We start from the raw sequence: 1,153,433 nt of genomic DNA, 5'->3' as shown, positions 1-1,153,433 counted from the left end.
GAAAATTGTGCAGGAGAGAGTGTAAGCTATAATATAAACTATAATCCACAGTTAGTGGCAACGCTTTAATATGTGTTCATCAATTACAACAAACATACACACCAATGAAGGGTGTTGTTAATGTGGGAAAGTGTGAGAGAGGGTGGGGCTGGGACATATGGGAATCCCCTGTATTTTTATGTAATATTTATGTAATCTAATGTATTATTAAAAAAATAAAAATAAAAGCAATGTACTAAAAAAAAAAAGAAAAAGAATTAATACGTGACTCAGCAACTCTACTCCTAGGTATACATCCAAAAGAATTGAAAACAGGACTCACACAGATAATGCACACCAATGTTCATAGCAACTTTATTCACAGTTGCCAAAAGGTGGAAGTAAACCAAGTATCCATTAAGCGATGAATGCATAAACACAATGACGTATATTAGAATGGAATTTTATTCATACACAAAAAGGAACCTTGAAGAATCACGTTGAGTGAAATAAACCAGCCACAAAGTGACAAATATTGTATGATTTCACTTATATGAAAGATTTGGAATGAACAAATTCATAGAGACAGAAAGTAGATTAAAATACTCCAGGAATGTTGAAGCAGATGTGGCTCAGGTGATGGAGCTTCCCCCTATCATATGGGAGGACCTGGGTTCAATCTCTGGGGCCTCCTGGTGAAAAAGAAGAAGAGAAAGTGTGCCAGCATGGCAAGCCAGTGCCTGTGTGAGTGCCTGCATGGTGAGCCAGTGCCCCACACAGTGAGTCACACAGCAAGATAATGATATAGCAAAAGAGAGACAAGGGGAGAGTCAAGGTGAAGTGCAGCAGAAACCAGGATGTGAGGTAGTACAATTGACAGGGAACCTCTCTCCCCATCAGAGGTCTCCAGGATCAAATCCCAGTGAATTCTAGAGGAGAGAAAATGAGAACAGAAGACAACACACAACAAAAAACAGCAGGATGAGAGGAGGGGAAGCAGGGGAAATAAATAAATAAATCTTAAAAAAAAAAAAAAATCCAGGGGAGAGAGGAGAAGAGGGAGAGGAGTTGTTGCTTAATGGGTACAGAGTTTCTGTTGGGGTGATAAAAAAGTTTTGGTGATGTAGCATAATATTGCATATATAATTCATGTCACTACATTGTACGCAAGAAAGTGGTTAAAAAGGGTGTTTTAGTTTCCTTGGTTGCTCAAGAAAATACCATGCAATGGGTTGGCTTGAACAATGGGAATTTATTGTCTCATGGTTTTGAGGCTTGGAGAAGTCCAAATCAAGGCATTATCAAGGCGATGCTTTCTTCCCAAAGACTGTCAGTCTGGGGTTGACTGCTGGTGTAAACACATGGTGTGGACTCTTCTGACCTCTCTCTTCTCTTCCAGATTTTGTTCTGCTCTCTCTGTGACTTTCTCTCTCTTTGTTTGAATTTCATTCTGCTTTTAAACGCCTCCAGTAACAGGATTAAGACCTTCCTGATGGAGTTGGGTCACACCTTAACTGAAGTAATCTCATCAAAGGTCCTACTTACAACGGGCTCACATTTAGAGGAATGGGTTAAGTTTAAGAACATGTTTTTCTGGGGTACATAGCTCCAAACTACCACAAAGGGAAATTTAAGATTCCATGTTATCTTGTGTGTGTGTGTGTGTATTTATAGACATTCATTGTATATATGTCACCACAATAATATTTTTTATTGGAGCATTCTACAGAAGTATATGGGCGGTTTCCCCAAGCATAGTGGTGCACACAGGAGGATTTCTCACTCATAGGCTTTTCTAGAGTAATGATTCCCATAGCACTACTGATTTAGAGTGCTGCAGCGCCATCGGGTATCGATACGCAGGGGAGACCAGCCAACCCAGGACTCAGTTTAGGCAATGGAAAAGTTAGTTATCAGTTAGATAGATGTTCAGATGCAGGTTACTGAAAACCCAACTTAAAGTGACTTAAACACGTTTTCCCCCAAAAATGAAATGTCCAGACATAGGTGCTTCTTTGCATTGGTTCAGTAGGTCAGAGATGCCATCTGGGCACCCAGGCTCTTTCTCTTTCCACTCTGCCATTCTTAGTATATTGGCTTCATTGCTGCAGATCCAGCTGTGCACCAGGATCCAGGAGACAAAAAGAGGGAGGAGGCAGGCAAGCCACATATATCCCTCGCTATCAAGAGCTAGACGGTTTCCTAGACTCCACTGCTCAGCAGATGTCTGCTTAGAACTCATCAGCTAGAACTAGATAGCAAGGCCATCTTGTCTAGAGGGAGGCAGAGTGAGTGGGGAACAGAATTGGTGTATTTGACTTAGATCCAATCCTGTCAGAATAAATCCTCCTTTGTACCTCCTCTCCATTAAAAAAAAAATTGTAATACCTCTATTGTGAAAAGCAATGAAGAGCTAATACAACCCATCATACCTAGAATTTCAAAATAATGCCCTAAAAGTAATATAAGAAATGAAACATAAAAGGAATTTATAATAAAATGCCATGTATATTAACATGCAATGGCTTAGGTATGACTCTAATAGAAGAATAATGTCGTATTCAGACGTTGTACCTAGTTAGAAGGGATAGTTTGAGATGTAAAAAATTATGAAGACCAAAAGCTATTCCATACAAGAAGTATAGGAAAATGAAAGTGCAGATATTGAAGTGTGCATTGGACTAAAAAACAGTGTTAAAGTAATAAAAAACCAGACTTGCTTGCCTATGACAAGAGAAAGAGGGAAAAGACCTTAATTGTCAAGACAAATTACAAACTTTTTAAGGTGAGAAAATGAAAGTGCATGCTATTCTCTCAAGTTAGCTGGGCATTATTGTAAGTACATTGCCAAAAGTAATTCTCTGCCTTATGGTATGGGATGGGATAGTGAGAAAGTACCACAGAAAACACATCTCCAAACTTGACGACTCAACACATGTCAGGATAGATGCTGAGCTTAGCCCTGAGTACTTAAAAAGACCTCAGAGGTCTTGTGCTTCAATAAGTAATACATTGCATGCTGACGTGCATTGAGGCATTATTCACAATCACCAACAGTGGAAGCAACCCAAGGGTCTGCCAACAGCTGAATGGATCAACAAAATGTTGTATATCTGCACAATGAATATTATTCAATGTAAGAAGGAATGGAAGGTCTGATACATGAGACAACATTGGTAGATACAGAAAGACAAATATTGTATAATGTCATTTATATGAAATAATTAGACTATGCAAATTCATAGTCAGAAGTAGATTAGAGGTCACCAAATGTAGGTGTAGGATGGGGAATGGGGCGTTAAAGCTTAATTGGTACAGTTTCCATTTGGGTTGATGGAAAAGTTGTGATAATGATGAAGGTTGCACTACACTATGAATATAATTACCACCACTCAGTTGTGTACTTGAAAGAGGTTAAAATGGGGAACTTGGTCAGAATAAAAATAGTAAAAAATCAAACTGTAACACAAAAAGTGAAATCTAATGTAAACTATAGACTGTAATTAAGAGTATAATTATAATAATATTGGTTCATCAACAGTAACAAGGATATCACACTAACGCAAAATGTTAATAATAAAGAAAACTGTGGGGGGAGGGGTAGTATACGGAGCTTTGTCCTTTCTGCATGATTTTTCTGTACACCCACAATTGCTGTAATAAAAATAAAACAAAATAAAATAAAAAACAATGGAATAGAAGATGTGCTGGGAAAAAAAAATAAAAGAGGCTACAAAGAAAATGTGTGGTACACCTCTGGCAAGAGTATCAGAGTGTTTGTGAATATGGGAATCCCTTATATTTTTATGTAACATTTTATGTAATCTAAGTATCTTTTAATAATAAATTAAAAATATATTTTAAAAAAGAATAAGGTTTAAAAACAAGAGGCAACCCCAAAATAAATACTATCATTGTACTCACAACCTAGATTTCTTATGATCTTGAAAAAAAAAGTACATGTATGTATATATGGAATGACAATAACATACATTTTTAAAAGCAATTTTTAATCATAAATCTAACTGAGATCCCTCATTTAATATTTAATTCTGTCTTTTAAACAGAGACTCAAATCTTCTTAGTTACATAGTGGCATGTGACAGATACAAAGGCCAACTGATACTGGGTGTGACACTGTCAACTCAAATACAAGGAGTAACGCCTTGCAATGATGCAATTTTCTGCAAAGTGAAAAACGCCTGGTAAATTTTGAAACAAAATTTAGCACAATCTGTCCTCATTTTAAACAGTGGTTGCATTCCTGGAAAATTTCAGTGTTTGTTATAGCTGTGAAAGAAATACTTTTGTGTTTACATGTAATATGGAGTTAGGTTATTAGGCACAGATGATTTAAACAGGTGTTACCTCCTTGAATTTCAGGTGGGCATTATAAGGATGCATTATAAGGAGTCTTTGGGCTACATAAATCTCCCACATGTTGCAGGACATCCAGTAACCCCACCTCCACTCCCTGGTAGCCCTCATTTTGTGACATTTAAAAACACTTGCAAATTACCACTCTGAGTGACGGTGTAGTTTTTGATGAGGGAAGAGTGTGCTTACCAGAGAGCTCTTTCCTGTGGGTGTTTCATACTGGTGGAAGGGGCATCCTGTCCCTGGTTCATTAAACAGACACACTGAAGGGCTGGCTTTTGCAAAACAGCCAGAACCATCAGGGAAACGCAAATCAGAACTGCAGTGATGTATCCCTTCAAAACCATTAGTCTGACTATGATCAAGAAGTTATACTAGGGGAAGTGGATTTGGCTCAGATGATAGAGTGTCCACCTACCACATAGAAGGTCTAGGGCACAAGGAGTGCTATGCCACGCAGGGGTGTCCACCACATGGGAAGCCCCATGCGCAAGGAGTGTGCCCCACAAGGAGAGCTGTCCCATGCAAAAAAGTACAACCTGCCCAGGAGTGGCGCCGCAAAAACGGAGAGCTGATGCAGCAAGATGATGCAACAAAAATAGACACAGATTTCTGGTGCCACTGACAAGAATGCAAGTGGACCCAAGAACACACAGCAAATGGACACAGAGAACAGACAACAGTGGGGTGGGGGAAGGGGAGAGAAAAAATAAAAAATAAATCTTAAGGGAAATGGACTTGGCCCAATGGATAGGGCTTCCGCCTACCACATGGGAGGTCCCTGGTTCAAACCCCAGGCCTCCTTGACCCGTGTGGAGCTGGCCCATGCGCAGTGCTGATGCGCGCAAGGAGTGCTGTGTCATGCAGGGGTGTCCCCAGCGTAGGGGAGCCCCACGTGCAAGGAGTGCGCCCCGTAAGGAGAGCTGTCCAACGTGAAAGAACGTGCAGCCTGCCCAGGAATGCCGCCGCACACATGGAGAGCTGACACAACAAGATGACACAACGAAAAGAAACACAGATTCCCAGCCGCTGATAAGGATAAAAGTGGTCACAGAAAGAACACACAGCGAATGGACAGAGAGAGCAGACAACTGTGTGGATGGGGAAGGCGAGAGAAATAAAATAAATAAATAAGTAAATAAATAAAATTTTTTAAAAAATCTTAAATATATATATATACATATACGCACTAGGAGCAAATGTGGCTTAAGTGGTTGGGCGCCTGCTTCCCACATTGGGAGGTCCCAGGTTCAATCCCCGGTGCTTCCTAGAAAAGGAAAACACAAAAATCAGCAAGCAAAACAAACAATAAAACTAACTCAGGGGAGCCAATGTGGCTCAGTGGTTGAGTACAGGGTCTGGGGTTTAAAAAAAAGACCAAAAGTTGTCAAGTCATGGTGAAGAAGTGCACAAATCAGAACCCTCATACCCTGCTGGCAGGCATGTCTATTGGTGCAGCTACTCGGGAAAACAGTCTGGGAGCTCCTCAAAAGATTAAACTATGAGTTCCTATATGACCCGGCAATTCTACACCTAGATATGTACCCAACAGAAATGAAAACATATGTCCACATAGAAACTTGTACAAAATATTCATAGCGGCATTATTCATAATCACCAAAATGTGGAAACAACCCAATTATCCCTCAACTGATGAATGCATAAATAAAATGTGATATATCCGTGCAATGGAATCTTATTCACAAATAAAATGGAATACTGGTGTATTATTCTAAGTGAAAGGAGCCAGTCACAGAGGACCACACATTGTATGATTCCATTTAAATGAAATGTCCAGAATAAGCAAGTCTGTAGAGACAGAAAGCAGATTAGCGGTTGCCTAGGACTTGGGGCTGGGGTAGTGGGGGGAGGTTGGGAGGTGAGATGGCTAAGGGTCTCGGGGTATCTTCTTGGGGCAATAAAATGTTCTAAATTGGATTGTTGTGAAGGATGCACAATTCTGTGTATATACCAGAAGTCATTGAATTGTACACTTCAAAGGGGTGAATTGTAGGGAAAGTGAATTTCATCTCCATAAAGCTATGAAAAATGAAGCAGGCAGCAGAGGTGGCTGCTGTCAAAATGGGCGAGTTCATGAAGCTCAGGAAGGTGGCGGTGGTTCCTGCTGGAGGCAAAGCCGTCCTCATGGAGAGTGATGGGGATGGCATCTCAGAGCACCCCTACAACCATGATCTGGTGGCTGGAACCACAGCTGTTCCTGCAGAGTGAAGCTGCCACGGGCAAGAAGAAAATTGCCAAGAGGTCAAAGATCAAGTCTTTTGTGCACATTTATAGCTACAGTCACCTTGTGCCCACAAGGTCCTCTGTGGATATCCCCACAGATAAAACTGTCATCGAAGAGGAGGTCTTCAGAGACTTTGCTCTTAGATGCGAGGCCTGGCACAAGGCCAAGGTCAAGTTTGAGGAGAGGTGCAAGGTGGGCAAAGGCAAGTGGTTCTTCCAGAAGCTGCAGTTTTAGATATTTCATTAAAAATACAAAACCATTTTAAAAATTAATAAATCAGGCAGCCACTCCTTTCTGGGCATGTGCTTGCTTTTAGCACACTGCTTTTGAGCTCATCTTTCTGGCTCACTGATTCCTGGCTTTCTGCTTCTGCTTTTGACACTTGATTCTGTTGTTCTGTTTGGAATCTCCTTCTTGTTTTGTTGCACTCAGCTTTTCATTTGGCTCTCCGCTCCGCCTGCTCTCCTAATGTGGGTAAGTCTGCCAGCCTTGGGTGAGAAACCCCTCTTCCTTCCCCAGTACCTGGGAGCCCTGCCAACAAGTTTACCCATGAACTTGCACAACAGAAGAGAAGTTCAGCAGAGCTGGACTCCCAACGCTCTTCTTTTCCATAGTGACTTTTCCTTGGACAACCATAGGAGCTAGGTTAATTTATCATCACAGCTACCACCTTCTGTGAGTCCAGCACTTTCACAAAGAGGTTTTCCCACTCACTACTATACTTGCTTTTCACAGTACTCCTGTGAAAGTAGACATAGTAGGTGTTACCATCTCTATTTTACAGATGGGGACACTGAGCTTGAAGAGGTTAACTGATTTGCTTCAAGTCACACACGGGATCACTCAAATCATATCTTCCAGTTCTATTATTCTTTCCGTTGATTCAGGATTCCCCAACATGAAACTCTACTTCGGGATGAATCCTTCACTCTAAATAAATTTGTTTCTTTAATCTCTGTTCTTCCCCTGTGTGTATTGAGTGGCTACTCTAAGTCAGACACTACTAGATGCTGGGGGTGTATATGAGAAAAAGACAAGGTCCTCGTACTGCAAACTACGAGGGAAGGCAGGCGTGGTGTTATGGATTGAATTGGGTCTCCCCAAACGCTGTGTTGAAGTCCTAATCCCCAGCACCTCAAAATGTGACCTTATTTGGAAATAGGATTGTTACAGATGGAATTAGGCAAGTTAAAATGAGGTCCCAGTGGAGCAGGGGAGGGGCCTTTAGTCCAATATGACCGGCGTCCTTGTAAGAGGACCCTCAGTCACTGACAGAGAGACAGAGATGGACGGAAGGGCGAATGCCCTGTGCCCACTGAGGCAGAGTGCCGTGGGCTGCTGGCAAGCGACTGCCTGAAGGAGAGAGGCATGGAGCAGATGTCAGCCTCCAGAACTCCAAAAACAGAATTTTCTGTTTTTAAGTCCCCCAGTTAGTGGTACTTTGTTGCAGTAGCCCTAGGAAACTAGACACGTGCCTACCTCCTAACCTTTGTTCAAAGAGCTTCTCCACTGCCGCCCCAGACCTCACCCACCCAACTCCCTCAACCACCCACACCATCTGGCACAACTTCTGTCTCTGCTTCTCTAGGTCCATTCCTGTCTAAGCTTGAGGGCTCACCCCCAGAAAGGCCTTCCTGATGATGTACATCCTCCAGGGATCTTTCTCTGCTTTCACTTGATATAATAGATAGATAGATAGATAGATAGATAGATAGATAGATAGATAGATAGATAGATAGATTTCATATAGAGGTAACTGTGAGCTGCATGCTCCACCCCACACGCACTTCAAAAAAGAGAAACAAAATTCTCCTCTGAGCCTGAAAGGGCTCAGTGCAGAGATAAGCAAAGTCACTTCAAAGAGACAGAGTGGCTCGCAAGTGGCCCAACTGCTGGCAACTTGATCGAATGTACCAAATTTTCTAAAGGAAGAAAGCATCACATGGTGAACCATGGAAATTAGAAAAATGACAGGCCCTGAACCAATGTTGCTGATGCCCACTCAGCACCACCCGGGGAAGGGAGCACCCAGCCAGTGTGCAGGATGGCGATGGTTATTGCAGCGATGGTCCAGTGGGCCACCAAAAGGCTGTTGGGACCAAGCCCTCCCTGCATAGGATGCCCACTCCTTGCTCTGGACGTGAAGCTGACCAAACCATTACCACCTGTATTGGCTTCCCTCATCTTGGGATGCTCAAGTTGGCATGCAGGTCTGATTCATGCAACATTTCTGTTTCTCATTGGAAATTAATAAATGTGCATGTGCTTTTTGTCCGTCAGCCTCCTGCAACCAGGAGACAGTCTTCAGTCAAGTCCGGGAGCCTCATAAGCTGAGCGTCGGACCCAGTGAGCCTGAGGGCGGGATCCTGGACCTCAGTGAGTTACGGAGAACAATGGTACCTTACAGGGCTGAGTGCATAATGCCCACTTCCTTCGAACCCCTGAACTTAAAAAAATTTATGGCTGGATCCTTGCTGGCGAGGGGATTGAGCACCTCTGTATTTTAGTTGATGAGGTTGTTCTTGCTCCAGTAAGAATAAATTATCTGGACTATGACATTTGACAAGTGAACCCCAGGAAAAAATGATCATTTGAATAAACATGTATTTAAAAATATATTTAATCACATTCATATTTGGTGAGAGATGTCTTTACTCAGTATTTACTGTTGTTTTCAAACGCTGACCTTCTTGAACCCATTTTAAAGTTCTCCTTTTGGAACTTCAACAACAGATCATCTGCAGAGCTGGGCTGCCCACAGAAGTCCCTGCTTCCCTGCATGAGGCTCAGCTGTGCAGCGGCAGGGGAAGTTGTTGTTGTTGTTGTTTATAGGTTTGTGTAGGCGTGTGTAGTGATTTGCCTAAATTTTACTATTTAAATGACCTTTTGTTAGTTGTGGCAGTTAATTTAAACCTCATTTACTGGAAGAAGGACCTATTTTAGTTCATAGAAACTGGCATAAGTCATCTGAACAATATATTGGCCTTCTGAGTATAGAGTGCTATGCAGGCCCAGAAAGTTATGGGTTAATGATAAATAACGAGTTGCTTACATTAAGGTTTCTCCCAGTTTAAGGAGGAAGAATCAGATTTGGTAACACAATAATGCAAAGATGTCTAGCGTTTAGACACAGACAAAATTGAAAAGAACAGTGAAGATTAAAGGAAATTTTAGAACTTTCTATAATATACACTATGTTCTAGGAGGAAAAAATAGTATCAATTTGAGGTAAATTAGCCTAATTCAGTTATTTAGAATGTATTCACTGGTAGACTCTTCCTTCCATTTGTTGACTAATTGAATATAAGTCCCATTATAGGGCATTGGATTCATTTTTCATTTGAATGAAAGGAGCTCAATTTCCTAGCAGAATTGGCCTGCTGAGAATTCCTAACACACTGCTCAAAGTGCTCTAAATTTGAAATTGAAACCCCAAGGGATGCTAAGTCTCATGTGATGAACACACACACACACACACACACACACACACAATGAGTTAAATTTTAAAATATTTACATTATGAAATAAACTAGTTGTTAAGCCCTTGAAATGAGCATATTGTGAATTCCTGCTCCCCTGATCAGAAAAGGCTAATTTCGGAGCTTCTTTTCCCTCTAGCAAGTGGCACAGGCCTATGAAGGATGTGCTAGAGAAGCAAGCCATCTAAGAGACCATTAGTAAATTTCAAACAATTGAAGATTTTTGGCAAAAAAAAAAAAAAAAATTAAAGGAAATTAAACAAAAATTAAAGGTAATTAAACAAAACAAAATTAAACAAAAGGAAATTAAAAAGTATATTTGAACATATACAATCTGAGTATAAACATTGGTTAACTGAATTTTAGCCTGAAACGAAATCCTTATGGAATTAAACTATCATTTGCCACTGTATGCCATTTAATTTCCTCTTTTCATGTAAGGTTTATGTTATGACAAAAGGAAAAAAAAATGGTCCTCCCAATTCTTCTATGAGAGCTAAATGTATATCTTGCTTCTTAACATCTGTCATAAAGATGTCTCAGTTGGATACACAGGTATCTAAGGCTCTTGTCCGTCAGGAGGAGACAGACACTTAAAGAGAAGTCACCCCACTCCAGTGCAGGTGTTGGGGACACCAGGAAAGCACAGCTCACACAGGCCCTGATGGAAGGACGTTTTACTCAGATAGAGAGGAGACAGAGCAAGGTCGGCTTAGCGGGCGTCGATTCCACGGGGTCTCGATCTGTGGTCGAGGAGGCAGATTTCCACGGGCAGCACTGGCCTCTTTTGTTGTGTGCTGTAGTGGAGGAACTTTGCTCAGACCCTACCAGGGACAGGTAGACCAGCCGGGTGTGAGCTAGATGTCATCAGACGTGCCCGCCAGAATCTGATTGTCTCCAGTGAATATTACACATGCTCAGGGGAAGGCATGTGCTGGCAGTCCCCTCAGCTACTAGGGGTTTGTGTTTTGTCCTGTCAGGGTGACACACCTGGCCCTGAGCACAGGACTTATTTTGGGGTCCCAGGGAAAGGCAGCAGGCCCCACTAGGATGGCCCCCCCCAATGGCTCTCTCTCCCACATAAAGTCCTCTGAGTTCCCCTCCAATCAAACAGATCAAAGAGTCTCCACGCCACAGCTGCTGGGACCTTGTTTCTTCCCACAGTGCTGCTCTTTCCCTTGCTTCTGGGTGAGTCATCCAAATCGGGACACTTGAGGTCCAGAATCTCTGGGTATCGTGTACAGCAGCTCGTCAGAGTTGCAGAATTCGAGTTGGCAGCACACTACATCAGTTTCACCCCTGGCCTTGGCCTGGCCTTAGAACCTGGGACTCGGACGGTGGCTTCTGGTTCAAATCCAAAGGGCTGCTCTGAAACCTCCCGACAAACGATGCCGTTTGTCGCATACCTGCTGCGGCTTGAAGCCTGGGCCTTAAGTGTTTCTCCAGACTAAACCTTCACCGCCATCAGTTCTTTGTTTTTCTCAGTCTAGTTTCTCTGAAATGTTTTCCCTCCTGGTCTCCTTATTCTCAGTGTTCGACAATAAGATGGAATTCATACTATCTGTGAAGATGGGAAGAAGAGAGAACACTCTGCTTTGGGCTCAGAAGCACAGACAGGTGTACCTTCCTTCCTTCTTCTTCCCCAGAAGAGGGAGAGGAGAAGAGGGGGTTCAGTAGGTGGTGTTGGGGATTGAATTGTGTACCTCACAAAAGACATGTTCAGGGAAGCGACATGGCTCAACTGAAAGAGCGTCCATCTGCCATATGGAGGGTCCAGGGCTCAATCCCCAGGGCCTCCTGACCCGTGTGGTGAGCTGGCCTCACAATGCTGCCGTGCACAAGGAGCGCCGTGCCACGCAGGGATGCCCCTGCTTAGGGGTGCCCCACGCGCAAGGAGTGTGCCCTGCAAGGAGATCCACCCCATGTGAAAAAAGCGCAGCCCGACCAGGAGTGGCGCTGCACACACGGAAAGCTGACACAGCAAGATAATGCAAGAAAAAAGAGAGGTAGTTTCCCAGTGCTGCCGGATAATGCAAGTGGATGCAGAAGAACACATACCGTGAAGACAACGGCAGGGGTGGGGGTGGGGGAAGGAGAGAGAAATAAATAAAATAAATCTTTAAATTAAAAAACAAGACATGTTCAAATCTTAATCTGTGTTCCCGTGGGTACGAATCCTCTTGTAAACAGGACCTCATTATTAGTTAAGGTGTGGACTCGTTTGTGAATAAGGTCTTCCAGGCCCCTGTTTAGACGAGGCCAAGTTTAGTCAGGGTGGGCCTTAATCCATATTACAAGAGGCCTCGTAAAGGGAGGGAGTTCAGACACAGTCAGAAGTCAGAAGAAGCCAAACGTCAGGAGGTCAGACAGGAGAAGGAGATCCCATGGGAGGCGCCATCACCAGGACGCTGCCAGCCCCAGGGACAAGCACGGCTTTGCTGACAAATTGAGTTTTCACTTTTAGCCTTCAAAATTATGAGACAATAAATACGTATTGTTTAAGCCGACCCACTGTGTGGTATCTGTGATAGCAGCGCTGGCAAACTAAGGAGGGTGGGCACAAACTTTATTCGGAAAGGTGAAGGTCTTACAAAAGCCGGCGAGGCTTTTTGGTGGAGTCTTTGGAGACTTCTTGTCAAAGGACCATGGGGGGTTATGATTGGCTGGGGTTTCCAGGTGGTGTCTCTGAAGATATCTGACTGGTAGCTCAGATGGGAAGAAGGGGGCTTCTTGGAGAAGCCGGAGAGCCTGCTGGGTTCCTTCCCAAGGGGTCCGCCCCCTCCCCGAGGCTGGAGGAGGAGCAGGGACTCTGGGGAAACGCCTGGCCCGGGTTCTCCTATGGGTTTCAGGATCCTGAGCCTTCACACGTAGTGCTGGAGAGCAAGAAATCCGAAGCAGGAATGGCTTCCACTGCCTGAGGATCTGTTGGGCTCTCATTTCTGGCCCTAAATCCCCCTGGCTTTCTCAACCCTCAGTGGTGTGACCCTCCAAACGAAGTCCTATCAGTCACTCTCTGGCATTGCTCCAGACTGCGGTCACTACCCAAACGTCTGTGCCCTGCCTGCAGATGTTGACTAAATCTGCTGGTCCCCCATCCAGGCCTGCCACCCGTACTGGGAGTCCAGAAGAATCCTAAAACAACCATTTCTGTCTCCTGTACAGCGGCCAGAAGAAATGTGAGCCCCGCTGTGATGTTTGTAAAGCAAGCCCCAGCTGTCTGTAAGCTCTCTCAGATCTCCTGAGGGGAGTTTATTCTGGAGTTTTTGCTTCCATTCATCGGGAGCAGTATAGATCACAGAGGCTGTTGGGGGAGCTACCTCGGCAGGCCCCGGGGTCTCTAGGACTGGCCGTGGAAGGCAGTGGGGGAGAGCCCACCCATGATTCCAGTTGTCCTCACAGAGCCTCAGCCTTTGGCACCCCCGCCCCCTCAGGAGGAAACTCTTCTGATTTTCCGAAACACTTGGCTCAACATAGCTGGGGCCCTTCCGTACCCCGAAGCTGACGGGGCACTCACAGGATTCCTTTAGGGGCACTGAGTCATGACAACTCCTCAACCGGTTTCACCTCCCTGAGCGGGCAAATTAGTTTTACATTAGGTTTAATAGTATTTATGCTTCAGCTACTTGAGATGTATGTGGAACCGCTGAAGCACCAGAGATATAATAGATACCACACTCCAAAGTGTAAGCTTCCCAAGGATTTAGCAGAAAAGTACAGACTCTTGGGCTCTTCACTGGCATCAAGGGCACATAAATGATTGATGAGCGTAGAGACGGGTGAAGAGGATATTTGGAGAGTGCTGTTGGTGCACTGTGCGGCTGACCTCCAAGGGCAAGGGCTCCTCTTCTCAAATGCAAGGCAAGGGGCTTCAAGAGGACCCCTGAGAGATGGTGCTCACAGAGGTCTGGGGTTGCCTTTGGCCTGAGGAGTAAACCTAAAATTTGAGGGCCGGAGAGCCCTCACTTTTGATGATGAGCAAAGAAGAGGGGTGCTAGGTTGGGATCAGATCGTACTCACCGACTTTTTCAGGCTAAGAGCTCAGGTTTGCTGGACACCAAATATAGGTCGCAGCATGGAGAGTGCTGGTAAGGGTGGCCAGAGGCCCTACTTTAGAGAATCACCAAGCTGAGCGGAGCTGGAGGTCTCGCTGAATGCCTGGGGGCTGGAATCCTAGTTCAGGTACCAGTGGAGTAAACATGAATTCACCTGGGACAAGATAGCTGCAATTTGGAGAATCTAAGATTGGGGTGGGGAGGGTCTCCAAAGTATGTACAAAATACCCCAAGAGGATGCATCAAATTTAAATACCTGACAGACCCAGATTCAAAATGCTTGAAACCAGCAGATAACAGAACCAGTCAATCTAGAACTTTCCTGTCAATCTCTGACCTGGGAGAGACCCAAAACCACAGCAGGCAAGATGAGGGAGGCAGGAATCGGAAAGGCAGGGGCATGAGAGCAGAGAAGCCCAGCTGCTTTCCCAACCTTAGGCTTCCTTTCTGCAGCTGGCTCTAGGGTGGCTACACTTAAGAGGATCAGTTCAACCTTAAATCAGAGTTGGAATTTTGAATTTTATCCTCCCTTAGACATATTAAATACTGAATTTGATACTGGGTTTGTAACCTAAAGAAGCAGACAGAGGGAAGCTTGGCTCTAGCCATTGAGCTCCTGCCTACCACATCAGAGGTCCTGGGTTCAGTTCCTGGTGCCTCCTAAAAAAGACAAGCAATATAGTGAGCTGATGTGATGGGCCGCATGGTGAGCTGACACAACAAGATGATGCACAAGTGACACACGGAGGAAAACATAATGAAAGGCACAACAAAGCGGGAACAGAGGTAGCTCAAGTGATTAGGCACCCTCCCATTCACATGGGAGGCCTTGGATTCGGTTCCAAGTGCCTACCCTCCCCCCCAAACAAAGGAAGACAAGCACACAGTGAACAGACAGCATGTGCAATGAGGAGGTGGGGAGAAATAAATAAATAAAATAAATCTTTTTTAATAAAAAAAGAGGAGACAGAGAAGTCATGGGACCTGCTTGAGTTTTTATACAAGGATGGGGGAAGAAGTGCCACTAAATACATTTCTTTAAAATGTGGACAGTGGTAGGTGAAGCAGATGTCACATTTCTTCAATGTACCAATGATACATGTTTATGGCTTGCTTCATTTAGTCAGCAAGCATTTATTGAGTTTATGCCCAGCACTAGGTATACAGAGATGAAATCATCAGGTCCCCTGTCAGAGAAGTGGACATTGTCTCTACAAGGAGATTTAGAAGTTCTTGAGGACAGAGGCTTGAGTTGTTATAACTATACCTGCTAACATGGCTTCACGCAATACTGAATCGAATGCCATATCTCCAGCGTCTCACTCTCCCCAGGGTTCTAGTCCAAGGCTCTCGAAGTCAGGACCTTTCCAGGAAGCATCTGCTTAACCATCACTTCCTAATGCTGGGGTTCATGATATGAGGGCCTCACTAATTGCCAGTCCTACAATTGCTGAGTGGGAGGACCCTGCCAACATAATTCTGCCCGGGTGCAAAGCAGGGACGCCCATCACCACCCACAGAGGTTACTCAAGTGAGCTCCATGGCTGCAAGCCAGTATGTCTTCATCTGGACACAGAGCGCCTCCCTTACTGTCCAGAATGAGGCCAGAATTAAGAGAAAAAAGTCCATGGAGAGCTTCATTGTGTAATAGAGAGGCATGGAGAACTAAATGTGGGTAGGAAGACTGGCCCGAGGAAGGGCATGACACAGGCCAATGTGTCTTTGGCGCAGTGGCCCCTCTTGACAGGTTGAAGATATTTAGTAGGTGTCTCTCAAACAGATCTCTGAGCTGAAAAAGCGTGGCTTCTACAGACAGTTGGAGACAGATGATCCTGAGGAATGAGCTTTGAAATCTGAGCTTTGGTGCCCACAGTTTTTACTGGCTTTTCACAATGCAGGGACACTTGCTGGAACCCAAGCCCACTTGGTTGAACTGGATCTCCAGCCCCTTCCTCTTCCCCTTCTTGGAGGTCAGGCTTATATAATGTGGCTCAGAGTCCCAACCCTCTACTCGCACGGTTGGGCTTTCTGATGTGGCCAGATGATGTCCCCACCCTAAGACAACCCCAGTGGCCAACCCCACCCTCATTTATCTTCTAAACATAAACTCTCATGAATAACAAAGACACTCCTATAGAAATTCAAAGGATTTAGAAGTTACCACCCGGAGGAACTGGGACAAAGGCCAGGCCTCTTTTTGGAGGCCAAATTCCTTACTATATAATCTTCTTGGTCAAACTTATTCCTAAAGGTTTTATTATTTTAGATGCTATTACAATGGAATTGTTTTCTTAATTTCCTTTTTGCATTATTCATTTCTGTAGTATAGAAACATAACTGATTTTTGTGGATTGTTCTTATATCTTGCAACTTTGGTGAATTCATTTATTAGCACTAGCAGATTTCTTGTGGATTCCTTAGGAACATATATATATATGATCAGGTCATCTGCAAATAGAGATAGTTTTACTTCTTGCTTTCCATTGGGAAGCCTTTTCTTATTTTTGCTTAATTGCTCTATCTACAACTTCCACTATGATGTGGACTAGCAATGGTGAAAGCAGACATCCTTATCTTGTTCCTAATGTTAGGAGGAGAGTTTTCAATCCTTTACCATTGAGTATGATTTTAGTCCTTTATCATGTTAAGGAAGTCCCCTTCTATTTTAGTTTTCTGGGAAGTTTTGTCATGAAAAGGTATTGTATTTTGTTTAATGCCTTTTCTGGATCAATTTAAATGATCCTGTGGTTTTTTCCTTTGTTCTATTAATGTACTGTAATACATTGAGTTCCTTATGTTGAACAACTCTTGCTTTCCTGGAATAAATCCCACTTGGTCATGGCCTATAAAACTTTTATTGTTTTTTTTAAATTTTTCTGAGTAACAGTACTTTGTATGGGAATGACAAAATCTGTTTATTCGTCTATTGTTTATCTATACAAAAATATTTTTAATATCATCCTTTTTGTCTTTCATTCCCATAAGGTCTGTTACTTTTCTTTGCCAGCTTTCAAATTGTTCTTTATGTTCTCCCAGTATCTACTTAATATCCTTTATTTCTTTAGTCACATTTTCTTTAAGTTTTTTTAATTGATTTAGGAGAGTTGTGTGATTAACTCTGATTAATTGTCTTAAATCCTGCATCCCTTCAGGATATTTGGTTTGTTTTTTTGGCTGGGTAATCTCTTCCTGTATACTAGTATGACTTGTCATTTTTTGCTACTGTCTAGGTATCTGAACATGTTCGTGAATTTACTCTGATGGCAAATTTCTCTCTTTGCCTATTGTTTTTTTTTTTTCTTCCACAGCTCTTCTTTGATATTTGGTTGAACTTATTCTAAGTCTTTAAAATTGCCTAGCTTAAGTTTTCCAAATTGGGCCAGGAACTCACTAGTGGGGTGCAGATTATCTCCCAGGAGTTGGATACAGAGAGCAGTTTTGTCCATGCAATTTCCAGACTGACCAGCAGATGGTGGTAGTCAGAGCACCTTTCCACAGGGGTGTTTCGTTTTGCTTTCCAGTGTTCCAGTGTGGAATCTTAAGATCAGAGATTCAAAGTGGGCTCTACTGGTCCAATTCACAGAAGAAAAGCACCCTGACCTCCCTTCCCTTTTCCTTTGAAACAGCTGACAGGAAAGAAAATGTCTGTTCCCTTCTCAGTTAGCTGCAGTGAGCCAGGGATTTTACCCAGCTTAATATCTTGGGGTGGGGGAGGGGAGCTCTTCCCAGCCAACAAGGGGGCTTGGTAACTCACTCTTGTCTTTTCGGCTTCTTTGTCTCTTTGTCCCTCACCCTCCTGGGAGTTGTGTAGCATTGTCCTGGTTTGTTGACCCCCAAAGCAGGTCCCTCAGACAGCTTTTGGCTTTCCCCATTGTTTTTATGAGAGCATTAAACTCTGCTAGTCTGTTGCCATTTTTCCACAATCCTCTCATTTGTTTTGCTTGTTGCTTGTTTTTGTTTATTCAGGAAGCACTGGGAAGTGAACCTGGGACCTCCCATGTGGGAGGCAGGCCCTCAACCACTTGGGCCACATTCACTCCCAAGGTCATGCTGTTTTTAAACACTCATCATTACAGTGCTGCTGTCACTACTTCATCATTTCAGGTTCCTTATGGTTCCCTGATTCCTCCTCAATATCCCTACATTGAAGTGGCTTGCCTATTAATGAAATAATATTGTGTTTTATTAATTTCATACATGAATTACATACCTACTCACATTTTCACAAAATGGAAGCTTTACAAACCTGTATTACTAGGAATCTGCTTAAAGTTCAGGGATATTTAATCAGAATTCATTTTTGCAAAGGGGACAATGATTATAGATGGGGTGGAAGGAATTGCTAAAGGCAGGAAATGATTAGGAAAACATTTCCTCAGTTTGAAATCGTAATTTTATGCTGGTGGGGATGGCGGGTCCTGTTAGTTCTTGGCACTGCTTTGGCTAGAGACTTGAGTATGGTTACCCTTCACCCTGCTCAAGAAGTAAAGTAAACAGCCAAGGGGTCAAGAATGGCCAAGAAATGGGACACTGGTATTCAGCTAGGCTGCCCTTAGTGAGCAGCCAGGATGAGCTCCTGGAGAGTCTGGGGTGGGGGGCAGGAAAATCAAAGGACTGAAAACTGAGGAAGCAGCAAGCTGGGAGAAAACTGAAGGATTTACCAAGAATTACTAAGGGAGAAAAGTGTGAACTATGCAAACAGTTGGAACTTGACAAATAAGGTTCAAGTGCTGCTAAATCGCTCTGATAATGATGATGTGCAGCCAGCCAGGAGTTGGCAAATAGTTACAGATTAACATTACAGAGGGGAAAGGAGTTTATGACAATTTTGTGTGAATAGATACAGAGCTGAGAAAAGTAATTTTAAGAAAATGTAAGAGTAATATCAGGGGAGGAAAAAAAGAGCTTTCTAAACTTCTTTGGTTCTGGTCTAGCTTTCTAAGAGCTGCAGTGGTTATGTTGCCGAATTTTCTCTAGGTTCTTGGCTATGTTACAAAAAAGAATTTAAGAAAATGCCAGTTTAGTTATGCCAGAAGTTTATTAAGAAAATGAGACAAGAGAAAGAAATAACAGATTATGGGTCCCTAATATACTTGAGGGTTGGTCCAGGCAGAGAGAGAAAAAAGGCAAAAAAGGGAGAAAAGGGCTGATGTACAGAGAAGAGAAATGGGAGAATATAACAGATTATGGGTCCCAGGTATATTTAGAGGTTGGTCCAGGCAGAGAGCAAAAGGACTGAAAAGGTAAAAGGGCTGATTTACAGATGACAAATCCCCATTACAGATTATAAATCCCCAGGTGCACTTGTTTACTCATCCAAGCAGAGAGAGAAAGGGCAAAAACAGGGTGAAAAATGGGACGTCTTAACTTCTGCACTTCCTTTTGAACCGTTAATTACCCTGCCCCTTGTTAATGTTCACGGGAGGAATCCCAGCTACTTGCGGTTTTGATTGGTTATCCCACCTGTCACTTCCCCTGGGGATCCAATGGCAAAGCCCCTTGAGAACATCCAAGTCTTTTCCTTGATTCTGTGTGAAATACTGTTCCAAATGGGGAATTCTCGTGAGGTTCTTCCAGCAGCCATCTTGTGGGGTCTTTCCCTCAGGAAAGTCACATGTTTCATGGCCGTGGTTGTCTGCTAGGTCCCAGATTTATCTTTTCATTCCCTAACTAGCTGGCCTCAGTTATGACTCAAGAATTCAATAATCCAAGAGATATTGCCTTTCTTCGTGTCGCTGGTGAGAGAGTGACTTATTACAATTGCCCAGGAAAGCTCCTGGTGTTTTTGCAAAGCTCTCGTGGCGCTCTAGGGTTTTGGCCTGTCAGGGAACCACCCCTCTTCTAAAATATGCAATCTCTGTGACTGCCAGTCATGTCTCCATCTTTACCCCAAGAGATGTATGTGTAAACCCCAACTTCTTGATCAATTAGACTCCTAGCCTAAAGGCTCGACTATAGTATGTCACTTTAATCCTCCCAACAACAGCATAAGATCGGTATATTTTACAGATGAGCAAATCAATAAAGAAAGGTTTGAATGACTTGCCCACGGTCACACAGCTAGTGAGAGGCAAACCCAGGGTTTGAACCTGGCAAGTCTGGTTCTTGCTGGTGTTAGAAAGAAAGCTGCAGGAAGTGGATTTGGTTCAACTGACAGAGCATCCGTCTATCATATAGGGGGTCCAGGGTTCAAATCCAGGGCATCCTGACCCATGTGGTGAGCTGGCCCAGGCACAGTGCTGATGCACACAAAGAGTGCCTTGACACGCAGGAGTGTTCCCTGCATAGGGGTGCCCCATGCACAAGGAGTGTGCTCTGCAAGGAGAGCTACCCTGTGCAAAAAAAGAGCACAGCCTGCTCAGGAGTGGTGCTGCACACACAGAGAGCTGACGCAGTAAGATGACACAACAAAAAGAGACACAGATTCCCGGTGCCGCTGACAAGAATGCAAGTGGACACAGAAGAACACGCAGTGAATGGACATAGACAGCAGACAAATGGGCGGGGGGAGGGTGGCGGGAAGGGAGAGAGATAAATAAAAAACATAAATTTAAAAAAATAAAGCTGCACCTGTAAGAAAACAAAAGCTCACCTGATTGTGAAGGAGAAAAGAATTTTATTAAGGATCTTGCAAGAACGGGTGCTTGACTTGGATTAAATGGCCAGCGTCTCAAACAACAAGAAAGGGTGATATTTATAACCTAAACCTAACACGCGGTCCCTCACTTGTTCCCCATTGATTGGGTGCTTCAGGGGTTACAGCCTATCCGAGAGAGCTAACTAACTTACAGGGTTCCCTCTCTGATTCCCCGGCGCTCCCAACACTCCGGCGGGCGGGTGGGCTCAGCACCACTTTCACCCCTGGTAGCTTTTCAAATTGGGCGCTGCTTTCACTACTGGCTCCGCCCCCAGCACTCACCATTTGCTCTCTCTCATTTCGGGGTCACTTTTCAAATTCTTTGCACCCCAAGTCACTAGGACCCCTACCCTCCCTCCTCCTGGAACAGCAGAGCGAGCTCTGGCTTCCCCTTTGTGAAAATTAAACTTAACCCTTTCCCACACTGGCTGCAAGGAAGATAAGAAAAGAGGTTGTAGAGCTTTCCCAGCCTCTAAAGTAGAAGCAGGCAAGGCAGGAGGGGGTTGGGGGAAGTTGAAATGAGTCACCCACGGTGCCTGCCAAATCTGTCTGGTCAGTTTTCTCTTCTTCTGTTATTAATTGGTCTATTCCTGCCAGTCATGGTTTTGTTTATGATTCAAACAGTTTGCCAATGTCATTTTCATTGCTTCATGCAACCTACATCTTTTGCAAGATTTGCAGTTTCACTCTGCAGATTGATTCATTGTAGTCTTCATAGCCAAAGATGTCTTCTGAAAATGGCAGATACATTTCCATTATCTGACAGCTGATGAGAGTGATTGCATGTCTTTATGGATAGTTGGTATAGATAAAAGTGTGCCTGAGGAGGCAGGTTTGAGTGGGAGATGATTTTTATAAAAGGGCAGCTGAGGAAGATTTTTAAAATAATATAAGGTTATTTGCTTTCCTTCATAACCCAGGCCCTTGGATAATGAGTATTAGCAAAATAAGAACTCCCTGGGAAGCGGATGTGGCTCAAGTGATAAGATCTCTGTCTACCATTTGGGAGGATCTGGGACCTCCTGGTGATAAAGAAGAGAAAGTAGGAAAAGCGGACTTGGCCCAGTGGTTAGGGTGTCTGCCTACCACATGGGAGGTCTGCAGTTCAAACCCCGGGCCTCCTTGACCCATGTGGAGCTGGCCCATGCACAGTGCTGATGCGCGCAAGGAGTGCCCTGCCACACAGGGGTGTCCCTTGCGTAGGGGAGCCCCACATGCAAGGAATGTGCCCTGTAAGGAGAGCCGCCCAGCGCGAAAGAAAGAGCAGCCTGCCCAAGAATGGCGCTGCACACACAGAGAGCTGACACAGCAAGATGACGCAACAAAGAAAAAACACAGATTCCCAGGGCCGCTGATAAGGATAGAAGTGGTCACAGATGAACACACAGCAAATGGACACAGAGAGGAGACAACTGGCTGGGGCGGGGGGTGGATGAGAAGGGGAGAGAAATAAATCAAAAAATAAATTTAAAAAAAAGAAGAGAAAGAGTGCCTGTGCAGTGAGCCAGAGCCCGTGTGGTGAGCCGAGTGCCTGCGCGGTGAACCAAGTGCCTATGTGGATGTCCAGGTGGTGAGCCAGTGCCCGGTGGTGAGCCGAATGCTCATGTGGGTACCCATGTGTTGAGCCAGTGCTTGCGTGGCAAGTCAGTGCCCGTGCAATGAGCCGAATGCCTACACAAGTGCCTGTGTGTGTGTGAGCCAAGGGAGCGCATGGGTGCCCATGTGGTGAGCCAGTGCCCGCACAGCAAGCCAAGCCCCTGAGCAGTGAGCTAGTGCCTGTGGAAGTAAGTCACACAGCAAAATGATGACACAACAAAAGAGAGACGAAGGAGAGCATCAAGGTGAGGTGAAGCAGAGACCAGGAGCTGAGGTGGGACAATTGACAGGGAACCTCTCTCCACATCAGAGGTCCCCAGGATCAAATCCCTCTGAATCCTAGAGGAGAAAGATGAGAAGACAGAGAAATAGATACAGAAGATCACACAGTGAATGGACACAGACAGCAAAACAGCAGGGGAGGGGAGGGGGAGAGGGAAGGGAGGGGAGAGGGAAGGGGGGAAAATCTTAAAAAAAAACAAACTTAGGAAGCGGACTTGGCCCAGTGGTTAGGGCGTCCATCTACCACATGGGAGGTCCGCGGTTCAAACCCCGGGCCTCCTTGACCCGTGTGGAGCTGGCCCATGCGCAGTGCTGATGCGCGCAAGGAGTGCCCTGCCATGCAGGGGTGTCCCCCGCATAGGGGAGCCCCACTCGCAAGGAGTGCGCCCCCTAAGGAGAGCCGCCCAGTGTGAAAAGAAAGTGCAGCCTGCCCAGGAATGGTGCCGCACACATGGAGAGCTGACACAACAAGATGACACAACAAAAAGAAACACAGATTCCTGGTGCCGCTGATAGGATAGAAGGGGTCACAGAAGAACACACAGGGAATGGACACAGAGAGCAGACAACTGGGCGGGGAGGGGATAAATAAATAAATATGTTTAAAAAAAAGAACTCCCTGAATACAGTGCGGTGGAACCTTCGCCCACTGCTGAGGCTTTGCCTGGGCCCGCAGCAGCCCACAAACCCTAATGGCTCTTGTGGGCTCACTTCTGACACACCTGGACAGCCCTGTCTCTACTGAGGTCGAACGAGGGGGTTTGTTGAGCTGCTGGTGCTGCTCTCTTTAGGTGGAAGAAGATCTCCTCCACCACCATTTCAGAACTTTTCTTTTAAAGGCATCTTGGATGGTGGCCCCTCTCCCTCAGTCACCTGCTACTCCCTGAAGAGGCTGGGACAATTCTTGGGTTTGGTTTTGAAAGAAATTTGGGTGGGACCAGACGGCATCTTCCTTCCTGTTAAAAGATCATTAAAATTAAAATTAGGACTCTTCTATAGGTGTGGAAATGGATACTTGTTAAAGATTTTATTCTACTCATTAACCAATGTGGGAACCAGGCAGGCATTACAATAGACAAACAGACATATAATGGCTCAGGAATATTGAAATGAATATGCAAATGAAGGCAAAACTCAGGTTTTCATAGAGAGTAGGGAAATCAATTTGACCTTTATCAGCCAGGACAATTTGCCTATCTATAAGGATCATTTCGCATTGCTGTCAATTACTTACAACCTGAAGAGCTGTAGAATAGCTCACAGACAAGAAAAGTCCGGAATCTGAAAACCTGGAGGACTGGCCTCTGGTCCATGCTTAGTTTTCCATAGAAAGAACAAATTTCCTTCTACAACTCATAATTTCTCCTTCCTTAGGGACACCATTCACCTTGGGATAGCTTTCCTACTAGGCCCCTGGGGCTACCTTTAGCTCCCCAGATGTTTTTCCCTATTTCTCTCCGAGTCCTTTGGTCCTCCTGGAAACGGGCTCCCGGGCGCGGCCACGCCCGCAGAGTTCCCTGATCCACGGCCATGTAAGTCCACCCCGCCTGGCGTCTGAGCGCCCGGGTCTTGGCTGAGGCCCTCCTGTCCTCCAGAACCTAACTTTAAAGTAGTTTTTGTTGTTGAGTTGATTAAAAAAAAGAGCCCAGGCTGTTTTGAAGCAAAAATGAAACCTGAAACTGTAACCGAGAGTTAAGAATTGACAAATGATTCTAATATTGCAACATCGCTTTTTTAAACTTTTCTAGTCTATTAAGAATAGCCCAAAGTTAACACCTGAAATGACTGAAACTCCCTAGGCTGACCTTACCCTTGTTCATGGTTATTTCAAGCTAGGCACACCCTGGTGTATTCTTACCTCTGTGATGGAAACCACTCCACCCTCCACCCCCCACTGTCTGAATCCCTAAAAAAGCCTGCCCCCCTCTTGTTAGGGGAAGGCAGGTTTGAGACACCCCCATATCCTGTACTTCCGCCAGCGTTAACAAACCTGCTTTCTCTTGTGGACATCCGGGTGAGGACTGCAGTTTATCTGCTCTGGGCAAGAACCCAGAGGGACCCCTGTGGGGCTTCCTTTACCAGGGTGGGGTGAGCTGTGCTGCGCCCTGGGACTCTTGCTAAGGCAATAGATGCTTTGCTTGAGGCATCTTCAAAAGGTTCACGGCACACAGAGGCAAGGGTAACCAAATAGGTTTGGGGAGAATTGAGGGGAAATTCCCAGGGGCAGTGGTATTCTATGTGGCTACAGTGGGGAAAATCGGTGTTTGCTTTTGTAATTGGATTTTGTCTAGGTTCTTGACTATGCTGCAGAAATGAATTTCAAGAGCACGTTGGGTGAGTTAGGCCAGAAATTTATTCAGGTAGGGAGGGAAGAGAAATGAGAGAAAATAACAGACCATGAGTCCCAGGTCGAGAGGAAGAGGCTGGAAAGTGATGGAGCAGGCTGATTTACAGTCTAGAGTTTCCCATTATAGATTATGAATGCCCAGGTTTTACTTGCATGGCCATCACGGCAGGGGAAAAACAGCGGGAGCAGGGCTCAGAGGGCAGGAACAGGCACACGGACGAGCACCAGGGCAGGCACCAGGACAGGGTGAAGGAAAGAGAGTGCAAGAGAGCATGCTTGCTCTTTAAACCGTTCATTATTCCACCCCTTTACTAATAATGGCAGGGAAGGAATCCCAGCTGTTCGCTGTTTTGATTAATTGTCCCACCCATCAATCCCTCAGGAGGGCCCAATAATAAGGCCCCTGGAGAATATCCGGGGCTTCTCCTGGCTTCCGGAGGAAATCTTGTTCTGAATTGGATTTCTAGTGAGAGTCTGCCAGGAGCCTCTTGGAGTTGTCGATGTCCATGTGGACTTCTTGCCAGGTTCCAGCTCAGTCTGTTGATTCCCTACCTTACCAGCCAGCTTCACTTCCACAGGCAAGGAAATGGTACTTAGTCTTGTATTACTGGGTTTGGGGAAGGCGGGGCCTGTGGACTGGTAGGGGAAGCCACAGGAAAGGCAGGATGGGTCCAAGTTGTAAAGCATCTTCTTTGCCAGGCTAAGGAGTTTGGTCTTAACTCCAAAGGCAACAGGGGACAACCCAGAGGCTTTTATTCCCACCCTATTTTATTTTATTTTATACTTTTTAATTTTTTAAAAAAGGTACTTAAATTACATAAATGTTACATAAAAAATATGGGGGATTCCTTTATGCTCCGCTCCCAACCTGTCCCACATTTTCCACATTAACAACGTTCTTCAATAGTGTGTTACATTTATTATAACTGATGAACACATTTTGGAACATTGCCACCAAGCATGGATTATAGTTCACACTGTAGTTTACACTCTCCTCCACACAATTTTGTAAGTTATGACAAGATATGTAATGGCCCTTATCTGTCATTGCAATATCATTCTGGACAATTCCAATCATATTACACCTGTTTTTCCCTCTCCCTCCGCTCAGAACCTCCAGTGGCCACTGTCTCCACATCAGTGATAACAGTTCTTCCACTGCTAGAATCACAATAAATCTATAGTAGAATAACAGTAGGTCTACTCTAATCCATTGTTCATTCCCCAGTCCTGAGGATTCTGGGATGGTGATACACACTCTGCCTCCAATTGAGAGGGGGCTTAGATCCCATGGGGCAGATGGATGGGACTATCTTGCTTGCATTTGAAGACTCTCTCTGTTCCTTGGAATGGTAGTTGTCCATCATTTATCTCCTTGTTAATTGTCCTGGGTGAGTCCAGTGATCTGGAGAGCAGGTGTTGGAATGCTGTTGAGATTCGGAGCCCAACTGGCACGCGAAAAGTCCAAAGATTTAAGTCCCTTGGAAATACATCTATCAACTCTAGTACTAAGTAAAGATTCAAATAGAAGGGGCAGAAGAGCCATGTGTAGGGAAACCAGAACTGAGTCTAACTCTGTCACAGTGGGTAGCATAAATTCCAAAGTAGGGCCCACTGACAAGGTGCCCAGTTCTTGAGCTGTGTGCTCTGCCTAAAACCTAGAGGCTTTTAAATTAGGTGAATGATGGGATCAGGACTGGGTTTTAATCAGATAAGTGGAGGTGGTGGGAGTGAACCATGGTAGGGAAACTCTGAATCTGTTTCAGGAGGCAGCAGGGGTGGTGTGGTGAAATGGAGAGATGGCAGATGTCGGCTTGTGGAATTGTCTTTTTAAAAATTTTTTTTAAATTTTTATTATTTTTTATTTTTTGGAATTGTCTTGAGTAAATTGAAATGGCCACTAGAGAATTTTCTGCCACCACAAAGACACACTTTTCACTCTTCTCTTCACAATAGCTCCAGACTTGCTTCCTTCTATTCATAAGTTGTCTCCCTGAGGCTTCTCCCCAGGAGCTCCTAAGCAAGAACATTCAGCCACCATCCTCTGCCCAAGGCTATCTGTGCCTGAAATATTTACAAGGGGTTGTGTAAAGACTCTATACAGTTTTCAGGAACTGGGGGTCTCACAGGAAGAATATGCCCAAAAGATAAGGAAATTGATTTTACTCAGGCTGTTGCAATAGGGAGAATGCCCCTGGTACAAATACACAGAGAAGATAGGCAAAGTGGTTTCACACTGGACTTTTCTAGGGAGGAGCAGACAAGAGGATGAGTTTACAGTACGATTACAATCAAGGTCAGTCAGCTCAACAAGAAATATTTACCTTGGTGTCAGCTAGTTTGGGGAGGAACAAACAGTTCATTCAGTCAACCATTTATGAGACAAAGAAAGGAAATTTGGAGAGTTTGTCCGGCCTCGTCATACGTAAACAAGGAGGCTTGACAGGGAGTCTTATCTAAGGCAAATGGGAAGGGTGGTTCTTGACCCACAGTCATTTCCAATAACCCAAACCAGGAAGGGGATTTCAGAAAACAAGGTTGGGAGGACTAGTAATCCCCCTTTGCCTGGAACACAGGATTCAGGTAAAGTTCAACATTGTCAGGGATTATGGATTTCTGGATAAACTGAAGGCCTGACTCCAGTGTGCAGAAAGGACAAGGCATGTCCAGGAAGAAGTTGGAGTGCACCTATTCCCACCCCCAATATTGCAACTCAGCTTCACAGGAGTTAAGAAATCAAATGCTGTCTCTCCCGGGCAGGCCCTTTCAATGAATGGATAGTGGTAGGAAACACCTTGGAAAGCATGTGCCCCATTGAAAGGGGCAAGTGGGAAAGGGGTCCCCAAGTGGAAGGAGCTTCTATTTTATTAGAGAAGATGAAAACGTGGTTAAATAAAATCTCCTAATTTAAAAAATTGAAGCAAAAACAATTTTTAGGAAAACACACCAGGAAAATGACAGGCCACCAGTTTGTAGCATCAGATCTGGAGGTCTCCCAGTTACACACTCCCTTGAGCTCACTTAACTGCTTGCAACAACACCTTAAGGAGGGTATAGCAGCAATTATGAACTGTAAAGGGGTTGAACGAACTCCTGGCCACAGAACTGAGCAGTTGCCGAGCCTGGGTTGGAGGCCAGCTCTTATCTATTCTCACCGGGCACCACGGGGCCCTCCGTAAGAGTCTGGTTCCACGTCTCCTCTTCTATTAACAGAAAGTGGGAGGGGTTAGGGGGTGTGGTATGGGCTGGTTGTCATATTCTCTTTCAATTCCAAGATTCTGGGCAGCTTCTGTAGTTCTATTTGCAAATCCACGAAGGAATTTAGTAGGTTTATAAGTTGCATCCCAGTTCATTCACTTTAGAAAATGAGATTTTTATACTCACTCCAGCTGTACAGCTTGTTTTTCAGAAGCTGCTGGATCTGAAATGATGCAGGATCTGAAATGACAGAACCTTCAGAGAAATGAAGGTGAGGGAAGGACCAGAGAAGGAGTAAAAGTTCTATTGGGTCAAATGGCCAAGGAGCAACACAAAAATTAATTATAAATAACTCTTTGAGTTAACTTTTCTTTTTTGATCAAGATATGATCAAGATAAAAAGTCAAACTAAAGACGGTTAAGGAAAGAATAAAATGTGATTTTCAGAAGGGTCCCTTCAGCCATTATCAGGTAACTGATAGCTTCCCAGTTAATTCTCTTGCTTGCCAGGGGTAATTGAAGATCCTAAGAAAGCCTCAAAGAAAGATGGTCTTTTAAAAAGTGCATTTCCTCAACTGGGAGCTCCTGGCATTCTCTAGGCCTCCATAGAAACTTTTAGAGTTATTTGGTGTGACAAGATAATGATGCTAACTCAAATGGTTTCCATTTTACCTTTTGCCTTATCTAAGAGAATTTTACTTTTCTATAGTTTATGAGTAAAAGACTAGACGTCTGAGTATCTGGGAAAACAGCCAAGAAATGTCACCTCTGAAGAACAAAAACGATTGGAATAAAAAGGATGACATTAACTGACTTCTGAGGAAATCACACATTTAAGTGATGACTGGTAAGGGGGACGCAACCTTTCAAAGTGAATTGTAGATTGAAACCTGGGAAAGAAGTTACATGGTCAAATAATTTCTGCAAATACTGGATTAAATCAAGTTTAAACACATTTCTTTATTGCAGGACTTCTCAGAACCTTAAATATACTAATTACTTCTAAAAGAAGCTACAGTGGGTGGCATTTTCCAAATGTGTTTGACCATGGAATCATTTTACGTAGAGAAACATATTTAGGCAAACGCCATTCTAGACTGTTTTCTTAATTTTGGTGAGGGATTCAGATTATCCATTTGTTTTTACTTATAAAGTTAAACTGAAGCCTCTGGAATTGTAGCATGTATCATTATGTTCTGTAATTACAGTCTGAGAAGGAACATTGAAAAGGAGAGTTTCGGATGGCAGAAAGAATTTGTCCCAAGAGTCATGTGGGGGCCAGGGAAGGGCTGCAGGCGGCGCTAGGACTCTCCCCAGGCACACACATGCCGAACTGTGCGGGACACTGCATTAGCATCGTCTCATCTGTTCCTTACAGCATCTCTTTGAAGTAAAGGTATTATTACTGCCTCTAGTTCACAGATGAGGTAACTGAATTCTAAAGAAGGTACTCGGCATGATCATAGAAAGAGGAAATAATTGGAAGCTTCCTATGCTCTTTTTTTTTTTTAGGAGGTGGCGGGGATTGATGCCAGGACCTCGTATTTGTGAAGCAGAAGACACTCAAACACCGAGCTACACCCGCTCCCCCATGCTCTTAACTGCAATGCCACATACAGTTCCTGTGATCTTACTGGGTTTCTACGACACTTTGAGACAGGTCTGATTAGCCCCAATGGAGAGGTAAGGAAAATGAAGCCAAGAGTTGCCAGTGATACAAGGTTAATAAGTAGAAACTAAATAAAAAACTAGTCTCTCTGACTTAAAAACCACTAGCATGTGTACGATGTGAACAGAATTTTAAAAAATAAAACTTTTATCTTAAAACAGTTTTAAATTTACAGAAAAATTATGATATAGTACGGAAAGTTCTTATGTACCCGACATCCAGTTTTCTCCTATAGTTAACATCTTACATTTGTGTGGTAATTTTGTTATAATTAATGAGCTGATATTGGTACATTTTTATTAACTAAACTCCACATTTTCTTCAGGTTTCCTTAGTTTCTCCTTACCATTCTTTTTCCCTTCCAGGATCTGTTGGAAGATACTACATTACATTTGTCTCCATAAGGTGTAGACTGTGACTTTCCTTGTTTTTGATGACCTTGATCGTTTTGAGGCATTCTGGTCCTGTATTCTGTAGAATGTCCCATAATTGAAATTTGCCTGATGTTTTTTCTCAAGACTAGACTGTGGTTATGGGTTTTGGGAAGGAACATTACAAGATTAAAGTGCCATTTTCATTCTGTCAAGAGTATATTGTATCCACATGATCTCTAACTATTGGTGTTGGACTTGATCATCTGGCTGAGGTGGTGTTTATCAGGTTTCTCCACTGTAAATAGATTTTTTTGGGTCAAATTTTCATCTGCCCTTTCCCCCGTTGTATTATTTCATTCCTATATTTCTTTACGGCAGCAGTCTCAGGACCTGTGCTTTTACTGTAACTCCATGTCATGGTCCCCTGTGTTATCACCATGTGGCGACTGCTTGTTGTTCTACTGTTTGGGCGTTGTGGGTTTGTTCTTGCTTCTGCCCTTCGTGGGTGAGGATATGGGTGTGCATGTGTGTGTCTGCGTGTGTGCGTGCACTCGCATGCGGAAGTTTGTTGGAAAGTTCTTTAATGCTGTCAAAGGACTCTGCTGACCAAAAGCGTTGCAACAGAGAGGGCTGCTGTGCTGTGTTTGGGCACCAAAAGTGGGCAGCAGGGAACCCGACTGAGGCATTAAGGTGAGGCTGGGGGCTTAGATAAAACTTTCTGGGCCTCAATTTTCTTAATCGTAAACTGAAGAAGTGGAGGAATTGAGTCTGAATTCAACTGTCCTTTCCCACTCTGACACCAGGGATCAGGGCCCCGCGGGTAAGAGAATAAGGCAGCGCCTTTGTTGCACCAACCCTCTTTCAACAGTTGGTTGCAAGCTGAAGCATTAAAAGAATCCTGGTTCCTACTCCCTGGGGGCGTTTCTTTGGACAGAGTCTGATTTATTTAAGACATAAACATTTCTTGTGGGAACAAATCCTGCTCGTTCCTTCGCCCACACTTGCTTCCTCTGAGAAGCCCTGTCCTGTTTCTTCTTGTCTCTGCTGCGAAGTTTCCCGCCACCTCCTTGCGCCTTTGGATCCAACTGCAGCAAGACAGACTTTAAGCTGCTTATTGTTTATACTCCGGGAGAGTTTTTGCAAATCCAGGTGGGAGCTCACCCAGACCCATAATCCTTTTTTTGGACCAAACTGTCTTATTGTCTGCATTTACTTTAGGGCAAAAGTCAGAGTCCGAAAATTTTCCTTCTTGCTTTGTGAACTTGGGAAAATTGCAGTTCATTTTTCTGTATCCTTAAGACTGCTTTGTGAAATGTGTGCTTGCTTATACCTTTTGATTTTTAAATTTATCTATTTAAATTCCATAGCTAACATAATCACATTGAAAATTTACTCTAGCTTGTTGCAATATTTCCTTTTCCTTTTCTTTGACAAAGTATCCTTTACTACCTTCTATGTGACAATTAACTTTTGCAAGTTAGCGACTGCTCTCTTATAATACCTGCTAATTATCCTAGCTATTGTCTTTGGGTAGAAATGAAAAAATCTAGGTGTATGTTATCATGTCCCAATTTGTCTTGCACTTTCTGGAAACTGAAAATTGAGGCTATTCTTCTGTAATTTTTCCTTGTTTTTCTGTAGCCCTGGTTAAAGAAAACAACTTTCATTTTGTGTGTTGCCAATTCCTCTGGGTTTACTTACATCAGCTTTGGCTGGGTTTATGTTTAAAACATTTTCACAGGGGTAAATAATTTATTTGAAAGCTAGTGGAGAAACGCACTTAAAAAATTAAACCAATGAGTAGATCTGAGAGAAGAATATTACTGGGAACCAAGATATATGGCTTAAAGAGGAGGGAGCCATTCCCACTTCAAAAGCTAAAGTAAATGTCATTTATGTGTTACCTTCATACATATTATTTCATGGATCTTCTTTGTGTGTCCAGATGTACGTCTGGATAAGTAAATATGCCTTTAGAATATTGGCTTAAAGAAATTCTTCCAAGCTTTGATACTATCAGGTTACTTATGATTATATTATATTACAGTCGTGAACATAGTCACTAACTCATTAAATAATTAAATGCTATTCATGCTCAAATTCCCTGGGATTTTGAGAAATTGATCTTGAATTTTTCCTACTTTCATTTTAATCTAGACCCTTCTTACTTTACCACAATGTTTCAGTTTGTCAAAGGGCTGCCAATGCAAAGTACCAGAAATGGGTTGGCTTTTATAAAGGGGATTTATGTGGGGTAAAAGTTTACAGTTCCAAGCCAAATCAAGGCACCATCAGAAATGCTTTCTCACCAAAGCCAGCTGCACGTGGGGAAGATGGCCTCTGATCTCTACTGAGGTCTCTACCTTTCCCTCCAGAATCTACAGTCTCTCAGAGCCCAGCTCTCAGAGATCAACGGTCAGCTGTCAGTTATAGGACTTGTCTTCTTGAGCCTCCTAGATCAGTTTGGCTGCTCTACTGTCTTCCCAAGGTCAGCTTCAAGCTATCAGGCTCTTGACTCCTCTTGAGCTTCTCAGCTTCTTGGGGGCTTCATGCTTAAGCCATCCTCTAGCCCTCTCTCACATGGAAGATCAAATATGGCAGAGCTTCCTTTTTCCTGTGACTGTGTGTCTCTCTCTGTGTCTCTTTTTTTTATCAGGCCCAGCAAAAGGGTGGAGACTCAAGCTGGCTCATGCCTCAGCAACATAATCCAATCAAAAGCCCCAAATCGATCTTACCGAGTAATCTAATCAAAGGACCCTCAACCGAATTTTTAAATAAAAGATACATAGATCATGCAAAATGTTACATTAAAAAATATAAGAGGTTCCCATATACGCTACTCCCCACACTCCCCACTCTTCCCACATCAACAACTTCTTTCATTAGTGTGGTGCATTCATTGCATTTGATGAATACCTTTTGGAGCACTGCTATACAGCATGGATTATAGTTGATGTTATTGTTTATACTTTCCCCCAGTCCATTCAGTGGGTTATGACAGGATATATAATGTCCTGCATCTGTCCCTGCAATGTCATTCAGGACAACTCCAAGTCCCCAAAATGCCCCCATATCACACCTCTTTTTCCTTCTCCCTGCCTTCAGCAACTCCCATGGCCATTGTCTCCACATTAATGATATAATTTCTTCCATTTCTAGAGTTACTATAGTAGAATACCAGTAAGTCCACTCTAATCCATATGTTATACCTCCATCCTGAGGACCCTGGGATGGTGATGCCCACTCCACCTCTAAATCAAGAGGCGGCTTAGATCCCACATGGCTGATAGATGGAATTCTCCTGCTTGCAGGTATAGACTCGCTTGGTTCCTTGGTGTGGTGGTTGACCATCCTCAACTCCCTGTTAGCTGACCTGGGTAAGTCCAATGACTGGAGAGTAGGTGTTGCAACTCTGCTGAGGCTCAGGGCCCAGCTGGCTCATGGATAGTCCAGAGATTCAAGTCTCCTGAGCATACACCAACCATATGTTCAATAAAAGTGACAGAAGACAGTAGAGAAGTCACATCTGAGTCCAACTCCATCACACTTAGGAGCACAAATTCCAAAGCAGGGCTCACTGGCATGGCACTGAACTCCAGAGCCATCTGCCATGACCGTAGGACCTGGATGCCTCCATAGCCCTCAGGAGCACCACTACCTGGGGTTGTATCTACTTTGGCTGTCTCTGAGATCCTGCTGAGACATGTGTAAGCGCAATCCCTCTGATGACCTCCCATCTCATTTTGAAGTCTCTTAGCCATATAAACTCATTTGTCTTTACCATTTCCTCTTTTTATTCAAGGGTTTTTTCTAGTTGTATCACCAGCTGGTGCTTGGTAGTAATCCCTCGGCACCAGGGAGGCTCATCCGTGGGGAGCCCTGTCCCATGCTGGGGGGAAGGTAATGCATTTATATACTGAGTTTGGCTTAGAGAGTCCTCAACTGAATTTAGTGCCATCAAACAGTATCACACCCACAGGAATAGATTAGTTTAAAAACATAATATTTCTCTTTTTGGGATTCATAAAATAATTTCAAACTGCCACATATGATAGCATCTAGAGTTAATACTACTTATACTCAAAAAAAGTTTTTTATTTTCTAGCAAAGGCCTATCTTCAAAGTTTTCTGAAAAATGTTGTTGTTAATTTGCTAGATGAAAAACTGAGGCTCTGAATGAATGGTTTGTCCCAGAGTGCTCAGGAAAAGAACTAGAGATAAAAACCAGGTAGCTTGTTTGGACTTTTAGTGTGCAGCTAACATCAGCTGGGCATCCAGCGGGCTTCCAGTGGGCCCTATTGGAACTGGGAGATTAGAGCTCGGGCCCAGCTCTTCGCGCTAGGAAATTTATAATTTAGTATGCTCTGCCTCTCATTTTAATGTCATGACTTTTGCGTATACTACTTATTTGGAAAGACTTCCAAAGGCCAAAAACTATTGGAAGATAACTGAGTTTGTTCTCTTTTATAAATTGGAAATCTGTGAAGCATAAAAGCTGTAGTCAAAATTGTGCTTAGTGCAAGGCTTTGGCTAGCACTGGCAAAAATGTGGGTTGGGAGAGTTGATCTGTAGTTGTCTTCTCCACAAGACACGGAGAGTGTTTTAGTTTGTTAATGGCTGCCAATGGAGCATACCAGAAATGGGTTGGCTTTTACAACGGGGATGTATTGATTTAGAAGCTTACAGTTCTGAGGCTGAGAAAAATGTCCAAATCCGGACATCAGGTGCAACTCTCCCTGTAGTCAACTACCAGATATCTTGGAGTCCTGTCATATGGCAGAGGACAATGGCAGCTGGGCTGTTCCCTGCCTGCTCCTCTGGGCTGCGTGGCCCTCAGCTTCTGGCTGCTCCTTCTGTGGCTTTCTCCCTCAGCTTCCCGGCCTCTCTTCGTGCCCCTGTGCTCTGCTGATTCTAGCCTCTAGCCTCTGGGACCCAACCCTCTTTCTCAGCCTCTGGGAATTTCTCTCTATCTCTGTGCTTTTTTTCTGTGTCTGCAGCTTAGTATTTCTCCATTTATGAAGGACTCCAGTAAGAAGAGAGTTAAAACCCACCCTGGGTCAAGCAATCAAATCAAAGGCCCTTAACTGGAGTAATTCAGTCAAAGTCCCACCTACAATACACACGGGAATGGGAATTGAAGAACAGAATTTTCTGGGGTCCACAAAAGACTCAAACCACCACAGAGTGGTTTCCAACATGCCCCTCTTTTCCTCCTTTTCAACTACGGCCAAACTTGTCCTTATATCCTCAGACTCTAAGGTATCAAGGATTGGTAGATATCTGCTTAATTCCTCACCCCTTCTGAGGCTGCAGATGCCAAACCTGTCAGAACTCCTTGGGTAGCCTTTAGAAAATGCTGATTCCTGATGCCATTCTGGACATTCTGAGTTTGATCTCCCGGGAGTGGTGTCTGGGAATTAGTCATTTGAAAAGCATCTTGGGTGATTCTGATGTACAACCTGGTTTGATCAAGAGATATTGTATTTGGATGCCAAAGAGTTAAAGCTGTGAAGCCTTTTATCAGCTGATCTGGAAGAGATAAAGAAGGGGGATATGTGTAAGACATGAAACAAGAAAAAATCTCAATTGTATTTATGTATGTATGATCGCAAATTAAACAGTATAATAATAATAATAATATTCACATGTAAAAATGTCAAAGATACAGATCAATTCACAACGTAAAGTAATTCCCCCAGCCCACCATAATCAAATTGCCTTTAGGAACTTGGGTTTTCTTTCCAGGCAGAGGTTTTCATTCCTAACAGCAATCTATGGAGAAATGAAAAAAAAAAAAAAAAAAAATACAGATGTCTGGCCACTTCCCCAGACTGAATCACAATACCTAGGGATGGAATCTGAGCAGCTATATTTTAAAAGACGACAGTTAACATTTTTTGTAATCTATTTATCTTAAAAAAAAAATAGACAATTTTAAAAAAAGGCTATAGTTGATTCTGATACACAGCTAGATCTGAGATCCTTTGGTTAGTGTGCTCCTTTGATTTAGTTCTCATTCATGAGATTATTAAATATTTGGGTTTTACTGGGAGTTTCTATCTTTCTGCTAAGATCTTTCAAAATTCTGGGCTCTCATCTTGGTCTTTAGGGGAAACCACAAAGTCTAGGCAAGAAACTACTTGCCCTACAGTTGTTTATATACAATACTGGATCTTTTTGGCCCTAGCAGATGCATTTTGCAGGAAATACTTGTGAAAATGTGGTTGTGAAATCATGGTAGTAGTAGTGACAGTGACATAATCCAAAGGAAAAAAAAAAATGAATAAACCCCTTTGTACATCCCAATAAATCAAACTGCTTTCAATTTCCTGAATTTTTTTCTGCCTGTGAAAGCATGTATGAATAAACAATGGAAAAACTGATGTGATTCTCCAATGTATCTTTGTATCTCTCTGAGCTCAGATCAAAATAATGAAAGAGCTGGTGTTTACAGATGCTTAAGCAATTACCCTCAGATAATTTGGTTTGAAACTTTCTAAAGAAATTGTAGTACTTTTTGAAACAATCTCTACCAGAAGCTAAATATGACCATGTTTTACTCTCAACCAATCTACTTAAAATCCCCCGAATAATATATTTTAAAATTCTTTCAACATGTCACACTTTCCAAAAGTTTCTTTCAAATCTACCTTCTCTTTAATCAGAAGCTCATGGGCTTTGAAACAATGATGACATGTTGGAAGCTTTGTCTTGTAGCGTGCAGCTCTGAGTTTGGATTATTTTAGACATTTATTTTCAAATCTTAGTATTTCTTCAATTCATCTGCCTGGAAGTCCTAGCGGATGAGAGTGGCAATAAATATTTTAAAACTTGGGATTTAAATTTTCTTGATTGTTTTGAAAGACTTAGGATCCCTCATAACTCGAGTTTGTGCAGATTATTTGTGTCTTATTATCCTTAAACGTGAGGCTAAGGAACGTTATAAAACCCTGAGGGCCTTTAAATAATGTGAGGCTTCTGTGATTCCCTCGGGTTCTTTTCGTTGCCACCAATATTTCCTTGTTTACCATTTATTTCATGTTTTCCTTCATGGAAAGCTTCCTGTCCTGCCTCTCCACTCCCACTTTTTTATTGTTTAAGCAGCAGCATTGGGGAATAAGAGAAGCAGAGTTGTTTGGGGTCTTTTGGAACAGGGAGACAGGAACAAAAATCTAAAACCTAATTTAAAATGAGCTTCTTTGTCTTCTGTATCCATGACGGGGAGCTTCGGAAGCTTGAGTGGAATACAGAAGACTAGACACTTTATAATAGGAATACTCTCTGATTCACATGGGACTTCACTGACATAAAACTGTGCCCGTCACAAAATCAAACTGCACAGAAATATGTTTAAACAGATGTGGTTCAACCAGTGGGGCTCCTTTCTACCAGATAGGAGGTCCAGGGTTCGATGCCCAGGGCCTCCTGGTGAGGGCGAGCTGGCCCATGTGGCGAGCTGGTCCACGTGGAGCGCTGGCCCACACGAGAATGCCACCCAGCACAAGAAAAGCCACCCCGTGCAGGAGTGCCGGCCGATGCAGAGCACTGACACAGGAAGATGACACCACAAGAGACACAGAGGAAAGAAAATAGGAAGACATAGCAGAACAGGGAGTCGAGGTGGTGCAAGACAGTAACCACCTCTCTCCCACTCTGGAAGGTCCCAGCATCAGTTCCGGGAGCTGCCTAATGAGAATACAAGCAAACACAGAAGAACACACAGTGAATGGACAGAGAGCAGACAATAGGGGAAATGGGGTGGGGGTGGGGGAGAAATAAAATAAATCTTAAAAAAAAAAAAAAGTAAAGAATCTACAAAAAAAAAGAATTGATAAGAGTGGAGCAGATGTAGCTTAGTGGTTGAGTGCCTGCCTCACACGTATGAGTCCTGGATTCAATTCCTAGTGCCTCGTAAAAAAAAAAAGAAAAAACAATTAGTTCATCATTTTGGGAGTGGATGTGGCTCAAGTGGTTGAGTGCCTGCTTCCCACATGGGAGGTCCTAGGTTCAGTTCCCAGTGCCTCCTTAAAACAAAAAACAGGGAAACGGACTTTGTCCAGTGGTTAGGGCATCCGTCTACCACATGGGAGATCCGCGGTTCAAGCCCCGGGCCTCCTTGACCTGTGTGGAGCTGGTCCATGCGCAGCGCTGATGCGCGCAAGGAGTGCCCTGCCACGCAGGGGTGTCCCCCGCGTAGGGGAGCCCCATGCGCAAGGAGTGCGCCCATAAGGAGAACCGCCCAGCGCGAAGGAGGGAGCAGCCTGCCGAGGAATGGCGCCGCCCACACTTCCCGTGCCGCTGACGAGAACAGAAGCAGATAGAGAAACAAGACGCAGCAAAAAGACACAGAAAACAGACAACCGGGGGACGGGAGGGGAATTAAATAAATAATAATAAATCTTAAAAAAAAACAAAAAAAACAATGAGCAGGGAAGCAGATGTGGCTCAAGTGATTGGGCTTCGACTTACCGTATGGGAAGACTCAGGTTCGATCCCTGGGGCCTCTAAAGGTGTGCCTGTGCAGTGAGCCAGTATCCATATGGCGAGCCAGTGCCTGCGCGGCGAGCCAGTGCCTGTGCAAGTGAGTCACGCAGCAAGATGACGACACAACAAGAGACGAAGGGGAGAGGTGCAGCAGAGACCAGGAACTGAGGTGGCACAATTGACAGGGAACCTCTCTCCACATCAGAGGTCCCTAGGATCGAATCCCAGTGAATCCTAGAGGAGAAAGAAAAAAAAATAAGAGGAGAAGACAAAAAGAGAAAGACACAGAAGATCACACAGTGAATGGACACAGACAGCAAAAACAGCAGGGTGGGGAGGGGGAAAATGAGCAAACAAATGAAAAAACTTGGGGAGCAGATGTGGCTCAGTGGTTGAGCACTGGCTTCCCACATACAAGGTCCTGGGTTCAGTCCCTGGCTCCAGTATCTCAAACAAAACAAAACAAAAGGTAAGAATATTCTGGGCTCTGACTCTTAAAAACAGTGAGATTAATTGAAAACTGTTTTATTAATTCACTGGGAATATTTTCTTGGCTGCTTGTCCAATAAAAAGTGTGATTTTTATTGTGAAATTGCCTTTGGCATACAGTATAAATATCTTTAATTATCAGAGACTTGAATGTTTTGCTTTTTATGAGTGTGTGTCCTATACGGCAGACCTGTCTAGTGCTACCTTTCAGGCTAGAAATAGGAAAATGCTATTGCCATGTATCTGCCTGCATTTATTTCACTTCAGATTTATGACTAGTTGTTTTGTTTCTTTCTTTTTTTTTTAGATACAGGGGCCAGGGATTGAACCTGGGAACTTGTAAGTGGGAAGCTGGCGCTCACCACTAAGCCACACTGGCTCCCCTGAGATGTTGTTTTCCTTTGTTTGCTTGTTGTTTGATTTTTTTGTTTTTAGGAGGCACCAGGAACTGAACCCGGGACCTTCCATGTGGGAAGCAGGTGCTCAACTGCTTGAACCACCACTGCTCCTCATTAGTTGCTTTCTTTAGGAAAAAAAATATTTTATGAAGTTATCTGTCAGTCTCTTTGGTTAAAAACAAAAAATCTAGTATGATGTAGCTTGGTGTATACACTTGTCAAAAATTTGTTTTAACTACATCTTTGTGACTGATTTTTTAAAAAATGTAACAAAGAAATGAATCATATTAGGTAAGACTGAAGAATATTTTTGTAAATCATCCATACTATAAGCATTTTTGAACACCGATTATGTAACAGGCACTGCCCCAGGTACTAGGGAACAGAGATTAGTGGCACAGCCCTGTCCTCAAGGAGCCTGAGGCGTTCCTGGGGAAGCAGTGGGGTAGGGTGGCTGGAATCACTGGTGATGCTGTGAGGTAACATAGATCCTCAGGGGCATGTCAGGTGTCTGAAGGAGAAAGCCTAAGTGCTCCCTCCCACCGCATTGTCTTACATTAGTTTGCCTCAAAGCTAGAAATCCTTTTATTATGTGACTGAGTCCCGGGTCCCTAAGTCCACCCGGATGCTTTGCTAGATGGACTCATAGGACTCAAAAAAGCTGTTATATTCATGGTTACAGTGTATTATGGCAAAAGACTGTAGATTAAAATCAGCTGAGGGAGAAGGTGCAGGGGGTGAAGTCCAGGGGAAACCAGGCACAAGCTCCCGGTTCTCTCCTCCCAGTGGAGTCGGGCGAGGATGTGCTTAATTCTCCCAGTAGTGGGGTGTGACAACATGCGCAAAGTGTTGCCAACCAGGGAAGCTCGCCCGTGACTTGGGGGCCAGCGGCTTAGGCATGCAGCACCCATGACTGACAGGTACTCAGGCTCCAGCCTTCCCCGCTCCCCCCAGCAGAAATAGATACTTACCATCATCACATCGTTAGCATGAACTTACCTGGTCAAACTGGTATAGTATGGCCCAAGACGGGAGGTGTAGAAAAACACTGCTATTAGGCAGAATATTCCAAGGACCCAGAGCTTATCTCTCAGGAGCCAGCAGGGCCAGTCCTGACAAAATGGTGACTCTACCAACCGTCCCTGCTAGGTGCGCTACAGATGTGTCTCATTCCCGTCTATTCTTGGAGTGAGGGTGGTCATAGAGGATCAGTGGAAATTGTAAGAGCCCCCAGAAAACTTCTAAATTCGAAGGTCCGTAGATTCCCCTAAGTGTGCCCTTGAGCCTCAGCAGCTAGGATGGGGGAACCCCTGTTGCCCGTGGCTACTTTGACTTTCATCTGTATTAAAATAGCCAAGGAGCCGGCTGGTTCAGGGTACAATTCCTTTCCCTATATTGAATTAGGACCCACCCTAATCCAGTTTGGCTTCATTGTAACTAATAACATCTTCAAAGATCCTATTTACAAATGAATTCACATTCACAACACTAGGGGTTAGGGCTTGAACATGTCTTTTGTAGGGGCGTGATTCAATCCATAACATGTACCTGAGTAATGGTTTTATAGAGAAGTGAAACAGGCAACTGAAACATTTGTTGTCTAAAATAGGAGAAGATAATAGCAGGCAAGGCTGGTTTGCACACTTTCATGAGTGTGGGCTCAAGTGAGGGGGCAGGGGACCGGATGTAGCTCAGTGGTTGAGTGTCTGCCTCCCACGTTCGAGGTCCCGGGTTCAATCCCCAGTACCTCCTTAAAAAAATAATTTAAAAATGCAAACAATCATGCATAATATGCAGAATTCCCACACATCACCCCTCCACCAACACCTTACCTTGTTGTGGAACATTTGTTACAGATTATGAAAGAATAAAACCAATGACCTGACTATTAGCACTATGTTCCATAACATACACTTGGTATATTTTTTCCATATACCTCTTAAGTACAGTATCTTTTCTTTAGACCTTTTTCAGGTTTTGCACATTTGCATCTACCACTCAGTATACAAAGCACAATCCAGAATAAGTGTTTATCCATGTTGGGATCCAGTTATAGCCTTCTGGGGCTACCAACAGTGGCCCATTATCATCTGCTTGCCAGCTAGCACAGGGCTTTCCCCCTGGGAATCTGAGGTCTCTTTCTTGGCAGTAGGTAGGACAGTTCATGTTGACATTTTGTGCCTCAGAGGGTACAAGAATAATATGTCAACCCATCTCTGCATTGCGGCAGCTCCCCTATGTCCACTCATTTCATGAACCCAGGTACCTTGCTGGTACTAATCACCTTCTAACCTTGGAAGGGTATTCTTCTGATGGGCATAAACATGTCCTACTAATGCATCCCTTAACTTCCCATTGTGTTTTCTATGCATAGGGTTTGGTAACATATGGGTATTCCTTTAATATTGCAATTTCCATTACCCATCTGCCTGACCATATGTCCAGGCCATTGGTCACTGTCCATGAGTTGGTGGATATACCAATTTCAGGGTTCTTATTGTTGTTCAACTCTTCAATTACTGCAAGGAAAACGCAAGCAATTCAGCCCATTTAGCTGGTTTTTCTTACTTTCTTTGATTAGAGATTTTCTATCAGTTGATCATAGGACAGCAGCCTGGCAAACCAGATGTTATCAGTTCACTTTGGAACTTCCATCCATAAACCAAGTAGCTTTTTGTTGGTCAATTGAGAGCCGGTTATAGGGTATCACCCATATGGCAACAGGATCCAGCAGCTACTCAGGTGATTCCAAAGTTGGCACAAGAGGAAATAAGTTACCTGTACATGAATACAATGAGTATCTCCTTGCATTCCTCAGGTAACAGATCCCTTTATATGTTTATATTTCCATTTTATTATGGCGTTCTTCTGAGCACTGACTTCCTTCCTAGAATGTTTCTACATTACCCAAGACATTAAGGGTATTTCAGATTTCAAGATTATTTCATGTCCCACCTAGTAGCAAATCAATAATTGTCTCTCAAACAATGTGTACTATCCTGCTGTGTCTGGAAGTTTTCTGATTCAAACCCTAAAGGTCATCACTTTTTAGTTGCCTGTGGAATATCACGGATAGCTCCTCCTCAGTTTATTTCTAAGAATTTCCCCATATGGGTGGGCCCTTGGATCTTTTCTGGGTTTATTCACCACCCTCTCTTAGTTATATGTGTCCCTGCATTTAAGACAGTCCTAGTTTGTTCTTCGATTTCCAATATTAACATAATATCATCAATGCAGTGTACTGTCATGCTCAGGACCTGCATCAAGTCCACATTCCTTTTAACCAAATTATGACAGTAAGTTGGTCAATTCAAATTACCCTGTGGCAATAAAATAAACGTAAACTGGGGTCTTTCCCTTACGAAGGTAAACTATGGTTTGTTCTTTCCTGAGATCCTGATGGAGAAAAAAAGTATTTGCAAGATCAATCACTGAGTACCAGTTGCACTGGTGAAACTATGTCAGGATCTGCTGATGCTACAGGGAGCACTATTTAATTCAAGTTTTGATGATCTTATGTTCATCTTCATGACCCAGCCGCCTTTTTCACAGGTTACATAGGACTACTGTACAGAAAATTTGTTGGTATCCGCACTCCAACTTTAAGTGATTGTCTTTTTTTGACCACTAGATAGCAAATGCTGTTTCAAGTTAATCACCTGTGTGGACTTGGACAATTCTGTAGGCTTCCATTTAGTAAGGCCAGTTAATACTGGCCTAAAGATGAACTTACATGCCCTCCATTTTACAATAGAAGCTGAGGTCTAGTTGAGGAACCCTGGCCCCTTGTCCAGATTAATTTGCCAGACTATCATCACTGATGATTCAAGGTCAGGTTTTTCATTGTCATCTTTGCCTTTAGTTTTTTAAATTCCTCCAAATGAGGGTAAATAGATCATATTTATTTAGGTCCCTACAATGTTGGGGCAGCAGCAGGAGCTCCCATCCGTTTACCCTATCTCCAATAGCACTGCATTAAGAGCTTTGATTCTACACCATCAATGTCTGCCTTATTAATTCCATTTCTTAATAATCATTTAAAGATTTCCATCCTGCTGGGACAAGTCTTTTGACTATCCCATTCATCGTTCCCCATTCTTTGCAAATCAGTCTAATTTTCTTAACATCTATATGACCCATATGGGAAAGCTGAAACAACAACTCTGATACAGTTTCTTGGACGATGGCTTGATTTTGTAGCAGTGAGTTTGCATGGGATGCCCAAGCTTCCAAAAGTGTCCCCTTAAACTATAGCATTTACCATGACCATGAAAGGAACACATACATTAAACTGATGAATATCTTGAATCATCATAAAGCTAGTCCAGCGTGGCTTGCGTATGCAACAGAGTAAACACCTCATCTGGAAAGTTCCAATTAGGATTTAATGGAAGGTGTATTAGTCAGGGTTATCTAGGGAAACAGAATCAACAGGGCTATCTGTTGATAGTAAGAGATTTATCAGAGTGTCTCACGCACAAGTCTGTGGGGATGTACAAGTCCAGGTTCCACAGGCAGGCTACAACCAGAAGCTCCGATGAAAGTTCAGTGAAGGTTCTTGACAAGTTCTGGGAGATGTTGGCTGTCCAAAGATGAGCTGGGAAGTTCTCTCTCAGTGCTGGTATCACTTCCCCTTTTAAGGCATTCAACGATTGGGTTAAGCGTCACTAATTGCTGATGGCAATCTCCCTAACTGAAATAATTACAACCAGCTATGATTTACCACTACAGTAAAGTCAATGGTGACTAACGTCCATAAATGCCCTTGTATTACAGTTAGCCCAGTGCTTGCTTGACCAAACAACTGGGCACAATTACCTGACCGAGATGATACAATAGTCTAACCATCACAGAAGGGAAGGAAAATTTCCCTTCTCTAAGTGAATGAACTTCACAGTGGCTGTTATCCAGTCCCCCAGAGTAGGCTCCTTTGGGAATAACCAGAATAATACTGCTATGAACATCGGTGTGCAAATATCTGAGTCCCTGCTTTCAATTCTTTTGGGTATATACCTAGAAGTGAGATTGCTGGATCATTTGGAAATTCTACACTCAACTTTGTAAGGAACTGCCAAACTGTTTTCCACAGCAGATGCACCATTTTACATTCCCACCAAGAATGTGTGAGGATTCTTATTTCTCCATATCCTTGTCAATACTTGTTATTTTCCATTTTTAAAAATAGTAACCCTTCTGGTGGGTGTGAAATGTTATCTCACTGTGGTTTTTATTTACATTTACCTAATGGCTAATGGTGTTGTGCATCTTTTCATGTGCTTATTGGCCATTTGTATACTGCTTTGGAGAAAAATCTACTCAAGTTCTTTGCCCATTTTTTATTAGTTATTTGTCATTTTTTTGTTGAGTTGTAGGAGTTCTTTATATACTCTGGATGTTTTTTTTTTTTAAGATTTATTTATTTATTTATTTATTTCTCTCCTCTCCCCACCCCCCCACCCCGGTTGTCTGTTCTCTGTGTCTATTTGCTGCGTCTTGTTTCTTTGTCCGCTTCTGTTGTTGTCAGCGGCAAGGGAATCTGTGTCTCTTTTTGTTGCGTCATCTTGTTGTGTCAGCTCTCCATGTGTGCAACGCCATTCTTAGGCAGGCTGCACTTTCTTTCACACTGGGCAGCTCTCCTTACGGGGCGCACTCCTTGAGCATGGGGCTCCCCTACGCGGGGGACACCCCTGCGTGGTAGGGCACTCCTTGTGCGCATCAGCACTGCACATGGGCCAGCTCCACATGGGTCAAGGAGGCCTGGGGTTTGGACCATGGACCTCCCATGTGGCAGACGGACGCTCTAACCACTGGGCCAAGTCCAGTTCCCTATACTCTGGATATTAAGCCTTTATGAGATATATAGTTTCCAAATGTTTTCTTCCATTCTGTCTGTTGTCTTTTTACTTTCCTTCTAATGTCTTTTGAGGCACAAAAGTTTTTAATTTTGATGAAGTCCTATTTGTCTTTTTCTTTTGTTGCTCATGCTTTTGGTGTAAATGCATACTGGTCTTACATGCCTCTACCCAGAAGCCACACGTCTTTCCTGTTTATGATATATTGGACAGAACAAGTTACATGATACCTTTTTAAAAAAATATTTTTAAAATTTATTTTTAAAAGATACTTAGATTACATAAAATATTACATAAAAAAATATAAGGGTTTCCCATATGCCCCACTCCCCACACCTCCCACTTTTCCCATATTAACAACTTCTTTTATTAGTGTGGTACATTCACTGCAATTGATGAATACATTTTGGATGGATTATAGTTTACACTGTCATTTACACTCGCTCCCACTCCATTCTGTAGGTTATGGTATCTGTCATTGTAATGTTATTAAGGACAATTCCAAGTCTCGGCGATATTACACCTGACTTCAGCACCTCCAGTGGCCAATGTCTCCACATCAATGATATAATTCCTTCATCTGCTAGAGTCACAATATGTCTATAGTAGAATACCAGTAAGTCCACCCTAGTCCATATTTTCTTCCCCAATCCTGGGGATTTGGGGATGGTGATGGCCACTCCACCTCTAATTGAGAGGAGACTTAGATCCCATGGGGCAGATGGATGAGACTATCTTGCTTGCAGTTGAAGACTCTCTCTGTTCCTTGGGATGGTAGTTGTCCATCATCATCTCCTTGTTAGTTGTCCTGGAGGGAGTCCAATGAACTGGTACATGATATCTCTTGACTTTAAAGGGAAATATATATGGGGAAATAGAGGAGAACAGAGAGTGGGCCAAGACTATTAATGCCTGCTTCACCCATTTTCACCAGAAGAGACACTAGAGTGGTACAGACTCAGCTAGGTAAGGGTGACCAAGCATCCTGGGTTGCCTGGCATGGAGGGGATCCTCCAGGAGGTGGGACTCTTAGTGCTAAAACTGGGAGAGTTCCAGGAAAATGAAGATGGTTGGTCTTCCTAGCAGGGTTCTGCTGGAGGTTGCATGTCTTGGGGGTGAAAGACGGAGGGTTCACTCAGCCCCCCAAAACGCCTGTAGGAAAACCTGCCCCAAACACTTCTGGGACTTTTGATTCAAGTTGAGGTTGCTACAGAGATCACCCAGAGTTCTCAGGTGGCCCCGACTCTGAGAGGAAACTACAGTACTTGTCTCCCCTGGCAAGACTTAAGACACTTCTGTTCATTCAAAAGCCATCCCAGCTTTGGCCTTTACCACCTGCGTGAGGCTTTGCTCAGTGAGAGCCTGTCATTTGCTCCGGGGACAGTCACCTCAAAATAGAGGAGGAGACATTGCTGAATTGGTGGTCCTTGGGTTATCACATAAACCAGCCTCACGAAAGGACAAAGTGGTTCTTCCAAATGATTTAATAACAATGCCTACCAGTTATTACACATTGTTACAGATACATGTTATTTTATTTCAAGTTTACCTAATCCCTATGTGACAAATGAGGAAAACCAGACTGGAGAGGTGACTTCTCAAGTTCACAGAGCAGGAAGTAGCAGAGCATTCCAGTCTAGGACTGCTTCTTAAGTCTTGAACCCAAACATTTTGCTGTACTGATTCTACATTATGAAATGAGTATATCTCACCCAGGTGGGGTACTTTAGTTTGCTAAATGCTGACATTACAAAAATACCAGAAATGGGTTGGCTTTTATAATTAGAATTTATTAGGGTAAGAGCTTACAGTTCCAAGGCTGTGAATATGTTTAAATCTAGGCATCATCAGAAATGCTGTCTCACCAAGCTGGAGTTGTGACTGATCAGGCACATGGCTTGTCTCTCGTTGGGCCTCGTCTCTTCAGCTTTGGGTCGCTCAGCTGATTCTAGCCTCCAGCCTTTCTTTCAGCCTTTTGGCCTTTTTCTTTCCTTCTGCGGCTGTAGGTAATCCTGGAGTTCTCTCTCACATGGCGAAGTAAAAATGGCAGTTTCTCTGCATGTTTCTCCCTAAAAGTGCCCCAAGCAAGAGGGCTAAAGACACTCTTGGTCATGTCTCACTGAAGTATCAAAGGCCCCAACTGAATTCAATCCAACCAAAGTATCCTACAATCTAATCGAAGGCCCTCAGCTGACATAATCTAATCAAAAGTGATCTAGTCAAAAGGTCCTACCACATACAATAGGTTTACAGGCACAGGAATGGGTTAGTTTAAGAATATGATTCTCTTGGGTCCACAAAATACTCAGGACATGGGGTTTACCTGAAGCTGATGAAGCTTGAGCTTCAAGCGCTCCTCACTTGCACAAGCCCTTAATGTGCTCCATGGTCATAAGCTTTTGTGAAATTTGCTCAAGATATTTTTGTATTCCTTTTCTGCCAGAGGGCTTCCCAAATTATGTACAGTTCAGGCCCCACAACACCTGGAAGAACTCCAGGTCACATCAAAGTATACCCTCTATGATGCCTGCTCCTGGTCAAATTTCCTTGTGCTTTAGATGGCAAAGGGCATGGCTTTTCTCAGGAAAGCCTTCCCTGACCCCTGTGTTTAGCTATATTTCCCCAGTGTACATTTTCATAAACATGATGTACTTCTTATTCACAATATCAGATTGCAATATTAAAATGGACTTGTGTGGTTAGATGATTAAAGTCTATCTTCCCTAAGAGACTATCCATTCAGCAAAGACAGGGCCGTGCCTACCTTCACTTGCCACTGTGTCCCCAGGGTCTATAGGGGACTTGGCACAATCAGAGCTCAATAAATATTTGTTGCATAAAATAATGTAATATTGTACATACAGCGTTCATAAAATCTCGGTTTAGCTTTTTATTTAAAAAATTTGTCGTACCCTTAGAAATAATTGGAGACATCCTAAAGTTTTGCAAAAGTAGGTTGGATGTCATTGCTCTAGAGTAATTCTTTCTTTTCTTTTTTTCTTTCTTCTTCTTTCTTTTTTCCTAATAAGCCTCTCAGTTTGCTCTAGCAGGTGCTACCAATTCTACACAGGGAAATTAAACCTCAGTTGTCTGAGAATCTGAAAATATCTCATTTTAATATCCCATTTAGCCCCTGGAATTCCTTGAAATACAGATAGGAAGAAGTTCATCAATTATACAATGCCCAGCAAAACAACCTTGTTGTATACTACTAATATAATTCCAGTTTTATATTCATCACAACATTCATTTCATTATACTTCCAATCTACTACTTCAATTATATGATCCTTTTTCAATATGAACAATAGTCAACATTACTGGTACTTGCTGTTGTAGGTACTTAGCTAGTTACTTTACATTGCATTAGCTAAATCCTAACAATATCACTGTGTTACTATTATCCTTATTTTGCAAAGGAAAAACTGTGGTTCAGAGAAGGGTAAGTAATTTGCCCAAGTTTACCTACACATTGGAAAGTTCAAGGAAAAAAAGACCCCAGGTTGTCCTAATATCTACTCCTCTTGAGTTTTTTTTAAACATTTATTTCTCCACACCCCGTTGTTTGCACTTGTGTGTGCTGTATCTTTAGGAGGCACTGGGAACTGAACTTAGGCCCTCTGATGTGGGAGGGAGGTGCCTAATTACTTGAGCCACCTCTGTTCCCTGCTTTGTTGTAGCTCATGTTTTTTCTTCTTGTGTCTCTTGTTGCATCATCTTGTTGCATCAGCTTGCTATCTTGCTTTTTTTTTCCTTTAGGAGGCACCTGGAACCTCTGCTTTCTGCTTTGTTGTGTCTTTCATTATGTTTTTCTTCTGTGTCTCTTGTTGTGTCACCTTGTTGTATTAGCTTGCTGCGCCTGCTCATCATGCCATCTTCCTGTCTTCTTTAGGAGGCACCAGGAAATGAATCACATCCCTCCCACACAGTAGACGGGAGCTAGTCACCTGAGCCACATCCACTCCACCCACCCCCCACCCCCTCGCCCCGTATCTTTATTAGTAAAATCTACAACTTTTAGCTCAGCACGTGACTAGCCGGTATGAAGTCTACCTTCTCCAGGCTCCCTTGGATCTAGCCATGTGGCTAAGTTCCAGACTATGGGATGGCAGCAGATTCATGCTCTAAAAAGGAAAAGCCATGTTTTTCTTTTTCTTTCTCTTCTTCCTACTGACTGGAAAGTAGACTTAGTATAGAAAGGGAAAGAATTTTCTTCGCTGGGATCTGAAACCAGGTTGGTCAGAGGCTAGAGCTTTTTCTATTGACTTTCAAAGGCAATAATGTTCACTTGAGAATTTAGCGAATCTCAGAGATAACCTGCTCTTGGGAAGCAAACGGGCTTTGGCAATGGACCCAGCTGAGGTTGAATATCAGCTCCAATATTTACAGAGTGGCCAGGACCATTTTCCTTACTGTGAAATGGGAATGATGGTAGAATTTACCTCATAGGACAGAAGCGAGGATGAAACACTTAGCAGGTACCCATCACAGTGTAAAATGCAGTAAAATTTACTATTATTATTAGGTTGGTGCAAAGGGAATTGCAGTCTCGGACTGTGAATTTTAAATCATTATAACTAGGCTCAAACACATCTTTATTACATAAAATAGGAGCCATTTCAATCAACACATTTTGCCAATGAGAAATAAGTTCGTTTATTCCTGTAGCATAAAAATCCATGCTTCGGGATTCGATGGACTCTTGGAAAGCATTTTCTGCATCCTACAGGTTGTGGAAGTGTTTTCCCTGCAAAAAGATGTTGATAAGCTTGAAGAAGTGGTAGTCGGTTTGTGAGAGGTCAGGTGAATATGGCAGATGAGGCAAAACTTCGTAGCCCAATTTGTTCAGCTTTTGAAACGCTGGTGATGTGAGGACAGGTGTTGTCGTGGAGAAGAATTGGGCCCTTTCTGTTGATCAATGCCGGCTGCAGGCGCTGCAGTTTTTGGTGCATCTCATCGATTTGCTGAGCATACATCTCAGATGTAATGGTTTTGCCGGGATTCAGAAAGCTGTAGTGGATCAGACCGGCAGCAGACCACCAGACAGTGACCATGACCTTTAGTTGGTGCCAAGTTTGGCTTTGGGAAGTGCTTGGAGTTTGTTCTTGGTCCAACCACTGAGCTGGTCATTGCTGGTTGTCACATAAAATCCACTTTTTGTTTCATGTCACAATCTGAACTAGAAATGGTTTGTTGTTGTTGCGTAGAATAACAGAGGATGACACCTCAAAATGTCACTTTTTTTGATTTTCAGTCAGTTCCTGAGGCACTACTCATTGAGCCTTTTCACCTTTCCAATTTATTGCTTCAAATGCCGAATGACTGTAGAATGGTTGACATTGAGTACTTTGGCAACTCCTCGTGTAGTTTAAGAGGATCAGCTTTGATGATTGCTCTCGTTGGTTGTTGTCAACTTCTGGTGGCTGGCAACTACGCTCCTCCTCTTCAAGGCTCTCATCTCCTTTGCAAAACTTCTTGAACCACCACTGCACTGTACATTCGTTAGCAGTTCCTGGGCCAAATGCATTTTTTAAAAAAAGATTTATTTATTTCTCTCCCTTCTCCCCTGTTGTCTGCTCTCTGTGCCCATTCACTGTGTGTTCTTCTGCCTCTGCTTAAATTGTCAGGTGGCACTGGGAAACCATGTCTCCTTTTTGTTGCATCATCTTGCTGAGTCAGCTCTCCGTGTGTGCGGTGCCAGTCCTGGGTGGGCTGCAGTTTTTTCATGTGCAGGATGCACTCCTTGCACGTGGGGCACCCCTACACGGGGGTACCCCTGTATGGCATGGCACTCCTTGTAGGTGGCAGCACTGCACATGGGCTAGCTTACCACATGGATCAGGAGGCCCTGGGTATCGAACCCTGAACCCTCCATATGGTAGGCAGATGCTCTATCAGTTGAGCCCCAGATGCTTCCCCAAATACGTTTGATGTTGAAAGTTGTCTTTGCTGCTTTACTACCCATTTTGAACTCAAATAAGAAAATCACTCAAATTTGCTTTTTGTCTAACATCATTTCCACAGTCTAAAATAGAAAATAAACAGCAAGTAATAAACATTAGCAAAATAACATAAAGCGAGAAATGAACATTAAAATGATATATAACATAACCACATTTAAGAACTTATGCCAATAACAAACAGCAAACTTCAACAATGCAAAACCACAATTACCTTTGCACCAACCTAATATAATCATTCATCAAATGTCATATGCTAACAATAATACCAAAGGGGATTTGAGATGGTATATTTAAAGTGCTTTGTCTTCACATATAGTACACCCTCAATAAATGGCAGTTATTATGGATATACACACATTCAAAATACAAAAGAAACTTCCCTCCAAAAAAAGTGGATGAATGAGAATAAAGATATTTCAGCTTAGAGGGGTTGGTGGTAAAATTTGTCATTGTATATTTGCAGAGAAGAGACTTCATAACAGTGAAAAAATGTCATAATCCTTTATCTACTGCTTCAGCTGAATACTTATTACCTCATACAGGCTTTTGCCAAAGACATTTGACCTGAGACCTCGATCAATTTAAAACCCTGTTGAAAAACCTTTCACTTTATGTAACATCAATAACAAAGAACCAGAGTCAGTGGAATTCATAATAGATAATAGAAGAACCCAGGGCGTGACCTACTGTTGAAAAGGAGAGAAAAAGCAAACTATTGTGTCTTTCTAGAGAAAACAGAAGAGACTCATTTTTTGAGAACCCCACCCCCCCAAACAACAACAACAATAAAAAACCATTGATTTTGAGAACACAAGGTTTGAATTTAGTCTTGTTAGTGTCCTGGTCCTTTAGCTGCCTTTTTATCTCCTAGTTTTAGATGTAAGACCTTGTGAAAACTTACAAAATATGATGACAAATAATAATTGAAATGATAGCTAGTTCAATGCTTCAAAATGGTTCAAAAGAAACATTTATGATTTTCTCAGTTGCCTTCTGCAGAAGACTCCAAACAATGAAATAATTGTAATCAGTTCCTTCCATCTGGGTTTCCACGGCATTCCTTTATTGCTTATTAATATGAACATCACAACTGACATGAATTATTAACTTCTGGTAATAGTCTTACTAGACCATAGGAGAGAAAGGAGGTTGCTGATTCTATGGCCAACACCTTGGTGGGTGATTCAATTCAAGTAGACAGGTATTTGTGTCTTACTAGAGTAAAAATAATAATTCATTGGCATAACATGTTATAACTTTCAATTTACTTTCACATACATTAACTCATTTTACTGTGGTTATAGGATGAGGAGTATAGCAGTTTGATATTATTTATGAATTCCAAAAAAATAGATTTTGGATTATGTTTGTAAACTGGTCTGTTCCTCTGGGCATAGTAGATTATACTGGATTCAGAGGTTTCACTTTTACTTGATTAAATAATGATTAAAGCTTTGATTGGGCCATGTCAGTAGGACCGGAGTCACTGCCCCCTTGGTGCACAGGGCTCATGGAGAAAACGGCACTGCAGAAGAGGGAGGTTGGAGTTTTGGAGCTGGAGCCCCGCGAAGTAAATACACAGAGAAGCAGATACATGAGGAAAGAGAGAAGGCTCCATTAGACATGGTAGAGGCCCCTGGAAGAGAGATGAGCCATTCATGTTTGCCTGATAGTTCACAGCTGGTCTTGTGTAAAGAACTGAGCAGCTGAGCCCAGAGAGAATTGAGCCCAGGGGAGAGAGACAAAGCCTAGAGAGTCTCAGTTTACAGCTGGCCTTGTGAAGAGAGTAGAGCAGCTGAGCCCAGAGAGAAACGAGCCCTGGGACAGAGATGAGACTTATCCCAGTCTACAGCTGATATTAGAAGAAGCTGGGACCACGGAGCCTTAAGAAGAAAAGGAAGGCTGAACGTCAGCAGTCATCTTGCTCCAAAATGTGGCAACAGACTTGGGGAGGGAAGTAACTTAGACTTTATGGCCTGGTAACATTAAGCTTCTACCCCAAATAAATACCCTTTATAAAAGCCAACAGATTTCGGGTATTTTGCATCAGCACCCCTTTGGCTGACTAATACAAGGAGCGTGAAGACTTGGCATCTCAGCCCCTTTGGGTAGTAGGTCACTCCGAGTGTCTCTTTTCAAGTCTGTAAAACGGAAATACTACTACTTTATCTATCACACAGCATTGTCCTGTGGCTCAAATGAGAACATGGAGAACATGTGAGTGGGAATGCTTGGTAAAATGTAAAACTCTGTGTAAACAGAAAGCATCATATTAAAATAATACTAAGATGAGGAGAGAGAGGATGTGAGGTATTCCTGGAATTGCTAGAGGTGACAGGGCAGCTAGATTGCAGAGCTGTATTCCCTATCCTTCCAAAAAGAAATGTGTATGGCATGGACATCTATCGTTCGTTTTTGGCCACCCAGCTTTTGAACCCCTTGCTCTACTGTGAGGCTCCTTGCCCTTGGGAGCCACACCCTCCTCTCATGGCTTCCGCTGACAGCTACTGCCTCTCCGAAGGTGAATCAAAATTGTGTTGAAAGATGCTTTATTGTTCTGTAACAGCCCTCGAGTTAACTGGAGACACAGTGATAGATCAAAAAGCTAGACTTGGAAGTCACTCTATGAAGCAGTTGTATCATGATCAGAGTGAGGGGGCACGGGTGCAGGTGGCAGGACTGGTAAGTTCCTGGATACATTGACTTCCCTGGCGTCCCTTCCTCACATCCTCCCCACTTCTTCAAGTAACAAGGGAATTGGTCAAAGCCAAGATGGATGAACAGCAGAAACAGAGGAGCAATCCTGCCACACTGCTCCCCAGCTCTGCCAAAAAAATTGGTACAATTTGTTGACAACAGACCAGCTAACGATACCTCTCGATGCATGATTTGGCTTCAATGCTGTAAATCTGCCAGACCTGGCAGTTTGCTGGGCGACATGCCTGGCTGTGTGAACGCTCACCTGGTAAATGCTGGTCGATCCCGTTTCACTGTGGAGCCTGGAGTTCCAGAGGACTGCAGGTTTTTCAGGCAGAGAAGCAGATGCGCAGTAAGCCTAAAATGCCAAGAAGAGTACCAAAACAGAAAACTTGGATGCCCTCAAGAGAAAATGAATGCTACAAGCGCCAAGGCAGCTCAGAGCCCATGAGAATACATCCAGTGGCCTTTAGAAAGAAAACCAAGACTGATGTGAACACAGATTCCCTCTGCCTAATGTTAGCACCGGAGACTGCAGTGTTGGTGTCTTGGCTACACCCGTCATTCCTAGATGGGGATACAGAAGACGAGAGACTATAAAACCAGGGTCGTTTTAACTGTACTACATAGAGAACCCAAGCCAGTGAATAAATCAACATTGTTGACTCATTCTTCCCGCCTCGTACAAAACATGGATATTTTTAAATATGAGAAGCACAGAGACTTCTGAGGGGTGCCCAGGCTGGGACAGAGATAGACTGATGAAACCAGACCTACCTCTTAGAGCTTATCGTCTCATTTCACTGGAGCAGCAGGCAGAGTGGCGGGCAGGGCTGATAACTGGGTAAACTGTTTTCTCTCCCTCTTTTGCGGAGCAAGTATGGTTGAACTTTCATGAGTTAAAAGTACAAATGATGTCACCAGCTATAGGGCACTGATTCCTGTTTGTATTAGTTATCTATTGCTGCATATCAAATCACCCCAAATTTCAGCAGCTTAAAATCCAAACATGTAACATTTAGTAGTTTCTGGGGTCAGGAATCTGAACAGCTTGGGTTCAAGGTCTCTCATGAGGTTGCGGTCAAGGTGACCGGACCACCGGGGCTGCCATCACCCTGAGGGTGACTAGGGAGAAGGATCTATTCCCCAGGCCACTCACATGGTCGTTACCAGGCTTTAGTTCCTCCCGGGTTGATGGATGGTGAGCTGCAGGTCTTCACAGGGAGAGAGCGAGCTAAGATGGAAGCTTCGGTCTTTTCGAAAAAACCCTGACCTTGGTAGTTACAGCCCATCCCTGCTGCTGCCTTCTATCCATTAGTAGGGAGTCGTAGGACCAGTGTTTATGCAATGGGAGGGGATTACACAAGGCGTGAATACCAAGAGATGGGGATCGCCGGGGGCCATCTTAGAGGCCACCAGTGGCGTATGTGACTTGGTATTTTCTCCCCCAACTTTTCCCGCTCTTTCCCCTCCCCACATTGCAGCAGCATTCCTGAGTAGTTCAAGAGGCAAGCCTGGGAAACTGGTTGTGAACTGGTGACTGATCAGTCAACCTAGTAACACTGCAGTCTTAGGAGTCCTGCTGCCCCTCACGTGCATTCCCCGTGTGCACGTGGACGGGCATTATAAAAGTCCCCTCTCGCTTTGCAGCCAGCACGGATGACCGAGCTGGGAAAATGCTCTCTCTCCTCCTGCCACCGAGGATGAGGACCCCAGAGAAGCCCCCCCCCGAATAAATGCTCATTACTCACCAAGCTGGACTTGTCTGAGCCTTTCTTTGATCTGATGCCTCCACCTCCGTTGGGCAGGAAGCTGTAGTTTTTAAACAGCTCCTTGCCACACTCGGGATACCACCTACCACACTACTGCACAAAAATGAGGGTTAGTATTTCTACTGTCTGTTGTTACAGTATGGGTTGGGTGATTCAGGTATTCATTCAATCACCCATTCATATTCATGGAGGGAGCAAATGTTCCTTGAGTATCTTCTGCCAAGCCCTGGACAAGGCACAGGAACACAAAGGGTACAGGTCCCACCCTCAGGAGACATGCTCCAGGGGGAGAGGCTTCTGGGAAACCAACAGTCCCAATGCTGAGCGACAAGGACAGTCGCAGACATGAGCAGGAAGGCCACCCAGGTGGCACCTTAGGAGAAGCTGCTGCTGCTTTTTTTTTAAGTAGAATTTTTTTTTTTAATTTATTTTTATTTATTTCTCTCCCCTTCCCTCCCCCCTCCCCGGTTGTCTGCTCTCTGTGTCCATTCGCTGTGTGTTTTTCTGTGTCTGCTTGTATTCTTGTCAGCAGCACTGGGAATCTGTGTCTCTTTTTGTTGCATCATCTTGCTGCTGTCACCTCTCCATTGTGGGAAACAAAGATATGTTGTTTCCATGGAAGCAAGTTATTTCCTTGACCACCGAGACATGCTGTCTCCATAGCTGTACGTGCAGGTCATGAATCAAGCAAGGAGATGTGTACATTCAGGTGGAACGAAGACTAGGTAGAACGAAGTGACCTGGGCAACAAAATTTATGGGTGTGCTTTCTTGACAATATAACATTGAAATTCTGTACTTTGAATGATAATTGTAGATTTTGATCCATTGTGTATCATTGTGTACACAGGTTGAGGTAATGGGAATAGCTAACTAGGATAGTTGCTTGTTCTCACGAATGCTTGGGGTATATAAAGAAGCCCCTGAGATCAATAAACTTGTCTGATGAGCTTGAGGATTCAACGCTCTCAGATCCCCTGATCCCAATCTCTCTTTTTCTTTCATTCCTGATACCCTTTGGGTCCATGACTCTGACACTCCATGTATGCAGCGCCACTCCTGGGTGGGCTGCGCTTTTTTCACATGGGGCAGCTCTCCTTGTGGGCGCACTCCTTGTGTGTGGGGCTCCCCTATGCAGGGGACACCCCTGCATGGTACAGCAGTCCTTGGATGCAGCAGCACTGCACGTGGGCCAGCTTACCACATGGGCCAGGAGGCCCTGGGTACTGAACCCTGAGCCTCCTATATGGTAGGCGGATGATCTATCAGTTGAGCCATGTCTGCTTTCCAGGAGAAGCTTCTTGAAGGAGGCAATGCTTAAGGTTCAGGTGGGAAAGTAGAGAAGAGGTTCCAGGCAGACAGGATAGCATGTGCAAAGGCCCAGAGGCCCGAGGGGGTGTGCTGTGCCCTGCAAACAGTTCTTGCCATTCCTTGGTGCCCAGGGGGAGGGTTGTATTTAGTGTGGCAGATGAAGTTGCAGACTAAACAAGCAGCAGATGATAAGGTGCCTCATATCCATTCTAAGAAGTTTGGACTTTGGTTAATGATGATGGGGAGAAAGAAGTTATTTGACCAAGGAAAGGATCAGATTTCTATCTCAGAAAGATCCTTCAGTGAGAATTTGGAGAAAAGAGAACAATTAGGGGGTGACAGCAATGATCCAAGTAAGATGTGACGAGGCCCCGAGCAAATATTTACCAGGCACTTCCTAAAGGCCAGGCAATCGCTAGGCACTGTGTACTGTAGTGTATAATGCAGAAATGGTCCCTGCCCTCCCCTGGAGAGTACCGTCTATTCTGGGCGGGGAGCCAGGCAGGAGGAAGAATCCCCAGGACTTGGTGACAGGGTTTTTTTCTTTTTTATTGTGTTCAGGAAGGGAGGTGTCTGGCCTGACTTTCAGATTTCTAATTCAGGGGGTGGTGGAGTGGGTGTGGGAGTGGGGGTGGAAATGACTTCAGCCTCGTGCGGGTTGAGTCTGAGCATCCTGAGGGTCATCCAGGTGTAGGCTGCAGTGTATGGAGGGATGTGGCGCTCGGGAAGGAGGTCTAGCCAGGAATGGGCAGTGGATAGGTGGACAGTACAGGCCCAGACCTGGGAGGACCAGCTGGGGAGAAAGTGTGGAGTGGGAAGGCAGGCATGGGCTCCTGGAGAAGAAGGGCAATTTCAGGAAGGAGAGAAGGGTCAAGTGAGGCAGTGGCCCACGGAATAGGGGCCATCAGACCCAGCAGCTGGCAGTTAACTTGTGACCTTACCAAGATTGGGTGGTGGGTGAGGAACCAGGTTATGAATGGCTGAGAAGCAAATGGGGGTGGGTGGGAATGAAGACAGAGGCAGTAGGTCCCAAAACACAATTGGCCAACAGGTGCCGCGCTGGTCCACCTGGGGAGCTGGTCAGAAATAAGGATTCCAGAGCCCGAGGACCAGCAGAGCAGGGGCTGAGTCCTTGGTTCTGCCTCTTACTAGCTGTAATAACAAGTACATGGTTCCTTTAACTTCATTACATATTAACTGTAGGTCGTACCGCCTGTACCGTAGGGTTCATGAAAAGATTAGATCGAAAGAAGCATCTGCCTAGCAGGTAGTAAGCCCTCTATAAATGTTCAATTTAATTTTTATCAATGTTTCTTATTATTCAGATGCATGGTCAAGGTTAAGAAAAGAGAGCATTTCAATAAGCTTGACTCCAAATGGAAGGAAACAGAGTGCCTGGGAATCTTTACCTATTTTCAGATGGGAGACCCGAGCATATTTTCTATGCTGCCAGGGACGAGAGAGAGGTGGGAGCCCGGGCCGGTGGGGACCCAATGAGAAGGGCCTTGAGGAGGCGGGCACCTGCTGGCACTGGTTTCTGTACCGTCTCAGGTTCTCAGTCAGGGCCCTGCTGTCACCATGCTGGCTCCAGCAGCTCAGGGCCCCACCCTCCTCTCCCCCTCTGCCATCTGCCGTGGGCAGAGAAACGAAACCACCAAGCTAAATACAAACAGGCACGGCCCAGCTGGAGCGGAGCACTGCCGAGGCCGTACAGCAAGGCTGGGTAGTTCTTTGCTCGCATTTTACCATTCTACCATTCTACAGGCGGAAGGAGTGTGTGACTGACAGATGCTGTGGGTTTCTTTCCCCCCTCCTAATCTCCACACTAAAATTAAGATTAGAATGATTATTCCTCCACCCTCCCAACTTTGGCCAAGAAGCTGACTTTAAGAAACGTTACATGGCTTGCTCAAGCTCCCTTAGTGATTAGAGGGCAGAGCTGGGGTGAGCGCTCCAGGACTGGTGGCAGTCGACGTTTGTGCAAGTAAGCAACGTGCCAGCCTGGCGTCCTCCAAACCGACGTGCACACAAAGCCGGGGACCCTGTGTGAGTTATAAGTCTAACAACCCCAGTTAGCTCATACGTGAAGAGGGTGTAAAGATACTTCCCTGCTGCTCCTACTGCGATGATTAAGTCAGATAATGTATTGCCCATGCCCTCCAGCCAGAGACCCTAGGAGCACAAGGAAGTTCAACAAGTTGGGTTTCTTACTCTCATGGAGGGAGAACATGGACTCTGGGGACCCTGGGGTGGTCTCAGTGAGAGGGTTTAAGAAAAGACATATTCAAGGATGTGGGCTTTTGTTAGGTGACTTGGCGGAGGGCTTCGGGAATCAGGGCCTTCCTTTGGAATGAATGCAGCCAAATAAGACCGCATTTTAATAAATCTCACCCATAGGGAGTGCAGACTAGAGCGAGGCTAACGCTGTAATAGGTAAAGCAGCAGCAGTCACTCATACTTGCCGGGAGAGCTGTGCTTTTCACATTTTGCAGCTTGGATGATGTTCATGTTTGCTGTGTTTAGACATGGATACAGACTGGTCTTGTTTTTGTCTTGCTCCGTCATGGTCACAGAGTGGCCTTATCTGAAGATGATGCTCTGTGCAATTGCCAACATTCAGCAGAACACCAAGGCCTTGCTGATAGTGCCAGGCCAGCTCCTGGAGATAAGGGCCTGCTTTACTCTCAGAACATAAAATATCAAGCACAGTGCTGGGCTCACGGGTGTTGAATCCTTAGTGGCCACAATTTTTACTGTACTCACCCTCATTGCCAGCTGGACCGCGGGGAGACTCAGGAGCCTGGGAATTCTGGGACCAAGGCACTTGGTGCAGCAGGGGAGGAAGTATTTAATGAGAAGGAATAAGAAAGACTGATGTCCCTCCAGTCTTCAGTGACCCATTTTCTTCCCCTGTAATAGCTGGAAAATGTGCTTACTAAAAATCTCTTTATTTCAGTAGTTCTGGAAATTTTAATATCTTCCCGAGATCGAGTTGAACTGGTTTTCTATTAATCTAATACTCTTCCGCCTTAACTGCTAGAAGGAAAATAACCAGATGGTCCCAGTTCTGCTTAAAATAACATCAAAGCAAAACTGCAGAATGGCATCAAGAACCCTTCATAACCCAGTAAACCCATAACTTTCCTCAGAAACTAAAAGCTTGGTATCCTTGACCCGTCAGCTGCTCACACACCACCACCCACCTATGAACTTTAATGGCTACATCTATGAAACCTGGAAAACAAGCAGGATTTGATATGCTTGTGATAACACAGGATGGAGAAATTTGGCCACATCCTCCTCAGGAGACTTGAAAAATCCAGCATCATCACTGACGTGACAAGAAAGCATCACCAGATCATCACTCGATCCTCGACCCCTCCCCCCTTTTCCTTGCCTATAAAACCCCCAACTCCCTTGCACTTTGAACTGGTTTGGGAAAGATCTCCTCCCCTACCCCGATTCCTTGCTTGTGCCTTCACAATAAATCATCTTTTCACAGCAAGACGTATTTGTCCTTTGTGGTGCTGGATTGGATGGACCCTTCTATTCAAAATTAGCTGTTGAAAAATAGCTGTTCTGGTGGTTTCACCAGCTTGGGGCATCACATGGAACAATTTCCTGGAGGCCAAGGATATTTCAGCCCATGGAGAATTTCACAGACAACAAAGTGGGTGGGTGGCTGCAAGTTAAGAGGATCCTGCCCGGACTCGGCCTTTGCTATATTCTTGCAGTAAATATGAACACTTACTGTGCTCTGGGCCTGGGCTAGATGCTGCGACACCCACCACCTCATGGAAAAGACAGACACACATGCTGACAAATGGAGTAAAGGAAAACAGTTGTTCCTAAATTTTGCTACGCATTGGAATCAGCTGGGGATCTTTAAAAATACCGACGCCTGGCTGTCACACCACTGATTTAATTGGTCCAAGACCTGGAAATAGGGTTTTAAAAAAACTCCCCGAGTGATTTTAATGTGCAGCAAAATTTGGGAACATGGGTCTAATCCACGTATTCTTGCTATTTGGGGGTCACAGCTTTTTAACTGGCAGAAAGCTGTGGTCCCTCAATCAGACTACCTGCCCTTTGATCAAAACCTGACACACAATTTCAGGGGGTTTAGCGATCCCAAGAAGCGATTCAGGCCTGGGGGCAGGAGGAGGCGGCGCTGTCTCGTGGACCTAGGTAAAAAGTCCCTGATCTCTAGGTACCCAGCCTCGCTCCGTGAGGTGCGCGCTGTCTGCTCCAGAATGGCGCTAGCTCTTCTCTGAGAAGCCGGGGAGTTGCGCCGCTCAGCCGTGTTCCCGCAGGGGGCCGAGGTGTAGCCGCGGTGCAGCCGACGTGTGCACGTGGGCGTGTGTGTGTGTGCACGCGCGGAGCGGCCAGCGAGCGTGCGTTTCCGTTACGGGAGCGCAGGTCGCCTGTGCCCGCGGCTGCATCCGAGCGCCGGGCGCCCCCTCCCGTCGCAGTCCCCTCCCCCGGTGGCTCCCGCTTTCCCCTCCCCCGGCAGCGTCAGCCGTCTCCGGGTGCGCAGGGCAGCGCTCGGCCCCGAGCTCCTCCTGCGGCCGCCTTCAGCTCCAGTGCTGATCCCGCGGCGCGCGCCGCGCCCCCTCCCAGCCGCCGAGCGACGATGAACCGCTGCGCGGGGGTCGCGGAGAGCAGGTGGGTGCAACAGCGGGGCGAGCAGCTAGTGCAAAAGACGGCGCGGGGGTGGGGGCTGGGGCGCGCGGGCCCAACCTAGCCGCGTGCAGAAGAGGCTTTGCCCACTTCAGTCCCCCCACTCCCGCCCGTGCCTCTGACCTTTTCCGGGCATAGGCGGGGGCTCCACTCCCGCCCGGGCGGCACAAACAAAGCGCCCCCAGGGCGGCGGCTCCCGCCCCGCGCCAGGCTCATGGCGTGGGGAGACAACGCGCCCCCCATCCCTACCCCACGGCCGGGGTTCCCGGCGCCCGCTCCCGGGTACGGTGGGCGGCGCCACGGCCGCGCGCAGGTGCCCGAGCGGGAGCCGGCGGCGCGCAGATCGCGGGGCCCCGCGCGCCGGGGCCGGAGGTGGAGTCTGCAGGCGGCGGTGCGGCCCCCAGCGGCGGCCGGCGGCTTCCTCCCGGCTTTCCCAACCGCCCGACCTCGGCGGCGGCAGGTGATCCCGATTTGTTCAGATCTTCCGGGTGGCGACGGCTCGGGGTGCGGAGGAAGGGAGCCCCTCCAGCACCCTGCTCTTCCCTGGCGGACGCGCGCCCTTCCCGCCTTCGCGGACGCCTCCCCGCCCCCAAGGCACGGCTTCTGCTGTCCTCATCTGCCCCCCATCTCTCGGGCTTCTGCTGTCCGGAGTCCCCGCGCCATCTCCGTGCTTGGGGAGGATCTGGGAAGATCCTGGGTGTGTGTGTGCGTGTGTGGGGTCGCCCTAGGCGGGTACATGGGTCTTTCTGCTTCCAAATTTTCTAGCCGAGGGTGCGATGAGTTTCTTTAACACCCCACCCGGTCATGGTTGGAGGAGACCCGCCAGCTCCTCATCCCTCTGTGGCACCAACACCGCGTCTTTCACACAGCAGGCGCGAAATCAACATTGCTTGAAAGATTTCTCTGTTGCTGGAAAGGTAGCCAAGACCCTCTGTCATCAGCGTCCCACAGACCTTCAAAAGCAGTAGCTTTTCACGTGGGGACGTTGATTAGCGGATTTTGGAACGCTCTAATGGTGATGCAGCCTTTCGCAGAGGCTGCTGCTGTCTTCTGCCAAAGGAGGCTTTTAGCACTGACGTCTAGTGTCTCCGCACCAGACACGAGATAGGTGTTTGGGAAATGTATCCTTTAGGTAGTCATTTCCTGCAATACATTCTCCCAAAGTACGCCGAAACGCTCAGCAGAGATTCACACTCTGCAGAACTTTACCTCTAGGATAGTCACTGCTGCAAAACAAAGTTTAAGAGAGAATGTCAAGGTTTAAAGTGTTCACGACTTCAGTTTTTCGTGAAATGCCTAAATTGCTTCTGTTCAGGTGTTTCTAAAAATATTTTTATTATTTTAAAGTATTGCAATCAGGAAGACAGCCTCTTTTTTGCGTGTAGATAGCTTTTGTTACTTGTTTTCTTGCCATTACTACTGTGTGAAACCACAGTAGGGTATGAACTGGGTCAGTTGTGACCATCAAAAACAGTTCTTATAGTGGTATTCATGCAACAGCAAGACTGAGTGATTGTTACTGAGAATTTCGTGTAAGATTATGGCCAAAAGCCAAGTTTCTTACCCCCCTAAAACAATGGAAGAAGTGAATTCAAATATATTATGTGAAAGTAGCACAGTAAATAAACCCAAGCAGGGCTAACTCCAAACTTCTCCCATGGCTGCCCAGAACTATCAAAACTTGTCTTCTCTGAACTTTCTGGTCTCTTCAGGGAGGTTGTTGCTAATGTATTAATGACGGATAATGGCTTGTAGCTAACTCAGGTAGATGCTTGCTTTTAGGAGAGACCTTTAGGCTTTATTCCAAAGCACATACCAACAATGAGACATTTAGGTTCCAAATGCTACATTCACCTTTCTTGACTGCTCTACCTTTTTTGGGCTTCAAATCATTGTAACCTCATTTTCTTTACCTGAATGTTACAGAAGAATTTATTGAAAAATTGATTTTAAAGGTCAGCTTTACAACTATACCTTTTAGGTTTAAAAAAACTTACATAATTTATACCTCTTATCCAACCTTTGTTTAATTTTTTCCCCCAAGAATGTTTTCCAATAACTTGTTAACTGAAAAACATATATTTTGCAAATGCCTTAGTAAGCTGGGAAGCCAGTGTGCACACAGAGTGTGTGGAAGAAATCAAATGAGTTTTATAGTTAGTGCAACTGAAGACCCCACTAAGTCTGACTTGACTCTTCCATTGAATTCCACAGTCGCTTGGGTGATGATCATTTCATTACCAAAATTATAAACAAAGCTGTAGAGCTCTCCTAATTTATTTCTGGCATGTTAGTTTAACCACACACACAATTGCATAGTTGTGATCAGGAAATATATACTAGATTGTAATCTGCTTTTCTCATATTTAACAATGTGTCATTTACATATTTCAGTGTGGCAACAGAGTCCATATAGTTCTGTATCAGACATGGGTGAAATGCAAATGCATAGTAAACTGTATGGCACTCTACTGATGTTTGCTGGTAGCACTTTTCATTTCTAAAAGCTACACAGTATTCCACTCTGATACTTAGCCTTTTACGTATTTTGGCCATTTAATCTGCTTATCACAGATTTTTTCAAGTATTAAGGAACAGAGTCTCTCTTATGTCTGACTACCATAGTCTGACATTTTCATACCCAATGAACATTTTTTTCAGCATAGCCTCTGTACCAGCAATAAGCAATGTGTTGGATGCTGGGTAGGTGAGAATCCTTGCACATGGGTCACCCCCCAATTCACACACTCCTCCTTTTGTTCCCAGGGGAGACAGACTTATGAAAAAAGCACAGCAGGGCAGTGCAATAAATGCAGCAATCCAGCTTTGTAACAGACTGATGTTGGCTCAGGGGAGGGATCCCTTCTGCTGGGCAGTCGTAACAGTCCCCCCGCCACCCCACCCCCGTCCTAATTTTCCAGCTCTGGGGTATCCTCCTCTTGCCTACCCAGGCCACTTCTAATTCTCCCCACCCCCCCCAACTCTCCCCTGCTAGAAATGTTCCTGCTGCCTCCCCGCCCCCTGCTAGCCCAGTCCCCGGCCTTTTTCCTCCTGGCCCCACCTCTCTTAAGAGTACACCTTGCTACACCTTGCGGGGAAGGAAGAAGGGAGGAAGGGCTGGAGGTGCTCTGCACAATTCCCGCCGCCTCCCCACTGTCCTTTTGACAGCGTCCCTGATCCATTCCAGCCTCTTCACTTTGCTGCCCTATCACCCAGTGTAATTCCTGACTCAGCCCTGGCCTGCAAAGCTAAAGCCCCAGATAATTTACTTTTTCTTTCCAGAAATGCTGAAAACCCTTGCTTTGTGTGTATACAAGCATCTGAAGCACTCAGCTTGGTGAATTATCACAAAGTGAACGTATCTATGTAGCCACTACCCAGGTCAGGAAATAAAACGTGGCATCCCAGAATAACTCCTTACCCACTCCCCCTTTCACTGTGACATCCCTCCTCCCCAGAGGAAGCGATTAGTTTTGTTGTTTTTAAACCTTACAAAAATGGAGTCATATAGCTTATATCCTTTGGTGGGTGGCTTCTTTTGAGCAGCATTACGTTTGCGAGGCTCATCCATGTGGTTGTGTGTCAGCAGTTCTTTCATTCTCATGGCTTGCCGTGCCGTGTTCTACTGTATTGACTATATCACAGTTCATGCTGATTACAGATAATGCCGCAATGCCTCTTCTAAGCCTTTCGATAGCATTAATTTTTCCCAATGATATAATTGAAAAAAAAAGAAAGGGTGTGACGATGGGTGAAGGAGCTAGCCTGGTGAACCTGCCCTGTGGATTTCTCATCTTTGCTAGCACTAAGCCATTAGGAAACATTGAAGACTGCTCAGTTCAGAGACCAGAGCACGGGAGAGTAAAGAACCTGGGGATGGCTTCTGTCATGACTGAACTGATTGGAAGCCGTGATCCTTAGGGACCTTAGAAGAAAAGAAACTGAATGATGATGGGAAAGCAGCCTGGCTTCGGAATTGCCCCCTGAGGATGCAGGCCGTGTCTGAACCTGCAGGCTGTCAGGGAGTTGCACAGGGTCAGGCAGTACCCAAATAAGATGTTGAAGACAGCAGATTCTTGGACTTCCTCCCCTGCTCTCAAGCTTCATATCTTCCCAGGGTGGAAAGACAGAGATTACTCAGCAGTCCTGGTGGTTATTATCATTTTGGTTACAGAGCTAGGAGGTCTCCACTTCCCTCTCCCGCCTCATTTCCTGCCCCTCTGCCCATCCGGTCACTCCTGCTTTCTTCTGTTTCTGGAACCAGGATCAGCGTCTTCCTGGTCCATTAGCTGAAGCTGCCCACCCCTCCCGGTTCTTCCTCTCTGCTGGGCTCGTTTCTGCTTTGTGGCTGAGCTCCAGCTGAGTTGAGCCCTCCCCAGCTCTTCAGTCTAAGACAGGCTCTCCTAGCACTTCCTGTCTCAGATACAGGAAGACAGTCTTCCCATCAGGCTGATGGTTTCACGAAGGCAGGACCCAGTTGCTTTGTTCGCTAGTGCTTAGCACATAACCCATAAATATTTGTCAAATGAATGAACTGATGAATAAGTCAAGAGCCCTGAGTTATGAGATTGTCTGCTTCTAACTTATTCTGTGAACTGAAGTTCTCTTTGTAAAATAATGCATCAGTGGGAAGATCTTAGAGGTTCGTTTTGGCTTATCTGAGTTTAATAGGGAATCCTGTCTGGAGGTTTATAAAGGATTCTTTGAAAGTGCAAGATGGCCTTTGGCATCATGGTTTGACTGGCCTTGCAGATAGCAGGCCTGTGTTCTTAGCCCAAGTGCTTAGATCTTCCCAGTTCACGATAGCCTCCTCTGGGTTAATGCTATAGCTTATGTTTGTTATGTAGCTCTTGCCACATCTATACATGGGCTTGTTTCTGATCTACTTTCAGGCTTTGCTAGCCTGCTACTTGGGGACAAGGTTCATATGCAGTGTACTTTTATATCCTTTTTGTTTAGCACAGCACCTGCTCTATAGTAAATATTCAGATGTTTGTTAGTTCGAGTTGATGAAAAAGAGATCTGTATTTTGGAGAATATTATTTTCGTTTGGATTGAGCTCTGAGAAGTATAGCTTTTTATTGATTATTCAGATTAACTCAGTCAGGTTGTGACTGTGTAAGCTCTTCTTCATGTTCTTTAACCCATTTACGTCTTATGGCCTATTTGATAGGGGCTTAAAGAAGTAAAATAGTACCTGGTTAAATTCTGGCAAAAGGTTAGTTAAAATGAGGATTTGAGTCTCATGATTATGATTTAGTTTTGCCTGATAACTTTGTTTACCTATTAGTAAGAGTTTGGCAGGTGGTTGGAACCTTGGGAAGAGAGCCTGGTAAGTATGCTTTTTGTAGTAAAATTAACTGCTTGGGCTTTGTGGTCAGATGGACTAGATTCTTAGGTAAGTTACTCAATATCTCTAACCCTATTTCCTCATCTGTAAAGTGGGGATAATAAGTTAGGTAGTTACAGGATTGTTAAGAAGGCTAAATGAGCTAATGTACATAGCCTTTAGCTTAGTTTCCAGCACATAGTAAACATATAGTAAATATTGGCTATTATCATATTACAGTTTTATTTTTATTTTAAGGATTGTTAAAAAAATCTTTTAACTTGAGAGTTACTTATTGAGCCAGATTTGAGTTTTATCATTCAAGGTCTAATAACAAATTTTCCAGGTTGTTAAAAAGTCAAGCTAGGGAGCCGAGGTGGGAGAAAGCGCCGCCTTAGAAGTCCAAATTTCTGAATTTCCAACCTGCGAAGATTTGGCCACATGACCTAACACCTCTGAGCTGTGTTTTTCTTATCTGCAAATAGAGATGGTAATACTTGTCCTGCGTCCCTGGCAGAGTTATTGTGAGGAGCTGGTGCAGTCAAGGGCTTGAAAGTACTTTGAAAACTCCAAAGTACTGTCTGTCTGCAAGGATTTGGTGCTGCTCTCACCTCTAGGATCTAACAAGTTTGGTGCCTGTGAAGACCTTCCTCTCTTCGTTTTGTAGGTTTCATTTCACTGCAGCCAAGACTTAACTCCAATGATAATTGGTTTTACCACTTGCGCATTAAATTTTTTAAAATTTTGAAATAATTGGAAACTCACAGGGAAGTTGCAAAAATAATACAGAAACAATACTTAGAACTCCAACATACCTCCTCATCCAGATACCCAAATTTACCAACTATTAGCATTTTGTCACCTTTGATCTATCTTCCTATCTGTCCATCTATCTATCCATCCATCCTATTATCTACCTATATATCTGTCATCTGTTTTGTAAACATTTGTGAGTAGATTGCATATATTATGCTACTCTTACCCCTAACACCTCCAAGGATATTTCCTGAGAATAAGGACACTTTTTTTGGGTGGGATCCTGGGGCAAAGATTGAACCCAGGAGCTCGTAAGTGGAAAGTTAGCGCTCAAACATGAGCCATATTGGCTCCCTGAATTGTTCTGTTTGTTTGTTTGTTTGCTGTTTATTTTCAGGAGGCTCCAGAACCGAACCTGGGACCTCTTTGTGGGAAGCAGGCACTCAACCTTTTGAGCCACATCAGCTCCCCAGCACTCACTTTTGTCACAACCTTAAGTACAGTTATCAAGTTCAAGAAATTTCACATTACTATAAAGCCTACAGTCCGTATTCTGATTTTTTCAATTTTCCCAATAGTGTCCTTTTGGGCATTTTGTCTTTCCGTAATTATTAGATCCAGTCCAGGATAGTTTTCTTTTGCACATAATTTTAGTGTAATACACATTGTTTTCAACAAACATGCAGTAAAAACCCTTACTTAATATTACCCCTTTGAGGTCTTGGGCTTGTTCTTTCAGTTCGGTAGAAGCTCAAAGATTTAACTGTTCCAAGAGTGCGGGGGCTTTTTGGTTTGTTTCTTTGTTTGCTCTTCTCTTCCGCCCAGACTGTAATAAGGTGTTGCTGGGAGTTGATAGGTAGGAGGTGGCAGTGGTATTTGATGTTGATGTTAGGACTTCAGTGAAGTTACAGCTAGTTATAATGATTGAATCCAGACCATAATTTAAGGCTATAAGAGATAATACGTAATGTCTAAGCTCCTGCCTTCCAAATCACTGAATTACATTAAATTACACTATACCATTTGTAATGGGTGCTTTACTCTGTGGTTGCTATGATTCTACATAGTAACAAGTCACATGGAAAGAGCAGAAATGAAGACGATGTGGGGACTCGCATCTGCCTAGGATGCGTCTCCAGGGTCTGTTTTCTCCACCAGGGCTCTAACGGTGGACTCGTTTGTGGGGGCTCCTGCTCCTTAGGTCTAGCCCACCGCCCCCTTTACTGACAGTGGTGTTTCTGTGCAGACAGCTGTGTCTGTCCCCACCGCCTCTTAATATCTTCTTTTGTCACCATTTGCTTTCATCTCATAGAGCAAATAAAGATTTTATACAAAGGTTTTCTGGGTTTTAGTAGAAGTTCTAATATCTGAACAGATGTACATGTGTCTGGAAATAGAGATAAGCAGCTATAGAGCGGGGACTATGAAAGTGCTAGTTAAGAGAAAAATAACTGCAATTTTATTATTGAGGATCCAGAAGAAGGTTTTAAACAAACACGATTGTACAATATAAATGGCGAATGCTCCAAGGAATGAACTTCTGATACGTGACTACAAGGATGAACCTGGAAGACATCATGTTGAGTGAAATAAGCCAGACACAAAAGGAGGAATATTGTATGAGCTCACCAATAGGAAATAATTAGAATAAGCAAATTCATGGAGTCAGAAACTAGAATATAGGTTACCAGGGGCCAGGGCAGGGTAGAGAATGGGGTGCTAAGCTTATTTGTTACAGAGTTTCTGTTTGGGGTGATGGAAAAGCTTTGGTAATGGATGGTGGTGATGGCAGCACAACACTGTTAATGTCATTAACAGCACTGAATTGAATTTACATTTAAATGTAGTTGAAAGGGGGAAATTTTTGGTTGTATATATGTTACTAGAATAAAAATTTCATAAAATCCATAGGACTATACGGCACAAACAGTAAACCCTAATGCTAAATATAGACTATAGTTAATAGTATAATTATAATATTGTTTCATCAATTGTAACAAGGGTACCACCCTAATGCAAAATGTTAATAATACGGAAAACAGAGTGTGTGAGGGGAGTATATGGGAACTATTTTTTCTGCATGATTTTTCTGTAAACCTACAAGTTCTCTGATAAAAAAAATTAAATGGCTAACTCTCAATATATGTTCTCATGATTTTTGTTTTTTGAGGTCCTGGGGGCAGGCACTGAACCTGGGACTTGGTAAGTGGGCAGCCCATGCTTAACCACTGAGCCACAGCAACACCCCCGAGTAGGCTTTTTCATTTGTTTGCTTGTTGTCTTTGTTTTTAGGAGGCACTGGAACTGAGTCCAGAACCTTCCATGTGGGGAGCAGATGTGCAACCATTTGAGTTACATCTGCTCCCCTCAAGATTATTTTAAATTAAAAGACATGGTGACTGTACTTATTATTAGAAGTATGAGTCTAGAGAAAAAGCGGTAGTAGTTGGATTATTTTTTGTGTCATTCATGGAGAACCATATTTTGACTTTTCTTAGTTTATTGAAGCATTGCCCCATTTCAGCTTCACCTCCCTTTCTTGATCTATTGAGCAGGAATTTTGGATTAATAGACTAGAGAATTAGGTCTGAAAGTGAGAATACCTTTATTTCCCAGAATCATGGAGCCTGGAAAATACCAGATATTTTGGAAAGTTCATAAGCATATCGTAAGGAAGTTTATAGAATCTGGTGGTCCTCAACTAACCTGGGAGAAGAAGAGAAGGGAAAGGGCAAACAGTCGATGCTTACTGCTTTTGCTGTTTTCTTCCTCAGTTTACTACCAGAGTTTGGGTTTTGGCATGGAGTCAAGGTGGGTGGGTGACGTCACTTGGGCATTGAAGTCTTTTAAAAACCTAGGGTCAAATCCCCCCCTTTCATACTTGATAGCTGTGTGACCTTGAATAAGTTAATTAACCTTTCTGAACCTCACTCTGCATTTGTAAAATGGCTTCATAGACTTGTTGGAATAATTAAACGAGAAAAGAAAGATTTTAAAAGTACCTGTAAGTGCAAACATTACCCTTGTTTTTCCCTACCTTTTCATTCATTCATCCAAGATTCTGATTTGTGGACCCAAAAACACTATATTTTTGAAGGCAACCTAGATAGTTCTAATGACTGTGACCCTCAGGCCACACCTTGAGAAATGCTGTTCTTGAGTGATGGTCAGAAGTTTGGACAAATAAAGGGGAGGGCAGGGCTGTCACATGCAGTTTTCCAGGTCTGCACACGCAACTTCAGGGCATGCCCCCACATCACAGTACACGTCTGTGGCGCACCCCGGAGTTGGGCGGCGCAGCGTCTGCGGGGCCGCAGGCCTTGGGGAGGATGCGCAGGGAGGACGTTTCAGGCAGTGAGTGGTGTGAGCATGTGCGTAACGCGCGGTGTCCTTGGGCCTCGGGACAGTACTTTGGAAGAAGTACCTGCGGCAGGAGCACAGGGTAGGAGGTGCGGTAGCAAGGCGGGAGCCAGACTGGGGACTTGGGCTTCGTTCTGGACACACTGAGAAGCCACAGAGGGGTATAAGCAGGGAAGTGATCAGCCCACCCTGATGGCCACAAGGAAGGCGAGTCAAGAGGGCAAGACTGCAGGCAGGTGTAGGAATTATGAGGGAGCTACAGTAACCACCAGGCGAGAGCCAAGGAGAGCTTGAACCGAGGCAGAAACAGCTGATGCGGAGGAGGGGATGGGGTGAGACTGTGTAGGAGGAGGCTGAGGAGGGCTGGACTGGAGGCTTGTAGAGGCAGAGGGAGGAGGAGCTGGTAATGACCCCGGGCCTCCAGTTAGGTGACCCTGGGATGTGATTCCCTGCCAAAGCAAGTGTTCCTGGGAAGGTCAAGAGCTGGCCATATTTAGTTTAATTGAACACTGCGTTTCCCATCTGGAACTCGGGGAAGGCCTGGGAAGGAGCCTTGGCATGAGGGCAGCCACTGAGCCAGTGTGGGGTGAGGGAGGGAGAGGGTGCCCTGATGCGGTTCTGGGTAACATCAACCTCGGGGAGGCTGGAGCCGGGTAGAAGCAGGAGAAGGAGCACGTTGAGGAAAGAGAGAGGAGGTTGGAGGTGGGAGCAGACCAGGTGAGAGGGGGATGTGGCAGCCTGTTACCTGCTGCGTGAAAACAGAGAGCTGCTGGGGCACTGAGGGCCGTGTTGGTTTCATCAAGAATGCTTTTTTTTTTTAGATTTATTTATTTATTTTCCCACCCTGGTTGTCTGCTCTCTGTGTCTATTTGCTGCGTCTTCTTTGTCCCCTTCTGTTGTTGCCAGTAGCACGGGAATCTGTGTTTCTTTTTGTTGCATCATCTTGCTGAGTCAGCTCTCCGTGTGTGCAGCACCATTCCTGGGCAGGCTGCACTTCCTTTCACGCTGGGCGGCTCTCACGGGGCGCACTCCTTGCACGTGGGGCTCCCCTACGCGGGAGACACCCCTGCATGGCAGGGAACTCCTTGCGTGCATCAGCACTGCGCTTGGGCCAGCTCCACACGGGTCAAGGAGGCCCGGGGTTTGAACCACGGACCTCCCATGTGGTAGACGGACGCCCTGACCACTGGGCCAAGTCCGTCGCCTCAAGAATGCTTTTGTTAGGATGCGGAGTGTTTTAGTTTCCTTGGCTGGTCAAGCAAATGCCATGAAGTTAAGCACACAGTTTTGAGGTTAGGAGAAAAGTCCAAATCTAGGCGTCATCAAGACGCTGCTTTCTCCCCAAAAACTGACATTCCGGTGGTCCTTGGTCCTTAGCCTTCTGTCACGTGGCAAGTACATGGCGGTGCCTCCTGGTCTCCCCTTCTCTTCTGGGTTCCACCTGTTCAGCTCCTGGCTGCTCCCTCTGGGCTTCTCTCTCTCTGTCTGAATTTCATTATAATGTAATAGGACTAAGCCCCATCCTGACTGAGGTAGCCCACACCTTAGCTGAAGCTTCCTCACCAAAACGTCCCACTCACGTGGGTACACACCTGCAGGAACGCATTACGTTTAGGAACACGTTCTCCTGGGGCACATGCTTTTGCAACCCACCACGGGGAGCTTGAAAGCTGGGCCACTGTGAGCTGAGCAAAGAATGAGCCTGGGAAGGTGGACACTACGAGTTCTTTACCGAGACGTGCATGAAAAGGGAAGTAGAAGGGGTGGAATATAAAGTCAAAGGAGGGAGCTTTTAATTAAACGGGGACTCTCTGAACCGTTCATTTCTTGGGCATGTTGTATCTGAGGGAAGAGGCCCGAAATGCAGAGTGAGAAGAGCTGGGAGAGGGGGTGACTCACGGAGCACCTCTCAGAGGGAACCAGGTTGATGGGCTCGAGACCAGCGTGGGAGGGGGTTAGGCCTGTGGATGTGGGAGACACGCAGGAAGGAGGCAGGCCAATGGCTGGGCACGAGAGGACAGCGCTGTGGACCTGCGCGGGTCTGCTGGCGGCTCCTGGGTGAGCCAGGCAAGGAGGAGTTCAAGTTCACACTCGGCGAGCCCCGTTTATCTGTGCAGTTTGCAGTCGGGCCATAGGTGGAGAGTGAGTGGGGCAGGAAGAGCATGGAGGGAGGAGAAAGTTCTTTAATCTGAAAATTAAAACCTAATAGAATGATCATTTTGAAGCTTTCTTTAGTCATTATATACAAAACAGGTATCAGTTTCTAAAACTCTTTTTCTTTTCCTGTTCCAGTGATGATCACAGTGCTTCTTCAGAAGAAAAAGGTATGGTAACTTAAATAAATGATGAGTTATCGGAAAATTTAAACCATACTATGTGAAACATTTGCATTTTTAGAAGAGGATTTCTTTTAATTGAGTTCTACTTATTGGATTCACTTGCTTTGCTATATTCATGCATTAACAGAATTATAAAAGTAGGAATGTATTAAAATAGTCCCTAGGATGATGGGGTAATGATTGTTTTTTATTTTTTCAGAATTTTCCTTAAGATTATTTTTTCAGCAGTTATTAACAAAAAGTGAAATGGGAAGAATTTGTGGCCTTTTTACAACTTTTTACAACTTGAGAATAGAAAATAGAAATGCTCTTATGTCTCTTTAAAAATTTTCGGTCTAATGTGCTTTTTTTAGTCTTTTAAAATCAATACAGTAATATTAGAGAAATCATTATCAACTGAATTCTATAAATCTTCTGTGCACAATAGCTGTCTTTTCTTTAATACTTAAATATTGTCACAAGTTTTATATAGTTAATAAAAATAGCAACATATAATTTCACCTCTGAAAATGAGTCAAATGAGATAAAAAAACTTTTTTTCCCAAGAAATAAACTAGGCGTTGGCCTGGTTAGCGTGGTCCCTGCGGAGGGTGGAGCCCCTTCTTTGGCCTGTGCAGCTTCTTATTAATGTACATGAAGTCCATAAAACGTGTGTACATGTGTTTCTTGCTTCCACCTTTTGCTCTCTATCCTGCTCTCCTTGACCCAAGAGTCCTTCTGGAGGTCGGTTCTGAGGCCACCTTAGGTATGAACGTGTTCATTTGACTGCAGGGTGGCCTAGAAACGCTGTCGCTTATTAGTTGGGTTACTAATAGTTGGGTTACTTTTGCAAGTTCTTTTGCAAGTTCTTTATCCCTTCTGTAGTTCATTTTTCCAGCAGAGAATAACTTTAATGACGGTAACCTGCCCAATAGAAGTATCATGATTAAAATCTAAATAAGATTTCCATAAAGCTTGGCTGGAATCTGCAGTGTTTTGGGGGTGTAAGGTCAGTCTTAAGGGTTTGGCTGTGCCATGGTGCTTGCCTGTACCTTTCTCACACAGTAGACATATCCTCTATTTCTCTCTTCCTGAGATGCCTCTCCCTATCTCCTCCTTTAACTTTGAACACTTGTTTCCACCTGATCAAATCCATGAACTCATGCTGAATCCTTACCTTCATTGGTCTCAGTTTCTCTCCTGGACTGGCAAAGCTCTAGCTTCATTAAATTTTGTATTGTAGTGATTTTTTTATTTGTCTGGTTCATAGCTACTCCTCGCTCTCACAATTGCATTAGCCCATAATCTGTTTTCTGTGGCATGGATTTTCTCCTAATTTCTGCGGAGGATCCCTTACTCAGCGGGTACTAAACTCTAATTAAATGAAGGCCCAGTAGCCTCTGCCCAAGCTGAGGGAAGCCAGTCAACCAGTAATCAAGCCCCTCTTGTTCCCAGCCTAGTGGGTGGATGTTCCAGACACTGTACAGCTGAATGGAAGGCAGCTCCGACCTGTTAGCTGGTTATCTAGGGCAGTCTAATTGAGGTGGTAAAGAACCATCTATTAGAAGTAGATGGTATAAATAAAACAGTGGGGCATGACAAGCTAAGCAGGATGACTTCCCGACAGAATTGCTTTCTCTTGGTAGGTTTAACATTGCTGTAATGTCTGAAACCCCTTCTTTTTCTATCTATGATAACCAACTTTGTCTGAGCCAACCTCACAGTTTTCCAGTCTGCCCTTCCTTATTGCCATGGCCACTCGCAGTGGCCAGCCCTCCTGGTTTCATACCTGTGCCTCTGCAGCAGCAGCCTTTTGGTGTCAGGCTCTCGGGCCTCTTATCCATCCTGGACGCCAGCATCCCCAGGAAACACCAAAGTCCAGTCCGTGTGAGCTCCACACGTACTTCTGTGGCTCCCTGTTGCGCTGTAGGAAATCTATCACCTGGAGCCCTTTGCTGGCCTAGTCTCACCTTTTCTGGCCAACTTCAGATCTTTGGAGTCATTTCACTAAATAAATCAGTTGATGCTTGTTTGCCTGAATTGACTGTTACCTAGGGAAGCACAGTGATTACCACAGTAGCCCCGTTGTCTGCTCCTCAGTTTTAAAATGAATTTGTAACCAGGTGCTCCTTTTCTTTACTGAGCTTCTGGTATCAAGTTACTGAATTGCCATGGATGTTTTTAGGGTGCTATGGAGCTGATGAAACAGAGAAACAATACAGTTCTGTTAGCGCAAAATTGAGGGATTACCAGGGAACCAAACCAGTTGTAATCATAAAGTTTGCTTTCTGCTCTCCCTCTAGTGGGAAAGGCTCAAGTTTTCTTGGCCTGTTTTTTACCCCCTGAAAATGGCATCATTTGCTATTGATAGCTGGACATTTGACTGCAAGGCTGCTGTATTAGTCAGTCAAAGGGGTGCTGATGCAAAATGCCAGAAATTAATTGGTTTTCATAAAGGGAATTTATTTGGGGTGGTAGCTTACAGATACCAGACCATAAAGCATAAGTTACTTCCCTCACCAAAGTCTTATATTCACGTGTTGCAACAAGATGACTGCCGACGTCTACCAGGGTTCAGGTTTCCTGGGTTCCTCTGGGTTCAGCTTCTCTGTTTTCTCTTCAAGGTCAGCTATAGACTAAGAGGCTCTCTAGGCTTTGCCTCTCTCCACAAGGTCAGCTGTGGACTATCAGGGTCTGTCTCTTTCCCCAGAGCTCCAGCTTAAGACTTTAGCGTCATACTCCAAGATCAAAACTCCAACATTAAGAACCTTTGTATCAAAAGCTCCAACTCTGTCCTTTGCCATGAATTTTATCTGTGGGTCCCCAACCCACCAAGGGATGGGAACTCAACGCCCTAACAATGTGGCCCAATCAAAGCCCTAATCATAATACTATCATGCCCAGTAATCAACCAGATTACAAATATAATCCAATATCTATTTCTAGAATTCATAACTATATATAAAACTGCTATAGCTGCTTTGAGTGTAGAGAAGTGATTCCTAAGCAGGTGATGCTTCCGTTATTTATTTGGGGGCTTTCAAAATGAACATAATGTCTTAATTCTTGTATCTGCACTATTAAACTTTGTTTCTTTCTCAAATTTTAGATTGCCCTAGCCCGAACCTGGATACATCAAAGGACTCTAAATCAGGTAAAGGGTGAGATTAATGTTGGTAAATGCCCAAATAAAATTTTACAAAAGAACCAATTGATAGTAAGGCAAATTATGGTTTATTTTTCTGTGTTACTTGAGAAGACCGGAGTGATGGGCATGGCTTTCATCTTTCTACTTGAAAGAGTTGAATGAATTCTGAGGTTTTATGATGACCTAACCAAGAGAAATGAATGACTTTGAAGTCTGGCATTAAAGCTGTGCCTAGTGAAACTGCGACTTTATCTGCACAGGGTGGTCAGGCTGTTTTCTGGACGGACCCCATAGCCTGCCACAGGCTTCTCTGCGAGCCCAGTCAGCTGATGGAGACCTTGCCGGGGCACTCGAGTGAGGCTTCCTCGTGGGGCAGGTGGCTGAGTTGAACTCTGAAGGGTGAATTGGCGTGGACAAGGCAGAGGTGGGGAAAAGAGTTGTCTCACGTTGAGGGACTTGCAGGAGTCAGAGCCCTGATGTGAGAAGTGCTTCTAGTGACCGAAGGTCAGGTGATTGGAATCAGAGAGTGGGAAAGGGTGGCAGGGCCATAATGTGTCTGCAGAGGTAGGTGGGGCCGCATTGCATGGGCCCTTGGGGTAAAAACCCACTCTCCAAAGAAGATGTACATATGGCCAAAAAGCACACACACACAAAAACCCACAGTGAGATACCACTTCACACATACTAGGATGGCTATCATTAAAAAAAAAAGAAGACAGTAATACCAAGTGCTTATGAAGCTGTGGGAAAATTGGAATTCTTATACACAGTGGGAGTGTAAAATAGGGCAGCCACTTTGGAAAACAGTTTGGGAGTTCCTCAAATAAAATAGAGGTCCCATTTGACCCAGCAGTTCCACTCTTAAGGAAATACCCAAGAGAAATGAAAACATAGGTGTACACAAAATCTTATGTACACTAATGTTCATAGTGGCCCTATTCATAAGAACCAAAAGTTAGAAACAACCCATATGTCCATCAGCTGATGAATGGGTAGATGCCATATTATGGAGTATTATTCACCCATAAAAGGGAATGAAGTTCTGATATATGCTACAACATGGCTGGACCTTGAAAACATTATGGTAAGTGAAAGAAGCCAGTCACAGAAGGCCACTTATTATTATATGGTTCCATTTGTATAAAATGTCCAGAACTGACAGATGTATTGAGGCAGAAAGTAGATTATGGGTTGCTTAGGGCTGTGGGGGATGAGGGAATTGGGGTGAAGGGCGATAGCTAAAGGATACTGGAGTTTTTGGGGGGACAATGAAAATGTTTCTAGAGTAATTATGGTGATGGTTGCACAACTCTGAATATACTAAAAACCACTGCATTACACACTTTTAAGTGAGCGCAATGTGTGGTATGTGATTTATATCTCAACAAAGCTGCTACAGAAAAAAACAAGGAGTTCTTCCTGAAAAAAATAGTTTATCAACCGGACTTCTAAAAAATATATCTCCAGAAAAATCCTTATGCTTTTTTTAAAAATTGAAATGAGGTCTGTCTGTACCACCCCGCCCTCCTTCCCAGGCTTTCTGGCACTGTGGGCTTTCTGTGTACCTGACAGGTTCCTGCCCATCAGGGCAACGTGTTGTAGGTTGGAAGAGTTTTAATTTTATCTGGCAAGTTAAATGTATTTCCTCTTTTTCCTCAAGGTAGTTTTGCCCAAGTTTGCTGATAGCATAGGCCGTTGTTCTGGGGTTTTCAGTCTCTGAGTGGCAAAAGTGGAACCAACAGCCCTCACTGAGCGTGTGAAGTTATGCCAGACACCCTTCAGCTCTAAAGCTCAATAGGAAAAGTTGAGCTGTGGTTTTGTAACAGGCAGCCAAGTTGCAGATTAGCGTGGAATTGTGCAAGGATGGCTCGCCCCCAAGTTACCTGTGAAAGGAGGAGACGTCCTGCTGCCAGCAGGAAGTGTTTGTGTTGAAATGTGAGGGCTGATGTGCTTTGAATGCTGAGCATAGGCCAGCAGATGTATAATACAAATCAGCACACAGGGGTAATGTGAGAAAAAGCCTAAACCCGTGGGGTGGAGCCTTTTTAGCTGAATTAGGTGGGGGCAGGACTTGTCAAGGCTCAGGTGGTTTTTCTAAACTGAGTGCAGAACTCATGTGGCAGGAAGAGGTGCAGGTCAGGTCAGGGAACCCTGGGGGACAGACCGGAAAGAATATTCCCTGACTCGGGAGACTTGAATCTCTAGACTGTCCATGTGCCAGCTGGGCCCTGGGCCTCAGCAGAGTTGCAACTCCTACTCTCTGGTTTGTTGGTCAACTAACAGGGAGGTGAGGATGGTCAAATCACTACACCAGGGAACCGAGAGAGTTTACAACCGCAAGCAGGAGACTTGTATCCATCAGCCATGTGGGATCTAAGCCCCCTCTCAATTTAGAGGTGGAGTGGACATCGCCATCCCAGGGTCCTTAGGATGGAGGAATAAAATGTGGATTAGAGTGGACTTACTGGTATTCTCCTATAGAATTATTGTGACTCTAGCAATGGAAGAAACTGTATCATTGATGTGGAGACAGTGGCTGTGGGAGTTGCTGAGGGCAGGGAGAGGGAAGAAGAGGGGTGATATGGGGCATTTTCAGGACTTGGAGTTGTCCTGAATGATATTGTAGAACATTATATGTCCTGCCATAACCCACTGAATGGACTGGGAGAGAGTGTAAACTACAATGTAAGCTATAATCCATGCTGTGTAGCAGTGCTCCAAAATGTATTCACCAAATGCAGTGAACGTGCCACAATGATGAAAGAGGTTGTTGATGTGGGGGGTGGGGGGTGGGGTATATGGGAGCTTCATATTTTAAAAAATGTAACATTCTGTGTGGTCTGTGCATTTCTTTTTAAGACAATAAAAATATTAAAAAAAGAAAAAAGAAAACTCCCTGAGCCCTGCTGTCCCGGTGGACGGTGGGGAGTGGGCCGCTGTGCTTTAGGGATCTGTGGGTCTGTATTCTCCCCTCTGTCCGCCCCGGGCGTCTGCAGCCCAACACTGGGGTGGGGAGAGAGGAACATCAGAGGGGCTCCTCCGCGGGAGGACAGGGCCGGGCGCGGGGCCGGCCCTTCCCCCGGCTTGCCTGCTTGCAGATTCCCTCCGTTGCCTTTCTCATCTTGAGTTTTCTAAAGTAAGGTTTGTTTGGAGATGTAAGTTGAACTGCAGGGAACATAGCAAGAAGGGGATTTCTGGGATGCAAAAGGGCATGTCAGTGTGGCGCAGGTGGCACTTTGGAGTCAAAATGAGGAAATGAGGGAGGAGGCTCAGAGTTGGGGCATCGTGTGCCCATCGGCTCCCTCTAAATGAAGGTTATGCCGCCAGAGCTCGCGTTCGCACAAATATGAGAAGGGTTGGCCAGTTCCTATCATGGGGGTTTGGGAGTGCGCCCTGGGGGTATCCTGACCCAGTGACGATTGCTACCACTTTGCCCAGTGGTTAGTGTGGGCCAGGCCCTGGGCTCGTTATCTGCACGGATACCTTAATTACTCCTCAAACAGGCTGCAAGGCAGGAAATTGGTCCCCCCGGCCCCGGGGCTGCCCGTGCAGGGAGCAGAGGTAGACTCGCCTAGGACTCCTAGCTCCGAGCCAGCAGGAAGGGAAACCGCAGGGGTGGTCCCTGAGTCGGCGAGCTCTCTCTAGAAGTCGGGGGGCCTTGCTCTTCACCCCTGAGCACCCACTTGGAGGGACCATGGGTCTCCCAGAGACCAGAGGCGGGGGTGGGCCTCGCCTGGGGCCGGTCCAGGCAGGGTTGCTGTCCTGCTGGGCTCCCAGCCTGGGGAGGGAACCGGTAGAGTGAAGAGGGGCTGCCGGGGCCGGCAGCGTGGTACCCTGAAGTGTGCGTGCATCCATTTGTTCACTCATTTGCTCATTTATTGAGCATCCGTGTGGGGTAAGTGCCGAAAAGTCACAGTGACCAGGCAGGGCCTCAGTCCCCCGGGGCTCTCAGACCAGTATAGGGGATGGCGAGGGCTGGACCACAAAAGAGGCGCGGCTCCCTCAGGGCAGAGTGAGGCTTTCGGAGGTGACATTTGGGCTGGGTTTTGAAGGGTACTTAGGAGCTCTTGTGCCTGAGTCTGGGCATCTATGAAAGCAGGGAGGAAAGTGAAGTGACAGTGATCCTGTGGTGTAGGTTTGGGGAATTTAAACAGGCTGTGGCTCAAGCAGTTGAGCTCCCATTTACCATATGGAGGACCTGGGTTCGATCCCTGGGACCTGGTAAAAAAAAGAAAAAAGGCATCCTAGACCTGCAAGGAGGGGCGCAGGCCCCTTTGCAGTAAAGTGATGCGCCAAAAAGATGACACAACCAAAAAAAAAAAAATAGGCTGGTCAACACGGGCTGATTATATCCAGTGGTTCTTAGCCCTGGTGGCACACTAGAGTCATCTGGGGGCTTAAAAAAATAACTGATGTGCAGGCCTTACCTCCCAGGCCAGTTAAATCTGAGCCTCGGAGGCAGGGCAGGATCCTGGGCATGAAAGCTCTCTGAGTGATTCCAGGGTCCAGGCAAGGCTGAGAACCACTGCCATGTGCCGCCAGCCCGGGAGGACGGAGGCCCCATCTTTTTTTTTTTTTTTGTCTTTATTTTTTTTAATATTACATTCAAAAAATATGAGGTCCCCAAAAACCCCCCATCCCCCTTACCCAACTCCTCCCCCCATAGCAGCAGTCTCCTCCGTCTTTATGAGACATTCATTGCATTTGGTGAATACATCTTTGAGCACCGCTGCACCTCATGGTCCACATCATATAGCCAACACTCTCGCACAGTCCACCCAGTGGGCCATGGGAGGACATACAATGTCTGGTAACTGTCCCTGCAGCATCACCCAGGACAACTCCAAGTCCCGAAAATGCCTCCACGTCTTATCTCTTCCTCCCATTCCCCACCCCCAGCAGTCACCATGGCCACTTTATCCACACCATTGCCACATTTTCTTCGGTTCCTAATCATAATAGTTCATGAATAGAATATCAGTAAGTCCACTCTAATCCATATTCTATTCCTCCATCCTGTGGACCTTGAAATGATTGTGTCCACGCCACATCTATATCAAGAGGGGGCTTAGATTCCACAGGGATGCTGGGTGCAATCCTCCTGCTTTCAGTTGTAGGCACTCTTGGCTCCCTGGTGTGGTGGTTGACCTTCTTCAACTCCATGTTAGCTGAGTGGGTGAGTGGGGTAAGTCCAATAAACCGAGTGTAGGAGCTGAAGTCTGTTGAGGCTCGGGGCCTGGCTATCGTATGGTCAGTCCAGAGATTCAGGTCACCTGGGTATATATTAAACTCCAGCACCAACTACAGTTCTGGTAAAAGGAACAGGAGAGGCTTGTGAAAAAAGATCACATCTGAGTCCAGCTCCATCACACAGAAACACAAACTCCAAAGAAGGTCCAACTGACATGGCACTGAACTCCATCTGCCATGACCATAGAACCTGTGGGTCTCTGTAGCCCTCAGAAGAACCAGTACCCAGGGTTGTATCTACTTTATCTGTCTCTGGGACTCTGCTGAGGTGTGCATAAGGGCAACCCCTCTGATAACCTCCTGGCTCTTTTTGGAGACTCATAGCCATATAAACTCATTTGTCCTTTCCATTTCCCCCTTGATTCAGGTGAAAAAGCATTTTTAACTCCTGGTATTATATGTAGACTGAGATATTCTGCTGGTCTGAGTTGACCCTTTTATTCAAGGTCATTTTCTAGTTACATCATCAGCTTGTACTTGGTAGTAATCCCTCTGTGCCAGGGAGGCTCATCCCTGGGAGTCATGTCCCACGCTGGGGGTAAGGCAACGCATTTACATGCTGAGTTTGGCTTTGAGACTGGCCACATTTGAGCAACACAGAGACTCTCAGGAGGTAACTTTTAGGCACCCTGCAGCTCTAGGCCTTGTTCTTATTTCAGGTGCACAGGTGTACAAGCATAGTCATTACTATCAAGGGCTCATTATTGGACCTTCATTCTTTTTTGGTCTTTGCTCTTGCACTTGGGGGATTGTTGCTGTTCCTTTAGGGACTGTGATAGAGCTCCCCTGGCTAGGAACTCAGCACTCCCTCAGTTGTTGTTTTTAATTATATCCACTATGAAAATATCCAAACATTTTTATGTACCCTGGATATATGCCCTGTAGAACTCCCTGCCAACCGTATGTCCCCTGTCAATAACATCCCACACCAGTATTCCTCTGCTGCCATTGTTGAACCTCTCTGTGATCCAAAACTTCCTGAAAAGTGAAGCCCAATATATTGCCAGGTTCCATTAATAGTAAAATGGAATATAGTGATGAGTATAAAGGTTAGATATAGAGTACATATTAATTTGGAAAAACTATGGTAAAAATAAATTGGGGTATCAAAAATTTAAAAATGCAAAAGCTTTGTTTTTGATGTTTTGCCTTCCATCACTGCAATGTGTTGCCCTGTATGCAAATGGTCAAGGCAACTACTTCCGTCTTTTCCTCAGTGTCTACATCCTATCTTTTTCTTTTCTTTTTTCTAATTATTAAGCTTATCTTCGCAAGAGTCTTGGATCACAGTAATTCATATATACAATATACAGTGCTCCCACATATCCAACATAACACCTTTTCCCTTCCACAGCAATAATCTTTGTACATATTCATACTGTATTCACTGAAAATGATGTACAGATATTGAGACAATAGCTTTCAAACAAGGTAATATTTGTGTTTACATTATGGTTTATATTTTAGACTATACAATTTTCTAAATTTTTAGTTATCTTATGTTTTACATTATGATTTACATTTTAGCCTGTCAGGAGGCCCCGTCTTAATACCTCAATTTCCCTGCACCTGCCCCTGCACAGGGGCTCACTCAGTCCTTCCCAATTGATCGGTCATCACCTGCTGATCGAACCACCCGTTAGTTAGGGTGCCTGCACCAAAGAGCACGGCCTAGGGAGCAGGCCCCCTGCTCGGATCCCAGTTCCAGGCTTACTCGAGGTGTGCGTGTGTGATCTTGAGATCAGCTTACCTCCCTGGAGACCACGACTGTTAAATAAGTAGATGACTGCAAAGCAGTTAGAGCAGCGCCTGGCACATAGGGAGCACTCAAAAAGGAAAAAAAAAAGCTGTTACTGTCATCACTATTGTCAAGTCTCCCCTTCCTCCATGTAACTATTCCAGTCCTGGGTTTGGGAGGGGGGGTGGCAGTAGTAATGTGGAGGAAGGGAGAATAGTGCCAATAGCTTTCCGTGTATTGACCGTTTATTCCTGCCCCTGAGTGGAGGCTCAGGCTGCGCCAGGGAACCTAAGAGGAGCCCCTGAGGAGCAGCAGGGGAGGGGGGAGCGTGGTCCAGGCAGTACTGCACAGGGGGCACCTTGGGGAGCTTTGCCAGCAGATGTCCAGGGTGCCCCACAGGTTTGGGAGCAGGTGAAATGTCCTCCAAGCTTAGAACAAGTGAAGGAGGCTGGGAGTGGGGCCTGGGGAGTCTGTAATTTGGGTGGGATGGCAGAGGAGCAGAAAGACAGGGTGGGGCACCCAGAGAGGTGGGGGAGAACTGGGGGAGACATCTTGGAGGGGCATTGGGCAGGAGGGTGGCGTCAGCACCGTTTCCTGTGGGGGCTGAGGGACTTGGGGATTAGCAGAACTTTGGGAATACCAGAAAGCCTTTTATTTATTTATTTATTTGCTTATATATTTATTTGAGGTCCTGGGCCTGGGGATTGACCTTGAACTCAGGACCTCACATATGGAAAGCTGGTACCCAACCACTGAGCCACATTGGCTCCCCTGATTTGGTTTTTTTGGTTCTTGATTGTTTTTTAGTTTGTATTTTTTAGGAGGCATGGGGAACCGATCCCGGGTCCTCCTATGTGGGAAGCAGGCACTCAACTGCTTGAGCCACATCTGCTCCCCAGGGAGCCATTTTGAATGAGTTTTGGGAAGCAAGAAAGATGGCAGAGGGCTGAGGCACTGAATTGGGGGTGAGGAAGTAGAGAGGGCAATCCAGGGGGCCACTCTTTCAAGAAACACTTGAGGGAAGTGGATGTGGCTCTGCCTATCCTGCAGGAGGACCTAGGTTCGATCCCTCGGGCCTCCTGGTGAAAAAGATGAAGAGCAAGCTTGCCCGTGCGGCAAGCCAGTGCCTGCATGGCAAACCAAGTGCCCGCGCGGTAAACCAAGTGCCCACGCGGTGAGCGAGTGCCTGTGTAGTGAGCCGAGTGCCCACATGGTGAGCCAAGTGCCCACACAACTGGCTGCGTGGTGAGCCACTCCCTGTGTGGCGAGCCAGTGCCTGCGCCGTGAGCCAAGTGCCCGCGCGGTGAGCCATGCCCGCGCAAGTGAGTCATGCAGCAAACGATGACACAATAAAAGAGAGATGAAGGGGAGAGTCAAGGTGAAGCACAGCAGACACCAGGAACTGAGATGGCAAAAATGACAGGGAACCTTTCTCCACATCAGAGGTCCCTAGGATCAAATCCCAGTGAATCGTAGAGGAGAAAGATGAGAAGACAAGACAAAAAGAGAAATAGAATAGACACAGAAGATCACCCAGCAAATGGGCACAGACTGCAAAAACAGCAGGACGGGGGCGGGGTAGGAGAAGAGAGAAAACAAAAAAAAGAAGCAGTTGAATAATCTGCACTGTTTGTCCTATGCAGTGGAGTTTACACTGCAGAATTCTCCTGCACTGTTTTAACACTGGACCCTGTGAATCTTGTGTCGGAGGCACGATGGGAGAAGTAGGAGCAGGTCAAGCCTGGATGGAACTTGAGTGATACCAAATAAAATTATTGTAGCCAACGTCTTCATTTGAGTTCATAAGCAAAATATTTTATTCTTTGAGTTCATAAGCAAAATATATGATTAAAATATATTTCATCTGTGTCCAGAAAGAATATGCCTCTTTTATGTAAGTCAGACCTATTTTAGACTCAATAAGAATTGATGAAAAGAAGAAATTGGTTGACTGTTAATATTTAATAATATGTATGATTTTAAAAAAGAGTTCTGTTTTATTTTGACTTCATCTTCTGGCATATGTTCTTATTTAGGAGCAGATAGCAGTTCAGAGAGCAGTTCTGAAAGTGAATCTGGTAAGTAATACATATATGTATTTCTTTAATTATAGAATTATAATCAAACGTGAACCTTTATTTTTATTCTAAAACATTGCACCCATCATTTATTAATTGCTTGAGGACATTAATCATTACAGTTTCGAAGAGTTCTGAAAAAGAGCTAACATGGTAAGTAATTTTTAATTGGCAAGCAAAGTGTCAAAACAGGATGAACAGAAGAAAAACAGGAAATGGTTGCTATTGGTGAAAGGCAAACATTTTACCTATTCTCCCATTAGCCAGTGTTTTCCCTTGGTTGTCATAGGAATGTCTGATTTAGGTTGTTTTCTTTTTGCAGAAAATGAGGAGCCAAAATTAGAAAAAACAGGTGAGTATATCCTTTCTCTGAATGTTTTCTTCTGTTGCTGAAAGGAGAAAAGAGAGGGATAGCCTTTGGATTTTTAAGTTGCAAGTTGCTTGTTCATTTTCTTTTTCTGTGTAAAATTGAGTTAAGTGTTAGGAGGCTTCTAAGCATTTTGAAAATTTGAGCTCACCATCCTTGGAATATAAGACACATGTTCTCTTGGTCTGCATTGATAATAAGAGTCTACATATGCAATTCTGCTTTTAATTGTTTCCCTGAGGAGAAAAGATTGACCCGCCAAACATAATCTGCAGTTTTGCCGCAAGCTGCTTTGGCTTCCTTCCGTGTTGGTCACTGCTCGCAGATTATCTCAGAGTAAATTACTTGCTGCTGAAAATGTGCCATTTGTGGTTTAAAGTTTCTGATGTTCTGTTTTGGTTGTTGGTAATGTGTTCAGAACAACTTGAGTATGAGACCGATTTAAAGGCACAGATTCCAAATATAAAATACAGCTTCTGTGCAAAGTTTTATGAATGACTCATGTTTATGTTTTTTTTTTTTTTTTTTTTTTTATTTTTATTTAATTTCCCCCCCTCCCCTGGTTGTCTGTTCTTGGTGTCTGTTCGCTGAGTCTTGTTCCTTTGTCCGCTTCTGTTGTCGTCAGCGGCACCTGCTTCTGTTGTCGTCAGCGGCACGGGAAGTGTGGGCGGCGCCATTCCTGGGCAGGCTGCACTTTCTTTTCATGCTGGGCGGCTCTCCTCACGGGCGCACTCCTTGCGCGTGGGGCTCCCCCACGCGGGGGACACCCTTGCGTGGCGCGGCACTCCTTGCGCGCATCAGCGCTGCACATGGCCAGCTCCACACGGGTCAAGGAGGCCCGGGGTTTGAACCGCAGACCTCCCATATGGTAGACGGACGCCCTAACCACTGGGCCAAAGTCCGTTTCCCTCATGTTTATGTTTTAACTGATTTCATTTTACTGTGTGATTTTTCCAGTTTCTTCTAACCTGTTCTGCCCATGAACATGAATTCTTTACAAGGCAATCAGAAAGCTTCTTTATAATACTCTGAAATAATGAAGTATATCCCCCCAGAAGTTCCTTCTGTGTTTAATCTAATTGTCTCTGCAGTTTCCCAATGGGGAGCCTGTGGAGGTAATTGTCCGCTCCTTGCAATCATGTTATGTGTTGGTAAGAACCTGTAATTATCTCTGCATCACATTCATATAGATACCACATTGTGATACCCATAAGGAAAAAAATGTGTGCCAGTCTTCTCCCAGCCCCACATCCTCTTCATACGGTGTGGATTATTTTATCCTTCAAAATGGGGTCAGAGCTCCAGCCTCCATAGACTGGCCAAAGAGAGAAATGAAATTAGAGTCGTGTATTGGAATCAGGTTTCTGATGTCATGTCTGGCTAGTAATGGGCAGATTGCCCTGGGGACACCAAGTCCAGACAGAGAACTGTCGTGGGCCAGAAACAGGCAGGAAACACAGGTGCCTGGGAGTCAGCGAGGCCCAAGATGAGGCTGGAGACTCAGGTCAGTGCGGTCAGAAGGACGCGTGCGGGCAGGGCGGCTGGCTCCGGGCCGCTGTTGGGTGAGACACTCAGGTTGGCAGCAGGTGCTCTGACATCGGTGGGTAGACGAGGAGCCACAGGGGCACCAGGGGGCGTGGGGGAGGGTCTACCTTTCCCCAGAGTTCCTTCTCTTTGTTAAAAGGACTGTCATCATCCATGTTGGAAGATGAGACCCGAGAGTTACCCTTCCACCCGCCCAGGAGCCTCTCTTCTCAGGTCTGGTCGAGCAGGGCCACGCGGGGACGCTTGCTTTTCGGTGGGCTGGCAGGCGGATGCAGGCCCACCCACCTTCCTCATGATTAGATGTTCCTTGCACTGGAAACCTTCTGTCTCCTAGGCCAGACTTGAGCCCTGAGGTCTCCTGAGTCATTTGAGCCGAGGGAAGCGATGGTTTAGGTGTTGGGGGTAATTGCATTAATTTCTCTGCTGTGGCTGGAACTTTTGGTCAAGGAACATGCATTTGCCAGCCCGTTAGGACGGTATAACCTCTTTTTCTTTCTCTGCTCTCAAGGGAGATGACAAGAAAGAAAAGCATGAAGTGTGAATAAGACACAGTGTAGATGTACAGGCATTAAACACTTTGGATTTTTGTCATCCTGTATAGGGCAGTGGCTGAAGAAACAGGATTGGAGGGCTTGTCCCGTGTAGGACTGGTGTAGTGTTGTAGGACCTTCAGCTCTCCAGTGGCCTGAGCCTGGGACTCTGAATACTTTTGTGTTTACTTGTCACTTCATCTTGGAGGCTCTTCTTTTAAAGCTGGCTGCCTCTTGAAGCCCCTGTTACTGCCCATCACCACAGTAAAATAATAATCAGTAACGATTAGGTAACACTCACTGAGACATGGTCCCTACCTGGATTATATTACATTGGTGCAAAAGTAATTGCACTTTTGCATTGTTTAAATTTGCCACTTGATAGTGGCATACATTCTTAAATCAATGTGGTAATGTTATAACATTTTAATGTGCATTTCTCACTTTATGTTATTTTGCTAATGACATTACTTGCTGTTTATTTTATATTTATTTTAGACAATGGAATGATGTTAGACAGCAAATTCGAGCTATTTTCATATTTGAGTTCAAAATGGGTTGTAAAGCAGTAGAGACAACTTGCAACATCAACAATGCATTTGATCCAGGAACTGCTAATGAATGCACAGTGCAGTGGCGGTTCAAGAAGTTTTGCAAAGGAGAAGAGACCCTGGAAGATGAGGAGAGTAGTGGCTGGCCGTTGGAAGTTGACAACGACAAACAGAGAACAGTGATTGAAACTGATTCTCTTAAGCTACACGAAAAGTTGCCAAAGAACGTAGCGTCAACCATTTTTTAGTCATTCGGCATTTGAAGCAAATTGGAAAGGTAAAAAAGCTTGATAAGTGGGTGCCTCATGAGCTGACCAAAAATTTTTAAAAAATTGTCATTTTGAGGTGTCGTCTTCTTTTATTCTATGCAAGAACAGTGAACCATTTCTTGATCGGATTGTGACATACAACAAAAAGTGGATTTTATTCAACAACTGCGATGACCATCTCAGTGACTGGACTGAGAAGAAGCTCCAAAACACTTCCCAAAGCCAAACTTGCACCAAAAAAAGGTCATGATCACTGTCTGGTGGTCTGCTGCCGGTCTGATCCACTACAGCTTTCTGAATCCCAGGGAAACCATTATATCTGAGAAGTATGCTCAGCAAATCGATGAGATGCTCCAAAAACTACAACACCTGCAGCCAGCATTAGTCAACAGAAAGGGCCCAATTCTTCTCCATGACAACACCTGACTGCACATCACACAACCAGTGCTTCAAAAGTTAAATTAATTGGGCTGCGAAGTTTTGCCTCATCTGCCAAATTCTCCTCACCTCTTGCTAACCAGCTACCACTTTTTCAAGCATCTTGACAAATTTTTGCAGGGAAAACACTTCCATAACCAGCAGAATGAAGAAAATGCTTTCCAAGAGTTTGTCAAATCCTGAAGCACAGATTTTTATGCTACTGGAATAAGCAAACTTTTTTTCTCATTGGCAAAAAATGTGTTGATTGTAATGGCTCATATTTTGATTAATAAAGATGTGTTTGAGCCTCGTTATAATGATTTAAAATTCACGGTCCAAAGCTGCAGTTCCTTTTGCACCAACCTCATAACTTGTTTAATGTTCTCAGCAACTCCATGGAGATGGTATTGTTCTAATCCCCACTTAACAGACGAGCAAAGTGAGGCCGAGAGGCTTAGTATAGCTAGAGAGCCCAAGCTCTTTCAACTAGTGCCCAGTGTAGGTGCTGGGAAAATTCATTGCTGTTCCCTTGTCATCTTCAGTTTTGTATTATGGAAATCTAATCATTCCATAATAGTCATTTAGCATTTCCCAGGCCCAGGGATACAGTCTTCCTGAAGTGTACATTCTAGTGGGGAATGAGAAGGCAGCAGAGAGACCAAAAAACGTAGTCTATCAGGTGGGAGCCAGTGCTCTGAAGGAGAACGAACCAGAGGTGGAGGGGCGAGTGGGGGTGTCAGAAAAGCCTCTGAGAAGGTGACCTTGGAGCAGAACCCAGAAGAAAGTGTGGGCCAGCATGAACACTTGTGGGAGGCGGCAGTCAGTGCAAAGCTCCTTTGGGAGGACCGTGCTTTTCGTGTGGAAACTGGAGGGTGGTGAGTGAAGGAAGGTTGGTAGGAGATGAAGCAATAGGAAGCCTTGAGCGATATTGGGGGGGCCTCCCTGTGCTAGACAAGAGACAGTTACCCAGTTTAAATAGGCCCCAAATCAGATGCTAATTCCTTTCTTAGTTCCAAGCTGATCTCTCTCTAGCTGGATAGGAGCTTGGAGGCTTGATGCCAGCCGTGCTGTGGGTCTTGGGGATAACGAGACTCCAGCTTAGTTCTGGGCCTTCCTGTCACCGTAAATGACTCTTCAGTGGGGGCTGCAGCTCGCCAGGCAAGACGCCGCCCCCGTGGTGAGCAGCTCTAGGAAGGAGCCGGCCTGTGACCACCTGTGCCCTTAAACCCGCTTTGTCTCCACAGATGGCGCCCTCGGAGAGCCTGGCACCGAGGAGTCGTCTGCTCAGGGTAAGGAGGCGGCGTGCTGGCCCTCCTGCTGCTTTCTGCCCTGCTCATGCTGGGTGTGAAAGGGGGACGCGGGGACTGTTTGGGTCAAAGGGTGAGGAGAGAGCTTTTGAAAGGACTAGGTGAGAATTAGGTGCTGAAATGGGAACCCGAAACAGAAGAGTCACCTGCAGACTTGCTTTCACCAGTCAGACCTGAGTGAGACCCACAGCGTGATAACAGGCCATCGAAATAATTCACTGAGATGTTTAAAGGTGTGCTTGAAAGGTGCTCGTGGTTGTGAAGCCAGAGGCGGGTGTAGCAGGAGTAGGGGTGTTTACCCAGTGATGGATTCGTACCAGTACATGTGCGACGATATCTTTTACAGCCGAAGAGCGGGAGGATAAAGATTTGCCCACATGCCATTTTGATTCAGGTATAAACATGCACTTTACAAACTATTCTTTTAGACGCCAGTATCGATGAGGTGCATGTGGTTTTTGAATTTTGTAATCTGGGCATATCTTAGTTATTTATTAAATTTTAACTGACGATGCCAATAGCATTCATATACATAACACTTTTTCTCTATCTTTTAGAATTTGATAAAATCCAATCTCACTGTGCACACTGTAATGCTGAAAATGTAAGTATTTCTAATTATAAAATAAAATTCTCCAACTTGCCTTATTTAAGAAAACAACCATACTTACTTACTTCTTACGTATATACTTTTCTTCCCCCAGAAACACCATGAACAAGTGACCCCCAGGCTCCTTTCTCAGGGACAGTTTTTGTAAGTAATTGTGACTACAGAAGACTTAATATCATCAGTAGTTTATTTCTTTGTAAAAATAACCTCAATAGGAAAAACAAAAACAGGATAGCTGTCATATCTTACGTAATTACTTTCTTTTTTCTTTTAAATATCATGCACCTTCAAAGTGTTCCAGTGTCTCCTTAGTGCTTTTGAATGAAATTGAAAACAAATAATTTTAAGAAGCCCTCTTCCAACCCAACCGTGGAGACCCCCATTTACTAGTAAACAAGTGCTTTATTCGTCCGATGCAGGCTGAAGGTGGACATGGAAGGAGTTTACCAGTGCACAGAAACTGGCCTGATATTTGAGGTTAACAGGAAAGTGGACATCAAATACTGCGTTTTGTCTTGGAGCAAATATGCAGACCTTGTTGTGAAGCCCTGGATTGTTGGCGGACCCTTGTTCGATATTAAATGCGACCCAGCCTCTCTCACCTCCATTCAGTTTCCACATTCCCTCTGCTTGGGTTGTAAGTACTTATTTGCTAAAAGTTAGTGTGATTAGTGTGTGCGCGTGTGTATGTGCAAGAGTATGCGTGCAACCCACACAAAGCCGGGAACGCTAATCCACTTCGATATCTTCATAGACCGTGACGCCAACATGACCTTCAAAGTCTTTCACGTTAAAAGCTCTGGGGCCACCTTAGAATATACGGTGGATCACTCTGCGACCCATGTCAAGTGGCACGTGAGCTCTCTGTCTCCCGTGGGACCCGTTCTCCAGAGCGAAGAAGCAGTATACCACCACGGGGCCGTGATTCTGTACAAAGTCATTGACTGCAACCCGTCCTTGTCTTTTCGCGTCTACATAGCGACCAATAACGAGTCCTTCATCAAGGTAAGGCTGATGAACGCGGGTAATAAATGTTGGAGACTTTGCGTTCCGACGTGTCAGGGGATCCAGCCCGCCCCCTCCCCCTCCCCGTCCCACTATGGGTTCCACTATAGGTCCCACAATGGGTCCCATCAAAGGTTGCAGGATCAGTGCGGGGCATGTGCCGAGTCCCCAGACCCACGGGGCGTGGTTGCTTTTCGTGGAGCCGGGGTTGAGGAGACGACAGATGGAGGAATACTCTTCAGGGGTGGGGGTGGGCAGACCAGCAGACCTGGCCTGGAAGAGCACCACCTGACTGTTCAGCTTACGCCATCTGTTTTTCACACTCGTTGGCAAAATGTTTTCTGGGAACCAGCATCGGTATCAACTGGGAGCTTGTTTTAAAATGCAGAATTGTAGCTGCACCCAAGACCTACAGAATCAGAACCTGTAACAGGCAGGATTCCCAGGCGGGTCATCAGCACCTGAGCATATAGAAATGCTACTCTGGAATCCACAGGGGAATATTTGAGGTCTTTGGGTTAAGTGTAGGGTTACTTTAAGTTTCTCTTTGGCTGAAAGCTCCTCAAATAAGACGGATGTCCCAGGTTAACTTATTTTAGGGCGAATTATTATTATTGTTATTTTGATAAAAACTGACCTATGGTTCATTGGTTTAACATTCTGGGTTTCATAGCAAGGCAGTGTGACTTGAGAGAAGGTAGTTTTGAGAATCATATGGAACCAGTTTTCTAGACTATTGAATAAAGCTGTAATGTTTTGTCCATTTTAAAAACTTGTATATAAAATAGAACAGTGGTAATTGAATCTCTTTATGTTTTTACCTTTCTCCTTGCCAGCTATCAGTACAGTTGTGATGGGTGTAGAAGTGATTGGGGAACTGAAATAAGCAAAGTAGACAGAAACAACAGTTACTAAAAATTATACTTTCAGATTTGCACTCAGACTTTGACATGGATTTAAAAAAATAAGCATTGGACCCATAATAATTTGTACTAGTAGATGAGTTGTCATTTTGTAAATTACAGAATTTACATCAAACTTCTTCTCCTAATGTTATTTTTTTTAAAGATTTATTTATTTATTTATTTATTTATTTCCCCTTCCCCTCTACCCCGATTGTCTGTTCTCTGTGTCTATTTGCAGTGTCTTCTTCTTTGTCCGCTTCTGTTGTTGTCAGCGGCACGGGAATCTGTGTTTCTTTTTGTTGCATCATCTTGTGTTAGCTCTCCATGTGGGCGGCACCATTCTTAGGCAGGCTGCACTTTCTTTCGCGCCAGGCGGCTCTCCTTACGGGGTGCACTCCTTGTGCGTGGGGCTCCCCTGCACGGGGACACCCCTGCGTGGCAGGGCACTCCTTGCGCGCATCAGCACTGTGCGTGGGCCAGCTGCACACGGGTCACGGAGGCCTGGGGTTTGAACCGTGGGCCTCCCATGAGGTAGACGGATGCCCTAACCACTGGGCCAAGTCTGCTTCCCTCCTAATGTTTTTAGGTGGTAGTATTTCCTTTGCTTTAAAAATAAGTTATGCTGGTTATGATTAACAATATATTCACGTTAAAAGTCTTAAACAGTAGGTTTTTTTAGTTTCTTCCTAAGAAGGTAAAAATGTGCTTCCTGCAATCTCGTTGAAGTTAACACTTTTCATTGGGAAACGCTATTTCAAAGACGGTGTCTTAGTTTGCCAGGGCTGCTGTGATAAATAGTACACACGGTGGACTTCAACAACAGACACGACTGTGGGGCCAGCCCGTGCGTTCTGGAGCGCGCAGCGTTCTGGCGATGGCCTTCCAGCGGCTCCCCGGCACTGGAGCCTGTGTCTTCCCGTCTCCTCTGCCACCTGCTGGCTAACTCTGCCTGGGTTTCCTCTGCTTCTAGGCACTTGCGCCCCTTTGGAGGAAGGCCCACCCTGGCTAGTTGGGCCTCCTCCAGATAGGATCTTCAAAGGTCCTCTGTCCAAATGAGGCCGCTCCCATGGCCGAGGCTCGGGGCTTGAACATGTCCTTGTGGGCGGCACAACTCAGTCTACCACAGGTGGCACCCAAAGAGTCCCTTCTGAGGGGTAATTAGCACAGATTCAGAATAAGTACTGCTCCTCGATGAGATTGGTGTTTTTAAAAAAGAAATAACTACCCGTATTTCACGGGAAGCTGGGGTAAAGAGCCGATTATATCAGTAAACACAGAGGAGGATACCACCGAGAACAGTAGGGAGAATAGCATGGTGAAGGTATCCTTCCTGGCTCAGGTTTTGTTTTTACAGCCTTCTTCTTGGGCTGACTTTTCCTATGTAGGAGAAGTTTTCCTTGAACTTTGCCTCCAGGAAACCTAAATTTCAAATTCAGCTTCATGGGAAGTAGATGTGACTCAACCGATAGAGCATCTATCTACCATATGGAGGGTCCAGGGTTCGATCCCCAGGACCTCCTGACCCTTGTGGTGAGTTGACCCACGTGCAGTGCTGCCACATGCAAGGAGTGCTGTGCCACTCAGGGGCACCCCTGTGAAGGGGTGCCCCACACACAAGGAATGTGCCCCTCAAGAAGAGCTGCCCCGCGTGAAAAAAGCGCAGCCTGTCCAGGAGTGGCGCCGTGCACACAGAGAGCTGACGCAGCAAGATGACGCAACAAAAAAGGAGATGCAGTTTCCCAGTGCCACTGGATAATGCAAGTGGACACAGAAGGACACACAGCGAATGGACGTAGAGAGCAGACAACATAGGGAAAGGGGAGAGAAATAAAGTGAATCTTAAAAAAAAAAAAATTCAGCTTCACAGCTGCGTCGGGCCAACAGTGACTTTAATCTCATGGTGGCATTTGAACAATACATGTACTGCCAGTGTCCCCTCTAGGGCCAAGTCAGAGGGGTAACGGTGAAGATAAGGGTGAAAATTACATGAAGCGCTGCACAGAGAAACCCTAAGTGGGCTGGAACTGTCTCTGGTAAGCGAGGTCCATTCTGTTCACATGGAAGGCACAATTAGCACCAATGGAAAATGCTAGTGCAGATTTAATCTTCTCAAATCCTTTAGAAGAGAGTTGCTGGTGCCGCACAGGGTACATGCTTTGCTTTTGGCTAGGGTGTTTTTGCAGAGGGACCTTTGGAGAGCCAGGAGCCTGAGGTGCAGATCAGAAGTACCTCGGCACTTGTTTTTGGAGCCCCCTGCACGTCACTCCATTGCTGCCCTTTTCTAGAAGGAATGATGATAAAGCAATCTAGCAGATGCCTTGCTTGGATTCTTAGAGTTTGTAGTCTTTGCTGGTGAATTTCACAACTCTAACCTATTTCATTCAACCTGCAGGACATTTCCAAGTCTGTAAAGCACTCCTTTAAGAAATTCATGAAAATCGACAAGCCTCCTGTTTGCCAGAAGTTATTGCAGAATGGGAAAAAATATAGACTGATCAGTGAACCAGAGGCTGAAATTACCCCAGAGGTACATATTTTAAAAACCAACTTGGATTAGAGGCTGGGATGTATATTTCTTAGATACGGCATTATTTTTAAGTTTCAAAATTATAATGCATTTCATTCTCATTTTCCATTTCCCTCTTAAAAGAAGGCAATTGTTTTTGCTAAACCTGTAGCTTATTTAAAAATGGGGTGTTGGATTTTAGGATTAATCTGCAACCATTGCAAAAGTAGACCATCCAATCTTTTTTCCCTTTAAAAAGTGTTTTAAATTTTCTTGAATTTAATTCCTCCAAACAGTGTTAACTTCAAAGGAATAAAAAACTTAAGTACAATTTTAAATCGCACAGAGCATTAAAGGGTAATAGGAAGGAGTTGCTAAGATATTGAACTTTTCTTACAAGAAGGCATTTGCAAGAAGGAAAAATACATGTTGAATGTGTGAATCCACCGAGGACGGGGACTGAGATGGTCCCAAGAGTTCTTTTCTTACAAAGATGACTACGGAGTATTTTAAATGTCCAGTTCTATCCGTAATTGTGTCCCGTCAGGCAAGTCTCTTAATCATATTTCTGACCTGCACAAAGGGGCTAATCTCGCAGGATTGCTTACAGAACAAATACGGTAAAGGTTTTGGGATGCATTGAAAGTTGTAAAACTTTGTGCAAAATTGGGCTTCCTTATTAGTTTTGTACTGTTAGTGGTTTGTTTAACAGACAGTTATTAAAAGCGCCAGTTGCAAGTCAGCCCTGGGCTCAAAGCTAAGAATTTAAAAATTAGTAGGTCACACGTTTTTTTCCTCAAAAGATTCCAAATTAGTTGGAGAAACAATGCACAAACCCAAAGCGCGGTGGGTTTCCAGGAAGGCAGACGCTTGTTTCAGGCTTGAAGGGTGAAGGACTCAATGGGAAGGGAAGGGCTCTCCTAGAAGAGGAACCCCGAGTGCATAACTGTGACAAGGGGTGTGCAGCTCAGCGCTGGGGGAGTTCAGCGAGTGGGGCCATGGGGGATTTGGAAGGTGAGGCTGCGCTAGGGCGTCGAGTTGACTTTATAGGCTCTTAGGTCCTCTGAAGGTTGTGAGGATAATGGTGGAGGTTTGGAACAAAAAGAGAAAGAGAGCCAGTGGGGACCTTATAACGGGGATGCCTAGTACAGTTAAGCGATTTTTTAAAAAAATGCATTTTCCCCTCAAAGTTGCTAGCTAGTCTGGAGAGGAACAGAGGCGGCGCCGGTGCAGTCAGTGTGGTGGTTAAGGACGCACACTTTGGAGACAAGGTGTGGGTTCAAATCCCAGTTGCACCTCTTCCTAGGTGTTGACTTGGACAAGTTAATAAGTTTCCCTGAGATTCTTTATCCGTAAAATGGTGATAAAGGGTTTGTCAGGGGTTGGTGGCATTCAGGGAGGAAATGCAGCTACACTGCTGAGCATAGTTCTGTAAATGTTAAATCAGCTCCAGACTGGAGAACGATCTAAGCAAAAGATGGTAAGGGAGTTTTAAAGAACGTCGGAAAAGGTGGCTGATGAGTGAACACATGTTAGAGCTTGAAACATTGATATCAGGAGAGGGCTGAACAATTAAGTTTAGAAACAGAGTCAAGGGACTGGAAGCCTCAAGGAAGTAGAAAACCAGGTTAGAGTAGGGAGCGCTAGAAGCAAAAGGAAAAAAAAGTGTGATTGAAGGGTGGAGTGGGATTTCTAAGGTCAAAATTTCACTTAGCATTCAAGGAAGCACTAACCCCTTTTAATCATCATCATTCTTGATCTTGCTTGACATTTTATGTTGTCAGCTAATGAAACTTTTTAATTTAAAAAAATCCCTTCTTTTAAAGGAAATTGAATTTGTTGATGGTTCACTCTTAAAATTGAAAAGTTACATTGAAGTGTATTTGGAGCAACCAGTGGAGTTTAAATTACTTTTAGTTGAAATGGATTCCGAAGAAATTGTATGGAAAGCAAAACTGAGAGAATGTAAGTGTTTTGTGTCTTGAATGGAAACTTTACTTTGGGGAGGGAGATGGGCAGGAGAGCAAAAATACACAGTGATTGTCTGACTTACCGCTATAACATTAAAAAATGTGAGTAAGAAAGTAAAAGTCCCAGCTACTAGAAGAGCAATGCTGGCTGGGGGCTTTGCAAGCCCCAGCCCCACTCCCTGAAGGGGGTGAGTGTGGGGAGGCTTTGGGCACGGTCAGGGCCACCTACCGGTGGGGTTGTACTTGTTAGTTTTCAACTGCTCAGAGTTTGGGATCTTTGATATTTTAATGTGAGTGCATTAGTTCGTAGGGATACTGTAACAAGCAGGGGGCTTAAAACAACAGAACTTGACCATCTCGTGGTTCAGGAGGCCAGAAGTCCAAAATCAGGCGTCCACATGGCCATGCTCCCTCAGGAGAAACCTTCCTTGCCTCCCCGCGGCTTGTTGGTTTGCGGGCAGTCCTCGACAGCTCATCGCTGCTGCTATCAGCACAGCATTCTCCCCTGTGTGTGTGTATCTCCTTACAGGGGCTCTGGTCTCTTTGAATTACGCCCCACCCTCATCCACTTTGACCTCATCTTAACTAATACCATCTGCAATTAGCCCGTTTCCAAATAAGGCCACGTTCTAAGGTACTGGGGGTTAGAACTTCCACCGGATCTCTTTGGGGAACACCATTCAGCACACAACAGTGAATTAGTGGTATTGAGTGGTATTGATCAGGAGTAGATGTGCATTCTGGCTAATCACATTTCTGATTTATTCGATCCTAACTGCTTGGGTTTCAACTTCTAGCATGTGCTCTGTGTGATTAAAGCTTTGGTGTGTGACTGCATTTCCCCTGCTTAAAATTAGGTGTGGGAAGCCGCCTGGCAGCCATGCCTTTGCCATCCTCCCCTGCCCTGGCAGAAGCTGGAGAGGGCTGGAGCCCATATGGACTCTGACAGTGGCTTGGTGGGGATACCAGATGGCCGCTCTGGCCTCCCACTGCAGAGCTGAGCTTGACCTCTAGAGTCTGTTTGAAGGAAATTATTAGAACAACAGACACACATATAGTGGATGCATTTTGGAGTCAAAAGGGTGGCAGAAACGGTGGGTTGAGAGTAAGGTCATGTGGGTCCCTGTTCCAGCCCTGAAATTCGCCCGCTCCGTGTGGGGCCATGGGCAGGTCTCAGCCTGCTTGGTGCTGCAGTGCCCTCGTCTGCTAATGGCACCAAGTCCCTCCCCCAGTGCCACAGGTTTGTAGTAGAAATTGTTTGTTTTTACCTCATTTGCATTTGGATGATGATACTTGAGCTCATATACTACCACACATAATCCATTGTTGACTCTGATATCATTCCAAAAGCAGCACAGGGGGTAAGTGCCAATAGGAGAACATTAAAACAGATTTTAACCCAGCCTTCTATTCCTTCTGTCCTCTAGAGTTTTGATTTTGCTGCACAAATGTAGTAACACCAAGAACCCATTAAGGGTGGGAGGGTATATGGGGACCTCATATTTTTTGAATGTAACATTAAAAAAAAAAGACAAATTAAAAAAAAAAAAGAACCCATTAAGTATTCTCTAAGTCCCTTAATTGTCTGAACAACATTTGAGTCTGTTCAATTGGTTTTCCGTGGGCAAGTAAATTTGGTAAATACTGATGATGGCGGAAGGAGTGCTGTGTGAGATAGTCATGCATTTATGTCTTTCTTTCCAAGATGCAGGGTTATGTTCAATAGAATCTATATTTCCTATCATGTCTTTACACTCTCAAAATGAAACGAAACCCAGTTTAGTAATTTTGGAATTCTCAATCCTTCTAGTTTAAGGATGAGCCCCTTCTATTCATGTGATTGATCTTATTCTCAATATTAGACCCTTAAAACCAGTTCAAAACAGGCCTCTGTCCAAGATAAAATTATCTGCACATAAAGAGTCAGTTATCTGCACATGAAGAGTCCTGATTGGAACTTTGTGTATTGGGGATTGGTTAGTTTTTCTTGCTATTCCTTGATTTGTTCAAATAAATGAACCTGAAAAATGTTACTGTTTAATCACTGCAAATGTCACAGTAATGATGATATTCAACATGTAGCAACCTGAATAACAAATGTCTTTCTAGAGTAAGAATAATTCTCTTGATGGTTTTAAATACTAATTTATAAGGCTTCTTTTGTTTACGTTTTTTAAAAACTTCTTTAATAATCCTTTCTCTGCATTGTGAGCTATTTCTGGTCTCTTTTTTTTTCTTTTTTTTTTTTTTCAGGCCTAAGCCAATATTTAATTGAAATTATTCATTGGTATTAAGGCATTTTGTTAAAGGGTCTATACAAGCCCTGTAAGAGTTGCAGACTCAGAGTGGAGGCTGAATTTCACACAGGGAAGGGGGTGTTGAATCACAGTGAATTGTCAGGAGAGAACACTGCAAGTGATGTTTTCCAAAGTATGCAATGATTATAGATGAGATTATTTTAGGTCATACTCATAAGATAAATACCTTGTTGATGTTTATAAATATGACTGTTTATAATAAGCAAACGTTTTTCATGGCTTCCTTCTCCTTATGTCAAGTGATTCTGGTGTTGCATTTACAGCAGTAATATTAAAAAATTAAAGAAATACTGAGTAAATAGCATTTCAGCTGTCACATAGCTATGGCAGAAATCAGGATAGTGGTATGCAAATGACAGAAGCTGGGGAAACACTTGCCTTAGAAGATGTGCTGGAAGGAGCACACGTTAATTATCTCAGAAATTCAAGCCTGATGCATTTGCATATATATCAAATTAAAACTCCAAACTCAGATTTGAAATTTAGAGACAGATTCCCAGGCCCCTAGAGCCACACACATTTTCACAAATACAATTTCTGTAATTCAGATTTCATACCACTTTTTCCAACTGATGTTTACTCTATTTCAACAGGTGACTGGGTTCAGCATGATCAGAATCAGAACATTCCAAAAACCAGCATGAGTGGTAAGTGCCAGTAGCTGGGCATTAAACAAGTTTTAACCCATTCTTCTATTCCTTTTACCCACTAGAATATTTTTTAAACTCTATTTTTAAACATCCACTAGAGTTTTTAGTACTAATATTGAGATCTGTTCAGTGTTCTGTCAATCTCTTAATCATCTGAACATCTGCTGAATCCATTTTCAATTTGTTTCTACCTGAAGGTTGACTTTTTCTTCACTTCATTGTAATGGTGGGTAGAAAATAAGAAACATAAGGGTAAGCCAATTTGTTGAATTTTTTTTTAAGGTAACAGGCGACGAAAAATGAGTAGCAGCTTGCCGGATGAGGTTTATGACAAAAGAATGAAGCAGGCTGACACTTCAGGTTTGTGTAAATGTCCCCCATGGCTATGAGTGAACTCTCCTGGTCTGTCTTTCCTGTCGGCACCTGCCCACGCACTCCTGGGTCGTCTCCAGCCGCAGCCTGGCTGTGCTGGCTGTGCTTGCCTTGGCCGAGACCCCTGTGCCCCAGCCCCTTAGGCCTGGAGGGAGGGCCTCCTCGGTCTGCCCCAGGCTACTTTTAGAAAAAAACAAAACAGTTTCATTGAGATACATTCACATGCCATACAATCCATCTAAAGTGTGTAGTCATTGGCCTTTAGTATAAACACAGTTGTGTGTTCATCACCACAAAGCATTTTAGAACAATTTCATTACTCCAAAAGGAAAAACTCCACACCCCTTAGCAATCACCTCTCAATCCCTCTATCCTTCCCAGCCCTACTTAGCCACTAATCTAATTCTATCTTTATAAACTGATTTATATTTACATTTTACATAAATGGAATTGTACAATATACAGTACTTTGTGTCCAGTTTCTTTCTCTTAGCATAATGTTTTTGTTTTTGTTTTTTTTTGCCTGATATTAACATCTTTTAACATTTACGTACATTTGTTCAGTTTCAAAGAAAAACATTCTTGTATATGCAGTATTACCCATATTCATATTTCACATGAGATTTCACTATGCTATACAGTCCCATGTTATATTTTTTAGCTTTCTTTCTAATAATACGTATGACCTTAGACTTTCCCTTTCTGCCACTTTTATCCCCATGTAACTAGCAATAGTATTGCTAGTATTGCTAGTTACAAATACTATGATGTACTTTCACCTTTTCTTTTCATTCCTAAAGATTAACAAACAACCATTTTACCAAAGTCCTTTGAAATGCAAAAAAGTGTTTAATTTTGAGGAGATCCCATTTATCTATTTTTCTTTTATTGCTTGTGGTTTGGGTTTAAGATCCAAGAAACCACCTCTTACCACAAGGTCTTGAAGATGTTTCCTTATATTTTCTTCTAGTGGTTTTATGGTCCTGGCTTTTATATTTAAGTCTGATCCATTTTGAGTTGTTTCTTGTATAGGAAATGTGATAGGGGTTCTCTTTCATGCTTTTGATTATGGATATCCAGTTCTTCCAGCACCATTTGCTGAAAGACTCTTTTGTACTGGTAATGTGGTCTTGGTAGGTTTGTCAAAAACCAGTTGGCCCAAACTAGTTGGCCATAGAGTTGGGGGTTTATTTTTTCAAAAAAAATTTTTTATATATATTTTTTAGAGAAGTTGTGAACTTACAAAACAATCATGTACGTGTGGGGAATTCCCATATAACACGCCTCCACCAACACACTACATTGTTGTGGAACATTTGTTACAGATTATGAGATATCATCAGTTTGTTACCAATAACTATGGTCTGTGGCATACATTTGGTATATTTTTTCTATACCCTCTTATTACTAACATAGTACATGTTTATCATTGATGCAAGAATATTACAGTATTATTGCTGTTAGCTATAGTCCATAGGTTACATTAATTGTATTTTTTCCACGCTTCTCTACATTCTTACCACTTTGCAGTAGTGATGCACATTTGTTCTAGTTCATAGACAGACATTCTTGCATTTGTACTCTTAACCGCAATTCTCATCCACCTCTGGGCTCACTATGTTATTCAGTCCTTAGATTATTCTCTAGCTTTCTTTTGATTGACATTTACATTCCTAGACGACCCTTTTTAGCCACAATCCCATTTGTAAACCAGCTTCATTAGTTCTGCTCACTGTAATGTCTTACCATCATTTCTATCCGTTTCCACATGTTTGCAGTCAAGTTAATTAAATCTTCTACATTCATTAAGATTGGTACCCCTTCTCAGCCCTCCTTCTATCTCCTAATAACATATACTCTAGATTTTAACTCAATGCATTTAATTCTTTGTATTTAGTTCATATTAGTGTGACCGTGAAATAGTTGTCCTTTTGTATCTGGCTTATTTCCCCTTGTCTTCAAGGTTCACCCTTGTTGTCATATGTGCTAGACCCCAGCTGCATTCCACTGATGAGTGGGCCTGTCTTTATGCCAGTGCTGTGTTATTTTGACCTCTGAAGCATTATGTTCCATGGTCAGACAATGAAAGTCCTCCCACATGGCTCTTCTTTTTTAGGATGCTTTTGGCTATTCAGGTGTACTTTCCTTTCCAAATAAATTTGTTAATTGCCTTTTCTGTTTCTTTAAAGTAGGCTGTTGGAATTTTGATTGGTATTGCATTGAATCTGTAAATCAGTTTGGGTAGGATTGACATCTTCACAATGTTTGGTCTTGGAATCCATGAACACAGATTGTCTTTCCATTTGTTTAGGTCTTCATTGATTTCTTTTAGTGTTATTTTGTATATTTCTGAATATAGATCCTGTTCATCTTTGGTTTGATCGATTCCTAGGTTTTTGAGTCTTTTTGTTGCTATTGTAAATGGAATTTCCCCCTGATTTCCTCCTCAGATTGTTCAGTACTAGTGTAGAGAAACATTACTGATTTTTGTGCTTTGATCTTGTATCCTGCCACTTTGCTGAATTTGTTTATTAGTTCTAGTAGCTTTGTCATAGACTTTCAGCTGGTTTGTATCCCTGGGTCTAAGGTGAGTTTATTGTCGGCAGCATATGGATGGCTCATATTTTTTTTTATCCCTTCTCTCAGCCTGTATCTTTTGATTGGGGAGTTTAATCCATTCACATTCAATGATATTACTGTAAATGCATTATTTACTTCTACCTTTTATTCTTTGGTTTTCATATGTCATTCATATCTTATTTTTGTCCTGTCTTTTTACTATTTTGATTATCCTTTCTGCTTGTCTTTTTTTTTTTTTTTTTTTTTTTAGATAATGGGCCTTGGGATTGAACCCAGGACCTTGTATATAGGAAGCCAGCACTCAACTACTGAGCCACATCAGTTCCCCAGAGTTGGTTTTTTCATTTGTTTGCTTGTTTGTTTTGTTTTTAGGAGGCACCAGGGACCGAACCCAGGACCTCCCAAGTGGGAAGCAGGTTCTTGAGCCACACCCACTCCCCCTTTCTGCTAATCTTGATTCTATACTCTCTCCAAGCCTCATCCTCCTGTCTTTTTCTTTGGACTGTAAGGCTTCCTTATATACTTCCTGCAAAGGCAGATTCTTTTTTACAAACTCTCTTAGTTTCTTTATATTTGTGAATATTTTAAACTTACCTTCATATTTGAAGGACAGTTTTGCTGGATAAAGAATTCTCGGGTGGCAAATTTTTCTCTTTTAGTATCCTTATTATTAATATATCATATCACCATCTTCTTCTCATCTTCATGGTTTCTGCTGATAAACCTGCAGTAAGTCTTACTGGGAGTCTCTTGCATGTGATGGTTTGCTTCTCCCTTGCTGCTCTCAGCATTTTCTCTTTATCTCTGACATTTGACGTTTTGTGTAGTATGTGTTTTGGAGTAGGTCTATTCAGAATTCTTCTGATTGGGTTATGTTGTGCTTCTTGAATAGGTAAAATTCATTTCTTTCATGAGTTGTGAAATTCTCAGCTATTATTTCCTCAAATACTCTTTCTGCCCTTTTCCCCTTCTCTTCTCCTCCTGTAACTCCCATGACACGTATATTATTGTGTGTCATGTTATCATTCAACTCCCTGATCCCCTGCTCAGTTTTTTCCATTCTTTTTTCTCTCTTCAATTTCAGCTGTTTTGTCTTTGGTATCACTTATTCTTTCTTCTATCATTTTGAGTCTGCTATTGCATGCCCCAATGTGTTCTTTTTTAAGATTTAAAAAAAAATTTTTTTTCTCTCCCCTCCCCTTGTCTGCCTGCCCACCCCAGTTGTCTGTTCTCTGTGTCTATTTGCTGTATGTTCTTCTGTGACCGCTTCTATCCTTATCAGCAGCATGGGAATCTGTGTTTCTTTTTGTTGTGTCACCTTGTTGTGTCAGCTCTCCATGTGTGCAGCGCCATTCTTGGGCAGGCTGCACTTTCTTTTGCGCTGGGTGGCTCTCTCTACGGGGCGCACTCCTTGTGCATGGGGCTCCCCTACACGGGGGACACCCCTGCGTGGCACGGCACTCGTTGTGTGCATCAGCACTGCTCATGGGCCAGCTCCACACGGGTCAAGGAGGCCCGGGGTTTGAACCGTGGACCTCCCATGTGGTAGCTGGACGCCCTAACCACTGGGCCAAGTCCACTTCCCCCCTAATGTGTTTTTGATCTCACTTATTGTGTCTTTCATTCCCATGAGCCCTGTTACTTTTCAATTCAGGTTTTCAAATTCTTCTTTGTGCTCACTCAGTGTCATCATTTTTTTTAAAATATATTTTTAAATTAAATTGCCTTTTTTTTTAAGATCACAAAAATCGTTACATTAAAAAAATAAGAGGTTCCCACATACCCAACACCCCATCCCCCCACTCCTCCCACATCAAAAGCCTTCCCCCCTCATAGTGGCACACTCACTGCATTTGGTGAATACATTTTGGAGCACTGCTCAACCACATGGATTATAGTACCCAGTGTCTTTTTGATGTCCTTTATCTCTTTAACCATATTGTCTTTCAACTCATTAATTTGATTTTGGAGACTTGTATGAACCTCACTGATTAGTTGTCACCCTGTTAGTTGCTCAAGTGTGGGCCATGGACACAGTAATGGGCTGTGGACCTGCTTCCGAGGGCCTTTGGTAGGCAAACTGTAAAGGACAGAAAAAGCCTTTCTTACCTTTAATTTCCTCACATATACTTACATAATTTGTGACCAGGTCTTTAGACTGTAGGGGCCTCATGTAATTTCCCAAATAAACCCTTTCATCAAAATAACTTTTCTTTTAGCTTTATTGTAAGGGAGTGTGAATCTCTAAAAGCAGATAACTTCCTACCCTGTGAAGCGAAATTAGATATTCTCTACTTTCTAGACCAGAAGGTTGGGAGGGTGAGATGTGAGTGATTTAACTGTGTGTTATTATATGAATGTTACTTTCATGAATGTCAAAGAAGTGAGGTCCTAAAGTTATTTTAAAAATCTAATTAAATTCTCAGATGTAATTCTCTCTATATTGAACTGATATATAGGAAACTTTTTTTTATTTCATACAATTGTCAGGCTATTTAAAATTAGGTCCCCTAAGAGGTAATTGGAAATAAATTAATTATCACTCAAATAGTGCTTAGAAAGATTAAGGATTTCCACCTGTTTTTGGTATTGTTATTTAGACAGCATGGTATTTAAATAAACAAATTAAGAATGATTAACTTTCATTTGGTATTTTCACATTTTTGGTGCTATCAAGTCACTGTTGTGGCATTATAAAACCAGCTCAGAGTATCACAGTGGTGCTTGTCACGGCTCAACCTTATCAGAACCACTTTGAAATCATGTTAAAAATTTAGATTCAGGGTCTGATACAGTAGGCTTGGGGATGGTCTTGCGAACTTGAAGTTTTAATAGATTCTCTAGGCAGTTTTCATTCCAGTACACATTTGAGAGCTAGGAGCATGCGACCATGCACTAGGCAGCCACTAGAGGGCGTGGGCTATCTTTTATAAGCTAGACATTTGACAGGAACAGAACCTGTGATGTGGGGAAGGGACCAAGTTAGAGTCACATTAATAAATTGGGGGCTGCACAGGAGCATAGGTATTGGGGGGGTACGTGATGGCACAGGAAGTACCCCTCTCACTTCTCACTCACTCTTAATATAGCTCCATATTTGCAATGTCTTGAGGATCCTTTACAGAAGCTTTGCAGCCAGCGAGCATCTCTGCCCTGTCACAACCAGCTGAAAAACGTGAAGGTAGAAAAACTGGCTTTACAAGAGGGCTGATATTTTTTATGAGGCCACTGGCTTGCATTGGCAAATATCTGCCCTTCCAAGTTTATGACGCTGTTTCTAAGAGAACACATAATACAAAAACCTTCCCATAACTTTTTGTGTGGAATATGCTTTTTTCACATATACCAGAAAATGGCATAATGGAGACTAGAATTCAGAACTTTTGCTCTCCTGCTTAGTGGTCTTAAGGTGGTGCCCATGTGTACGGTGCTGACATTTAGAGAAAGACACGAAAGTGGGCAAGGGTAAGAGTATATTTTTCTTTTGTCAGACACAAATTATTTTGTGTGTCTATTTTATTTTATTTCAACCTGACTTGTGTAAAGCAATCTCATTTTCTCAGGTTTTCATTGTGAACTTTTTATATCCCAGTATCATGTTATTTTTGAAATAATTCCCCTTAGTTCTTAAAATAGCTTGAAAAGCAGGGATTTGGGACCTTTAAATATTTATATATATTTACAAAGATTTACTTATCTTATTTTTTATTATTTATACCCCCTTACCCCCTACCCACCCTGATGGTTCGTTTGTCTGTCTGCTCATTATTTGCTCACCTTCTCCAAGAGGCACCAGGAACTGAACCTGGGACCTCCTGCATGAGCAGTGAGTGCCCAGCAGCCTGAGCCACATCTGCTCCCTGCTGGCTATGGCGTCTCCTGGCTTGTGGTTCAGTGTCTAGCTTGTTGTGGCATCTGCTTGTCGTCTTTAGGAGGCCCCAGAACCTGAACCTGGTATCTCCCATATGGTGGGAGGACACCCAACTGATTGTGCCACATCTGCTTCTCCTTTAACTATATTTTAAAAGCAAAAGCAGTTAAAGGCTTCAAAGCATAGTCCCCACCTCCCTTTTTTTTTTTAGTTAGGAGAGTATATTCTCATTTTAAGTTGCTTAAAGTGGTGGAAGTCCTGAATTACTAAATTTTTCTTCTGCTCTTAGATGGGGTGAAGACTGGAACTCCATTAACGGATACTCAGTTGCTTAAACTTGCTGAGAAATTGGGGAAGGAGTGGATAAAAATTGCTCTTGCCTACCTGGAGTTGGAGATTAGCGATATCGATGATATCCGGGAGAAGAATGAAGATGCTACCATCTGTAAGTTTAGGATGCTGAAGAAATGGCAAGAAAAGGAACAGAGTAATGCCACGGCCCAGAATTTATATAGCTGCTTGAAAAACGTTGTCTCCATCGGCGTTCAAGATGTGCTGGAAGGTGAGCAGAATCCTATCGTAACAGGTCATTTACGTGGACTCAGGTTTGTCTCTGAGAATAGCAGGTCTCTATTCCAGAAGGTGTTGCTTGGTTGGCTATCAGTGTGGGTTCAGAGAATTTATGCCAAGGCAGCAGTAAGCATGTGAATCACCCTATTCAAAGTAAAGATGATTTGTGCAGTGGATTCAAAATAAGTTCAAATACCAGCTCAAGTGCTGGCTAGCTTAGTGACTGCAGGCAAATTCTTAAACTGATAGTAAGCCTCTTTTCTCATCTCTCCAAAGGGTGCAAATATCCATATGTCCTGGGTTTGTTGTGAGGATGAAGGGGGTATGTGTATAAAGGTCTCGGCAGGTAGCAAGGCGTCCACCAGTAAGGGATGGAAAATGCCAGTGTGGTGCTTGAGACAGCTGGACGCCTTCCGTGCCTTCTGTGGTTTGGAAGCAGTGCTCAGGGAGGCCACGGGGTGGCACCGGTGAGCCTAAAGCAGGGAAGAAGAGACCTGGGAGGGCTAAAGGGAGTTGTTTCTGGTCTCAATCCGGAAAGCCACACAGTTCCTTCCTTTGTTTATAAGACCTTTTTGTGTGTGTGTGTGTGTTTTAATTGTTATGCCTGAGTTCAAACCAATTCAAAACTATGATTATTACATATTGTTGTGGTTTACAAATGTGGTATCACTTCTGAAGAGCCTCAAGAAGTCAGAAGTTTTTATTTGAAATTCTGTTTAGACTTTTTATTTTATAAAGAACATGAAAGAGGGTAGACACTCCAGAAATTTAGATGAAAGGTAAAAACGTGAGATTCTCTGTCTGGAGGCTTTTCACCCATGGTGCTCAAGCTTTTGCAACTCCCCCAGCTCCCAAACTGGGGTAGGGCCACTGACGTTTCTTACCCAGTCGTTGTGGGAGACAGAAGCCTCCAACAGACAGTTTCAATATCAAATATTTCATTCTTATTCTTGGATGTGTTGAAATTATGCAAATTACTGAGCCCACATGTGGAAATCTGCTTATTTGCATATAGGCATTTTTGCCTGTTCACAACAATGGCCATTGTTCCGTGATATCCAAATAAACACAGTCTCTTACAACAAAGGAAGGTTCCGAAGAAAACCCCCTACCTCACAAAGCCCTTTATAACACCCTTATTTTGGTTTATTTCCTTGCTCCTGACGTCACTGGACACTTGCTTGAAACAGAACCATAAATGAGTTTGGGACGGTTTTAAGCACTGAAAGGGACCTATGAAAGTTTTTTAGTACAATCCCCTCACTAAAGGGGAAAAGAATAAACCTAAAACCCCAAAACCCACCATTATTTTATGCCCAGGTAATGATTTAGTCAAAATAATGCGGTTGTTGGCTGAATTTTGTGTTTTTATCAGGATGTTTCAGCGGCTAGTTAACTGCGACCTTCAAATTGCAGTGACATTATCTTCAGCTCAGGAAAAATCAGTCGCTTCTAAAAGTGCTTTTTTGAAATAAATGAAAAGACAAATGATTTTCTTTAAAATCATGCCCCACCCATGTTGTTGTTGTTGTTGTTTCCCCCAACAATGAAGCCCTGAATTTTTCTCTTTCATTAGGTTTCTTACAGGAAAAGTGAGGTTTGGAAGACGAACTGAAAAAGGAAGCCTCAGGAACTTTCGTCTACAAAACACCATTTCAACTAGTAATTGGTTATAGTTAGATGCTACCTTGAACTTCACCGGCCTGGGGAGACAGTTTCTTTTAGTCAGACCTTGCACAACTCGTGATTATTCAGGGAGAATGGGAATGATAAGTATTTGGAAAACTTTAGATGGAAAACCACTCTGTACGGTCACAATTTTCCTCTTTGCACCTCCTGCTCACACCATCCCTTCCAGCTTCCCACCAAAACAAGCACACTAACGGGGCGTGCTTGGAATGCCTCCCCTCGGTCAGGTGAGGACTGCGGTGAATTTCCTTTGGGAGTCTGTGGACCATGAAATTCCTATCACGTGTTTTTTAGCGTTTGAGAGGTGGTGCATTTAAATTTGTACTTATTTAGTTTAGCTTCTTTCCTATTGGCATTAATCACAGAAGCGGTTCCTGTTCACAGACAGGCACACACACCCCTGGGGACAATCTCTTTTTGTGTGGGATACGATTTCCATATCTCACATTACTCACCTGTCTGGTTAACAGTTGGTTAAACTGGTACCTCTCAAATCATGTTCTGGTCCTAGAGCGATTCCAAAGGAATGCATGGTGATTTGTACCCTCCAAGGGATCTCCTTATCTCAGTAGGGAAGAGCATTTGGATCTGTAGAGAGTCTCTTCTGCAATCACGAAGTCAAACACTCACTTTCTTGACCTTCACCCTGGGATCATTTCCTTTCTGTGGGAAAAAGTGCCCCTTAGAAATAGCTTTCGCAGGACCAAGGGGAAACGGTCATCTCTTCTTGAGGAAGACTTGCCCCAGGGAATCATGGGCCACATTGGCTCTCGTTAATTGGTGAGACATTTTTTGTATGTGTAGATACGGTCACTATTCCCGAATCATGCATGTGGTGATTAACATTTTGAATACGTTTTGTTAACTTACTTGAAGAAGCCATGTATCACCATTAGTCTTCTATAGACATTGGCTGGAGAATAAAGTAAATCTCAATGAATTACTCAGAGAAACACGTTTTAAGTATAGTTTTGCCTGTGAAGAACAAATTCACTTTATCAGGAAGAACATCTTTTTAATTGTCAGGGATCCTGTGGAATCCAAATCATTGTCACTTTATGAGTTTTTTTTTTTTAATTGTATAATATTTTAAGAAACACATGCAATTTTAACATCCAGAAACATTAAATACTTAACTTGAATTTTTAATTTTTATTGTTTTTTATAATTTCTTATCAAAGGAAAAGTGTAACTTCAGAATATATATAATGCTGATTTCATAACAGTTTTCAACCTTTTTCAGACTATGGATGACGGGAAGAAAAATAAATCTGCATTTGTACAGTGCTAATGTTTTCTTTGTATTATTATTTACATGTCTATTTTTTTAATTTAATATTTTTTTAAAGCACCTCGTTCCTTGATCATTATTATCTTGGCTGTTCGGGGCGCTGGTTTTGATGCCAGCTCTCTGGTTCTCGGCCCGAGGCCTGGTGGGTGTAAACCAGGGGGGACTGGTTCACCAGGTGTTTTGCCCCAGCTTCAGGGGAATCCCCAGCCCTGACCCCTCGTCCTTTCTCTACAGGAAGGATTTTGTCCACCCCCCACCCCCATTGTGATGAGGCAGATTCATATTAGTTCCTCAAAGGTGCATCTCTCTCGTGGTTTTTCTGAATATCAGGGGACTCTCTCTGTTACTTTGTTAACATTGCTTTAGGGTGAAAGCTTCCTCCCCTGCTTCTCTGTACAGAAGCAGGTTTTCAGTCCCGTCTCTAAAGAAGCCACTGGTGTAAATGAGCTCTCCTGGTGACGGTGGTGTTCAGCAGTGGCCTAACCCTTTCCCCGTTCCTAGAAATCCTCCTTGGGGCGAAGCAGCACACGCTTGCCGGAGGGCTTGATGCCCGCGGGTAGCCAGGGACTTGCTGCTGGGATGGCGTTTGCAGTGGCCCACACAGCAGGGCTTCAGAAGCTCCGAGGACGGCCCTGCAGCTGCTGCCGCTAGAGACCCTGGGGTGGGATTCTTCCTGCTTCCGTTGTGGGACCACCAGCCGCGCCCGGAGCCCTCCAGTGGGTTCCGATCATCGTGTAAACCCCGAGTTGGGAAGCTTCGAGTCGGGCAGCCATCTCTATTCTGCAGAAATCCATTCTTGCTGTGCACGATCTCCGGCACGAGTTTCATTTTTTAGAAGGGAGGATGCACTGTATTTTCACAATAGTTTTATTTGCAAGAAAGTTTGGAAATCTAAAAGATGGTAGTGGTTTTAATTATAAAAACTTAACTATAAGGAGGGGCTTGAACGAGATCTGTGGATTTTGAACTTGTCCTCGATGGTGGAAGCCATTTGTCAAAAGAAATCTTACCTGGAGGCCTCACTGGTAAAGCATTAAAAAGTGCAACTGCTTGGGAGGGGAGGATCTTAAGGGGAGAGGAGGAAAACAGCCCTGCTGGATCCCCGCCTGCTGCGGTTAACATGATTACCAGCAGGTAACGTGATTGCTCTTGAACCTTTGTTATCCAGGAGTTTGTTTCTAAGTTATCTAAATAGCAGAGAAGTAAACCACTCTCTACTTCTCTTCAGTGTGGTTAAGTTTTTTGGCACATTGTTCTGAAGGATACAAACCACATCATCCCAAACCATAGGCATTTATTTTATTTTAGCTAAATCAGTAAGCATATGAATTCTGGATTTTTCTCCCCATCACAATCGTGTATAATTATTTTGACCCAAACAAGTATGTGCATTTAAGTTTTTTTAACTTTTTATCGTAATCAGAAATACTTTTCCTTTTAAAAATGAAAAACTTTGTTTATTCTTAGGTTAGAAAAGAAAGACCTGAGAAACATGTGGAAGCTTCTGAAGATTTCCCTTTCTTTCTCTACCATTGAGTGCCTGGGGCTGGGAACACGATGTAACAATGTGACAGTCCCTATACACCAAGTTCTCCCAATGCAGTAAGGAGATAATCGTGGTGGTGTTTGCATGATTATGGTGAAAGTGTTCCTTTGGCTTACTGTGACCTTAGTACGAGAAGCAAAAGGGTACAGTGGATGCGAGAACAGACAAGAACCAGGCTGCCCGGGTTCAAATCATGGTGTCTGCCTCTTACGGTGGGAGCCTGGATCTACTGTCTCAATCCCCTCATCCAAAAAAAGGGGAAACTGATAGTCCCTTCTCGTAGGGTTTTTGGAGGATTATAAGAGTTTGTGGTAAACACATCGATCAGCACCTGGCATTTAGTAAGCACACAAAAGTATTAACTATTATTACTTCTGAAAAAATTACATGAACATATTTTCTCTGATACATATTTTTACTGTCACACTCAAAGATACATAAATGTCACTGGAAGTTTTTTAGTTGAACTTACCAACTACTGCTCAACCAAAAAGTTAATAAATATCCAATTAAATGTCAATTTTTAAAAATTATATCTTTCAGGGACACAATTTAATTTTTGAAAAATGGGACTGAGTTTTTTCTTACTTAAAATATTATAATGCACTTTGCCTTAAACTTGGAAGGCAAAGTTGCTAGCTGGAACCAAAGGTTTAGTCTTCTGACAAGGCCAGCTGTCTGGGCAGGGACAGGGCTGGCTCTGTCCTTCGGGTGTCTGAGGCGCTTTTGCACCTCTTGAGTTGTCCAGTGTCCCCCTTGCATGTGTGGCCAGAATGCCCCAGAACTGTCCCCTTCCCCAAAGCTCTGGGGGGCCCTTAGTGGGGCAGCTGTCAGCTAATGCTGATGTTAATTCTCTGATTGTCAGTCTCCAGTGTGAGAAAACACTTTCATAGCCTATTTCCTTTAATAAAGATGTTGGTTAACTTCGTCTCTATTAGGCTATCGTTGTGCGGTTTTGCGGAGGGGCGGGGTTGGTCCTGCTGAATTACTTTGTACTTTGAAGGCAGGGACTCTTGCCCTTGTATCTTGCCCCAGGGGGCTTTCCCTGCTGAACCCCCACATGCTGCTGAGCGCTGAGAAGACAGGCATGGGTTAAGGTCTTCAAGCCAACCATCGAAGAGCTTTAAAAAAGGAATGCTGAGCACTGTGCTGTGCCACTGCATCCTCGCATGGACACCATGGAGCAGGCCCTACGGTTTTCTGAATTTCATAGATAAGGAGATGGTGGCATAGAGAGTTCACCCAATTTGGTCCATTCACCAAGCCCAGAGAGTAATAATAATTTTCAAAAATCACAATTATTGTGCATATTGTGTGCGAGGTGCTGGACTGATGCTTTGCAGGAGTTGATTTATTTCACCCTCGGATGCTTATTTGAAGAGGAAACAGGAAAAGGTTAAACAACTTGGTCATGGTACACCTCTTGTAAATTGTAGATTCAGGCTTGAAAGATAAAAGAAGTGGAAAGGGAGCCATGTAATAAAGAGCGGAATAGTCATGAAGCTGTTTCTTGGGCCAGGCATGGTTTTGGGGCATATGTCATGGTAATCTCTAGAACCAAAGTAAGAGCTGTGCCACGCTGTAAATGCCCCATCCACAGAGCAGACAAACTGCTTGTCTTTTTTTCCCGTGTACTCATAACCAGTGGTCGTCATCCCATGTGAAGAGGGGGAGCCCCTCTGCAGCCCCAGCTCCATCTAGCCGTCAGGTTCTTTCCACAGTCAGAGCTGCTGAAACTCCAAAACCTGAGACTTCGAAGTCAAGAAAGCCCTGTCAGTCACTTGTAAAGCACGCAGCCTTGCGAGGCATCACTCTGTGGACCTGGGCTGGCCACACACACTCCCTCTTGGAAATAACCTCACATTTCACAGGGATGAGGATTGGGATTTGGTGGGGAGGATGAACATGAAGAAAGGGGGCTGCTGTAAATACTTTGTTTTTTAGAGCCTTTTCATGACGAGAAGGAATATGATGAGCAAAGTACTAAAACTACGTGGTATTCTGTCAGGTGACTTTTAAAGCAATTATCTATGTGGTTTAGGCAAAAGTTAGGTATAATTACAAGGAAATGGGGTTTTTCCAGTTGTCATTTAGAAACAACTTCCCCCACAAGTGCCTGAAGAGTCACAAAAATTAGGATACTTTAATCAGTCCTCTTGATGATATTTTTTCCCAGTTGAAGAATATTCTGTATTTGTCTCATGCACAGTATGTTACAGGACTTTGATTAGTAGGGAAAAACATTTTTATGTATTTACTTTTAGAATCAGATGTTTGAACAAAAATATAAAGTGTGCTCTCAAAAACCATCACTCACTTGACTGCCTCAATATTAAAGTGTTTCTAGGCTTACTAGGCTCCCTTTAATGAGAGTAAAGAAACAAGGAAGCAAATGAAAACACTGTATCCTTTCTAAGGCAATTTCGTTCAAATTTCATAAAAGTTGAGTTTCCCCCTGATGTGTAATTGTCCCTTAAAGAATTCCAATTACATTACAAAAATTTGAGAATTATTTTAATTCAGTATCATTTTATTTTTAGGACGTTTATAAAACATTTTTTCAAATTAATTTGATAATAAATATTTAAATAAATATAAATAAATATAAGTACATCCACATGCTTTCATGAACACAAAATTATATAAATAAATATTTTAAAATAAATTATGCTTGACAATTTGTTTCTACAAAGACTTTGGTACGGAAATAGCTTATAAAATCTTGTTCTTTTCTATTAAAGGAAAAGAAAAACATTCAGTGAGGGCATCTTCTCTCCTTAGCAATTTGCTCATGAAAAGTTAAAAACAACTTATCCATAGTGAATGTGAAATACACTTGATCAAAGGAATTTCATGGGTAGGAGAGTGGCATCCTTCAAATTTGAGGTGGTGACTCTTGTAAACATAAGCATAAGAATTACTGTGCTGACTTGTTAAGACCAAGTTAAACCATTCCCACCCCAGTTCCTAACCCACGTCCTGTTAAAATTTCCTTCATTCAAATTTTTATAAAAATGACCTCAGCTTTTTAGGAAGAATTCAGGTAGCTCATCATTCTATCAATAGTCACTGCACGAATTCTGAAAGCATGAAGAAGAATGCAGAGCTTCATTTTGATTTTATAAGGATCACTTTTGATGGCGGGTTTTGGTAGCACAGTCTCACTGCTGAAACTCAGGGCCTAGAAGAATAAAATATTGAGCATGGCAGAGATGACATTCCAAAATTAAAACATTCATCCGTAAAAATGGGCAATGTCAATACATGTCTTAGAGCCTGCAGCCCACACCCTTATATTACATCTCTTAAACCCAGCCCAAACTTACTCCCAGCCAGATGGCCAGGCAGACCCTGAGAGAAGAAATGAAATAGTCAAAGTCTCTTCAGTAAGCTCCGAAAAGACCCTTAAAGCTATTTAGAAAATCACCAGTGGGAGTTGCGTTTTAGAAAGGAACAATTCTGTTAAGAGGACATCTGCCGCAATATCTAATTTTTATATATGTTACATTAAGGAACCAAGTTCTTTTTAGAATGGAGAGGTAATTGATTGCTATTGATCAGGACTTTCTATCAGTTACAGACCTGCTTACCCAAGTGTGTTTATTTCTCCACTTGTGTCAGATAAATAAACCCAACAATGGATTCCCAATTTTAGCCCTTTGATTTGATGACACAATATAGAACTTTATACTTGCACAATGATCAATAACTCTCACTTATTTCTCCCTCTCTCCCTTTCTCTCTCTCTCTCTCCGACAAAAATACACACCTAAAAGAAAGACAGGGTTGATGAAGTCATCCTGTCCTACAGAGAAAGAAATTGAGGTTCAGGGGGATTGAACGGTTTGGGCATAGTTGTCTGGTTATTGGTAGAATCGATTCCAGAGCCCAAATCACCCCCAGTCTGTCCTGAGAGGAGGGCTTTTTTAAATGAAGTATCAACTATAGCCTCTCTGGATGGCTGCAGCAGTTCACTGTCTTCCAAACAAGTAATTTGGAAACAAATTCCTTTTCAGGCAGTGACTTCTGTCACCATGTTTTTATTCTATGCCCTTGTCACCAGCGCTTATGTGAATATTTGTATGTTTTATATTCGTCGTCATGTGCTATGGTGATTCAGAGAATTACAAAGCGAGTTCTTGCCTACTAGTCACATGTAGATGTTCCCAGATGATAGCCCACTACCTCACTTGGTTCACATTTTGATTCAAAATGGATCGTAACCAGGTGCCAGACCAACCTGTTTTCTCTACTAAGATTTGTAGATAAGGATGCTACCTTCTGGAATGTACATTCTGCAGCTTTTAGGGGTGGGTGAGAAGATCGGTGTAGTGGACTCACTTTAATGGGGGTTCAAATCCTGGCTCTGCCATTTACAAGCTCTGTGACCTTAGACAAGTGGTTTCACTCTCTAAGCTTTGGTTTCCTCCTTTTTAAGAGGGGAGCATACTAGTACAGACCCCTATATGGTGGTGATGGGACCAGAAAAAGAAAACGTATGCAAAGCACTTGCAGAGAGCCCGGTGCAAACCACGTGCTCAATTGGGAGGCTGCTTTCCTTACTGTGGTCTGCTCTTGTTTGCTCGGCCTGCCGAGGGTGCTCTCCAGGCGGTCTCCCGCAAATGAAGCGCATGCACGGGTTAAGAAGGAGCAGGGCTATCAGACCTCTCCCAATCCCGGAAGGGCAGACTTTCTACCTCTTCAGCAGGGGCCCTGACCTGCTCTCTTCAGCAATAGCGGAGACATCCAGATACTAGGCAGGGCAGAGAGCTCCGGAGTTTGGTGCCCTGCCAGTGGGCCCTCTACTTGGGAACTTGGGAACTCCCCAGTGTGACAGAGTTGGACTTAGTTGTGGTTTTCCTACACATGGCTCTTCTGCCCCTTCTATTTGAACCTATAATTAGTACTAGAGTTGATAGGTGTATGTCCAAGAAACTTAAATCTTTGGGCTGTCCATGTGCCAGTTGGGCACTGAATCTCAACAGTTGCAACATCTGCTCTCCAGTTCATTGGACTCATCCAGGACAACTAACAAGATGATGATGGACAATGACCATCTCAAGGAACAATAAGAGCCTGCAACTGTAAGCAAGATAGTCTCATCCATCTGGCCCATGGAGTCTAAGCCCCCTCTCAATTAGAGGTGGAATGGGCATTACCATTTCAGAATTCCCAGAATTGGGAATGAATGATGGACCAGAGTAGACTTACTGGTATTCTACAATAGACTTATTGTGATTCTAGCAATGGAAGAACTTTATCAAATTGATGTGGAGGCAGTGGCCACTGGAGGTTCTGAGAGGAGGGAGAGGGAAAAACAGGTGTAAAATCGGAACATTTTTGGGACTTGGGAATTGTCCTGAATGACATTGCAACAACAGACACAAGCCATTATATATCTTGTCATAACTTACAAAATTGGGTGGGAGAGAGTGTCAACTACAATGTAAACTATAGTCCACGCTTAGTGGCAAGGCTCCAAGATGTGTTCATCAACTGTAACAAATGTACTGTACTAATGAAGGAGCTGTTAATGTGGGAAAATGTGGGAGGGGTTGGGAGCAGGGCATATGGGCATCCCCTATATTTTTTTATGTAACACTTATGGAACCTAAGTTATATTTTTTTAATCTGTATTTTAAAAAAGGCATTCTCACTGATAGGATGGAGACCTCACCTGCATTAGGTCATCAATAGCCTCCAGCATGTTTTGATCCAGAAGTTCTGGCTTCAGGGTCTTGAACTCCACCTGGTACAACTTCAGGTCCTCATAGATGCTACTAAGGCACTGGGTCTGGGGGACATAAGAAATGGGGATGGAACCATTGAAATGGGCTAAAACCTTTTTGCCCCATTGTGTCTGAGGGAAGAGCTTCTGTCTTACCATCATCAGAGAGGTCTTCCCGGAGGCTAAGCAATTCGCATTCTAGGAAAAAAAATCAGACATCAATGACATGAATTCACAATATGGGCTGAAATCTTTCATTTTCTGACTTACGATTATGAAAGAAGTCTCTCTGGAAGCCATGCAACTTTCATTCTAGAGGGAAAAAAAATACATCAATTATATTCATAATAGGAACCTTTCTGTTTTTTTTTCTTCAAACATCTGATTTCATAAATATCTTTTCTTCACATCTAACTTCTGAAATGGGTAAAGCCTCCAGATGATGGACACCAGAAACATGCAAAGTCTTGGAAGAGGATGAGATGTAATCCACAGCTTATAGCTGTATTGTATTCTTTAGGGGAAAATAATCCTCTAACCTTGGTTAATTCCAGTGGTAAACAGGCCTTCACTGTGCTGCTTTTATCCTTTGTGATGTCTTCGTGATCAATCTCTTCAGGAGTGCAAGGGTACGATTTTAGGGTTTGTGTGAACTGTGGGGGAAAAAAAAAAAGAACAAGGGAAAACTCAGTTGTAAAGCTGGTAGGGAACCTGGCTTCTGGGAGGCTGGCAGCCCAGGGCACAGGTAGACCCAGGGGGCCCTGAAACCTCCATCTCTTTGACCTGTAGGAAATTCTGGCTCTTCACGAGACAAGAGAAAATAGGTCATTTAAACTCTTTCCCCCTCTCTCCCTTTCCTTTGCTTAGGACATCTTTCTCTGGATGACATGTTTTTCCATTATGTAAACACTATAAATCATTTCAACAGTCTGTGCTAATCAGCATCTATACCACGCTGTGACACTTGCTTCTGGTGAAAACAGTTTCTTTTTTCCTTTTGTCAAAGTGCCTGTGCTTTATGAATATCTTCTTCAAGTGTAACTTCTAAAGGAGGAATTGTTAAGGTCACAGCTTGATGGATATAACAAACTTGCAAACCCTAAAGACAAGGTGAAATTTAATTTGCACATATGCACACAAAGATAGAGATGTCATCTTACAAGCACACTGGAAAGCACTACTGAATATAATTATGAAATTTATTTTAACAACTTTCCGATAGAAGATCGGGATGGTTTTTTCCATTCAACAAGCCTGATGTGTGCAAGGCACTATCTCAGGCACGATTAAGAGGACTGTGTTATGCCCTCTTGGAATTCCAAGTTTAGCTGTGGAGACGGCCAACTCCCCAAATGACTAGAAGTCATGTCAGCAGGTGGGAAGTGCTAAGAAAGGTATGAGAAGGGGGTGAGAAGGGAAGCAAAACCTTCACTGGAGATGGGACATCTACATTAACACGATTCATTCACAAGTTGGCAGGTAGAGAAGGAAGGGCAGTTTCAGCAGAAACAATTGTAGGAGCTATGCCAAGCCACGAAAGTCCAGGAAATGTTTGGGAAAAAGCAGTGAGAGCCCTGCCTGTGGCAGGCAGAATAATGGGTTCCCAAAGATGTCCATGCCCTAATCTCCAGAACCTGTGACTATGTTGGTTACATGGCAATGGGGAATTAAGTTGCAGATGGAAAGAAGGTTGCTAATCAGGTCACCTTGAGATGGGGAGATTATCCTGGATTATCTGGGTGGACCCAGTGTGAACGCAGGGGATTTAAAAGCGGAAGAACCAGGCAGGAGAGTGACTCTGAGAGTGATACATTGCTGGCTTTGAAGATGGAAGCAGGCCATGAGCCAAGGAATGAGGGCAGCGTCTAGGAGCTGGAGGAGGTCAGAAAATGGGTTTTCCCCTACAGCCTTCAGAGGAAATTCAGCCCTGCTGACATCCGATTTTAGCCCCAGGACCCATTTCAGCTTTCTGACCTCTGCAACTGTAAGATAATAAATTTGTGTATTTCTAAGCCTCTGAGCTTGTGTTAATGTGTTACAGAAGCAAGAGGAGGGAAGTGGATTTGGCCCAACGGATAGGGTATCTGCCTACCACATGGGAGGTCCAGGGTTCAAACCCAGGGCCTCCTTGACCCGTGTGGAACTGGCCCACGTGCAGTGCTGATGTGAGTAAGGAGTGCCCTGCCACGCAGGGGTGTTCCCTGCGTAGGGGAGCTTCATGTGCAAGGAGTGCACCCTGTAAGGAGAGCTGCCCAGCGCAAAAAAAAAGCATAGCCTGCCCAGGAAATAGGACAGCGCACACGGAGAGCTGGCGCAGCAAAATGATGCAGCAATAAGAGACACAGATTTCCTGGTGCCGCTGACAAGAATACAAGCAGACACAGAAGAACACACAGCAAATGGACACAGAGAACAGACAACTGGGGGGAGGGGGTGTGGGGAAGGGGAGAGAAATAAAAAATAAATCTTAAAAAAAAAAAAAAAAAGACGCAAGAGGAAACTAATACACTGTCCCTAGAAATGTTTAAGTCAGAACTGGGAAACCGCTATTTTGGGTAGGTTATAAAGAGTTAGATTTGGGACTGTAGACCCAGAGACATAGTTCTTCAGATTTTTTCAAGAAAAACTAGAAATTTAGATTCTTGTATGAAATGATCAAATTTTCCAATAGAATCAAAGTCAAAAGTCAAAACTTTAAAAAATAAACAGGCCAAATTCTACAAATCTGTGGGGTGGATGCAGCTCATGAACTATACTTTGGCCACCTGCATTCTCTGCAGTAGCCACTTGATTTGGTCTGGCAAATATGACAAAATTATATTAAAAATATAAAATTGAATTCTGTAATCTTTTGACCTTCAGTACTGCATCTAGGAGTATAAGAGTTGACTTTTTTCACATAAAGCATCTATTTAAATTTGTGCTCCTAACTGTTATCCATACTGAACTTTAATTCAGTAATCAAAGCACCTATTTCTGCCCTTTTTACTTGGTGAGCTGCTTCCTTAATTAAGACTGAGTGAACTGTGGGGAGCAATTGGCAGCACATTATGAAATATCAGAAGGAAAGAAAAAGAGTTCTTTAAGAAGGCCTTAAGCTGACTTTAAGATAGGCCTAAAAAAGCTAGAAAGTACTCCAGAAAGGCAAAATGTCATCTTTTTAAAACAGGCTTTGGCCTTTGCAGCAATAGCTATTAGAATGTGGTTAAAAATGAAAAACTTTTTTTTTTTTGCATTATAACATGAAATTTTAAAACAAACAAAAGAAACTATAAATAAAACTAGGTAATTCTTGCCCTAGAAGACTGGACATGCACTGTCACAGGCTCCCCTGAAATGTAGCGGCTCCAACAATGTATAGCGTCATCAGACTGGAAGCTGGCGAGACACGTGAAGGGCAAGTCTAATTTGCCTTCACAGGCCTGGAAGCACAGAGTATGCACCTAATAACTGTTTCCTGGATTGATAAGTAGTGTCAGGGAAACAGTGTGGACCTGACACAATTCCATCTGTGTTGGCAGGCTACAGGGAACACTGTAAATATCTACTTCCCTCTGTGTAGACACAGCCAAAATGAATGCCATCATAATTTATTACCACTCTTGCTTTCTCTGGAGACACAATTTCATTGAGACTCTTTAGCTAATAGTTGGGCCATTTGTAAGGTTCCTTCTCCACCTTTTGACAGCTACTGATTAACTCCTGCAGTTCCTTCAGGTGACCAGAGGTTCCGAGAGGCCCCTTCCACAGAGAGGTGCAAAGTGGGAACAAGGGCGTTGAAAAGCTCACCTTCTGAAGCGAGTTCTTGACGGCCTTCAGCAGGTTTTGAGAGCGGTCGAGGCACCGGAACATTCCAGGGCTTGGTGTGGCTGTAGGGAGATTCCTGGCCAAGCTGAGACTGTCCAAGAGGACAAGGCTGGCCACGAGGAGGAGGCCTGGAAGGAGAAGGAAGGACAGGCTGCGCTCGTCCCCAGGTTTGGCCTGCCTCCACCTTCCATCCGCTCTGGCCCCTTCACCCATCCACGTCCTCTCTCCACTCATCAATCTTCCTCCAACACTTGAGAGAAGAATCAGGGTTTTGGAAGGCAGCACTCTACCAGAGGGCTAGAAGCTGGCTGGGAGGGGGGGGGGGTTGTTCCCAGGTGAGCTCAGACAGGGGTACTGCACTCAACTCACTCAGAGAAAGCCCCCATTTCACGAAAAGGAAACCGAGGCCAAGGGGTGAAGTGACCCGCTCAGTGTCTTGGAAACTGTGTGTGTGTGAGACAAAGTCTCCATGTGGAGTCCACTGTGATCTGCCCTCTTAAAGCTGAAACCGAGGGACCCTGGGCGAGGAACCTACTGATCTGGGCCTCAGTTTCTCATCTGTGAAGTGCGGATAAGGATACTTGGCTCATGGGGCTATTTCAAGATGAAAAGGAACAACGTGCTGTTATGTGACGGGCACGATTCTTGCTTTTCCCCCTTCCTCTGCCCTTTGCCTGAGATCGCCGCTGGTCGGCCGGTCTCTCCCTGGCCCGTCCCAAGTTCCCGCCTCCTCCTCCCGGGCCGCCGTGCCCGCGAGCGCCGGGCGGCGGGCGCGCTCGGTACTCACCGCGCGCCGGGCACATGCTGGGCGGCTCTGCGCGGAGCTGGGCGGCGGCGGGACGCGGGCGGCGCGGGCAGCGGCGAGCGCGGCGGCTGGCGGGCCGGCCCAGGGGGCCACATTTTTATAATTGCCCGAAGGCCGCGGCAGGACTTTCCCGGGCCTCCGGCCTCTTGCTTTCTTTCTTTGTGTGTCTCTCTACATCAGCTTCTCGGTGAGACGCGGAGTCCGGCCCGCGGGGCTGGCGGCGCTTTCGGATTAGCTCCGGGCGCCTCGCCGCAGGCATTTCGGGACGGCCCCGCCGCCTCCGGCCCTGCCCAAAGTGAAAGTGAAATTCTCACACGCTCCGAGCAGGGTCCCCTGGCAGACCCGACTCCCCTGTCGCTCAAACCCCGGGTCCCGGGCTCCGCCGCCCGCCTCTCGCCCCAGCGGCTCAGCGCCCGGCCCCGCGCGGTCACCGTCAGGCGCCCCCTCCCAAGGGAGGGCACGAGACCCCAACTTCCCAGCCCCTGTCTCCCGGATGCGCGCCGATCTGATCGGGACCTCCCGCCTGGTTCTGGACTGGGGTGGGCAAGCCATTCATTCATTCATTCAGATGGCCCACTCTGTGCCAGGCAGACATCGTGCCAGGCGGGGGACACCTGGCAGTGACCAACACGGGGACTCCTTGGGGTACTTCCCTACCAAATCTTGACTCAGTGTGTTTTGTTCCTTGACACTAAAATATGCAAGGAGATGAAACCAGGTTGGCTATGCAACAGCTAGTCCCTTGTATCATCCACTTTTCTTATAGTGTTGAGGAGAGAAGAGTTACAATTTAGTGGGATGGGTGGGTGCACAGGGTCACGGGAAGGGAGGCCCAGAGAGAGGGTACATGGCAGGAGCAACGGGGACAAGGAGTCAGAAACGGCTCTCAGGAGCAGAAAGGCCCTGCCCTCCCTCAGCGCTGAAGGACAAGTGTGTATTAGACCACCAGGGATGGGAGCCAAGGCAGGCTCTAGCGAGCGGGCAGAGGACTCAGTAGCAGTCGGTAAGGGTACAGGGAGGTGGGAGTGTGGAAGTCTGGCAAGGCGTAGGGTTGGAGCGGGTGATGGAGCTGTGCTGTGGCGCAGTGCTTGCAGGAGTGAGGTGCCTGTGTGTCTTCCGAGGGCAGTGGGGACCCCAGCAGGTTTTTAGCCAGGAGGCCTGGTGGGCTTCGAGTGATAGGAGGGTCCCTCCTGCAGCAGCCGTGAAAGGTAGATCTCGAGGTCAGGAGTAGAGCAGGGGGCACCGTTGGGAGGGTCCCATTCAGGATGGAGAGTAGAGGGTGGGCAAAAGGGATTCTTAGGGCAGAAAGGGAGCAGGATCTGGTAATTCCTCACGTGTGAGGAGAGGAAGGCCCTGAGAATGGCTGAATGGAGGTTGTTCCAGTTCCTGCCGTGGGGGTTCCTGTAAGAGGAGAGTGAGTTTGGAGGAGATGTTGAGAAGTTCCGTTTTGGATGTGCTGGGTTTGAGGTTCCTGTGGGGCTTTTCAGTTCACTCATTTCTACCACAAATGTTAATCACCCTGTGTGTGTGCAGAGGGGAGGAGTGTGCTTGGTCACCGACTTGGAGCTTGCAGTGGGCCTCACTGCATTCACGCCCCAGGACCTCCCACCTGGAGCCGCCATGGCCCATCTCTGTGCAGATGCTCCAATCCTGGACACGGGAAAGCCTTTGGGGTGTAAGAGAAAAGAGTGAGTACTTCCTCCTTCTCTCCTTTGGGTTCCCATTGAAGTCTGGACAGACGAGGTCACAATGAGCCTTGAGATGCTGCTACCCATGGCACTTAGCAGGGCCGACTTCTGCTGATAAGGTGAGCAGGCCAGTGGGCAGAAGGCCTTGCTAGCCCCTGGTCTGATGCAGGCCTTCCTCAGTGGTTGGCATCACCCCTTACCCCCTTGCCCCAGGCAAATCACCTGCTCCTGAGTGATGAGGCACCCACCATAGGGGCTTGTAGGTATGTGTATAAAATGAGAGAGGTGGTTGATCTCTAAGGCCCCTTCCAGTGTTGCTGTCTGTGTATTTCCTCATGGGATAAATCAATCCATTGTCCAAAAAAATTGTGTCTACAAGAGTATGTGAAGCAAATGATAGGTGCAGAGCTGTGTTGTTGGCACAGAGGTTTGGGATGGAGTTAAATGTACTTAAAGTCAGACGGAGTCAAATTTATCATAACTGAGTTGTTTCTCCCCAGGAAGGGCCATTTCCCATGAAGAGTAACAGCTGCTGCGTAGATGATGTCAGGACCTCTGCTCAGAATGGATTCTTGGCCACCAGGCACAGTTTTTAACCGAGGCGTTTGTGAAATAGCTCCCTGATGTGCTGCACATTTTGTAGCCAGGGTAAAAGGAAAATGAAAACCGTCTTCTTAGATAATATTACTTTTCTTTAAAAGCCCTCCTTGTCCATGATCACAGCTATATCCTCTAGTGTGGTACTGAAGGTCTTAGCCAATGCTATAAGAAATGAAAAGGAAATGAGAAATTTAAAAATTGGAAAGGAAAAGGTAAAACTCTCATTATTTACAGTTGATACCCACAAATGCAACAGAATCAATGGACCAACTACTAAATTAATAGGAGAACCCAGCAACTTTATCAAATACAAATATCAACTTATAGAAATCAACCACATTTTTCTACATTGGCTACAATTAATTAGAAAATAAAATAAAAATAAGGAACCATTCCCAGTAGCAGCCAAACTATAAAGTAACTGACTGTAGGTAGGGAGACAGTACAGTGATTAAGGGTATAAAGTTTAAACTATTTGAATCCTGGCTCTGCTGCTTCATTGCTGTGTGTTATTGAGTAAGTTTCTTATCTTTCTGAGCTTTAGTTTCCTCATTTGGAAAGTGATGATAATAAAAATATAAACACCATAGGGTTGTTGTGATTAATTACATGATTTTGTATAACTATAGAATAGCATCTGGAGAAAAATATTAAACTATAATCAAGAACATAGAAGATGATTTAATTAAATGGATATATTCCATGCCCTAGGATGGAAGGTCTTACTAGTATAAAGAGTTCAATTTCTTCTAATAAATTCATATATTTAGTGCAGTCACAATAGAAATTACAAATAAATATCTTGAGGAACTTAATAATAAACATACTCTAAAATGTATATGTAAGAATAAAAGTCTGTGAATAGCTAACCTTAACTTGTAAAGGAATAACGAAGGGGAGATTAACCCTACTAGATATAAAGACATATTTCAAAGAATTAGAAAAAGCAAAATAGGGAAGCAGCTGTGCTCAAGCAGTTGAGCTCCTGTTTACCATATGGAGACAGACTCATTTATGGATACTAAATAGAAGATAAAAATGGCACCCAGATCAATGAGGAAAGCATGGATTATTTAGTAGAAAATGATCACTATAACGTGAAAAATGAAAATGAACTCCTACCTTAAACAACATACAGAGGTGAATCCTCTTGGAATTGGGTTAAGGACTAAATGTGTATAGTAAAACTATTACCTTAGTAGAAGAAAATGTAGGATACTATTTTTGTCACTCAGGAGTAGAAGGACTTCTTAAAACATCAGGTCCTAAAGCAAAATACTGATACATTTGATAAACATAAAGATTAAGAATTTATGTTGTATGAATTCCTAATAATTATGGAGAAAATTAAGAGACAATTGACAGGTTGGGAGAAGATATTTTGCAATGTCTACAACAAAATAGGACTCCTGCAAAACAGCAAGAAAAAGACAGAAATCCCAATGAAAGTGTACAATGTTTATGAATAGGCAATTTGCAGAAAGGAAACCCCAAAGACTAACAAGAATTATGAGATGCTTAGCTATATATTTTTAAATTTTAATTTAATTTAACTTTTTAGGTACCGGGGGCCATGGATTGATCTCACATGTGGGAACCTGGTGCTCAACCACTAAGCCACATTGGCTTCCCTGAGTTGGTTTATCATTTGTTTTGCTTGTTGTTTTTTTTTAGGAGGCATCAAGAACCAAACCTGGGACCCCCATGTGGAAGGCAGGAGTGCAACTGCTTGAGCCACATCCACTCCCTTCAGCTTTATTATAATTAGAAAAGTACAAATGAAAACAAGGAAATATTATTTAATACCTATTAGATTGGCAAAAATTAGAACATTGAATACTGCCAAGTGTTGGGGGAAATATGAAACTCCAGGACCCCACATGCGATACAAGTAGACTGGCGCAGCTATCTGGGAGGGCAAATCTGGTGTTATTTGGTCAGATTAAGTATATACACATCCCATGATTCAGCCATTCTACCCTGGGAGCATATCCCAAAGAGATTGTCTCTCAGGCCCATAAAGGAACATGTGTGAGGGTGTGCATTAAGGAATTGTCAGTAGTGGTGGGGAGTTGGAGGCACTGCTGGGGACTGGGTAGAGAAAATGTGAGGGATATACTTTATGGAGTATGGCTATGAACAAACTGTTCAAAGAAAGAGAAATGTAAATTGCTTATAAACAGATGAAAAATGGTCAGCTGCACTCATTCTTAAAGAAATGCAAATAAACTGCTAGAAATGATTTTTTTAAAAGCTATAATCTGCAAAACTAAAAATTTGATGGTTTTAGAGTATGTTAGGGTATGTGGAAACGGGTTTCTATGTTCTGTTGAGAATAATCTAGTGCAATCTATTTGGAAGTCTAGTTGGCAATAGCTATCAAAATAAAAAATGCACATGCTCTTTTGCTCAGCAATTCTGCTTCTAGGAATTTTTCTATAAAAATATTTATACATATTTATGAAAAGTTATTTTCATTAAAAGTGTAATTTTTAATAGCAAAAGACTTGGAACACTCTAAATGTTCATTGGTAAAGAGCCGTTTAAAGAAAATATGACGCATCCTTTTCAATGAATTACCAAGCAACTATTAAAAAGATTGAGGGATATTTATATGTATGACAGAAAAAATCTTCATGATATATAGTTAAATGAAAAATCAAGGTTCAGACCAATGTATAATATACTTATATTTGTGTAGGGAAAAAAGTATATATGTATATATCCACTGTGATAATTAGGCTCCTTGTTATCTTGGTCAGGTAATGGGGTCCAGTTGTTTGGTTATGCAAACCAAATTGTACTGTAAGAACATTCCATAGACTTACCAAATTTCTTACCCACCATCATGGTATTCCATGTAGCATTGCTTCTGATCAAGGAACCCACTTCACAGCAAATGATGTGTGGGAATGGGTACATACTCATGGAATTCGGTGGTCTTACCATGTTCCTCATCATTCTGAAACAGCAGATTGATAGAATGGTGGAATGGTCTTTTGAAGACTCAATTACGGTGCCAACTGAGTGGCAATACCTTGCAGGACTGGGACAGTGTTCTCTAGGAGGCTATGTATGCTCTAAATCAGCATCCATTCTATGTACTGTTTCTGCCATAGCCAGGATTCACAGGTCCAGGAATCCAGGGGTTCAAAGGGAGTGGCACCATTCATTATTACCTCTAGTTATCCACTAGGAAAATTTTTGCTTCCTATCCCTATAATCCTAAACTCTGCTGGTTTACAGGTCTTAGTTCCTAAAGGAGGAGTGCTTCCACCAGGAGACACAAAGATTCCATTGAACTGGAAGTTAAGACTGCTGCCTGCCTTCTTTGGGTTCCTCATGCCTCTGAACCAATAGCAAAGAAGGGCATTACTGCACTGGCAGGTGTGATTGATCCTGACTATCAAGGGGAAGTAGGACTGCTACTTCCCAATGGAGGTAAGTAAGAGTTTGCCTGGAATACAGAAGATCTCTAGAGCATCTCTTAGTATTATCGTGTCCTATGATTAGTCCATGGAAAACTGCCACAACCCAATCCAAGCAGGACTAACAATGACTCAGAAACTTCAGGAATGAATGTTTGGGTCATGCCACCAGGCAAAGAATGACAGCCAGCTGAGGTGCTTGCTGAGGGGAAAGGAATGTGGAATGGATAGTGGAAGAAGGTAGTGAGAAATATGTACTCTGATCACCTGACCAGTTACAGAAACGAGGACTGTAATGGTCTTGAATATCTCTTCTTTGTTTTTTTTCCCACTTCCTTGTTTGTATGTTTGTATATGTACATGAAACAAATGTCTTCATTCTCTTCTGTCTTGTCCCTTTATCATGTGACATAAGTTGTATTAGTTTCATGTCATAATATTTAAGTTATAGGATACCACCCATCCTTCCATCTTCTCACTCTGTTTTGCACATGAAAAAAATTTTTTTTTGAGGTACAGGGGACTGGGGAGTGAACCTGGGACCTTGCATGTGGGAAGCTGAGCTCAACCACTGAGCCACGTCAGCTTCCCTGAGTTGGTTTTTTGTTTGTTTTGCTTTCCATTTGTATTGTCTGTTTGTTTTTTCAGGAGGAACCAGGAAATGAACCTGGGACCTCCCATGTGGGAGGTGGGTGCCCAACCACTTGAGACACATCCACTCCCCACATTCAAATCTTTTTTTAAAGATTTTTTTTACTTATTTATGTTTCTCCCCCCACCCCAGTTGTCTGTTTTCCGTGTCCATTCGCTGTGTGTTCTTCTGTGTCCACATTCATTGTTATATTGTTGTCAGCGACGCCAGGAATCTGTGTCTTGTTGTGTTGTCTTGCTGCATCAGCTCTCCGTGGGCAGGCTGAGTTTTCTTTCACGCTGGGCAGCTCTCCTTACGGGGTGCACTCCTTGCTCATTGGGCTCCCCTATGCGGGGACACCCCTGCATGGCACAGCACTCCTTGCACACATCAACACCGTGCGTGGGCCAGCTGCACATGGGTCAAGGAGGCCCGGGGTTTGAATTGCAGACCTCCCATGTGATAGATGGACGCCCTAACCACTGGGCCAAGTCCGCTTCCCCCATGTTTAAATTTAAATCTGCCCTTTTAATTCCATTATGCATATGAACATGATTTCAATTGCCTAGAATCTTTTTAGTACATGGCATGGTAGAATGGAAAGATCATAGGCTTTGCAATCTTGCATTAAATTCAACTTCCATCACTTTCTAACTGTGCATTCTTGGGCAATTTCCTTAACTTCCTTGAACTTCTGTAAAATAGAAAAAATACCTATGTGCTGGAGTTTGGGGGAAGATTTATTGTGATAATGTGTATACTTAGGCGGAGAGTAGAGTCTTATAACAAGCAATATTGTCCTCAGCAGGCTGCTGATTTCCTTTTGTGGCATTGAATTCTAAACAATGACTGATGGAGCTTTACATAATCCCTCAAAAAGCCTATCACATATCCTATTCCTGGATGAGTAGGATGAGTTGGGGTTAGCATTCTGATGTGATTTGGGACCCCCTAATGTGGAAGAAAAAAGAATATTCTCAGTCACAGTCATCCAAAATTATTAAGAAAAAATGAAAAATTTGCCAACATAGAACAAAAAGCAGGCTGGCTGGCACTAGTTTTTAAGAGTCCCATAAACAGCTATCATATTTTTTTATGCAGTCATTATTTATTTGTGTTTAGCTTCCAGTGTTTTTCATTCCTTTCAGATTTCTGTGCTTTTCCATTGGGGCTAATGTTCCTGTCTGCCTGAAGGACAGCTTTTAGATTTTTTTTTAAGACAGACCTGCTTACAACTAATTCTCTCACCTTTAGTTCATCTGAAAATGTCCTTATTTCACCTTAATTTTTGAAAGATATTTTTACTTGACTGTTAATTGTTTTAGCACTTTAAGAATGCCATTCCAATGTTTTCTGGCTTCTGTTGTTTCTGTTTAGAAGTTAGCCATCAGTCTTTTTGTTTCTTCTTTGAAGGTTGTTTTATTTTTTGTGAGGATAGTCTAGCTGCTTTCAGGGTTTTCTTCATCTTTTTTTTCCTGGCAGTTTGATTACATCATTCCCACATGTGCTTTTCTTTATATTGATCCTGCTTGATGTTTGTAGTACTTCTTGAATCTATAGCATGCTGTCTTGTTTTGGAAAATTCTCAGCCATTATCTCTTCAAATATTGTTCATTCTCCCTCTCCTATTCTTCTGGGATTATTAGGCCTTTTTTAAAAAAAAAAAAACATGCCTTATATATCTTTTATACTTTTTTCTGTATTTTCTACCTTTTTATTTTTTGGTCTGGGTGCTTCAGTCTAGATATTTTTTTACCAACCAACCTTCCAGGTCACTAATGCTTTCTTCACCAGTGTCTAAACTGATGTTAAATTTATCTACTGAATTTAAATTTCAGATATTGTATTTGCAGTTTTAGAATTTCCATTTGACTTTTTAAAAAACAAACAAACATAGATTTAAGTTCTCTGGTGAAATTCTACATCTTGTCATCTATTTTCCTGTACATCAGGATCACTTGTGGATTTGTTTCTCTTAGTATTTTTTTCTCTTGACCCTATCTCTTCTTATGCTTGTTAATTTTTTTTACTGAATGCTAGACATTGCACATAAAAATTTGTAGGGGCTTTCAGTGATGTTAACTTCTGGCAGGTAGTGAGATTACAAACAGAGTGTTTAATTCAATTAAGGAATAAGCTGATTTGAGGCTGGGTTTCAATCCTCATAAAAGGTAAATCCTATTCATCTTTATTCCTAGGGTGTAATACTATGAGTTCCAACTGAAAACAGGAGGTATAGGTTTAAAAACAGGGCTCTCTATGTTGTTGGACTCTGAGCATCAATGTTTATTTACCCAGCACTGTGAGAATGTCATTAGTTCAGTTTAGTTTCTCCATTTCTTATCAACCATTTTTTGTTCTGCTTCTAATTCTTGGCCTACCCTGTTGACTAAATGGCAAATATGCAGAGGCAAAAACCAGCTCATTCTATTTGAATCACTTCTCTGAACTTTCTTTCTCTCCAGAATCTTGGCTTCTCAAGTCATGGTTTCCTTGGTGCTCCTAAACTCCAATTTTTGTCTCTCCAGTGATTCTGCTAAAAGCCACGCCCACTTTTTCTCCCACTTAACAGCCACTTTCTACTGAGCTTCTTAGTCTCTCCACCTATATCCAATATACTTATGAATCAGCAAGTGCCTCAGGGGGTACTATAGATGATCAGACTTACTTCAATGAATTTTCCTTCTTTCAGAGATCTTGACCCTTCCAGCCTTGCTTGCCTTGTAGCTCTTCAGTGCTGTCAGACTTTTTTGGGGGGCAGGGGTGGGGGAGGGATTTTATTTGCCTCTTCTAGTTGTTCTTATGGGAGGATTTTTCTGCTACAAGCCAATCTGTCATAACTGAAATAGAAATCAAACAGCCATTTTAAATGCAGAGCCTGGTCAAAGTTTCAAAGCTAGGGCTTCAACTTACCGTGATTATGAAAACTGTAAACAAAACAAAACAAAATCCTCATTGTATCTTTTTATTTTTCAAGTGTATACTATCCTCAATACTAGAAGAGCTGTGATGGACAGTAGGATAATAATAATAATAACCTATGAGGTAGGTATTATATTATCCCGATTTTTACAGATGAGGAAACTGAGGAAGAGGGAGTCTAAATCAGCCACCAGAAGTCACATAGTTAGTATGTAGCAGGGTTGGGACTTGAATAGTGTGGTCTGACTGTTTAATGAAAAGGTAAACCTTCAAACAAGTTCTTATTGTTGAGAAGGCAGTATGGCAGTCTTGCCTACACTTCCCCAGAGCTATAATCAACAGGGAGAAATGTGCAAAAGGACCTTTATACTGTAGTGTCCTCCAGGAACGCCTAGAGTCCTTCTTCTCCATTTGTATCCCCTGTAGGCCTTGCACAGAGCTGGGTACATGCAGACTCCCAACAATAATGTGTTGATTTCTGCCTCAGAGCTGGGTCTAAAGTTCTATTTTACCGCTTGTCCCTGCTGTTTTTCTTGTGTTACTGCAGGAATTCAACAACACATATGGCATTCGTGAAAATGAAATTCAGGGCTGCTTAGTAGAGTTGTGTGGGCCAAGGAGGCAGATTGCAGTAAAACCTAGCCCGAGCTCTGCTCATCAAGCTGTGATCCCTAGGGGAGAAGGCCGTTTTCTTATTCAGATTCTGGGCAAATCTAAGTTGGAATCTTTCCCTAATTCATCTCATAGGAGTAGTTATCCATCTTTCTTAGCTGAAACAGTTGGATAGGAAGACAGTCTAAATCTAACCGTTTTCTATTGTGTACCTCTGTTTATTTGGTGACCCACTGTGTGGGAAATTTGCCACCCGATCCCATGGATCTCAGAGTAAGGGGAAGGAAATTAGGACAGAAAACACTGGGCATATTTGTTCTTCAGAAAGTAAATAATTGGATTAGTTTTCAGTTCCAAAACACTTCTTTCAGTGTCAGTCCAAATCTTTTTATTTAATTGATTCCCAGAGAAGAAACTCCAGGTGAAAAGTGGCATCCAGGCCCTTTTCTGATATTCTATGATTTCATTTTCTTTGTTGGTTTATAGCTTGAAATGCCCTAGCATTTCTATCCTAAATAATGACATAGACCCTTGTCAAGGAACTCCAATGAGTTTAGAACAAATTCTGTATATTTATCCCTGTCATAGTAATATAGTTTTAGACACAGTGCAGTTTTGAGTTATCTCTAGAAGCTGAATACTGATACTCCCACACCCAATAAATACGTAGTTCTATAAAAAGATTAAGCAAAATGTTCGCATAAACAATTGAAATTCGTCTGTTTTGTATTTAAATAGAGCTAAAACAATTTTATAGAATAGTTTTAGAGTATCTATCTGACAAACAGCTTTGTACAAGTGATTTTGTTTATCCTGGGATCATCTCAACCTAAAATTCTGGGGACAGCCAAGCAAAATTTCACCAAATTCTACACAAAGTTTCAGTATGCCTTTCAAATTAATTGGAATGGCTTTTCTCAGTTATATTGCTCAGGGATATATTTTTTTAAAGGTTCATTTGGAGAGTGGCAGACCATAATGAAGCAGATTTATGCTTGTGAGGCCTGCTTATGATGATGTTTTACAAAGCTGTTTATATTGATTTCTTCTTTTTCTGGAAAACCAGTATTTTCCAAATTGGAGCCATTTCCCTTTAAATAAATTGTTTTTTTTTCCCCTTGGAATAATAAAGAAAAATGTGCCATTGTTAAAATAACGTACAGAGCAGAAAACACCTTTCAGATACCCTGCTTACTTCCATGCAGTAACTGAATAGTATTTTTAGAATACTGAGGCCTCTCATGTGGATACAATAGTTGAGTGACCTCACATGTTAAACTTCCTTTGGGAAGCTTGGTACTTTCTCCAACTGTGTTAGGGGTTTTTGCTCCAATTATTACTCTAGCTAGGAATGATTTGGGGAAGAGTAATGATATTACTAATTACTGGTAACAGTTGCTAACACTTATTGATGACATGTATCTGCCAGGGACTATGCTATACAATTTTAAATTATCATTTCATTTAATCCACATAATAGCATTATGAGCTAAATACCATGATGATTCCCATTTGGACAACAACTATATAAGGATGTCCACTGCAAAATTATTTTAAGAGTTTATAAAGTAGTTTGAACACGACTAATTGTCCACAATAGGTACAAAACATAAATTATGGAAAAGGCATGGTTGGAATATTGTACATCTATTAAAAGTCATATTTTCAAAAAACAATGAGAATGTACATACATAGAATGTGTTGTTAAGTTTTAAAAAAGGCTCAAAACCATTTGTACAGTTTGATCCTAATTATGTTTAAAATAATATAGGCGGTGGACTTGGCCCAGTGGTTAGGGCGTCCGTCTACCACATGGGAGGTCCGCGGTTCAAACCCCGGGCCTCCTTGACCCGTGTGGAGCTGGCCCACGCGCAGTGCTGATGCACGCAAGGAGAGCCCTGCCACGCAGGGGTGTCCCCCGTGTAGGGGAGCCCCATGCGCAAGGAGTGCGCCCCGTAAGGAGAGCTGCCCAGCGCAAAAGAAAGTGCAGCCTGCCCAGGAATGGTGCCGCACACACGGAGAGCTGACACAACAAGATGATGCAACAAAGAGAAACACAGATTCCCGTGCTGCTGACAACAGAAGTGGACAAAGATGCAGCAAATAGATACAGAGAACAGACAACCAGGGTGGAGGGGGGGAAGGGAAGAGAAATAAATAAATAAATCTTAAAAAAAATAAAATAAATCAAATAATATATATGCACAGAAAAATAGAAGGAAATACAGCAAAATGTCAACAATGGTTAACTATAGATAGTGGGATTATGGATAAATTTTATTTTCTACTTTATGCTTTTCTGTTCTTTCAAAATTTTCTACAATGTGTGAATTTCTGTTATATTCAGGAGAAAATGTTACTAATGTTTAATTTGAAGGACAGTAAAAGTGATCAACATGACAATGTCCACTGTTATCAAATTGTCTTCTTTCTTGGGGTTAATTTCTTTTCTCTGTTTTTTTACCCCACCTTAGATTTAAACCACCGTGTTAGGCATATATGTTGGGGGTAGAGAGAAGCCCTGTGTTTACTCACACCTGCACCCTAAATTCTGTGAGGGCTGATGTAAAAGAGTGCTCTCCCTTGGCACATTTTAATTGCCTGGGCCTTGGTAAGAAGACAGGCAGGGCTTGGGGAATTATATTATATATTTGGAATTGGAAAACAAGGTGAGAAAATATCCTCTGAAACTGATGCTAATCAAATGAATAGAAGGGAGCATTTGTAATCAAGAGCTTCAGGAGAGATGTCAACAAAAGCTGAGCGGATAGGAAGATGAATTCTAACTTGGTGAGATCACAGAGTATTCAAGGAGAACAGGGCGTGTTAACCGAGCCTTGGAAAGACTCGTAAGGTCTTTTACCAGGACGGAGCTGGCAAATTGCAGTGTGTGTTCAAGGACCGACTTGTGGTCAGAGGTGACTGGTGGGGTGTGGGTGGGAGGGAGGTGACCGTACCCTAGGGGTACGGATAGCAGATAATTCTGGGAAGGCAGGGAGGAAATGCAGGGAGGCCTTGGTTATAAAGCTAAGGACTCTGTTTTGTAAGCCACAGAGTTTGATGACCATCAGGTGATCTGTGCTTCTAGAAGCTGACTATGGCAGTAGTGAGAAGGGTGCCTGGAAGGAAAGGACCTGGGGTCAAGGAGACAAGATAGGAAGCTTTACAAATTGGCTGGACTGCGAAGATCAAAGGGAGAGGACATGAGAAGGAGGCATCTTTGCATCCAGCAACTGACCACCCCTATTTATAGTGGTTTAGAAAGACACAGATGGGGAAGAATGAGGTTTTGAACCTGAGTTGTTGGGGGTGGGGATGGGGGGAGGTGATGCTGGATTAGGGAAGGAAAGGAGGAAAGAAGCAGTGTATAGGCACTGGTGTTTATCTGCCCAATAGACATGTCCCTGTTCTTCATAGAGTCCTGATTTCTTCAAATGCCCTGCCCATCCTCAGCCCCTGAAGGGGTTCTCAATGGGTGTGAGCTAGTAAGCTCAAGGTTCCCCCCTCTTGACTGTTATTGGTCCAGGGAGAGCATGGAAACAAATCGATCTACTCAGACGGAATGCACATGTCACGGTTGATAGTGCATACTCCATGTTGGGGGACGTGCACAGCAGAGTGAGGTAACTAAATCCCTGACTTCATGGGCGGACAACCAAAAAGGGAAATCCCAAGGAACCGGGGAGTACTAGGGAGATTGCAGAGAGTGAAGAGCTTAGAAAAGCAGTTCTGCAGAGTTGCGGAGGAACCCGGGTTCACCCCTGACTTGCACATGTGAAATCTGACCCTGAACAAAATACCTGAGACCATGAGAACAGATCTCTGGCATAGACCACTTCGTGGGCCCCCCGCTGGCCACTGGGTGTCTACTGCAAAGGCTATAAAACTAAACTGGGATTCGAGCCACAACCCATAGAAAGCTGGTCAGAACTGTGACCTGAACCCAACAAACAATTGCCTGCTAAAACAAAAATATCAACGTTCTCCATAGGATCTAAGCAAGACCTGAGTTTCATAACATAATATTCAGAATGTCTACAATCCAATCCAAAATTACTGAGCATGCAAAGAACCAGGAAAATCCCAACTCAAAGGAGAAAAGATCATCAACGGATGCCAACACTGAGATGAAGCAGATTTCGAAATGATGACTTGAAAGCAGCTATTATAGAAATGCTCTAAGAAGTAAGGGCAAACAGTCTTGAAGGATGAAAGATGGAAAATCTCAGCAAAGAAACAGAAGATCTGAAGAGTCAAGTGAAAATTTAAGAATTGGACAGTACAATATGGATATAACAGAAGAGTTGGTAAACTTGAAGACAGATAAACAAAAGTTATCCAATATGAACACAAAGAAAAAACATGGGGAAGGGAGGGGAGGAGGGAGAATAGAGTCTCTCTTTCTCTGGGAGAACAGCAAAAAGTCTAATATTCATGTCATCAAATACCCAGAAGGAGAGTAGAAGTAAAGCTTGGGGAAAAATATGTAAAAGAATAATGCCTGAAAATGTCTCAAATTTGGGAAATGAGCAACAGGACAAGACCAGAGCAAATGAAATGCCATGAAAGAAAATCAAGGATGGAGGTTGTGAGATATACAAATGCCTGACACTTCCCCTTATTATATGACCTGCGGAACTGACTTTATCTTCCTGACTCTTAGATTCCTCATCTGTTAAAGGGGTAGACTAAGACCTACCAAAATTAAGGCAATCATGAGGACTGAATGAGATAATCTAATGAAAGCACTCAGCGCAATTCCTAAATGACAGTAAGTTCTCGATAAATAATGAGAGAAAGAGAGACAGGTCAGTGAAGTTGTTGAGGATGGTGAGGAAGAAGAAGAGAGCGTATGATTTGGCAAGGAGGAGATGATCATCTGAGATCATTTCGGGAGCGTGGACAGAACAGGAGCCAGACTCTCTAGAATTGAGGAATAATGAGAGCAGAGGAAGGGGAGGAAGCCAGTGTAAACATCTTTTGACAATGATTGGTGGTGAAAGGAAGACAAGAGATAAAATACTTGCTCAAGGATGCAAAACTGATGGAAACCCTTTTCTTCCTTAAGATGAGGAATTTGATCCGTATCTTAAGTTTTTTAAGCTGAAGGTTAAGAGTCAGTGGAGAGGAAAACATGGATGCAGGAGAGAAATGGGATGGCGGAGGGCACCTGGCCCTGGAAAGTACAGGAGGGATTGGATCAAACACACAGGGATTTTTGAGGGGGATGAGGAGAGTTCTTGCTAATTCAGTGGCTTGAAGCAGAAATAAGAAGTCTAGTACAGGGGCGTTGACGTGGCTCAAGCGATTGAGTGCCTGCTACCCACATGCGAGGTTCCGGGTTTAGTCCCCTGTGCCTCAAAAAAGCAAACAATAAAAAAACAAACAAACATACAAAAAAACCCCACAACTCAGGGGTGTGGGTGTGGCTCTGGTGTTGAGCACCAGTTTGTGAAGTCCCTGGTTCAATCCCTGGACTTTGTACCTTAAAAAAAAAGTCAAGTATAAAAAAGGATGTAAGATTATCCTGATTTGCATATAATATTATTGCTGTTCTGGAACAGTGATTCCCAACCTTTTTCATATTATGGCATGTAAAGAAAATGATAATATTTATAAGACATTGGAGTAAATCATAGGATATTTAGAGGCAGTTTTCTTTGGCTAGGAGGAAAAATTCATTATGTTTTTGTGTTATATAATTTTGATTATAAAATAAAATATAAAGTATTAAGTAATATTTAAATACTCAATTTGTATAAAACTCTGAAGTAAAATATTCTCAATTTGTTTACCTAGAAATTTGAGCTTATGTGGACATATTTAAATGTAAAATTATATGTAGAAAGGACAGTAGACATTTCACAATATCAGTATTTTAATGATCGTCTCTTTCTATTCGACATGAATAAGAAACTTTGTTTATGTAACTTGGTATTTAAAATTTTTAATTTTTAGAATTAACAATAGCTGACAAGAGAACCTAACAGCTCTAGCATTCTTTCATAGACAAATGTAGTATTGAAATTTGTTATGCTAATGCAAATAGATCTTTGCAAGCAGTGAAACTTTTTCATACCATGTATTTCAAAATAGAGAGAAAGTTCTAATGTGAAGGAAGGACATATTTTTGGAGCAGTCACCCTGAAGGTAGCTTGAATGGCACTAAAAAATGCCATAAATAAGTGGCAGTAGCTGATAAGCATCAGGACCCAAACTGCCACCTGGTGAAGCTCCTCCCTGAGCCGTAACCACCTGCGCTTAGGCTGTGAGCTGGGCGCTGTGGGCATCTGGACCCAGAGTCCTCCAGCAGCTTCATAGGCTGCGTGAACTCAGTGCACAGGGATGTACCCTGCGGCCAACACTGAAGGAGCTGTCCTGGCTGTAGGTGCCTCTTTGGCCGTGTTTCATGTGTCACATTGGAACTGGCACTGCTGGATGTGGCTAACTGGACTCATTGCTCATGCTGAATTGTGCTCATTGCTAACGGTGACTGTACACAGTGAGTACTCAGCTGAGGGCATGCTCAAGGACCCTCCAGGGAACCTCATGATGGCAGGGGACCAGCTGCAATTGGCCACACAAGACCTCCCTTGACTGCTGTGGCAGCCAGTATCTCACAGAGCACCTGGAAGGCTTGGTCACAGCAGACTGTGTATTGCAGCACACCCCTTGGAGGGCCCCGTTCTCAGAACCCAAGGGGATCATGTGAGAAAATATTGGCATTAATGAAAGAGTGAAAAGTGACAGTCCGTGAAAGATACATACACACATATAAGGATAAATATCTATAAATTACTGGATTTTCTCTGTACTAACATCACCAATGAAAAAACATCATGGAAGAAAAAACTTACATTAGCAACAAAAGAGCTGAAATACCTAGAAATATCTTAACAAGAAATATGAAAGATATTTATGAATAAATGGGAAGCTTTTATTACAATCCATAAAAGAAGACTTCAATAGATAGAGCCATCTCATGCTCCTGGATGGAGGAACTGAACATTATAAAGATGCCAATTCCTACCAAATTAATTTATAGGTATAATAATATAAGGCCAACCAAAATCCCAATAGGGTTATTTTTGGAAGATGACAAAATCATTCTAAAGTGCATCTAGAGGACAAACAGGCAATAATAACATGCATTTTGAGGGGAAAATGGGTGGAGTTGAGGGATTAGATTTTCCAGAAAGTAAAACACAACAGAAAACAATAATGTTATTGATTTGTTCCTACTATACGAGTAGACTAGTTTAATAGAATAGATAGGTCAGCAATAGCCCATAGAAAATATAATATGATGGTGACAAAAAAAGACTTCACAAAGTAGAAAGGAGGGGAAGGATTCTTCAATAAATGGCGTTAGATATTGGCAGAGGTGTGGCGAGGTTTGGAGGAGGGCATGAAGAGAAACTGTTTTCCTGAGTGTGTGTTTTTATGTACAAGGTCTTCAACTAGAGTCATTGCATTAGTCGGGGTTCTCTAGGGAAACAGAACTGACAGGAGGTATCTGCATATTATGAGATTTTATAAAAATTGTTTCACGTGACTATGGGGATGCACAAGTCCAAATTCCATAGGGCAGGCTGCAAGCTGGGAATTCCAATGAAGGTTTTTGATGAATTCCCCAGGAGAAGCTGGCTGACTGAAGTAGAGATGGAAATTTTCTCTTCTGACTGCTGAAATCATCACTTCTCCTTTCCAAACCTGCAGCTGATTGGATGAAATGTCTCTCATTGTTGAAGGCAATCTCCTCAGTTGATAAGCCACCGCTGCAATCATCTTAACTGGTGTTTTAAGCCCATGAAATGTCCTCACAGTCACAATCAGGCCAGACCTTGCTTGACCAAACAGTTGGGCCCCATCACCTGGCCAAGTTGATACATGAGCATAACTATTACAGTCACACTTCCAGCATCTCTCTCAGCCTTCCTTCTGTCCTCCCAGGGTGACAGGGGGGTTTAGGAGGTTGAATTTAGAAGAAGAAGCAGAGGTCATGTGGCCAACCCCTCCTCTCTCTTTTGGATCTGCCTGCAGAGAGGTTGGTGCTTCTCTGTCCTCTGCTCTCTGCTTGCTTCGTGTGGTAGTTTCTGCCCTGACCTTAGGGGATTGGGTTGGTGAAGCAGCTTAATCCAGGCATGAGGTATAGGAGCCGATTATTTGGGCTACATAGCTGAAGTTACATGTTCTAATCAGCTTTATCAGAAATAAGGAAGGCATCATCTGCTCACGTTATGTATTTATCTCTTGATAGGTTTCTTTTTTAAAATTGATTAAAAAATGGTCAAAAGACCTGAATAAATATCTTTTCAAAGAGGAAATACAATTGACCAAAAAGCACATGAAAAGATGCTCAACAGCACTAGCTATTAGGGAACACAGATCAAAAGTACAATGAGATATCATTTCACATACGGAAGGGCCATTATCAAAAAACAACACAAGCAGAAAAGCACAATTTCTGGAGAAGATGCAGAGATATAGGAACACTCCTTCACTGTTGGTGGTAATGTAAAATGGTGCAGCCTCTGTGGAAGACATTTTAGTGGTTCCTCAGAGGCTAAAAATAGAACTGCTGTATGATCTGACAATCCTGCTACTAGGAATATATCCAGAAGATCTGAAAACTGTGACACAAAGGACATTTGCACTCCAAGGTTCACAGTGGCATTATTAGCAGTTGCCAAAAGATAGAAACAACTTAAGTGCCCCTCAACCAGTGAATAGATAAACAAAATGTGGTATATACATACAGTGGAATTACTATTCAGCTTTAAGAAGAAATGAACTGGGGAGCACATGACAACATGGATGAACCTTGAGGATATTATGTTGAGTGAAATAATCCAGACACAAAAGGATGAATGTTATATGGTCTAACTGATATGAGTTAAATACAATGAGTAAACTTATGGAGTTAAACTATAGAGTCTAGGTTAGTAGGAGACAGAATGTGGGTGGAGAAGGGGAGCTGATACTGAATGTATGTAGAATGTTTATTAAGGGCGATTGTAAAGGTGTGGTTATAGAGTTAATGGTGATACATTATAATGAATATAACTAACGCTGCTGATTTATAAATGTGATTGTGACTGAAAGGGAGAGTCTAGAAAGGAAAATGTTATTTGAAAGACAGCTGGAGGATAATCTAGGGACTGTATAACATAATTATTTTTGTGGTAAATGAGGACTGTGGTTAATAATATAAATACAAGAATGTTCTTCTATTGCAAGGTGTTAAGAATATGAAGCTACATGGAAAAATACAACTAATATAGCTTATAGATTATAGTCAACAGTAATATTGTAATATTTTTGTAGCCAAGGCAATGAAGGTACTATATCAACACTAAAGGTAAAACAAAGGAATATGGGATTTTGTTTTATGAAGATGTGAATATAATCAAGCAATTTTTGCTTCAATTTCTTCATTAGCAAGGAGACCTTGGTGATGTCATTTAACCAACCTGTGCTCATTTATTTATCTTTCTGAACAATTGAGCTTGTTTTTAGGATTAAAGAAGATAAATGTGCCTGGACAGGATTTTTAAAAGTAATGTTGCCATGATTTGTTTAGCTGCCCTTTGTCTGTTATTTTATAGTTAGAAGTTGAAATAAAGTTCAGTTACAAAAAAAGAATAGGAACAAAATAAGAGCTGGGAAGAACCTGTTGCTAAAATGAAAACCATTTCTGGAGTCTGAACACTGACTATGGATGAGCTATAAATAGGACTTTTAGCAAATGCAAAAAGAAAGCTGTTTCAGAACAACCCAATGTAGAATTTGTTGGAGACACAATATGAGATAAATAAAAGGATTGCCAGGCATGGTTGAGGGCCCGTGTGAGGTTGGGCAGCGTGACTATGGCAGATGTCTGTGGTTTTGCCCCAGCGACTCTTACCAACCTGAAAACATCAGTAACTGCATCAATAGAGGTTGAGAAAATGTACTAGACAAATTTAGGGTTGGAGATTGACATAGTGCAGGTGGGGGAAAGCTAGTGAAGGCGTCTGGGCGCTTCTTTGAACAACCATAAGTTTATTCTTTCAACAAAAAGGTTTTGAGCACATACTACGTGCCAGGTGCTGTCCTCATCATTCTCGGGATACATCAGTGAACATAGCTGAGATCTCTCAACTTGTGGGGTGGGGACAGAAAAATAATAAGAACAATACATTTGTGTGCTTAGGAACAAAATGCTCTAGCACAGGTATAGGGGATAGGGATCGAGGGTGTGGACTGGGATGGGGATGGGCTGGTCAGAAAAGACTTAAAGGATCATCATTTCTAGAATGGGCAGTGAGAAAAGGAAGACGAAGCAAGAACGGAAGTCATAGATGGAGAGAACAGGGAGGGTTGAGGATACGCTCCTGAGGGAAAGACAGACAGGAAATCAGGAAGCTAGTGCCACAGAGGGGAATTTCTGAGTTTGGAATCTTTGCGATTCACCACTCACCTTAAACTCACTCCATTCCCTCACAGAACTATTTTTAAAATTTCCATTTATACATGTTTTCAGAAGTGTAGCCCTTTCCCTGTCTTGATTTCAGGGCAAGTGTTACATGGTCTGAAAATTACGATTTTTGTAGGTGAGAACTCCTTGATAAAAAGTTTTAAAATGAATTGAGTGACTCACACATTCAAAGGTGTTTCTTTTAGAGGTTTAAAAATAAAGATAGAATTGTAGGACATGTCTTTGTGCAAATAGGATCATCACAACTCTGTCGGATTAATACCACTATCCAAAAGCATATCATAGGGGGAAAAAGGACCATGGACGGAAACACCAAAATACCTATTGTGGTTGTCATTGGGTGGTAGGACTACAGAAGTCCTTCCTTTCTTTGTTTCTCCTTGTTTTACCTGTATAATGGATGGGGTATCCTTTATTTAAAAACAGGCTAGGTTTTCCTCAATGTTGATTTAAGTATAGCCCTGCTGGAAAGGAACGGAAAAGGAAACAAACACACCAAATAGGAACTGAAAGCAGCAAATGCGTGAAAAGATACTCGATGTCACTCATAACCAAAGAAAAGAAAAATGAACCTTTTGTAATTTACCTTGTTTGCTCAGTAGATGGGCAATTTAAAAAAAAATTTTTTATTGGGAGACTGAAAAAATGGAAGTGAAGAAATAATCAATGAAATAGTTTAACAAAATTCCTGAGAATTGAAGGGAGTTAAAAGAGCTCAAAGAATGGCCATCAAACATAGATGAAAATAGATGCCCCTATGCATATTCTCATGAAATTTTATAACAGGGGACAAAACATAAGAACCTGTAAGTTTCTAGAGTGAAAAGAAACTAGCTTATGTAAAAAAGGGTCATAAATGAGCAAGGATCTGGATTTTTCAGTAGCAAAACTGGGAGCTAAAGGAAAATGGAGACATATCTTTAAAAATATCTGAAGTGAAATGATGTCCAACATATAATTCTATACCTATCCAACTACCAACCAAATGAGGGTAGAATAAAGACGTTTTCAAGATCTCATACCCCCTCTCCCCCATTCATTCTTTTTAGGAAGGCTACTGGAGAGTGTGTGCCACATAAGTTGAGTAAAAAAAAAAAAGGGTGACGACCCAGGAAAGAAAGAATCCAGAAGGTATTAAATGAAGATACCCAAATGGCAGACAGCCAAGATTAGTTCGCTGTGCTCAACAAACTCGAAAAGCTAGTTGGCTCTTTAATCGATGGGCATGTATAATTTCTAGTAAGACCAAAATTTTAAAAAAAGAAAAACTGAGACCCAAGAATGGGGGACTCTCCAAGACTGACTGTTCTGATAACCTCCTTTGACTCTTCACTGACTAGAAGTTGACGTTTCATCCTCTTGGTTGATTAGTTGGACATGTGACATTTTCTGTTTCTGGACCAAGGTGATGACATTCTTTACTTTGCCAGCAGTTCTACATATAAACATAAATTATCAGTAAATTGTTACAGTTTGTGCTTCTGGAGTTAAGCCAAGTGCAATTCATTTTCAAGTTTTTAAATGAAATCCTGAATGTCAAAGCCCTAAAATTGCAGCTGTTTTGCATCCCACCCACCCCCAGCAAGTTACCACGCCTTTCTGCTTTGTCTTTGACTTCTTGATTACTTTTTTTTCAAGTTATTTTATTTATTTATCTCTCCCCACACCCTCGTTGTTTGCACTTGCTGTGCCTCTTCGTCTTCTTTATTTCCTGAGGAGGCACTGGGAACTGAATCTGGAACCTCAACATGTGAGGGAGGTGGCTAATTGCTTAAACCACCTGGGTTCCTTGCTTTGTCGTGTCTCTCATTATTTGTTTCCTCTTGTGTCTTTGTTGCATTACCTTGTTGTGTCAGCTTGCCACATCTGCCTGTCGCACCAGCTCGCTGTCTTTAGGAGGAAGTGGGAACTGAACCACAGACCTCCCGTGTGGTAGGCAGGAGCCCAGTCGCTTGAGCCACACCTGCTTCCCCCTACTAAGCCTTCTTGATGTTGGTTTTAACTATTGGAAAGCAGGGACAGTGAGGCTTTTATTGCTGCCCTGCTGCTGCTGTTGCCTTGGAGATCCTATGATAAAAACAATAAGCCGAAGGGTGTACAAGAGTAAAAACCAAATTAACTTCCTTTTTTGTTGAAGAAATAAGGTCCACCTACCTGCATCTTAGAGGAAGAAGTCTTGCACTTTTATTCAAGAAGTGGAACAAATGTGAGGGTGGTTGTGGAGACCAAAGCCCACCCTTACAGGGTATCTGGGCTTTGGCCCAACCACCCTGTGTATTCTTCTCTTCCTTCCTTGCCCCTCCCATGCACACACATGCACACACGCACGCACGCTCATGGACATGCAGATGCACAGGCACGTACGTGCTCACATGCGCGCACGCAGGCACACGTGCACAACACAAATGTTTTCTTTAGGTGAACCTTGACTGAGACCTTACGATGTGTAGGTGTTGTCTTGGGCCCTGGGAGACAGATGGAAATTCAGTAGTCTTTTCTCTGTATGTTTAGCATAACACTTTATAGATTAACCAAATACTTCTACTCGCGTGGTCTCATTTGATCCCCGTAAAAGCTTGGTGAGAGTGACAGTGTTGTTCTCTTTTTATGGTATGAGGAATCTGCTGTGAAATAATGTGCCCAACAGTGTCCAGCTGTTGCACTGGCACCTGAAATTCTGTTTTCTACTCTGTATCAGTTATATCTTTACTGTATTTTTTTGGTATATTTTTTGTATATTTTTACTCTACCACCAAGCGTCAGAAAGAACCGTGAATGGTAAGAAATCATGTGGCTTGGGGGTGAGTGTGGAAATATTTAAGTATGAAATTTTTTTGGAATAAGAAGTTTAAAAATATTTTCCCATTAGCCTGCAGTGTACATCCTTAGAAGTTCACAATAGCCTACTAACTACTGTTGGTGACTCTTCTTTATCTTTAAACCTTATGTTAAAGTTGAATCATGTGCTCCCTCAGAAGTTATGTTGAGGTCCTAAGCCCCACGACCTCAGAATGTGACCCTGTTTAGGAGTCTGTCGTTGCCGGTAGAGCTAGTTACCTTAAGCAGAGGTTATGCGGGAGTCGGGCAGGGCCCCGATTCGGTATGACTGGGGTCCTATGAGAAGAGAAGACAGAGTGTGACCATGGGCGCAGCTGGGAGCCAGCAACCCTCCAGCAGGAAGAGGCAGGCAGGGATCCTCCCTCCAGGTTGAGAGGAGCTTGGCGGTGCCATCACCTTGATTTTGGACTTCCGGCCTCCAGAACTGTGAGACAATAAATTTCTGTTGTCTTAAGTCACCCAGTTTATGGGGCTTTGTTACGGCAGCCCAGGACACCGCACTAACGGCCAAGAGGCAATTATTCCGTGGGGAGCAGGGAGGGTCCACAGGCAATACCTCCCGTGGTAACCATGGCTTACCCTGCAGTAAAGACCTGAGGTCCTAAGAATTCCTGTGTTCATGAGGACGATAACGAGGCCATTTTTTAATAGATTTCTATGCTAAATATTTCAATTAGGGTGTGTTGAGGTGGATAAAGTGCTCTTGGTTTGTAGGTACACATATTGCTGAGGCCCCACAACTTTGTATTTTGCATTGCTCGGTGTCTCCCTTTATGCAGAGATGCACTTGACCCGGGGACGGGATGTGCTATGTGAATGCTGCTTCCATATTGTTTGGGATTATTTTACTGCTCTGTCTGTAGGTCTTCCCCTTATTGTGATGTATGGTTTTTATTTTTTTATTATTATTTTTTATTTTTGTCTTTATTTTTTTAATGTTACATTCAAAAAATATGAGGTCCCCATATACCCCCCACTCCCCTCACCCCGCTCCTCCCCCCATAACAACAACCTCCTCCGTCATCATGAGACATTCGTTGCACTTGGTGAATACATCTCTGAGCACCGCTGCACCTCATGGTAAATGGTCCACATCATAGCCCACCCTCTCCCACAGTCCACCCAGTGGGCCATGGGAGGACATACAATGTCCGGTAACTGTCCCTGCAGCACCACCCAGGACAACTCCATCCTCCGAAAATGCCCCACATCACATCTCTTCCTCCCACTCCCTACCCCCAGCATGCTTCCCAAGACCAAGGAGTGTGTCCATCTCGAATGCTCCTTACGGAGTTCCGTCACAGTCTGGAGCTTTCCCAGTCATTCAGGTGACTTGTGAATAAGAAAAATGAGCAGGTAGGAGAGACTCAGGAAGGGCAAGACAGCGAGCACGCCGCAGTTAGGCACAGAGCCTGGGGGCTGTTTGAACCAAGCAGAGAGGAACTTTGGCCTTCCCTGTGCCAAACAAGCAGAGAATTCAGTCTGAATTCTCCTTATACAGCCACACTGACCTGCCACCCTAAAAAGAGATTTTGTTCCCTTGCCAAGGAATCAATAAAAATAGTTTGAGAACAATGCCCCATCATGCTTCTGATGAACCCTCGAAATGGGGTTGGAAAGCATTCAGTTAAACAGGACTGGATTGCCAGTTCATGATATGTAAGGATATCAACATATAAAAAGCTTTTGTATCTGTCTCAATTATTTAATCTCTCCCAGTTCAGATGCACATCTTCACTGCAAATAAACACTGACATCTGAAGTGAAGCAAGCTGTTTCCATATCCTTTGGAAATGGAAATGAAGGTGTCAGGGGAGCACAGAAAATAGAAATGGGGAAGTACTGTTTGCTGTAATAGCTGCTAATTAAAAATTCACAATAATATGGCCAGGTCCATGAATTTATGCAGCACATCTTCTGAATGATAAAAGCATATGTCAGATGGGGCCTTTTGCTCTGATGCCTCAAGCAGTCCAGTTGTGGAGACTGTGTCAGTGGATGTTTTTTTGAGGCTGAATATTCCCTAAAATTTTGCTTTTGTGGCAGTATTAGGAATATAGTTGCTCTATATTAGAAGGAACCTTAAAGAAAACAAAGTCTAACTCTGTCAATCTCCAGTGAATGGAATGCAACCCCAAAAGAGGAGACCCTAAGGTCAAAGTGATGGTTCATGTCAGTGCCCAGAGCAGAGCTGAAGCCTGCTTTGTGTACCTGTAGACTGTTGACGCAGCTACAACGGGTGAGAAGTCAGACATCCTCACGTGGTGCAGACAAGCACATGATTGAGTAGAGAGGACACACCAATCCTGTGGAGGACAGGATCATTCTTTACACTGAGGCACCCAAAGCTCTGGAGGCAGATGTGAACACCCATGTTCTGTTCTCCCTAGAGGGTGAAATTAATTTTCTTTTTTCTCTTTCTTTAAAAAAAATTGGTAATTTTGTTTCTCCTATAGCGCGTCTTTTTTGTTTTTGCACTGTAAAAATAAGAAAATATTTAGTAATGATTTCAGGAAATGGTCGTGGGAATAGGTTTTTGAATCCGAGTGGAGAATGTTCAAGTTGAGGTGGGAGTGGGGATCAAAAACTTCAAGCCTGGTTGTTGTCTGCTTTTAGCCAGGTGTGTTGGAATCGCTCATGGCAATAGTGGGAGTGGGGTCAGAGAGAAAGTTGTGAGTCAGGTGTCCATTATCTTCAGCAAATGGGCAGGGAGGTAGAAGTTGTATGAAATCACGCCTAGTGGGTGACAAATAGATGGCATGGACTTCAGTGGAAAAAGAATTATGCTCTTGGAGTGGCAGTAGGTCACTGAAAGGAGAATGGAGGATATGGGTGAGAGCCCAGTGCAACCATAAAGACAAGAAGATGGAGTGAGTATTTTGCGAGGAGGTTGAAGATATTCTCTTTGCTTTTTGTTATGAAATATAACACACATAGAAAAAGTACAACTAAACCTAAATGTACAGTATAACAAATATTTGCAAAGCAAATAGCTATGTAACCACCAACCTGTTGAAAAAATAATTTCCAGTCCCCCATGAACATTCTCTCTGTCCCCTCCTTATTATATCTCCCTCTCTCACGTAGAGTTAACCACCATCCTGACTCCTAAGGCAATTACTTTCTTCATTTTCCTTGTAATTATTGAACATTTTTCTCATTCCTCTTTTCCCCTCTATGTCTTTGGAAATTATACATTACTTTAGATATGATGAACCTGCATCTTTAATGTATCAAAGTCTAGTGTTACCCTCCTCAAAGACAATAAAAAATGTAGAATAATTTAATTCCATTTACTATTCTCCTCGCCTATATGCTATTGTTAGCGGGCATTTTAATTCTGTACACTTTAAAAGCCCAAGCATTATGACTGTTGTTTTAAACTGTTAGTGTTCATTTAGGTTTACACAGGCATTTTCTACTTTCTTGCCCTTCTTTCCTTCTTGGAGCTCTGACCATCTATTTTGCAACCATTCTCCTACCTTGCTAAGAGTACGCTTTAGAATTTCCTTTCATGTGGTTCTGATGGTAGCAACATGTCTCCATTTTTGTTAGTCTGAAAATATTTTTTGTGGCCTTATTTCTTGTGCAATATATTTTTTTGGATATAAAATTCTAGGTGGCAGTAATCCTTGTTTGCCGAAATCGTTATCTTCTGGTTTCCATTATTGCTGTTGAGCAATGATTTGTCAGTTTAACCGATGCTCCTTGGAAGCTAATCTGTCTTTTTTTCCCTGGAAACTTTTAAGATTTTTATCTCTGTCTTTTGTTTTCTTTATTCCCAATATAATGGTCTAATATTTTTAGCTATATTTCTTGGGAGTTATATTGATTCTTAAATCTGTGTATTAGGACCTTTCACAAATACTGGAACATTCTCAACCATTGTCTCTTCAAATGTTATCTCTGCTCTGTTCTACCTGTCTTCTCCTGACACCAATTGTATTAGTCAGGGTTCTCTAGGGAAAACAGAATCAATAGGAGATATCTGTCAATAGCAAGAGATTTTATAAGAATCTCTCACTTGACCACGGGGATGCACAAGTCCAGATTCTGCAGGCAGGATAAAAACCAGGGGCTCTGATGAAGTCCAGTGAAGGTCCTCGATGAGTTTCCAGGAGACAATGGCTGTTCAAAGACGAGCTGGGAAATTCCCTATGAATGCTCAAATCACATTCCTTTTTAAGGCATTCAACTAATTGGAATAAAGCATCACTCACTACTGACGGCCATTTCCCTGACTGATGTAAATGTAATCAGATACCTATGCAGTAAAGTCACTGATGACTAAAGTCCATAAATGTTCTTTTGTTACAATTAGCCCAGTGCTTGCTTGACCAAAGAACTGGGCACAATTCCCTGACTGAGCTGACATATAGCCTAACCATCACACCAATTAAGTGTATATTAGACCTTCTAATTCTTATTCTTTTTTTTTTCACTTTCTCTTCAGTGTTTCCCATATTTTTGTCTTTTTGTGCTACATTGGGAATAATTTTTTTCTTACCTGTATTCCTGTTATTAGTTTTCTCTTCAGCTGTGTCTAAACTTATCCATTGAATTTTAAATTGTCACTGTATTTTTCTTTTTCAGAAGCTCTATTTGGTTGTTTTCCAAATATCTCATGCTGTGTTTTATGGCTTATTGTCCCTTGCAGATACCTTTAAGCTGGTCTTTTACATCTTTAAATATCAGTTACACGATTGTTTTATAGTCTGTATTTGACAATTTCAACATATGAAGTATTGCACATAACTTTTTGTTTATTCTTTTGCTTATTGCTCTAGTGTTGTTAGCTGTTATTATGTGCTGGTAATTGTATTTGAAAAAAATATATATTTTTTTTAACATTCAAGGTCTAGACTGAATGTACATTCTTCCAGAGAGAATTTTCTTTGCTTCTTCTTGAGATCTGGGTCACTAATAGTCTAGGACCAACTTAATTCAAATTTAAGGATTGAAGTTTCTGGGATGAACCACTTCAGCCTCACTCAGACTGTAGTCTTTTGAAGTTATAGTTTATAATGGGGCATGCCTGTGAATTCCACCTTATGCAGGCCAGGGGTTTGGTAAATGCTTCCCTCATCCTAAAAGGCTGTGAACACTTAAGTTCAAATTTTTAAGAAGTAGCTTTTCTTCTTGTTTACCTCACTAAATTCCAGTTTTCTCTTCAGTTTTAGTAATTCCTTACTGTCGTCTCAGTTTTTTGATGTTTTTAAGGAGACTTAAAAGTGAATTCAACTCTTTTTTAGTTGTTTTCAGCAGGAAATTGTTCCAACTAAGCAATGATATTACCTGAAATAGGTGGTTTGAAAGTGTCTTTACATGCTACTAGACTTGAGGACAGGCCTATTTTGGTATTTCTGGCCCTTAACACTGAGCTGGGTACATGGTAGAGAAGAATGTGTACAAAAATTAACACCTTCAAAGGATCAGTGAATGTTTTTAAGCATGTGAAACAGACTCTGAAAGCATTAAGGATGTGGTTATTTGTTTATTTTTTATTTTTCAAAGATTTATTTTTTTATTTATTCCCCTCCTCCCCTTTGTTTGTCCTCACTGTCTGCTTATCTTCTTTTTAGGAGCACTGGGAATTGAACCTGGGACTTCCCTTGTGGGAGGGAGGCTCCCAATTGCTTGAGCCACCTCTGCTCCCTGCTTGTTGTGTCTCTCATTGTGTTTCCTTGTTGTGACATCTTGTTGTGTCATCTCGCCATGCCAACCCATTGTGACAGTGAAGTCTTCTTTAGGAGGCACTGGAAACTGAACCTGGGACCTCCCATACGGTAGGCAGTTACCCAACTGCTTGAGCCACATTTGCTTCCCAGCATGTGTTTATTAAATGCATATTGCTCTAGATGTTGGGCTCACTGTGGGGACTCAGAAATGGAAAGGATATTGTCCCTATATCCTAGGAGATACAGACCAGAGGAGGAGACAAAGAGGAAGAGATAGACTGAAGCCAAGTTAATGGTGACAATGGGGTGTGTTCTGCAATCTGAGGAGGGTGGGATAGAGGCAGTGTTACCATGCCACCTTATGGGTGATAAATCACTTGAGTGATAAATACCAGCCCCATTGTTAAAACAGCAGTCTGATAAGATGGGATTTTGAGGGAGTCATTTAAGTTTAGCTAGGCCTGGGATAACTCCCAGACTTTCCTATGACAAGCTACCTCTTTAAAGTAAAGCATTATGTGCTCCAGAGAGTTCTGTTAAAAAAACATGTGTCACTGAGATGAGCTAATGGTACCAAACACCTTACCTTGAAGTGATTCTGACTCCTCCATCTCACTCACCTTACACCTCTGGTCACTCGTCCTGGGGACTCTTCCTCAGTTTCTCTCACATATGGACCTTACTTTGATTCTCACTGCCACCATTTTAGCCATTTAACAGTGGCTTCTGGAATTGTATTTTGTTTTTTGAAGTACCAGGGGCCAGTGTTTGAATCTGGACCTCATATGGTGGGAAGCCAGCACTCAACCACTGAGCCACATCAGCTTCCCTGAATTTTTTTTTTTCATTTGTTTTGCTTGTTGTTTGTTTTTTCAGGAGGCACTGGGAACCGAACTTGGGACCTCACATGTGGGAAGTGGGAGCTCAACTGCTTGAGCCACATCTGCTCCCTGGAATTGTCTTTTTGTCTTTGGTCTCTTCTCACTCTTATTCACCTTATTGCCACATGGATCTACTGTAACCAGTTCTTTCCCTATTCAAAAATCTTCATTAGTTCATCCAAACTTTTTATCTAACATTCAGGGCTCTATATGAACTGATACCAGATGACTTTTATGACTTTGTGTGGCAGTGAATTAATTAGAAACCTATTAGGCAGCTGGAAGGAAAAGACCCTAAATATGGTAGCATAAAAATGATAGATGTTTATTTCTCAAGCAAAAATCTGGATAGATAGTACAGGGCTGATAGGGTGGCTTCACAGTAACAGTGTTTGTGGTAGCCTGCCTCCAAGATTGTGCCCAATAAATATGCCTCCCAGGAGTCATAGCCTTGTGTAGTCCAAATGGAGATAAGTATTTTTCTTTACATTATAATTACAAAGAAACTGAGGTTCAAAGAAGTTAAAAGACTTGCTTAGTAAAATGGGGGAAAGGGACAAGAACCTGTTGTCACCTGGCCCTAAGTCTAAGATTTTGTTCATCTTCTCATGATGCTATTACCTGGGGGGAGAATAAATGACATGAATGAAATTTTTTAAAAATCCCATTCATTCTTTCATTCTGAGTAAATCGTTGGTTAAAGCAGTAAGTGCTGTCACACCCAGAGGTAATGTACAAACACATATTTACCCTTCAAGATTTTTTTCAGTTAAATATATTAATAAATGATGAGTGACATCATCTATCTTTTTAATTAATCCTCTATCTTTTTAATTAATCGACTCCCCGCCCTTTTCAGTTGGCTCAGAGATAGAAAGATTTGCATAATACACTGGTTGCCATGGCTAATAACATCCTCTTTGTTAGTTAACTCTTAAAGGAGGAGTCATATAAAAGCCTATAAATGACCATATGAATAATGCATAAGGGACTCAACTCAAGTCATGCATATAAAATGGGCACTAAGAACTCAACCTTGACTCTCTTATTCTTTTATAAAAATAGTCTCATACAGGGCTTGCTTGCCTACTCTGCAGCCCTGTCATGGCACGGAATTAAGTTTGATTTATTGGTTTGAACTAATTTACAAAGAAAATCAAGTTCTATAAACACAGTTGGTATCTTGTAATAATAATAATAATAATAATGTGCCTTTTAAAATTTCTGTGCACCTTGAAGAAAAGTATATAACAATCTGTGTACACAGTAATGGATGAAATCCAACCACATTTTCCCCCCCAGTCAACCAAGAAGGACAGTTTTAGACTGGTGAGCAATTTGCTGAAGAGCCCGGAGGAAATAAGAAGAGAACCATACTCAAATCCCATCTCGCGACTCCAAACTTATCTCAGTCTTGATCTCACAGGGGATGTATAGCCTGTGCCTTTGTCTGAGACTAACTTAACTCTGCCATGGCCTGTTGGCCTGTTGGAAAAGATCATCCTAAGTGGTTTGATTAAACTTTATTTGGGACAATTTGTTGTTGCTGTTGGTTTTCCAACCACGTGTAAATTAACAACAGTTTGATAATGCTTTCCATGGTGGAAATTGAAAAATAGGGCATTTGGGTCAGATGGCTTGGATGCCTAGTCCAGGTCTTGCCATCTTTCACCAACCTACTGCAATGGCCTCTAATTTGGTTTCCCTGCCTCCATTCTGACTCCTTACAGCATATTTTCCATACAGGAGGTTAAACCTCACCTCTGGCTTCTCACCACACTTAAAATAAAATCCATACTCCTTACCCTGGCCTACAAGGCCTTCCATGCCATGGCCTTTCTTTAAGTTTCCAAACTAATTTAGTACCACTTTCCCCTTGCCCGCCATTTTCCAGCCCACCCTTGTCTTCTTTCTCTTCCTTGGCTATATGAACCTTGGATCTCCTTGTGCACTTGTTATTCCTTTTTCTTGGACAGTTTTTCCAGCTCCTTCTTGTCATCCACATTTCTTATTAAATGCTACTTCCTCCAGAAAATTCTTTCCTGACTATCCAATCTAAATTAGTGATTCTGGCACTTAACTTGGTTTTATTTTCGTTTTACCACTTCCTGAGTTTTCCTTGTTTATTTAATCTATTGTATTGTCTGTCTTTCCCTTATCAAACTATAAGTTCCAAAAGGCAGGAACCTTCTATGTCTTATCCCCCCTTGTGTCTCTAGTATCTACAATGTGGACTAGCACCTAAGTGTTTGTTGAATGAACAAATCGATGAGTTTGATTTTAATTTGAATCAACCCTCTAAGAAAAACACATTGGTTTATTTACATTTGAGTTGATCCAGTCACTTTATAAAAACAAATCTTCCCTAGTGAATAAAAATTAAAATACATCAATAAAAATTAAATAATTTTGTGATTCAGCTGTACCTCTCATGTGTTCAGTTCAAAGTCCTGACTCTTATACCTGAAAACGTCCTTTGAGTTACAATTGCTGATCCAGCGATAGCCTTGCCTTAGCTTTGTCTGTGCTCCATGGAAATCTTATGTTCTCTTGAAGTTTTCTTTGACCACGCAGCCCACAGAATTGTTCTCCTCCTCCTCTTCGTCATCATTGTCCTCCTCCTTCCTTTTATAGCCCCTAATATTCCCGATACTCATAAGACATTGGATAGAGGTGCTATTAGATAGACTCTGCTCTGTGTGTGTGAATTTGCAGGTGGATTGTTAACTTTCTGGAGTCAGGGTGGGGGAACTGTGTCGCTTTATATCTCCCAGCCTTCTAGCTTGGACCCTTTTACCCAGTGTTTAAGCTATGGATATTCTCTTGACCAAGAGACCCAATTCTAGTGTCTTTTACTTCCACGTTTTTTTGGTTTTGTTTTTGTATTTTTAATCAATGTCTCTTTACAGCAGGAATGGGGCTCCAGGAAAGTCTGACACTAGTTTTGGCTGTGGCCAGAGGCAGTGGGCAGGGAAGAGTTCACAGCTGGGGCTCTTTCCAGGATGCCCAAAGTGGGTAGGGTGCTTCCCCTTTTCCTTGCGGTTGAGATCACCCAGTGAAGTCATTCTTAGCCAGAAATCAGTAGTAAAAAGGCAAGAACTAGATCCCTTTATCTCCCATAACAGCTTTCCATAAAAGAGGGAGATCCTGCCAGCTGAGATAACTCCCACTTTTAGCTGATGCTATTGGGCAGACCCATGATAATACCCACTCCATGGCTGGGAAACCAACTTACCACCGGTAAAAAAGGGCGATGCGCTAGCTAGAGACTCCCAGCGTTTTCTTTTTCTGAAAAGAGGTTTCAACTTTAAGGGAGAAATAGTGTCCCAAGTGTAAAGATATGATGAAAATCTTATTTTCCTTATGTTAGAAAAAACATTCCCTTCTCCTGGAGAAACCTTTGATTATTGGGTGATTCTTCTGATAAGGCACTTGGGATGAGAGTTGGGGCATTTAAGTGACAATCATAGGCCCTGGAGCTGCTTTCTAAGGAAGGTAGATTCAGAGGATTGAAAATTATAAGGAAAATCCCTGCCTCCAAGTGTCCCTTGGTGGTAGGGAGTTTCTGCCCAGAGATTAAATCCTTTCAGCCCTGAAAGCCTTTCTGTCTCTCAGGACGGTACAACCCAACCGTCCCCGACGAGAGAAACACCAAGACATTCTCCAGGTGGTGGGCTGCGGGTGTAGACCCTCCTGTGCGCTTGATGAAGTCCTGGCGTCATGTAAGAGTCCAGTGATAGCAGAACTTACCACATCACCTGCCTGTGTGCCTCTGAGCCCACCAGGCAGGCAGGCACTCTAGACAGCAGGTAAGTTAACGTGTACTCATTGTTTCACCCCCAGGGCCTAGCACAGCGCCTTGTACATGGCAGGTCCTCAGTAACTATTTCTGAGTGAGTGACCCACATCCCCAGATGCTTCAAAATGTAGAAGCCAGCTGCGCAGGGCCTCAAGAGGATGAGGGAGTAGAAGGCAAGTCTGGCACAAGAATAACTGTGGGGGGAGGGTCTCCATAAAGAAAGGACCCCAAACCTTCTGGCTCTTTCCCTGTTGGCCATACAATGCACAGATATTAGCTAGGAGAGTGGCTTCAGGGGGAGGAAGTGAAAGTCCTCAGGGCATGCCATCTGCATTTTTACAAACACTTTCTCTGTCTACTGACAGGCCAAGGCCCCTCCTTCTGTGAGGGCGATGACTTGAGTGAAGCCATTTCATCTCATCACTAATCAGTAACATTCTCTCCTTGCTAAAGCATTTGGAGTGTGAATTCTAAAGATAACACTGGGAGCTGCACCTTCAACAAACCAAGGCGACTGCTGCAGGCTGCAGGGTCGCCTGTGCCTGAGATAATGGCAACTTGATTTCCTCAGGTCACACCTTCCCCCGCAAGAAGAAAGTGGCATTTTCTTGCCGACCACATGCTGCGGGCTGAGGGTTGCCTCCCGCCGTCTGGTTGTGCTCCCGCAGCGCACACTGCTAGAGAGCAGCAGGTCCCGGTCCTGAGCAGGCCCCTGTGACTTTCCAAATAGGGGTGTCACACCACAGCTTGCAGGACCCTGGGGCCTTGGTCAGAATGTAGCATTCTCTAAAGCACAGGGCACTCACCTTGGCGGAATGCTCTTTGAGAGTTTCTAGTATGCCGTCAGGATGCTTAATCATCACTAAGTGGTGTATGGGTTCCTACGGCAACGTTCCTTCTAAAAGCTGTACTTGCTTCTCTTCAGGTTTATTAATAATAATAAGACAATAGCAATAAAAGCTAATCCTTTGTGTTAAGCACAGTTTTATGAGCTCCTCCGTGTATGGATTCACCTACTCCTTAAGCAATCCTGAGACCAGTACCATTATCTACCCCATTTTACAGATAAAAGTAATAAAGAGAGGCACAGATCAAGGACTGCACCCAGCAGCCCTCTCCCTGTGTGAGTGTGACATTTTGTACAAAGGTCTCAGCTTTTGGGTTTTCTTCTCAGAGGGACTCTACCTCCAGGTTCTACCTCCTGATTTGCCTTCTTCTTTTGGCCCTTCACCCTGCCCCTTCACCTCCACGGTGTGTCTGGCCGTTGATTTGACCTCTGTCCAAGTGAGCACTCCTGCCTCCACATTCGCAGCCCACAAATCAGCCCTGTCTCACACCACACTCAGCTGGTCTCTGAAGCCTCTGCTGGGTTCAGGTGAGTGGTTCCACAGATTGCCTGGGTCTCTGAGTGGGGGTATGGTTGGGTGGAAGTACCAGACAGGTCTCTGTAGGTGGGCATGGAAAGCACTCTAGTGTTCCTTTTCCATCATCTGGAGCTTCTCTTCATTTTCTGAGTCTTTAGAGAGTTAATTGAGTCCATAGGTAGAAGAATTCCTTCTTTTGAAAATCCATGTTCTGTCACACCCTACAAAATGTCACTTAGAATTCAGCTCCTCTAATTGACCTTCACTTGAATCTCCACCAAGGTAGCCACTCTTCCCACGCCTTACTTCAGTCATCCAATTCTTTACCTGCTATTGCATCTTTTAACCACCACTTCAGTCATTTACCTTCTCAGGACTTTGTCCTATTAGCCAATCCATGCTAACCTCACCACTCACTACACAGTTTAGCAACCCATATCATCCTGCACTGCATTAGTTATTCTGGCTCATTCTCCTTTTCATGTGTTATATTGTTTCCTTATGTAATTATAGCTCCTGGAAGGCATCTACAATTTCTGTGTTCCCAGGATCTAGCCCAAGGCTGGGCACAAAGTAGGCAGCCCAGAGACAGACTCTGCTCTTGATAAGGCGCCATATTTGTTCCTCATTGCCCAGGCACAAAGCGTTCTGGTGTTGTATTAAAAATGGCAGTCTCCCCCACTGCTGTCTTTTTCTCTTCCGTACAGTCTCTGGACCCAGACTAATCTAATTTTCATCTTTCAATGACCTCCTTTGCTGGACTCTTTCCAAATCTTGGGTTTGGGTCCCTGGATATCTTGACTAATCACATAGTAGCAGAGCCTGTAAGGTGTCCATTCTGAGGCAGAGGCCAGGGCATACTGAGTGCACTTCTAGGGATCTTCAAAAGCCAAAAATCCCCTTCCCACTGTGCTTTATGTTGAGGCTGCCTTTAGCTGAAGATGTTGAAGTTCCCCGTTGAAATACAGAGTATCTGAAAGGGACAGCACTAGACATTATTGAACATTAACATGTTGCGCCAAATCAGATATAGAGCAGGATAGCTAAGAGAGAATATGATTCTTGGGGAATAGTCTCAAAAGGTAGAGTTTCTTGGAGCCAAGGAATGTAATGAGGGCTTCCTTGGATTGTATGTACTTCCACAGTTTGTACTGCTGGAAAGAGAGGAAAACACAGTATAGTGAAAAGAATACATTTTGGGGAGCCAAGGAACAGAATGAGGGGTTTCCTGGCATATGAGTTATCTATCACTGTGTAACAAATTACTTCAAACTTAGTGATTTAAATAATAAATATTATCTCAGAGTTTCTATGTGTCAGGAATTTGGAGCAGTTTATTTGGGTGGTTCTGGCTCAGAATCTCTCAAGAGGTTGCAGTCAAGATGTTAGCCATGGCGCAGTCATCGGTATGCTTGACAGGAGCTTGATATCCCCTTCCTGGAAGGCTCATGCACCTGGCTGTTGGTGGCCTCTCACTGGCTGTTGCAAGGAAGCTTTAGTTCCTTGCCATGTGAGTCTTACCCTAATGCTGATTGAGTGCTCTTGCAACATGGTGCCTGGCTTCTCTAGAGTACGTGATTCAAGAGAGAGCCACGAGCAGGCTGCAAAGCCTTTTACGACCTAGTCAGTACACCATCATTTCTACCATACTCTGTTTGCTAGAACCAAGTCCCGAAGTCCAGTCTTGGCTCAAAAAAAGTCTCCACCTTTTAAAAGGAGAGGTATTGAAGAATTTGTGGACATATTTTAAACCACATATTTTAAAACCACCTATGCTGTATGTGTGACTCCTGGGAAGCTGGAGAGAGAAAAATATCTGAAGTAGTGGGAAAAGTAATCTATTTGGTATATCAAGGTCTGGCTTGAGTGCAGGCTCTGTCTCTCACCAGCTAGTGGGTCCTAGCAAATTACAACTACTCTGAACCTCAGTTTCCTTTACCAGGATAATATGGATAATGCTTTCCCTGCCATCCTCAAAGAGTCTTAGAGAAGACTACTTATTTGCATATCACAAAATGCTTTGCAGACTTTGGCTTCTTTTATATTCAGGCTAGTTATTTATGTAGTTGAGGGAAGCATCCATCACACAATTCTTCCTCTAACAAGTGTTCCCTCTTCCCCTGTGATTCCCACCACATCCCCATTAAACTGTCTTATTTAACCTGTCCAGAAAACAGATGGATCTTGGAGAATGATTTGAGCTCAGATCTCAGAGCTCTAATCCAATTTTATGTCACAACCAGACTTGTAGGTTCCAGGGAGAAATTCAGAGGGTCAGTCCTTCTGGTCAGAAAACTTTTCCAGAGGTAATTCTGGAAGGCCTGGGTGAAGCATTCCATGAAGGTTATCTTCCTGTTTCTTATAGAAACAAGTTGAAGACATCTCTGGTTAAGGGCAGATAGATTCCTACTCAGCAGATTCTGCATTTTTGTGCCAACAGAGCATTTTATATGCTACCCTTGCTCCCTATTGTTAAGCCATACTTGATTTCCTATTTCATTTACTTACATGGTGCTAAATTTTCAGCTTGAACATCTAAATGAATGTAAAGATGGATTTGCCTTTTGTGGATGCTATGATTTTCCTTCCTTTAAACTTATTTCCATTGGTTATTATATTTCATGTCCTTTCTTTAAAGCATTCTTTAAGACTGTGAAAAATGTACACCTTGGAGAGTTATTTGATGAATATTTCAAATGATGGGTTTATTTCAAGGGACTCTATAATTTCCACCCCTACCCACCCAAATGTTTGCCAGGTTGGAAAGGTTATTGGAAATGTGAAAGAAAGCAGACATTCACATTCAAGGGGGTAATCAGTGAAAGCAGTTTCAGCAGCGTAGCCATCTGAGTTGCATTCATCTGAAACGCTCTCTAGATGGTGTCATGGTGCTCACTTGTGAGGGAAGAAAATAAAACTTGCATCCTGGAAAGTTCATTGTAAACTTTATTTCTCAACTACTTTTTCTCAATCCTGTGTGCCTGTCTATGATGTGGTTCCTGAACATGACACCATTTTTAAAAATTCTTGGTCTCCCCATCATTTCCACTGTTCTGAAGTATGACCGACCTTGATGGATTGAACTGAGATTATCTTTAGGGCAAATCTCCCCTTGTAAGGGGATTCCACTATCTCAGAGTATCTGAAACTCTTGAAGTAAAATCAGTTTTGGTCCTCTAGAAGATATTTAATAGTAGATGATAAATAATTATTAGCTGGGACAGCAGAGGATATAAGGGATCAGCATGGCTCCAAATTGGAAATCACTTACCTCCTGACCAATGCCCCTTCTTTTCTGTGGTGGTGATTGTCAGTTGTCCTGATATCAGATATCTTCTTCTTCTAGACTCTAGAATCTACAGTAACATATGGCTAATTTTTCACTGTTCACATGAGTCTCACAGCTAGGTCTGGCAAGTGACTATGTGGTAGACAGTGGGATATAAGCAGAAATAATATCTGTACCTTCCAGGAAGTTTTCTTAAAAGGAGGGGTGCATGACCTCCTCTTCTTTCCTTCTTCCCAATGACTGGAATGTAGATGTGATGGCTAGAATTGAAGCAACTATCTTGAACCATGAGGTGACCTTGGGAATAGAAACTGCATGCAGAAGAGTCACAAGATAAAAGGAGCTTGGGTTAAACACGTGATGAGCAATGACTTTAAACTTATTTCCATTGGTTATTATATTTCATGTCCTTTCTTTAAAGCATTCTTTGAGACTGTGAAAAATGTACACCTTGGAGAGTTATTTGATGAATATTTCAAATGATGGGTTTTAATTTCTGGCCCACCGTCAATCCTATTCATCCAACTGAAGGATTGCCCAGCTTGCATCTGCAGTTTACCATGTTGCTTCCTAGTGGTATGGTCACTGTGATACAGGGGTTCTGTCACCTGGTTGTTAAGAATGCTAGCTTTCAAAGTTAGGTGGTTTTAGGTTGCAATTCTGGTTCTACTGCTTACTAGCTCAATGACCTTGGGAAAATTGCTTAACCTCTCTGTTACAATTATGTGTTATTGTGTAATAACAAGTTCCCCCCATATTGTATGCTCATAAATTTTAGGGGTCAGAAATTCACATAGGCCACAGTAGGGACAGGCTTTCTTTGGGCCATGATGTTTGGAGCCCTAGCTGGAGGACTCAAGTCAAGGGATGACTTGATGTCTGGGTGCTGGAGTAATCAGAATACTGGCTGTCGCTTGCGAGTTCAGCTGAGGTCTTCAGACAGAGGACATACACTTCTTCATGTGACTTTGGCTTCCTCCAGTGGTGGTGGTATTCCAACCATGAGTGTCCCAAGAGAGAACCAAATGGATGCTCTATCACCTTTGCCAAACCAGCCCCAAAAGTCACACAAGCATCATTTTTTACCACATTCTATTCCTCGAGCTAGCCACAAAGGCCTACCCAGCTTCAAGAGCAGGAGAGACACACTCCAACTCTTGATGGGCAAGTGATGAGGTGCTTGAAGAGTATGCAGGACTGGAAATATTGTTGCAGCAATTTTGGGAAAGGCAGTCTGCAGTACTCTCTAAAGTTTCTGATTCCTCGTTCACAAGTGATGATAACCAACCATGTATTTGCCTCATAGGCAGTGTATTAATCATGGGTACAGTATGGCGATTGACCAGTCACAGCTGTCACTAGCATTAACACTTTTGTCCTGAATCATGGAACAGTCCTGGAGGTCCCCAGGGGAGAAGAATGGGTCGATAGGATGGTGGTAGTGGTGGGGTGTGTGTGTGTCACTCAGTGGTCTCAGGACAAGTCAATGAAATAATGAAGCATTTCAGAAGTTTAACACCCTGCTCTTGCATACTGGCTGAATACCAGCTTTGCTTACAAGATTGCTTTGAGTTTTAAATTAACTATTGCATATAAAATACTTGGCACATGGTAAATTCAGATAAGTGGCAGCTATTAATATTGTAATTCTTTTTGGTAAATTTTCCATTCTAACATACAACATAGAAATTAAAATCCTAAAAATATGAGGTCGCTAATATTTTCTCTCTTTTTAGCGTGAGGACACACTCTCTTCACCTCTCAAGAACTTGTACACCCCGTGAGCATCTAAGATATTTATTACAAGTTTATGACCATTTAATGGATAGACTGTTTTTAAGAAATAAGTCTTTTTTTATTTCTTCCTCTTTTTCTATGGAAAATGGTGAGTCAATGGCAATATTGCTCTGTGTAAAAACTTGAAAATTTCCTAGATATTTTGGTACAAGTTGTCAGTGAATTGATATGATAAAGGTATAGAAACAAAAATGTATGACCCAGCTGTAATTTCAGGAGGGATTTCTGTGGCTTCATAGAGAAGTGTGCTTTGCACCATGGAATCCCATATCCTAAAATTAGAATAGGCTGAGGGCCAGAGTCTAGATCTGTAGTTCCTCATAGGATGGGAACATGTTTTAATAGTGAAATTATGTTCACAGGGCCTGACTCACTAACACATTTCCTGGACATGAATGAGTTCCCCAGAGTTCAGTTGGCAGATTCTGAATTCTCTAGAAAAGGGCTGATCTATACTGAAGGATTTTCCACAATGTGGGGTACCCCTATTTTCTGCCAGGCAGAAAGGTCAAATTGTATAGTTGGCTTATGATAGTGATGGAAACAAAAAGCTAACTTTGGCTCTGTACTCCTACCCAACACTCTGGACTATAATATCCTAGAAGAGTCGCCTTTCCTGGAAGTCTCCCAGAGACTTGATCTTTCTCCTTGATGTCCTTTAGAGGATTTCTCCAGCCCTTGCAGATTCTACCCTCTTGTCTTATGCTGGCGGCTACTGTCAGGTCTCCTCCCTGTCAGGGATCAACCTTCAGGCCATCTCTGTGAGGACTTTACTCTTGGGGAGGGTTTCACCAAAATTTGGTTATGTGTGGCCTGAGGTGGGGGACAGTTGCTCCCCTCTAGTGTTACATCTCCTGAAATAGCACAGAAAGGTGCTGGGCAATCTACCTTTTTCATAGCCTTGTCTGTCAAGGACTGGCACTAAATTTCCTTGGGGCAAAAGTGGGATACCACTGAAAGGCATCATGCAGGAGACACCCAGAAATGTCCCTCCTCAACAACCCCTCCTGGGTTTCCAGGGTGGCACCTCAGCATATACTCACCTCTGGGTGAGCTCCTGATCCACTTGGGGTTCTCTATGAGAAATCAGGCTTGCCTCTGTCCTCTCCCAGTTTTGTTCAGGAGTATGTATCCATCCCAAACACAGAATACTTTCTCTTCTCTTAGGTATTCTTTTGTGTTCTTGGGCAAATAATTGGCCTCTGGCATTCTTGCTGGAGGCCACCATTTATGAGATGGGGACACACTTCTCCTTGATTCCTCACTGTAATTTGGAGACCTTCACTTAACAGAGGAAGATGAATTTTAATTGGGTTCAAAACCAGACATTTACTTTGCAAGCAAATCTCATTAACCCCTTGGTTAATGAACAGCCTTAGAAAATTTATATGTGGTACTTCACTTAGCTGATCTTAAATAAAAGCAGAGTCATTCATTCTTTTTTTTTTTTTTTTTTTTAAAGATTGATTTATTTATTTAATTTCCCCCCCTCCCCTGGTTGTCTGTTCTTGGTGTCTATTTGCTGCGTCTTGTTTCTTTGTCCGCTTCTGTTGTCGTCAGCGGCACGGGAAGTGTGGGCGGCGCCATTCCTGGGCAGGCTGCTCTTTCTTTTCACGCTGGGCGGCTTTCCTCACGGGCGCACTCCTTGCGCGTGGGGCTCCCCCACGCGGGGGACACCCTTGCATGGCACGGCACTCCTTGCGCGCATCAGCGCTGCGCATGGCCAGCTCCACACGGGTCAAGGAGGCCCGGGGTTTGAACCGCGGACCTCCATATGGTAGACGGACGCCCTAACCACCGGGCCAAAGTCCGTCTCCAGAGTCATTCATTCTTTTCATCAGAATTTGTTAAGTGCCTACAGCGTACAAGGCACTGAGCAATGGGGATCTAGGGGGAAAATACAGTTCTGAGCATAAAGGACTCACAGGTTAGTGAGAGAGACAGATGAAGAAGATGCGACAATCAGCATGGTCAGTGCTTCTGGAGGGTGGGCAGTTGAAAGGGAACCAAGTGGGATTGCTCACCCGCCATGGGCTCACTAAGAGCCTGCCTCCAAAACTCAGTGCAAAACCCAAGAAATGATCAGAAATGGAAGACATTTTGAAGACTTTTTGGGTGGTTAGGAAAAAGGGGTCCACTGTTTGTTTTCTTTGTCTCCAAGGCTCAAGGAAACATGAAAGGTTATTCTAGAACTTCTCCAAGGGAGCTAAGCATGGTTGGAAATGTTTCTCATTTTGCTTAGGAATTGTGGAAATTTAATAGTCTGTATTTTATTTTATTTTTTGTTTTTCCCCCTCTTCTTCCCCTTGCCCTACTGTTTTTGCTGTGTCCATTTGCTATGTGATCTTCTGTATCTGTTTCTCTTTTTTTTCCTTCCCATCTTTCTCCTCTAGGATTCACCGGGATTTGATCCTGGGGACTTCTGATGTGAAGGGAGGTTCCCTGTCAATTGCGCAACCTCAGTTTCTGGTCTCTGCTGTGCTTCACTTTGACTCTCCCCTTTGTCTCTCACTGCATAGGTACTCGTGCAGGCACTCAGCTTACCACACGGGCACTCGCATGGGCACCTGGCTCACTGTGCGGGCACTCGGCTCACCAGTGTGTGCGGGCACTCAGCTCGCCAAGTGGGCACTGGCTCACTGTGCAGGCACTCTTTCTCCTTCTTTTTTTTACCGGAAGGCCCCAGGGATTCAACCCAGGTCCTCCCATATGGTAGATGGAGCCACATCCGCTTCCCAGGAGTCTGTATTTTAAAGAATTATTTTACTTCAAAGATCAAAACCACTGTTTCTCACGTTTTTAGACTGTGATTACAGTGAGAATTTAATTTTTATATACATGTTCCAGTAAACATGTATATAAAAATGTTATTTCCAAGTGAAAATTGTTTCATAAAATAATACTCATATTGTGTGAAATACACTCTATTTTTTCCTCTCTCCCTCAATACCCCTCCCTCCCTCCCTCCCCCCCTCCCTCCTTCCCTCCCTCCCTTCCTTCCCCTTTAGTGCTAGTTAAGACCCACCAGAGTGGGTGCAGCTCAGTGTTTGAATGCCTTCTTTGCATGCGTACCTGTGTTCAATCCAGTACCTCCTAAAGAAAAAAAAAAGACCCACCAAGTTTATTTAACAGATAACTAATGAGTTCCAAAAATTCAGTTGTTGCCTACTAAACCAAAAATCTCCTTAAATTGTAAATCAGCCCTCTATCCATACCATCTGGGTGAATCATAGTCAAGTGATGTCTTCAGTTCTGTTCTGCCCATCCCACCTACAATAAAGAGCTCAGAGGTTATGGTGGGACCACTGGCTGGGTCAGGAGGGCTCATCTAAGGTACCATTTGCACAATTTTCTTCTTGTGGTTGATTAAGTCTGAAGGATTAGCCAGAGCAGGCTATTGGTCTTGCAGTGTCACTAACAACTTTATTCTATAATCTGCAGGGTTTTCTTGAATGTTGCAAACCCAAACACTTGTCAATGACTTTAAATTGTATTTAGAGCCAGTTTAGCAAAATCAACTCCAGAATCAATTCATGATCATAAAAAATACTCAGCTTATGGTTAACACTTTCATTTCTTGGATTTAAGCTTCAGTAGCTAGAAAAATCCCACTGAGTGTAGTGCTTGGGGTTGGAGTTGGTGGTTGGGGTTTGTGCTTTGAAATCTGGCCTGCTGTTGAACAGGATGCCTGCCAGTTTGCTCATCTATTTAATGGGGTGGTAACAATCCTGCTTTCATGGGAGCATTGTAAGGATTAGATGGCAGCATGACGGTGAAGCACCTTGCAGAGGGCTTGCGATAGGTGCACCGTGGTAGCGGAGGCTCATTGCCTGGCCCCCTTGCTCAGGTCAGCAGTCTCTGCCTATGGCTCTGGGAGACTCAGTCTTGCTGCCCGTTGATACTTGACATATTGAGACTTCCTTGTTTAGATCCTGCTCGGTTAAATGACAGGAGAGGACGTTATAAAAACAAGGAAGAGAAACTCTCACTGTTCTTCATGAGGATACATACGCAAAGGTGCCTAGGTTCAAATTTCTCATGAATAACTTTATTCATATTTTCACGGGGATGTCCTTCACCCAGTAAAACATGCCTTTAAGTGAGAGCTACCAGGAGAAGACCCTTGAATCTGAAATAAATCAAATTTAATTTGGATTAAAGAGTAACAATAATGAGCTATGATTTGGGGAGGCGGCTGGTGGGGAGAGACAGGGTCGCATGAATAACTGAAATCAGGAGAGAATTTCATACAAGCATTTACTGTGCTCCTACTGTTGACATTGCCCTGTACCAAACAGCGCAGCCTGGGACCACAAGGAACCTAAAGGAACTTAAAATAGTGATACACAAACAGTTAAAAACAATCCGAGAGACCCCTTGAGCCACTGGATGATGGAGTTCCATGTCTCTTACTCCCTGCAATTTGTTGTGAGTACTGGATATTTTCCACATGGAGGAGGGGGCTGAAGCTGAGCCTTCCTAAGGGGTAGGCTCTAGATAAGCAAACAGGATGGTGAAGGAAGTCTTTACCCTGGAGGAGGGGGCAGGAATGGAGTGTGGGAGGCGGGGAGATGTAAGAATAAAGACTGAGCACTTAGACAGGGACCAGATTGCTTGGAACAGTCAAGGGGTCTCTCTCTCTCTCTTTCCATTACAGAAGTTGTGGGTTTATAGAACAATCATGCATGAAATACAGGAATCCGTATAGCACCCCACCACCGTCACCTTGTGTTGGTGTAGAACGTTTGTTACAATTGATAGCACATTTTTCTAATTGTACTATTAACGTCCACGGTTTAACTTAAGCTTCGGTGTTTGTGTAGTTCCTTGAGGTTTTTTGTGTTTTTTAAAAAAAAATTTTCTTGTTACCATATATACAGTCGAACATTTCCCCCGTTTAATACATATATGTATGTCGGTGCTGTTAATTGCATTCACAATGTTGTACTACCAACACCACCATCCACTACCAAAACATTTCCATCATTCCAAATAGGAACCCTTGCACATTTTAAGCCTTAACGTCCCATTCCTTATCCAGATGATTCTTTTTATCCAGATTTCACATTCCTGAAACAAAACTTTTGCCAGAGTTACCAACACGTAAGTGAAAGGCCCAGGGTGGGATTAAGGGCCACAGACACCCCCAGCCCCCAGGGGGCCCCCTCAGCCTGCCTTGCCTGAAATATAGGGTGTGTCACACAGACCCGCCTTCTATGGCAGCCAGCCCCAGCCAGCTGTGTTTACACTGGATGGAAAGGGGACGCTCACGCCTTACGACCGAAACCAACGTGTTATCTGACAACAGTTTCAAACCAAACTTTTAAACTTTAGTCACATATCATGCCAAAGAAAACTTGTGTGTGTGTTTTAACAATGCAGATTAAATTTGGACACAGCAGATAAAGACAATTATAAAAAATTCCAAGACAGTTGAGTGTGGCTGTGACAGTTGAGGGCAGGAGAGCTAATAAGAGGAACTCTTTGATGCCTCTGAGGACAGGTTTACTTTGCTTAATGGCTAATCCAGGGATGGAAAGAGCAAGGAAGTGGAGAAAGGGGCATGGACACTTCCCAGGCCTATGTAATGAGCCCCTGGAGACCTGTGAGCTCCTTGAGGGCAGGGCTCTTGTCTTTTTCTTCTTTTTATCCCTTGTGTCTGACCCAGGACCTATCACAAAGAATTTAAATGAACAAACACGTACCAGCATTCAGAGCTAGGAATAAAAAAAAAAAAAAGAGCTGCCTTCATGGCGCACAGGGTCTGGCAAAGGAGGCAGGCCTGAGTGGGTGAAACAGGGTGATCAAGGCAATGAGCAGTTTTTCACCAAGAAGGCTGCTCCGAGGAGGTGATACGTGGGCTGGCCGTGGAAGGGAGGAGAAGGAAAAGAGTTGTGTGGGTGTGTGCTTAAGCGTTTTAGGCAAAGCTGACTCACTGAAGATCAATTTGTACTTAGTGAATAAGGAGTGAATGAAGAACTTTTGCACGGACATAGAGTGGGGTCAGAGCTTGTGACATAGGTGATAAACAGGTGCTGAATGAATGAATGAGCGCGTGAGGGGGCCCTAGGACTACTGATAACCCACCTTCACCCATGGGCATACCGTCTGGAGGGACCTAGCTCATCGTTTGCTGTAAATTTTGTATACAAGGAAACATTAGGGAAGCTAGTCTCGGCCTAGATGCACTGTTGCCACGGAGATTGTTGGGGCGGACGCTGTCCTGGTGCAGAACTAAGCTCTGCCTAAGCGCCATCAGCAGAGAGACATCGAGGAGCCGTAGAAGTACAAGGGGCCCCTGAGTCCAGTGAGAGGACTGCCTGACCCTGATGTGGTCCCGGGAGGTGACCAGTAGTGACGTGGCCAGGCCCCAAGAATGCGTGCGTGCCTCTTTCTCCTACCGTCTATTGCCCCTCACTCTCTCACCGCAGGAGCTGGCCAGGGGAGAGGAGTTCTGGCATAAAAAGCAGCAGAGGAGGAGAGGTTGACTCTCTCTCCCATCCCGGGGTAGCTTTCTGCAACTTTAAGGAGTAGGCAGGCCCCTCATCTCCTGACCACATATATATACCACGATGCTTTCCTGGAATCTTGATCCCATTGGTAATAATAAGCCTTGTATTTGTATAGCCCTGCTCGAAGCATTTGCATGCATGTTATCTCATTTCAGCCTGACAGAAATCTTTCTTCTGGGCTTTATTTTTGCAGATGAGAAAAATGCAGCCTAGATCTCCAGACTATAAAAGGCCTCTGAGCTGAACCGGCCTGTTTTCCTTGGCCAGGAAACCACAATGGGGAGCCACAGAGGAAGATATATATGCCTACAAGCATAGAAATGGCTACTTTTTTTTTTCCCCATAAAGAAAACAGGCTTCATTTCCCCCTAGTACCTTAGAAACTAAAATACTTGAGCAAGTTTTTTATATACCAAAATATTCCCCATTGCAGAGAGAAATAAAGTTCATTTAAAAAGCAAGTATGTATGCCTCTAAGTATATGGAAGAAAGCTGGCCACCTAAACCAGATTTTAAGGACAATTCCAATTTCAAATGCTTAAAAACTGTTTAACTAGTTATATATAAACACATAAAGCTAAATTTATTTCTTTACATGGATTTTGCTTTGATAAAGATATGTTACAAAATACAACACAAAATGTGAAATGTTAAGGCAGAAAATTATTAGTCATCAGACTTTGTGTTCTAATTTTTTATTTTGTTAAAGATAATTATCATACTTAAAGGAGAAAAAAAATATCAGCTTTCAGATTAGAGTGTCCTAAGAGTCAATTGGCTAAAAACAAACTTCAAAGGAGACTGGATTGGTGTAAGGCAGGAATATATTTCCAGGACATGCAGGGACTCCGTTGATGGATCTAGGGCACTGATGTCAGGCCAGGACTCTGCAAAGCCAATGTGATGCCAGTCCACTGAGGCACTGGCCCTCGGCTCCTTAGCCCACCCCATCCTGCTGGTGCCGATTGCTTCCGGAGTTGAAAGGACAGCCAGGGGTAGCTGAGTAAACCAACGATGACCATAACTATAAAAACAAAAGGGGCCACAAGACAAGGAGGTAAGCAGGTCATTACAGCAGGGCCATTTGCTTGCCAGCTGAAGAGCCCCAGACTGCTGCTTATAAAAATTCTTAGAATTTTAAGCCTGTTTTTAAACTTTAAAACAAGTACTTAAACTTGTTACAATAATGCATGACATTAAAATGAATTGACTCTGAGTGAGCATCTGAAGGCTGATACAATGAGCAAGGAGCACAAACCTCAGGGCATAAACCGTGACCTGTCTATTTTGACTACTCAGATCATTTCAACTTAATACTTCTCGCCTGTTTTTGGTAAGTGACATCTGGGTGGATGTGGTATTAGTATAAATGATTGTGACCACACATGAGGTACAACATGTATGAAATGCTATAGGTTCTTTTATGTCTTTTGGCTCATGTGTTTTCTTGGTAGAAGGCAGGTGCTTCTAGAGATCCATTGGAAACAGAGGCACAGGTATGCTAAATAATTATCTGGCATGCAAGCTTTGGATAGTTGCCCCCTAAAATAAAGCAATTGCATATCGATATAAAAAACTGTGGGTATCTAATTTTTATCTTTTGGGTATTTGGGGACAAAAAAACCAACAATATCAAATCATCAGAAGGCCTGTATTATTTGGGATCCTATCAATCAGCCAAGATCTTCAGTTCCCAAGTTTCCTCTAATAGACCAATAGTGGTGATCTTGTAAAGATTATGTGAAAAAATTGATTGTACCTGTAGGAAACTCTCTTTCATGATTTGGAGGAAAAAATATGCCTTATTATAAAAAATACTTATTTAATTTTAAATAGCTTTGGCTCAAAAGCGATAACTGGCTAATGCACAGTGAATAAATCACATTGGAGGGGGAAAGGAGATTAGGTCAGCATCTCCCAAACTGAGTTCCCTCAGCATAAACGTATTCCATGAGATATTAATTGGCATTCAATGAAAAGTAAGAGGGGGATCCCTTGGGTAAGTTTTGAGCAAGTTACCATCCTCTTAGAGATTTGTAAAGCACATCAGTACAGTAAAGAATCGGAAAAGTCCTGCAGATATTTAATTCTTTTTGTTTGGTTGGTTTTTTTTTTTGAGCTACCAGAGGTGGGGATTGAACCTGGTACCTTGTATGTGGGAAGTCAAGGCTCAATCACTGAGCCACATTGGCTTCCCCTTAATTCTGTATTTAACAAGTCTGTAATCAACAGACTTATTGTATATTTATTATGTATCAGGCACTGTTGTAGGCACTGGGATAAAGAGATGGAATTCTGATTTTGTAGAACATTAACACTTCTTGTTCCAAAGAATGCCACTGGGGAAACGTTGACCAGATCTTCCTGATTGTATGTCAGTACTCTAGCTGGCGGTACTTGTGGATTCTTCTCCCAGAGAAGAGGACCCATCTTCAGGGAGCCAAGTTGTGGTATTAGGGCTGATTGCTAATGTTGACTGGGATATGCCCATTGGTTGTAAAATAGGAAACGAAGGATGGGATAGCAGATGTAACTAGGGATGAAGCAAAAACAAAGCCAGAGTCTCAGGACAACTGAGTCGTCCAACCAGAGGCTCTGTGGAGACCCTAGGTAAGAGGCAACAGTTTGGCATCTTGGGAAACCAGACTAGAATGAGACTTGAATCCAAGTGTGAGAGAAACCTAAAGGCATTCTCTAAATCTTTAAAGCCTATTTATCAACATTTTTATAGGGTACCAGTGACTTTGGCTATGGGTAACCAAGGGACTCTTAAGGACAGAAGTGATAGCTAAGATAATGGGTCTACTCCTCGGTTTTACTAATGATCTCTTGATCTGTTAAACAGTGGTCAATAATTGTATAGCAGCCCCTTTGAAAACTGACAACTACAGAGATAATGCTATAGAATGAGTTACACATGGCCTTGAAGCCAAGCAATCTTCAGGATTCTAAAAAATTTTTTGAGCATAGTATAGTAATTGGGGGAGAGAGTGTGCAAAATGGGTTGGAGGACTGAGTGACTCATTCAAGTGCATTTCTCATTTTTTCCCTGTGAATTTGAAAAGGCCTTGTTCACCATTTTTTCTCATAACTTTTCACATATTTGATAGCTTTTATCAAGTATTCTCTTCCCCAAGCTTCTGCTAGCTACCCCTATTTCTACTTTTCTGCTTCAACCTATTTCTCCAGGCCAAAAAATGAACTCAATTTCTGCAGCCTTCCATATAACGGTCAATTTTCCAGCCCATTTATCATTTTCATTGATCAACAGAAGAGTCCCTTGGTTTACTAACTTATTTTAAGAAGCCAGACTTACTCAAGGCCAAATTAGCCCTAGTCTGACCTGCATCAATAAATACTCCCATCCCGGAACCGAGAGTTTGGGTTATCTTCCATCCTGGGTGCTAGAGCTGGGGTGTTCAGAAGTGGGAAGACATGCTTCCAGGGGATGATTTTTTTATGTTACACATGTCTGTAAGATAAGTGTTTGCTCCTTGTTTGAGAAGCGCTCATCATCCCCATTTGTAAAATTCAAGACATAGTTAGTATTTATATTTGTCAAGTTTTCATTAGTCTATTTGTGATGGCCTTTCAAGGGTAAGGACCAAAGGGAACTTTGGAGCACTGGAGCTTCTTTTCTTCCTGAAGCCCTTTTGAGGACGGAGCCAAGGGCAGGCAGAAACACAGTGCTGGGGTGATGAACCATTGTTTGTGCTTTCTGTCTTATCCAAAGACCTGCCTCATGAAACCCTCGTTCCTGAACAGCAAGAGGAAATTCCTCTCACCCTGCCTTCACTCGTCGATCCACAATTCACATTTGTGGGATTTTTAGTTTCCCTCTTTGTGGGATGACTCTCTTTCTTCCAGCCAACTCAGTGTTGGCTCCTCTTCTTTATTTTGGCTTCCAAAATGAGTGCTGAGTCCCACTCTTACTGAGGGCAATGCCTGGACTTGCTGTACCACCATTCCCACACAGGATGAGCTCATAGGCCTTTCCTTCTCTCACTTCTCTCAACTGTTACTGCCAAGCATTGTGGGGTTTTTAAAACATTAGCTTTGAGCAATGAGACCCTACAGGATAGTTTTTTTAGTGAAAGTATTGAAGTTTCTGATGAAAAGACTCAATGTTTTATTGTTACTGTTCATATCTTTCCTGAGACCAAGAAAAATGAAAGGTCCATGTTCATTCTTTTATGTGAAACACCCGTGCTTACCTCAAACTTCTTCCTCAAAGTCCTGGCTTTGGTTCCCTCTGGTGTTCACTGAGGCAGGGGAGCCAGCCAATGCCTGACCTTGAACCTGGGGTCTGTCGGGTTATAAGATGGGGCACTTCAACTTTTCCAGTAGCTGTGACTGGCTGAGACCTGTGGAATCCCCTTAAAGACCGCTTATCAGATCCTATAACTTATCAATCATAGTCCACGTCAATCAACATTTCCAACTTATAAAGTGCTCAGAGAAGGCCTTTCTGAGGAGGTGACACATCAGGTGAAGGGCCAGGTCACTTATGCACTTGACTTATGGCCCATGGCATGGGGGAGAGGGGGGTCAGGCAGATGCGCTCTGGTTTACATGGAACCCAATAATGGCTCCTTTTGTCCTCAGTACAGATATGTAGTCCAACTTCTCACATGATTCACAAGCTCTTTGCCCTCTTGTCCATCCTTGTCTCTCCTTTCTCTGCCTTCCGTTGCTCTCCCACCCCTTACATTCCTTATGATTTCATGCCTTGAAAGCCAGGGTTTCCTCTCACATCAAGGCCTCCACAAATGCTCTTCTCTCCACCTCAAATACTTGTTCCACCTACTTCACCTTCTTCTTACTCGTTAAAGCCCATTCGTCCTTCTGCTCTCTGATTAGATATCTCTTCCTCCAGAAGGCCATCTCTCACCCTCAGACTAGGCAAGGTTCCCTAGCCCTGTACTTAGCAGCCCTAATCGTGATGACCTGTGCCCCTCACCCCCAAAGGACCATAAATACCTTGAGGCTAGGAACCATATTTGCTTTAATCACCACTTCATCTCAGGCACCCAGCACAAAAATGCCCGGCATATAGTAGGTGCTGGATCAGTATGAGATGAAAGATGGCTCGAAAGCAGCCGTGAGTCCCTGAAAGCAGCAGTGGAGCCAGGGATCTTTTCAAACCAGGTGCCTTGTATCGCAGGCTGTGTATGACAGGGGCTGACGCCGACAGTGCTGGACTTGAAAATATCAGTCACAGATGTTCTCTGGCAGCAGGAAGTAGCTGCAGACTGTACTGATGGGAGGAAGAGAGCGTCTCTGTGGCAGAGATTGAGAGCTGGCAGAATTGGGCCTCTGTCCAGATTCCATGGGCCTGTCTTCTCCAGGGCCTGCTGGATTGCTTCTGGGAGCCCCCGGGTCCAGGCAGCAGAATTGTCTCATCTCATCTGTTGTTTCTCCACTCAAATGTTAACCCTAATTGGAAATTGAGATTTGTTCCCTCAAAGTCAGGGAAGGGGCAAAGGACACCCCAAGACTTGGTGAAGGAGAAGAGTAGAGAAGGCTCAGCTGGAACGAGGGGGGCTTTTGCTTGGTCAACATTGGGTCTCCAGAGGCTTTTCTGTGTGACTTGGGCGATGATGGGAAATGGCTCTCTCAGACTGCCTGAAAGCTGGAGAAAACAGCCTTGTTTGTTGTTCTGTGGGCTGTCATTGACCACAACTCTGTTCTCGGGCCCAAGATTGGGCCTTGTCTGGCTGTGGGATGTGGATGTGGGGCATCATGACAGGGGCATGGCAGGGACAGGCAACCTGGCAGGAGAGCCCATAGCCTGCAGCTCCCAATGAGCCCACATGCAACTCCTCACTAAGATGAACAGGACTGTGGTTAAGAGTGCAGATGCTGAAGCTGGACTATCTTAGCAGAATTCCAGCTCTGCCATTTATGACTGGCTCTGTGATCTTCGGCAAGTCACTTATAAGTTCTTTGCCTCCAGCCCTGAGGACCTTGTCTGTATAAAATTCATAACCTCCATGGGTTCATCTCTTGTTTCTACCACCAACCACCTGGGAGTTCCTCAAGGTCAGGGATTGCACTTGGGACAATTCTGTACCCACCCCCCCAAGTGCCCAAGACAGTGCCTGGCACACAGTAGGTACTAAGGAAATGTTGAATGGATGAATGTGTCCATGAATGTTGCTTGGTGAAGATCCTGTGAAGAGGCGTAAAGCTGTGATTATGAAGCCAGGAGTGCCAAGGCCTTCAGGGAGAAGAAGAGGCCTCCTTTGTCCTAGAAGAGAGGTTTTTGGTCTTGAGGAGCACTGAAGACATGAAGAAAAGGGAGGCACCTTGAATACGGGTAGAGGAATATGTGGGGAGACCCACCCTACACTATGCCCTGGTCCCCTGAGAGGAAGATCAGCTCCTAACTCAACTGGAACCCAGCTTTCCAGAAAAATGAAAAAACAACAAACAAACAAAACAAACAGAACCTGGAACTCTGAGTTTGAATCTGGCCCTGCTTTGCTCTATTGTGTGCTATGCTAGGCTATCAGCTTTAATAAACCAGATACACAGTAATGCATTTTAATGCACTCCTCACAATATTGAGAGAATGAATGACTAGGAGCATCACTAAATTCATTATTCTTTCCTCCTCTCTTATGATGCCAAATTAATTGACTTTTACATGTCAATTTTTCATTTTCAAAGTGCTTTTAATGTGCCTTGCCATACCGGACACACACATAGGACAGGAAACTTCCTTGTGTCCATTTTGGGGCCTTGATTCAGAGTGGTTATTCAGGATGGCCTAATTAGTTGAATCCAGATCTGACTGCAAATCTAAATTTGGCCACTTTTATTTTCCCCTCTGCCTCCCAGGATGCTGCACAAATCTCTAGACAACTGTGAGATCATCTAGATGGTTGAGTAGGGAAGAAATCCGGTGAACATATGCTCAGTGTAGTTATGATTATGGGTCAAACCCTTGGGCTGGGGCCGCCCTACTGAAGACGGAGCTGCAAGACCCACAGGGCTGGCTGGCCCAGCTCTTAACTCCTCAGGGAGCTCAGGGAGCTCACAGGTGGGATGTCCAGTGAAGCCCACGGATCACCCGGGAGCGGAGCAATGTAGACTCCAGGCTCACGGCTGGAAACCTCTCCTAAAGAAGGAAAACACTGGAGGAAAATAAGTGTAATTGCTTCTCATCTGGGGCATTCAGCAATGTCTGATACAAGTCTCTGGAGAGCTTCCTCTCAGTTTACGGAGAGGATCAGAGAACTTGGTTTGGGAGTCCAAGCCTAGCGTGAACAGCAAGAAAGATTTTTTTTTTTCTCTTTTTTTTCCTTTTGCTTCTTCAAAGGACCTTCATCAAGCAACATTCATGAGCACATCCATCCACTAAAAATGTCTTTGGGGGGTGGGGATGGGGTAGAGTTGACCCAAGTGCAGTCCCTGGTGCGAAGTCCCTGACTTTGAGGACTCCCAGCCGGTCAGTGGAGGAGTCCAGATTTAAACCCAGGCAGTCTGACTATGTTCCAAATTGATACTATGCTCCCTCAGTTAGAAAACACACCTGCCTGTGCCTGGGGGAATCAAGGAAGACTTTCAAGAAGAAATGTCACATTTGAATTGAGTTTTCTAGTGTGTATAGAAGCTCACCAAGTGGACGAAGCAGGAGAAAGGTTCTAGGGAGAGAAAAGAAGATGTCCAAAGGCTAAAAGATGTGAGGAGAGAAAGACATGTTCAAAAAACTGCAAGTTAGAAGGAATAACAACAAAAACAATAATAATAGAAGGAGGATCGAATGTATGTAGGAAATGGAGAGAGACAAGACTGGAAAACAAAGCAGTCCCCAAACCATGTAGGCCTTTAAACTCTGTGCTAAGTGATTTGTACTTTGTCCCACTAGCGTTGAGAAGCTCCTTTGTTTTAGGCAGGTAATCAGTCACGCTGTCAGCATTGTGACCTTGGACTCCTCTAGGACAGTGTTTCCCAAGACCAAACATTTGCTAATGGAACTAACCGTTTTCTCCTCTTTAAACCCACTCCTTCTCCAGCCTTCCACATTTCAATAAACGGTACCCATGTATACCTGGAGTCTCGCGTCAAAAACCTGGGGTCACCCTTGATTCCCTTCCCTTGCCAGCACTCCCTTGCCTGCAGTCGATCCATCAGTACGTTCTCTCTTTGCTGCCTTTTCAGATGCATCCTCAGCCCATTCACTGCTCCCCACCTGTCCTAGCCCGGAGCACCATTTTATCCATCCCATCCTTCAGGAGCTCCCCTCACCCTTGGAGTAAAGTCCAGATGCCTTATGAAGGCCACTGGAGTCCTGACCACTTCTCCAGCTGCTCAGCAGGTTCTGGACAACTAGCTTTCTGCCAGCAACTCAGACTTACCCAAGCTCTTTCTGACTCCATTCTTTGGACTCACTGCTGCTTTTCCTAGAATACCCTTTCCTGGGCAGTTCCTGCATTCTGTTGCTTCTCGACTCTTCAGCTTAAATATCATTTTTTCCAGGGAGGCCATCTGCACAGTTCCCCAAGTTATTCTTTATCGCAGCACCCTGTGCATTTCCTTCATAGCTAATTTTGTCATTTGTATAATCTTCGACAATCTTGATTTGGTCCATTTTGCTTACTTATTTGATGCCTGTCCTATCCTTGGGACAGGGGTATGTGTCTGTTCTTCCACTGCAGTACTTCTGAGCTGAGCCAAGGCTTGGGGCATGGGGGCGCTTAAACATTTCTGGAGTGAATGACTAAGTGAGTAAATGAGTGCAGTTTAGTCGTCCAGGGAGACTTTTCCCTTACATTGTCTTTCCCATAATAAGGGAAAAGATGCTTAGTGAAAAGCTGTTTACTCCCTTTGGTCCCATCTTTCTCCCTTGCCAAACTTCACTTACTCATTACGAAGATGAATTTCTGACACTGTTTTTCTCCCAAGACGCTTGTTGAGAGTTCTGACTGGTTGAGGACCATGGTGACAGCCTTTCATCAAGTCCAAGTGGTGTTGCTTGCTCCTGCTGATCAGAAGATAACGCTGTCACAGCAGGGAGCAGAAATTAATTCAGACCAGTGATCAGTGCAAATCACAGAATGCAAGGGACTTCAGAGAGCTTTCAGACTCAGGCCTTTGTTGTATAAATGAAACCGAAGTCTTAAGAGGTGATGGGAGACAGAGCCGGGTCCTGCTTTTCCTGCAATGCCCTTCCATTGTGCTCCCATTCAGAACCTGCATCTGACTGTAACTCTGTCCCTGTGTGGTCCATTCCTTCCTGAAGATTGTTCTGAATCAGGCAGAAAGGGCTGTGCTGTCTCCAACCTGCTTGTCCTTCTTGAGCACGTTAGACATGTTTCTGATTCTCTGAGTGTCCTCTGCAACTCTAATTTGGTTGTTTTCCATGAATTTAGTGAGACTTTAGAGGAAGCTTATTTTATCCCAACCCTAGTCATGCCTGAAGGGTTAATGAGGTTCCTAATTTCACTACATGTCGTGTGAGGTAGAACTTTATCTTTATCTTTAATTTACTCTTTACAAGATCCAAGGCATGGGCCACCATAGGCAACTTGAAAGTCCCCTGTGGCCCAAGCATCCCCTGGACCTGCACCCATGCTTTGTTTAACCCCCAAAATTAATATAAATCAGTTGCTAACATTAAAAATCGAGTAGGTTTATATAATAATCTCTTCTTTTGGAAACCTGGTGGTCCTAGGCCCAAATCTTCATGGTAACGGCTCATTGGAACCAGTAGAGGCTGCCCCACTTAGACCTGGGGACACTGCCCATTTCATACGGTCACCGCCACCTCACATTGCATGACGTGTGATTGGTTTTACTCATATGTTACCTGCTCAGATCCTGAAAGTTTTTGAGTTTTTAACCCCTGAAATGTCCTTCCCAAAGCATTTTGGAACATGGGGTCTGTGGAACATGGGGATCTTGGTAGACTCTTGGCATAGCATTTCTCAGTCTTGGTCTTCCCAGTGTGAAAACCCCCTTTTGGGGCCAGGGCTCATTGCTCTCCACTGAGGACATGGTCGTCAAGTACTTTTACCAGGACAATTGTGAAGTCTAAAGAATGGTTAGTGCAGAGAGATTTGGAGGAAGGATCCAGGGGGCCCTCAAGATAAGGTGTAACTAATTTCAGTTAGGAATGAGGCAGGTGACTGTTCAGAGACTCCCCCCGAACATTCGTTTAACAAATATCTATTAAGCCCCTACTATATTGCGGGCCCAAAGGGCTAAAAGCCACTGTTACCCTCTGCTTCTGATCCTCCTGGTGTTCTGAAGTAGCTCTCTCACAGGTCATTACCAATCTTCTAATTGCCAAATCCATGGCCCTCATCTTACTGGGATTCTTGGTGGCCTGTGAGAGGTGGACAGGCTCCTGCCTAACTCTCATCCCTTGGCTTCAGTGGATCATTCTCCTCCTACATCTTGGACGGCTTCCGAGTTTCCTTTCTTGATTGTGTCTGTAGTGTCTACCTCTTAAAAGTTGGTGATACTTTTATCATTGACATAAAGACAGTGGTCACTAGAGGTTCTGAGGGGAGGGAGAGGGAAGACTAGATGTAATATGGGGGCATTTTTGGGACACCGGAATTGTCCTGTGTGATATTGCAATGACGGATACAGGTCATTATACATCTTGTCATAACCTATAAAATTGTGTGGGGCAGAGTGTAAACTATAATGTAAACTATAGTCAATGGTTAGCAGCAATGCTTCAATATGTATTCATCAATTGTAATAGATGTACCACACTAATGAATATCTGGATACAAACACCAGGAAGAGTATAATTAATGCTGTATAATGTTAGATTCATTCCTAAGTAGCTAAAGTGCTTATGTATATTATGAATAGTGAATAGAAAATCTTGTTCATTGCATTTTTCAGTCAGCTTCTGTATTCGCATTCTCTAGGGAAACAGAACAGATAGGTGATATCTGTAAATAGTATGAGATTTTATAAAATTGTCTCACATGACCGTGGGAAAGCACAAGTCTAAATTCCACAGGGCAAGCTGCAAACCGAGGTCTCCAGTGAAGGTCCTTGATGAGTTCCCAGGAGATGTTGGCTGTCTGACGTAGAAATGGGTGTTCTCTCTCTGTAGGCTGAAATCACTTCCCCTTTTAAGGCCATCAGCTGATTGCATGAGATGTCACTCATTGCTGATGGCAATCTCCTTTGTTGATTGTAGACGTAATCAAATCAGTGATGATTAAAGTACATGAAATACCCTTGCATTACATATAGCCCAGTGCTTACTGGACCTGACAACAGGGTACCATTAACTGGCTGAGATGACCCATTAGCTTAACCATCACAGTTTTTTTCTGGTGGGCAGAAGCTATTGATTTTGATGTGCTAATCCTGTATTGCCAAATTTTCTATGTAGACAGTTGTATCATAAGCAAATAATTTTGTGTTTACCTCCTGATTCAAAGAACTTTGATTCTTCCTCCTTTTATTTCCCTCCTCTCTTTCTCTTATCTTATTTTTTTATCTTGTTTTCACATTTTTAAATAAGTTGAATAATTTCTTTTATTTTCTTTTTTGAATATAGAGGTGATGGTAAACAGCTTAATGTGATCCTGATTTTAATGGAATACAAAATCAACTACTCATTAATTGCTATTGGTTTTAGATAGGGTTTACTAAGAAAAGTTCCTTTCGATTCCTAGTTTGCTAAGAAGTTGTTTTATTGATGAAAAAAATTAAAGTGTTTTTTGTGCATCTATGAAAATGGCTATATTTTGTTTTTGTTATTTAATCTGTCAATGTGTTGAGTTACATTAATGGGTGTTTTTTAATGGTAATTCCTGCATTCCTGAGATAAATCCTCCTGCGTGTGCTCATATTTTATCTAGGGTTTTGATATTTATATGCATAAGTGAGATTAACTCATAGGTTTTTTTTTCCTTTAAAAATTTTAAAGAACAATCATGTATATCATATAGGATTCTCATACATTGGCCCACCACCAACCCTTACATTGTTGTGACACATTTGTTACAAATGATGAAAAAAAACATTGCCATACTATTACTGCTACCTATAGTACATAACTTATACCTAGTTTATTTTCCCATGAACCATCTTATTATTAACACCAAATTAGTATAGTATATTTATTATAGTTCATGAGAGAACATTCTAATATTTGTACTGTTAACTGCAGTCAGTCATTCACCACAAGATTCACTGTTTTTTTACAGTCCCCTGCCTTGCACAATCCATCCAAAGTGTACATTCAGTGGCTCTCAATTTCATCACAGAGTTGTTCTATCTTTAGCTAGTCAATCCATTTCAGAACGTTTTCTATTCCAAAAGGAAAAACCCTATACCTCCTTATACACCCCTATTATTAACCCTTAGCATTGATATAGTACCTTCTTTGCCATTATTGTAAAAGTACTTCAATATTACTGTTAACTGTAGTTTATATGTTACATTAGTTGTATTTTTTCCCATGTATCTCCATATTCTTAACACCTTGTAATAGAGGAACTTTCTTCTATTTGTACTGTTAACCACGATCATCATCCATCACCAAAATCACTATGTTATACATTCCCCAGATCATCCCCTAGCTTCATTTCAATTCCTTTCATTTGATATGAACCTCCCTAGACTATCTTTTTCAGCCACGTTCACATTTATAAATCAGCAGTGTTAATTATACTCACTATAATGTGTTACCATCTACTCTCTCCATTTCCACACAATTACAATCAACCTTATTAAACATTCTACATGCATTCAGCATCAGCTCCTCCTTCTCAGCCCACATTAACCTATAGATTTTTTCATTTTAAAAGCAACTTTTTGAAGTATATCATTCATACATGAACATACATGAACAATAAGTGTATAATAAAGGTTGTGAACTTACAAAACAAACATGTATAACATCATACAGAGCTCCCACACATCATCTCTCCACAAATACCTTGCATTTGTAATAAATTAGGAAAGAGCATTGTCAAAGTATTACTACTAACTATATCTGTACCTTACATTTTAACCCATAGACTTTTTTTTAAGGTACCAGGGGCCAGGAATTGAACCCAGGACCTCATATATGGGAAGCTGGCACTGAGCCACATCAGCTTCCATGCGTTCACCTTTTCATTTGTTTAGCTTGTTGTTGGTTTTTTTCAGTAGGCACTGGGAACCAAACCCGGGACATCCATGTAGGAGGCAGGAGCTCAATCTGCTTAAGCCATATCACCTCCCAAATTCCTAGATTTTTTAAATGTAATTTTTAATCTAGTTTTCATGGCAAGATTATTGTATAAAGCATCTTTTAAGCACCATTAAAAAATCTTTTCAACTCTGCCTATAACTCCAGACACTGCTGGGTGACCATTTTGGTGATGACTTTATCTGGCTTTAGACAGTTACAACCTAATGGAGCCTTGTCCCTCAGCTCCTTCCTAGGACTTCTCATGCCTCATGCACGGGATGTCTGCAAAATCTGACCTGCACTCACACCTGTGCAACTGGAAGTGCTGGAGAGTGGGGAGTTAATACCCATGGAGCCAATCTTGACCAAAGGGAAACCTAGAGGAATGCTTTCAGGCCAGGTCTATGTGTCCTCCTCAAGTTGGTGGTTCACAAGTCTCCTTAGAAGGTCTCATGATTTATCCTTATATTAGTTTTTCTCCCTTCCCTATTTTAACCTGCTGTCACTCACTGCTGCTTCCTGGAATCACATTCCCACATAAACTACTTATACATAGCCTGCATCTCAGGCTCTATTTTCAGGAAAACCTAGGTTGACAGTTTTGTTTGTCTAACAGAATAAGTTGGCACCTTTTTTTCTTTTCAAAATTCTCTCTTCTCTGTGATAGTTTTACTAGATAAGAATGCTCTGTTGAATGTTTGTTGAAATCTGTCTTTGAATCTCTTGGTGCTCTTTGTGAGAGGGGGAGGGGGGTAATTTTCCTCCAGTGACTTATACAAGTTTTTAAATAGTTGTTCATTTATTCACGTTTTCTTTTTCTTTTTGAATCTATTTATGTAACTCATACTTTTCTGATTTATGATGTTGTTCTTTCGTAGTTTTAAATTTTTCTACTGCATCTGTAGCTGTGTCCTCCATCATTCCTGGTGCTGTGCCTAATTTGTGACTTCCCTCATTTTTCTTTAATGGTATAGCCAGGGGTTTGTCTCTCATCTGTTGGAAAAACTAGCTTCGGGTTTTATTGATCAACTTTTTTTTTCATTATTAATTTCTGCTTTTTCCTGCTCTCTTTGAATTTAGTTTAAGTCAAATGTCCCCTGAAATAACATTAAGCTCATTTGTTTTCTTTAAAAAGTTGTAATTTATGAAATAATCCAAACACTCAGAAAAGCAAAAACAATATAACAAATACCCATGTAACCATCACCCAGATTTAATAAATCAGATTATTTTTAACTCTTCTTGTCTACTCATAAATGCATTTAAGGCTATAAATTTCCATATAGGTGTAATATTTATTGTATCTTACATATTTTGATTTGGTTATCTTTGAGTTCCAAACATGTTGAAATTTCCACAGTGACTTCTTCTTGAACACATGCATTATTAGAACAAGGTCTTTAATATTCCAAATGTATATTTTACTATCTTCTCACTATTGATTTCTGATTTTACTACTCTGTGGACAGAAAATACTAAATCTATTCTTTTAGACTAGTTTATGCTTATTTTAATGATTTGGAAAATGTGTATGACATTTCGTTGAGAGAAAATATCATTACAAAATAATATGTACATGGTGACATTGAGGGGAAAGTGAAACGTATGTATTCATAAAAAGAAAAGACCAAGGGACTATATATATATATCTCAAAATATTTCTCTTTCAAATTGTTATCCCCAAGTGAAATAAAATTAAAGAAATTTCTTGCCCCATTCTCTTTGCATCTTGAATTTTCCAAAAGTTCTCCAATGAACTTGCAGTCTCTTTAAAAATAAAAGACAAATCAGCTTAATGATTTTCAAAAATGTAATTTCCTTGTAAAAATAGTGGATGCTCATTCAAAATTTTAAAAAATTAGAGGAGTGGATATAACTCAGTGATTGAGCTCCTGCTTCTCATGTACAAGGTTCTGGGTTCAATCCCTGATATCTCTTTTTAAAAAAAATTTAGAACTATATACTATAGAAAGTTCTTGTCCAACTTTTTCAAAATATGCAGGACATATATTTATTTTAAAAAGCGTTGCACACATATATTTTTGCAACTTGCTTTTTTCCTTATATTATGGAGATTTCTAGTTCAATACAACAGACTGATTTTCATTACCCCCAAATTTTGCTGAAATGATGATAGAGAATTACCCCATGAAAGTCCAAATCATGAAAATAAATAAATTCTTTAAAGGGAAATAAAAATAAAATATAAAGAGAAAAATCCTGTATAGTCCTAGGAAATGGAGGTACTAGGTACCCAATGAGAGTGAGGTGGGTTGGAGCATGTACAGGTGTGTTTAAGGAACAAACCATCCTCACTTCCTCCTTGGCCCCAGTCATGGGTTAATTCTTTAGAGAAATGGACAGGAAGTTTCTGAGCTTGGGATACCAGAAATGGAAATATTTTTCCAGAACATATTAGTCAGTGAAGCAAACATGTTGTAGAATTGTACACATAGGCTAATCCCATGTATATTAACAAACCAAACCAAACCTAAGTACATAAATAAGAATGTAACAGCATAGAAATAGAATGGAAGGATGCACGCAAAACCTATGACCACATGTGCTTTCCAAGAGCTTGGTGCTGGGTCTACTCTCCTCTTTCAATTTTCTCTCTGGGTGATCTCTTTCATTTTGGCAGCCTCAAATGCTGATTTGATGCTGAAGACTCCCCAATTTTTGTCTCTGTTGAGAGAGGCTTCAACTTTGGCTCAACCTAAACCAAGCAGGCACTGCATTCTTTGGTGATGGAGATTGGTTAAGGACTTGGTGTAAGACCTATCTGAGCCCATGAGATTCTATGAAACTTTGAGGCAAATTCTTTTTCCTGCTGGCTTTGAACCTGAGAGGAAGAAAAGTCTTGTCACATTCTGGCCGTAGGCCCTACCAGTTCATACTGCCATGGAACTGTTAAAAATTCTCAATATTGTCAAATAATTCTTTTTACCTTTTCCAATGTTTAAGATGAAAAATATGCCCCATTCACATTTCTGATGATGTTAAGCATCTTTCTATATGTGTATAGCCATTTGTATTTCTCTATAAACTGCCTATTCATATTCTTTCCTCATTTATAAATTGTACTGTTAATCTTTTCCTAATCGATATGTAAAATGTTTTAAGATAATATTAATTATAATATTATTATATCTTTATGTGTGTTATGGATATATTTAGCCCAATGCTCTTAATAACTATTTTATAATTATTTTAATGCTATTGTTGATGCTGAATGTGTCTTGAGACTGTCACTAGCCTACTGCAGCTATAAATACACATGGGAATAAAAGAGTGTAGTAGCTCTGGCCAAGTACTTATACATAGCAGCATCTCCCAACTCTGGTATGGATCTGTAAAACATGAAAATTCTCCACAGACTGTTGAATTATAGAAGTATAGACTACATTCTTACTAAAATTTTCAGTAAACAGAATAATCTTTTTCCTCTATTTACCACTGTGACAATTTGAAGCTTTTTGTGGATCCCTGGAAAGAGCATGTTCTTAAAGCTAATCTATTTCTGTGGATGTGGGACCCTTTGATTGGATTGGATTGGATTCAGTTAGGAGGACTTTGACTGGATTACTTCAGTGAGGTATGACCCAGGGTTGGTTTTGGTCCTCTTGCTGGAATCCTTTGTTAATGGGAGAAACATGCAGAGACAACTGGAAAAAAGCTGCAGAGACAGAGAAACCCCAAGAGGCTGAGAGAGAGGTCCCAGAGGGTGGAAGCTGGAATCAGCAGAGCACAGAGGCATGGAAAGAGGTCCCTGAGAAGCTGAGAGAGGCTGGAAGAGAGGGGAGAGATGAACCATATGCCTGACCATCCACAGCTGAGGTTGGGGAGAAAGCAAGCCTGGAGGAGAAGGCAGAGACCCAGACTGGTAGAACCACTGTTGAGTCTTGCCACATGGCAGGAGTCCAGAATTGCCAGCAGCTGACTTTCAGTGAGACAACATCTTCTGATGATGCCTTGATTTTGATATTTTCAGTCCCAGGACCATAAGCTTTTAACCTGATGCATTCCCATTATAAAAGCCAATGCATTTCTGGTATATTGCTCCCAGCAGCTGTTAGCGAACTAAAACAACCAATGAAAACACAAATTGCATTTAACACATTGAGTTAGCATATAATTTACCTTCTTCTTTAAAAGTAATGAGTTTTGTCTTAAAAACTAGGTACATCTGGAGGCAAGTTTTTGTGGCATCTTTGGGTTCCATGGATTATCAGTTAGGAAATGTTGATTCATATAACCAGTAAATAATAAGAATAAGTAGAAGATAATTAGCATGTATTGAGCATCACCAGTGTGTCAGGCAGTTGTTGAACTGTGCTAAATATATCTGGTCCTTTATTTCTAAAGCCGGGCCCATGTGGCAGGTACTATTATTATCTTTATTTTCCAGATGAAAGAATAGACACAGAGAGGTTAATTAGCTGCTGTGATCTCACATGGCTACTCGGGAGAAGAGCAAGTCTCTGAACTCAGGCAGTCTGCTCACAGGCTACACTTTCGACCACTACACAGACTGCTTCTGGGTGTTTTGTTTTGTTTTGTTTAGGTTGGTTGTCTTAGCTTTTATTTTATCATTTAAACCCATACTGTGTAGATCAGCATTTCTGTTATATAACATGAACATGGGCTCCCAATGTGTTAAGGATTCTTTAAGCTCTCCAAATGCGATCGGCTTGTAATTCCTAAGAAGTTAGGAATCATTTAAAAATACTCTCTGATGACTGATGCAGCCCTAAGCAAGAACTGAACTTAAATTTTGGAACAATTGTAAGTTTGACCTATACCATAATTATGGCATATGTATTTTTCACTATGTCTTTATCAAGGTAGAAGCTGGTTAGTTCACGTGATTAGAAAGGCAGATCCTGTTGTTTTGGCAAGGTTATGGGACTCCCAAACATCATCTTAGGGAATGTTGACCATCTCCCAGAGCCAGACTGAGCTGGTGGACTGGTCTGGGTGGTGCAGGCTGCCAGGAACCTGGATAGAAGAGCTGAAGGTATGAGATAGGAGCATCTAGGTCAAAGGACCTCTGGCTCTGGGATGCCCAAATGAGAAGAAATGGTTCTTGGGTTAGTAGACCTGTGGCCCAGGCATAGTAGGTGCATGATGGCTCAGGGGAAATGTGGGATAGTCTTGAGGATTTCCTAAACGTGTGTCTGAGGAGTATGGTGGTCAGTGGTTCATTCTGAGTTGATTACCACTTTGTAAAGCTCAACTCTGCATCTTAAGCTGCATTTTCAAGTTGCTGCTCCCACGTCCTGCTCTATCCCAGGTCTAGTAAGAATATTTCACAACCAATAGCTTCTCATGAGACATATACTGGGGGTCCCTATAAATAATGATGTTTCAAAATATTCATGAGAACTAACATCTATGAGCTCATACAATTCTAAGATCTTTTACTACCTGGCTGTGGTAGTTTGAGACTTTTATGGACCCCCAAAAATCATGTCCTTAGGAATAATACATTCCTAGTGGATGTATTGTAGCTGGGACCTTCTTTCAACATGACCCAGGTGGGTCTTAGTCCTCTTACTGGAGCGCTTTATAAATGGGATGTGTACAGAGACAGAGAAAGCCATGAGAGCAAGAAACTGAAATCAGTGGATTCTGGCAGAGAGAAATCCACAGAAGCTGAGAGAGAAAGCCATACAAAGCCAGAAGCTGTGGGCAACGGAGCCCAGGAGAAGGCAGAGACTGGCAGATGCTGCCATGTGCTTTGCCATGTGACAGAGGAGTCCAGGTCACCAGCAGCCAGTCTTCAGGGAGAAAGCATTGCTTGATGATGCCTTGATTTGGATACTTTTCTTAGACTTAGAACTGTAAGCTTATAAGTCAATGAACCCTCATTGTAAAAGCCAACGTATTTCCAGTATATTGCTCTTGGCAGCTTTTAGCAAACTAAAACATGAGCTCATAGTGTGGGTCAGGCATAATTCTGAAACCTTGTACTTAACCAGCATTCTGAAGTACGTATTGTTAATGTCATCCTCATCTCTATTTTACAAATATGGAGGGTGAGGCAAGGGGAGGTTATGTAAATTGTCCAAGGACAACTGCCTCTAAACGGAGGGGGCAGGATTCAAGGTGAGAGAGTTTGACTCCAGACCCTGTGCACCAAGCTGTACTGCTTTCCTGCTTTATTAATAAAGGGAGGGAAGTGGATATAGCTCGAGTGGTTGAGTGCCTGCTTCCCATAGATGAGGTTCTGGGTTCTATCCCTGGTACCTCCTAAAAACAAACAAATGAACAAATAAACAAAACCAACTTGCATTGGGAAGTGGATGTAGCTCAGTGTAGCTCAGTGGTTGAGCACCTCCTTCCCATGTAAGAGGTCCGGAGTTCAATCCTTGGTATCTCCTGAAGAAAAAAAAAAAGAATTCCCATCCCTGATTATAGGAGGACCACTAACTTACTACACTGCTTAGAATAAAATGTCAGTCACAAAACACTAATCTCTTTCAGACCCCACAGACTTTTCTCAGAATTCTAATTGTATGCAATCCATACAAGGTTGTCACTTGTCCTAAGACTTTTACCTCCAGATTTTCCTGGAAAAGGAAGGTGGAAAGGGGTCAGATCTCAGCTTTTAAGGAACCAGAGGAGGCTTTATTTACTCTGTGGATACTTAATACATTTTTTTTACTGATGCTTCTTTTTTTCTGCTGGGCTCACTTTTACCATTAAATTACCCCTGAAGAATCATGTCAGACTGTAATGCTGAATGATGTCTGGTCACACCCTGATTGACAGGGTTGGCTTGGTGCCATGGGAACCTAGCTCTCCAGTCAGAAGTACCACCACCACATATAGGACACCATCTGCTGAAGGCCAAGCACCAAAGCTGCTGGAATACTGAGAAGCTGAACAGAGGAAGACTGCTTATCTTAAAATTCAAGTTTCAGAGTTTTCCATTATGACAATAAGCAGGGCAGCAAATTTTTTCCCCAGAAAACAATGATAAAACTAGACAAAACTGTCAATGGCAGCCTTTTTAGAGCTTTAGAAATTGACCAAAGGCAAACAACAAACTAAGAAGCATTTGTCAAATACACAAAAACTGTATTTGGGGTAAAAATGGTAGAAATCAATGGCATTCTTGCCTGGGGCTGCCCCCATACCCTGTCTCAGCTCAGTGAATGCCATGGCTCTATCAGGTGGGTCAAAGTGAAAATACCTACAGCTTCACTGCCAGAGGGGACCGACTTAATTTATAGCAGAAGGTGAAAAACCCATGCCCAGCAGTATTGTCAGTTAATGAGCAATGATCTTAATGACAAGTGAATAGGTAAGGTTAGGACTTTACCAACCTGAGGTTGTGGCCTTAGTTAGGACAAACAAGGGTATAATAGACAAGCCAGAAAATTATTAAGGAGATCCTATAAATTGCAGAATCATAGGGGAGCTTGAAAAGTTTCTTCACACGCTCCTGGTTGCTTTTTGAGCAATCCAGGGGACACACGGGAGGTTCCATATATCCTTGTCTAACCACGAGGTTGTGCACACTTGCACAGAAAATGCAAAAAGGTCCAGCAGATAGTAAAAGCTGGAGCAGAACTGAAACCTGCCTGAACTTTGAATGTTCTCACCAACCCAGATGGATCCTTTGGCAAAGGATGGAAGTATTATTGGCTTGGGGTGTGTGCATACAACCTCTAACAAATAGCTGGGTGGCCACTAAGTTATGGAGAACACTTCCTAGGGGTGACCCTAGGAATCCAGGCTTAACAATAAAAACAAGAGATAAAAAGTAAACAAACCTAGCAACTACATATTAATACTATATTGGAGATAGACCCTGCAGATTTTGTCAGGAGAGTTACTAAGCAACTAACCAATCAAACAACAGCAACAACAACCCTCAGGAAAAAAAAATCAGAATCCAAAGTTGTTAGAATATATTGTTTAAAATGTTCAGTGTTCACCAAAAAACTAGGAGGCATGTAAAGTAACAGCAATGTGACACATACCAGGAAAAAAGCAGTTAATAGAACTTATCTGAGTGAACCTAGATATTAGATTTAGGACAGAAACGTTGATGCAGCTATTGTACAGTCAGAGAATTAAATGAAACCATATTTAAAGAATTAAAATATGATGCTAATGGCTGAAGAAATAGAGAACCCAAATAAAGAGATAGAAACTGCTAAAAGGAACCAAATGGTAATTCTGGAGTTGAAAAGCTCACTAATTGAAATGAAAAACTCACTAGAGGAGACCAGTAGTATATTTGAAATGGCCAAAGAAAGAATCATAAACTTGAAGACAGGTTAATAAAAATTACACAATTAGAAGAATGCAGAGAAAAAAGCTTGAAGAAAAAATGCACAAAGCCTCAGAAAAACAACATGAAGTACAATGCCATATGGGCAAAGAAAGTCATAGGAGAGGAGAGGGAGAAATTGACCACAAATATATTTGAGGAAATAATGGCCAAAACCTTCTTAAATTTTATGAAAATCAGTCATCCACAGATACAAGAAGGTCAGAGAACCCTAAGTGGGATAAACATGAAGAGATCAACACCTAGATTGAAGATTTCAATGCTCCATTCTTAATAACTGATGAAAAAATAAGGTAGAAAATCAGCAAAGATATAAAAGACTTGAGCAATAATTTCAATCAACTTGACCTAACTGATATTTATAGACCACTCCACTCAAAAACAGCAAAATACTCACATTCTTTTCAAGTGCACATGAAACTTTCTCTAGGCTAAACCATGAGTTAGACCATAAAATATGTCTTGATTCATTTAAAAGGGCAGAAGCCATACAAAGTATATTCTTCAATTACAGTTTTACCAAAGTCTGTATTCATGGATTCAGACAGGGTTTTACCTGGTATTGGTACTGGAAAGTGAGGTACTGCTGTTTCAAATACCTAAAAATGGGGAAGTGCCTTTGGAATTGTATAATGGATAAAGGCTGGAAGAGTTGTAAGTGTGTGATAGGAAAAAAAAAAACCCTAAATTACCTTGAAGAGATGATTGATAGAAATTTGGACATTAAAAAGGTGATTCTGGTGAGGTCTCAAAAGAAAGTGAGGAATTTTCTTGGAAACTGGAGAAAAGGCGATCTTTATTGTAAAGTGGCAAAACTTGGCTGAATTGTATTCTACTGTTAGGTAGAAAGTAGATCTTGTAAAGGATTATCTTGGATAGTTAGCTGAGGAGATTTCCAAACAAAGTGTTGAACATGTGGCTTGGTTGCTCTTTCTTTCATGTAATAAAATCTGACAGGAAAGAGACAAATTGGAGAAGGAACTACTAAGCAAAAGAAACCAGTGCTTGATGATTTGGGAGTGACCATTGGAAGAACTTGCTCTAGAAAGAAGGCCAAGGGTGTGGCCTTGGCTGGACAAATTTTGCTGAACAGATTAAGTTGAGATTCATGGATCCAATCAATCATCTCAGCAGAAACCAAGAATATATATGGGGTTATACAGGAAGGATATGTGAAGAATCCTTTTGTATCATGGCATGGATCTCTCTGAATTACTTGGGAGATCAAAAAGGTTTTAGAGAATGTTATACCACCAGAATTACTGCTAGCTTGGACTGAAGAGTTCAGAGACTGGATGAAATGGAAGAAGGTTGTTGGGTGCCCAAAACTCTACAGTCAGGAAAAAGGCTGATATAGATACTTGGCTGCAAACATGTACTTGCTTCAAGAAAAAGGAGGAGAGACTCTTAGGGCAGAGCCATAGATAGAGAGGCAGAATGCAGTGTGTTATATCCAACAATAGGGACTAATAGAACCCCTCTAGTCCCAGAGGCAGGAGCCAATGGAGCCTTTGTGTGTTCAGAGGACTGAGCATCAAGCCACAGAGGATTATTCTCATTTGCCCTGCTGGGTTTCAAACTTGCTTGGGACCAGTGACCCTTTTATTTCTTCTATTTTCTCTCCTTTAGAATGGGAATGTCTATTCTGTGCCTGTTCCAACATTGTATTTTAGAAAATGATAACTCATTTTCTAGTTTCAAAGGCTCACAGACAGAGAATTTTGCCCCAAGATGGATCACTCATTCTTGATTTAGATTATTTAGAAGGTGAGCTGATGCTACTTAGATATTTTGAGCTTGTAATGGATTGAGACTTTTGGGGATTTGGGGATAGAATGACTGTATTTTGCACACAGGAGATGGATACATATTTTGTACACCAGAGGGTGGACTGCAGTGGGTTGAATAGTGACCCAAAAAAGATATATCTTATTCCTAATCCCAAGTATATGTGAATGTGAGCTTATTTGGAAATAGGGTCTTTTTAGATGTAATTAAGTTAAGGATCTCAAGATGAGATGATTCTAGATTTAGGGTAGGTCTGAAATCCAGTGACTGGTATCTTCATAAGAGAAAGGAGGAGATTCGAGACACAGGGGAAAGCCATGTGAAGACAGAGGCAGAGATCAGAGTGATACATCTACAGGCTGAGGAATTCAAAAATTGCCAGTAGCCACCAGATAAGAGAGAGGCATGAAATGGATTCTCCCTCAGAGACTCCAGATGGAACCAGCCCTGCTGATGGTTTTATTTGGGGCTCTGACCTCCTCAACTGTGAGAGAATAAATTTCTGTTATTTTAATCTTCCAAGTTTATGGTAATTTGTTACACCAGTCATAGGAAACTAATACAATGGAATTAAAACCAGAAATTAACAACAGAAAGAATTTTGGAATTCAACAAATATTTGGAAATTAAGCAACTCACTTCTAAATTGCTCATTGGTCAAAGAAGAAATCACAATTAAAATTAGAAAATATTTTGAACTAAATACAAATGAAAATCACAACATAAAATTTATGGGATTTAGTTAAAGAAGTGCTTAGAGAAAAATTTATAGCTTTAAACACCTATGTTTAAAAAGAAGAAAATCCTTTAATCAAAAATCTATGTTGCATTCTGAGAAACTAGAAAAGGAGCAAACTAAACTCAAAGGAAAGAAATAATCGTTAGAATAGCACTAATATAATACTTAATGGTAAAAGACTGCTTTTCTCCAAAATCAGGAACAAGACAAAGATGTATGCTGTCACACTTTTATTTAAAATTGTAATGGAGTTTCTAGTCAATGAAATAAAGCAAAAGAATAAGAGCAAGAATAATAAAAATATGCAGGTTAGAAAGGAAGAAATACAATTGTTTCTGAAAACCAAACTCAGAGTCCATCCTGAGAGTGGCTGAATTACAATGCAAATTAAATTCCCAACCCCACAGGGTGTCTTCAATTAAAGTGAAGACATTGATTGGGAAGGAATGGGATCATGAAAATTTGCTTGGGGACATATGGGAAGATTTCAAAGTTAGGGACATCACAAACCTAACTTCTGCTGAGTCTTCTTTAACAGTACAACGGGCCTTCACCCTGGTCTGAGGAGTTTAACCCTGCTTTGCCTGAAGAATCCCTAATGGCTTTCCCTGAGGTAGTTGCCTTAGGAGACTGCTCACCATCCTCAGGACCTACCCTAGCAACTTCTCATCACTTTTAGACCTATAACTAGATTCAAGCACAAGCAGGCCCCAAAGAGTGAGGTGCAAAGTGTGACCCAGGAGGAGATACACTACATGCCTAAAGAATTATATTCTTTTAAAGATTTACACAGACAGAAATCTGGGGAATAGGTTTGGGAATGGTTGCTAAGGATATGGGATTATGGAGGAAAGAACACAGATTTGGATCAGGCTGAATTTATTGATATGGGCTCAATAAACAGAGATTCTTCAATGTTTTAGCAAAGAGGTTAGAAAGGGTTCTAACAGTTTAGTTGGTTCGCTGAAACATGGACCAAAAATGTTTCATACACTAAGTGAAGTTGAAATGCCAGAACTGTCTTGGTGTACTGCAGAGGAAGGAATCCAGAGGCTTAGGGAGACTGGAGTGTTAGACTGCATTTATTATGTAAGACCCACCCTGAAGGGTCCAGAGGACACATATTTCACAATTGTGAAAAATAAATTTGCTCTAGGAACCCCAGCATCCTTCAAGACTTCTGGGGTTGCTTTTCTTTTAGGTAATAAATTCCAATGGGAACTGCTGCTACCAATCTGGGGATCCCTAAATGCAATGAGTATAATGGATCCTGGGGTGGCAGAGACCATGTGTTGGTGCGTAATAGCCTAAAACAAGGAGGATATGGTTACGGTAATGGACAGCAGAGTCAAAGCAGTAATCAGAATAGTCTAACTTAGTCTAACCTTTGGCACTGGCTACTTGATCATGGTGTCCTTAGAAAAGAACTAGAGGGGCAGTCTATTAAATTACTATCTGAAAAATTCTAGATTGAGTGAACGAGAGTCTAACTTGAAACATTCACAGTCATGGCCCCTCAATCAATTCCCATACTTGAGTCAATTTGCAGATCCAGAACCCCTTGAATGAATGGGTTCATTTCCCTTGAGGAAGGACTCCACTGTACTGTCAAAAATTTATAGTATTAATCTTTCTCCCAGGCTTCCTAAAGGGAACTATACTCTTTTATCAGGGCAACTGTATATTCGGGGAAAAGGAAATAATCAGATTTTTCAGAGATTACTGGGCCCTGGCTCTGAACTGACACTAATTCCAGGAGACTCAAAATGTCACTGTGGTCTACCAGTCAGAGTAGGGGTTTATGGAGATCAGGTGATCAATGGAGTTTTAGCTCTGATCCATCTCTCAGTGGGTCCAGTTGGTCCATGAACCCATCTTACGGTTATTTCTCCAGCTTGGGAATGCCTTGCTGAAACAGAAACACTCAGCAAGTGGCAGAATTGCCACCTTGGTTCCTTGAACTGTGGAGTGAGGGCTATTATCATAGTTAGGTCAAGTGGAAGCCACTACAACTGCCTCTAACTAGGAAGATAGTAAACCAAAAGGAATACTAGATTCATGGAGGGATTGCATAATAGTGCCACCACCAAGAATGTGAAAGCTTCAACCCACCACATACCCACTCAATTTGCCCACATGACCTGTGCAAAAAACAGATTAGTCTTGGGTTAAGATTAATCAGGTGATAGCTTGAACTACATCTGCTGTTCCAGATGTGATTTCATTGCTTGAGCAAATTAACACATCCCCTGGTACCTGGTATGCAGTTATTGACCTGGCAATGGTTTTTCTCTCAGTATCTGCTAGTAAAGACCACCAGAAGCAGCTTGCTTTCAACTGGAAAGCCAAAAAATCACCTTCATTGTCCAGCTCCATGTCATAATCTAATCTGCGGGGACTTGATTTTCTTTGCCTTCCACAAAACATCACACTGTTCCATTATATTGATGATATTGTCCTAATTAGACCTAGTAAGCAAAAAGTAGCAACTACTGTAGACATATTAAGACATTTTTGTGTGTCAGAGGATGTGAAATAAGTCCAACAAAAATTCAGGGGCCTTCCACCTCAGTAAAATTTTTAGGGATCCCTTAAAGATATCCTTTCTAAGGTGAAGGCTAACTTGTTGTATGTGATCTCTCCTACTCCAAACCGAAAAAAGAGGTACGATGCCCAGTGGATTTTGCAGGCAATCTATTCCTCATTTGGCTGTGCTGCTCTGGCTCATTTACTGAGTGGGGTCTAGAACAAGAGAAGGTTCTGTAACAGGTCCAGACTGCTTGAAAGCTGCTCTACCACTTAGCCATATGATTCACTTAAGTCATTTAAGATACTTGAAGTGGCAGTGGCAGGTCAAGATTATTTTGGAGACTTTGGCAATGCATACTCTAAGGATACTGGAGAAAAGTCTTACCATTTTTTTGTGTGGATAATTACTTTCATTTTGAGAAACAGTTTTTAGCTTACTACTGGCCTTAGTAGAAACTGAATGCTTCATTATGGACCACCAATTTACCATGAGACTTGAGGGCAAATCTTGAACTGGATGTTGTCTAACCCACTCAGCCATAAAATTGAGTGTGCACAGCAACATTTACCACCACATGCAAGTTATATATATGAGATTGGTTTGAACAGATCCTGAAAGCACAAGTAAATTATATGAGGAAGAGGCTCAAATGCTTATGGCTCTAATTTTGCTACATTATCTTCTCTCTCCCAGCCTGTACCTATTGCCTAATTGAGGAATTTCTTGTGATTAGTTGACTGACGAAGAAAAACTTGGGCCTGCTTTACAAATGGTTCTGTATGAAAGTGAACAGCTCCAGTACTCCAGCCCCTTTCTGGGGCATCCCTGATGGACAGTGGTGAAGGGAAATCCTCCAAGACATCAGAACTTTGAGCAGCACACCTGGTTGTTCATTTTGCTTGGAAGGAGAAATAGCTAGAGGTATGAGTGTATACTGATTTGTGGGCTGTTGATAATGGTTTGACTAGATGATCAGGGACTTGAAGAGAATGTGATTGGGAAATTGGTAGACAAGGAAGTCTGGAAAAGAGGTATAGATATTTGTGTCATAAGCGAATGTTCATCAAAGGTTGATCCTAGCAGAGGGTAATTTAAATAATTAAGTCGATTAGATGACCTGTTCTGTTGATAGCCATCAGCCTCTTTTCTCAACCACTCTTGTCACTGCATAATAGTTTCATAAACAAGGGTCTTAATGACAGAATTGGAGGTTATGCAAGGGTTAAGCACCATGGACTTTTACTCACTAAGGCCAATCTGGCTATAGCTACTGCTGAGCCCAATTTACCAGCAGCAGAACCAACACTGATTCCCTGATATGTCATCATTCCCTGGTGTTTTAGTTTGCTAAAGTCAGCCAAGGCAATATACCAAAAATTGGTTGACTTTTACAAAGGGGACTTATTAAGTTTGCAACCTTACAGGTCTGAGGCTATAAAAATGTCCAAATCAAGGTAACAGTCTCCTCTGGGTCTCATTGCTTTCAACATCCTGGTTTCCACAGCTTCCTCTCTCAGGTTTCAGGGATTTTTCTCTGTACTTCTGCACCCTACTGATTCCAGTGTCTGACCTCCGGGACCCTCTCTCTCAGCCTCTAGGCTTTGTCTCTGAGCTCCTATGTGTCTCTTTTCATATTCATCCATTTATCAGAACTCCAGTGAAAGGATTATGAGCCATGGGTCACACCTTATTGAAATAATCTAATCATATGGTCCCATCTACAATAGGTTCATACCCACAGGAATGGACCAGTTTCAAGAACATGATTTTATAGGGTACATTCAGTCTCAAACTGTCACACCTGGGTTGATCAGCCACTTACCAGTGACAGGTTGATTACATTGAACAGTTTCCATCATGGAGTGGACAGCACTTTGTTCTTCCTGTAGTAGTCATTTATTCTGGATACAGATTTGCCTTCCATGCACACAATACTTCTGCCAAAACTATCATCTGTGGACGTAAAGTATGCCTTATCCATCATGGTATTTCACACAGCATTGCTTCTGATCACAGATCTCACTTCACAAGAAATGAAGCATGGCAGTGGTCCCATGTTCATGGAATCCACTCATCTGCTGTTCATTGTCCTGAAGAAGTTAGATTAATAGAATGGTGAAATAACCTTTTGAAGACTCAGTTACATTGCCACTTAGATGGCAGTAACTTGCAGGGCTGGAGCAATGTTCTCTAGGGGGCTTGATATGCTTTAAAATAATACGCAATATATGATGCTATTTCTCCTACAGCAAGAAATCAAGGTACCTCGCTAATTACGTCCAGTGATCCACTAGTGAAAGTGTTGCTTCCTGTACCCATGACTATGTTTAACCAGTCTTAGTTCCATAGGGATGAATGCTTTCAATAGTAGATACGACAATAATTTCACTAAACTGGGAGTTAAGACAGCCACCTGGCCACTTTGGATTCCCAGTACTGACTGAAGTGATTGATTTTAAGTACCAAGGGGGAATCATGCTGCTACTACACAATGGAGGTAAGGAAGAGTGTGTCTGAAAAAAGGAGATCCTCTAGGTGTCTTACGACTACCATGCCCATGGTTAAAGTGAATGGAAAACTACAACAATCCAGGAATTAAAGTTTGGGTCAACCTACCATGAAAAGAAGCACAACAGCTAAGGTGCTTACTGAGGACAAAATGAGTAAAGAACGAGTTGTGGAAGAAAGTAGTTATAGATACCAGCTACTACATGACTAGTTGTAGAAATGAGGACTGTAATTGTTATAAGTATTTCTTCCTTGTTTTGTTATGAAAATGTGCATATATATAGCATTGTATACAAGAAAAATATAAATAATACCTTTGTTTTCTCCTATTATTCCATTATCATCTATCATAAGATGTATTAATAGTAGTTAAAATAACTTTACATTAAAGTATATAAGTTATAGGATATCAAGAAGAATGAACATCACCCAAGGACTTTACATCCTCTTCTGAGAAAAGGCTAAGTATGATCTTGTTTGTATGCAGCATAGTTTTATCCTGTTAGGTGAAAGCAAGACTTTGTTATTGTGTTTATTTGGAACTAGGTATGGCTTAGTAGATGTGTACGGGTACAAGTTTATGAAGGGTGGACTGCAATGATTAGTTTTTTCCTTCAACTTGGCTAGACTATAATATCCCATTACTCAATCAAATGCCAATCTAGGTGTTGCTGTGAAGGTATTGGGTAGATGAGGTTCATATATACAATTAGTTGAATCTAAGTAAAGAAGACTACCTTCCACAATGTGTGCAGGCCTAATCCAATGGATTTTGGACCTGCCAGCCAGACAGCACAATCACATAAGCCAATTCCTTGAAGTCTCTTTCTCTGTCCCTTTCTCTATGATTTATATATACACAACCTAGTGGTTCTGTATCTTTGGTAGAACCCTCACTGATACAACTATCAGTAAAGAATTACCTACACAAAGCCCTATCTGTAAAATGTAATACTATGCAGCCAATAAAGGGGAGGCATCTCTGAATATATTGATAACAGAATGTTATCAATGTAAGATTTATTAAGTAAAAAAAAAAAGCTGACCTTTGCCCTTTTTTGTTGTTTTTAAAGACTTTGGCCATCTAAAGGACAGGCAATTGTGAATACACAATTGTGAAGCACACAATGTTTAACTGAGGACTGTAGTTAATTTTAAAGTGGTGTCTGTTGTTCCCATATTTGCAAGTAGTAAAATAGTGAGATATTGACTGAGACGTGGGGCTGCCATATTATATGAAAGTGAATGTTTTTATACTATACGTTAAAGGGAGTTTTTCTCATGCTTTCTAATAAACTCTTTTTATTTTTCCTAGTTGACCTATCTAAACCTTCAAAGTTGGAAAGAAACTTAGAAGTCATTTTTAGCTCAGTGGTTTTGAACTCCTAGTGAGTTCTGAAATAAATTTTGTGGGTCAGAAATAGCAATATTTCAGCAATTAAAAATTAAAAATTAAATAATATAGGCTGAAATAGAAAGCATCACAGTATACTATACATAGAAAATGGTATAATATTGTAAAACTTTGTGTTTCACAATATGACTTGTGTGTGTGCGCATGTGTGTCTGTTTGTAGTATGTGTTTATGTGTGTGCATGTACATGTATGTGCTTCCTTTGTGAATTTTTGTGTGCTGTGTGCATATGTACACACTTTCATGTTTCTATGTGTGTATGGTGTAATTGGGTTGTGATTTAAGTGCATATCTTACTGTTGGTCCTGGACTAAAAGTTTTAAAACCACTGTCCTAGTTCAAGTACTGTATTTTGTGGATCAGGAAATAGAGGCTCAGACAGTGACTTGCCCAAGATGAGTAGCAGGACTAATAATTTCTGCATAGTTTTATCCTGTTTTGTAGATGCCTCTGTTGACAGAGACATTGAAGGACTTTAAAGAATGGTGAGGTAGATAATTACTTTCCTTTTCGAAAGATTATGAGGAGCCATGCAGAGGGTGGACTGGAAGGGAATTGGAAGGGATGATGGGACTTGGGGCAAGAAGTTTTTACAGCAGCACTGGTGAGAAAGGCATTAGCCCTGGGTCTATTGAGGAGGAGAAAAGTGTGACATTTCTTTAGGAGGCAGCAATGACAGGGCCTAGTGATGACTGAGTTTGAAGCAGTACCAGAGAAAGAGTAAAGAGTAAGTCCCAAGTTTTAGACTTGGACACCTGGCTTAATGGTTGTTCTGTTTACCACTCTAGAGGAAACTGGAGATGGAGCAGTTTCAGGGTCAAAGATAATGAGAATGGATTGGTGGTTTCTTTGGAACCTTCAAACAGAACCTTTAGAGGGAGTGAGAAATCTAGGCTTAGAATGTAGAAGAGAGCCCAGGGATGGAGCTAAATATCTGGGAGCCATCAGTGGAGGTTGAGAGAGCTGTGAAATGATAGCTTCCTTTGAGTTCTTTTGTCCCCACACCTACATGTGGTTTCCGGGGTTTTTATTTGAAACCATGAGTAGAAACTTCTCATGGCACATCACCTCAATCAAATGCCACAGCAATGAAAAGAGAAACCACTGGGGACAGACTCAGAAACCAAACCAAAACAAATTCTCCTCTCAGAGGTTCTTTCTTTCTTTACTCATTTGGTTTCCATTTGTGCCAATTTAATTAAACAACTCTTCTTTTACTTGGAACCTCTTTATTTGATCACCAGGGACTTCCTGTGGTGGGGCAACAGCCACTCCGAGGACTTACCACTGGGGCCGTCAGAACAGAAGCAACAGCATTACCACTTGAACTTTTATTTCACTGCCTGAGGAATCTTCCTGACTAGCCCTTCTGCTAATCTGTTAAGGGAAATTTGGCAGCTGGCCTCCATTGCAGGTATTAACTCCACAGTGAAATTGTAGAAGACAATTGTACAATTTAATGAAGGTCATTAAAAATTCCATTCATATTCTCCAAGCCAAAAACAAAACAAAACAAAAGTGCATTTTAGGTTGTAGAGGTAGCCACTCTAAATAACCCATTGTTTCTGTTATGGTGTATGTTTGTTGTGAATTCCAAGGGAATTCATGAAATAGATGATAAAAAGAAATATTTCCTTACTTCATTTATATAAAAAAATGCCAAGGCTTTGTTGTGACATTGTATGGGCATGGGACATGGGCATTTTCTCAATAGCTCATATCAAACTGAGGCCCAGATGCTGAATTTGCCTGGATTTAAGGTGTCTAGAGACAGTCCACTGACTGCAAATACAGACTCTGTCACTGACTAGACTCATGATTTTGGCAAATAATTTGCCTCTCCAGCCTTCATTCTTCTTCTCTGAGTAAAAGAGGAATGGGACCAGCTGGTTAGTAAGGCCCCTTCTGAATCTGAAAATTCTGACTTCATGAATGACTTTACAGTATTCCTTATATAAAGGACAATTTAATCAGACACTTTAGAAAGACACATACTTCACTCAATTAGACAGATAGGTATAAAGAGCCTATTATGTACCCGACACTCTGTTTGGTGCTGGGGAAACTGAGGGCAAAGGTGCCCTGCTCTTGTAGGCTGCTGGGGAGACAGATGTGTTCAAGGGCAGCAGTGGTCTGGCTTTCTATTTCTGTCATTTCTTTACTTTGCTCAGCTATAAAGTGGAGTCAAATACCAACAGTTTGTTTTCTGTTTCTTCCAGTAGCATAGGAGAAATTTTGTCTGTTTTGCCCATTTCTGTACCCCCAGTACTAGGAAGAATGCCCAAAAAAATGTCAGTGGTTGATACACAAGGTGCAGTGATGGCACGCAGATTTGCAGGATACATTTAAATATGGTGCAAGAATGAGCTAACACTGTAGTATATTTATCTTCAAAGAGTTTACAAACACTCTCCAAGACCTGTGTGGGCCTGGATAGCTTTAGAGAAATCAATCTCTATATGCTCAACTTCCATATGAACCATTTCAAAGCTCATCTGCCTGAGAGACTACCTGAGAAATTTACTATGCTGGCTCCTTTTCCATCTTCTCTTGTGTGTGTGTGATAGTTTACATTATAGTTTAAATGCTCTCCTGTACAATGTTGTAAGTTGTGACAAGATATATAATGACCTGTATCTGTCATTGCAATGTCATTCAGGACAATTCCAATATCCTGAAAATGCACCCATATTATATCTCTTTTTCTCTCTCCCTCCCCTTAGAATCGCTGGAGGCCAGTGCCTCCACATCAGTGATAAAACATCTTCTGTTGCTAGAATAACAAAAAGTCTATAGTAGAATAACAGTAAGTCTACTCTAGTCTGTTGTTCATTCCCTAATCCTGAGGATCTGGGGATGGTGATGCCCAATCCACCTTTAAGTGAGAGGGGGCTTAGATCCCCTGGGGCAGGTGGATGGTACTATCTTGCTTGCAGTTGCAGACTCTCTGTTCCTTGGCATGGTCATTGTCCATCATCGTTTCCTTGTTAGTTGTCCTGGGTAAGTACAGTGAACTGGAGAGTAGGTGTGACAACTCTGTTGAGATTCACAGCCTGACTGGTATAGATATTCTTCTTTCAGTTAACAGAAGAATGGCTTTTTCCGCCTCCAGTCTTTCTGGTCATAGAAAGCTCTGGAAGTATGGGTATGGGTTTGAGAAAGTAAATGGCTCTAATGACAGGCTATAATTTTTGCAAGCCAGATGGTTTCTAATTCTTTGCTATCAACAAAATTCAAGTAGAGCCTAATGGAATTGTCAGTGGATAAATCATTAAAAATAATTCTTGATAATAGATCAAATTGTAATTTTTAGCATATAGTTCAAAAGGAACTCAGAGAATTAGGTTCTTTGAATTTGATGTTGCTGCAACTCTTTCCATTTCTGTTACAGGCTTGCAATAATAAACAAGCTGTATCTCAGTTTCCCCTGATATGCACTGGGGAAAGGCTAACCCCATCTCCCATGAGCCTATGTGTCCAAGGGCATGGCTCTTCCCCACAGGTTAAACAAAGAAACCACATAGAGATGGGAGTAAAGGAAAATGGAAACCTTCCCTACCTGCATATCAGAGGGAAATAAAATCCCTACAGATCAAAGAAACATCTGCTCCTGCAGCATTCCAAGAAACCATAACTCCCTAACCCACTGTCTTTTAGTCGCTATCAGGAAAAATTTTCACCTCTAGGGCTTCCTATTGGTCCCTGCACCTCACTCGGACCCTCAACCCCCTCCCACCAACTGTCATTTCCCTGCCTAGGAAAGTTCTGTATAAACTCAAATCCCCCCCTTCTAGGAGTGGGCTGAAATCTCTCTTCAGACCCACACCATGATGGTGGAGGGGCTAAGGCCCTGGAAGCAAGAAGCTGAAACTAACACCTGGAGGAGAAGGGAGGGACAGCAGACGCTGCCATGTGCCTTTCCATGTGACAGAAGAGCCAAGGATTGCCAGCAGCTAACCTTTGGAAAGAGGCATCACCTTGATGATGCCTTGATTTTGACATTCTCCCAGCATTAAAATCATGAGCAAATAAAATCCTATTGTTTAAACTGACCCATTTCATGGTATTTGCTTTGAGAAGCTTAAGAAACTAAAGCATATGTACATATGAGTGAATTGGAAAAGAAAACAGCTTCCTTTTTCTCAGTAAAAGTTCATTTCCACAATAGTTTTCCTTTTTGCTCTCTATTTTTAAATTTTATAATATATTTATGTTGTTTTAATCAATTTATTAATAATTACAATTGTAATGGCAACTTAATATAGATGAATTTTATTAGTTAGAACCATATAGTCATAAGAAATTTTAAAAATTTTAAAAATTTACAATTTACATACATATTTTTGAGCAAAAAAGTTTGAGAGGTGATCAGTAAAACATTTCTAATAATAAAATTATACTATATTAGGATTAAATTCTGAGGGAGAGGGAAGTGGACTTGGCCCAGTGGTTAGGGCGTCCGTCTACCACATGGAAGGTCCTTGGTTCAAACCCCGGGCCTCCTTGACCCGTGTGGAGCTGGCCCATGTGCAGTGCTGATGCGCGCAAGGAGTGCCCTGCCACGCAGGGGTGTCCCTGCATAGGGGAGCCCTATTTGCAAGAAGTGCGCCCCGTAAGGAGAGCCGCCCAGCGTGAAAGAAAGTGCAGCCTGCCCAAGAATGATGCCGCACACACGGAAAGCTGACATAACAAGATGACGCAACAAAAAGAAACACAGATTCCCATGACACTGACAACAACAGAAGCGGCCAAAGAAGAACATGCAGCAAATAGACACAGAGCAGACAACGGGGGCTGGGGGAGGGGAGAGAAATAAATAAATAAATAAATCTTTTAAAAAAATTCTGAGGGAGAAGAGGAATGAAAATATAAGTTCAAGGAGGAAAATAAATGATATAAATTTCCGATGTTTAAGTACAAGTTTATTCATTCTTTGTTTTTAATGGGAGACTATCAGATTGCTTTGGTATTTAAACTCTATCGAATGCATTTAAAAGATACATTCCATTCGATATGTCAGATACAGTTTTAAATGCTTATATTTAAAGTTAGTTTTTAAACAATGTTTAAGAATTTTTTTTCTCCGGGTTATGCAAGCAGCAAAGTTTGAAGACCACTGGGCTGATAATATAAATGGTTCATTTTAATCCTGGATACATGGTTACTTTGAAACTTTAGGAAACTCCCTTCTTAATCCCTCCGTGTCTATTCCTCTTTCTACAAAAGAAAAGTCACACCTGCTTGCTTTCCCTTATTCTTAGGAAAATGATGATATCATATGAGATAATGAAATAATGTGAAAGGGTCTAAACTATTTCCTGTGTTTAAATTGGACACCTCTGGGAAGTTTCAGTAACTTTTTCAGGCTAGCAGGATACTGGTTGGTTCCCCTCAAAGTATCAGTGAAACAGTGAAAGGTATTTTATTACCACCTCCACTTTACTGTGGACTCCCGTTTCCTCTTGCTTTGATTCAGCCACTGGAATTTCATGCAAACACTTAACACCGTAGAATTAGTGTCTGCGTCTCTGCACCAAGGGGTTAGCAAGAAGGAACCTAACTCTACATTTCAGGGTCAAGTGCGGGGTTGTCCTCTGACATTCATTAAGAGAAACCACAGGCAGACACAACAGGAAAGCTAACAATCCAAAACACCCTTCCCCGATGGCCATAGGCGTGTGTGAGTCTTAGCCCAGAAAACACTGGTTGATGTTGAGACAACTGTCATCGGAACATCCTAGAAAGGTAATTGAGGCCACTCAGCCCGCATCTCGTGGGACTTTCAGCTTGGCAGGTCACCTGCCATGTCTTACACTTAATTCTTTTCCTCTTAAAGATGCTTGGAATTTTGTAAATGATTAGTGGAAAGCTAGACCCTGAGCCTCTTATCCCAGTTCATAAAGCACATTAGGTTCCTCTGAATCGCAGGGCTAATGTGCTTTAGCATGGCCTTTTGGCTCAGAGGTCTTATGAGGATATTGAATCTCAAATGAGGAGTTTAAAGACACCTGCCATCTTGAAAAGATAGGAAGTTTTTATTTTGTTGCATAAAAGGAGAGCTTTCTAAGAACTCTTGGGGAAACTGCATATAACAGAGAGGGCAGGAGTAGAATTTCTCTGTCAGATGGTGTTGGACATGAATTCAGTAATTCATTCCTTCAAAACATACTTATTTAGCTCCTATCAAGTGCCATTTGCTGAACTGGGCATGAAGAAACAGAGACAAATGATCTTCGCTCCTCTTGGGGTGCATATACTCTGGTTGCAGAAAGGCAAAAATGATGACAATACTATATAGCTACTAAAAGGAGGACACTGTGGAAGTGGAAGTAGAGGGGAATAAATGACAAAGTCTATCTAAGGAAGAAAAGAAAGATTTTCCAGTGAGATAACATTTGAGCTAAAAGCAGAGAAAGGGCATTTCAGGAATAAAGAATGGCATGTACAAAGGCCTGGAGACAGAGAGAACTTGGAACTCCAATTTCACTTGCTTCAAGACTGAGGGGGGGCGGCGGACTTGGCCCAGTGGTTAGGGCGTCTGTCTACCACATGGGAGGTCCGCGGTTCAAACTCTGGGCCTCCTTGACCGTGTGGAGCTGGCCCATGGGCAGTGCTGATGCGCGCAAGGAGTGCCCTGCCACACAAGGGTGTCCCCTGTGTAGGGGAGCCCCACATACAAGGAGTGCGCCCCATAAGGAGAGCCGCCCAGCGCGAAAGAAAGTGCAGCCTGCCCAGGAATAGCACCGCCCACACGGAGAGCTGACACAAGATGACGCAACAAAAAGAAACACAGATTCCCATGCTGCTGACAACAACAGAAGCGGACAAAGAAGACGCAGCAAATAGACACAGAAAACAAACAACCAGGGTGGGGAGGGGGAGGGGAAGGGGAGAGAAATAAATAAATAAAAATCTAAAAAAAAAAAGACTGAAAGGGGGAGTGGCTAGAGACAGGCTGGACAGGCAGGCAAGAGACAGGTCATAAAAGGCCTTGAATACCATATGAGAAATATCTTGTGGACAATGGGCTTTTAGGAAACTGAGCAGGGGCATGTCACGATCAGGTGTTTGTTAGGAACATTACAAGATTATTTTGGCAACTATTTGGAGGATAGATTGAGGTAACAGGGACTGGGTCACAAGATTAGAGACAAGAGTATAGTCAGGATTCTTTTCTAAGAGACATAACCCTCAATTAGTATAAACAAAATGGGGTAATAGTTACTACTATAACAAAAATGTCCAGGGGAGGAGCTGGCTTCAGGTAAATCAAAGCACACACAGGATGTCATCAGGGATCTCTTCCCCCTGCCCCACGATCTCTCAGCTCTGCTTTCTCTCCTGGGCTTCATTCTGATGGAAACGCTCTTTCCACATGGTAGGCAAGATGGCTTCCAGGCTCTTACTCTCTCTGTTTAGCATTCCCAGTGTCCATATGCCAATTCCAGGGCAGCCTCTGGTTGATGCTGCTTGGGTCACATGCACAGTAATCAACCAGTTATTTCTGGGGATGGTGGAGACAGGTACACTGACTGATTTGCCTGGATCTCTATGACAGGGAGGACCAGGTTTGACAACCCCAGTGGAACCAAATTTCAGGAGAAGCTCCCCGAAAGAAATTGGAAGAAGAATGGGAACATACACTGTGAATATAAAAACTATAGCTACCAGGGAAGCAGATGTGGCTCAAATGATTGAGCTCCCGCCTACCACATGGGAGGTCCCTGGTTCGGTTCCCAGTGCCTCCTAAAGACAGTGAACTGGCACGACGGGCAGGCACAACAAGTTGATGCAACAAAAGACACAAGAAGAAAAGCACAATGAGAGAAACAACAAAGCAGGGTAGAGAGGTGGCTCAAGTGATCAGGTGCCTCCCTCTCCATATTGGAGTTTCTGGGTTCAGTGCCCAGTGCATCCTGAAAAAAATAAGGAAGATGAACAGACAAAGGAAATGCAAACAACGAGGGGGTGGGGAGAAATAAAGAAATAAAATAAATCTTAAAAAACAAAACAAAACAACTAAAGCCACCATTGACCACGAGAGCAGGATTTTGTTAAAATATGATAGTGGAAATATAGAAGAGGGGTCAGATGAAAAGGATTAGGAAATATAATTGACATCAGGACTTGATTTGCTTTTTAAGGATTTATTTTATTTATTTCTCTCCCCTTCCCCCACATTGTCTGCTCTCTGTTGCTCTCTGTGTCGTTCACTGTGCGTTCTTCTGTGTCTGCTTGCATTATCCAGCGACACTGGGAAACTGCGTCTCTTTTTTGTTGCGTCATCTTGCTGCGTCAGTTCTCTATGTGTGTGGTGCCACTCCTGGGCGGGCTGCACTTTTTTCACGCGGGGTAGCTCTCCTTACGGGGTGCACTCCTTGTGCATGGGGCACCCCAACCCCCCTGCGTGGCATGGCACTCCTTGCATGTGGCAGCACTTTGCATGGGCCAGCTCACCACACAGGTCAGGAGGCCCTGCGGATCGAACCCTGGACCCTCCATATGGTAGATGGACACTCTATCAGTTGAGCTGTGTCTGCTTCCCCAGGACTTGATTTTTATTCATCTGATCTTCTAAACCAAAATACATATATGCCTTGCTAGCTATTTGGAAAAAGGTTCTGGGATTTGTTAGCCCTCTCTCTCTTCTTATTTACTTATGGTACCCTTCCTGAGTTCCCATAAGAATTTGAGCCAATTTAAAGGGATAATACAGTAAACTAAGAGTCATATTATGCAAACTTCTTATCCAATTTGTCATAAGTGGGCTGCAAATTTCATTCTTTGCTTCCTGGAAGCCAAATGCAAAGAGGGCAACATTATTAATCAAATAATTTACAATCATAGGATCATAGGATAAGCTTGATTATTATTGGTAAATACTAAACCTGAAAGGACTATCTCATCAGGCCCTCATAAAGTGGTCACTGTGTGATGTTGGAAATATCATTTGGCCAGTAAATGTAACAAGTTTTGTGGGACTCTTCCTTAAAAGGAGTTTCAATGGTAGCCAATGTCTTAGAGCCAGAAGTAATGTAATCTGTGTGGTAAATCCGAAGTATTTCAAAATCTTAGAAAAGTCTTTCAGAAGCCAGGTGAGCCCAGCAATTAGGTAAGTGGTTAGTATTTACTTAGCTGTAGACCGTTTAATCAGGTCACATGCTCCCCATCATTTTTTACTGTCTTATCCCAACTCACTTCAGTCATTTATAGGACCAGTTTGGCCCCTACATGCACTTGCGTTTCTGACCCCTGGGAGAGATGGGCATGACCAGTGGTCCAACCCTTTCCCCTTCAACACGTCTCAACCTACATATTATTCTTTGGTGTCTTTATTTTTTTCTCCTTTACGTCTGCCTTTGACACTAGGTCTATTATACACTTCTTTGATTTTCCACCATTTTGTGTGTGTGTGTGGGGCAAGTCTTCACATGCACCTTTCTTCTCCTTTTGACCTCAGGACCCAGAAGGGAAAGCTACTGTCTTCCTAGGGAACCAGCACCCTCACTCTGCAGTGTGGTGAGCCTCGTCTATGTTTTTGAATGCCTTGCATGACTGGCCTGGAAACTGAAGCCAAAGGAATTCCCACTGAAAACGCTCTCATCTTGAGCCAAGAGGCCTGGGGTAACTTTGAGTTGGAATCACCATAATACTTGTCCCAGAAACTTGAAGTAGCCCTGAAGTTTGGCTTTCATTTTCTGGTGTGATGTGAAAGCAGTGTAGCTTGCCCAGTTAATTGGTAGTAGAGGAAAATCCATGCAAACACCTGAAATGAGAGTCACTTGTACATGAACTTCCTGCTTTCTTTGGAACTCCAAGTCCTGAGGTTGAGGGAGGGTTTTTGGCCCCAGCTAGGAAATATAGAGACTCCTGAGACATAAAGTCCATGCAGTTGTGATGTTTAAAAAGGGCAGTTAACTCTATCAGATCCCAACCAACTCTTGGATGATTTTATAGCCCAGAATTCTTGGCAATGAATTTAATTTAGGAAGTGATACGCATGTGTGTACTTTTAAAAAGAGGAAGTGGACATTTTGACTTATTATTTTAGTGGTTTAGGGAGAGCACTGTTAGCACTATATTGGCACATCAGCTATGCAAATCAGGGACTAGACTGATAATAAAAGGAAGAAGGGAGAATGAAAATAAGATTTGAAATATAATTTAGATTCTAAAACCAAGACAGGACTCTGGGAAGAGGTAAATGGCCCACAAATTTCAAGGGTAGGCAAAAAGGATATAATTTAAAACTTTCATTTTTTATTGTTGGATTTTCTTCTCCTCTCCAAACCAACACTAATTTATATTCCCAGAATGATTCTTGCCAAGTGTTTGGGGAAGGTAGTCCCAAGATCAGTTTAAGAATAGGTTAAACTCAAAAGAGGGTTTGGGTTTTTTTATTGCATAATCTACTTACCACAAGAGGTTAATTAAGCAGATGAAGAGAACAAAACAATAATGAAAACAAGAACAAGAGCAACCTCCATTTTATGGAAGCTTGCTCTAATACTAATTGCTCCAAAGGAAAGTTCACTAGCCTACATGAAGATGATTTTTGTTGCATCAGTTCTCTTTCTGCTCTGTGAATGACAGCTCTGGCCTTAGAAAATTTCTCATTGTCATCCTGAGACTAAAACTCTGCTTCACAGCTCAACCTGTGAGGAAATGTGGGAGGGATCACCTATTTCTGAGGGGAGAAACACTTGCCCTACGCTAATCTCAGAAGTCATATTCTGCTTGGTGATTATGGGGGGTCGGATGATACGGACAGACTGTAGACTTGGGTAATTGTCAGACATTACACTCTTTTGAAACACTCTTAATCACTCTGAACCTCAGTATGTCCATCAGTAAAATGGACTAACCCCTAATACTAACCCCTAGGGATATGTAAGGATTAAATGAAATAATGAATGTAATATTGTTTGGTAGAGTGTCTGGATATAGGATGCAGTCTTGATTTCCCAGTTGCTATGACAAATACAACACACTTGGTTGGCTTAAATAATGAGAATTTATTGGCTCAGGGCTTCAGAGGTCCAAATCAAGGCGTTGGTGAGAAGGTGTGTTTCCTTTGGGGTGAGCAATGTTCTGGCTGGCTGGCAATCCTTGGGTGCCTTGGCTTTCCCTTCACCTGGCAATATCCTCCCCTTTCTCTTCTGGGTTCGGTTGACCTCTGGCTTCTCGCTCCTCCCTGTGGCTTTCTCTCTCACCATGTCTAAATTTCATTCTGCCTAGGAAGGGCTCCAGTATTCTGGATTAAGGCCCAACCTCGTTCAGTCGGGCCACGCCTTAACTAAAATAGCATGGTCAAGAGATCCCATTACACCTAAAGGAAGGCAGAGCAAGGCCGAGAGCATATGTGAATTGGAGCACGTAATCCTTTCCACCACAGATGCCCTCCCTTTTGTAGTGAAGGGAAGGCTAAGGTTGAGGAATTAAATGGTGAAGGGGAATGAAGAGAGAGAAAAGGTGGAGAATGGGGAATGCTGAAGGAGCCAAGGTGGCTACAGAGACCAAGAAGCCAGCGCTGTTAGACAGCTGCAGGCATGGCCTCCACCACCCATTGTCACCTTTTCTAGTACTGCCATGCATTTCAAGCATGTAGATATTTTAAGCTCCACAAGACATGATGATTATTGTCTTGCAAAGCCAATGTTCATTCAGAGTTATCTGCGTATTTACCCTTTCCGTTGCTGGACGGTGGCATCTCCAGAGAGGCAGGAAGCAGAGGAGCAGAGCCTTTCAGTCCCTGAGGCCTAGCTGACTCCAGGCGGGTTTGCCATCTTCCTACGGTTTGGGTTAACCGGCTCTGCCATACTTCCGGATGATCTAGGACGTCCCTCCTTCTTGGTAGATCCTAAACTCCACTTTTTGTCTTTCCAGCACCATGAGACTGCCAAAACTTCGCTCTGCTTTTCAGAGGCTTTCTGTTTGGCTTCCCTGCCCCTTGTCCTGCTCGGGTTAAGAACTGGCAATGTGTCACAGGGAAAGCCAGTGCAGCACATGGGGCTCACTTCTCTTCATCTCACTTCTTTCCAGAATTTTGCCTTTTTAAGTTTTGGCTGCTCCAAACTCCAAGTTTTGTCTCACCAACATGGTGAGATTGCAAAAAAAGCCTCTGCTGGTGTGCCTGCCTCCCCTCGCTGGGAAGCGGCCAGTGCAGGGCATCGGCCTTGCCTCAGTGCGCTTTCTTTTTCCCTGGACTCTTGGCCCTTGGAGTCCTGGCTGCCTCAGCAGCTTTTCAATATCCAGTGTATTCAAACAGAGGTTTTGGTTTTGTTTTGTTTTAACCTGACATTTCTAGATTTCTTGGCAGGATTTTGGTCATCTGCTAGAAGCTATTCTATCAGAGCAAGATGTAGAAACCTCACAAATAAAGAATGTCAAAATCCTCTAAACAGTTTTCTGCAGTTAGCACAGAATATCAATGAATGGGATAAAGATGATCTCAATATGAACCAAATGTCATTTGCCATTGTTCTTTGACTGTAGGGGTTGAAGGGATCAGTTGAAGCACGAACAAACCTACTTACTCTGGTAGCCAGCCTCCAAGAAAAGCTACCACAGTCCTTGCGCCTTGACGTTCATGCCCTTTTGTGGTGCTCCCCGACATTTAAGCAGGGCTTGCTGTGGTACCAATAGAAGGTGGTGTAAATGATGGTGTGTGATCTGATTTATTGGACTTACCACACTCAGCTAAGATGGAGTTGAAGAAGGACAACCACCACACCATGGAGCCTAGAGTGATTACAACTGAAAATGGGAGGATTGCATCCAGCATCCAGGTGGAATCTGAGCCTCCTCTTGACATAGAGGTGCAATGGACACAACCAATCCAATGTCCACATAGAAGAGGTGGCATTGGATTGGGAAAAGTGGACATAATGGACAAAGGGTATGGGGAAAGGCAGGAAGAGATGAGAGGTGGAGGCGTCTTCGGGACATGGAGCTGCCCTGGATGGTGCTTCAGAGGTAATCACCGGACATTGTAAATCCTCACAGGGCCCACTTGATGGAATAGAGGAGAGTATGGGCCATGATGTGAACCAATGTTTATGAGGTGCAGAGGTGCCCAAAGATGTACTTACCAAATCCAATGGATGTGTCATGATGATGGGAACGAGTGTTGTTGGGGGGGGGAGAGGGGGGGTGGGGGGGTGGGGTTGAATGGGACCTCACATATATATTTTTAATGTAATATTATTACAAAGTCAATAAAAAATAAAAAAAAATAAAAAAAAAAATGATGGTGTGTGACTTTCAAGACTGACTCGTGAAGACATTGCAGCTTTGGTTGGTCTCAACATGTTTCTTATTCGGGGTAAACTTGTTACCACGCTGTACGGACACTCACGCAGTCCTGGGGAGACCAAGGAGGCAGCACCGTTAGACAGCAGCAGGCATGGCCTCCCCTGCCCATGCCGCCTTTTATGTTCTTGCTGTGGAAAGGTGCAGAGGCCTCCTGCCACCAGCCAGCACCATCTTGCCGGGCATGTGAGTGAGCCACGTTGGAAACAGATTCTTCTCCTTGTCAAGCTTTCAGATGACTGTGGACAAGCCAACATCTCCCTGCAACTTCATGAGATGCCACAAGCTAGCACCAGCCTGCTAAGCCACTCCCAAATTCCTGACACACAGGAACCATGCGAGATAATAAAGCATTATTGTTGTAAGCCACTAAGTTTTGGAAGCGTTGTAGATAGCTAATATATTCGCCCTGTGAAGAACTCACAGAACATGGCCTAGAAGGCTGCAATTAGCTCGAAGATGTGTTTTCTTTGGCAAGCACAGTGTTTTAAAGTTTTCTGATTTTGTATCCTTTTAGTCAGGCATTATATTCCCCATCATTCTTTATTGTCTTACACCCAACTCATTTCAGAGATTTGTATTACCAGCCTGGTCCCTAAATGCACTTGAGTTTGGGACCCCTGGGGGAGAGGTGCCTAACCAGCCATCCAACTCCTTCTGCCTCTATGCATCTCAACCACACAAGATTATTCTTTGGTATCTGCCTTTAACCCTTCCAGGAGGCATTCAACAAATCCCCTCTAGTGCGATGGCTTGCTCGGTCGGTAGAGGTGGGGTCTGGCTGCGGACGAGGGGTCGGTCCAGCTCTGGACGAGGGGTCGGTCCCGCTTGGGACGAGGGGTCGGTCGGGCAGCAGACGAGGGATCGGTCTCACAGGGGTTGCGCGGTTCGGCTGACGGGGTCGCCCGGCGAAGCCGGCGACAAAGGGGTCGCCCGGAGAAGCAGGCGACGAACTGGGGACAAGGGAGGCCAGGCCCTTGTCGGGGGCTCTCAGGACTGGAGGGCGCACGGCAGAAGAACTACCTCGGAGACAAGGTAAACACGCAAGTCCACTTTATTGAGGGAGAGGCAACAGTTTTATAGGGGCTGGGGAAGGCTAATTGGTCGAAGCCACGCCCTGTTCTGATTGGTTGCCGGAGAAAGGTCAGTGGGCGGTACTGGACGAGGGAGGGGTGGTGATTAGGGATTGGCTGTTGCTGTTGCTGGGGGAAGTGGCAGGGTTTAGTGATTGGTGGCTGCTGTTGCTGGGGTAGAGGGCAGACTTGAGTTTCCCGCCCACGCCTGGCTGTTGCTGCTGTCGGGGGGAGGGAAAAGGGCAGACTGGATTTTTCCGCCCTGCGCCTGCGCAGGGAGAAAGAAGAAGAAGGGTGCCGCCCCACAAGGCATCGTGTGGCGCCATCCGGGAGGAGGGGCGGCCACGGAAGCATGGCTGCCGAGAAGGGGAGACCCGAGGGCACTCTGCGCCCATGCCGAGCTTCCTTCAGGGGTGGCGGTGGGCCCGACCAACCACCCTATTACAGGGGCAGAGGTTTGGAATAGGCCTACCGCGGCCGCCACCCCCCGCCAGGTCAGCAAACCACACTTCAGCCCGAGGGGCGACCGCACTCTAGGCCTCAACCATGCTGGATGTGGGCCTGGCTCTGAGCTCCACTGTGTTGACTGAAGAACATTCTCATAGGAAACTGACGATGGGTGAAACGCAGGCCTGGGAAGGAGGGGGTCTCGCTAGCTCTAACTCTCATAGAGGCAACTCCAACCAGGCGATTCCCTGGTCTACCACTTGGCAAATGTGTTTAAGGCACCAGAACGTATTCAGGGTAAGTGGCCACGGCAAGGCCTTCAGTAGAGTTAAACGTACGTAGATGATGTCCTGGTTCCCTAAGGCTTCTTAGTGAACAGCTCTTCTGATCTCTCCCAGACCTCACGTTTACCCCGGTTTCCTCTCCTGCTCTTGGCCTCAGAATCAGGAAGTAAAAGCTGCTGTCTCCCAAAGACCTAGCACTCGCACTTGCAAGTGGAGTGAGACTGGTTTGGGACTCTGAAACTCATAGTCTCTTATACGCCCACTCTTGGGTTAGCCAGAAGTACAGGGAGAGGGATTTATTACCCCCATAGAAAACATCCCTGCACCTAATTATTCTTCAATGGCATTCATTATTTCCTTTAAAAAATTACTTAGCCCAACAGAGTTGCCTGGTGTTCTATTCTCAATCTGATTTACATCTGAGACAATGACATATTTTAAGAATAGCAAGGACAATAGTCCTCGGTGTCATTGGAAAGAAGAAACAGATGCTTTATAGTTAATAGTAAAGCCCTTTCTCCCTATTGCTTGTAAGAGTCAACATGGTTTCACCTTGAACCCTCACATCTAAATTGCTCTTAAGGTGAAGTATGGACTCCTGGCTGTCTTTCAAAGGCCGTTTCTAGTACCCGGGGTCACTATGGGACTCAAAAAGCCCCTTCATAAGGTGAGACAACACGTCATTACAGGCTACAATTTCTACTAAGAACTAACACACATCTGGAAGGAAGTAACTTTATGAGGCAGAAAATTAAAGAACTTACTTCCATATCTGTCTATGCTTTACCAGAGTCAAGAAACACACCACTATTTTCTCCAAAGCCAAGAAGTAAATAAGGTATTGATTGAATATAAAAAGCAGAGGGAAGCTGGTAGTAAATAATCAACAAGAAAGTTTGAATGCCTAGTCTGGAGGGTGAAAATAAAAATCACTTCCCCCATAAATAGCCCTTTTCTACCTTGTGCTCTTGTATAATAGTGCAGGGAAGTGAATTCAATTGTTTTTAAAATAATGGCTGCATTATAATCGTATGCAGAGCATTGTCCCAGAGCTGAACAATGTATGAAGAGATGTATGCAACTGGAATTTCTTACAACCAATTAGTCTTGGTGACTCATTTCTTACCAAAGCCACTAAATGAAAGATCTTTTGGAGTCTCACTCAGAAATTAGAAGGACATTTTCATTTTGTACAGCCAGATCATTAATCCATAAATTATTTAATATAAATTTCCAGCAACAACTGACTATAAGCCTCAATTAAAATATTCTGAAAAACTCATTACCCATCAACCTGCCTCATTATGAATGTGTCATATCTTATTTAGAGAAAATAAATGAATGCCAGTGCAAAAGGTAATTGCATTTGCTAAGGATCAGAATTCAGCGGGGGTGGTTAAAATCAAAGTGTGGCCTGGGAGATTGTAGAAACATAAGGCTCTTCCAGATAGACAACAGACAGGTCTCCTCTGGTTACTTGACAAATATTTGTGTTTCTGGCATCATGATAAAATCCGTGTTCTTGTTTCTGGCATGAATTAATTGTTCATGACAAATTTCACCTTAACTCTCTTCTGATTCTTGCTTCAATGGCTAAAGGGAAAGGTAGAATGGGGGACAGGATTTAAAGTAAATTGAAGAGATCCATGAACTGAAAAAGGGCAAGCCAATGGCCTAGGGAAGATTTGCAGAGGAAAGTGGTGGGAGATCTAGAAGCAATATAGTGCAGTGGTGAAGGACACGGGCTTAGTCTCCGGGACCTAGGTTTGCGTTCCAGCTATTTCTTAAAGGATTATGGCTGTACTTTTATTAGGGTACTCACAACTCTTGTAACAGATTCAGTGCAGTATAAGGGCTCAAACACAATAAAACTTTATTTCTCACTGTTCTAACAGTTTGAGGAGAATCCTCCTAGCTGGCAGACAGCTCTCTGCATGGAGTGATTCAGGAATGCAGACTCCTTCCATCTCGTGGCTCTGCCATCCTCTAGGACCTTGTGATTGCTTACATTCAGCTGGTGCAAGCAGATAGCAAACCCCTTCTTCAAAGCATTGACTGGAAATCAGAGCCGGCACACCCACACACCCTCCATTCATACAAGTCAGTCATGGGGCCACATTTAAAAGCAAGGGGGAAAAAAAACAAGGGGGTCTGGGGGATGTAGACCCTGTCCCTGTTCCAGGGACAACTTTATAACTACGAATGTGGTGGTGGGCATGATTTTTAGCGGGTGGCTAACTGCCATAAGGCTATCAGAGCAAGCAGACTCAGAAAGAGAGTCTCTGGATCTTAGATCAGAGATTTAAGGGGATGAGGGATTTAAGTCAGTCATGAAGGACTGACCTTGAGAACTGTGAGATTAAACTTGAAAGAAAAGCAGGTGGAGGGTCTCACGCCTCAGATGAGAGAAGTCATACTTCAGGAAGAGTAAAGAATGCCTCAGTTAATGGGAATGTCAAAAGGGCAGATCTTAAGGAGCAGAAAGTTTCTAATCTTCTAATTAGGCCAGACATCACTCTCTGCCTGGTTCTGTTCTGGAGGCTACAGTTACAGAGATGGCTAAGTTTGCCTCTACCCTCAAACAGGAAATAGAGAAAAACCTGTATTCAGGAGGCAGAGGACAGTTCTTGGAGGGTAGGGGTGTGAGTGTGTGATAAAAATGGTTTCATGGGGAAAGTAATACCCATGTTGAATCTTTAAAGATGAAAATGAGTTGGTGTTTGCCAGTCATGGCCTTGGTCTGATTTTGTTGCAAGGAATCGAAACTTTCTGCAATGGCATTGCCAATCGTTCCTATCTTAATTGGCCCTCTGTGCTCTGAGGACACCCTTGTGAGAGGACGTATCTAAACATAATACCATGTAATGGTTTAAGAAAAAATGAGATAAGCACAGAATAAAAGCATAAGTAGAAATAAATACTAGGATGTTTATTGTATCATTGTTTCGCTGTTTTTAGTAGTAGAAATCTGGAAAGATTCTTAATGTCCATCATTAAAAGGAATGGCTGGAAAAGTATGTTCTACCTACACTGGGGATTACTATGAAGCTGTGAAAAAGAATGCCTTAGAGCTGAATGGACTGATCTACAGGAAAAAAAATGTTCAAGGAAAAAGCAAGTTGCAAAGCAATGTATTTTATGTGATCCCATCTTTGCATAAACACTGAAATACAAAACCTATATATGGTTATGTTTATATATGCACAGAGAAAGGTGTGAAAGAATATATTTCAAAGTTTTAACAGTGGTATTTGAAGGAGGGAGGGAGGATGGCAGATTGAAATGATCTTTATCCTTAAGCATCTTGTTTTGTAAATTAGTAATTAATAAACAAGAAACCCCACACAGGATGCGTTAACACTCAGAAACTGGAACAGAATGCCCCAATCCCCAGCCCCAAGCTTTCACTTTTTCACGCAACTAATGTTATCATCTACTGGGTTCCAAGTGCCTTCACAGACATTATTTTATTCAATCCTCACAATAATCCCAGGAGATATTGTTTATAGTTAGGACTCTGAGAACTCTGGAGAGAGCTTTGCTCAAGGTCCCATTACTAGGAAGATGGTAGAGTCAGCATATGTGGCCAGTCCCCTTTGGTTCCAGAGCCCAACACGCTCTCCTACATGTATTTCTCCCAAAACCAGGAAGAGGGAAGGTGGTCTTTTTTTGAGAAAGGAGTCTAGCATTCTAACTAAGTCTGATTATCTAGTAAGGCTCTAAGTCTTTGTACGGAAGGGTGATCCAGTGCAGATAAAAATACTGTTGGAAAAAATCCAGCCTTGCTGGCAAACCTAAGTAAAAGGACTGGAAAGACCCGTATCCTGAAAGAATCCCTTTGGAGGTGAGTCACATTGGTGACGTCTCTACCAGGGGCAGAGAAGTGTGAGTGGGACACCAGGAAACTCTGATTCTCCTTTGAGGGTCTCAAGGGGTGATGGGAAGAAGTGTTCTTTATTGGCGAGACTTTGACACAAGAGGTTATTTCAAGGGGCCCTTTCTGGGTGGAAGTTCTCACTTTTTCTTGAGTTCAGGGCCCCTTTGGGGGTGGGGGGCTTCAACCAACTGAAGAGTTCAGAGGTCATGGATTTCTTTAGAACATGTATTTCTAGTAATGGTTTGGATTGCCCAAGACAGAGAAAATTCATTTCTAGAGTTTTACTGGGATTTGCCGTTCTGGCAAGGATTTTATAAATTCAGTCTTTTGGTGGGTGGAATTTGTTTCAGGACTCCAGGTTGCAGGTGTCATCATAGGAAGTTCAGGTCAGTCCTGTTTTACACGGGACACAGGCTTTTTTTTTGGTAGCACTCTTCCCAGATCTGCTTCTCCCCCCAAAACCCAAAATTAATAGGAATGTAATACATATTTTTTAATGAGGGAAAAAACCAAATACTAAGAAAAAGATGATTTAAAAAAGCTAAAACGGAACAAAGTATAAGATGGTGATTTTTCAGCCCTGGATGCATACTGGAATCACTCAGGGACCTTTAAAAAAATCCCAAATGCCCAGGCCACACCTAAGATTAATTAAATAGGTATCTCTGGGGGCGGGACCCAGGCATCAGAGATTTTTCAAGTTCCCCCGGTGATTCCAATGTGCAGCTAAAGATGAGAACCACTGGTTTAAGAACCAATGTGTGGGGGGTGCGGGGTATATGGGGACCTCTATTTTTTGAATGTAATATTAAAAAAAAAAACAAAAACAAAGAGAGAGAGAGAGAGAGAGAGAAAAAAGAACCAATGGACAGCTGAAATGACAAACTGCTTGGCAGCTGCACCTGGAGTCCCAGGACTGAGGTTGCCTCAGGAGCTCACTGACAGCTGATGAGGGCCTCTGGGGCCCACTTAGACCTTTGGGCAGAGGGTTTTGGGTCCCACACTTTAGCGCAGTGGTGAGCATCCTATCCTGATCAACTTCACCAGAACCAAACTGGGCTGCTGCTTTCTTTCTATTCAAAATGAAAACAACTTGATGGGGGCCCATAAGAATTAGTGTTGGAATTTAAGATGACCTACTTTGCTAAACAGGAGACTGTCAATGAAAACTGGTAACTCTTGTAATCACTTACAGGACCTATATGGTTATTTTTTGAGTAAGGAAAATGGGAGACAATTTTTAAAATGTCCATCTTCAGATTACATCATCTAGTGTAGGTACATCTTATAGTGAAACCAGGTGGTATGTGGGTGGTTTTGGAACGTTGAATTGCTCATCTCTGCTCTAGTTTGTGGTTCTCTAATCCCTGCATGGACATTAGCTAATTAAATCTATTTTCTGATACTCTCTACTTATTAGGGGACAGTCTGTAATCTACTTTAGTCTTGACATTTTTCTTTATGAGACCAACAGGAGCTGTTCAAACTTAAAAATGGCAACAACCGGTGGTGGAAAAAGAGTAAACAATCACATTAACTTCAGTAAATGGAGTTCTGATGCAGTAACGGCTCTAACAAGACCAGCAGCTATTAAATAGGTAACTGCTAAAACGGCAGGTTGGTCACTTGAAGCAACAACGGAAGTACTAACTTTGATATTCCTGACTTTTGGCTTATTTTGGAGGGACCCCCCTTCTGGACTCCCCCCCCAACAAAACATTTTTTTCTGGCAATTTGCTGCCTTGCTTGTCCTCTGGGATACTCTGTGCTTTGACTGATAAAAGCTTCCTGATGGGGAATTTAGCTGTAGAAGAGTGAAGAGGGAGGAAATACAGCTAATATAGGAACAGAGGCTTGCTAGTGAACAAAAAGACATATCATATGAAACAAACTTTTAATTTTTATTTTACATATTTATACATAAAACTTTCAAGGAACCCTCTGAATCAAACAGAATGTTAATAGCACATCTAAAAATGAACTTCAGGTAGTCAACATTCACAAAATGTTGAAAACTGATTAAAATATACATATTACAGAGAGCTACAACTTCACTACGAGGCAGGCATGTCTTTTTTTACTTGTATAGCACCGTCATTTACAGTTCTTCTTTAAAACTACAGTGAAGAATGAAAGTAGTCGATGGTAAAATACTGCTCCAACTTAAAATATCTAAACAAATAAAAATAAAGTTAAAACTACCCTCTTTAATTAACCATGATTTGTGATGGTGTAAGTACTGTACATTTTTTATAACAATATTTTATTAAAATGCCTGATATTTAGTGGCACAAGTAAAAAATTAAAATAAATTAAGAAGCAAAGGCCAATCACTGGACATTAAGCTTCAGACATTATCAATGACTAACACTGATATTTGTTTCTGCACCACCTTTAGCAACAGCATTTTTACAACCACAGAAGCGAAATTAATTCTAGCTTGTCTTCTGGTCAGATGGCTTCTTTTCACTTTGAGGGCATTTTCTCTGCCATGTGCTTCTGCTGACTTTCAGCATGTCTGTAAAATTAAAAATACAATTACTTAGAGCTCAGAAGAAAAGAAAGATCCAAACTACCTTCTAATCAACAGCTAAAACATCCTTCAAAACTGAGGATCTGAGTCGCTCACAATGAAATACATGAGAATCAAGGAACTTTATTCAAATGGCCGTGACCTCTTTGATTTTATATTCTGTGTATGATTCCTTTTTCATTTCTTAAGATACTAGATTAATCTGGGACACGTAGATACCACTACCTTTGGGAAGAAAAATGCTGTGTTTAAAAATGAAGAAGAGGTTAAGTTTCTGGGATAATTTATTCAGCAAATATTTAATAAGCGCCTTCCATGGGCCAGGCACTGCTCCCAGGGCTGGGGATTTGTCTTGAAAAGACAAGAAGGTCCTTGTTCTCGTGGTGCATGATTCCAATGGGGAGAGACAAGAAATGAATAAACAGCAAGCAAGGAAATGACAGACAGGAAATAAGTGCCAAGCAAAAAATCAAAACAAGGAGCTGTGACAGACAGTTACTAAGTTACTATCTAACCTACACATAGAAATCTAAGTACGAACTATGGTTCCTGACAGGTACCTGGAGCCAATAATCTAATTTCACTCTTAGAAAAACTAATGTCTTCTTGACAGATAGCAGGCCTTGGTGGACATAAAAATTTTCCACGTTTGTTTAAGTTTTGTGGTTTTCCCCCTCAATCCTAAGGGTATGATCATGGCAGTGGGGTAGGGGATGGTGGGGGGCAGAGCAGGGGAATGACCAAGCTGCTTACATCACTTGAGTGGGCACTGATGAAATGTCTTCCTAGAGTACGGTGGGGTCTGGAGGCTTCAGAAGACTATGGTTTTGAAGGAGGGTTTTTAAGAAATGACAAATTTGGTATGAGAAAAACAATTGAGGGGATGGTTTCCAGCTGTAATCAAAGGTTTGGGAACAGTTTCTGTGTGCTGCATAGACTTGGGTTTTATGCCACATATTTCACATCTGTAGTAGAGGAAAGACAAACCACTAAGTCTTCCCTGCCACACTTAGCAGCTCACGAATAAATGATGGTATTTGTTTAACAGCAAAGGAGCTCAGGAAAAAGATAGCATCAGCCCTTCCATTCCTTAAAAAAAATTACACCCTTTAGCAGATCATTTCGTGGTCTTTTTTATGTGTACAAAAGAACCTTGATTATTTTCATAAAGTAGCTCATGTGCCTCACAAACAAATTCAGCTCAAGGACTACATGATGCCCAGTGAGCTAAGATACCCCTGCAGGTAATTAAATTAAGCAGGTCTGACAAGAGTGTGTTAATGGTATGTGTATTTGAATGTATGGATGTGTATGTGTATGCACATATAGCCAGGGATTTGCTGAGAGGGAAGGAAAGAAGAGTAGACAGAAAACAGCTTCTGAAAAGTATTCAAAGTTGGGTGTTATTTTGAGGCAAACATACAAGGATGAATTTCATTAAAATTTTAAACTGAGAAGGGAAAAGTTTTCAGTCCACAGAGGTAAAAAGTTCTCATGAACTATTTATATAGGAGTCCTTATTAGGGTTTGTTTCCACTCACACCCCATATGCGTTCTTTCAACATTCATTACTGAGGCCCTGCTATGTGCCTGGCAGGCCCTGTGCTAGGCTCTGGGGACACAGTAATAAATCGTTTCTGCTTTCAGGAAGTTTACCGTCAGGTTGGGAGACAGCCAGCAGACACACATACCAGTGCGATTAGGCTCCCGGAGAAGGGAAGGGATGTTGCAAGGAACACAGAGAGGAGAGACCTAATCATCTTGGGGTTCAGGGAAGGCATCCTCAAAGAGATGTCATCTAATCCAGTGTCTCCCAATTTTGGCTGTGTATTAGAATTATCTGTGAGGTTTTAAAAAATCCTGATGCCCAGGCCACACTGCAGAATAATTACACCAGAACCTCTGGGGTGGGAACCAAGCATCAGTAATTTACAAAGCTTCCATGTCTAGCCACCATTGAGGGCCATGTATCTAAGCTGACACATGGGAAGGTAGAATTTTGACAGGTAAAAGAAAAGATGAACAAAATTTCCCAGCAATCCCAACTGCCACACTCTCAGGGATCTTGCTGCAGGACTCAGAGAAGGCTACCTTTAGGGGCTTTTAAGTATCTCCAGTGCCCCCTTCCCTGCCATGCTCAAAGTAACCTTTCTGCTGCCAGGAATGGATATAGAGTGGAAGGCCCTGCAGGGATACTCCTGGCCCATTTTGTAGGATTGCTACTATTTAAAGGGTTACTCCAACACTTTCAAATTAAATTAGTGATTCCTCTTTCTTTTAACCCCATGGCCCTGCCTGCCATGTTTCCCATCACCTCACCCTCTGAAAAATATAAATAATTACACTGCAAACATGAGTAATAGCTGGCCACTTTGAGAGAAGGGAAAGAGCCTCTCTGCATCTTCCTTGGAATGATGAATCCCAGTGCTGCTTTGAAGGGTAGAGAAAAATTACCATTGATTTTCCATAATCTTATTATCTATATGCAAATCTTAGACTAACAAAAAGGCATCTCGTGGTTGCTGATGCAGTATGTGACTACATCTGTAGATGGCAATAATATTATTTGAATGCTACTATAAAAGACAAATATGCTAAGAGGATATGAGAAGGTCTACATTTTTTTTCTGCTGGGGGCAAAACAATGGAATATTTAAAGCCTAAAAAAACCAGTGTTGTCCATGGATCTTAAAAAAGAAAAGAAAAGCCTAACCATAGTTTTGCAGCATTTATTTTTTCAGTCCTCTCTGGGATAATTCTAGATCAGTGATTAATTCCTTATGTTATTATGACAAAGTGTTTCTTTTTTGGGGGGGCATCTTCTACTCTCTGAATACCATTTCTGGGGTTAATAGCAATCATTAACTCCTGGTTTAAAGACTTCATATGGACTATCTCAGAAAACATATCTTAATAAATATGAAATCATAGGAATGTTTAAACTATTTCATGCACTTTCATGTATTTACATGAGAGACTTTTCCACAAAGAAAACTACTAAGAAATGCAATATTTTGACCAGTAATAGACGAATTTCCTTATCCCCTAAGGAGAGATGCATTCTCTACCTCTTTAGAGAGAGGTGGGTGGGGCCAAGCCCAGCTAGAAACTTGAGTCCTGGAGTTTCCAAGTGGTGAGGACAATCTGGGGACTAGTGCTGCTGAAAGATGCCAGTGTTACTGTATTTTGGAACGGGACAGGTGATCAAGAGCAAGATCACCATGTGCACTGAGAACAAGCCATTGAGGAGTGGCTTAGGGCCGTCTCCCTGGGGACAGTCCTTCAGGCTAAAGCCCTCTTAGCCCAGAACTGTTGACCTGCTTTAGGTGGAGGTGTAGGAGTTCTGATGCACTGACAATCATCACAAGGGGAGGATGATTTTTAAAAAGGCAATGCATTTAGTAAGATGGAGGTGTGGCCTCTTCGCCTTCATCTTAAACAGCGGATATAAGCAGAGATTAGACGAGTTACTCATGGAAGTAAAGGCAGAGGTTCTCTAGTGCTCGCTTTTGCCCTAATGCGTATACTTCACACCATCCTGCACTTTGCTTCTCCTTTGGTAAGGGTGAAGCAGCACGGACCTGGTCAAGTCTTCAATGTCCACCAGCATGGCATCTTGCTCTGTGTGCAGTTCATCTCGGATGAGAAGCAGCTGGACCAACTCTTCATTCAAGCCTGGGGCAAAGAAAAGAGTATTTTCAAATAGCTGAAACTGCATCCCAGTCAGAATTTGTAACTATTTATGGACCACGGTACATGTGTCAGAATTACATAAATATATACAAACCACTAAACATAATAGGAAAGTTATTTTTGTTACAATCGAGGCTTCTTATAATAGCATCTCATAAGCCTAATAGAAGTCATCAGTTTGAAACATACAACTAGTTTGTGTAGCTGTAAAGCCACTGGGAGAAAAGGGGTAAAGTCAGAGGTATTTCCAATTAAATTCACATTAAAGTGAGAAAAGAAATTGTTAGCTGCTACGAGAATAGCTTGTTAGCAAAAGTGAGATTTTGTTTTGAAAAAATGTGGACCAAAACGTCTAGAGCATATGAAATCATCCAGCCTTCATCTTCTGGATGCTTCTACCACAAGGGAAGCTGGAGGGGTCCTGCTGTGCCCACATCAGATGCCCAGCTGGAGAGGAAGGCTCGGCTGGGATGCTCAAAGGCTTCACACAGCTCTAGGGAAGGAGGCCCATCTATGTGCAGTTATTCATGGAAAAAGCACTACCTCAAGATATTGGAAAGGCAGTTTTGTGGAAGACTCAGACATATAAGATGTGAAGAAATAACCTTGATATCTCTGGCCACCCAGGTGCCAAGGAAGATTTTCATTTGGACTTATACCTGGAATAAAATACATGTCTATGGAACCATTTCTAATCCTCACGAAATAAGTGCACTGGGTTAATTTGGCTCCTAGTCTTGAAAAATAGCTTCTCTCACGGAAGCTAAGAATTCAAGCTGCTAGGTCTGGACACTGCTGAAGTTCTGGGCAGGGAAACAAAGAAAGGAAGGTATTCAGATAGCACCCCCCACCTCCGCCTTGGGAATGCTTTTAGAGGTCCTGCCTTCAAATAATGCATTTATCTGCCTTTAGTTTAGACTAGTTTTCAATTTTCAAAAAATCATACAAAAGGTCTAAAATTTTATCTTTCCTGAAAAGGATAGGATGGTAATGTTATGAAAAACTCTAAGACAATTCAGTGGTAAAAAGTAAGAAGGTCTTTTAAATCCTTGAAAGAATATAACACTCCAAGTAATTTATCCTCAACACAAGTTAAAATGTAGTTGTAAGGGAGCAGATGTGGCTCAAGCTGTTGAGTACTTGCTTCCCACATGGGAGGTCCTAGGTTCGGTTCCTGGTGCCTTCTAAAAATAAGGAAAACAAAACAAAATACCAAACAACAAGCAAACATGAAAAAACCAATTCAGGGGAGACAATGTGGCTCAGTGGCTAAGTGCCAGCTTCCCACATACAAGGTCCCAGGTTCAATTCCTGGCCCCAGTCCCTCAAAACACACACACACACACACACAAAAACAAGTAGTTGTAGGATTTTTTAAAAATCCCATGAACCAATGGTTTCATAATTAAACTATTAAAATCTCTTGATTTTAAAACAATACTTGGCACTGAATATGTCCAATTAATTTTTTTCCAGTGTGCTCCTGAGGCAGCTTTTTATATTAGCACTCAGCAAAGTGCCTGTATATGTGAACCTTCAGTGCATAGGAATTTTGTTCCCAAATGGAGTTTTTAACTTAATATTATAGAAATTTTCACACTGATACAAAGGCAGAGAGAATAATTTAATGAATCCAACTAGGTTTAACAATTATCAACTCATGGCTAATCTTGATCCATCCATCTTCTCTTCTACTGGATTGTTTTACAGCAAATTCTGGACATCATGGTATTTTACCTGTAAATGGTTCAATATGTATCTGTAAACAACAGGAGCTTTTAAATTTAAATTCCCATAACCACCATACCAGGATCATACCTAAAATAAATAAATCTTTAATAAAACGTCCAGTGTGCAAATTTTCCTGATCGGCTCATTAATGTTAGTCCTCCCCCACAGTTGGTCAGTTTGAATGCATTTAAGTTGGTGGGTCTCTTAGGTTGCTCTTAATTATAAGCGCATAGGATTTTATAGGATCATAGATTCCGGAGGCTGGAGGATCCTGAGTCTGGCCTAACCACACTGCCCAAGTGAGAAAGTTCTCTTTTGTGGGGCCAAGCAACACTCCATCCTCTGCATGACCAATAACCTCCAATAAACACCATGTACTACCTTTTCTGGACCTTCCTTATTCAGGGCTCCTACTTTGTCATCCTATAATTTTTACATATTGATCACATCTACTTCCACTACCTGGAAACCCACAAAATAAACTGGATTTGATTTGATGACACCCAAAACGAATTCAAGTAAAGTTGAGACTACAATTGTACAATAAATGACTTGTAAACACTGAATTTAACTCTAGTAACTGATGATGAATGCCAAATACATGCCAGGCACTGTACTAGCTACTGAGGATTGAAGATCCTGTAACTTCTGTGAACCTTGAAAAATTCTTAAAAGTTTCTGAACATTCTAGTGAAACAAAAAAGCAGCACCTTATGATTGTCGTCTTTTCCTTGTGAGCATGTAGGAGGCACCCAAAGAAATGTCGTAGAGAGGAACCAAATCAAGCAAATAGTAATAATGCATCATATTTTCATTTTACTTATCCCATTTTTGAGCCCCTCTCACACTTACTTTCTATCTGGGAATGGAGATCATTGACTATCACTTGTAGCTGCCCAATAGTCATGTCTCTCAGGTCAGTGGGTTTTAAACTTCTTTTCATCAAGCATTCACTTATATGAGGCATGTGTGGCAGCTAAAGATACAAAGGGGAAGAAATGGAGGTGTGAAACAGAGCAGCAGGTATTCTGAACAGAAAGTCCGTTTTCTCTTTAAAAGACCCACCCCTCATTCTACCCACTGCAATCCAGCTTCTGTGTTTATGAGATTTCCAAATATAGGTTCCTCCAAACACATACTACACTACCAAAAAATGCCACATCAAATGATTTCTTGAACACAGGCTGTGGCAACCGTAAGTCAATTATTAAGGCTACAAATGAATTAACAGGAGGTCAAGTAATATTAATGACATGGATAAAGTTAATGTTAGTTACTCTTTATTAATTTATAATGTGCTACAAGCACTGTACTATGTACTTTATACGTGTTATCTCATCAAGTCCTCATAGTCGTGCTCTAACACAGGTGGATTCATTATTCCCATTTCAAAGCTGAGAAAATCCAATTACTTAAGTAATATGCCCAGGGCCCCACAGCAAGTCCATAGGTTCTTAAACTGAGATTGCTTTAAAGAAATTTAAATATTTCAACAACAGCTAATATTGCCCCCAAGAAACAGTAGATCTGAATCAAAAGCCAAGATGACTTTTGTAAAATCTGTTGCTTATGTATCTTTCAGTGATATACTGGGAAGGAAAAGGAAACAAACAGTTTTATTTCTCAATGACAGTACTTTTCAAAAAACTGCCTTGGAGAAACCCAAGTTTGCATCATTCTGGGAAAGGACTGGGGTGGCACCAATCATTTGCAGCCAGCAAACACGCGCTTGCATTTCAGCCTCTGCTGCTTACAAGATCAGCGACTGGAGACTTTTTCCTGTTCTGTTTTTCCACTTCTACTTGCATTTTGGCCATTGGTTTGGCCATGGCGAGGGCCATTTTGGCTTCGGCTTGCAATTTCTTTTGCCTTGTGAGGAAGTCCATGTCATCCAGGGACTCGGATTCCTCTTCAGTAGTGTCTCTGTCAGAATAGGAGGAACTCTGTTTGCTCTGCGAAGGGAAAAAGAGCAGTCCTCAGCTTTCCATGCCAGCGAACATCCATTTGCATCACTGAGCCCTCTCCCAGAGTGCCTGAAAGCTCCCTCCATTCACTGCTTGATTTGCTCTCTACAAATCGCAAGTAAAAGTAAAAGGTATTTTATTTCCAAAGCATCAAAAGACTCTCATTTTAGCATAAATAGGAAGAGCAGTATAACTAATAGCAGGGAAAAATAGATTTATGAAAAAACTTGAGCCATTTCTTTCATTCATGGTCTCAAAAACTTTTCTAAAGGGACCAGACACAACAAAATATTTAGCCCCGAGCCGAGGCAGTGTGTTGCCTTGGAGTAGGCAGGATTTCAAGTAGCCAGTGAGGTTCTGACGTCGCTGCATGCTCGATGACTCGTATGGTTTCCTGTTTGTTGGTCTTTGGTAAGAAAGGCAGTAGATAACTCTCACAGAGAGGAAACAAGCCTGGTAAAAAGCACCAGAGATTATTAAGCCAACTTTTGTCAGACTTACCAAAGGAATGAGTAAGGAGAGCTTTACAAACACACCCACCCTGGGCGCCCTGAGTCACAGCTTTGGGCCAGCCTAACCCCTCTGATCTCTCTGCCCTTTTAAATGAGTCCTGCTGCAAGTCTATGCTCTTATTTCTAAGTCCAGCAGGGGGAGGAATGATATTTAGCTTATTTTCCCTATGTAATTTTTTCAGGCTAGATCTTATTATGGTTTAATTTGAAAGCAGTCGCTGACTTTAATAAAGCTTATATATCCTTGTTGTAGAACAAATTTGATTTTGCAGTCATCACATTTTAGAGGCATGCACTTTCTTTTTCAATCTTTGCAATGTTTTAATCTTCACACTGTTCAACCCTGATTAAGACCAGAGAAGCTACAGGATCAGGAAAGCCTCACACCATGCTTCACCTGGGAGCTTGCTAGACTCACCATGGGCGACAAGGGAGTGTCCAGGCTTGTTTCGGTCTTACTGTCGTCAGCATCGCTGTCCTTGTCACTGCCACTGTCGTTGACAAAGCATATCTGCAGGTTCATCCCACTCTGCAGGCTGGGCGGGAACAAACAGGACACTAATTCCACTTAGTTATGTGTCACGTGGCTGCAGCAAACAGAACTGCTAATAAAAAGTAGTTGTATATGCTCTTGACATGGAGAAGTGAATGGCCAATATTATTCCCAACTTAGAAATGATAACTTTTATTACAGGATCTCCTAACATTCCATTAGAGTTCTTCCAAATCACTTTCACGTAAAGTGAAAACCAGCTTAAGGGCATATAGCGTGGCACCCAGCATGATATCTAGCACAGCGTCGGCACACAAGAAAAACGCAGTGGGCCACTGAGTTCACGCCCCGTCAGTGTGGGCGAAGGGGTGCTTGGAGATCCTTTAGGGTCCTGTCCCAGGGAGACGATCCAAGGACGTTCACTAGGGCCAGCATTGCAGGGCCACAGTCTGAAGAAGGACTTTTTTTTTCCAACTAGAAAGCACATGGTCATCTGAAGGAAACCTTTATTTAGAGCATTTGCCAAAAGCCAACAGAGGCATCTCATTCATGTCATTATGAAAGAAAAACACCATAGCTTCACCCTAGAGAAACTTAGAGGAACCCAAAACCCAGTCAGAAAGGCACTGTCTTTGAACACAGTGAGATTCTTCAGACCACCTTGTGTACAGAGAGCCTTGGAGGCAGGGGCCCCCGGGACCTCATTATGTTTGTGGCACATCCCGAACCTCAGGAGGAGGAGGCTGGAGACAGACCCATCGAGGCAGCTCCGCTGTGTATCTATAAGCGTGGCCAGTAGGTGGATCTGACTCTTTGTCCAAACCTTCTTCTGAAGTCAAACACATTTCAATGCTGTTTGGTAATAAAGAATTTTTAAAGAGGTAATTTTTTTAGTACCCCTAGTAGCCCCAGTCTCTGTTAAGTTAGCTCAGAAAAGGCAGAGGGAGGCTCCTTAAGGAGGCTTATTTAGGGCAGAGAACACAGAATGTGCCCTGCATTATCACTGCCACAGGGAGGACTGCAGGAGCAGCTGGCCGGGTGTCTGACATGGACATCTGATGTCTTCTAGTCCAATGGTAGAAATTCCTCAGGAGACTCATTTAAAGTGGCTTCTCGGATTGAAAACAAGGCAGAACCCAGAAAAAGAAAACCTGCTGATTTAGCACAGGCCTCAGAATTGTCAGGGTATGTGCTGCCACCTATTGTTAAATTCTAAAATTACTGAAAGCCCCAGCTTTTTTCCCCTGTGAGGAAATACAGCCTTGCCTGCAGCATGTGATCTATTCCCTCCCTGTCTTGGCACAGGCAAGGAGAGCCAAGCTCAGGGTGGGGTGAGAGAAGGGACAGGTTCCACTGTGATGCTTGGGCTTAGGATCTGAATCCTCACTTCATTCTCCAAGGCACATTACTTATTATACGGGCCTTAGTTTCCTCATCTGTGAAATGAGGCAAGTAATACCTCACCCAATATTTTGTAGGAAGGATTTAAGAGTGAGCTCACGGGTTGGCACAAGGCAGGTACTCTAAACACGTGGATTATCCTCCTCTCTCTGGTTACTGAAAGCCTACCCAAAGAAACCGAGCGTTTTAGGGTGAGGTGACTTTGTAAAAGGACCTCCAAAGTCACTTACTCTGCTACTTCTCACCTAGTCACCGCAGTTCCCAGAAGCACAGTCAATGCTTCGATTCTGTATTATGGCTTTCCTTCTATGAGCTGACATGTGCCTCCTTTTAATTTTCTTCCACCAGACATTTTTTACCCCTGGAGAAATCTCCTATGTTCAGGTTACCCTTTGATCCCATATATATTAAGTTTTAACATTTTAATATCTGTAGTTGGTTTTAAAAAACATCAACTGGGAAGCAGATTTGGCTCAGTGGATAGGGCATCCACCTACCACATGGGAGGTCCAAGATTCAAATCCAGGGCCTCCTGACCTGTGTGGACTGGCCTATGAACAGTGCTGATGCACGCAAGGAGTGCCATGCCACGCAGGGGTGTCCCCTGCATAAGGGAGCCCCACGCGCAAGGAATGTACCCCATAAGGAGAGCCGCCCAGTGCAAAAAAAGTGCAGCCTACCCAGGAGTGGGGCCACACACACGGAGAGCTGATGCAGCAAGATGATGCAACAAAAAGAGACACAGATTCCGGGTGCAGCTGACAAGAATACAAGTGGACACAAAAGAACACAAAGAGAATGGACACAGTGAGCAGACAACTGGGGCAGGGCAGGGCAGGGAGGGGAAAGGGAGAGAAATAAATAAAAAATAAATAAATCTTTAATAAAAATAATAAAAATATCAACCCATTTAATACTAAAACCCAAGATTTATAGATTGGAAGATGGTGAAAAAGAAAACTGCTTGAAAATTAAAAGCAGACACAATTTAAAGGCTAACATAATTCAAATCCAGGATTACCAAGGATTATCTACTTATTGAACAAAGTCTTGGAGAGTAGTGTCTGGCCGCTGGATACAAAGATTATAAAAATATAAAACAGTGTAAGTACAAAGTAAGGTTTAAAAACATCTAAGGATATTTATTTTCATTCTGAAGCCAAGTTTGATCATAAATTCAGTTGTTCGGACCCTAAACTAACTCTTCTGTGAAGGATGGACCCAGCCCTGCTTCAGCCACTGCACACAGGTTTTCTAACTCAGGAGCGGCCCAGAGGGAAAAAAGGGAAGGATTTAGCAGCTGGGGTGAAATGAAAAAAAAAAAAAAAAAAACCCCACCTCGGGTGGAAATTCAGAAAATCGCCTTAGTACCACATTATTACCGTGGGAAACGGAACAGAATTTCTTACAGGGTGAGACTTATAATTCCTTATAGTGGTAATCACCAAGAACGTTACTGTCAGGGAAAAGGAAATTATATGACAACAGCTAATGGTTCAGAAGGGATTTTAGTAAGGACATCTTCAAATGGGCTCAGGTTTCAAGAAGGATTTGTCTGCCTTCAGCCTTTAAGAGGGTTTTAAGATGTAGACAGCCTTGGGTGAAATCCAACCAGCTCCCAGGCAGCTGCCTGCCTGTGGGGGTGGCTGGGCCGCCTGGCTCCGCTGAAGCCTCTGGGCCACAAAGAACAACTAATCCCTGTCGGGGACCCTTCCCGCCCTGGGGGTGGATGGCCAGCTGAGCTTGCGGTTCACCTCTGAAAACTGGAGGTCCCAGGCAGGCGGCTGCCCTGCGTCTCCCCTCACTCTGCAGAGCGTTCAGCCGCCAGGCTACCTGGTCTTGCTAATCGAGGCTGCCAGGGGGTCCAATGTGCCAGGATCTTTCAAGCACCATCTGAGGTGAAAACAAAGCACTAACCTCATCTTGTTAGAGAAATAATTTCAAAGTATCTAATTCAAGGCTACTTGATATCTGGGTGCATTTAGCAGAGCGCTGTGGGCTAGTGGCTGCTTGGAGGCTGCCTGGCCTGACGATTTGTCAAAAGTCCATTTCCTGGTTATCCCAGTAACCTCTTCGCCCTTATGTACCACGCAGCAATTAAAAGCACCACCACTGCCCAGAACTACAGACAGGGAGCACTGAGCGGCTGGAAAGGGGTGTTCTAGATGGAGAATACCCAGGAAACAGGAGGCGACAAGGACTATGCCTGTCTCCTGGGGGTCTCAATGGGAGCAGAAGTGGCTTTCTGTGTGACAGCGCCTGCTGGCCAGGCGCGGGAAGGCGTTTCCTGGAGTGGCTGCTCAGCAATGACGGCTGCCCCGCCTTTACAGTGAGGAAGGCTGCTCCTTAGAAAACACTGGTGCTGGCTTCCAGGGATACTATTAAAATACACACGGAACTGAGAGGATGGCAGAGATGAAAACTTCTGAATTACTAAGAGGGTATCTCAGAAAACCAGCTAAGTGGTAATAGGATTTGGTATAAAGATTACTTCCCCCACCCCGAAAACACAGGGACCAGACCAGTTTACTTCCCAGGAGAAACAATGCCTAAAGGTTGCTGGTGGCTCTAACTGGGGCGGTCGCCATTGTGTACTTGAAGTTGGCCTTGGGTTGTGCTGACCGGGACTGGGCTGGTCTGAGGCCAGCTCTAAACCCGAGAACTGTTCTCAGTATTCTGATTTTAAAAGTGGGACTTTCTCAGCCCCAGCCTAGACCACCAGCCTCAAAGTCCAAATGTGAAAGGCTTTGGTTTTCACCCCTCCTGTCCCCACTTAGTTCACTTCTCTTGAATTTCAGTTTAAAAATAGTCACTTGCACAACCACCTGTGGGACAGGTGATATTACCTGGAGATTTCAAGGAAGATAGCGGCTACTCAGAGAAGTCAAATGACCTGCCCCAGATCTGTGGCAGGCATTACACCAACGGCCCAATTCTTCCCCTTCCTTTGTAATGTGACTTTGAAGCAACTCCCATCAAGCGGTGGGGCCAATTTCCAGGCCCCTGCACTGGCCTTGTGACTTGTGTCCCACAAGGAGCTGAGGACGTGACGATGGGTGAGTTCCGAGAGGCTGCCTGCGCTTGCTCCCCTGCTCTGGGAGCTCTGCTGCTGCCCTGAGAACCAGCCCAGGCTAAGCTGCTCCGCCAGAGCCCGCCCCAGACGTGTGCGAGAGCCTGGCGGGAGCACACAGCAGTCCCTGGCCGCGGAGCAGACTCACGAGCAAGCCCATCTGAGCGGCACAACTGCCCAGCCAGCCGTGGGCTCCCAGGCAGACATAAATGTTTATTGCCACCTGCCCCTGATGGGGAAGTTTTTTGTTTGTTTGTTTTTAATCTTTCATCAGCACTGTGGCAATCGATAACTGATACAAGGTCACAAAACAAAAGACCACAGCCTGGGCTCCTGATGTGGAATCCAGTGCCCTTTCCCCCACATTACACTTAACCTCGGGTTTGGATTTATTACATCCTGTGTCTGGCGATATAATTTTAAAGGGCAATATAATTTTAAGGCGACTGTATGGTTTTCCTTAGGAAACTGTGCAAGATGGAACTTCCCGTAGGCCTATGGATTTCAAACATGCATTGTTCATGATCTGTCTGCAAATAGCGTGCCTGGAGAGATACTGGCTCTGCAGTGCCAATCATTACTCAATATCCCCGAGTAGTTTGTGGCTGGGCCGTTAAAATATATTTCCATTTATTTTAATGGATCTTTAATGCATTATTCAAAGGCTTTACCCATAATGAATAATCACCCGGGTTTTTTTTTTAACCAAATCTTTTCTGTTTCATGCGAATTTCAAAGAGGATGCAGCATAAAATATGAATTGTAACTACCCAAGGATAGCTGTAAACACATTTCATTTTTCTGAGAACTTGTCAAGAAAGAATGTGGGTACAATTGAGATCTGGTTAAGCTTGAGAGGTACCCAATATGTGATAATATCACTTTCTACAGAATGTGTTGAGGAAGGTTAAAATACAAATACTGCTTTTTGATCAATTGTAAAATGTCTTTCTTACCCCTAAATCTTGCCCCCACCTCTTCTTTATTGTTTTTTCATATTGACCTTTATCGTGAGTTATAGAAAATGCTTATTTTTTTTTTTTTAAAAAAGGGAAAAACAAAGTTTTTGCTTCCCAATGTTTGTTATTGTGAAAATACAATACTGTATCTTGTTTTATTTTTTATGGGACTGTGATAACTTGTTTTTGCCAAGGGGAATGTGAACAGGGGGCCAATAATTTTATTCTTTTTAAAGAGTGGTATTTATATAACAGCTGCTAATACTGCTGGTCCAGCACATACCATCACACTACAAATGATTAGAAGGGAAAGAGAAAAATGAAGTTTAACTGTCACCCCTTTTGGAGATGGGAAAAGAAGATTACAGTCAAGTTATAAACTAGTTAGATTTGAACCACAGACATGTTTTATTTGATTGGCACCAATTTTTAAAACCTGGAATTGCAAAATTAAAAACAAGGACACTTACATAAAATTTTTGAAAGTTACCTTGCATTCTTTTCTTTTCTTAAAGATTAGACTATTAGGCAATATCAGCTCTGCAAACCCCATGGCACCAAAGGCATGAGCTAAATAGTTGCCATCCCCTTTGGCCAGGGCACACATTTCTAGCTTGCCACCGTCCCTACTACTCCCTGTTGAATCGTATCTGGGCCATTTCACCCATTTATTTTTGCACCCTGCTGGCCCCTGAAGGCATTTTACAATTTATTGTCCCTATATTAAGTGGATATACAATTAGTAGTTGAACCAGGAAGAGACACCAGGTCTTTGAACAAGGTATCTAACCCTTAGATTATTAGATCACATTGTACAAATGTACAAATAGGAGTATAGAGAATTGGAAGAGAAGTAGAAAAAAAATACTTAGAGGGGGCAGATGTGGTCAAGTCGTTCAGTGCTTCCCACATGGGAGGTCCTGGGTTTGGTCCCAGTGCCTCCTAAAAACAAAACAAAATAAGACAAAACAAAAAAACAACAAGCAAACAAACAAAAGAAACAACTCAGGGGAGCCGATGTAGCTCAATAGTTGAGCACTGGCTTCCCACATGAGGTCCCAGGTTCAATCCCTGGCCTTGGTACCTCAAAAAGAACACAAAAAACCTAGTAGACACCCCTAACCTTATATATGAGAAACAAACATGTTTACTAATTGGGCATTAGGGAAGTAAACTATTAACAAGGAAAAGCAAACGAGCTGGGAATTGCAGAAGGTAGGTCTTGGAGAACTGGTAGCTGGGGGTGGGGTGCTGATAGATGCAACAGAGTGATGGGAAAGCCCACCTCCAGCAGTATGTGCTCAGCGGAGTCAAAGGTAGTTTCAAACTATGCTCCAAAGAGAGAAATGGGGGCATCATGTCTCTTTATGTCTTTTCCTGCAACCACATCTTACAGGGTTCAGGTGTTAGGTTCCTTCTTCAGCAGAAGCTGAGGAAGGCAGCTCCAAAGGTGGTTGGAGGGGGAATGGTCCTTTTTGGATTTTCTTCTCTTCTAACCCTGCATGGACCCTCTCTTTTCTGCTATGTTTTCTAAAGTAGTTCTGGACCCTTCCAACTACATGTTCACAGGTGGTAGGCACTCAATACCAGTGGCCACAGAATCTTTGCACTGCTTAAGAAATTAATAGAAAGGGGGAATCAGCACTCATCAGTTTTTCTTTGGCTTTTCTCTGGTGAAGTATCAGCTCCTGTATCCCAACCCCAAGCTCTAGAGAGCAATAAATACTTGCATTCTTCAGACAGCTGTTGGTTCTAATTCCACATTAATGCCAATTTCCTTCACTAATGACCACTTACATGTAATGAAATTTGGAATTACAGGATCTTAATGTTGGGAAAATGCATTTTCACCAAAAATATTTCCTAGCATGGACTGAAGACCAGAATGAGGCCTCTTCTGCTACTAAGAATAAAACAACCACCTCTTCCAGGAGCCAAATGAGGTTGTTTATTTTGGTTTTGATCTATTTTCATCTTAATTTTAAGGCCAAATGATGTCCAAGCAATACACATTCTGAAACAAGAGTTACATTTTTTGAGCATAGAAGGATGGAAAAAATTTACAAGTGAAAGGGAAAAAGAGGAGATGAAAAAGGAAAGCAAAATTGAACTCTCATGATACGAGATTTTAGTATATTATGGTGAAATAAGTGATGGGTGATTATGCAGCTAGAAAAAATACCTGTGAAAAAAGAAGTTAGGAAGATGGGCAAATGTTCCTGATGCATTGTTAACTGGAGAAAAGCAGACAGGTGTCTAAAACAGCAGGCATTGTATGATTCCAGCTTCGTAAACAAAAATGTGTGGCAATATAGGCTTGGAAAAAAATGGCAGAAAATATACCTAATATTTTTGGTTAAAACAAACAAACAAACTTGAATGCCTCTGAGTTGCCATGTGTGGGCATTTAGCAGGAATTATAAAAATGAAAAGGAAAGAGAATGGGAGAGTTGATGATTAGCTTTTTGTGTTGGAGAGAAGGCGAGGAGGATTAAGTGTTTGACAGCTGGAAGAGGATGGTTGTGCCTGACTCAGATTGTCTATTGAGTGGGGATGACTCACTGATGAGTCAGGCTGGGCTTCTGCTTTCGGTAGAGTGGTGGGGTGGCGGAAGAGCCTCCTAGAGGGCAGCGAGGGACATACTTGGTTGTAGGTGAAAAAAGTGGACGGACAGTTTGATTCAACTGTTGGCGCTGCCCCTCACCCCTGACATAACATTCACCTCCCTGGATCTGGAGTAAATTATAGACTTGAAAGTAATTGCTATAAATTTAACTGTGTTTTTAGAGCTAGCCTGCCTCTTCGTTTACTCTACTCAGCCCAGAGAGAGTTTGAACTTGATCAGACACACCTGCTGATGAGTTCCAGCTGTGGAAGCAATGCAGGTTAGGGGAGAAATGCTCAGCCCCTTCTCTGATGATAATCTTGCAGATGGGATTAAAACAAACAAACAAAAACAAACAAGGAGCAAAGAGTCAGCGCCTGCATATGTGGTGTTTCCCCCCCTTTATTAAGGAAGTTGTGGGCTTACAGAACAATAATGCATAAAATACAGGATTCCCACACACCACATACCACCAAGACTTATAATAGTGTGGAAGATCTGTTACAATGGATGATAGCAAATTTTAGAATTGTATTGTTAATTAAAGTCCATGGTTTAACTTAGGGTTCACTGTGTAGTTGTAGTTCCATGGATTTTGAGGGGTATGATTTCATTAGCTGAAAATCTTAATTGCAAATTAACATATACTCTTTTGAACACTGAATCACTGCTTTCACCACTTTCATGTTCAGGTTAAAAAACACCTGGGGGATGTGATTTAGGCCTGTTTCCACAGTAAGCTTTAGCTCAAAAACACTCTCTTGTAGGATTTAATGTAATCTAGGCAGTCACTAAAGGGACAGAGGTAGGTCTACTGAATTGCCCTGATTCTATAAAGTTGGCTGTTCACATTTGACCATCTTTAAAATCACGATGTGCCTTACAATCACGGCCACCCAGGCAGCTGGTGGCAAGACTGGATCACTGTACTGTAATGAAACCCCTTGGCCTACAAACCACAGAAGGGCCACCCAAGGGAGTAGTGGGCTCCAGCTGTTGTCCATGAATGACTTCTGAGAAGGTGAACCAGCTCCACCATCCACACATACAGAATGGGGGACAAGGGCTTGGCAGGTGAAACACAGCACTCTCCTGATGGAACTAAGGGTGATATTGAGAGAAAAGCAGACACTGACAACTCTGAGGGAAAGTGGTTAAATGGGGAGTTGGATTCTGAGTATGAACAAGTATTAGGACCACCTTAACCAATGTATTTCGTTTTTCTTTTTTCTTTTTTTGTACGCACAAGAGGCATGATAAACATCTATGTCCAAAGTTTACAAGGACTCTTTCAGTAACTAAAATGAAAATTCTAAGTGACAAGGTAGCACTGTGTCACTGTTTGTCAGTGGTTTTCCTTTTTTTTAGTTGTACGTAAAATAAGTTTGTCTTACAATCAAAGGGGTGTAAGGGTCCGTGTAAAAGGGTAAAATAAAAATACGAGCAAACACTAACACAGCACTAATTCTGGTCCAGGCACCCTCTGGAGGGTTTACATGTCACCCCCACAATAACCTGAAGAAGTAGGCCCAATCCCTACCCCTATTTTTACAGATGAGGAAACTGAGTCATAAGTTAGGTCACTTCTGCCTAAGGCCAAAGAGCTAGCAAGTGGCAGAGTCAAGGTTCAAACCCAGACCCTCTGGCTCTCAAGAGCCTGCTCCTTACCACCGCACCACAGCCTTCCTACTGCCCAGATCAGGAAAGAGCTGTGAAATGTGCTGTGAGGTGAAAAAACACAGTGATGAGCAGAACACGTGGGATCTACCACCTCAGGGGAGTCTGTGGAAGGTCAAATAAAAACCTGGGAACAGTGATTCCAGCGAGAGAAACTGGGAGACAAAGACTGGGGGACTGGTATATGAAGGAGATGAACTTTTTACGATGTTCTCAATTATATTGATTTTTTTCTTTTTTTTAAGGTTCCAGGGGCCAGGGATTGAACCTGGGACCTCATATGTAGGAAGCTGGCACTGAACCTTGAGCCACATTGGCTTTCCTGAGTTGCTTTTTTTCCCCTTCATTTGTTTTGCTTGTTGTTTGTTTTTGTTTTTTTAGGAGGCACTGGGAAGTGAACCTGGGACCTCTCATGTGGGAGGTGGGAGCTCAACTGCTTGAGCCACATCTGCTCCCCAATTATATTGACTTTTTAAAAACCATATATAAATATTCTACTAAAAATGCTTTAAAAATTATGGCTATTTGACCTTTATTCTCCCTGTTGTACTCTTTAGTAAACTGCAATATAAGGGTTCCTATGTCCATCAGAAATATCTTCTGTGGGTTTTTAATGCATGTAATAATCTGAATGAGAACAATCTGGGAGGCGCAGAGAAAATTTTATAACAAGATTGAAAAAAAAGGATTGTGCTAAACCTCTAGATGATACAAATCACCTGCAGCAGGGTAAAGATGTTTTCTAGTAGCAGCAAATGCTTTTGTGCCTTCTGCAAGGAGCTGGTTTTCATATAACCTGTGTGTCCAGACATGTGTGTGAAACTGTCCAAGGGGAAATTGCAGTAATAAAGTCATGATAACTTGTCAAAGGTGATATGCCAATGAAAAAGAATTCCTCAAAGCTCTTTTAATTAAACATTCAGCTGTCCACCAGAGCCATTTTTAAATAAAAAATGTAGCCCTGTGGCCTTTTTCTCCCTGTCTCCCATTCTTTTACAATAAGCTAAAGCAATTGAATTCTCATTGGTGATAAAAAAAAAAAAAAAAATCATAAGACAGGGTACAGCTGGTTATGCCTCTGGCAAGATGTCAAATTTCGCTTGCACAAAATTAATTGCCCCTAATTAAACTGAGGTCATTGGCATTATTGTAAAGTGAGGCTATTTATTAGACAAAGAAAATTTCACAAATACCAATTTGCTTTTCTTTTAGGTTTGTGAAAGAGAAGAATTGCTTACATAATTAAATTTGTTTTGTCATTTAATCTTATTACTCCTTAAAAGATCCGCTTGGAATCTTGCTTTACTTTTGAAATTGTGTAATATTTTAGAACATGAGAAGTAAACGTGGGGGAGTGCATAAAAAAGATGGGTTCTCTGTAGACTGCCTGGCTTTTCAAATAGAATAGACAAAGAATTCATAAGCTATCATTTGCAGGACTTTTAAAGCAGATTATTAGTACACATATATGAGGTTAATATGAAGTTTAAAAGATATGTTGCATGTTATGGTTAGGCTGCCCCTGCAAGCACCTATTATTTCAAGAAAGAGGCTATGAAAAGTGAAATTTCATTGCACTGAAACAAGGTAATCTCTTTCCTCATCCATGCTGGGCAGATGTGCCCACTCTGCTTACTTCTTCCAGGAAATAATGCAAAAATTATTAATGTTAAGAGAGAAGAGGATGATTCATTTTCCTGGCAAGATGACGTTGGTTTGACCTGTGATTTCATGGCAGATTATATATTCAGACTCTCAGCTCCTCCTATGCAAAGCTCCTGTGAATCCTATTTCTTAAAGCTCTGTCTAGATTCAGTGTTATCTGTCCATTTGGCACAGGCCCCGGGCTAAGTGTCCTCCCTCCCCCAGGCTCAAATACAAAAGGAGGAGGTGGGTGCCTCTTAATGGTCTTGTCTCAGCCATTCACCCATAAACCTGTGAGGATCAGAAAGAAAGGAGTTTGGATTTGGAGATGTTGGAATGGTTGAGATAAGGAAACAGTAATCATTATTCAAACCAGTTGCTCAAAAGTTCTCTGGGAATATCTGTTTTCCATAATATTCATAGTGTTTGGAGAGATGGGTTGAGTTATTCTAGGTTATACCATTTTATTGCATACTTTACGGAAAAGAATGTATTAGATTGCATTTATACTTATATGTACATAAATAATATCTATCTTGGAATAAGGTAAGAAAAGAGGGAAAATCAGATTTATTTTGTGGTTACTCTGCAAAAAGGAGAGTGGAAGAAGGCAGAGAAAGTTTTCTTCACAATGCCAAATCAGGGTGCAATGTCTGAGAAAATGAAAGATTTCCTAGATTTCTATTACCAATTGCTACTCAGCCTTGTGTTTCCAGAGCACCCAACCCAGTTTTCATCCCTTTAATAATACTAAGCTATATAGACTCAGAATCTGAAACATAATGCTGATTTAAGATTAATTCCGTGGTTAAAAAGGTAGGACGGTAAAGTATTATATTAGTAATAAAAGAAAGGGAATACTTATTTTTTCAAGAACATGACTAAACCTAATATTTCTTAGAAATCTTACTTGAGGAATAGGTAATTCTTTTTATTTTTTCATTTTCTCTAAGTTTTGAAAAACTTTTCATTGAAACATTTTTAAATAGAAAAAAATTACCACACAGTCTATCCGAAAAGGCTGATTATTAATGGGTTAACAAATTTTGAAGGAAGAAAATTTTACTTCCTAACTTCATCACATTTCAGTGTAAGTCAAATTTAATTAATTGAGTTATGAAGTAATTTCAAACATCCTTTTGCTGCAGTAGTAGGCATGAAATATCTTTATAGGATTACTGTAAGCATAGCTTACATTTAATAGTTTGCTACTCCTTTAAAAAGTGCTTTAGGAGATACCACCATCTAGAAAAATGCAGTGGGGCAGAAACCCAACACATAGCCGAGAAGGATTTACACTCACAAGGACCTGCTTACGTACCAGTCTCCTCAGCCCTCATGCTACTTCCTAATTTTTTACATAATGCATATGAAGTTAATTTTTACAAGGAAATGTACATCTTTTAAAAGACATGAACAAAGTTCCATTATGTTGCCAAAGACCCTGCTCAGCTGCGTGGGCCCTGTTAGTTAATTTTAAATTCTCAGCCTCATTTAAAATTAAGTATTGGGCTCTTCAGAGTTATAAATTCATATAAGATAAATCTGTTTTTTAAATCCATATAAGCCTCCATGTTTATTTAACTAATGCAACACATTCTCTGGTGCAATTTGGAGTTGTTTATGTATGGATGACCTCCCAGTTGTGACAGCCTCACTACTGTAAGCAAGAAGGAAGTATTTTCATCTCAATGAAGAATTCCAGGGACTGTAATACACTAGAAAACACGGACTCTAATAGGGATCGGGAATATGGGTTATCTCTTATGCCATTACTGAGGGAGGGTTCATAGGCATTCTTTGCAGACTACATTTATAGTGATAAAGGGGTATTTCTTAGAAATATTTACTGTCATTATTAACCATAATCCTAAGGGGGATCCAAAAGTCATCGTGTTCTCACAGTGGATGATCTCATTCCAGAATGAGGAGACGAAAACATCTGAAAGAACAGGATATAAATAATCTTCCTTATGGTGAGTTGACACATGCAGCTTGTTATGAGCGACTGTGAAATATATATGTTTGGATATCTGTGTTTTCAATTGGGTTAGATGACTCTGCGGCCTTCAGATTTTGCTCTGTCAACAGAATGGAGGTGGGCTTCCAGGTCTTGGAGGGGAGGGATGGGGAGAGGCACCAAGGGGTAGGGTTTGAGAGGCGCTAACGGGAAGGAATAGGGGAGAATTTTCTAGGCAGGGGTCTCCTGAACCAAAGGAGGATTGCTTTGGGTTTAGGATTTTTGCAACAGGATTTTATTTAAGAAAGTAATTCTGCTGTTAAAAATATTGAAAACCTTCGGGCGACTTCTAGATAAGCATGGCATAGTGAACACATGTATTTATCTACTCTCTCTTCTGAAATCCTACTAAATTGGGTTAAAGAAAGAAAGAAGATATAAACCTACATGGACAAAGAAAATGGAAAAGCAAACAACAGCAGACAAGAGTTTGGCAAAATTCTGGAGAGCAGAATGCAGATGCAGTGAGAGGTATTTCGGCTTAGCTAACTCAATTTGCTAGGTGTCTGAAGGGATCCTGGAAATGCTCAGGTACCTCTGGGTGAAAACAGTGCTTGAACATCTAGAAAGACCATTTAGATCTTCTCTTCCCCATGCCCAGTCATGGCCTGGCAAAATCAGGAAGTTTACTATTAATATCTTAAGAGGCTGAATCAGAGAGGTGACGGACTAAGGCACATTCAGGCACAGCTGAGGCGGTAATGAGGTGCCTTCCTGAAAACAAGGGGCTTATAGGAAACTCTCCACACTGAACGTCTACCTTTCCTTGCTGGTGTCTTAAAACCCTGGCAACCAACCAGGCTTAAAACCCCTCTGCATGATGTAGACGCCCCTCCCCATGGCAACTCCCAGCCCAAGAGAAAAGATATTTTAGATACTTTTATTTGGTACACCCCAATAAAACAGTTGGGTTTTTATCTGACCATTCTAAAGTAAAGTTCACCATTCATTTCACAAATATTTATTGACTATGTACTAGGCACTATTTTAGGCAATGATTATGATAGTAAAAAAAACAAAGACAACTCTCTTGAAGCTAACATTTTAGTGCTGGAAGAAAAATTAAAATATATACAATACAATGCCAGGTGGTGCTAAGGGTCACAAAGAAAAATAAAGCAGGGGAAAAGGAGAAAAGGTGATGGGTATGTGGGTGTTTACTTTTAATAGGGTGGTCAGGGAAGGTCTCCTTGAGGAGATCAAATATATCAACAAGTCCCAACCCACTCACAGTGCTTACAAAGAGCTTTTAGTGCCTTATATTTTTAGTTATTAATGGACAGAAATCAAAACAAACAAAAAAATAAACTCAGAAAATATCACCAACAAGGTATGTATCAAAGGAAAACATTTTAAACGATTTAACTAAAATTAATATCTTCAGTGAAATGAGAAATTATCATGCTAAAACTTTTGAAAAAGAAAATGGACAAATTCTTAGAAAAATACAACTCATTAGAACTGACTCAAGAAGAAATAAAGAGCTTTTCCACTAAAGAAATGCAAGCAGTAGTTAAAGCAAAAACAAACACAAACACAAGGCCCTTACAGTTTTACAGGTCTGTTCTACCAAACTTTCCAGAAACAGATCATTCCAGGATTATACAAACTTTTCTTAGACAATACAAAAGAGGGAATACTCCCCCTAATTCCTTTTATGGAGTAAAACCAGACAAAGATACTTTGAGAAAGGAAAACAACATACCCATTCCATTCAAGAATACAGATGTAACAATCCTGAACAAAATGCTATAAATCAAATCTAATAGTGTCTGAAAAGTGATAATACCCCACAACCAAATTAGGTTTATACTAGGACAGCAAGGGTGGTTCAATATTTTGAAAATCTATAAATGAAATTTACCACGTTAACAGATAATTATAGTGTAATAATGGAATATAATATAACAGTAAAAAACCATGGGCCAGGAAAGGGAAACATGAGGCAATTTTAATTTTAGGACAAATGATAAAATTCTGTTTCAAGTAATCACAGTTTACAACATAGTTTAGCTGTGAATAACATATGGTTTTGATAATGTAAACATTATCTATTTGACCCCAAACTGTAAAATAATTTATTTAGGGAGAGTGGCTGGGGAAGAGGGAGACCTAAATTCCAAAAGTTTTCTATACTAAGTAGTCAAATAGATGGCTATTTAAAAGGGAAAGCTAAAAAAATAAGTGTTTTGTTTAGAGATATATAGATAAATACCAGGAGAAACAGCAGAGGCATTATAAAGTTATTGCTTCTTAGAGTGAGACAGGAATAAAGAGGAAATAGGACAGGCGCCTGTTGTTTTCTTTGGTGTTATTTTAAGTGTGTAGTCATTATCAATTCCATTTGACTGTTAAAGTTACATATATATAACTTTGATTTTAAAAACAAAAACCTCCCATTTGTACCCTATGGATTGACACTGCTGAACAAAGAGATGGGCTTCTTTACCATAACTCCGTAGAGCCATTAGAGAGCAGCAGTGACCTTGACGACCAAGGGTCCAATGGCCTCATTTTATACGATGAGGAAGCTGAGGCATGGAGAAACTAGACTGTTGGGTTCTCAAAGTTAGAAGCAGATGAGGGCTAACCCTCAGGTCTCCCAGGCCCTAGGCCAGACTGCTTCCTGCTACCTCTCCCTCAGGGAGACAACAGATGCTCCCACAACAAAGGGGAAGGCTGGCCTTCCGGCTCTAAAATGCTACCTGGGAGAAGCAAAGGAACATCATGAGATCAGAATGGCACCCAGCAGAGGAAGGGATGTCCTAACACTGCCTGACCAAACTGGAGCTCCTGCTTGGGATGCACTGACCTGGCTGCAGTGCCTTGCAAGTACACACACGTGAGCATGTGCTTGCTTTCTGATTTTTGTTGATTAGATGAATCTCTAAGGAACAGACTGAAATACAAGGGTTATAAAGTCAGCTAGGATAGATTGAGACCAGGGGTTCTTAACCAGGGGTCCATAGACCCCTTAAGATTTCAGGGGGTCCATGAGCTTGAATTGAAAATTCGAACAAATAAACAACCAAAACCCACAACATTATTCTTGTGGGGACGTGTTTGTGCAGATGTGATCTATTTATTTAAATAATACACAGTATAGCATGGACTTAGTAAGGGGTCCGTGGTTTTCACCTGACTGGCAAAGGGGACCTAGTATTATTCAGGATATAGTTGCTGTTAAAGAGCCCAAAGCAAGACCAGAGAAACAGAGGATCGGGAGAATACTGATGCATCTTCAGTTGCTACCATCTTTATGAAAGCAATGCTTCTCCACGTGCTTCGATCATTTGAAACCCCTTTATTGGTAAACCTTTTGCGGTCCGCCTATACAATCACTACTCAGAGTGTGCCCGAAGGAGCAGCGTCGTGGGCATCAGCTGGGAGCTTGTTCGGACTACAGAATCTTAAGCCCCACTTAAACCTACCGAATCAGAATCTGAACTTTAACAAAATCCCCAGGTGATCCTGGTGCACATTAAGGTTCGAAAAGCTCTGATCTACAGGTTTGTTTATTAGGTAACACTGTAATTTTAAAAACTGCCATTAGAAGCTATACAATTGACCAATAATATCCTGAAATGAGTTAAGATAAATGAGCAATGATGTCCTGAAATACATTCAGATAAAGAAAAGATAACTGGAGGACAGGTTAAGAACTGTAACAAGCAATGAATGTTCAAAGGGGGAGTTCTACTTCTGTTACCAGTATTCACTGCCATCACATTTATCAGGAGGGTGATGCTGGAAGCTTTGGGACTGTTTAATGGGAAACCTGGTGTTCGGCCACACTTCTCTAAACTTCGGCCAGCTTGCTTAAGAGTGTGACTTGATTCCCTCATCACAGTGCAACATCAGTATTGTGTCTAGAAAAAAAATGAAATATAGAAATCTGACCTCAAGTGGCTGGGCAAATGGGGGGAAAAAAAGAAAAAAAAAGTGGGGAGTGGTCTGTGTAAAAGCCAGATAAAGGTGGCAGTATTATGGGATGGGGGGAAGGAGAAAATCACACAAGGACCTAACAGATATCTTTCATGAGACATATAGTTAGATGAGAAAATCCATTAAATACATATTAGAAAATCAAAAGAACACTCACCGAGAGGAAAGGCTTGGCTTCCCACTTTTGCTACAGCTGGTATATATTCCTGGACCATCATCAAAGAAGCTTCCAAGTGCCAACTTCTGTCTGATAGATTCTCTCTCATTTTTCTGTGCCTAAAAGTTCAGGAAAATAAAGTGCCGATAAACAGGCAGATACATCACAACCAGTTAGGCAGCCTAACTGCTAAAGGGTTGTAACATTAGATGAAAAAAATAAATAAATAGGCCACAGCACAAGAGCATTTGAATTATAGAAGCTAAATTAAACCGGTCTCTACAGGTTCCACCTCTGTGAGCGATTTCAATTCTTCAGAGTCCTTTATGATCTCTAGTTTAGGTAATCATGAATGTGGTGCTAAATGACTTTCACCAGGAGAGAACTATTTATACTTAGTGCTGTAATCTTTCTTCCAACTACCTGCTAAATATGGCAGAGTGACATGGCAAATGCTTTCTCCTCTATGCAATGGCTTTTGCTACCCTAAATGTGGACTTCACCAGATCTTGTCTAATCTCTTCCTTATTTGGTCTCTTCAGTCCACTTTTTCTACGGCAGGAGCATTTGCTCCTTCAGCCAGTGTGCCCAGCAAGTGACTGAGCCTCTCTATGTGGTGCCAGGTGCTACCCTACAACGCTGGGGACAGAACCAAGGCCAAGACCGACACAACCCCTGCCTCTACCAAGTTTACACTCTTGTTGGGGATACTGTTTCCTTTCAAGAGTTATCCTGCTCGCATCAGGTTTAGAAACACTGAAAATAGTGTCTGGAATAGCTGAAGAGTTCTAATTGGGCCCATCTGTTTCATATTTTGAAGGGAAGTCAGGTCGGTTTGCATAGGAAAAGGATTTGGTAAACTATACTACTGTGATAATTTTGACATGTTTACAACACTTTGTTTCCCATAAAAGCCCCATAAGAACTCACCATGCTGAACTTTTAAACCCTTTAAACAACAGGAGAGCAGATTAGAAATGATTTCCTTAGTTAAAAATAAAACTATAAAAAACAAACATAATGCATCAGAAATCCTGGGTTGAGGCCAAGATCCTGGTTTTCTTTTTTGGGACGATGAGGACTGTGAGGAGTACCATTTTAATGTTCTGAGCAGCAGGTTAAAGCCTATGCTGAATAAATTACACACGTGACCATGTCATGAGGTGCATGAGGTACGGAAGGCAAGGCGGGTGCCTTGACTCTCCCAGGAGGAGGTTCTGGAACCACATGTGCTGCAACCATCACCCTGAAGTCAAATGCAAAAGCTCTGAGCATCACTGTGTCAGAAAAACAAAAATGCACAAGATATTGGAAGGGCTAGCTGGAAAATGACTTAATTCCATCCCCAAGTGAAGGACAGGATGTAGTTTAAGGTTACTCTCTCCAATATGGTAGTTAGTAGTCACATGTAGCTATTTACATTTAAACTTAAAATGCAACTAAAATAAAAAACTCAGTTTCTCAGTCACACTGGCTGCACTTCAAGTGCTCAACAGCCAGCAGTGGCTTGTGGCTACCATACTGGACAGTACAGAATAAAATAGCTCACAGCACCGTACCACTAAGACAGGGGGTTCCCACTGCCAGCTGCAACAGGAGGCATCTCAATCCCTGTTGGTCATGGACATATCATTTCAGTAGTTCCCAAGACTTGTAGTCAGAAGAAAGCTCATCTCGAGTCTCCTCTCCACTATCACTTTTAAAATTTTGGACACCATAAGCTTTCTTTCAACTTTCACATTTAGTAATATACCTATATGGATAATATATTTGTAGCTATCTTCTATTTATTTAGACACTTCCCCATTTGGGCCTTTGTAGCTATCTCTACATCACTATTTCTATTTATTTAGGTACTTCCCCATTTGGGCATATACCAATAGAATGTGCCATAACAGGTGCTATTGTATTTGTGTTTGTGTGTGCATAATATAGCCACAAAGTCAAAGACTGCTTTTATACAGTTACAGATGTAATGCCGATTTTATATTTTTTTCCTGGGCTGGTAGAGCACTGAGCCCTGAGAAAGTCACCATAAGGTTGTACAGAGAAGCAAGAATGCTTTTAATTTCACTAACCACTTGCAAGGCGTTCTGCTGGGACCCTTAATTAATTAAAGCAAACCACCCTTCCAGATCAGCAGGGTTAGTACTTATGATGGTCCAACCAAAACAGAACCACATTCTTGACATCTTTATTTAAAAATAATTCATTTCAAATTCCTCATATCTTCCAGTCAGTGAACCTATTTCTCAATCCACATGTCAGACAAAGGAGATTCTCACCCAGTGTCCTCCACAGTCAGAAAACTGTTGAGTGGAACTGAATATCCAAATTTAACATTGGTAGATAACAACACTGCATGTTAATAGCTAACTTTTCAACAACATGCTGCTGTCCAAAGCTAGCCTGGGGCCTGGCAGATGTTTTATTTAAAGAAAACACCTATCCCAAGTGTGAATGTGTGACTACACCTTTGGTTTCATGTCTATCTTTCCTGATTATCTTGGTGCAAGGATACAGATACAGGAGGTGGCCTTAAAAATGGCTCTATTTACATTAGTTAAGATTCTTTACACTGGAACATGTCACTAACAGTTTATAGAGGACTGTTTTATAATACACTTTGTTTTCCTCCCTCCCAACCCCTCCTCTTTCCCGGTATCCCACTGAACACATAAAGAAAAGTATAAAAACAATATATAAATGTCTCCCACAATCCCACCTCTTCAAGTCCACTGCTAACATGTTATTATATTTCCTTCTATCTTTTTTAACTTTTTATCTTATGTATGTATATTTACCTTGCTTATAAAGTTGAGATCTTATGTTGTTTATTATATTTTTGAGAATTTCCTTCATATTATTTAATATTCTTTAAAACAAAAAATTTTAATGGATGATATTCTATCATATGGAGTTACCCTCTATTGTTAGCCATTTGGGTTGTGTCCAATTAAAAATAACATGCAAGTTAGTATTTTTACATAAATCCTTAACCACATGACTGATTATTTCCCTAGGATAAGTTCCTGGAGTGGAATTAGCAGATCAACTGAGTGTGAACATTTGTTGAGGCTCTTAACACATTCTGTCACATTGCTCTAGAGAAAAGCTGTTCCAATTTACAGTCCCAGCAGCAATACAGAGTGTGGGTGCAGCTCTCACTATATCCTGGCTAACAGTGAGTACTGTCACTTAAAAAAAATGTTTTTGATTTGATAGGCAAAAAGTGGTATTCTATTCATTTTAATTTCTTTAATTACCAGCAAGATTAGATATTTAAATGTTTTTTTAGTTACTGTATTTTCTCTTCTCTGAATTACTTATTCCAAACTTCTTATTTTTTAAAAAAGGTCTGAGAATTTTCAAAAATTTTATTAAGGTTTTTAGTCTTTTTGAGTTTTAAAGCTAAGTGTTCCATACTAAGTAAATAGACTGCCTCTTCTGCAGTGTGGTTGTTGGCTTTTGGGCTGAGGAGGTCCTCCTGGGCCCAGAGGTTAAAGATCTCACATGATGTTGGAGGATCAACTGCGAGAATTTATGGAAACGGCTTTTCAGCCATACGTGGCCCATGGTAAGCCCAAAATAAGTAGTAGCTATTATGGTTAATCCTCCAACAACTTCTGATTTGAAGAAGAGGATATTAAGGGTGAGAAAAGTCACCCAGCTGTTAGGTCAAAGAGGTGGGATTAGAGCCCAAGCTTTCTGGTCCCAGATTTTTGCACTTCTCCACACTGAAGAGTTGGGTACTTAGGCTACTAATGGAGGACACGGTGTTAGGGATCCAATAGGAGACGTAAAGGGTTAACGGATCCACTTCTTTCCTGGGATGGATGTGATGCTTTCTCAGAAAAGTAGAATGCACTTGGTTGCAAAGCATACATATCAAGGCCTAATCATCATAACGAATATTTACAATTCAATTATCTTCTCATCAGAGCCACTTTTCTGGATACCACTGCAGAATTTTCCTTTTGGAACAAATGCGATTCCTAACATTTCAGTAACCATCATTAAATTGACTAGCAAAATATAGGTTCTTCTCATAAAGCCCAACATTTGGAGTCTAATTTCCTTCCTGTTGCTCACATGTGTAAGATGTGTGTGTGTGTGTGTGTGTGTGTGTGTGTGTGTAGTTTCAAAGGCCTTTTGTTCTCTAAGGAATTATACCTGCAGGGCAATTATGTCCTCTAACCCCCAAAGCCCAAAGACATTCCCTGGTGAGGCAGCTAGAAATAAGGGTAAAGGGAGAGGGTGACTCAACACTACACTGTTTGTGCTTATGGGCAAGCGGAGACTTGTCCCTTCCTAAAAGAGCCTCGGAATTACCCTGGTCAAACAAAAGTAAAACACCTAAAATTGATATTGCTAGCAAAAAGCAAAAGGGTGACTGAGGAATACTGGCTTATCACTATGAGACAGAAAAGCTATTCAGACCAAGGTGAGAGTAAAAATGTGCTTAGAGACCATTATCCAGCCTCAGGCAGTTTATTGTCCTTGCTGAAATCCCCACTGCCACCCCCTGTGCCTGGGCAGATAAGGCTCACAATGGCGCCACGTGAGCTGCCATCTTAGAACACAGACTACTGAGCTTTTTTAGACCCCAAACACCAATGCTCAGCATTTCCCACTGTGCCACTGCGCTGCTGCAATACCCCAAATTGACAAGAACAAAGATATGCATTTAGTAAAAAGAAATAAAAGGCAAAATGGTTCTGCCTAAGTAGATAAAGTCTATCCCCAAATCTAACACGTCTCCAGAGCCTCTCTCTACTTTCTCAGGGCGCAGCCTTGCCACACCAACACCGCTCCTGCATTCCTGGCCCGGGTCACCAGGATAGCCTTCTAGGCATCGTGATGTGATCGCCTTGCTAGCAGCATCCTGGTGTCTGAGAAGCAGGGACTACCCAGCCCTTCACATGCTAATGTGTGCATAAATCTGTAAGTAGAAGAATGGGTCTTTTCTACATTTCCAAATTTATTTAATTGACAACTGTATTTTTCAGGAGGCATCTTCAGGGCCACTAAGGTTCTCAAGAACTCAGTTCAGGAAATCACGTCCTAAGCGTAACCCCAAAGCCAGCTGGTGCTCAGGACAATGCAATGAGCTGCTTCCTTCTGACTCTTCCGGAAGTGACGAAATCCACACCGCTGCCAGGAAGGGCCTGTCTGACCAAGGCAAGAGGTCCCTTAAACACCCAAAGGACGGATGTACTTAGAGAAGCTTAGCCTAGAGAAGTGGGGGACCTGCTTGATGAGTACAGCATGGTGAGGCTGTGGAAATAAAAGCAGATGGAAGCTTTGGAGCAGGAATCTTCTGGGCCTCGATGGGATTTGGTTGTAGGAAAGAGGAATGAGAGAAAGGAAAATGTTTTCCCCAAATTTCCTGTCTGCTAGCTCCTCCCTAGATTGATCATCCCTTCCTCTCCAGCTCCATTTGTTTCTTATTTTCATATGTTCACCATAGGAACGGAAATAGACTTTGTTGTTTTTTTTATTATCAACTGTATTTGCTTTATAATACTGTCTTAGCATTCGACTCACTACTAACCTCTGCCAAGGCCTTGCAGGATGTCTGTTTTGAATCAATTCAGGATCCACTTGTTCCAGTGCAATCTATTGCCTAGTGATATCTAGCCTCGTCTCCATTAGCAGCATCCACCAGGGAATGCTGCTGGTATTCTGGAGTTCCCTGTGGAAAAGTGCTCTTCCTTTAGGAAAATGGTAGTCACTCTTGTTTCTTCCCTCAGCTTGTAAGATAGCTTTTCTCCAACAATTATAGGCGGCATTAGCGTGTGGGCAAGTCAGAGGCTTTTAAACATTATAAACCATTAGCACAGAGCTTATTTGTTCATTAGGAAAAATTTATTATTTTCTTTACAACAAAATAGCCAATAAGACCCAAATTTACTGATGGTACTTTCTTGAATATTTTTCAGTATCAATGATTTATCGCTGAGAGAAACTGGGTTATCACAAGACCAAAAGATGGAAACAGTATTCCACAAGAAAATAAACCGTATGCCTGTGAATGTCAAGTACATAAATACTCATACCATGCAGGTTATTTCATATTCTTGCATCTTATTTTTATCCTCTGGGAAGAACTTTTAATTATTAATGAAAATATAAGTTAAATCATAGTATTTTTTCCATTTATCACTGAATGAGTGTTAGGTCTGGAAACTTTCCTTTAATTTTGTATTTCTGACATTTTCCATTTCAGAAACCTATACCAAACATTCCAGAAAGCTCATGATGAGCGGCTAAGCACAGGTTTCCTGAAATGCTGATGCAGTCGCCCATCTTTGCATCCTTGCAACCAATCTTCCTAAACAAGCTTTTCAAGACTCGATGTCAGCCTAGAATGCTGTTGGTCAACATTGAAGCCTCTGGATTCAACTCACTTGGTATGGGAGAGCTGGCCTTGGGTACTTAAAGGACTCAGGGTCCAGGGTCTCCCGACATGTGTTTCAGTTGACAATGGGCAAACTCAAAAGTCTAGAGGACGGAGACGTTTGTTTGCAATCAGTTCCACCGTGAGGATGGCTTTGCCTGGTACTGGCTATATATCCCCTCCTTGTGCTACAGAACGAAAACAGGCAGAGAGAGGTACTCTTGAACAAAGTCCCTGCACTGGAACACTGGAACCGTTAAGGACCAAAGCAAAGGTATTGAGCAAACTCCTAGGGTTGAAGTTCAGTAACCGCTAAATGCAAACTTTGGTGAAGATGAAGGAGCCCAATGTGCAAGCCACAAAGGTCCTGCTGTAGTGACAAGAGTTTCGACATTACATCCAAAAGGGATAGAGCTGAAAACCAAATGGTTTCCGTCCCCCATGAACATGACATCCAAAACGCGAGCTGCTGAGAGCATCCTGAGCTCATCTGGTTCTCAAATGATTGCAGACAGAGAACACTTTTTAACACAGAACTGGGTTCTCTGGCAACTATTTTTAACAGGTGCCATTTTTGAAGTCGATAAAACCATCACAGCCATTCAGTATCATTGTCAGTAACACATCAGTCCAAAACACCTACGGCATGGTCACAGGACAGCCAAACCTTACTCAACCCCCAGGAAGCAGATCTGGGCCCCGAGGAGGGCCCAGCACAGGCGACGGCCAGAACGGAGGCAGGGGCAGGGGATGTGGAGTCTAGGAGACCCACGTTAATGACTTGGCTCTGAAACTTACGAGTGCAAATCACCAAAACTCTTTGATCCTCAGTTTCTTCTATTGCCAAAAGGAACAATAATATCTACCTTACAGATTAAGGATTAAATGAAACGCTAGATAGAATGTGCTTGGCACAGTGCCTGGCTGGCACAGAGAGTAAACTTATTACATGTTAATATTAAAGGGAGAGGTGGGTAAGCTGGCGAGGAGTGCAGGGAGAGGCGCAAAAGAGAGGAGGGAGGAGACACTGGGTGGGAGGCGAAGGGAGCGAAGAGGGCAACCTCGACATGGAAAAGGGGGGCAGGAAAGGAAGAACAAGCATAACAATAAAGTGCTCAGCACCTAAGCGGAAAATCCAGTTACCCAGAGCAACCCACTCCCTGACCATGCTGGTTAACCAAAGTGTGCCAACGGGGTGCCAAGATGGAAAGAGCCCTGAACCAGGAGCCAGGGGGCTTTATAAGATCTAAGACGAACCAGCCCAATTTCTCTCTTTAAAGAAAAGGCGCAGAAAGGAGAAGAGCTTTTCCCCAGGTGGCTGAGGAGGGGCTAGACTCCAGGGTTCTGTAACTTAATGTAGTTCAAGTGTATTCAGCCCCCACAGCCGGGAGGACATGCGGGTTAATGGAGGTCGACGGCTGCTTTTCCTCTGTAATTGTGTGGGGAGGGCAGAGCTGCTTGTCTGGAATGGCAGCTGGCATTCTGTGTTCCTGTTTATTGCAGTTTATCTCAAGCAGTCATTTCCATTCACCTTTTAAAAAAACATGAGCCGCAGCTGTGGCTTCACTTTAAATATTGTTCCTTCCAGCCTTTTAATTTTTTCACGGGGTCCTCCCTAATCTTTTAGCATAATTGGATGCACACGCTAGAGACAGTACCTTTGAGGAACAAGGTGGGGGTGGGGTGGGAGCTGGCTTCCCCAGATCCTCCGACCACACACGGCTCAGCCCGCAGCTCCCTCATCCAGCCTTGTCCTTTCTCTGCTCTGGAACCAAGGTGGAGCTAGTCTTTAGCCATATTCTGTATTAAATATTCTTGATTACCTTGTCTCTCTCAATTAGTGTACTGGTTCTCTCTCCCCGTGCGGGCATCACCAGCAAGTTTTGCAAGTCCACGCCCCCACTCTGCCCCTCCTTCCAGACACCACCTATTCCACCTTAGCTAATTTGTGTCTGTGCCTCTCCACCTCTCTGCTCCGACTGTAAGCTCCTCGAGGGAAAGCCCGGGCTGGCCTCTGTGATCCTGGCCCCGTGCTGGTTGAGCGATTCGGGCAGCTGTGTGGGTCTTCAGCGGACCACCTGGGGGTGTTCATGACAAGGCAGACCCACGATGGACTGCCAGGGTGCAGGCTTCCCCGCATAAATGCGAGCACAGTTTCACTATCATTACAAAGAAGCCAGAGGTCCTCAATGAACCATCTTTGTTACAATCAGGACCTTGCTCAAGGAAGAGGAACAGATGCATAGTCTTTTTCCTTCCTTTGCCTTGGTGGAATCTAATTTTAGTCATCAGAAAGTGACCTTTTCCCCTGCAGGCTGTTTGTCTGGCTTTAAAACAGCCCAGTGGAGTAATCCCCATACACATGTGGTATTTATTAGTGCCACTGGTACAGGGAAGTCTATGGTTCTCTGTACTAATTTTTCAATTGTTTTAGACAAGTGACCTCATAGTGGGGTGAGATTATACATCTATTTGTGTATTTGTTTCATAATGTACATAGCATATTTGTACATTGGTATGTGTCTGTCATTTATGAATAAAATAAGTGTAAATTAGACGTATGGGCTCAGAAATACTTTACTTATGGGATGCAAGGTCATAGAAGCCTGGGGCCCACTGCTTTATGACAGCTAATTTGATTTATTACTTAGCCAATCAAGCAGTAACTACATTAGAGGAAAACATTTACAAGATTCTAATTAGGAAAAGTGATATTTATAGTAGATAACTTTGTAGTTTTTAGAGATATTCTTATACTAGATATACTAGATAACTTTTTAAAAACACATCTTTCCCTATTTCAAAGTCAACAAAATCTCCACTAGCCGTTTTTCTTTTTGTTTCTTTTAGCACATGGGGCTTTCGTTAGTAATCATGATCTGAAAAAATCTTTAAACACTTTGTCTGGGAAAGATAGTTAAAAAGCTGATAGGACACGAGAACGGCACTCATGTTTAGGGTCGAGGACAATCTACACTGATCTCTGAGCATCCCGCGCATCTGGAACTTTCGCCCAGTGATCTTTTGTTCTGACCTATCTGATCCTGTTTCTCCTGAAATTGCAGGTGGCGTTCTACTGCCTTAGCTCGGCAATGGGTTAGGCAACGCAACTCTGTTTTGTTGCTGTTGATGTTCTGAAGCTGCCTTAGCCTTACACACTGCTGCTCCAGCCAGCGCTGTCTCATGTTGCCGGCTGATCATGGCTCACTTTTCCAGGCATCTAAGAGCTCTCTCCCTTTCCAAGAGGATAAAACTACACCAGTCCTCCCTTTACTGTTACTGCAGTGACAATGGTACGCTGTTCAGTTTTCCTAAGTGCAAACTGACCTACACTTCTCTATCTGAGAAGGAGTTTAACAAAGACGACGGTGACTGGGACCTCGGCACTGCAAACAGAGGAGGCCTGAGAAGAGGGCACGTGTCCCGTGGGGTGGGATGCGATCCTGCTCCGACTGCGGTGGCCCAGGCGTCTTCCGCAGCCCCGCTTCCGGCAGCAGGGACAGCTGAGCCGTGTGAGAGTTTCCCCACTCCAAGCACTTAGCACCTCGGGACTCGCTCCCTTCTCGGGGATCACAGGGATGGAAAACACACAAGGCCACATGGCAAGTCATGTAAACCTCTTACATTTTTGCTTTTCAGCTGCTGGAGAAGAAACACAGACTATCATGAGCTGCTCTAAGAAATAAAGTTTATATTTTAAAATCTCACACACAATTAAGTATATGCTATAACCTGCCATAGGTTGACATTATTAGACTTAAGATCTATTGTGACTGAAGCTTCTTTCCATATTCCACTCTGATTCGATCAAATTAAAAATTTAGCAGCAAGTTTTACTGTTCTGGGAGCTATCTGTATTAACTGGTGTTTGCTTCTGAGGAAAAAGAGGTCTTAATTTCCAGTTTCATAATGGAAGGGCCTTGTATTCTTCATACTGTTGCTGTGAACTGGACTTGACTTACAGAAAATAATAAGCAGGCAAGAACACAGTATGTGTTTAGCCTTCCATGGACAGACAAGCATATACTTGTAGTTTAACTTTGTGACTTCACCCATATAACTAAAGCTATTTTTACTTGGGTCTGTCATTACCAGACAATTACCATATAAAACATTCCAAAATTAAACTTGCCAACTTTCAAAGGAAAAGGCTAGCAAAGAATTTAACAGATACTGTATCAATTTTTTAAAAACCCTAAACTGTCAACCTATGCCAAAAATTTAAAGAAATAATTCCTTTATAGAAAAGACTTGCTTAGCAATTAAATGCATAACAGAGCTTTTTCAGCTTAAGAATAACAACATGTGTATTCTAGTGACTGCTCTAATCGAGTAATGAATATAAGCAGGGAAAAGCAGAAAGAACTCTTCCAATTTAATGCATTTGAGTCTACGCATTTAGTTTCCCTGGGCACATCATGGCAGTGGCTACAGAGTGTGGAATGTGGCCACTCCTTAAATTAGAAAAATGGTCCAATTGTTGGCAAACAAAAGAGCTCTCTTCCCTTACCTTTTTATAATTCCCCTCCACATCCAATGGGGATTCTTCACTGATGATGTCACCCCTTCCATCATTGTCCAAATTCATCCTTTAACTCTTCAGAATTTCACTTGAGAAATAACCTCCCATGAATTCCGCTGGGCTGCCCTGCCAATCGCCCAGCACCCTGGCTATTGCTCATTCTGCCAGGAGGGCCAGCTAAGAGCCCGAGCCTGCCTGGAGGGAGTCCTTGTCCCCCTCTGCCCCAGAGACAGCGCCCCGCCCGGCCTCTGGCACGGGGGCAGCTGCCGCTCTCCGCGGCTCACTCTGCTGCTCTGATTGCTGGGTCCGGCCGCCCCACCATCTGCCGTCACCTTCGCCTGCAGGATCCTGCCTGGAGGATTCCTCTCCACGGCACCTTTCCTGCTTCCAATAAAGGAAAAGAGAGGCCCTGAGCTTCAGTCAGCTGCTACAACCCCCCAGTTCAGGGCTAAGAGTGGGCCAGAGCTCTGTGAGGAAAACAGCAACCTTATTCTAAACCAGGGGTAGAGTGTGCGGGCTAAAAATAGATGTGAAAACTTCCAGCCTCGCAGACTTCACCAGTGAGTTAACAGCCGGGTATCCCATGACAAAATGAAAACAGTATAATTTAGAGGCTAACCTGTGAGGCAGATGTTTGTCTCCCCCCACCCCACTTTTTCTCATGATCGATCATTTCTTCATGTCTTAAAATCAGATATAAACATACCATCCTCTGGTAGAAGCCCCAGCACAAAGCTGAAATTTATTTTCCAACACAAAAAAGGACCCTTCTGCCCCAGGAGCAGTGCTTTGTTCTATTAATATAGGCAAGAGAAAAAGATCCATCAACTTTTCTTTAAAATCCAGGCAGTGCTGGCTTTTTCACAAAAGAGAACGACGTTCTTTTCTGCTGTTCTCTTTACCCTTTTCCCATGGCTTCTTGTTTTGTTTCCTGGCTTTATGGACAGCGGGGGAAAAGGCCTACAGCTGGAGGATGTTTAGGTGCAAGAAGGAGACAAACAGAAGTGCACACACAAACACACACTCATCTATCCAATTACTACCGCCATAAACTAAAAAACATACCCTTTATTTAAAAAAAGTTACTGTCAGCAGGAAAAATGGCCAAAGAAGAATCCAAAGGCCAATGCTCCTTTCAGCAACACCATTTTACACTCTGACATGCCTAGACAGAAAGCAGCAAATGCAGTCAATGAATTTTCCAATACGAATTCTCAGCCCTAAAGTAAAAATACCTTCCTAACAGCCTTTGGTATCTGAACCTCTGCTGACATGCTTCCATTCCATTGTCTGCTTATTTCTATCCATGATTTTTTTATAATTCAATTTGTCGAATATTATGGCATAAATGTGTCTCAATGCAATTTATTGTAGCCCTGTTTTTTAAGAAAGCAAATACTTTCCTCTGTAGCCTCTGACCCATATATCTTCCCTCATCCCTCCATCCCAGTTTTCCAAGGCGAAGGAGCTGCACATTTGTTGGCCATTATGGTGACAAGTTGTGTCTCATGAGCTACACTTGACTTGGGCAGGCTTCTCCCTCGTGGCAATGTCCCTCATCTTACTCTCTTCCAGATCATTCTCCACCAAGGCCCCACTGGCCACCTGCACGAACCTCGGAATGCTTCTCGGGGTCGTGCGGCAAAGCTGGCCACTGAGTGCTGCCCCCAAGCGGGGTGTTCACAACTCTGGAAAATTCTCCAAGGCTAAAGCTTTGGGGTTAAAATATTCTCCAATTTGAGGGAGCTGTGTGTATTAAATCTTGCCAAGGAAGTTAGTTAAAAGGAAGGAGGCATGCATCTTACTTTACTATATGATATATATTAAATAATAATAATGGCTACCTTTCATAGGTTTGCTATGTGCCAGGAACTTTACTTGTGTCTCCTATGATTAGTCTTTAACCCCCCAATAAGCCTGTGGGGTAGAAATTACCAATTGCATGTTATGGATGGGAAACAGGACTTCAGTGAGCTTGAGTAACTTGCCCAAGGCATGGCAGCTAGTAAATGGTAAAGACGGAATTTGAACCTATGGCTCTGTGTTTCTGTAGTCCAACTACCAGCATGTATTGCCAAATGCCCCCTGCTTTTTAAACCTCAAGAAATAAAATATTACCACACTAAGGAAAGAAAGAGGTTGTTGATGTGGGGAAAGTGGGAGGTGTGGGGAGTGCAGCATATGGGAATCCCCTATATATTTTTTTAATGTAACACTTTGCATAATCTATGTATCTTTTAAAAAGGCAAAAAAAAAAAAAAAAAGGAAATAAAACATGAGAGCTCCTTCACGAATGTCAGGACCTATTACTCTGCATGGGCCAATTTTCCTTTCTAGTTTACGAAGAGTCAACAGCCTCTTCTTTCCAATAGCAAGTATGGTTTCAATCCTTTTTGCCGTTTTCTAAGAGGACAAGGATTTGTGTTTATTCGTTGTTGCCCCAACAGTATCTCTAACACTGCCTCACACAGGATAAGTGAACAAGAGCTGTTGAATAAATATGTGAACAGAGGGGAAATGCATGAATTGCCTAAAATCTTTCTTGGAAATGCTGTCCATAGTAGGAAACATTAATAGTTATATCTGTGTTTTTTCAACCAAAATCTTCTGTGGAAACCTCCTATGTTCAAAAGGATTAAAAAAACAAAAAGGTGTGGTGGTGTGGGGAGACGGGGCTAGCACAACCCACAGGGCAGCACCTGCCCCTGTTATCTCAGGCCCCTGGGCAGCCTCTAAGGAAGCTCTATAGAAGCCCTGGGGCTTTGCTGACCACAGCTGGACAACCTCTAAGGATGTGAAGACGGGCTCTTCAAGTTACAGCCAAGCAGCGCTCTGCTCCTGGCAGAGTGGCTCTACAGGGTTCAGCCAGCCACAGATACTTCCCTGGGTGAGCTTGCTGCTCCACGTAACAATCTACAGTCAACAGCTAATATGAATGGAATTATAAATAGTTTGAGGTTACAAGAGCTAATAAGGTACATCAAACTATAAGCCCAAGTATTAATACCTTTTACTTCATTTTAACCGGTAGGGCTTAAATACGCAGTTAAAATGAGAAAGACTGGACTCTTGCTATTAATAATGTATGGCTATGCAAATGTAGAAATTAATACATATACTAATAGTATATCAAATATACACATCTATATGTATGTTTACACACGTACATTAATATTAAACATGTTATCTTTTGGCAAAGGGCACCTCAAAATCCAAGATGGAAACCTCCCAGCTAAACAAGAGTAACAAGGATTAGTAATAATAGCGTGAAAAAGAACATTCCCCACCCCTTTTCTGGTCATCAGCGATTCTCTTATAAGTACTATGTAGAGACAAGTGATAGAATGTCTCCCCCTGAAACACAGAAGCAGGGCAGTCCCCAGGGATGACGCATTTAGTTTGTGCCCTCCCTAAAGATGCACTCAGCACGCAGGCTCGCAGCCCAGACCCTTTCCAAGAAGAGCTGCATTACGTCTCTCAGGAACGGCTGGCACTCGCTTAGAATACCTGTTCTTTTCCTATCATGTGAAGTGATCTCATTACCAGGTAATATGCTTTGCCACTCTGAGTGTAATCTCCAACCAAGTATTAGCATCACCCAGGAGCTTCTTAGCAATGCAATCTCTCAGGTCCCACCCGGACTTACTGCATCAGAAATTGCATTTTAAAAACATCTCCAGGATTTTCAAATGCATACTGAATTTTGAGAAGCACTGCTCTAGAAGACTTGGAAAAAATCATTTTACATCCCTGCCATGGAGGCTGGGATAACAGGTGGATGGGGGCAGCCAGGTGGGACATAGCAGCCCTCCTCCTTCACCCAAAGAAGACCCTTTTTTCACTTCTGAACATATGCTGTTTCCACAGAAGATTCTGGTTTGAAAAAGCACCAGTTTTATGCTATTAATATTTCCTACTCTGGACAGTATTTGGAGGAAACATTTTAAGCAATCCATATCTTTTCTTCTCTCTTCAGTTACTCATTGTATTTCAGGCCCTATTTCCAGGTATGGTAGCAAGACCATGACTCTGGATGCTTGGCTCAACTCTGTAATTAATTTTACTTCCAAGAGGTCCGAAAAAATACAGAAAAAGGAAAAACGGAAACAAAATTTCACCTGGGGGGAGATGGGCTTGGTGCTTTTGCAGTAGCTCTGTGAAGCCAGTGATCACCCAGGTCCTTCCTATCAGGTATTTTCTGTGGCTCTTCCTTCTGCTGCTCCTGTTTCACATTTATTACTGCTGCCTTTTCTAAAATTAACTGTCCTGGTACAAGATGGGCCCAGATCTGAATGCTTTCCCTTAGAAAATGAACATACCGCCACAATCTCTGAGGTGGAAAGGACCAGGTCCCACCCCCACCCCCACCCTGAAAATCAAGGATTAGAATGGAGAGCTTCATTTTCCTGTAAAGACATGATCTGAATTGCAAGGCACACTGGCCACGTGAGCTAATGCTTTTAAATGATCATTATCGGCTACTGGTGGAAATTATTGACTCAGAGACCACTGACCACATTACTGGGAAATCACTTACGCATTGTCAAATGATTTTTCTACTCCTGGATGGAAACGCTATTTCATCCTGGTTAACCCTTTCTTCTCCCATTGCATTCCCTTCAGCCTTAACAACCAAATTTCATGTGCTGCCCAAACTGACAGCTGATTTATAATTTCACTCCCAATAAGCTTGTTTTTTTCCTTTCAGTGCAAAGACCACTTAAATTTGGTTTGCTCTTTTGATGAAGGTATTCTGATAGATAAGCCACAAAAAAGATGCAGGTGGTTTTTTAAATTGACATTTCAGTATAGGTTAAAAAAATTAAAACAATGGCATTGGGAGCGTGGGATGGAGAAGGAGAAGGAATGGGAATTGACAAAGTGCCAAAGGTTTTCCTACATCACGAAGACTGAGGACCACAGTCGTAAATCCTCCTGCCCACCTGAAAACCTGAGTACAAGAAACAAGACAGCAGGCATTTTCACGCCACCGAGTACAAGTGGGAATGAAATTAATACCTCATTACCTCTCTCTACGTCCTCGGTGTTCTTTTCTATCAATGGTTCTCACTACACTTCTCTGATGGTTGTTTTTTTCTGAATTCAAACAGTGTTGTCAAATTAGTTTCTGTTTTAGGAAGCTTGGCAGTCTTTGATTGTTCTCCATGGTGCCCAGGAGAATACAAAGTACACCATAATTTCATTTTTTTCCTTGGTAGAGGGAATATCAATAAATTATGGGATATGGCTCTATGAATGATCAGCTTCTATATGTGAAATTGTGATTGGCTGTCCAAGATATTATGTGTACATGAATGTGGGGTCTCTACAATCCAAAAATATTATGTATCTATATAGATGTTCCCATGTCCTTCCCATTCCTCATCACCACCCCCTTCCCAGGAGAAAATACTAGACCTTTGGCTTAAAATATGTGTTGCATATATATTCATTTCTCAATCACTTGAAGTCTGAATCACAAATGTTTGAGCTCTAAGTGCTACTTTATGTAGGATGATATCCTTATACTAAATTTCTATTTCAGATCATGATGAAGTCTGGTAAAACAACTTTTAAAAAAAAGGGACACCTATTGCTATGCTATAAAACACTAAAATGCTTTGAAATTCCCTTTCCCATTAATCTCCCTGCAAAGGATGAAATCAGACTTTAATTGGATAGAATCTTAAATGAACTCAAATTTGATAGCTTCTTTTCTCATTCACAGGAAGACGGGATTAGGAAAAGAGCTCTCACATGGCCTGTGTCAATAGGGATAGGATATATTTCTTCCTTTCCTTTGTTAACCATCAAATAACCCATAGAATCTGGGCACTAGGAGCTAGTTTACTACCTTCTCCAGCAAGATTCTAAAAACATCTAGATGTGCTACTTAAATTGCAATACTCCTTCGTTTTATCATTTGAGACCAATATAGGGCACTTTAAAAATTATAACACTTCAATTAGGCTGAAACATTTTGTCCCAGAAAAATTTGCTATTTAATGGGGCAGTAATATTATCTCTATGGCAAGGATTATAACTTTGCACACCCAATATATTAAGCAAAGCAGCCTTGGGGATGAGCTCCTGCATCAGCTGGCCACAGTTATTTAAAAATAATACCTGCTTGGGGATAGACCATAAAGCTCATTTTGGGAAAACCCTCTGAGTGAAAGGGAAGTAGGTTCGGAAACATTTTCTTAATGTATGGCCTCTGAGAAGGCTGGGATGTCTGTCTCGTTCATTTTGTGCCTTGTGCTGTGTCCCCCCACTTTGGCACACAGGATGCTGGCAATGCTGGCAGCTGACTAAGAGGCTCCCCAGCCAGGTACCTGGGCTGCTTAGGGTCTGCTTTCCCGACTCTTTTGTTGCAATGCATAGACCTGAATTTCACTCGATTAAGATGGGAAACTCTGACCTGGGGGCTTGTATGTAACTAGTTGGAAACGGGTTCTAATTTGAAGTAAAAGCCAAGTGGAATGAGAAGAAACTTTGACTAGGGGATGTGAAGGGAACGTTTCCCGAAGGAGTTGGCATTTGAGCCTTGAGAGCTGAATCAGCCTGCAACAGGTGGAAACAGGTGGTATGTGGGTGGGAGACATCCAGGCTGAGGCATCCGAGCAAAGAAAAAGAACTGCTGGTGATGTGGGGGCACTCACGTAGGGCTTGGGGGGAGGAGCTTTCTGCCTAGAGCGCACCCTGGTTGGGCTTTGGGTGCCAGGCAAAGGCGTCTGGAGTTTATCCACGGAAAATGGGGATGCATTAAAGATTCTGTACTTGTTGGCGACAAGGTGTGCATTTGAAGAAGAGACCCTTCATGTTCCCGAGGGAGGAAAAAAGAGCCATTCGCGTACCATTTTACTTTTTCTTTCAAGCTTCCATTCCCACAGTAGCTAAAATGTGAGAGTGTGATCAGTATCTGAGGCTGCCATAAGGGAATTTAAACGATGGCCAGAAAGGGATGAAAGCTGTCATTGTTTTTATATACACACATATCCCCAAAACCAACTGTGGAAAAAGGGGAGAAAATATTTGGGAACTTTTAAGCAAAATGGATCCTTTGACCTAAACTTGTGCTTTCATGTTAATAATATTTCCAAGCTTTCTGTCAGAGACCATTTAGAAGAATTTGGCCTCGTGAAGGCTGCCAGGCCTGACTCTGTGGGCAAGGTTCTTTCCAGAAGAGACTGGCTCCCTTCCAAGGCTGGAAAATGGAAGTCGACAGCTCCATCCTTTAACATGGCTACAAGCGAAAACGACAGCACATGCCTCAGGAACCTCTTTGCCAGTGTAACCCTGAGAGGGAGAGAAGAATGCCAGGATGTGGACAATGTGAGAACCTTCAAAAACAAAACCACCACAACAGATTCTGCATGAGAATTCCTCTCTGCACAGGGCATCCAAATACTCCACACAGGGGGTTTCAAACTCTTGGTGAAAGAGAACCTCCCCTTTTCAACACAGTCTTCCATTTGGAAAAGCAATATACAAAATCCACTTGTATTTCTATACAACTGCTATAGCAACGAGCCATTGGGAAATGAAGCGACGCTCCGTTTTCCTCGGCAGGGTTGTGCTCCTCCCTGGACCTCTGAGTGCATCAGAAGGAACGGTGGTGGTGGAGGAAGCTGGCTCTTAGTCCATGGTGTTGGCTTATTTAGACAGAGAAGTGGCCTCTGGCAGGGGACCTGCCACCTCTCAAGCAAGAATATTAAGTGGGAACAACCCCATTTTTCAGATGAGAAAAAATGAGAAACAAGATGATCACTCACAAATGCTGACGATAATGCAGGTCAATAATATACAAAAGAAGCCAAGGATATTACAGTATGCTTTAATACCTTTTGTTTAGTCAGTTATATAGATACTAGACATCCATATTACCTAAGGGCCTGCTACAGACAGTAAAAAAGCAGAGTAAACAGATAAAAATCCCAGCCTTCATCAAGCGGTTATCGTAGTGAGGGAGGCAGAAAACAGACTAAATAAATGAGTCAAATACGTAGTATGATAGATGGTGATAAACACTAACTATGAAAAATTAGGGAAGTGAATGCATGTCAGAAATGTTGGGGTAGAACTGGGGAATTGGGAGTTTATAGTAAGTCCAGAGAGGACCTCCCAAGAAGGTGACACTTGAGCAAGGACCTGAAGAAAGCAGGAGAGCGAGTAGTGGGGGAGGGGTGCCACATAAAATTCAAACAACATACAATTTTTTAGTACAAGTATGTCCCAAATGCTGCTGATGTTTTGCTAACTCTGGCCACCCCATGCAGAGGTGTCTGGGGGAAGCGTGTGCCAGAAGGGGAGCCAGGGCAGGGCTGAGCCGGCATGGGGGGAGGGGGTGAAGGGAAGGGGAGAGCAAAGAGGGCAGGGGCAGGCCGAGGTGGGCTGGTGGGCCCTGTGAGGGCATGGGCTTTTACTGTGTAGGATGATAAATGTGGGAGAATTTTGAGATGTGTGACATGATTCAACTTAGGTTTTACGAGGCTCACTCTGGATGCTGTGTGAACAGACAGTAGAGGCGCAAGGGAGGGAGTAGGGCAGACAGCTAGAGGCCCATTTTTGCTATCAGGATAAGAATAATAATGGTAATAATAATACACATCTCTACAAATGCACCAAAACGTGCCCATCGTTTTGGGGGGAATGGCTTCTGAAGCCCCACACAGGAACTCCCCATTAAGAAGCCCTGCATATATCATTTATGGGAGGAAGGGAATCAGCCCTCCTCCCCTCAAATAAAATCTACTTACTAAAAATGCTAACTTAAGGAATTTTCTTTAACCACTGCATTATTATCCTTAAATGGAAATAAATAAGCTCTTATCAAAAAATGAGGCTTCTGAAAAACATCAAACTGTTGATATCATCAGTGGCTAAGACAACATTAAGCCAGGACTTAGAGAAACCACCCTCTGAATCCAATCACATGTGGTGCCAGCTGTGTTCTAAAATTCTAAGGTTTCTAAATGAGATTAAGTCTTAGCTTCAAGATTATTGTTTTCGTTCTTGCCAAGCTATATATAAAGGGAGGGTGTTTCAAAAGAACATACCCATGAAGGCAGTTCTACTACAACCACCGTGGAGATACAGAATCGATTGGCATTTATTATCTGCCTAATATACTTAATTTTATTGTGAAAATAAATGATAAATACTTCAAAACTATTAAAATTCAAAATGACAATGTTACGTATTGTAGTTCATATAAAATAAAATCAATTTGTCTTCCTTTGGAAAAAAGCAGCGGGCTAACTTAACCCCTCCCTCCAGATGAAACTGTTGACATTTGACCAAGATCTGACCTATAAAAACAGTAATTTCATTCAACCTAATGAAAAGATACAGGGAATAATCTAACAGTACCTTGCCTTTCAAATATTTAATTATATAGCTTCATTGAAGAGAGAGAAGAAAAATTATTTTAATTATTACAGTAATTTAATCCCCAGGAACCCTGCCATACACAGATTAGGCCCGCCATAGATACCTGACATTCCCCGCCCCCAAACTCTTCTTCTGTGTAAGCGAAGTTTTGGATGTTTCCTCAGCACCTGGATCCCTTTCTCATGGAAACATTTCCTGTGGAGCACAAATCTCGATACTGAGGATCCATGATATAAACCTACTATAAAATGAAAATACCACCAAATAAGCCTACAATCACAAATTTCCAATGATAGAGAAACCTGTAAATATATTTTATTGGTAGCTGTGAAACAAAAGCTTCGACTCTTGTGAAATGTACTATTCTTCCCGTATACGTTTACCACTGTGAAATCTGACCTTATGAGAAACACCTGCTTGTCTCAGGTATCCTACCTCACACAAGGAAGAGGCATTGTTAAGTTAGAGAATTGGTCTGAGCTCCTTAACTCTGTCAGGTGAGTAATACCTCAATAAATATTAACTATCCAGGACTTGGACTAGTCATGTTGTGCTGCTGCAAAGAACAATTTCTCTAAAAACATTCTTGCTGTCTGTTTACAGTGAGGACACTTGCCATGCTGCCTCAACAGTCCAAGTTGCAAGGAGGAGTTATTAACATTCTAGAACTGATCTTTTGAAATGGTCTAAGTGTTTAATTCATAACTCTGGCCACAAATTAGCACATAGATGAATATGTTAATAAAAATGTTCTATTTGGATTTTTTCATGCATCTTGGAATCTTACTTATTTACCTAACCATTTAAAACAACATACTAGTAAAAATGAGTTCAGAAAGATACACAGGTGCAACTTTAAATGTCAAGTGCATGCTGGCTGATTTCTAAAAATTTTTAGGATAATCAATTTTTCCTTCCTATTTACATAATTTTCTTAAAGGTAATCCTAAAAACTGATGTGAAGCAACTCCCACCCTACGCAACAAGCAAAAATCATGTTTTTCAAAATGATCTATGTGCAATTCTTACCATATTTCTCTCTTCTGAATCCCCTTAAAAATCAATTACAGTTCAAAGCAGTTTCTCTTATTTGTACAGTCATGCAGAATGTGCAAAAAAAACCCACACCACTTCTGTGATTTCACAAATGCTTTAAAGGCCAAGGACGCAGTATTTTCTGCCCCATTGCTCCCCAGAAAACCTATTAAAATTCAAATACTGTATGCGATGAAGGCCAGGAGCAGAGAATGGCAAAATCTCTTGAAAAATCCGTCAAGAGGCAACCTGCTGCTTTGGCAGAGGAAGGCCTCCTCTCTACAAGGATGCCGGCCTCAAAAATCAGGCTTTAAATCTTACCTGATACGAACAGTTCTCCTGATGTACCATCTCAGTGCATCCTAGGGCCCAGACCCCAAAGCAGGACTGCTCACCGACGCTGCGGAGGGAACGCGCAGAGCATCCACAGGCGGAGAGAACGCCCTGGTAAGGCAGGGGCTCCCCGCAGATTAAAATGGATGCTGTTTCGCTGATCAACCTGCGCAGTGGCACTGCCTGTGCTGGGAAGAGCGCAGCGCAGCCGGGCCGAGCTGCTCTCCTCGGAAACGAGCAGCAAGGCTTGCTAACATGGAGCTAGGACCGGGCTGGGGGAGGGGGCGCGCTCATCACTGGCACAATCAGCCAATTATGTTATAGGCACAAAGAAAAGGATCAGTCTGGGGCTGGTGTGACCTTCTGGTGCTTTATGAAGGCAGTTACTGATGTGGAAACATTCTAGTCCTCATTAAAGGGAAAAAGGCCAGCGAGTGAGAGGAGAGAGACAGACACAAATCAATGTTGCAGTTGAACATTTCTAACCTCCAGCATCATCCTTCCTGCCCACGAATGCTCCTAGTTGCGGCTCATTAAAAAGAGAGAGAGAAAAAAAAGAGGATTTAAAAATCATTTTAAAACTTTTAACATGCTAAAAGGGAAACAATCCGTTCTGAATAATGGCACTGAAAGAATGTTTTCTGTGTAGAGTTTTTGAAGTGTCAACTTCATAACTAAAAGGAGGGTCTTCATTCTTTAAAAATGTATATATAGTAATTTTGTGTGTATATATATATAGTATATATATGTATATAAATAGTAATAATGTATATGTAGTAATTTTTTAGATTGTCCATTTATATTTTGCCCCTTACCTTTTTTCTTTTTTTAAGTCCAAAAAGCAAATAATATGGGATACTTATTCCTATAAATTTTTTTAGGGAGAGAGCTTATTAAAATATTAAAGTCAGTATAACTCATTCATTTCAGGAAATTTAAACCCTCATTTGCAAGGGTTTTTTTGACTTATATATTACCCAATGCTGTGACTTAAACATATATTACCTACCCACCTCCCCCAATTACAGCACATAGGATCCTTGAAGCAGACCTTCCTACCTAAAATGCTGAAATGGAAAGAATTCTAGACTTGCAGATAACAATAAAAGAAAATACAAATGCCACTATACATGTTGCTGGGATAATGGAGCCAACTTCTGAAATGCTTCAGAACATACAGAAAGCAACAACCAGGCCTAAAAATTTTTTTATCCATATTCCTCAGTTGTCACAGACAATTCATTTTGTTATTTCTTAATAAAAAAGCCCTGAGCACATAAATTGCACTCAATAAAAATTTGACTGAATTTAATAAACCACCAAATTATATACAGCACATCTCCACCCCAAACTCCATCCTTCCCTTCCTGAGGAATCCACACAGGGCAGCAAAAGAGAGATGTCTGGGTGGAGCACTTTGCTATAAATCCACCCAGGTGAAGGCCCTGGAACCTTATGTGAGTGCAAGGAAAGTAAGTAAAGGAAAAGTTCCTTTTGCAAGGTAGCAAATGAGATGAAATCGAAATCTTATGCCTAATAAAGAAGGCACATTCCAGACTTTCCAAGGCAGAACAGCTTCAACTTCAAAGGCTGTTAAAACTTTCCTCAAGTTACTACGTTGACAATTTATGACCTTAAAACTGAGGAACATGCTTCCAAGTTGTACAAAGCCTAAAAAGGCGCTTCCTGGACTCTGTTCTCTTCTGAAGACTCAAGGCTCTGGGATATATTACATAAGCCCTCAAAGACATCATGCATGTGTGTGTGTGTGTGTGTGTGTGTGTGTGTGTGTGTGTGTGTTTAAAGCCTAAACATGATCCCACTCTTCACAGTTGCTGTTCCATAAATAGTGGAAGTGACTCAGAGGTGGCTCTGGGGAAAACAGATTTCTGACAATTGTATCCCAAATCCTGTCCAAAAAAAACGCCTCTCAAGAGGTATAAACAAGATAAAAAAGGAATATATCAAGCAAGTTTCCCTTTATAGTCATTCATCAGAAAGGACTTTATATTATAAATTATGATTTGCTAGTACAGAAAATTTTAAACAGAAACCAGCTGTTCCAAGAACATTTAAGCTGGAATAACTTGCCAAGCTACAGCAATGTTTGTTATTTTTAAGACAAAAAACATTGATGAACTTTTTATTTTAAGCATGGTTTATGTAATATAGATTCTTTTTCCTTTCCATATATTCATGACTTCCTTCCCATAAAAAGTATTGGGTTTCATATTTAGATGGGACCTCAAGCCATCATTTAGTCCAACACTGATATTTTCCAGATATGGAAACTGAGGACTGATTAAGAAAGTTGTGACAGGCCCAAGAACATAAGTTCTCCAACTTCAAAAAATAAAAAGTACCATTTTCTGGGTTCATACCAAGTGACTGTACTCTACATAAAACATGAAATGAGGGCCCACTGGACCTGCAATGGAGCATTGCAGAGTAGCTCTTAATTCAAAATCTACCTTAAAATAACAACAATGAAGTCACAGGATGAGTCTATCTATATCTGAATCCAAGGTAAGTTTTAAAGGAAAAAGAATATTGGAATATTTTCAGATTATGATATTGTTCCTATTTTTGCCATCATGTAAGTTGTGTCTTTAAAGCCAGAAAAATGTTTTTTCAATTTTATCAATTAGTAGCAATAGAATGAGGTTTTTCTATTGGAATGGTGACAGTGGTAAAAAGTCCCACCTGCAGGTCACCTAATCAATCATACAGTTTCACAAGTGAATTATTGAGAGTGGAGCGAGTATAAGCTCAGTGGCTGAATGCCTGCTTCCCATGTACAAAGTCCTGGGTTCAATCCCAAATACCTCCTAAAAAAAAAGAAAAAAAAGTAAATTATTGAGGATTGACCTAAAAGGGACATAGAGAATTTTTTTGACACAATGGTAATGTTGTATGATTTGGTAGGGTATATACGTTTGTTAAAATTCATCAAATGGTACAGTTAAGATTTGTGCATTCCATTGTATATAAAGTTTGCTTTGGGAGAAAAAATAAACTTTTTTGAACTCTAGCTAATCATATGCAGGCTGGAGTTTAAGGAGAAACATACTAATGTCTATAGCTGACTTTGAAATGCATCAAATAAATAAAAGGGATTGATGGATGGACAGAATGATGGACCAATGGAGAGCCATGACAAAGCAAGTTTAATATGTCATTAATTATAGAATCTAGGTTGTACATAAATGTATAGTCACTGAAAATTTTTTCAGTTTGAAAATGTTAATAATGAAATGCTGGAAAAATGAAGTATTGACAATAGCAGAGAATTGACAATGAGCAGAGAAGTATTGACAATGAGCAGAGAAGAAATTTTAAGCTTTTTTAAAGGAAATTGAGAAAAGCAGGTAGACATTTTATATAGCTTTAAGTTGTGCTTCTTTCCAGTAGGACTACGAGAGAAAAGGAAATATAAGGAAAATGATCCTGGTCCATATCAGAAGAGTTAGTTATCACTACTGTTGCCACCAACACAGTTGGCATCATTTATGACAACAAACCTTTGAAAACAGCTTTACAGTTTACAAAATGCTTTCCCAAGCATTTTTATTTCTTACAACCTTGTAGTTGAAACAAATTCCTTCTGTGCAATGCGAAGAAATGAATCTACCTCCAGGCGTTTGGTAAGAGAAACAAAAGGCAGAATACAAATGACTGTATATTATGAAAAGTGAGTTAAGTGCCTCGAAATATTTTGTTTGTTTGATCACTAGGAATCTAGGAGGGGATGATAACTCTGGTGAAAGAGGAGCTTTCAATGAATTTGTTCATTTGCTTGTTCACTTTTCTAATGTCTGTCTTTTCTGGGTCTAGATTACTGTGAATTTCCTAAGAACTTGGATCTTGGTTGATTTATTCAGTCTGTATTCCCAGCATCTACAAGAGTACCTGGCATAGGTTCTCAATAAATATTGAGATATTGTAACGAATGCTTGCACACATGAATGAATAAATGAAGATGCCCTTCAGAAAGTTACCTCATTTCTCTCGCATTGGTCTCCTCATCTATATATCAACCTCTTTGGGTTGATGATAGGATGAAATGGGCTCTTGAAGCAGACCTTCCTGCTCAGGAAAGGGACAGAAATTGATGTTTTTTTTCTCTCCAAATTAAAGGCAATAACAACAGACCACGGACTAAAGAGAGGCCTGAAGGACAGGGGTAACAGTGGGGAAGGAAAAGGCAAAGTCAGAGGGATGCAGTCCATGAGACCCTGTGGGAAACGAATTGATGATACTTAGTTACTGATCAGACATGGAGGAGTGGACAAGAAAAAGAATTGTGAGCTTTTTAAATCCATTTATGGAGTAGAATTGGTGCTAGAAATAGGGACATTAGGTGGAAGAAATTATTCTGGGGTACTTGGGTGCAGTAATGAGATTTTTCATTTTTCACCATAAAGTTCTGAGTTGAAGGTGCAGGAGGGCAACTAACTGGAGCCCAAGAGAGAAGCTCGGCTGACAAGTAGAATTTGGGGGTCTTTTGCAGGGAGAGGATCGTTGAAGCTGTAGAAATGGATTAGATTAAGGGAGAGACTACAGAGAAAGAACTAAAGAGAAACAAAGACATCACTGTGGTAGACACAATAATGTGTGCATGCCCCTACCCCCATATCTACATCCTAATCCTTGGAATCTGTGAATGTGAGTGGCCTCTAGCAGATGAAAAAGGCAAGGAAATGCATTCTCTCCTAGAGCCTTCAGAAGGTGCACACAGTTCTGCTGATACCTTGATTTTTAGCCTACTTAAAACTCATTTTGGATTTCTAACCTCCAGATTTGTAAGATTAAAAGTTTGTGTTGCATTAAGTCACTAAGTTAGTGGTAATTTGTTAAAGCAGCAATAAAAAAAAAAACTAATACAATTGTTAGTTTGTAAAGCCCCCACTTATGGGGTAAGAGGAAGCCAAGGAGGTATGGCCTAAAAGGTGAGAAGATGACAACAAACATAGAGAAGGGTCAAGGAGAGAGAGAAGAGGCTGAGAGAGCTCATCTGCTACAAATACTGCAGGAAGCAGAGGAAACTAAGAGATTGGACAGGGAAATCCACCCAAAACCATTAGTTTTGCCTATTAGAAAGTCATTAGTTCCCTTGAGAGAATAATCTCAAGAGTAGTGTGTAGGAGTATGTCTTAGTTTGCCAGGGTTGCTATATTAAATACCAATGATTAGCTGGCTTGAGCAATAGGAATTTATTTTCTAGTTTTGGAGGCTAGAAGTCTAACATCAGCAAGGTAATGGCAGGATCACACTTTCTCCAAAGCTGTAGTGTTCCAGGGCAGCTTGTTGGCAATCCATAACTCAATCTTTCCCTCTATCACGTCACCATCTCCTATCTCATGTCTCCTACTGTTTACAAATGGGTTCCCATACACAGGACCAGGGGTTAGGACTTGAACGTGTCTTTGTGAGGAACGTGATTCAATCCATAACAATGTGGAAACCAGATTATCAGTGGTTAAAGGGTTGAGGGACTGCAGAGAAAGCAGTTCATGGAGAAGTCTGCTGATGAAATGGAGTTAAGATGGTAGCCTGAGTGTATCATGGAATGAAGAGGTGGTTGTTTGGGTTGGAGACCCAATCATATTTGCAGACAGCAGGGAAGAAGCCAGCCAGAATGAAGAAATTGAGGATGGTGAGTAGAAAATAACTGTAAAACCCAACTCGAAGAGTTGGATTAGGAGCATATGATAAGCATTCATTCAGCTTTGAAACTGAAGATATGGTAAGTAAAGTTACAGAGGAACACCAGATATGGAGGAGGTTGTGGTAGACAAGGGGGAAAATGGATGGGTAGCCTTGATTGGGGCCTTAAAGGAGCAGACTGGAGCATAAGATCCCGAGGGCAGAGAGGCTGGCTGGAATAGGGCCAGGGGTTAGACCACTGTGGAGGAAGCTTTTACGAGAGATTTTGTGATGAGTATTTAATACTTGAGAATATTCGGTTTGTTATAGACAACAAGAAAAACTCTTCAGAAACTCATAAGATGTAAGTATAGATCGTGTGTCTGTAGTAGCTTGTAAAACGTAAGTGAAATGCATAAGATGTATTAGATTTAGATAATGAATAAGCAACTAGACAGAGATTGCATGAGATGTGGTAAGTACAGATAAATAACTTAGTAACCCAGGAATAGGCCTAGATCAAGTAAGTACGGCATAAGTGTGCTGAGCATAGAAAGGGATAGAAAGACTAATATACATGACACACTAGATAACCTGAAGCAGATGAGGCACTCAATATTTATGAGTTCGTAAATTGCCTGCCCATTGGTGACACCCATTCTGGGCCAAGAAATGCAAATACAATCCACAGCTACTCATCGGGCTAAGGGACGAGCTATGGAGGAGGTCAGAGGAACTTACCACTGTGACTCTCTGATAAAGCAAGTTGTGTGTCATTGGCAGATACCTTCTCAAACCTCAACTCTGGTAATGACCATATCATCAACAAAGAAGGCTGCTGTGGCAGACAGCCTGCACATAGGAATATTGCATAACTGAAAATTCGGGTAGTGCAATCCTTCCACCCTCTTGTGCCGGCTGTATCCTAAGTATGTCAACCCATCCCATCTCTTTCCCTTGCTTCTTGCTGTGTTTTAAATTGCTTTAATAAAGTGTGTGATTCGAGCATCTTAATCTGGGCTGTGAGCATTTCTGTTCTGTGACCTCTGGGAAAGCAAGTCTAGTAGTAGACCCGGAGGCTACCATTGCATCAAGGTTATCTCCCATACTATGGATGAGGAACAGAAGCAACAGGAGAGGATATTATTCTTATTATTAGAGGGTATTAGACTTAAGCAGGATGTTCCCTTACTTCTTCCAGCAATATTCTAAGGCCCAAAAATGGGAAGTGAGAAGACACAAATGAAAATAGGTTATAATTTTTTTCTCCTCAAATTTTAAAATAAGAAACTTACCTGAAAACCTTAGGAATATATAAACTAATTTATTCAGAAGTTTTGACTATTCTAACCCTGGTTATACTTACGCTTGCTATTTCAAGGTATATTTTAAAAATGTTTTTTGACCAAAGTATTAGTGTAAACCAATGGTTTTCACTTTTTCCTTTCCCCCCTTTTTAAGTATTAGAATTTGCTATTCAAATGAAACCAAATATGCGAAACAATCAAAAGTGGCTTTATCCAGTTAGAATTATTTTGAGTTCAAATTTATAATAACTTATTATATCCTTCAATGAGAACATGAGCCTGTTTTGTTATACACATTTGAAAAGAGAATTTATACATGTCAGTTGCAGTCCTATTCCAACTGTAGTTTTACATTAATTTCTGTACTTTGTTTGGTTGTGCCACATCAAGAGAATCCTGTTTCATACAGATAAGTAGTTGTAAATGGTAACAGCTCTTTTTAACAGTTTATGCTGCAATGGCCGATATTCTTCATTAAACATATTCCAAAGATTGAAAGTAAAATAGTAAGGGATTTAATCAAAATTGATTTACAAACAACATATAACAATTGTTCTCATTTCTTACCATAATCAAAATAACCCAAAAGCCAGAGCTCCCAAACTAACAATAGGCAATCAATCTATAACAAGACCTTATCATCTGATATATTAGGTGGGCGTTTTCTTGTCATTGCATAATCCATTACTAAGCTTGAAGAGACAACAGGCCGAACAGATGTGCCTGACCCTAGCCCGGCTTTTAATTGAGTCTGGCTTCTTAGACAACTGAGATCATTTTTCCTGCTTGGACACACATGAATAGTTCAGAAAGGCCAGTATAGAGTATAGCCTTCATGGTCAATAATACCTTGAAAAGTTTTTTGAGGACTGTAAAAAGATTATTTAACCTGACAGATAAATAATTATGCTGATGTTAAAAAAAAGGAGGAAGAGACAGGTGCAAATTTACCTCTAAATATACCCCCGGCACCCTTGGTTTTCTACAGATATGGTTTGAAATCTAATATCTTGGGCTGTCACAGGCAGCCTTCCTCTCACTCGATAATAATGAGATGCTTTAGTGGAATCTGCCAAAGTTCTTGTTTATTGGATATAGACCTGTTCTCCTTCCCATAGTATTTTCTGCCCAAAGCTGACTAAAATGTGAAAAATAGTAACTGACTCATAGGTAAATTTGGGGGACGTCTACATGGTTTCATCCCAAATGGATGACATTTTTAAAGGACCATTTCTTACAGTCTCTGTCTCCCAGCCTTTGGAATCAGAGAAAGCAGTGGCAGAAAAAGCGAAGAATTGTATAAATTTGTCAGGGCTAACACAAGACTTTCCAAGTGGTCTGTATATTGCATCGAGGGCCATGGGATGCCCTCCCCAGGTCTTTTAGTAGACCAGCTAGGCTTACCTATCAATGCACGCACATGTAGGTACAGCAATACATGGAATCCTTGTCAACAAAAAAAGGCTGCTCATATTTTTCCAGATGGTGATGGTTGATTTAAAACCAAGTGAAGAGTATTAGGGAAGGTGGCTGACTGACCCTCCTCTTGAAGAAAAGTGACCTCTAGTGGACAATTTTGTTTTTAACCAGTTCAAACTATGACAAGGATTCAAAACCAAAAATAATGTTAAAGGTATGATCCATTGTCTTATTGTCATTTCAAGGATTTTTAAATAATAATTGTAATATATATGTATATATAAATCTTCAGTTAAATTAGTATAAAAGCATAAAGGTCACACTAACACTAATATATACAGAGTTACCATCTAGGCCATCTTTGGTGGTTCTGGAGGTAATAGTCTTGGCCCGGAAGTCACAGACCTTGGTTCCGGGCTTGACTCTTCCTCTTACTAGGTGTATTCCCTTGGGAACGACTTCCTATCTACAAGTAGCTATTTCCTAATCTATAAAAGGGTTGAATCATAAACTGTCATCTATCTCCCCCCACACACTACCACTTTCAGGCATTCAGGTGGCTATCTTGTACAATCAACTTAACGTTATATCGTGAGGTTTCCAAATCAGCAATTAAAAAAGTAATCTCACAGAATATAATATTAGCATTGGGTGAGTGAGCAAAAAAATACTAGATTTTGTTTCACGCTATACATTCAGTACCTTCCTTAAATGTTAACAAAGGCAAAGATGAATTTTTCTTTTTACATTGATCATGAAAAACACATTTCAAAAACTAAACACACAAGGGAAGTGGATTTGGCCCAATGGATAGGGCGTCCACCTACCACATGGGAGGTCCAGGGTTCAAACCCCGGGCCTCTTGAACTGTGTGATGAGCTGGCCCACGTGCAGTGCTGATGCACACAAGGAGTGCTGTGCCACGCAGGGGTGTCCCCCACATAGGGGAGCGGGGGCGGGGAAGGGGAGAGAAATAAATAAAAAATAAATCTTTTTTTAAAAAAAACTAAACACTCTAGATAATTTAGTTTATTATTAATCTGTTAAACCTGAAGCTGACTTGTAATAATTTTTCCATTAATCATAAAAGTAACAGGAAAACCACAAAAGAAATACCATTAGGGAGAGGACACTTTTAAGTCATTGTTAAATATATTTTTTGGTCAACTTAAAAAATCTACTGAAAACCCACAGAGAAAATATGAATATTAAAGCTATTCTTTTCAAAAGATTTATTTCATAGATTAAAGTAAAATAATGATGAAAAGAAGGGAAGTATAATTTATGGAGCACATCTTTTCTGTAAACTAAACTGAACACAAGTCAGAGACAGAAATTTTTTTTTAAAAGATTTATTTTATTTATTTCTCTCCCTTCCCCCCCGCCCCCGCCCCCGCAGTTGTCTGTTCTCTGTGTCCATTTGCTGCGTGTTCTTCTTTGTCCACTTCTGTTTTTGTCAGTGGCACGGGAATCTGTGTTTCTTTTTGTTGCATCATCTTGTGTCAGCTCTCCGTGTGGGCGGCGCCATTCCTGGGCAGGTTGCACTTTCTTTGCGTTGGGTGGCTCTCCTTACGGGGCGCACTCCTTGCACATGGGGCTCCCCTATGCCGGGACACCCCTGCATGGCAGGGCACCCCTGGTGCGCATCAGCACTGCACATGGGCCAGCTCCACATGGGTCAAGGAGGCCCGGGGTTTGAACTGCGGACCTCCCATGTGGTAGACAGACGCCCTAACCACTGGGCCAAGTCTGCTTCCCTAGACAGAATATTTTATGATTAAACTTTATTAACATAATCTCTGAGGAACTATTACAATTCCTTAGTTGTTCTTATTTTTGTCATTGGTGGTGTTATAAAAGAACCTGTGTTGAAATGCTATTAGTTATAATGAAATTTAATTCCAAGAGTTTCTTCAGGTATATTCTCTAACCAACTTTTCCAGGGTCATTTAAGCAGCAACGCAGACTGATTTTACAATCTTTTCTCATTCTCATTCCCTCAGAAGAGGTGTTCAAATTATTTTAGTTGCCAAAGACGTAAAAAGTTTTCTGAAGTCTCATTAGCTTCCTTTATCTTAAAACTTTTGAATTAAGGAAGTTCTTCCTCTTTTAAAAGCAAATTGTTTCTGGGCATAAATTACACTACTCAGAACAGTAGACAGGGCAATGGGTGAACTCATTATTCTCAGAAATGAGGGTTAAAATTAGTCATGGACTGACCAGAAGGAGTGAAGTTAATCTTGCAGCTTATTCCAGGCTCTTCTAAAACTCTCGGATTTAAACCAGTTTTCCTTTGTAACTAGCAAAAGGAGGTTCTTTTCAACACAGAAACTGGTCCAACAAAATGCTCGCTTATTCTAGATGCTTGGGCTTTTTCCGTAGTTATTAAGAATGCCAAGACAGAAATCAGCAGTCCGTTGGGCGCCCCACACCTTGTGGACGCATCTACCGCGCTCTGACATCGCGCCCCTCCCCTCATCCCTGAGGAGGATGAGGGGCTGTAGGACTGGCATTTCTTCACTCGACTCAATCAAAGCAAACACACGCCTAGGAAAAGAAACCCAGCCGGTTCTGCCTCAACACTGAGGACTCCCTCTTTCTCTCACTAACTTCCAGCATAACTGTGAATAGCAGTCAGCTAAAAAGGCGAACATCTGCTTTGCAGACATCAGTGGAAACTTAAACTGGCGGTTTAGGCTACTGTTTTGTTTTGAGGTTTTTTAAAACATCAAATTCACTTTCCGAAGGACAGAAGTGATTTCTGCAGTAAAGTTGTCACCGCGAGGCAATCAGACCTCTGACCCTAATTTTAAATGGTGCAAAATGATCAAAAATCCTTTTAAAGGAAATTTATCCCTGTGTACTCACCTGATGCGATAGTTTCAATAGTTTCATGTTTCTTGATTTGACTTCCAAACTGTTGTGAAAATGAAGGGCTTGCAGCCTTACCCTTTGTGAATTAAAAATACTTCTGAAAACAAATCATATTATGTCATGGTCTTGGCTGGAAGCTCCTCTGTGGTTTCCCACAGCATTTAGGATGAAATCTCAAATCCCTAATGCTGCTACAGGCTCTGAGCTACCCTCCAGACTTCCTTTTCACCCCTTGCAATCTTGCTTACTAAACTCTAGCCACACTGGCCACCTTTCAGTTTCCTGGAAAAGCCAAACTCTCTCCTGCCTTGGGAACCTTCTCAACCTAGTTGTTTCTCAACTTGGACACCTCTTCCCCTTCACCAGTGTAACTTCTCTTGTTTGAAGCCAAAGGCCTTTCTTATCTCCAGTCTAAATAAGGTTGTGCCTTAAATTCACTTAGCACATCATGTTATGTTTTCTTTCTAAGCACTTACGACAATATGTAACAATTTATGGGATTTGTAATGTTGATCTGCACCACTAAACTGTAAGATGCACAAGAGAGCAAGGACCATATCTGTCATGGTCACGATTTCTCTAGCATTGAGCACATAGTAGGTGTTCAACAAATATTTAAATTAATGAAATGCTTGAAGTTCCCTTACTTTGAGGCCTTGGGATCCAGGCAGAAGCATAACTGCAATCAATTGTCTTTAATTTAATTCACCACTGTGCAGAGCGGTTCAAGGGGTCACTTACTCATCTCAAGTCAGCGGGTAGAGCCTCACCTGGGCTCAGTGTCTGATTGCTGGCTTACCAGTTAAGCCTGGAGAGACCTTTGGCTGTATTTCCTTTTTCACTGTGAACCGTGGCTTTGGCAGGCTCAAAGGGAACCCCATGACATGGCAGATTAGCCTCAGGGACAGGACTGTGCCAACTGGACCTGAGAGCAAAATAATCATTTACAGCTCCCCAAGAAAGGTTAACACTTACTTAACTGCCTTAACTTAGATGGCTGCCCCAATTTAATTTAAAAATCCTAAGAAGAAAAAAAACACCCACAGTTAAGTTGTTTTTCCCCCCTTCTCAAATAGCTGTCTTCAGATTAATTTTTTGTTCCAGGGGACTGCCTGACAATATAAGCAAAAATTAGATTTTGCCAACTTGCACACCCACAAGTGGTATAAAATGTCAGAATTCTCATTTTTACGGACAGATAAAGCACCCCCTAGTTTTGAAGCAGGTTAGTGTAGGGAACCAGGGAAGGTGGCTGGTCAGAATAAAGCTGTAACAGCTGGGCCCCACCGGGTCGAGACCCTCTGAAACCCCGAGGTAAGTAAGGCATCTACTTGAGAACAAAACCGTCACCCTTATAGCCAAGTCCGCCAAGACCCTGCTCACAAGGGCCCGATTTAAATAAAACTCCCAAGCTCAAAAGATACCTCCAAACTGAAAAGCCTCCTCATTGGGCCCCTGAAAGCTAACAGGCGGGGACTGAAAAGCCTACCCCGGCCCCTCCTTGGGCATCTCACCCTGTCACCCTGTGGCTCGCCCACACCCATGTCTTGAGTGTGTGCTATCGCTTCTTGTTCTGCCAACAGTTTCCTAGTCAAAAGAATAATGTGTATTGAAATGACCAGTAGGAAGATGAACTGGGTGGTGAAAGACTTATTTTAAAATTTGCCTGCCTACCATGGAGGTTTAGGCTGGAGAAAAAAGGCAAAAAAACCACACTGAGCATCCTTGCTTTCTTAGACAGAGGAAAACAAAAAAACAAACATGACAGCCCAAAACAAGAAGTACCCCGCAATTTAGGTTGCGGTTTTCCCGAAAGTATTCTAACGTTTGAAGAAGAAATGCTGGGTGTAACCTGAGTCTCTCTTTAATCCAAATGCTCTTTCTCTGTAGAAAATATTTACTATGTTCCTTGTTACCGTATCAACACCGACCGTGGTTTCCACAGAAAAAGAACGACCACGGTTTCAGTACTCTGGGCACTTGCATGCCCTGTCTCGGTGACAAATTAATTCTGAATCCAGGTCAAGAGTGCACACAGCACAGGTCCCGCACTGCTGAAAGAGAAAGCCCAGGTGGACTCTTCTTTTAGCATGGGCCACCATAATCTTGGTTTGATGGCTGCATTTCTGTAGGGGCTTCCCCCTTTCCCAGCTTTGAGAGGAGATGGTGAATGGAAGGAGGCAGGTATGCACTCTACCCCAGGACAAATGACTAAGATAAATGGCTCTGTCTGGTATGCATACCTGCCCAGACCTGTTCTCTCTTTCCTTACCCTGAGGCTACGGATCTCAGGTGCCCACACAAGAGGCAATGTCTCCTACAGAAACAATGAACTCCTACCACCCAGCCAAGAAATGCACTCAAGGAAGGATTCAATGCTTTGTCATGGACGGTAATAATGCAGTTGCACTTCACTTGGAGTTCAGCAAAACTTTCAGGTTTTCAATTTATGAATGCACGGGCGTAATGACAACAAATGAAGAATCCTTCTGAAATTGATGCTAATTCTTCATGCTGAAAGAAATATGATTAAAAATTGGGAGTTCATATGGTTTTAGATGCACTTGATTATTTTCTTACTTACAAATGGCATGGCTAAGGTGTTTTTCATTATTTTCAAAAAACCCTTCATCACAGAAATGTTGACACATGGATGGGATGATAAATCAAATGATTTGACACCTCCATGGTCATGTTTCACCATTATTTATTTGTTTGCTTGTTTTGGACTGGCTATATAATTTGTAGGACCCTGTGCAAAAATGAAAATGTAAAGACCCTCATTCAAAAATTAGTAAGAATTTCAGGATGGCGACAGCAGAAGGTTAAACCCAGACTGGGACCCTTCTCAGTGCAGGGTCTCTATGCAACTACCCAGGACACATGTCCACAAAGCTAAGGGAAGAGAATGGAACCAGACCAGAATGGACACCAGCACCTTCTCCTAGCTCCAATGCTGAGCACAGCACTGGATCAACTCCACCCTGGAGAAGTGGATGTAATTGAGCTTAACAATGAGTTTAAGAAGCTTAACTGCTTCAGGCTGAGAAAGAGCAGGTTAAGGGAAACAGGTATCTGGGTATTCTGTAATTTTGGATGAGATTTCCTTCATGACCCACATCCTCTTCATAAGACCACCTATCCCTCATTCCCTTCTGCTATCAGACTAAAAACACAAGAAATCTCTGTGCTCTGGGTAAGAATTCTTCCTCGCTTACAAACACTAGCAGCCTCACCACCACAATCTGTCTTGGAGACCATCAAGTATTACACCTGCGTGCTTTTTACTCCTACTTATACTCCTACTCCTATGACTCACAGATATCTCTCATTCATAGAATCTCTTTCTATATAGCTCTGTACACCCCCCTTTTCTGCCCTCATCTACTCCTCCCCCAATCCATTAACTCTTCTACCTGGCCATCTTCTCTGAACACTCCTTTTACCAACTTGCTCTAACAGGAACTTGGCTATTCCCTGGTCTTAGTATGCCATGGCTGCTATGACAAATACCACATTAAGGGTATTTTGGAGCCTAGAAGTCCAGCATCAAGGCAGCACCGAGCCATGCTTTCTCTCAGAGTCTGCAGTGTTCTAGGGCTGGCTTGCTGGCAGTCCTGCTCTCACATGCTCTCTCTTTTTCTCCCTCTCTTTCTCTCCCTCTCTTCCCCCTGCCCCTGGCTTTTCCTTAGGTTTCTACTGACTGACTTCAACCACATTGGGTTAAGGCCCATCCTCATTCAGTTAGCTCTCACCCAAATTGTCTTTGAAGGTCCTGTTTAAAAATGATTTGCAGCCCACAGGACCAGGGATTAGAACTTGAATATGTTTTAGTAGGGTCATGATTCAATCTATCATACCCCTGAAGGTACCATCTCCCCCACAGCCCTTTAAAAAGTGGTGATTTTTCTCTCTGGCCTCCCTCTTACCAAAGGGCCTGTTGGATGAGTAGATGTCATCCTGGCTACTCTCTTGCTTCCAGATAATTGTTCTTCCTCCTAACACCTAGCTCTGAATCTCCTACCATCAGACACCTGATAGCACACCTAGTTACCCTTTACAATTGTGGTCACCAACTTCTTCCCAGGTCACTCTGCCACATGCCTTGAAAAGCTACTTTCTAATGTTAAATAGTCTTGTCATAATTGGGAATATCCATGTTTGCTAGACGATTCCTTCAAAATGTTGGCTTCTAAACTTCTTGACTTCTTCCTCCATCTATCTCAGGTAATCCCATCGTTCTATCTTATCATTAGCAACAATTTCATGCCCTGCATAATTTCAACTTTAAGCTTCCCACTCTCCAACCATCTTGTGCTATCTTTCCAGCTTATTCTGTCTAGTACCCTGATTCCAATAATTCTTCAACTGCAGTAGTCCTATACTCCATAAACTTTCTACCATTTTACATCCCTCACTTCCATTTTGTTATCTCTTCTCTCTTTACACATCTAGACCCCATAGTCCATCATTATAACTACCACGTCTCTCACTTTATCTCACTTGCCAATCTTTCATATGAGCTTGGTCAAATCCCAACTGGATAAAATCCGGTTCTTTGCTACTCTGTGCTACTCCCAGGCTGATATGTGTGGCTGGGGAAAAACACACAACCGTATTAATTGGTCTCACTTTAAATTCATGACCACTGACCCCAAGTGTGACCTTGGCACTCGCTGGCACCCTTTATTTCCCCAGTCCATTCACTCTCACACTTTCCTAGGCAACCACGAAACTCCCCAAAAGAGTGTCTAGACTTGCAGTCTACAATTTCTCTCTCCTCTTTATTCTCCTTTGAACACCCTCCAATTGGACTTTTGTCTCTCCCATGCCACTGAAACAGCTACACTATACCTTTCTAAATTCCAAGATCGATTCCCATCTTCATCGTACTGGATCTCCTCACAATATTCTGCGCAGTTGTCTTCTATGACAACATTCTCTTTTGCTTCTTTCCCTACATCACAGGCCTCTCCTTTGCTGGTTCTTCCTCATTTCTCCCACCTCTGTGCACTGGTGCTGTACTTTCTAAGTTAGCCATAGCCACAGGTGGCTGTTTAAATTTTTAAAAATTAAAATCTCAGTTCTCCAGTTGCAGTAGCCACATTTCAAGTGCTCAGTGGCCATACATGTCTAGTGACCTCTGTCTTGGACAGATGGTGTAGATCCTAGAACATTCCCATCATCACAGAAAGTTCTATGGACAAAACTGCACTAGAGCATCCAAGGCTCAGTCTGCAGATTTCACCTCTATCTAAACTCACTCTTTTGGAAATGTCATACAATCTCTTGGATAGTAACCCCAAAACTTATATTTCTAGCCTGGGCCTCTCCCTGAACTCCAGATTCTTTTATCCAACTGCCTGCTCATCATCTCCACTTGCATGTTTAATCGGTTTCTTAAATTCATCATACCCCAAATGAGCTCCTGATCTCTCCCAACCCCCAATTCCCTCAAACTTTTCCACCCAGTGTTCCCATTTTAGTAAATGATAGTCCCATGCTCTGGTTGCTCAGTCCTAACACCTGGGGGTCATCCTTGATTTCCCCCTGCCTCTCACATCAGCAATTCCTCTTTGGCTGCACGTGGCTTCAAATACATCCAGAGTCTCCCCACTTTTCACCACTTCCACTACCATTCTGCTCTGAACCATCATTCTCTCTCACCTGCAAAGGTCTTCTACCCAGATGTCCTACTTCTGCCCTTCCAACTTCCCCTGACCATGGTCTATAATCAACAAAACAGCCACAGTAACTCTTTTAAAAAACAATCTGGTCACATCACTTCTCAGTTCTGCTCAAAATCCTTTCATGGCCTCCAGCTCACTCAGAGTAAAGGCCCCACTCAGAGCCTACCTGCTCTCCCCCTCCTCACTCAGTCCCTGCCACAAAGCCCTCTTTCCTAGTCCTTGATTAGGCTAAGCATGCAGCCATTTCAGGGCCTGTGCACTTGCTGCTTCCTCTGCTTCGAAAAGCACTGGCCCCAGATAGCCATTGACTTGCTTCTACGCTACTCTCTTCAGGTTTCTCCTCAAATGTCACCTTAGCACTGAGGCCTTCCCCAACCATCCTGTATGACTATCTCCCTCCGAAATGCCTCCCCACCCACGCTCCCTATCCCAGTCACTCCGCTTTATTTTTCTCCATTAGCACTTACACATTTACAATATTGCACATGTACTTGCTTACTGTACACTAGCGTGTAAGCTTTAGAATGGTAGTGAGATGGTTAGGCTAATGTGTCAACTCGGCCAGGTAATTGTGCCCAGTTGTCTGGTCAAGCAAGCACTGGGCTAACTGTAATACAAGGACATTTATGGACTTTAGTCACCATTGACTTTACTGCAGTGGTAAATCATACATAGCTGATGACAGTTACATCAATCAGGGAGATGGCCATCAGCAATGAGTGATGCTTTATCCAATCAGCTGAATGCCTTAAAAGGGGAAGTGATTTCAGCATTGAGTAAGAATTTCCCAGCTCATCTTTGGACAGCCAGCATCTCCCAGAACTCGCAAGAACCTTCATTGGGCTGTCATTGGAGCCTCTGGTCACAGCCTGCCTGGGGAACCTGGACTTGTGCATCCCCACAGTCACATGAGAGACTCATAGAATTGCATACTATTGACAGATATCTCTTGTTGATTCTGTTTCCCTAAAGACTCCTCACTAATACAGGTAGGGACTTATTCTTGTTCAGAGATGAATTTCCAGCATCTATAACACTGCCTGACACACAGCAATCCCTCAATAAACACTTCTTAAATGCATGGTTAAATAGAGGTGCATCCTTTCCTTCTCTTCTTGTTTTTCCTCACATTTCAGTTACTTTGCTTAGTAAACATCCCCACCCCTTTAAGGCAAAATTCATTTAGTTTTACATAGAATCGAAGTTAAAGATTTTAAAATATACTGACAAACACTTGAAAATATATACACATATACTTTTCTTTTAGAAATAACTTCTCTGTAATGATGTTTAGAAATTTTAATCATTCCAAAACTCTCACAAGAAGAAATGATCACTTCAAGTGGTTAACCTTGGGGTCTGATTTAGCTTTAAGTAGCAGACGTTTCTCATATTATTCTGATTAAGGTGGGTGTGGAGGGGAAAGGGTAAAAACCAAACCAAAGCAAAAAACCTTGCTGCTAGAACTGGTTCTGTTGCCTTATGTTGGGTAATCACTTTAAACTGCAGAATTAACCTTTGGGTTGCCTACCTGGAGCCAGAGATCTTTTTATAGACTGTGCACCAGGAGTCTGGTCAGAGAGCTGGAAAAGGCCAGCAGCTGAGTTCTCCAGTTTAAGTGTGTGACTCTGCTGAGCAATACAGCCTTCCTTCAAACCTGGTGGGATCCCCTCCTGGAAAGAACTGACCCGCCCAACCAAGACGACCTGGCCCAGGGAGAGGGATTCCATGGGCCTCCACGATGGGGGTATCCGGCTGGGGGTTGATCCCCATCTTCCGAGGCCCAGGCCTCACCTGAGGGAGGCAGGTGTCGAAAAACACCCTGGGAAGAATGGGTGGGAGTGCCGCTGGCCCCCGGCTCAGGCCCTGGGGGCCTCCCAAGAGTGGGAGTCAAATGCTGGCTATAGGGCCTGGCTCAAAGTCAGGGTTTAATCAAGAGCATAAGCTATTATCTCTACTCATTCCAGTCCCTGTAAATTCCTTTGAAAAGTAAAGAATTCTCTGCTCTGCAAACAACCATTTCCTTAGGAAGCAGCTCGGGCTGGGAAAATGTTTTCTTAACGGGGGCCACTGGCGGTCTGAACGCGCTAGTGAATGTCCACCAGGGAAGCAGCAATGCAATTTACTTCTAGTGGTGGTGGTTTTTCCCGTTTCTGTTTTGTTTTGTGCGCCTCAGAAGATGTACAGATAGGGATTAGGGAGGGTGGGTGGTGAGTTGTTTGGTACTCCTGCCTTCGAGAGGTGGGGCCTAGTTACGGCCCCTTTGAATGTGGGCTGGACCTGGTGACTTTCTTCCTTCAAATAGGAAAGAAGCAGAAGTGACACACCAGCCACTTCAGAGATGAGGCCACAAAAGGCACAGCGGCTTCATTTCTCTCTCTGGATCTTCATTTCTCTCACTTGCAACTAGGGGCAAGTGAGGAACTGAAGCCTCCAGCCTCCAGCCACACGAGTGAGCAGAGAATGGGCCGGTCCCGCTCATGCTTTCAGATGACTGTTGGGCAGTTGGCATCCTGGCCACACTCTCACGGGAGACCCTGAGCCAAAACCACCCAGGCAAGCCCCTCCTGGACTCCTGACGATCACAGCTATATAAGATAACACATGTTTGTTGTTTTAAGCTACTAATTTTGGTAGTCAATTGTTACACAGCAATAGATAACTAAGACAGAGGTTAAAGGGCCACCCACTTAAACTTCTTTCATTTTTGAATCACGAGCATGGAACTTATAATTTTATTACGTCAATGTGAAAAATGTCACAGTTTGCCAGAGAGGAAAAGGACTTGTAAAGTTACCATAGGCTGCAGCTGGCTTGCTTTCTTGGCCATCTAACCTCGTGCTGTGCTTCCTTGCTGGTGGCTTATGAAGACTGCACGAGGTCATGAGCCCAAAGCCCTGGACACAGATCCCGGCACTAGAAGCTGATGGCAGTGGCAGTGATTCCCTTATCCCAGGCCGCCCTCTAGGTACGCGGTAGCCCTGCTGGCCTCTGACTCTCAGGCATGCTTTGTCCATGACTCCACACTGCCCCTGGATCCCAGGTGAGGAGGAAATTGGAGGCGAGAGAGAAGCTGACAACAAGATCTTCAGGAGCTTTTGCAAATGATTAGAGGTTTGCTACACTATTTGCAAACTCTTCCACATTAGGTTTGAATGTCAGTGGTACTGTCCCCACTTAAAAGTATACGCAGATATTTTTTACAGCTTTTGAACTGCTTCTGATCCCTAGAACTTTAGTATTAGCCACGGCAGTCTGTGTGGGGCCATGCATAAGAGCAATGAAGGCAGGAGCTTGGTGTATTTAGCATCACCACAGAGCGAGTGGCATTTCCCCACAACTGCAGCTTGCCCCTTCATGCATCCTCCTGAGTTTAGTATAATATACCCGCGCTTCGTAAACATCTTTAGCTCATCACTTCGGAGTGGCTTGTCTGACATTAGGGAATATGTTTAGGCTTCAGAGGACTATAGTTGCTGAAAGTCTCATCATCAGATTAGTGAAAGGTGATTGCATATTTATTTTAAATATAGATTCTTGAACTTCAGCACACTGTGAGTATATGCGTGTAAAAAAGGAAAATCAAAACAAGGAAGGTACTAGGGAGAGTCTGGGAGATGGTACTCCCTAGGCCACACAAGTCCAAGGCTTAGAACCTGTGACTGGCAGAAGTCCTGCCCAAAGTAAAAATACAGTGACGAAAGTACAATGAGGAATTTAACCCGGAGGTGACAGCTTACCCTCAGTGCCTCCTCTGTTGTCACAAAAAAGCTTTAGATGAAAAGAAGTATTAATCCAGTCGGTAATTCACCATGGGGTCACATGGGTGAACTTAAATCTGATCTAATCAGCGGTAAGAAGGTGTTCTTTTTATAGCAATCTATGAGGAAAAATAAGCCAGACTATAGGCATTTTTTAAAAGTAAGCCACAGAGGTACAGATGCGGGCAAACACTATGTGAGAAATTACTCTAATCCTGGCTAAGCACTTCTCAAAGTATTTTTCCTTCCTAAAACCAAACACGATTCACTGTCCATGTTGCTTTATGCCACACTTAAGAATATGAGATTCTTTTCAACGCTGCCCCTCTGATGATGCCCCATTGCTTGCTTTTCCCACGCAAATGTTAGCATCCCTCATCTGCACAGAAAGTTCTTTCCTGAGTACTGATATATTCTTGGTATCAATGGGTTGCTGTTAGCTCTTAATTTTGTTCACCATAGACATTTCACTCCTTCATTTGGTTCATACATATTTATGGAGGGTTTAAGATAAAACAAGCACACTGTCAGGTGCAAGGAAAACAAAGATGAAATAAGACAATCCCCACTCTCAAGGTACAGGCAGGCACAGAAACAGACAATTACACTATAGGTTAGTTGTATTGATATATGACATAACATAACATTATATAATATATAATTACTTGGTTAAGGCACGTAGCCAAGTCTGGGGGAGCAATGGGTCAGCAAAGATTTTCTGGATGGGTGATGACCAAGCTGAGATTTAGTGATAAACAGGAGGTACCTGGGCAGGTAAGAGACAGGGTGGGCAGGGTAGAGAAAACATTCCAGGCAGAGGGTACAGCAAAGGCAGAGAAAGGCACGGAAGCTGGAAAGAGCATGAGTCAGGTGATTCAGCAGATTGGTTTTGCTAGTGCATAAGGGGGTGGCAAGAAATGATACCAGAGATAAAAGTAAGGCTCAGATCCAAGAGGCTTGGTGCCAAATTTAGCATTTAGGCTTCACCTGACAAAGGCCCCACTTGAACAGGTAGACAGACAGACAGTGAGGCGGATAAACGGAGGCAGGGAGGCCAGGTGGAAGATGCAGGGTGGAAGCGAGAGGTAGTATGTGTAGCATTATGGTGGTAGCTGTGATGGGGCAGGGGTGATTTGTACCAGGTAAAATTGGCACAATTCAGTGACTGACTGGCTGTGAGAGCTGAGAGGGATGGAGCCACATCTTTGCGGGTGGTGGCCAAAGCCTGATTGGCTGTGAGCTGAGAGGGGAGGAGCCACATCTTCGTGGGTGGCAGCCACAGCCTGATTGGCTGTAAGAGCTGAGAGGGGAGGAGTCACATGTTCGTGGGTGGTGGCCACAGCCATAATCTGGGAGGGAGCCTCCTGGCACAAACACCAGGAAGACAACTGCAAGTTAGATTTAACACACATTGTACCTGAGATGACTTAAATAATTTATTCTCCTGCTGTCTTCAAAAGGTAAAAGAATATATACGTTAAATTTAACGCTGGTCTAAAATGAAGGTGGCAAATACTGTATTAATGAATGGTGTCACACATCCATCATAGCACCTTGCTGACACCAGCTTTTCAACATATCGTTCTGTCCCCACATGCAGCCACTGTCAGTTTCAACACAACAAGGTGGCCACTCCGGGGCCGATGGAGAGAGAGTGCATTGGAAACCTAGGTGTTCTCTCCCATCAGAAGGGTTGTAAGCGAGCATCGGTCTTCAAAGGACCATGTTGTGATTTGGAGGTGTCCTTGAAGTGAATTATATTTCAACAAATTTAAATGTTGCTTTCTGGTTATAATGATAAGCCAGACTCCATCAATCTTGAGCACCAGGGCCATCAGAAGTCTCAGCATATTTCAAAGAGACTCCTAATTTAGTTTACGGTCAAGGCAGGACAGACCATGGTAATCAATAGAATCCAAGTTAATATTTATTAACTGCCTACTACATGGTAGGCGAGGATTTCTCAATGTGACTAGCAGGACACAAAACTAAGGATGCTCTCTAGAGGGGGTGTGGAGTGGGAGAAGGCCTTTCTGATGAGTTATCCTCAGATGATTTGTATTACATGCCCCTCCTTAAGATTCACCAGGCATAGCAACACAGTAAAGACTGAGAAATGTTACAGTAAAGAAATTCATTTAACTTAATTCAGCCTAGTATCAATCATGGAATTCTCCTGTCACATAAGACCAATGAATAGCCCCTGAAATTAGGATTATTTCAATCCTCAAAACATACCCATTTTTTCAAATGAGAAAGAGAAGTTCTAAAATCACAGCCAGGAAATTGGCAATCATATCTTAAATTCAGATCTTCTCTTTACGGCTTCAGGGCCCAATTCACAGATCACAGAAGAAGGGGGCATAAGTGTGAAAAGTCAAGGCTACTCGTTCACTTTACAGAGGCAGCTCCCAGTTTGACACTGGACTACTCCTACGACATGTGGGCTGTCCCCATCAAGGTGCCATCTTGTTCGTGCTTTCAGTGACCTCTGCCATTGGCCCTTTTGCCAGCCTCCATAAAACACTACTTCATTTACTCTCTGCAGCCCACAGAGGCCTCTGCTCATGCTGCTTCTGCTGCCTGGAAACCTTCTAGGTCAATGGGCGCAGGCTGGTTCCCAGGGAAGGAGATTCTGAGGCAGAGATTTGCAGGCGGAAAGTTTATTGAGAAATGTCATGGGGATCAATATTTGTGGAGGAATAAAGAAAGTAGGATAGAGCAGAAGGGGAAGTTGAATTCTGATGCAACCGCAACAGAGGCCTGGGCCAATCCTGCAGGCAACCTGGAGCTGAGCTGGCCCTTCAGAGCTGACCCCAGCTGGGAGAAAGGGGCCAGGCCTTTCTGTCCCAGCATCAGTCAGTCATTGGATATGGAATGACCCCGGGAAGGGGGCGTGACCTTGGACGAGGCAGCTCTCTTCAGCCCCATCAGTCCCAGGAGAGGGTGTCGGCTGAGAAGAGTCAGCTGCCAACATTCCCAGTAGCTGCCTGGACGAATGCTTCACTCTTGCAAGTGGGGGTGGGGGTGAGAGTCGCAGATCTGGGCTGCAGGGCAGCATCCCCTACATCATTCAGGTCGTGCTTCGGACTAAATCCTCAGGTCCATAGCGCTGACTCCCCTCCACAGATGCCCACAGAACTCAGGGTCTGGGCTATATTACCCCGACTTTACCTTTAGGGACGGCGGAGTCCCCAGGACATTTTATCCTTCTCTTGTATCTTTAATGGGGTTTCGGAAAAGTAATCAACAATCAATACATATGAAGAGGAAAGAGCAAAGGAGCAGAAGCAAAGCCCTAATTTTAAATCCCAGAGCTGCCACTTATAATGTACAAAATTATATACATGATTAAATTTCTGTGAATCATAGTTTCATCATTTATAATGTGAGGATAATAAAAACCTTCTCTTACCCAAACTACAGGGTTGGTGTAAGAATGATGACATGGTGGAACTAAAAGTGCTTTTGTAAACTAATAAACTAATTTACAAAATAAATATAAACAAAAATGACATACAGCTAATTAATTTCAATTAACAACACTGGGTTATTGTGACAGATGATGTTGCTTTTCTAGCTTACATACGTATGGTACAAATTATGGAGCAAAGCTTCTTTTAGGTTGTATATGTCTATATTCTGTGCATGCAAAAATGCAATTTCCCAACACTTGTCTCTGTTTTCTAAACAGTGACAGTGAAACTATTCCATTGTACAATGTGCCATGATATCCCTTGCCATTCACGTAAAAATATCATTTTTGCGTATTAAGTCCATCTCCATTCTTTCACATTTTCCCTTTTATTTGCCAGTGGTATCACTTAGGATTTCAATTTGGCAGCCTGTATCAGCAACTCCAAATAACAGTGACTTAAAAATGTGAGATAAGCACATGGAATATTATTCAGCAATAAGAACAAACATCTGATACATGCTATAACATGAATGAACCTCAAAAACAAGTATGCTAAGTTAAAGAACAAATACCATAATACCGACACAGGGTATTAATAATACACTGTTAATAATAAAATAATACACTGAATGTAAGATGGGGGCTACAGTGAGCAATAATATCTTGACGATGCTTTTTCATAACTTGTAACAAATGTCTCAACAATGCAAGGTGTTGGTGGCGGGGAGATGTATGGGAGCCTTGTATGATGATAAGCATGTTTGTTTTGTAAATTCACAAATTTTATTGTACATTTACTGTTTATGTATGTTCATGTATGAATGATATACTTCAATACAACTTTAAGAAAAAGACTAGGGAAGGAGACTTGCCCAGTGGATAGGGCATTCGCCTACCACATGGGAGGTCCATGGTCCAAACCCCGGGCCTCCTTGACCCATGTGGAGCTGGCCCACGTGCAGTGCTGATGTGCGCAGTGAGTGCCCTGCCACACAGGGGTGTCCCCCGCATAGGGGAGCCCCAAATGCAAGGAATGTGCCCCATAAGGAGAGCCGCCCAGTGTGAAAGAAAGTGCAGCCTGCCCAGGAGTGGTGCCACATACACAGAGAGCTGACACAGTAAGATGACGCAACAAAAAAAGAAACACATATTCTGGTGCCACTGATAAGGATAGAAGCGGTCACAGAAGAACACACAGTGATGGACACAGAGAGCAGACAACTGGGGGGAAGGAGCGGGGAAGGGGAGAGAAATAAATAAAATTAAAAAAAAAAAAAAAAGACTAGATGATATGATTCCATTCATATGAAACATGCAGAAAAGCCAAACCTATAGAACAGAAAGCAGATCAGTGGTTGTCAGGGAATGGGAGTGACAATAAGGATTGACTGCCAAAGGGGAATCTTTTTAGGGTGATGTAAATGTTCCAAATTTGGATTGTGGTGATGTTTGTACAAATCTGCAAATTTACTAAAAACCTGGAATGGTATATTTAAAGCACATGAATTTTATGGTATGTAAGTTAAATCTCAAGAAGCTCTTAAAAAAGTAGAGGGAGTTTATTTCTCCCACAGGGTAAATGTAAGCACCAAGTCCAGGGCTGGTATGATGCTTCTCTGTAGTCACTTGAGTCCCAGAATCTACCTTTGCCTCAGTTATCCGTAGCGCGTGTTCCCTCTCGTGGTAATATCAAAACTTTCCTTCCAGGCTAGAAGAAGAGAAATGTTGGGGAATGATGACGGCACTGGCCAAAGTCAGCCACCTTTAAGAATCTTTCTGGGAACTCCCCCCCCCCCTCCATAACTCCCTTACATATCATTGGCTAGAACTGTGTCACATGACTGTTCTTAACTACAAGGCAGCCTGGGAAGTGTAGGCATATTGCTGCCTCCAGTCAAATCAGGGTTCTGTTAGTAAGGAAGAGGGAAGCAGTGGATATTGGGCAGAGCAGCTAGCAATCTGTGGGGTGATATCAGTCTTCTAGGTGTCGACATAAAAACAGAATCATCATTGTTTATATCACAGAGTAGTGCTTGGTTGTAAGGTGCTAATCCAGATGATGCAGAATATTTTATTAATAGTTTCTTATAATCATCAAAATGAGGGCAAAAACATTAAATTCTCAATCAGGACTCCAGAGAAGGTATGTGTAGCTCTATTGAGAAACACTAAGTTGCACAACTGTTCACTGTTTTATATTTTTATTTCTAGGACTAAAACTTGAAGGTTGAGCTATTTGGTGTGGTAAAAAGAACAGAGGCTTTGAATTAGAAAACCCTGGACTCAAAACTTAGCCACACCCTTTAGTAACTATGCCTTGAGCAAATTCCATAACTTGTCTAAGCCTCAATTTCCTCTCTGTACAAGGCGGATAATAATTCCTGCCTCATGGGTTAAGTGGGAGGATTTTTAAGATTAGTGCAAAAAAAAAAGATGGTACAAAAGTAATTGCAGTTTTGCATTGTTGAAATTTGCTGTTTGATACTGAAATACATTCCTAAATAAATGTGGCTATGTTATATATCATTTTAATATGATATATATATAATGTGATAACTTCGCTTTATGTGTTTTTACTAATGACTTATTACTTGCTGTTAGTTTTGTATTTATTTTAGACTATGGAAATGATGTTAGACAAAAAACAAATTTGAGCGTTTTTCTTATTTGCGTTCAAGATGGGTCAGAAAGCAGCAGAGACAACTCACAACATCAACAACGCGTTTGGCCAGGAACTGCTAACGAACGTACAGTGCAGAGGTGGTTCAAGAAGTTTTGCAAAGGAGATAAGAGCCTTGAAGAGGAGGAGCGTAGTGGCCGGCCACCAGAAGTTGACAACAACCGAGGGCAATTATTGAAGCTGATCCTCTTAAACTACATGAGCTGCCGAAGAACTCAACACTGACCACTCTACAGTCACTTGGCATTTGAAGCAAATTGGAAAGGTGAAAAAGCTCAGTAAGTGGGTGCCTCATGAGCTGACCAAAAATTTTTAAAAATTATTTTGAAGTGTCTTCTCTTATTCTCTGCAACAACGAACCATTTTTCAATCAGATTGTGATGTGCAAAGAAAAGTGGAATTTACATGACAACCGGTGACAACCAGCTCAGTGGTTGGACAGAGAAGAAGCTCCAAAGCATCTCCCAAAGCTAAACTTGCACCAAAAAACGTCATGGTCACTGTGTGGTGGTCTGTTGCTGGTCTGATCCACTAAAGCTTTCTGAATGCAGGCGAAGCCATTACATCTGAGAACTATGCTCAGCAAATAGATGAGATGCACCGAAAACTGCAATGCCTGCAGCGGGCATTGGTCAACAAAAGGGCCCACTTCTCCACGACAACCCCCGGCTGCACGTCGCACAACCAATGCTTCAAAAGTTGAACAAACTGGGCTATGGAATTTTGCCTCATCCACAATATTCACCTGACCTCTTGCCAACCAACTACCACTTCTTCAAGCATATCAACAACGTTTTTGCAGGGAAAATGCTTCCACAATCAGCAGATGTAGAAAACACTTTCCAAGTGTTCGTTGAAATCCAAAGCACAGATTTTTATGCTATGTGAATAAACAAAATTATTTCTCCTTGGCAACAATGTGTTAATTGTAATGATCCCTATTCTGGTTAAGAAAGATGTGTTTGAGGCCAGTTATGATTTAAAATTCACTGTCTGAAACCGCAATTCTTTTGTACCAACCTAATAAGAGAGCAGTTTTAAAGCACTTGCCTGTGCAACAGCTTCCTACATTCACAAAACACACCGTAGAATGGCACAACGCTGCCTCACACACTCAGCCAAGAAGATCTAAGCCCTCATTTTTTTTCTTGCCGAAACTAAATAGCAGTCTTGGGCTTCGCTAACCACGGTTTCCTCACATTTCCCATCCTGAGAAATTTTCTCAAGAGAGTTTCTAAATAGATATCAACTATTCAACACACATGCGTATGTACAGCCACACCCCCACACACACAGTGGGGGAGGGGGAATGGCCAAAAAAAAAGAAAACAAAAACCAACAAGGAAAACCTGATAAAAGTTAACACATAGAGGACAAAATTCTAAAAATACTGTTTTATTTTTGAGCCCAAAGTGTTGTAACCTTCCTAATAGTTATTTTATAAAATCAGAACACTTAGAAAAGTATGCCAACCCAATTCAAGTACTTGGCACATTAAAAATGGTGGGACTCGGGAAGCAGCTGTGGCTCAATCAGTTGGGCACCCGCTTACCACATGGGAGATCCCAGGTGCAGGTCCCAGTGCCTCCTAAAGGAGACGAGCAGACACCACACATACCACAACGAGCTAGACACCACACCCACAACAACAAGCTGGACACCACTGCACCTGCCACAATGAGCAGACACCTAAACGAGCAGATGCCACAAGCCAGGAGAGAGCGGGGAGCGGATGTGGCTCAGGCTGTTGGGCACTTGCTTCTCATGTGGGAGGCCCCGGGTTCAGTTTCCCATTCCTCCTGGAGAAGGTGAGCAAAAGATGACCAGACAAACAAGAAAATCACTTGGGGGAAGCGGGGGATAAAAAAAGGTGCGACCTGTGTCAAGTGCCTTGTGAAGCAGGTGTGCAGGTGCTGGGCTGGCACAAACCCCAGGTCATTCATTATGCCCATTATTCATACATCAGTTCAACTAAACCACCAAGAAACTTCTTTTATTACTTTTTCTCTGAAGCACAAATGCAGCTTAAAATAGGAGAATGTTCAAACTGGCTGATTGTGATCACTTTGCCACGTATACATGGCCTGTAACTTTAGTAGCTTTTTAAGAGCCTTGGTTAAATATTCACTGAATAAGATCCAGATTTCTGCAAGCATGCTATGCATCTCAGAGAAGAATGACTCCAAAGCAACACAGTGAAATCAGTGAATGCAAAGTTAGAACAAATATTTAGTATCTCTCTTAATTCTCTGCTATTAAAATACCAAACCTGTAATAACAATGCCTTGATAATAAGCAGCATTTGGTTTACTTAATTAAGAGACAAGAGCAGGCTAATAAAACTAATACAGTACTTTATGACACAAAGTTGCCATTTGGTTTTTCAAGGCACTTTCTATCAGTGATCTAATTTTTTTCCATTCTGTGACCCATTTTACCACTATCCACTATATTTAACTGCCCAATTTTCTAGTCCCCTCTGAAAAGGGGAAGAGAAAGACAGTGCCTGACTCTTCTGGAGGAGATCTTTCAGGCTACATTAAGAGAGGACCTTGGACAGGAGGCAACTCGGTTTTGTTCACGGAACAGCAGCCCCGCCTGCCAAAACACACCAGCTGCCGGGTCTTCTGCAGCTGTTGCTGCCACAGTTTCCTGGGAACTCTCGCCTGGATCACAGATTGAGAAACCCTGTTTGTCCTTTGCTGCCCTCCACAGCTAATGGAAGTTAATTTCCATTCCAGGGTTGGTGTAAAATTCCCCCTACTCTGAGAGTTGCCATATCCCACACTTAAATTAGAAGTCAGAAGCAAAACAAAACAAAAATCTTAGTGTTTTCTTGAGAGCCATGCTATATTATAATTACCACATCCCTTAATTTCTTCTCAACCCCGACCCCAAAGCATCGAACGCGGGAAAAGTCCTGTTACCCCAAATGCACAGACCAAAGGCCCCTCTAACTCAGCCCTGCCTACAGCTCAAAGCAGAGCTCACAGCAGACACCTGCTGACTCGGTTATAATAAAGGTCCTGTCCAATGAATACTTTCTCCGCTAACCGTGTGGTGGCACTTCCACCTCACAAACAGACAAACAAACAAAACCCACAGCTGCTTACATGTGTCTATTGGAGTATAGTAATATTTCCATACTTGTGTCTAACGTTTAGTTTCCAAACACAATTGACTGCTCAGTTGTTTCCTGTGAGGACAATTAGGCTGATAGACGGTGTGGGGAAGGGGAGCGGGGAGCTGGGCGAGGCGGGCGGCTTCCTCTAGTCCCAGGGGTCTGCTCCAGGCACCGAGGTGTTCAGTGAGGGGCTGTGTGTCCTCACCTAGGGCTGTCCACAGAGAGCACACCCTCCGTCTAGGAGAAGGACACACTCCACTGGCTGTTCACAGGTGGGCCGTACGGAGGGGGCTGCAGAGTCCTCGGAGGGAGCTGGCCTGCGAGGTCAGCGGAAGCTAGCGCACTGGGACCCCAAGGGTCTTTGGAAAGTGTTCAGTTAAATCATTCCCTTAATCATTCAAGTACTTCTAGAAGTTTCATTTTTCTCGCAGTGTATGAGGGGGTGGCTTAGCTGTTGCAACTCTTCTTTCCAAGGTAAACCTGTCTCTGGGTTCTCAGCCCCACGCTCCACTCAAAACACTAGGGGTCAGCAGCTCTCCAAAAGTGGTGAGTCAAGCGAAGAGCGCAGTTCCTGGGGGTGCTGCTGGGCGTGGGTTGAGGATGATGCTCCTAACAGGGAAAGTCTAACAGACAAGAGGTTCTTTTCCCCAAACCCACTCCCCTTCTTTCAGTAACAACCGCAGTTTTTAGGTGGGCATCCTCAACACCTCCTGTAAGGGCCAAGTGCTGTGAAGAAGTGGGGTGGGACATGCAGTTCTGGGCAAGCTAACTTGTGTTACACCACCTCCTGGTTCCATCTATTGGCTCAGAGATAGGTATGTGACCCTATTTGGGCCAATAAGATTGAGGAGAAATTTGCCGAGTTTGACTAGGATATTTGGTTTTTGCTCTTCTGAGCGCCCCCAGAAGGAACCATTTCTCTTTCTTTCTCCCCTTGGATGGGGCTGAAGAAACTCAAAGTCCTGGAGATGTAGTCATCTGGCAACTACCAGGCATGGGAGTGGGGGTGGGGGAAAGAGAGGAGCACCAATAAGATGAAGCTGACTGTAAAAATAAAGAGAGAGAGAGAGAGGGAGAGGGAGAGAAAGGAAGAGAGAGAAAGAAAAGGAAGAAAAGAAGGGAGGGAAGGAGGGAGGGAGGATGAAAAGAAGAAAGAAAAGAACAGAGTGATATCCTTTTAGATCAGTGAACCAAAGAATTCTGAAGCCCTTTCTAAGCACACTTTCCAACCAAAGAATCTCCACTGTTAGTTTGTGGTCTCTTACGTGCATCTCAAGACATCCGAAGTGACACAAAGAGGAGAGACAAAGTCACCAACTAAAATGTGGGAGCAACTTACCTACAAGATACTTCTTATTAAGCTATATGCCAGCTCACCCTATCTGCAGACACCACTGCTCTTCAGCAAATAAATAAAAGGCTCACGGATCCAGGACACTTGACTTTGGAAGAAAAACCACAAGAGGAAGTTATTTTATAATGAAGGCCTTCCTCCTTTCCAGCTGGCTGTCCACTTCCTCAGCAAGTCCTTAAGAGTGGAGATGTATCTTTTGAAAATGTAAAATCACAATTAAATTCCTCCACACTGGGAGGGCCAGGAGGCTCCCTGCTGCAGAACTCTGAAAAGCAGTGGGGGAGAGAACAGGGCTCCAGCTCCTGCTCTTCGCTACCCACCTCCCTAATGTGGTTTACAACAAGCAGTTGCTAAGTCCTCACAGCTCTAAAATAGTGGGTTTTCCTATAGTGCACTGTAATGGGATGTTACCTGTAACTCAGGAAAGAGCCCACAAGAGGGTAGAAGGAAGCCTTCCACAACTCCTGGGATCAGGAAAAGTTGACTCCTCCTCTCTCCTCTACCTAGGTTATCATACAAAAAGAAACCTCGGAGGGGACATTGTAACTTCTTAACATTTTTTGCAGATAAGAGGTCACAATGATCAGGGGCATGGCTTTTGGAGTCAGTGGACATGTGTAGTGTGGCAAAAATTTTGAGTTGCCTGATGTACATGCTCCCAGCTGAGGCTGAATAAGGTGACACTCTGCCTTCTTATTTCAGCCCTGATACTATAACCTGTCTTTCAGTATTTAGTGCCACATTTTTTGCATTTTTGTGCTTTTTGTTGATGACTTTGCTGTTTAAAATGGTCCTTCAAGCGTAGTGCTGAAGTGCTGCCCGGCATTCCTAAGCATGAAAAGGAGGATGGGTTTTAGAGAAAAAAGACATGTATTCAGTATGTTTCACTCATGCATAAGTTATAGTGCTTGGTGTTCAATGTTAATGCATCAGCAATATTTATTAAATAAGGTGTCTTTAAACAGAAGCACATGTAAAGTAAGATTATGTATTGATCAGCTGTCAAAAATGTTGGGACCAGAGGCTTGCAGGAACCTAATCCTGTATATTCTCTCAGAGCAATGATTTGGTATTTGCTAATTCGATGTTCATGGTGACCTCATAAAACACAACTACATGAATAACAAGAATCAACTGCATTTGTTTCCTACCCCTTACAAAATTCCCTGGGTATATGCTGATGGCAGAAGGCCACAAGAACTCAGAAATTCATGTTCCTCGGGCACAGTATGTGTCCACGTCAGGCAGCTCAGTTTCAAATGGAAGGCAAAATCACTTTGCAGTTGCAAGCTTCTGAAAGTAATTGCAGGTTTGGGGCTAGTCATTCATTAGGAATTTTATTCCTCAGGGAGGTCTTATTTATAGTGAAGCAGTATGCAACAAAGGAGCTACTAGAAAAATAAAGGTTATGGTAAGTTTTGCTTTCTTGTAAACATATGGGCTCCTAAGGATTTTTTATCATTTACTCAAAAGCTGAATAAAAGATTAAGACCCACATCTGCACACCTGTTCTGGGATCCCTGCCCAAGACAATGGACAGGGACTAACCTGGAACAGGGGCTGGAAAGGAGGCACTCTTTCTATGGTGCATGGTCATACTGTTTACATTCTTTCTGTGGCTTACCTTACTTGTCTCTCAACATCCGTTCTTTCCTCCCCTATTAGAATCCTCACCACCACCACCATCTTTGCCACCTCCCATCTTTTAGCTTGGCCTATGGATGCCTAGGTTAAGACGACATTTTCCAGCCTCCTTTGCAACCAGGTCTTGCCATGTGACTAAATTCTGGCTAACTGGATCTAAGCAGAGGAGCCATGCATGACTTCTGAGAAGTGACCTTAAAAGAAGGGAGGTGTGCCCTTCCTCACCCCTTCCTCCGTCCTACAAGTTGGATTACAAATGTGATAGTAGGTATTTAAGCAGCCATCTTGGACTATGATGCAAAAGCCATGTATTGAGAATGATGGAGCAGCATGAAAGAAAAAAAAATTCAAAGTCATCTTGAAACTGCCTTAGACTCATGATCTCTAGACTTCATGTGCATGAGGGAAAAATTGTGCTATCTTGCTTTAAACACTGGCATTTTGGGTTTTCTCACAATCAAACCTAATTTGAATTTATATGTTTTCCTACATCCATCATTTAAGCTTTCTCCATTCCTCCCCAATATCAGAAGTACACTGTTTTTAACAGAAGTCACTTGCATGCACAGATTCATAAGTCATTCTTATCACAGTTTCAAAATCCCACACACACCATACAGAATGAATTCCATGGTATGACATCAGAAAGGTCATCTCCTAGATATGGAGAGAAATAGAGTTGTTTTTTCTTTAACCAGGCACATAACTCTTGTTTATTTTACAGGAAACCCTATCCAAGTTTGCTGCTTTCTCCTACTTTATCTGGCAATTTTATGAAACTAATAATATTTTCTCTAGGTGCAAGTAAGACAAACCTCTCAAATGACTACTATTAATAAAAAATAAATTATTTGCTACTTGCAAGGACCAGTTAGATACAATGATATGATGTAGTGAGATATTGTGTACTCCAGAGGGAAGGTCAGAGCCCTGGAAGTCAGATCTGGGAGAGCATTTTGGCTTTGTCAATTACTTGCTGTGTGAACTTGGTGAATTTTAACCCGTTGTGTCAGTTTCTTCATTTATAAAATGAAACCTCACATAGTACTTGGAAAAAATCAAGAGTTAATAAGCATAACACACCCAGCACCTAACAGGTGCTCTAGTAATGAAAGGCTCTTTTTTGGATTGCTGTGAATGAAAGGCTATAGATTTTAGGTAAGTAGACCTGAGTTTTAGTAAACTTACTAATTTTAAAATCATAGTGATGTTACTTAACTCATCTATGCCTCAGTTTCTTCAACTGTCAATTAGGCTTATAATGGCAATGATGATATTATTAATAACAGAAGTAACAACTGCTGACCTGCTGCATGCACAAAGTCCTTTATCTACATTATTTAATCAAAACCTGTTTTTTTCCAGTCTTTTAGAAATGGCTTTAAAGATGTAAATTAAAAACGAGAAAGTGATTATAAGGACACTGTGTATAAAAGCAAGTTATAAAATTGTAAGGTGCATCCATATATAAGAATACTATTGGTTGAGTAGATAACTTCTTTTAGAAGAACACGCCCCAATTTATAAAGCAAAAGATTTTTATCATAATAGGAGGTAAACAATTTTTTTCCTGCTTTAAACTTGTACTTCCTTTAAAAAGTAATCTAAAACTATATAATGCCATTAAGGCACATGCTTATGTAATTGATTACTATAAAAGTGATAAAATATACACACAGAATGTTTGGTTTTCTTTTTTTATTTTAATAGTCTTTATCTTTTGGTCCAAGAAAAAATAAATATCTGACAATTCTTATGAAAAAATATATGTGCTTATACAGTGTGTGTAAATATATATTTTTTAAAGATTTATTTTTTATTTCTCTCCCCTTCCCTGCCCCCTCTACCCCCATTGTCTATTCTCTTGTGTCCATTCACTGTGTTCTTTTTGTGTCCACTTGCATTCTCATCAGGTGGCATGGGAATCTGTGTCTCTTTTTGTTGCATCATCTTGCCGTGTCGGCTCTCCGTGTGTGTGGCACCACTCCTCGGTGCGCTGCAATTTTCACGCGGGGCAGCTCTTCTTGAGGGTCACACTCCTTGTGCATGGGGCAGGGGACACCCATGCATGGCACGGCATTCCTTGCACACAGCAGCACTGTGCGTGGGCCATCTCACTACACGGGCCAGGAGGCCCTGGGTTTGAACCCTGGACCTCCTATATGGTAGGCAGATCCTCTATCAGTTGAGCCACATCTGCTTCCCTGTAAATGTATTTTTAATGCATCTGCATGCACCTCCTCTCTTTTACTTATAAATAAATGTTTGTGTTTCATAACATGTGTTTGTAAGTTGACTGGAACTCAGGAATTTCTCCACTACAGAAAGAACATTTACAACAGTCATTTTGTTATATAACTGCCACAGTCTCTAACTGAAATTCTTCCTTATGTAAAATCCTTGTATACATGAACTTACTTTTGTATATATTTTTTCCATAAAAGCACAGGCATTTTGGCCCATTTTGAGTCACTCCTGTTAGACATAATTAAGAACTAAAGGACCCAAGACTGGGGAGTGAGGAGGGAAGAAAAGCAGATGATAGTAGAGAGGTTTTAGCTGGGCAGCCTTGGAAAAGTTAAAGTTAAAGAGTCCAGCCCATAGATGAACATTGTTTGGCTTGCAATTATGTCTTTTAAAAAATGGACTAGGTTGCCAACATTTAAAAATAGGGATTTTCACATAAATATCTCATTGCCTGCATTTCAGCACAGCCACAAACAGCTGGCCCTGAGTAGTGCTATCTATGGCCCTTACACTGAGCCCACTCTTAGCTGTCCTTATTCAAAAACCTGCTTGGCCAGTATTTAAGGCATATGGATTTGCATACACTAATTTCAGGTATCTGAGTTTGCATGCATGCCTCTGTCCTGTCATGGGCCTATAACAACCAAAGGGAGGTCTGGCATGGTTCAGTTCTCCTTCTGCACTGGGACTCTCCTGGTCCATCAGTTGGCCTAGATCACATATGGAGAAAAATAACTAATAGCTTCAGAACAGCAATTACTATTATGATTGGTGTGCCTTAGACCCAATGGTCTCATTGCAAAGTTGACCTTCCAGCAACAGATACCATCCGTGTAACATAAAGCTGATAATGATATTCTGCCCTTGTAGGTGTTGGAGTTTATGACCATGGCTTTGAATTGATCCCTCTCCTATATCCGTTAGTGGGGGGCTAGAAGAGGAGGGATAAGAGGGGGTCCTCAAGCAAATTGGAAGACTCTGCTGCTTCTTGGGCCTCAGGCATAATATTTTCATGACAGAGATATACCTAGGGAACTTATGTAATAGGATATTTGGACTGAGAAACACCTGCTCAGCTATGCTTGACCTCTCCTCTCAAGGTGGGACCAGGGAGGTGTGAGTCAACTTGGTCATAAAATAAGAGTGTCATTATACCTTGGATGACACAGCAGACCCAGACGAAGCTTCCTTTTGTATGCACTTGTATTGTATGTTGAATATGGGTCCATGAGGTACTTTGTTTTGTTCATTATTATACACTTGGCAATGAGATGGTGCCAGGCACCTAACAAATGATCAATTAATGTGTGTGGAATAAGCGAATGAATGAAAGCACCACTTTCACCTTCCCAGAGCCTCCTCTTTTGAAGACCAGACTTCCATAACTTCTCATTTGGAGGACTTCGACTCCTCCTTACTTAAGTGGACCTCCAGGCCTCAGTGTCGCTCGTCCTTGAATTCAATCTCTACCCTGATTTCTTTCTGGAATCCAAACCTATCATAACACTTCTCCATTTCAAATCTTCAACAGATTTCTCATTATTCTTAGGATAAAGTCCCCAAATCTTAATGGGGCCTACAAGGCCCTTTTTATCTGGCCGCAAATCCATCCTTCCTTGCCCTCCCCAGCCTTTCTGAATTTCTCTGCTACCCAGTACTCTCCTGCACTCCCTACTTCCCATGGCCCACCAGACTGTGTGGGGAAATTCTTATTCATTGTCAGGTCTCAGTTTAAATCTTCTATACATTTCCATCACCACCATTTATTCCCTCATCACAGTGTTTACTTTGCTCCTTAGCAACAGCCTGCAGGATTGTCAGGCTTATCTAGTTTGGTCATCCGTGTCCCTGGCACCTACTAGAGGGAGGGCCTGGCACAAAGGAAGCCGTGGGGGATGCTTTATTGGATATAAGTATTTTCTTTTATGCCAGGTTCAGTGCCATTCTATTTCTAATTCCCCATTTCACAATCTCATAGGTGAGGAAATTGAGGCTCAGGGAGGTTAAGTCATTTGCCTTGAGATCAGATTCAAATTAAAGTCAGTGGGCTCCAGAGTCTGTTTTCTTTCCACTGCGCCATGGGGTGGCACTTCACCTTCCTTTTCCATGAGAGCAGCCAACTCAGCATACCTGGGTCTGGCATGCATCTATTACCTCAGGGAAAAGGAATGCCTGAGGAGATGGAATTTGTTGATGGTTGCTCAAGACACAAATATGAAGAAAGCCTCCTGAGCACTGGAGTAAAAGAATGTAGGTCAAATAACTGCCAGTTTAGAGCCTCTCTCTATTACCCAACTCTTCTCATTTGCATATATGAGGCCGCAGGGGAAGATACTAAATGGAAAATTCCAGGAGCTTTGTAACCATCATTAAAAACAAAGGCTCAAGAGATCAAGGAAAGGATTTTTTTTTTCCAGGTACGGGGGACCAGGGACTGAACCCAGGACCTCGTACCTGGGAAGCCTGCGCTCAATCACTGAGCCACATCTACTCCCCAAGGAAAGGGTTTTAAAATCAATCATTTTGTTTTAGCTCAGAATCATTCTAATTCAAAAGTTCAGATTCATTAATTTGTTGAGCGCCAACCAGGTATAGAAAACTAGTAGACCTCTGGATAAGTATGCTTTGTGTGGCAATTATGGAAATGGGGTAAATAAGTATGATGATGATGATGATGATGATGAAGAAAAAGAACTAACATTTAATTATGGCCCAGGTACATATATCACCATTTAATCCTCATAACAATCCTATGAAGTTAGGTATTATTATTACACTTACTTTACAGATACAGAAATTAAGGAATAGAGAGGCTAAGTAATTTACTCAAGGTCACACAGTTAGAAGGGGTCAGAAAGGATTAGAACCCAGCCCAGCCGACTCCAAGCCAGCTCTCACCCACGGATGCAATACCAACTTTCTACTTTGTATAATACTAATGTACATAATTTACATTATGTACATAATGCTTTCTAATAAATAGGTTTACATTTTTTCAAAAGAGTTTATTTGAAAATGTAGTACAGAAGTAACCCAACAATATTTCATACTAATTTGTATTTTACAAATGTGTTGTTTACAGCAAGAAATTCCACAAAGCTGATATTATGCTTTATTTCTTTAAAAGCAATGAGAAGGGAGAGAAAAATCTTAGAGGAAGAATCTGAAGGAAAGACAAAGGAAATTACAAGTTTCTGTAGCAGTTCTGTATTTTACTTTAAGAGAAATTAAAGGACACTTAATAAATTCAAGTTTTACAAAGACTCACTGGATGCTGTTATCAATGAGGATAAAATAAATATTAAGATTCAAAAGCCTGCCATGACCTTACAAAGTTGTCAATACCATGCTGCAGAAATGAGTATACCACTACCTCCAAGATTACTGGAATTTAAAAAATAGTTCTTGGGGAAGTGGCCTTGGCCCAATGGATAGGGCATCAGCCTACCACATGGGAGGTCCCTGGTTCAAACCCTGGGCCTCCTTGACCTGTGTGGAGCTGGCCCATGTGCAGTTGCTGATGCAAGCAAGGAATGCCCTGCCATGCAGGGGTGTCCCCCGCTTAGGGGAGCCCCACGCATAAGGAGTGCGCCCCATAAGGAGAGCCACCCAGTGCGAAAGAAAGTGTAGCCTACCGAAGAATGTCACCATACACACGGAGAGATGACGCAACAAAAAGAAACACAGATTCCCGGTGCCACTGATAAGGATAGAAGCGGTCACAGAAGAACACACAGCGAATGGATACAGAGAGCAAACAACTGGTGGAAGGGGAGAAAAATAAAAATAAATAAATAAATCTTTAAAAAAATAGTTCTTCATACTAAGAATATTTTTGAAGGGCTTGTGGTTGAACGAGTAGATGTGACCCTCCTGGGCAACAGAAATCCAAGGACTGAAACAGTAAGAAAAATCAGTTAGTCATGGAAAAATAGAATAATTCAATAGCTGCTGTGTGTCCTTATTAATACAAAATGACATCATCTGGAAGAAAGAAACTGTGGTGCTTTTCAGAAAGTTCCAACCATTTCCCTCCTTGACATACAGAGTGCATGGTCTTAGCTTTGTTCTATCATGATTTTACAGACTTGGTACTTGCCAAAGCTGATTACTACTTCATTTCTCCACAGTCAAGGTAAGGCGGCTTCTTTGTCACCAGAGTATTTTACATGGATCAGTACTTTGCTTTAGTACAATGACTCTCAACTCTGCATTACAACTTAAGCCCCAAACTAAAACTCCAAATCTCCTTTTATTATTATTATCATTACCTAACAAGTGACAGAAGAGCGGGACTGTGCAGATGGTTTTCTCCGTATTACCTTAGACATTGGCCTCAGTGAACTCCAACTCCTCACCCCCCACCCCCCATCTCCCACCACCCCACTTATGCACTGTCCACATCTCTGCTTTCCTCCGGAGAATCTGGGAAGGATCTATGGTCAACCACTCTTCCCTGGCAGGTACCCTTTGTAAGAAACAGTACATCAAAGAACTCGCTGGGTTCCAGCCAGTCACTTCATGCCAACCCAACAGCGCAGGCTCTGCTCCGGTTCCTCAAATTCTCCCTCCCACCCCACACACATACCATCTCTCACTGGTTCCTGATGATTCACCATGCTTTATATGGCTTGTATATATGCCCTTCTCCCTCTCACTGGCACTGTCTTGGCTCAGGAGTATTTTCACTTAGGACTATTATCTCTGTTAGAACCCACTCTTGCCACCACCAGATGCCATCCCCCCAGCATTCCACCTTCTTTACGGTGTGCAGAGTGATCTTTCTGAAAATCCATATCTGACACTTTGGCAGTCTGGTGAAGCCTGTTCCTCATCTCAGAGTAATGTTTTTATATGCACATAATTTTAAAAAACAACATAGGAGTACAAAGGAAGCCGATTATATTAAAATACAAATATATGGAGGTCAGGAATCCAGTCTTCTTATGTCAAGGGGCGGACCTGGCATATACTTGGTGCTCAAAAATTGCTCATAGGAGGAATAAACTCAAGAATAAGTTCCACCTATTTTCTGTTGAAAATTATTATTTTAGTAGCAGAGAAGTACCTTCCTGAGGGAAACTTTTACAATGGACCATTTCAGAACTGATGAAATTCAAATGGTATGCAATCCATTTGTGAAACGAGTTCCTAAGGTATCTGAAACTTTAAAAATCGGTAGCCTTAAAAAAAAAAACAACATAAAATTAAAATCTGAACATGGTATTATGACTTCTCCCTTGCCCATCAGAAACTGTGGAGAATGGAATCTGTGGTGACTCAGAATTTTCTGTAGTCAAAAGAGAAAATTGGAAGGATTTGATTTATTTTTTTCCCACTGGAGTAGGCAGATTAATGGCCCCTCAGAGATGTTCATATGTTAATCCCCAGAACCTGTGAATACGTTACCTTACTATGGCAGAAGGCACATTGGAGATGTGATTAAGTTAAAAATCTTGAAATGGGGAGATTTTCCAAAATTCACCTGGGTGGGCCCAATGTCACACCACAAGGGTCCTTACCAATGAAAGAAGGGCACAGGGGAGTCAGGTGGAAAAGGGGATGAGAAGAAGAAGCTGAGGTCAGTGATGTGGCCCATGAACCAAGGAATGTGGGCAGACTCTAGAAGCTGGAAAAGGCAAGGCAATGGATTTTCCTCCAGAATCTTCAATAAGGAACACTGCCCTGACAACTTAAGTTTAGCTCAGTGAAACCCATTTTGGATTTATGATCTCTAGGACTGTGAGTTAATAAATGTGCATTATTTTAAGTCACCACGTTTGTGATAATGTGTTACAGCAGCAGTAGGAAACTAACACATCTGCCTCTCCAATAAGCAAAGAAATGGCCAACAGATACAATGTAAGAGAAAGAACCAAGCACACAGGTTGGTTTTATCCTTTAGGCCAGTGGTTTTCAACCTTGGCTGCACTTTAGAACCACCTGGAGAGTTTTAAAAAGAAACACACACACACTAATGCCAGGGACCCAGCCTAGACCAACTGACTCAGAATCTGGGGAGTAGGTGGGTGCTGCCTAGGATTTGTATTTTAAAGGTTTCCAGGGATTATGATACAGAGAAACGGTAAGAACTCTGTGCCAAACCAACAGAGGTAGAGTACAAAACAGCTCATATGCAGTCCTTTTCATCCCAGGTCAATATATGCTATTTAGAAACATTTTAATTAATTTTTACAAGCAGAAAGAATTAAACATAAAATGAAAACAAGTATAGCAAATAAAATAAGTTTGTCTAAGGTTATGAGCAAATCTCTGACACAGTTAAAAATAGAATCTAAGTTCTTTCTCAAATTTCAATTTAGTACTTTTGCAATTATAACAGAATATGTCTCCCCACACAACCTCACATCAAATCTCCATTTTGACTAACAAAATGTCAACCAGTAGGTAAAATGAAAACCAAGGGCATGAAAAATTTTTAAAGCACTTGGGTTCTGTTTGTGTTGGGGGGGTGGGTTTAATTCTCTCATAAATGACAAATCAACCACCTCAAATCCTTTCTGGAGGTGAGCCATACAAATCCTAAACTACCTAGTAAGTCTAAAATAAAAACTCCCTTCTAGGCCAATGACTACATATAAGCAGATAAAATGGATAATAATTGTATGAATGAAAGATAACTATCTAAGAAAATGAAAACTCGACTATTAAGTTTAATAGTTTCTAAAAAGTCTATACTAAAACCACGAATTATGATGATACAACATGTTATCATTTATGGAACACTTACTATATTCCAGGCACAATATCAAATGCTTTACCACATATAATCCTTTAACAACTCTGAAATATTAATGTTTATCCTTACATCTTAGATGAAGAGCCTGAGCTCAGCAGGTTAAGAAATGTAAGTGGTGCAACAGGAACACACCCAAGTCTAGTGTGTGTCCAAACTCGAGTTCTGGACTGCTGTCGGAGTCTCCCCTGCCTCCAATGCCGGCATCTGACTGGCCTGTAATAAAGGCTGGCTGAATCCGATACAAGGAGGGCACTATCACTACCAATTCCATCATCTCTCGAAAGGAACAAGCAAAGGCATTGTAGCTGAAAGAGACACCCACGGAATTCTAATCTTTAGAAGAAAATGAGTCACTTTTTTCTAAACACAAGATGGACACAGATAAGAATGGTTATTATGAGGACACACTTTCACATTCAAATATGAGCATGACTCAAAAAACCCCGTCTCAAAAGTGAAATGAGACTAATACACAGAATTCTATTCTCCTGGAAACTTAAATATATGAAAAACAAGCTGAGAGTTTTGTTTCCTTCATTAATATAAAAGTATTTCCTCATAATGACTGGGGCACAATGAAGAAAAATCTAAATAAAGAGGTAAATGGATTCTCTCCCTTTTCTTTATAAATAAAAAGGTTTATCATTAAACCCACCTTCACTTGCGAAGTTAAATTTTTCTTGGAGATAAGTGAGTAAAACTGTGATAATAAAGATCAAAACAAGAAGGAGGGAAAGAAGAATAAATTTTTTTTTAAAAAAGCCAGGAGCCTCTGCTCTGTGCTGCTGAGCCAGAGACTGAAAGTGACTTTCCGAGGCTCCTTTGCCACCTGGTTCCCTGCTCAGACCCTGCCATCAGGAGGCCCCAACAGGAGACTGGCCACTGGGAGGAAAGAAGGTATGTGCTTCCAAGGTCCAGCTCCTGTGGGGCTTCCCTCCAGCAGCCACAGAGAGGGCCAGCCCTATGGCACTCCTGTGCCCTGACTACGGCTGCCAAACACGCCCAAGCACAGCCATGGGTACCAACCCCTCAGCCTTTTGAGCATCAGTCATGAGGCCTGGCCTCAGAGGTCCATCACAAGCAACACAGGCCCCTTCGGAGGTTCCAGGACCAGTGGCCTGGCAGCCCCTCAGCAGCTACTCCCCAGCTCCACGGAGGTGGAGGCACCTATCAGGCAGATTCTTTTTTTTTTTTAAAGATTTATTTTTTATTTACACCCCCCACCCCCAGTTGTCTGCTCTCTGTGTCCATTCGCTGTGTGTTCGTCTGTGTCTGTTTGTATTCTTATCAGCAGCACTGGGAATCTGTATCTCTTTTTGTTGCATCATCTTGCTGCATCAGTTCTCCATGTGTGCAGCACCACTCCTGGGCAGGCTGCGCTTTTTTCACACGGGGCGGCTCTCCTTACAGGGTGCACTCCTTGCACGTGGGGCTTCTCTACGCGGGGGACACCCCTGCGTGGCAGGGTACTCCTTGAGCACTGCATGTGGGCCAGCTCATCACGGGTCAAGGAGGCCCTGGGTTTGAACCTTGGACCTCCCATGTGGTAGGCGGACATTCTATCAGTTGAGCCAAATCTGCTTCCCTGCCAGACAGATTCTGGTGACCTCTTCTCTTTGGCTACCTCAGCCCTCTGGCTTACCTTGGTATCCACTCTTTGCTCTTCCTCCCTTCACTTTGTGGAACAATTTCCTGAATTAAGTCTGCTCAACAAAATTCCTAGAATAGTTTTTGTTTTCCGACTAAACCCTGGGCTGATCTGATAATGAAGCTGGAAGGTAAACATGAGGCAGTTCCAGGTCCTAAGGCTACGGACTCAGTTGCCTTTCACAAGAAGGTTGAGGTGGGCAAGGTGTGAGGGGTTAGCACAGGCTCAGCCCCCATTCTAATTTCTCAGAACCAGTTTTAAGTGCCAATCTTTATTCAAAAGGCCAAAATTCTTATGCTGAGGTAGATGCTATCAGGATTCTCAAAAAAAAACTTTACAACAAATAATATAAACATAACTTCTTTGTAACATAATTATATAATTTGTTCCAAAGGTCTTTTTTAGGAAAGGAATCCCATTCCTAAGGTAAAATCTAAAAATAGTGTGATGGAAGAAGAAAGCCAAAGCACAGGAGGGAATGAAGGCTTCTAAGTGGACACGGAAATTTTTATAAATATGAAATGTGTAAATGTTTTTTCCAAGTCAAGTCTCTTGAATGTGCACAGGAAGATGGAAATAGTCTTTTAAAGGGTGGTTGTGAGTTCACTAAAACTATATTCAAGAAAGGAAATCCAACATGTAATAGGCACATATTAACACATTCTAAAATGCCCAAGTTCCTCTCTCATTAAAACAGTATATGTTACATCCAATGAAAAGTTTCCCTGAAAGGTAAATCTCTAATGGTTCACTAACAGCATTTCTGGTCTCCATGGGCTTTGAGCGCCGTTACTGACTAGGATTCGCAGTGCCGACAGGAGCATTCTTTCAGACCAGGAAAACCCAAAGCTCCCCACTGAAAGCAGGGGCTCTTAACAGGGGTCCGTGAGCTCGAGCGGAAATTCAAAAAGCCATTATTCTTGTGAGGACGTGTTGGTGTGGGCATGATGCGATGGATTTATTAAAATAATGCACAGTGTAGTGTGGACTTAGTAAGGGGTCTGTGGCTTTCATCTGAACGGCCACGGGATCTGTGGAACAAAAATGGTTAAGAAGCCCTGACTCAGAGCAAACAATGCCCCTGTCCTGATCTAAGTATGAAGTCCAGGAAGAGAGGACTTTGGTCAGTGGACTCAGAATCTGAGCCCTTAGCAAAGCCTTCCCCGTGGAGGAGGTGGTTGAGGCAAAGAGACGAATCATCCCCACTGCTTCTGATTATTGCTCAGCTTTCCCAGAAGCCACCCACACACAGGAGGCAATGTCTTTCCCAAGCCCACATGATTTATTCTGCTGCCATGTCAGTTTTACACCTCAGCTCTGTGGCCTTGGTTTACTTGGTCTATCCCTGAGGAACAAAGCTATCTTTCCAGTGATCATAAAATCAGTTTCTGAGTCACGAGGCTGAAGATCAGACCTGGATTATGAATATCAGTGATTCTCAAAGCGTGGTTCCCTGGACCAGCAAGGTCAGCCAGCAGGGAGTTTGCTAGCCTTGCGAGTTCTTGGGTCCAACCCCAGGTTTCCTGAATCAGAACTTGTGGGGGGAAAGGGTAAAAGGGAGGTGGGGATGGGGCGGAACCATCAACCTGTGTTTTAACAAGCGCGCTTAGGATTCTGATGCCTGCTCAAATTTGAGAGCCATTGGCATATACTATTAAATTGAAATGACATCGTTACATGAGGTATATGTTCAACTCTAAGGCAAAGATCCTGTCTGCTTTTTTCAGCACCGCGTGCTCAGTGTCTAGCATGTAGTAGGCTCCCAATACATTTGTGATGGATGAATGAATGAATGAGTGGACAAACAAAAGAACTGTGGTAAACTCACTAAGAAAAGGCAATGGAGAATTTAGCCCTGAAAGGGTTCTTGGGAAATAGCCATTCCGAGGATACCTTCACTAAAAGGTGGGCAATAAAATTCTCCTCAGGAAACTTCTAGTGTGTATAGATGAACAGAAAGGAAATCACCTTCAGGAATTGAATTTAGTGCTTCTGAGTTTAATTCCTTATAAGTGAAAGAATGCTGGGCACTCAGCAGGCCATTCTTGGGATTTTGTTCTTTCCACCAGATGCACTGCTTTGAAAGCCTTGAGGGCAGTGATAGCATCTTGTCAGTTTTGTTATACCCTGTATCTAGAACACTCTTTTAGAGTAGATTCTTATCAGCACTTTGTTTTTCTAGAAAGAGTGAAAGTGAAAACTGAGTCTCAAATCTTTTCTATTTTAGTGGATGCCCCAACATTAACCTAAAGAACATGCTTTCCTGAGTGATGGAAGCAAAATTTCTGATGGAGGATATTCGTCTCCAGGTCAGTGCTAGATCTCAGAGGGAACCAGCTAAGAGAAAAGGCAGGGCTAGGTCTCCAGGCTGAAAACTGTTTTAATACCATTGAGGGAAGTGGACTTGACCCAATGGATAAGGCATCCGTCTACCACATGGGAGGTCCACAGTTCAAACCCTGGGCCTCCTTGACCCGTGTGGAGCTGGCCCATGCGCAGTGCTGATGCGCGTAAGGAGTGCCGTGCCACGCAGGGGTGTCCCCTGCGTAGCGGAGCCCCATGTGCAAGGAGTGCGTCCCGTACGGAGAGCCGCCCAGTGTGAAAGAAAGTTCAGCCTGCCCAAGAATGATGCTGCACGCACGGAGAGCTGACGCAACAAGATGACGCAACAAAAAGAGACACAGGGGAAGCGGACTTGGCCCAGTGGTTAGGGCATTCGCCTACCACATGGGAGGTCTGCGGTTCAAACCCTGGGCCTCCTTGCGAGATGACACAACAAAAAGAGACACAGATTCCCATGCTGCTGACAGCAACAAAAGCGGACAAAAGAAGAACATGCAGCAAACTGACACAGAGAACAGACAACTGGGGGGGGGAGGGGAGAAAAATAAATAAAAAATAAATCTAAAAAAAAAAAAAGAGAGAGACACAGATTCCCGTGCCACTGACAACAGAAGCAGACAAAAGAACACGCAGCAAATAGACACAGAGAACAGACAACTGGGACAGGGGGAGGGGAGAGAAATAAATAAATAAATAAATCTTTTTAAAAAAATACCATTGAAAATGGTTCAAATGTCAATTTGAAAAGATTATCTCAAAAGCTCTGGGATAGTATTTCTATTTGACAGATGAAATGGGAAAAAGTAAACATTCCTTGGTTAACCATTATTCCCTGTACCTAAACCTAAGTTTCAGTGAAGCCATGTTTTAGTCTGCTAGGCTGCTGAAATGCAGACAGCATGAAATGGATCAGCTTTTAACAATGGGAATTTAAACCTACAAACTTTGAGTCTGAGAAAAATGTCCAAATCAAGACATCGTCAGGGAATGCTTTCTCCCTGAAGACCAGATACTGGAGATCTGGGTGTCCTCTGTCACATGGCTAGGCACATGGCAGCATCTGTTGGTCTCTCCTGTCTCTTCAATGTTTCCTTGCTTCCCTGGCTTTCTCTCTTCATCTGAATTTCATTCTCTTATAAAGGATTCCCGGAAGAGGATTAAGACCCACCCTGAATGATGTGAGTCACATCTTACGTTCCTACTCACCAAAAGGTCCTACTTACAATGGGTCCACACCCACAGGAATGGGTTACTTTTTTTTTTTTTTTTTAACTAGTGAAGCCATCTGGTCCTGGGGATTTTCCTTGTTGGGAGGGCTTTTTTTTTTCAGGAGGTACCAGGGTTTGAACCCAGGACCTTGTACAAGGGAAGCAGGTGCTCAACCCCTGAGCTATACCCATTCCCTGGGAGGGCTTTTTAAATTATTTATTTTAAATTGTAGTAAAATATGCATAACATAAAAAATCATTTTAACAATTTTTTAAAAGGAAAATTGTTGACATTAAGCACCATGATCTATTTCCAGACTGTTTTCATCATCCCAAACCAAAAGTCACACTCATTTAGCAATAACTCCTCATTTCCCCCATTCCTAACCTTGATAATCATTAATCTGCTTTCTATCTCTATGAATGTACTTGTTCAAAGCATTTCATATGAGAAATCATACAATATTTGTGTCTTTTGTATCTGGCTATTTCATTCAACAGGATGTCTTCAAGGCTGATCCATGCTGTAGCATGTACCAGCACTTCACTTAATTTTATGGCTGAACAATTTCACTGTATGGTTATATTACATACAATGTTTATCCGTTCATCTGTTGATTGATACTTGGATTGCTTTCACCCTTTTGGCTACTGTGAACAATGCTATGATGAACACTAGTGTACAAATATCTATGTGAATCACTGTTTTCAGTTCTTCGTGGTATATACCTAGGAGTGGAATTGCCAGGTCATGTGGTATACGTATGTCTAGTTTTCTGAGGAGTAGCCAAACTGTTTTCCACAGTGGCTTCCACCATTTTAAAGGAATAGGTTAACTTTAAGAACATACTTTTTGGGGGCACATAGTTTCAAACCATCACACATTCAGTGCTGGCTGGTCAGACTCACGCTGAAATGAGAGGAGTTGATACAAAGGTAGTAGGCAGATAGAAGAGGGCAGAAAGGAGGGATTCAGGCTTGCAGAAGCCTTTTAGACTTGGTTTAAATTTCTCCTACAGTATAGCCAGCCCTTTAGATTAAGTATTTGAAAACCCACTTGAATTGCGGAGGTGTTCTCTTAGAGGAGGAAACACTATGGGGCAGTTCATTGGAATTACTGTCCAATAATCTGAATAAATAGAATACTAGGAAAGGGATTCATCATTTACGTATTAATTTTTTCAGCTTACTGGGCACTTACCCAGGACAGACTCTGGGACAGGGATCAGGTATGGCTGACAGTCATCTAGCACCTAGGGAATGAACGTAAAGGTCTGAGTCAAGTGTGTGTGTGAGTGTGAGGGGCGATTAGTGACTGAAAAACTAGAAGATGGTTCAACATCTTCTGGTGTTTACAAAGACAACAAAAACAAAACAAAACACAAATTCTACATTCAACCCTCAATATTCAATACTCAAAACTCAATAGAGGAGTGCACTGAAATACAAATTTCAAATTAAGTTACCTTGGAGCTGAAATCCTAACTCAACTACTTAGGAGTTCTGTGATCCTGAGGAAGTTACCAAATATTCCTGGGTCTTACTTTTCTCGTCTTCTACAAAAAATGAAAAAAAAATTGGCAGAGGGGTTTGTGGAATTAAATGTGTCAAGTTCCTGGCATGTTATACGACCCAAAGTAAGCCTTCTTTTGACTAGTCAGTCTCAGAGCTAGCATTCACTTACTCACTCTCTCTTTTCACACTGCAGAAGCCTTTCTCTGAGTTCTTTTGTCTTCAAAACTGTCCTCAAGGTTGACTTTAATCTAATTTTCACAAAAATTGGGGGCATTTTGAATGGGGAAGGGTTCATATAATTCTATGTCCTGAGCACTGAGGTTCCACGGGAAGAGTCGCAGCTGTGGCTGCTCCAGCTGATGGAGCTTCATTTCTGCCCCCATCCCCACAACACACCCCACACCCACACGCGCACACACGCACCCACACACATGCACACACACACTTTGCCTCACTGACTTTTCTCAGTCTGCTCTCTGCTTCTGACTGGAGGTGAAGAACTAAACCATGATTTATGACTCATTCAAATTTCAGCAAAACCAAATCCATTTCTCAATGCATTTCAAGGTAGAGAAAAAATCACTGATTTTTTTTTTAATTAATTTTTTTAGGACATAGGCCAATGCCTCTAATAAGGATTAGTAGCAACTCAAATCTATATGTACCCATATACTCATAACTTTGAGGTTTACATTTGGGCTAAATTTGAATCATCTCAGAGCTACAATAATCTTATCTTCTAATTTCACTGTATCTTGAAGACAGTGATGTTGATGCTAACGACTATTACAATAAGGGTAATATTCTAGACAGTTTGGAGGTTAGGAAGTCTATAAAATCTGCCGGAATAAAAAGAAGTGGATACAGCTAGGTAGAGTTTTAAGATTACTGTACTTGTTGAAAAGGAAATCTGTGTTTAAGTCATTCTGACCAATACACGATAAACAGGTTTACTTTACTATAAGTATAAACATACAGGAACAGCTGTTGAATGAATCTTCCAGGAATTTGCTGGAGCACTGAAAAGTCTAAGAATAAAAATAATTAATCTGTAACAGAGCTTATTAACAGGAAAAAAAAATGGAATGAAAATTATTTTCCCCTGGAGAGAAAGAGAAACACCTAATTGTGCATTTTAAATGGTCAGATTGTTTCAAAAAACAACAAAAAAGAAAATACGTACAACACACACAACAAAATATAGAAGATGTATTGAAATTTCCCAACCAAATGCATATCAAAGAAATAAATCTAATTATTTTGACCAGTTTGCTTCATATAAAACATGTAATCACTGTCTATGAAAGAATAAACTATTCCAGCAATAGACAGCTCTTTTGTTTCTGCAAGCTGCAGCCTTCAGGGGACACCCTGGATATTTTGTTAAAACTTTTAACATCTTCTTTATTATGCAAATTGATTAGGAAAATATATTTTCCTTTTGACAGTGTTGGGTTGCTTTTTAAGGAATTACTTGTTTCAAATTACATCTTCTATTCTGGCACTCAAATGCCATACCTTACGCCTAACACAACTTGCCTACTCCCCATCTCCCAGCAAAAAGCCTCGACCCAGGAGGGAGGGTTCGGTATTTCCATTCAGCTTCACTCATCAGCATTTACCAGCACAAGGCTACCCGCTGTCAACTAGTGGCTCTTAGTCAATATTTAATCACTGAGCAGTTATGTAGGGAGAAGGAAACATTCCATCTCCAATAACATGCCTTTAATAAGAAAAAAGCTTTCATTACATTTATCAAAGACGAGTTATGCTTTTTAGAAAAGCTATCAAGTTGAGAAGTTGCAAAACTGTTTTGATATGGTGTTTTAAGTGCATTGGTGGTGGAAGGTATATAAAATGAATACATAATTGTGACTTTTTTTTAGTCACATACCCTGTAGCAGTTTGACAGGGTTATAAATTCCAAAAATAGATATTGGATTATGCTTGTAATATGATCTGTACCTGGGCACGACTGAGTTATGATTAGGGCATTGAATCCCTACCCCCTGGTGGGTGGGGACTCACAGATAAAAGGCATGGCAAAGGACAGAGTTGGGGATTTTTTGATGTTGGAGTTTGATGCTGAAGACTTAAGCTGGAACCCTGAGAAGTGAGCTCATAGAGGAAAGAGAAGCCAGCCCCAGGAAGAAAGGAGCCTTGAACCTGAGAGAAACAAGACCCTGGAAGGAAGGAGTCCAGGAAGCCTGAACCCTCGCAGATGTCGGCAGCCATCTTGCTCCAACACATGAAAGTAGACTTTGGTGAGGGAAGTGACTTATTCTTTATGGTCTGGTATCTGTAAGCTCCTACCCCAAATAAATACCCTTTATAAAATACCTTTATAAAAACCAACCAATTTCTGGTATTTTGCATTACCACCCCTTTGGCTGACTAATACATACCCTACAAACTTTTTCTTTTTTTAATAGAGAAAGGTCTCTGGAGGAAACCCTATGAAATATGTCTAGGTCAAAATCTCTAGCTTTCGTTCAGTTTCCAGGTTACAAACCAACCATATTAAAGAGAAAATTCAGATCTGATTTTTGACTTTTACCTCAACTTTCACAGTTTTGTTTTTTGATAGAGATTTGTAACTAATCTTCTCAGGCTCAGCACTATATGGTAGAGTCATTTACTTTTCCATTTATTTCACAGGTTAATAAAAAGAACACAAGGCAAAGTCTAAATGAAAATAGTAATAGGAACTGAGGGGATATGTTCCCCCCTACAGAGAGTCCTTAAAACTCCTCTCTGACAAAAACATTTCATGTTTCCTGTGTAGCAAATAGCTCTTCCAACCAGCTGGTTACCTGAGCTGGAGACACTTCTACCATTTAAAGGAGATCTGCAATGCTCCATAGGGAAGGCTCATGCATTAAAGTGTCAAGATGTAAAGAAAGCTGCAGTGAAGGTGAATACTGGAAAGTGAGTCAGGGTAATAAACATTTAACATGCCTTAGCGCAGCCATGCAGTTCTCTTTCATTCTTTCCACTAACCAACGACCAGATGAACAGGTGTGGACTTGCTCAACTGGATGACATGTGGCAGGAAATATTTCACTTCAAAGTTGCAAACCACATTTGACATACAACAGCTTTTCATTGCAGGTGGGTAGAAGAGAGAACTAAGCTTTACCTCACTCAGCTCACTATTATCCACTGATCCTGCTCTGACATCGTAGTTACCCTTCAGTTTCTAACCAGCTCTTCCATCCAATCATCACAAATCGGTGAATGTGGGAGCAGGAGGGATTTCTCTAACCTCCCCTGACCTGCCTACAAAACGTCAGGGGGTTCCAAAAGGAAGTCCAAGGACCGGGTGTTGACATGGCTGCTGCTAGAATGCTTTCTGCCCCAAATCCGGTCAGCGTCTGGTATCGCAACACCACCCTACTGAGTCAGGGCAGCTAAAACTTCAGGTAAATCACAATGAACTCATTAGGGGAAAGGCTGGGCTTCCGTTTTAACATATGCTTGGCCCACAGCAGCCAGTAAACCTGATAAGAAAAACCTGTGAATATGCCAACTTTTTAACACTAAAAACACTCAAGAAGTTCCTAGAGCCGGGGAAGCCAGATTAACATCAATTTACTACAGAATTGAAATAGCTTCTTCTTCCCATTTAATTTCCTATAAAGGCTACATTCCCCACCCCACCACCCCCTATCTTAATTCTCTGGATAAAGGAAAATGGCATTTTAAGCAACTGCGCTTTTTATCAAACTCCTTGTGGCATAAAGAAAAATTTAACTGTACTACAAGAAAACTGCAAGCTTATTTTATTTTGTAAAAGATTGCTTTTAGGAGTGGCAGAAAGTTCCACAAATGAGGTACAGACTCAGATGCCTCGGATGTGTTTGCTGGGAAGGACGGTGACTTGGGCGAGGTCCTCCTGGGTGGATTTCAATCCCACAAACCTTTCCCAACTACTTCCTGCCCCGCGGTCCCTCAGCCCAGGCGGCTCTCAACACCGAGTCTTCAGCCTCCTGGGGCTGCCATTCCCTCCGCGCTGCCTCTGCAGTCTCCACAGCAGCCTGGACCGCCCCTTCACAGCACTTGCCTCAGATGTTAAAGAACTGACGTCCATCTCCCTCACCCAGCGGAACACTCTGGGCATTGCTCACAGCCCAGCACAGTGCCTGGCAGACAGGAGCCACTCAGGAAATGCCTGTGAAGTGAGTAAGTAAACGAATGGGGGGCGGAATCACAAGCCAGTGGGTTCAGCTGAGCCTTGAACCCCTCCACTCCACCCCTCTCCATCCTCGCCCCCTGCCGAGACTTTGGGTGCAAGTTCTTTGCTAGACATACTGTCACAGAGAGAGCTGTTTCTGAGTGAAGCCCCAGGACTTCTGGGAGGAAAGCTCTCTGGGATGCTGTCCAGAGGGCCAGGGGTCCCCAGCCCAGGACCGCCTGTATGTAACCTCAGGGACCCATATTCCCATCCTAGATAGAAACCAATTTACCTGAAGCCACTAGCTCAGAAAGGACTTCACGAGGTCAGGATCTCAGGGCGGCTTTGAAGGCACCACTTAACCTCTCTGAGCCTGGGCAGAACTGGAGGATCACTGAGGTCCCTTCAAGCCAATACATAGGATGAGTTTTTGACTAAGCCTTAAAGGACCAGACAGGTTTGATTACTAGAGATAAGGTCAGAGGTGGTGGGGGGACACCCAAAGCAGAAGAAAGACCATAAAGCCACGCATTTAAAATTCAAATGCATGTTTAAATAAAGTTTACGTTTATAAAAGTTCTCCAATAAAAGCACACAGGCATAAGAGGGTATTATTTACCAAGAGATTATAGGTATTAAGATCTGGATGCAGCTGTTTTTGGGTGAAGAAGGTCAGAGAGGTAAAGTTCTAAACATTTGGTGTAGCCAGAGAAACCTCCGCTTGACTCTGGGATTCCACCGTTAAGCTGCGTTTTCTTGTCTGCAGAATGGGAGAAGCAGTACCCGCCTTGCCAGCCACCACGGGAGCGTTAGGCACAAAAAGCAAACATAGCTAGCTTCAGTGCCCACCCAAGCAGGCAGCGGGCCCTCGAGAAATAATAGGAGTGACTGTTATTGCTAATAAATACCACAAAAAAGGGAATATGACTGCGCCTTTGTAAATGTTTCATGGTAAGGATGGTGAAGGGTGGATGGGCCTACCCCACGGAGACACCCTGTCCGGGAAGCGACGACAGGAGGCTCTTTTGGGTCAGGACTAGTGCACGTCTGTGTGGCGCCCACAGCACCACCTCGCTCCTCGGCAGCACCTGGCGGTCCGCGTGCTCGGGTAACGAATGCCAGTCTCCCTGCTAGAGCACGAGCTCCAGGAGGGCAGGCACCACGCCAGCTTCTGCTCACCTTTCTCTACTGCACACCTTCTACATCGTAGACAACTGACGTATTTATTGCCACATATTAAGGAAATTCTTGGCAGACATCATTTTGTGGCCTATGCTCTGTTGAGAATCTTCACATAATGCAATTTAAAAATAAAACCCTTGCTCCAAGATGAATTAGGAATATTTATTCCTAGAACTCAGAACCACTTAAGAGCACATACAAGCAGTTTCCACAAAATAAGGAAGAGTGAGAAAATTATCTTTAATTGATATGAAAAAAGACTTGACTTCCACCAGAATACTAGCCATTTTTATCCAAACAGCTATAAGAAGGCTGCCACTACTTTTGTTCTAGGCCAGGTCTGTCAGATTCCAGAGCCTCCTGTTAGCACTTCCCAATATAAAGTCTCAGCTGCATCAAGAGCGCAACCTCGGGACTGGCATCAGAGCTCTGGGGCGACAGCGCTGAAGGCTTGTTTCTGCTCCATTGTTTGAATCTTGGTATTAGCACCAGCAGAGCCAGAGGAAGAATCTGCATGTGGTCTGGTAGCTTTGTTCTCCCCAAGGCCACTCTTAGTTCTGCCCAGTTGCCCCATAACAGGGCACCGCGGGTCACAAGGGCAGGGGAGGGGAGTGAGGGTGTGTGAACATGATGTCCTGGGGCAGATGAGCCAAAAGGTCCCCCTGGAGGATGTCCATGTGGCTTGTGTCGTTTACAGCATCTTGAAAGTCTCCTTTGCTTTGTGTGGTTGTTTATTCTCCCGTAAAACAAAGGGAACTGGGGGCCAGATGATCTCTAAGGTCCATTCTACCTCCAACATTCAGTGATTCTGTGGAAGACCCAAAAAACCATAATGACTTCTATTTAGTGATAACGCACCTACAACTGTCATGGTCTGAGCTTGAGTCCTAAGTCAAAACATTGCCTGCTGTTACCAGGATTCCATACTTGAAAGCAATCTCAGGCTGACTTAAACCCACAGACTCGACAGGAAGTGGTGGCTGGAGCACAACTTATACACAAGCAGACACCAAGGGAGGAGAAGAGGTCAGCAAGGTCATGGCGGCACCTCCATCTGCTCCAGAGGCGCTGGCAGCAGGTGACTAGGATTAAAGTCCAGGGAGAGCTTTCCCACCTGAGGCAGAACCAGGGGACAGAGGATCAGGGGCTGAAGTTCCCCAACATGAGTCAGTCACCTGTAATTACTCTCACATCAAAATCATACACAGTCGGGAGAGGTAATTCCCCCGAAGGAAACTGGGGGCTATCCAGAAGGCTAACCCACAAATGTCCACTATCGGAGAAGAGAATCTAAGAGCACAGAGGTCAGTGAGGCCAAAGCATCCCGTTTTCAGGCACAGAATCCAGTGAACATCAAATGAGTATATAATAAATTCAAGTAATTTTTCCAAATTGTTGGTCTAGAAAGCACACGTTTTTCAATGTGATTACATGGGTTGTGCTGAAAGAAACAGTGCTATCATAATCCATAATACACTGAACATGTAATTAGCTAAAAAAAAAATCTGAAAAATTTTAGCAAGGCTGAAGAAGAAATCACTGATCCTGTCAGCCTATCCAGGCTATCCAAATGCAGAAAATGAGTAACCAGGAACCCTCTTTATGAGAAGTCACCGTCATGGGGGTAACACTACACTTAGTTAGATGTGAAAGCTCTGATCATGCAATCAGTCAACAAACATGGAACATATTCCAATTTCCTTTCCCTTTTTTCAAAACTCCTGGAAACTTACTATTTCTAATTCGTGAAATCTCCCAAACGTGCTCCTCATGACTTAGCCCACTCATTTTACATCTTTCGTGACATTTCTTCCACGGGTCACTTAAACTGCTCTGCTAATTGATGTAACTTACCTCCTTCAGACACAACTTTCATAAAACACTCTCATGGAGCCTTCACAATCCCACCAGAAAGTTAACTTTAAAGTAGGTTCCTAAGCAGAAAAGCTACTCCCTAGGTTAAAAAGCAAAACCAATAAAAAATTAGATGTTGATGAGCCAAACAGCATTCCAAAGAACTTGTGGTTGTCCTCAGCCCACATGGAGAGCAGACTGGGGCAAGTGGGCAGTTTATTTCTCTTTAACACACTTGGAAATCACAGTGCAGTTCCCTCACTCCCTCTGTCCTGATTTGAGTCTTACACTTGATATGACCAGTGTTTAACTGTTCTTTTTCCTCGCCCTTCGTTTTCGCCTATGCTTTCACACATGCCTTCTCTACAAGGGACGCTCCAGACTTCCCAAACAGGAGGAGCTTAGCCAAGGCAATCTGGTTGGAAGCGGCAGCTGGAAGACTAGTTGTGAAAATGCACTTACAGTCAACCAAGAAGTGGCATAAGATGCTCCAGGGTGCCATTTCCCCATAGAATCTTTGAACAACCAGCAAAAACTGACAGAGCCATCTGCCTCAAAACTCTGGAAAACAGTTAAAGGGTTGCAGTAACAGCTTTAAAAGTGACAGGAGAAGCTGGTGGCGCCTTGCTGGCCCGTCTCCCATCCCCTCCCAGGTGCAGTGTGGATCCAGCCTGCGATCCCACTGTGGGTCCCTATGGGCATACTGGGTGCCTACGCGTCAGTGCCAATTTATCAGATTGATAAATTTCTGGGTCAGACTGAAACACTGAACTAGGAAACTCGTCTCTGGCTCACCCTCCCAGAACTTTCCCTGCAGGCAGAAGCAGCCTAAAGCCGTGTAAGAAACAATTAAATCAAAGCAATCTGAGGCAAAGGATTACCTGCTTTCAGACATACACTACAGTACCAGGGAAGGGGGGAAGTCTATTTCACCGGGAGTAGGGGGAGCATTTGAATTCCTATAACCAGGGATTACCTAAGGCCAGGAGGCAGCGCAAGCCCAGGACAAGATGCAGGCTCAGAAATGACAAATGGTCTATACTTCCCTTTCACCTTCGGCTGATCTTCTTAATAGGAGGGCAAACTCTGAAGGAAAGCAACTGCAAGCACAGAGCCAATACGCATGCTCAAAAAGGTGTTTTTTGGCCTGCTCTGTTTGCTTTTCTTAGCTCCCGGCACTCAAGGAAATCTCTGTCTTATCACTAGCTGGATACAAACTTAAGGAGCAAACTTAACTAAACCCCAGAGTTAACACTTTAAAATACTTTAAAATACTAAAATGTACTGGGTGCAACAAAACAAACAAAGAAACAGGAAATGATGGCCCATCCAAGGAACAAGATAAAAATCCAGAAACCACCAAAGAAAAAGCCCTCACATTGGACATATCAGGCAAAGACTTAAAAAAAAAAAAATCCTTAATATGCTCAAGAAAATAAAAGGATGGCACAAAGAAAGAACCAAAGGGTAACAGGAAACAATGAATGAACATTATAAGAATCTTGATAATAAAACACATATTTTAAAAAGGAACCAAACAGAATCCTGGAGTTAAAGAACACAATAAATGAAATGAAAAATTCCATACAGGATTTCAACAAAATTCCAACAGGCTTCTTTGCAGAAGTGGAAAAGCCAATCAGTAAGTTTATATGCATGAGCAAGTGGCTCCAAATAGCTAAAACCATCATGAAAAAGAATGAAGTTGGTAGACGCACACTTCCCAAGTTTAAAACCTATCACTAACCTACAGCAATCAAAATAGTATAATACTGCCACAAGGACACACATACAGACCCATGGAACTGAACTGAGTGTTAAAAAATAAACCCTCACATCTGTGGGCAATTGATGTTTGACAATGGGGAAAGAAAAATCTCTTCAACAAACGGTACCATGAAAACTGGATATCCATATGAAAAAGAATGAAGGTAGACCCAGACCTTACAATCTATATAAAAATTAACACAAAATTCATCAAAGACCTAAATATAAGAAACAAAACTATATAAAACTTCTATAAGTAAACAGGGAAGCATCTTCTGACTTTGTGTTAAGAAATGGTTTCTTAGACTTTACACCCAAAGCATAAGCAATGAAAGAAAAAACAAGACAAATGGGACTTCAACAAAATTAAAAACATGTGTGCATCAAAGGACTTCGTCATGAACACACACACACACAAAAACAAACTACAGAATGGGAGAACATATTTGGAAACTGCATAACCCATAAGGGTTTAACATCCAGAATAGAAAAAAATCCTACGGCGGCGGACTTGGCCCAGTGGTTAGGGCATCCGCCTACCACATGGGAGGTCTGCGGTTCAAACCCCGGGCCTGGCCCACGTGCAGTGCTGATGGGCACAAGGAGTGCCCTGCCACGCAGGGGTGTCCCCCATGTAGGGGAGCCCCATGCACAAGGAGTGCGCCCCATAAGGAGAGCTGCCCTGCGTGAAAGGAGGTGCAGCCTGCCCAGGAATGGTGCCACACACACGGAGAGCTGACGCAGCAAAATGACGCAACAAAAAGAGACACAGATTCCCGTGCTGACAACAAAAGAAGCGGACAAAGAAGACGCAGCAAATAGACACAGAGAACAGACAACTGGGGTGGGGGAAAGGGGAGAGAAATAAATAAATAAATAAATCTTTAAAAAAAGAAAAATGAAAAAATTCAACAACAAAAAGACAAACAACCCAATTTTTTAAATGGGCCAAATGATTTGAATAGATATTTCTCCAAATAAGGTATAGAAATAGCCAATAAGCAGATGAAAAGATGTTGAACATTATTAGCAATTAGGGAAATGCAAAACAAAACCACAAGATACCATTTCACACCCATTAGAAAGACTACTGATAAGGAAAATAACAAGTGTTGGTGAGGGTGTGGAGAAATAGGAAAGTTCGTTCATTATTGGTGGGAATATACAACGGTGCAGCTATTGCAGAAAATAGCCTGGCAGTTCCTCAGCAAGTTAGGTATAGAATTACCATATGACCCACCAATCCCACTTCTAGGTGTATATCAAAATAACTGAAAGCAGGGACTCAATGGATATTTGCACACCAATGTTCATAGTGGCATTATTCATAATTCCCAAAAGAGAGAAGCAATCCAAATGTTCATCATGGATGAATGGATAAGCAAAATGTGGTATTTACATACAATGGGATATTATCCAGTTGTAAAAAGGAATGAAGCTCTGATACGCGCAACATGGATGCACCCTGAAGATATCATGTTAAGTGAAATAAGCTGTATACAAATGACAATATTCTATGATCTCACTGATATGAAATAATTAGAATAAGCAAACTTATAGTCAGAATCTGGCATACAGCTTACCAGGGGACGGGGTTCGGATAGTGAACAGAAAGTTACTGTTTACTAAGTAAGAATTTCTGTTTGGGGGCATTGGGAACGTTTTGGTAAAGGATGGTAGGTGATAGCACAACATTGTGACTGTAATTAATACCACCGACATACGTCTAAATGTGGTTGAAAGAGAAAATTGTAGGTGGTATTTATGTAACTAGAATAAACATTAAAAAACAAACTATGTAACACAGTAAATCCTACTGTAAATGATGGACTATAGTTAATAGTATAATTATAGGGAAGCAGATTTGGCTCAACGAATAGAGCGTCCACCTACCACATGGGAGGTCCAGGGTTCAAACCCATGGCCTCCTGACCTGTGTGATGAGGTGGCCCACGCGCAGTACTGATACATGCAAGGAGTGCCGTGCCATGCAGGGGTATCCCCCACGTAGGGGAGCCCCACGCATAAGGAGTACGCCCCGTAAGGAGAGCTGCCCAGCATGAAAAAAGTATAGCCTGCCAGGAGTGGTACCGCACACATGGAGAGCTGATGCAGCAAGATGATGCAACAAAAAGAGACATAGATTCCCAGTGCCGCTGACAAGAATATAAGTGTACACAGAAGAACACACAGTGAATGGACACAGAGAGCAGAGAGCTGGGGACGGAGGGGGGGAAGGAGGCGCGGGCAGGGAAGGAGAAAGAAATAAAAATAAAATAAATCTTTTAAAAAATAGTATAATTATAATGATAACTTCATCAATTGTAATACAGCTACCATGCTAATGTAAACTGTTACTAATAGGGAAAACTGTATGTGCATGTGTAGGAGGGAGATACATGATAACTATGATAACTGTATTTTCTGCAAAAATTTTATATAAACCTACAACTTCTCTAATATACATGAATAAATAAATAAAATTTTAAAATGCATTTTCATAGCAAACACACAATTTTTACTTAGATTTCACATTCACTGGGGATGACTTTGGAAGAGATGATAGAGAATAAGGAGGCAGCCAAGTCCCCGCTCTCCCTCCCTCCCCACTGCCACTTCAGGTGAGCCATTTAACTCTGGTTCTCTCTTCTGTGAAATGAAGGGGTTGGGTTAGGTGTGGAACAGAAACCTGGTTGTCCACAGGCCTTATTGAGAACCACAGATCTGTTTTTTAGCCTCACAAAATAAGGTGTTTTTAATAAAAATTACTTGCCAACATTTAACATTTAAAATATTTCTCATAAAAACCCAGGTCTTGGGCTTCTCCTAGTGTACCACAATGTTGAGAGCACATCTTGGCATGGCAACAAGTTTCACGGCTCCAGGAACTGCTAGCTAGCCCTTCTTCCCTGGAGTGCTCGGTCCAGCTCGCCAAGGTCCTCCTTCGCTCCACCTGGCCACGCTGCCCACTTGTTACCTGTGCAGGGTCTGGGAGCTGCTGAGTTGATGACCTCTGCATGCTCTGGAGTCCCTTCCAGTTCGAATATTCTGATTTTCAATGTGGTTGTTTATTAATAAAAGAAAGCTTTGATTCAGCTCCTAGAACCCTGAAATTCTGCAGGGATTTTATTTGTTAGTACAAACACAGCAACTGTGCATTTGCTTTGCCGAGAATTTCCTTATGAGATACAAGAAAAGGATGTCTAATATTTAAATCATTACACCAAAAAAGTAAGTATTCAAAAGTTTTAAAATCACTACTACTGCAAGTTGTTCTTCCAGAATGAGATCTTACTTTAAAGGCTATTGGGGTCAAACTATGGGCCATTGTAGCCTGGATAACAACTCTAACAGGAGAGCACTGGCTATATAACTTTAGTTTCGAAAATAAAATCCCAGAAGCCTATAGTCCTCCTCTTTACAGAACCAATTTTAAAGTGGAAACAAAAAGAACAGAGTACTTAAGACATAGTTATTCATAATAAAATGTCAGCCCTAGACCAGTTTGTAATGGACTAAAAATTATTCAAGATTGCACCAAGTTTAAAAAAAAATGTTGTCTGCAATTTTTATAAGTGGTATAGTTTTTAGCTCCTGGTGCCGAGAAGAGAAAAACAGAAGACTAAATTGGTTTTGAAACTATTTGAAAACATGCTATTTTTATGAGTGTTCTTAGGTTCTATTCTAAGAAGATACTGTACCAGTTTCCACAAGGTTCCAGTCCTTCTTCTTTTGGAAATAAGTTAAACACTACTTCTTTCTTTGGGTAGGGAAAAGGGTATAAAAATTACTATGTTGCTGGACTTGGCATTGAAAATGCCACAGCATTTCCTAATAAAGCAGTTTCTCTGCTTTTGCTTTTGTTTTTACCTTTTAACATTTTAACCTAAAACCTAAATTTATAAATGCTGCTGGAGAGCTTAGGAACTACGAGGACATTACTGTACCCCCCAAAAACATGTTCTTCATCTTAATCCATTCCTGTGGGTTTGAACCCATCCTAAACAGGACCTTTAGATGAGGTTACTTCAGTTAAGGTGTGGCCCAACTGAATCCGGATGGACTTTGATCCTATCACAGGAGGCCTCATAGAGAAGGCCACAGAGAGAGAAGCCATATGGGACACCCAGAAGGTGGAAGTCAATGGAACCAGGAAGAGAAAGGAGAAGATGCTGTCATGTGCACTGCCATGTGACGGAAAAGCCAAGGATTGCCGGGCAGCCAGGAGCACCGACCCCATGAGGAAGGAAGCCTGCTGGCCTCTGAAACCCTGAGCCAAACCATTCCCGTTAAGACAACCCATTGTATGGTATTTATTTGAGCAGCCAGGAAACAAAAACAGTCGGTTTAGTAGTTGCCACAACTTACCTATTGTTTTGTTCCGGGCATGCCCACAATTAGATTGTGAGCCAGCGGACCCTGGCCACAGCTGGGCTGGCCACCAAAGGCATCCTATACCACAGGAGCCACTTTCTTATGTACTACACAACGAGTAACCTGCACAACAGTGAAAGGGAAATAGAGGCAGCGTGAGAGCCACAACGGGGCCTGCGGAGGCAACATGGCCCAATGAGCCAGTGTTCTGCCAGGGGAGGAGCTCACCAACAACGCCCTGCTGGACGCCTGGTTGGGAGGCTGGAGAGGGGGCGCTCTCTGTCCGCTCCCCTTCCCTGAGCATACTGAAAACAAGCCCATCCAAGAGAGGTGGATGCAGCATCAACTGCCTCCGCACCTAGAAAAGTCCAGCATGCACAATCTCTTGATAGAAGCTTTTTGTAACACTTTATAAAGAACAACCCCATGAATAACTAAGACATTTATTTCTACAAGGAACAGTGTCGAAGGGATCAATCATCTCTATTAGGACATGGGCAATAAAAGCCTCTGGAATTGAGGAATTTGCAGAAATCAGCTGCTGACCAATGAGGTGCTTCTTGTAATCCATCAAAATTGAAGCTTTTTTTTTTTTATATATGCTAGTATCTCAGGTAAGAAAACACATGGTCACTTTCATTAACCATAAATACTAAGGAAAGACTTGAAAAGTGGAATAAAAAAAGAAAGAAAATGATTAACATGATATTGCTAGTAACATATTTTCAAAAGGTCAGTCAACTACAAATAAATATAAAATATTTAAGTGGAGATGCAGGGGTAACAGTAAGAAGGAAAGAAATAGGTAGCAATTAGAAAATTTGATTTACAAAACTAGACAAGACAAAACTCTTCACTTTCCAGTAAGCTTTGCTTTAATCCAATCTCATGTCAGTTAGACGTAACTAAAACTATGTTCACAAGCACTTTCTAAAAACCATCAACTTGGGGTTGAACAAATATTGGTAGAGTTCATTCCTATTACCCAGGCATTCTTATCTGAACCATCTGAACTTTTGTATTACCTACACTTTATGGAAGAAATACCGTGAAGATAGGGGAAAATTGGAATAACCTAAAAATGACACAAATACTGAAAAATGGGTCATCTAGAGAGAATAAAAATAGGTTAAGCATATGTATGAAAAAGAACAGATAAAGAGAAGTGCTAAACATGAGTGACAGAAACATGTTTGACAGAATTATTTAACAAACATATAAGAAAAAGAAGAGAATTAGTCACAAAAGTGAAATAGTAGCCAAAACCAAACCAAAGCACAGAGGATCTGAAAAAAATGAGGGCTCTTAGAGATTTGAAGAGAGACTTAGTAAGTGGAGAGAGTGATTCTTACCCCTATCCTGGACAAGAAGAAAGAGTGATGACTCAGCCCTGCATACTTTAATTGAGAACTCAGAAAGAGCATACTGGGAATTACAAACCCAACATGTCACCCTTTGCTTATGCCCATTTTTCTATCCTTGTCTTCACCCATATTTTAACTAAGCCAGGTATCCTAATGACAGCTATTTTACTGGCTGCTCTTGAACCTCACTAATACCTTTCTTTCTAGTCATTTCTTGGGTTTATTTTTCCTTTTTTTTTGGCTTATAATAAGATGTCCATTTAAAACTCTGTCTAGAAAGAACACACACAGATCTTCTTCCCCTATCTTTCTGCTCTCCTATATTTCTCTCTCTCCTACAGTGGTAGATTGAACACGCATCCCAACAAAAGACATGTCCTTCGCCGTAATCCATGTTTCTGCAGGTGTGAATCCATTTGTAAACAGGAACCTTTGCAGAAGTATGACAGTTAAGGTATGGACTCATCTGTGCATAGAATCTTCTAAGCTCCTGTTTACGTGTGGCCCAACTGAGTCAAGGTGGGCCTTAACCCACATTGCTGGAGTCCTTTATATACGGAAGAAATTCAGACGTAGTCAGAGGCGGCCACAGGGAGAAACCAGAAGTCAGCAGACACCGAAGAAAGAGCAACCACAAGGAGAGAGAGGTCACCAAGTGAGAGGAGAGAGATGCAAGCCACGGACCTCATGGGTGGTGGTGATCCAGCACCGCAATGCTATAGACTTTGGGAAGAAAGCATGATTTTGCTGACACCTTGATTTTGGACTTTTGGACTCAAACCATGAGACAAAAAATTCCTGTTGTTAAGCCAACTGATTTGTGGGATGTGTCACAGCAGCCTGGCTGCTAAGACACCACCTATCTTGGCACCCTCTCGTAGCCCTGACAGCAGGAGGTGGGCTTTGTAAATGTGAGCCTGCACCCTTGGTGCCTCCTTCTCTGCCTCCCGCAGCCCAGGACAGGGGAGGCTGGTGTGATACCCAATGCCAGAGTAAGAGGCAGCCAGGAGAAGCTGTTCAGAGAGCCCGACGGGAAAGGAGCAATGCTGGGGAGAAAAAAACTTCTCTCCAGGGAGATGCTGTGTTGTTGGTATAAATACACACAGCAATGAGCTGGAGTGAAGGCTGAAAGGAAGAAAGCAAGTTTATAATTGTTCTGATAACGTGGATTTAAGAGAGAGAAAGAAACACAGAAAATAAAACGAAAGAAAGCTCTTCTATCAAGTGGCAAAAATTAGAATCTACATCTAGTCTTGGAAGATTCTAAGTGATGAGCCTGAATTTGGTCTCCAAATTAAGTTTTGAAAGCACTCATTAAAAAAAAAATACAACAACAAAAACCCAACATTAGCTGAAGCGGGAAGGAGCTCATTAAAAGTACAAATTAATTTAGGAGTCTGTGGGCGGCTTGACTTGAGGCCAGGACCTGCCGGGGTTGAAGAATTTGGATGAAGATTTTTTTTTTTTTTTTTTTTTAAAGATTTATTTATTTATTTAATTCCCCCCCTCCCCTGGTTGTCTGTTCTTGGTGTCTATTTGCTGCGTCTTGTTTCTTTGTCCGCTTCTGTTGTCGTCAGCGGCACAGGAAGTGTGGGCGGCGCCATTCCTGGGCAGGCTGCACTTTCTTTTCACGCTGGGCGGCTTTCCTCACGGGCACACTCCTTGCGCGTGGGGCTCCCCCACGCGGGGGACACCCTTGCGTGGCACGGCACTCTTTGCGCGCATCAGCACTGCGCATGGCCAGCTCCACACGGGTCAAGGAGGCCCGGGGTTTGAACCGCGGACCTCCCATATGGTAGACGGACGCCCTAACCACTGGGCCAAAGTCCGTTTTCCCTGGATGAAGATTTTAATCTGCAAAAGCCTGTTTTCCTCCTTTGAAAATGGGAGGGTTTGATGAGTGACCACTCAGATCCATTCTAGCTCTAAAATCCTATCACTTTTATACTTTAAAAATGTTCAATTATGAGATGCTTGAATTCCCCCCAAAGTAGTGTTCAAAATTATCTCACAGTAACTGACAGTATAAAGCATCATCTTTCTGTTCCAAAGGCTCAAGGAGCATAAAGCAGCTAAGGAAAGTCATTTGCTAAAGCCTTTTTTGTTAAACACGACTGAATTTCAAATGTAAGAACACAAAACCATTTATGTCTTCAGGGGCAAAGGTCCTGGAGTAAAAACAAATTTGTACTTTAAAGTGCAAATGTAATGGCAGAGTTTGGACAAACATTTAAGAAAAGACCTAATATTATAATTATTAGCAGGAATAAGAAAGTTCATAGTGTAGCAGTTTTGAATAAATTAAAGAACTAAATAGAAAGGGTGGTACAAATTACATTACCCAATCAGATAAACAAGCATTTATCACATGTATGCTTTTCACCAAATTCTACTAAATCTGTAGTATATGTGCCTGTTTGGGGGGGAGGGGGAGGAAGGATTTAAAATAGTGGGGTAGATAAGAGACATTCCCACGAGAAGATAGAGAATACATGATAATGAGTGGTCCTGGGCCTAGACCAGGGCTCCGCAGGGCTCCTGGGACTCCACAAGAGCCTGAACTAGAGGCAGAAATTCATAGGTCTGGTCTGACTTCTGTCACTAATGGAGGCATAAGACTTTAGGGGGGTCCTTGGATCTTGCAGGGCCTCAGTTTTCTCATTTCTAAAATGGGAATAATAACTGTTCTGTCTAAGCTTCAGGATTGTCATGAGGATCAAATGTGATAATGAATATGAAAACACAAAAACCTAGGGGCGAAAAAAACCTCTTAAAACCTACGTATGAGTAAGTGGTACAAGCCCAAGTGGAGTAGGAAGTACAGAAGGAAAAGAGGTCATTTAAAGCTGAGCCGCCAGGGGGGTGGTGCCGTGAATCAGAGCAGGCCTTGGAGAAGCAAGTGCCTCCCCAGAGTGAAGTTATAAGAAGCCAGGCCAAGGGATCTGGAGTTGAAAGTACAAGAAGAGCCAGAGAGAACGTGGGAGGCAGATACAGTCAGTGGTAAGATGTTCAGTCAGCTCAGTGAGAGCGTAATGAGAATATCTGCCATCTATTTTCCAGATGAGCACCCTGAATTATTTCCTTAGGAGGTTTTAAAGGTCCACTATAAACCAGTAGGTAGGCAAACATTGCTTGACCACATTTCCAAAAGACTTTTCCACAATAGGATGAACCCATTTCATCCTGGTAGCCTAAACACACATTTGTACACCCACACGTACACAGCTCCAGAATTAATGGTGTATTTTTGAAAATTTTAAGAATTTCTTACTTATGGCTTACTTGCAACTTTTTTTTTTAACCCCAACCTTATTTCTTTGAAGTCTTTAAGGACATGCAAATCAAAAGAATAGCCTTTGTGGCTCTTAAACAAAACTCAACATCAATTAGAAAAGTAAGCAAAGAACTTTTCATTATGCCACTAAATATTTAAAGGGAAAAGGCTAAAATACAGAATACATTTAGCCCTGGTAATTTCTGGCTATACTAAAAAAGGTTTATATTTTTAACACTAGGCTATAGTGCTCTATAATGAACAGGGATACGTAATGACTGCATACCACGCAGAATGTTTTCAATGCTATATCCCAGGCCCTAGAATCACGTAACTTATTAAACTTACAAACCTTACTACATTTTGTAGGAGCAATAAAAAACTCTTAATTCAGTCTATTAAAACAGGAATTCATGTAATTTAAACATAGCCAAAGTAACTAAGGAAACAAACTACTCAGCCATTCAAGCTACTTTAGTAGTGTCATTGACGGTGAAGGAGTAACTGGGATGTAATTCCTACGGAATAATACATTGAAAATAACCTATAATTAGTACCACCCTAGGAAGAAAGGCAGGAACTTTAAAGTTTTTTACTAGTTAGTAGTGTGAACAATAAAAGACAAATTATTTTCAAGTACTCTAGAAATAACTTCATCTGGAGAATGTGCTTTTCATTAATGTGTCAGTTAAAATTATTCTTAGCTTCTTATTAAAAGAAGAACAAGCACCTGCCACAGGAACTAAAAAATAATAAAACTACAGGTAAAACTCTGTGGGCCTATAACTAGAACTTTTCTCTAATTTAAAAAAAAACAACTCCTTTCTGTTTTTGTACACTGCATGTTCTGTGCAGTGGTTAGGTGTAACATGTGACCCGGTGCTTTCTTGTTGTTTTCCCTTATGAATGAGGGAAATAGTTTCCCTAGTCACCTGGAGAGAAGTGCCCTATAAGCCCCAAGGTTGCAACTGGAATACAGCAATTGGTGGGAAGGGAAACCAAAGTTCTAATCAGTGTAAGAAGAATCATGGTGATGGCAATAGTGCAACTTCTGTGGAAAACAGGTGGGCAAATTCCTAGAAATTTAAACATATAACTACCATATGATCCAGCCATTCCACCCCTAGGTATCTACCCAAGAGAAAGGAAAGCATATGTCCATACAAAGACCTGTATATGAATGTTCATAGCACCTTTATTCATCATAGCCAAAGATGGGGAAAATGTGTCCACCAACAGGCAAATGGATACATTACTTGTGATACATCCATACAGTGGAACAATACTTAGTAGTGAAAAGGAATGAGCTATTGATATACAACAACATGAATGAAACTCAAAATAATTATATGCTGAGTGAAAGAAGCCAGACCAAAAAAGAGTACATATTGTATGATTTCACTTAATTCCAGAAAATGCAAACTTATCTATTTATAGTGACAGAAATCAGATTAGTGGTTGCTTGGGGACAGGATTGGGAGGAAGGGTGGATTACAAAGGAGCATGAGGAAACTTTTTGGAGTGATGGCTATGTTCTGTATTTTGATTTTGGTGATGGTTTCATGGGTCTATACATATGTCAAAACCCATCAAATTGGGAAACGGACTTTGGCCCAGTGGTTAGGGCGTCCGTCTACCATATGGGATGTCCGCGGTTCAAACCCCGGGCCTCCTTGACCCGTGTGGAGCTGGCCATGCGCAGCGCTGATGCGCGCAAGGAGTGCCGTGCCACGCAAGGGTGTCCCCCGCGTGGGGGAGCCCCCACGCGCAAGGAGTGCGCCCGTGAGGAAAGCCGCCCAGCGTGAAAAGAAAGTGCAGCCTGCCCAGGAATGGCGCCGCCCACACTTCCTGTGCCGCTGACGACAACAGAAGCGGACAAAGAAACAAAAGCAGACAAAAGAAACAAGACGCAGCAAATAGACACCAAGAACAGACAACCAGGGGAGGGGGGGGGGAATTAAATAAATAAATAAATCTTTAAAAAAAAAAAACCATCAAATTGGGAAGAGGATGTTGCTCAAGTGGTTGAGCACCTACTTCCCTTGTACAAGGTCCTGGGCGAAATCCCCCATACCTCCTAAAAAACAAACAAATAGAACCAGCAAGACGGTGGCAGAGTAAGGAGCTCCTAGAGTCAGCTCCCGCTACAGGGCAATTAGTAAACACCCAGAGCTCTCTGGAGCTAGCTGAAGTACCTGCTTGAGGGTTCCAAGGGACCAGAAGAGCATCCTGCAACATCCTTGAAGGAATGGAAGGAGGAGACTGCTCATCTGTGGAGAAGATTCATAAGTAGAGTGCTCTATGCCCCAGAGGTCGGTGCCCATCCTCCATTGGAGACACAAGCCGCCTCAGGAGTTATTCCATGGCTGGAATTGAAAGCTCCACTTCCCAAAAATGGGGGAGGAAGAGACGGTTGGGCACCAACTTCAGCAACTGATGAGTAAATTGAGCGGGCTAAAGTATATCCTTAGAACAGCTAAAGTTTGAAACTGTACAAGTCAGAAAGAGACCCGTAGCTGCCATCTTAACTCCACATCTGGCACGAGGGGAAGTGGGGTGGACTGAGAATCACAGTACTGGTAGGGGCCAGCTTCTTTCTATCCAGATCAGATTGCAGCTCTATTCTAGGCCACAGCCCCACCTCTGGGGAGAAGAAGCTGGGGGAACCTGCATCAGCCTCTCCAGGAAATTACCAGCCAAGCCACAGAGGCCAGTAATCATCCTACTCTGGCAGCACAAGCTACCCCAGGAGCTATTCTGTGGCTGGAATTGGAAGCTCCATTTCCCAAGAACAGGGGAGGAGAAGATGGTTGGCCACTGATTTCGGCTACTGATTAGCAGACTCAGCTGGCTGTGGTATAACCCTAGGAACAGCTGGGGTGTGAATCTGAGTCAGAAAGAGACCCAAAGCAGCCATTTTGACTCTGACCCCAGCCTGAGGGGAGGCTGGGCTGAAGGAAAATCACAATGATGGTAGGAACCAGTTTCATTCACTCAGATCAGCCTGCAGCCCTAGCCTAGGCTTCATCCTCGCCTCTGGCAGGGAGGAGGCTGGCAGGCCCTGCACCAGCCTATCCAGGGAACTGAAGGTACTTTTGGCTGGCACAGACTGAATAGTCGGAAGTCTACCAGGGCCACTGCAGTCATCTTGGACCAGCACTGCATAGATTGCTGTCCACACCCACAGTTCCATCCCTGCCCCAGGCAGGGGAGAAAGAGGTGTGAAGCTTCATCAGTCTCTCTGGGCAACTATGGTCTAGGTCTACATTGGATTATTCCACACAGGTGTGATTCTGACCCTATCCCTGGGAAAGGAGAAAGCTGGGAGAAGCTTCATTGGTCCCTGGGGCAATGAGGGCAGTTTGAGCCACCACAGCTTATAGCACTAACTACATCCTTGGTTCCTACAGCATAACCAGCAAGGGAGAAAGGGCAAGAAGCCCTAAACTAAAGAGAAAAACTGCACCCAGAATAAACACACTAGTAAGCCAGATGCCAAGACCCCAACAAAAAATTACAATCCATACCAAGAAAAAGGAAGATATTGCCCAGTTACAGGAAAAAGATAAGCCTCCAGATGACATAGAATTTGAAACAACTAATCACAGATGTTTAAACAAATCTCCTTAATAAAGTCAGTGAGACGGTTAAAGAGGTTAAGGATATTAAGAAGACATTGGATGAGCACAAAGAATAATTTGAAAGCATACCTAGAAAATCAGCAGTCTTATGGGAATGAAAGGCACAATAAATGAAATTTAAAAAACATCATAATAATATAATAGCAGATTTGAGGAGGCAGAAGGATTGGTGAGCTTGAAGAAATGGCCTCTGAAAGTGAACATACAAAAGAACAAATGAAGAATGGAAAAAATTGAATAAGGTCTAAGGGAAATAAATGACAGCAAAAGACACGCAAATGCACATGTCATGGGTTCCCAGAAGGAGAAGAGAAGGGAAAAGGGGCAGAAGGAATATTTGAAGAAATACTGGTAGAAAATTTCCCAATCCTACTGGAGGACATAGATATCCATGTCCAAGAAGCACAATGTACTCTCATCTGAAAAAATTTGAATAGATCAACTCCAAGACACATACTAATCAAAATGGCAAATGCCAAATACAAAGATAGAATTCTGAGAACAGCAAGAGAAAAGTGATGCAAAACATATAAGGGATACCCAATAAGATTAAGTGCTGATTTCTCACCAAAAACCATGGAGGCAAGAAGACAATGGTTTGATATATTTAAGATATTACAAGAGAAAAACTTCCAGCCAAGAATCTTATATCTGGCAAAACTGTCTTTCAAAAATGAGGGCAGGATTAGCATATTCACAGATAAACAGAATCTGAGAGAATTTCTAACCAAGAGACCAGATTTTCAGGAAATACTAAAGGTATGCTAGAGCCTGAAAAGACAGGAGAGAGAGGCCTAGAAATGAAGATTATTTCAATAAAAAAAAAGATTTATTTCAATAAAAGGGTGGTGAAAATGAAATGTAGCAGATAAAACTCAAATAGGCAGGAATAAACTTAACAACGATATGAAGCACTTGTATTCTGAAAACTGTAACTCAATGTTAAAAGAAATCAAAAGACCTAAATAACTGGAAGAACATTCCATGCTCACAGAGTTGAAAACTAAATATCATTAAGATGTCAATTCTCCTCAAATTGATATATAGATTCAATGTAATCCTGATAAATATTCCATCAGCATTTGTTAAAAAAAAAAATTGAAAACATGATTAACAAATTTATTTGGAAGGGTAAGGGATCCTGAATAGCCAGAAACATCTTTAAAAGGAAAAGCGAACCCTCATCTCCAGACTTTAAATCATATTACCTAGCTATAGTGGTAAAAACAGCATGATACTGGCATAAAGACAGACACATAGACCAATGGAAGCAAACTGATAGTTCAGAAACAGACCCTCACACATATGGTCAAGTGATTTTTAACTGGCCGTCAAACCTACCCAGCTCAGGCAGAACAGGTCATTCAACAAATGGTGCTGAAAGAACTGGATATTCATAGACAAAACAAGGAAAGAGGACCCCTATCTCACACCTTATCCAAAAATTAAATCAAAATGGATCAAAAAACTAAAAATAAAAGCAAGAACCATAAAGCTTCTAGAAGAAATTGTAGGAAAATATCTTCAATACCTGGTGGTAGGTAGTGGATTCCTCAAGGAGATAAGAGGAGGACTGAGATGGACTCCTGATGGTTAATATATGTAGAAGTTTTAATTAGTTTTACTGTAAAAGTGTAGAAATATATAGCGTGGATGGTAACAAATAGTAACAGTTTATAAATGGGGATGTGACTGAAAATGGTAGTCTAGGTATATAAATGCCAATTGACAGAATGCTAGGGAATAATCTAGGAACTGAATAGCACAGTAAACCAAGGGATGGATGAGAATTGTAGTTGATGGTAGAGATGCAAGAGTGTCCTTTGTTAGCTTAGAGCAAATGTACATCACTACTGCAGGGTAGTGGAATTGTGGAGAAGCATGGGAAAAATACAACTGGAGTGACCTATGAACTGTGGTTATTAGTAATATTTTTGCATCTATGCCAAAGAGGTACTGTGTTGATAATGGGGCAGTATGGAAAACATGTGCCAAATGTACACTATGGACATGGTAACAATCAGATATTATCTGTAACAAATGTTTCACCACAGTGTGGTATGTTGATAGAGGGGTATTGTTTAGGAATTCTGCACATGTGCATGACTATTCTATAAGTTTACAACTTCTGTCATAAAAAATATATTTTAAAATAATAATAGGGAGGGTTGGGGGAAAATACTTTGGTTAGTAGTAATATTTTGACAATGCTTTTTAATCATTAGTTAAAAATGTTTAACAACAGTGGAAGGAATTGGTGTTAGGTGTTAGGGTGAGTTATAAGAGTCCTATATGATGTTATATATGTTTGTTCTGTAAGTTCACAACTATTACTATACCCTTATTATTTATGTATGAGTGATATACTTCAAAAAATTAAAACAAAACAAAACAAAAAACCGATCAAATGGTTTATTTTAAATATATGCAGTTTATTGTATGTCAATTACACCTCAATAATACTTTTTTTAAAAAATGAATCAAAAGGAGGGAGATGTAGAAGAAGGAGGATGAGTTTTCAGAGACAGAATTGGCGAAACAAAGAGGACCACATACCCTGAAGGAGAGGTAGCCTCATGTCGAAATCATTTAGAAAATGAGATGAAATTATATTCCATGGTGGCAGAGGACCCCTCTGCCCCTCTCAGTGATGGGTTGGGGGAGCCCCTTAAAATAGGAGGAAGGCTGATACAGTGATAAACCAAGGTCCTGAAGATGCAAGAAGGGAAAGAAAGCGGATTGCTTGGGTCTGTGCTGAAAAGAGGGAAAACTGAAGAGAAGTTCTAGCTTTTCCTTGAGATTGTCCAAGGCAGTTCACCAGTCAGAGTAGATGGGGAGATTAAGAATTAAGGATGAATACAAATGTATGGGAGGTGCAGGAGTGCCTTAACTTACCATGGCGGTTCTAGATAGAACAATGTTAAAAACACCAATATCCGGAATCATTCTGTAGTCCTACTCCGTGTCACTCTGCCCTTGAGTTTACCAAGAACTCCTCACATAGAGGATGGAAGACGGGCCAAGAGCAGGACTATGAGAAACACACTGGTACCAGATCAGCAGGAGCTGGCCAAACGGAAGCAGGCATTCCGGTTGCTGGGTTGACCTTCTCACTTTTGCAAGTGTGTTAAGCATTTGTGCCAGGTGCAATGCTATCCACTGAGGATATGACAGTGGAATAAAACATACTTGCTGCCCTGGGAACGCGGACTTAAAGGTGGGGGTTGGGCTGTCCATGAGTGAGGAAAGGCAGGTCAGTCACGAGAAGGAGTCGGGGAGTTAGGCCCCCAGTGTCTTCTTCAGGACTCCTTGGGCATCTCTGCGCTCAGACACCAAGCAGCGCCCAAGCTCACCATCCTCATGCTGGTGCCAAGGAAGAGGTTAGCTGCTTAATCCCTTCGCAAAGAAAAAGACAGTACGAATTTTTTAAATCCTACCTAAAGGCTACGTGTTTTTAAATTTCGTCTCTAATCTTCCCTGGATTAGGGACGACTGATTGCCAACACATTTTTGAGACCCGGGTACTTCCTTTTGAGAAGAGAAGAGCACGAGACAGGAGACCTGAATTCTGTCATTAATTTTCTCTGCAGACATCAATGTTATTCTACTTAAACACAAAACAAAACCACGTGTACAAGAAGAGACTCGTAAGTGGTAGGATTTTTATTATTTCCCTGTTTCCTTTTGTCCCCTACCACTAAGGAAGTGCAAGAAGGAACTTGCTGTAGGAAACCCTTAAAGTTATTTCAGGGAAGTGTGACCACTTTCCTTTTATTTCAAATTATTATTTTTTATAAAGATTTATTTATTTATATACTTATCCCCCCACCCCTACCCCTGTTGTCTGTTCTCTGTGTCCATTCGCTATGCATTCTTCTGTGTCTTCTTGTCTTCTCTTTAGGTGGCACCAGTAACCGATCCTGGGATGTTTCAGAGTGGAGAGAAGCGCTAAACCTCTTGTGCCACCTCAGCTACCTGGTCTGCTGTGTCTCTTATTGTCTCTACTCTGTTTCTCTTTTTATTATGTCATCTTGCTGCACCAGCTTGCAGCGCAGACCAGCTTGCCTTCAGCAGGAGGTCCCGGGAATCAAAACCTGAACCTCCTACATGGTAGACAGAAGCCTAATCACTTGAGCCACATCTGCTTCCCTATTTCAAATTATTTTAAGCATTAAAAGGAGAAAAAAAAGAACCTAGTCTGGGGTAAGGAGAAAGGATAAAATTCCTTTCATCGGTTTTCTCACTAGGACCTTCAGCAAATCGTTTAACCTTTCTCATCTGTAAAATGAGTGGGTTGGATTAGTTCTGTGAAGTATGGGTCTTCAAAACATTTAATTCATTCATTTATTCGATACTTGAGAACCCAACACATATGAGGCCCTGTCCCAGGCATTAGCGGTTACAGCAGTGAAAAGATAGGCAAAATCTGTGCACTCCAACTTAGATACTGGTAGGAAGAGACCAAAAACAAGACTGAACAAGACAATTTTAGGTAGTGTTAAGCACTAAGAAAACAATACACACGAGAGCCTGGGTGGGGGTGGAGTGCTGTTACTTTAGGGAGGGTGGTCCAGGCAGGGTCTCTGAGGAAGTGGGAGCTGAGCTGAGCCTGGAACCAAGGAGGCAGCCAAGTGAAGACTCCAAGCAGCTGGTGGCCAGGGCACAGGCCCTAGGGTGGGGATAAGCTTACATGGTTTTCTTCACAGGGGAAGGAGAACCCACCCCTTCTAGTTCATCTCTAATTACCTCCTCCCAGTATATTTATAAATATCTAAGTATATTTACACGCAACTTTTGAAAGAGTAGCAAAAATATTGGATTTGAACTCCTTCAAGTCAGGCAGGCCTTCTCTTCTCCCCACCTCCTATATTCTTCTCAGGTTTCTGTTCTTGTGGTTACAAATTCTCCTTTTCATTTATCCCAGCAACCATAAACAGGATCTAAATCAGTGTTTGCCAAACTTTTATGCCAGCGACCCATAGTAAGAAATAAATTTTCTACTGTGACCCAGTGTACATATAAAACTGAAACAAAAGGTTCATTAAACCAAGCATACTGTCACTACCTGCAATACACTGTGGTATAAGCTATTTTATTTCTTTTAGTCAAGTGATTTTGTGGGTAACCTGCAGTTTGAAAAACACTCTACCAATGTTGGCCAGTGACTTTGTTCAATACCAACCAAAACATGGAAAAATTAAATGTTAAAAAACCTCAAAGGCCTATCCCCCCCTGCTCCTACCACCTCCTCTTACATACTTGCTTTAAAGCTATGGAACCCACATTTCCCTGTGTGGCTTAAGGAGGAAATGCCAGAGGGGGCATTTTCAGAAGGGCTGCAGGGGGAACACCCACCTGTGCAAAATGTTTACTCCAGGGGACACCCAAATAAGCAAAATAGTTATTCAAAGTCTGTTCAAAAAGGAAAGATTCACAATATCAAGAACAGACGGGGGGGACGGGGGCGGTGGGGTTGAATGGGACCTCATATATTTTTTTTAATGTAATTAAAAAATAATAATAATAAATAAATATTTAAAAAAAAAAAAAAAAAAGAACAGACGGAAGAGGGGCCTATTAAGTGAGCCATTAAAAAAATTTTTTTTAGAGGCGGTACCAGGGATCAAACCCAGGACCTGTACATGGGAAGCAGATGCTTAACCACTTGAGCTATATACTTCCCTAGGGTCATTTACTTTTAAGTTCCTAGAGCAGAGGCAGTCTGCATCCCTTAGCTCCCCTCAGCAGAATACAAGCCTCATGTGGGCAGATGTATAATATCAGCACTCATAACTTCTGTTAGAGCATAGAGCACATAACAGAAGGGTATCCAATAAAACTGTGTTTAATAGTTTTTGAATAAAGGAGCTCATTGTCACCATCAAACCCTAACTCTGCATGTATAACCAATTGTTAAGTTTTCCTTTAATAATAATACATTACACAAAATATACTAATTGTATAACTGTCACAATAATAAATGAGCTCTTGCATTTCTTCAAGTAGCTGTTCAAGTCCAGGGAGCTTAATGAGGTATTTTTTTCTATCAAGTACTAAGTGGGAAGAGGATGTTTTCAATTGCAAGATCCAAGAGACAGTATTGGCTGTAATGGAAAGATTCCATGTCTACCAGTGTCCAGGGTAAACTCCGCAACATCTGGGATTAAGCGAGTGTGTTAATTTAATAGGTAGTTTCTCAAGAGACACTAACCAGTGGGCTGTGTCAGCCAAGGGCTCTCTCTCACAGAAACTCTGCCAATTTCTCAGTGCAATGCAGTTTACCATCCTCACCCCTGAAGTCAGAAGTGCATGCACCCAATTTCCAGTAGCCCTGGGGCCCTAGAGTGGAAAAATTACACCTTCAAGGCAGCATTTTCCCACACTGTCACACAGCTGCCACACAGAGAAAGCAGCTCATGTGCCCTTCAGTCCTATTTAGGGGCATCATTAATAATTTTTAAATTACATTTTGTGTGATTTATGTATCTTTAAAAAGAAAGACAATAAAAAAATAAGAAATAAAAATAAATTACAACTGTTGCTTTATCTCAAAACAGTGACAAATAGAGGCGCTACATTCACGATGTTTTTCTAAGTCATTTATCTGTTCTCTTTTCCGGGGCAAAAAAAAAGATATATATATTGAGACGAGTGCTAACCTGCCATAGCTTCTTATTATAGACGCAGCCCTCCTTCCCTCTCTCCCTCCCTCTTCTCCACTCCAGCACCCCTCCCTGTCTAGCTTTCCTGAATTCAGTCAGTGGCCTCCAGAAAGGAGCGGCAAGTGGCTCCGTTATCCAAACAAGGAGGGATTCACTCGAGGGAGTGAGTCAGGCGTCAGAGGCAAGAACCCTCCTTCTTCCTGGCACGTCAATTCACCCCGTTCCCCTAGGTCAGCTAGGGGAATTCAGAAAGAGAGAATCTTAGAGGAGGGCCATCAACGCACCCACTACAGCAGCGTCCACTCCAACGCGAGGAGGGGCAGACAGCGCGCCAGCCGGGCGGTGTGGGCAGGGGACTGCGTGCATGTGCACAGGGAGACCCAGGACGGCGGGAGCCTGCCGGCGAGCAGCACCGAGCACGGCGAGCAGCACCCAGCACGACTGACACAGCCACAACTACTGCGATTTGAAATACGACCCGCAGACACTGGCTTCTGAGCCCAAATCTCCCCGGGTTTTGCAGTCACTCTGCAGGCAAGTGACTCACAACCTCGTCTCCATTAGTAATTCCATCAAAATGAGTCGCTGGTTCCACGAACGCGACTTTCCGTGCCCTCCGGCTGCCCCTCCCTCCCGTCCGCCCACCCCGCAAACCCAGACAGCTCGCAGACCGCGTTCCCGTACCCCAGTCTAGCCGAAGGCAGTCTCCAGCCCGGCCGCCACCCTCGGGGAAGGATGAATGGGGCCGCAGGCGGGCGGGCGCGGGGAGGGGGCGTGCGGGCTGCGCGCGGGCTGCGCGCGGGGCGGGTACGCGTGTGTGCGCGCGTGTGGGCACGCACCCCGGCCAACTTACGGAGGTGGAGTTGGTCCTCGCCTGGCCTTGGTTCCGCACCTCTTGCTCGCGGAACTGCAGTCCTGCCAGATGCTTCTCCAGCGCCTCCCAGTCCATTGGGGGCTCAGGGGGCTCCGCGGGGACGCATGTCCCGCCGTCCGGAGGCTGGAGACAGACCCTCGCGGCCGCTGGGCCCCGGCCGCCGCGCCGACCTCCCGCGGGCTGGGGCTTTTGGATCGCCCGGCGGGGGGTGCGGGGACCGCTCAGCCGGCCGGCCACCACCACCACGTTGCCATTGTGCCTGAGGTCCTGAGGGTCGTGTGGGTGGAGGTTGCCGTTGGGCATGGGGGGCGGCATGGCGGTGGTGGCACTCCTGTCCCCGCCGCTGCCGGTCCTGGCGCTCACGTCCCCCGGCTCCCTGGCCGGACAACCGTCATCCCGGTATCCTAGCTCGTCGCGCTCGTCCTCCTCCTCCTCTCCGTCCTCCTCCGGCGCCCACTCATCAATCACCTTCTTCGGGTAGACCGGGAAGGGCTCCTCATAGTCCTCCAGGGCAGACACCAAGTCCAGGCTGCCCCCCGGCGACGACGAGGATTTGCACTCGGAGCAAGGGGTCACTTTGGTGGAGTTGGACTGCGAACTGGCGCGGCTGCTGCTGCTGCTGCCGCTGCCGGCGTCACTGCCTAGATCCATCCCATCCTCTCGGTAATCCTGGGGGGGGAGGAGGCAGAGAGGGTGAGCCGCCCGGCCGAGCCCGCTCCGGCCGCCCGCCGCCCGCCGCCAGCACCCCGCCCGGCCCAGGGCCCCCAAGCCCGCCTGGCCCGAGGAGCGCCCCCCAAGGAGGCGTGGGGGCGGGAGCCCGGGCCGACGTAGGGCTTCCCCCACCACCTCTCTGCCACCCCTCACAACCAGACTTCCTCCGGCTAACTAACCCTCTAATTAGCAAAAGGGGTGCCCAGCCACCGGCACTTTTCAGACGAGGGGCCCCGGAGCGCGCGCAGACTTTGCTTTAACCATTTAGTGCCGGGCGCGCCCCTGCACCCCGCCCCAAGGAGTCTCCGAGAACCAGACACTTTTCCACAGAATTATAATGCGCCGGGGGCGGGAACAGAGAAGAGAGTGGGTGGCTACTAATTTCGACTCCCCGCTCCCGGCCGGGGGAGACCACCCTCCCGGCCCCGCCCCCGGCGCGCCCGCCCAGCTTTACTTTCCAAGGAGCCGCAGGCAGCGCCGAGCGCGCACTCCCGCCTCCGCGCCCGCCGGCCCGCTCCTCCTCCGGGCTCGCCGGGAGGTCGGGAGTGGGGGGCCCTCGCCGCCGTCGCCGGGCAGGGGGCCCCCGGCCGCCACCCCCGAAGGTAGCGCGGGGTCGGGGCGCGGCAGCAGGGGCTGCAGGGGCCGCCGCCGCCCGGGCGAGGGAGGACGCGCCCTCCCGGCCGCCGCGCGGGCCCCGCCACCGAGCATGCCCAGAGGCGGCCGGGCGCGGCGCAGTCCGCTCTCCCGGTTTTCGCGGCCGCAGGCTGTGGGGCGGGAGGCCTGGCCGGACTGGGGTGGAGAGGTCGGGGGGTGGGGTGGGGGAGCGGCCCGAAAGAAGGGGACGCGGGGCCTTAGCGGAGCAGACCCGGCCCGTTATCAAGGACGGTGCCCTGGGGAGCGTTGTTTGTTTTAACGCCCAGACACCTTCGCGTTTCCTGGGCGCGCCTCTCGCCGGCCCCGCGGGGCTCGCTACCCGGCTGAAGCCTCCCGGCACCCCAAAACGCAGGCCGGGTGCCTCCTGGCCCACGCAAAAGTCCTCGAGTGACCCTGTGAAGGCCCTCTCCCCTCCCCCACCCCCGGGTGCCGAGTGGTCGGTGGTCATGCACCATCATTTCCTTCCACCTTCCCCCTCACCGCTTCCTCTCCCTTCGCCACCCCGCTCCCGTCTCCTCGCTGTCTCCCCCTGCCAAGTTCAGGCTGTGGGTGGAACCTGTTGCTTTAGCTCACGTTTCCTCACCCTTCCCGACTCCTCGCCGGGGATGACCTCAGCGAGGTGTGTGTATTGTGGGGAGGGGCTTGGGGCACGGTAAGTGTGAGCTGGGCGCGGGATCTGGAATAGGGATAAGGGGTGGTGATTGGGGGCACCTGTTCTGAGGTTGGGGCTAGCCTCAAAAGACCTGTACTGCCCCCTTCAATCAAGGATAAATTGATCAGCAGAGAGTGCCCTTGGCACATTCTCTTGCTTTGCCTCCTTAAAATTTTCAGGAAACTGAGTCGAAGAAACCTATGCCGGGTTTTTTCAAAACACACTCGGGCTGTCTCTGTTTGGCAGCCCATCTTCTCAGAAAGAAGATTCCGTGAAGGGAAAGATACTCCTTTGGGAATCGGAGATGGGGTCACAAGCACCTTTTAGGGTTCTGTAATGAGCCATTCTGACCTGAAGGAACAAAGAAACCAGGAAATGCTCTCCCCTTCGTGCTGATTATGAAAAAACAGCACTCTACTAGGCACTGGGGAAAACCGTTTTCCTTGAACTCCTGGATTTGAATGTTACTAATTATTCCTAGTAATTGTAGTTAGTACCCAGCCACCACCCTGGCTTGGCAAGGTCCGATGGAGGAACAAAGGAATGCTTGGGATTCCTTAGTAGGGAGTGGCTGCCACCCTGACATTTCTTTTAGGCGGGAATGGGGACAGTACGTGATTTCAGTGATTCTTCTCTTACATAGGCCTGAGCCAGGAAGATAAGCTAAGCTTTTAGCTTGTCTGGAAGCAGCAATCTTAACGAATAACAGGAAAAGGCCCCACTGGTCTGGCCAGGTCTCCTGTAAAACGGGACTGACATGACTTAAAATGTCTTTTACCAAAACATCTGTAAACAGCCAGCCTCCTGCTCCAAATATGGTTTGATTTTGAGGTTGCTGCTGAGCCCTGGCTCGGCTGGCTTCCACCCTGGGGGATGGAGGTGGCTCTGGAATATTCAAAAGAATGGTTGGGAAGCATTGTATGCTGGGAACTAGATAGCTTCTTTTCAAGTCACAGTGTGATCTGGCAAGGCTTAGTTCAGAAAAAGCTCCCTGATCTGTGACAGGATTCCGGTAGACAGATAAGTATTGATCAACTGGGGTGATAAGGGAGTGTTTGGTCTCAGACTAATTTTTAAACATTACATCCCCTCAGACTCCCTCCTGAGCTCCAGCTCATCCCCCTGCTGCCCAGATGGTCTGTGTTCAGAGAATGCAAAATAAGGTCTAAAAAAAACCATTTGGCAAGGTAAATCCACTGCCAAAAATGCATGGCATTTCAAAGCCAAATATAAACATCTTTGAATTATCTGTACTTTTAAATTATTTTCTGACCAGAAATTCTGGATCAGATGGGAAAATACCAGGTTTCCTATTTTCTTTTCTTTTCATGCAAGGTGCCTGGCTAGCCCAGTTTCCATTCTGTTTCCAACCTATCATCCCCTGCCAAGAACCATCCCACTTTGGAACAGGAAGCCCTGCCAACTCCTAGGCGGGCAACAGTTTGCAGATAAGTCCAGCAGGATGGAGAAATGATTTGCAAAGTGATGGAAAGATCCTATTTTCCTGTTTACAGGAAAGTTTCCTCAAGTTTAGGGCTTGGAGTTTAAAGATTTAAATTTGTCCCCTGAAGCCTTTGTAAACTGGATATCAAAGCAGAGGTGTGGGACCTCTCCTGCTGCAGCACCTTCCCCCCACCATTCACGGAGTCCTGTCAGTTCTACCTAAGCACTGGGCAGCTCCCCGAATACCCATCTCCTGGCACCCCACTGCCCTCACCCCAGCCTAGACCACTGTCATCTCGTGCTGGAATTACAAGCCTCCTAAACGGTCTCTACCCGTTTGCCTCAGGCAGCCAGAGTGGCCTTCCTGAAGTGCACATCTGAACACCTGTCTCCCCCGCTTCATTAAAACTTCTCAGGGGGCAGCGGACTTGGCCCAGTGGTCAGGGCGTCCGTCTACCACGTGGGAGGTCCGCGGTTCAAACCCCGGGCCTCCTTGACCCTTGTGGAGCTGGCCCATGTGCAGTGCTGATGCGCGCAAGGAGTGCCCTGCCACGCAGGGGTGTCCCCCGCATAGGGAGCCTCACGGGCGCACTTGTGCCCCGTAAGGAGAGCCGCCCAGCGCAAAAGAAAGTGCAGCCTGCCCAGGAATGGTGCCGCACATACGGAGAACTGACACAAGATGACTCAACGAAAAGAAACACAGATTCCCGTGCCGCTGACGATAACAGAAGCGGACAAAGAAGATGACGCAGCAAATAGACACAGAGAACAGACAACTGGGGTGGGGGATGGGAAGGGGAGAGAAATAAATAAATCTTAAAAAAAAAAACTTCTCAGGGCTCCCTTTGCCCTCGAAGGGTCTGGTTCTGCCCTCCCACTCCCCTACTTCCCTTGGCCAACATCTCCCCATCCTCTGTAAGTCTCAGCTTAATGTCCCTCCCCAGGATGCCTTGCCTGATCCCTTTACCTGCCCTCCTGGGTCCAGGGTGCTGTCACTACCCCACAGCTCCCAGTGCCCTTTCCACACATACTGTATCAAGGTCACTGGTCTATTGCTTATCTTCACTACAAGAACAGTGGTCTATAAACACATCTGACAGCAGCACATAGTAAGAAATACATTTTATATCAAGAGCCAGGCCACACATATAAAAATATATGTAATTGACACTACCACGTGGATGAACCTTGAAAACATTATGCTAAATGAAATAAACCACTCAAAAGGACAAATATTGTGTGATTCCACTTACATGAAATATCTAGAAGAAGCGAATTCATAGGAATAGAGAGATTAGAGGTTGCTTGTGGCTGAGCCAGGGTGGGAATGGCAAGTTATTGCTTAATGGGTACAGAGTTTCTTTTTGGGGCAATGAAAACAATTTTGTAATTACATTTACATTTAATGTAATTAATGCCACTGAATTGTACACTAAAAATGACTAAAATGTCAAATTTTATATTATATATTGCCACAATAAAATTTTAAAATATGTACAACTAAATAAAAGTTTTTAAAAACTCTAATTTTATAAAATTCTGTTCTAGGTTCATTTAAAACAAAATCTGATCACACACCACTGCATTGACTTCGCAGTCCTTTCACGAGTCAGTGTCCTAGTTTGAAAACATACTTTACTTTCCATGAAAGGAGGGACAATTTCTGTCTTGTTCATGATAACTGGAACACAGAAGGAGCTCAATAGATATTTGTTGCTGCAATAATAAATAATAACATTCAATTCATTTAATCCTCAAAAGCCTATGCAGAAACCATTATTATACCCATTTACAAGTGAGGAACCTCAGGCACATGGAAGTTAATTGCCCAGTAATAAAAGGCTGGTGTGAGGATCAGTTTCATGTGTCACCCTGATTAGATTTTTTTTTAAGATTTATTTTATTCATTTATCTCTTCCTACCCCCTTGTTTGCACTTGCTATGCCTGTTCATCTTGTTTGTTTCTTTTAGGAGGCACAGGAGGTGAACTCAGGACCTCTGTTGGGAGAGGGAGGCACTAATCGCTTAAGCTACCTCTGTTTCATGCTTTGTTGCATCTCTTGTTATGTTTTTTCTCTTATGTCTCTTGTTGCATCACCTTGTTGTGTCAGCTTGCTGCGCCAGCCTGTCACACCAGCTTGCTGTCTTCTTTAGGAGGCACCGGGAACAGAACCACAGACCACCCATGTGGTAGGCGGGAACCCAATTGCTTGAGTCACATTTGCTTCCCACCCTGGCTAGATTATGGTGTCCATCTGTTTGGTCAAGCACTGACCTGTTTGTTAATGTGAGGGTATTTTGTAGATTTGTTTGCATCTGTCAACAGTGGTTGCATCTACAAGCAACAAAGGAGCTTGCCCACAGCAATGCAGGGAGTCTCCTCATCCAATCAGCTGGAGGTCTTAAAAGTCAGAACTGGATTTTCTGTAAGTCAGAAGAAAAGAATTTGTGCCTCTACTTCAGTCAGCCAGCTTCCCCTGGGGAATTCAGCTTCACCCTTTATCAGAGTTTCCTTTTCAGCTTGCTGCCTGCCACTCAGATTTCAAATTTTTCAGTCCCCACAGTTGCGTTAGCCAATTCCTATACTAAATATCTTAGTTTTTGTGGTGCAGTGAATTGTGTACCCAAGTTTGGGCATGTTCTTGGTCTTGGTCCACATTCCTGTGGGTGTGGACCCACTGCAGATAAGATCTCTACAAGATATTACTGCACTTAAGGTCTGGCCCAACTGAATCAGGCTGGGCTTTACTCTGGACTGCTGGAGTCCTTCATAAGCAGAGTGAAAGAGATGGAGAGAGAAGCCACAGGGATGGATGGATGGAGATAGATGGATAGAGAGACAGACAGATAGATAGATAGACAGATCTGTCCGTTCTGTTTCTTTGGAAACCCGACTAGTACAGCTGGTAAGCTAGGTGGCAGAACCAGGATTTGAACCCAGGCAGTTTGGCTCTAGAATCCTTGCTCATAGTCACTCAGCTAAAATTACTGTATTACCTGGTTCTGATGCAGTTAGATAAATTTGCCAAGCTAAACTGTCAGAAAGGGTCTCCTTGCAGCCACCTCAAACCAGATCTCAGTCCCCTGCCCTGCACAGGCTCCTTGGGCACTATTTATGTCTATGCGGAGAAAAAGGCAGCTGGCAAGAGCAGCTGTTCTCCTTTGCTCATGTGTGCTCAACCTCCTCAACCATCAAGTTCAGCAGTATTCAGCAAGCTGTGAGATTTAATTGTGTAAAGGAAGAGTAGTATAGATACCTGAGAAAAGGAAAGTTCATATGCCTAAGTCCTCCCCCCAAAATCCATTAAGACTGGTGTATTTGTTTTCTTATGGATAGGAAACTGTCTAGAATTATTATCAAAGGACAGGAATTTTAAAAAGACTAAATATAGTGTACCTCAGGAGTCAGGGCTGTTTTTGGAATTTTAATCTAAAAAGGCAACATTTGAGAAAGGACATTATTTAAATCCTAAGGAGCATGAATAGGTGGGAAAAGATTTATTTGCAAAACTCCCAATCTAATTCTGAAGTGATTAGCCCAATGCTGAACCTTTTCTAAGTTGTGGCATTTAGAGTAACAAAGAATTAGCTGGCAAAGGGTTTTGTATTTCATCTTTATTACATGAATTACATGCAAGTCACATGCAGTTCCCAGATACTTTCCTATTTCATATCTGAATGTAACTTCCCAGGGATACTTGGGTGCACTGTGGGGTGAAGTGTCCTGGATATTGAACATCTGGCCTTCATTTCTGGCCCTATCTGTAACCAACTTTGTGACCTCAGTTTCCTCATGAAGGGGGCTGGATGGCACAATCACTGTGTTTGCAAATAGCAAGAATTAATTGATTGAATGAATAAGTGAACGGAAATGTCTTTCTCAGCCTAGAGAACTATGGATTTCCAACCTAGGAACTATGGGAAATAGTAAAAGGTGTATCAGGATCCTTTCGTCATCTTCTTTGTTAGAAGAAACAAAGCTGGTTCCTCTATTCATTCAAAACCAAGCTGGACGTTGTGCTATCATCACCACCATCCATTACCAAACTTTTCCATCACCCCAAAGAGAAATTGTGTACCAATTAAGCACACTGTGAACATAATTAACAGCCCTGAACTATGTACTTGAATGTTGTTAAAGGGGAATTTTTAGGTCATATCTGTATCACTAGAATAAAAATTAAAAACAAAAAACCACAGGACTATACCACTCAGTGAACCCTAATGTAAACGATAGACTATGGTTAACAGTACAATTATAATAATATTCTTTCATCAATTATAACAATGTACAACACTAATGTAAGATGTTAATAATAAGGGAAATATATTGGAATGTAATTTCTGCATGATTTTTCTGGAAACCTACAACTTATCTAAGTTTTATAAAAAATCATATATTTTAAGAAAAAGCAAAAGCAAAAACCAAGGTCACTCTCCATTAGGCAGGGCATTCCTCTCTGGTGCTTGGTATTTCTCCTTTATCTCTGTAGAGCCAATGGGTTGATCTTAACTTCTTAGTATTTATATGTAGATATTTTGCAGATAAATTCTATATACACCTCAAATGACTTTCTTCTTTCTCTCTTTTATTGAGCTATACTTCAATGGAGAAAAAAAAACCCACAAAACGCTGTAAAAAGAAATTAACAATATTTTAAAAGTTTTGATTCTCTAGCAAACTATGACATCGTATTTATTCCCTATGTTTTCCTCAATAAAAATGAAATGACAAAATTTAGGCAAAACTCAGCACATAGAAGAGCTCCAGTGACCTAGTTTCCAAACCTGAAATCAGGACAACTGGCTTGACAAATACTACAGTAGTTACAGAAACCTGGTGAATTTATGTTTGAAATGAGGATTATCCTGAAAATTCTGTAGGTATTGGCAAATGAGGTAACCCTAACTGCAGCAGAGATAGTGTCTTTATCAGGCACGAGTCACCTAGAGAGTGTCAGGGCCTTGGCATATGGCTGCACAGATTGTGCCCTGCACAGTGCCAGGAGAGAATTGTGAACTGCATGATGCCAGGAGGGGCCATTTGGCACCACTCACAAAGATAGCAAGGCAAGTGGCACCCCTGGAGTTGTGCAGTGCACAATTTGCACAACAGTACACGGAGACTGTGTGTGACACTGGTAGGAAATTTGCTCTCTGTTGACAGGATTGGAAGAGCGAAAGCCAGACCTAGATTGGATGGCATGGACAAAATTCAACTATCTCAAATCTCTTGGTCTTTCTTTTTTTGAGAAGTTTTCAGCCATCATATTCCTTGCTTTCCTCAATTTCTTAACAGTTCTTGAAAATGCAAGTCTGTAAGCAACTCTGAATCAACTTTTTGGGCTTCACTGAAGGGTGAAAATTACATCAAAGGACATTTAGGGAAAGCTAGGAAAGTGTGTAGACACACTGCAGAAGCTCAGGGAAGCATTACAAGTGACAGGCACTGACGCCCATGTGGACATGACCCCAATGCATGATGAACTGCTTCAGAAATCGTGTGCCTTGTACTTTGATGTGTTGTGCTTGTCAAAGAGGAGCATCCTTGCAAGACGCTCTAAGAAGTGAACACTCTGGTTTGGTCACTTCTTGACATGACTTTGGAAACATTATAAAATCAGAAAACAGCTACTGGCATTGTCAGCGTAATGCAGGCAGGAGGAATGCATCTGAAAGTGAAGACGGGGGCAGCTCAGTGGAATAAAAGAGAAGTCTTCCAAGGTACTAGGCTCGGCCTCTGACCAGCTCGACATTTATGGCAAGGCAGTCCCTTCAGTTCTTTGGGCCACTGGCCTCATCTTGAAAGGAGAGTTGTATGAAATTATCTGAACCTTAGAAATTGTCTAAGATTAATGGGCTGTAACTCAACTGCCTCCATAATTAGGAGGTGAGGTAAATGAGTGAAGTGGCAGCAGAAGTAAAAGGGCATGTCAGGATGAGTCAGGGAGTCAATGACCAGCACAAAGGTATCCAAATTAAAACTGAAAACCAAAAGCACACTTCCTCCTCTCTTCATGCCTGGACCCACTCTGAGACCTCTGCTCTCAAGCTCTAGATGTCCAAGGTCCTAGTTCTGCATGAAAACGTAAAGGCAATGGTGAGGTTAGGGAGACTATGCATCTTGGCCTGCCCAGGACAGTCCTGCTTTATACCCATTGTCCTGGCATAACTACTGACGGCACCCTCCTTCACTCCAAAAGTGTCCCAGTTTACCCGCTAAATCGTACGGTCAGCCGAGATAAAGGGAGATTACCAAAGACATAAACATAAACCATGGGAGGAGTATTTGCAAATCTGCCCAAACCTTCAGATGAAGTTAAGTAGGTTTGGTGGCATTCTTTTGTAAGTAGAAAGATAATGAATCTAAACAAACTTCCAAATTATCCCAGCAAAATTGGTTCCATAAAAGCAGTATGTCATGAACTGAGAAATCCCAGAAAATAAATGAGGCTGTCAAATAGGTGAAAAATGTTCAACCTCACTAGTAATCATAGAAATGCAATTTCAGTAAGAATGAGGTAATGTTTTGCCTGTCAAAATATTTAAATATTATTTAAAACTTTAATTCTCAGTGCCAGGATGCCTATGATCAAAGGAATGCTCTCAAATATTGCTGGTGGGATTTATAAATTGACAGATAGAAACTTTCTGGAATGCAGTGTCACATGTTTTATAAGTTTTTACAAAGTTTAGACCTCATGGCCTATTATTAATTCATCAAGTACTTATTGAGCACCTACTGCAGGTCAGACACTGAGGGATACAATGGCAAAAGAGATAAATGCTATTTGCCTTCATGGAGCTTACAGTCTAGTGGAAAAACAGACATGACAGGAAAACAATATTCAAAAATTTCTATTGCAGTTTGCAAGAAGTACCAACGAAGAAAGATTCATATGTTGCTGAGAAAGCGTGCAGGTAGCAAGTGTATATTGGGGCAAGGTTTAGGAAATGGGCTGCCTGGCTGAAGAGGGAGGGAATGTCACAGGACATTCGAAGGAGCAGTTTGAACAGAGGTTTTGAGGCTGGAAGAAGCCTAGCACATTTGAATAACTGAAAGGAGACCACTGGGCTGTGGCAAGTAAGTGAGGGGAAAAGTAGCAAGAAGTAGAGGAGAGATGAGGAAGGGTTACCGTTAAGATCTTTATCCTTACAGCCACTTAAGGGTTATAAAAGCTGACTGGCATTTTCAGAAATGCTGCATGGTGGAGGACTGAGAAGGGAATGGAGGGGCAAGGCAGCAAAAGAGTAGATGTGAAGAGACCAGTTAGGAAGCAAGTACATATCGGAGGTAAGAGATGACTGTGATTTGGGTGGGCGTTGGAGAGATGGAGAAAAATAGAAATATTGATGATATTTTTATGTGGTAGAATCAACAGGATCTGGTAATTAAATAGATGGAGGGTGGTAAGGGAGAGAGCTGTCACTGATGATTTCCAGATTTGTATCAGAAGCGACTGGGTGGGAGGTGGTATCTCTTTACTGAAATGGGCAATAGTGGATGAGGTCATTTTGATAGGGGAGGAAAAAGAGGGAAATATGTTGAATCCTGGTTGAACGTTACCTGTTTGGGATGGTATAAGACATACGAGTGGAGATGGCAAGTAAGCATTTGGGTTCATAGCTCTAGAGATTAGAAAAGAGATTTGGGGCTGGAAATGTAAATATGGGAATCACAGCAGATATATGGTATTTGAAAACTTGGAGAAACATCTTCTGGAGATACATAAATAGAGTGAAAAGAGAAGGCCAAGTTTCTTTGGAATTCCAGCATTTATAGATCTAGGGAAAGAAGGATGAATCTGTAAAGGAGATGGAACAGAGCTGGGGTTGGGAGCAGTATTTATTTTTCTAATAATCCAGCCTAAAGACTCAGAAATGAGGATTTAGATTTATGCATAAAGATGCTCAGTGTGGCATTTACAATAGCAAAAAATTACTTTCAACCTAAATGTCAAAAAACACAGAGATGTTTATAAATTTTAACATTCATTTTGTGGAATAAATGCAGCCAAATAAAATGTTGCTAAAGGTGATAACATTAAGCAAATAAAAGAAGGTGTGATATTTTAAGTACAAAGTGATCTGCATTTTAAAAAACATTAGATGGCTATATTCCTAGAAAAAAGCAGTGGTAACTATGGGTTGCAAGTGGTTTTTATCTTTGTTATCTGTTTATAATTTTCAACTTCTCTACAACAATTGCAAAGCATATAGTTCTGTGGGTTTTTTTGCAAAGCATATAGTAATATTTTTTATGAAACAGAAGATGATATGCATAAGCTTATTTATGCTAATAAGCATAAATATAAATAAAGTGTGCATATTTATTTTACTTAACATGCATGATTCTGAAAATCTGTTGAGGAATTATGTTAAAAATAATTGTTTAGGTAAGCTAGAATTAATATCTATATAAATTCTGTGTTGAATCCTTTTATAAAACAAATAATTTTGTTGTTTCAAAAATCACCTGATAAAGTTTTTGAATATGAGACTTTCTTTCAAAAAGTAGATTAAGTCAGCACCCTTCCAAAAAAAAAAAAAAAAAAAAAACCATTTCGTCCATAATGGACTAAACAGCAAGCTTTTTCTGTAAACTGCCAGATTGTAAATATTTTCGACTTTGTGTGCCATAGAGTCTCTGCTGCATACTTTTCTTTTTCTTTTAACCAACCCTCAAAACAAACAAATAAACAAACAACTTCAGCTCTCAAGCCATACAAAAGCAAACAGGTTGCAGGCTGGATTTGACCTGTGGGTCATTGTTTGCTGACTCCTGCACTAAAGGATAAACGAATGCACAAGGGCAATGCAAAACGACTTAAAAAAAAAAACAAAAAAACGCTAACATAATATTGGGGCTTTGTACCTAGATGAGTAATATTTATTATATTTTGCTTATACTGGTGAATCTTCAATTATTAGAGTACTAGAACCAGTTTGGATCTATTTTCAACAGGAAGCAGAATAAATGCAAAGGGTCTAAAAGCAAAACTTTTTTTTAAAAAAGAGCTTATGTATTTTTCAAGGAAAACAGGTCCTTTGAAAATATTTCAAGGAGTTCATATATTTAACCTAGAAAAGGAGAAGCTAAAGCAAATTTTATCTGTAAAATGAAGAATATTTCACTATTTATTCTATGATCTTATATTTTGGGTATTATGGTGTTGTATACAGGAATCCATTCAGTTGCTCATGGCACAAACCTGGGAGTCTTCCTTGATTCCAAATGTAGTTAGTGCTGTTGGTCTTTTACTGGCCCATCCTCCCACCCATCCCTGAGCTGAGGGGCTCACAGCTGTCCTCTACTGTGCAAGTCATCCTGCAACCCCCTCAGGCCAAGGCTAGATGATCTGATTCCACATCCTACTTGGCATACCCCCTCCCTATTCTGCTTCTCTCACCCCTTACAGGTTTATCCCTCAATAAACCAACTGTGCCCTAATCCCTGTCCCTGGCTCTGCTTCTAGGGAACCTGACCTGAGACATGATTCTACCTCCTAAATGTATTTGTTTTTTTGACCAGTACATCTGCTTGGAGAAAAGGTACTTGGTCCGGGTTACTCATAATTTCATTCTATTCTATAATAAATTTTACAACTGAGTACATGAGATAAATAATTTTCATGAATATCAGGAAATAGTTCTTATAAAATTATGTAACAGTGATCTGATAAACGAGAACACCCACAAGGGTAAGCAAAGAACTTGGAAGAGGTTTAGCTTTCAATCAGCATTACTATAGAGTCATTGCTAGTATGTTCATACTGGAAACTGGAAATAGTTGCATCTCTAATACCATCAATTTTGCTAATTGTTACTGATTATATTTTTAAATTACTAACAACTAATAGCCTATAAATAATCTTCTATTAGACCTTTCCATTTTGTTGTACTGTAATACATTCATTGATGCTTAATATATGAATATTTGCTGACTCCAAAGAATACCTTTATTAGGCTATGCCTATGTGTTCAATTTATCTTCTCAATTACACCTACATTAAAACCTTCAAAATTAAGCTTGTGAAAACAGTCCATGCACAAGACCAGTGGGGCCTGCATGACTTGTGACCTCTTGCTCTATTGCATTTTGGTTAATGATTCACAATAACCTTCAAGAATAAGCACTAAGTAAATCAGAAGATTCTGCATGGCTCCCTGGGAAATGTTGCACAGAGCACTTACCAGTCTAAGAAGCTCAGCTAGCACAGGGCAGGCGCTGGGAGCCACTGAACACTAATCCATTGCAAGAGCCAGGGAGATGGTATCAAAAAGCACAGTGTTTACCCAATGGAAACTTAACAGTTTTTCCCAACTCTATCTAAAATTATTCAATCTTCACTTTTCCTATTCTAGAAGCAGGAAATTAATGACTTCTTATATTTTTCCAAAGAAATATATTTTGTTTCAAGTTATTCTTATTTTATTTTCAATTGGTAAATCTCTTATGAAAAACAACGGAGACCGTTCTTTGGTCGGATTATGGCTAAAACTGAGTGCTTAGTCTTTAGGTGGCCATTATTAGTAATGTTCTCTTTCTTCTTTACTTCTTAGAGAAGGGGTGCAAAACAAAAAACAGAATGAAACAAAACAGAAGCCTCTGAATATGCTGCTCTTTGAATAGGGGCAACTCCAAATTATTCCGACATCTAAAACAAATCTAATTCCTAGGAATTTCTTTTCACTGCCATAAAATGACTTAGGTAAGTTTTAGCCACATTCCTCAGCTTGAGCATAGGCATAATCACCGGGACTCCTCTCACACCTAGTTGAGGAGCCAGAGCTGTGCCCTGGGTGAGAGCTAGGCGGCAGTGCAAGGGCCATGGGCAGGGCCTGACCTGGCCATGGGGACAAGGGGCAATGTGTAGGCCAGGTCACAATCTCCAGGATTTTGCCATTCTATGCTTGTCTTTAAATCAACTCATTCTTAAATTAAATTGAAGTAGCATTGTATCACTGCTGTATGTGAAATACAAGTATCATCTGCCAAAATGGAAGGGAAGTGCATACATACTGTATCTTATCAATTTAAAAACTCTCTTTTTTATAATTTTAATACCTCTAAAATTGGATTGCATCATATAATCAATGAAGTTTGCAAATATAATTAGCAACTGTTCTTAGTAGCGCATAAAATAATGACATGTTTTATATGTATCAGTGGTGTATTAGTCAGCTAAAAGGGTGCTGATACAAAATACCAGAAATCAGTTGGTTTTTATAAAGGGCATTTATTTGGGGTAGAAGCTTACAGTTACTTCCTGTAACATAAGTTACTTCCCTTACCAAACTCTTTTGCCTCATGTTGGAGCAAGATGGCTGCTACTGTCTGTCAGTCTGTAAGGGTTTAGGTTTCCTGGGTTCCTCTCTTTCTGGGGCTTTTCTTTCTCCCGGCTCAGCTGCTCTGTCATCTCCACAAGCCCTCTGTAGACTATTAGGCAAACTGCTTGTCTCTCTTCCCAGGGCCTTTTCTCTTTCCTCACAACCAAGCTCCTCTGTGTGCTTACGTCCTAGGGGTCCAGCTCAAGACTCCAACTAATTTTTCTGCCACGTCATTTTCTGTGAGTCCCCACCCACCAAGGGGGTAGGGACTCAACATCCTCTGACATGGCCCAATCAAAGCACTAATCATAATTTAATCATGCCCAGAGGAAAGGACCAGTTTACAAACATAATCAAATATCTATTTTTAGAATTAATAAACCATAGCATACTGCTACAAGTGGTATATTAGATTTGATGAGATACAGTAAATTCTATAATAACAATGTTATTAAACCTTTAAAAACTCAAAGTACCAGAGAAAATAGAAGTAACAAATGAAGTTGATTTTTAAAATGTATGGGTGAAGATAAGTGTCTTATTGAAAAAATGGAACTGTTTTGATCAGAATGGCTGGATATTCTAATTGATAGTTTCAGACAAAGATGAGGAACTATATCAATAAGACAAATCTACAGTTTCGATATTAACCCACAGTAAAAACTTGAACTCACATGAGGATGTGGTTGAGCAGGTCAAAAGATATTTAACTGTTTTATCTGTCATAATAAAGTGTGCACGAACATACTCTGCAACTTTAGGAAGTGACGTTTCAATGTCATCACTTAGTAAAGCAGAGATGCCTGTGAGATTCAGTGTACCCAGCCCTCCCTGCTAGCAAGCCTGGGAAGGACTGGGGATCCCTGGATCAAGGGTTTGGAACATTTGTGATTATTCCTGAGCCTTCACTCCTGCTCTGTGAGGTCTGGGTAAGATCTACTAACATGACTAGGGAAACGGACTTGGCCCAGTGGTTAGGGCGTCCATCTACCGCGTGGAAGTCCGTGGTTCAAACCCCGGGCCTCCTTGACCCGTGTGGAGCTGGCCCACGCGCAGTGCTGATGCGTGCAAGGAGTGCCGTGCTACGCCGGGTGCCCTCCCACGTAGGGGAGTCCCACGTGCAAGGAGTGCACCCCGTAAGGAGAGCCGCCCAGCGTGAAAGAAAGTGCAGCCTGCCCAGGAATGGCACGGCACACACGGAGAGCTGACACAAGATGACTCAACAAAAAGAGACACAGATTCCCATGCCACTGACAACAACAGAAGTGGACAAAGAAGAACACAAAGCAAATAGACACAGAACAGACAACTGGGGCGGGGGGTGGAAGGGAGAGAAATAAGTAAAATAAATCTTTAAAAAAAACAAAAAAACATGACTAGCTACACCACCCTCATCCTAAACAATAATCTCTGTGAAATGACACATTTGTTGTGCTAGGTTTTTTTGTTTTTGTTTTCAGAACATATATGAGTGTAAAACAAAAATATTAAAAGATGTTTAGGGTAGAAGATGTGGCTCAAGTGGTTGAATTCCCGCCTCCCATGTTGGAGGTCCCAAGTTCAGTTTCCGGTGCCTCCTGGAAAAAACAAAAATGAACAACAAGCAAAACAAATGAAAAAACCAACTCAGGGAAGCTGATGTGGCTCAGTGGCCAACCACATACGAGGTCCTGGGTTCAGTCCCTGGTCCCCAGCTCCTCAGTACGGTATCATACTCCTTAGTATGGTATCAGACTAATGCAAGGTATTAATAATAGGGTAGTATATGGGAACTCTGATTTCATGCAAGATTTTTCTGTAAACCTACATCTTGAATTTTTTTGAATGATGTGAAAAGAAAAGATGTTTATCTGAGTATCACTTAAAAATCATTGTGAGCCTCACTCAAGGAAACACTCGTCTGGGCAAAGCACCAAATAGGAAGAACTCAGCAGACACAGGCATACTTGGGTTAGAGCTGGAACCAGATGGGTCCCATGGTCAAGGAGGACAGTCTGAAGCAAACAGTGCAGGGACTTCCCAGGCCCAAGAGCATCGACCAGATCTCCAGCGAGGGCCTGTGGGTAAGGAGGTGTTACCTTCAGGACATTGTTCATTCACCCATTCCTCTGTTCATTCAGTTAGTCATTCAAATACCTAGTATGTGCCAGGCACTGGGCCAGGTTCTGGGGAGAGAGAGTTGAAAGAGGTCAAAGAGCTCAGGCTAGAAAGGAAACAGTATCAGTGAATCCAGTTGGGTTTCATAATTGCTAAGATAACACAGTCAGAGTATATGAGAAAAAATATGAGAGGGGACATTTAACTCAGTGTGGAGAGGCCAGGGAAGCTTTCCAAAAGGAGAAGTTTTGAGATTTAAACAAAAGTTGATCAGATGCTTGAGGACAGAAGGCCATTCCCACCCGTGGGAACAAGTATGGTCAAAAGCTTGGAGGTTTAAGAAAACATCGTCTGCCACCTCCAAATGAAAGATGTTTGGTATAGCTGGAAAAGAGGGTGAATATTCAGAGATAGTAGGAGAAGAGGGGAGAGAAGCAAGAACCAGATGTGAACCAGATGTGATATGGAACTTGAAACTGATAGAGTCCTGAAGGATTTTAAGCCAGGAATAGCTAGATGTGTTTTATGTACTGACCGATGTGGAGAAAAAGGAAATTCTTTATCAAAACATAATGTGAATTTAGCAGATAATTTGCTTCTGTTGGACACTAAGTACTGCTACAAATTACTTAATTTTTTTTTTATTAGAGTGGTTGTTAAGTTTACAGAAAACTCTGTAGAAAGTGCAGAGTTCCCATATATCCTGACCTCCTCCTCACATTTTGCATTTTGTGTGGTACCTTTGTTACAATTGATGAAATTTTATCATTGTGTTATTAATTATAGTCTAATTTACATTAGGGTTCACTCTTTGTCTTGTACAATGGTTGCTTTTAAAAAAAATTTTATTCTTTCATTCCGGTAATATATAAACAACCTAAAATTTCACTTTCCAGTTCACTCTTCAGTGGTGTTAGTTATTTTCATAATGCTGTGCTACCATCACAACTGTCCATTACAAAAACTTTTTTTATCACCCCAAGAAATTGTACCGGTTAAACATTGGCTCACCGTTCCCCAACATCATGCCTACCCCTGGTAACCTATATTATAATTTCTAACTATAATTTAGAATTATTATGAATTTGCATACTATCTTAATTATTTCATGTAGGTAAGATCACACAATATTTGTCTTTATAAATTACTTGTTTTTTTAGGGAAGTGGATTTGGCTCAACAGATAGAGCATCTGCCTACCACATGGGAGGTCCAGGGTTCAAACCCAGGGCCTCCTGACTCGTGTGGTGAGCTGGCCCATGCGCAGTCAGTGCTGATGTGCTCACGGAGTGCCGTGTTACATAGGGGTGTCCCCTGTGTAGGGGAACCCCTCGCACAGGGAATACACCCTGTAAGGAGAGCCGCCCAGTGTGAAAAAGTGCAGCCTGCCCACGAGTGGTGCCACACACACGGAGAGCTGATGTAGCAAGATGACGCAACAACAACAAAAAAGAGACACAGATTCCCGGTGCCGCAAGAATACACGTGGACACAGAAGAACATACAGCGAATGGACACAGAAAGCAGACAGCTGGGGCAGGGGGATGTGGGCAGGGAAGGGGAGAGAAATAAAAATAAATAAATAAATAAATAACTTTTTTAAAAACCTGAAGTATGTAAAAATTGTTGTTGGAAGTGACCTGTTTCTGCTATGGGAGTGATCAAATTTAAAAGCAGAAATTTAGTGCATGTGCTAAGCCTTCTACATATTCATTCGACATGAAAGTTGAGCCTAGTAAATCAATGAAAATAAACTTAGGATATTACAAAGTGTCCCTCACTGACATTTTCACCTCATCAGTGTCATTGATTTTTGCTAATTATTTTAATGTGAGACTGAAAGTTGGTTAGGTTTTTAAAGAATCTTTTTGTTTTTCAGATTCATTGCTTCCAAGTAAACCAGAGGAACAAGCATCATGACTAAAAAAAGCTATTATGCTGATGCATAACTGGTCTTTCAGAAGTCCAGCATCTGTTGCCCTTAACAATAGAGAGTACTTAAAGTTTTTTCCAAAACCACCTAATTTTTTTTCTATCAATATTGTAGTTAAGCTTTTTGCTTTCTAAAAAATAAACATTGAAGATTTCCTGAAAACTTAAAAAAAAAACCAAAACCACATAATGTGAAGGCTTTAGCCGTATTGCTTGGCAGTCAGGATGTATAGGTCTGCATCATTTAAAAAAATTATTTAGGTTATAATCAAGGGACAGTGGGTTGCAGAAAGGGAGTAAGAATACAGACAATTAAAGTGCTACAGTTGTGGAATTTGAAGGATGGACAAGCCCGATACTAAGACAGAACTTTCCCAGGTGAGAACAAGAGTTTGGCAAGAAAGGAAGAGAAGGAGCAAGTGCTAAACTTTTCAATAATGTGGAAAAATGCCAGACCACCAAAAGGGACACTGAAAAGGATAGGTAGAAGATGGTGGAGGAATTCCCTTTCTGTAAGTCCTAAGAGAATTCATAGAGACCAGGACTTTATATCTCTATATTTACATTTTAAAAAATTTAAAATAACTTTGTGTTACTGAATATTTCAAACATATAATAATTGAATAGTGTATAGAACTCCCAAGGACCCATCACTAAGCTCTGACAACTGAAAACCCACGGCAATCTTATCTCACCGTTAACCCTCCTACTCTCTCTACCACTAGATTATTCTGAAGCAAATTCCAGACCTACCATTTTAAGACAATGATCTCTATTCTTCTCAGCCCAAACCTGAGCCAGAATCATAGGATATGATGAACGTTATACCATAGCTAATTAGAAAAACAACCGAAAATTGGCAAATACAGAAGTAAAGACCATTGTCTATTAAGGAAAAATAAAAAATAGGACAATACTAACATGATGATCAATCACCTGGAGAAAGGAATAAAATAGAATATTTTATAAGTAACACTAATCTGGTAAACAAGGTTACTAGCAAAATCCTATGACACAAGTTAAACTAATGAGCTTAAATATATGAGCAGGAAACAAAAGGAAATTCCGTTTAAAAATGTGTAAACGAAAGTCTCAAAGAAATTAGCTATCAAATAATTACTACAGGGAAACGGACTTTGGCCCAGTGGTTAGGGCGTCCGTCTACCACATGGGAGGTCTGCGGTTCAAACCCCGGGCCTCCTTGACCCGTGTGGAGCTGGCCATGCGCAGCGCTGATGCGCGCAAGGAGTGCCGTGCCACGCAAGGGTGTCCCCCGCGTGGGGGAGCCCCACGCGCAAGGAGTGCGCCCGTGAGGAGAGCCGCCCAGCGTGAAAAAGAAAGAGCAGCCTGCCCAGGAATGGCGCCGCCCACACTTCCCGTGCCGCTGACGACAACAGAAGCGGACAAAGAAACAAGACGCAGCAAATAGACACCAAGAACAGACAACCAGGGGAGGGGGGGAAATTAAATAAAATAAATAAATCTTTAAAAAAAAAAAAAATAATTACTACAGAGTAAAGAAAAACACGAAAGCAAAAGGAGACCTGGGGTGAGGGTAGAGCGGGAAAGCAAATTATGAGCATGTTGGAATATGGTCTAGCCTATTTAAAAGAGATTCCAGTTCATTCATTCATTTTGACATTTAGTTACTGAGCACCTGTCATGTGTCCAGCACAGTTTTAGGCTCTGAAATGTCATGTGCCTTTAGTAAATTATATTGGCTGCTTAAAGACAAGGAACATATGACTTGGGGCAAGCAGCTACATCTACCTGAATCTGCCTGAACCTCATCCAGGTTGTTTATTAAACACCCGGCTCCTTGAGACATGGAGGCAACTAGAAGGGGTTCAAAGAAGTGGAACAGAAAATAATTAGAGGAAGAGATTGATTTTAGCAGAAAGATCAAAAGATTCAAATACAGGGAAACTTGGCTAAGAAACGGCTGAAGAAAAATGAGCTATTTGAAGCATGTAAAGAGTGAAGCAATATAAGAAATATTGAGCTGGGTGCACAGAGCAAAATGAAAAGCCCTATCATGCAATTAAACACAAGGAAAGGTGAGCAGAGAGGCGGGACAAGCTGTTCGGGTGGCACAGTATTATACAACAGCCCCATGGCATGTTCTGATGTTAAACAGACTTCTGGTTAAATGACTCCCTTGTATCAGATCACTAGCTTCCAGGGAGGTAGATATTATTTTTTAACCTTTCAACTTTGGAGAAGAAAGTGTGCTAAATCAGTCCTGCCTGGCCAGCAGGATGGGAAGGGGAAAAACATATTTTCTCTCAAATGTAATTCTAGTTCTAATGCTCCTCACTTTCACAAAATTTTTCCAGTCAGCAAAATTTTTACCAGTGAAGACAGAGAGAGAGAGAAAGAGAGGGAGGGAGGGAGACAGGGAAGGAAAGATCTATACAAGTTTTATAGATTATGTTTTAAATTTTCAATTAAAGTCTTATTGGCCTTATTTTAGAAACTTTTTTTAGTTCTTGATCAATTTCTTTCAGACCTTGGGTTTTTATTTACTCTTTGGAGGGAGTTAAATTTTTTCTTTTTATTAAAAAATAATGATACATTCAAAGCAAGGAATAAAAACATATATACAGTTTAAGGAATAATGATTTTTAAAAATGAACAGTAGCATTCTCCACATCTTCAGTTTTAGATTTTAAATCAGAATATTCTGGTACTTTGGAAGCCCTCCGACTGTCTCAGCCTGATCACATTTTGTCCCCTACCCACCTTCTCCCACACTATCCTAAAATTTAGCTTAATCCATTGTCTTTCCTTATAGTTTTACTTGTAGTAAATATGGCAATATACCATTTAGTTTTCCCTCTTTTTGAGCTTTTAGAAATGGAGTTATATTGCTTTATATTTTTTGGCTTCTTTTGTCTGATGTTGTGATTTTGAAATCTATCTATGTCCATTTATATAGCCAATTTCTTTTTTTAATTAAGCAATTTATTTTGAGGTAATTATAGATTCACATGCAATTTTAAAAAATAATAGAGTGAAATGGATGTGGCTCAACCAATTGGGCTCCCGTCTACCAGATAGGAGGTCCAGGGTTCAATGCCCAGGGCCTCCTGATGAGGGCGAGCTGGTCCACACGGCGAGCTGTCCACGTGGCGTGCTGGCCCACACAGGAATGCCGACCCACGCAGGAGTGCCACCCTGCATGGGAATGCCGCCCAGTGTGGGAAAGCCACCCTGCGCAGGAGTGCCGGCTGACATGGAGAGCTGGTGTAGCAAGATGACGCAACAAGAGACACAGGACAGAAAATAAGAAGACGTAGCCCAATAGGGAGTTGAGGTGGTGCAAGAGAGTAATTGCCTCTCTCCCACTCTGGAAGGTCCCAGGATCCGTTCCTGGAGCTGCCTAATGAGAATACAAGCAGACACAGAAGAACACACAGTGAAAGGACACAGAGAGCTGACAACGGGGGGCGGGAGTGGTGGAGGGGAGAGAAATAAATAAAATAAATCTTAAAAAAAAGAAGAAGAAATAATAGATCATTTGTTCCCTTTACCCAGTTTCCCCCCATGGCAATACCTTGCAAAATGTTGATGCTATAGTATAGTATAGAATAGCATAGCATAGCATATTATAGCATAGTATCACAGCCAGGGTATGACATTGATACATGAAGATACAGATATTTCTATTGCTACAAAGTTTCCTCATGCTGCCCTTTCATAGACACATCCACTTCTTCCCATCCCCACCATCTCCTTAATCCCTGGCAATAACTAATGTGTTTTCAATCCTTGTAATTCTGTCATTTCGAGAATGTCACAAAAATGGAGTCACACGATATGGCTTTTTTGACTTGGCATAATCCTCTGAAGACTCACCAAGTTGTTGTGTAGCTGAATAGTCCATTCCTTTTTGTTGCTGAGTATTCCATGGTATGGATGGACCCCAGTTGGTTGAACCGTTCAGCCTCTTAAGAGGATCTGTGTTTTCAATTTATGGTGGGGTCTTCATTTTTTCAGATGTGTAAGTTTTCTTACTATATATGGGCACTTTTACTGTCTTAGTGTCCCATTTCTAATCCAGATCTAGAATAAACAATTCAAGTGACCAGACTGGAGTAACTGTGTTTTTTGTGTGTTTTTAATTTTTTAAATTTTTTTGTCTATTTATTTTTTTAATGTTACATTAAAAAAATATGAGGTCCCCATATACCCCCACCCCCCCACACTCCTCCCCCCACAACAACAACCCCCTCCATCATCATGAGACATTCATTGCACTTGGTGAATATATCTCTGAGCACCGCTACACCTCATGGTCAATGGTCCACATCACAGTCCACACTCTCCCACATTCCACCCAGTGGGCCATGGGAGGACATACAATGTCCAGTAACTGTCCCTGCAGCACCACCCAGGACAACTCCAAGTCCCGAAAACGCCCTCCCCACCCACCCCACATCACATCTCTTCCTCCCACTCCCTACTCCCAGCAGCCACCATGGCCACTTTCTCCACACCAATGCCACATTTTCTTCGATTACTAATCACAATAGTTCATGAATAGAACATCAGTAAGTCCACTCTAATCCATACTCTATTCCTCCATCCTGTGGACCCTGGAATGGTTGTGTCCACTCCACATGCATATCAAGAGAGGGCTTAGATTCCACATGGATGCTGGATGCAATTCTCCTGCTTTCAGTTTTAGGCTGGAGTAATTGTTTTTAGGAAAAGACTTAAGAATCCATTTCAGCCTAGGACTGATGAAGTCTGAGAGGGAAGTGATGGAAACCCAACGGCAGGAGAATATAAGTTTTTTCATCACCTCTTCCAGTTACTGCAGTGGCTGTTTTAGGAGGGTGTTTTAATTTGCCAAAGGGCTGCTGATGCAAAGTACCAGAAATGTGTTAGATTTTATTAAGGCATTTGTATTAGTCAGGGCTCTCTAGGGAAACAGAATCAACAGGAGATTTCTATAAATAGTATGAGATTTTATAAGAGTCTCTCATGTGACTGTGGAGATGCCCAAGTCCAGGTTCTGCAGGCAGACTGGTGACAGCCCAATGAAGGTCCTCGATGAGTTTCTGGGAGACGTTGGCTGTCCAAAGATGGCCTGGGAAATTCTCTGATTACTGAAATCACTTCCCCTTTTTAGGAATTCAACTAATTGGATAAAGCTCATTGCTGACAGCAATCTCCCTGGTTGATGCAGATGTAACCAGCCATCTATGCAGTAAACTTACCAATGACTAAAGCTCATAAATACCCTTGTATTACAGTTAGCCCAGTGCTTGCTTGACCAAACAACTGGGCATAATTACCTGGCCAAGTTGGCACATTAGCCTAACCATCATACCATTTAATTGGGGTAAAAGCTTACAGTTCCAAGGCTGTGAAAAGTACAACTCAAGGCACTGTAAGAGGTGCTTTCTCACTCGTCAGCTGCCATGTGTTGAAGCAAGATGGCGGGCCATCTCTGCCAAGGTTTCTGCCTTCCCCTTTAGCTGCTCCATGGGCCCAGCTTCTTGGGGCTTCAAGCTTAAGCAGTCCTGCAGCCCTCTCTCTCCTAGCGTAGGGCTTGTCTCTTAGGGCTTAGGTTCTTACAGCTCAGCTATGGGCAAAACTGGAGTCTTTTCCCTCACATGGCAGAATTAAACATGGCAGTTCCCTTTTTCCTCTGTCTCTCCCTGTGAGCCCATTAATATCAGACCCAGCAAGGGCATGGGGTCTCAACCTGAATCAAGCCTCACTGGCGTCATCCAATCAAAAGCCCTAAATCATCTTATCAAGTAATCTAATCAAAGGCCCCTCTGCTGAATTTAATGCAGTCAAATGGTATCATACCCGTTAGTTAGTATACAAACATAATCTTTCTCTTTTTGGTTTCATAAAATAATTTCAAACTGCCCCAGAGGGATACACTCAAGCTCACTAGTCCTCTAAAGAATGTATCAAAAATGAACCAGAATAAAGTTCCTTATTGTCATAAAACCTGTAGTCTCGTGGTGGTACCTCTTCCTCCACACTCAGGACAGCATTAACTAAGAGTCCAAGTGATTTGCTTCTTTACCCAGTGGACATGAAAAGTAAAAATAATTGAGCCTATGACACCTGCTACTCAAATTACAAAGTTTAGAAAAATTGACAGATGTATATAGCACATCACGTTACTCTTTGCCTCATGGACAACATTTTGGAAGAAATGCTCATTAGATATCCCCTGGTGCCAAAATTGGAGATTTTGCCCTTTGGTGGACAGTGTCTTCCTGCCCCAACCCTGCTGTGGCTGCCTGTGGCAGCATCAACTCAACAGAGCGCCTGGGGTAAGGAAGAAACACTGCACTTTCTTTTTCCTTTTTGGCCCTTTTTCTGGGGCTGGAATCACTCATGCATGATTTCCCTGATTAGTCTAAGATTCATCGAACATTTGGTCACTGCTCAAAAGTTTTGACACTGCATCCTATCTCAGCGTCCTCAAATCCAAACTCCTGGAACTGCGCCAGGCTTGGGTTTGCCATACTCCAGGCCCCTCTCCTGCCAGCCCCTCCCTCCTCCCCGCGCCATATCAGCAAGGCTTTGCCGTTTTTGATAACTTGATTAGACAGTCAAAGAGTGTCTGATCCCAAGCAACCTCTATATTCTTTAGCAATTCTAATTATGAGGTATGGTGGTTATGACTTTCAAATAAATGAAAGGATCGAAGCTTATGACGAGAAACACTTTTGCTAGACCTCTTATTTCTGAAGCCCAAGAAGGTGATCTTGTCCAAGTCTATAGGGTTAATAGTTAGCCAAGAAAGGATTTCTTAATGCAAATCATTGGCCCTTTCCTTTCTACTGCATGATTCTGGAGTCCCTGCCTTTTTTTTGGCGGGGCTTGCCTCTTTCAGAGCCACACATGTGACTCAGAGTTGAAGGCAGAGAGCTTTCTCTTCCTTGATTTTTGTAGTATGGTGGGGCCACCAAAAATTTTAACTCCTGGGAGCTTGGTTTATGTAGATTGGGCGATGGGTAAATTAAAGAAAATTTTGTTGGCTATTCAGAATGGTCCCAGCTCCTTTCTGTTTATCTCCTTCAGTTTCACCCAGAAAGTCAGGATGTGGGCTGATGGGGACCTGGTTCCAGAGGCTTTGGTTGGAGGCTGTGCTGTGCTCTTTCAGCCTCCCCAGGAACCATTTCCCAGCACGCCTTTGGTAACTAACCCCCTCTGCCCTCAAGGCACACAATTATGGTGGGGAAGACTCATCTCCTGACTGTAGGGGCACCTACCACTCAGTTGAACCCATTCACCAGCGTGGTAGATGGCCTGAAGCCAGCTGCCTCCTCTCTCTTCCCCTGCTACCCTTCAGCTCAGCCCGGAGTCCAGGACATTTCTCCTTCCCCCAGTCTGTAGGAAGTGGGTTCTTCACAGGAACTACTGGGCTCTCACACTCTTGCTTTGTAGATCTTTGCATTTGCAGAACAGCATTCTGTAGGTTGCTTACAGTGAGGCTGTTGAAAGAAGAGATGGCTACAGGGAGAAGACAGTAGAAAGAGGGATTTTTTAAAATTCTAGAAGCTGAATTGCCTTTGTGGGGGAGAAGCTGATATGCCTGAAAACTATTTGCAAGGCTTTAATGTCTAAGTAAAATTAGTACCCAAATGCCTGCAATCTCTTCAATGAAGATAAGAGATTTTTATGTTCACTTAATGCTACTTTTTAAGCAGAATAAATGTAGCCTTGGTCCCAGGTTTTCATGTGATTAGGTACCCCTTTTGTAAAATAACATGGGTAGGTTAATTCCTATTGACCCTTCACAGAAAGAAATCACATATTGTTATTCCAGAAGCACATGTAATTGTATCTTTTTTTACAAGCTCAAATCAAATAGATTACCTTCCAGAGCAATGAGTAACTTGAAATGCATATGGCTATGCAAAGGTTAAAGAGTGAGAGGACAGGACTTGCATTTGAAATGCAAAAGTCTTCTTTAACTTGGTGCAACAACAACAACAAATTCTCTTAAATATATAGAGGAATTCAGTTGATTTTGAAATGGAAAAATTTCTCAGGGGAAAAAAAAGATGACATCGGGGTATCATGGGATATAGCATTTTACATTTACTTAGCAGCTTTTTGTCCACACCACCATCATTTTTATTCTAGACCACTGAAATAGCTTCCTATTGAATTTCCCTGCTTCCATCTTTTCCCCTTACAGTCCACGCTCTGCTCAGTAGCCAAAATAATCTTTTAAAAATCAAAACTGGACCATGCTGTTCTTCTTATAGCTTAAAACTCTCCAAGAATTTCCATCAGATTTAGAATAAATTCAAATTTCTTACCCTGGCCTTAGAAGCTCTTCAAGGTTGTCAATAGAGATAATATTTGTAGGACAATATGAGCAGGACACATTTTCTCGTGTGAGATTATCCGAAGCAGTGCAAGATATCTAACATCCCTGGTCCCTGCCCAAAAAGAGCCCATAGTGCTCCTCCACTCTAGCATTTTGCATCCAAGTCTTCACATTGTCAAACAGCTTCCACACAGGGATGGGGACACTGCTGCAGGAGCCAGCGCCCACCGGCCTGTTAGCCCTGGCCCTTGACTGCCTTCTGTCCCAGGATCTTTGCACCAGCTGTCCCTTCTGGCTGGAATGTTCCACTCTCAAACATACGTGTGTTCGACTCCTTCTCCACACTCAAGTCTTAGCTTACATGTCACCTCCTCAGAAAGACCTTCCCTGACCGCCCATCTAAAATAGCAATACTTGTACACGCGCACATATCTCTCACTATACACGCTATCATTATAAGCAGTTTTCATCTTTTTTTACTTATTTAATTTCTACAGCTCCTCTCTAGAATGTAAGTTCCGTGACAGCAGATATGCCCAGTGCCTGAGGACAAATTTTTATAAATATTTGTTGATCAAATAAAATATATATCATAAAGTAATATGTCATTGAATCATATTCATAATACATCTTAATAAAAGACATAAAAGCATTATCAAATTCATTTTTCGGACATATTTGAGACACTAAAAATAATAAGTTCCACATTGAATATTAATGACAGGCAGAGGGACCAAACGAGAAATGCTATTACTTCCTTATTAAGCCACAGTGGATTATTTCAGTAGAAGGCAATGCATTAAATAGGTCACACTGAAAGCCATATAATATACAAAGACTATAATTAATATAATTCTCTTAGCTTCATCACTTTAGGGCAAAACGTCTGTGTTTGTTACTGTTATCTATATATCAGTTCTGTGTCATTTTATTTTACAGATCATTAAAACCTTCTCACTCTTCAGAGAAAGGGAGAGAAAAGGAAGTAAGTTTATTGTTCCCTATGGAATAAACTTGAATTACCCACGTCTCATCTGATTCTAACAGCTAACAACATTGTCTTCTGAACAGGCAAAGCATAGTACAGGGATGGCTAATCCATGGCATCCACCTTGTCACTCTCTACTCATGCACCACAGCAGGTATCACTAGCTAATTATTCCCTCCTGCTGAGCATCCATTCATCTGGTCTTTCTCCACCCAGTTCTCCACATGACTGTGAATGCCACATTTACTCGACTGTTGAGAGATCTTGGGTGAGTAACTTAACCTCTGAGTTTGTTTCATGATATCAAACTTATAGGGTTGTTGGGAGAATTAGAAACATGTATTGTAAGATGCTTAGCACTGTGTTTATTACAATACAAAGAAAATAAATAGTAGCATATAAATGTGGTGAGGATAAGGCTATATCTCACCCCCATGAGTATCGTGGAAAGTGGTAGGAACTGCAGAATGCTGGTAACATTAGAGGGCTATTTAGTGTTGGACTGGAAAAGGAGTTCCCAGGCCACTTGCAAACTTACTAGGAATTGCAGATATTTGGGTCCTAGGTCAAACCTACCGATCAGAAACTCTGGGGGTAGGGCCCAGTAATCCGTGTTTTAACAAACCTCTAGTTTAGGACTGCAATAGAGATATGGAAGGGGAAGGAGGAATGGAAGTGATAAAGTCAGGGGTGAAGAAGGTCTGCTCACCCCACAATTAATCAGAGAGTAATCAAGGTCTGTGGCCCAGAGGCTGTGGCCACATCAAACACTCCTCGCCTAGTGGCATCTTCCCACAAACAGGATGTCAATTTGCCACAAACATAAAGGACAGTCCACAAGCACACTAAGAGCAAACTGGCTTGTATTACAAGGTTAGGGATAGTGAGAACTTCCCAATAGCCAGTCTAGGCAGACAATAGACACAACTGCAAAGGATCTTTTCCTTCTGAGAGGAAGATGACCATTGTTTTTGACTGTTTCATGTGCAGCTTTGACAGAAGTCAAGAAGCTGATCCAGACACTTCCTCGAACTTGAACATCTCCAGCAGTGATTTCACAAATGAATTGCATTTGGCAAAGCCAAGGTAAATGGTGGGGCAGGGTGGGGCCTGTAGGGGGTGTCAAGAAAGTTACCTCCACCAGATAAATAGAAATCTTTTCTACCTGTTTAACCTAGGCTACTTGCTTTCCTCCATAAAAATTAAAAGTAGTTTTTATGAATGTAACCAATCCCAAGCCCTGTAAGACCCAGCAGACTTTAAACCACATCTGCATTTGTAGGCTGTTTCCAAAGTTAACTCCTGCAGCAAGATCTATCATTGCAACAGCACCTACTTCTCTTTGGTTCCACCTAATGGGCAACAAATTCTTATTAAAATTTTGATCTGCACATACTCATGCTTGCAGATTGTTCTACAGTGTGTACACAAGATGTAGGGCAAGTGTCTTATTATTAAAGTACTGGGATTTTGTTAGAGATTATTGGGCATCCTGATCCAACACAACTATTGAGCACATGCTTTTCTCACAACCCTGGACATAGGTATTATTATCATACCCATTATGCAGACCATTAACTGAGGCTCACCCTCATAATGGGACTAACCCAGAGTCCCACAGTGACTTTAAATCCAAAGTCTCCTGGCAGAGGTTTTGTTAATCCACAACTAAAGAAGGTGGGCTATGGGGTGACCTGCTCTTTCTTCAGTTAAAAATGGCAGTTTTCTGATGTGCAGAGGATGTATGTGCTGTGATCTGAACTTCTGACAGAATGTTTCTGTTGAAGAAATTTCTCACCACCTTTCTAAAGCTGGTTGATAGGATGGTTTTAGTTTAAAAGTATATCATACACAGTCATGTTGTCAGTCAGCAACCCTGTACTGAAAAGGCCATTTGAGGTGAAAGATGAAAATTCTGAAAGTAATGATGATCATGTTCTTTAAAGGCCACTGTGAATGTGTTAGGAGATTTTGAAGAAAAGTAGTAATTGTTTATTATTTAAACACTTTTAAGAGGTACCTTAAAATAACAACATACTGAAGCAGGCTAGTAAGATAGGAAATCAATAGATGGATCTGGAACCTGGCAAGAAGTCCACATGGACATCAGTAACCCCAAGAGGGCTGCTGGAAGACCTACACGCCCAAGATTCTGCTACCCAGAACAAAGACTTCTTCTAGAAGCCAGGAAAAGCCCCGGATAGTCCCCAAGGACTTTACCATTGAGTCCTCACTCAGGGATTGATAGGCGGGGTGATCAATCAAAACAACAAACAACCGGAACTGTCCCCTGCCATTAGCAAAGGGGGGGGTGGATATTTACGGGTTTAAAAAGCAGACCAGAGGCCTAAACACTCTCGCTCTCCGCTCTCTTGCCTGTGGACCCGTTCCCGCCCTCTGCGTTCCTGCCCTCTGCGCACCGCTCTCGCCATTTTTCCTCTGCCATGTGGCCACGCAAGTAAACCTAGGCATTTATAACCTATAATGGGAAACTGTAGCCTGTAAATCAGCCCAGTTTATCACTTTTCAGTACCTTCCTCTCTACCTGGGACCCCTGATCTGTTATTTTCTCCCATTTCTCCTCCTTCCCTGCCTGAATAAATTACTGGCCTAACCCACCCAATATGATCTTGCAATTCATTTCTACAGCATAAGTCAAGAACCTAAATAAAATCCGGTAATAGTTCCTTTAAAAACACTCTTTTAAACTGACTTTTGGAATAACCCACCTTTACTGAGTTTCCACGATGCGTTACTATTGTTCGTTAAGCACATGAAATATTTTTAAACCAAAGGAAAAGAACCAACTATTCTTCATGTCTCTGAATACAAAATAAGTGGAAGTAGGCTTGGTTTAAGAACTTCTGAACAATGAGCCTGATTAATAATTAGGGACAGGTTTCCAAGGGAGTAGGGCCTCCTTTGCAGAGGGACAGAGAGAGAAGGATGGTCAGATGGGCGGACTGTGATTCTAAAGTTGTGCTTTCGAGCTGGTTTCCATTTTTAAAACTGATTTCCTCCCCTAAGGAATAATATAGTTTCCCAAGTCATAGGAAAAAAAAAAAAGAAAAGAAAAATAACATTTATGGAGCCCTTACTAAGTGTCCTGGGCTAAGCTAATCTTAACAACTATAGTAATTATTTACTCACTTAACAAATAAGGTGACTGAGGGCAACAGGCTGAGTAACTTGTCTAAGGTTATGGAATAAATGAAGAGACTGGAAATTTAACCAAAATCTGCTTAATTCAAGGTCCATTTGGTTTTTCGACTTCATTAGAAAGTCTCTTCTAACAATCCGCAGTTTTAATAGTGAGGAAACAGAGGAACAGATAAAAGTTGTGTGAAATAGTATGGTTAACCTGCAGCTGAGGGTTTTGGTGTGAAATGTTCAGAAAGCCACATGCTTTTCCTTTTTTTAATGCCTTGATTTTGCTCACAAAAGATCGCAGCATATTACTTTTAGAGATTTTCCAGCTTTGGGAATGGGATTTTGTTTTTCTTGGTAACGTTCACCACTGTATTTGACACTGCTTTCTGGTTTCAGCTTGATACAAAAATGAAGAAGCAAAGTTATTCGCATGTGCCCTGCTCTCTTCCACATCATGAACTCCTAAGTGAACTTTCTGTTCAGGACATTAGTGTTTCTGAGCAGGTAAAGCCCAAGTAGAGTCCTGCGTGATTTTTAGGACAGATATTTCTATTCAGCAAGGAAATAATCACCACTCTGCCCACCCATCAAAAGTGTGGAGAAAGGAGAAATCTTTACACTGTCAAATCCCTGTTGCTAAAACAAAATCTTATTTCATGAACATTCTGTCTTTAAAAAGCACTAACAAACAGATAGAGCACTGGTTAGTTAATAAAAAGAATTCTTCAGTGACTACTCAGATGAATGAATATTTTTAAAAGGCATGGAGTATGTAAGGAATTTTAATCCAGCCTCTGCGTTCACTCCCCACCACAACTGTCGAGAAACCACTGGCCTCTGAATGACAAAGGCCCCAGGTTCAACCAGGAACCAACACACTTCCAGTCCCAACAGGCATCTCTCTTTGTCTGTGGTGGACTTCTTTTGGCTGTAGCTAATAGGCTCAAAGGGCTTCGGACACATTGGAAAATGACCATCAAGTTTCTCCTCCTACGTCTGCCTCCTTATGTCCGATCACTAAAGCGCCAAACTCAACTGTCTACATCTCAACCTTTCAGGGGCATATGCTTCTGGTTTGCAAACCTTTAGCTGTTAACAAGTTCTGTTAGTTAATTTCAAATTAATATTGTAGGAGGCTTCAGGCCATGAAAAGAAATCCGGAAGCTGAATTAGTAGATGACAGAGCAGTAATCAGTTTAAATGAGACTTCTCCCAGCCTTTGCTTGTGAATGACACAGAATTTCTGAGCTTAGAAAAAATCTTCCCTTCTCTGCATGTGGGACTGTGGGGATTCCAGAGATGCAGCTCCACAACCAGGGTACTGCAGTGCTCCACTCACATGCACCCCCTCCTCCCACCCCGTGCTCTGTGGCAGCCAAACCCTACCTGCTAATCAGCCAGGCTGCAACAAGGGCTAAGGCTGGAGCGTTTCCAACCTGTAGACGGAACAAACGTTCTCATCTACATTTCTAACTGCAGGCAGTCCCAAAGCTACAGCTCCTGCCGAGCTCTGAGCACTTGCAGAAGCATTGCTTCCTCGCAGCTCTGTTTAGTTTAAACTTGCAGCTAACCAGGTTACAAAACTCAGGGATCTAAACTTAACGCTTGCACGGTCTCACAAGGAATCTGCCCCTCCTGTCCTGCCCCATCCTGGAAAGCCTCAGGGCCTTCTGTAACCTTGATGCTGCCTCCCCACTGGAAGTTAGATGCATCCTCAGTGGCTGCATTTTCTGCACATTTCCCTAGTAGCCTTTTTCTTTCCTTCAACTCAAACTTCTCCAAACAACACCATCTCTGCTGACCCTGGAATTCTGTAGCCCTCTCATAACTCATTTCCAACCCCACAGGAACGATCGCGGAGGGTAAATTGGAGAGAGAAGGTTTGGGAGCTCACCTGCACAGCAGCAAGGATCAGACACAGGATGGGGCTGCCGGCAAACTTCCCAGGGACCGTCTGCAGCCAAGTCTCTTGGCCTTAAAGGGACAGGGCGCTTTTCACCTTATAAGGAAGGCAGTTTCACTTGTCTGCTTTGGAAGCTGTTTGGGCAAAGCAGCTTCTCTTGATGTGGCAGAGGCTTAAACCTGGGGGAATGTGGAGCCTAGCAGTTTACCAGGATCTGCACATAGTAGGCAACTTAATAGCTGCTGGGTAAATGTACAAGGATGGTGTTTGGCAGGACATTTGCAGACCAGAAAGCCCTTCCTATGGGCTTGTTCCCCTACAAAAAGGATTTTAGAGAGCCTGAGAAGTCCCTCAATTACAAGGAAGGGCTTTTGCTTCTATTTCGCATCTTGGCCTCCTGGAAACCAGTCACCCTGATACCTCCCTTCTGACACTGAGGCAAAAGCAAGAAGAATGGAGAGTGTGTGAAGCTTGTGGTGTGAGATTTTGATTGTTTAAGACACATTAGTCTACATCCTGAAAATGAGCAAAATAGAGGTTGTTGTGTTATTTCAGCTGGCAGAAGGTCCTTCCGAAACAAATACTCAAGTCCTTGGCTGTGGTCGCCCTCAGCCATTCCCCATCCCAAGTACCCTTTTCTAGCTAAAACCCAGGCTGAAGTTTGACAGCTGCTTTGACCTTCAGATGGGCAGGAATATGAATGTAAGAATGTGTTTTAGTGGGGTTAGGGTTTTGGGGTGGATTTGGGACGTCTGTATTTTCTGCATGATTTCTCTGTAAACCTACAATTTTTCCAAGAAAAATCTTTAAAATGAATGCGCTTTAGAAAGAGCAAACATTTTCTGCTAATGATATCCAAATGCAAAGCTGGGCTGTGGGTTCGCGGTGGATTGAAAGCAATTGTAAGTGTGAGATTCTAAGAAGAAAGGAGAGCTCGATTTAGTCATCACTTGGTTGGTAACACACTTCTTTCTTCGCTGCCCACTGGATATTGTCTTTGAAAATGCTTTGAGGTCTGCCAGGTGGCCCCAGCTAACTATGCCTAAGACATAGTGTCTGTATCATATATTGGGGCTCTTTTCAAAATGTCATTTGACACCTGATTATATAGACTCATTCTACCTCCAAATCCTACCTTCTTACAAAGATTTTGTGTCTTTAAGGACAAAGACCACTTCAAATTCCTCCGTAGTCTGTTTAACACAGAGCACAGTCGATTGGGAAATGCTTGTTGGATTAAATCAATTATGTAGAACCCAGGGTTCTTGTATAATGTGCATATCATTTTATGAATAAAGTAGGCATCTACTAAATTGTTGTTGAAAGAATACCGTAGTTGGGGGCAGGTCTGCATGTGTCGCATACTGCGCACTTGGATGACCACTCATTCACCTTTGAACTGACTCTACATCAAAGTGATGCCTTACAATACCCCTTTTCATTACCACTTCTGACTTCGTGGACCTGGTAAGGATAGAAGAGCAGGTGATAGTGATGTTCAGGTACCTCCCCCCACAGTTTCCTTACCTGCGAAGGCTTTCAGCAAGGTATCCTAAAACTGACAATGTTTATCAGTAAACAACAGAAGCCTCTTAGAAGATGATCTTATTCCATGAATAAAGGGGGAAAATTTGGTGTGAGTTCACTAGCATTTAAAAACTTTTATATACAACCTAATGCTCTTTAAGGTAATGGTAAATTAATACATTTATACTTTGTGAGGTATTGTAAAATTAAAGAAACTATAGCTATCAAATATGTGAAAGATCTAGAATAAGCAAGTACATGGAGATAGAAAGTAAATTAGAGGCTACCAGGGGCAGGGGGAGGGGGAAAAAGGAGGTATTGCTTCATAGGTACAGACTTTCAGTTTTAGGTAATGAAAAAGTTTTGCTAATGGATGGTGTCGATGGTAACACAACATTGTAATTGTGATTAATGCCACTGAAGTATACACTTAAAAATCAGTAAAGGGCAACTTTTATGTTAAATATATGTCACCATTATAAAAAATGCAACAGCAAAAACAAACAAACTGAGAACTTCCATCAGGAGGCATTGAAATTTTATACTCTCTAACCCAGGAGTCATATTTTCACTTCCATAATTATTTCAGAGATGTTCTCTCATAGGGTGAGGGAGGGGGGAGGGAGAAGAGACCATTTGGTTTCAGATAAATGAGTAAAGAAATTAAGATTTTAATAAAGTTAAGACAATGTTTACAGGAAAGTAATATTTTTTTTCCTGATAAAATGTTAATAATGTAAACTATAATTTATCTAGCAAATACATGTTAATGTAATTTATTTATTGTTCTTTTCTCACAGAACAAATATAATAAAATATTATTCATTTTGGAAAACAAAATGTGAGTATAACAAAAAGCAAGCAAAATAAACCAAACATCCGGTTTAGTAGTTTGTCGACCATTTTGTGGTCACAGACCCTTTAATGAGTAGTGAGGCTTCAGTCAAGATATGTCATTTTACATGTGTTCTATTTACATGCATGTGTAAGGTTAAGTCTATTCTCGGGTATGTGTAGTGAGTAGAATACGGTCGTTCCCTCCCACCCCCTCCAGTTCCTGTCCATTGGGAGCCTCAGAAGGCAACCTTATTTGGAAATAGGTCTTTGCAGATGTAAGCAGTTCAGGATCTCAAGGTGAAATCTACTAGGATTTAAGTTAGGCCCTAACTCCAAGGACTGAGGTCTTAGAAGAAGGAGAGAGGACAGAGGGAAATGCCGGGAGAAGGCAGCTATGTTAAGCTGGAGGCCGAGCCTGGAGCGGTGCTGCCACAAGGCGAGAGCTGCTGGGGCCTCCAGGCGCTGGAGGAGGCAGGGGAGGCGCCTTCCGCAGAGCCTTCAGGGGAGCCAGGGGCGCACAGCCCTGCCTGGACACCTGATTTCAGACTCCTGGCCTCCAGACTGTGAGAGAATCAAATTCTGTTGTTTGAAGCCCGCCAGTCTGTGAAACTTTGCTACGGCAGCGTAGGAAACTAACATGGTACATTGTAGGTGTCTTTGGTGTGTGGTTTTTTGTCTGTTTTTGCACATTTACATTTGCTTTGTGTTTTTAGAAATTGTTATTCAAAAATATACCTACTGACTTTTAAAAGAGTTGAGTGGAAACGGAAAGTTCTTCCCATCTCTTATCACTTCCTGGCTGTCCCCGTCGAGGGTTGAATGGCATTTTGACAGTATGATCTGATCGCAGGGACACATCAATCCCATCATTTCTCCTGCTTCCAAAATTCCCCAAGACTCAAAACACACAAGGAGAAGCGGAATGGGACCGGGGGAAATGCTGCTAGTGGCTGGAAGCGGGCTCTGCACCCCGACACAGAGTGGCTAAAGGCCGGGTTGGCAGCGAGGCGACTCAGGGACCAGGCTCATTGGTATTCATGGCCCAGATCAGAAACCTCCTGCTCCCGAGGGAGGAAGCTTGGAAGGAGATGGGGAGAAGCAGGTTTGACTTGGAGAGAGTGAATGAAACATTGTCTTCCTTAGGCACCCCCTATTTATGGTTTGCCATGTTTCCTTCCACACATTTTCTATGCTTATACAAAAAAATAATACTTACACATACATTGTTCTGCAATTTGCTTTTCATGTAATAATACAACACGGACATCTTTTTGTGGTATATAGGAATCCATTGCATCCTTTTTCACATCTGTGTAGTATTTAGCTATACCAAAAGTTATTAAACATTGCCCAGCTGGTGGATATTTATTTCCAATTCTTTGTTATTATAGATATTTATTAATACTATAAATAGTAGGTGCTATAAAGAAAGATAGCATTTAGTTTCCTCCCTTTTTATCATGCTCTCTCTCCTTATACATGACTACTTGTGCACATGCAAGAATTACTCTAGGATATGACCAAAAAAATGACTACCCGGGTGGATGGGAATGTCCATTTGCATTTTAATAGATTCTGTAAAATTGAGCAAGTATTCTTCGTTAGGTCTATGTTTTTTATCTCCTTCATTGCTTACAAAGAACTATTTTTTTTTCTTTTGAACAGCTAAGACCATCACATAATAAAAACACCAAATGGCACAGAAAGCATATGTAGTAAAAAAAACATAAGTCTTCCTCTCACCCCAGAACTGCATTTCTCATCCCCAATGACTGAGTTTCTTGGGTGCCCTTCAAAGTATGTGCACGCATATGTATATCTAAATGTTTTACACAAATGACAGTACAATAAACATATCTATATCCTATACATATATGCATGTGTGCACATACATATATACTACATGTATATGCACTATATATTACGTATGAAATTCTATACCTTGAGGTTTTCATTCAACAACTTATCTAGGAAAGTATTCCATATCCAGACCTATAGATCTCTCTTATTATTTTAAATTACAGGTCATCATAATACTAAGCTCTGGAAATACATGATAATTTAACCAATCTCCTATTGATGCACATTCAGATTGTTTCTAGGCTATTGCAATTAAAATAATTGTGCAACCAAGATCTTTATTTGCCACATATGGTTTCGGCAATAACCAAAAAAATCTTGTTGGCATTTTTATTGGTACTATATTCAATTAATAATTTAATTTAGGGGAAGTTGACATCTTTATAAATCTGATTCTATCTAAATATAGGGAATTTCATTTCATTCTTTCAAGATTCGGTCATATATATCCTGAATATTGTTTTTATTCTAATATATTTTATTATTCTGGGTGCTATTTTAAAAGGGACTTTTTAATACATTGTCTAATTTGCTGTTATTTTTATATAGAAAAGTTATTGGTTATTATATTTTATAACCAACTTTGCTATTGTATTATTTTATCATTTCCAATATTATGGTTCTCTTTTAGCTATGTGATTATATCATTTGTAAATAATTACAATTTTGTCTCATCCTTTTCAAATTTTTATACATTTTTTATCTTGTGTAATACTTAACCAATATTAAATACTCTAAATATGTTAAACAATGTAGCCTTTTCCTTACTTTTTTTTTTTTTAAAAGATTTATTTATTTATTTAATTTCCCCCCCTCCCCTGGTTGTCTGTTCTTGGTGTCTATTTGCTGCGTCTTGTTTCTTTGTCCGCTTCTGTTGTCGTCAGCGGCACGGGAAGTGTGGGCGGCGCCATTCCTGGGCAGGCTGCTCTCTCTTTTCACGCTGGGCGGCTTTCCTCATGGGCGCACTCCTTGCGCGTGGGGCTTTCCCACGTGGGGGACACCCCATGTGGCACGGCACTCCTTGCGCGCATCAGCACTGCGCACGGGCCAGCTCCACACGGGTCAAGGAGGCCCGGGGCTTGAACCGCGGACCTCCCATGTGGTAGACGGACGCCCTAACCACTGGGCCAAAGTCCGTTTCCCTTCCTTACTTTAATAGAAATTCTTTTTGCATCTGACCGTTAATCAACATGCTGCCTTGGAAAAAAATAGAATAAGTGGATAATTCCTTAACACAAGAAAAACAATTTATGTGTAAAATTTCAGTTTTGTTAAGAGAGTTTATAGGAACATATTTATTCTTAAGGACTAAATTTGAAAGTTCAAACACCTACTGGCCTCACTGCCATGAAGAATTCTCCCTCTAACTGTCCCTCAGCTATTTCTGGGAGGTCCCCGGTACTCTCAGAGGTCATCTCAAGCATACCCAAGGCTGGCAGTGTCTCCTTGTTGTCTGTCTGCTCTGCTGTCACTATTGCAAGGGAACTTCACGAGATGATGCTGAGCCAGCACCATGCTGGCCTATGGGCTGAAGGGAAAGGGGAAATCCCTTTTGTCACTCCAACCAAAGTGAGGCAGATTCCCCCCTTTAATTCACAAGACCGCTGATACGAGAATAAAACTTAACAAGATATTACTACAGGTTGGAAGTGAATGGAAAAGAATTTGTTTAGCACATCCCAGACTAGTCTTAGAATTCTGTTTTAGTTTCCTGGCTGCTAAAACAAATACCATACAATGGATTGACTTAGCAGCAGGAATTTATTGACTCACAGTTTTGAAGCTAGGAGAAATCCAAAATTGAGATGGCAGCAAGGTCATGCTTTCTCCCTGAGAATGGTGGGTCTTTTAAGGCTGACTGCTGATGATCCTGGGGGCTCCTTTGCTTTTCTGTCCCATGGCAATGTCCCCTCCTATCTCTTCTGGGTTCCACTGACTCCTAACTTCTCTCTATATGACCTTCTCTATATGGCCTCCTGTAATAGGCCTAGGACCCATCTTGATTCAGATGAGCTACAACTTCACTGAATTAATCTCATCGAAAGTTCCTATTTACAGTGGGTTCACACCAAAAGGAATGGAATAAGATTGAGAATATGTTTTCTGGAGTACCTGTAGGCTGGTTTCTTTCCTCATTCTCGTCTTGCCTCCAGATATCAAGAGAGTCTCTATCCCTTGGAGTTTTGACAATACTGACTACCAACCCAGATAAAGGAAAAGGCTAATCTGTTAAATTTTTTAAAAAGATTTATTTATTTATTTATTTATTTTTCTCCCCTTCTCCCCTCCACCCCAATTGTCTGTTCTCTGTGTCTATTTGCTGCGTGTTTGTCCACTTCTGTTGTCAGCGGCACAGGAATCTGTGTTTCTTTTTGTTGTGTCATCTTGTTGCATCAGCTCTCCATATGTGCGGCGCCATTCCTGGGCAGTCTGCACTTTGTTTTCGCACTGGGCGGCTCTCCTTACGGGGCGCACTCCTTGCGCATGGGGCTCCCCTAGTGGGGACACCCCTGTGTGGCACAGCACTCCTTGCGCGCATCAGCACTGCTCATGGGCCAGCTCCACACGGGTCAAGGAGGCCCGGGGTTTGAACCACAGACCTTTCATGTGGTAGACGGACGCCCTAACCACTGGGCCAAGTCTGCTTCCCTAATCTGTTAAATTAGTTTAAGACCCACTTCCTGAGTCTTTTCTTGCCTAGAAATGACTAATCCCCAGAATGATAGTGGAAAGATTTGTTTCTTTCTAGGAAGTACTCATCCATCCACTCAAAGGCATATGGCTTGCCCTTAATGTACCAGCAAGATGATCACAGCATAATCTGACAACATGAGGGTTACATATTTTAAATGTGGTTTGGGGAGCTAACACCAGGGTCAGCCTCTTTAAGTCACTCTTAGATTCAGATGCCCTCTTTTAGAGACTGGAGTTTTTAAAATTCATGATGCCTTGGGTTTGACCACACTGAGAGGGCAAGGAAGAACTGACAATCCTCAGATACTCATTTGAGGGAAGGACTGACTAATGCATGATGCCAGGTACAAGAAAGGAACTGAACAAAGTCCTATGAATTTGCTGAATCTCATGAAGGTTTTGCTAGTAGCCCTTCATTTAGTGTAAAACTGTGGGTGTGGGGGAAGCGGCTGTGGCTCAATTGATTGGGCTCCCGTCTACCATATGGGAGGCCCTGGGTTTGCTTCCCAGGGCCTCCATGTGAAGGTGAGCTGGCCTGTGCCAGTGGAGAGCTGGCGCAGCAAGATGGCACAACAAAGGTAGAAAAGCAGACACAGAAGAACGCACAGCGAATGGACACAGAGAGCAGACAGCAAGCAAGCGGCAAGGGGAGGAGATAAAAAATAATAAAAAAAAAACAACAACAAAAATCTGTAGGCATGGAACCAAGCTGTTCTATCTTCCCTGAGTGTACTACACACTTTCCCCTGGCTCCCAGCCCACAGTAGCCCAGGAAACTGAGGTTCAACCCAACCACTTCTTCCAGGAAACTGGATTCCTTCTGTAAGATCCTTCACTTCTCAAAGTTCCTTATTGCTTTGTTTGGGTGCTTTTTTACTGAACAAATACATGAATGAGTGATTACAGATTTTCGGAATGTTGTTTTCTGCACTTTGCTGTTTGAAGCTGGGTGGTCCACAGAAGATCGTGTCTCTCTTTCTGTGCCACTGTGGAGGTACGCGGAGGCCGAGGCTCAGGGGATTTCAAGATTTGGCTCCACCCCTAACCCACCACCATGGCTGAGGAAGGCATCATTGCTGGAGGTGTAATGGATGTCAGCCCTGCTTTACAAGAGGTGCTAAAAACTGCCCTCATCCACAATGGCCTAGCACTGGAATCTGCCAAGCTGCCAAAGCCTTAGACAAGAGCCAAGCCCATCTTTGTGTGCTTGCCTCCAACTGTGATGAACCCATGTTTGTCCAGCTGGTGGAGGCCCTTTGTGCTAAGCACCAAATCAACCTAATTAAGGTTGATAACAACAAGAAACTAGGCAAATGGGTAGACCTCTGTAAAATCGACAGGGAGGGCAAACCCCGTAAAGTAGTTGGCTGCAGTTATGTGGTTATTAAGGACTATAGCAAAGAATCTCAGGCCAAGGATGTCATTGAAGAAGATTTCAAATGTAAGAAATGAACAAATAAAAAACTTCGCTCTCAGAAAAAAAAAAAAGATCATGTCCTTAGAGCTAACCCATTCCTGTGCATGTAAACCTATCGTAGGTAGGAATTTTTTTTTCTTCTGAATATCCCTTTTATTTTTTTAATTAAAATTTTTTTTTATTTTTAAAAGAGATTTAGATTACATAAATGTTACATAAAAATAGGTGGGACCTTTTGATTTAAATTACTTCAGATAAGGGTCTTTGATTAGAGTGCAGGACCTAGGGTGGGTCTTAATCGTCTTAGTGGAGTCCTTCAGGAAGGGAGGAATAAAAAAGCCAGAGACACAGGAAATGCCTCAGAGACAGAGAAGAACCCAGAAGCTGAGAGAGAAGGCCCTGGAGACCGGAAGCTGGAATCAGTGGAACACAGAGGCCCAGGGGAAATCACTTTAGCCAGAGGCTATGGGAGATGGGAGAGACGAGCCCTATGCCTGATGGCCCACAGCTGCACGTCTCCTGACACCAGGGCCATGTGTCTGATCACACGCAGCTACCGCTTGGTGAGCCACATCCTGATGATGCCTTGACCTGGACACTTTCACGGCCTCAGAACCGTAAGCCTTTAAGCCAAGAAATTCTAATTATAAAAGCCAACCCACTTCTGGTATATTGCTCCCAGGAGATTTTAGCAAATCTAAACGTATGTCTTATCAGTCTATACTCCTTCTGATGTGGGAATTTATACATCATTTGATAAAATTTGTTGAAAGTCTCTAACATGTTGGTTTCTATTCAGAATCCTGGGATATGGTAGTGGGCAAGATAAGCCAAGTCCCAATTTTCATGGAGTTTATATTCTTGTGGGGAGATAGACCAGTAAAGAAGAAACTGTTAGGTAGTGATTCATTCTGTGATGAAGTTAAAGAACAGGGAAGGTGAAGGACATCACTGGGTGTTGATGGGAAAAGGTCTCTCAGAATTCCTGACATTTAAAAATAGCATCTTTCTTCTTAGTTCTCACAGCACCTATCAGTTCACCATGTAAATGGTGGGTGCTCAATAACTATTGTAGAATTATTTATTGGAAACCTGACCAAAGTTTCATCTTGATGGCTTTTAATTTCATTGGTTTAGTGAGTAGAACTTGTTTTATAATCTCTGAATCAAACAGAGCTCTCAATGGACTTTTAATGTTAGCTTCCTCTCCTGTTTTCCAGCATACTGCCAGTGATCCGTTATACTTGTCACAAGAGAGCACATGCAAAAAATTAAGTGTTTTCAAAATCTGGTCAAGAAACACCTGCTACATAGCTGGCAGTATCTGTAGACAATTTTCTCTTCAAGTAATTTTGGAAACTCCCTCGTTGTACTTCTGTAAAGGTTTGCACCTGGGAAATGGCACGGAGGCTTTTATGGGAATGCTATTACAGGCCCCTAGGCAGAGCTGAGAGAAGAGAGGCTGTAGGGAGCTCTATTTTATAGTCGAGTAAGGTTAGCCATTCACTGTTCCCATAAGCTATTTCACTTGCAATAAAGGTCAATGAGCCTTTTTAGGGAGGAGAGCTAGACCCCTGTCTAAAATTGCCATCTTTGGCAGTCAAAAAGATAGGCTGCTTTAGATTCTTCTGGAAAACAGTAGGATGTTTATTTGGCTGGAAGCATGGTTCGATATGGCCAGCTGATGAGAAAGGCAACCGAGAATTCACTGACTTCTGGGCAGAAGATGCAATGCTGAGGTAACTTGACTGCAAAGCCAGGCAGCGTGTGCGTGGCAGACTGTGGGTTACTGTGACCTGTGAATTCTGCCAAGAAATGTAACAATTCTGCACCTGGAACTCTATCCCTGGACTTTCTGAGGAGCTGATGTTGTAAGGAATTGTAAAACACTTAATCCTTAGGAACTATGATTTGCAGCCCATGGCAGCTGCAAATCCAGTATAGCAGAAGGAGTCTCACTAACAGCTGATTTATCTTTCTTTCTTGTTTGTTATTTAAGAATGAAATAAAATTGTGATGGGTGGGTATTTTCCTAAAGATGCTATAGGACACTGGGCTTCAACATATTTGTTTAATATCCCCTAAAAGAATTTTGAAAAATTATGTGCTCTCCCTTAGTTTTATGTTACAATCTGAAAAATTTCAACAAAAGCTTAAACAGTTGCAAAGGATGTAATATATGGTCTGTTGTAAATACTAGCATTTAAAAGTAATATTATTTCATGGCTTATTATAATACAGCCAATGGAATATAAATATTATTGCAACTTAACACTCACCATCATTTTCTGTATAGCAGTGGGCAATTTTATATCATCTTTTTTTCCCCTTGAATTTTTATTTCTCTTCCTTTGCAGAATTTTATCCTAATGAAATACATTTCGTGCTTCAGAATATTTCATTATTCACCCTGTTATACTTCACTATAATAAAAATAAAATGAAATTAAATTTTTTTATTTTCTGTGACCATAAGGCTCTATTTAATTAATCTGGATTGTGTTATCATTACAAATTTTCACACTAGGGCTTATGGTAGAGATGATGCTATGTGTTCATCATGCCCTTTTCTCTTCTTGAAGGTATAGGATGTTTAGATTTTCCAGTTTCCAGTTGGGAGTGTGAGCAGAAGTGATGAATTGTTTCTTGTCTCAGACAGTTAAGAGAAAATTTGAGTTCTATGCTCTTTTTCATTGTCTTCACAGTTGGAAGTAAGGAACTCTAGGATGGTGGAGATGCAAGGTGGAAGCAGTCTAATTGTCCCGGTCCCCCTGGAGGAGAGCCCCCTCATTTGCATTATGTGAAGAAGCAATAAACTCTTGCTGTGTGGCCTTTTCTAACTGCATTGGGATTTCTTCTGCTTATAAAAGACACTGGTAATACGGATTAAGACCTAGCCGGATTGAGTTGGTACTCACCTAAACTAAAAATAATATCTTTAGAAGGTTCTTTTTACAAATGGGTTCACACTTACCAGAGCGTGATTTAAGATTAAGAACATATCTTGTTGGGATACCTAATACAGTCTACCACACATAGCTTACACTATCTTGTGGAGTAGTTTAATATAGTGCCTAAATGATCATAAAGAGATGGATATACTACAAGATTTGATAGGTAATTACTAAGAATAAAAATTTTCAAAGTTTCAGACGTGCATTTCTTAACTAGGTGAATATAATTTTGAATGATTATTATTTATAGTTTCAGTAAGATAGGTTTTGGAACAAATTCTCTTCTGATTTTAGTTTCTACAAGTTGAGAAACTTTGTTTCATAGATGGGAATGGAGGTGGTTATAGCAATATCACTCAGTTCCCACTAAGTTATATGCACATAGTGATCTATTTAAAAATGTTAATCATCTCTCAGCTGGCAACTGGATTGGTTCTTATTTTAAGTTTGTTGAAAGCAAAGATTTAGAAAACATTTGACTTGAAAAGGAATTTGTTACCCAAGGATGAGAGTTATTCATTTGCTAACCTTCTTTCCCAATGTTTCAAACTATCCTTTTGTTTGGAGCTTCAGAGTTTGTTTACACCCCAGTGCCATTCAACATAGCAAGATTTTATCAAACGGGAGAAACACTATTAGAAAAGGGAGGGGGGAAAGGGTTTCTCAGGCAGATCAATTATTTAGAACAAATAATATGAAATTTGAAGACTTGGAAATCAGATCTCTTAAAAATATATGTCTGTGCACCTCACTGAAAGTCTCCATGAACCCTGAGGGGTACTTGTTCAACAATTTAAAGTCTCTGGAACTTTAAAATCTCTGGAAGAAGAAGAGGAGTCAGGAAGGGGGATGTGTCCTGGCCTCATCCTCTTCTGACTGCAGACCTTCACCCAAACCCCTGATCTATCTTTCTCTGCCCATCTTCCATCTCCCACCAGCCTGCAGTTAAAAAGGTTTCTGTGGCACGAATTTGTTCACCTTATGAATGATTGGTGATCCTGATTCAGATTAAGATCTGTAACATGTAAAGAGTTATTGCAAATCACTGAGAACTATATGATTACCTGATTAGGGTAAAAAATGGGCAAGCGATATGAACAGGAAATTTGCAAAACAAGAAATACAAATTGTCTATACCACATAGAAATTCCACACCAATACTAGATATTAAGAATATAGTGATAAATGGGAATCCTGTATTTTATGCATGATTGTTCTGTAAACCCACCACTTCTCTGAAAAAGAAAAAAAATACACATAGAAAACTTTAAAGTTCACTAAGAAATCACAGACAATTTAAAATGGTGAGATAACATAGTCCACCCATCAAGTTAGAAAAATAAATAAACCTTTAGTGATGGTTGTTAAGAGAATAAACTGGGTACAACATCTCTGTTCTAGGAGAACAACTTGTCAATATGCATCAAAAGTCTTAAAAACATGCATAAAATTGAATTAGCAATTCCATTTCTAAGAAATAACCTGAGAAAACCATTAGGAATGTATTTTTTTTTTTTTTTTTTAAAGATTTATTTATTTATTTAATTCCCCCCCCTCCCCTGGTTGTCTGTTCTTGGTGTCTATTTGCTGCGTCTTGTTTCTTTGTCCGCTTCTGTTGTCGTCAGCGGCACGGGAAGTGTGGGCGGCGCCATTCCTGGGCAGGCTGCTCTTTCTTTTCACGCTGGGCGGCTCTCCTCATGGGCGCACTCCTTGCGCGTGGGGCTCCCCCACGCGGGGGACACCCTTGCGTGGCACGGCACTCCTTGCGCGCATCAGCACTGCGCATGGCCAGCTCCACACGGGTCAAGGAGGCCCGGGGTTTGAACCGCGGACCTCCCATATGGTAGACGGACGCCCTAACCACTGGGCCAAAGTCCGTTTCCCTAGGAATGTATTTTTAAAATTCATGGGGAGCAGATTTGGCTCAATTGATAGAGCATCCACCTACCATATAGGAGGTCCAGGGTTCAAACCCAGGACTCCTGACCTGTGTGGTGAGCTGTCCCATGTGCAGTGCTGATGCACACAAGGAGTGCCCTGCCATGCAGGGGTGTCCCCTGTGTAGGGGAGCCCCATGCTCAAGGAGTGCGCCCTACAAGCAGAGCCGCCCTACATGAAAAGAGCGCAGTCTGCCCAGGAGTGCCACTGCACACACGGAGAGCTGACACAGCAAGATGACACAACAAAAAGAGACACAGATTCCTGGTGCCGCTGACAAGAATACAAGCGGACACAGAAGATCACACAGCGAATGGACACAGAGAGCAGACAATGGGGGCAGGGAGAAGGGGAGAGAAATAAATAAATAAATCTTTTTTAAAAAATTCATGCTTTTTCACAGTGTTTTAGTCAAAGATTGTTTTGATTGCAAGTATTAGGAACCACCAATTTTATTTGAAATGCCTCTTCTCTGCTGCTTTTGCTGGGTGTCAGTTAAAATTCTTGAGATGTTTGGACTGATGGCTTGCTGGATCTCAATGGATTGAGTGGTTTTGGGTCAGTGTCCATCCTCATACAATAAAGTAGATTTGGATGGGAGAAGTGCTATGGGATACATAAGCTTATCCCTTCCAGGGGCTCTACGTGGGGTTAGAGCTAGAATTCTCTGCTCTCTACTCTCTACTCTCCCTGTAGGTTCTCTGCAGGGCATTGGAAATGATATATGCATAGCATATGTACAATGGTAAAAAATAGAAATAACTTAAAGGATCAACCCTGGATATAACTGAACTCTGACACCATACATTGAGATAGCCATTAAAAATGATCTTGTAGAAGACTACTAATGACATGGACAGATACTTGTGATACATTTCTATTGCTAGAGGAAAAATATGTGTTGTAAAACAATGTATAGTATAATCTAATTGAAAATCTTTTTACATTTTTAAAGAAAGACAGCATATTAAAACTTATGTGATGAAAATATTTGGATGGTGGAATGACTGATGATTTCTAATTTCTTTATTTATGAAACTAATTTTTCTAAATTACACTTAATAAATAAGATATTTTTATAAGATAAAAATATGTAGGTTCAAGGGTAATATGCTAAGAAGGATGAAAAGAAAAAAATTAGAACATAAATTCTGCATAAACTATGGCGTTGGTCAGGTCTCAGACAAGATGCTACAGGATATTCTTCAAATTCCTAGAGCACTGATACAAGGACCTGAGCAACAAGAAGATTCTAATTGCTATAACCAGAGAGGAAGAAATGCCAGAGAGGAATCACCTCATCTACTTTTTCTGTTCCTCACTTTCCTCTAGGAATATTGATATGGACTCTGAAGCTTTCAGTTATATTTTATGATTTTTTTATATGAACACATGGTTTATGGAAAAGAGAACTGGATTTTGAATCGGAAGACCCAGATCTAGTTCTGATGGTTCTTTAGTTGGTTATCTTGATCAAACCAGTGAATCTCTTTGAGTCTCAGTTAAGTTGCTGTAAAATAGAGAAAATAATAGGTAATAATAGATAACTTTCCTCATATGATTGCTGTGAAAACTGAATGAGATGTATGGGCAAGTGCTTTGAAACAATGTTTTGCAAAACACACATGTATACATGCATTTATAAATACAACACTACAAAAGTCTCAAATATGTAAATCAAACAATGGTGGAAATAAAATTAGAAGCCTACACCCTTAATTTAACCTTGACTAAATGTAAATTAAATTATAGATTACTGTGGGTTCGATGAGATGTCTTGATGTGGAAATGTCTTGTTGACCCAAGTACTTTGAGAAGTGCTGATTATTACTCTTCTCCATAAGATAAGAAAAAGGAGGTTAGAGAATATTTACTTTCTGGTGAAAACAAGAGCACAATAAACAAGGAACATTGTAGAAGGACAAAGTAGGAGAGAAAAAGGATTTATTTAAATATTTGCCTACAATGCTTTAGAGTATAATAAATTATAGCTCCTCTCTTTTAATGTTTACTGAGAAGAAGAAGACATTCTCCAATATAGTCAAATATTAACAAAAAAAGGTGACCATTAGCTACAAAGTTTGAGATTACCATGAAGTCTGTGAAAACAAGTCTGGTATAGGAAATTGTATTTGTTCACTTAGCTATAAAATATGTTATAAGAAATTAAATTTGTTCCCAGGCTGAACACAAACTTTCCATTTTGGATAATTAGCCCACTCCTCAGTCAATGGAGTCACCAGCTGAATTCAGCCCCCATGATATATATTGGATAGTCCAAATGTTTAACACTTCAGCTCTAGCTTTCTCATTTTTGACTACCTGAAACAAAAGATTCTAGTAGAATCCACTTCAATCACAGTGAAATCTGGTTTATTTCACAACGTTATTAGAGCTTACATCTGGAAAGTGCCAGTAGAGAGTGAAAGGGGGGACACTTCAACTTGTATCATATGCATTGGTGTGTTGTTGGAGTTTTATTTTATCAAGGTTCTACTACCTTCATAATAATAAAACATTTTTAAGTCCTTTGAGTATAGCACAACACTAGACATTTTGTTATTCATATTTAGCTGGGGGTGGGGGCAAAGGGGTTAGGAAGGACTTGATCTTCTCTTCCCTGTTGCTGGAGTGGACTAAAAACTACCCTGCAGTTTACTTGTTCACAGATGTATTTTCGACTTTGACATTGTTGACCTGCCCATCAATTTTTTTAAAAAATGGAATTAATTGCTAGCATTAAAAAACTCAGGTCATTTTTGCATAAGAATACAATACAGTGGACAAAATGGCTTATTATTCTGCATTCATTCCACATACACTCCCACTCTCCCAGGGGCTGGACTGCTAAAAATGACGTTTTCAAGCTGGATGTCCAAAAGTGGCTTAGCTTTAGCTCTGACCAATCAGACGCATTTAAGAGAAAATTAGAAGGCAGAGGTTCCGGCTGCTTCTGGCAGCAAGCGCAATCGGCGAGGTTTTGGGTTTTTCTGTAGCAGCTTCCCTGTCACTAGCTTTGTGGAAGTCAAGAGGTGGGTCAGCAGCAGTCTTGAGTCGCTGTTGGTGCTGTTGCCAGTGAGGACCTACTAGGGGAGGCACAGCTCTGAGGTCAACAGTTGCAGCAGCAGTAGCTTCCTCATCCCTAGATCCTTCCTGGAGTTAGCAGTTTAGGGGAGCGCTTCCTGATTTCCCACCTCCCTGACCGAGGCAGAGCTGGCAGCTTCTTTGGGGGCTGGTTCTTCATTGTTCTGACAGGAAGTTTCAGAGGTCCAGCTTCAACACACTGTAAGTGTCTACCTATTCCCTGTAACGACACCCTTTGCCCTTTATTCTTAAAAGAGCTAAACTGGTTTCTGTTTTCTGTAACTGAACCCTGAGGGATAAATAAGAAAAAAGGAGATGTGGCAACATCTGGCCCACATTTCTATATATCTATGTAAATTGTCCCTTCATTAAGCATGTCTCAATGTAATAGGTTGGTAATGAACAATAGGCACTGGGTGGCAGAAATCCCTGCCAGACCTTATAGTACCCCCCAAATGGAAGCCCTGTGTCAAATGCCATTTTTCTTTCTTTTCAAACAGACATCCCACTTTTCTTATTTATTTTACCTTCCTGGCTCCTGTAGGGATTTGAATTTGCCATCTCACTAATACTTAGCTAACCTTGGTTGAAAAAAATTTTTGTTTATTTCTTAGAAGATGCAATTCTGTTGTTTCGAACATACCCCAGAAGTTCCAAAATCAAAGCCAGAAACATGTACATCTAAACTGCATTATTTAGGTCCTTGATAGCAATGCTTTTACCAAACTCTTCTTTGGCATGTTACAAATACATACGATAAGAAACAGCCCTGCGAAACTTGGTTTATTAACCCTAACGATGTTGTTGAGGAAAATGTAATGGGGACACAGTAAAAAGGTTTCTTCCAGGTCACATTTTATCTTATGATCATGTAACAGATCACACTTTGCTTTCTGCGTTGGTTCTTAGAAGGCAGTGCCTAAGGCTGTTTGAGTGGTTGGCTCTTCATATTGTTACCCACTACATGCACATGTGTTGTGGACTAAACCCACTCGACATCTCCTTGTTGCTACCCTGGTTTTTTCTTTACGCAGAGTTCTTCACTTACTTTTGAGAACCCCTATTGTGCTATGTTTGAAAAAAATGCATTTTAAATCCTTTTTGTTACAAAATGGACTAGAAATAAATATTCAAATAAACTACCTTTACTTCCATTGCTCTGTTTCTTTTACATGTCTAGCAGAAACCTGTACTTCAGTGCTCTCTCCCTCCCTGTGCTCAGGCAGGCATTTTTACCAATGTCTTCCCTGACAAAGGCTCCTCATGGGTGTGCTCAGGATTTTGCTCTCTAACAAATATTCTAAAGATGTGTGTCAAGTTGAAGAGTCGAGAACTTTTAGCAAAAAGCATGGTAGTCAGTGATGATTACTAAGTCAGGATCCCAGGAACTAGAGATTTCTGAATATTGTGTAAATCAGATGGAAGATTCAGTCTTTTTTGAAAAATATATAATCACATCTCTTTTCATGGCATAAGATTAGGAAATATCCAGCACGTGATCTTAGGATAATCTCTTCTCTTAAGAAAATTAATTTTATTTGAAGATAATTATAATTGACATAGAGGTGTAAGAAATCCCAAATTTCCTTTACCCAGTTTCTCCCAGTGGTAATATTTTGCACAACTATAGTACGGTATCACAGTCAGGATACTGACACCAACACAGTCAAAATATAGAACATTTCCAACACCACGAGAATTCCTCTTTTTGCTTTTTTATAGTCACACACACTTTCCTCCTAATGCCACCCCCTCCTTAACCTCTGGTAACCCCTAATCTGTTTTTCACTTCTACAGTTTTGTCATTTCAAGGATGCACTAACCTTTTTAGATAGCACACATGTTCATCACAGGTGACTGCCCTGCATTTGCCACTTCTTCCCATTCCGATCCATTATCGGCCCTTCTCTAACCTGCTCTGTGTCTGGGAAGGCTCACCTCTGAGGACTACATCACCCACGCTCCCTTGTTCTCTGGCTCCAATGCGTTCCGCCATTGGAGACACTGGGAGAAGATGACGGAGTGAAAGAAGAGAGAGGTGAGGATATTTTCCCCTTCCTCCCCTTCCATTACCTCTTTGTGTCATTAAGGTCCTGGTTGAGGTAGCTTTGTGAAAAGTTTACAGCTCCAGTTAGGTGGTTCCACTTCAATGGCTCTGGCAGTGAGGTTCATTCCCCTTCAGGTCTAAGGATGATAACAGTTCCCCACTCTTTTTTCTTTTTTTTTGCCTATGGAAGATTTTTAAATTTTTAAATTTATTTTTTAATTATCTTTTTTTACAGTCAATATTGCATAAGACATTACATTAAAAAATGTAAGAGGGCAGAGGACATGGCTCAACTGGTAGAGTGTTCGCCTACCATATGGAGGGTCCAGGGTTTGATCCCCAGGGCTTCCTGAACTGTGTGGTAAGCTGGCCCATGCGCAGTGCTGCTGCTTGCAAGGAGTGCTGTGCCATGCAGGGGTGTCCCCCTCATAGGTGCAGGTGTCACCCCTGCAAGGAGAGCTGCCCCCGTGAAAAAAGGGCAGGCTGCCAGGAGTGGTGCCGCACACATGGAGAGCTGATGCAGCAAGATGACACAACAAAGAGAGGCAGTCTCCCAGTGCCGCGGGATAATGCAAGCGGACACAGAAGAACACACAGTGAATGGACACAGAGAGCAGGCAATGGGGGGGGGGGGGGGAAGGGGAGAGAAGTAATTAAAATAAATCTTTAAAAACAAAACAAACAAACAAAAAAACAAGAGGTTGCCATATACCCCACTCCCCAACCCCCCACCTTCATCATTTTTTTAAATTGTATTTTTTTTAAGATACATAGATCACAAAAAACATGTTACATTAAAAAAAGTAAGAGGGTCCCATATATCCCACACCCCCCACACCCCACTCCTCCCACACAACAACCTCTTTCATCATTGTGGCACATTCATTGCATTTGGTGAATACATTTTGGAGCACTGTTGCGCCACATAGATAATAGTTTACACCGTAGTCTACAGTCTCCTCCAGTACATTCAGTGGGTTATGGTGGGATATATAATGTCCAGCATCTGTCCCTGCAATATCATTTAGGGCAACTCCAGGTCCACAAAATGCCCCCACATCACATCTCTTCTTCCCTCTCCCTGCCCTTAACAACTACTGTAGTCACTTTCTCCACATCAAAGCTACAATTTCTTCCATTACTTGTCACAATAGTTCTATAGTAGAATATCAGTAAGTCCACTCTAATCCATATTTTATTCCTCTATTCTGTGGACACTGGGATGGTGATGTCCACTCCACCTCTAAATTGAGAGGGGGCTTAGATCCCACATGGATGATGGATGCAATTATGTTTGCTGTTGTAGGCACTCTTGGTTCCTTGGCGTGGTGGTTGACCAACTTCACCTCCCTGTTAGCTGACCTGGGTAAGTCCAATGAACCGGAGAGTAGGAGTTGCAACTCTGCTGAGGCTCAGGGCCCAGCTGGCACAATCCAGAGATTCAAGTCTCCTGAATATACACCAACCCTAGTGCCAACCACAAGTTCAGTAAATGTGACAGAAGAGGCATGTGTAGAGAGGTCACATCTGAGTCCAGCTCCATCATACTCAGGAACACAAATTCCAAAGTAGGGCCCAATGACATGGCACTGAACTCCAGAGCCATCTGCCATGACCATAGAACCTGTGGGTCTCCATAGCCCTCAGGAGAATCAGTACCTTGGGTTGTATCTACTTTGGCTGTCTCTAGGGTCCTGCTGAGGCATGTGTAAGTGCAACCCCTCTGATGACCTCCCGACTCTTTTTTGAAGACTCTTAGCCATATAAACTCATTTGTCTTTGACATTTCCCCCTTTTATTCAAAGTTAAAAAGCAGTTTTTAACACCCAATCCTACACATAGGCTGAGATATTCTGCTGGTTGGAGATGACCCTTTTATTCAAACTCTCTTTCTAGTTGCATCACCAGTTAGTGGTTGGTAGTAATCCCTCGGTGCCAGGGAGACTCATCCCTAGGAGTCATGTCCCATGCTGGGGGGAAGGTAATGCAGTCACATGCTGAGTTTGGCTTAGAGAGTGGCCACATTTGAGCAACATGGAGGCTCTCATGAGGTAACTCTTAGGCACCCTGGTGCTCTAGGTCTAGTTCGTATTTCAGGCACACAGGTTCATAAGCATAGTCATCAGTATCAAGGACTCCTCATTGGACCATTCTTTTTTGTTGGTCTTTGCCATTGCATGTGGGGTATTGTTGCTGTTTCATTGGGGAATGTGACAGAACTCCCCTGGGTAGGAACTCAGCACTTCCTCAGTTGTCATTTGTAACTGTAACTACTATGAAAATACCCAACATATATGTGAACATTTTTATGTACCCTGTATACGTTCCCTGGAGAACTCCTTCCCAACCATGAGTCCCTCCATTAGTAACACCCCATACCTGTGTTCCTCCCCTGCCATAGTTGAACCTCTCTGTGGTCTAAAACTTCTTCAAAAATGAAAACTAATATATTGCCAAATTCAATTAATAGGAAAATGAAATATAGTGATGGGTTGAAAGATTAGAAATAGAGTACATACTAATTTAGAAAACCTAAATTAAAGTAAAAACAAATTGGGGTGAGCACTTGACCATTCCATGTTAGTTTCCTTATCTATGTAAATTGTCCCTTCATTAAGCATTCCTCAATGAAACTCTTTGAGTGGACTATCTTTTCCTGCCAAGATCTCATTGATGGAGTGATTCTAAGAACTGATCGAGAATGGTGTATCTCTGCTCTGGTTTAAATCTTTTAAGAACTAGAATCTTTCATTAATGCATGCTTGCATCCATCCATTCAATCTTTCATTCGTATTCATTCTCTGTCTTTACCTCTGTCCATTTCTCTTCATCTTTTTACCACAACGACCCCTAGCCATCAACTGCAATTGCTACATCTAGGCAATTTTGGGCTCACTCATGGGGGACTTCTAACTTAGCCCTTTATCAGGCTGCTTTCCTTCCTTGGCTCTGGAGGAAAGCTCAAACAAGTTACTTCTGGGGACTCAGTCTGAATGTAGGACCTTTTGTTTCTCCACAAATACCTACATTTGGAACGAGCATATGGCAGATTACTTGTTGAGCTGTTGTATTGTGTTTTGTTCTCTGTGTTGTTCCCATTCCCCTTTCCCATAAAGAAGAGTGTGGTGATTTGGAGCTGTGTATATATCCCAGAAAAATATGTTCTTAAACTTAATCCATTCCTGCATTTGTGAACCCATTGTAAGTAGGTCCTTTTGATGAGCTTGCTTCAGTTAAGGTGTGGCCCACCTCGATCAGGGTGGTTCTTAATCCTATTACTGGAGTCCTTTATAAGAGAATGAAATTCAGACAGAGAGAGGAAAAGCCACAGGAAGTAAGAAGCTGAAATTCAGTGTAACTAAGAAGATAACCAAGAGGCCAGAAGAGGCTGTCAGGCACACTGCCATGTGACAGATGAGCCAAGGGCCAAGGATCACTGGCAGCCTGCCCCACAATGCCTGTCTTTAAGAAGAAAGGATTGCTTTGATGATACCTTGATGACACCTTGCTAACGCCTTGATGATGGCTTGACTTGGACTTTCTCTTAGCCTCAACACTGGAGCTGATAAATTCCGATTGTTTAATTCAATCCATTGCATGTTATTTGCTTGATCATCCAAGGAAACTAAAACAGAATTTGGTACCAGGAGAGTAGAGTGCTGCTATTGCAAATACCAAGCAATATGGAAATGGCATTGGAATTGGGTAATGGGTAAAGGCAAGAAGAATTGTGAGGTGCTTGATAGAAAAAGCCTAGAGTGCTTTGAAGAGACTGTTGGTAGAAAATAGATACTAAAAGTATTTCCAATGAGGCCTAAAAGTACATGATGAATGCGTTATTGAAAACTGGAGGAGAGGCAATCCTTGTTTTAAAGTGGCAGAGGACTTGGCAAAGTTGAGTTCCAGTGTCGAGTGGAAGGCAGAACTTGAAAGAGAGGAATCTGGATATTTAGCTGAGATTTCTAAATTTAGTGTGGAAGGAGTAGCCTGGTTTTTCCTTGCTGCTTATAGTGAAATGTGAAAGGAAGGGATAAACTGAGAAATGAACTCTTAAGGACAAAGAAACTAGGAATTGATTATTTGGAGACTTTGGAATCAATCCAAATAGTGTGGTCTGACAGTAGGACCAGAAGTAGTTCTATCAGGGACCTCCCTGAACTTCTAGAAAGCAGAGAAGAGTGCTCCATGTAAGGGTTTAACTGAACATGGAACCAATTAGCTATTTCAGTGGAAGTTAGGACTGGAAATGCAATATGCAGGAAAGATCTGTGGAAATTGCTATTGTCTGATGATTTGGACCCATGAGAACTCCATGCAAAGCTGACAAGGTGTTAGTGAACTTTGTATGAGAGAAACCACTGCCAGCCTGGACTGAAAGGAGCACAGAAGGGGCAAACTGAAGGAAGAATGACTTCAAGGGCAGAACCACAGAAGCCAAAGTCCAGACTGAAGAGATATCTTCGGGCCAAGAGACCAGGCTCACCCATGTATTTGCCCTTGGACTTGGAGGAGATAGATCACCTGCCCCTGTACTTGGAAGGGGCAGGCCTTCCATCCTGTTGTTCAAGGAGAGTGCTGCCATCCCAATGCTCAGAGATGGTGGAGCCAATGTCCCAGGGTTTGTGGAGAGACTGGCCACTGTCCAGAAGCTTGAAGAGATTGGGGCCTTCACCCCAGTGTTCTGGAAGAGCATGGCTGCTGCACAAGCACCCGGAAGGGGTGAGGCTGCCAAAATACCATTTCATAGATGACTCTCAGATTTTGAAATTGAATGGAGCTTGCCTGCTGGTTTTCAGAATTGTTTGGGACTCATGACTCCTGTTCTCCTTCCAATTTTTTTTTTTTCAAATCATATGACTATCTTTGTTCAATATGGTTTTTTTTTTAATTAAAAATTTTTAAAAAATTTATTTCTCTTCCTTTCCCTTCCCCCCTTGCCCCCAGTTGTCTGCTTTCTGTGTCCATTCATTGTGTGATCTTCTGTGTCTGCTTGTATCCTTGTCAGTGGCACCTGGAATCTATGTCTCTTTTTGTTGCATCATCTTGCTGTGTCAGCTCTCCATGTGTGTGGTGCCATACCTGGACAGGATGCACTTTTTTCGTGCTGGGTGGCTCTCCTTATAGGGTGCACTCCTTGCATGTGGGGCTCCCCTACGTGGGGGACACCCCTGTGTAGCATGGCACTCCTTGCATGCATCAGCATTGCGCATGGGCCAGCTCATCACACAGGTCAGGAGGCCCTGGCTTTGAACCTTGGACCTCCCATGTGGTAGGCGGACGCTTTATCCATTGGGCCAAATCTGCTTCCCCTCCTTCCAATTTCTCCCTTCTAGAATGGGAAGGTTAATTCCATGCCAGCCTGTCATTGTATATTGGAAATAGATAACTTGTTCCCTAGGTTTCACAGGTCCACAAACAGAGAGGAATTCTGCCCTAGGTTAGGCCATACCCTTAAACTATTGTGATGAGACTGTGTACTTAGCATTGTTACTGAAATGATTTAAGTCTTTTAGGATGTTGGGATGGAATGAACGTATTTTGCATGTAGAAAGAATATGTCTTTTTGGGGTCTAGAAGGTGGAGTGTGGTGGTTTGGAACTGTATGTAACCCAGAAGAATATGTTTTTAAACTTAATCTATTCCTGTGAGTATGAACCCATTGTAAATGGTTTTTTTGATGAGGTTATTTCAGTTAAGGTGTGACCCACCTCAAAATTAATCCTATTGATGGAGTCCTTTATAAGCAGAATAAAAGTCAGATAGAGAAAAGCCATGGGAAGTAAGAGGCTGAAATTTAGCAGAAATTGGAAGAGAACAGAGGGGGCAGGAGAGGCTGCCATGTGACAGAGGAACTAAGAACCAAGGATCACAAACAGCCAGCCCCAGAATACCAGTCTTTGGGAAGAAAGCATTGCTTTGATGATGCCTTGATTTAGACTTTCTCTTAGCCTCAAAACCATGAGCTAATAAATTTTCATTGTTTTTGCTTACCCATTGTATGGCACTTCTTGAGCAGCCAAGAAAACTAAAACAGGGAGTTCTCTGCCTTTTGCATTCTTTGCCTCAGTGGTTTTGGTAGGGCTCAGACCCACTTTGTGCCAGGCATTATGCTACACTTAATCTGTTAAGGACCTCAACTATGTGCTCTGGAGGAGGAGAAGAGAGAGGGTAAAAAGAGTAAGGGAGATGGTGGCGGACTTGGATCAGTGGTTAGGGTGTCCGTCTACCACACAGGAGGTCTGCGGTTCAAACCCCGGGCCTCCTTGACCCATGTGCAGCTGCCCATGCACAGTGCTGATGCACACAGGGGGTGCCCTGCCACACTGGGGTGCCCCCGTGTAGGGGAGCCCCACGCGCAAGGAGTGCATCCCGTAAGGAGAGCCGCCCAGTGTGAAAGAAAGTGCAGCCTGCCAAGGAATGGTGCCGCACACATGGAGAACTGATACAAGATGGCACAACAAAAAGAAACACAGATTCCCATGCTGCTGACAATAACAGACATGGACAAAGAAGATGCAGCAAATAGACACAGAGAACAGACAACTGAGGTGGGGGAGAGAAGGGGAGAGAAATAAATAAACCTTAAAAAAAAAAAAGAGTAAGGGAGAATGAGACGGGAGAGTGCCCCAGAGGAGGAAGGAAATAGAGACCTTGGCGTTGAGATGCCTGCCTTTGAGGGGTGAATCTGTCTTGGATAATGCCTCTCTCAGTAATGATCATGATGGACTGAAAATTAGGAGCTCTTTTCCCATTCCCAAAGCACATGATTCTTGTGTCATGCAGGGAAGGAGACGTAATTCAATAATAATTGAGATTGAATTCCTTGGTCCAGCACAATTAGATTTTTTAAAAATCTAAAGGAACATGAGATTTCTTTCTTAACCAGTTTGTGGACCACAGTTCATACCCCTATCATTAATGGTTTAGTGCTCCTAGCCTTAATGTTGGATACTCAGTGTCCCAGAATCTACAACTTTGCAGTTTGAAAAGGTTGTGTTCTGCCTTCAGTGAATAAATTGTCATTGTCATATTATTTCTACTTATGGATTAGAGCCAGTGTTTAATAACCAGTATGTATTAGCATTGGGCTAAGCATTTGCATGCATTATTTCATTTCAACAACTTGTGAGATAGATATTATTTTCCTAGTTTTACAGAAAACAGTTTCAGAGAGCTTAAATAACTTTCTCTAGGGCACACAACTTATCAATGGAAGGCATAGAGCTTCTATACATCCTTCAGATCTCTGCTCAAGAGTCATATCCTCAACATATGAAGGAGATTTACCTTCTTGTTGGGGTATATACCAAGGCATTGTAGATATCTTCTCTGCCATTATGGTTGAAATTTTATATATTTTTATGATTATTTGATTTGTCCGTCTTCTCTAGACTGTAAACTGAGAGAGTAGCTATGTCTGATTTTGTTCTTTTGTATTGCCAGCACTTACCACAGTGCCTGACACATAGTGAGTTCTCAATAAATGTTTGCTGATTGAATACATCCTTTAATTTTTATTTTATAAATTATAGACTCTCATAGTCAGAAGACGCTTTGGCTGCTAACCCCCCATTCATTCATCAGATGCCTGAATTCTCATGGCATCTTTTTTTTTTAAGATTTATTTATTTCTCCCCCCTCCCTCCATTGTCTGCTCTCTGTGTCCAATCACTGCGTGTTCTTCTGTGTTTGCTTGTATTCTCTTTGGTGGCTCCAGGAACTGATCCTAGGACTTTATGGAGTGGGAAAGAGGTGATCATTCTCTTGCGCCACCTCAGCTCCCTGATCTGCTGCATATCTTATTATCTCTCCTCTGTGTTTCTTTTTGTTGGTTATCTTGCTGTGCCAGCTCTCCATGTGGGCCAGCATTCCTGCTCAGAGCACCATTCCTGTGTGGGGCAGCATTCCTGTGCAGGGCAGTCCTCTGCATGGGCCAGCTCGCCACACAGGTCATCTTGCCTTCACCAAGAGACCCTGGGTATCGAACCCTGGACCTCCTATAATGGTAGACAGGAACCCAATTGCTTGAGCCACATCTGCTTCCCAACACAGCATCATTTTAACTAACTTGTTTGTGTTTGAAAACTCTGGCTTTGAACCACTGACTGCTGGTACCAGCCATGTTCAGGAGAGCATACTACTCAGCTCCAGCATATCCCCTGGCCCTGCCAAAAGCCTTCACCTGTGTTTTCTCTTCTTCTGCAATCACCTGGCCACAGGCTTCTGAATGTGTGATCCTCAAGTTTGGTTCCCAGGATAAAGATCTGGACTTTAGATGTGATCTGATTGGTTTTATTAGATATTGAACTGAAATTATGCTAACTTAATCTAACTGCTGACTCATATAGAGTTTGTCAACAAACCTGATCTTCATTTAAAATATGTGTAATGGGTTAATTTGATCACTATCCAGTGTTTCCCAACTACCTATGCCAGGCCTCTTTCTCCCACTCCATTCCCCTTCCCTCACTGGGTGTCAAGGATCATCATTCCCACTATTTAAATGACTTGTAGGAGACATAAGAACTGAAAAATGGAAGTTTTTCACATGGGGCAGTAAAGATGGAGCACAGAAAAGTAGGGATACAAGTGAATGTCCTTTACCTGGAAACATTACAGGTGGCACGAGGATCCCCATTGATGGAAGGAATAGCAAAGTAGCTTTTCCACCCATACAGCATGCAGCTTTCTCTCTCTCTCTCTTTTTTTTCTTTAAGGAGGCACTGGGAAATGAACCCAGGACCTCATACTTGGGAGCAGGTTCTCAACCACTAAGCTACATCTGCTCCCCTGCAGCACTCTTTTGAGTAGGGATTAATGATCTCAGCTTCTCCTGAGTGGTCTTCCAAAGTTGATACCCCCAAGCCTCGCCAAGCCTTTTCTTTGTTGTGTTAGTCAGCCAAAGGGGTGCTGATGCAAAATACCAGAACGTGGTTGGTTTATATAAAGAGTATTTATTTCGGGTAGGAGCTTACAGATACCAGGCCATAAAGCATAAGTTACTTCCCTCACCAAAGTCTATTTGGAGGAAGATGCTGCCGATGTCTGCTAGGGTTCAGGCTTCCTGGGTTTCTACGTTCCTGGGGCTTGCTTTCTCTGGGATCAAGGTTCCTTCCTTCCTAGTGCTGGCTTCTCTTTCCTCTGGGTGCTGACTTCCTGGGTCTTCAGCATCAAACTCTATCATCAGAAATCTTTGCATCAAAAGCTCCAACTCTGTCCCTTGCCATGCTTCTTATCTGTGAGTCCCCACCCCTCAGGGATCCAATGCCCTAATCATAACTCAATCATGCCTAGATACAGATCAGATTCCAAGCATAATCCAATATTTCTTTTTGGAATTCATCAATTATATCAAACTGCTACACCTGTGGTACCTCAGGACAGTCTTCTCCATCCCATGACCCCATGCCCTGGTCCAACTCTACATCTGATCTTTCACTGAACCTCTTTCTACTTCTACGACTTGATCTCTGGCCTTTCCTGAGATATCCTGCTGATTCTCAAAAGACTGCTTTTGTGTTGAACTGTTTTTAGCCAGAAGTCATTCTACTTGGCCTGAACCCATGTTCTTTTTTTCTCAAAAGTTATAAAGCTGAACATGTACTATTTCTTCTCATTTCATTTTCAATCTAACATCTTACTCTCCTCAAAACAATGTAGCCACATAAAAGAGAGTTGGGGAAAGAAAAGCACAAAATTAATTTTTAATGATGTTTTCCTGTTACAATTGTATTGCTGCTAAGTCCCGTCTGTACTTGCATCATTGATTCTTTTGATGTAAGAACAGGATAGAGATACTTTTGAATAGTTATCTTTTTAGGACTAAAGAAAGAGATTATTTTCTATAAAGGAAATTCCCATTTTCACTTCTAATAAAATTTTTTTTTTTAAAAGATTTATTTATTTATTTAATTTCCCCCCCTCCCCTGGTTGTCTGTTCTTGGTGTCTATTTGCTGCGTCTTGTTTCTTTGTCCGCTTCTGTTGTCGTCAGCAGCACGGGAAGTGTGGGCGGCGCCATTCCTGGGCAGGCTGCACTTTCTTTTCACGCTGGGCGGCTTTCCTCACAGAGGCACTCCTTGCGCGTGGGGCTCCCCCACGCGGGGGACACCCTTGCGTGGCACTGCACTCCTTGCGTGCATCAGCACTGCGCACGGCCAGCTCCACACGGGTCAAGGAGGCCCGGGGTTTGAACCGCGGACCTCCCATATGGTAGACGGACGCCCTAACCACTGGGCCAAAGTCCGTTTCCCTCTAATAAAATTGACTAATAAAAAAAATAGACTTTTCTTTAAAAGATGTCCATTCATTCACCAAATATTTACTGAGTGACTGCTAGGTGACAGGATGTTTGCTTTCCATTTCCTTTATTTAAAGAGGAGGTTCCTGAGAATCATACAGATCAATATATTGGTTTGGTAATGAACAAGGCAAAGACCCTGTGCTAATGAACTAACATTCTAGTGGGATTTTAATATGGATATATTCATTCAATCAGTCCGTCATTCAATATATTTTCTGAGACTCAGAAGACCTTTTGGCACTAAATGTAGGAAAGACATAGCACCTCCACTCACTATGTGGTGGAAAGAAAGGCAAATAAAATAATACTTACTTTAAGGTATATTTGATACTATTTGATGCAGACAAAGAAGACCTTGGGAAAGGATATCAGGGAGGCCTTCACAGAGGAGCTGAGATTTGCATTTTACTTGCGCGGATGAGTGGGAGTCTACCAAGGGCGGAAAGGTAGGGTGAATCCTCTGGAATATTCAAAACAGACAGGCAAGAGAAAGGAGAGAGTGATTGGAGAATGACATGTTGTGTGAGTTCTTGCCAAGTAGAATGGCTTTTGGCTAAAAGAGTTCAACAGATAAGAAAGGACCCAGGTTCTCTGAATGCCTTTGTTCCTTCTTGCTCAACTAGAGTCAAGGCTCCACAGTGTAGGTGGAAGCCTTCCAAACGCTAGCTGGTATGGATGAATTGTTTTATGCTGAAAGACACCAGTGCCTCAGAAATGTTTCAGGGCACTAGAAAGCACAGAAGTGTCAGGAGTTGACTCCAGTAGCAAGACTGCTTGGGGATTCAATTTTTCTAAAAGATTATGGTATGTCCTGCTGTGGGACCTCTAGTTCAGTTCTGCAGTTTCTTTGTGACATAATTTATTCTTATCTCTTGTCAGCTACTAATCTTGGGCAAAATCTCTCCCAGGCTATTGCTAAATATCACTTACTGTCAAGCTTTAACTCAACTTTTCCTCTATTGTTTGTACCTAGGGTAAAAAGAAGGAAATGATTTTGGAGAGTAACATTTATGGAAGATAATTTGAAAAACAATTTATTTCGATGGAAAAGATTGACAGATAAAGTTTTCTTCATGCAATTTATAAGTACCCTGGAACTCAAGTTGATATTACAGTTCAAGTTCTTGAATCATTTGATTCTTTATGGTTGACCCCTTCCTGCCCACCTCCCCCTGCCTCCCAAACTCCAGACCAAGTAGAAAGGTACCACATTGGATTCTAATCTCTTGGTTGAATTTAGATCAGAGCTAAATTGTAGAAAGATTAGCTCAAAGTCCCAAACAATAGCCTGCTCCTTTACACCTCAGTGCTCAGAGGATGGAAAACCAATAAAGAATAAATGTATATACTCTTATCAATTATACTGACAATTGTTTAAGAAGAATTGCCTTTTCTGTAAATGGAAATGCAAATAAAAGGATATCATTGATTGCTTTTTACTAATAAGACTACTTGCTTCAAAAGGTCATCATAAATTTTTGCTATCCCTTGGTTTTGAAAATAACCCTTTCATTGAATTGGAAAATGTAAAAGTTTTGAAATGTATAAACTGTGCATGACGAAGTTTTTTGTAGTTGAACCTTGGAAAATTAAGTGCATGGATGCAATTGCACATTCACTTTCAAATCCTTAACTCATTTTCTGAACATTTCAATCAGAAACTTAACATCCGGTTTTGAATTCACCTGCTAAAAGGATTCTGTGCGCATTATTTTCAAGAGTGTATTTTTCTCTCCCGAACACAGTTTAGCTTCTTGTTCTTGGTAGCTGATGTCTTCAGATACAGAGAGCTCTATTTCACACATTTGAAATTAGAATATAACTATATGGGCAACTCCTTTAAAGTTGTTTTCAGGTTAACAGAAAATATATTTTTCTCTACCCATATACCACAGTTATAACTTATTTGCTGAAAGGATCTCAAAAACATTATAAACATGTAGGATTGCCAACATGAACAAATGTCACTTCAGAAACTGTTCTTCAAAAGAGTAATCTGGTCCAGCTCACTGTTGAAAGATTCATGTACTTAGCACATATTCTCACCAAGGAAACCTCAAGGCCTTTCTCTTGCAGCCTTATTAACGATGCCGCAAGGGTTTTCATATCTGTTAAAATCACTTTCTTTCTAATCTTGTCTTTAAATACAGGGAAGTATCACGACACAGCCTGTTAGTGCTCTGACAGGAAGCATCTGATATTCAGAAAACCATCTTGTTTATGGTTGGTTGGCACAGGACAGGGTTCACAGCCTTCCAAGCCTGCAAGCAGCAGGCAGAGAACAAGGGCGTGAGGCAGGCTCGGCGCAGACTGTGGCCGGGAGGAGCGCGTGTGCATTCTGAAGCGGGTGCATTCAGGGCTACCTGCCTGGAGGTGACTGCAGCCTGCGGGAAGGTGGGTCTAGGAGGCTGCCCTTGTTGTACCTGCGGCTTCCCCCAGACAACCCACAAACTTGTATTTTTATGTGAAATATCTGAATTTTTAAAAAAGCCATGGAGGCCGAATGCCTGCAGGTCATTTGTTTTCAACCTCGAGGATAAACTTATTTTAATTTATTGCTTCACTTGCTTGTTGGACGAGGCTTCCCTTCCCCATGGGCCATGTCTTACCGATTTTGCTGTCCTCAGTTCCTGGAAGAGAGACTAGCACATAGTAGATGTGCAAATAATTTTGATTAAACTGAACTGAGCTCTAGATAAATGAGGCTGAGAGAAGAATGTTTTTGGAACTGGGCAAAGTTATTACATCTTATGGACACTCTGGGAAAGTTAAACATTCACAACTATTGTACACTGTGCCCATTTCAGGCAGGGTATTCCTTTTAGCCGTCCGTCTGCAGATTTTGAAGCTCAATTCTGTGGATGTGTTTGGTCAGAAGATTAGGTTTGGCTTTATGTACCGTTACAGAAAAAGAGAGGGAGAGGAGGTTTTAAATAATTTATATAAGAAAATGAAGGAAAAATATATTAAATGAAATCCAATTTTATTTTGACAGTTTCTTGGGATATTATTTCTCCCTTATCCCCAGTTACCCTAGTGTCTCTGAAAACTGGAGGGATGAACTAGTGATTCAGGAATGCTGACCATTCATTCATGCTGCAATGACTTCCCAGAGGGTTCAGTTTAGCTAGGAAGGTAATTTTTTTATTATTCCCTTTTCATTGTTACAAGTAAGTAAATTCTCTCAAGCCCATGTATTATTCAAAGTCCACTTTGATCTATTTCCCAAATTTGGAATTTTCAGGACACTGTCAGGATTCAGCAATGCTCTGACCTGTACCCTAAGACTCCTCAAGATGTACATATGGGTTGGGGTGGATACAATTATTTTCATCCCCATTTTACAGATGAATAAATTGAGACTTAGCGGCCATAGCTTTGGAGCCTGGCTTTCAGGCTGGCTCAGTCTTAATCTAAAACTCATGCTAGTAATCACCATTCTAACTCTCACATTGCTCCAAGGCTTCTCAATCTCTCCTCTGACTCTTTCCCCTGTCTTACCTTACATAAATCATTTACATACGCAAACAGAATATAAGGCAAAAAGATCAACGAACACTTGGAGAGACTCCTGCTAAAGATTATCCTGGCCACCATTGTCACTGTTCATGTCTTCTTGTCCATCCTTGCCTTCCCCTTGGAAATGATACATCATGCAGTCTTACAACCACAATCTGGGTGGCACAATTTTGGTTCTCTGTTCCTTGCTCCTCTCTCTAGTCTGTGTTTTGTACAAAGACATCCCTGGTGGTTCCATTCAACTCTCTTCCTCTGGTGCTACCTGCTCTTACCTCATTCCATCCCTGAGTGGGACCCAGCCAGGAATCCAGAGGCAACCGAGTGTAGCGCGTGGACTCTGGAGGCAAACTGACCTGGGGTTGAAATCCAGCTCCCTCCCTCCCTCCCCCGCTTCCTTCTTTTCTTTCTCTCTTTCTCCTTCCCTCACTCCCTTTCTTTTTATCATGATTAAATAAGTTTTAACATTTAACTGCTTTGTCAGAAATACATTGTAGGGAAGCAGATGTGGCTCAAGCGATTGGGCTCCCATCTACCTTATGGGAGGTTCAGGGTTCAATTCCTGAGGTCTCCTGGAAGAGGCAAGCTGGCCCACGTGGTGAGCTAGCCCGCATGGAGTGCTGGCTCATGCAGGAGTGCTGACCCAAGTGGAGAGCTGGTGCGCAAGATGACACAACAAAAAGAGACACAGAGGAGAGACATTAAGAGACACACAGACCAGGGAGCTGAGGTGGTGCAAGAGATTGAATGCCTCTCTCCCACTCCAGAAGGTTCCAGGATTGGTTCCCAGTGCCACCTAAGGAGAAGACAAGCAGACACAGAAGAGTGCATGGCAGATGGACACAGAAAGTAGACAATGGGAGGATGGGGTGGGGGAAGAAATAAATAAATAAATCTTAAAAATAAAAAGAAATACATTATTGCTTTTGGTTTGGCAGAAAAATTTTAAAAAATTCTCATTAATGTAAAAATCTGAATGGAAAAGATAACAATGGCAATTTTTAGGAAAAGTTAAATTCACACTGGTGTGGCAGCACTATGTACCTGGTAAAAACTAAAGCACATTTGCAGACAAAGTGGTCTGCAACATTTCAGATCAAATGGCAGTGGAATAAGGCCAACAAATACAGGAAATTAGTTAAAATATTGAGTGGATATCTAAAGAATGGCAGTTTGAGCATTTCATTTTTCAGTCAACATTATATTGTCTAATTTAGTATAGGAACTGGAGTTCAGTGAGTAAAATTCTCTCCCATAAAATAAAACTACATTTTTGGAACTCAGATTTTAAGCTTCTAATGAATTTCTCATTCTTACAGGTTTTGACTAGTCTAAGGAGAGGCGGTTATTTGCCAAAGAATTAACTTCATAGGCTGACCCCATCATAAATGGTGGGTCTTGCCATTTCCTAGCACGAACATCTTTAGATTGCCATGGTTTCACACATTCTGGGCAAAACTAGAAAACAAGCAATAATTAAATAAAAATACAAGTATACCCTAACAGTGTCTCTATACCTTCCACAATTATCCCCCAAATGGCAACTTTTAAAATAAGTATTGTTATTTAGATTTAAAACAAATCTTTATTCACCAAGTGTGACACTTTGAAGTACTTTTATGAATCCCAATAAGGGAAGGATTATGTTTTTGAACTAACCCATTGCTGTGGGTGTGGGATCTTTTGATTAAACTATGTCAGGGAGACGTGAGTCAGCTTGAGTCTCTGCCCTCTTGATGGGTTTGATACAAACAGAGACACAGAGAAAGAGAAACAGACACATAGAGCAAGAAAAAAGGAAGCTGTCTTTTTTGACTGTGCCATGCGAGAGAGGATTCAAAGAACCCTGGTAGCCAAAGCTTAAGCATGAAGCCCCCAAGAGGCTGAGCCCATGGAGCAGCCCAAGGCAGAAGAGCCGAGCCTTATGCCTGACAGCCCACAGCTGAAGAGCAGAGCAGCTAAGACTGAGAGAGGAGGCTCAGGAAGAGACGAACCCTGGGTCTAGTTGCCCACAGCTGAGCGCTGGGAGTGGCAGGTTCTGGAGGGGAAGGCAGGAACCTCAGCAGAGATCGGCAGCCATCTCTGCCACATGGTTGGACCAGAATCACCAGGGGGTGACTTTGGTCAAAGCCTCTGAACCATATACCTTTACCCCTAATACACTTCCCATTATAAAATCCAACCTAGTTCTGGTACTCTGTATCAGCAGTCTATGGCAAACCAAGACACCAAGATTCCCAAACAATTTTACTAAATGTCTTTCCTCCACAAATAAAACTAATACTGAGACTTGTCAGAAGATCTAAATGCATTGTATCTTATGCATCAACTCAGCTAAATCCACAGTCTAGAATCTGTTCATCATAAACTCAGATCTGGTAACTCACAACTCTTTCCTGTTACTCACTGCTGCATGTCCTTCATTTTAGACTTCAGAACAGAGACCATAAATGTGGTAGTGCAACATAGTAGTCTCTGTAATCCACCAAAATAAAAATACTTCATTTTTGATATATTTATTTGGATAATTACCTACTAGTAATTAGTATTTCTACATTTTTAAAAAAGACAACAATTTTAAGTGACAATATGTATCAGGCTAGTAGAAAAAGAGTTGACCCGAAACCTCTCTTTCAATCTCACAAAATCATGTAGAAAAGAGAAGGTATATTCAATTGGTTCCAATCATGTTTCTTGGGAGTATCGAAAGTTCTTTTCTGGCAAAGATTAGTTTGGCTCATCATAGAAAGAAGGTCTTTGAAGGCTGCTGCTAATCTTGCTTCCTTTAGGAAACGTAAATTTCAAGACATGAGAGTGCAAGAGGTAAATTTTTGATTTGTAAAACATTTGTGGACTATGCTTAGTCTCTAATTTCTAATTTATATTAAAGAACAGAAGCTATGTTGATAAGTTTTACTTTGCCTCAATTTACCAATACATCCATGGATCACACCAGTATTAGTACAATTTGATGGTCTTAATGATACCTTTGTGAAACCTGCACACTGCTTCTGATTGAGGACAGTGGATGCAAGGATCCTACAAAGACCCCCAAACGCCCCTCTTAGGAACTGTGGTATCCCAAGCTGGGAGAAAGCAATTTTCATCCCAAATTAAGTCCTCAAAAATAAAACAAAACAAAACCCAAAAAACAAACTAACCAAAAAAAATCTCTCAATGAGCAATTAGGAAAAACAGTGCTAAGAGGAGAGTTTCTTTTGTTTAGTTAAATCTGGGAGGACTGAGTATTCCTGAAGTCTCAGTCAGGATGTGTGTCAGGCCACGAATTCCTCGAATGCTAGTATTCACTATTAGAGGACTCTGCAGGGTCAAATTTTCATCATCGCTGTCATCTGATTCATCAACACTGTCTCCAGTTGCTCTTAGGGAAGGAGGAAGGTCTGCTCCACTTCCAGGATACTCCAGTTCAGCTGGTGGAAGCATAAATGGAAGAGTGCATGCTTGAGATGGAGGCATAAAGACACTACTTTCCATGTGAGAATGGCTTAAAGTACTTTCTTGATTGTTTGAGTTAAAATCAGAATAAGGGGGGAGGAGGATCAGAGGCCTCTGCATCTCCAAGTGTACCTCTGCCTACTGCTGCCAGTCTGGAATAGGGCATCTGAGGACTGAACACTGGTTCCAAACTTTTTAGAGGGGATCTATCTGCTTAATATAGTCTGCCGCATTCTTCTTTCCTGTTCCTTTCCAGTTTTCCTCTCAGTGATTTGTCTTTTCAATTTGTTCACTTCCGCCTGACAAGATTCAGCAAGTTGCCCACTCTCTCCTGTCTGCACACACCACCTGCATTTCTCCTGAAGTGCATTATAAACGTGATAAATCACCCTGATGGCTTCATTCTCCATCACTGTAAAAAAAAGTCCGTACCATATTCTTTAATAACTGGCCTAACTATGAAGAGTACTTGGCACTGAAGACGCTTTGTACGCCTGCTGGCTGGTATTGCCTAGTTTGGGAACAGCAACTGACAGCCTTTGACTCTACCTTTGATTTGTTCTGAAGAGAACATACTCTAAAGCATGAGTAGAGTTGTTGGTAATGGAGATGAAGCTGAAGAGGAGGAAGGTGAGATTGGGCAGGCCGTGTCCATATGAGCTGCATATGGATGACCTGCTCTCTGTACAGCATCTGGGGCTGTGTGTTTGGCCGAAATTTGTACCACCAATAACTTTCATTCTCTTACCTTTAAGAATCCTGTCCAAACTTTCTTTGTTAACTTCGTTTGTGTAGTCGTAAAAACTGAGAAGTTTTGAACAAGGTTGATGGCAATGGATTTCAATTACTTGCAGAAAGTCTGTGTTGCTGATTTGTGTGTCACTAATGCTGAAGGTTTCTTCTTGTTTTACCTCTTCCAGCACAAAACCTTCATGGTCCACTTGGCTGTTGTGATGGAAATACACAGCCCTGAAGATGTGGCCCAAAATAGAAGTCACCGTGACGGAAAAACCAGCTCTTGTACCTTTCTAGCGGTCAAGTTACCAACATATACAAGATTGAGCCTCTATAAATGGTGATATTAATATTTATCATTAGGGCTGTGGTGAAGCTTAAATGAGATACAGCAAATGCTTACCTTAATGCCTGGTCTATGACAACTGCCCAAATATGGTAGACATTATCATATTCCCATACTCATTCTGGGTCTCTAATCCTTTAGGGAAGGGGTTCTTAATCTTTTTATTCCATGGACCTCTTTGCCAGTCAGGTGAAATGAATACACCGTAATTTATTTATTGCATACATTCATAAGTGAAGGAAATGCTAGATTTCATTTAGAGATAATAAGTGATTTTTTCCCCCAATTCAAGCTCATGGATCCCCTGAAATCTTTCCACAGACCCCTTGGGGGTCCATGGACCCCTGGTTAAGAACCCCTGCTTTAGGGCATGGATACATGTCTATCTTCCCCAGGGTCCCCTAGGGGTTGACACATAGCATACTAAAATTTGGGATTTTCTGTAGAATAGACATCATAAAATATGAAGCAAAGTCAAATTTAATTATGCGTATGCAGTTTAGAGCAATGAGGATATAATAATAAAATTACAGAGCTGGAAGTGATCTCAGAAACAACTAAATCCAACCTCTCATTTTACAGATGATGCAACTGAGGCTCCAACAGGTTGAATGCCTTCTCCAAGATCCTCCACTTACTGAACAGCTGCATTAGATTGTGAACCCATGTCTGACTCTGACCAGGACTTTTTCCTCCACAATGTACTAGGGACTCACTTAAGTTTTACCTTCTGGTCTTACATAAATGACTGGGATTATGAGGTTAAAAAAAAAAAAAAAAAAGTGAAAAAAGTTTGTATTGAACTCTTACATATTCCTATGAAACAAAAGAATCAAGAATAATTTAATCAAGAGAAAAAAAAAACCATGCTTCAAAAACACTAAGGACATATCCTTTTCCTTAAGTAGTGGAGCCAATATCCATTACCATTGCTGGCAGACACTGTTGGGTTCTGAATAATGTATTCCTACATTTAATGTTCAGCTCAACAAAAGAATAAAAAGATTCAAAGAGCTCCCTATGAAAATAATTTCAAAATTATCATGACAATGTATAAGAGGAGTTTTGTTGTATCCCCACATTTAAACTCACTGAGGGGAACAGGTGGGAAAAAAAAGCAAGCCAACATGACATGGACGGAAGCAGGCTTCCATGGTGCCAAATAGTCAGTCTAAAGATTGCTCATTTAGGGTTTCTCTTTACCCATTTGATCTCTTTGTCTCCTGCTAATTATTATGCACAGACAAATATGATTATCAAATTTTAATTGCACCATCACAGACACTATAGAAATGATGACAATAAAATAGGATTTGCAATCTGCTTGGGTAATTTTTGGACTGTAACGGTGGCTTAATTCGTACAAGTGAAGTGCGTTTCATTTGTCTTCAAAATAGTTATTATTCTAACCAAATTCTTCTTTTTTTTAAAGGATTATCTCTTTCTGTATTACTATTATAAAAACATGGTTGATGCAAATAAATATCATAGTGATTTTTGTCTTTCAATATTTTATACTCGGGCAGTTTTTAAAATTAACGTTGGTTGTATTGTCACACTGCTCATTCATTCATTCATTCGTTTATTCAGTAAAATTACCAGGTACAGTATTATGACCTGGACATGCAGAGATAAATAATGCATGGTCTTTGCCTCATTGGACCTTCAGTCTAGTGGGATTATATCCATCCCCCAGTTTTAATTACAGTCTATACACTAATGACTTCCAAATCTCTATTTCCAGACTGGTCTCCATCCTCGCCGCTGATCTTTAGATCTATTTATATCCAAATACCTACTTTATTTGTTTGTCTTCAAGGAACTTCAAAATTAACATGCCCTAAACTAATCCCATAATTTTTCTCTCAAAACTGCCACTTCTGTGGATGGGAGAGATGGTAGTGAGTGGTGTGAGTGGGGTTGGTGGTGCTAAAGTGTGTATGTGAGTGGGGTTGGGGGATGGGTTGGGCCATCCATGGAGCTGGGGAAAGGGCTGGAAAAAGGAATAGGTGACATCTAGGAAGGATGAGGACTGTGGTTGAAAATACAATTGTGGGAGTTTTCTTTTGGTATCTGTGGCAGGGGAGGGTCACTGATGCAGAGTGTCAGTGGTAGGAGGATGTGTGGGGAAGGGTACACCTGGGGCTGTCATAAGGTGTTATTTCAGTGGGTGGAGACCCACATAATAACTAAAAAAATATTAAATTCCTATCATGGGGAATCCTGCTACATTCTCTTAGTGGTGAGAGTCTCTAAAGTACATGGGGGGAGCAGACTTGGCCCAATGGATAGGGCGTCTGCCTACCACATGGAAGTTCCATGGTTCAAACCCCAGGCCTCCTTGACCTGTGTGCAGCTGGCCCATGTGCAGTGCTGATGCACACAAGGAGTGCCGTGCCTCACAGGGGTGTCCCCCACATAGGGGAGCCCCACGAACAAGAAGTACGCCCTATAAGGAGAGCCTCCCAGCACAAAAGAAAGTGCAGCCTGCCCAAAAATGGTGCCACACACATGGAGAGCTGACACAAGATGATGCAACAAAAAGAAACACAGATTCCTGGTGCTGCTGATAAGGATGGAAGTGGTCACAGAAGAATATACAGTGAATGGACATAGAGAGCAGACAACAGGGGAATTGGGAGGGGGGGAAGGGGAGAGAAATAAATAAAAAATAAATCTTTAGAGTACATAATCTTTAGAGTACATAAGTAGTACCTAGTGGAAGAGGACAGACCAATATGCCAGGCCCTTGATATTAATGCTTGTACTTATGAACCTTATTTTTGTAAAATTGAATCTTAGCCTAGTAATGTATGTAGCCCAGGAGTTACTTCCTGAAAGCCTTCCTGTTGCTCAAATGTGGCCTGTCTCTAAGACAAGCTCAGCAAATAAACTCACTACCTCCCCCATTCCTCTGGCATGGAACATGACTCCCAGAGATAAGCCTTCTTGGCACCAAAGGATTAATACAAAGTGCCAACCAATGATGCATTTGGAAAAAGACTTTGATACAAAGGGGAAAACATTTAGTACAAAGATCTTTATGGCTAGGAGATTTCTAAGTGAGTTGGGAGCTCATTCCGGAGGTTACACTTATGCATGTATAGGGTGGAACTCACTAACTGCCACAGTAAACAAAACCCAAACAAAGGTGATCCTGAGTACTCTAGAGATAGGCAAGGTACACAATCCCATGAAATCAACACCATTGGTCAGCTTTACCTTGGAATATATGATAATTTATTTCCCCAATGTAACAGATTCTCCTACCCCTTTTATTTGAACTTATAATTAACACTATATCCATTAAATGTATGGCCCAGAGACTTAAATCTTTGGTCTTTTCATATATCAGTTGAGCCCTGAATCTCAGCAGAGTTGTGGCCAACACCTACTCTCCAATTCATCAGACTCGCCCAGGACAACTAACAAAATGATGATGATTGACAACTCCATCCCAAAAAACAAAGAGTATCTACAACTGCAAGCAAAACAGTTCCTTCTATCTTCCCCATAAGACCTAAGCCCCCTCTCAATCTGAAGCAGAGAGGGCATCACCATCCCTAAATCCTCAAGACTGAGGAATGAACAAATATAAGGGGCAATGTAACCATTGACAAAAGCAGTCTTATTACTATGGTAGTAATGGAAGAACTTGTAACACTGATACAAAGATAGTGGTTACCAGAGGTTCTGCTGGGGAGTTTGGGTAGGGGGAGGAGGAAAGAAGAGATGAAACATAGGGCATTGGAATTTTTCTGCCTGATATTGCAATGGCAGATACAGGCCATTATATATTTTGTTAAATCCTATAAAACTCAACAGCACAAAGTATAAACCATAATGTAAACTATAGACCTTGGTAAGTAGCAACACTTCAGTATTTGTTCATCAATTGCAACAATTGTATCACAATAATGTAATATGGTATTAATGGGGAAAAAGTGGGAGGGGAGAGAGTGGACTATATAGGGAATCCCCTAAACTTTTGATGTAACTTTTATGTAATCTAAAACTTCTCTAAAAATAAAGTTTATTATATGAAAAAAAGAAACCACACTCAAAAGAAAATAAGATGAAAAAGCAAAACAAACAAACAAAAACCCTGCCTCTTTATCCAAATGTTCCTAAATACAGGATTATAACCACAGTCACTGAAATCCAAATACTTAGCATTGTCCTTGACTTCTAAATCCCATTAATTCTACCTCCAAAGCAGCTCTATAGTGTCTACATTTCTCCCTTCCCACTGTTTCTTTCAAGTCCATTCTAGTCCACTATCATCTCTCAGGTGGATTAGTGTTAGTCCCTTAATTAGCTTCCCTGAATCTAATTTTTCCTCCATCATTCCATTCTCATAGGCAGCCAGAGGGATCATTCTAAAAAGCAAACCTTACAATGCCACTTGCCTCCTTAAGACCATTCAATGGCTTTCAGAGTCTTCCATGAACCAGACCCTTGCTGATCTCTCCATCTTGGTGTCTTGCCACCTCCTGCCTTTCTCTATTCATCATGAATGTTTTTCAGTTCCTTGAAGAGAGGACCCATGTGTGTGCTCTATCATTTTCTGGCCTTTAATGGGCTTCTCTCTTTTCCTAGAACATGCCTCAGCCTCAACTAAAGGACAGTTTCCTTGGGAAGCCAGTCCTGACCTCCTAAAGGGTATTAAGAGCCCCAGCTCCTGCAGAACCCTCTACTTTCCATCCTATGATACTTATTCATTTTATTGTTATTCCTCAGTTGCCTTTCTTCCTTGCCAGACTGTAAGAACTGGAGAGTAGAAACCTTGTCTAAGTTGCCCACTCTTGCATGATACATTGTGGTTTGTTAATAAATATTGGTTGAATAAATGAATGAGACTGATAAGATCTGTTAGATGCTCTAATAAAGGTATTCACACATGTATTGGAACCCAAATAATGGGCATCTAAATTGGAGTTGGTGTTGTTGGAACACATGTACTGTTTTAGCACAGTGCATGGCACAGGGTTCTGGAGACTGGACGGATGGTTCAGGCTGGTTTAGGGGAAGGTGAAGATAACTCAGTTGTGTGGGACATGGAGACATTTACCAATAGAAGTAAAGTACAAATAGTGGCCAGATCCTTACACCAGTACCACAAAGCCTATTTAACCCAGAATGTAGCTGAAAAGAAACTCAAATACAAGTTCCAATGTCGCTCTTTGAGCCCTATCAAGCCCTGAACTATTCAGAGGAAAAGCTACACTGTGCCTTGCGTCTCTCTATGTCCTAAACACTTCAAAACCCATGGATGAAGTTAGAAAAAAATGAAACTAAGTGTGAGATGGAGCAGCTGAGAAGTTCTAGGAGTGAGAATGTGGGGGGCAGGATTGGAGTGAGATTCAGGCACCAGTGGGAACTTATTTGGTGATAGAAATGGAGGGTGAGAAGGCTCTGGAGGAGGAGTCAGTAGCAGGGTAGGACAGTGGAAGAAGCCTGTAATGGAAGAGGAAAACATGCCAGTGGTCATATTTCAGGGCTTGGTAGCAGAATGGCTTTTGAGTGGGAACTTTTCACTAATACTGTTTGCTATGCCATGGAGTCCTTATTAGAACCCATTCAGGGTGTTCAGTTATAGGGTCAGCATGGGTCCTGCAGTGCCCAGCAGAGCCCTTTGTACATGGTTGGCACACTGTAAGTGTTACTGTGTGTATTAGTAAATGGTGCAAATAGTTGTTTCACTTAGGGGGAAATGTTGCCATGGAAAAAGCACAGCAAGAGGCTCCAAGGTAGCTGGGATGGAGCTTGTCTTTCATGGTGGATACAAGTTGTCTAAATAACTCGACAACCTGTTAATTTCACTACACAGCCAATCAGTCAAGCATTGGGACCTGATGTGATGGATACATTGAGCGCAATCAACCAATTTATCAAGAATCACACAGCAATTGAGAAGCAAAGTGGGAAGGAGTTGAAGAACTGCTATGTGAACTCTAAGTACCTGGTTTCAAGTAAATGGAGCTGAAATATCTCCTTATTCTATGCATCAGCCTAGTTTCTGGAATTAGCAGAGGGCCCAAGAGAGGACTTCTCTCAAGAAATTCAGCGACAGGGTTATTAATTGCTCAGTTGTATTAATAAATTTAGGGGATTTGGGTTATTCCAACATGTAATCATTTGATTTTTTAAAAACTTGCTGTGGTTGTCCTTAGAAAAATATTTCGGTACAATATCTATGATTTGAAAACCCTGCAAAAGAGTCAGTTGATTCTAAGCAAAGTTTAAATGTATCAGGACATGATAAAAAGGAGAAACTAATTCTTACAGAAAATACACTATCTCCAAAAAGGTGTGTGTGTGTACTATATTCACCTACATGCACTTGCCCTGGATTTACCAGCCCTGGCTGAATAAAATACAAAGTGAGGATTCAAGCAGCAAGAGAATTATAGTTGCTTTGGAAACCATAACATTGACCTTCATGACAAAGTACCCTCAGCTCTAATATTAGGTAATGACTTAAAAACTGGTGCACCCACTTTTTTGAAAGAATTTCTAAAACTTATTAATGGAAAGCTTAAAAAATGGGAAGGCTCTCTAGCTTTGTTTTTGTAAATTTCAGCTCTGGGTGACACTTTGCAAATGAAATCCCTGAAAATTGGAGGCTTTTTGTTATGGTTGCTTGCTTTAAAAGAAGATATACAGAATAGATATTGATTCCATAGGACTAATTTGGGCTCTAGGTAAAGTCACCATCAGAAAGATACAAACAAGATCAAGAGGATCTGGGAGTATTCTGAATACTTTCGGCAGTTTGTCTTCTGGCAACATTTCAGTGCTAACTGAAAGAGGCACTGTACTCTATAATCTAAACCATGAATAGCCAGCATACCAAAAGTGGCAGCTCAATTACGTGTGGATTGGTACCCAATTAATCCTTTCTGATAACTTTATCTACTTGGTCTATACCCAGGACTGTTGGCAGGAAAATCATCTCTGAATTTCTTTCCAAAATAAAGTTGGTAGATTTCATCTACCTGCTCTCTTTATTTATATATTTTTTAATCTTTGAAGGAACAAGGGATCTTAGAATTTGTATTCTTTTGTGCGAAAACAATTTCTACTTCAATGAAACCCAAACTAATTTTAATACTCTTAGGTATTGTAATACTTTTCAGGTGATGAGTAGAGTCATTTTTGAATTCTTATTTATGGCTTCAATTCTCATTAGAAATAGACCCTCCCTCTGAACATTTAGTGGTGACAATCATGGTAATCAATATAGTGCTCTTAATTTTGAAATAAAAAAAAATATTGATTCTATCTCCATAGCTACCAGCCAAAGTAAATATAAACCTTAGAGCCAAACCTTCAATAATCTGAGTAACACTATTTTGATCTGTGTTATGCAAACTGCGTTATAAACTAAAACAATTTTCCAGTGACCTATTCTGGAAAGCTATAGGCTGATCAAATCCTTGTTTAATGAATGTCTATGGCTCCCTGCACCCACTTTTCATCACAGGATAATTTTGTTATACTAAGTACATTGTGTAGGTACAAGTAAATGTATTTTCTTTTGGTAGAAGGGACTGGATAATGGAAGATGTTGATGCAGCAGAATACTGTTTTGAAATATTACCGAATGTATTTTTCTTTCATAGTAATTCCCCTTTACTCTCAGCCTTAGAGAAGGGAGAGCACAAAAAAAGCTGGTGAGAAGAGTCATACTCTTAGCTTTGAGTTTTAAAAAGATGGTCTTCAAAGTCAGAGCTTCCAATTTTGAAAGCAAGGCTTATGATAAGAAAGAACTTTTTGTTGTTGTTGTTTCTTTTTTTATTATTATTCCTAAAGCTTGTCTGGCAACAGCAAAGCCTGGAGGATGCAGAACATAGAGTTTAAACAACAGATATAAAACAGGGAAGAACCTTCAATAAAAATGACAGTGTTCCCTTGTAATGCGGAGAGGAGACAGAACCGTGTCTGGGCTGGATGAGAAGCTTTGGAAAGCAGAAAAGGAGAGCTTGCTCCCTTTCCCATTTTGTCTGAGTCTGGAAAGGGAGGAGGGTGAGGTTGGGAAGGACAAAATACATATCTAGACAGGCTTGTGGCTCTGACTGTAGAGTGGATTTTGGCCCAGCTCTCTGTCTGGGAGTATATTGCTTCCCAATTAAGGTTTTAGGCAGAGAGGGCCTGAGGCTGTTCTGTGGAGATCATGGGCCCCAGAGAGTAGCCTGGCAGCTGAAAATTTCCCATGTTTCCTAGAAGCTCAAGTTAGGAATGGGGTAGATCAGTGAAACTAAAGAAGCCCTTGTAGGTGGGATGAACTTGAGTTACCTGAGTAGACCTGGTAACGAGAGCACAAAAAGGGTATGGATGCTTCAACAGTGGATTCAGACACAACAAGGAAACATAATGAGAGACAAAACAAGCAGGGAGCAGAGGTGGCTCAAGTGATTAGGCACCTTCCTCCCACATGGAAGTTTCCAGTTTCAGTTCCTGGTGCCTCCTAAAAAAGAAGATGAGTAGACACAGAGAGCACACAATAAACAGACACGACAGTAGAGAGCAAGAACAAAACAATGGGGGGTGGAGATAAATTAAAAAAATAAATCTTAAAAAAAATAGCGGATGCAGTGAAGAGACCAAAAATGCCTCAGAATGGGGGAATGCAGTATTAGTATTTGGCAGAAGACAGAAGAACTTATGGACCAAACCATCATCCAGGGATGTCCAACCCCCTAGTACTTACATTATCTCCATAGACAGAGGAGAAAGGAAAGGAGAGCAGGACAACTTACTATTTACCCAAAAGAGACTGACTTTAACCGGAGATGACTGAGTTACCTTCAATCCATGTATCTACCACCAGCAGAAACAAGGGCTCAGGAGTTGAGATCAATGATAGAAATAAAACTGCAGGGAACTTTGGCTGGCACAGACTGAAAATCAGAAGTCCACCAGGGCAACTGTGGTCATCTTGGACCCGTGCTGTATAGATTGCTGCCCACACCTGTGGCTCCATCCCCGCCCCAGGCAGGGGAGAAAGGGATGTGAAGTTTTATCAGTCTCTCTGGGCAACTACAGTCTAGGCCTGCACTTGGATTATTCCACACAGCTGTGACTCTGTCCCTACTCCTGGCAAAGGAGAAAGTTGGAAGAAGCTTCATTGGTCCCTGGTGCAATGAGGGCAGCTTGAACCTCCACAGCTTACAGCACCAACTACATGCTTGGCTCCTACAGCAAGGGAGAAAGGACAGGAAGCCCTAAACTAAAAAGAAAAAAAAACTGCACCCAGAAAAAATACTCTAGGAAGCCCGATGTGAAGACACCAACCAAAAATTACAATCCATGTCAAGAAACAGGAAGCTATGAGCCAGTTAAAGGAATAAGATAAGCCTCCAGATTACATAAAGGAGTTGAGACAGCTAATTATAGATGTTCAAACAAATCTCCTTAATAAATTCAATGAGATGGCTAAAGAGATTAAGAATATTAAGAAGACATTGGATGAGCACAAAGAAGAATTTGAAAGTGTACATAGAAAAATAGCAGATGTTATGGAAATCAAAGGTGCAAAAAATGAAATTAAAAAAACACTGCGGGGAAGAGGACTTGGCCCAATTGACAGGGTGTCCGCCTACCACATGGGAGGTCTGTGGTTCAAATCATGGACCTCCTTGACCCATGTGGAGCTGGCCCATGCACAGTGCTGATGCATGTAAGGAGTACTGTGCCATGCAGGGGTGTCCCCCATGTAGGGGAGCCCCAAGTGCAAGGAGTGCGCCCCTAAGGAGAGCCGCCCAATGTGAAAGAAAGTGCAGCCTGCCCAAGAATGGCAACGCACACATGGAGACCTGACACAGCAAGATGACTCAACAAAGAGAAACACAGATTCCCAGTGCCACTGATAAGGATAGAGGCGGTCACAGACAACTGGCGGGGAGGGGGGGGAGGGGAGAGAAAAAAAATTGGGGGAAGCGGATGTGGTTCAACTGATAGAGCATCCACCTGCAATAAGGAGGGTCCAGGGTTCGATACCCAGTGCCTCCTGACCCATGTGGTGAGCTGGCCCATGCTCAGAGTTGCCACATGCAAGGAGTGCTGTGCCACGCAGGGGTACCCCCGTGTAGGGATATCCCATGTGCAAGGAGTGCGCCCCATAAGGAGAGCCACCACATGAAAAAAGCACAGCCTGCCCAGGAGTGGCGCCGCATACACAGAGAGCTGACACAGCAAGATGATGCAATGAAAAGAAACAGTTTCCCAATGCTGCCTGACATTGCAAGCGGACACAGACAAACACACAGCAAATGGACACAGAGCAGACAACAGGGGGGAAGGGGAGAGAAATAAATAAAAATAAATCTTAAAAAAAAAACATTGGAATCATATAATAGCAGATTTGAGGAGGCAGAAGAAAGGATTGGTGAGCCTGAAGAAATGGCATCTGAAAGTGAACATACAAAGGAACAGATGAAGACAAGAATGGAAAAAATTGAACAAGGTCTCACGGAACTAAATGACTGCAAAAGGTGTGCAAACATACGTGCCATGGGTGTCCCAGAAGGAGAAGAGAAGGGAAAAGGGGCAGAAGGAATATTTGAAGAAATAATGGTAGAAAATTTCCCAACCCTATTGAAGGACATAGATATACCTGTCCAAGAAGCACAGCATACTACCATCTGAAAAAATCCAAATAGACCAACTCTGAGACACATACTCATCAGAATGTCAAAGGCCAAAGACAAAGAGAGAATTCTGAGAGCAGCAAGAGAAAAGCAATGCATAACATATAAGGGATATCCAATAAGATTAAGTGCTGATTTCTCACCAGAAACCATGGAGACAAGAAGACAGTGGTCTGATACATTTAAGATACTACAAGGGAAAAACTTCCAGCCAAGAATCTTATATCCAGCAAGATTGTCTTTCAAAAATGAGAGTGAAATTAGAATATTCACAGATAAGCTTAGAGAATTTCTAAGAAAGAGACCAGATTTTCAGGGAATACTAAAGGGTGTGCTAGAGGCTGAAAAGGAAAGACAGGAAAGAGGGGCCTGGAAGAGGGTCTAGAAATGAAGATTATATCGATAAAAGTAACTGAAAGTGTCAAAAGAGTGGTGAAAATAAAATATGGCAGGTAAAACTCAAATGATCAGGAATAAACTTAACCAATGATGTTAAAGCACTTATATCCAGAAAACTGCAACTCAATGTTAAAACAAAAAAAAAGCCATAAATAACTAGAAGAACATTCCATGCTCGTGGATTGGAAGACTAAATATCATTAAGATGTCAATTCTACTCAAACTGATATATAGATTTAATGCAATCTTGATAAAAATTTCACCAGCATTAAAGAAAAAATAGAAAACATGATCATTAAATTTATTTGGAAGGGTAAGGAGTCCTGACTAGCCAGAAACATCATAAAAAAGGAAAAGTGAACCCTCATCTCCAGATTTTAAATCATATAATGGTAAAAACAGCATGGTACTGGCCTAAAGACAGACACAATAGACCAATGGAACCAAATTTATGGTTCAGAAACAGACCTTCACAGGTAGAACAATCCGTTCAGCAAATGGTGCTGAAATAATTGGATATCCATAGCTGAAAGAAGGAAAGAGGACCCCTATCTCACACCTTATCCAAAAATTAACTCAAAATGGATCAAAAACCTAAAAATAAAAGCAAGAATCACAAAACTTCTAGAAGAAATTATTGGAAAATATCTTCAAGACCTGGTGATAGGTGGTGGATTGTTAAAGGAGATAAAAGAAGGACTGAGTGGACTGCCGATGTTTAATGTATGAGAAGTTTTAATTAGCTTTACTCTAAAGGTGTGGAAATGTATAGAGTGGATGGTAACACACAGTAACAGCTAGTTTGTAGATGGGGATGTGACTGAAAATGGTAGTCTAGTTATGTAAATGCCAATTGACAGAATGTTAGAGAATAATCTAGAACTGGATAGCGCAGTACACCAAGGGGTGGGTGAGAATTGTGGTTGATGGAAACAGATGCAAGAGTGTCCTTTGTTAGCTAGAGCAAATATATATCACTACTGTAGGGTGTTGGGAATGTGGAGAAGTATGGGAAAAATACAACTGGAGTGACCTATGGACTGTGGTTAGTAGTAATAATATAATATTCTTGTATCTATGAAAGATGTACTGTATTGATACTGAGGCAGTATGGAAAATGTGAGCGAAATGTACACTATGGACATGGTAACAATCAGATGATATTATTTTATCTGTAGGAAATGACACAGCACATTGTGGTGTGTTGATGGAGGGGTGTTGTTTGGGAATTCTGCACATGTGCATGATTGTTTCATAAGTTTACAACTTCTGTCATAAAACAAATATATTTTAAAAATAATAATAGTGTGGGTTGGGGGAGAGACACACCAGGTGTGAGATGGGGACTGTGATAGGTAGCAAGATTTTGACAGTATTCTTTCATAATTTGTATTATGAAATACGTCTCAAGATAATGCAAGGAGTTGGTGGAGGGTTGATGTGTGGAACCCCTGTGTGATGTTATGCATGTTTGCTTTGTAAGTTTACAACGTTTACCATACACTTAATTGTTTACGTATGTTCATATATAAATGATATAAAGATAATAATAATACAATTGGTTGGGGGAAAATACTTTGTTTAGTAGTAATATTTTGGCAATGCTCTTTAATCATTAGTTAAAAAGGTTTAACAACAATGCAAGTTATTGTTGGTAGGGTGAGTTATGAGAGTCCTGTATGATGGTATATATGTATGTTTTGTAAGTTCACAACTATTATTATAACTTATTGTTTATGTATGTTTATGTATGAGTGATATACTTCAATACATTTTAAAAATGCTAGAAATAAAGACACGTATTTTTATACTGATTTTCATATTTTTAATTTTAGAGGTTTTTTTGGCTCTTTTGGAAATTTGCTTTGACTTTTTTATAGATTTTTGCTTCTTTCAGATAATTTTAAAGCTTAATTTTTTTTTCTGTGAGTATAATAAGCATTTTCTTTTAATAACCCGCCTTTATTTCGTTCCAATATCTGAAGTCTGTGTGTGTCTGGTCCAGCTCGCTCTTCCTGCTGTTTCTTGCTCATGGTGCCTTCTTTCTTTATATGCTTGATTATCTTTGATTCTGTGCTTGTCACAGCATTTGAAATTTGAGGAGATTCTCAAAAACCTCATGCGGCGGCTTGCTCGGTCGGTAGAGGTGGGGTCTGGCTGCGGACGAGGGGTCGGTCCAGCTCTGGACGAGGGGTCGGTCCCGCTTGGGACGAGGGGTCGGTCCGGCAGCAAACGAGGGATCGGTCTCACAAGGGGTTGCGCAGTTTGGCTGACGGGGTCGCCCGGCGAAGTCGGCGACGAAGGGGTCGCCCGGAGAAGCAGGTGACGAAGGGGTCACCCGGAGAAGCAGGCGACGAACTGGGGACAAGGGAGGCCAGGCCCTTGTCGGGGGCTCTCAGGACTGGAGGGCGCACAGCAGAAGAACTACCGCAGAGACAAGGTAAACACGCAAGTCCACTTTATTGAGGGAGAGGCAACAGTTTTATAGGGGCTGGGGAAGGCTGATTGGTCGAAGCCACGCCCTGTTCTGATTGGTTGCCGGCGAAAGGTCAGTGGGCGGTGCTGGACGGGGGAGGGGTGGTGGTTAGGGATTGGCTGTCGCTGTTGCTGGGGGAAGGGGCAGGGTTTAGGGATTGGTGGCTGCTGTTGCTGGGGTGGAGGGCAGACTTGAGTTTCCCGCCCACGCCTGGCTGTTGCTGCTGTCGGGGGAAGGGAAAAGGGCAGACTGGATTTTTCCGCCCACGCCTGGCTGTTGCTGCTGTCGGGGGAGGGGAAAAGGGCAGACTGGAATTTTCCGCCCTGCGCCTGCACAGGGAGAAAGAAGAAGAAGGGTGCCGCCCCACAGGCATCGTGTGGCGCCATCCGGGAGGAGGGGCGGCCGCGGAAGCATGGCTGCCGAGAAGGGGAGACCCGAGGGCACTCTGCGCCCATGCCGAGCTTCCTTCAGGGGTGGTGGTGAGTCCAACCAGCCACCCTATTATGGGGGCAGCGGCTTGGCCTGCCGCGGCCGCTCCCCCGCCGGGCCACACTTCAGCCCGAGGGGTGACCGCAACCTCATAAGACGAAGGCAGCTTCCCCTGGAGAGGACTTGCATTTGCATCTTTTTTTTTTTTTTAAGATTTATTTGTTTATTTATTTCTCTCCCCTTCTCCCCTCCCCACCTGGCCCAGCCCTGCCCTGCCCCACCCCGCCCCGCCCCAGTTGTCTGATCTCTGTGTCTATTTGCTGCATGTTCTTTTTTTTTTAAAGATTTATTTATTTATTTATCCCTGCCCCCCAGTTGCTTGTTCTCTGTGTCTATTGGTTGTGTGTTCTTTGTCTGCTTCTGTTGTTGTCAGCAGCATAGGAATCTTTGTTTCTTTTTGTTGTGTTATCTTGTTGTGTCAGCTCTCCGTGTGTGCGGCACCATTCCTGGGCAGGCTGCACTTTCTTTTCTGCTGGGTGGCTCTCCTTACAGGGCACACTCCTTGCGTGTGGGGCTCCCCTACGCGGGGGACACCCTGGCGTGGCATTGCACTCCTTGTGCGCATCAGCACTGTACATGGGCCAGCTCCACACGGGTCAAGGAGGCCCGGGGTTTGAACCACAGACCTCGCATGTGGTAGACAGACTCCCTAACCACTGGGCCAAGTCCGCTTCCCTACATTTACTTCTTTCAGGGCCTTAGGTAAAACCCCAGTCTGGTACCATTCTAAACTGCATTTTTGGCAGATACAAATTTGGGACTGAACCTTAGGGATTCAAATACTCTTATGGTTACAGTCTCTTAGGACTGGGTTTTCCTTTTCTTTCCTCCTGACCTGCTCTGTCCGGAGCTAAAGCAACTTTCCCTGTGGTTCCCTGAGGATGCGGGGAGGGTATGGGTTTACCTCTGGCCTAGCCAGAGGATCCCAAATTAACATGAGGAATCTCTTATTACATTCTCCACCATCGGGGGAATTTGCCATCTGATTTCCATCCCTCTCATCCAAGCAACCCATCAAAGCCACAGTTCAGTTACACAGTCCAATAGGCAAGTGTCCTTGGAACAAAGGCAGTGTCTGGTGCTTGGCCTACTTTTCTGGGTTCTCATTTATTCTGGGTTTTGGCCTGATAAGATCTTACCATGTTTGGGGCGTAATCAATGTGTTTAATAAACATTGAAACAAATTTTATTCAATATTTTTAGTATTTCTCAGTGAGGATATTGGTCTGAGTAAATTAGCCCATCATTGCCTGACTTCGGAAGTCATACTGGAGTTCTGTGAGTGTAAAATTCATACTCAGTATTATATGAAGTAATGTAAGAAAAAGAAAAAAAAGCTTTCTGAATTCAGGAAGAGAAAAAGAGAATTGCTAGAGGAATAGTTCCTTCTTTTTAAGCTCTTGTACTTGTTGCAAGTGAAAGAAATTATTTGAGTAAATTTGGGAATTTAGGCAAGTTCTCTTAGTGGTATGGAGCTATTTAAGAAGAAAAAGTTAATGGTATCGCATTTGATGAGAGAACTGAAAAGTTGTAAATAATTGTTTATTTCTTTCCTCTAAATTTTGGGCCTTTGACTCTAAATAGAATCTGAAATAAAGGCAGGAAGCAGATAAAAGAAATAATTATTAATAATTTTTTTTTAAGTAGCCAGGAAAAAAAAATCCTTTAGGCTTTGATCCTAAGATACAAAATAGCTTGGTTATGAATTTTGTGTCACATTTCCTGTAATGGATTTAATTTCGTTATTTTTACTTGGCACTTTGGAAGGATGTGAAACTAATAGAGACCAAGTTCCTGTTGTGGAACTTGCAATCTCTTTGGAGAGAACATGAATGTGAAAATGAAAGCTCCACTGAGGGGCAGGAATTTTTATCTGTTTTGTTCCCTACTGTGTTTCCAGGGCGAAGCACAGGCCTGGTGCACGGTGGTGGCTCAATAAATATTCATTGAATGAATGACATAACCAAGACGTGTAAAATTTAACAAGTTGGGGAGAAAACTGACCCCCTCCCTCCCTTTCAGTGAGTTTACATGAACTCAGGATGCTAAGGACAACCCTGAGGCTGGCAGGCTACTTAGATTCAACACCTGAGGAAGGTTTTGAAGGATGGTGGACCACACGGATGGCTGACCAGGAAGCCTCCAAGTGGGAAAAGAGAGGGAGGAGTTTCACACAAGGCAAAGAAAGTCTTTGCAGATGGGAAAGGGTCACAGTAAATTTCATCGAGAAGAGTGTTTTATTTAAAATTTTAAAAAATGTTTTATCCACCAGAGTCTTTATTTTCAACTTTGTGTGGAGGCACAATGTATAAAAGCAAACACAACCGGAACTCTGGTTGGAATGGAGATGGGGCGCCTCCTATCCGGCCACCGGCAACGACAGCCCCAGTGGGCGTCTGTGCAGCCTCCAGGGCTCTGCTGAGGCAGCTTATTTTGGTCCAAGTGGAGAGTTGGGTAGGGGAAGAGTTGGGGACAGAGCTGTGAGGTGGTATTGGGAAGGCATTTCACTGTCAAGGGGACAGGTCTAAATATCACGAAGAGATCAAAAGGAGCCCTGCTGGGTGCTCACGAAGGAATGGCAGGATAAATCTGCAGCCTGAAGAAAACTATTCCAAACATGACTGAAGGAAAACATGAGCGCAGAACTGTAGTTAAAAGACTATTTAAAGAAGCAGCTATAGGTCAAGCAATTGAGCTCCCATTTACCATATGGAGGACCCGGGTTGGATCCTTGGGAACTCCTGGTAAAACAAGAAAAAAGGCTCCCAGACCTTTGCCAAGAGGCGCAGGCCCCCGTGTGGTGAAGTGAAGCACCCAAAAAAGGATGATGATGCAACAAGATAGGGGAAAAAAGACTATTTTAGATCCAGACATGATTTGTGAGGGTCGTAGCCTTAATGTTCATGTGAATTACTAGGTAGTTTATTAAAATGCAGATTTCAAAATCTCACTGTCAGCTTTCTGAATCAGTAGGTTTGAGATAGTGCTGAGGACTCTGTATTTTAACAAGCATCTCTGAAAAGCCTGGTGTATGTGGTCTGAAGATTAAACTTAGAGAGAGACTATTATATTATAGCTAAATTTGTCTCACTTCCAATTCCCTCTTCCTTGTCAATTTTATAGTTAAAAATATGTCAGGAATAAGGACAGAGGAATGACTTAAGTCAACATTATTTTAAGTTGAAGTCATCAGAACATATACATGAAACAATGGTTTGAATGTTAATTGTCAAATTGAGTCCAAATGGAATTTTTGGAGGAACATGTTGGAAACATTTCCTTTTGGCAAGGGACCCACATCAAGAGGGGCCAGCCACACATGCTATGATTTGTCTAGTGTGCTTTAGGTCCCTGGATGGTCTGTATATTCCAGTAATTGTTCTACTATATAATAACATTGTTGGGCAGCATCTAGAGGGAGTATACATCTTCCCTCTAAGATCTACATTTTCAAAGATTCATCTTGTAACCCACCATCCTCCATTTTGAATTTACCATTCACAAATTCATTTAACCTCTTCTTGAATTTTTAAATTAATTTTTATTATTTTTTAAAAAAGATATTTAGATTACATAAATGTTACATAAAAAATATAGGAGGGAAGCGGACATGGCTCAACTGATACAGCATCTGCCTACCATATGGGAGGGTCCAGGGTTCGATACCCAGGGCCTCCTGACCTGTGCAGTGAGCTGACCCACATGCAGAGTTGCTGCATGCAAGGAGTGTTGCGCCACGCAGGGGCACCCCTGTGTGCGGGTGCCCCCGTGCAAGGAGTGTGCTCTGCAGGGAGAGCCACCCAGTGTGAAAAAAGTGCAGCCTGCACAGGGAGTGGAGTGGCACTGCATACATGGAGAGTTAATGCAGCAAAATGATGCAACAACAACAACAAAAAGAGACAGTTTCCCACTGCCGCTGAGGGTGCAAGCGGTCACAGAAGAACACACAGCAAGTGGACACAGAGAGCAGACAATGGCGGGGGTGGGGGTGGGAGAAATAGATAAAATAAATCTTAAAAAAGAATAGGGCGTTTCCATATGCCTTGCTCCCCACATCACCCACATTTACTCCCATTAACAACATCCTTCATTAGTGTGATACATTCATTGCAATTGATGAACACATTTTGGAGCATTGCCACACAGTGTTGATTATAGCTTACGTTGTAGTTTATACTGTCTCCCACACAAGTCTTAGGTTATTAATTTTTTTAATAGTTCATCGACATCACTGGACTCCCGCATGTAAGAGGGCATGAAGCAATGAAGCTGCATGACTTTGACAAGGCGCAGCAGCCACTATCCCATGTTACTTAGCTGGAGCCGAGATGGTTCCTGAAGAGCCATTTAATGCTCAATTGGCTTTTCTGTCAGCAATTACTGAACCTTAATAGTTGTCTTCTTTAGGCACTTCATATTTACTTCACACAGGAAAGGAAAATGGAAGTGGAAAAAAAGAATATTTTTGAGTGTTGACTGTGTGCTAGGCCTCCTTTAGAGGCTCCAGTAGGATACCTGAGTTTTGGAGAATGAAAGCCTCTCACAGAAGACAGTAAGCAGGAAAAGCATATAGAAACCTAAGTTTTTTCTCACCTGTGGACACCAAGAATATCTCTGGCCAATGAGAATAATGCATGTACCCTGTTGGAAGGATCTGGGCTTAGGAAGAAGCTCAAACTTCTCTAAGCCTGCTCCATAGAAACTCTGTTTGCTTGGTGCTCCAGGGACTGGGCTCTTCTCAATACTCAGATGAAAATGCTTTGGGCCAGGCACTATCTGTCCATTGTCTCCTCAGGCACTGATGCAGAATGTGGCCACGGGTCTCAGCCTTACCCTTCCAGGAACCATCTAACCCAGACCCCCACTTCGTAGATGGCAGGACCTGCAGGGCCAAGAGGGAATGTGAGTCTCACAAAGTCACACAGAAAGAGAGCCCCAGAGCGGGGAGCCGAACCCGGCCCTCTTGGACCCTGAGTGTCCTTACAACCACATCTAGGCAAAACCTGAGACAACGTGGGCTTTCATTTGCGTCCTTGAAAATAGAGCTGGGAAAATCAAGGGCGTGCTCGGAGATGTTTCTGAGCAGGAAGGAAGGATGAGAAAGGAGACTGAGAGCCACGGTGTTTCTCCACTGCACTCTGGGAATGTGAACGTTCCCTTAGAGGTTTGTGGAGTGCTCTAGGATAAGAGCTCTGTGATGACAAAAGCTTGGAAAAGCTGAATTAAAGTTAGACAAGTACCTTTTTTGAAAGCTCTTGGATTATTTGGACACTGATCTAAGTTTTACTCCCTGAGAAAGTAGATTTAACACCTCCTGGGGGAACCCACCCTACTTTTAGGGAAGAATTTCAGCTTGGGGGGGCACCAGCGCCAGGAACCTCCCAAGTCTCAGGGTACTGCAGCGACACTCAGTGCAAGGGCTGTCTCCAAACATGCCCCAGACCTGGGTGACCTGGGGGCCTCCACTTGGCGGCAGGGTCTTTGTGTTCCTGGGATACCGGGAACCAGAGTCAGGCGATCTTCTCCCAGGACCTAAGTGACTTGGGGATTTTGGTTTGAAGCAGGGCAAGAGTTTTAGCCACTGGCCTGGGGTCTGGGATGCCAGACTGGCAAAGCCTTCTTCACTTTTCCCTAAAATGTTGGGCACAGCCTCTAGCATACTAGCCGACTCCTCACTTGGGTGCATTCTCAAAAACTGGACATCCTTTTCCACCAAGGGATTAAAAAAACCCCAGCAGATCCTTTCTTGCCACACCACGTGGCTACAGTACAAGTAAGAGGACGGCCGAAAGTAACCTCTGCATGGCACCCTAAATTCCAATTAAACCTGTGTAAGAAAAAAGGAGGAACCAGGTAGATCTAAGCACCAGAGACCATGTGGTCACATGTCTCCTAAAAGGGATGAAGAAACATACTACCAAACCAGTTGATTATAATCATCTCAGGGAAATTACTTGAGAAAGAGCAAAAAAAAAAAAAAAATCCTGACTCTAAAAAGGGACAGATCCTCTTAGAAACTTACTTTACAAGCCAGTCTGCCTCAGAAAGCCCTAAGAAGCTGCAAAAAACTTTCTCTGGGCCCCCAAACACCCACTAATTCCCTTTTAAGAAAACAGCTTCCACAGTTTTCAACAATTGAGACCATGCCACTGAAAGAAAGCAGGTAAGAAGGGGAAGCAAAAAGCCTGGAGAGAAGCATACCTTTTAGCCGCCGCCATTTAAGGCACCTTGTCACCTCAGTGCCACCCAAAATTCAGGCTTCTGCATCAGCAGAAACCTGCTCCAAGTGTGGCCAGGCGGCCCCTGCCCTCAGGCTGCCTTGCCACCAGGACCTGCCAGGGCCTTCCCGGGGTGGGATGGCAGGGACCCGGGCCAGGCTTGGCCCCCTGGGCAGCACTGCCAACAGCCAACCTGGAGCAGCCTCAGGCAACCTTCGATGTGGCAGATAATATCGTTAATTTCTTAATTAACAGAGAGCCACTAGCCTGGTCCTGACCTGCCACTCCAGACCTCTCTTATCTTCGTCCTGCCTGATCAGGGGAGTAAATGGGGCCTCAAGATCGAGGCCATTTACTGACTCTCTCCCCTGTAGAATAAGAAGTGTTATCTCTGGGAAGGAGCTGTTAAAGCCTCCCACAGGATTTTAACCCTTGAGAGAGGTCGCTAATGAAAGTGCAGCCCCAATTTGTGTCTCTTTGGGGTCGGGGCTGCGTAGCAGCTGCCTGGGGATTTTCCAGGACTAACGGAGCCGAGGGTTTCAGGATGAGGTCTCTACCATGGGCGAACACTGTGAGCTTTGGGTAAAGGCGATCTAAAGTCGGGTCTTTCCCCGTGCTAATTAAGTGGGTAAAATTCTTAACTCCTGTTCTAATCTGTGCTTACTTTAACTTTGTCAGTCTGCTCTTGCCTAGGAACTTGTAAATCAAATTTGGGGTTTGCCTGTTACAAATTGATTAACAGTGAAAGTAACCTAAAAATCAGTCTTTAAGTTTCAATTCTATCTTGCAACTAGATTTAATGTATAAAAGAAACCACATGGAATTAGTTCAACTGTTGGAAAAGTGGGAAAATTTAGCAACAATACTGTTAACAATAAAATAGTTTTCAATGCTTAGTTAATAAAAATGCCCCGTTTGTTTTCTAGCTAAACTAAGAGTTGAGGCAAGATCATTATGTAAATGCCTTTATATTATAAAACAGCGAAAAGATAACACCTGAAATCTCTGTAATTGAGTGGATTTAGCCCAGACTTGTTATTGTGATGGTAATTCTAAACTGAGTTTGCCTTTGCTTGTGGGTATTTCAGGGTTGGCTTCGCCTTTGTAATGCTAACTATTCTTCTCTGTTCGAATGCAAAGAAACTTCCACTCCCCCAAGGCTCAGGAGAAGACAAATTTATAACCACGGTGTCTAGTCCTTCCACTGGTGTTAACAACCCTGATTTCTCTCTCGACTATCTAAGCGTGGACTTTAATTTACCTACTCCAGGCAAAAACCTGGAATGACCCTATAACCTCTGAGGAAAATGCTACCTGGTGAAGTCCTTGGCCCTTGGGGTTGGACGTCCACTTTTCCAGTCCAGCGGCCACCAAAGTCCTGTTATCTCAAGGACTGGAAAGTGGCGGGCCTCTCCCTTCCAGCACAGGGGGTTCTAAAAGCAGCAAGTCATTGGAGAAACCAGTATTCCCTAAGACTTCGATAACCTCGATGAGTATATACTGCAATTTGTGTTCCTGTTTTTGAAGCATTGGGAACAATTTGGTTATAAGCCAATAACAGCAACAAAAAAGAACAAAATTCTTGTGCAAAACTGTGTGATCACAGTACAACTTTGAAAGATATCTTTTTTTTTTTTTTAAAGATTTCTTTCTTTCTCCTCCCTCTCCCCATTGTTTTTTGGCTTGCTGTCTGCTCTCTGTGTCCATTCGCTGTGTGTTCTTGTGTGTCTGCTTATCTTCTCTTTAGGAGGCACTGGGAACCAATCCTGGGACCTTCTGGAGTACGAGAGAGGTGCTCAATCTCTTGTGCCACCTCAGCTCCCTGGTCAGCTGCAACTCTTATTGTCTCTCTTCTGTGTCTCTTTTTGATGTGTCATCTTGCTGTGCCAGCTCTCTGCTCTGGCCAGTACTCCTGTGTGGGCCAGCTCTCCACTTGGACCAGCTCGCTGTGCAGGCCAGCTTGCCTTCACCAGAAGGCCCTGGGAATCGAACCTCCTATATGGGAGACAGGAGCCCAATCGCTTGAGCCACTGCTTCCCCAAAGATATCTTTTGAATATAGTGCTAAATTAAACTTATCATGCAAGAGAATGAGAACTATGGGTAACATTAGTAAGTTGTATGTTTCTGTGTCTAACTCTCTGTTTGTGTCTGCCTATTTGTTCAGTATATATTTTCACACCTCAAATGATAATATAAAATTAACAAATGAAAATCCTTAAAAGAGCTCTATTCAAATTGCTAAAAGTAAAATAAGTGCTTAAATGTAAATGAATATTCCTAAAGTCCAAATTGGAAAAGCTAAGCAAAATAGAAAGGTCATGTAGAAATCTGAATATAAAAACTATTGGGAAGGGATAAAGTTTTTTTTCTAAGCTCCTTAACTCACCCAGCTCCCCAGGGCCTCTTTCACCATGCAGGAGCTATGGGGGAAGAGTTGGGTATAACAAAATCTGGAAATGCAAGTTTAGCTTAAAATTCTCAACTACTAGGCCAGAAAGTTAAGATTCATAGTTTGTCCTGTAATTTCCCAACTTAAATCTTTTAACACTGTTAAAATGAGTACAGTTAATAATCCAAATGTGGTTATTCACAATTTTGGAATTTTCACTCAAGTACTGATAAAATAGTAAACTAAGGAAATCATGTATTTCTGAAAGTCATTCCCTATGAACTATCAGTGTTCTAGTACTGCATGCTACTAGATATTCAAAATAAAGAACAGTTACGCTTGCATGTAATCAAATTAAGTTCTTACTTAATTGTATATTGTAAATTGTAAAAATCATTTTGGTAACTTAAGTATACAAGGTATATAAAATGTGTTTTTCACTTTTTATTAAGAAAAAACAAAAGTAATTTTGTCCCAAGATAAAATAACTGGTTATTAAGAAAGGAAAATATGGGATAAAACCTGAATGAATATAAAAAATGCAGAAGTTTTGTGGAAAAGGAATGTTTGTGGTCAAGTTAGGTAAAATTTAATAGTTCTATCTATAAAGTTTTAAAAGTCCTAGTATCAAATAGTATGTTAATGCAAAACTAAAATTTTGTTCCCTCTCTATTAAAGTGACAAAGTTTCTTGTCATTCATCTATTTTAGTGGAAGGTTATTACAATTTTTCTCCTGAAAAGTCATTATACAAAGCAGGGCCTGTTATATTAAAATAGCTTCTTGTACATTATAATACCTTTGTTGTGTTCTTGGTTGTGTAAAAAAAAAAGTTTCCTCACTTTGGAAAAAAAAAAAAACATTCACACCTAGCAACTTTTAATAATTTGCTTTCTCAAGGTCAAACCCCAGGAGGTATCTTTTTATTTCAAACCATGGCAAAAAAATTTGTAAAAAAAAAAATAATAATAAAGTAATAAAAATAGTCACGTTCATTTAATATGCTGTAAGTTAAATGAGAAGTGTTTAAAAAAGGTTATAGAAATTAACAGGATTGTCTAAACTTTTGTTAATCAAAGTTGTATCGGTAAAGTGTTCATATAAATGCTTAAAAATTTTTCCTAGAGATTTAATAATGTTTTCTGCATAATATTAAATAACAGTATAATGTTGTCAGTCATGGTTTTAATTATTTTAAAGATGTTATATATCACAGAAATAATCTCTCCACCTGGGAATCAAGAAGCAGATGCTCTGGCCTATGTCTAAATATCTTTCTCACCCCCACAGAAGAAGCAGCCTATGGCCACGTGAAAAGAGTAGGCATCAAGGGGCAGCCAATAGGTGGTACATGGCTAGGGCATTGGATGTTCCTATATAGCATTCTAAACTAGTTTATATCATACAAAATTATGAGGCCTGCTCTCAACTCCAGCCACAAATGGTGCCTTCCAACAGTAGACATATCCATAAAGCCACACAATAAGGGGATAAACTTCAGCTTTGTCAAACTCTCTTGAGCATTTAAGCCAGGCCCCCAGTGTCATGCATGATATCTCTCCATATGGGTTATTGGCTAAAAGGGTCACTACCACCCCTAAAACAATAAAGTTCCATGCCATATCTGGCCATGCTTCTGAAGTAAATAGAACTACGTTGTCCTTTGAACTGCTGCAGCCAGCCAGCAATGACTCATTATTGCCTCCAGACTGGCTCTGTGTCATAGTGCCAAAGAGCATTATGCACCAGGCCAGTAAAACACTGGAGCTTCTCTCCAAGGGCCAACAGTGCTGCAGTATATTGGCTGTATGAAGGATACACTAAATGAAGCCGTAATGACCAGAGTAAGGTAAGCAAAACTTACACAATTAGCATTAAAGCCTTCTCAGGTGGAGAGACAACATGAACAGTATTGCAAACCTGGAGCTCGCCCATTGGTTGCCCATGTCTCAAGACCTATGGGAGAGGGAAGCAGACTTGGCCCAATGGATAGGGCATCCACCTACCACATGGGAGGTCTGCGGTTCAAACTCTGGGCCTCCTTGACCCATGTGGAGCTGGCCTATGTGCAGTGATGCTGTGCGCAAGGAGTGCCGTGCCATGCAGGGGTGACCCCTGTGTAGGGGAACCCCACACGCAAGGAGTGTGCCCCACAAGGAGAGTTGCCCAGTGTGAAAGAAAGTGCAGCCTGCCCAAGAATGGTGCCGCACACATGGAGAGATGACACAACAAGATGACACAACAGAAAGAAACACAGATTCCCAGTCACAGAAGCGGTCACAGAAGAACACACAGCAAATGGACACAGAGAGCAGACAACTGGGGGAGATGGTAAGGGGAGAGAAATAAATAAAAAATAAATATAAAAAAAAAAAGACCTACGGGAGAAACTTCAACAGTCATTTTGCTTACCAAAGAAAGTCTCCTTCTCCAGGCACCTACTAACACTTGTGTTTGCATCTTCAGGCTAATCTTCCTTCCTTAAATAAGTTCATCCAATGTCTTTCTCAATTAGACTGCCACCAGGGCAGCTGCACACAACCAAACAAACTGGTAGCTGAGTGCATTTATCCTGAGTAGAGCCCACTGTCCAAGGAAGTGCCAACACACCAGAAACATCTGCTGACACTTTCAAGTGCCAGCCATTGGATGCCCTGACTTGTAGATATTATTGAGGCAGGACAGAATAGGGACAAAAAGAGGAAGGGGGCAAAAAGCCTGGTAAGACAGAGGCATTGGCTTGTTCACTGCATTAGCTTGCTAAGTCACACAGGTAACTTAAGAAAGGGCAACTTACAGCACAAACACTCTGCAGCTTACAGCACTCAGCACAAACCCAGCCATGGCTTTATCAGAAGGCAGCCAGCAACATCATTACATGGCAGGAAAAAGGAAAGGGGTGGGGGAGCTCCACACTAACTCCCACCCACTTTCAGGTTACCTCACGCTTTGTGAACAGTGACCAGAGACCAGTCACCACCAGACATCATGCCCTGCCGAGCTTGTGGACAGCAGCCAGAAGCCGCTCACCACCGGACAGCAACCCCTAACCTCGTAAGAGAATCAAATCACCCAACAGAGTCCCCCTGCTTTGTCTCAAACATGCCAATCAGTGCAAACCCTGGAGTCCTGTACTCCCATAAAACAGAGGACCCCAGGGCAGAGCTTTGCATTTTTCTCCCTTGAAAATGCCCACCTTCATTCCTGCAGGTGTACTTTCTTTTCCTTACTTAACCCCCTAATTCTTTGCTTGCATGATTTATTTGTAGCTCATCCTTGAATTCTTTCTCACAGTGAAGCTAAGAACCTAGACCCGGTCTCTGATAACATCATCGTGGGGCACGCCAGGCAAAGGAGCAAGTGCAATGGTCCAGGATTGAGAGTGCTGCCTGATGTGATGGAGGAGGGCAGCTGAGGCTGGTGGCAGCAGTGTGGTGCTGGGGGAGAAAACGGTAGGAGACAGGCTGGCAGGGTGTTCAAAAAATGCATACTTTCTACAAATGGGTAGACCATGTTGAAATTTACTTATGTCCATGTTCAAATAAATGACAATAGTTAAGGAATCCCACCACCCTTTTGTGTTTTGAGAAATGGCTTATTGCAAGGAACCACCCTTCCCCATATGGGTTAGATAAGACTCCCTGATGGGGAAACGGACTTTGGCCCAGTGGTTAGGGCGTCCGTCTACCATATGGGAAGTCCGCGGTTCAAGCCCCGGGCCTCCTTGACCCGTGTGGAGCTGGCCCATGCGCAGTGCTGATGCGCGCAAGGAGTGCCGTGCCACGCAGGGGTGTCCCCCGCGTAGGGGAGCCCCACGCGCAAGGAGTGCGCCCCTGAGGAAAGCCGCCCAGCGTGAAAAGAAAGAGCAGCCTGCCCAGGAATGGCGCCGCCCACACTTCCCGTGCCGCTGACGACAACAGAAGCGGACAAAGAAACAAGACGCAGCAAATAGACACCAAGAACGACAACCAGGGGAGGGGGGGGGACATTAAATAAAGAAATAAATCTTTAAAAAAAAAAAAAGACTCCCTGATGCCACCCTTGTTTGCCTATGATAAGGCCAGAGGTAGACTCTCCAAATTCCCATTCTTTGTCCCATCAGTGATTAGATGAACTGTTATCCACTGAAACTAGCTAGGGGCAGAAATAAAAGTTTCCTGTTCTGCTGACTGATTCCCACCCTGTTTATTAAACACTCCCTACTGTAAACCACCCATGTATCTCCTCCTCCCTATAAAAGTCTAAGGTGATGTGGAGATAAAACACACCCAATGTAAACTATGGACTACAGTTATTAGCAATATTTTAATATTCTTTCATCAATCTGAGTAAAGGTACCACAATATTGCAAAATGTCAACAAGCAGGGTGGGGGTGGTTTTTTAAGAAGTTTAAGGTAAAACGACCCCACTGAGACACCCTGGTCTTCAGATCTGGGCTGCTCTCCCTATTGCAATAGGATGAATAAAAGCACTTTCCTTCTTTGGTCTTAGTCTTTGACAGTTGTTAGATATATTATCAACCCATTTGAAGGAATTATTTATTTCCTCATAACACATGTTTGCCAACAATCACCCCCTAAATGTCAAAGTAACTCTCTTGGGAACCATGAAATAACCACCTTTATGTACACTTGAATAGCAAGGAAAGCTGTGATTCAAATTTAATTACTAAATTGCAAAATCATACTCTGTGAGAATTAAATTGGGAGTCAGAGGAAGCGGATGTGGCTCAACAGATAGAGTGTCCCCTACCATATAGGAGGTCCTCCTGGCTCATGTGGTGAGCTGACCCACGTGCAGTGCTGATGTGCGCAAGGACCGCTGGGCCATGCAGGAATGCCCCCACGTAAGGGTACCCCCTGTGCAAGGAGTGGCCCCTGTGCAAGGAGAGCTGTCCCACACGAAACCACAGCCCGCCTAGGAGTGGTGCCATGCACAAGGAGAGCTGATGCAGCAAGATGATGCAACAAGAAGAGACACAGATCCCCAGTGCCGCCTGATGAGAATACAAGTGGACACAGAGGAACACACAGCAAATGGACACAGAGAGCAGACAACGGGGGAGGGGGAAAAATAAATAAAATAAATAAATCTTAAAAAAAATTAAATTGGGAGTCAGAGGAAACTGGTCATCAATAGAATCCTTTGGGCAATTTTCACTATTGAGAAAGTAACTTTTTCCTCTGCTTTACCAGACGGTTTCATTGAGCCAATAAATAATCAATTAAATTTAATTAGTTTATGTAGGATATTTTACTACACTGGTCTTAATTTATAAAATTAAAAATTAAAAACAATATATCTTACCATTGTCAATAAATTTTTGCTAATAAAAATTGTTGCAAATAAAAAAGTAAAATTTTTACCTACATTAAAATACCTCTACGGTACTTGGTAGCTGAAATTACTCACTTTGTTTAACCATTGAAATAGTCAATAGTACTTAAAATGAATAAGAAGGGAACTCGATCATTCACACCTTAATATGAATTGGTCTCTGCAGTATGCTTTTCTTTTGCTTGCATGAAATCATCCCCTAAGAAAAAATGGAACTTTGTAGCAGAGTTGTAGGTAAAGGGGAGAATCTGGTAATTGAGCTGAGGGCAGGTTTGGGTGCTACATTGTTTCCTGTGGCTGTCCTAACATGTTACCACAAACTTGGTGGCTTAGAACAACAGGAATTTATTTCCTCACAGTTCTGGAGGCCACAAGTCTGAAATCAAGGCCTTGGGCGGCCTGTGCTCCCTGGGAAACGCTAGGGAAAAATCCTTCCTTGCCTCTCTTGTAGCCTCTGGTTGCTCCATACACTTCCTTGGCTTGTGGCTATACAACTCCATTCCCGGCCTCCACCTTCTCTTGCCTCCTCTGTGTCTTCTCTTTTTCTGTCTTGCATAAGGACACTTGTCATTGGATTTAGTGCCTACCGGGTAACCTAGGATGATCATGAGATCTTTAACTTAATTACATTTGCAAAGACACTTTCCAAATAAATTCACATTCACAGGTTCCAGGGGTTAGGGTGTGGGCATATCTTTTTAGGGACCAACCATTCAACTCAACACACAAAAAAATGTGGTTGTATGGCAGAGACGTTAGGTAGCTAGAGCAGCACAAAAGCGGTGGGTTCAAAAGAGGAGAGGAGATGGGCACAAAAGACAGGTATAATTTATTTGGAAATATTTCTGTTCCAATTTCTAGAGCTTTCACCTTCTCTCCAGGTTGGATGAAGAAAAGCAAAATCCCAGTAAGGTGACAGTTTAGGGCAAAGAAGGCAGGGTATCCAACAGGGAACAATGAGAGAGGAAGTTTTCCAGGCAGTACTTAGTGTGAAAATAATTTGGGAGGGAGAAGTTCTTTTTTTTTCTTTTTTTAAAAAGATTTTATTTTATTTATTTCTCTCCCCTTCCCCCCATTGTCTGCTCTCTGTGTCCATTTGCTGTGTGTTCTTCTGCATCCACTTTTGCATTATCTGGCAGCACTGGGAAACCGCGTCTCTTTTTTGTTGTGTCATTTGCTGCGTCAGCTCTCCATGTGTGCGGCACTACTCCTGGGCAGGCTGCGCTTTTTTGATGCGGGGTGGCTCTCCTTGTGGGGCACACTCCTTGCATGTGGGGCTCCCCTACACAGGGGTCCCCCTGCGTGGCATGGCACTCCTTTTGCGTGGCAGCACTGTCCGTGAGCCAGCTCACCACACAGGTCAGGAGGCCCTGGGGATCGAACCCTGGGCCCTCCATATGGTAGACGGATGCTCTATCAGGTGAGCCACATCCATTTCCCTGGGGCAGTTATTTTCTATGAGGGTTATCACTGCCCTCCCTCAATGTTATGTGATCCTTCACAGCAGAAGATGTCATTTAATAGCAGACCTTGGCAAGGTCCGTTTTCACTGAGAAGAGCGCCATGTACAGGGTTTTCATAGGTGTGTGAAATAACTAGAGCAACAGAAACACCTTTCATGAAGGCCCTTCTTTCAAAGGTGGACTTGGATCAACTGTAGACGAACACCTTGCGCTTTCTCGGTGTTTGGCATAACTGACCTGCTGAGCTGTGACTGGCCAGGTGATGCTGCAGAAGGAATCCTCACCAGACCTGAGATTTCCCTCCACACTGCCTCGTCCTTCTTGTGGGCCTTGGGGCAGGAGTACAGATGGAGGCCCACACACCATATGTCTAAAGAGTTGGAGGTTGCCAATGAAGCGGGTAAGCTGTTAGGTAAATGTTTTGTTTTCTCACCTTAACAAATACACCTTCATAAGCACCTGGAAAGCTAGGCCCCAATTAGACTCTAAGTTCCACACCAGGTCACAGATGTGCAGGAAGAGCTGGCCCCCCGGTTCTCAGCCTGTAGCCCTAATCCTCTTCCCACCCCCGCACTATAAGCGGCCTGGGTGTGTGAAACCCTACCACTTTCTACGGGTCCAAGGTCTGTCCACATCCCACGTAAACAGCCTCTCACCACCCCCACCGGCCTCTCGGTGGGCCTCTGAGTTGCAGGCTGGTGGCACTTTCTGCCTTCAGGAGAGTGGACCTGCAGTAGAGGCGCGTGTGGTCCTGGGACGGTGGTTTGGGACGATGTGCGCAGAGGATTCTAGAGTCCCATATACTGAGATAATGACCTAGAAGGGGCTGCTTGGGCTTCAGGTGGACACGACCCCTTGACTCCTTGAATTCTTCACTGTGGGAGGTGAATAAGGTGATCGGGGGATGTTGCTGGAGGATGGCCCAAGGGGTGTCTCTAAAGCATGTGGACCTTCTTACCAGCATCTAAGGGTGGTACTTTGTCGACAGGCAAAACCCCATTGCAGTTGTGCCTCGATTTTGTGTGTAGTGGTTTGCTTTATACATGGCGTTTGTTTAACAAATGCATTTCATTCCATACTGTGGAATTAGTTCTTCTCCAGGTGTCCTTATTATCTTAAGTAAAAAGACTTCCTTTGGGTTATAGGAGACTGGGTAGGTGAATGACCTGGGGCCCCGGCTAGCAGCCCTCTTGGAGAATGCTGCCCAGGTTTGGCCTACTGGAGTTGGCAGGTGGCACCTTCCTGTGGTGTCTCACAGCTCCACTCCCAACCTCTCAAAACCACAGCTAGAGTTACTAGCAAGTCTTTTCACTTTCCCTTTTGTGCTAAAGAAATGCCTTGTGCTAAAGAAATGTCTACTAAAAGACTTGAAGTCTCAAAATCTTTTAGTATTGTTTGTTAGTTTTAAGGAATCTGGAAAAAACTTGCCACAGATGCAGGCCAACTTGGTAGTATTCTATGTAATGGAACAGTAAGGAAAACCCTTCACAACGGGTGATCTCCAAAGCAGTCATTCTGACAGTAAAACAGACATTTCTGAAGTACTCAATGAATTTAATTTGCTAAATAGTAATTAGCTATGATTTAAATAGAAGATTATTTCAAGAACTGAACAGAAGAACACTGTTTATCTTCAGCATAATCTGAGTAATTGACTGCTCTCGAACTTTGACGTAGATTGAGGGAGCTACCATCTGTTTCCTTAGGAAGAGTATTTTTGGAAGGAAGAACTGTAAAGAGTAAACACTTCTAAAGTCCAGGACTTCCTGCATATCCACAGGAAAACATAGATTACATATATAGAACTTAATGCCCACTTCTGAGTCCAGACCCGTCTCCAAGTTTTCGACCATGGGCAAGAGTAGTCAGGCCTCACTTCTCTTTGCAGAAGTTTTGGTTTCCAAGTAGGAGGGATTTCTCCTTTTTCTCTCAGGTATGTCCAGGAAGATTTTTGTGAAAGTAACACTGGCACTAATTACCCAGTGAAGTTAGGTTAGGCTATTAGCTTTCTTGAACTGCCCTACCAAGGCTGCCCAGGCACACGGTCTTGTCCACACACATGGCACACCCCAAGTCCATGCAGGCCCAAGAGGGTGGCTTCCTGGCCTTTTGGTGCGACAGTCCCCAAAGATTTTATAGCAATGGACATAGGTCCCTTCTCCTTAAGGTAGCTATTTTTAGAGTGTGAGAAACAAAGAACATGAATTATATGCACTCAGGCTAACTTATTCATCATGCAGGCTTGGGGATGGCATCAACTCTGGCTACATTCACATTTATGACTATTTCAGAGGAGCTTTGGAATATGTCTCCAGTTGTGTTTTTCTTTAACTCACCAGGACTGGGTAAGTTAATATATGCCTTCTTCTTTTTACCATTATCGTCAACTGACATGGGATGTTGTAGAGCATAGAGGAACTCTGCCCTAGAATCATAACAAGTCTCTCAGTCTTGGACAGGTGACAGACAACCATAATGAACCAAAAAGCCCACATTTCTGCCTCTGCACATCTAAAGGCATACTAATCAGCTGTCTTGCTAGTATCTTCTCCACCTCTACTTCTGTCCTTGTTGAGCCCTGAAGCCCGTGGCTAAGGTACAAACCTCTAATGCACAAGTTCACCTCTATGCCTGGGCCCCTTTCTGAGCCAATATGTTCAGATGTAGGATATGCATCAATAGCATTCTCCTCTCCTCTCCTGCTGGTCTTTGGCACAAAGCTGCTTCCAAATATGAGCTCTGGTAGCTCTGCTACGACTCTTGGGCTCTTTGAAATCTCTCCCTGGTTCATGCCCCTACCTTGTGAGACATCGTTGCCAGTGAGACCTGGAACCAAGTATTCAAGAGGTATGCCCCTGTGGGTCCAGGTACCCCTGAGTTGTATCCCGAATGGAACTGGCCCAGTCTTAGGAATTTGGGTTTTTGCCTATGTTCTCACTTACCCAAGTATACCATTCCTCCTTTCTTTATCCTGCTCTCAGACCAAATATTGGTTTCAGTCTTGACCCTATACCTACAGTGGGTGGCTGTCCTGCTACAAATGGAATTGGGAGTACTCCAAAGACAACTGCTACCTGTCTGGCCTTCAGCTTTCGAAGACTACCTGGTGTGCTGGTTGATGTGTTCAGTTCACCGGGTGATATGGACACTGTCAGAATTAGGACCTTGGGCACTCTACCTGGGCTGTCCAGCTGCCCTCTCTGAGCAGCCTCTGTAAGTGGGTCACTCTTCCCCAGGCCATGTCAACCAGTGAGAGCAACTGAGTGCTGTGTCCCTCTCTGCGACCCCATCTAGCCCCAGTTTTTTAGGGATCTTTGATCATACCTTGGGCCTAATCCATGACACAAATAAGCCCAAATTTACATGAATTTCTAAGTTACATTTTATATATAAAGGAGATGGCAAGAGGCTGATGAAGACAGTGAAAGTCTGTGGGCTGGATGGAGCACACACATAACCCGGGATAGGTCTTGCAGATGGGTTAGATTTGGAACAGACGGGCGAAGGAAAGGAGCAAGTGTTTTGATGAGAAGAAATAAAGAGACCATTTCAGGTAAGGTTGGACCAGCTCCTAGAAAGGACTGGGCAAATCATTTCCACAATCCCAGGCTCCACGTAGAAGGAACTTCAGGAGGAGAGAGAAACAGAGACTGAGGCTTGCTAGCACAGCGCCAGGAACGGCTGGCATGTGGTAAATATTTCTTGGCAGACTGAATGAGGCCAGTACATGATGTCACTTACAAGTCATTTCCTGAAGGGAAACAGCACAGTAGATGGTAAGTAACTTCTCCCTCAGCTCTCCCCTTCAAGAGGCAAGTTGGCTTAGGCACTTCTGGAAACACACTTTGTTCTCTTCGGGTGACCTAGAAAGATTTGCAGTAAGGCGCCTTTGTCTCCCACAGGAAAATGCCATCGCTTGGGCCTGTACAGTAGCCTGCATGAGAGTTTTTTGAAGTTCTTCCTCGAGGGAACCTGTTAGTTGCCTGACCTCACAAACAGAGGTCCAGAATTAGATGAAAAATTGTCAAACCGCTTTAATTATGCTCTTTTGATAAACTTAATCAATAAAATACAAAGCAATTACGACAGCGGTTTACTAAAGTTAAGAAACAGCCTGAGAATCACAGTTCCAGTAAGCCACAGATAGGTCTATTAGTTGAGCAGTGTGAAGTGACAGTGTTTCCAGCCTTGAATCGCTGGGATGGCAAGCCCGGGTGCGGGACCATGCAGACCTCTGGCTCAAGGCTAGGCTGCCCACAGCCTGCAGAGACCTTAGAAATGCCAAACACACACAAGTGGACAGTTTTCTTCGTGATGGTATCATCTTAACAAAGGTAGAGAGATGGAGTGTCGATGATACTGAGGAAATAACAGGAAAAAAAAAGTTCTTTCAAGTCCAGTGCTCTGGGCATCTGGGATTTTGTGACTTTGAGAAGGGATGGAAACAGTGAGCAAAGAAGGGTTGTTCCAGAAAGCTCTAAACAGCTCAAATAAGGAACAGAAGAGAAAAGCAGATTTTTGTTAACTTTTTCTTGTCTGGGTAACAGCAACAACAAAAAGCCTAAACAGTTTCAGATCCCAGCTCCTCACCCCTTCCCTGGCCCCAAGGTGTTCATGGAGGATTAATACGTGGTGGAAGCAGCTACAGTGCTCACCCGCTCCTCCACCCCCTCTGCCACTACAGATGTAAATGTCAGGATTGACTGTGTGCCAGGGACTCTACCATGCACTTTTCAGTTGAGTTTCTTCTATTATTCATAACAATCTGGCAAGTAGGATGTTATTTCTTTTCTTTCCTTGAAATGAGGAAACAGGCCCAACAATGTTAAATACTCCAACAAAGTTCATGCATACAGCAGGGTTTCTCACCCTTGACCCTACTGACCTTGTGCCCAGATAATTCTTTGTGGTGTGGGACTGTCCTGTGTGCTGCAGGATATTTTGCAGCACCCCTGGCCTCTACCCGTGAGATGCCAGTGCTTTCCCCAGCTGTAACGCTAAAAACCTTCAGACCTTGCCAAATGTTCCCTGGGGTCAAATCACCACCAGTTAAGAACCACTGCTCATGGAGTAAGTGCCTGACCTGCACTTTGAATAAAAGTCTGTCTGTTTTCAAAGTTGACTCTTCTTCTAAACCAGAAACTAAAGTAACGTGTAAATATTAACACTAATGTAAGAGATTGCTGTGGTGATTTGAAATTGTATGGACCCCAGAAAGTACTTAAAGTTCTTAAAGTTAACCCATTCCTGTGGGAGTGGACCCATTGTAAGTCGGATCTTTTGGTGAGTAGATCTTAAGTTAAGGTGTAGTCCACCTCATTCAGGATGGGTCTTAATCCTCTTACTGGAGTCCTTTATAAATAGGATGAATACAGAGAGCAAGAGAGAAAGCCATGGAAGCAAGAAGCTGAAAGCAATGAAACCCAGAAGAGAAGGGGAGAGACCAGCAGACACTGCCATGTACTTTGACCCATGACAGAGGAATTTAGGATTGCCAGCAGCTGCTCTTTGGGGAGAAAGCATCACCTGATGATACCTTGGTTTGGACATTTTTCTTAGCCTCGAAATATAAGCATGTAAGCAAATAAATTCCGACTGTTAAAAGCCAAGCTACCCCATTCCTTTCTGCTCCTTAGCATTGGCTGCTACTCAGGTCATTTTATTTTCTGATTTCTAGGACTTGGATTCTCTGCCATGTCATTGAAAAAGGGAAACTCTTTGTGGAAGGGCTCAATTTCAACACTAATGAGCAGGTGTTGGAAGACCACTTCAGCAGCTACAGGCCTATCTCTGAAGTGTTCATCATTAAGGACTGGGAGACTCAGCAGTCCTGGGGTTTGGCTTTATCACAGTCACCAACCCAGCCCATGCCTCAGATGCCATGCAAGCCATGATTGGAGAGTCCCTAGATGGCTGCCAGATCCATGTGGACCATGCAGGCATGTAAGCCTGGGGACCAGAGGGGGTGACTTTGGGGTTTGTATTAGTTAGTCAAAGGGGTGCTGATGCAAAGTACCAGAAATCTGTTGGCTTTTATAGAGGGTATTTATTTGGGGTAGTAGCTTACAGTTACAAAGCCCAAAAGAGTCCAACCCAAGGTACCATAAGATGTACTTCCTCACCCAGGATCTGTTGCCACCTGTTGAAGCAAGATGGCGGATGATGTCTGCCAAGGTTCAGCCTTCCTTCTTCTTCTTAAGGCTCTGTGGCCCCTACTTCTTCCAGTCTCAACTGCAGGCTGGCATTGGGCTCAGCTGTTCTGTTTTCTTCACAAGGTCAACTGTAAACTACCAGGAAAATGGCTCATCTCTCCCTGGGACTTCAGTGTCAAAACCAAGTACCAAGTTCTCTTCTCTGCCATGTCTTTTTCTGCGTGTCTACTGTTCTGCATCTCCTTGATTGAATGTCTGCTTATATAGCCCACAAAGGGGTAGGAACTCAAACTGAGTTACACTCTACTGACATGGTCAGACCAAAGCCCTAATCTTAATGTAATCAAAGACATCTCAGCTGAATCTAATACAATCAAAGAGTATCTGCCCAGAGGAACTCACCAATTTGCAAACATAGTCTCTCTTTTTGGAATTCATAAAAAATAAAATAAATATCTCAATCAGCCACAGGTTCATGGGCATGGTTGCAGTTCCTGTAGAGGTGGTGGGGACCGGGGTTATGAGAGCAGCTGGTATGCTAGTCAGCTGCCTGGAGGAGTATGGATTTGAAAGATCCAGAGACTACTCTGGAGGGAATTACAGAGGGAGTTATGACAACTGAGATGGGGCAGGCATACATAATGTAGGAAGCAATTTTTGAAATATAAGAAATCTCCATCAAGAACATGATTGCTAAGAGGTATTATTTACTCTATGTTGTGAGACTACCACCCCAATTATATAGAGGAGCTTTAAAAAATGTTGGTGAATGTCATCTTTTTAATACTGGAAGAAAGAAATATTGTGTTGTGTCTCATATAGTGTTTAGGATGTCCTTCATGGAGTTGATTAAAAAGTTGAGATTTGGCGGCAGACTTAGCCCACTGGTTGGGGCATCCACCTACCACATGGGAGGCCTGCGGTTCAAACCCCGGGCCTCCTTGACCTGTGTGGAGCTGGTCCACGCGCAGTGCTGATGCGCACAAGGAGTGCCGTGCCACACAGGGGTGTCCCCCACATAGGGGAGCCCCATGTGCAAGGAGTGTGCCCTGTAAGGAGAGCCACCCAGTGCCAAAGAAAGTGCAGCCTGCCCAAGAATGGCGCCACCCACATGGAGAGCTGACACAACAGGATGACGCAGCAAAAAGAAACACAGACTGGTGCTGCTGACAACAGAAGCAGACAAAGAAGACACAGCAAATAGACACAGTGGGGGAAAGGGGAGAGAAATTTAAAAAAAAAAAGAATTCATGAAAAAAAAAGTTGAGATTTGAAAAACAAACAAAAAATGGCAACCCATCTTATGGTGTCAGCTTTCGACAGTGTGGCAAACTAAAACAATCACCTTGCACAGCAGCAGAATGATTGGATATACTCTTTCTCTCTCTTCTTGTGTTTAGTCACAGTCATTGATGTCATTTGAAAATAAAGGAGAATATACTAGTAATATCTAACACTTATTGAGTGCTTGCTGTGTTCCAAGAACTATGCCAACTGTTTTACACACATTTGCTCATTTAATCATCTCCACAACCTTGTGAGGGATGATATGCCAGCAGCCTCAGCATATAATAAAATAGATTCCGAAGAGGAAATTTTGCCACTGCAGCAGCATGAGAACATTCGGTAATGCTTAATAATTTTTCAAAGTTTAATTCTTGAGTCCTTGTGAGATATCAGGTTATAGCGTCATCTGCAGTTCCAATTATCCCCAACTATAGAATGTACCAAGTCAAGCCTGAGCAGTCAAAACCAGATTGTTTGGAACAAATTTCACGGAGTCAACCATTTAGTTGATGTGACCACACACGCTGTTTGGTCGCCTGTGTCCTCTCGGTTTGGAATGTCATCCCCTCCTGTGGGAGCGTGTGGAGCCTGCTGGGAAAATCAGATCAGTTCAAAACTGGTTTCTTGCATTTCTCAGACTCTCAGTTCCTTAACACTGTCTTTCCTACAAAGCTACAGGTTTTCAAAGTGTTTTCTGAATCAAAGTCTTAGTCCCGGAGAAAACACATGTGATTGAGAACTCATTAGTTTGAGATGAGTCAATGATGTCCTGGTTATCATTTCAGGAAGAGAGATGAAAATCCAGTGCCAGCAGCAGACAGCTCAGGCATTGGCACCATGCTCCAAATCAATGGCAGGCAGGGTCAGAAGATGATGTAGTAACTTGATAATAAACTGCACATTTATTACAGTTCATACTTAGAAGAATTCTGATTTGCGGAACAATTAGTTACGCTAATAATCTTTATCAAAGTATACCATGGAGGGCTGGTTAATGGAATAAAATGTTTTGAACATGGGACAGGGAGATAAAAATTCTGGGAGAGCGGCACAGAGATGCTCATTGTCAAGTAGAAGACACCTGGACTGACAAGGAAAGCAAAGGAGACCCAACGAAAAGAATCAATGAAATGGACCAGGGCACAGCAGGGCGGGGAGTCTAGGTGGGGGTGGGAGAGGGGCATATGACCCAGAGCCAGTCCAGGAGATCTCCTGAGGCTTCAATATGACCCCAAGACATGCACCCACTCACCCACCCAACTCCAAGACAGAAGGAGCCGACTGAGCATATGTAGAATTATTGTGCTGTGCAAGAATGTATGGTGGCATGTAGCTGTGGCAATGGAATTGGGGAAAGCTTAAAATGTCAGTGAGGGAGGGATTTGGGGGAACATGAGGACTTGCCCGATGTTTGCGGCTCAGCATAACCTGGCCCTTTAGCCAGCACTGGGGCTAGCTTTCTGGGCATGGGTCCTGGGCTGTTGCACACTCAGAAGGGCCCTACACTTGGCTTACTGCTCTGCTGTTGCCATATTGAAACTTTTAATACTTTTCAAACAATGGTCCCTGCATTTTCGTGTTGTACTGTGCTTTCCAAATTCTATAGATAGCCGCTCCCAGGTGGCAGTGACCAGGCTGTCTGGATACACCTCTGCCAAATGCCATTTCTACATTGTTCAGGATGCCAGGGAGGATGGTGGTACTGGGAGGGGACTTGTATGAATTCATGTGTGGCGCACAAGACCTCGAACTTGAAGTTGTTAAAGGAAAACCACAAAGTACTCATTTTTTCTTTAATTCTAAGATGCCTAATATGGCACTCCTTGACTTAAAGACAGTGTCTTTGTTTCAGAGAAAAATAAACACATGAACAGTGCATATAAAATATCAGACTGATATGTATATACATACACACAGACACACAGTGATTTAAGAGACATTTAATTGTGAAAAAGAAAAGCACTCCCTAGAATGGCAGAAACACAGTTCATGCTGAAGTTTGCATCAGCCCCCTTTGCATTCTGGACAGCAAAAGGAAGCATTCACCTTGCCCTGGTTGACCCCTCTTGAGTTCAGAGAATTTTCTGGGCTGTTTAAACCTCAACAGCTTTATAAAAGAGCAGGTGTCCTTTATAAAATAGCAATGAAGGTGTTTTTCACCTGTGATTAGTTAAAAGATGAAATAACCAGACAGACTCTGAGAACTAACTTTGATGATGCAGAAAATTAGAGAGAAGCCATTTGAGCTTCTCCTTGCCGTGGGTTTATTTATTCTGCTTGGTTTGAGTCCTGTTCATCCCAATGCCTTGAATGACTTAATTCAGCTGGAAAACAGACAGATGCATCTACACAACCAAGATTCTGCCCTCAAGCAGAGTGTGAAGTCGCTACTCCAGGTACAAAGTTTCCCTACATTGGATGATTTTCTTAGAGTTTTAGTTGACATCATTCCCTCAAGGTGAATGCTTCTTTAGCTGTCCAGAATTCATGACCTCATAAATCTCTCTTCCCTAGAGAGCCATCTTTTCACTGAGTTAGTTGCCCACAATAGCACTGACTCACACAGGTTCACTTTTGTTTTTCTTTTTTAGGGGAGAGCACAAATGCACAAATTATGCCGTCAAGTTTCCTACATTTGGGGACATTGCAGGGTCATCGCATCTGGAATACAGTGGCTAAGCCTTTCCCTGGGAAACCCACCTTGGTGATCATGGTATCTACCCTGCCAGGTAAGGATCATGCTTACTTTTGACAAGCTCAAGCAACCCCCTCCTCACAGATGCCTCTCACCAACTCCGACTTGAAACCACGCCCCACGCTGCTTCCTCCTTAGGGCTTGAAGGCAGAACACAGTGAGTTGCCTCTGAAAAGGACCTCTGCAGTTTCTTTTTACCCTCAGCAGCCCAGAATACACAAACAAAAATACCCTGGGTATCTGATTCAGTGTCAAAGAATTATGTAATAGTTGTATTGATTCACCTAACAAAGCTTTGTAAATACCTGCCATATGCAAAGTACAGAGCTGGGTGAGCGGAGAATTAGAAAACCCGTGAAACAGAATCTCCGACCCAGGTGGGTGGGCGGGCTCTTAATCTAGGAGGAGATAAAAGATCTGTATCTAAGATCTATAGCTGCGGCTGCCCGCACCCTGTACCTCCTCATCCCCTAGCTTTCCCTAGAAGGTTATCACGTCACACGACGTTGCTCATGCTAAAGACCTTCTTGTTGAGTAGGGACTGGGTCTAGTACTCTACACAGTAATGTGAGCAGAGGGGTGCTCCATAAATCCTTAACAGCGGTGATGGTAGTACGACCCGTTTCCTATTTGGTTGCTGTCAGAATAAGCCTGGCTTTCTTTGGGCCCATCTGATAATAAATTTCATATAATTATGACAACGTCAGCAAGAAAAATATCTATACTCTGACCACAACCACACCCCGGCCAGCATGACCACCACTGCTGTTGGCACTGCTACCACTGACCACCACCACAGCTGACAGCCCTTCTGCACCTCCCTGTGCCAGGAACTCTACTTTGTTCTTACCTTTGCAACAGCCCTGCTTTAACCCAGCTTTCCATAAGAAGAAATGGAATGTCAGAAGGTACGTCACCTAGGTGGTGGAGCTGGAGCTCGGGCACCGCTCTACCTCCTGCATCCCACAGCAGCCCTCAGTTAAATGAGAACTGTGGTCCTTTGCAGTCCCTCCTTCCGGGCAGGGAGGGCTAAGGAGTAAAGCTCAGATTCTCTGGGAACTTGGAGGGTGATGGCCCGAGGAAACAACCGGGATTGCTTTACTTAGAGTGGAAATTGCAAATGCTGGGGTAGAACCTACCCTCTCAAAAATTTTTTTTCCTCCTAGGCAAACATTTTGCAAAAGCCAGAGTACTCTCTTCCTTGTGAAAAAAGCACCATAACTTTAAAAAATTGAACCGTCTAATGGCATAAAGAAAGGAAAAGGAAGAAAGAAGGTCTGTGTCAAGAAGAGGCAAGAAGGAGTTGCAGGGAAAGCTTTCTCCAACTTACAGAGACAGGGAGGGCTCCCGGTCCTTCCAGAGCAGATGACCTTGACATCTCCATAATCAGGGTCCTTGTTCAAGTAAGCGAGAAAGGACATGCCAAGTTCCATCAAGCTGCCTGGTCAAGTCTTTAGAAGGGGGCATACTTGAAGCAGCTAATCTCAGTTTAGTTTAGACAAGTAGATTTTAGGTCAAAATAATGTTTTGAATGCCTAGCTGTGCATGAGGCTAGGGGGATGTCACTGATTTAACCCCCTTCCTCCAACATTAGCTGTCACACTGCAAGGTGAGGCCCTTGGCTATTGCAAAGTGTCTCTTCTGGCAAAACTCTCTCATTTGACCTAGGGTCCCCCAAATTGGTCTCTTCTCTATCCTTTTCCTTACAAAAGCGATGCTTTTTTGAAACTGAAATAAACATAAGGGGTAGCACCAAGATTAAAAAGAAAAAAGAAATAGAATAGAAATGACAATATAAGAAAGCAGCTCGCACAATAAGGGTAAGAACTTTTGTGAAACTTCTTTTCGTTATTTGTATATGTGTATACTGGGATGTGAAGTAAAACGTAATTGCTCACTATGGGTTATAGCCCCCAAATTTGGAAAAGCACTGCTTTTAAGAGAGAGTCCTCCCATCTCTACTTCCCCACCTCTCTTCTGCTCGTCAAAGCCCATTGGAGAGGCTTTCCCTTGGATGTATTTCTTGCTTTCTACTGGCCTTTCAGATTCAGTTTTTCAAACACTCCCTCCTTCCAAAGGACTTTGGTTCCTGTTTAACCCATGTCCTCTACCTGTGCCAGCCCACCCCTCACCCTGGCACCCACCATACTCTGGAGTCTGTAGCCTGAGACTCTTGTCTCTGAAAGCCTGGGTGCCCTGACTATCACGTAGGCTGGCTGAAGAGCGCACCATGTAGAGGTCCCCTCCGCGTTTGCAGCAAAACTATCGCCAACCTGATAGTTACTTGTTTTCTATGTCATCCACTGGTTGCAGAGAGATGCTTTAACAAAAAACACAATCTTGCCCAAAGGAATCTAACCTGGGCCTGTTCGAGGGTGTACACAATCTTGCCCAAAGGAATCTAACCTGGGCCTGTTCGAGGGTGTAGAATCATAAACAACCCTCACGATATCTCCAGAGCCCGCTTCATCCTGGCTTCCCTGCCCGGTCTGCTCTCTCATGACTTGATTCAGTGTATACCTCTGGTATCTGAGCACAGCCACTAGCTTCGACTTCCCTCCTACTCTCCTGGACTTCACTAATGAGGCTAACAATTACTGAGGGCTTACTGTATCATTGGTATTATCCTATATACTCTCACAGCCAGGCTATGAGGAGAGTATAATTTTACCCCCATTTCACAGACAAAGACAATGGAGCTCAGTCATGCTAAGTAGCTACCTTTAGGTCAGCTGGGATTTCAGCTGGGTGAGCTGGCTTGAATGCCTGCAAGCTTGCCCACTATACCATGCAGGCTGGTTGTACACAGGTATCAAAGTTCTGCCCTCGCACCCCAGTTCTTACCATTGTTGTCTACCAAAGATAGGAAAGTGCGTTCGTTTCACCATGATGTATTTCTTTAAGGGTTCAAAGATTCAGGAAAAGGGTTTGTGCTCTTAAAATTTTGGTATGTTTTCATCTATCAGCTAAGAATGATATAATTATGATATTTCCCTATTTTGCCTTGGCTTCCAGGAAGCTCACAATTAAATTCAATGCTTATAGTAACTGTGATAATTCTATGGCTGACATAATTCCTTTCTCCCTTTATTGCTGTGATCTTTTACTTTTATTATTGCAGCTGAATATGCATTTTTGTGCACATATGTGCATACATAAATATAACTGTAAACCACCTCAAATTTATAACAAAGATGATAATAAAAAGAGAAACTTTCTATTCTTTGAGAAAGATACCTAATTGTTTTGAGCAGATGAGCATTTGGATTACTTAAGAAAAGACTTGGTAATGTCGTTATAGAAAATTACACACAGTAGCATCTTCTACTCCTGTTTTGTCTTAAAAATAAATGGGTTTATGGTATTATACTTTACTTTCAGCCTTGGCAAATTCCCAGGGATAGTTGCCCTGGCTGAGAGGTTGCCACATACAACTATGCAGGTTATTCACTGCACAACTTCAAGGGGCACCAACCACATTTCAATCTATGGAATCGTGGCATGCACAACTGTGTGCAGCAGCTCTGACCGAGGGGTTTATTTGGGCCTGTACTGCTCTCTGCTTTTCATCAGTTATTGAAAACTGGCTGGGATTGGAGCTAGTTGAAAGGAAGGTGGCTGCAGAGTGAGGAGGTATTCCATTGCTCCTGTTAGTCTTCCCAGGCACAGCTGCTCCTCTCAGCTCTGCATTGAAGTCCCAGGAAAGGAGGGTATGAGGAGAACTCTGCGCTGCTCCCTCTGTGCAGCAGCATGGAGCTGGGAGGCTAGGGGAGGAGCAGAGTGAGTCCAGGGAGATGCTAAACTGAGCAGGTAATCAATCATCCCAGAAACTCTCCTGAGTTTCTTCTGCTTTTATTTTGGGCATTAACTGGAAATGCCTGCCTCTCTGCAGAGTTTATTTTCTCACTTGGAAGGAAAGAAGGTTCCAGCTAAGCCAGGGGATGCTGAGAGGGGAGGGGATAACTTTGCAAAACACGGGCGTCCTCCACTGCTTCTTCCTCCAGGACCTCACTTCAGGGTGCTCATATGTGTGGCCACTTGTTTGCATGGAGAACCCTTGGGATCCTGGGCTCCCCTCTCTGCACATCACCAGGTGGGAGGTGGAGGGGATTTTAGAAAGTGTATTGAATATATGGCCTTTTCTTAAAAAAAAAAAAAAAAAAAAAAAGAAAGTTTGGTCAATGCAAAACAGAAACAGGTTCTTTCTGAGGATGCTATTGGGAACTGTAGGGGAGAGGTGCTCTGGGAGCAAAGGGACTCATAGCACGGGCCTCAGCGATCTCATTCAGACCAAAACCAACTGCTCCGAAAAGATTTGTAGTTACTGGAAATAATACAAAGGTTGAAAGACTCCATTAAAGGAAAGCTCTTTTAAAATTGGCTCCCATTTAGAGCAGTGGTGCATCTGGGTGCTAATCCTGGCTCCAGTGTACGACCTTGGATGATTTACTTAAGACTGAATATCTCAGTTTTTTTTATCTCTAAAATGGGAAAATAGGGACAATAATAATAATATCTGCGTTGGAGGGTGGTGATGGGGATTTAGTGGGCAACTGCATGTAAAACGGACATGAAGTGCACATGCAAGTGTGCAGGGGAAGAGAACTGCCATCCCCTGCAATGAGCCGTGAGGAAAGCAAGAGTGGAGATGTGATCAGCTGATCAGCAGGACTCGGTCCTTTGTACCTTTTATATATTAGCCATTGAAGGATTTTCAAGGGTAACTTCGACTCTATTTGATCTACAACTTATGTACTGTCTCAGAACCTAAATGCCCTTCCCAAGATGTCACTCCAACTTAAGCCTCAATAAATGTTAGTTATCATAACTAAAGATTCTTTAATTAACAAGTGGACAAGGGTTTGCTATGAGTGAAGATGATATTTGAACTTTAAGAAATAACTGCTTATGAAATCAAAAGGAGTGTATTAGTCAGGGTTCTAGAGAAACAGAACTGACAGGACATATACATATGCATATATCTTAATAAACATTAAGAGATTTATTATAACAATTTGCTCTCATGAGCACTGGAATTGGCAAGTCTGAATTCTGTAGAACAGACTACAAGTTGGAAACTCGTTGAAGGTGACAATGAATCCCCCAGGAGAAGCTGTCTGTCTGGAGTAGAGATAGAAATTCTTCTTTCCAATTGCAGAAATCCTCAGTTATTTTTAAGGCCCTCAACTGATTGGATGAGACTTCTCTCATGGCAATTTCTTTTGTTCACTGTAGATGTAATCAGCCATAGATGCCATCAACTGACTAGTGATTTAAATACCTGTAATACCCTCACAGTAGCTATCAGGCTAGTGCTTGCTTGATCTAACAATTGGACACCTTATCTGAACCAAGCTGACTCATGAAATTAACCATCATAGGAAGTATAACTACTTTATTTCATAAAGCAAACTACGAACTTTTTATTGGTCTTCCTAGCTACTTATTTTGTGCCTCAACCCCACCCTCCACTGCCCCATTGCTTTGCAGATTCACTTTTTTAAACCTTCTTACTTTAGACCCACTTGCCCAGTTTAGTTGACGGTTTAATATGCCTAATTGAAAGTTTACCTCCTGTTATCCAAGCACAAAGGACTTCCTGTTATCAGGAGTCTTAAAAACATATTTTCCAATGGCATGTCCAACTTGGTACAGGTCGTTCGAAGATGATTGGTGTTAGCTACAAATCAACATTACCAGAAAACTAGAATAGAGTTGGTTGTTTAGTTTCCTCTGAGAGTAAAATTTCCCTGTGGTTAGCATGTTACACATTACAAAACTTTAGTCTAAACCAGTGATACTCAAAAAGGGCCTGGCATTAGAATTACCCAGCAAACTTTCAGAGAATACCAGTGCCCCCGAGCCTGACTCCTAGATTTAATTGGGTGTCTGTATATAGAGCTTCCCAGGCGATTCTACTGCTCGCAGTTAGAGTACCGCAAGCTAACCCCTTCAAGGCCTACACTTCCTCCTCACAAAGTGAGCCTCAGAATCACCCGGAGACCTTGTTAAAGCACAGCTGGCTGGGTCCCACAGCCAGAGGTTTTCATTCCGTTGATCAGGGGTGGGGCTGAGATTTGTGTTTCTAACAAGTTCTCAGGTGGTGCTCTGCTGCTGCTGGTTCCAGGCCAAACTCTGAGGACCCTTTGCCCACACCTTGGCTACGGATCCAGATTTAGGCTAATTCTTGCCTCTCACCTCATTTTATACTCTCTTCTGCCCATCTTGAAGGTTTTATGGTCTCCCTGATAAATATATCATGCCTTCTCTACCCTGTAGGCCCTGGAACACACCTTTCCCTTGGCATTCAAACGTGTCAAAGAACACACTTCACTGAGAAAACCCTGTAATTCAGTTTTCACTAATTGACATTGGGCTTCCTCCAGTGAACATGAATTAGGGAAATTGTACTGAATTTGTTATAACGTTAACATATACACTTTTATAACATGGTTTTCAATGAAGTGAATACAAAAATAAACTATGGCTATACTTAAAAAAAAAGATACTTGGGATGTTTAAATGTGTTTTACAAGAGGACATTATAAGTCTTTTTAAAAACCCATAATTTGTGAGGAATAAATAAGGAAATAGAACTGCTGTATTATTAATAACTGAATCACGGATGTGACATTGAGGGGTATATATCAGTATAAGTAAATATCAAATAGATTCTAGGTCTCTCCAGCCTCCACCTCTACCACCCAGAAACTCATTTCTCTTGCAGTGACTTTGCCTCTGGGGAAAAGGTACTGTGCAGGGGGCGGGGAAGAGATATGACCTTTCTCCTGCAGTTCCCGGACCAAGTTTTCTTGATCAGTTTGCCTTATGGCCTTTCTTGGCTCCCATTGCTTCCATTAAACCCCTTCAAAAAGACCAAATAAAAACAGAGAAACAAATAAACCTCAAATGATGGAATATGGGATACTGCCCAATTTAAACTTTGGTGGTTTTTTTTTTTTTGCAATGTCTTAGTTATTTTAAAAGTAAGGAAAACTTTTACAAGGCCTGTCAACATTGAGGTCTAATGCAATTATTTTTGCACCTAATATCCCACTATGGCTATTAAAATAAATAATTTTGATGTGATTTTGTGAGCTAGGAACTGTTGGAAAAAGTGTGATTAAAGCATTCTTTCCATATCTATTATCTATGTAATCTACCTATAACTATCATCTTTCTCTCAAACTCTATCATCTATATCATCTCTTGTATATCTATATCCCTCCTGTAGCAATTAAACTGATTTTAATGTTCCTGTTCTAGGGTTTTTCCATCTAGAGAGAAACATTCTGAAGTGGAGAATTAGTATATGAAAGACTTTGTTCAATCAATGAAAATAGCTACTGCATGTAGCAGTTCATGATTAAAGTGCCAGTCATTGTTCTAAGTGATGTGCGTATATATCATACATACACACTATTACCTCATTTAACCTTCACAAGATTGAAATGAGGTAGATACCAGTATAATCCCCATTTCACACATGAGGAAATTGAGGCACAGAGGAGTAACATGTAGCTTTCAAGTGGCAGAACTGAGACCTAAACAAAGATAGCCTTTCTTTAGAGTCTATGTGTTAAATTATCACTCTAAATTGCTTCTTCAGTTATCTGAGTCTATTTAACCAAATCGTCAATTTAATGAGAAAAAGGAAAAATAGAATGACTTAGAGGGTAGAATTTTCACTTTTCATTGAGTTATGTTGCTTTCATCCAGATCTAGCATCAGCAGGTCTCCTTTCCACCTTCAGCTAAATAGCATTGGAGCAGTGTCATTGGGGATGTGTGACTTGGGTAGGAAAGTCATAATAGCCTCTCAGAGAAGACCTCCCTGGGTCCTTCTGGGAGGTTGGGACTGGGAGTGGGATTTCTTTGCCACTCTGCTGTTCTTTGTCTGGTACGTCTAGTGTAAGATCCAATCTGATCTCCAAGAAAGGCTCCGGGCTGGGGACTAGTGTAACTCAGGGCTTAATCCGTAGAGATAGCCCCGATAGCCCCACAAACGGTTGCGTTTGGACTGCAATGGACTCACGAGAGGGATTCTCTACATATCCAGACTCGCTGTTCCCACTCCTCCATACTCTGATTCTGTAGGTCTGGGATGGGCCCCAGACATTAAATTTTTAAAACCTCCCCAAGTGAGTGTTATTATCTGTTTAGGCAGAGGTATTCTGGTAAACCAATCCCCACCCCCCTCAAAATGTTAATTAGTCCTAATTTTTCATCCTATAAATACTCCCTCTGTGGCTGATTTCAGTTACAAATAATTTAACAACTGGTTCACAAAATTCCTGAGTGTTTACTGGTCTGCTTTTGTGAGCTGGTACAAACTGACCGTTGCACATAAGTGTTGCGCAATTTGGAAATCTCTGTCAAAATTTAAAAAAAAAATCATATATACTTTGATCCAGAAATTCTAAGGCTTTATTCTACAGATAAATTCATATATATATATATATATTCAGATAAATTTCAAAGGTATTTTTAATAACAAAAGACCTGAAATAATCCAAAGGTATATTAGTAGGGGATGAATTAAATGTTTTCTGGAAAATCCAATCAATGAAATACTATGCAGCCTTTAAAAGAGTAAGGTAGATGTAAGAGTGCTGACATAGAACCAAAAAGTACCACAAGATACAGTAAGTGAAAAAAGTAGAATCCTGTGTATTGCATGTCCCCTTTTGTGATTAAAGAAAAGGGAAGACCCACGCAATTTTCAGGGGTGTAAAAGCAATTATTAGAGGGTAGAAGACTAGGGTTTTGATTGTATCCCCCTTGGATGTTTTGACTCTTTTTAAATGTGTGCATATGCATTTTTTTCTCATTGTAAAGCAAATAAAGTACATTCTCATTTTGAAAAACTAGGAAAAGAAAAGAAAAGCCACTCAGGCAATCCTGCTATGTGGCCAGGCCCAGAGCCCAAGGGGGCTACCTTGTCATGGTCTTCAGCTTCCTTCAGGACTTAGGTGGCCTCTGTATCTAGACTCCAAGGACCCCAACTCGAGGGCCATTACGCCTTTGCAAGCCGTGCCTTTGGGAAGTGACTTAATCTCCCTGGGTATCATTTTCCTCACCAGTAAAAGGAAGGCTTTACTAGGATTCAAGGATCATTAATTAATTAATTACTTTTTAAAAGAAGATTTATTTCTCTCCCCTTCCCCCCGCCTCAGTTGTCTGCTCTCTGTGTTCATTTGCTGTGTCGTCTTCTTTGTCCGCTTCTATTCTTATCAGCGGCACGGGAATCTGTGTTTCTTTTTGTTGCGTCATCTTGTTGTGTCAGCTCTCCGTGTGTGTGGCACCTTTCCTGGGCAGGCTGCACTTTCTTTTGCGCTGGGCGGCTCTCCTTACGGGGCGCACTCCTTGCGCGTGGGGCTCCCCTACACGGGGACACCCCTGCGTGGCAGGGCACTCCTTGTGCGCATCAGCACTGAGCATGGGCCCGTTCCACACGGGTCAAGGAGGACCTAACCACTGGGCCAAGTCTGCTTCCCAAGGATCATTAATTTAAAGGTTTCAGGGGCCAGGCTGTGACTGTGTGCCCTGAAAAACTACTCCCCACCCACCCTGACTCCACCTCAGAGAAGCACTCAAGTTTAAATTGAACTAAACGAAACACCATGTTGGCTAAGAATTTGTTTGTGGGCCACCCTAGAACACATAACCTTTAAAGTCTTTTTAGGCTCACAATATTTCTCATATGTATTATTATGCTGCAAGCAATTAGTGTCTAAAATATATACCTGTAATATACATTATGATATTCATGATGGTGCTTAGACAATAAAAATTAAAAAATAGTAACAACTAGACTTAAAATTGGAAACTCTGACCTCAAGTGTTGTTCTTCCTACTGAGGAGACATGTCACATGGCTTACCCTCCTCATCTTTCACAATTCTACAGTTTCTTTTGTCAAATGGGTATCATTGTTCTCTTCATAGGATTTTTGTAAAAGTCAAATAATATAACTGTGTAAAACTTCCTAGCATGATGCTTTGTAGGTACTCAATTAAAAAAAATTCTCTAAGTAATATTTGATTAGGGTCATGGCCTATTTTTTACAAAGGTATACAGTATTTAACAAGATTGTTCATTCTGATAATTTATACACAGCTATGCATGAATTCAAAAATTGTCATTTATGCCGGTTCTTAATGTGTGGATAGATACTTCAATGGACAGTGACCCTAAAACACAGAGAAATGATTATAAGAAGCTATATGGAGTAAATAAGGAAATAAACTTGGAAATTCAGCTTCCAGAAAGGTGTTGCACTCTGATTTTTGGAAGTCTGAAATCTCAGATGACTTTTTTTGACCCATATACCATGTAAAAAAAAAAAGGCGTCTTATTTGAAAATTTTTTTAATTAAAAAATTTACTTATTTTTATTGTCTTTATTTAAAAAAGATATATAGATCTCACAAAATGTTACATTAAAAAAATATAAGAGGTTCCCATATACAAAAGTCATCTTATTTTATGCCCCCCTTCCGCCTCCCTGCTCCATGGCTCCCTTGTCTGTCTGCTTATCTTCTTTAGGAGGCACCGGGAACCAAACTCGGGATCTCCCATTTTGGATGCAGGCGCCCAATTGCTTGAGTCACTTCTGCTCCCTCCTTCAGTTAACTTTTTGATAAACAATATTTACCTCCCTCTCTGAACACCCAGAACTCCTTACTCCTGCCTTGTCATAGCTCAGCACATAGTAACCAGATTCCGGGGTTCCTATTGGGTTGGGGGCGCAGTGAGGTGAGGTACTCTGGCTTTTCATTTCATATCCACAGTGCCTCACACAGTGCCTGCTATCAGTATACCCCCATTATATGGCTAGATGGCTGATAGAGGAATTTATCCGCAAGATGCTTTCCCTTTCCCCAGCTGTAGACTGCTGCCTGACCCTGTGGGCTGATTTCACTACTTTTCCCTTTGTTCTAATCCCTTTGGGCCAACTTCTAAAAGACAACCTGCAGGAGATAATTTATGGATTGACTCAAGTACCTATTGATTTAGCTTCTCTTACTGAACTTCTGAAAGAGAACTTTACATTCACAGTCTTCCTGAGGTTTAGTCTTGCCCTAATCACTTAAATCTTCATTCTTCATTAATTTGAGCCTTGAACACACAGCAGTTTTCTTTGAAAACATTTTTTCTGCACTGCTGAAATATATTCATTATATATATAATGTGTGTGCATGTATATTATATATGTATATGTGTATATATTATATAGATCTAATAGGAAATCCAATCTTACACATATTAAACCATGAAAATCTATGCAGAGTTAAAATAGACTCTCCTTTGGCACACTAGGGCTATGTTTTCAAAAATAGTTTAAGGGAAAAAAAGACAGTGGGAGAAAAAGGAATGAAAACAAAAAGGTGGCTCTGCCGGCTTTTGTTCCTGACCCACTCACAGTCAGCATCCGTACTCCTACTCGGAGCTCCCTTTCAGGCGACTTCATATCCAGTTCCCATCGTCATTTGTGTGGTGGAGATAAGGAGAGAGTGCACTAAACCAGCTGCCCCCAGTGCCGCTCCCTGCCTTCCTTTCTTCTCTGAGACCATTCCTTCAGGATTTGGAGATTTGAGTTCAAAAATAGACTTTAATTCTCTGGGCATCAAACATTCAGTCTTAACTCTCCCCAGCAGCTGCCAGAATCAGAGGTAACTAAATGTGGTGTCAAAAGATTTCAATATAATCCCCTCAAAATGACTAGATGGTGTCCTATGTTGCTTGAACTTGCTTTAACCCTCCAAATGTGAGGAGATCACTGGACAACACAATATTTGACCCTATCTTTCCAGAAGTCCCCCACCCTCATTTTTGTGCTTCAACCTTTTGCAAGAAAGAAAAAATTAGTGTCTTATTTGAATTATTCATACCACTTTCTGTTCTGCCAATTCCAGCACATTTGAAATCATTAATATGTCATGACTTCCCCTCATCTAGCTTTCTCAGATTTTTAATAAATGTGAAGTACCACACGAAGGCATTATGATTCATTAACAAGTATATTATTTTTGTATTTTCAGTTCACTATTTTCAGTCTTCTTAACACAATTTTAGAAGTACTGAATGTGCAATGAGGTAGGCACTGAAAATTGAACACTTCCGGGGATTGCTGGGAACAGTCCTACAAGTCACATGATGCCACTCTGAAATGAAGCCCGGTTTGATAACTCTTGGAACAGTGCCATATAGAGGAATGATCCATTTACTTGCTGCAGTCTCATAAGCATCAAAAAAAGATGTACCATGTAAGATATGCTGAGGGTCCAGTCTCATCCCAATGACCCTTTCGTTTGTTTGCCAGAAATGTCCCTTCTCTGATGAGCCTCCTATGTGCCACTCTATGCCAGGTGTTGTGCTGGGCACACAACAGAGAGTAGGGCAGGTATGGTCTCTGTCCTCTTGGAGCTTTAATAATAACTGGATAATTATAACTGGATCACCATAAGAGGTCCCCAAACCAAGCCTAAGATTGTATGATACCAGAACATGTCAATTAGGAAAGACAAGAAGCAGGTGGCCCAGAACTTCTCTATTGCTTTTCAAAGGTACTATGGAAAGATGTGAGGTTTATCAAGCAAAATTTAGGTCAGAATCCAGCCCACGTCTATTGAATCCCAGGTCCCATGAGATTTCATAAATATAATCTCATTTAATCCTCACAACAGCAAATGCATCTATTAACACCCATTAAGCTAGAGAATTATATACTTAGGGGTATGAATTGTTGGGCTATCAGGTTTACATGTGTAAACCTGATGGATTAGAAATGGGATGCCTGAGACAGCAGTTGAGGATGCCTACAATGTTTTTGTCCCATTCAACTAAAATGGAACTATAATTTAGTGATATGGTGAAGAGAGGAAGAACAGGTTTGTGGAGGAAAAATTCAAAATTCAATCTTGAACTTACTGATATGCCAATGTGACAGTTTGAAATTTTTTGTGAATCCCAGAAAAGATAATATTCTTAAACTGATCCATTCCTGTGGGTGTGGGGCACTTTGATCGCATTAAGGGACATTTTGATTAGATTACTTGATCAGATCACTTTTGGGACTTTGATTGTACTATGTCAGTGAGGCAAGACCCAGGTGGGCTCTCTGCCCTCTTGCTGAGGTCTTATATAAACTGAGAACTAGAAGCAGAAACACACAGAGAAAGACAGCTGCCATTTTGACCCTGCCATATGAAACAGAGGACTTCAGGAACAACAGAGATTGACTGCCATCTTGCCTTGCCACATGGGAGCACTCCATGATCAGTCAGCAGATGACCTTTGTTAAGAAAGCATCTCTGATGGTTTGTTGATTTGGACATTTTCACAGCCTTGGAACTGTAAGTTTTTACCCTAATAAATTTCCTTTATAAAAGCCAACCCATTTCTGGTAATTTTCCATTGGCAGCCTCTGGCGAACTAAGACAAACCTGGTAGAGGTCCAAGTGGAGGTGCTGAGTAGGCAGCAGGACATATGAGTCTGGGGTTCTGCTGAGACATCTTGGCTAAAGATATGTACATTTAGAAGTTGTCACCATGTGGATGGATTTAAAGCCATGAGACTGGATTAGATCCCCAGGTAGTGACCTTGACAGAAAGAACAGAGGCTCAAGGGCTGAGCCCTGAGACAGTTAAACATATAAAGATTGGAGAGATGAGAAGGAGCAAGCGGTGCTATCCTGGAATTGTCTGAAGAGGAGGCATCATTCATTCCTTTAAACTGCACCTGGTATTCTCAAACTTTAATACGCATATCTAAGAAGTAGGCATAAAACTGGATGCACTGTACCCAATTTGCAATTTAAGGGATTTTCAAGAGTTATTTTAAATATTGGCCATTTTTCACCTTTTTCACTGATTTGGGAATCGTACAAGATTTGGAAGTGACTCCACAATATTGTCATATGTACTTCATAGAATGGAAACTGGTGGAAAAGGCAAATGTCATGTCTTTTTTCCTGTGAATTACAAAGAACATCAGCGTTAGGAGCTACGCGGTTTTCTGAAGGGAAAGCGCACACTTCCCGTTGGGCTATTGTTCACCTCCTATCCACATTTACAGGCAACTTGCTGCCCTTACCAGGTAACTGCCTGGGGGGAGGAAGTGGACCTGGAACCACTCTCAGAACATTTGCCAAACCGTAGTGGCATCAGCCCATAAACTGCTGGTTGTGCTAGGACAAAGCTGGAAGCAAAACAGCTTTTCGTGGGACCCTGGAAGCTTCATAGCTGTAATTCAGGTTGAAGGGCTTCATGAGGACCACGACATCCTGGTTCCAAGCAGCCTATGTTCCAGCTTCTGTCTCCTGGAGAACAAGCCCATCGCCATAGCAACTGCAGCCACATGATGCATCCAAGTGCCCCTCAAGCCCTTTCGGTCACTTCTCCCCCATTGATGGGCACTTATTAATTAAAATCAGACCTCACAATTAGCTTGTCTTCGGGAGGCTAAAACCTGCTTTAATCTCCACTGTTGTACCTATGCCTGGAAGACTCAGAACCCTCGGTTCTGCTCCCCGAAGAGTTAAAGGACGTCCAGGCAGCAGGAAACTTGTGCCAATAAAATAAAAATCTAAACCAGTTGCCTTTTATTATCACTTAAATTATTCTCTCCACTTGACATGGATTTATTGGTCAGTTTAGACTCGGTGACAGCTTTGGTTGTAGTCCCTCGGAGCGTGACTAACAGCCTTAACTACAAGCCTGTAAACGGAGCATGATGTACGTGTGCGTTATCGCCAACTAATAATATCTGTGGGCTAATTATATAAAGGCTAAGGGAATGAACACAGCAGCGACCGCCATGCACGAGCTCAAAGGGAGCCGTGAGTGGGCTTCGGCGGCGGCCTGGGGCAATGGCGGAGGTCGCTGCCGCGTGCCCCTCATCTTTTAGCACCATCTCTGTGTTTGAAGACTGTCACTTGTATCCCTTTCTTGGTGATTCCTTCTCTCCATGAAATTTAGGTTAACCAAAATAATTGATGTACTGTTTCTGCCCCTTTTAATACGTGCAGGCTTGTAACAGCAGGCGTGGCTATTGTTGGATTGGTGACACATATGAGTTTGGCAGTGTGTACAGGGAAGGACCCCTCCCCACTCATACACTGCTAGTGTGATGGGGAACAGCATGTGACCCAAAGTCCCCTCAGATGTCCCTTGAAGGAAGTGGGTGAGACGTGGAAACACATGGCCACTGGCCACAAGAGAACAGCCTGTGGCATAGGGGAGACGGCTCTGCAGACAGAAGACCTGCCTGTGTCCTGTCCCTGTCACCTCCTGCTGTGCACCTGGACAGTTTACAGACTTCTCTCATCTGTTAAATGGAGATAGTACCTTATATATGAGGAGCGGATGAGCTGATGAAATAGTGGCAACTCTACAACTCACATTTATGGGGTGCTTAATGGACAGGTGTTTCTATGTATGGGCGTTTTCCATGAGCAGGTGTTTCCTAAGTACCTGTATGATTTCAGTTTGTTCTCATGGCAACCATATGAAGTGGGTACTGTATAATCCCATTTCCATATGGGGAAACTGAGGCACAGCATGGTTGAGTAACTTGCCCAAGTCACACACCAAAGTTCTTTGTAATCCACAAAATGTCATGCCATTGGATGGGATATTTACGGTTGCTATTATAGTTAATAAATTAGCCGGTTGTTAGCTCTCAGGTGCAGGAGCCTGGGCAGGGCAGGTGGAGCCAGGTGAGGCCCACTTCTTCAGGAACTCTCTAGTACAGAGACACTGGGGCAGCAGGAAGGGCACCGTCTTGGGACTCAGAAACAAAAGGTGTCTAATGCCTGTTCAGCACTAACTACCTGAGAGGTCTTGGGAATGTTAACCTTTGTTAAACCAAGTTTCCCCATTTGGAAAATAGAGATAATGTTTCCTACCTCATAGGGTATGCTGAAACTAAATAAGAACGTGCATGCAAAGTACCCAGAGCAGCTGGCAGACAGGTGCCCATGTAATGTAAAATTCTACCGCCTCCTCCATTGTTTAATGTAAAACGCTTATCGCACAAACTTACCCTCAGGTCTCCTGAGTGGATGCTGCACAACAAAACCTCTGATGGGTCCCTGAAGAGCCAAGAGTCAATCCTCAACTTATTGTCTTGAGTCTCCTGTTCCTTCTGTTGGAGTTACTCTTCCTGCACCTCTTCGTCCTTCAAGACTCACCCCACCGCCTGCAGTTTCCCTCTTTTTGGGTGTATGTCCTCCTCTGTCTTAGTTCCATTCCTATCTCCACCCTCTGACAGAGCTCCTGACACCAAGGAAGGACTTGAATGAGTTAATGAAATAGTGGCAACTCCCCAGTGAACGTTTAGGGAGCACTCAACCTGCAGGTGTCGGCCTACCTGATGGCGCTGAGAGCTCAAGAGACACACATAATGCCGGGCGCCTAGTTAGCTCTTAGTAAGTGGTAGCTGTTATTACTACTAATACTACCACCCTTGTCATGTGCTTCAGAGCCTCTACCCCAAACCGTCTTTCCTTCCACTTGCTGGTGGAATGGCTTACAGACTTTCATTCCATGCAAGAGAAGCAAACGATGCAACACACAGAAATTAATTCACACCAAGGCCTTGTCATCCACACAATAATAACAGTTATTAGGGTTTATTAGGCACTTAACTATGCTGGATATTGGTGATTCCTTCTCTCCAGGAAATTTAGTTTGGACAAGATAATTGATGGACTGTTTCTTCCCCTTTTAATATGCACAGACTTATAACAGCGGGTGTGGCTGCATTGCTTTTCAAAGGCCCATGAAGTGGATATTGTCCCCACAATGGGGAAGCTGAGGCTGGGAGGGTTGCTCAAGGTCGCGCAGTAAATAAATGGTAGAGTCAGTATTCAAACCCAGAACCCATTCTCTTCACTGCAGTACTGCTCTGCCCTGCACGCGGGTTATCAGTGACTGGTAGCACAGCCTTCCTGCTTCAGGAAAGGAGGTGGTTGGTGGGCAGCAGGCACTGCGGGGACGAAAAGGGGCCTGGGGGTGGCTGGACCCACCGCTTCTGGTCGCCACGGTTCACCCTCCACACTTGTTACAATATGTCCATGTGTCAGTTTGAAGGTACGTGGACTGGCTTTGTGTGATTTATGAAGATTTTGTTACTTAAAATAAAGTCACGGACCATGTTGTAAAATAGCTTCATCTCTCAATAGTAATTGAGATTGAAGTGTTCCTATAAACCATTCATGCCCTCACCCAACTCCACATGGGCCCTAATTTCCTCCCTTTACCCCCATGGAGTTTGCCATAGACTCAGTCTCCTTCCTGCCCCTGCTTCCTTTCGCCCTTTCACACAGACCCATGCCTCAGATTTTGGCACAAACACACACACAGGCCTGTCCTCTCAGAGTGCAGGGGTTGAATAGATGCCAATACGAGTGTGTGTGTGGGGTAGTAGATAGTGAATTGTTCACCATAAACTGTTAGAACTGAAAGAGACCTTAAAAATAATCTAGGCTGAACATTTCATTTTCAGCTGAAGAAACTGAGGTCCAAAGGACGCAGCAAGTTAAGGGAGTCTGTGGAGCCCAATGGCACAGGAAAGGTGAGTGCCAAATCTGAAAGGAGGAAAGTGTGAAATGGCAGAGAGAGAGGGTGAGTGAGGCTGTGTGGACTTCCAGAGAGTGAGTAGTGGTTCATTTTTGATTCACGTTAAAATTCCCTAACTCAGAACGTATTTTGGCAGCTGGAGTGGGGAGTTTCTCTGACATCTTTATGTGATTTGCATGTGAATATCTTCCTAATTATTTATAAGTTAGCAATTAAAAGAAGAAAATTCTGCAATTTGAGAAAGGAAAAGCAGGAAATAGTGACTGACACCAAGTCCCAAAAACAATTTCCCAAGACAATATGCCTAAATATAGTAGATTTTAGACTTCAGCAAAATCTGAGACTCTTAAACTGATCATTTTTATAGAGGTAAGAATTAATTATCATTAGGAGCTGACCCTGAAGAATTAACTTTGAAGATCATCTCATCTTTGTTCTTGCCATTACTTCTATGATGTCATATCCCTTTATGTGGTGACCTCATTTTTGCCCTTTGGATCTCAACTCAGATGTCATTTCCTCTGGTAGGTCTCCCCGCAGTCCTTACGGCCCACACCTCCTCCCTGCCCCTGTGCCTCCTCTTTCCTTCAGGACACTTAGGCTGTAATTGACTCATTTAAGCATCTGATTCCTGTTTCTCCCCATTAGAACTCTAGTTCCACTGGGTTAGGAACCATCCCTGTCTAACCACCTGGCAGAGGAGGCACCCACTGAAAACACAGAGCAGGGCTGGGTTCACCCTTTGTCTTAGGTCTATCGAAACCAGGAAATTACTTGGGATTGTGGTGGTTTTATGCCCTTTTAAGTTTACTTACGTCTTAGTGGGACCTATCACTATATTAAATGTATTAAAGATCACCAATAACCAATTTAGCAAAAACAGTAAGTGCAAATATCATTTTCCCTCTGATAAGGCTCAATAAATATCTTGAGGAAGGTCTAACAGGTCCTAATGAAGATGTGAATAATGAACAAGTTGCTTACAGAAAGCACAGACAGGGCAGATTTACAAATAAGTAGCAAAAGGTACATTTTTCCTAGCCGCTTACAGCTAAATTGTAACACAAGTAATTTTCTATTCTGAATGATAATATTTTGTATAGTTTAACAATACAATGCTTTTAGGCTTTAAACTTACTTTATGGTAGAAATATTAGTAAAATAAAAGTTTGCTTCCTAAAAAGTAATAAAAAACAGTAAGAAAAATTGCATATGATGTTTTCATAATGATAAAATTTGCCTTTTATCTGGCAACTGCTCTTGACAGAAGTGTTAATGGAAACTGTTAAAGCTTTAGTGCATTTATAGAAACAAAAATGCATTTTAATGTGGTTGAGCCAAAACCAAATAACCCTATTGTTCATGATAATGGTAGCTCAACTGCTAGGCTGTTGTTACACTCTTAGAACTGGAAGAAGTCATGGCCACATTCTTTGTTATAAAAAGGCTTTAGGGAATTTGTACTCTTCACTTATGGGTGACTGAATCAGGTGCTGGGAATTCTAGATTTACCAGATACATTTTACTGAAAAAGGTCTATTCTTATTGCTTCTTTTAAAATATGTCAGTCATCTCAGTTGCAAAAGTAGCACATATTTGTTGTAGCAGTTCAAACAAAACAAGTATCTGCAGTAAAATTTGTAGTCCTTGTTTTCTCTTCTACCACTGCTCCTTGCACAGAGTCATGTTAAATATTTAGGTTATAAATTCCATATTTCCTCCTTGGCTTATATAAACACAAATATGAGATACAATGATACAAATTAATGGCAAATAGGTAGTGCTTATGATAGGTAAGGCATTGTTTTAAGCATTATGCACATATTATGCTATACATATAACACTAGGAAATAGGTATAAGTATTAATCACATTTTATAGATTAGATAGCCAAGGCACAGAGAAGTTAAATGATTTGCCAAAGGTCAAAGAGCTAGGGTGTGGCAAATATAGCGTTCAAACACAGGTAGTCTTCATCACTAAGTTGTACTCTTTCGCACACATAGCTTTTCTGATTGATTTATCCCATATTTCTTTTAGATTTTTCTCTTACCAAACAAAATATCATTGCCTTCTTTCTAGTGCCATGAAGATAGATAAATTATATTCTTGTGGATGGCTGCTTTCTTTCCATCACGTGGACGTATCATACTTTCTTCAACCACTGCCCTGTCATGAACATGCAGATTATTTCCATTTTTTTTGCTATTCCAAACAGTGATGCAATAAACAGCCTTGTGCATAAATCCCTATGTACTGACACTTTTCTCTTTCTCAGAATTGGGGTTTTGGAGTCAAAGAATAGGCACATTTTTAATTCTAATAACTACTTCTAGTTTACCTTCCCTGGAAGTTGTGGAAATTTATAGTTGTAACAGGAATGAATCAGGGAAACTGTTTCCTACAACCAGGTAAGGTCTGGATGTTATCAGGATTTAAAATTTTTGCCCATCTAAATTGTTAAAAACTTTTTCACTACCTAATACTTTGAATAAAAGCACTTTTATGAATATGCAATTTTATAGCACATTTTTAATTTTATAGTTATGATACCATGTCCTATTCCTGAGCAAACATTTATGGCTCAGTCATAAAATGATGAAATAAACACAAGTGAAATAATTAAATGGTGGGATTTTGAATGGTAATTTGGAGCTTTCTCTTTTTTCCTGGTTTCAAATGTAAGATTTTTATTTTTCCCTGGTAGCAGTGCTCATTTCTTATTATTCATTCTCTTCCATCTCTACCACGCTCTACAGAGGTCCAAGAGGGAACAGACCACCATCTGTCCTGGAGAGCTTATACCAGATGATTTCCCAAAGTCCCTTCCAGGTCAATGATTCTTTGAGAAAATGAGTTAAAAAAAAAAAAAAGAATCAAGCTACAAACTCCAGGATGAATACTTGTGATTTTATAAGGCACGTACGTGGTTCTATAAAAAATTGTAGCCATGCTGTTAAAAAAAGTAGATTGTCCCATCTCTTGGGACGATAGAATCTCTAGAAATAAGGGCACTAGAACTACCTGGAAGTTTTATTCAGGGTTGTTTTAGAGGGCACATGAAACTTTGACTCTTTAAATTTACTTCTACTCTTTTATTCCCTAAGGACACTTTAGATATAAGTATTTTGGGGAGCGGGTGTACTCAGTGGTTGAGCACCTGCTTTGTGTGTATGAGGTCCCAGGTTAAATCCCCGATACCTCCTAAAATAATAAAATAAAAGATAAAAATACTGATGAATTTCATTGAGGAGACAGTTCCTGTAAAGGACTTCATTAAGTTAAACTAAATCTCTTGATCAAATTGCCATATGATATGGTTAAATTATATGTATTCCAATCAAATTTTATTTTTATTTTACTGAAAGTATTTGTATTGGGTTCAATTCTTTTCAAATTCTGTACAATAAAGATTTGATCAGTCAATCAGTTATTCCTGTTTACATTTTTGCTGATTATATCTTCTGTCATTTTTTTTTGATGGTCATTCTTTCTATGAAGTTCATTTTTGAGTATTTTTGCAGTCAAATTTAGTAACGAAGATGTGAAGATGTGGACTTTTTTGGGGGGGTTATTTTTATTCAATATTAAATTTACAATGTTGATTTTAGCCATTGTATTTTGTGTTGATTTTTCAACTGTGTACATGAATTGATTATTATGAATTGGAAAAAAGGCTGATGGTTTGCATTTATCTCCTAGCTAATGCATGGTGAAACTGTGAGGACTTTTGTGATTAAGGGAGACAGAGAGCAAAAGAGAAATGAACACTGAGAAAGGCAGACATAAAGAGAAATGGCAGTCCTGACAATCATTGCTGAGCTCTTGAATGCACACAGAGGAACCAAAATATTCTTGGGCTTAAAGTGATGATAAATGCCGTTGGGGTCAAAATGGCAGAGTTAACTCCTCTGGTTTCATTGTCCCTGAAGTAAATGCAGGTATCTAAATCTCTAGCTTCTCTCCACTGGGGCTCTGAATGGGAGAACCAAGTGCCCTTCTGTCTTCCATCTCCAAGAAGATAGGAAGGTGGAGGTGGGGCATGTGAGTTACCATTAGTTTCCCGTCTGAGTGGCAGAAAATCCAAAATAACAGTAGCCTAAATAAAATAGAAGTCTTCCCCCAACCCCTCTCACCCACAAGAAATCCAGAGGGCGGCAGTAAGAAGAGCGCTCTTTGAAACGCTTAGTGCTGGACCTGAGGAAGGGACTCTGTCTGAAAGAGGGATCCAGCATGGCTAGAACCAAGGCTCAGGGGAGAGGGAGTCGAGGGAGAGTCTGGCTTGTCTCTCTCCTTACTCTGATATACCGGTGCATACTACTTGCCAGATCTTACTGGAAGACAGAGAGCAAGGCCACCTGATAAAGCTGTCCAAAGGAGTCAGCTCCTAGGGTGTGAGGGTTTTAGACTTTAAAGTTAAACCACTCCTGTGGGTGTGGACCTATTGTAAGTAGGATCCTTTGGTGGGTAGGACCTTGACTTAAGATGTAACCACCACATTCAGAGTGGGTCTTAATCCTCTTACTGGAGTCCTTTAGAAGAGAATGAAATTCAGAGAAAGAGAGAGAAAGCCACATAAGGGGAAGCTGGAAGCCATGTAACTTGGAAGAGAAGAGAGAGACCAGCAGATGCCACCATGTGCTTTGTCATGTGACAGAGGAGTCCAGGATCGCTGGCAGCTGGTCTTCAGGAAGAAGATATTGTGTTGCTGATGCCTTGATTTGAAAGTTTTCATGGCATCAGAACGGTAAGCTTGTATGCTAATAAGACTCATTGTAAAAGCTAACCCATTTCAGGTCTACTGCTTTTGGCAGCCTAGCAGACTAGAACAGAGAGCAAAGAGAAGGGCAGAAAATCAATGGGGGATGGGTACAAATTGAAACTGCCCAACATAAGGAAAGAAGAAAGGATTATCAACAAACGGAGACAATGTTCAATGAATTCCATAAGAAAAGCACTAGTTTCTTTAAAAATACTTTTAGACATTAGTTTCCCAGGGCTGCTCTAACAAATAACTACCATCTGGCGGCCTCAACCACAGAAAATGATTGTCTCACAGTTCTGGAGGCTGGAAATCAAGGTGTTGGCAGGGCTATGCTTCCTCTGAATTCCTCCTTGCTCTTTCGAGCTTCTGGCATTTGCCAGTGTTCCTTGGCTTGCAGCAGCATAACTTCAGGCTCTGCCTCATTTTCATGTGGCCGTCTTCTCCCCCGAGTGTCTGACAGTGTCTCTTCTCCTCTTCTAAGGACATAGTCATGTTGGGTAAGGCCTACCTGCTCCAGTGTGAGCACACCTTAGTTAATCCCACCTGCCTGACTCTGTTTCCAAATAAGGTCACATCTGAGGTGCTGGGGTTAGGACTTCCACATGTCTTTTTCAGGGTACCATTCAATCACAGCCACCACCATCTGAGCAGTTCTTATGTGCCTCGCAATGTGCTAAACAAGTTCCAGGCGGTGTCTTACTGAGTCCTCATGACCACCTTCTGAAGTAGGCATTAGCGCCCTTCTTTTAAGAAATACGATCCTGAGAGATGTGAAATAACTTGCTGAAGTTTACCCAGCAAGTGGCAGAGACAGGGCTCTAAATCAGTGCCCGAGAAATCTGCCAGGCACTCTGTGCTCTCAACCGCGATGCGGTCTCCGGCCCCGGGGGCCAGGCGGGGTGCCTGACTTTGGGGCAGCAGAGCGCTGGTGGCTGCCTCACTCCAACCTCCCGCCAAGAGGGGGACCATGACTCTTTCCTCCTCCTTTTTAGAGGAGGGAAGGGGGTGGGGGGGGGGGGCGCGCAGGCAGGCATGTGCCTGGGATCACGTGACAATTCCAAATTTCCATCTTCCATTCCCATTCCTCTCAGGGAGCCCTTGCTGCTTCCTCCGTCAGCGCCAGCTGGGCAGACGCTTTCTGACAAACCAGAGCCATGAGTAGGTCCATCTTATTTGTCCAGTGAGATTTCGTGGAAGAAGCTGTTTACCTCTTACCTGCTTCATGAGCTTAAATCTGGCCAGAGAGTTCTGAATAAATCAGTTTCCCCATGACCCTGGCACTGTAAGAAAGAAAGGCTATTTGGACAGGAGATAGGAGGGGTGGGGTAACTTCATGAAGAAAGAATGCATTTAACATTTTAAAATCTTTCCGTTTCCTGAAGAAACCACATTGGAAGAAATACTGATCTAGGTATAGTGGTTTTTCACTTTCGTTTCTGTTAGCACCTATGCGCAGTATGCTTCCAGATGGGGCATAGGAAAATGAACGGTGCCGAACAATTGTATTATCTCAGACCATTCTGAGGTGAAGATCGGCAGAGCCACAGTTCAGGCCATAAACTCCCCTTAGAAGGCACGGGACTATGAGCAAACTCTAGACCCTACATGCCCTTGAGCAAGAGCGCTGAGTCGCTGGCCAGAGACAGTACGCATGCGCGGAGCTGCCATTTCCTCTCCCGTCAAGAGCGCTGAGTCACTGGTCAGAGATAGTACGCATGCGTCGAGCTGCCATTTCCTCTCCTCCTTAGTTTGTCAGCTAACCCCAAAGCTGCCATAAATGGACATACTGCTGCCCTAACCAATCAAATAAGGCTTTGATTGTTTGTAGCACGGTCCTCTTGCCGCTGACTAGCAGCCCTGGCCAGCAGTTCCCGGCAACGGCTGGTGAGGTGCGTGAATAGCCCGCTGCCTACGAGCACCCAACTTGGGGCCCTGCTGATCACAGCACGTTCACAGTACGGTGCCTTGCTTCGATCCGGGAGGGAAGACCCCGTTGCCCCATCAACACCATGGGATTCACGTAAGTGAGCCCCCCCCCCCCCCCCCATCATGGGCAACCTCTCGTCCTCTTCATCTCTCCCTCAGGTGCAGATCATAAAGGCGCTCTTAGCTAGCTGCCACATAAAGATTTCTGAAAGACCTTGCTAAATACTGGGATGCGGTCGTCCGTTTTAACCCTTGGCTTTCCACAGTGTCCCTTTGGGACCCACAGACCTGGAACCGCCTCATTCAGCATGTTCAATCGGCAGAAACTCGTGAGGAAAAGGTCTTTCCTCTCGGGCTTATCCCCGCGCTTCTAGCTATCCATGCTTGCCTCTTGGGATCTCCCATCTCAGGCCCTGCATAGGCAACCCCTCCTGCTCCCACCGAGCCAGTCTCTTCATCCGCAACCCCTTCCGCCCCTACCGAATTTTTCGCCCCCTCCCCCTCTCCTGATCCTCTTCTCCTTTTGGAGACTTCCTCCACCTCTGCCTCCGATACCACCGTCCCTCTCTCGCCCCTTAGGTCACGGCCCCATTATGCTTCCACCGATCCTCTATACCCCCCGCTACCCCCCTGTCGGGCGCACCCAACAACCCTTACCCTACTCCGCCTACTTCCTCTCCTGCCCCCGTGAAATGTTCCAAGGAACCTCCCATCTCCAAGGAACTTTCCTCTCGTGCCCTGATCCTCCCCATTCTGCTCCCCGCCGCCATGTCTTCCCAGTAACCACCCCTGTGGAGAACGGGCCTCCTAAGTGGAGCCCCCATGACCCAAAAACTATCACCACCCTCCGCAAAGCAGTCCAGGAAGATGGCCTACACAGTCCTTACGCTAAAATGCTTTTAGACAATATTGCCCTTCAAACAAATTGCCCTATTGACTGGGAGAATATAGCTCACGCCGCCCTTTCTTCTAGCGATTTTCTTACTTGGAAGGCTTTTTTCTTTGACGAAACGGAAAGCCTCTTCCTCCGTACCAAAGGCAGTAAGAATGAAGTCCCCCTTGATGCCCTTAGAGGTGAAGGGACGTTCCTTGATCCTGAGGCTCAAATAAACCAAGATGAGGATTACTTTGACAAAGTCCGTAACTGTGCAATGACCGCCTTTAGGAAGTTAAATTCTAAAGGCACCCCCACTTCCCTCGTGGGCCTCATCCAGGGGGCTAATGAAGACTTTGCTCAGTTTTTATTCTCGGGTTAAGGCTGCAGTCGACAGGCAAGTTTCCCACCCGTGCGCTGCTGAAGCCCTCCTTAATACCCTCCTTTATGATGGCGCTAATCCCGTCTGTCGCCAGGCCATTACGCCTATCCGAAATAAATCTCCAGATCACTGGCTGCTGGCCTGCGGCGACGTTCAAGCTTCTTTCCACATGGCCACGATCCTCGCAGCAGCCATCTCACAACAAACTCAACAATTAGCTAGTCTCTTCACTCAGTCTGTTAATGTAGCCAGCCTTCAATCTTCGGCTTGGGCTGTCTGCTTTAACTGCCGAAGCCAGGCCATTTCGCCCGTAGTTGCCCCAGGCAACAACCTCTCACCTCCCCTAACCCCTCCTTCGCCCCTTCGGCCCCTGCACCTCCCCGCACAAAGGCCCCCAGTGCCGCAAGGGTTTCCATTGGAAGCGTGATTGCGGCTCTATAACTGATGAGCACAGTCGCTCCTTGCCGCCTTAAACTTACCTCGGGGCAGCTCTCAGCCCGGTCAGTAAGAGAGAATACCCCAAAGTCTTCGTCTAAAGCCCCACGTCTACTATCATCTGTAGACCGGGCCAGACCCATAGGCAAATGTACCTGCCCAGGCAGCTCCATTATGCCGGCTGCCCTTGACCAAATGCAGCAGGTTATTCAACCCAAGCCTCATGATTCTGCCTGCCCACCAGCCAACAACGCTGGTGCCGCCTCTATTACGCCCACCATCAATTGGACACTCCCCTTTACCACAGGCAAACTCTGGCTCACCCTAACAGTTAACGGAGTTTCCACTAAAGGCCACATTGATACTGGGGCCGATGTCTCTGTCCTTGCAGAAAAAGACCTTCCCAAAGATTGGGAAACAGTTGTCGGGCCTATTATCCAAGGCGTCGATGGCCTCACTTGCTCTCAGCAACTTGCTACAGATGCCATCTGGGAAGACCCTGACCGCAAACAAGGCATCTTCGGACCCCTTGTCTTAAAAAACCTGCCTCAAACGCTTTGGAGTCGTGACGTTCTTGCAAGTTCCTGCTCCCACATTACTATTGAGTCCCCCCAATCCTAGAGGCCACTGCTCCCCCTCTTTTTACTATAGAGCCCCGTGTCCCCTTATGGCTCACCTGGCTTACAAGTCAGCCAGTCAAGGTGGACCAGTGGCCCCTGCCTCGACACAAACTCACTATATTGCACTCTATCGTTCAACATCAACTCAACCTGGGACATAGCAAGCCCACCACCAGTCCCTTAATATTTCTGTCTTCATTATCCCTAAATAAAAATCCTTGCAATAATGGCGGCTCTTGCATAATCTTAGGGTCATTAATAAAACAATGCAAAAAATGGGGTCCCATCAGCCTAGATTGCCCCATCCATCGGCTGTGCCCAAGGAGCACTTTATTATTGTGCTCGATATCAAAGACTGCTTCTTCTCCATTCCCCTTCATCCCCAAGATTGCCAATACTTTGCCTTTACAGTCCCCTCAACTAATCAAGTGCCTGCCCAGCGATATCAGTGGAAGGTTCTCCCATAGGGTATGAGAAACAGTCCTACCCTTTGTCAGCAATATGTTTTGCATGCAACGCAGCTGCTCTTACCATACTGCAATATCATCCATTACATGGACGATATCTTACTTTCACATCCAGACTCTGAACACCTTGAGTGCTGCTTTTCTTCCCTCCTTCACAATCTCACCCAATTAAGGCTAAAAATAGCCATGGATAAGGTACAAATGTATGCTCCTTTCCAATTTCTCGGTTACCAAATTACCCACAAGGTTACCCCCTTAACTCCCTCTATAGCCTGTCCAGACTCCTGCTCGCTTCATGAGCTTCAGCAGCTTTATGGAAATATTAATTGGCTCCGGCCCCACCTCGCCGTTACCTCAGCCCAAATGAAGCCGCTCTTCCAGCTCCTAGAGGAAGAGACTCTAACCCGGCCAGCATACGACATTTACTAAAGAGGCCAAAAATTGCATTGCCTTAATTAATGAGCATCTCTAGCACCTCCCGCTAGGGCGTTTCTCCCCCAACTCACCCCTACAAGCGCTAGTTCTGCCCACTGAGGGCACACCCACTGGCATCCTCTTACAAACTGAGCCTCTCTATTGGGTACAGCTCTCTTATAATCATCTACCTAAAATTACACCACTCGTTTCTGCTTACTGCCTTCTTGGACGCAAACTCAGAAAAACAGCGCTCCAGCTCTATGGTGTAGAGCCTGATATCTTAGTGCTGCCTCTTCCTACCAACCACCTCAACTCAAGTCTTCCTCATTGCCTAGATTTACAACTCCTTCTAAGCGACTTTCCTGGGCAAATCGACTGTCACTTCCCCCAACATGGCCCATTAATTGCCTATGTTCTCTTCAGCTTGCCTCTCTTCCACATGCCTTCCCTGCCTCTAAACCCCTCCCCAACCAGCCAATTGCGTTTACGGATGCAAACTCCTCTCTTAGCGGTTATGTTCTCAAACAGCCAGGTTGCGAAGACGTGTCGTGGGTATGCCCATACATCGGATCAGTGCAATTTGGAGAGCTCTTCGCCGTCTATACCCTCCTACTACATTACCAAAATATTCCCCTTAACATTTTTTCCAACAGTACCTATGTCGTTCAAACTGAAAATCATGCCTCTTGCTGTTTTTGCCGCCAAACCACAGGCACTTGACTCCCTCCTCCAAGCTACTCAGCTTTTGCTTGAAAACAGGAAATGTCCGTGGTATATCCAGCATATTCGGTCCCACACAGGGCTCCCCGAACCTCTGTCTGCCGGAAATGATAGTGCAGACCGACTACTTATAGCCTCCACGTCACCGCTACATCAGGCTATTACCCTCCACTCTCAGTTTCACATGTAGCCTCAGCTGTTCGCACCTTGTTTCCCCAACTTTCTCATTCTCAGTGTAAACAGATTGTCCGCGCATGTGCCTCTTGCGCCCCTTTCCTTCCATTAGGCCCACTCCATTCTCCCAGAGTCAACCCCCGAGGTCTTAAACCAAATTCTCTGGCAAATGAATGTCACACACGTCCCCCATTTTGGCAAGTTAAAGTATGTACGTCTTGTAGTTGACACCTACTCCCACTACACTTACGCTGTCGCTGCTTTGGGCCAAACAGCTCGTCAGGCCATATTGGCCCTACTACAAACCATACTTGTTATGGGCGTTCCCTGGAAGTTAAAAACTGACAAGGGTCCACGCTATGCTTCCAAATCATTCCGCACGTTCTGTTCTACCTGGAACATTGCCCACTTCACCGGTCTCCCTTATAATCCTCAAGGTCAGGCCATTGTTGAACGTGCGCACCACACCTTTAAAACCTTGCTTCAAAAGCAAAAGGACAATTCTTTGGGCATACCTATGCCCACCCCTCACACTGCGGTTGCTCACACTCTCATTACCATGAATCACCTTACTTTTTCAGTCCGCGGAAAATCACCTGCACAAACACATTGGACGGGACTCCAGCCCCCTGTTACTCCTCTCCCACTAGTCCGCTGCAAAGACCCACTCTCAGGCGAGTGCAAAGGGCCTCACCCCCTATTAGCACAGGGAAGAGGGTATGCATGTGTCTTTCCAGAATCTGCTGACCAACCAATTTGGATTCCTGTGCAACTCGTTCGACCTGTGCCGGTTCAAGCCAATGACCACCAACATCACCCCAGCCAACACCACGTCGACTCCTCCAACTCAGCAGCTGGCAGCGCTGACACTCAACAACACCAACGACACCCCCTGCCTGGAGGAGGCCCTGTCCGATGACGCAAGCGCCCTCGCCAGAGACAACCATTCCCTTCAACGCCTGCATACCTGACCTGGGGTCACGTCAAAGCACTCGCTGCTCAAACTCAGAGGATGACACCACCGCCCCAAACGCCTGAAACACTGTTTCTCATGATGTGTGCCATACTAACTGTAAACTCGGGAGTTGCTGCCCAGCAGCAGGGACTGTGGGCACTTGTATCTAATCCTCCAATCCTACTGCCTGTTCCCCAAGATGCGCCGCAGTTCCCCACTACTTGGGTTTCCAATTGCTCCCACAATCTTCCCTGCTATCCCTTCAGCCCGGCTAACACCCCACTATCCCTCAACATTCCCCTAGGTGAATCCCACCCCCCTGCTGTTTGCTTCAACCAACAAGTCCTTCCCCAACAGTACGTCATCCCCCCTCCGGCTTCTGCAGGCTACCACGGGAGACTTCTATTAACTCCGTACAAAATTGTTCCTCCTCGTTTTCCTTCATTAGCCTCACCGCCAATCTTCCCTTCACCTACTTTCGAAATCAAACCCACCGTCGCGCCCCTGGTAGTCGTGTCCCACCATGGGCCCCTTGCCCTATTTTAAGCAAGAAAAAAGACACTTCTCTGCTAGAAGGCAGACCCCCTTGGCGCGAATGTCTGGCAAGCTCCCCCCTTGACCGCCTCACAGAGCATACATGGGTCACAGCAAATCCTTTTATTGATGGTGCAGCACCAAATTTTAAGCGCAACCCCAAGCAAGCTCCGATCCGTGTTCGGAAAATGGCTGCTATGCAACCCTTCTGCTTGTATGGATTTACGCCCCTTTCTTGTAGCTAATAGCACCCTCCAAAATGGTACTGCCACTGCAAATAGTTCTTGGGAAAGCTCCCTTAATATTATGGTCAACACCTCCTACTCCCTTACCTCGCAGGTCTGCGTTAACTCCCCCTTCTTCATTGTATTCAACATAACCAATAGTACCCACCCACTTAATGAAACCCAATTAGTTTGCACTAACAGTACTTGCCACCTCACCAATTGTTGGAACATCACACAGCATTAGGCAGCTCTAATTGTGCATACGCCTAGCATGCTCTGGGTTCCAGTAGATACCTCCAATTGGCAAGGCCCTGTCTCCATTGTAGCAAAAAGAAATCCCTTAGCTGTTCCCGCTCACGGAAAATGGGCCGCCGCACTAATTGTGCTAGGCATCACAGCCCTTATTGCAGCACTTGCAGGCACAGCCGCAACAGTTGTCTCCCTAGTTCAAGCAAATGCCACTGCCAGTGAATTAAACCAAAGCTGTACAGCAAACCACCACTGCCTTTAACTTCCAAGGAATCCTTAACAATCAACTGAGTGGCGCTATATTAAACCTCCAACAACAAATAGACCTCTTAGGAGAAGAAGTTAACATGCTAAAGCAAACAGCACGTATACCCTGTGATAGAACCATCCCAAACTTCTGTCTCACCCCATATATAGTTGAAAACCTTACCCACAAACGTATGCGCCTCAGCAGCCATATCGAGGGCCCATGGAGCCAAAACTTCCTTAACTTCTCCCAATTGCTTACCCGGGAAATCATAGCTCTTAATCATACCCGAGTTGACCAAGTAATTATTCCAAATGTTGGTTTCTTGCAACAAGCTCTGCAAAAACTCAAGTCCCTTCTTGTCCCAGAAAATCTAGTAAGCTATGTACTTAGTTAGCTTCACAACCGCTTTCATAATCCTCTTGTGGAAATGCCTAAATCGTCAACAAAACAAAACAAATGAGGCCCTCCAAAAAATTCGGCTAGTCCAAATCACCTTATTAAATAAAGAGGGAGGAAATGAGGGAAAGACAGTCCAGGCCATAAACTCGCCTTAGAAGGCACGGGACTATGAGCAAACTCTAGACCCTTTACACCCTTGAGTAAGCTCAGGGATAACCCTCAAGAGCGCTGAGTCACTGGCCAGAGACAGTACGCATGCACCGAGCTGCCATTTCCTGTCCTCCCGTCAGTTTGTCCGCTAAACCCAAAGCTGCCATAAATGGACATACTGCTGTCCTAACCAATCAGATAAGGCTTCCGTGTTTGCCCTATATAGCCCCTAACCACTGCCTCTTCCCCGGACATGCTCGCAAATCGTGCATAAGCCTGCGCGCCCCGGCTCCCCCACTCCTGCCAATAAAGCTACTTCTCCGAGCTGGTGGCTAGCCTGAGATTGTAGCGCGGTCCTCCTTCCGCTGACTAGCAGCCCTGGCCAGCAGTTCCTGGCGCACGGCTGGTGAGGTGCGTGGACAGCCTGCTGCCTACGAGGGCCGCGCGAGGAAGGCTTCTCCTCCTGCCAGAGTGGCAACGAACAGCATGGCAACACCAGTGCACTGGATAAAAGTAGTAAAACGCATCAGAACATTAGCTATAATAGCATTCCAGGGCAGTGTGCAATGACGATGAAGGCACAATTAGCAGAGTCATTTGTTCTGACAGACCCAGCTGGCCAGCACTTAATACAGAGATGAGGTGATCATGGAGCAGTTTCTCTAGAAGTTAGCTGTTCGCGTTGGGAATCCTCATAACACATTGTGTCCCTCTAACCAAAAAGAACCTAAGAAGGATCAGCGGTCCCCTTACACAGCTCTGTCTCTCTCCTTCAAAGTGAACGTCGAGGTACCGCAAAGAGCTTTGGGCACTTTGGTCTCTTCCTCATTTCCTATTCGACTCTCAATTCTTTGTCAGACTGACCTCTCTTCTTCCTTCCTCCCCATATTCTATATTGAGCTCATTTTACTTGTGACCTTAAACTTGGGAACATCTGACATTGTATTTGGATCAGGTGGAAGCCTGCACTATGTGGAACTTTTGCCTGAGATCCCATATGTAGTAGGTTAAATTATGTAGCCCAATGAAAGACATGTTCTTAATCTTAATCTGTGTTCCTGCGCATGTGAACTCATGTATAAATAGGACATTTTAAAGTTAATGTCTTTAATTGTGTTATGGCCAACTTAATCAGGGTGTGTTTTTTTTTTTTATAACAAACTAATTTTATTGATACATATTAATAAAGCATAAATTCATCCAAAGTGTACAATCAGTGGTATTTGGTAAAATCCCACAGTTTTGCATTTATCACTTCAATCATTTTTAGAGCATTTTTACTATTCCAATAATAATAATTAAAAAACAAACTCATCACCTCTCAATCTCTATGCTTCCCCTGCCATATGTAGCTGCTATTTTGTTTCCTTTTCTCTAGTATATTTGTGTTTATTTTGTGTAAAAACAGTCATATGCAATTTCACCTATATTCATATTTTATATGAGGTTTCACTATATTATACATTTTTTGGCTTTCCTTTCATGACCTTAGACTTACCCATTCAAACACTGTTATATCCATATAATAGCTCTGCTAGTTACACATACTATTATGTGCTTTCACCATTTCTATTCATTTCCAGGGATTGACAAACAACCTGTTTACCAATTCTGTGCAACTTAATTCTCAGCTTTCCATTCTCTATCCTCATTCAATTTTCTGGTGACCCATATTCATGTTAACTCCCTTAGTTTACATAATATATTTAGTTCATAATAAAGCAATCAAACTATATTTGTCCTTTAGTATCTGGCTTGCTTTACTCAACATAATGTTCTCCAGGTTCATCCATGTTGTCATATGCTTCTTGACTTCATTTCTTCTTACAGCTGCATAATATTTCATCATTATGGTGTATATACCACAATTGTTTATCCATTCATCAGCTTCTGATTCATTCAGAAAGTGGGTTGTTTCCAACTTTTGGCAATTGTGAATAACAACTCTATGAACACTGGTGTGCAAATGTCTGTTCATGTCATGGCTCTCAGTTCCTCCTAGGAAGTACCAAACAGTCCTCCACAGTGGCTGTACCATTCTACATTCCCACCAACAGTGAATAAACATTCCTATCTCTCCACATCCTCTCTAACATTTACACTTTTCCGACTTTTTAATATTGGACAGCTTAATAGGTGGGAAATGATATTTCATTGTACTTTTGATTTGCATTTCCTTAATTGCTAGCGATATTGAACATTTTTCTTCACAATTTGTATTTCTTCTTTGAACAAATGCCTTTTCAAGTTTTTTGTCCATTTTTAAATCTGGTAGCTTGTCTTTTTATTGTTGAGTTGTATCTCTTTGTATAATATGGCCATAAAACCCTTATCAGATATGTGATTGCCAAATATTTTCTCCCATTGAGTTGGCTGCCTTTTCACTCTTTTGACAAAATCCTTTGAGGTGTAAAAGGTGTAATTTTGAGGAGGTCCCATTTATTTGTCTTTTCTCTTGTTGCTTGTGCTTTGGTTGTTAGGTTTCAGAAACCACTACCTACCACAAGATCTTGAAGATGTTTTCCTACATTTTCTTCTAGTAGTTCTATGGCCCTGGCATTTATATTTAGGTCTTTGATCCATTTTGAGTTAATTTTTGTATAAGGTGTGAGATAGGAGTCCTCTTTCTTTTTTGGGGGGTACGGATAGTCAGTCCTCACAGCACCATTTGTTGGATAGACTGTTCTGGCCCAGCTGGGAAGGGTTGACAGCCTTATCAAAAATCACTTGAGGAACAACCAGCAAGACGGCTGTGGATTAAGGAGCTCCTAGAGTCAGCTCCTGCTACAGGGCAGCTAGTAAAATCCAGTCATCTATAGCACTTATTTGGGGCCTCCAGGAGACCAGAAGAGCATCCTGCAACAACCTTGAAAAATGGAAGGAGGAGACTGAGCATCTGTGGAGAAGAATCATAAGTAGAGCATTACACTCTGAGGAGGCTGGTGCCCATCCTCCACTGGAGGCACAAGCCACCTCAGGAGCTATTCTGCAGCTTGAATGGGAAGCTCCACTTTCCCAAAATGGGGGAGGAAGAGAAGATTGGGCACCAACATCAGCTACTGATTAGTAAATTTGGCAGACTAAAGTATAATCCTAAGAACAGCTAAAGTTTGAACCTGTCCAAGTCAGAAAGAGGCTGGTAGCAGCCATCTTAACTCTGTGCCAGGCATGAGGGGAAGTGGGGTAGACTGAAAATCCCAGTGCTAGTAGGGACTGACTTCTTTCCATCCAGATCAGAGTGCAGCTCTAGCCTAAGCCCCAGGCCTACCTCTGGCAGGGAGGAAGCTGGGGGTACCTACGCCAGTCTCTCTAGGAAATTACTGGCCAAGCCACAGAGGCCAGTGATTATCCTAATTTGGCAGTGCAAGCTGCCCCAGGAGATATTCTGTGGCTGGAATTTGAAGCTCCATTTCTCAAAAACAGGAGGAAGAGATGGTTGGCCACAGATTTCAGCTACTGATTAGTAAATTTGGCTGGCTAAAGTATAACTCTAAGAACAGCTCAAGTTTGAACCTGTCCAAGTCAGAGAGAGGCCAGTGACTGCCATTTTGATTCCACTCCCAGCACGAGAGGAAGCCGGGATGACCAAAAATCACAGTGATGGTAGGAAACAGTTTCTTTCATCCTGATGGGCCTGTAGCCCTAGGCTAGGCTTCAGCACTACCTCTGGCAGGGAGGAGGCTGGTGGGCCCTGCACCAGCCTATCCAGATAACTGCAGGTACCTCTGGCTGGCACAGACTGAATAATTGAAAGTCTACCAGGGCAACTGCGATCATCTTGGACCTGTACTGCATGAATTGCTGCCCTCCCCTGCAGTTCCATCCCTGCCCCAGGCAGGGGAGAAAGGGGTGTGATGCTTCATCAGTCTCTCTGGGCAACTACATGACTTGGATTATTCCACACAGCTGTGACTCTGTCCCTACCCCTGGCAAAAGAGAATGTTGAGAGAAGCTTCATTGGTCCCTGGGGCAATGAGGGCAGCTTGAGTCACCACAACTTATAGCACCAACTGCATCCTTGGCTTCTACTGTACAAACAGCAAGGGAGAAAGGGCAGGAAGCCTTAAACTAAAGAGAAAAACTGCACCCAGAATAAATACTCTTGTAAGCCAAATGCTAAGACACCAATAGAAAATTACAATCCACACCATGAAAAGGAAGATATGGCCCAGTTAAAGGAAAAAGATAAGCCTCCAGATGACATAAAGGAATAGAGACGACTAATCATAGATTTTCAAACAAATCTCCTTAATAAATTCAGTGAGATGGCTAAAGAGATTGAGGATATTAAGAAGACATAGGATGAGCACAAAGAAGAATTTGAAAGCATACATAGAAAAACAGCAGATCTTACAGGAATGAAAGGCACAGTAAATTAAGTAAAAAATACATTGGAATCACATAATAGCAGATTTGAGGAGGCAGAAGAAAGGATTGGTGAGCTTGAAAAAAAGACCTCTGAAAGTGAACATAAAAAAGAAGAGATGAAGAAAAGAATGGAAAAATTTTAACAAGGTCTCAGGGAACTAAATGACAGCAAAAGTCATGCAAACATATGTCATGGGTTCCCAGAAGGAGAAGATGAAGGGAAAAGGGGCAGAAGGAATATTTGAAGAATTAATAGTAGAAAACTTCCCAACTCTATTGAAGGACATAGATATCCATGTCCTAAAGCACACTATATTCCCATCTGAAAAAAATCCAAATAGACCAACTCTCAGGCACATACTAAACATAATGTCAAATGTCAAAGACAAAGCAAATTCTGAGAACAGCAAAAGAAAAGCAATGCATAACATATAAGGGATACCCAATAAGATTAAGTGCTGATTTCTCACCAGAAACCATGAAGGCAAGAAGACAGGGGAATGATATTTTTAAGATATTACAAGAGAAAAACTTCCAGCCAAGAATCTTATATCTGGCAAGACTGTCTTTCAAAAATGAGGATGAGTTTAGAATATTCACAGATGAACAGAAACTGAGAGAATTTCTAACAAAGAGATCAGATTTTCAGGAAATACTAAAGGCTGTGCTGGAATCTGAAAAGAAAAGACAGGAGTGGTCTGGAAGAAAGTCTAGAAATGAAGATTACATCAATAAAAGTAACAAAGTGTCAAAAGAGTGGTGAAAATAAAATATGACAGATAAAATTCAAATACTCAGGAATAAGCTTAACCAATGATGTAAGCACTTGTATTCAGAAAAGTGCAATACAATGTTAAAAGAAAGTTGAAAAGGCCTAAATAATTTGAAGAATACTTCATGTTCATGGATTGGAAGACTAAAGATCATTTTCTACTCAAGTTAATATACAGATTTAATGCAATCCTGATAAAAATTCCACCAGCATTTTTTTTAAATTGAAAACATGATTATCAAATTTATTTGGGAGGGAAAGGGTTTCTGAATAGCGAGAAACATCTTAAAAAGGAAAAATGAACTCTCATCTCCAGACTTTAAATCATATTACCTAGCTGCAGTGGTAAAAACAGCATGGTACTGGCATAAAGACAGGCACATAGACCAATGGAACCAAATGGATGGTTCAGAAATAGACCCTCACATGTATGGGCAAGTGATTTTTGACGAGCCTGTCAAACCCACACAGCTTGGGCAGAACAGTCCATTTAACAAATGGCGCTGAAAGAACTGGATAGTCATAGCCAAAAGAAGGAAAGAGGAACCCTATCTCACACCTTGTCCAAAAATTAACTCAAAATGGATCAAAAAACCTAAAAGTAAAAGCAAGAAACATAAAGCTTTTAGAAGAAATTGTAGGAAAATATCTTTGAGACCTGCTGGTAGGTGGTGGATTCTTAAAGGAGATAGGTAGAGGACTGAGATGGACTACTGATGTTTAATGTATGCAGAAGTTTTAATTAGCTTTACTGTAAAAGTGTGGAAATGTATAGAGTGGATGGTAATACATAGTAACACCTAGTTTATAAATGGGGATGTGGCTGAAAACGGTAGTCTAGGTATGTAAACACCAATTGACAGAATGCTAGAGAATAATCTAGGAACAAAATGGCACAGTAAACCCAGAGGTAGATGAGAATTGTGGTTGATGGTACAGATGCAAGTGTCCTTTGTTAGCGTAGAGTAAATGTACATCACTATGAAGGGTGGTGGGAATGCAGAGAAGCATGGGTAAAATAAAACTGGAGTAACCTATGGACTGTAGTTAGCAGTAATAAGTAATATTTTTGCATCTATGCTACAGATGTACTGTGTTGATAGTGGGGTAGTAGGGAAAATGTGTGCCAAGTACACACTATGCACATAACAATTGGACAATATTATCTTACAATCTGTAACAAATGTTCCACAACAGTGGTGTGTTGATGGAGGGGTGTTTTTTGGGAATTCTGCAAATGCACATGATTGTTTTTACAACTTCTGGCATAAAATTATATTAAAAAAAAAATAGGGTGGGTTGGGAAAAATACAACAAATGTAAGATAAGGAGTATAATTAGTAGTAAGATTTTGATAATATTCTTTCATAATTTGTAACAAATATCCCACGACAATGCAAGGTATTGGTGGAGGGTTGATGTCTGAGCCCCTGTATGATGTTATGCATGTTTGCTTTGTAAGTTCACAACTTTTACTACATACTTGTTTATGCAAGTTCATATGTAAATGATGTATGGATAATAATAATAATAATACGGTGGGTTGGGGGAAAATACTTTGGTTAGTAGTAATATTTTGACAATGCTCTTTAATCATTATTAAAAATGTTTAACAACAATTCATGTTATTGGTGTTAGGGTGAGTTATGAGAGTCCTGGATGATGTTATATATGTTTGTTTTGTAAGTTCACAACTATTACTATACACTTATTGTTTATGTATGTTTAGGTATGAGTGATATACTTCAATAAATTTTAAAAGAAGGGAAAAACATCACTTGACTGCAGATGTAAGGTTCTATATCTGAATTATCGATTCAGTTCCATTGGCCAATCTGTCTGTTTTTATGCTTATACCAAGGTGTTTTTGTTTTGTTTTTTTAAGCTTTATTTTTATTAAAATTTTAAAAAATTTCTCTCCCCTTCCCTGCCCCTTCCCCCAGTTGTCTGCTCTCTGTGTCCATTCGCTGTGTGTTCTTCTGTGTCTGCTTATATTCTTGTCAGCGGTACTGGGAATCTGTATCTCTTTTTGTTGTGTCATCTTGCTGCATCAGCTTTCTTTGTGTGTGGCCCCACTCCTGGGCAGGCTGCACTTTTTTTGGGCTGGGTGGCTCTCCTTATGGAGCGCACTCCTTGTGCGTGGGGCTCCCCTACACAGGGGACACCCCTTCGTGGCAGGGCACTCCTTGTGCGCATCAGCACAGCCCGTGGCCCCGTTCATTACAAGGCTCAAGAGGCCCTGGGTTTGAACTCTGGACCTCCCATGTGGTAGACAGATGCTCTGTCCATTGAGCCAATTCTGCTTCTTCTCCCAAGGTGTTTTCTTTACCACTGTGGCTAGGTAGTATGACTTAAAGTAAGGAATTGAGAGTCCTCCAATATCATTCTTCTTTTTAAAGACATTTTTGGCTATTTGGGACCCTTTGTCTTCCAAATAAATTTGGTAATTGGCTTTTCCATTTCTGCAAAAAGGGCTGTTGGGATTTTTATTGGAATTGCATTGACTCTGTAAATCCATTTGGGTAGAATTGCTATCTTAATGATATTTAGTCTTCTAATCCATGAATATGGAATATCCTTCCATTTATTTAAGTCTTCTTCAGTTTCTTTTAGCAATGTTTTGTAATTTTCTGAGTATAGGTCCTTTATGTCCTTGGTTAAGTTTATTCCTAAATATTTGATTTTTTTAGTCACTAGTATAAATGAATTTTTTTTCTTGATTTCCTCCTCAAATTGCACATTAGTAGAGTATAGAAACACTTTGATTTTTGTACATTAATCTTGTCTCCTGCCACTTTGCTGAATTCACCTATTAGTTCTAGTAACTTTGTTGTGGATTTTTCAGGGTTTTCTAGATATAGGGTCATATCATCAATGAATAGTGCAAATTTTACTTCTTCCTTTCCTATTTGGGTGCCTTTTATTTCTTCATGTAGCCTAATTGCTCTAGCTAGAACTTCTAGCATAATATTGAATAACTGTGGTAACAGTGGGCTTCCTTGTCTTGTTCCTGATCTTAGCGGGAAAGCTTTCAGTCTTTCATCATTGAGCACAATGCTAGTTGCAGGTTTTCATATATGCACTTTACCATATTGAGAAAGCTTCCTTCTAGTCCTATCTTTTGGAGTGTTTCTATCAAGAAAGGGTTCTGTATTTTGTTGAATGCCTTTTCTGCATCAATGAGAGGATCATATGATTTTTCTTCTTTAGTTTATCAATGTGGTTTATTACACTAATTGATTTTCTTGTGTTGAAAAAACCTTGCATACCTGGGATAAAAGCCACTTGATCATGGTGTCTAGTTCTTTTTTAAAAAAATTTAATTTATTGATTTTATCTCCCCCTTCCCCTGGCCCTGCTGTTTTTGCTGTTTGTATCCATTCACTGTGTGATCTTCTATATTTATTTCTCTTTTTGGTCTTCTATTCTAATTTTTTCTCCTCTAGGATCCACCAGGATTTGATCTCGGGGAACTCTCACATGGAGAGAGTTTCCCTGTTAGCCACGCCACCTTAGTTTCTGGTTTCTGCTATGCTTCACCTTTACTCTCCCCTTTGTCTCTCTTTTGTTGCAACATTATCTTACTGCATGACTCATTTGCATGGGCACTGGCTCACTGCACAGGCACTCTTCCCACCCAGCACTCAGGTTGCCACGTGGGCACTGGTTTGCTGCGCAGGCACTGGTTCACCACGTGGGCAATGGCTTGCTGTGCAGGCATGCTTTCTTTTTTTCTTTCTTTCTTTCTTTATTTTTTTCTAGGAGGCCCTAGGGAACAAACCTGGGTCCTCCCATATGGTAGGTGGAAGCCCTATCCCTTGAGCCATATCTGTTTCCCTAATGTGGTTTTGCATTCGGTTTGCAAGTATTTTGTTGAGGATTTTTGAGTCTATATTCACTATAGATATTGGTGTGTAATTTTCTTTTTTTGTACTATTTTTATCTGGTTTTAGTGTTAGGGTGATGTGGCTTCATAGAATGACTTTGGTAGCACTCTTTCCTGTTCAATTTTTGGAAAATCTTGAGCAAGATTGGTATTAGATTGTCTTTGAGTGATTGATAGAATTCACCTGTAAAGGCATCTGGGCCTGGGCTATTCATCTTTGGGAGTTTTGTTTCAATCTCTTCATTTGTGATTGGTTTGTTGAGGCTGTTTATTTCTTCTAGGGTCAGTGTAGGTGGGCCATGCGTTTCTAGAAGTTTGTCCATCTCTTCTACATTGTCTAGTTTTATGGCATACAGTGTTCATAGCATCCTCTTATGATCTCTATTATTTCTGTGGGGTCAATAGTAATGTCTCCCCTCTCATTTCTGATTTTATTTATTTGCATCTTCTCTCTTTTTTCCTTTGCCAGTCTAGCTAAGGGTTTGTCAATTTTGTTGATCTTCTCAAAGAACCAACTTTTGTTTTTTTGTTGATTCGTTTTTTTTTTTTAATCTCAAGTTCATTTATCTCTGCTCTGATCTTTACTGTTTCTTTCTTTTGGCTTTATTTGGGATTAGTTTGCTGTTCTTTTAGGTGTGCAGTCAGATCTTCAGTTTTATCTGTTCTTTTTGAATGTAAGCATTAAGGGCTATAATTTTCCATCTCAGCACTGCCTTTGTAGTTTCTCATAGGTTTTGATATGTTGTGTTCTCATTTTCATTCTTTTCAAGATACTTGCTGAATTCTCTTGCAATTTCTTCTATGACCCACTGGTTCTTTGATTGTGTTGTTTAATCTTCATATATTAATGAATTTTCCCTTTTCTATCCATTATTGATTTCAAGCTTCATTCTATAATGATCATAGAAAGTGTTTTCTGTAATTTCAATCTTTAAAAATGTATTGAGCCAGGAAGTGGATTTGGCTCAACTGATAGAACATCTGCCTATCACATGGGAGGTCCAGGGTTCAAACCCAGGGCCTCCTGACCCATGTGGTGAGCTGGCCCATGTGCAGTGCTGATGTGCGCAAGGAGTGCCGTGCCACGCAGGGGTGTCCCCTGCATAGGGGAGTCCCACACGCAAGGAGTATGCCCTGTAAGGAGAGCCACCCTGCACAAAAAAAGTGCAGCCTGCCCAGGTGTGGTACCGTACACAGAAAGTAGATGCAGCAATATGACCCAACAAAACGAGATAAAGATTCACAGTGCCACTGACAAGAATCCAAGCAGACACTGAAGAACACACAGCAAATGGGCACAGAAAGCAGACAACAGGGTGGGGGAAGGGAAGAGAAAATAAATAAAAAAGCAAATCTTTAATAAAAAAAATGTATTGAGCCTTCTTTTGTGACCCAACCTATAATTTATCTGGAGAAGGATCTATGAGCATTTGAAAAGAATGTATCCTTCTGTTTTGGGGAGTAATGCTCTATAGATAACTGTTATGTCTAGCACATTTATCATTTTATTCAAACTCTCTGTTTCTTTATTTAACCTTTCTCCAGATGTTCTATCCAATACTGAGAGTGGTATATTGAATTCTCCAGATATTATTGTAGAGACATCTATTTTCACCTTCAGTTTTGCCAGTGTGTGCTCATGGGTCTTGGGGCACTCAGGTTAGGTATATCAATATCTAGTATTTAGTATAATTTGCCCCTTTTATTAATAGATAACAACTTCCTTCATTCCTTATAACAGTTTTGCATTTAAAATCTATTTTGTCCAAAATTAATATTGCTGCTCCAGCTCTTTTTTGGTTATTATGTGTGTGGAATATCTTTTTCCAAACTTTCACTCTCATAGAGATGGCTCATATTTTTTTTACCCATTCTACCAATCTGTTCTTTTGAATGGAGTTCAATCCATTAACATTCAATGTTATTACTGTAAAGGCATTACTTACTTCATCCATTTTGTCCTTCGGCCCTATGTTGTCATATTGTTCTATTGCCTGTCTTCTTAACCTTTAGTTTACCCTTCCTAATAATCTTCATTTCTATACTCTTCTCCAAGTTTCTCATCCTTGTTTTTCCTTTCAGGCTACAGCACTCTCTTTATTATCTCTTGTAATTCTGGTCTTTTTAAAGATATTCTATCAGTTTTTGTTTGTCTATGAAGGCTTTGAACTCAACCTTTTTTTTTCTTTTAGGAGGTTTCAGGGATGGAATTTGGGACCTTGTACAAGGGAAACAGACATTCTACCACTTCAGTTACATCCCTCCCGCACCCTCATTTTTGAAGGACAGTTTTGCCGGATACAAAATTCTTGGCTGGCTCTTTTTTCACTCTCATTATCTTTAATATGCCATACCACTTTCTTCTCTCCTTCATGTTTGTTGATGAGAGGTGGACACTTAATCTTATCAAGGTTCCCTTGTATGTGATACTTGACTTTTCTCTTGGTTCTTTCAGAATGCTCTCTTTATCTCTGATATTTGTCATTTTGAATAAATCACACAAAATCTAATGTATTTTTAATCTCATCAATCATGTCCTACAGTTCCATAAGCTCTGTTACTTTTCTTTTCAGGCTTTCAGATTGTTCTTTAGTCTCACCCAGTCAGTGTCTTCTTAATATCCTTTATCTCTTTAATTATAATTTCTTCAATTCTTTTTTTTTAAAGATTTATTGATTTATTTATTTCTCTCCCCTTCCTCCCCTGCCCCAGTTATCTGTTCTCTGTGCTTTTCTCTGTGTGTTGTTCTTTGTCCGCTTCTGTTGTTGTCAGCAGCACAGGAATCTATGTTTCTTTTTGTTGCATCATCTTGTTGTGTCAGCTCTCCTTGTGTGCGGCACCATTCCTGGGTAGGCTGCACTTTCTTTCGCACTGGATGGCTCTCCTTATGGGGTGCACTCCTTGTGCGTGGGGTCCCCTATGCAGGGACACCCCTGTGTGGCATGGCACTCCTTGCACACATCAACACTGCATGTGGGCCAGCTCCACACGGGTCAAGGAGGCCTGGGGTTTGAACCGTGGACCTCCCATGTGGTAGATGGACGCCCTAACCACTGGGCCAAGTCAGCTTCCAATTTCTTCAATTCTTTGAATTGACTTAGGAGAGTTGTGTGATTATTATTGATTAATTTTCTTAAATCCTGTATTTCTTCAGCATATTTGGTTTGTTCCTTTGGGTCAGCCATCTCTTCCTGTTTCCTAGAATTGTTTGTAATTTGTTGCTGGTATCTAGGCAATGAATATGTTGGTGACTTTGATGTGATAGCCAATTTCTCTCTCGTCTATTCTTTTTTTTCACAGCTCTTCTTTGATATTTGGTTCAACTTACTCTAATTCTTTAAAATTTCCCATCTTAAGTTATCAAAATCAGGCCAGGGATGCACTAAGGGGTGTAACTGGGTTAAGAGTTGGGTTAAGGGAGACCTCTAAAAGCAGTTTTTCTCTGTGCAGTTTCTAGACTGGCTGGCAGATGGCGTTTGTGGGGACACCTTTCCACAGATGTCTTTCTTTCAAGCTCTGTTTTCCTATGTTTTGGTCTGGCTAGAACCAAGATTCAAAGTGGGCTCTGCTGGCCAAATTCACTGAAGAGAAGCCCACAACTTCCACTCCCTTTTCCCTTGTAACAGCTGACAAGGAGGAAGATCTGTTTCCTTCCCAGCCCACTGCAGTGAGCCTGGGACTTTACCCCAGCTTGATAACTAGGGGGTAGGGGAATGAAACCCTTCCTGGCTGCTGTGGGGGTTTGGTAACTCACATTTGTTGTTTTGGGTTCTTCGTCTCTGTTCCTCACCCTCCTGGGAGTTGTGCAGCACTATCCTAGTCTGCTGACCCAAACATTGTCCCTTGGACAGCTTTTGGTCCTTTCTCCAATGTTTTTGTGAGCAAGCCAAGCCCTGCCTGCCTCCTCCAAGGCCATCTTTCCCTCCAATGTGGGCTTTAATCTATGTTAGAAGAGGCCTTATAAAAAGAAGAAACTGGAAGTCAAAAGTGAGAGGAAGCCACAGGAAGATGCTCCAAGTCAACTAAAACCCAAAGAGCAGACACAAGAAGAAAGAGATTGCCATGTGACAGGAGGCAGGGATGTAGGGTAGAGGAACTCTCAGGACTGGTGAGCCAGCACCAGAATGCTATAGGTTTTGGGGAGAAATCAGCCACACTGATGCCTTGATTTAGAACTTTTAGTTTCCAAAACTGTGGGCAATATATGCTTGTTGTTTAAACCAACCACACTGCGTAGTATTTGTCATACCTGCCCAGCAAACTAAGACACTATTCTTCTTCGACTTCCTCTACTTCCCTATCCTGCTTCCCCACACTCTTCCTAATTATTTGTACATGGTTTCTGCTTTGAGAAAATCCAACCCAAGACATCAGATAAATCCATTTTGATGTTCTACAGAATCCTTAAACGCAGCATTATCAAAACAGAAACCATGTTTTGAGACCCTGCCTGAAACTTGGGTACTATCCTTTGGTTGCTCCCAGTCCTTACTCCCAACATGCAACAGATGACTGAATCCTATTTCTTTTCACTTACTAATATTTCTCTGATCCTTTCCTCCTCTCCAATCCTGCTGACATGGACAGTGTATCACCACCTTGCTACTGGGTTCAGACAACGGCTCCCTCAATGGTCTTGGCCCACAGCCAGAATGAGCTACCTACCCTGCAGCCAGCCTGAGCTAGCTGAATTTGCGGTGGGTTGTTGGTGGAGGCAGAATCTGAGGGCAGATTTGTGGAGGCAGAGGACACGGGTCATTCCTGTGGTTGCAAAGCCTTTGCAATCTAGAGGTGAAATGGAATTTGCTTTGAGGATAGCCAGTTTCTTTGTTCTAGAAAGTGCCTCCTGTGTTGTCCTTTGGTTATGTAGATACATGCAAGAGTCAACCGATTGTTTTGGCAGAAGTCAATTGTTTTTTTGGCTTATGAAAGTCCTGAGGCTTAGACTGTTGGTGAGTATCCTAGGCAAGGGTTCCTTGTTTCAGATGAGCCTGATCTCAGAGGGGGTTGGGGAAGCCCAATGGGAGGGAAGTCTTTCTCAGTTCATGTTTGAGTCATGGATTGTCCACTTCTGGCTGTATGGATTGTCTTGTCTTTTTAAGAACTTCTTAAAATGAAAACAATGACTTCAGATTTCTTCTTCATTACAATACGGTTTTATTAGATAAAATAGAAAACAAGATCAAGGCAATGTATATACACATGTTCAGTTAAGGTGGACATTCTTACTTTAATGTTTTGAGGGCTGCTAGCTATGCTTCAGGGACCAGTCAGTCAGAAGGGTATTAAGATCCATTTAAATCATCTCATTATAGTCTTTTCCCCAACAAGAGGGTAATTTCCTTTGGGATAGGATGGGAGGAGGGTCTTTGTCTACTTCAGTTTTTATTCCCCAAAGTTTCTAGCATATGGTAGGTGTTCAGTATTTTTGTCTGATTGATGGTTTGACTTTTACCCCATGTCGTCACAGAATGCTTATATTTCAAGTGCTGTACATAAGCAGTAAACTTGAAAAAGTAAGAAAAACAGATGATCTTGTGATTTTCAGAAATAATGAAGTTATCTTTTAATTTGAATTTAGTGGGCATTATTCAATCTGCAGAATTGTGTTCCTCCTTGTTTAGTTTTGGAGCAATAAGTACCTTCACTGCACTGCTTATTCATCAGCCAGAGAGGGGTGTTTTAGCTAATCTTATTACAATCCTTCTGTGGTCAGCAGTGCAAAAGAAAAATGGTTCATACAAAACTCCAAAGGGATAAAAAGAAAAAGACCAAGAAGGAATGTGGTTGATTCATTTATATCACACTAGAATGACACATAACCTGGATGAAGTAGTAAAACAAATCATTTGTTATAGATATTAAGTCTATAATATGTATTTACTTAATTTGTGATCAGTGACAAAGCAGTTTAAAAATGTTTGGTAGGCTGTAATAATGTGCCAAAGCATGCAAAATGAAATTTAATAGGAACAACTAAAAAATACCACTCGAAAGCCAGCAATAGGTAGCTTAACTTGAAGAGACAATTTAAGAGATTTATTTTAGTTTATTTCTCAGCAGTATTGCTCCTGAGAAAACAAACGGATTATTTCTTAGAGTGCAAGTACAGTGCCTGAGAAAAACGAGTGGACAAGCTGTAGTTTCTGCGAGCTCATCAAAACATACCTGGAATACTGTATTTATTCCAGCCATGACTTTTTATTAAATAAGATGGGCACTGTCAACCTAAAAATGTTCCTAAATTGAGTGGAGAAAATGGAGATTATGCTCAGACCCACTGTAACTGTTATCAGCAAGTGGGGCAATGGTGAGGTGGGTCTCTTTCCCTTACCTCTGCCCCTGAATAGAGAAACTGACTTCTTAGAGTAGAAAAAAATAGAAAGAAAAATAGAAATCAACACATATTGGATGAGAATAGAGAGATCCTAGGCCAGATTAGTTATGCATTGAGCAAATCTAAGAAAGGAAGCATCAACTAGAGAGGTGGACGATGGTGGGGAAAATGGGTCATAGAGACATTTATCAGCAATGCCTAGCCAAGCCCAGTCCATGGAAGAGTCTACAGTTAAATGGAGTTTTCAGATAGACAAGGACATTTCTTTATGGTTGAAGAATACAACTAGCTCTTGTAGCCTGATGCCATTAAATATTCAAGTCATCTATTTCCTTCTGCCTGGATTCCATGCTCACTAACTAACCTGATTACAAATTGACTCCCACGTAGGCTTGCATACAGGAAGAGAATGTGCCAGTTGTGCTATCTGAGCATTCTGGGATGTGCGACAGTAATAGCTGTCATTGTAAATGGGTCTGTCGGTTTCTGTATCACAGGGGCTTGGCTAATGCAAGCCTGCCCTAGGGTGGGGATCAGAGCCATTCTTGATGTGCTCACAGAATCTGGTTTTAGAAATTGTAAAGCTGAGCCACAGACTCTGGATTGTGGTCAATTCCCCAAGGTAACAAAATTCTATCTAATAAGATTTCTTGGGAAACTGCCAATATCCCTTGGCCAACCTTACTGACTTGTGGAAATCAGAACAATGACTTTCTTGAGAGCACCTACAATGGGTATTGTCATCTGGTTATCTGATACTGCTTCATTAAATCTTGACTTGTATTTTTTTCCTAGAAGGAGCTATATTTGTTTCATCTTTTTGTATTGTTTGTATTGTTTACAATACTCCGCACATGGTTCCCAGCTAACTGGTAGTCTGTTCCTGACCACTGGATTCGACTATCATCCTTCTTCATATCAGTGCTATTAACCTTTACATCCCTCTTTCCCTACTAAAAGAAGCAGGAGTGGCTCCTTTCTCAGCTCTCTCTGCATCTCTACCTAGAAGTTATTTTACAGTGTGCAATAGCCATCTCTCCAGTCTCCTCCTTCTCTATACTTCAGAGCTCACTCTCTTCCCTGTTTCTGTCCCTAAATTCATGTACTCATCATTTCTCCCACCTTCCATGCATCCTTGGATTACTAATTCTAGAAGATGGTGCGAATACTGTCTCTCCCATTTCCACAATCAGCAACCCATGGGAAGGTAGTGCTCTGTCCCTGTATCCAACCCGATATTTTATATCCTCAGATATTGCATTTTATTTTTAGAAAGTTTCTGAATCTCTGCTTGTCTAGAAGCGGAAACCATGCAATGTCCTTTGAAGAGACTTGCACGTGGGAACACTTCATCCAATGTGTGTTAATCAGTCATCTGTTAAAGGGAAAGTGAAACAGATAAGAAGCCTTAGGGAGATGTACATGTAGTCCTTATCCATTGCATAGTTTGTTACGTGAATAAGGAATTATACGAGTTACAAATTGAACCTGAGGGAAGTGTAGACAGAAAGTTCATGGAGGCAGAGGTGGGTATATATGTAGGGGCAGGAAGTTTGGACCAGGTAACTTTGAATTTCCTTAGTACCTGACAATGCAAAGGACTTTTTATCAGTATTACTCTGATCACTATTCATAGTAATATTACTCTGTTGATATTAATGTTTCTTTAGTACTTTACAATATATTAATGGATATTTATATGTATTATGTCATTTTATCCTCCAAAAAAACTGTAGGGTAATTTGTATTATGCTTTGTCATTTTTCCTAAGGGGAAACAGGGGCTCCAAAAAAGTTAAAAGTCACTGATTATAAAGTTAGTAAATAGCAGAGGTGGGATTCAAAACCAGGTCCTCTGGCTCCAAATATCTTTCTCCATAATTTCCCTCAGCTGTGCTGCATATACAATAAGGTTGCAAAAATGTACTGTTTGGAGATCCAGCTCAAGCTAAGCTTATAAATAATAAAAATCATTTAATGTAAAAGTACAACAAAACCAGCAGTTTCCATATCCTTCTTCTGCTTTAATGTGGACTTCCTTTGTGCTACAAATATTTTATTTTCTTGGAGACTGCCATTTGTTTTTCTTTCCTGACAGGTTATTCACTGCAGAGAATGTGCCTTTGAGTATTTCCCAGTGTGCTGTAAACTACACATGTGCCACCCGTTCGGGTAAATTACACTCACTTAGGAACCAAGGCAAATGTCAGCACTCATTGCATAATCTATGCTTGCAATTTTTCTGAATTGCCTTTGAAACACTGCCCTATTTAGGTGTCATTTCTGAGATAGGTTATGGGATATGGTTGCCATTTTCAAATGAAGATTTGAAAATAAAAAGTCCACAGAAAACCACTTAAACTCATCTCCATGAAATCGATGTTAAAATTTAAAAGCATAATGCTATTGACACTTGAACAAATGAGAAAATAGATATGAAGGCCTTTTGTAGAGCATAGCAAATATGGGGGGCAGCTATAATTATTAAATCTCACACAGAGGGAAACAGGTGTGGCTCCACCATTTGGGCTCCCATCTACCATATATGAGGTCCAGGCTTCGGTGCCCAGGGCCTCCTGGTGAGGGCACACTGGCCCACATGGCGAGCTGGTCCACATGGAGTGCGGGTCCACGTGGGAATGCCACCCTGCACAGGAGTGATGCCCTGTGTGGGAATGCTGCCACCCATGCAGGAGTGCTGACCGATGCGGGGAGCTGGCGCAGCAAGATGACACAACAAGAGGCACAGAGGAGAGAAAAGAAGAAGACATAGCAGAACAGAGAGTTGGGTGGCGCAAGAGAGTAATTGCCTCTCTCCCACTCCGGATGGTCCCAGGATCGGTTCCTGGAGCTGCCTAATGAGAATACAAGAGGACACAGAAGAACACACAGTGAATGGACACAGAGAGGAGACAATGGGAGGAATGGGAGGGGGGGATAAAAAATAAATCTTAAAAAAAAAACCAAAAACATGCTGCAGCAACAAATCATTAATACTGAACAATTAACCGTTCAAGAGAATGTAATCCAAATTAATGATAAAGGATTCTAAAAGCTGAACCTAAAATTTTTGCTAAAATTCCAGGTTGGAGGGATGAGATTAATAAAGGAATATAAACCCAAACAGAAAAGTTCATTTTGTTATATGATGTAGATTCAACAACATCAATTGAATGGCTATTATATGCAAGGTATTTCCTAGACATTTTTGTATTTGTTCTCTCAAACATTTCCCCCAATAACTCTATAAGTAGGTTTTATTTCCCCCAGTTCACATACAAGAAAGCTGGAATGCATATTTTAGGTATTATTTTTAAGTTCACATAAATAGTGAGTGAAAAACCACCAGAATTTTAATTTAACTCACTTGGATTTAAGTCCGTATGACTGTCCACCATGACATGCCACCTTCCAAACATATTATGCAAAGTTAACCATTGTCTTTCTAATGATGGCAAGAACTGCTTCAGAAGTTTCTTTTTTTTTTTTTTTTAAGATTTATATTTATTTATTTCTCTCCCCTTTCCCCATTGTCTGCTCTCTGTGGCACCAGGAAATGGTGTCACTTTTGTTGTGGTTGTTGTTGTTGTGTCATCGTGCTGCATCAGCTCTCTGTGTTGGCAGCGCCACTCCTGGGTGGGCTGCTGAACCTTTTTCGCGTGGGGCAGCTCTCCTTGTGGGGCACACTCTTTGCACGTGGGGTACCCCTACATAGGGACATCCCTGTGTAGCACGGCACTCCTTGTGAACGGCAGCACTGTGCATGGGCCAGCTCATGACACAGGTCAGGAGACCCTGGGTATCGAACCCTAAACCCTCCATATGGTAGGTGGACACTCTATCAGTTGAGCCACAACCGCTTCCCCAGAACTGTATTTCTGCTCCATAAGAACTATCAGCTGAGAAGCTAATCTTCTCACAGCATTTATCAAGTCACATAGAGGTATGGAGAGCTGGGCTTTCCTGGCTATTCAGTAGCGATGAAACAGACAGAGAGGTTAGGCTGTGTTTCTTAGCATGATAGCCTCTCTGCATTTCAGATAGTGAGGCCATTTCATCTTTTGGTCTGACATTTTTTAGTATCTTGCTTTCATGTTTTGGGGCAAAAGATTAAAATTCAGAGCCAGGTTTCTTATCATAAATTAAGGCAGTTAGTTGTAGAAGACTCAGTTGATGTTCTCTGCTTTTCTTTCATGTACTCACATACATACTCTTACAGAATCTAATTTGACCATATATGGATGGGAAAAACCAGTGCTCCCTGCTTCCCTCTCAGGAATAAAGATAAGGTTTATCCACAAAGATGGAGGCCAGAGAATTACCCAGATCACCAAATGGAGACGATTAGACTTTACCCCTAGACACAGAGAGCTGCATTGTGGAATTGACCCTGAGAAAGGATCTGTAGATCTACCATCCATGGCCACTGGTTGCATCAGGATTAACGTACCTCAGTTTCTCATTTGTACCTTGGTGTTCAGGTAACTTCAGGCTCTGGGAATCGATACTCCCTATGCTGGAAAAATGTACAGCATAACAGACTTTTTGTTGTTTTTTTGTCAAATGGTATTTTATCTTTAATCTCTGAAATACAACAAATACCAGAACATCATCTACTTCTATGAAGTTAAACAAAATTAGAAAAATGTAGAATACTGTTAGTTAACAGAAAAATATTGAGCATTAACTCCAGATAAGATATTGTCCTAGGTACTAACTACAGAAATAGGAGGTACAAATCACAGTCTTTAAGAAATTTTAAAAAGTAACAAGATTAATTACCATGTAATGTGTCTCTGCTATGTTTTGGGCACTATACCAAGAGCTTTACAAGCACATCATCATGATGAAAAGATTATGCGATACACAGTGACCTATTTTGCAGAGTAGGAAACTTTGTCTTGGAGATTAAGCATTCCAATTTTACAAGGTCACATGGTCAGTTAATGAAGGCATGGCACTGGAACTCAGGTTTAAAGCCTTCTGGACCATAAGCTGTGCCCAGCCCCCGGCACTGTCATCCAGTCCAGGTGGACAGACTGTCTATAAGGAGTGCCTATAATGAAATATAATAGATTTTTAAAAACCATAGACTTATAAGGTTCCCTCTAATATATAAATTTCTTTTTTTAAAGATTTATTTATTTATTTATTCCCCCCACCCCACCCCAGTTGTCTGTTCTCTGTGTCTATTTGCTGCGTCTTCTTTGTCCACTTCTGTTGTTGTCAGTGGCATGGGAATCTGTGTCTGTTTTTGTTGTATCATCTTGTGTCAGCTTCCTGGGCAGGCTGCACTTTCTTTTGTGCTGGGCGGCTCTCCTTATAGGGCGTACTCCTTGCGTGTGGGGCTCCCCTATGCGGGGACACCCCTGAGTGGCATGACACTCCTTGCAACGCAAAGACACCCCTGAGTGGCACGGCACTCCTTGTGTGCATCAGCACTGCACATGGGCCAGCTCCACATGGGTCAAGGAGGCCCCGGGCTTGAACCGCAGACCAACCATGTGGTAGACGGATGCCCTAACCACTGGGCCAAGTCCGCCACCTAATATATAAATTGTTGATACACCAATTACAAAGCTGTTGTCAGTCCTCTTTAAATCCTTTTAGAACTCCAGGACACTTTTTAAATTTTAATTTTTAAAAAATTTATTTATTCCGACTCCTCCCTCCTTGATATTTGTGTTCATTGTCTGTTCTTTGTGTCCATTCACTGTGTGCTTGCTGTGTCCACTGGTCTTCTTTTTAGTTTTTTCTTTTATTTTTTTATTTTTTCTGGTCTTCTCTTTAGGAGGCACCAGGAACTGAACCTGGGACCTACCATGTGGGAGAGAAACACTCAATCACTTGAGCCACCTCTACTCCCTGGTTTGTTGTTTCTCTCATTGTGTTTCCACTTTGTGTCTCCTTGTTGTATCATCTTGTTATATCAGCACGCTATGCCAGCCTGTCATATCAGCTCACTGTTTTGCTCATCTTCTCCAGGAGGCACTGTGAACTGAACCTAGGACCTCATATGTGGTAGGCAGGAGCTCAATTGCTTGAGCCACATTTGCTTCACACACTTGTTTTAAATAGCCTCAGGAATGGTAAATCTTTGCTCTTTTATCTTCAGACATAAAATTCACCTTTTGTATGGGTCTGGTTTTTTGAAACAGTCAAAAGTTATTCACTCAATCCAGTGACTGTGTTAAGTGATTAAGTTGGGTAATAAAAATTTTCTTAAAAAAGAAAAGAACATAAAGTAAGTATGAATAATAAAGTAATGATAATGCATTTATATTCTTCATGGGGTGTTTGTTATTGAACCAGCATTGTTACCTTATTGTCATACCTCATATATATGGAAAAAACAGATTTGACAATAAGGAGACCACATTCAGCATCCAATCAAAGGCAGAGGAAAATGAGAGCAAGATTTTGGAAGACTGGGATAAGCTGAGGATCTTATTGATAATAACCTGGTTTGTTATTATGTGCCTAGTAAACTTTACCCCCAGATTCGCTCTTTTGTTCACTTTTTGAAAAAGACAAAACACATTGGTCTCACAAAATATCAAAACTTCAGTTTTTTTAAAAGATAAAAAACTTCTAAGATTTTGAATAAGCAATTATGAAGAATTACAAAAATTAGAAAGGTTTTGATCAATGATGCAAATATCTGGGTTACTCAAAAGAGTTGGAGATTTAGATCAACGGTTTCAGACTCAGGCAGGCAAGATAATTTGTAAGGGTTTTGGAATAATATTACAACTTCCATATAGAAATGGAATTCTTAAATCTCATCCTTTCAAATCTTCTTTTTGTATATGTTTTGCAATCTACATAATCTATTAGTTCAATAGCTCATTAATATAATTCATTAATAAATGGGCACTCACTAGATATAAATACAAAAATATATCTGTGTCTATATGTTAATTGATGAAGTAGAATGGGATAAAAAAAAACTTTTGGGATCCTCTGCTCTATACTGAGTCTGTCAACTGATGGAACAGGCTCAATATACACAAAGTGATGCTGTCAAATGGCAGAGGCAGTGCCCATTCTCAGTGATTATTTATTCCATAATAGAGCCATAGAAGGTTGTCTGGAGAAAGCTTGATGTTTTGTGTGCTTGTGATTTGGACATAGGGTGATTGAGTTGAATGAGCCACACTTGCTGGATAAAAGCCAGAAAGGCAGGTCTTAGTCCATTTGAGGGTGAAGAAGTATGATTATGAACCAAGCAAGACAGACAAAGCAGGCTATAGTTAATAAGACTCTTGATATCCATGGTTAGAACTCTCTGAAGAAGAGGGTCTATTGACAGAAGCTAGGAAAGTCATTGGGATGCCAAACATGAAATAACAATCTTGCAAAATGACTATTGGAATTGACCCAACTAAGCAGTCATCTGGTCCACCCTCTCACTTTAAAGCAAGGAAACTGAGGTCTATAGAGTTAGAGTAAGTCCAATCATTAATGCAACAGGCAGGGCCCATCCAATGTCTCCTGGGCCAGCCCTACTCTTAGATGGAAGAGGAACTAGAAACTGGAAATCTTATTCTTTATAAGAAATGAAAACTCCACAAGACTCAGGTTAGCATTGTCTTTGGGTTCACATTGTGATACGTGCAGGGGCTATGGGCAACTCTTCTAAATATGCTCAAGTACAGCAAAATCTTGTTCTGATTCTATGGATATAAGCCATTGAGCATTTTAGTCATACTCTCAGTGACAGGCATTTTAAATATCAAAAATGGTTTAAAATGGTTAATGTTGGAATTTTCCAAAGCATTTTTATAGCTAATCTTTGGGAAAATTTCCATATATTTTTTATTGAAGGCAATTGAGAATTTAGTATAATGATAACTCTCAAAAGGAAAATGTTAATTATTTTACTCTTTTTGCCTTTTCTAGAAGGAGTTTTTAGCCTCTGTTTGTCCCACTAATTTAAACATTGAATTTCCTCTAAGGACTTCTAGCCCGAGTTTATGCTTCTGCAATTCTACACGCATTTCCACTCCCCCTGTCTGGAACATCCTCTCTGCCTCATCTGCCTGGCTAATGTCTCTATTTCCTTTCAGGCTTAGCTCCGGGGTCACTTAAGAGACTTTTCCTTGGCTACTTCTGCCTCCCAGCTTCAGTGTGTGTGTGTGTGTGTATGATTTTCTCCTTGGTTACTCTCATTATGAAACTTTTCAGGTTCTGCTAAAATTATTTGTACAATTGTCTATTCTCCATACTAAGTCCTGAGTTCTGGGATGACAGAGTTTATCTTCTTTATTTCTGCATTCTCAGTGCCCAGCAAGAGTTTGACCCATAATAGCTCCTAAAATGTGTTATTAGAGAAACACAAATTATTTTCAGAATCTTATTAAAGACCAACTAAAAATATCCCAAAGTCTAATGTGGGCTGGATATAGTAATTGGCTATTTACTTTAAATGATCAACCAGTCTTGCATTAAAGAAACCATTCAGTTACTTGGAAAGAAACATTTTGCATTTGATTCATAACAATATAGTGTGATATCTATAAGTTCACTGTACTCCAGGCTTCAGATTGAACTGAGAGAATTCTAGGTAATTATTTTCTGAGAACATGCATAGCTAAAACTACAACTAATAAAATATTGGAGAGGCATGATGATACTTTGGCTTCAATGTTTTCCTTGCAAATTGTTTATTTTGGTCTGTTTTTATCATCTTACATTAATAGCTATAGTTCAAAAGGAATTATTACTTTAATATACTAGAGTTCTCTTTTTGTCCTAGGCAGCCATGCAATGCATGCTTTAAAAATGTATTCCCTTGATAAATTTATTTCATGCCAATTTCTCTCTGGATGGAAAATAAATGTTTTAATCTATGAATTCATGTTTCAGATACTGCTGGATTGGCACAGTATAGATGCCTATCACTTCTACATTTGAATTCAGGGAGCAAAACAGCTGTACATTTTATGACTTAGATAAAAGTCGTATTTCTTTACAATTCTTTATTCTTATAGCTTGATAACTTCTTAGGTGCTGAGAATTGATTTTAAAAACAACAACAATCTAATTTCCTCCTTACTATTTATGGATTTCTCTTCCTTTCTTTTCTTGAATTAGCTTCAGTGGCGAAAGCAAAGAGTTGTCAGTGTGATGCTTATGGTTTGATTCTCTTGTATTAATATAAACCTCCAAACCACAAAAATCGAACATTGCCAATGTTTTCAAAAGGAACAATTTTAGCTTGTTAGCTTGAAGTCTTTCCCACTACACCCCACTTCTCCTACCAAACTAACAAACTGCAAGAAAGAATATACTATCATCTTTCTTCCAAATACTCATTATGCCATTGAGAGTTTTGATTTTGTTTTAAAGATCTCTGTATGTTTATTGCCAAGTCTTTTCCCTTTGTCCTCCCAAAGGACTAGCATTGTGATTCTGAAAAGTCCCCCTCCACCCAAGTTTGGGCATTTTCCATTTCAATGAGAAACACTTTTAAAATCAAGAGCCAGTAAGCCAGATTTAGAATGCAGAAGAAATATATTTGTGTCATTCATTTATTCATTCACCCACTCATTCAGAGGGAACACTATGTCATACCCAGGAGAAGAATCTGATTCCCAATCTCCCCTCAAGGGACTTATAAGACACTAGGAAAGGAGTATATGAGGAATACCGTTACACGAATCACTGTATTATAAACAGGAAGTGAATTAAGGTTGATATTTCAGTACTCACAGACATGGCCTTATTAGTTGTTCAAATATTTAAATACTTCCATACTGACTAGTTATAGGCTGCTGCTCAGGTCTCCCAAAGACTCCGTTTGTCCCTTCCTCCTTTTCCCCCTGTCCCAAGGTTTAGCAACTAAAGGTGGAAAACTGTGCCAGCGGGCGAGCTCCAGCTCTGCAATTTTCTAAGTTTGATTGGTGGTTACCTGGGCAGTTCTGGTTATGAAGTGTTTGGATTATCACCCTTGGATAAATGATACTAAGAAAAGCACAGATTGGGAAACATAGTTTCCAACTGGATCTCAGCTACCTGTAAAAATAAGAATTGTGAAACATGGAGTAAGAGGAAATAATTGAGACTGTTTTGGAGCCCGATTTGCAGAATGTCTTCAGAAAATTCTGGCTCTTCTCAAACTACAAAAACCAAGGTTGGAGGTGTGGCTTACTACTAAAATATGTGTGCTTTTATAGATCAGGTGGAGCCTCTCAAAACACAGGCATGGAAGTTTAATTTCTTTGTTTGCCATGCGTAATTTTCAGCTTGTGTTGTCAAATGAGCATTTGAAACTGCTATTAAACCACAGCATCAAAATAACGATGACAGTCACTGCAAAATTTGAGGACTCAAAAGAAAAGGGGGAAAAAACTCTGAAAAGAAGAATGGCTTCAAATGTGGTAATTATGCATAGCTGTGAAGAGCCTCGATCACATATAATGTATACTCTGGCAAGGGAGGAAGTATGATACAAACAGAGCTGAGCAGAACCTACAATTCCCATCAGCCCGACACTGGAGGGACTCCTTTTGCAGTTTAGACAAGAGTGACTCATAAAAAAGAAGTAATTTGTAGCAGGGCACAGGCATTCAAGGAAATCTGTCAAAATCAGTGTGGAAGTCATAACAAAAGGAAGATAAATTTGGTTTGTCTTTGTTAAACCAATGGCTGAACTAAGAGAGGTGAGTCTCTATTTCTAGTTGTTCAGCAAATCCTGTTTGTTCTGGCCAGATTTTGATGAAATGTGATATACTACTTAAAAAACAAATATTTTTTCTACCCAGAGTAATACATTTAGTTTTTCTTTTCTTTCTGATTTTTACTGTCTCAAACAGTACTAGAGGTTTTATAATCCTGTAACTAATCCTCTTTCCAGTCCTCCTTTCTACTTCCCAGAGGTGACCTGTGCCAATTCTTTTCACTGTCTTTTTCTTCTGGAATATATAGTCTCTCTACATTTCTGACTAGAATGTTTAATAATACTGCCTTTGTTTGATTGACCATTTCTAAACATTCTCTATTTAGTACCTGTTTTATACTCTCTGACCCACACCCCAAACACTTGAAAAACAAAATCTTCAAAAATTCTCTGTATCCCATCTTCTCATCTGTCATAGTATTTGGTTAAATCTGTGGTCTGGATTTATTACTAAATTTTACGTGCTACTGAACTAAGCAGTGTTCTAAGATTACGGATTCAATTTTTCAGGTGTTGATAATTGCCTTGTTTTTCTTTTAGCATAGGTCTGTATGTGTATTACTATTACTCACCACTACCACCAAATTTTCCAAAAGATCTGGCAAATGCTCATCACTAACATGTTTCAAATGTTCCATCGCATCAGATAATTTAATTATTCTAATCTCCCCCATTTTAATGGAAATTTCTTTCCCATAGTCCTCTGTTTTGCTTTTCCAAACTAGGCTCTTTCTCTGTAGGTCTGTCATAAGCTAATGCCGCAGGAATAATTCTGGGATTCCCCTGCATTTTTTTTTTTTAACTTGAGTTCCCTGTTCCTTATATACCATGCTGCCCCCCCCCCCTTTTTAGTCACTTGCTTGTATATGTATTCTCAATATACTTCCTGATTAAGAGTACATAGAATTCCTTTTTTTGGCCCTTGAATATGGAAAAATGTCATTTTCCTACTCTCACAGTTGATATTTGGTATGGCTGGTATGAAATTTCATGTTAAAATTCTGTCCCTCAGGACTCCGAAGGCATTATTCCATTATCTTTTAGCTTCCAACGTTGCTACTGAATAGTCTGATGACATTTTGATTTAGTCTGATGACATTTTGATTTAGTCTGATGACATTTTGATTTTTCATCCTTTGTGCATAATATATTCTTCCTCCCTGAAAACTAAGATCTCTTTATCCCGAGTGTTCTGGAATTTCATGATGAAGTGCTTCATTTAGGAGGGTCTTCTTTTTTCTTCCTTTCTCATTTATTGTGCTAAACATCGGTGGGAAATTTCAGTCTGGTGACATGTTTTGTGCAGGCCTGGGATATTTTCATATATTATTTTTTGATACATTTGTCCTATCTGGTTGTTTTTTTTTTTCTTTCTATTCTTTCTTTTGGGACCTTCTATATTAGTCAGATATTGAGTCTTCTGGGTTGATCTTGTAACTATTTAATTATTTCTCATCCTTTCTTACTTTTAATTTAGTTTTGATGTTCTCTTTTCTGGGAGATTTCTTCAACCTCATCTTCCAATTCTTCTATTCAGTGTTATTTGGGGCTTTAAAATTGCAGATTATCTTTAGTGTTCTCTGATTGTTCCTTTTCCACAGCTGTTGTGGTGGATGTACCCTAAGGTGCCAATAAGTGACACCTCTCCTTGTGGGCAGATTGGAGTGAGATTCTCCTGCTGACTTTGAAGAAGTTGCCATGTTGTGAGACAGCCGCCTGGCAATGAACTATAAACAGCCTCTGGGAACTGAGAATGGTCCCGCGCTGACAGCCAGCAAGAGAACAGGGACCTCAGTCTTACAACGGCAAGAAACAGAATCCTGCCAACAGCCCTGTCCCCTTGAAGAGGACCCCAAGCTTCAGAAAGAGACACAGTTGCAATACCTTGCTGGCAACTTTGTTCTCCAAGTTTGAGAGACATGGCAACAATACCGTTTGTGCTGTCTCTTCCTGACAAAGACAAGGTGGCAAGGGCCAGTTGACTAAGAGAACAGAACTAGCGTCTCTCCTTTCCCTGAAGTGAAAGGAGAGAAGCCTCGGTGGGAGGCGCTTGGTCCCTCATAGCAGACAGCGGCACTCAGAGGGGGAGGCGCTGGGAAGAGCTGCCCAGGAGGCTCTCTGTCTCACTCTTCTAATCCCTGCAGAGGCCTTCAGGCGGCGTGTTCAGAAGAAGTGCGCCTTTGAAGTTGGAGCTAACCCTGTGTGGGGGCTGAGCTGTGGTAGAGTCAAAGCTCTATGGATAGCTGGGACACACTCTGCCTTCTTTCCAGGAGAGCTTTCCTAGGGTGAGATGACTCACACAGACACATTTTACTAGCTCTCCAAATAAACTGGTTGCAAGGTTGTTGCCAGGCCTAGTAAAATCCAGATGGTGTCCTCTGCATTCCCAAGGCACGTTGTATATAGCTAAAGCACAGAGTTTTGTCTTGCCATATTTGTGTTTTACCATGCCCCCTTTTATTGAAAAGTAAAAATGGAGAGGTCTTAAAAATTATAAAGTGGAAAAAATTATAAAATGCACATGCACTGAAGAAAATTTGGAGAACAAAAATAAGTAGAGAAAGAAAGAGAAGAAAGAGAAGAGAAGCAAAGTAAATGATAGGTTCATGTCAATGAGAGAAAACCATTAGTAACATTTTGGGATTTTTTTCCAGTTGCTTTTATACATATATATATATATTAATTCCATAGATTAGGTCATGCAGTATATAACTACATGTCCTGATTTTTCACATAACCATTAAGATAACGTGTGTGTTTTTCTCTGTGCTCTGGAGGGCACAGTTCTTGATTATGTCTCAGCTTCAGCTTTGATAGTCTGCGCTCACCTCATATGTCAGTGAAAGGGAAATAAAAACTTTCCAGCTTTGTCCACCTGCAAAGCTCTTTCATGCATTGGGGTCTTTGCACAATCGCTCTGGTTGCCATGGTGTCCCCAACTCCCTTTCACTGGCTGGTGATCTCCTACTTACCTTTCAAAATCCCACCCTCTCTGATTTTTAAAACAGAGCTAATAACTCCCTTTTTTGTTCCACCACTTATCACATCATATTGCCATCATTTATTTACCTGTGTGCCTCTCCTCCTGGGCTGTGAGGGCAGGGTCCTTCCATCCTTAGCAGGTGCCTGTCAAGGATCCTGGACCATAGCAGATGATCATTACATGTGTGTTGAGTAAAAGGTTTAAAAACATATGGGGGGAAGCGGACTTGGCTCAGTGGTTAGGGTGTCCGTCTACCACATGGGAGGTCTGCGGTTCAAATCCCAGGCCTCCTTGACCTGTGTGCAGCTGGCCCATGTGCAGTGCTGATGCGCGCAGGGAGTGCGCCCCGTAAGGAAAGCCACCCAGCACGAAAGAAAGTGCAGCCTGCCTCAGAATGGAACCGCCCACACGGAGAGCTGACACAACAAGATGATGCAACAAAGAGAGACACAGATTCCCGTGCCACTGACAACAACAGAAGTGGACAAAGAAGAAGATGCAGCAAATAGACACAGAGAACAGACAACCGGGGCGGGAGGGGGGGAGGGGGAGAAGGGAGAGAAATAAATAAATAAATCTTAAAAAATAAATAAAAACATATGGGATTTGTCTGCAAACATAAATGAAACCCAATTACCTCCCTCTGTACTGGGTCAGGAAATGAAATTAGCAACAACAATTAAAAATGGTTTTCACATACTCTATTTTGTGTAATCTCTACAACCTTGTGAAGAACGGGGAACTGGCCCCACTTTATAGATACAGAGACTCAGGGAGGTTGTGACTTGCCCAAGGCCACACAACGGAGTGTTGTCCTGCAACAAGCTCTTTGATTCCGGGAGTCACACTTTGTTGCTGAGTAAGTGCCCTGCCTGCTGAAGTGCATGATTTATCTTTTAAGCCAGGGGTTCTTAACCTTTTTAGTTCCACGGACTCCTTTGCCAGTCAGGTGAAAGCCGCGGACCCCTTCCAGGTCCACACTATACTGCATGTTATTTAATAAATATATCACACCCGCACCAACATGTCCCCACAAGAATGTTTTTTTGATTTTCAATTCAAGCTCACAGTCTCCTTGTTAAGAACCCCTGCTTTAAGCTAATGGCATGACCTCTGAACATATAAGGCTTGATAGGAACTTAAGTGCTAATTCAGAAGCTCAAAGATAAGCTGAAAGATACTGTCCCAAAATGAGATAGAATGAATCAATCCCAGGAAAAGCAAGACAGAAAATTTTTTCCGGAAAACGAAATTCCATGCCTCCTTAATGATGAAACAATTTGTAAGACTTATTAATATAATTAGTTAGGTGCTGCTTTGATATCTTTAACGCTAAATTAGCAGGACATTTATGTGATTTGTTATTTGTTACCCTGTTTTAAGCCTTTGTCATATGCATAGAAAATGCCTGTTGGTTGGTCCCTGTATGTCCATACGTGTTGCCAGCTTTTCTTAACGGCTGAGTTTAAATGACTAAGTACATTTTTTGGTTCATATATCTTTCAATTGTTGTATTTTACTCTCTATTGCTTTATTTTTCATTTCTAGAATTTTCATGTAATTAAAAAAATAGGTCCCAGTTCTCTGGTGAAATTCTACGTCTTGTTATCTACTTTGTTGAATATTTTTTTTTAATACTTGGTAATTTTTGATTGAATGCTACCCATTGTGAGTGAAGCATAGTAGGTAATCTGGATGATGTTAGCATTCTATACAGAAGATTTTTTTTCTGTGGAGCAAGTCTCCACAATGCAGTCACTCAAGGCTGGGTTTCAAACGTCTTTTTTCTTCTTCTGGCTGCTCCTACTTCTTGTATTTAGCTGTACAGTGTAGTTCTCTTTGTGCATAGAGAGTTTAACATGGCTCCTACTGCTTGGTGGGCCCTGAATTCCATTTTTGTCTCTCTAGCATTTGAGACTGCCAAAATCTCCACATGACTTTCTCAGTGCTTTTTGTTTGGCTTCTGAGCCTCTTGCTCTGCAACAGCTTAAGAATCAGTAAACACCTGGAGAAGACAACTTGTGCATAATATTGGGTTCACTTTTCTCTATCTTCCGTATTCTTGGGGTCTTGACTCCTCAAGGTTTGGCTGCCTTGGCAAGCCCAAATTCTCCTTTTGCCAATCCCATGAGCTTGATGAAAGCTCAATGGGCTTATCTACCTTTTAGTAGCTGCCTTCTGACTGACACCATTTAAGAATCAGCAAAATCCTTAAGGAGCATAGCAAAGTGCAGAAAGTTGGGCTTACCTTGATGAATTTCTCTTTTCTCCAGGATCTTGGTACCTTAAATCCTGGCAGCCTCAGAAGCCCTCCCACAGGTTTTAAAGATAATTGTATTCAGCTTTTCTCATTGCTCTTAGATGAGTACTGGTTCTGACAGAAGGTAGCCAAAATAGCTGGAGCAGAAGTTCTGGTCCATGTCGATTTTGTTCACCTGCTAAGGACAGCTCTTTCTCTATCATAGGCTCCACCTGGCGGGGCCATCTCACTCGGCAATGAACTCTGACAGGCAGCAGAGCATGCCTTAGTGGACAGAATATAGGTTTCTGTGCCAGATGGACTTAGGTTCAAATCTTGGCCCAACCAATCTAACTCATGGGCAATTATTTAACTTCTTCGAGCCTCAATTTTCTCATTTGTTAAATGGGGATATAATAGTGCCTTCCTCATAAGGTTGCTATGAGGATTAAATGAGATAACTGTGTGTAAAGTAGAGAAATGTCTGATATACAATAAGTCCTGGATAAATGTCACTCTCCTTTACTTAAGGTTGTCCCTGTATATTTGCCTTATTAATCAATTTGAGAAAAAGAAGAGACAAAATCTTTCAGAAGAATTTAGAAGGTTCTCTGCTCCCACAGTGGCTCTAAGAATCCCATGGTCTATAATTTCACTAATAATTACAAAAATTCCATTTCCAAATGACAGCTGACGGAAAGTGTTGTCCTGGCTGGGACACTTGTCCAACTGAGGCATGTACAAAGGGTAGGGCAGGAAGGCGGTCTGGGAGGCCAGACTTCTCAGGGTCCATGTGGGGGAGAACTGCACAGCAGGTCTTTTTGGGTTTGACCTCAGTGTAGAAAGGTAGACACTGTTGACACCCCCAGGCAAGTTGTTTTGTTTGCTAAGCTTTGTTTTTTTTTTTGGGGGGGGGCATTTTTTAACCACTTGGGTTTATTATATATTTTAGTGGGTCGTCTTGTCCCAGTGCATCCTGATGAAGGTTCCTGGGCCACTAGCTGGGGACTTGGTGAAATCTTTCTTGTCTGGTTGAACCTCCAAGAAACAAAGGTGGGACTGACTCCCTCTGAGACAGTGGCCGAAAGGAGGGCACAGGGCCTCCGAGGTGAATGTAAGGGACGGATCCAACAGTCTTATTCTTAAAATAAATAATTTGCTTCCTTGGGTTTTTTATTTTCAGATAAAAATTGTGGGCTGAGCTCCGTAATGGGAAGGCCTCCCGGTCCTAGTTTTAGAAGGCACCACGAGTTTGGTCTAGAGTATCAGTGATCATGTTCATGCCAAATCCTCCCGAGCAGCTAAAAACTAATAATCTGGGAGAGGTTTTGACAGCCCCCCTCTCCTATCCCACCCCAGTGCTGACTTGGCCAGCCCTGTTTCTGCTAGGTCCTCTGCTGTGGGAGAGAAGCACAGTCGATCTACATAATAAAGTACTAAGACCTGAGGGAGCAAAACATAGAAGAGAAGAAAGCAGTGCAGGTGGTGAGGGGAGGATGCGTTTATTCTGGGGATAGGTGAGTAGGAAGAAATTGCGAATGGAAGAGAAAGGCTTTGTAGTAGCTGTGGGGAGGGAGAGGTGACGTGCTGACAAATCTGCTCCCTGGAAACAAATGAAAAGTCACGATTTATAGCATTTGATGAGTTCCATTTATAGCATTCGCATCCCACCTTGGCTGATTGCAAACTACCAATGTGAAGTCAAAATGCAGCACACCACCTGGTAGGAGTGGAGACTAGAGGAGAGAAAAGAGGATTTAATATTTTAATCATTTTTAATGTTCTTTGAGAAACAGGATTGAAGAAAATTTTTAAAAAATTACTTTGGGCTCTTAAACTCTTTGTCTGAAAAGTGATGCTGTTTTGACCAGTTCAAATAAGTCCCTGGTAAATAAGGGTGGCTCTCAGAGGAAAGGGGGACAGAGACCTACGTTTCTTGAGTACTTACTATATGCCAGGTATTTTACATACTTTGAGGTATTTTACATACTTAAATAAGGGTGGCTCTCAGAAGGAAAGGGGGGACAGAGACCTACGTTTCTTGAGTACTTACTATATGCCAGGTATTTTACATACTTCAAGCCTACAACAACCTTAGGAGGAAGATGTGATTCATCTCATTTCACAGGTGAGGAAATGTCGGTGGACAGATTTGAAGTAGCTTTTCCAAGGTCATGGAGCTGGGGAAGAGGAGATATAGGACCTGAACCTGGGTCGCCCTGGCTCCAAGGCCCGTGCTTTGCTCACCACAAGCTCTGCACAAAAACCTTGGCTTGCCTGTGACCCGTGGCAAGGGTCCAGCATGCAGGTGGGACCATTGAGTCAAGTTTCCCTTTCATTACTTCTACTCAGAGGAAGCTCAAGCAAACCTCAGTTTCTAAATTCTTGCCTTTTCTAACAGCCTCTTCCTTTCCTGCACTGCCTCCTTTTACTGCAAATTCTAATACATAAATGGTGGTTCAAGCATACTGCTAATTTTCACTCTAGTGTGAGGGTGTTAGAGATGGGGGAAGCTTCAAGTTTAGACTTACTGACTTAGGGAGCTTTGCCAAAGCCCCAAACCTTGGAAAAGTCTCTCAGGTGCTGTGACCCACAAGCTTTTATGTCTGAAGGTCCCAGTGGACCTTCCTTGGGCCCCGAAGTCTCTTATTAGTTCAGCTCCACATTGCTTCCTTAGCCCAAGTTGAGCAAATTGTAGGTGCCTTTTTGATCTCTGGGTAAGTAGATGCCCTGTCTCTCTCCCACCCCAATCTCTGTGGCCTTGGGTGTAACCTCGAAAGTGGGTGAGTCCCTGGTCCATGAACTTTGGATGAAAATACATAACCCTACATCCAGTTGTTAACTCTGCATTCTGTCAGCTTCTTGTTCTCTGCCTGGTTTCTCTCTAATTACTCGGCATTTCTCTACCTCCAGGATTCATCAGGCCTGAATACAGGTTACCACTATGTTGAGAGGCTCTGAGTCCTGTTCTACTGTGTCCCCAGTCCACAATTCACGTTACACACCAGCACGTTAAAGGAAATTGCCAGCGCATTTAGGGAAAGCCTCATGGTCTTTGATGTTGTGAATAAAAAATGGAACTTGGACACTTGTAAAAAATTTAAAGTGCTTGTGGGATGAGAAGGGGGAGATGATGCTGGAAGTATGTAAAATGTATAATAAGGTCAAATGTAAATATGTGGTAATGGTTGGACTTGATGGTAACACATTATAATGGATGTAAAACACTTTTGATTTATGGATGTGATTGTGGTTGAAATGAGTAGTTTCTAGAGATTAATGTTAGTTGGAGGACAGCTGGAGGATAATATAGGGAATGTATAACATTGATTTTGACAGTAGAATGAGGCTTGTGGTTAATAATATAAATACAGGAATGTTCTACTTGGTGTTAAGAAAGTGATGATACACGGGAAAAAATAATGAATGTAATTTATAGACTATAGTTAACATTGTAATGTTTTTGTAGCAAAAGCAAAGTTGGTACTATATTAATCTAAAGGTAAAATAGAATATGGAGTTTGGCTTTGTGAGATATGAACATGATTAAGTATTTTTTTCTCTTCTTCATTTTATTCATTAATAAGGAGACTTTGACTATATCATTTAATCTGTGTTCATCTGTGTATCTTTCTGAACACTAGAGAAACAATTGTGCTAGTATTTGGAATTAGATGTGATAAAAGTTATTGGACAGAACTTTTTTTTTTTTTTTAGATTTATTTATTTATTTCTCCCCCCTCCTGTGTCTGCTCTCTGTGTCCATTCGCTGTGTGTTCTTCTATATCTGCTTGTATTCTCATTAAGTGGCTCTGGGAACTGATCCTGGGGCCCTCCGGAGTGGGAGAGAGGTGATCACTCTCTTGTGCCACCTCAGCTCCCTGGTTTTGCTAAGTCTCTTATTCTCTCTCCTCTGTGTCTCCTTCTGTTGTGTCATCTTGCTGCGTCAGCTCTCTGCATTGGCTGGCACTCCTGCACAGGGCGGCACTCCTGCGCAGGGCGATACTCTGAGTGGGTCAGCTTGCCTTCGCCAGGAGACTCTGGACCTCCTGTATGGTAGACAGGAGTCCAATTGCTTGAGCCACATCTGCTTCCCGGACAGAACTTTTTAAGAATAATGCTTCCATAACTTGTTGAGCTACCTTTTTCAGTTACTTTATTTTTTTGAATTTGAAATAAAGTTATTTAAACATTTTTTTTTTTTTAAAGTGCTGAGATAACTATCTTGAAAGACGGGGAAGTAAACGTCTATTAGAGTATGGCTTTGGAGTCACAGGCTACTTAGTTTTGATTCCATTTAACAGCTGAATAATCTTTAAATTTCATGTTCTTAATCTGGAATATGGGCTATTTATAGAACACATCTTAGAGGGTTGATGTGAGGCTCAAATGTGGTAATTCATGTCTAATGTTTAGCATAATGCCTGGTTCAACAAATACTAACCACAACTATAATTATTTCTTAGGATGTAGCACAATATGTGATATTTCAGAAGGTACCTTTGATGTAGTAGCTGCTCAGTGACCATTTGTGCTTTGGTTGGCTACTTACATGTTAATTTGGAAACAACAGATTTCTACTTCATAGGTATAACCTGCCCCTCCTACTATCGAGAGTCTCAGACACAGGTGGGGCAAGGCCACAAGGTGGGGACGAGACTTCTTTTACTGGATGAACATTCCAAAGCCTGCCCTTGTGGGAGAGAAAGCATGTGGTATGGGGTGAAAAGGGATTTTTTTTGCCTTTCTAGTTGGTTGCATCATTGTCTTTTTGGTGTGTGGCTTACTGCACCTCTCGTGCTGCCCAGGTCTGGGATGCCTTTCTTCTTTTCTTACCAGAGGTCCCGGGGATTGACGCCAGTCCTCTGTATGGTAAATGGGAGCTCAACTGTGTGAGGCACAGCTACTTCCCAGAGCTTCTCTAATAATGCAAAGCTTAAATGCGTCCACAGTAGGGTTTTCTGGGATTCACTATATTCTCTCTACGGGATTCTTTTATCCAAAACCTTCCAGATTGTATACCCTCAAACCTAGGCAGGAAAGCGGACTTGGCCCAGTGGTTAGGGCGTCCGTCTACCACATGGGAGGTCCGCGGTTCAAACCTTGGCCTCCTTGACCCGTGTGCAGCTGGCCCACGTGCAGTGCTGATGCGTGCAAGGAGTGCCCTGCCATGCAGGGGTGTCCCCACATAGGGGAGCCCCACGTGCAAGGAGTGCACCCCGCAAGGAGAGCCGCCCAGCGCGAAAGAAAGTGCAGCCTGTCCAGGAATGGCGCCGCACACACGGAGAGCTGACACAGCAAGATGACGCAACAAAAAGAAACACAGATTCCTGTGCCGCTGACAACAACAAAAATGGACAAAGAAGAACACGCAGCAAATGGACACAGAGAGCAGGAAACGGGGGGGGGGGGGGTTGTTGTTGCAGGGGGGAAGGGGAAAGAAAAAAAAATCTTTAAATAAAACTTATGCAAAAGCCAGAAACTAACAGCCCCCTACAGCATGCACCTGATCATTTACGTTTCTCATCAAAGACAACGTAGGAAACCATTGCCGTGTAAAGTGGAAAATTGTTTTTATTTTTCTCTTTTGTTACTCAAACATTATAAAATATTAAATAACATTTAAACAAGAGTTATAGACCTCTCAATTTTCCCACTCTATAAATCAAGATTGTTTACTACTTTTTTTCCTACTTCTTTTCCATTCTTGTCCATATGCATTTATTTTTACACTGTTTTATTCATACTATAAATGGGATTTTTCTTTTTACTTTTCAAAAAACCTATCCTACATCATGAGCATCTTTGAGCCTACTACATCTTCAAATGCAGTATTTGTAATGCCTGAAGAGTTCTCAATTGAAGGAATTTACTATACTTCAAAGTTTCTCTAACAGTGGACATTCAGCCTCTTTCCATTCTTACAGAAAACACTAAAATGAACATCTTTGTTGATAAATATATATACACACACACATATATATATTTGCGTGCATATATACATATTTATACACACGCATATTCCTTTTGCCTTATTTTCTTACAAAAAAATTCTTATAATTGGACTATTGAGTTAAAAGTCAGGAGCATTTTTATAGAAGTCAATATTTTTGCGCATTCATTGGTGAAGATGCATGAAATCACCAAGGTCATTAAGATCTTGGGATAAATAGAGCTCTTGCTGTACTATCAGCCTAGTATATTATTCTGTGAAATAAAGCTATGTCTAGGTTCCGGGAAAATTCATGAGAAACAAATAGCATTTCCTTTCAGATCAAGCACCTCTCGTATTACTACCAAAGCTATTTGTTTTTAGAATTATGTTAGTTTGAAAAATCACAGAGCCCTTTAACCTGGAGCGGGAATGTTCCAGGCTGACAGATGTGTTGACATGGCTGGCTTGGACTCTTGCCTTGTGCGGCCCATTAGCACGGTCAGCTGGGCCCCCGCGTGCTTGGCTGATCCCGCACTGCCTGCTTAGGCAGCGCAGCGCCAGCCCCCTAGGCCCAAGTCTGAAATAAAGTGGGGGTCTGGGAAGGCTGACTGAAAACAGGCTGCTTTGGGTTGTCTTCCAAATCTCTGGAACCGTTTACTCTTTCGCTTCTGTAGTAAGTCGGGATGCTACTGTGATGAAGAGTAGGGTCAGAGACAGCTAGGGCCCTGCAGCCGGGAGACAGGTGTTCTTATTACAACACACATGCACATCCATTCTGCTTAAGCTCCCTTTTAAAAACAGTGAGGAGGGGTGCTACTTTATTAGAAAATGAAATGATTATAGCCTTGTTGGGAAACACAAAGATTTCACTCTGAGTTGGATTTACTCTATTTATTGGAATGCCTATGAATGATGCACAAGAGAGAAAAGAAAGAGAATAAAATTAGAGATATATTGGAAAATGGAATAAAAAAGTATTAAGGCCCCGGAACATCATTTCTGCCCCTTGGAAGCCCGGAGTCCTTTCAGCTAAGTACTCAGAAAAGGAAGCTGCCTTGAGTTTCTGCTTGAAGTTCTAGAATTCCTTCCCATGGTGGTAGGTCGAAGGGACTTGGGCTGAGTGTTGTTGCCTCTCTGGGGCATGAATAATTCTTGCTGATTCTTGTCCTCTCACCACCTCCTCAGTCTGTTGTGGAAAACTTCCTTCATCCATGGACCTGAGGTTTCTGGGTGACAGTGTGGTGCACAGCTATCAGGGATATGGTGATCCCACGTCCCCATATACTCATCCCCGGGCATGACTGCTCTTCTTCCCCCGTAGTGAGTAGTGGATGACTCAGCAGGGATGTCAGGAGGGTGCTGAGTATTTGCTTATATAAAAGAGCACACTAAAATGTGATTTTTTTTTTTTTTTACTTTGGGTAACAGTCAGCCAAAGGGGTGCTGATGCAAAATACCAGAAATCTGTTGACTTTTATAAAGGGTATTTATTTGGGGTAGGAGCTTACAGTTACCAGGCATGCAGCATAAGTTACTTCCCTCACCAAAGACTGTTGCCATGTGTTGGGGCAAGATGGCGGCCCACGTCTGCTTCCTGGATTCTTCTCTTCCTGGGGCTTCTCTATGGGCCCAAGTGACTCTCTCCACAAGGCCAGCTGTAGACTATCAGGCAACTGACTCTGACTCTCTCCGCAGGGCTTGATTCTCTCCAGGCTCAGCTGCTCTGCTCCTCTGTGTGTTTACTTCCTGGGCTCCAGCTCAAAACTCCAACCTCCCTTCTCTGTGGTGCAGTTTCTCTGTGAGTTCCCCCTCACCAGGGGAGTGGGGATGCAAGGTCCTACTGACATGGGCCAGTCAAAGCCTTAATCATTATTTAATCAAGTAAAAGTGAAACATCTGAATCCAATGTAATCAAATATGCCTGGAGGAACAGACCAGTTTACAAACATAATTCATTATCTCTTTTTGGAATTCATAAACAATACCAAACTGCCATACTATGTCTAACATATTTGTGAAAATAGCAGAAAATCCAAGCTTAGAGGTATAATTTGATTGCCAGGATAATTTCATGCTTAGGTAGGGTAAGAGATGACATGATAAAATTTTTCTTTTGCTTTTTAAAAAAAATCTGAACAAAGCCCAGGGAAAAGGTCTTGCTTGTTCCCCCTCTCTTTTCTCTTACGTTCCTGACGTGGCCAGCTGCGGTCACCCCTCGGGCTGAAGTGTGGTTTGCTGGCCTGAAGAGGGGAGCGGCCGCGGTAGGCCTAATTCCACTGCCCCCATAATAGGGTGGTTGGTCGGGCCCACCGCCACCCCTGAAGGAAGCTCGGCATGGGCGCAGAGTGCCCTCGGGTCTCCCCTTCTCGGCAGCCATGCTTCCGCGGCCGCCCCTCCTCCCGGATGGCGCCACACGATGCCTTGTGGGGCGGCACCTTTCTTCTTCTTTCTTCCTGCGCAGGCGCAGGGCGGAAAATTCCAGTCTGCCCTTTTCCCCTCCCCCGACAGCAGCAACAGCCAGGCGTGGGCGGAAAAATCCAGTCTGCCCTTTTCCCTCCCCCCCGACAGCAGCAACAGCCAGGTGTGGGCGGGAAACTCAAGTCTGCCCTCCACCCCAGCAACAGCAGCCACCAATCACTAAACCCTGCCCCTTCCCCCAGCAACAGCGACAGCCAATCCCTAACCACCACCCCTCCCTCGTCCAGTACCGCCCACTGACCTTTCTCCGGCAACCAATCAGAACAGGGCGTGGCTTCGACCAATCAGCCTTCCCCAGCCCCTATAAAACTGTTGCCTCTCCCTCAATAAAGTGGACTTGCATGTTTACCTTGTCTCTGCGGTAGTTCTTCTGCCGTGCGCCCTCCAGTCCTGAGAGCCTCCGACAAGGGCCTGGCCTCCCTTGTCCCCAGTTCGTCGCCTGCTTCTCTGGGCGACCCCCTCGTCGCCGGCTTCGCCGGGCGACTCCATCAGCCGAACCGCGCAACCCCTTGTGAGACTGATCCCTCGTCTGCTGCCGGACCGACCCCTCGTCCCAAGCGGGACCGACCCCTCGTCCAGAGCTGGACCGACCCCTCGTCCGCAGCCAGACCCCACCTCTACCGACCGAGCAAACCGTCGCAGCCAGCGGCTCTCCACACCCACCAGCCACACAGGCACCAGCACCCAGGAACACACCGTACATGCCAGGCATCGTGCCAGGTCGAGGGACAGAGCTGAGTCCGACACAATCCACGGCATCTGCTCTGTCTCCAATGGCCCCTCCACACAGCATCCTTCAAAGTGTATTCTTTTCTAGGAATTACAGGGTCAGTTCACTTGAAAGAACCCAGGCATGAAGGGAGAGAAGGGCTTACCACAAGCACTCTGAAGACTGCCATCATCTATTTCCTTCCCCAGCTGAAAGTGGGCTTTATGTATGTCACAGTTTCAAGATGAATTAAATCTTCAAAGGAATGTGCTATGTCACAGAAGTAAACATGACCTGTCATCCTTGTTCTAAGTGTCATTTTTCTCATCCTCTCATCCATCTCCCATTTGGACTAAAATAAAAGATCTGATAAATATGGAATGTGCAACAGTATTGGGGATAAATTTTAATAGTTGTAAAATTAAGAAGACGTCACAATTGTTTTTAATAGTGATTTTCACATGAATTATTATGCACAGGGAAAGAGCACAAAGGGTGAAAATTGTAATAACAGGGATACTGGTCTACCTACAATTGACTCTGTGAACCTATAATGATGACCCCAGAGGGGGATAGATCTTAGACTGAGTCAGCATACCCAGCGATACAATGGGATAAACGTATCTTTCATTTACCTAGTACAGTGCTTATATGAGGATAAATTTGATTTATCAATGCTTTTTCTATGTGGCAAAGAACTGCTTTAAATATAGCCATGGACTTCATATTTTAGTACTCCCTTTTATTAAGACCTTATTTTGAAGATGATACAGCAAATTCCAAACATTAGAAATCTCTAAGATATAATGTTACACAAAGCTCTGTCATTTGTTTGCTTTTTCCGGGACAAATACATCTAGAAAGCAGAGCAGAGCATTTCATTCATGCTGTAAACTTTTGGACTGCAGCCTGGATTAAAAACAACAACAGTAACAGCAAACAAAAAGGATACAGTTTCCCCAGCTACAGAGATTCGTTTTACGGGCTCCAATAAATTCTTGGCAAGTAAAAACGACAAAGCAATCTGCAGTCTTTGTTTGGCATAGGCCAAAGGTTACCCAATTACGGGAATGGAAGACAGTTTTCCTCGAAAGAGAAAGAGATGGGTGCTGGGGTTTGGAATGAAGGACCCTGGCTGGCAGGGGGAAAATGCGTGCCCCACCCACTGATGCTGATGGCTCAGCGGTGCTTCTGGCTCAGGCCCTGCTAATTCCTCAGTTTTCATAAACAAGGGTGGGAAACCAAAGGCATCGCTTCAAACTACACTGAAAGGTGAGGGCTGTCAGGCATGCGCCTCTGCAGAAGAAAGCAAGGAGGTCAGTGTGGAGCGTTGGTTGGTGACACTGAGGATTTCTCTTTTATATCCATGCATTTTGAGAGAGGTTTATAAACCAGGCTTTTGAAATGCTTCAGTCTCTGTCTCTCTTCATGGGTATTTTCTTGTTCTTTTTCATAAAAAAAGAAGAGAAAGGAAACACATTCACATCTTAAAAAAAGAAAGAAAAAAAAGGAGGGGGGGGAAGAATCCCAAATGATTTTTTCATCCAAAGATAAATGCTGATGGAAACTTTACTTTCTGTATTTTCTTTCTTCTTTTTTAATTGAAGGGCTTTCCGTGGTTGACCTGGGATAAATTTATAGCTCAGCCTACCAGCCCCGAAGTAAATCTGCATACATATTTTATTGGAAGTCACCTTTAAAATTGCTGAAATGGCGCTGTTTACCCTGCTAAGGAATGCTGCAAAGGGAGAGAAAGGAGGGCTGCTGAGGAGGGATGATGTGATTTACTTGGCCAATCAGAGGGATGATGGCCTTGGTTGTGCAGCTTCTGGGATATCCTCAATGGGCCACCAGCAGTGGACCCTGTGCTCCCAACCCAATCAGGACTCACGAAACAAGGGTCGTCGGTCAGAGACTTACAATAAGCATCGGACTGGGAGGCTGGGGGTTTCCGGTCACAGTCACAGCTTACCCGACTCTGTGGTTAACACAGTTTCTGCTTTATTAACTATTCAGTAACTCTGGGTTGCCATTTGGCATCAGAAAAAGATGGCATAGAAAATTGGCATAAGGGCAACTTTATGAATACAAAAGTAGAGAAAGAACAGGGCATTACTTAATAGTCTCCCCATCAAGGGCGAACGCTGTGCAAATTCACCTCCTTGGATTATCAGGGTTTCTGAGAAGCTTAAACATACATTGATCAATTTCATAAATATATATGTGTATCTACTTTTCAGGCAGTTCGACAGTCATTTATTTCATACCTGTGTGCTCACGGCAGGTACTGCCATCTCTCCTCTGCAGGAGGGCTGAAGTTCACAGAACTGTTTTTATCGTTGAAGATGCCCACACCCTCTTTTAACTGAATAGATTTGTAACTGAGCTTCTTTAAGGCTTTTGTGCAGAATTAGAAGTTGGGATTTCAGTGATATTATGGAATGGAAGGGTAAAAATCAAAAGCTATAGGAGATAATAGTATGTTCCTTTTCTCATGCTTTGAGGACAGTAGAACTACCTCTGTGGTTTAGGTAATTTAGGTTCTCTGAGCCTCAGTTTCCTAATCTTCAAAGTGGCAATTATAATATATCTACCAGAATCATTTTGAAGATAAAGTAAGGTAAGGTGCATGGCCCAGAGGAAGAGCCCAGTGAAATGCTCGTCACTGTTGAAATTGTTATTCCTTTAATTCTGGTCTCACAACTTACTTGAGACATCCCAGAGCAGAACACTAAATTGTGCTTGTTTGTTTTATGTTCTGCTTTTCACTTGTCTAAGTTACCAGTGCCTCTTTCTTAGTCCATATCCTGGAAGATGATAAAGGTAAGGGTGGGGAAATGGTGCGCTTTTAAGCATCTGTGGGTAATGCAGATGCAGCTCACCAAATACTTCTGATTCTGTTCTTTCAAAATTATATTGATTCTTAAATTTTCTTTCTCGGTAAATGGTAACAGCACTCAACAGTGTCACCCAAATTAGCAATCTGGGAGTCATCCTAGACTCATCTTTTCTTCATCGCCCGCATTCCTTTCAATTCTACCACGTTGACCTCCTACTTCTTCACCACGCACATCATCTGCCAAGGCTATTGCCTGTGCCAAACAGTTTGTGCCCTGCACAAAGGTGCTGGCTCTGGGCCACGAGGGGCATCTGCATCCAAGCCCACAGCGATACTTCTTTCTAAGTCCCATGAAGGTTCCAGGAGCAAGCGGTGGCCCTCTCAGCTGCCTTTGTTTACCCTTGCCGTCTTTACTGTGATTAATGAAACAGCCTCCTACTCAGCCTCCCTGCTCCTAGCCTCCTTCCTCTCCTGTCCAGCTGCAGTCAGGGGGATCTTTTGCAAATGCAAACCTGATATTGGCATTCTTTGGCTAAGGCTTGCCACTGCCCTCCAAATGAACATACTTTTAAAAAGTGGCCCTAAAGCTTGCTGTGATGCTGACTCTGTTATCCCTCCAGCCTCATCTATCCATGCAGTCCTGACTCCACACACCTTGTGAACTCGAGGAAGCCTGCAGGTTTAACTCTCTGGACCTTAATTCCTTTGCTCCATTTGCCTGGAATGGCCCCACTGCATCCGCTTCCTGGGCAACCTGGGAAAAATCTCTTTCGAGACTCAGCAATGTATCACACCCCTGATGAAACTTTCCCTGACTATCTCCAAGTGGAGTTGACCCTTCTTTTTCATACCACACTGAGGCTGCAATCACGGCACCTGTGAGTTTTTAATTCGCACATTTGTCTGCCTGTCTGGATCTCCTTGCTGCCCCGTGAACGCCTTCACAGCAGGATCTGTCATACCTTATTTCACTCTGTGTCCCCTGAACCCAGCGCGGTACGTGGCAAGTAGCAGGTTCTTCTTCAATATGTATTAAGTAAGCGAATGTAATGCTGTTCCATTTCATTTTTAGGAGTTGAATAAGTAGTTTGCCAGAGCAGCTTAGCAGAAATTAAACTTCTTTTATTTTAAGCTTCTCCCTCACCATTTCATTTAAACTCAGTGACCGAAAATTACAGAACTGCCTTACTGAACTTGGTAACTTTCAAAAACTTGCCAGAATCGTGAAGGTTTGGCCGGGAGGAGTTGGGGATGAAGGAAACATAATGGAAAATGCTGGTATTATCCCTGCACTCCTCTCACCCGATCCTCCCAAAATACAAAAGGAAAAAAACACTGTGGTTAGGCTCACAAGCGTAAGGCAGCTGTGACCCACAGACAGAATGAAGAAAACGAGATAAGGACGTTTCACCCAGAATTTTTAAGGGGCACTGAACCTGCAACAGCAGTTAAATTGCAGTCAAAATAGGAAAGGGAAATTTTATGATGAGAATCTAAAATGGCATGTAGGAAAGGGCATGCCATAATTTGACTAAAGAAACAGTGGCCTTCAGATTTAGTTGCAAGGGAGTTAGTTACCTTCCACATTCAATCAATTGCTATCGAAAAGAAATTTAAACCCACGCCCTCCCCAGCCCCCAAATGCATGTTGTATTGGGGAGTCTATAATGCATATACTATGTTTGGAGCTCAGATCCTGGGCCTGCCATTTCCTAGCAGTGTGACCTTAAGTAAGTTACATGCCCTCTCTGAGTCCCTGTATCCTCATCTGCAAAATGGAGATAATAATGTCACTTACCTCACTGAGTTTTGGTAAGGATTAAATACATATAAGCTCAGAACAGCACATGCCTGAGTTTAGTGCAGCTGGCATTATTATTATCACCATTACACCATTATTATATGAAGGCCAATATTAAAATTGCAATGGTCTCTAAGCCTTGCCTTTTTCTTTTATAAATTATTCTGTCCGAAAAACTGCCAGTATTTTTATTTGAATGTTTGTTTCCTATAATCAATACTTTATTTGCATAGAAAAATAGGCAAAACTGGCCAACGTTGCTTTTCCCCTCTAGTCAGTGATCTACAATTCTCTCCAGCCTGGGAGCGGGAGAAGAAGCCCAAGTGGTTTTCTAAACCAGGACCCAGGCCTTAGTGCTGAGCGTGTGGGAACCCAGCACCCAGTGCACCCCCTCTGCTCAGGGCTGGCAAGATGCACCTTAAGTACAACCTGTGAGGCGGGCCAGCTACCTTAACAGAAATGGGAATGAAGGAGAAGGCTTTCAAACAGGAATAGCTTTAACACTCTTTTAATGTTTAAGTGAAATCTGATACACATGCCAAAATTAGAGGAAGAACATTTTGTCTAAAAATAAATGTATAAACCTTTTAATAACTAAATTAATCCAATTAAAATTTTTTTATTGTGATAACATAGATACAACTCAAAATTTCCTATTTTTACTTCTTTCAAATGTACAATTCAGGGACGTTAATTGCACTTAGAATGTTTGTGCCACCATCACCACCATCATCAAAGCTTTTTCATTATTCCAAACAGAAATTCTGTATTATTAAAGCAACAATTCTCCATTGTCTGCCCATACCCCTGCCCTGGTAATCTGTACTCTGCTAGAATATTTGTATGTTATTTCGTATAAGTGGAATCATACAATATCTGCCCTTTGTGCCTGACTTATTTCACTCAATTCGATGATTTCAAGGTTTATCTACCTCGTAGCATGTATCAAAACTTCCTTCCCTTTGACGGCTGAATAATATTCCATTGTATGTATATACCACACTTTGTTTATTCATTCATCTGTTGACAGACACTTGGGTTGCTTCCACCTTTTGGATATTGTGAATAATGCTGCTGTTGAACATTGGTGTGCAAATATGTGTTGGAATCCCTGTTTTCATCAATATTTTTGGGATCTATACCTGGAAGTGGGATTGCCGGTCATATGGTAATTCTCTGTTTAACTTCCTGAGGAAACACCAAACTGTTTCCATAGCCATTGTACCATTTTACATTCCCACCAACAATGTATAAAGATTCCTATTTCTCCACATCCTCGCTAACACGTATTTTCTTGTTTTTTGAAATAAGTCATCCAAGTGGATATGATGCAGTATCTAACAATGGCTTTGATTTTTAGTTTCCTGATGACTAATGATGTTAAAAATTAACCCAATTTTATACTGATCATTTGATTAGTAATTTTTTTTGGTATATTGCCTGAATGTGCATTATTATCCTGTCATGCCCTGAATGAAGTAAATACTTCAGTATTAGGTATAATTTATTTTATTTTTTTAAAGATTTATTTTATTTATTCCTCCCCCCCAACCCCCATCGTCTGTTCTCTGTATACACTTGCTGTGTGTTCTTCTGTGTCTACTTCCACCCTGGGTGGCACTGGGAAACTGTGTCTCTTTTTTGTTGCATCATCTTGCTGTGTCAGCTCTCCTTGTGTGTGGTGCCAGTCCTGGGGGGCTGTGCTTATTTCACATGGGGCAGCTCTCCTTGCAGAACGCACTCCTCGCATGTGGGGCACCCCCACGCGGGGGCGCCCCTGTGTGGCACAGCACTTCTTGAGCATGGCAGCTCTGCACTTGGGCCAGCTCACCACATGGGTCAGGAGGCCCTGGGTATTGAAACTTGGACCCTCCCATATGGTAGGTGGATGCTCTACCAGTGGAGCCACATCCGCTTCCCTAGGTATAATTTAAATACCTTCTCTGGCCAGCAGTACAAATATAGAAAATCAGATTTTGATGATTTCACTCCATTATTCATATAGATTTAACAGAGTCTTTTATACTCTATTTTGAAGAACTTCAGAAGTGAAGAATGGTGATTTTTTTTGGTCTCAGTTTATAAATTAAATCTTATTTTTTTTGTTATTTATCAAACTGACAAAATGTTTTCATGGTTTTGGCTATGTCATTTATATGATTAATTGTCTAGGTCTTCATATTATGTGACCGAAAAAAGAATTTTTGCCTGGGTTTATTTCTGACTTACTTTGATTACAGCTTTTCATTGACACTGTCTTAGAATTTAGTTTTAAAAAAATTTAAACACTTATTTGACTAGTCATATCATTATTGAACTCTAGAAACAAGGGAAAAAATCTAGTCCAACGTTTTCATCTGAAAGAGATGAAAACTCAAGTTCAGAGAAGAGATTTTCCTTAGGACAATCATTTTGCAAGGTTTCAGTATCTGGTGTTGCTGGTAGAGGACTTTCGGTGCTCACCATTTTGAATCTGACACTTTGACACCACAGCCTTTTTGAATACAAATATTTCATTCGGAGTTATAGCAGTATTGAACAAGTTGGTTCAAGAAAGTATTTTTTGGAATGATTATCATTTGGTCAATTAAATTCTTTGATTAATTTTCTATGAAGTGCATTTAACGTTTTTTGGGTTATTTTCTCATTTTCATTTTTATTTTACCAAAAGTATTTTCACCAGGATTTTTTTAAAAATTTGAATTTTATGTCCAGTATTAACTGTTTTTATTGATGAGTTTGTTTTTTTAAATGATTATAACTTTGGGCATACTGAGTTTTTCTTTTAAGGCCATTATCCACGAAGTGCAGTTTTCTTGGGTCAGGTTTCTCATAACTCAATTTTTTCAGGGCTATTTTATCTTTTCACTAAATTTTAGTTAATACATTTTATTTGGGAACATTTTAGTGCTTGTGAAATTTTAATTCTTTCTAACAGTAATATTAGTTATTTTTACCAGGAATAATTCATAATACATTTTATAACTGACATTATTGCATTTATTTCTTAGCTAATCTGTGAGAAAAATTGTAAGGAATTTTATGAGAGAACGAGAAAGAGAAAGAAAGAGAATGAGCAAGATATAAAAGCAGACAAAAAAAGAAAGAGATTTGGAAATACACAGGGAATCAAAGAGAAAGGCAGAGGGGTGTCAATGCAGAGAATGACAGTGTGAGATCCAGGGTTACAAGTGGAGCCGAAATGGGAGCTCTGCTGTATACTGACAGGCAACCTCCTCAATGCACTGTGGGGTCAAAATATCTATATGTGAAAAATGAGATACTTTGGCGAAATACTGGCAGAGGTGCATATTTTTCATCTGGGTTATTTATGATGCCACAAACATTTAATGAACACCTCATATCTTAGGCACTAGAAATGCAGATGAAAATGACAGTGTCTGAGTTCTTGAGGAACTTACAGGCTCACTCTCTCAGAGCTGTGCACTGTAGTTACGCCACACAATTTCTGCCCTGTCTCATCTCTGAAGTACATAAGAACAGGGAAAGTATGCCAGGCTCCCAGAGTTTGAATGTGCCAAAGGAGTTGAACCATTTCTAGCAGGTCATGAAACTCTACCCAGAAGATGAACCGAGAAGAAGCATTTTGCTTTTGAATTAAATTTCTGTCCTCTCTATATAGGCTTTATACAACGTAGCCTACTGTTAGTCACTAAAGCTTCTTTTCTATAAACTGGTTTTTGGGAAGAGAAGCTTGAGGCCTGTGACTATCCTAAACGCTTCTTATTATCTGCAATATTCTTTTAGTTCCTGTAAAAGTGTTTCTCAAATATTACAGATGCTTTAGTTTCTTTGGGAATGATGATATTTGTTTACAGAATGGTGTGGGGTATTTGAAAAAGGGCAAATGTATGAAATAGAAGATTGTATCTTTTTTGCTTTCTGATATTACTATGTATTGGCAGGTTGTTTGTTATAGAAGGAAAGATCACACTGAGATAAGTGACCTTCTTTGAATTCTAAGGCTGCACTAAGAGATGTTGGACTCGCCACCTAAACACTCCCGCCTACTTCTTCCTTTGTAAATGGAGGTAATAACTCTTGCCTTGACTACTCCCGGAGTTCTTAAGAGGATGAGTGTCATAATAAATATGAAATTTTTGAAACCTGTGAAGTGCTAAATAAAAGTAAGGCGTCATCATATATGGAGGTTAAGTTCAATAGCACAAATGTATTTGCTCATGAAACATGAATGGTTAAGCCAATTTCCAAACTCTTCCTCTGGGTATTTCCTGGTGTTCTTTGCCTGGACCACGACCAGAGTTTTATATCTCAGTGTTACTGCCCTATTTGGAACACCAATTTCAATTAAACCATCTCCATGCAAGCAATGAACAGCAGTGGAGATTTTTAAATGGTTTTCTCATACCAGATCACTGGTGCAAGGGAAAATGAAATGCCATGCTAATCATGGCCTGGAGTAAAATAACCAGCCCTCCAGCTTTACAAAAAGCTGCCAATAGATTTGATTTCAAGCTCCACATGGTATGTGTGTGATTGGAAAAGGAAACAGAGACACCCTAATGGAAAGAGAGGGAGATGATATGTGTTTGGAGACACCTACTTACAAGTGTCACTGAACTACAAGAAACCAGATACATACAGAGAGGACTATAAAAATAAACTAAATGGGCTTTGAAAGGAACAGGAAAAAAATAGTGAATTCAACTTGAAAACAAAAGCAGAAATAGGTCAGTGACAGTACATTACCCTCTACAAAATCTTGGATTCATGCCTGGATAATGAACAAGTCAATGGATGATTCCTCTTGTTTCCTGAGGCTCCATATCAATCATCAACTCCTGAGTACCTTTGTGTGTACTCCTCTCTGCCCACTAATGAAGCCCTACTAACTGTTAAAGGACCAGCATAATTGACTGCCTTTATGGAGTCTTTTTTGATGCCCTCACTCCATTGGAAAATGTAATCATTACTCATCTTCCCTTGGGTTTTACACATAACTTGCTTACAGAACTTTAATAATTTATGAGTCTGTCTTCTCATGAGGCTTGATGCTCCTCAAGAGCAGGGGTTATATTTGATTCTATGCCTGGCTCATATTTGGTCTAGATATGATGTTTAAACAAAAGAAGACTGGTTAAGACAGTGATTCTACTTTAGCTGTTATGAAGGAGAATATGGCTGACCATTGGGCTCTCCCATCATGCTGGTAATTTGACACAGTAAGTACACTGAAGAAATAAAAGAGAAAGAAGATTGAAGTAATTCATGGACTGATTCAGAATACAAGCTTCTTTGGCTCATATAGCCTTAGATAATAAAAATATTTAATCTGTACATTTGAGGATGGGCAAGTTGAGGTCAAGAAAGGAAATGAACTCATTCATCTGAATCTTAAGAGTTAGGCTCTTTCTGAGGTCTCCTTTGCAGAACAGTTTCCATTTCATCACATTGTTCTAAAAAAGAACATTATATACAATTGCAAACAAGAAAATACTTAACAGGCTTATAGTGAGATTGGATGGATTTATTTTAAAGCAGTTTGAAAGTCCTGAGTAAGTTAGTAGGGCTTTCAAACTCTAAAGCTCAACCATAGTCTGATACAACACTGCTTGAAAAGGAGTGGGATGGTGCGTTGTGTGTAACAAAATAATGACCATCATTGTCCAAATATTATGATAGTTTTATAGCCTAGTAAAAAGTTATTTATCTGTCATCTTTTCTTTCTTTTAAAGATTTAGTTATTTATTTATTTAATTCCCCCCCCCCCCCCCCCCCCCGTTTCTTTGTCTGCTTCTGTTGTTGTCAGCCACAGGGGAAGTGTGGGCGGCGCCATTCCTGGGCAGGCTGCACTTTCTTTCGCGCTGGGCGGCTCTCCTTACGGGTGCACTCCTTACGGGTGCACTCCTTGCGCGTGGGGCTCCCCTACGCGGGGGACACCCCTGTGTGGCGAGGCACTCCTTGCGCGCATCAGCACTGTGCATGGGCCAGCTCCACACGGGTCAAGGAGGCCTGGGGTTTGAACCGCGGACCTCCCATGTGGTAGACGGATGCCCTAACCACTGGCCAAGTCCATTTCCCACCTTTTCTTTCTAACTCATGATTATGTCCACTTACATATTTTGAGGGCAAATATAAATTCCAAGTGATATGCTTATAAAATGTGGAGTATCAGACTGGAGGCAGGATAAAACTCTCAAGTTAATCTATGAATTTAGATTTTACTTCAGTTCCAAAAAGGAAGTAAAGTTGAATCACTCGGGTCTCATTGATCAATAGCAGATCCAAATGCACAGTGTTCTGGAATTTTGTGCTTAACTCAGTTATCAGGTGTGGGCACTCTGTCTTATGGGATTTCCATATGATTATCTTGAGCCCCTGTCTAACTTTCTGCAGGCAGTTGAATGGCTTTCTCTAGGGGTCTGTGAATTCCCGAAGGCTCATATTCTGATGGCCCCTTCTAGTTGCTAATGTCTGCAGCCCCTGAATTGCCAACCGTGCTGTGTCTTGGAACTCATCTCTCCTTTTTCTTTCCTGTAAAATTATCCCTATAAGACACTTGTACGCACAGCAGACTTTACTGAAATTTGATTTGATCCAGTAAGTATTATATGATGGAATACAATGCCACGTAAATTAGATATCGTTTAGCTGTGTTCTTCAAACTCCTTGTCCCTTTCACAACAGGTAGCTATCATTCTTCACAGGCTCCGGCTTCTGCCTTTTGCTTGGTTCCTCTTTCACTCACATTTCTTACCTCTCTTTCCTCCTTTGTTTTCTGATGCGTGACATCATCTGGCAACTCAATTTCCTTCGCTTTATTATGCAGAGCAATTTTGCGCCCATTCTGTGGCCCCGGTCTCGCTTTATATATCCAGAGCCTCATTAATGTAGCTGGTGAAAAACAGAACTCCCTCTGTAAGTGTCAAGAACAGCTAGATGAGGCTTTGATAGCTGGGTCCTTTCTCCCTGTTATGGCTTTGGGATTTAGTTTTCTACTGACATGGATTAAGCTACCTTCCTCTTTCCTCCTAAGAAATAGCTAACATAAGTCTCATAAGAAATAGCTAACATAACTGTTTAAATAACAGTTGATTTTTTCAGTTCACTATACATGGAAGAACTAATCAGGAAGACAATGTGTAGGAGCAATTATTGGAACCAAATGACTAATGAGTATAGATCATAAACATATTCAGGGCAAGAAAGTTTTAGAGAACAATGTTTATGTGTATCTGGAGGTTAATTCATTCATCAGCACCGAAACCATCAGCAGGGAAATAACATTACAAAGGGAAAAAATTGTATCAGACGAGCATATGACAGCACTCTCAAGCCTGATTTTCTCTTTAGTCCTTAAAAAGTTACTAACAACTGAAGGTGCTCAAAAGTAGAATGGTCATCCATTACAATTCTGGAATTATTTGTTTTGTGTTGGTTAAACTCCATACTTCCCTGCTCCCTGCCCTACTCCCCATCCATTCTTCTTTTTGGCTCTGCTTCAAGCCCCAGAGGCTGGCTCCTTACCTCCTGACTTTAGGTGGGTTCAGCCAATGAAGGCCTAGCAACAGCCTTTTGGGTAGGAGGAAAGACAGTTCAGGGTACACCTTTCCAGCTGCTTTCCCATCCTGGGCAGTATTTACCAGACTTGGCTGTGATCCTGCATCGCCACAGCGAGTGCCTGGTGTTTCTCCTCTAAGGAGCCAGCTTGCCTCGGTCCTGGTACCTCTAGCATAGGGGTGGTAACAGCCGCTGGCCGTTGCTTGCTGTGGATGTCCCACCACCCCTGTTGTTCCCTTAGCTCTGCCCACACCTCTCTAAGTAGGCCCTTGCTTAAAACCTCTCACACCAGCTGACTTGAAATCTGTTTTCTATTAAAGCATTTAGTAGGAACTCTGAATAAATACTGGTTGTGGTCCAGGGATTTTTTGATGGAATAAGAGCAAGGTTTCTAGCTATTCTCTGTGGGCTGGTTGGAATTAACCACAAGGAAGTTTTCCCTGGTCTAGCATGAAATTAAAAAAAAAAGAAGGGCAATATAGATTTTCATAATCTTGTTCAATTTAGAGTAGCATATATATTTTTTCAGTATATGTCTCCTTTCTACTTTGGTGGGTTAGAATGATCCTTCTTATATGATATTAAAAATGTCCTGACTTGGCAAAGTAGAAAGTTACCAGTGAGTGCCCAGAATTTACGTGAATATTTACTGCTCTGTGAAACCCAAAAGTAGAAGAACCACCAGATCCTAGGCCATCTACGGTGCCAAAGAGTTTATGATTCCATTTTCCCAGGAGGAGATTTACAGAGACTGCCAATTCTGCAATATTTCATGAGTGGAATTACCCTGGGAAATTCATATAAGAATGCACTGCCCCAGTAGTCACAGATCTGGTATTATGAGGCAACTATACCACAACACTTGTTTCCCTTGTGAAAGACTAGGGGTGAGATTTGGGAATCCTGGAGAAGAACCTTGTATTTGAGGTTCCCAAAGACCTCAAGGAGGGATGTGGAACACAAACACCCCTGTTATTTTTCCTGGAGAGTGGATCTCCAATGCCTAAGAAAGTAGATTCTTCTAATTTGTCTCCTCTGGGATCCTGTGACTACCCAACTTGCCAGATGCTAATTTCTTCATATGATCAGAGTTGATGAGAATGGCTGTCCTCCATTAATTATGTTTAAAAAGGCTTAATTTTAACTCATCAGTTTGATTTGCTACTTTACACTTAACTTACTCAAACCTTAACAGATCTGACTTTTCCATATAAATGATTGCATTATTGGATCTGCTGTCATTTCATTTCCTGATTTGTCAAGTTTTTATGGTTACCCCCAAGCATAGCCTGTTTTCTAGGCCTGCTTGCTCTTAACTATCTGGGTGACCTTGCCTGAATGCCTTAATCCCTAGGATGCTCAGTTTTCTCATCCCAGAGCATGAGCGGCTTGGTTGGAAAGATCTTTAAATTTCCTTCCCATTTTAAAAGTATATGATCTACACCTCAATTACTTCCCAGCTCTGAGTTCATTCAAGAGTTCAAAATGAGTTCAACCCCATAAATTAATTACTGGGATTTTAATTCATTTTTGCCAGCATTTTTATGCCTGTGTATATGTTACCATGAAATTTAATTTGACAGATCAGTTACATATTTGATTAGAATCCTTGTCAAACGGCTGGTGCTTCCTGAAGCCCTACATTCATTGTTTCTGGAGGTCTCAACTCTCCTAGCCTGGGCCCCCTTGCTTGTTGTTTGGGAGCAGCTTGTTAGGTGCATGTTCTGTTCACCCTGTAACCCTGGATTGCTTTTCTCTGGTGGAAAGGAAAAGAAAAATTTTAAAATTAAATCAGTGACTCTGTCATCAGTGTCACTGAAAATTTCCTGGGTCAAATAGCAGCTCATTCTCATTTCATAATTTGATTATTTTTACTCAAGCAATAATTTGAGATTATTGTTGATCATGTATGATAAAATAACTTTCTTGGGTTGTATTATATCATGTTCAAGTAGCTTCATGGGAAATTTTGTTTTTTTTTGTAAAGCTTTACTTTATTTATTTATGCCCCCCCTTGCCACTTGCTTGCTGTCTGCTCTGTGTACATTCAATGCACGTTCTTCTGTGTCTACTTGTCTCCCTTTGTTGCGTCACCTTGTCACACCAGCTCTCCATGGGCATGGGCCATCAGCTCTCTGTAGGTGTGGGCTGTCAGCTCTCCACGGGGTGCGGGTCAGCTTGCCTTCACAAGGAGGCCCTGGGACGTGAACCCAGGGCCTCCCATGTGGTAGACGGGAGCCCAATGGGTTGAGCCACATTCGCTTCCCACTTCATGGGAAATTTTAATGTAAAAATCCCTCATTAGATCCCTCTAAAAGTTAAACATAGAATTACTATATGACTCAGTAATTCCAGTCCTAGGTATATACTCAAAATAATTGAAAACTGATTCTCAAACAAATACATATGCATGTATGTTAGTAGTAGCACTGGTCACTAAAGCCAGGAGGTAAAAACAGCCCAAATGTCTATCAACAGATGAATGGAAAACAAATTGTGGTATATACATATGATAAATATTATTTGCCCATAAAAAGGAATGAAGTACTGATACATGCTACAATGTGGATGAACCTCAAAAAAATTTTGCTAAGTGAAAAAAGTCAGACACAAAAGGTCACATATTATATGATTCTTTTTATATAAAATATTCAGAAAAGGTTCATAGAGACAGAATGCTGATTGGTGACTGCCAGGGACAGAGCAGGCAGGGAGGAATGGGGACAGACTGCCTAACCAGTGCAGGGTTTCTTTTTTGGAGTAATGAAAATGTTTTGGAACTAGATAGAGGTGGTGGTTGCACAACATTGTGAATACACTAAATGCCACTGAGTTGTTCACTTAAAAACAATTAGTTTTATGTTCTATGAATTTCATCTCAAGGAAAACAACAACACTGGTTCTCTGGATCTGGATCCACGGCATACTGAAAGTTCTAATGAAAAAACACCTGGATTGTCAAAAACGTGCGGGCAAACCATGATGGCAAGGTTTGAAATTTTTACCTTTAATCGTGTTTAGGTGCTGAAACAACTTGAAATGTGTATCTCACCTGTTTACCTCTTTCTACCCTTGCAGAGCAAAGAGCACAATGTACTGCAGTTGCTGGTTTACTGAAACAACTTCCCCACTAAGCTGTGAGTGAACTTTGTGGGCCAGGCACCGTGTTCTGCCTTCACTTGCTTCGGTATCCTCAGCTCCTGCTGCAGTGCCTGCCACAGAGTGGCATTCAGCAAGGCTGGTTAAATGACCAGTTTCCCTGTTGGTAACTGCATCATCTTGTCACCCGCTTGTGACTAAGTTATCAGAGTACTTGGCCAGAGGAAGGGGGCAGCAGCGGGAAGGAGATGTGAGCCCAGCTTATCTAAATGATTCTCTTGAGTCTTCAGATTCTATCTACTCAAAAGATGTTATGAATCACCACCGAGGAGTGAATTTGGAATTATCAGGCTGCCTATATTTCTAGGCATAAGGGAACAAGGAAAGTCACTCGGCAGAGAAAAGGCAAAGACAGATGTTGGTTTATTTGTATATTTCATTCAGATGCATCAGGAAAATTGCCAAAAAATGAGTCACAGTCACATTTACATTTTAGGTAAAATTTTCTCCTGCAACTCTGTACCAGATCATGGGATGACAGACCTTGGATGGTGCTGGGAATGATTCAATAGTCAGAACATTCCTGAAAACAAGGTAGCAACTTCTCATAACCCAACTGCTGATTTTTATTTCAGACCGACATAAGAAAAAATTAAATGAGGGTCACATAATATAGACAAAAATGTTTGCATTTTATATACTTGATGGTTTACAGCTATTTCACATACTTTATGCCATTTGGTTTTCACTATAAATATATATGGCATGCACAGGGCTGGTAATGCTCCTTCCATTTTACAGAGCAGGGAATTAAAGTGATGGTGGAGGAAGTGGAGGTTAGGAAATGACTAATTAAGATGAACCCAGGTTCTTTAATTCAAGCCTAGGGTTTGTTATCACTCTGCCATGAGACCTACCTGGGTCCCTGGATTCTAGATTGTGTTGTGTTGAGCTTCTCCCGTGGACAAATTCAGTTTATTGAACAACTGAGTGCCAGGCATCTTCATGGCAGATATTGGCCTCACTGCAAAGATACTCACTGATGTTCCTTCTTAGGTTGGGACCAAGCCCATTTATCTTTTTACATCTTATTTCTGGTATTCTTTCTCTAAGATAGTGTTTTGGGGGATAATCCCCAGACTTTAATAATCTGTGGTTTATCTTACAGGACCTATTGACCATTTGTTGGTTGGCTGAACTCTGACCATGGCCTGGTGCCTTTGGACTCAGGTTTGCAGACCTGGGAAGGGAGTGGACCTCTTCCAGGCCTCGGTAGTCTACTTCCTGTGTGCTTGGTCTCCACTTCTGTGTCCTTCCTCACCCTCCACGGATGCCAAATGGTCCATCCTGTCATTTCCAAGGCCCTTCTATCAATTTCCTCCTTCCAACCATCAGGCATGTAGAGCTTTAATGTGAATTTACGTCTGACCTTTATCTCACTGAGACCTTTTCCATTTTATTCAGTGAAGCAGAGAGACCTTTGGAGTCCTACAGCTGTGAATTTGAATCCTGGTTTATTGTGGACAATTGCCTCATTCTGTCTGAGCATGAGATTCGTCTCCGTGAAATGGGGATAATTATGTACCTGCTGTGCTGAGTGCCATCCATGTGCCTTCAGAGCCTCTTCTTGCTTTCATCTAGTCTACCCTGTGTGACCTGTATGACCTATGGCAACAGGCTTCCCCGTCCACTGGCTTGGCCAATGGTGAGCACCGGCAGGAGACGGGAGGGTGGTGGGGCGAGGTTGGGCTCTTCATGCCTCCAGCTGCCCTCTGGGTCACTGCTGGCTGGCTGCCTACCTTGACACCAGGCACATACTCCTGCCTGGCAGCCCTTCCCAGAGAGCCACTCTTTTTGGGTTCTAGAAACCATTCTGAGCACCCCTGCAGGCCGAGGACTGAGGACTCTCCCTTCCTTTGCTAGTCCCATCCTACTGCACTTTTCAGTTTTCCTAACCCCTGCCCTACATTGTTGTAAATAATGTCCTTATTAAATACTCTTTGTTACTAGTTTAAGTGTGCCATCTGTTTCCTACCAGGAAGTACAATAGTGACAATTAAATGAGAATAGACTTGTAAGGTACATCACTGATTACCTAGTATACAGTAGGCATTCAATAAATATCTGTTCTTTCCCTGGCCCATTTTCCTTCTAAGACATCACCTTTCTAGATCTTGACTCTAAAATCTTGTCTCTAAATTTCAGGTACTGATGGAACAATTTGGTGAATCCCTTTGAAGACTGAAGAATCTTCAAATTCAGTGCCCTGAAATCAGTCCTCTGCTTAGTCGGCTTTGCCATTGAGACAGTATTAACATCCTCTGAATAATTAGAGAACACACCTGGACAATTAATACTGACCTTTCCCTGATTTCTCAGTTCTTTCAGAGAGCCTTGGATATCTGTGCCTCCATTTTGTGGACAGTGGGAGCGGCCAGGGACTCAGGAGGCACGAGAATTGCTCTGTGTCCTCGTGGCAGAACCACGCTGGGCCAGCAGTGCTGGGATTGCTCTCCTCTTGATCCGCATTTATCTGATCCTGCATCCCTGTGTAGATGCAAGCCTCACTAGTAGCAGATGCCCCAGCCAGTGATGATTGAATTTTAAAATTTTTTTGATACTATCTGGGTGATTATAGTACTTTCCCTTAAATTTATAATAGGGCCAAAGACCCTTCCAGAAATGGGGGGAATATATTGGCATTTAAAAAGAAGTAGGCTCTGGGGCTTCTTACTAGTCACAGGTTTGGAGGCCTGATCTCCTCCTCATCTCTCATTTCTGTGGATTCAACAGTACAACAGCCAATTAAGCACACAACTAAGCTCCGTGCTTTTTCAGGCACGGTTTCCATCATTGAAAGACTTAGCAGACTGAACAATTTGTGTATTTGGGACAAACATATTTTAGAAATGAATGCACTCAGCCATCTGACTTTATATTCAGAAATAAAATGATGGTTAAATATAGAAACAATTGGCTTCCTTCTATGCTGAAGACATTGATAATGAATTTTCTGTGGATGAGCACCAGAGCTTTCTGTACTTCAGGGATGTCTGGGAGTCTCGGGTTATAGATTCTGTGTCCTTTGTGATGGACACAGAGCGCTGGATGAGTGATGGCTGGTTTATTGGAAGCCAAACTCCTAGAAACATTATGTGCCAATGTAGGAGTCACTTTGGCTATAATTTTAAGTGTCATATGCTACCTGGAATGGACTGAGTCCAATATTTTCATTACTAACTTCCTTCAATTAACTTTGCTTTATCTTAGCAGGTGAACATGTTTTTTTGTCACTCAGTGTCAGAAGGCAATTAACCCACTGACATAACATGAAAAAAAAAAAGAGCAAAGAAAACGCAAAGACGCCCAGGAAAAATTACTTGGTGATTTTCTTTTCTTAATTTATTTCCCAGCCATCAAAGCCTGCCTCTAGCTTTTGTTTGGCCATTTTCCTTTTTTAAAAAAGTTGCTATTTCTTCAGCCCTGCAAACACAGGAAACTGATGAATTAAGTTAACCCATACGTTGACAAAGAGAGAGAGGTAGGTATATCCTGGACTTCCATTTCCTTCTGGAAATGTGCCAGGGTTCTTTTCCAAGCCTAGGAAGCAGGGGTCACCAGAGAGTGATGCCTTGAGCAGCTCCAGAGTGTATTTGTAAATATCTTGGAGTTTCCCAGGCTGTGCAGTTGAAAGACAAGGACCTCTGGGAGAAATGGTCACACAGGCAATCAGGAAAGAGCACCAAGTCTAAGAGAGTGGGGGCTCTGCTTGCAGGCAGCCTTCTGCCTTTTGCCTCCATCACTTCAGAGAGAAACATTCTTGAAAGAAATAAACTGGGTGCCCAGAAACTCTCTTGACTTCCCCCCACAACATAACCCACCTGCCCTTCCCATTCTGACTTGGTGAGAAGGGCACAGCACTTCCACGTGGTCCCATTCTTTTCTTCTCCAAATCTGTTTATCCAGATAATTAGAAAGGTGCAGGCAGGGTCCACCTGTCTAGAAGAGCCCTCACTTATCTTCACTTTGAATTGGGTCCCCTGATCTGCTAAGAGAGACCCCTCTAGGACCTCTCATCCTCCAGTATCTTTCATTGGTGAAGCTCAGAGAGGTTGTATTGCTTTCCCAGGTTCACACAGCTGGTTGTTAATGGATGTTCTTTCTCCAGTATCCCCACTCTTGCCTGGGGCCTGGAATATTCTGGACTGGAGTGGCAGACCTCTTGGGAGTGGTCAATCAGATTGGTTCTCCTGGCAGGCTGGGCCAGAGGGAGGTACCTATAGACAGGGCAGGCTGCTTGTCTAGGAGGGGTCATCTTCACTGAGACTTTCTTCAAGCTCAGATGTCACCTCCTCTGGGTGGCATTCCTCAACTCCAAAGTCGGGCTCTGTTCCTCTCTGATTCCAGACTAAGGTGCCTACTATGGTATATTGAACTTGTCTTCTTCAGTTGATTAATATTAATGGTTAATTTTTAATAGAGCAATTACTATATGCAAGACACTCTTCTAAATGCTCCAAAATACCATCTCCTTTAATTATCACAACATCCTATAAGGAGTTTACTATTATTAATATTATCCACATTTTACAGATGAGGAAACTGGGATGCACACAAGCTAAGAATCCCGCCTGAGGTCACAGAGAGTGATAGAGCTTGTACCTCCCTTTATATCTGAGAGCAGGGCTTTCAGCACAATAAACACCGAGTGTTTGTTTTGCCTTTTTTGCACAAAGTCAGGCAATACTATCCATTCAGGAAGAGCAGAGGGGCCAGAAGAGATGATTTTTGCTACTCACAGAAGATGAATGCAATCACTCCCCACACCAGCCTCTGACTATTTCTTCTCTAGTCCATAAGTCCAGTGTGTTTGAACATCGCACAAGTTCAACCTCATGACTCGTATTATGATTGAGGTTTTATATAAAGTGCTAAAGAGTGAACAAAGAGAAGCAAGCCACAACTGCCTGGGTTTTGAGAGATTTCACAGAGGCATTGAGCTTGGGTTTTGAAGGATGCGTAGAGGTCTTCCAGAGGCAGGAGGGCCTCGGGCAGGCACACAGAGAAGCAGCATGTGTGCCAAGGCATGCTTGAAAGACAGGGCCTGGTGTAGACACAGAGAGCAGAGGTTCTGTGTAGTGGTAGGGGATGCGTGGTTGGGATTCCGAGGTCAAGGATGGAAAGGAAGGAAAAAAAACCCAGATTGTAAAAGGGCCTTGCACCATGTTAAGAAGTTTGGAAGATTTATCTAAACTATAATTTATAGTGCAGGCTAGAATGATTATTTGAGGCATTTAAAGAAATGTTAGAACTTGAGGGTGTTTGGATATGACAAGAACAATTGAAAGTAGGGTATTTTACATTGCTAATTGCTTTTTATACCCTGAGGTTCTCCAGTTGTCTTTTTTTTTTTTCCTATTATAATCTGGGAGTTGATGTTACAATGCTTTCTGCTGGGGTTAGTTTAAAGATGTTTTACTATTAATACCACCCAACAGAACACAGTCAAGCACCTTTGTCCCTATTATCTTCTCTGATTTATACCTACCTACCTGCATAGGATATGCCGTTGTTGTTCCTGGCAATGATCAAATCAATGCTACCCAATTAGTGAAATTCCTTTATGTGAAATTGGCTACATTAAAATGAAACAGATTTTTAAAAAATTCTCAAATAGAATTCTGGGTTTCAGTGGACTCTGGTTTGCTCTCCTATTGCAGCATCACCTGATCTCTTACTGAGATGCCCATGAAGACACAGAAAAAGATGGAAACTCATCCATTAGCAAAAGCCAGGATTAATTAGGCAGCCAGACGCCAACCGCAAGGTTAGGGTCTCTCTTAGACCTTGCCCAGCTGAAAGCTCATGGGAAGCGCCTTCTACTTTCTTGTATCATGGGAATTTTGTTTTAGATAAGGGATGTCTATGCCAGTCTATAACTGAGAGCTTGCTTTCTACATCAGGGTTCCCAGACCTACGGAGTTAGACTCTTGATGGATAGGACACAGGTAGCCTTAAATGTTTTCCTGGTGATTCTGAGGTTCACTGTAGATAAGAAACACTGCTCTATGCAGAGATGTTATTTTAGACAGACATCTTTTCCCTTCCTTAGTATGATATCCATCATACTAAGCACAGAAACAATCCATTCCTAAGCATGGAAAAATAGGGTAGAGAAAAGGAGATGGGGAACAGACTGTGGCAAATGCATGTTGGGAAATACACTTCCCAGGGATAATGTAGAGAGGAGAAGGGTTTGGCAGCAGAGCACCCTGGAGACTGTCGCATTTCAGGGATCCTTCTGTTTAGCAAATCAGTGAAACAGGAAGTGGCATGATTAGAAGATCCGATTTCAGTGTAGGAGAGCCATACAAGATGAAAATTTTGTGATGGTGGCTATGAGGACAGCAGCTGGGCAAATCTACCTGCCTTTGCTTTAGACGTAAGAAAGGGATTTGACCAGCCCCAAAGCAGACAGCTTGGGCAATAGCAACGTACAGTTTCTTTTGGCAAATACCAGGTCAGGCTCTAGGAACCAAAAGAAAGTTGAAAACACCATTTGAGGTCTTTATTATGGTACAAAAAGATAGAGCTGCTGAGAAACAAGAGCAGAAACCAGAAGGGAAGACTATGTTTAAAAGAAAACAGAATGAGATAAAAAGGGATATGGGTAAGATGAGTCAAGATTGCAAGGAAACTAAAAATATGATGGCAGAGTGAAAATCCATATTGGAGAAAGTGAAATGACAAGATCAAATTCTGAACACACTGGAGGAAGTTTCCCCAAGATGAAGGGGAAAGGAAAAAAGATAAAAATGATGTGCGAGCAAATGATAAATGTGGCCGAAGGACAACAAATGGAGTTCCTACTAAATTATGTTAAGTATTCTTGAGGAAGAACCATAAGACTTAGAACTGGAGGAATAATCGAAATCATTGTGAAAGAAAACTTCTGGAGCTCAACAAAGATTTAAGAATGTAGCTGGAAAAGTTGTCCCTGTCACTTGTGCCACCTCAGTTCCTGGTTTCTGTTGCTCCTCGCCTTGACTCTCTCCTTCGTCTCTCTTTTGTTGTGTCTTCATCTTGCTGCGTGACTGACTTGCATGGGCACTGGCTCGCCATGCAGGCACTGGGCTCGCCACGTGGGCACTGGCTCACCATGTGAGCACTCGCGTGGGCAGGGCACTAGGCTTGCCACTTGGGCATGCTTTGTGTTTTTTTACCAAGAGACCCCAGGGATCAAACCTGGGTCCTCTCATATGGTAGGCAGAAGCCCAATCACTTGAGCCACATCTGCTTCCCGTAAAATATACTCTTGGTTAATAAAATGATTATTGCATATGTATAAAGTATAACAAAGAAAATGGTATCTATTTAAAATTACATATATTAGCATGTTGAGTTGCTTGGCAAAATATTCTTCAAAATATTAACAATAATAATCTCTGGATAATAAGATTTTGATTGACATTTAGTTTATTTATGTTTTTCTAGTATTTTAAAGTGTCAACACAATAATGTAACATGTAATAAAAAATAAAGATACTTCCATTTTTAAAAAGTCAATTATATTTTAAGTTGTATGCTTCAAAAGTCTTACTAAGGGTACCTAAACTTGGTTGTGTGTCAGAATCACCTGAGGAACTCTAAAAAATGCAGATTCCTTCCTGGGCTTCACGTATGACCTGATGAATGAGAATCTCCAGAGCTGGGCCAGGGAATCTGTATTTTTTAAAAGCTTCCCAGATGCTTTTGCTGAAGCATGAATGACATGTGCCCTTGGACTGGGATCTGGGAGCCAATGCCTTAGAAATGGCTTGTGCAGGCTTTGACTCCCAGGAGTAGAAAGGACTAGAAATCACCACCTTCCTAAAATTACTTGCTCCAAGTAAACTTCTGAAGTGCTGTGCTATCTTAATTGTGCCTTTCTGCTCATTTTTGACAAGAATTACTTGAGTCTTTTAGGGATTTTGGGAATCAGTCTCCAAGCTCCATCATCCAGCTGAGGCCAGCAGCCACAGGCTCTGGGACCAATCTCAGGCCCCGTGTGGAAAGGGCATCACTGCTTGTTCCTGCTAATGCAGGGGCACAAGCAGGGGATAAGATAAGCAAGTTGGAGCCATCCTGGGGGAGGAGGCTGAGTTTTATAGATCTGCGGGGTTTCTGCTGAGATGCCATCCATTTGTGAATTTATGTTTAAATGTCAACATATGCTTCCTGAATACAGTATCTTAAAAATCAAGACAGAAGCAGAAGGAAGGATAGGGTTAAAGCACTCACTGGCATGGTCAAGCAGCCACGATGCAATTTGCCCTCTTTCTATATTCTTTCAATTTATGCAGAGCTGTTTTGCTTCTTTATCTTTGGGTCCTGATTACATATGGAAATTAGAGTCCAGTTACTGAGGCTGATCTGGTCCATCCCTGGAACCTCATACATAGAAGAAAAGAGCACAGCCCAGCAACCTTTTGCTTCCCCTGCTGTTGAAAGAAATTAGGATGATTAGGGGAATGGAGATTCCTATGGCCAAAATTACCTGGAGACAAATATCCTTATCATTCATTTCCCTTATCTGATATCCTACACTTTTTTTTTTCAATTACAAAAACTTGGGCTGATTTGACAGTTTTAAATTGAGGAAAACTAAGTCATTAACTCATTTTTGGACTTTCAAGTAACTGTTTAGTTACCATAGAGCCAAACAGAGCAGCCAGCCTGAAATTTATATCCTTCCATCTCTCCATCTGTCTATTCATTCATCCAACATTATGCAAGGCACTGGGTAAGTAGAGGTGATGAATAGGAAATCATAACACTTTAAATATTGTTTTTCAGTCTACTAGAGAAGATAGCACTGTAAAAAATCATAACAAAACATTCTAAATGTTACCATATAAGCATTTAAGTTTGGTATGGCTAGAGCTACTCTATAGAGCCAGACTGCCTGGGTTCAAATCCTATTGTCTCCTTACCCAATCTGCAAGCTTGGGCAAGGTACTAATCTCTCTGTGCCCTGGTTTCTTATCTGTAAAAAGAGGCTAAGCGTAGTATCTACCTTGTACACTTCTTTGGAAGGCTAAGTGAATTAATATATGTTTAGTTAAAAAATCATAACCTGAGAGATTATGGCCCATGCGCAGTGCTGATGCATGCAAGGAGTGCCCTGCCATGCAGGGGTGTCCCCCGCATAGGGGAGTCCCACACACAAGGAGTGCACCCCGTAAGGAGAGCCACCCCATGTGAAAAAAGTGTAGCCTGTCTAGGAGTGACACTGCACACATGGAGAGCTGACACAGCAAGATGATGCAGCAAAAAAGACACAGATTCCAGGTGTTGCTGACAAGAATACAAGCAGACACACAAGAACACACAGCGAATGGACACAGAGAGCAGACAATGGGGAGGGGGGGAATGGGGAGAGAAATAAATAATAAAAAAAAGTCTTAAAAAAAAAGAAATAGAAAGAATGGGAGGAAGCGATCAGGGGTGCTGATGAGCTCAAGGTGCAATTTAAAATAGGGTGGCTGGGGCAGCCCTCTGTGAAAGGTAAGACGGGAACAAAAGTGTGAAGAGCGTATGGGTGTGGGCCACGGAGAAGTGCTGGAGGCAAAACCAGTGCAAAAGTCCTAAGCAGGGCAGGGCTGGGGTGTGACAAGGAGATGACTGTGCCAGGAGCCCAGTGAGCAAGGCAGGGAGTGGAGGGAGAGAGGAAACCTACCCACACTTTCTCTGCAGCAGCGACTTCCAAGCGTCAGCTGCATCAGAATTACCTACAGGACTTGTTGCAGCAGATGAACAAGATCATGGTGGCCCCACCCCCAGGGTTTCTGATCCAGTAGGTCTGGAGTGGAGGCTGAGAATTTGCCTTTCTAAGAAGGCACTGGGCGACTTTGATGCTGTAGGTGGAGGGGCAGGGTGGGGGTGTACCTGGAGAACCCCTCAACTAGAACGCAGTCACACTGCGGTAGGGTAGGTCTTTGCGCAGCCTGCTGCTTTCCCTCGGGACCCACAAACACACCCTTTGCTCTGGACCAGGTGTGTCAGTCTGGTGGGATACAACACAAACCCCTAGAAGATAAGGGGACTGCAGGTGCACGCCTTCCCCTCTTGTCCCGAGCATGTGTAAATTCACAGGAGACAGTCTGACTCTGGGTGGGCATGTTTGACGACATCCAGCTCCCACCCGGTGGTGTATGTGTCCCTGGCAGGGAGGGACCGAGGCTCCTCCACTGCAGCAGCACAGGAACACAAGAGAGGGCTGCTGTGCTTAGAACATCTCCCTGTCTTGGACAGGGGTTGAGACCCACGGGCTATGGCAGCTGATGCCCACTAGTGGAGCTGACCTTGCTGTCTCTTCTCTATGTGAGGAAAGCGCAGAGGGTGGTGTGAGCCATGCTTCTGCTGATGACCTCAGCAACTGTACCGAAGTGGGCTGACCTCTTCTTAGGCGTCTCTCCTTCTGACCTACACACACTATTTTGTCTGTCTTTTAACGGTATTCCCTGGCCCCTGAAGTCCACCCAGGGACCACAGTTTAGGAACCCGGCTCCAGGGCACGTAAGGCTATACCACTCATCCTTGAGTTGTCTGGAAGCCCCTGGGTCAACCTCAACTGTCCAACCAAACAAAGAGCAAGACATTTGACCTTCAACTCAGGTTGGGCTAGAAAAGCTTCTGATAAAGGTTCTGACTTAACTTTTTAACTACAATGGTGGCTCTTTATCCCTGGTATAATCATGCTTTATTCTACTTGCTGAATAAGAATTTGTAGAGTCCTTAGTTACAAACACGAATTTGGGCCTTTTCAAAGATGCTAGGAAGCACTGAATGCCTTTCCATAGGACACGTAATTGGGTCGACTTACTACCTTTTAAGACAGCACATGTTTCAAAAGGGGAAGATTAAAAACTCGGAGTGCCCTCACATATCCTTATCAAGTATGGTGCTCACAAGTTAAGGAAAAAGAGGCAACAAATCCCTGAGACTTCTAAATAATGAAAGATTTTTGTAGTTGTTTTAGAAAGAGAAGATGAAGTAGTAGCACTTAAAAGCCAAAATGACCCAGCAAGCATTTGTTGTGAAGAGAGAGTGGGGAGAATATTAAGTGGAAAAGAGAAAAACGTGAAATCTAGGATCAGATAACTTAATCATTGCATGATGAGGTGGGAATTATGTGCAACCTACTCTGTATTTACTTTGTTTTGCAAATTGGATTGGTATTTGATCCATAGGCTGGGCATGGACAGTTATGCATTAGTGAGACACCTCAGAGAAAAGGTATTCAGCAAGAGAATAAAAGGCAATTGGCATGTTAGGAATGCAAATAATGAAGACACAGATATACTCCAATGGGTGAGAAAGAACTACAGGGGAATGCTTAAAAACATGCTCAAAACTAATGTAATCATTTCCTACACACAGACACTCACTCTTCCCACCAAGGAGAAGCCTAAGCAGCCAAAAGCATTCATTGACTCAGAGATACTGATTCTGGAGTGTGACTGATTAAGGAATACCAGGCCTTAGGGAAATTTAAATTATAAAGCAATGTTTCATATTTTGGAGCAATTACCAAGTCATTTTCAAATACATGTTTCACTTCATTTTTTCTGCTTTGCAAAGCTTTGGGTTTGGAGGTAGTTCCCTTTTCCAGCTGAAGTCAGCCCTACAAAGCACTATCCATTTCAGCTAAGTCCATGTTAGCTGAAAGGAGCTTTTAAAAATGCAGTTATTTATCATTTGTAAAGGTATTACCATAGGAATACCCATTCCTAATTAAAGTGTTAGTGCATAAATTGCGCTGCTTTGTGGGTTTGCAATATTCACCTACGGAAGTCAGTTTAGTGAGTGGGAGAAGTTGCTGGCCTTGAGGCTCTGGCACCTGGTTAAGGTCCTTGCTCGGTTTATTGCTGGGGAGTCTTAGAAAAGTTATTTAAATTCCCCTGGAAAATCTGCACAATGATTCCAGTTAAGGGATTGTTGGAAGGTCAAATATCATACCCCGTGTAGATGTGTTTTCATATCCTAAAGTGCTATACAAATATATGATATTGTATTACCAGAATATGAAGATCAAAATTTACACAGTTTTGCTGAAGTGCTGCTGGAGGATGGAAAAAAATAAGTCAACTGTGGACATATCAAAACAATATTGCATTAAGAGTAAAAAACTGGGTCAACCAGTTGGATGGTGCATTTACTGATTAAAACTGATTGTAAGCTTGATTTCAGAAAAGACTAATTATCAACTATATTAATTGACATTAATTTGCATTTAGTGAGCTGCCCTGAATTAAAATTTGTTCCCATTAGTTAAGAATAATGGCTGCAAACTTTAAGAGTTTGCTTTTTTCCCTAAAAATGTATATATATTTATATTATATCATAGATACATATATATATATAAATAATAGGTATATGTGTGCATATTTTGCAATAAAGACCATTAATATAGCCCTGGCAACCTCAGTATTTTTGTTGACACAGATAATTCAGATTCAGGATCTTACTTAAGCTAATATATGATTAACTTTCAGGTTACAACTATAAACAGAACTTTTATTTCTGAATTTTAAAATTGTTCTTATTTGTTCATATTGCAGCATGACCTGGATGATCTAGTTAAAACTATTTAGATAGTTGGCTTTGCATGTGGACTTTAACTGCCATGAATCATACTCAAAATAATTTAAAATGTGAAGTGGTATTATATAAATATAACCCACATTTCAGTTTTTTTTTTTTTTAATTTCTTTGTTTTTTTAGGAGGTACCAGGGATCTAACCCAGGACCTCATACATGGAAAGCAGGTGCTCAACCACTGAGATACATCTACTCCCCAATAAGAGTTGGTTGTTTCATTTGTTTGTTTTGTTTTTAGGAAGTACTGGGGATCAAACCCAGGATCTCCTTCATGGGAAGTAGGCACTCAACCATTTGAGCTATATCCGCTCCCTAATTCAGTTTCTTTTTTAAAGATTTATTTTATTTATTTTTACTCATTTCTCTGGGATAAATGCTTACGGGTACAATTACTGGATAGTATGGTAGCTACTTGTTTTGTTTTTTAAGAACTTCCAAACTGTTTTCAAAGAATTGCTTTTTAATTTTTATATCCATGTGCATCTCTATCATTTTATAATTGGGTCATTGTTTTGTGTTTACTGAGGAATTGACAACTTTTTTTCCCTATGCAAAGTGTTTACAAGTTGAATAAATCAGCTTTGTTGTTTTGACAGTTCTTTATATTCTAAATACTAGTCCTTTATCACATATGTGCTGTGCTGGTTTGGTCATTTGTGATCAGAAAATCATTTTCTTAAAGTGAACCCATTATTGTGCCTGTAAACCTATTGTAGGTGGGATCTTTTGATTAGATGCCTTCAGTTAAGGGCCTTTGATTAGATTGCATGACCCAGAGTGGGTCTTAATTCTCTTTCTGGTGTCCTTTATAAATGGAAGACTAAAAAGCCACAGACAACAGGAAAAAAGAAATGCAGAGACATAGAGAAGCCAGGAGATATTAGCCGACACTGTCATTATGCTCTGCCATGTGTCTGATCTCCCATGGCTAGGCTCAGGGAGAAAGTGAGCCTGGAGGAAAAGACAGAGACTGGCAGAGCCACTACGGTGTCTTGCCATGTGGCAGGAGTTCAGGATCTCCAGCAACCAACCTTAGGTGAGTCAACATCTCTGATGATATGGACATTTTCACAGTCTCAGAACTGAAAGTTTTAAATCTAATAAATTCTCATTATAAAACATAACACATTTCTGATATATTGCTCTGAGCAGCCTTTAGCAAACTAAAACATGTGGCTTGCAAATACTCTTCCCCTCTTCCAATCTGTATCTTGTCTTTTTGTCCTTTAACAGGGTCTCTTGCAAAGCAAAATTTTAATATTTTTATCAGGTCCAATTTAACAATTTTTCTTTTTCTTTTCTTTTCTTTTATTTTTTTATTCCCCTGCTCCCCACCAGTTGTCTGTTCTCTGTGTCTGTTTTGCTGCCATGTTCTTCTTTGTCCGCTTCTGTTTTTGTCAGCGGCACAGGAATCCGTGTTTCTTTTTGTTGTGTCATCTTGTTGTGTCAGCTTTCCGTGTGTGCGGCGCCATTCTTGGACAGGCTGCACTTTCTTTTGTGCTGGGCGGCTCTCCTTACGGGGCACACTCCTTGTGTGTGGGGTTCCTCTAAGCGGGGACACCCCAGCGTGGCATGACTCTCCTTGCGCGCATCAGCACTGCGTGTGGGTCAGCTCTACATGGGTCAAGGAGGCCCAGGGTTTGAACCATGGAACTCCAATGTGGTAGGCAGATGCCCTAACCCCTGGGCCAAGTCCGCTTCCCCAACAATTTTTCTTTTTATGTGTCATAACTTTGATGTTAAATCTAAGAACTTTTAGCTTACTCTTAGATCCTAAAGATATTCTCCTATATATTTTTTCTCATATTTTATAATTAAGTTGGTGATCCATTTTGAGTTAATTTTTATATAAGATGTAGGATAGGTTAATGTTTATTTTCTTTGCCGATGGATATCCGCATGCTCCAATATCTTTTGCTAAGAAGGCCATCTTTCCTCCACTGAATTGCACCTTTGTGAAAATCAGTTGAGGATATTTGTGTGGTCTATTTCTGGGTCCTTTTTTTCTGTTCCATTCATCTGTGTGTCCATTCCTCCCCCAATAACATAAAGTCTCAATTACTGTGGCTATGTAATAAATCTTCAAATTGGGTATACTGATACCTACAACTTTATTCTTTTTTTTTCAAAACGCTTTAGCTAGTATAGTTCCTTTATAGTCCCATAAAATTTTAGAGTTATCTTGTCTATATCTACAAAAAATCCTGGTGTGATTTTGACAGGAATTGTATTTAACCTGAATATATATTTGGAGAGATTTGATATTTTTATGTTAAGCATTCCAATTCATAGCAATGCATGTCTCTCCGTTTATTTAGATCTTTAATTTCTTTCATCAATGTTTTGTAGATTTCAGCTTTCAAGTTCTTTACATGTGACATTTATACCTAAGTATTTGCGTGCGTAATTGTAAAAGGTATTACATTTTAATTTTGGTGTCCAAGTGTTCTTTGCTAGTATATAGAAGTATAATTAATTGTTGTATGTTTATCCTGTATCCTGCAACCTTGCTGAACTCACTCATTATTCCCAGGAGTTTTCTTTTCTTTTGTAGATTCCTTAGAACTTTCTACATAGGCAATCATGTCATCAGCAAATAAGGACAATCTTGTTTCTTCCTTTCCGATGTGAATGGCTTTATTTCCTTTTCTTGCCTTATTGTATATTGAATAAGAGTGGTGAGAGTGGGCATCCTATCTTGTTTCCAGTCTTAGGGGGAAAATATTTAGTCTTTCACCATTAAGTATAATGTTAGCTCTAGGCTTTGTGTAGTTGCTCTTTATAAAATTGAGGAAATTCTCTTATTCATATTTTTCTATGAGTTTTTTTTTTTCAAATCAAGAATGGGTGTTGAATTTTGTCAAATGATTTTTTTTTGCATGAATTGACATGCTTATGAGATTTTTCTCTGTTAGACTTTGGTTGATTTTCAAACATTTACCCATACTTGCATTCCTGGAATATACTTAAATTATTCATGATGTAAAATTTTTATGTATTGCTGAATTATATTTGTCAATAATTTCTTAAGGATTTTTTGCATTTATGCTCAAGGGGGATTTTGTTTTGCATGTTTCATTTACTGCACTGTTTTTGTATGGTTTTGGTATCAGGAAAATATTAACTTCATAAAATGAATTGGGAAGTTTTTCCTCCTGTTTTACTTCTGGAGGAGATTAAAATTGATATTCATTTTGTTAGAACATTTGGTAGAATCTTCCAGTGAAACCATCTAAGCCTGGAGATCTCTTTTTGGGGAAACTTTAAATTACAAATTCAATTTCCCTAATAGTTATAGGGTTATTCAAATGACCAAATTAATATTGTGTAAGTTGTGCAGTTTCTGTTTTTCAAGGTATTGATCCATTTCATCTAAGTTTCAAAGTGTTTGTATGAAGAGCTGTTTGTAGTATTTCCATATTACTCTTTTAATGTCTGCATTTCTGATATTAGCAATTTGTGTCTTCTTTCTTTTTTTCTTTGTCAATATTGCTGGAGGTATCCTTTCAAAATACCAGCTATTTGTTTCATTGATTTTTCTGTCTTTTTTTCTGTCTTTAATTTTTTGTTTTTCTGTCTTTAATTTTATTGATTTCTGCTCTTATCTGTATTGTTTCTTTTTTTCTGATTGTTTGGGATATATTTTTCTCTTCTTTTTCTAGTTTCTCAAGGTGGGAGCTTAGATTCTTGATCTGAGACCTGGTATGGCCCATGATTTGGTCTGTCTTGGTATATATTCCAAGGGCATTTGAAAAGAATGTGCAATCTATTATTATTTGGTGAAATATTCTATAAATATCAATTAGGTCCTGTTGGTTGATGGTGTAGTTAAGTTCTTCTACATGTTTGCTCATATTTTTTAGTTGTTATGTCAATTATTGAGAGAGAGGGAAGTCTCTAACTATGAAATTGTGGATTCACCTATATATACTTTCAGCCTATCAGTTTTTTCTTTTCTTTCTTTGGGAGGCACCGCATTGGGAACCAAACCCAGGACCCTCCATGTGAGAGGTGGGCGCTCAACTACTTGAGCCACATCCGTTTTCTGTTCACCTGTTTTTGTTTGTTTGCTTATTGCCTTACTTGTTGCTTTCTCATTGTATTGCTCATTCTTTTTGCTCATTGTCTGCTTGCTTGCTTTTTTTTTTGCTCAATGTCTGCTCATTGTCTGCTTATTGTTTTTTCTTGTCTGCTCATTGTTTTTGCTTGTTGTCTACTTGTTGTTGTTGTTGTTTTTGCTCGATGTCTACTTGTTGTCTATTCATTGTTTGTCTTCTTTAGGAGGCACCAAGACCTGAACTGGAACCTCCCATGTGGGAGGTGGGTGCTCAATTGCTTGAGTCACATGTGCTCCTTAGGTCTATCAATTTTTGCTTCACATATTTTGCAGCTCTGTTATTTGGTGAATACACATTTAGAATCGTTATGTCTTCTTGATAGGTTGAACCTTTTATCATTTTCAGGAGCTATGATGTGACTTGGTGTGGGTTTTGTTCCTTTGTAAATTCCATTCAGCTTCTTGAATCCATAAGTTTAAGTCGTTTACCAAATTTGGAACTTTTTATCTATTTTTTTAGTAATTTTACAGCCCTAATCTTTTTTTCCTCTTTTTCCAGAACTTTGATGATACTAATGTTAGATCTTTGGTTAGAGTACCATAGGGCCCTGAGGCCCTGTTTATCTTTTTTTCAGTCTATTTTCTCTCTGTTGTTCAAATTAGACCATTTATATTTTATCTTTAATTACATCAATTATTTCCTCTGTTCCTTCTACTCTGCTATTTATTCCACCCATTGAATTAAAAAAATTTTTGTTACTGTATTTTTCAATTGTAACATTTGGTTCTTTATACCTTCTTATTATTTATTTATTTTTTGCTGAGACTTTCTACTTTTCATTTGTTTCAAGAAGGTTTATAATTGCTTGTTGAAGCATTTTTATGGTGACTGCTTTTAAATCTTTGTCAGATAATTCTAACATCCCTGTCATCTTAGTGTCTATTTATTGTCTTTTTCCATTCAGTTTGTGATCATCCTGATTCTTGGTATGAAGAGCAATTGAAATCTGGCTATTTTGGGTATTATGAGGCTCTATATCTTAATGAACTTTCTGTTTTAGATGGCTTTTTCTGACACCACTCTGGCAGGAGAAGGAGAGATGCCTCTTGCTACTGCCAGTTGGGAGTAGAAGTCCAGGTTCCTCACATGGGTTCCATTTACTCCTGGGGGATGGGATGCCTAATTACTGCTGGTTGACAGTGGGAGTTCTGGCTTTCACTAAGCCTCCAGTGATAACTTCCTGGCTGGAAGGGATAGGAGCAGTCTCATTACTGTTCCCACAGAGCCTGCAGTGATATCACTTGGGGATTGCCTTACTATTGCTGGGCGGTGGTGAAAGTCCTAATTTCTCTAGCAGGAAGTGGGAGAGGCACTTCATTACAGATGGTGAAGATAGAAGTCCATGTTCCTCATGTGGTGCCCTGTGACGTTGGGGGTAGGGGAGGGTGGGAGAGAGCTCATTACTGCTTGGTGGAGATGAAAGAATGGGCTTCCCATTTGGCCTGCTCTGACACCATGCTGTTGGGAGAGTGCTTTGTTAGAACTTCTTGAGTGTCGAAGTTCCCACTTAAACTTTGCTGGTGTTGTCTGTGTGGGGCCACATTTTTTTTCTGTGGTTTTTGGCTAGAGTAGAGACGTTACTGTCTGAAAATTTTCTGTTTTACTGGACCGCCACTTTTCTGGTCCTTTGTCCAGAGAGAACATGCTTTTGTTGAGACTTTTTTTTGCCTGCACCTGTTGGTGATGCTCGGCTGCCAGCTTCTTCAGCTCCAATCTGGGATAGATGAGGCAAAACAAAAACCCAGGGACTGCTTCTCTGCGTCATTTCTTAGGTCCTGGTAGGTCTTCTGTCCACTTTTCAGAGTCTTCTTATGTTTGTTGTATATAATATCCAGGAATTTTACTTGTACTTAATTGGAGAGGAATACGGAAAAGTATATTTACTCCATTTTCCCAGAAGCAGAAGTCTTCCCCAAATAACTTTTAATATTTATCTATATGAAAGTGCTATGAACACTGTTTAGCTTTCAACATGAGCTATAAAATGGAGGTGATAAGGAGAGATGGGACTGAATTGTACCCTGAGGTTGACTTTTTAGGGCAGTAGACTGGAACTCTAAAAGGAAACATCATTTCTCTGACTGCCCTGCCACCTTGCGCATGTGATGTGCCATGAATGCTAAATTGGTTCATATTTTTAAGTAGTATCACAGATCATAGAAATTGCTTAAGGAGTCCTTGCTTTGACTTTCTGCCACTAATTTTGTTGATAGAAAAGAAAACCATCTCTTAGAGAAGTTCAAAATCACCCTGAATCATTGGTGAAGTGATATGGAGATTACCTGTGGGTATTTACAACTTCTGTCTTAATTCCTCTGAAAGTGGCCAACTTCTGCTAGGAAAAGGGTACTGACTAGTGAGACTGTATCTTGAACAAAACTGAATTTCCATGGAAGATAGCATCCTTCCTCTAGCTTTTTATATTTGTTGTTAAAATATTTGATAGCATCTGTAGTACATTCTATATTTCATTCAATAAATATTTTATGAGACATTTCCATAGCCTTGTAAAGAAATAGTCGTTATTCTATTCTGGGTAGCTCTTTGTGTCAGCCTTCTCCATCATAGCTCAGCACATGCACTGTTCTCACCTGCTCCCTCCTCCAGCTGGGACAAATTGCCGCTTTGTCATAACCGAGTCTCAATACATAACCAAGTCTCAAAGCCAAAATGTGGCCCTATGTCTGTGCAGACTCTAGAAATGCTTTGCACTTATAGATGCTTAATTAACAACCATGACAAAAGAAGGTCTTAAATTTTCAGGCTGTTACCCACAGGTTCCTCAAATTGGAATCCTGATAGAGCCCTCAGGATAAAGTTGCTATTTAACAGTTGGATGGATGAATACCTAGATAGGATAATGTAGGTTTATGTATAATTTATGAATAAGGAAATTTGCTACAAAAATGGTATATTTAGACCATAGGAGAATCTGAAATATTTTGAAATGTATAGCAAGTTAGATCATGTGCCTTCAATATCCTGAAAATCAACCAGCTTCTATTATTTTGACATGCTAGTGTAGATTAAATCTAAGCAAAAGGTGTTTCATATTGTAGACAAGAAGTGTGTTAGAAAAAACTGCAATAATTTCCATTTCTTCATTTTTGCTCCCATGCCCTCATTTTCTGTGTCCTTCATTCCCTCCATTGTTCTAACCTCCAAGGATAATGTTGAAGAAATGAAAAAAAGTGCCCACAAAACTCAATGCTATCAATCTCAATATCTAAAAACCTGCCCCTTGAACAAAATAGAGGAGTCATAGAATATTTTTGCAATCAGTGCTTAAGGAATCTGGATTCATTTCTGCTCTTAAAGACCCCGATCATATTTTCCTTCCTCCAAGGAAATTTTCCTGATTATTAGAACTTAGAAGACCTTACTAGACTGCAGTTATTCCTTCCTCTCAAGGTCTTATTATCATCACCACACAGAAGATACATTATTTCCTACTTGGGACATCTGTCATTGGTGTCATGCCTTATTTCCCTGCTAGATTTGTGTCCATAAACATCCCAGTCCTCTTGCAATGCTTTGTGTCCCCCAAATAATTGCTGATAAACTTATGAATAATTTACAGGGCTAATTAGCTGCAAAAGACACTCTTAAGTCTTTTAGCCATATTATGCTATAACTTGATTTTAACTCATTTACCCAAAATTTTTCCTTTATACTCATTATTCCTTCATAGTCAATATTCTTTATCTGACAATTAAATAAGGGAATTAACTGAGGACCCTGAAAATCTTGAGCTAAAATGAGAATATAGGATTCTGGATTATTTCCCAATGTTTACAACCACAAAACCTGTCTATATTACATTGAATCTATGCAAAAATCAGAAAAACTCCATTCAAAGCTAAATTTAGGTTTTCACTAATGTTTGTCATTGTTACACCAAAATAGTAAAATCCTTCATTTCAATAAAGCCTTCAATTCATGCACAAATGTCATGGCATAGTGATTAAATACATAACTGGCTATTGTGTAATACAAAACTAATGAATTATCTAGATGAGCACTGTCCAGTGGAAACTATGGTAGAGAGATGATGGCCCCGCCCCAAAGACGTTCAAGTTCTAATCCCTGAAACCTATGAATATGTTACTTTACAAGGCAAAAGGGACTGTTAATGTGATTAAGATAAAGATTTTGTGGCTAGGAGATTAGCCTGGATTATCCAGCCAGGCGCAATGTAATGTAATCACAAGGGTCCTTGTTAAGAGGGAGGAGGGAGGGTTAGAGTCAGAAAAGGAGGTGTGATAGTGTAAGGAGGGGTGAGAGAAAGATAGAGGGAAAGAAAGAGAGGGAGGGAGGGAGGGAGTGGGGGAGAGAGAGAGAGAAAAAGAGAGAGAGAGAAAGAGAGAGAGTTTTGAAGTTACTATATACTGCTGACTTTGATGATGGAAGCAGGGAACACAAGCCAAGGAAGATGGTAGCCTCTAGAAGCTGAAAAAAAAGGCAAGGGAACAGCTTCCCTTAGAGCCCTGAAGATACCTTGATTTTAGGACTTCTGATCTCCAGAACTGTAAAATCATAACTTTTTATTGTTTTAAGTCACTGTATTTGTATTTATTTATTACAGCAGCAATATGAGTCCAATACAGAAACATGTGAGCTGGAAATATTAGAAGATCTTTATCCTAACTAGAACATAAGAAGATTTCCTTTGGAACTGTATTATATTTCATACCCTCCAGACTACCGAAGATTTAAAATCCTGAAAATACCAAGAATAGGATGGATGGGGAGCAACAGGAACTCAAATAATAGCTCATAAGTGTAAAAATATATACTTACGAGCAATTTGACAATATCTAGTAAAATTGCAGATGGTCATACCCAACAATTCAGAATACCTCTCCTGGGCATGTATGCTGAAGAAACTCTTGCATATGTACTCAAGGAGTTATGGTCCTCTCTGCTCTGCTCCCAGTTACCCCTCTGATGCCATTTTTCTACCATTCTACCTCTCCCTCATCATCAGCAATGCTGATCTCTTTGTTCCTAGCATGGTGCATTCCTACCTCAGGACCTTTGCATTTGCTGTCTCCTCTGCCTTGATTTCTCTTTCCTAAGGTATCTCCATGGCTCCTTCTTCATTTCCTTCAGGTCTTCACTTGAATGCCTCCTTCTCAGTGAAGTCTTCCTAGCTCCTGTGTTCTCTATCCCCCTCCCAACTTAATTTTTTTTTGCCTTAGCACTTATCATTATCATATTATACAATTTACTTATTTAGGTAATCTAAGTTCATAAAGTCAGGGATCTTGGTTTATTTTTGTTTACTGAGGTGTCCCTAGTGCATAGAACAATAACTGATCTGTAGAAGGTGCCCAATGACTATTTGTTATATGAATATGTGTCTAAAATGTTTATTACATCATTGTTGTAATACTTCTAGTACTTTGTAAAAGAGGGTAGGACAAGTAAAATCCCCATTTGTGCACTACAAGGAAGCTGAGATATAGAGGAGATACAGAGAGGATAAGGAGCTTGGCCAAAGTCACAAGACAAGTGTTCAGCAGCATCTCAAGCACATAAGGGGCTGTATATCCAACTTGTTCTAGTAAGAAAAATGTTAGGATGGCAAATCGGTTTATTCCCTTAAATATTACATAATCTTCTGGAAAATGTATTAGTTTGGAGAGAATTTTTCTATTTATTTCATAAATAAGAATTACTTTAAGCAAAATTGAATGCAAAAGCCTCTCAGTAATACTTGTCCTAGTATATATGGAAGGAAGTGGTTACACTACAGTGAGAATTTTAATAGAAAGAGGTTCATTATATGAGGCATGTGAAAGAATGTTAGGAATATAAATGTTGTACATTACATGTGTTTACTGTAACACATAATATGGTATCATTTCATCAAACAGGGCTTTCTATTCCATTTTGTTTAAAGCCAGAAATGAAAGGGAAAATGCACTTTAAGGAGGATACAATTTAGCTTTTTCTTACAAAATATAGAGGTTTGCATAGTTCATAAAAACACCTAATGGCTATTAGTGTCAACAGAAATTACATGCCAATGTAAAAACAAAGAAGCTCCCTTGGTGTAAACACGTTTAACCAACACAGATCATCTGTATCCATAACTGTTTTTTTCTTCTTGTGGAGGAAGAGAGAAAGACAAAATCAACATGTTGCTCCCATGGCAGGAAACAGGGACAAAGTTGCTGGAAAGGTCGGGGATGCACGGTTGCTAAGGCAGATGCACAGGGTCAGGTGCTAATGTCATGTTATAAACCTCTGAGGCTTCATGATGCAAGGCAGGTGGAAATGGGGTGGATGCCTTGTGCAGAAACATTGAATATTCTAATGTTCTTGCTTTCAGGGGGTTTATGGCTGGTGGTTTGGAGCTGCATATCCCAAAAACACGTTCTTAAAGTTAGTCCACTCCTGTGGGTGTGAACCCATTGTAGGTAGGATCTTTCAAAGAGATGATTTCAGCTACTGTGTGGCTCGGCTCAGTCAGGATGGGTCTTAATCCTATGACTGGAGGAGTCATGTATAAAGCAGAATGAAATTCAGACAGAGGAGAAAGCCACACAGAGAGCAACAAGAAGTTGGAGGTCAACAGAATCCAGAAGAGAAAGGAATGGCCAGGAGAGGCCACCATGTGCATTGCCAGGTGACAGAGAAGTTCAGGACCAAGGATCACCAGCAGCCAGTCCCAAAACACTAGTTTTCAGGAAGAAAGCATCACCTTGATGATGCCTTGATTTGGACTTCTTGCCTCAAAACTGTGAGCCAATAAATTCCCATTGTTTAAGCCCAACCCACTGCATTGTATTTGCTTGGGCAGCCAAGGGAATTAAAACAGAGGTATACGATTTTTATTTGTGGGCAAGTAAAAATTACTTGCCTTTTCATTGACTGGGGTTGATGTGATGAAGTAAGCTATGCTAGACTGCCTTAGGATGTGGGGATGGGTGTCTATTTTCCTACAGGCTGAGCAGATGGGGATCAGGTGTGAATTTTGCTTCCACCACCCTTGGCATCAAGATTGACTGCCTATTTGTGATCACCCAGGGAACTCCAGCTTGAGAAATTTAAAAAGCAATATAGCATTTGGAAAACTATTTGGAAGTAGCTAGTAAAGCAGAGCATCTGCATATACATGATACAATAGTTCCACTCCTGGATATATATCTAAGAGAAATGTGTTTTTATGTTATCCAAAAGACAAGAGTGTTCATGTCAGCACTATTCATAATAGCCACAAACTTGAAAAAAAAAAACATCAAAATTCAAATGGGTAGGCATAATCGTTAAATGGAATACTAAATAGCAAAGAAAATGAGCAAAATACTGCCATATGGAACAACTTGGACTTTCATCTTACAACCATAATGTTGAGTGAAAGAAGCCAGACATAAAAGATATACACTGTATGATTCATTTATATAAACTTCAAGAACAGGCAAAAGTAATCTATGTTGTTAAAAATTCAAGATACTGGTTCCTCTTGGCAGGGGAGGGAGGAAAGTAACTGGAATGGAGCATGAAGAGAGCTTTTGGGTGCTGATGGCATTCTGTTTCTTGATTTGGATGTCAATTACAACAGTCCCTGTTTAACGTTGTGAAAATTCATCTAACTGTACACTTAGGATTTATGCACATGTCTGTGCACACATAATACCTCAATAAATGTTCATATTAAAAAAGCAGCATGGGGAATTGTATATGAGCACAGAGCACATAAGTTTGACAAAGTGAATTCTGGGATAGGGCTGGTAAATGAAGATTCGTTAGAGAAGGTGAATTTTTAGTTGAGAATCAAAATTAGGACTATACATGCTTTAGTTGAGAAATGTGGGTGTCTTAAAAGAAATAAGAATAAGTGTGTTATATATTAGGAATGGGGAAGATGGAGCAAGCGGGCAGCAGAAAGTGTTTGTGAGGCAGAAATCCATTTCTGATACAAAAAGAAAGTTGTGGATGATGAAATACAGGAAGGGGGAATTTAGATTTTGATATGCAAGAGAAATCCCTGTTCTTTATTTCAAAGTTTTCAATTAAAAATTATATAGGTAGCATGTGCTATTTATATATAAATACTTATCTTTACATATAGATATTGCATGAAAATATAGGTAAATATAGTGTTTTTTATATTTATATGTTTATATAAAATTGGATGTATAATTATAGATACCATATGCTACCTATTCATGGAAAGCTTAAAAAAATAGATGCATATAAAAAAAAATTATGTCTAACACCATTAGCCAGATATAATTTTGTGGCAGTCTCAAATTTTCTCTCTTCAAAAGTTTTGAGATATAGCTTGAGGATTAATATTAATAATACAGAGGTTTAATATTGAAAACATTTAAGCAGTGAGCTCAGAGGGCCAGTAGACCTTCAAATTTTGTTTGTTCCCCAACTCTGTTAATTTTAAGAATGGCATCAGCATGATGCAGTTCTTTCATTCTTTCCTTTCCAACTAACTGAATTGTAATATCTCTATTGAAACAAACATCTCTAAAAATCTGTAACCCAGAAACAACTCACAGTCCAATCAAATTACGGTATACATGGGAAAGGTAAAGAATTTATATTTTTCCACTATCCATTTTATCAAGTCTAGTATTTAAGATTTTAGAACTTTCGCATGGGGAACAAAGGATTTTGGTCATATCCTAGCTGAAATATCCAAGGATGGGTCATGGTCACCGATTAGAGACTGCTCAGGGCAAAAGGTAAAAATTGCAGCTTTTGTAGCACTATGTTCATTAATTTTCTCTCTCCAAGTATAATTCCCATACCCTCTCCTATGTAGTTATATTTGGTAGGCAAGAAACTGGAGGCAGACTTGTGAAGTTACTTCAGGTTTGGAACTTATAAAATGTTTATGAAATTCCCTCCCTGGGATGGACTGGGCCATTACTTAGGGTACAACTCAGGGCAGCCAACAAAACATCCCAATATCTGGACCTAATATCTGTCTTGATTTATTTTGCCACAGTAATCAGAGTGCATAGTTCCAAAACCTCCCCAACTGTTTCTGTTTACAGCTGTGGGTAGTCGGTGGTCTCTCCCTTACTCAGAACAGTGGCTCTAAAGTTTTTGAGGTTGCCTCTGTGGAAGGAGCACGCTCTTACACTGTAAATGGGACAACCCTCTGGAACACAATTTGGCCATACACAATACTTTCCTCAGCAACGAGGATTTTAGAAATATCTTTCTGAACAGGGATGGTGATTATTTAGATATGCAGTTCTTCAGTGAAAGTGGAATATGGCATAAGGTAATGAGAACAGGAAGAGAATAGATACTCCTAGGGCATGATGGTTGTTTGCCCATGAACTGGAAATGGGAGCAAAGGATTGAGGGAATTTAGAGTTGACTGTAAGGTCATTAATTAGGAAATGCAAAGCCTGCTTAAGGAGCTTTCAGAGACTAGAGGTAACATTTTGAACCTCAGCTCAGGAAACGCGAGGAAAGAACCTGTGCATCCTTGTATGTTTGGTTCAAGGTTATTTGATGCTCACATGGTTTGTTAAAAAAAGAATTTCTTGTGCTTTTTACAAATATAAAGCTCAAGCTTACTCTGAGGAAACAATTACCGGGAAAGGTAAAACCACTGTGGGAAAAGGGAAAGACCTCCTATTCTCATATCAACTCATCTTAAGAAAAATGGCAGCGATCTATTGTTCCAGAGGGGCTAATTTGTCCCTTTGTTTCACTGAACAGTTGCTGGAGTCCCCTGGGTGGTACAGAAAAGTGTGTCTCAGACCATCATCTACTTAAATCCATGAAAATTGATGTGGCCTTCACTTCATACCATCTCATGCTTAAAACCCTAAATTCACAAATAAAAAAAGTGGATTATTTGCATCATGAAAAATTTCTTTACACAAAGATACACCAAGCGATTTCTTTAAATAGCAAGTTTCGCTGTTGTATTTTTCAGTGTGATTTCATACAGTAATTTGATCTACATACAATTTTTCTAGGATAACATCTTCAGGGTCAAGAGAGCAATGCCTGTGTATTCATGATGGCCACTGGTGTGGCTAAATGTCCCAGCATACAGTGTATTGGTGGCTGATGAATTATTGTGGAAGCACCTTCTTGACCGCTCCAGGATTTTTAAAGAAAAATATGAGCCTCATAGAGAGCTTTCTATTCTAACTGCTGATCCAGTAGAATAAAACTCAGTGGTCCAAGAGCAAGGCAAATTTTGCATTAACTTTATAAAAAGAGGTATTCTGGTCAGTCTCTGTACTGACTGCTTAAGTATAGGTGTCCTGAAGCATTTTCTCAATTCTAATACCCCTGGACATTTTTGACTTAAAGTGAGAATCATGAAAATAATGGCTAGAGTTGCTGTTAGAATCAAACGGGATGGTTAACGAGAATGTACTTCGCAAAGCCTAGTGCTATACAGATATCAGTAATTACTATTACTTTACCCTCCCAGTATTAATCACAATGAGAAAAACTTGATTCTGGTGTAGAAAGAGTGAATAAACATTGGATTTGCTTCTGCTTCCAAAAAATGGCATCCGAAATAAGTCTCCAACAGAAAAATATTTTTCCAAAGTATCATATTACAATTAAATAAAAGGGAATAAAAATGGGAAGCATGTAGATTCATTAGCTAAAAAACTGATGGAATATTACAACAGTTACACATCATGAAGGTGCTACCCAGCAATGAGCATGGCTGGAGTTGTACTTCCATCTGCTTGGGAGTGTGCCTTGAGCCCAATGAACTGTCCTGAAAGTGCTGGGGCCACTCAGTGTTCTCAACACAGCTAATCAGCAGGAAAAATCATTAAGCAGCAGGAAAGACTAACAAAAAGGATAAGTGAAGGGAGGGATGACTGGAGAGTAATGGGGGAATGGGAGGAGTGGGACTTTACATGAAGAAGCAGCAAATTCAGTGATGGGAAGAAACCGTAAAGTGATGTAAGGGGAAGGAAACATGATGCCAGTGGGTGTGTGGATGGACTTGGTATAGAGGAACTAAAAAGAAAAGTGATTCAATAAGACAAAGAGGAAAAATGATAGCTATCATACAAGACAAAACTAGCACAAAGACCATGTGAAAGATGTAAAGATGTTACACGGGTCAGCAACTTCCCATTTAATTTGTAGAATAATGGTCCCAAAAGCTACTTGCTACATGCAGTTGCCATTTAAGAGTAGAATTCACTCACATGAGCCATTTGGGTACTATTACTGAGCAAAATGCAACAGAAATATCCTAACCAGCCTCCCATTGGCCTGGTAGGAGAAATGCACCTTTCATGGTTCTTAACTTATACCCAGGAGTGGTTTATTCATTTGGCAAGAGTAGTTCTTGTACTTACATCTTCTTCTAGGGCACCATAATCTTGTTAATGAGTGAGGGTCAGTGAGTGGGCCAAAAAAAGTGTGGTGGCAGTATCAAAATCTGTCCTTTTTTGTTAGGTATTCTGAGAACAGAAATCACATGGTGAATCTACTCAGAAACTGAAGAACTTCTTCCTTGAATTCCGCCCCCTTCTCATTATGAGACAAATGAAATTGCTGATTTCCCAAGCAGGGATAATGTGTACTTTATTTCTCATCCAGGCTATTAAATACGAAAGAGCATGAGGTGAAGATGACTTACACAAATAAAATGATTTTCCTTTTACTCATTTATCTGCAATAATTAGTCATTTAGAAATGTTAGAACTTTTTTTTTTGTGTTGAAGCCATATGTCCCTAAAGTTTGACTGACTGCAAAAGTTCACTATTAAAACAATTATTTGCATGACTCTGATAAACATGGAAATACTCTCACCTAAGAAAAATAATCAGAAGAGTTGTTGCCTCTGGGGATAATTAGAATATGGTGATTGACTGTGAAGGGGGTATAAGGCAACTTTCTGGGATGATGGTAATACTATAGAGAATTTAATAGGTAGCGAATACTATATGTTGAAGGGAGGTGGATCACACAGATCAATACATTTTTCAAAACTCAGCAGGCAATACTTAGTTTATGTATTTTATTATAAGTAAATTTTACATTAACATCTGTAACAAATATTAACTGTGGCCAATGATACGCATGCTAAAGTATTTAAAGGGAAATGTTCTGATGTCTGCATACTGAAATGCATAGAAAGTGGGTTGATTTGTAAGGATGAACAAAGGGACAGACATGTGACAAAGCAAGTAAAATAATGCATTAATGGTGCAATCCAGGTGAAGGGGTTTTGGTGTTCTTCTAAGTTTGTTGTATATTAGAAAATGCTCACAATAAAATGTAGTTAAAAATGCTCCCACTTTGAAAATGACTGTGTACAGAAGATGAAATCTATCATGGAATAAATATGAGATGAGGCCTGGCCCTCAAATGCAAATGAAACCCAAGCAGGCATTCTCTATCTGAGCAGAGTTTTGTCTTCACTGAGAAGTTACCTTTAACTCTGAGAGAGAAAATTCTTTTTCAGAAAAGTACCAAACAGTTTCTGTACCAATCTGTCCTAACTCCATCCCATTCCTTTGTCTTGGGAATGGCACTGTGCTGAAAGGGCAATATGGGAGGTATCACACTATATTTATGGAAAAGTATGTGGGTGGTCACGTTATGGAAGATGAAGAACGTAAAGGAAAGGGATGAGGTAGTTTCCACTCTTGAGGGTGTTGTAATGAGGGCAGGGGAGGTGGATTAGAAAATAGGATGGAGTGATCTTAGGACCAAACAGCTCATACTGATGAAAACATTATATCCTGTAAGGCTATGTTGCATCTGTGGAGTCAAGGAGTTTGTGAAGTGAACTCAGAAGGGGCTACTGATGAGACCCATTTGTGAGGAGAGGCACAGACTGGGCTCCTTCTCTCTCCTAAATCCTCAGCCTGTACCTCCCCTCCTTAGCATATTCCCTCAGGCCCCAAGGGTTTTCAGTCTTTCTTTTATCTCCAACCCTTGGGCCTCTTCTCGCCCCTAGCTGGAATACCAGGTTAGAGGTAGCCTCCCCAAATTCTCTTTGCTATTTTCTTGAAACAAGAAGCAGGATTTTCTTAAGCAGGACTACGATAGCTAACATATAGATTTCTTATCTATTTTCAGAGATGCAGACTAAAAAGCAATAGGGTTTAAAAAAAAACACACAATTTCTCAAGGTCAAGTTTCCTGACGTATTTCTTGTTTTTCTTTCTAGATCGAGTTCAGGAACCAAGGAAAATTGATTTCAAGTTTTATTCTTGAAAGAGAGTTCCTCAAATCTCCTTGGGGCCAGTGATGCTTGTTTTCTTCTGGCCCCTGACATCTAGTTCCACAGGCTCCTTACATCAGCACCCCAGATGAAGGGGCAGAGAGAGCAGCACAACGAGCACTCCTTCAGGTGCACATTGTTCTCAAGTGGGTGGCTACAACTTGGGGATCCCTTAGCCAGAGATGCCTTCCTCAACAGCTTTCATATCCTACTCAGAAGCTGCCTCCCTAAATCTTTACTTAGGTCAAAAACTTGTTGGCACAAAAAATATGGATTGAATATGCCTTATTTCTACAAAGCTGATTTTAATCTGGTTTTGAGAAAAGACTCATTTATATCTCCTTTTTTAGGGGAAAGACTGTCTGCTGTGATTTATTTTCCTTCTTAACTTTTGGGAGCATATTACTGCAGTTCAGAATAAGAGGGCTATTTAAATCAGATTCCAGTTTAACTTGCACCTGAATTTATATTCTTAAATGGCACACCATCCCAGTGTTAAAACCCAAAAAAAAAAAAAAAAATCATTTTCTGGATAAGCCAGTGGCCTTTCCATTTGTGTCTAGACCCTTTACTGTTAAAATAAGGTCAATAAACAGAATTATTCCTTGAAGGCTAGTAAGAGAGGTATAGTATGAGTCAATGTCATAGATTTTCCAGACTACTTCTTATTTATAAACATTTTATTCTCTTTAATAAGTGTAATTGTGAAATGGACAAAAAAAACCAAGATTGCATTTTTACAGTCTTATGTGGTTGCTTGGAGTTGTGTATTCCAGCATGTTCTTAAATGTAATCCATTCCTTTGGGCATGGACACTTTGATGAGGTTACTTCAGATAAGGTGTGACCCAGGATGGATCTTAATCCTATTACTGATGTCTTTATAGGGAAGTTTACAGAGAGAGAAAAAAAACCTGCAGAGGATGCAGGCAGAAGCTGGAAGTCAATAGAACCCAGAAGAGAAAGATTCCACACTCATTGCCATATGACAGAGGAGCCGAGGGCCAAGGATCACCAGCAGCTAGCCCCAGAGCACTACCGCCTTTGGGAAGAAAGCATCGCTTTGATTATGCCTTGATTTGGACTTCTCCTAGTCTCAAAACTGTGCGCTAATAAATTCCCATTGTTTAAGCCAATCCATTGCATGGTATTTGCTTTAGCAATGAGGAAACTAAAACACCTTATAAGAATGACTATAGTAAGATTTAAGAACATATTAAAAGGAAGATCTTTGCTATAGCACATCTCCTAGATCTTGTTTGGAAAATACAGTCACCATAGAGATGGAAACTTGTGGCCTGCATTACAACAGCATGTTTCTTGGACTTATTATTGGATTATAGTAATTCTTACTATACTTATTTCTTATCATATAGATGACTATGACTTTCAGGTAAATTCATGCCATTCCTAAAGTAACAACAATAGAGAAAAAAGGTCTAATTTGAAAACCCAGTCCTGACTTCCACCCCCACCTCATAAACATACATACACATGCACACACACAAGTCGTGCATCAAGAAAGCACAGTTAGATTGGTTATAAATTACCCAGCCTAATTTGTGCCAAATGACGTTAAGCTTTGCAGAATGCCCAGTTCCCACATACTGTGACTATTAGGAAACCACTCAGTAGCGTTAAGAAGTAGATGCTTTCAGTTCTGAACTCTGTAAAACGAAAGCCAAAAGGAAAGAGGAAATGTACCAAGTGCCAAACAGCAGTAAGCCTAATGGCCACAAAGACCATTAGGAAATGGGCAAACAAAATTAACTCTCAGTGGGAGTTTCAGGCTCTCCAGGCACATGTCCTTGGCTTCATTAACCTCCTACTACAACCAGGGCCAAAGTCGCTATGGATATAGGACCTCCTTTATCTTTTGGAGAAGGCAATTAACTCTATCCTGAACCTAGATGGAAAAATGATGCTACTGAACTGTTCTGAATCTATCTATTTGAACTTTTGACTTAAAGTAAAGCGGATATGAGGAAGGACCAGTTATGCAGAGAAGATTAAGAGCCTATTTTTCTAATTAATGTTTGTATGTGGCCATGTATATGTATATGTGTGTGTATGTGTCCTACTGGTAAGCGCCAGTTTTACTTTTATTCTTTTCCTTAAAACTTTTTCGGATCCATATCAATTTGTGTCCTTCTCTTCCTTTCTCTCTCCCCTAGGAACTCAGGATCCTTTTGATTCAATAAAGAAACTGGAGATAGGAACATACAAAGGGAAGTGGACCCAGTACATACATGGCTTCTATCAGCGACTTGAGAAATAATTGGAAATGCCCTGTTTACAAAGCTGTTAGAACAAAAAGAGCAAGCAGCAGAAGGTAGGGCAGCCGAGATGAGCAGTGTCAGAAAGCCACAACGACTGCTGGAGCCGAGAGTCAGAGGGAGGAAGAGGCACAGCAAAGCCTGGGGCCGGGGCCGCCAGGTGAAGCTAGAATCTAGTGGGTCTGCTTTGAAGCTGGAGCCACGAAGCAGAAGCAGCTGCTGTGAGGGTGGCCCCTAAGCTGGCGGTGGAGGAGCCTCTCCCTTTCTACTCTAACACTACTTCCCATTGACCAATCCTTACTGGAAGCCAGTTGGCAAAGGGGCCTCATTAACATGATTTGTTCGGTCTGAAGGTGGGAAATGTATCTAAGGGCAAAAGGACAAAGACTACAAAGCTCTGCTGAGTCCCTCTTCTTTCCACGTCCCTCACTTGAAGTACCAGGTTATGTAAAAGCTTTTCCATGCAGAGATGTTAGGGACAGATGCAATATAAGAAATGCTATGGATAACTTTCTTCTGTGGTTTTATGACAGCCAATTTTTGCTCAGAACAGCACAGTCAGGGTATAGCGGATCCTATGAATTCTAAGGAAGCAGCTCCTTTAAACATAAAATTACTGTCATGTGGGTTGAGGGCAAGAGAGTTTAAGTAAAACAAAAAAAAAAGTTAAGCATTTTATTGATCGAAATAAAATAAAGTTCTATTTATCAAAAACTCGATTTTCTTTTCCTAGGAAGAGTAACTTAATAATGACCATATATTCATAGTATCAATAAAGGTCATACACTGGACTTATAGACAATAATTGGGTTATGCCAAGAAGAAGCTCAAGAGTTATCTCATTACTGAATCTGTGCTCAGCTTTTGGTGAGACATTAAAATCAGAAAGGTAACTCTTTCCTTTTATCCCTCAAAGAAAAGTAAGCGCAGTTTCCTTCTTTGCCGTGTCTTTTTTTAAATTCACCTTCTTCACTTAAATAAGTTTTTTCATAAATGTCATCAGTTTTGTTTGCTCATTTTGACTTAGTTGTGCTTTCAAAATGTGGCAAAAGCACACATCCAAATCTTTTCTCTTTGTGTGAATAATATTTGTTATTAGAAATGTTAGTTAAGAGAAAGGAAAATTATTTTTCTTGCCTGCACATAATAGGTATTGTCAGCCATGTACTGTCTTTCGGTTTTCTAATTTGTAATGTGATATGATGGCACTTTTGGACAGTAACTAAAATGATCTATGGCCATAAAGATACAGTCTCATAGTTATAAGAAAGATTTATGATTCTGGTTATAAAAGATATTTTACTCCTCAGCAACATTATAGGCATGGCTGAAAGCCCAACAAAATCGAAATAAATGTACAGAATGAGCAAGCTTGTCAGGTAATAAAGGAAGTTCTTCAAATCAATGGTAAAGTTACATAAGGGGCTGAGGTTTGATTACAGGTATACTTTTAATATTATTTTAGAAATTTATTTCAAATTTACAGACCTGTATCTTCTTTTCAAAATAACTGAAAGGCAAGAAGGAAGGATTAAGTGTTTAAAAAAAATACTAATCACATTATCCCATGTCTTAGCATTTGTTTTGGGGGACATATTGATTATAAGAAAAGCCTGTTTCCAGAAGGTGCCTCTATTCAAAAACCTAGCTATTCTGCAGAATGGTCTTTTAAAATTGAATGGGCTCCAATTAAACATGGACGTAATGCCACATTTAGATTCAGCCTTGGAGAACTAAATTACTCCCTTTTGTTGATTTATTCATTATGAGGGAGTGATGATTAGGAAATTTAGGGTCAGCTGAGTTATTTCATGATCATTGTCCAAAAATGAAAGATTCTAATTAAAATGCAATGTGGCAGCCTAAAGGAATATCTGTTCACATAAAATTACTATACCAAAAGCAAGTGTAAATTAGGTAATTTCATATTTCTCCTTTTTAAAGTATCCTAAGATGTCTAACCAACAGCTAATTTTTGTAAATAATTTTATTGCCATATTATAGTAACATCAAGTTGGAATAACTTGTCTCCAATCTGAATTCTGGCAACCCTAATGTGGTTCATGTGCCAACATAACACAAATAAATTTGACCTCATGATTATCTTTGAGCCAATTTTATTCAAATTGGTTAACTTTTTTTTAATGGAAAAGAATTAGAAAACCATAAACTACATTTTAATAACAGTATAACGACAAAATCTCCAAGGTGGGAAAATTTAACAAATGCCGTATTTGAAAAATATGAGCTTCAAACACTTCCCTACAGGCTTTAAGATGAAACTATTCTACAGATGATCATTATTTTAAAAATTACTAGTGGAAGAATAGTTTTTATAGATATTGATTCTACTGGACGTAGTCTGTTTTTCTTTCTTAATAATGGCCTCTCAATCTTAATTTTTTCCAATGCACTAAAACTGGTGATAAAAGGAAGGTAAAGAATCCAAATTTATACTAAACTGCTCCAGCAGCAGGTCATTTTAGGTGGTTTGAATGAAATAATAGTTCAGATCAGGTTTAGTGTGGTGCGAGTTATCCTGTTCCACTGCAAAATTTGTAAACTTTGTTGAGGCAGGATTCTGTACGGGAATAGCTTCCCTTGTTTTAATCAACAAGGCACCTGCATTCAGATGCTGATGGGATAGCAGTAGTTTTTAAAGTTGTTTGGGTCATGAACTCTTCTGAGAAAGAATTACAGCTTTAGACTTTGCCCCCCAAAAGTGCTTAGTCACACATTGACACAAAATTTGGTGTAAAATTCCAACTCATCCAAAACTACCAAAGGGGATCTGTAGTCTCCATGTTAACAACCCCTGATGTATTATATAACGTGGCATGGTTCTTTAACTTGGGACTTTATGAACACAATAAAAAGATTTCATTAAGAAAAAACAAATAAAACCTATGGAATAAAAAGAACATAGAGTTAACTCCCAACACTTAATAAGCATATATAATAAGTATAGATGTTATGTAATAGTGTTGTGATATTAATTTCTAATGAGTTCCTCATTACGAAAGTAGTAAAAATCTTTGAGTCAGGTGTGGGTATGAGAACTAATGATTTCTATTCTTTACTAAGTTTTTGCTAAGCTTTTCTTTTTCATTGATATAGTACCTTCTTTGTCTTTGCTGCTAATATATTACAATATTACTGCTAACTATAGTCTATAAGTTACAACAGTCTTCCCATGTATCATCATATTCTTAATACTTCATAATAGAGGTTCATTCATATATTTGTACTATTAACCACAGTCCGTATCGACCACCAAAATCAGTGTGTTATACAGATTATCCTCTAGCTATCTTTCAATTGACATTAACCTCCCTAGACCACCCTTTTCAATCACAATCACATTTATGAATCAGCAGTATTATACTCATTATAATGTTACCATCAATTCTATCCATTTTCATATATTTATAATAAACCTTATTATTAATTAACATTCTACGTGCCTTCAGCATCAGCTCCCCCTTTTCAACCCACATTCTGCCTTCTAGTAACCTTTACTCTACAGTTTAACTCCATGAGTTTAATCATCATATTTAGTTCATATCAGTGAATATTCATTCTTTTGTGTCTGGTTTATTTTACTCAACATAATGCCCTCAAGTTTCTTCTATGTTGTCATATGCATCCCAAGTTCATTTCTTCTTATAGCTAAATAGTATTCCATCATGTGTATATACCACATGTTGTTTATCAATTCATCGGTGGGATCGGTATGTGGGTTGTTTCCATCTTTTAGCAATTGTGAATAATGATGCTATGAACATTGGTGTGCAAATGTCTGTTTGCGTCCTTGCTTTCAGTTCTTCTGAATATATTCTTAGCAGTGGGATTGTCAGTTCTTAGCAGTGGGATTGTCGTGGGCTAAACTTTTGATGTAGGTACATGCTGTCTTGCTACATGCTGGTGTCTATCAGGGTGCTGTTTCCTGGCTGCATACTTTTTCTTGCAATAGTTAACAAAGTCTTCCTCTACAACTGTCATTATTGACAGTTCACCCTAAGTGGAGAATTATGTGCTCAGTTGATTTGCTAAGATTTTGCTACCTGGTGATATATTCGACCGAACGCTTGCTCAGAGCCAAGTGGCTCTTCATTTGGTATGGGGTCTACCTCTCTGGTCTGCATCCGTATGTCATCAGCTTAGGAACTTCTATGCTCTGCCTGCCTGCAAAGATGAGAGGATAGTTGCATGGTTAAGTCTTTTTGGTAGCTGTTCCCAGGCTGAAACGGACTCCCACAATAAATAGAAATATTTTTGGAAATGGAAAATATCCACTATATTTCTCTCCTTGCAGCAGTCATTTTACTACTAAATCCATCTGGGATTTGAAGTTCAGTACATTACAACGTGTTGAGTTGTGTGAGAGCAGGGGATATGTCTGTCTTGCACATTACTGTATCCCTGGTTCCTAGAGAGTGCTTGTTGCATATTCATAACCAAACTAATATTTGAAAAAGTGATTTAAAAATAAAATAAAAGTTATTGCTTTAACTTTTACAGGTTAGGTATAAACAAAGTGGGTCAAAATTCAGAAAAATATTAATATTTGGTTCTTTAACAGAAACTAAAATACAATTTTTAGTTTGTGGTTCTGTTATGCTTGAGTATATCTTAAGATTTAAAAATATTTCTTCATTAAAATACATTGGAAACTTCTGGCTATGGCCATTTGCATTAGATAAACCCTCCCACTGAGATAAAGTAGAAAAACTGAAAAGAAAAAAGAAATGATTTAAAAACTGACCACAGGCAACAAAGCACTAACAAAGAACTTGAGAGACTGAGATGCCAGAGAGAAGGGAAACCCAGAGAGATTGATCTGATACTTAGCAAAGCATTTGATGATGATAATGGAACACCTGAGAGACTGAGATTTCAAGTAGAATTTTGTCAGTCACACGTGGCTGAGGGTACAAAAATTGGAGTTCAGGGCTCACCAAGGAGGAGGAGCCCTGGTGTTTACCAGGTGTTCAGTTGTCCTTCTAAGGCTACCTCTCAAGACTAAGGGTAAAATGGAAATTGACCATCTCTCACAATGGCTGGAGCTCAATTTTAAATAAGTCCAATGCTGGATTGAAAGGTAAGCCGTTCCTATTCAAATAGCTGCCAGAAGAAAAGTAAGTCATCATCAAAGGATAATACCATCATCTAGAACCTAAAATTATCTAAATTATCTCTAAAATATTTCATATACAACACCTGACAGTCTATAAAAATAAGCAGGCATATAGAAAAGAATTGAAAAATAAAGAGGGGAAAAATGCATTCAGAGGATCTTATATTACAGATATCAGGAAAAGATTTTCAAATAACTGTGATTAATATGCTTGTAGCAGTTTGATATTATGACTTCCAAAAATAGATATTGGGTTATGTTTGTGAATGGTCTTTTCCTCTGGGTATATTATATTTGTATTGGATTCAGAGGTTTCACTTTTACTTGATTAAATTATGATTAAGTCTTTGATTGGGCCACATCAGTAGGATGGCGGGGACTCACAGAGCAAATGACATGGCAGAGGAGGAGTTTGGAGTTTTGATATTGAAGCCCTGGGAAGTAAATACACAGAGAAGCAGGTAAGTGAGGAAGGAGTGAAGACGCTGTTAGATGTGGCTGAGGCCCCGAAAAGAGATGAGCCATTAGACTGACTGTCTATAGCTGGCCTTGTGGAGCAAGTAGGGCAGCTGACCCCAGGGGAAAGAAGCCCTGTGAGAAAGATGAGACTTATCCCAGCCTTATCCCAGCTGATATTGGAAGAAGCTGGGACAACAGAGGCTTGGGGGAGGAGGAAGACTGAACCCTCCCAGACATGGCCCGCCATCTTGCGTCAACACGTGGCAACAGACTCTGAGTGAGAAAGTACCTCTTATGGTACCCTGAATTGGAGTCTTTAAGGCCTGGTAACTGTAAGCTTCCACCCCGAATAAATACCCTTTATAAAAACCAACTGATTCTGGTATTTTGCATCAGCACCCCTTTGGCTGACTAATACAATGCTCAAGAAATTAAATGACAAGATGGAGCACTGTAGCATAGAACTAGAACTTATGGGAATTACTTTTTAAAAGATCAGATACAAAGTCTAATCTCAAAAACATAGAAAAAAGAATAGGAACTCATAGATGGGCCTAACAGCAGATTAGACAGAGCTGATGACAGAATGCATGAATTAGACTGTAGACCAGACAAAAATACGTAAAATGAACATAGAGATATAAAGGGATGGAAAATATAGAGAAAGCATAAATGACATATAATACATATGGGATATTGTAAAATGATTTAAGATACATGTAATTGGTATCCCAATAGGGTGGAAACATTATTTGAAGAAATAATTGCTAAGTTTCCTCAAACTGACAAAAGAACAAGTCAGTAAAAGTGAGATGGATAAATACAAAGGAAACATGCCTAAGCAGCACAGTGAAATTGCCAAAACAGAAGAACAAGACAAAATCTTAAGATGCTAGAGAAAAAGTCGTTTTACTTCAAAGAAGCAACCATAACAATGACAGCAAACTTCTCAATAGAAACAATGTTAGTCAGAAGGCAATGAATTATCTTCAAAAGCTGAAAGGAAAAATTGGTAATCTAGAATTCTATACCAACCAAAACAACAACAACAAAAAATCCTTCAAAAATGAAGGCAAAATAAAGTCATTTCCAGACAAAAACATAATAAAACAAAAAACAAAACTGGAAGAATTTTTTTTACCAGCAAATCTTCACTAAAAGAAACACTAACAGGATTTTTTATACAGAAGGAAATGATCCCAGATGGAAGCATGTAAACACCGGAAGGCACAAACATCAAATCAAAGGGTAAATCTAAATGCGTTTGAGCACTATAAAACAACAATAATAATGTGTTTTGAGGTCTTAAATATAGGTAGAAATTAAAATAATAACAATAACATGAGGTACATGGGGCTAAGAGGACTTAAATTGTTGTAAGATCCTTGCATTGTCTGGTAAAAGAACAAACGTATCAGTTTCAACAAGGCAAAAACACATGTTTTAATCTCAGGTAAAATGATAAGAAATATTAAAAAGAATGTATAAATAACTAACAAAATAAGATAATTTTTAGAATACTTGATTAACTGAGAAAAGGTAAGAAAGAATAGAAAAACAGTATGGAAGAGGTTGACAAATAGAAAGCAGAAACTAAGATGATAGCTTTAAGCCAAAAGATATCAGTAAAAACATTAAATGTATACAGACAAAATATCTTAGAATTCCAGATAGATGATAGCTAGATTGGACAAAAATATAAAACCAATTTTATGCTGCTTATTTTAAAAAGACAAATGTAAGTTAATTGAAAGTAAAGGAAAAAATAGATAAATACCATGCAAACACCAAACAAAATGAAGCTAAAATAGGTAAAATGTCAGACAATGTAGTCTTTAAAGAAAGAAGTGTTACTAGAGGTAAAGAGGTACATGTCATACTATTATAAAGGACAATTCTCCAGAAATACAGAACTATTAAAATCTAGAACAATTAAATCTAATGACATATACTGAAAATACATAAAGCAAAAATTCAAAACTAAAAGAAGAAATGGATTTTTCTGTAAGCATATTATGAGATGTTAAACTCATTCAGTAAATAATAGAATAAGCAAGTAAAGAAATTTAATAAACCACATGAAAGTTTGGAAAAACACAACCATCAACACTGATCACATACTTTTTAAAAAGTAAGGTTAAAAATATCAATGATCTAAGTCAATTTCATCAGCTCAGGGGAAACCAATCAGAAGATTGAGCTTTCCCCATGCACACAAAAAGAAGGGAGAAAATAATTAAGATAAAGACAGAAAATAATGAAATAGCAAACAAAGAGAAAACCAATAAAGTGATAGTTTTAAAAATACATATATACAAATAAAATTTGGGTTTTACTTCTCATATGGTCAAGTAAGTTTCTACCAGGACTTGACTTTTCCCCAGGGAACAACTATAAGCTTTGGACAAAATATAACAAAAAAACAACCCAAAGGCATTGGAGAGGGAACAGAAGTATGCAGATTTTGGAAGGAATTCAACATTTGGAAGAAGGGAATGGCACAAGGTGAGTTACTTATTTTTCTGGTTTTGAGTCTGAGGGCAGGCTAAAATTAGCACTCTTGGGGGTAGCTAAAACTGAGAGAAAACCCATAGTATTTTTCTGCCTGAAGAAACAGAGTTAAAGGCAACTGCTGTCACTGGAAATTGAGTCAGGAATCCCAGAAAAGGGATGACCTGAGATGGTGAGCCTTAAAGTCTATGTATAATCTTTGCCCAAATCTCTGGTCAACCTTTGGATCACACATAAATGGGGTAGATTCTGGCTAAGGATAAAGTTGAACTGAGTTTTGAGCTGTTCCGCAAGAGGTAGAGTACAGTTTCAGTCCAACCAAGCTTAATGCTTGCTAAAATGAAAACATCAATTCTCTTAAGAGTAACATAATAGAATCAGAATTTCGACAACATAATGATTACAATGTTCAAAATGCAATCTAAAATTCTTCATCATATGAAGAAATAGTTGAATATGATCCCTTGTTGAGAGAATAGAAAATCAAAGGGGATCAAACCCAAGAAGATTCAGATAATGAAATTAGTGCTTTTAGAGCACAGAAAAAGAGGGAATCATTACCAATTTTTTTTGAAGTCAGCATAACCTCAATACCAACACCTTACAAGAATGTTACAGAAGGAAAGGCAATTTTAGACCAATCTCACTTATGAACATTGTTGTGAAGAATCCCAAACAAAATATTAGGAAATCCACATAAATGATATATAAAAGGGATAATGATAAGCTGTTGCCAAAATTGTTCTATTCAAGGAATATAAGATTGGTTTAGCATTCAAAATCATTCAACATAATTCATCACTTTAATGGAATAATTGAGAAAATCATATGATTATCTCAATAGATAGAAGAAAAGTATTTGAAAAATTCAACATCTACTCATGATAAAGAAAATATATTTTAGCCAACCAGAAATAGAAGGGACTACAATAATCTAATAAAAGATATCTACAAAAATACACAGCAAACATCATCATCAAGGGCAAAATATTGGAAGTCTCCCCCCACCCCTGCCCTCCTCTTCTCAAAACTTCCATTTAAAGTTTTACTGGAGGTAGAATAAGGCAAGAAAAATAAAGTATACAAAACTATCATTCATAGATGATGATGTTGTGTATGAAGAAAATGCAAATGTTTCTCAGACCAATTATTAGAATTAAAAAGTGGTTTTATCAAGGTCTTTGTACATATCTATATATAAGCAACAAACATAAGATGAAAACAAATAAAGTGACAAAAATATCTTTAACAGTAGCATCAGAAACATCAAGTATGAATAAAAGTCTTATAAAATTATGACTTCTATGCAAAAAGTACAAAATACCTCTGAGAAAAAATGAAAAAGACCTAAAGAAAAGGAGAGACATGCTCAGTTCGTGGATTATAAAATATATTTACATCCCAATATCCCAACAAATCTGTACATATATGGAAAAACAATTTATGATAAAAGAAGCATTGCCTGGCAGTAAATAAAAGTCTTTCAATACATAGTATTGGATTATTTGGATATTCATATGGAAAAAAATGGTTCTTAATCGTCTACAAATATCAACTCTAAGTAAACTATAGGTTTCCATGTGAAAGTAAAATGATAATACTTTTACAGTATAACATAGAATATCTTCATGACCTTGGGGGAAGCAAGCTTTCTTAGGGGACACAAAAACCATTGCTGTTACAGGAAAAGATGGAATTAAAATTAAGAATGTATGCTTACAAAAAACACTTAAAAAAAAAAGAGTCAATCTATACAATAGAAGCTAATTTTAATATGCATGACTAATGAAGGACACATATATAGAATATATAAAGAAGTCCTATATATCAATAAGAAAAAAACAATCCAATTTAAAACCCTGGCAAAACGCTTGAAGAGGGGCTACCTAAAATAGAATATGCTATGGCCAGTAAACATGTGAAAAGATACTCAACATCATCAGTCATCAGGGAAAATAAATCAATGAGACGTCACTACATACCTACCAGAATGGCTAAAATTTAAGTAAACTGGCTACACAATGGTATAGAGCAGGAATTCATATACTGATGTTGGCACTGTCAATTAGTATAGCTCATTTTGGAAATCCCTTTGGCTCACCTTTATCTGATAAATTTGAGCATATGAAAGGTGAGCATATGCATACCCTATCACTCAGCAATTCCACATCTAAGTATATATCCAATCTGAATAAGAATGCTCTTGAAACATGATTCATAATACCCTAATACTGGTAACACCCCAAATGTCCTTTAACACTAGATTGGATAAATTGTAGTATATTCATTCAATGGAACCTACTCAGCAATGAAAATGAAAAAGCCATTGCATGGAGAAAGCTAATGAATATAACGTGGAGTGCGGAAAGGTCAAATACACATATACTTGCAGTGTAAACACAGTTTCATTTATACAAAGCTCAAAAGCAAAACTAATCTATTTTGATAGAATCCAGACCAGTGGTTACATTTGGTGATGAGGGTGGAGGTAATGATGGAGAAGTGACCCTATGGAGCGCTAGTTTTATTTATTTCTAGAACTAATCGGTGGTTCCATGGTAATTCATCAAATTTTTCACTTACGATTTGTGATTTTTCCTTATGTATGGCTTACTTTGAAAAAGTCCATTCATATATATATATTTATTTATTCATATATATATATATATTTGATACTCTGAACTCATTTTATTCAAAACCATTCTTTTAACATCCTAGTTTCTGGTGCTCAGAATAATTATTTATTTATTTATAAACATTCAAACCAAAGAAATTTGGAAAAAGTCCAAGAACACCTGATCAGTTGTTTTTATTAATTTTGTTGTAGAAACTACATTTGTATTCTGCCCTATTTATACTAATTTCTTAATTTTGACCCAAGAGATCACTCAGTGGGTAGGGAGAACTGGATTCTCTGAATTACAGGAATTATTGCTCAGTGGTATCTCTGAAATGGCAGGTTCAGAAATTCCTTTGTGGGCTCTATAACCTATCATTAAGCATCCCATCAAGCCTCAGGCTGAATGAGCCTGTGGGTGGCACACTTCCTGCTATCATCACCTCTGATCTTAAATTCCTTTTGATAGAAGGCGGTGTCACCTGGAACAAACGAAATAGCTCAATGAAAGGCTGTATAAACTACCTTTGGATGCTACCCAACAGAGGATTTCTGCATTTCATTGCTGATCTGAGCTTAGATCTTCAATCCACTAACATGACAGTTAACTGGACTTTGATGCACGTTGTTTTCATTTTTAAGGGGAAATAGGAGGAAAGGAGAAATAAAAGTGAGGAGAAATGAAACCTCATCCCCTACCAAAGGTCCCCGAAACATGGAGCTCTGAACTGCACCCATAAATTACAGCTGGGCAAGGCCTCAGCCTTGAAAGTGTGTGCTCTACATATTTCAAGGCGATTTCACAGCTCCTTTTAACTTTATTATTTCTGATTTTCCCTCCCTGAATAAGCCCTGAGTTTATCAGTCTGTGTAAAGAGAACGTTTTACCTCATAGAAGGCAAGCTGCATGGAACTTTTCAACATTTGAAGAGGTTTCAATTTCTATTTTACTTCTAAGGCATTTGTGATCCAAAATTCATTAAAATTGCCCACAGTCTTGTCCTGGTTAATTTGGTTCAATTAAGGAAAGGCACAGGTTTCAGTCATGTGTTCATTTATTCCTACCCACTCCCCCCCCTCAACTTCCCATCCCCACACCCCTACCACATTTTTTCCAGACTGAGTTGATATGGAGAAATACCCATAAATCTATCAGCCACAGGGGAATTGTGTCATCTTTTCACAGGATTTGCTACAGTGGATCTAGGAAAGCCCATTTAAGTAACTGCTCTCTGGGAGGTAAATTAATCAGAAGGAGGAAAAAGCAAAGAACTAGTTATAACTCCCCCACTTTCAATCCATTCCAAGATCCAACTGCATATCTCCCATAAAAAGCTCCATATATTTTTTTAAACCATTTTAGAACATTTATGCCCCTGTAGCCATCTGCTCCAACTTTCTTTGTATCATTTTAGTTTATGATCTCCAGAACACATAATACTGGTTTCCTGAATGGGCCTGCTGATACTCTTTGCTGTCAGTTTCATCCAATTCCCAAGTCCTCGGTAGTTGTGATTCACAAGGGCAACCGATGTGCCCATCATTTCAAACTGCATCAGCAGTTCAATCCTCAGGCTTAACCTTCTGTTGAGCATCTTTATTACTCCGCTCCTCAAGAATATGGCTGAGGAGTGGGTAGGCTGGTTCATCCGCAGCCTGTTACACTAATGAGTTTCCAGGCAGTATTTTATCAAAGCAATGTGTCAGAGCCTTTCTGTTATTGCTTCTTGTTTTGATGGGTTAGTGTTAGTTATTAAAGGAGAACACACATTTTTTTCCTCCCCTTGACAGGCAAGTTGAGGGTTCTCTGTAATAGGTGCCAGAACAGGAACATCTGGTGTACACTTAACGATGCATTGTTGCATTGTTAACTTAAAGCTGTTACACGCCTTGATAAACACATAATGGGCCTCAAGAAATTAAGAGAAAATTAAAATGTAAATGTTTACCTAAACCATATTTCCCTGTTCTTTTCATTGAGCCATCTACACCTGCACTCTATATGTAAGTAAACAGAAAGGTTCATGCAAAAATTCTCTCCTGACCCTCGTTGAGTCACGTGGCCAGACACGAAGAGACCTTTTTTCTCCCCTCTTTGGGACAGGAGATATAGTTGAGCAAATTGGTGCCGTGGTGTTACAGCTCAGGTTCTTAGGAACTTAGGCTATTTGTGTTTTCTGAAAACAAGCAAGGCTATTTAGAAAATATGCCGCCCCTTGGGATAAAGGACCCATATGGGGTTAACTATACTGCAAATGGTTGAAAATATTTTATCATATCACCAGTTTTCCGCTCCAAATTTTGCCCTTTATTCAGGTGATGGTTAAAATGCATTGGCCTCCTTTTAGCTGCTTTGCTGGAAAAGCACAATATATAATAGCCTTTCCTACAGAGAAAATTCCCTGGTCCAAGGAGAGAATGTACATTTCTAGGCCATCACCAATGACTGGGGTTGTGTGGTGTAAACTTTTTTTTTTCTTGAAACATCAGGTTTGTGAACTATACAACATGTGGACCTCTTTCTCTCTCTGAAAAAACAGTGGGATGTAATGCCACGAATACAATAGGATTGAAGAAATGTAAAAAGGAAGAGAGGGGGAAGGGGAGAGAAGGAGGAAGCAGTATAGGAAGACAGGGGAAGAGATGATATAAAGAAGGAGAAGGAAAGTAAAGATGAAAAGAATTTTTTAAAACATACAATTTATAGCAGTTTTTTTTTTTTTTGAACAACCAAAGACTTTTATAATTGTCTTAACAAAACCTATAAAAAGAAGATTCAGGCAGTTTTTGAATGAGAATTATATCCCCTCTGAAATGGTTGCAATTTAACATGTTGAATTGTACATGAATATTGAACATTTGATGTAAGATGCCTTATCTGATATTTGTCTATTTCCACTTTTTTGACATATTTTTAAAAACTCAGGTCTAAAGATACAGCTCAAAGGAAATGGATGTGATTCAACCAATTGGGCTCCCGTCAACCATATAGGAGGTCCAGGGTTCAATGCCCAGGGCCTCCTGGTGAGGGCAAGCTGGCCCATATGGCGAGCTGGCCCATGTGGAGTGCTGTCCCATGTGGGAATGCCACCCTGCATGGGAATGCTGCCCATACAAGTCCTGGCCTACACTGAGAGCTGGCGCAGCAAGACGACACAACAAGAGACTGAGAAGAGAGAAAATAAGATGTAGCAGAACAGGGAGTTGAGGTGGGCAAGAGAGTAAATGCATCTCTCCCACTCTGGAAGGTCCCAGGATCGGTTCCTGGAGCTGCCTAATGAGAGTATAAGCAGACATAGAACACACAGCGAATGGACACAGAGAGCAGACAATGGGGGGGGGGGGGAGGGGAATGGGGCAGAAATAAATAAAATAAATCTTTGAAAAAAAATACAGCTCAACAAGAAGGTGGGATTTCTTACATTTCAATTTCCTCTTAAACAGTATATTTATCTAAAATACCATTTAAAAGAAGTTCAGTCGTTGGAGGTAATGGGTGGCTCCCCACGTGCAAACTGTCTTAGGAGGAGAAGTACAAAGCAAATACGAAAGCTTTCAAAGGATTTACTTTTTCTTTCCTTTTCTTTAAAAAAAAAGACTAACCTGATGGCCTGAGTTAAAACAATGAAACCAGTTTGCATATGTAGACACAGCCAATGTCACTTACAGAACTATAGGGAGCTTTTCTCAAGAACGAAGAGCAAATAAAATAGTTTTTTTTCTAGTTTGAGCTTAGGGAATCTATTCAGCTGACATCAGGAAGTGGCTAAGATAGCTTAATGAGTTTCCTCATTTTGATTCATCAATCCTAAAAGGTGCCCATACATCTCCTGTCCATTCGCAATATTAAAAGCAAGCAACATCTGGATGTTTAAGCCATTTAAACTCAGGCTGCACAGCAAAGACCAGTTTATATTCTTGGCTTTCCTCCCCCATTATTGCATTTAAAAAGTAACTCCTCTCTGTCATTTGCATTTGAAGTTCTCCTTTGTAAAGGTAAAACATATTTTTTTTTGCTTTAAACGTTGCTGAAAATGGGATCACTGACTACCTTCCCTGGGCATAATTTTAAGAGTGGCCCAATGTTTTGAGGACTGGCATTGAAATGAACTCAAGATAGTCATTTGGAGGGGGCAGAATGGAAGAGGGACTAAATTTGGTAAGTGGATGTGAAGCCAATTTTCAAGGAGTTTCAAGATCCCTTAGCAGAGCTCCTAAGAATGCCTAGTCCTTAATTACCTTATTTCAGGTGGCAGGTAGGGAAATTCCCCTGAGTAAGGAGACTTCTCATGCATTCCTAAGATGATGCAAAGGAAAAATTGCAAGGCACTGACAACTCCTGGAGAAAAATGCATTATTCTATGCTCTTTTAAAATATACCTTATTTTATAGCACAGACACCATTAAAATTCAAGAAATGGAAAAGCTAGAGGTGATGTTAGGAAAGGCAGTGAATATACTGCTATTAAGAATTCTTTTTCTGAAATAACCTTTGATTCCTATACTTTAGAAATCCTGATGGGGAAAGAAAAGATACACACATGCACATTTTTAAAAAAATTGTGGTTTTGAATTTAGGGGAGGGCGAGTACAGAGACCTACATGATTTTCTTAACTTGAACAAAGCTCTGATCTCTTTAGAATAGCCTGAAGTGGCCATATCTCCTGACGAGGAACAAGCTTTGGAGTGTCTACAGTTCTCACTGTAAGATATAGAGTAAAAATATGTTAGGTTTTCTATCTGATGTGGCGTATGTGCTCTGATATAATGTTTTATTCCCTTTTATTAGTATTATCCAGTGAATCTAGTAATGATTAAGTAAAACCTGGGAAAGCACCAAGAGGAAATTGATATGGTCAGAAAAGAAAGTGAAGTCCTGTAGTTTCAGCATCACTGAGGCAAACTTACAGGGTCCAAGGACATAGCACAGACATTCCAGAGATAAGTAAGGATGGTGAATCTGGCCTCAAGGATCTGCTGTTTTGTAGAGAAGATTTATGAGGGGGAAGGGACAGAAACAACCCACTGCATTATGCCCAAAACTTCAGTTGTTTGTTGTCCCTCACTTCATTTGGGCCCACATTCCCCAACTCCACCTCAAGTCCTTATCAGGTTATTAACCTGTGATAAACTAAGTTAATTGTGACATGCATTATTTTCATTTCTGACTTTTGTTTTCCCATTTTCTTATTTTTTTCAAATGTATTGTTGTTTTAATATTATTGTTGCCTTGTATGCATCTTGGTATCCCATCTCAAATCCTATTTGAAACAAAGCATGTTATAAATAAAACTATAATAATATTGAGTTGTTTGCTGATCTTTGAAATTTATCAGTGTTATTGCTTACCAAAAAGAGGTAGAAAGAAATATCATTTTAGAGTTATAGAGAGACATAAATTTTAATTTTCAGTGGGCACTGCATTTTCTAATATGCCGTCTTTATGGTTCAATACTGTATTACAGGGCAGTGATTTTTAACCTGATCCCTAAACTCAAGGTTCTTCCTAGTTTCATGTATTCATATGTGTGTATATATATATATACACATATATATGTATAGATTCTGTTTGGAGGGAGTGAATATATACTTGTGTAAGTATGTGTGGATGAATGGGAAAATGTATTACTGAATATACCAGAATATTAAGCTTGACTGAAGGCATATAAAGTCCCTTGTCTGTGAGATTACTTTGTTTGCTTGGATATATTACATTCTTGTAGAGCATAGATAGATAGCATATATTCAAGGGGCTATTTTAAAATAAGGACAAATGTAATATGAAGCATCAACTGTTCATTGAAAGCCATTCCAGATTAGGCAAATGGAACCCAACAAAGAACAAAATAATGTTGACTTTACACTTTATAATCTGATCAATGAATTAAAATTATAGGCTGTTTATATGAAACAGTCACTTTCAATGTTATGGCCAAATTCAGTATATAAAGACAGTGATATCACCTTGTAGGTACAGACATACAAAATCAATGCTTCCTAAAACTTAAATACCTAAGGCTGCTGCAATGCTTCTTTTATCTTTTATGGGCTATGCTTTCACTATGTCAAGGTTGAAGCCATGAAATATTTCTTTAGCTTCTTGGCTAATGCATGGTATTATGTACAGTAAATTATTGCTTCTGTCACCTAAGAGGAAGCATTAGGTGTTTTAGTAACAAAAAGTGTCCCTTAAAAAGTTTCCGAGTCCTAGGTCTATACAAAGAATTTGAAAAGGGACATAAAATATCTTTTTATTTAGGTAATTACTCTTTTTAAAACAATTTATAAGTAAGGAAAATAACAAGGAGCTCAAAGTCAATTCCTTAAATCACCAGTGGAGAAAAACAGTAAAAATTTTAGTCAAATACTACCTTCTTATCAATAAAATACTATTGCAGTTGCTTTTTACTACTTACATTATATAAGGCTGTAATCTCAGAATTTCTCAACAATCTTGGCTTTTGCTTGGATTATCTTGCTTAAAATAGTGACTTCTTTTATTAAACGGTTTTTCCTTTCAAGTCCAAGGGCTGCTCATAGTTATTATAATCACATGTAAAGGATGGTCTCTGCTTTCATGGTTTCCTTCTGAATGAGAACATATAATTCCTCACTGCAGCAACATGGGATAATATCCCTTGATCCACACAGTGGATCAGGTCGCCAAAAAAGGATGATGCTTAATAATTTGTGTCGAGAGTTAAATGAGTTTGTGCCTCTTGTCCTCTGTATTATGCATCACTTTAATTTAATCTTCTGTGAATTGTCTTTACTACAATACATGTATTTATTTCCACTGTTTAGAACTGTACTTAGACTAGATTGTTTAAAAAAACTTGTAACAGTTAATTCTTGTCAAGCCCCTTGGGAAAAAATGCCTTTCCATGTTTATAAAAATGCTTTTTACTAAGTAAAACGTAGTCATAAAGGTCAATCTTATGTTAATATACTATTCAGAGTTTTTATATTTAGGCCAGTCTCACCCTCCGTTCCATAGAAGCCGTGTTTATGTTTGGTAGTTGTGACCATGTGATGGAGAGAGATTTGGAAGGTGTATTGGCAGGGCTGTCTAGACTGGAAAAGGTTAGGGTCAGATGACCAAGCTGTCAGGTCGGACTAGGTAAGCTATTGGATGCAGCATGACAAGGTGTCTGCTCTTCTAGAAATAGCAAGCATTTAGGATCAGACAGAAAATCTGAAAGGAAGAGATTAATCCAGAGGAGGAAAGACTAGAGGGAGGCAACCATTATTAGCTATGATGGAAACAAAATCCATAGTTTGTGATATCTAAGCAATGGTGGGGAAGCAATGGTGGGAAGTCAAAATGGCAAACAATCAGCAAAGCTCCAAATGACAGGTGTTTGGTACTAAGAAGGCTGGTAACATGCATCTGGTTGAAGAGTTGTTGAGGCAGGTGGTTCCATACGTGAGGCAGTATATATTGTGGAAATGCATCTTTAGAATTGGGAGGATTTGTTAGTGGCACTCCTTGGTCTGAATTCCTTTCTCCTTTCCCTTCCTTCGTGGTTTTTTACATTCCTCTATCCTGCATTTCTTTTTCTCTGGTTTGTGCAAGGTAAATGGTGTTCTGGTAGATGTTTATCAGCTGGCTCTTCAGGTTTAAAAAAAAGCCATGATTGCAGCATTTGCCTATTTCTATTATGTAAATACTCTGTGGTTGATTTCAAACCATCAACATTTTCCAGGACAGAGTTGGAAAGAGTTGTGCAGCAGCATACCATTACAGAGAATTTCCACCACACATTTACAATAGATGCAAATAATCTCAGAGGACAGATGAAGCAAAACATAGTAAAGTAATTAGGAAATGATGAGTTTTGAGTGTTGATTAATTCTGATTTTAATACAGATTATTTGATTATAAGTTCACGTAATTTATTTTTAAATAATATTTGGGTTTAACAACTGGCTTACAGAAATTCTGAAAATTTAACAACTTTTGTGAGCCAGTAGAAGTTTGCTGCAGCACACCATTACTCAAAAGAAACCTTAAGCTGCCTTCTCTGGTTCACGCCCACTCCCACCTCACCCCTTTATTCTCTAGGTGGTGACTTTGGAAGAGAGAATGTCACTGTCTTCTCTAATATGCTGCTTTCCATTTTTAGAACATTCACTATTTCTTCTGTGATTGGGATGTAGGGAGATAGCATTGGAATTCCTCCCTTGCCCTTTTTTAGCTGTGAGGAACCTAAAGGGTCTGATGCTAGAAGTTGAGAAGACCTTATTATGCATCAAAAAAGTACAAGGCTCTAATCAGGAAGGGAAGTTTCAAAGACTGATTGGCTGATTTCTATCAAAGACCCAGATATTTATGAAACAAATAACCTGGGGAGAAAGTAAAGTTTGTAAGCTGCTCCATTATTTGTCCTGATTACAGCTCCTACTACTTATCAGAGAATGATGTGGATTATTACAGCCATGGAGGGTGGTTTAACTGGGAGGAAAATGGAAAAGATTAGAAGAGGGGGTTGCAATGTGGAGAAGGGATTAATCTAAATAAAATGCTGTAAAAGGCTCATTAATTTGAGCCAGATTCTGGGCAATGTTGTTCAATGAACTTTCTGTGATGCTGGAAATGTTCTTTACTACTGCTGTCCAATATGGTAGTCAAGAGCCACGTATGGCTATTGGGCAGTGGAACTGAACTGGTGTGACTTAGGAACTGAATTTTATATAATTTCAAACTAATTTTAAATGTAAATAGTCACAAGGGGGTAGTAGTTACCATAGTGGGCAGTTCAGCTCTACACCGGGGTCAGCAAACTATGGCTTGTGGGTCAAATGGAGCCCACCATTTGTTTTTTATGGCCCATAAACTAAGAATGGTTTTTACATTTTAGACGATTGGAAAAAATAAAGAAAAATATCAGAGAGACAGAAGGTGATCCACAAAGTCTAAAATATTTGCTATCTAGTCCATTACAGAAAATATTTACCAAGCCCTACTGTAGGCATTGCGGATGACTACTCCTACAGTGAAAGTGGGCATGATGAAGTCAGTAAAGTCTCCTAAGATTCTCCAATCCAGACTGGGTAATGTCTTCACTATATTAACCTATGATCCCCCAGGAAGCCACAGCTTACTTAAGGGAGTCGTGGTGCTGCAAATGCAAGATAGGACCTACGTCAGGAGGAAGCATGGTATAAGATGGGACAATTAACTGGGCACCAGAAATCCAGGTTAGAGCAGAAGCAAGAGCAAGAGGGACCTGATAACAAGTCCTCTGACTGCCTACTCAGCATCAGTTTGGGCCATCATTGATGCAAGGCTGAGCCTATGTCCAGGAGTAAAGTCGGCCTGGTTCCAGGATTAGAATGGACGTATGCGAGGTCTTTGTAAAAGTACTGCAGCCCTCCTCCACAGCTATATGCAGCCTGTGGTAAAATAATGGGCTGCTGAATAAGTTGAGAATCTGGGAGGTAAAAGTGGGGACATTACTAAAAATTATTTGATATCTCACTGCGTAATAAGCGTCATGGTGGGTATTTTCAAATACAGTACACAATTTTGTTTACCTCTGTCATAACACTATGTTGTTATCGTCTGATTGCCTCTCTCTCGATACGATGCCTACTTTCACTCTGAATCTTATCTAGCACAGTGCCTGGTGCATAACAGGTGCTTAAAACATTAGATAAAATATTATACTCGTCTTACATCTGTGGAAATTCTGAAGGGCTCAAAACTGCAGAGGGCAGTTATGTTTGCTTCTGTCTGTATCTGAGATGTGTTGATAACAAGCTTCTTGTAAAAGAGACAATTGGGAGATATGCGGAACACTCGTCAGAATTTTTTTTTGGGGGGGATGGATGAATAAAGATGCCTCCATAGATAAACAAAATTGGCTTAACTGTCAAGATGTGGATTGTATTTTCTTTTTATCCCACATTATCTGGCTGAATACAAGGTTTTTTTAATTGTCTTTTTTAAAAAAGATAAATAGATCACACAAAATGTTACATTAAAAAACATAAGAGGTTCCCATGTACCCTACTTTCCACCCCCCCACCCCCACTCCTCCCACATCAGTATCCCCTTTCATCAGTAAGACATATTCACTGCATTTGGTGAATACACCCTGGAGCACTGCCACATCACATGGACCATAGTTTGCATTGTAGTTCACACTCTCCCCAAGTCCATCATGGAGTTATGGCAGGATATACAATGTCCGGCATCTGTCCCTGCAATATCATTCAGGACAACTCCAAGTTCCCAAAATGCCCCATATCATACATCTTTCTCCCTCTCCCTGCCCTCAGCAACTCCCATGGCCACTGTCTCCACATCGATGTTACAATTTCTTCCATTGCTAGAATCACCACAGTTCTATAGTAGAATGCCAGCAAGTCCACTCCAATCCATATTATATTCCTCTATCTGTGGACCCTGGGATGGTGATATCCACTCCACCTCTAAATCGAGAGGGGGCTTAGATCCCACATGGCTGATGGATGTAATTCTCTTGTTTGTAGTTGGAGACACTCTCAGTTCCCTGGTGTGGTGGTTGACCATTCTCACCTCCCCATCAGCTGACCTGGGTAAGTCCAATGAACTGGAGAGTAGGTGTTGCAACTCTGCTGAGGCTTAGGGCCCAGCTGGCCTCATTCCAGAGATTCAAGTCTACTGAGCATGCACAAACCCCAGTGCCAATCACAGGTTCAGTAAAAGTGAGAGAAGAGGCATGTGTAGAGAGATCACATCTGAGTCCAACTGCGTCACAATCAGGAGCACAAATTCCAAAGTAGGGCCCACTGGCAAGGTACTGAACTCCAGAGCCATCTGTCATGACTGTAGAACCTGTGTATCTCCATAGCCCTCAGGAACACCAGTACCTCGGGTTGTATCTACTTTGGCTGTCTCTGGGATCCTGCTGAGATGTGTGTAAGTGCAACCCCTCTTATGACCTTCTGATTCATTTTGAAGTCTCTTAGCCATATAAACTCATTTGTCTTTACCATTTCCCTTTATTCAAGGTCTTTTTCTAGTTGCATCACCAGCTGGTGATGGTAGTAATCCCTTGGCACTAGGAGGGCTCATCCCTGGGAGTCATGTCCCATGCTGGGGGGAAGGTAAGGTATTTATGTGCTGAGTTTGACCCTAAGAGAGTGGCCACATTTGAGCAACCTGGAGGCTCTCAGGAGATAACTCTTAGGCATCCTGCAGCTCTAGGCCTAGAGCACACAGGCTCATAAACATAGTCATCAGTATCAAGGGCCCATCATTGGATCATCCTTCTTCACTCTTCTTTGTCCTTGCACTTGGGGGATTGTTGCTGTTCCATTGGGGAATGGGACAGAACTCCCCAGGATGGGAAGTTAGCACTACCTCAGTTGACAAACTCTACCCACTATGACAATACCCAATGAACATCTGAGCGTATCTATATACCCAGTATACATTCCCTGGAGAACTCCCTCCCACCCCATACCAGTGCTCCTCCCCTGTCATAGTTGAACCTCTTTGTGATTCAAAACTTCCTAAAAAATGAAGCCTAATATATTGCCAAATTCAATTAGTAGGCAAATGAAATAGTATTGGTAGGATTAAAGATTAGAAAAAGAATACATAATAATTTAGAAAAACTATTGGCTGAATACAAGTTTTAGGACAACAATGTAGAAGTCTTCTCAATCGTCTTTGTGACCGAGACAGACTACGTGTTTTCCAAAACATTTCCCTTTCCTCTGTGGCACACAACTAGACTGTATATCCCATTCTTCCTTGGAGTTGGGGGTGGCTGTGTGACTGAGTACTGGGAATGTGGTAGGAAGTCAAGTATCTTCTGCGAGTTTTGGCCCATAGAAACCTCCCACACGACCCTCCACTTTCTCTGTCCTTATCTGCTGGCTGCATGTTGACACCCAGGGCAACCTTGGGAAGCACAGTGAAGATGGGGGAGCCTCCATGGAGCACAGCCTACCCCCTGCCTCTGTTGGGATTTTATGAGAGCAAGAAGTAACCTGCAATTGGGTCAAATACTGAGATTTTGGGTTTTATCTGTTACAGCAGTAAGTGTTACCTTAACAAATCCACTCTCCTGGGCCTGGTTAACAACCTTCCTCAATTCACACTCTCTCTGACCATCCAGTCCAGGTCATCTCCATTGGCCACATGCTTTCACAGACCATGTGGCTTTCCTTTATGCCACTGCTCTTGGTTTTAGTCTATATAGTCGTTTATACAATTATTAGAATAATGTCCATCTTGCTCACTAGACGATGACTCCAAGAGACAGGCCCTGAAAGTAATTGCCAGTTAGTTGCTAAATTAATTGGTAAAAATTAATTGTGCTTTACTTTTTACATGGCATAACATTTTGCACTGCTTTTTCAAGTTAACTTTGTAACCATTTTTGGTCACAACAAATTATTAAAACTACGTTTTTTGATTTGGGGTTTGTTTAGGGACTTAGAACTCACTCAGCACACAATCTTGCTTCATGTTCACTGGAAATATGACCAAATGGCAGCTCTTTCACAGAACCAGTACCCAACAGTTACAGATGCCATGATAAAAGAGCCTGATGGCCAACTCAGACCACAGATGGCATTTCCTGTTGGTCTGTAGGAGGGAGTGTTGGTTGAAGAATTACCCTAACTGGAATTTGATCATGATGTTGGAATAGCACACCTCACTCCAAGAAAGCCTAGAGCAATTTTTTTCTAGGGCAGTTTGATTTTCAGACACTTTTCCTTTATGAAGCTCTATTACATTTAGTCTGCTTTTGTATTTCTTCTTATGATTGAACAAAGAAAAAGTAAGGGCAGCAATAAAAACAAATTTTCAAATACGAAACTTGTTTATAGCATAGAAGATCATGACAAAGCTCAGATAATACACTGTTTTGCATTTGCGAAGCGCACATGAGGGAACCAAATGATACTTAGATTTTTCTTAGTTCTTTCTCAATAATGGGTCAGATAAATCACCATCTGATTGCCTATTACATTCTTGAGATTGCATTGGGAATGACTGGCAGTAAAAGCCCTCAATTCAGACTCACTTGTGTGCAAAAAATAAACATTGTTTACCATTTTTATATTTATGCCAATGATTATAAAATAGTCAACAGCTAAAGATACTAAGGAAAAGCAGCATCTTGCCTTTTCAAGGAAATCTTTGACAAAAAATTTTCTCCATTTCAATTTGATTATTCTATTCCACAGCAAGGCAATGATGTGAGATATGCAAATATCTTGAAAGTCATTTATAACTTTGCTATCAATTACAAAATAATAAACTAGAGAATACAAGCATGCTAAATATGAAGGGAAAAACCAATACTTTTGTCTGGTTCAAATATTATATCTGTAAGTGCTTATTTCAGAATCTGTAAACTGACTCAACTTACTGCATAGATTTTCCAGTGCCTAATTTACCCCCTCTTGATTTAAATAATACTGGTGATTACTAACATTTGCATCACTTGTGAGGGTTTGCTTGTCCATCCTTTTCATCTGATTTGCTATTATGCCTTAAAAAAATAGAAGAAAAAGAGATCCAAGACTTGTAAGATTACTGGTCTAGTATTTGATTCAATGGCTGAACAGAGCTTGAATTCATACATCATGACTCCAAATATGAAGAATCTATACTTTCAGGCAAATATAATACTACTTAATACATTTATGCTTCAGTGCATGACTTTCTGGTTCATGTTTCTGAATTTGTTGATTTCTGCATTGATTAATTAATGCATGGATTTAATTTTCTTGCTCACTTATCCACTGGCCCAACACTATTTGTAGGTAGGTATCTTGTATTCTGTGGGGTATTTTGTCTTTTGTATGCAAGTGTTTTACTAAGCTCCACAAAGAAATCAAAAAAGGAGAAGAGACAGTGTGTGATAGTGGGGCTGCAAAGCAAAGGCTTCCTGGAAGAGGTGAGTCTTCAGCTGGGGCTTGAAGGGAATGATGGGCTTACATTATCGGGAGAAAGCAGAAGGGCATCCCAGGTGGTGGAGACTGCATGAAGCAGCTCAAGGAAACATTTTATTGGCTGCAGTGAGTAATTAATGTGGCTATTCCCTACTATGTCTGCATACTTTGCATTTTAAGGAATAATTTATCATTATAAGTGGTATGTGATTCTCATGAGTGTTAGTTAAAAATGATTCCATAAAGGTTTATTAATTGCAAACATCCAACCCCTATTATAATATAATTTGGAAACCTTTCAGGGTCCCTCAGGCAAATGCAAGTACTAGTTACCACAAACCAGAACACAGGTTCCATTTTGCAGAGGCTTTGGATGGATGAGGGCAGTGACCTGTTAGAAAGAAGGTTTCACTTAAGAGCAGAAATGTGGTTATGTTATCATACTAAAAATCATCACTCCCCGGGTGACACAGAGGGTACTTGCGACCTTGCCTGTGGATTTCAACCTAATGGTCTCTCATCTCTTGGGAGAAGAACTTGATAGTATTGTGGGCAGGGCAGTGCCCACCTGGGATAGGGACAGAGGCACCAAGCGCCTCACTGTTGGGATGCACCCATGTAGGGCCAGTGTGAGATTCTGTCTCCTCCACAGTCTGGATGTGTTCAAGACCAGGGAATGGGGTTCTGTTATCAAGTGCTGACAGCTCGTTAATCTTACTTCCATAGTGGCCTCCATGGCGGAAGTCCAAGGATGCATAGTTGAGAGACCTTCAAAGTGAAACCCAAGGCTTTGGGTGAATCTGCTTTGTGCACTCCATGGGGAGGTGGCATCCTGACTGGCAGAGGAAATGGTAGCAAGAGGGCTGGTGGTGGAGGAAGAGACTGTGGGAGTGGGATGAAGACTGACCATCTACTGGGATCTGGAGAAGGGGGAAGAAGGACTGCCATCCATCAACCTTGAATGAGGGTGGGGAGGGGAGAAGGATGTGTGTACCAAGCCTAAGGTGGTGTTCAAACAATCACAGGCTCTTCCTAGCCCCTCTCAGGCCTAGACTTGAGGCTATTGGTCCATGTGCTGTGGAGAGGAGGGTGGAGGCACACAGGGATGCTGGTCCCTCAGGTGAGTGGGGAGTGACAGAGTGCCCCGTCTCCAGCCTGGGAGACCAAGAGAGGTGGTGGGAGCCAGCAAAGGTAGGTGGTTTTTGAAGTACTGTGGATATGACATCTTCATTTCCAGCCTTGTCTCTAGCTTATGCCTGATCAAGATATTTAACTAGAAATTTGGTCTTTCTTCAACCAAATATTTATTTAAGTTTATTTAGTGAAAGAGTATAATAAAAATAGTATACATGCAATGAAGGAATTATGTGCCCTGAAGTTACCAAAAATTTCTATTATTTGGGTTTCCTTTTATTTCTACAGTTTTCCATTATACATACCTGGATAGTGCTTTGCATCCACACTCTAAGATAATGGTAATGTACATAGACGTGGTTACTAAGTCTTATTATCAGTAAACAGGCGGATTCAGTTTCTGAATTTTAATTCATTCTGATGGCTGACATTCAGAGGCTGACAGGTAGCTGGTCTCAAGTTGGTGATTTACCCTGAATGTAGAATTTTTCATGTGTGCACAGCAAAATTATCCAACAGAGGCTGGGGTATTGTGGTGAGATCTTTATTTCGGTTTCCACTTTTCATTTGAGGATTCTGTCTTACCTGGGGACAGGACCAAATTGCATTTTGCTGGTTACGAAAGGAATCACGTATGGAAACCTGGTTACCCGAGTCACACATCAGATTTATTTCGGCAGTGATCTATTCCTTTCTTGTTAGGGTTTGGTGCTCCGGGCAGCTGCCCAGCTCTCCTGCCCTTGATTAAGCTCAGCGTGGGGGCATCCTGAGGCTGGTGTGGCCCATGAAACGACTGTTTCCAAAGATTAGGGGACGAGAACTTTGGGAGGTAATTCAAGAAAGATAGGTTTGGTGTGTGTGAGTGTGTGTGTGTTTATGTGTGTGCGGTGTGAGGGACGGGGAATAGGAAGGGACATATTTAAGCCAGAAGTGGGGGAAATGAGGAAGGCAGGGAAAGAACAGAAGGAGAGGTGAAGTCCCGGCTGCCGCCAGCTCTTCTGTCTCTGCCATCACTACCAGGCGAGCAGTTACCTGGCTCTTTTTCCTTCCACAGAGGGAAATGGAATCGGTACCAGCATTTTGATGATCCTATCATTCTCCTGTTTCCCTTTGCTGAAGGCTACTGGTTGTTACGGCTTTACTGATCTAGATTTACGCAGCCGCAGCAGCCTCTCTATTACCACTGCTGGTCTGCCTGAGAATGTAAATGAGTAAATTTAAATATCATGTTCTCAACAATTTTATGTTTTGTTCTAAGCTCAAAATAAAGCTACCCAGGTGTTCTTTTATAAATAGGGCTGCATGAATTTAAACAAACCTTTGCATTATTCATTGCAACAAAGGAATTGGAGTTCTGCTTTAGATATAACTAATTTTAACATTTTTAAAAGAAGTAATAATTTTTAAAAAAAGTAGGGTAATTAGCACATCACTAAGCATTTTCTTTAACAGCTGTATCAAATTTGACTCGGAAACCATTATGTTGGATGAACAATTATTCTGAAACTCACTAAAAGTTATCTGTCATTGTTTTTCAGCAGTGGTGACTTTATATTATCATAAATTGTTTTTAATTCAAGCCTTTGGCAAACAATTTAAATGAGATTTGCAACATAACAGTGCTAATCTCAAGGTTGAAATATTAAAACTTCATGCATGAAAGATTTATTTTTTAATAAGATCAATCACACTGGACATCACTCACCCTCCTCAATTAAAATCCACTTAATTTGCAAATGATTTATAAAAAAATCTGCCTACTCCAAATGCACATAAGTATAATAAATTTTCTGATCCATTTAAGATGGGTGACAACCTAAACTCAAACTCTTCTTGCCCTGTGGAAAGTTCTCTGTAAAGAGATGGTTGACACTTGAAGTCAAATGCAAAGCTTCTAACATTTTCTAAACAGGTACTCCAAAGAGTATGCAGTCATGAGCAGTTTAATTCAGTGGGATTTTTCACTGTTAAATCCATATATGCTCACAGCAGAGAGTTTGTTTAGTTTTATTTCATCATTTGTGGTTTAATGTCAATTTGGGGCAGCTGTATTCTTTTGGAGTCATCCCTTAAGTGTACCCTTTCAGTTCTGGATATGAAAGGCAAGTGGAGGCTGTCCTGGGGAAGGGTGTAACGACACTTGTTGGCCTGACAGATGTCCCATCTTCCCAACCTCCTTGGTTGTGAAAATCAAATGTTGCTGAGGAGGGGGTGGGGGAAATTTTCATGGGGGCCAGGGGATCTCCCTGTTGGATGAGGATGATGATTCTGATGCCTTCTGTTTTTACATTAAGTGTTTGGATGCACTGAGGTGGGCCTAATAGAGATCATTTGTCAAGAGGAAATCCCAGAAAGTTGTGGAAGAAACTAAGTCTAAGGATGAGGGCATCCGAACAAACAGGCTGCTTCTGGCCCACTTTCTGGGCAGAGCTGGAAACCTTGCACTGGGAAAATATGGCCCTGTGTGTGTGTTATAAAATTAGACCCCGTGGGAAACAGATTTGGCTCAACTGATAGAGAGTCAGCCAACCACATGGGAGGTCCCAGGTTCAAACCCAGTACCTCCTGACCCGTGTGGTGAGCTGGCCCACGCACGGTGCTGATGCGTGCATGGAGTGCCGTGCCATGCAGGGGTGTCCCCTGCATAGGGGAGCCCCATTTGCAAGGAGTGCGCCCCATAAGGAGACCCCCCCCATGAAAAAAGCACAGCCCGCCCAGGAGTGGCGCCACACACACAGAGAGCTAATGCAGCAAGATGACACAACAAAAAGAGATACACCAAAAAGAGACACAGATTCCCAGTGCCACTGACAAGAACCCAAGCAAACACAGAACACACACAGTGAATGGACACAGAGAGCAGACAGTGGGGGATGGGGGGAGAGAAAAAAATTAGACCCCAGGAGCATGGTGACAGAAGGTGATCAGGACAGTTTAACACTGGTAAAGAGACCTCCTCTTGCTCCTTGTTCTGTCCTGTAAAATTACAGACAGAAACAGAATCAGGCTGGCCTGGACTGGCAGCCTACACTGCAGAACAGCCTCAGCAGGAGTGTCAGCAGGGTGAGAGACCAGCTAGAGGAAGGTCGAAAATGCCCACTTTTCTCCATGTGGTGACCGCGTGTAGTGCCAGCTAACTCAGCTCTCCCCATGCCACAGCTTACAAAACTGGTGAGGTGACTGGGCTAGCACCAGTTGGAAAGCACTGTTCTCTTTAAAAACAAGCAGAAAATATTTCCCATCAGCATGAAACTATGTCTGCTGCAGATGTTGGAGACCCAGACTTGCTTCTGTATTTCTACAAACCTCCCAGCTGACCGTTCTCTAGTTAGAGGTTGGTCAGCTGAGACCGAAACCAAATAAAGCACACATTAATGATGTTCCCTAGAAATAAATGATTTATTTTACTCATTAAACTTTAAACACTTTAATACATCTCTTAAGGAGTTGTTTCATTTGAAAAACATTATAAAAGTTGAAGGCAGAAGAGAGGGAAATATTTTGCCAACCCAAAGGCCAGAAGAAAATTTTAGTGTATTTTGAGCATTCCCATGTAAGTGAGGTTTATTTTTAGTGAGTTTGGTGACTAACACTATTGAGTTTTGGGTGGTGGAAAACTGTGAAGTGAAGCAATCCCAAATATGTTTAAATATGGTGATATTTCAAGGAATGCAATAAATACCTCATGCTGAATTTGAACGAAAGAAATTCACAATTTTTATTAATAGAAAATAGTTTTTCCACATGCTCACCAGATGAATGTTGAACAAATATGGGATAAATAACCACTTCAGGGGGTGTCAGTGCAGCAGTCCATCCAGGCTGCCCACGTGTCCTGGTTCTCCCTGGCAGGCACACAGGGAAACACGAGGAGTCCTGAGACTGGTGTTGCTCTGAGGACAGAATAGTCTCTCACTCCAGAGAGGGCGCCATGTTTTTTTTTAAGCCAAAGAACACTGCAAATAGCTTATAACCAAGACTCCACGCCCTTCTCCTCTCTAGTATCCTCTTATCATTACCCTGATCAACATTGCTAGCATGCTAAGCTTCCCTCTCATTTCAAACATCTCCAGAAACCCTACCTTCTTCAGAAGGGATCCTCCCTAAGGTGTGAGAATGGAGGTGATCCCTTCTCGGTAGCTCCCATGCTGCTCTCTCAATTCACTAAGCGCCTCCTCACACACCTGCATTCTCAGGCAGTTGAACAGCTTAATTAGACATGTGTCTGCCATCACCATTAAAGTATGATTGTAGCTTTCAGTGCATCAGGGGTGAGAATTTAGACCTAACTTGATGTCACACAGAGAGCTCCCTAATTCTTTGGGAAGAAGAGTCATTCATTCATTCACGCATTCAGCAAATATTTATCAAGTCCCTATTATGGGCCAGCTACTGTTTTAGGCACTAGGAATACAGCAGTGACAAAAGGGACAAAATTTCTGCCCTCATAGAGCTTACATGCTGGTGAGGGGATGGGAGACAGACGATCAACAAATAAGCCAGGGGAAACTTAGTCTGTCAGAAAGTGGGGAAAAATGAATTCGGGAAGTTACATAGGGAGGTCTTGATATGATTTTAAGCAGGGAATCAAGGCAGCTTCACTAATAAAGTGACATTTGAACCAGCACGTGAATGAGGTGGGGAGTGAGCTCCAAGGACACCCAGGGGAAGGAATTTCCTGAGCAGAGAGAAAGGCAAGCTCAAAGGCCTTGATGTGGAGTAGACCCAGAGTGGGAGAGAAGGCCCTCTTTTAAATGGGAAACCAATCTTTTGCTCAAAGAGTGAGTGGCATGTGCTGAGGGCACGTGTGGGTGACGGAGGCACTGCGAGTACGTGCTGGTCCATGCCCACTGTTTGCCGCAGCTGGACATTTCCACGTGGTGCTTGGATGCCAGGGGATGCTTGGCAAACCTCGGCGTTACTCAGTGCAGGTATAATGTGTGCAGGCACGTGCTGAGCCTGGGGTCAGTGCCTTTTGTGGGACAGGAGTTGTGTCCTAAGAGGATGCTGACCTTTCTGGGTCAGGAGAAAACTGAACAGGGCTTGGAAATAATCACCAAGCATGGAAAGTCCATGTGCCTCAAATATGGGGGAAGGGGGGGTTTGGGAAATTAAGCATGGAAGGTGGTCTTTTTTTTTGTCTGTGTAACTCAGCTGCAGAAATAAGTGGAGCATCTATCACACTACGTTTGTTTATGGCTCAGTGTCCTAAGCGAGCAAGTGACTTGAAGGCAGGGTGGATGTCGTGTTTTACCCCGTAGGTCCCAGCACCTGGGGAAGGCGGGCATGTGGAGTGCTCAGAGAGTGTTGTTGGATGGGTGAAGAGTGAGTAATCACATTGTTGCTAAAAGCTCTTAATAAATGCTACCCTCATGCATGCGCACACACACACACATTCATACACACAGGCACAGATACTATCGTACACTGATTCCTTTTTTCATTTTAATTAGACACAGTTTTTGAAAGGCAAAAACCAAGTCTAAAGTTTATTTCCTATCACTTTTTATTTTAAAATTTAATCTTCTTCAGTCACAAAAGGAACGAAGTACTGACACATGCTTCTAGATGGATGAGCTGTGAAAACATTATGCTTGGTGAAAGAAGCCAGTCACAAAAGCACATGTACTATATGATTTTACTTATATGAAAGCCTGTAACAGGAAATTCAATAGAGACAGAAAGCAACCTAGTGGCTGCTTCGTGCTGGGGTTGAGGTGAGGGTTTGGGGTGACAGCTACAGATTCTGTGTTTCTCCTTGAAGTGATGAAAAGGTTCTAAAATTGATAGTGGTGATTGTTGAACACTTCTGTGAATATACTAAAAGCCATGGAATTGTACACTTTAAATGGGGGAATTTTATGGTATGTGAATTATAGATCAATAAAGCTATTTTTAAAAAAACCTAATTTGCTTCAAGAAATAAATTGCAAGAAAAAAGAGATGGAGAAGGAGTCTATAGATTAAATGAGACAAAAGAAAAATCATTGACTGCAACGATAGTACCTTATTTGAATCCTGATTTCTAGACCCAAGCTATAAAAATTATGACATTTTATGAGACAATTAGAAGTTTGACCACTGGATCTTTGACAATATTGAGGACTTTTTTTTTCAGGTGTGATAATAGCAGTGTGGTATGTTAAAGAAAAAAGTCCTTATCTTTTTGAGAGGCATACCATAATACTGATAGATGAAATGCTTTGATATCTGGATTTGCTTCAGATTTTAATAATGAAGGGGTGGTGATGTTTGGGGAGTAGAGACAGCAGGATGGAGCAGTCACTGATGGTTAAAGTGGGTGTGAGGCAATCATGGAAATTCTTTATGATATTCTACTTTTTTAGTATGCTTGAAATTCTCCATGAGAAAAAAATTTTAAACATTAAAAAAATAAAGTGGATGTTAAACTCTAGAAAACTGGTATGCAGACACTGTGGTTGTTTTAATTTAAGCACATTAGACACTTTGAAATTCTTCTTCATTCATCTAATCTGTTGTTACTGTATATGCATATTCACAGGGCAATAGATTCCTTGGTGAAGAAAGCATTTATTTTATTTTATTTTTTTTTAGCATTATTTTTTATCCTAAAAGTTATTTAAATAAAACAAACCTTTAAAACATTCTCTTTCTTACTAGTCACATAAATCACTTAAAGAGGCCATCTTAAGACCCACGCCTTGTGTTTTAAAAGAACTCTATATTACTTGCAAACCTTAGCATAAATCCTCTTGATGTGTTTAACTGTGATTTACTAAAATATAACCTCAGGCCCATTTCTTCTGAGAAAGGTATATGCTTAACCCCCCATAACTTGTTCAGCTTTCTCCTGAGGCCATTTCCATTTTTACTCTGCATGACTGTATTTATGTTGCAATTGAAAAGGCTTCAGAACACCTATTTCACATGCTTTAATTCCTGCATGGTCTTGCATAACTAACTGCCTGCCGAATTCTGACACCATGCACAGATATATATCTAATTACACATTTGAACTTAATGAAATGAATATAATTCTGTCCTCAGATCACAGGCTAGATATTTAAAATTTTTAATTGGCTATTATTTTTCCAAGTAAGCTTATTGCAGTTTGAGGATGAATTAAATTGGAACAAGAATCCTGTATTTCTTGTTTGAAATCTGTTGTTGCACACATTTCTAATAATAGGTTAGCAATTATATTTGTAGTTATTCATATTTCCCGTATGGATTATATATATATTTATGTAAACATATTATGTTAAAATCTCTTTATAATGTAGAACTGATTAGGGCACACCATTCAGAGGCCAGTCCTAATGTTTTCCCTATTTCAGAGTTCATGGTTAGGTCTTCAGTATGCCTAAATCCATGCTGTGATACTGCTCCAACAGAAATCTACTACTGTTCTAGTGAAGAGGCAGTACTTAGGCTGGGGTTCCGATCTTAAATGCTACCACTGCTAAACTGGTACTGATTTGTTTTTTATTAAATATCCTGTTTTGAGTTCAAAGACATACATATAGGTGAACATTACTAGTATAAGGAGTTTGGTTTCTTCAGTAGAAGTCATGCATTGAATAACTAGAAAAGAAATATTTCCCCAAGTTGAATAAATAGAAATCTTTAATTATCTTGGCTTAGATGTGTAGATTTTCTAGCAAATTTTTACTTTAGTCTCTTGGAAAAATCTAATCTGATACAAACCTTGACACGGTTTAATGAAAATGCATTTTTGTATCATTGCTAATGCATTTTTGTTTGACTTTCTTATGGAGATGGAAGACATTCTGGTACTAGAAATTGTTGGAAGAATATAGAAAGATGCTTAAAGTCCAAGGTAGAGAATACTGGTCCTCCCCCTACCTCCTCTTCCATTTTCTTATATTTCTACCTTTCAGAGCTGAAAGACAATATCCCTTTAGGTTGTTTAGCCATCCAGTATTTTGTATTTAACACTCAGAAGGAGTTCCCTCAATGGCTAGAAAAACATGTCAGCACACACTTTCAGAATTGACAGCTGTACCATGCAAACTTTCTAAAATTAACAGAGCATCTTGGAATGTTTTTGTCATGGATGTGAGTCAACAAATTTGTCATCCTTGTAATTTCCTCAAAGGGATTTTAAGAGAAAACCATCTTCAATAGTAGAAAACATTTTTTATTATGAAATATGCCAGGTGTACATAAAAACACAGGGAGTAATAAAATGAGCACTGGCACATCCACCACTCAGCTGGAGAAACTGAACATGAAAATAACCATTGAGGCCTTTTTGTCACCCTCTCCAGATCCCAATCCTTTTTCTTTCTTCCAGAAGTAGGCATTATCAATTTGGTGTGTCTCACTTTCATGCATGTTTTTACTTTTACTACATAATAAACATGGGATAGTATCTAAAACAACAAATACAACATTGTTATTTTATCTGTTCTTTTAAAATACAGATAAATGACCTCAACTTTATATATCCTTCTGTTACTTGTTTCTATTTTTTTCTCAAAAAATGTTTTTAAGAATTATTCACATTATTGCATGTAGCTCCAGCTACCTCATTTTTGCAGTTGCATAGAACTACACTGTATGAATAGACTATAATTTATCCATTTTCATAGTGATGGACATTTAAGTTAATTCTTTTTTTTTTTTTTTTGCAATTACTAACAATGCCCCATTGAACATTTGCTCAAAGACGTGTAGTTCCAAAGGGAAAAAGTTCATTGATAGCTACATTTACTAAGTCATTTTTCAATCCCTTTCTTCAGTGTTTTGTTTTTTAAATGTGGCTACCTTCTCTGAATATAAACGTTGGTTTTGCAAATTAATTAAAAGGTGTTTTGCAAATTAATTAAAATGTGTGTGTGTGTAATTTTTAACAAATGAATTTTAAAAGTCCATTGAAAGTTTATTTGGGAGATTTTAAAGCAGATTTTAAAATAGGTTAGAAAATTTAATTCCAAGATTTTTACACATATAGATGAGGCATTTTAACAGGTGACACTCATTATATCAGCAATAAAATCTTGTAAAAAGGGTTATATTTCTACACTTCCAAAGTTAGAATGCTCTCTCCAATGCAACATTTATTTAGACAAGTTACTTTTTCATCCATGATTCAAACATCACCTTATATTGAAGGGATGGACCATGTGTATTTTTAAAAAAATTTTTTTAATTTTAAAAAAATATCTTCTGGGTATCAGGGTCCCAACAGCCAATTTTCCTCATGGGAAACAGCAGTGAATTCTGAACACTATCTTTTATGAACAAAAAATGTCAACTCAGCTTTAAATTGAAATATATTTGCATGTAAAACTTCCTAATCATTGTTCAAAATCAAGAATACAAAACTTCTCCTTTTTTATATAACACAATCCATAAAACCACTTAACTGCACATTTAAGTGCAATTTGCCATAATATGCCAGAAAACATGAAGGAATGAGGGTAGCCAGATGCCCATTGTTTGGGGGAATGTTCTCTTGTCTTCAGGACATGGCCTGGCTGTATACTGCCTAAGTGAGGCCTAAGTGAGACCATCAGCAGCAGTCTGCATACCATATATTAGTAAAACTCAGTATAAAAATGAAAGGAATGGCATTTTCACTCTAATTCACCATTGAGTGGATTATCTCCTGCAGCCTCTGTAGTCCCTCATTTGGGGGACCCCTGGCTAAAATGAGGAGTGGCATTTGGATAGGCTGAACAGACGGGCAAGGGAATTTCTGGTGGTGGACACTGTGAGCTGAAGCTTGGGTAGGGATGAGTGGCGCATGTGGGAGAAACAATAGAAAGAGTAGTGTAAACAAGGGAAGGAATTGTGGATAGATGAGATAAATATCGAAGGAAGAGTTGGGTCAGATTGTAGAGGATCTTTATTGCCAGGCCTAGGGATCATATTGAAGGCAAAAGGAAAAGATCTTGGGGCAGATGAAAAACATGGTTGAAAACTCCTCTTCCTTGAAAGAGCAGAGTTGAATATGAGTTGAGAGAGAGCAAGTTAGAGTGAGAGCTAGGGAAAAACAAAGGAAGAATTTAGTTTAGAGGGCTATTTCATGTGAGAGGTAATGTTGAGCTAGCAGACATGAAGATGTAAAGATGATGGAAAGCAGGAGAATTTGAGACACATCATGGAAGTAGGTCTGATAGGCTTCATGTCTGATTCTCCAAGGCTTGGTGAAGCAGAATGTGGAGTTAAAGTCCAGCTGAGAAATCGAGCTTCAGAGGCCCAGTGAATAATGGTACCCCTCTAATCTGAAAGCGTCAGAAAGAGGCTTGGGCAAAGGGAAGTCTAAATGTGTAGATGAGCTCATCCATGGGCTTTGGATGTCCATGTAGTCCATATGGAGATGTCCAGGAGTGACGGAGTGAGGGGTCTGTCCTGGCCAGGTGAAGATTTGGTAGTCAGTCACTTAGGGGAAATATAATGAAACCATCAAAGAACATTCTGAATCACCCACAAAGTGTTCAGGGAATTGCAAAAGGGCTAACGGCAGAGGAGTTCCATGATCTGATTTTTTTTTTTTTTTTTTTTTTAGATACTGGGGCCCAGGAATGAACCCAGGACCTCATTTGTGGGAAGCTGACACTCAACCACTGAGCCACATTGGCTCCCCTGGGTTGATTTTTTCATTTGTTTGCTTGTTTTTTTTTTTAGGAAGCTCCAGGAACCAAACCCAGGACCTCCCATGTGGGAAGCAGGTGCTCGACCCCATGAGACACATCCACTCCCCAATGATCTGACTTTTAAAGAAAATATTCTGACTATCATGTTGAGAATAAACTAAAGGGGAACAAAGGCAGAACAAGGGACACTAGTGTTGTGACTACTACAATAATCCTGCAGTGTTAGAGGTGCTGAGATGCGACCAGATTCTAGATATCTTTGGAGCATAGATATAAGATGATTTCCTGAAATAATGGATATAGGGTCATGTGGAGTTGATGTCAGGGAAAGAAAGAAGGCAAGGAGAGCCCTGCGGTTTTTGGCCTGAACAATGAGAAGGACAGAGTTGTCAGTAACTCTTTTGGGGAAGATAACTGAAGAAGCAGTTTGGGGATGGGAGTGGGAAGATCTGTTTGGAACATAGTAAGACTGGGATGTTGAGTAGGTAGTTGGATACTCAAGCCTGGAGTTCAGGGAAAAGTCCTACATATTAGTGTATTTGAGTCCATGAGGCTGGAGGAGATTCCAGTTGTATTTAGAGGACTTAGACAAATAGTCTTCTAATAAAAATAATGTTTAATGTAAAATACTCTGGCCACTCTCACCCTTATTTACAAAAGGCCAGAAACTACAGAAACTTAGTGAAATCAAATGAGAAAAGTGAGCCCCAGCTTCACAGCATGTCTCCCTCAGCAATGAAGGACTAGTCCATTAATTCAAAATGGTAGAACTGTTCAGTGGAGGACAATCTCAATTTGTTAATAAACCACGTATGCACTGAACCGAAGCCTTATTAATAATTCATTATAAATTACTTTATAGACAAATATGTAATTCCTTTTAAGAGTTCATTTGAACTAACTGAATGTATTATAGTGACTAATTTCACAAGCCTAATGGTTATAAAAATATGTCAGCAAACAAGAATTTCAGCGTATCATTAATAGATATATTTTTCGCATTTTTCTTTGCCAAGGAGAAAGGCCCTTCTATTGCATATTTATGGTTTTCCATGATGGTTTTTTGAACCCTGGTGCTCTGGCCTGCCTGTGTGGGGATGGGGGAGCCAGCTGGCCTGTGAAAGATGCTTGGGCTGGAAAAAGAGGGTTGCTTCCTATTTAATTCTACTTTGAAACCATCATTGTGCCCTTTTTGTACGTGAGTTACTGGGCTCGCCCAGTTTGTTTTTATGGGATGCTGTTGTTAGACAGTATTTTATACCTAAAGAGAACAATCTTTAATCATATTCCGAATGGAGGTTTGGAACATTGCAATGCTAGTGACAAGGATTGTTCCGATTAGTGCCTTGAAATATGAAAAGAAGGCGGCGTGAGGCTCCCCCCACCTCGCTGATGCATTTCTGCAGGCGCCCGGGTGGGCGGCACACACTCTCACCCCACTGACCATTAGCATCTGTTATGGAAACACGGGTGTGCTCTGCTCTGCCTGGAGAGCGCTATTTGGAGCAATTTGGAGCTCCTTTCTCCCTTCAATCAAGCCATTTCTGACCGTCTCCATGGCACCGGCTCTTTCCCTGACACAGAGTGGCAGCTGGGCTGGTGGAAGCCGCTGGTGAGGGTGAAACAGCTGGTTCCAGTCCTGGCTCTGTCATTCAATTAGCTGGCTTGAGAGAGTCACTTAATCTAAGTTTCAGTTTTGTCCTCCATCTGGAATAATGTCACTAGGAAGATAAAGTGAAATAAGGAACATGAAAATCCAACTTGTGTGAATTGTGAAGCATTACGGTTAAGGGTTAAGCAATCTATGATTCAAACAGAAGAATACATGACTCAAGCTTATCAGGTTTTTCTTTTTTTAATAGTGAAATATTCTAGACAGGTAAGATATCAAGAATGACACAGCAAACATCCATGTTCCACTCATCACCCAGCTTGAAAACAAAACAGTAAAATACAGTAGCTCTCTGTGTACCTGCCTCAGAGCAAATCCCCCTCTCTCCCCATGTAAGAATAACTACAATTGTGAATTTAGAGTTTATCCATTCAATGCGTATTTTTTTAAAAAATTACATATGTAAGTACCTCTAAATAATATATGGTATTTTTCATACATTAAAATTTAAACAAATATCTTATTGTTTGATTCTGCAAATTGCTTTATTTTTTATTGTGTAATCATTACATATTTTTAAAGATTTATTTATTTATACCCCCCACCACCTGTTGTTTTGTGCTTACTGTCTGCTTTCTGTGTGCATTCACTGTGTGTTCTTCTGTCTGCTTGTCTTCTCTTTAGGTGGCACCAGGAACTGATCCTGGGACCTTCTGGAATGGGAGAGAAGTATTCAATCTCTTGCGCTACCTCAGCTCCCTGGTCTGCTCTGTCTGTTATTGTCTCTCCTCTGTGTCTCTTTTTGTTGCATCATCTTGCTGTGCCAGCTTTCCTCGGGGGCCAGCACTCCGCATGGGCCAGCACTCTGCGTGGGCCAGCCTGCCTTCACCAGGAAGCCCCAGGATTGAACCCTGGACCTCCGGGAGTGCAATTGCTTGAGCCACATCTACTTCCCATATTTTTGAGATTTATCCATTTTGATATACACAAGTTTGTTTCATACATTTAACTGCTATAGTCTACTAGATTAAATCACAATTTATATGTTCTCCTATTTTTTTTCCTTTTCTATTACAACCATACTTCAGTGACTATCTTGTATACATCTTCCTGTGAGAGCTTCTCTAGGGCACAGAGGTAGTGGCAGAATTACTGGTCATTGGGATAAGCACATTTGAAATTTTGCTTTTTATTGCCAAATTTTCTCCAAAGTGGTTCTAACAATTTATATCACCTGCAGCAATGTTTAGAGGTCCTTAAAGCTTCACATTTTCACCCACACTAACACTCAGTATATTGCCTGAATTTTAAATTATTGCTAGTCTAAGGGTACAGAACACTATCTTGTTTTGTTTACTACCTAGGGTTCTGCAGAGAAACAGACTGCGTGTGTGTGTCTAAATATTATGAGATTTATTATAGGAGTTGGCTTATGTGATGTGGGGATTGGCAAGGCTGAGTTCTGTAGGGTGGGCGCAAGTTGGGAATGCCAATGAAGGTTTTGATGCCTCCTCAAGGAGAAGCTGGCTGGCTGAAGTAGAGCTAGACATCCTTCTTTCTGACTGCTGAAATCATCATTCACCCTTAAGGCCTTCAGCTGATTGGATGAGACTTCTCTCATTGCTGAAGGCAATCTCTTTGTTTGATTGTAGATGTATCATGGTTGCAATCAATGGACCAAAGTTTTAAATCCATGAAATACCCTCATAATAACAATAAGGCCAGTGCTTCCTTGACCAAACAACTGGACAAGTTGACACATGAAATAAACCATTACACTGTGGTTTTAATTTTGTATTTGCATTTTCCTGATTAATGAGGTTAGCATCTTTTCATGTTTATTAGCCCCTCAGATGCCCTCATTTGTCCTTCCTGCCTGCCTGCCTTCTATCTGTCTTAGAGAGAGAAAGAGTGAGATCATCATTGATATGGATTTGTAGTTCTTCTTATATTGTGGATATAAATCTTTGTTAGTTTTATCTGTTGCTTGTCTTCACTTTTTTTTTTTTATTGACTTTGTAATAATATTACATTAAAAATATATATGTGAGGTCCCATTCAACCCCACCCCCCCACCCCCCCTCTCCCCCCCCCCAACAACACTCGTTCCCATCATCATGACACATCCATTGGATTTGGTAAGTACATCTTTGGGCACCTCTGCACCTCATAGACAATGGTTCACATCATGGCCCATACTCTCCTCCAGTCCATCCAGTGGGCCCTGTGAGGATTTACAATGTCCGGTGATTACCTCTGAAGCACCATCCAGGGCAGCTCCATGTCCCAAAGACGCCTCCACCTCTCATCTCTTCCTGCCTTTCCCCATACCCATCGTCCACCATGTCCACTTTTCCCAATCCAATGCCACCTCTTCTATGTGGACATTGTCTTCACTTTTTAATGGTAGTTTTTGCTGCATAGAATTTATAAATTTAATTATGTTACATTTATCAGAATTTTTGTGGTTTGTACTTTTTACATGCACTATGGTTAAGAAATTCTTCTCTAGCCCTACATCACAAATGTATTCAATTTTCTTAATAAAAGCTGTAAAGTGTTGCTTTCCATGCTTTGATTTTTAATTAAGCTAGAATTGATTTTGTGTGTATGATATGAGGAAAGGATCCATTTTCTTTTACTTATAGGAAACCAATTGTCCTAGCACAATTGATTGAAGAGTCCTTCCATTCCCCTGATGTGCAGGGCAGCCTCTGTCAAATGCCACAGCCACATATATACAAGGGTCTGCTTTGGGGATCTCTAGTTTTCAGTTGGTCTCTTTAACTATCCTTGTATTTATGTATCAAAACCACACTGCTGTAATTACTATGGCTTAATAGTAAGTTTTGATTTCATATATGGCATGTTCCCCAACTTTGTTCTCCATAATTATCCTGTCTAGTCTGTTTCCTCTTCTTTTCTATAGAAAACTTCAAATCAGCTTGGCAAATTATTTGGAAAATCATGTTGATATTTCCATAGGAACTGTATGGTATGCATGGATTTATTTGTGTAGATAGAACATTAAAGTGAGCTGACTGACCCACAGCCATTCACCTACTCACCAGTTTTTGAGTGGCTACTTTGTCCCAGCCACTGTTAAGTCATACAGGGAACTTCAAGGTCTGGACCTGGCATAGCCTGTCCTGCCACCCACCCTCGACACCCCACCTGGCTCACGCCCTGCAAGCCCTCTGGAAGCTCTTTCCAGTCCACAAATGTACTGGCCTCTGGGTCTTCACACATGTTCTTCTCTCTGCCCGGAACACTCTGCTTTCCCTCTTCACCTACTTACTTTTAGGTTGTACTTCTTGTGAGAAGCCTTCTTGCCCCTTTAAGTATGGGTTAGTGCTGTGCTGTGGAGCCCCCTTAGTTTCCCCCATACTTTCCCTGCTTTAAGCTTCCTCACATGGTATGGACATTTAAATGTCCCCTACTGGACAGTCGGCACAGTGGGGGCAGGGTGTATGGATATATTTTTCATGGAAGCCTCTCCAGCACCGACGGATTCCTAGTAGCGGTCACCTGGTTGGTGTTCATTAAAAAAATACTGTTGCGTATGTGAACATTGATTTTCCACTAGAAACAAGTCTCTGTGCTTCCCAGAGGGGTACAAAAATTGAGCAAGCCCTCAAGGAGAGAGCTTACAGTCTGGTGAGCTAATAAAACTTGAATGTACAAGTTATAGCACAATGCAAAATGAAAGAAGTATTGAATGAAAAATCAGTATATCAAGAGCTAGCATGTTGACCTGGCTTCCCAGACTTACAGAATCAACTTGCTGTTTAATGTACATAGTTTTGTTATCTTTTAATGATGTCTTAAGCTATTTTAAATTTTAAAACATACTTTAAAACTCCATTGATATATTCAGGAGCCACCGTCATCTGTTAAAATTGCAAAAGCCTCTAATTCTATGTCAGGTGGCAATTGGTTCTGGCATCTGATATACCAGGAGTAGAACACGAAATTTCTAGTTAAGCCCTGTGTTGAAGACTCCTCACATGATTTCCTCATGACACTTCTAATTCCTAGTCCAGAACTTCATGCTTTCTGTAAGAGGTTTAAAAAAGCAATGAAAGCAGCAAGTCCATCTTTTCATTGCCTTAATTTGGGCCCCTTTCATCTCTCTCCTGATTCTGGCTATTCTGCTCCTTCCTCTCTCCTCTGTCAATCGTCCCACATGACCTGGAGTTGGTGTCTCACAGCACTGATCTGAACAGTCACCCTCTGCTCAAACAACCTCTGATGAACAGCTAGTGCTAAAGGGTGGATCAAGTCCAAACTTCCAGCTCAGCATAGAAAGTCCTTCACTTTGTGCATCATCTTATTTTTCCTTCCCCATCTCCCACTTTGTATCATAATTGTTCACTTTTATAATTCTCTCTCTAGCATGACTGTAAATTCCTCAAAGGTAGGGACCCTGGGTTATTCCCCTATTTACCTAGGGTGCCTGGCACCTAGCAGTCACTCAGTAAATGTTAGGTCAACTGCTTTCGTGGGACTCAGGGAGGCTTCTTTAAATTCTGAGTGTTTTTTGGTAACATCAAATTGAGAATGTCATATTTCTTGATTGAATATTGAAAAGGTATAATTGGTGTCATTTGGTCAAATGGAAGTTCATTTAGTAAAATTGTCAATTATCTTTTTTATTTGAGAGCCATGCCATTAGCAGCCACTCTTGTGGTTAAACAGCCTGAATATCCCATGAAAGGGTTGGGCCAAGGCCGAGTGGGAAAGCCTGGTTCCAGGAGACTGAAACAATCCACTCATGGCTTCCACAGTCAGGTTCCTGATGTAGTGACAGTGGTGCCTAAAAGTTTGTGATATTGCAGACTAAGACAAGTATGTTCTGGAAAAATGGCCTCTATAAATGTCAAAGTAATATTTCCTTCTACTGTTTGAAAATCTATATGACTATGTTACTAAATCTTTACCATTATTCACCATGTGTAGTAAGATTGATGAAAGGAATACAAAAACTGTTTATTCCATGGATCTAACCTGTAGTGAGGCCATAGTTTGATATTGCCTCATCTATCTGAGACTTAGTCAAGAAGAAGGGAATAAACAAATAAAAAGTCCATGAGCTGTCAAAAAAGACATGTCACCATGCCTCCCATAGGGAAGGGGGCACCTCCAATGACTTTAAGCCTGGGCAAGCTCCTTGTCTGGATGTGATGCTTTTTACCTATCCCCAAATCTTAATTATTGTCAGGGAGAATGACTTATCTCTGCTACCTTTTGTTTCCATGGATGGATAGAATATTTCATTCCTCAGAAAGGAAAAGCATAGGGGGAATATTTCCAGTGTCTCCCCAGAGGAGGAGGCATAATTTACCTGATTGGTGGCTTAGGGAGAAGGAATTGATCATGCTCAATTTAGCCCCTTCTAATGTGCCTTTTCTTAGAATTGGTCTATCTGCTTATGTTCTCTGTTCTTCCTTGAGAAAGCCCATGGGGCCGTTCTGCCCCTAGACAGGGAACTTGTTGTCCACACCTGCCTGTATCCAGGCAGGGAAATCTGTCTGTGGCAGTTTGAGATTATTTTTGTGAATCCCAAAAAAGAGAAGGATTATGTTTGTAAACTGGTCTGTTCCTCTGGATATGAGCCCCTTTGACTGTATTAGATTCACCTGAGATGTATTTGATTAAGTTACATGTTAAGATTTAGGGTTTTGAATCAACCACGTCAGTAGGGTGCAACTCAGGGTAGAGTTCCTGCCCCTTTGGTGGGCTGATATAAATGGACACTCATGCAAGAAGACACAGAAGAAGACACACAGAAGAAGGTAGGGGGAGAGAGAGCTCTGTCATTGTTTGATCCTGGGGTCCCAGAGAACGCTGAGCCATTCACCCGATAGTTTGCAGCTGAGAGGCTGAGCAGTTGAGAAAGTCTGGAAAGAAACGAACCCTATGCCAGACTGATGCAGAAGCCTTGAGAGACGAGCCCTATGCCAGCCTATAACTGAGATTGGAAGAAGCTGGGCCTATGGAGCCTTAAGAGGGAAAAGGAAGGAGACATCAGGCATAGATCACCCACCATCTTGCTTCAACACATGGCAACTGACTTAGGTGAGAAAGCAGCCTTGAGTTGGACTCCTTAGGGCCTTGTAACTGTAAGCTTTTATCCCAAATAAACACCCCTTATAAAAGCCAACAGATTTCCGGGACTTTGCATCAGCACCCCTTTGGCTGACTAATACACAGTCTAATTCAGGGGTGAATATTAGAAAGGCCGTGATGGTCTCATATTTAAGGCACATGTATCCAATCATTTCTCATCATAACAAAACTGATTTTGATCATTCTATGTAGGTCTGTCCTGTACAACTCAATTGGTTAGAAATTTGATAGGATAAGAAAGGGTGTCATTTATGGTCCTTTTTCACTCTACCCCCATTCCCAACACTACGATCACCCATTTGGCCGACCTATATGTAAATAACGTAACAGACACCCCCTTAAGAGTTGGCCTCTCTGGTTCTGTCTCTGTGTCTCTCTCATCTCGCACACACAGACACACAGCAATATTACAGATAATTCTAAAGTCCTAATCTCATCCCTTTTCCCTTCCTCCCCAGGGGTTACCAGTATCAAGTGGTTGATGTGTCTTCCTCCCATGCAAATATAAGACCTGGTTAGTAGTTGGCTAGGAGATTGCTTTTTTCCTTTCATAATGATGTGTTACCTCCATTCTTAAATTTGTTTCCTCAAATTCACATTCATTGACTTTCTACAAACTGAAATTTCTCTTTATCAAGTTTATTAGTGAAGATTATTAGTGGGAGGGACAGTGATCTTACTTACAGGTAATGATGGACTGCTGAAATTTCAAAAGGCTTAGGATTAGTTATTAGGAGACCTGAGTCAAATTTGCTGTGTCACCACTAACAAATTAGACTCATTCAGCTTTCTCATCTGTAAAATGAGAATCATTGTATCCATCACTGTAACTTATAGTGTTCTTGTGAGTACCAAATAATCATGTATATGAAAATGCTGTGAAAATATAAAGTTCTACAATGATGTGATTAGTTTTCCATTGAAGTAATCCATCTACTAGGAAAAGCAGAGAGCAGGTACTACTGCCTCTTACTATACATGACCTTTAAATTATAAAATTGCTGTATATGAAATTAGGCAAACAATATAACCTGAGTGAGAAAAAATATTACTTTGCTATATCACATGTTTTACTAATAGAAACTTCCAAGCTCTAGTCAGAAGTATATGGTATTTATAAATGCGATGAGAACCCCATTTAACTGATTAATAGAACAATAGAAATCCATTATCTTGTGTCATATTTATAATGCTGGCCCTGTTTATCTGCTTATTCTGGTAAAGGGATAATTATATAAGTCTCCAGTATTCTTAATCAGAAAAAAAAAAAAAGTGAATGTACTTTTGGGGAAAATTATATGATTCAGGGATGGAAGGAGTTATAAAGCATTATGTCCTAAACTACTGGTGCCATAGAATTCCTTTGGTTTCCAAACGTTAAAACCAGGCAATGGTTTACTACCCTTTTTAAAAAAATTCTTTTTAATAGAGGAAATAAATGTCCCAAACCTGGGCCTGGAGAGTTGTGAGAAGTCACAGCAATAGGCAAGAACACAGCCAGAAGGAGATGTCATAGTTCATGAGTTTCTTGTCTGAAAACTGAACCAACACAGCTTTTTCCCCTGTTTAAGTGCAAAATATCACTTAGTATTGTCCCCAAATAGCTGAAATTTTCCAGAAAAATATTGAGAATGAAAAATCTGCAGGCTCTGTTTTCTTCTGTAAAATACCATACTATAGAATAAGAAAATAACTCCTTGTGTATATTTTTATCAAGAGAATTACTAATAATTTACTGATTAAGACAAACTTCTTAGATTAAAAACTTCATTTGTGATTGTAACCTGAGATAGCCTGCACAAGTAGCCTTTTTTTTTTTTTTGAGAAGCTTTATATTACATTGAAAATTACATTGAAAATACAAGGGGATACCCATATACCCCACATCCTCCCCCTCCCAAACTTTCCTCAATAACATCTTTCATTAGTGTGGTACGTTTGTTACAATTGATGAACACATATTGAAACATTGTTACTAACCCTGGTCTATAGTTTACATTATAGTTTACACTTTGCACCGCACATTTTATAGGTTTTAACAAAATGCATAATGGCCTGTATCTGTCATTGCAATGTCATGCAGGACAATTCCAATGTTCCCAAATGCCCCATGATACATCAATTCTTCCCTCGTTATCCCATCTGAAACTCTGGTGGTCACTACCTTTGTATCAATGTTACAAGTTCTTCCATTGCTAGAAAAATCATAAGTCTATTTTATTCCATAGTTCACTCATTGCTCAGCCTCGAGGATTTTGGGATGGTGATGCCTACTCTGTCTGTTTCCAGTAGAGAGGAAACTTAGATTCTATAGGACAGATGGATGGAACTGTTTTGCTTGCAGTTGTAGATACTCTCTATTTTTTGGGATGGGCATTGTCTATCATCATCCTTTTGTTAGTTGTCCTGGAGTCCAATGAACTGAAGAGTAGGTATTGCAACTCTGCTGAGATTCAGGGCTCAACTGGCATATGAACAGACTGAAGATTTAAGTTTCTGGGACCTATATTTAATGGGTATAGTGCTAATTATAGGTTCAAATAAAAGGGCAGAAGAGCCATGTGTAGGGAAATTATAAGTGTGTCAAACTCTGTTACATTGGGAAGCATATATTTCAAAATAAAGCCCACTGACAAGGTGCCAAATTCCTGAGATTTTTTGCCCTGCCTATAGTGTCTAGATGTCTCTAGAACCCTCAGGAATCCCCCTGTTTGAGGCACTGTTTACTGTGGCAGTCAATGAGGTCTTCCTGAGATGTGTATAAGTGTAACTTTTAGAATGACCTCTTGACTCATTTTGAAATCTCTTAGCCATAAAAACTCATTTGTGTTTAATATTTCCCCCTTTCGGTCAAGGTCTTCTTCCAAATGCATCACTAGTTGGTGCTTGGTAATAATTCCTTGGTGCCAGGGAGGCCATCCCTGGGAGTCATTTCCCATACTGGGGGGAAGGTAATGTATTTATATGCTGAGTTTGAGTAGCCTAGCTTTTAATTATTAAATAAACAATTAAATACATGAGCAAAATGTGATAAAATTAATGAAAAATAAGGGTTTGAGGAGCCCCCAAATAACATTTTGCCTCTTAGGTAAATACTCTATTAGTAAACAAGGTGCAAACAATTACAACTTTTTAGCAGGTACTGGAATTAGTAACATTTTTGGGCTTTTTTTTTTTTTTTTACAAGGGCATGAACTAATAATACTTGTTTTCAAGGAAACAAGGAAGACCTGATACTGTCTTTAAACTAAATAGTTAAGGGATGTCAACAATGTAAATCTTAAAACAAGTGTGCACCAAAGAGGCTGGTTTAAAATGCCCTGGCTCATAGAGGAGGTCCTTGAATATTCTGAAGAAAAAAAAAGTTTTCTCTTGAAAGAAAATGTACATCCTGAGAGTGGCAAAACAGAGAGCATCCATTGTTAATTTACACTCAGAGTGTCCAAACTGAACTTAGGGGCATTGTGGTATGGTAGAAATAGTCCCAGCCTAGAAGCTTTAAGGTTTCAGTTCTACTTCAGGGCCTTCAACTAACTGTTTGATTCTTGGTAAGTCACTGCCCTTCTCTGGAAATCATGTTCTTCTAATCTATAAAATGAGGGGATAAACTGGATGAGACTGATAAGCATGTGATTGATCAAATGACCAAATCTCATTTTGATGTTTCAAAATGAGAAACTGAACATACTTAAACTCCTTGGCTGCCCTAAGCCTCAGTTTCCTCATTTACAAAATATACATAGTGATATTTCATTGGATTATTGTGAGAGTTAAGTAATAAAACAACTAGCATAATGCCTTCATATGCTACAGTATTAGAAACTGAGAGCTATGATTACTATTATGTGCTAGATGTTTTAAATATTTTATCCTAGTGGTTCATAAACTTCAGCATACAACAGTCACCTGGATGTGGGGCTAGAGAATATATATATATAATAAATTCCCAAATGGCGCTGCTGCTGCTGCTCCAGGGACCACACTTTGAGAACCTCTGCTTCATTTCATTTAATCTTCACCAAAGCCCTCTGATATAGTAATACTATTATTTTAATAGAGAGGTTAAGAAACTCATCCCAGGTCCAACAGTTGCTAAGTACTTTCCCTTGTGATTGAGAATTCTTAAAGAACACTTTTTAAATGGCCAAATGAGATTATATTACTGATATTTTATTACATCTAAAAATAATTTTTTTCACATTTTAATGCTTTTGAAATTAGAATATGCCATATGATCAGTGTCAAAGGAACATTCAGATGGCCAGGCAGAGGCATTGTCAAATAGTTGTCATTACTGAATCTGTGAAAATACCAGCAGTAGAAAGTTTCCATTCATTTGCTTATCATTTCTGTTGACTTAGAAATACTAAATACATTTTAACTTTATTTAAAAGTAGATTCCCAAAGGTTCTTGATGTCTTAAAAAATATATATCACAATGTGATGGAGCTTTGAAAGGAGTTAATTTCATATGCAGAAGAATGCCCATCATTCCCTAAGTAATGTATTTAAGGGCAGAAGAAATTCCCAAATTTTTTAGAGTAGAGCATAGTATTTTCAAAGCTGGGAGAAGTTTATGTGACAGAATGATGCATTGTGACAGTCTATTGCTCAGGCCCAGAATATCTGTCAAAAACTTCTAAATGCCTTTGAGGAGAAGTGATTTAATATCTGGCAATGAGTAATTCAGAGGAAAAGAAGAGTCACAGGTTTAAGCAAAGAGGAAATGCAGATAGTACTCTGATATTCTTTTACTTGCCTAGGAATTAAATGGTCCATCGCAAAAGTATTTATGGGGAGGGGGTTGTGATCAGGGCCTGGGTCAGATAAGCAGCATGTCCCTGATGTGCTACATCAATTGCTCAGGGTCACAAGAAACTATGGAAGAGCCAATAAAGAAAACACAAACTTCAATTATACGGATAAATGCCAATATTGATTAATAAAAATATTTGGTGAACATTTAATATACTATATCTTTTTCTCCTCAAAGAAGCCTAAAGAATAAAAGTGTACCTCGCAATCAATGACATTTAAGGATTGAAGAAATAGAGCACAAGTTTGTACCATAATTTATTTAGTAATATCCCTTTTGTTAATAATATTCTGTTTTTGCTATTATGCATAAAACTGCTATTAGCATATTGGCAATTAAATATTTGTCTACAACTGATCATTTCTTTAGGCAAAGTGTGATTTAGTCTTGAGGAAAGGAGATATTGAAGATTTGTAGGTGGGTGCACAGGCTTTTTCCTTTCTTAATGTTGAAGGATAAACATTCCTGAGTTTCCACATAAAGAATCCATCACAAAGGCAGACTTCCTCTATCCAGTCTGTGGGTTATTGCTTTAGGAAGGAGAAAACAGAGACCAAATCTATTTCCTTTTCCTCTGACATTTATCCAAGTAAAATGATATTATTTTCGTTAATCTTCCTAACCTTTTCTTTCTTTTGAAGCAATGTTCTTTCATAATATGAAGCTTTATTGGTTATTCTTCTTTTACATCTTTTTTCATATTCATGGATAGAATTGCTGCCCTTTGAACAAGACAATTATTCCCTAAAAGATAGAAATGAGTTTACTTCCCCTATGGTTCTGAAGTAATTATATAAACAAAATTTTAGAATGCAAGTGAGAATAGCAAAATAGAGAGTTGTTGGCAGAGTTAATTGGCTGATCTTCTTATATAGATCTAATTTGGGATGTCAATTGAATTTTTGGAAATCATTGCTTATTTCCTTTGAGAATTATTTATTGCTCTGTGTAATCTGAATGTATAATACATACTTTGTTCACTTCTGTATTGTGGCTTGATTGAGAAAAAGTATTTCTATTAGGGAGAGATAAAAAAATATTTTTGAATCTGTTTTCTGCCATTCCAGTATTAGTTTAGAGAAAATATACAAATGCAAAATGAGTGCATAATGAATTGTCAGATTTATCATGGTTTAATTATTTTCTGACATTGGAAAACTGGCAGTGGTACAGTGGGATGCATAGTTAGGGGATGTGGGCTTTGTTCTGGGTTTTGCCACTTATTAGTTGTGACTTTGGCAAACTCAGCTAATATTTCCAGTCCTTAATTTTAAATCTGTAAACAATGTAATTGGTATATATTTTTAATTTAAATAATTTTGTTTTTAATTCCTTTCTAAATTTTGATGAAATTAAATGCTTTTTTTAAAGAGTATTTATGTGTCATAAAACTCTACTTCTAAAGAATGTTTATTTATCCATGTTTGTTTTCTTGCCATGAACATATATTATAAAACTAAGGTAATAGTTAAGAATCATGATTTTGTGTTCTGAATGTGTGAGATAACATTCAAAGTTATTTTCTGTTTGATTCAAATCTTTGTGTTTAGAACTGCGTAAAAACAAAACTAGAATGTGGCCAACATATTTGATTTTCAGCAACAGTATTTGTTGCTTACACATATGCAAGTACCCATCTACTGAATTAAACTCGCTTCATATTACTTCTTGCAAAAATTTACCACTCGGTGTACCCATGCCATTTCATAACTCTACATTGTTATCCCACATAATTTCAAAGTAAGTCTTGTGTAAGATTCTTGACTCTGCTGAATTGTGTGTGGTCTAAAAGGTCTATTTAAAATATTTTATTTTCCACTATGAATTTTCTGATGTGAAATCCAGCTAAGATTTTCCTAAATTGACTTTATTTATTTTTTTAATTTATTTTTTATTTTTCTCCCCTCCCCACCCCCCAGTTGTCTTCTCTTTGTGTCCATTCGCTGTGTGTTCTTCTGTGACCACTTCTATCTTTATCAGTGGCACTGGGAATCTGTGTTTCTTTTTGTTGCATCATCTTGTGTCAGCTCTCCGTGTGTGCGATGCCATTCCTGTGCAGGCTGCACTTTCTTCCGCACTGGGTGGCTCTCCTTACGGGGCGCACTCCTTGCGCGTGGGGCTCCCCTACGCGGGGGACACCCCTGCGTGGCAGGGCACTCCTTGCGCGCATCAGCGCTGCGCATGGGTCAGCTCCACACGGGTCAAGGAGGCCTGGGGTTTGAACCGCGGACCTCCAATGTGGTAGGCGAACGCCCTATTCATTGGGCCAAGTCCGCTTCCCTAAATTGACTTTAGGATTGTTGTTTCCTCAGCCTAAGAATATTTTTAATGCTAAGGAATGAGTGATCACTGAAGACATTCCTTCCTTCATGACACTGGTAAGAGTTTTATGCAGTGTGAATTCTCACTTGCCCAACAAGTTCTGCTGTATGAATAAATGACTTTGCGTGATTTTTCATGAATAACTTCTCCAGCATGATTATCTGGCACTCCCTCAAGTGGCTTCGTCCTCTGTCAAAGACCTGTCTATTAGTAGGAACAGAGGAAGACTCTTCTACTTTGTTACATTTATATTATGAGTTCTCTTATGTTTTATATCATCACACCATCTACCACATAGATAACATTAATATTGATTCTCTCCAGGATGAGTTGACTTAAATTGATGATGTCAGGATGACTAAGGCTCTATCAGACTGATTACAAACAGTGTTTCTTCAGTGTGTGAATCCTCTAATACGTTTAAAGGTTAACTCAAGGGCTGAAATCTCTTCCAGATTCAGAACATTTATACTATGAGTTTTCTCTTGGCATCTAAGATCAAAACATTGACTGAAGACTTTCACATATTTGGCATTCATGGGGTTTCTCTCCAGTTTGAATTCTGTTATGTTGTCTAAGGTTACAAGAATAAACTAAGGTTTCCCCACATAGGTGATATTCTTATGGTATCTCTCCAGTGTAAGTTTTCTCTCCGGTGTGAATTTTCTCATGGTGTATAAAGTTAGAACGATTATTGTAGGCTTTCCCACATCACTCACTTCTATATCTCCTTCCTTCCCTCCTTCCCCTCCCCCCTCCCTTCTGCTTCTCTTTCCTTTCCTCCTCCTCCTCCCCATCTTCTTCTTGTCTTCCCTTCTCCTCCTTCTCCTCTCCCTCTTCTTCCCTCTGACCCTCCCCTCCTCCTTTCAGGAGAAAAGTACACCGGCTTCAAAATTAGAAAAATGTCGATCAGCATCTTAATTCTGCTGTGTTGGGAAACTGACAATTTGTCTATTCCCTCTGGAACTCAGTTTCCTCAATCACATGAAGTGAATGTGGTGATTAAAAGAGACAGTCTAGGTAAAGCAGCTGGTTTGGCATACCCACATATTACTCCCTCAATAAATGATAATTGATATTTCATAATGTGGTTATAAGGAATATATAATAGAAAGTTGATAAAAGATTTTTGTAAATAAAGGTGATATAAACCTGAACTATTCTCTTTCTGCCTCCCTGCAACTTTCAAAATATCTACTTTCAAACTACTACTAATTTAAAGATTTATAAACTTTTTAAGTCAAATAGGACTCCTTTTATTGAGTGATTCCCATTAAATTGAAACTCAAGCCAATTTACTTGGTAAAGCTGAGCAGTGTTTTAAAAAATCATATTCTAAACTTCTTCTCAGTATGGAGACATAATCACTTCCTGAATCAATTCTCCTTCTCTTCATGGGATCTCTCTGTATAATTATTCATTGTCAGTTATGTTATAGGTGAAAACCTAAAGATTATTTCCTCTTTCCCCAGCCATCACAACAAAAACTTTCCTCCTGTGGAGTTCGCAGCATAAATTTCATTGAGAATTCTTTTCCTCTTTATATACATGGGCTCCCTTCTGTATCCAAAACCTTGGTAGAACTTAGTGGCTCAACAAATTCATTCTTAGGTTCATTATTTCTCCAGCGCTTATAAGATTGTGTGTATGCTCTGGCACATCTGTCTTAGCACCTGAGAAGTTGTAGACGTACAATAACTATTGGTTGGATGTATGATCAAATGAAGTGTGTGTGTGTTTGTGTATCTGCACATACTCTCTTTGTTAACACATCATGTTATAAGATCTCATTTAATTACTCTTACTTCTGTTTTCTCTTCCTGATGTTATTTCTTCTTTGTATTCAACTCATGGTACTCACAAATGTTGCCTATTTTATGGAAGTAAACATTGTGCACATTGTTATATTTTTAACCTGCAAGATGGTAAGATACTGAATGTCTTAAAAATTTACCCAATTAATACATGAATGCAGTCTCATTCTAAAAGATTAAAATTATATACAATTATTTGAGCAAAATGCCAGAAGTCCACTTCACACTTAACCCTCTGATCCACAGAAGCAACCAGAGTTGTCAATTTATTGTGCATCCTTACAATTTCTTTTCTACCAAAGCAGATAATAAACATGTACAAATATTTAGATTTTTCATATAAATGAGATCTACTATATACATTGTTCTAGCACTTGCTTTTTCTGTTTATCAAGGTATCTTGATACTTTTCATCTCTGTACACGTAAATTATCCTATTAAAAGGCTACAGAGGGAAGCAGCTGTGGCTCAATGATTTGGTCTACCGTCTACCATACGGGAGGCCCTGGGTTCTCGATCCAGGGCTCCTTGTGAAGGCAAAGCTGGCCCATGTGCCACAGAGAGCTGGCACAGCAAGATGACGCAACAAAGGGGAGACAAGCAAATTCAGAAGAAAAAAAAAGCACAGCGAATGGACACAGAGAAGTGACAGCAAAAGAAAGTAACAAGCCACAAGGGCCGGGGGGTGGGGGAGCTAAATAAATAAATAAATCTTAAAAAAAAAGGCTACGGAATAATCCCAAGTGTGGCTATGTTGTAGTTTATTTGACGTTTTGTTCATGGTAAATATTTAGTTTTTTTCTAATTTTTGACTGTTATAAACCCTACTGAAGTATTGAACATTCATTGTTTTATACATGTGCAAGCATGTATAAGGTTCCTTCCTAGATATAGATGCTGGTCAAAGAGCACACACACTTCATACTGCCACATTGCTTTTTGAAAAGGCTTTGCCAATTATTTATATTCTTATCAGTAATGCTTCAGAGAGCCCGGGGCAAAGCATTTCCACTCTGAAGAGAAAGATGTTTAATTATCTCCTCATCAAAAGTCATGCCTAGATAAATTCAGTGATTATGTATGTATGTGTGTGTGTGTGTGTGTGTATCTGTAATGCAACTAGTTAGTACAGGATTTGGCTTCTTTTTATCAGACTAATACTAAAATTTTCCTACAATAAATAAATGTTTCTGACTCAGTGAACTCATATAAGAGAAACACAACTTCACAGAGCAAAAGGGAATGGCTGTAGACAGAACAAAAGGGTAGTGTAAACATTTTACTATTCATCAAGATATGAGTATCATTTTTAAGCCAAATTCAGAAAGAATATACTCTAAAAGTATTACATGATTGGAATAAAAGATGGAAAGGAGTTTTATATCACTTAAAATGTGAAATTAATCAATGTTATTCCTTGCATTCTATCATTGTATACAGAGGAACAAGAGCAATTAAAACATTACATTAGCTCAACAATTACAAGTTTGAGCAATAAGCATGTAGTATAAAAAGACCCCAGAGAGAGATGGGGAGGCTTAGAATTATCTTTTTACTCAACATGTGCTCTTTATCTTGGGACTTCCAGAATCAGTGGCATAACTCTTACAATAGGCTAATTACTTTAATGAGACCTGCTTTTTAAAAAAATAAACCCAAAGCAGATGCCTGAATGAAATGAACCTGGTGACAAATATTTAGGCTCTCCATGGTGTTCCTTTTTCTTATGGCTTTGAAGAGTTGACTCCTGATCTCCATTTTGATGGCAAGATACTTCTCACCAAATATACATGGCAGGATGCTTGTTTTCTGTGAGTCTCCTCTGGCCTTCTTTCCGTGCCCCTTCTCTCCAGACCACTAGTGTGCTCATAGCTGCCAGTGCTGACCTCCTCAACCTTCTCCCTCCTTTATCACTATACCCGATGCCCTCCATGCACTTCAGCCCAATGTTCATTGACACCTGTCTATGCCTGGCTGCTCTGCATCCTGCCAGGCCCTGAGGTTCAGGAAGAAAGTACAATCTATACTCCCAGGACACTCTCAATTTAAAGGAATTCTCTAGAGTTAATTCAATAAACTTGTTTAATAACTTCTATAAAAGATTGTATTTAATTTATATGTACCATATCTTATATAGCATTCATATTTTCAAAGAGACTTTTAAAAGAAGGGAAAATAATTATAAATGTATATACCCTGAATAGAAGTGCTCTAAAATATGTGAAGCATATATTGACAGATCTGAGGGGAGAAATAGGTGGTTCAACATTAATGGTAGGAGACTTCAACACACCACTTTCAATAACGGGTAGAATATCTACACAGAAGGTCAGTAAGGAAATAGAAGAATTGAATGATACTCTAAATCAGCTACACCTAAGAGACATGTAATGGAACACTTCGCCCTACAACAGAAGAATACCATTCATCTTTAGTGCTCATGGATCATTCTCTAGGATAGACCATATGTTAGGTCACAAAACAAGTCTCAATAAATTTTAAAATATTGAAATTATATATCGTGTCTTCTCTGACTACAGTGGAATAAAGCTGGAAATCAATAACAGAGAGAGAACTGGAAAATTCAGAAATATGTGGAAATTAAACAATATGCTCTTCAACAACCAGTGGGTCAAAGAATAAATCCCAGGAGAAATTAGGAAATATCTTGAGGTAAATGAAAATGAAAGACCTAACATGACAATTGGAGGACCTAGAAAAAGAAGAGCAAATTAAGCCCAAAATGAGCAGAGGAAGGAAATAACAAAGATTTGAGTGGAGATAAATAGGAAAAAAAAGAGAGCGTTCAACAAAAGCAAAAATTGGTTGTTTGAAAAGATAAAAAAAATTTACAATCCTTTAGCTAGACTGACAAAGAAAAAGAGAGGATGCATGTAACTAAAATCAGAAATGAAAGGGGTATATTAATAGCAAACCCACAGAAATAAAAAGGATTACAAGAAGAAACTATGAACAACTTTTTGCCAACAAATGAGATAATTTAGGTGAAATGGTCAAATTCTCAGAAACACGAACTACATTAGCCTAAGAAGGAATAGAAGGCAGCAGACCAATAAAAGTATGGAGATCAAATCAGTCAAAAACAAACAGGGAAGCGGGCTTGGCCCAGTGGTTAGGGTGTCTGTCTACCACATGGGAGGTCCAGTTCAAACCTCGGGCCTCCTTGACCCGTGTGGAGCTGGCCCATGCGCAGTGCTGATGTGCGCAAGGACTGCCCTGCCATGCAAGGGTGTCCCCCACGTCGGGGAGCCACATGCCAAGGAGTGAGCCCCGTAAGGAGAGCCGCCCAGTGCGAAGGAAAGTGCAGCCTGCCCAGGAATGGTGCCGCACACACGGAGAGCTGACACAACAAGATGACGCAACAAAAAGAGACACAGATTCCCTTGCCGCTGACAACAACAGAAGCAGACGAAGAAGTACACGCAGCAAATGGACACAGAGAACAGACAACCAGGGTGGGGGGGAAGGGGAGAGAAATAAATAAAAAATAAATCTTAAAGAAAACAAAACAAAAACCAAACCAAAACAAAAAACATCCAACACAGAAAAGCTCAGGACCAGATGATTCCACAGGTCAATTTTACCAAATATTAAAAAAAAAATTAATACCAATCTGTCTCAAACTCTTCTAAAATTGAAGAGGAAAGAACACTTCCTAACTCATTTTATGAGGTCAACATCACTCTCATAACAAAGCCAATATAAAGATACCTCAGGAAAAAATTACAGACCAATACCACTTATGAATATAGATGCAAAAATCCTCAACAAAATCCAAGCAAACAACAGCACAGTGAAAGAATTATATACCATAATCAAGTGGGATTTAACTCAGGTATGCAAGGGTGGTTCAGCATAAGAAAATTAATTAATGTAATACATCTGATTTAGAATGAAGGCAAAAAAACCCATACATGATCTTTTCAAATAATGTACAAAAAAGCATTTGAAAAAATCCAGTATGCCTTCTTGATAAAAAAACATGGAGAAAACTAAAAATAGAAGAAAATATTTTCAGTACGATAAAGGGTATATGTGAAAAACCCACTGTTAACATCATACTCAAATGTGCAAGTCTGAAAGCTTTCCATCTAAGATCAGGAACAAGACAAAGATGCCCGCTGTCACCACTGTTCTTCGACCTTTTATTGGAAGTTCTAGCCAGAGCAATTTGGAAAAAGAAAGAAATGAAAGGCATCCAAAATGGAAAGGAAGAAGTAAAACTTCCTTTATCTGCATATGACATAATCCTATATATTATCTTGAAAAATGCACAAGAAACCTACTAGGCTAATAAACAATTTCAGCAAAGTGGCAGGTATAAGAGCAACTTGCAAATATCAGTATTGCTTCTACAGACTAGTAATAAACAACCTGAAAAAGAAATTAAGAAAAAAAGTCCAGTTATAATAGCAAGTAAAAGAATCAAATATCTAGGAATAACTAACAAAGGATATAAAGGACTTGTATATGGAAAACTACAAAACATTGCCAAAAGAAATTAAAGGAGAGATAAATACATGGAAGGACATTCTGTGTTAATGAATTGGAAGACTAAATTTCATTAAGAAGTCAATTCTACCCAAAGTTATTTACAGATCCAATGTAATCTCAGTCAAAATTCCAACAAGCTTCTCTGCGTAAATGGAAAAGCTAATCATCAAATTTGTGGAAGGTTAAGGGACATTGAATAGACAAAACCATCTTGAAGAAGAAGAATGAAGACGGTGGACTCACACTTTATGATTTTAAAACATATCAAAAAGCTGCTGTAATCACAACAGCATGGTCCTGGCACAAGGACAGACATATAGACAAATGGAATAAAATTAAGAGTTCAGAAATAAACCGTCACATCTATGGCCATTTGATTCTTGACAAGGGTACCAAGTCCACTCAATTGGTAAAGAACAGTCTCTTCAACAAATCATGCTTGGAAAACTGGATATCTATATGCAAAAGAATGAAGATAGACCCCCTACCTCACACCAGATACAAAAAGTAACTAACCCCAAATGGATCAAAGCCCTAAACGTAAGAATTAAATTCTAAAACTCCTAGAAGAAAGCATAGTGAAGCATCTTTAGCACATTCAAAGCACGAGCAACAAAAGAAAAATAGATAAGTAGGACTTTATGAAAATCAAAAAAAATTTTCCATCAAAGTACTTGATCATGAACATAAAAAGACAACTTACAGAATTAGAGCAAATATTTGGGAATTGCAAGTGCAATAAGGGTTTAATATCCAGTACATATAAAGGTATCCTACAACTCAACATCAAAATACAAGCCAATTAAAAAATGGACAAAAGACTTGAATAGACACTTCTCTAAAGAAGATATATAAATGACCAAAAAGCACATGAAAATTTGCTCAACATCATTATTTATTAGGGAGATGCTAAATCAAAACAACGAGATACTATTTCATACCCGTTAGAATGGCTACTATTAAATAAAAGGAAACTAATGGTTTTTGGAGAGGATGTGGAGAAATAGGAATACTCATTCATTGTGGGTGGGAACATAAAATGGTACAGTTGCTGTGGAAAACAGTTTGGCAGTTACTCAGAAAATTAAATATAGAATTACCATGTAACTTGATAATCCTATTCTAGGTAAATACCCAAAGGAATATAGAGCAGGGATTCAAACAGATGTTTGCACACCTATGTTGATTAAAGTATTATTCACAATTGCCAGAAGATGGAAGCAACCCAAGTATCCATCAACCTCAGAAAATCAAAAGTGGTTAAATAAAATCAAACCAACCAAACCAAATTGAACACATACCATAAATATGAATTACTTTGCTCAAATGCAGACTCTCACTCCCATTCCCTGTTGGTAAAGCAGGAAAAGCAAACAGTACCTTAATCCATGTGTTAGAAGAAAGCCTGAATTTTAGAATTACTAGAATTTTTAGTGCAGAGTTGTTTTCTGAAGGAATCTGAATAGACCTCTGCTCTGCTAGAGATGCACCAGCTCATTCTTTCCAGCCTGACTTTGAGGAGCTCAGAACACTGTGGCAGACACTGCTAGCTGCCAAAAAAGTACCTCCACTCTTCTCCTTCCTTACCACTAGTACCCTGAATGTCCAATTAAACAATCCCTCTAGACTCCCTTGCAGCTATAAGGACCTAACTCTGGTCTATAAGATTTAAGTAAGCATTGCTACCACATCCACCTTCTTCCTACCTGGATTGTGCTGGTGATCTCTAGAAGCATAGCAGCCATGAAAACAAAAGGTACACACTGAGGAAGGAATACCAGGTAGATTGAAGAAGCCTATGCCACTAAGCCAGCTCTGGACTGCTTTCCCATATCTTTTTGTGTATGAGATAAATAATGCCTCATGTGTTTAGTCTGGATTTATGATACTTGCTGCAGAAAGCAGATCACTGATAGGGACACTTTTCTTTTTTTTTTTTTTTTTTTTTAATTTTTTTATTTTTTATTGACTTTGTAATAATATTACATTAAAAATATATATGTGAGGTCCCATTCAACCCCACCCCCCCACCCCCCCTCTCCCCCCCCCCCCAACAACACTCGTTCCCATCATCATGACACATCCATTGGATTTGGTAAGTACATCTTTGGGCACCTCTGCACCTCATATACATTGGTTCACATCATGGCCCATACTCTCCTCTATTCCATCATGTAGGCCCTGTGAGGATTTACAATGTCCGGTGATTACCTCTGAAGCACCATCCAGGGCAGCTCCATGTCCCGAAGACGCCTCCACCTCTCATCTCTTCCTGCCTTTCCCCATACCCTTTGTCCATTATGTCCACTTTTCCCAATCCAATGCCACCTCTTCTATGTGGACACTGGATTGGTTGTGTCCATTGCACCTTTATGTCAAGAGGAGGCTCAGATTCCACCTGGATGCTGGATGCAATCCTCCCATTTTCAGTTGTAATCACTCTAGGCTCCATGGTGTGGTGGTTGTCCTTCTTCACCTCCATCTTAGCTGAGTGTGGTAAGTCCAATAAATCAGATTGTAGGTGCTGGAGTCTGTTGAGGCTCAGGATCTGGCTATCACATTGTCAGTCCAGAGATTCAAATCCCCTAAATATATCTTAAACCCCAACATTAACTGCACCTCCAGCACATTAGCATGAAAGTCTTATGAAGGGAGATCCCATCTGAGTCCAGATTCATCACACATAAACACCATTTCCAAAGAGGGGCCATCTGCCCTGGTAGTTAACCCCATCGGCCATGACCATAACTCCCATGGGTCTCTTTAGCCCTCAAAGGAACCAATATCTGGGGGTTGTATCTGCTTTATCTGTCTCTCTGACTCTGCTCAGTTGTGCATGAGGGCAAACCTTCTGCCAGCCTCCAGACTCTTTTTTAGAAACTCATAGCCATATAAACTCATTTCTCCTTTCCATTTCCCCCTTACTTTAGGTCAAACAGCATTTTAAAGTCATGGTATTTTATGTAGACATGGATATTCTGCTGATCCGCATTGAACCTTCCGTATAAGGTCATTTTCCAGTTGCATCATCAGTTGGTAGTTGATAGTGGTCCCTCGTTGCCAGGGAGGCTCATCCCCGGGTGTCATGTCCCACGCTGGGGGGAAGGCATTGCATTTACATGCTGAGTTTGGCTTCGAGACTGGCCACATTTGAGTAACATGAAGGCTGACAGAAGGAAATTCCCAGGCACAAAGTTGCTCTAGGCCTTGTTATTATTTTGGGTTTATCAGCTCACAAGCATAGTCATTAGTATCAGGGGCTCACTGTTGAACCCTCACTCCCTCCCGGTCCCCACCACTGTACCTGGGAGACTGTCGCTGCTCCCCTAGGGACCACGACAGAGCACCACTGGCCAGGAACCCAGTACCCCCCCTACTGTGGTTTTTAATTGTTGCCACTATGAGTATATCCAAACATTACCATGCACCCTGGACATATGTTCTGTACAGCTCCCTGTCAGTCATATATCATCTGTCATTGGTATCCCATACCAGTATCCCTCCATTGTGATAGGGACACTTTTCTGAGACAATGCTTTCTTTTGGCATCAGAATATTCTGAAACTTCTAAAGTAAAGAGAACTTTACCCTCCAAAGTTCATGTTATATACATCTGGCATTCCTGGGAGGTAGTAATTTTTAAAGGTTTCTACAGGCTGCAGTGAGTGAGTAGCTGATGGAGAAAAGAGTTTACTGGTTCACCTTCCAGGAAACCAAAAATAATAATGATGAGGTTGGCAGGTCATATTTGCGTAGTGCTACGTAGATTCTAATGTATTTTCGTAAAACATCACACCTGCCATTTAGTAAGTCCCTGCTTCCCTTTAGGAACTTCTCTGATGGAGGCATGTGGTTTCTGTTTTACAGATAAGGAGTCAGGGACTCAGAGAAACTTGATCAAGATCACAGAACCCATACGTGGAAGAGCTGGGATTCAACCCCTTCACTGGATGCCAAAGTTTGTGCTCTGTCAACCATATTTTCCATAAGTATATTATTTTATTTTCTTCTCCAACAAGTTCATAAAGTACTTCTATTTCCCATTTTACCTATGAGAAAATAAGTGCTCAGAGATGTTTAGTTACTGGCCCAATTACTCACAGTCACTTTAGTTTTCAAAATTACCACTCTTTTTACTTCACCAAGATGTAGTCCTTCAGGGATTTCTGGAATGTTTCTCTCCCACTACTTAGTACTTGGTGCTGTATTTAGTCTTATATTACATATGAAAGAATTAAACCTCAGAGTGAAGTAATTGTTGAAAGTCACCCAGAGAAGTCAGTGAGTGAGTAGGGTTTTGTAGCCAGAAGGACTGACCTCAAAGTCTATCTCATTGCCTTCTTGCCTCACAGACTCCATTCTGAGACAGTGGAGTGGTAAAGGCTTGGATATACAGAAAGCTTGAGGAAACAGGAAAGAACCAAAGTTGGATTTTGACAATTCTGTTTTTGTTAACTAAGAAGGATGGTAGGGGATTTTTCCTCAGGTCGAATATTCAAGGTACTAAGACAGAGCTATGAAATTATTATCCATGTACTGGATGTAAAATGTCCATTTACTCTTTAAAAACAGAAAGGGAGAGGAAAAACAACACTATCTTCCTTAATAATCCAGCTTGGAAATTAATGAGCTGTAGGAAATGAAAGATAATTTTGCTTTGACTCAGGCAGAAAACACTGGTGGGATTCTGTGCCAATGCATTGTAGAGCTTTTAATTGTTCCTCTAAATGGTCAATAGCTTTAATTTGTATATAATACGTGATTTTAATCAGCCCAGGCAACTGTTTATGCAGGGTTTTATTTTTTCACAGAAGCTGCAATATGAGTGATATTTAAGTAGAGCTTCTCATCTGATTTTTCAAAGATAAGTGCCTGTGTTTAAGAAAATGGAAACTTTTCTTTGGATCATATTAACTAAGCATAGGTGAGTCCTCCTCTTACCACAAAATGATATGATATATCCCTCAATTTTTATTCTAGTTTAGAAAGCATCGACCGGTCATTGCCATTTATGCCACTGAGACTTTTTGTCTGCATTTGGAGGACCTGATTATGTGAGAAATTCCACTCTGACCATAAATATATATGCCTCAGTAGTTCTAACTATACTTATTGCCTGGAAATACTGTTTTTCTCTTTAACTGAATTTTTTACTTTTCAGAAAATTTTAATGATTCCATATTGATAAAGCCTAAGAGGCATAAATTTGGGTATACTTTTAATAAAATCATAGTAAATTTCCATTTGTATAATGTGTGAGAAATAAGGTAACTGGTTAGTTGAATGATCTGGTTTACCAGGTAATATATATGTATGTATCATAATTTTCAACTAATTGTTATTAGAATAAAATATAACCCCCTATGATTATTCCTGGTTATCTGTAATGCAATTTGTTGATTGACTCTGGGGCTCTCCTCTCTACCACTTTTAAATTCAGGAAGACATGATGCCTCTTTGGGAATCTCTTTGTCCACAGAATGGTCCATACGTGCAATTGAAGCTTTATTGTTTTATTTCTTTTGTGGTCTTTTTGATGATATTACAGACCAGCTAAAAATAACAGGCTTTTTAATTCACTTCACAAGAAGTGATTCTACCTTGTTTGCATTTAAATTTTTTTGACTCTACTTACGACATCATGAGGGGGTTTTGCTTTATGCAGTAATACTAATTGCTATTACTTATTCAGAAATGACCATATCCCAGAACAGTATACACACACATACATATATGTTCACATTCATTTATATACACATTTAAATCTAAATTTGACTGCACATATAAATGTTCATGGCTGTCATTGATATAGAAGGTAAAAAATTTTTTTGAAAAACATTATTAAATTTATCATATTTCATTTCCAATTAATTGCAAATACCAGGGTATATTAATATATTAAAAGTAGAATGCACAAAGCTAAAACATATTTTATATTATATAAATTTTCTTGAGACTTTGAGCTGATGAACTCTATGAATAGATGAGTCTAAAGTCCCCTGACGTCACTGTCAGGTGACATGTGTATCCTTCTTTATTTGATAAGGAGCTCCTTATCATCATGTTCAGCATCTGGCTTAATAAGGCAAGAATGACAAACCAATAATTGTGGATATTTGCATAGTTAAAATGTGATAGTGCTAATGTTCAGACTCTATGTTCTTGGGTGAAAATACTTAACTGTCCTTTCAATTTCTCACTTCTTCCATTGCTTTCTGCAGTTTAAATGAACAATATTGAAACTCAGCAAAGGAAAAGAAATAATTATGTCAAGCAATCATTTGTCTTTCTGTTAGAAACCACAAGAGCAGCAGTTGATAGAGAAGGAGAGCTATTTGAGTGCCCATAAAAGTGATTCCTACATTTGAATTAGTTTAGGAAAGAAATTCACGCCCCCCCCCCCCCCCCCCCCGCCCCAACAGCTGCTTGGTTAATGGCTAGTGAAAAACTGTGGGAGCTATGTCAGCGATCTCCAAATTGCAGCTAAACTAATTGCCTGGGAGGCTTCTTTGAAGACAGATAAAAGTTATTGGTTGAGTTCTATGAAAAGTTTCATATGACTTAGGAGTCTTGACTTCCTCCTCCTTAAATCAACACGAAGCAATCCAAGCCCACCAAGGACCCCTTTGTTAGCCCTTTCTGTTCTCGCGCTAACCAGGATCCCATTGCCTGGCCATTTGCTCAGTTTTCATTCAATAAATAGTACGTTCCAGTATCAGACACTATCAGCCATGTGCTTCAGGTCCTCTTCCACCTTTCCTGACACCTGGTGGTGGATGGAGTGTACAAGAGCCCTTGGGACTCTGAGGTGACCACAGGTCACACTGTCCCATCTTAAATTTTCTTGCATTTCAGAGAAATGAAGGTGGGGTGGGCATATGGCTGTTTATATTTCTTCCTTTAATCCTTAGCAGCTAAAGAGTGCATGCCCTAGAAGAGCAAATTCAAAATAGAAACTACTTCTGTTACTGATGAAGAAATACTTATTTATGTAAACTAGTAAGAAATACATTTGCCATAATTTTCAGAGTGCTTTATAATTAGTACCCGTAGGTCAGGGTACACAACAGGATGATTAAATTTATGAGCTGCTTTTGGCTGAGTCTCTCTTGATTCTCTCTTCACCTCATGGAATCATTCAAGTCTTCTGTAGCCTGATGTTAGAAGACTCCCCCACAGGGCAACCTCAGAATTTAATTCTAAATTCTGTGCAGCCCAGGACAGGTCTCCTGTTTTTTCTGAGAGTATTCGTGTTTCCTGCTTGAAGGAATGGCATGGACAGTAAACAGAGGTAGGTGCATTCTTTTACCTGAGCAGGTAAGAGAGAGAGACAATAGCTTTATGAAGAAGCACAAACAGCTTTGGGGAGGAGTAATACAGTAGTGTGAACTAAGTTGTATCCAACAGACCTTTCTCAAAGCATGCTCTTGTAATAACATCAAGATGAAATATGATGAATGCAAAGAGTTGTGCAAACTGCCCAGCACCAGTAACAAAACAGTAAATGTTAGTAGTTTATTCCTTCTTCACCCCCATTTCCTGATCTGGCATGGGTGCACAGACACACACTCACACATGTGCAAATATACACAACGTGCTGACTGCCATTCTGCCCTTTTACAATCTCCCAACCTCTATCTTATTTTTTCTGACTCTGCCTGATTTTCTGAATTTCCCTGGAGGGACTAATGAGGAGGACACCTTGTGCTTTTCTAACAGACTATTAGGTTAAAAGGGAGAAAGGCATTATCTTTTTCGTGATTCAAAATAAACAAGTAATGTAAAGAGTAGTAATTACTGTTTTCCCATATCACAGCATGCAGCAAAGTGCTTAAAAAGATACAGGGATGAATTGCATCCTTCCCAGTTTGCACACTGAAAACAAAAGGAAATCTGACAGCCAGGCCCTGAGCCTCAGCAGACTTGCAACTCCTACCCTCTGGTTTATTGGACTTACCCTGGCCAGCTAACAGGGAGGTGAAGAAGGTCAGCCACCACACCAGGGAGCCAAGAGTGCCTACAACTGCAAGCAGGAGAATTGCGTCCATCATCCATGTGGAATCTAAGCCCCCTCTTGATGTAGAGGGGGACTGGACTTAACCATCCCAGGGTCCACAGGATGGAGGAATAGAGTATAGATTAGAGTGGACTTACAGGTGTTCTGCGGGGGAACTCTTGTGATTAGTAAGGGAAGAAATTGCAATATTGATATGGAGAAAGTGGCCATGGTAGCTGCTGATGGTAGGGAGAGGGAAGAAGAGATATGATGTGGGTGCATTTTCAGGATTTGGAGTTGTGCTGGGTGGTGCTGCAGGGACAGATGCTGGACATTGTGTGTCCTGCCATGGTCCACTGGATGAAATGGGGGAGAGTGTAGACTACAATGTAGACCACTGTCCATGTGGTACAGCAGTGCTCCAAAATGTATTCACCAGGAGTAGTGAATGTGCCATGATGATGGAAGAGGTTGTTGATGTGGGAGGAGTGGGGTAGGGGGGGTGGGAGGTATATGGGGATTTTATATTTTTTGAATGTAACATTTAAAAGAAAATAAAGAAGAAAAAAAGAAAGAATATTATAAAAATCTTACTACAAAAAAAAAAAAAAAAAGGAAATCTGAACCCACCAAGCTGGAAGCTACGCTTGCCTGTCAGATCCCCCCTGGAGAACAATAAGTTGGTGACAGGGTTGTAAGATTTAGCAAATAAAAATACTCCCAGTTAAATAGCAATTTCAGGTAAACAACAAACTAATTTCAATATACGTATGTTCTGTACAATTGTATTTTATCTGTACACCCTAGTTAATGAACATGTAAGAACTGAATTACCAGGTTCACTTTGTCTTAGTGACCTTTTAAAAAGTTCTGGTCTATGTCACCTAAAATTTTTTTAAAGGAAATCATTAGAGGTGATTCTCATACTTAGGATGCATCCAAATTACAGGTGAGTATTATCAAAACACATTTTTATGAGGCCTCCTCAAGAATTTCTGTTTCCATAGTCCAGGTAGGGCTCAAGAACTTTAAAAAAACATTTTTAAATGGTTTTATTAGAGAAGTTGTAGGTTTACAGAAAAATCATGGAGAAAATACAGAGTTCCCATATACCACCCTTATTATTAGCAACTTTCTTTAGTGCAGTACATTTATTATAATTGATGAAAAGTTATTATTATAATTGTACTATTAAATACAGCCCATAGTTACATTCGGGTTCACTGTTTGCATTGTACAGTCCCTAGGCGGTTAAAAATTTTTTTTTTTATTCTAGTAACATACACAACCTAAAATTTCCCTTTTTAACCACATTCAAATATATAATTCAGTGCTGTTAATTACGTTCACAATACTGTGCTAGCATCCCCATCATCCCTTAACAAAACAATTCCTTCACCCCAAACAGAAACTCCTTACCAATTAAGAAGTAATGCCCCATTCCCTACACCCATCCCAGCCTGTGAAAACCTATGTTCTAGATTCTGACTGCATGAATTTGCTTCTGCTAATTATTTCATATCAGTGAGATCATATAATATTGTCTCTTTGTGTCTGGCTTATTTTACTCAGCATGATGTCTTCAAAGTTCATCCATATTTTCACTTATATCAGGACTTCATTTCTTTTTAAGGTTAAATAATATTCCATTGTATGTTTGTTTACATTTTGTTTATCCATTCATTTGTTGATGGACACTTGGGTTGCTTCCATCTTTGGGAAATTATGAATAATGCTAGTTTGAACCTTGGTATAAAAATATATGTTCAAGTCTCTGCATAACATTCTTTTGGATATATACTTAGAAGTGGGATTGCTGAATCTAATGGTAATTCTGTACTTAACTGTTTGGAGGAATTGTCAAACTGTTTTCCACAGCAGCTACACCATTTTACATTCCCACCAGCAGTGAATGAGTGTTCCGATTTCTCTACCTCCTCTCCAACAATTACTATTTTCCAAATTTTTAATAGTAGCCATTCTAGGGGGTATGAAATGGTATCTCATTATGGCTTTGATTTACATTTCCCTAATGAATAATGATGTTGAACAAATTCTCATATGCTTTTTGGTCATTTATATATCTTCTTTGGAGCAGTGTCTATTTCAAATCTTTTGCCCAGTTTTTAATTGGGTTGTTTTTTTGTTCTTGAGTTGTAGGTTTATTTATATATTATGGATATTAACCCTTATTGGTCCCCAAATATTTTCTTCCATTTTGTAGGTTGTCCTTTTACTTTCATGATAAAGTCCTTTTATGCACAAAAGTTTTTAATTTTGAAGAGATCCCACTTACCTAGTTTTTCTTTTGTTATGTGTGCTTTGGCTGTAAAGTATAATAAACAATTACATAACACAAGGCCTTGAAGATGCTTCTCTATATTTTCTTCTAAATGTTTTATAGTTCTGGTTCATATATTTAGATCTTTGATCCATTCTGAGTTGAATTTTGTACGTAGTATGAATAGGGGTCTACCTTCATTCTTTTGTACATAGACATCAGTTATCTCTGCACCATTTGTTGAAGAAACTATTCTTTCTGAATTGAGTGGACTTGGCGCCCTTGTCAAAAATCTGTTGGGTTGATTTCTGAACTCTCAATTTGATTGCATTGGTCTGTATGTCCGTCCTTGCTGTCTATATGTCTATCATGCTGTTTGTTTGTTTTTTTGCTGTGGCTTTGTAATAAGTTTTAAGATAAGGAAGTGTGAGTCCTACACCTTTGTTAATCTTGAAAACGGTTTTTGCTATTTAGGGTCCCTTACTCTTCCATATAAATCTATAAACAACCCATTTAAAAAATGGGAAAAAGATTTAAACAGACACTTCTCCAAAGAAGAAATACAAATGGCTAAAAAGCACATGAAAAAATGCTCCAAATCTCTAGCTATCAGGGAAATGCAAATCTAAACTACAATGAGATACCATCTTACTCCCATAAGATTGGCAGCTATGAAAAAAAACAGAAGAATACAAATGCTGGAGAGGATGTGAAGAAAGGGGAACACTCATCCACTGCTGGTGGAATGCAGAAGGATCCAACCATTCTGGAGAACAGTTTGGCGGTTTCTCAAAAAACTAACCATAGATTTGCCATATGACCCAGCAATACCACTGCTGGGTATATACCCAGCAGAACTGAAAACAAGGACACAAACCGATATATGTACACCAATGTTCATAGCAGCATTGTTCACAATAGCCAAAAGTTGGAATCAACCCAAATGCCCATCAACAGACAAGTGGATCAATAAAATGTGGTATATACACACAATGGAATACTACTCGGCTTTAAGAACAAATACACTACAAACACACGTGATAACATGGATGAATCTTGAGAACCTTATGTTGAGTGAAGCAACCCAGGCATTGAAGGACAAATACTACATGACCTCAATGATATGAAATAAACAAGCTGCCTCAGAGAGCTAGAGACTGGAAAATAGGCTTACAGGAAATTGGGGGGTGGAGGAAGGATGTGAGCCGACGTCTGCAGGGGTGGAATCTATGATGAGCTGGCGGTAAGTATGAGCACAAAGAAGAGATAAAATGGGGGCAAGGGGTTGCCTTTGGGTGGGGCTTTGCAAGTTTGAGGGGGGCTGGGGATGGGCGGAGGGGTAATATTGCCCACAAAATTGAGGGGAGGCAGGGGCAACATACAAACATAGGAGAGTGTCAGGTGTTGGTTGAGAGTAAAATGCTGAGAAAATCGTATCAAAATATAATTAGATGGGTTACCTGTTTAGGATGCTTGGAGGGGATGGTCTGACACGGGATGGACTCCTGGGGAATGTCTGAATGCTCATTTTGCCAGGGTGGGTTGTACCATTGGATAGAGACCCAAGAAGTGAGAGTTGGGGTGGTCCCACATCCTGGGGAGGACTAATGCCATCAAGTAGAGAGAACTGTATCTCTCGAGAGAAAGGGTGGCTCCCAGGGCATTAGGGCAGTTGAGCAAGTCAGGCCCTGAACACTGTTGCAAGTACCTCTGGACGTGGCTCCTTGGGAAATGGAGATTGGCTGTCGCTGTGGGCCCCAAGGGGAGGGGAAAATGGATATTGAATGGATAGAACCAAGGTAAATGTGAGGGCAAGAGAGGAGTTTCGCGAGAGTACACGAGGATGAATATAAAACATGTAATATTACACCAAAAACATACAGGGAACGATAGACTAATAATGTAAACCATAATGTAAAACATAGGATAACTAAAATATTTAGAAAACTGTATATCCTAAAGTATGGACCACATTGTAAGCACAGATGTCACCTTGTTTGAAAGCTATTGTTTTGGAGTCTGTACATCAGTTTCAGTAAATATGATATGAATAAGTTAAAAGATTATCTCTGTGGAAGGGAAAAGGTTTTATGGTGGATGTGTGGAATACTGTATACTGTATATATGAATTACTGTGATCTAAGACTCTTGTGAAGAGAAGCTCAATAATTAGAAAAAGAAAAGAAAAGAAAAAGATAGGATGTAGAAATTTTTCCAAATCAATACGTACTCTAGATCTAACAGAATATCCTTCCATTTATTTAGGTCTTCTTTGATTTCTTATAGCAATGTTTTGTAGTTTTCTGTGTACAAGTCCTTTATATTCTTGGTTAGAGTTACTCTTAGATATTTGATTCTTTTAGTTGCTATTGCAAATGATTTTTTTTCTTAATTTCTTCAGAGCTTTCATTAGCATTTATAGAAATATTGTTGGGGTTTGCATGTTGATCATGTACCTGCCACTGTAGAATTTATTAGTCCTAGTAGCTTTTGTATAGGTTTTTAAAGGATTTTTTGCATAAAGGATCATGTCATCTGCAAATAATGGAAGTTTCACTTCTTCCTTTCCAATTTGGATGCCTTTTTTTTTTCTTTCTCTTGTCAAATTGCTCTGGCTAGAACTTCCAATAAGAGGTTGAAGAACAGTGGTGATGGTGGGCATCATTGTCCTGTTGCTGCTTTTAGAGGGAAAGCTTTCAATCTTCATCACTGAGTATGTTAGCTGTGGTCTTTCTGATACAGCCTTTTTCATACTGAGGACATTTTCTTCCATTCCTAGTTTTCTCAGTGTTTTTATTAAGAAGGGGTGCTAGATTTTGTCAAATGCCTTTTCTGTATCAATGAAAAGATCATGTGTTTTTTCCTTCATTCTATTAATCTGATATATTATATTAATCAATTTTCTTACGTTGAATCACCCTTGCATACATGAGATAAATCCTATTTGATCATGATATATAATTCTTTTGATGCACTGTTGGATTTGGTTTGCTAGAATTTTGTTGAGATTATTGCATCTCCATTCATAAGGGATATTGGTTTGTAATTTTCTTTTCTTGAGGTATAGCTTTATATGGCTTTGGAATGAGGGTCATGTGCCCTTCACAGAGTAATTTAAGAAGTATTTTCTCCTCTTCAATTTTAAAAGAGTTCGAGCAGGATTGGTATTAATTTAAAAAAAACGTTTGGTAAAATTGACCTGTGTAGCCATCTGGTACTGGACTTTTCTTTGTTGGGAGATTTTTGATTACTGACTCAATCTCTTTCCTTTTTATTGGTCTGTTGTGATCCTCTATTTCTTCTTGAGTCAGTTTAGGTAGTTGGAGTGTTTCTACAAAGTTGCCCATTTTTTCTGAGCGATCTAAATTGTTGGTATACAGTTGTTCACAGTATCCTCATAATCCTTTTTGTTTATGGGGATGGTAGTAATGTTCCTCCTTTCATTTTATTTCATTATTTGTATCTTTTTTCTTTTTTTCTTTGTCAGTTTACTAAACCAATTTTTGGTTTTGTTGATTCTCTCTATTGTTTTATTATTCTGTATATTTCATTTTTTTTTTTTTTTTTTTTAAAGATTTATTTATTTATTTAATCCCCCCCCCCGGTTGTCTGTTCTTGGTGTCTATTTGCTGCGTCTTGTTTCTTTGTCCGCTTCTGTTGTCGTCAGCGGCATGGGAAGTGTGGGCGGCACCATTCCTGGGCAGGCTGCTCTTTCTTTTCACGCTGGGCAGCTTTCCTCACGGGCGCACTCCTTGCGCGTGGGGCTCCCCCACGCGGGGGACACCCTTGCGTGGCACGGCACTCCTTGCGCGCATCAGCGCTGCACATGGCCAGCTCCACACGGGTCAAGGAGGCCCGGGGTTTGAACCGCGGACCTCCCATATGGTAGACGGACGCCCTAACCACTGGGCCAAAGTCCGTTTCCTGTATATTTCATTTATTTCCACTCAAATCTTTATTTCCTTCCTTCTGCTTGCTTTGGGTTTAGTTTGCTCTTCTTTATCTAGATACTCCAGTTGTGAAGTTAGGTTTCTGATTTGAGATCTTTCTTTTTCTTTCTTAATGTAGCATTTAGAGTTAAAAAATTCCCTTCCAGTTTACCTTTGCTGCATCTCATAAGTTTTGATATATTGTGTTTTCTTTTTATTTGCCACAGGATATTGCCTAATTTCGCTTGTGATTTCTTCTTTGATCTATTGGTTGTTTAAGAGTATGTTAATGTCCACATATTCATGAAATTTCCATTTTTCCATCTGTTATTGATTTCTAACTTCATTCCACTGTAGTCAGAGATATTTTCAATACTTTTTAATTTATTGAGACTTGTTTTGTGATATAACATATGATCTACCCTGGAGAACAATCAATATGTACTAGAGAAGAATGTATTTTATTGCTATTGGGTGAAATATTCTATATATGTCTGTTAGATCTAGTTGGTTTAAAATATTTTTCAAGTGTTTCCTTTTCTTTTTTGATCTTCTCTCTAGATGTTCTACTCATTATTGAAGGTGATATATTGGAATCCCCTACATTTAATGTAGAATCCCTTCAAATCTGTCCATATTTACTTTATTTTGGGGCTTTGCCATTAGGAACATATATATTTATAATTTTATGTCTTCTTGTTGAAATGATCCTTTCATGTGCATACTGTCCGTTATACCTAGTAGCAGTTTTTTTTACTTAAAACATTTATTTTATCTGATATTAGTATAAGTACACCATCTCTCTTTTCATTATCATTTGCATGGTTTATTTTTGCCATCCTTTCACTTTCAAACTACTAGTCTTTTCAATTTTTTTAAAAAAGATTTATTTTTATTTATTTATTTAACCCCCCCAGTTGTCTGCTCTCTGTGTCCATTCACTGTGTGTTCTTCTGTGTCTGCTTCTATTCTTGTCAGTGGCACTGGGAATCTGTGTCTCTTTTTGTTGTGTCACCTTGCTGCATCAGTTCTCCATCAGCTCTCCTTGTGTGCAGTGCCACTCCTGGGCAGGCTGCGCTTTTTTGCACTGGGTGGCTCTCCTTATGGGGTGCACTCCTTGTGTGTGGGGCTTCCCTACCCAGGGGAAACCCCTGCATGGCATGGCACTCCTTGTGCACATCAGGACTGCGCAAGGGCCAGCTCATCACATGAGTCAGGAGGCCCTGGATTTGAACCCTGGACCTCCCATGTGGAAGGTGATGCTCTATCCATTGAACCAAATCTGCTTCCCGGCCTTTTCAATTTAAGGTGAGTCTCTTATAAGCAATATATAGTTGGCTCATGTTTGTTTTTTAATCCATTGTGCCAATCTCTGCTTTTTGACTGGAGAGTTTAATCCATTTACATATAAAGTAACTTACTGATAATGTAGGACTGTCTTCGGCCATTTTGTTATTTTGTCCTTGTCTTATGCCTTTTTTGACCCTCAATTCTTCCATTAATGCCGAATTTCATATTTATTTGACTTTTTGTATTGCACTATTTTGAGTCTCTTTATATTTCTTTCTGAATATATTTTTCATATATTTTCTTTGTGGTCACTGTGGCATTAATTTTTTTCGTGATTTTATGTTTTCTTTTCTTGGCATAGCATATTATCATAATGATGAGAACTCATCCTGAGCACCCATAATGTCCCAGACCCACAAGATACTTTAAATATCATCCTGTTAAGTCATATAAGAATCTTAGGACATGATATTACTACCCTCTTTTTAACAGATAAAATAACTGAAGCTCAAAGGGGATACATACATATCTTGCCATTATTTTTCTGTTCCATGTTATTACATTGTTTTAGGATCTGTCACTCAATATTTGCTTTAATTTTTATTTTTTTAAAAGATTTATTTTATTTATTTCTCCCCCCACCTCATGCTCTCTGTTGTCTGTGCTCTGTGTCCATTTGCTGTGTGTTCTTCTGTGTCTGCTTGTATTCTCATTAGGCGGCTCCAGGAACCGATCCTGGGACCTTCCAGAGTGGGAGAGAGGCGATGACTCTCTTGTGCCACCTCAGCTCCCCTCAATATTTGCTTTATATCCATTTGATCCATGCACTGACCTTCACTTGACTACATGACACCATTTTAGATCTTTAGTTGCTTCTAACATTTTTTACTCATCTAAAAAAATACTGCAACAAGTGTCCCTGAATATATAGATATGTGTGCTTATTTATATAGTATACATATGCACACATATCTATATAAATCTACATACACTATATATATATATATATGCACACATATATAATCTGAATATATAGGTATGTGTGTGCATATATACTATATGCATATATACTGAATATATAGGTATGTGTGTGCATATATACGCACACACATATCTATATATAATTATTTTCCTAAGGTAGCAACTCAGAAGTGGTTTTTTCAACCCAGATTGAAATTTTTATGGCTGGTAATATTTCCAAATTGCTTCTTGGTGATAGTGTCCAAATTAGCACTGCAATTAGCAATAGATGAGTGCTAATTTCACAGAACCCTCAGCAGCAGTGAGTGTTAAATTTTTGTTTTTCAAATCTAGAAGGTGATGGTTGGTAAGTTAGGGCATTATTTTGCATGACTTTCATTACAAGAGGTTGAAATTCCTTTTATTTCCCATCACCTTCACTGGTGCTTTTCTACTCCAGCCAGAACCATAGGGAGGACAGTATATGTTTGCACACTTGGATCTTCCTTCCTCAAGTTGCATCTTGTTTAGCGCATTTCTAGGACATCTCTGGGTGGTGTTAAAATGTAAAATAGTCATATTTGATTTGGCACCAACTTAAATTCGATAGCATACACCTCCACAGTTTCTATACTTCTCTGTCTTCCTACCTTTTTTTGTACTTGTTGCAAATTATATCTTTGTACATTGTATGTTTCAAACCACAGCTTTATCACTACTTATTTTTTCATTTGCAATTTAGCACCTATGAAGTAAGAAGTGTAGTTAAGTACCACGAAATACAATACAATAGTACTGACATTTATAATTACCTATACAGTTACCCTTACCAGAGGTCTTTGTCTCTTTAAGGCACTTCAGTCCACTGTCTAATGTCCATTTGTTTCAGTCTGAAAAACTTCATTGCTTGTGGGGCAGGTCTAGGGGTAATGAATTCCTCAGGTTTGTTTATCTGAAAATGTTTTAATCTCTCTCATTTTTTAAAAGAAAGTCTTGCTGGATATAAAATTCTTGGTTGGCAATTGTTTTCTTTCAACACTTTAAATATTTCACACTTCTGCCTTTATGCCTCCATGGTTTCCAAAGAGAAATCAGCATTTAATCTGTCCACAGTTCACTGTTCACAGGAATTCAGTGCCTCTTCTAATCCTCTTGAAATAGACCTTCACCCCTCCTGGATGCTCTTCTGTTCACCCAATGTAAGCAATTCATTTTCCCAGGCCACCTTAACCCAATTGTTTCCCACACTACTCCAGCTGTCTGTGAGCTGCCTTTCTGTTCCCAGGACAAACTAGGAGGGAGAGCCTGAGACACGTTACCCTGGCTTAGTCTTTCAGACTTCCCTCAGATTGATTGATCTGACATACAGGCACCCCAGAGTACATGTAAGGGTTGCTCTTCCTCTGTAACAGGGTCAGAGACCCACAATGGGAGCATAGGCTGGCTCCACCCTGCTCTGGGGAGGGAGGTGGGAACAGGTCCCTAGGGGTTCCTGGAGCATCTTCTATGGCTTTTGAAGCTACGTTTTCTTGATTTGGCTCTCATCCTTTACTGCAACCCGTCAGCTATTTTCCATGGTCTTGAGGAAGGGCACTGTCTTTAAGTTTCCTCTGTCACTTTTGTCTAGTGGGGGTTGGAACAATGGCACCTTCAGAACTGGCCCCTGTGAACTGAAGTAGCTGTTAAAAACAGTGATGTGGTCAGGCCACACCCCCTGGAGTTTGGAGGACCAGGTCATATATTCCACTCTGGCACTAGCAGTCTGGACCACAGGAGTCTGGGCTGCTGGCTTCAAGTGCCTACCATGGGGCTAGGGTTGTGGAATGGGAGCTGCTGCACAGAAGGTGAAATCCACAGGTATTTACTGCAATTTACCAGCCTCTTCCTCCAGCTCTTCCTTGGATGCTGCACAGTATTCCACTAGACTCTAGAATTTCAGAATAGTTGATTCAGACAGTCCCTGCCAGTTCAAGAGTTGTTTTGGTGGAGGAACTGATTCCTGGAGTTTCCTATGCCAGTATCTCTCCACAGTTCTCCAATCAGGGCTTGAAAATTTTTTAGGAGGTACCAGGGATTGAGCCTGGAACTTCTACATAGGAGGCAGGCACTCAACCACTGAGCTACATCTGCTCCCCTTTAATTTATTTTTATTAGAGAAGTTGTGAGCTTACAAAACAGTCATGCATAATGTGTAGAATTCCCATACCTGACTCCTCCACCAATACTTTACATTGTTGTGGAACATTTGTTACAGGTTATTAAAAAAACATAATCAGACAATTACCACTAATTATGGTCCAGGGCTTGAGAATTTGAATTTAAAATAAGACTTCCTGTGATGCTCCTGCTGCTGGTCATTATAACAAATATCAAGGTGAACTTTGTTTGTCCAGGTCATCATGACCTACTCTTTCACAATGAGAGAGTTTGGTTTAGCCAAGGAGGAGGATGGGAAAGAGGAAGAGGGCAATATTTGAAGCAGTTCTTGTTAAATGAGAATGATGGTGATGGTCTTTTATCCCCCTGAGGAGTGGCTTGGAAGAATAAATGCTAAGAAAGAAATAGAATTCTTAAAGATACTCTATTTTATACAAAAATTAGGTTAAATTCCCCCAAACTACTACCGATTTTACCCCTTGTGGTAGTAGTTTGGGGGAATGTATATATACATCATGACTTCTCAACAAGCCATGATTCAAATTGAAGCCAGCTTAGAAATCAAGTGAGAAAATTAGATTCGTCTCACTTTGTTTTGTTACTAAGGGAAAACGTGGAACAATTACTGGGTAAAATTGTAGGACCAAATGCTAGTGATCGCATCTTCTGAGGGAGAAAAAGTTTCTAGAAATTCGTGAAAAAAGTCGGATGAGGTGTTTATACATACACAGACATATACACTGTACTAAACATGAAATACTTTCTATTCTTATCTCTTTCATTATGGAGCAATTTTTATTTCTAGCCTCAAAAAAAATTGATTTTGACCAGTGACCCCCCCAAGCAGCTAAAGTGGGGGCAGGCTGCCGTATCTGCTACATTCAAGGGTATTGGGGATGGAAGGCATGCGCTTAGCCAACAGGGCCTGTTGCTCCTCTGTTCAAGGGGGTGGTGGCTTCAGAGCCATATGGGCTACATTGCAATTTCAGGCTGGCTACTTATTAGTTGGGTGGCCTTGAGAAATTCTCATAACCTCCCCGAGCCTAATAAGTTTCCCTTACTCCAAAGTGTGGACGGTAATAACATCTTCAGGAAAAGAAACTTGCACAGAGCCTGGCACATTACAGAAGCTCAATGCTCATCAGTTCCTATAGACCACAAAAAACAAATCTATCTGCAGCACTTTGGATCTTAATTGTGGATGCTTATGATCATCTTTACTTATTTATTATTTCTCTCCCCTTCCCCCCTCACCCCCCTGCCCCGATTGTCTGTTCTCTGTGTCTATTTGCTGTGTCTTCTTCTTTCTCAGCTTCTGTTGTCAGCGGCATGGGAATCTGTGTGTCTTCTTGTTGCATCATCTTATTGTGTCAGCTCTCCGTGTGTGTGGTGCCATTCCTGGGCAGGCCACACTTTCTTTCACCCTGGGCGGCTCTCCTTATGGGGCGCACTCCTTGCATGTGGGGCTCCCCTACGTCAGGGACACCCCAGGGTGGCACGGCACTCCTTGCGCGCATCAGCACTGTGCATGGGCCAGCTCCACATGGGTCAAGGAGGCCCGGGGTTTGAACCGTGGACCTCCCATGTGGTAGATGGATGGACACCCTAACCACTGGGCCAAGTCTGCTTCCCCTTATGATCATTTTTAGATACTAGACATACAACTTTATAGTTGCTGAGTCTTTTCCTTCCTAATGCCTTCTCTTTCCAAAAGTACAAGCTTTTATTTTGGGGGGTGGGTTGGGGATTTTTTTTAATTACCAGAAAACTGCAAATTATTTCAAGTCAATGGAAAGAACTATTCAATGAATAGAAAAATTAACTTTTAAATTATGCTAATCATCTAGTGCTCTGTATATTCCTACAGTTGCCAAGTCAGGACTCCTGAGTTCTATTCTTGGTCTCTCACTAATCAGACTTTTGCCCTTGTGACAACTGCCTAAATTCCTTGGGTGTCATTTTTTTCATTTGTAAAATGTGGATTGAGTAGAGGAGGAGGGTTGACCTTAAATTCAAAGAAGCACTTGAGATCTGGCTTATGGGTCTAAATATCCATTGAAAAATGTAATTGATTAGAATAAAAACAAACTAGTCAACTAATTGCCTGCTATTTTGAAACATAAATTACTGATTATTTAAAAGCTACAGTGACTTGTTTAACCAAAAACAATTTCAGTATGGCCAAGGGTGAAAAAAGTGGCAAACTTCTTGGAACTTTGCAAAATTCATGACACAATTTTGCAAAATTAATGACATAATTTTGAAAAATTCATGATGTGCTTTCCACATTCGGAATACGGAAACATGCTGTCTCTAAGCCTTCTTATGTATGCTCCAAAGCCACAGCAATGGCTCTTGGCGAAATTCAGCATTTCTAGACATAACTTTAAGATGTTTGGAATTTTATTTTATCACACATTTGTTTTTTTCTGAGTTAAAGTGTAGTACTTGGAAAAATTTGGAAAATTCAGAAAAATATAAAAATAAACATAATAATCATCAGTAACCCCACTCTCTAGATACTATCACTGTTAAAACTTTAACAATAAATTCTTTGTCTACATTCTCATTTTCTTCTGATAACATTGCATAGTGTTAATAGAATTTGACATTCTTCTTTTCTGACTTTACATTATATCAGGTGGATTTCCCCCTGCTTTTAAAATTTTGTAAACATCATTTTAAAAAATTTCTGCATAACATCCCTTTATATAAATGTATCATAATTTATGATGATTACTTTATGTTGGGACTTCAAGGACTTTCCTTTTTTTTTTTCATAAACAGGCCCAGTGTTTGTTTTGTGTTGTTTTATTTTTGATAGTGTATGTATAATGATGCATATTGATAGCCAAAATAAAAATTAAAAACCAGTGAACTATTTAGAAACTCTGTCAACCAAAATTAGTTCTCTTCCTAATTCACAAGTGAAAATCCTTGCATAAGCAAATCTGCAGTTGAGACCTTATGGAAAAACTAGGGTTTTGGGGTGGAGATTATAAATTATAATTACCATTTATATCTGTAAGTATTGAGAATCATAAAGACTAACTATTATCTGAAGATCATAGCAATAGCATGCTATATATCTTAAATTAATGCTAGTGAGTACAGTGAGACTAATTTTGATGAACCAACCCTTAATTACCTTGAAACATTGTAGGTTCACCCGTGGAATCTTGCTAAGATGCCTGTAAAGTCATTTTGGACTTGGTGGCTGAACTGCCAGCTGAGAGAAACAGTTCTTCCCTGACCGGCCCTCCAACCCAAGATGCTTTTCTGTTTCTTCAGGTCTGAGTTGTGGACCCCACAGGCTCCTGATGTCTTACCCAGGCTCTGAATGACAGCTTCAAGGCATAGTCCCTTGGTCCCTGGCTTACCAATTCAACACCTGCCTCTGCACAGACGTAGAACACAGAACAGTCCATCTTTACTGTGTTGCTTTCAGAAATCTTGAGGTTTGCTAAAAGACAGATTCAATGAAACATTCACGAAGAAGACATGTCTAGAATCAAATTTATAAAACCAAATCGCTGTTTGAGATGTTAGAGATCTGCTATGAACTGAGATATTTTGGTTTCATATCTATTATAACAGACTCTAGGACATCAAACAGATAGTGGAGACTAATGATTACCAAAAAGTGTTTCAAGGGAGATCAATACACTTAATAAGAGATAAGAAATAGCTTCTTTACAGAGTGAATCAGTGTCCATAAGAAGCCAGATGCTTTTTGTTTAGAGACAATTTTGATCTATATTTTGGAATAAGACTATCTGTACTGAAGCTTGAAAAACAATTAGAGTGGAGGAGATAGGGGGAGAAATTCATTCACGAAGAAGATATTCTCTTTATAATATTTTATATAAACTTATTCACACTTGAAATATTAGCCACACCTATTTCTTCTTGATTTCAGTGAGTCTCTATTTGTAATTCAATATATGGAGAAATCAAAAATAAAATGCCTACCAATTCCAATGTTTTATCTAGTCAATGCTTATGACTTTTAGATACTTTAATTTTTAAATTATTTTGCCTGCATGCTTGGAATCCTGTAGTCACATTTCCTGTAGGGTTGAGTTTAGGGCTTTAGAAACCTCTATTCCCCAAATTCAATAAAAACAGGTTTACAGATCAGACATATTGAAACAATTGTACAGGATATAGTAAAATTTGCTTTTAAGAATTAATAGGATTTCCCAAAGGATATATATTCTTGTCAAACCTAATCCTCATGATCAACAACTCTAGCTCCTAGTAATTCTTTATGATTTCTTTTATTCACGTTTTTCTAAGCTTATTCTTACATATCCTCCAGGGTAACTTTTATTACAGTAATTGCTGATTTTTCTGCCAAAAAAGAAGCATACTTTATATTTAAAAGACAAGTAACAGAGACAATGTTTCTTTTTCCTAGTAGGTGTTTTTTAAAATAGGGGCAATTTTTATAATTCTTATTTTTTCCACAATTGTAGCCTAGAGCATTGCAACAAATTGTCTCATCTTTTTCAATAACTGGAGATAAATTACACAATCTTACTCAATACTGTTCTGACAGAATTTAATAAGTAATTTATCCCTATATATGAACTGGATTTCAAATGGACCTGAGGCGGTGTTTTGTTGTTTTTTTTTAATTCATGAGAAAACAGAGCCACATCTAGTATTCTTTTTTTTTTTTGCATGATACTAAGTAATGACCATAAACTGGGACTAGTAATTCAGGATTCTTGCCACATATTCTGTTGCTATAGACAAGTCCAGGTGAATCAGAGTAGACCAAACATTTGACCAACTCAATGGGGTCATAACCCCATTTCACAGGATACATTTGGTTCTTCCACTGAATCTTAATTGGCTTCAAATAGAGACCCAGGCAAAAAGCAAGGCTGGCCCTTCCCCTTCCCCTCCCCGCCATGCACTCAGGCAAAGCACCTTCTGGCTTCCAGGCTGGTTAGGTCTGAAGGACTGGTTCACTCCTTAGCCTTATAAGCCTGTGAGCAACATGCCAGCCAGTCTCCTTTGACTTAAATTGTTTCATTCTCTGTCACATTTTCCACCCTTGCCTGTGGAGTCTTTAAATGCCTCCCACCCAAACATTTTCAAAGGTCATGTTTAAATAATATTACAGAAAGTGTGGAAAATAAAGTCACAGGTAATAGTAGCACATCTGCATCCTAACACAACTACATTCACTTTTCTGTTTCAGGGTACACAGCAAACTGAGTCAACATAGCATGATAAGAGACTGCCTGCATCAAATGCTAACAATTTTTCTTAAGAGGTGTGTGAGATTGGGCAAGTTACTTAACGTCTCTGAACCTCACAGTCCTAATTTACAAAATAGAAGTCATGGAGTAGTGAGGATTCAACAAGTTACTACAAATAAAGATCTTAGAACACTGTGAACCTGATAAGCATTTGTTGCTGTCCTTCTTATAACAGTATTTTGTATTTTTCCTCCATGCATAACTCTTTGGCAGACAGTTGAGCAGATAATATGCATACAATTTTGAATTATGCTTGCCTCACTTAACATCATAACAATTGCTTCTCCTGATGCTTTCTAGTTTTCATAATTAAAATTGTAATGACTGCATACTATTCTAAGCAGAATATATACAAGGGTGAACATTATACTTAATCTTAGTTACTCACTGTTATAAATAATGCCAACAATAAATATCTTCATGTAAATATCACTTTCCTTTATTTGAAATATTTGATAGAGGGAAAAATGACCAAAAGAGGGTATGCTTTTATATTTCAGATATATTTTACTGAATGAAATATACAAATTTTTACTAACAACAGCAAGAAAAGAGTTCATCATTGTCACTGTACAAATGACAGAGTAGCACATCATCACCAAAAGAATGTGCATTTTCATACACACCACATTAAAATTTTCCTTAAGTTTTATTTACGAGTTATATTTATTTTTTTCAAAGATTTATTTATTTCTCTCCCCTTTCCACCCCCTCCCCCTCCCCCTCCCCCTCTCCCTCCCCCTCTCCCTCCCCCTCTCCCTCCCCCTCCCCCTCCCCCTCTCCCTCCCCCTCCCCCTCCCCCTCTCCCTCCCCCTCCCCCTCTCCATGTGTGTGGCGCCATTCCTGGGCAGGCTGCACTTTCTTTCGCGCTGGGCAGCTCTCCTTGCGCATGGGGCTCCCTATGCAGGGGACACCCCTGCGTGGCACAGCACTCCTTGCACTCATCAGCACTGCACATGGGCCAGCTGCACACGGGTCAAGGAGGCCCGGGGTTTGAACCACGGACCTCCCATGTGGTAGATGGACGCCCTAGCCACTGGGCCAAGTCCGCTGCCCACTTATATTTATTCTTTTGTAGCTTGTGTGATTAAGCACTTTGTCCAATTATCTATTGTAGAGTTTTCATATTTTCTTATGAATTATATTGTATTGTAGGATAGCAAATATATAGCCTTTTGACTGTACTTGCTGGAAATACCTTCTTCTGCTCATTGTATTTCTTTTTTTAAAAATTTTTTAAATTTAATTCCCCTCCCCTCCCCCGGTTGTCTGTTCTCTGTGTCTATTTGCTGCGTCTTGTTTCTCTGTCCGCTTCTGTTGTCCGCACGGGAAGTGTGGGCGGCGCCATTCCTGGGCAGGCTGCTCCCTCCTTCGCGCTGGGCAGCTCTCCTTATGGGCGCACTCCTTGAGCGTGGGGCTCCCCTACGCGGGGGACACCCCTGTGTAGCACGGCACTCCTTGCGTGCATCAGCACTGCGCATGGCCAGCTCCACACGGGTCAAGGAGGCCCGGGGTTTGAACCGCGGACCTCCCATGTGGTAGACGGACGCCCTAACCACTGGGCCAAAGTCCGTTTCCCCATTGTAGTTCTTTCTCTTTATGAAAACGTGTATTTTAGACAGTCAATATCTATTTTTTTGGTCATTTATTTCTATTCTGAGTTTTTTAGGGACCAAGAAAATACAAAATTTTACTTTTTGAGATTTAACTCTATGTAAAAGTCACTTGAAAGCTATTCTATTTTATTGTTTTCCCTTCCCCATTATTACTTTTTTCCGTGTATTTAATATGTAGGATGGGCTTGATTGTGTGCTCATTTCTTCTGTCCCAGTGGTCTGTCTTTCACGTAAATGCACCACTGCTTTAATTCTTTTACTTTGAATTATATTTTAATATCTTTCAGGACTAAAAGCAAATAACTCTTGTTTGTTTGTCATGTTTTTAGTGTGTGTTTGCTAAGGTATAATTCACACAGAGTAAAATTCACCCTTTCTAGCTATATATTTCTATGCATTTGAATGAATCTCTATCATTGTGAAACCACCACTACCTGAAGAAGTTCTCTTATACTTTTTTGTAGTCAATTCCCAACCCCCCTCCCACTCCTAAGAAACCACTGATTTGTTTTCTTTCCCTATAGTTTTGTTCTTTCCAGGTTGTCATATAAATGGAATCCTATAATGTAACCTTTTGAGTCAGGCTTCCTTACCTTAGCATCATGCCTTGAGACATATCCATGTTGTATCAGTACTTCATGCCTTTTTATTGATTAGTATTTACCTTATATGGATGAACCACAATTGGTTTATTCATCTACTTGTTGATGAATATTTAGATTGTTTCCAGCTTTTGACAATTAAGAATAATACTGCTACAAAAACATTTCTGTCCTGGGTTTTGTGTTGACACCTTTATGTATTTTTAGTTTTTCTAAATAACTTTAAAAAAATACAGTCCAGTTCTAAGAAAAATCCTATTGAGATGAAGTTATTTGTGTGTGTGTGCATACACTTGGGAAGCAGGAGGGAAATGACATTTTTTTGGCATTTGTTCTTCTCAATCAGGAAAAGAATTAAGTAATTTATGGCTTTTCTATTTCTCAAGACACATATTTTATCTTGCTAATACATATATAATGTTTTCTTCAAAGAGAACATTCATTTTTAACCTAGGATTATTATTGGGTACATTATAATTCTGTTGCTAATGTGAACAAGACTTTTAAAATGATATTTTCAAGTAGTTATTGCCAGAATACAGATATATCATTGATTTTTATATATTCATCTTTTTTTTAAATTTAATTTTATTTTTTATTGACTTTGTATATATATTCATCTTGTACTCAGTTACTTGTCAGAATTATTTATGTCAAATAGTTATTTTATTATATCTTTGTGTGAGTTTTCTATGTTACAATCATGCCACCCTTCTTTTCCATTATGTAAAACTGCTATTTGTGTTTCTTATCTTTGATTTGATATTCCTTTGGAAATCTTGTTCAGTGCCTGATAGTAAGCATATCATTTTTGTTTTGTTTCTGATTTTAATGAAAATTATCCTGGTAGTTCATTCTTAAGTAAAATATTGACTGGTTGTTTGTAATACTAATCTTTAAGTTAAAAATATTTTTATTACTTTTTAAAATGTATTTTGGAAGATGGGTGTTAAGTTCTATTAAAACCACTTTTTGCACCTATTGAGATGATTAAATGGGTTTTCATATTTAACCAGTCCATTTAGTATTAAATATAAATATTTTATCATATTGAACTGTTCTTCCATTACTATATGAAAACCCACTTGGCCATGTTGGGTTATTATTGGATTATATATTGAATTCTCTTAGCTAATATTTAATTTAACATTTTAACATTTATTTAGCAGGAGAAATTGGTGCACATTTTTTGTGAGACATCTGTGGGTTATCCAGTTAATGGTTTGGACTGGGTAGTTTTTTCATATTATTCATTTTGGTACAGTTTATGATCAGGTAGCGATCGCCTGTTCCTTGATTAAATGAAATAATTCATTAGGGACTTTGGAAACTTTTTCAGGATTGGTTTGCAGAGATCCATTTGCCTGATAAAATGCTTGTTTTTTCAAGAGGCGATTTCCCCACCCCTCTGCTCACAGGGGTCTTACCGCTGGGGCCCACCTGCACATGCACACGTCTGTCCTCAAGATAGGGAATAAATAAATATGCTGTTCTTTAACTTGGAAAGAAATTTATGGCATATTGTACATTTAAAAATAAAAGTTTGATTACAAATACAAATGTACAGTATGAGCTCATTTAGGTAACGAGATAAATTTGTGTACGTATGGAACAAGAGAGATAGAAGAGAAAGATACAAAGAGGTTTGCAAGGAAATTCATCAAAATATTAACAAATATGTTAATAGTTAATAGGTAACATATTAACTGGAAGGTGAGATTTTTGGTGATTTTCCCTTTTCTTATTTTATGTTTATTTGTTATCTAAATTTATTTTCATTTTAGGGGACTAAAACACAAAAGACAGACATGCCAACAAATAAGACCTAGAGGCAACAGTTGAAGAAATATTACAAAAATCTGGAGCAAATGTTATTTCAGCAATTAATTAAGTAGAGAAAATTAAGGAGGATGTTTTCAGGGTCCTGTCTGAAAAGATGGCAGCTATTTTGCCAGCAGTTGTAATGCTTTTTTTTTTTTTTAACGAATAAAACCTTATTCCTGTTTCAACCTCCTATTCACATCCATCCAAACTCTTCCTTGAAGTGTTGACTGACCATATGACCCAGCTGTAAGAGCTTTCTTCTCTGAATTTAAGGCATAAATCATCTGCTTAATTCCAAATTCAGTAATCATGTACCTCCTTGAAATGCCTCCTGAAGAGTGTTTTATCTGTCAGGTAAGCGATGTATCAGGAATGATAACTACCATTTAAGGGGAACGCTCCTCTCTCCCGGCATCCTTTGCAGTGTTTGTGATGGTTTGAAATGTATGGACCCCGGAAAAGAATGTTCTTAAAGTTAATCCATTCCTGTGGGTGTGGAACCGTTGTAAGTAGGATCATTTGGTGAGTTGGATCTTCAGTTAAGATATGACCCACCTCATTCAGGGGGGTCTTAATCTCTTACTGGGGTCCTTTATAGGAAAGTGAAATTCAGACACAGAGAAAAAGCTACGCGAGAAAGAAGCTGAAAGCAACGAAACCCAGAAGACAAGGGAGAACCCGTGGATGCTGCAGTGTGCCTTGCCATGTAACAGAGAATTCTAGGGTGGCTGGCACCCTGTCTTCAGGAAGAAAGCTTCATCCCAACAATGCCTTGATTTGGACATTTTATTCTTACCATGACCCTATAAGGTACATTTTATTATCCTTCTTTTGTATATTAGGTACATGAAGCTCAGGAAATATTGCCGGATGTCAGTGCCAGAGCTGGAATTTGAACTCCTTAAGACTCCAAACCCTCTGTTCTTGGCTGCAGGACACTGGGTTTGTATGTATTTACCCCAATTAGATTATGATCCTCTTGAAGATACTTCTCTATTTTATTCTTTGTCCCTAACCATGTAACACTCAAATATTTTTTACTTACAATGCTGTAGTTGTTTTTGAAAAGAAAATTTTAAAAAATGTTTATATGAATCATCTCCCCAAAATTATGTAACATTGTACATGACGTGGGCATTCATGAGGGAAAATAATCTTCATCATTAATTAGCATCATATTTAGACTTTATTAAAGTTAATTGTGCATTTTATGAAAGTCGATTATGCCAGCTTTTTGGTAGATTTAAGTAACTTGAGCTTTTCACAAATGAATTCCACATATCTTCTATTGCACAATAAAGACTCAGCCTTAGCCAACCTTTATGCCAACATCTACCATCAGATTGTAATTAAGCCAACAGTGAAAATCCTTTACAACATTAGGTATAAAAATGCCTAATTAGCCTGATAATGTTGTTTCTGTCTTGGCATAAGATAGTGTTTAATTATTAACTATTACATAAAATCTTATTTCAGTATATGGAAATATTTATTGCAACTCAAAGGAAATACTGACCTTAACATTGCCTTAGCCAGTATTTATCCCTTGAATGAATAAATTTCAGTATTTACCAGAGCAAAAATCAAGATTTATTTACTATTAACCTGGGACATCTCATTTAGTCCTATACCACATAGCCACAAGTTATCCAGAATAACACAATTCAATCAACATTGTTAAAATGTTCTCTGCCGATATCCCAACTAGAGGTCAAAATGAATGGTCTCTCTCTCTATCTCTCTATCATCTGGCACACTAGACACAAACACACACACTTCCCTTGTCTAGATTTTCCATCTGAACCCTGGAATGAGTGTTTCTTGGTCAGAACAGCAGTAGAATACACAGTTTCCTAATAGTGAGCAAAACTTCTCAATTCAGAATGGTTGTCCTGACAGCACTCCTCTCCTTGCTTCTGGGAGAGTAGGACAGGGTCCTTGGACCAAAACCCCAAGGCCTGGGAGGGGGGGAGTGTGGCTGCCGTCCTGCAGGCAAAGAAGCTTACTTGCGAAGCACTTTTTTTACTGCCAAGAGAAAGAGATCCAGGCTCTTATATCATCCCATAAGAAAACCATTTCCAGTGAATATTCTGACATTTTTAATACCAGTATTTGCCATATGTATATTCTAGTATTAAAAGCTAAAGGGAAAAAAGCAACACCGTGGAGAAGTTTAGCTGTGCCCTCTTCTCATGTATGAGCATGCAGCAAAGCAAACAGATGAGTTTGGATAAATGAAAATCAATATACTCGAAAAGGCCTCTTTCATTCAATTGATTCAAGCTCTGTGGGTAATAGCACAGCAGAATGTGAAATGGTGTTAACATGGCTCTGGCATAAATCCCGTTTACAGGAAATACAGTAACTAAAGAGAATAAAAGCATGAGGGATTTAATGAACCATAATGAACTCTTTACCACAGACTTTTATAAATGTTTTTAATATGGTCTTAACACCATGCTGTTTGAACCTTCAGTGAGGCAAGATAACCTTTTGATTTAAGTATATTATTTTTCAAAATCTAGGAAATCAGAATAGCAAAATGTTATTCTTGTCTTTAGGATTAAGACATTTTGGGTTTTAGAGCTGGAATGGTCTTATTTATAGAAAAGGAATTAGAAAACTTCAAAGGCATTGCTTCCTGTTTGAAATTGCACAGCAGTTGTTGACCAAGCATTCTCTAGAATGCAGGCAATTCATAGCCCACTATATCCTTTTCCTCTATGATCCCTTTGAAGATAGAGGGAAGACAAGTATGCAAACAGTTGCCAATGCTTGGTGGCACTGTGAGTGGGAAACAAGGCCACCAGAAAGTATGACCAACAGGTTTCTAGATCAGATTCTCTCATTACAGGTAAAATGTCTCCTAGAAATTCTGATATAGGAAAAGGTCATAATTTTCCCACCCAGCAATTCCATTTCTGGAATCCGTTCTGCAGAAACAGTCCCACATGTGCACAGAGAGTTAGATGAGGATAATTGTTTTGGCATTGTTTATAATAGCAAAATGTATAAGTAACATAAATGACCATCCATGGCAGGCGGTTAGATGAATACGGAACATCCACACCATAGGTTATTATGCATCCGTTAACTAATAAACTGAGGATGATCATGTGTATAGACATGGAGAGATAACTAGGATGCATTTTTGGGTGAAAACAAGTAAACCATAGATTAATATATAAAATAATACTATTTATGATTTTTAAAATTTAAGAACCTTTATATGGTCTTCTCTTATCCATCTCTATATACCTCCCCCTCTATTCTCATCCTTCCACCATGCCATTACTTCTGGATACGGGAACAAGGGAAGGTGGTGGGAAGCAGAGCAATTGAACATGGCCTTATAGAACTGGGAGGACATTTTATTAGCTTTTCTCTTTTTGCAAAAATGATACTTCATTATTGTACATCATAATGCCTCTGGAGTCATAAAACCCTATATTTTAATTCTATCTCTGCTTCTCACTAGTGTTGACCTTGGGGACATTTCTTCATCCCTGTGATCCTCAGTTGGCTCTTCTGCTTTTCCATAACAGAGATGGTGATCCCTTTCTCAAAGGTTTAACGTAAGAACAAAACTCATTATTTTAGGTAAAACACTAAGTGCAGTACTTGCCAAATAGCCCTCAATCAGTGGCAACTTCTATAAATGTTCTTGTGGTGTTTATAAGAATTAAAATTAAATAGGAAAGGACTAAGAAGAAAGTAAAACTCACTAAATTCAACTACCTACCTCTGTTATTCTATACTGTCTTTCCAGAAAGTTCTACATATATGTGCACATTTCAAAAACATTTACACGCATTTCCCAATAAATATTTTTACTGGCCTGAAAAAAAAACATACTTACAGACTATTTTATAACCTACTCTTTTGTTTAACAATAGTGTGTGGACTTTTCCCATGTTCATATAAAATATAACTATGTCAACATTTTTAACAACTGAACTATATTCTACTAGACATCTACATGTACTCTAATTTGCTTAATCAGTCCCTTATTGGTGGACATTTAAGTTGGCTTAATTTTTCCATATCATAGACTTGACAGCAATGAATAGCCTTGTTCAAATATTTTCTCATACTTGTGTAAGTATCTGGAGAAAGAGAATTTTAATGGGTGAAGATGCCTGAATGAAACGGTATCCCTGTAATAGAAAGTGATATGAAGAAGAGCTGAGGGGAAGAGAAGATTCTGAGGGGACAATGAAAAGTTCAGTTTCAGTCCAGATCATGGAGTTTGGCTTTGCTTTATAGGCAATGAAGAGTTACTGCAGGTGTCTGAACAAGGCAGTAACAGGATCTGAGGTAGGCTTTAGAATGATTAATTTGGAGGTGGTGAGGAGATTATATGCAAAAAAGGAGAAGAAGGAAGTGACAGTCCAGTAAGAGTCTACTGCTGCAGAGCAGGGGACAGGTAAGGAGTTCCTCAACAAAGGTGGTGGTGATGGGAATAGAGAGTGACAGAAACCCTGAGGGTACAGAAGCAAAGAGAGGGCTTTGTAACTTACTGAGGGTCTCAGGCGAGGGGATGGGTTGCAGAAAGACAGGCTGGGGTGGTCTCTTTCTGTTATCTACATCAGCACAGGTGCTTAGAGGTGGATCTGGTAGGCAGTTCACCAGAATAATGGCGTTATCTCTGGCGGCAAAATTTCAGATAGTTTTTGTATCTGCAAGGCACACACAAATTCCCCTCAAGGTTGCTTTCACTCAGCTTCTCCAGACAGATGTATCTGATCCCTTTGTTTGGACCTTTGTTGGTTATTTCCACAGTTCCCCCCATCAACATACCCTGATTTTCCTCTGGGGAGTTTACCCCCTGTGGTTTGTATGGAATAGACCCCACCCACCCACCTTGGCTGGCTTAAGCCAACCCATAAATCCAATTCAGAAAGCCACAGGGACTGCTCAAGGAAAGGCGTAGGAGAGTGAGGATTCTAAAACTCTTGGAGAACTACTAGAAGCTTCTTTTCTCTGCCCTAGGATATATAATGAGAAGTTCTTAAGTCTGGAACTGTTGAAGCTATTTTTCTAGCTCCATGAGTGGAACTGAGAGTTGATGGGCAATCACTATGGAGACTGAAACTCCCATAGTTTGGAAGGCAGAGCAAAGAGACAAAGAGAAACCAAGTCCTTTGTCATCCTTTAATTGCTGGGTACATCCTCACCACGAATCAGAAATATCTGTTTTGGCTAAGTAAGCTAATAAATTCACTTAACTGTTTGGGCCACCTTGAGTTTTGGCTTAACCTTTCTGTCATTTGCATTGAAAGAGTCCTGTCTGAAACAGCCCCATCACATTCTTTTAGCACTTTTCACAAAGTACTATAATAATTTGTTGAGATGTCCATCTACTACATCAGATTGTGTTTAGACCTCTTCATATAGAACTATGTTATTCATATCTCTTTATTTCTAGTCTCATAGACAGACCCTGACACATAGTAGGCACTTGGTAATGTTAGTTAAATGAATGAACACAGATTAGTATTATAAGCTAGAATCCTGAAAGATCAAGGCTAACAAGCAGTCCTTTCAACCTTCATTTTATTAACTTTTTTGATTAGTATTTTCTGGGCTATAACCTTAAAATGACTGCAATTAAATCACTGAGCTTTGATCCCAGCGTTATAAAACTACAACTGGGCCCTGGGGACCAAGTACCTAGGACAGCAGCAGTGAGAAGCATGGGGACTTTTCAGATGACAGAAGAATGTGAAGCAACAGCACACATGGTTGAGTACTGTTTGCAGAAATAGTGAATGTGTCTTCACTGCACTTTGCATAATAAGAAAGGAGAGAAGATGAACTTAAATTATCTTCTTTGAATTGTCAAATGTATGTGTGATTTTAGGTGGCAAAGTTTAGAACATGATGAATAATATACTTATAGAAATTACAAAAAGGTATTCAGTAAAAACATAAAAGTGCACATGAAAGTGTGTGTTAAAGTACACTAAAAAAAAAAAATCTCTTGTTTCATCAGAGCCCAATCTCAGAAAAGTCCATGCGCTTTCTAAGGAAAATGTAGCTCTCCCAAGGTTTTGTTTTTTCATTTCAAAGCCAGATAAAAGAAAAGCCTTAGTTTTATCTCTCACAGCATTCTAGCAAAGAGGAGCTAAAGATGAATTCCTTAATGGCATTTTACCATCATTCATCGTTTCTAAAAATGTCATGATGTGCTCTTTTTCTACTTCAGGGTCCAAGTTTTCTAAGTAATTACTTTCATGTGCTTTTCCACCAAAGGTAGATTTGGCTTCAATCCATAAATCTCTTTTTACTACCTATTACAAGGAGCTATTACAACAATCCCAAACCATTACCATGAAAAATAAATAAATAAATAAAACCAGTTCATCTGTTATGAAGCTGGACTAAATGTATAACTTTTCGTAATCAGCTTTAGCCCAGTTCTTCTATTCTTTTGTTTCCTGGAGCCAGGAAAGGTAAGCAGTCCAGACATCCCTCTTGTACCTGAAGACCTTCTGGTACCTAGCAAATCTTAGTGAGATCGCTTTCTTGGGCTGTAATGCTCTTTTGGTTTTGAGAAAGGCATAGCTAAACATGTCCTGGAAGGAGGTTGCTTGGGGGTAGAGGGCCCGCCTAGGAAGAAGGGGGCCCTTTTTCAAGAGAGGGATGTGTGTGGAGGTGCATGCTTGTCCATCTGTTCCTGAGGAAGGACAACCGATGGGGAGGATGGGCAGAGTCTCAGATGGACACATTTGCATAAAATTCACCCACGATGATTTCATATGACTTTTTATTTTAAATTTTCTTTGGAATCTTGATAATGTGCTTTAAATTCCCTGGATAAAAGACATCCTCAAAAAATGTTATTAATTGCTAAGCCAATTTTGAAGAAAGCCAATTTTGAGGTTTAATATATTTTTGCTAGCATTCTTTAAAAAAATGTATTTTCTTTTAACATTTCATATTTTTCTTAATATAATTATTTTTTAAAAAAGATTTATTTATTTATTTATTTCCCCTCCCCCCTCCCCCACCCCAGTTGTCTGTTCTCTGTGTCTATTTGCTGCATAGTCTTCTTTGTCCGCGGCATGGGAATCTGCGTTTCTTTTTGTTGCATCATCTTGTTGTGTCAGCTCTCCGTGTGTGTGGCGCCATTCTTGGGCAGGCTGCACTTTCTTTCGTGCTGGGCGGCTCTCCTTACGGGGCGCACTCCTTGCATGTAGGGCTCCCCTACATGGGGGACACCCCTGCGTGGCAGGGCACTCCCTGCGCGCATCAGCACGGCACATGGGCCAGCTCCACATGGGTCAAGGAGGCCTGGGGTTTGAACCGCAGACCTCCCATGTGGTAGACGGACGACCTAACCACTGGGCCAAGTCTGCCACCCTTATTTTTTCTTCATATAATTCTGCTGAATTGACATCTGGCTCATGATATTTTAAATCAGAATTTTTTTAAAAATTTTTATTTTTAAATTATTTTTTATTCCTTTTTAAAGATAAATAGATCACACAAAGTAAATCAGATATTAATAAAACTATCCATTCTCTTACAGCCTCTCTTGTTTCATTTCCTTGCTTATCCAATCTGACTTATCTCTGCTTACTAAATTATCTCTCCCAAATCACAGCACCAGTTTTGCAAGGTCCATACTCCCAAAATGATATTTACATACAAAAAATAGAAACAATACATACAGGATAGAAAACAACAATTACTAAGAATAAAAAAGACAAAGATAACCACCATATTTCTACACCAGGATATCACTTTACACATTTAACATGCTTCATTAGTACAACTCACAAATACATTCTAATTTGTTTATAATGATCTTCAATTAGATAAGTTATTAATCCTGGCAATCTCCTACTTTTTTTTTTAAGTAGCATTTCCTAATAAGGAAATTGAGCTAATTCCAGGCCTGGTTGTCAGTACCCACGCCTAGAATTTCTCATCATTTTTTTTATTTTTTAAAATGAAATCATATATTACCGAGTATATTTGATTTTTAATAAATACAAAGGAAATAGTGGTGACAATTAATTTTTGGCAGAATTCTTCTTTAGAAAAATTCCAAATCTTATTTACCTTGAGGGTTTCATTTTGCCACTTTAATCAAATAAACTCAGGTCAAAAAATACAGACTGTGTAAAGACACATTACTATTTTTTAAACAACCCCTCTTGGTATTCTTGTGAACTTCTATAAAACTTTTGAAATGAAAAATCATGACTGTGATGGTTAGTTTTGGGTACCAACTTGGCTAGGCTATAGTACCCAGTTATTTAATCAAACTCTAATCTAGGTATTGGAGATGTGGTTAATATCTACCAGTTGACTTTATTTTTTTTGTCTTTATTTTTTTAATGTTACATTCAAAACAGAGGTCCCCATATACCTCTCACCCCCCTCATCCTACTCCTCCCCCATAACAACAACCTCCTCCATCATGATGAGACATGCATTGCACTTGGTGAATACATCTCTGAGCACCGCTGCACCTCATGGTCAATGGTCCACACCATAGCCCACACTCTCCCACAGTCAACCCAGAGGGCCATGGGAGGGCATACAATGTCCAGTAACTGTCCCTGCAGCACCACCCAGGATAATTCTAAGTACCGAAAATGCCCCCACATCACATCTCTTCCTCCCACTCCCTACCCCCAGCAGCCACCATGGCCACTTTCTCCACACCAATGCCACATTTTCCAGTTGACTTTAAGTGAAAGAGTGTACCCTCAATACTGGGGGTAGGTCTCATACAATCAGCTGAAAAGCCTTAAGAGCTAAAGCAGATTTTCTGGAAAAGAAGACATTCTGCCTCAAGACTGCAGCGTAAAATCCTGGCTTATTTCCCAGCCTGTTGGCCTGCCCTACAGATTTCAGACTTGCCAGCTCCCAGAATCCCATGAGCCAATTCCTTGAAATAAATCTCTTAAAGTATATCTATATCTGCACATCTCTATATATCATATATCCTATTGGTTCTCTTTCTTCTCTAGAGAACCCTGACTGATGCAATGACCTTTTATATTTTCTGCTTATTTTTATGAGTATATACACTTAAATAAGATGTCTACATATGACTTTCTCACTCTTTAAAATTAACTAGACATTTGATTTCCAAGATCAGGTCAGGATGACAAGAAGTTTGGATAGAAAAATGCCCATCTGATCTTAATGGATTATTTTATGAAGTGGAAGTCTGTTACCCTGTTAAAGCATTATTCTCCTCACCCTGAATGCTGTTAGTAAAGTCCTTAAGCATTCCATGGATTCCTTTGTCTTCATTTTTCTAGAAAAAGATTACCCAAATGATCTAGATCATTTGTACACCTATAGGCAGATATATATATCGGAGGTAACTGACACAATTTTCTATTCTCTTTGTAACAGGACTTTCTCAATTCAAATTTTTGGATAGAGAAATTATATGTGTTGTTCATTGGGAAGATTATCTTAGTATAAAATAATCTGGGTAAGCAAGAAACTGGAAAAAAGGAGCATATCATGGTATTTGTAATTTGTAATGAGCAGAACTATTGTATGTGTATGACAGTAGTTGAAAGGGAAAGTCTAAGGTCATGCATATTACTAGAAGGAAAGCTAAAAACTGTAATATGGGACTGTATAAGATAGAAAAACCTCATGTAAAACATGAATATGGATGATATTGCATATATGAGTGTTTTACAAAATATAAATACATATATATTAGAGAGAAGGAAATAGAATAGCAGCTATGTATGGCAAGGGGAGCAGAGAGAGATTGAGAGGTGATGAGTTTTTTTGTTTGTTTGCTTTTTGTTTATTATTATTGGAATAATGAAAATGCTCTAAGAATGACTGAAGTGATGAATGCACAAATGTGATTACACCAAATACTATTCAATGTATACTTTGGATGGATTTATACTTTATTACTATATATCAATAAAATTTATTTGATTTTAAAAAATCTCCCAACTAAGAAAACCCCAGGAGGGGTTTCCCAGGTGATTTTTATGAAAAAATTCCAAAAAAGATTAGCCCAATCCTGCTCATAGTCATTCAAAATTGAAGAGAAAGGAACATTCCCTAACTCATTTCATGAAGCCAATATCACTCTCATACCAAAGCCAGATAAAGAGACTATAAGAAAAAATTGCAGATCATTATCCCTTATGAAAATAGATACAAAAATCTTCAACAAAATACTTGCAAACAGAATACAAGAGCACATAAAAGAATTATACACCATGACCAGGTGAGATTTATCCCAGGTATGCAAGGGTGGTTCAATATAAAAGAAATTAACATAATACACCTGATTGACAGGATGAAGGAAAAATGAAAAAAGATGATCATCTCAATTGATGAAGAAAAGGCACCTGGCAAAATCTGCACCACTTCTTGATAAAAACACCAAGAAAACTAGAATAGAAAAGAATCTTCCTCAACATGATAAATTTTATATATAAAAAACCCACAGCTAACATAATACTCAATGGTGAAAGACTAAAAATTTTCCCTTTAAGATCAAGAACAAGATAAAAATGCTCACTGTCACCACTGCCATTCAACATTGTACTGGAAGTTCTAGTCAAAGTAAAAAGGCAAGAAAAAGAAATAAAAGGCACCCAAATTGGAAAAGAAGAAGTGAAAGTTTCCCTATTTGTAGATGTCATAATCCTATATGTAGAAAATCCTGAAAAATCCCCAAGAAAGCTACAAGGCTAATAAACTCAAAAAAGCAGTGGGGTGCAAAATCAACAAACAAAAATCAGGAGTGTTTCTGTACAGTAGGAAATCAAGAAAAAGCTCAATTTACAACTTCTACTAAAAGAATCAAATATCTAGCTAGGAATAAATTTAACCAATGATGTAAAGTACTTGAACGTAGAAAACTACAAAACATTGCTAAAAGAAACCAAAGAAGTCTTAAATAAGTGAGAGGATATTCCATGTTCATAGATTAGAACAGTAAATAGCATGAAGGTGTCAATTCTACCCAAAGCTATTTATAGATTCAATGCAATACTGAACAAAATTCCAACAGTCTTCTTTGCAGAAATAGAAAAGCCAATCATCAAGTTTTATATGGAAGGTAAAGGGGTTCCAAATAGCCAAAGACACCTTTAAAAAAATAAGAAAGTTGGAGGACTAATGCTTTCTAATTTTAAAACTTATTAAAAAGCTACAGTGATTAAAACAGCATGGTACTGGCACAAGTGCAGAAACAGAGACCAATGGAATTGAATTGAGAGTTCAGAAATCAACTAAGTCCACTCAAAGTTGAAAGAATCATCTCATTCAACAAAATCATTCTGGGAAAACTGCATGACGCAAAAGAATGAAGTTGGACCCCTACTTTGCACCTTACAAAAAATTAAATCAAAACTCATAGTACAAAAATCAAAACTCTAAAACTCCTAGAAAAAAAGCATAGGAAAGCATCTTCAGACTTTTTGTTAGGTAATGGTTTCTTAGATTTTCACACAAAGCACAAGCAACGAAAGAAAACATAGATAAAAGGAATCTCATTAAAATTTAAAACATTTGTGCATCAAAGAATTTCATCATGAACATAAAAAGACAATCTACAGAATGGCAGAAAATATTTCAAAACAAGATATCTTATAAGGGTTTCATATCCAGAATATGTAACAAAATCCTACGACTCGAACAAAAAGACAAACAGCCCAATTCAAAAATGGATAAATGTGGCAAGCAGATGTGGCTCAAGCAGCTGGGCTCCTTCTTATCACATAGGAAGTCTCAGGCTTGGTTCTCAGTGCCTCCTAAAGAAGATGAGCAAGACTGTGAGCTGATGCAATGGGCAGGCATGGTGAGCTGATTCAACAAGATGATGCAGAAAGATGACACAAGTAAGAGACACAGCAAGGAAACACAATGAGAGAGACAACACAGCAGGGAGCAAAGGTGGCTGAAGCAATTAGATACCTCCCTCCCACATGAGAGGTCCTGGGTGCAGTTCCTGGTGCCTTCTAAAAAGAAGACAAGCAGATGCAAGTGCAAACAATGAAGTGGGGAGAAAAAAAGTGGGCAAATGTGACCTGACAATGCCATACTATGTATATATCCAGAAGAACTAAGAGCAGAGACACGACAGACATCTGCACACTGATACTCATAGTGGTATAATTCACAATTGCTAAAAGTTGGAAACAACTCAGTGTCCATTAACTGGTGAATGGATAAACAAATTTTGGTGTATACATAAGATAGAATATTATGCAGTGATAAGAAGAAATGAAATCAAGATGCATATGACAACGCGGATGAACCTGGAGGACATTATGTTGAGTGAAGCAAACCAGACACAAAAGGACAAATACTGTATGACTGCACTGTTATGAACTAAATATATTGTATAAACTCATGGAGTTAATAATTAGAATATAGGTCACCTGAACAAAGAAGGAGGGTAGAGAATGGAAAGCTAAATATTAATCTGTGCAGAATTGGTAAAAAGGTTGTTTGTAAATCTTTGGAAATGAATAGAAATGGTGAAAGCATATCATGGCATTTGTAACTAGCACTATTAATGTATGGGTATGACAGTGGTTGAAAGGGAAAGTCTATATTACTAGAAAGAAAACTAAAAACTGTAACCTGAGGCTCTATAAGATAGAAAAACCTCATGTAAAATGTGAATATGGGTGATATTGCATATATGAGTGTTTTTTAAAAATACAAATATTAATATACTAGAGAGAAGGAAACAGAATAGCAGCTATGTATGGCAAGGGAAGCATAGAGAGATTGAGAAGTGTTGGGTTTTGATTGTTTGCTTTTTGTTTATTATTATTGTTATTGGAATAATGAAAGTCTCTAAGAATGGCTGAACTGATGACTGCACAAATAAGTGTTTACACTGAATACTATCAATTGTACATTTGGATGGATTTATGCTTTATTAATATGTATCGATAAAATTGATTTGTTTAAAAAAAGAGGGTAAAAGACTGGCATAGAAATTTCTCCAAAGAAGATAAATGAATGGCCAAAAAGCACAAGATAAGATTTCAAAATCCTTAACCCTTAGAGAAATGCAAATCAAAACAACGAGATAACATTTCACAACCACTAAAACAGGAACTATTTAAAAAAAGGGAAAATAACAAGTGTTGGAGAGGATGTGGAGAAATAAGAACACTCGTTCATTTTTTGTGGGAGTGTAAAATGATGCAGCCACTGTGGAAGACAGTATGGCAGTTCCTCAGAAAGTTAAGTATAGAATTGCTGTATGATCTGGAAATCCCACTTCTAGGTATAAATGTCAAAGAATTGAAAGCAGGAACTTGAAATGATATTTACACACTAATATTCATAGCAGCATTATTCACAATTGTCAAAAGATGGAAGTAAACCAGGGTCTATCAACAGATGAATGGATAAACAAAATGTGGTATATACATATAATGAAATATTATGCAATCAGAAAAAGGAATGAAGTTCTGACACATGCAGTAACATGGATAAACTTTGAAGACATCATGTTGAGTGAAATAAGCCAGACTCAAAAGCACAAATATTGTATGATATCACGAATAAATAATTTGAATAGGCAAACCAGAGTCAGAAACTAGTATATAGGTTACCAGGGGTCGGGGAGGGGGGTAGGGAGTAGAGAGTTAATGCTTAATTGAAATGAAGAGTTAAAACTTAATTGGTAGAAGCTGTCTCTTTGGGATGACGGAAATTTTGGTAATGGATGGTGGTGATGATAGCACAACTTGTATTTCTAATTAACACCACTGAATTATATATTCAAATGTCATTAAAAGGGGAAATTTGGGTGTAAATGTTACTAGAATAAATATTTAAAGAAAAACCATATGATACATAACACAAACTGAACCCTAATATAAACTATGGACTACGGTTTATTATATAATTATATCAATATAGTTTCATCAGTTTTAACAAAGGTACCACACTAATGTAAGTTGTTAATAATAGGGAAAACTGCATGACTATATGTAGAAGGGATGGTGTATAGAAACTCTGTATTTTCTCCTGATTTTTCTTTAAATGTACAGCTTCTCTAATTTAAAATAAATGGTTTAATGGCTTGTCTGGGGTCACACACTAAGAGGAAGTAGCAATAAGAAAGGCCTTCATGACAAAATAAATGTCCTTTGCCTCAGTAAGGGAAGTTTCTGGTTTAAAGCAGAAACCAATGGCCAATGATGATGGTGGTAACACAGACAATCATTTAAGTTTAAGTAGCACTTTCCAGTTTATATAATACTCTTATGTAGCTTCCCTCACTGGAAACACAACAATCCTGTGATACAGGCATGGCGTTTGCAGATCACAAAACTGATGCTCAGAGACAAGATGAGCCTTGTCTAGGGTCTCACAGCTGGTTGAAAGGCAGAACCTAGACTTTAACCGCAGGGAGTGCTCCCTTCATGGCCCACTGTCTCCAAGTATGATTCCCCTTGGATCTGCAAATGAAATGAATTATCTCCAATTTGATTCAGAAGTCAAGGTTTGCCATAAAGCTCTAAGAAAATAATGTAGGGAAGCATCTTCAAAAACTTCACACCCAAAGTGTGAGCAATAAAAGAAAAAATAGATAAATGTGACTTTCTCAAAATTAAAAACTTTTGCATTTCAAATGAGTTTATCAAGAAAGTGAAAAGGCATCTATTCAATGGAAGAAAATACTTGGGAACCACTCATCTAATAAGGCTCTAATATCCCTACATCTTGAAAATAAAAAGACAAACAACCCGTATTAAAAATGGGCAGGAGAGTTGAATAGGCACTTTACCAAAGAGGAAATACAAATGGTTAAAAAGCACATGAAAAGATGCTCAATATCACTAGCTATTAGGGAAATGCAAATCAAAACTACAATGAGATACCATCTTTTTTTTTTTTTTTTTAATTTTTTTTTTTATTGACTTTGTAATAATATTACATTAAAAATATATATGTGAGGTCCCATTCAACCCCACCCCCCCCACCCCCCCTCTCCGCCCCCCCAACAACACTCGTTCCCATCATCATGACACATCCATTGGATTTGGTAAGTACATCTTTGGGCACCTCTGCACCTCATATACATTGGTTCACATCATGGCCCATACTCTCCTCTATTCCATCATGTAGGCCCTGTGAGGATTTACAATGTCCGGTGATTACCTCTGAAGCACCATCCAGGGCAGCTCCATGTCCCGAAGACGCCTCCACCTCTCATCTCTTCCTGCCTTTCCCCATACCCTTTGTCCATTATGTCCACTTTTCCCAATCCAATGCCACCTCTTCTATGTGGACACTGGATTGGTTGTGTCCATTGCACCTTTATGTCAAGAGGAGGCTCAGATTCCACCTGGATGCTGGATGCAATCCTCCCATTTTCAGTTGTAATCACTCTAGGCTCCATGGTGTGGTGGTTGTCCTTCTTCACCTCCATCTTAGCTGAGTGTGGTAAGTCCAATAAATCAGATTGTAGGTGCTGGAGTCTGTTGAGGCTCAGGATCTGGCTATCACATTGTCAGTCCAGAGATTCAAATCCCCTAAATATATCTTAAACCCCAACATTAACTGCACCTCCAGCACATTAGCATGAAAGTCTTATGAAGGGAGATCCCATCTGAGTCCAGATTCATCACACATAAACACCATTTCCAAAGAGGGGCCATCTGCCCTGGTAGTTAACCCCATCGGCCATGACCATAACTCCCATGGGTCTCTTTAGCCCTCAAAGGAACCAATATCTGGGGGTTGTATCTGCTTTGAGATACCATCTTATACCTATTAGACTGGTGGCTATTAAAAAAAAAAAAGCAGAGGACTAATAACTGTTGAAGAGAATGTGGAGGAATGGGCACACTCATCCACTGCCGGTGGGAACGTAGAGTGGTGCAGCCATTATGCAGGATGGTTTGGCAGTTCCTCAGGAAGTTAACTATAGGAATTTCCATGGGATCCAGCAATTCTGCTCAGTATATACCCAGAAGAATTTAAAGCAGAGACATAAACAGATATGCACACCAATGTTCATAGTGGCATCATTCACTATTGCTAAAAGTTGAAAGCAAGCCAAATATCCATCAAAAGATGAATAGATAAGCAAAATGTGGTATATACATACAATGGGATATTACTCAGCTGTAAGAAGGAATGAAGGATTGACACATGTGACAACATGGATGAGTCTTTTTTTCTTTATTTATTTTTTTAATATTACATTAAAAAAAATATGAGGTCCCTATATAACCCCCACCCCCCTCACCCTACTCCTCCCCCCATAACGACAATCTCCTCCATCATCATGAGACATTCACTGCATTTGGTGAATACATCTCTGAGCACTACTGCATGTCATGGGCAATGGTCCACATCATAGTACACACTCTCCCACATTCCACCCAGTGGGCCATGGGAGGACATACAATGTCCGGTAACTGTCCCTGCAGCACCACCCAGGACAACTCCAAGTCCATGGATGAGTCTTGAAGACGTTGAGTGAAGTAAGCCATTCACTAAAGGACAAATATTGCATGACCTCATTAATATGACCTAAGCCTACTGAGCAGACTCATAGAGCTAGAGTCTGGAAGATACATTAACAGTAGACAGAGAGGGAGTGGGTGGGGAGACGATGCTCAATATGGGCAGAACCTATGATAAGGTGAAGGGGGTGGTTTGGCAGTAATGGGGGTTAAGGAGGTGCAGGGATGTGAGTGGGGTCAATGGTGAAGGAACGTGAGGGTGAACAGGATGGGAAGTTGGATTGGACTATGCATTACACTGGAGGGATCACTGGAGCAAGGAACAGGTGAACTCGGGATTTGTGGGTTTTTGGTTGAAACTACAATGGTGGAAATATTTTTTGGGCAAAATATGGCAGGAGAGGGTCATTGGCGCAAGGTGTCATTGGTGGGGGAATATGTGGGAAAAGGTGCACTTGGGGTATGCTTGTCATAGGATGTTATCTCAGTGGGTGAGAGACCCACACAAGAAAATAGTAAGCTCCCAACCTGGGGAGTACAGCTATGTTCTCAAAAGAGGGGCAAAAATCTCTCAAGTTCATAGGCAGTGCACAATAAAAGAAAACAGACCAGTGTGTCAAGCTCTCATTATTAATGCACGTATCTATGATCCTTAGTCTTGAAAAATTGAAACTTAGTGATTACCATAGGTTCCAAGGGGAGGAGGAAGGAAGAATGGGTGGAAAACAGTGCATTTGGCATTGGAATTGTTCTACGTGATTTTGCAATGACGGATACAGGCAATTACACATTATATCAAAACATATAATAGTGTATGGTGCAAAGTGTAAACCATAATGTAAACCATTGATCATAGTTAGTAGCAATGCTTAAATTTTTGTTCCTCAGTTATAACAAAAGTACCATACTCATATAAGATGTTATTAATAGGGGAAAATGTGAGAAGGGATGGGGCGGGGTATACGGGAATCCCCTGTATTTTCAATGTGACATTTCTGTAACCTAAAGATTCATTAAAGATAAAGTAAAAAAAATAAGACACTAGGCGAACATACAGAATTGTTAGTATACATAAAAGATAATAGATCTTACGATGATGGAAAGCACAATGCAAAAATCACATGTTTTTTTGGCTTTGTTTTTGGGAAGGTTTTGGATTACAGAAAAGCTACAACTATGCCAGGGGAGGATCACTGGTGCAGGGTGTCAGTGGTGGGGGGATGTGTGGGGTAAATGCACCTGGGGCATGCCTGTAAGGCATATGAATGTGTTCACATGGTCATAGGGTGTTATATCAGTAGGTGGAGACCCACACAATAACCAACAAAATCTTAAATTCTCATCCTGGGGAGTCCTGCTACATTCTATTTGAGTGGCAAGAATCTCTAGAGTAGATGGGCAGTGCCTAGCGAAAGAGGACATACCAAAATGCCAGGCCCTTGAATTAACACTTAAACTTATGAACTTTGTTCTTGTAAAATTGAAGCTTAATCTAGTAATATATATTGCCTAAAAGTTAGCTCCTGAAAGCCTCCTTGTTACTCAAATGTGGGCTGTCTTTAAGTGAAACTCAGCATACAAACTCGCTGCTTTTCCCATAGCATGGGACATGACTCCCAGGGATGAGCCTCCCTAGCACCAAAGGATTATTGTCAGTGCCAACTTGCAATGCATTTGGAAAAGACCTTGACCAAAAGACAGAAACATTAAATACAAGAGTTTTTATGGCTAAGAGCTTTCAAAGTGAGTCAGGAGGTCATTCTAGAGTTTTTGCTTATGAATGTCTCAGGAGGATCTCACTTACTGCCACAGTAAACAGTGCCTCAAGGAAGTGTGCTCTCGAGGGCTTTAGAGACATCTAGACACTAAAAGCAGGGCAGACAACAACAGGAAATCAGTACCCCATTGGTGGACCTTGCCCTGGAATATATGATAAGCTATCTCCCCAATGTATCAGAGATGGACTCATTTATAATTTTCCTACACATGGTTTTAATGCCTCTTTTATTTGAATCTGTAATTAGCACTATAACCATTAAATATATGTCCCAGAGACTTAAATCTTCAGTCTGTTCTATGTTAGTTGAGCCCTGAAACTCAGCAGACTTGCAGCTAATACCTACTCTCCAGTTCATCAGTCATGCTCAGGGCAACTAATAAAAGGATGATGATGGACAATGCCCATCCAAAAAACAAAGAGTACCCGAAACTGCAAGCAAGACAGTTCTATCCATCTACTTCATGGGATCTAAGACCCTCTCAATTGGAAGCAGAGTGGGCATCATCACCCCCAAATCCTCAAGATTGAAGAATGCATACACATAAGGGGAGAATGCAACTATGAACCAAAGCAGATTTATTATTATTCTAGTAATGTCAGATCTAGAAACATTGAAATAAAGACAGTCATCAACAGAGGTTCTGAGGGGATGGAGAGGGAAGAACAGGCATAACATGGGGCATTTTTTGGACAATGAAATAGTTTTACCTGACAATGCAATGACAGATACAGGCCATTATACATTTTGTCAAAACCTATAAAATTGCATGATGCAATTTATAACAAACTATAGAGCATGGTTTATAGCAATGCTTCAATATGATGTGTTCATCAATTGTAACAAATATATCACACTAATGAGAGATATTGTCAATGGGGAAAGTGTGAGAGGGGAAGGAGGTGGGGTATATGGGAATCTCATATATATATATGAGATATATATATATATATATATTTTTTAAAGATTTATTTATCCATACCCCCCCCCCACACACACACTGTTGTTCTGTGCCCACTGTCTGCTTTCTGTGTCTGTGGTCTTCTTTTTAGGAAGCACCAGGAACCAAACCCAGGACCTCCCATGTGGGAGGGAGGTGCCCAATCACTTGAGTCACATCCACTACCTGCTTGTTGTGTCTCTCATTGAGTCTCCTTGGTGCAACATCTCAGTGTATCAGCTTGCTGTCTTGCATGTTTTCTTTAGGAGGTGTGAGGAACTGAGCCCAGGACCTCTCATGTGGTAGGTGGGCACCCAACTGCTTGAGCCACATCTGCTTCCCAAGGAATTCCCTATATATATTTATATTTTAAAGATTTATTTATTTATTCCCCCCACCTTGTTGTTTTGCAGTTGCTGTTTGCTCTCTGTGTCCATTCACTGTGTGTTGTTTCGTGTCTGTTTGTCTTCTCCTTAGGCAGCACTGGATACCAATCCTGGGACCTTCCACAGTGGGAGAGAGGTGCTCAATCTTTTGTGCCACCTCAGCTCCCTGGTCTCCTATGTGTCTCTTTTTGTTGCATCATCTTGCTGCACCAGCTCTCCATGTGAGCCAGCACTGCTGCATGGGCCAGCTATTCACTTGGGCCAGCTCACTGAGTGGGGCAGCTTGCCTTCACCAGGAGGCCCTGGGAATCAAACCCTGGCCCTCCAATATGGTAGACAGGAGCACAATCGCTTGAGCCATATCTCCTTCCCCCTATATTTTTTATGTAAATTTTATGTACTCTAAAACTTCTTTAGAAATAAAGAAAAAAAAGGAAGCTTTTTACAAAATCAAGAGAGAGCGAAGTTTGGTTTTCTAAGAGCCCTGAGCTTAACTCTAGCAATTTAATCATAGTCATCTAGTATTTTATTAACTTCCTTTTTTTGCCATTTTTATTTTCTCTTGCATTGGAAGTAGACCAAATCTATTATAAAAAATGTTTTCAGAATTTTTGGCTTTGTTTTCATGGCTAATTGAGGTTAGGGACATGTAAGTGAAATAACTACACAAAGCACAGACCACTTGGCCTTTATACTTCACTTTCCTGAACTATCCTTCTTTGCGTATTTATCTTCACAGTAAGATTAGTAAAGTGGATTCCCTTGTCTGTAAGGGGAAACAAACTTAATTTGTGGTCAAAATAAACCTTCTTTTCAGAATCCACCCTAATCCCACCTTTTCCTTAAAGCTTCTCTGATCTTTACTTCAACAGGCTCCAGGCAAACACCTCTTATCTCTTACAGAACTCTACTTATGTGCATCTAATTTTCTTGTCTAGATTATCACCTCCCCTAGGAAAGAGGAAATCTTATCTTTGCATCCTTCATAGCACCTGGCAGAATATTCAGTCAATAAACATGTATTGACAAAGTGATTAAACACTTGTGAATGAATTCAGATGTCAACAAAAAATTCTTGGGCATGAATTTTAAAGAAAGTATTGATTAATCATTTTAGATGAATACAATAGAAGTGGCATAATCTAATTTACACTGCAGGTCAGTTAAAGCATAGTTCATGACTCTAATTGTCCATCTAGTTCAACCTAAATTGACAAGGTAAATATCATTACCAGACATTCATGGGGCAGGGGGAGCGGATATATGAGTAGTTGTGATTCTCATGTGGTTTATCCACATGCTTTTTATTTTTACCACAGTGTTTTCTTTAGAACTGTCTTGCCTATTGTTACAATCAGACAAGATTCATCAATGCTAAGAGGGGTGCATAAGTTCTGATTTAGAAACAAATGAACACATATACTAAAATGTTTGCCCCCCAGGTAAAGAATGCCCTTCCCAGTTGTATGTTACATCAAAATCTCAACTTCATACACTGAATTAATAGAAGTAGTTTAAAAATCTTAGTCCTTACAAGAGTACGAATTGTTCAAAATTAGATATTTTGTACATTTTCAAATATAATGATTTTGGTCCATTGAAGGATCCAAAATTGCAATATAGGATAGGAGGATGGGTTTAAGGGAGGGGATCATATTAGGAGATAAGGGCACTTGGACTGAAACTGCATTTGCATAGCCAGCAGCCTGCTTCTGCTTTGATTATATCCCTATATGAAAAGGCTTTGGGGCAGGATTGCAGGAGCTTATGAGATGGCGTTTCACCACCATAGAAAACCAAAGCTGATGCTTTGTAACAGACGTGTTGATAAAATGTGCTCCTGTCCTGAATCTGAATTGACTTCTAGAATTCCTAGTTACCAAGAGTAACACGGAAAATACTAGTATGAGCATTGCTATTGCTTGTTGGAAACTGCACAGTTCAACATTCTTTAGAAGTCTGTAGCTAAAATTTTCTATCAGCATAACAAGTAATTCTAAAGGCATCCTGGAGTTAGAGGCACTTTGTTGATGCTCAGATGCAGGCAATAGAGTTCACTGATGAAATGCTGCTCATTTCACATGCCTCATAGAGTCACTTAATTGTGAATTTATGGTATAAATCCCATACTGTGATTTTACTGTCAATCAAAAACATGTTCATGAAGAATATTTCCGAATGCAGGATGGTATTTTAAAATAGAAAAGATGAACACTTTTAAATTAAGTAGACCAATTCACTGTACTCGAAGTCTTGAAATCTCTTCATTAAGATGACTCTGATCTTGCCAATAATCAAGGTGTAAAAGCTTACTCTTATGAGACTTTAATTCTTTAAGGACACTAGAGGTTTATCCAGTGGCTGAGAAGGGGAAGGAGCTTCTGGGGGGAACATTCAATATTTATTCCCCCCTTTCCCTTTTGTTCCTTCCCCTCCCCTCTCTTTTCTTCTTCTGTACTTCCCTTTCGTTCTCCTCTTCCCTTTTTACTTCTTCTTTTTTTCTTTCTTTCTACATGCTTGAAGCTCACTACATATGCTTCACCACCTCCACTCCACAGACAGCAATATATTTTCCAGATTGGGAAATTGAAGTTCTGCCTGTTTCTGGAAGATCCAGCTGAGAATTCCATTTATAGTTTGCAATTAACAATCTAAATAGCATTGGACAAATCATTTTGAAGCAGGGTCACTTTGAAAGGTAGCTATAGATTTCAGATTCTACAAATATTAAATGAATATTTGGATTTAAGTGGCATTTAGTATCCATGTGTTTATTTCATATTTTATGAGATGGAAAAATGACCTACATGGCCCCTTCCATATTGGAAATATCTTGAGAATTATTATGCGATGTGCCTGAAAAAAAATCCTTCTCATATTATGAGGGTATTTTTCTTCATTATTGCTAATGTCTTTGGGCCTATTGGAATCTTAAGCCTCATTTGCAATTGGACACAATTAAATCACTATTGACTCCCTTTTCTATATATCTAATAAACAGAGGAGAGGGGCATTTATTACCCTGTCACTTTTTTGAGCTTGCTGCCTTACAAATAGCTTTGATTCAGCTTGCAGGCTTGTGTTCCTATCCAAAATCTACACACTATTTTACAAATGGAGTCAAGGGAGGTACATTAGATTAAATATTGATTTAAAGGTAAATCCATCCCTTCTAGCATTTGGACAAAACAGAAAGAAGGGCATCAGGTTAGCTGCAGGTACGAGGTAAGGCTGCCTCTACACAGATGATTAAAGCAGGGTGTGACCATGCAAGCCAAGGACCCCGAAGCCTGGAAGAGGAAAATCTGGCACTACGCTGAAGTCTTGAGGAGAAATGTATGTTTTGATTTATTCTTCTTTCCCATTTCTATCATTCTTTTAGAATCTGAGTTGAACAATATTTTTAGGTAGGGATAAGCAGGGAAGAAGGTAGATTATATAATAGGGAGTCAGAAAATCTAGATCCAACTCCTGGCTCCAATGCTGATCAGGCAGGAGGAGTAACTTCTCTGTCTGAGTCTCAGTCTCCTCATCCCTCAATGAAAATAAATCATGCTCTCCTGGCCCACTTCATAAGGCCATTGTGAGAATCACAAACTCATGAGTGCACAAAGGTGCGTTGAGGAGGTAGGAGCTGGAGGGGAGAAAGCCGCATTGTCTTAAAACAGCATGACATACTCAGTCTGCAAAAAAGATGATTTTATTTCTTTGTTTTATTATTTGCACGTATTCTCACCAAGCATGATTCCTTGCAAAGAAGACTCTCCTTGTTTCCAGGTCACCTAAAGCAGCTCCTTGTCTGACAATTAAAATTACATAACTTGATCAGTACACAACAGCCTCATCAGACGTGATGCCCACCCTACCGACCCACCCATCCTCGCTCAGTTGTCTTACAAGTAATGCATAAGAGGAATACAAAGTATGAAACAATGTTAAAGACATTTAGCTTGCCAAATGCCTACGTATTCATGCTCTCATATGATCCTCACAATAGCATCATGAGGTGGTCAAAGAAGGGATGACTGCCCTTATTGAGATGAAGAATCTGCAACTCAGAGGTGGTAGCACTCCCATCTGATCAGCAATGGAGCCAGGAATTGGTTTTCTGACTCCCCATATAACCCTGTCCATTCTCCTATCTATCCTTGCCCAGAGTCCAATGTTTCTTGTTCCACAGGACACCATGAGACTTCTATTCCCTTAGGAGAAGAGTGATCTGATAGCCTCAAGTTGCTAATAGTATGGAATTGATACATCTTTGGAAATTAATGCAAAAAGAAAAAATTTGCATGTTGGCAGTTGGGGGTTGGAGGAAGGGGACCCTAAGAATCTGCAAATTTATACAATAAATGCCATCCTCACACTCCTCTGTTAATGTATTTTTGCAAATATATTCAATGAAAAATTGTCGTAATAGTTATATTGAGATTGGGGAGCAGGATGGGAGAAGGATCAGTATAGTTCTAATGCTCAGGACTCACTATGTTGATAAGGAATCTGAGGCTCAGTAAGAAATAGTGGTTGGTTTGATTGGTAATGTCTGCTATGGCCAGGACAATGGTTCCACAGTCACCAGCAGTTCCTATTTCTTGCCCTTGTCCACCTCAAACTTCTACTGGCTCTTTAAGGAGTTTATGGCCTTAATCTATAGCCCAAGTTACTTGGTCTGGCATTGAAATCCCTCTGTAATTTGAATCCCATTATTTTTGCAGCCTTATTTTCCAGTAAACACTAACACAGCCCTTCCCTTTAGCTTAACTTCCTCACTGCCCCTTTTACTCATTGTAGCAGCCTGTTTCTCCCTGCATGATGGTATCTCAGTCGCTCTTCAAGTTGTCAAGTGAAGTCCTATTTCCTCCATGAAACAGTCAATCATGTCAGCCTAGACTGATCATTTCCTCTTCTAGACAATTATAATTTCATTTTCACACAGTTCCTATTTACTCTTAATCTATACTTTCTAATAATACTACTTAGCTGTTAGGCACAATTTATATGTATGTTTAAATGTAATATGATATATATAGAAGTATACCTATCTATAAATATGTCTTTACATATAGACTGTATGATAATATGAGGGAATCTTACACTTCTTTGTACCTCCTTCAGGACTTAGCATTGTTGACATAGGCTTAAAAATGGTTCTTCAATGGACAATTCAATAAATGAAGGAGTAAGAATGTACGATAAACTGTGCTCCAGAAAGAGGAAACTGGATCACTGGCTAGGGTGCCAAGCCTCATAAATTTCAGTGTCCATGAGCCCTGCACCTAAAGTTAATATATGTAAACTGTAGTGTAACAGGAATTTTCTTTATACAGAAGACCATAACCTTCACGAAAGGGATAATCTGACTTCACCTGGAATTACTATGAGCTTTGAATGGTTCTCAAGATCTGCTCCCAAGAGTTCCTAGTGAAAAAATATCTATGATTTCTTATTTATTAAGCTTCTACCAAGGGCTATGAGTTTTAATAAACTGTAAAATACAATCCTCACAGTTACTCTGCCAGGTAGCTCTTCTTATCTCTATTTTACAGGTGAGGAAACTGAGATCAGGATGAGTAGCTTGCCAAGGTCACACAAGTATTAAGTGTCTTTCTGCCCCAGTACTTAAAGAGTCCCTTGTGTGCAGTAGGAGTCCAATACATAATTGTCAAAGGCATATTGTTGAGTGTTGATGTGAGAGCCCCAGTTCTTTCTTCTATACCTTTTTCAAAGAGTTTAGACTCTAGTGCCAGAATGCACCACTCAGTGTTGCTCTCAGTCATATGCAATAAGTAGTGTGGAAAGTGGCCTCAAAACATATTTGGATACACAAAAAACTCTTCACTCATGGGCAAATGGGCAACGCCATTTCTCATTCTCTTCACAACAGAGCCTAGATCAGGTCATTTTACTCTCCTCTGAAAAACCTTAGAATGGTTCTCCACTGCCTTAAGATGATTAACAACTTTTTGGATTCTTGCTACACTTCCAAATATTAGAATTGGAGTGGGGGGAGGTCCCTGTAGAAAGTATTGAGTGACCTCCATGGTCACTGAACCATTTTCTGCCTTCTGTGGTATTTGAAACCTCCCTATCTCCCTGCTGGTGCTAGTTTATATGCACACGAGGCAGCATTTTCTCAGGTTGCAATACATGTTGTCTTATCATTCTGTTCTACAGCTTTCTCTTTATCCTTCCAGGTTGTACCCTGCCCTACATGATGATACAGGACTCATTTGTCCTTCAATGCCTGGCTTGCTTGACTCGACATAAGGTCCTCAAGATTCATCCACGTTATCCCATGTGTTTGTACTGTATTCCTTCTTATAGCTGAGTAGTATTTCATTTATATATCTACCACATTTTGTTTATCCATTCATCTGTTGATGGGCATTTGGGTTGATTACAATTTTTGGCAATAGTGAATAATTCTGCTATGAACATTGGTGTGCATATATTGGTTTATGTCCTTGTTTTCAGTTCTTCTGGGTATATACCCAGCTAAATGTACTGGGGGAGAGTAAACTACAATGTGAACTATAATCCACGTGGTGCAGCAGTGCTCCAAACTTTAGTCACCAATGCAATGAATGTGCCACAATGATGAAGGAGGTTGTTGATGTGGAGGGGGGGGATGTAGGAACCTCTTATATTTTTTAATGTAACATTTTTTGTGATCTATATATCTTTAAAAAATACAATAAAAAATAAATGCTCATAAAAAACCAGTATGTGTAATATGTATGTATGTACGTGCTTGTTCATGTCTTCCCTTAGCAAAAGTAATTTTTCCATTTTAATGAAAAATGGTAGCACACTTGTAAAGGGTTGGTGGCACATCCATGTGCCTGGTACACCAGTTGCAAGCCACTGGACTAAGGGCAAAGGTCAACATTCAGAGGCTAGTCTGGTATTTAAAATTCTTCACAATCTGGGCCCAATGGGACTTTCTAACCTTCCTCCCAAGCTCCCCTTTCCTCCCCTAGGGTTACGTTAAGTTGACCCAAACACTGACTCCTGCTTTCAGTCCTCTGTGTCTGTGATAATTCTGTTTCCTCTTCATGGAATGCTTGACTTCCTCATCTCTGAGGGTGAACCCTAAGCACTGCCTTCTCCAAGACGTCATCCTTGATCCTTTCCCTTCCTATCTAAAGGCCTTTCCTCCCAGGTTTCACTTTGCACATAGCTTGTTATATCTCTCACTGCTTTTTCTCTGTATAGATTTATTTATTTTTTTAAGAAAAAAAAACTTTAAAATATTTTTTTAGTTAACAAATTTATTTCAAATTCAAAAAAATAAAAGAACAGAAAAAGGCAGATCAACAAGTTATGGAAACATTACTCCTAAAAAGTTCTCTCCTTTTATCTCATCTAATTCCAAATGCTAACTCAGTTGTTCCTCTAGTGCTCAGAAATATACAGATGAGCACAGATTAGTTAAATGATATCGTCAAAGTCTTCTTATTAATGAAAAAAAAAGAAGAGAAAAAATGCTTAATCATATTCATATCTCACAAAACCAAGTTAAGAAGAATTAATATAGTACCAACTTTGCTTTTGTTACATAAACATTATAATGTTGTTAACTATAGGACATTAATTACATTATTTATGTTTTTCCCGTAAATCACCACATTCTTATCACACTGTAGAACTTTCCCGTATTTATATTATTAACCACAATCCTCATCTACTTTCAAAATCATTGTTATACATTCCCAATATTATCTTCTAGCTACCTTCCAACTAACATTAATCTTCCTAGACTACTCGTTTCAGCCAAAGATTTATTTGTGTATACATCCTAATTCATTTATTAAATTGTAAGCTCTTTGAAAATATGATCCATGGCTGAATTATCTTTGAACCACATAGCATTTAGCACAGTGCCTCATTCAGAGTAGAAACTCAATCCACCTCATTTAACATAACAGGAAGTTCTTTAAGGAAACTAATTTCCATGTTATTATTTTTTTTTCAAGAGCAGCACTTAATTTTTTCTAGCTTATTTTGTATCAGCCCTGTTTGTATCAGGACTGTTTTTTTCAGCTTGACCATATCCTGTGGGCCTACTGTGGTGGTTTGGAACTATGTACCTCAGAAAAACAAGTTCTTAAACTTAATGCACTCCTGTTGGTATGAATGCATTGCAAATAGGACGTTTTGATGAGGTTACTTCAGTTAGAGTATGGTTCAACTGACTCAGTAAGGGTCTTAGGAAGGCCACTGAGAGAAAGAAAGCAGAGGGAGCAGCCAGAAGCTGAATGTCAACAGAGCACAGAAGAGAAGGGAGAAGCCAGGAGAGGCCACTATGTGCTTTGCCATGTGACAGAAGAGCCAAGGACCAAGGGTCACCGACAGTCATTCTGAGAGAAAGCAGTGCCTTGATGACACCTTGATTTGGACTTCTCTGAGTCTCAAAACTGTGTACAAATACATTTCCATTGTTTAAGCCAAGCCATTGCCTGGTATGTGTTTTGGCAGCTAGGGAACCAAAACACCTACCTTAGAGGTTAACTGTAGATGGCTCTTGTACAAGTGAATGGCTTCCTGAAGGCATTCTATGACTGGAAGTACAAGCTCCTCTGGCCTATGTAGGTGGGGAAGGGGTCCAAAGTCCTGGAGAATTAATACACCAGGAGTGATCTTCAACGTGTGAGGAGTTGGTGGATAGACACCCCCAGTTTCCTTACTCCTTAGTGGGTCAATTCTGAGGCACGTTCTACATAATCTCTCTGAGGGTCCCCAGTAGCTCATAGCTGTACTGCTCATTAATGCACCTTTTATTGTCTTTCCTCCCTTCCCTGTCTCACTCAACCATTCCCTCTCAGTGCTTCCTAAGATTCTTACCCAAGTAACTCCTTGCTTCCAAATACTTATCTCAGGGTCTGCAGCTGAGGTACCCAATGTAACAAAATTTCTACCCTCTTCCTACAGTCTTTTGATGACCAGATGCATACATTTCCCAAGTGGTACCAGGTATTATAATATGAAGTACAGTGAACCTAACTGATCAACACCAAAACTGGATTCATTATCTCCAGCTGATCTTACAAGGTGGGACTTGTCCAAGAGACAAAACAGACATGCCAGGGCTAGTAAAATTCATTCACTGGAACCTTCACAAAGTCTGCTGGAGGTGACTGACAGCAGAATTACAGCTGTTTCAATATTGGGAAAAATGATTGGCTACATTGAATGACTTGAAAAAAATACACTTCTTACTGTTTGGGCAAAAAAGTAAAACTAGTTATCATATATTTAGGAGCTTTCAAACGTGCCTTCTTATAATGCTGAGGACTACAGAACCAGCATCTCAGCTCAAGATATAATACCTGATCAGAAAGATTAATGCTCTTTACAGTAATGACATTTTTACCATTACAAAAAGAGCAATTTACATTTCCAACTTCCTCTTCTTCCTATCCTAGACTGTCAGAGAAAACCGCAGTCCTACACATGAAATATTTTCAAACCAGAGGTGGCAGGTTTATGGAAATTACTCTGAATATATTTGGGTTCAGACCAACTCTCCCAGCTCCATATTACTCATGATAAGCATGACTTCTGAGCCTTGACTTTGTCAGATTTTCCAATTAATTGTTAATGTAACAGTTAAGTCTCCCTGGAGTGTGTGTTATTTTCTCATTTATAAAATCATAAGCCTTGGGATAATCCCTCATTAGGGCAATAATATTCTCATTATATGAATGTAACCCTGTCCTAGTGAGGGATATGACAGATAACTGTCAGTGGAGTCCTTCTAGTGCCCAGGGACCTTGTCTCCTTCTCTCCATCCTTAGTGAGTTTCAACAGGACTAAAGCATAGCCTCTTTGCCAGAACACTGCCTCTCCCACAGCTTTCTCTAAACCACCCTCCACATTTCCCATGGGTGCATCCTGCTTATAGCTCTGCCCATATGATTATCCAACTCTGACACTGTTGATTGCTCCTATAGAAAACTTTTGTTTTTTAAAAAAAAATTCTCCCTGCATTCCTTCTCTCCTCCTACCAGACTCCTCTACTTTTCTTTTGGGCAATTATTCTTCCCCTTTGTGTGGAGAGGATAAAAGGGCCTCTGGATGCTCTTTCCACAGCCCTTTTCCCTCAGACCCAGGGTGGACAGGAGACCTGAGTACAGTCCATTGGGTGCTAGCCTTCTGGACTCTGGATTGTTGGCACATGAGGAAAGGACAGAAATGATGGTCGGTGCACACATATCCTGACCAGACTCTTACAGCTAGGGACATTTCTAACATCTCTCTTTCCTGGCCCTGCATACTTTGTATACTTCCAGTATACTTCCCACGAATTTACTTTTGCTTAAGACAGAATCTGTTTCGGTTGCTTACAAGCCACGAACTCTGGCTGGTGCAGCTCCACTGTCTTCAGGATAAAGACTCATTCACATTCTTATCTCTTGCCAGTTTCCCTATTTGTACACTGTGTCCTAGCCACACCAGACTAACCACTCCCAGGATATAATACAGAGCCTTAAAATTACTCATGCTATTCCATAATTCTTGTCTACCTCTCTAGGCAAAAAGCCTTCCTCTGTGAAGCTCTCCCTGATCTCTGCCTCTGCTTTCTTCCCTCTAGGCAGACGTGATTCTTCCCTAGCCCAGGGCCCTTTAGTTTATTGTTTAAGCCTCTACATATCTATCACTCTTTAACAGACATATGTATTAGTGTATCTGAGGTTCTTGAAGGCAGGGTCTGTGACTTTGTATCTTTAATCTTCATCACCAGGTATATAATTCCAGGCAGGAAGAGGCAGATCACAGGGTGGTTAAGAGTGCGAGCTTACCTGGTTTTGAATGTCAGTGCTGCACCCCATTTGCTGTCTGGCTTTGTGCAAAGTGGGTTGCTTAAGCTTTAGCTGCCTACCTATTAAACGGAAAAAACCATGCCTAGTTATAGGTTTATTGTGAAGGCCACGATGAAATCATGAATAAAAAGGGCCTTACATTTCCAGAGCTTGGAGATGACAATCATCTTCGCGAAGTACTGGAAAAATATTTGTTGAATGAATAATCAAACAGTTGCATGATTCTTCCAGGATCCCAATAAAAACAATCCAAAAATGAAACATGAAGATCATTTCAGGGTAATAAGTAGCACATATCCCAGGAAATTACAAACATGCCTGTGTGCATGTGTATGTGTGCCCGTTCAAGACTTCTTTTCTAGTCATAGTCTAACAAATTGAACTAATGGGAAAGACTGGTTTTCTGTGACCAGCCCACATAATTTCACATGTAACAAGGACCCTGGAAAGTGCTTCCTGCAAAACCATAGTGATGATGGCTCTCTGGACCCAGCCATATAACAGTAATGATTTTGTCCCCTGAGGAAATAGCTTATACAGTTCTACCCTGTGCTACCTGACCAGAAGGCTGCACCTCAGGAAACAAGGATATATTATTTTCCCCATCAAAGTGGACTTTGTTCACTGGTGAAGGAGCCATTGAGTTGCGTGAGGATGCTGACCTCCTCTGAACATACCTGTTGAGTCCACCAAGGGAGAAACGGGAACTACAGCAGAGGCTGGGTTAGTTTATGAGGGTGCCTATTTACATAATAAGATGAAATTCCCAATTTAATTACATACTATAGATGTCTGCAGAGGTCATAGAGGTCACATAGCCTGTCTGTTTTGGGACAGTGTGGGTGTTCAAATTTTAGCAAATTAGGAGTAAAAATATACTTTGTGATGAATTAAGGATGGACAAATTCTTACAAATTTTAGAAAAAGAAAGAGTAAATTCCAGTCCTGATTTCACCAAAGAGAGCACAGAAAATTTCACAGTAAAATCACACCTTCATTTGTTGTCTTTCTTTCTGCAGACTTCAAGATAAAAATCAGAAGCAATGTTTGATAAGCCAGGGAAGTATAGCCACATTACTGAGCAAAATTTTTGAAGAGAGACTAAAAACTGACAGTTGAAGAAAGAATGGAACTCAGCTCCTGCTAAATCCTTTAGGGGAGCCACAAGATAGGTGTAGAGTGCCCTGGACTGGGAACCAGGTGATGGGAGCTCAATGAGGTTCCTTGCTGCTAGGTAGGGCACTTTTGTGGGGTCTTGCACAATTCAGTCCAAGGTGCAATCTTGGCCCTCTTTTTAGAAAATGAGGGAGCTTTTTGATGTGACCAAACTTTCTCAGCCAGGATACTATAAACCTAAAGTTTCCAAAGAACCCCTCAGGATTGGACAGGGAGGAGCTCTGGGCTTCATCTAGGCCCTGATCTCAATGATGCAGCTCAGCTTTATGTGTGGTAAACATGGGCTTCCATGTAAGATTGTGTTAAGCAAGACTCTGCCAATAATTATTTAGAAAAATACTAGCCTAGACAATCATTAATGAGAACAAATACTTCTATAGTGCCTAACATAGATGAGGTTCTTTTTCTAAGCACTTTACATATATTGAATCTTTTGCTTCTCAGAACAAGCCCTATGAAATACTATTATTATCCTCATTTTACAGTTGGGGAAACTGAGCTGTTAAGTACCATGCCAGGGCGGCAGACTTGGCCCAGTGGTTAGGGCATCCGTCTACCACATGGGAGGTCCGCGGTTCAAACCCCGGGCCTCCTTGACCCGTGTGGAGCTGGCCCATGCGCAGTGCTGATGCGCGCAAGGAGTGCCCTGCCATGCAGGGGTGTCCCCCGCGTAGGGGAGCCCCACGTGCAAGGAGTGCACCCATAAGGAGAGCCGCCCAGCACGAAAGAAAGTGCAGTCTGCCAAGGAATGGTGCCACACACACGGAGAGCTAATGCAATAAGATGATGCAACAAAAAGAAACACAGATTCCTGCGCTGCTGACAACAACAGAAGCAGACAAAGAAGAAGACGCAATAAATAGACACAGAGAACAAACAACAAGGGTGGGGGAGGAGGGGAGAGAAATAAATACATAAGTAAATCTTTGAAGAAAAAAAAAGTACCATGTCCAACTTCATATAGCCTGTACGTGGAAGAGTTGGGGTTTGAACCAAGGCAGTCTGGCTCCAGGACTGGTGTTCTTAACACCTACACTGTCCTGCTTCTCACTGGTATAATTCTTTCCAATATCAGAGACTTCATCTCATCTTAAATATAAGCCTTGTTTTATAAATCTAATTTTGATATCTATAATATTCTCCATCACCAGGCTTTCTTTGGGCAAGAGACAAGAGAATGGCTTTGGATGTTCTTAGCAGGAAGTACACTTTTCAAAGCCAAGCAGGGATTAATTTTCCTTCTTGTATTTTCCTTCACTTGTTCTTTCCTTTCACATTTACTGACTGTCTGCTCTGGGCCAGAAACCAAGATAAGTGGGGGTAAGGGAATTCATGACACAGCTCCAGACACTAAGAAACTCAGAGTCTAGAGTGAATATTTTTGATTCAGAGAATAAGTCCTGAGGCAGCCACAGGCTGAAATGATATGTCAATAAAGAAGAGTCTTGAGTGTGAGAGGCAGGAAAGAGCTGTAGAGGAGATCCCTTTAAATATTAGTGGATGGTTGTAGGAGGATTTAGCCAAAAGACAAGGCAGTAAAGGATATAGAACAAAATGGGTACAGGAAGATTTAGCCAAATAGACCAGATAGACAAGGTAGGGGAGGGCAACCTCAGCCAAAAGTTGAGCATATTAAAAGGCAAGCAGGTGAGAGACAGCACATATTCTCAGGACCATTCAAGTAGTTGGCATAACTGGAAACCAGCAGGAGTCTGGGGCATCAGGGAAGATGGCTCAAGAGAAGAAACAAGTACCTGGTAAGAGAAGACCTAATACATGAAGGAGTGTGGATTTTGTCCTTAAGAAAAAAGGAAGGGAAACTCATGGATTATAGTATGAACCTAACAAAGGGGTTGTAGGAGATAAGGAGTGGAGAGGATTACTAGTAAGTTTATTATCAATGAGGGTGGAGGACTTGGCCCAGTGATTAGGGCGTCCGTCTACCACATGGGAGGTCCACAGTTCAAACCCCAGGCCTCCTTGACCTGTGTGCAGCTGGCCCATGTGCAGTGCTGGTGCACGCAAGGAGTGCCCTGCCACGCAGCGGTGTCCCCGTGTAGGGGAGCCCCACGCACAAGGAGTGCGCCCCTTAAGGAGAGCCGCCCAGTGCAAAAGAAAGTGCAGCCTGCCCAGGAATGGCGCTGCACACACGGAGAGTTGACGCAGCAAGATGATGCAACCAAAAGAAACACAGATTCCCATGCTGCTGACAACAACAGAAGCAGACAAAGAAGATGCAGCAAATAGACACAGAACAGACAACCAGGGGGCGGGGTGGGAGGGAATGAAATAAATAAATAAATAAATATTTTAAGAAAAATTATCAATGAACCGTCTTCTATAATTTAAGACTAAGAATTGGAAGGAGCTGATCATGCTCACTGAGGCTCATTTTACAAGGTAACTCCATAGAATGCCTAGAGGACAGAAAAGGACCCCAAAGATGGATGATCCCACGAAGGGTGGACCCTTGGTGCATGCCACGTGCCCTGGCCAGGAGGCCAACCAATATTCTGGCTGAGAAAGCCTCATTCCCACTAATGCTCCATTGAGCTAGCATGTAAGCCCTTATCACTCCTGTAATGAATGTGCCATTTGTCCTCTTGGTACTTAATTCATTTTTTTTCAGAATAAATTCATTTTTTAAATTTATTTTTATTTTGTTTCTTATTATTTTTTTAAATGTTACATTAAAAAAATATGAGGTCCCCTACACTCCCCACCCCCTCACCCTACTCCTCCCACATCAACAATCTCTTTCATCATTGCGGTACATTCATTGCATTTGGTGAATACATTTTGGAGCACCGCTGCACCACATGGATAGTGGTTTACATTGTAATTTACACTCACCTCCAGTCCACCCAGTGGGCCATGGCAGGACATACAATCTTTTGCAAACAGTGTTCAGGTAACCTTGGGTCCCAATCATTCTTTATCTTCCATAATGTGGTCAAGATAGATGCCACTGTCCAATTTTAAGGCCCAATTAGGTAAGTGGGGTGTGAACACAGCTGTGAAAAAAGTACAGATCTCCTCTAGTGAGAAGAAAAGGGAAAAGAAGGGAACTACTGATCATTTACCATTTCCTATAATTCTCAAGGTAACCCAGTGAGGCAGGTATGCTTCTCATTTTACAGATGAGGAAAGTGAGGAGCAAAGAAGTTAATATCATTCCATGAGTAATGCTAGAGGAATCCAAACCCAGGTCTGCTTATATTACACTGCTATTCTCTTAAAAGATTGGAAAGCACTAAAAACTTGCCTGTGCGAGTGTGGGAGGATGTGTGGAAAGTTCCTGCACTCTTATTTGGATACCAGCACTGATTAAATATTGGGAGGTTACTTTAGGTGACCACACCTGTGGAGCATTTTAGCACCTTTCAGTGTGGTAGCATTTTTCAGCCGAAGCTTTCAGGCTGGGCTGTCAGATCCTGTCAGGTAAGTCACTGCTTAGGAGGTTCTTATCATGCAAACAGAACTAATCTACTCTTCTTCGGTTTGGCCTGGATGTCTATATCTCCTGCTGGGTGATATGATTCAATAAACTTGACTCTTAACGAAATTGTTTTAGATTTTAGAAAACTATTACACTCCTTCCTCCCCTCAATTATCTCCAAAGATTTGAGCCTGGTACTAGGAAACCTCACACCTGCTTCGTGTGAAGAGTGGCACATACTTGGGCCTGTGGAGAGGACCTCATGCAAAGTACGGCATTTCCATAAGCATAACTGAACACAAACCTGACCTTCTTATTAATATGTTTCAAATATTTAGCAAGATCAAGACTACATTTACATACTTAATGTCAGGAATTATGTACCTTCAGTGATGAATGAACTTTGAAATTGTGAGGACCCTTAGGCAAAGTTCTTCACTTGCCTCTCTCAGTTCACATTTAATCATCTTGAAGTTCAAGGGGACAAACTAAAATGAGAGTTCATGTGCTAGCATCTGTAGTCAGAAAACTGACAACTGTGATTGCAATTAGCTCTAGATTTCTCATGCGAGCTAGCACTTGTACCTGTTAGTGCAAGGGGGAAGTATCCAATAACAGGGTTCTGTAATGAGGTAATAATTGTAACAGCTTACAGAGAACATTTTCTTCAAATACTCTGTGACACCAATCAGGCTATAAACAAATAAAATGCAAATTATACTGAATATATCATTTAACCCTCATAGCCCCCTTGCTGTTGGGTATAATTATCTCCATTTAACTGACGAAAACTTTGAGGCTTGGAGAAGACATGTCAAGGCTAGATTTATCTATGACTTTTAAGTAGAATCATGGCCAAATCCTGCCAAAAGTCAAGACTACGACTAAAACCCAGGGTTACAACTCCAAATATTCCTTAAAAATGTACATAAGGTATGCCCAGTGCCTGGCACCTAGCAATCACACACACAATTTCAAGCTGGTTGTGACTGGGTCTTGCTATCCATAGTCAGGGATTAACTGCGTCTAGAAAAGCAAAGCTGAGTGAACAATTAGAGACCATTTTCTCTAGCTCCTCATCTTACTAGTGTGGGAAAGGATGGGGTTAGAGTGCAGAGTATAGAATAATGACTACTTACACTTTCGTGTGACCAAGGTCATAGGCAATCTAAAAGATATAGGGGTAGCCAGAAAGCAGCACACACTATTGGTAGACTATCCCAAAGCCATTCCCAAACTCCATTTCCCGTGCTACTTATCATTAGAGAGGCTGTAAAAACCAGAAACTCAATTTCCCAGCCTCTCTTGAAGGTAGGGATGCCATGTGACCCTTGACCAATAACATATAAGGCAAGATCTACTGAAGAGGTTTAGAGGAAGATATTCTCTCCTGGTTAGAAGGGAAGAACATGGAAACACCTCATACCCTCTGCCTTTGGAGATGATGGTGTGAGGATATGATGCCTGGAGCTTTGGCAGCTGTTTTGCCACCAGGAATGGAAGGCAAATAAAGCTGCAGATATACCAACTCATCACTCTGAAGTCAGGGAACTGATGAACCATCATTAGAACCATTTAGCTCCAGACTTTGTTACTTAAATAATATATGTACTTTAGGTTTAAGCTACTATTTTTTTTGTTGTTGGGAGAGGGGGTTCTGATAACTGCAACATACCGCATCCTAACTGACATAGAGCATCAATCAACAAAGATTATGTGTTGCTTTCTCTCCCTCTTTCTCGGAGCCTTGAAGGTATCCAAGATTCTCCCTTAGCTTCTGAATTCCATGAGAGAAGGGCCAGTGTCTGTCTTGGTCACAGCTATGTTCTCACAGCTAGAAAAGTGCCTGGCACATGGTAGATGCTTAATAAATATTTGCTGATTTTAAAAAGTTAATTAATTTTGTTAAAAATTCCCCAAATTTACAAACACTCTATCATCACCAATTAACAACACCTCCTCGTCCCATTCTCTGATAACCTCTAATGTATTTAAGACTCAATGGACTTGCTACTTCTATATTTCATAACAGTGAAATCATACAGTATTTGTTCTTATGTGCCCTGCTTATTTTTACTTACATGCTGATTTTAATTAATTAATCAATCACTCTATAATATTCATTGTATATACCTACTGTATCCCAGGTACTGAGATAGATGCTGGTGATACAGAGATAAGTAAGACCTGCATTCCTCCCTTAATAAGTCCACAATTCTAGTGGAGGAGGCAGATATGGACATACAATTACGATGCAGTGGGAGAAGTACTATACCAAAGAATTATGGGAGTACAGCGCAGAGGAGGAACCAATGCTTCATAGGGGTCAGGATGAGGATGGAGTGCTTTAGTTTGCTTAAGGCTGCCAGAGATGAGTTGATTTTTACAATAGGGATTTATTAGGTTAAAAGCTTATAGAATGTGGAAAGATGGCATTGGACTAACAGGCAGAGCTCAAGGCTCTCATAGAAAAAACTGAGGAAGAGCCAAAAGTTGCCCAAGAGACCTGCTTTGGGAGTCAAGAGACCAGGACAGCACTACACAATTACCCGGAGGATGAGAGAGAGAGACAAATAACCTTAAACAACAAACGTGAGTTATCAAGCTCCCACCATGGATGGGAAGGGCTTCCCTTCCCCACTCCAAAGATATTAAGCAAGGGTAAAAATAATGATAGGCAAGTGAGAGAAATTGGCCATCAGGGTAAATTCACCAACATACTCAGATGCCTAGACAGCAGCAAAAAATTACAAGCCACACTAGGAAACAAGAAGAGATGGCCCAGCCAAAGGAACAAACCAAATATCCTGAAGACATACAGGGTTTAAGACAACTAATCAATGATAATCACAGAATTCTCCTAAATCAATTCAAAGAATTTAAGGAAACTATAACTAAAGAAATAAAGGATATTAAGAAGACACCAGATGAGCATAAAGAACAATTTGAAAGCCTGCAAAGAAAAGTAACAGACTTTATAGGAGTGAAAGACATGATGGATGAGATTAAAAATACATTAGAGGCACATAACAGTAGATTTGAATTGCATGAAGACAGGATTAGTGATTTTGAAGACAGAACATCTGAGCTGGAAAAGACAGGAAAACAGAAGAGAAGAGAATGGAAAAAATGGAATAGAGTCTCAGAGATTGAATAGCAACATGAAATGTACAAACATTTGCATTATCGGTGTCCCAGAAGGAGAAGAGAATGGGAAGGGAACAGAAAGAATATTTGAGGAAATAATGACCAAAAACTTCCCAACCCTTATGAAAGACATAAATATGAATATCCAAAAAGGACAATGCACCCCAAACAGATTAAATCTAAATAGATTTACCCTGAGACACCTAGTATTCAGAATGACAAACATCAGAGATAAAGAGAAACTATGGTAACCACTAAGTTCAATTTTTGAAGAATAAGGTTCATAGTTACAGGCAATAACATATTGACATATGGTAGGTTTTCTTTTATTGGGAACTGCCTATGCTCTCAAGAGATCCCTGCCCCTCTAATTATGATAGGTTCTGAGGGGAGGGGAAGAGTAGAATAGAATAGGATAGAATAGATGGAACATAGGACATTGGAAATGTTCAGCATGATCTTTCAATGACAGAGACAATTTTAAATTTTGTCAAAACTATAAAATTGTACAGTGCAAAATGTGAAACATAATATAGACCATCGACCATGATTAGTGTCAATGCTTAGGTATTTGTACATCAATTGTAACAAATATACCATACACATGTAAGATTTTATTGATCAGGGAGAGAGGGAAGGGGTTGGGTATGTGGGAACCCCCTATATTTTCTATGTGAATTTTCTGTAACCTAAACTTTCAGGAATAAATTATCACTATACATAAGAGATAACAGATCTTATAGGAATGGAAGAAACACTGAAATTTTTTTTTTTGTACTTTTACCTTTTTAGTCTTTTTATTTTTGTATTTTATTTGCTATTTTATTTTCTTAATATTTTTATTTGTTTTCTTTTAGCTTTGTTTTTGGGGCAGTTTTGGATTACAGAAGGGTCACAACTGTGGCAGGGGAGAATCACTGGTGCTGGTGTCAGTGATAGGGGTATATGTGGGTGGGGATGCACCTGGGACATATCTCTATAGCGTATGTTCAAGGGGTCATGGGGCATTGTCTTGGTGGGTGGAGACCCACACAATAACCAAAGAATACTGAATTCCCATCCTGAGAAGTCCTGTTACATTCTTTAATAGAGCAGCAAGAAACCTTTGAGTACATGGGCAGTGCCTACTGAAAGAGGACAGACCATTATACTAGGCCCTTGATATTGATGGTTGTATTTATGAACCTTTTCTCAAGAAATTGAAATTTAACCTAGTATTACATATTGCCTAAAAACTTCTGAAAACCTCCTTGTTGCTTAAAGGTGGCCTTTCTCTAAGCCAAACTCAGTATATAAACACACTACCTTCCCCCTCAGTATGGGAAATGACTCCCAGAGATGAGTCTCCCTGGCACCAAGGGATCATTACTAAGCACCAACTAGCAATGTATTTGGAAAAAGTCCTTGATCAAAAGGAGGAAGTATTAAATACGAATGGCTAAGAGATTTCAAAGTGAGTTAGGAGGTCATTCCAGAGGTTAAGCTTAAAGATGTCTCAGCAGGATCGCATTGACTCTCATGGTAAACAGTACCTCGAACAACAGGGCTCCTGAGGGCTCTAGAGACATCTAGATACTATAGGCAGAGTAGACAATTCCAGGAATTCGGAAGCCTGCCAGTGGGCCTTACTTTGGAATATATTCTCCCCAATGTAACAGAGTTAGACTCATTTACAATTTCCCTACATATGACTCTTCTGCCTCTTTTATCTGAACCTATAATTAGCACTATAGCCATTAAACATATGTCCCAGAGAATAAAATTTTGGGTCTGTTCATATGCCAGTTAAGCCCTGAATCTCAGCAAAAGTTGCAACACCTACTTTCCAGTTCATCAGACTCACCCAGGACAACTAGCAAAAGGATGATGATGGACAACATCCATCCCCCAAAAACAGAATATCTACAACTGCAAGCAAGACAGTTCCATACACCTGACCCATTAGATCTAAGCCTCTTCTCAATCAGAAACAGAGTGAGCATTCCTCAAGTTTGAGGAGTGAAAAAACATAAGGGAGGAATGCTACTCTAGACATAAGTAAACTTATTATTATTCTAGCAATGGAAGAACTTGTATCATTGATATAAAGTCAGTGGTCACCAGAGGTTCTGAGGGGAGGGAGAGGGAAGAATAGGTGTAACATAGGGTACTTTGGAGACACTGGAATTGTCCTACATGACATTGCAAAGATGGATATAGGTCATTATATATTTTGTCAAAACCTATGAAATTGTGTAAACTATACACAATGGTTAGTATCAATACATCAATAAGTGTTCATCAATTGTAACAAATTTACTACACTAATGAAAGATGTTGGTAATGGGGGAGAGTGTGGGAGAGGGAAGGTTTGGGGTATGTGGGAATCCCCTATTTATATATTTTAGGCATTTAAAAAATATTTATTTTATTTATTTATTGCCTCTCCCCACCCCCCCATTGTTAGCACTCATTGTCTGCTCTCTGTGTCCATTCGCTGTGTGCTCTCTATGTCTGCTTGTCTTCCCTCTAAGAGGCACTGGAAACCGAACCTAGGATAACTCATGTGGGAGAGAGGTGCTCAATCACTCAAGCCACCTCTGTTGCTTGCTTTGTCTCTCTCATTGTGATTCCTCTTTGTGTCTCTTCTTGCATCATCTTGTTGCATCAACTCACTGCACCAGCCCATCACACCAGCTTTCTGTCTTGCTCATCTTCTCCAGGAGGCACCGGGAACTGAACCCAGGACCTCCCATGAGGTAGGTGGGAGCTCAATCACTTGAGCCACATATGCTTCCCCTATATTTTTGATATAACATTTATGTAATAAAAGCTTCTTTAAAAATAAAAAAAAACTAAAAAAAAAAGAGATGAGAGATTCCTGAAAGAAGCCAGAGAAAAGCAAAGCATCGCGTGCAAGGAAAACTCACTAAGATTAAGTGCGAGCCTCTCATCAGAAATCATGGAGGTGAGAATAAAGTGGTATGATGGATTTAAGGCACTGAAAATGAAAATCTGCCAGTCGAGAATTCTGTATCTGGAAAAGTTCTCCTTCAAAAATGAGGGTGAATCCATCGTCTTCACAAGCAAACAAAGGCTGATAGAATATGTAATTAAAAGATCTGAATTACCAGAGATACTAAAGAGAGTGCTGCAGCCTGAAGGAAAAAAAGACAGGTGAGAGATTTGGAGAAAAGTGTAGAAGTGAAGATTATTAGGAATGGTAAACTAAAGGGTAAGAAGACAGACAATAGACTGATATAACAACAGAGAGCTGAAGGACAAAATGGATGAAGTAAGTAATGCCTTTACGGTAATAACATCAATTGTTAATGGCTTGAACTCCCTAATCAAAAGACATAGATGGATAGAATGGCTAAAAAACATGAGCCATCTTTATGTTATCTACAAAAGACCCATCTCAGACATGTGGACACAATCAGGTTAAAAGTGAAAGGTTAGAAAAAGATATTCCATGCAAATTGTAACCAAAAAAGAGTTAGAGTAGCGATACTAATATCAGACAAAATAGGTTTCAATAATAAGTAATAATAAATAATAAGGGATGAAGATGGTTATTATATATTAATAAAAGGGCAATTCACAGAGAAGAAATAATTATACTGAGTATTTATGCACCTAACCTGAGAGCTCCAAGATACATGAGGCACACACTGGCAGAACTGAAGGGAGAAATAAATGTCTCTACAGTAATAGATGGAGACTTCAATACATCACTCTCAGTATTGGACAGAACATCTGGACAGAGGATAAATAAAGAATTCAAGAACTTGAATAATATGATAAATGAACTAGACTTAACAGACATCTATAGAGCATTGCACCCCAAATTGGCAGGATACACATTCTTTTCAAGTGTCCATGGATCCTTCTCTAAGAAGACCATAAATTGGGTTACAAGACAAGTCTCAAGAAATTAAAAAGATTGAAATTATACAAAACACTTCCTCTGATCAAAATGAAATGAAGCTGGGAATTAAAAAATGGATGGAAAGAGGGAAAATTTATAAATATATGGAGATTAAAAAACACTCTTTACGGAAGCGGACTTGGCCCAGTAGTTAGGGCGTCCGTCTACCACAGGGGAGGACCGTGGTTCAAACCCTGGGCCTCCTTGACCTGTGTGGAGCTGGCCCACACACAGTGCTGACGTGCGCAAGGAGTGCCGTGCCATGCAGGGGTGTCCCCCACATAGGAGACCCCCACACACAAGGAGTGCACCCCGTAAGGAGAGCCGTCCAGCACGAAAGGAAGTTCAGCCTTCCCAAGAATGGCACCACACATACGGAGAGCTGATAAACGACAAGATGACGCAACAAAAAGAAACACAGATTCCTGTGCCACTGACAACAACAGAAGCGGACAAAAAACATGCAGCATAATGGACACAAAGAATAGACAGCTGGGGGGAGGAGGGGAGAAATAAATAAATAAATCTTTTAAAAAAAACCATACTCTTTAGTAATCCATGGATCAAAGAAGAAATTGCAAGGAAATTCAGCAAATATCTTGAGACGAATGAAAATGAGAACACAAAATATCAAAACCCACGGGAAACTGCAAAGGCAGTGCTGAGTTCTTAATGCTTACAAAAAAAGAAGAGCAAGCTAAAATTGAAGATCTAACTGTACACCTGGAGGAGCTAGAAATAGAACAGCAAACTAATCCCAAACCAAGCCAAAGGAAAGAAATCGTGAAATCAGAGCAAAAATAAATGTAATTGAAAACAAAAAAGCAGTAGAGAGAATAAACAAAACCAGAAGTTCGTTCTTTGAGAAGATCAGCAAAATTGATAAACCCTTGGAAAGAGTGACTAAGATAAAAAGAGAGAGGGTGCAAATAAATAAAATCATAAATGAGATTATGACCGCACAGATGTAAGAGGATCATAAGAGGATAATAGGAACAATGTATGCCAAAAAACTAGACAATGTAAAGGGGATGGACAAATTCCTAGAAACACATGAACCACTACACTGACCCTAGAAGAAGCAGAAAACTTCAACAAACCAATCCAAGGTGAAGAGATTGAAACAGTCATCAAAAACCTCCCAAAGATGAAAAGCCTGTGACCTCATCTAGTCCTCTCTTCTTGGATGAATTTAACAATCATTCAAAGATGATCTAATACCAAACTTGCTTAAGTGCTTCCAAAAATTTAAAGAGGAAAAATGCTACCAAACTCATTCTATGAAGCTGACATCACCCTAATACCAAAAAAAAAAGAAAAAAAAAAAGGAAGAAAATTACAGACCAATATTTCTAATGAATATCGATGCAAAAATCTTCAACAAAATGCATGCAAGCAGAATCCAAAAGCACACTAAAAAAAATTATAAGTCATAATCAAGTGGGATTTATCCCAGGTAAGCAAGGGTGGTTCAACACAAGAAACTCAATTAGTGTAATAATCCATATTGATAAATTGAAGAAGAAAAATCACATGATCCTTTCTATTGCTGCAGAAAAGGCATTTGACAAAACACAGCACTACTTCTGGATAAAAACACTCCAAAAGAGAGAAATAGAAGGAAGCCTTCTCAATATGGTAAAGTGTATACATGAAAAACCTACAGCCAGCATTGTACTCAGCAGTGAAAGACTGAAAGCTTTCCTACTGAGATCAGGAACAAGACAAGGATGCCCACTGTAACCATTATTATTCAATATTGTGCTAGAGGTTCTAGCTAGACTAGGAATTAGGCTAGATAAAGAAATAAAAGGCACCCAAAAAGGAAAAGATGAAGTAAAACTTTTACTGTTCATTAATGATATGATCCTATATCTAGAATCTCCTGAAAAATCCAAAACAAAGCTATTAGAACTAATAGACAAGTTCAGCAAAGTGGCAAGACACAAGATTAATACACAAAAATCAATAGCATTTCTATACACTACTGATGTGCAAGCTGAGAAGGAAATCAGAAGAAAAATTTCATTTATAATAGCAACTAAAAGAATAAAATATTTAGGAATAAAAAACCAAGGACATAAAAGACCTTTATTCAGAAAACTACAAAACATTGCTAAAAGAAACTGGGGACTTAAATAAATCAAAGGATGTTATATGTTCATGGATTTAAAAACTAAATATCATTAAGAAGTCAATTATACACAAACTGATTTAAAGATGCAATGCAATTCCAATAAAAATTCCAACAGCCTTTTTTGCAGAAATGGAAAAATCAGTTATCAGATTTATTTGGAAGGGTAAGGGGGGCCCAAATAGCCAAAAATGTCTTTAAAAAGAAGAACAAAGTTGGAGGATTCTCACTTCCAGAGTTTAAAGCATATTACTTAGCTACAGTGGTAAAAATAACATGGTACTGGTATAAAGACAGATACACTGACAAATGGAACCAAATCAAAAATAGACCCTCACATCTATAGTCAAGAGATTTTTGACAAGGCAGTCAAGCCCTCCCAGCAGGGCCAGAACAGTCTATTCAACAAATGGTGCTGGGAGAACTGGATATCCATATCCAAAAGAAAGAAAGGGGACCCCTATCTCACACCTTATACAAAAATTAACTCAAAATAGGTCAAGGACCTAAATAAAAAAACTACAACCATAAAACAACTAGAAGAAAATGTAGGATAACATCTGCAAGATCTTGTGGTGGGCGGTAGTTTCTAAACCTTACACCCAAAGCAGGAGCAACAAAAGAAAAAGTAAATAAATAAGACCACCTCAAAATTAAATACCTTTGCACCTCAAAGGACTAACTGTCAAAAGGGTGAGAAGGCAACCCACTCAATAGGATAAAATATTTGGCAATCCCATATTTGATAAGGGTTTAATATCCATGATATATATACAGAGAACATGCAACTCAACAATAAAAGGACAAACTACCTGATTGAAAAAATAGAAGACTTGAAAAGATAATAGTCCAAAGAAGAAATACAAATGATGAAGAAAAACATCAAAAAATGTTCAGCCTCACTAGTGATTAGGGAAATGCAAATCAAAACTACAATGAGATATCATTTCACATCTTTTATACTGACTGCTAATTTAAGTCAGAAAACTGTAAATGTTGGGGAGAATGTGGAGAGATAGGAATGCTTAGTCACTGTTGGTGGGAACGTAGAATGGTGCAGCCACTATGGAGGACTGTTTGGCAGTTCCTAAGGAAGTTGAATATAGACTTGCCATGTGACCTGGCAATACCATTACTAGGAATATATCCAGAAGAACTGAGAGCAGAGACGTGAATAGACATCTGCACACTGATGTTCATAGCAGCATTATTCAAGATAGCCAAACTTTGGAAACAACCCAGATGTCTATCAGCCAATGAATGGATAAACAAAGTATGGTGTATACACATGATGAAATATTATTCAGTGGTAAGAAGAAATGAAGTTGTGAAGCATATGATAACATTGATGAACTTGGAGGACATTATGTTGAGTGAAGAAAGCCAGATACAAAAGGACAAATGCTGTATAATTGCACTGTTATGAACTAAACATATTGTGTAAACTCATGGAGTTAATAATTAGAATTTAGGTCACCAGAAAATAGAAGGAGGGTAGAAAATGGAAAGCTAAGTGTTAATCTGTTTAGAATTGGTAAAAAGGTTGTTTGTAAATCTTTGGAAATGAATAGAAATGGTGAAAGCACATCATGGTGTCTGTAAAGAGCAGAGCTACTACATAGGTACGACAGTGGTCGAAAGGGAAAGCCTAAGGTCATGTGTATTATTAGAAGGAAAGCTCAAAATTGTAACATGGGACTGTATAAGATAGTAAAACTTCATGTAAAACGCAAATACAGGTGATATTGCATAAAAAAGACTTTTTACAAAATATAAATACCATTATACTAGCAAGGAAACACAATAGCAGCCATGTTTGGCAGGGAAGCATAGAGAGAGTCAAAAGTGATGAGTTTTGTGTGTGTGTTTGTTTATTATTATTATTATTATTATTATTATTATTGGAATAATGAATGTGACCTAAGAATTAGTGAAGTGATGAATGCACAAATATGTGATTATACTGAATATCTTAGATTGTACACTTTGGATAGATTTATGCTCTATTAATATGTGTCAATAAAATTGATTTGTTAAAAAAAAATGCTTACAGTTCTGAGGCTGTAAATATGTCCAAATCAAGGTATCATCAGAGATGCTGTCCCACGAAAAGTCAGCTGCTGGTGATCCTGGACTCCTGCCAGGTGGCAAGGCAAAATGGCAGCTGGACTCTGCCTCCTCCTCCAGGCTCACTTTCTTCCGGGCTCAGCTGTGGGCGATCAAGCATATGGCTCTTGTCTCTCCTCTCTTTTCTGGGCGGCAACTACCGCTGCTCTGCTGTTTCCAGCCTCTGGCCTCTCTCTCAGCCTCTTGGGATTCCTCTGTCTGTTGGTGGCTTCAGGCAATCCTGGAATCCTCTCTCAGACGGCAGGGTAAAATGGCAGCTTTCCATCTCCTCTCTCCTCCATTTATATGGAACTTTCATAAAGGATTATGACCCATCCTGGTCCTGCAATCTAATATAAGGCCCTTAACTGGAGTGATATAATCAGAAGGTCCCTTAATTGGATCTAATCAGTGGGCCCCACATACAGTAGGTTTACACCCACAGGAATGGCTTCATTTAAGAACATAATTTTCTGGGGTCTACGAAAGACCCAAACCAGCACAAGGGGCAACCCATACTGACAGACCCTGCCATATTCATCAGTCTTGATGTTCAGTTGAAATAGCAAATCTTGATTTAGTACCTACTCAGGACACACCACTATTTTTGGTAATAATTAATAATCATCATATTAGGTTATCCTCAGTGCTTATTGTGTGTCCATCACTATTCCCTACGACTTACATAGATTTCCTGATTTCATCTTCACAAGATCCCTAAAAGGTAGGCACTGTTATTTACCCCGTCTTACAAATGGGGAAACTGAAACACAGAATGAAGAATTAAATTTATCCCAAGTCAGACAGCTAGTGAGTGGCAGAGTTATAACAGAGCCCAGGCAAATCTGGCTCCAGGGACCATGATTTAACGAATATATGGCAAGGCATGCTCACTGTTGTTTAGTTATTCTGAATCATTTGAGAAAAATTGAAATAAGTACCTCCGTCAATGTCCTGGTTCCTGCATTTGATCTGTTCACATATTTTGCTGGATTTTAATTCTAGCCAAGAACCTGGAACCAGATGTGTTCTTCCTCAAGCAATTACCCTTTTATTGCAGAGCATACAAATAACCTAAAACGTGAATGCATTGATTTCAACCTGTATTTTAAATGCGGTCAAGAAAGGACCAAGCCCGGATTGAGCTGAGAAAGTCTTTTTCTGTCTGCAGAAAATGAGTTTAAAGACACCTTCCACTAAAGACATTTTATCCTTACAAAATGTGAGAAATGTGAAGTCTAATTACTTCGTTGTGCCAGATATGCTTTTTCAGCTTCTGCTAGACTTAGCTCAACACAAACTGTGCTTACCCTTGCATACACAATGAGTCTCATTAATTCCTTCCTTCTTCTAAGCTCACTGGAAGAAAATGGAAACAAAAGTGGGGACGAATTCTTCTCTTTTTAATATGTCTGTTAGAAGCTTCACCTCAAATCTGGCTCTTTCTATTCATACAGGGGCTGCCTTGCTTCTACCAGCTGGAAAAGAGAGGCCAGAACTTAAAGAAACTGTGACTAGCAACATTGGTTTCTCTTGGGAACTACAAGAGGAAAGAGACCTGCCGAGGAGAGTGGCAAAGAAATGGAGTGAAAAATGGAGCCCTGGATGTATCCGCTCCCTCCCATTTTATCCATTCCCCTGTCATTCTCTTAGTCTCCCTTAGAGGCCACAATTTAATGATAATATCCTCAGAATTACACAGATCTTCCCGGTCAGGTGCATGCAGAATAACACTTTATTATTTCATAGCTAGTGTATCATCTAAGCATATCAGACATCTCTAATGCAAAATTCCCCAAACTTCTTAACTGAATCCACCTCAAAATCCAATGGCCCCTCTTTGGAAATGGTGTTTATGTGTGACGAATCTGGACTCAGATGGGATCTCCCTTCATAAGACTTTCATGCTAATGTGCTGGAGGTGCAGTTAATGTTGGGGTTTAAGATATATTTAGGGGATTTGAATCTCTGGACTGACAATGTGATAACCAGATCCTGAGCCTCAACAGACTCCAGCACCTACAATCTGATTTATTGGACTTACCACACTCAGCTAAGATGGAGGTGAAGAAGGACAACCACCACACCATGGAGCCTAGAGTGATTACAACTGAAAATGGGAGGATTGCATCCAGCATCCAGGTGGAATCTGAGCCTCCTCTTGACATAAAGGTGCAATGGACACAACCAATCCAGTGTCCACATAGAAGAGGTGGCATTGGATTGGGAAAAGTGGACATAATGGACAAAGGGTATGGGGAAAGGCAGGAAGAGATGAGAGGTGGAGGCGTCTTCGGGACATGGAGCTGCCCTGGATGGTGCTTCAGAGGTAATCACCGGACACTGTAAATCCTCACAGGGCCTACATGATGGAATAGAGGAGAGTATGGGCCATGATGTGAACCAATGTATATGAGGTGCAGAGGTGCCCAAAGATGTACTTACCAAATCCAATGGATGTGTCATGATGATGGGAACGAGTGTTGTTGGGGGGGCGGAGAGGGGGGGTGGGGGGGTGGGGTTGAATGGGACCTCACATATATATTTTTAATGTAATATTATTACAAAGTCAATAAAAAAAAAAAAAAAAAAAAGATATCCATAAATTCTTTGGTATGCCTCCCTTCAAAAGGTGGAACTCCATTCTCCTGCCGTCCCACGTCAGCTCCAGTTCATGAAGAGATTGTGGAGGGAGTGAAGGTGTGTGACTTCTGAGTCTGGTTTCTCTTTTGGACAGCCTGTTCTGGGGGATGCCAGCTGCCAAGTAGTGAGGGAGCTCAGGAGCCTAAGGGGAGGTCCCTGTAGTGAGGAACTGATAACCAGCACTAACTTTCCAGATGGAACAGTGAGCCCCTTTGGAAGCGGGTGTTCCACTTTAGTCACACCTCTAGGCCCAGCTGAAAGACCCTGAGATGGAGCCACCAGCTAAATTAACCTAGGTTCCTGACACACAGAAACTATGGGAGATAATAAATGTTTATTGTTTTAGGCCACTAAGTTTTAGAATAATTGGTTATGCAAAAATAGATCATTAACCTACCACTGGAATAAAAGGACAAATTACCTCCAAAGGAATGACAGATTAACAGCAGACTGCTCATCAGAAGTAGGAATGCCTGAAGGTAATCACATAATATCTTGAAATGCTAAAGAAAAAATAGATTCTATCAATCCCTTTCCAACGCTAGCCCCTCTACCAATTCTTGGGTTCAATCTCTCCTGCCTCCTAGGTTTGCTCCATTTCTCACTGCTATTTGCATTTCAATGTCTCTTTTCCTTCCTCTGTGATGTTGTATGCTTGACTTACACACATATAAAATTCCTTTTGAGAAGTGAATGTGGCTCAAGTGATTGGGCTCCTGTCTACCATATAGGTGGTCCAGGGTTCGACTCCCGGGGCCTCCTGGTGAAGGCAAGCTGGCCTGTGTGGTGAGCTGGCCCGAGTGGAGTGCTGGCCTATGTGGAGAGCTGGCACAGTAAGACGAAACAACAAAAAGGGACATAGAGGAGACACAATAAGAGACTCAGCAGGGAAATGGATGTGGCTTAAGCGATAGAGCTTCTGCCTACCATACGGGAGGATCTGGGTTCTATCCCTGGGGCCTCCTGGTGAAAAGAAGAAGAGAAAGAGTACCCGCACAGCAAGCCAGTACTCGTGCAAGTGCCCATGCGGTGAGCCAGTGCCCCATGCAAGTGAGTCATGCAGCAAGATGATGATTCATTGAAAGAGAGACAAGGGGAGAGTCAAGGTGAAGTGCAGCAGAAACCAGGGACTGAGGTGATACAACTGACAGGGAGCCTCTCTCCCTAACAGAGGTCTCCAGGATCGAATCCCGGTGAATCCTAGAGGAGAGAAAATGAAAAGAGAATACAACACAGACAGCAAAACAGCAGGGCGGGAGGAGGGGAAGGGGGAAAAATAAATAAATACATAAATCTTTAAAAGAAAAAATAAAAAAGAGACGCAGCAGACTAGGGAGCTGAGGTGGCGCAAGCGATTGAGCACCTCTCTCCCACTCCAGAAGGTCTCAGGATCGGTTCCTGGTGCCACCTAAAGAGAAGACAAGCAGACACAGAAGAACACACCGAGAATGGACACAGAAAGCAACAGCAAGCACAAAATAACATGGCAGGGGGTAAGGGGTGTATAAATAAATAGATCTTAAAGAAAAATTCCTTTTATCCTAAAGCAACAAAACAACTACCACCAAACAAAACTACTCAGTCTGGCTACCCTCCATTTTTCTGCCTTTTTGCCCACCCACCTACACTTGTCAGCCACCCCTTCTGCCTCAGCACACATTTCCTCTCCAGCTCCTTGCATTGTGGCTTCTGTGCTTCCCCTCGTCACCACTATCCATCACACTGAAACCGCTCTTACAAATATCTTCCAAGACTTCCTAATTACCAAACCCAATGGCTCCTCAGACTTCATCTTCTCTGACCTTGTGTGGCAGTCAAGTCTAGAAACACTCTTTCATTCCAGGGCCACTCTGCCCTTTCAAGTGTATTGCTCATAATTCAGCCAGGTTTGCTTTTCTCGTTTCATTATTAGTCCTCTCACAAGAAGAACTTTTAGTGGTTCTTTTTCCTTGAGCTGTTTTTTGCCTCCCTGAGCTGAATGCTCTATCCCTCAAACTCTTCCTTACCATAGAAGATTCTCAATTTGTACTCCCAATTGGTATTGACAGGCCCTAATGCAAATTTCCCTCTTTGGACCTTTTGACTTCAACTCTGACTTTCTACTCTACTTTGAGTTCCCTCTTCACTTCTAGAATCTCTAGATATCTCTTGCTTGCTTGGAACTCTGTATTTCTATTAAAATGTGTTTGCAATTATTATTTTTTTTAGCATTTCTATATATCATGACGTGGGACAGGGGTGGGGTTGGAGCCACTCTATGGACCAGAAGACTATTCTCTTGATCCACCTTGTACTTTAGACATATACTTACATAATATGTCTTTATTATATGCCCTGCTGCTTACATAACTCCCTGAGGGTGGTGCGTCTGTTCTATTCTTCTTTAGTGGCTTCTGATAGGGGGCATTCACCCCAAGTGTGCCTAGATGGCTAGAAAGAAAATAAGCATCTTAATTTCTCTTTTGAACAAACTTATCAGCCTAATAATCATTCATTTACCCTCCTTCCCACCCTGCCTCTTTTTCTAGTCAATGTCTTAAAGATCCTACAGTGCCCTCAATATGTGCAAAAACAGTCCTGGGAAACCAGAGCAAGCTATGTGTATGGAACCAGAGCAAAAGATAGCCTCAGGATGAATTCTTTTTTGTCTGGCATATTCACTAGTTCTGATTACTTTTCTGGCTTCTGGTATTACGAATGTAGGTTATATCTAAAATTAAAGTAGATGACTCCATTTTTATAAATTGTAAATATAAAACGATGGAAATTTTCTGCAGGCCGAGGTGTTTTCCCATGAGAAAATCATAACTTAAGGCAAGCTCGATTAGGGATTAATATCTGGATACAGACAATCAGAATTTACGTGGAATATTGTTGGTTTTAAAATTCAGCAGAAAATTCATGACAAGTTGCTTTTTATATCTAATCACAATTACATGAAGGAAAAAAATCGTGTTGTTTTTTCTGTATTTACAAATTTAAGTGTCATTTCATCCCTGTGTCTTTTTTCCAACCAATGTAATTAAATAATTTTCTCTTTGAATTGAAAAATTTTAAAACAACAACAGAGTAACCACCTAACCATCTTAACAACATTTGCTTGAAACCATGTTACAAAACATTTAGCAATTTTTCTTTCTTTCTTGTGGTTCTTAAACAGCTTTCCCAGGAGCCATGGCATCATTGATATTCATGAGCAACCACTGTGACAGTTTAGTAAACAAACCCAATGATGAATCCATCTTTCCTGTCACATGTGACAAAAATTCTTCAGAGGTTTTATTTACGCAATTTGGATCTCCAGGCTTAAAGTATGTGGTAATTTTATTTCACAAAGGCCCCAGGCAACAACGTATTTATTTTACACTCCTGGACCTCATCAAAGAAATAGCATAACCTGCTCTAGTGTTTATCTTTTTGCAAATGAGCAACATAATATGGAGATGCCACCTGCTTCATGGTGGGGAGATAGGGTGGGAGAGAAGGAGGAGAGTGGAGAGGATTAATTAGTTAATATCTATGAAGTACTTTGCAGATGGAGAGTGATGTGCAAGGGCAAATTTTAATTATGGTTCCCTGCCCTCCTTGCTTCTGTTACTGCCTGCTAGAAAGGCAAATACAAATAGGATAATTACTTGGAATCAGAACCAATGGCCTAGTTTAACACCTAGATGCTTTGATTTTGGAAAGTGATGTTCTCTGCAGGTTTCTGTGGTGATGGGGATATTTGCTCCTCATGCTGCGCCATTCCCCTTCTGTGGGAGAGATAAGAGAAGGGGTTGAGGACACGCAGTTGCATTCGGCATGGCACCAGAAGTGGGGGAGTATGGAAACGTTTTCATAGTCCTCTTATGAAATGATCAAGAGTTCATGGCTATCACTAGATTCTATAGCCATCACGTAGTCTTTTCTCTTCTATGCATATGTATGTTTTCCTCTAATATCTTATGGAAGATATAATTGCACTCCTAGGGATTGGAGTGTTTCCACTAAAGGTCCACACGTAGAATGTTCAAAAGTCCCACACTGGAATGATTCAGGTTTCCTATTGCTGAGCTGAAATCAAATCACTCATCCAAGTACCACATCTTTAAATATTTGAAGTTTGAAAATTCGGACATGATTCTAGACTCCTGTGATACAGTAAGAACCAAAGCAGACTAAAATTTCTGTCCTTGTGAAGCATACATTCCAGCCAGGTAAGACATAATGAACAATAAATATAGTAAATGAGTATATGATACAGTATGTTAGAAAAACTCCATAGGAAAAACACAGCAGGGAAAGGGGTTTAGGGACTGTAGCAGATTGATAGTATTGATGAATTCCAAAAAGAAATATTGGATTATGTTTGTAAACTGATCTTTTCCTCTGGGCATATTAGATTATATTGGATTCATAGATTTACTTGATTAAGTAATTATGTAAAACTCTTGTGCCAGTAGGGCATTGAGTCCCCACCCATCAAAGGGTAGGGACTCACAGATAAAAAGTATGGCAAAGGACAGAGTTAAGGGTTTTTGATGTTGGAGTTTTGATGTTAGAGTTTGATGCTGAAACCTTAAGCTGGAGCCCTGGGAAAAGAGAAACCCTAAGCCTGGAAAGAAGCAAGCCCTGAGAAGGGAGGAACCCAGGAAGACCGAACCCTCACAGACGTCAGCAGTCATCTTGCTCCAATGTGTGAAAATAGACTTTGGTGAGGGAAGTTAACGTACGCTTTATGGCCTCGTATCTGTACCTCGTATCTGTACCTCATATCTGTACCTCGTATCTGTAACTTACGCTTTATGGACTCCTACCCCAAATAAATACCCTTTATAAAAACCAACCACTTTCTGGTATTTTGCATCAGCACCCCTTTAGCTGACTAATACAGGGTCTAGGGAGTGTAAGGTCATGGTGGGATGAGTATAAAAATTGCATGTTGTAATTTTCAATAGGTTGGTCAGAGTCTAAGTTGTCATTAAAAAGCTAACTTTTATCTCTCATGGACACTGAGGGACCTCAATGATGGGAGATTAGATCAGCATCAAGCAGCATTGTTTTAAGAAATGGCCTGGACGCAGTACATAAAAAATAATTGAATGTATCTTAAAAATTGTATACCATATGGCCAGGATGACATTCGTTTGTGTGCTTTTCAGAGCAGGTGTTGCCAATTGCCCACCACGGCCACAGAAATGTCTCACTAAAGCTTCTTGGTAACCAAATGAATCGTCTTGTTTCCTGAGGTTATTCAGTTGAACTAATTACATTTTGAAGGACATCTGCCAAAAATAATGGTCTCCATTTTTGAGTGGTTGATAATTATGCCATTGTTTCCAGTAATAGTCAGATAGCAGGACAAATTGTCTTTTGAGACTCTTCTAATTCTGAACAATCAGATCAAATCATCCATGAAGAAGAAATTTCCCTCCGATTCTCAGTGGCCTGAATGGCAATCATCCACAAACATTCACACCATTAAGTTGTGAATTAAAAACAAGGAGCAGCATGCAATGCCACTCTAAGTTCACAATCTAGCCTGCACCTAACTCTCATTTTCCTAACGAAAATACTCTACCCCTGAATCTGATGCTTCATCCTAAAGAGGCTACTTAGAGTTTTTCATACTCTCTGGGTTTTTAACTCTGCTCCTTTGTTCCACAATCCCCCATGCCAGAAAGAACACCCTTTCTTCTTTAAGTTCTATCTTCCCTTTAAAGCCTCTGTGAGACCATTTCTGAACTCTCACCCTCCAAGCCCTTTCTCCTTTCTTTGTCTGCTGAAGCATTTACATAGTGCCTGCACTATTTCTTTGACCAAACTTAGACTGCCTTCTACAGTTAATTGTTTTATGTCTGTGCCCTATTTCCCTGGTGATATTTTAAGACCCTCAAGGGCTTTATATTTCTGGGTCTTAGGCTCAGATTCCTTCAACTGTTAGGTGCTTAATCAATGCTGGGTATAACTGATGATAACGATAATGACGGTTTTCAGACAATAAAGTTTTTGGACAATAAGCAGAAGCAGCCATTTTACAGACAATAAAGGTCTTCCTCAAATGGTCCTTAAATGGTCTGTGAACTGAAGCATTGGGAGGTTCTAGAGTTGACCAGTCATGCCACCAAGTCCCTGCTTGCACAGGTAAAGACAATTATGCCGTAACTGTGGCCTGCTGACAGCAATTGTAAGTTATTGATTTAAAGCCACAGACCATTTTCAGAGATGTGAAAATGTGGGGAAAGAGTGTGCTCCCTAAATTAGATCAAATACTGTGAGAGAAAACAGTGAGGTAGAATGACAGCCAGTCATTTACAGCCATGAGAGCCGCGTACAAAAAAGTACGAACTGCAACTATTGAGTGCCTAGTGTGTTTCCGACCCTGTGCTGGATGCTTCATACACAGTATTTCTAATCTTCACCCTAGCCCATTTATAACAGGGGACACAAAGCACAGAAAATGAACTAACCCACACACAAGATCACTCAGTTAGTAAGAGGCCATGTTAAGCTTTTAATTCAGGTGCTTGGTGATCTTTCCACTTGAGTAGCTTCCTTATCCCTAGGGTGTGAACTGTTCCAGTGACTGCCCCATGTTTTTGTTTGTTCTGAACAGCAGTAGATCTAAGTGGACTAGATTTCACAAAATGATTAATACCTATTTTGCCATCTTCTCGTACAGGTGAGGAGACTGAAGACGATGGATTTATAGACCATGCCCAAATTCACATAATATGTGAAAGGCAAGCTGAAGTCTGGTGAATTCCAAAGTCCTCATTCTTTCCATTGGCTGACTCTGAAGATAGGAGAACCCTAGGAAGAGCGATGTCGTTTTGGTGGCCACAGGGCTCCTGCATCAACTTCCCCTGAGCCTTCAAGCTATCATCCGGGTCTTAGACCTGAAACCTTGGGCTCCCAGTCCTTTATGGGAGTTTTCCAGGCCAGACCTGCAATGCCAATGAAGTCAGGCTTTGAGGATTTAACTTCTAATATTTTTTAAGTGAAAAAAAAAAAAAAGAAATAGTACTCTGCATTAAAAATAAATAATATGGTGATAGGCAATATTTTGTATAATTTGAAGGCAAAAAGCATTTAAGCTAAAAAAGTTAATACATTTTGGAAGCTAATAAATATCAACTTCTTATAACATTCTTCCAAAAAGATACGTTATTTTAGAAGAAGCTGAAAGGCTTTCTCATTCTTAAAATAAAATCAAGTCCTGGCACAGAAACTTTCGAAGAAAAATTTTATGGCAATTGTTAGCTAAATTTAAAATACACATGTCCTTTGACACAGAAATTCTACCTCTAGGAATTTATCTTTGGGATAAATATGCCAAGTATACAAAGATATCTACCCAAGTAAATTCTTTGCACCACTGTTTGGCTAGCGAAAACCTGCAGACAACCTAAATGCCTGTTGCTAGGGAATGAATGAAATAAATTAGGATACTTTCATACAATGGGGTATTTTTCAGTAATTAAAGCAAATGAGATAGATCTTTATGTGCTAATATGTAAAGAGTCCCAAGATGTATGAATCAGTTATCTATTGTCACAATAATATTGCTTAACAAAGAGCCACTGACTCAGGTTGGGTCTCTGTTCTCTTACAGGAGCCTTATATAAACAGAGCGAGAAAGGAAGCTGCCATTTTGACTAGGCCATGTGAGAGAGAGGACTCCAGATTTGCCTATAGCTGAAGAAAGGGAGAGGAGCCCTGAGAGCTGAGAGAAGTCTGGGAGTCTAGAATCGGCAGAACACAGAGGCAGGGCAAGAGGCTCCCAAGGCTCTGGGCCCATGGAGCAGCTCAAGGCTAAGGACAGGAGCCCTGCCATGTGCCTGACTGCCTCGTGGCAGGATGCCAGGATCGCCAGTAGCTGACTTTGGTGGGAAAGCATAGGTGATGGTGCCTTGATTTAGGCATTTTGTGGCCTCAGAACTATAAGATTTTCCCCTAATAAAATTCCCATTATAAAAGCCAACCTATTTCTGGCACTTTGTATTGGCAGCCTTTAGGCAAACTAAGGCAACCACTAAATCTCAATGGTCGTCAGTGTTTATTGCCCAAGCAAATGGAGTCAAATGGAGGTGGGGGGCTAAAAGGCTTTGTTGATCTTGGCTGATCTGTGTATCGGAAGGTTGCCAGGATGTTGCTGATCAGGCTGGGTTGGGCTGGGTGATTGGGACTCCACATGTCATGTATCTCTCATCCTCCAGTAGGCTAGCGCAGGCATATTCTCAAAATGCTGGTAAAGAGATGTTCAGAGGGCAAGCCCCAGTACACAACCATCTTTCAAATCAGTGAACATCCTATGAGCCAAAGCAAATGGAGCAGCCAAGCCCAGTGTCAAGATATGAGGCAGGTTAACTATCTAGGGCAGGAGAAGACTGGAATGTTACAGTGAAGAAGCACTCTGCAACAACACGCAAGTTGAGGAATCACATTCTTTGATTGATCCTATAACTATCCAACTATCTATTTATCTGCACATTACCACAGACAGATATATGTTTATATATAGGTAGAAAATATCTAGAAGGATACCAAGAAAACTTACTTTATTGGTTAGCACTTGGTCATGTGGGTTTGTAGTGAGACTGATTTTTTAATATCCATTTTCCACCCTCTACCATTCCACCAAATGTACAATTTGCATGTTTATCATGAAAAAAAAAGTTTTATTATTTAAAAAATACCTTTTTATTGGTATCAAAGCATAAGAGATTCAGGGTGATTCTGTGACACTTCCATAGTAGGTAACTTGGAAGTCCAAATTCATCTGTCAATTCAGACTCCCAAGCTCTGAAGGTCTTCCAGATCTTTCTGCTAATGACTCTGACCCCAGCTTGGCAGGAACTATTCTGCTGGAGGAAGAGCTCATTAGTGAGTAGGATAAATCACCCCCATCCTAGTCTTAAACAAATCCTGCCAAGTGAAGTGGACCAAAGGAATTGAAATATGGCACATCTAATAGCTGGAGATGGGAAAGCTCCTTGGCCTGAAATCGAACTCTCAACCTCTGTTCATTTGCAGTTGTATTACAGATTGAAGCTGGTCAAAATCATTGTGGAGTTTATATTTCTTAAATGTGATTGTGTCTGGCTGCAAAATTCTGTCAGGGATCCAGACTGGCCTTTCACAAGACTTAAGGGTGCTTTCCTTTGAGAAGTAACAGCACTAGCCATACATGAATACACAACCAATCTGATGCAGCTTCAGATATGTTACTGGTATACTATGTTACATATTTTAATGCCCTGTCAAGGAGCTCCATGCGGCCACACCATATGAATGTGTAGGAAGCTGAGAAGTTACACAATGAATAACTTCCTATTTTCATTGCATTTGTCTACACTTAAAATACTAAATCAAGATTTTAAATTGGGGAAGCTTTTAATTTGAAAAGAAATCAATCCAAATGTAACATTTACACAGGTATGTTGATGAATTATTAGATGCTTGGGGGACCAGAATTTTTGAAAAAATCCAATTAAATGAACAAGTAATATTTATTGATTTTCTTCTAGTAGAGTAGAACAATTCAAGAGATTATAGGCAACAAAATGGAAGTTTGTTTATTCATTCATTCAACAAGTTTTAAAAAGCCGGTTATATGACAAACAGTGGTCTATGCTCTGGGAATACCACAGTAGGAATCAAATGGTGTCTGCCTCATAGAGAAGTTTCACTGGGTGAAAAGACAATAAACAAGAATCTAAATAAACAGATACGTAAAATAATTCTAGATAGTTATAAAGGCTGTCAATAAAATTGGCTAGGATAATAGGACAGATGGTAAAGAGTAGGCATGGGGCCACAACTGGAAACAGGGTGGAAAGGGAAGGGCCTCTCTGGAGAGATCATATATGCTCAGAGAACCAAATAATGAGAAAGCATCAGATGTTTGAAGATTTGGGGAAAGACAGAACAACTGGTGCAAAGGGCCTGGGGTTGGAGAATTTGGGGAGATAGAAAGGAGGATCAAGAATAGTAAATGAAGGAGCAGCAGTAGGAAGTAAGAACAGACAGGGAAAAGGGGTCAGTCAGATCATGTAAAATCCTGAAGGCCATCAGTGTGAGTCTATTTGCTGTCAGAAGGATTTAAAACAAGTATGATTTTAATTCCAATATTTAATTTGCATATCTTAATTTAATCCTCAAAAACACCCTGCAATATTAGCGTTATCTACTCTGTTTTACAAAGGATGAAACAGAAATTCAGAGAGAGTCAAAATAACCAGTCCAAAGTCACACTGCTATTAAGTGCCCACATTTGGTATTCAAGGTGCATTCTCTGAATCTGCAGACTTTATTCATTCTTGTTGGCCACATTGATGCCAAACCAATTGTTTCCTTATTCATTTGGCCTACATCCTGGTCTGATCACCTCAAAACAAATCAATCCTCAATCGCTTGATTTAATCAAGCTGTGTGGACATAGGCTGTGACCATTTAAAGAGAACAGCTAGCAACATTTGAAAATTTACATGTACTGAACATTACGCTGCATATTTACATGTGTCTTAACAACTAAGCGCACACAGGTGGCAGAGCTGTGAAAACAGAACTGACATTGAAAACTTAACCCACAGAAGGCTGGTCAAACTGGTGCCCTGATACCAACAGGATCAATTACCTGCTAAAGGAAAAGTGTAGTCTTTCTCCGAAGGATTTAAACAAGACACAAGAGCCTCAAAAATAATTTTCAATATATTCAGTACATAATCTAAAATTTCTCAGCATACAAACCATCAGAAAAATCTCAGCTCAATGGGAAAAGACAATCAACAGAGGCCAACACCAACATGATGCCAGATTTCTGGACAAAGACCTAAAGAAATTCTCTTTAAACAGGAGCATGCCCATATGATATGTATCATAGAATAATACTGTGAGGCTAAAAGTGAAGAACCAACAACTAAATTTCTGAATGTATAATTAAATTCTTGAGTCTTTAAACTGGATCAAATATTATGCTGGGGCAAACCAGAAATGGGAGCAACTAGAAGGAGTATGGGTCTAGACTTAAATAGCATGCCACCTCTACCACTTACTAGCCACTACTAGTTACTAAACATGAAAAATTTACTTTGCCTTTCTCAGTCCTTGTTTCCTCATCATAAAATGGAAGATAATACTACTTTCTGCATGGACTTCTTGTGAGGCTTAGAGATCATATATATAAGTCACTGGCACAGAGCTGGCTTAGAGAAAGGAAACACAACTGTTCATTTTTCTCCCCTCCCTATATTGGTTTGCAAAATGCTCCCAGTTCTGCCCTTGAAATGGTGACCACCAACCCAAAAGATTCTTCTTATTTTGGGAAATGACAGTAATCTTTGGAGTCTATTTCTCCATTTCCAGTTTAAGAATAATAAGAAGGAAAACAAAATGTCTCCCTTAATCATTATGTTGTACTGCTGCCTGGTTTCTCTGGGGTGTTAGTTAATACAAAGTCCACAAAGAGCAGAGTTGAGTCTTTTCTCACGTAGCTTTCAGAGGAGGCCAATGGGAAGGTTTGTTACTTATTGGCTGTATAACCACACTTTTTGATCAGCTCCTCAGTTGATTTATGTGTTTAGCCTTTCAATTTGTATTACTGTATAGAAAAATAAAATGTCAGATGTGCTACTTTGAGAGGGATTGAGATTTTAACAACAAAAATGGAAAAGTTGAATAAAGAAAGACAGCGCCCCTCACAGTCACCTGTTGAAAGTGACAACAGGCCATAGGATTTCAGAGCTCGAAGAGGCCTGGGGAGATGACCAGTTCAATGCCCTGGTTTTGCATTTGAGGAAAAGAGAGCTAGAGAGGGAACATAATTTTCATAACTTGGACAAGATTGTTCATATAGATACCTTTTAAATGTTGATTTTCATAAGAGCATTTAGACATACTGAAGAATGAGGTCAGGGTCAGGGAACTTGTCACAAGTGCATCCCTAGCTTCTACAAGAGTTCCTGAAACACTTAATGAACCCTCAGTAAATACTTGTTGAGTAATTGTAGGAATTTCCAGAGATAAGTGTTGCCTGTCTCATGATGGTTGAAAAGAACATCCTTGTCCAAGAGTTTAAAAAATTCTTTTTCAATTCAGAAGTAATTAACTCCCATGAAAAGATTAATACCTGAAAGGAATTCTGCTCTCTTGCCTCTGGACATCCAGTCCCAGCCTGGATGCAGGCTACAGATCCAGATGCTGCAGCTGTGCCTGTCACGTGTTTAGCAGAACCGCCTTCTGCTGAGCCACTGGCAGTGCGAGCTGGCTTTGGAGTTACGTACCAGCCTTTCATGATTAAAATAAAAGCTCTTGTCTCTGTGAAATTTCATAGTTGCAGCCTAGTTCTGCATGTCCCCAAACGCATGATTTTGGGTCTATACAGATGATTTGTCCCTTTCAAGCCAGGAAAATAGATTTTCTCCAAGTGACTGGAGGTCTGTTAACACATCGCTATATAGTATAATGGTTACCCTGAGGGTATAATATTTAAGCTTTCATTCCCATCTTCAGTTACAAACTGGTGTTTGAATCCTTGCTGTAGACGCATCACATGGGGATGTGGATTGGAAAGATATTAAATCGGGGGGGCATATGTGTAGGTTAGCCTGGGATAGTCTTGAAAAATAGCCAGTAAAATTGAATGCCCTCTTTCCCTGTCAAAAATATTCCAGTTTTGTTAACTCTTATATTAAGAGAGGCAGTGTTATTGAGCTGATAGGACATTAAGCTTGGAATATAGCGATAGATCTAGTTAGTGGTTAAGAGCATGCATGGGTTTTGGGTTCAACATGGCTTTACCACTCACTAGCTAAGTGATCGTGAGAGAAGTCGCTTTATCTTTCTAAGCCTCAGTTCCTCAGATGTACCTGGGGACAAATGACAGTGACTATCTTGTTGGATTATTTTGAGGTTTAAGCAAGGTGAAGTATGCAAAGCAGTTAGCACAACCCCTGGTACACAATAAAACTTGATAACTATTAACATGAAAAAATTAATATATTCAGCATAGTATGAGATGATAATTGACTTCATTTTTTTGCCCTGATTTTGCTCCTCTCTTTCATTTCAACTCCAGGTTTTTCTCTATAACTACACTCCACTTTTCCTCTAATAAGATGTATCACAGTTTTGGCCCTCATGCCCCATGAATGGTGTCTGGTTTAAGAACCTAAGCTTTGCGACGGGACTTTTGGGTCTGATGAACATGGACCTCAGTTCTAAGTGCCATTACCAGGGTCTATGGGAGTAATTGGCCAAATGCCAAGCATGAGGCACTGATAATGGCCTGAAAAAAAGCTCAAAATGCAGGCGTTTCATTTTATTGTTACGGAGTAATGGCAGGTTACTGCATAGACTTCCAATTTAATATAAATGACGACAGGTTTCTCAATAGAAGTTTTTAAGTGCTATTAAGGGTTTCTGCATTGTGGTATTTGGATACTAAAATTAGTTCATTATTCTTATTAGCATTCTAGTAGAAGATCCTGGCTCCCATACAGGGTGGCCCTGTGCGTGTACACACATACGTAGTTGGACTTGATGCGACGGCCTGGATAGCCAGATGGAGAAATGTCACCATTGCATCATCAGGGTTGTCTTTAATTGATGTAGGCTTCAATTGCTGGTTTTTTTTTTTTTCAATGAAAACTATTTATTAACTTAGTTAATAATTATTATCTTGTTTTGGATTATTTAGTTAATCTTTCAGTATATATTGGTTCATCAACATAATTGTTGATCTGTCATTTTCCATTAGCAAATCTTTAACATATATATGCTGCGACTCAAATATAAACCACTCATACTCTTGTTGGTGCAGTAAATGAATATTTATATTCTCCCCAGCTTTTCTTTTACAGAGACATTTATTGGCGACCCTTAAGTGCTGTTTGCTCATTAAGTGGATTGACAGAGTAGGTGGACCACGAGTACTGCCCCATCATAATGAGCTTCTGTCAGCTCGACATCACCCATGTATGCAGTGGACACTCAGTACGCAATGGACTCTCGTCAGCGAACCTTTTCATGGAGGTGTTTCTTCCATTTTCACTTTTCCATGTTTCTGGTCTGGCCAGAGATGAGATTCAAAGCGGGCTCTGCTGGCTAAATTCACTGACGAGAAGCCCTCTGACTCACCCTCCCTCTTCCGTTATAACAGGTGACAAGGTGGAAGATGTCTGTTTCCCTCTCAGTCGGCTGCAGTGAGCCAGGGCCTCATCTAGGCTTTAAGTCCTGAGGGTGGGGGGGTGGAGGCCCTTCCCGGCTGCCACAGGGGTTTAGTAACTCATGTCTGTTGTTTCAGTTTCTTCATCCCTCTATCCCTCACCCTCCTGGGAGTTGTGCAGCACTGTCCTGGTCTGCTGACCCCCAAAGCAGGTCCCTTGGACAGCTTTTGGCCCTTTCACCATTGTTTTTGTGAGAGAGTTGAGCCCTGCCTGCCTACTCCGATGTCATCTTCCTGGAACTCCTTAGGTATAATTTAATGAATACTTTAAACTGCTCCGCATGCCATTCTATTCTCTGATAGGAACTAAATTAAGCACTTCTTAACCAATTGCCTCTCAACCAGTCATCATGAGCATAGTATTCTCCCTACCAAAATGCTCCCTACATTCTCTGTACCAAATTCTCTCTTCAAGGCCCATGCAATTCATTTCATTCACAAATCTTCTGACCCATATTGACCTCCCCTTTCTTCAAGTTCCACAAATAAATAATAAGTCCACCACTGTTTTTGGTGCCTAATTGTTTTAACATGTTGTTCCCTGTTTTGTGGATTACTATCTGGTTTTGATGTATTTGTTTCTTCCCCTATAGAAATGACAAACTCCTAGTGTACATGAAAGCATCTATGACTTTTCACAAGTGTAAGCTACCAGTTGTGTGCCCTCTAAGTCTTCCCTTTCATAGTTCCATAAACCTGAAAAATCAGCAATACTGGAAGTTTGTTAGCAATGCAGAGTCTCACGCCTCACACCCACTAAATGAATCATAATCTGCATGTTAATCTGATTCTTGTGTGTGTCTAAGTTTGAGAAGTACAGCTCCAAGAATCCGTTGCACTGAATTAATGTGCTTAGGGAGATGGTGAGGATTCCGGTGCTCCAGCAAGTAAATAGAAAGGGGCACTTAAGTGTTACACAAGCATTCAGTCAGTCAGAAAATATCTATGGAGTGCCCTCTGTGTGCCAAGCACTGATCTGGGCACTTGAGATACATCAGTGAACAAAGATCCTTGCTCACATGGAGCTTCATTCCTGCAGTGGGGAGAGAGATAATAAACAGTAGACATCATGTCTATATAGTATGATAGAAGACAAAGAGAACTCTGGAAAAAAGAGTAAGCAGGGAAAGGAGGATCAGGAGTGAGGTGGGGAGGGACAGAGGTGGTCACAATTTTACATGGTGTGATCTTAGAAGAGCCTTCCTGAGAAGGAGAAAAAGGAGCAAAGCTTGACGGTGGTGAGGGAATAGTCATGTGGATTTTGCAAGAGCTGACATGTTGGAGCCACAGCAATGAAACCAGTGCAGCTCAAGCAGAGTGGGGTGCAGGTTTATATCATCACCATGTATCTAAGTCTCAGGCTAATATATCTGATTGTCTATGGGGCATTCTCACCTGGGTGTCCCGATGTACTCAAAGTCAACATGAACAAAATGAAACTCAGATCTTTCTCTTCCAAACCTGTTCCTTCTCCAGATGTCTCCATCCTTATTAATGACACAGCTACCCGACAACCAAGCCTTTGCACCCCCCAATCCCTCAGCCCTTACCCCCCCCACCCCCATAGTCAAACAGTCATAGAGTCCTGGTAATTCTACCCTAAAATGCCTCTCAAGTCCTTTCACTTCTCTGCATTTCCACTGTCTCTGAGCTCAGGCCACATACAGAGAACACAGGGATCATAGTTGCTGCTTCCTAATTACTCTCCTGTATCTAGTCTTGCTTTTCTGCCACCATTGTTACTTTTCTAAAGTTATTTTTTCAAAAGATCCAGTCAGATATCTCATTCTTCAAATTAAAATTCCTCCATGATGTCCCCTGACTCACCAAAACTTTCATTATGGCTCTTGAGGCTTTTGCTAATTTTGCTCTAATTACAGATGACTCAAGAAGAATTCTGGCAATGCCATTTTTAAAAATCCCTGTCAGTTGTACATGCCCTTATTAAAGCAGAACCTCAGACAATTGGCCTGGCTGCTTCATCAACCATCCTGTTTCATTGAGGGCTCAGACATGACTTTGCCTGAAGCGAAAGAAATAGGTAAGAGCTCATGGCAGGCTCCTAAAGGGATATTTACCAGCTCTGAGGTGCCTCTAAAGTATAGGCACTGAAAGGAAAGAACCAAAAGGTCTTTAAGGACCTCTTTCTGCGTCCCTAAAGAAGAGTTGAAGAACCTGGCCACATTACCAGAGTCTTGGTTTACCCTTTAACAGGATTTGGAGAGCACACAGGAAAGGCGGTATGGCATAAGAACATCACTGGACTTAAAACTGGAAGACCTGGATTTGCCATCCGGCTGCCATGCCATTAGCTCACCATGCAATCTTAAGCAAGGCGCTTTAAAACTCCAGACCTCAACTGCTCCATCTGAAAAATGGAGAAACTGACTTAAGTTGTTCCGAAGATCCTGTTATTATTCTAGAAATCCATGATCCTGGGGTGAGTGGGAAAAGAAGGGCAAAGGGAAAGAAAAGGACACTTGACCTTTGTTCTTCAAATGATGGAATAGAATAATGGCTGATATTTTCTGTGTCTTCATTTGTTCAAGAAATATTTGTATTATGAGCAAGATCTGAGCCTAGGACCTTGACTTCAAGGACTTAAACAAAAGTCAGCTGTTCAGCCAGTTGCAGAAATGTTTTTTATATAGATACAGTTTGCGCAACTTAATTGCTCTAAGGCAAATGGCCCACTGAGCCTAGAAATCTAAAGATTTTCCTTAAATAATGTATCATATTTTAAAACACCGAATATCTTCAGTATTATGTATAAAAGCTCTGCAATAAAAGGAAAAGCGGCCCTGAACAGCCACCTTGAAATCTAACATTTGAATGATATAATTACAATTCATGAATTCATCAGGATTGCTATCAAGATGATTGAAAGGAGCAAAAAATTCTAGGAGAACTGGACCTTTAAGAACTGATTTTTTGTTGGTAGAGGAAACATGTCCACTGTAATGGGACAATTTAAATGCATAACTGTTAAAACAAACTCTTTAAACTATTCCCTGCATGTCCCAACATTCATCATGTTGACTAGCAAGACATCAATTTTTCATAAAATACTGTATAACTGAAAAGGAGACATTTAAAGGAGAGAAAAAAATTGAACTCCCTATTTCAGCTCAAGCTCTGATGATTTTGGCATTTTATAAGGTGATTAACTGATTGTTGGAGGGAAGGAGCAAGTGGTACTTCACTAAGCTTTACAGATTAAGTCCTCTCTTCTGTTTTATTTTTTTCCTTCCTTAAAGACCTTGATTTTTTCCTTCCTGATGCATTGCATGTGTAGCAAAAAGAATGAATTGGCTGCATGACAAAGCCTATACATTTGTGCCTTCACTTCTGGCTCAACAAAACCGGTGTTGGCAGCCCACATGCAGCAAAATGGATTAGAACAGGGCACAACTCTATTCTGTTGAAACTTAATACCCATGATGCATCTTTTCTAGGCAAAGAAAAAAGGGTAAGGATAAAAACTAGGTTTTTAAGGGAATCTTTCAGTAGCCACTCCTAATATGTTTAATCATCAGGAAGTTTTTGTTTTATTTTGTTTTCTGTGTCAAAGGACCTTGTGATAAGACAACAAAGAGACTCCCAGAAATGTTCTTCAGGCTCACCTTATTTTTGTGTATAACAGATAAGCCTCATTATTGTCCCACCATAAAATTCAACAGTTCATACTCTTTAGTTATTACCAAATAAGATCTTACTCTTGTTTAAGGCATAGTAAAATACATATAATTTCGAATATGAATAGATGATTAAAACCACAGCAAAGACCATGCAACTTCTTTAATATTATACTTTTAAAAAGGCACAATCCTGACTCTCATGCAAATATAAAATGAACACATATCAAAGATTTTTTCAGCTCATTAATTAATAAGGGAATCAGTAAGATGTTAAGACTGAATAAGAACTTGAAGAACAAATAAATATACAGAGATAATCAGCAACAGTGAAATGAATTTGCTAATAGATACAAGACTGGTTAATAAGTCATGGGGCAATTAAATGTTATGTGAAGTTATCTTTTTCAACAGCAGAAATCAATTGTATTTCTACTGGGCACAAGTCATTTGCTTTTCTAAGGACAGGAGTCATTTGCATTAATACCCATTTTATACAACTTAATATCTATCCCTTCAGGGTTATACAAATAGTTTAATCAATGGAAAGATAATTGAAGGTGCACTCCCCTTAGAGAATCAGATAATCCCTGGAGAATCCACTAGATAGCATCCAGCTCTCCACTGAAAGAATACTTAGTAAATTTCTTGCCCATTTCCAACTCTTGTGCAAATTTCTGGACAACTTAAGGGAAGTGTCTTAGTTTGCTAGGGCTGCTGTGACAAACACCACACAGTGGGTTAGTTTAAATAACAGGGATTTATTGTCTCATGGTTTTGGAGGCGGGAAGTTCAAAATGAAGGTTTCGACATGCCATGCTTTCTTCCAGAGCCCACAGCATTCTGTTGCTGGTTTGTCGTAATCCTTGAAGCTCCTTGACTTGCATCTGTCTGCCTCCATCACATGGCTTTTCCTTGTGCCTTCTACTGCTCCTGCTCATTTGTCCATGTCTCTGTTTAGATTTCTTCTCTTAGTAAGGACTTCAGCCATATGGCTTAAGGTCTACCCTGATTCAATTTGGCCTCATCTAAATAAGATCTTCAAAGATCCTATTCACAAATGAGTCCACACATTAACTAATAACAATATCTTTAAAGGTCATATTTATAAATGAGTCCACATTGACAGGAATGTGGAGTAAAACTTGAATGTTTCTTTTGTAAGGGAAATTATTTAATTACCAACAGTATAGGAGTTGTCTCCTTTGCCTGCCCTACTCTTGCTTGTAACAGTAGTAACACATGGCAGTGTTCCATTTTATTTCTATTAGAAACTTCACTCATTATTCTTATGCATGTATTTTAATACATATATGTTAGTATATGTTTCTTATAAGTGAAATTACTAGGTCAAAAGTTATATGCACTTTGATTATTCATAATTGCCAAAAGATGGAAACAACCCAAGTGTCCATCAGCTGACAAATGGATAAACAAAATGTGGTATACACGAATGATGGAATACTGTGCTGCAGTAAGAATGAAATTGGTACACATATGAAAACATGGATGAACCTTGAGGACATTATGATAAGTGAAATAAGCCAGGCGCAAAAGGACAAATATTGTATGATCTCACTAATACAAACTAAATAGGAAGAATAAACACATGGAGTTAAAACCTAGACTATAGGTTACTAGGAGATAGGTTGAGGACTGAGAAGGGGTACTGATGCTTAATGTATGCAGAATTTTAAAAAAGCTTGACCGTAAAAGTGTAGAAATGGATAGAGTTGATGGCAACACATTATAACTAACATGGCTGCTTCATAAATGTGATTGTGGCTGAAAGGGGTAGTCTAGGGATGTAAATGTCAATTGAAAGAAAACTAGAGAATAATCGAGGGATTGAATAACATAATGAAGATGATGGTGGATGAGGAGCATGATAAATAGTAAAAACACAAGAAAGTACTTCTACGAACTAGAACAAATGTATGTCACTATTAAAAGGTGTCAAGAAAATGGTGATGCCAGGGAAAAATACAACTAATATAACATGGATTATAGTTGGCAGTAATATTGCAATATTCATCAATGTCAAAGAAGGTACTATATCGAATGCTAATGATCAATAATAGGGAGGCATGAGAAAATTTTTTCTTTAGGACTAAGGAAAATGCTCAGAAATTTACTGAGGTGATGACTGCTCAACATTGTGATAACAGCCAGAGCCACTGAGTGTACACTTTGGATGGATGGCACAAGGCATGGACTGTGTAACACAGAGAACCATGTGGTGGATGATGGACTGTGGTTAATAGTGCAAAAAAAGAGCATTCTCTCATGAACAATAACAAATGTGCAATACTAATTTATGGTATTAATAATAGGGGGTGTATGGAGAAATATACCAAATGTAAGCTAAGGGCCATAGTTAGTAGATATATTTTGATGATGTTTTTTCATAATCTGTAGCAAATGTCCCACAATACTGCAAGGTGTTGGTGGAGGGGTGATGTATGGGAATTGTGCACATTATGCATGATTGTTCTGTAAGCTCACAACTTCCCTAACAACAACAAAAAAAAACTTTTTAAAGAAAAAATAAACATGCATTTTAAAGAGTAATCAAACAGCCAAATAGTCCTGTAAAATGCTGTGCAAATTTTACCACTAAAAAAAGTTTATTGGGGTGCCCAAATCCCCAAGCCTGCTAATACTGAACATTATCAATCTTTGAAAATTTTGTCTTTATGACAGATGAAAATTTTTATTTTAGCGTGTATTTCCATGATGACTAGTAACATTGAGAAAAATATACATAGATCATATATCAAAGAATTGTAAGGATTAAATTAAAAGCACTTGTAGAAGTCCCTGCCATGTAATAAAACATAGTAAATGTGGACTGCTTGTTCAGTTTTCTTTTTTTTAAATCGTTTTTTTAAGATATATTTTATTTCTCCCCACCACTTGATGTTTGCACTTGTTGTGTCTATTCATCTTCCTTTTAGAAGGTACCAGGAAGCAAACCTGTAACCTCCTATGTGGGAGAGAAGCACCTAATTGCTTGAGCCAGATCCACGTCCTGCTTTGTTGTTTCTCTCATTATGTTTTCCTCCTTGTGTCTCTTGTTGCATCATCTTGTTGCATCAGCTTGCGATGCCAGCCTGTCACATCAGGTCATTGCCTTGCTCATCTTCTCTAGGAGGCACTGGGAACCGAACCTGGGACTTCCCCTGTGGTAGGTGGGAGCTCAATCGCTTAAGCTACTTCCACTTCCCTAAAATCATCTTTTTAAATTACTTTTAGTAGACATTGGGGATATTAATTCTTTGTCATATATATACATATAATTGCATCTGTAACTTAATTTAGGTCAAATATCTCAGTATTTTCCTCCTTGGGTTTGGGATTGTATGGTTTACTGTGAAAGGCATTTCCCAACCCAAGTTTATAAAAAAAATTCCTCTAAGGCTTTTATAAGTTTTTAGATATTTAGTCCTTCTGGAATTTATTTCATGTTTAGTGGTAGAAAAGGATGTACAATTATGTTTGTTTTCAGACAGATAAACTAATTATTTCAAGATAATTTATCAAATTGTTTGTCTGTTCCCTGCCAATTTGATATCCTACCTTTAGTACAAATCCCTTTTGACATGAGTCCACTTTTGAAGTCCCTATTCTGTACCAATGATGTATTCATTTATTTTTGTACCTACATAACACTGTTTTAATTATTATAGTTTTATAGAGGTTCTGATATGTGGAGTTTAGAAGTTCTCTTCAATGTTCTTTTCCACATTTTGCTTAAATCTGCCCTCACATTTATCTTCCCATTGAATTTTACAATTACTTTGTCTGGTTTTACAAAATGCCTTTATGGATTTTGAGTTGGTTTATATTGAATTTATAAGTACACCTGGGGAAAACCGACATCTTTAAATTATTGAGTCTTTCATGTCCTTAAAGATTTATAGTTCCTTCATTTAGATTTTGCACATTTCATGTTAAATTTACTCCTTGGTATTTTTAGTTTTTGGTCTATTGTCAATGAAATGTTTTGCCTTTACACTCTCTAATTGTAATTGCCAGTATGTAGCAAAGCTATTGATTTTTTAATGCTTACCTTATGGTAGGTTTTATAGGTCCACAAGATTTCCAGTTGATTCTCTAAGATATTCCAGTTAGAAGATCACATCACTTATAAATAATGACAGTGTGGTGTCTCTTTCTTTCCAATACCTATACCACATTTCTTTTGTTTTCTTATTCCATTGTCTAGGATTCTCAAAACTTCCCCAAATAATAGAGGTGATGTCAAGCATTCTTATCGTGTTCTCTACTTTATTGCTGTATTCATGGAAATGATTCTAAGATTTTGTCATTAACAGAATTATTTCCAATATGTTTCTAATAGCTCTTCTTTTTAAAAAAAGTATGCATATAAATTAACAGCTATTGAGATTGTGGGTTTTCCTATTTCCTTTAAATCTATACCTATATCATTTGGTAATATTTAGGGTAAAAACCACCAGGTTAATGTTGTAGCAGGAGTCAGAAAATTATTTGGAGTCAATTCCAGCTCTCCACCTGTTTTTGTAGATAAAGTTTTATCAGAACACAGCCATGTCCATTTGTTTATATATTGTGTTTGATTGTTTTTGTGCCACAGTGGCAGAATTAGTTGTCACAATCAAGACTATACAGCTTGCAAAGCCTAAAATGTTTGCTGACTTCTTACAGAAAAAAAATTTATCAACCCTTGATGTGTATGATCTTTCAATAGTGCCCTTAAAAAGCAACTGAATTTATTGGTCAAGAACTTTCTGAAGACTTCATTAAGAAGGCTAAAGCCAGATTTTTTATTTTTAGCAAATGTCTGCTGGGTATGTAGCTAATACTGAACATTTCTATTCAAAAATTTTAAATTATTATACAGGGCTCCATTTTACAACTTATTTATTATGGTGGAACCAATTTTGCTCAAAATTTATTGTTCTACTCTTTTCTGACCTGGGCAAGAACTGGACATAGAGGTTAGTCAATGACATAGGTGAGGAAAACTAAATGGATGTAACCAGCCTTAATGATGGTTCCCCCCTTTATCCCATCAATATCAGAATTGGTCATATTAAGTTTGTTTAAAGCAACAAATTAGTGTACTTTAAAGGCAAATGAAATTATCAATTTGCCCAAAAAATCAGGAAAAATAAGATGAAAGGAAATATAATTCTATTGAAATGAATTACCTATGCTTTTCACTTGCTATAAATGGTGCGCCCACCAATACTCTTAATAAAATATTTTAAATAAAATATTTTTAAAAATTTATTGTTCTAGAGATTTTTATGGTAGAGGTAAGATGATGATTGACCTTTTAAAAAACATATGATTTATTTTTTTATTTTCTATTTTCAAAAGATAGCTAGGTATGATTGACTTTTAAGTTCAAAATCTTTTGTGTCAAGATCACTTATCCCATGTTTCATGGTATTGAATTATGGAGACTTAAATAGAGTGATTCTTTAAGAAATTGGCATATTCAAATGCTTTTGTACTTTGCCTTCAGTCCTTTTCTGTTCAGAGAACAGATATATGTAAGTGCAAGCAAATAAGACAAATTTTTTTAACTCAAAATGAAGCTACATCTATCTAGAAATAAAGAGATTTTCTACCAATCCACAACACCTCTTCCTGATCACTGAATACTCCATATTTTATTTTTGTAAAGATTTATTTTTTATTTTAGATTATTTTATTTATTTCTATACACCCCCCCCCCCGCCCCCCACCGTGGTCTGCCCTCTGTCTCCGTTCACTTTGTTTTCTTCCGTGTCTGTTTGTCTTTTCTTCAGGCAGCACTGGGAACAGATCCTGGGACCTTCCAGAGTGCAAGAGAGGCACTCAATCTCTTGGGCCGCCTCAGCTCCCTGGACTGCTGTGTCTCTTATTGTCTCTCCTCTATGTCTCTTTTTGTTGCATTATCTTGCTGTGCCAGCTCTCTGTGCAAGCCAGCTGTCTGAGCAGATCAGCACTCCTGCACAGGCTGGTACTCTGTGTGACCCAGCTCGCCATGTGGCCCAGCTCTCCACATGGGCCAGCTCACCGCACGGGCCAGTTTACCTTCACCAGGAGGCTCCAGGGATCAAACTCTGGACCTCCCTTGTGGTAGACGGGAGCCCAATTGCTTGAGCCACATTCACTTCCCTTCCATAACAGCTTTAATTTGAATGTTCTGAAATAATTTCTTATAAAAAGAGAGTGTGAAGAACAAGAATCTGAAAGATATACCAACCATTATTTATTCCATATTTTCTCTATTTGACTGCTCTTTGGAAGAGATTACCAGAAACCTCTATAACTGGATTGTTTCCTTGATAAAATGGACTTCACAAAACTATAAAATAACTTAATCCCTTGACACTTTGTCAAAGATTTATATGAGATTTCTATAAATAAAACACAACATTCTTTTGTACAGCTGCCAAAGACCAATATTGTCTGTTATGTTACTCGGAAAAAGTAATGTGGGTAAAAGTTTTCTCTCTTGTTAAATTGGTATATTATTTTATTAAGCAAAGAGAGTGATTTAACACTTTCTTTTTGCCTTCATTGCCATGTAGCTTAGATCTAAGTTGTTATAGCATTATTTACGTTCACCTCTGTCTGATTTTTCTCTATTTCTGGTATGTAGCAGAGATAATTCCTTACACTCCTTAGAGGTAGATGTGGTTATGTGCCTTATTCTGGCTAATAACATATAAGCAGAAGTGATAGGAGTTGCTTCTAGGTCAAAGCATTTAAATAATTGCTACAGATCAACTCTCCAGCCCTCTTACTCCCTTGCTGTTGTGACCAAGAAAGCTATGGAAAAGGTCAAAAAGAAGATAGAAACTGTCAGCCTGGGTCCCAATCTTATCAATCAGAGTCTGAGGCAAATCTCAAACCATATTGCATGTATGGTCAGTTAGATTTTGAGATTGTTACTGCAGCAAAACTTAGCATAATCAACTGATGCCTAGATGTTATGCTAAATTGCTTGAAATTTATTTTTAAAGTATATTTGTACATTTGTCCTCTATTATTTAATCGTCACGCCTTTTAAAAGTCCAAATCTTGTACTTCCTTAACTTTTAAAAAATAATTATACTTTGTTATGCCTTACCTTTTGTTTGTTTCCTTTGATTTTCAGTTTCTGCTTTTCCTGAATCAGGGCCATTCTTTTTTAAAAAAATCTCTTTTGGTTTCAGGTAAAGAATATAAAATATGGACATAGTTTTCTGAATATTGCATCAATTCAGTCAAACTGGCTCAGTTTAAAAGAATAAAAAAATAAAACAAAATTGACTATTGATATTATATATTAAGTCCAAAGAAGGGTTTTGTTTGTTTTTCTTTCACAACTAGTTAGATACCCATGGTGACTTCTTTATTACCATTGTTATTGATGGCCTTCTAGTACAGACCTATGACTAAATTTTTTGTGGATCTCTCCTCACCTCTTTGGTATGCTCCTGTAACTATTTCTTTGCTAAGGAACATAAACAGTGATTACTACAACTATTGGCATGGGTCATTTCATGCTGCTTTTGATTTGAAGAGTCGTTATGATCATAAGCAGAGAAAAGTAGAACTGGGAGCAAACAGAAGAGTCACTCTTTCTCTCGAATATCACTTCACCTTCAGAGGGCAAGAAACCCTCCAGGTGCAGAACCAGAAGATCAGTGTGCTAAGTCCTAGAAAGAGCCAAAGGCTATGAATTCCTTGAATGGCCACTTGTGTCAGGGACCAGTGGAATCATTGCCACTTTTGCCCAAGATGTCAAAGTGTCACCTTTCTCTAATATGAACATAGCACTCACATAAGTACGTTTTGCAATTACAAAATATCACCAAAATATTGACACATAAGATGGAACCATTATTTTTCTCTTTCCTTATGCTAACACTCCACCCTTATTTATTATCTTCAAACATCTATTAAGCACCTAATGTGCCAGGCAATTTTCCAAGCTCTTGAGATAGATCAGTGAATGGAACAAAGGTCATTGCTCTCATGTAGAGAAAAAGCAGGGGCAGACAGACAAGGAGCATAAAAATACATTGATGAGTGTAAACATGCAGTATTAGAACAGAGTAAGTGGGATTAGGAGCTCCTGGGGTGAAGAGTCAGTGTGCAATTTTGAATAGAAGGTAAGCCTCATTGAGAAGGTGGCATTGGAGCAAAGACTTGAAAGAGGTAAGGTCATTAACCGAGCAGGTATTTGGAGAAGAGTCTTCCAGATACATGGAGTGACCAACCAATGCAAAGGTCCTAAAGAGGTGTTCCTGGAGTAGTCAAGGGACAGCAATAGGGTCAGGTGACTAAGATGTGGTAAGCAAGAGGGCGTGTGGTGGGAAAGAGGTCACAGAGAGCAAGATGGCGTGTGGTGGGAAGAGTCGCTGCAGAGGAGGAAGATCTTATAGGGTGGTGTAGGGTAGGGTGGGGCCAGTGGAGGGCTTTGAGCAGAGGGCTGACTAGCTGACTAAGGTCCTAAAAGGATCCTTCTGGCTTTGTGTTGAAACAGACCAAAGAGGACAGAGTTGAAGCAGGGGACCGGTTAAAAGGAAATCATGGTGGCTCAGACCAGGGTATCGTTGCAGAGGTGGTAAGGAGTGTTCATATTCTTGATAGGTTTTTAAGATGAGCCATAAGGGTTTCTGCATGGAGTAGTTATGGTCTATGTGATAAAGGTATCAAGTATGACTCAGAGTTTTTTTGGCCTGAATAAATTTGGTAAAAAAAATTTTGGAGGAAGGCAAATCTATTTTAAGTAAGATTCCATCCGGGCGTCCTAAAGAGAAAGTTTTGCACTGACTGAAAATTAGGTCTAGTGTAAAACAAGTCAGTGACTGCACCATCAGGGTTACAAACAGTAATCAGGGTTTTAAGTTCAAAGCTCAGCTCTCTTAGCACTCCTAATCCGTTGTGTTTATTGTGTGCATTTGCTTGAAATTCTTTGCATTTCATTTTATTAACCCAGCCCTTGTATAACTGAAAATAAACTGCTCTAAATGATTCACCTAGCACAAGCACTCATAAACAACTTGTAGTAAATTAAGAATCTCCTTGTAAATGTGGTTCATTTAAAGGTAGTTACAATTTTCCCACATGAAAGTGGCACTTATTTGGCACATTTAGAGCATTAATAGAGACTAAATAACAATTGCTCTTTTGGCTCTGTTCTGAACTGCTATAGACTGTGCTATTTCATGTACAACTCATCTTTTGCTAGGGCATGGTCTACTGCCCAAGAAAGAGATGCGGCAAGACAACAAAAACTGCTTGGGTTCTGGAGTCAGACAATACTTTATTTGAATCCCAGCTTTGCTACTTACTAGCTATGTGCCACTGAAATGTTTGTTAAACCTCTCTGAGCCTCACTCACTCTCCTTACTTGTAATCTGGGGACAACAATTTCCATCTTGCTTAGATGTAGTGGAGAATTAAAATAATGTATATAAAGCCTAACACATAGTAAAGCAAATAAAAACATTGTTATAATATGTTTATTAGAATTAATTATTAGTATTGCATAGTTATATAAAGTTATTAATAGTTGCATTAATATTTTTATAAATTCTAAGTATTAGATAGTAATAATAGTGGCAATAATATGGCAATATTACTAAAGTCATTTCAAGGCCAGATTAATCTTCTTGCTTTTATCAGAAGAAATAAAAAAGTTCTATCTGGCCATGTTCCATCTAGATTTTTCATGGCCTCTATATACCTAGTGGTTCAGATGGAAAGGAAACACACAAATTGGAAATGTGTTGGCCTTAAACCCATCAAGGACTGGTGGAAAACAGGGCAACTGGCAGTTGTTTCGTGATGTGGTGGAGATACTACAGGAGGGAGGAAGAGCGCATCACCAAGACCCACTGGCAAACAGAATTTTTGCAGGCAACCAATCCCTCAGGGTCTTAGAACTGCCTGTCTTAACTGTCACATGGACTTTTAGTGAAAAAAATGTCACAAATATTTCCAGAAAACTTCTGACACTCAAGGCAACTTGACTAAGCATTTCATATTTGATAGGCATGGTTTAAAAAATTTTCCTTTCTTGCTGTAATTTCTCCAACATTGGTTGGTTAGATTGGGATCTTTAGAAAAGTTCAAATTACCAGTTAAAAACATCCTTGGCAAGGAAGCAGATGTGGTTCGAGTGATTGGGCTCCTGCCTACCACACAGGAGGTCCTGGGTTCAGTTGCCAGTGCCTCCTGGAGAAGACGAGCAAGACAGCGAACTGGCATGATGGGCAAGCCCAATAAGCTGACACAACAAGATGATGCAACAAGGAGATACAAAGAGGAAAGACAATGAGAGACACAACAAACCAGGAAGCTGAGGTTGCTCAAGAGATTGAGCACCTCTCTTCCGCGTGGGAGGTCCCAAGTTCAGTTCCTGGTGCCTCCTAAAGGGAAGATGAGCAAATACTGCAAACGGACATAGTGAGCAGACAGTGAGTGCATTCAGGGTGGGGATGGGGGAGGGATAAATAAATAAATCTTAAAAAAAAATCCTTGACATCAAAGTAGGGATCTGAAAGGCAAAATTTCACCTGTGATGTCTTGCTAGAGAACAAAATGTGGTATCTGGAGACTTTGCATGAGCATTATTGATCTTTCATGCCATTTTCTTGGAAGAGATAAGGAAAAAGGCAAACAACTCTTTGAAAGAGATTGCAGATGAGTGAACAAGTGGAGAAGTCTAGGTTTAATGAACACCTTTTTACTGAAACAGGAACTATGCCTGGCACTATCAGAAGCATCATCTTGTTGGTCCTTGAACAATGTAGATGTTACAACTTCCATTTTACAGGTGATAGGAAACTGAGACTGGAAGAGTTTAGATAACAAGGCCACGTCCTCAAAGCTGGGTAAGTGGTACAGCTGAGACGAGAATACAGATTACTCCTGCTTTGCAAGAGAATTCTCTCTACTCCTCTCAGAGATGAAGGTCCTGACCTGTCTCTTCTCCCCACCTCATCTTTTCTCTGGAGACAGGAGGCGAATTATTCTTTTTGCCATCTTTTGAGTTGAACACGGCCACTACGGTGGCCATTCTCTGAGTTACGGGAGTTATGAAACCCCAATAATGTAGCCCATGGAAGTTTCCAGTGAGCACAGTGGGTTCTGCTCACTAATAGGGGATATCAATGTACTACTTTAAAGCCAACTTGAATCTTCCAAATCATATGAAAGCCCTAAATACCCATTGAGGAAATTAAAACTAGTTATTTCCAGTAATTACAAATTATATCACTCCATTTTATGCATGGATGGTTAAAAAGCCACCACAGGCTATAAAATCACTGGGTAATGAAAAGAACATCCTAAGGTTTTTATTTATTGTCTCCGCTATCAGAGACGACCACCGGCACCGTTACAAATGTGTAAACAACCTCAATGAAGGTTTAATGTGCTTTTATCACGAGACACCATTGTCTGCTGCCCACAGAGATGAAGCTTTGTGCTCCCGTGTATGGTGTAATTAAAATCCTTTTACTCAAAAGGGAGGCAGAGACAGTTATCAACTAATTTATGAAAGAAATGGGAAGAATCTTCTATTACCAGCAAGAGCAGCGGTATGAATTTTGATTTACGTGTGGACATTATTAATTGCTCCCGTGACTTCAGGGGCAGACTTCTTAGATACAAAGCATCCACGAGAAGCTGTGTATAGGTGATAATAACACGATGGTAATAGATCCAGCTTCCAGGGCTGCTTTCGAGGACCTGCCTCCCTGCCTGAGAGAGCTCAGAGACTTCCTAAGAGAGCTGTTCCAGAGGGAGAGTACGGTGGGCGAACAAGGGTGTGCTCCCAAGGCTGGCTCCAGCTAGCACATGCCTACAACAGATAGGCGCAAATTTGCAACCTCTTGCTCCTTAGGTGCTTTGATTTGTGCAATTGGTCAGAGACTAGACGTAAGGGCTCCTAAATATCTTGAAAGTTAAAAACAAACAAAAACGTTCCCCACAAAAGCCGATGATCTATTTGATATTATTTCCCCAGGAGAGGTTCCTTGAAAACCAACAACACAGCCCCATGAAGAAATCATTCTTTTCGGCCAGACCCTTCCACTTGCTACTTGGTTGTGCTGGGAGCTGCCTGGCAGAGGTGGCCCCGCTCTCCAGGGCGAGGGAAGTCACACCAGGGTGAGCTACAGACGTCAAGCATCTTCCAGCCTGAAGTGCTGCGTTTTTGCCTTTGAAGAGCGTTTCTTGTTGTTAGGAACGGTCCCTGCTTTCATGTGCTCTTAATCGTTCCAAAAATCTATCCCTACTCCCCAGCTCCATACTGCTCCCCACCTAGCAGAGCGTTGCAGCAAATTTCCCCAAGACAGTGATTTAATCGTGAGGGACGGAAAAGGCAGCACATGGTCACCTTCTTCGAGTCCGACGGCCACGGCCGTTCCTTCGTTTCCTCTCATATACTCTTTTCAGTACAGCAGCCTTTCCTTTGATTTAGAAATTCTTCATCAGTAAGATTTCTCCCAGGAAGCAGGCTTGTTAATAACACACTCTTTAAAAGTGTTTAACTTCTACAGGATGATGCCAAGCTAAAAATACAAAATTAATTTTGTGTTATTTAGTTTCCGATGAAAAAAAAAATCACTCCAATGTCAGTGACTTGTTATCCCCAGAAGAGGTACTGTTCAGTGATTGCCTACTAACTAGTCACCACCTGGAGTCAGCGTCTCAGATGACTTTTCTAAGAAATAGATGACCGAGACAGCACCAGACGACCCCAGTCTGAACAAAGTAAGGGATTTTCGAGTGCCTATTCTTCCTATTTAACTTTAGTTCCCCTGTGCTTATAGGAAATAGGCTACAATAAGTCATATGGAAAAAAAAAAAAAGCACTTCCTTTCCTCGATTAGGGTAAATCTATAAAACTAGGGTCTGGCTATGAAGACAGCACTCAGAAGAGTGATTTGACCATGCTGTTCTTTGCGAATGAGGACAAGATCAGACCTCGGAATCCTCGACAGGCTAAAGTTGTCGCCTAGTCTTGGTTGGAAACCAGGCAAGTTAAAAGCAGTGTATAAAGATTCAAAATCAAAAGGTCTGACCTTAGATATTATTATTGCACATGTCTGCATGTTCTGTTGTTGAACCAGTGACTGGAAGAGTGATAAAATAAAAAACATACAACCAATAAATTATTATTTATTCGTAATATAAGTAAGTTATTTTCATTGCAGATATACTATGTTATTATAATCAAGATTTTCACATAATTTGTGTTCTCTTGAAAGTAATGATTGGAAGTAAGGGTAAGCAAAATTTTCTGTAAAAGCCAAAAAGTATATATTTTCAGCATTGCAGACCACAGGGTGTCTGTGGTCATTACTCAGCTCTGCTGCTGTAACATAAAAGCAGTCAAAAGCAGCACATAAATGAACAAATGTGCCCATGTTCCCCAAAAAACTTTATTAACATTATAATTATAATTTTATATAATTTTCACCTGCCACAAAATACTGATTCTTTTTTTAAATAAATTTTCTGCTTATTTTTAAAAGATACTTAGATTATATAAAATGTTACATAAAAAAATATAAAGTATTCTCATATGCTCCGCTCCCCACACCCCCCACTTTTCCCACATTAACAGCTTCTTTCATTAGTATACTATATTCATTGCAATTGCTGAACACATTTTGGAGCATTGCCACTAAGCATGGATTATAGTTTACATTGTAGTTTATACTCTCTGCCACTATATTCTGTAGGTTATGGCAGGATATAAAAATGTCCTGTATTTGTCTTTGCACTGTCATTCGGGACAATTCCAAGTCCCGAAAGTGCCCACATGTTACACCTTTTTCCCTTTCCCTCCTTCAGCACCTCCAGTGGGCACTGTCTCCACATCAATGATATAATTTCCTCCATAGTTAGAATCACAATAAGTCTATAGTGGAATACCAGTAAGTCCCCTCTAGTCCATAGTTCATTCCCCAATCCTCAGGATTCTGGGATGGTGATGCCCACTCCACCTCTAATGGAGAGGGGGCTTTGACCAATAATACTGATTCTTTTGATTTTTCCCACCATTTGAAAATGTAAAAAACATTCTTAGCTTACAAGCTTTATGAAAACAGGTGGTAGCCTGGATTTAGTCTGGGACTGTAAGGCATAATTGTTTGATCTCTGATACACATGATTGAAAAACAAAATGTAGTTGATTTAAATCCATAGAAAATTTAAATACATTATTTAAAATGTAAATGAAAGTAAATATAGAAACATAAAATAGATTATTACTCAGGTGTTCAAGAAAGTTATTTTTATTCTAAAAATTCAAAATTTCCTCTTAAAATCTGAAAGAGAAATACGAATTTCACTCAGCAAATATAGAAAATTTAAATCAAAATTATTTTTTAAGTATTTCAGAAATTCTCAACTTCCATTTCAGCCCCCACAATCCTTAGCTGTTTATTAATGCCTCCGCTAAACATGGTCCATTTTCAGTTTTAATTTGGAATTGAAGGTCTTTATTTTAAGCCCCTTCTGTTCACTTCCCAATTCTAATTAACAATTTGTACACTTGAGAAATACATCATGGCTTATTTTAAGACTAATTTTTTTCAGAGTGTCCTACTTAATTTGTACTTAGCCTGAGAAATTAGAGATAACAGCTTTTAATTACTGAAAAACAGGTTTAAAAATGCTTAGGCATGCTAAACATTTATTATATTCTTTAACATTTATTCTTCAACTGATACGAATATCTTCATTTTGCTTATCTGTATCTCAGCATACCCCATATATATCTCACTTTTTTGATCATCTAGCCCAGTAAATTTCAGATGTGTATGATAGTCTTTTTGACATAAGTTATATCATGGAAAAAAAAATGAACACAGGGAGATAATAATACATATACTTGATTATTACATTAGTCTGCAAACACTCCCTATACTCTGTTTCTTTTCATTTGTAATCCTCTATGATGTAGGGAATTTCCTTTCACTTGACCTCTTTTTCCCCTTGCCTCCTCTGGCCTCATCAAAGTGATAAAATGCTACAAGTCTCAGCTTGAGCATTCCCTTCCTCCACGAAATCATCCCTGGCCTCTTCTCTAGAAGAGTTAGATGCTCCAACCTGTGCGTGACCAATACATTTTGTAGTAATCTATCATATTTTATTTTCCTGGCTGTATGGCAAAGGTTGGCTCACACCTGCAGACTGTAATCGTTCCAAGGGCTAAGATTGCAATTTTATCCACCTCTGAATTCTCAGCAACCAGCCTGATTACGGCAAGTCACATGTGCTCAGGAAATATGTAACAAATAATTTTATTCATTCAACAAATATTTTTGAGTGCCTTTTAATGTTCTAGGTATAGTCCAAGGTGTGGGAATGTAACAGTGGGCAAAACACGTGAAAATCCCTGCCCTCATGAAGCTTACATTCTAGTGAAGGGAGACAGACACTAAACCAGCACAACTGAAAATGTACAGTACACTTGATGGCTATATGTGACATGGAGAAAAACAAAGCAGGGAGGGAGCAAGGAGTGTTGGGGTAAGGTTGCCTCATTGAAAATCAAAAATTTATGTAAAAAATTAAAAGGAAGAAATCAAAGGAACTACCTAGGGGAAAGGAGAGGGCATGTGCTTGGCCTGTTGAGGGCCAGGGTGATTGGGATGGAGTGAGGAAGAGAGAAAGAGTAAGGGATGAAGTCAGAGAAGAAGTGGGAGCCAGATCTAGAGCCCAGAAGGCAATTGCAAAGATTTCCATCTTCACTCCAATTGAAAGTCATTAGAGGGTTTTGAGCAGAGTGGTGAAATATTTGATTTTGGTTTTAGGAAGATCACATTCATTTAAAGAATGTACACGTGGAGAACAGATGCATTGAAGGAAAGTATCTTGTCTTGGGAAATAGGGATCAGAACTCAGGCTTTCCAGCCTAAATCTGATTCTTTCTCCAACACTGCTAACACGGACATCTCAAGAGTGTGAATATGAATGAAAAGAATGATTTTGTTTCCCTGTAAATTGTTCATTGATTATGTCTGGGGTTAGTTGATTACCCTCAAGAAAAATAAACAGAAATCAATCAATCCTGATACTTTAAGCAGATAACCCCAATGACCGATGTATGTGGACATTTAAAGATGTGTATATGTTTGTCATTGTCCAGACTAAACATTTGAATGCAAGACTGAGACTGAATTGTTCACTTTTCATTTAACTGTCTGTGGGTTATTTATATACCAAATTTGTTCAATTTTATTTATATTCACTACAAAAATATCTCTTGGGAGTGTTGTCTGGGGATTTGAAAGCTATATTTCATTTCATTGTTTAGCTACAGATGATCAACCTACTATCAAGGTTATATTGGCATAACTTTAGTCACTTATCTCCCTGAAATACTGTCTCTATTCTTGGAAAGAGAAAAAAATATCAATTTGTCCAGTTAACAAACGATGCACAGTGCAAAAAACAAAGCATTGCCAGTATTACAATATTGTTCAATAGCCATTACTGAAATAAAATTCTTGAACAGCACATTCATATTACTTATTATTCAGTGACAAGAGGATATCATCATAGACAATGGTTAAATACATTATAAAAGTAAATAAAAGTGATGCTAGATTAGGGATGAAAACCTGCTGTTATTTAATAGGCTTTCACCGAAGATATGAACTAAAAAAAAAATCCTAAAAATTAATGGTCATGGATATCATGAAACATTTGAAACCAGAGAAAAAGGCCCCTGGTTTCTCAGGTAAGAAAACAAAATCTCTGAGAAGAGAAGCCTCCTGCTAGCCGGAGGCAGGGCTCTGCCCCCTTACTCCAGATGCTGGATGGACACCTCAGGCATATTTAATCAGCTGGAGAATAGTGGCAGTAGTACCATATTTATCTAAGGCTCAGAGTTTGCAAGGCAAGATCACATACATCATCCCACTTGTTGATGTAGCAATAACTCAATAACTTGCCTGTTCTACTCAATAACTTGCCTATTATTGTAATTAGTCACTTGTGGTTAGACATGGCTCTTCAGGTTTAGCCACCCACTGACTCCCCAGACTGTCTCTCACAGGCGCCACAGGGTCTAAAGCTAAACTTCATCTGCTAAAAGCTGAGCCTATTCTTCTCCCATCTACACTTCCACTGGGATCCCTAACCAGCCAGCTCTTGGACTTGTGGATTGCATGGATCAGCAAAGTTTCAGCAACAACAACAACAAAAAGGTTTGTTCTTAGGGGGAAAGATTACTTCACAGAATTGTCAATTTTAAATTTCACCAGGTAAAAAATTTCTAAAAGTACCAATTTCTAGTATCACCATTTTTCTCTTTGGTTATCACTGGCTCAGTGACTTGTCTGAAACTCCTCAGTTAAAACAAAACACTTCAGGGCTTAAGTCTTGGACTTTGGGTTCATAGACCAAGGCTAAGAATTGCAGGTTAGTGCTAAAACGATTGTAGACTTGCTAACAAAAAATCACCATGTCAGATATGTGATATGAGGGATAAAGGGGCATTGGAGAGGGGAAACTTGGGGGAAGCTAGGAGGTAGGGCTTGACTGGTGGTGAGCAAGGTTCAGCCAGGGAAGGAGAGACAGGTAGCAACGAACGGGCCAGGGCATAAGACAATAATTAAAGTCTGAAAAGTTACAGAAGATCCATATGGCAAACATAAGGTATTCTTGAGGAAATTCATTTTATCAGGTGTACTTAAAAAGCAGAGAGGATTAATACAGGGAAGTTGCAAGGAGTCAAAACAAGGGAAAAAGGGAAAGGCCACAAGCAGTGGTTGAAAAGAGTCCTGATAAGACAAGCAATTAGACAAGTATAGAGACATATCTGAAAAATGTTATATAGACAGTAACATGCTGTTGTAGCCTGATAATACATTCAAAAAACTAGTGAGATCTCCCTAGTTCGGGTTACTAAAGCATAGATTTTCAATGCCATAAATTTGGCAATTGATCTAATGCTGCCTTGTGACATCCCTTATGGGGTTGTTTGAGCAGTTATTAACCCTTCATTGGTTAACTTTTTATCTGATTTTGTCTTTCCCTAGGATGATCTGGGGTGAAACCAGCTGGTGCGAGCAAAGCCTTACAATTCTGTCTGAGAGGAAATAAAAACAGATTTCTGGACTGACCAATTTTTATTGGTCTATCCAGGATGGGTTGTATGTTCCATCTCCAACTCTATGTAGGTTATACAAGAAAGTATCTGGTTATGTTGGTTGGAATGTATCCATTATTTGATTGGCAGGGAGAAGATATTAAAGTGAATTAAAACAAGTCAAAGGCTGCAACATACGGGTCATAAACTTTATATGAGATGGAGATTTTTGACAGAGAATAGAATAGACCACTCGAAAGAGTATGAATGTGAGGCCACAGAATCTTCCCTGGAGGATTTCGAAGATACCATCTTAGATAGTTTGGGCATGGTAAAGAAAGGTTTTCAAATGCTAGTCCATGAAACAGTACCAGCCAGTACTAAGTTTTTACAGTTCCACAATGAAAGGAGGAAAATGAAAGCAGTGTATAGCAGTTTGATATTACTGAGGAATTCCAAAAAGAAATATTGGATTATGTTTGTAAACCGGTCTTTTCCTCTGGGTGTATTAGAGTGTATCAGATTCAGAGATTTCACTTTTACTTGACTAAGTAATGATTAAGGCTTTGATTGGGTCATGTCAGTAGGACACTGAGTCTCCATCCCCTTGATAGTTGGGGACTCACAGAGAAACAGCACCACAGAGAAGTGAGATTGGAGTTTTGAGCTGGAGCCCAGGAGGTGAATGCACAGGAGAAGAACACAGAGGAATAGAGACGGCACCTTAGACATGGCAGAAGCCGTGGGAGAGACAGAGCCATTGGCCTGATAGTTGAGCCCAGAGAGAAATGGAAACCCAGGAAGAGAGGAACCCAGGAAGCCTGAACCTAGCAGCCATCTTGCTCCAACATGTGGCAACAGACTTTGGTGAGGGAAGTAACTTATGCTTTATGGCCTGATAACTGTAAGCACCTACCCCAGATAAATACCGTTTATAAAAGCCAACATGGCAGCAGACTTGGCCCAGTGGTTAGGGCGTCCATCTACCACATGGGAGGTCCGTGGTTCAAACCCCAGGCCCCTGTGACCTGTGTGGAGCTGACCCCTGCGCAGTACTGATGTGCGCAAGGAGTGCCGTGCCACACAGGGGTGTCCCCCATGTAGGGGAGCCCCACGCGCAAGGAGTCCACCCCATAAGGAGACTGCCCAGTGTGAAAGAAAGTGCAGCCTGCCTAAGAGTGGTGCCACACACACAGAGAGCTGACACAACAAGATGATGCAACGAAAAGAAACACAGATTCCCATGCCGCTGACAACAACAGAAGCGGACAAACAAGACGCAAATAGACACAGAGAACAGACAACCGGGGTGAGGTGGGGAAGGGAAGAGAAATAAGTAAATAAATAAATCTTAAAAAAAAAAAAAGCCAACAGATTTCTGGTATTTTGCATCAGTACCCCTTTGGCTGACTAATACATCATGTAATAAATAATGCTCTGGATTCATATATGGCACAGTATAGAAAGTTTCCAGTTATTCTTTTTTGAGAAGGGATCTTCTTTACTCTGTGATTTTATCCTTTGTATGTTTTTTGTTTTTGGTTTTTTGGAGCTAAGCCATTATTTAATAACCATGGTGGTAGTAGAAATTGATATTTTTAAAAACAACTTTTCTCGTTAAAGAAAATATGAGCTTTTCTATGATGTAACCTTTTTTCCACATTAAAAAATGTCTTTTGAAACTTTCCTGACCCATTTACTCCAATGTCTTTTGAAACTTTCCTGAACCATTTACTCCATTGAGGGACAATCCCTTGGTTAGGGGGGCAAGGATAGGAATCAGTTTGGAAGGACAAGAACAGAGGGCCCAGAACTGACCTGAGAAGCAATAAGCCAGAAAGATACCAAAGGAGTGGGCAGGACTCATAAAAAGAAATCGAGAGGTCCTTAACCAAGACAAGGAGTAACAGCAAGACACAATGATAACTCACTCTGTGCCATATGAGAGGTCGCTGAAGAAGGATGGAAGCAAACGAACTGTTGCTTTAGGTCAAGCTTCTGTCAATGGAGGCAGGAGAGTGAAATATTTATGGATTTGTGGGGCCAGATGCCATACTGAAGGAAGAGAGGACGCTGATACCACACCATTGGATTCCAGAGAATGTTTCTAGATTAAATCACCCAGTTAAATGATTTGAAGCAGTGCAGAGAAAAAAAAATTACAGCAAGCAGAAAACACATGCTCAGACTTAGGACAGTCACAGAGCCTACTGTTTATTAATCCAACAAATGCCTTCTGTGCTTTGTCATATGCCAGGCACTGTTCTAGTTACCAGGGTACAGTGGTGAGCGAGGCAGACTAACTTCCTGCCTGCATGGAGCTTCTATTCCAGTGTGGGGAAGGACAATAAGCAATAAATATACAATATAAAAACGTGATTCAGACAGAGGGACAGAGAGTTTAGGGTGGGTGGCTATTTGTCACACAGTGATCATATGCATCATATGTCCCTGGCACTCAACACCTACTCTCAAGGAGCAGTGCAGCATGTCTCAATATTCTGCACCATAGCAGAGCAGCATCATATGATAACCCATGACATATAGCTCCTGTTAAAAAATATTCTAAAAGTGGAATATCTGTCTATGGAGCAATATCATTAGAGACAGACCAATATGATGATACTTTATATCGGAAGACAGCCCTGTCAAGACTGCCAGCTCTCGGGTTCCACCACCAATCCTTCTCTCTTCAGGGTGTGGGGATGGTAATGAATTCAGCATGATAGAGGCGTCACGCCACAACATCACTGTCAGGCTCAATTCTTACCAGGAGACTAAATATCAGATTTAAGAGCCAGTGTGTGGAGGACGCCAGAATTAGAAGCTTCATTTTTTTTCACGGAAATGATTTAAAACATTTTTCCCGAACCAGGAACACCCAAGGGAATGAATGGATGCTGTCCCTGTCACCGTTCCTGCACACACATACACTTTGGTTAGAAAAGTAGCTGGCGACCAAGAATTTTATAAGCACTACCTCAGTTACAGTCCACGCTGAAGGAAAAGGGCCATGTAAATTCCTGATGGACATAGGCAATGATTGGCTAGGTTCAGAACTGGCGGTGTGCCCTGAACCCATGAGCCACTTGTGCACGGCACTTCCCAACTCTACACTGGCTGTAGCCTCTATTTCTGCTGTCTGAACTTGCAGAGGGGACATACAATCTCCTTCTATTCCAAACCACGAAGCCCTCCTAAAGCTCTGGCAGTGGAATTGAGGTAATATTGTCTCTGGGAAGATCCAGGGAGAATAATATTAACATTTCCTGCTATGGATTTATTCAAAAAGTATTCATGGAGCACATATTCTACACTAGACACAAAGTCCTCAAGACACAAGCTTCTCCTTTGTGGTACAGGGAACAGAAACAAAGATTCCTTTCACTGTGAGCCTTAATATAATTGCCATTGATCATTTATATTCTGCTTAATCACTATTCCAGTAGTTTTAGGAAATCCATATCTCCAAGGCCACAGAGTCCTTATAATAAATCAGGAAGTATATTTTATTGAGTGTCTACTATGTGCCCAACTTCTAAAAGTAACATTCTCATAAATTATATGTCTTACTGGCCTTTCAGAAGACCACATCTAGTTCCACATCTCTGTTACCCAGTTTTACTAATACCTGTATTGAGATCAATGGACAGTAGTCAGAGTGATAATAGCAAGATATGCTATCAACATAAAACAGTACAAAGAGTTCTTTCTTTGGAAAGTTCCAAATGCTGCATTTTTATTAGAACCAGCAACATGCAAAATAGGTATGCAGCATTGTGAGAAAAACAAAGGGACAAGGTTGGCTGTTTTAGAAATAGCTTGTCCAAAGAAATCCATAGTTTTCGTTGAATGAAAGTAGAAGAGTTTCAGTCTGTTTTCCTCTTTGGATTTCAGCATGTTCTGATATCCTTTTTTATTCTTTTCCAGGTATTTAGCCAGAAGAAGGGCCCTTATCAATATAAAAAATACAATGTAAACTATAGACTATGGTTAGTAGCAATGCTTCAATATTTGTTCATCAACTGTAACAAATGTACCACACTACTGTGAAATGTTATTAATGGGGAAAATGTGGGAGGGGGAAAAGGTGGGGTATATGGGAATCCCCTATATTTTTGGTGTAACTTTTCTGTAATTTAAAACTGCTTTAAAAATCAAGTTTTAAAAAATTATCCTTTTATTCTTTTGGGCTCAACAAGGCTAAATAACCACAAGCAAGTGACCTTCAATCAGACAATACCAATTTGCAATTCCAAACACCACCCTTGGTTTGAACTGGTATTGCCTGACTAAACAGTAGGGCTTATGAAGCAGTCCTGCCAGGTAATCATCCTGATTTTAGATAAAAAATAGTTGTTTGGGGGTGATTGGGCTGGTGGGTGTTTTGTTGGGGGACTCACAGAAATCCAGATAATGAAGCATGACAATTTTATCTACCAAAGGCTGCCAGATGGCTATTTGCACAGATGTGTATCTGTCTGGTGGGGAGGAGCAATTGCTGTTGTATTTATGCAATATTTCATTATTGGACCACCTGTGAGGGCCCATCATCCTTTGGGTTCATTCCTATTGCCACGCCAGCTTTCAAACCAATGGAGCAGCTGCTGTACTCATTTATCATTTCTCTCCTCGTATTTCACTCTGCTTTTTATGAAACAGGAAATTTTGCTTACTATCTAAACACAAGGGCCTTGATTATTTTTTTTTTATTTCCCTACCTCCCACATAAAAATAACTATTATTTTTTAGAGGTTTGCTTCCTTACTGTGTCAATTTTCTTCCTTTTTAAAAAATCCCTTTATGTTTCTCTTTTCACTTTTTAATTAACATATTTTTATGATAGCCAGTTATTTTCCTTGTTAACCTTCTCCAGAACCAGACCTTAGCCATCGCCCACTGTACACACTCAGGGGAGGGCGAGGAGAAGGAATATACGTTTGTTTTCTGTGGAGTTGCAGTTGGGAATATTTGGAGGTGGGAAACAGAGATGAGAGAGAGGGCAAGGAGGAAAGGAATGTCCCAGAGGTTCTCTGAGCCATGCTTCTGTCTTCCTGCGATTTTCTCCAGAAGGGTCAGGGGCCCTAACATGGGCGGAGGCGATGGGCATCGCCGATCCCGTGGTGGGGATTTTTCGGTGGGCGAGATAGAAGCAGCAGTGCTGGGGAGATTTCTGATAGAATGATCAGCCTTCATTGCCAGCCGTGCAGAGAGAGGGGTGTGGAGAGAGGCCAGGCAGGGAGAGCACAGAAGGGTCAGGAGCTTGCCTGCCTGAGGAATGTGCTCTGACTTAGGAAGGACAGGCTCGCTCAGAGGGGAAACCTTGGCCTTTCCTCTGCAGCCATCCTGGTTTTCCAGTGGGCGGCCACGGTGGAAGCGAGAGGGAAGAGTCACTTCAGGAACTCATTCCCCATAATTCCCCAGGCCACCCAGTTACTACAAGTCTGGCTTTGGGCTCCCACGAGAAAAAGCAGTTCTTGGCAAAACCAACCACGTATACCACCTTATGAAAGTTCGGCCGATTTCTGAATCTTGGTTCTATCGGGCAGTTTTAAGCAGTCCAGACACCTGAGAATTGGGAAGTACAAATAAAAAAGCCACTGTCCACCTTGCTGTACAAAAGTTCATCAGTAAGTCTCACTGGCTACTTCCTCTCTCACATTAAAGACTAGAAAATTCTTCACCATTCTCCTTAATAAAATTTGGAAGTGGAAAACATGTTTAAAGAATGAACAAAACTGTCCATTTCATCTCCCTGACTTTTTAAACATGTGATAAAAGAAAACTCATCTTTACATTAACTAATCCTCATATATATTTAGTGCCTGATGAGGATTTCGTTGTGCAAATAGGAGAAATGTGATTATGTGGTTTAAAAAAATTCAGCAATAAACAAAAATCTCTCTTCCTCTTCCCTACCTTTTCTACTCATTCTCACCTCTTTGAATGGAAGCAGCTAGTGGTGCTCACTGTAGAAGGGAGGTGAGGAGGGGCAGTGGGTTGGGGAAGGAGGATTTCCACCCAGAAAAACCCAGGGCAAACTGTGGAAAGAGTTTGCTCTATGAGAAGTGGGACATCCCCACCTTATTTCAGGTCTCTACCTCAGTTTAGCTGTGAAATCCAAAGCAGGAAGACGATCTGGTGCTCACTGTGTGTGTATCACCATTTAGGTATGACGGAGAATACAGAAGTAAAAGAAATTGTTGTCTGTGGATTAGAAGTTAAACAAATACAAAATATCTAGAAGATATAACTAATTTTAAGATAACCAAGTAGAAGCAATATGTAAGACAATGCTGACTTACCAGAGTTCAAGCAAAAACAATTCTCTAGATCATGTGTTCGTATCTCAAAATAGTTTTCCTTATAAACAATCCTATAAAGAGTGGGTACCAGATTTGCTTACAAAGGTCTAACATATCCATAATTAAGTGGAAATTTTTTGCAATAGGTATAAAGGGAATCACAACTGCAGGTTATCTATTTTTTTATTCTTTTAAACTCTGTAATGTGTTCACTTATATCAAAACTCTCATTAAACAGAGTTTACCGGGCCTGCTACAACCAGCCAGATCATGAGCTCATTGTGGACCTTGATCTTGACTGCTGGCCCCAAATATTCCTGTAATTGAAGGAGAGGCAGCAATGGTGAGAACTTTACCCTAAAGAGGAAACGCCTGTCAGCCTGGGAGAAAGCTAAGGAGCCCCTTCTCTTGAGGCCAGGAATGAAGAAGAGAAGGTTGGGTGTTGCAAGGATAGTTAGACCCACATCTAAAAGCCAACGGGGTGGGCAGGTAGGCCCAACAGTGTAGGTGAGGCCTTTGAACCCCAGAAGCAATGAAGGATAGGGTAGAGAGGGATAAATTCTTAAGGGAATCCCTGAAGTGGAGTATCAGGCAAATGGTTTGCCTGCCCTCCAGCAACTACCCATTCATCTATCCATTGCACCACATTTCATTTCTTTTCTGATTGCTTGCTGGTAAAGGTTTTTTTATTGATTCAGTTCTTTCAATGATCGTTTTCTCTTCTTGTTCAAAATGCATACTCAGGAATAGATCTGAAATGCAAATGGTTCCTCCTCCATAATATTTGCCTATTAACAGTCAATACCTCTCATGGCCATATCTGGGGTATTTTTTAGCCATGCTGTGCATTTTAATGGAGGGTGAGGTCTTTCTAGTAAGAGCCTTTCCTGCCAACTTGTATGGCTTCCCTGACAAAGTCTGAAAAGTCAAAAGTGATTGGTGTTGGCTCAAGTTAGCCAATAAAGGATACTTTGAGGGACTGAGTTGTCAAGAAAAGGAGAATTGAGGACTGGTAGTGAGCAAGCAGAAAGGCCGACTGGAGGAAGAGACAGCAAGGCCAATGGCCAGCTGCTGCTCCATTCTATTTTTTTTTTTTTGCATGTGTGATGTGACTCTAGCAGTCTTATATTTAAAACTCAAAAAGGAAACAAAGGTGTTCCAAAACAGCTAAATATGTAGGTCCAAAAATGAAGGTTTTTTTTTAACTGCTACATTCATTCTGAAGCCCATTCATCTCCTTCAGCATCCCAAAGATTCAGCACATGCTGCACCACTGCACCACTGATATCACAGGACAGTTGCCTATAAAACTAGTCTTCTAATGCTAAGCTCCAGTTTCGTTTCCTCACAGGTCGCCATCCTCATCCAGCACAGCAGCTGTCTGAGCAACCTCAGTCACGTTCACCCTGTGCTGCCAAAGCTGGGTCCATGACAACCTCTGGTGGGGCGAGAGCAGGCCTGGCCACAAACTCCAAGTCAGGGTCTCCAGTTGGCTTTCTAGCAAGTCAAAGGAAGGGCTTTTCAAAGTTGTAGTTACTTTTGGCAGAAATGTCATAATACTGGGGAATTTTCTTTCTGTGGAAGATGATGGCTTTTGCCTTAACTTTCCTGTCCTTAATATCCCCTTTGTTGCCACACAACACGATGGAGATGTCTTCACATTTGTACAAAATCTCTATGCCAGTTAGGCATGTTCTTGTAAGTAACTCTCGGTGTTATGTCAAATGTTATAATGGCACACTGGGTTTGTATATAATAGCCATCTCTCAGTCCAGCAAATTTCTCCTGAACAGCTGTATCTCTTATGTTGAATTTAACAGGTCCTCTGTTGGTACAGAACACATGGGGATGGACCTCAACACGCAATGTGGCTACCTACTACTCAAATTCGTGAGTCAAATGAAGCTGTACAAAAGTAACGCCATTGCAAACCAATACAAGTTTAAACTGAACTTGGGGTTGTCCTTGGGCAGTCATTGTGATGGTTCTTCCAGAAGAGTCTCCAAGTCCCATGTGACTGAGTTTCTCCACTCTTTATCTCCCTTGCAGCAAATTCCTTAAAAGAGTGGTCTCTACTCTCTCTCTGTAATTACTCTCTTTCTATTCCTTCTTAAACACATTCCAATCAGGTTTTTGTCCTCACTGCTCTACCAAAACTGCTCTAATCAAAGCTAATGGCAACTCCACACTACTAACCTAATGGTTTATTCTCAGGACTCACCTTACTGATGTTCAGCATTTAACAGATTTGATCACTCAACTCACATCCTTCACTTGTTTCCAGGAAGCCACATTCTCTTGGGTTCTTTTCCTACCTCTACTGTCATTCCTTCTAAGTCCCATTAACTGGTTCATCCTTTTATCTCAAACTCTTAATGCTGGAAGGCTCCAGGGCTAGTCCTTGTTCCTCCTCTTTTCTGTTTACATTCACATCCTAGATGATCTGACCCAGTCATCTGACTTTAAATACCATCTGTACACCAAAAATTCTCCAAAGTGTATCTCTAGCTCAACTTCTCTCCACAACCCAGATATAACCATCTCCACAAATATCTTATCTCTCTCTTCCTTTCAACATGTCATGATCTTCTCTTCCCAAATCAATTATATTCATGCTCTTCCCCATGTCATTTGATGGGACTCCCATGCTTCTAGTTCCTCATGTCAAAAATTAAAGGAGTCATTCTTGAATATTTTCTTTTGATGAGAATCTACGTTCAAATTGTTTGAGAACCATATTGGTTCTACCTGAAAAAATAAATCCAGAGCCCCACTCCTCTCATTTCCACTGTTAATACCATTGTCTTATCCAGCATAATCGCCCCCAGGGATTACTGCAATAGCTTCCCTGCTTCTGCATTGCTCCCTACAATCTATTCTCAGAACACTTAACAGAGTCATCCTTTTAAAATGTAAGTCAGATCATGCAACATATATTTTCAAATCCCTGTAATGGTTCCCAGGTCCCTCAGAGCAACATTTAGATTCTGTACAGTGGCCTACATGGTCCCACATACACTCATTCCACATCCACCCAGTCACTTTCCTAACCTTCTCTCCCATCCCTTATTCTCTTTGCTCCAGTCAAGCTGTCCTCCATTCTCTTCCTTAAACTCTCCAGGCACCTCAGGGCCTTTGTGCTGGCTGTTTCCTCTGCCTAGAATGCTCTTTCTCCAGATGTTTTCACGACTAACTCCCTCACCTCCATCAAGGCTTTGCTAAAATATTGTCTTCTCAGAAAAACCTAGCCTGACCATTGAAAATAGCGCTCCGATCCCCCTCTAGCATTCCCAATACCCTTTATTTTACTCTACCTTTATTTTTTTCCATATAATTTTATCACTTTCTAGCATATATAATCTACTTATTTATTATGCTTATGGCTTATTATTTGCCTTAGCCAGCTAGACTGTAAATTCCATGAAGACAGGGATTTTGGTCTGTTTTGTTCACTGTTTTATTCCAAAGCATCAACAATAGTGTCTGGCACATGGTATGTGCTTAAATAAAGGTGAAAATAAGCCAGATGTTGTCTGAAAAGTCTTGAGAATTCCAGAGCAGACATCTGGCACTCGGGAGTGGCTGAAAGAGAACATTTCACTTCTTGACAGTAAAGACCAGGGCCTCTCATCTCTGAACCTCTAGCTTTGTGTACCACATCCTGATTTAAGAACAAGTGGTCAGCAAATATTTGTGGATTCTTGTTTGATTCCATCAGTGATAGAAAACTACTGATGCCCTTGAAGAGAAGAAAGACCTGATGAAAAAAGCATTTATGAAAACACAGTCCCATCCACCTCATGTAACAAGACCAAAGAGAAACCAATGGTTCTCTAGAAGTAAACTTATCTCCAATTTAATCTGAGTTTAGCTTTCTTTTTTCCTTTTATTTTGGTTGCTCTTTGACCACTCCTAAGCATACCATTCAGTGAGATTAATCACATTCACAATGTTGTGTTACCCTCACTACCATCTACTACCAGAACTTTTCCTTCACCTCAAACAGAGATTCTACACCCACTACGCATTAACTCCCCTGCACACTCTTGCTCCTTTTCCTGGTAAATGGACTCTACTTTCCGTCTCTATGAATTTGTGTATTCTAGCTGTTTCAATCACAGAATCATACAATATCTGTCCCTTTGTGTCTGACTTATTTCACTCAACTTGATAGTTCAAAGTTTCATCCATGCATGTATTAGAATTTCATTTCTTTTTAAAACTGAGTAATATTCCTTTGCCTTTTGTTTACCATCCTTCTGCTGATGGACACCTGCATTGCTTCCATCTTCTGGCTATTGTGAACAAAGGTGCTATGAATATTTGAGTACAAATATCTCTCTGAGTCCCTGCTTTCAATTATTTTGGGTATATATCTAGAAGTGGGATTGTCAGGTCAGATGGCAGTTCTGTGTTTAACTTTTTGAGGAATGACCAAACTGTTTTTCCACAGCAGCTTTTTAGATTCCCACCAACAACGTACTAAAGTTTTTATATCTCTACATTTTTGCGAGCTAACATACTTGTTAGTTTCCTCTTTCCTTTTGTTTCAGGTGTCTTTGATGGCTTATTCTAGGTGCACCTCTATAATAACTTGTCATAACTCAAACCTAAACCATACTAACGGCTGCATACTGAATAATTCCATTTATATGACATTTGAAAAATGCAGCACTAGAGGAACAGGGAACAGATCAGTGATTTCCCACAGTTAGCACAGGGTGAAATGTATGGCTACAAAGGGAATTCTTTGGGGTGTTAGAGTTTGTTTTCTTTCTGTTTTCTGTGATTGCTGCAAGAATCTATACATGTGTTTAAAGTCATAGAACTGAACACCAAAACAGTACATACTACTGTATGTAATTTTTTAAAAATGACAGTCTCCGTATACAACATACTGCTGACGCTCTGCTAAAATTTAAGCTGTAAGGCTCCACGCCAATAAATTGAAAGAAAATAGAAGCTTAATGGTCCCTGGGTTCCTTACGATGTTTGCATTGAGCATCTTTAAGCAACCAGGGAGGGCTCCTCTGGGTCTAGATATTTACATTTGTCCAGTCATGCACTATTTGGCAGTGAAAAGTTCTGGGTATGTGTTTGCTCTAAGGTGTCATTTGTTAAAACCAGCCCAGCCTGTCACCTCCACATTTGTGCTGACAGCTAGCAAACAAGAGAGGCACACCTATGGGCTTTTGTTTTCACAACAGGACTTCTGTACACAATAGCTGAAAGAGACCATATCTGCTTTCCCTGTATAAGGCTTATCTGTTCAAATTCTATGACTCACTGTTCTTTTAACAGGAGGCTATTTCTTAGAGTAACATTCAGTCATTTGACTGTAGGTTTACATAATAAGCTTCCTTCTCCGGTGACTTGCCGTCCCTTGCATTTTTGTTCTTTTCCAAATCCCAATTCATATAATGCATTATTAATTTTCAGATAAACTCTGTTTCAGGAATTTTATAGTTATGCTATTAATTACTTTGGGACTACCTTGTCTTTAAAATACATCTTACAGTTTACCAAACACTTTTATCTTTGCAGTATCTTTTATTTTATTTTTTAAAAGATTTATTTTTATTTTATTTATTGCCCCCCACACACATTGTTTTGCACTTGCTGTCTGCTCTCTGTGTCCATTCACTGTGTGCTCTCTGTGTCTGCTTGTCTTCTCTTTAGGAAGCAATGGGAACCAAACCTGAGACCTCCCGTGTGGGAGAGAGGCGCTCAATCACTTGAAACACACACGCTCCCTGCTTTGTTGTGTCTCTCATTATGTTTCCTCTTTGTGTCATCTTATTGCATCATCTTATTGCATCAATTTGCCATGCCAGCCCATTGCGCCGGCTCGCTATCTTTCTCATCTTCTCTTGGAGGAACCAGGAACTGAACTTGGGACCTCCTGTGTGGTAGGCAGGAGCTCAACCACTTGAGCCACATCTGCTTCACTGTGGTATCTTTTAATTCTCACACTAATCAATTTAGTTGACAAGCAAGTACTATCATTTCAATTTTGAAATAAAAAAAGAGATTCAAAATGGTTCGGTAACTTTCTCAGGATTGCATGACCAATCAGATTCAGGACAGGGATTCGATTCATTAAATTTGAGGGATCATAAGTCCTCCCCTTCTTTATGAAAAATGAATTCTTATGCCATTTTATGTGACTTTGAAACCTATCAGCATATAATCACGTTCTTCTTCACCTTGTCCTTTGAAAGATTGATGAGTACTAAGTTATATAGACATTTGACTCAAATATCATGTGAAATTCCGTGTGCACTTCAATTCACAATACTCGGCTTGCATTTTTATTTCCCCTACCAAGTGGTTACTCACAACTGCAGCTCTTTGCATGTCCCAGTCACCTGGGTCTCACCTTGTCTCTAGGCTACACTGTGGGCTTTTCAGAGAACTGGCTTTTACAGAATTGAATCCCAATTAATGTACCAACTGTAGTTCGGTTCAGTGTTAATCTGTTTTAGACACCTCTTTCATGTTCTGTGAAATATTTGCTTGGTATGCTCAAAGGCGAACAAAGTTCTTATTGAAGAAGTTTCATCAACAATGAGGGGATTGGGTTTTGAGAAGTGCAGTTCAATAAAATTTTTTAGGGATCCAGATACTGTGTAAGGGCCTTGGGCAGTGGCTGTGTTATATTTTCCATGTTCTCATTAGATACCCAGGGTAGTACCTGGTGCTTAGTAAATGCTCAATAAACGTTTCTTGCCTGAGTAAGTAAGTAGGTGTTATTTTACTCATCCTCTAGAAGATTTTATATATATTAATGTGATGGGGAAAAAAAAAACTAGAATGAAGTAAAAATGCTGACTCCCAAAACTGAGTGAACGAAAGATTTTGTTCCAGAAAATTCCCTTTCAGAATTCATAACCTTTAATTAGATATTTGAGTCATCCTATTCTACAAAGTACTTTTATCCCCAGAAACAGTCTATCCTAAAGGATGTTAGTTTCTATCTTATGGCTAAAGCTCATCTGAGTCTGCCTCAACAGGTTGTGCAGTTAGTGTGTGTGCATTTGTGTGTCTGTGCCAATTTTATATAAGGCTATTATTTGAATAATACACACCTCTCTAGAATTTCTACTGTTATCAGCAATCTTGAAATCTCTAAGAAAAGAGAGCTTCCTCCTTTGTCTGTTCTGTGTTTTTACATGTGGACATCTGATTGTATCCTAGTTGATTCTATTGGAGTCTCTCCCCTGAACCTGGATTTTCTTTGCTTTATTTTAATAATAAAAACCACCATTGTTAGACAGCGAAACTTTTTTGAATACAAATGATATTCAATTATAGGAAAGCTATCTCTCCTTCCTGAAACATGTTTCTCCCTCTCTTAAAAGCGCTTTCTACAAATTTGTGTTAAGGTGTTTTATCTTAAATTTGATCAGACCCAATTCAAATAATGGGGAATGCAGTGAAATTATGGGGAAAGAACACATAAAACTAGGTTGGTTGTTTGGATTTATTTTCCTTCAGATATTCAGTTTGGTTTAAAAGCATTGAATTCATTTGCTGTGCTCTCTTTGGGAAGCCATGTGAGAAGTATAATTTAGGGCTGCTTTCTCCTTTGCATGGCCTCTGCAAGACATAAAGGAGGCTCACACTGCATGCTGCTGCTACAATGAAGGCTCTGTTCTATCTGCCTCCACGTGAATCGCTCCTGCAGACAGAACATTAAAAACCATAATGAGTCAAAATTCTCCAGTGCTTACACTACTCCTCAGGAGTAAATCAGGCATCTTTAGATACTTAACTCTTTCAGATACTGGGAGACATTAAAAACAGTGGCTAATGGTTCAAGAAACTTGATCCCACTGTCAAAGTTGTCTCATTTGCTAGGCATAGTTAAGCTCAGGATCTCCTCAGACTGCTTTTTCCCCGCCATCTTAAAATGCCTAATTCAGACTCCTGCAACAAAATCAACATTTTTGTCAGGTCTCGCTCCTCCATACCCTCCAGATGGAGGTATCAGTGGGGACCTGCTAAATAGCAGACCACTGAATTCCAAAATAAACCAAAAATCCCCCACCAAAGCCTGGACATTGACTTACCATTCTGAGGGAATAAATTATGATTTCGCCATAGAAAGAAGACAGACTGGCATGGCCAGAAAGGACTTGTTGTGTCCCAAAATAGGTTGATTTTCTTTTCATTGCCTGCAAGAACTTATGAAAAGTATTGAATATGGACTGTGGACTAGTGTGGACTTACTGGCATTCTATGCTATTGGATTTACAATGGTCTCAACATTATTTGTTTACAAAGACTAACTTTTACTTATTGAATTGTTTTCACATCAATTAATCATACATGTAAGAGTTTATTTTTATTCTACTATAGACATATTGTGATTCTAGCAATGGAAAAAATTATATCATTGATGTGGAGGCAGTGGCCACCAGAGGTTCTGAGGGCAGGGAGAGGGAAAACAGGTGTAATGCAGGGATATTTTAGGGACTTGGGAATTGTCCTGAATGACATTGCAACAACAGGTACAGACCACTATATATCTTGCCATAACCTACAGAATGGGAAAGAGTGTAAACTACAATGCAAACTGTAATCCATTGACTGGCAATGCTCCAAAATGTGTTCATCAGTTGCAGTGAATGTACCATACTAATCAAGGATTTTGTTGATGTGGGAAAATGTGGGAGGTGTCAGGAGCGGGTCATATGGGAATCTCCTATATTTTTTATATAACATTTATGTAATCTAAAAATCTTTAAAAAATAAATTAAAAAATTAAAACTGCAGGAAAAAATGGGGAAAAAAAGTATTGCATAGGATGAAACAATAAAACAACTCAACTTTAAGAAGAATTTTTCTGATAAATGGCACCAGGCTTCATTAAAGACTTTCTAATTAAACTACTCCCCACCCCAACCCAGTTCTAAAATTAAGTAATGAAAAAATGGCTTCACAAAGCAGTAGAAAAAGAATAGAGTCCTAAGTTACTAGGGTTTGTTATTCCCCTAAAGAAATCCTAATTCATATTGTCTAAGTTAAATTTACTTTCTTCAGGACAAAAAGAAGGTAGGACATGCCTGAGAGTTGGTAGCCATGGGAGGGAGCATGGATGGGGTGGTTTGGAGGGTCACAGAAACGGGGGACCAGGAGGAAGAGGGATTGTTGAGAGGTTCCTTCTCTAAGAAATTGAATGAAATTTTGAATCCAGGATAAATACTGGTACCAGAAATGCAATAGATTCTTATCAAGTTTCTATTTCATGCATCTGAGAAAATTGATTTTTCAGATTTCTGAGTACACAGTTATCTGATCTTATATAATGTCACCTTCCTGTGCACTAACGACTAAGATAAATGTCCTCAGCCCTGCTGTTCTGATCTAGTCATTTCCTTGTTTTCGTTCAGACACGGCAATAGCATTGGGGGGTTCAATGCAAAAAAGACGCTGTGTGGGATGAGCGTCATTGATTTCTGCTCTCTGACAGACTTCAAGGGAGTAAATTATTAGATCCTTTTTATCCTTTTAGAGAACTCTTCCGCAGTGAATCCAGGGTGTGTCTGAGTGTGCGCCTGAATGCCTGTGTGTTTGTGTGTGTGTGTGTGTAAAACCATCTAGTCTGTACTAGATTGCTATAATATCTTCAAGATGGGACAACTCAGAGAGCTGCTGACGTGACTCAAATCTCCCTTTGTGTAAAGGTGGGTCCAGTCGTGGCAGAGCTTCTAGCAGCCTTGACAAATGCTTTGCCAACACACAGAGCCGAAAGTTCAATCTATCTTTGGGAAGGAAAGGGTTCAACCTTGTAATCTGTTTACATTTAGCCTCATAACAGCACAAAAAAGGCAAGAAATCCTTCTAATGGAATACCTTTCCTTCTGTGGTTTGTTTTTTTCAACACTGCTTTGAAGAATTAAAATAGAGTCTTATTTTCACACTCTTACCCAGCACAGTTGTAGCACGGGATAAGGAATAAACGCTGCAAGTTCATTTCTTATAAATAGCTATTGTATTTATGATGCATACATTTTAAAAAATGCTAACTCTCCCTGTTCTCTTTGCATGGTTTTCCACTATATCCCCACCAGTCAGATCTAGAAGCACCAGAGTTTCCCTGGCATCAGAAGTCCCTCTTCAATATAATTTTAAATCATCATTAAGACATTATCACCCTTACATTTTCCTCAGGAGAATAATTTTATGTTCTCCAAAGATCCAAAAACAACATTATAGAAGTCTGGTTTGTGAAACTTCGAGTGTTAAGTGAAACTTTTTTCTTTCCTGAAATAACCATTGAGAAACTCCAGATGCATCTCTCTGAAAGAGAATGCATACTGCCTCTCTTCATAATCTTCAGGGGAAAATTCCTATGAATTAATGCAGTGATAAATATTACAGATATAGCCTCTAGACATAGCGTAACATGATGTTACTAATTAAGATGCAACAAGATTCTCAGATACAAAGTTGTTCTTTTATATTAAGAGCCGGAATTAGAATAACTTGTGCTAAAGATTACATTAACTGTAGCACCAACCCTTTCCCACTGTGTATTTTCAATGAAAGCTGGCTAAATTTATTTATTTTTTCTTAGAATGTAATGAAATTTTCGAGTGACTCTAGTTGAAATAACAGATTTGTTTTTAGTGTTGTAAGTCAGTGAGTAACAGAATTTTTCATTCAATTTTGATGTTGTTGTTTAGAACTTCAAAGGAAATGAAAACACAAATAAAATTTAAAAATAACCATAGTATTAACAGTGAGCTTTCATAAAATGCAATTTGCATTTCTCTAGGAAATGAAACAATTTGCAACTTTTTGATTCACTGTTAAACTAATAAAAGTTATCCTCAGTTAAATCAGTGAAGTAACCAACAAATATTTATTGAATGCCCACTTTTCGCAGGGTAGATTAGAAGGTATTTAAAAACTGATGTTGCATTTCATCTGTACCAAAACTTACTTCAGATTCCCCATTGTGGTCTTAAGTTTACCAAAGAGAAGGTAAACAAATGTATTGGGGTGAAGATTATTCTTATTACTACCAGACTACCAGAACGAAGAATTTAAAAAATGTCTGCACTTAAGCTCTCTCACACTTAACCACCCATACCTACTCATACATGTGAGGAAAACTAAGTGAATTTTTAACTGAGCCTAGAAAACTGAATTAGAAGTATTGGCTTGGACTGCTTAGTCTACATTGAAGAATAAGTTGCAGAATTCAAAAGGAATGAACAGATGATCTCCTTTCCTTGAACCCATTTCTACCTTCCTCAAATTTGCTGTTTACTACCCACATCATCTAGCACCTTCACAATTTTTACCAAGGCTGTGCACCGTCTGAACTTTGTTTACTTGCTATGTTTCTTTAAATTGACTGCCGTTAACAAACTTAACTACCCTCTTAGTTATGCTCATGCTAAGCAATATCTCTGAAATTGGGATTTTAATGGACTGATTTTCTCTAATCACATATTAAAGTAAGAACAGAACTATTAAAAATGCTCATCTCTTGATAAATTTATAGTGATAGGGCAGAGAGTAACAGTTGCCAGGAATTAGGGAGGGAGGGAGGAGGGAAGGGGGCAGTGGCTATAAAAGGCTAGCCTGAGGGATCCCGGCGGTAGCTGTTGTGTATTTTGACTGTAGTGGTTGTATAACCTACAGATGAGGTAAAACTACCAGAAATAAACACATACAACACACACCACAGGGGTGCATGTCGCACTGGTGAAATTCAAATATCGTGAGTGAATTTGTATCAATGCCAGCTTCTTGGTTGTAATATTGAACTGTAGTTATGCAAGATGTTACCCTTGGGAGAAACTGGGTGAAGGGTATACAGTTCTATATTCTTTATTATTTGTCACAATGCATAGGAATCTATAATTACCCCAAAATTAAAAAGTGAAATAATATACAGGGTGCACAGTTAAATTTGACTTTCAGATAAGCCGTGGGTAGTTTTCAATGTAAGTATACTCTGTGGAATATGTGGGAGTTTAACTAAAGACATGTTCATTTATCTGAGGTTCATGTGTGGCCGGGCATCCTGTGTGTTTTTCTGACCACTTTATATCAAACTGAAGAGCCAAAGTGCAAGGAGGATCTAGCTTTGCAGAGAGAAGGCAGAAGAGCATTACAGGCTGAAGGCATCATGGCCAAAGGGCCTGGGGCAAGAGAGCACTTGGTTTGTTTAAGAACTGAATGAAGCCTGTGGGCAAGCTGGGAGACAGAGCAGGACGAGAAGCTGTAGGACCTGGGCTCCTGCGGTGCACCCAGATCAGCCGGAGGCCTCCTGCAGCTCCAGGGGCTGAGGCTCAAACACGAAGTCCTTCAATGATGCCTTGGAGAAAGGGGGCTGCCTAGACCAAGAGGATGCAGGGATTGGCCAGCTTCGGGGAAAATATCTGATAGTCTCCTATGTCTTCTTCAACATGGAAAATGAAAAACAAACAAATACCTCAGCACCCAAAATTATACAGTGATTTGGTAGTGGTCCATATCCACACAATGTTGGAGACCATGGACTGCGTTCTTGCCTCCCTCTGCCCCAGACAAGCTGTATTTCTGGGGATCCTTCCTCTTGTGTCTTAGGGCTCAGTTTCCTCCTTGGTATAGCAAGGGGTTTGACAAGCTCTAAGGTCCCTTCCCACTCCTGCGGTCTCAGATTTCCCTGCCCATCAGGCTGTGCACTCAATCTACCATAAACCGAGGCTAAACCAGCGGAAGAGATTAGAACGCCACTGACGCAAGACATAGACTCACCTTGAAGTTTCGCCTCCTACTCACTAATGTGTACCATGGAATGCAAAAATTCCCACAGCAATAGCAGTAACAATGAATCAAGTGGCAATTATGCCACCGAGTACAGAATGTTGACCTAATCCCCCAACTCCTTGAAAACACACAAAAAATAAACAATTATATGTTGGATTATTGCAAGAATAAGTGGTATGTTTTGGGAAAGGAGTGGATTTGGATTCAGAAGATCAGGGATTGATTCCTGGCTCTGTTGTTGATCAGCTACAAGGACTTGGTAAATCATTTCGCCTCTCCAATCATTGGCTTCCTCATCTGTAAAATGGGCATATTTACACATGCACAGCTGACTCACTGGGAAACTGCAATGTTGCCTGGGAAGTCTTATGCAAATGGGAGGTGCAACTATCACAAACCTGTATATTCTCAGCTGTACAGAGCTGTGAGAGCAGGGAGGTTTCAGGAACTTTGCAAGGAAAAAACGGATACATCAACTGAGAATACTTGTCAGGTCTCAAAAGAGCAGACATGATGTTTTTCTTGCCAAGAGATCTAATTTTGAAATCCTATAGAGATGTTTTTTTAAAAAGTTTTATACCTTTTATATTATGTCATTTCCCTTATTTAATCTATATCAGGAGCAATACAATTTATGGGTTTTGTTTTTTTAAAGAACCCTGCAAGAATTTATCAATTTTGTCCAACAAATTCTAGTAAAAGCACCAGGCAGTCTTACCATTACTCTTTGAAAATAAACATTGAAAATATCAAGTTCATTGTATAGAAAACATCAATTTACCACAGTTCCTTTTTGTTTTGCCATCAACAATTTTAATTAAAAGTGAGAAAAAAAATCAAAGCATTCCCTAATATTGCCTTACTATCAAGTATAATAGTTACAATTTTACATTTTAGGATAAACATTTACAACACAAATCTTTTTTTCCACACAAACTGTGATTTCATTCATTAAAATTTCCACCAAAAGCTTCATAAATGCATTTAAAGAAGAAAAATGAAATGTATACTGTATGAGACATTGTGCTGTGGCAAAAAGAATTTGGGCTTTGAGGTCAGAGGCCAGTTGGGTTTCAATCTCAACTTTCCCACTTACTTGTTTCTCTTAGTTCCAATTTGCTAACTTTGTAGATTTATTGTGAGATTGAAATGAGATGGCATTAAACACAGAGGTATATGTAAAGCACCTAGAAGCCAAGCACTAAGTGCTTAATAAATGGCAGCTAAGTGGCCATGAGGTATAATCAAGAACTTGGACTTCGGAATGAGATGAAAATTTGTTTGGATGCAATACTTACTAGCTGAACAGTTTTTGCCACATTAGTTTAGCTCTCAGCCTTTCCTCTTGCTTATAAAACAGAATAATAGTACTTGCAGAGTCTTAAAGATATTAAATAAAATAGCTTCTAAAGCACATCTCCTATAAGCTTTACACACAGTGATGGGAACATAGTGGGTGGTCATTAAATGATAGCTATTAATATAATTTGATAGTGGTGTACAGATATCCTTGGTTGACTGAATGGCAAAAATATAAGAAGAATGCAATGCACGGAGGAAAGAGGTAATGATGTAATATTTACATGCATGTAACAAACATTAAAGAGCTAAAGATTACTCTCTGAGCAATTTAAAACTTATAATAATAATAAATAAAAATATAGGGCTCCAGTCCACCAAAGCCACTCCACTCATTCCAGCACTCAGAAGTGTCCTTTTTGGCAGGCAGAGAGCAGCATTTTTGTGAGGCTTTCCACCAGAGTGGGCCCCTCTCCAACAGTGGCCAGTAGTATGTCTAGGAGAGCCTGACATGGAGCTCCTTGTGCCCATCCACTTTGTGAATATCTTTGAAAATTAAATGCTGATAAAGGAAGTTTAAGCCATTTGCCTCTGTCAATACATAAACTTAGATCTCTAAAGCATTCTTCAGGAAATCAGTTCTCTTTTGGTGTCTGTGTGGTTCCCAAAACCACATATTGAAAAGCAAAAATATTCACGCCAACGGGCTGGTCAATACTTAACCTATAGATTCTGCTTTGCTGATTTATTTTGCATACACAAAACAAACAGTTTTTAATAAAATTAGTGGTGCATGTAGTGACAGCCTTATCGAGCATTTCTACAGTTTCTTGACAATCTGAAAATCTCCTTACACTTTTTAAGTCAAGCGCAAATCCATGAGATAATTGACACACTGACAGGTGTAGAACCAGATCTCACCAAATATTGGCCTCCCCTCTGAGGCTGAAGAGGAAAGCACCCGCGATAAGAAGTTAAACTTCCAACACCACTGCTAATTCCTGGAAGACGTGGTCTTTTAGAAATTAAAACTTGAAGAGATCTTGGCTATCATCTTCAAGCCTAACCCTCTCCTGTGTTTAAAAATAAGGAAAAGGAGGTTCCCAGGGGTAAAGTTCTCCCCTGAAGACCCACAGTAAAAAACGGAGCTGGGACTAGACCAGGTGCCCTGGCTGCCAGGCTGTTGCTTTTTCCTTGAGATCACATATAATAACAGTATATGATATAGGACATTTAATAAAACTTGGGCCAATGGGTAATAGCAACAACACTGATAATAAAAACAAGAACAGTTTTCGTAGTAATACCTTACATTTTCTGAACCTTTTTACCTGTGGCAGACATTGGGGTGAAAGCTGTACAGACATTCTCTCCCTTAAGCCACAGAACAGTCCTAACAGTTGGCATTACTGCTGCTGCTCTTTCCACATGAGCAAAGAGGATTAGAAGGGTTAAAGGACTTGCCCAAGGTTACACAATTAACAAGATCAGAGGCCAATTCAAATTCAGATCTGTCTGACTTCAGTGTGGGGCTCTTAGGTACCTCCTAATCTACAATAGTACTTTGCAAAGAGTTTTGAAGACTATTAAATAAAGGAGCACATAAAGCACTACTCCTATTTCTATCTTCACTCCTGACAATATTAACACCCGCTGCACAATATGGGTGAAAACATAGGTGCTGTATGTTAACACTGGCGAAAAATAGATGGGCTTCTGGAAATTGGGTGAGTATACTCATCACCACCAATCTTGTGAAATGTAACTCTGGGGATGAGTGTTATCTTTGCACTTAAAAAGGTGGCATTCATTTAAATAAAATAGAAATTTCTTGCTCTATAAGATCCCAATTCCATAACAGTCACCTGTCATTAACTCAGCGTATAACTCTTTGATTCAGACAGAATAATGTTCCGGAAAAGGTAACTAGAGTACTTAAACATTGATACCTATATTGGATAGGAATTCATTTTTTCAACCACTGAACTGTCATTTCTTATGGACAGAAAAGGTAAGAGATGAGTAAAATATGTATTGAAGAAGGAACTATTTCCCCAGGACAGTTCAAAATAGGTGGAAAGGATAATAATAATTTCCTTGCAATTGCATAGTTCCTTTGCTTATTAAATTTTGAAGAGGTTATCAATTTGGAATATAACCTAAAGAGTTTATGTTTCATAATTTTACTTTATTGCTGAAATATTTATGCAAATATTCAGTGTAGGAAGATGCTGCCAGATGGAAATGCAATAGTTGTAGAATTCTTCCTGGCATTTCCAACAGAATATATAATACCAAATTGCTTTATGCTAATGTTTAGCAACGGAATACATATTTTATAGCTACTTTGAAATGCAAATTTGAAAGATCTGAACACTTTAGATATCATGCCAATGCAAAGTAAACTAATATAAAAAGTAGGAGTTAGATAAATTACAGCAGTGTCATATCAACTGCATTTTGGTAAAAGTAATGAGCCATGTCTCTACAACTATTGTGTAAATACACTTTAATATTTAAAAGTAAAACTGTGGTTTGGTAAGATTAATGTTAACTAACCTCATGATATATATGGCATCTGTCAAATATCTGACTGCAAAGAGGTCCTCAAGGATAGATATTTAACTTTCTTAATCTCCTTCCTCACCCTAATTTTCATCACTGATAAATTCCACGATGTAGGGTATGTGGTATTTTTGCTGTATCCAAAACTGAATGGAAAATTTGAAGCACATGTCACAAGTGAGTTTGAGTTCTAAGAGGCTTAAAGTTTTACTATTATTAAAGATCATCGAGCCTGAAACTTGTTTAGTTTCTACAACTTGTCCAATCAATTTTATTTCACTACATGATGATAACTTATAAGAACCAATGCCGGGGAAACGGACTTTGGCCCAGTGGTTAGGGCGTCCGTCTACCATATGGGAGGTCCGCGGTTCAAACCCCGGGCCTCCTTGACCCGTGTGGAGCTTGCCATGCGCAGTGCTGATGCGCGCAAGGAGTGCCCTGCCACGCAAGGGTGTCCCCCACGTAGGGGAGCCCCACGCACAAGGAGTGCGCCCTGAGGAAAGCCGCCCAGCGTGAAAAGAAAGAGCAGCCTGCCCAGGAATGGCGCCGCCCACACTTCCTGTGCCGCTGACAACAACAGAAGCGGACAAAGAAACAAGACGCAGCAAATAGACACCAAGAACAGACAACCAGGGGAGGGGGGGACATTAAATAAATAAATAAATCTTTAAAAAAAAAAAAAAAAAAAAAAGAACCAATGCCATATCCTAACCCTGTCATTTCCTAAAATTGTGGTCAACAACTCAGTATTCAGCAATAAGACATTCTTTAAAAGGCACAAGAAAGTGCAATCTTATTGAGTCAATTGGAAAATTTCTTCTTTGCACATTGGGATATATTTCATGCCAGGATTTTGAAAGAAATGGCTTTCTTATTTTGGAAGACGTGGTTATTGTTCTTAACAACAATTTCAATGTAAAGTTTCACTTTTAGGGCTATTTTAACACCAATTATGACTCAGGGATTGAATCCGGGCATAAAAAGGAAACTGTGAGCCTCTTGTGAGTGACTGAAATCATAGATCCCAAACTTTGATTTAAAATAACCATTTTTGGTGAATTTAAGGTTCTAAAAAGTCTGGAGCACTTTCTTTTTTGTTTCATTCCTTCTCAGAGAGGATATTAAAAAACTAACAGCAACAACAAACATTGCCAAGGTGCACTGGGCTTTTTGTGGAGAAGGTAGAATATTTAAATTCCAGATAAACAATGTCTTGAATCCACTATTAATAAAGTATTTTACACCATTTAACCATTACAAGATGCTTTGCATTATCCCATTTATTTCTTGCAGCTACTGTAGCAGCCAGTTATTATTTCTTTTCACAGCTGGGAAAACAGACTCATAGAAGCTAAATGGCACACCCAAGTCACCCGCTTTGGTGACTGTATTTCTTCTATGGTATTTAAACTTCGATAATGAAGGTTTGGATCAACTATATCCTGCAATTGTGACTTAGACTGCTTCAGGGTCAATTTTCCTATGCTCTTTCGAACAGGGAGAAATTCTTTCAGAACAACCATCTACCCTCTAGTCCATATTGTCTTCTCTTACTATATAGATGTGGAACGAGTAGAGGACAGAGTTTGTGAGGGATTCAGGTTTGGTCTGAACCTAGTAAGAGGTGACACTTGGGAAAAAGTAAAGGAGGAACAGGATTCTCCCCCTGCTGCCTTGGCAGCCCGGCCCGCCACTGAGCTGGAGCCCTGTCCAGCAGTCGTTTTTGGCTCTGAGTCCTGGCACTCAAATATCATCTTGCATTTGCAAACCCGAAACTGGTGTCCCGGGGGTTTTCTTTAATAACGAAGACGCACTAGTCTATTTCCTTTTTGAGAGTGCATGCATTAGAGTTTTACAAAAATTCCTGTTCACACCATCAGAATTCCTGGGTGAAGAACTGCAAGACACACCCACTGGTGTTGATGACCGCAGCTCCCCACTCCCACGCCTTAGAAGGGGTGCCCTGGGTAGTTATTTTTCATAACAAAATTGCTATTCTTTACAATGCACAAACCCAAGCTAGTCAAAAATGAATCATGTGGTTTCCGACACATTCGAGGTAAATTAGGAATCACCATCTGGCAGAGAGCTTCTCTTCTTAAAATTGCTCTCTCCTTTTTTTAATTAAAATGTGTTTTAATTAAAAATAGACATGTCAAGAAGCACTGTATATCAATTACATGAGTGACAATATGCTTTCATTTTTTTTCTAAAACATATGAACCAGAAATGGGATGTCATGGCTACTCTCAAGAGAAATAGTAAAATAGAGAAGAGAGAAAGGGAGGATTGCTACTGGAAGCCATTGCAGCTTTATCAAAATCCAAACAAGTCTTTTCTTGAATGTCTTACTGCTTGGGGGGAAAAAAAAATTTGAAAGTGTACCTATTCCTAATTTTTGATGCAACTTATGGAGAAATTTTTCATTCGTCGCATATATCAATGATTTTGAAAAGGTTCTCATATGTTCTCAACCAGCTTCCTCTTGGGAACACTGGGATGTTTCAAAGACTATCCTCACTGACCAGTCCCCCCTCTTAGCCCCTTCCTGGCCACACTCCTGACTGAGAAGAGCAAAGTATTGACAGTGGATTTCTTTTGTACAGCCAGAAGGACTATAGGGAGAATAGGACAGAGGTGAGGGTGACAGATGGGGTCCAGAGGCAGCAAGAGAGAAGTGGAGATGGACGGTACCTCAAACACAAAGTGTGTGTGTGTGTGTGTGTGTGTGTGTGTGTGAGAGAGAGAGAGAGAGAGAGAGAGAGAGAGAGAGGGAGTTGGTCACCTCAAAATAAAGTAGGCTTCATTTCCTCTATTCCATTTGAATATTTCTAGCATTCACTATGTAATTCGACTTAAGGGCACCCAGCTCTAAATGTTTAAAGGTCAAATATTAATATTAATGATCATGATGAGACATATTTAACAATAACCAAATAGTTTTTAGCATTTATTGGTATCCCAACTATCACAATTATTTAGTATTAACTGCAGTTTTCTTTCTTTAAAAAATTGTTTCTCTAATAATTTGTTTTTGTTCTTTAGCTTGTTTTTTAATTTTTTTCTTTATATCACTGAAATTTAATTTTTTATTAAATCAATCTTTCCTTTTAGAATAGTATTATAAAATAGTTTACAAGAAAATTGTGAAGATGTTACAGTGAGTTCCCACATATCTTATACACCTAGTTTCCCCTCTTAGTAACATCTTACATTAATATGGCATGTTTGTCACAATCTGTGAACCAATACTGGTAAATCACTATTAGCTTAACGTCTATACTTTATACAGATTTTCTTTGTTTTTGCCTAACATGCCTTTTCTGCCCCAGTATCCCATCCTGTTTTCCACATTATATTTAGTTGTCCTCTGGCTCCTCTTGGCTGTGACAACTTCTCAGACTTTCTTGTTTTTCATAACCTCAACAGTTTTGAGGTATACTGGCCATGTGCTCTGTAGACTCTCCCTCAACTGTGATTTGTCTGATGTTTGTCCCATGATTAGACTGGGATTATGTGTTTTGGGAGGAAGAACACAGAAGTAAAGCACCAGTCTCATCACATTTTATCAAGAGACTGTACTATTAATTAGACTTATCATTAACTGGTGTTACTCTTTGACCCCCTGGTGAGGACATGTTTGTCAGGTTTCTCTACTATAAAGTTCCTCTCTCTTTCCTCTTCTATACTTTACTCTTTGGCAGTGTTCCAGTTTAGGCTATCTATTGGTTGCCTTCTGGGTCCCTTTAATAGACTCCACTATTGTAGTGTTTTTTGCTTATGTTTATAGCTCTTCCTACATTTTGACCCTATAAGAGGCTCCAGCCTAATCTAGTACATTCCTTGCCCTAGTTCTAGAATCAGCCATCTCTCCAAGGATCCCTGGTTCCTTTTATTGGAAACCAAGATACAGTTTTAATTTTTATTTACATGCCTGCATATTTTAAAATAGCCCATTTTGTTCTAAATAATTTTAAACCTTGTTACACTTATTTCTCCAAATAGCTGCAAATCTTTTTTTAAAAACTTAAAGGATTAGTATAAACACTTAAATCTTATCTACAAAAACAGAAACACCACGTGATAATTTATAATCTGCTTCTATTTCTATTCTACATAGGATCTGTGATATTATATACAACACTTTCACTGCACACATTTAGCATTCACAATGTTGATAATAACAAAGGAAAACATTTTCCCCATAGCATTGCATAACAAATATGTGATTGACTGAATAAATGTTAGAAATATTCTCTCCCTTCACCTTCTCCCATGAGAGAGTGTATTTCCCTGCCCCACGGTGTCCTTGGCTCTGTGATTTGCTTTGGCTGATGGAATGTCAAAGGATGTTGTACAAGCTCTAAGCATGCTTGCATAGTTTGGATTGTCCTCTTGTATGCTCCTGTGCTTTGCCATAAGAAAAATGTGCTGGGGTGGGGGGAGCTGCTTGTCCCAGGAGAACAGGGGATATGTGGGACAGATCTGGACCCAACTCTAAACCTGATGCCAAGCCGAGTTGACCAAGAGCTTGAAACAGATATTTACTTGGTTGAGTCAAACTCCTGTGATCAAGAAAAATAAACGCTGATTTTTAGAAGCAGTGAGTTTTGGAATGTTTTGTTACATGGCATTATTGCAGAAATAGCTAACTAAAACAAAACATATGTATGTCAAGGATAACATTTAATTCTAGAGGACTCAGCACATAAAATATACTGGGAAGGAGTACGGTTAGGTGTAATGGAATTACAGCGGGGTTCAGAATCTTGCTAGGCCACTTCAGGTTATGTCTTGAACAAGTTGCCTCACCTCTCTAAGCTTACTAGAGTGGAGGTAATAATACCTATTCCAAAGGATGTTATAAAGATGAAATGAGATCATTCCTCTAGAGGGCCAGGCACAGGGATTGGCATAGAATAACTCCTAAATGTCAGATGCTTTTGTCAGTTATTAAGTGAGTTGATAAAATAATTAAGATTTACCATATTCAGAACTTTATATGCTACAATATGTGGAGGAAGGTCAGCCTAAATTAGTGAAAAGTGTGAAGTTTTGGACTTTATATTCAATTTGGACAGAAAGATAAAGTAATTTAGACTAATTAGGGTCCTTCAGCTGTTAGGAACTTGCATTGGTGAAAATATAAGACTGATTCATAGTCAGCATTTTAATTGTTTGTCTTGTTACTTCTGAAGTAACAAAAATAAAACTATTTAAGTTAGTTTTAGTTCTCCAATCATTATATTTACATAGTCAGTATACATTGTAGGAGCTGATAGTAAACAAAGTAAAAATGAATCTATTTAATGTTAAATGATTAATAAATCCTAAATTTCCAGAGACTGGAAAAAATGGCATTTGCACTGCGGACTATCCAGTCATTTAACACAAGAAGCATTCACTCTTCATTATCAAATGGCAAAGTCAGTTTCCTATCCAAAAGTGGTTACCTTTCTTTGTTCTTTTTAATTTTTAGTGGTAAAAAGAATTTTTATGATTTTTAAAAAGTAACCCCTGGTTAAATCCGATGCTAAAATAAGCGTTATATAATCAAAACTTAGGATTTTGGGGGGGAAAAAAAAGGAAAACTGAGTAAATTATGATGTGATACACTAGAAAATACTGAAAAGTAAAGATGTTTCCTACACTATAGGTTATATGATGTTTATTTTGAGGCAGAATATTTCAAATTGCTGACTTGGTAAAACAAAATCTTCTGTAATAATTCTTTTTATCCAAGAGCAATTCTGATTCTTAAAATACATTGTATTTGGGGAGAAAATTGAAACTTGGTTCTGTCTAAATCAGAGTTACTTAAAAATTATATATTTCTGAGACCAAAATTATAAAACTAGTAAAAGGTATCTCAAGATACAGCCTTCAAAAGGTTTCCAAGGTGTTCCCAGTGCCTGTGATTTCTATCTACAGAGAGGCTGACAAGGCTTTGACCCCTATTGTACTCCAGCCTGCAGGAAGGAGACTGGAGTTGAGCCCAGAAGTTCTCCAGCCTGAAGCAGAACCATCCTAGCCAACCCACACTCCCATGATTAAAAAGAAAAAAAATTAGCTTTATTATTGTGGCTTTGGTCAGCCAAGTACTCCTGAAAGAATACGGAAAAACTATACACCCTCTTGCTTATTTTTACATTGACATCTAAACTTTTTCATTGTTAAGTCTCAATAGTTCCAAAGGATATAATTATTGGCATGTTGTTTATATTAAATTATAAAATATGATAAATTAAAAATATAAAATATTGTAATTTTAAAATATTTTTGAAGTATCACGTTTAAGTGGATCTGCTGGAATCTAAATACCAAAGTGATCTGATATCTATCTACGATTATCACTTTTAATACATATCTGATCAGAACTCCTGGTATGGATGTAGAAAAATCACAAAAGACTATCACATCACCCCATCACATCCACCCAACAAACAGGTGTTGTACCCCCATCCTGGGGAGGCCTGATGTTCTCAAACAGAGGGAAGGGTGTCTCTTAAGAGCATTGGTGGCTCCTGATTGGGGAGGACAGTCTAGTGTGTCAAGCCCTCAGCATTGCTGCAAGTATCTATGAATTTGGTCCTTTGAGCAGTGAAGCTTGGTTGTCACTGTGGGCCCCAAGGGGAGGGGAAGAGAGGAATAGAATAGATGGAAGGGGGGGTTACTGGGGGGCAATGGAAGTGTTCCACAAGATTGTGCAATGATGGATATAGGTCATGTTAAATTTCACTAAAAATTTATAAAAGTGTATAGTCTAAAATGTAAACCATAATGTAACTAAAAATTTAGAAAAGTATATAGTCTAAAATATAAATTACAATGTAAACCAAATGGAACCATGGTTAGTAGCTATGTTTAATATCTATACATCAGCTATAGCAAATATAGCGTCCACATGTAAAAAGATCATTGCTGGGGAAGGGGGAAAAGGGTTTGGTGTTGAGTATGTGGGAGTCCCCTATGTCATATATGTGACTTTACTGTGATCTAAATCTTTTTTGAAGACAAAATTAAAAATTAAAAAAAAAAAAAGGATGTAGACACTGAGGAAGGAATGGAAGAGATTGCCTTGCCACAGTACATACAGGGCAATACCTATTACAGTGATGAAAGGCAAAACATCAAAAACAAATTTTTATGATATTTTTCATTTTTTAATATCCCAATTTATTCTTTATTTTAGTTTTTCTAAATTAGTATGTGTTCTATTTCTAACCTTTAAACCTATCATTACTATTTCATTTTTCCTATTAATTGAATTTGGCAATATACTAGCCTTCATTTTTGAAAAAGTTTTGGATCACAGAGGGGTTCAACTATGGCAGGGGAGGAGCACTGGTGTGGGGTGTCATTGATGGGGGACATATGGTTGGGAGGAAGTTCTCCAGGGCATATAAACATGTTTGGATATTTGTTGGGTATTGCCATAGTAGGTAGAGTTACACATGACAACTGAGGGAGTGCTGAGTTCCCATCCTGGGGAGCTCTGTCACATTCCCCAATGGAACAGCAACAATCCCCCAAGTGCAAGGGCAAAGACCAGTGATGAAGGATGGTCCAATGATGGGCCCTTGATACTGATGACTATGCTTATGAGCCTGTGTGTTTGAAATTCCAACTAGGCCTAGAGCTGCAGGGTACCTACGAGTTACCTCCTGAGAGCCTCCAGTTGCTCAAATGCGACCACTCTCTAAGCCACACTCAGCATGTAAATGCAATACCTTCCCCCCAGCATGGGACATGAGCCTCCCTGGCACCAAGGCATTACTACCAATCACCAGCTCGTGATGCAACTAGAAAAGGACCTTGAATAAAAGGAGGAAATGGTGAAGACAAATGAATTTATATGGTTAAGAGACTTCAAAATAAGTCAGTGGTCGTCAGAGGGGTTGCACTTATACATGTCTCAGCAGGATCTCAGAGACAGCCAAAGTAGATACAACCCCAGGTACTGGTGCTATTGAGGGCTGTAGAGACACACAGGTTCTTTGGGTATGGCAGATGGTTCTGGAGTTCAGTGCCTTACCAGTGGGCCCTACTTTGAAATTTGTACTCCTGAGTGTGATGGAGTTGGACTCAGATGTGACCTCTCTACACATGCCTTTTCTCTCACTTTTACTGAACCTGTGGTTGGCACTGGGGTTGGTGTATACTCAGGAGACTTGACTATATGAACTGGCCATGTGTCAGCTGGGCCCTGAGCCTCAGCAGAGTTGCAACTCTTACTCTCCAGTTCATTGGACTTACCCAGGTCCACTAACAAGGAGGTGAAGATGGTCAACCACCACACCAGGGAATCGAGAGTGTCTACAGCTGCAAACAGGAGAATTGCATCCATCAGCCAGTGGGATCTAAGGCCCCTCTCAATTTAGAGGTGGAGTGGACATCACGATCCCAGGGTCCACAGGATGGAGGAGTAAAATACGGATTAGAGTGGACTTACTGATATTCTTCTATGGAACTATTGTGACTCTAGCAATGGAAGAAATTATATCATTCATGTGGAGACAGTGGCCATGGGAGTTGCTGAGGGCTGGGAGAGGGGAGTTGCTGAGGGCTGGGAGAGGGAAGAAGAAATATGATTTGAAGGTATTTTCGGGACTTGGAGTTGTCCTGAATGATATTGCAGGGACAGATGTATGACATTATATATCTTGCCATAACCCACTGAATGGATTGGGGGAGAGTGTAAACTAATGTAAACTATAATCCAAGCAGTGTAGCAGTGCTCCAAAATGTATTCACCAAATGCAATGAATATGCCACAATGATGAAAGAGGTTGATGTGGGAGGAGTGGGGTGGGGTGTGGGAATATGGGAATCTCTTATATTTTTTAATGTAAATTTCTATGAATCTTTTTTTAAAAAAGACAAATAAAATTAAAAAATTAAAAAATTAAAACAAAGGAGACCATCACATCCACTCCAACAAACAAACATAAATAAAGAAATAATCCAATAAGCTTTAAAAAGTCAAATAAATTAGATAGATGCCTAAATGAACTAAATTCCAAAAATGATAAGCCCTTCATGAGAAAGAGTTCCATGGCTCTCCAAGAGAATGGGATAAAGAGAAACTAGCTAAATATTAAACATAATTTGAACAGCTGTGTGTGGGCTAGCATGATGGATTAAATCCCTTAGAAGCCCATCAACTCTGTATGTACCCTTCTACCAACACTTACTCACAGGTCTTTAATGAGTAAGGAACATAATATGCCCAAAGCTAGGCATCCCAGAAGGAAAGCTGAGAAAGATTATCTACGGTTTACATAATGTTTTGCACTTTGTGCTGTACAGTTCCAAAGACCTTGACAAATGCATAATGTCATGTGTTTGGCATTGTAGTATCATACAGAAGAATTGCACAGAAGAAATATGCCCTGTGGTCCACCCATTCATCCCTTCCCTCTCCCTTCTGAACCCCTGGCAACCATTATCTTTATATCAAATGTGATAAGTTCTTCCTATAACATAAAAGTGGCAGGTGAGGAGTGCATTGAGCACCTGCCTCACATATACAAGTTCTGGGTTCAATCTCCAGTACTTCCTAAAAAAAAAGTGGTGGTGGTGGGGATTTATAAGGGAATTCCCTGTACTTTTGGGATAATTTTTCTATAAATATAAATCTAAAACTTAAAAAAAAAAAAAAGTTTATTATTACAAAAAAACAAGTAGAGGGTTTTGGACACAGCAGGAATGCTGAGAGAAATACATTGGAGGCACTCTGAACTTTTCGACTCTCAGAGATTGATTGCAGTGTAGTACAACTGCTATAAACTCTTCCAAGGCATTCGAGATCTTCTTAGAGGATAGGGCAACAGCACCCCAAGAGCCAGAGACAGGGAAATTGGTCTGAAAGATTTCTCCCCAGGTGCAGAAAGCAGGTGGCAGGACAAGATAATCATGCCAAGGGGCCAGTAAGCAGGGAGGTATCACCACAGTTCTAAAATCTGGCAGCTGAACTCCAAAGCACAGCACGATTTCTGGTTTCTTTCCAGTGCTCTGAAACTAGGTCTTGCTGAAAGGAATGTCTGGATCATGCCCTCAAAGTATCTGAAGTTAGTGGTGAGCCAAATTAAACTAAAGGTGCAAATGACCCCTAAGTATGCTCAAATACGGTTCAGATTCACGGAGTTCCCACTCTACTAGCTCCATAGTAAAAAGGGTATTCTCCTTTCTGGAAGTCAATATTATTTTTTTCAGTCTCATTTGATCTCTCAAACAAATTGTCTACCTTAAAAAGATACATGCAGAAAAGCAAGAAAATGTATTGCATGTGGAAAAAGGAAACAATCAACAGAAATTCTTGGTAGATGGCCCAGAGGTTGGGATTTTCAGAAGAGAGGTAAAAGTAGCTATGATAAAAATGCTAAAGGATCTAGGATAACGGGTGGACGCATGAGTGAAGAGATGAGAAATTTGACTTATACATCAACTATAGAATTTTATCTGAATTTAATGTAAATTTTATGCTTGGAGGTCTTTTAGTGATCACCCTATCTTATTTCTTTGCACAAAATGTGAAGGCGTTTTTAAATTATTTCTTATGACTATAAGGCTTTAAGTATTTAACATCTTTTCTAGTTTCCATTGTCATTATCATTATTAGCAGTACATAATTGATCAAGGCAACATAAATATACTACAAATTGTGATAAATAATTATTGAAGATAAAAATTATTTTTACTGGAATTGCATTCCTTGAAATGAGTCAAGTCATTTTTCTAACAGTTCATCTATCTTTGAATGAATATTATCTCAACAGAATGAGAGAGTGTTTTACATCAATTCTATTCCTATTTATCATTTAATAGATATAAATCTGGGAAATATAATTTATTAAAATAAGTGGATGGGAATGGATGGAATTTGGTTATAGCAAAGCTGCTCAAGACTCTGAACTCCTTCCAAGTTATTTTCCTAAAATCACCATGTCTGTCATCAAAGATTATATTTAATGATCAGCTGACAATTAGATTAGATTCTTCTTCAATTTCACTGAAAGCAAAGAATTGGAAACTACCTGACTTGCAAAACGATTTGTTACTTAGTCATTAGAATCACTCTCTTTCTCAAAACCAGAATCAATATTTTAAATCCATCCTTGGACGTCTAGGAGGGTTTTATATCCTGGGCAGTGTAGCATATCAAATTTTCAGTGGGCCAGAGAGGTACCTTTTTCTTTCTTTCTTTCTTTTTTAAGTAGAAGATAGGAGGTTATGGAAGGGGAGGTGGGAAAGGAGAAATAATCTGAAGTATATCCTCAGACAGATCAATTCTAGAGAAAAGTGAAAAAGGAAGTTGAGAATTGGGAAGCTGTTTCTATTAAAATACATCCATGCCCTGATTCTCCTTATTAACTCTGTGTGTACCCCCAGTTTGAATACCCTGGGCTTGAAACATTCATTAAATAAATCAAGCTATGAATGAACATTTCTCTATCAAGTTCTCATTGGGGACTTTGCACTTATCTCAGATAAACGAAACTGCTGCTTGAAATGCAGTTTCATGTTTCAAGATGTTTGGTAGAATGCCAGAGACCTTCTGTGTATAGAGAAAAACTTCATATTCTGTTTCCACTTCTTGATGAAATTTCTTGAAAAGATGGCTCTGAAGAAGGAGGTGATGTTTATGACCTTGGGCAAGATTTCTTTCAAGGCCGTTGACAGAGGCTAACACCAGAGCTTGCTCATGTGGAAACAAGGAGTTTCTTTCTTCACCAAAACATCAAAAAAAAGCAGATCACAATGCTGCCGTCTGAGTAAAGAACACCAAGATTCTTTTCTTCTAATCATGTTTTGCTTGGCAGAGACAGCTCTCACCATTTTGAATCTGTTGGAAGCCTTTCTAGTTTTTGAAAGGGACTTATAATAATTCTTCGATGTAACAGGCATGCACTTAACGTTGAAAACTTGGAGCTAGCTCCACTTGATTATTTCATCTGGTTGCCTACAAACAGCCATTGTCCCTGCCAATATCTCCATGATAGGCTACAAAATGTTAGGAGAAATGGCTCAAAAATGGTGATGGATTGCATGATTTGACTGCGGCAAGGATCTATGGCTGGTGTTTCTTTTGTTTAGAATTGCAACATGAACTATGTAGATTATGCAAATTCTTTCAAGCACAGGCTTCTGTATTTGGTGAAATCCAAATATTGGTAATATTGCAGCATGTTAAAGCTGAGTCTTCTTTCCCTTAAAAATAGCCACCTAATACAATATATGAAGATGTTTATTTATTTATTTTAAGGAAACTGCCTTTATTCTATTAGCAGTTGGAAAAATTAACTGGTACAGAAAAAAAGCTTAGCTGGAGAGAAGAGCACTGATAGCTCCTCAGCGTGGAAGCCTGGAGATGGTGAGGAGGAGGAGCACTGTGATTTCACCCAGACCCTGCAGTCCAAATGAGACAGTTTAAGTCACCTTCCAAAGTATGTAACTGCCTCAGGCATGAAACCAAATTCCTATTTACTTAGCCCAGCTCTGGGAGAGAGTGCTGGGGTATGCAGGGCTGAAAGGAGGGTCACATGGTCATCCTTTATCAGAGAAACTGAAAATATGGGAATGTTTAAAAAGAAGTTTCCATCTGACTTTATGTTCAAATACACTTTGTTTATTAAAAAACCACTACACTTTCTGCAGAGTTGACAAATATCAGTATTAGGAAATCCAGTTATACAAAAAATACTACATCTAGTCTGCAGTAGATACATTTATTTTTGGTAACATACATTAAGTGGCACTAATTACACTGTTACTATAAGGTAACTAACATGAAATTACAGAACTGTAATTGCCACAGCTGCATGGACTTGAGCCTTTTTTGAAAAAACTGGATGCCCACCCCAGAACTAGGTCTAGGAGGAGAGCTCTGAAGCAGTGACTCACCAGAGCGAGTACCCTGTGGCTGACAGATGATAAGCAGGACATGTTTAGTCATAAAGTAGTTACAGCCTAATTCACAACAGTTACCAACTTTGTCTCTTTCTAGAAAAAAGCAAGAAGTTAAGAAAATACCTTGAATTAGTGCTGGTATGTCAGGTTGGAGTGTAGAGGAGGGCTGTTAGAGGGACCCTGGAAGGTCAGAGAGGTTGGATGTCATTATAATCACGGTTGGCTTCTAAAATACTGGCAGCAAGATGACTTCTGAGTCGTAATCTCAGGTATATGACAGATAAATGAAAAAAGGCCAGTAATCATACACTAAGATAATAAACAGCACTTCAAAAATTAACCACATGAGGGCCATGCTTGCAGCGAGGATTCACAAGACGAGGCACCTAGATTTTTCCTTCTCACATCTGGCTTGCAGAGCTGCTCCTGCAGCCATTTCAAAAACCTCCCTGACTCCATCTTTGGCTTTTGCTGAACACTCCATTATCCAAAAGCACCAATCCTGTTTGCCATATCTTCTCCTTGGGTGCTCATCATTCTGAAGATATTTCTTGTTCCCATCCAAGATGATGGGCACATTGGGACAGAAAGGCTTGACTCCTGGGGTCCATTTTTCTGGTATGTTTTCTAAACTGTCAGGGCTGTGGATGAAGAAACACATCAGTATAACATCAGTGTCTGGGTAGGAGAGGGGCTTTAGGCAAGCATAATCTTCCTGCCCAGTGGTGTCCCACAAAGCCAACACTACCCGCTTTCTATCCACTTCAAAATCTGCCACATAGTTCTCAAACACTGTGGCCACATACACCTGTGGGAACTGGTGCTTGCTGAAGACTATGACGAAGGAGGTCTTGCCCCAGGCTCCATCACTGGCAATCAGCAGCTTCTTCCGAATGGCAGCCATTGCTTATAAATGTGCTGCAACATGCTTGAACTGTGTGGCGGAAGCTCTACAACGTACCTTGGACCACTCAGATGAAAGGCACTCAGGTGGCGACTCCAAGTCCAATCTCGCAAGTTTAGAGGCACTGATGGGTCGCTGAGGAGACCATGGTGGACTAAAGTTGGGCAGGGACAAAGTAGATACAAGCCCAGGTACTGGTTCTCCTGAGGGCTAAAGAGACCCACAGGTTCTCTGGTCATGGCAGAAGGCTCTGGAGTTCAGTGCCATGTCAGTTGGCCCTACTTTGGAGTTTGTGTTCCTTAGTGAGATGGAGTTGTGCTCAGATGTGACCTTTCCACACATGCCTCTTCTGTTACTTTCACTGGACCTTGGTTGGCACTGGAGTTGGTGTATACTCAGAAGACCTGAATCTCTGGACTATCCATGTGACAGCCAGGCCCTGAGCCTCAGCAGACTTGCAACTCCTACCCTCTGGTTTATTGGACTTACCCTGGTCAGCTAACACGGAGGCGAAGAGGGTCAACCACCACACTAGGGAGCCAAGAGGGCCTGCAACTGCAAGCAGTAGAATTGCATCCATCATCCATGTGGAATCTAAGCCCCCTCTTGATATAGAGGTGGAGTGGACATAACCATCCCAGGGTCCACAGGATGGAGGAATAGAGTATGGATTAGATTACTGATATTCTACTATGGAACTATTGTGATTAGTAATGGAAGAAATTGTGGCATTGATGTGGAGAAAGTGGCCACAGTAGCTGCTGAGGGTAGGGAGAGGGAAGAAGAGATATGATGTGGGGGCATTTTCAGGACTTGGAGTTGTCCTGGGTGGTACTGCAGGGACAGATGCTGGACATTGTATGTCCTGCAATGGCCCACTGGGTGGACTGGGGGAGAGTGTAAACTACTATGCAAACCACTATCCATGTGGTGCAGCATTGCTCCAAAACATATTCACCAAACTCAATGAATGTCCCACAATGATGAAAGAGATTGTTGACATAGGAGAAGTGGGATGAGGGGGTTGGGGGATATGGGGACCTCCTATTTTTTTAATGTAACATTTAAAAAAAATAAAGAGAGGAGAAAGGAAAAAAAAAAGTTGGGCTGGGAGCAGGAGAGAGGGAGAGGGAGGGCGGGTGGCGCTTAAGATGCTTAGATGTTAGATAAAAAAAGTTCTTTCAGTTTTCTCACATTTTTATTGGGTGTATCGTGGTCCAGGCCATTTCTTGCCTAGATTACTGCCTGTAACAGTTTGATATAATCGATGAATTCCAAAAAGAATTATTGGGTCATGCTTGTCATCTGATCTGTACCTGGGCATGATTGAGTTATGATTAGGGCATTGCGTCCCCACCCCTTGGTGGGTGGGGACTCTTAGATAAAAGGCATGGCAAAGAACAGAGTTGGGGATTTCTGATAGAGCTTGATGTTGAAGACCCGGGAAGTCAGCATGCAGAGGAAAGAGAAGCCAGCACCAGGAAGAAAGGAACCATGAACCCAGAGAAAAGCAAGCCCAGGAACGTAGGAACCCAGGAAGCCTGAACCCTCGCAGATGTCGGCTGCCATCTTGCACCAAATGCACTTTGGTGAGAGAAGTAACTTATGCTTCATGCCTGGTATATGCAAGCTCCTACCCCAAATAAATACCCTTTATAAAAACCAACCAATTTCTGGTATTTTGCATCAGCAACCCTTTGGCTGACTAATACACTGCCATAGCCTTGAAACTGGTCTTTCTGCTTCCACTCTTGGCTCCAAGTCTATGCTCCACATAGAATACAGATTGAATCCTATCACATCACATCTTCGCTCAAAATCTTCTAATGGTTTCCCTTCTAAAGCAAAAGTCAAATTCATTGTAGTGACTTACAAGGTTTTGCAAAATATCATCCACTGTCCTCTTTCTGACCTCATGGTGTAATTCCTTTCTTCTCACTCCCTCCACAAGCCACCTTGGCTCTTGGCTGTCGCCATTTTTTGATCATGCAATGCATGTTCCTACCTAAGGCCTGTGCACTCAGTTCCTCTGCCTGTAATGCAGGCACCAGAGGTATCAGCAGGATTTGCCCTCACTTCACTCAAGTTTCTCCTTTTCACTGAAACTTTCCCTATTCTGTCTATTCAGATTGCAATTTCCTTCCCTATCTTATTTTTAACAGCGCATTATATTTAAAATATTACCTATTGCAATTATTTATTTTTGACTGTCCAATGCTTTCTAAAATTTTTACTTTTGTGAAGGCAAGTATTTGACTCTGTTTTGTTCACTGCTCTGTCACCAGCACCAAGAAAAGTTCCTGGCACAAGGAAGAACTCAGCAAATATTTGTTGAATGCATGTTTGCTAGAGAGGAAGCAACGATGCCCCTGCTTCATCACAAGTGGTAATGAAGATAAAACTGAAGGATAGGTAAGGGATTTTTTTTTTAGTTTTCTCTGATGTTTTCTGATTTAAGCACTTAAGTTAGGACCAATGTGAACAAAAATGAAAGTTCATCTTCATAATGGCAGACATGTTTAATTAGTAACAATGAGAAATTATTGTTGTTGTCACTTCATGGACATGATAATGATTCTATGTTTGGCATTGTTCAGAGGCATCTCATGCCACCCTACTCATTTTTGGATTGAAACAAGGCCAATACTATAAATTAGTGAACGTGTCCCACAATTTCTTGACAGAATGATTTGGCCTGAAAGTTGCCACTGGAGATCCCTGATGGTACAGAAAATAGTAAATTAATGGTTAAAAGACAAGATGGGATTTCTGGCACTGGTCCTGTGGCAAGGCTGAAGGCCTAGAAGGTGCCCATATCAAACCCAATACACAGTTGCTTTTAGGATCAATGATCCTTTTAGATCATCTTCACTTGCCTCTTCCCAGAATTGCATGCAAAATCAAATTGCCAAGAGTCTCACCCACAACTTCTTCATATTATCTTAAATGATCAAGAAGTCCATTTTGGGATGAGCAGATTAAGCAACAGTTCCACATGTTGAAAGGTATTTTTTAATGTTCTATTTTTCTTGTAGCCTTACTAGTTTAGTTGTACCCCTTATATAATAAAGGTTTTTATTTCTACCTAGAGCATGATCTGCAGCAACATATTTGGCTAAGATTTTTGGCTGACTGTTTCAAACCTGATAGGCCTGTGTTTAATGCTTGCTATCCCTTTTATTAAATATCTTCCTTGACTCAACTGGGAGAACATCATTCATTCTGGGAATTAGGATTAAGCATTTGGGCCATAGTTCCAGTGCCTCAGGACTAAAGACCATTTAACCACCACCTAAATCCCACTGCTTATGTGCTAAGTCGCATGTATAGCAGTACTTCTCAGATTTAATGTGAAATATTTTTCCACAAAGTTGACGGGAAAGGTCTCTCATAGGATTTTGGCGAACACAGACTAATGTAAAAATTGTTCTCCTAGGTATGGAATTCAAACAAAAACTTGGGAGGAGGTATTATAGGAAGGCCTGTATAAATAGGAACAGTCATTATTAATATCTTCTATTTGTCATTTGTGTCTACAGAATTTGTTGAGAATGGAATTGGGAGCACCTGATAAGTCATGAATTTAATTTCAGTCACATAGAGTCAGTATGTGTTTGTGTGTATGTGTGTAGATTTTCTAATAGCTGAACACTGACTAACAGCATCACAGAAGAACAAATCTCATTTGATAATTGTCTTTTTTCTTATAAGAATATTAATGATAACTTTAGTAAACATTTATTGATTGTTTACTATGTGCCACATAATATATTAAGTGTTTTACGTTCATTTTCTCATCTGTTCTTCCCCCCAAATCTCATACAATTCTTGAGTTTCCCAAGTCTTATATTTCATATAAGGGGGTCAATGGACCCAGAGCTTAAATAGATGTAAAGAAAACATACTTTGCATCTTTGGATTTATAGTGAACATAATAACTTTTGTTATGAAGTAAGTTGATATTTTCTTTTAAATCCTTCAGCATAAAAAACACCTTTGAGGCTGACATAATTTTACCTTGGAAACTCATTTCCTTATAAAATTTCCACAGTTCATGCTTTATTTCACAAGTAACTTCTTTCAGTACCATCCCTTCTTTTTGTTGCTTATTTGTTTCTAAATCCCACGACCATTATGAATTTCTAACATATATTGAAACTGATGCTGATTTTTTGTCAACTTTGGACTGCAGTGCACACATAGCTCTTCTGGAGATAAGGGATACATAAATACTACAGTAAAAACCCAGAAACATATCCATTTAACCTCTTGTAATTGATAATCATTTCACTTCCTCAGTCAGTGATGTATGAAAATTTACTGCTTATATTTCCAAATCTCCTCCATCTGCCCACACCGCCCCCCCCCCAACACCCTCCCATATATCCTCTGGTTGTCAAAATGACTGATGCTTATTTAAATTCCACAAGCTCAGAAGCATCGAAATCTAACCATGGATATTCATCTCCATGCTCTAACCCCAATACATAAAAGTTCCACTACCCAGTCACAGGTTGCTCTCAGAGAGCTCTACACCGAACCTTGCAAGTCTCATACTCCTGGAGGCTGAATATTTCATTTCTGGAAGAAGCTACCTGTGAAGACATTCATTTCTAAAGTTAAAAAAAAAAAGTCAACTATTTTCGTAAAGGGTGAAATAGAAGAAATGTGTAATGCTTTATAATGGTAACAATTAATGTGACTAACAGAAATAAAATGGACTTTGGAGACAGATTTGCTTTCAAACCTTAATTTGTTCATTTATTAACCCTGTAATCTTGAGCAAGTTGTTCTATCTGCCTAACCTCAAATTTTGTATCTGTAAAGTAAAGATAATAATACCTAAATTATAAGACTGCTTTGCAGCTAAAAGAAGATAGTTTAGGTAAATTAATTAATTGAGCAACTATTTCTTGATCACCCATTATGAGCAGGTACTGTGCTAGGTGCTAGAGATTGAGACTAATAAAGAATCTCGGCCTACAGGTAATTTACCAATTTGAGGAGACAGACAGTAATACTAATGTCTTAAGGGATGTGAGCAAATACAGCCAAAGGTAGGGCAACTAAACATATTAGGCACGGAGAGGAGTCAAGAGACCTGAGTTTGGGCTCCACTGATGAGCTGGGACTAGCACAGAGCCTGTGCCAAGCCCTAGGGCTGCTGCTGATCAGTGCGGCTGGGGCGCAGTAAGAGGATATGATGCAGCCTGGGAACGGAGATAGCAGAAAGGGATTTATATGCAATATTAAGGAGTTAAAATTTTATCTTGGGAAGTCACTAACAGCTTTTAAGCCGAGAAGGAACGTGGCCAGCGGTGCATTTTGGAAAGCTCACTCTGACTACAGGAAGGGGGATGGATTATAAGTGGCAAGACTCCACCTGGGGAGGACTGGTCGGAAGCTGATGCAGCAAAGCCTGAAAAATGAGGGTCTGAAGCAAGGTAGCCGCAGTGAGGGAGAAAAGAGTGGGCAGAGTCAGGACCTATGGAGGAGGTAAAATTGACAAGACTTGGTGCCTGCAAGGAAGTGGGTTACGGGAGGAATGGTTTCTACCTGGAAGAGGGAGTGAATTGGAGCACATTTCTCACTGGAGAAAAATGGCTTTGGGGGACAAGTTTTGGCTACGTGGAGTTTGATGAATCTGTGTGAAGATGTCATGCGGGGCACTGCCTGTATCCCCTTGAGCCTCACCCTTTCAGGTCCTGCACATGGGACTCGCCATCTGCAGGCTTTCTCCTCCCACCTCTTCCCTGCGCACAGGGCACCTAGAGGAACGCGATGGGGATCACATGCTCAGAAGCAGCCTTCAGATAACGGCAAAGGGATGGAAGGATAAACACCCCAGCTTCCCTATCCCTCTGCCAGAGAATAAATCTAAGGAGTGTTCTATATTGTCTCCCAGGGTTCCCCCAGCAGGACCGCATTCCAGTTGCACACAGTGCTAATCTGCTTTGTGATTCCTGTGCCCTCTTGATTCTTGTACTACCCCCACTTCCCTACTGGACCTTCCTGAGATGACTCTCTAGTTAAGCACATACACTCAAATCCTGTGTCAGGGTCTGCTTATGTGAGAAATTCCACCCAAGACACATCCAGCAGGCATTTGGTGCATGAACGTGCGTATTGGAAAAGATGCCTGGGGAGGAAACATAAATTTAGAAACTATCAGCAGATAGGTGAGAGTTGAAGCCAGAGAAGGAATGGGCTCACCTTGAGGATGGGAGTAGAGGGGACATACTGGACATTAAGTACAAGAGAAAGACCTCAATCCCAGTGTATAAAGCCTGATACATTTAATATGTACCAGTTCCTTTTTTAAACAGTGATCTGTGGCAGGGAAATTCTCAAACAAAGTTGTCTGGAAATACTGGACTAATTATTTTATAGTTATATAATCAATTTAATTTATAGTTCTTCTGCTGTGCCTTGAAAATTGAGTATTTACTGGTTCTTTATGAGCTGTAACATTTTATGGCCTGTCAGGGCATTGATTGATACAGTGCACTGAAAAATAATCATATAAGATTACCTTAAAATACGTATGGCTATCTGTCATTTTGACAGTGGAATTGCAATACTATAAATCTACAAAGATTAAAAATTTTAAATGGAATGCTCTAAGTTGAATATTTATTAAAATACCTCAACTATACCCAAAGATGAAACAGACACAAATTATTAATTTGAATCTGAGAAAATCCAGCTCTGGAATTCTGGAGCTACAACAGGTCTCACATTTTTTTGGACCTTAAAGTTATCTGCCATTCTTACTACATTTCTCATGACAAATTATTTCCCATCAAGTATGCAGTCTTACGCAATGCCATTCTCAGACTACATTTCAGGAAACACATAGGAATAGAGAAAAGAATTCCAGATCTATACATATTTTAATCACGACAGTCTACTCCAAAAAATCAAAAGAAATCTATAAAATAGTGATGGTTTTTGACAAACACAGAAAGGATAGGTGGCTAGTTTACCCTTCCATCTATCACCTGACCAGTCTGCTCACTTTCTAATATCCCTTTTAATCCCCCTCCACAGGTACTGCATATATTGACAATTAATTTTGCAATGCTGTATCAGTCAGAGATATAAATGAATGCTACTCAGAGCTTCTGAGCAATAGGAAATAACCATCATGACTACCACGATTTAACAGAATTCTAGCAAAAGGTTGTTTTGTTTTTTTTAAATTATTTTTGGAACATTGAGGGTTTTAATGTCCCTCACTTTTACTTCTACCAGCATGTGGGAGCTGTATTTTTTCAACTAAGAAACACTGCTTTAGATTTACTCCTAGAAATAGTCTTAAGTACTGTCTAAATACAATGTTCAACTGCTACGAGAAAACAGGAAATGTAGCAAAGAAAAAAATGGAAGTGAGATGATGACCAGTTTTTCTATAAATGAGTAGGAAATCCAACTGATTCCACAGCTAGTCTCCAGATCTAAAACCCATGCTGAACTCCACTTCTTCAAATTCCTGCCCAGCCTCTTGGAAAAGAGCATGGTCTGTAGGTGTTTCACCATAAGCTCCATCTCTTTCTACCTCATGACCAAATTGGCCACCTTTATTTTCTTTCTCTATGGCAACATTCCTTTCTCTTTGAGTCCACTTATTCTCTTCTTGAAAAATAATCCCCCACCACCACCACCACTACCACCAAATCCTCCCACAGTTGCCCAGTGCCAGTCCTTCTCCCTCAGAGCTCAGAATCTCTCCTGGGCAGCTCTCTGCCTTCCTACCAGCACTTCGTGGATGTGTTCATTCATTTGCTTCCTGCCTCAGTGGTCTGGTGTCAGTATTGTTGCTTCTCTTGGGCCTGCTTCTATTCTATATTTTGTACCATAGTTACTTGCATCCTTGTGTTACCCTCCCACATGCACCCACTCCCACTCAACGTCCACTTCCCCCAGGGCACAAATGGGCCTTACTCATTTTGTTTCCCTTGCAACAAAGAGGCCAAAAGGAAAGGATCTAAAGTTTGCTGAACACCTACCATGTGCCAAAGACTCTACTGGGCTGCTTTACATACATTGCATCATTTCACCTTCAGATCACTGCTATGAGGTGGAGATAAATTTCATTTTATGAATGAGGAAACTGATCATCAGAGGAGTTATATAACTTAATCAAACACATAGCAAAATGTTCAGCATTTAAAACATAGTCCCTTTGACAACAGGCTCCTAGCCCTTTCCACTCTAATCCACATGAATTTGATCATATAATTCACTCTCCTGTTCAAAACCCTTCCCTGACTCCTCCCTGCCCAGAAGACCGAGTCCTAACCCCTTAGAGTGGTGCACAAGTCTCCCCACCTCGTCCTGCCCACCTCCCTGCACTTAGTTCTGTCCGCACAGTCCAACCGTACTAACACAGAGGCATTTCCCAGAACATTCCATGCTGTTTCACCCCTCCTCGATGTGCTCTTATACTTCTTCTACCTATAAAGCTCTCCGCCACCCTTGCCTACCTGGGGAAAATCTACTTGCCTTTTAAGACTCAGCTCCTGTCTCCTCCCTCTGAAGCTTTTTCTGAGCAGTTGCTCTCCCTTCATCCTACTATATTTGACCACCATCTGTGTTAAGCTTCCTCGCCCTACGCCCAGCCCCCACAACAGTATGTTGACATACTTCTATCACAGCCTGAGGAACTAACTCATTTCATTCCATCTGTCTTTCTCGACTATAAATTCCTCAAGGGCAGGAGTCACGCCCAGGCCCTGTCTGTACCTCTAGGGCAGTGCTTTCCAATAGAACTTTCTGCAGTCAAGGAGGCATTCCTCTAGGCCAGGGGTTCTTAACCTTTTCTGTTCCCTGGCCCCTTTGCCAATCAGATGAAAACTACGGACCCCTTACCAAGTCCACACTGTACTGTGTATTATTTAATAAACACATCATACCCACACAGACATCACCACAAGAATAACGTGGTTTTATTGCATTTCAGTTCACGCTCATGCATCCGTTGTTAAGAACCCCTGCTCTTCCCCATGCCACTAGCCACGTGTGCCCACTGAGCACTTGAAAATGTGGCTAATGAAACTGAGGAGCTGAATTTCATTTTATTTAATTTTTAAGTAATTTCAGTTTAAAGAGGCATATGTAGCTAATGGCTAATACATTGTCAGTGCGGCTCTAGGACTAACAAAGTGCCTGGTACCTAGGAGGCATGAGAAAGTACTGGCTGAACTGGAGAGAATTCTTTCCACAAAGGTCACCAAGGGTTTCCCTTTACCCAGCCCGGGAGTCTTTGCTGGGGTTCCATCCTGCTCTCCCACGTCACTGATGGACACGCCCTGGATTGGCCAGCTCATCTCCAGGCACATTCCAGGCCTGCCTAGCGGAGCGCTCCGCTCTTCCTTGGAATCCTCTCTGACCGCTAATTTGCTTCCTTGGCTGTTTCCCTTCGGCCTGCCGTTTCTAAAGAAGCTATAAAATAGGACTATATTTCCACCAGTCTCCTTCCACTGCATGTAACCATAAAACATAGAAGCAGAGTTATTAAAGCCTCAAGGGAAAATGTATGAACAAAATATCAGCCTGATTCATTATGAACAGTTATTATAAACAGTGGGCTTGCTAGCAAATGACAGGAAAACTAATTTGCATTTGCAACAAAATTACAACACTCGTTTTCATCCACCACCACTCCCATCCCCCCTCTCCCCACCCCCGCAATGTAGTACTAGAATTCTATAATTGAAGACATCAGCTAAGTTAGAAAGCATTGGTGACTGTGGCTTGTACTCATGAAGGCTTGACTCGAAATCTTTGCTAATAATCTCAGTATTGCCTAGATTTCCCAAGAGCTCTGAGAACCTGAACCAAAAATTATTGTACGTTTGCGAGTTCCAGGCACTGGACTAAGACTCTTCCCCCCCACCTATCCCACCCTTCTAAGAACCTCGTGTGAAGGTATTAGCCTTTCCATTTGACTAATGAGGAAGAAGAGGCTGAGAAGGGTTACTACATGCCCAAGACCCGACAACAAAGTCCACACCATTCAATAAATATTCAACTCTACCTTTCTTATGAATGGTGACAGCTAACTTGCTTCTAGAGCAAGAAGTGTTCTTTATATCTGATCTCAATCGTCTAACTTAATTCCCTTTTCCATTGCCCGTTTTCAAGGGAATCATTTTTTTTCTTCCACATGAAAACCTTCTAGGTTCACTGCAGTCAAGCAATGCTGGCATGGAAAGGAGTCAGAAGTAGCTATCAAAGACCCAATGCAAGCCGAGACACAGCCAAGTATTAGTTGTGAGACTGTGAGTAAATCACTTTCCTCTTTGTTTTTCAGGTTCACCATTCATAGAATGACCAAAATATTAACTGAGATTATATGAAAGGCTTGGCACGAGGCTCTAATATGCATAGGAAAATGGAATCATGTCCACACAAATCTCAATATCATGGTCATCTAATCTTAATATCATGTTCATCATCATTATTATTGACATGTATAAGCCTTATAATTGTCATGCTTTCTTACTAAATTAAGAACTGGCTCTAAAAAAAAAGCTCCACTTGGCAAAGTGCAGCAGAGAGGTGAGGAAATGGACAACTTACACCATCATATAATATTTTGGATATAGTTGTAATAGCCAAACCTATAAAAGGTAATTTATGTAAGAGGATTATATAGAAGAATGAGTTTCATAGCTGCCTAGCACAAGACTGGCTTGATGTATTTTTAGAATAGTTATTTTAACCTATAAAATAAGAATATTACTTAGAATAATACTGAGTCTCAGGTCAATATTTCATAAATACTATTTAATTCAATATGTCACTGAGCTCTAAATAAAAAGCATTCATCAAATCAAACTGCATTTTAAAAGAAAGAATGCTGAATTAAAGAAGCAGTATACTGTAATAGTTAAGAACCTGTCCTTGTAGATTTTAATCCTAGCTATACTATTTACGACATGACCCTGGGCAAGTTACTTGATTTCTCTGGGCCTCAGTATTAGCATCTATAAAACGGGGAATAACAATATTACCTAACAAACAGGAATTACTGTGATGAAAAAATGAATTAATACATGCAATCTCTTAAAACAATGCTTCACATATAAGTGTCCAATAATGTTCTCTATTACAAATATTAAAGTGATATCAGAGAGGTTCCAGGAAGATGATGTCAGAGAAGGCAGGCAGGGCTCAGCTTGCTCACAGAAACAGTGGAGAAAGGGCCAGAAGCTGTCCAAGGAACCTGCATTGGGGGTCAGCAGACCAGGACAGTGCTGCACAACCCCCAGGAGGGAGAGGGCAGAGAGATGAAGAACTTGAAATGACAAGAGTGAGTTACTAAACCTGCATGGCTGGCAGCCTTCAAGGGCCCCATCCCCGACCCTCAAAGCATGCAGCCTGGATAAAACACACGGCCCACTGCAGCAAACTGAGAGGGAAACAGACATCTTCCTCCCTGGAAAAAAGGAGAGTGCAATGGAGGGAGGAGAGTGGTTTCTCTTCAACGAATTTGCCACCAGAGCCCGCTCTGAATCTTGGCTCTGGCCAGACCAGGAACACAGGCAAGTGGAGGTTGAAAGAAACACTGCCGTGGAAAGGTTTGCTGATGGGTGCCATCTGCTGGTCAGCTGGGAAGAGGCAAGGAAAAAACTGCTTTTAGGTCTCTCTTGACCCAAATTCCTGGAAGAAAATCTGAACCCTATTAGTGAGTCCCTGACCTGATCTTGATAATTAAGCTGGGCAATTTTAAAGACTCAGAATAAGTTGAAACAAAATCAAAGAAGAGTTGTGAACAGAAAAAAAAACATTAGGCAAGAGAGAAATGGATGATCAGAGTAAATTCACCAACATATTCAGATGCCTAGACATCAACAAAAAATTACAAGCCATACTAGGAAACAGGAAGAGATGGTCCAGGCAAAGAAATAAACCAAATATCTTGATTAGATACAGGATTTAAGACAACTAATCAATAATAATCACACAAATGTCCTAAATCAATTCAGAGAATTAAAGGAAAATATGACTGAAGAGATAAAGGATATTAAGAAGATGCTGGGAGATCATAAAGAACAATTTGAAAGCCTGCAACAACAAAAAAAAGTAACGGAGGTTATGGGAATGAAAGACAAGATGGGATTAAAAATATATTAGGGAAACGGACTTGGCCCAGTGGTTAGGGCGTCCATCTACCACATGGGAGGTCCGCGGTTCAAACCCCGGGCCTCCTTGACCCGTGTGGAGCTGGCCCATGTGCAGTGCTGATGCGTGCAAGGAGTGCCGTGCCACGCAAGGATGTCCCCCGCATAGGAGAGCCCCACGCACAAGGAGTGCACCCCTAAGGAGAGCCGCCCAGTGTGAAAGAAAGTGCAGCCTGCCTAAGAATGGTGCCACCCACATGGAGAGCTGACACAACAAGATGACACAACAAAAAGAGACACAAATTCCCTTGCCACTGACAACAACAGAAGCGGACGAAGAAACAAGACAGCAGATGAACACAGAGAACAGACAATCAGGGTGGGGGGAGAGGGGAGAGAAATAAATAAATAAATAAATCTTTTAAAAATATATATATATTAGAGGGGAGCAGATGTAGCTCAAGTGGTTGAGTGCCTACTTCCCATGTACAAGGTGCCAGGTTCTATACCTGGTACCTTCTAAAACAAACAAGCAAACGAGGGAAGTGGACTTGGCCCAGTGGTTAGGGCGTCCGTCTACCACATGGGAGGTCTGCGGTTCAAACCCTGGGCTTCCTCGACCCGTGTGAAGCTGGCCCATGCACAGTGCTGATGCGCGCAAGGAGTGCTCTGCCACGCAGGATGTCCCCCTGTAGGGGAGCCCCACACGCAAGGAGTGCGCCCTGTAAGGAGAGCCGCCCAGCGCGAAGGAAAGTGCAGCCTGCCCAGGAATGGCGCCACCCACACTGCACACATGGAGAGCTGTCACAACAAAGATGATGCAACAAAGAGAAACACAGATTCCTGTGCCACTCACAACAACAGAAGCGGACAAAGAAGATGAGGCAGCAAATAGACACAGAGAACTGACAACCGGGGTGGGGGGGAAGGAGGGAGAAATAAATAAATAAATAACTCTTTAAAAAACAACAAGCAAATGAAAAAACCAGCTCTTATTGAGGAGTGGCTGTAGCTCAGTGGTTGAGTGCCTGCTTCCCATGTACGAGGTCCTGGGTGCAATCCCCAGTACCTCCTAAAAAACAAAACAAAACAAAACAAAAAACAAAAATACCAAAACATTAGAGGCACATAAAAGCAGATTTGAATTGTTTGAAGACAGAATTAGTAATTTCAAGGACAGAACCGAGCTGGAAAAACAGGAGAATATAGAGAGAAAAGAATGAAAAAAATGGAACAGGATCCCAGAGAATTGGGATGCACAAACATACATATTATCATCATCCCAGAAGGAAAAAGGAATGGCAAAGGGGCAGGAAGACTATCTGAGGAAATAATGGCTGCAAACTTCCCAACCATTAGGAAAGACATAAATGTCAATATCTGAGAATGACAATGAACCCAAAGAGAAAAAATCTAAATAGACCTATTCTAAGACACCTTCTATTCAGAATGACAAAAATAGGAGATAAAGAGAGGATTCTGAAAGCAGCAAATGAAAAGTGAAGCATCATATGCAAGAGAACCTCAATAAGATTAAGTGCTGACCTCTTATCAGAAACCATGGAGGTGAGAAGAAAATGGTATGATGTATTTAAGGTCCTGAAAGAGACAAACTGCCAGCTAAGAATTCTGTATTGAGCAAAACTGTCCTTCAGAAATGAGGGTTTTTCATAGACAAACAAAAACTGATAGAATATGTTACCAAAAGACCAGAATTACAAGAGACACTAAAGGGAGTGCTGTAGCCTAAAAGGAAAAAAACAAGGGTGAGAGACTTCGAGAAGAGCATAGAACGACGATTATTAGGAAGGGTAAATTAAATGGAAAAAAAAGTAAGATATGACAACGGAAAGCTAAAGGACAAAATGGATGAAGTAGGTAATGGCTTTACAGTAATAACAATGTTAACGACTTACACACCCCAACCAAAGGATATAGACTGATAGAGTGGATGAAAAATATGAGCCATCTATATGGCATCTGTAAGAGACTCACCTCAGACATGAGGACACAACCCAGTTGAAAGTGAAAGGTTGGAAAAAGATATTGCTTACAAGTAGTAACCAAACAAGATCTGGAGTCATGATGCTATTATCAGACAAATAGATTTTAAATACAAAACTGTTATAAGGGGTGTAGAAGGTCATTATATTTCAATAAAAGGGGCAATTCACCAAGAAGAAATAACTATAATAAATATTTATGTACCTAACCCATGTGCTCCAAGATATATGAGGCACACACTGGCAAAACTGAACGGAGAAATAGACATCTTTACAGTAATAGTGAGAGACTTCAATAAAGTAATATCAGTTGTAAAAGTCCATGACTATATTAATCCAAACCTTTCAATATAAAATATTTTATTCTTATGAAAAATTTAGGAAAATGATGGCCCTTTCTCTCTTTACTGGAAACACTAAGGGAAAAATTTAAATAGTGAATACATCTGAACCAGATGGTGTATGCTCTTTTTAAAATATGAAAGTGCTTTGACCTTCCTGTAGCCAATACAGTTTTAGGTGCTTTACATCATGAATTAAACCTAAGGGAAGACCAGGAATTGGTGAAAGGTAAGGATGAGAAGGAAAGGAAGAAGATGGAGAACACAAAAAATCAATCCACATAAGTATCAACATTCCTCACAAATCAGCTAGGTGATTAATGCATTTATTAAAATTAAGTATAGGGAAGCAGCTGTGGCTCAATCAGTTGGGCTCCCGTCTACCATATGGGAGGCCCTGGGTTCGCATCCTGGGGCCTCCTTGTGAAGTCAGGCTCGCCTGCACGCCGTGGAGAGCTGCTATCTACTATCACCACTGTGGGAGAGAGTGTTCAGACAGATGCTGGGTAGGAGATAGTGTTAAAAAAAGGAAGTCCTTTAGCTTCCCCAATATTTTATTTAGCTTCCCCAATATTTTAGAAATGCCTGACTTGAATATAGGTCTAATTTCCAAGGTGATAATCCCAAATTCCAGAGATTGACTCTCTTATAAATGCCTTCCTGGCCTTGGAGAACTTAAAAATATGCTAATGCCAGGGACACAGAGAATTTGCAGACAAGGGAAAACATGATTTAACACATGAAGATGCATACTATTGTCTAGAAACCTTATCCTTTTTATTTTATCTGAGTAAGATGACAATTTTATCCTCTCCAAAGGGTACATGGGAAACGAATGTGGCTCAAGCAGTTGGGCTCCCGCTTACCATATAGGAGTTCCAGAGTTTGATGCCCAGGGCCTCCTGGGGAAGGCAAGCTGGCCCACACAGCAAGCTGGCCCCAGCGGAGGGCCGGATCATGTGGGAGTGCTGCCCGTCACAGGGGTGCCGGCCTACTTGGAGAGCTGGCACAGCAAGATGACACAACAAGAGATACAGAGGAGAGACAATAAGAGACATAGCAGAACAGGTTGCTGAGGTGGCACAAGAGAATGATTGCCTCTCTCCCACTCCAGAGGGTCCCAGGATTGGTTCCCAGAGCCTCCAATTGAGAATACAGGCAGACATAGAAGAACACACAGCGAATGGACACAGAGAACAGACAACGGAGGCAGGGGAAGAGAAATAAATAAAAAATATATAGATATATATAAAAAAACAGTACAAATGCTAAATAAATAAATGAATAAAGTGAAAGCCAATAACAAGAATAGTTTTTAAAAACTACAAATCTGCTTTCTTCTATTTCAACTCTTGCTTGAAAGAGTAAATTATTGTTATAATTTCTTTGTATTAAAGTATTTCTTTTAACAGAATCTGCTTCCTTAAAGAAGCAAAGCATCTCATTGTTTTCAGCTACTTCTGAAATCCCAGAAATCTTTGTTTTTCAGCTTCCCAGTTATTTATCCAAACTGAAATGAAGACATCTTCAAGTCGTTACAGAGAGATGGAGAGTTTTGTGATTAAGGACATAATGCATGCGTGAGGAAGGGTGTTTCTTGTAATTAAAATAACCACTATGGGTAGAGTGGTTACTCTGTCCCAGGTATTTTAATTTTTTTACATCAAAATCTGCAAAACCCTCTGAGGGAGATGCCAGTGGCTTTATTTTTCAGGTGGCATAAAGATTAAATGAATTGCCAGTGACCACATGGTAACTAAATTAGGAGCTAGTATCAGAGCACATCTATGGTACTCCACAGGGCACATTCATTCCACACTGCTCTTCGCATATTTTTGAAAATTGAAGGTAAGAAGTTTCCTATAAGAAAAATGCACTTACAAATAGGAATAGCTACAATTCAACCAGCCGAACTTACACTATTTTTAAAAGGTAAGCCAGGACTCACCAGCAGGGGACCCGAAGTAAATGGTCTTTGAGTACAAAATGCCAAGGAGGTCTGAGCTTGCGTTAAACTGATAGGCAGGGATGAACCAAGAATCTGGGTTCCTTATCTGTGTCATAGCTGAAGTCTGATTAAGTGTCACTAGGGCAAACCTATGAAATGCTAAAATAGTTACTTGGAAAAAAAATTTTTAATTAAAAAAAAAATAGTTAATTGGTCAAAAATTCAGAATTGTCTGACACATTCAAATGAAGAGTAACCCTGATTATATAAGAGGAGGAAATACCTTCAACATTAATTGTACTTGAAAACTAGAAACCCACACAGTGGAGGGATGTTCTCAAAAGAACACGAAGTCCTACAGAGAAACAGATTTCAAAGCAAATGGAAAATGAGTCATTAATGTCTGAGAAAATATCTGCTTATACAACCAGGCCCTAAATATTAACATCACTGTCCAATATTCACAGAAAAAAAGTTTCCCACTGACATTTTAATAGAACTTTAACATATTCACCAGACAAATGTTACAGCCCAGTTTTCAGCCACAATCCATGATCATAAAAGCACACTCTAAACAAACATGCTGATTTGCATAGACATTCAAAACAAGTATTTGGGTTACCTAGGTACAGAAAGGTTTTTGTCAGGAGTTTCAGGGCCCAAAATGTTATTTGTCTGCCTTAAGGTTATTGGTCTCTTCTCCATGCAAACAATTAGGGCTTTTCATGCACCAACCTTTATAATATTGGCTTTTATTTCTGCCTACATTCAGATGTGAATAAAAGAGGTCTTTTTCCTCAGGGGTCACAAGCAATGATTTGAGCCTCAGATCCAGGATGGATGAAAACCAATATTTGAATTAAAAGAATGTAAAGAAAATTCTTGAAAACAAATAACCATAGAAAGTTAATAGATGAAATCATCTAACTCCATCTCACTTTACAGATGAGGCCAAACAAGTGACTTGATGAAGATCCTTCTTTTCACCATGCCTGTTTAGTTTACCAAGGATGCTATGATAAATTCCACACACTGGTTGGCTTAGGTAACAGGAATGTATTGTTCATGGTTCTGAGGTTAGAGAGAGTCAAAGTCAACGTATTGGCCAGCTTGCTTTCTCCTAAAGTCTGTAGCATTCTGATGCTGGCTGCCAGTAATCTTTGAGTTTCCTTGGATTGTATCTCTGCCTCCTGTCAAATGGTGATGTCCTCTCTTTTCTTTGACTCTTTCAGTTTTCACTGACTGGCTTCTTCCTGAGTGGCCTTCTCCAAATTCTGGTTTCTGGTTTCTTATTTTTAGACCACCTCCAGTAACATAGCTTAAGACTCATCCCCATCCAGTTGAGCCACACCTTAACTAAAACATCTTCCAGAGGTTCTGTTTACAATGAGTTTACACCCACAGGAAAGCAGTTAAGATTAAGAACTTGTCTAAAGTAGAGTACATATTTCAATCTACCACAATGTCTTTTTTTTTCCTCTCTTTTTTTGGTCTTTATTTATTTTTTTTAATGTTACATTCAAAAAATATGAGGTCCTTATATACCCCCCACCCCCCTCACCCCACTCCTCCACCCATAACAACAACCTCCTCCATCATCATGAGACATTCATGGCATTTGGTGAATACATCTCTGAGCACCGCTGCACCTCATGGTCAATGGTCCACATCATAGCCCACACTCTCCCACAGTCCACCCAGTGGGCCATGGGAGGACATACAATGTCCAGTAACTGTCCCTCAATATCTTTTTATATCTCTCTTGTTGATATGTTTCATTTCTCACATGTTCTAAGTAGCAGTTTCTGTCTTTTGTTTTATCTTGCTGTTCTACTTTACAAAACTATTCTACCCTTATAAATGGGGTAGAGCTTATTCATGGACCAACATGTATCTAGTATCTATATTAATATCTCCCCTTTTACTACCTTGTTTTCAAGCACAGCATAAAGACTTTTCGTGTGCATGAATTTAAAGATCTTTTAGTGGTTTCCCAATAATTTTCCCTCAGATCATGATTCTAAATGATAAAATACATATAAATGTATATGAATATAAATATGAATATGTGTATAAATATCATCAGTTACAATATGATACCATTACACAAACACATACACACACATATCAGAATGCCAAAATAAATAGGACTGATAATACCAAATGTTGACAAAGATGTGGCACAAGTAGAACTAATCTACCAGAACTTAACTCTTCCTGGTAAGAGTATAAATTGATACAGCCCCTTTGGACAAGTATTTGGCAGTACTTATTAAAGCTGAACATACATAGTCTATAACTAGCAATTCCATTCCTGGGTATACACCCAAAAGAAATCAGATATATTCACAAAAACAAAACAAACAACAATAACAAGACAAAAACCAGGTACTGAGAAATTCATAGCAGCACTGTTCCTTAAAGCTAAAAACAAGAAATGATCCAAATGCCAATTAACAATAGAATGAATAAATAGATTGTACTATATTTGCACAAAAATCTACTTCAGTTAAGCAGGCTATATCAATTATAATCCATTTGATCCAAGTAATTGAAATACCAAGATTCAAACTGACTTAAACAGTAGAGAACTTTGCTATTGCATATAGCTCAAAATCCATAGATAGGCTAGGTTTCCTCAATATAGAAGTTTAGAAATATTATTAAGTATCCAGTTTCTTTCTTTCTTTTGCTCAGCTGTCCTCAGTTTTGCATTCTTGTTTCCATCTTGGAAACCAAATTGTGAAAGCAGGTTTAGGCAATACGTCCAGACATAGCCATGTCCAGAGGAAGAAGAAGTGAACTATATTTTTCTTGTTTCCCCTTATTAGGAGAAAGTAACTTCCTTAGTAGGACATGGCATACTTTCCCTGATATCTCATTGGTCAAAAATGAGTCACATAATAATGTCAAAGTCAATCACTGGCAGGAGGCATGAGATGAAAAAAAGTTAACTAAGACAGGTCTTCTGAAATGGAATGGATGTTGGGGCATTGCTCACCATGAGTGATAACAACTAACAGTAACAGTTAATATTAAGAGCATTTATTTAAATCCCAGGTGCTGGACTTCCCACTACCTCTTAGAAATGTAGAGGTGGAAACATCACCACTCTCAAATTTAGGGCAAAAAAATCTGGACAACAGCAAGTTCACAAATTTTCTTGTACTCATCAAAGTGCTGACATTGCAGGGCAATGAGCTGGTCCAGAATCTATGGAGAAACCCATTCCTGCAGTGAGAGATGAGATGAGAGCAGTGCTCCAAAGTTTCTCCCCTGAAATATTTATTAAATATGAAGAGAAAAAAAAGTACCTTTACAGGGGAGAAACCTGACAGGTACCACTTGAACCAAATGATCAGAGTTAATTGCACTCATGGTAAGACAGACATCCTCCTCTGTCTTATGGCTCCTCTTATGACACTTTGAAGCAAGCACTTCACTTCTATGGTATTCCTCCACAGAATCCATAACCTCAGTCTTACCATGAGAAGACATGAGACTAACCAAAGTTGTGAGGCATTCTACAAAACATTTGATAGTATTCTTCCAAAGGGTCCAGATGATAAAAAACAAGGAATAAAGAGGAACAGTCACAGGTTAGAGGAGACTAAGGAGACATGACAATCAAATGCAATGCAGGATCCTGGATCAGAGGCTGGGTCAGAAAATGGACATTATGGAAAACATTGGTAAAATCCGAATAGTCTGTGGTTGGTTAACAGTATTATATAGTATATATAGTACTATATCAGTGTTAATTTCTGACTTTTGATAATTGTGCCATGATTGTTAGAAGTTAAAATTAAGGGAAGCTGGGTGCAGGGTATACAAGAAACCTCAATCCTACCATAATATTTCAAAATTATTTTGAAATAAGAAGTAGAGGAAAAACAACCTCTACTTCTTTGTTAGTTTTCTATTCTTATTTTAGGATGTAAAATCTTCAATAAGTATTATCAGATTTTCACTAGTTTTCCCAGTTCTCCACAGCAGTGATGCTTGTACTAACACAATAGAGTGAATATAATTATGGTTCCTAGGCACTAAACATAAAAAGAAACAAATAGAAAGTATTCAAGGTGTTTAGGGAGACATAGAGAGATACAAGCTAGGCATAATAGTTTGCTGTTAAGAAACCAAACACCTTTGCTCCTATACTGTTTCCTCCTTTCCTGTTTATGTTGGTTCAGAAGTAATTTTCTCAATGCTTTTAGAGCTAGTAGATCTTCTTTTACAATCCTTATAATCACTGATAAAGAAGCTCTTTTTTGTAAATTCCATTACATGCTTTCAGTAATGGGGACCATACCAAGCAGCTTCACAGTCTTTAATCTGAGCCAGGAGAGCAAACAGATTCAACGTGTTCTTTTTTAAAAAAAGATTTATTTATTTATTTATTTATTTCCCCCCTGTCCCCTTCTCCTGCCCTACACTTTTTGCTGTCTGTGTTGTCTTCTTTTCTCATTTTCTCTCCTCTAGGATTCAATTCTGGAGACCTCTGATAGGGAGAGAGTTTCCCTGTCAATTGTACCACTTCAGTTCCTGGTTTCTGCTTCACTTTACCTTAACTCTCCCCTTGTCTCTCTTTTGATGTGTCATCATCTTGCTCCCAGGAGGCCCCGGGGATTGAACCCAGGTTCTCCCATATGGTAGGCAGAAGCTGTATCACTTGAGCTGCATCCACTTCTCTCAACATGTTCTTAATATGATTAAATACTTTTCTGCTTTCTCAAGAGGAATAACAGGGAAGAGTAAATGAGATGATATTTGTGATTGAAGCAAAAGAATAATGCAAGTTTTTGTAAAAGCAAAAGAAAAAATGCACTCTAATTATCCATTATCTGTTTCTTCCTACAGAAAATGCCAACTACAGTGTTTATTGCTGTTCCACCATGGTTAACTAAATGTTTGGGGAGGGATGGTGGGAAATAGATAATTTACCTTTCTAATTACTTACAAAGAGAGGAAACAGTACACCTTTACAGCAGAGAAACCTGACAGGTACCACTTGAAGCAAGTGATCAAAGTTAACTGCACTACTGTAAGACTAACACTATGTGGCTCCTCTTCTACTTCTTCCTGGGTGGAAAGCCAGACCACATTCTCCAGTCCCTGCTTCCATTAGGTGGGTTCATGCAACTGAGTTCTGGCCATGGAATGTGGGAGGAAATGATGCCTACCACTTTCAGAGCTGGCGCCTGATCAATGTTCCATGACATCCTCCACACCCTCTACTTTCTATTGTTATTATTTTTTAACACTCAAGACTACCTTGCTTTTCCCAAATTCAAGCAAAAGGAGACCCTGTCTACCTAGACTCTCAATCTGCTGGGGAATATACATACATGCCTTAATAGTTCAAAGTCAGGCAGGCGTTCTTATATGCTTCATCACTAACTCTTCTTACTCCTTTTTCCCTTTTGTCTCTTGTTATTTAGGGTCTGTTCTATTTCATTTTTTTTGTATTTGAACTTTTTTGTAAGCGGTATGACTATATGTTCCATCTTTCCTGATAAATGCCTATTTTATTAGTGTAATTGTTAATATTAACCCTTTCTCTCCTAGCTGGGTAACTAAGAATTGAAGTTTGCCTTAAAGGCTATGCATAAAAAATGAATTCCATGTGAATTTTGTCATTAAAAAGAATTTCAAACTGATAAAAAATATCCTTCATTGGAAAACTTGGGGTGATTCTTGATTTTCTGGATCATTAACTGCAAGTAGACATTTCTTCATATTCCTTAGAGACATTTTTAAGAAATCACTTTAGGCCATTTTTTTCACAACAGGCTTAAAAAAGAAAAACAAAATGGAAGCTTGACGATGTTGAGTTAGGGTTAATTAGGAATGAACCTTAAAATAGCTTCTCTTTAAACTGTTATAGTGAAGACACTTCCCTTTCACAAGAGGAGAGAGTGGTGGTAGGGAAATGAGCAATAGTGAATACGGTGTCATGCAGTGGTAAAAACTATCATGTGACGTAGAAAGGATTACGAATAGGTAAATTGGAGGTTCAACTTCGCTGTACCTTCCATAACCATCCCACCCCCTGCCATCCTGAAGATGGATCACATCTCTCTTTCCACTCTAGCATGCAAATCTTTCGATTTTATTCAGGTCACCACCTGGACCTACATTACCGAAATCTCCTTCACCTTAGCTCTAATTTATTGCAAAAAATGTCATTAACCTTTCCAGAGGATTAATCACAAAAGATGCTGAAATTTTGTGTTATAGCCTGTACCTACAAACCTATTTTAAACGTGCTCGACCACATTGAGTTTCTGTCTGAAATAGCTGATTTAAGCCCTTGATATAGTATAGCTGGTACGCCATTCATTGTGTTATCATTTTATACAGTCTGTCCATAAAACCCCAGGAGAAGAATGCACTGTCTGTCCATGAAAAATAACCCACTGTCTGTGGCTTAGGGAAACAACGATAGAATTTTAAATACCTTGAAAAATCCAGGCATAGCCATTTACATGGTTTTTGCCAGCACTCCTCTGGTTGAATCGTAACATTCAAATATAATGAACAGAGGAACACAATTAAATATGCATCCTAATGAGGAACTGAGAACTGAGGTTTTTGTCATTTTTCAAAAACAAAGCTTCCAAAATTTAAAATAATGAAGTAACATGGCTGCTGGAGAGAAGTAAGGGATGCATTATTAGACACAGCCATAAATGTCAAATATAATATACTACAGCAATATTCTTTACTTTGACTATGGCTCTTTTATTTCTTGATCTCACGTATCTCCTGCTGTTAACTGTTCATCTCCCATCAATTTTATTCTCATCAGCAGTTGCCCTGGTCAGGCAGAAAGACTATCTTGGTTTAATTAAATGCCCCTACTAATAAGAGAAAGCTGAGCAAACTTGGGCATGCCTCAAGCTCCAGCCCTCACATTTGAGCAGGTGGTGACAAGCCTTGAGCTTATTCTGAACTCTGGATTTTATGTCTGAACTCAGCGAGAAGTCAATTCTCTAAAAATTTCTCCTAGTCTTGATGCCTTACAGAACAAAAATAATTTACATCGAGATAATAATTATTGATTCCTGATATATGGAACTCTATCATAATGACTTCTGATGTATTGTGCGCCTAGCAGTTTGCTTTGAGTAAAACTGTGATCCAAATATTGTACAGTTGATCTGGCAATATTTATTAGAACTGTGGTTTAGGTGTTGAAACCTTCTAATAAGTTATTAGCTGTTTGCAGGTCCAGGCATAATGCTGGGCACCTTAATTCTTCTTTACCAATTTCAGTCTGATACGAGGAAGATGAACAAGGAAGAAGGGAGGCAGTACCGTGTGATCCAGTAGCCTGGAAGTTTACAAGGAAACTTCCAATGTGAACAAGAATCCAAAAGGAAAGAGCAGCAGCATCATACTTATCAGAGGAACATAACTCTGTGCATACCTTGTAGCCTGAAAATGAGTCTAATTCCACACCTGCTTCGTGGAAATTGGGTGAACCAGTGACGGGTGGCAGCGTCTCAACAGCTTGTGAGCAGCAGGGAATGCAGAAGCAGCAGTCCTTCTCAGGGGCCTCTGAGGAATCATGGCGATCTAATTGAGTGGCCTCACTTATATAGACTGATGGGGCTCTAAATTAGGAATAAACCTAATTTGTAGAATGTCTTATATTTTTAATGTAACTTTTTTTGTGTGATTTATGTATCTTCAAAAAAATACAATTAAAAATGATGGGGTGGGAGGTGGAGAGTGGGGCATATGGGAACCTCTTATTTTTTTTAATTTAATTTTTTAATTATCTTGTTTTAAGGTTAATAGATCACACAAAACATCACATTAAAAAATACAGGAGGTTCCCACATACCCCACCCCCCCTCCTCCCACATCAACAACCTCTTTCATCGTTGTGGTACATTCACTGCATTTGGTGAATACATTTTGGGGCACTGCTATACCACATGGATAATAGTTTACATTGCAGTTTACACTCTCCCCCAGTACATTCAGTGAGTTATGGCAAGATATATAATGTCCAGCATCTGTCCCTGCAATATCTGTTAGGACAACTCCAAGTTCTGAAAATGTCCCCACATCACATCTCTTCTTCCCTCTCGCTGCCCTCAGCAACTACCATGGCCATTTTCTCCACTTCAATGCTACAATTTCTTCCATTACTTGTCATAATAGTTCTATAGTAGAATATCAGTAAGTCCACTCTAATCCATATTTTATTCCTCTATCCTGTGGACACTGGGATGGGATTCAGGCATGTTGCAAGACAGTTGTCAAACACAGCCATTATTAAATACTTTCCAGGTGGGAGTATTTACACCATGGAAATAGGCAAACATTATACATAAAGGCATTTTATTCAGAGAGCAGTTGTTAAACACTCAACAGCACACCTCTGACTACTTATTCATATTTGTACTATCTTACTCTTCATGTTGGGAAAGACTGCTCCAGATGATGATGACTGAAGCCCCTGCACGCAGGGGAGGGCCACAGAAACCAGGGGTCAGCAGAGTTTCCTTCTGTTTTACTGACCAGTAAAGGCTGTTCTGGTTTGCATAAAGCTGCTGGCTGCATATTCGGTCTGTAGATACAGTTTAAACAATCCTCCGCAAACAACTTACTGTTAAGTTCTGTTGAAACAGAATTTGAGTGAATATTTGTTACCTGACTAGGAAAAATGGTTATGAAGGGAAGGAGAAGGGCACTTGGAGTGGATGATTGGAGGTAGCATACATGGCTTTGCCATTTGACCGAGCCAGTTCTCAATTCTGGCACTGCCACTTACTAACTTTAGTCAACTCAACCTCTCTGAGCCTTGGTTTTCTTACCTGAAAAATGGGGATAATAACATCTAATTTTAAAATTGTTATAAGGATTATATGAGATGATATGTTCTCAAGTGACCAACATACAGTAGACAATTAATACAAATCTGTCTCCTCTTTCCCTTAAGATGGGAGAGTTCTATGAATATTTCTGCATTAGTCAGGGTTCTCTAGGAAAAAAGAACTGATAGGAGATATCTGTAAATAATATGAGATTTTATAAAATTGTGTCATGTGACCATGGGGACGCACAAGTCCAAATTTCACAGGGCAGGCTGCAAGCTAGGGGCTCCAATGAAGGTCCTCAACGAGTTCCCAGGAGATGTTGGCTGTCCAAAGTAGAGCTGGGAATTCTCTTTCTGAATGCCGAAATCACTTTTCCTTTTAAGGCCTTCAGCTGATTTGAATGAGACACTACTCATTGCTGACGGCCATCTTCTCAGTTGATTGCAGATGTAACCAGCCATCTATGCAATCAACTCACTGATGATTGAAGTCTGAGAAATGCCCTTGTATTATGATTAACCCATTGCTTGCTTGACCAAACAACTGTCTGAAATGAGTCTTTAGCCTAACCATCACAATTTCCATGCTGTACAGAGGATCCTGTGGAAATGAAAGAGAAATTACTGATGGAACATGGTCTTAGAGGAATCTGGAAGACATGGTGTCAGTGGAAGGTGGAAGGATTAGCTTTGGGCAGGAAAAAGTTCACACCTGATAGCCTGAGTTTTCTCTGTGAAGTTAAAAAACAAAACAAAACAAAAAAGCCCGTAGCTGTGAAAGAGCCAGGAGCTGAAGGAGACAGGTGGTCAGGGGACTTGGGAAAGTGGGGAGAGGTATGGGAAGGGAGGGTCCCTGAGCAGCCCCAGGGGCACAGCTTGAAAGGAAGAACACGTTTGTAAGGTGCTCTCCACCCACCCAGTGTCAGCAGAGCTCCATGCCTGGTGTAGGAGAGACAACACCCAGCTGGACTAAAACAGGAATCAGAATCATCAGGGCAGGGGCAGCAGAAAAATGGGGCAGGAGAGGGCACAGCTGCAAGAAGGGGTAATGTGATGGGTGTGAGAAAGGAAGCCTGGCAGTTGGGAGCTGGATTAAGGGCTAGAAGAAATGGGGGGAGTCAAGGCACTGGATGCTCAGTGAGCTCAAAGAGCAATGAACAAGGAGGGAGAAGAGTGTGAGAGTGACCCCAGGGAACCAGGCTGTTGTCAGAGGCCGGAGCACAGAAACCAGAATTCTCAGGCAAAACCATGCTGAGTAGTAACAATGCCAAGGTTTGGTCCCAATACAGTGATATTCAAAGCCAGGTTCTCTAAGGCAAAGTTATAATTTGGCTGAATAATAAAATTTGAGGACATTGACCAGATACAAGACTGATTTTTTTCCTGGGCCCCTCAAGCCATATCAGAAAGAATTACAAAGAAGGAAAGGGATCAAAATTTCAAAGTAATTAGAAATGCCTGTGAAATAAGTAAACACTTCTCGAAGGAAGCTCTTTTTGCTCCTTTAAAGGAGACAACATGCAATTGGATATGTTAGCTTGTGTATGTTGTTGTGAAAAATGCATCTTGCTGCTTCATAGCCACATGGCAGCTAAAGAAAGACAAGCTATGAAACCCATATGAGAACTAGTTAAGCTGTGGAAAAAAGTATAAGCATGAAGATGTCTTAGCAGCTTCATTTATGAGAGGAAACATAGGAAACTTAAATATCAACAAAGTATAATGGTTAAGGGAATGATGGAATATATCTACGATAGAATATTATCTGTTTATTGAAATGATGGCTATGAAGACTATATAATAACATGGGATATATCAATGGTAATAAACTAAGTGACATCAAAAACAGGATTCAGATTTATAGGTACTCCATAATTCTAAATGTGTAAGAAACAAACAAAAGATGAAGACCTAAAATTAAAATTGTATTTTACAGAGGATTTATCCTCTCTGGTTTTTTTTTTTTAAATCCTTTTCCAGAATGTTTTTCCAAGATGACTATGTTAAATTATTCAAGTCCAATTTCATCTCCTTGTTATTTCTCAGTAATTCTCTTATTGGACTCCTGTAGATTTCCTAAAACAACTCTAGAAAGGAGCTTGCCAACTAGTCTTTTGTGGACCCCAGAAAATTATGTTCTTAAGCTAATCCATTCCTATGGTGTATACCCATTGTAGATGGGACCTTTTAATTCGATTCAGTTAAGGGAGCTTCCTTTTGATTAGATCACTTCAGTAGGACCTGACCCAGGGTGGGTCTGAAACTCTTACTGGAGTCCTTCATAAACTGGAGTAAAATGAAGACAGGAGGCCTCAGACACCACCATTGTGCCTTGCCTGTGAGAGACAACTCTTAGAAGCCGAGAGAAAAGACCCAGGTGCTCCAAGAGGGACCCCACAGAAGCTGAGAGAGAAAGCCATGAGAGCCAGAAGCTGAAACTGATGGAGAAAGAAAGCCACAGAAGGAGCAGCCAGAAGCTGAAGGCAACGGAGCCCAGAGGAGAAGGCAGAGACCAGCAGACACTGCCATGTGCCTGATGGCCCACCGCTGCAGCTCAGGAAGAAAGCATCTCCTGACGATGCCTTGATTTGGACACGTTCATGGTCTTGGAACTGTAAGCTTATAAGTTAATAAATTCCCACTGTTAAGAGCCAACCCATTTCTGGTATATTGCCTTGGTAGTCCTTTGCAAAATAAACACCGACCTTGTCTTTTGCTCAAGAGATTGAAATTCTCCAGACAAAGCTATTTATGTCAGCCTCTTTCACTGCATCTGCATACAGTTGTCTCCACTATCAGAAGGGGCTCCATCCTCCTCCTTAAGGCTAACTCCTCTGTCTCCAGAGAGGCTCTGCTCGTTCTTCACCTCTGACAACTGCTTGCAGGATTTCTCCTCTTTAATGACGTTTTTTTCCTCTTCTTCCCACCTCTTAGTCCTGCTCACTTTTTAAAACCTAGATATAGCTGTCCAGCTCTTCTGTGATAGTTTCTACCAAGCTCTCCCTTCCGTGGACTCTCCCATTCAGTACTAATGTAATATATATCATACAGACAAACTGCCTGCCTTCTAATTCTGGCTCCCCCCTAACTAGGTTATTTAAAGAATGCAAGCTTTTATTATTTGTGTTCTTGGTTATTTGGGTATTCAAATTTTTCTTCTAGCCACCATGAAAGTTTTGGACACTTGTTTTGAATTTCTTTTGTTTTCTCCTTACAGGGAATCTGTCCTGGTTTGCTTGGGACTGAGGGATTTTCCCAGGACATGGGCTTTTCAGTGACCTGGGGGAGTCAAAAGTAAACTAGGATAGCTGCTCACCCTGCCTTCACTCACAAGCACCTCATAGTAGGTGCTTGAGAAATTCTTATTGAATAAGTATGGATATAAATTACAGGTTAAGTCATCATGGGCCCCCACAAACATTTCCTATATAAACATGAATTCGCTTTCACAGCAGGACAGCTTCTAAAATAGTCTCTATTCCTGTGTTAATATGGCAACTGATATATTTAAACAAATCCATTTTTTTTAGGCAGGTGGTATATCCTGTTATTAACAGTAGCTTTTCTCTTTCTCATTTTATAATGCTGATAACTAACTTTCTGTAACGGTTTTTATCATCCTTTGGGGAGATGTAAACTTTTTAAAACTTTGTCCTAATTTTAAATCTTACAACATCAGACACTGTGTTAACAGTCAGATTTTTCTTCCACCCTTAGGAAACGAACATAATGAATTCTCTCTGTAGTATGAATCACTTCTGTAAGTTGAAACCACGTAACTTTCTAATTGCTTGAAGATTCCTTGTCCCAGAAAAATCCTAGCCAATAGAACTTGGGGTTGAAGCAACTTGTCATCTTGACATCACAAGCTTAATTCTCCTCACCACCCATGGCAACCAATATGCACACATAGCAACAGCAGCTGGTGCACCGGAACAGCATTGTTTAAAATAAACAGTCTTCCCAGTTGGCATTTGCAAGCGATCTTTTCCTCTCCATCGTTTAAAATATAAGTGTGAACGTATCTTAAGAAAATGCAAAACCAATGAAAATGAAAACTACTTGGAAAGGCATCCAAGGGAAGAAACTGCATAAGAAAATGCTAACTGCCAAAAGAGATTTATGCTTTGCCCTTTACCACCAATTGAAACTGCACTCTCGGATGTACTGGAAATTCTTTCCTAAGGGTTCCTAAAATTTAGATTTCTATGACCTCCTAAAAAAGTCATCCACATAAAATTCCATTAAACTGTTTGGAGAGTGAGTGCCTACCATGTGCTAGAGGCCCAGGGATGCAAAGAGGAAAACAAAACAAACAAACATAAGACAAGAACAGAAATAATTACAAAAATATAAGGTATATGGAGAAGATAGAGTAATAGTTAGGAGCACAGCCTCCGGAGCTGGACGGACTAGGCATGAACCATAGTTTAGCCAAGAGTAGCAGTGTGCCTTGACAAGTCACTTAGCCTTTCTATGTTTTATTTCCTCATCTGTGAAATGGGGGTTATAGTAGTTCTTGCTTCTGAGGATTATGCTTAAGCAAGTTCATTTATGTGAAGTGCTTTCAGCCGGGCCTGACACATAGCAAGTACTGTGTATATGTGTGCTAGCATTAATTTTAAGGCAGAATGTGGCAGATGATAAAAGGCAAGTAAGAAGACATGCAATGGACATTTAAGAAAGACCACATCTCAGGAGTGCAAGAAAAACTTCACGGGGGTTGTGTTGAGTTTTCAGTAAAGTATGCTAGGGACTGTAAGAGAAGCATAAGCAAAGTAGAGAAGTACCCCAGTTGAGGAAGAAATGAGGAATTACCACTTGTGGAGGAGGAAGGCAAAAGGGACATGGTGGGTTAGAGAGGGGTCTTGGAGGCATCCTCAGACAAAGTGGCTTTTCATTGGCCTTTTCAGGAGAAGTAGGGTGTTGCAAGGCCCAAAGGTGAGGAAAGGCCATTGTAGTCAATGCAAAAGTTCTGAATTTTGATGTAATTCCATGATTTTGGAAAATGTGAAGAGTTCAATTCTTCCCAATGACAATTGCAAGGGGTTAGGATTGAGCGAAGGGGTGCGGGAGACGAGCAGAGGAGAAAGCTAAAGAGGTAAGCAGGGTAAGAATCCACTAAGATAGTTTGCCAGAACTACTATGGCAAATATACCACACAATGGGTTGACTTAAACAATAGGTATTTATTATCTCACGGTTTTGGAGGACAGAAATACAACACCAAGGTACTGGCTTGCTTTCTCATAGAGGCTGGCAATCCTCTCTTTCTCCTTGGGTGTGCACTTCTGGCTTCTTCTGACTTCTGGCTTCTACTTCTGTGTCCAGTTTCTTTTTGTTTTAAGGGCTTCAGCTGTGTGGATTAAGACCCATCTTTATTCAAGATGGTCTCATCTAAATTGTATCTTCCAAGACCTATTCACAAATGAGTCTCCTATACCTTAACCAATAATAGCTTCTTCAAAGGTCCTTCTTCCAAATGGGTTCACACCCACAGGGGGACATGATTCAGTTCCTCACACAGGGGAAGGCTGGGAAAGGTTAGAGGAAGTCCATGGGTACCATGCTAAGGTACTAGGCTTTATTCCTAGTCTGCATTGCTCAGAGGATGGGACGTCCCCTTAGAATCCTTGCCTTAGAATTGCCTAAGGTGCAGGTTAAAAATGCGGATTTGTTTTAGGTGAGGTTTGGATATTGAGATTAAAGTAAGAGGGCAACATAAAGAGGAGGTAAAGGAGAGAACTTCAGGAAAAGAGACATTATCCACAGAGCCACTTTCTGAAATTCCTCCTCTGATCCCCATTTTTCCAAGGTGTCTCTTCATTGTAAGGTACAAGGGAATGCAGTGGCTAGACCAGGGCAATTTACAACTCTCCCACCTTCCCTGATGGGTGTACAGTTATCACCTAAACCCTTGAATATCTGTTTAAATCTCCTTTGAGGTCCAATATGTAGGTGCTCACTCTCCCCAATGGTAGCCAAGGCCACATGAGGAAAGAACCAGCCTGTGGTCACTTGTGGGCATCAGAAACACACTGTTGCAGGTCAAGAGGAGCCTGCAGGCAATGAGGGAACCCTCGCCCCACAGCGGAGAGTGACCCACTCTGAGATCCAGGAAGGGGCCACGTGGTACAGGTCACACCATGCCCCGTGAAAAATAACTCAGTGGCAACAGGAACCCGAGCAAGGATGTCAAGGACTATAAGCAGCAGAGTCAGGGAAATGAGGAACACACATTTCCCTTTCCTTAAGCTCCAGTAGCCAATCTAAAGAATTCTTCTTCTTGGTAAATGTTGACATGGGTCATCGCCATGGTTTGACACAGATCTCTTCAAATTCCACTCTTTTGCCTGTTGTATTCAAAGAGTCATCTGTATCCCTTTCTTAATCTGATAGAATAGAGGCTGAGTGTTGTAAGTTCCATTACTCAAAGCAGCACCTGCACAGGTGCCCTTATGTGGTCATGTGAATAAAAGAAGCAACAGTTCCTGTTGAAGGTCAGACAACCAGAGATAAAAGAGACACGACTGATGGAGACATAAGGGTATACGTCCCCCGGAGCAGACTAATTTGACAGTTTTCACTGAGCAGAGGACACACATGTGCATATGCACATGGGTGCAAAGTCAGCCACAATAACCTTGTCTGCAAAATCAGCAAAGATGTCATTAAACTATGTGTTTTAAATAATGATGTAATGTCCTCTCTGCTAGAAGGCTAGGGAAGTTTCTGATTCCTCATAAGTCTTTTAGAATATGTATCCTGAGAGGCAAATCCTAGAACTTTCACCCAAAGTTAGGTAGTGCATGAGTGTGTGAAGAAAAGGGGAAGGAAGTGGATGTGGCTTAAGTGATAAGGCCTCTGCCTACCATGTGGGAGGACCTGGGTTCAACCCCTAGGACCTCCTGGTGAAAAAGAAGAAAAGTGAGCCAGTGCCCATGCAGTGAGCAGAGTGCCCACGTGAGTGCCCACATGGCAAGCTGGGTGCCCGTGCAGTAAGCCGAGTGCCTGTGCAAATGAGTCATACAGCAAGATGATGATGCAACAAAAGAGAGACGAAGGGGAGAGTCAAGGTGAAGCATAGCAGAGACCAGGAACTGAGGTGGCACAATTGACAGGGAACCTCTCCCCACATCAGAGGTCCCCAGGATTGAATCCCAGTGAATCTTAGAGGAGAAAGACAAGAAGAGAAGACGGAAAGAGAAATAGATGCAGAAGATCACACAGTGAATAGATACAGACAGCAAAAACAGCAGGGCAGAGAAGGGGGAGGGGGAGGGGAAGAAAAAATTTTAAAAAAAGAAAAGGGGAAAGAGAAGAGAGAAGATCTAGGTTGCCCCAGGGCTGTCATGTTTCAGACTCTGTGCTGAGGTCTTTCACATGTGCATCAACTCATTTAATGTAAACAACAACCCCATAAAAGCAATAAAAATCATCTCATCATCCCATATAGTGCTTTATAGACTCAGCCTCTACAAAACACCATTTCTGATTTCTAGTACCTAGAAACAGTCTGAAGGAAACAAGACCCATAGCAACAATTGTGTTTGCAAACCATTTTTATATTTCATTTGATCCTTGCTTCACGGGAATCCTATGACAAGGGAGGGCAGGAACTATTACCTCTAGGTGTCTAAATAAAAAGAATAAATAAAGTTCACAGAAGTTAAGTGACTCAGCCAGTGAAACCCATGGAACATAAACCCAAATACTGGAATTTCCAGACTCACATTCTTCTTTACCAAAGGTTCTCAACAGAACCTGATGCCGAAGGACGGGCACCCACGTAAGCAGAAGCACCACCTCCCCCAGCTCCTGAGCCGGCCCCAGGCCCCCACACTGCTCACCCTGATGAGCGTCTTTCTGCCCCTTCCACTGTTCAGAAGGCGTTCCAAGGAGGGGGAAGGCTACTGACCCCTCCTCAGCAGACAATTTTAACCCGTGTTATAAAACAGCACATTTTAAAGACACACACATTCATAGAGCATATTATGAAGCAATGGGCACATCTAACCCATTTAAAGGGGTAGATAATTAAGCGAAAAAAAGCAAGTTATAGATAGGTATGCATGATTCTTTTAGGGATTGTTACTATGTTTTCTTGGACACACACACACATATATGTATACATACACACATGTACATGCAAACCGTTCTACACTAAAGCTAACAGAGATTATCGCCATGGATTTGGGGAGGTTGCCACATTGGGAAGTGGTAAGCAAAAGGGTTTATGCATTTAAGAGCTGGATTCAGATGGCATGAGTTTGAATCCCAGCTTCGATCTTAATAGATATGTGACCATAGGTAAGTTACTCAACCTCCTGAGAGTCTCAGTTTCCTCATCTGTAAAATGGAAATGATAATAATAGGGTTCCAATAAGGACAAAATGAAATAATAACACGTAAAGCACTTAACAGTGTCCAGCACATAAAAAGAAGATTTTGATAAATGCTGGATATGATTTTTAACTTTCATTCTTATAAGAATGTATTATTTGTATATATATATTTTTTAATTTAAGGAACAACATAATAACAGAAAAGAAGATGGGAGACCAAATTAGAGGTTATTCCAATAGTTGTCTAGATTTTGTCTAGGGTACTGCCAAGTAGATGAAGAAGGGAAAAAACACAAGGTTTGATAATTGGATTTGGTAAAGAGAAGGAGAACGACATCAGGTTTCTAACTAAAGAATCTGGTAGCTAGTGGTGGTCTTTACTGAAATGCAAAGAGGATTGGGGTAGGTGAAATGGGAACAAACTTTAACAAAAATATATGGCTAGCTTATTTCCAGAAAAGACGTGGCATGGGCCCACAATGTTTATTTGAAAAAGACTGATGTTTACACTTTAGGTTTTATTTTCCATGCTCTTAGTCTTCTTCACTATTTATGAAGCTTGCTTTTCAATGTCAGTGGACGTTTCTGCAGACTTTGGCTATGGGCATCAAGAGTTGGAGTAGCTTCAGGTGCAGATCTGGCTCATGGGCCTGGGATTGAGGGCTCTGCCAGTGAAGAGAAAGCACCGTTTCTTTCATTGTTATTCTATCTGGGCCTAACTTAAAGAATCCATACTAAATGCTCCCAGAATAAACTACTGGACTAGTAAAGTTATGCAATGCAGAAAATCCTGGCAATAAAAAAAACTATTCTTTGAATCTCTAAATTGTGTGTCGAATATAGTAGCATCAGAAAGACACCACTGAGCCAGTGGGTGACACAGGAGTTGCTGCAAGAAATTTTGCAACAAAGAGAAATAGCTACAGGTCTACATGGGTGACTTGTGGGGAAAAAAAAAGTTTCCTGTAGCAAAAAATGAGAGAGCAGTGTGGGAAGTAGTTTGGAAAATATCTGGGTAAGCAGAGGCAGGAACCTTCTGGACTGTAGGAAAGTATGCTGGGGGAAAAAAAAAAGACCCCAAATGAATAGTCATCGAGGAACTATCAGTAGCACTAATTTTGATTCAGCTAAGTGAATTATAGAATCATCTCTTCCATGTTGGTTTATCATTCAACAAATATGTACTGGGATGGGGATACATCAGTGAACAAAGAGACAAAACTCCCTGTCCTTGTGGAGCTTAAGTTTTAGTGAGGAAAAAATAGGCAATGAACCAGCAAACCAATGCCTGATAGAGTGTCAGCTGGGGATGAATCTGTGAGGAAAAATGCAGCCTGGTTAAGGTAGAGATTTGTGGGTGGGGATGGGGTGCCAAGTCGTGAAGGGCAGTCAAGGGAGTTTTTCTGAGGAAGTGACATTTGAGCAGAGCCCTGGGGAAGTAAGGGGGCGAGCTATGTGGCTCCTGGGGAAAGATAACTCTAGGTAGAGGGAAAGGTGAAAGGCCTTACAGTGAGAATAAGCTGACTGGAAATGATGGAAGTCTGCCCCTTTAGAACTCACAGTGAGAGAAGCGGATTTGGCTCAACCGACAGAATATCTGCCTACCACATGGGAGGTCCAGGGTTCAAACCCAGGGCCTCCTGCCCCATGTGGTCAGCTGGCCCATGTGCAGTGCCGATGCGCACAAAAAGTGCCATGCCATGCAGGGGTGTCCCCCGTGTAGGGGAGCCCCACATGCAAGGAGTGCGCCCCCGCAAGGAGAGTCGCCCTGCGTGAAAAAAAAGCATAGCCTGCCCAGGAGTGGCGCCGCACACACGGAGAGCTGAAGCAGCAAGATGATGCAACAAAGAGAGACACAGATTTCCGGTGCTGCTGACAAGAATGCAAGCAGACACAGAAGAATACACAGCGAATGGACACAGAGAGCCGGCGGCGTGGGGGGGTGGGGAGGGAAGGGGAAAGAAAGAAAAAAAAATTCAGCAGAAAGAAGAATTCACAGTGAGTTTGTGGTCTTGGAAATAGGGAAGCAAACTTCAAAAAGAAAGTGAGGCTCTCTTTGACAGTGGTGCGCCTGCACATTTTCCTTTTTCGTATTTTAAAACCACCAGTGCAGCGTGTTGGAAGAGCCAGGGCTTCGGCCTCAGCCAGTTCCTGGTTCCAGCCCTTACTGAGTATGATGGGCTGAGTAAGTGACTTCATCTCCCTGTTAACCGAGGATAAGATCTCACAGGGTACTTCTGAACTCTTAATCAAAGAATGCGGGTGAAGCACCAAGCCCACGCCCCGGCTCCCCAAATGTCGGGAGTCTTCCCTTTTCCTCCTCTCTTAGGAAAGGTTTTCTTTCTTGTTGGAGACTGAGGTTTGGGATGATGAGACTTAACTCTGCAACCTGCTACCTAAAGCAAGCACTAATAATCTCTGAAGTTTCTGCCCTCATTGCTTCCTCTTCACATTTCATCTTCATTATTTAATGTAGTTTTTCTATTTTTGACATGCATAAGGACATTACTAATTATATTTAAGAAAAACTAAATACTAGAGAATTCAATTAGAAAAGTTTTATGGAATATCTGTTATGTATAAATATTTTGAGAGAAATACAAAGGTCAACACCAACCACATCTGCCTTCTAAAAGTTTATAGTCTATAAGGAAATACAAAACGATGAATATATCTAACAGAGCAACAAGCAGCAACTTGGCAATAGAGGTCTAGGAAGCAAATATCACAAGGGCAGGAGAGAGTTAAATTGCAATTTCTCAAAGGGACAGAGGAGCCAGGGGGTAGAAGGCTTTGCCTTAGGGTCAGCGTGGGAAAGGATCTATGGAGGCAGAAGCAGAAAAAAAGGAGGCACCAGAGGAACGACCTGCTGGCAGCAGGACAGTAGATGGTGCTGAAAAGGATATTTAAAATGGGCAAATTTATTGGTTATTTTAAAATCAGAAACTAAATTGAATTAGAAGAACAATTTTGAGGACAAGTACGAACATTATTACTGTACTCCTCTTTGGGGTGTGAATTTTACTGAAGGGTTAATAGGAATATTCTTAGGGCTACATGCCATTTCTTTCTCCAGAGCCTGAATTTGGGTCGGTTGACAAAAGCACACTCTGAAAGAACCAGGGAAAACTACCTTTCTCCTTTGGGGAATGGTCCTGTTCAGACCATTCTAAGATGCTTAGTGAGAGTGTTCCTAATTCTTGTGGACCAGTCAGACTAAGGTACAGAAATACCTATGGAGACTGGGCAGTTCAGGTTACAAAATCGAGATTGTTGCAATTCTCGCCACTCCCCCCCCCCCCCCCCAGCTCCTCAATGTGGTTAGTAGGATACGTTCTCTCTGCTGGACCAAAACTAGTTTTATCACCAGGTGTGTGTTCCATTCGCTCAGAAAATACCAGCAGGTCAATTGTTTTTGTCCTCTGGAAAAGCCCTTCTCAGAAAGGGGTCCTCTCCCCGCAACACCCAATGCAGCAGCCATTTTATTTTACTTAACAATGTGAAGACAAAAACTTGATCGCTGTCTCTTTTTTCCTTCTCTGAAAAGTCCAATCTTGATTCTATGTGAAGGCTTTAAAATGTTTCAAGGTGGAAATCGCAGTAGCAAAAAATAGCTGTAAATACATTTGGCAGGGCTTGAATAAATCTACAACTTTCTGCAACATATGCAGACAATAGCCAAACAAAATTATAAATCACAGTGTGCCACTTGAGAGTTTTGTTGAAGGAGAAATGACATCTCAAATCTCAGCCAAAAGATAGGCTATAAATAAATAACTATATATTCTTAACTTACTATTTCACCATACAATGGATTGTTGTTAAAGCATCTTGTTAGCTGTTCCAATTTCTGAGAACCCATTGCAAACCCCAAGTCAAGTTGATGATATCAGTATTCGGCATTTACAGTTGATGCAGAGATGGAACTACATAGACATTCTGCTACTGGTGAGATGAGGGAATCCATGTTTTTCTTGTGCTGCAAAAACCAATGTTTGGGGGTTTTGGAAGCATGGTACAGGAACCACCTGAGTAGTACTTTCCAAAGATCCTAATGAGTAATGAATCCAACTTCCTCATAAATGTATAAATGTGGAAACAGAGTCCTAGCATGGTTAAATAATTTGCCTATGAAGGGTAGTCCCTTCAAGATGGGACCAGTGCCCAAAGCATGGCATCCTGCAGAACCCCGCCTTAGGAGGTAAGACACAGCCATGATCCATGATCATTTCTCATCCTTTAGCTTCCAATCTTGATTTCTAGGCATGACTTTAACTCTAATCTTGGGCTCCTTGGATCTTGGAGATCCTTTATGTTACTTTAATTTTCCTCCAAAGAAAGCAATTATCTGGAAGAAGTTGCATTCTCTCACATACTCTCTCTCTTTTCCTCCTTCCTTCCCTTACTCTCTCCTTCCCACAGAAAATAAGAGAAAGAGAAGGAGAAAGAGAGAGAATTAATTTCCACCCTATAACTCCCAAGTCAAATTACCTGAAAGATATCCCTAGAGTAATAGCCTCTCAAGCTCCAGCAGCTAATTTGATATCCAGGACAACACACAGAGGAAAGGAGGTATGAAGGAGAGGAAAGACACATACCTGCTATTTGTCTGAGATCCCTTTTGCTTTAGCCATCTGATCTTTGCCTCATTTATAATTCTTCCAGACAGATTGCTATTTGGCTTTGTCAATAATGACCTATCAGAATTGCAGTGTAGTTTGAGACCTCAGATTGGAAAGGTCAGAGAAAGAAATAAAATTATGACTTCTGTACCACCTTCTCACCTCTAACTACCTTCTTGCCTCTATGCAAACATTCTCATCCATCAAGATGAATAGATGAAGCAGATTTGGCTGTCTCGATAAGTTCACAAAAGTCTCAAGGACATCCTTCCATGTGCTGAGCAGGCTTTGTGAGAAGAGGTGTTTTCCCTTCTGATGTGGTACTGTTTCCACATGAGAAGCACAGCTGGGCAGTGAATCTGCAACCATTCTCTCTATTAAGGAAGCCATAGCAAATGGTCAAACGTGGAAATTCAAAGATAATGTCACAATTTGTTGCAGCTTATCTGGAGGGTACATTCATTTAACATATGTTCTCTGTCCACAAAATACCAAAACAACCAACCAAAAGGAAAAATGATTTAATTCTTGGCTATCATGTGACCCTGATTATAGCAGTTTGGTATGGTTATGAATTCCAAAAATAGATAATGGATTATGTTTGTAATCTGATCTGTACCTGGGTCTGACTGAGTTATGATTAGGACTTTAATTGAGCCATGTCATTAGGGCACTGAGTCCCCACCCCTTGGTGGTGGGTGGGGACTCACAGATAAAAGGACGGAGTTGGGGTTCTTAAGTTTGGAGTTTTGGTGTTGGAGTTTGATGCTGAAGGAGTCTTAAGCTGGAGCCCCTGGGAAAGAGGCAGAGTCGTTTGCCTGATAGCCTACAGCTGATCTTATGGAGAGGCGCAAAGCCTAGAGAGCCTCATAGTCTACAGCTGACCTTGTGGAGAAAACAGGAGCTGAGCCCAGAGGAACCCAGGAAGCCTGAACCCTCACAGACTTCGGCAGCTGTCTTGCTCCAACACATGAAAATAGACTTTGATGAGGGAAGTAACTTATGCCTTATGGCCTGGTATCTGTAAGCTCCTACCCCAAATAAATACCCTTTATAAAAGCCAATCAAGGGAAGCAGACTTGACCCAATGGATAGGGCGTCCGCCTACCACATGGGAGGTCTGCGGTTCTAACCCCGGGCCTCCTTGACCTGTGTGGAACTGGCCCATGCGCAGTGCTGATGCACTCAAGGGGTGTCCTGCCATGCTGGGGTGTCCCCCGCGTAGGGGAGCCCCATGCGCAGGGAGTGCACCCAGTAAGGAGAGCCACCCAGCGCAAAAAAACACTGCAGCCTGCCAGGGGTGGCATCGCACACGTGGAGAGCTGACACAACAAGATGACGTAGCAAGGGAAGAACAGATTCCCGGTGCCACTGATAAGGATGGAAGTGGTCACAGAGGAACACACAGCAAATGGATAGCAGAGCAGACAATGGGGGGATGGGGGTAGGGGAGAGAAATAAATAAATCTTAAAAAAAAAAAAATTCTGCTATTTTGCATCAGCACCCCTTTGACTAATACACTGATGAATGCTATTATTTTCAGTCTATACAAAGGGACATCAATTATGGACATCATCACATGTCCCTCAGATGGTCATTGAGAAGTAGACAATCAACTCCAGAAAGAATACAGGGGAGGATGATAAACACAGGAAGGATGATAAACACAGCGCGAAGGAAGCTTGTTGCTCTTTGAATAGAACCCCTATGTACATTCCCTAAAATAAAGCCAAACTGAAATATGATACTGATACCCAGGAATGATGTTAAACCAGTGAACAAAGAAATGGAGAACAAAAAACAAAACTGAAAATGTGTGGAATGTTGTAGAGCAACCAGTAACATGGTAAAAGATGGTTTGCTAGTTTCTTTGGGCAAGTAAAAGCACTTAAGTTCACAAGTGGTGTTTCTTACCACTCCCCTCCTGCTAGTCTTACACAGAAGGTAGCATAGTATATGTGACTTTTGCACCTTTCTTTTGCTCTCTCAACAATGTAACCAGGATGTCACTTCATTTTAGTAAATTAAGAGCATCCTCCTTTCCTTTAGCAGCTGCATGGTTGCATTATGTGTTATCCAACTTTTTTAGGTGTTTTTGGAAGGTTATCCTAGATTACCTAGTTCCCCATTTCCAAAGGCAGCTGTCTTCTTAGGTTTATAGGTTAAAAATTAGTTTGATACCAAATACCTCATATTTGGTGTCAGGAAGCAATTGTTTAGGGTGGCTTTGCTAGATGGCAGCAGGGTCTTTTCTTATGACTCACTCTGTATCTTACCCTTTTCTTATGAGAAATGCTTCTAGATGCCACTACCATTCACTTCCTCTCCTGCTGTTTTCTGAAATTTGAAGCTTCTGGTGAATTTTCTGGTTCATCCATTCAATAAATGTCTATTGAGAATCAGCTATTTGAAAGACCCTGGACATATTTAGAAATCAAACTATTTAATGGAGGAGGCAATCAACAAAAAAGTAAATACATTAGTTATATAATTAAGAACCATGATAAGGTGTATAAAGGAAAAAGAATAGAGAGGAGTATGAGGGAATAATGGTAGTCAAGGAGGGCATCGATAAGGAGCTGTTATTTATGCTAATACTCAGTTGATGAGGGGGAGATTGCCAGGTTACAAGGAGGAGGAAGAACATTCTAGACAGAAGAGACAGGATAGATGAAGGTCCTAATGTAAAAACAAACAAAAAGGAGGTTTTCGTGCTTGGGGAACTGATGGAAGTTTGATGTAGCTGAAGCAAGATGAAGAGATAGGCAATGACCACATCGTTGTAGGATTTTATAAGCATGGTAAGGAGTTTGGATTTGATGAAAGGCACATTTGAATGTTCTCAGAGTAAGGGAATGGTGTGATACAATTAAGTTTCAATAAATTTGGAGTGGCTGCTTTGTGAAGATTGGATGAGAGCAGGCAGGGACTCCTTAGGAAGCTGTGGTAGTGAACTAGGTAAGAGATGGTGCTTGGTAAAGGCGATAAAGAAAAGTTACTGATTAGAAAGAAACTTTTTGGGAAGTGGATATGGCTCAAGCAATTGGACTCCTGTCTACCACATAGGAGATCCAGGGTTTAATACCCAGGGCCTCCTGGTGAAGGCAAGCTGACCATCTGGCAAGCTGGCCCATGTGGCAAGCTGGCCCATGTAAAGTGCTGTCCCTCACAGGAATGCCGGCCTACACAGGAGTGCTGGCCTACACAGGAGTGCTGGCCCATGCAGGAGTGCTGGCCCACGTGGAGAGTTGACACAGCAAGATGATACAATGAAAAGAAACACAGAGGAGAGATAATATGAGACACAGCAGACCAGGGAGCTGAGGTAGCTCAAGAGAATGATCGCCTCTCTCCCACTCTGAGAAGTCCCAGGATTGGTTCCCAGAGCCACCTAATGAGACACAGAAGAACACACAGAGGATGGACACAGAGAGCCGACAACGGAGGGAGAGGGGAGAAATAAATAAATAAATAAATAAATAAGAATAAAGAAAAACTTTTCAAGGCAGACTTAATGAGACTTGGTTGTGAATTCAATGTGGATGGGGCAGATGAGGTAGTGGTGAAGAAAAGAAAGCATCGAGAATCACTTCCAGCATTTTCCTTGACCAACTCAGCAGATTGCACTGAAAAACCGAGGGAGAAACAAATTATAGATATGATTACAGAAGGTGGTGTGGGATGCATATGTGGATGTGGAGAAGGGTGTAACAATACACTCCAAGGAGGAATACCTTCCTGCAGAGACACCTCTTTCCTCTTACATTGCTAGTTCAGATTTTAAGACTGCTTTTTCCATCATTTGAAGCATCTCTCAGGTCTCAAATTTGTCCACCTTCATTGGTTCTATTGTTAATGCAGTTTCCTCTAAGACCCTGGTAATAGATTATCCATCGGTTTGGGTTTTCAATGTTGATGTACATTTTCATCTTTTACTGTGACTTCATGGGTATTTTAATGGGAAATGAGATGCCATTACAGAAGGGGATACTAACTAGGCATCACTGTAAACTAGAAGTCTATTATTTAATTTATTATAATGACATTTGATATTGCTAAAGGTGGCTTCATTCATGTTTCTAAGTGCATGTGGCCATGCCTTTGATTTTTCTTTACAACTTTCTCATAGACTGTTCTCTAGACTTATTGTTTGGAGGGAATAACACTGGACTTGAATTCATGTGGCCAAATTTTTTAACAGTTTCATTTCCTGTAATATGCCTTAAAGTGGAATTGAGATGATTATATTAGACACCATATATTACTGCTGACATGCAGTAGGTACCTCTTTTTCCTCTTGCTCATGAGGTTCTACTTTTATTAAGGATATGATGTTCTGACAGCCCCTCAGAAACTGATTTCCCATGTCAAGGGAAGTGCTCTGTTTTCAGCTCTACTGAAAGTTATTTAATATTTTCATCTCTTACCTTCTACTTTTAAATTGGATTTTTTGTGTTTATTTATTGAATAGACATCATGATATGGAAGTTAAGAACCAGGCCTTTTTTTTTTTAAATAGGAGGTACCAGTTACTGAAACTGGGACCACATACATGCAAAGCACATGCTCAGCCACTGAGCTACACCCACTCCCAGGCTATCTTTTAGCCCCACCTCTTATTGACCATGTGACTAGAGCATATTATTTAACTTTCTCTGTGACTCAAATTCCTTACTGGTAAAATGAGAATAATTATAGTTCCTACTTAATAGAATTGCTATGAAGATTAAAGGAGTCAGTATGTGTTAAACATTTAGAAGAGCACTTAGGATATAACAATTCTATATCAACTGTTATTATTACTATGTGCCAGGTAGTAATTTAAAAGAGAATGTGGTTTAAAATAAAATGCACTTTACCCTTTCACAAAAAAAATAAAATAAAATAGAAATAAAAATTATATTGCCATTAAAATTCTCCTCTGCAACACAATACCAAAAGATAATAAAGCAGTATCTGTGGAATATTATGATAAATCATTAGGACTCAGAATTTTATACCCAGCCCAAGTGAAATTCTTGCACAAAAGCTATAAAAAAAAGATATTCTCAGGTACTCAAGTAAATAAAGAATATTTTGCCTGTCTCAAAAAGTTAGGAGAAAAATAAGACAGGGGAAACTGTAGTATAAACAGTGGTAAGAAAAATAAAGCCAATGAAATACAGATTAAATCTATTAATTATTGTTGAAGGGTCACAAAACTGAATGTAAATATCAAAAATAGTTCTTAAAATATAAGTTTTTCAATTTAAAGAAAAGGCATAGAAACAATAATCAGTATTCCATGGCCCAGATTATATCATAAAGACTGAGAAGTGAGGGAGGAGATAAGGAAAAAGGGGAGAAATGAAAGAGGATAGGAACTGCATCTATCCTAGTTTCCACTATATGCTAGGCCAGTGTCCAGCATGCAGTATTTATATTTTTTTAAATGAGTGAACATTCATTCAATAATGCAGAGGAATAAATCAAAGGTGCAGTTTCAACTTCCACTTTTATAAACAGGTAAATATAATTAACCACTAACAGCATAAAAATTGAATAGATATATTCCAATTCATTTGAGAATACACATTAAAACAAAATATAATTTATTCATATAACAAAAGAGAAAGCAAGAGAAGATGAAACCTAATAATAGTTTGTTATTATGGTTATTTTACCTTGATAAAAGAACAAGACTCTTGCTGTTGTTCAAAACAAAATTGAACTACATCGTGCTTGTAAAATACTCCCTTAAAATATTTTTTCCCAGATTTACTTTTATTTCTCCCCTATCTGGTGGTGTCATCGTCCTTTTGGTGCATTGCTTCACCGCGGCCTCTGTGGGGCCTGTGTCTCTTCTCATGAGGCAGGTCTGGGACGCCTTTTTCCTTTTTTTACCAGGAGTTCCCAGGGATTGAACCCAGGTCCTCCATATGGTAAACCAGAGCTCAATTGCTTGAACCACAGCCGCTTCCCTGGATTTACTTTTCATAAACCTAAGCTGAACATGACATATTTAAACAATTGTATTCCATATTTAAACCGTTTTTGTTGGCGCTTTCTTCTTTTATTGGGAGGCAGACCCAGGGCACGCCGCAGCGTGGGAAGCAGCCCGGCGCCTCCTGGCCAGGCCCAGGGCACAGCAGCCAGCGTCCAGGCGGCCAGCATGGCCAGAGGCCAAGGCCACAGAGACGTGAACAGGAGAGGTCCCCCCCATGTGCTGTGGTCAGTGGCCTTGCCAGGGGAAGTCTACTCCTTCCGTCACATGCCTGGGTTACCGGCCGCAGCTTTCTGCCTCTGGCTGGCAGGAATGGAGGGCAGCCTCCTGGAATGGTCCAGAACACCACAGCCACCCTGACTACAGCACCCCCAGATGTCAACAGGGCCTTCTATGGGGACCAGCTGTTGCAGGGCTTGCTGAAGGAACAGGCTTTATTTCGTTGGTCCGGGGCATGGTCAGCAGGACTGACCTTCGGAGGGCAGGTGATGTAGAGCATGTTTCTGGATCATTAGCAAAGTGGAACATATCCACTGTGACTGGAGAGTATCTGGCCTGGGTCTGGCGACTTCAAACGCAGAAGCAGCATCAGGGAAGCCATCGGCAAGACAAGCGGAAGGCCACGATGCTGTGGTGAGGGGAGGCGGTCTGGTCTGGGACCAATGTGGCCACACGGTGGTCCACGGTCTCAGTGGCCTGTGGCTGCCAGCGTGGACTTCTGCCTGGAGGTGGGGCGTCTCCCCTGGCTGGAAGAGCAGGACCTTCTCCCTGGTGCTCCCGTCATCCTCCATCAGATGCAGGGAGAAAACCCACTTCTCCTCTGAAGACGCTGTGGTCCTCAAGGGCACTCAGGGGGCAGGAAGTGCCCGCCTGGGCCGGCGGCACTCAGTGCGAACCGCGGCATCGTTGTTCCTCAGGACGGACAGTTTTCCCATGGGCCGGGAGCTGCGGCCCAGGAAGGTCTGCACACCGGGGCGCCCTCGGCCACCTGCACCCTGCTGCAGCACCCGTGCAGCCTGACCACACCATTACTGTGTTAAGGATAAACTTTGTGACTGTCATTCATTAAAGAAACACAAAAATAAGGTGGGAATAAAGAATATGAATAATTAATTTATCGATATAGTAACTCTTTGTATTCTAAAAATAAATATTGTAACTTCTTTTCAAGCATCCATAGAATTGACCCAATGTAATCGTATTTGTGTATGAAACCAAAACAATCCCTCAACAAATCCCCAAAAGTACAAACTGTAAAGGCCATATTTTCTGACCTCAATTTAACAAATTAAGACATTTGTTTTTTCATATTTAAAAGTTTTAGAATTTTAACAACATGAAAAATTTTAAATGCTTTTTATAATAATATTTGAGTCAAATAAAAATTATTTAGTTATATAATCATTAAAAGATAAAGAAAATGAGGATAGTACTTATTAGACAGAGGACAATATTCAATTAGATACAAATTCAAAATTACAATTTTGTTAAAATATTAATTCATTAAAATAAATGAATTAAACTGAAGTAGTAATAAATGAACAATAAACACACTTAAAGTTAGCAGGCAGAAGAAAATACTAAATATAAATATTGAAATGTAGTAATTAGAAAAGATAAAAATACAACAGAATTGATTAAAAACTGAATGATATAAAAAGAAAAAAGAAATAAAACCAATAAATTAACAAAATTGGAAACATGAACGTAATGAAAGAACATATGCAAAGGAAATTTTAAAATAAAATTTATCTAAAAAGCTAATTAATCTCAAAGTATTCACTGATCTATATTGGAAATAATTGCTAGAATTAACTCATGAAAATATAGAAATCCTGCATATTCAATCATCATGGAAGAAATGAAAATTTTATTTTCAATAATATCTATAAGAAAATACTTTGTGGATAAACAGTTTTATTAAGAAGTTTTTCTAACTTTCAAAGAATACATAATTACAATGCTATAAAATTGTTAGAGACCAGAGGGAATTCTGGGAAGCTTCTCAATTCATTTTATGAAGCTGGAATAGCACTGATGCAAAACTTGAGAAAAACATCACAGATTATGGATGAATTTCATTTTATAAGCAGAGATATTAAAAACTTAAATAAAAGACTATGTGAAATAAATAAAAACAACTTATAAAGAAACTACCCACTAAAAACAAGAACGATTAGCCCATAATGCAAGAATGTTTCAATTCCAGAACATAATTTGCCATATGAAGTAGGAATAACAAGACAACCAAAGTAGTTTTAGTTGGATTTTCTAGTCAACACAATAAGAAGTTTGGAATGGAAGAGGTATATCTATTATTATTTGAAGATGGCAAAATTACATGCTTGGAGACCCCAGAAGAATCGACTGAAAAACTCTTTAAGTACCAATAAAAGGTTTCAAAAAGGTGAAAAGATACAAATCAATATACAAAAAGTCACTGTTTTCCTATACTCTAGTGATAGCCAGTTAGGTGTGGAAAAGATAGGAAAGAACCCATTTTTAGTAGGAAAAATCTTAGGAAAGTGAGGAAATGATATAACAAAAATTATAACTCTTTCCTGGTATGTATGTCTGTGTCTGTCTACTTAGCATTTATCTATCTAGCTATGCCATTTTCCTAGTCAGGAAGAACAAATACTATAAAGATGTCTTCTTATCACATCAGTTTACAGATTTGGTGCAATTGCAAAAGTCTCCAAATTTTTTTTTTTTTTGGAGTTTAGCCACAACATTTTAAGGTTCATCTGGAATAAGTGTGACTAACCAAGAACATGAAAAGACTTGAAGTGGAAAATTTCCCCACCAAATATTAAAATTCATCATAAACCTGAAACTTTTTAAGACAGTAAGATACAATCACAGATGAGACCAGGAAAGTAATAAAGAAAGAGATTCTAATAGATTTTTAACATATGATAAATATTTTGTCACAAACCAGAGAACAAAGGATTAGTGGGTAAATGGTGCTCAGGTAATGGGTTAACTACTTGAAACAAACTAAGACTATTGCTTCTCTTCATACCGTACTCCAAAATTTCAAGTGAACTTGAGAGAAATGTTAAAGATGAAACATAAAATATATATAGATAGATGAAGTGATACTAAATAAATTTTATTTAAGAAAATAATTCTTTTTAAAATCTGTAAATTGAAATAGCATAAACATCAATAAATATACAATCTGGGGAGATAGTTCCAAAAGTAAGAAGGTAAAAACATCTAAACAGTTTATACAAATAATTTTTTAAAAATATAATGAAATCTCAGTAAAACAATAAGCAAAAGCATAACCAGATAACTCACAGAATAAATTAGAATGGCCACAAAATATGTGAAAATGTTAAACCTCAATAATTAACAAAAAATTCAGATTTAGAGCAAAGGTTACTTTTGACCTATCAAATTAATAGTATTGGCAGAACATTTCAAGAAAATCATGTGACAATATGTATCAGTATCCTTACAATTTGTTATTAAGAATTTATTCTACTTATAGTAATCTCTTGTAAGGAAACAGAGATGTAAAAATATATAAATGCCTCCAATGATGATGTTGGTATCAATAGAGGCATAGTTCCATGAATTACAGGTTATATATCTAAAATGGTTTAATAAACAAACTTTCATAATATACTATTAGATTTTGAAGAGTTTTAATGACATAGAAATTAAAACAATGAGTTTTAAAAAGCAAAATTCATAATGTAAATATTTCTTAGTTCTTAAATATTTCCTATATTCATTCTAACTGTGTGTATATGATTCCAAGGAAATTCACAAAAATACTATCAATGCTGGTCTCTGTTTAGATTAAAACTGAAATATATTTTTTAAACTTTGTCTGAATTTCTAAAATGAAACTAGGTGCATATTATAGTTAGACATAAGTATTGCTTTAAATGAGGCAGGGGACTTTATAATGTAATTTAGAAACATTGTCATTCAAAATCCTTGACCTTATAAAAGATAACTTGCATTACTGGTAGATTTTATTTCTGTTGAAGTTTCATTTCTTAATATTTCAGATAAATTGGTGGTCACTGTACTTTGTTGTAAAATGCAACAGCATTTTGCATGTTCTAAAATGCAGACAAAGCTCAAATTTGTTGGTTTTTATGAAGATGCAAAGCATATTTATGTAAGAGTAAGCAGCTTCAAAACTGTATTTTTTAGTTCTTGACACTGAACAATTCTTATTAACACCCTTACTCTATATTTAAACATCACATTATTTTTAAGTCAGTAAGTATGTGGGAGCCCATCTATTTGAAAATGATTCTTACCCAAATAAAGGGGACCATTTAGAAACTTTCCAAGTAATTATGTTTACATAGTTTAAACTCCAGTCACAGGGAATGAATAAATGCATCCCTGGATTCCAACAAGTTTTTCTGCTTTTCTCTGCCTTACAAAAATCATTAAAATAAAACTTGAAAATAAAGTACTTCTCCCCCCATCTTCTAATGAGTCCCTTCTTTGGTTTAGTTGACAAATGCGACTTTTGCATAACCAACAGCTCTCTTCGAAAGAGGGCTGTGGTTTTGAATGGTCTACAGAAGGATCTGTGACCTTCAGTGAGGTCCACCTGACCCCTAGAATAGAAGCCCTCCCTCCACAGACCCACATGTCACACTGGGACATAAAACATGCATTCTTGCGTTGCTCCCTTCCCCTCCTTTTTCTACTAGCACAAGTCAGGGGAGCTGTTCCAAGTGTGAAATGTGGGTACCAGCGTCAGTTTACATAGTGCTTGTTTCCTTTTTTGTGTCTTTGGTGGGATATTGAAAGATTGGCCCGACACAGTTTATCCTTCACAAAACGCTTAGTGCCATCCCTAGAGACAGGAATATCACAAGCCTGGGAAAACAGCTTTTACCTACTTGGTGCTGAAAATCTTCAGGCAAAATTCCAAAAGCCCTCAAAGCTAAAGTCAAATTGACAAATTGCCAAAAATCTTTCTGGCATTAAATTTTCACTCTTTATCTCCTCCTTTCAGGTTAACAGCTTGTGAAAATAATAATGTGATAATGACACCCTGTATTCCAAATATCTTGAAGCAACATCTTGTTATACCTCTCAGTGTCCCTTTGAGATTAATGGGAATAGAGCCAACATTAATTTTACAGGGGAGAAAATCTCACAGGAGATGAGCCAAATGCCTGGGCAATGGACTTGCAGACTTATCACTTAGGTCAGGGGACTGAATTTAGTTCTCAAAAGAAGATCAAGTGCATCAGAAAGGACCCAAAATAACTCAGAATGGGCTTGTATCAGAATGGGCCAGAGCAAGACTCACAGGATGCTAGGTGGGATGGGGTATAACTCATACAAGTTATCAAAACACATCCGGGAGATACAACAAGGCACAGTTTAGATATACCCGCAAGTCACAGTTGAGGCTCTGCAATAAGGCACAGTCTTACCACATGGCCAATCAGAATCAGGGAGAACCAGCTTGATAATTGGTAGAACTAATGTGGCATTAGGGGTATCTAGAGACAACAGACACAATGGATTTCTGTCTTTCATTTTAGTTGCCATGCATCTGATCCCCCTTCCCGTAATCACAGAATCCACCATTGTGGGAGTTTCAACAAGGAACAGGGTTCCACCTCCCACTACAGAAGCAACTTGCTTTCCCTAAATACTAACAACCTGGTTGAGTACATGATCTAACCTGCCAATGAGAGGCCCCTGCTCAGGACTTTGAATTTGGAGCAAGGGTTTTTGAGAAGCAAGGGGTGTTTTAGAACTTCTTATGGCTGTTGTATCCAGTATTCAGTGAGGGCAGCAGCAGACCAGCAAGGCTGTCTTGGGGTGTGCCTTCTCCTGGGATCTGGCCACCCAATTTCCCTTAGTTCCTCCTTTTTTCTGAGCCTGATTCTCTAGACTTCCTGTCAATTCAGTAAGGTACCAAAAGCCTTTCTTATAAATTGTTTTTCAGCTGAAATGATCTAGAGTCTGGTTCTGTCATTTGTAAGTTGAAAAACTGAAATAGTGGTCTTGCTATAGAGAAGGCAATATTAAGATGATCTAGCAGCTTAGGCCAAGTTTGTAGCAACAGGAATTATAGATTTGGAGGCATAAGTCCCTCCCAGAGTAAAACAGAAGACTGGTATAGCAATAGGTGCTTTAAAATGCATGTTCTTTTCTTCTCCCTACACATGTAGTAGGACTGTATCTCCCAGTCTCCCTCACAATTAGGTATGGCCATGTGATTGAGATCAGTCAAAAGACTAAGTGGAAGTCATGTGTGCCTCTTTCAGATCTGCCCCATAAAAACTGGCCTCTGCTCCAACCCTGTTTCCTCTTCTGACTGGCTGGAATGGAGATGATTATGGGGTAGTCTTGGAAGTGATGTGTTGAAGATGGCAAAGCTTCCACCACCCTGGGTTTTTTGAAAGATGGTATGAAGGAAGGTCACCCCAATGGCCTGTTCACTTGTCCAGTACTGATACCAGATCAAGAAATAAGCTTTGGTTTTGTTTGAGCTATTATACTTTGGGGAATCTGTTACTGCATAGCCAAACCATATCACTGTATGGTAAAAATTCAGCTAATCAAACAAAGATTCAAATCCAGAACAGGGCCAGCAGTAAGGCTAACTTGATGTTGAGCCCTTGAATTGATCATCTATAGCTTCAGAATATCTCTCAAATTTAAGACAACAGTTTGGACAGAATTTCTAGGAGTGGATTATTCCACAATATCTATAGAGATTTGACAATCCTAAATAGAATTGTAGGATTTCTTAGAGAAAATGAATTCTAGATTTTTTGTTTGTTTTCCATGCATTGCATGCATTGCAGTAAGTCCATGCTAGAAATAAAGAAGAGATAAGTTATAAATCTGGTTCTGCATTATTCCCTTTCACCTAGTTTTCCCTCCTCAAATAGATCCCAGTGATGCATCTGTCTTTCCCTCTTGGCATTTTCCCCCACCCTCTTTATTTTAACTTATTTCCCAATACCTCCCTTATCCACCCCTACTCAAATAGGTGGTTTTTCAGGATGCAAGCCAGTATTGGAATAATCATGTCAGTTCTTAGACTCACACAGTCTATTGCCCAGTAAATGTTTGTTGAATGAAATTATTCTTATTTTCTCTTTTAAATGAAATAACACATCCCTGACATGTCTTCTCAATGTTCAAGTTGGAAAAGAACTTACAGATCATCCAGCACAACCGCTCCATGCCCACCCCCGCCCCCAATATAGATCCCTCTTCTAAAGCACCTGTAACATGGGCCATCCAGCCTGTGCATGTATGTTTCTGGGAGGAGAAGCTCACTGCTTTATGAGCAAACCTATGCCATTGCAAGACTGCTCCAAAGGTTAAAAAGTTGTACCTATTTTAAATGTTACAAAATTCTCCTTAAATCTCCCACTCATTGCTCTGAATTGGAGTCCCTTGTTGATCACATATCCCAGTAGAAATTCCCTTGTCCAGAGTCAGTAAAGCTGGTTTCTAGTTCTGCCTTTGCATCTGACCAGCTATCTGACCTTGGGCAAGGTGTTACTCCTCTCCTACATGAAGTATCCTGAACTGTGAAATGAGAGATAGGAAAAAGATTATATTTAAGACCATTGATAAAAACATATAAAACAGAATCTTATTGCATACTATTAGAGACTTGCCCCTGGGCTAACTCTGACTCCCTAGTTAACACTATTTTGGCAAGGCTATTAAAACCATCAAAAATGTATCTATTTGTATTAGTGTTCCATGTACAGCTCTTTATCTTGAGTACAAAGATATCAGGAAAAAATGTTAAAAGTCACACCAATAAGAATTAAACATGTATAATTTGTAAGACTTGCTCTAAGGCAAGTCTGATATTCTTTTCTAACTACTCTCACATGATGAGGCTAAATCTATCTTTGCCACTGTAAAAGATACATAGACATTTAATATATCATGGCTAGAAAATGGATATGCTTCCTATAGCAACACCGTGTGCTCTTCAGTATAGCACCATCAGCTCCAATGGACCCAAATGGAAGCCCAGGTGGAGAGCTGTTCCTTTCCTGCCATTGAAGGTGCACAGGGGCCAGATATCAAGCACCACAACAGCATCCTGGAGTAGCATGCTCTAAGATCCCTGCAGATATTGAACTCAAAACAAGTATTCCACCAAGAAGAGTCTTAATAATGAAGTCAGATATTGTATATCGTAATGTGTTAATGAAGAAGTGCAGATGAGATAGAGTCAAAGATCCAAGGAAGAGGATGTTTCTGATCATTCAACCATGTGGATATCTTTCTGGGAAAGTTTCTAAGCTCTCTTCAGTTCTCCAAACCCTCACAGATTACTCCACAGCTTCTAGAAATATTTAAATCTCAAATAATTTAGGTTGTATCTTCTTACGCACAAGATGGACTATAGAGTAGGAATGCCCCTTGTGAGTACATTGGGAAGAGGGAAAGAACAACCAACAATAAAACTTGGTAACTTGATGAAAAACTGTGCAGAAGCATCAACCCAGGGTGATTCCCTTGGAAGCTGGAGAACTTCCCCTGGGTCCCTGATGTCCACTGAGCCCAAACCATAAAGTTGGAAACATACTAAAACAAGCCTATATCCCATCTGGGATCAATCAGGATCACACCTCACAGAAATAATCCCCCAAACCCCATCTCCAAGAAGTCACCTTTTGGGATCTTCCTGTAGCACATTACACTCCCAGACTTTCCCCTCCTGGAATTGGAACTGAAAAGACTATAGCTGCAAGACCTACTTCTGGTAGGAAGATGTGATGGAGACTGATGCAACAAAGATAGCTCTGTGAATATCTTGGATGTAAGAAATATTTCCAAGATCAGATTATCTCTCAGTAAGAACCATACATATCAGTCACCTTCCTCAATGTTCAGTCACCCTGCAAAGCATCCTAACTGGGGTGATTTTCATTAAGTAAAGATGCCCTTAAATCTTTGTAGTCAAAGGTTATAAAATCCTTGCAAGGGTGGGTGGACTTCAAGAGAGAAATCTGTGAGCATATTTTTATGTTGGCAAGTACAGTAAAATGTCACTCACTAAATTTAAGATTGTTCCCACACATCTGCTACCACCAGAATGTTATTTTGAAAGAAAGAAAGAAAGAAAGAAAGAAAGAAAGAAAGAAAGAAAGAAAGAAAGAAAGAAAGAAAGAAAGAAAGAAAGAAAGAAAGAAAGAAAGAAAGAGGGAGGGAGGGAGAGAGGGAGGGAGAGAGGGAGGGAGAGAGGGAGGGAGGGAGGGAGAGAGGGAGAGAGGGAGGAAGGAAGGGGCAAATAGTTCACAGTCTAAATAGTCATGGACATTTTTTCTATTGTTCAGACGACTTGCACTGTTACAATAATGATTGAAAGGTTCATTAAAACAGAAGCTAACGTGTTTGTGGTTTGTCATACAGCAATCGTTTCTGGTTAAATAAATACGTAAACAACCATATCTCAACTACAAAATGTATATGCTAGATAACTGTGGTTGTAAATACATCACTAGAATGTTTGCAAAAGAGTAACAAAAATAAAATGTTACACTGCTGACAATATCATAAGAGAAACACATCCTTGGAAGATAGTTGAGACAGAGACAAAGATTGATAGAGAATAGATTTCTGAATTAGGTACATTTCTACCATTTCAGAGCATAAAGCGGAAGGATGTTATGATAGGAGTTTTGAACCCTTCAGAGTAGAGCATTACTGTCTAATCAAGCAGAATGATTTGTCCAAAGTCTACCACCAGGAGGGAATGGATACAGTTTACTACAAGGGAGAAAAGTTTTAAAATCACAGATGCCTACCCAATTAATGAAAGGTACTACTTACTCACCTGTAAAATTAAAGCAAAATTATAAAATTTGAAGAAATGAAACTAAAAGAACTGGAATAATAAATATACCTTTCATTCTTTCATAAAACTGAGCTCTTTTACATACTGGCACTAAAGAAATAATCAGTGGATCTATTAAGCAAAGCTGACAAAAATGGATAATAAGATCTTCCTGAAACATAAAATTAAGTCACATCCTCTAAAATTATGAACTCCATACACTGTCAAAGTGTAAGTACCATTATCTGAAAATCAAACGGTAAATTACTGAATAGTTAAGAAGCAACAATAGTTCACCTGGAAATTATAACAGAAGGAATTGTTTATATTTGAATTAAGGTTTTAACTAAGTATGTTACATTTAATACGAATTTTTAAACATGAGAACTATCTAGGGAAATGAATTTCATATTACAGTATTATAAAAAGTAGCTTTATCAGACTTTAAAATAAATGATTCAGCAAAATATTCTAAACTACACTTAACTGGTCTAAGAAAAGATAATTATTTGTTAAATTGCTTTTTTATGATATGCTTTTTTATGTCCTCTTGGACAAATTTAAATAGTTAATCAATATCTCTGCTGGGGTCCTTCTTGGTAGTCATTTGAAGTATTGATTCTTCACTGACTGTGTGATATCATAACATCATAGGAACTATGTCTTTGACAGTTTTAAGGAGAGGGTTAAAATGTTTTTGAAGAAATTACATTCTTTGTTTCTAGTTTGAACAGTTCAATTGGACTATTTTGAAACTAAGTAAATATTTCCAGTGATGTCTAGAAGTGCCTTTTCAGCAGCCCATATCTAATCTTATTTTATGAAAGGATTTGTCTTTTCCACTTAACACAGGCTCTTGCTGTATATATTTGACACCAGAAAGTTAGAATTTCATAAACCAGCAAATATCTCCCATGCACCCAAACATTAGAATACCTAGACATTTGCTTTTTGGGTAATTAAAAGTGTAAACTGCAACAAAAAAGTTTAATACTGTCCTTCCAAATAAGCACAAATCACGAACTATTTTCCAAAGGGAACCTGTACTTATAATTACGAGAAACTGCACTTGCAAGTATTTACATGTATTCCTAAAAATGTATTTCAAAAGCAATGGCTTTGTTCAATTACAATGCATTTTATTTGTGATGGATTAAAAAACAAGCAAAAACTTATTCTCAAAATTCAAAGCACCAAACATTCACTTTCCAACTAATAGAACGAGAAAGTAATTTTTGAAGTTAATATATTAATACTTTCTAATATAATATTTTTAAATGGCTAAAGTACTTTTAATAGCTTAAATTTAACCTCTCTCGGCTAGACTTTGGAGTTCCCTCTTTCCATATGTAAAAATATATTTCAACTCAGATATACAACAGACATTTGGGAAACTTACACTGTCAGATTGTTTGCCCTGGTCACAGTCCCACGTTGTCACACGCTGCCCTGACTGCCCAGACCTCTCCATGGTGCTGAAGGTTTACTCTTGCCCATTTGAAAGCGAAGATTTGTTTTATTCAAACTGGCTTTCTTTCAAGAAATCCATAAAGGGCTGCCCATGTTAGCAAGTAAAGTTATCTGAAGAATTTCTATAACATATCCTGCAAAGGAGGTTCTTTTGCCCTTCAGGTATCAACCTCGATGCTCAGGCAGCTCAAAGTAGATTTTGGAGCAGAAATCTTCAAGTATTGACAGAAAAGAGGGAGAGCTCTTTGGGAAATGAAGTTTGCAGATTTTTTGGTCAATGGTCTTCATATAGAAAAAACACACACAGAAGACAAGGCTACTCAGAGAACATAGGATTCCAGAAAACTTCTTGCTCTTAATGCAGAAAACAAGCTCTCATTAGTCCAAAGAAGCCAAGTCACATCTTCCTATCATTGCATCTACTTTTTGATAAGAAATAATAAAATGAAATAAAACTCAGAATTCTACAAGACACTGCATACACTGTAAACAGGTATGCCTCGCTCTAGTCCCAGCCTCTGTCTGCTGAAGATTATCACAGCAGAAATCAGGCTCTTGTGGTTTTCACAGATTATCTCTTTCTGAGGCTGAAACATTTAAAGAGCCACATGACACCCAATGATGTCATCTCTAAAGCAGGTCACAGTTGCTGCTGTATGTAGATTAAGTCCTTCTAATGAAATGTTTAGCATAGTCATTTTTTTTTAAATGTACTTGCATTAAATAGCTTGGTCTTCCACCAATGTACTTAACCCTATTGTTAACAGTGGCTTGAAGAGAAAATCAGTCAATGTACTGCTCACGGGTGAAACAGAGTCTCTGTTTAAGCTAAGATCAGCTTCTGGTTCTGCTTTAGGAAATAAATAACTATAACTCATGGGGAATGTCATGCAGGAGGGATTTCCCACTCTCACAGAACTGCTGTGGGCATTAGAGGAACAGTAGAGACATAGCAATTACTTCTAAAACATCTCTCTCAATTTTTAGCAAGTTAAAAACAACTTGTTATTTTAAATTTCAACTTATGAAGATTGCAAAAAGTAATTGAGGAAACATCTTCGACTCCTAACAACATTTAATTTAATGGAATAAAAATATTTTACTAACTCTATCTCTGAAGGAATTTGAGTACGTTTTCATATGTTGGTAGGAAACTTTTTTTAATTCATCATTTTTAGATGTTTCACAGCTCTGAAGAATATAATTGAAATGTTGTCTATATTATAGCTAATATATTATAATTTAGCTATATTACATGTTATGAAAAACCCCATTTCCATGCTGTGTAATACATTTTGGTTTCTTTTTGAATATTTAGTCACATGCCATCATTAAGGCTTTTTCAGTCATAATTGACATTGCTGTCAAATAATAGTTCATTTAATCTCCTTTCATGCCAACTAAATAATCCTCACAGTCAAAATGAAGACTATCATGAAAGGAATCTAATCAGTGCTTATTAACGTGCCCTTTTCGGTAAAAACTGAAATGGATCAAACAACAGAAACCTTTCTTGAAGAGCAGGTTAGTCTGTCTTATTGCTGAGAAAGAGTCATAAATCTGAGAAGGCAAAGACGTAAGCAATGACAGAATTCGCTGTACAACCAGTGCCACTGGGCACATTCTATTAAAACAATAACAATTGTTTTGGCATCAAGTCAGGAATAATTTACTCCAGCTGCTCCTCAAGATCTATCGATGCAATGCTAAAATAGCCCAATGAAAATTGGAAAATAAATAATCACCTGCATGTTCTGGTGCCAAGAAGATAAAGTCACCAAGGTTTTCTAGATAGAATTGTTTTTTGTTTTTTTAAATAATTTCTCTAACTCAGTGTTTTACATATTTTAACAATGATGATGATTGCCTAGGGCATTTGTTTGAACTACAAATTCCCAGGCCCTTCCCACATATTCTGATACAATAGATTTGGTGCAGATCTGAAATTTGTAATTTTTAAAAACTCTCCTAAAGTAATCCTTATTTGGGAAACTATAATAATTAATAAATCACAATGAATATAATCAAATAAAAATCAAAATATGTAAAAAATATTTACATTTATTATGATGAAAATCCAAATTATTGCTACCTGAAGTGTCCAGTGTTGGGGGACTTCCTTTCCATCTCTTCAGGTTTCCATGAGGAAGCATTTCCCTAACTATTATGTCTCTTTTCAGTTTTCCACCCTTTACTTCTCCACATGAAGGTGGGTGAAGTTACCATGATTAGAGGATTTGGCAAATGAATGGGGCATCTGCAGACTAGACTAGAAAGACCCTTTCTGTGGGATCAACCATTGCACAGAGTATGACTACAGCCTCGTCCAAAGTATGAGGCTGCAATATTTTCAGACCTGCCTGAACTAGGTAAGTTTCCTCAATTCCAAAGTTTAGTAGTAGGAGGTCCAATGTTCCCACAAATCAGAGCTACACCCTCAAATCCAGCTTCTAAAGGAAAAAAAGCTCCCTCTGCCTAAATATCTTGCTTCTCAAAACAAGTTCCTAAATCACAAAGGGAAAATGAGTTACTTATATTACCTCCCTAAAGCCCCATCTTCAATGTTGTTGACAGGGGTGTGTCTTTTTATTTAAGTCCTATTAGCCAGTTTATGTAACTACCTTTACATGGGAAGCAACTCAATAAAATTTGTATTTGCATAATGTACTCTATGATAGGAGTTTATAAAAAGTGTTTTACATAAAAATTTCACTGGAAATTTTAAAAAGCACATTATTCAATGTATATTAATTTTATTATTGAGCTATTTATAAATGCCAATTTTTCTTTAATAACTACTAAATCTACAGTGGTGTTTCCTAAAGTGTGTTCCGTGGGTCAATATTCCAGTAAGATGTTGCTCAGAAGAGAAGGGTTGTATGATCAATTAAGTTTGGAAAACATGAAAATACTATCCTCCTGTTGCAGATTCAAAATATATATTAGCTTGGAAAAGCTCTAAGAAGTCCTGAAGATTTTCACCCCTTCTCTAATTAATATTTGTCAATATCCTATGAAACTAATATTCTAGGTAACACATTCTGGGGAATTCTGCTCTAGAAGATATTTCATCCATCAGACTTTTGTTAATCATAATACCCACACCTTCTATACAATAATCAATGGATTATTATTGAGAATCTCCTGTAAGTTATTGTTGCATCTGCTACAAGAATTGCTGAGTATAAATGGGAGAATTATGTAAGATCCAAGGGCATGAGTTGTAGATGTTTGGGGCATCATTGAATCCCCATGTTTGGCAAAGGCCTGGCACACAGCAGGCATGCAGATATTTGTTGAATGAGTGAATAGATGCTGTAGATCTAATCCAGAGATGTGAATAACAGCACCTCTCTCCCTCCCAAAAGATGTCCATTTACAAAGGAAAGTCCAAAAGAACCTAGGTTAATGAACTTTCCTCCAAAAAAGGGACGTAACAGTAGATCACACTCTAATTCCACCACACCATTTTCTCCTTGGATCCTCAAATTTCATATTCGTCCAGTGAGTGAAATGCTGATTTATAATAGTGAAATTGGATTTTTTTTCTCTATATGGTGACAATGTTCTCTGAATCAAAATTTGGGACAAATGGACTGATAAAGAATTTGTGCTATTTGAGGGAATGAAAGGCAGGATGAAAGACAGAGTTTAGATGCCAAAACTTTAGAACTCACAGAAACTGAATTTATAACAACAGCTGGGAAAATACTGTAACTTATCCCTAATCTGGGAAATCCAGGTTATTAAATTATTAAGTAGTACAAGGCTTACATTCTCTATCATTTCACAGCTCTCAAAATTATATTAGAATGGGTCCCAGGAAATCCTCATTTCGATTATTGGATTTCCCCAAAATCAAGTGTGACTTTGTACAAAGACTCTAGTCACTGTTTTTTTTTCTTGCATTAAAAATCTTAAGTTTAAAAAAAGGAAAGTAAAACTTGAGGGTGTAAGTCCTGTGTTTGACATACAAGGTGGGACTGACTGTTGGTAGTACTTATTGAAAGGTTTGGTGGGTCACCTGTTAACCCAGTCTCTAAATGCTTGGCTACTCTTGCTAAAAGCCAGGACCATTCAAGAAGCTCATAGATATGAGGGCTCCACAGTCTTCTCTCCAGGAAACCTGAAGTTGACCTTGAACTTGCTCTGAACATGCTCTTGAACATGCTCAGAACTGTAGTTCCTGAAGCGGGTGGGGAGGTGGGTCAAGCACAGTCTCGTTGCTGGGTTGTGCAGCTCTTGGAAAGTTGCTCCCTGTACTTACTGTCTGGAGACGTGTGGCCTTGGAACCCTGTTCTCCCCATTGAACTGGGGATCCTCCCACTTCTTTCCCCTCATGATCTAGGCTTGCTTTCACTACCTGCATGTGGGTATTCTCTCAGAAGAGGCTTACTCATTTAGAGGCAAAAGAACCTACCGCAGGTCCCACCTTTGGAACTTGAACATAAATCTTTAATAGAAACAACACTAAAGTAAACGTTTAATTTATTACTTTAATAATGTACAGCTCCGATCGCAAATCAATCTCAGAAAATATATATCCTTGGACACAATTTGATTCTCATGGATTCGTTTGGCAAACCACAAGCAGGCACTGTTCCGCCCAATCAGGAATCAAGTTAAAAATTCCTCCTCTGCTCTCCCTGAGTTTTTGACAGCATTTTGAGTAAAGTGTATTGAGTGTTTTCGAGAGCAGATTCAGACTCTGCTCACACTTACTGAGAGCCTTCAGCGACCCTAGCTCTGTGCTATGTTTTACCTGTGTAGTGGCATTTCATATTTGCAGCAACACCAATCTTTCTCTGAGGCCAGTGTTATTTCCAGTTGGCAGATGAGGACTGACCTCTCAAATGATATGTTTTAGACTCAAAAAATTGAAGGAGCTGGTGTTTTAAGTCTGGCCCTCTTACAAGCCTTAGACTCATCCCATGAGCCACACTGCCCCCTACAGGCCAGACCATGGTAAGATGAGAACCAATGGGGAAAAGCAGGCATGGTCCCAGAACAAGGCCCATGCGGATGGAAATAAAGCAGGCCAAATGCGGCAGAGAGACTCTCCTCAAAGAATAGCAAAGGATTTATCTGCCAGCATGCACTAATGATTGGTGAAAAGATTATCAAGCCAGTGTTTTAGAATATACCCTTCTATAGTTTCTTTCTATGATATCCTTTTTGAAAACTTACAATTTCTCTGAGCTAGGAATAAAAAACATAAATATTTGATCAGATGAAATTGATTGATTAAAAAATATAGAAAGCATTTTCCACTGCTGTTCTTCATGCCATGACAAATATTTTTAAGGTAAAAAAGTTACTTTTTATTCTCACTTTGATACCCAAAAGCTCCAAGCCCCAATAATAGCTGCTATTCAAAATTACTATTTCTAAAGAAGCTTTTTCTGTTAACACATGATAAGTTTTAGTATAAGGGCACTTAATATGCAAATTCTAACATAACTTAATATTGTCTTCCCTCCTGTTGCTCTTTAATTTGGCATTGAGCAGCTGAGGTTTGAGATTTTAATCAGAGCACTGAATGAGTGATTTATAAAACCAAATGAGGGTTTTTGTTTCAATTATTTCAATCAGTGTATACCTATCAAATTGTAAAGTTGTCTTAGAAATGCATGAACTGATTGTCTCTCCTACACGTTGACCATGTCTAAAAGCAGGCTTATTTTCAACAAAACAGTACAGTGGAGTAGTGAAGCATGCCAGCTCCAGGCTGATGTGTGACCTGGGGCAAGTTAGCATCTCTTTAAGTCTTATTCTCATCTGTAGAATGGAGATAATAACATGACCTCCTTTATATGGCCATTGAGAGGATTACATGAGATAATTTGCAGAAAGCATTAGCAAAGTGCCTGGCACATCATAAGTGCGCAGCTCTTATTAAGGTGAATTTGGGAGCTCATACAAAAATATTGCTATTGTTATATATTTCAAAGAAGAAATATGCTAAGAACTATGTTAACTGCTATGCTTAGCCCAAACAAAACAATCACATCAGAGGCACGCAGATGCGTCATTCTCAACTGGCTTTCCATTTAGCGCAAGCCTGGGGCAGGCAACGAGTACATGCAGTAGCTGCAGTTATTTTAAGCATGGGCATGGGGTGGGGGGTAGGCAAGCAGATGGCAAGGTTAGGGGGTTCTGCAGGGGCAGACTGGCCTCCAGTCAAGGTGGTGTTAGAAGTTAGTAGAGGGAAGGCAGGGACTTGGGACGAGATGGGTTCAGAGTCAAGAAGACAGACAACGGTCTAGGTGGTGGAGCAGTAGATCAAGTCCAGAGAAAGGCTGCCAGGGCTCAGCAAGCTAGAGGGGATCAAGCAGGTGTCAGGTACCCATGAGGCTCCCTGGGGATACCTCACCCATAGCAATTGACTTGGACTGAAGGTTTTAATCCCGAAGCCCCAAACGGGCTGGCTGGTAGTTGGTTTGTGAGCCAGGAGTCATCCTTAGCCCCCTAAAAACCCGAGACCCACTATCAGAAAGTGTTAAGACCAGCTCTTCCCATCTGGAGCTCCCTGAGAGTATGTAAGAACACCGTGGGCCTGGCTGGCCGGCCAAGTGAGCACAGCCACCCTCCTTTCATCAGCTGCCTTGTCCCCAGGTGTCCTATGGTCCCCGAAAGACACAAGACTGAATCTTCCTGAAAGGTCCAGGAAAAGTAATAACCATGTGAGATAACAGAACCTTCGCTATATTGACACCAAACAACTAAACACTGACATTTTAAAACATTATGACCCGGATGTTCGTGTTTCATTTTGTACGTTTAGAGTCACATCACTGCCATCATCTATTATTATAATATAATCAATAACCTCTATTAGAATTCTGGACAAGGTCTACTTGCTTCCACTAGTGCGCTTTGATTATCTGTTTTGATTCTCACTGGCTGGAGTCATTCTTGTCCCAGGAACACAGAGTTAAGGGACGACTTTCAGGATAAGAACTAGGGTGCCACTCCCATTCAGTCTGGCATACCTTATGGAGAACCAGATTGCTAGGGACATTTGAGGGAGGAAATCTCTACTAAAACAGATCAGAGGCTTTAATCAAATAAGGTAGAACAGCTAGCAATGTGTACAAAATTAAAAATAAATGTGATGGCCCATGACGGGAGCAGAATGTTCATTTATGCACAAATCACTTGCAGTGTTAGAATCCAAGTATGCCACAGTGTAAATAAAAAGCAAAGGTAGATTCTTATGGGAGTTCAATAAAAACCAAAAGGTCAACCTCCCCAAAGTAACTGAAACCATTAGATATTGCTGAACTTGTTGATATTCGCAGCCAGGATGGGGTGAGAAGGTACATCTAAACCTTTAACTCATAGGAAAAATGAGTTCGGATACTCCATTTCCATCATTCAAAACAAATCTTTAGAATCATTTAATTTGTACCTTCTACTGGCATTTATGACAAAAGCATCCTAAACGCTCAGTTTCCACATTATTTTTTACACAGAAATCATGAGTTAAATGCAAATGTTAAGCCCATTTTCCAATGTGATTCATGAGCGCCCTCTAGTGATAGTGAGGCCAGTTACAAGTCATTCCACTCAATTGTTTTAAGCACAGACTAAGTATTCAATTTCTGTTGTCAGCTAAAAATAGATCTTTTGTCACTGTTATTTGCACAGCTATAAACCCAACTTACTGTCCTGTCTTTAGAATCCATAACTAGACGAAACCATTTATTAAAAAATACGCAAGGCAATCATCTGAAAAACATTCCAAGTAAGGTAACATTGGCTAGCTCCCAATGTGAACATACAGAATGCTGGGAAGTCTTTTTACAACTGAATAAACATGATAACAAAATAGTAAAGGAAGATTTTTTTAAAAAACCTGCTTGTGTAATTACTTCATTTCTCTTCCTAACTTCTTTTCAGCTCTCCAGTGACCATTATAAATTATCACAATGACTAAATCCACAAAACTCTGCTTTATAATCACCTGATCATTATTTCCTCCCACAGTTGGTGTTTTATAAAATAAAGACTTTCAGCAAATTCTTTCATTTCTTAACCCTCTACTGAAAGGTTTGTAAACTGGTGACTCATGAACCAAATATGGTCTGCAGGCCTGTTGTAAAAATTTTCTTACTAGTTGCCTACACTTAAAAACCTGGAGTTCTGACACCTCCCGAAGAAGGAAAATCACATTTGACATTTGCCTTCCCACAAGCGGTACATTTCTAGGAGCTGAGCAGAGCTGTGCCTTTAGATGAGGCCAGTGTTCTCTGTTTAGCCACAGTCACCACCAGCCCTCATTACCCCACTTGGCCTTTGTACACATTTGAGTTGCAACACCTGAATTTGTGACTCCTTTCAATTCTTCAGTTCTATAAATTTTCTCCTTATTATCTTTATACCCAAGCTAATCTTCAATCACAGAAGCACCACAGAAAGCTACCAGAGACACACACTAAAAGAAACATGCTTTTATGGAGAAAAGAAAGGAAATCCTCAGGAATAGAGCAACGGGAACACACAAACCATTAGTTTAGGTCGATTTCGAATGCAATTAATTTCCTCTAGACTTAAGAAAGTCCCCTTTGTGTTTACAAATCACGCCTTTGATTTGAGACAGCAGAACTCTGGCCAGGACTTCACAGGTAGCCAATAAGCAACATCGACACCCATTACCGCAGACAAAACCACTTGCACCATCCCAAGATTGCTCTCTTGGTACCAAAACCGTGGTTACCAGCCAAGGGGCTAGTCGGGTCATGCCAAGGAAGTGTGACAGGCACTCACGGGGGAGCTGCTGTCGGAGAAGGTGTTCATGCTGACGGAGCTGCTGAGCTTGTCCGAGGAGACGGAGGGCGGCGACGGGCTGCGCTTTTCCAGGGGGTCCTGCCGCTGCAGATACTCGCGCCACGCTCGCTGGATGCTGCAAGAAACCGCACACGCACCGTCACTCCCGCGTCTCGGCCCACACTCTGGAGAGGCGCAAGGAGCCCGAAGGAACTGGCTTTGGACATAGGGAACGTGCAACACAGAGGTGTGACTGGGCTCTAACTCCATTTCCCCCCCGAGACGCACTCTATTTTAATGGTTTGGCTTCCATAGAACTGTCTAAACTCAATCAGTCCAAAAAGCCAGGTTAGCCAAAGCCAAACTGATGAAAAAAATAAGAATTTGCACAGATACATGTATGTGAGTTGGGGAACATCAAATCTTTCCATTTTTCACCCCTGTATTTCAAACGAGAATATTATGTATTCATTCATTTAGTACGTCGTTGTTGAAAGAGGACTCTGGGCCAAGGTCGGGCTCTGGACAGGGACTTTGCAATGCACAGCTGGGGGCGGCACATTTACATAGACCTCAAGGCGAAGGGCACAGACTGTGTGGCTCTGGGGACAGGACAGGCAAGGTTGCTACAAGCATGGATTTTACATACTGTGGAAGGAAACAAGCAATGAGCAAAAGAAAGAGAGAGAGAAAGAAAGGAAGGAAGGGAAGGAGGGAGAAAAGGAGAAAAGGAGGAAGGAGGGCAGGGTGGGAGGGAAAAAAGAAAAGACAAAATACTTGAAAATGTAGAAAATTGAGAAGAGGAAGAAGACAAAATATCTGAAAGTGTTAACTCAAAATACTTTTAGTATATCTTTTACTGTATGTAACTTCATTAGGTGGCTACTTGAAATATCATACAAGGAAGGTCTTTATTTCCTGTGGTTAGTATCAGAAAAAGTCATTTTTCCCTTTGGATAATAGAAAGTTCTTCATGAAAGCTGAGTGATATTTTTCGAGACTGGCTTCTAATCTTTACTCTTAACACCTACATTTTCACAGGTGGTCAGTGAACAACATTATCTAACTGCTCCCAACGGCTTAGCTGGACATGCAGATCAGTTGCCAGGATTCAGCTTTTTAAACTAGTTTAAACTAGTTGCAGTAATTCCATGATTATCTCTTGTAGACTCCTGGAAGCATGGGATCTCCTATAATTGTTCCACACTCAACCTTAGTCATTAAAGTTGTTTTTATATAAACAAACTAATTTTTCTATAGCTAGAATGGTTCAAGATAATCAATTTTCAATAACCAGAGACTACAAAGAACACAAAAATGCTACCATGTTACGGGATCTATATGTTTTCCCTAATTATTGAGGCTCTGTGAATTACAATGCTCAAAGAAAAGCCCAGAAGCTTCAGTGGGATAATATGTTTGGGTCACAGGTTAATTTACTGTGAAGCTATGAAACTTAAGCTTTATGAGCCCTTACTTGGAGCCAGGAGTCTCTTCCAAGACCCTGGAAGGAGTAATTCATCTTACAGATGCAAAATTAAAATAATTTTTGGTTGTGCATGGGCGTTTTTTAAAAAAAGAAGTCTCTCTAAATTATACAAACTTCAAGTCCCACAAACGCTTGCTTTGGGCTATATTTTGCCATGGTTTTAATATGCAAGCCTTGCTCAAAATGCATGGCTGGTTAGTTCGTTTTGGTTTAAAGATATTGAACAGAATCTCGAAGAAGGTCCTGAGCGTGGTAGCCACCATTACTCCTTCTGGGATCCATGTTTTTAAGAACGTGTAACTTTCCAACGTTCTTAGTGATTTCCACATTGTCTGAGGTGCTTGGGGGTGTCGCAGAGCTCTGCTAAGAAGTTCCACCACTTGGGGGCACTTTCTTAAAAACTTGTGACATTATAAAGGCAATAAAAAGTAAACTGATAGCCTATAGAGCAGGGGTTCTTAACCAAGGGTCCCTGAACTTGAATTGAAATTCAAAAAAACATTCCTGTGGGACGTGTTGGTACAGATGTGATAAATGTATTAAATAATACACAGTATAGTGTGGACTTAGTAAGGGGCCTGTGGTTTTCACGTGACTGGCAAAGGGGCTGGTGGAACAAAAAAGCTTAAGAACCTCTGCTATAGAATATCCTGAGGTTTATAAGAAATTGAGGTATCCTAAACTTTTTTTTTAAAACCACTTTATTCAGAAAATCCTAAAAGAAAACTTATTCAAGGAATTGCATTTTTCTTATTGAACATCAGGGGGCAGTGTGACACCTTTAAAAAAAATGAATAGGCCTGAGGCAAGCGGGAGGAGGTGCAGGCGGCTGGAGGTGCTGCTCTTTTGGCGTAAATTGCAGTAGATTAGGCGTCATTTCTCAGAATAGTTAAAAGTGAGAGTTCAGGTAAGTGAGGCCGCCACTGCTGCTTTGAACACTTCAGAAGGGGAGAATGGACTTATCGGGATTGAAAAGGAACTTTCTAGGAGCCAAAGAAAATAAAAAGTCCAACACTAGGGCTCCTTCTACCAAAGGCAAAGACCGCTCTGCTGAGAAGTCCAAGGATTGCTCTAAAGAAAAGGGGACCACCAAGGAGTCGCGCAAGAAGGGTCGTGGCTGGGGTGAAACGTGAAAGGGCTCCCGTGGTAGCCGCAGCACCACGTCTCGCTTCAGCCAAGCTCCGTCTCTGGCGCGGGCCCCAGCACGGGCCCGAGCAGTGGCTCCAGGTCCTCTTCTGCCTCGCCTGGCCAGTTCCAGCACATCGGGCTTTCCAAGTCCTTGGTGTAGACGTGACAACGGGCGGCGACCCGCTCCAAATCCAAACCACCCCAAAGCGATGAAAAGAAAGGAAAGGGCGCGGTCCTTCCCCTAAACCCACCAAAGTGCACAGTGGGAGGCTCCCGGGAACGTCACCAGGGATCACATCCTGGAGACACTGCCCCCCTGTGGGAAATTAAAATGAGGGCCAAGCCTGTGGAAAGCCTGCACCCCCGTCTAGCCGAAGGCTGCCCCCGTGCTGGGCTTGAGGCCCCGGAGGAGGCTGTGACGGCGCTGAAACACATGAACGGAGGACAAATAGATGGCGGGAAGACCGCTGCCACAGCTGTGCCGGCCCCCTCGCCTCGCAGCCGCCAGGTGAGTCAGCCCTCCCAGGTGGTGCTGGTCGCCTCCAGGGATGAGGAGCTCCCAGGAGCAGCTCGCCTGTTTACCCGCCAAGCCGCTCCAGCTCCAGCTGCTCACGATGCAGCAGGGCCACAGAAGCTCCTCGCCGCCTGAAACCAACTAAGCGGAAAATAGGTAGGCAAGGTGTAGCAGTTTGATGTGGCGCATGAATTCCAAAAACAGATACTGGATTCTGTTTGTAAACTGGGCTGTAGCTGGGCATGGTTAAATTATGATTAGGGCTCTGATTGGGCCACATCAGTAGGGCACTGAGTCCCTGCCCCTTGGTGGGTGGGAACGCACTGATGAAAGGCATGGCAAAGGGCAGAGTTGGAGTCCAGGAATTAAGCACAAGGAAGAGCAGAGCAGCTGAGCCTGGAGAGAATCAAGCCCCAGGGAGAGAGACAGAGATGGTCACCTGATAGTCTACAGCTGGCCTTGTGGAGAAAACAGCATCTGAGCCCAGAGAGAGATGGAGTCCCAGGAAGAGAGGAACCCAGGAAGCCGGAACCCTTGCAGATGCCAGCAGCCATCTTGCTCCAACACGTGGCAATAGACTGGTCAAGGAAATAACTTAGGCTTTAAGGCCTGGTAACTGTAAGTTTCTACCCCAAATAAATACCCTTTATAAAAGCCAACAGGTTTCTGGTATTTTGCGTCAGCACCCCTTTGGCTGACTTGTTGGAAATCCCCAGCTCGGGCGAGCTTCTAAGACAGCAATGAAGACGCTTCCTGCGAAGGCTGTCTGGCCTGCAGAAGTGTTGGTTTGGGGTGTGCCTGTACAGATGCCTTCCTCTGGTTCTGGCTAGAAAGCTCACCATTTCCCAGTTCTGGAGGGAGCTAGCTCAGAGGCAGAGCCTGCAAGGACATCTAGCAAAACTGCCTTGGCACATTTCTCCTTTCCCCAAATGACCTGGGACCATCTGGTGGCCTGGCCAGGCCCCTTGTGGGCCCTTGGAGAACACAGGTGAGCTGCCCATCAGTTAGCCCCATCCACAGTTCCTCTGCTTCAAGTCCCCTCCCCACCCCTAGGGTCATCGCACCCTCTCTCCCTGCATTAGGTGGTGTGACTGGTTCCTTGTATGCACACCCAGTGCCTCCCTCTCTCTGAAACCCGTGAGCAGCTGAGGAGCCAGCTCAGCCCGGTTCCGAGCCACCTGCTGCGGCCGCCAGCCCTGGGGGTCTTGCGGGTTAACTTTGCATCCTATAAGTTGCTTTTTTGACTTTTATTGTACTTGTTTTGAGTTTTATAACTTTGTAGCATTTTAGATAATGGTGTGTTTGTACTTTGTTGTGTGGAATGAAAGAATTGTATTGAATAAACCTAAGATTAGAAAGAAAAAAAAAGTTGGGCAAAACTGGGGCTACAGAGATTTGCAAAGGTAAATTTATACCCAAGGATCCCTTTCCTGCTCTTAGCTCTACAGATGTATCAGCTTTCTTTAACTCAAAGACTAAGAAGACAATAAGATCATTTATTTTCTTCCATGTAGGTGGTTGATGGATATCTTCTTCTGTTTCAGTTGACAAGGGAATTATTATATTATATAACTTTACAATGAAAATCATCTACTCTCTTCCTTAATACAAGAACTATTTTAATTTTTGAATATTTATCCTACAGTCCTTGTCCACATATATGAAAATAATTTTACTTAGTTGAAAGTATATGATACTATCTTATTCCTTTTTAAATTTAATATTGCATGTTATAACAAATATTTTCCATTATACCTGAACTTTACAGTTTTAACAGCTGTAAGACAAGCTGGCTAGTATCTATAAACTAGTGACAGAGGGTCTTCTTGATAGGCCAGTCATGTCATATTAGACTATTCCCAAAACTGCTACATTTTTTTAAAATCTTGGAGCCATTCTATTAGTACTCCCTGTATCATAGAGAACTGTTTACATCACACACCATTTACTCCCTTTCAGCCATATTGACAACCTGATCTTAGGAAATTGAATTGTTCTAATGTTAAGTTCTCTGGATACTATCTTCATATGCCCTTTTACTGTAAGAGAGAATTAAAACAAAACGTAGTAGCATCTCTCTCCCTCAGCCATGAGGAACTGCATCTCAGCCTTCTCATCCTATCTCTATTGCAATTTCTCCAGTCTCCTAAACCCTACCAACATCAACCAACTTGAGACTTTTGTTTCTGAAATTAAGAAATGGCTAAAATATAATTCGTTCAAGGCTATTTGCCAAAAGGGACACATTTTGTGTGTTTTTATTATTTTAAATTATAAAAGGTGTAGAGATTCACTTCAAAACAGATGACAAGTCATTTTCAATTTTTTTGGGCTAGGTCGATTTCTATTTCTCTTCTCCCATGTCAGGATGGCCTCGCCTACCTGCTGCTGTGCTCTCTGTATATCCCCATCCATGTTACAGTACAGGCAGCTCCCTCGTGCACATGTAGCCATGTAGGGGACTCACAGCCAGTGCAGTTCTGGTTGCCAAGTAGATGTCATTGCATAAAAGATTTGGTGTGAGAGCTCTCTGAAGGCCAGGGTGTTTGGGGAAGGTTTGAGGGAGTCCTAGTACTTTACTTAGACCTTCAAGGATGGATGGGGTTTAGATTCTTAGGAAGAACAAGGAAGGACTTTGAGCAAAGGAATGGGCTTGAGGCCACCAGGCAAGAGGCAGGGGGGTCATAGAGAAGAGTGCAAGGGTGGAGGCTATGAAGACAGAGCAGGAGCTCACATGAAGCTAGGGCCAGGCTGGGAACAGACCAGGCAGTCCCTTCCCCTAGGGAGGGGAAACCCTATCCATGCAGAGTTGATTGTTGCCAGACCTTTCAACTTTTTAAGAAGAGCCAGAGATATGAATGTTTTAGGAGTAATACTGTATTTTGCTACATTTCTTTTTTGGAGATATTGGGGATTGAACCTGGGACCGCTACGTGTGAAGCAAGCAGACACTCAATCACTCAGTTACACCTGCCTGCTTATGATTTTTTTTTTTTAAGGAGGTACCAGGGACCCTCTACATGTATGTGAGGCAAATGCTCAACCACAGAGCTGTATCCACTCCCCTGAATTTTTATGTTAAAGTTACTAATTAAAGTTACTGAATTTTTATGTTAAAGTTACTAAGTAATTTAAACTTTTCCAAAATTTCATTATCGCACAAGTAGACTGAATTCAAGGATGGACAACAGAGTACGACCAATCAAGTCTGAGCATCTTGGAAAACAATAGCTAACAGACATAGAGCTCTTTTTGTGGTTATTTTCCCATTTAATCCTTACAAGTGGAAGTGAGAAAGGCACTGTTTATCACAGTGGTTGGTTTCTCCTGCCCAACATTAATTTCTCCTTCTTTTGGTTCCAGCACCTGTTTTCCTTTGGAGACCTGCCAACTCAACCCATGAGCTGTGGATGGGGCAGCCTACCCACCACTGTAGAGTGCAGTCTCTGTACCAGGGCTGACCAAAGAGAGGGCTGTGATGGGTACAGCTCAAACCAGGCCAGTGAGAGACAGCTCTGGTAATTTTACTGAGGTTACTGGGAAAGCAACCTTCTCTTTCATTTGGAGATTTCTATGGTAGGATTTAATTCAGAGCTGTCAGTAGCCACTTGACCACAATGTTGAGAGAGGCCATCTGAGAATGAAGTACCACATGGAGAGCAGAGTTACCAATGAAGAAACACATGCTCACTGACCTTGTCTGATCACCTGGGCCTAGCTGTGCCTGAAGTATATCTGCCCCTGACCATTTCTGTTAGGTGATCCAACATAATCCTTTCTTACATTTAAGTTAGTTTGAGTTACGTTTCTGTCACTTGCAACCAAAAGAGTCCTGGCCAAGTTTCAGGGGGCAAGAAGACAACTGCCTGAAAGACCCAACACTTGGGCTTAGATCCCTTTGTTTCTCCTTTATATTGAACTTCTTCCTCGTGGTTCAACAAATGGAAATGGAGAGAGGAGCAAAGTGGTGGATTTTCCTTGTGGTCAACAGACTTTGAGAGGATAAGTCCAAATGTGCATTTAGAAAGTTGAGAAAATGGAGACCTGGCTCCTGCTAGAAAGGACACATGTCACAAGATCCCTGTTCCTTCCACAAGTTTACCAACTGAGGATGCAAGACCCACACACAAAATAATGTAAAATATCCCATGATGAAGAATCAAAATGATTTGTTTAGACAACAGATGCTCTAGCAAGGTAATTCTTTGGTCTCATATTTCAAATAGAAAGCCAAGATTATTATAGGTCCTCAAAAAAGCTGTTTCAAACAGAATAAGGCCATCCTGTGAGCTCTGTTCCCCAAAGTCCCTGCCTCCCTTGTCACTCTGTGGAATGGGAAATGTGGAGGCAAGTGACCAAGATCTGATTAATGATACCTAAGGGCATCTGCTGCAGGAAAGGTTTTGTTTTTATAATAAGAGGATACAGGTGCACTTGGAACTGCAGTTCCTCTTTCTCCTCTTTCCTGACTGCAACATGGATGTGATGGCTGGAGCTCTAGCAGCTATATGGCATCCCATAAGATAACAAACATAAGGGAAAGAATCACAGAGACATAGTCTTGCCCTATTAGGACACTTGAACCAAAGTTAGTAGCTACTTACTTTAGGGCTTCTTATATAAGGAAAAAATGAACCCCTATTTTTGATGCATCTGTTAGTTGAATTTTCTGTTTGTTTAAACTTTTAAATAAAGTAGGTAGATATTACTCTCAAACCCATTTTATTGAGAAATATCTTTTAAATTCCTTTGGGAATTGTCTTGCTGTTCCAGAACTCTCTCTCTCTCTCCCTCGCCCCCTCGTCTCCCCCACTTCTTTCTCGCTCTCTCTCTTTATAGAATCTAAATGTTCTTCCATCACAAAATCAAATATATTAATAAAAAGAAAGAGAGGAATTGAACATACTTTAATGAGCAGACTTAAAAGATGGTTTCCACACCAGGGAGCCAAGAGTGCCTACAACTGAAAGCAGGAGAATTGCATCCAGCATCCATGTGGAATCTAAGCTCCCTCTTGATATAGATGTGGAATGGACACAATCATTCTAAGGTCCACAGGATGGAGGAATAGAGTATGGATTAGAGTGGACTTACTGATGTTCTATTCATGAACTATTGTAATTAGTAATCGAAGAAAATGTGGCACTGGTGTGGAGAAAGTGGCCATGGTGGCTGCTGGGGGTAGGGAGTGGGAGGAAGAAATGTGATGTGGGGGCATTTTTGGGAGTTGGAGTTGTCCTGGGTGGTGCTGCAGAGACAGTTACCAAACATTGTATGTCCTCCCATGGCCCACTAGATGGAACGTGGGAGAGTGTGGGCTGTGATGTGGACCATTGACCGTGAGGTGCAGCGGTGCTCAGAGACGTATTCACCAAATGCAATGAATGTCTCAAGATGATGGAGGAGATTGTTGTTATGGGGGGAGGAGTGAGGTGAGGGGGGTGGGGGGTATATGGGGACCTCATATTTTTTTAACGTAACATTAAAAAAACAAAGACAAAAAATGATGGTTTATATTTGATAGTATCATCTGTTATTCCATCACAAAACAAATATGTTGTTAAAACATAAAAATAGAGATTACACACACTTAACAAACAGACTTTTGGATGATGGTCTGTATTCAGAGGACCCATCTTAGATCTTACTACCACAGGAGAGGTGTGACCCTGAAGGGAAGGGCAGGAGTTGGATGCGATATGGAGAGTCAGTTTCCTTCCTTTGCAGTCAGGTTTCTGTGCTAAAATCTATACTCCTTTGATGCTTGCCGTCATCTGCCAGACCTTTCTTCCAGTCTCGGCTGTTAAGAATACATTCGTCTTTATTCTTGGCGTTGGGCTGACAGTCTTCATTTTAGTGCTTTTACTCTTGCTTTTGCTTTCACTAAATTTTCTGACTTTGCTTGATCTTCAGGAAACCTGCCTTTCACCTCCCCAGAATGACTTTTCATTAATAGCCGTGCAATCGTGATTGCTTATGCCCTTTTGACACAGTCCTTGATCTTCCAAGTCTAAAATTCAAAATTACCTCTGAACAGTAGCATTCGTGATTACGGTAGTCTGCTCTTCCTGATATTTCCTTTCATTTCCACCACACACCCCACACACATTCTTCCGTGGAACCACACTCTACCCATAGCCTCTACTTCCTTGCACCACCACACACAGGCTTGCACTATTTTACCAAAGTCTTTTCATGCTGTCCTGAGACTGAGGAACCAACTGAGACCCTTTCCTGCCCCACCCCATCCCCATCCTGGGGGTCCCACTATGGCAGCTGGAGAGTGGAGGCAGCCCAGAGCTGAGAACAGACATGCTCCTCTTGTCTCATCTTTTAAACTCAGAGATTAACCTGCCAAAGTAACCACCATCCCACTTCAGGACGTGTGGGGGCTGGACTAACTAGAAAAACCTGCACTGTAGCCTGCTGCTCTCTCCTTATCAGAGAGGGAAGGGAGACTTTTCAGGAGAGCAGGTTTTATGGCATGGTAACCCTCCCTCTTTCAAACCCCAGAGGAAGGTAGATGTTCAGTGCGTTCCCACCCACAGAAGTCAGACCCTAAGAGGAGGCTAGCTTGGTTTGAAGGCAACCCTGGAGCCTGAGACAAGAACCCATCTTTCATACCTACGCCTCCACAGGTCTAAAGAACCCCTCTTGGAGGGAAGTAAGGATGGGGGTACACCGAGACCCTCCCTGCTGAGAATGCCAAGGTTGGCCGGGGAAGCTCTCTGCTGGATAGGTCCCAAGAGATGGCCACAGCAGAGCAAGGGCACAAGCCTGCTGAAAGTGCAGCTTACCATGTTGATGGGGGGCTCAGGGGAGACCCAATGGCCCCCTCCCCCAGGGTCCCAACCTGTAGAGCTACTTTAGAAGGGACGTCTGCTTTCAGCAAAACTGTTCATCATCAATGGGAAACCAGGAGCAACCTTGCTGTTCAGCACATGGAATGTGACGGGGACAGCAGTTACACCAATAGAGGAAAAGAAGAGGAAAGAGGAGAGTGAGGGAGAGTAGAAAAAGGAGAGAGAGGGGAGGGGAACAGGATATACAACTGTGGGAAAGTTCTGTGTGTGGAGGCAGAACATCGTACAAGTTAATAACCAGATTAGACAAAAGTCACTGAACTGGACTAAATTCTCTGATAGAATGCAAATTCCATTATTGGGCAAGATTGTTTTCTCTTCCTTATCCCCATCCCCCTCCAGTGGGTGCAAATGGGGTTCAGAGTTATTAGAAAAGAGAAAGCCATTCTTTTTTTTTACCTCACTGAGCTGTGACTCCTCCATCAAAGCAGTATACATAATATAAAATCCCCAACTCTCTGAGCTGGCCAGAATCAAGGGCACAGAGGGTATATTTGCCTGCGCCTCCTTCCTGGCACCTGCCACTCTGCCTCTACATATTGGAAATAATGAAAAATGAAAAAAGATCGGGGAGGTTTCCTGATCTAATTCTAGCATTCAAATTATACATTCACATTTTTCATACATCAACTTTTCTTTCCAGTGCTTTTTCATTTACTAGGACATGGGGAAAATCCTAAGGATAAAGCAACTTGTGCTTGCAGACCAAAGTTTTGTGTAGTAAAGCTGGCACACTGCTTATATAAAATGATTTGCTAGCCAGATCCCTGATTAATTCAGTAAGTGTGACACACAGCTTCCAAGTGGGAGACCACACTGGTTCCGAGCCATTCAGAGCCGTGCTTGAACTTGCCCTGGAGGGGTAGCCCTTCGTGCTTGTTCAGAGGGAAGCTTTTACTGATAACCAAGATTATCTTAGATTTAAGGGCTGAGCATTAATATTTGCTTTAATTCGACAAGACATTATAGATCTGTGTCATTTTTGTTTCAGTTCCTAAATCCAGCAATGGCTTATCGAGCTTCAAAACTCTGCATATCAAGTCTCCCTCCTTCAGGGTCACTTCTTTTCCTTTCCTTTTTTGTTGTTTGTTTGCAAATGATCAGTGATTCTGTCCAAGTTCAAACATATGTTTAAGTTCTTAGGTATGTGCTTTTCAGACTCTTAAGCTGAGTGTGTGTGTATATGTGTGTGTGATATTTTATGCACATTTTCTGGCAATTTTTATATGCACCCCTGCAAGGAAAGAAAATCAGAATGGGAGGGAGCACAGAGAGTTGGCATGTAGAGTTTGAAATCATGTTCACAGTGTTTCTGGTGTTTCTGATAGACCCCTTCCCTGCTTAAAAATAGTTCTTAAAGGTTGGTGTTTTGTTCTGTCATTGCAGGTGTAATAAAGAGATGGTAAGAAGTAGATATAATCCAGGTATTCTGAGATGGAATTGATCAAGCTGCTTAAATGAAAGACAGTGGAAAATGCTAATGGGAGTTGAAGAAACAGTCTGCAAAAAGGGGAAAAGCCAGAAGTGATGACGACATGGCAATCAAATAATTCTCTGTTTTCCAGTAGATGGTGCTGTCAGCCCAAAGCAGCTTAGTTGTAGCTTAGAAAAGGGAGGAAATAATGTAAAAACATAATATGAAATAAATCATTTGTGTTAAATTAACTTTATGTGTTATAGTGCAATTTGTCTTGTACCCCAAATTTCCAAAGTTCAGAGTTCATGAGACAAGTATTGTAGAACTGATGATTTAATGTAAACATTTGAAATAACTTACATTTTGACCTTTGATTCCAAGGGCTGTAGATTGAGGTGGTATTTTTCAATATTATTCTCCACATCCATGGCCAGCTGGTGACTAGAAGCAGAAATAATGACTCAATACAACTCTATTTTAAAATTAATAATATCTGTTCGTTGATTTTTATTTGAAAGGGCAGATACATACTCAGTTTTGCTCACTGTGATTAACATAATCTTAAATGCTCCTACTGATGAGTGATGGGTACGTGAGCGTACCACAGAAAGGAAAGGTTGCTTTGCCTTTTACCTTTGCTGCCCTTTTGATTTCTCACACCCAACTCAACAGTCATATCTAAGGTATGTATCTATTAAGAGAGGAGGAACACAGAATATTAGAGCATTTGGGGGAGAAAATATGCATACAGAGAGTGTTATAAATCCCAAGTACTGGCCAACTCGTAAGTTGTAGAGAGTATATCATTCAACCTAATGACACCACTGCCATTGAGTCTTCTTTCATTCTTAAGTTTTTTCAGAGCTGCACTATGAGCAAAACAAGAGTCTATACCCGGGAAAAAGGCAGAAGGTTTTGGACATGAGGCCATTGTCCCTAACGAGCTTAGGGATGTCACTGGTTGCTTCAATGGTCAAGGAAGGTTTCATGGAGAAGATGACACTTCAGTTGAGTTTTGAAGAATAGGCAGGTATTAAGCTGAGATATGAAAGGCAATAAAATATAAAGAGGACAGTAAGAAAAAAGCAGAGGTAAAAATTTCAAAGGCTATGTTTAGGCAATAAGGAGAAGAATTTGGTTCAAGTATAATATAAAAATAGAATAATAGGAAAGATGTTGGAGAAGACAGAAAAATTATTGGTCCCATAACATGTACAAAACATTCTCATAGACATTTTACAGGTATTATCTCATTTAATTCTCATAGTACCTTCTATCAATTGTTATTTTTCCCATTGTACAGCTGAGAAACCTGAAACTGGGTGATACTAAGTTATTTGTTCAATTCACTGTGCAGAAGAAACCATGTTAAAATTCTAGTCTTACTGCTTTCTCTACCACAAGGTATTGGTTGGAGAATTTAGAATATCAGGTTTATAAAACTTAATCCTACTGACTGAAGTTTACAATTTGTTATCATATATGAGAGGAGGTAACATATTTTAATCCCAAAACAGTTCATATGCATGTGGTAATGTGTGTGCATGTTTGTGGGTATATAAAACTGAAACAAAAGGTTCAAGAAACATTTCTCCAACTACATGGGATATACTTGGATACTTTTAAATTTTATTTCAAGATTTTTAAAAGGCTGGTGGTGACCAACCAAATTAATTTAACTATCAATGGATTGTGATCTGCAGGGTGAAAAACAGTGCAACAGGGAAATGGAAAACATTTTGGAGCAGGGAAATATGATGAATGGGGTATCCAAGGATGATCTGTGGTGGGAATGAGCATAAAGAGTGAAGGAAAACTAGTTAAGAGACTAATTTTTGAGGCCAAGTAATGAGGACTAGGATTTTGATGATTGTAAAGAAAAGCAAAATAGAAGGAAAATGTGCCGGGTGTATCATTTCTCTCCTCTTTTAGAAAGCAATAGCCCGATGGTGGGGGAGAGACGGTAGAGCAGATAAATTCTTATATAGTCACTAGGTGGTGCCATTGGCCCAAGATAGCTTTGTGGTTGTCCAGCTTACTTGCTGAAGGGCGAGGAAAGCTCTCTTTGCTCTGTGCCATTGCTATTGCAGGGTCCATTATTCATTCATCGTTAGTCACTTGTTCTACAGATATATTGAATATCTTGTAGTTATAGGAATGATATAAGGTACAGGGGTTACAATAGTGAAACACAGTCCCTGTGCTCATGCTCCTACAAACAAGATCAACATTAAATAAGTATGTACATTAAATAAATATGTACATTATTTAATATGTACATTAAATAAATAAGTGTTATGGATGCCAGTCAGAAGGAAACAGAAAGGACCTACCTAGAATGGGTGGGCAGGGAAATTCTCATTTTTATAATTCTGTGCTCATATAGAGATAATGGCACTGTAACAAGGATATTTAAAGATTGCATTAACTAACCTCCTTAATCATATATTAGCAAATTGGGTAATAGAGACATATGTAAGTGTGTGTATGGGGGAGGGGTGGAGGAGTGTTTCCTGTCAATGTACACCAGCCAAAGACAAAGCTGGAGTCTTTATAAAGAGAGAAAAAAATTAGTATTAATGAATTTACTAACTTGGGGTTGTAATTTATACATCCTTGGAAAACTATAAATTGCAAATACCTGTTGGTTTAAATCTGATGTTTTCAGTTTATTCCATTAATAATTGCCTTGGGTAATAAAGTGATTATATGTCAGTAGAATGTGTGACTTGCAATCACAGATTTCCTACCAGAGGCCCAGCTGGAGTCGATATTTACAAAGAATGCCAACCTAAGGTCTTATTTAAGTTAATAAATGATCATCCAAAACAATAGGGTCATAAGCAGTCACCTAATTAATGGCCTTACCCAATTGCTCTTCTCTGCTTATGGACACATGCCAAGCTTCACTGAGTGTTGAATGGGTGCATATGTACATAAAATGCGTGTAACTGGCCCTGCCTATGTCCTCAGGACGGAGCTATTTCCCCTCCCTTCACACTGACTGTCTATCACAAAACCCTGTCAAGCATTCAGAATAAATGAAATGTTCCAAGGGGGAATAACCGATCAACGGCTGTGACACCACTATCACTTAACTTACGGTCATTTCAAGAAGCTGAGATGATTTACATTAGCACCTAAGTCAGCTACCAGCTATAATGAAATGCCTAATCTGCACACTCAAAGTACAACCATTTTTTCAATCAAATTTGACAGCTTTCAAGGTCAAGACCCTGCTCCAAAGCAGACCAGAAAAATCCTCAAGAATTCCAGGCTAATGGGTATCCTTGCTAGGGCCGACGGCCACTGCTGCTTCCTCTTGTCCAGACAAGCTTGAAAGGGAAGCTTACCCCACAGGCACGCGTGCTTCGGAGGGACACTTTGATTCCCATCCCTGGAATTTTTCAATCATGATTGGAAAAAGTAAGCACATGAAACAGACTGGCCATTGCCAAAAGCTTTTAGCTTTCCCAGGTCTATGGAAAATGAGGGACAAGGGGAGAGCAGGGGCCGAAGCCTGCATCTATACCATCTTTACGAATCTTCCTGAGCGCAGCAAGCTGGGAAAGACGCACGTTGGTGTTAGCGAGAGGTGTAATACAGAGCTGTGGTCAATTAGCAAGAAAACAATTTTGGAGTTTATTTCCTGCATGAAAATCAATACTAAAAAACTGGCATAACAAAATTTAATAAATGAATGGGCTGAACATCACAGAGAAAACGTATCCTCGGAGAATTAAGCTGCATGAGGAGATTGCTGAATAACCAAAAGGAATCTAAAAAGCATTCAGACCACTGGTTCTCAGCCCCAGCTCCACGCGAGAGTCCTGTGAAGGAAGCTTTTAAGAAACACTGATTCCAGGCCTTAACCCCAGAGAGTCAGATTCAATTTGTCAGGGGGTGGGCTTCAGCTAGGGCTTATTTATTTTTAACAATTCCCCAGGTGATTCTAAGTGCAGCGAGGATGAAGAACCACTGATCCAGACCGAATGTCATTACAATGCTAACCTCTATAGAAGAAAAATCTTTCTAGTTTCATTGCCAAACCCTTATGTTATTTTTATTTACCTATAGGTAGTCATGGTGGTGGTGAGAGGGGGAAGGGAAATGGAATGATTTTATTCTCATTTATCCATATGAATGAGAACAGGCACAGCAAAGATAAATTAAACCCCTAGCTATGGTGGAAACTTCATTTGGTCAAAAGGGCTGAGACATTTCTTCCCGCTGAAATGTGTAAGGGGCCTCCGTGGAATCGTGGGGATGGAATGAGTCTGAGAGGCTGCCTAGTCCACACAGCCCCCAGGCCCCAGGCCAGGGAGCTGCACGGAAGGCCCGGTGCTCTCACGGGTGGCTTCCTTTAATGCCCTCCGTCAGCCTGCCAACTAGGCAGGTATCTTCATTTCTAAAGGTGAGGAAAGAGGGGCTCAGGGTGGTTAAATAAATTTTCCAGACTCACAAAGCTAGGAAAAAGCAGAAAGAGAAATCAAACCCAGGGTTTTCCACTTTCAGGAATGTTTCTGGCAGCATCCCAGACGGATGGTCATTTACGCTCTTGTGCTATTCCGGTGCCAATGGCCTCACTACTTCAAAAAGAAGTCCTTTTAGGGTTGGCCAGGCTGAGGTTTTACGAGATTTATCACTTTATTCAGTCACATTTCTGTTTCTCCATAATCCTACTTATTGGTCCTTCTGCTTTCTGGAGCAAGAAGGGTGATTTAGCCTATCTTTTATAGGAAAATTCCTTCAAAGGTTTAAGGCAAGGGTTCTTAACTTTTTTTGTTCCATGAACCCCTCTGCCAGTCAGGTGAAAACTACGGACCCCTTACTAAATCCACACTATACCGTGTATTATTTAATAAATATATCACACGTGCACCAACATGTCCCAACAAAAATAACGTTTTTTTGAACTTCAGTTCAAGCTCAGGGACCCCTGGTTAAGAACCACTGGTTTAAGGATAGCTCTTAAGTTCTAAGCTACACCACATCCTCAGCTCTTGGCCATCGTTTCACATGGTTCTTGAACACTCACCCTCCTAACTGGCCTACCCTAGTGCTTAGGGATGTCAATGTGCCTTTTAAAATGTGGTACTGGGAAGCGGATTTGGCTCAACTGATAGAGTGTCTGCTTACCATATGGGAGGTCCAGGTTTCAAACCCAGGGCCTCCTGACCTGTGTGTTGAGCTGGCCCATGTGCAGTGCTGATGCATGCAAGGAGTGCCGTGCCACACAGGGGTGTCCCCCACGTAGGAGAGCCCCATGTGCAAGGAGTGCGCCCCACAAGGAGAGCTGCCCCATGTGAGAAAAGCGCAGCCTACCTAGGAGTAGCACTGTACACACAGAGAGCTGACACAGCAAGATGATGCAACAAAGAGACACAGATTCCCAGTGCCATTGACAAGAATGCAAGGGGACACAGAAGAACACACAGCGAACGGACAGAGAGAGCAGACAATGGGGGGGGGGGGTGGAGGAGAGGGGAGAAATAAAAAATTTTAAAAAATCTTTAAAAAACCCAGATTTATGTGACTATAGCTCAATAAAACAATTATTACAAAAAAATATATGGTACCCAGAGCCAAGCATGGCACCACATGGGTTTGACGGGTCCAGGGTCCGTGGAGATTTAGGGAGTGGTGGAGAGCAGAGGCTTTGGAGGCATCCATACTTGGGCTTTGATTCCCATCTGCACCACTTACTAGCTGAATATACTTGGCCAAGTTCCTGAGACCTCTCTCAGCCTCTTTCCTCAGCTCTAAAATGGAATTAGTACATGCCCATATCAAAAAGCTATAATCAGAATTTGATTTAAAAATAAGTCTGTAAAGCACTCAGCAATACAGAACACATTATAAATGTTCAAGAAATTATCACTATTTTTTTCTTCCCTTATCTTGATAATGCATGTCTACTAATCAATTTAATGTTATGCTAATAGTTTGAGAAGCCATATAACATCATAGGCTCATGGTAATGTAAAATAAAATTTTTAAGGCTTTTATCCTCATATTGAAATCAGGATATATCTCACATGCTCTAAATGTACAAGTTTTTAAAAACCTAAATGCAAGACTTTATTTTTATCTCTGTTCAATTTCATCTCTTTTTTGCTTTTTTTTCCAGCTCAGTTTTGATCCATTCTGTAGCATTTTGAATGTTCATTCTATTATTAATCTTAGTGTTAACCTTGTGCTCTTTGCAAATTTTATGCCTGCCTTTTATTCATGTCACTGATTAAAAGCTGAAGACACGGCAGTGTTAAGCTCCAAACCCTCAGACACAATGCCAGAAACATCTTCCAGAGGTCACATAACTCTGCTAATGAGTGCCGTTTGTGTATCACATATTCAAATAGCTATGAAACTGACTAAATCTCAAATTAGCCACAATTCTGTGTCCTGATCATGATATTATGAGAAATGGTCAAATTTAGTTATTCATTTTTGCCTTGCCAGGATGTTATTTTTTTCATGCAAGCTTTTCTTTCTTGTAAACAATCTAACTTTCTTTAGCAATTTTTACTTACTTTTCAAGCAAATATTTTCCATCATTAGCTTGTTCCAAAGGATTCTGTAATCTTTTCAGTTCTTCCTGTGAAAAAGAAAAGAAGTACTTTACAAATTGACCCCATATATTTATGGGCAATAATATTTGAGGAAAATAATTAGCAAAGATGAGATAACACACCATTAAGGGTTCTGGACTTTGTGATAGATACGTGTTAAAACAAGCAGCAATTCAATTTGATCCTTGATCAAATAAGAATGCCACTCAAATTGTGTGATTTCTTTCCTCATTTAAAGAATTATTTCCTTAGATAATGCTTCCTGCGATTTCTCCAGAATGGGGATATGTTTATATGGATCCACCCACACTCTCCCCAATTTCACTCCATCACCTGCACCACATGTTTGCTGCTTGCTGGGTGAGGGGCTCTAATGGACATACTAGATTTGCCATCAGCAACCTTTCTCTCTCGTCTCTTGGTTGCTGCGGATCAGCTTGGCTGGGTCCCTGAGCACACCTCCTCCCTGCAGTCCTCCTAAGCCACGGCCACTTCATCCCCACGTGCTACATATTAAAGGGTCTGGAGGAAAGATGGGAACCCTCCTTGCTCCTCACTGCTGCTTCCAGATCCTCCCCGCTCCCCACAACACCTCAGCTCCACCAAATACAAGCCAGCAGCCTGTTATGCCCCCCTCCCCTCCAAGGCCTCTGCGGTAAAATGTGTCTCCTTTCTGGGTCCCTTCCCCTCATTCCCTAAAGCATGTGTACATGCCCCTGGCTCTCTGGGACTCATGGGTGAGGACTCTGGATAGTTTCAGCCTTCATGTGGATGACCCAACCAATCTCTGACCTCATTCTTTTGAATTCCTTCCTTCTGAGCACGTGTGTTCCAGCCTCTACCTGGGCCATCCATGCCCATTGTCATACTCTAGATCTTGTCACTAATCAGTTAAACCACCTCTAAAACTGAAATTCCCAAGCCACATCTCTGATCACCACCTCCTAGCTATCCTGCCCCTCCAACAAGCCTCTGGTCCCATTAGGGCTGCCAATCCATGACCTGACCACTATTTGATTAGCCGTGGCCTCCCTCCTCTTCCTGATTCTCTCCTGCTTGCCTGAGATTCTGTGATCCTTCATTCTAGCCACCTCTTTGCGTACCTCTCTCTACCCTCATGTCCCTGGCCCCTCTCTTCTGCTATTATTTGTGCCTGGAAAAATTCTAAATCTCACTTGCTAGTACTCTGTGCAAGTACACAAGAGAAAAACCCACCCCCATGCTGACTGGTTTCCTTTTAAATGTATGACCACACATATCAAGTTCATTGTTAGCTTTTAGTCATGCCTGGAAATCCTGCTACATTTCCATACTCCATTCAGTCTCCTGCTCTGAGACAGCTGTTTCACATTTCTTTCCCTTCAAACCTCCAACACTTCCTCCATCCTCCTCACTCTCAGCTGATGATCTTGCAGAGAACTACTCTACATGAATTTATCAACATATTTACTTCTGGGTCTGCAGACTCGACCTTCCCTCCCATCACAATGGGTGCACAATCCCTGCTCCTGTCAATCTCCACTTATAGACTACAGCTCATCCCTCCTTGCTTTTTCAGAGGCACGGGCCCTGCAATTACCTCTCTGTCCTGCCCCATCTATCTCTCCCTCTCACCTGGGTCATTTGTATCCCTGTGCAAATATTCAATAATAACTTCCACCTCCTCAAATCCTCAATAGTGTTAGAGACAACCTCCTCTTCTTTTTCAGAACACACTCTTCACTTGGCCTCCAGAACCACGTCCTCTTAGCTTTCTGCCTTTTCACTTACAGTTCCTCAGTCTCTGCTGGCTTTATTCTCATCTTCCCCATAGCTATTAATAAATGGGGTGTGCGCCAGACCTCTGCTCTCTTCTCTTCTCTATCTATGCTCATGCTTCAGGAGATCTCATCTAGTCCCATGGCTTACATTTATATTTCCAGGCTGCACTCTCCTCTAAACTCCAGTCTTGTGCATCCACCTGCCTACTCTACAGCTCCACACACATGTCTGAGAGGCATCTCAAGTTCAAAACCAAAGTTTTTATTTCCCTACATATTCCCTCTCCCCAGTCCTGCTTCTTCACCACTCCATCCCCATTTTAGCAGATGCCATTTCTCTGCATGCAGATAGGCAGCCAGCCCTAAAACCCAGAAGTCAGCTTCTGCTCTTTCTTCCTCCAAGAGTGCATAGCCAATCGTCAGTCAATCTTTTTGGTTCCGCCTCAAAATGTATCCAGAACTTGGCCACATCTTACAGTCTAGTCCAAGCTACTTGTGAGAGTCTCTTTTTCCCTGTTCTCACATTAGCCCACTTTAGTCACTGTGAGAGTGATCTTTTTCCTTTTAATACCTGTTTTTTTAATGAAATATATTTTACAAAGAGTGAAATGCACCTATCTTAAGTGTAGAGTATGATGAGTTTTGACAAATGCATACATTGGTATAACCACAACCCAAAACAAAATATAGAACATTTCTTTCACTCCAGAAAGTTTCTTTATGCCCCTTTACAATCAATTTCCTTCTCTTCAAAGCAACCCTACTCTAATTTCTATCACTGTAGATTAATTTAGCCTGCTCTGGTATTTCATAAAAGGTAGCAATTCTTTCGTGCCTGACTCAATTCACTCACATGATATTAGACATTCATCCATGTCATTGCTGCAATTGGTAGTTCATTTCTTATGCAAAGTAGTATTGCATTATGTAAATATACCACAATTTATTAAACCATTCTGGTGTCAATGGACTTCTGAGTTGTTTCCAGATTTTGACTATTATGATTAAAGCTGCTATGAACACTTGTATGCAAGTAGTTTGTGGATGTATATTTTCATTTCTCCTTGTAAACGTCTACGAATGAAATTGCTGGGTCATAGGGTAGATGTATTTTTAACTTTTTAAGAAACTCTCACTTTTCTAAAATACTTGAACCATTTTATATTCCAGACAACAATATTTGAGAGGTTATCTTTTCTACGTTCTTGCCAAAATTTGGTATTATCAGTCTTTCTAATTTTAGTCATTCTAGCACATGTGTGGTATCTCTTTGTTGTTTTAATTTGTATATCTGTGATGATTAATGATGTTGAGCACCTTTTCATATGTTGACTATCCAGGTGCTTATCTTCCTTTGTGAATTGTCTTTTCAAATATTTTGCTCATTATTATTATTATTATTATTATTAGCACATTATAGGTCTTTTATTTATTGAGTTGTAGTAGTTCTTTATATATTTTGGGGTATAAGTCCTTTGTCAGATATATGGGTTGCTAATATTTTCTGCCAGTAGTCAAAGTTTTTTGATGAGCAGAAATTTTTTCATTTTGATGGGATAAATTTTACTGTGTTAATTTTTTGTTTTGAGTGGTTTCTGTGTCCTGTATAAGAAATCTTTATTTACCACAGTATTTCAAAGAGAGCCTCTTATATTTTCTCCTAAAAGTGTTTTAGATTTATTTCTTACACTTAAGTTATGATCCATCCTGAATTAATTTTTGTGTATGGTGTGAGGTAGGGGTGATGAATCATTTTTCTCCATATGGTTATATATGCATAAATCTACTGAATGGGGATTCTGTAAAAAACTTGTTTATCTGGTACAAAGGTACAGATTCAACAGGCACATGGCTTTTACCTTTGTTCTTCCCTCATCTTCCTGCCTGGATTGTAGTCAAGAGTATCAGAGGTCTATAAATCATCTTGCACCCAAGAGGAAAACTGCAAATTAAGCATAGCAAAACAGAAAGGCAGCAGGAAACTGATAGAACCATGGAGTTGCTACATCAGCTCTGACTTGCCAACCTCTGGTCATTTTGTCATGTAAGAAAACCAACCTGCTAATTTACTAAGCCATTGTAATTAGATAACTACAATCCACAGGTGAGGCATGGTTTCCAGGTCATAGTTCTCCATTACACTTGGAATAAAATCAAACTGCTCACCATGGCCTGCAGAGCTCTATGTAATCTGAATCCTCATCCTTCTCTCTGCCCTTATCTCCTACTATTCCCTGCCAACTCCCAATTCATTCCTCAACATTTATGGTGTCTTCTGGTATTTCAGAAATAGTCATGCTTGTTCTTGCCTCAGATAATTTATCTTTATTTTTCCCTCTATCCTGAATGTTCTTTCCCTGATCCTTATATGGTTACCCCCTCACTTCACCCAGGTCTCTGCTCAAATACTCCCTTCTCAGAGAGGGCTTTTTTGACCAGGCTATCCAAAATGTCACCCATCATTCATTATCTACTTACCTTGCTTTAGTTTTCATTTAGCTGCTTTATCACTTACTAATATATTATATTTGCATTGCATTACTATTTATTTCCCTCCACTAGATTATAAGTTCCATGAAAGTAGATTTGATCATGGTCACCACTATACTCTCAGCACCTAGAATATTGCCCAGCACATAGTAACTGTACAACCAATGGGCATTGTTTAAACTTTAGTATTTAGAGAAGAATTTTCCTTCTTCCTTTGGATTTTAGAGTGTGAGGATTTTGAAGTATGAAGAAATCTGGAACTAGTAGAGAAGCATTTGCCACTATGAACTAGAGGAAAAGATAACAGATCAAAGAGGATGGAGGCAAAAGGAAAACAGAGCCAAGAAGCCAGAATTCTGATGATACTCCAAATTTCTAGACCAAACTGGATCTCAAAACTAGCACATTGGTGGACTTTTCAGCTTTGTGAGCCAATATATTTCCTAATTTGCTTATAGCATTTTCAGTTGACATTTATTTTTGTTTTTTTTTACAATTGAAAAAAATCCTAACTCAGAAGTGATAAATAAAGCAATAACATAGGCCTACTGAAGGCATAACACTAACTAGAGGAGCTGTAGAACTACAGAAAGTCAGACTGTTTGTTTTACTTTGGCAGTGTCTTAAATATATCTTATTTAGAATACTAATGGATAAAGCAGGTCATGGTTTTTAGTTCCTTTTATTAAAGGCTTCTGCTTTTCTATAAAATGGTGTAACAAATATCACATGAAGAGCAATTTTGCATCTTCTACAAAATTGCTGTGTAAGACAATGTCTATTTTACCACTGGATCTCTCTTATATAAAGAATGAAAAATAAATTCATTTTAGAATTTAGTTCCAGAGGGATATTTGCCCCCTTTGATGTAGTAGTACACTTCATTCATCAGCTATCACAACTCATAAATCTTGCAGAAGTCGTTTATTTTGCCTTAGCTGCCAAGAAACTTAAGCTAAATTGAATATTCAATTGCCATAACTATTCTTTCCAGGCTGTTACAATTATTCCTGCCTCTTTCACTGCATGTGTGAGCATCTTTATTTTTAAATCTCTTATTACAAGTGTGATTTTCACGTTAGTGGAAGAATATACCATATAGGCATAGTATACACAATAAATGTGTAGGAAGATAGAGATAGATGATAGGTAGATGATAGATAGATAGATAGAGAGATAGATAGATAGATAGATAGATAGATAGATAGATAGATAGATAGATAGATAGATAATAAAGCATCCTTTTCAAGCTTATATATGGCTTTTTCTCAGGGTAGGACTTTCTCTTCAACCCTATTTACTAGGATTCTTTTTTCTAAGAATAAATCTCTGTATCTATCCCCTATTTTCCCCCATCTTTCCATCCCTCCCACCTAATACTTCATCATACCCCACCCCACCTCCAATGACATAAGCAGTAAGTCCTGGTCCTGTAAAGGGTCAGGCTTAAAACTACTTTTATATAGGAAGGAAATAGCTTGAATGAGAATTCTCAGCTAGTCTTAAAAATCATATGTCTTTTTCACCCTCTGCATTGTGTTTAGGAAAGAGATTGAGCTGTTGGCAGTCCTGGCACTTTTTCCTTGGGAATTTGGGAGACAGGAAGGAAAGGAATTGTGTGTGTATGTGTGTGTGTGTGTGTGTGTGCCTGCCACTCTCTTTTCCTTGGTTCTCTCATTGCAGGGAGCTTGCTGAATGAGGAGGGCTTTGATGCAGTACTTTATTCAATCTGACTATTCACGTTCTAGGAAATCATATTAAACATAAGGTTAATGACTAACAAGAGCTTTCTGAACAGCTGCTCTGCTGACAATTTGGAGGATTGATTTCATCATTTGGTTATTTAAGCTAACTATACAAAAACACTTCAATTCAATGGGCCTGCAAGTTTCAAACCATTTTCTGGGAGATAGATAAGGAAGTCAGCTTGCTCATCAGACTTCACTCCAAGTTTCACTCTTTGGGAAAGTCTTGTTTTAATTTACCATTAAAAACATACATATTTATCTCTCCCGCCATTGGTTTCTCCCACTGGCCCAGGTTGTTTCTGATTTTATATCTGGCAATGCCATTTTCCTACTAGAAATGATCAATAGCTCCTCCATGTCTTCAGGATAGAATCCAAACTCCTCAAACAAGGCTGGTGGGACAGGCCTGACTTGCCACTCCCCTCCTCCTCATACATCTCCACCTCCACTCACATGCACCCTCTCTAAGCCTGGCTATATGAAACCTCATGCAATCCCAGAACCCACACAGTCTCTTAATGGACATTCAAAGAAAGGCATGTATATCCAACTCTCGTACCTCCCACTCCCATTTGTCCTTCAGGAAGCCCCTAACACCCCCCTCCTCCATACAGGTTTTCCTAATTGCTGTTTCCTCAGCAACCTGCAGTGACCGTTGTGGTACGCTGACTTATGTATCCCAACAAAGACGTGTTCTTTATCTTACTCCACATTCCTGTGGGTTGAACCCATTTATAAGCAGGACATTTTGAAGATGTTACTTTAGTTAAGGTATGGCCCAATCAAATCAGGGTGGGTCTTAATCCATTTATAAGCAGAAGAAATCTGGAAGCAGTGGGTCAAAGAAGGCCACAGGAAGAAGCTGGAAGTCAATGGAAACTGAAGAGCAAACATAAGGAGAGAGAAACTGCCATGTGACCGCAGGCAGCGATGCAAACCTGGGAGCCCAAAGGATGCAACGAGTCGGCACCAAAATGCAGCAGACTTTGGGGAGAAAGCATGGCCGTGTGATGCCTTGATTTTGGACTTCCAGACTTCAAAACGGTAAGCCAATAAATTCCTACTGTTAAGCCAACCAGAGTGCAGTATTTATCATAACATCCTGGCAAACCAGGAACCCCTGTTATGGTATGACCTCTTTATCTGTCTCCTCCACTCAGCTCCTTGAGGGAAGAGCTGGTGACTTACCTTGATGTGTCTATTCCGAAAATGAGGCACAATAAATAGTTGTTGAATAAATAGCAAGAAAAGAAACTCTAATAGCTTAAAAGCCCAGAAAGTCTCAGGATATTTTATTATGTCCTGTGCTGATCAATTTATGCCCCTCCAGATAAACTCTTCACTCTTCTCCACTTGTCTCTGTTTCCTGGGAAACTGATACTTTTGGACTTTTTACCCAGGCCTCTTTATTCTGTGGCTTTGGGTAAGGTCTGGGCAGTGGGGGGCACTGGCATAAGATAAGAAGACAGGAGAAGAAAGAAGTTGGAGTATTAATTCTCTTTGCACCCCTCTCTTCCTTGGGCACAGGTTGGCAGGCACTGAGATTCTTTTTTGAAGGCTACAGCTCCTACTCCTTTCTTTGACCCTTCAGAATCTCCCCTCCTTTCCCCTTTCCTTCCCTCCCCTTGTCCTTTGCATCTGTTGTGAGCCCGGGATACTTCACCATCCCTTGTGGCTTCCCCTACACCCTGCCCACATCTACATAAATAGTCACTTTAAACTCTATCAATCACCCTTTTAAGTGGGTTATCCATCTTCGGCCTGGAGCTAAACTGACATGTCCCAAGGTTTTTAAGTTTGCTTTTGTTCGCCCTATCCCTGCCACTTCTTTCCCAAAATCCAGACAAATCAGTTTATTAATATTGATTATTAATCCTCTTAATTAAGAGAGGAACACATCTGCTTTGATGGCTGATCCCTATAGGAGGAATTGTCCCCATCCAAGGGCCTCAACACCTCTCTGGCTCAGTTTGAATGGCTAGGCAATGGGACAACTTCTACTGTACTCTAACTTCCGTGGGTTTTTATTTTTTTTGGAAATTCAGGCTATGGCCTTCTTCAAAGTTCAAGTTGAATTAATCAAGTCCAACCGAGACACATAGCTTTCCATATTCCTTACTCTCATTTTTTCCAAGAGAAATCTGTATTATGAGTGGTAAAGAAACACAGGCTATGCTGTTAGAGTGAATAATTGATTTACTACTTGCCTCAGCCCATGCTTCCCAATGTCATTAGAAAGTGTTCCAAAGTAACTTGGGCATGAACCATTAGACAGGATGGAGAATACTGGATTTTGCTCTTTTTGTGTGTTCCCGTCCCACCCCCAGTCCTGCAGGTTTTTCTCCTATCACAAACGTGGACTATAGCTAAGAGGTTAGGCGAGCCCAACTCTGCTGCCGCTTCATCAGCCACTTTACCTGCACACTAATAAGACATCGTCTTTGGTTTCTTCTGTCCTTACTATTTCTACTGTCTAAACAAGCATGGCATGGTCTTTTGACAGGTGTAAAAGCAGAAATTCTCTCAAAATTGCTTTTGCTCTAAAGTGCACTTGTGCCTAAACACTAACCTTTTAACTTTGTGAATTACACTCTGGTTATTTGACCCTCAGCATATTCCAGAACATTTAAGGAACATAAAATGTGAAAACAACTTGCAGTTTACTTCATTGTGTAGTTGTAGATGACAAAACCTGTGCCACTCACTGTATCATTTTTTGTGTTGGAAATAATTTCATATTAACCTAAGGGTAAATATTTAACAGAACTTAAAAACCAAAATTACTTTTGATGCTTTTGACTGTTCAATCATCCAATTATATAATATCACCAGAGTTCCTCCCCCCCATATCTTCCAGTGCCCTTTTTTGAAAAAAATGGAATTGTAATAAGGGCTCTAAAAATGGGGTTACTAATGTTTGCATAATTTGGAGAAGTAGAAGACATAAAATCTATACTAATTTTAGCTTTGAATCATTAAACATGAAATATTGATTATTGCTCTTTGCAACAAAATTTATGAAGCTAGCTAGGCTGCTGTTTCCACATAAAGTGATTCTGATGCTTTGCCCTCGGACCTTTGTGGCTGTAAATGATGCTCCTTGGTGACAGCTGGGAGGCTGGTGCTCTGATCCACAGCCTTAAGAGATACATTTCCCAGATTAGACCAGGAATGACCCAGCTGCACAGCCCAACTTGAGAAAATTAAATTGGAGGGAGTCCAAACCTCTGTTGAAATAACCGTGTGAATTACAATGCTTCCATGGGCCTTGTTATAATGTAAATGTGCTCTACAATTTACTGCCATTTCCCTTCTACCCCTGCTGTGAATATGGGCATTAATAGTCATTTCATATATTTAAAAGCAAGAAGGCATCAAAAATAAAAATGCATGATTCATGTTTTCTCCCTTTGGAAAGTAAAACCTAAAGTCCTTTCGTTTCTCTTTGCCTTTTTTTTTTTTTTACAGGAAGTGCATAGTGCATACATTTTGTTTATTTATTATGCATTGATGTTTTCTATGGCTGGTAGACCTGTAAATTTCACAGGGAAGTTACCTTGCAGCCGAATGTGAATTTCCTTGGGAGTTAAAAAATGGCTAATGGGACATCACCAGCTCATTTAAAGGGCTCATTCAGGTATGTGACGGGCACGCGAGACACATATGGGTAGACTTAAGAAGAGATTTACCTCTTTCTACTACTTTAAGCACATTGTGAACTTCCTGTGAGCTGCAGAGGGATTGTGATTTTAACGGGGTAATCACTGACTGAGGTTGTTCAGGGCTCACTATGCTACTTCTCAGCGGCGTTGTTATTTCTGCTTCTTACATAGTGAAAATGCCAAACCTAAGACCTGACTCTGAGAAGTATTGTGATAAGTCATTGTTTATGCCTGTTTGAACGGACACACCATATTCATGAGTGTTAAGACATACTGGTCTTTGACTGCCAAATGGGAGATTGTTCAGCACCTACCTCATTTGAACTGGTGCCAAATGGAAACATATTCCAATAAAAACCCAGTTACTGCTGTGTAAGTCGTTGCCCTTGGTCACCTTGGATCTGAGACAACTTCGGCCCCTGAGACGCTCCTGGAGATCAGTACTTACAGAAGGGTCACCTATAACCAGATCACCCAAGCAGGCTCGTGACCCTAATCTAAATAAGCACCTGCAAATTCCAACCTGCCCGCACTGGACACAGCCCCTGTGCATTCGGATTGTCAGACAGGATGAACCAGCCCACTGTCATTTTGAAAAAATACTCAAGCTAAAATATCTTTCCTCTCCTTTCCCTAAGATTATGCAAGTTCTCAAGAACTTTTGCTAGTTTTAGAACACAGGCATGTGAAACTTATCATTGTAGACTGAAGACCCAGCTCATTAGGAAGAGTCTAACCCCTCCCATGAAATCCAACATATAAGAAATTAAAGTGCTATTAGTAATAATTTTAAAGTGGTCACTTTACTCAGAGGTCAGACAGCTTGACAGCAGGACAACTACGGAAACTCAATGAATTTCAGCCATTAGATTGTAAATATTTTTGCATCTTAAATATTCTGGACAATGAAAACAAAAATCTTAGAGATCATACTTCAAGCTGAATCCAAATATAAATAAAGCATTCAAGTCCAGCAAAAAAAACACCTCTCAGAAAAGCAGATGTTGATAAGTGAATCCCTACACACCCCAGCTCAGAGTTCCTATGTCGAAGCACAAAAATGAAGATAGAGACAAGGCAGGTAGACAGAAAGAATAAAAACTAATGCATCCTGCTTTGCCATGTGATGAGCACAACACCATTACACCTAAGAGTGCCCATTTACCCCTTGCATATTATAATCTATTAACAAGAATTTACTACCAACTTGTGTCTAGTAACATATAAGGAAGATTGTGCAAAAGATAAAGTCTTCCTCCTGTAAGTTCATCTATTCCAAACCAAGTATAAATGTTCTTGGTGAACAAAGCCCATATGGAAGGGAAAATGATACCAGGTTTATATAAATGGACCATCACTGTTCAAAACCAACAAGCAATCCCAACCAAGATGACTTTATTCTGAACATTTGTGAAAGTTCCTATTAACGCACCCTCACATTTCATGATCTTAGTGATTGCCCCAGACTGCTTCGTAACAAGTGGGTGAACAACATTGATAAGGGGAAGTACTTAATTCTCAACCAAAGTATATCAGAATTGATGTTTTTACTTCAGGGCAGCTATAGCAAAATGTTCAGAAAGAACACCAAAGTCCCAAGCGGAAATTAAGCCTCGGTTCAGCTCTTTGCTATTATTACATCTTCTAGATGTCTCTGTGTGCTCGAGATAGAGTGATGTTATCTAAAAACCAAGTGGAAATATCTAGGGAAAAACTGGTGGTTTTCTAAAGTTGGAGGATGAAGAAAAAGAGAGGAGATGGGATAAGAAATTATTGGAACAGAACATGGGATGGAATCGCTACTCTTCAGGCTGCCTACATTCATCAGTGGTTCTAATCCCCTAGGGCACAGCTCACTGAAATTCTGCCCCCCAGCCAGTGGCTACTCTTTCCTCTTTCTCTCTTCATGTTAAATAGCTTTTGCTGACTATCTCTGGCCCCACTTTAGTCAATACGAATTTTTCACTCTGTCAAGTCTTCAAAATGAGTATTGCTTTCTGCATTCTCCAGTGACCGTGCTCTTAGACTTTGCACGTGTCTGCTGGGTAACATCCATGTTCTCACCCATATTGGAAAAGCTGTTTTGACATTTAATTCCTTCTTTGACAAAACATTTACACATAGTCTTTGGGCAAATCTTCCTCTTTTGCTATGTGAAATTCTGGCAGAATCCTCAAGATTCCTAGCCAGACTCTTCAAGAGAATCTAGCATTGGTTGAGAGCCCACTCCAGACCTGGCCATTTTCTGCCATCAGCAGCTATGAAGTACCAGGTGGGGAAACAGTCATAAAACTCATAGTCACATTTAGGGACTATTATAATAGCTTCCAGCATTTATCCAGATGCAAATTGAGTTAGGCCAAATTCATTCTGGGAGATTCCCTTACATGAAAAAATCCTGATATTTCACCCCAAATACAAAATAATGAAGATGCTCACTCTAGGCAAGAATATCTCAAAATATAAATATAAGTGGTTATAAGCCTTAATAGGCCTTGGAATCCAATTTGCTACGTGTTTTTTGTGGCTTAATAATTTATGATAATTGCAAATGTATTAGATTATAATTTGTCACAGCCAAACCTATGGATTTCCCAATATCTTAAAAACATGAATTCCCCAGGTGAAACATTTCATTTTCTATGTTCATTACTACCAAAATAGTCTAATTTTAAAAATGCAGAATGCATCCCATTACTTAAGTTTAGATCATTTGGAGAGATTCCCTGTTAATGCAAAGACATAAACCTAAGAGCATTGCACCATCTCATTAAGCCTCTCGACTTTAGCAGCTGTCTGGTTTTAGCTGAAAGCAATTTACTGTGTGTGCTTAAATGGATTCTGTTCACCTTTTCCTCTGTTCCACAATATAAGCAGATCCAGAGGATGGACACATACATGTACAAGCATAACACACACAGCGCACATTATTATAAAGTAATATGATCACAACCTGAGTCAAGAAATCGAACTTTGACAAACATGTCAGAAAACTCTCCACTTGCCCCATCCCAAGTACAACTCCTTCTTACCAGCCCTCCAGGGCTACCATTATCCTAACTTATTTTAAAATTAATTTCTTACATTTCTTTATAGTTTTCTCATCTAATTTTGCATCTTTAAATACTATTGTTTAGGGAAGCAGATGTGGCTCAAGCAATTGGGCTCCCATCTACCATATAGGAAGTCCAGAGTTTGATTTCCAGGGCCTCCTGGTAAAGGCAAGCTGACCCGTGCAGTGAGCTGGCCCAAGCAGAGAGCTGGCCCATGCAGAGAGCTGGCCCATGCGGAGAGGTGGCCCATGCAGTAGTGCTCCCTGCACAGGAGAGCTGGAGAACTGTGCAGCAAGGTGACGCAACAAAAAGAGACACAGAGGAGAGGCAATAGGAGATACAACAGACCAGGGAACTGAGGTGGCTCAAGAGATTGAGCACCTCTCTCCCACTCTGGAAGGTCCCAGGATCAGTTCCTGGTGCTGCCTAAAGAGAAGACAAGTAGACATAGAAGAACACAGAGTGAATGGACAAAGAGAGCAGACAGTGAACACAGAAACATTGGGGGGGGGGGGGAGGGCATAAATAAATAAATCTTTAAATACTATTGTTTAGTCTTGCCTATTTCTAAAAACTTTTTTTATTTTGAAATTATTACAGATTTACAAGAAGTTGCAAAACTTGTACTGGGTGGTCCCAAGCACCCTTCATTCCTCCTCTCCAATATGAGCATCTTGCATGTTTATAGTGCAAGACCTTGTGGTTGGTATTGGTACAACTCACAGAGCTTATTTGGATTTCACCAGCTATACATGCAATCATTTGTGTGTGTGTGTTTCACCTGTGTAGCTTCATGTAACCACCACACAGACAAGATGTAGAACTATTCCATCACCACAAGGATCACCCATGCTACCCTGTTATAGCTACAACCATCTCCACCTCTCCCAAACCCTAACCCCTGGAAACCATTCATCTGTTTTCCATTTCTATGACTTCATTATTTCAAGAATGGAGCCACACAGCATGTAAACTTTTAAGATTGGCTTCTTTTTCTTGTAAGACAATTCCCTTGAGGTCTATGGTGGTTAGTCCTGTGTGCCAAATTGGCTAGGCGATGGTGTCCAGTTGTTTGGTCAAATACTGGCCTACGTGCTGCAAGATGTTGTTGTGAAGATATTTTGCTGGCATGATTAAGTAAAGGAGGTTACCCACAGGAATGGGATAAAATTAAAAACGTGTTTTTTTTCTGGGGTACATAAGTCAACCTACCAAAAAGGTTTATAAGAGTTTGTGCTCTTATACTTAAGAGTTTTGTTTTCAACTACATAAAATATTTGGCTCACACAATATTTCTTTGAGTATCTTAAATATGTGACTCCATTTTCTTCTGGACTAATAGTGTGGAATCTAATGATAGGCTGATCTTTTTCCTCTTACAAATCACATTCTCCTTTGCCTAGATATCCAATGGTTATTTTTCTTTTTCCTCACAATCAAATAATTTTACTAGAATTTCTCTTGGCATCTGTAACTTTTGGTCAATATATTTAGGTACACAGAATCTTCTTTCAATATGTAGTTCAAATCATTTTTTATTTCAGAAAAGTTTTCTGAATTATAATTTTAATATTTGTTTGGTTCCCTTGCTTTAATTTTCTCCTTTTGGTATTCTGTGTGTTGGGTCTTCTTTGCTTATCTTTAAAATTTGTCATAATCTCTGTAATTTTTTTTTCTTATTTCCTTTTTGTTTTTAAGAATTTCCCTCTTTCTTACTTTCAATTTCTCTGAAGTCATTATCTGTGTGTTTATTCACTCTTGTGTGCCTTTTATTTACTGTTCAATTCTGAAATGATTCTTTCACGTGCAACTCTTCAATTCTGTCACTACCCTGGCATGAAGGCTGGCTCTGTGATAAACCCCACTAGACTGGAAGAAGATGATGGAGTTAAAGCTGCTTTTAGAAGCTAGTTCGTTTGAATTGTAAGGGGCTGAAACAGTAGGGGCTTGACTTAGAACTTGTAAGAATTTGGATCAAGGGGAAAGAAGTATTTAAATAAGGCAGCCCTTATTTAAATCTTCGCAAAGTCTTTGCGACCCTGACCAGGACATTTTGTGCTTGTAAAGACCTAGTGGCTTGCCTCTACTCAAAGAAAATTATTGTAATTTATAATGACTTTATGCTCTGCAGGAAAACACTCAAAGGCAATCACTGTCAGGCCCTTTCCTTCAGAATTCTAGGACTGCAGCAGAGTCTGCTTGAAGAACAACTTTTCTGGAAAGTGTTATTTAACCCTTGAAAGTTTTCTGTTAAGCATCTGTGTCTTTGGAGACAGGGGCCTGGATTTTATGAAGTATCTACTCTTTGTCAGGATTCTCACATTTGTTATATATTAAATTCTCTCCATAAGCCTATGAGACTTTCATCATCACCATTTTAAAGAGGGAAGAAATGAAGACTCAGAGACATTAAGTACTTGCCTAAGATTACACAGAAGACCTAGAGATTTCAATGTAGGTCTGTTTTAACTTCAGAGCCATAAACTATGCTACTGTCTATCTGAAATTTGAAAAACAAGGGTGTTTTTCCTCTGACCTCCTAGATTACATGCTCTATGTTCATTCAAAGTTACCTTTCAAATGTTAGTAACTTAACTATTATTCTTGCTATACCAGATTTATTTGTTAGACAGACATAACAGTATCAACAATCAGCTAGGGTATGCAGCCCCACAAGGTTAACTCTTAAGCCATGTCCATCACAGATGCAGCCTTGGGCACTAAACCTCTCTTGTGCTGCTGCTGGGATGCAGGCCAATGAAGCAGCCACTAGCTGGAGTGTTTCCAGTCCCCATGACAGAGGAGAGAAGAGACTGTGGAGAGCCGTGCCTTGGCTTATAGCCCCATAACCCTCCCCCCATTTTTAACCTGCTGCAGAGGCTGCCTTTTAAAGTCTGACAATGTGAGGGTGAAAAAGGAATTATCAAAGACTCTTAAGGGAAAACATGTCATAGAAATCTGAGACAGAAGAATGGAAGCATGCTGGTTGTAGACTCGCCCCTTGTCCATTAGCTTTTTTTTCTTCTCATGCCTCAACAGAGAAAAATTTTAAGAACATAAAGGGCAAAGAGAAGCCTGTCAAACTCCTCTGGAGACACCACTGAGTGCAGAGGAAAGCATCCTCTTTAAGTAGGCTTTTTCCTTTTCTTACTGAGGGCCTTGTCCTGTGGGACTGGCAATGGGAATTGTAGCCTTGGATGTGAAGTGGAAATTATGAAGGAATCTTTTTCGCCTAGATCAGAAGTCATTTCTCAAATATAGAAATATGAGCCAGCTTACAAGTACCTCCTGATGAGACAGCACCTCCATAATAAGACAGGATTCCTAGTCAATACAGCTAGAAGAAATGTTCAAATCCCTAGCAAAGGAAGAGCTCTTTAATGGTTTACTGGACAAACATTGTAATCCTTTTGAATGGCTGGTAATTAGTGTTTTTTTAAATAACCTTTTTTGAAGCTGTTTCATTTAGGATCACAAAATTTACCTTCCCCCGTCTGCTGAGATTCAAATGGTCTTCTCTCTCCTACATGCATGTCAAGAAGTCACCTTCCCTCTTGACCTTAGGCCAATGCTCAAAGGGGGCCTTCACTGCTTTCATATACAGAAGAAGGCCAACAATTTTATGGAATTGGGATGTGATGGTTCCCAGTTTCTGGCTGAGGAAGACTCCCCTCCATCCTACCTGCAATTCTTATAAAGAGGGGTTTCTTTTCAAACCTCTAAATTTGAAAAAAAATTCCCAGCCTGTGATTTCTTCAATACCCCAGACAGACACAAAGCATGGGAGTATCCTTTGACCAGACATGTTTCTCTTAGAGATTTTTGATGGAAGGCTGTGATAGGCAGAAAATGGCCTGTCCAGATGGGCCCATTGTGGTCACAAGGGGGGCCTTCTAAGAGACAAGATGCATTAACTGCTGGCTTTAAAGATGGCGGACAGGCTCACAAGCCAAGGAATGCAGGTGGCTCTCAGGGCTGGAAAGGCAAGGGCATGGCTTCTCCCCTAGAACCTCTGGAAGGAACACAACCCTACTGACACCTGGATTTTAGTCCAGTGGAGTCTATTTTGGACTTCGGACTTTCAGAACTGTAAGATAATAAATCTGTATTCTTTTAAACCACTAACTTGGCAGTAATTTGATAGAGTAGCAATAGGGAACTAATACAAAGGTTCATTCATACAGCTCCCGAAAGAAAATTTTGCCTGCTTTACATTTACCAAACTAATAATAAAATTGATTCTGAGACTTAATAATTCTCAAATCCTCTTGCTCCATGACAGGTCACCTAAGGAGTTCAAACAGTGTAATTAAGTCACAGGTAGATTCTGACACTGCTTCTTGCCCTCTATTACTTCTTATATAAAAGATGAGTTGGTTAAAAAGCTTATGACATGGTATTGCATTTTTTTTTACCTTTCTGACAAGACCTCTAGACTATTCTCAAACATGTCATTTACTGGCTTGTCATAATCTTGTATTTATCTATGTACTTGAACTTCTGAAAATGCTCCCTCTCCCCCCCCCCCCCACACACACGCACGCATCCACATTTCTCTTTCAAGAAACTGTGTCTATCACTGTCTTGAAATTTCAGCATAATCACTGGCCATACCTAAGCGGGAGCCACATTCATCATGTCCTCAGGCCCTCTGACTTCTCACTTCCTCCTATACTGTTGTTCATTCAACAGATATTTATCAAGAACGCAGGGACTCTGGAGCCAGACTACCTGGATTCAAATTCCAGCAATGCCTCTTGCTAAATGTATGACCTTGAAGATTCAATTAACTTCCTTGTGGTTCATTTATGGCAATAATAGCAATATCTACCACATAGTGTTGTTTATGAGACTTGAATGAGTAAAGTATGTAAAGTACTTAAAATAGCAACTGTCAGGTGGCAAGCACTACAACAGCGTTAGCTCTTGCTGCTGCTGTTGTTCTTTTATTATATTACTACTGTGTGCCAAGCACCAAAGATGCAATGTGAGGAGAAGACAGCCCCTATCTTCTAGGAGCTTGCTTTCTAGAGGGAAAGATGGGTAAGGAAAGAGTCAATAGGATGAAAAGTCAAGGCTGTGGGGACACACAGGTGAATGAGGGACTCAATGGCTCGGGCGACATGAGCAGAGAAGGCTATTTAAAGACGGTTATCTCTCAGCTAAGACCTGGAAATGGAAAAGAGTTAGCCAGGGATGGAGGAATTGGGAGAGAGGGTTGTGGGGTAGAGAAGGCATAAAAGGAGAAAGGACAAGAATATTCCAGGAAGCAAGAATTAAGTGTAAGAGAAGGATGTTTTCTGTAGGAGAGAAAGCATATGTGAGGGAAGGAGAGTATCTGTAGCAAGAAGTAACTCCTTCTGGACATACTGAAACCTTTCAGGTTGAATCTTGTTTTCAGTTCAACCTTCAAAACCAAGATCATTATTCTCAAAGGTTATATACTGAGTGGAAATGTATGCTTTTGATTCTTACATGGTGGAAATTATACATCTCACAAATCTCAGGTCACCCTGATAAGTCCAGCCAGAAAATACAAAGGATTGACTTTAAAAGAAAAATGCTTTCAAGGATCACCTTGAAATTTGGATGACAACTCAATCATCCAATAACAAAGGAGAAAGAAAATCACAGTTTAATGTTATTCGTAAGAGTGCTAAAGAGCAAAATTTCTAAAGGTTTTCAACCCAGTTTGGACATTAGAATTACCTAAGGAGCTCTTTAAAATTACATAGCCCAGGCCTCATTCTAAACTAATTAAATCAGAATACCTGTGGGTGGGACCAGGAGATTGACATGTTTTAAAACCTTCCAAGGCAATATGAATGTGTTCATGTGGTCAAGGCGTATTGTCTCGGTTGGTGGAGACTCACACAATGACTGATGAAATATTGAATTCCCATTGTAGGGGGCCCTGCTACAATCCCTAATAAAGTGGCAAGAATCCCTAGAGTATATACTCAGTGCCTAGCAAAGCAGGACAGACTAATACACCAGGCCTTTGATATTGATGCTTGTACTTATGAACCTTGTTCTTGTGAAATGGAAACCTAGCCTAGTAATATATATTGACTAAGAGAGATCTCCTGAAAGTCTCCTTGTCTCAGCTGTGGGCTTTCTCTAAGCCAAACCCAGCATATCAACTCACTACCTTCCCCCTAGTGTGGGACATGACTCCCGGGAATGAGACTCCTTGGCACCGAGGGATTTTTATCAAGGATCAACTAGCAATGCAATTGGAAGAAGATTTTGACTTAAAGGGGGAAATATTAAATACAAATGAGTTTTTATGGCTAAGAGGTTTAGGCATAAATCTTATAAAGTGAGTCAGGAGGTCATTCCAGAGATTATGCTTATGCATGTCTCAGGAAGATCTCACTGACTGCCACAGTAAACAGCGTTTCAAGCAGGGGGACTCCCAATGACTCTGGAGACATCTAGATATTATAGGCAGGGCAGACAACCCCAGGAAATCAGCAACCTGTCAGTGGACCTTGCCTTGGAATATTATGATAACCTATCTCCCCACAGTATCAGAGTTAGACTCATTTATAATTTTCCTATACATAGTTCTTCTGCCCCTTTTGAGTCTAGAATTAGCACAATACCCATTAGATATATATATCCCAGAGGCTTCAATCTTCCAGCTGTTCATAGGCTAGTTGAGTACTGAATCTCAGCAGAGTTCATTGGACAAACCCAGTTCATTGGACTCACCCATGACAACTAACAAAAGGATAATGATGGATAACTCCAATGCCCAAAAACAGAGTATCTACAATAGCAAGCAAGACAATTCCATCCATCTGCCACATGGGATCTAAGCCCCCCTCAATCAGAAGCAGAGTAGGCATCACCATCCCCAAATCCTCAAGATTGAGGAATGAACAAACATAAGATTGGAATACAACTATGAACTAAATCAGACTTATTATTCTTGTAACATAGATATAAAGACAGTAGTCACCAGAGGTTCTGAGGAGAGAGAGAGAAGAATAGGTGTAATATGGGGCATTTTGGGGACATTGAAATTGTTCTGTGTGATACTGCAATGACAGGTACAAGCCATTATACATTTTGTCAAACCTGTAAATTTGTGTTGTGCACAATGTAAGCTATAGACCATGGTCAGCAGCAATGCTTCAATATGGGTTCATCAACTTTAACAAACCTACTACACTAATAAAAGATGTTGTAAATGGGGGAAAGTGTGTGGAAGTGTGTGGTATATGGGAATCTCCTATATTTTCAACGTAATATTTACATAATCTAAAGCTTCTTTAAAAGTAAAGAAAAAAATAAAGAAATTTTAAAAAAACCTTCCTACGCAATGATAACGTGCAGCCAGAGATCTGTAAGATTTTAAGAGTTATGAAATATTTCAAAACTCATCTATTAAGTAACCTATTCCAGTTCAGATTACTTTCTCAACTTAAATTTGTTGGGCAAAAAAGAGAAAAATCAAGCTTTTAAATTGGTAACATAGGAGCTACCGTTTCAGTTGGATTGATTGTATGATTTGCATTGTCTTTTTGCCTTCAAATTATTGACTTCTAGGTTTTTTTTAAGTCACTTTATTTTGTATTTAAAGATAACTTTGGGAGTTGTTTTGATAATATCCCTGTGACATTTTATTGTATTACCAAACTGAAGAGACCGTCAATGGGAAATGGGCTGTGTGCTTTTACGCATGCATTTATTTTGAAAAAATAAAAAAAGCATATATGTCAGTCAAGAAACAAGTCACAGGCTAGAAAAAATGCCCTGCTGAACAGAAAATGAGGCAATGGGCAGGAAACAAAGGGCACCATAATGGAAATCTTTTAAGCTTGAATTAGGTTACTGACTAATGAGGATCCTGCAGGGAACAGTGATAAGGGGGTTGGATGTTTATTAAAGAACTATTCATGCAAATTACTTGACTGATGGTGGTGCTGGCAAGGCCCCTCAGATCCCCCTGATAAGGCAGGACCTAAGGGGCAGCAACCATTAAGCAATTTAGATGCAGAAGCATCTGAAAAGAAAGCAATTAAAAATTTTCTTTACATGTATTCCAGAAGGGGTACTAGCATTATTTATCAAAAGAAAGATACTTCAGCAAATATACCTTAAGAAATGAAGCCTGGTTGAGAGGCAATTTAAAAAGAAGGATTTTTAAAAAGGAAAAAAAAAGGATTTTTTATTTGCCGTTTACCTCTAACAGTGTGCTGCATCCATGACACCAAGACACTGGGGCAATCAGTAGCTAGCCCATCCCAGGTAGGAGTTAGCGGGAGGGTGGAGTGGAGGGAGGATGTTTCCCAGTTCCTTTCCAGAGTCACCAATATATGGTTTTTTTTCTTAAAACTTCTCCTTCTTCAAGGGAGGTGAGAAAATTCCCCAGTCTCTAGGTCATTTGTTCCACAAGTGGCTCTAAGCCATGGGTGTGTAACAATGGCTTGAAGTGGTAATGGTATGATTTGAACTCAGTGCTTAAAGCCACCAGACCACACTGCCTCTCAGTAGCACTTACTCCATGAATGAAGTAGAGAAGGATGTTCTTAAGCCAAGAAAAGCAGGTGCAAAGACAAAGACAGTGAGGAGCATGGCACAGTTATAGTGGTCTCATTCACAACTGTTCTTGGAAGAGAAAAAAAATCTTCCTTGACTTACATTAATCCCAAGCCTGTCTGCTATCTAACTCAGAGCAGGTTCTTAGCTTTAAATGCAGGTGATAGGCCTATTCTCTCAATAGTCACTCTTCTACTGCACTCCAGCTACCCTTACCCACGCAGTCCACTGCAAGAACTTCTTTTCCTCCTTCACACCTCCATGGTCTTCCTTCCAGTCTTCCTGATTTGACTCTAGTTCCAACAATTTTCAAATTTCACTCCAAAATCTCCGGTGTTATTACTCTGGCATTTCTTTCAAAATTATCAAAGAGAAATTTGATGATCCATGCCAATACTTTCTTCTAAACTACTCATCTGCAAGTTCAGCTAATGAAAGGGGCACAGTTTATTGCAATGGAGACTGACACATAATTTTCCTTACTAGTCACTGTTTATTCAATATCTATAATTCACAATTCACAGTAAATTTGTCTTATTCTGTATGATCTTTAAGGCCCATTTAGAACTAAAAACAATATTTCAGATTCTATATAATGTGCCGCATGGGCACAACTAGCCTCTCATCTATAGGGAGACTAATGGGGACACTTTTGAGTGCGAAAGGGATATCTGTTAATTATGATGCTGGGCAACAGGCTAAGGACAGGGCTGCCCTGGAAAACTAGGATATATACTGTTTTAGTTTGCTAAAGGCTGCCACGCAATATACCAGAAGTGAATTGGCTTTTGCAGTGGTGATTTGTTAATTTAAAAGGTTACAGTTCTGAAGTCATGAAAGTGTCCAAATCAACACTTCATCAGAAGATGCTTTCTCCCCAAGCTGCAGCTGTGGGTGGTCAGGGTCATGGTGGCATCCACTCTTCTCTCCCCTTCCTACAGGACTCTTTGCTTTCAGCTTCTGGCTAAATTGGCTTCTCAGTTTCTCTGTTCTGTTGATTTCAGCTTTTGACTCTCGGGGTCTTCTCTCTCAGTTTCTGGGTTCCTCTTTTTCTCTGCAGGTTTTTTCTGTATCTGTAGCTTTTTATTCCTCCATTTATAAAAGACTCTATTAAAAGGATTAAGACCCACACAATCTAATCAAAGGCCCTTACCCGAAGTAATTTAATCAAAAGTTCCCACCTACGATAGGTTTACACGCACAGGATGGATTAGCGCTAAGGGCATGATTTTCTGGGATCCACAAAAGCTTCAAACTCCTACTTATGGCCACCCTAATAATCTATAGCACCTCCTTGCTTGCAGTGAAATTTTTTTGTTATAATGATGTTCAAATTTACCAGGGTAATTTTAAGTAACAGATTTACATTTGGAGGAATAGCATAAGTCCTAACATTCCTCAAATTCTATATTCAATCCTTCCTCAATCACACAATAGTGTACGTCATGTATCTGATACCTAGAGTGCATCATTTTTTAAAAAATCTCCCCCAATATGATACAATTATTGCCAGAAATAACCATTTAATAGTCAGTGACAATCATATTTTCTTTGTTGGTTCTTTAGTTGTAGAACAAAAGTAATTTTTAAAAATTCACTTCAATTTTAAAGATGTTTAAACCCAGTAAAATATTACATGCATAAACTAACTTACACTTAGCAAACAAAATATTCTACCTTGCAGTTTCGCACTGTTTCACTCTTAAAAATTGAATAATAAATAAAGCTTCCTTGTGGTTATGTAGGACAGAATTGAAGGAACTCAAGCTCTGTTTCTTTGTCTTTAGTATCCTTGTGCTATCATTGCTTGTTATGAATCTGCTATTTAAACACAGCGATATGTAGTACTACAGGAGCTGGAGACATGAATGTACCCAAACCTGGCACAAACAATTCCTAATCATGATAAACTTACACTCAAAACAGCACTTGTACTCGAGTCTGCATGCGTCAGAGGTATTCTGGAAGTTCTCCAAATTAACTTCCATGTAAAGTACAATGGAAGTTAATTGTCCTTATTAAAGGATATATAATAAAAATGTACTAATTAAAAATTTATATCCTCAGTATTAAAACTCAGCAGTTATTGTAGTAATTGTTTGGAACTTATACCAATGAAAGATGTAGAGGGGGAAGCACTGTATCACTGACATTGTTTAGAATCATTGACCCATGGTGATAATAAAAAGCAGACTGATGGTTCTATTCATATTTATAATAAATTATTTATTATTTTAATAAGATTTCATTAAATTTATAATTACATATTTATTAAAGGTTTTGTTATTTTTTAGGCTTCCCTACAGACAATATGCCCCTATTGTCTGCCCTGGGCAGATCGCTCCATTGTCTGGCTCTTGACTGGGCATTGCTTTCACAGGCCTTGGCAGGCCCCTCCAGCCCACCAAACTGCTCCTTCTTCTGAGCTTATGGTCTTTCCTCTCCCTTAGTTTTGCCAGTTTCATTTGGTGTGCCTTTGTGTGTCTTTATAGTTAAGGTAACTCATGTAATAACAGGAATCCTTCACAAAATGTGTTTAGGCCTGTGCCATCATCTAGAATATAAATGTCCTGAGGGTAGAGGCAGATCCTCCCTCAGCCTCAGAGTAGGAATTCTCCAGCCTTCACTGATTTGGTTTGCTTTAGGATCCCTGCCAAGGTCACTCCCAGCTGACATGGTACAAGTCCAAGTAGGTATTGAGCAGTTTCAATCCAAGCCCAGCCCTGGCATCCAGAGTCTGGAAGGAGCTTACACCCAGAAGCATAAGGCAAAGAGAATATATTAGTTTCCTAGGGTGGTCATAACAAAGTACCACAAACCCAGTAGCTTAAAATTGCAGAAATTTATTCTCTCCCAGTTTTAGAGGCTAGAAGTCTGAGATCAAAGTGTTGGCAGGGCCATGCTCCCTCTGAAGTCTCCAGGGAAGAATCCTTTCTTGACTCTTCCAGCTTCTGATGGCTCCAGGTGGTCCTTGGCTTGTGGCAACATCACTCCAGTTTTTGCTTCCAACTTCTACCTGGTCTTCTCTTTGTTTCCCTTTCTCCTGAAGTGTTTTCTCTTCACTTATAAGGACATCTGTCATTGGCTTTAAGGCTTACCCCAATCCAAGATGGTTTGGATTACATCTATAAGACTTAATTACCTATGCAAAGATACTTTTTCTAAATAAGGACCTAGTCACAGGTTCCAGGGATTATGACATGGACATATCCTTGGGGGGGGGGGGTGCACTATTCAACCCACTATAGACAGTAAGAGTGATGGGATAATCCAACAACCTCCCACAAGTAAGAAGTTAGAGAAAAGGGAATTCACATTTGCAAAATGGGGATGGTTAGGAATTGAGCAGATCCCAGCTTATTGCCTAAGAATTCTGTTCTGGAGATAAGTGGGCTGGATGAAGGTTGAAAAATATCAAGGAACCAAGAGGCCAAGAAAGAAGAGATTTAGATTTTCAGCCTGCTATCACTCCAGGGGAGAGCAATGAGCACCAAGAGCACTGCAGAGAGTACTGCCTGTGGCAGAGTGTGGACAGGACAATTTGTGGATACTGTAGACACATGAGATGGGGCAGGTGAAAACTGACCTTGTCTCTCATGACAGAGGGAAGAGGATACAGCTGCTTGGAAAAAACCATAAGGCATTTGGTAGGACTAGCTGTGCTGGGATGAGATAAGAAGCAAAGACTGAACATGGCGCAGTCCTTCTGGAAATGGCTTTACCTTGAGGAATAATCTGGGTCCATTTCTATCATCTGTCAGGAGCTACCCAGAAGCACTAACAAAGGGCTCCTTCACGATGAACAGTCTCTGGACGTGATGGTCCATGAAGACTCAATGAGCTCATTATTTCTCCCTTTTAAGTTGCTCCAGTCCCACACAAACGTACATTCATTATCTTGTCACAACTGTGCTAAAGGGTAAATTTTAAAATAATGGTGCTCTGCACCATAGCCCTAATTGCCTCCAAACTATTGCATGTTTGCTTTCTTAGCATGTGTACAAATGAATTCGGAAGATCTGGCTGTATTTGTTTTCCAGCTAGTTCAGCTAAGGATACATAATGGAAAAATCAGTGCAAATTCTAAGTGCCCCAAAGGTTCAGAATGAAGTTAGTTATTACCCCTCTCAAAATCAACCAGATGGTGCTTGTTAGAGAAAAACGGCACTCACTGGGAAGCGGACTTGGCCCAGTGGTTAGGGTGTCCACCTACCACATGGGAGGTCCACAGTTCAAACCCGGGCCTCCTTGACCCATGTGGAGCTGGCCCATGCGCAGTGCTGATGAATGCAAGGAGTGCCACGCAGGGGTGTCCCCCATGTAGGGGCACCCCATTCACAAGGAGTGCACCCCATAAGAAGAGCCGCCCAGCATGAAAGAAGGAGTCGCCCAGTGCACAAGAAAGTGCAGCCTGCCCAAGAATGGTGCCGCACACAAGGAGAGCTGACACAACAAGATGACACAACAAAAAGAAACACAGATTCCCAGTGCTGCTGATAAGGATAGAAGTGGTCACAGAAGAACACACAGCAAATGAACACAGAGAGCAGACAATTGGGGGAGCGGGGAGGGAAGGGGAGAGAAATAAATAAAAAATAAATCTTTAAAAAAAACAAAAACAGCACTCACTGGGACACAGAGACCGAGGATCACAGGCAGGAAGTTTATTGGGAAGCTCTCCCAGGGAGGGGGATTGAAGAATAGACTTCAGCCCCCCCACTGGCATGGTAAGGGTCTGAAGAGAGACTTCAACCTGCCCCTGGAGGGTGGTGTATATGACTTTATACATCAGTAGGTGCGGAAACCAAGTACAGCCTGGGGCCAAATGGCCAGGGAGAGCGAGATAGGAGGTCTTGGAATGTGGGAGTGGTTGGAGGGGCCTAGGCCCAGAGGGTAAAGGCCCCTATCTACTCCACTTTGTTTCTTCTTGGGAGGGGCAGGACTGCCTTAACCCATGGGCAGCTTGCTCAGTCCATCTGGAATGGAGTCACAGCCTTATGACCTGTTAATCGTTGTAAACCTTGTAAGAGAGGAACCCTAACAGTGCTAGATTTCTAATAACTACCACTAATTTTCACCAAAAAGACAGATCTTTAAAAAACAACTTCCTAACCCTGTTTTTTTCTACTCCCCAAACACTGAACCTCCCTTCTTTTCAGCTTTTGATGAATGATTAGAAATCTTATTTACAACTTCTATGGATGAGAATACGGCTCCTATAAGCCTGCTTACCCCCCATGGCGCCAGAGCATCGAAAGTTCTGAATCCCATCAACATAGTATTCAAGCGATTTTCAGTCATCTCTTTATTTTGGTTTATTTTGTTGTCGTTGTTCCAAATAGTGTGCTAGACATTTATTTTTCTCTTTGATCACTTCATGGTATCTTGAACTTCCCATAGCTCTTCATTTTGAAATGCCATAGCTTTTAACTTTCATATTTTATTAATATAAAAAAAGATGATGGAAAATAAAACGATAAAGCCTTTGTCTATAGTTTTTTCACAACTATACAAAGTTGTATGCTGTAGCCACTCGGGTATTGAGGTAAGGTTCTGAAGCAAGAAGAAAATCATAGAATATTAACTCTGACAGTAACTTTCTCTATGATATCAAAGCAGAAAGGAGTTACAAAATAGGGATGTAAATAGATCCTCCATGTGTAAATACACCTTCTGCTAGTTTGGTATATGGCACATCGGCTGATGGGCTCAGAGGTTTTGTACAATAATTTCAGACCTTAGTACAAGTCTATTATGATGTTGGCTAATAGGGAATGATCTCCTGGCATCAAGGAAAGCAAAGGAGAGAAACCAATCTATCAGGGGTCAAAGAATGAGACAGGAGTAGATGGAATCAGCAAATACAAATATCTCAAGAAATTTTCAAGTGATAAAACTGTATGGGACTTTCTGAATTTAAATCGACCTAAACTAGAGAAGCTAGAAAACTTGTTCAGTAAATATTAGTTTTCCTCCTTCACTGTACCTTACAGGATTAATGGAGAGTTAAATAAAAGGTGCCATTAGGTTCTTTGGTTACTAGCAGCAGAAACTGACTGGCTAACTTAAGAGAAAGGAAGAATTCATCAGAAAGACACAGGGTAGCTCGTAGAATGAAAAGAAAAGCTAAAAAAACCAAGGTCTTAGGAAAGGACATGAACCAAGGCAAGCTTAGAGGATATGGGTGGCAGCATCAAATAGACAGCTTGTTCCATCAGAGTGACAGGCATGAATATATGATCGCCACCTCCAATCTTGTATTACTCTGCCAAGATACCAGTTTCCCAGGAGAGAGCACCTGACTTATCTGACAAGGTTCACAACAACCTTTTGGCAAGAGCAGGACACACAGTCTCAGCAAGAATAGTAGTCCCAAATGGGGAAGAGGTAGTTCCCCAGAGAAAACTGGGGGACCATTATCTAAAGAAAGGCAAAAAGATACTTGGTGCACAAAAACTAAGGGATCCCACCACAATATGCAGTAGCACACAATATGTACTGCACCACTGGTGGAGAGAGTTAGGGGAAAAAAGGAAAAGTAGGAAAGGGTCTATTTCAAAAATGGAAGGTAGCAAAGTAGAGAAAATGATGGCTAGGAGGAGCTGTTGGATTTGAGTTGAACACTGCTCAACTAAAACCAGAAAACAGGAGATAACAGAAGAATCAAGGTTCCAGAGAAGGGGTGGAGGATGGAATCTCGAGGGAGGAGGACCTGGCTCACACCCATCTCTGAGACAGGAAGGAGTAAATAAAGAAGAAAAAGGAGAGAAGAAAAATACTGTGGCGGAGAGAAGGTGAGGTACTGCCTACTCAGTTCATCCTCCTAATGTTCTTAAGAATTGTGAGCAGGTTCCCCGGGGCTGGGAAGGAGGGTGGCAGAGAATATTGAAGGAAGTAGAAAATCTGAAACATTTTCCAGTTTGGAAGCAGAAACACGAAAGTTGCCAGGATTTGCATGCTACAGAGAAAGGAGTTATTCAAATTCTCATATGACACTCAGAGTGCTCTTGTGAGGGAAATCCATCCACACTGCTGCCCATGCTTCTCAACATGAGCTGCACTGCACAGTGTGGAAGGGCTTGCTACTTGTCAACCTGGAAGTAAATGTGTGAGACCAGTGGGGGCAGGCACAGAGTAGGAGCCAAGCAAGACCTGCCACCTGGTGATTGCTCAGTCTGAGATCCATACCAGGACACACCTGGTTCTACACCTCTTCAGAACACTGGTGTGCCACTCAAGGACACAGTAGGTGAGAGAAGCAACCAGTAACAAATAGAATGCAAAGGTACAGAGTCCTTTCAGTCATTCAGTCCCATTTGGAAACTCCCTGCTCATCAGAATCTCCTACCTCGAGTCACTTGCCAACAGAGGTCACCTATCTCTGGAACCACCCAACAGCAACCTCCTCCTCTCTATCACACGCAGGTCTTATAACTAAAGGCTCAGCCCTGTTATGTGAACAGAGTCATTCCTCATGATGGCAGATGAAAATGGCTAGAAATTCTTTATACTCCTTCCAGATGGAATTTATATTCCCTGCCCTTGAATCTAGGCAGACCTTATAACTGCTTTAATCAACAGAATATGGCAGAAGTGATGCTGTGTCATTTTCTGGGTCCCAGCCTTGAGAAACTGACAGATTTCACTTCCTGTCTCTGGGAGCACCAGCTCTGGGAGAAGCACTAGCTCTGGGGGATGCCAACTGCCACAAAAGACCTCACACTACCCTAAGACCTTCAGCTGTGAAGAAGCTCAAGCTGGCCAGCCTGCTTCAATTGTTCCAGACAGGGGTGAAGAAGACTTCTTGGCCATTCCAGCTCCAGCAGATGTGATCTAGAGAAGAACCAAGGAACAACCAGAAATGAGAAAGCAGATATTGGGCTCCAACTGAAGCATCCCAGCCATTGACAGCCACTTGAACCATCATCCCAGCTGAGACTGCAGTCACAGAAAGGCAGAGATGAGGCATCCTTGCGGTGTCCTGCCCAGATTTCTGAACCACAAAATCATGAGATATAATAAACTGGTGGCTGTTTTATGCCACTAAGTTTAGAAGCTTGTTACACAACAATAGATAACTGTAACACTCCCTCTTAAACAAGGCCCCAGTCTTTCATACATGGAGGTCTCCACCCTTTCTTGCCTACTGGGACCTAGTTCTCTCTCACAAGAGAGCCATGACCCTCGGGCAGTCACAGACAACCGACCCGGTCATATACACAAGGATTCAGTCTCCTTCCACCTGGGATCCTGACCTCTCACCACATGGGGCAAAGCCCTTTCTCTTACATGGAGACCCAGCCTTTCACCCACATGGGGATACAACCCATGGAAACTGCCCTGATACAAGCTCACACTCACACACAGAGAACTGAATCCTCTGCCATTTGGGGACCCAGCCCTCTCACACACCCGGAAGACCACCCTCTTACACCCACTTGGAGAGTGGCGCCCATTTTGGTGTTCTGCCCTCTCATAGTCACAGACATATCTCTTTTCACAAACAGGGCTCAGCGATTCCCTCCTCCCAACACACACACACACACACACAGATGCAGCCCCTTGCTATACTGTCTTCCTCTTTTCAGTCACAGGCCTGCACTAACATTTCTGACCTCTTAGGAGGGGGGAGAGTGGTGATGGAATAGACTTCTGGGCAACGTAGCGGGAGGCTGAGCATGACGTTTTGGGCCATGCTGTGACAGAAGGAGTGCACCCTGAACTGGGAAACCCAGGATCCAGTATGCCCATCCCTCACGATCGCTGTGAACTTGGCAAGTGCCCTACCTCCTTGAGCCGCGATTTCCTTGACTCTAAAGTGGACATAATCACTTCACAGACTCACCCTCCATGACTGTGGCTGACAGGTTCAAGCCAGTTCCCTGAGTCTCTTTGGTAAACAGCCCTATACTAGATGACCTGTGGAAAGGGAGCAGAGGCCGCTCCTCAACTGGGAGCTAACCTCTTGAATGAAGGAGGAACAAGTCTTCATAAACCAGCAGAAGTTATTTAATTTCTGGGTCAGAATAAACAGTCAGCCGAAAGGAATTTAGTAAATGACACATTTCCTAAAATGCTAGGTCCACTAACAGCTATCGGGTAAGGGTCAAAAAGCAGTTAGAAATGTAAGAGTCAATTAAAAACCCATTGTATCTTATCAAAAAGAATCTGTGTTACTTGTCTGTGGGCTCAGCTGTGATCATCAAGCTGAAAAGAAAGCTGACTGAGGCAGTTCCCTTCTTTCCTCAAAAGGCACACACAGCAATCTCCACAATTGTGCTTCACAACTGCTAAGACAGTGCCGGGACAAGTTCGGTGATTGGGCATTTAGAATTTGCTCAGCTCCCCAGCACAGGGTCTCCTTATGCTGTAGCAGTTGGGGTATGAGTTGGGAGAGTCGATGGGACCAAGAGGAGCCATGAAGGTGAGGCCACCATTTTTACCTTATCATTTTAGGACCGAGTTGGGACCTGCCAACCAGACTACGGGGATCCACAGGAGGCATCTGTGAAAGAGACAAGTAAATGGAAGCTTCCCCAGGGAACAGACATTGAAGAAACAGCTGCTAAATAGCATCATTATATTTCTATTCACCTCTGTTTTGATAAACCATCTGGCATTTAGTTTTAGTATAGAAAATGATGCTAATCCACCAAAAGATTTTTATATTACCTTCAAAAAGGAAGACTGGCATTGTAGGTGAGGATAAATTTTAGTCACTAGAATTTTAGAGTCAAAGAGTCTTTCAATTTACAAATGAATCTTTGAGAAGCTACTGAAACTATAGCCATTCTCCCATAAAAATATATATATGCACTTACACATGAATTTTGCATACAATTTTAGGTAACCTATGAATCTGTAGGATCTTAAGTGATTTGCCTAAGCTCACACACTAGTTAGAGGAGGCTGGGATAGAAACTGCATTTCCTGGATTCCAGTGTAGTACTATTTTACATTCTTACATTCTATGCATTGGAAAAACAGACTTCCCAAGTGAGTCAACCAAACTGTAAACTCCCCGAAGGGAGGGACCATGTGGCCCTGTTCTCCAATGTAGCACCTAAGTGCCCAATAAATAAATGACTCATTCATTCACTGATGGAAGAGAGGGAAAAAAATCAGACTAAGAACTATTATCAAAAATTTTGTTTTTAATAATGTCATTTTATACTTCAAACTCTAGGCAGACTTGGACTTCTGTTCAATTTGTTCCAAAACAAAGACCAATGATCTCTCTCTCTCTCTCATACACAAACACACACATACAACACAAAGAATCACCCAGATATTTATATAAATGCACTGGCATTAAAAATATCATAGAATATATTTTAATGATAATTTTTTTTTCTAAATTTTATTTTTTCTCTGTTAGTATGCTTAATTGTTCACAAAATACATTTGGTTGGATTTTTCTAAATTACACTACTATATAAAATCCAAAGCTTTACTTTGTAATCCAATTGCAGAATAAAGCTTCTGTTGAATGTATAGTTACTAAATTAGGTTACAATTAATTTTAACTTGTTTCAGTATATATATATACACATTCATACATAATTAATACCTCATATGATTCTTAAATCCAATTTGCCTATTATTCTTCAGTTTCCAGGCTTTTGGGGGGAAAAAAAATCTATGTTCCTTTCCTCTCTCACTTCATACCCCAAACATGTCAGTTTCAAACCCACTTCATAAATACCAATGAATTTCTTTTAGCTTTCACTTCATTGTCTTTTTAATCTCTTTCTTACACTTATCTCTCTCTCTCCTCTCAGATTCTACAAATGTCATCAAACCATGGAAGTGTCTTGTCTGAACACAGAACTCCCTATACTTCCTTCTCTAACCACACCACAAAACGTTTCTATTACAGTCTGCATTTCTTTTTTTTTTTTTATTGATTTTGTAAAAATATTACATTAAAAAAATATGAGGTCCCATTCAACCCCACCACCCCCACAGCACCTTCCCCCCCCCAGCAACACTCACTCCCATCATCATGACACATCCATTGCATTTGGTAAGTACATCTCTGGGCATCTCTGCACCTCATGGTCATTGGTCCACATCATGGCCCACACTCTCCCCCATTCCATCCAGTGGGCCCTGGGAGGATTTACAATGTCCGGTGATTGCCCCTGAAGCACCATCCAGGGCAACTCCAAGTCCCAAAGGCGCCTCCACATCTCATCTCTTCCTGCCATTTCCCATACCCATCAGCCACCATGTCCACTTTTCCCACTCCAATGCCACCTTTTCTCTGTGGACCTTGGATTGGTTGTGTCCGTTGCACCTCTATGTCAAGAGGAGGCTCAGATTCCACATGGTTACTGGATGCAATCCTCCTGCTTTCTATTACAGTCAAGTCGGCCACAGATAGAAACTCTACCTCTAGCTTTCTCCCCTCAACTGTCTATGAGGCCAATTAGAAGTCAGTAAAAGTGTCTTGAGTGTAGTTTTGCTATAATGAAGAGGCCAGGTACCTGCCTCCCGTCATGGAAGCCAGAGGGATCCTTTACCTCTCTGCCCCAGTACAGCCAGGAAAGGGCACATGGCTTGAGCTCCATGAATTCATTGTTCCCTTTAAGGACTTTTAATCTTGAGCAAGGAACACAAGGACAAAATAATCAGATTTAGTCTAGTGGCTGTACCCTAACCTGACACTTCCAGACAGAGGACCACAACTGGGGCTCCTCCTTCCTGGATCTTCAGTCTGCTCAACAATCCTGAGAGTCCCACTACCACCACCGACCCTGCCAATCAGTTCCCTCTTAATTGTTTCTTTGGTTGCAACCAAAGAACCCTGACTTTTTCTCTGATGCTACATCTCTGATCGTACCACTGGAAGGTGGTTAACTGCTTCTCCTTTACTAACTATTTCAGAAGGTAGCTCTGTCTACAGGAAAAAGACATCTGTATACTGGTCCTTGCTATGCCAAAAACCAGCTCTGGGACTCAATGCTTGCTACACAGACAGTGTCAGCTTACACTTACTGTACACTTATTATGTACCAGCATTAAAAACAATCTTATGAGGTATTTACAGTTATCCCCAGTTTTTTAATTGGAAAATTGAGGCATTGAAAGGCAAAGCATCTTGCCCAAAGTCATAGAAGTAGCTTGAACCCAGCTATCTGGCTCAAGGATATGTGCCCTTAGCCACTGCAATATGGATCGTAATGTCTTTTTCTCTGTTGCAATTTGTCTAGTTTGAGTATCTTGACCTGTCTCAGAGAGCTTTGTACTCCAATTTCAGACAATTTTGACTCAGTGTGATGGGTCTAGGACTGCTCCATGCATGATTGTTTGATGCCATAGCCCTCCCCAAAAGGCCTTGGTCCCTCCCTTCAGCTTCAAATGAATGATACTTCTGAATGACGCCCTCGGTACCTATTTAATCAAGATAGAGGAAAAGGTTCTTTTTGCCATATCCATGATTTTTACCTTGATAAACATTTAAACATACTACCTCAGTTTCCCAGCTGCTACGACAAGTGCCACACAGTGGGTTGACTTAACAACAGGAATTCATTGGCTCACAGTTTCATCCACAAGTTCAGACTTGTTTGCATCTGTGTTGGGTAGCATTTTGGCCAGGTGGCAATTCTCATGTTCCTTGGTTTTCCCATTACATGATGATGCCCTTTGTCTCCTGAGTTCTTCTCCCCATGGCTTTCTCCTTTTAAAGTCTCCAGTAATAAGGGAAGGCTTCATTCAGTGAGGCCACAATTTAACCAAAAATAACGTATTTTCCAAAGGCCCTATTTCCAGTGGGTTCACATCCATGGGAATGGATTAGAACTTAGAGCATGTTTTCTCCTGGGATACATAATTCATCCTACCACATGATGGAAAATACTTTAAATATCTAAGACCAGTAAAAATGAGAGAATCCCAAAGAGTGGCTATTTCACAAAAGGGTCTAATCCTCTCTTTGAATGTGCCAGATAAATGGAGGCAGACACCCACAGAAAGGGAAAATCACAAGTTGAGAGTCTCTCTGATTAACTGCAAAGGTTTATTTACCCTTTATTATTCAGTGCTTTCTTCAGTTTAAGTCCAGGGGCAGTTGCCTTTTCAAAATCAGTGAAGTCTCAAATTCCTGGATCCTTTCTATTTCCTTCCATCTTAAATGTCAAACCACTCATTTTTTACTGAAGTTTAAGGTTTTCTTGAGTACCTTGTTAAAAGCAGCCAGAAAAAGCCAACAAATACTCATAGTTAGGCTCTTTCCATCCCCTTCCTTTAGCACTGCAGTCTCTCTAGGAATGGGGTCTGCCTTCCAACTTACAGGTGAAACCATTTTCAAATGTTCTGCCATTCTGTAACACAGGCCACCAACTTTCCAACATGAAATATCTGCTTCCCTACTGCCTGACTACAAATTTAGAACCATATATGTTAGGTTTTTATTACAGCAGTACTCTACTTCATGGTACCAATGTCTATCTTACTTAGGGTGATATAAGTTGCTTTAACAGGGAAACGGACTTTGGCCCAGTGGTTAGGGCGTCCGTCTACCACATGGGAGGTCTGCGGTTCAAGCCCCGGGCCTCCTTGACCCGTGTGGAGCTGGCCCATGCGCAGTGCTGATGCGTGCAAGGAGTGCCCTGCTACACAGGGGTGTCCCCCGCGTAGGGGAGCCCTACGCGCAAGGAGTGCGCCCGTAAGGAGAGCCGCCCAGCGGGAAGGAGGGAGCAGCCTGCGGAGGAATGGCGCCGCCCACACTTCCCGTGCTGCTGACGACAACAGAAGCGGACAAAGAAACAAGACACAAGACGCAGCAAAAAAGACACAGAAAACAGACAACCGGGGGAGGGGAGGGGAATTAAATTAAAAAAAAAAAAAAGTTGCTTTAACAAATAGATCTCAAAAAGCATGAGTTTTCCTATAAAATTGAAGTTTATTTTTTCCTGATATAGGTCCTTGTGGTGTCCTGAGTTGGTGGATGACTTTCTCTCACAATGTAGCTCAGTGTCCAGGCTCTTTCCATCTTGTGGCTCTGCTATCGCTCGTATCCTAGCGGCCATCATTCACATCCAATCACATCCAACCCACAGAAAGGGAAAAAGAACAATTAGGGGGCATCTTTAAGTCTTTTGGCCCTGAAATGGCACACTTTCATGTTTTAGTCATGTTCCACCGACTAAAATTCCGCCATACTGCAACACCAATCTGCAAGGGAAGCTAGAAGATGTAGTCTAGTTCTGTTCCTAGGAAGCAGAGGAGAATGTGGATTTGGGTCAGCTTGTCTGCTCCTGAGAGGTGTGGGTAATTGCCGGGTTTGTTCTTCTCTAGCATTTGAAGGTATGTGGAAATTATACATCTATTCATAGGCTTTACGATCTCAGGACTTCCCATTTATAATCTTCCTCAGATTGATCACTGGCTTCAAAATAGTATAGCCCAACTTTCAAACACCTTTCATTAAAAGGAAATGGTGGAGTACAATGGAAAGGATACAATTTTAGCATTAGAGTTGCTTTTTAATCTTGGAGTCATCTGCTTTCAAGCTTTTTAATCTCTGATTAAATTATGTAATTTCCCTGAAAGTTTTTTTTTTTCCCAAGGAAAAATAAAAACACTTTGCCCATGATTACCTTTTCCATGCATCTCACACTCTAACCACTAATATCTCAATTGCACAGCTAACAATCTATTACTTTTATGGAGAATGTACTCATAGGATGTAATTGCTCCCATAGATACATTTCTACGGTTACGGGGAAAATTGAATACCATATTTATTCTGCCTTAATAGCATGCTTTGCATATACTAGATGCTCAGTAATGTTAGATCCCATTATTTTCCCTTTCCCTTTTTAGTTGTTTAGAATCAGCAAAACTTGCCTCTGTGAGGAAATGTTCATGCCGTGAAGTACATACACTTTTCTACTTGATTAAAATTTCACAGTCCATCTAGTTACCCTATAACCATTGAGGAAACATCTCCATTTCTGCCACACATTCTTGTTTAATAGGATAAAGCTAATTTCAGAGATTGCTGGAGAGCACTTTTCATTAGGATTTACAAGACCTACTTTTACAATGTGTGGCTTTAGGGTATTTACAATTCAACCAGAGAATCAGAGTACACCGAGGAGAAAGCAACCTTACCTGGACCACTGGTGCAAACTAGTGGCCACAGAACAAATCAGCCTGTGGGCATGTTCAGTTTGTGCTTGCTAGTAAAGAAAAAATGATTTGGTTTCCAACATTTAAAAACCAGAAGATATCACATTAAATTTGAATTTCTGGCTTCTGGTGAGAAATGGGAACCCACATTACCCACATTACCACAGTCAGTTGAGGTACTCTCTTGGAATGGGGCAGACACTCTCCAGTTTGCCTCTATTCCCCTGTCTCCTCCCCGTAAGTATCTACACTGTCTACTTGGCCCCTGTGTGCAACAGAGTTTGTGATTTTTGTTCTGGATCCTATAGCTTATAAGGCTTAACTGGACTTTTACTTTCATAGCTCCTATTCTTTCAGGGAAAATCTGTTGGCTCCAACCATATTATTTTCTAACTTTCTGCAAAAATCATTTTCACATTTGAGAATGTGCCTGTCACCAGCTGATTCAGACTGTACTCAGATGCCATGACCAGATCTGTGTTTCAGCCCGTTTTAGCTGGATCAAAGATGGATTGGAGGAGGGAGAGCACAGCCAAGAGCAATAGTTTAGGAGAGAAGGGATGGCGATATGAATGAGGGCAATGGTAGTGGCAGTGGAGAAACAACAGATGTGGGAGATTTTGAGGAGGCAGAATAGATAGAACCTAGAAATTGATTGGATTTTAATATTGACTTGCACTTTGCCTCCTCCATGAGGATGTCCAAGGCTTTTCACACCCATCCCTCCATTTCAGTTAGACTCTATTGCTTATATATTTCTTTCTGCTTAGCATTCCAATAGATTGCTTGAAAAGTGGCAAAGGAAATGGAGGAAGCAAAGATAAATCTGAGTTGGGAAGACTTATCAGGTGCCAGGAATAAAGACAAAGAGTGCAGAAGGATGCACAACATTTTCTTTTTTGGGGGGTGAGAGGCATGGTGGAAGGCTGGAGGCAAGGAAAGTTAAAGAGTTGTTTGGCATGTAAGACTCAAGCAATGGATGGAGATGTCCAGAAAGTGGTAGTATAGTATTATGGCCAATTACATGGCCATACAAGAATGCCTGTCTTTGAATCCTAGTTCTACTACTTCCTAGTTGTGTGATATTGGGTAAGTTACTTAACTTCTCTGTGCCTTAAATTCTCTGAGAAATTGGAATTAGTCAGTTAAAACGGTCTGAGAAATTGCATTAGTCAGTCAAAACGGTGCTGATGGAAAATGCCAGAAATTTGTTGGCTCTTATAAAGGGTATTTATTTGGGGTAGGAGCTTACAGATACCAGGCCATAAAGCATAATTTACTTCCCCCCTGGACAGTCCAGAGATTCAAGTCTCCTGAGCATACACCAACCCTAGTGCCAACCACAAGTTCAGTAGAAATGACAGAAGAGGCATGTGTAGGAAGGTCACATCTGAGCCCAACTCCATTATACTCAGAAACACAAATTCCAAAGTAGGCCCACTGACAAGGCACTGAACACCAAAGTCTATTTCCACAAATTGGAGCAAAATGGCTGCCGACATATGCCAGAGTTCAGACTTTCCAGTTTCCTCTCTTCCCGGGTCTTGCTGCTCTCCAGGCTCATGTGTATGTCTCCATGCTAGGTCCTATGCCAGGTATTGTGCTCTGTACTTTATAAGCAACAGGATGAATTACTGAGATAGTAATTGGTGTCCTGTCCTTCTGTTATTGTGGATTCATCAGCAAAAATAAAATAAGATGAATTTTCTCTTTTTTACTCAAGAGATGCTTTGTTAGATTTTGAGTTCTGAATCTTGAGCTCATTTGCACTGTAGGGGTGACAGCTTTTGTGTTTCAGGCTCAACCAGGAGGAATAAACTGGCCTGTACCAGGTGTAGTTTATGCTGTAGTGCATTACCAGGTTACCTTTTCAAGACCAAGGTCCCCATTGCCAGGAGTGCTGTCTACTGGGAATTTCCTTGGCCAAAGGAACTTCCCCATGCAAAATCGCATCCCTTTTTGGGGAACAATCCACCATCCAATGACTGCTCATTGTAAGGGGTACAAATGCCTGGTTTCCTTGCATCAATTCAAGCATTTCTAGTGGGACAGCTGAACTCCAGAGTTCTCACTGGGGCCAACTAAGACCTCTGTTGCACTGATTTCACTGGCAACCTCTCACTTCTGCACAATCATGTTATCACCACTCCTTCACAGTCATTGTTCCTGAAAGCAAATAAATTTGCTGCACTCAAATCTCCATTTATTTTATGAGGAATCTGACCTAAGCAGTTGATACAGGAGTGAGCCAATCAAGGAGGCCCCAAAATAGGATTTTCGACATGGGTCATTGTATTAGTCAGCCAAAGGGGTGCTGATGCAAAATACCAGAAATCTGCTGACTGTTATAAAGGGTATTTATTTGGGGTAGGAGCTTACAGATACTCGGCCATAAGAATAAGTTACTTCCCTCACCAAAGTCTATTTTCACATGTTGGAGCAAGATGGCTGCCAACATCTATTAGGGTTCAGGCTTCCTGGGTTCCTCGCTTCCCAGGTCTTCCTTCTTCCTGGGCTCAGTGTTCCTCCCTTCCTAGGGCTTTCTTCTCTTTCGTCTGTGTGCTTACTTCCCGGGGCTCCAGCTTAAGACTTCAGCATCAAATTCCAGCATCACAACTTCAACATTAAGAACCCCCAATTCTGTCCTTTGCCATGCCTTTTTTCTGTGAGTCCCCATCCACCAAGGGGTGGGGACTCAATGTCGTAATGACATGGCCTAATCAAAGCCCTAATCATAACTCAATCACTCCCAGATACAGACCAGAATACAAACATAATCCAATATCTATTTTTGGATTTCAAAACCATATCAAACTGCTACAGTCATCTACTGGTCAACTGGCAATGAGGATTCCATCACTGGCAGTAGGCTAAGAATGGATAGCCCCTGGCATGTTTCAGTAGTGCAACTATTAAAACTTTTACTAATGGTGACATTCAAAGAGATACTGATGGAAGGGAATGCACTGTCAGATACAACATACCAGGTATTTGGGAGGTTCTGGGGAAATAATAACAACAAGAACAATTGAACTGGATGTTCTCGCCTAGTATGACCAATGTATTGGAAAAAGACAATGAAAGACAGGAAGGAGTGGTTGACGACTAATTCAAGAAACATGTTAATTTCAGAGAGTCTCTTTGGCAACATAAAAAAGGCTCTCATCTCTGGCCCAAGAGAAGGGCAAGAGGATCAGTAAAAGCTTAGGATGAGGCCAGAGATTGAATCACAGCAAGTCTGCTGTGAGAGATTAGGTCCCATTTGGGAAGGAATGGGAGTCTGAGACTTGGGATCCAGACGTCTAGTTTGACACTCTTGAAAACTTTGACATTCCTGATCTCACTGAACCGTTTGGGCTTGCAGAAGAGGCCCACTCCTCCCTGTTAAAGACTAGCCCCAGTGCTTGAAGACAACACTACAGAGAGCCTTGACTTGAAAAACTATGTGGTGCTCCCATCTCTGCTCTTGATCAACAAGTCAATAACTAGGGTCAAGCTATTACATAACCTGCTGAAGTACTAGGTCTCCTAAGGGAGGAAAGTAACCACATTCTGAAGGAGCCACAGGATCTCCTAACAATACGTACCAGCAGGAATCAGGAGTGTATGTATGGCACTGGATCCTGATGGTGCTGGATTAAGGGGGTAGAAAATAAAGATGAATAAAGCAGAATGTCTGGAAATGGGAGCACACTTCAGTGATACAGGCTTTAAAACCCTGTTTAGGATGTTTGGCATGGTGCTGTAAAGAAACACAGTCACCAGTGCAATCAAAGCTGCAGGTTTATTGAAAGAGGAACTGCTCAAGCAGGAAGATCTCAAACCTGGGAAGTCAGAGCAAGAGTCTCAGTAGCCATCTGTTTACAGCTGCTAATAAAGGCATTTAGGGAATTTCTAACTGGGGGTTTATAATGAAGAGCCGACATTAAAGTTTCTTATTATACAGGGGGTTCTTACAGAATGGGGAGCAGATATACATTGATTAGTATGGTGGCTTGTTCACTCTGAGATGCTCTCTCCACTTGACCAAAATGGGCTTATTACCAGGTGGTGCTTTAACTGCAATTCTGTAGGGTGTGGGCCAGTTTCTTATAAAGTCCCTGAAGTCAGTTTTCCTTGTCTTATGGAAAAGTGGCCATTTAATTTTACTTAACATTGTTCACATGCTGGTAGAAGGGCTCTTGGAAGCTTGGAGAAAGTGTTGGCTTACACTAAAGTATGCCACAATTGTCATGGAAGATGATGGAAAAAGATCAAAGGGCTCAGAGAAGCAGGATGCTAGAATGGATATAGTATGTAAGACTGGAAAACCCATCAGTCAGCCACTTTCAGTGGACTCAGTGGGTTCAGAGAGCACACTATTTGCCAAAGCAATAAGGAATGAGCTGCAAATAGGGCTACCAGCATCACTGAGAAACTCAATACTGGTTATTCTGTATAGTCTAGGGCTAATAGTAGAAGGTGCTATTATAGATCTGGGTCCCTGGGAGCAATGGAACTGACAGGAACATTCCCAAAATAATAAGGGCAGTTGGTGGCATACAATCATCAGAAACTAGAAGGGTGCAATTATTATAGTAAGTGGCAAAGTCAGAGTGACTATCATGGCATTTTACCTACAAAGAGCTATGGAAATAGTTACTCAAACACAGAATCTTCAAAGGCAAGATAGATGGGCAGCCAACCAGGGTATTGAACAGTCTGTACAATAAGAAGAATCAAATAAGGATTATAAGGAGGCCCAGGGTAATTCTTTGACATGATTATTTTGAATCCCTCACCCAGTTGTCGTATCTAGCAAGTTTTCAGGCCTAGAATTAACTGACAGAAGGAGAGGCTGAGTTACCATGAGGAAGGATGCTGAAACGCCTTCCAGCAAGGCAGTGATTCTGTCAGTCCATCTCCAAAGGGATCTACAACCATATACAAAGGTAACCATACTTTGAGGAAAGAGAAGGATTAAAACATTTTGAGGACTTCAAGACATTGATACTCCTTACAAACAAGTAGACAGAATGTCTCAGGCATTTGATGCCAGCCAGCCCCTGCCGTTGACCATCCCTGTGCCCACAAAATGGACACATAAACAAAGTAGCTGTGATAGCAGGGGTCGAGGATATGCTGGGCCCAACAGTGTGGATCCCTCACACCAAGTCTCATCTAGCTTTTGCTGCTGATAAATGTCCCATATGCCAGCAACAAAGACCAATACTCTACCTCTCCAGATGGCACCATTTGTTGAGAATACCTACCATCCACTTGTAAGCAAATTAATTACATTGAATTCCATCCACTGGAAAGGGACAGTAACTCATCCAGAATTGACATGTATTCTGGGTATGGGTTTGCCTTCTCTGCCTGCAGGGCTCAGCCTGCATTTCTCTCCAAGGACTTATAGAGTGTTTGATCCACCAATGTGGAACCACACACAGCATCACACTGACCCAAGGAACATACTTTATAGCAAAGAAGGTGCATCAGTAGGAACACAACCATGGGATTCGCTATTCCTATCACACACTGCACAACCCAGATGCTGCTGGACTCAGCTGACCTTTTGAAGGGTCAGCTGAGGTATCAGCTTTGAGATGACACTCTTTGAGGACAGTATGCACCAATAGGTAAAATACATGGGTCTAGAAAACTAAGGATTGGAAATGGGAATGTTCCTACTTCTCATTATTCCTAAAGATCCACTTGGAGAAATTGTTTCCCACTTTTAAAATTCTAGGCTCTGCAAGTCTATAGGTCCTGGTTTCCAGAGGCGCATATTCCCCAAGTGACTCAGTCAGAGTCCCATTAAACTTTAATCTCTGACTGCCACCCAGTCACTTTGAGCTCTTTGTACCAGGAGACCAACAGGCAGGGAAAGGAGCCACCATTCTGACAGAGGTATGCTATTACCCAATGAGGGCAGGGAAGAAATAATTACCCAGGTAACCCACTGGGGTGTCTCTTGGTACTCCCCTGCCCACTTTTGAAGATATATGCTCAAATGTAGCAGTTGCAGTCTGAGAAGGGCATGGCAACCAGGGATTCAGATCCTGAGGGATGAAGTCTGGGTCACTTCACAAAACAAACCACTCTGACCAGCAAAGGTGTCCTGTGAGTGGAGTCTAGAATAGGTAGTAGTGGGGGGAAATGAGAAGTATCAGTTCTGGCCCTGAGTCTAGCTGCAGTGGCAGGGATTGCAGTTCCTCTTCTAACCTTGCTCTTGTAAGTTTCCCTGGAAAAAGACTAACCAGAATTCTTAAAGGCCTGTTCTGAAATGGAGTGAACTTAATACTGGAAGGCAGTGGATTCAGAAAATGCAAGGGGTAAACTGTATGGGATGCTGTGGAGCACTGCTAAGATCCCCCTCCAGAAACCCAAATGCTCCAGAGTTTAGGAGTGTTGGCCACTGGTGGTGCACAGCTGAGTGCCTCCCCAGGAATTGCTCTCAGCTGAAGACCCCTGCCTTTGCCAAGGTTACATCCCTCCCCACATGCACTCCACATCCAATGACTGGTCAATGTACGGTTACAAAAGCCAGCCCTTTTACCTCAACTTGGACAACTTTGAAAGGCCATTCTAGCTCCAGAGTTCCCAGTGGAATTGGCTGAGGTCTTTGTTGCAATTGCTTCTCCATTCAACTTCTGCCTCTGCCCAGCCCTGTTTCCTTCACTCCCTCATACGTGTGGTTCATGAGAGCACTCCCCTATAAATTTTCTATGTGCAAATATCCATTTCAGAATCTGAGGGAGTGAATCTATGGTACCAAAATAAAGGTTTTATACTTAAGGCATGAGTACTTAAAGTGTACTTAAGGCACCCCAACTTTGCCTTTGATGAAAGTGGCAAGACCTGGATTCTAAAGGAGGCTTGCTTGTCTTCAAAGCACATAATTACAAATAGAGATGCCAGGGAGGGTATGCCTAAAGGTGAAAAAATTCTGATTTCTCCAAACAAGATCGTACACAAAGATAGAAGGACAGCAAACTCCCAGTAATGCCTTAGGAATACACTGGCATGCAAGCTTTGCTATGAAAGAAGATTTTGCTCTTGCCCCTCTGAACTCCGCGGGGGTGCAAAGTATCACTCCTCTGGGGAGGAAGCATCAGCTCCCAAAGGGAAATAATTGTCTGTTAAAACGCATGGAAGTATTTCAATAGCCCTACTTGTCTAGTGTGCCAGAGATACTGACAAGAAAATCATCATCATGATAAAATATAGATCTCTATATATTCCCTAATGGGGAGAACAGGAAACCTAGCTTGTGTCCAACCACCTTTGTTTTCTGAATAGAATTTTTAACCTTGGCCGGGGCATTTTCAGAACAGTTTTTCACTAACTTGTAACAGAGATAAAATCTCCCTGCTAAAATAGCTATAATACTAGTCACCTCAGGGGGATGCTATCAGGCTTTGCAAAGCACTTTGTAGCTCCTCAGATAAAAGCAGAGATAAACCTGCAGTGCTATTATTTTTCAACTTGGAGGGCTATTTAGCTAAGCCTCTGCATGAACTCACACTAATAAAGAAACACAAAAGCCTTATATGAACTATAAATCCTATCGCCCACTTCATTTCAGCGATGACAGGGAAAATAAGGTGCCCACTAGCTCCCTGGGCCGTAGGAGCAAGAGAAACTGAGCTCTGGATTTCAGATGGCGCCTAAGGGGGTGTGTCATCGCTGCCCCCAAACCCTGCTGTTGTCGGACAAAGTCCGGATCCTCAGTTGGTAGGAATCAAATGCTCCATGATCCGACCCCAGCGTCCTCTTCCTCCTCTTCTTCATCTTAACTACAAATGGCAAGGGTGGCTAACAGGACACCAAGGCTCATGGTAAGCACAAATCTTCCTCGGCACAGAGTTGTAGCTGCAACACAGCTTCCTACCAGGGACTGCATTCCCCACTCCCACCAAGCACCCAGGTAGGGCTGTGACCTGCCCTCACCGAGTGATGAGTCACTTCCAGACCCCGTAAAGGTTAAGAGGACGTGTGATTTTCCCGCCACTATCTGCCAACTAAATGCCAAGGCCTGAGGGCCCAGGGCATGGTGAAGTCACTGAATTCAAGAACCTCTGAGAACAGAAACATCCACACAGTACACATAGTTTATGAGTAAGAACTAAACCTCTATTGTGTGAAGCACTGAAATTTCAAGGTTTATTTGGTATAATGTCTAGTGTTACCCTAACCAGACAGGAATACTTTTTGAGCTATTGCTACATATGAGGAACTTTTCCAAGCATTTATCCTAGGTATCTCTTTTAACCCTGACATCAGCCAACAAGAACTACTATTATTATCTCCATTTTATAGATCAGAAAAATGAGGCCCAAAAAGGTGAAGCGATCGTCCCAAGGTCCCAGGATTGGTGAGCAGCGAAGCCAGAACCAGTGCTGTCTCCAGTGGTCTCGCTCCTCTTTCTCCTCCGTGCTCCTCAGGCTGCAGTTCCTTCACCTTGGGGCTAGTCTTATGCTTTTCCTCCACAGTTTTTTCCTGTCAAGTCCAAGAAGCTTCTGCTGAACTTATAGCTGCTTGAGAAGCAGTCCTTCTCACTCAGGATCTCCCTCTCCTTCCCCTTCTATTACCAGAGACAAATGCATTTCCTAATCGTCCTCCTGGTAGAGTGGTTTGTCCATGGGTTAGCTTCCCAGATGAGATGGTGAGTGCTACCCTACCTAGCCCCGAAATCGCACATTACCTGGTAGTGGCAGGTGCTCAGGAAATGTTTAGAGAGTTGAATATGGAACACAAAGCAGTGAGATAAAGGGTTAACTTCTCAATGGTCTGCCCTGAGAGAACTGCAAGACCCTAGGATCAAATGATGGCATAAACTCAGAAGAGTTCAGCCTGGGGGAGGAGGGGCTTTCTCCAGCTCATGGCAGCTGAGTGGGGGGCTAATCCTGACCCAGGTGGGAACTAGGTTCTCAGGGTCACATTTCAGGAGTGCTGGGGTGGAAATGATTCTACCTAAAATGGTATCTACCCTCCATGCCCTAGCTCAGCTTTCTGATGCACAATTAAAAGTCCACTCCTTGACAAAGGTTGAAAATACCTTTTCAGGTGTTCATCTCCTGTTGCAAATGGGTTTGTTAGGTCCTTTCCTGAGATGAGGTTTTGAAAGGATGACTAAAGAGAGTATGAGAATCCCAGTATCACAGCCCTGCAGCTTGATGAGGGGGAAATCAGAATTCAGTAATGAAGGGAGAGATGCATAAAGCACAACTAGGGGCATGGAACACCAGCACCGCCTGCACCAGAGGAATGCTCAGGGTTGTTCCGAGCCTGAAACTGGCCCTCCTCAGGATCATATCCCTGTTTTCAGAAGGGGGACAGCAAGTGATAGCTTCCCTGTTTTACCCCAACCTGGGTCTTTTTAAAAGAAAACTGAAGAATCCCTACCTCTTGGCCACAATTAAATACCAACATGCTTTGGCAAAGATGCTGTAGCAAGTAGGAGTACATCAGTCACAAAACTTCCCTGGGGCAGCAAAACCAGAAACATTTACTTTCTAGAGCTTCACTCACTAGTTCCATCAGTTTCAGGAATGGCCTGTAACGGTCTCTCTCTGGTGCCAGAAGAGGAAGTTTGTGTAGCATTACAGACGAGAGAGAGCCAGAATGTGCTAGAATAATTCTGGTCTTGGATATTCCAGGGTTAAAGGTTACAGCTGGCTGGTAGCAAACTGTGAAGGGCTAAACACTGTTTTGTTAGTTTTGATAGCTAAACTAGACTATAAATGTTTTCAATCCCTCCCACCCCGAGCCTTGGGAGCTATGAAGAATGCAAAAGAATCTCCTCCTCTGTCTACTTGAGCCCCAGCCACCCTTTCCAAATTACCTTTCCTTTGACAAGATGAAGCAAGTTACCTGTTTGAAGCAGTTGTTTCTTTGACTAGTAATTGTACATCCCAAACATCCCACCACATCTTCTAGATCTTATCCTCTGTTATGTCAAAGTTCTACACCGAAACACAGGACCTTATCTGGGCTAGCCTACATAGCATTAATTTCTATGCACCATCAACCTTCCCCGCAGCATGAGACATGACTTCTGCGGATAAGCCTCCATGACACCAAGATTATTACCAAGCACCAACTAGCAATGCATCTGGAAAAAGACCTTGATCAAAAGGGGACATATTAAATACAAATGAGCTTTGATGGGGAAGAGATTTCAAAGTGAGTTGGGAAGTCATTCCAGAGGTTGCACTTACACATGTCTCAGTAGGATCTCATTCACTGCCACAGTAAATAGTGCCTCAAATAGTGGGCTCCTGAGGGCTCTAGACACTATAAGCAGTGCAGACAAGCTCAGGAATTTGGCACCCTGTCCATGGGGCTTACTTTGGAATTTATGCTCCCCAGTGTAACAGAGTTAGACTCACTTATAGTTTCCCTACACATGGCACTTCTGCCCCTTTTATGTGAACATAAAATTAGCACTATACTTGTTAAACATATGTCCAGAGATTTAAATCTTCGGTCTGTTCATGGGCCTGTTGAGCCCTGAATCTCAGCAGACTTGAAACTCCTACTCTCCAATTCATTGGATGTACCCAGGACAACCAATAAAAAGATGATGGTGGACAATGCCCATCCCAAGGAAGAGAGAGTGTCTGAAACTCCAGGTAAGATAGCTCCATCCATCTGCCCCATCAGATCTAAGCCGTCTCTCAAGTAGAAATTGAGTGGGCATCACCATCCTAAAATTCTCAAGATTGGGGAATGAACAATGGACTAAAGTAGATATTATTCTACTATAGACTTATTATTATTCTAGCAATGGAAGAACTTTTATCATCAATATAAAGGCAGTGGCCACCAGAGATTCTGAAGGGAGAAAGATGGAAAACTAGGTGTAACATGGGGGCACTTTCGGGACATTGGAATTGTTCTGCATTACATTGCAATGACAGAAACAGGCCATTATACATTTTGTCATAACCTATAAAATTGTGCAGGACAGAGTGTAAACTGTAATGTAAACTATAGTCCCTGGTTAGTGGCAAAGCTTCAACATACATTCATCAATAGTAACAAATGTACCAAACTAATGAAGGATGTGGCGAATGTGGAAAAGTGTGGGAGGTGGAGGGACAGGGCATATGGGAATCCCCTATTTTTATATAACATTTATGCAATCGAAATCTTCTTTAAAATTAAAAATTAAAAAAAAATTCTATGTGCCATAAAATCCCCAATGGTTAAATAAAATATCCCTTTTCCCCTAACACTATTACCACCCCTACCCCCCCACACACATAAAATCTATAAATTTCCTGCTCAAGACATCAACCCATCTGGCTTAAATTAGATCCCAGTTTAAGATATAAGTTCCCCTAGAGGGAAAATTCCTAAAATCATTTAGAAGAACTGGGTATATAAAAGTCAGCTTTTATTCACTCAACTATCCAACAATTCTCACTTCTGTCCAAGGCTGCTTTTCTTTCCCTTGACCAAGCTTTATTCCTCTAGCACCTCTACTCATTCCCTCCCCTGTCCTGACTACTTTAAGACTAATCTTGCAGCTGTGAGACTGGTGAAAAAAAACTAAGACTGTGGGGTTGGGGTGTGGGATGAGGAAAAAGGACAACTTCAGATCCTGATTATTTTAAATAAATCTCCAGCCTTCCCCTCCCCTCTCCTCTTACCCTGGCCCTTAAGCTGCTTCCTGCTACCCAGAGGCTCCTAAATAGGTAGTGCCTTATCTTCCTTGTCTGTGCTCAGCCCTTACAGACTACAGGGGGCTTAATTACCACAAATGAAAACATTCCCAACCAAGTGGTTCTACTTGCAACCCTGTAAATCCCTCATCCATCCCATTGATCAACTTCCCCTTACTCTCTTCCAGGGCTTTTCCTCCCACCCACTCCCAAACCTTAAAAAGCTTACTGGGGAAGAGTGTAAACTACAATATAAACTATTATCCTTGCAGTGCAGCAGTGCTCCAAAATATACTCACCAAATGCAATGAATGTGCCACAATGATGAAAGAGGTTGTTGATGTGGGGTATATGGGAACCTCTTAATTTTTTAATGTAACATTTTTTGTGCTTGCCATATCTTCCAAAAAATACAATTTAAAAATATTAAATAAAAAAAAAAATTAAAGCTTGCTGTTCTTCGTTTTGACAATTAAGTTTCTCTCTCCCTTCCTCCCTCTATCTTGTCTACATTAGCAGCTCCTGAAGAGTCATCCATGTCTGTTTTCTTTGACATCTTCTACCATGAGAATGGCCAAATTGTTTGGGTAAACAGAACACTGTACTTTAAGTTACAAGGAGAAGTTCTGGAAAGGAGGATATAAAGTAAGGCAGAGAAGCCATGCAGAGGCAAAAGACCGTAGTGGTTTATAGTCCAGCATCCATAATCCTCTCTTCTGCTAAGAGTGCTCAAATTTCCCTTAAGAAATTACCTCTCCATTATCCTCAGCCATACAGCTTGGGTGGGGCTGATCCCACCCCCAGCTCCAGTGAGGAGCTCTGATTGGTTTAAGTTAATAAACACGCCCCACCCACCATGGCCACAGTTATTGGTTAGAAAAATGGGCTTGTAACCAATCAGGGGCAGTGGGATTGCAGTAGCTGCTTGCTGAAGCCTTTGGAAAGAAAAGTGTTTACTCTTCCTCTGAATTGGAGAGTGAAGACAGGAGGCTAGTTGTTACCATGAAGAGTAGGAGACACAGGCACCCAGTGAGACAGAGCATACCTCCAAATAGGCAAAGCCAAGAAATGGATCCAAGTGTTATCATTTGAGCTTCCTGAACTATGGCTGCTCTGAGCATAGCACAACGAAGGGATTTCTGCCATTTGCAACAGAAAGAATTCTAACTACTCATGTGGATTTATGCAATTCACAATGTTGCCCATGGTCACTGATGGCGAAGGAAGGGCACACCCAGAGAGAGGCTCTGTCCAGACTTATAACACTGAGCCTTGTGGCAGAGTCAAGTTCAATTAAAGGGCACGTGTAATCCTTTACAACTTTGTAAACACAACTTTGGTTGTACTAATTTTAAGTTTGAAAAGAGAGAAACGAACAGACAAACAAAAAAAGAAAAGATGAGGTAATGAGGTAATGTTAGGCAGTAGACTTCTTAGTTTTCTTCCCAAAGAGTCTGGCAAAAGCAAGTTATCTTCCAGTTTGGGGCAAGGACAAGAAGTCAAAAGGTCAAGGCTCCATTTGAGTTTTATGTTGATTTAGTCTGTGGGCAGTTTGGGGAAGCTGGATCTTACCCACTGTGGAGGTAGGTTTACGTTTCTCTTTTTGGTCCTGTATCTCCAGGACTTACCACAGTAGCAAGTGTTTAATAAGATGTCAATGAATATATGTTGAATAAAATAAATTGTTGCAAAACACCTTTATTTAACAGAAAAGTAAGTTTTCAGGTTAAAAAACAAATCTCTTATAAGAGCATATCTAATTCAGTATCTTAAAAACAGAAACTCTGAGGCAAGTCTTAAGACTGGACACCCTGATACCAACATTTTAAAGAAGAGCCCAGTGGATTTCTCAGAACTCTTCGCATGAGCAAGGGAATGCTCTCACCCTGAGGCTTGTTTTTGACTCTTCAGTAAATGAACCATGTGAGCCAAGAAAGCCTTTCAAACATGACCAATCTGACATGCCTTTCTCTCTCCCCAATAGCACATTCAAAAGTGCTGTGCTGGTTTACAGTTGCTAGTTCAGATTGATGAGTGAGAAATTTGCTGCTCTGTCATTAACTGCATCTTGCTAGACAGGAAGCAACTTCACAAAAATAGCAAGCAATTCAGGCTCTGGAAAAAAGAATGTAAGATAGAACAGTAACAGTCACCTTTCCTCCCATCTGAATTTGCTGAGCTGAAAGGGTGAGCACATTTTCTGCTGCTCAAAAGCAATGGCTGTCTCCTTAATATTATCTAGAGAATGTGGGACTATTGACCTGCTTTTGACTGTAGCTTCTGTTTGCTGATTACAACTCTTAAAAAATGGATACAGGAGGGTTTCAACCTGGCCTTCATAATGTTTAGGTTTTGTAAACTGTTTTTGACATGTTGAGTTGCCTGTTTGTTAAAGAAGCAACTCAGGTTCAAATGCAACAAGAATCGCCATTTGAGTCACCATATTTGAAGAATTAGTTTAATTATGATTTGGGGTTCAAGGCGGACTTCATTCAGCCAGCTGTTATTCACCTATTCAATCAATCCTTCTTTCCTTCTTTTATTCATTCAACATACATGGTGTCTACCATGTGCCATAGGGGTATACAATTATTTATGTATATTATTTATGACCTAGATCTATCAGATCTATACCAAACCTTAAAAGTTCAGCCCCTGCTGAGTCACCCTTCATTATGGCATTGTTCCCATCCTTCTTATTCCCCTGCCCTGTTGATCCTTGATGGGCAAGAATGGGTAATTCTTTATGTTAACTCTGGTGGTTTTCAAATATATCAGCAAATTCTGTGCACTTCTCTGCAAAAGGTAGAGCCTAATTCTCCTCCACTTGAAAATGAACTGGACTTAGTGACTTGCTTCTAATAACTAGAATGTAACACAAGTGACAAGTGACCAAGTCTTGGTTGTTAAGGCCTGTGGCTGCCTCCTTGTTCTTGCTCTTGGAACACTGCTCTGAGGGAAGCTGGCTACCATGTTGAAAGGAAAATCAAGCAGCCCTGTGAAGAGGCTGAAGAACCGAGGCCTCCTGCTGAAAGTCATCAGGGAACTGAGGCCTCCTACAAATACCCAGGTGAGGAAGCCATCTTGGAAGCGAATCTTTCAGTCCCAGTCAAGCCTTCAGATGACTGAGGCACCAAATAACATCTTGGCTGCAACCTTATCAGAGACACTGAGTCAGAACTATCAGGCTAAGCCAGCCCTGAATTCTTGACCCTGAAAAACTGTAATAAACGTTTGTTGTTTTCAGCTGGTAATTTTGGGGTAATTTGTTACAGAGCAATAGAGAGCTAATATGGTTGCTATCTAACAACTACAGGTCTTATGAATATAGTAGGTTGGAACTCAAGATCCTTTCCAAATTTCTTCTAGAATATCCTCCTGTATTTCAGAGGCTGGAAAGCAAAAACAAACAAACAAACAATAACAAAAAAAAAACCAACCATATTTCTAAGACTCCTTTGCAGATAGGGTTCCAAATGTGATTTAGAGTCCACAAATCAGAATGCAGTCTTATGAGATATGAGAGAGCAGGCAAAGAAAGGCTTGTTTCCTTTGCTTGTTGCCTGCAAGCTTGTCTTTTACAGTATTGGAAGAGGTCCTAGCATGCAGTAATTAGTTTTCTGAATACCAAGAATCAGGATTCATGTCATTCATTTTTCTCTTGTGGATTGTGATGGGTTTGATGTAGTTCTAGAGCTGACAGTGATAGCAGCACAGGGTTTGAGGACATGGCAGTTTCCTGATCTTGGCTACTTCCTAATTGTAGCTATGAGACCAAGATTTTGAAATCAGCAGCCAAAGTAGAAGCTTCTAAATATTACAGGTAATTTCTTGTCATAAGAAAAACAGTGGTTCCTTTTGTGACATGGTTCCACAGTACCATTTTTGGTGATGCTCTTGCAAACTCAATTCAGAATCTATTTTTTTAGCCCTCTTGAATTAAATATAAATAAGTTCCCAGTATGCAGTAACTAATTTTGTTGAGAATCAACAAATTTGTTGCATTCAGCTCACGATCAGGCTCTCACATGGTCACTTGGCTCACTGCATGGGCACTCAGCTCACCATGTGGGCACTGGCTTGCCATGCAGGCACATTTTGGTACAATAACAAACTAGAGTAGATTCTGTTATCTGCAACAGATTCTGGGTAAATAATGTTGATATTCTGAACAAGATCTGTCTTAAAATTCATTCAAATATGTGTTTCTCAATTGAAAAGTAAGTAGAAAGATGGACTCAACCCTTAAGAACCATGGAATACAATGGAGGTAGATGTGTAAAGAAATGTGCAAAATTAATTATGTATTGTCCTTGTTAACTCAGTGAACATATACTGAGAGTCTCTTATGTGCCTGATACTATTCTAGGTTTTGGGAATATAATTAAAAACAAATGAACAAACAAACAATAAGCCACTGCTCTTCTAAAGTTTATGTTTTAATGGAGGAAGGTAGAGAGTTGGACAGTAAACAAGCCACCAAATAAATTCCTAAATGAGATGGTTTCATATATTGGGAAGGTTATAATAAGACATCAGGAAGAAGAAAATGATCCAGAGGCTACTTTAGAATGAATAATCAAACAATTCTTCTCTGAGGAGGTGACATTTAAACTGAGATACAAATGATATGAAGGAGCCAACCATGAAAAAGTCTGGAGGCAGAGTGTTTCATGTGGTATGAAGAGTGGATTTAAAAGGCCCAAGGGGGAGCAGGTGTAGCTCAGTGGTTGAGCACCTGCTTCCTATGTATGAGGTCCCGGGTTCAATCCCCATTATCTCCTGAAAAAAAAAAAAAAAAAAAAAGAAAGGCCCAAGGCAGGAATAAATACCTAGTTTGAGTAATATGAAGAAGGCAAGAGCAGCTTGAGTATAGTGAATTAGGGGGAGAAATAGGAAAGTTGGAGAGGTGGGCAGCATTGAATCACATGATTTTAGTAGAGCATGGTAAAAGAGTTTCTTTTTTATTCTAAGTTTAATGGAAAGCCACTGAAGCATTTTAAGCAAAGGCAGAGCATTGTCTGATATAGGTTTTATAGAAACTACTCTGACTGATGTGTGGGCAGTTGGACAGAAGACAAGCAAGAGAGAAAGCAAAGCTACTGTAGTCTTCTGGGAAGGAAATGGTGGAGGCTTGAACTAGACAGGTGCATGGATGATGAATAAGGATGATTCAAGAAATATTTTGGAGGCAGGATTGATGGCATCTGATAGCAAATTTGGAGATGAGAAGAAATCAAGGATTACTCTTAGATATTTTGATTAAACAAATGGATAAACAATAGCGCCATTTCCAAAGATGGATCACTAGGAGAGGAACAGGTAGAAAAGGTCAGAAAAAATTTCTGGTTTTGCATGTTATATGGTTTAGATGCCAATTAGACATTGACATGGAGATCTAAAATAAGCAATTGATGTTGCAAGAAAAAGCACGTGTTCATCAACGTCTTAGTTTTTACTTCCTGGGTATGCTAAAAGGCTACATTTCCCAGCTACTTTTGTAGTTAGTTTCAGGCCATGTGACTCTGTTCTGGGCAGTAGAATGTGGGTAGACATGATACAAGCTACTTTCAGAACTGGCATTAATATGCCTCACATGATCTTTTGGACTACCTCATATATATATATATATATATATATAAAATATAACAAGATGGAAGAATCTTGGATCTCTGAGTCACCTTTTGAAGGAGAGCGACTCAACAACATTTGACTGAGACATGAGCAACAAATAAAACTTTGATGTAATAAGCCTTTGAGATTTGGAGGGTTATTTGTTACCAATATGTAGTCAACCCTGACAGTTGGCTATAAGAATCTGGAGTTCAGTAGAGAGAGAGAGGTCTGGTCTGGAGAAACAAATTTGGAAGTCATTATCAAATACATGGTATTTAAAACTTGGCCTTGAATGAGATCAACTGGAGAAAACTGCTATGACAGACTTCTGTATAGGTCAGAGAGAGGGCATAAAGAAGGGAAAGCTCACTTCTGGATATAGTGGTAGGAAGCAAGGAAGTCAGTCAGAATGCTGCATTGAAATTTTTGTAAAGTATGAAGAGCTCTGCAAATACTAATCATTGTTATTATTTATAAAAAATCTCAGAATGACCTGTGGATAGAGCTTTCCTATGCAATAGAAAAATAGGTGGCATTTATTTTCCAAGCCCATCTATCCTTTCCTAACCCTGGGCTATTCCCTCTTGACTCTAACTTTGTCCCAAAGTTCCTGTGCTCCATGGCTACCCTGTGTCACCCAAAAGGTGACAGCAGGCATCTGTTCCCCCAGATATGAACATTCATTACCCTCATCACCTTAATTGACATGGTCTGCATACTAAACACTGAAAACCCTGGTTGCTACTACATAGTCAGAACTTCAATAAACATTTATTGATCCCATTTTATGAGCCAATTAATGTGTAAGAATTCCATATTTAAAGGTAAGTAAGATATATTTCTTAGTTTCGAGAATCACTTATCTGGTGTTGGAGACAAGACTGAAAACAAATCACTATATCAAATGTGGTGAATGATTGTGGGAATACAGCAGATGAGGGGAAGTTGGCTGTAACTGGGGATATTGCAAGGCTTTCCTGTAGAAATAAAAATACAATTTTGTTGATTCTCAAAGAATAAGTAGGAATATCCAGGCTAAGTAGGAGAAATGGACTTTTAAAAAAGGGGAAAGTGAACCAACAGCAGCATAAGAGGCTCTAGGGTACCATTTCCCCACAGAATCTTTGAACAACTAGCAAAAACTGGCAAAGCCATTATTTTAGTTTCCTAGTATCCTCAAAGCAAACATCATGAAATGGGTCAGCTTGAAAAATGGGGATTTATTTTGCTTAGAGTCCAGGAAAGTGTCCAAATCAAGGCATCATCAAGGTGATGCTTTCCCCCCAAAGAGCAGCTGTCAGTGATTCTTGGCTCCTCAGCCACATGGCAAGGCACATGGCAGCATCTGCTGAACTCTCCCTTCTCTTCCACATTTTGTCCATTTCAGCTTCTTGCTTTCATGGCTCTCTGCCTCTTTCTGTATTCATTCCATTTATAATAGGATTAAGTCCCATACTGAACTATATGAGTCATACCTTAACTGAAGTAGCCTCATCAAAAGATCCTACTTATAAGAGGTCTACACCCACAGGAATCGTTTAGACTTAAGAACATGTTTTTCTGTGGTACACACAGCTTGCAACCACCACAGCCATCTTCCTCAGAACTTCAGAAGGGAGTTAAATGCTTACAATAACTGAGTGAGAGCTGAATCAAGAAAACACAGCTTTAAGAAAGATTAGAGGGAAGTGGATGTGGTTCAACTGATAGAGCATCCGCCTATCATATAGGAGGTCCAAGTTTCGATACCCAGGGCCTCCTGGCTCATGTGATGAACTGGCCCACATGCAGTACTGCCACATACAAAGAGTGCTGTGCCACTCATAGGGGTGCCCCACGCACAAGGAGTGTGCCCTGCAAGAAGAGCTGCCCCACGTGAAAAATGCAGCCTGTCCAGGAGTGGCACTACATGAACAGAGAACTGATGCAGCAGGATGATGCAACAAAAAGAGACACAGATTTCTGGTGCTGCCTGACAAGAATGCAAGCAGACACAGAAGAACACACAGTGAATGGACACAGCACAGACAAGGGGTGTGGGCAGGGGAAGGATGCGGGGAGGGAGTGGAGAGAAATTAAATAAAATAAATCTTAAAAAAAACAACAGTAAGAAAAGCTCAGGATACTACTGCTAGAGCACCCCCCAACTCCACCTAGGCCTATTTCAGAGGAAGTAGAGTGGCCTACTTGCACACACCGGAGTGCCTGTATATTGGTGCCAATCTATCGCATGGCAGCCTGAAGGACTGAGCCAGGAAATTCATCTCTGGCTCACCCTCCCAGAACTTGCCCTGCAGGCAGAAGCAGCTTTTAGATAGCTAAGAAGTATAAGAAATGATTAAGTCAAAGCAGCCAGGAGCAAATGTTTACCTGCTTTAAGGCAAATAATAGACCACCATGGAGGGGAAGAAAGTCTATTTCCTAAGGAGTAAGACGAGCATTCAAATTCCTGTAACCAGGGAGGGGAGGAAGCCTAAGGTCCTGAGCAAGCACATGCCCAGAACAAGACACAGGTTCCGAAAAGACAGAAAGGACCCTGCATAGCACTTTTACCTAGTGCTGACCTTCTTGATAGGAGGGCTAACCTCTGAAGAAGCGCACCAGTCAATACAGGGCTAATTTGTAAAGACAGTGAAAGGAATTTCTTTGTATTACTTTGTTCATTTATTTATTTAGTTTAGTTCCTGGCACTCAAAGAAATGTCTATTATATCACTGCTGGATACAAAGTTAAGGAACAGACATATCGGGGACAAATCCTAGAGATAACACTTTAAATTATTAAAATGTACAGTGTGCAAGAAAAGATTACAAGACAAAGAAAGAAACAGGAAATGATAACCCATCCAGTGGAATAAGATACAAATTCAGAAACTATCAGTGAAGATGAAAAAACTTTGGACATATACTGGGAAAAGACTTAAAAAATTATCTTTAAATGATCAAGGACCAGTGCAGACACCACTCTAGTGAGGGCAGACCAACATCCAGTCACTCTGACTTCCAGGTCCAATACCCGTGCTATGCTGGAAGGGTTGCTGCTACCCTTGCTGTTGCACCAGGACAACTGCCTCTGGCATATGGCTTTGGATCCTCCAATGATGGGGCATCAGATCAGCTCCTGAGCTCTCTCCTTAAAGGAAACTCACATTATACATACCTTCAAAAAAGACTTGTATGGGGAAATCCTCAATGTGGCCATCGTTGGTTACCTCAGACCAGAAAAGAACTTTGATTCTTTAGGATAACTTATTTCAGAAATTCAGGGTAATATTGAGGAAGCTAAGAAACATCTAGAGTTGCCAGAACATTTGAAGTTCAAAGAAGACAATTTCTTCCAGGTTTCTGAAAGCAAAATAATGAATGGCTACTGCTGAAAAATCATCTTATTTATTCATTCACAGTTTCCTAGTATTTCACTGCTCATGTAGTCTTACATTGGCTATATTTTAAAAAATAATCACTTTCCTAAAGCTGTCAATTAAACAATGCTATGTAATTCTTGTATTATGCTTTAACTGTTAAATTAAACCCATCATGTCACAATAATAAAAAGATTCATTTAAAAATCAAGATTCTGGAAGCAGATGTGGCTCTATGATTGAGTTCCCACCTACCAAATGGGAGGGCCCTGGCTCAGTTCCCGGTGTCTCCTAAAGAAGACAAGCAAGACAGTGAGCTGACACAGTGGTCAGGCATGGCAAGATGACACAACAGGAGACACAGGAAGAAAAACAAACAAACATAACCAGAAACACAAAAAAAAGCAGAGAGAGAGGTGGCTGAAGTGATCAGGCACCTCCCTCCCACATCAGAGGTCCCAGGTTCAGTTTCTGGTGCCTCCTAGTAAAACAAGAAAGACAAACAGACACAACAAGGGGTGTGGGGAGAAATAGATAAATAAAATAAACCTTTAAAAAAATCAAGATTCCTTTTTATGTAATATTTTGATTAAAAACTCTTTCAAAGACCACTAGAAAAGTCTTAAGTTTCTTATAATGAAAATAAAATGTATAAATGGCACATCACTAGTTTGAAATAAGATGCATGATTCTCATGGTAAAATACCAGAATGTATGTACTTGTATAATATGTGCTGCTAAACAGAGAAGTCTTGCATGCATTAAATAGAAGTTTGGTAATTTATTAGAAACTTAAAAGGAAAAATCCAGATTATATTTTTTAGAATTGTGCATTAATTTTTTGGCATTAATATATTTTATTATAGACATGAAGTCCTGTAAAATTTCATTTCAGTCATTTTCTTCATGAGGTGAAATTACTGTACTCTGTTCCATTTTTGTATAGAACTGCTTTAATCATAAATGATCTTGACTCCCTTCTTCCATTTTTTTTTTTTGTATTTGAAGACAAGGAAAAACGAATGTTTTTCAAGTGTATAGTTCTCATTTTTGTGTTGATAACACTTTTCTCCTTTCTAAGAGGAGATATTCTTGTTCTTCAACATTTTTCTTGATTGGTTCTTTTTTTCTTTTAAGTGAGTGTTAGTGTCAAGTTTTTTATTTTTAATTTAGAATAGCTTACAATTGTACACTTAGAGGAAATTTAGTCTGTCTTTACCATTCAACCCTTTCACAGTATAAACAGTGATTATCATGCATAACTGCAATGTACTTTTAAGGAAAAAAAAACTTCTTTAGGTTTCTTCAAGATTTAACCAAACACACAGCAGTTCACTTATATATACCAGTTACTTAAAGAACATAAAATGCTTGGGATTCCCTCCCATGAAAATATTTAAGAGACAATTATACTATGAAAGAACTAGAAAGTTATTTATCTTTAATGTAATCATGTTCCTGAGAAAATCTGAACTAAGTAGTTGTGTATGCTTAATGCCAGTCTAAAGAGTGCCTGTAGCATGGAGGAAAGCATAAAATTATAATAAAGATCTAGTTAAATAATCTTCATCTCATGTATTTTCCTTCCTGCTAACTATCATTTTTGGCCACTTGAATCTTTTTGTTTTTATTTGCAGAAATTTGAAATTACTATTTGGGAAATTAATGTTACAGATTGCTTTGGGACCCTGAAATGGTACATTACATCATTGTTTACTTTAGAGCCAGATTTTCAGGAAAGAAGAGGCAATATATAGAAGGTAATTTTAAAGCTGAAAACAACTCCTTATAAATCAGCTTTCCCTAATCTGCATAAATGAATTAAGAAAAAAACATCTAAAAGGCACATTGGATTATGGGCAATATAGATAAACTCAGTTGGCTGTATCTTACTTTACAGTATATGGCAAACAAAGTAGTTTGTGGCATTTTTCATTTCTTTATAAAAATATTTAGAAAATGTAAGTTAATGTTAGAAATAAAATACTTGAACAACAGATGCCTCGATTATGAAGCAGAGTTAAAGGAACATGCAAACCATAAAAACAGGCTTGTGTTTTGTTTGAACAGCTTGCTGCTTATCATGTTCTTTTAAGTATATAAAAGTTCTTTGATATTTTATTGCTGCCTTGTGTTTTTTAAATAGCCATTGCTTTTGAAAATCTGATAGTGAACTGTTGTTTAGAGATTAGGTCAGAGTACCAACATTTTTCAAAAGTTTTATATGATGTATTTATGTCTTTTAAGAAATTAAAGTCATACCATTTTGATTAAACTGAATGTTTCCAGGCATTGGAATAAATCTTGATTAAGTGAAAAAAATTATCAAGGAGATGAAGAAAACAGAGAAAGAACTAAAGGATATAAATAAAAGAATGAATAAATAATATGAATATCTAAATAAAGAGATAGAAATTTTAAAAGGAACCTAGCAGAAATACTGGAGTTGAAAACCACAATAGCAGAAATGAAAAATTTCCTACAGGGTTCAGCAGCAGATTGGACCTGGCAGAAGAAAGAATCAGTGAGCCTGAAGACAAGACAATTAGAATGATTCAGGAACAGTAGCAGAGAGTAAGTCAATGGAATAAAGTGAATAGACCCTAAAAGTACTGTGGGACACCATCAAGTATATTATACACATTATGGTAGTGCCAGGAGGAAAGGAAAGACAGAAAGTGGTAGAAGGAATATTCAAAGTAATAATGGCAGAAAACTTCCCAAATTTAATGAAAGACATTAATGTATATATTCAAAAAGCCAAATGAACCCCAAACAGGATAAATTTGAAAAAAGTCCTATCCAGCACCTAGTATTCAAACTGTTAAATACCAAAGACAAGAAGAGAGTTCTGAAAGCGGCAATTAAAAAGTAACATGGTACGTACAAGGGAGTCCCAATAAGATTAAGTGTTGATTTCTCATCAGAAACCATGAAGACAAGAAGACAGTGGGATGAAATATTTCAAGTGCTGAAAGAAAACAATTGCCAACCAAGAATTTTTTAATCTGGTGAGACAAGTCTTTCAAAAACTAGAGAAAGAGGGAAACGGACTTTGGCCCAGTGGTTAGGGCATCTGTCTACCATATGGGAGGTCCGCGGTTCAAACCCCGGGCCTCCTTGACCCGTGTGGAGCTGGCCATGAGCAGTGCTGATGTGCGCAAGGAGTGCCGTGCCACGCAAGGGTGTCCCCCGCGTGGGGGAGCCCCACGCGCAAGGAGTGAGCCCGTGAGGAAAGCCGCCCAGCGTGAAAAGAAAGTGCAGCCTGCCCAGGAATGGCGCCGCCCACACTTCCCGTGCCACTGACGACAACAGAAGCGGACAAAGAAACAAGACGCAGCCAACAGACAACCAGGGGAGGGGTGAAATTAAATAAATAAATAAATCTTTAAAAAAAAAAAAAACTAGAGAAAGATTAAGACATTCACAGATAAACAAAAGAGGTTGGAGTTTGTCACCACTAGACCTGCCCTACAAGTAATGCTAAAGGAAGTTCTTCAGACTGAAAAAAAAAGGAACACTAGACAGTGGAACAAAGCAGTATAAAGAAATAAAGACCTCCAGTAAACATAATCTTATAGGTAATTATAAATATTGGTACTATTATATTGTATTGTATGGTATGTAATATACTTTTTTACTTCTTGCAAGTTCTAAAATGCAAATGCATGAAAAGTAATGATAAATCTATGGTCTGGGAATACAATGTATAAAGACATAATTTGTAACAACTACAACAAAAAGTTGAGGAGTTGGAGAGGTACTGGAATAGTGCATATTATTGGAATTAAGTTGGTATCAAATAAAACATAATTATTATATATTTAGGATATTAAATCATAATCCCATGATAACCATAAAGAAAAATATTTGAAAATTATACACAGAAAGAAATGAAAAGGGACTCAGAATGATACACTACAAAAATCAAAACAATATGAAAGCAGCAACCAATGGAAGAATTGAGGGACAAAAAACTTATAATACTTACAAAGATCAAATAGTAAAACAGGAGAGGAAAGTCCTGTATAATCGTAGTTACTTTAAATATAAATGGATTACTCTCTCCAGCTAAAAGATGGAGATTGGCAAAATGGATAAAAGAAAAAAAGTGTGACTCAATTTAAAGAGTCTCACTTTAAATTCAACAACTTGAGTAGGTTGAAAGTGAAAGGATGGAAAAGTATACCATGAAAATGGTAGCCAAAAGAGAAGTGGGGTAGCTATACTAATATCAGAAAAGACAAACTTTAAGTTAAAAACTGTTACGAGGGACAAAGATGGTCATGGTGTACTGACAAAGGGGTCATTTACACAAGAAGACATAACAATGATTAATATATATGTACTTAACAGCAGAGCTCCAAAATATATGAAGCAAATATTAGCAGATATGAAGGGGGAAATAGATCGTTCTGTGTTAATAGTGGGAGACTTCAATATGCCACTTTCAATGATGGATATAATATCTAGAAAGAAGATCAATAAGGAAATAGTTCATGAACAATATTACAAACCAACTACACATGACAGACATATATAGAACATTTCACCAAACAATGGGAAACACATTCTTCTCTAGTGAGTGGGTCATTCTCCAGAATAGACTATATGTTAGGTTACAAAATAAGTGTAAATAAATTTTAAAATATTGAAATCATACAATGTATCTTCTCCAATCACAATGGAATAGAGCTAGAAATTAATAACAGCGAAAAACTGGAAAATTGACAAATATGTGGAAAAAAACCAACACACTCTTAAACAACAATATGGCAAAGAACAAATCACAAGGGAAATCAGGAAATATCTTAAGGCAAATGAAAATTAAAACACAATATACTAAAACTTATGGGATGTAGCAAAGGTAGTGCTGAGAGAGAAATTTCCGTTATACATGCTTACACTAAAAAAGAAGAAAGCTCTCAAATCAAATAACTGGAGGATCTAGACAAAGAAGAGTAAACTAAACCCAGAGGAGCAGAAGGAAAGAAATAAAGATTAGAGTGGAGATAAATGAAATAGAGTATTAAAACAATATAACCAACAAAACGAAAAGATGGTTCCTTGAAAAGACCAATAAAATTGACCTTTTAGCTAGATGGACAAAAAAAAAAAGAGAGATGACTCAATTAAAATCAGAAATGAAAAGTGAACCATTAATACTGACCCCACGGGGGGGGGGGGGCGGGGGGAGGTTTTTGAGAATACTGTGAACAACAGTATACCAACAAATTAGATAAACTAGGTGAAATGGACAAATTCCTAATAGTGAAATTACCTATACCCACTCAAGTAGAAATAGAAAATCACACTATACCAATAACATGAGACTGAATCAGTAATCAACAACCTCCCAATTAAAAAAAGCCCAGGATCAAATGGTTTCACTTGGCAAAATTTTACCAAGAAGAATTAATACCAATTCTGCTCAAACTCTTCCAAAAAACTGAAGGGGAGAGAACACTTCCTAAATCATTCTGTGAGGCCAACATCACCCTCATACCAAAGCCAGATAGAGATACCACAATAAAGTAAAATTACAGACAAATATAGATGCAAATGCCCTCAAAAAAATACTAGCAAACTGTATCCAACAAAACATTAAAAGAATTGTAAACCATAACAAAGTGGGATTTATCCCAAGTATATCAGGGGCCAGGAAAGGCATAAGGAATGGGGAGATAATGCTTAATAGGTACAGAGTTTTTACATGTAATACATAGTGACAATGATAGTACTAAATATCTAAATATACTAATATTTAAAATAGTACTGAAAAACAAAAATCAGGGGGGAAAAACCTACCTATATATATCTGGTAATAGAAAAAAATACTAAAAAAATCCATGGAAATGCACTATGCAATGAATCCTCAGTTAAACTATGGACTATAGTTAGTAGTACTTTTATAAAAATATACTTTCATGAATTGTAACAAATGTACCACACCAATGTAAGGTAGTAGTAATAGGGTGGTATATTGAAATCATATATTTTATGCATAGCTTTTCTGTAAACTGGCAACGTCTCTAATTAAAAACAACAACAACCCACCTCTGTCATTACCCACAGCCTCTTAAAACAAAAGCCAGAGTCATCGGTGGTGAGGCATCAAGGTAGAGGGGAAAGTGCACTGGGCCAGGAATCAGAAGATCCAGAGTGATGAAAACTGACTCCATCCCTTTCTAGCTGGGCCACTTGGGCAAATTATAACCCCTCTGGACCTCTGATTTCCTCTTGTAGACTCCTGATCCACAGCCTAGAGCTGTTCTGATGATTAAAGCGCTCTCTGGGTATTAAGTTTTATGCCAACATAGGGGCTATTATCTACCGTGATGTCTAATAGACCTCCTCCCTTCCATCAGAGCAGAACAATACAATGCGGGGGTGCAGCATGAGGGGTATATAAAGAAAAATCATATTGGTACAAAGCACATGTACTTAACTTCATATCCCACAAAGGGTGTCACATATACTGTGAGAGATTAATGCTTCTGTTACTCTCTGAATATTTGCCTGTGCCAAGGTCCTGCTATGTTTCTACCAGGAATGACTTCCCTGAGCTGATTGCAGGACTGCAATGGCCTCAGTCATCAGAGTGAGTTGTTTCCTCACTAGGTAACAAGTCCTTATTCAAGAATAAGTGGTTGTCAATCAAAGTTTTTGTCAATGGAAGCTTGTAAGGAACACCAGGCACCATAGACGTGTGATGTATCTTAGCTTGTCCTTGCCCCATGATGGGTCCTTTTTGGCTGATTATTGCTGGTAGCAAGATACTCTTTTAATTCATGTCACCTACCATCCAATAAATTCATTCTGCAAGTGCTGAGGTTGGAAATATGAAAGGAGACAAAGAAATGAAGACATTCTTCAAAAGCTACCACTACTTGGTGTCACGTCTTAACAATCTAATCTCTTTGGGTTCACTTTAAAGTGCCAAACATGCTTAGAACCATATTTGCTTCTCTTTGGAAGAGAGTGAGTTATATTAATAATGCTTATTTAATGTCTGCATATGTCTAACAAAAATAGCATTGCTCCCTGAAATCAGCAAATGTGTCTTACTATCTATCCCCCGGGCCTAACACAGTTTCTGACACTAAGTACGCATTTATTGAATTGAATTGAATTGAATTGAATTGAATTGAATTGAATTGAGGCAATATTGATTTCCAGGTCAAACCCCATTATTTGTATAAATTGGTATGTATTCATTATTATACTCTTACTCTCACCCCTTTTATTGTTTTAGCCTTTAAAGTTACCCAATATACATTTAACTATTTTTAATTTAATAACATATACAATAAAAGTCTCCCTTTTTTAGTATTTAGCTCTATGAGTTTTAGCAAATACCTACAATCCTGTAATCACCACCACAAATCAGGATAAAGAAAGGTTCCATCCCCTCAAAAATTTCCCTGTGTGCCTTCACAGTCAATGCCTACCTACACCCTTACCCCCGGCAATCAGCCAAACTCTTGTCAAGAACAGTCATACAATGTTCTGTTTCCATCAGCAATGTATGAGAATTCCAGTTGCTCAACATCCTTGCCAACACTTGGTATTGTCAATTGTTTTTCACCAACCATTTGAAGAGTTGTGTAGTGACCCTATAAATTTTTTAAACAAATTTTCTTGATACATATTAATAAAGCATACAATTCATCCAAAGTATACAATCAATGGTATTTGGTATAACCACATAGTTGGGCATTCAAATCTCTCTATGCTTCCCCTACCATATATAACTGCTATACTGTTTCCACTGCTCTAGATTATTTGTATTTATAATTTGTAAAAACAGTCATATATTTGCAATATTTTCCATATTCATATTTCACATGAGGTTTCACTGTTACACACTCCCATGTTACATTTTTTAACCTTCCTTCTAGTAATATACATGTCCTTAGACTTTCCCTTTCAAACACTGTCAAACCCATATAATAGCACTGCTAGTTACAAACACTATGATGTGCTTTCAGCATTTCTATTCATTTCAAAAGATTTACAAAACAAGCTTTTTACCAATTCTGCACAGATTAACCCTCGGCTTTCTATTTTCTAACCCTATTCTATCTTCTGGTAACCTATATTTTAATTAACTCCATGAGTTTAAACAACATATTTAGTACACAATGGCACACTCATAGAATATTTGCCCTGTTGTGTCTGAGTTGCATCACTCAACATAATGCCCTCCAGTTCATCCATGTTGTCAAATGCTTCACAACTTCATTTCTTCTTACAGATGCATATTATTCAATCATGTGCACACACCACAATTTGTTTATCTACTTATCTGCTGATGGACACCTGAGCTGTTTCCATACTTTGGCAATTGTGAGTAATGCTGCTGTGAACATCAGTACGCTGATGTCTGTTCATGTCCCTGTTCTCAGTACTTCTGGGTATATACCTAGTAGTGGTATTGCAGGATCATGTGGCAAGTCTATATTCAACTTCCTTAAGAACTGCCAAAAAATACTTCACAGTGGCTATACCATTCTACATTCCAACCAACAGTTAATAAGCATTCCTCTCTCTCCACATCCTCTCCAATACTTGTAGTTTTCTGACATTTTAATAGTGGCCATTCTAACAGGTATGAAATGATATCTAATTGTAGTTTTGATTGCATTTCCCAAATCACTAGTGATGCTGAACATTTTTTTCATGTGTTTTTTTCCCCCAACATTTATATTTCTTCTTTGGACAAATATCTTTTCAAGTTTTGTGACTATTTTTTAATCGGGTAGTTTGTCTTTTTATTGTTAAAGTGTATTATCTCTTTAAATATCATGGCTATTAAACTGTTATCAAATATGTGACTTCCAAATATTTTCTCCCATTGAGTCAACTGCCTTTTTACCCTTTTGACAAAGTTCTTTAATGTGCAACAGTGCTGAATTTTGAGGATGTCCCATTTATCTATTTTTTTTCTTTAGTTTCTCATGCTTTGGGTGTAAAAGCCAAGAAATCACCACCTACTGCAAGATCTTTTTTTTTTTTTTTAAAGATTTATTTATTTCTCTCCCCTACCTCCCCCCCCCCCCCCCCCCCCGCCCCGGTTGTCTGTTCTGTGTCTATTTGCTGCATCTTCTTTGTCCGCTTCTGTTGTTGTCGGCAGCACGGGAATCTGTGTTTCTTTTTGTTTCGTCATCTTGCTGTGTCAGCTCTCTGTGTGTGCGGCACCATTCCTGGGCAGACTGCGCTTTCTTTCACGCTGGGCGGCTCTCCTTATGGGGCGCACTCTTTGCACATGGGGCTCCCCTACGTGGGGGACACCCCTGCATGGCAGGGCACTCCTTGCGCGCATCAGCACTGTGCATGTGCCAGCTCCACACGGGTCAAGGAGGCCCGGAGTTTGAACCACGGACCTCCCATGTGGTAGACAGATGCCCTACCAGATGCACTGGGCCAAGTCCACCGCCTTACTACAAGATCTTGAAGGTATTCCCCTACATTTTCTTCTAGTAGTTTTATGGTCTTGGATTTTATATTTATGCCTTTGATCCATTTTGATTGATTTTTATATAGGGAGTGAGGTAGACATCCTCTTTCACTCTTCAGGTTACAGATATCCAGTTCTTCCAGCACCATTTACTGAAAAGACTGTTTTGTCCCAGTACCACAGACTTGGTAGGTTTGTCAAAAACCAGTTGACCATAAGGTAAGGATTTATTTCTAGACTCTCAATTCTGTGCCACTGATCAAGGTGTCTATCTTTATGCCAATACCATGCTGTTTTGATGACTATAGCTTTATACATATTTTAAGATCAGGAAGAGAGAGACCTCCCTCATTGCTCTTCATTTTTAGAATGCTTTGGCTATTCAGGTGCACTTTCCTTTCCAAATAAATTTGGTAATTGCTTTTTCTATTTATAATAGGCTGTTGGAAATTTGATTGGTATTGCATTGAATCTATAAATCAGTTTGGGTAGGATTGCTATCTGCATGATACTTAGTCTTCCAAAACATGAACACAGGATGCCTTTCCCTTTGTTTAGGTCTTCTTTGACTTCTCTTAGCAGTTTTTATAGTTTTCTGAATATAGGTCTTGTACATTTTTTTTGTTTAATTGATTCCTATGTATTTGAGTCTTTTTGTTGCTATTGTAAATGGAATTTTTTCCTGATTTCCTCCTTGTATTATTCAAGAGTAATGTACAAAAACATTATTGATTTTTGCAGGTTGATCTTCTATCCTACCACTTTGATGAACTCATTTATAAGCTCAAGTAGATTTGTCATAGACAATTCAGAATTTTCTAAATATAGAATCATGTCATCTGCAAATATTGAGAGTTTTGCTTCTTCTTTTCCTATTTGGATGCCTCTTGTTTTTTTCTTGTCTAATTGATTGAGCTAGAACTTCTAGCTCAATTTTGAAAAGCAGTGGTGACAGTAAGCATTCTTGTCTTGCTCCCAATCTTAGAGGGAAAGTTTTCAATCTTTCTCCACTGAGTATGTTGTTTGCCAGTCTTAGAGGGAAAGCTTTCAATCTTTCTCCACTGAGTATGTTGTTTGCTGTGGGTTTTTCATATATGCCCTTTATCATATTGAGGAATTCCCCCTCTATTCCTATCTTTCAAAGTGTTTTTACCAAGAAGAATGCTGGATTTTGTCAAATGCTTTTTCTGCATTGATCAAGATGGTCAGGGTGGTGGACTTGGGGTATGTGGGGTGTACTCCACGTAGGAGAGCCCCATGCACAAGGAGTACGCCCTGTAAGGAGAGACGCCCAGCATGAAAGAAAGTGCAGCCTGCCCAGGAATGGCGCCGCACACACGGAGAGCTGACACAACAAGATGACGCAACAAAAAGAAACACAGATTCCCGTGCCGCTGACAACAATAGAAGCGGACAAAGAAGAAGATGAAGCAAATAGCACAGAGAACAGACAGCTGGGGTGAGAGGGAAGGGGAGAGAAATTAATTAATTTTTTTAAGAAAAGATGGTCATATGGTATTTTTTCCTTCAATTTGTGAATGTGGTATATTATATTAATAGATTTTCTTGTGTTGACCCACCCTTGCATACCAGGAAGAAATCCCACTTGGTCATGGTGTATACTTCTTATGATATGCTGTTAGTTTCTATTTGCAGGTATTATTTTTTGAGAATTTTGCATTTATGTTCATTAGAAAGATTGGTCTGTAATTTTCTTTTCTTGTAGTGTCTTTATCTAGCTTTGGTATTAGGGTGATGTTGATTTCATAAAATATGTTGGGTAATTTTCCCTCCTCTTCAATTTTTTGGTGGAGTTGAAACAGGATTAGTGTTAATTCTTATCAGAATACTTGGTAGAATTCACCTGTGAAGCCATCGGGTCCTGGGCTTTTCTTTTTTGGGAGAGTTTTGATGACTGATTCAATCACTTTAAGTGTGATTGATTTATTAAGTCTTTGTATTTCTTGGAGATTCAATGTAGGTTGTTTGTGCCTTTCTAGGAATTTGTCCATTTATCTAGGTTGTCTATTTTGTTGGCATACTGTTTCTTAAAATATCCTTTTATGATCCTTTTTATTTCTGTGGGGTTGGTCATAATTTCTCCCCTTTCATTTCTGATTTTATTTATTTGCATTTTCTCTCTTTTTCCTTTGTTAGTCTAGCTAGGGGTTTGTCAATTTTATTGATCTTATAAAAAAACAACTTTTGGTTTTGTTGCTTTTCTCTATTGTATTTTGTTCTCAATTTCATTTATTTCTGCTCTAACCTTTTTTCTTTCCTCCTGCTTGTTTTGGGATTGGTTTGCTGCTGTTTTGCTAGTTCCTCCAGGTGTTCAGTTATGTCTTTGGTTTTAGCTCTTTCTTCTTTTTAAATATAGGTGTTGGGGCTATAAATTTCCCTCTCAGCATTGCCTTTGCTGTATCCCATAACTTTTGATAAGTTTTGGTCTCATTTTCATTTGTCTCAATGTATTTACTAATTTCTCTTACAATTTCTTCTTTGACCCACTGATCGTTTGAGTGTGTTGTTTAGCCTCTACACATTTGTGAATTTTTCCTTTTCCCGTCTATTATTGATTCCAGCTGTATTCAATTATGATCTGAGACAATGCTTTGTATAATTTCAATCTATTTATATTTATTGATACTTGCATTGAGACCTAACATGTGGGCTATCCTGAAGAAATATCCATAAGCACTTGAAAAGAATTTGTAACCCACTGATTCGGGATGCAATATTCTGTATATGTCTATCAGGTCATTTATCATATTGTTCAAGTTCTTTGTTTACTTGTTGATCCTCTGTCTGGTTGTTCTATCTAATGATGTGAGTGGTATGGTGAAGTCTCCACCTATTATTGTAGAGAAGTCTTTTTCTCCCTTCAGTTTTGCCAGAGTTTGCTTGTGTATTTTGGGGCATCCTGGTTAGGTACATAGATACTTATGACTGTTATTTCTTTCTAGTGAATTGTCCCTTTTATTAATATATAATGGCCTTCTGTATCTCCTATAACTGTTTTGCATTTAAAGTCTGTTTTTCCAATATTAGTATAGCTATCCCAGCTCTTTTTTGGTTACTGCTTGTGCGGAGTATTTCTTTCCAGTCTTTCACTTTCTGTCAATTTGCACTCCTGGGCCAAATGTGATTCTCTTATAGACAGCATATGGATGGCTCGTGTTTTTTTGTTTGTTTTTTATCCATTCTGTAAGTCTATAACTTTTGATTGGGGAGTTTAATCCATTCATATTCAATGATATTACTGTAAATGCATTATTTATTTCCATCTTTTTATTCTTTGACTTTCTTAGGGCATTTCTTATTTTTATCTGTCTTTTTACTCTTTCGGTTAACCTTTCTGCTAGTCCTCTTTTCTACACTCTCCTCCCAGCCTCTCTCTCCTGTCTTATTCTTTCAGGTTGTAAGGCTCCTTTTAATGCTTCCTGCAAAGGCAGATTCTTTTTGTGAACTACCTTAGCTTCTGTTTATTTGTGAATATTTTAAACTCCCTTTCATATTTGAAGGACAATTTTGCTGGATAAGGAATTCTTGGCTTAGCAATTTTTCTCTTTCAGTATCCTAATTATATCATGCCACTGTCTTCTTGGCTCTGTGGTTTCAATGAGAAACCCATACTTAGTCTTCCAGGGTGTCCCTTGTATGTGATGGCTTGCTCTCCCTTGCTGCTCTCAAAATTTTCCCATTATATTTGGCATTTGACATTCTGAGTAGTATGTGCTTTGGAGACTGCTATTTGGACTTATTCTGATTGGAGTACCCTGTGCTTCTTGGGCATGTAAATTCATTTCTTTCATGAGAGTTGGGGAATTTTCAGTCATTATTTCCTCAAATACTCTTTCTGCCCCTTTTCCCTTCTCTTTCTGGAGCTTCTATGACACGTATGTTGTTGCACTTTATGTTATCATTCAACTCCCTTAGCCCCTGTTCAATTTTGTCTTCTGCATCAGTTATTCTTTCTTCTATCATTTTGAGCCTGCTATTATATGCCTCTGATGTGTTTTTGATCTTACCTATTTTGCCTTTCATTTCCATAATCTGTTATTTTTCTATTCAGGTTTTCTAATTCTTTGTGTTCACCTAGTGTCTTCTTGATGTTCTTTATCTTTTTAGCCATATGTCTTTCAACTCATTGATTTGATTTAGAAGATTTGTATGTACCTTGTTGAGTAGTTGTCTCAAATCCTGTGTCTCATCTGGGGCTTTGATATATATATATATTCCTTTGTGATATATCCCTTTGATTGGGCCATTTCTTCCATTTTCTTAGTATAGCTTTTCATTTTTCCTGATGTCTAGGCACTTTATTACAATGGTGAGTTTACTCTGATGCTCATTTTCTCTCTCTTGTGTAGGGATTTAGTGGCAGGAGGCTGCATGTTATTGCCATTCTTTGATTATTGGCTAAACCTGTTTTAGGTGTTTAGGATTGTCCCTGTTTAGTTGCTCAAATCTGGGCCATGGACCCAGTAATTGGTTGCAGACCCACTTTCAGGGGCCTTTGGGAGCGATGTTGTGAAGTCCAGGAAAAAAGCCTCTCATTTACTTTTAATTTCCTCACAGGCACTTCCTCTGTCCACCAGCAGATGATGCTCTTCAGCAGCTGACTCAGTTCAAGCCCTGGTAGGAGTGTGTTCACTGCTATACTGACCACAAAGTGACAGAGGATCCTGCCTCAAGCCTATTCAGTACCTCGCAGATCAAACTTTTTCAGAGGCTATTCTGCAATCTTTTCCCAGGTAGGAAATAATTCCACTCCTCTCTGTGTCCTCAATAACCATTCCCCTTCAGTAGGGAGGGTGTTTGTGTGAGTTGGATCTTTTTAGTCACTTGCCAGTTCCCAGAGCAAGCAATGGTATGGTCCCACCCAGCCTGGAAGGACTCATGGGACACAGCAGACCAAATTTGTTGACCAAAAATGGAATCAGCCTTAGTTTGCATCCTTCTCCCCTTTCCTCGGAAGGTACACCCTCCATTTGTAGTCACTGGCCAGAGGCCAGAGATTTCAATGCTGTTTGCTCCAAGGGCAGGTGATGGGCACTGGCAGGTGCAACTTCAGCTTTAACTCAGTTTTGCCATTAAGATTCTTTTCCTTTACCTCTCTCTTCTTGATGGTGTCCAACCTTCCCCTAGTATCCTAAACCCTTGAACATTTTTTTTCCAGACTGTTTCTGCCTGTCTGTTTTTCTGGGAGAGAAGTGAGTTCTGTATCTCTCTAATCTCTCATCTTCTCAGAGGTCCAACCCAGTAAATTTTTATGTGTAGATTTCAGTAGTGAGAAGAAAGGAGAGAACATATGCGGTCGCCCCTCGGGCTGAAGTGTGGTTTGCTGACCTGGCGGGGGGGGCAGCCGTGGTAGGCCTATTCCAAACTGCTGCCCCTGTAATAGGGTGGTTGGTCGGGCCCACCGCCACCCCTGAAGGAAGCTCGGCATGGGCGCAGAGTGCCCTCGGGTCTCCCCTTCTCGGCAGCCATGCTTCCGTGGCTGCCCCTCCTCCCAGATAGCGCCACACGATGCCTTCTTCTTCTTTCTCCCTGCGCAGGCGCAGGGCAGAAAATTCCAGTCTGCCCTTTTCCCTCCCCCCGACAGCAGCAACAACCAGGCGTGGGCGGGAAACTCAAGTCTGCCCTTTCCCCCAGCAACAGCAGCCACCAATCACTAAACCCTGCCACTTCCCCCAGCAACAGCGACAGCCAATCCCTAATCACCACCCCTCCCCCATTCAGTACCTCCCACTGACCTTTCTCCGACAACCAATCAGAACAGGGCGTGGCTTCGACCAATCAGCCTTCCCCAGCCCCTATAAAACTGTTGCCTCTCCCTCAATAAAGTTGGACCTGCGTGTTTACCTTGTCTCCGCGGTAGTTCTTCTGCCGTGCGCCCTCCAGTCCTGAGAGCCCCCGACAAGGGCCTGGCCTCCCTTGTCCCCAGTTCGTCGCCTGCTTCTCTGGGCGACCCCCTTGTCGCCGGCTTCGCCGGGGGACCCCGTCAGCCGAACCGCGCAACCCCTGTGAGACCAACCCCTCGTCTGCTGCCGGACCGACCCCTCGTCCCAAGTGGGACCGACCCCTCGTCCCAAGCGGGACCGACCCCTCGTCCGCAGCCAGACCCCACCTCTACCGACCGAGCAAGCCGTCGCAAACATACCCAGATTCTTATCTTATCCTGGAATTTTGTGATGATTTTACTAATGGAGACAATTCAAAAGGAGCCCCAATAAAATGGATCTTTGAATAATAACATTGCAAAATGACTAATCCCTTGCTTGGAGGAAGAAACTTTGGGTGATAACTTTCTAAGAAAACGCCCCACTGCATTCTGTTTAGTAGTAAAATAATACTGTCACAAATAAAGTTTTCCAGGGCCTACATCATGTGTCAGCATGTTACAAACAAATAGAACTTTCATGAACTACCCAGTAGGGTTTACAGGAAACCTTCAAAGCTGAAATTACTTTTTTATATTCTTCTACCTATACAGTTTAATCTTATATATTTCATCAACACTTCATACAGTTTTGTGTACTCTGCAGGAGATTATTTGATTGAAATTCAATTGCCTTTTCTCTAAAAATGCACCAGCCAACACAGTACCTACCAGCTGTAAGTAGCTATGAACACTTGAAATGTGGCTAGTGTCAATTTAAAATTTTAAACTAGGGAAGCAGATGCTGCTCAAGGGATAGGGCTTCTACCCTCCCATACGGGAGGACCCAGGTTCGATCTCTAGGGTCTCCCAGTGAAAAAGAAGAAGAGAAAGTGTACCTGCTTGGTGAGTCAGTGCCCATGTGGTGAGCTGAGTGCCCACATGGGTGCCCACGTGGTAAGCTGAGTGCCCACGCAGTGAGAGTGCCTGTGCAGTGAGCCAGTGCCCATGCAAGTGAGTCACACAGCAAGATGATGATGCAACAAAAGAGAAACAAAGGGGAGAGTCAAGAAACCAGGAACCAAGGTGGTGCAGCTAACAGGAAACCTCTCTCCACATCAGAAGTCCCCAGGAACAAATCCCCTGTAAATCCTAAAGGAGAAAATATGAAAAGACCAAAAATAGAAATATATAGAGATCACACAGCAAATGGATACAGACAGCTAAAACAGCAGGGTGAGGGAAGGGAGAGGGGAAGGGGAGAATTAAATCAATCAATCTTAAAAAAATAAAATTTTAAACTGAGGCAGATTACTAATAATTTTTATATTGATTATATGCAGAAATGATATATTTTGTATATATTGGGTTATATAAACTATATATCTAAAATCAATTTCATCTGGTTTTTAAATGTAGCTACTAGGAAATTTTAAATTACATGTATAGCTACATATGTGGCTTGCATTATATTTCTATTAGATAATGCTACGATAGAAAACAGGACTATTGCTGGAAATTGATTTTATTTACACCTCCAAGTTACATGGGACATTTCAAAATCTAGAGTTACTTTTAAATAAATATGTTCCATTATTAAGTGTAGTAAAATAAATTAGATACTTACTAATTAAACGTTTGTGTTTTTTACCCATTCATTCTATCAGTAGTCTTTTAAAATGTATGTATCAATTTTTAAAAGAAAAAATTTCAAAATAAATAGACACTAAAAACAGTAAAAATTAAAATAATTAAAAATTAAGAACATTAGGTCCTTAAAAGTCCCCATGTAGGAATAAAAAGGCCAGCAATAATATATATATATATATATTTGCAAAATATATATTATTGAAGACTTGTATCTCAAAGAACTTCAGATAAAACTGCTGAATATTAAGAAAACAAGAAATTTGGTTTAAAATGGGCATATCTTGGACAATTTGCCAGAACTTACATGAATGGCAAAGAAGCACATGAAAAGATACTGAACATCATTGCCATTAAGGAAATGCAAATGCCCACTAAAACAGCTAAAATTAAGAAGACTGACAATATCAAGTGTTGACAGAGAAGTAGAACAACTGAAACTCTTATACCTGGATTGTAACCATGTAAAATGGTGCCACTGATTTAGAAAATAGTTTGGCCATTTCTTGTGCAATCAGGCACACACTTAACATACAACCCAGCAATTCTATTCTCAGGTATTTACCTCATTCCCACAAAGACTTGTAGGTGAATAGTAGCTTTATTCTTAATAGCCTCCCATCTGGAAACAACTCAAATGTCCATCAATATTGACGGATAAGCATATTGTACAATATCTATTTGGAATATTATTTCCAAATAGAAAAGGGAACTAACAACTGATGCATGCAACAATCTGATGAATCTCAAAAGCATTATGCTAAATGAAATTCTAGGAAAGAGAAAACCCTAATGACTAAAAGATTAGTAGTTGTCAGGGGCCAGGAGTAGAACAGGAGAGTAACAAAAACTGGGCATAAGAGAACTTTTTGGGGTATTGGAAATGTTCTTTGTCTTAATTGTGATGCTGATTACATGATTGTATACATTTATTAAAGCTCATTGAACTTAGCATTAAAATTAGTGAATTTTACAGTATGTAAGTTATACCTCAATGAAGTTATTTAAAATGAAACTGAAAAAAGTATTGATGGCAATATGAAGAAATGGGAATTCTCATATGTTGCTGGTAGAGGAGAAAATAAACTATTACAAACACTTGTATAGCAACTTGGCAACATCTAGTAACATTGATGATGTATACAAGTTAGGATCTAGCAGTTCTACTATGAGTGTTTTCTCTAGAGAGATTCCCAGATATGTACATATTGAGATATGTAAAAATATGTCACACGTGACCCATATTCATCAACATAGATCTCAAAAACATGGCTATGATAAAAGGGGGACATTGCAAAAAAGCACATACAGTACAACACCATTTTTTTAAATTTAGAGAAATTTAACACAGTATTAAATACTATCATAGATACACTTCTATTATATGTGCACAAATATGGGTAAGAAATATAACCCACAACTTTAGGGTAGAGTTTGCCCCTTATGGGGGAGGAGAATGAAATTGAGGATAAATAAAAAGTGTATTTTAAGCAAATCTATAATGCCTTATTACTCTAAAAATGATCTGAAATATTTATGACAAAAATTTAACATTTGTTATTTGTGAAGATGGATGAAATATGTGTTTTCATATTAATCTCTGTGGTTATGTGTACATTGGAATATTTTATTAAGTAATGAATAATTTTAAAGCTATTTTTAATCACAATATATGTTAAAAATATAACCTTAAACAGGAAAGAGGACTATTAGAGCAATCAGATTATTTTGTTGCTTAAAATCTTTAAAGAGATCAAAGAGAAGGTAGCAGCATTCACAAAACCAGAATAATTATTTATAAAACAAGAAAATATAATACTAGAACTGGCAGATATAAAAATTAAGCAATTCAAAATTTTATAAATGAAAAACGTGGTCATTGAAATAAAAACTCAGTAGATGAGTAGATTGAAAATAAATACAATGAAAGAATGAATTAGAACAGAGGAAATCTCAGGTAACAGTGAAATAAAAAGGAAAGGAAATTTGAATGAGAATTAAGATGCATGCAGATTTATTAAGAAGTTTCAAGATATGTCTAATAGAAAATTCAGGAGGGAAAGAATTTTCCAGAATTGGAGAATTTTCCAGAATTGAAGAAAAATATGAGACCTCAGCTTGAAAAACACAAACACACACAGCACAACAAGCAGAATAAATAAAATCAAATCTACATCCATACCTACTGTAGTAAAATTGAAAATAGAACTATAGAGGAAAATAAAGTTTTACCCATAAAGGAATGACAACCAGTTGGTGGCAAACATCTCAAAAGCAACAGGAGTTGCAAAAGACAATGGAAAATATCTTCCAAGTGTGGAGGGAAAATCTATACTTCTCTACCCTAATGAACTAGAGCGGGTGAAAGTAATGACATTTTCAGGTACAAAACAGAGAATTATTATCCAAAGATCTCTGAAAGAACTACCATGAAGGGAAATTATCCTGCAAGCTAAGAGTGGAAAAAAAAAAAACAATGAGCAGTGAAGCAATTGGTAAAACGTGTTTCTATTATAAATAATGTTATTATAAACATGTTTCTATTATAAATAATAATAATTGAAAATATATTTTCAAAAAATAAAGAAAACACTTTGGTTAAAGATATAAAATCTCTCCAAACTGAGTTCTAAGGACATCTCATTTCTAAAAAATTATATGAAAGTCAGTAGCTAAAAAACCTATAAAAATGACAGGTACAATTAAAATAAGAAGAACTTAGCATTAAGGAAAGCATAAAGACCAAATGTGGAAAATAGATATTTTCATGATTTAAACTGTGTGGTATTCAAAGGCTGCCCACAGTCTAGTCCTATGGATGGCACCATGAAAACTGGAGATGTTGTACTGTTAATGTCAGGTAATCTTGTCTTAACAAGGTCTACAAAGCAAGATTGCCAAGGGCCATCTAAGTCTGAGATCTGTTTTACTTTACAGTGAGCAATCTCCTGAAATAACACTTCCAGACATGGGAGTTGATCTGTTACATATTGTCCTACATGGGGATTTAGAAAAGTAACTCTCAGCTCCTTTGGTAAACTAGCACAAAGCCAGAATATAATTGGAGTTTCTTATAAATCCTTTAGGTATTGAAGGCATAGTGAACAGATATAAGTTTCATTTGTATTTCCTGTCATTCACCATAACAAGGAAACTCCAGCATGCCTCCATCCCTCTTTCCTTGGCTGTTCCCTGCCTAATAGGAACCTTTACGCTCTTTCTGTGTCATCTCTGTTGTAATTAACATCACTCAGAAAATAACTGAGCAAGAACTGTAGGCGAGAACATGTGCTGTCACTCAGGAGAAGTCATAATTAAGGATCTGCAGGCTCAGGCAACTGTAGAATTCTTAGAAATTTTACTTCAAGATAAAGCTACATTATCACAAAGAAAAGGGATAACAAGTAATTCAATGTCAAATATATACATACATGTCAAATATACACATACATACTATAATTATAATTATGGTTATAAAATTGATAAACCCAGTAGTAAAAAATTTGGAAATGGGAAAAAAGAAAAAAAGTAACTCACAATCCCATCATCTTCAACATGACATTTATTGTTTTGGTTAATTTCCTTCTGGTATTTTTTTTCTATGTATACTTTCTTATTGTTGTAATAATAACATTTATACATATTTATTTGAGTTAAAATCACAAATGCTTTTCCACATTACTATCTTCACAGCTATAGATTTTAAGACTATTTCATTATGGGGCTATACCATGATTTATGAAACCACTCTCTTATTCTTGGATTTTTTAGTTGTTTAATAACCAGTATAACAGTTCTGTGGACATCAAGCATATAGCTGTTTTTTCCATATCTAGTTTACTTTCCTGGAATAGATTTCCCAAGAGGAATCCCTAGATCAACAGGCATGAAAACGTTTATGATTCTTAATATTATATATTGCAACAAATATTTTCCAAAACAAGACAATTTTCAGTGACAGCAGAAAGGTTATGATTCAATCTGCCATCACAGATCATGATAATCTATAGTCAAAACTTTACAGCAGTTTTTCTGAAAGAATTATCCCAGGATCAGTGAGCATTTACGGACCTCAGAAAAATCATGTCCTTAGGGCTAAAACATTCCCGTTGGTGGAAACCTAGTGCAGGTGGGGTCTTCTCAAAAAAAGGCCCCACCTGCACTAATCAAATTAGGTTACTTCAGTAAGATGTGACCCAGGAAGGGTTGTAATGCTCTTACTGGAGTCCTTTGTAAATGGATGAATACAGAGGGAGACACGGAGAGAAAAGCCACAGAAGGAGAGAGAAAACTATAGATGCTAAGAGAGAAAAAGCCAGAGAAAGGCAGAAGCTGAAAGCAAGAAAATCGGAAAGAGAAGAGACAGACCAGCAGAAACCGCCTTGTGCCTTGCCATGTGAGAGAGGAGTCCAGGATCACCAGCAGCCGGTGTTCAGGGAGAAAAGCATCGCCTGATGAAGCCTTGACTTTGTCGTCTTCATGGCCTCAGAACTGCAAGCTTGTAAGTTAATAAATCACATTGTGGAAGTCAGCCCGTGTCCAGTATATTGCATTCCAGCCGCCCAGCAGACTAAAACAAGCAGCAACAGCAGCACGGCCTGGGAACTTGTTAAAATGGTAAGTTCCAGGGCCAGCCCCAGACCCACTAAAGCAGAAGCTCTGGGAGTAGACCCTGCAATCTGTGTTTTATCAAGCCCCCAAGGAAATTCAGGGGCTCAGCTGATCTGAGACCATTGATCAAAAGCAGAGGTTCTTAACCTTGTTTTGTTACATGGACCCCTTTGCCAGCCATGTGAAAACCACCAACACTTTACTAAGTCTACACTATACTGAGTATTATTTAATAAATATACCACACCTGCACCAACATGTTCCCACAAGAATAATGTGGTTTTTTAAAAATTTTTTTATTTCAATTCACGCTCACAGACCCCTTGTTAAGAACCCCTGCTCTAAAGCAAGGGTGCTTATCTTCAGCTGTACATTAGAATTACGTGGTAGCGTCTAAAACCTATCAGTGCCTGAGACATGGTCTCAGAAGTTCTGATTTAATTGTCTTGAGTTGGAACAAAGTCATCAGTACCTTTAAAAAGATCCCCTCAGGTGATTCTAACTTGCAGCCTGATTTGAGAACCATCTAAAGCAGTTGATCCAAGTAATTCTTTTTTTTTTTTTCTCCCAAGTGATTCTTGAACCTACAGCAGCTACATCACCTGGGAGCTTGTTAGAAGTACACATCACCAGGCTGGTGGTGGGAATCTCTGGGGGTGGGACCCAGGAATCTGTCTTAACAAGCCCTCCAGATGTCGCTGCTAGAAGCTAAAGTTTGAGAACCATTGGTCAAACAGACTGTATAAGGATAGTGTCTCTGGTGTGCAAATGTCTATGCAGCCTGCAGTATAGCAAATACATACAGCTATACCTACATGCATGTATATAAACAAGCTGGTAAATCTATAGGTGCACGGATATGGATGGATAGAGATTTTGATTAGACATAGAGATGGCACATTTCATGGCAGGTAGGAAGGGATTGTTTAATGCTACCCATTTGCTGGTTGTGTCGTATTTAATTACTAATGAGACTAAACATGGCCCATATTTGTTTACCAACTGATTTCCAAGAATAATGACTTTAAACATATATGTGGTTTAGATATTTTGATCTATAGAATTTTTCTTCTTAAAGAATTGGCTGATTACTAAATTATTAGCTTGAAAAGAAAAAGGATGCAAAACTTTCCACAAGTATAAGGAGAGACTGGAAAAGTTATTTAATTACAATCCTGCCTGGGAGAATGACTAAGGCAAACACTGCACCTTAATTAACTGGGAATGAAAAGCTAATATTAGATGATGCTAAAATGACATGTGACTTCACTGTTCATATACATATACATATATATATGTATATATATATATATGGGGCTTTAAGAGAAGGCTAATGAGAAATCCACAGCTGGGTCTCTGGGCCAGGCTGCCACTGGGGTTACCTGCCTCCCTGGCCCACAATGGCAAAGACCAGCCACAGCACATTAGCACAGCTGAAGTAATCTCTGACTCGGACCATCACAACATCCAGCTAAAATGAGGAAAGAGCAAGGAGCTGGGGATAGTGGAAAGTGCATTAGTCTAAGAGTCAGCAGGGAAACCTAGCCTTTCATCCTCTTAAGATGTTCTTGTAACTTACTAAACTTAAGTTTAATCTGTTAAGTACAAAAGAAAAGCTTATTAATGCTCATTAGTTGTACTCCCATTTCAAAATAGCAAAATGGCCAATAATTGAATGTCAGTGTCCCTCCTAGTCTTTGAAATTGTTCCAATTACACAAGTCCTCAAAAGTTATTTACATAAGAGACCATGCTAGATCCAGCCCCTTCAAGTGATGCAAATTTCATTAAAAAGAATAGTAGCATCCACACTGGAGTGGATGTGGCTCAAGCAGTTGAGCACCTGCTTCCTACATGGAGGTCCTGGGTTTGGTTCCTGATGTCTCCTAAGAAAAAAACAAGAAAAACAGGCAGGAAACTAACTCAGGGGAGCTGACATGGCTCAGTGGTTGAGGGCCAGCTTCCCAAACAGAGGTCCCAGGTTCAGTCCCTGGCCCCTGATGCCTAAAAAAAAAAAAAAGAAATAATAATTCAAAAATAGGTGTTGGGTAGGGAACAAGATGGTGGCAGAGTAAGGAGCTCCAAGAGTTAGCTCATCCTACAGGGCAGGTAGTAATCAGCCAGAGCTATCTAATGCACCTGTTTGGGCAGCCTAGGAGACCAGAAGAGCATCCTGAAACACCCTTGGAAGAGCAGAAGGAGAAGACTGCCCATCTGCAGTAAAGATTCATAAGTAGAGCACTCTACTCCACAGAGGCTGGAGCCCATCCCCCACCGGTGTGGGTCAAGCCGACTTGGGAGCTATTCTGTGGCTGGAGTTGGAAACTCCATTTCCCAAAAATGGGAGGAAGAGATGGTTGGGCACCAATTTCAGCTACTAATTAGTAAATTCAGCTGGCTAAAATCCAATCCTAAAACAGCTAAGTCAGAAAGAGGTCAGTAGCCTCCAGTTTTACTCCGCTTCTGGCATGAGGAGGAGTGGGGCTGATTGAAAATCACAGTGAAGGTTGGAACCAACTTCTTTTCACACAGGTGGGATTGCAGCCCTACCCCAGGTTCCAGCCCCACCTCTGGCATGGAGGAGGCAGGGGGGACCTGCACCGGCCTCTCCAGGCAACTGCAAGAGCTTTGGCCTGCATGGACTGGATAGGTGGGCACATCTGTGGCTCCACCCCCACCCTCGATAGGACAGGAGTGGAGGAGGATTTCCTCAGCCTCTCCAGGAAACTGCAAGCACTTTTGGCCTGCATAGACAAGAGTGCTGGGTACTCCTGTGGTTTAATTCCTGCCCCTAATAGGGAAGAAGGAATAATACACCTTCAGCCTTTCTGGACAACTGCAGCTGCTTTCAGCTTGCATGAACTAGGTTGTTGGGTATATCTGTGGGTCCATGCCAACCCCTGACAGTGCAGGAGGAGGGATAGTGCACCCTCAGCCTCTCTGGGCAAGTGCCATCACTTGGCCCACACAGTGGGCACACGGGAGGCTCCATTCCTGCCCCCAGCAGGGGAAGAGTAGGGCTGGTGCTTCATTAGTCTCTGTGAGCAACTACAGAAGTCTTGCCTGCGTGGCTTGGATTAGTACACTTGGATGTGGCTCCATCCCTACCCATGGCAAATGGGAAAGGTGGGAGAAGCTTCGTCAGTTCCTGGGCAACACAGGCAGCTCAGGCTCCATGGCTTACAGTACCAACCACATCTTTGGCTCCTCTTCTGCAACCAGCAAAGGAGAAAGGGCAAGAAACAGATGAAAAAGACTGAAAAATTGGCTAAACAAAAGTCACTGTAAAGTTGCAAATTAAGTTGAACTAGGTATCAAAGAGGGGCTATAGCACAAAGCCAATCAAATACAAAGCCCTGGACTAAAGAAAGATAAGGGGCCAAGAATAAGTGTAAGCTGCATAGGAGAGATTCACCTTAGACCCAAAGATACAAATAGATTGGAAGTGAAAGTAGCTATACTTAGTTGGATGAAATAGACTTTAAAAGCAAAGTAGTTATTAGAGACGAGGAAGGACATTATATATAAACAAAGGGGGTAATTCACCATGAAGAAATAACAATCATAAATGTATATGCACCTAACCAGGATGCCCCAAATTACATGAGGCAAACACTGGCAAAACTGAGGGGAGAAATAAACGTCTCTACAATAATAGCCGAAGACTTCAATACACCACTCTCATCACTGGATAGATCATTTGGGCAGAGGATCAATAAAGAAACAGAGAGCTTGAATAATGTGATAAACTAAATCTAATAGACATATACAGAACCAATCTCATAGGTTCTGGGAGATAGGATGAGGACTGAGAAGGGGTATACTGATGCTTAAATTATGTAGAATTTTCAGTTAGCTTGCCTGTGAAAGTGTGGAAATGGATAGAGTTGATAGTAACACATAGAGAGTATAAATTATAAAATGGATTTGTGGCTGAAAGGGGTAGTCTAGGGATGTAAATGTCAGTTGAAAGACAGCTAGAGAATAATCTAGGGACTGAGTAACACAGTGAACCCAGAGGTGGATGAGGATTGTGGTTAATAATACAAATACAAGAATATTCTTCTATGAGCTAGAACAAATGTACATCACTATTACAAGGTGGTAAGAATATAATGATGCATGGGAAGAATGCAATTATTTTAATTTATATAACAACTTTAGTTGACAGCAATATTGTAATATTCTTGCATCAATGTCGAAGAAGGTACTATATATTAACACTAAGGGTCAATAATGGGGGGGGGGCATAAGATTCTTTTCTTTTGGACTAAAGAAAACGTTCAAAGGTTCACTGATTGCACACCTCTGATGAAAGTGAGAGCCACCAAGTATACCCTTGGATAGAACATACAAGGCATGGGACTGTATAACACAGAGAACCATGTGGTAGAAGGTGGAGTGTGGTTAGCAGTATAATATGAGAGTGTTCTCTCTAACAAGTGTTCAATACTAATATATGGTGTTAATAATAGGGGGTATATGGAGAAACTGTACCAAGTGTAAGCTATGGACCATAGTTACTGGTAATAGTCTGGTCATGTTCTTTCATAATCTGTAACAAATGTTCCACCGCAATGTAAGGTGTTGGTGGAGGGGTGATATATGGGAATTCTGCACATTGCACAACTTCTGCAATAAAAATTTTTTAAAAATAAATAGTTTGGAAGCCTTTTGAAAAATGTTTTTAATCTCTTGTCTTTCCCCTCCTGTTCCTTTATCTTAAAAAAGATGCCCTAAAAAATAATCTTGCCCAGCCCTTCACATCATAGACAGCCTTAGATATAACAAAATATATCTTATTTTGTGGATATAAACTAACTGCCTGGGCTGTAAGACCCATGAGGGTAGGGATCACATCTGTTTTGCTTCCTATTGTAACATCAGCTCCTGGCACATAGTAGGGACTCAATTAATTTTTACTTACTAATTAAATAATCCAAGACTTTTGCCTAAAAATACCTTCTTCCATCTTCTAAACAATTAACAATGACTGAAATGCCCACCTTACTGGCTTCTTTTGAGTATGGCAATATATTCCAGGATTGAAATTTAAATATTATCCATAGACGATGATACTTCAAACTAAGATGGCCCAAAGAGCACTTAACTTATTTTAATGTATTAATGAACCAGTCTCTTAACACTGAGTCCATTGAAAAATAGACACTAGAAAGAGAAGTTGCAAGTTGCAATTTTTTAGATAGAACGCTAAACTTAAAGTAAGAAGTTCTGGGTTCCAATTTCACCTCCACCAAGTAGGTGACCTGTTTTCCTTGTAAATAAAGTTTTCTGTCTTGGCTTGTCGATAGAGTTGGTGTGGGAACTAAATGAGATGAGGAATGTGAAAACTCGTTTTATTTTAAGGAGCCATAAAAACGCAAGACTCCCTTACTAGGTGAATCCTAGGGATGGATGGAAAGAGATACCTGTGCTTAGATTTCTAGGCAACCAGAGTGTCAGGTGAGAACACTTGAGAAGGAGACAAAAGAGAAAAATTTAAAAGGGGTCAAGTGAATTCTGCCATGGCCCAGTTTGACCAAAGGCAACCTGTATTTGCAAGACCATCAGCCAGACTAGGAAATGCCAGTGTTGCCTTCTAAGGACTTAATTATATGGTAGAGTTAGGGATGAGTTTCCACCATCCTTAGCATTTCCACGGGCATTAGACACATGCATCCATATCATTAGATCTGCCCCAGCTTGCAAGGAATCACTCTCTGCGACCTCTGTGAAGCCATGCTCCTGGGCACGCACCTTGGATACCAAAATATTATTCAGTCCTTTTTCCAGGGCGAATTCTGAGCCCTGTGGGTCTGGACATCAGCAATAGACTGATTAGAAGCTGTCAGTCAACTCTCCCTTTGCATGAAGTGTCCCTGTAACCTTAGGAAATGACCCTCCAGCCTTGACCCAGCAGCAGCAGGTCTGGTTTCTAAGTAGTCAGTCCTTAATTACATTGCTACACTTGGTGTTTTGAAGAGTAGTATCTCAAAATTCCTGAACTTAATTTCTCATATTGAGTCATTTGATTTCTTTTGGGGAGTGAGGGAGTTAAAGTTTAATTACAATCCTGTGCCTACAAAGAATTGACTTTTCTGAAGCACCCAAGACTTGTGCTGGCATCATTTTAAGTCCAAGGACATCAAAAACGGATTACAAGAATCCTCATGTCAATGTATGTCAGATGGCAAACCTACAATAGAGAGTGAAGAAGAAATTTTAATTGAATTTGCTGTGTCCCACAGTTAGCCTGACCCAGGTCTAAAACTGCATCTTTGAAGACTGGGCCATTGCTGTTGAAAGTTACAAGGGTAGGCAGGGGGAAAGGAGAGCATAACTTTTGTACATTGTATGAGTTCATGTAAAGTTGGGTGGAGAATTTTCTAATTCCTCTAATTTCTGCAGACATTTAAGAAGAAGATTTGCTTGTTTGGGGGTGTTTTTAACACTGAAAATGGTTGCTTAGCAACTCCTTCCTGAATTGCATGATGTTGTTGTGATTTCCACCTGCTGGAGAAAAACATCAATAAGATTATTTCTTTGCAAATCAGAAAAGTGGGAACATGAGCCAGTGACTCAATGAAAGCATGATAAACTTTCAAGATTAGAAAACCAAAATGCTTTAAGAAAAAAAAAAGATGTATTTTAGCAAAATTTTAATGTATTTTAGCAACATTTAACAATAGTTGAGGCTTCACAAAATGAGGCATGTTTCAGTACAGTTTCTGATGTAAATTAAGATACAGAAATTATTTAAGTTTAAACAGAAAATGCAGTTGCCTGTGTGATATAATCTAAGGAGTAAACCAAAGTCTTTGCTATCCCTCAAACCTCCCACTGACACATAATACCTGAAGTTTGTACCCTGGAAGGCAGACTCTGAGTGGAGAGTTTGTATTCAGAAGACCCTGTTAAAATGATGTGCCATCTGGGAGTGCCAGCACCTTACCATCCTATGATATGTGCTATCATCACACTATATGTTTGGGTTTACAGATATAATGGTCAAGGTATTTATTTGCCTCATAAGGCTATTGAGTTTAGCATATGCTGTCACCTGATAATAGTAATGCTTTGATCCTAATAAATGTGTCCAAATAGTATGTGTGGCAAAGGGTGCTAATTGCATGCCCACATCTATTTCTCTCTTCCTATGTTAGAATCCCTAATTTTAAATTTGGTATATTTCTAAGTCTTTCTTGTCTAGATGTTACCAGGTATCTTATTTTGACCAAGAAGATATAAGCACAAGTGGTGTATGGAAATAAGACTTCCGTAAAAACACTTTGAAGACAACTTTTGATCTTTCCTTTCTCTTTTTTCCATCAGCTTCCTGGAAGAAAGATGTGATTGCTGGAGCTCTAGCAGCCACATTAGGCTGGAAGATGAAGGGCCAAATGTAAGATAGTAGAACCATGATTTAAAAGATGCCTAATCACTGTGGAGCTGCCAAAACAACTCTGGAATGCCTAGAGAAAAATATAAGCCTTTATCTTATTTAATGCACTGTTATTTTGGGTTTTCTCTAATGTGCAGCTGAATCTACTACTAATTATATTATGCTTATACAATGAAGCAAAGCTCAACTGAAAGGGCAGTAAGGACATTTTCTAGTCTATCTTTAAAAGCAATATTATAAAGCAAATACACCTGCACTTCAATAGCAAAGAAGATATGGCCATTCCTGCTTTATAAACATCTGATTTATACATATCCCATACTGTAAAAGGTAGTTCAGTGGGGAAGCAAGAAGTCTAATCTGAGTCCTAGCATTCTTTCTTATTTTAACAACAACAACAACAAGAAAAGCCAGTAGTGATCATGGTTCTGGCAGAGCAACGAGGGACAAGCCTTCATTTTGACTCAATTACTTTGGGGTTTAATGATGCCTTATAAATCACATAAAGTTTTTAAAAGCTTACCACTTGGATTGATTTAACTTGTAAAATAATTTGACAAACATAGCTTAATCACATCTTGAATTCATGTCCAGATTTTTTTCCTAAATCATCTTGAATATTTGTCATAGACTCATGGACCCAAGGCTGGTCCAAGAACAGCCTCCTGGACCCAAGAACTGAAGGCCTTCAGGAATTACACTCAGATTGGCTTCCAAGCTTTTGTAAGTTTAGATGGTTAATTGTTAGGAAGACACAGTGAGAGAGAAAAGGGGCCTCAATCGGGCTTCTGTCTCAAGCATGGTATATGCCAGTTAAGGATGTGGGCTCTGGAGCCAGACTGCCTGAGTTCAAATCTAGTTCTGCACCTGCTGCATGACCTTGAGCAGGTTACAAATACTCTGTCCCTCATTTTCCTCATGTGTAAAATGGGGGTAATAACCACACTTCCTTCATATGATTGGACCAGGATCAAATGACCTAATGGATGAAAAGAGCATAGAATTGGGTTGGGCATGTGGTAAATAGTCAGTGAATCCATTAATATGGCCTGTGCATAAATTCAAACTTATTCTATATCCAAGTGTGCCTAGGTCCCTGGAGAGCCAACTGAGAGGTACAAACTCTATAGGTTTTGAATATTCAGGATGGATGCAAACTAACTGTGTTAATTAAAGCTTACCTAGAATGTGGAGGACTCGTGTTAAAAGCTTACCTGGAATGTGCGGGGTACATGTTGAAGCTTACCTGGAATGTGGGGGATATGTATTAATTCAAGCTTACCTGGAGGATATAACCTATCTGATACCCAGATAAAACACTTGAAGAAACTAACAAAAAGGTCCTTTTATATATAAGCACCATTTGACTCCCCACTCCTACATCCTCTATTTAAAAGGAACCCAAAAATCCTATTCGAGTATCAGTTTTTATTAGGACAGGAGTCTGCCGAGTCCAGCCTGTTGTAATAAATCTTCCTTCTCAGCTTCTTGCATCCTGGCCTTCAATACCACATACACCTCACTTCCCTCTGCTACAACATCTCTGGGGACTTGTCTGGGATACACTGAGGCCAGAGGTGGCAACAGTTGATTGCCCCTCCTAGACATCTCTGAGGAGGCTGGGAGGGCCCAGGTGAACCCCAGCCCTAGGTGCCCCTGGACTGTCCTTAGTCCAGAAAGAGGTTGTGTACTCTGCCAGAGCCCTCCCGGAGAAACCAGAGGCACCAGAGGGTTAAAGAGACCCTGAGAATGAAGCAAGGAGCTCCCATGCCAGATGGGTAAGACCCCCCGGGAGCACAGTGCAGGAAAAGCCTAATTCTGAAAATTAAGGAGGGGACCCTGATCAGCTCTTAAAGAAAGCCCCAGTATGCCTGAGGAGAAGGGAGGGAGCTGTCTTCTCTAGGTCTGAGAAAGGAAAAAGGGTGGTTGTATGCGTGTGATTGTGGAGACTAAGTGAGATGCAGAAACACACTTCTGCAGGGCAAGTGCAGAGTCCTGAAACACGGTTCCATGGTGAGCTCCTCTGGTCAATGGCGGTCCGGAGGACCTCCCTGCAAAGGGACCCTCTTCTGACCTGCTAAGGCTAAGAGGTACTGTGCTCCTATGAAGGACGCAGCTGGAAATGGACGAAGTGAAAGGCTGACTGAGTGTTGTGCAGTGCTGACACAGGGTGGAAACATGGGAAACATACAAAGTAGGACCCCATTAGGTTGTATGCTGAAAAACTTTCCCCGAGCATTCCATGGAGATGTATATGGCATAAAGTTCCAGCCAGGAAAGCTTAGAATGCTTTGTGAATTAGAATGGCCAACTTTTAGCATGGGCTGGCCCCAGGAGGGTACCTTTGACCCCAGGATCATCTGTAAAGCCCACGATGTAGTAATTGGAAAACCAGAGCACCCTGCCCAGTTCTCCTACCTCGATGCCTGGCAGGATGCTGTGAGTCAAAGTCTGCCCTGGTTAGGGAAATGTATGACTAAAGAAATCAGGATTTGCCTGATTTGAAAGCCCAGAAGTGCTGTCCCAGGAACCAGGCCAAACAAGCACCAGGCAAAGGGTCCAGAGGAAGTGAGCCCCAAATCCAGTGCTGACCCACCCATTCTAGAAGGGTCAGATAACAAAGACCTCCCACTGCCCTATGTGGTTGCTCCTACCGCACCAGTGCTGAGGAAGGGGGATGAGCCAAATTCCCTAAGCAGCACTTCCCCATCACCATCTGCACTGGGTAGTGCATCCACACCATCCCAGCAGCTGTCTTTGTCACCATCAGCACCAGAAAGTGCATGCACACCATCCCAGCAGCTGTCTTTGTCACCATCAGCACCAGGAAGTGCATGCACACCATCCCAGCAGCTGTCTTTGCTGCTATTCACACTGGGAAATGCATCCCAGCCACCCCCACAGCTGTTTGCCCCTGGCAGCATAATGCTGACAATCAATAGGAAGGCGTCCCTGAAAAATGACAACTCAGATCACAGGGAGCCCCAGAGGCAGGTGGAGCAGCCTACAGTTATCTCTCTGTGAAGCCTGAGCTCCAATTTATTACAACGCGGATGGCCAGATTCAAGGAGGAAACTGAACATTCATGTACCAGCCCTTCACTACAACCAACTTCTTTAACTGGAAAAGCCACACCCTGCCATACTTGGAGAAGCCTCAGGCCATGACAGACCTCTTCCAGTCCATCACACAAACTCACAAACCCACCTGGGCTGATTGTCAACACCTCCTCATGACCTCACTCAACTTCTAAGAGAGAACACGAGTTACACAAGGGGCTCTAACCTGGCTTAAAGAGCACCCACCTGAGGGAACCCTGGAGAGCAACCGACATGCTGGCACACAGTTCCCAGACAAGGACCCCCAGTGGGATCCCAATAACATGACTGGGCTCAACCACCTAGGAACTTTCATAGGGCCTTAGTTGAAGGGTTCAGAGCTGGGAGCTGAAAAGCAGTAAACATGGAAAACACCACCCAAATCCTACAAACTCTGATAAAAGTCTGGTTCAGTTCTATGAGAGACAGTGTGAGGCATTTCATGTATACACACCCTTTAACACAGATACTCCCAAAAGCCAAACTCTGGTCAATGCAGCAGTCATTGCCCAGTCACAGGCTGATATCTGAAGAAAGCTACAAAAGTTAGATGGGTTTGCTGGTATGAATATTTCTCAGCTCATGGAAGTAGCCACCAAGGTTTACATCAACCACGATGTAGAAACCAGGAGGAAGGAAAACCAGAAAATGAAAAAAAAAAGCAGATCTTCTTGCAGCAGCAATAGTTGAAAAAAGCAATCCTGTGTCAAGGAAAGTAAACTGGGAAATCTCTGCCCCAAGGAGGGGTAGGGGCCCACCCTTAGGGCGAAATCAGTGGGCGTACTACAAGGAGGAGGGACACTGGAAACAGGAGTTCCCCAACAGGCCACTCAACCCCATCACTGCAAAAAAAGCTGTGAAAGTATTAGCCAGGAGAGCTAGTGGAACATTGCAAACTAAACCCTAGGTTCACAAAAATTCAGAAGGAAAACCTGCAAATCAGCTCATAGGACTTGCGTGAATAGAAGACTCTGATGAAGATTATTAGGACAGACTGGGCTCCTATTCTCTTGGCCCCTCAGAGTCTGTGGTCAGAGTCCAAACTGGGAGCTGCACCATACATATGATGGATACTGGGGCTCAACACTCTGTAATGACCAGGCCAGTCAGGTCATTATCAAAAAGACACTATCATAGGGACAACTGGTAAAAGCACACAGTGATCCTTCCTCCAAGCCAGGACCTGTAACATTGGGGGCAAGGAAGTCACTCATGAATTCCTTTATCTCCCAGAGTGCCAGTCCCCCTCTGGGGTTGAGACATGCTGTCTAAACTACAGGCTCAAATTACCTTTAACACCCGGGACAATCCACATTAACACTGGGACCACCAAACCCTCCGAAAATAGCGCTAACCCTCCCTCTGCAGGAAGAATGGAGACTGTTCTACCTCAGCAAAGCCAGCCAGTCTATGGCCACATGGCTCCCCTTCAAAAATGTTCCCAAGTATGGGCAGAGGGCAACCCAACGGGAATGGCACATGACATTCCTCCAATTATTATTGAAATAAAGCCCACAGCCAGCTCAGTGAGCATAAAGCAATATCCAGTTCCACGTGAAGCACAAGAAAAATTTCAGCTACATAATCAGAGATTGCTGAATGAAGGTATACTAAAGCCATGCCAGTCTCCATGGAATATCCCACTCTTCCCAGTGAAAAAGGCTGATGGGGATTACTGCCTGGTCCAGGACTTGTGAGCAGTCAGCTCAGCAGTAGTAACTCTCCATCCGGGGGTCCCTAATCCTTACCCTCCTCAGCTAGATACCCTCATCGGCTATCTACTTTTCATGCCTGGATCTTAAAGACACTTTCTTCTGCATTTGGATAGTGCCCTGGAGCCAACCAATTTTTGCCTTTATGTGGGACAATCCAAGCTTTGGCAAAAAGCAACAGCTAACCTGGACACGGCTCCCTCCGGAATTAAAAAATGTGCCCACTGTTTCTGGACAAGCCCTGGCCAGTGATCTGAAATCCTTTAAACCAGAAAGCCATAACTGTTTTCTCCTCCAATATGTAGATGACCTCATCCTTGGAGGTCCCACCTACCAAGACTGTGCTAGTGGAACGCATGCCCTGTTAGAACATCTGCAACAAAAGGGCTATCAGGTGTCCAAGAAAAAAGCCCAACTCTGTCTACCTCAGGTCAAATATCTAGGTTATAAAATAGCACAGGGGCTCCATGAATTGGGGCTTGAAAGAAAGGAAGATGTCTGTAGCCTCCCTGAACCCAACACCCACCAAAAATTGTGAGAATTCCTTGGAGTGGCTGAATTCTCCCACATTTGGATCCCCAATTTTGGGGTCCTCACTCACCCTTTACATGAAGCCACAAAGTGGGGAGATCATGATTCCCTGCTCTGGAAAAGCCCACAGAAAGATGCTTTCACCACTCTAAAGTAGGCTCTGATGGAAGCACCAAGCCTTGGGCAGCCAGATCTCAGTAAACTGTTCTGCCTCTACGTTCATAACTGCCAAGGCATCACTGTAGGAGTACATACTCAATACCTGGTTCCTGGCAAAGACCTGTGGCTTATCTATCCAAGGGATGGCCATCCTGCCTGCAAGCTGCAGCGATGCTGACACTAGAAGCCATAAAATTGACTCTTGAGCAGCCTGTAATTGTTCAGATTCCGCATGCAGCAATCACAATTTTAGAAGCCAAAGGAACACACTGGTTTACAACAGCCACCTGGTTAAATATCAAACCCTATTAGATGAAAATTCATCCATCCAACTGGATGAAAACCGTCAACCCTGCTACCCTGCTACCCATTGAGCTGGGAATTCCAACCCATAACTGCCTGGAAACATTGTAAGAAGTGTATTCCAGCTGGCCAGACCTCCAAGACCAGCAATTACCAAATTCTGACATGGAGTTCTTCATGGATGGGTGTAGCTTTATTCAGGGCAATGACCAGCAAGCAGGATATGCTGTAGTAACATCACAAACCACAGTGGAGGCCCAGCACATCCCGCATAACACCTCAGCACAAAAAGCCAAACTCATCGCCCTCACCCTAGCTCTACAACTTGCAGCTGGGGCCAAGGTTAACATCTATATAGACTCCAGATATGCTTTCATTAGCCTGCACTTGCATGGAGCCTTATATAAACAAAAAGGACCCATTAACTCAGGAGGAAAGTGCATTAAATATAGCACACAGATTCTGGAACTACTAGAAGTAGTTTGGGAGTCCACCAAAGTAGCCGTGATGCACTGCAAGGGACAACAGACAAGCCACAGCCCCATCACTCAAGGAAATTGGAGGGCAGACACTGAAGCAAAAAGAACAGCAGATTGGGAAGGATTCCAATCTGAAAACCTGGCTGCTGCTCTCATCCCTCAACCTCTTAATTATCAGAAACTCCAGTATACACAGCCTGCTCTTGTACTGCAGTCTCTGAACCACTGGGAACTGCAACACACTCAAGCCGAGAGAGTGGATACTCTCTGAGAGTGGGACACAAGGAGCAAACAGGTGGTGGACATTACTTGATCACAGAATAGTCATGCCTCAAATATTAGCCACAACCATAGTTCAAGACTACCACGAAAACACACACTTGGGAAAAACCCATCTTAAAGAAGTGTTGGAAAGATTCTTCTACATCCCAAGTCTAGCCACTATCACCCATGCCATATGCCAGTGGTGCATGACATGTGCAAAGAATAACCCTTGCCAGGGACCCACAGGAGCCCCAGGAGTCCAGAGAATCAGTAATGTGCCTCTTGAAGATCTAGTCATTGATTTCACTGAGAGACCATGATCCAGAAGCTATAAATATCTCTTAGTCCATGTGTGAAACTTTTCTGGCTGGGTGGAAGCCTTCCCCACTTGAACCAAAAAAGGAAAAATGGCCAAAGTTCACAGGGAAATCATTTGTCGATATGGGCTACCCCTCTCAATCGGATCTGACAACAGACCCTCCTACATCTCTGAAATCACTCAAAAGATTGCCAAAGCACTGTGCATCAGCTGGAAACTGCACACTGCTTACTGTCCTCAAAGCTCAGGGAAAGTACAGCAAATGAACCATACAATAAAAACTTAAATTGCCAAAATTTGCCAAGAAACTGGGCTAACATGGATTCAAGTACTCCTGAGAGCCCTCCTCCAAGTTTGGACCAGCCCAAATCGAAAGCTAAGCCTAACTCCTTATGAAATCCTCTTTGGGAAGCCCCCCCCCCCCCAATCCAAAATATAGACGGGGATCTTAGAGAAAGAGGAAACTTATCAATAGCTCAGCAAATGATCAGCTCAGGAAAAATCCTACAAAACCCGCATCACTGGTTCCAAGGAAGGGTTCCCATTAGCTTAAGCAGCTCCATACACCCATACAAGCCAGGACATGCAGTCTGGGTCAAAGACTGGAAATCAGCTCCACTAACCCCTCAATAGTGAGGACCCTATCTTGTCATTTTATCCACCCCCAGTGCAGTTAAAGTAGCTGAAATCATGCCATGGACACACAATAGCTGGGTCAAGGGAGCTGCCCCAGAGTCCTGGACCTGTATTCCAGATACCCACAACTCAACCAAACTCATCTTGCAAAAGAACAAAACACCAAGCCATGCTCCAATCACACCCCAGAAGCTGACTGGTCCATACACAGGCAAAAGTTGAGGATGGAACACCAAGCTCTGCTCCAGTCACACCCTGGAAGCTGATTGGTCTATGCATAGCCAAAGAATAGGAATACCATTTCATACCAGTTACAATACCCCTTCAGTTATTTTCCCTACTCCTATTTCCCTGACCCTCCCCTGGTCCCAGGTTGGCACCACAGAATGTAAGCCGTGTATCCAAGAAGTGCAAACAGGGGCCCATGTCAATACCACATTAATATATCATAGCCGTTACACCTGCAAGGGCCATATAACCACCTGCCAGTTTCAGGGAATCTCCTATAGTGTCTGTATCGTATCCGGCCAAATAACCTGCTATGACCCAAGACTGTTGAGTGTCCCATAAATGGGAAATAAGAGTATTTAACAGGGAGCTACCTAAATCTACACCAGTCACAAGCCAGAACCAACGAGTGTCCCTCCTATTTGACACATGTCAAGTTATAGACTCCAGGATACCATGAGGCCAGCTGTGGAGGCCTCAGCTGGGAGCAGGAATATGCTCATAACGATAAGTATTTTTGCACTCCAGAAATGAAAATTGCAGCCTGAGGAGGGGGCTTCTGGTGCAAATACCTAGGTGCATACTACTGCCCCTACTGGTCCTATGTCACCTGGGCCACCTGGAACACAGACACAGCTAAACAAACAGTCGCCCTCACCAAAGGAATGGCCCTGGCTAACTGTCCATGCTGTCGGTGTAACCCCTTAAACCTCACTATCCTTAACCCTGAATCCTGGCAGATCCAGGGAGTGCAAATGGGCCTCCACATTGACAGTAGAGGAGTAGACCCAGGAGCCTACATCTGGGTTGGGTATCGGGAACCCCACTCACAAGTAAAGCCCACTCTGTGTTCCACTCCTTCTATGAAGAAATGGAAAAGTCCTTTTCCATTCCACAAGCAACAAAAAACCTCTTTATAAACCTACCTAAAGTAGCAGTGGCAGCCTTAAATGTCTCTTCATACTATGTATGTGGAGGTATTAATATGGGAAACCAAAGGCCCCGGGAAACTAGAGAATACAATTACAGCCAACCATATAATGAAACTGGCCTCCCGGTCATCCCCCGAGATGGTATGTGGCCCTTGCAAAATTCTGCCATAGGAAAATATTGTGCTTAAAAGGCCTGCCTAAACTCCTCTATATCTGTTGGAAACCTAACTTGTACAGGGGAAAATTCCAATATTACACCACCAATACAATGGAGCCTTGGGGAATGTGGAATGAATCTGACCTCATTCTTATAAATCATACTTTCCCCAAATTAATCACAGTGTGGAACTCCACCACAAAGGGCCCCTTTGCTGCCCCAAAGTCTGTACCGGATTTGTGGAAAAGTCGCATTCCGAGAACTTCCCCGAAACTGGTGTGGTACTTGTATGCTCGGTACAATAAAACCCTTCTTCTTCCTCATTCCCTTAGCAGAAGGGAAAGAGCTAAGTCAGCCAGTATTTCAAAACATAAGATAAAAAAGGGCTGTTATTACCTGGGGGGTGAAGAATGGCCTCCTGAGCATATAATCCAGTACTGTGGGCCAGCAACTTGGACAGAGGATGGCATATGTGGTTATTGAACCCCTATCTATATGGTAAACCAAATCACCTGCTTACAAGTCATGGTAGAAATAATAACTAATGAAACCACCCATGCTCTAAACTTACTAGCCCAACAGCAAACTAAATTCAGAAATGCAACCTATCAAAACCATCTCACCCTAGACTATCTCCTGGCAGCTGAAGGGGGAGTTTGCAGAAAATTCAATCTCTCTAACTGCTGCCTTGAAGTAGACAGCTGGAAAGGTTATTGATGAAATTACAAGCAAAATGGTAAAAATTGCTCATGTTCCAGTGCAGACCTGGAATGGTTGGAGTTTAAGTAATCCCTTTGGAAGCTCGTAGTCAATGGCAGACAATTTTAAGCTTCTAGCGGAAATAATTGCCTTCCTCATAGGAGGATGTACCATACTTCCTTGCTGCCTACCTTTCATCATAAACAGAATATGCACCCTAATAAAAGGTAATAGTAAAAATGCAGAAAACTGCCTATCTCATGGCTCTATATACATACCAGTCAGTCCAGAGAGACTCTGACAACAGTGATGCCGAAGCTTAATAACCTTAACCAAGCATAGAAGGGGGGAAGTATTATGGCCTGTTCATAAATTCAAACTTGTTCTATATCCAAGTAAGCCTAGATCCCTGGAAAACCAATTGAGAGATATAAACTCTATAGGCTTTGGATATTCAGGGAGGATGCAAACTAACTGTGTTAATTAAAGCTTACCTGGAATGTGGGGGTTCATGTTAAAAGCTTACCTGGAATGTTGGGGATATGTGTTAATTCAAGCTTACCTGGAGGATATAACCTATCTGATACTCAGATAAAACACTTGAAGAAATTAACAAAAAGGTCCCTTGTACCATTTGACTCCCCACTCCTACATCCTCTGTATAAAAGGAACCCAAAAATCCTACTTGGGGTTTGGTTTTTATTAGAAAAGGAGTCTTCTGAGTCTGGCCAGTCATAATAAATCTTCCCTCTCAGCTTCTCATGTCCTGGCCTTCAATACCACACACACCTGACGTCTCTCTGACACCCGCCTTCTCTCTGCTACAACACCATAATGATTATCAATTCTGCATAGCACAAGGTCCAGTGAGGAAGGGTTAAGACCAGGGGAAGTTGTGAGTGTCGGTGGTGGGACCAGAAAGCATCTTATAGTATCTTGTCCTTGTCCTAAGTCAGGCTGAACTTCAATCCACAAGAAAGGAAAATGGAAAATTCAGAAGAGTTTGTAAGGCAAAAATTTTAGCTTAACCTTTTTCAAGCTGGGAACCCCTTTGGCAATCTAGTAAAGTCCATGGTCCTTTCAGAACAATATTTTTAAACTTAGAAAATAGAATATATAAGTTTGCAAATCAGACCAAAATATAGTTATTAAAATATTTTAAATGCACAATTGTGATTATGTCATGCCTGTGGTTCTTTATTAATATACTAAATAACAAATATTTAGCAGTGGGATTAATAACCTCCATCATACCATAATTATGAGTGGAACTAACATTTTGAAATATTTTCAATAACTATAATGTGACCTGAATGTATATGTGATTTCTTTTGATGACAAAGTCACAGTTACTGTATTTCTATGGTTTTTGCCTACATTCATAATTGAAGAAAATATTGAATTTCAGACAGAGATTAATAAAAATAAAAATACTTTTTGTCCCATCCAAGGTTACAGACTGCTGAATAATACAGCCCATGGATCCCAGGCTAAGAAATCCCCTACACAGGTGTATCTGATTTTTGTACTGACCACAAGGCTGGCAGTTTTCCAAAGCTCAGTTCAGATTTGGGCTCTGAGAATTCCTAAAATTTCCTTCCAGTCATCTAAAAAGGAAGGAAGGCAGATGACCTCATTAAGAACCCTCTCCACCCCGAATACCAAGAGTTTTTGTACATAATCATCTTTTTTTAAGATAGTATCACTCTGCCTCTCTACAGGGAGCTCCCAGCCTAGTCACTGCAGCTGTCACTGACTTTTTATTTTATTTTATTTTATTATTTTATTTTATTTTTTGGATTCTAAATAAATGTTTATTAAATGAGAGAATGAATAAATGAATGAAAATCCTATAAATACATTGGAGTGTGTGTGTATTTTTTATAATTAATTTTTTTATTTTTAATGAAACTTTAGATTACATAAATATTACATAAAAATATAAGGGATTCCCATATGACCCACTCCTTCCCCCTCCCACACTTTCCCGCAATAATAATAGCCTTCATTGGTGTGGTACATTTGTTACAATTGATGAACCCATATTGAGGCATTGCTACCAACCATGAACTACAGTTTACATTATAGTTTACATTTTGTCCTGTACAATTTTGTAAGTTATAACAAAATCTACAATGGCCTGTATCTGTCACTGCAATGTCAGGCAGAATAAATTGAATGCCCCCAAAATGGCCCCATATTACACCTCTCTCCCATCTCTTAGGACCTCTGAAATATCAATGATGAGTTGTTCCATTGCTAAAATAATATGTATATAGTAGAATAATAATAAGTCTGCTTTAGTCATTTCCCAGTCTTGAGGATTTGGGGATGGTGATGCCCATTTTGCTTCTAATTGAGAGGGGGCTTAGCTCCTATGGGGCAGATGGATGGAACTGTCATGCTTTTAATTGTAGACATTCTCTGTTCCTTTGGATGGGCATTGTCCATCATCATCTCTTTGTTAGTTAGTCCTGGGTGAGTCCAATGAGCTAGAGAGTAGGTGTTGAAACCTCTCCTGAAATTCAGGGCTCAATTGACACATGGATGGACCAAAGATTTAAGTTTCTGGGACATATATTTATCAAGTGTAGTGCCAAAAACATACGGCATTTTTAAGGCATTAGAATTGTTCAGCATGATCTTGCAATAACAGATACAGACCACTTCAAATTTTGTCAAACCCTATAAAAGTGTATGGTCCAAAATGTAAACCATTGGCTATGGTTAGCTGCAATGCTACAATATTTGTACATTAATTGTAACAAGTGTACCATCTGCATATAAAATGTTATTAATAAGGAAAAGGGGGGAAGAGGAAGGGTGTTGGGAAGATGGGAATCACCTGTAGTCTCTATGGGACTCCTCTGTATCCTAAAGCCTCTTTGAAGATAAAATGAAAAAATTAAGATATTGGGGGAATATGTGGTAGAAAATGTCACTTCACATACAAGACAGATCTTACAGTGATGAATGACACAATGTCTAAAATTTTTTTTATTATTTCAAATTATTTTAATTTATTGGTTATTTTTAAAATTATTATTTCATTTTTTAATTAATTTTATTTGGTTATTTTGTTGGCTTCATTTTTGGAGAGGTTTGGATTACAGAAGGATCACAGGAGTGGCAGGGGAGGATCACTGGTGCAAGATGTCAGTGATATGGGGATGCATGGGAAGGGGTTCACCTGGGGCATGCCTCTAAGACATATGAATATGTTCAAGAGTTCATGGGACATTGTCTTGGTGGGTGGACATCCATACAATAACTGAAAGAATATTGAATTCCCATCCTGGGGAGTTCTGCTACATTCTCTAATTGGAAAGCAAGAATTCCCCAAGTACAAGGGCAATGTCTGGTGAAGGAAGACAGACCATTATGGCAGGCCCTTGACATTGATAATTATATTTATGAAACTTTCCTCATGAAATTGAAACTTGGCCTAGTATTATATACTGCCAGAAAGCTTCCTTGTTGCTCAAATGTGTTCTTTCTGTAAGTCAAACTCAGCATATAAACACACTACCCACTCTCTAGTGTGGGACATAACTCCTGGGAATGAGCCTCCCTGGCACCGAGTGTTTATTGACAAGTGCCAACTAGCAATGCATTTGGGAAAAGACCTTAACCAAAAGGGGGAAATAGTAAATACAAAGTCTTTATGGCTAAGAGATTTCAAAGTATAAGGAGGTCATTCCAGAAATTTTGCTTATGCATGTCTCAGGAGGATCTCACTGACAGCACAGTAAACAATCCCTCAAGCAGGAGTGCTCCTAAGAGCTCTAGAGGTATCCAGAAACCATAAGCATGGCAGACAGTTCAGGAATTTGGCACCCTGTCAGTGGGCCTTACTTTGGAATTTATGCTCCCCAGTGTAACAGAGTTAGACTCATTCATAGGTTCTCTACACGTGGCTCTTTTGCCCCTTTTATTTGAACCCATAATTAGCACTATACTCAATAAATATATGTCACTGGTCTTTAAATAGGATGGATCTATGAGATACTCCCCACCCCTGTAGCTTCTAGAGCTGCTCAAAAGTAAAGGAACTCTTCATAATTTGTCTCAAAAAAGATGTGTCATTTGCCACAAAGTAGTACCCTTTAAACATCTTAAAATAGAAAACTGGTTTTAAAAGAAAATTGCATATGAGAATGTAAGGCAATTTGGCAACATGCATTAAAATTACAACTAAATATACCCTTTGATCTAGGAATAGCTAGATATAGATATAGATATCCATTCCCCAGGAGCACAATAAAATGTTCATTTTTGCATTGATTGTAATAGAGAAAGTTTGGGCAAATGTCCATCACTAGGGGACTATTTTTAAATAAACAGTGGTCTACCCATATGGGAATACCATTCAGATATGAAAAAAGAACAAGGAAGCTCTCTATGCACTGCAGTAGAGAGATCTTCAAGCTATGGTAAGAGAAAATAAAATTTCCTGAAAAATGTATACATCGTATACTACCTTGTAATGTAAATAAGAGGAAATTGAGAATTTATTGTATATACACCAAGTGAGGCACACACAATACACGAATAACAGTAGTTATTTGCTGTGAGGCCATGGAAATTGTGTAGATGTTAGACAAGAGTGGGAGGAAATGGTCCATTTTTACCTTTATACATGCCTGTATCTATATCTATATATGTATATTTAAACCAAGATCATATGGATATAACACCTATTCAAAAGTTTTTTTAAGAGAATTCCTCCATTGTTTTACCTCACACCTGCAACTGCCTAGATGAGTTCATAACTCACATTGTATGAAGATAAATTTTTGCTTACATGAAAATATCACCAAAGATGATGCCTGAAAACATTATTAAATGTTTATTTTTACTGATGAAGATAAAGACAACCACTAGAAACAAGCATGTGCTAGACAGAGGCAAGAAACATAAATCTCTCACTCATGAATTTTAAAGGGAGTCACTTATAAATGCATTTATTTCCTGTAGGCTTATCACATATGTAAAATGAAGCTGGTCAGTAGACTATACCACAGTTGATAGTAATTACCTGTGAGGAGATTATCCACACAGCAAGTGATGTAGGACAAATACCAAATCCTGAGCCAGCTCCCCTGGACAACAAGCATTCCCCTTTCGTTTCTTCTCAATCTCTTCCTCCTCCCTCCTGCTGCCCAGCCATAGCATGCTTAGGGAATGCAAATTAACTCCAACAGTAGTCTAAGCAAACACAGCTAGGAAGGAAAATCTGCAGCTGAAAAAAAGATCAGGTAGCACTGTACAAAGTCAAATATAACTGACTTTTAGATTACCAGCTACTCTGAAACATGGGTCCACTAGTAAAAAAAAAAGAAAGAAAGAAAAGTCAAGTATAGGCGTTAAGATTTAAGAGAAGGGAAATTAGCCTAATAATCCACCTGGCTAGGTTCCTTCTGGTACCTGGTCTGGAAGGTGTCTTTATAGATTTCTGTCCTTGACTAGGCTCAAAAACCTTTAATGTCTTTTCACTGACTGAAGCACTGGTTTTTGTTCTTTTCTTTTAGTGCCAGGAAATTTTTTAAAGGACATGTTATTCACGATCTTAAAAGTAAGCAAAACAAAAGTGGGGCACCCAGAGCTCAGTCCACCTGAACTGCCTCCACTGCCAGCCCTTCCTCAGGTGACCAACGTCACCTCCAAGGAAGTCCTAGTGTACTAAGCATTTTGGAAAAGGCTGGTCTATAGGATCAAGTTCAAACTGCTTAGCCCAGCACTCAAGCCTCTCCAGGTAGGCTCCCATCTGCTCATTTCCCCAGCCTTCCCTCCCATTCTCTTCTATAGGAGCCCTTTGCTCTAGCAAAACTGGTCTGTCCATTGTTCCTGAAATGCACAGCGTCTTCCTTGTGTTCTGGTCATCCCCTACCCAGAAGACCCACAGGCTTCCCTACCTCTTTTCCGTTCTTCATAGATCCTACATTGGTTTCTAAGCCCTGCTCAGGTCCCCTGTATCACAGCCCACTTCCTCCAGGAAGTCTCCCTGACTGTCTCTTGCTTCTTCACACTCCAGCAGCACTCACTTGCATGGATCATTTTATTTGTTTCTTCAAAAATACATTCAAATAAAATGAGGAACTCCTCCAGAACAAGATCCAGTCTTATCTTAGCTCTCTCTCCTCTCCAAGATTTAGCACACAGCAGAACTTAAGAAATATTTGATTAAAAAAAAACACATAGGGAATTGGATAAAATCAAGAGACTGTTAAAATGCTAAACTTGTGTACCCATGTAGAAATGAGATGGCATGTGTTCAATGTCTCTAGTCTTCCTTTCAGGTATGAGTGTGGTTCATTTTTCAAAACAGGTTGGTTAATTTTAACCCAAACCAGAAAAGACAATGGTTTATGGAAATCAATGGCTTGTGATTCACTTAACTTAGAAAGGTGTCACTCAGACACAAGGTGCCAATATTTGCTGGGGGTTTTGGCACTTATTTTGTGCTGGCTATGTATACAGTTTACTTGTAAGAGGCAGCATAAGGGTTAGCAGGGTAGGTTCCCGATCTAGTCTTTCTGAGTTCAAATCCTGGTTTTGCCACTTGCTGGTTCTGTGAAGTGGGGCAAGTCATCTACCTTGCTTATTTTCTATGCATATTTCCTTCTTTGTAGGGAATAATATAATATCTGCCTCAGGGGGTATTTTGATAATTAAATAAACTGATAATATGTGAAGGGTTTAAAACAGTGTCACCTAATAAATACCAGCTATCATTACCAAATGGGAATAGAAACCCATTCAAAGCAGCTTGTTAATGGACTAACTATTAATAAATGCAGGAAGTATTGCACAAGACAAGAAAACTGGGAATTTATGAAGACCACTGATTTCTGACTCTTAATCTATCTCTTCTTCCTTTCCTCCTCCTCCTTCTTCTCCTTCTTTCTCATTCACACTCTTGTTCTCCACATCCTCCTTCTCTTTCTTCTTCTCTTCTTCCTTCTCCTCCCTTTTTTCCTCCTCTCTCTCTTTTCCCCTCTCTTTCCCCTTTTTCTGACTCTACACAACATGTACATATTTCTCATCTTGGTCATCCCTGGATTCTTATCTCTGCTTCTTTCTGTCCCTCTGCCTCATTTTTCTCTCTCTTTTCTAATGTCTTATCTACTTGGACTTGCTTCAAAATAGCAAGCTCAGCTCTTTTGCTATATTCCATCTTGGCTCCCCACAGCTAGGTATGTCTCTAGGTTCCAATTCTGAATTTATTTAATAAGGAATCTGAATGTTCCATCTAAGACCAGATGCCTGATCAGCTGTGGTTGAGAGAGTGGCACTAAGGAGCTCCTCTAGTGGGCAAGTGGTCATGGCTGGGTTGGGAGGGGAAAATTAGTAAAACCAAGTAGATATGGTTTATCAAAGTTGAATAGTGAATATATAAGAAAAATATCAATATTATCTACATACTATGGACATGTCAAAGTTAAATTAAATACATTCATTTCTAAGTTAAAAACATTTCTCCATATTTGAATACCAAATTTAAAAATAGGTCATGCCTGGTTAAAAAGCAAATAAATTCAAGATCCATATTTAACTATGTTGTGCTTGAACATAGAATCAAAAATAAACTATTGGGGAACAGATGTGGCTCAAGTGGTTGAGCACCTGCTTCCCACGTGGGAGGTTCCAGATTTGATCCCTGGTGCCTCCTAAAAAAAACCAAACAAACAACAAGGAAACAAATGAAAAAACCAGTTCTGGGGAGCCAATGTGGTTCAGTGGTTGAGCACCAACTTCCCACATATCAGATCCAAGGTTCAATCCCCAGCTCCAGTACCTCAAGGAAAAAATAAAATAAAATAAATCATCTGTGCCTGCTTTCAATAGTTTAGAAAATTAATAGCCTAACCTCATGTCAGGGATGATCTACAATAACTTAGTAAATATTCACTGAGTGCCCACCTACCGCCTTCACGATAGACAATTCAGTTATATAAATAATAAACAACTTTTGAACAAAGCCACAAGTCAATACTTGTTTTGCTTTGCCTAAAATATTCATTGCTGTGGTGGCTTGTACACCAGAAAAACATGTTCTTAATCCATTCCTGTGGATGTGAACCCATTTTAAAAGGACCTTTTGATGACGTGATCTCAGGATGGGTCATATTCCTATTCCTGGGATCCTTTGTAAACAGAATGAAATTCAGACACACAGAGAGAAAGCCACAGGGAACGGCCAGAAGCTGGAAGTCAGCAGAATTGAGTAGCCAGGAGAGTCCGCCATGTGCATTGCCATGTGGCAGAAGAACTGAGGACCAAGGATCGCCGGCAGCCAACCCCAGAACACCATGGTCATCTGGAAGACGGCATCATCTTGCTGAACCTCGATTTTGGACCTCTCATAGCTTCAAAACCATCAGCCATTGTTTCAGCTAACCCATTGCATGGTATTTGCTTTAGCTGTCAGGAAACTAAAATAGTTGCTTTCTAAAACTTCAAATGATTTGTACATTTTTTAATGCCTTAAGATATTCAGTGTCTACAATAATCCTAAAAAAAAAAATGGGTAAATGAAAGTTGTCATACTAAAATTATACTGAGTGACTGAAAATTCACCATCAATATTTATTTCCTCAAAGTTGTAATAGAAATGATTTCATTTTAACATTTCCTTTATCCAAATCTTGTCTTGTCTGATACCATAAATGACTATGTGGTGACATCGTTTTTTTGTTTTGTTTTTTGTTTTGAGATACTGGGGATTGAACCCAGGACCTCATATGTGGGAAGCTGGCACTCAATCACTGAACCACACTGGCTTCACTGAATTGGCTTTTTCATTTGTTTTGCTTTATGTTTGCTTTTTTCTTTTTTCAGGAGGCACCAGGTACTAACCCAGGACCTTCCATGTAAGAGATAGGGGCTCAACCGCTTGAGCCACATCTACTCCAGTTAATATTTTTAAACTACAATGTGTCCTCGGTAAAGTTCTTATGGTGTACAGGTGTAATCTTTATTACTTAAGTGTTTGGCAAGGATAAATGACCCATTCATTGTTGCCCTTCATTAAAGGCTAGCTAGAAACATCATAAGTGAAAATCACAGCAGATACTTGTGCTCAGTGAAAGCAATTTCAGTGAAAGCAATTTCAGCTTCCTTCTTATCAGGGTCTCAGTTTTACTGGGCCTTGAAGAGGGAAGCCCAGAAGTGGGGAGAGGCATGGCTGGGGGAAGACAAAATGAAGGGTAAAAAGTTAACTGGAAGAAAGGTAGAAGAGGGTAAAGGGGAGAAGAAAGAGAGAATAGCTAAAAGAACAACAGAAGGAAAAGAAGTGAGGAAATAAGAAAAGCAATCTATGTATCAGAAGACAAGTGTTGAAAACAGCTACTGATAATTGCTCCCTGGCTGTGAGTATGACACCCAGAGTTGTGACTCCAATACTAACTGATGCCCTGACTGCAGACAGCCTGAATTCACAGTAACTTCAGAGAGAGATTTTCAAAGAAAAAGGCTTTGCTTGGAGCTCCCAGAAACACCAGATCTGAAAGGGCGTCTTTGAGTTTTAAAAAGGCTTTGCTTGATGAGATGGAATGGATCAAGTCTCTCCAATGTCATGAGGGAAACAGGCCCAGAGAAGCCAATGAGCTCCACTGGGTGGGCCTGAGGAGGAAGCCCCTCCCTGGAGGTGCCTTTGATCTCAGGTGCCTCAAATAGCATAGACGTCTCTTTACCTGATAGACGCAGGGCTGATAGAAGGCTGGTTAATCAAAAAGCATTCAGAAATAATCTAAATGTTGCATTGTAATTAAAAATACACACTGCACACTCACCTGCCAATCCCTTGATAGTGAGCCTCTGTCTCTCTTTGAGTCTGGATCCACGGATTGGAACCCCATCGCCCTGTGTGTGCCACCTCCACCATGCCACAGAGCTGATTTTGAGCTTAGATTTCTTTAAAGTGGAGCAAAAACTAATAAGAAAAATTGTGAAGTACCCTGAGTGTGAAATCCTGCTTAATCTCCTCATTCTGGCACAACCGTTTAGCCCACAACCAACTTAACTGTTTTGTTTCTTTATGAACTGACCTTAAGTCTTTCCAAAGCATTTGCAATGGGTGGGGTCCTTAGTTGCCAACAACAAATTTATTATGGTTGGTTCATTAAGCAAAGAAATTTATTAAAGAATATTTGGAAACTTACAGAATTTTAGAAGGGAGGTAGAAGTAGGCTCAAGCTAAACTTTCAGAAACTACACCACAGAACTGTCATCTTGAGGAAAGCTCAACCACTTCCAAACCCAGAACCACATCACCATAACCACCTGTGTCACCAACTGTTTAGCAAACATATGTCCCTCACCCAGGCCCATGTACATTAGCTCCAGAGGCACCTGCCTGGTAAATTCTAGGTCACAAGGGAAACATTTATTTTAGATACTGAGAAGAAATTTAAAAGATCTTGGGTAGCCACAAAGAACATATGCCCCCTATAGCATTTAACTTAATTTTCATAAAATCAGCAATTCTCATTTCATTAGTTATATTTCATAACTGAATTGAATAGTTAACTAAATTGCACAATTACAAATGGAAATACAACTAGAATACAATGAACAATGGTCTCTGCCATAACATTAGCACCTAAACAATGTCTAGCACTGAGTAGCGGATCAACAAATATTTGTGGAATAAAGGAATGAACTGGAACAAACAGAACTGAAACCAGCACTCTTGGCAAGCACACAACTCAACTGGGTGTAGTAGGCATTCATAGGTGTAGTATCCCTGAGCCTTCTCTGCGCTGTGAGTATCAGTCAGAATATTCTATACAGGGAACAGAGAGTTTCTATTTGGGGGAGGAGTTATTAAGGGTAAGTTGGTTAAGAGATGTCATACAGAAAATTTCATTTATTAGCATTAAGGGATGTGGAGGCTTGGAGCTATGTACCCAGACAAACATGTTCTTAAATTTAATCCATTCCTGTGGTTGTGAACCCTTATAAATAGGACCTTTTGCTGAAGTTACTTCAGTCAAGGTGTCAAACAGCTGAGTCAGGATGGGTCTTAATTCTTTATTGAGACCTTTTATAAGCAGGAGGAAATTCAGATACATAGTTTTAAAAGCCAAGGGAAGAAGCTGGAAGTCAATGGAACCAGAGAAACCAGGAGAGGCCACCATGGGCACTGCCATGTGACAGAAAAGAACAAGGTTCCTAGGCAGCCAGTCTCAGGCGCTGCAGTCTTCAAGGAGAAAGCATCTCCTTGCCAATGCCTTAACTTTGGACTTCTAGTCCCAAAGCCTTGAGCCAATAAATTCCTGTTAAGCCAACCCATTGTGTGGTATTTGTTTTAGCAACAAGGAAACAAATACAAGAAATATGCTGTCTAGCATGGTAAGAGTTTTTTTTTAATTTTTAAAAAATTTATTGAAGTATATCACTCACATAAACATACACAAACAGTAAGTATAGAGTAATAGTTGTGAACTTACAAAACAAACATATTTAACATCATACAGGACTCTCATTCCTCACCCTACCACCAATACCTTACATTGTTGTTAAACAGTTTTAACTAATGATTAAAGAGCATTATCAAAATATTACTACTAACAAAATATTTTCCCCCAACCCACCCTATTGTTATTATCTTTATATCATTTATATATGAACATACATAAACAATAAGTAAAAGTTGTGAACTTACAAAACAAACATGCACAACATTATATAGGGGTCCCATACATCAACCCTCCACCAACACCTTGCATTGTTGTGATATGTTTGTTAAAAATTATGAAAGAATATTGTCAAAATCTTACTACTAAGTATAGTCCTTATCTTACATTTGATGTATTTTCCTGCCAACAACCCTATTATTACTTTTATATATATATATATTTTTTTTATGACTGAAGTTGTAAACTTATAAAACAATCATGCACATGTGCAGAATTCCCAAACAACACCCCTCTATCACACACCACACCATGTTGGAACATTTGTTACAGATAAGATAATATCATCTGATTGTTACCATGTCCATAGTATATACTTGGCACATATTTTCCATATTGCCCCATTATCTACATAGTACATCTTTGGCATAGATGCAAGAATATTATATTATTACTTCTAACCACAGTCTATAGGTCACTCCAGTTGTATTTTTCCCATGCTTTTCCACATTCCCACCACCCTACAATAGTGATGTATATTTGCTCTAGCTCACAAAGGACACTCTTGCATCTATATAGCATTGTAAGGTTTTGATTTTGTCTTTTCCTTGGAGTTCATAACTAATCCTACATAACTTCCCTAATTTTATCAAATCATATCATATCTGACCTATACAATAGTCTTGTGAAAAAGGAAGATGAGACATCCTGATTTTACATCTACTTAAACTATATGGCCCCTTGCTACACATTTATACAGCTAAAGAACGGCAGAGCCAAAACTAGCTTCCATACCTGTGTGCTCCTAAGTTGGTGTTCTTTCTACTTCACTACCTAGTAGATAACCAGAACTTACCTTTCTAATTATCAGCCCTACAGCATTCATTCATTCACTTATCCAATTAATATTTAGTAAGCACCTATCTTGTGCCCAGAACTGTGCCAGGTACTAGGGATACAGAACTATAAAAGGAGACAAGAATTTCACTTTCTGCCCCCTAATTCTGGAGGTTGGGAGGCATGGTCAGTAGATAGGCCAAACAGTCACTTACAATAAATAAATAAATAAATAAGACTTCTAATGTTTAGAGATAGAAACCTTTCCAAAATATATTCTATACTTCCCTGACTCCTAAGTATTATTTAACCTTTGCTTAATGACTCAAGGTTATTAAAGTGACTTACTATTACATGATTCTAAATAATTCCTTCAGAATCTATTTGAGGTATGAATACCCTTTGCCCCTACACAAACTGGCCTTGATGCTTCTACAGACAGAGGTGTATAACCAGTGAGCACGGCCTTATCGCATCCCTTGATAGTAGGTTCTTTCCTACTTAGATAGGAGGAATAAAATAAGCATTATTGAAACTTCCATATGCTAAGTGTTTGCAAACAATTTATTAACTCCATCTATTGTTGCATTTATCAGGCTACACTGCAATTGTATGTTTCTATTTCTGTCTCCCCTACCTCTATATTTTTTGAGGGACAAAAATTATGTCTGATTATTCTTTGGGCACCCACCCTCCACCAAGACATACCTGGGCTTACGGAACTAAGTCTTATATAACACTGAAAAGCAATAGGGGAGCAAAGTTCCCAGTGGAAAAAAAGGTTCTGCGCCTGAGAAAGACAGGGCTTCAGGTGAGCTTACTATGATCATTTTTTCCAATCCTAGTGTGTTGGAGGATAAAGGGGAAGGCGGCACGGGGACTCAGACTCTATCAGGGATTCTGCCTTCCTGCATGCACTTCTCACGGTGCTCTGCACCACTTGACAGCCTCCACTGAGCAAGGCCAGACAGAGGCGGAGCAGGCATAGGCTGAAGCAGACACAGGGGATGGAACTGGCTGCACTATTCCTCTAAAAGTCAAGATATAAAAGCTTAGGGGCAGTCGTAGGGACACATGGATGTAACTCATTCTGATCTATGAAAGCTGAGTGGGAAGGAAGGCAGGTGAATGTGCCTCAACAACAGGCAAAACGTGCTTATGGGGAGACACCAGAAATCCAAATTCCAAGTGGGTCTGCCCACTTCTGTACTCGCCACTTCAACAAATGTTCGTTCAGTAGTTACTGTGTGCTGGGTACTATGCTAAGCATCTCTTACCCCAAGATACAGAAACACAGCACAGTATGTATAGTGCGTGTGTGTGTGTGTGTGTGTGTGTGGTGGGAGCGATGCAAGAAGCTCTTGGTGCCCAACCTCTTCACACTAACTGCTCCTGCATGCCTATGTTAGAAGCCTCTGCAAATCTCCACCAGTCTTCTTTCCACCAACCTAGCGCAGGCCAGGATCAACAGGGATTCAATGCCTCCAGAGCCCTCAGCCAATGATGGATAGGAACTGGAGGATAAAACCTCAATTTGATTCCCTTTGGTGCCCTCCACTGCCTCCCACTGTTCCCCAGTAGACTTGAGCCTCAGTTACCCACAGTGATAGAGCACTTGATAACATACCCTGCATTGGATTCTTTCCCTTGCCTTTCTCACTTCCCTTATGGTATTTCTTAGAATCACTTCCCAAAAAATTACTTGCACTCAAAACTTATCTCTGAGGGAAACCCTCAAACCCAGGCAACTTCAGGCTAGTTCAGGGAAGGAGGAAACAGTACTAGTCTAACTATAAAGAATGAAGCAGAGACCAGTCAGAATGCAATTGGGGGTGGATGGGACCTTTGGGCATTTTAGGCAAATGAGATCGTGCAAGCAAAAGAGACTAAGAGAATCTGCCTGGTGGAAGGGAGAACTGAAAGGACTTTGAAATTGCTGGGTATAAAGAGTATAAGCAGCGAGGGTTGGGTTGGATGGAGAAAAATGATTCAGAAGAAGCCTGGAGGGGCCAGACTACCCTGCCCTTGGATGCCTCCCCAAAGACACTTGTTTTTCTCCTAGAAGCTGAAAACACAGATTCAATGCTTGGTGTCAAATGGGGCATAAGAACAATGGCATCAGCCGAGTAAATCCCTTACATCTAATTTACTTGAGTTAAGATTGCAATGAATGAGAATAAATGTTAACTCTAGTCTCCTAAACAATGCTTACACCAAGAGACTGTACGGAGATTTTCAAAAGCTGAGGCAAAATGTACGTTTTCCCGGGAATATTATATTCCCATTACAATTCTTCATTCTCTCCCCTTTTACCAGGAGACGTCTTAGAATTAGCCCCCAAATAGCCTCTTAAGATTTAATGTTTTGCTAATACAATCCCACCCGGAAGTACCCAAGAGCAATATAGAACAGGGAAAAAAAGTTCTATTTTTAAAATGCCAGCAAAAAAGACTGCTGCCTGTGAAACTGTACCATAGAAGCTGTTCATATCCAATATCCGAAAGAGCTACCGTTGGTATGAATAATTCAAAAACAGCTCCAGACAAATGATCCTGGGATTATATGGAAATAGAAAAAACCCTCCAGAGCCTGCGCTCCTTTTATTAAAGCCCAGTTCACATTGAACACTGTTTTCTCTGGGGTTATTTCTACTACAAATGAGCATCCAATAAGGCAGAATCTGTCCGCAGGAGCTGCTGGGTGAGAGCTGAAAGAGAAGTCATTTTGATCTTCTATTCACTTGTACCTTGTAAATTATTAACTTATGTGGATTGTGTAAAATTTTAAAATAAGCAAATTAGTCTTCATTTGCTTATTTTAATTAGTGAGCTCACAAGCTTCCTTACAAAACATATAGAAGGATGAGTCTTCCCCTAAATATTCGTGTTGGCTGCACAGATCTGATGCAGTTAAGAACTGCTGGGGTGCCATCCATAAGTAAAATAAAACAGTTTCAGTGGTCCAGGTCCTATGGCAGACATTACGGTCCATCCCCGACTTTGTTAATTATGGCATTGCACCCGAATGAGTCAGAGCCAACTAAGAGAAAGAGTGCTGTGCATTTGAATTTCCCTGAAAGCTGACATTTTATATAGCCTTTGCCGTTATTCATCCTAAATGAACATCCTAAATTCACTTGTAAGAAAAATCTCCCTTTTACAATCACATTTGGCTTTCAGTGTGTTAATAAAGCCATCAAGTGGAGGTGATTTTGCAATGTCAAAAAGAGAGACTTAGATGACAAGGGAATCCTAGAGGAAAAATTTCACTGCCATTAGGAAAAGACCGGTACGCAGAAGAGGTAAATAGGACTTCTCGGTGTCATTGTATTTAAGTTAAAGGCTCATTTTGAACTAGTAAGATGTCAGTATGTGGAAGCTATCGATAATATGAGCCTGGAGAGTTAACATGCATCTTACAGATTCTCTCCAGGATATCCCAAGTGAAGTTTCCACTTTATGCATAAAATAAATACATGAGAACCAACGCCAGAAATTAGTATCAAGGATATCTGCTGATTACTTATGCCAATGAACAATTTTTTAAAAATTAATTTAATACCTCATCTTTAAAAATATTCATATGATTGTGTAGGGAAATTGGGACAAAGGGAAAGTAAGGGTGAGGATATAAAAGAGATCTAGGGTCATGATGATGGGAACGAGTGTTGTTGGGGGGGGGAGAGGGGGGGTGGGGGGGGTGGGGTTGAATGGGACCTCACATATATATTTTTAATGTAATATTATTACAAAGTCAATAAAAAATAAAAAAAATTAATTAAAAAAAAAAAAAAAAAAAAAAAGAGATCTAGGAAGAAGGATAGTATCTTGTACAAGGTCTCAAATTTGACACTGAGCTTCCTTGCAACCAAAGTAAAGAGGAAAATAATTAGTTACAAGATCCACAGAATCCATAGGAAACAAAAATAGGAAGTGAAGAACAAAGTAAATATAGCAATAAAGTCAGACACTATTCAATTTTAGTTCAGCAAGCATAACAGAATGTATAGAATGTTATACATTAGTGGTTCTCAGTAGCTTGCATCTGAATTAGCTTTAGAGTTTGGCAAAGCAGAGATTGTTGGGTCCTGCCCGCAGAAATTCTGATTCTGTAGGTCTGGAGTGCAGGTCAAGAATGTGCATTTCAAACAAGTCCCCATGTGCTGCTGCCAGGGGACCATACTTTGAAAACCTCTAGTATAAATGGATTTCTTAGCAGAAAGATTTGTACACAAGTTTACAATTCTACAGTTCGCTTACTCTAGGTAGCATACTAAAAATCTTTATGTCATGTCATTTTTAATAAGCTTCAGAGAGATGTGGATGTAAAAAGTCTGTAGGCAAGATATACCTTGCATACATTGGTTACCTCTGAATAAATCAAGACAATTAAGAAATTTAAGAATTCAGTCACCTTAATTACTCAGGAACATTGATTATTTTGTCACCTCCGTCTCCTTAACCAGCTAACCTCCACCACAAAGAAAGAAAGGTTGCTGAGAGTTCCACTGAGATTTATGGAAGGTAACAAAATCGGTTTTTAGGGTGTTTCAGGATCTAGGTCCAGCTCAGTTCCCTAATGAGCATAACATTCTGAATAAGAGGAGAGAAACCTCAGAGGAACTGGTACTTATTTGTCCGAGGTCTTATATTTTCTGTCTCAAGGTGCGAACATAACCTATTATTCCCTCTGGTGATACCATCAGCAAAAGGAGGACCAAAGGCTGTGATTGAAAAGTCAAGTGCTCAGTTCTGATCACATCCTTTACAACCTACTGAAAATGATAGTCTTTATACCTTAATGAATATTTTAAACTCAATCCGAATTCCAGTAGCAAATAAATAAATCATGCCTCCTTCCACTAAACAAGTGCTTTTGTCTGTTCACCCATCCTTAAATTAAAGGCGCTCAAATGGAACCTCATTCTGATATGAATGCTTGACTCCAGTAAAAATTAGCATAAACTCTGCATTGACATATTAAAGGGAAATTACACAAAATTGAAAGGATGAATAGAATTTTCTCAAAGCTAACTCCTGCCATTGAATGTGGATTGTTACTTAATGCATTGATATAGAAAAACCCTGTGTGAAAAACAGGGATAGTGCTTTTTCATTTATTGTAATAACTTGCATTGGTTTTAGTTATTTATGGTAATATTTAAAAGTATGTTTTTAATAATAACAATGTCTTAGGAAGCCAAGTCCTGCTGACAGCCCTTGATTTTAATCTTGGCTGAAAAATGTGGTAGAACCACAAAGTTCATAGTGAGAATTATATGGATTATGAATTAATGAAGTGAGAATTAACATATTTGCTTTATGTCTGAGGCTTTAACTTATACATTTGAAGATATATTTTAAACTGTTTCAGTCCTTTCCAATTCTAATATCACACTCCTGTGGAATGGTTTGCCTTAGAGGTTGTTTATGCTGACAGACTAGAAATCTGAGTTCTCCAGAAGGTAAAAGACTGGTTCAAGGTTAAAGGCAGAGTTAAGCGTCAAAGGTAGGCTTGAAACATGAGCATACTAGATCTTGCTCCTAGCAGTCTATGGCATCATCCCTGTGTGAGCGCAAAGGAACTCCCTTGTCCTACTTCTTTTATATGGGAGAAATCTAAAGTAAACTTCAAGGGCCACAGTAGGGGAAGAAGGCTCAGAAAATAGTGCTTGTGGATGTGAAAGAGGTAACTGTACCCCACTTGATATTCTATTCTACTGCATTTATGCTGCCTTCTCCTTTTCTTCCCCAGTCTGATTATGAGCAGATCCAAACGTTTATTTCCAAAGCCTGCCCAACCTGCCTCCACCCAAACCAATGACTTCAAATTGCCATACGTGCAAGTTAGAGCTAATGGCGAGTCATAGGCCAATGATGGGATGGAATACAATGTAATTATTTGGTGGATTGGAGCTGTATGTTCCCCAGAAAAGCATGTTCTTAAATCTACCCCATTGCTGTGGGTGTGAACCTATGGTAACTAGAAACTTTTGATGAGGCTACTTCAGTTAAGGTGTGACCCACCTCAGTCAGGATGGGTCTTAATTCTGTTACTGGAGTCCTTTATAAGAGAATGAAATTCAGAGAGAAAGAAAGCCACAGGAAGCAAAAAGCTGAAATGGAACCCAGAAGAGAAGGAAGAGACCAGAAGACACTGCCATGTGCTTTGCCATGTGACAGAGGAACCAAGTATCACTGGCCCAGAATGCAGGTCTTCAAGGGGAAAGCATCGCCTTGATGATGCCTTGAGTTGGACATTTTTCCAGCCTCAAAATCATGAATGAACAAGTTCCTATTGTTTAAATCAACCCATTTTATGGTATTTACTCATGCAGTCTAGGAATCTAAAACACTTTCCAATCGCAGTTGTATCCATTTCCCACAGGTTCTGCCTCCCTGTATGCTACTTCAACACACCTGTCAAAATACTACTTGCCTTTAGTTTTCTCTCAAATATCTCCATTATGTCGCCTTCCCTGAGGCAGAAAGAGCCACTTGATGGCTCTAATTATACACATTCTATATTATGGCAGTTGTTGGTCTTAACTCTCCACTTTCTTCCAGGTCATAACCACTTTGAGGACAGAGGCTCTACTCAGCTCTGCATAACCACATTGAAATGTATGATGTCTTAGACATAGTGAATCCAAAAAAATAATTGTTAAATTTATTAATATTTATTGAATTCATTAATATACATCCAGAACCTGGTATAAAGGATCAATAAATATTTGTTGAATGAAAAAATGAATGGAAAGTTGGAGAAATGAATGAATAAATCATTTGAATGCATAAAAATGGATGGATTTGGGAAGCAGACTTGGCCCAGTGGTTAGGGCGTCCGTCTACCACATGGGAGGTCCGCGGTTCAAACCCCGGGCCTCCTTGACCCGTGTGGAGCTGGCCCATGCGCAGTGCTGATGCACGCAAGGAGTGCCGTGCCACGCAGGGGTGTCCCCTGCATAGGGAAGCCCCATGCATAAGGAGTGCGCCCCATAAGGAGAGCCACCCAGCGCGAAAGAAAGTGCAGCCTGCCTAAGAATGGTGCCACCCACACGGAGAGCTGACACAACAAGATGATGCAACAAAAAGAAACACAGATTCCCATGCTACTGACAACAGCAGAAGTGGACAAAGAAGACGCAGCAAATAGATACAGAGAACAGACAATTGGAAGGGAAGAAAGAAGGGGAGAGAAATAAATAAATAAATCTTTATTAAAAAATGGATGTATTCATCCACTTTTTCTCCAGATAAGCCTTTATTCTATGATATTAAAAATCATATTAAATAAAGTGAACTACTGAACTACTTCAAGAATCAAGATATTTCTTGTCACAAACATTTCTTTTATAATTCATATTCACTATTCCTGTTGCTAAAGAAAAAAGTCTCTACAACTCTTAAGGCTACTTATGATATATATTTTGCTACCCACAAATAAAAACGCTTCACTGCTTCTTCTCAAAATGCATGTGGAAGGTTTTGTGATCTTTATGGATGAATTAAAAGTAAACTGAGAAAGCACTTGGTTCTATCAATGCATAGATGGGGCATGAAAGCCCCACAGCCCCCTAAGCCTTTGCCTCGGCCTGACCCCCTTCTAAGTCATTCTCTTCAACACACTCTTTTCCTTTCTTCACTTTCTGCCTATATTGGTAGCAAATCACCATAGCAACAATCTGAAATAAATCAATTCAGCTACTATTTTCTGGATGTGCCTTGTTCAGAGGTCAAATTTCAAAGAAAGCAAAAGACAGAAGCTCCTGACAGATGAAGAGGCAGAATTTTCTGCTAACCTGAATAACACCAATGAAAGGAATCAGAAGGTGATCTCATCGCTTCAAGTTCAGAATAAGAGAGCCAGGGAAAAAAAGAAAAAAGAAAAAGAAGAATACAGTCACTCAGACTTCCTTCTGAGGAGACTTTTAACTATCTGTGATCAATGAGGAAAGATAATGTACAGACAATTTAAGCAAATTAAAAGAGGATAAACATTTTCTTTATCTGAAATGAGGCTTTAAGGATAAAGAAATTTCCTTTCATGATAAGAGTAATTGATTTATTTCCTCCAGTAGGTACTGAAGTTGTCTTTTCTACCCAAAGAAGGTACCAAGATCTTGCAGTGTCCTACTCTATGATTTTAAATACAAAAGGATTTGTGTGTGTGTGTGTGTGTGTGTGTGTGTGTGTGTATAGAAAGAACCAAGCAGAAAAACTGAGGAATAGACCAGAGGTCACAAGAACCGGGAACTTCTTTCGGCTCAATCATTTACCCAACCATGCAACTAGGAGTAAGTTGCTTAAATCTCCAGTTCTCAGTATTTTCATTGTGGAATAAGGCTCTAATATCTGTCTGCTTACCTTGCAGAGTTATTGTGAGGACCAGTGAGATAATGTGCATGAAAGGATTTGTCAAAATAACATTGTTCTACCTGTGGTCAATATCAGAGATTCTTATGCTTCCTAAACCATGTCAAAGGTTTGCCAGATATTCTGTTCTTGCACACCCAAAACCTTCAAGTCCAGCATGCTTGAAATAATTGAAGAATCTTCAAACAACTATTTTGCATGCTGATAATAAGAACACACCATCAAGAGGCTTGGCTTCTAGGCTTGGATCTGCAAGTGATAAATGTGCAAGCTTGGGTAGGGGCATTTCACCTATCAGGGCATCAATTTCCTCCCTGATTTCTATTATAACTTCTGCTCCAGTATTCTGTAAAGCATAGTAAGAATTAACTGGTTAGAATTTTGACATAAATGCATTTTCTTACTTAATTTGGAGATAATTATTTACATGTGGAATTTCACAACCTTCTCTTCTTTCTCCCACTTGTAAAGACCATTAGGCATCTATCTATTTTTCAGCTCTTTTCCTACAACACCCCTCCACCATCCTTTCCCACCTCACCTTTCTCTGCAAAGAACAATGACAAAAGTTCTGAATTTAAAGGAGCCAGAGAATAAGTACACTGTCCATGGAGCATTTTTAGTGAGGAGAAAATATAATACATCATGAGACATCACAAGGAAAAGAATACTAAATGGAAGATGAATTGAATGGTACAGATTTTAAAGAAAGATGAGAAAGGAGATTCTTCTTGCATAGAGGAGTAAGAGTGCTCAGAGATGTATTCACCAAGTACAGGGAATGTCACATGATGATGGAGGAGGTTGTTGTTGTGGGAGGAGTGGGGTAAGGGAGGTGGGGGGTATATGGGGACCTCATATTTTTTTGAATGTAACATTAAAAAAATAAATTAAAAAAAAGAAGTCATCAAGAATTTTATTCATGATTGTTCTATAAACATACAACTTCTCTAATAAAGAAAAAAAAAAGAAGCTATTAGGAGGTTCAGATCACTGAAGAATAGGAAGAAGCCAAAAAATTTCTGTGGTACTTGGATCTCCTTAATGGGAGAAATGGAAATAAAGATTTTATTTGGACCCTCGTCCTGAATTTTTAAACGTGGCCCTGCTCTGGTCCACACGAGTCACCAGCTTTATAAGCATTGCATACACAGGTGCTAGGAGTGACTTCTTCACACCTCACCCTTGGCTATGTGACAATGAGGTAATGGCTTCAGTGTTTTGTTCCAAATACATAAATTCTCTTTTCTAAGAGTTGATGTGTGAGTATGACTGTGTAAGTCTGATAGTTAATAAGTTTCATAACTTAGGCAAAACAGTTTGTTCAAGAGTGATCGAATCTTGTGTTTTCATAGAAAACATTTTGAGTATGATGAGAAATTTTGAGCAATTTAAACTACCAAGATGTAATATGTATCATTATATTATAATATGTATAATATAATGATATATATATTATAATATGTGTCATTATAAAAATATATGCCAAAGATTTATATAAATGACTTACAAACAGACATATGTCTGTAAAAAATCAGTGGAAATAATCAAATTATTATGACTATAAAAAGGTTCAGTGGGATACGAGGAAGCCAATGTTACAGATTTTTGGCCAACACTTAACAATATTTCAAACATAACATAAAAATAAAGGACCTGCCCCTGCTACACACAGCCTCTAGGTGACAACCTCCTGCTCTAGTGCTCACCATCATCAATGTTTAAACAATACAGTCTTGGGAAGTGGATGTGACTCAATGGATAGAGTGTCCACCTACCATATAGGAGGCCCAGTGTTCAAACCCAGGACCTCCTGGTCCATGTGGTGAGCTGGCCCACACACAGTGCTGCCACACGCATGGAGTGCTGTGCCACACGGGGGTGCCCCACATGCAAGAAGTGCACCCCGCAAGGAGAGCCACCCCGCGCACACAAAAAAAGCACAGCCCACCCAGGAGTGGCACTGCACATACGGAGAGCTGACACAGCAAGATGACACAACAAAAAGAGACACAGATTCCCGGTGCCACCTGATAAGAATGCACGTGGCACAGAAGAACACACAGTGAATGGACACAGAGAGCAGACAATGGGGGGAAGAAGGGAAAAGGGAGAGAAATAGAATTTTAAAAAATAAAATAAAAATAAATAAACAATACAGTGTTCTCACTGGTAGCTCTTTGGTATCTGCAATGTAGAACACAAGGTTTCGTGTTCTCTTGGGTATGCAGTATTAACAAGCAGCTTTCACCTCTGGACATTTCTTGGGAACTCTTAAGAAATGAACCATGACCAATTTAGGAGACAGTCATAGGTTTTTTACTATGACTGTGAACTTATTAACAAAATTGAATTAGCGTATTTATCCTCCACTTCAAGGAACTCTTAAACCATGGGCATGCCAAAACCGGTTTGGGGGATGTCCTCTGTTCTTATAACCTTTCTTCTGAGTTTGTTAACTACAGGTCAGATAACCTGAGCATGCACAGAAAGTCAACTCTTATTCTTTAGGTAAACATTAAGACACCAGGAAAAAAATCAACCCCCTCAGAACCAAGATTATGAAGATGAAGAGATAGAAAGTAAATTAAATGTGAGGGGTCCTTCAACAAGGAAAATCCAGTCCATGGGTGGCATATTTTTAACATTTATGAATAATTCTATAATCAACCAATTAGAATAAGCCAACTCAAATCCCCATCACTGTCCCTATCTCCTTTTGTTTCCATCCCATAAAACTTCCTTAATTCTCAGATTGGGTAGATAGATTCAAATTTGCCACCTGTCTCCCTGTCAGCCAACCTCACAATAAAACTCTTCCTTTTCTCACAATCTTGGTGTCATGGTATTGGCTTCTGTGCACATTGGGCTCATTGCTCAGTAATGCTGTGACAGTCAGCTATTCAAACAGAGGAAACAGAAAACGTGTATCAATGTGGTTAGACTCTACAGAGGCAGGACTAGTGAGGTCTCTTTGCATAATACATGGTAAGTAGTAAGTAGTATGCGTCTGGTTATAAACAAATTGAAGACTAGAGACTAAAGAAAAACAGTAATCCTTTAATTTTATTGCCTTTAGCAATATCAAAGAGGTAGAACTGGAACTGATTAAGTTGCATATACATTATTCAAAAGACAATGGAGGGAAGCAGACTTGGCCCAGTGGTTAGGGCGTCTGTCTACCACATGGGAGGTCCGTGGTTCAAACCTCAGGGCCTCCTTGACTCATGTGGACCTGGCCCACGTGCAGTGCTGATGCGCGCAAGGAGTGCCACGCAGGGGTGTCCCCACGTAGGGGAGCCCCACGCATAAGGAGTGCGCCCCATAAGGAGAGCCATCCAGCGTGAAAGAAAGTGCAGCCTGCCCAGGAATGGCGCCACACACACGGAGAACTGACGCAGCAAGATGATGCAACAAAAAGAGACCAGATTACCATGCCACTGACAACAACAGAAGGAGACAAAGAAGAAAGAAAGTTCAGCCTGCCCAGGAATGGCACTGCACACATGGAGAGCTGACACAGCAAGATGATGCAACAAAAAGAAACATAGAGTCCCATGCCGCTGACAACAGAAGCAGACAAAGAAGAACACACAGCAAATAGACACAAAGAACAGACAACTGGGGTGGGTGAATGGGGAAGGGGAGATAAATAAATAAATAAATAAATAAATAAATAAATAAATAAATAAATAAATCTTTTTAAAAAAAGACAATGGGACATATTCTAGTAAGTCATCATAAACAATTTGTTCAGTAAAAGTAGACAAATTCATGACTTAATATAATTAAAGCCCACGTGGATGGGACATTTTTAAGTAATTTTAGCAGGGCTTACCACAGTGCCTTGGATAATAATAGGTACTCAGCTGATTCGAAAGAAAAACATGGTGTTGGTTAGTCATTTATTTACCAAAATCATATAGCTGACTTGTAAAGAGAATTTATTTAGTTCTAATTAGCTGCAGATATTTATACCTTTCTAACAATTTTTGAACAGAATTTCTACTATACTCTTGGCTAGTTAGAAATTTCTTAAAGCAAACACAAGCCCTATAGCAAATGATATAAGCAACTCCATTGCCTTATTTGTAGTCATAATTACAGATGGAAAATTATTCTTGATTGTCAAAATTCTAAAGAGTAATTTCATTATTCAACAAACATTTCCAACTTTGCTGCTAAAAACCTTTCAATGGCTCCCACTAGTCTTAGTATAAAGATCAATATGGCCTACCAGGTACTAGATGATCCGTTCCTGCCCACCTCTCCAATTTCATTGTTCATCCCACCTCCTAATTCAATAATCTACAGCCTGTCCACACTTCCAGGCATCCCAACCTAACATTGCTAATGCTTGTCCCCCTGTCTGGGATCTTTTCTCCCACATTCCCTTTGCCTGGTTAACTCCCACCCACTTTTTAAAAAATCCTGGCTCAAATATCATTTCCTCAAGGAAGACTTCCTAGAACACAGATGGGACCATGTCCCTATTGTGAGGCAGCCCTTCCTGGTTCCCAAAGGTCTTGCTGAATAGGTCAAGACTGCAAGGTTCTAACCCCTCTTTCACCTGGGTCATTTCTTAGAATTATTTATGAAACTAGCAATGTTGAGAAATGAGGTAGTATCTCCCATTAAACATAAAGCAGACTGGCTTACTGCTTGCTGTAAAGCATGCTGGGCCCTTGACCCTGGAATTCTCAGCTACAGTGAAACCTACGACAAGCCTAGCGTCCCATTTGGGCTCACCATGCCACCTCTGAGACTTGGGGATGACTAAACTATGCTGCTGCTCATGCTATGCAATGTGCCATGGATAATAAACTATCTTGCTTTGATCAATTAGAGCTTTGTCTACTTTTGGTACCCATGGAGTAAGGTGGGTTTACTCCTGGCCATCCTCTGTGAGGTTGGGGTTCTTACATGCCATCCCCCATTATTCTTTCCCATGGCACCAGGTGTCTCTTCTTCACATGTAGTAGAAAGATTATTTGACTAATTTCCGCATCTTTAAGTAGACTCTAAGATGAGGTCAGGATCTTTATCTGCTTTGTTTATAACTTTATCTTCAACCTCTGATACAGTATCTGGCATTCTGTGGATACTCACTATTGATTTGCTGATTAGACGGAGTTCTTGATGATGATGATGACATCATGATGATGATGGAGGAAAACATTGAGTGTTTGCTATGGGCTAAAATCTATTATATTTCAGGTATATTATTTCATCACATCAAATCTATAACATATGTACTATCATTCTTATTTTACAGAGGAGGAAAATGAAGCACAGGGAAGAGAACAACATGCCTAACATTTTGCAGTTAATGTACGGCAGAGTCAAGAGTCAGACTCAAGCAGTTTTGCTGCAGAGCCCTATACCCCTATATATCCTACCTCTGTATAGAACTTCTTTTTTTAAAATATTTGTTTATTTATTTATTTCTCTCCCTTCCTCCCCCCGCCCCCCCGCCCAGCTGTCTGCTCTCTGTGTTCATTTGCTGTATATTCTTCTATGACTGCTTCTATCCTTATCAGTGGCACCAAGGGATCTTTGATTCTTTTTGTTGCGTCATCTTGTTGCGTCAGCTCTCTGTGTGTGCAGCGCCATTCCTGGGCAGGCTGCACTTTCCTTTGTGCTGGACGGCTCTCCCTATGGGGCGCACTCCCTGCATGTGGGGCTCCCCTATGCGGGGGACAACCTCTCGTGGCACGGCACTCCCTGCGTGCATCAGCACTGCACATGGCCAGCTCCACACGGGTCAAGGAGGCCCGGGGTTTGAAACGCAGACCTCCCACGTGGTAGGCGTACGCCCTATCCATTTAGCCAAGTCTGTTTCCCTGTATAGAACGCTTTCTTTCACATTTCATGCTTTGCTCCTAGGCATCTCTATAGAAAATGGTCTAATGATTTAGCAGCATGGACATTTTAGCCAAAATTTTAAAAGTAGGATCAAATCTTTCTTTTACAACTGTTAAAAAAAGTGGAAGATACCAGAGGCAAGACCCACATGCCTGTACGATTTGATCCATATGTGGGTCAAACCCAGAGCATGACACACAGACTGTTGCACATAGCCTCTCTCCTGGACTCCATCCACAACTAGTTCAATTCTGGGCCTTTCTTTCCTACGCCTGGGTTGCTGGGGCAGCTGTAATCACATGGAAGAACCACTAAACTTGGAATCAGAAGACCTTTTCCATTTCAATTTTTAAAATATATATCTTATTCTCAAAAAAAAAAAAAAAAGAAAGAAGCAGGTTTGCATGCTGACACTGCTGATCACTAAATATAGCACCTTAAACAACATGTTACAGCTGTGATATCTTCCTTAGTAAAATGGGCAGAACGCAACATACTACTAATCCTCACCATGCCCTATGGAGTAACTAGGAAAACACTGAGTACAGGGCTTAGAAGAAGTTGCAAGTTCTCAGTAAACATATGTTCAAGGCCCTTGTCACTGGAGTTGCTTCACATGGCGTGTGAGGAGGATCTTTCCACTGAGCAGCATTCCCCTTGCTCCCACAACCCCCAAGGGTTTCCCTGCCCACTGCTGCTGGCTTCCCTAACAAGCCTGGAGGGCATTTCTACTACTGGTCTTCCCAGCAGTAGCCCCAACAGTTGGCAACCTGTAATCAGCCAGCTCTTGAACAGGGTCAGCCTAGCCCAGCAGGATTGTGGCAAGAAGACTGTAGCCTGGGGAAGGACAGTGAGCCAGATCTTGGGAAAGGGGACCATTTGGCATTTGACGGTAAGAATATGTGTACATAACGCTGGGAGAAAAGGCAAAAAACTGTCCACAACAGAGGAGTGAGGAATTGGGGCCCATCCAATTCACACAGCCTCCCATAAAAGGCTAGCAATATGGCATTACACAAAATACATTTTCCAAGTAAAGCTGTTTTCAAATATAGTTCTAAAACAAGGAACTAAACACTGGAATAACCAATTCGTTTATTTTTTCCAAATGATGTTACTTCAGGCCCAAAGTGTTGACAGAACTAACTTTAGGATTTACTTCTTAATTAATATATCAGTGCACATAGAAATGAAATGAAAATCTAATGTCCTTGCTAAATAGAACTCAAGGAAGAAAAAAATGTTCCTAATTTCATATCCTTTCTTCTCCTAGGAAAATCTGTTTTATAAAGATGAATGTACTGTATAGATTTATTTCAAGATTAGTTTGGCTTAAGGAAATAAAGGTATGTGTTTCAAAGCATCAGGAAAAAATTAAAATTGCTTGATTTCAGGCTGAGTGACAAGTAGCTCCTAGGTCTTGCCTGTAGGATCTTATTGTTGGAAGCAAATGACTGCTTTTCATATTCATGTTAATCACTATTTTTGAGAAATACTCAAATTACTTCTCATTAAAAAGCACTACAAATCAATTACTTGTACAAAAATGAAACATAAGGTTAAGAATAACAATCCAAATACAAAATAAGAATAGCCTGATCTACCAAGGGATTACTACCAAGCACCAACTAGAAATGTACCTGAAAAAAGACCTTGACCAAAAGGCAGGAGAATGTAAAGATAAATGCCTGCCTTTATATGGCTAAGATACTTCAAAGTGAGTCTGGATGTCATCCCAGACATAATGCTTATGCATGTCTCAGCAGGATCTCATAGACAGCCAAAGTAGATACTACCCCAAATAGTGGGGCTCCTGAGGACTCTAGAGACACCCAGGTCCTACAATCATGGCACATATCTCCAGAGTTTGGTGCCTTGCCAGTGGTCCCTACTTTGGAGTTTGTGCTCCCTAGTGTGACAGAGTTGGACTCAGTTGTGACTTCTCTACACATACCTCTTTAGTCCTTTCTATTTGAACCTATAGTTGGTGTTGGAGTTGGTAGGTGTACATCCAAGAGACTTGAATCTTTGAGCTGTCCATGTGCCAGTTGGGCCCTGAGCCTCAGCAGAGTTGTAACACCTACTCTCCAGTTCGTGGGACTCACCCAGGACAACTTATAAGAAGGTGAGGGTGGTCAACCACCACACTAAGGAACCAAGAGAGTCTACAACTGCAAGCAAGAGAGTCCCATCCATCAACCACATGGGATTAAAGCCCCCTCTTAATTAGAGCTGGGCATCACCATCCCAGAATCCTCAGAACTGGGGAATAAAATATGGACTATAGTGGACTTACTGGTATTTTACTATAGACTTAATGTGATTTTAGCAGTAGAAGAAATTATATCATTGATGTGGAGACAGTGGTCACTGGAGGTGCTGAAGGCAGGGAGAGGGAAAAGGAGGTGTGATATGGGGGCATTTTCAGGACTTGAAGTTGTCCTGAGTAACATTGCAAAGACAGATACAGGACATTATATATCCTGCCATAACCTACAGAATAGAGTGGGAGAGAGTGTAAACTACAATGTAAACTATAATCCATGCTGTGTGGCAGCGCTCCAAAATGTGTTCAACAATTGCAATGAATATACCACACTAATGAAAGAAGTTGTTAATGTGGGGAAAAGTGGGAGGTATGGGGAGTGGGGCATATGGGAATCCCTTATATTTTTTATGTAACATTTTACATAATCTAAGTATCTTTTTAAAAAAATAAAAACTGCATATTTTTTTCACATTTTTTAATTCTTTGAAAGATACTTTGATTACATAAATGTTATAGAGAATATATTGGTGATTTCCATATGCCCTGCTCCCCACATCTCCCACATTAGCAACATCTTTTTTCTAAACTTTTTTCTAAACTTTATTCTGCACATGAAAATATAAACAAATAAAAACTAAAAAAGAAAACACAGTCAAATAAAAACATACATTTCTCAGTTAAATGTACTGGATACTATAAAAAATTTTTTTGAATTATACAATATTTTACACAATATATTTGGGTCATAGTAATGCAATCATGTAGTACTTGTCCTTTTGTGTCTGGCTTTACTTCACTCACCATAATGTCTTCCAGGTTCATTCACGTTGCCATATGCTTTATGACTTCATTTCTTCTTACAGCTACATAATATTTCAGCCTGTGAATAGACCATGGTTTGTTTACCCATTCATTGGCTGATGGACAGCTGGGTTGTTTCCAACTTTTGGAAATCATGAATAATGCTGCTATGAACATCAGTGTGCAGATATCTGTTCATGTTACTGCCCTCAGTTCTTCTGAGTATATACCCAGTAGTGTTATTGCAGGGTCACATGGCAACTCTATATTCAACTTCTTTAGGAACTGCCAAACAGTCCTGCACAGTGGTTACACCATTCTGCATTCCCACCACATTGAATAAGCATTCCTATCTCTCCACATCCCTTCCAACACTTGTAGTTCTCTGTCTTTTTAATAGTGACCATTCTGATAGGTATGAAATGCTATCTCATTGTAGTTTTGCTTTGCATTTCCCTAATCATTAATGATGTTGAACATTTTTTCTTGTGTGTGTGTTGTTGTTGTTGTTGTTTTTGCCATTTGTATTTCTTTGGACAAATGTCTATTCAAGTCTTTTGCCCATTTTTCAATTGGGTTGTTAGTCTTTTTATTGTTGAGTTGTAATCTCTCTTTATATATCCTGCATATTAAACCCTTACGAGATATGTGATTTCCAAATATTTTCTCCCATTGAGTTGGCTGCCTTTTCACCCTTTTGACAAAGTCCTGTGAGGTGCAAAGTGTTTAATTTTGAGGAGGTCCCATTTGTCTATTTTTCCTTTTGTTGCATGTGCTTTGGGTATAGGTTCAAGAAACCACCACCTGCTACAAGGTCTTGAAGATGTTTCCCTACATTTTCTTCTAGTAGTTTTATAGTCTTTGCTTTTATGTTTATGTCTTTGATCCATTTTGAGTTGATTCTTGCATAGGGAGTGAGATAGGGGTCCTCTTTCATTCTTTTGGTTATAGATATCCAGTTTTCCCAGCACCACATGTTGAAGACTGTTTTGTCCCATTAACATTAACTTGGTAGGTTTGTCAAAAAACAGTTGACTGTATAGGTGAAGGTTTATTTCTGGGTTTTCAATTCTATTCCACTGATCAATGTGTCTATTTTTATGCCAGTACCATGCTGTTTTGAACAGTGTAGCTTTATAAAATGTTTCAAGGTCAGGCAGTGAAATTCCTCCCACGTGGCACTTCTTTTTTAGAATGCTCTTGGCTATTAGGGTGTACTTTCCCTTCCAAATGAATCTGGTAATTGCCTTTTCTAATTCTGTAAAGTAAGCTGTTGGAATTTTGATTGACATTGCATTGGATCTATAAATCAGTTTGAGTAAGATTGACATCTTCATAATATTTACTCTTCCAGTCCATGAATACAGAATGTCTTTACATTTGTTTAGTTCCTTTTTCACTTCCCAGCATTGTTTTGTAGTTTTCCACATATAGGTCCCATACTTCTTTGGTTAAATTAATTCCTAGGTATTTGAGTCTTTTTGTTGTTATTGAAAATGGAGTGTCCCCTGATTTCCTCCTCAGTTTATTCAGTACTAGTGTACAAAAACATTACTGATTTTTATGTGTTGATCTTGTGTCCTGTCACTTTGCTGAACACATTTATTAGCTCAAGTAGCTTTGCCGTGCATACTTCAGGATTTTCTAAGTACAGGATCATATCACCTGCAAACAGTGAGAGTTTTACTTCGCTTTTCCTATTTGGATGCCTTTAATTTTTTTTCTTGCTCTAGCTAGAACATCTAGCACAACATTGAATAACAATGGTGACAGTGGGCATCCTTGTGTTGTTCCCAATCTTAGAGGGAAAGCTTTCCCCTTTCCCCATTGATTATGATGTTGGCTGTGGGTTTCTCATATATGCCTTTTATCAGATTGAGGACTTTTCCTTCTATTCCTATCTTTTTTTTTTAAGATTTACTTATTTTATTATTTATTTCTCTCCCCTTCCCCCTCTACCCCGGTTGTCTGTTCTCTGTGTCTATTTGCTGTGTCTTCTTTGTCTGCTTCTGTTGTTGTCAGCAGCACAAGAATCTGTGTTTCTTTTTGTTGCATCATCTTGTTGTGTCAGCTCTCTGCGTGTGCGGTGCCATTCCTGGGCAGGCTGCACTTTCTTTCACGCTGGGCGGCTCTCCTTATGGGCGCACTCCTTGTGTGTGGAGCTCCCCTACATGGGGGACACCCCTGCGTGGCACGGCATTCCTTGTGCGCATCAGCACTGTGCATGGGCCAGCTCCACACGGGTCAAGGAGGCCCGGGGTTTGAACTGCGGACCTCCCACGTGATAGACGGGCGCCCTAACCACTGGGCCAAGTCCGCTGCCTATTCCTATCTTTTGCAGTGTTTTTGTCAATATAGAAAGCCGGATTTTGTCGAATGCATCAATTGAGATTATCATGTGGGGTTTTTTCCCCTTCAATTTGTTAATGTGCTGTATTACATTGATTGATTTTCTTATGTTGAACCAGGCTTGCATACCAGGAATAAAGCCCATTTGGTCATGACGTATAAGTCTTTTGATATGCTGTAGGATTCAATTTGCAAGTATTTTCTTGAGAATTTTTGCATCTATGTACATTAGAGAGATTGATCTGTGATTTCTTTTCTTGTAGTATCTTTACCTAGCTTTTGTATTATGGTGATGTTGGCTTCATAAAATGTGTTGGGTAATTTTCTCTCCTCTTCTGTTTTTTGGGAGAGTTTTAACAGGATTTGTGTTAATTCTTTTCAAAATGCTTGGTAGAATTTACCTTTGAAGACTTCTGGTCCTGGACTTTTCTTTTTTGGGAGATTTTTTTTTTTTTTAATTTATTTTTATTTATTTAATTCCCCTCCCCTCCCCCAGTTGTCTGTCTTCTGTGTCTTTTTGCTGCGTCTTGTTTCTTTGTCCACTTCTGTTGTCGTCAGCAGCACAGGAAGTGTGGGCAGTGCCATTCCTTGGCAGGCTGCTCCCTCCTTCACGCTGGGCGGCTCTCCTTATGGGTGCACTCCTTGCGCGTGGGGCTCCCCTACGCGGGGGACACCCCTGTGTGGCACGGCACTCCTTGCATGCATCAGCACTGCGCATGGGCCAGCTCCACACAGGTCAAGGAGGCCCGGGGCTTGAACCGCGGGCCTCCCATGTGGTAGACGGACGCCCTAACCACTGGGCCAAAGTCCGTTTCCCCTTTTTTGGGAGATTTTTGATGACAGATTCAATCACCTTAAATGTGATTGGTTGTTAAGTTCTTGTATTTTTCAAACTCTCAGTGTAGGTTAGTTGTCTATTTCTAGGAATTTGTCCATTTCATCAAGGTTGTCTAGTTTGTTGGCATACAGTTTCTCACAATATCCTCTTACAATTCTTTTTATTTCTGTGGGTCAATTGTAATTTCCCCCCTTTCATTTCTGATTTTATTTATTTGCATCTTATTTCTTTTTTTTTTTTTTGTTAGTCTAACTAGGGGCTTGTCAATTTTATTGATCTTCCCAAAGAACCATCTTTTGGTTTTGTTGATTTTCTTTATTGTTTTTTTAATTCTCAAATTCATTTATTTCTGCTCTAATCTTTATTATGTCTTTCCTTCTGCTTGCTTTGTGATTCGTTTGCTGTTCTTTTTCTAGTTTCTTTTGTTGTTCAGTTAAATCTTTGAGTTTGGCTCTTTCTTCTTTTTCAATATAGGCATTTAAGGCTATAAATTTCCCTCTCAAGACTGCCTTGGCTGTATCCCATAAGTTTTGATAAATTGTGTTCTCGTTTTCATTTGTCTCAATATATTTACTGATTTCACTTGTAATTTCTTCTTTGACCCACTGATTATTTAGGATTGTGTTGTTTGGTCTTCACACATTTGCAAATTTACTTTTTTCCTGTCTATTATTGATTTCCAGTTTCATTCCATTATGATCTGAAAAGGTGCTTTGTAAAATTTGAATCTTTTTATATTTATTGAGAGCTTCACTGTGCCCTAATATGTGGTCTATCCATGGGCACTTGAGAGGAATGTATAACCTGCTGAGTTTGGATGCAATGTTCTGTATATGTCTGTTAGGTCTGCTCATTTATCATATTGTTTAAGTTCTCTGTTCCCTTGTTGATCTTCTCTTAGTTGTTCTATCTATTGATGTGAGTGGGGTGTTGAAATCCCCAAAGATTATTGTAGAGATGACTATCTCTCCCTTCAGTTTTCCCAGAGTTTGTCTCATGTATTTTGGGGCACCCTGGTTATATGCATAGGTATATATGATTGTTATATCTTTCTGGTGGATTGTCCCTTTTATTAGTATATAATGACCTTCTGTATCTCATAACTTTTTGCATTTAAAGTCTGTTTTGTCTGATATTAGCATAGCTACCCCTGCTTTTTTCTGGTTACTATTCACATGGAGTATCTTTCCCAACCTTTCACTTTCAGTCAATTTGTATCCCTGGGTCTAAGGTGAGTTTCTTGTAAGCAGCATATGGATGGCTCATGTTTTTGTTTTTGTTTTTTTATCCTTTCTGTCAGCCAGTATCTTTTGATTGGGGAGTTTGATCCTTTCACATTCAATAATATTACTATAAATGCACTATTTATTTCCTCTGTTTTATTCTTTGGTTTTCACGTGTCATATCTTATTTTTTTCTGTCTTTTTACTCTTTTGCTTATCCTTTCTGCTATTCTTTCTTCTATACTCTCCTCCAAGCCTGTCTCTCTTGTCTTTTTCTTTCAGTTTCTAAGACTTCCTTTACTATTTTCTGCAAAGTTGGATTCTTTTGGACAAACTCTCAGTTTTTGTTTGTTTGTAAATATTTTATACTCACCTTCATATTTGAAGGACAATTTTTTTGGATAAAAATTCTCAGCTGGCAGTTTCTCTTTCAGTATCCTAATTGTACCATATAACTGTCTTTTTGCTTCCATGGTTTCTGAAGAGAAATCTGCACTACGTTTTACTGGGAGTCCCTTGTACATGATGGTTTGCCTCTCCTTTGCTGCTCTGAGAACTTTCTCTTTCTCTTTGACATTTAACAGTCTGAGTAGTATGTGTCTTGGGGTAGTTCTATTCAGATTTATTCTGACCGGGGTACGGTGTGCTTCTTGGACATGTAAGTTCATTTTTTTCATGAAAGTTGGGAAATTTTCTGCTGTGATTTCCTCAAGTACTCTTTCTGCCCCTTTTCCCTTCTCTTCTCCTTCTGGAACTCCCATGACACATATGGTTTTATATTTTGTGTTGTTATTCAACTCTCCAAGCCCCTGCTCAATTTTTTACATTCTTTTCTCTCTGTTCTTTTCTCTTTCCAATTTTAGCTGTTCCATCTTCAGTATATCACTTATTCTTTTTTATGTCATTTCAAGTCTGCTGTTATATGCCTCAAATGTGTTTTTTATCTCACTTATTGTGTCTTTCATTCCCATGAGCTCTGTTACTTTTCTGTTCAGGATTTCAAACTCTTCTTTATGCTCATTCAATGTTTTCTTGATGTCATTTATCTCTTTGAATATATTGTCTTTCAACTCATTAATTTGATTTTGGAAGTTTGTGCACATCCTGCTGATTAGTTCTCTCAAATTCTGCATCTCTCTGGGGCTTTGATATATTCCTTTTCTCGGGCCATGTCTTCTATTTTCTTAGTATGGCTCTTAATTTTTTTGCTGATATCTAGGCATCCAATTAAGATGTAGTTTATTCAGATGCTCAAATCTTTCTCTTTTGTAGGGATTTTGTGGCAGGAGGCTGTGTGTTACCACCACTATTTGATCCTTGACTTGACCAGGATTGTTAGGATTGTCCTGCTGGTTGCTCAAAACTGGGCACTGGATCCAGTAATTGATTGTAGAGTCACTTCCTAGGACCTTGGAGAAGGAAGCTATAAAGGCCAGGAGAAGCCTCTCCTACTTATTTTTAATTTTCTTATGTGCACTTCCTTGATTTGCCAGCAGATGGCGGTCTTTGGTAGCTCTCAGTTCAATGCCTGGTCAGAGTGTATTCCTTGCAACACAGATGGGATCAATGTGATAGAGCTTCCTGCCTGGAGGCTAGGAGCCTTGTAATTCAAACTTTCTCTGAGATAGTTCTCCAGCCTTCACTGGCAGCCCCCTCCCTTTTCTCAGGTCAGAAATATTTCCACTCCCCTCTGAGTCCTTAACAATCAGTCCCTGTTAGTAGAGGAGGAGATTGGGAGGGTTGTGTATCTTTAGCCCCTTGCTGACTCCAAGGCAAACAACGGTGCAGCCCTGTTCAGCCTGGAAGGGCTCCTGGGATACAGCAGACCAAATTTGTGAGTCAAAATCTGAGTCAGCCTTAGGCTCTGTCCCTCTCTCCTTTCCTGGGGTGTCCTCCACAATTAGTCCCAGCTAGAAGAGAGGAAGTAGGGAGGGTCAGATTTCTCCAGCCCTTCCCCAGCTCCCAGGGCAAATGAGTGTGTGGTCCCACCTGGTCTGGAAGGGCTCTTGGGACACAGCAGACCAAATTTGTGGGTCAGAAGCTGAGTCACCCTTAGGCTGCATCCCTCTCTCTCTCCTTTCCTGGGTGAGTAGATCCCTGGAGCCCACTTTGTAATCGCAGGCCCAGTGGTCCAAGAATTCTAAAGTGTCTTTAGCGTTGGGGGATGGTGCCAGCAGCAGCAGCTTTGGTTTCAACACACAGTTCTCTGGTCATGATTTCCTTCTCTTCTCTGGGTGGTGTCCAGCCTTTGCCTGGTATCCTAAACCCTAGAAGATTCTTGTTTAGCCTGTTTCAGTCTGTCCTCTAGCTATTTTTCTGGAGGACAAGAGAGTCCCATATCTTTCTAGTCTGTCATCTCCCCAGAAGTCCCAGCCAACATTTCATCAGTGTGGTACATTCATTGCTTTAATAAACACATTTCAGAGCATTGCCACTAAGCATGGATTATAGTTTACCATGGAGTTTACACTCTCTCCCATTCAACTCTGTAGGTTATGGCCAGATATATAATGACCTGTATCTGTCATTGTAATGTTAATCAAGATGATTCCCAAGTTCTGAAAATGCCCCCCCTATGACACCTGTTTTTCCCTCTTCCTAACCCTAGAATATCCATGGGTCACTGCCTCCACAACAATGGTATTTCCTCCATTGCTAGAATCACAATAAGTCTATAGTAGAATACTAGTAAGTTTATTTTAGTACATAGTTCATTTTCCAGTTCTGAGGACTCTGGGGTGATGATGTCCACTCTGCCATCAATTGAGGGGTCTTTGGTCCCATACATCCAATGGATGTGACTTTCTTGCTTGTAGTTATAAGGCACTCTTAGTTCCTTGGTATGTTGTTTGTCTATCATCTCCTCCCCATTAGTTGTCCTGTGTGAAGCCAGTGAACTGGAGAGTAGGTATTGCAGCTCTGTTGAGATTCAGGGTCAGCTGGCACATGGACAGCCTAAAGATTTAAATCTCTTGGGTATATGCCTACCAATGCTAGTACTAATTATATGTTCAAATAGAAGGACAGAGGAGTCATGCATAAGGAAACCACTGCTGAGTCTAACCTTGTCACACTGGGGAGCATAGATAACAGATTAGGGCCCACTGGCAAGGGGCCAAATTCCTCAGCTGTCTGCCCTCACTGTAGTGTCTGGATGTCTCCATATCCCTGAGGACCTTCGCTATTTGGGGTGGTATCTACATTGGCTGTCAATGAGATCCTGTTGAGATGTGCATAAGCACTACCTCTGGGATGGCCTCCTAACTCACTTTGAAGTCTCTTATCCATACTAACTCATTTGTCTTTAGCTTTCCCCTCTTTTGCTCAAGGTCAAAGAAGATGCACTGCTTGTTGGTAATTGGTAGCAATCTTTTGTTGCCAGGGAGGCTCATCCCCAGGAGTCATGCCTCACACTGGGGGAAGTTATTGTTTTTATATGCTGAGTTCATCTTAGAAAGAAGCTACATTTGAGCAACAAGGAGTCTCCCCATTGGTAATTCTTAGGTATCCTATATCACTAGGTTGTTTCAATTCCAAGAACAAAGGCTCATAAGCATAGTCATCACTATCAAGTGTCCTTCAATGGACTATTCTCCTTTTCAAGTCATTGTCCCTATACTTCGGACATTCTTGTTGTTCCATTAGAGAATGTGGCAGAGCTCCCCCAGATGGGAATTTGATATTCTTTTGGTTATTGCGTGAATCTCCACCCACCGGGACAATGCCCCGTGAACATTTGAATACATTTATATGCCTTATATGTAAACCCAGGTGAACTTCCTCCCATGTACCCCTCATCACTGACATCCCACACTGATGATCCTCCCCTGCCACAGTTGTAAACCTTCTGTGATCTAAAACCCCTTCAAAAATGAAGCCAATAAAATAGCCACATACATTTAATAAGAAAATGAAATAGTAATGACAGTTTTATATGTAAGAAGTAAAATATAGAAAAATTAATAAAAAGTAAAAATAAAATAATATTTTTAAAATTTGGGATATTAGAAAATAATGAAAAAATATTTAAAGAAAAAAGCTTTGTTTTTTACATTTTGCCTTTCATCACTCTAAGGCTGTTGTCCTGTATGTACCGTGACATTTTCTCCCCAGTGTCTTAATTTTTTTTCTTCATTTTTTTCTTCAAAGAAGTCTTAGGTCACAGTAAAGTCATGTTCAGAATACTGGGGATTCCCATATACCCAACATCCTCCTCCTCTTTTCCCCTTCCCCCCATCAATAACATTTTATATATGGGTGGTACATTTGTTTTAATTGATGCAGAAATATTGAAACATAGCTACTAACCATTGTCAATGGTTGACATTATGGTTTACAGAAATGTAAAGGGTTATGTTAGGATGGTAAAAAAAACATGTTGTTTGTTTTGTTTTTAAATTTTTCTTTTAAAAATTGTGTAAGACTAACCAAAACCTTGTTGTTTTAGAGAAAGATTCATCATAATCTTTGCAGTGAGAACATTCAGGATGAAAACTAGATTTCTTAAAGCAGTCTTGATGTTATTGATATTAAAATCATGTCATTTAGGGGGGTGGGGGGTATATGGGGACCTCATATTTTTTTAATGTAACATTAAAAATTAATTAATTAATTAATTTTTAAAATGATGTCATTTGTAAAACAGGCCCTAATAAGCTCATGTCTGAATCCAAAAAGATCAGGTACGTGCTCATGTAAATTAGATTAAAAGGCCAATAAGTGAAAAAAAAAAGGACAGCTAAAATTATGGGATTATCAAACAAATTAAACTAAAATGTTAAAGCAGAGATACTGTGCCAAAGTTCTTTTTAAAAAGGCATCATTGTTTTATGGTGCATCCATTAAAAATCTGAAAATTCAAGGTAATGGTTTAAAGGACCATCTTTAGGCATGGACTGATCTGTGAAGTATAAAGTTCAGATCACTGTAAAATATTCTTGAATACTCTTTGTAACCTTTACTCATAAAGAAGTATGAAGGTCACATCAAGTTCTATGTATTATTTTTCAACAATAAATAAACTTGAATTATATGAAGGATTTTCTAAAGCTGATGGAGAAACACTCTCAGTAGTTCTACCATCTGTTCTTATGCTCACGAACCCATGGCAGCTTGAAGGTAGCAGCTTCTGAACCTCATAATAGTGCTGCTCTGCCCTGGCTGGATTAAATGAGACTTCTGCCTCAGATGAAACATTCACACTAAAATACTCTCTGAAGGGAGCACTCTCAAAGCACCAGACGTGGCCCTGAGAAATGTCACATTCTTCCCACAGGATCACCTCAATCCGCTGCTCCTGGTTGTGCGATTTGGGAAGGTCCCCCAACCTCTGCAGGCTGCACTGCACAATCTATATAATGGGATCAATGTTATCTTCCCTTAGAAGGCGAACTGACCATTTCTTTACCAAGGACAGATTTTTTTCTGATTAAAGAGTCACAGTGCTTGCTGGCGGCGGACTTTGCCCAGTGGTTAGGGCGTCCGTCCACCACATGGGAGGTCCGCGGTTCAAACCCCGGAGCTCCTTGACCCGTGTGCAGCTGGCCCCTGCCGCAGTGCTGATGTGCACAAGGAGTGCCCTGCCACGCAGGGGTGTCCCCCGCGTAGGGGAGCCCACGCGCAAGGAGTGCGCCCTGTAAGGAGAGCCGCCCAGTGCGAAAGAAAGTGCAGCCTGCCCAGGAATGGTGCTGCACACATGGAGAGCTGACACAACAAGATGACGCAAAAAAAAAGAAACACAGATTCCCATGCCACTGACAACAACAGAAGCGGACAAAGAAGACGCAGCAAATGGACACGGAGAACAGACAACCGGAGTGAGGGGGGCAGGGGAGAGAAATAAATAAATCTTTAAAAGAGAAAAAAGAGTCACAGGGCTGACGAAGTTAGAGAATCAACAGGCTCTGGAGCCAGGATGCCTGGTCACCACTGTGCTGTGACCTCAGGCCACCTGCTTAACTACTCTGTGTCTTGGTTTCCCCATCTGTAAATGGGAGATAATAATAGCACCCAATTCACAGGGTTGCATAAGGATTAAATGGGTTAAAATTTGTAACGCACTTAGAGTGGTGTCTGGCACATATTAAATTCTGCATCTATCTTCAGTAAATAGATCATCAGTTATTGTCCATTTCCTCAAAGATGCTGCCTACTAAGTTTGTCTGACATGTATGCAGCCATAGGTTGATGGCTTCCAGAAGGTTCTATGTGGCTGGAGTCACTAGCTAAGTTCCCTTTCCTACCGGTGACATCACTAGGCTACATTTCCCAGACTCCCTTGCATTTGAGTGCAGCCAGTGAAAGTGAGAAGTGTTGGGAATCAGCCCAAGTATAAACCATAAAACCTTCCGCGGACAAGCTTCCATCCTCATTCCCTTTCTGCTGGCTTGATACAGATGAACACATGATGTGGTGTTGCCATGTGTTGAAAAGGGCAGAGACACAGGGTGGAAGGAGCCTGGGTCCCAGAATCGCTGCATCTCTGGGAAAGCTGCCTGACCAGAAACACTTGCATTATCTTGTTATATCTTTAAGATGTAAGCATTTATTGGGTTAACCTGCTTAAACTTAATTACAGCACCTAGCAATACTGTCTTAATTCACATTGCCCAATTTTCCTTGCCTGGGTCTGCATTTTGAGGAAAACTTACTACAGCCTTCAGTGCCTAGAGGGAATGGCTGGATCACTGGGGTTGGGCTGAGGTCAGATGCCAGGAAAGCATGAGTGAAGCAGGAGCAACCTTATCCAGAAAGGAAAGTGGTTATAGGTAGGTCAGAGACAAATACCAAATAAACCTTGGAAGAAATGTCAAACCCAAAGGGTAAGAACACAAATTCGGAGAAAATATGAATTGAAAAATGACTGTGGTCAGCAAGCTGGCAAAAGCACACGGCAAGTACTGGTCCAATTCACTTCAGATAATTTATACAAGACAGTTGCCTTTTCTGGCCAGAGCTATTATTCCCATGAGACAAGACAACCATTTTAAAAGTGTAATTTTCTAAGCCTGCATTTGCCATAATGTCCCCAAATGTCTTCCCAATTGGACTTGCCTCATTGTCTAAAATCCCCTAATTCTTACATCTCTGAGCTAACACAGTGTTGCCCCCTATTAACTTGGAAATATAATCCTTGCTGGATAACCAATAAGTCATTATCAACCCTGAATTCCTTAGTTTATATTCCTTTATGAGCACAGTTTCCCAATTGCATAGAGGGCCTGTAGCAGTTTGATATGACTTATGAATTCCAAAAATAGATATTGGATTATGTTTGTAAACTGGTCTTATCTGGGCATGATTAAATTATGATTAGGGTGGGGACTGACAGATAAAACTACACAGTAGAGCAGAGTACAGAGTTGGAGTTTTGATGCTGGAGTTATGAGCTGGAGCCCTGGGAAGAAAGCACACAGAGGAGCTTGGTCATGAGGAAAGAGAGAAGACCCCAGGAAGAGAAAAAAGCAGTTCAACTCATAGTCTACAGCTGACCTTGTGGAGAAAAAACAGGAACTGAGCCAGGAGAGAAATGAACCCTGGGAAGAGAGGAACCCAAGAAGCCTGAACCTGGCAGATGTCAGTGGCCATCTTGCTCCAGCATGTGGCAAAAGACTTTGGTGAGGGAAGTAACTTATACTTTATGGCCTGGTAACTGTAAGCTTCTACCCCAAATAAATACTCTTTATAAAAACCAACCAATTTCTGGTATTTTGCATCAGCACACCTTTGGCTAATACAGGGCCCTTAGGAACATGTTAGATGATGGTCTTTTGCATGGACTGCTGCGACAAAAGCAGGTTAGATATGTCACCTTTGGGGGGAAATGCTAACAATCTGGATGCTAGCAAGACATTGGCTGAGGGTCCTAGGAAGTATGACTGAAAGGAGGATCAGTTGGTACATAAGCAACTTTATGCTTTTGTTAACTCATGGCTTTGCTTACCCTTCCCAGGCTTGTTCCATGACTCTCTCTACAAGCATAAGTGTTCTAAATGCCTAAACAAAAAAGCTGACTCAATTTATGCAAATGAATAGATTCTTAGGATCCTGTGTTTGTTGGACAGACTCTAAGGTTACCCCCAAACACATGAGGCCCACCTTCTGGTGTATACAGGAAGGACCTATGGCTTGCTGCTAACTTACAGAGGATGACAATGGTTATGGGATGACACTCCTGTAATTACAGTATGGTGTATAGGATTCCATCTTGCTATGAGATTTACTTTAGAGACTCTCCTTGTTGAATTAATGAAGTAAACAGCCATGTTGAGAAAAGCCATGTGGCAATGAACTTGAGCAGCCTCTAGTGACTGCAGAGGCTTCTAGGAACTTTGGACAGCCTCTTGGAACTGCAAGGGCCTCGAGGAACTATGGACAACCTCTATGAATAGCCAAGGGCAGCCTGCTGCTGACAGCCAGCAAGACAGGACCCACAGTCTTACAAACACAGGGAAATAAATTCTGCCAACAATCTGAATGAGCTTAGAAGCAGATTCTTCCCCAGTCAAACCTCTAGATGAGAACGCAGCCTGGCCAAAACTTTGATTGCAGTCTAGTGAGATCCTAAACAGAGGACCCATTTAAGCCAGGCCTTGACTCTTGTCCCAAGAAAATTGTAAGATAATACGTACTGTTGTAAGCCACAGTGTTTGTGATAATTTATCACACAGAAAAGCAGTGACCACCACTCTGTTTCATGCTAGTGTTTCTCTTGTAAATTTAGGGGACTGCTGATAACTGAACTCCATTCTAACAAACTATAAAATTTTTCTCCCATTTCCTTTGTCACCTTCTGGACAGGTTGTAAGTCCCTTAAAGGCCATATGTATCTTGCATTTGAAGACCTCATCCTACATCCATAAGTAATATCATAATTCACCATTACATATTAAATATAACTTTCTCTGCAGGAAATTGAAGATGAAAGTTCTTTATTTCCAATCTTGCCTTGAAAATCATTTGACTCAAAAATTCATTTATAAGTCAATGATTGTTTAGCAATTATCATGCATTCTTGGGAATTTGCGAGGAGAGAACCATATCACCTTCAAATAGTTTCCAAGATAATGAAATTTTTATAAATACTAAATTGAACAATTAATGAAACTGACATAATGTTATTTTTAGGAGATGTTTAATTAAATATTTATTAATTTCCATTTTGAAGGGTTCTCTAAGAAGTTTAGAGCTGGTTATTTCTTGCTCAGGTCCCAATTACTTTGATTTCCTCTGAGAACCTTACTTGTCCTGGGCCCTGTGCCAATAATAACTGATGCATAAAATGTCCCTGCTTTTGTTGCATACCTTATTTCTTTTCTTATTAATTTTGCAGTTCTTCACACAGCAAATGCCAATCATAGGTGGTCAAAGACAGCATTTAAAGAAAAAGAAAAAAAGAAAGAAAGCACACACATTTGTAGGGGAAACTGAAACCAAAAATTATAGTTCTCAAAGCTTGCAGGCTATAAATGAAAACAAACAAACAAACATACAAAAGCTACACATGCTGACACATCCCAGGATTTCTTTATTAATTTTAAACTGAAGTTCATGCGGATAAGCATTTTCAAGCCTGTTTTTCCTGCCAAAAGAGTCAGAGGAAATGGGAACGTTTCTTTACATGAGGTCCTGTGTCAATAGCAACATTTAGCTCATGCTTCTGAAGTCACCATCCCTAAAACTAGAAATTCTTTCTTCCAAATGTGCAAGTGAATCCCTACCTTTGAGATTTAGTTTCCTAATTTGTAGTAGGAGGGATCGATTGATGTTCAGTATGAATCTTCCAACTCTAAAATCCCAGGAGTCTGAGCATCCAAAAGCAGGAAACAGATTTGAATTAAACTCTTGAGTATTGGCAATCATTGTATTTGTCTCTTGTCACATAATTTCATTACCCACCACTCCTTCTCCTCCTGAAAATTATATAATAAAGATTCATTTATGATTGCCAAAAGAGTTGCTATAAAAAATAAATTGCACTCAATCATCTAGGGGAAGAAGAAAATCTAAGCAGAAATGTCTTCCCAAGCATCTTAATCCATGCCTGGATATCATGGGGGATGGGGTAAATTTCTTTCCATTTTTTTTCCCTCCAAACCATATTTCTTAACTACCTAGAGCCTGAAGGACAGGACAACCATCTACTGATGCTGTAATAGAAGGGAGACTGAAGATGATCCCAAGATGACTTTCACTCTGAGCCAGAAATTTAAAAGCAACTACCACCACCACCACAAAACCCCGTCAGCTGAAAGCAGGCTATGCAAACTCCAAGAGAAGCTAAGCTAACTAGCATGTGATATTTAGCATTTAGTGCAAAAAGTATATGGTTTACGTGTGAAGCGGGGTAAGGTTCATGCGAGTTGGCTGGAAGGACTGGCAGAGAGAATCCACTACAGCGTAATCTCTGTTGGGGAGACTAAGCCATGGGATCAGACTCATTCTCCCTTTCTGTGCTTAAGGTAAAACGGTGAATTTACTGGAAGCCATGAGGAAATAAAGGAAGTTACTTGGCACAAAAGTGAAGCAAAAATAAATGAAAAAGATAAACAAAGCCTGAGAATCCCAGTTCACTATTATGTACCAAAAGCAAAGCTAAATCATGTTAGTTCATGATTAAATTTAATTCTTTCCAACATATACCAGTTGGGATCTGAGCAGGGAATAGTAATCAACACAGCTGGTTCAAAGGAACAGACTTGCCTGAAGGGGTCCAAGCAGAGACGTAGACAGGGTTAGGGAGTCAGAAGGGGTGGGGAAGCACCCACAAACTAGCAAGAGTAGGGAGTCGCCCTATCCTGGGGAAAAATAGTGTTCCTGGAGCCCAGTGGGGGAGAACTGGAACTGTGGGTGTGGGGCCATCCAGAAGGCTGAGTTCAAGGACGAACACGATCCTTGCTAGAGACTAGACACTGAAGCAGGCAGAGAACAAAAAAAGTGCCCTGGCCTCTTTTCTGTCACCTTCTGATCTCCTGCCAGGGTCTCTACTGACCAACCTCAACTGATACCCAGCTAGCAATGGAGGCTGGATGATGCATTCTCAGGGATCAGCTGACCAGACACAGAGAAAGGCAGAGAAGGGATTGGGGTGGAGGATTGTGGTGGAGAGTGAACAGAATAGAACTTTATGAGATATATCTGTATAAAATGGCATTCCTATTTGATAGGTCAGGAAACTGAGGCTCAGCAGAGTTAGGTGGCTTGTTCCAGGTCATACAATCAGTACAGTGTGACTGAACTGAGATTTGAACCCAGGACTGGCTAGCTCCAAATACATGCCCATTCCTCTATGCCACTCTCATTGTACCACATATTTGCAAGACCTTTGTTATTTACCAGTTATTTTACTTTATTATGCCTTACCAACTCCCTAGAATAACCCTGAGGGGTAAGAAAGTTCTAGGTTTTAGTTCTATTTTTCAAATGAAGGAGTAAGGGATCAAAGAAGCAATTAACACTTTTCTTCTAAAAGGTAGGTGATAATTAACGGCTCTAATCAAAAAGCAGAAGGAAACAGGCAACAGAGGATGGGGACTGCCTAGTACATTAGTTACCATAATAGAAAAGACTGAGCTCTGATGACATCTGAAATTTAAAATGAGAAAGAAACTAACGTAATAATTATGATAATCCTTAATTAGTTTTAATGTCTTTCATCAATAAACTAAATTTTATTTTTCCTCAAGAATGTATAAACAAAGATAAGAATTATTATTTAGTTAATTGCATGCTGCTAGTTGAATGGTGTGCATTCTAAAAATGATCACTCTATAAAACTGTACACAACATGATCTTAAAGACTCAATGCAAAACCTTTTCCTCTTCTCTTGAACGCAATCTTTATTATTTAACTTTGAAGGGATTGCTAACTGGTAATGAAGAAGGGATAATTTTAATCTATTGAAAAGACCTTAAGCATATTCTACTAATAATTTCAATTTCTATAGAAAAGTAAATAAAACTAGATTATGCGCTATTCCTGCATTCATATGGTATCTATAAGATATCCCACTTAATGAAAAATGGGATAATCTTATTGAGTTCCATCTAGCCTTCTTTGCCATTGTAAAAATATCTGTACCTGCCACTTCCTGGCATAGAGTAGATGCTCTGAAACTTTTTTTAAAATAAATATACACCTGAGAAGTTTCAATGTTTCAGACTCTATGTGCCATGCAAGGTGAATGTATTATTACATGTATTACATGTATACATGTATTGTATACATGCAAGGCGTGTATTATTTCATCCTGGACTCAGCCACATGAGGTTGACATTGTTATTGCCTCAGTTTTACAGATGAGGAGCTGAGCTTGCACAGCTAGCAAGTGGTGTGGCCAAGATGCACACCCCTCTCCTGTGCAACATATGGTGCGATGTCACCGGTACCCCCTTTTGCCACTCAGAGATCTAGGTGTTACCAGTTCAAATATCCACCAAATCTGAAGTCTTTGAAAGTCAAAGCTCTCCCTAAGACTTCTGCTAATTTCCAGGAATTTACAACGGTGTTGTTTTCACAAGGTCATATTTGTGAAAGCAACAGCAGGCAGCATAGAACTTCCTGAAGATGACATTAGAAAGACGAAGGAGGATGCTTACATCACAACACCTTCCAGGAAACAACAAAAAACTCCACATTAAAAGTTTCTGCTTACTTTTGTGATCCATTTACATAACATTCTTGAAATGAGAAAGCTATGTAGAGTTGTAAACTGGTTGTTTCCATAGGCTAGGAAGGGGGAAGGAGGAGGGAGGGAGGTGACCGTGGCTATAGAAAAGCAGCTTGAGGGATCTTCATGATGGAACTGTCCTGTGTCTTGACCTGTGATAGTCATCCCAATCTACACACAGGATAAAATTGTATAGGACTAAATTCACAGACATGCGTGCAAGTACACACAGAGAGACAAATGTGTGAAATGATGAAATCTGACTAAGGTCAGCGGATCGTATCAATGCCAATTTCCTGGTTGTGACATTGTTCTAGTTATGCAAGATGTTACCATTGGGAGAAATTGGGTAAAGTGTATTTGGGATCTGTCTGTATTATTTTTTACAACTGCATGTGAATCTACAGTTACCTTAAAATAAAAAAATTTAAAAATCATATCTCTCTATGCTATAACCCCTCTTTTACCATAAGTTTAGACCACTCCTCCAACAACAAATTTCCTTTTGGATATTCCTCTTCTTATCCCAGATTTTCTTCTGGGAAATTTAGATCCCATTTCCCTCTACTGTACAGATAAAAATAACTGGCCTTTTCCAGCTCCTAACATCAAAAATGTTCCAACCAGGTCAAGAGGATGCTAAGCAAAGAGCCCTGCCTCTAATGAGCTTGTGCCAACCTCCGTAGAAGTCAGTGGGGCCACAAATAACAAAACATATTTTCAGAAGCAATTGGATCTGCAGGCGGTACTCAGGAGGAAATGGCTAGTTCTGCAGGACTAGCTACGGTTTCTCAAAGTACTAAGTGAAGGCAAGAGAAAAACTCAAGAAGAATTGAGTCTTATTTCACAAACCAGCACAGATTTGATAGACTGGTTATATATGTGACCCCAGGCAAGTTACTTAATCTCTCAAGGCCTCTATTTCCTCATCTACAAAATGGAAATATAAATATGTACATTATAGACTTGTGATTTTTTTCCTCCTCTACCTTCCAAAGCATTGGTAATGTTGTAGTGCTTCTCTAATTTAAGTATTAAAAAAAAGAAAAAGTGTTGTTGCTCTTGCTGACCATGTGATGAGGTTGTTTTTAGCAATGGATTGAATTTTAGCGAATGCCGATGGGGATAAGAGGGAGAAAGTGCTCCAGGCTGAAGGAGCAGATGGGCAAAGAGTGGCAGGAAAGAAAAGGCATGTGTGTTCAGGAAACCAGGTACCACCCCGTTTGATAGACCTTTGACAGCATTAAGAACTGCATGAGGTGAGTAGGAAAGGTGAGTTAGGCTGTATCATGAAGGGGAAAGAGTTTGCTCTTAAACAATTACGGTGTTTTGTGTGTTTGGGGAGAGAGAAGGAGAGAGATATGTTCTGACTGATCTGGCCACTCAGGCAGGATGGACTGGACTGTTTGGTGAACTGGAAGAAGAGAATGGCAGTGAGAAGCCTTTCCAGAGTTCAGGCAAGTCATGAAAAGGATGGGACTGAAGTGTAGAAATGCAGGGACCTGTGTGACAACACTGGAAAGAATGTAGAACTTGCAGATGAGACTTACAGATTTGAGAAGCAGATTCCAACAGATGTTCCTAGAAAAATATTTGTGAACTCTGCGTGTGCATTATAAGATAACGAGAGGAAAAACTTCTCTAACTTTCATTTCATTATCAGATGCATAACAAGATTCTTGTGTGCACTCGGTGAAATGACATAGAGTGGAATTCATTCCTGATGTCTAGATTTCCATCCATTCAGCTGGCTCGTACATATCCACAACCAATTCTAATCTCAGTTTTTACTAATTTTCAGTCCTAGAATGTAAGTCAAATTCACAGGCTCCCACATTTCTCTTATGGATGTATTCTCTAGGAATCTCAGCTCATTGTCCCATGAATTTTAACATGTAACCTTGCCTGATTAAAAAAAAACACAGCCATCTTCCTAGACTGTGGTTATTCAGCCAAAATGAAATGGAAAATATTCCAAGTTGCCTTACAGCTTTATGGAGATGGTAACCAGGAAATGCGATTTCAGGTATTTCCCTCTACAGTCTTTCAAATATACTATAATAAAAGCAACCGAGGTCTCCTTTTAAATAGATAGCAGGAATAACTTATGAGAGATCAATGATAATCGTTTGTCACATAAATAAGCACTGTGGAGTCACGCAACTCCCTGATTAAATGAGTAGCATTCATTATACTTCTGCATTGCAGCAAAACCTTTGGTACATGTTATACAGAAAACCCAAAGGCAGCCCCCCACTGGTTTTTAATTAAGTGTCATTCCCACTGAGTTAATTAGCATGCTATCAATAATGTGGCTTTCCTTTAAAGTTTTGATAATAATAGTTCAAGCTATATTTTGTAATTACTGATAATAGATTTGATAAAATTCTCTAATTGCTACCCTCTTCTCTATAACACAATTCAATGTACTATGCTCTGTGCCCAGGAATAATCAGTCATTCCATTTCTAGTGCTTTAATAAACACAAGTCATGTGAAATTGATGCTCATCCTGAGAATAACATACAATTTGGAAGTTCATTCTTGAAACACGGACAGATTGGTTTATGGGAAAGCGAATACGTACTGCCAATATTTAAAAGAACTACTTTCCTGAGCTCTTATTTTGTACCAGGTACTGTGCTAGCAGACTTTATAGGCATCATCACTAATGCTCATTGAAAAGAAGAATCGATAAAATTTCCAGAGGAGTAAACTGGCACAGATAGAGACTAGAACTGGTCCAAGGTCACATGGCTGGTGCAGTGGAGCCAGAATCCCTTTCCACAGCCTGCCAACTCCCTCTGCAGGATGGGAACAACTTCTAGTCATTAGTAAATGAAGAAGGTAATACAAGGTTCCAGAAGGAATCGTGCCTTGGATAACATCACTTCCACTTGGCTATGATAATGTTCTGCCAACAATAGACACTCAAAACATGCTTGTAAACTGCATGGCATTCCTTGCTACCAAACTAACAGAAGCACGTCAGCATCATGCCCATTTGCCTCACCTCTGGGTCCCCATATCTATGCCAGACAGGAACCAGAAACACATCACCAGTGCCCAGTGGGCCAGTGGCCAAGTGCTGCCCAGGACTTCAGCTGAAGGTTGTTAGTCGCTGGTGTTTGTGGCCCGAGTGCTCTGCCCTCCAAGCAGGATCAGCCCAGGCTGAAGACAGGTGAACTGTGGTATTGCTGAACTGATTTCCTTTATGTGGAGGCATTTTATCAAGAGATGATGATCAAAGTTCTTTATCAACAAAATGAAACAAATGTCAGTGTGTTCCTAGAAAGTCCATTTCTACCTAGGTTCAAAGAAAGCTTTGGAGTGCTTTCAGGTGTCATCAAATACACTTTTATCTACTTCTAATTCTCTAGAGTAAGCTTCACTTGAAAAACACTCAGCCTTTTAAATTCAGTTCAATTCAACTTCATTTCAATACAATTCGATTCAATTCAGTTCAGTTGATCATTTATTCAGAACTTACCGTGTTCTGTTTTAAGGACTAGAAATACAAAGATAAATTCAACATGATCTGTCCCTTCAAGGAGTTTGTGGTTTTGTGGGGCACAATGTGTATATAACTAATAAGAGAGATTGAAACCAGTGCTTAATAACAGCGTAAGAAATGTGGTATGAATCCAGAAAGAAGAAAAGGGAAAGAAGACAAGGGAGCTAACTGTTACTAAGCACTGAGCTAGGTGTTTTCACATTCACCTTTCTCTTTCATTCTTCACAATGCCCTGAAGTAGTAAGGATTTCTATCCCCATTTCTGAGTTGAGAAAACTGAGGCTTTATGGCTTGGGTTACTTGCCCGTGACGAGTAGAGCCAAGATGCCCACCTAGATTTGTTTGAAAACTCATGGTTTTCCAATGCCAACTTCATGCTGATGAAGTTAACTTTATCTGGGAGGATTGGGGAAGGCTTCATGGACCACAGGTATATTAGAGTTCATGAGTGGGATTTCAACAGAAGAACACTGAGGAAAGGAAATCAAGGTAACAAGGAATTCCTTGGTGTTAACAAGCATGTATTGAGTGTCTGTTGTTAACAGAGCATCATCATAGCCAAGTGGACATATTATTAAGTTATGGTTTGTGTTGGAACCTCATATTGCCTTCTTCACTTATTCAGTGACTAGGAGTTTCCAACCTACAGAGGGAGTCAGTGGGCTGGGGAAAGAGCAGAGGCTTTGGGATTCCGGTTCTACTGACCATCAGCAGGACTTTGTACCAGACTCCACCAATGAGACCAACCCTGCTCTCAACCTGAGTTGCTGGGGAAGAGGTATTCGTAGCCTCAGATCCAAGGTCCTCAGCCATCCTGATTAAACCAGAGCCCTATCATCTTCAGCAGATGAGGTCCAGAACAAGATGTACTGTTGTAGACCTAGCCTGTCTCTGCTAAGCCCTGGGCACTAGAGGCCCACCAAACCGAGTCTTCCCCAAATCTAGCCATGCTCACCCAGAGCAATTAACTGCAAACCAATTTCTTTCCCTGGTAAGTTATTTAGGTTATCCATTATCCCTTATGGCCACTTTCTCCATCATGATCCCTAGCCAACCCCATCTTGATACCCATCCTCTATTCTCCAGAGAGCCATCTCACATGTCCTCCATTCCCTATTAGCCATTGCCTGTTCCCACAGCAGATCTTGGACTCTGCTACATCTTGGAGGACCCCGGTTAGCCCCCTACAGGTGTTAGGGCTGCCAGGTTAACTGGGCCAAATTTGTACCCTGGAATTTGGAATCTTAGTTGTATCCTACACAGACAACCCTAAAGAAAATCTCACATGGTTGTGCAGAAGTTAAGAGTGAGGAATCTAGTCATACTACAGGGTACTGAATCTTGACTATGTCATTTATCAGCTCTCTGACTTTGGGCACAAAGTCCCCTTATTTAAAAATAAACTTCAGCTCTTAGAACAGTTTTAGGTTGATGGAAAAAAAATACAAAGATAGTTCAGAGTTCCCATGTACCCCACATCCAGTTTCCCCTCTTATTAACATCTTACATTGATATGTTACTTTTGTTACAATTAATGGATCAATATTGATTTGTTATTATTTACTGAATTTGAACCTAATGTCCTTTCTTTTCTTTATTAGAAAAGTTGTGGGTTTACAGAACCATCATGCATAAACTACAGTATTCCTATATACCATCCCGCCACCAACAATTTGTATTGGTACAGAATGTTTGTTACAAATGACAGTAACACATTTTTATAATTGTACTATTAATTCAAGTCCATAGTTTAACTTAGGGGATGTAATGTTCCATAGTTCCATGGGTTTTATTTTTAAATTTTTATTGTTACCATATATATAATTTAACATTTCTCCTTTTAATCACAGTCAGATATATATTTCACTGCTATTAATTACAATCACAATGTTGTGTTACCATCACCACGATCCATTATTAAAACATTTCCATCATTCCAAATAGGAGCCCTGTACATTTTTAACCTTGATTTCCCATTCCCTATCCCTACCCCATCCCTTGGTAACCTTTAATCTAGATTCTGAATCTATGTGTTTGCTTATTCTAATTGTTTCAAATCAGTGACATCATTTAATATTTGTCCTTTTGTGTCTGGCTTATTTCACTTAACCTGATGTCTTCAAGGGTCATCCATGTTGCAGCATGTATCAGGACTTCATTTCTTTTTACAGCTGAATAATATACCATAGTGTTTACTCACATTTGGTCAAATTGGCCAGGTAGTGGTGCTCAAATGTTTGGTCAATCGGCCCTGGGCTACCTGTAATATGAGGACATTTCTTTTTTTTTTAAGATTTTATTCATTTTCTTTATACCCCCCATCCCCAGTCCCATTGTCTGCTCTCTGTGCCCATTTGTCATGTGTTCTTCTGTGTCTGCTTGTCATCTCTTTACATGGCACCAGGAACTGAACCCAGGACCTTCCAGAGTGGGAGAGAGGCACTCAATCTCTTGCGCCAACTCAGCTCCCTGACAAGGACATTTCACAGGCTTTACTCTTCAGTGAGTTGATTGCATAGATGACTAATTACATCTATAATCAACCAAGGAGATTGCCATGAGCAATGAGTGGCATCTTATCCGATCAGTTGAAGGCCTTAAAAGGGGAAGTGATTTCAGCTTTCAGAGAGAGAATTCCCAGCTCTACTTTGGACAGCCAGCATCACCCAGGAACTCATTAAATGAGGCTAGTAAGATAGGGAATCAATAGACGGATTTGGAACCTGGCAGAGAGTCCACGTGGACATCAGTAACCCCCAAGATGGCTGCTGGAAGACCCCCACCCCAAGATTCTGCTATCCAGAACACAGACTTCTTCTGGAAGCCCAGGAGAAGCCCCAGATGTTCCCTAGGGACTTTATCATTGGGCCCTCATGGGGAATTGATGGGTGAAGTAAGCAATCAAAACAGCAAACAGCTTGAACCCCTCCCCTGCCATTAGCAAAGGGGTGGAATAATTAACAGTTCAAAAAGCCAAGCGGGACCTGAACAAGCACTCTCACTCTCTGCTCTCTTGCTCTGGACCCGTTCCTGCCCTCTGCACAACGCTTTCGCCATTTTTCCTCTGCCATGTGGCCACGCAAGTAAAACTGGGGATTTACAACCTATAATAGGGAATTATAGTCTGTAAATCAGCCCTCTGTATCCCTTTTCATCCCCTTCCTCTCTACCTGGGACCCCTGATCTGTTATTTTCTCCCATTTCTTGTCCCTCCCTGCCTGAATAAATTACTGGCGTAGCTCACCCAGTGTGCTCTTGAAATTCATTCCTGCAGCATAGCCAAGAACCTAAACAAAATCCGGTAACACAAGGACTTTCATCGTAGCCCTGGTTTGCTGCCTGCCCTGCAGAATGTGGACGTGCATCGCCACAATCACAGGAGAGAATTTTACCAAATCTTACACTATTTACAAATATCTCCTGCCAGTTCTGTTTCACCAGAGAACACTGACTAATGCAGAAATATTCGTAGGACACTCCCATTGTGTAGATTGAGTTAAATGTAAAGCACTTAGAGCAATGCTTGGGACAGAATAAATGCTCAGTAAGTATTAACAGCTTTTATTGTTATTTTCCTTCTAATGCCAACTTCCTCATAGAAAAACACCTTGAGATGATGATTCATACATTAATTCAGTCATCTATTAACAAACATGTTTTGAGGATCTATGATGTTCCAGGCACAGTGCTGGGCCTGGGAGTTACAACAGTGAGGAAAAATAGTCCCAGCCCTTGACCTTACAGAAGAGCCGACTTTGATGAAGTAACTGCACAAACAAGTACATACTTCCAGTGAGAAGTGCAATGAAGAAAAGACACCGGGTGCTACAAGAGTAGGTTCCAGGAGAAGTTGCTTAGTTCTTCTCTACAAAAGTGACACTTGGGCTGAGACCTGAGAAATTGGGTTCTGGAGGAGACAACTGTGAGAAGGGCTGTATGACCAGAGTGTAGGGAGGAGAGGGAGAGTGGGATGATGGGTAGGCAGGCCCAGACCCGGGGGAGCCTGTGGGCCACGCTTTGTGAACTGATCTGTCGTCTCCATTACAGGGTTTCCAGCAAGGAGGGACTTGGTTTGGGTTGGGTTTTAAGAGGTGACTCTAGCTGCAGTGTGAACCAGGATTGGGTGGGGTCAGAGTGGATTGAGGATTCGGAGCTGCTGTAAGGATCCAAGTGAGAAATGAAGGTGACCTGCCCCAGACAAGTGGCCACAGAGAAGCTGAGGAGGATTCCAGAGAGCTTAGTGTAAGAGACGAGGGAGCCTGGACTGTGGAGAATGACTCTAGTTTTCTGTCATGGGGAATTAGATAGCAGGTGGTAATATCTGGAAAAGTGAGACACTGAAGAAAAAAAGATGTGTATGAGACCCAGGATCCGTAAAAGAATGATGTGAAAGTGTGGCTAGAACAAAAGGGGGGAAAGGGTGCAGGAAGCTTAAGACCCCGAGAAGGAGCCTGGACCTCATATATAGAACTTAGGAGGAGAATCGTGTTTTAAGCAGGTCTGTCCTAACATTCTCATGGCCCAGGTCACGCGTGTAGACGGAGCTCCTACTTCTCCACGGCATGGGGTTCTTCATCCCACCCAGTAGTCAAGGACAGGCAGCCTTTACCCTCAAGGGGGCGCCAACTCCTCAGCCCTGTCAGCCTTGCCCGTCTAAGTTCTCAAAAAGAATCTGAAGCTGAAAGTTTTGAATGTAATACTCTCAGACCACTTGGAGTTTGGTACCTGAATGTAGAGATGGGGGAAGAGCCAGTCCCTGGCTCCTGGTCCCACTGCCTGGCCTGCCTACCCGTCTGTCTACATGCCCAGACACCCCCACCCCTGCCAGGGCCCTGGAGGCCCTCAATGAAGGGTACCCACAACCCAGCCCGCCCAGTCAAGCTCCAAACCTCCTACCAACGCCACCTCCAGGGGAAAAGCAGCTGCTCCTTGGGCACACGGGTCCTAGAAGCCACAGGGCAGGAGTGTCCCAAGTCCTGAGTGTCTGTAGGGGGGTCTGTTAGAGGGGCATGCGTTCCACGCGAGTGGCATGACCTCTTCTCCCACGGGGAGGCGTGACCAGAGCCGGTTCAGAGTGGTGCCCTTTAGAACAGGGGACTCAGACAAGGCAGGGACCTTGAGGGCAGAACTGATTTTAGGTGGCAATTTTTAATAGAGAAAGACCATTGGTATTTTAGACAGCAGGCCAAATATGCAGCCATTGTGCAGAAGAAAAACGTTATTGAATACAAAGGCGTCCCACCTGGTGCTTATTTTATTTCAATTACATTCCCCATTAACACCAGTGTTATGTTACCTTGAGCAAAACTTATTTATTGCCTGTCACATTTAACATTTACTATTTTAAAAGAAAGGTAAAATATAGTGGCCCTACCCTTCCAAATCCAATGACTGACTGAGATAAATGTTGCTTCCCTCTGAAAGTTCAAATCTTAAAAAAAGCCATCATCATAATAAACATCATCACCATTCATCTTGGTAGTAATTACCCATTCATGCCAACCCCCCTGAAGATTTAAGCTCTAGTTAAAATGCAGAAAGATGAACAGATTGAAGAATGTAGCTTATTTATTTACTTCCAAAGTGAAAGTGCCATTCTGCCATCCGAAGACTTCTAACACAAATCTGACAGCCTAAATTACTTCCTACCAAAGGAAATGGCTTTGGTAGAATGAAACATTAATAAACAATCTGGATTTTTCTCCTATTTTTACTTTATTTATTTATCTTTTCTACTCCATTTATATTTTAAAAGGCAGCTTGTAATAAAAATCCATATACAACAGAAGATAGATACAAGCGATGTTAGAAAAAGATGTCAGAAGTTCTAGAGAAAAAAAAGATATAATTCTATCAGGAATCTGAAATATGACATTATTCATATCAGCATTAAATTGTCTCTGAGCTTCCTAGAAGCCAAGGCAAGGAAAAAACAGGGGGGAGAGTCATGTATCTAGCAAAACCTGCTAAGGAACATCTCAGTTCTTTAAAAGAGACATATTTTCAGGAAGCAGACTTGGCCCAATGGATAGGGCGTCCGTCTACTACATGGGAGGTCTGCGGTTCAAACCCTGGGCCCCCTTGACCCATGTGGAACTGACCCATGCGCAGCCCTGATGCGCGCAAGGAGTGCCCTGCCACGCAGGGGTGTCCCCCTGTAGGGGAGCCCCATGCGCAAGGAGTGTGCCTCATAAGGAGAGCCGCCCAGCACAAAAGAAAGTGCAGCCTGCCCAGGAATGGCGCCACACACACGGAGAGTTGACATAGCAAGATGACTCAACAAAAGAAACACAGATTCCTGTGCCGCTGACAACAACAGAAGCGGACAAAAAAGAACACACAGCAAATGGACACAGAGAACAGACAACTGGGGTGGGGTGGGGAGAAGGGGAGAGAAATTTTTAAAATAACAAATCTTAAAAAAAAAAAAAAGAGACATACTTTCCCTGCCACCAAAGTCACATATCAAACAGTGTCTCCAAGAAGCCATGTTAAGCATTGCAAAAATTTCTTCATTTCTTTATTAGTCCTCCATATAACCCAAATGTGTACCATGAAAATATGTCTGTAGAGAAGAAGCTAATGCCAACCAAATACATAATTCCTGAAAATGTGAATTGTTTCAGGGACCAAAATTAGGGAACCCAGAGTACGGAGAGCTTGTGTTCTGTCAGTCGTCCTTCACCCTTCATTTTGTTTGAAAGCAAACAAGACACCTGGAGGACAAGCAGTTTTCTGGGGGCAAGGAGGATAAAAACCAAAGACAAGAACACTGAAAATGGACCTGGAAGGAGCTTGAATGCTTGATGACTGCCCCTAGCAGCTCCACGAGCTTTGGACAGCCTACTTCCACACCTCTTACTACATGAGAAAAATTTAAAACCTTATTTTCGCCATTCTGGATGGGTTTTTGTAACATCAGAAGGAAGCAAACCTTCATTGAAAAATAGCCACATACCCACCTCTCTAAATACCATATTCAGCAAATTCAGGGTAAAAGTGGGACTTCAAGCCTAGGGAGACTGTGGGGAGACAAGAATTTCTCCTTCATTGTATCATTCATTCTGGTGGCAGTAACTATGCAATATGTTCACCAAATCCTGTTTTCCTAGCCTCCTGGGCCTACAGCTGGAGATGTTCCCCAGCCCTGCCTATAGCTCAATGTGGCCATATGAGTGAGTTCTGGCCAATGAAATAGGAAAGCAAGTGATGTACACCATTTGCAGATTTGGTGCACAAAACCCTTCCACAAAATTCACCATGCTAGCTCTTTTCACATCATCCAGATGAACGGGAAGGAGGGCCAGCTCCTAAAAAATGGCAAAGCCACACAAAGGAAGGAGCATGGGTCCCTAAACCATGGGACAGAACCCTGCACCAGCTGGAACTAGAAAGGGACTCGCATAAAAAGAAAATTTTATTATGCTAAGCTGCCAAGAGTTTGAGGTTGCTGGGGCAGCAGTCAGCTTACTCTGATTCTAGGAATGGTCTCCAGAGAGGAGAACAAGCACAACATGGGGTAGACAAGACAATCCATTGGGATACAAGGAGAAACCATTACAATGTAAATGGATCTTTAATTAATTTAGCTATTTTTTTTACCATTTTATAATGCACATAATGGTTTATAACACATAAAGAGCTACATGAATATAGTGTAGTGAACAAATGTACTTGGATTGAAGGTATGCTCAACATTTCCTACTAATGGGATTCATATTCTTAAAAAGCAGCAAATACCAAGGTCCTACAGCAGTGGTGTTTAAACACTTAAGTCACAGAACTCATTCTTCACATGAGAATTTCCTTGTAAGGCCAATACAGAAATAGGTAATGGCAGGGCCGCTCTTGCTTTCTGAGGGGTGGGGTAGCCTGAGGTCCCACCTATCTCTGCCCCACCCCTAAAGAATAGGCTCCTCATTCTGAACTGGAAAAGGAGAGGCTCAATATTAAGGTTTTGGGTAAGATTTTGTTTAGGAAGGGGATTATATTGCTTTTTCTTTAAAAAAAAAAATCATGCTCTATAGAATCTATGGCGCAAAGCAATGCTTTCAACATTCTAAGCATCCTCATGGTGGGCATTTCTCGGTTTTAATTTTCCAAACCGCTCTCTCTATGTAAGTTTACTACCTCATGGGCTGTGTCTTCTGTGGTAAACTCCTCAGTCTTGCATGGAAAAGGTAGTGTGTTAATATAATTTTTACGTTACTGTCAAGAGGGTGTGGGCATTAATACCGTATTCACAATCAGTGGACCATTTAAACCAAGACTTATTCTGCACCTTTGATTTGGGATTTTGTCCTATGTTCAGGGACCAGGGAAAAGTGATTGGTTTCGCAGGACTAAAGAGGATATATGGTATAGAAAGGACTACAACACCCCATTTCCATTTCAAATGTATAATAGCTACTCTGAACAGCCTCCTACTCCATGCTAATTCTCTAAGGCCTTGGTTTTGGGGTGTTGAACCTCTGGAACCAGGGCATTCCGGCAGGGAGGCAAACCCTCTGCCTCAGGAGCACCGCCAGGCTTGAACAAGGCCTGGCTGCCCCGGCCTTGTCTCCCTCAGGAACCGAGAGCACCAAGATTCTGAGTCTCTGAGTTGTGATCTGCTTTTATGGAAAACACGAAGGAAATGTTCTATGGAAAATGTGAAGGAAACACATCCTAGAAACTTTCTTGTAAATGATCTCTCCCCCTTGACCATGAGCGCTGTTCTGAGGCCATGCTCCAGAATGGTTAGTAAGAAGAAAAGCTGTTTACTGGTCCTCTTTTCTTGATCATGGTCTTTATTATCATGAGTTAGGAATACTCTAGGCTGTGGATCAGGCACTGACCCTGCCTGCAAGAAGTTTACAATGTGAGGAGAGGTGGATGCTTGAGATGCGACAGCCACAGTGAAGAGCCAGGATTATCTAAGTATAGGACAGTAGATATGTTGCTCAGTATCGGCATGGTTTATAGTCATGAACAAGACAAAAGTCAGGTCTTGAGCTGAGAGCAAGTATTCAAAAAAAAAAAGCCCAGACTTGGGGGCCAACTGGGTGGACTCAAATCCTGGCTTTGTCACTTACTAGCTGTGTAACCTGCGACAAATCATTTTACATCTCGGAGACTTGTTCCCCAAACTATAAAACAGGTGTGATGATAATAACTTTGACCACTTTATGTTTTGGGAGAGTATATGAGTCAATATGTACTCGAAGTTTAGAACAGTTTCTACAATGTAGTGTCTGTTACGGTGGTTGCCATTATTTGAGTAGTTCTGTGGAGATGGGGAGGTTTTCGAAAAGGTTAGAAATCCTTCAGTATTTCCTTCTGGATTCCCTTCTGGGCCAAGAGCGAGCTCCTAAGGGCTTCCCACCAGCCGGTTCTGCTCTCCTTCCGGCGCACAAAGGCCTCTCGCCCTTAGCGCTCTCCCTCCTCTCTGACAAGCCTCATCACTTACTTCACTGCGTCCTCCTCCGAAGCTCACACGGACCGGACGTTGTTAGAGTTTGGTACCTTAAAAGTCCATTTTATGAACTCCGTCTTTTATAAAACTAACTGGTAAGAAATAGGAAGAGATTTGCTGTTTTTGCTTTGGGAAAAAATAATGAGTACTTTTCCATGATGCTTTTAAATGTATTTTGAGTGAATGAATAAAATCACCCCTAGCCTTTTTAATGAAATTATTATTTGAAACTGCTTTGAATCTCAGGTTGGCCAGCTCAAGGCAGGGATGGGCAAGGTTGGACAATCATCGTACATCACAGAGCAATCATGAAAAAAAGTGAAATAATACATGTGATAACTTCTAGTACAGTGGTTAATGCTTCCAGGTGCAGGATAATTTATGGACACTAAACTGTTTCATTTTTTAAATCTGAGAATATGTCAGTGTTTACCGTCTGTCTTCTCTGAAAGACTGTAAACTCCCCGAGAGTGAGGCCCATGTCTCTTTTGCTCAGTGCAGTGAATCCAGGCCTGGTGCAGTGCCTGCCTCGAAACCGGAACTCAGACATGACTTGTTGAGTCAATGAACTGTTGAGTGACCTCCCGATGTCACACAATGCGTCATTGGAAGATCCAAGGCCAGAACTCAGGTCAAGAGCCCGTCCAGCCACACTCCATGACTCTTTACTAATTTAACTTCTACGAAATTGTAATCACGTTTGCCTCCCCCTGAGTGCCTGGTCTAGGCTTTGCATAGATAAAGGACTGAAAAATGAAGAAATAAGGGAATGGACAAAGCAGAAAATAAACAGACAGGATTAGGCTAAGAATCACAGAATGCAGGGTCTGGAATAAGAAGGGGTCTAGTGGTCCTGGTTAGGAAGCATGATTTCTCTGCTGCATGAATTCCCTACATTAAATCCCAACCAGTGGTTGCCCAGCTTCCACCTAAAACATATTTAGCAACAGAGGTAGAGGAGAAGACCCTCGAGAGGGCAAGGAAGGGGGGAGATTTTAAAAAGGGAAAAGGCCATGAGGGGGAGTGACTAAGGGGACCTTGGTCTAAGCCCTTGGACTAAGGGCTGCTTTATTTGCGTCATGGGCTGCTAAGGTTAAGCAATTGGGGGAGCGGCCAAAGCAGCCAGTAGACATGATGTTTCAAAATGATTTGCAGAAAATAACTAAAATAAAGTTTAATTAACAAGAAGCTATTTCTTAATATTAAAGTATTTGGGGAGCACTGAAATGTCTACTTTTCTTGCCTCCATACCTCCAGTCACCCTGAGTCTCCTCTTTCTGCTAATCCTTTCTTGAGGGCTGATGGCCAACAGTGACCCATCTCGGGATATCGCAACTTAAACTGAGTTCTCAAAAAGAAACTTTACAGACTCAAATTATTTCCAAGTGGTGTCTTTTTATAGCTTGGTTTTATGTATTTTTACCACTTTCTACTTCCACAAAAGGACCTGTGAAGGTTTACAGGAATGTATTAAATATTCAAAATGTTCAAGATGTCCAAGATAAAATAAAAATGAACAGATGAGAAAATCTGAGTGAAGTATATTTATAAGAGTTGGATGCTAAGTTGGAGTGAGGGGTGTAGTTCTTTCATAAAAATGTATATTATCAGATAGTTCACAGCAGCCTGCGGTAGAATGTTGACTGAGTTTCAAAATGGCAATAGGACAAAGGGAACAAACTGATTTATGAGGTCCTTAATCTCCATGAGCTAAGAACATAGCCTCTGCCAGAAGCTTAGATTTCTTCTCCCACTTTAAAAACATCTTCAAAAAGAGAGCAGTGTAAAAAGACAAATATTGTCTTACTGATATGAAAAAATTAGAATAAGAAAATTTATAAAGTCAGAATCTAGAAACTAGAATATACATTACCAGGGTCTGGGATTTGGACGGGTGGTAGGGAATGGGGAGTTAATGCTTAAATTGTACAATTCTGTTTGGCTTGATGGAAATGTTTTAGTACTGTATGGTGATGATGGTAGTACAACATTGTGAATGTAATTAACAACACTGAAATATATATTTGAATGTGACCAAAAGGAGAAATTTTAGGTTGTATATACATTGCTAGAACAAAAAAAGCAAACTTGACTGTATTACACAAACAGTGAACCCTAATATAAACAATGGACTATGGTTAACGGGGCAATTAAAAAAATGTTCTTTCATGAATTGTAATAAATGCAAGGTGTTAATAATAGGTTGGTATATGGGAACGCCGTATTTTATGCATGGTTTTTCTGTAAAGCTAAAACTTCTCTAAATAAATAAATGACACTTTTGGGGGATCAAAATTATTTTCATAAATTAAAAAAAAAAAATCAGTGTAGGATGAAGCTGACAAAGCCCTCCACATTTCCTCACAACAGACAACAATGTGAGTTTTGAAAGGTTTTTCCTTATAGGATCCCTAAATACAAAGGTTGAGATAAAAGTGAATTGTAGAAAAATTGGATCTGGAAGAACTAAACAATAAAACAAAGAAATTGTTATGTTAGTCAGACAAGAGCAGTGCAGATATTTTTCAGTCTGGCTGCAATGGTTGCGAATTGTCCTCCTTAAGATGAACAAGGCAGGTGCCACGGTATTTGTCAGCCAAAGGACTGCTGATGCAAAATACCAGAGATCTGTTGGCTTTTATAAAGGGTATTTATTTGGAGTAGAAGCTTACAGTTACCAGGGCCATAAAGCAGAAATTACTTCCCTCACCAAAGTCTGTTGCCACATGTGGGAGAAAGATGGCTGCCGACGTCTGCAAGAGTCCAGCCTTCCTCTTCCTCTTAAAGCTCTGTGGTCCCAGCTTCTTCCAGCTTCTTCTTCTAATCCCAGCTATAGGCTGGGATAAGTCTCATCTCTCTCCTGGAGCTCGTTCTTCTCCAGGCTCAGCTGCTCTCTTCTCTCTGCAAGGTCAGCTGTAGAGATGCTCATTCTCTTCCCGGGGCCTCTGCCATATCTAATGGAGCTGTCTCTTTCCTCTCGTATCTGCTTCTCTGTGTGTTTACTTCCTGGGCCTTCAATATCAAAAAATAAACTCTCTCCATTGCCCCCACCAAGGGGCCAGAGACTCAACATCCTACTGACGTGGCCCAAGCAAAGCTTTAATCATTATTTAATCAAGTAAATGTGAAACCTCTGAATTTAATACACTCTAATACACCCAGAGGAACAGACCAGTTTACAAACACAATCCAGTATCTATTTTTGGAATTCATAAATGATACCAAACTGCTGTAGGCACACTTTGCTATCGACGGCAGAGAAAATGTCACATGTTCATCATACTCTGTTTCCTTCCTTGGTTCACTGTTAGATCCCCTTTCTTCCCTGAAGTTAGTTGGGACCCCCAAACAGAGTTTAGCCAATGGAAATGGGGCAGAAATTATGTATACCAGTTCCAGAACTGGACTCAACTCAACCACCAGGGATAATGAGGACCCAGAAGATGAGAAAGCCCCAACAGAGAGGAATCCTGTGTCCCTGAAAGAACACAGGAAGCAGATCTTCCCTCTACAAACCCCATATGAATAGTGAGTAAGAAATGAACTTTTATTATATCAAGCCACTGAGATTTGGGGGTTGCTTGTCAACTAGCAATTTTCCCTCTCTGACTAATACACTGTTCCAGGAAGGTATTGAAAAACACTTTGGGGCCAGGGATGAAATACAACCACCTGATGTGGTATCTGGTGAAGCAGCTAGGAATGTAGAAAATCTCAAAGGCAACTTTCCCAGAATAGGTCTGCTATTTTTAAAGCATGAAATGGTCACTTTCGTACTGGCTGCTCCTCCAGAGTTCAAGAGGCCAAGAGACCTGACCACTTAGCTTTGTTTAATTTTACTGCAGAATACCTTCATCTTTAGCTGAGCTTTGGGGAAAAGTGGAAAAAGAAAAGCTGAGGAAATGGGATATTGTTTTCTTGGGCAGCTTTGGAAACAAGAAGCAGCTTTAAAATCTCAGGCTTCTACTCTGCAGACATACAAAGAGGTCAGAGCCTGTGGCTTCCTCACTGGCTTCCAAGCTCCTTTCTTTAGGTCCAGCATGAAAAGGTGCTCAGAATTTAGCCCAAAGAAATGACTTAAAACCATTTAGAAATAAGGAGTCTAGCGTGAAATTAAACCTATGTTACTGATAAGTGTGAAATACAAAAGAATTATTCCCACACCAAAGAAACCCAGAAAGTTAGTGTGCTGCTTCTGTGGAAAGACTGGCCAGAAACTCTGTACGTTCAGAAAACGTGGGGCCTGCTTCCATCACCCTCTGACCCCCTTAAAAATGAGATCAGCAGAGGAACTCATGTCAACTTTAAGTACACAAAACTCTGACTAATTTCTTCTTTCTTTTTCTTCAGGGGGATGGGAAGGAGAAGGAAATAATAACAAAATTACCCTTGGCAACCAAGTACAGAGTTGAAAAGAGCAATTGGTGTGAATTATTATTCAACTTTCTTTTGTCTCTAGCAAGCCTACTCTGTCAAATATTTACATCCATTTTTAAACTATTACTACCTCTTAATTTTTCAATGTATAAATACAAATGTTTCTGGGCTTTGCCCCCTAATACGATACCATTAATCTTATTCACTACTTCAGGCTTCATAGATTCAATACAATTTATATCATCAGAGACCACTGTGTAAGCAGCAGTTAATTAGAGTTGTGAGGCTTCCATCACTCCACGCTTTCTCCACCCTGCCCCTCTGCTCAGCCCACCCAGGCTTCTGACAGGTACCGATGATGTAATTACAATCTCAGTCCACTGCACAGAGGTGCCACTTCTTGGGAGTATTTTAAGTGCAGGGCTATCCTTGAACTCAGTGTCGCTTATTAAATAAACATAAAGCAATTCAAAGGACAATATGCCAGGACAACAAACAAGGAGATGAGGATGGACAGCCAGCATAGCAAGGAACCAAGAGAGTCTACAATGCAAGCAAGAGAGTCCCACCCATCAGCCATATGTGATGGAAGCCCCTCTCAATTAGAGGGGACTAAAATATGGACTAGAACAGACTTACTGGTATTCTACTATCGATTTATTGTGATTCTAGCAATGGAAGAAATTATATCATTGATGTAGAGACAGTGGTCACTGGAGGTGCTAAAGGCAGGGAGAGGGAAAAAGAGGTGTAATATGGGGGCATTTTGGGGACTTGGAATTGTCCTGAATAACACTGCAAAGACAGATACAGGACATTATATATCCTGCCGTAACCTACAGAATGGAGTGGGAGAGTATAAAATAAATGGCAACCATAAACATATATGTAAACTATAACCCATGCTGTGTGGCAATGCTCCAAAATGTGTTCATCAATTACAATGAATGTACCACACTAATGAAAGAAGTTGTTAATGTGGGTGAAAGTAGGAAGTGTGGGGAGTGGTACGTAGATGGGAATCCCTTATATTTTTTTATGTAACATTTTATGTAATCTAAGTAACTTTTAAAAATAAATTTAAAATATGTTTTAAAAAAGGGACAATATGATGCAATTCGTTAAAGGAAATGTCCCAGTAAGAATATTCATCTGCGTCTCTGTGACAGATGCTGTCACTAAGCTTATATGCAACTTCTCTTTCTCTCCCTCTCCTTGAATATGTTTGCTGTCCTGATGATAAATCTACAGTCTCTGCAGAGCAAAAGAAAAATGTCGGGGGGTTTTCTGTATGCTAAGGCTGCAAGTCACATCTATCATCCTCTTGCTTCTGTTTTCCTTTTAATTATCTCACTTCACTCAGAAACTTGACTTCAAATCATAAGCCTTAGGAGAAACTAGATTTTAATTTACCGAAGCACAGCCAAATATTTTTGTTCTAAGACTATATTTCATAATAAAGATGGAGCTACAGGGCTCTTTAAAATAAATGGCAACCATAAACATTTTTCTTCATGGCATGGTTTTTTTGCACCAAATCAAACATGAGTTCATTTACAGTCCATCAACCAAAAAGTTATTATAAGATTGCATTCCCCTTTTCCAAGGTCCCACCCAGCTCACAATGGTCTGAATTAACTGCACATTAGAGAGGAATTCTCTTAAATGGACCATTTCTTCAGGAACTTCCGGCAGCTGATATAGGCCATCTTTTGGCCTCGGTGAACATTTTAGAGGTGGGCAGACACTATGCCATTGGAAAAGTGCTCCCTCTCCTCTTTCACTTTCTTATTTTCCCTCCAGCTCTGTGGGTCCCACCCCAGAGGCTAGGAAAGCTAATAATCTGAGACTACATAAAAGTTGCTCCAACAAGCACACCAGTTCATTATGCACAAGGTCTGTCCCAAGACACCACAGCTTGGGCTGCACATAGCTGAGCAGTTCCAGCTCCCCGGGAGCCCTAGCACAAGGGGGTGCACAGCTGCAGCTCAGGTTCCACATCTGTAATGCTGCCAGAAAGCAGCATTACATACTTAAAAATTAAGAGAACTGACGGCATCAGGATCAGCATCAGGGAGGGACAGTTACCATTTCCCAGCAGGCTGACCAACAGCCTTTATCAAAGATATTAAAATCCTTTCAAGAGGTATATTAGTTCTATATGTCCTAAGGTCCTAAGTACTTTTCCTTTCATATGTCTTTTCTTTCGAGATAAAAAAAAAAAAAAAAAAAAGACTTCACAGATTCCAATAAGGTGAGTTCACGTTTCAAGTCCAATAGAATGAACTTGAACATGGTAGTGTTGTCAGTGATAGCTAAGAAGCTGGGGGAGAAAATCCAGTTTTATGGGTCAGGCTAGGTGAGACAATGAAGTGAAAAAGTAAGCAAATGGCAGAATCTGCTGGTTTGTATCCTCAAATTTTAGGATGGAAGGAGCTGAAGAAACCCTTAAATCCAAGCACCAAACTGGTCATATTCAGAAACTGAGCTAGATAAGGTAAGTCACTTGCTCATGGTTGCATGTCAGAATAAAGCCAGGCGATGGGGTTAACTACCAGGGCAGATGGCCCCTCTTTGGAAATGGTGTTTATGTGTGATGAATCTGGACTCAGATGGGATCTCCCTTCATAAGACTTTCATGCTAATGTGCTGGAGGTGCAGTTAATGTTGGGGTTTAAGATATATTTAGGGGATTTGAATCTCTGGACTGACAATGTGATAGCCAGATCCTGAGCCTCAACAGACTCCAGCACCTACAATCTGATTTATTGGACTTACCACACTCAGCTAAGATGGAGGTGAAGAAGGACAACCACCACACCATGGAGCCTAGAGTGATTACAACTGAAAATGGGAGGATTGCATCCAGCATCCAGGTGGAATCTGAGCCTCCTCTTGACATAAAGGTGCAATGGACACAACCAATCCAGTGTCCACATAGAAGAGGTGGCATTGGATTGGGAAAAGTGGACATAATGGACAAAGGGTATGGGGAAAGGCAGGAAGAGATGAGAGGTGGAGGCGTCTTCGGGACATGGAGCTGCCCTGGATGGTGCTTCAGAGGTAATCACCGGACATTGTAAATCCTCACAGGGCCTACATGATGGAATAGAGGAGAGTATGGGCCATGATGTGAACCAATGTATATGAGGTGCAGAGGTGCCCAAAGATGTACTTACCAAATCCAATGGATGTGTCATGATGATGGGAACGAGTGTTGTTGGGGGGGCGGAGAGGGGGGGTGGGGGGGTGGGGTTGAATGGGACCTCACATATATATTTTTAATGTAATATTATTACAAAGTCAATAAAAAATAAAAAAATTAAAAAAAAAAAAAAGAATAAAGCCAGGAACCCAGGGGTCTCCTCCCATCATTAAGCATTTGTTGAGCCCCAAAAGCATGCAGAATGCCACACAACAAGGGGCTCTTAGGTGGCTGACACACTCGAGAAAAATCAGTACTCTAAGTGCAGCATATTACAGTGTTTCTCAAAATGGAGTAATTACATGCTTTATATTGTGGCTTATATTAATTACACGGTTTAAATCGTTGCTTTAAAGAATTGGGGGGGGGGGAAGGGCAAGAAAAACCAAAGATACAATGTTTCATTACATTAAAATATGATGATGTTTTTATAATATGTATCAATGTAAAACTCAATCCCTTACGCTTATTGTTCTTTCAAGCAACTATCAAAGCAGAACAAATTTTCAAATTAAATGCAAATAAAACTACAAAACCAATAAAATCCAATTAATAGCATTACTTTAATATGACAAATTTATGTGCTTTGCCTACAAGGGAATCACTTCAGAGACTGGCAATGCGGTGCTGACAGCCACAGCGCAGGTTCTCGGGGACTGAGCGGGCATCGCTCCACTGTGTGCAGGACGATGTCGCTGTCCAGCCTCTTCTGGTCCTTCTGGGCTCAGTCTAGGATGTTGGGATCATTTGGCACAAACCGGATCAGGAAAACATGGCAGTGGTATAGGGTGGTACAGAACGTGCTTAGACCTAACTTTTCAGACTCTCATCAAAATAAAAGTCCTCATTGAAGGATTCTCATAGAACACTCTTCGAGCCCAAAGATTATAAACCCCGATCCATTGAAGAGATACTGGTCAGTTTATTCCTTAAGAGTTATTTTTTCATTGTGTTCCATTGAAAATGATATTGGCAAAGAGTAGAAACCTGGTTCCAATATGAACATGTTCGATATAATGTGGATTAAGCCAAAAGAGCTTTACTGGACAACTTTATACCCTATCAAGTAAGAGTATCATTTTCATATTTGAACTCCATTCCCTATGACGAATATACTCCACCGATTTGCTGTTAAGAGATTAGAGGACATCCTTTGTAGCCGTAAAGGCTTTGTTCAAGAGCTTTCTGGGAATATAAAAAAAAATCATAAGTATATATTAAAACTGTGTGGCAGTTACATAAAAGTCCCCAGTGAGGGGTGCGCCCACCAAGGTGGGAACGTGGGCAGCCCGGAGGCCTGCAGCAAGGGCAGTGAGGTCCAGGGCACACCAGCTGAATTTGCTTTAAGCCTCCTCTGTTATCACAAAGGACCTAGTCATTCTCTTTTAAACTCTGTTGTATACAATGTTATACTAAAATCCTTTAACCCTGATTTCAGGTTGGGTGCTTATTTTTCTACAGGGACATAGATCTCAACTGACACAGCAGGAAGAGAGAGGGATGTGTTTCTCTTTAACATGTCCCTCTTCTCTATTCTCAGATTAAAAGTAACAGTCAGTGGGCCCTTATACCAGATGCAACACAGCCTGTGCCTGTTAGAAATTCAGAAACCGTCCATGGAGCACTCACTCTCTGCCTGAAATTCAAGCACAGGATATAATATAAGCATGGGATAAGAAGGAACAGCTCCTCTAATGGTCATAGTCTAGATAAGAAGGCTGTACAGTAAACAACCATCATAGCAGGACACGAGACACAAAAGCAGAAGCAAGTACAAGATGAAGAAGAAACACTAAAGAGGAACAAATAATTGGTCTGGGTTAGAGGAGAGGTAAGGCTTCCTGGAAGAAATGGCACACTAGCCAGATTTTGAAAAAAGAAAAAGCAGCTCACTAGAAAGAATAGAAAGTGGGAGAAGCAAAAATGCAAAGGCATATAAATGTAAAACAATGTAATGTGATGATAAGAACAAAACAAAACAAAGCAAAACTAACCTCCATTAGATGGTCCTGTGTGCCAAGAATGTGCTAAACACTTTTGATGCATTATTTCATTTAATCTTTACCACAGATTTATTTTATTCGTATTTTATGATAAAATTGAGCCTTAAAGAGTTAATCTGCCCAAGATCCTACAGCTAATATGTGGCGTACTACTGCTCAGAAAGCTATAAATAGTCTAATATTATTAAAGCTTGAAATAGAAGGTAGAGAGAAAAAAACACATCTCATTGCTAGAACACTGCATTTTTATCAACACTAACGTGTGTGGCTATTAAATACAGTAAAACCTTTTAAGTGTCGCTGCAAAGGACAGGAGGGATGCTTCATACACAAACCATGTTATTTATGTCAACATGCATTCAAGATCTTCATTATATCAGTTCTTGAGTCCATTCTTCTCAGGAGAGATGAGTGTTTGTTTACTTGTTTTAAATACTGAAGTGGATATGATGAAAAATTTTATAAGCTCTTCCTATGCAAAACAATTCACAAATTAGACAAATCCTTAACCAGCCAACATGTCCCAATTATAAGTTCAGAAATCCTGATGCTTCCCCAGATCTAGCAAATGTAGAATACTGAGGCTATCTCAAAAACTAGCAAAATAACAGAGACTATGAATAGGGCATTTAATTGGCAAAGCAAAACAAAATAACAACTGGCATGACTTGGGTCAAGAAAATTAAAAATAGTTTATAGCCTAAAGTGCTTTCCTAGCCTTCGGGAAATTTTATTTGCAGTTTGTTTGTTTTCTTTTTTTAAATGTGGTTATTTAAGGGTTAAAGTGAAAGAACGTGAACATCATGAATTTAAGTCTCCTGCAAACCAAGAGTTAACTCCAGTGGACTGTCAGTTAAGAGATGGATTTACATATTCAGATTACAGAGGTTGGAGAAAAGCTTTTGTAGGGAACTAATTCCTTCCACCCTACAAAAGTAAAAAACCATAACAAAAGCAGCTGGCGTGGAAATAACCTTCCGTCAACCCACTCAGTAAGTGCTGGGTGCAAATTCATTCTACTCTGGTTCCGCTCGGCTAACACTGCCATCTGACGGAAGGATTGGCAGAAATGCCAAGCTTTCTGTTTGAGGAAATCTCTAACCCCTTCTGAGCTCAGTTCTTGTTGTTGGTAAGTTAAGAACAATTACACTCCCCTTGCAGAGTTTGTTGAGAAGATTTAATTAGATAGTGTGAAAAACGTGTCCTGAACAGTCCCGGGACCCAGGGGACATTCAGTTCGGCTGGTCCCCTTCCGTTCCCCACACGAACGCGACTCCCTCCTCTACCATCTGGTTTAGGGTGCCAAACAGCAGCATTTGTTCATTAGAGGAGTTGCTTAGAAATCCGAAGACAAAAATAAAAGCAATAAAACACAAGGGGTTTATGGCCTGGTCATTCGATGTTTTGATGACTTCAAATAGTTGCTTCTGTGACTAAATGGTAGGTGTGAGAAAGGATCAAGAAATGGGAATTTACTACTGAGCTCCCTCTTGGTGGCTGAAATTCACTGATAAATTCTTGCAGTGGAGTTTCATGGCTAGCATGGGTATATAAATCACTCTTTGAGAGTCTTTTTTGGAAAGACTCAATGTATGTCATCAATAGAGTAAGATAATTTCACAAACAAATGATAAAAGTGTTTTTCTTTTCTTTCCTTAACACCTATTTTTATGTTGGAAAAATTGAAAAAGAAGATACTCCCCTTCTACTCCAGAAATTAAACATCTCAGAGGCCAAAGCATTGCTTTTACTTTTGAAAAAGCAGTAACTATCATAAATTTAAGATGATCTCTTCTAGCCTTTTTGCCATCCTTAACTTAATTCACTTTACTGTATAAGACATGAAAATGTGTAGTTTATAAGGAACGAGTGATTAACAAAACGCATGCTAATCAAATAATTTTAACCAGATCTTTATTGCTGTCAGAGAAGAGGAACTGGGAAATTTAATCTCAATGTGTCAATATTTACAGTCTCTAAATAAAACAGCAATCACAATAGCAGCTCCTCAGGGCTCCTGACAGGCCACTTACATTATACAAATTCTCATTTCACTAACTTCTACTGGAGATTAATGTCCCCACACCAGCCTAATAGTTAAGTTCCTTCTATGTCCATTAGTATTTTCTAGAAAATTCTTTTTGAAAGCCCAGGGATGCACATGTCATTCTCAGTTTAAACAGGTATGCAGGGGAACCCTTGTAAGCTGCAAGTTCTTGAGGTGCAGCAGCTGCCTGTCTGTTAGCAGTGCCAAATGCATCGCCAGCACCTGATGAATGAGTGAATGAACAAAGACAACCTCCTTTGTGGGGAGAAAGCTGAGGTTTAGTGTGCCCAGACCTCCTGCTTACTTATTTGCTTACATTCTTTGTATTCAGTATCCTCATCCAAAAATACAGAGTAGTAACACTCTGTTGTGAGGATTAAATGAGTTAATGAATGCAAAGCACTTCACACAATTCCAATGCTTAAGAAATGTCCATCATTAACATAACTCTCAGATTTAATCAAACTGTCCTTAAACAAACAGGACAAAAAAGAGTTTCTCTCTCTCTCTCTCTCTCTTTTTTTTTTTTTTTTTTTTTTTGAGGTACAGGGGGCCAGGGATTGAACCCGGGACCTTGTATGCAGGAAGCCGGCACTCAACCACTGAGCCACATTAGCTTCCCTGAGTTGGTTTTTTTTTGTTTTGTTTTGCTTGTTGTTTGTTTTTGTTTTTTTCAGGAGGCACCAGGAACCAAACCAAGAGCTCAACCACTTGAGCCACAGCTGCTCCCGAGGACAAAAGTTTTTTTAGCTGGTGGATGGTCACTTTTCAGAAAATAAATTTAAAGGTTTTAAGCACATCAAGCAGTTAGGGAGATCCAGTAAAGAAACAAGAGTTTTACGGGATGGGATGGGACGGGACGAGAGGGGCAGGGCAGGGCAGGGCAGGGCAGGGCAGACAAGACACCTGATACCTGAAACATCACACCTAGAAAATTAAATGGTAATAATTCACAATACAAAAGACTATTCATCTTCCCCAAAGGAATCCCTCCTGCAAAGTCATTTTAAGTAATAGGCTCCTCTGGTATCTATAAAGCAGAACATGATTTAGAAGAATACAAACAACACAAAAGCGTGTGCAAGGGCTTTGGAGGCATGCTATGGCAGTGGGTCTTGTCAGGGTCACTGATGGTGACCTTTGCCAAATCCAGCTGATTACCACATCTTTATGTCAAGGCCTACCCTCTCCTCTGAGTCCTAGATTGGGATTCCAACTGCCCCTGGGAGGTCTAGCGGATATTACAAGCCAAGCATACCCAAACCGGAGCTCCTGGATTTCCACTCGAAGCCTCTTCTGTCCTCGGCGTTTCCCACCTCAGTCAATGAGCCGTCATTCCCCTGTAGCCAAGCCCCACTGGATTCTGCCTTTCTCTCCCCTCCCCCATGCCATTCTCCCACCTTCTCTTCTGCCACAACACACACTCAAGCATTAGCAAGTCCTATTTGCTCTACTTTCGAAATGTATCTTGATCACCACTTCTCACCATTTTCACAGCTACCCTTGGCCTACAGCAACAGATTTCTAACTGGTCTCTCCCCTTCCACTTAATTGTCCATATCTTCTAAAAATGAGCCACTTCCACTAGCTTCCTGTTACACTCACAACAATATCCAAAGTTCTCACTATGGCCTACAAGGCCCTACATAATATGTCTGTCACCTACCCACCTGTCCACCTCATCTCCTCCACTTGTTTACCAAGCTGCAACCTCAGGGCCCTCCTTGTTGTTACTCAAGCTTCCAAGCTTGCTACCCGCTCCAACCCTTGACACTTACCGCTCAATCTGGAACACTCGTGTCCTGGATTTTTCCATGACTGACTCCTCATTCATATCTCTACGCATATCCTGAGCAATCTATATTATCCATTACACCACACCATAGGCTCTCTAGCCACTTAACACCATCAGACAGTGTTTGCTTACTCGTTCATTGTCGCCTTCATGTGAATGTAAGTTCCACTGGGACTATATTCTCAACACTTAAAATGGTGCTCAACAGGGATTTCTGAATGCATTAATCTTTATCTTCCCCTTTAGCCTACAGTTCTAGAAGAGGTGGGCTAAGAAATAGGAGGTAGCAGGACATAGGACAGTGATGATTATAGCAAAATTATCAATGAGAACAAATCAAAGACTAGTTCCAAAGGCTTCTGAAAATAAAATACCACCCAACAGAGTCATAAACATATGTTCAAATCCCATCTCCATAACTTACCTGCCTGTGACTTTAACACTTTTTTACACCTTTCTCAGCTTCAGTTTCCATCTCGGTAAAATGGGGATGCTATTACTTACCTGGCTGTCTCACCAAGAGCATTAACAGCTCCTTGGGTTCAGTGGTCATGTCTTGATTTCATTCATACATTTGTTCATTCAGTCAACAACACATGTTTACTGAGTATCTAGTATGTTCTAGAAATTGGGCTAGTGACTGGGGAGTCAACCTTTCAGCAATGAGCAAAGCAGACATGCTCCAGGTCCTTGGGATGGTATTAGCTAGTAGAGCAAGCCGTTAAATAGGTCCTGATGATAAAGCGTGACCTAGGTTTCAACAAGGAAAGTACCAGGTACAATGAGCACAAAAGAGGGTCCTAAGCATACCCCGGAGGGGAGATCAGGGAAGTCTTCTTGAGTTAAATCACATGTAACAAGAAATATAAACAATGTAAAATAATGGGTCTTATCTAGATGGCGAACAAGGGGGTCCAACAGGAGATACAAAGACCTTCTGCTACTTCAGAAGAATGTAAAGAAGTTCAATATGGCAAGAATGCAGGGTGTAGAGAAATGGTGGGAGAAGAGGCCACTACGAGGGCAGAAGCTCTGGGAGAATGGATAAGATCGACTGATTTATACCATAAAAAACTATGTACCAGTAGAAGCAATGAACTAGCCATACATACATGGACAGATATTTAAAATGTATTGAAGGAAACGGACTTAGCCCAGTGGTTAGGGCGTCCGTCTACCACATGGGAGGTCCGCGGTTCAAACCCCGGGCCTCCTTGACCCGTGTTGAGCTGGCCCATGCTCAGTGCTGATGTGCGCAAGGAATACCCTGCCACGCAGGGGTGTCCCCCGCGTTGGGGAGCCCCACACACAAGGAGTGCGCCCCATAAGGAGAGCTGCCCAGTGCCAAAGAAAGTGCAGCCTGCCCAGGAATGGCACCGGGGAGCTGACGCAACAGAGAGAAACACAGATTCCTGGTGCCGCTGATAAGGAGAAAAGCTGTCACAGAAGAGCATGCAGCAAATGGACAAAGAGAGCAGACAACTAGGGGGGCAGGGGAAGAGAAATGAATTTTTTAAAAAAATCTTAAAAAAATAAAATAAAATGTATTGAGGGAGAAAGGTAGGAAAGTATGAGAGCGATAGCTTGATAACCCATAAAAATTTAAATACACACACACAATGACTGCCTGTTTTAAAAAGACACGTACCTCACATTCCAGTAGATGCCTTGGGAAGGGAGAGTGAGTGGGTGATCAAGCATTAAGAGTAAAATGAATTCACAAAACAAGAGGGAAAAGAAAATACAATTTTAAAAAACTCAAAAAGAGTAAAAAGGAAAAAAACATAAGAAAAGGGAAAAAAAGCAATTTAAAAAAAACAACAAGAAAAGGGAAAAGAAACAAAACCAAGAGAGGGTCTTGCATGGACTGTTTAGAACAGAGGAGTGGGACGAACTGATTCGGAACCAAGGGCCAAAGGGCAGGAACAAAAGGAAAGTTGTAGTGGGAGGAGGCGCGGCACCAGCTCACCAGGGTTGCCAAGAGAGCACACTACGGCACTTCTGGGAAGAGCGAATGGGCCCGCGTGGCTTGCTGTCTCTGTGGTCACAGATCACCTCTGCTCTGCTCGCTCTGACCTGCCGCCGCCCCACCAGCCAGCCTGCTGAGGCCCGTAGGCGAAGCACAGAGGCTGGAAGAAGCCTCTCTCTGCCTCATTAGCTTGGTCTCAGAATGAAAGGTATATGCAATTTTAATATACATTAACTTATATCAATGCAGCATTTCCATTTCAAAAACAGGGAACTAAAACTACCCGGCATTATTCCTTTTCAAAAAAAAAGTGTACCAACTGTGCATTTAAGCCTCAGCAGTTACTAGGAATTTAAATTTCCCCTCTCTGGGAAATTTCATCTGTTCCAGCAAACTAACAACTGATTCTGAAACACCAGACCAATGGGTGGTTAAACGTCAGCACTGGGAAGATTCCTGACAAAGTTCTATAAGAAAGAGCAGAACTACGGACTTTCAAAACCAAGCTCAAGTAAAGGTACGCACACAATTTTTCATAAATATTTTATTTCAAAAGAGTAAGTTTTCGTTTGGTGTTTTCACCCCAAATCACCCTATAAAATATGTTTGCTCTTCAGTTGGGCAGAATGTAGATCCTAAAATACTCTGAAATCAAGTTATTAGCTATTGCAATGCCATTTTGTGGTTAATTTAGTCACCACGTACCTAGAAAGGGGAATATGACCCATTTCAGGAAGCTTTATAAATGTCTATCAAATCATTTTGTCAGTGCCTAAGAGGGGAAGAATAGGTCAAGTCAATTTACCTACAAAAGAAGTAATTCTCAGGTCTCATTTTTAAAATATGAAATGGATGCTATGGGTTTCTTTTCTTTTTCTTCTCTTCCCTTCCCCCGACTTTGTCTGCTCTCTGCATCCATTCGCTGTGTGTTCTTCTGTGTCTGCTTGCATTATTGTTAGGTAGCACCAGGAATCTGTGTCTCTTTTTGTTGTGTCATCTTGCTGCGTCAGCTCTCTGTGTGTGCGTGCCAGTCCTGCACCGGCTGTGCTTTTGGCGCACAGTGACTCTCCATGCAGGGCGCACTCCTTGCATGTGGGGCACCCCTATGCGGGGGACACCCTTACGTGTCATGGCACTCCTTGTGTGTGGCAGCGCTGTGCATGGGCCAGCTCACCACACGGGTCAGGAGGCCCTGGGTATCGGTCCCTGGACCTCCTATATGGTAGGCAGATGCTCTATCAGTTGAGCCACATCCACTTCCCCTATGGGTTTCTGACAAATATATAATTAAGCACACATTTTGCAATTTAAAGGGAATTTAATAACATTAAGTATTAAGTTTATAGTAATTTGTAAATAACTTTCAAGTGGAATCTTTGTGAGTAAAGGTGGATATTTTCTCTGTGATATAAACCACAGATAGAGCTGTGATATACCATTAATTCACAATAGCCTCAACTCTGTTATAAAAATAAATGAAAATTCTAGTGCTAGAAATAAAATACAGAGAGGCTTGGAAATACACTTTGATTTGAAACAAAAAAATGTAGAGGAAAGCCTGTAGAAATGGCAAATCATTTGATGCAGCTTTACATAAATTAAGTGAATATAATACAGGATGGTCATATCAGGAATAGAGAACTAAACTCTGCTAGTATTGGCTCTTCAAAAAAGAAAAAAATATGAGACACCCCCTCACACACTCTCTGCACAAGGCAAAAAGGGCAAAAAAGTGGGAAGTCACCAGGAATTCTAATTGCTCCCATAAAAAATGTAGAGAGGAAAGCACAACATCTATACCAACTAAAAGACTGCATACAGGCTAATGCTCTCAGCAGAGCCAAGCCATTAATCATGACTCTGTTTGCACATCTCCTGTCAAAGCTAATTATCTGTTTATTTTTTAAAATGGTGTTAGCAACTTCAGATACATTCATACCAATAAAGGGGAATGGATTAGAAATGCCACAAGTAAGGATCAGTAACTAGTTCTGTGCTCAGGAATTTCAGTTTGGCCAACATTTGCCTGTGCAAACACACGTAATGACCATAGGGCATTTCAGCAGGAAAATTATTATCTTTCCCAATCAGAAGCTAAATAGAAGCCTAATTCATGAATTAGCATTTGTTCTTTCCTGCTATGGGTATTAGTTGCCATTGATTCCTAACATATCTACTCTCTCTCTCTGCAACTACCTTTTCCTGAAATTTTGAATAGATTTGTCTTTTATCACTCCTCTCCCTGGGTGCTTAGAAGGATAAATATTATTATCAAGGTGCACTGCAAAAGTGAATACATGTTAATAGGATTACAATAGCAGAATCTTTATCCAGTGATTGTTGCAAAGAGAAGAGAGGAGACTTCTGCTTTAAGATCAGAGTATAGATTTTGAAATGAAAAGAGGATTATCTTATTAGCTTGGCAACTGATGTACAGCACTCAAAGTCGTGTTCCTTGTTTGTAAAAAGGACCATTTCAAGTGAACATTGCTTTTGACTGGCTACTAGTATGACATTCATTATAGGGAAAGAGCACACAAAAATATAAAGATAGCCATTTTGTACACCAACTGTGCCAACTGTGACTACTCTTTCCTGAATGCAAAAGACAACCAAATACCTCAGTAGCTAAAAATGCACAGCTGCTCTCTATAAGAAATAGAGAAATGAAATTATATGCAGAAACATGCACTCCTGGAGACTTGAATGGAAATATTTTCACTTTAACTGTAAAATAATTTAACGAGCTTAGCTATTCCAATACTTAAGAAGTACCACGTTTGAGCACAAGCTAGGGACAAGGAACCTTGGCATTAGAAGTGTTGATCCCAGAAAGAATTGGGACTATGTCTTGGTGAAGCCAGAAAACAGCAAGGAGAGTCTAAGTCTGGAACACCTTGAGTCCATAGCTTGAGTTCTGTTCCAAGACAAAGCATCATGGGGCACAGCTAAGGTCAGCATCTGGGAGGCCACTTCCAGGAACCATGTTGCCAAAGATGGAGTCGATGGAAGGCAAGCACCAGGAAAGATGGAGTCGATGGAAGGCAAGCACCAGGAAAGATGGAGTCGATGGAAGGCAAGCACCAGGAAAGATGGAGTCGATGGAAGGCAAGCACCAGGAAAGGCTGCCACTACTAGGGAACACATCAGCATAACAGCTGGTGCCCGCTGAAAAGCTTTCTCCCCCACGTGGGGCAGCCTCGCTTCCACAGGCTAATCTACCAACATGTTTGGATCATCTCGAGTTTGCCAGGCTACCATGTGCTTGATTTCATATTAACTCCTCTTGACTGATGATCTCTTTATTCAAAAGGAAGGAGCTTCTCTATAAAGCATTCAGAAATAAGAACACTATGTATACACACTTACTTTAGTATTTTAAGTAGAAAATATTAAGGCCATGACTTTTCACTTGGTGTTACGGATTTTAAAACTTGGAGAGTCGATTCCCCAAGTTTTAAGATAAAAGGATATTTTAGAGGAAGAATTGTTTCATTGATTGATAAGAATTTAAGAACTACTAAAATAACTGGATGTATGCTTTATTAATAAGTATCAATAAAACTGATCTGTTTAAAAAGAGAACTAACAAGTGTACACTTTGGAGGAACTGTATGCTTTATTAGTATGGATCAATAAAACTGATATTTAAAAAAATAACTGAGGAAATGAAGATATTCAAAATATGTAACAACCCACTTTCTTGCCGTTGTCAGACATTACTCCTTTGATTGCTGGATTGTGAGGGCAGGGAGAGGGAAGCTGGCCCTGGAGAAGATGCTGAGAGGACAGAGGCGAGGATCCTCATAGGCAACATGGTTACTTACCAAGCAGTATGGAAGTATTTAACTATTTTAACAACTGGTACAGCCGTACTGATGTATAAGAGATAAATATCACCCCTTGCTGTATTGAAAATGAATTTTCATCAGCCAACAGTTGGTAATAAAGAAGATGCTTTTATTATATATAAAAGCATATGTAATATGCTTTTTAAATATTATTCATGATCTAACTTATCCAAGGTCAAATCCTATTTCACGAAACAGCTCCATGAAGCTAAGATGAGTCAGAAATTAGATATCTCTTAGCAGCTTTAATCTCATCCTCCCATCTTAAGGATTCACATGGGGCTCCCCTGTCTCAATCACTCTTCGGTCCTCAGTGAACTCTCCAGGAAAGATAGGTTTGGCTCGTTCCATTTGGTAAATGTGCGAAGAAAGACGACAGCGCAGGAGGGAACCGTGTGAGGCATGGTCTGGTATCTGTTCCCTGTGCTTGCTTCCTGAGCCAAAGGAACCTTCAGGAGGGCATGCTCACCTACAATTTCCAGTAGTAAACAGAAACACGCCCTTGTTCAAAGAAGAGCAGACTCTCTCTAGAAAACTCCAGGGAATTACAAAGGTAAGATCTGTCAGACTTCAGAAGCACCTCAGGGCAAGGTGTCCCCCCTCTTTTTCTGCAGCACTTAATCTCTGTGACCTAAAATAGCTCATTTCTATAATCTCTACCAGATCCAATGTCTACCTTTCTGCCACACAATAAGCACTTTGGGTTAGAGGTCATAAAGTCTTTATTTGTCTTTGTCCCCGCTGTTCAGTCCTGGCCTGGACATATAGCAGATTCTCAGCCAATGGCTGTGAAGGAAGGAAGTGCCACTACAAGAACAGCTAGGAGCATAGGTTTTGAACACTGCTGAGAGGAAACATATAAGGAGAAAAATTTCCTGTCAAAAACCAAGAAACCCACCCTCGCCCATCACTCAGCCACTAATTACGTGTGGCACAGTCTCCTCCTAAGCCTCTGTCTTCCCATGGGGAAAAAGGAGGGAGATCTCTGTCCATTTCCCTTCCCAGGTGCAGAGAAGTTTCCTTTGGTGGGCAGGATTCAAGGCAGCCCACTCTGGCTTCCACTCAAAGATGAGGCATTATGTGGAAAATGGGGGAGCCAAATCTTGATTTAAAAAATACAGGGAAGCGGACTTGACCCAGTGGATAGGGCATCCGTCTACCACATGGGAGGTCCACGGTTCAAACCCCAGGCCTCCTTGGCCCGTGTGGAGCTGGCCCATGCGCAGTGCTGATGTGTGCAAGGAGTGCCCTGCCACGCAGGGGTGTCCCCCGCTTAGGGGAGCCCCACGCACAAGGAGTGCGCCCCGTAAGGAGAGCCGCCCAGCGTGAAAGAAAGTGCAGCCTGCCCAGGAATGGCGCTGCCCACACGGAGAAATGACACAGCAAGATGATGTAACAAAAAGAAACACAGATTCCTGGTGCTGCTGATAAGAATAGAAGCGTTCACAGAAGAACACATAGCAAATGGACACAGAGAACAGACAACTGGGGCAGGGGGTAAGGGGAGAAATTTTTAAAAATTAAATTAAAATTAAAATTTTAAAAAAATATGTGAGATCTTCATATATATCATGTAGTCTCAAAGAATTAGTAAAAGGGTCTGGAAGTGATGATCTAAAAGCCCCTGCCTTTTCTCTTTTCTAAATGATTATGCTCTAAGAAATTAATGAGCTAGATTCATTTTCAGACAAAGGCTAGGTAGAAATGTCTCCTGCAAATCTGTTGTGAGAGTCTAATAAAATGGTAAGGATCACACAGGCTTACATGCTAGCCTACACCTGCTGAGCAGGACGCTGGTAGTAGATTCTGAAGGACACAGGAGATGAATACAAACCCAGGCATTTGCATCATCATTGCTGAGAAGGTATGAAGGTAGAAAGAGACCATAAAGTTGACAAAATGGGAGACAAAATACAGGCTACAGCAGAGGGATCTTAAATGAACTCTCATTATAAGACTATAAAATGAGAAAAGTTCAAATTAATAAACAGTAAATTAAAGACCTAATTTTTATCAGATCCTAAGTCCATTGAAAATTTAGTTATTTGAAAGAAAGTTGTAGATACCATCCCACTTTCCCCCTAAATACTTCAGCCCCTATCTCCTAAGAAAAAGCAAGTTCCTTTATATATACTACCACAATACCATTAACCCAGCTAAGAAAAATAGCATTAGCTCGATAATACTATCTCATATACAGTCCATATTTAAATTTCTCTTGTTGCCTATAAAATGTCTTTTATAACCCTTTGCATGGGTCAAGGGATGGGAAGGGGTCCAAAATTTAATTAAGGTTTACATAGTATATTTGGATGTTTTGTTTCTCTAGTTTTTTTTTTTTTAACAACAGGAAAAATCCCATTTTCTTTGGATTGTTTTTCATGTCACTGACTTTTTTTTAAGATACCAGCCACTTGTTTTATAAAACGTCCCACATTCTGGATTTGTCTGGTTGTTTCCTTATGATTATTTTCTGACTTATCATTTTTGTCAAGAGTGTTATGTAGGTAATGTTGTAGTCGTCTTGCTGCAGCACACCGGGAAGCAGATAATGTCAAGTCATCCACTACTGGTGATGCCAAGCTCGATCACTTTATTAAGGTGCTATCCCCCAGATCTCTCCACGGAGAGGCCCATTTTCACCTCTATAGCTATTTGTCATCTGTGGGGTGAGACTACATGAATATCTTCAATCCCCAAAAATGCTTTTAGCATCATTGAAAATCTTTGATTTATTAGGAATTTCAAAATAATGATGTTCTAACTCTATCATTCCTTCTACATTTATGAGCTAGCATTTTTAAATATGGAATAGTTGTCTGCCCTTTCTCTTTTCTCTCTGTCTTTCTTTTTGGTATCACTATGAACCACTGGACTTTTAAAATTTTTATTCAGTGAGTTGTAATCCTTTAGTGTCATTCTTCTTTTTGTCTCAGATTATGCCAGTGGGAGCCCCTCCAAGCTGTCTCATGAGTGTGTGTATGTTTAATGACTCGTTTAGGTTTTGAGAACCGCCTTCACTTCTGGTAGTAGAGGATCATCTTGTATTTTTCCTTCTCTATACCTGTAGTCACCTGTTTATCCCAGGAGTATTTTTAAATCAATGTTATTGTGACAGAAACTGATGAATTGATGAACTCTAAAGATGACAGTAGTCAGAAATACCACCTCAGGAGTACACTAAGAAAAATTCACATTAGGGTTGCTCTGTCTCAACATCAATTAATATAATTTTGAATGTTCCTCAATTGATGTTTTTCGGTATACTTTAGAAATTTAGTTTTTAGCTTGACGTCTGCAGAAATTATGATACAAACCAACTGGGAGATTCAGAACACTCAAGAAAGGAAAAGAAAAACACGTTTATTCCCTTTTCCTAAAAGTTGGTGAGGCTTTTATGTTATGTTCACATGAGCCCAGACAACTGATCAATTTGATCGATTCCTTCCAACTGGCCAATTTAGTGGGAAGTCTGAGCCTAAGTCAGACAAATGGGCTATGCCAAGCTTAGCTCTGCACCTTCAAGGGAGGGGCTCTGGCTGTCACAAATCCCTTCAAAAGGAAGGTCACCGCAGACTCTCTGCAGTCCTGGACCCAATACTCGTCTCATTGCACCTACTTCCACCTTTGCTTCCTCACAGTTGACTGTGAAAGTATGAGTGAAGTTCTTTCACTTCATTCCCCCTCCTGCCAGATCCTCCAATTTGAGGCACCAATTGCAAGGCTCCCAGCTTTCAGCCCAGCCAAGTCTCCTGACGCCTTCTCTTTCTTCCCTTCCTCGGTCCACAGACTCCATGACTGACCTGGTACCAGCCCTCCCCACCACTCTACTGACCCCATGTTTATAATGACCAATCCACTCGTTCACCGACCTCACGCTCACGCTCACAGTGCCTAGCCATTCTCTTTGACAAGGCACTGGGACGCATTCCCAAAACCCGAGGGACAGGGCTGGAACAAACCTTCAACAGATATCAGGATACAGAGAAAGAGTCTAATAGGGGTTGCCTCTTCTTCTTCTGCCAAGCCTTTAAAGGGTCATGATTCTTGTGATTTTATCCCGAGTTCTTCTCTACTGCTGGAGGAACCATAACCTCTCCAGTCACCTGGACTACCTCCTTTGATTACCAGCAATGTAAAGTTACTTAACACTTCAAGGCCTTAGTTTCCTCATCTGTAAAATGGGTATAATAATAGTAGCTACATCATAGGATTGTTGTGAGGGTTGATAACATGTCTAAAGGGGTTGGCACATGCCTGGTGCTTAGTAACAGGTCAATAGATTTGATTTATTATTATTATTATTATGGCTTTTTTCTCACTTCCTAGGTAATCTCACCAAAGAACTACTTTCTGAAAACACCCTTAGATTTACCAACACCCCTCATCTCTAATATGTGTCCTTAAACACTAAAATAGTAATGCAAGCATCCTATGAGTCAACTCCAGCTTCTCAAACTCAACATTTCCAAAGCTGAGTTTATCATTTCTAGTATACCCATTTCTCTCTGACATTTTTTTTTACTTTTTATTTTGAGATAATTGTAGATGCACATGCAATTGTAAGAAATAAAACAAAGACCCTGTATATCTTTCACCCAGTTTCCCTCAATGATAACATCTTGCATAACAATAGTATAATATCACAACCAGGAAACTGACATTGATACAATCCACCAACCTTAATCAGATTTCACCCGTTTTACATGTATTCACTTGTGCATGTATGTGTGCATATATTTAGTTCTATGTAATTTTATCACATGTATATATTCATACAACCACCACAGTCAAGATATAGAACAGTTCCATCACAAGGATCCTTCAAGCTACGATTTTTAATTTTTCTTTTTTCTTTAATTAGGCTTTTTTTTACAGCCATCTCCCCCTTTCCTCCCTCCCCAATTCCAGTCTGTTCTCCTACTCTCTAATTTTGTCATGTCAAGAATGGTATAAATGCAATCATATAGCCTTTGAAATTAGCTTTTAGCACTCAATGTAATTCCCTAGATATCCACTCAAGTTTTTTATTGTATCAGTAGTTTCTCTCTTTTTCAACGGAATAGTATCCCATCCTGTAAATGAACTACCCTGTGTTTAAACAGACATTGAGGTACATTTGGGTTGTTTATAGTTCTTGGCTGTTATGAATAAAGCTTCTCTGAACATTCATACACAGATTTTTGTGTGAACCTAAGTTTTAATTATTCTTGGATAAATGCCCAAGAGTGCAATTGCTGGGTTGTATGGTGAATGCATGTTTAATTTTGTAAGAAACTACCATACTTTACTCTAGAGTGACTGTGCCATTTGTACTTTAACCAGAAATGTATGAGTGAGCCAGTTTCTCTGCTTGCTTGTCAGCAATTGGTGTTATTATTTTTATTTTTGCCTTTCTGATAGGCATGTAGTGATAGCTCATTGTAGTTGTAATTTGCATTTCATTAATGCCTAATGATGCTGAACATCTTTTCATGGGTTTATTTGCTATCTGCATATCCTCTTCAGTGAAATATCTTCTTATGTCATTTGTAAATACTCTCTCCCTGTTTGATTTTTCATCCTCTTGATAAGGTCTTTTGCAGAACAAAAGTATTTAATTTTGATGAAGTCTAATTTGTTAATATTTTTTCTTTTATGACCATGGGTATGATGTTAAGTATAAGACTTATTCACTTATCCCTAGGTCTTAAAGATTTTCTCCTATTTTTTTTTTTTAAGTTTTATAGTTTTACGTTTTACCTTCAAGTCCATTGCCCATTGTGAGTCAATTTTTGTGCAAGGTGTGTGCTTTAGGTCGAGGTTCATTCTTTTGCCTATGGATATCCAATCGCCTTCACATTTGGATGCATTACCAAGTTCTGTGAGTCTTCCCCTTCCTCTTCCTCTCCACCTCCTCCCCTAGTCCCCTAGTCCAGGGCTCACTGTCCCTGTCCCAAACCATTGCAGTAATCTTCTTGCACATACTCTCTCCAAACTTCTTTTTTATCACAATCCATTTTCTCCATTCTGTTCCAGAATCATTTCCTAAAACCACATTTCATCATGTCACTCTCCGGGCTACACACTTTAGACAGGTGTGACAGATGATGGACAGAGTTCCAACTCCTTAATTTGGCATGCATAGCCCAGAACCCAGTCACCATTTGCCTTTTCTCACCTCCACCTCATCCGCACAGTGCTTCAGCCATGCCAGATCGCTTAAGTCTTTCAGGGATGTTTTGTAGACATTTTCATTCATTTTCTCCCAATGCAAAGCCTGGTCCCAGGCTTCTTCCTTTAATTCTAGCTGGAATGTCACCTTTTCTCCATATTCTTCTCCAAACACTTATCCCCCACCTTTGCAGGTAGAATTAATCACATCCTTATCTACATTCCTCTGGGATACTCTTTATACCTCTATATTCTTCATCTGTAAAATGGGGCTAATAAAAGAACTTACAAGGTTGTTGTGAAAATTAAATGAGTTAATGCATGTAAAATACCTTTACCATACAAAGTGCTCAATGCATTTGTTATTATCATTGTTATAACTACCGTACAATTTTGCTGTATCTCATATAAAACTTTATTATGGATTCTTTTCCACGTTGGATACTTATTCTTGTCTCCACCAGGTGCTTAGTTTTTCTATAACTTATTTTACTTATCCTAATATGTTAGTACATAGTAGGTTCTTGATAAATGTTTGTTGAACTAAACTGAATGCTTTAATCAATAAGCCAAATAATGAAAAAAATTTAATTTATTTCCCCTCATGAACCACCAAATTGTTTTATTGAACTAATTATTTTGGTAATTGATAGATGTCCTTTCACTCTAATTTCTGTTTTAATTGTGCTAATACAAGCATGAAGATTAAATGACTTACTAAAATGAAAGACAATCAGATGATTTACACATGATGGCTAATGATCACCAATAAAACAATATTATATTCTTTTTTTACAGAGAAAAAAATCAGATACTATTGTGTCCATCCTCACTTTCTGTTAAAATTTTTCTTTTCCCACATCCTTTGAAGAAGTTATATCAATGAGGGTCAGTGCCAGGAAGTTTAAATAGCTGAATACTTAGGTGAAGAATAAAAATATAGAATTTTATTAGAGAAAAATGATGAAAACTGGGAAAGACTTCCAGTGTGGTGGTCCACACTGGGAAAAAAAAAGACATGCTCATTTACAGATGGTGGTTTTATAAAAATAAAACATTCTCAGAAAGAAAATAAATTCCTCACATTGAAGAACCTCAGAATATATATGCAATTAATTGTGAAATGAAATCTCAGAATCCTAGAAAGCAGCGTTGGCGGCATCGTTGGTTACTCCTTCTCGCCACAGAGCCTGGCAGCAGTTTCCTGGCTCACCCTCCACAGCCCCAGGAGGTGACTGGCCTAAACCAGTTGTGTAATTCTACTCCCCAGGCCAGTGTTTGGTTTAGGAAGGGACACGTGTTGCAGTTCTGGGCAATGAGGCAAGAGAGTGAGTCTGCTGGGAAGTCTGTCTTTGTCTTGCTTTTAAAAATAAAGGTAGGAGAAGGAGCCACCTGTTTCTCCGTCTCTGGAGATGGTTTTATGAAAATGTTTTGCTCAGAGCTCCTGAAACCACAATACAACCATAAATGACAATACAAGTCAGAGCAGAGAATGGCAGAGCAGCAAGATGGAAAGGACCTGGGTCCCCAATGACTTCATTGAGCTTCTGAAAAAACAAACAAACAAACAAAAAAAACAGTAAAGCTTCTGTCTTGAGGTGTCTTGTTATATGATAATAAACTCCTTATCGTTTAGCCAGTTTAATGGGAGTTTCTGCATCTGACCTTCAAATGCATTTTAATAGACCCAGCATTTGTAAGTGGATCAAGTCTCTAAGTCTGCCTGACAAGCTGATTTTTAAGAGGAGCCTACAGTTTAATTGGTTTAAGATGCACTCATACTTAACAAGGAATATTCTGGAAAAGAAATAGGTTTGCAGTGTAAAGAATACAGGCTCCAGAAGCAGGGAACCCCATTCAAATTCTACCTTTACTGTTCACAGGCCATGTGGCCTTAGGCAAGATACTTTATTTGGCTGTACTTCAGTTCCTTCGTCGTAAAACACCCACAGAAATGCATACCTCCTAGGTTTTTAGGGACTTTTAAGTGCAATAATGTAATAATAAAGGGCCTGTCAAATAGCATCACAAATAAATGTTAGTTTCCCTTCCCCTAACTAATCCTTTGCCAAGATGAAACACTAACTCAGTTTATTAGAACTTTAATTCAGACACTTCCTTTCCAGCAGGCAATACTCTGACAGCGGGGCTGGTGTCATCAAGAGTAATTTCTACTGAAAAGATTCCAATCCTAACGTTTCTACTGTGAGGCCTAGCAAGGTGCAGGAGGGATGAGGCAGGGTTACTTTCAACCCTAAAGAAAATTGATGTGATGATAACCACAGTGGAAGGGTTTATATGTCCTTGATTGTTTTATTCTCACACCTGAAAAAGGGTATGTGGGTGGAATTAATGGGCTCCAGAGAAGTGTGCTTTGTTGAAAATTTTCCTCCAAAGTATTTCCCCATTTTCTGTTACACTCCACCAAAAACAATCATATAATACTGATTACATTTCCAACTTCCTGAATACAATTAATTAACACACTATCTTATGTATATAATGTGTTTGGAGCATAAAGACAAAAATAGAATTTGGCATTAACAAGTAGCACTCTTTATTCTTTTTTCTTTATTCTTAGAATAGCAAATATAGGCTGTTGTAAAGGTATTCAACTAATAAATAAAAGTCATGTTTACTGAAATAAATACTACTCGGTAGTCATACTAAGAATAAGGATAAAATTGGTAAAATTTTATTGGAAGACAACTTGACATAAAAAATTTTTTTTTAAAATATCTCTATCTTTGACCTAGAGATTCCACTTCTAGAAATTTATTTTAAAGAAATATTATGGATTTGTACAAAGATTTCTCCAGAAGCATTTTTCTTGTAGGGAAAAAAACAACAACTAAGCATTCAGCATTAGAAGATTAGTTAAATATATATAAAGTAAAGTAATAACTTTACTTTTAATTTAGAGAAAACATTTATTTACATAGAAAGGTGTTCATGATATATTGTTAGGCTTTAAAAGGTCATGAACTGAATGTACAGTGCTTTATAATTTTTTATAAACAAAAATATTTATTTTTGAAAGTCTCAAGAGGTATATACCAAAATAAATATGAACAACACTTCTTTTCTAAAGATTTTCTCTTTTTTAACTGTTTTGATTCTGTGTATTTTCTGCAGTAAGCATGAATTAATTGTGTAAAAAGAAAAATAACTTTAAAAAAAAACATAAAAAAGGAACAGCAACAATTCCAAGTGCAACGGCATAGACCAAAAAAGAAGGAAGGTCCAACAATGAGCCCTCAATACTAATGACTATGCTTGTGAGCCTGTGCACCTGAAATGAGAACAAGGTTTAGAGCTGCAGGGTGCCTAAGAGTTACCTCCTGAGAGCCTCTGTGTTGCTCAAAGGTGGCCAGTCTCGAAGCCAAACTCAGCATGTAAATATGTTGTCTTCCCCCCAGCATGGGATATGACTCAAGGGGATGAGCCTCCCTGGTGCTGAGGGATTACTACCAAGTACCAGCTGATGATGTAACTAGAAAATGACCTTGAATAAAAGGGTCAACTCAGACCAGCAGAATATCTCAGTCTACATATAATACCAGGAGTTAAAAATGCTTTTTGACCTGAATAAAAGGGGGAAATGGAAAGGACAAATGAGTTTATATGGCTATGAGTCTTCAAAAAAGAGCCAGGGAGTCATCAGAGGGGTTGCCCTTATGCACACTGCAGCAGAGTACCAGAGACAGATAAAGTAGATATAACCCCAGGTATTGGTTCTTCTGAGGGCTACAGAGACCCACAGGTTCTATGGTCATGGCAGATGGAGTTTAGTGTCATGTCAGTTGGCCCTACTTTAGAGTTTGTGTTTCTGTGTGATGGAGCTGGACTCAGATGTGATCTTTGTCCACAAGTCTCTCCTGTTACTTTTCCCGGAACTGTAGTTGGTGCTGGGGTTTAATGTATACCCAGGGGACCTGAATCTCTGGACTAACCATGTGATAGCCAGGCCCTGAGCCTCAACAGACTTGCAACTCCTACACTCTGGTTTATTGGACTTACCCTCAGCTAACATGGAGTTGAAGAAGGTCAACCACCACACCAGGGAGCCAAGACTGCCTACAACTGAAAGCAGAATTGCATCCAGCATCCATGTGGAATCTAAGCCCCCTCTTGATATAGATGTGGAGTGGACACAACCATTCTAAGGTCCACAGGATGGAGGAATAGAGTATGGATTAGAGTGGACTTACTGATATTCTATTCATGAACTATTCTGATTAGTAATCAAAGAAAATGTGGCATTGGTGTGGAGAAAGTGGCCATGGTTGCTGCTGGGGGTAGGGAGTGGAAGGAAGAGATGTGATGTGGGGGCATTTTCGGGGGTTGGAGTTGTCCTGGGTGGTGCTGCAGGGACAGTTACTGGACATTGTATGTCCTCCCATGGCCCACTGGGTGGACTGTGGGAGTGTGTGGGCTATGATGTGGACCATTGACCATGAGGTGCAGCGGTGCTCAGAGATATATTTACCAAATGCAGTGAATGTCGCATGATGATGGAGGAGGTTGTTGTTATGGGGGGAGGAGTGGGGTGAGGGGGTGGGGAGTATATGGGGACCTCATATTTTTTTAATGTAACATTAAAAAAATAAAGACAAAAAAAGAATTAACAAAGAACTTTTAACCTAAATAGCAAGTAGAGCCCTTCATCATTCAGTCTGTGTATTCTGAGTATTTCCCCAAAAATTTGACTTACAAAGTTGAAATTTAGGAAACTGAAGACAAACTCCCAGGATAAGACTATTTTAGGGTTTCTCTCTGAAGACAGAAATCCACTCAGATTTGGGGCGGTGATTGCTTCGGGTGCTTAAGCCCCAGGCGATTGGGCTTTTCCTATCTAGGTTATCTTATTGATGACCATAAATGGAAAAACAGGTCACTGTGTTTTATCTCTCTCAGGGATGTCCAAGCCCATGCAGTGGGGCTGGGTGAATTTCAGGTAAAGTTTCTACCCACACTTAGTAGAGTCTCTATGTTTCCATGAAAATTTCCTTCTAAGGGAAAGAAGTTGATTGGGGTCCAACCTGGGATGCAGCTCCTGGCTGTAGCCTCCAAGTGGACAAAAGTTCTAACTTATTTCAGAGCTATGCCTGCCACAGTGACCTGGACTGTGTTTTAAATAATATTAATAATGATTATTGTAGCTGGTATTTATCTATCCTTTGCTATCTATATGCCACATACTCTGCCAAGCACTGTTCATACATTATTTTATTTAAATTCTTAATAGCAACCCTGGCAAATTAATGCTCTCTTTAATCTCTATCCCCATTTTAAAGATGAGGAAACAGTTTCCTCAAGATTGCACAGCTAAGAAGGGGGTGGAGTTAAAATAGGAACCCAGACCTATCTGGGTTTTATTAGAAGTCCCTTAATCATTTAAGTGAACGTGCTTATAATTCACTTTGGGGAGAAAGTTCAATTGGCCTTTCCTGGGTCTTTCTAGACCACAGTGAAAGTCATTCCAGAAAAAAACAAAATTAAACTACTAAACTAAGCCCCAGGGGTGATTCTTCTACAGCCATGACCTTGGCTGCCTGGTGGCAAGGACACCCAAGGTGAGCTGGATCCTTCTGTGTTTGCTTCCACTCACTTAACTTATCACTTAGCCTCTCCAAACCACAGACCCTTGTATAGAAAATGAGCTTTATAAAACGTTTCCTAAATACCTCATTTGCGGGTATCAAATGAGACAATGTATGTGTAAGCACTTTTAAAAATACAGAGGGCAAGGCATCTTGATTATCCCTGCATACGAATTACTTCTGCCCTCAAAACCCGAAAGCAGTGTAACTTTTATATAGCATCTTGCAAAAGACTGAGCAAGGGGTTTTAGAAATACAGAGAAACCTTAATGTAAAAAAAAATCCCATGTGTAATGTTTAGCATTCAATTTAATAAGTGCTGAGGAGAAGCCATTGGCTCAATGTTCCCTTCTCCCATCTAACGCTCTTTGAGTTAATGTTTCCTCTCCAAGAGCATGAACTTTTGAACAACAGGAATTTTTTGCCCCAGGACTTAAGACCCTCCTGTGACTTGAGTTAGGAAATCTTAGTTGTTTTGGTTTCTGTTCCCTGGAAGCAAACTGGACCTTTGACAGTGAGATGATCCACATTCTGTTTTAACTTAAGATGATGATACTTGGCTCAATTATTCAAAAATATTATGCCTAGGTTTAGGATTATGGTTGCATAAAGGACAAATCTTTTAAAAAACTAATATCTGGGGGTACAGGAGATGAATAGATTTTTCTTGATTGTTGCATTAGTAGCTTTTTTAAGTTGTAAAAGCAATATAGGCTCTTGTTAAAAACATCCAAATGTTATGCATAAAATGAAAGGTAGAAGTATCCACTCAATGCATATTTCTACTTCCCATTGGTTACCACTACTGATAATTTCTCACATGCGTTTTCAGAATTTTCTAAGATTTACAAGTAAATTGATGTAAATATTTATCTAAGCCTCTTCTTTTTTTAAACACAATATTATTCATATTGTTATGGATTGAATCACACTCCCTACAAAGATATGTTCAAGTTCTAACCCCAATCCTACAAACGTGAACTCATTTGTAAAGAGGATCTTCAAAGGCCTTATTAGCTAAAGTGAGACCAAACTGAATCAGAATGGGCCCTAGTCCAATATGACTGGTGTCCTTATAAGTGGAGGAAATTTGGACACAACAGGAGACAGATGGAGAGAGAGATGGCCATGCCACAGAAGCTGAGATTGAGTTATGATTGCTGGCAAGCTACCCCCAGAATGCTACAGACCTTGGAGAAAGCATGATCCTGCTAACACCTTGATGTTGGACTTCTAGCCCCCTAAACTACAAGACAATAAATTCCTATTGTTTAAGCCAGCTGGTATGTGACATTTGTTACAGCAGCCCAGGCAAACTAAGACACATACTATCGAGATTGTTCCAAAGCATGTTTTTTTAATTCTTAAAAGTATGTTTGCACATTTTTTCATATTCACATGTGTGGCTCTAATGTTTTAACCTTCTGCACAGCATTCCAGAGCATGAATATACTGCAAGTTATTTAGGGATTTTCCCCAGGATAGATATTTAGCTATTACAGATTTTTAATTATCACAAACAGTGCTGCAACCAATGACCTCACCACATGTTTTTGCTCAGTTATGTGAGTACATCTATAGGAGAATTGTTTTTTAAAAAAACTGTTATGTCAAAAGAGATATACATTTAAAATATTGATAGATATTGAAAATTGTCATTTATGTTTCCCCCATAGTTGGTATGAGAGCCCTGCTTTGACCAACAGTGGGTATAGACTGTACAAGAAAACATTAAGCTGAAGTATATAATATCAATGTGACTGGCTGGATTAAAATAAATAATTCTATGATTTAAAGTAGGCAAAATCAATATTATTAGGTCTTAGATACCAAGAAACTGGAAATGCCTGCCCTTAAATACTCTGTAAATTGTCAGGACACTCACTCTAGAAAAGAAACAAAGTTAAACTGAGCCAATCTCATAAAGAGGGGCTTAACACTTATGGAGTACTTACTGTATACCACCACTGTTCTATATTAACTCACATAGTCCTCCTAACACTCCTATGAGGAAGGTATTTTGTGTGTGTGTGTCATTCTTATTTTACAGATGAGAAAACTAAGTCACAGAGAAGGTAAGTAAATTTCCCAAGGCTGGGATTTGAGCCTGAGATGTTTGGGTCCACAATCAGTTGTTGTAACCACTTAAGCCATCCTGCCTCTGTTCTCCTAATGATGTGCTAAGCACATTTCTTGAACACCTACCCTATGCCAGCAACGTTATATGTACCATCTTTAATCCTCGCTATGCAAAGACATATCATCCCTATTTCACTGGGATTGTAAATGGCTTGCCATAGTGACAGATGGGGGATTTGGACCTGGACACACCTGATCCCAAACCTTATTCTACACTATACTTCTTTATAGGAGCTACTTGTCACATTCCCATTCTATAGACAAGGAAACTAAGACTTCAGGGTGAGATGCATAAGGTGGCTAAACAAGGGTTGTCCCTGCCAGAAAACTGAGCTTACCAGAGTCGCATCACACCGGATTCCTCCTTCTCCAGAATTCAGTAGTCAGAATGTTCATGAGCAGATACTCACACGCATGTGGTCATATGGTGGAAACTTGCTGTCACCCATAAACTGTGAGCTCACATTGCTCAGGGTGGCCAAAATGGAAGGCAAAATGGAAGACTCTCATTTCCAAATATTTACAAAGCCCATTTGGAAAGAGTGACATAGTTGGGTGAGGATGAGCAGGTAGAATCCTGCACTGCAGGGACCTATGGCACTAGATTATGTAACAACCTATTTTTAATCCTGAGTTGAGCAACTCAGTATCAGTCCATCAAAAAGAATAGAGTTGGCACTGGTTCCTGAATTTATAGCTATATTTTCTCACTGTATATAGTAAAGGTTAAGGATTCAATGGAGATAAGAAAGGCAGAAAGAGGAAGGTGGGCTACAGAGAAGAAGCTTCTGGGCAGGAAAAGCCCAACCATTCACTGCTTCTACTTGTATCCAGCTGGGTTCAAATCCCAGCTCAGTTACTGACCCAACATGTGGCCTCAGTTAGTGAACCTCTCTAGCCAGTTTCCTCATCTATAAGATGGGTGGTAATCAAAAGCACCTACCTCATTTGTCTGTCTTGAAGATTAAAGGGCTTAGTACAGTAAAGTTGAGCCATTGCCACTAGGCAGCCAGGCTGTGTCTTATTGGGGATCCAGATTCAGAGGACAGGAACTCTAAGAGTCCTCCTAAATAAAATCAAGGGGGGAAATGGAAGAAGAGGGAAAATCAGAGTCAGGTAGGAAAAACCTTTGGCAATCCTCACCTCTAGATAGTCAGGTTTCTGACCTGGCACTTGGGACAGGGCACTGGGCTAGACAGTCTGGTCATGAAGATGAAGTAGACACAGTCTCTGGACCAGCAGTAAGCTGGTGATGCCAGATGAGTTGGAGGCAAAAGGGAAGATACATCCCTGGCAGAAGGAACACCATGGACAATGGCAAGGAGTCATGAGAAAGCATAGCATGTTTATGAAACAGCAAGTGATGCCGATTAACTGGAGCAAAGGGAAAAGAAGGGAAGTAGGCAGAGTTGAATCTGGAAGGTATGGAGGCATCATCTTAAATACTCTGATAGGTTATGCTTTGTTCTCAGATAATGGGGAGCCATCTGACCTGTTTAGGTAAGGGAATGTTAGGTTCAGATTTTAGATAATCCTGGCACTATGGTGGAGAACGGATGACTAGAATTGGGTAAAGACACAAAAGGCTATTGGGGCCTAGGAGAATAATATCATCCCCATTTCGTGGTATGGGTAGCTGAGGCCAAGAGATTGTTGAGCCCAAGGCCACAAGAATCTAGCTCATATTAAGTCACCCCTACAGTAGGCTAAACCACACCTTTCCCAATAAGGATGAAAGTTGCCACAGGATTTCTACTAGCCTGATCTCCTTAGAGAACTTTTCTAGAAAGGGCAAATTGCTCATCAGTAGCATCTTCCAAACCTCATTGTACCCATGGGGACAGACCAGAACAAAGCCAGAACACAGACTGCAAGAGCCAGCGCTAGAGAACTGGTCATGTCTCACTGGATTTACCTTCCATTGGTGTCACGGGAACAGCAGAGAGAGTCTCCAGTAAAGATGGTTGCCCTGAAGGTTAAGGGTGAATACAGAACTGCCCAAGCCCACGGGAACAGACCCCTTTACTTTTCATGTTGCAGTGTCTTACCTCCTTTTTTTGTTTTAATGCAATTTGGAAATAATGATGTTTTATGTCTAAATCTGGGACTGAGAAGGGATTTTCTCCTCATCTTCTTATGATAGCTCCATACTCTGGAGTCAAAGTATAAAATCCTGTCTTTCTGGGTCTGGCAGGTCTACTAATGGGTAGGGCATCAGAATGTATAACAATCACAAAAATAACAAATATGTTACCAGAGCTTATTTTTTTAATTATTATTACAGCTTTTTAGACACAAGTCTTTGCACATGAGTACTTGATGGGCTTTGGAGGTTCATTTATCTCCGAAAAGTTTTCTTTTTTGTACACAATGGATGCTAATGTAATATTACTGTAAGTGTTCTCCTGCACACAAAAGTGAAACAAGACAACCTGGAAAAATATGCATATTTTGCCATTACATATTCAGTTTTAAGGGCAATTAAATATTTGCTTTGAGCTCCTCACATTGCATTGCAAATCTGCATAAAACTTCCTATTCATTTCTGTGCCTAGAGCTTATTTAGCACTAAGTCCTTTCATTATTTCCCTTTCACTGAAAATTGGGTTTTCAATTTTACCTCACAACCCTACATAATATGAATCTTTACTTGCAAAGAAATTTAGTCCTTTTTTCTGTTTATGTTGAATCAATTACCTTTGTACCTTTGTTAGCTGGGCAGTGGGAGGCAACAGTGTCAGGTTTTCTCTCTGAAAAGGTGTCTGCATCTCATGATAGCAGTGTTGGTTTTTCTATTTACCATGTAAACAAAGGCCTTCAACGAGATGGGCCAGTTCTGCTGGCCAGGAATGGGTCAATCTGAAACCAACGTAACTTGTTGAAAAATAAAGTATCACAATAATAATCACTCAACTGGTTCTTAAGAGATTGTGTGAATCCAAAAAGTGTGTTCTACAGTTGTTTGGAAAAAGAAATCTAAATTTTGTCAGAATGGTCATGTCTATAAACATATTTTTTGTCTTCCATGAATTAACCTTTTGTTTAAGGGATTACAGACAAAATCTCTTAATGACAGTGAGTTGAAAAAAATGAGGCAAAACTTAAGAAATTGAATAAGCAGTGCCTGAGATGAGAGAAAAACGAAAGTGTGATGCTTTGTCTATCCTTTGACTTGGGGATATAAATGAGGTGGCTCAGCTGCAGACACCTATTGCCTCTCATCATCTCTCCCCAACAAAGGCCTCCCCCTGTCCAATTCTGCTCTAAAACCTTCAGAGGAAAACTTAAATCCCATGACCACAGTTTTCTAAAAGGGCTCTGATCTGCTTTTCCAGGCATATCTCTCATTGATCTCCTATATATTCTCTAAATTTTACCATGCTGCCCATCTCTTCTAGATGCCCCCCAAATTTTCTCATTCTGCTTCCTCCCATAGAACATCTTTTCATCAATTCCTACCCATCCTTCAACTCTAGAATTAAATATGATCTCTTCTATACATAAAAACATACTTTTGAAATTCCCCCAGCCCTGGCTCTAGATTATTCACACAGTTAGATCATACAGGGTCTTTCATGCCATGGAAAGAAGCTCGTTATTTATTCTCCAAGCTATAGAGAGCCAACATGGATATTAAGCATAAGAATTATAGGATCAGAGTTGTATTTAACACAGAAGATGCTGTGGCAGGGGAGAGACTGAATTGAATGAGAGGGAAGAGACAAGAGTAGGAAGAACCTATTAAGCAGTTATTGGATTCATCCAAGAAAGAGAAGATTGAAGTAGGAGAAGGTTTGAGGGTGGGGGGGAGATGCACTAAATTTGAAACATGTTGAATTGGAGGTTCTAGAGACTAAAGACAACAAGCAAGACACCTAGTGTGGAAAATTTAAGGAAGCACTCTCTCTCAGGTGCCCACTCTTCACTTGTATGTTCCTAAGAGTGAATGTGTACCTCCTTAAATTGTGGACTCTAGGTGCCCCACTTGCTTCTTTTTAGATTCCTGTTGTGGTAGATTTTGTAGATACCACCTTGGCAGCCAAGGAAGTGCACTCCTCAGATTTCCCAACAAAAAAGAACTTGCTTTAAGCTGTAATGGGTTTAGTCAGCTGATAGCCTCTAGCTACAGAAGCTTCAAGACTAGCCTCAATTTTCAAGTCAAAGCCCTGCTCTTTCCAGGAATCCGTGGTCAGTGACAAAGCATGGTAGGGATACTAAGACCTGGCTACTTCTGTCCAATGTGGGACTCCATCAATGAGCAATCTTCTCTCTGTATGTCACCATTGGGTGTATGGATTTTGTCAGGTCTGCATCATGGTCTGAAGTCTTTCCCTGCCCAATTCTGCTTCCTGCCCCTTTATCTTTACCCTCCAATAAACCACTTGCTGTATGAATTCCCTCTCATCATCTGCTTCCTTAAAGACCTAAATGAAACCCCCAGTTAGTAATTGGACATAGGAGCCTGGACTTGGGTCTAGAGATGAAGTTGAGAAGCCAAGGAGTCTTTGTAGCACAGTGGTTAATGACTGGGCTACAGCGTCATGGTTCAAATCCCAACTCTGCCCCATCTGAATATGCACATCCTTAGACAAGTTACAAAACTTTTCAGTACCTCTGTTTCTTTAATTTTAAGTGAGGACTAAATAAGACCATGCATTTACAGTACTTAGCACAGTGCCTGCTCATAGTAAACCCTCAAGAAATATTAGTTAATATTATATTTTGAAAATCTATTTACAGAGGTGGTCAAGTATAATAAAAAGGAAAACTTTTTCACTTTCCCATAGAATTTTCAACAGGATATAATAAGGGTAATGAAGATGAACTGAAAACTTTTAAAACCCAAGCCCATGATTTTTTTTTTCAATTCCATTTCCTGTACTTACAATATGGCTACTCTTTCCAGGCAATGTTGTCACCTTGTAATCTCCTGACATGATTTACCTCTTCACTTCTTTCTTTCCTATCCATTCAAAATGTGTATTCCTCAACTTCCCATCAATTCCTGTTTAAATACATCCTTTAAAGCTTGGTTAGGAACTCACCTTCTGCTGGAAATCTGTCCTGAGCAACCGGCCCCCCCCACCCCCACTGTAACCATTCATCATCTATTGGCAAAGCCTAAGGATTCTAACAATTTGCAACTAACTAGAACAAAAAGTAATATAAGTCTCAACTCATACAGGCGTCTGTGTCTCCATAAACGATTGTTAATGACAAGTTAGTTGGAACAGGCTCTCCTCTTTCATTACAGGAGACCTTTCCTCACCCACCAGCCCTTTTGCCCCAAGGCTAGAAGATGGCTTGGTAGATGCCCAAGAGATACTTACTTAAAGGATAAATATCTTCAGCTATGAATGCACAGTCAGTCTACAATGCATAATTTTTATATCCTCTCTTTCTATGAGAGGCTTAAAAAAAATGAAATGTTTGGTAAGACCATCTCAGTCATACAATGGAGAAACTATTTTATAGGGGAATTGTTTTACAATCATTTCCGGTATTGTGGGTAATAATTATCTGTTTTATAAAATAAAGGTCTGGTTTATAATACATCTAAAAACCAATAGGAAATCATAATTAAAGACAAATGGTAAACATGGCATTCTTTCCTCTCACTATTTAGTACATACTACAAAATGGCACTGAACATTTTCCTGTTACCACATAATGCCACCCGAGCTCAGAAAAAGAAAACCTCTTTTTACACCAATGAAACTGACTTCAAACAGAACAACCAACTTCAAAAGTAAGACAAAAGTGCTTTGTAATGTGATTAAATGCAAGGAATGTTTTACATAGCTTAATGTTTTTATATATGTATTGAAGCATATTGCAATACATTAAAAAGTGTTACTAAATCTTCAGCCATCCTATACATACAATTTGAAACCCTCATCGAGATATTAATATTCAAAGGCAAGATTCTAAATTGAATAGACCACAATCTTAGGTATATTTATAATATTGGACATGAAAAGTGTCTAAAATAAAAAACAGTTATACTTAGAGCAATACATGAGTATAACATTAATAGCTTACACGGGATTTTAATGGCTTCTAATATAATATGCCCTTTCAAGGAACCATTCCTGCATATAGAAATGCATTTTTATTGTTCTACTTTGAGTGATTATGAATTGAACATGGCTGATAAAATCAGCACTAAAAGTTCTGTAAAAATTTTTGAAAAATATACAATGCTCTGTAGTTGCATAGCTCTATAAATGATAAAAACATTAATTCTGGAATATTGAAAAGTAAAAGTAGTTTTCACACTGAATTTCAAGAATAAACAATTTTATTGTTGCAATTCAGTAAACTATATTACTGAAATTTACAATTCTTCCCAACTCAAAGCAAACCAAAATCAATTGTTTATATTATAATCAATACCATGAAGCAAAAATCATTAATTGTCAATATAAAATAATTAACCTATTTATTACCTCATTTTAAATGCAGCAAGGAACTGTGATAAAATGGCATTAATACTATCTTAATATGTTCCACTTCACAAGTTAATATTTAAGATGCTCCCATTTTCAAATATCAATACCCACTGCCCATTAACAATACTCATTTGTGAAAATCTATTTTATTTAATTTCTCAGAAAACTATTGGCTCAACCTACTTTTACTTGTCATTACTATCTGACTTGTTATATTATTTTACCATCTCCACAACAATTACTAATTATTGATCTCTCAAAAAGCAAGGATAGAATGCAAAATGAAAGAATTATAATATGAAGAAATGAAAACAAGCTTTTATTACACAAGTGAGCAATAATCAAGACAAGTTGTTTTTCTTACACATATACCACATTATAGTCATAATTAGCTCACAACCACTGTTAAAAATATGCCTACACATTTTTTAAAGTAAATCTTTTAAATAAAGTATTCTAGCATCTTTCTAGCTTAAGGACTTGAAATCACATTTAAGTCTGAACCTTAAATCATTCATCTCTATAACTAGAAGAACAGGTCCCAGGGATGTAAATCTCCCCCAATGAGATGAGGGATGCTGAATGTATTATTAACTGCTAAGTAATTTCTTAATTTTAGAATCTAGTGCCCAACACTGGCAAATAAATAATGTGATTTAAAAGCCCACACGCTCATCCTGCGTTACTAGAGTTCAATAAACACATGCACATCCTAAATACAGTGCGAATGTGATTTCTACAAGCCAGAAAACCGAGCAGGGTTCGGCTCTAGCCAATCTACCCTAATCTACTTATTATTCAGGCACTAGTATTTAGACTATCTAAAATGCCTGCCGAACACTGCGGCTCACCATCCCCCTGGGGTTACTCCCAAGCCGAACCACATCTCTGCCCCTCAGTGATTACTGAGTTTTAAGAAGGCAGGTAACACGGGTAGAGATTCTTGTGCTGCAGCAAGATAACTCTTCTCTCCAAATGTTCAAAAACCAACATACACACTCACACACATACACATCATGCACTCACCTTGTTTGTTTGTTTTTTAAGAAAGAAAGGAGGCTTTTTAAAATAGACATCTAAAACATGACATTTGCATGAGGATGAAAAATGTATTTTTCCTGTACTTTCAGCTTATGTGTAAGATGTTTACAAATCTGATTAGAAAACCTGGATATACATAAAAAGTATTGCCTTCAATGAGATTCCTTTAGTGAAATATGCCTGTGCAGACATATGTCTACATAAATAATACATTTATTTATTTATACATACACACCAACATTAACAAGGGCGCACACACACACACACACACACACACCTAGACCAATAATTAAATCCACACTGTTCTACAACCCCCTTTTGACAATTTTTAGCGTGCATGTTATTCAGAAGACAGATTTTTTAAAAAAATAATAAACAGCTGCATATAATACATGCCAAAGTGGCATGTTTAGAGGAGCAAATACATTACCAGACGCATTTTGAAGTTTCTGGAACACCTGCAGGAAAAGGAGACTGTGAATCGGATGCTGGCACCCAGTATTCCTCAGAATCACAGAGCTCGGTGTGACTGTGGGGGAATGCGAGGCGCGTCTGAGACTGGAAACCTTTGAGTGGAGCTCACTCTAGGCATCAGAAAGCCTCAAAGAGGGGAAAGAAAAAGGCAGCCCACAGACAGCTAGATGAGAAACTTCTGGCACCTCTCCAGCTCAGGAATGAATTTTCTGTAATTTGGAGACGTATAGTGATGGAAATGAAGAGAAACTTGGATTTACGAGTGAATTTGCTCAGCCATGCAGAAATGGGCAGGTAACAGTCTCTCAGCGCATTGTAAAACAGTCATCCAGGAACAAGACTGAATCAAAAAAATTAGCAGGCATCCTTTTTTGAAAAAATAAAAGGGCTACTCCAGCCAGCTTCCCAAGATGCTTTTACAAACTTCAAATGGATCATTCCATCAGCTATTTGTTGCACATTTTATTAATCCCAGTGCAGAGGTAAACTGGAAAATCTAATTCCTTTTATGTAGAAAACTGGATTTATTGCTTCTTTTTATAATGCACTTTAGACATATAAATACATAGATTTACTTACAGAGTTCTCCTTTCTCAGGTAAAACCGCTACTGTTTGGTCCAGATAAAATGGTAAAAGCTTTCCAAGAAAGTGAAGAAAAAATGTTTTAGCACTCAGAAGCTGAACTGAGTACCATTTGAAAAGTAGAGTTTGAAGAAAAGAGAGTATAAAGGAAGAGCCCTGAACCATTTAATGGCATGTAAGTGATACAGTTATCCATGAGCATTGAGCAGGCAGGTGGCTCGAGTCTATAAATATATACATAATTAAGGGTAGGAAGAAAAGAGCTTTAGCAAATTAAGGTCTCAAAGACAAGAGCAGTGATTTTGTTTAGGCTTACAAATAGGCTAATAATTTCTGGGGAGTGCATGTGGACTTCACCTTGTCTGAAGAACTCCTAAACCTCACAAATAGCAGAGAATGAGGTCGGAAGGCTTTGCATACTGGCAATCTATATTCAAATGTAATGAGGAGAAGGACGATATTAGCATGAAGAATATGGTCATATTACATTGTGCCTGTGTGGCTTAACTACTTGTCCAACCTTGCAAATGGCCATTTGCCTGGACTCAGTAGCAAACGTGCTATTGATGGGAGAGAGGAGGCGGGCAGCTGATTTTATTTGTTTTACTACGTTTGTGCCTTTGGGAGGAAGGGGGATAAAAATGCCTGGGTTGATGGTGGGAGTAATTCTTTTCAAGGCTTTTCAAGGCCACATTTATCCATAATAAATCTGAAGTGGAATTAATGATGACCAATTAAGCTATTTATTATTTTAACTCTTGAGGTCAAGGGCAGAGAAGTGTTTGTTTATTGATAGAGAACCAATGGCAAGGCTGCGAAAGAAAGACAGCCTCGCCTTTAAGAATGCTCGATAAACACGTATTGACTGGGGAGCCTCCAATCTCCTCACTTTCCTGTGCACAGTCTGTTAAGTTACGAGATCTTTTTCTCATCTCTCCACTCCATCTGCTTCATCCAGTCCCTGAGCAAATATCTACTGAAAAGACACTCTACCAGTGGCGTGAAGAACACAATGACACAATGAGACCCTCCCTCAAAGAGCATAACAGTGTCAGATACTGCGAAGGGGCTCAGCAGGGGATGGGCACATCGAAATTACTCAAAACCACCCATGCTCACCACCACCTCTTCTTCATCCAATTTTGATTACTGTTGGTGAGGTGAGGCCAGCAGAGAATGTACATGGATTTTGAAAAAACCTCCCCAGGTGATTCTGACTACGTCCCCTCCTCTGCCATATCATAGGGCAATGGCAATTCAAATTCCAAAGCCCTCTAGGGATAGAGCAGAGGATGGCCCATCCACCACTGCCTACCAACTCAAGCTCCATAGCTACTCAACATGACCCACAGGCCTGTGTCTTTGCTCCACCACGGGAAAGCCATAGCTAATTGGTTTGACCCAGAGTCAGGGTCTATAAGGCTCAGAATGAAGTTGGAAGCCAATAGAAGGCAAGAGTGAGCCCAAATCTTTTGGTCCATTCATACGAGCTCTCAGCCTCTGTTTTCTTATCTGTAGAATGAAAGGGCAGGGTGGGCTTTGAGTCAAGATTTCTCTGCCAAATATATGTGAGGGCCTTCTCTGAGGAAGCCAGTCCTGTACTGCATTGACAACCATGCAAGGCAAGTCAGAACTGGGAATTCCTGACTTCTACCCTCTTGCTGCGTAAAGATCTATGGTGGACAAATCAAATCTTGTGGGCTGAGCCTTCAGTCTGAGGAGCTGGGTGCTCATCATCCACAGGCAACTCCTGCACATCTCAAAGGAAGGGATCAGTGAGGAATCCGGGGCATGAGAAAAGCACATTATCTGCCAACTCCCTCCATCCTCAGCCTCAGCTCCACTCCCAAAGGATTTGCTGGTGAGGGACAGAGCCTGGAACATCCAAGCAGAATGATCACATGGCCGGAAGCCAGACGGTACTGCCATTTGGCCCCTTCCCTCCACAGAAGATCCCTTCAAATGGGTGCAGGCCTGCAGGTGGGATCAACGCTCACAAGAACAGCTCCCCCAGGCTCCACTCCTAGATCTCTGGTAGTCCAGGGCTGCCCCTGCCACTTCTCAGAGATTTAAGAGGAGAATATGGCCCACCATGCTCAGATAGTGAACAGTCTGCCCCCAATGATTGCATCCTACAAGCCCACCCACAGTGAAAACAAGAACAGCTCAGAGCAGAGGGGTCACCTTCACCTCCTTCCCCACTGACTGTCCTGGGTTCAGCACCACCATCACTCTCTTAGGAAGAATCCAACCTTGCTAGGTATTTTTTAAATTTATTTATTTATTTTTATTTTTAAAAATTTCTCTCCCCTTCCCCCTCCAGTTGTCTACTTTCTGTGTCCATTTGCTATGTGTTCCTCTGTGTCCTCTCATATTCTTGTCAGCAGCACCGAGAATCTATGTCTCTTTTTGTTGCATCATCTTGCTGAGTCAGCTCTCCATATGTGCGGTGCCACTCCTGGGCAGGCTGCACTTTTTTCACACACGGCAGCTCTTCTTGCAGGAAGCGCTCCTTGAGCATGGGGCTCTCCTACAAGGGGGACACCCCTACGAGGCACAGCACTCCTTGCGCACATCAGCACTGTGCGTGGGCCAGCTCACGCTCACCACACTGGTCAGGAGGCCCTGGGTTTGAACCCTGGCAGGCAGACACTCTATCAGTTGAGCCAAATCCGCTTCCGCACAAAGTAAAACTCATGACCAACTACAATAGAAGCCTCCTTACATAATAACTCTACTAAGGAAATAAATGTCTTCCATCTCTTCTAATTCTCAGTTAACAAAATCAGAAAATCTTGACGTACAAAGAGATAAGGAAAAGCACAAATGTTCAACAGCACTGCAAAAATATTAGAGACAGACTGACCTGAGTTTGAAGACAGGATTCTCTACTTAGTAGACATGTATATTGGGGTAAGCTGTTTAAATTCCCTCCTACAGTTTCCTTGTCTTTTATTAGGCAGACAGATGACAACAACAAAAATCAAACACAATTTTAAAACCCTACCTTACAAAGTTATTTTGAGGGTTTAAATCTGAAAAGTGTCTAGCAAATCATCAGGTACTCAATAAATAGTATCTCATGTTGATACCCCATCAGCTCCTTAAGGACAGGGGCCAAGCCTGACTCATGCTGGCAGCCCTCGTATGGAGGACAGCATGTGTCCCCACAGCCATTGCACAAGTTTTACTGGACACCTCCCACCACCGTGTTCTGGGCTGGAGGCCAGGGACATGGCAACGAGCAAGACAGACATTGCTCCTGCCTCCATGTGGCTCACAATCTAAGGAGAGAGACAGAAGTTAAATGGAAGTGCCGTGAATGACTAAAACATGTATTAATTAATGAATTAATGATAACCCTTTTAGCTCTTTTGTTTGTTACAGTCTAGTCAATGGCAAGGGCACAAATGGAAGAAAATGCATGACTGCTTCGGATAATGACCTTTAAATGTGGGACTCGGGGCGGATGGGCTGACCCCCACTAAGTGGCCGGCTCCCGCCATGAGATCCGCCAGGCCCAGGCCACCCTTTGATCTGTTCTCACAGCCCCTTCCAGCCCACAGGGGACGGTTCCTAGTGCCTGGCCTCGCTATTTTACATCCAAGCTGTCTGAAAAGCAATAACTTTTTTTTCCTTTTTTTTAAAGAGCATCCTGGATTTTAATTAAAGTTCCAAGGATCCAGCCAAGGATATTTTTCTAAAAGAAAAGCAATATCTGTCTTTGGAGACAGAACACTTCCTAACAGAAATCTCATACACTGCAGCGAATGAGAAATAGAGATCTGGGTTGTACCATCATGGGAACGCGGCGGAGGGGGTGTTTGTGTGAGTGCGTGTGCAAATGTGTGCACGCGGGAGCATGTGTGTATGTGTGGTGGGTGTTTAATGCTCATCCTGCCTAATAAGAAAAGAGCCGGTGTATAATGCCCTCCAGTTACTTAAACCATTCAGATATTTAGGGCAGACAGTTAATGGACCAACACAAGACTGCTCTTAGGGTAGGAGATTATCTTTTGTTCTCCCTGGTGATTCCTCCAACTGAAAAGACTTTGGCTAACGACTCGCAGGAAACAGTGTTAGGTAAGAGCGCAACTTCCCCAAGGGCCTTCTGGTCAACCGATGTCTCCCACACACCTAACCGCAAGGAGGGACCTCGTGGGATACTGCTCTTCTACGCCACCCAGGTAAATGGTTTTAAAATACAACAGAGCCCCGGTATCATAGCTGGCAGCTTCATTTTTTGGTGAAGTCACACTCGCTGCTTGGCAAATCCCTGTTAGTCCCCCTCATCAAGCCAGTCAGTGGTTAAAGAAAGTAAGCTCAAAAGCTCCCCAGTTTCCTCCCTGTGCCTGAAAATCCTACGTCGCCATCAGGGACGCAGTTGTCTTCCTTTGGGGCCCATCTGGGAGTCCTTTGTTACTGTGAAATGAAGACCTAGGGGCTGGCCGACCACCTCAGGCAGCATGGCTGGGAGCTGGTGGCAGCTGGCATCTACCCATCCCGAGAGTCCCGGGCGCTGCCACGGGGCCAGCGACCGCAGGTGTTTCCCAGCATAGACGGCCGCAGGGCACACCGCCCCGGATGGTGACACGCCTCAGCCAAGGTACTGGCGGGCCACCACTACTGGCCCGTGGACTTGGGACAGGGAGCTGGAGCAGTGGCTTGGAGCCCTGGTTCCCATGACGTTATGGGTGTTATTTCTCTGGGTCCAAAGGGCAAAAGTTAAAGAGGCAATTTTATAAGAGGGCGATAGACAGTGGCATGTCAGATAGATATCTTGGCCCCAAACACTTGCTTAATTAAGGGAGAATAATTGATATGGTTCCTCTCCTCTGGTAAACCATCAACAGTTAGGTTAAATTACCCCCAATATAACTTTTAGCACTGATTCAAGCCAGTGAGATATAAATCACAGGATTATAATTAATGTAATATAAATACACATATATAAAAATCATTCTGTAAGCTATTAAGGCAAATATATTGCTTTCTTTTAATTGACAACTACAGGCAGGTAACAATACTTTCAAACGCTGGAATGCCAGTCAGTGGAAGAAAATGAGAAAAATGTGCAGGCACCACCCACAAAAATGCAAGGCATGGAAAGCTGAGTGACTAGGAGTCAATTACCAACTCAGAATCAAGAAGTGGCATCCTCAGGGGTCAATAATTCTCAAAGTGTACTGAGCATGGGGAGTGCTACAGCAGGTAAAATGGATCCTCATTCCAAAGGAAATGGGTCCACATGTCACCTGTGTTGGGTAAGCAGTGGGCCAGGAGTCAGAAGACCCGGGGCCCCTGGTGCCGCTCCAGCTCCTTGGCACTGTCACCTGGGCCTCAGTTTTCCCATCAGTGTAGTGGGGATTATATCAGCCCTGCCTACTTTGCAGCATTGCTGTGTGGAAAGCAATGCTATCTACCAGTTTGTATATCAATCGAAAAACAGTATACAAATGCAGTGCGGTCATACTGCCCAGCCTCCTCCCAAAGGATCAGAGCATCATTAGTAAATCACTAATGTTTTATCAATGTAATGTCTCAGCAAACTGCAAAGGGCCTATAAAAACCCTAAGAGGATAGATAAAGAACTTGGATAAAGTTAGATAAAGAACTTAGATAAAGAATGTTGACTTGAAAAAATTCCACATCCTATTTTTTTCTTTTTTTTTTTTTTTCTTTTTTTTTCCCCCCCCCTAATTATTCAGATTTTCTTCACAGGAGTCCTAGACCACAGCAATGTATATATATAATATACAGCACTCCCACACATCCACCAGAAAACCTTTTCCCTTCCACAGTGATACTCTTACGCCCTATTCATATCATATTTACTTAAAGTGATGTACAGAGTCTGAGACATTAGCTTTCTAACAAGGTGACATCTGTGTTTACATTATGGTGCATACTTTAGGATACACAGTTCTTTACATTTTTAGTTATCCTATGTTTTACATTATGGTTTACATTATTACAAAGTCAATAAAAAATAAAAAAATTAAAAAAAAAAAAAAAAAAAAACCCTAAGAGGGAGTCAGCCTGTAGAGAATTAAGTCATATGAAAGCAAGAAGCAAGAAAACCAAGCTCCCCCACCCCGGCCCGCCTCCCGGCATGCCTAACAATCTGGCCCAGTCAGGGGTAGTGCACTTCAATTAAGTGCTAGGCTTCCAGAGAGCCTTGTAGACTGACTATCAAAGTTCTTGCTCAACTGAACTGAAACCTCGCAAAGTGGCCACCACTAAGACTCACCAAGGAATTCCTCATATAAACAGTAGTCAATGTCAATTAACCTTTGTGGACATGAAAAATAAATGGAAAGGTTGAGGAATTAACAAGGAGACGAACACAGATGCCAGCACATAAACATGATGTTACTGTAAACGCTACAATCACAGGGTGGTTAATTTTAGTATACTAGGAATGGCTCTCGTGATAAAAGATCTCTTCTAAAAATGGAAGTGCATTAGAAATAAGGACTGAGTCTAATCTATATTTTCCCCTCTAGCAGTCTGGTTAGTCCCACATCTGCAGTGAGAGTGCAAATATTTATGGAAGATATCATACTGATGCCTTCTGAATGCTCAAAGAATCAGTAAATATATTTCATTCAGCTGTGTATCATTCAACTTCCTTAATTGAAGATTCAAGCAAAATTAATTAAATTCATAAGTTAGGAAGACATCTTTCCCCCTAAGGGGAAAACAGGGTTCATGAAGTGTAGAACTGAGTGACTACAAAATCACTTGGATCCAATACCAGCCTGAGCCTCCCACCCCTACCACTTGGCCCAACCCCCTTCTCCTCACATCCCCACCTCCATCCTGCAATGCTGGGGGCTTTGCAAGCATGTGTGTTTACCACTCACTGGACAAATCTGAGCTCTGTCCAGACAACCCCCATCCCATGATCGCAAACACCGCCACTGGACACCCTGTGGGCCTAGATATGTTATGCAGTCCTGCCCTCAAAATTTTAGACCAGGCTGTGAGGACAGCACAGGCCCTGGAAACCCCCTAGAGGTCATCTATTACTAGGTAGGGACTTCTAGAGTCTGGGCTACCTGAGCACACTCTAGTGGAGGCTTAGAACCCAGGTGGGCTTGTCCCCTTTGTCCCTTGGATCTTCCACCCCTTAGGGAGGATACGAACCAGGCTCTCTAAGGCATAGAGGTCAGAACAAGGGCCCTGCTTGACCGGCACTAAGGAGGTACTCCTTGAACACATCACCCTTTCCCCTGAATTCTCTCTCCCTGTGATCCCCTTAATGGTAAACTTGATGAGCACGTGATCTATAGCCATTGATCCATTTCTCCATTGACTTCTTTGAAAAAGCTTTTATTTTTACAATTTCTCACATTATGATCTGTGTCCTTATTACCTACCTCGTAAGGTTATTTTTTCCAAGAACACTTGTTACTTTCTTCTTACCAAATTCCATCATCTCTGGTTCAATTTTAGAGTCATCTTTTCTCTTTCCCTTGTTTTTAACAGCTAATGGCCTTTTCCTCCTTGACCCTGTCTAGCCTTGCTCTGTCCACGTGCCTTTAATCCTAATGCCATCTGTTTCCTGTGACACTACTTTTTATTCCTGTCCTCCTCTATCCTTCTGACTCAAAAAAACAGACATTCTTCTGTTCCCATGGTGTTAACCACTACTTTCAAAAAGTTGATCTAGAATGTACTTGTTCAGTTTTCTTTGACCTGAGATACTACCCTCCACCTTTTCAGCAAACCAAATCCCTTTTCATTTTAAAACATTCTAAGTTCATCATCTTTATGAATTATTTCCACATTAACTCTACTTAGACCTAATCAATCCAGATAACATAATACTTCCATCTTGGGGGTCCTTTCCCTGTCTGAGTGAAATGGAGGAATACACAGAGATAGTAAAAAGTGCTCCTCTTGCTTGCCAAGTCCAATCCATTGGTATTATCTGCATTCCTAGGGTCACACGTCTCACACTTTGATGTGCACAGGAAACATCCAGGGATCTTATTAAAATGCAGATTCTGATGTAGTAGACCTGGGGTGGGTCATGAGAATTTGCATTTCTAACCAGCTCTGAGGTCTCGCTGATGTCACTAGTCAGTGGGTCATATTTAGAGTACCAAGAGCCTAGAGGGCTGTACTGCAAGGTTGGGTTTAGCAGAAGATAGTAATTTGATTGATTAAGTAATGTCTGCCATGAGCCCAGGAAGACAGAATGGTAACTTTTAATTGTTCAGTGACTTATTGATTCACTGATGGAGTCAACAAATATTTATTGAGCATCAGCTATATGCAGGTGCTATGGTCAGAGTAGAAACAGAAAAAGTCACTATCCCTGCAGCACTTATATTCAAATAAGATAGAGAGACAATTATAACGTAAACAAATAAATAAAATCTTTTTATTTAGTGGTAGGTGCTATGAAGGTGATGCAGGTGATAAAAGGTGGCACACAGAATAACCAGGGAAAACTTGCAACTGCATGGTCAGGGAAAGCCCCCGCTGAGGTGATGGCTGGGCTGGGTGCTGATGGTGGAGACAATCCAGACATGCGACTTCTAAGGGAGAAGCCTCCACAGGAGAGAAAAGGAAAAGCAAATGCCAACGGTCAGGACTGGGAGGAAAGTGCAGGGTATTTGCTATTCTTAAATAGCAAGAAAAATACAGACTTTGGATTCAGGCAAATGTGTGTTCTAAACCCAAATATCACCCCATGGACAAGTTCATTTAACCAATTTTTTCTTTTTAAAAATATGTTTATTGTCTGCCTACTCTATGTTAGGAGCTTGACTAGAAGCCTGAGATACAATGGAGAATAAGACAGATGTGATTTGCACCCTCATGGTTGGAGCTTCTATTCTGGACCCCCTAAGCCCATGCCCTTACCTATAAAATGGGTAAAATAATACTGAATCAGCAGAGTAGTAAGGATCAAGTGAAATAAGGTTTTGAAAACTTTAGTACCCAACCCTAAATAAGTGCTCAGTAATTGTTAGAATCCCTCTTTTCCTTTCATACATGGCAGAAACATATTATGCCTTTGGTGTATTTAAGGCTGATTTTTTTAATGTGCTCAAATTTTCACCTTCAATTATAAATTCTCAAGTTTAGGGAACATAAAATTTTACAAATATTTGGCACTTCATTCATACAATTCTTCAACAGATATTTTACTGAGTGTCTAATGGATGGATGGATGGATAGATAGTTTTATGGATCAAACTTTAGGTGATTGTATTATAACATAGAGCAAGACAAGATAAGGTAAGCAGGTGGTTCAGGAAGTCCAGCCTTAAGGTCACATGTGGACAAAGAACTAAAGGAAGGAATAAGTTGTCTGACTTTCTGGGAAAAGACTTTACAGGCAGAGGAGCAACCCAATGTAGTGTTGGGAAGAGGAAGGAGATCAATATGGCAAAATTGAGGCAGAATTTTATAAAAGAGGAAATTGAGGCCTGGAGAAGTAAATTTGGCAGCCCAAAATGTGTCAGTTAATTTTAGCAGCTGAAACAAAATGAACAATGACTCAAATGCAGAAGTAAATATCCTGTTCACATAAATTCCAATACCAGTGCTCCAGAGCAGCAGGGCGCTCTTCTCCAAGCAGTGATTCAGAACCCAGGCAGGCTCCTCTCATGCAGTTTGTCTGCCATCTTCAACACATGGCTTCCAGGCTCACTTTGGGTGTGAATCCCCTGTGTTTGATAGGGAAGATTATAGAGTACCACATAAAGGAGGTTTTTAATGGGTCAAACCTGGACATGGCACATATCACTTTCACTCACACTCCCTCAGTTATAATTTAGTCATTTGTCCATCACCGGCCACAAAGGAGGGTGGGAAATACAGTCCAACAGGAGATGAGAAAAAGGGTCTAGTGAGCAGCTAGCCAGTCTCTACCAGGCCAAGTCACTTTGCTTCTAGCCCTGGTCTTTCTTCCTTTGTAATACATATATGGATTGAAATCATGCTCTCTATAAAGCAGTCTCTATTTTAAAGTTGGTGCTAATATTAATAAAATCAGATAGGAGATAAACAAACTCCTAATTTTTCTGCTGCCAGCCAAACTAGAAATCTGCCTCTAGCCAAAACATGCTATTGGTCAAGTAGTTTAGTCTTACTGAGATGAGACTAATGGAAAGAGACATCTGCAGTGGAGTAAAGGTATGTATACACAATCAGAGAGAGACCATGTGATAAGCAAGGAATAGTACACTCACAGAAAATCATATCTTAACCTCAATTTCACCTGCCTCCATTGGTTCACAAAATAAAGCTGCCAAGTCAATGAGCAGTTGCTCTCTGAAGTTTCTTATCCAGCATCTCTTATCAGCAAGACTCTTGTAAGGATGTCATGGAGATTAAATATGCAAAATTTAAATTGATGTATTATTGTTGTTATAAAATGCAACTATAAATAGTGGAAAAAATATCAGTGTTATGGAGGCAAGAAATTAGAGTCTTACAATAGATGGATTACTCTATATAAAAATTCTATTCAGATATTAAAAGCAGTCTATTGAAAACTTTCAAGAGTAATACACATCTAACAAAAACATGATTAACAGAGAATAGGTCAGGATGTAAATAATCACTAATGAACAAAGTCTCTGATTTGAAAACTGTACACTTTTATGTTGAACTAACAAGCCATTGAAGCCTTTTTAAAAATAGTCACCCAGAGTTTTAAATTTTTTAGGATGCGGCAAAAATTATGTAATTAAAGTCAGGGGAGTGAATGTAGCTCAGTGGTTGAGCACCTGCTTCCCATGTACAAGATCCTGGGTTCACTCCCCAATGCTTTCTTTTTATTTTTTAAAGATTTATTTTATTCATTTCTCTCCCCTTGCTGCCCATTGTCTGCTCTCTGTGTCCAATCGCTGTGTGTTCTTCTGCATCTGTTTGCATTATCAGGCGGCACCGGGAAACTGCGTCTCTTTTTGTTGCGTCATCTTGCTGTGTCAGCTCTCTGTGTGTGCAGCACCACTCCTGGCAGGCTGTGCTTTTTCTTTTTTCTCGCAGGGTAGCTCTCCTTGCAGGGTGCACTCCTTGTGCATGGGGCACCCCTACGTGGGGACGCCCCTCCCCTGCGTGGCACAACGCTCCTTGCACACAGCAGCCCTGTGTGTGGGCCAGCTTACCACACGGTTCAGGAGGCCCTATGTATCAAACCCTGGACCCTCCATAGGGTAGGTGGATCCTCTATCAGTTGAGCCACGTCCACTTCATTCCAGCACCTTCTTAAAAAAAAAAGGTCAGATGAAGCCACCCATATAGATATCTACAATAATGTCAATATCAAGGACAATATAAACTGATGATTAGTATGAATAAAAGTGGCCCAAGTAATCCCTTGACACAAAATATTACCTAAACTGATATGAGGCTGGCTTTTATTTAATACTCATTAATGATCAAGAAACATGAGTAAGTTCAATCTATTGCTGATCTTTAAATGAAGTAACAGCAACATGAAAATCTACCAAAAATAGTCTTAAAAAGATGAAGAAAATATATAGCAAAAAAATAGGAAAGAATCTATCAATTTGGAAAAATAAGACCTGAGTCAGTATCATTTCCTTTCAATAAATACATGCTAAGTCCTTACCATCAGTACTTTATGCTACTTCCTATAAATGATCCTATTAACTATATAACCCCAGATATCTGAAATTCTTCATAACTCTTCCAAATCTAGGCATGAGCTTTATAACCTTACTTGAATTTGGTACCAAGATTTTTCCTTTTACAAGGACAGGTTAATGATGATGTGGAGAATTGCTGTGACTTAGGGGCCATGCTTGATGGAGTTAATTAACTGTAATGGGTAATATATAGGCATGGGATATACATAACACAAAGAGAGTTTTCCTTTCTCAGAACTCATTATACTTTTTTCCTGTTCCACTGATTTGCCAATTAATCATTAACCATGTGCTGCCTATGACATTCCCTGTCTTGTCCATCTGTAATGATACATTATTCTTATGTTGCTTAATTTTTTCATCTTGACTAACGTGAAGAACAGTCACCAAATGTAACACATTTTAACTTCTTCTAAAGCAGTTTCATACACAGCAGTTGCCAAATTGTAATATCTGTTGGTTAAACAGATGAATTCAGAACCTAAGAAACTTTTTAGATTAGGTAAGAGCAAATGACAGTTAAATCCAAGGTAGAATATAGTCTTCCCTCTACAATTAAGGATCTGAGGCCTCTATTGGAAGTGTTAAGATTGATTTATATCAGTAATTATATTAAAAGCTTTGGGTGGAAGGAAACACAGAGATGTTGTGGAGAGAATGGACTGGCAGAGGGAAGGAAAGTCCAGAAGATTGAAAAGTACATGGGAAGCAGACTTGGCCCAATGAATACGGCGTCTGCCTACCACATGGGAGGTCCGCAGTTCAAACCCCGGGCCTCCTTGACCCATGTGGAGCTGGCCCATGTGCAGTGCTGATGCGCACAAGGAGTGCCGTGCCACGCAGGCGTGTCCCCCGTGTAGGGGAGCCCCATGCATAAGAAGTGCGCCCCGCAAGGAGAGCCGCCCAGTGCAAAAGAAAGTGCAGCCTGCCCAAGAATGGCACCGCACACACGGATTGCTGACACAAGATGACGCAACAAAAAGAAACGCAGATTCCTGGTGCCCCTGATAAGGACAGAGGCGATCACAGAAGAACACACAGCGAATGGACACAGAAAGCAGACAATTGGGGCAGGGGTAGGAAGAGGAGAGAAATAAATTTTTTAAAATAAAAAAATAAAAATGCATCAATAAAGCCTTGAAAGACAAGCAGAGAATGCAATTTCAATCAGTGTTTCCTGATGTCGCCCATGAATCCAGCACCTTGGAAACATTAAAATAATGTTTAAAAAAAAAAATTGAAAAGTACATTGGAACCAAATTTTATAAAGTCCACCTACCAAAGAGTTGACTAATATCTCTGCAAACTTCACATAAAAATATTAAAACCTTATACAAGATTAAGGTCAAATGGCCAATCAGAAAAGACTTTTAAAGATACCATCCTAATCTTGAAAAATAAAAGGTTTCATAATGAATCAAATCTTTGAAATGCAAATATACTGTATCCAGGAAATGTTAAGCTATATAATGAGGTATATTTGATTTTAAAGTGAATTAATTGATAAATCACCTTACAATCAGTTCATATTTTATTTAAGATATATTTTTATTCTTAAATATTAAGAGATCACTGAAGAAAAATCTGTGGTAGGTAGATCAATGGTCCCCTGAAGATGCCCACGTCCTAATCCCTAGAACCTATGCATACGTCTTGTTACATGGTGCAGAGAAATAAATGAAAGTTGCAGATGGAAATAAGGTTGTTCAGCTACTGCCCTTCAGATGGGAAATTACCCTGGATTTTCCAGGTGGCCCAGTGAAATCATAAGGGGCTTTAAAAGTAGAAGTGGAAGAATGGGAAGCCAAGATGGCAGCAGAGTAAGGAGCTCTTGGGGTCAGCTCGTGCTACAGGGCAGTTAGTCATCACCCAGAGCTCTCTAAAGCACCTGTTTGAGGGCCCCAGGAGACCAGAAGTGTATCCTACAACATCCATGAAAGTATGGAAGGAGGAAGCTGCCCATCTGCAGAGAAGATTCGTGAGTAGACCCCTCTGTGCCCCCAGAGGTCAGTGCCCATAGCGCAAGCCACCTCGGGAGCTATTCTGTGGCTAGAGTTGGAAGCTCCATTTCCCAAAAATCAGGGAAGGAAGAGATGGTATGGCACTGACTTCAGCTAGTGATTAATAAATTTGGCAGGTTAAGTATAATCCTAGAAACAGCTAGGGTTTGTCCCTGTCCAAGTTGGAAAGTCCAGTAGCAGCGATTTTGACTTGGCCCCTGGCATGAAGGGATGTGGGACTGACTGAAAATCATAATGCTGGTGGGGATCGGCTTCTTTCTGCCCAGATGGGATGGCAGCTCTAGCCTAAACCCCAGACCCACCTCGAGCAAGGAGGAAGCTGGGGAACCTGCTCCACCTCTCTGGGAAACTTCAAGCCAAGTTGCAGAGGCCAGTGCCATCCTACTCTAGTGGTACAAGCCACCTCAGGAGCTATTCCATGGCTGGAGTTAGGAGCTCCATTTCCCATAAATGGTGAAGGAAGAGACAGCTGTCCACCCACTTCAGCTCCTGATTAGAGGGCTCGGCTGACTGTAGTATAATCCTAGGAACAGCTAAGGTTTGACCCTGTCCAAGTTAGAAAGAGTCCAGTTTGACTCCATCCCCAGTGCAAGGGGAAGCCGGGCTAACTGAAAATCCAGTGAAGTTAGGACTGGCTTCTTTCCACCAAGATGGGCCTGCAGTCCTAGCCTAGGCTCCAGCCCCACCTCCAGCAAGAGGAAGCTGGTGGGACCTGCACCAGGCTCTCCAGGTAACTGCAGGTGCTCTCTGATGGCACAGACTGAATGGTCAGACACCTGGGACTGTATTCCTTCACCCCAGTAGGATAAGAGAAGAGCTGAGTATCCTCAGCCTCTTTGGGCAACTGCAGGCATTTTCAGCCCACATGAACTAGTTTTGTTGAGTGCCTTCAAGTCCATCTCCATGTCTGTCCCCCCGTAGGATAGGAGGGAGCTGGTGTTCCCTCAGCCCCTCATGGCAACTGCAGGTGCTTTTGGCCTGCACAAGCCCAACCATTTGGCACCTGTGGCTCCACCCCCATCCCCAATAGGACAAGAGACAGACTGTGTTTGTCCAGCATCTCTGGGTAACTGCAGGTACTTTTGGCCACATAGCCTGAACTGGTGGGTACTTATCGATCCACCCTCACCCCCAATAGTACAGGAGGGGTCTGGTATCTCCACAGCCTCTCTGGACAATGGTGGGTACTTTCGGCCTACAAGGACTGAACTGCTGTGTTTTGGTGGTTCCATTACCACTCCCTTAAGGGCAGAAAAGACAGTACTCCTTCAGTTTCTCAGGGCAACTGCAGGCATATTCAGCCACACAGATTAGATTGTTGGGCACTCCAGAGAGTCCATTCCCATCCCTGGCAGGGAAGGGTCAGTTTAACTGGGCAACTATAGTCACTTTGGACCTACACAGCATAGATTACTGCCCACAACTATAGCTTCATCACTGCCCAAGGTAGGGGAGGAAGGGGTGTGAAGCTTCATCAGTGTCTCTGGGCAACTACAGACAGCCTTGTTGTGCCCACCTTGGATTTTTATACATGGCTGCAGCTCTGTCCCTACCCCTGACAGAGGAGAAAGATGGGAGAAGTTCATCAATTCTTGGGGCAACATGGGCAGCATCAGCCTCCACAGCTTACAGTACCAACTACAGCCCTGGCTCCTACTACACAGCCAGCAAGGGAGAAAAGACAAGAAAGTCCTAAACTAAAGGGAGAAACTGATCCCAGAATAATATATCTAGTAAGCCAGATGGAAAACACCAACAAAAAATTATAATCCATACCAAAAAACAGGAAGAGATGGCTCAGTTAAAGGAACAAGATAAGCCAGCAGATGACATAAAGGAGTTGAGACAACTAATCATAGATGTTCAAACAAATCTTAATAAATTCAGTGAGACGGCTAAAGAGATTAAGGATATTAAAAAGACACTGGGGGAGCACAAAGAAGAATTTGAAAGCATAAATAGAAAAATAGCAGACCTTATGGGAATGAAAGGTCGCAATAAATGAATACAAGATCAATATGCAAAAATCAGTGGTGTTTCTATACAATTGTAATATGCAATCTGAGGAGGATGTCAGGGAAAAAACTCCATTTACAATAGCAACTAAAAGAATCATATATTTAGAAATAAACTTAACCAAGGATGTAAAGCACTTATATTCAGAAAAAAGCAATGCATTGCTAAAAGAAATCAAAAAAGACCTAAATAATTGGAAAAACATTCCATGCTCATAGATTGGAAGACAAATATCTCTAAGATGTCAATTCTACCCAAATTGATATACAGATTCAAAACAATCCCAATAAAAATTCCACCAGCATTTTTTTAAAGATTTATTTTTATTTATTTCTCCCCTCTTTCCCCTTCTCTGTATCCATTTGCTGTGTGTTCTTCTGTGTCCACTTGTATCCTTGTTAGTGGCACCAGGAATCTGTGTCTCTTTGTTGCTGTTCTTGTTGTTGCATCATCTTGCTGCATCAGCTCTCTGTGTGTGCAATGCCACTCCTGGGCAGGCTGGACTTTCTTTCATGCAGGGCGGCTTTCCTTAAAGGGCACACTCATTGCACATGGGGCTCCTCTACATGGGGGACACCCCTGCATGGCACAGAACTCCTTGCACGCATCAGCATGGGCCAGTTCCACATGGGTCAGGAGGCTCTGGGTTTGAACCATGGACCTCCCATGTGGTAGGCAGATGCTCTATCCATTAAGCCAAGTCCACTTCCCTCAACAGCATTTTTTAAACAAAAGGAAAACACAATTATCAAATTTATCTGGAAGGGTAAGAGGCCCCAAATAACTGGAAACATCTTAAAAAGGAAAAGTGAAGTTGGAGGACCATCACTTCCAGACACTAAATCATATTACCTAGCTACAGTGGTAAAAACAGCATGGTATTGGCATAAAGATAGACACATCGACCAATGGAACCAAATTAATGGCTCAGAAACAGACCTTCACATCTATAGCCACGTGATTTTTGGCAAGCCTTTCAAATCCACCCAGCTGGGACAAAACAGTCTATTCAACAAATGGTGCTGGGAGAACTGGATATCCATAACCAAAAGAAAAGAAGAAGACCCCTATCTCATACCTTATACAAAAATTAACTCAAAATGGATCAAAGACCTAAGTATAAAAGGAAGTACCATAAAGCACCTAGAAGAAAACGTAGGGAAACATCTTCAAGACCTGGTAGTAGGTGGTGGATTCTTAAACCTTACATTGAAAGCACAAGCAATGAAAGAAAACATGGATAAATGGAACCCCCTCAAACTTAAACACTTCTGAGATTCAAAAGACTTCATCAAGAAGGTGAAAAGGGAGCCTACTCAATGGGAGGAAATATTTGGAAACCACAAATCTGATAAGGGTTTGATTTCCATTCTATATAAAGAGATCATACAACTCAACAATAAAAGAGCAAGCAAACCGATTTAAAAATGGGCAACAGATTTAAATAAATATTTATCCCAATAGGAAATACAAATGGCCACAAAGCACAAGAAGAAATGTTCCATATCTCTAGCTATCAGGGAAATGCTAATCAAAACAGTAATGAGATATCATCTAACACCACATAGAATGGCCATTATTTTTAAAAACAGGAAACAGTAAGTACTGGAGAGGATGTGGAGAAATAGGAACACTCCTTCACTGTTGGTGGGATTGTAAAATGGTGCAGCCTCTGTGGAAGACAGTTTGGCAGTTCCTCAGGAAGCTAAATAGAGAACGTCCATATAATCCAGCAATTCCTCTACTAGGAATATATCCAGAAGAACTAACTACTATGACACGAATAGATATCTGCACATCGATGGTCATAGCAGCATTATTCACAGTCGCCAAGGAATGGAAACAACCCAAGTGCCCATCAACTAATGAATGGTTAAAAAAAAAAAGTGATATATACATATGATGGAATACTATGCTGCAGTAAGAAGAAATGAAATTGGGACACATATGATTACATGGATGAATCTTGAAAACATTATACTAAGTGAAGTAAGCCAGACACAAAAGGACAAATATTTCATGGTCTCATTAATATGAACTAAATATGAAAAATAAACACATGAAATTAAAACCTAGTACAGGTTTTTAGGAGATAAGAGGAGAATTGAGAAGAATTTGATGCTTAACATATATAGAAGTTTTAATTAACTTGACTATAAAAGTGTGCAAAGGGATAGAGTTGATGCTAACATATTATAATGAGTAGCAGCGGTTTATAAGTGGAATTGTGGCTGAAAAGGGTAGCCTGGAGAAGTAAATGTCAGTTGAAAGGAAGCTAAAGAATAATCCGGGGACTAAATAACACAGTGAACCCAGAGGTGGATGAGAATTGTGGTTGAAGGTACAAATGCAAGCTCTGTGAGCTAGAGCAGATGTACATCACTATTACATGGTGGTGGGAATGTGGAGAAGCATGGGAAAACTGCAATTGGTGTGACCTATAGACTGTGGTTAACAGCAATACCATAATATTCTTGCATTAATGCCAAAGATGTACTGTGTTGATAATAGAGGTGTATGGAAAAACAGAGTGTACGCTATGAACCATGGTTGGTGGTAATAATCTGATGACATTATCTCATAATCTGTGGCCTATGTTCTGCCATGGTGTGATATATTGGTGAAGGGGTGTTGTATGGGAATTCTACACATGTACATGATTGTTTTGTAGGTTCACAACCTCTGTAATAAAAATATATTTTTGAGAAGATAGGGTGGGTTGGGGAAAAATACACCAAATGTAAGATAGGGACTACAGTTAGTAGTAATATTTTGATGACACTCTTGCATAGTTTCTAACAAATGTTTCATAACAATGTCAAGTGTGGGTGGAGGGGTGATGTGTGTATGATGTTATACATGTTTGTTTTGTAAGTTCACAATCTTCATTATACACTTATTGTTTATGAATGTTCATGTATAAATGATAAACTTCAATAAAAAATATATTAAAAAAAAAAAATAGAAGTGGTAGCCTAAGAAAAGCCAGTGTCACACAATGTAATGTGAGAAAAACTGGGTCAGCCACGGTTGGCTTTGAAGATGCAGGAAGAGGGCCAGGACCAAGGAATGCAGGGAGCCTCAAGAGGTGAAAAAGGCAAGGAAACAGATTCTCCCCTAGAGCCTTTAGAAAGGAAGGCAACCCTTCCGACACCTTGATTTTAGCCCCGATAAGACCGGTGTCAGACTTTGCCCTACAGAACTAAATCTGTGTTTGTTTTAAGTCACGAAATTTAAGGAAACTTTTTACAGCAGCAATAGAAAACTAATAAAAGACTAAACATTTTAAAGCCATAAGAACACTATTTGTTTGACATTAATTTCCTATTCACTCCAAAAAATGTAAAGAAATAAAAGCGTACACTTTTAAAAAATTTATTAGTTTGCAGCATCAATAAAAAAAAATATTAGTTTGCAGCATTAATAAAACAAGTGAAGCAAAAGCAAGAGTAATAAAATTAACAACAAGAAGTAGGCCCAAACAAGACAATATTTATTTCTAAGAGAATTACCTCAAACTCAAAACCATTTGTATGATTTTTAAATCTGCCCTTTTTGGGCTACTGTGTGGTTCTTTTTCTTTCACAGTGAGGTAAAGTGTAAAAAAACATCTCAAGAAAAATATGATGAAGAATGTCTGAGAGAAAATATTAATGTGCCTTAGATGCCCTCCTCTCCTGGCAGTTGCTTCAGTGCAGTCTGAAGCCCCACTTTACTTTAAATTTAAAGAGCATGATATAATATTTGCTTCCAGTTCTCTGATGAGAAGAGGTACTGGACTAGGAATAGCAAGCAGGTAGACTGTGACAAGGTTGAAATAAACTGTTCCCAGGGTAATAGCAAAACTCCATCTGTTCATCACTTGGGGGAGGGGGAATAGGGAATGGAGAAGGGGGGTGGGGGGCGCAGTTATCACCAATTTGCTGAAGTTGACTTTAATTCAGGCTCTTAATTTCAAGAACCTCCAAAGTTCCAATTCCAATTACACATATGCTGTGTTTAAATACAAATAAGTACATGACAACAAGCAAGCAGCACCATTAATTAATTACATTTTCACAGAACTCATATCTACACAGGGCTGTTGTTTGAAATCACTGTGAGTCTAATATTTTTGTTTTAATCATCAAAGACCAATGGAGCTTCAGCTGTCTTTATTTGTGTGATTTTTTTTCATTAGAAAAGTTGTTCATTTATACAACAATCATGCATAAAATACAGGAGTCCCACAGACCACCCTATAAACACCTTGCATTGATGTGGAACATGTGTTCTAACTGTTGCTAGGGTATTTTTATAATTGTACTATTAAAACAATTTATAATTGTCCATGGTGTAACTTAGAGTTCACTGTTTGGATAGCTTCATCCATCTTTGATGATTAAAATGAACATTTATTTTCATTAATATTCATTAATACACATACATGGTATATGTATACTTATTAATATACATACATTTGAGGGATGTTTGCTCAAATGCTTACTCCATATTTCCTTGAAAAATAAGACAAAAATGATGGTAGGTGGGGAATACAAAAGGAGGGTCATCAGTGCAGTGTGTGGTATTTTTATTTTGTTTTCTTTTATGAAACCATCTGAGCATAATAAGAAAGATCAGAACATGTATATTCCAGAATTTGACTTATATTCAAAGCTCTTCTACTGAACCAACATTTGGAGAAATTGAATCAAAGGAATAGAAGCCCACTCCTGATTCTTCAAAGACAGGGCACTTTTCTAGTTATATCTCAAATAATTACTTCAGAGAATGACAAGAAATTCCCCCAATATCCCACATGACCCATGGTGCTAAGCTGTGAACAAAAACTGGGATTCCAGGCGGCGGACTTGGCCCAGTGGTTAGGGCGTCTGCCTACCACATGGGAGGTCGCAGTTCAAACCCCAGGCCTCCTTGACCCATGTGGAGCTGGCCCATGCGCAGTGCTGATGCACGCAAGGAGTGCCCTGCCACGCAGGGGTGTCCCCACGTAGGGGAGCCCCACATGCAAGAAGTGCACCCCCACGTGCAAGAAGTGCACCCCGTAAGGAGAGCCGCCCAGTGCGAAAGAAAGTGCAGCCTGCTCAGGAATGGAGCCACCCACACGGAGAGCTGACACAAGAAGATGATGCAACAAAAAGAAACACAGATTCCCGTGCCGCTGTCAACAACAGAAGCGGACAAAGAAGACACAGCAAATAAACACAGAGAACAAACAACCAGGGTGGGGGGGGAAGGGGAGAGAAATAAATAAATAAATAAATCGTAAAAAAAAAAAAACTGGGATTCCTTCTTGGAATCCATTTCCATCTGATACATCAAATTATATTACAGATTCCTTGTCCGAACCGGCGGGGGCGGATTCCAGGGACCTGTGGGAAGAATTGAGGGCAGGGGTACAAGAAGAATGGAGGCAAGACAGGATTCTGATCAAGCCTCGTTTATTGGGGGTAGAACAAAGGGATTTATACTGAGGGGAGGGAACGTGTCCACAGGTGGTAGGCTGGTCTTGCAGGTGGCAGACGTCCAAGGAGGGGATTGGCTGAAAGTTCGTGCCGGGTCTGCAGAGTTTCCCGCCTCGTGCATGCGTATTGCTGTGGTCACCAGAGTTGTGGCGGGAAGGGGACAACAAAGAAACAAGGAGGAAGAAGAAGGAAATGGAGGGGCAGGGCTGAGGTAGTTGTGAAATCCGCCCATGTTGTTGGAGATTGTAAATAGATTTCACAGCGGGTGGCTCCCCACAATTCCTGTGTGTAGTAAGGTTGATCAATCCTCAAAAAGTACAGATACAAGATTTATTTTTTCATGATGACGGATAATGTCAAATGATACCAAGCACATTGCTAAGGCTTACTTGTATCCTAATTTACATTAGAAAGACTGCATTTGCCCTGGGGAATGTGCTAGACCATTCTTGCAGCTCAATATCAGGAGAAAGGAAAAAGTGGTAAAGCCAGCCAAACACCAGGCCAGGCACTGAAAATGATGAAAGCACAGGAACTGCACACCCCTGTGGAGACCTTACAGAGTGACAGCTTGTTGTGACTGCATTTATTGGAGAGGGGCTGGGGGCAGCCAGGTAGAGGCAGAGAGAGAGTTGAGATCCGTAAATTATGGAGTTCAAAATGGAGGGACCCACCTCCTGAACATAAATTAGGTCATCATGAGCCAAGTTTCCTGGGTCAGCCACAAGCTGGTGGTATGACATTGGAAAACTTGCTCTTCTCTTTGTGCCTCAGTGTTCTCAGCAGGAAAATGGAGTTGTATTAACATTAAAACACGTAAGTGTCTATAGTAGTTTTTGGCAGCATAGAAAGTATTCTATAAATATTGTCTATCATTATAGCATTACTACATTGTATTCTCAAAAGGCAGGAACTGTTTCCTACTCTCCCTTATCTTAGGTCCTTGAACAACCGGCAGCACTTAGTAGGACCTTAATAAATTCTCACTGAGTGAATTAATTAACAAACCAATCAACATATAGTTCCCTTCCTTTAAGTGGATGCACTAAAGTATATACTAATTCAAATTGAAAGAAGAAAGAAGGCTTAACTCATCCCAATAGGGATCGAGAATTATTTTGAAGGCATCAAAGGAAACTTAAATTAAAAACACATACTGTGCATCAAGAAAAAAATTTGATAAAGAAGAAAGAGTGGGGGATTGCACAGAACATCATCACTTTGTGCCAAGAATTGTAAAGTCAAATCTGGTCTTTTACATACACACATCACACAAGATAAATAATATCTACAATAGCCCTTTATTTTTCCCCACGCTACTAATTAATCTGATGAGAGGAACCTAGCCAAGCTGGCTAGTACAATAAGAATTGGATGAGGACCTGATGAGTGACATTGTTCCCCAACAGCAGGCCAGGATGCTCTCTACCCTGTATTTAGCAGTCTCTTCAGACTGCATAATGCTGCTTTCTCTGACTCACAGCACATGTTTCCCTGTCACTTGGGCTTATACTCAATTTAAAGTACTCTAAGAGAGAGCTGATGTAGCTCAACTGGTTGAACACTTGCTTCCCAAGTGTGAAGTCCTGGGTTCAATCCTTAGTACCCCCTAAAAATAAAAAATAATTAAAAATTACTATAAGAGGCCATGCTGGGTATTTTTTTAAAGAAAAGACATTACATAACTTAATGGTTCTAAAAATCCTTAAGGAGGAGACAATGTAATAAACACATCCTGTGTTGTTTTTTAAAAATATATTTTGTAAACCAAAGCTCTATTTGCTGCCTTTATACCATATTCTTTTTTTTCAGGGGTGAAGGTAGAAAAGTATTTTAAACAATACTTTGTCTCGGTGCCAAGAGGTGGCTAACTTTGCTGGCTCACTTTGTTTAAAACAGAACCTAGAGAAAGAACAAAAATTCTCATTCACCTCTTGGGAGCTAATTAGTGAGGAACTTGCATGCTTAAAAGTCATTGCCAAGCGCCACAGGTACTTCATTTAAAATCTTAATTTACCTTTCATGTTTGAATTTACCAGTCAGTTCTAGAAGTGTACCAATTTGAGGTTGTCAGAAAATTAGTATCATTTAATATTTTCTGAACTTGCCTTTCAAATTTAGTTTGCAAGAATTTCAGATACTTGTTAGTGTAATGGCAATAGAAAATGGCTTTTTTCCCTTGCTTGCTACCAAGTCCTTCTAGAAAACAAGGATGAAAAGTCTCCAAAGCATCAAACAGGCCTATTGTTATTTGGTACACATAATTTCATGAATTACTCAACCTCTATATTAAACAATATCATGTAATAAGTGAGTAATGAAGTTGATGAACCACAAATTTGGTCTATTAAAATAACCTTGACATAGATTCAACCGACTTTATTGATATTATCAAATGTGATTTCATCTTTTAAAATGTAGTAGTACTAAAGGTAGCAATCTTAAATTAAATTGCAAATAGCCTTGAGTCCATTAATATAAAGTTCACTTACTTATTACATTACATAATTTGCTACTAAGATTAACAATTCAGTTGGTTGGTTCCCCAGAAATTCCTAACTGTCTCACTTTCATAGTTTGACATTTCAGACACATAAACAACCCTTTTTAGAACATTTGATGATTGTGATTAATTGAATTCTGGGCACCTGAAATTTGACAATTGTCAAAAGTTAAAGAGCATTTGATGACTCCCAAAGTCCAGTGAATTACTGTATTAGTTTGCATGAAATGGAAAAACATTTCAAAACAGTTTTCAGTGAAATCTCTAAATTTCTAGAAAGTGTTCTCATAAACTAAATATGATGGCATAAGTAATATTTGAGCATAACTGAAAGGAAAAATCACTTTCATTTTTCTAATTAATTTCATAAGCAAGACTGATGATGTCTTTCCTTAGGATATTTGACTCCTTTTTTTTGCTTCTAATATCCATTGCCTCAAACACTAACTTCTTCACCTAGCAGGGGATGATTTTAGTTGCATTTCAAAATATGAATTTCCCTCTCACAGATTCTAAGCCCTAGAGCATTTCCTGTTTCTGCATTTTTCAAAGAGAATGTTTGGGCAATTCCGAATGTCTCTCTCAATGTCAAATCTTACAGTCTCATGTATTTGTTAGGAAGATGGTTGGAAATAATTAAGAAACTCAAAATCATTTCAGTGGTACTCAGCATTCTGCCATTCAAACTTTTAATTACAAACTGACATCTAATAAAGCAGAATGTCAGACAGCTACTGCGAGACACTCCCCATGCAGTTTTATTGTGGACCTTGCCGATCATTTTTAATTAAATAAAAGGCAACCCTCCCAGAGCAAGAATTACAATGAAAGTCAGCTTTTCAGGGGAGCAGCTGTGTAAACGGGTTCTAAAATTAGTCTAGTCATTTCCAAGCTGTGTTTTACAGCTTCAGTGTGTCTTCTGCAGTCCATGTCAGGATGAGAAAATGAATTTTCTCAAGAACATTCCAGTCATTTTGGGTTCAGTCCATTTCAATGGTGTCATAGTTAACACAAACCTTCAGTCCTCAGCAGTCTGGGCTCAGGGAGCTGTGATCCAAAGGCACCATTCGAGAAGAGTGTTTGCTTTAATTTAGATGGTGTTGACAGAGCAATGGATACTGTAATAAAACCACCAGGCCTCTTGCCCAGGGGATGTATAATCTAAACAAGACAAACAAGAATATAATGAACAACATGTGCTGATAGGCCACATAGCTGCAGATTTCAGACTTCCAAGGAAATTTTTATTTGAACAGTAAGGATTCGATTCCTATTTCTAACAATTATTTTTGCAGAGAAGCCAGTGGGGGTGATTATAGAAAGAATTCCTGCAAGACAGGGTAGCCCTTGTCTCTTTTCCTCAAACCCCATGAACCTTTCCTCCAGGGGAAAACAAAAACAAAAACAAAAACTAGACTAGGTTTAACCCTCTCCTAACCCAAATTCCTGCATGGGGGGTCTTAGAAGATTGGAAGGAAGGAGAGGGCAGGTGTGGAGAGAACTATGTCAGAGAAGAAGAGGAAGGAAAGAGAATGGAGCTTTCATTGTGCAGAAGGAAATATTAGAAGAATTCCATTTATATATATCAGAGAACACTCAAATCTATACATAACCACAAAGAAGTTATCATTCTGCAGTAAGCACTTGCCTTTCTTATCCTTTATTAGTGATAACCTAACATTGAAAATGCATATGGCACAATGTAATAACTAGGGTTTAGGGGCATTAGACTCCACAAAATAAAGACGATTTCTTTACAGAAACAGGTATTCTGAGACTGGGAATCAAAGAACATGAAGTCATCTTTGAACTGGGAGGGACAGTCAAAGATCAATAGGGCGGAAAGGGAGGGCTATGTAAAAATAACACGCTTGTTAGCGCTGAACCCTTACCAGGACTTAAAAGCAATAGCTTCACTCACAGCAAGTCACCCAACCACCTGCCTGGGCAGGAACTGTTCTTTTAGGTTCCAGAGGATTTAAATGGTGTTTTACCAAAGCAGGAAACTGTAAAGTGGCCATTTTGACATGTCTGTAGAGATCCTTTGACACGTATTCTTAAATGTTGCTTTCTCTCAGCAAGTAACGAGCTCCACAGACACTCTAGATGTTGCCTTATTTCCTAAGTGACCTCAGAATGGTAAGCAGAGGCAGGTTTACCATGAAGCTAACGAAGCTGAAACTTCAAGGCCCCTCATTTGCACAGCCCCTGTGAGAACTGGATGCTGTAAAACGTTTCCGGCGGGGAGGAAAGCCAAGTTACACTCAAGGGTTTCTGGCAAATCTCCCAAAGAGATCTCAGCAGAAATCTCCAAAGTACCACTCATTTCTTGTGATCACTTTCTCCTTCTAAAAAAACTGTCCAAAAAAGTCACTTTGATACCTAATGTATTCATAACTTTTTGTTCTTTTCCTTAAAGAGGGCCCTCCATAGTGCATAAGATTTTGACCCCAGAAAACTTGAATCTGCCCCTCATTATGACACAGACACCATTCAATACATTCTTATCAGAAGCAGTACAGCTGGGGTGTTCTCCTAGAGTAGTTATCATGGGAGCTCCCTTTCAATCTCAGACATAGCTTGGTCTGAATGATATTATAAAATTACCCTACATCCACCATAATTAAAGCACAAATTCCAGGTCAAAGAGTCATGCACTGTCATTTACCACCTAGGTGGTCTTGAAAAAACTTTTTAACTATTCATGGCTCAGGTTCCTTGTGTGAGAAATGGGATAATAGTATATACTCATGGGAGGTTGTGAGGATTAAATGAGCTCATATCTGTAAAGCACTTAGAGCAGTATCTGCAGAGGAAACACTGTGTGCTAGATTTTTTTTATTGTTGTTTTTAATCATATTATGATTATTATCAATAACTTCTCACTTGTTCTTCAGATCAATTTCTTCAAAACAGACTTGAAAAATATTTCCTTTTTGTGGAACAACTTATTTTTAATCATTCTTGAAAATAGCAGACATGTCTGTAGATTATTTTATACAAAAGTGACGTTGGGAATTACCTAGTCCCACGTGTGTGCTCCCAGAGAATAAAGCTAGGATTGTGGTCATAGAGATGCAGCATTGAATTCAATTTAAATAAGAACTTCCACGATGAACACTGTCTAACTATGGACAATACTGGCTTGTGAAGTGTTGTGCTTCCAGACACTGTAAGACTGGGTGACCAATCACCCAGAAATGGGGTACCTGGATTCCATCGTAGCTAGGTGATTCACCTTGATGACTTCCAAGGTCCTGTCCCACACTAAGAATCTGTGTTTCTATTGCACTTAGCCAGGACATTACACACTGGACAATTTTGTTCTTCTTCCCACATACTCAGCTCTCCTCACTGCTGTATTTAGCAGTATGGGTTTAAAATTCTCTATGCTGGGAGATTCTTGTCTTGTTCATTCACTGATGTCCTTGTGGAGGAAAAACTTCACAAGTAAGTATTCAACATTTACAATAAATGCATTTTTAAAAAAAGATTCTCTGAACTTATAAATGACAGATAAAAGTGGAAATGTTCAAGGGGCTCAAGAACTTTGTAGTGAGGAAAAGTTTTAAATATTTAATATGCCTTGCAAGGACTTTTTGGGAGAGATTAATATTATTCAAATGCAGTTTGTTTGTATTAAAGTATTTAAATGCTATGCATTTAATATAAAATACATATTCTCACTCTGTCCCTGATGCAAAGTCGCTTTGGGAAATATGTGATCATGTGTAATTTGTTAAATGCAAATCACATTTTAAATATTCATACATCATATTTGCATTCTATTTTTTAAATCAGAATTTCCAAAGAATGGAGGGGGAGCAGAGGAGAACCAAAATCTAAAATAAAAATACGTTCTACTGAGGATACCAAAGAAAAGGAAAAATTATGCATGGTAGATAGAAAAATTCCAGCAGCTACTGGCCAAACAACCAGAGGAATCTGCACAGATTTGAAATGAAAGGTTCATACCAAAGAGTGGACCAGAACTTTGGAGCCAACTGGGGTTTTAGGGGGTAGCCCTTCCCCTTCATTTCATGGATGAGAAATGGAGGTTGAAAGAAGCTAAGTGGCCTGCACTTTGGTAAACCAAGAGGCAACAGACGCTAGTTAGTTTCTGTAATGGATGTGCAAACAACTGGGATGCATGGGGCCCTGCACCTCTTCACTCTTTCCCCAGCTCAGCCCTTTTCCTGATGACTCCTTAAGTAGACTCACTGGAATCTAGAAGCTGAAAATTAGAAATCAATAAGAACACTAATTGCTTTACAGATAAATAATAATGCCCGTTGCTTCCTGGGGTGACCTGAAATGCATTCTGACATTGCTGTCAGTGGTTTAAATTGGTCCAACCCTTTGGAAAACAATTTGGCAATCTGCATCAACAGTCTTGATAATATCCATGCCATTCCTTCCAGTGATCCCAAGTCTAAGTATCTAAGGGCAAAGAAATAATACCAAAGCTGAAAAAAAGTGTGTGTGCACTTATTGCAGGGTTATATATTGTAGCCAAAAGTTGGAAATGGCTCAAATGTACGGTAGAGAAATGGCTAACTTGTGTTTATTCCCCTCAATAGAATATCATATTTAAAATGACAGTTATATGAAGATTCCATGGAATGTATAAGACTTAATAACGTATTAAACAATGTTTGTAAGGATGACTAAACCCACAATCTGAAATGAGAATTACGTAACATCTACCTCATATTAACTAAAGCATAAATCATTAGAATAACCAAGAGCATATCTGATGCCAACATCTAGTTTCTCCTAAGAAACTAGTGGGAACCTTATATTTCTAAAACATCGAGAGCAACTAGGCACTCAAAGAGTTTGGTAAAAATTCAGATCCTGGATTGGTGGGTCTGGCACAGGGTTCAGTAATGGGCATTTTCACGCAGGCATTTTTATCCTTATGGATCAAGGAAAAGATTTCTCTCTGCCTCCTTCATGGAGCCAGGCTTCATGGATTATGTCATGCTCTTGCTCCAACAAACTGAGCTGTGATTGGGGGTATCCTTACATTAGAGCCTGTACCTCATCTCCATCTGTGCTCTATGAATGCCTCAGCTCAGATCAAGGCAGTTACGAGTGGTTTTCTCCAAATCTTCTATCTTGTTTCATTGCTCTATTTAAAAATACATTTTCAAAAAGAATCTAAAAAACAGATGTTTTGCTAGAACCATGCCCAGATGTAAAAAAAAAAGTCTCCCAAGAAGTTGAGGAATTGGAAATATCAGATGCCAAATATAAAATATCTAAGTATAAAATATCTTAACAATTAGAATTCTCCTCTCCTCAAAAATGAAAAGGAGTAAAAGACTACCAAAAACTGACCAAGGAAATTTAGAAATCAAGTAAAAAATTAGAACTTTGAGTAATAAATAATACTTTTGAAATTAAAAATTCAGTAGACAGTTTATGTAGTAGAGTAGGTACAGCTGATGAGAGAGACTTATAATTGCTCAGTAGATTTTACAGAACACAGTTCAGAGATACGAAGATCAAAATGTAAAACAGACATAATAGAAAAATGAGGTTATATAAGATATATTTAATTAGAGTCCAGAAATTGAATAGACTGTAGAAGCAAGATTTAAAATAATAATTACTGACAATTTTCCATAACCGATAAAAGGCATTTTATAAGTTATCTGTTGCTGCATAGAAAAATGACCTGAGAAGAAAAGTCTAACAAGAAGGAATGGTGAGCAGAGAAAGTGGAAACAAAATTGTAAACCCAAACATATATGGTAGTAACAAAAACATTTGAGGTGTGGTATATACATAAAATGGAATATTATTCAGCCATGAAAAGAATGTCCTGATACATGCTATAACATGGGTGGACCTTGGAAATATTATGCTAAGTGAAAGAAGTCAGACACAAAAAGCTACATATTGTATGATTCCATTTATATGAAATGTCCAGAGAGAGAGAAAACAGATTATTAGGTGCTGGGGAAGGGGCTAGGGAGGGTGGGCAGGAATGGGGAGTGACTGCTGAATGGGTACAGGGTTTTCTTTTGGGGGTGGTTAAAATTTGGGGGAATTAGATGGAATTTGCCAATTATAAAACAAATATTGTCTGATTACAAGTATCCTATTTACAAGACACATACCTAAAGGAGAAGGCTACATGAAGGTTGAAATAAAAGTATGGAATAAGATATGTTATACAAGTACCAATCAAAAGAAAGCTAAGGTATCTATATCAATATCAATTGACAGAGAGAGAGACTTTAAGGAAAAAAAATACTATACAGAAAATATAGCAAACTCCCTTCTAAAAACACAGAGCCTCACCCAAGGGAAAATTGCTGTGGAAAAAAATATTTTTGAGCAAGATAGGACCACTGGGAGTAATGGAGAGAGAAGTTTCAAATACTCATTATAAAGGAGAGTCCAGAGGAAGCAGATCCCAGGAAGTACAGCAACAGCAAAAGTACATCTAAATTTCCAAGCATTTATTTTGAATTCAAGGTCTCTAAAGCTCTAAGAGACAAGGCTAGAGGCAGAAAATCTTCCTGAACCAGGTTTTGCTCTGGAATTCAGAAAAATAACTACACAGGAAAGCCAAATACTAAGTATCTCATGGAAACAATAGAAGAGGGATCTTTTAAACGTGAAGCTGTAAAAGCTACTTTAGGCAATCCCTACCCTCTCTTCAGAAACTGCTTCCTAATAGCCCAAGAAAACTCATCTCGCTGAAGCATTAGAGAGAAAAAAGGAAATATACATCTAATTCTATACAAAAATAATTGCAAGATAAACATTAAAATGAACTACAAAATATATCAGCAGATAAAAACTATATTTCAAAGTAAGCTAAAAGAAATCAGGAAAGCATGATTTTGAAAAATAGCACAATCAGAAATAAATTAATTCATATATATAACAGCTAGATAATATGTGAATAAAATGTGAAAATTGTCAGAACTCAGAAAGAATTAGAAAAATAAAATAAAAAGTAATGCAAGACAGAATAGACTCTACGGAAACTCAGTAAGCAAAAGAGGTAATAAAAAGTAAAATACGAAGAAAATCAAACAGAAATAAAGAAAGCAACTAAAAGGATATAACAGAAAGAAAAAGACAGCTAAAAACACTCCAAACTGCATATTATTTGAGTTCCAAAAAAGATAGAGCACTGAAACAGAAAAATAAATATGTGTATATATTTATTTTATAATAATAATAATTCCAAAAAACACGCCTGAAATAAAAAAAGACAAATCCTCTCACAAAGAAAAAGGGACAATACATACCTTGGAGCATAATCCCAGAATAGTTAACAACACTGAATTTTAAAGAAAAGGAAAAATTACTGGAGCATTCAGAGAAAAAGGCAAAGGCATATAGGAGGTGTAGAAAATCAAACTGACATCAGACTTCTCAATAGCAACATTCTTTGGTAGAAAACAATGGAACAATATTTAAAAGATATTCAAGAAAAGAAAACATATGCCAAAGATTCTATACTCAGGGAAACAGTCTTTTCAGAGTGAAGAGTTGTGAGTGCACAAGAATTCAGAGATACTGAATCCATAAGCCTTTCCTGAGTTTTCTGTGAGAAAATGAGCTTCAGGCATGTAAGAAATTATTGAAAAAGCTAGCATAGAGTAAACTTTGAATACATTTAACTGTAGAACTCAGATTAAAAGAGAAGAGTAAGGGTAGAAAGTTGTATGAAAATGTTATATTCTCTAACACTGTAAAAATGATACAGTTAACAAGAATAGAAGAAAAGAGAGGAGAAGAAATGGAAAGTACAGTAAGCTCACTGATTGCACCTTGAGTATTGAAGATGGCAAACCAAATATTAAAAGCTTAAGCATAATTAAGAATGCAAATATTAACACCAAGACAACACTAGAGAATAAACCTTATGGTAGAATAAAAGGGAGAGGGAAAGTGAGGAAGAAGCCTAAAGCAGATAATTTCAGTATTGGGTAATGATATTTAGTATATAAAAGAAGATAGTTCTATGGAGTATTATCATATAAGCATATTTCTAGGAAAATAACCACTATCATAAAAATACAAATCTTCCAAAATACCCAAATATAACAGAGAGTCTGTGTGTGAAAAAAATGAAAATAGACCACATAGTAGGAGTTTCTGTATATATGCATACTTTCAGCATTATGATAGAACTGAGAACAAGCTTATTGGTCACATGGGTAAATAATAATTGAGCCTACCTCATTTTTTCAGATTATCTAATGAAGGAAAATCCAACTCTATGCTATATACAAAAGCATTCATAAAACAAAATAATTCAAAATGTTTTTTTTAAAGTGAGCAAAGAAGAAATGAAAATGGCACAAACTGTATTTCAAGATGGTTGCATAACTAGGGAATTGAATTCTTTCAAGTTAATTTAAGGCATTGAATTTTTTTAAAGGAACCTCTATAGTTGAATACATTCTAATAGACAAATAGAGTTATGAAGAAATTTTAAAGTTTAATGGACTTTTATTAGTACTAATATTAGCATTATTAATTTTATTTAGAAAGTTTTTTTATAGCATAGGATAAAATAAATAAAATTTTGTTAATGGTGTTAGAGTCAAGATTTAATGTCCCAGAGAAAATGCATACAGATATATTTGAAAGTTAAGCAATTCTAAGGTTAAATTTGAACTGGGAATATCAGTCTGAACTCACTATTTTTTTAAAAATTTAATACCTGTTTTCTAGCTCTGGGCATGGAAAAGCATAGAAATGTGACAATCCCCAATAACCAGATTATCCCTACTAATAGGAACCAGTACTTCTTGGAGGAATGACTTATTACATGTTGAGGGTAGGAAATATACATGCTACCCAAGACTAATTATGTCATATGTAAAGGATACAGAATCCAACATCAAGAGACTCCCAATGTCTGAAGACTTTCCAGACAATGTGAGCAATAGAAAGAATAATGACTGTAACTATTGAAAGGTATCAAATATACAGAAATCTATGACTTCATAGTTATAGTTTTAATTTTTTTTAAAGATTTATATTATGTGTTTCTCTACACCCCCCGCCCCCAGTTGTCTGTTCTCTGTGTCCATTTGCTGTGTGTTCTTCTTTGTCCACTTCTGTTGTCAGCAGCATGGGAATCTGGTCTCTTTTTGTTGCGCCATCTTGCTGCATCAGTTCTCCATGTGTGCGGTGCCATTCCTGGGCAGACTGAACTTTCTTTCGTGCTGGGCGGCTCTCCTTACAGGGTGCACTCCTTGCGCGTGGGGCTCCCCTATGCGGGGGACACCCCTGTGTGGCAGGGCACTCCTTACGCGCATCAGCACTGCACATGGGCCAGCTCCACGCAGGTCAAGGAGGTCCGGGGTTTGAACGCGGACCTCCCATGTGGTAGATGGATGCCCTAACCACTGGGCCAAGTCAGCTTCCCAGTTACAGTTTTTAAAAGAAAGTTGAAAAACTAAGAAGCAATTTCTTATTGATTATCATTAGGGATAACTAGGGTACCAAATCCATGCTCAGAAAATTAGCAAATCAAAAGAATTAAGATTTAGCCTACATTTCCTATGTTTTTTGGCACCACAGAAGTATTACAGCTTGCAAATGTACAAAAAAAGTATAGAATTATAAAATCACCTTTTTGAAGTACCAAATAAAAGAAATGATTTAATCAAAAATCACCAATAGATGAAAGTATCAGGAGAAAGTTTGAAGAGGAGGGATCAGATTGTTACCACCTGAAACCAAGAATCAATCTTAACATCCTTTAGAACAGGATGGTCAATCACTATGTGTCTGCTGACATGATGGGCTGTGAAGTAAAGTACACACCACCATCTAGGAAGTATGCTTGCTTTTTAAAAAAAAAAATGACCTGAATTTATTAAATCCTTTAGAAAAAATTCTTTCTAGCTTACCAGAAATATGGGGCATGGAAGAACAAGTTAAATGATACCATAAGGAAACAAAGAATTTCTGAACATGGGGCATTCTACAGTACAGTTGTTCAGCAACAAATGGATGGTATAGAAAAAATGTGGGAAAGATAAGGAACTGCACCATATTGAGAAACTTAAGATACTTAACAACCATAAGCAATGTATAAGCCCTGTTTGGATCCTGATTCAAACTAACCAACCGCCATGCTCTTAATTTATTATTTTGACTTCAGTAAAGAGAATATATACCTCAACTTATTTTATGACTTCAGTGTTTCCTTGATAATAAAGCAAAACATCATTCTTAATGATAAACTGCTAGAAGAAATTCCTTTAAAATCAGGAACTATGAGTTATTTTATTTAGCATCGTATCAGACAACCTAGACAGTGCAGTGAGACAAGGGGAAAAATGTTATAAGGATTGTGGAGAAAGAAACAAAACTCATGATTTGCAGGTTGCATTAATTTCTATATCGAAACACCAAATGAGGGAAATGGATTTGGCTCAATCGATTGGACTCCCGTCTACCACATGGGAGGTCTAGGGTTCAACTCCTGGGGCCTCCTGGTGAAAGGCAAGCTGGCCCACACAGCAAGCTGGCCTGAGAGGAGGGCTGGCACAGCAATATGATGCAACGAAAAGGAGGCAAGAGGGGAGACATTAAGAGATGCAGCAGATCAGGGAGCTGAGGTGGCGCAAGAGATTGAGCACCTTTCTTCTACTCCAGAAGGTCCCAGGATTGGTTCCTGGTGCCACCTAAAGAGAAGACAAGCAGACACAGAAGAACACACAGTGAGCAGACAGTGCGTGCAAAGTAGGGAGAGGAGGGGCATAAATAAATAAATAAACCCTTTTTAACACCAGAAGACTCTGTGGATGTAATAACATAGTTTACCAAAGAGTCTGAATACAAGATTAGCACACAAAAATCACCAATGAAGAGAAAAAACATTTTTATACAATAGCAACAAAGCCACAAAGTTTAAAACTTTAGTGAAATAGATTTAAAACTGAGAGGTAGGGAAGCAGATGTGGCTCAAGCTATCGAGCTGCCATCTACCACACGGGAGATCCATGGTTCAGTTTCTAGTGCCTCCTAAAGAAGACGGCAAGCTGGCACGACAAGATGATACAAAAAGAGACATAAGAAGAAAAACATAATGAGAGATACAACAAAGCAGGGAGCAGAGATTCCCAGTGCCTCCTAAAAAGGACAAGCAGGATGGTGAGCTGACATGACAAGATGATACAACAAGAGACACAAGGAAAAACATAACAAGAGACACAATAACACAGGGAACAGGGGTGGCTTAAGTAAGTAAGTGCCTCCCTCCCACATAGGAGGTACTGTATTCAGTCTACGGTGCCTCCCTAAGAAATAAAGAAGACAGACACAGCAAGTGCAAACAACAAGGGGGTGGAGAGAGATAAATAAAATAATTTTTAAAAAATAGAAAAGGGAATTTGGAGGATTTACTGCAGAGAGTTCCTTAGGGAGTTGAAAAGATATGAGTAAAAGTATTGCTTCACTAAAAAACAAACAAATGGAAATAAATAAAAATAAAAAATAAAACTGAGATGTATACTATGCTGATGAATAGAAAGTCTCCATATATTAATGATGTCAATTCAGGAAATACTAATCAAAGTCCTAACAGAATTTTCCAAGGAATTGAACAATTCTACATTTTACATGAAAAAGTTAAGACCTAAGGATAGCAAAGCCATTTCCAAAGAAGTTTAAATTGGGAGGACTTGACTTACAAGGATATCAAGACAATTTATATAAGAAATCCTGCAATTAAGATACAGTAGAGAACTACCACAGGGATAGATAAATTAACCAACAGAACAGAATAGAGAGAGCAGGAAGAGAACCTCACATATATGGAATTTTGACCTATGCAGAGGCAGCACGACAGATCACTACAAGAGATTTCCATATTGAAAAAACATTTGAGCCATATTTCCCATACTTCACACGTCAGAAAAAAATTATTTCCAAATGGATTAAAGATTTAAATGTGAAAAGCAAAACCATAACAGTTTTAGAATAAACACAGAATATCTTTACAATCTCAGAGAAGGAAGGATTTCTTAAACAAGTTCCAAAATAATTCTAATTTTTTAAAAAGTTAGATAAATTCAATTACATTAAATGAAGAATTTCTGTTCATTGAGGGACACCATAATATCGTCTGGGGGGGGGGAGTGAAAAGGTAAGCCACAAATGTGAGAAGACATTTGCAAGACTCACAAAGGGAAAGAATTAGTATCTTTGAAGAACTACAAATCGGTGTGAAAAATATATTTTTTTAAATCCAGTAGTATAAAAAAGAAAGAATTAAAGTCATTTTCCTTCCAGAAGAGGAAACATGAACGGTCCATAAATAGATGAAACATGCCCTAACTTGAATAAATGAGAGAATAAAAATTAGGATCACTACACATTATCCATTTACACTTACTCTACCAATTTAAAACGACAACAAAGAAACATGACAGATCTTAGGGTTGGCTAAGATGAAGAGCCACAGTAATTCTTATACCCTACTATTTAGAGTATACATTGGCATTATCTTATGAAGATGAACATACATATATCTTGTGACAGTAATTCTACTTCTAGGAATATTCCTACTTCTAGAACAATTCATATATATGTGTACCAAGTAACTTGTACAGAATTTTCCATGACAGCATTGTTCATAAAAGCAGAAAACCTGGAAACGATCTAAAGATCTATCACAAGGAGAATGTATAACACATTGTGGTATACTTATTCAATGCAATATTATACAGCAGAGAAAAATGAACTACAGCTTTCTGCAACAACATAAGTCTTGGAAACATTGAGTAGGACAGATGCTTTTAAAAGATTATACTTAGTATGTATGACATTTTTTTATAAAGTTCAAAAACAAGAAACACTAAATGTATTAGTCTGCCAAAGGGCTGCTTTTATAAAGGGGTTTTATTTCGGGTAAAAGCTTACAGTTGCAAGGCTACAAAAGTCCACCTCAAGGCACCATAAGAGGTGCTTTTTCACCAAAGTCAGCTCCTATGGTCCTGGTGCGTTGCCACATGGGGAAGCAAGATGGCTGATGATCCCTGCCCAAGTCTCTTCGCTCCAGACGTCCTCCTTCAGGTGCAGCTGCTCTGCTTCTTCCTAATTTCAGCCACAGGCTAGCATAGGGCTTATCTTTTCGAGCTTCCTATATCAGTCTCTACTGTTCTGCTCTCTTCCCAAGCTGAGGTGTAAGCTACCAGGCAAATGACTCATCTCTCCCCAGCGCCTCAGACTTTTGAGTCTTCTCCTTTTTGTCACAAGGCAGGATCAAAAATGGCAGAGCTCTCTCTCTGTGTGAGTGTCCTATTTATACCAGACCCAGCAAGGGGGCAGGGACTCAACCTGATTTGAAGTAGTCAAATCAAAAGCCCAAAGCAATCTTACCAAATAATCAAATCAAAGGCCCTTCAGCTGAATTTAATCCAATCAAAGGCTATTACACCCAGGAGAAGAGATTAGTTTACAAACAATCTTTCTCTTTTGGGGATTCAAAAAACAATCTCAAACTGCCACACTAAATAGCATATTTTTTAGGAATATATGGATATATGTATATAATCCACATTTAAAAAGAAAAAGCAAGGAAAGGATAAACACAAAATTCATGGAAGTGATTGGCAGAGTGGCAGAGGATGGGATGAAAAGAAACATACAGGCAACTTCACTGGTATGGGTAGAGTTCTACTTCTTAAGCAGGAAGTAGAATTATATATGATCTCTTCATTAATATGCTTTAAAATGCACATATTTGGTACATGTTTTTAAATTTTTTGAGCTTTTGAAAAGTTAAGATGCCCTCTCCTCATCCCAGCTACTTGTAAATAAATACTACAATATCCAACAAAATTTATAAAACGGAATGAGACTTATGAATGCTCAAGCTTCACAAATGGGTTACTTATGTAAATTTTAAAAGCTTCTGTCTACATTGTAAATACTAGTAGGATCCAAAAGAAAGTCTGCATTGATTAAAGACAATGCATCAGTAAGCAGCCACTGTGTGGGAACATTTTTTGGCAGCCAAATCAAGGTTAAGGGAATTGAATTCTTAGAGAAATTAAAGAAATTCTCTAATCTCGTGTGGAATAAGGATTCTCTTTTTTCTTCCTAAAATTAAAATGGGACTGATATTTGGAAAGCCAAGCCAGTTGCTCAAGCATTTGATTTTAAACGATGCTTCAAATATGGTGGAAGTGGAAGGAAGCCCGAAGCAATGGAAGTTCCTGTTTGTGCGCTAAGTACCAATTCTCTCCAAATATGTCTTAGTAATTAGTGACTGGCACGACTCCCTTTAAGTCTGTTGCTTACCATCTGCGATGTCTTTTGTTAGCCAATCTCTAACTCCTTATTAATCTAAGTGATATTTTGAGCTATTGATTACCGAATCGAGCTCCAGGGCTACAAATGGGGGCCATATTTCTCAGTCCTTGGCTTCTGTGTAAAAAAGGGGTGAGAGAGGTGTGTGAAGGAGAAGCTGGTCCGCTCGAGGCAAACAAATACAAGTGGGGTTTATCTTTCATATATTTGACTTCTGAGGGGCAAGAAAAAAAACCCACCCTTTGTAAATAACACATAGACACCCCCCAAACTGCCTTCATCTGCTAAATTCATATTTTCTGACCTCAGCTGAGTAATAAACATTTCAATCTATCACACTATGACACTACCAGTTGCAACCAGTTCCATTTTGGCAGTCACCATCTTTCTACAGCAATTTGTGCAATTACATGAATATTTTATTGCATTTTTGTCCTCACTGTTTTATAAAATTAGTAGAAACTGTAAAATGAAAGTGCTGATACTAGTGAAAGGAAACACAATTCTCATAAAGTTAATATAATTGAGGCAAACTTGGAATCACTAGGTGTGCTGAAAACAGAGAATCTTTAAACTCAATTGGAAGCTCATTGGACTCAAGCCAGTCGTCGCTGTCTTCAACTGTGAATGCAAATAAGAAAATTAAAGAACATGCATGAAATGCTGGCACTGTATAATCAAAGATTATGTCTACAAGGAAAAGCCAAATTAAAGGTTTTATATATTTTAGCTCTCTTATAAAACAGCAGCAGAAGTAGAGATTGTAATAGTAGCTACTGTTTCTACATACCAAGCTCTGGACTAAGTATTTTATTTGCATTGTTTCCATTAATCATAATGAGTCTACCTCTCTGCCTGAGTCTCTCAAATTCCTTCCGTTCTGCTTGACATCTAAATGTTGGAGCTCAGACCTCATCCTCTTTTTCTCCTTCTATGCCCACTTGATGCAAGGTCATATCCATTCCCAAGGCTTTGAATGCCACTTTCTACATGCCAATGACTCCTGAATGTCTATCATGAGTCCCAATATTGTCATTGAGCTCCAAATTCTGTATCCAACTTCCTACCTAGCATTTCCACATAGATGTTTAATGTCTGATGGACATCTCACACCATGGCTATAACAAAGCTTGTGATTTTCATAGTGTTTCCCCATCCCCATATGCTAAAAATGCTATGTTCCCCTTCTTAATCACTAGCATCCACCCAGTTATTGCTCAAGTCAAAATGTTGGAGTTATCATGGATTCCTCTCTTTCCATCTTCTCCCCCATTCAATCCATGAGCAACCCTGTGGACTCCACATCCAAAATATTTCCACACTCACCCACACTGTCTCCACCGCAATCACCTTGGTTCAAGGTATCAACCTCTCTTGCCTTGGACCATTACAGTGTGCTTGTAACCAATCTCCATGCTTCCACTTTTGCTCTTCCCCAATCCATTCACCATTCAGTAGGCAGAGTGGGCTTATTTGTTTTGAGTGCAGTTGTAAATTTACAGAAAAATCATGCAGAAAGTGCAGAGATTCCAAATATGCCTACACACACACAACTTTTCTTATTATTAGCATATTGCATTGGTATGGTTTGTTACAATTGATGAACCAATGTTATTATATTATTAACTATAGTCCACAGTTTTATTAGGATTCACCCTTGGTGCTGCACAGTTCTCTGAGTTATTTTTTATTTATTCTGATAATACATATACTAAATAACATTTCCAATTTTAACCACTTTCAAGTATGCAGCTCAGTGGTCTTAATTACATCCACAGTGTTGTGCTACCATTACCATCATCAATTACCAAAAAATTTCCATCACCCCAAACAGAAATTCTGTACCAATTGAGTTAATGCCCCATTCCTCACTGCCACCATAGCACCTGATAACTTGTATTCTAATTTCTGACTACAAATTTGCATAATTATTTCATATAAGTGAGATCATGAAATATCATTCCTTTTGCATATAGCTTATTTCATTCAACTTTGATGTCTTCATGGTTCATCCATGTAGCATGTATCAAACTTCATTCCTTTTACACCTAATAATATTCCATTGTATGTATATGCCACATTTTGTTCATCCATTCATTGCTTCCATCTTTTGGCAATTGTGAATAATGGCATGAGCATCAGTGGGAAAATATCTCTTTTGAGTCCTGCTTTCAATTCTTTGGGGTGTATTACTAGAAGTGAGATTGCTGGGTTGTATGATAATTCTCTATTTGACCTTCTGAGAAAGTGGCAAACCATTTTCCACAGTGGCTGCACCATTTTACATTCCTACCAACAATGTACAAATTATTATTTCTCAATATCCTCACCAATGTTTATTATTTTCTTTGTTGTTGTTATTTTATTTTATTTATTTATTATTTATTATTTTTTTTATTTATTTCTCTCCCCTTCCCCTCCCACCCCCCCCCCCCCACGACTCCCCCGTTGTCTGCTCTCTGCTTCCACCCACTGCATGTTCTTCCCTGTCGGCTCCTGTTGTTGTCAGCAGCACAGGAATCTGTGTTTCCCTCCATTGCGTCACCTTGTGCATCAGCTCTCCGCCTGTGCAGCGCCATTCCTGGGCAGGCTGAACCTTCCCTCGCACTGGGCGACTCTCCCCATGGGGCTCCCTCACGTGGGGGACACCTCTGCGCCACAGGGCACTCCCTGTGCGCATCAGCACTGCACGTGGGCCAGCTCCACACGGGTCAAGGAGGCCCAGGGTTTGAAACGTGGACCTCCCATGTGGCAGGCGGATGCCCCATCCACTGGGCCAAGTCTGCTTCCCTGTTGTTTTTAAATAGTAGCCATCCTAGTGTGTGTAAAGTGGTATCTCATTGTGGTTTTGATTCACATTTCTCTAATGGTTAATGATTTTGAATATCTTTCTATATGCTTATTGGCCATTTCTATATCTTCTTTGGAGAAATGTCTAGTTAAGTCCTTTGCCCATTTTTAAATTGGGTTGTTTTTCTTTTTGTTGTTGATTTGTAGGATCTTTATATATTCTGGATGTTAAACCCTTATAAGGTATGTGATTTCCAAATATTTTTCCCATCCTATAGATTTATTTTTTTCAATTTCTTGATAATGCCCTTTGATACACAAAAGTTTATTTTATTTTGATGAAGTCCCATTTATCTATTTTTCTTTTGTTGTTCGTGCTTTTGTTATAAAGTCTAAGAATCCATTACCTAATACAAGGTACTAAAGATGTTCACCTCCTATGTTTTTTATAGAAGTTTTATAGTTTTAGTTCTTAAACTTAGGCTTTTGATCCATTTTGAATTAATTTTTATATATGGTATGAGGTTGGAGTTTACCCTAACCCACCATCTGCTCTCTGTATCCTTTCTCTGTGTGTTCTTCTGTGTCCACTTGCATTCTCGTGAGCAGCACCAGGAATCTGTGTCTCTTTTTGTTGTGTCATCTTGCTGTATCAGCTATCCGTGTGTGCTGCTCCAATCCTGGACAGCTGCCCTTTTTTTTGCATGGGGTGGCTCTCCTTACAGGATGCACCCATTGAGCATGGGGCACCCCTCTGCTGGGGACACCCCTGCATGGCCAGCACTCCTTGTGTGCATCAGCACCACATGTGGGCCAGCTTACCACATGGATCAGGAAGCCCTAGGTTTGAACCCTGGACCTTCCATGTGGTAGGCGGATGCTCTATCAGTTAAGCCAAATCTGCATCCCCCACACCATTTGTTGAAGAAACCATTCTTTCCCCATTAAATGGGCTTGGCAACCTACCCTAAAAAAATGGACTTGGCACCTTTGTCCAAAAGCAATTGGCCATAGATGTGAGGGTTTATTTCTGAACTCTCAATTTGATTCTGTTGGTCTACATGTCTGACCATGTGCCAGTACCATGTTGTTGGGTTTGTTTGTTTTGTTTTTTTGTCTGCTATAGCTTTGTAATACATTTTAAAATCAGGAAGTTTGAGTCCTCCAACTCTGCTCTTTTTCATGTTGGTTTTGGTTATTTGGCATTCCTTATTCTTCAATAAGAATTTGATGATTGATTTTTCCATTTCTGCAAAGAAGGCCATTGAGATTTTTTTATTGGGATTGCATTGAATCTGCAAATCACTTTGGGTAGTATTTACATATTAACAATATCTAGTCTTCCAATCCATGAACATGGACTTCCTTCCATGTATTTAGGTCTTCTTTAAGCAATGTTTTGCAGCTTTCTGTGTTCAAGTCTTTACATCCTTGCTTAAAATTTATTCCTAATCAAAGTAACTCAGTTCCCTGATTAAAACTTTCCAGGACAAGAAAGAATGCAATTATGAAGTATGCTGCAACATGGAAGAACCTTGAAAACACTATTCTTATTGAAATAAGCAAAGCACATAAGGACAAAAATTATATGACATCACTTAGATGACTAGAGATAGAAAGCAGATTAGAGGTTACTGGGGGGTAGAGGGGGAGGGGAAAAGTGAAATGTTTGCAAAAATTTTTTAATTAAAAACAAAATTCTCCCGGACTTTTTATTGTATTTAGAATAAAGTCCAATTCCCTATCCTTGCCTGTAAAGTGATATTCAAGCTGCCTCCACCTGCCTCTCCAGCTACTTTCTCCCTGGTTTTCTCAGATCCAGTTCTACATTCTCTGTTCATTCTAAAACATGATATGGTCATTTATAACCTTGCACTGGCTGTGTCCCTCCACCTAGGATGCTCTCCTCTCATATCTGTGTGTAGCTACCCCCTTTCCAGTTTTCAGATCTGAGCTCTCTGAAAAGACCCTTCTGACCACTGACTTGAATCAGGCAATCTGATTCCAGAACCTATGCCTCTAACCCCTTCCTATCTGCCCCTATAAAATAACACAAGACTACTAAGACTATTATTCACATCATCACATGCAAGTTTCAGGAGTTTTCAGGAATGAGGAAAGACAGTAATAAGGGCTTGACCACAGAGAGCAAGGTACTTAGATTGACACAATCAATGCAAGGAGGATTGATTCTAGGAAGACTGACTACCCTTTTCTCCCATTCGTAAAGCTCTAGGCTTCTTGATACCTTTTTAAGGTGCATCTTTTTCTCCCTCCAGTTTACCTTTGGTTTTAATTTAATAAGATTTTCATCTAAATGAAGATGTGAAGGGAAATGTGTAGAAGGGGGTATTGATAAACAGGGATGTATTCTGAACCCTCCCGCGCCTTCCACTCAGCCAAGGATGGCTAGCCATAGCCAGAGATGAGCTGTCCTGGAAACGCCCAGTGATGGGGAGCCAGAAGGGGTTACATTCTCCCCAAGCTCTATAAGGCAAACTGGGGTCAGAAGTAGTGCTAAAGCCTCCTTCTAAACAGGATAGATCCTGTTAGCTGAAGAGCAAAGAAGTCATCTCAAACCACTTCACACTGCCTACCGAAACAAGGATGCCCTCCCTCCACCCCCCTCCCCTCCCCAATGGTTCTGACAAATGTGAATAAAAAAGACCACAAATCGCCAGTCACAGTCTCCAGGGTCTGTGACAGTGAACCATTACAACCCCTGAGTAGTGGAGCAAGGGGCTTTGGGCATCAGAGTGCTCACCAGGGCCTGGGAATCCACTCTAAAAGTAAAGAGTGGAAGGGACTTGTCGCCTACAGGCAGGCAGGAAACCCAGATGCTGAAGGGGGTGGGGGGCCTGTGGCAGCATCCTCAGAAAATGAGGCAACGAGGCCTGACTGGGAGGAAGGGCAGCCCATGGTTCGCTACTGCCCAGCCCCACACTCGTGGCGTCTCCTTCTTTCTGAAGCAGTTTTCTCCCATACCTCCCTTGCCCAGAACCCAGCTATCCCTCACTTCTTCCCTATCAAGACCTGTTTTTGCCTGACTCATCTACAAGAGAGAAACCAAAGAAGCTGCTTTACACTAATAGCCTGATACTGCTGCCACCCAAAGACAGTCCACTCAGTTGAAAGGGAACTTCACTGATGTGATATCAGGCATCAGAAAATAAGTGGTGGGCAAATTCCCCAACTTCAGCATCCAACTATCCTCTCTGAATATAAGCCCATCCCCGCTTTTGCCTCCCAGGTTATTGGGCAAGGGAAGTAAGTATGGAACTAGAAACTACAGTATGGACACATTAAAGAAGTGAAACTGAAAATATGAAGCAAGAAGTACATGGAAACCTGATAATTTATTATTTTTTGTATTATTGAGTTCTGTAAATTTATACAACCACACGTAATCTGTTGTGATAAGGATTAGTAAAGCAGTTACTTTGGTAGGGCAGAGAGCAAATGGATATATAACAGGGAGGTGGCATGAGGGAGTCTTTGAGGTGCATTGAAATTGAACAGTACCTTGATCTGGGTGGCCATAGGCATATAAATGTCTAAATTGTTACCTGTTCACTTAAGAATTGTATCCTTTGCTTTATGTAAGTTATACCTAAATTTATAAATATCCTTAAATGTTAGCTAACAAAATCCATCCTTTTAAAGGAAAGACTATGAAAAATTATATGCTAAAACTCACAGGTGATATAGAGGCCAAAATCGTGGGCCACCTTACAAAAATTAGCAAGTCCTTCTAAGGCTAAACATAACTGTTAGAAAATGGCAAGAAGTGATTCAGAATCTCTAGATGCAAAGATTTAGGCTCAAAATAAGAGAGTCACTATATGAATAAAGGTATGCTACTTTCATTTAATTTCTAAAAGTTTAAATTTAAAAGAAAGCAGGACTACGTAGCTTCCCATAAAAGTTCAGCCAGAAGTATTCACCAGACAGACATTAAGGAACATAAATCACCCCTTCAACCTCTCCTACTTTTGAAAATCCTGCCCCCTAGACTTGGGGATTTGGCCATTTCCACAGCTTTTAATGTCATTGCTTGGCTCTCATAAGCAACCTCTGGTGTGTAAATAACTTTGGCTATGCTGCATCACGGTATCATTCTTTTAGAAGACATTTTAAGCCACAACTAAAGCTCAGAATTTAAGTAAAAATTCAGCAGAGTGTGGTGCTATCAAAACAGAGAGCTCAGCTGAGGTGGATGAGCAGGCTGTTCCCAGTCTCTGTCCACGTTTGCCCCAGGCCTTGATAAATCTGTCCCAGCCCAATCTCCCCCTGGCTGCTGGCAGGGGTCCTCGACAGCCAGTGTGTGACATCTGAGATATCTAAGGTTGGAGATGGTCTTAGAATGGAAGAAAGGAGTGTAGATGACCACAACGACTATCTCCAAGTCTTCACTTGCTTTCATCCTTAATATCCTCCAGTCTGTCTTTTTCCCTTGCACTTCTGAACTTATTTAACCAGAGCTGGAGTTGACAAATTGAACCAAGGCACTTCTATGCCCAGAATGCTTAACCTCCCAGCAGCACTTGACCCTTTGTTGACCACTTCCAGTACTCCCTTCCCTTGGTTCCCATGACCCCACGCTCTCCTGGTGTTCTTCCCATCTCCTTGGCTTCTTTTGATAATTTCGCCTGTGCCACACATTTTAATTGTCAGTACTCCTCATAGGTTTAGCCTACTACATCCCCTTTTCTTTTCAATCTCACACTTGTCCTTGATGATCTCACCTTGCTCCCATGTCTAAGCCTCTGAGAATCTATTTGTCATGTCATGAAAGAGAAATCCAGATATTTCTATCTTTCTATAATTCACCACAATAGGCCCTGTGCTTAAAAAAGAAAAAAGAAATGCAGCTGCTCTTAATCCCGGGTCCCTCACCTTGACATATTGACAGGATAGACTGACCACTATCTTCCCTTTGAAGCTGAACTACTAATTTAGAGATTAGGTATGTGCATTCCAGCACAGAAGATGACTAGGAAGAAGGGACTGGAATAAAAAGGATGAGAAGAGAGAGGCAGATGAGGAGAGCAACTGGGATGAGAAGGAAGATAAAAATCTATTGTTATAAGACATGGCAGATCATCAATGAATTTGAGAGAAAAGACTTTTCTACTCAATACCCCACAGCTGAGCCTCACCACACACACTTCAGATCTTTTCCAAAGAACTAGTATTATCAAGATGAACTGTACATTAAGTGATGCCCAATAATACCATTTTGATAGACTAGATTATGCTCAAAAGTAATGACCTAAGTGTACTCCAAATATTACCCTAATGACATAACAATTATTTAAGCTCCATATGATAAGCATTTTACTTCTTCTTCAGCAATAGGGTTAGGGCCACAGCCATTAATGTGAAGAAATTATATTTATCTATCAGTTGTATAGCACATTCATACAAATTAAATTCTTGCATTTAATTTGGGATAGGGATCCTTAGGAATTCTTAGGAAAAGTGATAAGGACTGAAATGGCCAATACACAGTTTATGCTCTTGATTAAAGAACTAACACTTATGTTAACATAGAATGTGACTTATTCATTCTTTCCTGTTGTCTTTTCCTGAGTTTTAAAGGTCTCTTTCTCTGGAGAACCATGACTGATAAAGGGCGATTACAAAACTCACCTACATAAGAACTACTAGGCACACAGGCTTTGAAGACCAACAGTCAATTCCCCCAGGACAAATTTCCTTTACTTTGCCAAGCCCTGGCTCCCCTTCTCAAAAATGGGAGTAATAGTACTTCATGCATACGACTGTTGGCAAGATGGAATGCGATAACATGTGCCTAGAGCCGTACAACATTTCATAAATTTTATATATAACTTTTCCCTCCCTAAAGTTAGTATCAAACAAGTGCCAAATGAGTAGAAGTCTCATAATGTCCAGTTTTTCTCCTTTCTGGGATTTATGAACGTATAATTAAATGATTAGTTCTGTAATTGGTTGTGTAGGGTCTATCTTCTCCATCAGAATACAAACCTCAGAACAGAAATACGACTGGCATCTGTCTTATTCCCTGAATACAACGGATGCAAATATTGGTTCAATCAATGAAGCGGTAAGGACCATAAGTGCTTTTAGAACTGAGAAGAGGGAGTAATCACTGAGGAATCACAGAGGAATCATGAGGAATGGAGTGAGAGGAGAGAGGTTTATGAAGGGTCAAGACTAGACCGGACCTCACTAAAGGATGGTGAGCAATCACCTCCATGCAGGAGATGGAAGAGAAGGCCTGGGTAAAGAAAGGCATGAAGGAGGAATGGTCGGTAGACAACCCTCGGCTGATAAAATTTTCCCGATAGGAATAATTAAGGATAAGATTAGGAAAGAAGTTTAGGCCTGAAGGCTATTTCTACAGATCCCCTCACCATCAAGGCAAGTCATGCTCATGGATATCCCAAGGCCTGAAAGCACATCTCCCAAACTACAGCTAAACCCACATCATCCCTCAAGTTCACACTGTGAAATGAGAAACATCACAACTCATGTTCTCAGACCAAGTCACAGTATGCTATATTAATACATTAGCTGAACATCCAGGAAATTAATCCTAATTACTGAACGCTTAAATGGAATTACTGAATAGATACAGGATTTATCTTCAGGGTTTTAAAACTTACTACGGCTGGAAGGGCCAAATCCTGAAAACAAAGGTGTAGGCATCAAATACCTTTCCCCACAATTATAAAGGTGTTTCTTCTCCAAATTAGATGCCAGCTGAAGTCATAAAAGAAGCAATTGATTAACCCAAAATGTAAAATACCAAGGCCTCAACTGAGAGTTAATGGTCTGGTGTCCCATTAAAACAGTAACCCGATCACTGATTTCCCACCAACCAAGGCCTGAAACAGACCCAGAAATTCTGCAGAAGGGAGAGACTCTAGTACCCAGGACATTGTCCTTCACAGGGGAAGAACCTACCCAGTTTTTATTGTATTTACTGAACTTAGGTAAACCAGCCCTCCTGATGGTTGCTGTGAAAAGCAACCACCACATTTTACAATAATTTTAAAGGGAAAATTCTGTTAAGGCAAATATTCTAGATTTGTGCTATCCGCTTAAGAGCATGGAGCAGAAATGATTTTTGAGGGGTAAAGAGTTTGTGTGTAAAGAGACAGAAAGGAGATGCCTGGAGAGGTTTATGTGACACCCAATGGATGTCAAAAGTCAAAAGAGGTGCCAAAATATGAGATAAAAAGCTAATATAAAGGTGGGAGGAAAGTAAAATGCACCCCAAAAAAGGGGGAGATTGAGGAAAGGTGACTATTGGATCAGCTAATAGGAGGTCATGGGCAACTCTCAGTTTCAGTTTATTAGTGGGAGAAATACTTATCACTGCTTACACGTATGGTCTCTGTTTAGGAATATAGTATGCACCACACACAAAGGAGTTCCCAGACCAATGAGTGGGGAGAGACAAGGAAACAAGCAATTACAATACAGAGTGATAAATCCTATTGTAACCCATTGGACAGTGTAATAAATCTTAGTATAATCCTATTAGTAACTTTTGCAAATAGAAAGTTAAATGACAATAACCAAACACCCTACCCCCTGCAGGGACTCTGCACCTTCGAACTTTTCCAAACTTCACAGGCAACCCTGATTCTTCACAACAAGGACTGTAATACTGACATCCTCCCCAGTATTTCCAATCCAAGTATGGGCTAGGCAATTCACTACTCGGTCAGCTGTCTCTGTGCTCCAGGAATTCCACTGGGTAAGAAGGAGCCCACCCCACCAATGCTATATGCTTACATGATTTACAAAAAGCACTTGCCTTGTAGGCTCACTATCCAAACTGTCATTTTATTGTTTACTCTAAGTTCTGTTGCCAAGGACACTGATACTAGTCCCTTACAGGGAGGGAGCTGATAAGAAGATGCATCCTAGAGGACAATATGACCCAGTCAACATCCTGCTATGCTCAAAACTTCTCTTTTCTCCCATTAAGTAGTCCTTGGGCCATATTTGTGCTTCTTACTTGTCTCTTCTCCAAGATAAGTTCCCCCTACTCCCTTACAAAGATACTCCTGATGGTTTCAACCAGAAATTTCTAGACATTTCTATTGATTCCTGGAATTATTACAGTTTGAGTTCACAAGTAAAAGAGTCCAACCCCATGTCAACACAATGAGAAGGGTATGCCTTGGATGTTCTGAAACATACAGAAGGGAGCTCTAAGGCTCCCTGGGAAAATGTGTCTCAGATAAGAATTAGTGATTAAGGGAAAAAAAACGGATTTCAAGCATCAAGCTATACTTACTTTTACTCTCTCAAATAACAAAAAGCTAGTCACATTTAGAGCTGAGATCATTTTCAAAAAAAAGTTGCAGATGTGCTATTTTTTGTTGGGAGACAAACAACTCCCAATGGGTTTCTTGTATTTCTGTACATTATATGAGCAGAGGCACTGACAGCTTTTGTTCCAGAATATCTTTCCAAGGATGTCTATAGGGAACAACAGCCTGGGGAGATGGAGATAGTGTCCAAAGGGCAGGATTCTTTGCTGTCCAGGTTAATAAAGACAATAGCTCGCTTTGTAGCCCATTTTAAAAGACTGAGATTCCCTAAGCTCAGAGTTCCTCAGCTATATCATAAACCCATTGCATGCACAGCACCCATGAAGGCTACTTCAGTCATCTCCATGGGATTTGGCAGACAAGAGAAACTGACATGAGCATGAAGCTCATACTTCCTGCTGTGCCATGAGTAGCAAACTCCATAGGCTCTGACCCAGGTGTCTTGTGTCTTCTGCCAGCATTCATGAAAATGTAGCAGGTGAACTTGTTAGCTTGCAAGTAGGGTAAAATCTCAGAGCTTTGAGATCCTTGACAAATAGCTAGTAAATAGCTAAGAGGTGTACACCATGCCATGTCTCCCTTTTTGCAGCCAAACCATTTTATGTATGAGTCTTCATTTAAATGTCCCATCACTGCTCTGTGACTCCTGAACATGCATCATCAGGTTTTTTTGTTTTTGTTTTAACTAGAGACTTCACAAAGGCAGCCTTTGCATGATATTATTCTCTCTTCTGAAGGCTCCCTGGGGCTTCCAGATGTTCTTCCAATTCATCCCAGAACAGTCTCTTAAAAAGCAGGACACCTGGGATGGTGACCATATTCTCCTTCTCTTGGTAAACACTGTATTATGAGGCACAAGGCAGGAGTTATTTATTAAGTAACTGACAGAGGATATATTTTTTAATTGAGCATTCATTACTCATTAATCAAAAGACCCAGGAGCAGATGTGGCTCGAGCACTTGAGTGCCTGCTTCCCACGTGGGAGGTCCCAGGTTCAGTTCCCAGTGCCTCTTAAAAACAAAAAAACAAACAAACAAATAACAAGCAAGCAAATGAAAAAGCCAACTCAGGGGAGCCAATGTGGCTCAGTGGTTGAGCGCCAGTTTCCCACATGCAAGGTCAGGGATTCAATCTCTGGGCCAGATACCTAAAAAAAAAAAAAGTTGTGTTTTAAAAACCACAAGCATAAACACACAAAAATATGTAAAAGACTATACCCAAAATTTTAACAGTAAGTATCTCTGGATGCTAATATTACAGATTATCTTTTTTTCTTATTTTTATTGATTTGTATTATCTGTGTTTCTAATGTGAACATGAATTACATTGCGTTACGTTTTAGAATGAACCAAAGTTTCTCACCTGGCATGCCATTACCACATCTGGGGCCTCTCATAGCCTTTCTACCTGAGTGCCAACATGCAAATAACATTGCCAACAGTCTCACCTCACCCCTGATCCTGTCCCTTTGTTTCCTTCCCTACTGGGGGTTAGGAGAAAGCAACCTGCACCTATCTAAGTATTAAAGTAATATTTGGTTATTTAAATTAGCTCAGCCAACATGACCTTTACAGGACTCTTGTTAAAACGTACACAGTTTTATCAATCCTGAACACAAATACAAGATCCAATTTAAAACATCCTGTGTTTCTGCTGTAGCCAAAGCAATGACAAGTCTCGGAAATTCCCTAAGGTAAGACCTGAAATGCATTGAGTGATATATAATAGCTATCTCCCAAGAAAAGATTAAGAAGCCATTTATGAAATCTTACCATGTAGGAAGACTAATGTGTCTATTAAAAGCAAAAATGTGAACTCCAGGTCCTCTCATCGGGGACTTATTTAAATGCAGTTTTACTAAATTAGCTATAGACAAAATCTGAAGGGGAAGGCTAACAATAAAGTCATACGAAACAGCACATTCTTGGTAGGAATAATTTGTCTGGTAAGATTCCAGTACAAAGCAAGTGAGGAAATAGGTTGAACAATGTATCTTTAAGACATTCCAGTATAGAGAAACAATGGCTTTTTCAACAAATCCACATCACACTAGTGAGGAATGGCTCTCAATATTCAATTTATTGTTAAAAAAAAATAACCTATTTTAAGAAAGTCAAATACTTGTGAAAATAAACTATACCTTATAAGCAAATTGTCTCTCTAAACCAAATCTGACTTTAACCCTAGAGAGCCCAAACTAGAGGCCAGTGTATTATCAAGAGCAGTAGGTGAGTGATCTCTAGCTCCATCAAATTCATTAGAGAGAAACTTCTACAACATAAGCATTTTCTGGTTATTCTCTTATTTTTCCAGTTTTCAGGAGCTTCCATCACATGTTTAGGAAGCAGTATGTGTTAATCACTCACATACTTCGGGTTACATTCAAGCTCATTTGTGTCTGCCACACAAACAAACATGAGAGGTTATTAAAAGCCTGAAGACATGTACTTATAATATCATTTAGAAGCCAAGACACCTTTCCCTTAGAAATTATTTCAAATGTTCCACTTCTCTTGACCCCATTCCCATCCTTTACTTACTCCCACACTCAAACATACACACTTTTGACTTTAAACTATAATTAAGCAAGCTAGACATTTAACAGTATGAAATGATTCTTTATTGACTAGGGAAGACATTAATTTTCCTCTATACTGCAAAACAAAACATCTGTTAATCTAACTCCTCTCTTTGGCTTTGACAATAAGAAAGCCCAGAGGTTCTGTAGACAACAACAAAACAACATACACCCAAAGGCACAAAAGGATGAGAAAAGCAAGCACCAAATAGGCAGCAGCAGCAGCAGGTATGGAAGGTGCCCTGGGTACTATGCTTGAGGCAGCCAGCAGCCTTCAGCGTTTTGAAAGACAGAAGGTTGCGTTCACGCAGATGTTTCCTGGCCACCAGAGAGGTCGGGTACCACACACGCCTGCCTGCCCAGCAAAGGAAGTGTTAGTACATTCTGTTCAAGTCTCTTGCTCTCTCTCCTCTCAGGGCTCCAGAAAATTAAAAAACAAAGGCAAGGACGAGTGAAGCAAATGAGGGAGAAAAAAATCTATTCTGAATTGACCATGATTCAAGAACACAGATTTTGCTTGGAGTTTGGCAGGTGACATCACAAAAATATGACTAGCCAGTATGTGTTGTGAGCACACAGACCAATATACCTGGTAAGAGCCTGGGACAGAGCAAGGAAGCGGGATTTAATTGATACCAAACCAGAAAGAGTCCATTTCATTTGAATAAGCCACAAACAATGTTAAGTCATGGATTCATCAAGTCAACAGATATTTATGAAGAACTTCCTAGGGGCTTGGGGTGCCTTGAATAGTGTGAAGAAGGTTCTTGCCCTCATGAAGCTTACATCCTAGTAGAATAGACAGGTAAAAAGGCAAAGAATAGGGAAGCGGACTTGGCCCAGTGGTTAGGGCGTCCGTCTACCACATGAGAGGTCCACGGTTCAAACCCTGGGCCTCCTTGACCCGTGTGCAGCTGGCCCATGCGCAGTGCTCATGCGCGCAAGGAGTGCTGTGCCACACAGGGGTGTCCCCCACGTAGGGGAACCCAATGCACAAGGAGTGCGCCCCGTAAGGAGAGCCACCCATTGTGAAAGTGCAGCCTGCCCAGAAATGGCGCCACACACACAGAGAGCTGACACAACAAGACGACGCAACAAGAAGAAACACAGATTCCTGGCAGCGGACTTGGCCTAGTGGTTAGGGCGCCCATCTACCACATGGGAGGTCCGCAGTTCAAACCCCGGGCCTCTTTGACCTGTGTGGAACTGGTCCCTGTGCAGTGCTGATGCGTGCAAGGAGTGCCCTGCCACACAGGGGTGTCCCCCGTGTAGGGGAGCCCCACGCACAAGGAGTGCACCCCGTAAGGAGAGCTGCCCAGTGCGAAAGAAAGTGCAGCCCGCCCAGGAATGGTGCCGCACACACAGAGAGCTGACACAGCAAGATGATGCAACAAAAAGAAACACAGATTCCCATGCCGCTGACAACAACAGAAGCGGACAAAGAAGACGCAGCAAATAGACACAGAGAACAGACAACCAGGTGGGGGGGGGAAGGGGCGAGAAAGAAATGAAATGAATAAACCATAAAAAAAAAAAAAAACACAGATTCCTGTGCTGCTGACAACAGAACAAAACAGAACAAAAGAACACACAGAGAATGAACACAGAGAACAGACAACGGGGACGGAGAAGGGGAGAGAAATAAAATAAGTAAATCTTTAAAAAAAAAAAAAAGCAAGGAATAAACACATTTATGTAGGAAAAGTGCTGGGAAGAAATATAAGGCAGGATGAAAGAATGGAGGATGTCCAAGGGTGGCAGGGGCCTAGTGTCTTTTAGACGGACAGGAGGTTGGGCCTTCTACACTAACAAGATTCCAGCAAGGTCAACCTCAAGCTGACTGTTTAGTGTAATTTAAGGTATACTGTCCCTAAAGGACCCACTCATTCATTCATTCATTCACTCACTCATTCAACAAATATACACTAGGGCAGCCACTGTATGCTGGACACAGTGCTGGGTTCTACAGATGACGTGGTGCCTGCCCCAGGGAAGCTTGATGTTTGTGAGGCACGTGGGCATTAATCTAGTAAACACCCAAAGAAAGAGAGGGCTATGACTGGTAATCAGGGCAATGGAAGGAGGCTGCGCTTAATGAATTGAAGCAGGTCAGCGCTACAGCTATCAGGAATCATCAGCGCTCACACACTTTCTGGCCTCCTGAGCTAACTGAGATCAGGTAGGAAGAGGGGAACAGAGGAGGTGGGAAGAGCAGGGGTCTGGAAAGGTAGGACGGTGCTTCAGAGGGTTGAGAAGGTCACAGGAAGGGGAGGGGAGGCGTGGGCATGCACCCAGAGGCCTCTGGAGCAGGAAGGCACTTTAGGGTGAGCTCATCTAAGCCCACACCCAATTCACAGAGGAAGCGACTGAAGAGATTAAAAGGCTAGTTCAAGGTCACAGAACTAGACAATGAGAAATGTGCAGATGGAACCTCATTCTCCTCTTCCATGAAGTGTTTACATTAACATTTACTTTTATCTCTGAGTGGGGATGGGGTGGGGTGGGGAGAAGGAATGTGCTTTTCCTCTAGTCCCAGAATTTGATTTAAAAATTCACAAAGAAGAGAGAATTAGGAGTCAGAATTGGCTGACAGATTCAGAAATATTCTGGGAGGCGGTGGGGTGGGAGGTAGGACTCCTTCAAAACGGTCCTTCTCTAAGCACTCTCTAAAATAAATCAAGATTTTATTTAAAAACAAAATCAACCTCCAAACACAGTTGACCTGAAGTTCCCCTGTTGGGACCAGGGATTTGCTGGAGCTCATTAATTCAGAGTCAGTGTTGTTTCCTGCCCAGCTTTCTTCGGTGTGTATTTTCGTTTTTCTTGCTTGTACTATTTTGGGCACTGAGCCCAGCTCTGGGAGACTCCTGGGCACAGCATTTGGAGAGCAGCTGCTGCTGCTGGGCCTGCATGTCGGTGCCATCCCACCGCAGGAAAAGAGGAAAATCAACTATCACTTATTTCTAAGCGTAAGCCTGGAGGTTAGCTAGAATGGTGATGCCCTACAAAGCTGGGATTTTCTAAGCAGGGGCTTATCTCCATTCCCCTACCACAGAGCATGTCAGTGCAGCCTGTGTGGGGTGGTGGGAGCCCCTCACAATAAACTTAGAGAAAGGACTACCTAAGGGTCTGATTTTTCAATCATTGCTGCACCTCCCCACCCCCGAAATGATAGAGAGGTACTTTATCCATAGCTCTTTGATATCCTTTGAACTTTATGTAAAAAGCCTGGACAGTCATTAATGAGAACTGGGTGATTTGCTGTTTCCTTCTGGAATTTCCTATCAGTAGTCCCTGTGCAAGCTCAGCTTCATTGGCCACAGGGCAGGATTCTTTTGGCTGAGAGTGATGGCATTTAACTCTGCTTCATCAAGGGTGGCTTTAAAAACAAAACAAAAAGCACCCCCTCCAGTTCTTTGTGCTCTGCTTGCCAGATGTGCTCTCGAGGCGATGTGGCCACACTAGAGGTCTCTTCCCAGATCCTCCACGGGGAAGGGAAACAGGGTGCCCTGTGCCTGCAGCTCTGTCCTCCCTGACCTAATGCTCTGCTCCTCGCCTGCCAAAATCAGGAAGAGGGTAAACTGGGACACACACATTTTCTTCCACTGAACTCCTTCCTTTGCTTTTGTTAGAGGTTTCTCACTTACAAGGTTTATGATGATTAACTAATACAAGGTTTACAATGGTTAACAGTGACTTGCATTCCTGTGACATAGAACAATCCCCCATCCATAGCCCACGTGTTCAGACACATCTCATTTCCTCATAAGGACAGAAGGAGCCACATGGCACCATCTACCCCTCCCGCACCCCTAGAATTCACTGCCCCTAGCCTACCACCCCCAGCCATCCCTATAGGCCCTTGGGTCTTACCCAAGCCCCAACCCACTCCCACTGACTATGCATTTTCCTGCCCTTAGATGTACTGTATAAATTCTTAGCTGACTCTGCCAGGGGCAGGCTAAAGTCTCTCTTCAGACCCCTGCCATGCCATCAGGGAGGCTGAAATCTATTCTTCAGACCCCCTCCATTGGAAAAACTTCCCAGAAAACTTTCTGCCTGCAATCGTCAGTCTCCATGTCCCACTGAGTGCTGTTTTTCTCTAACATTTGGTGCCAAAACCCAGGACTGGGGTCATGTTGAGACTGACTGGTGAGGAATCTCCACCCTGCCACTGCTGAGGACCCATTCAACGCCAGACACTAAATCATAGCTGGATGAGTTAAGGATTTCTCCACCAGAAGATCCTGCTCTTTCTCTCTCTCCTTTTTCCATTGTCCAGGACAACCTGCCAAAAAAACCCAGCGCTACATCAGTGATCCTCACTGTCTCAAGGGCCACAGTAGGTGGGGGGGCCTGTGTCCTCATGGGAAGATACCCCTTGGCTCTGGAGACATCTGGCTCCAAGTGTGGTTTCCAGTTTCCTTGAGGATTTCTAACTGATTAGGGGATGCCTGTCTCACTCAGAATCTCCCTGTTCTTTCTTTTCTAGAGATCCTTAGTCTCACCCAAGCCACCTACAATGGGGAATTCAATTTTGGCCTCCCCAAGAACCACACCTCTGGGCTGTCTCCTTTATAACCTTAAAACTCTGTACCCAGAAGGAGACATCAGACTTACAAAACTCATTTTCTATTCAACTTCTGTGTGGCTGAACAATGAATGTCAATGGCCAAAACACAGCCCTTTCAATTTCCAAATTCTTCAAAACTAAAAAAACTACATCCAGTGCAGCAACCAGTAGTCTGAGGTTCCTTACATTCAGGCTTTCCTTTTCCTTCATTTCTGCCTGCAGTCCCAGTTAAGTGAACCACCCCTTCCTCCACCAATCCTGTTCTTACCAAATTCTTCTTTTATACCGAAAACCACCTAGAAAACTTTTATCTCCCTGTCACTCACCTCCCACATCTCCCAAAAATCTCAACATTGATCCAGTAGACCAAGCTCCTCCTGCACGCCCCCATGTGCCTCCAACTTCATCTCCATCCTCACCCTCGCCGCCACCTTCCACCCCTCAGCCCCCCGCCGCACCATCTTCTGTCCCTCCTTTCTCCCCTGCTCATACACATTCATGAGAATTACATACTCCCCCCTCCTCACTGTCCTCCTCTACCTCTGTAAACACAAATATCGACACCCCTTTCACCTCTCAGAGAAAGAGCAGAAGCTGAAAGAATAGTTAAGGTGTATGTTCTCTTCTCACTCTCAGATTTAAGTCAGATAGAAAACTGGTTAGGCTCATTCTCTGAAAATCCTGCCACATACATCGAAGAATTCCAAAATCTCACCCACTCCTATGATTTCACACATGAGAACACATACATTATCCTTACCTCTTCAACTATACCTGAAGAAAAACCGCATTTGAGCAGCTTCTACCACTTTCACAGATTTCATGCACACTCAGCACCCCAATAAATACCCAGCAAACCCCACTGCAGTTCCAACCACTAACCCACCCTGGAACTATCAGCCAGGGTCCTCTGAGCTTCCCCACATGGTCTACTGTTTAACCTATATAACAGAAGGCATGAAAAAGGTTGCCCTTGATGGAGTTTAGTGCCATGTCAGTTGGCCCTACTTTGGAGTTTGTGTTTCTGTGTGATGGAGCTGGACTCAGATGTGATCTTTGTCCACAAGTCTCTCCTGTTACTTTTACCAGAACTGTAGTTGGTGCTGGGGTTTAATGTATACCTAGGGGACCTGAATCTCTGGACTGACCATGTGATAGCCAGGCCCTGAGCCTCAACAGACTTGCAATTCCCACACCCTGGTTTATTGGACTTACCCCACTCAGCCAACATGGAGGTGAAGAAGGTCAACCATTACACCAGGGAGCCAAGAGTGCCTACAACTGACAGCAGGAGAATTGCATCCAGCATCCACGTGGAATCTAAGCCCCCTCTTGATACAGATGTGGAGTGGACACAACCATTCCAAGGCCCACAGGATGGAGGACTAGAGTATGGATTAGAGAGGTCTTACCGATATTCTATTCATGAACTATTGTGATTAGTAATTGAAGAAAATGTGGCATTATGTGGAGAAAGTGGCCGTGGTAGCTGCTGGGGGTAGGGAGTGGGAGGAAGAGATGTGATGTGGGGGCGTTTTCAGGACTTGGAGTTGTCCTGGGTGGTGCTGCAGGGACAGTTACCAGACATTGTATGTCCTCCCATGGCCCATTGGGTGGATAGTGGGAGAGTGTGGGCTATGGTGTGGACCATTGACCATGAGGTGCAGCAATGCTCAGAGATGCATTCACCAAATGCAATGAATGTCTCATGATGATGGAGGAGGTTGTTGTTATGGGGGGAGGAGTGGGGTGAGGGGGTGGGGAGTATATGGGGACCTCATATTTTTTTAATGTAACATTAAAAAATAAATAAAGACAAAAAATTAAAAAATTAAAAATAAATTTTAAAAAACATAACCTTAGTAAAGGTATAAAAGTAAAATGAAAAAAAAAAAAGAAAAGAAAAGAAAAAGGCTGCCTTTAAGGCAGTCTCAGAAGACTGATGAGACTCCAGCTGCCTTCATGAATAGACTAACCAAGTCCCTCCGGATTAACCTAGTTCTTCCTTAAATACACCAGTTTAGATCCTGAGTCAGACTCTGGTCAGCTATACCTACATACCCACTCTATGACACAATCTTATCCAGAAATTAGAAAAAGTTACAGAAATTAAAAGATGGCCCTGAAACCCCTCAGAAAAAAACTGATTAAAGTAGCTTGTAGGATCTTTAACAATAGAGGAAAGGAAGACAAATTAGAAAAACACAAACAAAATCAGGCTAAAGCCTTCCTCCTGGCTGCTGCCCTCAGATTCTCAGAAAGCTAATCCCCCTTCTTCTCTTCAGACACCTCTGTAGCCCTCTTTTAAGTGTGGAAAGGAAGGGCATTGGGCATGCTCCTGCCCCAGTCCCAGGGTTCCACTGGGGTCTTGCCTGATATGTTGTCATAAAGGTCATTGGAATTCGGACTGTTTGAAAACCTTATTTCCAGGAAAGTTCCTCCAACACACCCTACTGACTCAGACCTAGGATCCTCCTTTCCAGACCTTCTCAGATTAATAACAGATGGCTGAGAGGTCCCGGATTCAAGACAGCCCCACATCTCCATCAGTAAGTCTGAACAGAGGGTTAGGATCAAGGTTGGAGGTAAGCCGATCTCCTTTTTAGTTAACATGGGAGCCATATATTCAGTCTTCCTTAAACATTCACTTTATTTTACTTCCTTGATCTCTATTGTTGTTTTTATATAAACAGAACTGGACAGGTAAAAGAAAAAAAACATAGAAAAGAACTATGGTAACCAATCATGGCTATCTTAATTCTTCTCTTATTTTTCTTCACCCTTAAAATCAATCCTTTTACCCATTAAAATACCACTACTGATATTATTGCTGCTGCTTCTCTTTAGCCCTTGTCTCTTACAGCTCCTCATCTGATTCATATGCCAAATTGCACAATCAAGAATATGTAAACGGCATCGCTCTGCTGTGAAAACACCAATGCCGATGCCAGCCTCTTCAGAACCAGAAATCAGAACTCACTGGGCAGAATGGAAGGGAACCCCTCGTTGCCCCTTGACAGCAGAAAGTAGCTAGATGGAATCAACACCCCAAACCCCCTCATGCTTCTGTCCAACCCAGCACCTTATACCCCTACTTAGGTCCCTCAGAATATATACATATATATATATATATTTAGCTAAAGAGTTAGGAATGTTAGAGGTTTCTTCCTTACACGGTTTATAATGATTAACTGATCACAAGGTTTACGATGGTTAGCAAACAGTTACTTGCATTCCCATGACATAGAACAACCCCCCATCCAGAGCCCACATGTTCAGATATAGCTCATTTCCTTGTAAGAATAGATAGAAGGAGCCACATGGCACCATGAACCCCTCCCACATCCCTAGAATTCACTGCCCCTAGCCCACCACCCCCTAGCAATCCCTACCGGCCCTTGGGTCTTATCCAAGCCCCAACGCACTCCCACTGACTAAGCATTTCCCTGCCTATAGATGTACTGTATAAATTCATAACTGCCTCTGCCAGGGGCAGGCTGAAGTTTCTCTTCTGACCCCCACCATATCGGTGGGGAAGCTGAAATCTATTCTTCAGACCCCCCTCCATTGAGAGAGCTTCCCAATAAACTTTCTGCCTGCAATCATCGGTCTCCATATCCCAGTGAGTGCCATTTTTCTCTAACAATTTCTTCCTCCCCTACTGTTCCAGGATAGAAGAGAGTCATACTGTTCTCTCATTTTCTTTGCTTTAGAGACTCCTACTAACATTAAAGATATGGACGAAAGTACCATCACCGGTTCCTCCCTATTCTGGAGGAGGGAAATGATATTTGGAAAATCCTCTCTCCAGACAATAACCTGGCTTTCAAGGCTATCACTTTGCTCTGTGATCCTACTCTGCACATCAGAACCAGAGTATGCTCCCTTCCTAGGCAGATGGACTTTGACTATCTGAAGACTCTCATGGACGTAGAGAGAAAACAGGCACAGGCACAGTAATAATTTTCTAAATATTGCCCCCTTTACTTGTAGATGCTAATGATGGACATTTCCCTGATTTCCTTTCTTTGGCTACTACAGATAATACTACAAGGATGTACATACATATTCGCCTGAGTGAATGAGAGTTTGTTGATAAGATAAAATCCTCTAAATGAAATTGCTAAAAACTTCATATTTATGGACAACATTTTGCAAAACATAAAACTCAAAATGGAAGTGTGGTGGAGGAAGACTGAAAAGAAGTAAAATTCTGAAATTGTGTAAGAGAACAGATCTCAGAAACATTACAAAAACAATTTACCTAGACTACACTCACATTTCTCATGCCAAATGTGAAACTCTTGGAGAAAAGCATATGAGGTACCTGCTTTTTCATTTCCACGGGTCAGGTTTCTCGCTAGGTTTTCCATTCAGTTCACAGTTCCAGGCTATTCCAGATCATGTTCATTTGCCCTTCAGATTTTCTTGCTTTAAGATGACTTAAAAAAATTGCTAATGGAAACAAGGGCTTTAGACTCTAGGTCACTCGTTTCCACATCAGCCAGGCCCATAGCTGGGCGTCAAATGGAAAATAAATAACTAGACTGTGACAATGGTGACTTATTCTCCTGTGGTCAGTTCTCATCCCAAGCTCATTCCTTTTTATTTGCCCATTCTTCCAAAACAAATTATCAACATGGAATTAAAATTTTCTTTTTGTTGTCAGAGTTTTCCCTTACATTTTAGACGTCAGTTTCTGATATCAACCTCTCCTCATTTTCACTCTTACTTCCCAAAAATCTTTTCCTTATTCACCTCCACCCTTTCTGCCTCTGACTTCACCTCCCCTCCTTTATCTAGAAACTTTTCCCGGGATTCATTCTTTCACCTCGGTAAACTTCCACACATGGATTTGTCTGTCTTCCTTTTAGTCACAAATCCTTAAATACCTGAATTACAAACCCCCTGAGGTTCTCCCAGCCTTTCCCCAGCACTACTCCCATCTATAAATTTAAAAAGAACTCCTTTTACCTATCATCACTATTTGCACTTCTGCTGTATGTTTTCCTATGAAATTTTCTACAGAATTTCTCTTAGGGAGGAAGAGGGACAAGAAAAGCAAAAGAAATCTGCTCTAGCTCTATTTAAGAAGCTAGACCAGAAAAATATTATAGTCAACCTTTTTTGTGTGTGAATTCCCCTTGATACAATTGTATTGTTCAACTCCATAATTACAAACAAAAGTTGAATCAAAATATTTTCAGAAATTGTGAGATGGCTCAGTTAGCTAAGGAGGCAATCACTGCTAGGTATAGCTAATACAATTATCTCAAGACAAGGACATAATCCCCCTGGACCAGATGGCCTCCCAATTGAATTTCTCAAAGAAATTCTGAAACTTATTACAGGAACACCCTGCATGATAAAGGCTATATATTTTTACAAGAGAATAATAGCTCAGAAGTGTCTAAGTGATGGAGTTTTATGCAAATCAAATCTCATAGACTAAGGCCTCTGTGTCCCCATTTTCTAAGATAACAATGTAAAACCTCCAAGAATGAAAGGAGAAATACGTATGATTTTTATAAGGCGTGGCCTAGCCTGTGTCTCTTAGCATTGCCTTGATGCAGGCACTAGAATGTTGGGAGGGGGCACAGATGGTCAGATGGCATGGAAGTAACTAGGAAGCAAGAAAGAAGAAGGACGAAAATTTACTTCCAAGACTAGAACTGACTTCCTTCCAGGTCAATTGAAGCTAGAATGACATCAGATGAAGCAGTCCTACTTTTACCTTTAGCATCACCTCGTCTCATACATACCTCTGTTTCTAGTCCATCCCCCAGCCTCATCAGATTGGGCCTACGGATTTTGTTCTAAAAGGAATTTGTCCTCCCTAGCCTGGCCATTCTTGTGCTGAAGGTTAACCTTGAAGAAGACAGAGGAGCCATATGTTGTCCCTTGACAGGATTGGCAGCCAGAAACTGTGGCCAAAATGGCTTCCCGTCACAGCCCTCAGAGAACACACTCCCACGTGGCCCTGGAGTGTCATTCACAGCAGCAGAAAGAATACAACCAACCCAGAAGTGCATGGATTTTGAATTTGGGGCTTAGTATTTACACAGCCTGAAATGGTGAAGAATTTTGATCTACAATGTGCTACTTTAAGATTTCTTGCTGGTTCTTGGAATAATTTGCTTTTCCCTAAGCCATAGCAGTATAGTCACTCCAGGACTATTGGGCTTCCTTACCTGGCAGCAACAGTGGCTGTCACCCCAACTGCCTCGCCAGTGCCTGCAGAAAAGAGCTCTGCTGATTCTGCAGCCATGGCATCTCATCTCAGCCTATGTGGGTGACGCTGTCCCGGTTCCTCTCCCACCTTCTGAAATGGAATCTGAGGCAGGCCACGCAGCTTTCCCACAGGTTGTATGCAACATGACACCCAACTACCCGAAACCCTCAAGACTAGAAGCTGCTTAAAAGCTGAGATTGTATTTGTTTTCCTGCCATTGTCCAGTTCATATATAGTCCTCGGTATTTTTTTTACAATCAATAAATTGGGGAGGGGATTGTGGAAAGATGGTGGAGGAGGAAGCTCCAGGAATCAGTCTCTCCACCAAAACAACTATTGAATAGGCAGGAAGAGTCTGAACCAACCACCTTGAAACTCTGTAGTCTCAGGGAAAACACTACAGCATCCAGACAGGAGCAGAGGGAGAGGCTGGTAATTAGTGATAAAGACCACTGTGTTTCACCCCCCCTGTAGCAGCTGCCATCCCCCTCCCCCCAGCCTCCTGGCCAGCACCAGAGGAGACCGAAGCTCACAATACGGGTGCCAGGATGGGACATAGAGAACTAGTCCTCCAAACTCCAGGGATGTTAGGTCTTGATCAGCTACCTCAAATGGTGGGGCAGGATCTGGGGACAGCCACTGTTCCAGTCCCCTGTGGCAAAGGCAGCAAAGGAATGTTAAAAACCCTAGCTTTCCTCAAAACTACCACAAACTTCAAAAACCACAGAAGCAGCTCCCGGCACATTGCTGGCCTTTCCCCCACCCCTCCATAATATAGGGTGGCACCAGCTTGTGCTCCCACTGTGGGTCCCTGGCCATTCCAGAGGGAGCAACGTGGTCCCTGTGTGCATACTGGGGCGCATGTATGTCAGCGCCAATCTACTAGGTGGGAGTCTGAGAGACAGAGCCAGAAATGTGTATTGGGCTTGCCATCCCAAAGCTTGTCCTGAGAGCAGAGAAGCCCCTTGCAGACAGCTGGGACAGTGTGAGACACAATTAAGGGGAAACAACCTGGGGCAAGGGCCTACTTGCTTTAAGTCTCAGGAAAGAGCACCCAGGAGGGGGAGGAGGTCTGCTCCAAAGGGAGTAGAGGGGGTATTCCCTCAAACTCCTGTGGACTGGGGAATTCCTGGGGCCTCTTGGGAGCACAGGCCCAGGGAAGTGAGCTCCAAACAGGCTCAGATAAGACAGAAAGACCCTACAGCTTCCATTTGCCTCGAACTGATCTTCTTGATAGGCAGGCTAGGCTCTGAAGGAAGGTGTGATGGTTTGAAGCTGGATGGACCCCAGAAAATTATGTTCTTAAAGTTACTCCATTTCTGTGAATGTAAACCTATTGTGGGTGGGACCTTTAGATTAGGTTACTTAAATTAAGGTATGACCCAGGGTGTGTCTTAATTCTTTTACTTTATAGATAGTATGAACAGACTGAGAGAGACAGAGAAAGACACAAGAACAAGAGAAAGAACCACGGAAGCAGGAAGCTGAAGGCAAGGAAGCCAGGAGGAGGACAGCGCGCCCAGCAGATGCCGTGTGGGCCTTACTACCTGACAGAGGAGTCCAGGGACTCTGGCAGCTGGTCTTGGAGGAGAACGGGTTACCTGATGATGCCTTGATTAGAACATTTTTCTCAGCCTCAGAACTGTAAGCCTGCAGCCAATAAATTTCCATTGTGAAAGCCAACCTATTTCTGGTATGTTGCTTTCGGCAGTCTAGCAGATTAAAATAGAGGCCATCAGCCAAAGCAGAGCCCATTTGCAAAGAGAGTGAAAAGTGCTTGTTGTCTTGATTAGTTTGTTTTGTTTAGCTTCTGGCATTCAGGAAAATCTCTGCCATATCACACTAGACAAAAACTTAAGGACAGAAACAAATGAAAAATACCAACTCAGGTTTGCCGATGTAGCTCAGTGGTTGAGCACTGGTCTCCCACATACAAGGTCCAGGGTTCAATCCCTGGCCCCAGTACCTCAAAAGAAAAAAAAAAAAAAGGCATACCAGTATACACATTATGGAAGTCCCAGAAGGAGAAGAAAGAGAAAAAGGGACAGAAGGAATATTCAAAGAAATAATGGTAGAAAACTTCTGAAATTTAATGAAGGACATGAATATGCACATTCAGAAATCCAATAAACCCCAAACAGGATAAATTCAAAGATAATCATGATAGGACACATAATAATCAAATTGTTCAATGCCAAGGACAAGGAGAGAGTTCTGAAAGCTGCAAAGAGAAAAGCAATGGGATATATACAAGGGAATTCTAATAAGATTAAGTGCCAAGTTCTTATCAGAAACCATGGAGGCAAGAAGGCAATGGTATAAAATATTTAAAGTGCTAAAAGAAGACAATTGTAAAATAAGAATTTTATAGCCAGCAGGACTTTATTTCAAAAATGGAGGTGAGATTAAGACATTCCCAGATAAACAAAAGTGGAGGGAATTTATCACCAGTAGATTTTCCCTACAAGCAATGCTAAAGGAAGTTCTTCAGACTGAAAGTAAAGTACAATAGACAGTGGAACAAGTGACATAAAGAAATAAAGGCCTTCAGTAAAGGTAATTATAAATGCCAGTTCTATTGTATTTTTGTTATATAACTCCACTTCTTGCTCCATACAGGTGCTAAAATGCTAATGCATAAAAAGTCTGATAAACTGATGGTTTTGGACAGTCAATATACAAAGATATACTTTGTAAAACTACAAAAAATGATGGGGAGGCAGTTGGATATAAGAACAGTATAGGGCGGCAGACTTGGCCCAGTGGTTAGGGCATCCATCTACCACATGGGAGGTCTGTGGTTCAAACCCCGGGCCTCCCTGACCCATGTGGAGCTGGCCCATGCGCAGTGCTAATGCACGCAAGGAGTGCTGCGCCACACAGGGGTGTCCCCCATGTAGGGGAGCCCCACACACAAGAAGTGCGCCCCGCAAGGAGAGCCACCCAGCACAAAAGAAAGTGCAGCCTGCCCAGGAATGGTGCCACACACACGGAGAGCTGACACAACCGGGGTGGGGCAGGGGGTAAGGGGAGAGAAATAAAATTTTAAAAAAACAAATTTAAAAAATTTTAAAAAAAGAACAGTGTATGTGTATGTTATTGAAGATAAGTTAGTATAAAAGCAAATATGGTTGTTACAGATTTAGGATTTTAAATTGTAACCACAAAGAATACATGAAAAATAAATTCAGAAAGAAATCAGAAATGTCTCAAAGTGGTACAATACAAAAAGCCAAATAAATATGGAAGTAGTCATTAATTAAAGAATTGAGGGACTTACAAACACAAAATAGCACAATAGCAAAAGAAAGCCCTGCATTATCAGCAGTGACTTTAAATATAAGTGGATTAAACTCTCCAGTCAAGTCAGAGATTTACAAAATGGATAAAAAAGCATGACACAACTACATACTGTTTACAAAAGACTTCCATTAAATTCAAAGGCATAGATAGTAAGAAAGTGAAAGGATAGAAAAAATATATACCATAAAAGTAGTAGTCAAGTGGGTACTGGGGTAGCTATAATAATATCAAATAAAATGGACTTTTAAAAGGTGTTAATAATAGGATAGTATATGGGAATCCTGTATTTTATGCATGATTGTTCTTGTACGCCCACAACTTCTCTAATAAAGAAAAAAAAATAGACTTTAAGTCAAAACTATTACAAGAGACAAAAACTGTTAAAAGAGCCTATATACTCATAAAGGGGTCAATTCAATAAGAATACATAATGGGGGGAAAGGGAGAGAAATTAATAAATAAATAAATAAATTTTTTTAAAAGAATACATAATAATTATAAATATATATGCATCCAATAGCAGAGCTTCAAAATATATGAAGTAAATATTGGCAGATTTGAAGGGAGAGAGAGATGGAAGGTTCTACATTAATAGTAGGAAATTTCAATATACCACTTTCAATAATTGATAAAACATCCAGACAGAAGATCAATAGGAAATAGAAGACTTGAATGATGTTCTAAACCAGCTCTGCCTAACAGACATATATAGAACATCCAATATCATCCAATATCAGCAGAATATACATTCTTCTCCAGTGAGCATGGATCATTCTCCAGGATAGACCATATGTTAGGTCACAAAACAAGTCACAATAAATTCAGAAATATTGAAATAATACAATATATCTTCTCCAACCACTACAGAATGAAACTAGAAAAAATAACAGAGATAAAAGGAAAATTCACAAATATGTAGAAATTAAACCCTGAGAACGAAAATCTGAGCTTTAATCTGTACAAGATTGGTTAAAATGTTGTTTGTAAATCTTCAGAAATGAACAGAAATGGTGAAAGCACATCAAAGTGTTTGTAACTAGAAGTGCTATCATATGGGTATGACAGTGTTTAAAAGGGAAAGTATAAGTCATTTATATTACTGGAAGGGAAGCTAAAAACTGTAGCTGCGTACTGGTATCGGATAGTAAAACCTCATGTGAAACACAATTACAGGTGATAGTGCATATATCAGTCTTTATAAAATATAAATACAAATATACTAGAGAGAAGGAAAAAGAAGAACAGCTATGTATGGAAGAGGGAACATAGATTGAGAGGCAATGAGTTTTATTTGTTTGTTTGCTTTTTGTTAATTATTATTGGAATAATGAAAGTACTCTAAGTATGATTGAAGTGATGAATGCACAAATATATGATTATACAAAATACCATTGATTGCACCCTTTGGATGCATAAGCATTATCAATTTGTACAAAAAAATTTGATTTGTTAAAAAAAATTCAAGGAAATCTTTCGTGAAAATAAATCCTCTCAACAAGAGACTAGACTAATAGTTTTGGAGGAAGCAAGAAAGATGGTCAGTCATGAGTGCTCCTGCTCCCTGGAAAGGAGCCCTGGACACTGCCCACTTCCACCCTCCCCAGTCTCCTCCCCAAGGAAGAGCCCATGGCAGTGGGAGACAGAGCAATCCCTGTAGAGAAACTCTAAGGAGAAGAAGTCCTTTACCCCATTTGGCCAAAAACCATGAAGACATGGTACCAAAGGCCAACAGATCTGAGCAGAGGACAAGGAGAACAAGTGGGCAAGGGCAGCAGATGTCAGAAGAAGCTGATTACCAGAGGCCAGCTGGGAGCTCAGGCATTGCAGCAGTTGATGATGCTTGAGTGCCAGATGGGATGATGTACTGCTCAGCAGATGCTAGCCCAGAAATAAGAAACTCAAAACCCAGGTAATTCCCCCAGCCACCCTAGACACCCTGAATCTGTAAAGCCTCTGGGAAATTTAGAAGCTATCTTCAGGAGAAGGATGGTAATGGAAGAAAGCCTGGAATTGACTGAGATAGCAAAAAGATTAAGTGTTCCCAGATTGATTGGCATTTCCCTATTAAGAAATACGGGACGATGATGAAGAAATTAAGTAATATAGTTGGTGGATTGAGAATTCACTCCTTCTACAAGAATAATCAAAATTCTCCTGTGAATTACAAGGGTCTACTTCTTCAGGTCACACACATTTGAAAACTATTACAAGTGATTTTTTTCATATCAGTCCTGAAAACTTTATAGAAAACATACTTGTATCAGGAGAGAGGAGAGGAGATCTGGGGTATGATGGAAAGGGTACACAATTTGTAGCTAGCAGGCTTGGATTGGATCCTGACTGCCCAGTGACCTTGGGCAAGGCCCTTAAACTCTCCCCTGCCTTCATTTTCTCATTTTTAAAGCAAAAAAATGAAAATAATGCCAATTTCATTGGGCTTCCATGAGTATAAAATGGGAAAATACATGCAAAAGTGCTTTGTAAACTATAAAAACTCATAACTGTTAGTCATCTTTTAAATCATTATCTATGAATAATAATCAACCTTAGAGAAGGCATTTGTATAGATTCTGAACACCTAATATATTCATAGGAAAGCATTTGTGCACTGGAAGAATCTGACTTAATCTGCTCCGTTTTGGTCTCCCTGGAAGAATCATCCTATCTAAAATCAATTATTAAATGGATGAGTAAAATGAATGTTCAATGACTAAAATAAATTAAGAATAAGATTTAAATTTTAAGACTAACTTTAGAATCATGGAGTTACATAGATTATTTTCTTTATGATCAACAGTTCTTGCCAGCTTTCAAAATAGTGAAATATTTACTCTATCAAAATCTTTCAAGGATATTAAAAGCGGTTATCCAAAATTGTGTGAAATTTATACTAACCTTCTTGCTGAAATTCTAAATAGCATGTATGAATAATGTTTCACATTTGATTAAACTTTAAAAATATGTTGATGACAAAGCGAGCTGAAAATCATTTCTCTTTAATTTCCTCTTTATTTTCTAATCATTATATAGGTTCAAAAATGACCTTTGAAAGTGAAAGATCCATCATTTGTTTAAAAGAAGGAAATCAATTAGAATTTCATCAAGGCCAATTATTAAACTTTTAGGCAGAATAAAAGTCATATATTTTATTTTTTTAATGTATAAACTGAACAGAAAAAGACTACAACATACCTGCAAGTCACCCACCAAGAGATGATTTATCTAGACATGGAAGTTGGGTTCTTACCCCACATAAAGGGAATTAGATGTCATCAGTGTATGGGTATTTGTTACACCCTGGAAGGATGAGAAAGTCAGTGGAGTTCTTTGGGGGAACTTCTTTAATGAATAGATATGAATACTTTATACCTAATGCAGCAAAGTTCTTTTCTCTGTGCTCTCATAGCTTTTGGAAAGCTCCCTCTTAGATTCTTTCATTATTTTCTTAATTATCTGTTTATCTCCCTCCCTTGATTACAAGAACCTACAGAATAATGACCCTCTCTGCTGCCTCTTGTGCCTGAATGAAAGTCAGGTATTTCCATGCAAATACATGCTTCTAAGATGTAGTAAAGGTTCTTCAAAGAGGCTCATAAATGTTTGAAAATGTCCTTAGGTGGCTTTAAACATTCCTTCACAATCTTTTGTACACTTTAGTTTTTCTTACCTAATCCTTTCTTTGTAGCTTAAGCAAAGGTGGAAGTTCATATAGCCCCCTAAGGGAATTCTTTTGGCCCACCTGTGTAAGACTGGACTGTTTTAGAACTCTAGGAAACTATTCACCAGGTAGGCCTTTCTCCTACTGGGAAGACTTGTTTTACATTCACTCTACCCAAAGACTTTTAACTTTTGTTTTTAGTTTGTCAAGGGCAGCAGATGCCAAGTACCAGAAATCTGTAGACTTTTATAAAGGGGATTTATTTGGGGTAAAAGCTTATTGTTCCAAGGCCAGGAAAAGTCCAAACTGAGGCACCATCAAAGATGCTTTCTCATCAAAGTTGGCTACTGTTGATCTTGGTGAGTTGCCACATGTTGAAGCAAGATGGCCAATGATCTCTGCCCAGGTTTCAGCCTTCCCCTTCAGGCTCACCCTTCCCTCTTGAGCTACTCTGTGGGTCCAGCTTCTTGGGGCTTCGTGCTTAATCAATCCTGTAGTCCCCTCTCTCCTGGCATAGAACTTTTTTCTTTCCAGGCCTCCTATATCAGTCTCAACTCTTCCATTCTCTTCCCAAATTCATCTGTGAGTTATCATGCAAATGGTTCATCTCTCCCCAGGGCCTCAGCTGTTTGAACCTCTCCCTTCTACCGCATGGCAGGGTCAAAAATGTCAGAACTCTTTCTTCCTGCGTCTGTCTGAGTCTGTTTTTGTCAGACCCAGCAAGGAGGCAGGTATTCAACTTGAGTTACACCTCACTGACGTAGTCCAATAAAAAACCCTGCAGCAACCTTAACAAGTGCTCTAACCAAAGTCCCCTCAACTGAATTTAATGCAATCAAAGGTATCACACCCAAAGGAATAGATTAGTTTACAAACATAATATTTCTCTTTCGGGAATTCATAAAATAATTTTAAACTGCCACACACTACCCTCTGAATCCCAAAAAGACATTGTAATATTCCAGAATACCTTAAATCACTTCAGTAGCAATGCTACATACAAAATCACATCAAAATCTGTTATAGGAATGCAATTTGTCTTGGCTCAAAATTTCCTCAGGCTATAGATCTGTGAAACTTAGATAAGACATTATTTGCTTCCATCAGATAAAGGAGGGACAGACATAACATATCTTAGAAAAGACACAACAGTTGCATTATCATACAGGGAATTTGGGAGGGAAACATGCAGTTGTGGATCCCAACACTTCTGAAAACCTGCAGGGCATTGTCCATTAGATTCCAAAGTCTGAGTCATCCTGAAAACAATGTCATGTGCATAGCCCACTAATTTATTTAGTACCCCAGAGACTGGGGAAAGTGCGGCCATCACTCAAATGTTCTTGGAGGGTGGGGTCTGGAGCTTGGTCACCACCCAGATGCTTCAAGAGGGTAGAAAAGACTCGATAAATTAGCAGGCTATGCACAGAACATGCATACAATAAATTCCTGCAAGGAATCAACCACTTACAGGATTGTTAACCCTCTCAGTGCCCTCTACTAGTTCAGTTCTTGGCACATAGTTGGCGCTCAACAAATAACTATATAAGTAATGATTGTATTAATTAACCAATTCAGTGCTAAAGAGACATTTGCTAAATGAATGGCCTTTAAAAGTTGACATCTACCACATCTTTATCTTCACCCAGGCCTCTCCCTGAAGATATGGACCATATAACCAAATGCTGCCTGGATATTTCAACTTCATACTCTGCAGGAGGAAGGAAGGGGGGAACAGGTAAATAAGGAAGAGGTGGAAACACACAATTGAGCAAAGGAGATTGAGTTGGCTTCACAAGCTCACAAATATCAAATTACTATGAATAATTTTCCATACATTTCTGTCCCTTGGAAAATCTTATAGAAAGCATTCAAGATTTTTTTCTTAAAAAACATGACTGTAAATGAATAGACAAAAATATGAATGATTATTATCATTTGGTAGAACAATGGGATAAATGAATATGATTTTATTCACCTTTTTACTATTAGCATTTTTTTTTCATTTTTATTGGTCCTCAGGATTATATACATTGTCATCATTTGCTCTTACAAGGTCTCTCTCTGTTTTGTTGATATTTTTCCCTTTTATTTTTATACATTCTCCATAGGAAACCATAGTAATGTGTTGCAAAATGTATATTGTTGCTTTGATACATGTATTTTTAGTTACATAATGGTATTGTGATATTTTTATCATTTCATTTTTCCTTTTTTTCATTCAGGACTTCGTTAAAATCGATCTATAATGTTATATACAAATCTTTTCTATTACTTCTAGCAGCTTCATAATATTCCAAATTTATCACTTTTATAATAAAAAAAAACTCAAAAGTGACTTTTAAGTGCTTTAATTTTAAAGCAGAATTGGGGAAACCAGGGTAAAATTAGAAAGAGTAGATAACAATTGAAGCCCATTATATTAGACAGTTCTTTAAATTTTGGTCTATATTATGCACCGCTTTTCAACATAAGGAATTAGAAGCTCATTGATAATTGTGTCTTATTTTAACAAATTCTGGGGGTTGTGCTCTGCTTCATACAGATCTTACAGTAACTTGGTCATTCCTGCCAAGATTTCAAATGTTCCTTCTGGAGCAATTCCACACATTTTAAGCATTTAACCATGGAGAAAAAAAGATAGTGCAAACATCACGTAGGCCAATGCAGTTAGACACTCAGTCCAACTGATGCTTTGACTGAACTAACCAACCAAAGGACCCTCCTATTATTTGGGATACTCTGCTGATATCAGATGACTTCTTAAGGTGCATTATTTTTATTGGTCTATTGGTCACATAAGATTATGTCCTGATGAAAATAGCAGGCCTACCACTCTCCAAGATTGAAAACTCAATTCAGTTAAACAACTATTGATGAAACTTTTTCCTCCTCACTGAATTGACCAAATTTGTTCCTTGTTTCAAAAGGACTGGATAGTAGGTTGAAACACCCACTGTGGGGAGCAGGCCAAGCATTATGTCAGAGTAATCAGACTCAGAGGCCGTAGGCATCAAGGAGCTAGAAAAGGGAAACACTAAGGAGTCAAGTCAGATTGCAAAGTCAGGATCAGAAACACCAGAGGGGCCAATTCGGAACAAAGAAAACACAGCAGCATAGATGAAAGCAGGTTGCAGGCTGGCTTCCTGGTCGCCGTCCCTCCTTTCTTCTTCCCACTCTGTCCCCAGGGAGAATATATATATATAGTTGTGCATTTTAATCAGTTTCTCCAATGGCTTATGGGTATAAATGCCTAAACCTTTTTTTTTTTCCTTTTTTGGTCAAAAATGAAGAATTAATTTTGTGTTTTAAAAAAATTTTATAGTTACTTTATCTTTCTTTTTTCATGACAACTACAATCACTTAGAAGTTAGAATCTGCTTTACGTAAAATTTCATCCCAGTGTGGTTTGTTTGTTTTTTAACAAAAATTCCAAGTTATCAGCAATCACCCTCAACCTGCACATAAAATGGTCAAACAAAGAACTTTTAACTTGGCCAAAGGGTTTTGGCAATTCAAGTCCTCTACATCTAAAATACAATAATAGCAAAGCTTTATTGAATCTAACAATGTGCCAGACGCTGCTCTAAGTATTTTATATGCATTCACTTACTTAAGCCTCACAAAACACCATGAAGTGGGTCCTCTTACTAACCCATTTTACAGTTGAGGCTAAATAACTTGCCCAAGGTCACATAGCTCATTCAGTGGTGGGCCGCGATTTGACCAGAGTCTGGTCAAAGTTGACCCCTACCCTTACTGCCTCTCAGAATGTAAAGGATTCAGCCACAGAACCTGTGGAGATTTCACTTCCAGTGAAATGTCATCAATGTCAAGGTGAACGTTGCTTTACATTTACAAGCAAAACAACTAATGACTTTCATCGTAGGATGCAATAAAGAGCCCTGCACCAAATAGATATAATGAAATATGTGACAAACTGTGCATGTGACAATATAACTCTTAATGACCTAAAAGAGATATTATAAGGGTTCATAATAGAAATCCTGAAGAGCTTTAGACTATATAGCACTAATAAGAAGCAACATTAATTCTATTTAAGCAAATTCTCTCATGGTTCCTAAAACAGACGTGACCATTTGATATTCTTTTATGAATCCCAAAAAGAAAAAGATTATTTTTAACTAAGCCATTCCTATGGGTGTGAGACCCTTTCAATTGGACTATGTTAGTGAGGTGTGACTCAGTTTGTTATAAATGGAGACACGGGAAAAAGGGAGCTCCACCGTGTTGATCCTGCCATGTAAGAGAAAGGACTGCAGGAAAACAGAGAAGTCCCGAGGGCTGAGAGAGGTCCTGGAGTCAGAAAGCAGCAGAACACAGAGGCACGGACAGAGGCCCCTGACGGGCTGGGTCCCTGGAGCAGCCCATGGCTGAAAAGACAAGCCCTATACCTGGTTGCCCACAGCTGAGCTCAGGGAGATGGCCAGTTCTGAAAAGGAAAGCAGAGACCTCAGCCATCTTGCTTCACCACGTGGCCAGATAATAGGAATTACAGCAGCTGACTTTGTTGAGAAGGCATCTCTGATGATGCCTTGATGTAAACATTTCACAGCCTCTGAACTGTAAGCTTTTATCCCAAATAAATCCCCTTTATAAAAACCAACCCACTTCTGGTACTTTGCCTTGGCAGTTCTAAACTAAAACATAGGTCAAATTAAAGGATGTTATTCTTGAGAACTAGAACTTTTCATTTCTTATACTGATTGGTGGATAAAATGGATGAGAAGTAAACCCAACCCTCACCCTCTCCTAAATAGCTATTTATTAAAACCTAAAAACTTCTGATTTCACTGTTAACTAGTGTATATCAAATATACTTTCTGCTGTGGACAGTTTGGGTTTTGCCTTCTCAGCAAACACGACTTCTCTTTCTGGTAAGAATATTTGGATTTTCTTCTGGGGAACCACCCACTTCCCTTGTTTCCCTTCATATGGTTAGGGTGGGACTTATCCTACCTGCAGTATCCCAGGGTGGGCATAAAACCAAGGCCAATTAGCGTAGCCCACCTCAACATTCACAGTAACGGACTCAAGGATGCTATATGACCCCAAACAAGCCAATCAGAGCCAATGCACATCAGTCCTAGAACTGCTGCTGGAACTCCTGAGAAAGGGCAACTCCCTACTGATTTTGCCAAAATAGAAGAATACAAACACAGAGGATATTTGTCATCTCCTGGGAAGAATCTACTTGAACCAACACATAAAAAAACAGAATTTAGAGGTTCCTGACACCATTGTTTAAGCAATGATATCCAGTTATACCTGTATTCAGATACCCCTGGTCTCTTTGGGTATATGACACATACACATACATGAACACACAACCCATATGTGTGCATGCATACTCACTTATTTGCATATACTAGTTCGATTTGACTTTCTCTTGCAACAACAACAAAAAAATCCCTCTAAATTATAAAACTCAAAGACCACTAAAACTATGGCCCAAAGAACAGGACATGCGGTAGAGGTGGAGTATAGGGTGAAGGTCCCATGCCAGCATTCAGTATGGAACCCAAGCAAATCATGCTGCCCACTGCTTCTACTACTTCTCTCCAGGCTGTTTATACAAATGGAATTTGTTTACATGGAACAGTAAAAGCAGACTTGTAGGGGAATTAATCACTCAAGAGAAGACTGAGCAACACATCAGTAATATTTGGGGACAGGTCCATCCCCATGTGATTTGCCTTGAAGAAGTAAGACAGGGGAGATGGGCTGGCTGAGTGCATACGGTCATGATTTCAGAACATCTCAAACACCACCTGGCAGAACCACCTCAACCTGTGCTGAGCCATCTCCTTGACTTAGAACCCCAAATTAGCATGTCCCTCTGCTTCCCTCTACCCTCACCCTGATTATCCCCTCTCTATTTCTCATGGGATGATTCTGCTTTGAACTGTTGGCTCTTCCATACTAAAATATTTCTGAACCAAGTAAACTCCAGAGGTTCAAACTGACTGCAGTGTCTGAAGACATCACACTGCCAGCTGCTGTCCCCACTGCTGCTTTGGACAAGTATGAATAGACATCCACCTCCCATGATAAACTGCAACAGAGTGGGTTCTGAAATGATTCTGTCCACCAAAAGCAGAATTTGTGGGATTGGTGCAATGTTACTAACGTCACGAGTCTACAAGCAAACACTCTAGCTATTAGAAATGACAGATAGCCAGGGGCCAATGGAAAGAGGGTCACTACCTTTCCCCTTCCCCCCCCCCAAAAAAAAGGTTTAATTCAAAATTGAAAGGTGCAAATTCCTTCTATAAACTTAGTAGAACCACTTCCAGAGGGCCAATTTAGTCCATAGAAGAGGATAATCCCTGTAAATGGCACTAACATGTCAAGAGCTTGAAACAAACTAAGTTCCAGATATGAGTCCCAAAGCCGGCAATGGAGTCAGGCAGGGCTCCCTATCGCCCTGCTCCTCCACTGGGCGTCTGCGAAGGGCCTCGTGGTGCCTGCTCTCCCAGCTCCCTCCCAAATCAGCTCAGAGGGCAATGTCTCAACATTTTCTACTTCCATTTTTTCAAACGCCTTTCATATCTGGCATTTCTTAATTTTCACTTGTTTTCCAGGCCATCCTTTCAATTTCCAAATGACTTACAGTCTTTAGACTTCTCACTTATAAAGTGGTCAGGTCTATTAATCACCAATTCTGTTTATTCCCTTTATCTCTGCTTCGTGCAGCCTTGAAACAGAGCCACTGAACGTCATGTTCATTATACTTATTCATGCCCTAAATGCCTTTAACCTTTTACTAATATCGGAAATAATAGCCAGAGGCTTACTAGCATGCTACAGATTTATAAGATTTATGGAAGTGTGGCCCTCTCATCTGAATCAGAATCATCTAGAGGGCCTGTTTAAAAAGGAAAAAAAAAAGAGCAGAGTCCTGGAACCCATATCAGACCTTGGAGGCAGGGAGTGAGGTCCAGGAATCTGCAAATCAAATCAGCAGGATGTGATTCTTCCGTCCTCTAGAATAAACTAGGTTATTCTGTGGTGACAACCAGCCCCCATCTCCCAATGACTTGAAACAAGCTTTATCTTTGTTCATGTTGCATGTTGCTGGTTCATTGTTGGTGGTCCAGTCAAGGGTGGGAGGGAGCTGTGTCCATTTCTTCTCACTGGCACCCAAGCTTATGGAGAGGCCACAATCTAGATCATACCCGGTTGCAGCAGCATGGGCGTGAGAAGACTGCAGTCTGCCCCCTTGCAGTTAAATGTTCTGGTGTGGAAAGGACACATTTCTGCCCACCGGCCATTGGCCAACAATGGGCTCGTGGCCCCAATGAACTGCAAATTGGGGTAAGAGTGCAAACCTTCCACAAACCCAAAAGGTGGAAAGACTATATATGAGTGAGCTCAGCATTAGAAATTTCTACCATAGGGAAGCATCTCCATTTTTCAAAGATTAAAAGTGAGAGACAGAGAAAGTTAAGCTGTTTTCACAAATCCTTGCTGAAGTCAATACTGGAACTCTGCCTCTCATCATTTATTCCAACAGTTTCAAGGAGGTGGACACCCCTACAATCCTTCATATTTCAGCACAGTTTTGCTAAAGTGTCAGCAGTCACAAAGGACAGACAGTATTAGAATTCAAATGTCATCATTTTCCTTTTGAAGCAGATTGCCTAATTAAAAACAGAGAAAAGAAGCCAATTTCCAGCCTTTCCTCTCCATTAATCATCAGAGGAACATATTACATGGATGTGTACTGTCTGAGGACTTCAATCAAACCATTTCTTGAGCATCTATTATTTGCCCAGAAGGATGCCCAGCACCTTCTAATTGCATCCACAGAAGTCTGTCTGCCCCCCAAATCCTTCAGAGAGAAAAGCTGTCCTGCTTCTCTTGCTATTCATCTCCCTCGGCCCTGTTGATGGGCCCCTGGCTGACTCTTGATTCCACACTCGACCATCAGGACACATATCTGCCATAGTACCAGGGTGCTGCTTTCCAGCTCTCTGAGAGCATCAGCCAGAGTTACAGTCTCCAGCTCAAGAGAGCTGTTTGGGACAAGAATTGGAAACATGTTTCCTCAGGGTAAAAGGGGCAAGTACCCAGGGGGTTCATGCGTGACCCTCTGCAATGCTAGGACTCTTTCCACTTGCTTTCTGGGAAAGATGGGGTACTCAGACACATGACAGCTTTGAGGCTGGACTAAATTGCAAGTGGATGGCTTCTAGTTCCACGTGGAAATAAGGTTGAGAGACAATGATTACAGTTTACAAATGGCAACGGATTAGATTCTTCAGATCTACCTATCTTATAAAAAGATGAAAAATATTCATTTTCAGTGATTACCACAAATAACAGATTCTTAATATATCTAATTATTGCTATTATCTTTGTCCCTCGAGCACAAACATCACTTTTTTGTCATGCAGTTCGCTTACTCAGTCTGAGTTCATTTCTCACCCTATGAGACCTCATGCTTTCCATTATTTTATCAAATGGCTTTTTATGGAAAAGTCAACTTTAAACATCCCTCTATTAATGTCAGTAGTATCAAAATTACCAATATAATTTCATATCAGGTAAGAAATTCTATCAATAAACTGTATTACTGCTATTCCGACAGTCATCTCTAAGTATAAAATTATAGCATTTTCTACTAGGTTTGTCCTTGCCATATCATTCTTGCTATCAACACAACGTTCTTTGATTTGGATTCTGCTACATTTTTTGCACCAAAACCAAGCCTTGTTATTGTACTGACCTTGACACCTCATGGCAAAGAATAGTACTTTAGCTGTGGTATTCTCAATATTTCCTGTAAGAATCTCCCTCCAATAGATTGCTTATATGCAAATCCTCTTGGCTTCACACGTCTCTGTGTTTAAACTAAGCAGCGTGCAACAAGAGTTGCACTTCCTATTACTTTTAAAGCTATTTGTCTTATTTCTTTTCTAATATGCTTTGTGCCCGCTTTTCATTGTATTAGAGAATAGTACTTAAGTGAAAACAGGGAAAAAATAAACCAAAGCATTTGTATTGATCCTGTTGATCTGGGTCCTCAATCAAACTACAGGTCCAACACTGGCCTTTTCAATATGCTTTTTAGCCCCTGTGTTTTCTCCTCTCTCTGTTCCATGGATATGGGCTCCTCACTTTTCTCTTCCATTAAAAGGCTATTACCTACTCTGTGCATTTTTCTATAAAGTGAGGAATCAGCAAAATCTCTAGGCATAGTTTCATTTACCCTTCAATTAAATTTAGACATGAGATAAACCCTATTATGACTTTGACCTGAAACCACTATGGGACCTCGAAACAAATTTTTAAATTTCTGTTTGCTCTGATATCTAGATTGGTTCCAATTGAAAGGGCTAAATTAAATTTTTTCCCAAGTAAACAACAATTTCTTCAGCAACTTTTATTCTTAAAGCTCTTGAAAGATTTAAATGGGCTTATAAGGGGGCAATTACAAAAAGCAACATAAAAATAAAGACTTTTCTTACCATAAGAATTGTATACATATTTCCCTTGCTTCCTACCTCTAATATAATATTATGGGAGAGGAAGCCTTTAGAGCACAATCATAGAATGTTAGAGCAGGGCAAGACCTTCAAAACAATTCAGATCAGCCTCATTTGGCAAATGAGAAACTGAGGATGAGGACTATAGTGGAATGGTCACTTAATAGTAATAATAACTGAAGATGAAAAAGCTAGCATTGAGTGCTTACTATTTGCTACACACTTTGTATACATTACATCAGAGGCAGCAACTCTTATACACTCCATTTTAAAGATGACATAACTGGGGCATAGAGAGGTTAAATAACTTGCTTAAGGCCATACAGCTAGTAAGGGGCATGTCCAGTGTTCTGTCTGATTCCAGAACCAAAACCCTCTTTCCAATCTGTGACACTACCTGCCAGCTTCCTGCCAGTTCCTGGATAGGAACAGGTAAATCCCTCTTCTTCCTTCCTTTAAAAGTAGCTAAAGGAGTAACTCCTAGGCTTCATCACAGCTAGTCTGGGAGATGAGGGCTGTTTCCATATTAATACCTGGATGCTCTTTGTCTTTTGTCCTCACATTCTTTCATGACTGTATAGTACAACTTTCCAGAGCCACCTTGATGTGATACCACCACAGACTGAATGCAAAAGATCTGGGACTCCAGATTTCTTCTATTAAGCCAGACATTAAAGAGGTTTTTAAAAAATGTAAAACAATGCCACTCTCCTAATTTTCTTGTTTTGAAAAATTTAATTATTTTTTCATAAAAATATATTATTTATGTTAACAAGTAATGAGTGTATCCATCTTATTTTAATTGAATTAAGAAATATTTTAATTTCTAACGTGGTAAATATTGATAGATACAACATTCATTAACCAAAGCTCTTTGGGGTGCTCAATAATTTTTAAGAGTGTAAGTAGGTCTGAGCATAAAATGTTTGAGGCCCACTGTTTTAGAGTGCCCACTGCTGGCCTTAGCTCCACTGGGGCTTGGAGTCTCTCTCCCTCCACACCAGTCTAGACCAACAAGACATCAAGGATTCAACAATTCTGGCTTCAAAGAACAGAAAAGGGGCAATGAGCATGAAGAAATCCAGATGTGTGCAGTGCTGCTACCTTCCCCCATGCACTGGTAGGTCATTCTGTGTGTTTCTAAGTGTTTGAGTGATATCCTCACTTCCAGAACCCCTCAGAACCGCCAGACTTTAGGTGGTAGAATCATCAAGGGCAATGGATCCATGATTTTTTCCCCCATACCTTCTTTCTTTGCCATTAGTGACTAATAGAGAAAATGCTCATCAAGTTGGCTCTTGATGAATGCTTAATGAATTCACCAGTGACATAGAGAATGTCACCTAATTTGTCCCCTCCCATCCCTCATCCTTACACCCCCAGGACACATACATATATCACCTTTTTCATCTGAAATACACTAAATGCACTCCCTGTCTCCCTGACTTCTGATTTCCAGAAAAGAAAAGATACATGGTGATTGTCACTAAGAAGCATTTTCCCTTCCTCTGTGTACTGCGTTCAATATTATCAAGGGTAGGAGTCAAGTTCTCTGATCCAGGTCAGACTATATAAAAAGTACGTCCGAGCGCCTTTCTACAACTCAGAGAGAAGAATCAGAATTAGCCAACCAGTTCCTGCACACGAGATTGGAACTCTTAGATCTTTGCATACATTGGTATTCTGGTGATAAAAGCACTTTTTTAACCTCCTTATGTATTTCTCTAGTCCTTCTGATATTGCCCCCTTTTACCATTTGTCTAATAATTGTGGGCAGGTAATCTGCAGAAGGTGAACAATAGTAATAGCAAGGTTTAGTGACCACTGTGTGCCAGGCTCTGTGTGAAGGGCTTTAGATGCATTCTCTCATTTACTCATATAATCCTACAAGGTAGTGATGACTATTTTACACATAGGAAAATGAAGCTGATAGAGATAATTTAGCCAAGTTTACCCAGCTGACCCACAACTCCAAGCCATTAATGAATAAGCACCCCCAAACAATAGTGAGTCTAATCCAAGTCATCAGAGGGGGACCAATTCAAAAGGGAGAATTAAAATGACACCCAACCTTGAAAGGCCATGCTGCTGAGTGATGGGCATGATTCCTGGAAACTTCACATAGAGCATCATTGATAAATCTCTGATTGCATTTTCCTTTAGTGGATTTTTGTGTATTTCTGCACATTTTTCACAAGCACTGCTACATATTTCTTGATTAGAACAGCACCAGATACTGTAATATCACTTTAAGTTCCGCTCAATGCTCCCTTCTTGGCCTTAATTCAATGGAACAATGATTTACTTGCACACGCAGCATGTGCTTCTGTATATCAATGCCACCCTCACCCGCTCCCAGAAAGATTTAGTAGTCACTATATATTAGAACAGCAATTATCACATAATGTCAGAACATTAAGTATTTTACATTTTCCAAATGATACATGAATAATTTCAGCCCTACATGTGCATAGCCTTTATAAATCAAACATTTAATTTTCGAACACTTTTGAAAGCTTTAAAGGCATCTCTTCTTAACTTTAACAGACCATGGACTTCGCCCTGTTTTTTCTCTCCATGTCTACTATTTCCTATTCCACAAACGATTGTACAAGTGCCCTAAATTTTTTATAAAATAGTTTATTTAATCCTAAAATCAGAAAGCAACAAATATTATTAAAGGACAGAATTTACTTATGAGCACAAAACATGACTCAGCTTTTCAGGCAAAAAGAAGAGGTGCTAGGACAATTGTGTAGTCAACTGTATAAAATTGGTTAAAGACAGGTTCTTTTTTAATTTTATTTTTAAAGGAGCTTTAGATTACATAAATGTTACATCAAAAAATTGGGAATTGCCATATACCCCACCTCCTCCCCCTCCCACACTTTTCCCCATTAACAACATCTTTCATTAGTGTGGTACTTTTGTTACAGTTGATGAAAACACACTGAAGCATTGCTACTAACCAAGGTCTATGGTTTACATCATCATTTACACTTTGCACTGCACAATTTTATAGATTTTGACAAAATGTATAATGGCTTGTATCCATATTGCAATATCATGCAGGACAATTCCAAGGTTCCCAAAATGCCCCAGGTTTTACCTATTCTTCCCTCTCTCTCCCCTCAGAACTTCTGGTGACCATAGTCTTTATACCAATGTTACAAAGTCTTCCATTTCTAATGAGTATCATTTCATGAAGGTAATTCCTCAGGTTAAAATGTAGTTAAAACAAAATGAAAACAAACAAAACATATTTTATAGTGTCAAATTTAAGAAATGGATGATTAAATTTGTACTTAGTAATTCCAAGGATAGCCACCTGGGTTGGAGGTTTTGATCTTATTTGTGTATTCTTATACTCAGCAGAGAAGCTTACCTTCAGATGACCGGGCATGTAATTAGTGTTGATGCTACTGTGGTCATTCACCCTTTTCCAAATGACACCTCTGCTTGGACAGTGACCATTAACAAGAAAGAGACAAGAAAGATCTTCCTGATGGTTTCTACCTTGTAACCAAACATCCTATTAACAGATTAAATAACATATTTGACCAGAAAAGAAAGTAAAAGACATCATAGAAATCTCCATTATCCAAACATTGACACTGATTAATCACATTATTTTACCAAAACTCATATCCAGGAGAGCAAAGCGTGGTCAAGCATCAGGCAAGCGTTACCTGTTAGGTCTACTCCATTAAATGTGTGAGAACCTAGAAAAAGCTGAAAAAGCGCAATATTATGAAGAAATTAAACTCTGACCAAAAGGAACTTTTAGAGCTACTCCAGGGAAAAGATAGAAACCAGTAATATAATTTTGCAGAATAACTTTCACTTTACCATAAAACATTGAAGCGTAAACAATCACAGATGTTGTCTTGAAAACAAGACTTCTAAATACAAATGTAAAGATTATTTTCTAATCCTTTAAGTTTATATAAGGGTGACATCACAAATTTCAAAGCAAAATCACACCACATCCACATCAGTAGTCAAAATATAAATAACTTTTCACTGATTTAATAACTTGAAATTTTATAGGCTAGGTAAATTGTGTGCTCAAGACAAGGTGCTTTCAAAATTAACGTGAACAATTACAATTTGGAGCAGCAAAACCCCAGGAATCCATCACTAATATTTTTAAATATTGGTTCTTAGAGTTCCAGCCAACACACAATGTCACCACCCAAACTAACAACCATGGGGTAACCATTCTGTAACTGTATCCAATTGGCTATCAACTCAGCGATTTATGATATCTCTGAAGGACAACATCTCCATCCCTATGAGCAATCATCCCCTTGCCCTGCACATTCGTGGGGACTTGTACCCCACACCTGCTATCCTTGATTGCAAATTTCATCAAAAATGTGATGTACGTTTATTAAGTGCTTGCTATGAGCCAGGAAGACTCACTAAGGACAAGTCACCCTGCAAAATCGTATATTAAATACAAGGAAACAAAAGATATGGTATCTTGTCTCAAGGAGTTTAAAATATAAAGTGAAGAAGCAAGAAAAATATGAGAAAATAATAATAACACGTAAATAATAACTCAGGACAGCCATAAAAGAGATATTACAAGGCAGTGCCCACTTATCAAATCAGTGGACCAGTGGTAAAGATGAAGTACCAGGCAGGGGCTGGTCAGAAAAACAGAGACCACACTAAGTATTTCAATGGAGAGAATTTAATATATGGAAATGGTGTTGGAGGGTTATGAAAACAAAAAAGGGAACACCAATGTAATGTAGAGATAGTGACTGCAGGAAGCAGCTACCTTCCCTAGGAAGAGGTTGGAGATATCAGATCTGGACACTTGGAAGAGAGTTCTCACGGAACTGAGACTCTGACGTCTGAATGGTAATAGCAGCTCAGAGGAGTGGTTTGGTGGCCTGGTGGAATTACGATGAGGAGAGGGATTGCCCAACTGGAACTGGTACCTTGGGGAGAAGGAGGACAGGGCTAAGGACACTGTGGCTAGCTCAGTGGGAGAAGAGAAACTTCATGAGTTACTGAAGCAATTGACCAGAAAGGCAAGCAAACAGGAAGAAGTAAACCCATTCTTTCCCACTCTTTGTTTTAGTCTCCTTCAAGCATCTCCTATTGGTGAAACCTACTAGAAAGAGAGCTGAAAAAATTGAGAAATTCAGTTTGCAAAGCACCAGCTCTGGTATCACAAAGCAGAATATAGAAGTGTGGGTTTGGAGCTGAAAGAAATTAGCTTCATAAGCAGCGCAAATGACTAAAGTGGAGATAATGGATCTATTATCACAGCAGGTTGAGTTACTCTGAGAAGACTTCATGGAGCAGAATGCCAGCAAGATGAATCTTGAAGGATGACTTAGGAAGACAAAGAGGAATGACAAGGGTTTGCAAGTAAAGAAAAACAGAAACATTTGAGTAACACGAGTAAACCTTTTCATGTAAGATATAAATAGGTATTTGTACTTTTTCCCTTAAATCGAAAGATTTTATCTTTGGAGGCTATATTAGTAGGTCAACAATTATTATTTAGTGGTTATTGTGGACCTGATACTCTGTTGGCCTGTAGAGAAGACAGGAGAAAAGAAGATAAAAGAAGACACTTACAATCTCAATGTCAGAAAAGATATGCCCATATTAGACAAATGGATACCACTTGAGATATCATATAACTGGCAGGTTCTATATTCCAAAGACAGGTGCAATATATCCCACCCCACACTCCACTATGAAATGTGATCTTACCACATTCTCATCAAGAGGTGAAATCTATTTTTCTGCCCCCTTTAAACCTGGTTGAGCCTTGTCATTATGATGAGCAACAGAAAATGGCAGAAGCGAAGTTGTGCCAGTTCCAAGTAAAGCCCTTACTGCCCTGGCACCTTCTAATTCCTACCTTTTGGAAGTCAGTCATCACCAAGAATGAGAGTTGACATAAAAACCACCCTACCATGAAAAGCCCAAGCTCACTGAAGAGTCCCTGGAGGATGAGACGCATGTGGAAAGCAAGAGAGGCTAAGCACTGAGGCACCAGTCTTGAGGATGAAGACACCTCCTGGAACTGGAACCTTCCCCAGTCTCTGAGCAAGCCTCCATTGTTCAGAGATGAGCCACCCAGTTGAGCCCTTACAGAATTCCTAACCCACTAGTTTAGTATGCAAGGCTGCCTAAATGTAATATACCAGAAATGGGTTAGTTTTTACAATGGGGATTTGTTTGCTTGAAAGCTTACAGTTCTGAGGTCATGAAAATGTCCAGGTTAAGACATCATCAAGCAATACTTTCTCCCCAAAGAATGGCTGCCAGCGGTCGTGGACACCTCTGTCACAGGGTGTGGCACATGGCAGCATCCACTGGTCTCTCCCTTCTCTTCCAGCTTCATTGCTTCAGCTTTTGGCTTCCTATAGCTTTCTCTCTCCTATGTAATTCTCCTTTGTAATTCTCTGAATTATGTTCTCTTTTAAAGGACTCCAGTAAGAGGATTAAGACCCATCCTGGGTCACACCTTAACTGAAGTAACCAAATTGAAAAGCCCTTAACTGAAGTAACCTAATCAGAAGTCCCACTCTTCACAGACCCACAGTAATGGATTAAATTTAAGAACATAATTTTCTGGGGTACATACAGTCTTAAACTACCATACCCACAAAATCATGAACTAAATAAAATGGATGATGTGAACCTCTAAATTTGGATGTTGTTTGCTTTACGGCAATAGAAAACAGAACAATGGCCAAGTGTAAAATGGAGAAAAAGGTAACTATTTCTTACATCTGCAAGATATAAGCACTAATTTGCCACAGAAAACATTAAAAAAAAAAAAAGAACACAGTTCCCCTTTGTAAAAACAATCTCCAACCAAAATAAGGTACTTTATCCAGGGTTGTATTAGTTGCCAAAGAATTATTTCATTTAACCACTGAAATGATACAATTCTAAATTCAAAGTGATAAGAAAATCCTTCTTTCTGATAAAAAAGACATCTACAGGAGGGAACTGTGTAATGTTCTTCTCCTTTTAGGTTGAACATAATGTACTGCAAGCAGCAAAGGAGTCGACGGGAACACAGCAGGGATCATATGGCCAGGGACAGGCAGGCTGAAGGCCATGCTTTCCCTTCCTTCAAACAGTCTAAGTGAGGGGACTGTGTTTACCACTTGTGCCTATTACAGAGTAGATGGTGCCTGGGGCACCTCCTTGGAAGGGCTTTGATTCCAAGCTGGCCTTAAGTCCTGAAACAGGCAACAAGATCCAGAGGAGGTTGACTCCTGGGAAAGGTTCAGCAGAAATTGGGAAAATATCTTCTATTCAGGCCTCAGAGACACTGAGAGTTATATTGATTGGAACTTGAGAAGGACTAAAAATTAATCAATTCTCTAATTCTATGGAGATGCTTCTTAAATTTGCTGTACAATGTAGCTCATTAGAAGGCAACAAGCACAATGATTAGGAACACAATCTTAAAACCAGATGCCCTCTACATTTTAGACATCCCCATTCTGAAAGTTCCCAGGTATTGCTGCCCCCAGGTATTTCTCAATGATCATCTTTTTTTCCAGTGGTTCCAGCCTTCTGTTCTCCTGACCATCTAAAATGTAAAGATATTCATTTGTTGTGTTGGGATGCAATGTGATTGACTTCTGATGTTGCCAAGCCCTCAATAACATATACATTTATAAAAGCCCATGTGCCCTGGGTTTGAATCCCAGTTCTGCTCCTTGCTAACCTAACTTCAGGCACCTGAACTATCCTATGATTTTGAGTTCTGCTGACCAATATGTGAGCCCTCGCCACAGGTGGTTATTGAGCACAGGACATGTAGCTAGTCCAAACTGAGATGCACTGTCTTGTAAAATACCCACCAGTCTTCAAAGATATAGTACCCGGGAGCAGATTTAGCTCCAGTGGTTATATGAGATCCCAGGTCTGGCCATTGTACCTAAAAAAAAAAAAAAAAAGAATGTAAAATACCTTAGTAATATTTTTATATTGATTGCATGTTAAAGTGAGAATATTTTAGCTACATTAGGTTAAATAAAATACATTATAGAATTGGTGGGATTATTTGAGCACTGTCACTTCCTTCTCTACCTATAGGCTCTGAAGGTAGAAACCTTGTCCTTTGGCTCATCACTAAATATCCAGCACCTAGCCAGCGTTTGCCACACGGTAGGCACTCAGTATGTATTTATTCAGTTCACTTACATGACAAACATTTTTGTGAGGATTAAATGTGTTAATAGAGAGAGATTTATAGTGCTTAGAACAGTGCATGGCACATTTAAGTGCTGTGCAAGTGATTGCTTTTATTATTATAAGAGTTAGCTGTGCTAGGCAGTGTTTTCCTATGCATAACTACTAAACTCTTGTCATTTCCTAGTGTGGCTCCCCAATTACGACCGTGACATCAACCTTTTCCACTATGCTCCTTCTCATATGGAATCTGAAATTTGCCCACAGTACCTTCAAATGAGTTCCAAGAATGTCCTCCACTTCGCATTAATTCCCCAGGGAGGAGAGGGTCGCTACCAGATACTGAGAACGTACTTGGCAAGAAACAAGTTAAATTAGCATCTAGCACAGAATATAATTTAATGTTAAATACCAGTGATTATTTTTATAACTGTATAAAAAGTAGAGTAGGAGAAAAATTCACAGAATTTCAGAACCACAGATATGAGAAAACAGAGGCTCAGAGACATGCATGATAACAATAATCAGAATCATTAATTGGGAGCTAGACACAAGCTAAATGCTGATATGTACCATTTCATTTAGTCTTGATAACATTTAGGCATTACAACCTCATTTTGTAGATAAGGTTAAAGGACAAGTGAATATTAAAAATAAAAGGACCAAAAAGGTGCAATATTCCATCACTCCATAGGTATTTTTTTAACTAAAAAAAAAATGTAAATCAAGTTTTACCATTCTCTCCTTTAATTCTTCATACCAGCCACTCAATTGACTGCTATTTTAGTGGTACTTTAGCACCTTGAGGACAAATTAAAACTCTATATGCCTTGATATGTTCCAGGCTTTGTTTTAATTTTGTCCCTTTGGTTTCCTCCACTTAGTCCTGGACTGTTGCAGTAACTAATAAAAAGAGCTTTTTAAAAAGATTTTTCCAAACTAATGCTAACCTGCAGTCAGCAGGTATTCACAGAGAAGCCATTATTTTCAGGGTTCTTCTGGAAGGCTTGCAGGCAATTCCATGCTGTTTGCCAAGCTCTGTGCTCCCCATTGGGGATGCGGATGAGTACCACAAGGTTTCTGGTTGGAAAGATCCATCTAGCCAAGGGCAGATGTTCAGAATCAACCTTCCCCATCTGGGTGCCAGAATGCTGCTCCCCAGCAGGCAGTGGAGTATTAGCTCAGTGGCCTGTGGTTAATGTACATTATCTCTGATGGGGTGACAAAGAACCCATCTACAACCTACTCCAAGAGTTTCTGTAGTTAGGAGAGTTTACTGTCTGCCTGAGATGGTTAAGTGAAGTTCTTGTAGGCAGGTGAACTTGAATTCTTTCTAAATTCTAACTGTAAATCTATGTCTCAATATTTCTGAAATTTCAGAAGGAAACTAAGGTCCCACAATGTCTGTTAATATTACCACCCTTCAACTCGAGCTAAATCACTTCTTAATATGTAGCTGCTTTTCATCATTTTTGCAAAGATTCAAGTATAGCATTGGTGTTCTTTGGTTTACCATCTCATGGGACATTTGAGAAAAATAAGCTCATTAAATAGGATTTGGAATCCTCTGTCAACATTCATCATACACCACATGCCCAATGTGCCTAGAGAATGGGGACATGAAATGCATAAGGCACATCCCCCCTGCTCACAGGGCTCGCCTTCTCCCCACGTATGTTGGCCTGACCTTGGCAAAGGCATAAGAATGGCATCTCATCCCCTGAGGAGGGCTGAACTGACTCTCTAGGTGCCCCAAATGGGGACAGATGAGCAGGTGATGGCTTCTCCTCCTGCTGCCCTGGCAGGTCAGGGCCTGGTCAGAGCCATCAGGTAGTTGGAATTAGGCAGACCAGGCCATAAGTCCTACCTTCCTCAACCTTGAGTTTCCCCCCATCCTCTCCTCCTCTCCTACCTCTCTTGCAAACTCTCCCTAAATTTTCCCTCCACTTCCTACTTTACCGCCACCTTTCTCCTCCCCATTTATGAAAACCTGCTCTGGAAAAGACAGGGTGAATCTGTTTCAATGAAAGTGTATTTACTGACACCAGTTTGAGAAATAAAGAGCAACCAGGTAGTCAGTCCAAGTGGTGTGGACCCAGCTTACCCTCATCCCCAGGACTTCTTTGGTAAATAGCACCCAATGGCCTGGGTTTGAATCCTGGCTTTGCCAGTTACTAGCTGAGTGCTCCTGGGCAAGTTAGTTAGCATCTCTAAGGCCCTCTTTCCCTATTTTTTAAATGGAAAACTAATAGTAGTACCTACTACCTAGGGATGGTGTTAGAATTAAGTAATGTAACTGTCTTTAAATGCTTAAAGCAGCATCTGACACATAATAAATGCTCAATATACAGTAGCTATTGCTACCATTTTTAACCAGAATATTCTTAAGCCAAAGTTTCTTATACTGTAGTTCCAGGATTCTAGGAATCAGAATCACCTGGGATCTGAACCAACTGATCAATCTTAGCATCACTAAAAATGAAATACAAGGGCTTATTTATGTGTCTCATTATATGATATAATAAGAAGTATGTACCTTCACTGATAAAAAATGATTGCCAAATTTAAAAAGTATTGAAATTGAATCTAATCAAGCCTCTATATCTAAATACCATTTTCAGGCAATACAGGGGTTAGAAGAACAAATTAGACAGCACCAAGGGAGGGAATCAGCCAAATCCAGACTGTGGGGCAGTCTAAAGCCTGGCTACACACATGTGGTCCCCATCCCACCCTGACTCAGCCCCAGCAGCTGCAGCATCGCCTGGGAACTCATTAGGAATGTAGAATCTAAGGCTCTCACAACATCTGAACCAGAACCTGCAGTCTAACAAGATCCACAGGTGATTCACAAGCATGTGAAAGTTAGAGAAGTTCTGGTCTCTAACAAATCAAGGTCAACACGAAAATGGAGCTCTTATAGAATAAAGAGATTTGAGAGGCATAGCCTCCAAATGCAATGAGTGGCCCTTGCTTTGATAGATTTAAACAAACCAACCATAGACCAATATTTTTTAGATAATCAGGCAATTTTGAATATGGACCGAGTATTGACTGATACTAAGGAATTATTATTACTTTTTAAGTGTGACATGCCATAATGGTTCTGTAAAACAATAGAGTTATTGACTAGAGATGCATACTTGAAATATTTACTGGTAAAATAATCTGATGTCTAGATTCATTTTAAAATACTTAGGTAAAAGAATTTTTATGGAAAAATAGATGAAACAAAAAATATTGTTCATTGTTGGAACTGGGTGATGGTTGTATAAAGATTCATTGCTACTTATTTTTGTGCCTACCTGAAAAGTTCCATAATAAAGTATATACATGTAAATATGTTTTTAAAAGTTATAATTTAACCTTTAATTTTTGAAAGTTCCCATTTTAAAAATCACCTGTAGGGGAGCGGATGTGGCTCAAGCAGCTGAGCACCTGCTTCCCACATGGGAAGGTCCCAGGTTTGGTCCCTGGTGCCTCCTATAAACAAAACAATTAACAACAAACAAATGAACGAAATAACCAGCTCAGGGGAGTCTATGTGGCTCAGCGCTTGAGCACTGGCATCCCATATACAAGGTCCCAGTTTCAATGCCTGGCCCTGGCACCACAAGAAAGAAAAAAAAAATCGCCTGGAAGGTCTTGTTAAAAGTCAGATTTCCAGGCTGTCCCACCTAAGTGACAGAATCTAAACCTTAAGTATAGGCCCAGGCATATAAGATTCTAAGATGCTAGGATTCTAAATGAGGTCAGTGCCTGAATGAATGAAACTACCCTGTTTAGGGGAAAAAAAACAATGCGCTCTATGAATCTTGACTTTCCAGGCCCCAAAAACAGCGTTAAATTTACATGAATTAAGAGACAGTTTCCCGTTACTCAGTTTGATGAATGTTTTTGTTCCTGACCTGATCTCCAGTCACCAAAAGGAGAAATGGGTAGAAAGAGGGGAAAAATTAAGGAGAAATTCTTCCGGGGAAAGTTTGGAAGTTACTAAAATGTGGATAGATTTCTGTCCTTAAAAATACATGATCCAGAGGCATCACTCATCTCACCCAAATTCAAATGTCTAGGTTAACTTTCTAAATGGAATTTCAAGCAGAATTCTAAATGAAATTCCAAGTATGTGGTTTGCAACTTTAACGGGACGCCTATTGCCTTTAATTAAATGTGATGTCCTTTTTGAAATCACAGCTACAGACGCTTGCCATTTTCAAAATGCCCTCAGGAAACACCCAACATTTGTGCCCTTCAGTGAGTAGTTCATTTTCACTCTCACATACATAATAACTCACCCAGGCCATTGCTGGCTGCACCCATCAGCCAAAGAGATTTACAGAAGCTTCACCACAGTAAATATACCAGGTCAGCCCAGGGAGACTCCAGGATAGTTTCAAGATCAAAAGGGTGTAGATAAAGTGAGACCTGAAAGGATAAATATCCCCCCAGGTGATATCAGAGAAGGATAAACT

General features: G+C 40.9%; 3 protein-coding genes, 2 long non-coding RNA genes and 6 pseudogenes across 9 annotated transcripts; 5 read left to right on the top strand and 6 right to left on the bottom strand.

The window, feature by feature from the left end:
• Nucleotides 1-6,438: 6,438 nt before the first annotated feature.
• LOC101425672 (large ribosomal subunit protein eL27-like) lies at nt 6,439-6,835 on the top strand (annotated as a pseudogene).
• A 54,747-nt stretch (nt 6,836-61,582) lies between these two features.
• Nucleotides 61,583-111,178, top strand: LOC101442192 (NACHT, LRR and PYD domains-containing protein 1b allele 3-like). Its single transcript, XM_012526682.4, has 16 exons — nt 61,583-61,864; nt 73,617-73,648; nt 76,752-76,796; nt 85,815-85,856; nt 86,179-86,208; nt 90,783-90,827; nt 91,403-91,449; nt 91,550-91,599; nt 91,875-92,092; nt 92,210-92,460; nt 95,758-95,892; nt 97,698-97,836; nt 100,753-100,806; nt 101,092-101,169; nt 107,922-108,194; nt 109,779-111,178. Exons 1-16 carry the CDS (start codon nt 61,833-61,835, stop codon nt 109,796-109,798), a joined length of 1,491 nt encoding a protein of 496 aa, XP_012382136.1. The 5' UTR covers nt 61,583-61,832; the 3' UTR covers nt 109,799-111,178.
• A 4,088-nt stretch (nt 111,179-115,266) lies between these two features.
• On the bottom strand, nt 115,267-123,324 carry IL12A (interleukin 12A). The gene is given in 8 exon segments (XM_004462281.5): nt 115,267-115,909; nt 118,406-118,522; nt 118,613-118,654; nt 118,727-118,768; nt 118,996-119,109; nt 122,246-122,391; nt 123,051-123,106; nt 123,108-123,324. Coding segments are annotated over 8 exon segments (726 nt in total). The 5' UTR covers nt 123,164-123,324; the 3' UTR covers nt 115,267-115,756.
• Nucleotides 123,325-220,904: 97,580 nt separating this feature from the next.
• SCHIP1 (schwannomin interacting protein 1) lies at nt 220,905-1,061,681 on the bottom strand. Of its 5 annotated transcripts, none has more exons than XM_071214587.1 (11): nt 1,061,220-1,061,681; nt 864,733-864,793; nt 858,560-858,640; nt 846,789-846,924; nt 346,893-347,582; nt 247,427-247,545; nt 229,874-229,991; nt 228,734-228,931; nt 227,832-227,955; nt 225,137-225,230; nt 220,905-221,540 (listed from the first exon to the last, which is right to left on the bottom strand). In XM_071214587.1, the coding sequence occupies exons 3-11, from the start codon at nt 858,625-858,627 to the stop codon at nt 221,489-221,491; spliced, it is 1,599 nt and encodes a 532-aa protein (XP_071070688.1). In that variant the 5' UTR covers nt 858,628-858,640; nt 864,733-864,793; nt 1,061,220-1,061,681; the 3' UTR covers nt 220,905-221,488. The 5 variants fall into 5 exon arrangements, with proteins under 5 accessions (XP_071070688.1, XP_058151187.1, XP_058151189.1 ...); XM_058295204.2 differs by having other exon boundaries at nt 864,733-864,797; nt 1,061,220-1,061,352; XM_058295206.1 differs by lacking the exon at nt 858,560-858,640 and having other exon boundaries at nt 1,061,220-1,061,337.
• Nucleotides 415,524-436,503, bottom strand: LOC139438756 (BRISC complex subunit Abraxas 2-like; annotated as a pseudogene).
• LOC111762863 (U1 spliceosomal RNA) lies at nt 456,260-456,402 on the bottom strand (annotated as a pseudogene).
• LOC131278194 (uncharacterized) lies at nt 480,435-487,810 on the top strand. The gene is made up of 2 exons (XR_009185456.2): nt 480,435-480,727; nt 485,460-487,810. It is a non-coding gene; the product is annotated as an uncharacterized lncRNA (long non-coding RNA).
• On the bottom strand, nt 753,420-754,051 carry LOC101442951 (GTP-binding nuclear protein Ran-like; annotated as a pseudogene).
• On the bottom strand, nt 781,992-782,525 carry LOC101443396 (transforming protein RhoA pseudogene; annotated as a pseudogene).
• Nucleotides 849,231-850,054, top strand: LOC139438755 (RNA-binding protein with serine-rich domain 1-like; annotated as a pseudogene).
• A 58,810-nt stretch (nt 1,061,682-1,120,491) lies between the features above and the next one.
• On the top strand, nt 1,120,492-1,125,984 carry LOC131278191 (uncharacterized). Its single transcript, XR_009185452.1, has 2 exons — nt 1,120,492-1,120,654; nt 1,125,716-1,125,984. It is a non-coding gene; the product is annotated as an uncharacterized lncRNA (long non-coding RNA).
• Nucleotides 1,125,985-1,153,433: the final 27,449 nt, after the last annotated feature.

The sequence above is a fragment of the Dasypus novemcinctus genome, chromosome 4 (genome assembly GCF_030445035.2).
Source record: "Dasypus novemcinctus isolate mDasNov1 chromosome 4, mDasNov1.1.hap2, whole genome shotgun sequence".
Classification (NCBI taxonomy): Eukaryota; Metazoa; Chordata; class Mammalia; order Cingulata; family Dasypodidae; genus Dasypus; species Dasypus novemcinctus.
This window is presented reverse-complemented; position numbering and strand designations above follow the sequence as displayed.

Excerpts from the sequence above, each read along its gene's own strand:
- SCHIP1 (XM_058295204.2), bottom strand. Across the intron at positions 858,641-864,732 it reads GGAAAATATTTGCTTGAAAA|TCACCAGCTGGCCATGGATG; the intron begins GTAAGTAAAAAT and ends TTCTGCTTCTAG. Across the intron at positions 225,231-227,831 it reads TCTCCATTCCCAGATAGAAA|GCTTGAATGAAGAGTTGGTC; the intron begins GTAAGTGTGAGA and ends TCTTTGCCCCAG.
- LOC101442192 (XM_012526682.4), top strand. The coding sequence starts at position 61,833 with ATGAACCGCTGCGCGGGGGTCGCGGAGAGCAG. Across the intron at positions 86,209-90,782 it reads GCCAAAATTAGAAAAAACAG|ATGGCGCCCTCGGAGAGCCT; the intron begins GTGAGTATATCC and ends TTGTCTCCACAG. Across the intron at positions 91,450-91,549 it reads CACACTGTAATGCTGAAAAT|AAACACCATGAACAAGTGAC; the intron begins GTAAGTATTTCT and ends TTCTTCCCCCAG.